General features: G+C 38.3%; 4 protein-coding genes and 4 long non-coding RNA genes across 24 annotated transcripts in view; 2 read left to right on the plus strand and 6 right to left on the minus strand.

The window, feature by feature from the left end:
• Positions 1 to 2,538, plus strand: part of LOC146433992 (pancreatic alpha-amylase) — a 6,320-nt gene extending 3,782 nt beyond the window's left edge. The window contains exons 5-10 of the mRNA XM_085068233.1: positions 861 to 994; positions 1,080 to 1,202; positions 1,314 to 1,413; positions 1,619 to 1,740; positions 1,850 to 1,975; positions 2,230 to 2,538. Of these exons, the coding sequence (XP_084924359.1) occupies positions 861 to 994; positions 1,080 to 1,202; positions 1,314 to 1,413; positions 1,619 to 1,740; positions 1,850 to 1,975; positions 2,230 to 2,419 (795 nt within the window). The 3' untranslated portion in view covers positions 2,420 to 2,538. The remainder of the gene's footprint in view (positions 1 to 860; positions 995 to 1,079; positions 1,203 to 1,313; positions 1,414 to 1,618; positions 1,741 to 1,849; positions 1,976 to 2,229) is intronic.
• A 180,763-nt stretch (positions 2,539 to 183,301) lies between these two features.
• Positions 183,302 to 213,481, minus strand: LOC146433993 (uncharacterized). The gene is made up of 10 exons (XR_014853621.1): positions 213,318 to 213,481; positions 211,928 to 211,998; positions 211,369 to 211,476; positions 209,366 to 209,504; positions 209,145 to 209,171; positions 208,713 to 208,886; positions 208,496 to 208,574; positions 194,953 to 195,015; positions 184,105 to 184,163; positions 183,302 to 183,501 (listed from the first exon to the last, which is right to left on the minus strand). It is a non-coding gene; the product is annotated as an uncharacterized LOC146433993 (long non-coding RNA).
• On the minus strand, positions 189,560 to 191,675 carry LOC146433994 (uncharacterized). Its single transcript, XM_085067308.1, has one exon. It carries the CDS (start codon positions 191,546 to 191,548, stop codon positions 189,560 to 189,562), a length of 1,989 nt encoding a protein of 662 aa, XP_084923434.1. The 5' UTR covers positions 191,549 to 191,675.
• A 265,623-nt stretch (positions 213,482 to 479,104) lies between the features above and the next one.
• On the minus strand, positions 479,105 to 803,619 carry LOC146433995 (uncharacterized). Of its 8 annotated transcripts, none has more exons than XR_014853778.1 (8): positions 803,456 to 803,597; positions 792,560 to 792,718; positions 694,613 to 694,725; positions 686,605 to 686,714; positions 669,844 to 669,958; positions 504,773 to 504,950; positions 499,394 to 499,575; positions 479,105 to 480,067 (listed from the first exon to the last, which is right to left on the minus strand). XR_014853778.1 is itself a non-coding variant. In XM_085068246.1 (5 exons), exons 1-5 carry the CDS (start codon positions 516,905 to 516,907, stop codon positions 499,524 to 499,526), a joined length of 486 nt encoding a protein of 161 aa, XP_084924372.1. In that variant the 5' UTR covers positions 516,908 to 517,028; the 3' UTR covers positions 497,977 to 499,523. The 8 variants fall into 8 exon arrangements, 1 of the variants encoding a protein (XP_084924372.1); XR_014853779.1 differs by lacking the exons at positions 479,105 to 480,067; positions 499,394 to 499,575; positions 504,773 to 504,950 and adding exons at positions 583,421 to 583,526; positions 585,420 to 585,654; positions 660,580 to 660,729 and having other exon boundaries at positions 803,456 to 803,619; XR_014853780.1 differs by lacking the exons at positions 479,105 to 480,067; positions 499,394 to 499,575; positions 504,773 to 504,950 and adding exons at positions 628,830 to 628,959; positions 660,580 to 660,729 and having other exon boundaries at positions 803,456 to 803,617.
• Positions 681,334 to 683,259, minus strand: LOC146433996 (uncharacterized). Its single transcript, XR_014853622.1, has 3 exons — positions 682,995 to 683,259; positions 682,561 to 682,666; positions 681,334 to 681,834 (listed from the first exon to the last, which is right to left on the minus strand). It is a non-coding gene; the product is annotated as an uncharacterized LOC146433996 (long non-coding RNA).
• Positions 802,147 to 959,623, plus strand: NTNG1 (netrin G1). Of its 10 annotated transcripts, none has more exons than XM_085068236.1 (8): positions 802,147 to 802,498; positions 809,298 to 809,998; positions 867,857 to 868,497; positions 901,103 to 901,275; positions 910,884 to 910,910; positions 927,751 to 927,918; positions 933,340 to 933,477; positions 958,422 to 959,623. In XM_085068236.1, exons 2-8 carry the CDS (start codon positions 809,753 to 809,755, stop codon positions 958,652 to 958,654), a joined length of 1,626 nt encoding a protein of 541 aa, XP_084924362.1. In that variant the 5' UTR covers positions 802,147 to 802,498; positions 809,298 to 809,752; the 3' UTR covers positions 958,655 to 959,623. The 10 variants fall into 10 exon arrangements, with proteins under 10 accessions (XP_084924362.1, XP_084924367.1, XP_084924360.1 ...); XM_085068234.1 differs by lacking the exon at positions 802,147 to 802,498 and adding an exon at positions 802,666 to 803,238; XM_085068240.1 differs by lacking the exons at positions 802,147 to 802,498; positions 927,751 to 927,918; positions 933,340 to 933,477 and adding exons at positions 802,667 to 803,238; positions 920,759 to 920,824; positions 922,728 to 922,787.
• Positions 886,441 to 895,646, minus strand: LOC146433998 (uncharacterized). The gene is made up of 3 exons (XR_014853623.1): positions 895,545 to 895,646; positions 890,124 to 890,207; positions 886,441 to 886,860 (listed from the first exon to the last, which is right to left on the minus strand). It is a non-coding gene; the product is annotated as an uncharacterized LOC146433998 (long non-coding RNA).
• LOC146433999 (uncharacterized) lies at positions 902,940 to 908,470 on the minus strand. The gene is made up of 4 exons (XR_014853784.1): positions 908,344 to 908,470; positions 905,127 to 905,264; positions 904,613 to 904,705; positions 902,940 to 903,070 (listed from the first exon to the last, which is right to left on the minus strand). It is a non-coding gene; the product is annotated as an uncharacterized LOC146433999 (long non-coding RNA).
• Positions 959,624 to 975,175: the final 15,552 nt, after the last annotated feature.

The following is a 975,175-nucleotide window of genomic DNA, read 5'->3' on the forward strand; positions in this document are numbered from 1 at the left end:
ACTTTGGGTTGATCTACTGTCACGAGTGGAGACAGAGGGTGGATAGATTTTACCAGTTGCCTAGGCCTATGGCAGCTACTGACCAAACCTACTCAGAGTGACCAGCACCCCAAAACCCAGTCTCACTCTCAAGTTCTTATAAAGACAGTCGTTTTATGTCTAATGTAAAATAGATTATGGTTTATTAGATACAGGCGAGAACGTAACAAAGAACTGAACATTTTTTTACTACAGAAAATATGAAAAGGTATTCACAGCTTAACAAACATACATATATGTGTCCCAAAATAGGGAGATTAAAACAGTATAGCACTAAAAATGAAAAGGTACCTATTAATAGTATTATAGATAGAAAGAAGAATACAATTTAGGAAACCAATGCTCTTACCAAATCCAATTTCTGGAGCTGGGGATGCATCAGACCCTCTCCCAATCCCACGGGAAGTAACCACAGAGCCAGCGTCCAAGCCCGCAGGAGAAGACTTTACTTCACGCTCCAATGTCCATGCAGAAAAGCTCCTACCTTTCAGAGGTTTCATGGTGCTTTTTATAGGAAAAGAGTGTGTGTATTTACGGTCACTCAAAAATTCTTCACATTCTCTCAGTGTCTCACCTTGACTTCCAGGGGCCAGTATTTGATAGCCCAGATTAAGCTATCAACTTAATCTGAGCCATCGATCTCCGGCCAGCAATCAGGGAGAGAGAGAAGGGGGAGGGGGGTCATCCTGCCACATCTACACAGCACAAATAGTTAAATACCTTTTCCTCAATGTAAAGCGAGAACTAATTGTGAGTATTGTACATTGCATTTTTGGTCTTTGTGAGACAAGAAGTGATGCAGGTTTTCTTTCCTGTACCAGGTAATTGACTTGGGTGGAGAGCCCATCAAAGGCAGTGACTACTTTGGAAATGGCCGAGTGACAGAATTCAAATACGGTGCAAAACTGGGGACAGTGATCCGCAAGTGGAATGGAGAAAAGATGGTCTACTTAAAGTAAGGATGCAGATGCCGTATTTTATCTAGGAGTCACTGGATACCTGAGATGTCAGGGTAGCTTCAAGTCTGAGTTTTTTGCCAGGAGCTGGGGAGAAGGCTGGGGCTTTATGCCTTCCGACAGAGCCCTGGTCTTTGTGGATAACCATGACAACCAGAGAGGGCACGGGGCTGGCGGAGCTTCTATTCTAACCTTCTGGGATGCCAGGTAAGGGATTGCTCTTGTGTGGGTGATGCTTCTTGCTTTTGCTACCTTGTCTGTCTTTTCTCTGGCAGGTTCCTCCTTCCGTGTCTCATTCCTTGTCTGTCCAACAAACAGGCTCTATAAAATGGCTGTTGGTTTCATGCTTGCCCATCCGTATGGCTTCACACGTGTGATGTCAAGTTATCGCTGGCCAAGATACTTTGAAAATGGAAAGGTGAGCTGGTAATGCTGAAGATCTGTCCGTGGGGATGAAGAGAAGTAGTCTGTAGGGCCAGAGAAGTAGTCCGGTGCATTTCAGTTTGTTAAGTGATTTCCCTGTCCCATGTTGGATTTAGCTGGTGCAAATTTGATACTCCATCTAGGTGTGCTCTCCAGATGTGTTTTCAGTCAGAATTCTAAACGTGTCTTTATAATGACAGGACGTCAATGACTGGGTTGGACCCCCAAGTAACGCAGATGGCTCCACCAAGTCTGTTACAATCAACGGGGACACGACCTGTGGCAACGACTGGGTTTGTGAACACCGCTGGCGTCAAATCAAGTAGGGCACTGGGGAGACACACGGAGTAAAAGCAGTTGCTTTTTCTTCCTGCTGCATGTGGCTTCAGAGCTGTTGCAGGCACAGTGACAGGCATGCCTTGTGTTTTCAGGAACATGGTTATCTTCCGTAATGTGGTGGATGGTGAGCCTTTCGCCAACTGGTGGGACAATGACAGCAACCAAGTAGCTTTTGGCCGTGGTAATAAAGGCTTCATCATCTTCAATAATGATGACTGGTAAGTCAGTGGGAGAAACAGTTTCCCCAGAGAGAACAATGGTGAACCTCATCAGCAATCCAGCATGAGTTATTTGAGTGCATGCTGGGTCTAGAGAGCCAAAATGGGAGTGTGTGTGGGTGGGATAGGATCAGAAAGCTCATGCTTGACACTGTCCTTCAAATAGGGAAGTAGCATCATGTTCAAAAATCTCACACACAATTTGCAATAGCTGTTTTGAGAACAATGCATAAATAATGTTTATTTTTGCATAGGAATTTGAATGTCTCCGTGCAAACTGGACTGCCTGCTGGTACCTACTGTGATGTTATTTCTGGACAAAAGGAAGGTGACAGATGTACTGGAAAGGAGGTGTATGTTTCTGGTGATGGAATGGCTAATTTCCAGATTAATACTGATGCTGAAGATCCCTTCATTGCAATTCATGTTGATGCCAAATTATAATTCGGGAGAAATGTCCTCCTCCGTTTGATCTGTGCATTACTATTTCCCCATATGTGATTCCCTTTCTTGAGCATGAGCTACTCTGTATCAAGTGACTAATAAATGGCATTCAGATTAAAGAGTGATGTTTTCCGCTTAATGAATTACGTGCGACTTTATGACCTCATAACTAGTCCAAATAGCAGTGGCAGGTTTTAAGGCAATGCAGCACTCCAGTTCGTATGTAACAAAAGCATTGGAGAAAATAAAAATCAAAGAACCCAAGCCAGCACCTGGGTAAGCTAAAATGCAGCATTTCTAGGGCTGATCCATGCACACACAATTGTATCCCAGAGCAGCCACATTGCGGGCTGCCAGCTACGAGCAGTGCTTACACACAGAGTTTATCCCTTTCTTATGCCTAACCAAGCCTGGGGTCTGGGTCACTGACAGAAGCTGAGCTGTGCCAATCGGTTATTCCAGCCTGTGGCATCAGTGAAACCAGCAGTTTCACTGGTTCACTGTCAGCTTGTGCCTGGACAAACCAAAACCACAGCGCTTGTGTTGTTTGCCCCGGTGGTTTGAGGGAAAGCAAACACTCCCTGTGCTGAAGGTGCCTGAGAACACACTATTCTCCAGGCATTGCTTACACCTTGTGCCTGTGGCTGAGGCATGGCAGGTCTCTGGTGCTTTAGGCTCTGTTATTATGTAATATCTCAAAGAACTACACAAACAGAGCACAGGCCTGGCAGCTTTCCCAAATTCCTTGCCAGCCGTGAGAATATGCTGAGGTAAAGGTGAGTGTGCAGGCCTTGTTTTAAGTCAGAGTCTCTTCTAGGGCAAAAGTGCTGAGTGCATCCCGGTCTGGAGGGCAAAATGGAAGGAGGTTGCTCCAATTTGAGGTCAAGGTGTACTTTTAAGGGCTGTTTTCCTTTTGTGGTGTTGGCGGTGGATATTGACTCTCAGTGTCCCCAAGGGCTCTGAGTGTCTGTCAGGGCAGTCATGGGGCAGGAAGAGTATCCCTAACCCAGGGCTGGACCTCCCATCTGTCTCCCTCACTGGCTGCAGCCAGCACCACCTGGATCCATCCGCTCAGCCCCTGGATCCACTCAGCAGAGAGGTGCCAAAGAGCTGGAGATCCATGTGGCAGGGCATTTGCAAACCTGTTTTTTAGGCCAGGCAGCCCTCGGGCCCCTCTGAAATGGACAGGCACTTACTTAAGGCCTGCCATTCAGCTCTAACCTTCAGAAACTTGGATTCCGTACTAGCTATTATTCAGGCATCTCTAAATCCCAAATGGAATAGTCAGTTCACACTTCAAATTACAAATCCACCCCCAAGCCCCACAGCTTTTGTGGTAAATGACTGAAACCATACACATTGATCTGAGGCGTCCATAAATCAACAGGCGGTGCTGAATATGGAGATGACTGACTGTGCTCATGAATGTATGTGGATCTACTTTCCAGTGCTGTTGGAGTGCAGTGTTTTGCTTAATGTAGATTCACAGAGCTCTGCATTTCACAGTGGCATTAAATATAACGTGGAGAAAAGGAAATCATGAAACACTTTCTTTAGGTATGAGTAAACCTGTGGGCCAAATACTCCCTGCTTTGAAAGGACCCAGCCTGCATTCAGACCTTGTATTTTATTCTTTTTATTTCAGGATTTGGGCACATTGCCTTATTTTTTGAGCACAAAGATGGTGAAGAAAACAACACTGTCACCTAGAGCAACTTCAGGTCTTTCAGATAACTTACTAAACCCAGAGTCACAGTCAGCATTATTGCCTATCCCTAACTTTTCAAAAAAATGCTAGTACTGGAAAATGTTTATCTTTATTTTTATAATTTCTATCGCTACTCTTCTATATTTAAAGTGATGACATTAAGGCTTAAATTTTTTTATACCAGTGATCAATGAAAAATTATATTATGAAATTTATGAAATTTAAAGTAAGACATTTACTGGGGCACAACAGGATGGCACAAAAAATCTGCTGAAGTGTAAAATTATGGAATTTTTCATGGCACAATTCAATATTTCATTTTCTGTTGCAAGTAGTGCTTGCTTGCATTGGCCAAACAATGAGTTTAGCTGTGTAATTAATCTCTGATTCTATAAATGCATTGCAAATTTACAGATTTGTTCATTTTTTTCTTTTGTTTCCTCTTTCTCTTTTTCTATTTTTTCTTTTTCTTTTCTTTTTGTTTTGTTTTTTCCACCATAGTTCTATTTCCAAATGGAGCTTTCAGCATCATAGTGATCAAAATTTAATGGAAATGATGCACAATAAAGCAAAGCTAAAACCTGCTAGTATGTACAACTGCTCGCTGCTCATATTTAAGTTACATATATATATACATATAGATAGACATATACAGACAGTAAATGCTTTCACATTCATCCCATCAGAAAAAAGAAATGCTGAGTTTGATGCTTTATCCTTCTAGTGGGTTTAATCCACAGTTAAAATTTTAGAATTGTCAAATAAGGGGAAATAAACAGTGAGATTAGAAAAACCATGAACTCCTAGTGTACTGTCTATGAGTAGATCAGAAATTTATTTACTGAATTATTCATGGCAATTTATTTTCTCAACTCAGTGGAACAGCGAATATAGAAACTTTTGTTCAGCTCTGCATGCCTCTGTGTCAGTTTATAATTTCCCTGAAGCGCTGTTACTTTTCTAACAGAGGAAGGAGTTCTGTAAAGGGAAACTAACAGTCTATTGTCTCTTTTAGAGAGACTGTAAAAAATTTATTCAAGTTATTTTGTTTTAAACAGAAACAAATGAAAAACTCAACACACAACACTAACTTTTAAATTGCTGATCATGTGTTTATCTGCAATCTGTGTTTTTAACAGTCTTAGTGTATTAGTCTCATTGCATGATGTATTCTGAACAACACACAGATATTTCCTTTGCAAGTGTTCTCATGCTGTGGCAATTTTAATTTTTTCTTAATGTTAAATCAGAATGGTTGTGAGAATGAATGCTGGTGACACTGTTTGAGATGATAGTGGGTAATTATCTCCAGTCACTAGAGCCAAAGTGAAAGTGAGTGCTTGGATTTTCACCCAGCTGGCATACTAAAGCACTTAGGGCAGAGTAAATAGCCAGAGCATTTAGTGTAAGATTAAGAAAGTAACTTACACCCCGTAGGAGAACATTAAAGTGTGAGCTGTGCTGTGGCACTTCTAAATTAAAAATAGAAATACCAAGCATTTGTCAGAGAATGAAATTCCATTGTCTTCCTTAGTCCTAAACCAATCATTAAATTGCATTATCCAGCCAACAAGACTGAGAAGTAGCCCGCTTAATTAACTGCATTATACTTTCCTATAATTCCAAGATTTACATAACTGGGTTCTTTTTTTGTTTGTTGAGTTTTTGGGTTTTTTGTCTCCCACAAAAAAAGGGAGTGTGATGTCATGCTAAATATGCCATTATGCCATCAAATTTAATTTTCATTACAGTTGGAAAGAAAGCCTTTGGAAGCCTAGCACCTTCTGTGTGTTCATTGATGACAAATGATAATAACTGTGGATGCTAATTTCTGCAATCTTCTGAATACTCTGGAGCATGAAGTCAATCAGGAGACCCTTGGAGAAAGTTAACCTTTTGGATTTGATCAAGGTGGCTACACCAAACTCATTATGTTTATAGTTATGAATATTCAGATTTTGGCTGAATAAATTGGTGTTGTTCCTGAGCTGCTCCTTTGCAATGTGTGTGGGAAGTAGTCACTAAAATGTTGATTCATTATCTTGCAGGACCTCATGGTAGATTTCAAGTATTGAAATTGGTCTGTATTTAAAATGTGCCATTTTTTACACCATTATTGTCCAAACTCTTGTGTCTTTAAGGTTTGGTAAGCATATTTGTGCCTTAGAAATTGTCAAGACTAAGCTCAAGTAATTGCTGCCTGAGCTCACAGAATAAAAAAAATTCACTTGCAGAACAGCTATTGACTGAATTTTGGTCATTTAGATACCAATCAAGTTGAATCTCACCAGGCATAATGTATAGCAATAAAAAAAGGAAGAGGAAAGGAACACTTAGTTGGACGGATTTACACCAGGGTGAAAAGGGTAAATTTTTGTTTTCCCCCGGGTGTTTCTTTCTTGTTTTTTCCTATATCTTCTTTTCTAGTACTAAAACTGAAGGGAATGGAAAAAGCCTATTTTATACCCCTAGTTAGCAAGAAAACTGAGGTCAACAAGAGTTTGTTAAGAAGTCATGGGGTCACATCCCACTGTTAAAAGCACAATAGATGCAGCAGTAGCAGCCTTGGTCTGCAGACCTACTAATGCTTCTCACAAAGCAATACAGTTCCAAGAATAGTATTTCTCTAAATGGAAGTTTCTTGGAAATGAGGGTATCTTCACAAACATAGATTCACACCTCTACAGACACCTAAATCTCTCTTCACTTTTCTTTTACTCTCCTGCTCTTCAGCATTGGTAGCCATCCTTTTGATTGTATTTAAACATACTTAATTTGCATGGTCTGGTAGAAAATGCCAGGACAATATTTTACTGTAAAGCTGCAGCAAGATCATACTGGGATCAGCTGGAGAAGGATGTTACTTCACTGTGGAGGGCTGTGGGTTTTTTCTAAAAGAAGGAAACATCCCATAATTCAGCCCTGATTTACTATTACTATCTTCCCATTTGTCATGGATGAAGCACAATCGCCCTTTCCATGTCTGCTAACTTTGGAAAAATACTCAACTGCTAGACACACAGGTGGCTTTCTGTGCATTTGATCTTCACACTCAAATGCCATGTTCTGTTTATGCCACACTTAGAGATCAGAAGGTTGGATAAGACCATTGGGGTCATTTCAGTTGCACTATAATTACAAGATGATCCTCTCAACATACCTCTTAAATGTTTTATCTGGTCTACTTTGAACATGACTTTGTTGATCCATCCGTGACTTCTTTTGAAGTGCTACTGTACTGCCTAATGGACTTTATGGGCAGATTTCTTTTTATCAGTAAGATAAGATTTACATTTTCTTATTATAGTTCATTGGTCTTTAATCACCTTAAAGAACACCTTGTCTTTCTCTGCAATATTTCCTATCAATAGCCAAGAAACTAAGTGTATGCTGAATGTCAGTGTAGTGTGGATTAACAAGAATTAAATCAAATGCCACAAAATGAAACCCACTTTCATTTTCCCCTTCCTCTTTTTTATCTAGGTAGACACAAAAATCTAGTAACAGGATTTTTCTAATCCTACACAATTGCATAGAATTTTGACCTTACATGATCTGATACTCGCACACTTATAGAATTTTTTTGTTAACCCATAATAATTGCGAGTATAAATAACCTTGTTTCAATGCATCTGTGTATCCTGAAAATATTAGGAAACAAATGGCCTAACTAGTGTAAAATCAAGTAGCATACAATCATATGTGTGTGTATACATATATGTGTGTATATATATATACAGTGTGTGTATCCATACACACATATATGCACACATCTAAATCTATGTGTTGGATTTTTTTTCATTCCTTATGCTTGCAGGATATCCCTTAGGCACTTAGATGGAAATTAAATGAAATATTTATTGATCTCTTTATGCTCAATCTCTGCAAATAAATTTTTAGGAATCTGAATTAGCAAATAAGTTTTTATTTCTGGGATAGTCAATGGTGCAACCTCACATTTCTTGTGCATCCAGAATTTTCATTGAGATCAAGTAGTTATCACTATGGGAAAAAAGTATCACTGTGACTAAAGAAATACAGTAAATTTGTTTTGTTTATGCATATTTCCCTTAAAATGTTTGAAATATTTAATCTTTTTTTATTGGGTTCCCACTGAGATAAGAACATCTTTAAGTGTGTATAAAACCAAAATTCTGTTGCTGTCTAATTTTGAAAGTATTTAAATTGTGCAATGCAAATATATTTTTAGTCTAGGTACTGGTGTGTTTCTATTGCATATACACACAGATACACACAAAGGCAGAGTTGGATCTATATTTATAATATAGATTGCATCATCTGTGTTTTTAGGAGACACTGCATTTCTACAGAGTACAGCAGAGTTGTAAGCTTTGCTGAGTATCTCACTGAATTGAAATAAATAGCTTAGGCTCTTCAGATTCCATTTTTATGCTCAACAAACTGTCACCAAGGAAGAAGCTTTGCACAGTTTATGACATTTTCAAGAGATTTGCAGTTGTGCCCTGAATGCATTCAATTATACTTAATATCAACCTTCAGAATTACTTTCTGCCATTACCCAGACAACTTTAGTGCAGAGGAAGGGGCTTTGTTCAGAGATAGTATGCTAATGTGATTTTTTTGAACATCTGATATATTGAAACAGGCCACTCTGTATGGAGGAAAAAATGCATCAAGTTCATATGAAATATAAGAGGCCCTTTTCCCCCAATTTGCCCAGCCCAGCAGTTAAATTGCTGTGACAAGAGGCTGAGGGGTACAAGCTGAGCCTGGGAAATTACAACTGCTGTGAAGCTGTAGCGAAGTGAAACATTACTAGATTGGCTTTTTTAATTTCAAATCATCTCTACTCCTTGAATGCCATCCCATGATTTTTCAATTAAAAATATTTCTAAAAGATTGTGTGTAATTTAAAGATAAGGCCCAATTGCTACATGTTTCTGGGAACACAAAGTGATGTGTCAGTAATAAGTCTCTAACAAAAAAAATAAAATTAAGCAGACTGTCTACAGAAGTGCACTCTTACATAGACATACTGATGTGCCTAATTAAAGAAGCTGGATCATGATCATCAGGGTAATGTAAATACTAATAATGTTAATAGCTTAGCTTCATCTAAATTGTACTGTTCTGGAAAATAACCACTAATTGGTATTGATAGGAAACGATGAAGTCATGTAATTTTTGCTGACAGTGCTATACCCAGCACACAGAAACAAGCTCACTCCAGTGCTAGACAAAAGAGTTCTAGTGAACTGCAAATAAGCACAAAGCATAAAGGGTGCCTTTTTTGCTAAGTATTAAGTATCAACAATACACTGTCACCAGCTGCCTCAATTAGGGAAAACCTGGAGTTTTGGCAACTGTAGCAAAACAGTGCAAGCGTTGGCAGCAGTTTGGAGGCCCAGGTCAGCTGGCTGGGGCTGCAGGAACACACTCAGGGTGTTTCCTGCTGGAGCAGCTCTCCTCGAGCAGCCTGAGCCAGGGGAGCCAGGCTCTGAGGATCACTGCTTCTGAAAGATTTCCCTCTGTGGCAAAGTTAACACTTTGTTCAAACTATAATCCTGCAAACCTTCCACATACTTATTGTTAAAACTTAGACAATAAAGTTCTGCAAGGCCAGTGAAGGCTGTGCAAGCAATACAGAAGCTCATTAACTATGTCAAATGAGCTAATAACATCCTCTTCTCTAACACTTTTTTGATATTGAGCACTGAAGTAGTGTAAAGGTTTTAACACCTGTCTCTTACTTTGCATCATAAAATGGAATGTACTATTCTGTAGTTTGAGCAATTATGTTAAAATCAGAACATTACAAAACTCAGCTTCTCATATTAAACACTACTTTTTCAATTTGTGTATTATTGTTTTACATTTTATATTTATGCAGTGATAGAACCTCTCTGCATTATTGTGTACCCAGAAATATAAAAGTTCAACAGTTTATCACAGACTTTATTATCACCTTAAGAAACGTGTGTGTATTTTAATTTCTGTGTCATTGGCTTTTATAGGTATCTGAAAATTCTGTATTACAATTATATAGAATGACTGTTTTAAGCAGTACACCTAATTTGATGCCTTTTAGTCATTGATAGAGCCTAAACATTTTAACTGTCATTCTGCTTTCTACAGCTCCAGCTGCTAGTTTTGATTCAATGAGTATTTACCTGCTGCAGGTCACCATCACACCTACAGATGGATACCATTAAAATGTTGTTTCTGTTAAGTGAGAACAAGGTACACAGGACAGGTGATCTTTTGATTTAGCTCTTAGAACAAGATCTTTGCTGATGACGGAGCAGATGGTCAACTTCGTGGAAAGGGAGAATTAAAATAACTGGGTATATTTTGGCAGATGTTCACTACATTCATGCATAAATAAATTTAATCCTCATCTTTTATCTCAGTCAGGTTCTGGGTGTAAAGGATGTGCAGTACATCATGTGTACTATGTTCTGAAAACTGAACCATGATAACACTACATTTTCTAGTGTCACTACAGTGAAAGAATGAGGTATTTTGCTTTTATCCATCAGAAGACATTAAAGATTATTAAAATCTTAATTTATTTTTAATATGTTTGCTTTTTGGTTTCTTACAGAGAAAATTTCTTACCAGGCAAAATGGGATTTTTGGGATAGGCTATTCATCTTAGGAGTAAAACCAGGAACTATGTGGCACAGACCTTCAGCAATGCTCACTGCTCAAGGAAAAAAAAATGGATGTCAGTAAGTATTATATCAGTTCTGAAACTCATATGTAGATACAGATCTTGGTTTTTTTTTGTGTTTAGCATATTTCCATTAGAAGACTACTCACTCTGGGACTTTCCAGGCTGAAATAGTACTTCCACAAACTCATCATTTTTGATTATTGGCCATGAAAGTTAAAACAGAATATTTCACAGACATGTACAGCTTTGATAAGCTTTAATATGGAGAAAGTTTGTCAGGAATCCTTGGTTTATCAAGAAAACTTACTTGCCAATAAAATTCCCTCCCTAACAATGTGGCGTCCCTGGACTTTACCTCCAAAATAGGAATTTCTTCTTCACAGGCTCAACCTCAGTGTCCTGAAAGAAAAAGATCAAGTTCTTGAGATCATGTACACTATACTGTGTTTCACACAGGTGAGATTTGCAAAGGTATCTGTTTAGTAATTGGCAGATTTCTACAGGATCTCAAATCCAGAATATTGAAAACTTCTGTATTTATAGCAGGTAGAACAATTCCAAGATGAGTGTGAAAGAGCAAAGACCCAGAGAAACCATTCCTTGCTCACAGGGCCTCTCTTCACATATGGAAAGCCCCAGCTCTGGCTGTGTGTTGGGTAATACTCTTGTGGGGTCACCACAAGATTTGATACCAAGCATATAAGAAGTTCTGATATAAGACTTTCTATTTTCTACAAAAGTTTGAGCAGAAAATAAGTAGCTTAATATTTTTCTTAGAAAAAAGAGAAAAGAAGTCTTGCCTATCTCTTAACCTGCAGCAGAAGTCACAGCCGCTTTCTTTCAGTGGGATTACATAATGCCAGGCATTACTCAGCATACATGAAGAGTCCAGACACTTGCTGAAGGATATGTGTCTGGAATAAACTTCCTTTGAAAAGCAGGCAATAATTAATAGGGCAGCTCTTACAATCTGATGTCTCACAATGACCCTCTATGTACTCCCTTCTTTTCAGTGGAAGAGGATAAAATTATATTGTTAAAGGACTGATTAAATAGTTTATGACATTCAGATATAGGCTTTTTTTTTTTTTGGTGTGTGTGAATTTTTTACAACTGGGGCAATACTTATTCTGTTGCATGTGCTACAGTATTTCAGGAATTCTTGTCAATAAAAAAGACAAAAAAAGTTGCAGAAAGAAACAAAATTATAAAACTTGTCATACCACAAGATGGCAATACTGTTTAAAATATCAAGCTTACTCAACTGAAACAGTAGTGTTATGAACATCCATAGCAGACAGTACACAGACCGCTTGTTTACAACTCCAGTGTAAGATGGATATTTTCAAGGAAGATAATCACAAGTTAGTGGTATCTGCAGAGTTGGTTTTAATTTTCCTTTTAAGAAGTAGTGTAGACCAAGTTCTTGCTCCATATTGTAGCTCAGGCTACAGTGGAACAATGTTACGGGATTGTAACACAAAATGTGTAGAGATAAGAATGAACATATTGCAATCAATGAACATATTGCACACTAGTTTTCTCTTTCATGTCCTCAGTTTCTGGAGAAATTTGAGGCCATTAAATGGTGTCTGGCAGCTATTCTTGTTGATTAGGTATCATGTTAATAATTACAGCCACTTTCAGGCAGCAGAGAGAGCAGATGCAGGAAGCTGCCGTGGCATTGCTTCATCAATATAAAACGTGCTGCATGCAAAAGGTGGTGTTCAGAGCAAGCAGATAAAATGATACTGTTATTCCCTTTTCTGAGGCACTGCCTAGTTATGTTATTAAATAGTTATTGCTGTTGTCTCTTAAAACAATCACAGTGCAGTGTTTCTGCAGCAGGAGCAGCTCGAAGATAGGTGGGGAGCTTCCAACATGGGAGTGAGAACTGGATGGTGTCACAGCCAGGCAAAGGGGTTCCTCAAAGGCAGAGGAACTCAGGGGCACAAACACACACAGGCAAGCTTTTACAGTGCTGAAAGGAATGATGGAGAACTATAAAGAAATTCTATGCCAGAGACATACATAACAATGCAAACCCAGAAAATCTGGTTTTGTCTCCCCACGTGTGGTCAGAGGAGTCCTAGACACATGCATACCTCCAGAGTCATGAGGGAAATCACTCGCAGCAGGTCAGCCCTTGCTGCTTTAGTCCCTGTCTCAGGCAGCACTGCTGGGAGCTGGCAGCTGCAGCTGCAGAGCTGCTGATTTGCCACACTAAAGATTTGTCATGGTGTAGTAAGAACTTGTTAGTCTGCCCATTGCCATGACAGGCCAACATATCTATTTCTGTTTGCACTGGCAGATGCAAATAACTACATAAATCACTAGTACAAAGCCTCATTCAAAGCATGTTTTCCAGCAATGGGAACACAGTGCCCAGTACTGGTCTATGAAGAGGAATGTTATTATATTTAACTGCAGGGTGTATCTTTTTTTCTTGATGTATACTATAGCATGTAACTCCCATTAACTTTAAAAGGTTACAGACTCTAGGAACATTGAAGTAGAACATACCCTGAGAAAAAAAAGCTTGCCCTTGGATGCTCACGCACAGCTGCTATTGATATTAATTTAAAAGTGCAGTTCTTAGCCCTAAGTATGCCCCTCTCCACTGGATATGGAACTGAGCTCAGTTCTCATGGAAAAGTTTTACAGAATTTCCAGAAAATAGCATCTCCTAAGAATATGTTTTAAACCAAACTATTTAGAATCAAAACTTTATTAGAAAATGAGATAGTTATTGCCTAACACAAAACTAATTTCAAAACACGCAACAGCAAGTATCTCACCCTACTTTATTCTGTAGGTCTCATCTGTCTCATATCTTGAACTGCACAGTCTCATCCTTGCAGATAGAATGCTTTTCAAGGACATAACATGAAGTGCCAGATGAATCCACCTTTTCCACTCATTGCTTGCCTGGACATTCAGGCACTGTGGACAAAGCTCAGGCACAATTTTTAACCTAGATTTTGCTGCATAATTATCATCAGTAGCCATCAATATCTACTCTTTATGGAAGCAAAAACTTCACATTGATCTCAATGTAACTGTCATAATTCAAGTTTTTCTGAGAAAAAGCAACAGTTCTCCATACAAGTATTAAAAATTGAATTTTCTCCTATACCTCCAGCATTTAGATGTTCATACCTAGGTACATGGTTGAATATCCCATGAGGGGCTCTGCCTTTATAGGTGATTAGGCAAAAAGCTCTTTTAGCTACCTTCCAACACAAATTCTCAACTTGTATGGAGTAAAATTGGGGTGAAGGATATGTATGCAGCAGGCTGAGAACACACAGCCTTTTGTATCAAGTGTATGGGATGCTGGTCCTTTCAAACAACCTTCTGTGATTTATTATAACAAGCCAAATCTGCTATAGGTCAGAATGTAAAAGGGTCCACAGAAGCAGTGGAGAACTGGAAGGTCAGAACAGGAAATTATTTAGCAGAACTTTTAGTATTTTCTTGTGCAAACATGGAAACAAGTTGTGGGCCAGACTGTGCATATATATATATATATGCACACAAATATATATGTATCTTCAAAAGCAGTATGAGACAAACACACAAAAATAATCATAATTGACATTGTTGATTATTTTATTCACTCTGCACCGTGACATTACCTAGCTCTCCTAAAACTCAGAATCTCTTTGCTGCATTTTTGGTAGCATGACAGTGTGGAAGAAAGCATAAATAAATAATAAAGTGACCTGCAGACTAATACACTCCCTAGTTCAGAAGTATTTTCAAGTCTATATTTTAAGATGACATGCCATTAAAATAAAAAATTAATAAACAGAAGCAAAAAAAAAGCGCAACATATTTCATTTCACATTAAGTACATCTAGGTAACTTGTCACTTTGGCACACCTTATCAGAGGATGACACAGGGAACAGGCTTGAGGACCAAAGGACAACAGCTGTGCCATAAGTCACCTTGAATCTGAGCATTGGACTGCTGTGCTGAGCACAAGCCCTGTCCAATATTCTGTCCTTGCAAGTGACCAGCTTCTAGGAAAAGTGCAAGAAAAGGATGTAAGGGAATATTAGGGGATAGCTTCTTTAGATGTGAGGAACCGCTCAGATAAATAAAATAAAGCACAAAGCACCAAGCATTTTACATTTCTTTATTCTATCTTAAGTATAACCCAGATCATTCCTTTACAATGATTTCAGGTGAAATCCTTCACAAGGATTTGCAGGAATCCTTACTACTGCAACAAACTTTTTGCTACCATTTTTATTTGCTATTAAAGAGCAATAATGCTGCCACAGAGGAAAGAAACACAGGTTTTATTTTTGTGTTTGAGAGTTGGCAGAAGGTACTTGCCAACAGAAGACACTGGCAGAAAATTGGAATAATGTTAGAGCCACCAGACAGATCTGGAGTTACAGAAGGTGACACAGATTAGGGTAAAGAAGAAGGCTAAATGCAAGCAGCAGCTAGTCCTTGTGGGCTGGAACTGGAAGTGGAAATGGTTACCTTTTGTGTTTTGCCTGCAGGTATGGTATGAAGGGAATTAATTGAGGAAAGCCCCCTGTACTACAGTATCATATCTTTATGTTTATCTTGCAGGAACATCCTATGTAGACGAGCTCCAACAGGTGAAAACCAATACTGTTATGACACTGAAAGTTTGCAGAGACAACCATCAGCAACGGGAACCTGAACTGCTCACAGTGAGTGGTGTACAGCTGAAATATTGTCTGCTAAAAGATGGCTTTTGGACATGTTTCTGTGGACTGGTTTACCCCAGCCATTTTAGCAAAACATGGCTGAAACCTCATCTGCATTTCTAAAACTCTCTTGTAGATATTTTTCTGTAAGACTGTAAAAGCTCTACAAGGCTTTATATTCTTTCCCCTTTTCCTATTTTCTGCTTTCTAAAGGTGACTGAATTTTTTTAAGTTTTCCTAGCAAAAGAAAGTCAACACTGTACAAGCCAAAGAGAGAAGGTTATTTTATTTTTTTTTGCTAAGGCTTGGGCCTATTGGTTTATAAGTAGTGGAGAGGACATGGAATGCCAGACTAGCACTGTTTCCCACAGTTACCGACAATATTTCATTTATGGAATGGCAGTGCAATATCCCTGCATTTGTTTGTTTTCTCATGCATAGAAAGCTTGAGAAAATGCTGCTTACATCATCAAAACAAACTCTCATAGAAATTTTATAAGCCAGCAAAGCACAGATGGTTGAAGGCATATGTTAGATCACTTTTACAGTTTTATTTGCTTAGGAAGACTTTCTCTGCTCAGGTCCTGAAAACTTTCTGTTCGAACTCAAAAGGAGCAGGGGAAGCAAATTGTGTAGTATATCTGCATAAATGTTCCTTCGTTCCCCTATAAGGACTTTCCTGACAAAAAATGCTATTGAAACTACTTCCATTGTTTAGAACCGTTTCTTCTTTAGTATACTTTTATTTTAATAGGCAAGGCCAAAGTGCAAATCACTAAAGTCAGTTTATATTAAACCCCCCATGTTAGATAAGGATGGAAGAGCCAGTTGTTTTAAACATTCTGCAGCTTTTTACTAAAAAAATAAAAATTCTGTGAATGAGTTTTTTACTTTATATGCAATTTGCATAACAAACTTTTGCTTTCCCATCTAGAATTTTTCTTGCATTTTAATTCCTATGGATTCAGGCAAATCTAGGATACCCAGTATCATTTTGGGTGCCAAAACTGATCCTCCAAATCTGGCTTTTCACATCTAGATTTATCTAGCAAGCTGCAAATCACTATTAAAAACACATGGTGGCTTGAATTTAGGGACAGCAATATTTTATTTCCAGCTGTGTAGGTCTTTAGGGCTCTGATGTCTGACTTACACCTTGACTCACTTTCCCATCACACCAGTAGTTCACAGAAAGGCTCTGAGTCACTTTTTAAGCCAGGGGTCTTCCTGGGACACAGCCAAAACACACTGCAATTCCTCAGTGTTACTATGCAACTGCCAACACCAACAGACTTTGGATAAAATCTTATAAAGGATTTTTTTCAGCCAACCTTTCAAGAAGCTTACAGCCTCAGATTTTCAGCCTTTATAAAATTTAATCAAGCTTTTTATTTCACAAGGTGCCATAAAAAGCAAAGCAGAGCAATAACGTAGCCCAAATGCATTACCACTTCCTCTGAGATTGACAGTGCATTAAAAAAAATTCCAAAGAGTGATTAGTCTTCAAATATCTGAATAGGAACATCACTTACACAGAAAGATAGGAAAGCCCCAGCAGTCCCTCTGTTGATGGGCTGAAGTACATCAGTACTGTAAGACTTCAGTATCTTAAAAGAAATCATGGTTAGAATGACTATATTAATCCATCTCTAAATTGCTTCTAATTACATCTCATGCATTTATCATCATTCAAGTTGCACTTTTAGGCTGTAGAAATACTATGGAATTCACATGTCCCTTGATGTGCATATTTCTGCTAAAAAGCTGTATTAAATTCTGCTTGTAAATAGTTGTTGGTAGCAGCTGCACATCAAACCAATATAATAAATTTGCAATGGCCACTCTGAGGTTATGTTCAAAAATGCTCTGTTTATATATATTCATACACAGAACATTTGCAGGAGAGGAAGTACTGGTTCCTTTCAAGACAAGATAAAAATCAATATTTCATTAAGTGTTTGCTCTATATAGCTCTATCTACATTTTCACAGAAAAACAACCATCTTAAAACAAACAAATAAGAAAGGGCCATTGGGGGATATTATTAAATTAAATAATTAACACTTAATCCAGTAATTCTAATTTTCCAGTTTTGAAGCACACTTGGTAGAGACAGTGAGGACTGAGAGACAAAGGGTAAAAAACTACAGATTTATTAAACTTAATGTTTTGCTCCTGATTTTCTTATTAGAAGTAAAAATGAAATGCATCAGGAACCATATTTCTTCGTGTGATAAAGCTGAAATTTGAAAAGGTTTCAGGTAAAAGTAGACATATGTGAATTTTAGGTATAATATGTAAGAGGAGAATGACAATGAATTTTGCCTTGCCGAGTGTTGGATTTACATGGACTGTAATTCAAAATACATAATTAAAAAATTTTTATGATGGTTAAAACGGTATTTAATTTGCTTTTCTCAATTCTTCATTCTCAAGGTCATTTACACTCACAGATATACACATACACACACATTTTGTTGCTTAAAGCTAATTTACTTTTGTTGATTATTCAGCAGTGGAAGTCATGCACTTCTCCCAGTAGCATCATTACAATGAATTAATAGCACTCTTCACTGTTATTTTTATTGGAAAAAATGACTTTCAACTATTATGTCTCAGCTGGAGCAATCATAAGATATCTTAGGTTATCTTATTCATGCACATCTTAAAAATAACTTGAGTGCCAACCTTAATTGGATGAATATTGTAGGATATATTAAGAGAACATAATGAAACACTTTATTTCTTTAGACATTTCCCAATATGGGTTTAATTAAATTCCTTTTTTCGTTGTTGTTGTTAATTCTGATCAAGTTTTATGAATCAGTCTTAAAGAATACTAAAGAGGAGACATTTTGTGTCCTAGAGGCCAAATTCTGCACTTATCATTTGTGACTCTTCTATGGTATCCTACCAGAAACTTCAGTGTAAGGACAGAGGAATTATGCCTTGGCAAAGAACAGATAAAGATAAATCAATTTATCTCCCCCGGGGACCAAATAACAAAACCCAAGAATATACAGATTACTGGAACACAGAGCAAGGCACAGCATGGGAATGGGGAAGGCAGACTGCTGTTACCAGCACAGGCTCCCAGGAGGCAGGAGCTGCTCCCGGGCAGTGCCCAGAGCCCTGCACACCCCTGGGATGCAGGAGCTGCTCCCTGGCAATGCCCAGAGCCCTGCACACCCCTGGGATGCAGGAGCTGCTCCCTGGCAATGCCCAGAGCCCTGCACACCCCTGGGATGCAGGAGCTGCTCCCTGGCAATGCCCAGAGCCCTGCACACCCCTGGGATGCAGGAGCTGCTCCCTGGCAATGCCCAGAGCCCTGCACACCCCTGGGATGCAGGAGCTGCTCCCTGGCAATGCCCAGAGCCCTGCACAGCACGGGGATGCAGGAGCTGCTCCCTGGCAATGCCCAGAGCCCTGCACACCCCTGGGATGCAGGAGCTGCTCCCTGGCAATGCCCAGAGCCCTGCACAGCCGGGATGCAGGAGCTGCTCCCTGGCAATGCCCAGAGCCCTGCACAGGGGTGTGGGGGTGCTGGGATGCAGGAGCTGCTCCCTGGCAATGCCCAGAGCCCTGCACAGCCGGGGATGCAGGAGCTGCTCCCTGGCAATGCCCAGAGCCCTGCACAGCACGGGGATGCAGGAGCTGCTCCCTGGCAATGCCCAGAGCCCTGCACAGCACGGGGATGCAGGAGCTGCTCCCTGGCAATGCCCAGAGCCCTGCACACCCCTGGGATGCAGGAGCTGCTCCCTGGCAATGCCCAGAGCCCTGCACAGCACGGGGATGCAGGAGCTGCTCCCTGGCAATGCCCAGAGCCCTGCACACCCCCAGTGCCATGGGCTGCCAGCTGGGGGCTGTGTCAATGGGCAGGGGCTGCCTGCATGCCCACAGCACTGCCCTCAGGGGTCAGACAGGTTTATCCTTGGCTTCCATCAACTCCTGCCCAAAGGATTGAGGGAAATTATTAGGAGGAAAATAGTACTATAAAAGAAGTCACATCAGCCTGTACACTTGTAGCAACTAAAGGGTATATGGCTTTGATTTCTATCCTCTGCATGAAACAAAATTTGCCCAGGTGACCCTTTGCTCATTAGAGGTAATGGCTCCTCTCTTGCTGGCTCCTGTGGCAACGCGTTCTCTGTTTGTTGCCTGTCTCAAGAGTAACCATGACAAAGGCCAGACAAAGGCAATCAACAACTAGGAACAAAGGAAAACAAGACAGCTTTCCTTTCCAGCAAAATAAAAACAAGGATTTGTTTCTCAGCTTACTCTTGGGGTCTTCTTTTTATAAAGTGATCATAAGTTTAAAGACAGAGGAAAATTGCCCACAAATCCAATAAAATTTAGAATACGCAGCTACCAGCAATACCAAGGGATTTCCAACCAATATATTAGCCAACAAATCAATAACAAGAGTAAATCCTTCTGCATTGAGGGCAATCAAATGCTCACTAACAGGTACTATCACCTATATTAATATAATCCCCCAAGTGTCAAAGTTAATACCAAAGGAAGCTTATGCTTCACATGTGATAAGCTGAAGGATATTTCTTAATAATGGTTTAAATAAAAGGAAATTGCATGGAGATTTTGCATTAAATGATCCTGAACTGACTCAGCTCTGCTGAAGTTTCTTCTTTCTGGAGATGCGATGTTTGCTTATCCCAGAGAACATCCTGGTCCATCAGGACTGTAATGTTAGGCCTGAATTCAAATGAATTCACAATGCTTTTAATCTAAAGGCTTTATAAAAGTGGCTTTCTTCCTGTATCAGGGTGTATACATATAAATTTTTTTCCTGATCTGTGAAAGTCATTCATTCTACTGTTAATTGCAAACTTACTTACTACCTATGTAACCTTCTGTGGTGGTTTTGATTGGCCTCAACTTCAGTAAAGTATTTTTTGACATCTGGGAGAAATTTGGACCCCTCAAAAGCTGTTGTGGTGGGCCTGGGGAGGTGTCTGAGGGGTGGGGAGTGGCACAAAGATGGCTCCTGTGTGTCCTGAGTGAAAGTTCTGGAAGTTTTTACATCAAGTCCAGCAGAGCCAATCTCTGATGGCTCAGAGAGTGATGGACATGCTACTGGCCAAGTTTGGGCCAATTAGAGGTGCTAGTTATGCCTCTGTGAAAACATATTTAAGAAGAAATCAAAACAAGGTAGGCATGCACTTCTTTGCAGTTGGAGGAGGAGGAGGTAGAGGTGAAAATATGTGAAGGGAGAACACCATGGAGATGCCAAGGTCAGTGAAAAAGGTGGGGGAGGAGGTGCTCTAGTGCTCCAGGCACCAGAGCTGAAAACCCTCTGCTAGCCATGGTGAAGGCCATGGGGGGAGCAGGAGGTCCCCTGCAGCCCATGGAGTCCACAAGGATGCAGAAATTCACCCACAGCCCACACCAGAGGAGCAGGTGGATGCCTGGAGAAAGCTGTGATCCAGTTTGGAGTCTCATCGAAAGAGTTAAAGCTACAAAGGCCTTGCAAGGAAGAGAAAGGCCTTTTCCTTGCTCCTGGGATGGAAGCAGCCTGGCCTCGGCTCGGGAGAGTCTGCACAGCACCTTATGGACAAGAGACTCATGTTGCAGCAGAATTCTGTCAGGATGTTGCTCGTGAGATTGGACCCACGCCAAAGAAGTTCCCAGAGGACTGTCTCTTGTGGGAGGGACCCCATGGGCTAAGTAGAGAACCCCTCTCCCTGATTAGACTGACCAGAACACTCCTCACCCTGCCCCCTGTCTGTGTTGCTGGTTTGGAAAGAGGGAAGGGGGGTGAGCAGAGAGATTGGTTCTTAAGAGGGTGGGGGTGAGAGCAGAAAAACTGTCTGGAGAGAGAGAGGTAAGTAGAGATAAAGAGTATTTGTAGTAGAAGAATTGTGGTGATGAATAGATTTATGGACCTTCTCTGTAGACTAAGAAAAAACCCACACCCTCCCTCCTTACCTGGGCTTGTTGGTTAAAAAGAGGAAAGGGGGTGAATAAAATGGAGGTGAATAAGAGGGAGAGGGTGAGTGAACAAAATAGTTTATGAAAAGTTTATTTTTGCCTTGCATTTTATCCTCCACCTCTGTTAGGTAATTACATCACTTTTTGCAACTTTAAGTTAGGAGCCTGTTTGCCCTCTTTTTTCCTTCCATGCATCCTCCTACCAGTGTCCTATCTCATTTGACTCATGAGATTGGTGTGTATTTTTGCAGGTTTTTTTTTGTTGCAGCATAAGAGAGTCGAGGTGCCTGGCGTTTAGTCAGAGTCAAACCCCAACACCTTCCAGCTGAGTGTTTAATACAGTTATGTCAACCAAACACTTGCTTAATATTTTCTCATCTGGGCTATGATTACATAGGAATACAGTGGGAATTTAAATCTTTTCACCTGAAAGATCTTACTGGGGATATTTTGTGGTTTTGTTTTAGAGGAAGAGGTATTTGTTGATTATTAACATTTGAACACAGTCCAACTCCAGAGTTTGGCTGGTCTATTTGTTTCTCCTGATCAAATTATCTTCAAGATGTTCCTCTCTCCTAGGCTAATGAAGACTAGATATTGTATGAAAATGCACATAACAAATAAGTTATATAAAAGCAGAAAAAGTAATCCTGAGTAGTCCCTGCTGTCTCAAATCAGGTAGAGGTAGGTAGGTGAATTTGCCCTCACCTTATCTGATTAATATTTTCTAGCAGTTAATGACTGGCTTGGAGGCCTTACCTTTTCAGAAGGAACAGTGTCCCAGTTCAGCTATTTACTGGCTTTCAGGAAATTCAGTTGCTGAGTTACTACAGGTGCTGAGAAAACATACTTGATTTCTCCTTGTTTTACTGATCCATACTCAAAAAGATAAAAATACATAATCTCCTCTATCACTTAGCAAAATGCACAACAATGCATTTTTGGGCTGGGGTAAGCTCCATAAATTAATGCTAACAAGTGATATTCTGCTGCAGTGTGCTAGTAGGATTTAGGGTATGCATATTAGCATGAGCTGTATATGGTTTATGTTCTAGAAATCTCTCCCTAGCTGGAGTCTGTACCCTCCCCTGCTGTAAACATATTGATGTAACCCTTTTCCCCTCCTTATCTCCTCCCCTCTGGCTTTCCCTGGTTAGCTCTTCAGAGCTAGCCACTCCCTTCTTCCCTCTCCTCTTAACCCTCTGCAGGGCTTCGCTCTTGGTTCGCCTTCTCTGATTTCCTGTCCTTTCACCCTTCCTTGCTCTCTGCCCCTCATTGCCATCCCTGGACCCTCACCTGTGGACCTTAATAAATATCTTGGAATCACAGATTGTGATCCTGCACTTCTTTTATCGCTGCGCCTCCACAGCAGCTTGTGTCCCCAACAGCTCCACTGCCTGCCACAGCCATGTGCCCGCCTGGCGTGTTTCGGCCCCAGACGGTCCCCTCTGTGCGGCATGGGGTGGTCGCCCGTGAATTGCGAGACTGCGCTGCCGCAACATTCATCCTCCATATTCCACATCACCCACTCTGAATTCAGAAACCTACAAAAGAACTTTCAGGATTTTGAAGAGGCATGTGGAAAGCTGGCTAAGTGCAAACTGATTGAATAAGCTAAGTGGCAGAAAGCACTGAAACACGAGACATTGCAGTTTGCCAGGCAAAGCAGCATCCTATGCCTAACTAGGTGTTATTGTTATGGTGCTAATGAGCAAGATCAGTATTTTGTAATTAACAGAAGAGAATTTCAGATGCCAGACTGATGAGTCAGAAGTTCAAAGAGTAGGTGTTTAAAGGATATTTATGATATAAAGCAGTAACGAGCTGCCTTTCACAGAATGGTTCACACATAAATAATGGCACTCTAAAAATTGGTACAGGGCAGATGTTTTTTAACTAAGCAGTGCATTAACAAATTGAAAGGTGTTTCTCAGATATAGTCAGAAAAAAGGGTATGAGAAAAGCTGCTCCTTTGCAGTAACACCTCTCTAGATAGAAAAAAATGAATTCTCATTGCAGAATACAAAACAAATAAGATGGGGGTTTACATGTATATTAGTGAAGACAAGCAGTTTAAGAGAGAAAATCTGCTATTTAAGGAAGAAGACCAAAAAAATGATCATGCTGATTCTAAACTGAATGTAGTCATTTGTTGATTTCTAGTACCAAGGAGGAATGGAGAAAGCAAAATGGCTAATTAAGAAATGATGAACACTTTGCATGTGATTCCAAATGTCCTGCAAGCATACATCCATCAGCATGCTTCCAGTGAACACTTACCCTGCTCTTCATGTGGCCACAAATCTGGTGCCTGGGTGATTGATAAAGAGCTAGGAAAGAAATGCATGGAACACCTTAATACAGGCCTATTAGCACTTCTGTGTGAAATACATTGCAGCGTTCATGGTAATTACTTTATATGATTAACCACAGAAATCTTCTGAGAGTACTTTACGGCCTGGTTCTGCAAGAGTTATCTATATGCCTCTCTCAAAAAATATGAGCAGTCTTCTTTGCACCATTAGGACTCACATACTTAAAATTAGCCATGTGAGTATATTTTTTTTTTCTTTGTAGGTTAGGGCTTTTGCAGACTAATGAAACACCAGATGGCTGGATGGCACTGAACTTTAGAAGATGAATAAAGAGTAATCATGGAAATTATCATCTGGTAAATCACATTACATTCCCTAGGAAAATAACAGAAGTGAGGTTTTGGATTTTTTTTAAAGGAAAGTAAGCAGCTGACAGCAGAAACATGAGCAATAAACAGCAATGAGTGAAACTGTGATCCCAGACATACGTGTTAAAGCACGGGCTGACTACAGTAGGGGGTCACAAATTTGCAACACTGAGCAATTTTGGAACTTGTATCCAGTATCAGTAGACATCAGATGCAATGCTTCAGAAATCATACTTGAAAAATGAAACTCAGTTGGGTTAGAAATGAGCAGTGTCTCATGGATTTTAAATTGACTGACAAGCTATAAAAGAAGAGCAATGATAGATGGTGAGACACTGAGCTTAGGGAAAAAACCCAAAAAGCAATGCTAATGTTTAAGCACAAAACAATTTGACTGATGAGGAACATCTATGAGAAGTATGTAATGTGGCTGAACATTGACCAAGGGTGGCACAGTAACTGTAACTGTGTTGGCAGAGGAACTTCAGAAAATGGGCTGAGAGAATAATGGAATACAGAAATTAGAAATAATGGGACATTACAAAAGCACATGAGGATGAAGGGAAGTGTCTTAACTGGAATCCGTTTTTAATTAGGAATAGTCTCCTGAAAGAAAAGTTGCATGACCTATAGACTGGATTTAAAAATTTTTAGATGCCGAGAAATTTTGTGGACCAACTCCACTTAGAGATGGGGAAGCTGAGGCAGAGAAGCCTCATTTCCTGCCATGACATGACTGCATATTTACTTCCCTGGTCACTTTTTGTGTGTATACCACTAGATTTATCTCTATTCTAGAATTATTAGTCCTTCGTCTCTTTACTTCCATGTTCCTGCCATGTGAGCAAGTGAAGAAATAAACTTTGTGTAATCCATCATCCATGTATTCCCATGTGGCCATCCACAATTTTCTGTCTTCGTGTAGAAAAACCCAGGCTGGCTGAAGTGCAAGGGAGCCATCTGTATCCACAAAGAAGCAGAATTAAATTCAGTAATGCAGATCAAACAGGGAATGAGAATGCATTGATTAGTCATGTCCACATGTCCTCCATACCCTGTCTCCTATTTGTCATGTTATGATGTTTTTGCCTTAAAAACACTAGTGCTCGAGCAAGCAGCTCTTATTAAACCTTACATGAAGCCCCAGTGTAGACTTTTGTGTTCCAAAGAAGTACAGTAAGAGAGCCTTGGTTTCTGCTGTTGCCATCCAGTGATCTGGCAGGGCCTTCATAAACGAAGAACTTTTCCAAACATGGAAGGTAGCTGTAATTCAAGCCTACAAGTGCTGTCAAGGTGACAGGTATCTGGTGAAACCAGGAGTCACAACTACTTTCACAATTTAAAAATACGGGGTAAAAACAAATCAATAAACTGACTGAAGTTATTTCTAAGACAGAAGAAAGAAAGGAAGAAAGAAAAAGTACATAGGTGAAGATTTCACAAGGTAGATTAGTAAAAACTACAAAGCAGCCTCTAGCTATTTTTTATCCCCAGCTGCACTTCCTCAGTTCTGGTAGCTAGTACAGAAACACTATTTATTGATTCACACATTTTTCTATTCCACTATAATAAGAAATGTTCATTTAGATTTAAAATAAGAACAATAAGGTCACGGATTCCACTTCTCACTTTAATGTTAAGTAGATGTTTTCTCTTACCGTATTTCAAAAAGTTATTTCAGTGTCCGAGTAATCAGAAAAGTTATAGGAAGAACACAGTGGACTTGAAGAACTATTTTAACTGGCCAACAGTCAAATTCTTTTAATCTAGCACAAAAATTGAATATTTAAGGTTTTTTTCTAATTGCAGCCATGCCCTGAGTGGGATCTGTTATTAGTACAAACTGGTATTTTGGTTTTGGTAGGGGAGTAATACTACCAGGAAATGAATTTTTCACGTTCTGAATCTCAATGCAAATAACCTGCACATCTGAATATCTTAAAATTTTACCTGCCTTCAGAAGGCTGAATATTTTACCGGACAGAACACTGTATTTCCCATTTTCCACATATCCCTGAAACTTTCACAGCCGAAGTAGTTATAAAGCAGAAAATTTGGGTGATTTGCCCTCCAAATCATTATAAGCATCAGTTACTACTAAAAAGCTTTTATTCGCCAATAGTTTGCAGAAGCAATGCAAAATTCTGAAGGCCTAATTAGAGGAAGGTTTTGGATCATCAAACTCAGCCCAATCTCTCCTCAAGTACTCATGTTTTTTACTCTATTATTGCTTTGCTACTTGACTGGGCAGAATGTGAGCCAAGGTCAGATGATAATTTCTTGCCCAAGACTGCATGGGAGAGAGACTTCCTCCTTCTCCAGGGCCATCAGCGCACTGACACCTCCTGCCAGTCCAGAGAACCAGCCTAGGCTGCAAAACAGCCACTTAAAACTCTCATACCAACCTCAGATTTTCTGATCTGAGATACACCATGCAACAGAGAAAGGCAGTTCTGCTCATTGAGAGGTGTACCTGCACTTTATCCACTAATGAAGTATTTTTTCCTTGCAGTTTCATTCATTCTAATGCATCTGTAATATGTATTTTACATTCAGCCCTCTTATTGTTCTCTACTTGTTGTTGTACTCTCTCCTGCTTTTTAATGAATTTATTTCAGTCACTCAGAGGCTGCTGCTGTACATGAAGTCAGAAAGGAGTTCTTCACTAAGCCAACCCCACACAGCTGACTATGCCATGTACCTCAGTTTTTCAAGGATCCTGTCTATAAACCTTCTGAACTGAAGATAACTTTTCCCGACAGCTCTGTCCTGTAGTGGAAATCGATCACTCATCTTGTGAGTCTGCTTGGACATCTGGGATGCCAAAGACAGAGTCCTTGACCTATGTATACAGGGACTGCACTGAGACTAAGGCAGGTAAAGCAGCCACCAGCATGCCATGTGCCGGATCCCAGCATGATGTGCAGTAATGACCTGTCAGGGAAGCAGCCTGTGTACCACCACACTGTGAAATATCCTGGGGGACTCTCTATGAATTCAGCATGCCCTCAGGCAAGAATGGAATCACACATCATTTAAATATTGTTTCATACTTTCCTTTTAGGGTGTCTCATCCCTTTCTTTGGTCTGTTCAAATCTATATTTCTAAAAATTTTCAAAATAAAGAGAAAACCCTGAAAAGACCATTCAAACCTTCCCACAAAAGGGCTGTGTCTTGGAGGTTTCAGACTTTTTCGCACACAAACCCCTTTTATCTCAATAGGGGTTTGAAACGGCAGACAGAAAGAAAAAAATTTTGCTAACTCTTATCTGATAATTTTAAACAGGAATTGATCACTTTGTTTTATCATCTTCAAAATTTGGCAGCCGTTTTCAAGGAGTATGTGTTGATGTGGGAGCAGCTTGCAAATGTCTTGGAGAAGAAAGGAAATTTAATTTCATGTCCTTAGTGTAATAGGGTGGTGCACAACACAAGAACAGTCAAATCTCCACTGGAGGTAACAATAAACCCCGAGTCCTTTATATGCCAGTGCCTTTGTCTGCTGGTTTTTTTTTTCTTTCAGCAAAGACAGTAGCTGTGCCATTTTAGTGCTCTTGCACCTTTTGTTTTTTCCCTGCAGTACTGATGTTTTTTCTAAGGTCCAGGGTTCATTGGCAAAGTGTTGTCTCCCAGGGTTGCTGATGATCTCTGTGGCTCTGCCCTGCCCCTGCTTCATCCTGGACTCTTCTCCAGCTCTGGGGCCATATGAATTCTGGGGGTTGCCAGGATTATATGATTTGTCTAGGTCACACAAGAAGGGGCAAATCAGATTACCATACTTATGATGAAATGTAGTAAATAAGAGTCTGCTCTTAGAAATTGTTTGTGGTTACAATAGGAAGGGATTTCCATTTTCTGAACATCATTGTAATTTCTATAATTGCAAATTATTGTCCAGAAGAAACTTCTTTTCCTTGTGTGCTCAGACCCTGTTAAACAGGAGGGCCTAAATGTACTCAAAGAAGCATCAAATATAGATCTAAAAAATACCTCGGCATATGAAAGCCCTTTAAATGACTCACAGAGACATGAGTCAGATGGGAAAAATATATTCCAGGTATCTTTAAAGGTCTGCATGCAGGGCCTAAAATGGTGTTAATTTCCATGGACTATGAAATAGAAGAGTGTAGGCATGCACTTCATTTTCTCAGCAAGCTCTCACTGATAACAGCAATTCAGAAGCTTCATCACTTGGAGCTACACATTGTTCCACTCACTTGAGAGCTAGAAACCAGCGTCACAGACAAGAGCCACCTCGACCAGAAAACTTGCACTCTTTTTTCCCCCTCATCACCAGAGACAGTGCATCATTAAAAAGTTGAATTGATAGTCCTTCTATGGAGAGATGCAACAGAATGGTTACACAAGGAAACAATACTTAAGGGGAGAAAGTCAAACTACTTTGAATTTTTTGATCAAAATTCTGCGCCTCTGTTTCTTGAAATGGGCTTATGGGCCAGGAATATATGGCTAGTCAAAATAAACATATATTTTTTTCTGAATAGCACAGCATAAAATCTACATATCTTGTTGAAATATTCAGCAAGTCACTCCTGCCCTGCAAGTGCATTATTACATTGTCTCGTGCTAAATACAAAGACAAACAGCTGCAGAGAGATTTTTGCCACACCACACATACATCAAGCACAGCAGATGTAGCAGACTCCTTTTGGTAGCAGACATTCTTTCCTGTATCTAAATTGTCTCTTAGGTATATAAATGAAGATGGGATTATGTCTTTGCTGGAGCAGCAGGTGAATGAATCACTAAAAAGCCTCAGTCAGTCTGTAGATAAAACATGATAATTTTCCAGGCTTTGTGTCTAAATAAAGAGCTGCAGAGAAATGGCCTGATTTTAGAAAATGGTGGAGAGAAAGGAACTGGTGGAAGCATGTTTATTTTTTTTTACTGGGGTGTTAATCCATTGATTCACTACCTAATTTAACTTTTGATAAGTGCTCATCACTATTCTCAACTAGTCACTTAAGCAAGCAAAAGTGTGGTTGTGAAGGGGGTAAAGATGACAGTTCTGTTCCATAATGCATTCAGCCAAGGTGCCCTTATTCATGTATTATACACATGGGCATTTTTAATATGCAGGTTGCAGCTATTTAAAACCTTGCTAATGCTTCATGGAAAAAACGGAATCAGTCTACTGAGACTTCACCTATACACCAGGTCTTTTTTCCCCCCCTCACTATTTCATAACCAGTAGCTTTTGCACTAATGCTGAATCTTTGTCACTAAAGAGTTTGTCTGAGTTTGCTCTGAGATGCTTGGCTGAAGTTACAGCCCTCACTGATATTTCTCAGTGTCTGCCATGATGACAACTGGTTCCTGTTTTCAGAGAGAGCTTCCAGCTTTCTGAAAGTGGCAATAAAGTCTGGCTCTCTTTTAGGTTGAGCAGTTGAATTGCCAGGAGCTGTGGTTTTGTCTCACCCTAAACAAGATTTAAATCCTTCGGATTTGTATTGCTGTTGTATTCACGCTGAGTATATCTAAAATGAACATTGAAATCAGTAGCTGACATGCCCTTCACAGTATTTAATAAGAAAGGGTATTTTCCTTGCTGTTTTAAGCCACACTGCATCAAATTTCTGAAAATAAGAGTATTCAGATCTGGACTGCTTGATACTGCAGCAGTAATAGATGCATATTAATACTTTGTTCAATTAATCTGAACCATTTTCAAGAAAACAGATATTCATGACCTTAATGATTCTGTTTGGAAAGTTAATTAAATCATGTTCATATCGGAAATTTCTCAATTCTTCAATATTATTAATATTGTATTCCTTGTCAGGGAACTATTCACAGAGAGAAATAAAGACAATGGTTAATATTAAAGGCATCACACAGCTGAAGAATAACAGAACAATGTGTACTGCAATGGTTGTCATCCAGTTGCACAGACAAAATGTACCTCAGTTCTTACCTGAAAGAGCTCTGGCTCATCATCATACGAATTGGGCTAATATCATCATTCCTTTGCCTCTTTGACTACATCTAGGTACTGTAATACTCACAAGAAATAAGATACCATGAGCTATCCTCAGTTATAGGTCAGACATTCACCGTTTGTTTGAAGAGTGGTGATCTTCTCTTATTCAAAGTCTTACTCTTCTCTGCTTGCCCTCTGCTTGAATGTCCTAAAAATAAATGCATTTTTAGTTTTTCATGACCCTTGCAAGGCTTTTCCTTTTAGGATAGTAATTTAAGTCCAGAACAGGTCAGCAGAAAGAAGCTGGAATTATCTTCCTAAATAGACAGTTGTTTGTAGCACCTGGAAAAAGGAGGTCACAGGTCTTGCTCTGCTTCCCAGGCTACTGCTGCTTTTGCCACAAATGACCACTGCCAATTAACAGACTTACTGGGCATCACAGCAGAAGGGTTAGAAAGTAAATTAAAGGGTGACTAAGTATTGACATTCCCTTACCCTAGACAAGAGATGTTTGTACTCCTGTTGCCAAGTAAATACATGGTGAATGTATATAGTTCTTAAAAGAAACCTGCTGTTTTCATGGAAGTTGTGAATAACTTTACCATCCTAACACACAAAGTGATTGGATGTGCCAATATTCCATTAGCATTGCCATTATTGAAATATTAAATATGAAAAATCCAAGACATTTCACTGGCCTGAAAGACTTTTTGAAGGGCTACAATAAAACATTTTTCATAAATGTGTTCACACACATACATATCAAACACCTTTATGTACCCCATCATTGTTGCAGTTGCACTGTTGCATTTTATTTGCTTTATTCTACAACATTGAAGCCTATGAGAATTTTTTTTCTCTCAGCAGCAGTTAGGAATCATCCTCAGTTGATTTTTTCCCACAGAATGAGGAAATCTGAGGCAATTATGTATTTTTCTTTACATTATTTGAATCAGGTATGGATGGAGGTCCTACATTGACACAGGTAACACAATACCATTACAAGCTTCAGCACCTCAGCTCAGACTGATGTCCTTGGGCCTAAAAAAACTAGTTAATCAAATGTTTAGATATTTCTAATAATGCAATTGAACCTAAAAACTAAATTCTATTTCTATTCAAGGTAAACATGGTAAGTAATGAACTGTATTTTCAGTTCTAATGCTTTTCAATGCTGGAAGTTCCATTTTTCTTCCAGAGAAATGGTATAGGGCTATAAGCAAAGCATATGGTCAGCCTTTTTGCTTCTGTCACAAAAATTACTTTTGTTAATTATCAATTCTCTTGGCAGACTAAGCAAAAAGTCCAGGCAGATATTTTCAAGAGCCATCAGATTTTCACACTACATGGTTTTTAGACTATAAACAGCACACATGGTCTGCCCAAAAAATAGGCCTTCTCACCCCACTCCTGCAAATGCACATATCATCACTGAATTAAATGGCAGGGAGTGCAGCTCAGTTAAATTGTAAATACCAGAAACGTACATGACATGGAGATATGTAATAGTTACAATACATAATAGAAAGCTAAGGTGGGGGATCTCTAATTTCATCACCTAACTCTCCCATGGACTTGAGGGAATAGCTGATCTGTATGTTATCCAAGTCCTACCAGCTATAATCTGGGGATAATAGTTATATTCACACAAAATACTTTGAAATCTTCCTGATAAAAATGCTAAGCAATGCAAATACCTTTAAAAACATTCTAATTTTATTCTTTTCACACATTTCCTGGGGTTTGGTGCATTCCTAAAACAGCAGCAAGTCAGCAGATGTAGCACAGTTTTCCAGGATGAGGGACTTGCACACGCCTTACATTTCAGGTGACAGAATGAACACTGGGGTTTTTTGTGCAGAACCTGCTTTTAGGTCACTACAATCAGGCATTGGCACAACTGGTCTCAGGAAAGGCTTGCTGGTGCCAGGTGAAATTGGGTCCTGGGCATTGATAAACTGGGCTGAGATTTTGTTTAAAAGGCACAAGATGGCCTGGTCCTGTCCAAAGAAGTAGCAGAAAGCTTTGCCTCTGTCATGAGAAGTAACGTGGAGAGAAGCAGCCAAGGCACAGCTTGCTCTACAACCACGATTATCCCTGTAGCTGTGACGTGTTGTGCTCAGAAGTATTTGTTTGGGGCAGAAATAGTAGAGTCTGTCTTCTAAAATACAGAGAGTGCTTGTCACCACAGCAGCAGTGAGCCTGTTATTAGCAGGCCATTACTACAAGGCTGGAAACAGATGTTCCAGTTCAGCAAAATAATGTGCACTAAATCTTCTCACATCACAGAAGATTTTCCTCAATCTTCTGAGCGACTTCTTTGCTAAGAAATCAATTCCTACCATCCATTTATTGACAAGGCAATGTCTTACACCAATCATAAGACTTTCACGCTCTTTGCCGTACTCCATCCTATGAAAGAGCTTCTGAAGAAACAGCTACAATCATCTGATGGCTCTGGAGGCTCCTCTTCAATCTCTTTTATTATAATGCACAAAAGTAAGAGACAACATCGCAGCATCACTGCTGCTTAGCATGCACAGTCACGTAGTCTCGAAGCACTCTTCTTATCTGTCTTGATATACACGTGTTATTTTTTGTCTTCTACCCAGACTGGAGTTTCTATGGCATTAACTAAATGGAAAAGTGAGACAATGCCCATGTCTCTGGGGTGCTATAATGTTTGAATAATAATTGCACTAATAGTATCTTTTCAAGGAAAGGATTGGGACTGGCAGGCAGAGACCAATGGAGTCAGAAGAACAAATATTGTGATGATACTTTAAAATGACACTGATGTTCTGCCAAGGCAATGTTAGTAAAATCAGAGGGAAACTTAATGCAACTCTAGTGAGCAGAAAGAAGGAAAGTAGAGGATAAGGCCTTGACCTGGAAATTGGAAAATGTTTCCTCAGCTTGGCCATTACAAGCAGAGTATTGAAAAGTGACAAAGAAAAGCATCATGGCTTCCATCACAAGAGTTCATGTAGTACAACCCTATTTTACTTTGGTAGAATTGCAAAGAGGAATCCAAACACCAAAGCGAAAAAATCCACATCATATTAAAAATACAATGTGTTTTTAAAATTCTTTTGTGACGTATAGCTACTGGATATGGAGTTTTAAATACTTGTGATATTAGTGACACTTTTGTGGCATGGGATGCATTACTCATGAGTGTATCCCAAAATTTCAGCTATTTCCACTGATGGTACTCCACAAGGAGAGAAGAGCTGATCTGCAATGCTCAAACTGAAAGACTGTGACTTTAGACTGTATTTACCATCCTTTTCATCTGGATTGCTGAGATGCTACCACTGTGAAATTCAGATATAGATAACAGATTTATAATCTATTTTTGAAAGATGCAGGAAGGATGGATACATAAAATGAAAACTCTTCAACCCAGTGAGTGATTTACTTTTTGAACTTTTTCTTCCTGGGAAAAGTCTAACTGGGAAAATCAGTATGGCAATAAACACTGACAGAGGAAAGAAGAGACCCAGTTCACCGGCACAGCGTCACAACCTAAATTTGGCCTTTTAAATCCAGTAACTGGGGCAGCTCTGGGCAGATTGCTGGGATATGAAATGGGCGTTTTTAACATCTATTGCAGCATATTTCACCATTTTACCTCAACTAACTTTGAGAGGAGCATTGATTTGGCCATTTAGTTAATTGAAATGCTTAAGCTAAAGTTTTTGTTTATACTGGATGCAAGTCTTTCATGAAAAGCTTTGTCCATCTTAAAAGAGAGCTCACAAAGCCAGGGAGACATGATGGTGGCCACTAGAGAAGGGGAAGATGAATGTAAAGTGAAGTGCTTCTTGCGAAGTGCTGCTTTGCCTGTCTCAAGAGAGCAGCTGCCAAGCACACTCGAGAAAGAAATCTGAAATCAGACATCTGTATGTGCATTGCATCCACCATGTTTGCTCTGAGGAGAGAGAACCATATGAAGCAAGACAGCAAAGGTGAAATCCAGCAAGACATCCTACTTTATTGCCATGGCAACCCCACCCTGATGAAAAGTAGAAAAACAATAAAACATCTTCAGGAAAAAAAAAATCAGTGCTATCTACCAAGGGAATTGAGGAAGATGCACTTTAAGGAAGAGCTTGACATTTCCACCATTTGGTGACTCTTTGAAACAAAGGTATGGCTGCAGTTTTTGCAAGCTGCAGAGTTAGAACATATTGTACTTGATAAATTATTTAGTTTGTTTAGCAGCTAAAGTCTGAATCATAAGTGAAAGCTGTAGTTACAGATTAGAATCTTTAATGCCACTGTAGCCAGACAGAATACTATTATTGTGATTTTCCTTGATGTCTTCTAACATCTGTCATCCTAGACTAGATTAACACTAGAATCACCTTTCCTGCATTATACTTCCCAGGATGGGTGACTATGAGTGAGGATAAGTGTGTGTGTACCTTATGCAAGCCTATGTCTGAGTCTGTATGCCTGGCTTGGAAAGAGTTTGATGCATTATGCCTGCTCTATGCGAATTGGTTGTTGATTTTCACATGAACTGAAGTAGATTACATACAGAGCCATACAGGTGCTGGAGTCAAGGAGCCCAGCAACAAAACATCTGCTTGTAAAAAAGCAACCACACTTCTTGCATCCCTGTCCTGATGTGGAACGAGTACACAATAATGGAGTGCTAAGGTGTGCTGCCAAAGGGGCAGAGCCAGGGCAGGTGAACTGCTCTCCCACCCTTACTCCAGCACTCCAGAAGGCTCCTGGAATAGACCAGCAGCTGCAGTGGTACCTCCTGCCATTCCCTGCACTGAGGTATTCCTGTGCAGCTGGGAAGGTGTGATCTATACCTCCCCCAGCCTTAGGGAATCTGATAGAGCAGTTGTGTTTGCCAAATATAATCCTTTAATTTTCATCTGGTATTTGCAAATATTGTTTCTTGTAACTAATTTGCATGGGCAATGGTTATTCTAATTCTGCACAGTAATGAGAAAAGCAATAAGACTATCTTACCAAAGGGCACTTTTAAAACTAAATATATTGCTCTCTGTTTTAAATAGCTTATATCTGATGGGGTTGTTATTGTTTGTATTAACTAAGCTAAGCTCTTACAGTGGCATCTAGAGATCCTGTTTCAGGTTATAATTCCTGTGTACAATGTGGTAGGTATATCAAAGAATATATAAAGTAGAATTTTTCCTGTAAATATGGTATTTGTAAGATATGAGAGTGAGAACTGACAGCAAATCACTTGATTCCCAATTCAGGGCTTGATGTGATCACCTTGCTGTGTCTCCCCACACATAATGGATAGGGAGATCAGCGCTCTTCCTTAGCCCTGGGTGGTCACCACTGCTCACACCATGTGGACAGCCTTGCTTTTCAGCACCCACCCAAGCAGTGATGGCCCTTGGAGGAGAGAGGAGGAAATCATCTCCAGAAGCAAAACCCTTGGCTGCCTCCCCACGTGGAGCCCTGAGCTCTGCACTGACAGTAGGCAACAGTCCTGGCATATATTCTAAAGGAGATTTAAACTACAGTCCTACAGAAAAGCCCATGGAAACCATTAGGTAAGCATGAGAACACATTTTGGAAAGTGGTACTGAAGTTTAATCCCTTTGTAACTAGAAGGATAAAAAGCTCAGTCCAGTAGTAAATTCATACCATTTTTTACTCTGAGGGGAGGCTGTGGCCTTTAGTCTCTACTACATTCATCAGGAACCATGTCAGAGTTTAACACAATACTGCATTAGTGCATGATGTAAAATGGAGTTATGATGACAAGAACTTATAATTTGGTGTGCCTATGGCAATAACTCAGCAGCTGGTGTGTGCCACCCTATGCTGGGAAAAGCATATACAGACTTTTCTTTGAAATAGCAGCAATTCAGAAATACATTTGCTTAAAAAAACCCACACAGATTACATGCTGTCTGGTTCCAAAGGAAAGAATGTTTGGGCTTTTGCAGATCTACTACACTCATGAAAACAAAGCCTATGCCTTGTGGCCAAGGTCATGGACACTTGGAGAATTCACTGAAAGACAGCACAAACTGAAGTTGTTTTGGAACAGAATTAACAACAGCTCAAAGTTCCTCATTGAGGATATGTCAGGAATAGCTTTCTCCTTGCAGTGAGTGCATCTTTCCTCCTAATATTAATGGCAGATATGGCTTCCTGCATTTCACATCAATATTAATGAGAGATGCACGTGCCACTAATGTTAATGAGAAACACACATGCGTGTAACTCCCATTAATGATCATTAGAGATCCACAGGAGAACCCTCATTAATGCTAATGAGTGGTGCACGTATATGTAATTCCCAGCAGTATTAGCCCCAGATCCATGTGCATGTATTGCCCATTAGTGTTAATGAAAGATACACATGCATGTGACTGAAACTGCCATCAGTGTTAATGGGATGTATGCAGGAACTGACAAAATAATATACTTTACCTTGATAACAGGAACTTGCCCTTGGTGTTTGGGTTCTAGTTCATCTTCAGGAAATGCTTTGCTTTCTGTTAATAATCCAGGTTGTGTGTTATTTGTGCTGTGTTCTAAGCTCCATGCCAAATTAAGGCAAAATACAGGGATTCATTTTCCAGACAACATGAAATCTCTAGGCCACAGATCAGAGAACAGCAATTTCAGTGTTTATGCTCAGGTCAGTATGTGATGAATACATGCTTTGATTCAATGGGGTTTGATCAAAATTGTCTTTCTTAATTACAATAAATCTCACCCAGGGCTGTACTCTGATAGGTATTTGTGCAGCTGTGATCTGCCTTGAACTTGGGTCCTGCCAGCTATGCTTTCATTGGACCTGTGAAGTTTCTGGCAATTTATTTTACAAATTTTCTTTCGTAGATAGTTGCTTCTAATCAATTAGAGGCTGTGTGTGGAGAGGGGGCCTGAATTGCACCCTTCAGTGAAAGGAGCCAGTGGAATTTACAAACTGAAAATGTCACGTGTGGGCTGCAGCCTCTGCTGTTTCTGAGGATCATTTGTGCAGATACTGAAATTTGCTACATATCTTTCACATTAGCAAAAGCCCATCGATAGACAGTGATCAGACAAGACCTCAAAGTATTAATTTTAAGATCACTATCAAAAATATAATTCCCTGCAACATTTTTGTTAAATGCTAGCAGGGCACGACACCACAACCTCAGAAAATCCCAGAGCTCCTTACTTAAAGCAGGTGTGGTTATCTGGTGGCTAACAGCATGCAGAGCCACCTTTGCCTTGCAAAGCAAATGTAGCAGCACGAAAGAGCAGGGAGTCTCAACCCTGCTTTGCACCATACACATGATTTCTTCAGGAAACACCCAGGGAAGTGTGGGCTTGTCAGAACTACACCAGTGTAAAGGATCTTGGGTCATTTTCATTCCTGTATCTCTTTCAAGACTGGTCTTACTTGTTAAGACTGGGAGATAAGTGACTGATCAAAAAGGGAACTTGTCAGCTCAGTGTGACTTACCCTCATAAGGACAGGGAACCTTCTGCATTGCTATACTGCTTTATGCTTAGAAAAACCAAAATGTTACACTGTTGTCTTTGTCAGAGAGGGTCTGTCTACAAAACATGCTCGTGGCATTGGTATATCCAGTCTAAGAAATTCCTGCTCCTCAACTTACTTCTCCCCAGCCATTTTTTCCCCTGCTTCACCCCAGGGCTCTACGTCATGCCAGCACTCTTTGTGGAACTGTGTTATGAATTAGATGACTGAAATCAGCTGTTTTAGAGAAAGCACACAGTACCAGGGTGCTCTGCTTGTTTGGTTTTTCTTGTAGCCAGGTGATTCAAATGAGCCAATTAACCAAGGGCAGTTGTACCAGGTTAACTGAGGGGACTAAAGACTGCTGTGCAAAGACAGGAAGAGGGAACTTTGAGAAAGTTGGTTACCACAAGAGACAAAGTCTCACCAAATTGTGTTCTCAGGTCCAGCAGTCAGTCCTCGTGACTCCTGGAGTCAGCAGAAGCCCAGCATCCTCAGGATTTTGAAGCACTATGGCCACACCTGGATGACAGTTAAGAAACAAATTAAAACCTGTGGCTTATTTTTCCTCTTAATCACTTTTTCTAGATGCTGCATCACATTCTTCAAGCTACACCTGCTCTTAATTGCTTTATTGCTACCAGCCAGGAAACAAGGGGGTTCCAAGTCAGAGGACCAAATACAAAATGAGAAGAAAACAATCCCAAACCCAAAGGAAATAGCCACAGAATGTGCTCCTGAAAGAGCACTTTAATCTAGGAATAAGGAATTAAATTTGGCACTGGACTTCATGTTAACAGCAGCCTAAAAATGAGCAGAAGTCTATCACAAAAGCGTGACTTAGGGCTCAATATTCCTTTCTGAGCATGTAACCTTTGTTTACATATTTGCAGCTCTGGGGCTCAGCAGTGTAATCAAGTGCTCCTGCTTTTAATTAAAGGACTAAAATTTGCATATGCAAACTCCCCTCTTACTGGTGTTAATGCCGCAGCAATGCCAGCAGCTTTGAAGGAACTAAGAAAACAATAAAAGGCAGAAATAAAAAGTATCCAAAATTAACAAATTTTGTTTCATAATAGTAAGGGAAGGATCAGAGATGGCAATATTAAATATTTCCAGTCCTAAAGCAAACATGAAGTAACTGAGATTCTGGACCATGCTTTAACTATGGAGATGTTGTCATACCTAAAACAGTCCTGTTAAAGGGTATGAGGTGAATAACTCAGGATCACGGTTTTCATTCTGTGGGAAAGCCAGGCACAGGTGAAAACACTTGTAGTCTTGAGAGACTGCTGTTTACAGAAGTGCTCCTCCCTCATGCAGCCTGGAGAGATGCTTCTGGTTTGAGAAGTAAAGCTTTGCACCTCAAGCTTTCCCAGGACACTCCAGCTTGCTGCTTCACCTTCCTCTTTGGATCACCTCAAACACACAGATCTCCTCTGCAGGGGAACGTTGACGAGAATCAATGCAAGACAAAGAAAAGTGTGTGTTATTTAAAAAAGACTGAATTTGTGGGCTTATGATAATGTCATGGAGATATTCACAGACTCCTCAGATAACGTGGAATTTTCAAGCTAGCAAGGGTTACCAGAGGACTGGAGGAAGTTTTGATTTTTTCATATTAGTTTAACTATGCAATCCTCCAGTAAAATTTGGACTGGAGCATTAAATCCCACTGGCCTGCTGACATCCAGAAGGCAAGTCTCTCATTTTAAGGAGAGAGGCAGAGTCTTCTATAATGCTGCTTGGAGCAATCTCCCTGTCTGTGCAGGTATCTGAGTGTTTAGAAGGGAATCAGTCCTCAGATCTCCCTGAAAGGGCACACCACGAGTATGCCTGCGTTAATACTGGATCTGCAATGTGATACAAAATGCTTTACAACAGAACAGGCTCCAGAGGAGCCACTATGGTACACTGAGTAAAATGTGCCCTTTTACAATTGTGCAAATGAATTTTGACATGGTAGACCAAAAATACAGAGCTGGTCTATTGAATAAACACTGCAGTAAGCTTCAGAGCTGTTACAGCCTATTGAGTAAATATTAAAAAGTTTTTAAATGTCCAAGTATGTATTTTCACAATATGATTGAATTGCTTCAGAGAAAACTATCGTGTTGATTCCCAGGCACGTCCATGAGTGATTTCCCTTCTCTTCCTTTTTGTCTCACCATTTAGCCTGACTGTTATGCATGACACTTGCATAATGATGCACAGTTCTTTCCAGTCCCTGGGCACAAATTATAAGAAACCTGTTATAAATTCACCCCATGCTAAAGCAGTTTAGCTGCTGTGGGTTTCAAGAACAACCTCAGTAAATATTTTAACATAATCTGGGAGTAGGGGGAATGAAAGGTGATGCTGAGAGAGGGAAAGGTATTTTCTAGCAAACTGGGAAAAGATGAAGTGGTCTTTCTCTGCCTACTGCAGAGACTGCAGACTTTAGCTTCCCCTTTATTTTTTTGTCCTGTTTTTGACTTGATTCCTCTTTCCTAAACTAATAACAGAAGGAGACCATTTCATAACATTCCATTTCATGATGGAGGAAAAAGACATCATGATCCATGTCCATCATTAGTCTTGATCATAATATTATTTCATCGTATGTCTTGAAAAGGCATATAGAGAATTATCACAAGGCTGATTCATCTTCTCTGTGAAACACAATAAATTAAGAGCACACAGAGAATTGACTCCTACAAGAGTTAAAAAAAAATTGTTGTCTAATTATCCAGAGCCAACCTATCCATAACTGACATTCTCACAGCCTAGGAACAGCAAAGTTAACAGGGCCACATTTTGTTCTCACATCTCTAAATCACTCTTCTAGATTATACAGCTGTAATTGTGAGTAGAATATTTGAGTCTGAAATACTTCGTGGCCTGTCCTGTGAGCTTTTCTGAGCATTTCCTTGAGAAGACAGCCCTGAGTCTTTCTTGATCCCACAGAGAGCCTCTGCACTGAAGAAACTGAATTACCCTGTTTACCCAGGAGGCAGGTGAGAGCCCCAGCACCTGAGAGCTGTAGAGAGCACTGGAGACTTTTTACAGTCTTCCTTTCACTTAAATGGGAAATAGATGGAAAAAGAAAGAAGATATATTTAATAGTGTGCTAGTCCTAAAACAAGCTGCAAAGATAAACAATAAGCAAGGTACTATTCTGATTGAGGATCGACAATAGAAATCAGGCACACAGTTACATAAGTTTTAACATAAGGAACCCAGAGTTTCAGAAAGGGAAAAGGCAATGCTCAGGCTAAGCTGAATTCCCTTTCTTCTAGTGTAAATAGACCAGCTTCTCCAGAAAGAGATTCACACCTCACCTTGTCCAGGGACTCCACCAAACAGGCTGCTAAGATGCTGCTCATAGGAGAAGAAACTAGTTTAATGTTCAGACATTGTAAGTTAGATGAGACTAATTGCAGACATGGTTTCAGCAGCTGAGGTTTCAAGAAATACATCCAACATAGCATACAAGGTATTGCAGCTTATTGATAAACAACAATTTTGTAGTCCATGTAAGAATTAAAGAATATAACCTCAAAGGGTTCTCAGTTTTTATTGTGTCTTTCAGTTAAGAAAAGGAAGCAAACCCAAAGTTTTCCAGATTCTAGAAACTGCTGACAGTATGAAAAGGGAACGATAATAACACTGAATTTTTATGGAAAGTCTGAAGGAGAGTGCACATTGAATTATTTTAAGTTTACAATGTATCTTTCAAGCGACTGTAATAAGGCTCAGCTTCCAACAGTTACCAGATTCACTGCATGGAATATTTGAAAGAATTTTCAATACGGAAAACAATATTTCATGTATCAAAAAATAATTTTAAAAACAATGCTTAAATAATTACCAAGACTATCTACCAGTTTCATGGTGACTTTAATAATTTTTACTTGGAAAAGGCTTATCAGTATCTTCAGGGTTTTTCCATACAGGAGAACTGATAAATTCTCCTTGGTTCCATGGTAAAATAAAACAACCCAAGGAGTTTTACCAGCAAGGCTGTAAATCATGACAGAGCATCTGTGGGCTTTTTATTTTAATGCCCCATTATGAAGACCGTCATGATTTGCAGTGTTTACTAGCATGATTACCTTTCTAACGGAGAAATCAAAGACTTTGTGTTCGCGATTTTTTTTTTTAACCTGCAAAGAGGATATATGACTTTTCAGGTAAGAGAAAATCAGCATTATCATGGAAAAGACTGTGGACTCCTATATTTTTATAGTACAGTCCAGCAAATGGCTTAAGGCTGAGAAGACAAAGCTGTGGCACTTCCACATATGCCAAGTCCGTCAAACCCCTCTCAACACTAAAAACCGAATTAGTTCTTCCACAACTGCTGTTTAATTTAGCAGAACTCCTGCTTTGTACTTCACCCATCCACAGTCTGAGGAGACTTTCCCAAATTCACATGGAAAGGTCCACTCTGGCCCAGGCAGGCTGAAGCTGGCAAAGAAGACGTAAAATGCCAGAAGTCTTGTGGAGCACTCTCCTCATACACTGCAGAAGCTCTGTTGTCTTGCCCTGAGGAAGCCTGGGAAGAAGGTGCCTCACACACTGAGTGCTTGGGAGTGGCCAGGCTCTGTGCTGGGCAGTGACAGTGCCTGCCTGGGGTGGACATGGGGTTTGTGTCTGTTTATGGGCTGCAAGGCACACTCTCGCCTGGGATGAGCTGCAGAGATGCAGAATTCATGCTGCCAGTGCTCTGCTAGGGTCACCACCAAAAGGGAGTTGGTGAGATGCTGGCAGACTGCTCCTACCCACAGCCAGCACCACTGAACTCCAGCCTGAGCTGCCCAAGGGACCAGGAAAATATGCTGCTTTATCTTTATTGGGCAACCTGTGAATTTAACAACTGCTTCAGGATTTCACACCTATTTGTCACCTGGCCAAAGGGCTATTTATTTTGCAAAAACTAAATCAGACCTCTTAAGCAGAGCATATGCCAATACTATCTTGATTAAGTAGTAGTCAATACTCTAGCCTGTCACCAGTTTCCACGGAGATAGACCCAGTAAAGGAGCTAACCCTATTCAGCATGGCCCAATTGAGTATACAGTAATAATATTCTACATTTATATAAGCCATCCATCCTCCAGCACTCCAGAGATTATTGTGTTCTGATAGCAGTGTGGTGAGTGTATCATAACTACCCCCATCTAGCCACACTGAACCACAGGTTTTCTACCATGGATGCAGGAATAATGCTGCAGTGTTTCTGAGATAAATCAATGATAGTCCAAAAAAAAAAAAAAAAAAAAAAAGCTTTTTTCCCTTTGGAAGAAAAACCTTTAGCTTTAGAAGTAATCAGAATAAATCCGTGTAATAAAATGCAAATACCTCAATCAATTTAATTTGAGAAAACAGCCAAGATATCTCTTCCTGTATATAATTCCACAGATCCTGCAGATTAAATATTTCGAAATCTCTTATTTGGACTGCTAAGCTTCCTTTGCCAGTGACTGAATGCTGAATTACTGTTGGATGTGTTTTCCTCCCTTTAGTACCTAATTTCAGTTTTATTTCCTCTTTCTGCTGTCGAAAGTATTTCTGACTAACCATCTTCTTCTACAGCCCCTTCATTTATTGTTATAATCCTCCATTTTATAAATGCAGTGAATATCTCATCTTCAGCCACATTTTCTAAACGACAGTGGGAATGAGAATGAGGTATTGAATACTCAGCTATTACCTTTCTCTGCGAGACTTGTGCAATACTTTACATACATGGCATATAGAGCATCTTGTTTAGTTTGGATGGAGTGATGCATTCACTCATAAGAGAGAAGCAACAATATATTTGATTGAAATAAGACAGTGAGTTAACAACACTGGTTTAATACAATGTGATGGCAAGGTACACAAAAATTTACTGCATAAAGAACAGGGTCAGACAAAACTGTCTGGAAGACCATGAGGTCCATGAAGGACCCCCCTACATTCCAGTACAATATTTTAAAATGCTTTTACCAACAGAAATTCAGTAAGGTATGTGTTCTATTGCCACTCTCTTCTTATTCAAAAATGGGTGAAGAAGTTTTGCTCAAACTTGCTAAAATAAAATGTTACTTTTAGAAGGAATAAGTTCAGAAAGCTGTTTAAGCCTGTGTTTAGCTCTGGCATATGGTTACTATTTATTGCAAGGGGACTTAATTCACTCTCAATGCATTGTTTTTGAATAGAGACATTTCCCAGAATTGAAGCTGAAGTCCCGGAAAGTTTAGCCTCAGAGATAAATGTTTTGGAAGGTTAATAGCCTGTGGAAATAGAGGAGCCCCACGTTATGTTTAGTACTCACTTCAGCTGAAAGATGAAACAGAGCCTCTCCTCACCCAGGCGCTGAAATGCAGCCACCTGTGGGGAGTAATGTGCCAGCTCTTTAGTGCAACAGTGCAAAACCATTTAGGTGGGAAGTGGAGCGTTATGCTCAGTCCAAAGGGAGTGTTTGCCATTGCTATTACTGAGCAGCATGACATTTTTCTCCGGGTGGAAGGCACTGTTTGTGTAATGCCATGTTTCAAAAGGATTTGACTTTGGATACACAGGAAATGGGATCCTGCCATCAATTAATCAATAACCTACTGCCATGGACCAATCTCCCTACTTAGCCCTGGAAAAAACCAGCAGAGGCAAGACCATGGACAAAGTGATTGTGACTTACTGTGAGTGGCCTCTCTAGCAGGGGTGCTTTTATTTATAATTGTTTTTTCACTTAATACTTCAAGAGAGATTGAAATGTTTGTTACAGGCAAATAGCTTTGAGAATTGTGCTACAGATTCATATCACTGTTTAATTAATTAATCATAAATTTCCTTTCTTTTCCATCAGAATTAGTTGTCCCTCCTTAATTTAGGAAATTTCTCTTATAAATTTAAGCTTAACTTTGATCTGAATTTCAACCAAGCCAATTCTATTCACTTTAAAAACCGTCTTTATTCTCCCATATCAGAAAGGGAGAACTTGGAAGAAGTTTTGCAAGAGACAAAGCAACATTAAAGTAAACTGCAGGATTCTAGTTCTCTGAGATGGTTTGTTCAAGGAAACCACACACTAATTGGGTTTAATGTATTAACTGTGGTGCTTTCTTCCACTCTGCTTTTCTTTCCTCAAACCCAAGGAATTTAATTTCCCCAAATTCAGCACAGCACCCCTGTCTGCCCTCCTGTGCTCTACTGGCAGAAGAAAAAGGTTTAAAAATAGTTAAGATGAAAAATTTTAAGGGTATATGTGAAAAGTCTCCTGAAATGTTTAGATACACTTTCACCTGAAGGTGGCAATATTTAATAATATTCTGAAGAAAGAAGCTTCCCATATAGATACCTTTAATTAAAGATTTTGTGTTTTTAAGTGAATATCCTTCTCCCCCATTATTTTTTCAAAATGTGTTGAGAGAGAAATATGATGAGGTATCGTATATTTGTTTCAGACAATCCTGAACATACATAATGCAAAATTATTTGCAATTAAAATTAAAGCAAACATATAATATATAAGCCATAGTTTTAATAATAAAAATATAAACCTTATATAAGAAGCCAACCCTTCCATGCCCTCAATTTAAAAGCAATTTTAAAAGAGATAGGTTATATGTTCCTTTTCACAGTATTACTACTGATATGCTCTTAACTCCAAACCCAAATTGGGGCTGATTCTTTCAAAGCAGACCTTGTTTTTATGCTAAGTTATTTCACCTGCACTCAGCCCGTGCTGTGATTTCCAATGTGGTGCATCAGGCAGGCAAGAAGAGGTGGTGTTCTGGGTAGTGTGCTGTGTGATGGCAGGACTGGGTGCCCTGCAGACCAAGGGCAAAGTGCTGTGTGCACTCAACAGGGGCTAATAATCAGTAAAGAAGCTCGACCCAAAGCATTTTCTGCAGAACAGAAGAAATAAGGATTTAAAATAGAATTATCTTTTTTTTTTTAAGATTGTATAGATTTTTTTCTAAAAGGTAAATCTGAATCTACAGATATCTATCTTTGGATTATTAAGAAGACACAATTCTATGAATTTCTTAATCTTTCTGTCCTAATTCATCTTTCATGGATTTCCACAGGGCTCAGTGATTTTTTCCTTTGATTTCTGTAAAATTCAGTGTTTTCTGCAATCCTATTGATTACTGTCCTTGTGGCTACATGCAGCAAGGTATTAAACACGGAATTGAAATGTTTTACACTGTCCTGGCTGGTAAGGCTACATCTGCACTGTTCTGAGCATTCCCTACTAGGAAATCATGTTAGATTTAAAGAAAAAAGAACACTTAACTAGGGCAGGCAGCAAACAACAAAAAAAGAGAAATCCTCAAAGTTCAGAAGACAGCAGCTATTGTATTAAGAGTAGTTAGGCAAGAAAGCCAGCTGCTGAATTTGCCCTGTCTAGAGAAAAGATGAAATGATAACAGGCTGTGAGTACTTAAGAAGAATTAATAACAAGAAGGTGGAGGGTGGTGTGGGAGGACTGTTGGCAGCATGGGCAAAGCAGGTACAAGTGTAGTAATAGCTGAGAATTACTGAAGGGGAAAATGTAGATTAAATAGACTAAATGAGAGAGGAGGGAGGTAATCTGGCAGAGAGGGTCACTGATTTCAAGGCAAACGTTCATCCCTGAGGATCACCTCAACCTACACTGTTTGCAGAGGCTGGAGCTGATGGCCCCAGAGGTCTTTTCAGCTCTAATATCTATGGAGCAGATCCCTGCTCTCCCTGGCAATAAGTAAAGGAGGAGTGCTCCATATGGAGAGCTGTGCTTCCCGAGGGACTGCCCTGAGCAGAGGATGCAGGGAGCCTGGCTTTGGACACCATGCTGCTTCTTACACCTTTGGAACAGCCTGGAGCTTTATCCAGGCTCTCCAGCGTGAAGGAGGAAAAGAATCTCTTGCTATCAACAGCTCCTGTTGGCTCTGGAGATGGGCTGATATAAATAAAGCATAAAAAGGGACTGGAGAGCAGTTAGTTGGAGTACCATTAGCTGGAGTATCATTAGTTGGAGTACCATTATTTTGACTGGGAAAAGTGCCATTGATGAATCTATAGCTTAAAAACCAGCTAGTTCACACCATTTCTGGCAGAAGGCTGATTTTGCCTTCATATCCATCCCTGAGCAGAAGTGACCAGTAAATTATTATCCTTCCAAACCAGGAACAAAGGCCATTTAGGAGGGAAGGGGACGAAAACAAGGCTGTAGTAATTTCCTGCCTGTTCTTCCCACCCACCCATTTTCCTGGCAGAAGGTGTGAACCCCCTGGTGCTCTAGGGGGAAATCCAGTGGGGTGATGCTGTGGGTGCAGAGTGCTGCAGGCTCCCCTGGTCTATGGCCTAGGGCAGTTTGCTCTTCAAATGATGGCAAATGAAGTACCAAGAGACTTCATGCTGCCAACAGCCCCTTCCACTCACCAGCACTGGCTTTGCAAGATTCAAGGATACAAAACCCCAGTGCCTTGGCTAGAGCACTTCATCAGGGCAAAGCACTGCTAAAGCTATGGCACATTGTGCAAAGAATACTTTAATAATAAATTGTAGTAGAGTCACATGCTCTGATTATTTGTGCTTTAATTATTATGCCTCTCCTCTCCTACTCTGCTGAGTTGTGCCTATTTTCTTTTCAATAAGGTCGCTTGATGAAGATGAATTAAAACCTATAATACTTAATTTAGCACAGAATAAAATATTTAGTGTGTTAGTTCATATTCTGATGTGCTAGGCAAAATTTTCTTACACCTAACAAAATTAGGGGTCAGTCAAACAGCAAAAATCTGTCAGGTCCAACTCTGGCTTTAATGATCTGTAGTTTTGCCAGGATCTCTTTCACTAAGTAGAATCTCAGTAAATCTTTTTTCTTGGTGAAATCACGTTGCAATATACCTTTGGGACAGCAGATTCATCTAGTTAATGAGACATGTTTCCAATGCACATGTAGGACGCAGGTGGAAGGGTGCTGGGGTTTTTTTGTTTCATTTTGCTTTTCTGAAAATCCTACACAGTAAAAATTCTTTTCCTCTTGGGCTCTCTTGCAGCTAGTTCAGGGCCCTGGAAATGGTTTTATCTTTTATTAACCAGCAGGTCATCTCTATTATCTCAGATGGAACATACTGTCCCATTTACAGCACTGCCTCTGAATACATTTTCTGTGTTTCCATATTTCCCTTTCACTAAAAGAACCCACTGCAGAAAAATGGAAAAAATAAATTTCAGGTCGAAGAAGCTCTTAGTAAAAGGAAGAAATACTATGGCAGAAGAAACAGGTCATTCCATAAGATTCATTTACTAAATTTTAATGTATGCCACAGCAGGGTGGCATGAGTCTAATTGGATTTGAAAATTGTGTGAATCTCCTGTAATAAAAGCTGTATTTGCCAGGGCAGCTACAGGAAAACATTATTCCTATTGGGTCTTAGATTTAAGGGGCATCAGAATGAAAGAATGAATAAGAAGCATTCTACTAAATACCCTTCCACATGACTGTGGAATGCCATGCAACTTCAAATCACAGTTCCAAAAAACAGGATTTATATTAGGTTTAAGTTGTCTCCTACCAACAACCTCATATTGATAGAATACTCGGGGGGAAGCTTTAAGGAAGATTAGCAAAATAATCCTTTCATGCTGGGAGTTGCATTTCTTCACTTAAATGGCCATTGCAAGCAATGAAAATGCAGGCAAAACTGCCAGTAAAAGAAGATATCCACAGAAGACTGAATCTGCCTGTTTTCTGGAGTCAGCTTAAATTATGTGTTAATGGACAGCTATCACACACATTTCAAATTATGTGTTAATGGACAGCTATCACACACATTTCAAATTATGTGTTAATGGACAGCTATCACACACATTTCATTCTTTCACTGAAAAGGTATGATCTATATTTTAACACCATTTGTTAATGAAGTCTCACCAACACAGACAATATTGTATTGATGTAACCTGCTATTTAATTATTCTTCTGGCTGGAGAAAAATGATATGAAGTTTAGCATTTAGATTTTTCCATTTATTTCCTGTTTAATACATTTAGAAGCATGCAAAGGAATTGCACATGCACTGTCTAAATCTTGAGAGGGACATAAAGGTTTTCTCACAGCACTTAATAAAGCTGTGCTTTTTCTCAACCCCACCTGCAATGACAGATCAAGGAGATTTTTGTTCTTAAAAAAGACTGCCTACAGATAAATTTCTTTCTTTAAAGGACAATGTGTGGATAAGAGTTGAGCAGTACCTCTACAGTCAAATATAATAACAGCAGTATTTGACCTGGCAACAGTGCTGAATAGAAATACACATTCTCTTTAAAAGATACCATGCACAAGTAATTTTACATGAAAATCACTGGCTTGAGTTTGGGGTGGTGGGTTTTTTTTTGGTTTTTTTTTTTTGTTTTGGTTTTTTTGGGGATTTTTTCCCCCCTTTATTTTTCCTTATTCCTGACAGAATAAACCAGGGCTAACTCCATTTTCCTGTCTGAAAGTTCCCTATTTTATTTCTGTTGCAGCATCCTCCTTTAGGTACAAAGACCCAGGAATAAAGGAGCTGATCTCTTGAGGTTGCCATAGGTAATATTGCTATTACCCACTCCTATTTTATAACAATTTTGCTATGAAATCAGCCCCAGAGCAAAGAAGGCAGAGCACTGTCCTGCCTGGGATGTGACAGCACCACTTAGGGTGGACCTACAGTCCTTGTGAAAAGTAGTGGGAAAGGACCTCAGGGACCTTCAGGGTGTGTCAAGGGCCTTATGTGATACAGAGTAGTGGGATTTCACCAAATGGAAGTAGGGGAATAAAAATTTGTTTAATTTGCTTCCTACTATTCTTCTTAATAGAAAATTTTTAATCCTAGGCTGAAGAGCTGCACCACAGAATTTCCACTGCAGAGATTTTTTTTTTTCCCCAGTTAAACTGGGGAAATCCTGACATGCCCTCATTGTGACCTTTTCCAAGTAAAAAATTATCATTGTGGGAAATTTGGGCATCACCTCAGCAAAAGTCCATTTGACCATATAAGATGCACCAGTGGGAAAGCAGGCCATTTCCCTCTCTTTCTAAGCAGCCAATATATAAGAGGAAGAAAAAGAACAGTAATAGCAGACCAGGGACATGACTATGATCTAACAGTACTCTTTTATCCTGAGCTAAGTCACTTGACTGCAGTGTACTTTCATTCAGGTCAATGCAAGGATGGAATGAAGCCAAATGGATTTACATCAGGCAATGCCTTCACAGTTACTATGAGAAACAGCCCCTGAGTTCCAGAGCAGTTAAAGCTGCACTTTGTCACAGAGTTGGAGAGGAAGCAGATCCCATCTCCTGTGTCCCTGTGGAACACAAGCCAGTGAATTTACAACCTTTTTTCTCTGCTATGGAGGGTTGTACTCATTGAGAAAAGACTCTGAGATTGATGGTTACATCCATCGTTGTGCTCCTCCCCAAACACATCCTCCACCATTAGCACAACATCAACCTCGAGTGCTTTCAGAGGTTGTTGGTTTCTTCAACCAATGCTGGAAATTCAGACCCTGGGCATTAGCACAGCCTGAACCACCTCCCAGAATGCCCTCTCTGCTAGCCATGAAATCCCTTCAGCAATCCCTGCAGGTGTATAGCACATGGTCAGTCCAGTATCTCAAAGGCAATTGTATTTGCTATTGAGAAAAATCTCTCCTAAGTTTTCCCATCCTCCAATACTCCCCACATTCCAGGGATGTGGAATATTACCAGGATCTCTCATCAGGCAGCACCAACATCCAGTACTTCCGTTTTTGCTGGCCCAGATCCCACCTTTCCCTGTCAGTAAACTTTGAAACTGCACCTCAGAAGATGAATTACTAACCATCCTGACAGTTCTCAGTCAGATATCAGCTGTGATGCCTTTTCAGGTAAATAAAAGCTATATGCCACAGAGATTTTTCAGATGCTGATATGTTTAAATGGCAAAACAGTTTAAGGCAAGATAGCCAGTTTTCCAGCTGACTAACCCCAAGTAGTAAAAAACCAAAATTGTATTAACTGCACTTTGCTTTTTTTTCATCACTTATACTCTCTTTACAAATGCATATGTAAAAAGATACTTCCTGTAATAGCCACTCTAGGTGAGTGCAAAGAAAGCATAAAAAAAGTAGTCAGGTACTGCAGAATATTGCTCTTAAGCTAACTATATTAAACTTCTAATAGAGACAAGGTGAAATGGATGTGAATGATGGAAAAAAATATTCTCTTGTAGAGATGACTTGTGGCACAAAAAAGTGTTTTGTTTTGTTGTTTTTTTCTAACTGATTAGGATGGGTCTTGAGTTTGTATTCCCAAAAATAGCCAGTGACACTCCAACTCGTAATTTGAGCTCATCTGAATTAGTCTAATTATCTCCAACCTACAGTAAACTGAAAATTCTTGGTTTCTTTTTTTTCCCCTTTAAAACATGCATTCTTTATTTGTGTTGTGACAACTTAGAAAATGCTTCAACCCCTTCTTCTCATAAGGGAGAAAGAAGAAGCTATGTTTTATTTTACTCCTTTCATTTTCAATGTTGATAGAATTTTTATAGATAATTTCCATGAAGATGTAAACTAGCTTTTTAAAAATAGACACAGCTGAATAAAACTTACACATGCAAATTTTAAAATTTCAGATTAGCTAATACAATAGAATGCAGGAAAGGGTCAATAATTGATAGGAAAATATAGCTAAAACCAAACAAAAAGCATGGGAATACTGTGCTGAGTTTCCTCATAGAAGATGATGAGACAGTATTTTGACCTCACGTACCAAGTGTGATTTTTCAATTAACTGCAAATAAAAAGTTTTGTGGGACTTTTCAGATAATTTTTTTTGAGAAAAATGAGATCTTATATGCATATTATTTCAATAATGCCCACTTGAGGTATTTTTAGAAACTTCTTGTAATGGATGTATACTGTACCAAGTCCTTTTCAGTTTTTGAAAATAAAGTTTCAAAGTTAGTTTTGAAATTAAGCAAAGTATCCTAATCTGTACAATTCATACATAGCTATATTTCTTATTTCTGCTATCTTTTCCTCTTCACATTAGATGATAACATAAGCTATTGCTATCTTGTTTAAGCTTTCTACTGATTTAGCACTTCTACTGCTATGGCACTTCAAACCACAGATTTTGTAGTCATTTTGAAGATAAGACAAGCCTCAGGCCAAGTTGAATTTGCCCAACATTGCTTGTCCATTGCTTTCACCAGACACTTAATTAGCATTATAGAAAGAAATAATACATTGTTAAGGAAATCACAAGGACATTTGATGATTTATCTGACAGAATATATGTAAAGTAGTGTTCAAAGGAAAAGGAGATGGAAATACATTGTGCAAATTGCCCTTATTCTTCCTCAGTTGGACCCTGTACTGAAAAAAGCCTCAGAACTAGGTCTTGCATCAAAAATAAGGAAGAAATGAATCACAAAAATAAAACACATCCGAAGCAGGTGATTAGAATTAGGAACTTTCCCAGTTTTGATTGGCTACACTATTTTGGAAGGCAGAATGAACTACAGCCTATTCCAGACACCATCACTCAAATGCGTCACTGTATGAGGAAAAGGAAAGGGAGTCTGTGGGTTTGGAGGCTCCATGAGTCAGGACTCAAGCACAGGGAAGGGCAGTGACCCAGCTGATGGTGTGAACAGTCTGTGGGTTACATTTCATTCTCTGAGGTGCTGTGTCACAGTGGAATTTGGTAGTATTTGTACGCTTGCTCTGCACACACACAGGGAATTCAGGAGGGAGTACAGAATTGACACAAATACAGATTATGCTGCAATTACTCACAGTTAAAGTGATATTCCAAGCTGTAATTTTGCTAAGATGACAAAACACCTCCTGTTATTGTTACTTAATGTTGTCATCACCAGGACTGTTCCTGACGCTGCATGTCTCAGTCTCACCAGCCCTGGGCTGGAAATTGCACAGCTTGCTGGACACAATAAAGGCTCATCAGCTGCTCCTTGGCCAAATTCAGTGATGCATGTGATGTGCTCTTCACTAGCTGCCATTCTGTGGAACAAGACAGGTAGTGGTGTTAATGTGAAAGAGGCAGAATAAATATACAAGACCTCCATAATTTACCAGAAGGTAATAAATAAACATCATTGCATTTAGTTAAATGATCTGAATGAGAATCAGCTCCTAGATACAAAAGACTTCCATTCAGCCAACATATATTTCCATTCCCCTATCCTGTCCCATTTTCTGTACCATCCTGATGTTTTCTTTCACTGGTCTGTTCTGTCATTCAGCCAAGATCAGGCTCAAAATCTTTTTCTTGCCATTAGTAATGACCCTTTGCACACCCTGGGAAATCATCTTCTTTTTATATAAAAACTACTTCACCGGAGCCTTTGCTGTCAGTAAGGTTGAAGGGACATCTCTACCACCTAATAAATACAGAACAGATTTAGCAAGGAGATTCAGAAAAGTGAAAAAAGAAAGCAGATGAAAATGTAGTACAGCATTAAAAAAGAGAGCCCTGAGACTCACTCAGGAGATTAAAGGATTACTTCTATCTTGGAAGCTTTTGAGATGAAGGGTCCAGGTAACCTATGCACCACTGGCACGTTTAACTTTCCTGATACAGCTTTATTTTTCTGGTATTTTTGCAAGGTAGAGTAGTTAACTGAACCAGTCATGATGCCATTCAAATAGTGAGCCCTGCATCAATGAAGCTGGAATAAATTCCAAGATGAGAATAGTCCACTACAATTTAATGAAGTGTTATTTTGCTGTAATCCAGTTCACACTTTAATAATTTATCTAGGAGTTTTGGCACTTACGGATCTTCTTTGTTGCCTACAAAACATTATTTAAAGTACAAATATTCTCCCCTAGGAAACAAACTGTCCAACACTTCTGGGATTGGTTGTGATTGCTTATATTAAAGTGTTGCAAATTTTCATCTACATCAGATATTAGAAACAATGACACAAATTAATATAACATAATTATTATAATGTAACAGGTTAACTCAAAAGTGTTATTTCTCACTTTCCCAACTAAGTTTCTATTGATATATAAGGATTCTCCTATATTTAAATAATTAAGGAAATCTGGTAAAACCCTTACTGTACCACTGTATTACGTATTTTGACATTTTCTTTCCATGCATTATTAATATTGCTCTTCATGCCATACCATTTTTTTATTCTTACTTTCAGTAACACAAAATATCTAGAATTTTGGCTAAACACCTTGTTGAATGAGCTAATAAGTTAATAGGTCCAACTTTGTAGAGTCACAACCAGACAGAGAGGAGACCACTTCAGGGGCATTTTGGTAGGGAAGAACCCTGACAAAATAATGGGTTTTGCCCATTTACTTCATGCCTTTCAATAAAATAGTCTATCTGCACCTACAGAAAAATGCTTTTATCAGCACATTTCACATCTGCTCTGCACATTGGCAGCCTAACTGTATCAGTGTGAGCTTGTAGCAGAGACAACCTGTCCTTCCCAGGCATGGAGTCAAGGGCAGGCTGCAGTGCCTGTGTTATCTGCCTCTTCCAGAACATTGCCCAAAGTTCCTTCAAAGTCAGGGACTACATAAAGGGTAACGAGGAAACTCGGATTGAAATAACCCATTTCAAAGTGAATTTTGCATGTTGAGGTTTTCAGACACAGTTCACCACCACTAAACAGAACAAACCCACCAAGGCACTGCCCACCTGTGCTGGAAGCATCATCCAGGGAGCTCTGAGCACCTCCAGCTGCAGAAGGAAGGGAGATCCTGCAATACTGAGCAAGGGACACAGCTTGCTAGGCTTGGGCTTTAAAAATTGATTCCTGGCTTTGGCTTGTCAAAGTAGATGATCTAGTTGTTTTTATTTAGCAAGGAAGCAGTTGTACAGGAGGTTTGAGGGTCAGGGAGATAACTTGCTTCTGTAAATTATCTAAGGATGGGACGTGGCCCTGAGAGCATCTGTAATTCAATTTCCAAATAGTTTCACCAACAAGTATTGCAACGTCGTCTCCATCTTGCTGCTTTTCAAGGACTAGTAAAGCTTAAACATTTACTCTGAACTTCCAGGTCACGTAATTCAATTCTCATAAAGAAGCATGCAGAGCACCTGGGTATCATAAAGATGCCAATCACTAAAGCAGACTTGCATTTAAATGCTGTAATGTTTCTGTTTGGGTCTTTTTTCCCCCCAGTATACTGTAATAGTATTTTATTATGATAATGAGACTTACAACAAATTGTTCCCATCACAAATTTGGATAGAAAAGCTGAGAAGACTATTTAACCTAAGTTACCACCACACAAATCTATATAAAGCAATAGTAAAAATTAATTTTCCTGTGAAATGAAAGAGGAATAAGACTCATTTTACTTTGCTCTATCTTACACATTAAGGTACCAGGCATTTTAGAGATAGCACATTAACCTATTCCTACGTTGTCATGAGAAATGAAAAAATTGAACACATGCCACTGCTTATGTGCATGTGCAGCTTTTTTCCAGCAGTTAGAGTTCAAAATGCTAAGCTACATAGATGGAAAATATCCTTTTCATTTTTTTTTCAGTTGTGAAGGTTCAATGAGTTCACTGATGTTCCTTTCATCCATATTGTGTGAAAGGAGAATCAGATTAATCAAAAATTAAAATCCTATTAGTGCACTTAGACAAAACTGATCATTGTGCAAGCCATCTTTAATTGTGAAGTTTCCCCTGATTTAAATATCACTTAATTTGATGGAAGGCAACAATCATAATCCTGCCTTCGTACCTCACTATCTCTTCAAGTGCACTGTGAAGGCAAGTAAAAAATATACTTAATAGGCTGAGCTATGTATTCTGCTGGTCAATAATCTTTAAGGATCAAGAGTGAAAGAAAATGCTGAATTATACCCTGCCAATGACACTGCCTTTCTTGCAACTGCCAAAATACCTGCAGAGGGTTATCTCAAATGCCTCAGCTCATCTCAGTTACAAGGGCAGAGCATGACAAGAGGAACAGATTTGAAAGATCCAAAGAAGAGACTGAAACCAAGACCCTGCACTGAATACAAAACAGTACATAAAATCTATTGAGCACATGAGAATATGCTCTGTGCCTACAATGCTGCTGAACTGAAAATGGAAAATAAACCTTACAAGATGCTCAGTGTAATTTAACCTGGGAACAAAAAGCCATGGATAACTATTCTGAGGGACTTGGAGAGAAAAGGGCACAAACTCTTTTGCAAGTGCAGGTGGAAAAAGTGCTTTTGGCATCATTATAGCAGCTGAATATCCAACAAGACACTTTGACTATGAGCTTTATTAAGGAAATGGTATGCTGTTTGTTCAGATAGTTATTATATTAAAAGGAATTATTCTTACATGCCCCAGTTTCAATTCCCAGTTAACACATGTCTGAGATCTTACCAGCATTGCATGAAAAAAAGTCAGAATTTTAACACCAATGTTGGATGGGGTTTTACTAAGAATTTAAATTATAAAAATCTTTAGCATCCTCAAAATATCATTCTTCATTAGTCTCAGGAAATGCTGGTGAAAATGATCTGTCCCAATGGTTTCGAAACAGGTAATGAAACATTTGCTCTGTCCTTTCCAAGAAGCTGCAGAAAGTCAAGTAGTGTCAGCTCTGTGGAGAACGTGAGAGTGCTCTGAAAGTCCCTCAGGAATAAAATTCTTAACTTTCTATCTTTAGAATAAAACATAGGAACTTTCAGGATGTGAAAAGAAATATTTTCTAATTTTGACATTTTCTTAAATTAGCTCTTCAGCCACTGTTGCCCTTTCTAGGGCCTAAAAGCCCTCACTATGTTCCTCCCAACAACTAATTTAAGCTAATTGAATATCTTTCATTGTAATCTGAGGAACACCTCAAACACATATGTGAAAATACATTGTGTTAAGACACGATATTTGTATAAATTAGTCTATAAACTAAAATATGACTCCTTTTCCCAGTCAGGAGAGTATCCAATATTTCCATTTACCTGATAGAATTCCATCTGGAGCCTGAGTCACTCATTCACTGCAGTCAGTGGAACCTTTGCTCTCTCACAGACATTTGCTCCTATATCTGGGACACTGTGGGTGCCCAAAGGGATGCCTCCAGGGAACAGGAGGAGTCTTTGCTATCTCACATTGCCAAATTTGCAACAGGAAACTGCACTAAGTACTCCACAGTGGGAGTTTGTCTGGTTTGTCACTGAGAACATATTTTGCCTGTTAGAAAGTGACTCTGCTGAATGGAGCATCCTGGATGGAGCATCCCTCTGGGTGTATTGTCACAGGGGGTGCCACAACAGAGCTCTTTCCTGCATGGTTTCCCCAATAGCACAGGGATAGTGAAACTCAGGAGCAAAAGGGAACTGCTGCTGGTGGCTGCGAATGAGCACAGTGCACCTTGAACACCTTTGGTTACAGGCAAGTTCTTTCCTTTTACACACAGGCCATGTTCACATGTCACTGAACACAACAGGCAAGGTTCTCCCTTGCATTCTGTTAAATGTCTTAGTTAAAAGTAGGATGAAAATTTTAACAACCTAATACATTGATCTGGATTCTGAATTTCAGGAATAATTTTTAAAATTATTATAAAAATTGAATTTTAATCTGCAGGTTTATAGAAAATAAAAATGTGTTTAAACTCAACAAGAAAGAAGCTTGTACTTTTGGTTTTTTTTATTTTTTTTTTTGGGGGGGGTGTTTGTTTTTTTTGTTTGAGACTGAGCACTTCCAGACTAGGAACAGAAATAAATACTGCCAGGCAATAACACCCTGATCTAAAGCTGGGGTTGTGACAATGCATGAGGCAAAGCACTGATAACCCTCTCTGGTAAACAGACATCTAACCCTGACCAAGTACTTTTATTAAGAAATTCACCCACACATTGAGAAAGCCATTGCTTTCCAGAGCTTAGTAAATTCACATCTATCTACTGTAATATTTTTCAATATAGAATATAATACTCTTAGAAAGCTCTGAGATCTGGCCAAACAGCATTTATTCTTTTACCAGAAGGAATAAAACATTCTATATTGAAGCAAGCTTGCAAATTCTTTTGATGAAAGGTCTTTTGCCAAAATCTGTCACTGCAGTTAAACAGAAAATATTGATAAACATGGTTTGAATTGAATAAATACCCACTGAAAGATGTAGGCAATTTAAATTATTATATTATTGTGGAGAAGTTTCTCTTTCATAGGATAATCCAGTGGGTATCCAGATGGCTGTGCAGTACAGAGTTTTTAGTTGACTGGGTTTTCAGAAACCCTCTTTCCCTCTTGTGTAAAAATCTTTGAAATTTAGCTTTGAGTAAAAGAGAGAGGAAATTATATGACTGAGCGTATTAGCAAGAAAATCATGAATGGTACAAAATCTTTAAAAAGTCCCCTGGAATTCTGTTAAGAAAACTCTATTTTTGTTTTCAGACAAAGAGATGATCCCTTATTCTGTACTCCTTCCCTGTCTTACCCTTGCAAAGTGATCTTAATGTTACAACAACTCAAACAACCCACATCCACCACCAGCAATACTACAAAGTACTTACAAAAAGAAAAAAGAGAAGAAAAAGAAGGAAAAAACTAGTCCTTGTGAACTTGGGCAGCTCAATTATGGTGTTACTGTGGTCAATCTTTCCAGCCACCTAATTTATGAAGGCCATAACTTACTCAGAGATATAAATCACCACCACATTCCCTAATTCTGCTCTGTATGTTATCTCTCTGCTTTACACTGACACATAAATATCTCCATATTCACAACTCACAGAGGCTACTGTTACTATTTTCAGATGGGTTTGAAGTATGCAACACATAATATCTTTTGTATTATGTGAGTCCAAGTGTGTCTGCTGAAGAGTAAGTAAGGGATGACAATACTATTATAAAATTGTTTTGGGTGAGGTTTCAAAATTAGAAATTTAAAAAGTAAATACTCTCCCAGAACATAGTTTTGGTGCAGCAGGAGTAATTTCTCTCCTAATGGAAGGTACTTAGAAACAAAAAGAGTTTTCTTCGTTCGGCATTTGGTTTATCTGAGAGGGCCATATTTGCTGTGTGATTGGAACATAATAACAGAGCAGGGAAAACCAGAGAACAAACAGAGGTATTTCCAGAAGTCATGAAAGCACTAATGAAAACATCCCAGAATTGCCCATACACATCCTGGTCCTTCCCTAACAACTAGGGGAGCAAGAGGTCTTGAGTTTAATTTTCTTTTAGGGCAGCACTGTAATACACCTTAATTCATTCAGTACTGACTTGATCTTGACTCACATATTCCTGTAAGGCCACGGGGGAAATGATGGGAGGCTGAGAGGGTTATTTCTCTCCTCCTGCTGCAAACAGCCAGTGGCAGAACTGTCCAAGGTAGCAGAATGCCAGGCACTGAAATAATGCTGGAATGGTACACAGGTGAAGTGAAATGACAAAAGGCAAGGCACACAGCCCACACCCCCACTCAGCTCTGCCTTTTAGCCAGAGTCATCTCAAGGGCTTCCTGTAACAAGGGAAGACACAACATTTTCAGATGGAAATGTGATTTTCAAGTTGACAGTGCAGCTTTAATTAAATGGGAGTCCAAGGGAAGAACATAACGCTGGGAAATAAATAGGCTATAAAAGAAAAAAACCACTAGTGTGGACAGCCAAGGAAATTAAGGGAGAGAACAGGAAAGAGCAAAGGCCATATGAGACATCTATTACAAAACATCAAGGTTAATGCTACAAGTGGAGGCATAGACAGCCAAAGTGATAGAGATTACGGAAATGATCAAGGAAGCAAAGATCAAACATGAAAGGAAATTGGCAGATTCTTACTCAGTGCATTCTGCACTGACCTGAAAAAGGGAATTTTTGTGGTTCAAAATGCTGTAGATGAAGAAAATGACACAGAAATATATCGTAGCTTTTTAGGCAGTGAATTGACTTAAAATGCAAGCAGCTACAGAAAGCAATTATTTTAATATTCTACATAAAATTACAGACTCTCTGCCACTTTCTTAAAAACTGTGTCCTAGATTAATATAAAAGAAGGCACTCTGAAGCACCAAACAGGGAACTTATGATTCTCTAAGTGCAGCTCTATATCTGAACACTTCTGCCATTTTCTATTTTTTCTCAAAAACAAGGGAAAAAAAAAAAAGAAAATTGCTGCCAAAAGTATATTGGAATAAGGGAAAAACAGAGCCAGGCACCACGGTGCAGTTAGAACATGAACTTCTGTGGCTTCCAGTGGGAACCAGGACACCCCCTTCAAAAAGGACACCTGGGCTCTGGAGCAACTCAAGCAGCAAATCAATGTTTATTCCCAAAGCTGGATTGTGCTGGGAAGTTCTTCTGTTACACTGGTGAGTGTGACTTGGTTTTATGTTTCTTTTGTAATGATCCCTTTACCCCTCATGGTCACCACTCTGCTCTGTGCTTCTTTTGTTTCATTCTGCCTTGGTCAACTTTTTACTGCACCTTGTTTTCTGTTTGCTGTTGTTATTTGCTTAATTCAGCTGAGCCAAATCCTGTGAGTCACAGTCAGACCCTGAGCAGACATGAATAAAGGGTATTTACTGTTCTGGAAGGCTTGTACTTCATGTGTCACATAAGAAGATATGTTTCTACACCATATACAATCTACCTGGCATCAATCCCTCACATATTATTTTCAGTCATTATGACATCTGTTTGGACAATTATTATTCTTATTAGTGAAACAATAAAAAACCCACAGATATACTCATGCACACTTGGATGAGGGTTTTCTTTTTTTTTTACTTATTGTTAGACTGTCAATTTTAGCAATTATTTTGCCTCACCTTGAGGCTTCTGGCTGTCTTTTCCTTCTGTCTTCAGTTTTAGATTGTACCTGTAGCTCACATATTGTAGTCAGGTTTTCAGTTCTTGTACTTGAACCTAGCATTTAACAAGAATTTTCCTTTGAGATCAAAATGAAGCACTAAAACTGGCAGTTTCTGAGTCAGCCCAACTTTTTTCTGCATCCTAAGGGCAGAATTTCAAAAAAGCAGCCATATCCTTGCTTCTGTGATTCTAACAATCATTTTCTAAGGAGGATAACATTATCATATCTGTGATTCACCATTTATAGCAAATCTAAAGCCAAGAAAAGGAAGTAAAAGTAATTAAAGAATGTCTGGTTTTTGTTCCAGAGAATTAAAGTCTATTCTTACAAGATTTATATAATCATGTTCTTGACTCCAAGTGTTGGATTCCCTAAGGATTTAGGAACAGTGTTACTGCCTAGGCATTGTCTTCAGGGAACGGTAATGGGAACTGGGGAATCTGGGCTGTTGGAGGCAGGCCTGCTGAATGCTCTCATTGCTAGGATTAAGGGCTCAAAGATAGGAGTAGAATAATTGTCATTAGTCTCTTCTGAGCACATCACAGCTTAATTTACTGACCAGTTCCCCAAAAGAGTTCATAATTCTCTATTCTGGGGTTGAAGTACTAATTCTCTTGGTGAGTGGAGACAAAATCATCCCATTGTTGCCAGTCTTCTGTTTGCCTTTGTTGGCTACTCCCTTCTCACAGAATTGCCCCTCAGCTCCTGACTCTGGGCAAGGTGGGCTTCCCTTGGCCTCTCACTGACCACACAGACATCACAGTCACTGCCAGGCATGAGAAAACACTGCCAGGCACAGCAGGAAAGGGAAATGGTGTTATTTGACTTTTGAAGGATGTTTAGAAGGATAATACAGATGCACAAGAGATCAGCTATGGAGAAAGTCAGTGGGTACGTGACAGATGCCTCAAACACTTGAAGGAAATAAGCACTGCTTTAGGAAAAGTACCATTTATCATAAGCATTGGGGAAGCAATGCAAACACAGGATAAATACCTAGGGACCAGGTTCTTTTTACTTGCAGAGTCAGTTCCTACATAAACATTAAGACATTTGCAATAAGGCATAATTTTAGGAAGGTAGTTTGAAAGCCTATTTGGTTATCACAGAAAAATACTCAGAGACTAAATAAGTTTGGAATCAAGCATATTTACAAGTTATTTTCCTTCACTTAATTTTTTTTCTGCTCTGTAAAGAACCACGTGGTCATTTTAAACCTATGCTGGTCAAGACTTTCTCATGCAAAAAAAGAATGCAAATAATACATTACTTTTAGCTCCCTTGAACCAGTTTCACTTCACTGGGATGTGTTTAGACAATGCAAAAATGGAGTGCAAATGCAGAGAGCTTTGAAAGGAAAGGTCAGTGAACAATGATGACAGAACTAGCCTTTCAAATTTGCTTGGAAATAATATTTCATTTCTTACCAGCCTTTGAAGGAAAACAATGTCTTTTCACTGCAGCCTCAGATAATCAGAGGAAATGAAACTACACCCACTCCTCTGGGGTAGCCAGAAAACAGAGGTGAATCAACACAACTCTTGGCTGGTTTGGTTATGGCCTCTCCAAGGCAGAGTGGTCTGTTCAGTGTCCTTTCCAGTAGCAAATCCTTTGGCTAGTGTGAGAAGGAAAACCCTGAGATTATAAATATATTCCTAACAAACCTCTCCATCCTTGTTTTAGTGTTGGGTTAATATCCATGATTAAAGCAACCTTTGGATAGTGTCTCTATTATGTATTTTTATGACTTAGCCAGCTATTTTAGAGTAGAAAAACAGCCAAAGTTATGGATGATGTTGACAGAGGAGCAAAACTTCAAAGATCAAAAGATGTTTCTGCTTAGGACTTTCACAAGTCCTTTAAATCTGTGTTTACCAGCTTGGTTTCCCATATGGCAGCATCTATTTCTTCTGAATTGATCAAATTCAATTCTCATTTTGCTGACCAAAAATTTCAGGAATTTTTTTAATGCAGACATAAAAATCAAACTTACAGAACAATGAACTCAGAAATTATAACCATTCAGTATGTCCTTATATCCTATTTGAGTAACAGAGATTTTTTTGTTTGTTTCATTTTGTTTAATATTATGGCACCTGCAGCTTGTTTCGAGCTCTACAGTGCCAAAGGTAGTCCCTGTCACAAAGAGTTCCTTTTTTGTGTCTCAAAATAAAAGAAGAGGTTTTTTTATTTTTGGACACATTTGTGTAAATACTGTTACTAAACATTTATTTTAAAGTCACGACTCTATATGCTTTTTCATTATGTATATATATATAAAATGATCTAGTTTCTCTCATCACCACGAGAGAATTATCCTGAATGTGAGTCATTCCCTGGGCAATGGCAAAGAGATCCCTATTTTCCAGCCACTTCACCTCTAAAATGTTTGTCATTATTAGATGACTGGACAGCACCTACACTGAAACAAATAGCAAAGCCACTCTAATCATTTCAGGACATTTAATACTTTCCACTAATTCCTTAAGTGCATATAAGCCCCATTAGGTCATGAGTCACATAGGGTAAACACTAACAGTAAACGTAAACCTATAAAAAAATGACTCATTGTGTCATTTTATGCATATGGAATAGAAGTAAATGCTTCAACCACCATCTATCCCAGCAGGGAAAAATGTGGGGGAAGGTTTACTGAGAGAGAACAATTTACACAGAAACAAAGACAACATGGTTTAGCACATTAGGACTCTCCATTCTGCATTTCCTGTGATTTTAGTTTGTTCCTATAAAGCAGTTACACAGATACAAACAGTTCTTTCTAGTGCTATCATGCAACGAGATGTCTCATCTGCTTATGCTGTCTGTGTGTTTTATTTTGAACAAGTGCTCACAGAAGTAACTTGCATTAAATTACCCAGATGTAATATTTTGCAAACAGCCAGTGAAAATTATGATGAGTGTTCCTAGTTAGCTGATCATCAAGCCATAATAATTTTAGGATAAATTAAGCTGTGGATATTTGGAAAAGTAAAGAAGTGCTAGTGCCAGGGATTTTCTGTTGCCTTTTTTTTTTTTTTAAAGTATGTTGCAGTCAGATAAGAAGGGCAGAAGAGGTTTGTTTTGCACATAACCTCTGTTCACTTGTACTAAGCAAAGACAAGTTTCTCAAAGCTCAGAACAGAAATCCTGGGCTAAACTGAACTTTTCATTACCAAATGGGATTTTCAGTAGTGAAGAACAATTTGTTTTTGTCAGCTTTGACCCCACTTGTCTTCATCAGGTTACGTTTTGGAAGGAGACTTCTATGATTACTTTAAAGAAAGGAATGATGTAGTGATTTCAATGGCCCTGAATGGTATTCTCAGAAGTTACACAGCTATCCTGGAAAAGGCTAATGAAGAAAGACCATCTCCTCTTCTATGACACTTCAGTGACTGACAACACATCAATAAAAATCTTTTATATTCTATGATACAGCTGAACTTAACAACAACAATAAAAAAAGGGATACATAGACTCATAATAATCTACCTAAATACTGCATGTTTGCAGACATAATTATCTTAAAAAAAAACATTTTTACTGTGGCAATTGCTAGCCAATATAGAAGAAATTAAAAATGCTTAATTCAAAGCATAGGGCAATCTTCACTGCTTTGAAGGTCTTTAAATCCATTTTAAAATGAGCAGTGTTCAAAACCATTATGAAATATGGACATTCTAATAACACTTCTTATGTTTTGATACCTGGGGCAATTTAGGAACATCTTGCTTTTACAGGTTCTATTAGATTAATTCTCTGTTTATACATGAACCATGGCAGTTTCAATTTGTGTTTCACAGACATGGCCCTCAAAGCCTTGCTTAAGATTTTAGTTCTGGAATAATTATGCTTTATAATACATTTGGGCCCTCAAGTTTGAATGAGGTTGGCATGGCAGATTAGTACATACTGGAATCATTTCATGAATGTGTTGGAATTCTTCCACTCTGGCATAAAACAACAAAAATTTCCAGGGATGATGAATTTAGAATTTTAATAGACTGCAATTAATCTTTTGTAGATTCTACCCCCTCCCCACCATCGCCCCAAATCTAACATATCTACCTTCCATGCTAATTACAAGAGTGGCTGGAACAGTGTAATTTGTCATGCAAAACAACTGTTTTTGGACCTTCTGTTACACAGAAGTGAAGGAATTGGGTTTGGACTACATTTGGAGCCAAGAAATGTTGACATGTAATACATGACATCTAAGGGTTTTTTCTTTTTCTCTTAATATTGGTCCAAAAGAGGTGAAGCTAAAGTAGAAGAGGCATTATTAAAGTTCAGTCCTGCCCTTACTGCCTTCTCTCTCTGCCTTTTTGAATACTAATATCTCCACAGAGCCACATTATCACGTCATGTGTATATATATGTCATATATAAGACTCAGTTCAACTCAGGTGTTCTTGTAGCTTCAGGTTCAAGTTTCTTCTGACCAGCTTGAACAGATAACCTTTTTGCAGTGCTACCTTTATATTTAAAGGATTTTTTTTTCTTTTAATTTAAGAAGCTGTTCTAAGGAAGCTAAATAGGAACAAAGTGCTAGTCATTCTTAAAAAAATATAATGTGCAGAACTGTAGAAAAAATAAGAGACATATCATATATCAGACTTTTCAGACTATTCAAACACTAACCTCATAAAAACCCTCCATGAAAGGGAAGTATTAAATATTATTGCCATCTCTGGCAGCAGTTAGTAATCACAGAATCCATTTAGGAATCCAGCTAGATTTTGCACAAAGGTGGGAAGAAGCAGCATGAGAAGAGGTGGATCAAAGGCTGAACAAATCCCTGCCTGGGCTGTGCAGATGTCAAGGAGAAGATGATGAGAACTGTGGTAGCTTAGCTGCTTCTTCTGGGCTCTGACTGTCAGCCAGGGAGAGCATGTCTGTAAATTTCACCCCAAGCTCATCGGAAATGAACAAGCAAACAAAAACAAATAAAATGCACTCCTTGAGGCCTGCTGGGGATGTCAGGGAAGAAGAAAAGAACCTCTGGATGCTGCAGCAAGCAAGGATTTGGAACTTAGACACCAATTTTTTCTCAGGGACAAGTTATCACAGATTTGTATTTTGAGGTATCTCAGACATAGTTTGGAGGAATTTTAGGTAGCTGCAGCCTCTTCTACTTTCAAATAAAACTGTGACACCCAATGGCTCTAAAAATTCATCTCCTCAGTTTCATGCAGTAGTTACAAAAGGAGACTCTAAGAACTGTGATACAACTCTGTCATGTCAGGTTTTGGCTTGGTTTATTTACTTTTTTTTTTAGAGAGAGTCTGTTTGTTTGAGATCTTTTCCCTGCTATTATATTTTAATTAAAATGAAGTACTTAATGTGAAATTCAGTATTTTCTACCTATGTATAAGAATTGTAAATAAAGCATGAAGTTCTAAAATTAAGTGTAGACATGTGTACCGGCTTGTCCTTTTAAAATGTTTTATTTATTTCACCATCAGTAGTTTGACTGAGCATGAATCAACTTTTTCACCTGATATTCCTTATCCAAATTGACTGTATGCAGAGCAATCCTTAACACAAACTCCTGCTTTTTCTAAGGCAACACAGTGACTTTTTCTGACTGTCCTAATTTAGTTCCAGGGAAGGAGGGGTGTCCAGTGATGCACTGCAGGCTCAGGCCTGGTTTAGTCATGTACAAACTGTGCAAAGTAGTTGAAAGTTGCAACAAGGTGAGAACAAAACTGTTTCCTGGGTGTTTATGCACATCTGATAGCTGTCTAGATGCAATACAAAACCAAAATGAAATTCAAAACCAGCTGCTTGACAGTGGTTATTTCTGGCGGTGGAGGACCTTTTCTCTTCAGTACTGTGAGAATACCTATGGTTTATTTTTTTCTTTTATACAAAATACAGCCTTAGTATGAGGCTCTTTCTAGAGTGATTGAACCAATATCTTCGACAAGAATCAATTTATCAAACTTTCAGGAATAATTCCCTGGACTCTTCAAGAAAGCTTGCTGTTGCCTTTCCAGGTTTCCTGCACTCATGCAACCTCTCAGATTATTTGCTAATGTTTTGTAATTTGTTTTTGTAATGTTTTTGTAATTATTTGCTAGTGTTTTGTCATTTGGCTCAAGTCAAAGTGCAGCACTACAGCTCTTAATACAAACCTGGGCAAGATCACAAAGCCCAGCAGACTGATTTGGATCAGACCCCATTCTGCAGCTGGCAGAGCCTGCATGTTCTGGCATTCATTGATTGATGAGAAGGTAACATATAAAATCTTTCATGTTGGACACTGTATATGGCAGTAGGGATCCTGGAGCCACATTCCCATATTACTGCCTATTATGGCAAGTATTAATTACCATGCTTAGTCTGAGCTGCTGCTCTGAAATGACACTACAAGATGGGTGTGTTGAAACTGTATATCTCAAGGCATCTTTGTACCCAATAGAAGCTATCTTAGTATTTCAAAAGGCTCTGATTTATTTTTCTCACTACATGCCAAATGAACTACCTGTATTAACATTAAAGGACTTCCTTCTATTTTATTTTTGCTCATACCACCCTAAATACTGTATCAGATTTGAACATCAGCTTTGGGAAGAAGGAGGAAATAGCTGAAAGAAAGGAGAGAGAAAAAGAAAAGAAATGCAGGTAAAATTCCTTTTCATCAGAAGCACTTCCATTCCTTCGAACATTGATCAAATAAAATTCTGACTAGCAGTCATGGTCATAAACTAAAACACAAGAAATTTTACCTCAACAGGAAGAACCTCTTTTCACTGAGGGTGGCAGAGCACTGGCACAGGCTGCCCAGGGAGGTGATGGTGCCTCCCTCTCTGGCAACATTCAGATTCTACCTGGACATGTTCCTGTGTCACCTGCTCCAGGTGACCCTGCCTTGCCAAGGGAGCTGGACTGCATCATATCCGGATATCCAACCCCAACAATTCTGTGATTCTGTGGAAAGATGTCTGCAGGACTGCTCATGCCTGAAAGTTACAACACTTCCAGTGCTTAATAAGGAACAGGAATAAAGTCACAAATCTACATATCATAAATAGTCACAGGTCTGACCAAATCCCACAGTGACAGTGCTGAAGGTTTGCCATCTTTAACACAGCAGCCCAGCAAGTGGCAGCTTTCTGACAGCTTTTCTAAGCAGGATTCATGAACTTTCAAAAACTTCAAATCTGTCCACTTCATTGCAGAAAATATAATTTTTCAGCTGTTACCAGTGAAAAAGTTGGCTCTGCAATGAAATGGCTCACAGACCTGTTCGTTTGCATAGTGAGGCATCCTTTGAAGATTCCTTTACTCTTTTTCCCTTTGATTAAGGGCCAGATCTAACACTCAGTCTCCCAAGGTCTATTTGTGAGAGCAAATGGCCTCTGTATCTTGAGAAAAACTTCAGAAGTGGGTTCTTGGAAAGTGCCCCAGCAAGGTAAGTCATGACAAAAGAGAGATAAAAATATAGTGTTAGATTTTCTTAAATTAATCTCTGATCGTCTCAGAAAAGACAGGGTAGAAAATGGTTTATAGTGACAGTCTCCAAACACCTATAATCCAATTTTTCCTCTCATTTTTCTGTTGTACTTCTATTTATTTGGCCATCTGTTGGGGAAAAAAAAAAAAAAAACAAACCAGTAGCCCTGTATTTGTGATATTGTCTCCTGTCCAACAGGTAAAATCCCAGCCTGGTCCTGCCCTCCTGTCTCACTGCTCTTCTACACCACAGCTCACACACAACCTCCACCTCACACACTGAGAGAACCAAAGAGTCAGCAGTACCAATAGGACTGAATTAATCACTGTTGCACTGGGAAAAAATTCCATCTTTCCATATTCCTGGTTTTACATTTTGGATATTTTTCTTGGCTGATATAAATACCTACCACAGCTGGCAGAGCTCAAACCTGCTGTAGTTCCAACTACGTCTCAGAGCTCTCCGTGCAAGAAATCAATAAAACTGATTAATGAAAAGCATCATTCATCAAACTTAGCTCTTGGATAGAGCACTGCAGTTGATAAAATAACTTAGTTGTCTTATCCTTTAGCTAACTGTCTCATGTGTGGCACAGGGGATTGATTGTTTGCCAGTACTCACACTTTTCATATGTTTTAACCAGGCACAAGGTATTCTGAAGAGAGCCACTTGAAGGCTTTAATTGTAATAAAAACATTATGCTGTAAAAATAGGAATTAATTCTGGCAAAGAATAAATCTATAAACTATATTCTCAATTATTTTTGGAGAACAGTACAACATTAACTAAAACTTAAAATCTGGTGATAAGGAACAATAATACACATGGATAAAGGTAATAAAAACCTAAAATAATATCATGTTCAGTTAGTTATATTACTCTTTGACCGTTAAAACGTTAACATGATGATAATCAATCTTAAATCAATTACCGTGTAATTGCTGAGTCAATAGAAGTGCAGTTAAATATTGATAAGTCTCTAAAAGCTCTATCAGGACATATTGACAACTGGAGAAATGAATGCAGGCCTGTGCAGAAGGAAAGCCTGACTTGCATGGCTGTGATGGAAAGCAGCACAAGGCTGAGTTTACATTCTTATTACCAGCTAGACGTGGCGATCGATGCAGGCTGCCTCTGCCCTGTCAGCATGGAGCAGTGAAGATGTCTAGGTGTTATTTCCACTCTTTTCATCTTTACAGCAGTGTGGAGATGACCAGCTAACATCCTGTGTAGCAGAGGACAAAGGATTAACAATCCAAAGATTAAAAAAAAAAAAAATTATCAAGTGATATGAGAAAAAAAGCGTATTTATGTCCAGAAGGGTCACTGCTGTTTCTGCTTAGCATTCTCTGGTGGTTGCTAAGGTAGTCAGAGTAGCCTGCAGGAAGACTCACTGGAGTGGCTGTGCTTATAAATTATGAATTAAGAGTCCTTTTATTTTGAAGGACATAAGCAAAATAGCTCCAAAGATTTACACCATCTTTTACAAAATTACAGAGACAAAGACACATTTTAATAAGACCCAGCTTTGTTTTATGATAATGTTTATCAAAGGAATCTCCAGTTTTGTTCCATGAAAGTGGAATAGTCATCCCTATCCTCCTGTTCTTCAGCTTATGAAAACTCTTTGTTTCTACAATACTGAGCTGCTTGTGTTCCATTTGTTTAATGAAGTCATTATGCTGAAGCAAATACCCTTTACTATTTCTTTTGTATCTATGAGTGGATGAGCAATTGGTATCTAGACACTAATATTCTTTGAATGAAACATGCTCAATTTTATCTGTAGCCAGCAGCAAAATATAAAGGAACAGAGAACAGAACTATTTGGTTTTGGATTTGGGTCAGATAAGATACAATATTATAGTAAGCTCCAGTAGCAGTAGCTGGTAAGGTTAAGTCAGGAGTGCCATTATAACTTTCTGTTTCTTTCATTCAGATAACTTTTTGAAACATTCTCATTCTCTGGTGATATTTTCCTGCTTTGTGGCAGACCAGGGGCAAACGGCTTTCAGCAGATTGCAGCTAAAACTCTTCAGCCATTTCCCTTTACTGAAAGAATAATTTTCGCTTCCCTCTTAACCCCTTAATATAGATTAAAGCAAAGTTTTGTTCTTGCAGCAGTGGCTGAGTGAACCTTTCAGGCCAGCCCTCGTGGCTCATTTTCCACTTGCCCTTTCAGGCTGGCAAAACATGTGAGGAGCATCTCCCTCTACCTGCTGGAGTCAGTAGCAGACACTGCCCTCAAGGGCTCAGCCATGAGCACAGAATGTGGAAAGAATCTGGAGAATGTGGAGAATCTGGAAAGCAGGGAGCTCAATCCAGAAGTTTCTGACAAGAAAAAATTCCTCTGTCATACACATTCCTTCTGGGGTACAACTTTTAAACCCTGCTGCTGGCAAATTGCTCCAGAATCCTGACAAGCCCTGTGTATCTTGCCCCGAGGAGTAGCCTTCTAAAAGCCCCACAGTATTTTCCAGGACTTCACACTCAAAACTAACCCCATCACTGGGGCTTCCATTTTCCTTTTGTCTCAGGAGCCTCAAACACTTCCATTTGTCTCAGAAACACACAAGGACTTCTGGTTTTGCTGGTATTGTACTGTTCAGCAAATAAAGGATGAATGGCCCTCAGAACAGTGACCCTTTTGCTGCATGAGGCTTAGATGACATTTGACAAGACGTGCCACTGAGAAGACTCTGGTGCAGATAACTAAATTGAAGTTTGTTGCTCACTGAATAACAAAGTATGTTTTTATAGCCCATTTACATTGCTGAATTTGCTCCTGATGGGGGAAAAAAAAGGAGCACTTATAAATACAGTTTTATTTCCATCACTTATTTCTTCTGCAAGCTTCAAGATGAGAAAGTCCATTTTTGCCTGGATGGTTGGTGGTTCTGGGAGTGGCACAACTGACATTGCCAGTAGGAAAAACACTGATGAACAGGCTGAGGCCAAGATACAGCAAACCCTTATGAGAGATATGAGAGAGATTCTGGTTACTGTTAAATTTTTGTGACCACTGAATCGCAACACAATGTGCCAAGTGGCAGCCTGAAATCCAGGAATGCAGAGCGTGTGGGTGCAGGCAGTGTGCTGGGCTTGGACAGGCAGAGCAAGCAAAGCTCCATGGCTGGGGATGATCACTTCCTGGGCTGTCCTGTCTGTGCAGAGTGGGCAAGACGTCTGTACAACTGAGACTCCAGAGTCTTATTTAGATTCAGGATGCGAATGGGGTTATTTTCTAGCAGGAATAGACTTTCTCTATCAATCATTGCCATTGATGAAGAAGTCACTCTAATGGGGAAGAATGTTACTATTTCTAACAGGCAGAAATTTTTTAAAATGTCAAAGACTTTTGATAAGTCCATTAAAAAAACTCAATGTGTGTCAGACTACAGATTGGTTTTATCAATTGTTTGGACACATTACCTGATAACTTATTATGATTTAGGAATCATTTGGAAAAATGAAACAATAAATTATAGATTATTGTCTCTGCTAATGAGATCCCCATTTTAATTAAAGCCCTTTAGCAGATGAAACAGATAGGAGTTCAATAGTCTCCAACTTTTCTACTTTACCATCTACAACAGAGCATGCACTTCTTAAAAACTGAAATCTAAATGTGATGTACTTATTCAGATAATGCAGTAAATAGCATTTTTATCCATAAAACAAATCAATTTGACATGGAATTTTCAGTGTCTGTCTCAAACAAAGAGTATCAATTATTCCTCAGCTTTTTTTTTCCCCAGTCAAAACTTTGACGAGGTAGGCTATAGTGTTGGTTCATGCACTCTAAATTCTCCAAATATGTCCATTTGCTTTAAGAAATATGCAAAGTTGATGTATTTAACCTCATTTGGAAAAACAAAAAGCCTACAGTCCAGAGTTTCTGAGATTATTTAAACAGAAAACTGATTACCTCTGAGGAGAGAACTGGTTATTTTAGCCACCATACTTTTTAAATGAAAAATGTGATGGTCAAAAAAGGACATGTGAAACTGGAGTTTGAAAATTTCTAACCACTGAAGATATCACCTTCAAATCTGCCTTTGTCACTCACTCCTCATTAACATAAGCTTTGCATATTGAGAAAGAAAGTGCATTTTAAAATGTAAGTTTTAATACATTCTTGCTATTAAAATATGCCATCTGTAATCTGGGATATGCAGTTTAGCCACATTACTATTAGAACTGCCCAACCTTCTAAAATATTCTCATTTTGAGTATCTGGTATTACACTGCTGGCATTGCATTAATATGGCATTTTGAAGCTCAAATTGTTTGTATTTATTATTAAATTTCTCGAGGTGGTTCTGTACTTTAGAAGTGTGAAGGAGTGTTCTATATATACCCCAGTACTCCTGCTAGGCCTTTGCTTTTCAAAGGCTGACTGCAAACCCAAAAGAGGTGCGACACTCTTCTTTACAAGCATGACAGGGAATCTGTTCAATATTTATGACCTCAGATGTAAAAATGCTCTTTATCAGCTCCTGTTTTACATTCTATTCAGCTAAAGTCACACCACAGGTCAGCTAAAAAGACTATCACTAGTGCAAGATAAATGAGCAGCTAACAGCATATGAGAAAGGCTGCAAGTATCATAGTACTCTAAGTGGATAAAGTATAGGATTTGCTTTACAGGAAAAGACAAAGTCCTTTGAAAATTACTAATAAGGAGTGAATTAATTTGTCCTTTACACAAAACACCTACTTTAGTAATAAAGAGAGAAAGGTGATGAGCTTCAGCTGTTTGATTTTTAAGGAAAATTACAGATGAGAGTTGTGCATTCAAGGCTATATCTCACAGCATTTTTCAGGTATGCAGGCTTTCTTCTGCTGGCGTCCCTATTGCTCTGGGCCTTGGAATGTACACCTTCCAAATAATCCGGCTTTGACAAAAATACAAATTCTGCTTTTGGTGCAGCTGCTTCACTGTAGGGCAGGGGCTTCAGGGGCTTGGTCAGCAGCACATCAGTGATGAAAGCCTATGGAAAAACCCCATTTTTACTGACATAATGCTAAATTCAGGGAGATTCAGCCTCCATGGAAACAACCTGCCTTTATTGAACTACACTGGTCTGAGTCCCTGGCAGATAAAATCATAATGCCCCCACACCAAGGGATCCAAGGTTTATAAAGTGACTGCTGGTTGCTTTCTTTAATAGCATGAAAGCAATTTTGCAGAAAGCAGCGAGAAGGATTCAAAGGATTCTACCATTAATCAAGTAACACCTTTCTTTTTCTCAATTTTTTAAGAAGTCCCTCCAAAATAGAAGTTTTTGTTTATTTAATTAATTTGAAGTTACCTTTTCCATCTGTCTGGAAAGCAAACATATACAAGCCTTGGAATCAGTGGGTCAGCTTGCCAGGAGTAGGAAAGCTGTCTAATGCTATTCCAGCAGCCCGGTGAAGTGGTTGGACACTTTTATGTTCCCTTGCACAAGGATCATATAAGGCCTGTGCTTTTTCAGCAATTTACTTAATCATATAAATGTTCAGACAAATAAAGCCTCTTACAAACAAAGGTAGAAATGCTTTCCACTCCAAAGGAGGCAGGAGATGCTGTTCTCCTCAGGTTCTGCTCAATAAGGCTAAAAAAGTGAACTTTTTTCAGTTAAAGGGTTTTCTTTCCCATAGAATAAGGAGAGAAATTAATTTATGTATTAATTATACAATATTGCTGAGGTCTCACAAGAAATCCATGCTTAAAACCAGTGTCAGGGTTGAGGAGATGCTACTGTCTTTCCTGCCACATAGACATTATCTAACAGCACTCCTAAGGATTTCAGATCCACTCCTAGGTCATCTTTTCAAATCACAGGTGATTGGAATGATTTTACAGTTTAAGAGATGGCCATGGGTAAGTCAAGGTAGCTCCTTTTTAACAGAGAACGTTTGTCATACATTTTTGTTAGCAGTGAACAGCCCCAGTGTACACAAGCAACTTTTTACAGATAAAAGGAGAAGCAGAAAGGAGGCACAAGATAAAGCACTATACTAGAAAAGATTTTAAACATTCCAGGAAAACTCTGTCTTCGCAAATCTGTTAATTGAAAATGAAAATTCAGATTATTACCTCTTCACCATTCTAGCAAATTTTTTAACAAAATAAATCTGCTCCAGGTCTCTGCACAAAACAAAGCATTTGTCATCTTTTTATTCATCACACATTTTCTCTCAAGGCATATTCAATCATTTATTTCAGGCACTAATCATTTAAGGCTATAAAATTGATTCAAAGTAGAAGTGAGTGTACAGGTATATACTGACTTTGCCTATGGAATACTAATGCATTCAACTGCACGGAGTTTTTCATGGTAGATTTTGACTTGACTTTGAGGAAAGGCTAAACACAGCATTCCTGACTAAGCTAATGCTAGGCATCCACAGGTATATCACAGGGAGATTGTGTAGTTGAGGTTTAAGCTGAGAAGCTTAAAGAAAAATTCACTTCAGGAGGTTTTTTAGTACCAGCATAAATAGCAGTTGCTGTTTAAAATCTGTCATGGTATTTCAGCTTTGTATACTGAGGAGCCCCAGGCAAAAAAGATCTCTAAATGTGCCTTCTAGTCATTTTTTCTAATAGCATGCTAATTATGCAGAAAGTATGCTGAAAATTGCTACACAGAACGCCTTGGTGCACTCTATATTTTTCCCTCTGAAAAGCCTTGTGTTTATTTCACTGAGCTGCTTTCAGTAACAGTGGCAGAGAAGTTTTCCAGTAATGATCCCAACAAGCCCTTCCCTTGATGTCCACTGTGGAGATGAGGCTTTTCCCAGAGGCAGGCTTCACCCCCACAGCCACAGGAGCCCACACACCCTGCCCATGCCACCAGGGATGTGGCACAGTGTGACACAATCCTAAGCTTGGCTTTTGGGCTGGTGGCCACTGCACCAGGCTGGAGATGAGTGTGATCAGGAGAGCCTAATGCTTCCTGCAGACTCTGCCCATGGTAAGGCTGACATGGCTGAGATACTGAACCTGACGGAATGGATTATGTGCCTTCAAAACCAGCCAGGAGATGTGTGCTCTGGGTGCCAGGGCTGCACTGAATGCAGTGCTGTCACTCTGGCCAGCAGGAGGGAAGAAACTTTCTTAGCATGCTGACCCCTAAATGAAATCAGAGCTGCAGTACATCGAGAACAAAGAAAGCACGCATCCTTTTGAAACATTATTTAGGGATGACAGCTGAACACATCTGATTTGTTTTAGCTTTTCTAGTTCACTTTTCATAAGTTTGGGTCAGTATCAAGATATATCTCATCTATGGCCTCCTACCATCAAACCAGTTTGCTTGCAAAGTAGACTGGGCTTATCCTATCTGGCATACTCCAGGGTGTTCCCACAACTTTATAGTCTCCTGATGGCTGCAATGCTGTTATTTACTAATTCAATATCTTTTTAGATATTCAAGCCAGGTGACAAGTTGAACAATAAGAGAAAGTAATAAATTAATTTTACATATAGATGCTAGATGTGCTTTCCTCTACTTTATCTCTTTTGCCCCTCTAGCTACCTTCAGCTGGTTTCTTGAGGGCTCTGCTGCAAGTTTTTTTTTTTGTTTTTTTTTTTGTTGACTTTAATACCTCTGATTTCTCTAAAATGATCCTGCAGTCTATTCTTTCCTTAGCTTTGGAATATCCTCCTGATCCTTTTTTGTAAGTTTTACTACCATCAAACATCTAGTAACATTAAAGCATTCTGAAAGCCAGCAGCAAGAGAGCATTTAATGTTCAATATTTTCCACATCATCCATTATTTGTTGCCTCTTAAATAGCAGACATCCACGAGTCTTTCCTCTGGTTGTAGTGAAATTATTCTCTTTGATTCATGGGCAGTATATTACAGCTAAGAACCTCTACTGCTCAGAACACTTAGACAAAAGCTACCCAAGAAGAGCTCTACTTTCATCTTCGAACCTTTCCTTGATTTGCAAGCATTAGAGAGGATTACCTAACACATTTTTGCATTAAGAGCAAACTAAAGAGCATAGACTAAAAATGGGAATGTCCAAATGCCTGAAAGTAAAATACTGTGGACCACTGTCAAATCCTTTAATTGAGTGGTCATTTCCATTAAGTTACGTATTTTCCTTTAATTTACTCCACATTGCTGTACTTTTTGGCTTTTCCCTGAGGATTTAATTTTGTTCTACCTCAATTTGGTACAGTAGTAAGCATATTTTGGATACAATAATTAATTTTCCAGCTTTGTATTGCCTTTTACATATTTTATCAATGACCCCCCAGGTTGCTACAGGGAGAAATTTTTGCATGGGACACTGACAGAACAGCTTTTCATCAGGCCAGGTGACAGTAGCCAGAACAAGGACATTTTTCATTAATGATAAAGGTCCTGACAACAACATCAGAGCCAATTTTTTTACATTTATTGTTACCTGCTTTTGATTCTGCTCTTTAGTGTGGTAATTAAGATCCACATACACCAGCACACCTTTGTAAAAGAACAGAGCCCAAAAATATAGCTAGGTTTTGTTAATTTGGTATGCAGGTTTTTGATTTTTCACCATGCACTCATTATGGTAACTTCTACCTGGCTGTACTACCTTTCCATAAAAAAAGATAATGAAATCATTAATTACTCCTGGTTCTCAACTGAGCTAGAAACCACATGCATAATTTCCAGAAGGTAGGAGCAGGAGCTGTAGAGGGGAGGTGTTTCTGAAGGATAAGCTTACACCTGGTTTATGTGCTTGTGTGTGGCAGTAGTGGCCTGCAGAGGATACAGTGCAGCTGTGTACCATAGAGATTCATCAGAGTTCTCCTCTTGAACATAAAATGCACACACATGCAGAAAGGAATCTTATCTCTGCAATTATCTATTACGGCTTCCATGGCTAGTAGTACCTCTCCATTAGGGATTACCTTAGGATAAATGAAAAGAGAGCTTGGGTCCATAGTACTAAGATGCACAGAATGAAAAAGGGATAATTTCCAGGACTTCTTACTGTTATTTTGAGCATTCACTTAACAGGATAGAAAACAGAAGGAGCTGCAGTTTCCTTTTATAGGCAACTTGGTTTATGACCAATATTTAGGCAAGACAGAAAATTCCCTTTGCTTCTCAGTTAATTTTGATCTCACTGGACTGCTTGTACAACACCACCATGCTAATATGAAGAGAGACATCATCTGGTCTGTGTAGGCAGAGTACACTTGTCAGTGTTTATGATTACAGAAGTCAAGCTGCTTTCAAGTCACATTCAGAAACGCTGAAAATGTGCGTCTTTTGATAGCCTGCCAGTAGTGTATAGATATATAACCAGTATGGTTACAGCACATCATAAAATTTTATTTCCTGCAGATTTGTCTGCCACAGAACATTTACTCGCTGTCAAAAAGGTAAAAAAAACACGCTAACAGCTCTGGGTTTCCTCTACACACTCTGAAATTTCTGAAACCATCCCTACAGCTACTATTTTTTTTCTTTCTTGCAGCATTTGATGTACTCTACTTTTGATGTATGGGGAGAATTTATCTTTAGAAATGGATTATTTTCATATTGGTATCTAGGGAACAGCAGCTTCTGGAGATATGATTTAATTTGGGGCTCCTCCATGAGGCTTAGGCACGAGCCCGCTGCATGGCACTGCACATCATCTCTTTCTGGGGACAGCCTTGGAAGGAGTGACATTTCTGTGGTTTATTAGATCCGGGTATTGCTGCACTCAAGGCTGTTTGAGCAGAGATGAATAAACAGCAGAGGCAGGGCCAGCTCAGCTGTTTCATGGTTGCCCAATGCAGGGGCTAAGAAGCCTCTCCAGCGCTGTGTGATGGAGCAAGTGCTCTTGTGCCTTGTCTCAGCACTCCTGCTACAGCAGCAGAACTCAGCTGAAGGCTGAGCAGGGGCCTCAGCTGCCAAGTGGTAAAAATAATTAGAGACCCATCCTGAGCCACCAGCACTAATTTCGGTGGGAAAACAGCACTCCTTGAACTTGTGGGTGCTTTACTGAAGTCATCCTTTACCATCAAATCAGCTGAAGATTTTTATGCCAAATCTGCTAATAACAGAAGCCTTTGTACAGCTGGGCATTCCCTCCCACTGTAACATAAACCAGCCCAGGCGTGATCCCAGTGCAGACATTGGCAAGCCTGGGTTTTTCCTGCCCTTACTCAGCCCATCCCCCCAGTGTAAGGAGGTAAATCTGCAGCCATTAAGGAGTTCTTGAACAACTCTGGCCATACCATAATCCTCTCCTGGCTAGAGTTTTAATGAGAACAGCTTTCTTTCATTGTATATGTGGCATAGAACTTTTCGGGAAGGAACATCTCTCATGATTTGTTTTTAATTAAATTTTCTTTCTGTCCAACAATATGAGGCAATTTCAGTCTGACAGGTAAAGGTTTTCCAGTCCTAGATGTTTTTGTGTTTGAAGAGGAAATCCACAATTCCAAAAAGCCTGAACAGACATAACCCTAAAAATTACTTCCTAACTGAATGTTTAATTTTTACCTTAAACCTCTTTTAGTACATTCCACACAGGAAACATCAGAATTATACATTTAAATGAAATAATTTATTACAATAGATTTCCCAGAGGACTATTTCCTGAAGAAAAAATATTATTTTTAGTGAACCAACAGCTTCTAATATTTTTTTCTGAAAAATTCCCAAGCAATTTTAATCAAATAATAGTAATACCATTTCTGAACTCCATTTGTGTGCCTTTGCTTTCTCCTAAGTAAATGGAATGCTCCCAAGACAATAGGGAGGACAACCCCAATTTTTATGATTTGGAAAAGGCAACACAAGAGAAAGCAGGGCACCCCTGTGAGTGCACATGCAGCCAACCCCTCACTGCATCTGCCCACACAGCAGTGCAGGCTGCTATCAGCAACTGCACTGAAGCACAGACTCACTTAGACTGAACCAACCTTTAAGATCATCAAATCCAGCCATTAACCCAGCACTGCCAAGGCTACTAATGAAACCTGTCACTAAGAACCAAATCTATATGTCTTTTAAATACTACCAGAAGTGTTGACCTCACCACTTTCCCAGGCAGCCTATTCCATCCAGCTAATAATCTTACAATTAAAAACTAAAGAGCTTTTCAGCTACAGACAGCTGCAAAAGAAATCAACTGGAAGAGTTTTCACCAACGGGGTGAAAATATTTGTGTCTCTGTTCTGTTAGTGCTTGGAAGGACTCTCATTCACATCAAAGCCTGCAGTGTTTCCCCCAGGCAAGTGAAAATACTGACTGCTGAGCATGGCTGAGGGCTGGATTCAGGCTCACTTCAGCAAAAATAGCAAAATCAAGTCATTTCAGATTTGATTTTAGAGCAACTGTCCCTTGGGCACATTTCCCTACAAAAGTCAGGAAGGTTTTTCCAAGGACCTCTCTGGGTGCAAGCTTTGAACTGGAGCAGAGCTTGGGCCACTGCAACTCTTTTTGGACTACTTTTTAAGCCACAAAGCTAAGCTTTGCATTCAGAGTAATAACGGCCCAAACATAGCAGTGTTTTGGGCTTTATGTGTTATTTGCTGCATTATTTTATGTGCATCAGCTCTGAATGTCTTCTGTCAATACTGCACAGTATTTTTTTTGGTTCAGTGCTCTCCTCATTATGAAAATACAAAAGCAGGTACTTAATCCCTGATAGGCAGCCTGGTTTACACTCAGACCTCAGAAAGCTACATTTGACTTGAAAACAATCTCTGTATATGGGGGGTTTCAGAGAGTCATAATATTTCTATTTTTATTGTCATTGTGTCTTTTTTACAAATTCCTAAGCACATGCAGAATAAATACATCCAATTCCCTGCAGAGTTTTTCAGTACAATAGGCATTTATGACAAGTAAATTGCCAAGAAAACATTTGCAATGCATATAATTTTCATGTGAAATCAGACCTTTAAAATAGAAGTAATTTTTTTTGGAGTTCCACAGTTTTTACAGCAAAAGCTTGAGGAAAGAGTGTTCCCCTTCTGAGAAATAAAGCAATAAGATAATTGCAGAGCTGCTGTGAACCATTTGGCAAAAGCTGCTTGCCATATTTGAGATTATCCCTATGGTAGTTTTTACTTTTTCTCATAAACCTTAAAGCAGCTATTAGATGAATGGTAATGAATGAGCCTGGAGAAATACCCATATTTGGCCATGAAGCCAAAAGAATATTAGTATGTTACTGTTTTACTCTAAGGAGCTAATGGAATATCAGATTAAATGAAGGAAAAAAATGGTTGGATCGTTTTCTGTATGAAAACAAGGTGAGTCTTAACCTGGACATTAACTAAGAATAGAAGACTCCTGAAGGGAATCAACCCAATTGTCTCTCTTTTTTTTTAATAATGTGACATCCTCTTATGTTTCTAGCTACCAAGTTACAAGTCCAATGGAAGGAAAAATCCAGAAATGGAAATGGCACCATCAAAATCAGTAGTTTGGAAACATTTCCCCTTGAGTTTTCCCTCAATGTAAGACAAGACAATTAGAAATCTGGACAACAGCAGACCACGGCAAGCAGGCAGCAGGGCAGTCTGAAGGGGAGTTGCACTTCATGAACCAGGAAATTAAAAATAAACAAATAGCTATTAGCACTGGAAAGTGTGGATTTCACACTTTCCAACAGCACAGAACATGTGTTGCTAGCTCCAGGAATTTGTGCAATTATCTCCATTGTGAAACTGCTCATTCCAGGCCAAAGCAGGGCAGCAAAACTGGTCAGGCAGGGAAGCCAGAAATGCCCTGAGCACCGAGTCAGCTTTTCAGCCTCTCTGCTCTAATATAGTCATCACAAATATTAAAATCTGTAACTAAAATTAAAATCTGTAATTAAAATCAAGTATTTAAGATGCTTATTCTGCAGAGTTCAGTGTTTCCACCAGAAGGCTGGAGGTAGAACTACAGCAATCAGGTGTTGTTTATGAACAGCTGCTTTCTATTACAAGACATAAATCTCACCATGTCTTTAATTTCAACTGTCAAGCCCAGTGACAGTTCTAAATATGCCACTGAACACACTTAGCTATGTAGACCTTTTATAAAATACTGAAATTTCTGAAATATTAATTAATATACTGTCACCACAGTTTAGGGAAAAAGGTAGCTCTATATTAATAAGTGTAATAAACTCTTATCTGAATTTGAGTTTTCTATAGCAAATAGGCACTCTGATATCGTGATAATTGGATGTTGACTCTGATCTTGATTGGGGCTTACATGGAAAAATGTGATGTCTTTTCAAACCTACAAGAAACTGATCGAATAAACAGTTACAACATTCAGTGTTGTGTCTCTGAAGAGTCTCTATAACCACTGAAAAGATTTCTTTCTCTCTGCACACTCAACAGTCTGATCATAAATTTAAGAAAAACTACAATAAATCAAATTTCTGACATGCCAATGCAAGGACTTTTGTTTTGGCTGTTTGTCCAGTGCTGTAGGATTACTTTGACTTATTTCGTGCAGGTTTGAACTGATATATTTAAATTTCAGCATTTCCCACAGCAGTTATGTAGAATCTGTTGCTACTGTCACCTCTTCACCAATTTCATAAATCTAGTAAATTATTAATGAATTAAATTATTAATCTGATTTTGGGCTCCAGTCTAAGCTTCAGACACACTATATGAAATCAGAGTTTGTAAAGGAGGCCATGGGTTTACCTGACACCTGGTATAGTCACAGATTATGAAACATGGGCTATTGAGAGCTACCCTTCCTTCTCAGAGAGCTCATGAAAGAAGCTCTTGGGAAACAGCAATGATTTGCATCACTGCTTTTACAATAATGTGTGCAAAGAACCAACAGTGGGAAATAACAAGTGAGATTTCTAGAGAAATTGCAGACCACAAACCTTCTCTGTAACTGCATTCACAGCCCCACTAGCCATTGCTAATGGTTGCATTGACAGGAAAATTTTGTGCTCTTGCACTGAGTAGGTAGTACTAGACATGAGCAAAGGTGTGCCTCTGCACAGCTCAGGAGAAAAAGTCACTGTCCAAGTCTGTGAAGCTATTTAAAGCAAAAATGAAATTCTGCTGGAGAGGAGTCCTGCAATGACTATGTTTGCACAGACAAATGACAGTGTTTCCACAGTGTGCTGATATCTGTGTCTTGACTCCTGTCCCTCTGGATCATCACAGCTATGTGCTGTTACTCTTCCTGAAGATGCTAGAAAATAATATTTTAAGAAAAATCAGCGCAGCAAATGGTGACTACTGGTTTAATCCAGAATTACTGTGCCATGAATGTGTGTGATATTCACAAGAAAACCAACAATATTTCCTCTGGGATTTTCCAAGACTGTTATCCCTTATATTCCCTGCTCAGGTTATTAAGACAGCAGCATGTCAGTGACAAAAGTGAAAAGCCCACAAGGTGCGTTTTCAGACTAACAAAAATATTGAAAGTCACTTACAACAAACAAAAATGAATGCAAACTAACCTGTTATTTGTGCATCTTATGTTTTTCTATATTCTATGCGGACACCAGAGTCATACTATGTGCATTCATTAGCTAAAAAAATACCAAAGCAAACCCCAGCCAGAAAAACAAAACCCAGCAGAACTTTTGTCTTGTGTAGACAGGATTTTTGTCTAATATATCTGGATAAGCCATGGGAGGGAAAGGAAAGCAAAACTTTCATTTTCTGATTAATATTCTTCCTTATGTGCCTACGGAGAGCAAAGACCACTGTTTCCCATGACTGTTGCAAAACTCCTAATGTTCTAGAGATGTTGGAGCACAGGAGAAAGAATTAAAACTCAATTTTTATGAATGTAAATGTATTATAAATGTAATTCCCTCTGACAGGTGTGGTTTATTTTTTGTTTTGAAATCAAGCTGGGTTTTACACTACAACTCAATAACAAATTCATATATGAACTCTTAATCTGCTTTAATTTTACTATTCCACTTCCAAAATTTGGAAAGCCACTCTTTTCCTATCCATATACATGACTTTTTTTAGACACTCCTTTTATTTTTCCTTCCTTCTATTTGATATAGATTTTAAGCCAGAAAAAGTTTAAGCAATTAAATCTTTGCAGAAGATGATAAAGTCTTCCAATTAAAAGTAAACTCATATTTTGACCTGTGTAGCCTTTTATAATGTACCTTCCTTTATTTATTCAGTGGGAAGCTTCTATAGGAGAATTTAAGGTGGTAGATACAGTACTTTTTTCTCTATGAAACCTGAGCCTGTCTCTAGTTATTATGCTCTTCTCTGGCTACCTGCTGCTTCCTAATCTTTCTGTCCCTGTGCCTGAGCTCACTTATAATAATCCATTTTAATTAAAGCTCTCTACCTCTGTATTAGGTCAAAAAGGAAAATGTAAAAAATGATGGGTAAAAATACACATTTCATTATATTACTGGAATCTATGTTCTATCAATCCAAACCTCTCTTGCACTGTGGTTAATTTTCTTTGTTGCAAAGGAAAGCTTCTTCTGGTCTACTTGGTTTATTTTTTTGTTCGCTATTGTGCAGTGAAGTATTGAAAAATGAATTTTTTTGAGAAAGTGGTTCTGAGAGTATTTGTCTTCTGTCTATTTGAAATGTGCAATTTTATAACTGTACCTCCCAATTGGTATAAGTGCACCTCCTTCAGATTCCCTTCACTTCTATCAGCTTCAGGCAAAGGACTTCTTTTACTTGTACTCAGCAAAATTTTGAATGCTGTGTATTTAGATGACTCCATTACATTTTAAATGGTCTGAGAATGAGATGCTTCGATACAAAACAAAGGGGAAGAGAAATATTTTTCTCATGGTAGGCTACCATGATTACATGAAACGGTTTTTTTTATACAAGAAAATATTTGTGACAACTCTTCATAAAGGTTATCTTCTTCATACAATTAGTTGATCTTTAAGGTCCCTTCCAACCCAAGATCTATGATACCTCTGATTCTGATACCTTAGATGCCTACGTAAGATTTAATACACAAATTTGCCATCCACAGACAGGATGTAATTTCTAGCAGAAAATGTTTTTTAATGTTCATGATGTGGCACTTATACACTGCTACCATTGTCACAGTGTGGTGAAAACCAAAAGAATAATAGAAAGAGATGGACACAAATGACATAAAAAGAGTAAATGGTAAATGTGGGATAGAAGCCTTTTTTCCAGCTTGTTAGAATGTCTTGCTATTTCACAGACTGCAGTCTCATTTGCTGATAATTGGATAGTGAGTAGGAATCATTCCTATCTCTTCCCACATGCGAGGACTGAACTTAAAAGTTTATAGGAGGACTGAGTTGACTGTCTATATTCCAGATAGCTCTGCTCATGAACCAGATACTTCTGCTCCATTATTATATACCATACAGCCAGTAAACCTTCCTACCACCCTTGGCTCCAGTGGACCTCCCTGGATGCTGAGGAGGACAGGAATAATTGCCTGCGTTGTCTGCAGTGGGTCACAGGACAATCAAACCAAACTGCATAAGCTACTGTGAAATAGCAAAAATCACTTTACAGTGTGTAAAAGGGAGCCTCACTCTAGAGTTTCTTCCACTGTTAGTGTTCAATTACTTGGCAGTTTCCAAATAGATCTCAATCAGAAATGCTTGCATTTTCAGGATAATACACTAGCTAATGAGTGACTTCAGATGTGTGGAAAGTGAAGGTTCATTGGAGAAACACAGATGGTTTGTAACACATACATCTCAGGTACACCAAGCACCTCTTCACCTGTGCAGGCAGAATAGTGACCATAATGTAGTTACACAAAACCAAAGAAAAATGATTAGATTACAAAAACTGTTATTGGCCAGTGGAATAGCTGACATCAGCACACCCAGCTGTACTCTCTGCATGGAGATGGCATCCCTTTGCTGCCCAGTTGCTGAGGGCAGATGTTCTGCAAAGTACATTTCTATTAATCAATTCAATATTCCAATGAGACTAAGCCAGAAAGTTTTCTGGCTTAATTTTTAGCAGGAAGAAGCACACTTCTGCCCTACTGGGTACCAGTGAATCAGTGTGTGTCAGTTTAGGAAAAGGATTCACTACTTATAATCTGTGGAGAATATTAATTAAGCATTGAAATAATGCAAATACATTCAAATAAATACCTGTCTCCAAAAGAAAAGACCTTGGATGGATATTTTTCCTTGACTGGGGAAAGACACAAATATTTTACTGAAGAAAAATATTTTGTAAAAAGTTCTGCAAAAGTGATAAAGAATTTGAATAGTCTGCAAAGATTATTAACAAGACTGGCAAAAAGCTTATTTCTGGCTTTTCTCAATGTATCACGAAAATTTGGAACCAGATTTTAAACCAGAGGCAAATGCAGATGAATAAATTCAGGCAATATGAAGCATGATGGTACAGGAATAGAAAGAATGTACCACCCACACTCCTTTTTGCAGCCCTGGCATAGTAGGAACTATACACCCTAGGAAGAACACTTTTCTGTGTAGAGGAAACTGATGAAATTTAGCTTTGCACAAAGCTTTAAGTGTTCCTGGAGAATTTCAGTGATGTACTTTGAACAGTACTTTCAACAACATAAATTCTGAGGATTAAAAAATAGAAAATTTACGTTAAAAAAAAAATCATATTTTTTCCTGCCACCTCTCCCAGATGAAAAACCAGACAACTAATTTCCTTCCTTTTTTCAGTTCAACTGGCAAAATAAGAGCAAACCCAGCCAGGAAGGAAACCAAGTAAAGCTAGTGCAAGTGCTCATCATAATTCTCCAATTTCAGCCACCTTGAATGGCAGGGATTGGCATTTCAACGGCTACACTTACAGAAGGAAGCAGGTTTATGATCTGCACCATCCCTGCTGACTTCACTGTGGCATTAGGAAATTTTCCCTAGCGCATAGTTTCTATCATATACTTGGTCTCTAGCAGAGATCAGTACAGAGATGATTTAAAAGCTTTAAGTAAATGCTCAAAGGCTTCTAAAATGGTAAATTTCAAATGAATCTGAATGGCATGTGTTTAAAAGATGTTCGCCTACACTAATCCTTTCATAGTGAAAGGATGGGAGCAAAAAAGAGATGATGAGACAAAACAGAAAAAGTAGATGTTGAAAAGATGAACAGTCAATATTAAAGCAGGCAATGGATGCAGACTGCAGCCATGCCAAAGATGGCTTGGCTCCCAGCACTGCACTGTGAGAAAACCACCTGATATATATACCTTTTTTTTTTGTCTCATTATATAGGGCCCTTCTTTTATTTGATTTCTTATTTTGAAGGATTTTTTGATGGACCACAATCAAAAGCTTATTCCTGCTCAAGTTTCCATGGGAGTTTGTGCTCAGGCATACTCAGAAGCCCCTCTGTCTATCCATCTGCATGTTAGCTAACAGAAACTTTTCAAAATCTGGCTTTGTTGTCAGTGCAGATTGAATTACTAAGGAAAAAAACTACTGGGAGAGAAATGTGCAGGCAGACATTTAGAAGCAGAGGTTTTTTCACGATCTGCTTTCTTTGCATTGCCCAAACATTGCAAAGCAGACAGCCTGTTCACAACAGGCAAACAGAAGATTGTCCTAATGCACGAGAACACTGCACTCCACAGAGCTGTTAGATCCATCTCCCAGATAAGCAATGCCACCACCTCATGCAGCAAAGGAGAAAAAACAAGCCTTTGAAACAAAGCAAAGCAAAGCAAAGCAACCTCTGGCATGGCAGCCAGATGTGAGCTCTGCTTTGATACTATGAAGTGTATATTGTGGTGGCACCAGTGTGATCTTTGCAACTAAAACTTTGTAATCTCTGCTTGTATATTCTACCTGGAACAACAAAGCTTCTGTTTCTGACTGAGTTGGTTTCAGTTGCTTTCAATCTGTTTTCTCAATCTTCATGTGAATAATACTGCTTTTCTTCAGGTTTTGCAGACATTCCTTTTAATCACAAGAACAAGACTGACATGTAAACTGACATCTGCAATACAGCACTATAATTTCCCTCACACATCTCCAAAACCTAAATTTGTGACTTATACAGTTGTAACAGTCAAATTAGTGCAGTATTTCTTAGCCTTCACCTGGTTTGCTCATACTTATCTTTTGTAATGGTATTGCTCAATTTTATCATTCATTTAATAAGCTGAGGTCTGTTCTTAGTCCTTTGGTGGATCATTTTCCTCTTAATAGATGTTGGTAGCACAGAGATTTCATGGCCAACCTAATGACAGAAAGAATATTATATTGTACCATCCTACAGCGTTATGGTCTAGTGAAACACATTCTGATGCACAAACGATGGAGTGCTTACTTTAAAATGAACTGGAGATGGCCATCTGCAGTCAGATATTTCCATGCATTTGGGATATGCACATTTCATGCATTGCACAGCCTGGTGTCATTGTCCTTCTCCCACTTGGCACTACAGAGATATTGTGTTCCCATGAATGATGACTGACTACAACAGTTCTGGCACTGACAGAAATGCTGCTATTGTAAGAGATGCAAACTATGGCTTCCAGCAGAGAGCATCACGGCATGGTTCTCAAAAGCCTGGCTGGAAAGTCTCTTCCTAGTTATTCAACACAACCTCTCTTTACTGAGCACTACAAATGTACAAGCCCAGACTGTGATAAGTCACAAAGACAATACTATTTTGAAGATACTTCAAGAGCTACATTTTCCTCTTTGTGTTGTTGAGGTAAACCCAACGCTCTACTGGGAACATGTTGAGTCTACATGTTCATGAACTGAGTTCCACACAAACACCAACAAAGTAGAAAACACAGCCTGCATCTTACAAATAGATTGCAGCCACAAAATAGATGCTGTCAGTTGTACAAGTTTTCCCCAGTGTATGACTACAGGAAATCCTACAGAAATAACATCTTTCTGGCTTTCAGTGGTTTAAATTAATGGGAATAAATATGCACACTGCACAGGGAAATGGATCATGATGCAGCCTAGTTTTGCTTCACTGAATTTAATAAGTATCAATTTAAAAATTAATTCCTAAAGAAATCCTTCTTTGTGCTTTGTAACCTCAAGTTTCCTTAAATTAATCCCAGGTGATCATTGCCTTTCTCCAGCAAACACCTCTGACCCATTCATGTCATGAACTTGATGACATGTGGAAGACACCTGACCTCAGCAAAGAGGGCTATTTCAGATAGTGCTGTGTGTAGTTTATTGACTGAGAGGCAAATGAGAATCAATGATAAAAACATCTCTGATGGTCAGTGAGCAAGCATCTGATCTGCTGGCCACTGAACTTGATGTCCTTTTAAAATTATTTCAAAGGGACATTGGCTTACTCACACAAAGCCCCTCAGTTGTCAAGGGCAGGAGAGGCACCACATTCCCAATTCACCAATGGCATCCAACAACGTTCCTCTCAAACAGCCCTTGTGATTCATACAACAGACCGAGTGCAAAGATACTTTACCATTTTCCTGGCTGTCAGCCACCAGTGTTTAAAACAATAAATATTTAAGGCAGTGATGATCTGTATCAAGCTCTACCAGCCCATCGCTTTTACACATTTTTCATTGCTGTTATTAATTTAGAGCTGCATTTTCAGCTCCAAGTAATCTATGTATGTGCATGCTCAACATCATGCAGCCACCATTTCCCTTCAATCGTTTGCTGTACACATCTTGAATGATATGGATAACTATGTGTAGTTACTTCACATTTTTACCTCATGTATAAGTTCTTCATCCTTTTAAAAAATAGCTTTTTTGTTACACTGCATTAAAACAGGAAACATTTTTCTGATAAACCATTACCAGTTCCTGGCAATTCAACTGTATAGAAATACTTTTGTCATCTTTAATATCCTTGATGTTGAAATTCAGTTTCTAAGAAGCAAGAGGACATATAACGATATCACACTTTTGCAGCATTACATACAGGGAATACATCTGTAACGCATCAACTAAGAAGTTGCACAAGTTGCCTACAAAACTTTCCATGTATCCCAGAGAGACAATCCCCTTCCTATCAGGACACAACATACTAAGCCCTCAGATAAGACTGCTTTGTTTAAGCAGAACTACCTCTTTTACATTTGACTTCTCTCTTTTCCAGGTTTACATGCCCCTTGGAGGCAAACTAGCGAATTACACAGGAAAATTTATGTGATAAGTCAGTAATTTCTTATGCAAATATTATGTTCTGCTTCAGGGTGTATCCTTAAGCTGCATCAGATATTTACCTCAGTTTTTGAAGGAAATTCTTCTGCTAGACCAAAATGCTATGTCTTGTAGAAAGGAAATTATACTGAAGTTTGTGATAAAACAATCTGCAGGCATTTTAAAAGGCATTATCACGAGAATTGGTGAAGAATACACAATGAGATTTTGCTGCCTAGCAATCTTCTATGTATTTACAATTCATATTGGGTCATTGAAAATCACAGAGATGAAAGAAACCAGCAGCTCCTCAGAGCTGCTAGAATATATCCAGAGGACAATGGATCTGGGGAAAGGTCTGGAGAGTAACTCATATCAGGAGAGTCTGTGGGAGCTGGGGGTGTTTAGCCGGAAGAAAAGGAGGCACAGGGAAGACCTTTTGCCCTCTAAAACTACCTGAAAAGAGGTTGTAGTCAAGTGGGAGTTGGCCTCTCTCCCAGGCAATCAGCAACAGGACAAGATGGTTGGTTTCAAGCTGTGCCAGGGGATGCTCAGGTTGGACATCAGGAGGAATTTCTTCTCTTAAAGGGTTGTTAAGCACTTGAAGGGCCGACCAGGGAGGTGGTAGAGTCACCATTCCTGGAGGTATTCAAGAAACAACTGTATTTGGCACTTAGTGCCATGGTTTAGTTGACAGGGTTCAGTCAAGTGTTGCACTCGAGCTTGGAGGTCTTTTCCAATCTAAGAGATTCTGTGATCCTGTTTAAGCCCTTCTGACACAATTCACATTTACTTTCCCATCATCAGCCTCTGATATTCATGACATAAAGCAGTATGAATTTATAATTCACTATTTCATCACATTTTTCACTCTAACTTTTATTCATTGTCTAATTGGCAATTGGCATATTTTCTTTACATACTTGACTTTGAGCAAAATGTTTAAAATTTTCTACATTTTTTAATTTCCTGACTATACTCATGATTAACACTGAGATATCAATGTTAACTCTTCTGACATTACAATGACCTGATTTTGAGTTCCTAAAGTTAAACGTTTATGTGCCAATTTCAGATACACAGCCTTACCATTCTGGCCCACATCAAAGCATTGAAAAGGTCTCAAGGACATCATTCTGAAGGGTATGAATGAAAGTTCTAGCTATACAGGCTTCCTTCCTGGAAAAATAACACCTTTGAATTGGGTGGGGGATGTGCATGAAACTCTTTTAGATGTTGGAGCTTCATTATGCAAGTGTTCAGATGTACCCATTACCATGACTGAAAATTCCAGCTGCTTTTGACTTCAAGGCAAAAATTCAAGGTTACTTTAACATAGCTTTCTCTGCATTTGATAATACCTATTTTCTGCTAAGGAAAAATTAGTTTAGAACTTCCCCTGCCTCACACCGCAATTATTTTTTTCATCAGTTAGAGCAGCTGCCAATTTACTACACTTTGTGACCTGCATTAGCTTGGTTTAGAAGCCAATCTAACAGTAATAAGCCTTGCTGAGCAGGAAGAGCCTTGGCGTTCACTATTCAGGGGATGGAGAGAGATGATAGCATCAACAGCCCTTATCAGATAACAATTGCAAACCCAGTTCTGACTCAATCCTCTGAGAGCTATGAATTGATTGGTTCCCTCATAATATTTTAACTCAAAAATCTGTAAAACAAATAATGCATCATGTTCATGGAAAAAAAATTAGTTTCTAGTATTCATTTGTGTTTTTGCTATAGGCATTTTGCATTTCGAGCATGTCACATTTGATAATAACACTGCACACAAATATATGACAATGCTGAAGCCAATACAGTACATCTGAAGATAACCCAAGAACAAATAAGCTGTAACTTGCATATATAACTGCATTTACAGAAGATAATCACTACTAAATTAATTAGAGAAGCCAAAGAAAGAAAAAATGGGTATTAGGAAACAAAACTTGTCCCTTTTTCTGATCAATATTGTTGACTATATTACCTATAACAGAAATTAGATTTGACATCCAGGAAACATTGTTAGACACACTGTTACATAGCAAGTTTGTTGTTTGGTCTTTTTTTTTTCCTTAAGGATCATCAGTAAAATCTATGAATAGCTTTTGGCTACTCTCTGAGTAGCCAAAAATTGTTTTTCTATATTAGCACTAGTGGTAATTATTACCCTTTTACTGAAAAAGTCACATCTCTGCCTTTGAAAAGCTGGGTGATTCCTATTTATTTCGGAATTTACTTTGAGATGAATATCCCTGGGATCCAAGAACTCAACACTTCTGTCCCAAGTGCAAGAAACAATTATTTCATATCTCTCTGTAGCACAAGTAAACACGTCTCGCATTTCAAAAATAGCAACAGAAAACCATACCAAAGGAAAATATTCCCCTGCAAGTCTATGGAGAATATAAGGAAGCAAATAAACTGTGACAGATTTGGTTACTTAATGTACCACTGGGAGGTGCCCAGATCCTGCAGTAATAAACACATTACAGAAATTCATACGGAGCGGAATAGTCAAACTCACAGGCAAAGCACTGTGCCCAAAGCATCAGGTGTTCCCTAGAGGGAAATAATACAGAGGTGATGAAAATAACCAAATAACAGAAGAAAAAGTATTTCGAATAACAAACCACAAGTCAGAATAGCTGACACTTCACAGTGGAAGATATTAAAGAGAAGGAGATAGAAAAGACAATGACTCTGGACACCTGAGATGACTAAAGTTCAGTCTGAACCAGAATATCCCACGGGAATCAAGGTGTACCATAAAGTATAGTCTGATATGTGTGAAGTATATCAAAGAAACCAGTAGTGAGGAAGAATTATTCTGTGTTTTCTCAGGGTTATGAAAACAAAACCACGATTTTAGAGATTATGAACAGAACTTTTTTTTTAAATGATTCAAAGTTTGATTTTAATTCTAGTTCACATCTATTTTTTCACTGTCTGTACAGATAGAGGAGAATACACATATTAAAGGAAAAAAATATAGAAACTATGCTTTATAAGATAGATAATTTTTGATAGAAAAAGGCCCTGACAATGGCAGCAGTGCTCAGACACAAGGAAGGGTCACCTCACTGATGAGTGTGTGTTGCTCACTCCTGCTCAAGGACTTTGACAGTTGTACCTTTGAACAGATGTAAAAACATAAAAGAAGTATCTGAAAACAACCATATCCTTTCAGTAGAATGTTAATAAGGAGCCATTATTCCAGTCAAGCCACATTTTTCCTGAAAAAATTACACTGCCCATACGTATTACACGTGTATGGAATGCAAACAAAAGTAGCAGAGGTTACAATTAGTTCAGCTTTTTGTATTAAAAAAAGCTATGAATCAACATACATGAGGGCATTTTGATTCTTTTCTACTATGAAATATCTACTTGTGTTTGCGTTTTTGACTGTCCAAATATAGTTATTTAGTCACATCTCATATAAATGTGGGAAATCTGCAGTTTAAGGAAATAGATCATGATACATATTTCCAGATCATTCTTATTACAGGAAGTCACTCATGCAGTGTTCTCATCTAAGGGGTACTTACCTCTTTTGTGAATGATTCAGATTTTTAATTAAAAGAACACCACAGAAATAAAAAAAATCAGGAATCATAAGTTAAAGGCACAATAAAAACCTCTTCAATTTCAAGTATCTCAAAACTATAATGAGCTCAGATCCAGGATTTGCACTCAGTTCACTTTATAGCTAATCTAAAGACACTTACACGATTGAGATTCTGACCATCACTGCAGGCTTGGTGTCCAGGTCAGTGTCCTATTTTAAGTATATCTCAGATAATAGGTAGCAAGTGTGAACTTGTTGAAAATATCAGTTCCTCAAAAAGCATTTTTTTTACATACTAAATATAGGAAATATATTAATAAGGATATAAAATTGTTCAGGTTGTTATTGACTTGTTACCTGGGGTAACCACTTTTACAGTGCATTTGTGTTGAGATTCAGACATCTTCATAACTGAACTGATTCTTCTTTATGTAGGATAGGTGCTCAGAATAGACAATTCAGAGGATTAGAATAGAGGGTTCATCATACTGAAAAATGGAATTATTTGCAGCAACTCTAAGTGTTGCAGGTATGCCACCAGACAGGCTTACTGTGTATGATCATGTTTCAAGAGTACATATATGTCAAGCTTCAGCTGTTTCTCTCAAAAGGGACACTCAAGTGCATAATAATGCATTTTTTCTTACTGAAGAGCCTCTCTGTGCCATACAATAAAAGCAAAATTGTAGAAAAAATTTCCAGTGTTCCTGCCTAAAAAGAAAAATATATACTGCCTATGAATTTTATTTTCAGCTTTTCTCTACAATAATTCTAGAGTGATCAAACACAATTTAATTCTAGAGTGGTCAAATACAATAGGTGTGATACCTATTAGAACTCAATTTTATCCTTATTACTTAAAGCATTTCTAGTGTGCACCAATCAGTACCCTCTGGAAGACTGTGTCTTACACAGCTCCTGCATAAATTCCAGTGTATGTGGAATTACTTATGTGACTCCAGAGAGGACACAATGTGCTCTCAGATGTTTTGGAAAGCTGATCTGAGCATTGGCTGCATCTTCCCTAAAAGCAAAATACTGCTTCTACCAGATAAAATAATAGTTTCTGTAGTTCTCATGCTCTTAAGTAGCTTTCAGAAACATAAAATCTAAAAATTTCAGTCTGCAGATTCCTATGGTTTGAGCACTTCTAGGTTGATAGAAATTATCTTATGGAAAACATTACATAGGCCTTGCTACAAAAGATGGCACAGATAAGAAAGCAGAGGATCCATGTTCTCAGGAAAAAGCAAGGCCAATCTGTGCCTTAGAGTTTCACCAAAGCAGCACAAGCAGCTCAGCAATGAGAAGCAGCAGCACAGGAAGCTGCACATGACCCAGCACTGTGTCCTTGCAGCCCAGAAAGCCAACCCAGCCTGGGCTGCAGCGAGACTCAGCCCAGCAGGGTGAGGGAGGCGATTCTGCCCTTCTGCTCAAGCAGCAAAGGAATAGTTGGAGGTATAAAATGAATAATTTTTACAAGTCCTTATGCAAACAATTCAAACTAAAAGAGGGGCCAATTCGCTTGAAAAAGGATTGCTAATTCATAAATCCAGCAGAGTAAATTCTCTCTATCAGGAAGTCAATTACTAACCACAAGACATTCACTGATGTAGACCATATTTGTATTAAGAATTGTCTGAGGAACATAAATAGTGGTATCAATAAAGGACATTTCATTTCAGGTACAGGATGGGTTGTTAACTTCAAGTACTTCCAAGAAATAATACTTTCAGTTACATTTGGATGGGTTTGCTTTATGAAAGAGTCACCTTTATCTGATGTAAATTGAACTAACAGCCAATATTAACTTTTACAAAACTGAAGATTAGAAAGAACTGAAACACAAGGGGGGAAAAATATACAGAAGAAAGATACTTAAAGGCTTCTTCAGGGAAGGCCTATTATTTTTTGAATATTAGGAATTTTCAGCTCTTTCAAATCAGAGTTACAAAGTGGTACAAGTCTTTCACACAGCTGGAATTTCAATATTAGACCATTAGAAGACCAGAAGACCTGAAGAGATGTTTTAATTACTGGTGTTAGTACAATTCTTTTCTGGTTCACACAAAATTTTTAATCTCAGGATTCTTCCTAAATATGACAGAAATGATTCTCAGTGGTACCTTTGTGTTGTCACATTGACTATTTCAGTCAAATAATTTAACAATGCCATATCATGCAGCTAATGAGCTATCTGGGCAGACACCCTTTACTATTTGTCTGTAATTATAATTAATAATTATAAGCAAAACAATAATTATAAGCAAAACAAAGCTTTTTCTTAGCAAGTAGTTACATTCTTTAATCTTCAGTTAGTAATTCTGTATACATTTCAGGTTATTTACAACTATTTTACTGCATAGTTAAGCAATTTTTTTCCCACGGAATCCTTTTTGTTTTCTGAGTTGGAATCACAGGCAGCCCTACAAGTGCCTAACACTTTTGAAGTGACAACTATTTTCCTCTCTGACTTAACACTGTAACAGAGATGGATTTCAATTACACCTGATTATCTTCAGTATTATCCTCAATTTACTGTCAGATATCTTTCCAATATATTTTGGTAACAAAGCATAAAGTACTCTATAATGGCAATGACATGAATGCCTGAAAGTGAGTGGTTAAGCTGCCCAGACAAAAGGGAGAATAATGGCCACTAAAATTTGGAAACAGGTAGGTGCACAGATGATGGGTGTTTCTGTCCTTCATACAAATCTGTTTTGCATCAATATTAGTAATAGTTGTCTCTATATATTATAGACATCATATTTCCAGCAACCACCCCTCTCTGGTGCTTGATTTGGGTCTTATGGCCAGCACTCACAGCCTCAACAAGCTACAGCACTGCATGGCTCAGTCTGCAAGGCTCATTCCTCTGTAGCTGTTCTTCTAATGCCACCAAAAAAACCGTGGGAAGTATGATGATTTCCCTTTTTGCAATGCAGAAGCAAGGCCAGCAAAAACTTGCTGGAGACTGACAATTAATTTGTCTCAGGGAAGGCTGTGCAATGCAATTATGCTGCCTTCCAGCCATGGCACACCTAGCTGGGGCTCACACATATTCAACTATCCTAGCCTAAAACCATAGAGCATTCACATGATGTTAAAAGTATTTCTAGTTCTCTCTCTCTAGCTATCAAAAACAGTATCACTGGGTGCCAATCGGTGCTGGGTTAGGATCACCATTTGCAGAGCTATTAGTGTTTGCTCTACTGCACCACCACCACGTCTGAAGTGATAATTTTAAAAAGCCACACAAGAACAAAAGAGCAGTTTCTTGCATAAAAAATATAGGTTATACAAAACTGGTTTCCTCAAGGAGAAAATGCAGCCTGAAGGTTACAGCTCTGACAGTTGTTTTCTACTGCCTCTGCTTTTCAAATGTGATAATGTCCTTTTATAAGCACCCCAGTAAGAGTTTACAACCTCCTCCCAGGGATTGTAAATCCGCTGCATTTCTCCTCTAAATTTTTAACAGATACCATTGTTTCCTTAAATTGCACACAAGGGGTTTGAAAGAATCGAGATTATTCTCAAGTACATTAAGTTCAGTTTCAAGGCCCTTTATGACACACAAAACTGTATCAAGGGACAGTTAATAGGCTTGACAGATTCAATCCTGAAAGGTGAAAGAGCACTGCACCAGCAGATAAGCAATGCTAACCAAAACTACAACAAAAATCATCTGAAACAAAGACGTGCTGCCCCAGGAGTCCCTGCTTAATGCAACACCAAGCCATTCATTAATATAAATACAATATCAAATAGTTCTTTTTATTTAACCCTCTTTAGGTAAAACATTGAGCAGAGCTGAATGTATTTGAGGCATAGCCAAGCAGAGGTGGTGCTGGACAAGTCACTTTCACTTGCTGATCCCTCTGTGCAGACACCAGAATTGCAAAAACCATTCCACAGAGTACAGGGAATGGGCTGGGTTTTGGGGCCATGGAGCCCCTTCTAGAGCAAATCAAACCATGGGGAAACCCCGGAGTCACCTCCACAGCAGAACATTGAACATCATTAAAGAGTCTATCAGAAACTAATCTTTGAAACAAATCCAGTTAGTTATCATGCTAGTTAGTAAGACCTTGACTTTCCACCCCAATTTAAAAAGTTGAAACATTTATGTTAAGCATTTCTGTGTCTGTAACATGGCCGGGATAGGGCACTGCACAGCTTGCAGGACAGGGCTAGCAGGGCTGCACACTCTGCTCTGCTCCGTGCCCATCAGCTCCTTATGGAGCCACCACGCCATGCTAGCTACTGTTAATATTCCTGCAGCCCCTGTTAGATACCACACCTCCTCTCCATGCTATCCTGAAGTCATTTTTCAAGAATTAAATACAGTATTTCAGGTGAGAACCTAATGATGCTTTGAACTCAGACAGTTTTAGTTGCATACACTCCTAGCCAAACCAGGCTGTCATGCAATAAGGCCACAGTGTGTTCAAGCCCTTGGCACATTCATGAGTCCCAGGCACCTGGGATGCATAAATATACATCCAGATAAATTCCTCATCATCAAACCTTGAAAACCTCCACTTTGTAGAACTCTTCATTGCACAGTTGAAGAGCTCGTGATTAAACCTTGAATGTGCATTAATAACCAGTGTTATTACAGTTACTTTTCCTTTTATAATTTCACTTTAAACTTTTTTTTTTTTTTTAATGTGAAGTACCCTAATAAAGCCTTCCTCTTCCAGCTTGCTTTCTTCCCCCAGGCAGTTTCATCACCATACTATTTTATTACTTCTTTGGACCACTCCAATACAGATTTTAAGGAACTCATCCACTTTGGTGAGTATCCCTCCATATACCTCATCATCTCCTCCCCAAGCAGCTCTCCAGTCACATTAGATTTTTCCTCCTGGTCCTCATTTTATTCCACGTGCATGCTTTCCCAGGTGATTGCATATCAAAAGCCTTACTGAAGTCCAGAAGTATTTCTTTCAAGCTTTTGTTACCACAGCACATTCCAAGCTGGAAAAACACTTTGCTACAGAGAGACTGCTTCTCAAAGAGAAGACATTGAAGATGTGCTGTAAAGCACATATATGCAACTTTGATTTTACTTTAAATATATAAAGATGTTTCCTACTTTAATAAGCACGTTATTTTATATTCTTCATTAATCACAATCAGAGATTAGACTGGGAGGAAACTAGCTCTGCGCTTTTACAGTAATTAACTGTTGCACATGTATGTGTGCATGCAATAACAATGAAGGATCAAGGGGAAAAAAGTGCTTTGTTTTGATTAAGGATCCTAGTGGAACAAAGCAAATAGTGCCATAATTAAAGCTGCTTAATCCTAATGCTTTTCTAGATTTTTTTTGCAGCTTCATTCCTGTCTGGCTTTCTGCCACATCCGTCTTATATTTCTGCTTGCATATTTGTAAATATAGAAAATACAAGCAGCAAACATGAGTTCAATTTAGTGAAACCTCAATTAATGTTTTGTCTCATATTTATGATTGAAGAAATAAACAATTTTTTTTAAAAACAGATCTATCTTCCTCCTGCTGGAGTATTTTCACAGTGACTAAATGTATTTCCCCCTGTGTTCTAATTCCCCTAAGTAAGATTGACAATTTCTACAACATGCATATGTGGAAACACTTTTTTTACTATTCTGAAAGCAAGATTAGTGATTCTTATACTGATTATTTTTAGCTCTTCCAATTCAATAGTGATGGATTTCAGGGGTATTAATATATCTAAAAAATCTACCTTGAACTTACAGACACCATATTATAAAAGGAGGTCTGACTATTTTTCTTTTCAAAGGAAAGGCTAGCGCCTTTGGAAGTAAGAGGCTTTTTACAATTAACTGAGCAATCCTTGTGTTCCTGTTCCAAACTGTCAGCTTTCACTTGAGTGGTTAAATTGCTTTACATACTTTCATTTTCTTTCAAATGTATATATCTATTTGTTTACCAAAATCATAGAATAATTAAGATTGGAAAAGACCTCCAAGATCATTGAGTCCAACCTTTGAGAGAATGGTACTTTGTCAGCTGGCCTATGGCACTATGGTCCAGTAGTTTCTTGGATACTTCCAGGGATGGTGACTCCACCACCCCCTGGGCAGCCCATTCCAATGATGAACCAACCTTGCAGGGAGGAAATTCTTCCTGATGTCCAACCTCAGCCTTCCTTGGCACAGGTTGAGGACATGTCCTCTTGCCCTGTTTCTAGTTTCCTAGAAGAGCCCAATCTCCCCCTTGCTACAGCCTGCTTGCTACAGCCTGCTTGCAGGTAGTAGTAAGGGGAAATAAAGTCTCCCCTGACCTCAGTGCTGTATCAATTTACACCAGCAAGGCCTGGATTACTTTGGAAATCAGACCACTGACTTTAGTGTTGGCATTTAGGTTTAGATGTCAAATTCTGGGTACCTTGGTTTGAAATGATGGCTCTGATGGCCTCTAATTCTGTGAGAAATCAGTTCTCACTCTTCTTTCTGCATACCCTGGTTCACAGACTCATTTATCTTTGCTTTTGTTCACTTTTTTCCCCCTTTAGGTCACATCTGTTTCTTACTTATTATTCAGTTGCTCATTTGCTGTCGTTTCCCTCCTTCTTTGTCTCTTTAGCTCCTTAGCCATTTATTATTCAGTTACTTATTTCAAAGCATTTTACAATGCATGCTAGTCTGCTCACATTTTCTCAGTGCTGAGTAGTCACACCAGAGCACCTTTTCTCTTTACAACTTAAATTTACCAAAATACCTATTTAGTTTCTAAGCACTCAGCCCAGCAGATTTGTGGCATCATTTATACAGTGAAAGAGCTGAGATGTTGAAGCCAAGACAGAATTCTGGCCCCTTTACAAGGACATTGTCTGTCATTCAGAGCACCCATATAACACAACCTATGCTGTTTGCAGAGTTGTAAATTGTAATTGATTGTTCTCTCATCCCTTCCTGGTTTCTGGGGACAGCAGGGGGATGAGACCTTGCTTAGGATCTGGAAAGAGAGACTCATTTCTGATGCATCACCCAATATCACTAGTTTAAAATTGAGGCATACTCTACAGAAGAGAGCTCAAAATATATATTAGGGGTGATGTATCCAGTCCCAAAGAAAACCTGCACACCACTGACTGCCTGGTCAGCAAGGAAAAACATGTCCTGAGCTTTCCAGATCAGCCTTCCACTCCCTGACACACACACCCTTTCAACAGAGCAACAGGCCAGGTTCTCACGAGCATTTCAGTGAAGAATGGCAGATGTCAGTGCAACCAGAGAAATTCAGTGACACTACACATGATAAAGATGCACAGTAAAGCCAAGTCCATTTGTATTAATTACTCTGGGTCTTCCTTTTTGTTCATTAGGTCACCACTGGGGCAAATGAACAAGCATGGATATTACAGGTGTATTGGGCTATGTGATTCAGCTGAGCACCATGCAAAGATAGGCCTGCTTTACATTATTCAAAATGGCAGCACCTCCATTCTTCTGGAATATTTATCAATATTCTGTATTTGATAGGTAACACCTAATAATATCTGTACCATACTGACTTCTGACCCAGTTCAAGGCAGATCTTTCTGTCTCCATGGTATTAATGTTACATAGTGCACACATAACCTCAAGGCTCTCTGAGGCTGGAAGAGCCAGCCTGTGGAATAACATTTAGCAGTAACCTATTTCACATGGGTAATGCAACAAAGATTGAATTATTCAGCATTGATGTAAGCTTTGAGGTCTTAAATATGTCTTCCCATACATGTGTGTCCTGCCTGAGCCAGAGTACCACTAGAACAGACATTTAAATAAAGCATACAATTTTCTAAGCATACTCAGTCAAAATGTCATTTAATAAGCTAAATATCTTTCCATCTTTTAGAGAAAAGAGAGAAATAATTTTCTGTGTGCATACATAGTGCTCTTTTTAAATGAGAACAATACTGTCTTACATACTGTATGTCAACAGCCATTCATCCAAAGATAGGGTAGCTGGGGTTATTTAGTGTGAGAAACACATGACATGGTATATCTCTATACCTCCCATCCTTGATGATTTGCACAGGTGGTCCCTGAGCTGAAATACTTGGGTATCAGATGAAGGGGATGTACTCAGCCAGATATTCTGAAAGCATAAGCTCACTAGCCATTATTTCCAGGTTATTATTAGCTTTGGAGCACTTTCATGTAGCAGCAGCCTGCTGCTTCACGACCAGCTGGTTATCATTTTCAAAGGTCTTCCAAATTCTTTCTGGAGTTTCTTTGGACCTCCCTCCGGAAAGATTTCATTTTCTTTGGAGTTAAGGGACATCAAAAGATTAGATTGTGTCATACTTTTTAAGAGCTAGCTTTATTCATGTCAGAGTAAAAGCAGAATTATCAAGCTACATCTAACAATTCCAGCCTTCTGAAAAATCTTTTTGAAAATGTTAAAGACTAGCCAAGTTTGATCATGACCCTGTTCTATATTTAGTACTAAATGTATTCTGAAGGCACAGAGAAATCTGGAATTTGGATGAGAAGTCCCCAAATGAGAGAGATCAAACTGAAAGAAATTTAATTGTAGGGCAACTATCAGTCCTGTATAACAGGCTTCTAATTAAACCAGGAAGAAAAAATATATTCATTTTAGATGAATAGTAATTTCACTACAACTAAACTTCTAACAGATTAACTGTCCTAATTCTTATTTAAAAAATCATAATTTCCTTATAAACAGGTTTCTATGCAACAGGATGAAAAGGTTATAAAACTGAAATACCTGGCAACCCTGTGGTAAAAATGCTTCTCAGGTCCCTCTGCACAGGAGTGCACCACTTCCTGTACACATCCCCATTGTGTGCCCACACTGTGGACCTCAATCTTAGTTCATGCCTCCAGATTTACTGTGGCATAAATACTAGTTCTTTGTTGCCTGAAGTCCCCACGTGTGTCTGGCAGTGGAAGGCAGGAAGGTGTTCAGCATGGCAGAGGTATGGCAGGTAAGGCACTGTGCCCCAAGGGCTGGGCAGGGAAACAGCCAAGAGTCTGCAGTAGATAAGGCACTGACTTGTGCCTTCGTTGTGCCTTTTTGCACAAGAGTTCAGTGGAACATTAGAAACTCCTGTCTCTTTAAAAACCCAAAAAACACCCAAGTCGTATTTTTGGCACTAACACTATCCTGTAATTTTAAGTTATTTTTCTCTGTTAGACTTAGCTGTTCTTTGACATCTTTATGTTCATCATCCTATCAAGTGCTGCACTATGGTACTCATACATATTTAGGAGGTGATATTTTATACATTTATTAGCACAAAGCATGACCAAAGACAAGACTTCACTATTTCCAGTGGCTTGTATCCTTATGGAGACAATAAAATCTCTTTGCTTCATTTACTCAGAGAATTTATGTACTTGTCCTTAAAATCTATTAAGTACATAATGAATTAATTTGCGACTAGATAATTTCATAAATGACTAGTGTTTATTTCTTGTATATATAATATTATATTTACTTACAACTGGAATAATCACAAAAAGAATTGCCATATATCACCAGCATTTTGGATCATGAGAAAACTGTACCTTAAATTACATTATTGGCTATGCACCATAAACACCTATTGCAGCATTCTCACTTTAAATATTCAGGTCTGTAAAAAGACATTTTTGCATTTCCACTTGTATAAAAACGACATTGGTGGTTTATACTGCATGAGATTCCATTAGCAAAATAGGAGAATTATTTGGGTATCCCTGATTAATGCTAACTGGCAGAATACACATAAATTCTGAATGCATTAATGAAAAACTCCACAAACCTTTTCTATTTGAAAATCCTAAGCATGCAGAGGTTTCAAAACATGATTATGTGATCATTTTTAAATAACTAGTCTTTTACCTCCTCCAGGCTTCTGTTTTTAATTATAAAATATATTTTACATTCAAAACTACAGGTACAAGTACATCCTCAGTTATTCCAAATGTTCTGTTCCTGTTCTTAGTCACATCTTATAAAGAGTCCTGATCATAAATAATTTTAGATTCATTTTAACAAAAAGAAAAAGGCTTTTAGCATAATGCAGTTTTTATTTCAGAAAAGTTTTGTTTATTACAGAGAGTGGATTTGACTTCTAAATGGCTTATGTGATATAAATTCAAATCTGGAAACACAGAAATACAAACACATCCTGATTCCTTAGAATGTCATGAACTCAGCAGAAGAATAAGGTGAAAATCTGCCCTCCACACTTGTGTTTCATAAGTAGCTCTTCAAATAAGTGTTACACATTAGAAACTGAACTAATAGAAAATACTAGTGAAGGGTGACATCCCTCAAATCTCTCTTCAGTGCTGTGATTCTGTCCAATATTGTCAATTAAAAACTCCACAGTTCCTGATGGTTGAACAGAGAAATACATCGTAACTCCTGAAGAGTTTAAAGTTTTATAATCTGAGATGATACTCAAACAGAATCAAGGAAGACAAGTATTCCACCAATTATTTTCTCTAGCACTAAAGACTGAACAAGAAAAAGCTGTGCTCTAATTAAATGTATGAGAGCCTGGCATTATTAGTGAATGTACTTTGGCTCTGACACTAGCTCCTTTTTCCCCCGTATGTCACCTTGATGTTTTTGACCCATCTCTTGGGAAAAAAAAAAAAAAAAAGGAGTTAATGCCAGTCTTAGATTGATGTCTTCTCAGAACTATTGTATGTATTTGCAACTTCTCTTAGTATTGAAATATGTATTGCTTGAGTTAATCAAAACATAAGAAAAGTTCTCAAAATTATATTAAATTATCTTCCTTACTGTCTAGATCAAATACAGAATAAATCAAATCTGTGACTCAGAAACCCTTCAAAACTCCCGTCAGCTTGGAGGTACTTAGGGCAGACAGGAGATGGAGCAGGAGAACACAAGGGAGGCACAAATGATGCTCCCTGCCATGAAGTGAATGGCAAAAGTTATCCTGCTTTCACATTTGCCTAAGTTTAACTAAGAAACTAAATAGCTCTATCTCCTGCTGCTTCCCTGGGATCACAGGGCTGGAGATTTGCAGCTGAAAAGAACTGTCAAACGTGGGCAGACCTGGCTTGCTGCTTCCAACAGCAGGCAGGAGCAGATTCCTGCACAGGAATCCAACCAGAAATGGAATCAGGATTTACCTGAAGCACAGGGAGATGGTCACTGTTTAGCATGACCATTTCAATGTAAGTAGAGAGAGGCATGTCATCTTCCACTTTAACAGCACAGAATGTCAGACTATACACTCCTATTCCACAAAGACAAACTGCAAACAAAACTTATACACAGGATTCTCTCTCCTTCTCCCACAGGAAAAGCAACAGCAAAAGTAAACAGGCATTTCAGAGCCCATGTCTGACCCAGCAGCATATGTTAATCTACTCTAGCCATGCTCATAAGAATCTGATGCATATTCTAAAATACACTCAATGTTTTTCATGAACAAATTAAAAACTCTATTTTAAGCCTTTTAACCATTAAGGGCTTATCAAAAACATTTTTGTAACAAAGTTGCTTCAGCTGCATTCCATAATAACAAAGGAAAGAGAAACTTTATTAATCTTCAAACTCTAGGATTTGAAAAGCTGATGATAGAGTAATAAGAGATACAAGCAAAAATGCTCAAGAAACAGTTCACACCATCTGATTTAATTGGGTTATAGAATTAAGTTGTGCCAGGAAAGGATTTCAAACTTTGCAGTCATTTTAACAGCCATGGATAGATAGTTTAAAGGCCATCAAAGTGGAAGCTCATGATAAAATGAGTCATAGAACTGAAGCTGCCAGAAAATGTGAAGGGCATACATAATAAGTACCTACTAAGGATGCTTGGCTATTTGGTATATTCTGTACAATCGATTGTTGAATGCACCACTCTAAAAAGCCATAACAGAAAGAACAAATAAAGAAGTAGAATCCTTCAGAAGCTTTTGTCTGACTGAAGCTAATTGTTACAAAACTGTCTCAGTGCTCGGCTTTGTTCTTTCCATTGTAGGGGTGGGATTATCTGAGAGTTCATCCTATTTAATTGATTTTTTTCTTATGTATCTTAGGATAATGTTTTAATTTGGTGAGCAGGAAAGGGGAAGTGAGGCTAATGGCCTACCAAAATGTAATTTAGACACTAATAAATATTTCAGATGGGGTTGGTTAAAAAACTAGTAACATAAAATATATGGACTATATTTGGTTCTCTATGATGAAGAAAAGAAAAAAGTAACTTCAAACCTTCCCTCACTGAGGAGAAATGGCATAAACTTGCTTCCCTGCTAAGAGATAACACAATTTAGTGATCATTATCTGCTACCTCAAGATACCTCCTGGGTGCTGGGAGTTGGCCTGAGCAAAGCACGAAGGCTCAAATGTCTTTGCTTCATATTTAGTCCATGCTCATCCTTTTTCATAAAAGACAAGCTGTGAGAGAAGGATATTTGGTACTGATCAATGGGGGCCTGCTGAACTCTGCGCCATTCCCTCAGCAAGCACATCCTCTGACTCAGCTCCCAGCAAGGAGGAGGTGAGGAGCAGACACTTTCAGAAGCTGGTGAGCTTTGCAGGGCTTGCTCACTGCTCAGCACACAACTTGCACACAAACAAGCAATACAGAAATAACTGAAAGGATTCATTCATGTGCCATGGGGAATTTTAACATGCTCAAGTTACCTAATATTCTTTTCTTTTACAAAAGATTCCCATGTGAGAAAACTACAGAAGACCTGGTTTAGAAGCAAATCTGTGCAAAGTGCAAGAACTTTTAACTCCCCGGCAGGGGAAGCGCAGGCATGCAGTCCTGCCCCTGTTCCACTGCCTTCTGGAGAATGTTCAGTCCAAAGACAAACTTCTTTTTCTGTGACCTAGACATTTTCCTTAAATATACCAGAACTGCATCTCACTCTCCCAAACAGAAAGAAATTATGTCCTTAAACACCATGCCTTTTTGTGGTTTTGTGAGAACAGACAGTTATCTATTTTGAGGTTAAACCCATGCTGTTAATAGTTACCTGCAGCACAATATCTATTCTGGGGATGCATTTAAGTCTTGAGGACTAGCTAACCTCTTGCCAAAAAGGATGAGAAAGAAGGGCCATGTGCCATGAAAAGCACCTGGAGCAGGGCTGGGCAGCAGGGGGCTTCAGGAGATGCTTCTACAGAAAACACACAGAGCTTGAACACACAAGGCTTCCTTTTCTCTGTCCCAAAAACACTTGGACACCCACAGCACCTCAGTACCCAGCATTTATAGATTCTTTGCACAATAATCACCCCAAAACCTGAGGTGCTCAGAGGGTGTAAATGAACATTGCACCCAGAGCACTGTATGGCTCAAATCCCAGGGCCCTAAGGTTTGGAAACATCACGTTGGCATGATCAAGAAAACTTTCCCTATTATTCACAGGCATCCAGGAACATCACCCTGTTATGAACAATGACTTTCCAAATCACTGTGGTTTATTTAATTGGATTTGAACTGTTCATGTAAACAAAGAGGGGAGGAAGAAAGATATTTGCAGAAATCAAAGGAATGAATCAGCCACAAGACCACAGCAACTGAGTATTTCCCTTGATGGTTGGGGAGTTCAATGCAATTTAGATTATATTCAGTAAGTAAAACTTTGGCTTGTGATATTAATGGGCTCATAATAGCTTCCTTTGGGATATATATTACTTCCACTTCTGTTAAAACTTCCTTTGATAACTTATTCATCACTTTGCCTTTTAAGAGTTACAACGTGTTTCTTGATACATTTAGTATGCAAGTCCTCCTGGAAAAAGGTTTCTGACCTTAGGTAATTTGAACTCTCATGATTTATTGTGCCAAAATTAGAGAGGGTAATTTCAATTGTACTGTTCAAAAAGATCAAGGAGAAGACAAAAGAAGAAATAAAAAGCCACCACTGAGAGAGACTATAATCTCAGAATAATTTGGGCTTCATGAGAATATTCTAATTTAACAATAAATAGAGAGCATAAAAATAGACAGTGTACATAAAGAATGTTAATAATGGAAAGATATTGAGGTAATAAAGAAAACTGTATGCAAACAAGACAACATGCCAATACTCAGCATTACTGAGCATTTTACAATCAGTTATATAAATATTTCTTTTATAGATAGTAATTCTGACATGCAATTCTTGCCAGTAAACATATGGTTTGAAAAATTGCTGTCCCTTCTTGACACATTACTGAGAGAAAATGAGGGTCAGCGGAGAAATCAAAACTGATTATGAAAATAAGCAGCAAGCTTAGATTTGCACACACTTACTGTGTTTTAATATACCAATCTATAAAATGTTTATGATTTTATCTATGAGATGCTACTTTGAAAATGCCTCCAAGTACATACAGATAAATAAAACAAAAGCTCTTTAAAAAACAGGGAGACAGAGTGAGAGACATCAAAACAACCTGAATCCCCACAGCACAGGTGTTTGTAGATAAAAGTCACTTTTTTTGCACCACAGAAAACAAAGAAATTTATAAAAAATCAGGTACTTGATGGCGAAAAGTAAAATTTATTTTTAAGGAAAACAGAAAACATCCATTTCTGGGCTTTGCCTTTGAAGGACACTTGTACAGAATGACTTTAAATGAGATATTTGCTTCACAGCAACTACCTAGGCACAGTACCTTCCTTATGTGAAATGCAGGATAACCTGTACAGGGGGGAGGGAGATATGGGCTGATCTCATATGGCAGAAAATTTTTACTTAGAAAAGATTTTGTAACTGTACCAGCGAGTCACGACATAGGCTACCTATGGTAATTTTACTACATATTTCAAAAATAAACCAAAAATGTCAAATCTCTTGAACAAGGGGAAACACACCCACACACTTCCCATCTCAAAATAAGGGATTAGGAAGCACCACTGTATTACCATCATATCCTTCTGCATGCCAATAGCATACTTTTAGGTCTTATTCAGACTGCAAGCAACTAGTCATGGAGGTCACAACACGTAACTATTTACTTAAGTTTGATGAAATAGCTGAGGGCAGCCTGTACAAAGCATTTGCAATGCCTCCATCCTTAACATCTACTTTTCCCAGTGTTCTGTGTACACACTAAAATGGATCAACAACATCCATCCTACATTAATAAAGCTTCTGGAGAGACAAATACATAGAGCAAGCCTCTTAGGTATCCCCAGAATGAAGCAAGACAGAAATGCTTATAATCAACATCAAACTCCTACTGCTGTCAGCAATCACTGTACAGATTGGGGTGGGGGGCAGTGCTTGAATTGAAGCCACCCAGCTGATTTCACCCTTGGACAGGTGGGAGAAATAGCACTTACTGTCTCTAGTGAGGGGTGCCTCCACAACTGCATTAAAATAAGACTTCCAAACTAATGCAAAACATTATTCTCCCCTGAAAATAAGAGTGCACAATTCTAATGTTCCTAACCCTAGCATTCCTCTCCTGAAAAGGCTCACAGTAGGCTAGCAGCAAAGGCAAACAAAATACCTCAGTGTTTTTCAGATGGAGATTTTACATCATTTGTGCCCATCACCATCTTCAGAGGGAATTTCAGCTTCCTGGGTGGATATACTCAAAACAAATAGATTCCTGGCGATATCACTATTTTCCATAATTAACTTGAGTGTTAAAGTACAAGACACTTGAATGTTGCAAATATTGCTATAGGACTGTTGGGACTTTTAAGCTCTGAAACTCTCATTGTATCTGTCATTCTGCCTGGACACTTTCTACTTCTCACTCAAAGAGAAAATGCAGAATCTGGCATAGGGCAACTTGTAATAAGATTGCAAAAGTTATCTGATTAAATGTCCTATGCAGTTTGACATCTATAATAGATTTCCACTGATCTAAAGATTAAATTTCAGAACTTGGTTGTTCAAAGAATGGAAGGAAAGGAAGGGGGGGGGAAAATGGCCCCTGTCCCAAGTACTTTATAGAAATCTGTACTTTCAACATCTTTGAAATTCTTGGCTCCACTGAAGATTATTTCTGTGCAATATAGTCTTTATATGATTCTGAAGGCAATAGATTTTTTTTTATCTATACTTTGCAAATCTTTATCCCTACTGTATGCATAATCCATGCATTTTAATAGCTCAGCAAATCAATTACCTATTTTGCTCTACTGAAGCACTAACAACAGCAACAGTTTAGATACCTTACTGAACGCAACCACAGAAGAGAACATTTCTAGCTTTTAGACTCGTTCTGGAAAATATATCTAAAGATAGTCCAACAAACATGGTAGTTAATTACCAGATACCATATAATCTGGGACTTGGAGCTGCTTGAAATTACCACTTTGCGTAAAGCTTACAGGAGCATTGTTATAAAACTGAAGTGTGCCTGTCACAGGGTATTTCATGCACTGCTTATGGGAAAGATTAAGTTATTTTTATATGACAGAAAAAATCAAATATTGTTTACACATGTGATACAAAATTTTAAATTGCAGTACTTTATGTCTACATAACTCAAAAGGCTTTTGAGTATGGTTCAGTGCAAAATCCCGCTAGAGCAGATCATGCCATCCCTCATATTCATATGAGATTAGGGGTTTAGGAAATTCAGATTTTTCAGATAGCATTTACCATGTGAGTATATACAAATTTAAAATAGTTGTGTATGTGTAAATGTGCACTGATCAGTGCACTAACACTGTTTTGGGCATATTTGGTTGGGTTTTTGTTTTCTTGTTTGTTATCTAAAGTTATTTCTTCTGTGCCTTTTTATACTTCTGGTCTGATCACTGGACAGTGATCTATGCTCAGCCCTTGTTTTGTTTAATATCCCCACAAGGATCTTAAATAGCTGTTGCAAGGGAGATAATGCACAGATATTAACATGGAGCCTGAACTTTCCTCTCCTTGCTGATGGAATTCACATGATGGGAAAAGATACAGTCCCTCAACCCCAGGTCAAGCAGTAGAAGAAGTTAGAAGAAAATTTCCACACTATAATCCCAACAAGACTGTTCCTGTTGCAAAGTGCTGTGCTGTTGCTTGAGAAAATCTCCCACAGGCAGTTTTGCAATCAAAAAAATATAGTCTTTTTTTTTTTTCCTGCTTTCCTTTCTGGAGTCCAGCAGGGACTCTCCAGACCCTTATTTACATCAGTCTCAAAACTTTGTTTCCCCTGTTTCATATCTTTCCAATATGCTGAACTATTCGAGTGTCTGTGACTCTAGACAAGATTTGGCTTTACCTCAGCTGAAAGAAGTTCAGCTGATACATCTGTGTTTTTCACAGTTGCAACTCACAGCTGGCCCCTAGCCAATCTCCAACTAATTAATGCTCCAAGGGCCTTCTGTTCCTCTGGCCTTCTCAGCTGAAAACTCCTGGCTTATTGCTGAAATTTTTGTTTTTACTTAAGTGCATAGGTTTGCACTTGCATATTATAGCTCATTTGCTGCTTTTCAGGCCTAACAAATCATGTTGTCAATACATTTCATTTGCACATTTTTTTTTTCTTTCAAAAGCTGTGAAAAAAGGCCCTGCATGCTTATTTGGTTCCTTTGAGCTATATGTAATTGCCACACTGAGACCTTCTCCTATCACCTCTGGAATTTTTAAAATATCCCGTTTTACTCCCCAGGGACAGGGTATCACCCCAATTGGACTGCTGGAAGGAAAGTTATGTCCAGTCCTCTGTGCCAGACATTCCCACACCCCAACAGCTTTCAGGAGGGAGGAAATGAAGTATTGCATGGAATATTCAATGAATATTTCATCCAATGAGAAAAAGAATAAATTTTTCACCACAGACCCATTCTAAACCATAAAAAGGGGTTTGTGTTCATCCAAAGCACATCAGAAATGAAAAGCACCTGTGAGAATAAAACAAGCAGTTGTTTCCATGTAGGAATAGGCTTTCATAGGTATTGGCAGCATTCTGCTTAGAACTGGACTGAGGCTGAACAGAAAGAGATACTGGCATTTGCAATACAATATAAGGTCCTGTACCACACATCATTGGTCAGAACAATATTTGTGTATCTTTTCTAACCAATGTTAGGATTTTGACAAATTGCTCAAAGGTATGAGACCAGTCTGGACCATGTGACCCAGTGTCTCATCTCTGTCTTCCTCAGTTCATCAGGTCTGAGTGAAACCTCAGCAACTCTGTAAATCGAGTCTGTGATTTATCTCCACTGTTTTACTTCATTTCTCCAGTGCATCAGACATCAGCTGTAATTTTTAACATGAAAGCGAAAAGAGAAAGCAAAAATAATCACTTTGAGCAAGACAAGCTTCACATCAGTGGCTTGTTGTTCAGGCAGAGTTTAAAAGCCCTTGAAAATAGGACTCTGCCTAGTGCCCTGTGCTGCCTAGTGCCCTGCCCAAGTGTAGGGTTTGTCTGTTCATGAGACAGCATGGAGCCAACGCCATCACTGCAGCTTGGCTCCAAAGCATGTCAGGGGGCTGACAGCAGGGGACTCTGTCTTCCAGGTTTTAATCCTCACATTGATCTCTTCCATGTGCTACATTTTGCTGGAGTTCTTGTTAAGAACATCTTGGGGAAATAGTTCTTTTGGATAATTTACTTCCTGAGGTTGAAGTAATTTTCTGCTATGTTATGTTCAGGTTATAGCCAAAACTTAGGTCACCTGAAAGACATCACTAAGTGATACGTTGTCACAGAAAAAGAAGTCTTTTCCTGGTGACATCATGATGATTTGACATTTGTGACTCTCTCTCTCTCTGCCTGCACTTGTTTATTTTCTCTTATTTTTCAGTGACACCAACGATTTGCCTCTTGTCAAAACTTTTTCCTCTGCAGGTGTTAGTTTTGCTTGTCTGCTTTTCTGCTCCTGTTCTCCACACTATTCCAGCTAACACTAAGGTAGCTACTGCTCACCTGACTTTAAAATTCCTTCTAATACCTCTGGAACATTTTGTTCCTTTCCTCAAAAAAACCCAAACCAAACAAAAAACCACCACCAAACAAACAAAACCAACAAAAAAAACCCCACTAAAAAACCAGGAAAAAAAAACCAAAGGAAAAAGCTTATGATCCATGATTTATCTCAATTAAGAATTTAATCAATATTTAGAAAGGTTTCAAAATACTACAAAATTAGTATTTGCAACAATACTAGTTACAAAATAAGGGCAGGCCGAAAAGTATGGCTGATGGGATGCCCCCTGAAGCCATGATGAGCACACTTGCTGTCCTCAGTAGACATCAGACCAAGTCTTACACGAGTGTCAATGTTTCAGCACTTATGGAGCTTAAAGTTTACTACCTCTCAAGTAAAGTCAGTGACTTCACAAGCATTTTATGACATAAGACTTTGCTGGCATTTCAATGCTGGCCATAAAATCTTAAGAAAGACTGGGAAACCAAAATATTTTCTAACAGAGTATTTGTGTTCTGCAGCAAACATGGAATGATTTTTAACACACTAAGGAACCTGATTGTTCTCATTACTGAATTCTACACAGAGCTGAAATCCTTCATTTCTCCTTCTACTAAACCACAGATAAGATGTCTGTTTACAGTTTCTGTTCAGTTGTCAGAATTACAGCTTTAAATTAAACAAAATATAAAACATAGCTAGATTTCTAGTTCAGTCATTGCAGCATTTATTTGAAACTTGAAAGGAAGCTGGCAATTTATGTCTGTTAATCAAAACTCTTGCACCTACTTGTTTTTAGGTTACTCTTGTACTTGTTTAGACATTGCATTTGTATTGTTGCTTTTGGCTTTGTGTCCATTTCATGACAGACAAATCCAAATGACAAAAACCTGCATTTTGTTCTGCTATTTTCTTTGTTCCAAAATACCTTTTAACCTTGCTCTTCCAATCAGAGAAGCTCAAAATTTACCACTAATTAATTATCTACTAAGATTTTTTTCTTGGTTAAGAAGAAAACCATCACCATTCTGAAGATTAGATTGAGCCAGTTTCTTCAGTAATAAGTTATAACTTAATGCCATCTGAACTACAAAAGATTAGTTCTTAATCAAAGTTTTCACACTTTTACTGTGCAATTGGTTTTACTAAAATCTACTACAAATAGCATTCACAAAAAAATCCTAGTGATTTGTCCCTAATATAAGGTTATAAAATGCTAAGGCTCGCTTTATTTTTCCTGCTAACTAGCCTTTCAGAATTTATTCAGAATATGTAATTCAGTCATATAAAGACAAAAGTCATCTGAGAGGAGTGAAGATGAAAAATCAGAGCCTCAATGTTTTTCCTGAATGCAATAAGCATTAAAGCCTAAAGAGTTATTATCGTATGATAAAAACTCCTTTCTTTTTCTTTAATCCCTTGTTATACTGCTCTAAAAAGATGCTGCTCAACCACAGATGCTTTAAGCAATGTGAATTTCAGTATGCTTAATCATTTATCAAAGCAGAGCTTTACCCTCTGGATTGAGCCAAAGGTCCTCCATTTTATTGCCAAACCTGTAACTCTTTGGGCATTAAGCACAGCCACAACACCTGATTTTCTTTTTATAATTAGTCTGCTCTTGATGGAAAACAATAACAACATTCATTTACATGTGTAAAATACTGGATTGTATTCATATGAAATCTGACAATAGCTCAGGATCAGCACATTCACATTTTTATGGACTTCCTTACATTAAGAATCATCTGCATTGGCTGAGATTTCTTTATGCCCATAAAAAAAGTGAAGATTTCTTTTTGAGAATTTTAGAAGTTTTATTCTCTTGATCAAACTAATTTTGATTTTACTTTATAAAAATTGAGTCAAATTTAATATCAAATGTCACTGCAAAGGTTAATTTACCACATGTAGTAAGGAGGCAAAATTAAGTGATGATAAGATCATTATTTCAAAATTATTATCTGCTAGATAATAATCTAAAAATAAAAATCTTGTGAATGCTGCAGGTTATGAGGTTGCAAGAAATTTTCATCTGCTTAGGGTTGTGCTAACTGTTGGCTTGTGAGTACAAAGTAATTCACGTTGAATGTCCAATATTGCCTGATAAATAGGTGTTCCTCTATAAATTCCACTGTCTTGGCCCCATGGAGAGCAGAACAGCACCAAGTCCAGCACCAATTTTATTCATAGGCAGACCACTTCCCTAGGGAAGGGTGAATTTGTCAGAAATAATTCCAGAGGAGCCAGCTGGCCTGGATCCAGCCCCTGAGAGATGAGCCCACAGGTACCATCCGTAGGCTTAGATGATGACAGTAGGCTTAAGGAAAAGTCAAATGTTATGTTTTGCCTTTGCTGTACTGTAACACAGGGTCAGACATGAGGGAGGCAAGGACCATTTTTGGGATGATATGGTACATTAGAAAAGCTGATCAGTCAATATGTTAATTTTCACTGAATCCATTGATTTCAGAGAATTGATTGATTGGTACTGGGAATTCTTAGCAATTAGTCACTGCCAGCACAATAAGGTGCTTGGTCTTGGAGCACAATATGAGTGATATTTTGATTACATGGATGAGCCTACAGCTTGAGGATGTGCTCAGAAACACCTGCAAAGAGCAGCAGAGTACAGAGCCCAGCTCCATCCACGGAGCAAAGCATGTCATTGTAAACAGAGCACAGCAGGGGGAAAGGAGCAGAGAATGCACTCTTACAGACCTGGGCTGTAACAGGGGACAGTCCCATAGAGTTCCCACACCACACAGCTGCACAAACAGATGGAGAACACTTTCCTCTCTTCACCAGATGTGTTTTACCTAGAGGAACTGGGCTGGGAGCTCTTCCTTGCCCTGTGACCCTTAGCAGGAGGGATGGGGACAGTTCCTTCTCTCCCACTCCATGTACCCTGGAACAGACCACCAGGGTGCACAGCTTCACACTCTCCTTCACTTTTGGTATTAAAACTAAATATTGCTTCCTCCCCCAAATGTTGTGAATAACATATGCAGCTCTCCCCAGTTGAACTCCATCCCCAGTCTTCCATCCCCCTCCCTTCTAGCACCTTGGCTTTATTTTATTTCCTTCTAATACTGCTTTTTTTGTTTTAGTAGTTTATGATACTGGTAAAATACACTAACACATTTGATTCTCATAATGTCCTAAATAAAATTTTTCAAATAATCTGTGTTTAAAAAAATAACTACTAATCAACTTAAGCTCAGTAAAATCAGATTGTAAAAGTTAGAAACACCCCAAACTCAGCCCTTTTTAGATTGTCTAGAGAACATAAGGAATTGCAGAGAACCTCTTCTGGGTTATAGTTGATGCAGCTCACATGGTTTTGTGCTTTTGTTTATCTCACAAGCTGCATTACTCAACACCCCAGACCTTTCCATCAAACACTGCACCTCCAAGGCTCTTCAAATTAACCTTAGATATCTCTCAGTTGTCAAGAACAAAATCATTGATGTGAAGTCCAAGAGCCTTTTTCAGAGCTTGGATTCTCCATCAGACAACACACATAACAGGCAGGCACATGTATATGACATTTTCAAAAAGCATTCCCCTCTAGAACTTCCTGTTCTTTCATATTTTAGTTGCATTTACCATGATCTATTTTTTTTGTGCTTCTGTGTACAGGCAGCTCTTTGAAATGCTTTTATGAATGGTGACATATAATTTCTTCACCAGTTCATGTTGTGGACTTTTTATTGCTATTAGATAATGGGATCAAATGAAACTTTCAAATTTCCATTCCTCAAGATAAAAAAATAAATTCTCAACTCTTCCTCTAAAATTCCTAAATAATTTCACATGTTGCTACATTACATTTGGTTACCTGCAAATTCATGTTGATTCTGTCAGTGAATACTGCCCAAGAAAATTAGCACCTGAAAGTAGCTGATTTTCTTTAAAATTCCAAAAGACTATAAAATGAGTCAATAATGTGTAAGCAGTTTCTGTTCTCACATATTAATGCCCAACTTTATGCTTCTTCATGAGGATATAAAACACATATTAAAGCCAGAAACAAAGTACCAGTGAATACTGTCAGGAATCTGTCAGCCATTCTGCTGTTTTCTATGAGCTGCTTCTTTCAGTTTGGTTTCTCTGAGCCCCTTTTTGTTTTCTCTAAAGGGTCTTTTCAATACAATTTTTTTTTGCAAGTAGAATATGAAAAAGTCCTTATCTTTATAGCACACCTATTTTAATTTCTTTGATGCATGGTAATCCAATATGCATGTAACCTGGGGCTGCTTTCAAAAGAGATCTGCAAATGATAAGAGCCATGTAATTCAGCATGACAGAATTTAAAAAAGGCATTTGCAAGGCTATTTACTCGAAGTGCAGAAACTAACCTTTCATCTTGGTCTTGTTAGTATGGATCAAACTGCTTAGACACAGATTGAGTAATTCTGTATTAGTCAATCAACAGCTTCACTGTAGCTGCTTTTAAATTTTCATAGTCTCGTTTGTGAGCACTTAAAAAGGAAAGCTGTAATAGCTCATGCCATAAATTCAGCAACTATATTTCTATGCACAGGCATGAACATGTGTACATAATGTATAGCTACTAAAAGTTCCCTCAGAGCACAACACATCAAGAAGTTTGTTAATGAAAACAACAGTGTTGCTCTTATAGAAAAGAAACCATTTCAAAGAGTATTCAGGGAATTAGTGTCAACAAGAAGTGCATCAAAACAGTATCACTCCCCACATTCCTTCCTTTTTGGGCACATGCAGACTGCTTCGTCACTGCAGGAGCAATAGCTTCAGTGTTACACTGACTTCAAGGAAAGAGCCAAACAGTTCCTGTTCAGGCACTTGGAAGAAATGCAACTCTCTCACAAAATATGTGAAGAAACAGTTAAGTAATCTGCAAGAGACTGAAATCTGTGCAAAAAGTGATGGGAACTGCAGGATGTACCTCACCTGGGGAGAATCTTAACGGGATTTCAAAATCTGTAACTGATTTCTAAAAGATGGGTTGTCCTGATAACACTTGGGACTGTGCTATCACCAAATCTATAAGGTTGGAAAAGACCTCTGAGATCACCAAGTACAAAATTTGACTAGACACCAAAATCAGCTAGAGGGCTGTTTGGTTGTTCACACCAAGCACAAAGCATCCCTCACAAAGATGAGTCAAGGCATTTTAAGCAATAAACAGTGTGGGCTAAAAGGCAACTCTGAAATTTTGAAAAGAGGGAAATTCTGAAGGAGATCTCTTCAGGTTATCTTGATGTTTTCACTTCTCCTACAGGAACATGAGCTTGCACTGCTCTCAATAGCCATAAGTGGGGCACTGCTTGCTCATCGCCTACAGTTCACATATTCAGTAGCAAGTGAGATCTGTTCTGCTGTTATAAAAACAATGAGTCTCAAGGTCATCTCCCATTGCAGACTTCCACTTAAACACTCATGTTTCTTCTCTTGGCTGAGAAGGAGGAGGAGTAAGAAAAAATGCAACAGAGCATTGACTGAACAAGTGTTGTGGTATCTGGAGAAACAGTAGCATCAAACCAAGTCAGGAGCAGCAGACAAACTGGATTCAAAAGAAACTGTCAGGGAACTATGTCCAGAACAGGAGACAGGGTGCAAACAGACAGGGTATGTCTGTCAGGAGTTACAAACTGCATTTATATCTGCTCATGCTTGCAAAGCAGGGACATTGGATATCCTGGCAGGGAGAATGACCAACCTTGCACTTCCCACTTGTTTCTCACCAAGATGACTGACTAGTGCATATCTTGACACTCCTAATCCTCAGCTGGCTGGCACTATCCAGGCAGGCTTAAACAAGAAATCTTATTTCTGAGCTGGAATTTTTAAAACTGCTATAGCTGCAGTAACACAGGCTTTTCTTTCTTGCCAGCACAGTAAAATCACTCTGTTTCACTTGGATCGATGACTGTAAAATATTAAGAGTAACATTGCCAGCAGTGTCTGCCACCTGGGCATGGTGTATTTGTAGGGAACTGCAGCACTGATCAGCAAAGTCACATCAAAACTTTCTGCCCTGTAGGTCTAAGCTTCAAATGAATGATAAGTTCTGTGTTCAGATTGACTCTTAAGCAAAGAAATGAGTTAAAGGAATTTGTGGAAGGCAGTGCTGTTTCAAGGACTCTGGGTGGGATATGACAGAAGAGTTTTAGAGCACATGCTGGTAGAGATATTTCTCTCCAGCTGGTTCTTCCTCCTCAGGACCCTTCTTTGCCCACAGTTTTTTTATGTATCATGGATATCCTCCCTTAACGGTCTCCTATCCCTGGACATTTCCCTGACTCTTCTACTGGTCTAAACCAACCTTGTTCTGATCAGATATGACAACCTTCTCACTGATGTTCAGGTTTAAGCCATGAATGATAACCCTTTGCTCTCCTTGCAAAGGAGCCCACACTCACCCTTTGTGGCAGTGGGTTGCTAGACTGAAGAGAAAGAAGGAAAGGACCAAGAGCAGGACTTTGTTCTAGGTGGGAGCAGGAGATGGGCCAGGCTGGAGCTCCAGCTGAGGGAGCTGCAGTGCTGGGAGAGACCCTTGCCCAGGATCGTGTGGAGTTTGGACAGGCACAGCTGCCCTGCCCCAGAGGCTCAGCAGAGCTCAGCTCCTCCCCACTGCCCTGCTAGAGCCTCAGTCTGCTCAGCAGCAGCAACAGCCCAAGGCTGCGATTTAGGAGCAACAACTTGAGTTTTAGAGGGTTAGAAGAGATGAGAAATCTTGCCACAGATGCTAAGCCAGAGGGAAGTAGAGGGCAAAGGACACATCCCGAGTTCATCATTTTTCCTTTAGGAGCAAAGGAAATGGAGGCAGAAAGAATAGTGTCTCTTATCAGTTACAAGTATTTGCAGTCCTGAACAGGGAATTAAATGACAAAACCATCAAAGTACAGAACCATCAGCAAATCCTATCACTCAGAGGACTCCAGAAGGCAGCTGGTTCAAACCTTCAACCATCAGTTATCTTTTGTTTTCCCCAAAGACGCTGTATTTAAAACTGCTGTGTGTCTTCTTTTTACTTTCAAACTCTGATTACAGAAAGTTCATTGTTGATGAAATATGTGCCAGGAAGAACCCGTCTTGAATTTCAGATTCAAGCTTGATATTGACAGATTTTTTAGGGTGGAGGAAATGCTAAAAGAAAAAAAGACATAAAAACCACCAGCAAAAAACTTTTGAAAGATTTTCCCTAATGTAAAACTTTGTTATTTAGTTCTAAACCACATAAATGGTTTGTGGAGGAGAATTACTTTCTGAAGCTTAATGATATAGCAACAATCCAAGTACTTTCTGATACTGTCCTACAATAGCAGCAGTAGACTACATTTTGTAATAGCTGTCAAATGTTTTCTTTTTCCTGTTCTATTAAAGGCAGTTTCCCTACCAGAATAAAGAAAATGTGCTCAACATCATTCTTGCCCCAGAAGCAGCACTGCAATTGAGAAGATGTGCCCATCTATAGCCTCATGGGATGAGAACAGGTGTTTATAAAGGGGGAAAATTCTCACCCTGATGATAATTCATAGATGTTTCAAATTAAGTGAATTTCATATAGCAGAATGTTGAACCTGTCAGAAATAATGCACTTCTGTAAGTATTATAATCAGAAACAAAACCAAGCTTTTCTCTTATCCACTGAGACATGCAAAGCAAAGGCCTAGCCATATCTGTATACTTAATTCAAATATTTAAACACTCATTTAAGTGCTTGTTTAGTTGCAACCTGAAAGAGTGGCTTTGACTTCATGCTGAGAAGAAATATTTTATTGCACTGTACACTTCTAGCTCTAAAGTTTTCCTGGGTGTTTGTACCAACTTTTATAATAGAAAGTGCTGGCAGATTTAAAAACAAAATGAAGTACAAACCACAACAACCAGCAACCAAACCCCATACCAGCAGATGTACAGAATTTGATATTCACTGCAGTTTAGAGATTTATTTGGAGAGATAAATGTGTGGCCTGATCCTGAGTGGTCCTAGGCACACACTCTACCCTGTGATAAAGAACACCCTGCAATAAACAATAATGAGCCCTGCAGTTGGGCAGCTTCAGTTTCATTATTTCACTATTTTAATAATCAGGGATGTTTGTGGAGAAAGTTGCAACAAAAATCAGGGAACATAAAAATTTTGGGATACCTTTAGGTTATGCCCAAGTACATACAGGGAGATAGATCTAAAATTTTAATTAAAATAGTATTAATTGCTGAAGGAATAGCTGAGTTACTGAGGGATAATGAACATGAAGTAACTGTTTTCAGATGGTCTAACTGGGGCAAATTACTCCCTAGAGAACTATATTGTAGTCACAAAATCAGAACATTACCGATGTTAACATATGAAGAAGGGCAAATGAAGGTCTAGTTAACATTGTAACAGCTTATTTTCAGAACAGCACAGACAGACATTTAGGAAAACCTCATTGCTGAGCACCCTTATGAAGGTTAAGTAAAAGAAAAAGCCATTCAAAACCACTTTCTTTATGTATCTTTATGCGAAAGGAAATTTTAAAAATAACCCAGTGAAGTCAGAGAGAATGGATACATGAGCAGCATCTCTGCTGCATCCTATCTATCTTCTTGCCAGTGTATGCAGTTGTTCCACTGCTGTTGATTATGGGAAGAATCTGATCTTCATCCCATTGTATTATGAAAACAAATACTTGAGAGAAGGGAAAAAATTCCCATGACCAGAATGGATGTCTTAGGGCTAGAGTAGCTCTATCAATGAAGTGCTGCCATAATATAAATAATCTTTTTAGTCCTGAATCCTAGGGCAATGAAACTTATGTGACTGTTTCAATGTTTTTACCTTAATAACTGAGAACCTCTGCTGTTTAATTTTATCCAATTGACACAGGGTAGGGGACAAAAAAATTCTCAGAGATAATTAAGTTCCTACAAGTTACAGGAAAAAAAAAATTGTGCCTGAAAGAGAAAGACAACTCTAATTAGTGTTCCCACAGATGGGAAAGGGAAAGCAGGTAGGCTCATCTCCAGCTTGCAGTTACTGACTGACTAATCTGCACCCTGGAAATGGCAAACCATCCAGCACACAGATAGCTCCAGACTAGCACTGGAGGAAACGAGATTATTCACAGAAGTTAAAGAATAAAGGAAAGATATCAGTAGGAAAAATAACTTAATTACTATGTATGAAAGACCTTGTGTTAAAGTCACAGCCCCTCATTAATGAAATTCTGTAGAACAAGTAATTAAGCATCCAGTTTCCATACTGGGAAACTCCCAAAGATATGCACACCTTCATACAAAATGCATTATAGACATACAGTAGCTAAACTCCCCTTTACAGTGATAAATCCTCCATGTACACACTTCCAGCACTAAATCTATGGTTCATAAAACATCTTCAGGCCAAACCAGACTCTTCTAGTGTTGCTAAAACACTGGTGCTGCTTCTGAATTAGTATTCCAAAAGCAAAATTGGACTTAGTCCCCTCCACTTCTCTGTCATGTGCATTTTTTTCCTTCCATCTTAGCAGGCTTCTAGCTTCTCCCCATCCCAAAATTTGATTCCTTTGATCCCTTCCTGACACCACACATTTTAACTTAGCAAACACCATCAGCCCCTGTGCAATTTCTGTATTCTCTCTGCGCTAAAATCTGGCAGGAGCATCATCCTCTTGACTTGCTAGTTAGCAGTGAGAGCAGAACAGCAACAAAGCTTCCTGCCTTCAAATCAAGCCCAGCATGACTGAAACCATGTAAGTCTTGCAGTTGTTCAGAAAGTCCTATTCTGTCCTGAGCTGCTGCATATTAGCTGCAAAGCCTGAGCAGAGCCCAAATAGGCAGGGGTGAATTGCAAAGCTTATCTCAGAAAAATAGACTATTGTTGAATAGAAAAGTTTGCAGATGCATCCCTGACAAAACTTGCTCCCTGTTAATCCAGTTTGTTAAAAACAAACAAACAAAAAAAACCCAATCCAACAAGACAAAACAACAAACCTCACAAACTTTCATCATAATTATCATTCAGCTCAAAGTATCCTGGACACGTTTGTTGTGTATTATTCTCCAAGAGTAAAAGTTTTCCAAAATAATTACTTTCTGTGTATGCTCTATAATCCTCGTTTTTTAATTGGATTTCTAAGTATTTAGCCATAAAAATCTGTTTGTTAGAGAAAAATAATATCAGTGGCAAAATGACACATTTGCAAACAGTTACGTGGTCTTTTGTATCTTAATGTCTGCTCCGAACATGAAATTTTATGGATAATAGGAACCATTTCAGGGAACCCAAATATTTAGAGGCTCTCTATTTTTCAGAGGAACCCCAAAAAAAATCCAAGAAAGAAGGATCATTCCTTCTTGTCTCCAAAACTATGCTGAACAGGTTTGAAGGTGAAAAAGTTTCCTTGGCTTCTTTTTGTGGCTGTGCTGTTGGTAGAGACCTGAGGAAGTCCAGTGCAGTATCAGATAACTCCACTAATATGGTATGGTAGGCAAGGAACAACTTCCAAATATTGCAGCAGTCAGTTTTAAAGGTATCTCTCCACATGTATTGTACACAACACCTTTATGTTCTGCTGACCTCTTCCAAGTATAATGAAAAAAAAAGGGTGTGTGTGTATTGATGGGAATACCTGACTCTACACTCTTAAACTTCACTGTATTTTACATCAAAAAGTTTTGTGGGGAGGCAGGTCGATGTTTGGTACTTGCAGGGGTTTACAATTTGAATATTGTGAAAGTATTCACAGCAGAAACGGACAGCACATTGCAGCCATTCGTGTTTGCACAATCATTTCTACACTGTCAAAAGAGAGGCAGCTAAAATTGGGAATTTCAAGGCATCATGATCTCACATTCCTGTACCCCTGCCTGCCCTTCATGGAGCAATAAAGCCAGAGACACTTTCACAGGGAAGTGCAGATCTCATTACTCCACTGCATCAGAAAAGTAAGAAACCTTGTCAGTACCTAAACACCAACTTTTTTGGCAATATTAACTTCAAGTTTTGCAGTTGTATTTAGTCATCATGGCCTGGGTGGGATATGCTACTGTTGAGGTAGGTGTGAATTGAAGTGACATAAAGTACAAGGCAGACTATGCTACCATTAAGAATATGCAATTTATAAGCTGTGTTCTCTGATAACAAGTAGCTTACAGAGGCACTAAATGCTATAATATGTAGCACCAGGCTGTTTGAAGAATGACATAGCTTAACCCAAAGAGAATAAACACAATATATAGCCTAATACTTTACAGGCAAACTAGGGCTCTCAGTGGAATAGTATTTCCTAAAAAATAAAACATTCATTTGAGGTTATATGTGTGCAGTTATAAGTGTGTGTATATATACATAACACGAGCATGACTCCATGTGCACAGAGCCATGAAGATAACTATGCTTTGAAGCTATGTTTCTTTTAATATAAGATTACAGTAATAGAAGTGATGCCTAAATAAGCTGATGACAAGAGCTTCTCAGATTATATAGTCACATTATTTCTTATTTTCTCCACCAAATAAAGCCATGGAGCATATTAGATATTTGAAAGAAAACTTCATCAGGACACAGTGGGAATTTGGGGGCAGTCTTTAATAAGCACTGTCTTGTCCTGTCATTTATGCATTTCTTCTGCTCCAAGTACAGGACCATTTTGTACTGGAAATATATTAGCACATAACTAAGGTAAACTCATAAAAGGAATGGTCTAACACTTTCTATTACGGAGCTGCCAGAGACAAGTGGTAAAGTATTTATACAATACAAAGAGTAAATATTAAAGAGACAGAGAAAACAGCTTGAGGAATAGATTGGAGGGTACTTTGTAAAATATGCTGTCAGAAGAGGTTGCAGACAGTCTCTTTGAAGCTAATGTACTCAAGTTTCCCAGGGCTGGTGGAGCCTAAGGCTGGAGCATCATGTGAATGAGACATATTTCTGTCTAATCCTGCTGAAGACAGATAACTCTGCCAATTGAGGCTGTGTGGGGCTGACAGCCCACGGCAGCAGCTTTGTGATAGCACAGGATTGATGCTGAAACACCAGAAATGCAACAGCACTTTTTGACAGCGAGAAACCAACACATCAGAAAAGAAACTTGAGACAAGATGTTTTCCAGCCTAACAAGATGTCTCTTCATGGGAAACATCAAATCCACCTTGCCAGCAAAGTTCAATATTCATTTGATTGCTGATATTTTATATTTCCTCCTTTCAGAGATACAGTAAAATTTAGAGAAACAAGAATGAGACTTCAGTATTCCTCACGCTTCTCAACAAGACAGTATCCTCTGTCTTTTCTCCCTCAACAGGGAACTTGAAATACAAATTTAAAGAATGTTTGTCAAAATTTGCTAGTATTCAGTGTATTTAGCATTCTCAGCATTATCTTTCACACTTGCTTTATTCACTAAGGTTTGGAATAGATTTAGATAGCTTTTTACAATCTTATCATAATCTGCTCCTTCTATCCTCATTTTCTGCACAGCTCTGTATCAATGACTAGGTTTGACATCCTAGGCTATTCCAGCAAAAAATAAAGCTCCCATCTACTCAGGATGATAATTCACCACAAACAAAAGAAGGACTAGATCTGGTTAACCAGTTTTTTCTTGTCCTGAAAGCAGAGAAGAGGAAAAATGGAATGGAGTGAGGCCACTTTACAGGAATGATTAGTAATTGAATTAACCAAGGCTTGGCTCCAAGAATAAAGATGTCTTTGTAATTGTTGGTTTATAAAGTGGATAATATGGCACATATCACATGGATGATATGTAAAACTTACAACATCAAAAATTATTCAAAGAACCAGGAGGTCCTTCCAGTGTTATACCAAGATTCTCAAAAATATCGAACTGACTCAGAAATATAACAATTTTCAGAAATTTCAAATACTTCTGAAGAATAGCACAAATCATGAATTTGAAAAACACCAACCCCAAACACTAAAATCAATAGGAATAAAAAGTTAGCTGAACTACACTAAAAAATTATACAACTTCTGCACCTTGCTCTGCTGCTCCCAAATTTCTGAACTCTAAACAGAGTTCTGCTTTTTGAGGATCATTTCACTTGCATCAGAAATCACTTTGTGCTGGAACTATTAAACAACTATTCTTGTTCTATGACAACAAAATCCCTAAAATGAAAGATGTGCTGCTTTTTATCTCTCCCCAATACACTATACTGTTCACTTTATTAAAAAAAAAACCAAAAAAAACAAACAAAAAACCCCCAAAAACCAGCATGCAAAACTGGACTACACTTGAAATAGTAATTATATTCCAGTGTTGTCTGACAGAAACAAATACGATTTTGAGCTAATATATTAAAAATTGGATGAAGGAAAGTGAGAAAATAGACCTGCATTAATAAAAACAACTGCACCAGAAATAATTTGACATTATCTTATAATTTCACATTTAAGACTTGCTTACAGAAAACCTAGATAAATAAGCACTGGAAATTCAATTCTAAGCCACATCTTACTGCTCACTATTAGGACACTTGCTGGCAGTGAAACCCGATAGAGTAGGATTTCCAAATAATATAAATTGTTTTTAAGGAACCAGAAAAAAATAATGGAAATATGAAACCAGATTTTGAAATCAGCTATTTACAGCGAAAGTGAAATGGAAAAGAATTTGGCCCAAAGCACATGAAGTGAAGCACCTTTGACACTGTGGAGGTGGCAATGCTGGGAAGCAAACCAGGGCAGTGCAGTGGTTTATCTCCAGGTACACTTGCAAATGGACCCTGCCTGCACCTGGCAGTGTGGAGCTGAGATCAAAGTGTCTCTCTGGGGGTTTTGGGGTGGGAGACATCACACAGACTAGCATTATCTGTTCCAGAGATTTCCTGGTTTTCCTGGAAACGTCTACAAGTCCAGCCCTTGCAAAAAACCTGCCTTCAATCATGCTTGGAGGGAAATGAACCTGGGCTTAAACATCTCATCTTTGGGAAGAAATAATTGGCTTATTGAAATTACTGTCATACCACAAATATGCTATATACTTAAAGGAAGAAAGCCTCATTTCTAGCATCCTCAAGGATTCAAAAGAATTCAAAACAGAGCTGCAAGTCTCCAGGAGAGTCTGCCTCAGGTGGTAGCTGTAAGGGAAGTATATAAATGAAAGCTTAAAATCACTAAAAGAAATCACTATGCATACACCAAGTAAAAAAAAAAATAAGCCAGCAATGTGTTAGTAACTTCTAGAAATTACTTTAAAGAAGCAAACACTAACAGTCAATTCACAATGTCTTTAGCTTCATAAAAATAAAAATTAACAACAGATGTCAGAGATTGCTTTCCAGGGGAATTGTTTCTTCTTTCTCTAAACTAAATCTCAAAATATGCTGTTTTATCCTTAAGCCTTGCACATGCATTTGCAAACTGTACTCACTGGCCATGCACACCACACCATAGATAGGATTTTTCGTTTTCCTGTTAAGCCTTTCTATTAAAGCACTTAGATATTAGCATGTCCATTGATAAAGGTTTGCCAAACATTAGCATATCAACATTTCTGATAACACATCCTTACTGAAATGACAATCTATAAGGCTACTTGATGATAAAATGTGTTTTTTCTTTCAGATTTCAAGCTCCAAAGCAAACACATGATGAACAAGTTCAGCTGAAATTATTTCATGGACAAGAGAATGTGACTTCAAATGGTTTATGGTAAGCCAAGAAATATTTTATTAATATATCTACATAATAAAAAAACCTCCACAGACCAAACTGAGGCACAAACAAGAAAACAAAACCAATCAAACAAAAAGAACAAAAAACCACCCCACCAAACAAAAAACCAAAATTCCCCTAAAAGCCCTGAAAAAAACCCAACCACCCTTCAAGAGAATATTCTAAGAGCCCAACCAAGGTATGTAGCAGGTAAGGGAGGATAAAATCTTTGTGAAGGGTTAGGATAGGAGCAAGTCATGAAGCAAACATACTTTTTGAGGATAAATTAGACAAGACATGAGGATGGAACAGACATTAGGTACCACAAATTTATGAGTATGAGGTCCCCAATATTAAAACGTGTTCTCTTTCTATCACTCTAATTAGTTTTGAAAGCAAAAAGCTTGCAATGGATGCAATAAATTGCAGTGCACAGACACTGGATTTTAATTAGAATTACCTTGTATAGGTCACATCTCTTTATTTAATGATTAGGTAGTTCAATTTGATATCATTGTGCTGTTTACCAAATCAAAACCACTGAAGTGTGATCATGAAAAGCTGTTTGCAACATTATTTACTCGCATTTTTTATTTCCTGCTTCTCCCTGTAACAAATCCTCAGCTTTTAACTGGCTGGGGAATATGAGTAGTTACTTGAACTAGAGCCAGGGGAATTCAGGTCTCCATAGTCATTGAAGTGATCTTTACTGAGCAACATTTTATATTGTGCTAAACAGTATCCTAGAAGAAAACTTACTTAAAGGGCTAAAATTATTTGGTTTCCTACATTTTTAAAAGTCTTTTGATGGTCAATGAAGATTTTAGATATACTCTCTAATACCCTCTTGCTGATCTCAGATGTTAGAAGAAGTTTGCCTGGATTATAATGAAAAATTCATAGCTGCAAATATCAGTGTTTCATGGTAAGTTACAAAACAAATAAAAATGCATATTCATCATTAAGTACACAAAGCAAATTCAAGCTCATTCGCATCTTCATTTGAAAAAGAAACGGGACGCATTCCATTTTTACACATACCCACATTTTTATATTTTACAGCAGACAGCTTTGCCTTATTATCTATAACTCATTAACTTATAAACCTTTTCTTGGAAGAGAAAAATGAAATAATTTAATACTGCAAGTTGTAAGGAGAACAGTACCAGACTAGCAACTCACTACCTTGAATGTATGGCAGGAATTTCCTATGGCCCAGGATTCAGGTAATTCCCAGAGTCTAAAATAACTTTCTGACTTCCAACAAGAAATTTAGGCACTATTGAATTGTACTGCCCATGCCACACCAATTTGTCAATTTTTTTAACCCATTTACACATTTTTGCCTCACTGTGACACAGGATTTGCTGCACCACTGGACCATTGGCCTCTATAGCATCATGCCTTAGAAGAAAGTTGTCACAAAGTGTAGCCCAGCAGACTGAATCAGCAGACCTAAAGATCAGAACATATCCTTTGTTAGAAATAAGCAGTTCTGCCTGAGCTCCATTAAAGTATAAGAAAGGGAGAAGATAAATTATTTCTGTCTTTAAGAAGAAATCAACTTATTAAGTGCTAAGACAAGTGTGATTTGAAAACACAGGGGAGGGTATACTACACTTATAATTTATTGGCACTTCTTTAAAGCTATTGTCTGTACTTTTATACTTCAGATAACAGGATCAATCATACAAGAACACTGCCTTTATACAAAATTTGCATATAGAAAAAATACAAAACACTTCAGAAATATCTTCCACCTAAGCAAGGGTAGTTTCAAGACACAACAGAAATATTTACAGACTAATTCTCTAGAGTTACACACTTTAATTTCCATGCAATCTTTATAAAGATAAATATATTGAACTCAGCTTTTCTGTTCAGAGAGATGATTTATTACCTCCATTCTAATTTGAACCTTGACTTTTAGGATCAACCCCTACTTGCCATGCCCTTCAATGAACACAGCTTGCTCAGTGACTTTAAAAGGAATCTGGAAACAAGCCTCCCAAAAACTAGTTGCTTTAATTCTGTCCCTAGAGAATTGTAATATTTGAGATATGAAGAGCCTGACCCAACATATCCTTTAATCAGTCTGATAGGAGCTGCACAACCTATCCAGAGGGTTGTTAACTACCTGGATCTGTAGAGTAGAATATTCAAAGTGTCTCCCTAAAAATGTTCAACAGGTTTTTGACAAAATTCTTTAAAGCCTGTCCAGCATTTCTGGTAAGCACAATAATAACATAGGGGAAAAAATTAACCTTTAATACATCAAAATTATATGAAACAAACAGATGGTTCAAAACTATTGACCCAATGTCTTTTTTCTAAGGTGTGATTTATTCCTCTTAACTATAGTCAATGTTGGATCAATGTGGTTTTATCCCCTTGTTTACATCACCATTATAACAAATCTTTGTTTCAGTTTACATAAATGTCCTCCAAAGATCAGGGGGAAAAAAGTCCCTGTAATAAAAAGGAAACTGATACACTGCATCAGCAGCAAAACCAGAGAATACTGGGACAATCAATAGGTTTATAGACAGATGGAAGAAAGGAAGGAAGAGAATAAAAATAACCATGCCATGCAATCCAGAAAAGAGTCAGTGATTTGTTTTGACTAAGCTAAGCCATTTATACAGCACTAGAAAAAACAACTTTTGTAGTATCATTTCTGATACCAGTGCTGCAATTTCCATCCCTGAGCTACATCCTTACACAGAGGTAAGCACATGTTCATATTGAATATCTATCTGGAAGAAAATGTGCTATGAATAAACTTTGTATATGCAAAATTTAGATTGGTTACTTCCACATTTCCAAAATGTATGTGCTACAGATAAGTTTGCAGGTTTCCATCAGGAGCATCAAATGTACCTTTTCATAACAGGAAGCAGTCAGTTTCTCATTATCCTCTTTTCCTTTATTGAAATCCCATTTAGAATATTTGCACTGATGTTCGATTGAAACATAAGACTGCACTTACAGTCCTCAAATGACAGCAGGTTTCTCATTCCACAACTCAGATGTGTATATTACATTGCATTGAATGATCCTTCTGATGCACAAGTCAAGAAAGCTAAGAAGAAAATGTTTACACTAACGTGAATTTTCTTAAGTAATTAATTTCTCAGCTAAAATTTTAAGTATTGTTTACTTCTACACAGATAATCAGGATACTACTTTGGTGTTTTACAATTTTGGGGATTATTTCCAACATATGTTCTGTATATTCTACATTCTGTTCTGTTTAATTCCTTACAGGTTTTATTTTTCCAACTTAAGGCCTTTTAATATATCCAGTTGAGAAGGGGGAAAAAAAAAAAGTTTTGCCACAGTAATGCTTCTCAGGTACTCGGCAGAAAAATAAGTGAATGTGGAGCTTTTTGATACATTTGACTTATTTGAGCTATTTGCAAGCTTTTTTTTCCTTTATTCCTGGCATTATGATCCATTTTAAATCACTACCACATCCAAACAGCTCTCACCAGATTAAAAATCAATTTCTTTCTAGAAAAAAAATTACCGTTTTTCACAAGCAGCTTTACTGAAACCTCTAAACTGAGTTATGAGTTTACAGGCTAAGATTATACCTCGCTCTTTTCAGCCCCTTACTACAATGCTACTCAGAGTGCTTTCCAATAGCAGGTTTGTTTTGTTTATTTCCCCCATGTTTGGTTGGGGTTTTTGCTTTTTTGTTGTTTAGTTAGGTCTATTTAAAACCCCAAATAATTTCTAGATGGCACCCTTGAAGTTAGAGCTATATAGACATGTTTTAATTTTGGCAGAATTTTTTTAACCCCAACAGAAAATCTTGAGTAGCAAGGTAATGCATTTTTTCTTTTCCTTGTAGGATATGGCCCTGGTATTTTTTTCTGAATTGAAAGTGACCTAGATCCATGTGTCTGATATTCCTTTCCACACATATTCCTATGTTTCTTTCCATAATACTTCATGGGAAGTATTATGGAAAGTATCATGGGAATCATTGATGCCTAAAAAAACACCTTATGGACAATACTTGTCAGCAAAAGCAACATAATTAATCTGTAATACAATTTATTTCTAGTTGTAACAAGTGCAGAAAGTTGCTTCTATTGTGATTTTGACAGGTTATGTGATGGGATGAAGCAGCCATCCCTGTTTATCTGTTGGAGCACCACAAAATATGAGCACCCAAAGCCAGGGACTGTTTTGGGCTTTACAGCCACTGCCAGCCAGGCTGGTTGATGCAGTGGAATCCCCTCAGACACTGGGGTTTGGGGACACTGGGGTTTGCCAGCCCCTCACCAGGCTGTGCCCCACACCTCCCTGCTGAGCAGCAGCAGCATGCAGCCAACCAAACAAGCTCTTCTGGAAAGCATCAGTGGCACCAGGAGTGTCTTTGGTCTGTGGGCAATCACAGACCTCGAGGCTGCAGTGTACTTGGTATGCTCATCAGCCAGGCTGAATAAAATGCCTGAAACAAAACAATTAAGCTTCTTTACAGAGTGAGATAAAGAAAATGACAGGGGCTACCACTAAAGATAGAGCTTTATGGCAATACCAGAAAGAGTACTGACTGGGAGAAAGAAAAACACCACTGACCAAGCGACTAAGTCCACATACAGGAATGGGCACACTGATGTGTTTGAACTGAAAACAGCAGGAAAAGAGCAGGAATTCAAGGAGAAAGCTCCAACACAAGAAAAGGTGTTAAAAAGTGTGAACCTGAGAAGGCACCAGGATGCCTAGAAATTGCACCAAGGAAAATGTTTACTGCATTCACAGAGGAAAGTAACTTAGACATGTTTTATAAAGAAACAATGGGAAAAAATCTGGTAGTGCCAGGTTTTTTTTTGTTTCAAATGGAAAACACATAGAGCCTTGGTTAGATATTGATTGTTTCAGGGATTCCCAAGCCTTCTTTTCCCTAGTCTGACAACAGCCAGCCATGGCTGATGCTAGGGAAGGTGATGCTCAGTATTTATTATATGTTACTTATTGCTGGTAGCAGCTGCAGATCGCAGCACTGCACCCCATGACACACACAAATCAGGTATTCTTATCCACCCCTTCCAACTGTACTCATCAAACAACTTCCTCCCCAACAGTGCAGCCTTACTCAGCAATACCTCACTGAAGAATCACACATTCAAACACTTTTTGGGTTCCATCTCCTTAGTTTATGATCTATTTCCAGCTCTACAATCACCTCTAATCCACATGCACTGTCTTGGCTATAAAGTACTGACCCTTCATCTGTGCAGAGGTGCTTACAGAAATAAGAAGCCAGCTCCTGACTGCCTGCAGAAGTCATGCCATTCAGAAACTGAAAATATATTCCAACCTTCCTCTATCTGCTGTCTAAAAAGGTATCGTGTGCTAGCAGCATGAAAATTGCATCAAGCCTGTTTCAAATTCCTTATATTTTCCAGCCAGCTATGAATAACAAAGCATGCATAGTTGCACATGAATCAGTGTAAGGTTCTTTTCCTCCTCGCATTCAGGCACAGCAGCACCTTCAACACCACCTTCATATGTTTATTCTGCATTAGTCACAATCAGATAAACTGCTTAGGCTCCCCTTTAATAGGCTTCTCATACAAAGCACTTCTTAAAAATCTTTTTCTGGCTGTGGGCTGCTCAGATGCAATTACAGCTTAGCTTCTAAATTTACTTCTGTGAATTTAGTAAGGTCCTGATTTTGAAAGGAATCTTATTTAGGGGGTGGAAAGCTTGATGAATTTGATATTAAAGCCAAATTACATACTACTCAGAGAAGCCTCTACTGAAGTTTTCTTGCAACACTCTGTAATTCAGCACTTAAACAGAGCCAAAGTACCTCCAGCAGGTCTTCCACTCTGGAATTTGCTGCTCACCAACTGAAATGCCATGTGCCTTTATGATACTTAAGAACATGGTACTTCAGCAAGTCCAGCTCAAATGAAACCAGTCAGGTTATTTCACTTCTTCAGCAGGGAAATGTATTGTGAAGCAGCGAGGTAACAGCTCTGGAGAGCATACTACAGAATTGCAAGCAGACCTGTTAACAGAAGCAGTGTAAATTCACTGTAATTTAATCTTAGACAAAGCTGGTAATCTTAGTGACAGAATCAGGAAACTTTTTATTACCATTACTGCAATATTTTAAAAGAGTGTAAATATATATATTTTTATATATATATATATAAACACACACACACAAAAAGAAATCTACAGAGATTACTGCTGTTAGAAAACTGGGGCTTGAAGATTTTGTTTGATGTTTAACTCCCCCCATCCCCATTTTTTTGTGTTTTATTTTAGTTTAAAGCCTTTTTCCCCACCTTAGATCTTCTACCATGCTGTTCCCAAGAGAAGACAGAATATGGGAAACAGAGTTTGGTTAATTTCAGTACAAAACATAAGAGACAGTCAATTAGTGAGGTAGTGAGTCAATCATATTTCTCTATAGTAAAGTACCACCTGAGAAATAAAATATCACAGTCTAAGCTGAAAGGGAAAGGAGAAGATACTTAATTGCTTCCTACTTGCACTTATCAGAACTCTCCCTGAAAATTATTTGGATAGGTATAAAAAATTAAGGAAGGATTACAATAGGATCCTATCTGCCACAAAAGCTCTACTCCCACTGGTAATAACATAATAATTATGTATCTTGTAATATTCTCTGTGAATGTGGCTCTGTGTCAGTGGGTCAAATAGGTTTATGCCTTCCCTAATTTTGTTCTTTTCTGTGACACTGCCATTCTAAGATTTGATAAAAGAGCTGTGGATCTTTGTCTGAAGGCAGGAGTGGAATCTCAATGAACTACACCATACTTGTGTAAATAATCACAACTAATTAGCAATACAGTTGCACATCTGAGGGTTAGTGGAGAAATATTTAAGAACACACACAGAGAGCAAACTGTGCAGGGAACCATTTCTTAGTGTTCCCAGAAAGCAGTCAAACTTCTGACAGTCTGCCCAGCTAGAATTATTGCTTTTCAATAAAATACACTATTTCCCCCCTCTGGCTTTTGACAGTACATTAAAGGGAAAGAGACCTTGCCTTTTGTGTATGTCTTATGACTACAGGTCAGCAGGTTCAAAGAGCATAATATAGTGAATATTTGTCATCTTCCAGATTACTGAATATATATGTACTGGTGGCAAGGTAAGAAACAGACCTTTTGGGCAGCTGAAAGATTTCACACAGCATATTATGACCCAACTTGAAGATACTAATCCAGAAATCCAGGTGAAAATATCCTAAACTTTGTGCCATCCCTTAATGGGATGTGCTGGGTGTGCATCTATTTTCTCTTGCAAAATTTCCTATTAGAAGTTTTATTTTGTAGAAAGAAATTAAATACAATATTTAGAGATATGGAAATACCCCATATATCTTCTGTTCATGGATACATATCCAACTGTTGACAAAATTTTAAAAAAATAACTCAGACGGAAACTGCGTAACTGATTTAATTTTCTTCCTACAGGACAAAGCAGAGTTATAAAAATGATTTCTTTCAAATGGTTTGCTGGAATTTTTCCTGCCGTAGTTACATTATGGCTACTGTTCATGTGCAGGCACCTGTGACCAAAAGTGGGGTGCCACCTTGTCTAGTACAGAAAAAACCTACTGGCTTTAATCTAAGCTTTACTGACTGTTTTTAAACCATATCTATACAATTAATGCTTCTTTCTGTGCACTCCATACAGCCCAAACTCTGTCAGCACCCAAAGAAGCCAAGCCATTCAGGTTGTATGTGCAGTGCTATTTGTGGATACCCCATGGAACCTATAAGGCAGAAGAAATCAAACTACAAGAACAAGAGCCCTGAGCTGATGACCCAAGGAGCCCAATGGTGTCATGTCTCCAGGTTTTTGCCAAGACCAGGCCACATTTTCACATGGCTGCAGCAAGTGCTTTAACCACTGCTTGGCAAAACCTGTTTCTGAGCGCTGTTTTGGCTCAGCACCAGAGCAATGGAACCTGACACTGAGAGCAAGCTGGTAGTTAAACCCTCAGTTATGAGGCAGAATTCATTCTGAAGCTTGCAAATATTTGCTCTAAGCTACAGTGAGTGACATTAAGGTGTCCAGTATACAAAGACTGAAGGAATATATGGCTGAATGAAACCTGGGGAAAGTAGTCACCACAAAACATCATTTGATACTGCTGGAGACAGACAAATCTGCTGGTGCATGGGATTAAGGTTTGTTTTCTGTTTCATAGATCTGTAGGAGAGACTGTGTGACTGTAAGAATGAATGAATGATTGAATTTCCAGAATTCAAAAGTTTCACTGAGCACAATACATACTAATTTTATGACATTTTGTAACAAAAAACCCATCATATTTTTAAATAGAGTGAGCTACCTCTCATTTGATCTATTTTTTCTAAAACAAGCATCTTTATTCATTTCTTTAATGTATTTTACTTAACAGCTTCAGTTAAAAGATCTGCAACTGTAAATGCTCTGAAACAGCTAAAGGTTGGCTTTGTTAATACAATTATGTTTTTAATGCTGAGTCATATTTCATAAAGTATAACCAGAAAAGGCTAGCACAAAGTGTGCCACCACCAATGAGTGTGCTGGGACAATGTTCCTCCCACTCCCCTCTGACTATTTTGTTTTCTCATAGAAATTTTAAAATGTCTCCTTCTGTCCCCTGAGACATCATTACAGCCAGACAGCTTTCATGTAGATGTGTTTCCTGAAGGTGCCACAAGCCTGTTAGCTAACAAAATACATAGTTTACACTATATACTTGATAATTCTGCTAAATTAAAAAAAAAATAATCAAAATCAATGTCTTAGTCAGACCCCTCACTACTGACTTCTAAACAAATATTTTACACTTCTAGCTGAGTATCACAGAATACTATTACAATTGTAGAGGTCCAGAACAATCAACCATTTTCTTATTTAAAACTGGTAGCTTTTTCCTAACCAGATGCATTTGCTGTTGGATTTTATGCCTAGAAATAAAAGGTGGAGAAACTCCCAGGTAGATATGGGAGTGCAGCTGAAGCAACCTCCAGGAATTAACAGCGATTTCTGCCATAGGGAGACAGTGATCAATAAGTATCTGATATATTTGTCTCTAGAAATCCATTTGCATTCCCATTTCAAAGATGCCTATGCTCCAGTATGTTTAATTTAAAACATATTTTGATAACTCCTTTCCCCAGAACTGGGATCTTGCGCAAGTGGTTTTAAGGGCATGAAAAAAAAATCAGTTTGTGTCACAAGTTGTCTTTAAATAATGTTGAGTGTTCTGCTCCAATCCCCTTTGCTACACTAAAATAAAAAAAGGTGTCTGAAATTAATATTCAATTTACAAACTTCCAGTTATCAAAGCCTTGCATTGTTTCAATTTCTGTATTTTCCTACAGCATCTCCTGCAATTGTTGCATAGATGGTGCACAGGAGGGAAAAGCTGCTCTGTCCTACACTCTGCAGCATGTGGAGCAGATGGACCCACAGCTCCTGCACAGCTGGAACATCATGACAGGAGAACGAAGAGCTGAGATCTCTAGACACTCCAGCAAGCAGAGCACACTTTTGGCCTGTGAAAGAATGGCAGGTGCTGGTTGTGCAATGCTCTTTGGGAACTCAATGTGCTGACAAACACTGCACTGATTTCAGGCACACATCACTGAAATGATGAGACAGCACCAGCAGCTTGAGCCACTGGTGGTCAACAGATGATGACTAAATAACATGAACCTGTTCTTGCCCTCATTATATTCTACAAACCATCACACACTTTATCACTTATTTTAGGGACTACTTAGGCAATGTTCTCATCTTTCTTCACTGTCCTCTTAGAAAGTGTTTCACAACTATACTTAGAAAAATAAGCAACACATTTCTTCAACAAAATTCAAATTCAGAGTTGTTACAAACAGATTATAAATAATTCTTTTTTTTTTTATCTGCAAGAACTTGCTTACTTGTTGCTTCACTGAAAAACTCATCCCTAACATCTATGTAGTCTGCAAGTGTGGATACATTTGTGTAAATGCAGAGGTGAAGAATTAATAACAGCTTCTACAGTTAAAGACAGTAAAGATTAAATGTGCAGCAGCAGACTCATTAAACCAACTGCACCTAAAAAAAAAATGAATGCACTGTGTCAATGAGTACATAACTGTGTGAGAGTTTTATTAAACCTTCTGAAGTTTCTTTTACTTTTTTCTTGGACAAATTTAGTGTTCCACATGGTAGGCATTTCAACTAGATAATCAATAGGCTAATCTAAAATTTTGTACACATGGACTGAACACAGCAATCAGTCAGCTGGCTGAAGAGCCACATTATCCTATCAGCTCATCGTTTTCTCCAATTAGGGATGTATGAACCTCATCACATTTCCATTAAACAATTAAGTCATAAGAATTGTAGCTATAGAAACATTGCCAATTTATTTCCTTCCTCATTTTATGTTCATGTCTTATTACTTAATCATCCTGGAAAATAATACATGGGCTATGAATCACTCAGTTCAGTGAAATGATCTATGAGCTGTAGGTGTTGCCCTGGACAAACATAATATCTGGCTCTGGTCAGGGTGTTTTTCCACCTATGCATGGTAGGTGAACTAAAACTCTGATCTTTTAACTGATAGTTGCAAAGTAGACTTTTTTCTTAATCTGTAATTCTGAGAATTTGTTTTCCCATAGTCTTATTTTTTCTTCACCTGCTGCCACACACACAGAGAAGAATTTTCAGCAGTTGTGTCAACTTTCCATGGAAACCATCCACTGAGCAAAAATATAGTTCTGCTAATTCTACCCAGTTTACTCTTTTCCAGTTAACTTGATATGGCACTAATTAGTCTGAGAGTCCAAAAAATAATTTAACTTGCTTAAGAAGACTTGGTATAATGCCAAAAATAATTTGCTACAATTGCAACCATTTTCTTGGCAATGTCTATTGTTATATAACTTATTTTGAGCAAACCAAGAGACAGTAATTTTCAGTTCCACAGAACTCTTGAAAACTGACAAGAAAAAAGTCTAAATAAATATACCAAAATGTTAAACACCTCCAGTTTATCAGTTTTCTGTTCTATAAAAACAGAGGTACAACAGATTGCTTACTTCAAAGAAAAATTTAGATGCTTACTATAAACATTTATTCTATTCTGATAATTCTAATTAGGCTTAAAAAAACAACCTGCATAACAATGAAGTCCTTTGCTCAAAGTAGTCCTTGCTTTTCCACATTCATTTTCAAAAAGAAGCTTTAAACACAGGAGGCCAATAGCACTGTAAAAACACTGTCTAAGGGGCATGAGACCTTTAGGTTTGAACTTTTTTCCACTCTACTTCCACAGTGCCACAGCAAAACACACATCAAGAAAAATACAATTTGAGAAATTGGTGCTACATTTTATACTATTAGACTGTAAATTCTGCTAAAAAACCCTGAAGTCCCAAACAAGAAGTATTTGAAGAAAAGGGATACATCTAGAAGAACCACTCTTTGTAAAAGTGCCATACAATAGACTGCAATCTAGTGGTACATTAAGGTTTTAGGGGACTTTAAAAAATAAGGAGATTTTTGGCAACTCCTTGGAGGCCACATACTTCAGAAGTTACAGCTTTTTAGCACAGCTTTGGTTTGCAATATGCTGCATGTCATTTCAAGCCACTTTGCAGGGAGAACGGCAGAAATATGAATTTGTTGCTAAAATGGCTCTTAAAGGTAACAATTCCCATGATAAGTAAGTACTGTCAGATTGGAAGCTTGGGTATTCCTACAAAATTCGGTGCTTTCTGCCTCTTTCCAAGAGCACAAGGGCCCAGCTCATCCAGAGCACTGGGTACTACTGAATTAACGAGTTTATTGTTGCAATAAGAAAGATACAGATTGATAAGCTTTTGCTATTTTCAAAAGCTGGTTTTATTCCTCATTCTAGTACTAGTACATGCCTGGACATAAATAACCCAGATTCAGTCTCAGACTTCCTGTGACCTTAACGTTGCAATGACTTGAAACAGATTAGGATCTGATCCAGAGCTAGGCACTTGCACCATATCTGCATTGCAAAACACAGGCTCAGCTGAGCCTCTTTAAACAGTTCTTTGATTTACTTTCCTTGGTACAGATCAACAAATGTTGGGATGCCATTAATACTGACACATCCAGCCATAATTCATTACAGAGCCCCATTTCCCAACCGGACAGTTCCACATTTCCTGTGGTCACCTAATTAATGGGTGTCGATCAGCCCCATCTGCAAATCTTACTGGGTAACACTTTCATGAAACTAAATTGAGCTTGCCACAGCAGAAATGATGCAGTACCGTGGGGTACAATTAACTATACAGAGACATACTTTATCCTAAGCCTTAGGCACAATCAATAATGAGTTTCTTTTCTGAGATGTTATGGGGTTATAAGCACGAGATGATAGCCTTGAATTACTTAAGTTTTGGTGACCTTTCTCTACTTGAATTCTAACTCTCAGCAAATATGCAGCTAGACAAAGCTTTATAACACAATAAAACTCCCTACCAATTCTAAAATTAAAAGGCTTAACTGCCAAAAATATAAAGCAGTATCTTGTCAGTGAAAAATTTAATAGCTATAATATTAATAAAACAATGAGGACCAACTAGTATCTTTACTATCCTTCATTTTTCTGGACACACAGGACTGCTCTTTGATTTATTTTAATATTTTTAAAAATTTTTTTTAAACACTAATTTTGGCAAAAGAAAAATATTCTGGTTGGCTGAGGAGGTTTGGAAGCTACATCTCAGTCCAGCTGACAGTGCAAGTCTTGTCAATCCACTGAAGACAGAGAACACTTTGTCTAACCTCACTGCGAGCATCCAAGCAATGAAATCTCCAATCTCTTCATATTCTGCTTGGAGATGGATTTTCACTAGTTATGTCACTGTTTCAAGCATTTGTTTTTCCTATTATCCCAGACAGGATTTTGCTTAGCTACTTTTCCTAAAATTTTCATATTGAGAGGAAAAACCAATTTTTTTTTAAAGGTAACCTCTTAGCATATTCTTATTCTATCAATATTTCTCTCAAAGCCATCTAGAAGTTCCTCCCCAGACACAAAGTTTGTTTCCTGGAATGGGTTTCACCTCACCTACCTGTAGCAACTTAAGCACAAGCACACAGTACACACACATCCCCAAACAATGGATAATCTCACTGAGCTGGTAACGTGTTGGGTGTCAACTGCCCCCACACAAATCTAGAAAACTCTGGGATTAAGTGAGAGTAATCATCTAAGAATCCACAGGAGAGATGAGAGAACAGATACCAGTGTCCAGGGGTCTCCCCCACCTACCCTGTCCCTCAACTCATGTGGTCTTCAACCACCACTTCCTTGAAAATATGTGTTCAAGAAGAACATGGGACTTTTAAGTGGATAAGAAAATAAAACTGTGCTGGTGGTGTGCCAGTGAAACTGGTTTTCATCCTTTTAACTTTAAACAGGTCACAAGAAAATTGTTCTTCTATTAACAAAGAATTTTGTGGTAGCCATGAAGAAATAACATTAGAATGTACAATTTATTACTAAGTACTTTAGAAGCCAAACTATTTTAGCAAAAGCCTAAAGGTGATTCTCTCACAAGACTATAGCATGGGGGAAAAATGCTCACAAAGAAAGTTAATTTCAAATCTAATTTCAAAATTCACAATGTTCATGCCCTTTCCAAGGTCACACAGCAGGACATGTGAAATCAGGGAACACAGCCTGGAGCACAGCAAGAAAAATGATTGGTATAGGCAGGAAGTGACTAAGCTATAAAACCAATTAGCAAATATGAGTTATGATGCATTAGGATGCAGGATGTATAGGAGGGCAGGTAAAGCTGCCAGGACTTGGACTGAAGCTGTGCAGCTTTATCCAGCTGCAAACATCCAACCAGTGCTACCCAGCTGCTGGCCTCCCATCTGCAGGGGTTGGTTTAGCATGTTTCTGGGATAAAGGAGGCATAAGTAATGGTTCCAAAGGCTGTTGGGGTTAGTTAGGACCAGTATAGAACTGGAAAAAAGAGTAAATAAACATGTTTGAAGTTGTGAGACAACTCCAGTGAGACAGAGAAACTTGATAGATAGCAGTATGAGTACTCAGGAAATCTCACACACTTCCTTTAATACCTTATTGATCTCTACAGACCAAGGGATATTTCTTACTGAAAACCCCCTGCCTCACTCCAAAATGGGTAAATGTATATTGCTGGACTTTTTTGTCCTTGTTCAGGTATTAGAACAGTCTAAAATCTCCTCCACAGCAACAAGTCATTTGGGCTCCTTGGCTTTCCTTGTTTTCTTTTGTGGGGTTGTGATGTTGGATATTTTAACTCTCAGAGTTGACAAAGAATGATGGATCCCATCCTTCAGTTCCACCAAAATCTAGTAATCCCCCAACAATGTCCCCAGGAAACATAATGCTGCTGCATATGCAACTCCCATTTCCTTCCCAGGTGCAAATGACATTTTGCTGTGCCCTAGAAACTCTCCCCGTCCGAGGGGGATCTTGAGAGCACAGGCAGCTGAACCTCAGAGCAGCCTAGAGGCTACTCCAGTTGGGGTGGGGGATCCATCTCGACCCTGCTGTTCCCAGAAGTACAGGAGAATTACCGAATTCAGAATTACTTCTGCAACCCACATGTATTCAACTTCATTTTGTCACTGCTAGGACAGAAAATCATCCAAGGTGGTTTTATAGAGTACTTTTATGTAGGCTCAGAACATTCAACTGTATTTATTATCTTCTGTAACACATGAACTTTATGAAGCAAAGTTGATGCACTGATGGCCATAATTCAGAATTTTCTTTATGCTCTGTTTTGGCATTGGTATTTCTGTTTACTTCAAACGTAGGGTAATTTCTTACACTTTTCCCCCTAAACACCATTGACAGTACAGAACTTAGTTCTCAAACTGTATGATATCTTCATTAAATATCATTACAACTAAATTATAAACAAAATTCTTTCACATAAATTTCAAGGTAGAAAGACTGCACAGTGAAGTTATTTTCTTGGTGCATGCTTATTTCATTATGCAGTACTTGACTAGATAGTGTCTCATTTCCATTTCAGATTTTAAAAAGACAACAACATTTCAGTATTTTAGGAAGAAAATTACAGGAGGTTGCAGTGTGTTTTCACATCCTGAGCTTTCCCATGAATATTTTCTGATAACAGATTATGGGTTGTATTAAACTTTCACAGTCCTGCAAAGACTAAAACTACTTCAAAGGAGAATAGCATATTCCCTTGGGTAATATCTATGTGGCAGATATTAACTTTACTTAGGACCTAGCCTTCAGGATTTATTCAGCAATCATAAAAGCTAGCTTGTCAGTGTTAATAGGGTTATACTACAAAAACACAGTACTTGCAAGAAAATTGATACCATTCATTACATACAACACTGTATTTTCAAAGCTTGGCAGGCTGTACAGTGCAGAAAAAACCCCACAAGCAGCATGGAAGCAAAGGAGATAAATGTGTAGGAGCAAAGGAGGACAAGATGTTTTGAGAGTAATGTATAGGAATGAGAGCCAGGACACCTGGGTTCTCTTCTCAGGATCCCTTTATCTTCTTGCATGACCTTGCAAAAGCAAATGTCACCTCTCTAATTGTCAGAAGGCAAAAAAACCCAAAGCCTAACTCACATTAATGAAAGCACCTCTGAGCCTCAGTCTGAATAAACTTAAAGAGTCAGCAAGGCAGCTCCATTACATTGGTCCTGGTGCAACATAAAGCTGTGAGCAAGGAGCTTCAAGATCAGCCCTTGCCTGAGGGGAGCTGACACCACTTCACATCCTCTTGCTGCAAGAACGCTTCTCTTCCCTGCCCCTTTGCCACCAAGTGGGACAAAACAGGCTTGGCTTAGCTACAAGTCAGGTGCACATCAGCATCCCTTCAGTATCTGCTGGGCAAGTGCACACTTTTCAGCAGTGAAAGAGTGCTATAGGGCATTTCCCAGGGCAGCTGCAATGCCAACCTCTCCCCAGCACATGCTGAGCCTCTCAGTGAGTTCATGCAGTGACAGTCATACAGAAAGCCAGAGCCCCTTAGGTCTGTAGAAGAAATAACATGAGAAAACTTGAAGGAAATGGTCTCTTTTGCGTATGAAAAATGTTTAGACAGCAGAAGAAAAAAATCAATAGGTCCAAGAGTGTGTGTAAATGAACAGGTAGAGACAAAGAGAAATTCCTTCTGCTCATGCCAGGCAAAGTGATGTGGCTTTGAGTCCCAGTTTATTTGCACCCAGCCAGCTTCCTGCAGGCAGAGCCAGACTACAACAGTGAGCTCAAACTCCATCCTTGCTCCAAACCTCATATGGTGTTTATTGAGAGCAGTGGAGACCCACAGTGCAATGACTAATCCCTGTGAAAGCCTCAGCCTGGAGTGACTCATCCAACTTTAGAAATTAAGACATTAGTATTCATTTTTTTTGAAAAAAGCTTCTGAATTTAGCTCTCTATTTAGTGGGGTCAGTCAACTTTTGCTCACCTCAAGAAGAGCACAAACTCCTCTTTGATTTCAATCAGACAGTTCTGGAGCATGGCAGTAGATCACATCTGTCAACACTTGAAAGCTACCATATGAGGAAAAAAATGGGGATAAACCTTCCATTGAAATACTCCGTTGAACTCTATTGAAATGCATTAGTCGTAGAAATCTTTTGTTCCAGGAGAGCTTTTGAGGGCACAGAGCAGAAATGTGGCTGCCTTTTTTCCCCCCATTCTTTCCTTTCTTAAGATGGCAATAGAAAAATGTTTTTGAAAGAGAAGGAGTTGACAAATACGTGGTAAATATTTCTAACATTCTTTGCTTTAACCAGGCTAGTGCTTGTGAATAATCTATTTACTCATGATAAATTTGAAAGTGGCTTTGAAGCAATGCTTCATATACTTGATAGTTGTTAGCTTTTAAGGTCAGCATTGAAGAGGGTAACCATGTAGTCTGATTATTTGCATTACTGTGGCTACAGATTTTCAGTCAGCATTTTTCCTTATATGTAATGGAAATCTAATTAGCTTAATAAAGTAATTAATTCCCCTAACTAGGAAAAAAAGGCACAATAATAGTCCCCTATACTATTTCCAGCCAAAAGTTTCATTTCAGTCTGCAACACTTCCTAAAGGCTTTGCAAACGTTTGGGGTTCAGCCATAGATGAGGTAGATGTAGTCCAAAATGAAAGCAGAAATCTTTTTGCAACACCCTTCATGCTTCCCTCTCAGTAGGCATCTCCACTCAGATGAGTACATGAAATTAAGAGTACAACCTGAAAGTAGTTCTGCTAAACTGGAATATGACCTGAGGACTTAACCTCTGTCTGGAGTGGTATTGATGTGTCCTACAGTAGAAACACAGTGATGTGCCTCTCCACAGTCTCTGCTGGTTCTGTCCACCAAGAATCACTGCACAGAAACTTGTTGCTGTTTCTCTTAATTTGCAGCATTGTCAGTTTACTCCACATGCCACTTCCAGCACGTTGCTGCCTCCAGGGGTCTCTCTCATACCATAAAAGGGGGAGAAAACAACGAGTAACCTGCGAGGAGTTAGGTGATGCTATTGCAATTCAAGGACAACTAGGATTTCTCATGTTCCCAGCATGCTTGGGAAAAGCCTTTTTGGATGAAAGTGTTCAATAAATAGTGACCTCAAAACTTGAAAACAGCATAAGAATGATCTAAATGTTTGTGGGTATTAGCCAGGAGACTAATATACACAAACCTCTTTCTTTTGAATCTCTCACCAGTGTCCCCAGTTGCAAAGACTGCTGCAGCCTGTGAAGCAATCCAAATGATACCTGGGTATAAAGAGGAAAATGTCTTACAAAGAGAAGCCACAGCAGTATCTGTAGTGGACAAAAGCCAATGGTGTTAAGCCATTATAATAGACACAATCCCTAAAGTAGGGCAATTTCAAAGGAAGATAACATGTAAAAATGCTGCTGTTCTTCACTATTAACCAAATGCTGTTCCCACAAAAAAAGATACAAAGAACATCCTCCAAAATTGTAAAGGAACAACAGCTGCACTTACTCTGTACGCATGGTTTGTTAAACAAAGGCTGAAGAAAAGGAAATGTGCACTTGCAATACAGTGAACACCACAATTAAGCTGACAGTTATTGTACTTTTTTTTGGTGGTGGGGAGGAATAAAACAAAGGACTACAACACACATGCTAGCTGGCTGAAATTACCAGTAGGTAAGATGGCGTGGCTAGAGTCTATAAGTGATTGCAAAATCACTCTGAATAAGCCTTCCAGGGGAGCAATGATTTTTATACCTCAGCTTCCACCGTGGTTGGTGTGATAGCTTACCTTTTACAGCACTGGGCCTGCTGGGGCTCAGCCTCAAACCTATTCAAGCTTATCTTTCCTCCAAGGGTGATTCTTATGCCATGGCTTAGAATTTTAAATAAAATGCTTTATTCCGTTGTGACTTTGCATGCAAGTATGTTTTCCATAGAAGCTCTGACATGCCACAGCTGACATTGAAAGTTTTACATTTAGTCAGTGACAAGTAAAAGTTAATACATATATCCACATCTGATACTGATATTACAAGGTTCTATGCTGCTCATCGCCCAAAGGAAACATTTCTGGCATATAAACAAGCTGAAACTTAAAGCTACTTCTAAACAATGTTAATGATACTTTATTGAAAAAGATCCCAAAATGACATCGTCCTTCATGTGGTGTCCTTTCTGCAGTCCAGCAGCAAAACAACTGCCAGTTAAGCTTCTAACAGCACATATGCTCAGCTCGTGCTACTTTCTGTTAGATTCAGCTATTGATGCAGCAGGTCACAATGCAATTTAGAAGCAATTAAAAGGTAATGAATGTGCTGAACTGAAACCACTGCCTGGGAGGCTTTTTCTGTGTACAAGGGAAAGAGATAGATTTGTGTCCTTCAGTGATTTCTGTTAGTGAAACGGCAAAGAAAAATGCTTCTGAAATGGGCCTCAGATGTCTGAAGGACAGTCTGTTTTTGCAAATGTGAGCACTGCTGAAGTGCTGTGATACACCAGCTTAAACTCCTACACACAAAATCAAAGAAGCTTCTTACACCGGTAACTATTCAAGAATGCTCTCTCCATAATAAGGCTTTGGGGGAAAAGAAAAAAAAGTAATAAAGAAATATAAAAAAAAAATTAAAAAAAATTACACCACTCTTGGGATACCATGCAGTTTCCACATACTGCTGCATAGCTGTGGGATTAATATCCTATTAAACAAGGTAGAAATTATCTCTGCAGTTAATGACGGTGTATGTCAAACACTGATTAAAACAATTACATTCTATTAAGCCACATGTATCCAGAGTGGTTTATCCTCATTTGAAAGCTTTATTTGAAATCACATTTCATGGTTCTGTTTTCTTAAATCACTGTGCTCTGTACCTCCAAATTCTTTGCTGATATTTCACAATGGTTAATCCAGATGCAGAAATAGTGTTCTTAGCTTTCTTCAACTCTTAATTTGTGTGGGTGCTTTTTGTACATTTTTTAACCCTTTGAACACTCTTATTGGAACAAATGGATTAACTGGCTTTAGATCTATTCAGGCCAAGGGACATTCAGAATGTCAATCTTTTTAGCATCAGCACAAAGCAACTACAAAAATATTGGAAACTGATTTCTTGCTGCTTTTATATGCATGTACACACAAGAGTGTACAGTTTTAAAACCATAGTGGCATATATTGTCTATGTTAAACATATATTGTTTAACATAGACATATCCTGTGTATACAGGGAAACAGGTTTGAAAATGACCATTTAAATAATACTGGGACAGGACTACATTTGTCTGACAAAATATACTTTTGCATGCACCCTAACTTCCATGTACCAGAGTTTGCTGCCTCTTCTCATAGCTAACAGTATCTGAAGAAGCAGGAAACGTGTTTTACAAAACATCCAAGCAGTTTGTGCTCAGGTGACCCAGATAGTCTTTAGCAATGTTTTGAACTGTTGACATTTTCAAGAACTGCACAGAACAAATCAGAACATCCATTGCACTATGTTGTATAATCTGCGAACTGTTCACAAGCCCAATTAGATTCCTTGAAGCCAGCAGCACTAGGGTCTGCCCAGAGCCTGTGGTGCCTCTCCATGCAGGGAGAGGACAGGGGACAGTATTTCTGGCATAAGCAGACTTACTAGTGACAAACTCTTCTAGATCGATGTATTCAAAGATATTTTCCTCTAGGATTTGCAAAAGTGACAATTCTAACCTAGACTGTTTGCAAGAGATCAGCATTTCACAGCCATGTTGAAATGTGGTATAGGCTTTCATTTATTAAAAAAAAAGAATGCTCTCATATCAGCTATTTTTAAAAAATTATCATCTTTAAAATAGTACAGGATGACAGTCTGCAAAACTAGCAATGTCTTACTATTCGGAATAGGAATTTAAACTGGACTGCTTTTCCTCCAAAAACAGGTTCCAAATCACTAGGTCCAAAACCTGCCCTTTTGGAGAAAACAGTAAAAAAAAAAAACCAAAACCAAAACAGTAGCATACCCTTCATTCTGGATTTTTTTCCTGTGGCTCAACAGGTAAAGAATACAGGGATACAGTTACATGCATTTTCTCTACTTAAATTTTTCTAAGATACAAAACATCTCAATCCGCCGTTGAACACAGTATGGCAACTCAGTGAGACAGCAATAAAATAAAACATAACAGACCATAATACACTGAGACTTAGTATTCTAATTTTGTGTGCCCATAAAATACCCTTATCAATAATATTAATTCAACAGTCCACTCCTGATATTTGCTAAAGGATTCCATCAGAGTTTTTCTTCAAAACATATTTTATACCACACATGCACACATATAATCTTTTATAAGCCACAAAACAGTAAGGTATCCTCATGAAAACCAGCTTACAAAAACATTGCCTAAACTTCTCCCTAATCTTCTCCCAAGTTAGCATACTTTTCTGATATTAGTAAAGACTGCAGATCAGGCTTAAAGAAGGAAAGGATCTGTACCAGACTACTCTTGTACATGGCTAAGGATTCTGTTTAAATTGTTATTTCCAAGGCTATGAAGGAAAGAAAAAAAAAGTTCAAATGCCTGGGGGTGGCTTTCCAGCTTGCATTTTGTGAGACTGTGAATTATTTCACATGACAGAGGATAACTGCACATAACCCCATTTAACGTGGTATGGCCCTTTTTAAAAAGCAATTTATTTCAGATGCTCATAGAAACATGAAGAAATCTCATTAGAGAGAGTTTATGAAGGCTACCTGTTGTAGCTGGCTTACAAATATAGGTATTCTGACTAAAATAAAGGTTAGTTCTGTTACTGGGTAATGCTGAACAGCCAGCACAGAGCAGCCACCAACTCCCTAGGATGGAAATCTTTGTGAGAACACAGCCTGTCTCAAAGTAAATTGCTATTTTGACAGGATATACTGAAATGTTTACAACAGAAGAGAAAAACAGACACTAGGAATCAAAGAAAAAATGACAGTAATCGACTTCAGAGAGGCATTTTCTGAATATGACATAGAGAAACCTTCCCTCAAAGATGCCTGTAAGAAACACCTGCACAGGCTGACTGGTGTCAAGGAACAAGCCTGAATCCAGCCCTTCCAGGGCAGCACTCGAGACACTGAAACTCTCTGCATTTGCCTGATACACTTAGAAAAATACTCTGCAATTACAGGAAATAAGCAAAATAACTGTCTAAGAAGGCTGAAACACCCCCAAACTCCCCCAGCAGTCACCTCCAGACCTTGGCATATCAAGTGAGACCTTTGGGAATATAAACTGCAGCGACTGAAGCAGCTCCAAGTGGTGGGGAGCAAATGAGTCTCAGCTGATGCTTGAGCTGGGCAGGCACTGGGATGGAGCTGGCAATCCCTCACCTGGAGCTCCTGCTGCTCTCTGCACCCCTCATCCCACCAAGGGGCTCTCAGAGCACACAGGTCATGCTCACTATCAACAACTCTAGTAATTAGCACCGGGAAAGAAAAACAGGTGATGCTAGGCTTTTGAAAGAGCTGCTTTACGTGTGTTGAGGCTGTTATGAAAGAATAGGGTGAAGGGAAATAGACTTCGCTCCAATTTTTGAGGCCTATATACACACAAATAAATGAAAACTTCTGTGGGGTCATAAAGAGAGTAAAAAGGTTGGGTTTTTTCCCAAGCCATCTTTTATCACAGCAAAGTTGCTTCTGACCTCAGATCACAAAATTCACATAACCTGTAGGAACCAACCTGAAAACTTTGTGCCCATCCCAAAGGTTAATTTTTTTGTTTTTTTTTACTAAATCATATATTAAAACCCCCCAAATAATTTTTTTTTTTAAATCAAGTTTTCTGCTGTGTTTTAGCCTTCATACTAGGCATTGGACTGAGGGGTCCCAGGTAAAAAAAAATTGGAAGAGGTTGTCTCCACTGCTAAAAACACGACACGCAATTTAGGTTTGGTGTCAAACTATGACAGAGCTGCTCCTCACAGTGGCATTGGGAGGATCCTGTACAGCTCACTGCATCCTTCTCCTGCACCTTTAGTTTTACCTCTGCAGAGCACTGCTCCAAACCCTGAGTGTTTGTTCATAAGACAGTTTTTCTCCCATGATGAATACAGGAATTGTACCATGCTCAGCATCTCTGGAGATCCTTACTTCACAGGGTAGGGCAGTTTCCAGCCTCCCAGGTTGTCCATGTTGGGCTTCTTTAGTTCCTTGGACTATACTGATGATTCCCAATTCCCAGCTCTGTGTCCTGTGCTGCTAATCCTACCAACAAAGAGTTTCAATTATTGAAACTTCCTGAACTTGAGTATTTAGTCCCAGTTTGTCTTGGAAAGTCTCTTTTCACTTGTAATAGTAATGATCTGGAAACATTATTTAAGAATTGTAGTGATTTGGCGGAAGAACCTTAACTGGATCCAATTCTGCCCTTCTTATACAGCACGTTGTCAGAACAGACCTGGTTCATATGCATTTCAATAACACATCTGTAGACTGAATAAGGTCCTGAAAATGGCCCTGGAGACAACAGTAGCAGTGGAAATAAAATGGTGCAGATCTTTATAAATGGGAACAACGAAAGGAATAATTAGCATAGTGATCTTGTTAACCTCAGAAAGTCTTAACCTCTCCTTTTAAGAGCGGAAAGAATAATTCAATTTTTACAAACCAATAGCTACAATAAAAAACAGCTCTGATTTGCAAAAAAACCCAAAAAAAAGCAGGTTCTTGAAGTTTTATGATGCTCCAGTGCTAAAGCTGCATAATGTGCCTCTCTGGCTGAAGGTATTCAAAAGCTCTCCTTTTCCGTTTGGGCCTCTGGGTACCTTAGAGGTCTGATTAAAAGCTGGGAAAGTAATGAGTCTTTCCTCCAGCTGCAGTAGGCTTTGGACCAGACCCTGCATCAGCACAAAGCAAAACTGAGCTTGTATTCTGGGGACAGCTTAATCACTCAAGTGCTGTACGCTAAGTCAAATAACCAAAAATAAATGCACCACTCTACAAACCAGCATGCCATACGTTTGCGCTACCAGAGGAGCTACTTTGGATGAATTTTCTCTCATACAAAAACATGCATGTTCCTGCAAAACTTTTAAAGGGTAAAGCTCACAGAAATCTCACTGAAGAGTTAAATGTATGTAGGGGCTAAATTAAACATGGAGTTGCACACTTTGCCTGATTCAATAAGATACTTAAAATGCACTTACTCTAAGTGCATTGACTTCATAGGTTTGAAGTTAATAGCATGTCTAACATGCTGGATCAGCACTCAGTAATCCATTTTACTGGGACCTCTTCCCAGGAGACATCACCCACTCCCTCAGACATGTCTACCCCTCCTCAAATCCTCATTTCTTCAGCTCCCTTCTCTACCTCTCCAGACTGTCTCTCCCTTCTGCACTGACCAACACATCAGGTTACCTTTCTTCTCCTTCTGGCCTCTCCTTTCACTCTGCACAGCTCTGCCCCTCTCCTGTATCTCCCCAGGGCCTCACCCTTCCCTGGGCTTGGCTTTGGTGCCCCTGGTCAGCCAGGCTGCTCTCGCTGCTTGGGGACAAGTGTGCTTCAGCAGAGCTCAGGGCATCAGGACACAGCCACCTTCCAGCTCTGAGGGCAAGCATTGAACTCAGGGTTACAGACTTGTCACAGCAATTCATTGAGATTGTTTAATACATCAGGAGCACCATAAAAAAATTCAGAAGGTGAGTTGCTGGCTAAATGTAAACTATAACTGGTTACATGTTTCTGTATTTCCACTGGACATGAAGGATGTTGAAATCACCAACAATGAGCTCCTTTCCACAGCCCTGTGTGCAGCAAGGCCCAAAATTCCAGTAACTGGGGATGAAACAATAAAAATATCTAAAGAGGAAAAAGACAGCAGCATTTCTGTTCAAGCTGTCTGGTCAAGAAAACCCCTGATAACTTTTTCAAGAACTCCTAAGCTATTCAGAATGAAAAAGAATGGAAAGCCTGACCATTATAATGAAGAAATCCTGTCTTTCTCTGGTTGAGAGAGAGAAGAGACAGTTAAGTATAGTGGAAAATTAAAAAGATTAGCATTTTTAAAGGTAGGAATAAATGTCCACAGCTACAAGTGTAGTTAAGGGACAAAACTGAGTGAGGAGCCATAAGGAGGACTGGAAAGATCAGCATTCTCATTTTGCTGCTTCTTTCTCCAACACAAAGTTCCTGCTCTGCCCCCCAAAAGATACAACTTATTTAAAAATAACTGAACAGAAAAACGCCCCCTCCATCCTTCTTCTCAAATGTGTAATTTCATAGCATTTATCAGGTGGGGAGGCCTCCTTTAGAAAGCAAGTGTTTGAAAATAACATATCATGAGCAACTAAGGCTAGAAGCAGGTATTTGATACTCCTGAGCCAAACCAATTATTTTCAAGATAGATTACAAGACAAGAAAACTCTAGATGTGTCCAACATCCAAACACACAATGGATTCTTTGAATCTTAAAATGTTTTTACCCACAGATTTTAGCTACATTCCCTTGAAAAGCTGTATTCAAAAGGACAAAGTGGCATAGCTTTGAAGATAAAGATATGTGAAAATCAGAGGTAAAAACTGTTTAAGTTTTTTAATTATTTTTAATGGTGACATTTCTATGACATGCAGTGTTCATGAAAGGGGAAATAAAGGGGTAGAATTCAATCAGACATTCTTTACCACATATTTACAGTGATTGGCATACTGCTCCAATAGCTTTGCATGCAAAGTGAAAGGTATTTTCCATGCATGCTGCAATTCAGAAATACATTTTGATAAAGTCAGACCAAGGACCTACTTGGTACTAAGAATTCAAATTCTTTCTTGAACTGGGACAGCAATACCCTCAATATTTCACCCCCTTCGCCACTCAAATGGTGTACAGGCCTCCTCCTCTGATTTAATCTAACACCACCACCACATCAACAAGTTGTTCTACACTTGAGATACAAGTCCACAAACAGTTTGCGCTGATACTTGACTCCATTCCCCAAATAAAACTATACAAGTCAAACTTATTTTTTAGGCTTTTTATCTTTTTAATAAAAGGTCACAATTTCCTGCTTCAGCAGTATACATCAACCCATACAATTCTTCAGGGAGGATTATTTCTAGCACATTACTTCCTGCAGCATGACTATTCTGTAATATCCCTTAACAATCAATTAAGCCTGAAACAAAGTCTGATACAGAGTTAATGGCTTCAAATTTTTCCTCAAATCCTTTGAGCAAATCAGTTCCTTAAAACTGACGACATTGGAAAAGGCAGAGAAATTATAATGTTAAAATTATTTAAAAAATCTTCAGGCTAATGCTAACTTTAGCAGTACTGCTCTTCTGATTTTTAGCACCCTGATTTTTCACTCATCCAATGAATTGATAAAAATCACAGCAGCATCACAATGATGGTTACTTTTAAGCTATTATAAAAACATGTTGTTCATATTCAAACATTAGTAGTCACACAACACATCCTAACACTGTGGTTTTGTCATAAGGTCTTATCATGGAGAGGGGGAGGGAAGTAGTGCCCAGATAAATCTGTACCAACCTCAGGACCAAATGAACAGACACCAAACAAACCATTACCTTTTCTGCTCAGGACAAACCCTCCAGAATTCCGAGGGATTTGTCAGGGCACAAAGATTTTCACATGCATAAATATTTCAGATATGAGCTGAGATTCTTAGAGGCTGCCAAAATACCTGTATCCAGCCACCGTGCAAACAGAACAGGAATCTTGCTTCATACCCTGCAGCTACATCTGCTCCCCAAGGACTCTCTTTAACGAGTATACTTCGAATTCAGAAGAAAGTCTTGAATATTGGGGTTATAATCAGCAGCAATTCCAAAGCTATTTTTGCACACAGTACAAGTTCAAGAGGAGATGTGTCACCTGTAGATGGCAGTATCTTATCACATTGTCCCGACGGGAAAGTAATTCCCCAAGTTTTTATTCTTGGTGAATCAGGGGAACAGGGACTAAGCCAGAAGCCCAGTTTATGACACAAGCAAGCCAAAACCTGGATTCTTTCAGTGGTTGTTCATTATCAGTAGGCTCTGCAGGGTTGGTTTGGTTTTTATTTCCTACTGCATTTCTTTGCCATTAGAAGGTTTATTGCCCTTATCACCTATTTTTACAGTGGCAGAAATACACCTGGACACCAGTAAGCTGCATGGGCAAATCAATCTGCCAGCACTATCAACCTTACTCTACACTTGGTCTTCCTTCACAAGTTCCCTCATATTTTGGGGCAATGCTTGAAGTATTTCCTAGAAAGCAGAGATCCATGCTAGCACAACCTGAGTGTATGTGGATATTCTTACAACAGGAGAGTTGGATACTTGAACTCAATCTCCTTTGCCAGCAGGTTTAGATTCATGGGTCTCCCCATGGCACAGCACAGAAAACCACATTTTTTTTATTGCAGTTGCTAAGACCAGAAATCCTAGTTTTGTAAGTAGTTCCATTATTTCCCATAATTAAACACATAAACAGCTTCACTTCAAAACACAATGAATGCCTTCAAACTCAGTCTACCACTGTCAATCTCATTCACAATGCCCTGATCAGGTGCCACATTTCAAAGAAATTATGTAATTGTTTTGCATAAACTGTGCACCTGTCTTTGAATTCATAATATGTTTTTGTATAAATTATAATAATTTTCAATATACTACAGAAGAAGACATATAAAGATGCACTGCAAACAAAGAAAGTAAACTAACTGAAACAGAAGAAGCATCTCCCTCAAATAAGTGGAGAATGATAATTATACAAAACAGGGAAATCAAGAATTATTAAAGCAAATTTGTCACAGTGACAGAAAGAAAATTTATGTGAGAAGTAACTTAAGTGAAGACAAAATCTTCTTCAAGAGAAAGGTGGGCAGGCACATAAAAACTACTCATCAAAACTTCACATGGCCTTTCACCAGGAAGGCCTCCAGCTTGGAAATATTCACAAAGGGGGAACAATGGAAGAATAAGTCATATTCTTTCACTACAAAATTACAGAGTTCAGCAAGAGGGGGGAGTAAAGTAGGGTATCTCAGCACTTTAAATCAGGTGACTCCATGACACAAAATGTGCTCATTGCTAGGAGATAGACATCCCTGCTATCAGAATTTGCAGTCTTTGTAATTTAATTTCTATTATCTTTTTAAATGACACACCAAGTTAGATGTTAGATACAATAGCTCAATTTCAATTCTTAATTTTTATCTCACAGCCTTTACTTAATCAGTTTACTCTTTTTTTAAAGGTAATTCAGGATTTTTATATCCCACTTTCCACTATCCTTTCCAAGCTCCCTAATTAATATATTCAGAGAAATCTCTCTCCCTTAGTAATCTCCATTTTTTTTAAGGTAACCTTTATTGTTATTTATTTATTGCAGATGATAGATAAAATTAAGAAGTTTCTCTTTCTCTCTCCTAATTTCTCCTTCAGGGGAGATGCTATATCTTCCCATTTGCCTCTGCATGTAGCCACCCATATTTACACCTTGGATAGCAGCATCAGACTTTTCAGCCTCTCTTTACTTCAAAATATATCCATTTTGGGACACATGAGGTAGTTGGCAAACCAATGTAACTCTGATTTCCATAGTGACTTTTCTTCTAGGTAAAGATGACTGTAAGTTCCTGTACTTTATCATTCAGTAGGAAAAACTAGCACATGTAAGCCTATAAGTTTATGGATTTTTGTCTGGCTCTTTGCTATGACCAGTAAAATGTTATATAAGCCTTACTGGAGCAGTTTGGAAGAATTATACTCCAGCTGTATAGTCTCCATGTGCATCTCTCCATCTAGTGCTTGATCCCAGTCCGTAATTTTCTCCTAAAGGGCTCTGTTTGAAGTGATTCAGGTGTGTACACTGATACTGCAGATCTCTGTTTTTAACTCCTTCTGAGCCACAGTTCTCCAGAGAACAGAGGTGAGAGCACAGCAGAGGGAGGCCCTTTGCCATAGCACAGCTCACAGTGGCCCCAGTCTCCTTCTCAAGCAAAAACTGTCTGCAGAGGCACATCCATGCTCCTCAATGCCTTCCACCACTCGTGTGCCAGCTTTGCAACAGGAGGTCTTGCTAGAATGCAGCTGAAAGCTGTGGAGAAGGCAGCAGTGGAGCCTGTGCTAGCTAGAGACACTTTGCTGTGGATCCCACTGCAGTGCAAACACAGAGGCTTGGCCAGGAAGCAGTTGCTGTGTGTTACTGGACCAAGGGGACAGGGGAACAGCCCTCTGCTCTGGAACAGGCACCAGCATGCACAGCTATGCCTGTAAGGATGCAGCTCTCTTGCTATTGCATAATTTATACACGTGTGTTCTAGATATACTTTTACATAATTATATAGATGGAATATACATATTTATTATACATCTTAAGACACTTGGGATGAAAAGGACTTTCCAAGAGATAAGCAAGATGAAAAAAAATAGTATTTTAGAATAGTTTTTTTAATTAAACCTAAACTATTGTGTAACGCTACCCTGGAGCCAAACTAATTTGAGCTTTTCCAAGCCCTTAATTTGTCACGCTCATAGCTCAATAAATAGTTACTGGATTAATTCCTTCCATTTAGCCTGCTTGTTCATCTGTTTTCTTACTTCACTCATTTCTGGATCTTCCTGAAAATATGAATAAACACCATTATCATTGACCACCAAATGATGTTTCTATTTCTCTCCTTGTCTCTAACTGCACTCCCATAAATTACCAATATTCTCCTGAGAATTGCTAAATGATTGTCTCTCAGGAAGAATTCAGTGCCTTTTATGGTCAGCCCCGCAGCTTACATTTATTCTAACTCTTGCTCAGAACCTGGCACACATTTCCTAATATATGGCAATGTTTTGAAAGATTTCCTTATTACTGTTCTTGTGAGTTACATTAGTGGCACTTCTGCTCAACCAGTAAATGCTGTGCATCAGAATCCATAAAATCTAACCTAATACATCACTTGATGTGATCACAACTGCAGAAAAACAACCTAAATTTAACGTAATAGGTAAGATATAGAAAACATCACTCTACAATACTTAAAAAAGAATCAGAATTGGTTAAAAATTAATCTTTGCAAAGAATACTCCAGTCAGATTCACTCTGGCCACCTGAGTGTCATGGCCACAAACACACACTAATGGCAGCAGCATGTGGTAAACCATGTTCCTCTCGTGGGCCAGCATTAACAGCTGTGGGCTCTATCCTTTGAGCTTCAGTTACCAATATTGGAAGAAAAATGTGGGAATGGGGAAAGTGGTGGGGGTAGAGGGTTGTGAGTGGAAAGAGGTAGAGGTACTTCAGCTCACTATTTTCCTAACAAGCTTGTAAAATGCAATTAACAGCATCTTTTATGCTGAAAATGCTGTTTTGGCCTAATGGCTGGGGTCTGTCTCTCTCTTCACTGCATGCTGTACCAGCACCCTGTGCATCCCCCACAGTTCTCTCCATTCTGAGAGGATTCATGGATGTGAATTATTATCCATGCAGAGAATATTTTACAGGATTACCTGTCCTCTGGTTTAACACCTTGAATGGAGTTTATTGTGGGACTGCACAAGGCTTTACATAACCTCGAGTGGAACAGCTGGAGAACAGAGTGGGCAGAACAAATACAAAACAACCCCATTTTTTCGGTGCCTGGTGGCTCTCAGGATGTCTCTGCTGTGCTGAGGTGCCCAAGAGAACAAGGGTGTGTGGGCAGTCAGGTCCTTTTCTCCATGGAGTTATCAACCTTGAGGACATTGGGACTTGTCAAACATCCATTCCTGCTGAATTAGGCTCTGGTAACACCACTTCATGACTACAGCCACCTCACCTTATTGTGCTCTCAAACTGATACAGCAATACTTATAAAACCAGTCACAGTCTGTAGGCCTGCACTGCAATTACTGGAAAGCTGCTGGAGAACCTCTGAAGTTACTTCTCAGCCAAACATTTATTCTTTGCCGGAACACATATCCATTCTGAATTGAAATAGCTTTTTTTCTTCCCAGCAGAGCAAAACATAAGCTGAAGAAGCAATCACTTTCTGCAAGTGCATCAGAGGTCTAACAGTTTCACCATTTTTTTTTCTTTTTCATGCCAAGCCACCCATTCAAGTTACTATGCCTTTTCTTTATCTGTTCCCATTTGAACTCATCTTCTTAAACAATTCCGTGTAACCAGAATTGCAGACAGCTTTTCTGAGGAGTGTCACTACATTACTCTGCCCAACAACATTAACATTTCCTTTTCTCCCTTGAGAAGAAAACCCACATATTTTAATGCATCCTGAAGGACCACATTTATCTTTCTTATGTCTGTCTCATTAGTGCCTGATTCTGTGAAAGAGTACACAAAGTCCTTTCCTCAGCTGTTTCCAGCTGATGAGCTTCACACTTAGTGTAGAAATCCCTTTTGTTACTTTCAAAGGGCATGAATTTGCATTTTATATAACTGAATTACAATTTTATTGCTGTTATTACAGTTCTCAAGTTCATCTAGTTCTTCCTTTGTGGTATTGTCATCCACCTTTGCACTGGACATCCACATATGCAATTCTCATCTCCCCTGCTGCTCAGGGGAAGAGCTAAATCCTTCAGCCTGATAAATCTTTGATTCATTTACAAAAAAAAAAAAAAGAAAAAAAGGAAGAATTGTGACAGCAGTGAGGCACAATTGGAGCCTTAGGACTTTTACAGCCATCCTCATATGTAAACACACACAACTCAAATACTAAGATCATATACAAAATTCTTAACATGAAAGTGATCTTGAAACTTGGTTTTACATTCAAGCACTATCAAATTGTTGCGTATAGACCTTTACATTTATGCCCTCTTTACTCACATATGATCTTGTGTTATAACAAATATTTTAGGGATAGATCCTTATCAACATGCACTTCTTGAGTATTATTTTATTCCATATTAATGCCATTATTCCAAAAAGTAAATAGCAGGGGGGGAAAAAAAGTGCATCCTAATTAGAAAACAACTGCTCTGGCAGGGCAGTGTATAAACAGGACCAAATTAGGATCTCCATTTCTCCACCAGAAAACAGTACAAGTCAGAAAGGACTAAAGCTTGCAAGCTCAATTCTGTATGAACTAAAACACGTAGTAGGAACTCTGTAATTAGGGTTTGTTTCTCAAATATCTGAAAATAGGGCTTCATCTGGCTTTTTGTTACAGTCAAGGTAACTGAGTATGTAAACTCAGTTTACTGGTATGTAAACTTTCATACCAGTCAAGCTGGTATGAAAGTTTACACAGATTTAGTTGCTGTACTTTCCAGACACTATAAGTTAGCTTTGTACAGGTGTTGTGCTTTATTTTTATTTTTTTTTTTTAACAAACATCAAAAAAGCCTTTTTGGCTTGAAACTTAGTGGGTTTGCTATTAAAAAAAAAAAAAAAAAAAGTTATGTCACTTTTTCCCAGTTTCCTAGGGAGACATACCTCAAAATAAATTTTACACTAAGAAACTTTTCTTGAACAACAGAACTGGGTATTGGAATATCTTTCTCTGTTAACTATACCCTCTTACATATTCTTAAAAGTGCATGCATGAAGTCAATTACAATCAACCTGTCTCCAAGATTCAGTTTCTGAAAGCATCAGAAGTAACAGCATTTCCTGCAAAAGCAGGTGCCTTGCTGAGAGGAAAAAGCTGCACCAAGTTCCTCCAGGGGGGTAAAAAAGTGACATTAAATCGTGGGCTCCCCACATTTTCTTAGCTACTGCAGAACTTGCCTAAATTTTTATAGAAACACAGTGCTGGAAAAAAACCAGCTACATTACAGCATAGTCCTCTGCACTTGTGGATAATCCCAAAAGAGATGCTCACTTCCAAGGGCTCTGCAGAATTCCTGGGCACACAGGAGCTCACACTCTGGGAACAGTGCATCACAGACCTGTCCTGTTGGGAGACTGCCATGGTGGGCAACCCCCCAGCATGTCTGTCCAGGGTGGAGGGCTGTTCCTTGTCCTGTGCAGCCCACCCACTGCAGGGAGGGATTTAAGGGGACCAGGCACCCCTCCCAAAGGGAACAGAGCCAAGGTGTGCAAGTGGACTGCACACTTCATCCACAGTGACAGCATTAGCAAAGCATCCCTGTATTGCAGGCACCAGCTGAAAAAGAGGGAAAGAAGCAAATGCTCCACTAATGACACCATTTTCTTATTAAAAGTGCTTGATTTAATGGGGCAGAAATGTTAGTATGACCCAGTGTTAACACTCAAATAAGAGCTGCTTCTGAAACCAAGTTTAAGAATTAATGACCTCAGGGCCTAAATATAAATGAAGCAAAAAGAATGTGTCTTCTTTGCTCTGTTGGGGGGATGGCATAGGAATTCAAGTAGAAAAGAAAGAGAAAGGTGAGAATTGTGTTAGAGAATTGTGGTTAAAAATCTGGCAGAAAGAATGGTTAATCTGACATTAATGGAGGCAGATGATGAACTTCAAGCACATGCCCAAGTGTTTTATGTGCTAAATTAATTAGAGATAAGGCAGACAACTCCTGTCTACCATACAGACTTTAACCAATATGGAACATATTCAACCAGAAACCAGTATACTTCATTTATATCTTCTGAATTTATCATTAATAACTTCTAAATCCCAAACTAAACCAGCACGTGGTCTCAGGGCTGTGCTCTGGTAGTAACCTTCCAACAGCTGTTTTGGACAGTGACACTACCTGAATCACCCAGTTGCAGTCTGCAATTATCTTTTAGTACCTGTGTCCCTCCTTCAAGTACCCTTTTGGCCCACTTAAATCTGTTTTTTAGAATAGAACATGTAAATTGTGCAGTCCCCATACTAACAGCATAACTAGTAGAACTAACATCACATCAAGTTTTGTAATACATTAAATAAATCCAGCTACTTCCTCTTCAGAGAGGAGAGCTCAGACCTGTAGGTCTATTTAACACCTGGTTAAACACTACTTAACCTTACTGCACTAGCCAACTACTTTTCATAGAAGCTGGATTTTGGCTAATAATGTCCCAATTAAACAGCAGTCATTGTCATTCACTATCATTAGGCTAAATTGGTTTCCTGGGAGATGTCCCAATAAAACAGCCATCTTGGTTAAATGCTTACCAGTTAAGCAAGATATGCAACACAGAAGAGGGTTTGTGAAAGAAGAAATTCAGCTGCTTTTCACCCCATGCTATGTAGATAATTTGCCAACAATTTTAAGATCCCATGCACTGAGGCACAGAAACTCTGACTATTAGTTTTCAAATATATCTGTGTGTGTGTACTAGCAGCCAGTAAATAGCATCTGTGTGAATCCCATTTCCTTGCAGAGCCAGGACAATATGTAACACAAACTTACCTAATATATGCCCTGTGAGAGAAGAAATAACAAAATGCTGTAGGAACAAAAAACTAGAAGTAGCTCTGAAGTGCTCTGTGGGAGTAGGTTCAGATGGCTAATTTAGAATGATCTGTGTTTAATATTAACAACTGAGAAAACTATTTCAAGATTATTTCACAGAAGCCTGGGTCTTCCTTTCCAAATCTAGAATTTCAAAGTGTCTATCCAGAGCTGCAGTAACTTGGGCACCCAAGGCAAGACACACTTCATTTAAATTTAGCCATTTAGAGCAAGATGTCTAAACTAACCTAGTTGTTGAGAATTTCTCTGATGTCAAAGCAAAGCACTTCTGGTTGCAAAATCATTATTTCTGATAGGAAGAATGAATAAATTTATTCAGATACTGATTTATCTCTAATCCCCACAGAGTGTGCTCATCCAAGTTAGGTAAGACATTTTCTACTGTTTAACTCCACAGAAGCTGCCCTGAAGGTCTGGCAGAACTAAGCATGTGTGTTTCAGTCTGTAGTCTTTTTATAGGCTAGAGAAGAAACAAGCATGCCTGAGACTGGCAAATCCAATCATTCACCTGTACAGGGCATGCAGCAAGCAGCTCAGGCTGAAAAGGATGAGCTATATATATCAATCTCACAATGTCTTGGACAGAACAAGCCTGAAAGAAAAGAAGCTTTTATATGATCATGTCAAATAGATATAATCCTGTGGACACACTGTCATGAAAAGATACTAAAACACAGCTTTAATATCAGAAAAAAGAGAAAACTCTGTTGGGATGCTGTCTCAAACCCCATTTCCAGCACACCCTGATTCTTGGAAGATAACCTTTGTAGACTTTGTGACACAGCAGGACCACACTGTTGTCTACTTTTCACAGGCTGCAGTTGTAGTCTGCACCATGGCTTGCTCTTCACATCAGAAACAAAACGGAGCCAGAATTAAAGCAAAGTGAAGTAGTAAGTACACCAAATCACACCTTCCTTGCACATAGTTCTTGGAGCAGCCAATTTAATTGGAGCAGAGACTAACACACACCTAACTTCCCACTGCTATAAAAATTCAGCTGAGCATAGGGCTCTGTGGCTGGCAATCACAGATGCATGAAGCAATTCAGACCTCTCAGCAACTCTTTTGTGGTCATGCTGCCTTCAAAACCCACAGAGATTTCACCACTGCACAGTTAAGTGATATTTATACAGGTTTCCTCAACAACCCGGAATAAAGAGAAGGGATTTACATATTTTTAAGGAAAGCTAAAATTTTAGTACATTTAATGTTTTGAGAGTTTGTGGCCTGTATGGTGTCAGCACTGAACTGGCAGAGGACACCTTATGTACTTAGGTCAGCAAAAGCTTGCTCTTCTAATGAATCCTCCAGTCCTTTCTTTCTTTCTTTAGTGACAAGAGTCAACAATGAGTTGCACTATTTGCAAATGCTGACTTTGTGGAAATTAGGAAATAAGCAAACATAACAGGTTTTTTTAAAGCGACATTCTGAAAGGGAGAATTGGGTGAAGCTGTGAGCTTTGCTTGAAAACTTCTGCCAAAGAGAAAAAAATTTAAAAGCTGTTGCTGAGGTTAAAGTATGGCTGATTTTCCCTCAAGATAATGTAGTATGTGGGACAACAGACACACACCAGGAACACAAGAACAACTCAAGAAAATGAATTTCAAAAGTCTGATGCTGGCATATAGTGCAAGTCTATTCTGCTTTTTTAATCTGTTTCTGCTTACAGATATTAAGACCAAAAAAATAATTTACTCAAGCAAATAGTTTTAGCTGAACATCTCCAAATTAAACTACCAGCAGAAACTTCAATAAAAATAACTCTCATTATCTTTTGTGCAAGAATGCAACCTTCAATTGCATGTACATCAAAATCCTGAATCACCATCCATAGTCTCTACAGTCTTGCAGTCAATTTAAAGACTTCCATCATTCTCAGTCACATGTCCCCCACAAGTCCATTAGCAGCCATCTCCCTTGCTTTGTTTCCTCCTCCTCTAGCTCCCTGCACTCTGCCATTGTCCTTGCTGTGCCTGTCTCACTGCCCCTGGTCAATAAAATGTGTTACAGACCTTGTCTTCACTCTGCTCCACACCTGGAGATGACCTGAGCTATTTCTGTGGCAGTGCAAGCAATATGCCAAGTCCTGTCTGAGCTTTTGCTAAGAATAACTAACCTGTGATAGCTACCCTGAGGTAAGAAACCCCACACCTTTCCTAGCAGCGAACCAGTTGTGTAACCAAGATATTATGGCCTGACACAGGGAAAATTTGTTTTACACATTTTATCCAACAATATCAAGTAAAAAGTCAGTGGTAGCTCAACCACCAGCACCACAAATCAATTCACATGCCCAAGTGCATGCAATAAAAGGTACTAAATTCTTTTCACCTCTTAAACACAGATAAAATAGACAAGGCCAAAATCTACTTACAAATTATCTATTTTTACCTTTTAAGTTTTTTAAAGGAACCTAGCTCTCTAGTTATTAGACATTCCTGATTGCACTGAAGTTTTGATAGCAAAAACCTAATTATTCTGGACACAGCCACATCCAACATCTAATTCATATTTATACAAGAAAACATGTTAATACTCCAATGCTTGAAGCTTAACAACTCAAAATCCCAGACAGTTTAGTTAATCATTTTTCTGAAACACACCTCCAAGAGAAGAAGTCATAGGTCACACAGTTATGAGCCTTTTGAAAAATTAAATACAGCCATTACCTAGAGAAAGTAATCTCTTTGATGAAATTTTATACCAATCAAATCTTCAATTACTAACTACTCTTCCCTTAAAGGCTTGGAATACTAAGTCCTGCTACCACTGGAATTGCTAGCAGTAAACAATTACTTATAAGCATGAGTGATAGAAGCTTATAGCACCTCTACTCCAAATTTATGAGTGTGAGCACTGCTGCTGTGCCCGTGTGCACTGCAGTGAATGGATGGGCCTGGGATCTGCACCTGCAATGCAGAACTGAAAGGCACTGAGCACAAGTGCCACAGCAAACAAAGAGCAAGAGCTGGCCCATTTTTTTATAGATGATTAAATCACAGTTTTAATTTACTCTCTCCACCTTCCTGAAAACTTCTGTTGTATTTAGCTATAGCTGCAAAACCATGCCATTTGTATTGCACATTTAGGGAAAGGAGGCAAGTTAAATGAAAAAAATAGATGTTAGAGGATGCTCTTTGCTTAGATTTCTTAAGAGAAAAAAAATTTTCACGCTGCTGCAGCCCCTTAGCACTTGACAGCAACTTCCTTGTGCCTAATCTTCCTATCTGTTCACATAATCTTTATTATTTATGTCAATGACTTTGCATCACAAGAGGTCTCTACTGAACAGTAACAATATTGATCTGTAGAGGTTTATTTCAATAGTACCATACATTAGAGGTGTATTAATGAGCTGCATTCTCCCTATTTTTTGCATTCTGCTGGTATTCACCTAATAATTTCTGCATCTTGAACATCCTATCAATACCAGAGAAGCACTGTAAGCTGCTCATGCAAATTATGGTCTGAACTTCTGTCCTATTTTGCCAGTAATAACTGCATAATAGATAAATGCCTGAATTTTTAAGCTCATTGGAATATTTTTAATGTGAACTGACCTTTGCAATCAATTGCAGTTCATTCTGGTGCTTGCTTTAAAACTAACTAAAAGCATTAATGAGTTTGTGTAGCTTTTATGACAACTTGGGTTGTCATAAAATATTCCTGGTTGAACAGGTATTTTCATGTCAATGATACAATTATAGCAAATTATGGTAATACATAGAAAATAACCAAGGCATCAAATTTGGAATTAATTTTTCTAAATATGTACATGGATGTGTTTTAAATGGATAGAAGGAACAAGAGAGAAGTTGAGGGAAAAGAGTGTAATTTAAGACAAATCAATTTGCAAGTACCAAACTCTAGACATTCAGGGCAATAGCAAGTGCCATATACAGAAGTTAAAGTCTACTCTCTGGCTCGAGGGGTTGGCATGTCTTACATCACTGGGAATGAACACTGGGTTTGATCAAGACTGTCCAACGTCCATCACCCATTTTGCTTTCATTGCACTTTAATTATCAAATATTATGCTTGAACATGACAGAGCTGAGCACCTTAAATCTGTTTGCTGCTTAGCATTTACACACATCTTTAGCAAAAAGAATAAGGGTCACATTTCCATTTAGCACTGATAATTTCATTTCACTCTTTCAGCACCTTTTCCTTTCCTTCTCCTCAGAGAACAGAGTGAACAAATTCTGATTCTACATTCCATGTGAAGTTAATATAGGCAAAATATGTGACACTTATGTGACATTTTACTGCCTTTTTTTCCTTAGGCAAAGTTCATCCCTGTGCAAAGGGTCAACATAAAGATGGTTCAGCTGCTACTAATTTAAAACTTGAGCATTCATTCTCTGCACAATAAGAATTTCAGCCAAAGTGTCTATTATACAGCCATAATTTAAATTATGCTGCCTCTAACAGGCTCAAATACACCATTACTTTACCTAAAGCTTTATAGAAGACAAAATGTGGGCACAAACACCAGTCCCAGCCCTTGTGCTACATGCCAGAGCACAATATTCATGTGCCCTGCTCTAAACTCTGCCAATGAAGACAGAGCCTAGACCTACAGCTGGTAAATGCAATAAAAATACTGCTTCAAGGATTCCCAATTAAGACAGGAAGGTTTCTCCCAAAATTTTAGATTCAGGGCTCTATCACCCTTGCTGCTCTGAAAATTATCATTTGCTACATACCAACTTCTCTCTGTCAGCATACATTTGTTTGAAATTTGAAATTTGGCCTAGTTCTGGCTGCTTGAATAGCAGTATCATCACATGCACATACCCACTTTGGGTTAAATCATTATTAACAGGCGATCCTGCATTAACATGGAATCATAACCTGTCTTTCCACTGTTAACAATTTTAATGGTGTAGAGGATTCCAACATGAAAACACGATGGCAGCTCGATATCATAATGGCTATTCAAAACATTTCTGACCTCTCAGAGAGTATCAGTCTCATGACATGAGGAATGTCTTATACAAGTTACAGACAACAGATCAGTGCACTGAGGTTCTCTGTCCTCTTCCCTTGGTTGATAAATAGAAGAATTTGCAAGCTTTTACACCAGGAACTCTGAATCTTCTTCCTTCATCAGAAGTGACTTCAGGTTCTAAAACCAGAATTTATAGGCACAATCCCTCTACCTGACAATACACCTGGGATTATTGCACTCACTCCCAGTTTGGAAAGCAACTCTCCACTTTAATATCATGTTCAATATATCCTCTCATAGCAAAATCAGAGAGAATTGGGGATAGAAGAGGGCTAGCAAATAGGGGTGTAAATTCTTACAGAGAGCTTAAAATTGCAAGCAGGGATGCTTGTCTAACTGCACAGGTGTCAGACAGCTAAAATGCTAAGAGGGAGGATCAGGAATAAAAGATATGGCAGAAATCACACAGATCTGGATGTCCCCCATAACACTTGACTATGTCCAGATATCTGTAAAACTAAATACACCTCTTGTGAACTTTATCACATGGCTTCTTAAAATACAAGTGACAGAGAAACGTGTTTTATTCATGCCCAATTTTCTATGTTCAGTCCAAAATAAAATATGATGGTGAGTTTGGCAACTACACACAATTTTATCAAAATTGAGGATTTTCTTAGAAGTACTTTTGATCCTTTGTTTTTAACAGAAGAGTAAAAACTGTTTTAAGCAAAAAATTAAATTTCTCTAGCTTAATAGAAGAGTTTAATAGGTCCTTGACCAAAGAGAGGTATAGGGGAGAGAACTAAATAGGGAAACTGTGCAAAATTAGTATTTATATTCCAACCTCCATCATGTAAAAAGCAGCAGGTTCCCATACACATCAGCACAGGATGCTTACCAAAGTGGAAGCAGCATTGGAAGTACCATGTGAAGACTAATGTAACATCTAAACACACCACAAAAAACTACTTTGTCCTGTTCACCTCTGCAATTCACATATCCCTTTACAATGAGAATGGGTGGTAGCAAATGGGTTCTCTGCTTCTCTAGGCAGCAAGGCTTCAGCAGCAACCTACCTCTTCATCAATCCATTCAGAGGCAGGACCACCAACTTTTCCCATTTTGCAACTTAACTGCCAAAAGTAAGCTAATTCTGTAGTTTGATGTCTTCCAGAAATATAAGTTCTGGCATAAAATTAATCAGTTACACTAAATGTGAGCAAATACTACAACAACAAATAGCTGGGAAAAAATTGCTGCAGCCACATAATTTAAAAAGTAGAATAAATTTACACTTGAAGATTTTATTGTATATTAATTTTCTTTCTTCCTATAGCACAGATCTTCAAAATAAAAGCAATAAGATGATGCATCTGGCAATAATTCAATACAAGAACAATGTTTATTCCAGCTTCTATAAAATCAAAGGACTTTGTTACCTCTTCAGTAACATCAACAATTATGCAAACAGAATAACACAGTAACTGTGGAGGTTAATTAGAAGTGTGCCTTCAAACACCGTGTACACAATTTGTACAATTTGCTTTCCTGTTGTGTTGTCTGGGCAGAACTTTCCTGAAATGTCTCCTTGAACAGAGAAAATTTTCTCCTGATATAAAAAAACAGATATGCACATCCCTTGGACTCCACAAACTTGTTTGTGTGTCCTGGTAGCCTTGAGGTTGCCCTGTTCTCAGAGATACTTATGGAAATTTGGTTTAGCTCTAGAATGTTCTGAAAAAGCTGTGAACTTCAGCAAAGCCATTCTGTCCTGCTGTTGAACACATGAACTAGTGAGGAGAGATGAGAAGGTAAATGTTCACACTTTGTATCCCTTAACAGTTTTCAAGGCATCTGTGCACTAATTTAAACTGTGGAGTCACGAGGAGGCAAGGAAGGCATTACAAAGGAGACAAAAGGACTCCACTTCCACCCCCTGCCCCCATAAATTTACTAAAACTGTGAAAATGCTACAGGAAATGTCTAAGTGGTAAACTCCACAGGCAATCCTATAACACTGGCACATAATGTTTGTATGGGCACGTGTTATTAAAATACAAGGCTATCCAGTATAAAAACACTGCATGATACTTTCTGGTTTTCACTACTCCTTTATCACCTATAAAGAGATTCTTGGTTTTTTTCAAGAAAGCAACATGACTAATATTGGGTTTATTTTTTCTGATGCAACAAAGTGAACTACCTGAAGAACTGAGTAGTATCTGAAGAGTTGAATCAAGATGAATTATGCACTTAATATTTCTATATTTGAGGTAACAAATAGTTGTTTAAGAAATTAATCACTGTCTAAATGCTCCCATGGTTCCTTTCACTGGCATATTATTGTGTCTTACCTTTACAATAAGGTAAATGAGCTTAGCAGCCAGAAAATCATTCTTGCACAGAATCTATAAACACTCAACTGCCAAACAGTGCAAAAGAGGAGGGATAATCATTTCTCATACTAGATCATAAAACACAAAAAGGAACTGTAAGTTCAAGTGGATATAATTCAACATAAGGATGCTGCTGCTTGTTCACCATCAGCCAGGTATTACTTTCACAAGGGTGAAAATCAGCAGGTATCCAAGGCTGGCTGTGGGCAAAGAAAGGGCATCACAGAGGACATGTGGGGCCAAGACAAAAGTGCCATGGGACAGGCCAGGAGCAGCCAGGGTGCCCAGGAGAGTCAGGCTTGGCACCAGGAGGGTCTCTGTGCTGCTGCAGCTGCTGACACACACAGCCCTGGCCCCTTCCCTCAGGTGCCAGGGATTGCTCAGAGGCAGGAAAAGCAGAGCTACCATTCTACTGGACAGAAAATTCCCAATTTAAAACACAGATTATGTATTTTAGAGTTGAGCTTTGAGCTGACAATCCTATTAACATTCTCAGCCTGCTGTTAGTTCAAAGTGGTAACCCCTCAGATCAAACTTATGTAAAACACAGTGATTAAAGTCTAGAGCTTAAATCACTTAAAACAGTTTACCTATAAAAGGGATCAATACTGTCTGTATTTTGATTTTGTTTGTCTTCACATTACTTGGGGAAAAAAACGTAGTTTATATCTTATCTGAGCAACTTGGTGAATTTTACAATTTATGTCTTTTTTTTCTTTTTTTAATAGCACCTTTTATTACCATCACAGGTCAAAAGGTAAAGTCTCCTTGCTGCACCTTATCAGTTGATGAGATAAATTGGTACCTATGCTGATGTAAAAACTGGGAAATATGCTGCTAAAAGGGACTGGAGTGGCACACAGCTCTACCAGAATGTGGGAAAAAATTCTGACAGCTTCAGATTTCACACCAACCCATGTAAACCCAAAAATTTTCTGTGTGAGCATACATATATATATGTGTGTGTGTGTGTGTGTGTGTTGTATGTGTAAACAGGATTGCAAAATGGCAGCCATTATTTTCAGGTTCTAATCACAAAGTTTTAATTAGACCAAAATGCTGCATATTAAGCACATGGATAGAGTTACCAACTGTACCACTCAGTACCAGAGATGTGTTCACTTGCCATGCAAACTTGGTATGGATGCACTGATAATTTTATGATCCATTTTGCTTCCTAGACAATGAAATGTTACCAGATTCCCATATGGTAATACCTAAAAATAACTCTACACCACTAAGCCTCTGACAGAGCTATATTACAGTGTTGGAATAGTTTAGAACTCCCAGATGACGAGTCAATTAATACATGAATAAGGATCCAGTGCCTCTTGAGTGAAGTTTTTACAAATAAAAAATTTCACTCTTCCTTTCTGTGCAGTTTGATTAAAAAATAAATGGTTTTCTAATCAACTTTAACAACTGAGATACAAAGGTGCCTCGATGAACCAGCTTCCTATTTAATAAATGCACATCTTTAATCCCCAAAAAACTAGATAATCTATCATAATTGGAGGAAGAGAAGCTGTATTTCTTTCAGAAAAGGAAAGGAAAATGTTCAAAGTAAAAGAAAAAACTTAGTTGTGCAAACATACAGCAACATACACCAGGAAGGTTTTGCTCCCAACCAAACAAAAAGACCTATAATCTCATTCTTGAGTGTGCTTCTGTTATTAAATCAAGGAACAGAGTAGCATAAACCTGAAATATTGCCTAGAAAGGTCTGACATTAATCTATTCCTTTGGGAGTGCTCAAATAAGCTTATTGTGGCATTTTTTTTTTCTTTCCCCCAAATCTTTCACTCTTCTTTCCAGTAATGGGCATATCCATGCATACTAGGTATTGGGGTTTCAATAATCATGTTATCTTTTCCCAAAGTATATGATGGAATTCTCTGTCTGAAATTCAATTAATAAAACCTACCCTTTAATTAACCTATTAAGTTGTTAAATGCTTGAAGAATTGCTTTAGCACCTTAGAAAAGCCACAGTCATGTAATACATAATAAGTATCATTGGCATGACATCATGATTAAGTGAAGAAACAGTGGGAAAAAAGATGATCAATGCAATGCTGACTCCAAGTCTGTCAGGGAACAGGAATAAGTAAATGAACAAACACAACACTGCAGGCAAGAAATTTTGTCAAATAAGTACCTATGTCTAAAGAGGATCATTAGCATCATGAACATTTGGCAATTATTTGCAAAAAGGCATCTATTTGAAGGGAGGTATAGGAACAGGAATTGATAGTTCCCAAGAAGAAAGCAGTGTATGCTCATGGCTTCAGCTCCTGCCCTGTTGAGCCAGATGCACCCACCCTGCATCCATCCATCCATGTGCTGCCAGACACTGCCCTGGCTGGGAAAAAGGAGCACCTCTAAGGTTCATCATCAGAGCCTGAGATCAATAAAATCACACCTGGCACAGGGGATGCCTAGAAGAAAAATTGGGAGCTCTTAAACTTTTGTGAGGTGTCAGGATAAGAGAAGCAGCAGCACCTGCCTTCATGAGTGACTGAGGGAGCAGAGGAAGGTCATACATGAGTTCAGAGGGACTGTAACTTCTCTTCTGGAGAAATCCCACATTTCACACTTCTGAGTAATCCCAAATTACCTTAAATCTTGACAGCAGCTCTAAGCTTTTTATTCCACAAATCAGATATCCTACATGCCACCTTCCAGAACACGTGGGAGAACTTATCATGGCTGGTTAATTTTCTTAGCAGATACCTACTGAAAAGCCTCTCAGTGAAGATATTCTCATCTGTCACAAAATTGTTTCTCTTAGCCCCTCAATTCCTTACAAAGAAGCCAGCAACTCACTTAGAGATCCATGTCTGGACAAAATTACAACAATCTAAGAGAAGTTCAACGACCTCCTGGAAAACAATGTTGTTTCCCATCCATTCAATGTCCCTGCCATCTGCAACCTCTTGCTGTTGCAGTAAGTCCTTTCTTTCTGTAAAGTCTTAGATTTTTATCTATCTACACCTGAGAAGATAAAATACAGTTATAACAGCAAAAGTTTGCCTTTGCAGACAGTCTACAAAAATTAGGAGATATTTTGCCAGGTCCCCAGTGGAGTAAGAGACACTGCCAAAAAAAATTTTTTGGCAGTACCTTAGGATATTTGTTCGTCTAGAAAATTGACTAAGTATGTAAGGAGGATTTTTTTTTTTAAACACATCTGAAACAGGTACACTGAGAAAGCATTAAAATACAGATATACGCCAGTTGCAGCATCTAATTAAGAACATGAATTGCAGCAAAAAATGATGGTAATTAGAAATTATATCATCAACCGTTTCAAAGATGAAAATATTTACAAACTACAGGATGTTGCTGCTTCAGAAATTAAACCTTGAGAGAAGTGTTTCAGTATCAGCCATACTCATCTTATGAGAAAATCTGAATGTCAGACATATCTAAACTGAAAACCAGCAAAACTTCACCTTAAATTCCTTTCAGTCCATTCACAGGAAGGTGACAGATAAGGGCTCGGATTGAAGAGCCTATTTAGCCATGTAATGTAAGTTGCATCTTGTCAACATGAAAAGCAAAAGACAAGTTATCTATGCTGCAATATCGCTGTCATACACTCTTTTTTTGCAGTGCCAGAGATATTTTAAAGGGAGATTTGGCTTTTTGAACACCTTTAATAGGCTTCCTCAGAGTTTTAATTAGTAGGAGATCCAAGCAGTAGCTGACAGCTGGCAGAATCTCCTGTCGTGAGTTAAAGTCAACCTAATTAAGATTCTGGAAGGCAAACATATTCTTCCCAACACCCTTAATCAGTCAGGCTTGGTTGAAAATGCAATATGGAACCTTTTGCCTTGACAACAACATAACCTTCGAAATATGGCACTTCCAAACAACAATAATAGTGGAGTGATTTTTTCATATGGAAATTTAGTAAAACTCCCACTAAACCTCTGAAATGCATTCTCCACCTGCCCCTTAATAAATGTTAATATAATTTAAGATTATTTGTCATACTTAAGACTTGACATTTTGTGACTGAGACATTTTGTGCTATCAGAATCACAGACAGTGACATATAAGCTGCCCCTAAGAGATGAAGCAAGTCTTCTTTTCCCTGGCACTTGTAAGATTATCTATTTACAGCTTGAGTGGAAATGCAACTAGAACATACATAAGCAAGGGGAGATTTGTCTTCAGCACAAGCCAAGGGCTGTCTTGTCAGCTCAGGTTCAGGTGCCAGCCTGAATCTGCAGGTGTCTCCTCTTTGTGCTCTGCTCTGTCTGGAGTGAGCTGGCTCTCAGGGCAAAGGGATCCTGGCAGTCAAACTTCACCTCAAACTTTGGGGTTTTGCAAGATTAATCCAAGCCTTAGTACAGCAAGCAGAAATCTGTTCACTGTTTGGTTTTGTTTGGAGTTTTTCAGGTGAACTGACAATGCATTTTGGTGGCAAATACCAGTATTAGATTTGCCTTTATGCTTGCCTAAAATCATCACTGCCCACAACCAGTTCCAAACACCTGGCCCACACCTACCACAGCAGACTGCAGAGACATGAAGCAGATCTGGAAAATAACCCAGCTGAAAATTAACACCCCAGCACAGAGCACTGCTTAGAGTAAGGGTTGCCTTGAAGATCAATACCACTCTCAGCAAGTCCAAGCACTACAGCAGGCAAAGATAGATTTGAATAGAAAATTCTTTTAGAATTACAATATAAAGTCTCCCCTGCCTTCTTTACTCTTTCTACAGCCTTTCTGTACCACGCATTCACTTACATCTCAGAAATAACTTTATACTTACACTGACTTTCCACTCATTCTGCACATGCCCTGGTTCTTCATTGCCATATGCAATGTACAATCAATCTCTCGGCAAATGCAATAACATCACAGCCATTGCGGTGTCATCACATATTATAGTCCTTTTAGACAGTTGTAAATGACTGCAGAAGGCACAAGGCAGTCAGGAACCAGGCCTACAGTACTTAGAGTGATTACAACGAATATGACAATAATCCCTCTCTTTGTAAAACAAAATCCCAGGAAATGTGTATACATGGAGGTTAAAGCCTCTTGGAGCGGCTGCTAAGATGCTGCTTAGACTACTCAATTATGCTATTAAACCAGCAGCAGCCACCCAGGTGATTTGATTCTCAGCACAGAAGCTGTGAAGTACAAAGCAGCAGCCTCTGATTTTAATAGCAGATCTAAGGCAGTCCGGCCAGCACAAGGTGCAACCACCATGAAAGAAGCTGCGCCAGCAAACTCTTCTTTCTGTTCCCCCAGTCACACCTGAATAATCTAAACAACAAATGTAATTGTGGCAGCTAACATCCCAGACCTGCCAAGCAACTCATGAAAGGCACAGGGAGCTCTGACAAAAAGCACTGGAAGCGATTGTTCAGCATGCTGCCATTTTGTACTGTGATAATAAAATTGGTGACAAAGCTACCCTTGAAGTCCAGGACAGCATTATTAATATTAATACTTAAAATTGGTCCAGTCTTATTTATCTTTTGGAGAGTGCTTTCAGACCTGCAGGATATACCTCTCCTAGCAAAGACCGGGGAAGAGCTGCCTTTTTTCTCCTGATATATTGCTCTTTAGATATTCAGATGGGTAGCTACAGGGCCACAGCCAGGAAAGCTGCATTTCCATTAAGTTACCATATTCTATAGACAGGCAGTCTCCTTGTTTTTTCCCTTGCAGCATTCCACATTTCCTTTTTTAAGTCAGCTAATTTTACTTCTGCCTTTTTCACTTCAGCTCAATATCTAAGTTACAGTTCCAAGTCCAGTGCAGTTAACATCTTACTCCCTGTCCTTCTACCACAGTGTTTTCCTCTGCAAATCCACAGCACACAATTTATTTCCATTACCAGGACACCTTTCCTGACTGAAGCTGCTGTGACAGTCACACTGAGCACACGGTTACACTTCCACTCCCATCCTCACCCCTGCCAGCAGTCAACAGGCAGCAGTGACAATCCTCTCAGCATCAGCCCTCTCCCTTCCTTCCTCTCTCATCTGTCCACAGGCTGCCCCAGTTTTCCCTGAGCCCTGAATATCATCTCCCAGACTGAGTTTTCCACCAGCTCCTCTTTCAAGGACTTTACCTACACCTCTGAAAATACTCTTACTAGTACCTACATCTTCTTTTAGAATTGACAAAGCAAAGACCAACATTTAAATGAAGCAAGAAACACAACACACAGTTGTTGCATAAGACCTGATCCATAACTGCCTTTATGCTGGTGCAACATCACTGACTTCATCACGTTATCTTGGAAGCCAAAATCCCAGAGAACATTTCATCTCATCTCTAGAGCACACCACCTAAAACCCACGTGCTTCTTTTACAGGCAAACAAATTAAGCTAGGCTAGGCTTTTTTTAGGAAAAAAAGCAAACTAGGAAGCAACCACAAAGCCTTTCAGAAAATTTCTTGCTTCAGGACACCAACTTAAAACAGCCCAGCAAAGCCCCAAAACCCAACCAGACAGATGCAGACCTGAACCCCCACCCTCCCCCCGGGAAATTACCACCCTTCATCACCTGAAGATGCCTCAGGCCATGCTTTGATGAGGCCTCTCATTCTACTCATATGTAAGCAGAAAATCAACTTAAAAAAAAAAGACAGGCTTCAAAAACAGGCAAAGAAAAAAGAGATACCTGCTTATTCAAGGGTCCATCCCACCGCTGGTCACCCCATGAGGGGTCTGGGAGCAGGGCTGCAGCCAGAGACCTCTGGATGAAGCTGGGGGAAAAGAACTTCTGTTGAACCAGCAGGGGCTCAGACATTCTCCAGAGCCAGGGGAGGTCTGAAAACAAATTAGAGGTTCAGAGAAAATTCACAGAGGCTGAAAGAGGAGCTGCTGGCCCTTAAATAGATTCAGGTGGAGCCAATCCAGTAACAGCCCCAGCCCAGGTGAGGACAGTCATGGTCAGCAACAGCCACAGCCCAGGTGAACACAGTCATGGTCAGTAACAGCCCCAGCCCAGGTGAGGACAGTCATGGTCAGCAACAGCCACAGCCCAGGTGAGCACAGTCATGGTCAGTAACAGCCCAGCCCAGGTGAGGACAGTCACAGACAGCAGCACCTGCTACACACTCAGCACCATCACAAAATGCAGTTATTTCCCCAGAGGAGGTTGAGGTTGTCACAAACGAGCAGTCTGACTCCAACAATATCATTTCAAAGCATTAAATCCCCCTTAACGCTCTTTACCGAGGAGCTTGTTGTTATTGTACAACTTTTTTCTTATTTATGGTTGAAAGAAATGTCAGAAATTAAGTATACCTAAACTAAACCCTAATTTTCATCCCAAGTGTATGCCAAAGGCATCAGTCACACACACTGCACCTTCTACACCTCATACACCAAGAGGGCTGAAACAGCCTTGCTAAGGCAAGGTAAGCAGGACTCCTCACCACTTTTACAGTGCCAGAAAAATGTATAGGTGGCCTTACAAATATTTATTTGAGGCTCAAAAATGAGTCTATGGCCTGATGGTAAATACCCACAGAGTTTTTCTATTTCACAAATCAAGAAACAAAGGAATTCAATAATTAAGGAGAAGATGGTAAGCTGGTGTAAAGCACTCCAGCTCCCTAATTTAGGTGGAGTCATGAAAGGTTTGCATGACCCAGGGCTTGGCACAGAGAATTGTCAGCGGCTTTACACACATATTTCCAGGCAGAAATATTAATTAGGAGATTGAAACTGAAGTATTTAGGATTATGAAGTGATACAAATCAAAGACAAACAAAGTATACCTTTCTCCACTTTAAACTGCTCCAGTGTGGAAAATCTCCCTCCCCGAACAATCATTTTTTGAGTAGCATCATAGATTCTCTCTTCTATAGGTTCTAGTTTGTTGAATTACTGGTCTGTACAATTTGGTACCCTGCCAGAAAAAGTGGACAACAACTGATGCCTCAGAGGACTTTCTGCCCTGTTACAGCTGCTCTGCTTGCATGAAGCAGCACGAAAGCCGAGGATATGGAGTTAAACTTTTCCTGATCCCTGAGGCAATCAGTGTATTCCTTGGAGTATGAAATTTGATTACACTTATTATCTTAGCTTGCATAGCTCTGACTGTCCTTACTGCATATAAAATATTTCAATCCTGTTAGAGATCCTGTACAGCACTTGACTTGATAGCTTCCTCAGGCAGGGAGTGCTACAGGTGGACTGTGCTGTGGGAGAGTCCACCAACTCAAATGTCAAAATATTAGATTTTATCTGTAAGAGTTTACACCACAGGCCAAGGTGGAAACACATGGTAATGGGGCAGCCTGGGGAAACTTCAGCTGTCATTGTAATGCAGCACTTGTTCTAGAAGTAAAATATATTTATACTCCATCCTCAGTGGCTGTCAATGTGAGCCCTTTCAGGGACACTCATTTTAACCTCAAAATTTGACAAATGATTTTATACTTGGCAGAAAGAGAGAAACAGTCAATGGAACCTAACTGAATAAGAAATCACAAAATACCTGAAATGAAGAACATGTTTTTAATTGCTTACTTCACTCCCACCCTAACGTCTGTCTGTGATGGATGATGTGACAGAATAATCCTCACTAAATTCTAAGTAAATTAGAATTAGCAGAAGTGGCACTACATTTATCTTATTCAATAATGGTTCTTTGTTTCTCTTTGGTGTCATCCTTTGGTTTTCTAGTTGATGGCATTATTCAGTGTGAGGAATGAGATAAAAAGGGTAGAAGATTAATAGGGTAGAGGGAAGGGGTGAAGGCCAAGTGTTCTCATGACATGCAGATTAAGTGCATTAAAGAAACACATTATGATCAAAATATGTCTGTCTCAATGACAGCATTTGCTAAATTACCCAGTGCAAGAAATTGTGCTTCTGAATGTAGCACAGTTTGCTTTCATGTAGCTGACAAAGGCCCATGCACTAATAAGGAAAACTTGTTTTTTCTCTTCCCAAAAAGTGAAGGATAACAAAGTAAACAATTTCAGCAGTAGTACATTTCAAGGTTCAGTGCGAAAGGAACCATGTCGACTCAATACTTAAAAAAAAAAGGAGATAAATATGTTATTTGCTTTCACAAGTTGTTCCCAGAAAAAATGCTTGGTCTGTTGACAGTGGTTTTCCAACAATATATAAATGCTTCCTCCTGTATACCAGAATTACCTAGCTAATTCTGATAAATACTGCCTGGGAGAAAGCACAACACACTGAGCCACTGAATACCTCAAGAGAAGGAAGGTTCCATTGTTCACTGTCCAAAGAAGCTACATTCACCACATCAGAGCATACAGCACTGACTCAAATGGCATTATTTATTCAGCAAATGCATGGAATGCTGCAATTTTCATTTACTGTAGTACTACAAGAATGCCTCAAATATAGGGATAATTATTTAACAAAAAACATGCTGCCAAGGTTGAAAGAAATTAATTTGGAAACAAGTGGCATATTCATGAGTATGTTTCCTTTGCTATTTGTATGCCTCCAACACAATCCTAATAAGCATTTTTGAGGAGTAATTGACTTGGTCATTCAATCTGAACATGTATTTGAAGGTTATTAAACTCAGACACATGTCCACAGAATTAATATATTGAAAACTCAATTAAAATTGAAATAGAAAATCAGCCATCTAGTCCTAATACAGTAGTGTTGTCTCATGACAGTAAAACAGAACAGCACTCACATCAGTTGCCGACGCTGCATTCACTTCCTTCTCATGACTTTCTCTTTCTTTTGCCTAATTCCCAATTCAGTTACTCTTTCTTTTTGTTACAATTCTGAACACCTGCTGTACTAGCAGTCTTACTTCTGTTAAAGCTGCAAACCTCTATGTGTGTAGGGATGTGAATATACAAAATACTAAATAAGCAGCTGATTCAAAACGTGCCATAAAGAGGCACAAATGACAGCAGCCATAGGTAGTTTTGTTAAAAATTTGCTCCCATTTTGCTTACCCCAATCTTTCTCGAAAAACTTGAGGACTCTGATCAAGTTTTCTTGGAAAAACTGTGCAAAGTTCATTGACCTTTGTCTTGATCTGAAGACAAAAGAGCTGAATATTGAAACAATACCAGAAAAGCTCTGAACACTTCTGTACATGTCTATTTAAAAATAAATAAGGAATATTAATGGTGCCAATTTGTTTGAAGCTTTTTATACTCACATCTAGATGCTGACCATTTCCTGGTAAAAAAAAGAATTTAATTTAATGTTTGATTCAATCTTAAACCTTAAATTAGTAAGATATCCAGTTTAAACCCACCCCACATTAATAACAGCTGTATAGTCAAACTATCACATGGAAACAGTGGTCTGTAGCATGAGCTATCAAAGTCACACTTAGCAGCATAAAAACCCCAACAAAAATCACCCTCTCTTTTGTGGATGGAAAATCTTTGTAAAATCATATAAAATATGAATTTTGTGAATTTTTATGAATACAAAAGATCCACAAATATATTTTCAGGGTGACCAAGATATATAGCTCAAGTTTACACACCCTGAAAGATTTATGATCTAGTTAGATAGATGAGGATTCATGGCAGCAAATTTGAGTGTCATAGTTGGAAAAGTAATGCATTGTCAGAAATAATAAATACAGCAAAATTCTTCAGGTCTTATTAATTCTCAGATTTCATCTTAAGCATCAATAATTTCCATGTCTACAAGCATAAATGCAATTAATTAAATTGCAATTAAAGAATGTTCTCTTTCATCACACCAGATTAATTTATCTCAGACAGATTGTGTTCATATCCCTAATCCTAAAATGTAAAGAAATTAATGGGAACTTTCGAGCTGGGTGGCTCTGGACATGCAGTCCTGTAACAATCTCCTAGAAAAGCCAACCAGCTAATACAACACTTTTTCTGACTTGCTATAAGGACAGTATTACAAACTAATTTTTTTATCTGGCAGCAAACTAGATTATGTTTGGGAAATTTAAGGCAATAATATTCACATTACACATATGTGCATATTTCCCCCCTGTATTTCATCTTTGTCAGAAAGATCTAATCTATTCAGGATGGAATTTCATTCCCTTTTAATAAAAATGCAGTGATTCAAAGTTTATTTTTTAAAAAGTCAAAAATAGACACTAAAGTGGTCATTCAGTTCTGTAACTTTTAATCAGGGAACTGGTATCAGTTCAATACAGTCAAACCCAGTAAAATTGCTTTTCCTTCTATCAACTCTGAATTTGGATATTTGACTTCAAAAGGACTTTTAATAAAAGTTAAGGTGCCACTGGCATATGAGGCTGGAGGTACAAATTAGAAATATTGCCGGAGAGGGAAAATAGGCTGAAACAGTTGAGACTTGGAGTGAATGAGATGCAGGTTCCATTCCTGTTGGGGACACCACATTACTCTCAGACACTGGACAAATCACTTCAGATTTCATGTTTTGGTCATCAGGGATGAAAAAAAAAATGAGTCCTTTCTTTCTATCCTTATAGATGATCTTCCCTTAGCACTTAGAACAGTTTCTTACCTTATGAATGAATCTATGTGTGCATGTGTACATGTGCATGTCTATACATAATACATATTTAAATGAGCATCTACACACATATATGTAATCTCCCCTTGAAAAACCAACTCTGGTGTAGATTCCAGGCACTAATGTTACATAAACCAGAATTTAACTATCTCAGTGCAGAAGCAAAGGAGTATGGAAACAGAATTTCCCAGTGTTTCTGGGACAATATGCATGTGAGTGTCTATTTTTGTCTGCCTACACAGTTGCCCTGTGATTAATCTAAATTACAGTGAATAGAGAGGGAAACATAAAACTAGACAACTCATGCATAGCTTAACTCTTCTGACTTTGAAAAGAAAAAGTGAACAACCCTTTTCCACTGCTGGTGTTCTAATACAAAGACATACAACATATGAAGTGACATAATTTACTTTGACACACCATCATTATTTGTTATGATAAATTAATAAACAGCACCTTTGGGTGCTGCCAATTCATTCAGTTCCTGTCACAGCTGATTAGAATTTCTGACTAAGATGCAGTAAAAGGGAGAGTGCATTAATATATGATAGTTTCCTTTGTTTACTTAATGCAGAACAATTACTGCTTTTTCATTCCCCCAGTCACAATTTTCTCGTAAACAGTAAGCATTTCTACCTCTTGCTTACAGAGCTACAATGGAAAGGGTCATTACTCACATTTTATTATTGCCCAGAGCTCTTAGTGACTGTGAAATAGAGTAGTGGTGATTTAAATATGTAACATATAGTCTAACTAATCACATTTGTTTAAAAGATCTATGATTAGCATTATTAAAACAAAATCACAATGCCTGAACATTCTATAAATTTAATCTTAGAATGTTGTACACTCAGTAATGATATTCCAGTGGCATGTAGAGTGTAGACAACTTCTGAGCAGCCTGAATATTACAAATATGAGTAGTATTCTTGAATCATCTGTATTCCACTCCAACAGCATTGGCCTTTGCAAAATATGTTCAGGTTGTCCTAAATTAATTTCTCACTTTTTACATACTGCAAAAATGAAAATATTTCAACTTAATTTTTTTAAACTGTCTTTGATTACCATCATCCTGTGGGATGCTGCAGATTTCTTTTCCAATTACTACTGTACACTATTGCTTAGTATCCCTGCTTTTTAATTTTAGTGCTACTACATCTTTGCTTCTGGAAATTGCAGGAACACTCTCCTGTAGCAGGCATACAAATACTTTAACCAATAACTTTCCAAAGGCAAGAACATTATCTTTGCTTTATTCTCTCAAATCTATATTATAGGGCCAGACTCTATTCTAAGGTGATTTCATGTCATTCTAGCAATTTAAAGAGTATTTTCATACTCTGTACAGACTATTTGCTACTAAGGGCAGGTAAATGCTTACTGCACATGGGAACCAATCCCAAAGGGTTAAAGGAAGGCCTAGCTGAATTGTGATCAATGTAGCCACTGACTTTAGTCAACCCAGAATCTCCATTATTTTCTCTCCATTATTTATGCTGAAGATTTTCAGCCTATGCTGAACTTTTCCTGCTAACAGGCTTCTCTACAATAGACATGACTAGTGTGAGTGCTGTACTGGCTGGCAGCAATGCCCTCGTTCTACTGCTAGTGCTGATGCTCCAACTGTGTCTTTTGATAAGTTAATGAAGTTTAATTTTGTAGGAGCTGTGGGTGCTAAATATACCGAAGATCCACCTTTTTGGAGCGTTTCAAATCACCTAATTTCAGTGAACTAGGCCCCCTGAACCACTTAGAAATTTCAGGCAACAGGCTTGCTGTTACATTATCAGGATTAATATGGTAATACACGAAAATTTGCTAAGCCCTACTATCCTCTAGAACCACTTACACATAAACCTTAACTCAGACTTTCTGTGGGATATTTGAAACTACAAGAACAAAAAATTTGTGAACAGGCAGACATCTGTCTTCTCTACACTTTGGAGCCTGATTATGGGTAAACCACAATAAAAACATAGGGAAAACTTCTCCATTAATATTTACTAGAAGTATATTGTGTAGCTAAACACTTTTGGGGCTTTTATTTGCATAAGAATGTCTCATAATCATTAACAGATTTCATCTGCAGATTACCTTTGGGATTTTCTATTCTGCTCTGAAGCCAAAAAGGAAAGTAACTGGGTTTGGCCAAGGTCAGACAGAAATTTGGGCTGAACTGCAAACTGAAATCCTTGAATGACATGGCTGTTGCCTCCTACCAGTTTTTCTCCCACCATTCTGTGCTAAAGAAACAGGTTTTTCTTTCTCAAGTTACTACTGCCTTGCTTTCCTGTGTCACAGAAATACACAGGGCATGGGACAACTCAACAAAACACGCAGCACAGGTGGGGAACAGCAGATTTCTGAAGCTGTAATTCAAAGGCTCCTAGAGGGAGCCTGCTGCAGCTCCTCCTGGCACAGCTCTGTGCCAACTGCAGCCAGGAGGATAGCAGCATTCATTGCCCAGGCTGTTGTAGCCCCGAGGCAAAACCAAGGGAATTAAGTTTCTTAAGCTCCTCTTTTTTGTGGCTGTTGCCCAGACAGTTTTCTGCATATGATGAGGAGGAAGCCAGTGGCTCTCTTGGGAGATCTCCTGTATGCCACAAGCTCAGGCCAGCTCTAAAGCCTCATGGTCACCCTCTGTGGAAAAGGCAGAACATTTTTTAATGCGCTACAAATACCACTGTTGGGAGCCCCAGATGTGACGGAGAACTGAACAGATACTCTTTTTATGTATCTTTGGTAGAAAGTCAGCATTTCATGGCACTGGTGCTTGGACCACTTCTCTTTGATTTAATTAAGAAATGATGAAATATGTGGAGTGATGGATGCAGAGGGGCTACTCCCAATGCCAATGAAATCAAGGGAATGGCTCCTTCAGATAAATGGACACTGCATTAGGAGTTAAGTGCCACGTGGCTGTGCAGACTGCTGACACAATCACTGTAATTTCAGAAAATAGCTTGTTCTTAAGAGACACCCTGAAGTCCTCATGTGTTGAGAAAAAAAGAGAAAGAAAGAAAGAAATTTTGCTCCTAAGTCTGCCTAATCTTCTTAACTGTATCAAAAGGCATGAGAAGATTTAGGAAAATGAAGCTCAGAGGAGAAGAAAGAACCAGTCAAAGGATTTTTGAAAGGATTAAATATTAGTAGGGGATGATATGAAGGAATACAATAGAGCCACAAGGTTTGAAGATTTACCTGTTCTCTGCCATTAGGTGCAATGATTATTTCCTCCTATCTGCCATTGGGAAGAGATGCTTTGAGGGTAGAAAAAGCATTTTTGTAATCCTAACCATCACTCTTATTGTTATTATTAAACCCTTACACAAGGGAAATCCAATGGGTTCTTTGAAAAGCAAAGACTATATTAAAGAGGGATTTCACTTGCAAATATACAGCCTGTAAACATGAGAGACAAAAGGTAATATAAAAACATACAAACCAACACTGAAAACCCTCACACAGCTATTTTAATTATCGCTGTCCTGGATTTAAATAGCAATTAACTTTTAGAGGTTTTGTATAAATAGAGGTACTTAGGGCCCTTCTGTTTCAGGAATACAGCATCCGTGCACTGATTATGCAAAGCCTACTCTGATAAGACTTAATGTGGTCTAATATGAGCAACAAATGATGGAGAAAAGAGCATCCAAGCACATGGGCAACAGCCAGAAAGTCTAACTCTGCCATTTTGGATGTTTGAACATTTCCATTGGAGTTTAAGACATATGTATTGCTTGTTCTTTTTAGGAATGCTCTATGAACAATAATGTAAAAGATAACTGCAGCTACATGCAGCTTGAAGAGAAATAAACCACCTTTAGACAGGTATCCATAATTCTATGACAGATTCTAACTTCCCTTTCTATGCATTGTGCCATCTTCACACACAACCCTGAATTTCATGGATTCTTTTGCCATATGGCATTTTGGGCTAGACATTCAAGGTACACTTGGGTGAAATTTGGCCTAAAGTACTCCACATTGGAAAACTTGCTCCCACTATTCTGCCAATACTTACTCTCCTTTTGGGTAAACTGATCTGGCTGGGAGACATTGAAATTTTATGGATTAAAAAAAATAAAAATCTTCCCTCTCCCCTATTCTTTTCCTCCCACCACCTTCCATCTCTTACTCCTGACATTCTTCCCACCTTTTAACACACTGTTGACAATACCTACAGGCAGGAGATGGGCCAAGTCTCTTGGGTCTATTAACCAATCCTCCTCCTGTCATTCAGGTGGTTCAGTGTTACCTGTGAGGAAGTGTAAAGGGAACAAATACAGGACAAATGTTCCCACAAGTTTTTAGCACAAATAATAGCAAAAGAAGGAGCTGAAAAGCTTCTCACCAAACACATAAAATGCTGGTGTCATGCTGAGGGAAGAGAAGGGGAACAAAGGCCAAGCAGCTAAATCTGATACTGACAGGTCAAGATTTGTCAAGTGTGAATGGTATTGGGCAAATGGAGACAAATTCTACCTAAATTCCATACCAAGAACAGCTGGGTTTTCAATCTTTGCTTTGACAAAAGAAAATATAAGCACAAATATAATGAAGTTACAGTAAAAAATTCATTATTAATATTCAACTACCACTAGCAGATAAACATGTAGCTTAAATATCATTGATATTTGAAATAGTTATATAAAAATATTTGCACTACAAAGCATCCAAAAATAACTGTAGGCAATAGCTTGTTAGTATTGTATTCAAAGGGTTTCAGAGGAAATCTCCACCTGGTTATAGGTAGCATTTTATTGTGAACAATAGGAAAGCCAGTAATTGTACATATTTTGGATCAATCGTTGTTCTCTCCAGTAGTGCTGAGGAACTGCCAGTTCCATTGCTGAAAATGATCCTTTTAATGTAACCTCAATCAAAAGATATAATAAAAACATTGATTCTCAAATCCAGCTGTTAGTTTTCCAATAAACTCCAGATGTATCAGCTGCTATTCTTTCTCCATGAATCATATTTTGACCATGATCTCTTCGTGCGACTGCATCCTAGTGGTTTTTTATTAGTAAAAACAACACAACTTACAGATTTTCTCCTTGTGGTTTTCATTTAGCCTAATATTATTTCATTGACCTTAAGGCAGAATCTACCCTTTTATTTATTTAACCTTAGCTAGAGAGGAACAAATGCTTTTATGGTCCAGACAAGAGATCTGAATAGATTGGTACAGTGAGTATAAAGTCCACAGGGTAATCTGTAAATGTAGATTATGCTTTTCATTATAAAATACAGCTGCAAAGTACTTATATGTAAAAGCTACACTAAATTTTAACAATACAACACTGTTACAAATCTATTTTTTAAAGTGCTGGGATGTTTTCTGCTACCAAATAAATTTTTATCTGTGAAATAGAAATATGGCCCGAGAAGCCTATAAATTTGGGCTTTCCTTGGAAGGCTGTGAGATTTATCTAAATATGAATTGTAGGTAACAGCAATGACAGACTGTAACTTACCATGATTAGGTGAAGACAGTAACATCTAGAGATCTGTTTCCTTGTATTGCAGGAGTCATCTTTGTGGGAAGATAAAAAGAACAATGTAATGTATAACACACCAGGAAAATAAAACAACACTCCACTCTATGTTTTTTTCATCACTTCAAAGTAAATGTATCCCCATTTTACATTTCAGGGTGATATACAGTAAACATTTGTGGGAAGGGGTATATGTAGCAAATGTTATTGAATCTAAAAAATAATTCATGCAAAATTCACAAGAACTTCATTTTTTTTTTACTTTACTCCTCTATCATTGTTAAAAATGGTCTGTACCCTCAGTAGTGTTTCTCATCCAGCAACCTCAATATGTATGTTGTAAAGATGAATGGATGAGGTGTTAGAGTTAATGATCTGTATCATATTGCATCCATTTAGCTAAAGATATATAATCCCACACAGTTTGGTTTATATTGACTCTTATTCAAGAACTACATCTTTGAAAGGCCATCATGCTCCCCTGACAGGTTAGAAGATGAGAATAAATAAGACAATATACTCAGCTTTCTGTTTTATAGATAAAGTCTACAGGCTATTTGATAGTTTTACTTCTTTTATTTTACAGTGATATTAGAGTTATTTATTACCAAATTACAGTCATATTGCATTTTATCACTTAAAGTTTTGGTGCTTTGGAAATATTTGCATTTGATTTTATTTCTGCTAGCATAAACATATTCTGTATCTGAGAGTGCATGAGTGTATATTCTGAATACATCTGATTTCAGGGATTTTTATGCATTCCTACAAACTGCATCCTTATATATCTGTAGAATGAGATTCACCTCAAAGAAACAGTTACCACAAAGAAATGATACAACTGTAAATAAAATAATTGCAGGAAGACTTAGTATTAGATATAGTTTTTTGAATAAGAATGATTTAGTATGTTTCCTGAGCTCAGAGCTGTCCTCTGTTTCTTGGTTAATGTTGCCTTTTAGGATTACACTCTTGTGCCTCAAGTCAGATCAGGAGAAGTCATGGGTAGTTTGTGTTTGCTATTTTTTCAGATACTTTGGGTCAGCAGGGCTGGACTGGATATTCCACTTTCAGAGAGCACATTTTAACCAAACATAAAAATGAGGCTGTAAAATGAACAGTGATTTTCGTTTTCTGACCTTTGCAGTTTTTGGTTTATCTTTATCATCTGTAAAATAAGCTATAATTCCCAGTTTACTACTCTCAATAAGATAGATTTTCACAAAGCAACCATTTTCAGGTTTCATCTTAAATATGTGTTATTTTCAAAGTCTATGGTCAAATATTTATATTTATCCCATAATAAGTTCCAGGTGCCCAACACAGGAACACCAACATGCATCTAGGCAATGTAGAACAAACTGACAGCAAAGTCTTAAACATGCATTTATGGATCATCTGTGCTCTCAGCAAACCAACTCCACCAATACCTAAGTGTAATGCCAGGCAGAAATTTCAGCAATTTGTTGAGATAAACCAAACAAGTTCTACTATGGTAAAAGGAAAAATCTTCAAATTAATATCCAGCTAATAGCAAAAGGTCACTTTTCACAGTGGGTGGGAGAGAGTTAGCTATGGAGATCTACAAGTATCTGCAGGAGAACTGGTGCCAATCAGCACAGTTATTAATGATCCAGGAAAAGCCTATGCAAATTTGGATGAAATTTGCTGATGTGATAAAATTATTCAAGGTTCTACAGACAATACCTGCAAAAGCCTCAAAAGGATCTTATGATACAGAGTCCAGCCAGCCAGTTTTCTGTAATTCAGAAAAACACAGGTGCCTACAGCAGAAGAAAGAAGCAAAATGTTCATATCAAAAAGCAAATTTGAGCATAAAGCTTCTTAACACTTGTCTATAACTGCTTACTCACCTCTAGAGAAAAAAATCTCTACATAAAGCTATCATACACTTTGTCTCTTTCCTGCCCAAAAATTCAAAACTCACTGAAATAACCAAAACACCACTGCAGATGATGTGACCTGTTGGATTTTTACTTGTTCATCTACATGAGCTGCTGAGAACTCTGAAGAGTCTGGAAAAGGTGGTAACTGGGTCACAGAACATTTCCAATATATATTTTGACAGAAGACAACCTGAGCAGGATATATCAATTCGTGAAAACAGTGAAAGCCTTTGGTCTGAAAGGAATTTGCTTTCCAGTGAGTGGGTCCACTCTCCTGGCAATGTAGGCATGTAGGATTCAGCAGACTGGGACAGTCAGTGTCATTACAAGGCCTTGAACCCAGATTGCTAATTAAAAGAATCTATACTGGTTTCTTTAACCCCACATATAAATGGTGGGATGGAACCATGCCAGCTGAGTCACATTTGCCTCTATTTTCTTCTTCTACTCAAGAAAAAAATGCAAGTTCTCACTAAATTAAGAAATGAGCCCTGATGAGGTGAAATATTATGCATTCTGCTAAGCAACATCCCCATGGAAGACTCATCCTGTGTCACTCTTGCTGCTTGGCAATATTTCTTCTCTTCTACAACTTCTAAAACTTCTGTTACTGCTCTCCACTGATTTTCCCTTTCCTTCTATTTTCTCATCTCCCACTTTTCTTGATGTATTGTCTCTCATTATATCAGGGACAGAAAATTGAATCAAAATTGGTGAAGAACTTGTCTTATCAGAAATGTCATAGGCTATAGATGTTAGGTACAAAACAGCATTATTTACCCTTCTGAGCATCATGAGACTCAGACACAGTGGTAAAGCTGAGCTATGTCAGGGAAGAAAACACCTGGGCCCATAAAAGTGATGGAAGGAGAAAGAGGAGGGAATGGAACATAAAGCAACTGTGAAAGAGTAAATTGTCAACAATGCTAATCTTTTCCTTGCTAAGCGGCTGCTTACCACAAAATGCCAGGCATTTATTACAATAAAAATGGAAATTTTAAGGAATTTTATCTGAAAAACAATGGCAAATTTCATTGTGAACAGGCTTCTCCTCATTACTTTTTGCATTCATGTGGTAGACTTTCAGGAAGGAATTATGCATTTAATTTTCCAGTCGTTCATGTTTCAGTCCAACAAGTCATGCAAGTGCTACACACCTACATACAGGTTTATGCAGCTGACAACCCCTACTTTGCATTAACTAACAGAGGTACAAGATTTCCATGTACTCCTGGACAAAGTGACACTGAAGGAAATACACTCTCCGAAGAGGAGCAGGTAAATGACACCCAAAGCAGCTGCCCTGGGGAACACAGATGGGGAAAGTGGAGAGGCTGTGTCACGGTCCACTCGTAAGCAGACGCGTGATGGTTCATACCAGCTACGATCTCAGAGTGCAAAAAGGAAAAGAAAACACAAAATGCAACAAGTCAAGGGAGTTAAATTTCAATCCAAGGGGGAACTTTATTAATTTGGCCAGTAAAGCGGCCTGCGATAGAGAGAGAAAGAGAGAAAATTGGGAAAAGATGGGGAGGAAAGGGAAGGAAAGGGGCTATAGCTACCACCACGGGTCCACAGACGTCCGGCGTCCCTGGAGTCCCGTTCAGTCGGCGTTCCTTGGCCTCTGCAAAGATCGATGTGATCTTTCGGTGGGGAAGATCTTCGGAGTTCAGCCACTCCAAAGCTGTCTTTTATGCTAGTCCATACACCTGGTCCCTCCTTGCCAGCCGCCTTTGCCCCCCCTTAATTCTTGTGGAGATTTGCCAATCTCCACTTGGCAGGGTCAAGGGAGGAGTGTCCGAGGCATGGTCGGCAGGTTTTTCACAATGGGTGTCAGGGCAACGGGTGCAAAGCCTTCGTCACATACCCACATTGGCAGGCACAAGGTCTTTGTTCTGTATCAACTCAGGCAGGTGCAAAGTCTTCGTTCAGTACCACCTTAGGCAGGCACGAAGCATTCGCTCCGTATCAGCTTTGGGTAGGCACAAAGCATTCGTTCCGTACCACCTTAGGCGGGCACGAAGCATTCGCTCCGCACCAGCCTTAGGCAAGTACACAGCATTCTCTGCATAAGTCCTGCACCTGTAATTTCTGATGAGAAATGTTGAGACAGAACTCGATTCTTGGATCGACCCTTACACCACCCGGTGGCTCAACATTTATCTTCAGGACCAGTTGTCTTCTTCATGATGAGTTGTCTTCTGGGTGAGTTGTCTTTCTTTGTGATGAGGTGTCTTCTGGATGAGTTGTCTTCGGGACCACATGGTGGTAACACTAAGGATGGGGGAAGGGGAGAGAAGGGAAGGAAGGGAACAAGATAGGAAAGATTTTTACATTACTTTTTTGCCATGCAGCTTGCTCAGTATGAATCAATGTGAAATCAGATTTCAGAATTTGGTGGGAAGTGACTGGAGCTGAGTAAGAGAAGTCACACCCCATGATTTCAGTAAAATTACAAACACAAAAATTCGTATGATTATTGGTATAAGCTACTACATTTCCTACTGTGATATTACTATAAACAGTTCTTAAGCATGCACAACCTTTGCCAATATAGATTATTACAGTTTTAGGGTTAACATCAGGACGAACTTCAAAATGGCAAACTTTTTGGTCAGTGTCCAAACAAAAATCTCATGTTCTGATGGTGTTACTTTCACAGATAATTCCTAGTTGTTCCCACACAATGCAGGATTCCAGGTCTATCATTTGCCATTTATCATTCACCTTTTGGGCCCATGCTGTATGCTCGAACGGATAGAGTGTAGTTCCATTGTGGTTCAAGCCTAATGTGAAAACGGGATAAATCAAAGATACTGAAGCATTGTGAATAGTTAATGTATAAGCTGTAACAGTGTTATTAACATGATTATAGGTAAAATTTACCAACTTCCACCAAGATTGGAGGTTCTTTTCAAAATTGTTAGCACTATCCCAATTTATTTTTTTGGATTTCTGTAGGAAAAATGCCTCCTTAAAGGCTGTTGCATTTTTGTCAGATCAAAAGTTGCAGTAGCCAATTTATTCAATTTTGAGAGACCATTCTGGTTTAAATAATATCTCTGAATCAATGCTATTTAGAATCCCCAATCTAGTTCCTAAAAACACCAGTCAGGTCTCTTCGACATCCACTTTTCTGCATTCCACTTGAATTTTTTCATCAATGATTCCGGGTAGGGTTCTAACCCACTCATTTTTATCCCAGACCCAATCAGACGAATGGTAAATTTTGTCATCATGCATTACAACTAAAGCCAAATTTGGATGGTTATTTTTGGGATAATTTCTGGAAGAGCTAGAATATTCTATGAAGGCTTGAGACCAAGGCAATTCATTATTATTTTGGTTATAGGAAGAAGGTGTAATGCAGAAAAGCATGAGCAATATAATGAAAATTTTGTAGGCCATTTTCAGATTTAAGTCTTCAATTTTTATTCATATTTCTTCTATAGAAATTCTTAAAGTCCCGCGGGGTTCTCCTGCAAAAACAAAAAATAGAGACCTTGCCCTTTTCAGGCAAAAGGGAATTAAAATGATGGAACAATAAGCCAGGCATTTATTGTTTGGTGTTGGGAAAAAGGAGGGGCCACCCGGATGACTGAGGCAGGTTTATCTTGGTTGATATCCAGGCTCTCCGTTTCTTGGATAGAAAGGTTCTTTGAGGCTTCTTCTGGTACAGAAAACACATCACAGAAATGGTCAATCTGTGCATCGACTTCAATGAAAGCCAGACTTACCATAAACAAGCCTTTCTCCCAAGCAGTATACCTTTTCTCAGCATCCTTAAAGCTGCGAGAATAAAATCCCACAATAGCTGTTATTAACACATCTCCTTTTTCTGTTTTGGTGAGCTGTTTAACATAGATCCATTCTCCATTTCCCTGCCCACCACTAGGAAATGGAGATCCTAGTTTCCCTGTTCTGGAGAAAAAGGTTTGCTTTGATGTCTTGTCTGCACCATCCACGAAAGGGGGGGCAGAAGCTGCGACGGGTGCACTTTCTTTCACAGAGGAAGGTGGTTTTGTCACACGCCACTGAGTTACCAGTTTGCACAATTTTTCTAAAGGTAAACCATCCATCAAATCTCTAGGAATTCCTTTTTTAAGTCCTAAACGCCACCAATCAAGTTGGACAGAAAGGGGTTTAGGCTGTGACAGTTCCTTGGCAACATCCATAGTTTTGCTGGGGCAGGGCAGTGCATTTTTAACTCCTACTTGCTGGATACCTCTTGATGTCTCTTCTAGAGGCTTTATCAGACAGTATTTTCTACTGTAATCAACTAATTCTTGTGTTACCTCCCCCCATGTCCAGACTTTAGGTCTAGGGTGAGGTCTGTTACCTGGTAGGACTGGTGTTGAAAAGTCAGAGGAATTTGTGTAAGAGTCTGTACTGGTACTGCCTGTATTTCTGCTATTATCACCTCTGCACATAAAAATCTGCGACCGCTCCACAGGACTCGTTGATGCTGTGGTCTTCTGGGGACTTGTCTCTGTGGTTTTGAGTGATTCAGGCAGTCCCCTTATTAAGGCAGTCATAATTTCAGGGTTAACAGATAACATCATTGGTAATTCACATCCAAGAATTAGTTTTCTCTCATGTATCATTTGTAGGCAAGCAGCTTTGTGTACACTTTCTAGTAATTGGTCAGCTGTGCCTGTTATTGCCAAGGGGTCTCCCCTGTCCAGAGGGTTTAACCCTCCAGCCCAGTGAGCAGCACGCTGAGTTGGAGACCATGGGGCACGGCGATCACCTGTTGTTAAGAAAACTCCGTGGCCCCAGTAACCCTCAGCCTCCTTTTCACTCAATTGTATTTGGTCACCCCCAGTTAAAGACACATATTCTGTTTCAGATTCTTTGATAAGATGCCCATATTCCCTTTTGAACTTGGCTAGTTTAGTGGCAGAATTGGGCGTTTCCTTGGTGGTTATGTGGGGGTCTGTATCTTCATCATTAGGGTAAGAAAATTCAGTTTTGAATAAGGGTCTTAAATAAGGGGGATTTTCATCAAATTTTTTCATCTGTTCCAATTCCTTCTGTGGATACATCAGGTTAATTGATCCTGATGATGCTATATTCTGTGAACTAGTGTTCTGTGAATTAGTGTGATTTACTTCAAGAGCAACCCTTAAGGAATGGTTTTCTTCTTCCTTGTGCTCTAATTCCTTTTCCAGTTTGGAAATTGTTGTTTGGTGACAGAGCACCAGGTTTTCTAAGGATTCTATGATTTTTCCTTCATTACTACGCTGCCTATGATGGTCTTCAATGGCTGCGATCAAGCTGGCACCCAAAACAGAACAGACTATTGTCTTGCTTTTTCCTGGTAGTAAAAACTTAACCTTAGCCTCATTCTGTAGCAGAGAAATCCGATCTACTATACTCTGCATATTTTTCCAATTCTCTCGAGCCCAATCTTCCCCAATAGGAGAGGGTCGAGCACCATATTTAGCCAAAAATGTAAATAATACATTTTTATCATCCACCAACTGAGAATCTCTCTTCTCCTGTTTGCCAGACATCTTTCTCCTTATCCTGACTCAGAAATAAAACCAACAACAAAACCAACAACAAAAACAACTCAAATCCACTTGAGAAACATTTCTCTCTATCCTGATTCAGAAACCAGACAACCTAAAAACAATATAACAACAAAAAACAGCTCAAAATCTATCCTGCAACAAAACAACTCCAAAAACAATGCAACAACAACAGCTCAAAATTCACTTGAGAAACAAATTCTTAATCTTAAAACAAAACAACTTCAAAAACAACAAAAAACAGCTCAAATCTACTTGAGAAAGTTAGATACTTGCCAATGGCCACTCTTACCCTTTCTCAGGTGTCACTAAAACAAAAATTTAACTCCCCTTCTTTTTGCACTCTAAGTTCTGATAGCCGGAATCCCAATAGAGTCCTCAAAAAATGAGTTTCGAGGGGTTTTGTCCCTCAGCCTCTATCAGGATCCTGTCCGTGACGCCAATTTATGTCACGGTCCACTCGTAAGCAGACGCGTGATGGTTCATACCAGCTACGATCTCAGAGTGCAAAAAGGAAAAGAAAACACAAAATGCAACAAGTCAAGGGAGTTAAATTTCAATCAAAGGGGGAACTTTATTAATTTGGCCTGTAAAGCGGCCTGCGATAGAGAGAGAAAGAGAGAAAATTGGGAAAAGATGGGGAGGAAAGGGAAGGAAAGGGGCTAGAGCTACCACCACGGGTCCACAGACGTCCGGCGTCCCTGGAGTCCCGTCCAGTCGGCGTTCCTTGGCCTCTGCAAAGATCGATGTGATCTTTCGGTGGGGAAGATCTTCGGAGTTCAGCCACTCCAAAGCTGTCTTTTATGCTAGTCCATACACCTGGTCCCTCCTTGCCAGCCGCCTTTGCCCCCCCTTAATTCTTGTGGAGATTTGCCAATCTCCACTTGGCAGGGTCAAGGGAGGAGTGTCCGAGGCATGGTCGGCAGGTTTTTCACAATGGGTGTCAGGGCAACGGGTGCAAAGCCTTCGTCACATACCCACATTGGCAGGCACAAGGTCTTTGTTCTGTATCAACTCAGGCAGGTGCAAAGTCTTCGTTCAGTACCACCTTAGGCAGGCACGAAGCATTCGCTCCGTATCAGCTTTGGGTAGGCACAAAGCATTCGTTCCGTACCACCTTAGGCGGGCACGAAGCATTCGCTCCGCACCAGCCTTAGGCAAGTACACAGCATTCTCTGCATAAGTCCTGCACCTGTAATTTCTGATGAGAAATGTTGAGACAGAACTCGATTCTTGGATCGACCCTTACAGGCTGGAGCCTCTTGGCTTTTATCAGCTCTTTACATCCTTTTGCTTCAATGATGTTCTGATAGTTTGATCCAAATTCTCCCTGTGTTTAGTGATGAACTGCATCATGTCAGACACCATGCTCTAGGCCTTCCTTACACAAGAGCTGCTGCACCCAGGGAATGCAGTCCTGCTCTAACACAGCCCTGCTCTGCTTCTGTTACAGCAGAATAAATCTGTTTGGGTTTATGATAAAAAACAACGTGCAGCATGCTCAACTACGGCTGCACTGTTTTTAAATCTGTTCCATGAAACTTTATGATTTGGTATTTTCATGGTTAGACTGGAGGGTTTGATGAAATGCCCTGTGAGTGAATGGAGGCCAGTGAAGATGAGCAAAGGTGGAAGCTTACACTGCCAGGAGCTGGAACTGGGACTCTGTTTTGTAGTAATTCCCCTGGAGCAGTGGTTTGATATTAGTTTAGAAATTCTATCTGTTCACATTTAAATTAATCTAGAAAAAACTGACAAGCAGCAAAGAGAAAAAGAAGGTAAAATGAGGGAAATCTGAGCTTATGCAGAGAGACCCATTAGCGTTCCATACTGAAAACTTTATCATGCACAGATACCCTTAATATTACTTCCATATGTTATAGAAAAGGGAAAAATGGAAGAAATTTAATTGGACCACAGCAGAAAGAGATTTTTAGAAGCATAAATACAAAATCATACTTAAAATTTTGCTATAAATGAAATATTTATATCAGTATATCTGCATTATTTCCATATTTTCTGAATAAATATTACGACAAAGAACATATCAACATTGCACATTCTAGTCTATCACTACAACTGCTGGCTAATTTTATTTGAATGCTACTCTGTCATCAGAGTATGGTTCAATTACAGTTATATGTACATAAACATAGCTGTTGCTTAGCATTTAGTACATTCTTGCCTTATGTTCAGTGAGGGGTTTTTTCATTCAAATATTTCTCTATGTCCTTTCAGCTGCCCTGGTGAATTATTATAGTCAACATCACCATCAGGTCTTTCTGCTGCTTTTACCTCTAATTTTATCTTCAACTTTAACCTTTTGTTGCTTCTTGCTCATCTGCACAGACTGAACAGAAGTCATGAGGCTTCTTCCTGTAAAGCCCTCTGGAATTAACCTTGCTGCCCTCCCCAGACTATTAACTAATATTTTCACCCCTTCCCCTCGAACTGGAATTGTTGTTATCTCTTTGTCTGTGGTCATCACATTGGAAACCTCATCCTTAATATCTGCTGTAGACACCAGAGATCACTATCTTGCTTGCTTTTGGACGAGATAACACAGTTTACACACCCTCAATCTTTGTTTTCCTTTACATTAAAAAAGGGTTTCTGGCCCCTGTCACGAGGCCTCTCAAAGCTGATCTTGCATTCTTTTCTGATCAACTCTCAATGCAGTTAAACATGCACAATCTGTGATTTTCTACTGCTCTGAGGAAAATCTCAAAACTGCTTTTATGCCTCATGGCTTTCAGATTTACAAAAGAGAAGTCCTTCTCCATTTTATCCTCTTTCATGTTCTCCCAAGGGCTGAACACATTCATTTTCTACCCCTAATTTGTCTTTTTAAGCCAGTCATATTCTGTCTCACCACCTTTTAGCTTGCAATAAATAAATATATTTATACACCTCATGCCACTGCCTGATATGTGGGCTGTTGGCACATACCAACAAGGCGGGTTGGCTTCCAGTTGCAATTTAAACTATCTGTGTTTGTTGCAGAGTTTTGGTTTACTTTTCCACAGCCCAAGCAGATGAGAGTTTTGCATGTGAACAAGTATTTTATATATTTTCCCCTCTTATTTAGTTAGGAATCACTATCAATATAACCAATCACAGAAAACTTTATTTTTTACCATTTGCTACAGTTTCCTAGAACTTTTTCCATCTAGAAAGAAACAGATGACTAAGCCCACTTTAAGTGGGATGGTATAAAACTAGAATTGTTTTTTGTTTTCATTTTCCTACCCAGTGATGTATCAGCCCTGTAAAGAGTGAAGTTCCAGAGTCTATGCCCATAAAATGAAAAGAGGACAGGCAAACAAAAGCAGACAGAAGGAAATGAACAAACACATACTGAAAATGGAATTAGAGGGTAGAATTACCTTTTGGTCTGCTATTCTGAGAAGTCCCTGATGTAGAGGGAATGATTTTCTTTCCATGGAATCCTACAGAAACACAGAAGTTTGCCTACTTGTTAAATCCAAAAGGTTAAGTAAAGTGTTATGAAGCCAATTCAAAATTCAAGACTAATTTAGATTCCCTGAAATAATCCTTATGACCACAGCAGTACCCTCTTTTTATATGTTTGCCCAAATAATAGTTATAATGAAGTCAGCAATAATTTTAAAACTTTTCCTGTCAGGAGAGGATTTTATGCTCAGTCCTGAAGAATGGCACTTGAATGCCAGAGTAAAGGGCATCCCTACAAGATACTAAATCAATGAATTGATACAGAAAAGCTGAATTAGGAATTTGAAAATGTCTTAAAGATTAAGAGAGTGTTTTAGAGAGGAAAAACTGGAAACAATTAAAGAAGATTGCAAATTACAGAAAGAACAGTCTGAAAGAAATCATGCATAGTATAAAAGATTGACTAAAAGACATAAAAAAGGAAGACAAAGGAAAGCAGATGAAAAGAAAAAAAAGAAAAGCCCTTATAGGCACAGTAAGCTATTATAGCTCTATTGATTCATGGAGGGTTAGCTTTATTCCAAAGTTTGCCATCTCTCATTTTTGTGGTGGATTTAGCCACTCTCAATAAAACATGAGCCTGTTGTGCTGCCCTTGAGCACATGCAGTTGGGGCATTGAGCCTTCAGCCCCTCAGAAGAGGAACTGATGATGCTGAGCTCTGTGAGCACAGCTCCTCCCCAGGTACCACCATCACCCAGGAGGCTTCATCCTGGTGAACCCTCAGCTCTGGGACAGGAACCTCATCCTGGTAAACCTGGTGAACCCTCAGCTCTGGGACAGGAAGCTGGCACAGTGCAATTGCTGTGCTGCTTTGATTTCAGCAATTCTCTTCCTTCTTCTACCTTTTACTCCTGCTGGCAGTGAGTGAACAGGAGCTTCTGGAGATTCCTCAGCAAAACAGGAAGGTGCAAATGGACTGATTGTTAATCATGCTAAACTCCTGCACACCCTCCTAGGATCCATGCCAGCTCCTGCCAGGGTGGGGTGAAGGGAGTTTAGATCTGTCAGACTTTCCAAGATCTTCTGTCAGTCAGCCGAGATATAATGGGCTTCTCCAGGCAGCAAATGGATATAATCAGGCTTCTTATCGTCACTTTAAAAGTAGACAGTAATTTCAGAAATCCCTAAAACATATCCTAAGTTTTTATATTGACAGCTACATTGCTTTGGAGAAAAAAAACTTCTCTCAGAACCAAGAGGGTTTTAACTTTTACTTATGAATGACTTCATACCTGACTTCTGTATTTTTAAATGTATGTGCCTCTAAGGTAGAAGACGTAAAATCTAAAATAATTACTAAGCCTTATAGCCAAAAGGAAAAAAAAAATATTAGACTCAGACTTCTGTGCTGGAACTTTAACCTATCAGAATTACATCAGGCTCAGGTTTTCACACTGGCCAGGAACATGCTATAGCATGCTGAATAGGATTCTTTATCTAACAGTGACACCTTAGAGTGTTAAATTACAAAATAATTTTCAAGTCCAACTACTGGAAAAACTGCCTCCACTTGGGTTAGTCACAGTTCACAAGCAGGAGCAATTTTACCATTTTATACTTTCAGTGACATCTTCTTTTAATATTTTTTTTTAAAAACTCTGTCTCCTAGAGTTTTTGTCCTATGCTGTTGCTAGAGGATTTAAACTTTAAATGTCAAAGTCTATCAGGAATGAAAATGTTCCTGTGGAAAGGTGAATCAACTCATGCATTAAGGAAAGCATGACATGAAGAAAACCTTTATGTTCAGAAAAAAACTAAATCTGGGTCTATTGATAAAATAAATGCTCAGTTCCAATGTTTGATTTTCAGCCATAATTAATATGATGGTACTGATCATAGAGACAAAGATAGGAGCATGAATAAATGCTTTTGAGGGGCAAGCAACAAGGTTTGCAAAATAGACAGATGCTAATTAACAAATAATAAACTAACTGAATAAGTATCCTTATATGGGGTGAAAAGAACATTCATTTTAAATAAACAGTATTGTCCCAATAATTCATACTGGGGGGGTTTAAAACAATTTAATATGTTCAAAGAGTCACTCAGGGTTTCTCAAGGATGTATGAATCTATGAAGAGAGACTTTTATGGGAAATAATTTAAGCAGCACAATGTCACTGGACTGAACTTTTACTTTTCCTGGAGTTGGTGACAATTTTTTCACCTGTCTTGATCAAAAATCTACTGTTCTTCATTTCTGCACAAACTGAATTAAAGATGTAACTCTAATCACAGAATTAATTCATTTTATATTTACAATGGGTAGTTTCACTACAGAATCTGCAGTAAATTTTGGAATATAAATTACTGTCTGACTTCATAATTATATAATTACATTCTAATGGTCTAGATTGGTTTCAGTGTTTGATTGTACTGCTTACTCTACATTTAACAAACATTACTGCATTTAAAAGACTAGATATTTCATATCTATTAAGATATATTTCTTAATGGAAAATAGCATCTCTAATACATAGTGGAACATCATATTTCCCACAGCAACCTAATACAGAGAAATATTTCATCTGATGTTACCAAATAAAAATTTGACCAAATACTGAATATCATTATTAAATTCTAACTGCTGCTAGTTAGCAAGATGAACCTCAATAAGTTCATGCCAGTTGACTGTGGCTGTGCCAAGAGGCAAGGTCAGTAAGGAAGAGTCCCAGAGCTGCATTTGAGCTGCAGATGCAAACTGTGAAAGTCAGACCAGCCCTGGAGCTCCCCTTGGTATCTGTCTGCCTGCTGGGAGGGCCAAGGGAGGCTTTCTGTTTCCTGCCTTTGCTCAGTATCCTCCTCCTGTCCCAAGCTTATAGATGATCAAATGAGCTGTATTCTGCTGCTCAGCATGTGCAGGGGATTATATCTGTTTATATTTGCTATAGGTCCCCCTGAAGACTTGGGTATGGAAGTACTGCAAGCATAATAAACATAGAAATAAACATAAATCTCAGATGTTACATAACCATAAAATCTATGCTGTTGCTTACATGGCAGCAAGAACTTGGTGACCTAGTAAAAGTTACATCTGTGGATCTGTGTTTGAACATTTCACTGAATGAGGATTGTTCCCCATGTCATGACCTATATAAACAATTCTGCATCCAGCCAACAATGGCTCCAATTTGTTTTTCAGTTCTACCACCATATATATGTATGTATTGGATGCAAGAGGGTAGAAAAAACCTGCTCAGTGCTGTAACTTTATCTGCCCTGACCAGATCTACCAGAGCTTGCTGGCTTAGAGCTTTCAGGCACTCGAGTGACCTCCCTGCTCTAACAGTGATTGTATTCTGCAAATCTTGCCCTTCTGCCACATTCTTTCCATTTTGCATCCTTTGTCTGCCCTTTGGACACTTTCTAATACATGAATGGACCAGTTATATGATGCACCTTAGCACAGAACAAAATGTGGCCACTTCTTTGCCTCTTATTTCAGCTTGTCCTTGTTATTTTCTTTTAAAATCACTCTCTGCAAAGAAGTGAAGAAAAACGCTATTTGGAGACCCAGAATATCCTGTAGGTCACAATGCTTAAGCAAAGTACTGCAGGTTTTGCAGTCAATCACAACTGCACATTGTAACAGAGAAAATGAGGGCAGAAATCTCACTGCATCCTCCAATGCCTGGGTATTCCCTCCATGGAAAACGAGCCATGGCACACTCTGACACACGCCAGCTTGGATAAATGCTGTGTGTTGTCATCATATGGACAACCACAAGGATTTTCAGCCCCCACATGTGGGATGTAAGAGTAACAGAGAAGTCATTTATGTATAAAATTTCCAAGTGTGCTGTAGGCAATTCATCTCCTGCTTCCCTCTCTAACCCTACGAGGTTTAAAAGGCTGATATACATTTTACATCCTTTCATCATTCATGAGGTAGGAGCATAGAAAATATCAGTATTCTCAGGTCTAGTACTCGTATGACATTGCAGACCCCAGCACCATTCCCTGGGTTCAAGACAAGTTCAGATTTTCAACCTTTAAAGAGATTAGGCTCATGGTATTGTAGAAGGCTGGTTATTTGACATTTATACTTGAGTGATAGAAACACACATTTAAGTGTTTGCCTTAAAACAAAGAGAAAAACCAAATTTTCTGACTAAACACAAAGTGCACCTGTGATCTCAAAAAATCCCTCCCAAGCTGATTAAACATTCATTAATTCCGTGATTGACAAAATATTTTACTTAGGCCAGGCATGAAAGACCTAGACTAGTCCCAACTTTTATACATTATATACACAGCACACAACTATGATTATAAATCTCCTCTAGATGCAACAGCTAAAGATCTTACTAGCACTCTGTTATTTTGAGAAAAGAGAAGGAAGAAAGGAAATCTTGGTCAGTGAGCTCACCTGTGCCTGACAAATTACCTCATCCATTGCCACTAATATGGGCTTACCAAACTGAATTCATTTCTTTGCCACCATGATCTTCTTTCTAGTCCAGAGATCAAGGTCATGTTACCCCCACAGAACATCAACCAGATGTGTATTACTCTTCATGAGATGTCCTAATTCTTATTCTTGAGGCAGTAGCCACTAGTGGCCTATTAACTATTATATATTATAAAATCTTTCATATATTTCTGTCATTTACAGCCCTACAAACTGCCCTTGCACAATGTAGTAATATATAAGGCTTTGGAAACTGACCTCTAAAGAATATTAAATAGCTGCGTGGCAGCTAAAAAGCAATTATCTCTGTGACTATTTAGATATACCTAAGTAATTTTTAGCATTTGTAGTGTTGGTAATGATCCCTCTTGGTGCTTTGATATACCAAATCATGGCTAATCTATGCTCACTTCTTTGTGTTACAAATGAAAATGTGTTTGCGTTGATATAAATACTAGACAAAACTAAATTAATACCTTATTATTTTCAAGCTTATACATGCAAAGCTACTTGGAGCTGTCACTTTCTTTTCTATGATCTAATTACAAAGCCTAGAGGGATAGAGAGAGGAAAGCAAGTATTTGAGGAAATGGGATATACATGCTCCAAGGGTAGTCATGAGCTCCACAGGCTTGCAGGAGCAAAGCCCACCAAGTTTAAAAGAGGTTAACATCAGCAGAATGTGTAGAAACGATAATAAATATCTAACTACAAATGAAAAAAAGCATCCCAGGAGAGCAGTGCAACTGCTATGTGGCTGAACCTGTGTAGGAATAGCTATTTTATGCATTGTTAACAGAATGAGTAGTGAAGGAAATTTGTGTACCAAGCCTGTGCTCCCTTTGTTGCCCCCACGCCCAGCAGGACTCAACTTTGCTGCCACACTGACAGGAGTGACAAGCTGAATCCTATTTCTAATGAAACCACCTGTCTTTAATGGTAACAGGCAATTTCTCAGAGATTTTACTCCCAGTTAGTGATTCTCCTGTTCTGCATAGATTTTTAAGCATGCCTGGAGACAAATTCTATCCAAGTAATAAAGATAATCTCAGGTGGTTTGAAGGAGACTAGGAGAAATAGGAATAATTATGTTTTATACGATCAGCTAGAGTAGCATTTAAAAAAAGTAGTATCATGTAAAAGGAAGTAGTCAACTTATAAAATTCTACCTGGGGTAAAAATGATCCATTATGCAGTAATCATGTAGTATGATTCCTCCCAGCAAGGCCTAGATCAAGGACTAAATCTTCCCTAAATTTAGATGAAAAGGGGATAGAATTGTCCAGGGTTCTCCATTCCAGTACACAACGTAATCATTTTTACCAAAGTTGCCACACAAATATTTAAACTACCTGTACAATCTATAGAACTATGCATGATTTAAATGTTTTCCAAACTTCAGAAATTAGCATTGCAACTTTGCAGCTCCTAAGCAAGTTACTTCTACAATAATAGAAATTTAAAACTCTGTGGAAGGATATGTTCGAAATTGCCTGTTCAAAGAAATTTATGATTTTATTATAGCTGCATATTGACTATTCCTACAATAACCTGAAGGCAGAACCAAACAGTTTATTTATTCAAACTGCAAATGAAATCGGGCAAGAAAAGTAATTAGCAAGCAACAAAAAATAATGGAAAAGCACCATAAAAGCGGTTTTGAATTTATGTGGGTTGTCAGATAGTTAGAAAAATAACAGCTTAAATTTAAAAAGATCAACTTTTTCTTTTGGTTTTTTTTACACACAGCATATACAGACTAACCATGAAGCTGGTTTTGAAAAAGCCCAGAAATCACAGAGTACTCTGCACATTGCCCAGCCACTGCTGCTTATGAGTGGAAATGTTACCTCAAGAATCAGAGGAGCTCCTACTGCCAACCCTGGGTGATAGATTCAAGCAATACTAATAATATTCTGTCTAAAAGACACTAATTTTCTGAAATACAGATTCTGTGGAGGGTTCTTCCCAGTATTTAATTTTTATATTAATAGGCTACATTTCTTGTCTGTGAAAATGAAAACTTCTTGTAGCTATAAAGTTTTCTGTAGGCTGATGGTCTGCTCCATTTTCCTCTTACATGTATCCCTATCCAGCTAACCCTGAGCTCCAGCCCTGCTCCAGCTTGGGCATGGTCATGCTCCAGAACCAGCAAGCTCAGTTCATCCCCTTTGACTTCCTTTAGCTTCAAGTTCCACATTGCTACCTAACCTCCTTACTATCCAAGGAAGGACTCCAATTTCCCAAATAGACAACAGTTCCTCAAATTTCTAAACAAAGTTTAAGTTAAAATTCGGTATTTTGGGGAAAAATATGAGTGTCATTTCATGTAGTAATGTTGCTTGTCCCCAGTTAATCCATTCTCCCTTCTAGTATCAATCCTTGCCTTACCTGTTCAAACCCTTTCATCCCAGTTCTAAACCTGCCCTTTCAGCCTTGGTTTCCATCCCCTCCCAGCTGGTTTCCATTCCCTGTGTCTGCAGCCCCTGGCTGTGCTGCACTGACCCCTGGTGCTGCCAATCCTTTCCCGGCTCTGGCACTCGCTCCAGCTGGGGAGGCCATGGACAGGAGGCTGCTGGCCATGGGGAAAACGCGCCACAGAACCTCAGGCCAACTCAAGCCCAAACAGCTCAAGGGGCCCTGCTGTGACAGGAGTGAAAAATGCACAAGCAGTGGCAAAAAAAATAATGTTTTTTTAAAACTATGCTAAAACCTTTTCAAAAGACACTCTGCTTTAATGGGACTCTGATTTTCCCCTGGCCTTACCAAGTAATCAATGTATGGTTTTACCCATGCTTCCCTCTATCCCCTAACTGCAGTGATATCTTTATAAATATTTTCCTACTGATTAATGCAGCTATGAATTTCAGAATGCTCAAGGTAAAAGCAGCCAGAAACAGCTGGATTATCACTTTGGCAGTTCCTTTTTTGCATGGTCACTTTGCTCTCAGCGTGGAAAGAGAGCAAATAATGCCTATTACTACCTTAATGAATAAGCCCCCAGTGAGGACATAATCACAATTTCAAAAATAAAAGGGTGAATTCTTATACTTATTTTGGATATTTTTATTCCTTTTAACTGACTGGTCTCTTATACCATATTTTACTAGCAAGGCATATAATTTGTTTCCTTTTAAAATCTGAAGCAGAATGTTCCTGAATAACATAAAACCCAAACTACAACCCCCACCATGCAGCTATGAACTGTAAAATCAAAGTTTTCAGTAAGTGTTAGAATTTCACTAAAAATCATTGTAGGTTTTTGTCTTTGATTTTTATAAAATATACTATAGCAATCAATGTGATTCAATGTCCAAAAGTCTTGAAAAATCTGTAATCATGAGAATTTGAAACACAAGAATGGAAAGAAAAGAAGGAAGGAAGAAAGAAAGGATAAAAAAATTATTGCTTCTGATACTATGTATTATATCAGTACTTGCAGTTCAGTGACCAGTCATTTGTCTGAAGCAAATGTCTAAAACAAAACAGCTAAGACCCTCTTCCTATAAAAAGAGGAGTGAGGAATCAAACTAAATATTTTAGATTTTAAGATTCTTCTAAAACAATCTGAGGATTTTAAAAAACCCAAACACATTAAAAAAAATTTAAAAGGCACCAAACCCCAAAAGAAACACAATATATAGAAAATACCAACATTCTTTCAGAACAGAAAAATATCAGCTGCTCCTGTAATATTTTATAGTCTTACAATTCCTTCTCCTTTGAAAAATAGTGACAGAAAAAAAGCACTCTAACTGCAACAACAATAAGGTGAATAATCCTTACACAGACAGAGTCTACTTAAAAGCAGAGAAGATTATAGAAATATTTTAGCCCAGGCCAAGACTGCACTCTTGAAAAGGATTGCTTAGTTATCCTCATATCATACAGTTGCTTTTGCATCACAGAGTGAGCTTAGAGGAAACAGAAATGAAATATATTCTCTTTCCACTTGAAGCTTAACCAGACATGGTCCAGGGAACAATTCTCTCTGAACAGACAACACTGGGTGGAGTCTGAAGTAACTCACACGAAACTGGCACAAGGTGGCCACTGGCTCCACCACACAGGTACTGCTCCAAATCACTTACAGATGTAGATAAAATCAGCAATATTTTTGCTTCCAACATGCACAAATTGGGAAATTCCTTCCCACGCACTATGAGATGGCAGCTTGTATTTTGGACTGAATTGTACGAAGTTTCTACCTGATACATTCTATTTCTTCTCAAATACTTTCATGGGGACTTTCTCAATCTTTGCCAATGGCAGAATAGAAGTAGTTGGGTACTCATGTCTGCCAGGTTACTGAATTTGGTTATTTGGGTATTTAATCTAAAATAATCTCACTTTAATCTCCCAGTATATACATTCTAAGGCAAAAGAAGTAGCAAAGGAATTTAAAAACTCCCTAACTTTTCAGATGCTCTGATTTTCCATTATTTAAGTTCACAAACAGATGAAAGTTAGTTGCATTTAAGTCCACAATTAAGTTCTTTACTTGAAAGAAGTCTGAGAATAACTCTTGTGTGTTATCTCCTGGTTTCTTTCATGCACTGCACTTTATCTCAATTTTCTTAAGGCTATAACAGCTCTGACAGATTACCATTCTTTTACATCTACTGTACAGAAATTAATTTGAAACACAAATATTATCAAGTTTCATATGTGAAGATCTAGCAAAGACAAGTTTATCCAAGAAGAATTCAGCTCCAAAATCTCTATACTCAAAGTATTTCATAAGATATTAAAATCCATGGATTTAAAATGTGTTTCAAATCACAACAGTGTGCAGCCTTACGGCAGATGGTAACAGGTGACTGGGCTCAGGCTCTGGATGTTTGTCTCTTTCCCAGCTCCTCCCAAAAGGCTAAACCCCCTTTCTTATTTTTGTCTTCTGCAGAAAAACTCACAGGTCCTGGCCCTGACAGTTTACCTACCAAGTGAAATCCAGTTCCTGCTAAAATTCTCATTGACCCCAATACAGCCATGATTTCACCCAGTGATTCACCACATCTCCACAAGGCAACCCTGCAAAATGACCTGGTGTTCACACTGCAGCACCTTAGATGTCAAAACTATGCTGCTTTCCTCAGAAGCACTCCCAAAGAGAAGGGGAAATTAGGTAGTGTATATTAAGATATATCTCTAGGTACAAGCCTCAAAACATCCACAGCCCTGACACAGCAACTTTACACACAGGAATGATTTCTAAATGACAGACCTTAATCAAGAATAATACTCAGGCTCAGGTATGAATGGGAGACAGGTACCAGGTTACACTCTAATTAAATAGATGGAGTCAAATACTCAAGATTAATTAATATGTTAAACCCTTGGGGCTTATCTCCAGACAGAGATTCTATAAGAAAATCACTAGATACATAAATTATCTTTCAAGAGAACAACATTTATGTTTACCAGGTAATTTGGTTTGCAATATTAGTTCCAGAAATAACCTCCCTATATCTATTGGCCCATGTTACATTGATTTGTAGTTAAATGATGATTATTGAGGTTACAGTGTTAAACCACCAGAAATCAGACACATGCAGTCCCAGTTTCCCCTCAAGTGCTGAGTCCCAGTCTTCCTTTCTTCTTCCCCTCCCCATTGCCAGTCCTGTTCTGTCTCTCCACCACCATAATGCAATCAGCACTCTGGGCAGATGTAATCCCAGTCCCTCTCACAGCTCCCTTCTCCCTGACATCATGCCCTGACTCCTCAGCAGTGCAGCAATACAAACTCTTCCTCTGATTTCCAAAATCTCCATCAACACCATGTCATAGTGAGGAAAACAAACGTCTGCATTCACAGGTTTGGGACTCAGACCCCACACAGTCCTCCACAAGCAGGAGGTCTCATAGCAAGGACTGTCCTGTTGAGTCTGAAAATCTGATGCCCAATGTAAAGAATATTCACAGTATTCAATTTTTAAATGTGATTATTCTTCTAAGCCTTGTAAGTATTCAGAATTTTCAAATATTCAAAACTTGTCCTAGTTCAGATGCTCTTTACAGAAATGGTGAAAGGAATCTATCACTGGCACATGGGATGAATTGTAACAGTCCCTACACAAGGAACCTAGGAGTCCTCAAGGAACATATGATCAAAATACTTAAATATGGTAAATGCAACCAAGTTACTCTAGAGGTTCCTTAGAAAAGAATGCTGCTGTCTCATAATAAATGTCAACACAAATAAAACCAGCTTGGGATACTGAAATATCTCAAATAATGGCTCCAGTTCTGACACCTGAAGGAGACACAAAACTGCCACCCTCCATGTAGTGCACTTAGGGAGACTTCTTTTTAAATTAAATGATTTGTGATCTCTGTTTTCTGTTTCCCCAGAACCTCAGTGAAAATATTCTCAGTATCCAATATTACCAGCACACTGAACTCAGAATAACAGAAAGTTGTGGCTAGCACAGGTTTTTCCCATGAGAAATTTTCTTGTGTTTTATAAATAAAGATAAAGTTTGGATGTTGTTGGAACAGTGTCCCAGAACTTGGGCAGTGCAGGCCTGGCCAATCAGGCCTGGGGGAAGGCTTCTGACTGACCAATCTGGGTGACTTTTGAGAACTCTATATATGTGATGAAATCAAAACAATAAAGGTCATTCCTTCTTGCCACTGAGAACTGATGCCTTCATTACTCTGCTAGCTGCTCAACAGCGACAGAAAATCACTAACAGAAGTTAGTAACAGAGAGACTACTCTCTCCCACAGAGAAACTCATGCAAACATGCAATGGGATGCAGCAAAAGCACCCTTTTCAAAAGGAACACAAGAAAATTAACCACCTTTTCTGCTTAATTCTACCCAAGTTCAGCTGGGGACAAATACATGCACCAGAATAAATTTAATCAGTTCTAGGTTTTTCTGTTATAAGCAGGGAAGAAAATAGTCAGCAGAGGAATGAGGTCAATAATGCTGAAGATATCTTCTGGTCGAGCACTGAATGTTAAAGGTCCCTTGTATGTATTTTGATATTGTTTAGCTATACTAGCAATTCATATTCAAGGAATAAAGGATTCCCATAACCTTCTGCTGAGAGGATTAAGATTGCATTCGCCAAGAGCAACTCATGGCTTATCTGGGGTCACCCAGTAGGTTTTTTATGAATGTATTATTGCTTCCTCCAAAATAATTCCAGAAGTTTTCAAAACCTTACCACAACCAGAGAGGAGCTACACCATTGTTTTCCAGACAAACGAAGCACAGCTAATAATCTATAATTGCTTGATAAATGTCATTCTGCAGTGTTATAAAGTAGCCAGTGTTTGTCAAGGATGTCTCAAAGGGTAAATGATTATTTATTTCAGAGTCCAAAGGGTGAACAGAAACTTAGCTGGCATTATAGAGATGCTCTGGCTGGAAGAACCAACAGCAAATGTATCAGGCAGCTTTTCCCCATCCACAGTAAAGGGTTAATTTCCAGTGCCCTTTGCATGGCCACTGAGAGGTATTTCCTGCCACTTTTCTATTACCTACCAGCCTTTAAATTACAGCTCTTCCAGTGAGGTTGTTACAAAGGCCTCAGAAGTCATCAGCCAATTCATGAAGTGCTAAATCCAGAGACAGGCACCATCCCAGGGCATGCATGGCAGCAAAACAATTCATAGTCAAACCAACACGAAATGATTTGAGAATGACAGCAATTTAAAGAAACTAGCTTCAGAATGGTTTATTTTGATTCTATATTTAAGCTTGAATAGTTCTGCTGACGCAAAGGTTTTTAAAACAATGTTCCAGACAGAAATTAAGTTCAGAAATGTTTAAAATGCAGTAAAATAGTTCAATAAAAACAAAACAAAAAAACTCCTGCAGGCTGATTTAGGAGAAGATTCTAACATCTGTACTCCAATTTAGGATTTTGAATCAGGCTGATAAAAACATTAAGAAGTCTCTAACTGGTGATAATGAATGCAATCAAGCCCTCTCAAGAGAATTATGTTTCTGAATAAATGCCAATTATATGATTTGAACTTACTTATTTAACATCACTGTCATCACTTTATTCTGAAAAAAGTAAGTTTTCTTTTTTTTTTTTATGCAACTGCTAGACATCCTGTATATACAATATACCACTAGGAAATTAGAGATCACATAATTGCCTCAGGATAAGATGCTTAAATTATGACTATTCATTTTGCTTCAAAAATCTCTATCTATTTGAGCAGTATTATAAACATATTTTAATGTGCAATCCCAGTAGAGTATGGTTTTCAAATATAGCACTGTATGTTTTCTTAGGAAACTCAAAACCATTTTTAAAATGCTTCAGTTTCTTACTATTGAGTTTGTGTATGTTTTGAACTTGGGTTGTCTCCAGTCACTCAATGCATCCCAACACAGAGGCTGAAGGGTTTCTTCTGTTGGGTTGGCAACCAGAGCTCTCTGGCAGAAACCACTGATATTTCTGATTACAGGAAGATATCACAGATACAACCCATAATGCTCCTGAATGGGCAGCATTTTGGAGATTTCCTGCTGAGGTTTTCGCTTGCAAAACAAAATGCGGAAGAGCCTACTCCCCTAGAAACCAAAATGGTGGGAGTTCTATTTATTTAAATTAATTTCATTTATTTAATTTCATTTATTTTATTTTATTGTTCTGTTCTATTCTAATTTTTAAATTTACATTGGTGGAACATACTCCTCAAGAAACCTGTCAGGATATTTTTCTAGAGCATCATTTGAACGAAAGACTTGGACAAAAAAGAAATGGAATAATTATGCAGAAACAAATTGCCTGAAAGCAGAGGGGGTAAAACTAACTTCTCCACTTCTCATCGGTGAATAACAAAATTCCTTTACCAGTAAAAAAGAGAGAGGCAACTTTTAAAAATGTCTATAAATTAAATAGCAGCAGCAACCTGAAGCAGTCTAGACAGCAATGACCCACAGGTCAACAAATGATAAGTATTTCAAGCAGGGATGTCTGTTAAATTCAAAGCATCTGAATTTTACTTCACTTCTAAGTAAAAATGGTAATAGATACATATCCTTTCATGTCACATAAGCAGCAAACACATCTTACTTTTATTCAAACAGGGGATCCATATGCTCAGGTCTCAGCCATCCTCCATCTGAAAAGGTCAGAGGCAGTATGGCAGTATCTAGAGAGCCAGAATTGAGGAAAATTTTGGATTCAAGACCAGAAATTTTGCATTACTTCATGTTTGACAAGCTCCTGCAGCAAAACCTACCTGTGCCAAATTGAACAAAATAATCTTGATGCTGCAGAGAGTCCTTACCTGTGGGAGTCATTGTGGGAAAACACAATTTCAAGTAATGTGATATTGCTCATGCAAGCTGAGACACAAATATCAAAACTGCTTCTCCAAATAACATACAATGGGGACTTCAAGGTTTGTAGGCTTTTTGCAGAAATCTTGTGTTATGATTATTTTCTCAGCCAAGCTGGCAGACTAACAACAACAGAGCATAAACAACAATATCATGTCATGTGAGCAGTGAGTGAATGACAGTATAAAATAGCATTTCCCCTTAAAATAGATCTCTGTAGCTAGTTCTCTGCTGTACAAATAAAAACAGGATGAAATTAAGCAAACAGCTCTACCATTTGTTATGACTGACAGGAGTAAGGGTGTGTTTCAAATTTCAGGTATCCTGAAGAATGCTTAAACAAATGTGTTAAATGCCTACTTATTCTTAAAAATACTTACCTAAAGTTCTCCTAAGATTAAATCCACCTATGGAAAATTTAGACAAAAGAATTTTAAGCATACATGTGTTGAAGTAAATTAAGAGCAACATATTTTGTTCTTGTTTCCTCAACCCCTCCAAAAATATCATCCTCATGCTTTGTTTTTGTTGTAGATCTTAGTGGACCAACTGACATTCAGTTCTTCGAACACACATCTATGAAAACACTCAAGATGTTTACCTTTACTGAGATTTGGTCTTGCCAACTGCAGGAGTGCTCCACATTGCTGTGAGTACACTTGGTGGGACTAATTCCACATTGAGCCCCCATTCAAGAGGAAGGAATGAATTCAGACATACAGAACCATCTTGTTTTATATCTGCAATAAAGAGAAACAATCAGCACAATCATTTCTTTTGGAAGAAAGAGCACTTAACTCCCTGTAATTGGGATGAAATTCATACTTTCAAGGACATGACAAAGTAGGAATATGTAAACAGGACAGAGGAAACACAAACCAATTCATTTGCCTGGCAGTGAGAAGGAACTTGCCCTAGGAATTCCAGACACATAGGATGCCATAGGGACCCTTGTGGACTAAGAATAAATTCTAGTTCCAAGATGTCCTAAAATTTATTAAAAACCTCTGTCTTCTTATTTCTTTATCATTTATTGTAAGTTCTTAGTGGATCTGATGTGTCAAAGAGCAGGAGATAATCAAGAAAAATAACTTCATTTTAAGATTGTACATTCTTTGTACATTCTACCATGAACTTACAATAGTTGTGTGACACACCAAAACATGAGGAAATCGATTCATTCTTACACTTGCCTCTGGTTATTTCACCTGGTCATGATAATTCATGTCACAGGACAGGGCTGGCACTCACTGATTACTCAGTCACAACTAAGCCCCCCATATACTTAACAAAAATATGGAAGTGAAGTGTAAAACAAAACTCTAATTATTGGTGTTTAAACTCTTGAGGAGGTAGCAAAAAAGCCTTTTACAAAAACACATTCATAGATGTTAAAGTGTTTATACAGTTAGGAGATTTTTTTTTTCCCTCAAGAACCACAGCACATCTGTAATAGAAAGACTCAGCTGGAAGCTAAAGAAATATTCAAGTTTCAAGGTATGAAAATAGTGACACATGAAACAATGAGAAAGTCTCCAAAGTTGAATGAATTTTCAAAGAATAAAAGGAAAGTCATTAAGATAGAATTAAAATCAGTGGAAAAAGAATAGTTTGAATAAAACAGATTTAATCATAAGGTTGATTGAGATGTCTGTGGGAGTTGATAATGGGTGGCAATAAGATTTATAAGTAAATTAGGTATAATAAAAAGGTGTTAATTTTTAATGAGATGAGCTCTCATTAGAGACTAAAAAGAAATCTAGACTTTTAAACTTTTACATTTCATTTATGAAGGTATCAGAATTTGTTCTGAACTTGTGACACTTTTACAAGGCTTTTTTTTTGTGATTTCAAGGAAGTTTGCTGGCTGAGTAAGTTTGTAAAGAAGTAATTCCTTATTGGTTTTTGCACATCATTGATGGCTTCACAAATATAATTTTATTTCCTAAAGATCATGCTGATATTTATTTCCATATACGTGGGCCATAAATCCTTTCTTAGCTGTACAGCACTGCTGTTCTATTGCTGACCCAGAACCACAAAGGAAAGTTAGTTTTTTTAAGAAAATGGTGAGAAAAAGAAAAGCTATTGCCCACAGCTCCATGTCTGAAAAACACCTATTTCAGGGAGGACTCAGTGCTGGGAACTGCAAATCTCAGTAGGCATCTTCCCATTACCTTGTCAGTGCTCTGAGTCTGTGAGAGGACTGGAAATTAATCCATAATCTTGATGGCACTGATTCTGTGGGACAGGAGAGCATTCTGTCACAGACAATGTCTTGCAGGACACTTAAAAAACGATGCATGATCTCTCACAGCGCTGGAAGCTGCCACTTCCAATATCAAAAGCTAGCAGCAGTGCCAGTGGCACAGCCAGTGCTCCAACCTGCCCAAGGAGTTTGGGAATCTCTGCTGGGAGTCCCACCCTGCAGCAAAGGGGAGCACAGACACCAGGGCGGGGCTACAGCTAAAGAAGTTAATATTGAGCTGAGCTCCAGTACTCAACACAGAGCTCATCCTGTTCCCAACCTGCCTGTTTTTTAATATCACACATCCGTTCTTTACGTACAAAGAAACAGAAGTTATCAGAGAGATCAGTACTCACAGCAGTGCTGAGCACTTCATGCCTCTGGAATACATTTGTTGTCCATCTCCTCACTTGGGACAGAGAACTTGCAAGAGCTTTCTTCCCATATTGCCTTAGCAAAGAATCCTGCAGGATGGGGGAAAAAACAAGAAACCAAACCCATGACATTAACATTCTGAAGAGAGATGAAAATGGGAATTACAGTGTAAGCAATTCATATACATGTTAAATCTGATAGAAAAATAAGATCTATTCATTCCTATAGCATCTGTAGTAGTTATGGAGATGGGTTGAAGTCATAGTATAGTAATGAGAATATCAACAGATGTCAGCACACTGCAACACAGTATGTATTCACCTATTCTCCCACAGGATAAAATACCTTGTCAGCACCAAAATCTAGAAAAAATTTACAGACCTATGTTGTGAAAATACTTGACTACTCTGGGTCAGAAGCAACCTTCACCATTTAAGGCAGATTTAAACCCCATCTTTGCTGATCCTCTTTCACTGTGTCCTACTCTTACCTCATGCATTAGTTTTTCTTTCACAGCACCATTCAATGCAGTTTCCTTACCTGTGACAGTGCAAATATCAATGTCTGTATTCTGGTGCCAAACCAAGGAGTTTCCTCAAAACACCCAACAGCTGTAGAGATTATTTATAACCCATTAGCCCCAAATGTCAGCACAGTTGTTTAATAGGATCAGCCAGTGTTACTTATTATTAGGGATCTTACATCAAGGGCTACTACAGCCATACATCAGATCAAGCTCCATACAAATGTGTGTGTGCAGGCTGAAGATGATGGGCAGAGCCTGAGGCACACTTCACATGCAGACCCTGGGTATTTCCCCAAGCATGAGGCCAGCTGGGTACAATGGAAACACTGGTCACAAAGTGGAAATACTGAGATACAAGTGGGTATATTTAAGCTCCTCAGCTTTGCAACACGCCTGTTGCACCTAAACATAACACTAGCCACAGGTGTATCACATTATCTAGTGGCCTCTCCTCTAGGGAGGAAATGCACAATTATAATCTTCCATAAACAACACAGGATGAAGAGTTAATAGATTCTGAGTTATATTTTTTCATATTCATCCATAAGTCATACATCAGTGCTGAACAGGAAAACTATATTCTCAAAATCATCCAAAGTACAACAAACACAGTTTTGAGATGCAAAAGTCAGGTTAGAAAAGAATTCATGGGCTAATTTTATTTTCTGAATAAAATTTGAGAGGGTAATTTTGTGATTTTAGAACTAAGCTATCTGACTGTCATTCTCCATGAAGGGCTATGAAGAGAACAAACACTGCACAGCAAAGGTGACCTTTATTGCAACCCCTCAAAGTGTCATCCCACAAGAGGACCTGATCACAGAGCAAAATCTTAGTAATGCAAAGTGTGGCTCCTCTATTTTCCCTTGTTCTTCTACAGTAAATACTATTGGCTTCCATATATTCATCTTATTGATTTTTTAATGATATGCACAGAAAAAGTGATTCCCAAATGTTCACTCTGTCACTGTGACTAATCATATTCTGTCTTGTCTAGATTTTACACCTTGAGGAAACAGTTGCGTCAATGATATTTTCCATCAATGTGTCCTGCAGATGTCAAGAGGTAAGCAGTAATGGCCAGATAAACCTTATAAAGAGCAGGATGCTGTTTAAATACTAAATAAAACCAATAATCAATACAGAAGCCAGAGGCAGAGTACAAATTTGCCTATTTTAAATAATTTCCTTCAGCCATATAAAATGCAGTGCTTACTAGCCTCATTTTCTTTTAAGGTCTTGAGTGAAAACTCTTTATATCTTCCTTCTTATTGCTACCTTCTAATGGATAATTTTAATGTTCATACAAATGTAGCTGTAACGCTAAATTCACCAAGAAATATTGCAGGCTTTCTCAGTATGAACAAATGTGGCTTTTTTGGAGATTATTTACTAAAAAGTTACCTGAAATGAAATTTGAAGCATGGAGCAGAAAGCTGTCTGAAAGCTTGTTTCCAGGTTATTGGATTATTCTCAGTTTTATCCAGGATACTTAAATCAAAGTGATTTCTGAGTTCTTTATAATTATCCCACAATGTTGTCGGAAGATGGAAGATGGGACAACAAAGCATCTGTGTTTAAAAAAAAAATAAATAAAAAAGAGAAAGAGAGACAGTAAAAATTACTTTCTCCAGACCAGACAGTTAAGTTCAGTACCCCAACATTTCTGCAATAACTTATTCACCTCCTTGTAACCATCTAGAAGGTAGTGCAGGAAAAACTGCAGACTCTATAGATATGTCAGCACCAAATTTTCTTTTTCAAGAGGCTACAGGATCTACTGTGTTTAAGAGATGGGAAATAAACCCTGTTACGTGCTGATTTTAGGAAAATAAAGATAACATCTCACTTCACATTCTCATCAGCGTTTGATGAGCACACTGGCCAGGTAAAAAAAAAAAAAAAAGGCTGCAAAACCTGGCTGAAAAAACATAGCCCAAACCTAGTTTTTCACAGTTCATTACTAAAAGCAAAGGAGACTTACCTGGCAGAAGGACACCACCCCTCTGGCCCTGCTGGGTCAGTGGTGTGTTATGCTTTGTCTGCAACATTTATGAGAAACACCTGCATCAGAGATAGTTAGAAACTAAATGAATATTCTGTTTCTAAATATCAGAGATCTTTAGAAACTATGATGAACTAAAACTCTTTAATGCAGATGATCACAAGAAAGTGATCAACTTTTTTCTCTAAAGTCTTTAAATTTTAGCTTATTTGCAGAGCTGCTTAAAGTATAGCATGTGACTGGACTGGCCCATGGGGAGTTCCTGAAAGTACTGTGACACCAGTACTCCTATAGTCCTTACTTTTGCAGCTTCCATCAATTGATCATTAATGAACCACAGGCACTGGCCAAATTTAACTCCAGGACTAGAAAGGGCTGAAATTTGGAGCCATGGAATTCTGTTCATGCCAACGCTGTCAACATATTTTCTCTAGTACACAAATAGAATCTGCAAATCTGCAGCAACACAGGGGCTCCTTTAGAGAATCTCATGTCATCCTTTCCATGAAGATTTCAGTTAGTGGATTTTTAGTCTTGACCACCACTTAGCAGGGTAATTGTCCATGTCCCATGAATGAGAGTCCCAAAAGGGATTTGTGTCCTGCATTTGAAGGACACAAAAGGAAGGCCATTACATGTGTTGAAAGAAAAATGTTATCTACTGTTTCTTTGCGTTATTGAAGTTGTAAAATATTTAATATTCTTCACCTAATTTGGGGCAAAACAACTGATCTGCACTAACCAGGAGAAGCAAAAGTTTTCAGTAGATTTCTTTCCTTAACTGTTCAAATCCTACTAGATTTCCCTCTATGGTGAATACTCCATGAAATATAGAAGGATATATGTTCTCTCACACTTTTCATTCCTACAGTTTTTAGTCTCCTATAATCTACATAGGTGTCAAACCCTACATATGGACCTTGTGGGTTTCTATTGGAAATCTAAAGAAACATTTTCAGAGCAGCTACCCTACATATGAGAAAAAGGATGAGAGTAAAAAGGCACCTGTGAGAAAAGATAAAATACAAAATCAGTGGATACAGTCAATTAATGCACGTGAGAAAACAAAACCAAAGCCAGAAAAATCAAAAGTATCTCAGGCAAGGGACACACAAGATATTAAGAACAAAAAGGTAAATCTCAGATTTACTGAAGTAATTTAGAGTTTTGTCATAAACCTTATGGTTTCTAATGTTATTTGAAAGCCCAGATAAACACAAAAGCTCACTTTTGCTCCTCTCTCAATTTAAATACCTTTCCTGGGGAGCTACTGCTTTTAAGGAAGACCTTGTCCCTAACTGGGTTCTCACACGGAGATTTAGCTGCAAATAATTTCTTAATGTTATTCCATTGAGAGTATAGCTACTTACTGTGAATATTCTACCACACTTGAATGAGTCAAAGGGTCACACATTTATGTTTGTGCTCTCAGATCTAATTGAACTAAGTAACATAAGTAATAATTATGGTTATAATTGCAATTGTAATTATACAAATGACATTATATGAATTTAAGGCTGGTATAATTGTTAATCATTTAATCGAGCTTTGCTGTGCACAGTCTCAAGACCACATTGAGTGTAGATGTCTAAACTAATGCATCTCTGGTTTCTTTCTAAAGGCAGAAACGGAACAGTAATTGAAATCCCTCTTGAAAGGTGTTTTGGTTCAAGAGAAACAATCATACATTGGGAAAACAGCCCACTTGGGTTTGATGGTAGGAGTGTCATATGAAGGTTCTGGAACACCATTTTTGTTGTTAACCATTAAGGTTGTCAGATTATCCACAGTCCACAAATAATTAATATGTCTTCATATTATTTTCCTGGGGTTATTACCTTATGAACTACACCATGGTTAGGTTCACAAATGAGAATTTGTCACCAGGAATTGAGAAGCTAAGGACAAAAAGTAATCTATTTCTGAGCGTATGTGGGACTGAGCAGGGACCTTTTTTTGCCCTGCTTGAAAAGCTGAAAGAAACCATTTTTACAGGTCCCTTAAGTTATTTTCCTTTAGCTCAATGTAGATTTTCCTGTGATTTTAATTGGTTTGTTAACATGTGTTCACTCATTAACTGGTTCACTAAGGTTAACTAAAGACTAATGTCTTATTTAAAAATATTCTGTCATTACCCTGCACCCACATACTGCAGCTCAAGAGCAACAGAAGGTGTTTGGCTTCCTGCAGTGTTATTTAAAGACTTATAGAAATAGACATAATTTTAACCTACGTCTCTATTCACTCTTTTAATGTGGGCTTGCAGCCTTTTTTTTAGAATGTATTGATATTAAATAGCTCATCCACATAAAATAAAGATTATTACCAGATTTATTTAGATGTAACAAATCTGAGCTTTTCTTGTTTTCATTTTGAGAACAATAACATGAAAAAATGTTAGTCTTAATTTAAAAGAAATAAAATCAAGTCCATGTATCTGTATTTCAAAAAGATTTATCTCACAAGAAAAATGTCAGTCAAAGAATCACAGGGGAATAGGGTCCCCATTAAGCTTCTTTGGTTAACTCACATATCCAATCTTTTTGACTTTTTAATATTAATTTTTTCTTTCCTTTTTTTTTTAATAATTTTGTAATGTTGAATTAGAATACCCAGTCTAACATACTGCTTGTAACCATAGAAAAAACTACAAAACTTTCTAATGGTCTTTTCTCCTTTAATTACCAGATAGATAATTACAGTTCTAGATTTAGATCTCTGCGTGTAATAACTTTCATTCCAGTCTCAATAACAATGAGTAATAGAAATTCATAAGTACTGGAATACACAGAGTCTTACAGATAGTGAATCAATTCCCAATTTATGATTTACTTTGACATAGGCAAATCAAAAGGCAAGAGACATTTACATGAAAGCAATTCACAATGTTACATCAGTAAAAAGTATTTCCTGCTTTGTAAACAATCTGTATCAGGGAACAATTACACCAAAGGTTTTTTTAAGTATTCTGCTAAGGGAATTTTAAAAAAAGGGTTGTGGAAGGCAGGGCACTGAGTTTCATAGCTGCACAAAATATCCTCTGGTAGGCACTACAAACAGGCAAGTAAAACCCCCCGAAACACAGGAGTGGAACATGCACTGAGAGGTAAAGAGAGAGGAAAAAACAGTTCATTCATATAATTCAGGAACCACAGTGTACTGACTGCTTTTTTTTAAAAAAATGCCAAGAGCTACACTTTCCACAAGTCTCACACACGTTCCTGTACCAACAGCACCTGATCTCCAAGGATGAGAAGGGAAGCTGCTCTGGCTGTGCAGTGATGTGCAGGAGGTGCTCAGCTCATCAGGGACCAGGAACAACCTCCCTTTCAAAAGCATTATAATCCCAACTCCTGCTGTAAACACCTGGATCTCTCAATCACAATCTCTTCTAGTGTGCAATAAAATACAATAAGGCATATTTCAGGCCCTGGAACTAAGTCACACTGAAATATGTTGAATATCTAGGATACACTCTCTCCTGGGGAGGGGGCAGAGGATATCTTTTCTGAAAAAGAATGCATATTCCTTTTTGCTCCACAATTCACATCTGCTTAGTAAATAGTTTGGGAAACTGACTAGCTGAGCATAAAGGAAAGGGGCTTCATGTATTTCTAAAGCTATAACTTAAACTGAAAAGAGCATTTTTCTAAATAAACAAAGGAAGCCATGAGAAAGTAGGACATGACTGGTTTATGCATCAAAATGAATGATAATAGAATCACTGTGCAACAGTTCTTCACTGTTTCAGATGCTGTATTTTTACTTCATTGCTTTGGCATGCTTTTTTACCATGTGAGACAAATGTAAGATTGTTTCCCTGACGGTCAATATTGCACACAGACTCCAAACAACTGCCACTGATATTTTATAACCACAGTGCAGAGAGATATGATACTGACTCTATATGGACTGTGACTGGAAAATCCTTTAGTAGTGCACTTGGCTGAAATTCATACCTGAACTGTAACAATTCATGCCCAGTTTTCATTTTTATGAAATAATCACGTGTGCTGCAGAGGACATCAATTACTTGAAACTTATGAAATGATCAGCCTTATAAAATTACACAAAGTTGAAGAGGGGTGGTTTATCACTATTTTTGTTAAGAGTGAATAATACATTCCAAAAGCGATGAAAGTTCAATAATTGCAGCAATTTGTTGGTGGGGGAGTTTAGGTTAGTCAGTTGGTTGGCTTTTTTAGGGGGTTTATTGTTTTTTTTTAGAATTTCCAGTGTCCTGTTAAATCTTCAATCTGTTGAATAAAAGATAAACAACTGAGACTCCAAAAGCAGACTGTGTCTGCTGATTCACTAGGTTTGGAAAAAACAGGAAATTGTGTTTATCTCTTACCTATAAGCCATTATTCCTGATGTCTAAACTATTTGCTGGGAGTACAAGACTAACATGTGTATCTGTCAACAAAATGGGTCACCTCTATACTCCTCTATATTTTCTTTAGTTGAAATCAATAAAGAAGAAATCAGAAGCATCAGACACTGGAGGGCAGGAATGACGAAGTGCTTAACATTTCTCCCTGATGTCTGTATCACAAGACACATGGCTGGTTCCCAACTATTTTATCAGTTGTCACATTTCACCTGCTTGTGCATCCTCTGGCCCTTCTAAATCTTTTGCATGCTAAGACTTTTTTGTCTTTGTCACAAGGTTATGAAAAAGAATGCTGAAGCATAGTATTAATTTATTTTTTCATGCTTTACATAAAATTAATATGCAAAACACACAGATTCAGATTACATCTCCCTCAGTATCACACATACAGAAATCATAGTGCAGGGAAAAACCAAACATGTAAACAATGAAGTGTTAATCCTATTGTGACTAATGTGCATTGCTTTCACTGACACATAAATGAAGGATAGGTTATAATTACTTCTCTGTAAAAATAATCATTATAAATAATTTATGTTTTTCTGTAATTTAAAAGAGATTGCTTTATGACCTAGACTGAGAGGCAGCATCAGCATCATATCACATAGAGAGGAGTGAAATATAAATCAGTATTAATGCAAAGTAGACACAGCAGCACCAAATCACAAAAACAGTAAAGGATACAAATTTTCACCCTTTCAGAATGCATTTCCTGAGTATGTCTTGACTGCAAGGTCATCAGCTCCAGATATATAACCTGAAAGTATTACTCATTGGCAGTGATGTCACTACAGATGATTAACCTGGTAACTGATTATGACACCTAGTTAAGGCAGAGGTAGATTTCAAATTTACTAGGTGACTACAATAGAATATTTATGTGAGCTCTCCAGAAATCCAGCAGAAAACTTCTCATATCAGGATGCTTTATTAAAATGACTGCAATGCAATATATACAGAGAGCATGTTCTGGCTTATTATGAATTTTGTCCTGGGTTTTTCCCATAGGAGCAAACCCACATGGAAGTAACAGGACAGTTCTGGCAGAGAACCAAGTTCATATTATATCCAAATTCTATATATTTAGATATATCAAATATATATCAAAATATATACTCTGAAATAATACATATTCAGGATCAAAATCTCAGTAATTCCAAAATTTGGATCTGGATTTCAAATATCGGAGGGATTGAGTCATATGCATTTTGATTTAGTCATCTCAATGCATGCTGAAAAGGCTCTAAGATTGCCTGGAAAGGTTGTGGATATCCCATCCCTGGCAGTGTTCAAGGCCAGGCTGGATGAGGCTCTGCTCACCCTGGTCTAGGGGAAGGTGTTCTTGTCCCTGCCAGGGGATTGCAACCAGACCATGTTGAAGGTCCATCCCAACCCCAACCATTCTATGGTGCAATTCTATGCACACACCTAATTGTTTCTCCAGCTAATTACCACAGGGGCAGTACCTACAGCATCCACCAGAACCATTCAAAACATTACTGCAATGTTTGTTCATTTAAGACAGAAATAAAGAAGCATTGTGTAAGCTCATTTCTTTAGCAATATCTGTGTCTACACTGGGCCGTGGGCACTGAAGAGCATCGCTGGGCTACTCTGAACTTTTAATAAAACATATGCAACCTGTGTCAAAAATTGTATTTAACTGTTTAAATCTCTGTTCCTAATACCTCAATATCTGTCAGAATCAAAAATATCCACATCAAAACCTTTGTGTCTCTGAACCATTTCCCAGTTTTGTTAGCAATTTCATATGTAAAAGGAAACAATTCCTTTGGCAGATCCATATTGGTACTACTCATCACCAGTTACCAGGAGATCCAAGAAGAAAACACAGAGAGCACCAAGGGAGCCTATTTAATAGCTTGAAAACTTGTTTAGTCTAGTGGGATTTTTTACACTGAAATACAGAATTCCCAGCTGCTCAGATATATTGAAAATCCTTACAAGGGTTCAGAACTTACATGGTTTAATAGCTGAGTTTAAGCACTAGAAACCTCAGCACACTGAACCTTCCCCCCATGACTAGAAACATATCACAGTGCACTTCTCATCTGACAAGAAAAGTGGCTAAAATATCTCGAGAAGATGCAGATGTCAAACATTAATCATAACCAATGCACACTGCTATGGCCCAGTAACTGCTGGTACTTAATTTCAACAAAATCACAATACTCTCTCAACCTTTCCTATGCGGCTGTGTAAACATGACAGCAACTTTAAATCTTGTTGACAGTGACTTCCCTACCTGTCAGCAGGCAGGCAGCTGCAGTTCAAACAGTGCTGCACACAAAAGCATTTTTGAATTCCCACCCTGAGCTCTGAGCTCAACAGTGTACTTTGGGACATGGTTGAATGCTAAGCCAGAAATGTCCCTGCTTTACAAGCAATTAAACAATTAAAAACTATGTCTATGAAGCAGGGAATAAAGGTTAATTAGAAAGGAAAATCAACCAGAATTTGAAACAGGACAGAAAACTTTTTCAGAGGTAATTAAATCAAACTTGTAAAACCACAAATATAATGAAATTATCTCTTCAGCAGTATACCCAGATTCTCACAATAGTTAGGAACATGATAGGTAAGTACTTTTACCTATATTACACCTACCTGCCTAAATGCATAAAGGTTGCTATCTAAAAGCCCCATTAGTAAGTGAACTGGAATTCAACCATGATTTTCACTGCCTTTGCTTCACAGATTCATATTAGAAGTCTGAGTCAAAGAGCAGAAATAAATTCATTAGCTATCCCACAAAATTCTGCTGCTTGATTATTTTCTTTAATAATATATCTTAGATTGTTTCTCTGAGCATGTGCACTTTTTATTCAGTAACATTTTGTTGATTCAAGTAACCCCAAACAGCAACACACACAACAATGGGTTCAAATAGAATGACTTGAAGGACTTCTAAACTGTCTGTAGGCAGAACATGATTACCTGATAGAAGATTTCAGGAGAAATGCCAGATAAAGAGAATATATCTGTTAAGCTGGTCTAAACAGCATATTTAAGCCTACATTCTCTGTATATTTTTGTGTTTGGGTTTTTAATATTTAGCCATGTGAACAAAATGAAAGATCAAACTGAAGTTGTAGTAGGGCTGTTTGTCTTTACTATCTCAACTCTGCTGTATTTTAAGTCATCTATCCCTAGAGCAAGTTTAGTCACCAAAAGCATCAGTGCCTGCAGACGTCTGGTTTTGAGAATTTTTGTTGAAAATAACTGGCATATTTCTAATTATTTTCCAATCCTCTGGAGAAAATCCCCATATTGTAACTGCAGCCTGACATTACAGCATGCAGTTTCCTGAACTAAATAAAGAAAACGTTAGCAATTTGTATAGTAGAACCTGATTGCTTTCCCTCTCTCATTTACAGTTTGTTAAATGAGAAGCTGCATAAAACAAATAAATGAAGCAGGTGCATGTCAGGTTCTGGTTTGGAAGACTGCCAGCTGATCAACTCCACCAAGGTTTTATTATCTAACCGGAAACAATTTGTTGGTGCTTAGATTTTTCCCTCAAGAATAACCTCTGCCAACTGGAAACAGCTCAATGAACAAAATGCTGTAACTATTGAAGATTCAGGTAAAAGCTTTTTAGCAATCATTGTGCCCAACAGGCTCTTATCCCTCTGTATATGCATATAGACACACATGCAGGCTAGTCTGAAAATATATTCCAAATTTTATGTCAAAAACCCACAAAAATAACAGCAGGCCATCAAAAAGAGAGACCATGTTTTTCCACGGGCTTTGTGATAAACATTAAAACAATGATTGAACAGAAAATCTCATATTTAGTAATTTGGAGGGCATATTTTCCAGCTGGAGAGCTTCCTTTGGAGCCTAGTAAACAGCTGGAGGGGATGGATAGAATATTTGGTAATGCTGTCCATTTGGCCTTTCTTCTGCTTTCATCAAACTTTTAAATGGTTTGCAGTGGAAAAGCAGGATTGTAGTGTCTTGTATTCGTGCCCAGTGCACATAATTTGCAAGAATATCAGACAGAGTGGTCTGCCATGCCATGACTGTTAGCAGTTGTAACAGAAGCTTTAATGCTGCCCTGAGTTCTTGTTAAATATGTGTTGCAGCATTGTTGAAGCCTACACTTGCACTAAATTTCAGCCCCTGGGCACAGTTTTTAGCCCTCCCCCCAGCTTACAAGGGAAGATGTAAATCCTGCAGCTAACACAGATGCTCAAGAATTTGCTGTCCTAATAGGAGCTGCAGATTTATATAGGAACATATTTTTAAAGCGTCAGAATTGCTACTTTCAGGAGTATCTAAATCAGTTCAAATGCTAAGGTATTTCTTCCACTCTGCATTATAAAACATTTCAACCTGTTTATTGCTCCTCTTCTCAGCTCATGGATAGTACTCACACCATGGGAACACCTAATAGTGTGCTTTCCCTTGGGGAAATGTTCTATGAATACTGTTTAAACATATTTACTTTGCATACTTTTTAATATATATATCACTGAAGGGAAAATTTACAAAAGCTTGTTTATGGTAGAAGTCTAAATTGAATTGTTCTTCAGCAAGGTACGTGTACTTTTGCAAACTGTATGTCAAATTTAATAGCAGAGCCCATGTATTTTTGTTATTGCAAAACAGTATATAAAAAAGAAATCTATAACTTTTCAGAGAAAAAAAAATGCTTAGTCCTGATTGTTTTTTTAATATATGTGTAACACTAGTGGAAAGTAATTGAAAAAAAGAGTTGGAAGAGACTTCAAGCAGTCCTCCTCTCTCACACCCCTACCACAACAAAGGATTAAAAATATCTAACCTATATTTGGTAGATGGTTGTACATCCTGTTCACAAAATCCCTTCGTGATGGAAATTTCATTGTATTCTATGAAACTTATATGAGAGAATATCTCCCACTGTCCTTACTTTGGGAAGGTTTTATTAGGGCTTTATATAAATCTCACTTTCTGCAACAGAAGCTCAACTGTCCTTGGAGGCTGGGGAAGATTTCTTGCATTTTTCTTCCATTTTCTTTAAATCATTTGAAGACCTACCACATCTCAAGTCCTGTCTTCTCTATTCTTAATACCAACAATAGCCTTCTATTCCTTTTTCACAAGTTAGATTTGCTATATTTTGGATCCTTCTCTGCATCACTCGATCCTTCCCAGTTTGTCCTTACATTTCTTGAAGTTTATGTCAAAAAATGGCAAGAAGACTCCAACAGAGGTTTTATTAACACTGAGTGGAGCAGAAGGATTATCTCCTGTTTCTGAATGCACTCACAGCTTTCACATCTCAGAATGAGGCCTGCCTGCCTGTTTCCACAATAGAACAACAACACTGATTCATGTTCCGTTTACGATTTGCAAAGGGACACTTGTCAATCTTTGGCTTGTGACCAAAATACTGCTATTTAATGGGTCAGTTGCTAACTTTTATCCATAAATATCCTTCCTTAAGAGTAGTACTTTGAACTCTCCTTAATCAACTACAGCTTTTCATATTAGACCAATTTTTCAGTTGTTGAAAATTTTTTGAATTACAATTCTATCCTACAAAGTGCATGGATCCCCTCCCAGCTTGGTGCCATCTGGAAATTTAGTCAACAATCCTCTGTGCCTTGAAAGCCATCCACAAAAAGCACTTCCAATATCTGTGTGATAACAATCCTTTTTCTATCTATATCTATCTATCTATCTATCTATCTATCTATCATCTTTTTTCCCCAAAGACAGACTACATTTGGAAGGAAGAGTTCTGACCAAGTTCAGTGAGGTTAAACAAGAAGAAACTGCACTATTTCAGTAAGAACACCTTACTTTCAGGGGCAGGGGGGTTAATAAAAATCATGAGACAAATTCATATAAAGCACTAAATTTGTATGATGATGTTTCAGTGTTTTCTTAATGGTGCAACTGCTATATGAGAAGAAATGTGAAGATATGGCAAATCACACAGCACTGTGTTTGCAAATAACATGACAGTGCTATGCAAGATGTAGTTCAGGTTTTGCTCACCCATCACAGAATGCCCTCTGATTTTTATTATGTATACTGCTTTAGACACAGGATTAATCCCAAATCCAAACTATAACCACAGGCCAGGGAATTAACCAGTAGAAGAACTCCTTTATATACCATGATCTGATTTCTCAATGTAGTTAACTAGGACTTTTCGTTATGAAGAAAAATTTAAATTATTCAGGAGTTTAAAACAGTCATCAGTATGCTACTCTTATTAAAATTCTTAATAAGTTGGTAACATTCTTGAAGGCCTAGAAATGAATAAAAGACTATCTGTATATGATAATAATTCTTAAACAAGGAAATCTTCCTGTAAGGAGCTCTTCAGAGATATATTCTGAAAAAAGTCCACAATCTTACTGGTAGCATATGGGAGGAAATGAAATTAAATGAAATAAGAACATAAGACCAGCTGTGCTGGGTAAGAACAAAGCTCTATATAGCCTGTATTCTTTCTCTGACAGTGGCCAGAAGTGGATTATCAGGAAAGGCAACTGTGTAGTGATATTTCATTCAAAGTCTCTTATCCTTTAGCAATACAGTTTTCAGAAAGTTCTTGAGGCACAAGTTGTGTTTTCCTCAGTGGATCTGTCTTTCATGAATTTGACTGGTCACTCTCTCTTTCTGTATACTCTGACTCTAATGCAATAAAATAATAAGCTCACACCTTTAAGTATTCTGCCTTTTATTCCAATTATAACTCAAGTTAAACAATTTCCCATATCTTTGGAGCCCGATATTTTCCAGTGACAGAAATGGAAAGATGGCAAGACTAAAAAAGCAAATGAATTACACTCCAAGAAAAATCCTTCCCTCATTTTTACTCCACCTCTGTCTGTCAAGAAACACAATTTTAAAAAATCTGACAGCTTAAGTCACAAAGGTTTTTAAGAAGCCAGAATTCATGTATTTTATAGCTGATATAAAGCAAGCTCGCTCCTTGAGCCAAGCCCTTTCCTGAGTTATGCATGCAGGGGCCAGCTGCATATTTTGCCCCACTGTATTGTGATTGTTTACCCTGTAAGAAAGAAATATACAGAATTGAGTTTGAGTAATGGCAGAATGAGTCATCTGCTCCATCACCTTCTCCATGGGACTGCTCTCTATCTTACACTGTGTCCTCCTGTGCTTTGCACTCCACTACTAACTGATGACAGAACTGAAACGCCCACAGTGACAGAACATTCCCTGCTCTGGCAGAACCAAGGTTTTCTTGTTTTGCAGGATTCCATTTGCATGTTTCTGTACTGATGGTCCTCACTGCCCACCATGCCACAGCTCTACCCACAGCCTGCATAAAGGCAAGAGCTGCTGTCAGAAATGCCAGGGACTGTGTTGTACCCAAGACACCTCTCACATGGGGAGATTTGTTCATGACATTTGCTGTGGGATGGGGGAAGAAACCCTATCATTTTCTCACTTTCTAAAGCACTAAATTGAAGAGAAGTCCTTACACAGACAATGTCCTGGGGTGTCCCTCTGAAAACTGTCCTGGAAAATCAGCCCCAGTGGCCTGAACTGCTGAAACAGCATGAGGCTTTGAGCAGCTGCCATTTCTCTGTCACATCATTTACTGGCTGGCAGCCTTTTTTAAAAATGCAAGAAATGCAAGAAGTCAACACCCACTGCTAAAATTTTAAAGCTACTGCCGAAAATAATGCTTTCACAAGGAGACAGTGCTGCAGCACCTCTACATAAATGGTATCTGCCCTGCATCAGCTCACTCCTCTACAGTTGGAAAAGAATTTGCTCACCAAAACTTTCTGCACTTGAAATCGAGCAAGATGCTTTCACTTTAAGCTGAAACCTAATTAAAAAAAATGATGGCACGAATTGTACCTTCAGCTAGGGTTGCAAAGCATGGATGTAGCTCTGTTCGAAAGTCACCTCAATTTCCCTTCAAAAAGGGCAAGAGTCATGCAACAAGTGTATGACTCAAAGGGAACTTCACCTGGTGTACACTTCTTAGCAGAAGATTGTGAGGGGTGAGTGAGCTCAACAGGGAAGTTAGGAAAGATCTGCAACAAAGGATAACCTCGGTGTGGGACTCAGGTTTCCCTGTTACAATCTAGATATTCATTCAGGGCTGCAGCCACTCTCCTTTTTCCTCTAAGCAGAGGGAAAGAAACATAGGTAAAGAAAATCCCTGCCATACCTTCCTTAGATTTATTATAAAATTACTTTATAAATTTGACTTTCTAGATCAGGACAGATCATTTCCAAGAGGTTTTCTGAAACTAAATTTTTCAGACTGTTGGAAAGAGAAATCCTTCTGATAACTAATTTTCTTTAGCTTAACAAAAACAAATTCATAGTTTTGGAATAGAAGAACACTGTGCTGGGGACTCAAATAGCAAGTCACATGTTTCTGGTGTGACCCTGACATGCCAGGCTGAGGAAAAGCAATTTAGAATTCCTGCCTAAAATCTATGGGATCAAAGATCTATCTGCAACAAAAGTCATTACAGTTTAGTTTAAGGGCACACAAAATTTTGCATATACAAAAATTTAAAAGATCAAAGGGATGAGAGGCAAAAATTATTTAAAAAGAGAGATAGTCTCTAATTACCTAGTACAAAAGTACAGTAATGATAAAAGTGTCTTTTTCAAAGATGTTTTCCTTCAGTATTCTGGATAAGAGTTTCCTCAACATGAATCTGATTCAGGACATGAATATGTTGTTTGCAATCTTTTTGATGATCGACCAGCTGCTTCCTTAGCCTGTCTGCCTTTCAGAGGTACTCCATGCTCAGTTTTTATACAACTGCAACTTCCTCTACTCTGAAAGAGAATCTACCAGCTGGTAGACAATCAAAAACAATTTCTGACCTTCTTCATCCTCCTCTTCTTCACAGACCATCACCAAGGTTTAAGACACTAACCGAGAGAACCTTTCTGAACGGAAATCAAGCCAGTCATGATTCCCATAGAGCATTAAGAGGATTCATTCTTCAGAAATTTGCCTGGGTTTGAGATGTCAGATGGAATTTTGAACTTCCTCCTTCCAGCCCCACCATTCACTCTGCATTCCACCCCAAGAAAACACAATAAACTGTGATTTGCAGTTGCTCCACGTGGCACATGCCACAATGCCTTTGCCATTTGAAACACGAAATTGTGTAAGAGCACTGGCTGTATGCTGTCTCTGAAAGGGTACATCTGTCTGCTGAATCCAACCCACAGTTTTCTGTTTGAAGAAAAGCAAAAGTCATAGACATCACTGCTTCTCCTCTCTTTTCTATTTATGGCACTGACAATATGACATTATCTATTTTGCATAATCAAACACTTTATGCTTGAGTGGCCCCATTGTAACAAAAAAAAAACCTCAACAAAAAAAACCCGGATTTGGGCTTATGAAGATAGTGGTTTGTTAAGTAACCTGCTTAGCTGTGGTTCATTTTAAGATACATTAAAGCACCTAGAAAGGGTTGCTTTTCAAAATAGAGATTATTCCCACAGTGCATTCATAATGCATGGTTTCATTTGGGATTTTATCCCTGGAGTGGGTTAAGCCAAGAAATGTGGAAAGGAAACTCAGAGACATGCGTTTAACAGGTAGCAAAAATTGCAGTGAATTGAAGAAAAGCCTCTTTATACAGATTACAAGAAAATCTATTGCTCAGGAAACAAACAAATTTCTGAAGATAAGGATGACTATTATGATGATCAAGGGAGAAGAGCTTTACAATAAACCTAACTGGCAAACAGGACAAAACCACTGGTCAGCTCACACAAATTCAGAAGAAAAGGTGTTTCTAAGCTTTACAATCACAATGAAGCAGATCAGGAATGGGACAATATTCTAAAAAAGGGCTGCCTACTGTTTCTGTTGCAAAGCACATGCATTAACCCATGAATCCACAGAGAGCTATACAAGTGTGTTTCTGATGGTTTTGTATTTATAAAGATATTTTTATCTGTGAAGCATTTACACTTAAAAACTGTGAGCACCATAAATGTAAGAACTTGGCCAACTCACAGGACTGGTTTAATCCATGAGCAAAGAAATGGCAAACATTGCTACTCCTCCTTTAGTAGGACCAAAAGCAAGACAAATTGAAAGCAACCAGGTGGTTGACTGAGAGGAAGGAAAGGAAATAATGTACTTTTTGTTTCAGGGGCACACATTCCTATCCGAGAAATGAAAATCTGTTATGTTTTGAACCTCATACTAGAATCTCCTGAGTCACTTCTGCCCCAGTTTCTTGCAGATACTACATCCCACAAGGCATTTAAGAAGCTTCTGTAAACTTTTGCTAAAACCACATGCTCTGTGATATTTGTTTAGATAGTTTTTAAGTTATAATTTCTAAGTTACATAACTCCTGCCTCATGCAATCTTGGGAATGAGAGATGTTAATTGCAGGGAATGAGACGAGCAGTGTAGCTATTTTTAAAATTACTTTCCAGAGGCTTGGCTGTGGCACTGAAAATTGCTTGTTGATAAAAGAACTGGATAAATATATTTACAAACACATTATCGTGATTCCTGCATGCATTGAAAACCTGCCTCTTGAAGCAAGGAAATATTTTTACTACTGAGACTTAAACAATCCAGACCCCTCCTCAAAAAAAAAACTTACAGTCATAATGTCAAAAGCTTAGAGAAGCAAATTAGAAGCTCATGATTAGCTGCATATAAGAATTTGCAAGAATTTGCTTAGCCTATTCAAGCAACACCATCTTCTAGTATAGAAATATTAGGCAAGAACATCTGTTTTGCAAACATAAGCTGAGTCTTTCTAAAATGAACTCGTTATAAACAACATACACCACAGTAGAGTTAGAACATACATAAATACATTGCTTCTAAATTCCCTATAGCTCTAAAAAGAAGAAAATACATAATCTACTGTAAAGTGAACAATGATATTCCATCCATCCATTTTCTTTTCTATTATGAAAATGTCACTGCATTTTATAAAGTCATAACACCTGTGGAACTGCTCTTCTTTCACCAGTTTTGTGAAGAGGAGGGAGGACAGACAAGTAGAAAGCAGGGGACAGGGACCAAAATTGTGTTAGAAGATGTGTTCCTCTCTGAGAACAGATCCCCTTTCCTTCTCCACCCTCTCTTTTGGTCAGTAGAGAAATGTTTGACTGCTGCCAACCCCCCCCACATATTCCAAGCACCTCTTTCCAGACTCTTGGTGCAGCACAGTTCTGCCAACACAAAGCATGCATAAAACCTAACAAAAATAGGCTCCCTAAAACTGTAAGAATAATATCAACCAGTGACTGCACAAACACCACCAGCTGGGCTTCTTTTTGTTTCTAAGCATGAAGAGAAATTTCTGATTTCCAAGTATATAAAGAACTCTTGTTTTTTCTAGGCAATATTTTTATATATAAATGTATTCACATGGCACCAGAAACCTGATGTGTTCTTACAATAATGTTCTATCATTCAAAACCACCTAAATTCACCAGTAGTGAGAACAGGGCATTTTCAAACACTTCCATGTTTGAAAGTTTGGTTAAAAACATTGTCTCTCCTGAAAGTAAAGAACTCACAATTACTGTTTATTTTATCCAAGGCAAAAAACCCCAATGAACAGACACATTTGTTTTTTCATTTCTAATAATACAATTTTAAAAGAGAGGTTGAGAGGATGACATCTACCACTTCTATGGCTCTGATCTGAGTAACTCAGCATTTTAACTCTGCTACAAAAAATCCTGCAAAACAAATTAGTCTTGCCATAAAATTGTTAAATCTTATGAAACTTAACTCTATAAACACATTTAGACTTTTTCAACTAATAAAAAAGGCACAAAATAATTCTATAATTCCATCTTAATTTCCTTTCAAATACCAAATAAAGGGTAACTAAAGAAGACTTCCACAGACAGCAAACAGCAGGAAATTAAAACATATATAAAGCCAAAATTGCTTTAAAAGATGAAAACCAAAGTAGTGCAGCCTCCTGGGTAGGAAAATCTTCTGGTTTTTGAAAATAACTACTGAAAATTTATGTATTGGAAAGTGCTAGCCAATGACAACCTAAAACTACTGCAGGAAAGGGAAAAATTAAAGCAAGCTACCATCAAAGAAAAAGGTCAAGTGAATTATTAAAAATCAAATTCTACATCACTGCTGTAAAACATTACTAGAATTGATGATTTAAAATAATCTACATTTTATTATATAAAACTGCCTTTAGTGGACAATTAGTAGACAATTGGACATTCAAAGGTTAATAAATACTTCTGTATATGAGGAGAAACAGATATGTGAATATTGTGACATAATATTTAAACTTTCAGTAACAGACAATGCCAACCTGAAGATTCAGTGCATAATCTAGAAAGTGTTCAAGCATACAACAGAGATTTATAATCTGTTGTACAATTGAACAATACTAATTCTTTCCTTGAAACTCTAAGAGCTGAAAAGCATTGTGTTAATTGTGTTTTATTAGACCAAGAAGCCTCAGAAGGCTGCAAGACTGGATGCAGCTGGCGAATGTTTCCACTAGAACTGAAGCCATTTTTATTAAAATTGTACACAAAAGAAAAAGAAAAAAATAAAACAAAGAACAAAACAAAAAGAAACCAAAAATCCAAAGGAGAAAAAACCCCCACCTCTGCAAATGAAAAAACAAAACAAAAAATAACAAACTAAAACCTGAAACCCTAATCCAACCACTATTAAAACCATTTGGGTTCATTTATGCTTCATTTTCAGCCTTGGTACAGCTGGGCCTTTTGGACATCCTGTGCACAAAGGTGACACAAACCTCCTAGGTTTGCCCCTCCTAGGCTTGTTAACATAAAAGAGCTGCAGCTCCAAATGGGCTGGGGATGGTGGCAAGCAGGGAGCCAAGCTGGGAGTGCCTCTGGTGGCACCTGGGGCTGTGACACTGTGACTGCTTCCAGCCACGGAGCAGAGGATACACCAGCAGGCGTTTGGGAGCAAAGCTGCACAGCCAGGCTTTGCAGGGATCAGTGGAGTCAGGATTTGCTTTACTCAGACATTAATTCACACCAAGCAGCAAGTCTTTGCTCTGCCCTTCTCCATTCCAACAAGGAAAGGCCCAGGAAAGGCTGCTCTTCCTTACACCACCTCAGACCTCCTTCTGATCTGCCCCAGCAAAAGCCACAGAGGAAGATCAGGCTGCCCTGTGATCTCCATGGTGATAACTGTTTCATAAATAGGTTTACACACAATCAATATAAAGACGTGCAAATCCTCACTGGAGCTTTTCCTAAGCTATACAGGGTCTGAACTTTAAAAACATCAATTAAATCAGAAAAAATGATATAAGTTTCATATGACCTGCTTCTCTACTGGCTTTAACTTTGGAAATAATTTATGTCTGCCCCAAATGGGTTCAGAGTACTGCCATCCTCATGGGGTAATGATTTATGAAGTGTTAGCACACAGGTGAATTTGTGTAATGCAAGAACTTGCAGATTCAAACCCTTTGTTTCCCTTTGTTGCTATTTAATTATGAGTGAAATGGAAGCAAAGAGTTTAAATAAACCCAGTCAACTATACACTGCCAAAGAAACACTGGGGGATTCAACAACTTAGTGACTCTTTCCATGTAGTTAGACTCCACTGCTTTTTGAAATTGGGTACAGCCCAAATCATGCAACTTTGCCCACATTGATCTCATTCTGTTCTCTATCAGATTATTTATTTATTTTACAACTCTACTTCCCCCCCTCAGAATGCATTTCTCTCTAACATATTTCTGAAGACAGGCTCTTAAGAATTTAAGAGGTTTAGTCTCTCTTAGTAAAAAATTCTGCCCTTCCTCAGATTTCAACCTTCAATGGAAACCATATCTTAGAAGAGCATTCAGTAAGGAATCTAGAAGCCAAACAGTCTGAAGACAACTTTTGTCTTCTCTAGCTCTTGTTGGTCTCCAAATTAATAAAACTGCTGCCTTATCCTGTCGAAATAATGGGACATGCACCATTGCTTGGCTAGGCTAACAGGCAAATTTTACAGTCATTTGTCTTATAACTAACCAATAATAGATATCTCAAACTTCCAGTAAAATTTTCATAAATGCCAAAATAATCCATTGTGAAAAGCTTAAAGGAGAACAGTTTTTGAATTAAAGGAAAAAAGAATTGAACATGACAAACATCATGGGCAGTGTCATTTCATGCTTTAATCCTGCAAGCTAAAGGGTTTGCATTTTAGATGATCTGTCTTTAAAATGTTAGGGTGAAAAATAAACCTAAATTACATTTTCTTTAAAAGGAATAAATTAATTGTTACCATCAGTATACAAAATCATATCAATGAATCAATCCAAATTCTCTATTCCATTGCATTATCTAGGATATAAAACTGTTTTCATGTTGCCCTATAATTTTATATTCCAATAAATGTTATTTAGGAACTAAGATTGAAAGATGAAGCATGGAAGAAAATGACATTTTGTGTACCATCTAATTACCAATTATCTGCCAGTGGAACTAATCAAATTGTACAAATTTAGACTGCAGATTCATCAACCAATTACCTTAGAGAACATGTTATACCCCTCCTCAGTGATTCAACCAACAGTCCAAGTATTAAACAACTTACTATGGATATTATAGGGATCTGTTTTGTTCAGAGAAACACATCTCCAACCACAGTAATTAAAAGCTGCTGCAAGTTATAATATTGCTAAAATACTACCACTGATGTAAATGTATTTTAAAAGTGTCTTATATTAATTTAAGCTTGTTATTTAAGTTACAAAGGAAAGGAGTGATTTACTATGCTGGATTAAAGCAAATTGAAATTGATGTGCTATATTCTACAAAATCACACCTTCCATAAACTCTGCTTTTTACAAAGTCAATAAAATGATGAAATACAGGTAGCAACTGCCTTCTAAATAACCATTCATGCATTAATTTCGGTGCTCATTCAGATTTAGAAGAAATTGCTTGGAAATACAGTATGTCAGCTCTTACCTGTAAATTATTTTTCTTTACATATGAAAATTATCAATTAGGTGAAATTCTATTTTCATACCCCTAAAATTTTACTTGAATCAACTGCAGACCTTAATTTGAAAACCCATGAGCTGCGGCTGAATGTCTTTCAGGATGTATTTCAAAAGAAGAAATAGAGTAGTATGTTTTCTTTCTTTTCATCAAAACACTCAAGTACATAAATATACACTGGTTAACTGCACTAGGACACCTACTTTTGCTAACACAATCTGAGCTGTCTATTATTTTGCCTGAGCATTCTTCTGGAATTAATTTCTAATTATGTTTACAGCACTATCCCCAACTTTGCTAGGAATTACTATTTCCACATTAACGAAGGTATTAATACCCTCTTGAGGCTCAAACAAACATCTGGAAATCTGGCTCCAAAAAATAAACTTTTAACTCACACTTCTATCTCTGCACAAGTGATGTGGATAATTCAAAAATTTCTTATTTGGTGGGATAAAAAGTATCATATTAAAATATATAGTAGCTCATGTTCAATCTTTATTTGATTTATGTTTTAAAAACTCCAGGTGTTTCCCAATTGCTGCCATGGAATTCTGTAGGCTGCAGTGTGGTGGGGAAGAAAATCCCACATGGTCAGGCTGCAGCTCACAGCTTTCCCCAGGCAGGACCATCCTACCTTGCCCTTGGATCTCATCTACAGGGCCAGGACTATCAACAGTGATACATGAGAATTACTCACAGGGGCAAGAGAAGGGACACAGAACAACTCCTGAGCACACACAAAATGTGTCACACATGCAGCAAAGCAGGTCCAGTGGGAAGCCACAGCCTCATGAAAAATGAGGTATAGAAAGCTTCATGAAACATAGAGATGACCAAACCTTTGGAGAGGGGCACAAACATCAGCATGACTGTCCCAGCAAAGTTTGGAGGTTTCTTCCTCCATCAGCACCATGTGGCTCCTTGCAGGATCCCTGCAGGCTGCACTGCCACCCTGAGACACCTCTGCACCTGGGAAAGCAGCAGCAGGGTGAGCAGAACGCCAAACAGCAGAAGGGTTCAGCATTTGAGAGTTCTTTTAATTTTAGAAGTAGCTAAATTATCTAACTAACAGAATGCTGGGAATAGGAATACCCTTGTAACTGAACTAGTAATCACCATTGTATTTTGATCCTGCTCCTAATTAGGCTAACAATAAATTCTGGGCTTTGTATACCTGATGCATCCCCCTTTTTGTACAAAACAAGACTTTGAGCATAGGAATACATAGATGTGGAGAGGATATTTGTCCTGTCCCATTTTCATGTACTAAATTTCAATATGCTGCATATAAATAAGTCCATATGTTCCCAGAATCCATTTGGAAATCACTGCTTCCTCAGAGTGCTCATTATACCCAGACAGACTGCTTCCTACAAGCATCCTAATCAGGCAGTGGTTATTCAGCTCCCTGATGCCTCCCAAAATACCACTCCTATTTCCAGTAGACAAGCTAAACTGTAGCAAAGTTAGGTCTAATTTTCCTAAATCTAGGGATAAAAATCAAGAAATTAGATTTCTAAATATTTGTTTTGCTTTCAATGGAAAAGCTCACTTCTTTAATTACAAATTTTCTCTCTTCCTTCAAGAAAAATGTGCATTGTTTCTGATAATCAGCAGTGGTAGGGGTACCTACTCAGCATATAATAATGGCCCCCATGGCCTCAGACTGAAGGTTACACCTGTGTTTTCACAGACCTGATTTAGAGGTTTGGTGCCACTAAGAAATCAGATGAAATTAACTCCTACTGTCATTCTTTTTACCCAAAAGAAGAATTGAGCTCTGAGTGCTGCTTTCTGAATGGGAATGGCATGCACGTTAAAAGTCAGCTTTGGGAATTCCTTTTCTGTTATTACCATGAACATAATATCTTCACATCTCTCTTCAGACAATATTGTCAGTAATACTTTGTCTAGCTATAATTCTCCCTTTGGGAGGCAAGTACACAAAGACGGCAGTTTTACAATTTAATTAAAGGCAACAATGGAAAAAATATAATAATAAAGTGAGCATAACATTTCATGAGAGTCAGATACAAAGGAAGAGATTGTTGAGTGTCTCATTGACAACACACTGGAACCATTTTACATTTCACAAATGAGAATAGCAGTCCCAGGAGTTCAGGCTGAAATGTTAAAGGACCCAGGTTGGAGGGTGTCTCTACAGTCTCAAACTGTATTTAGAGAGAGAAAAAGGAGACAAACAATGATTTTACATCTAAAAAGAGTATGAGATGCATCCTATGTGTAGAGAAGTATTAGAGCTATGACAGACTATATCTGTATGAGAAATTTCTCAATAACATCTACTGAGAGTTTCTGAATTTTTACTGCAATGTCAGACAGAAAACAAGATTTTAAGAAAAGGTGCTTGGCTTTTAATGTATATATTCTATCTTTACAACTTTACTGTAGTTAAAGAAATATATTGTATATATTAGCGTATACATTCTTTGTTTAACTACAGCTGAGAGACATTGGGCTGTGTATGCTGCTCCTTTAAAAATTACTCAGGATGCCATTTCTCTGAGACAGGTCTAGTTTCTGAGTGGGAGGCTTGGCAAAGTGGAAGGCTCAGAAAAATGAAAGGCATAAAGAAGAGTAACAAGAGAGGTTGAAAGGACAACAGACAACTTAGGTTAGGGCATTCAACAGGGAAGGGCAGCTCAGTTCTGAGATGCAGCTATCAACAGTAAAGTGGTTTTAAATAAAACAAACAAGGACAGGTTAGGGAAGGGGATTGTACCATGGACTTTCTGCCAGGTAAGCAGGCAGTGCATTTACTTGCCCTGCAGTTCCCTTTCCTGCCTCCCTCTCCATGTAGGAGCTCCATGCAGAGCCTTCAGACAACTTGTTTCAATGTCTTGAGAACTCCATCACTATAGACTTGTTTATCTTTAGTGGATTCTGTTACTCCTCTCCTGATCACTTCTTTACCCAAATCTTCCTATCTGTCTATTGGTCTTGGGGGCAGAAAAAGAATGCACAGAAAACCTCCCCACTTTTTCCTTTCATGGGGAAGAGGCAATTTAGTGTTTTCTTCCAAGATGGATGATCTCACTAAACAGAGATTTTTGCAGTTCTTCCTTGTCAGGGGAGCAAGGACTCAGAGTGGGTGTGCAGCATTACCTGTGACTGTGTGTCAGCAGGACACAGGATTGCACAGTGCACTTTGGGTGGGAAACACAAAGATTTGCACATGTAGCTGCAGCACAAACCCACCCAGCCTGACTGGGGGCTTGGGGGACATTCACCTGCAGAGCCAAGAATTAGAGAGAGGAGATCTGGTTCAAGAACTAACATTCCTACAAGAGTGATGTTTTACACTGTAAATAGTAGTGAGGTTAACTGAGTGTCCATAATTCCTTGCATTTGTTTCTCACTACAGGCAGTTGCACCTTCTGTGCATGAGACATGACCACATCAAAAAGCTCATCAGACATTACCTCCATCACTACCACTGTATCATTTATCATGGCAATAACAGCATCAGAGGAAAGCATATCCAGGATATAAACTGTGTCTTAATTCCTGTTTGTTTGGATTTTTTTCTTAAATCTGTGGATAATGTCTGTCTGAGATGCCAAAAAATATGGTAATTAATTAAAAATTATACAAATATGTGTGACTGAAATGAATATTTGCCAAAACCAGTATTTTTCACACACCTGTTCTTTCCCAGAAACGAGATGCAGCAGCTGGCAGCAAAAGCAAGTAGAGAGAGAAAAAAAGTCCTCCAGTGTAACAGAAAGAATGTCCATTAACTAAATGGTAAAAACCAAGATGACAAAGGGGAAATAACAGACTAGAAAGTTCAAGAATCCAAATTAGTGTTAACAGTTCAATTTATCTTGCATAATATTACAGTAATTGGATTGTGTCTATCATACTGCTGTTGTGACACACTTGGTTTGCTCTCTTTGTTCCAGTTTCCCACAGAGACTACTGTTAGATGGAGATCACTTTTGCAAACTCCAGCATCTCTGCTCTCCCTGCTGCCAGAGCTGAAATGCACTGGACTTCCAACACCCAAAGGTCCTGCAGACCTGTGTGACCTGGACTGCTGCTCTTCACTGCAGCAACAATCTGTATACAGTGTGGAAAAGTTCTCATCTATTAATACTTTAAGACTAACTTAATGTGGCTATTAAGAATGTCAGTGCATATTTCTTTTCTTGGTGGTTTAGTCATCAGCAGTGAAAGGTAAAGGAGTAATTTTCATCAGCCACAGAAGACTGAATATAGGTCATGGTGAGTTCAAAGACAAATAATTTAAGAATCAAAGTCTCAGTGGAATGCATCAGAGGTAATGCCAAGTAAATCACTGTGTCAGTATGACTGATTAAATATTAGCAAAGAATGTGAATTGATCTTAAAAAAGAAAAAAAGAGCTTTGTATCTATTATGCTGTAAATATTTTTTCTTCCCTGCTACCATTACATTTCCATTTTATTGTATTGACCCATGATAAAACTATAATGTTTGCCTCAATAAGGTTAAGCATTTTAATTTAAAATCCATAAAGGTGAAACTCAACTAGAAACAGTGCAAAGCTAGTCAACATTGTATAATACTCATTCAAAACACTGTAGTCTATTCACATAACTGACAGAATAAATGCTGCAATTCATCTTAAATCTCAGAAATAAGCACTGGATTTCATGTGACTAATGTTCAAGCAAAATTGTCATATTTCATGTGTAACAAAGAAATTTTAAACCTCAGTGTGCCAATACTACAGATTGGATAAAAAAAAAAAAAATTAATTTAATGATGCATCCTGAAAAAAGCAAATGGAAAATGTCAATATCAAATAAAAACCCAAACAAACCAATCCCTTAACAAATAATGTATCTGTGGATTTCTATATTTTCTAAAATTCTAAGACACCCTTCTAAGCATTAAAGCTCAGTAAGGAACGTCTTTGAAAATTACCACTTTAAATTGTAAACATACTGGGTTTTATTAGAAATGTCATCTTGTGACTGGGAGGATAAAACAGTCCAAGTCGCACCTAAGATAACAGCACTAGTCATCCCAAAAACTGGTTAAAGGGAAAAATTAAATGACAAACACTAAAATGCTTTTGGGATGTACTCTATTTGCAAAATAAGATATTTCTAAACACATCATGCATACATAAGAGAATAAGAGGAGAAAAGCAGGGCAGCGGTGGACAGGCTTTGTTAACTTTACATTTCAGACTCTCCGGGATGAGGACTGCTTCTCACCACGTATGCACTGCAGTCCTGGCTTTTTCTTCAGAGGACAGACAGGCTGGCCATTTATAAGTCATGAACCATCCACTGTAAAAAAATTGCTTTTTCTTTACTTGCATCTTCATCTCTTAGTTAAGCAAATAAGTCAAAGGGGATATTACCAGAAGACATTCTTCTGTGTATTTCTATAGGTTACAAAATAGGATATTTAGACAGACTCCTCTTCCTACATGAAAATAAAAATTATGTTTAGACATCCAGAAATAGTAAGCTCATCAGCTACAGCAAGGAACCATTTTAGTGTCCAAGGAAATGTAGAGGCCTTTTGCTCAGCAGCACTTGTACTTGTAAAAGCATCAAAATTCCTCTCACTCTTTGGACATCTCACGAGATTTCTCCAGCCTCAGGGCTGCAGAAACTGACTCTGTGCTTGAAGGTGGAGGTGCAAATTAAAAACATAAGTTGAACAATAAGAGACCTGGAAAGCTTAGCTAAGCTGCTCTTAAAACTGTTCTGAAACTCCCACATCTCTATTCATGGATTATTTATAAGGGTTGACCCCATTGGTTACAGCAAGTGAAATGTCCTCTGGACTTTCATCAACATACCCAAGCTGAACTATTAACCTGAGCTATCTTGACAAACCAAACTTCTCAAGTTTAACTCAACATACAATGTTTTAGTAATAATAGAGTCACAGATTTCACTAAGACTTCACTCAGTATCAGCCTATATCATAGGTTACATAAATCATATAACTGTACCTTGCAATGATTTAACATCCTAGTGTAATATTTTTTGGCATGAAAATAAAAATATATTTTGTTATTATGGTTGCATTGTGATTATTTTACCTTGGATAACTATAAGTTCTGAGCTCTTAATTTAATTGTACAAATTAATTCTCTAGATCTCCTAAATAGTATGAAGATATCTTTTTTATATTCTAATATTTTTTTACCATGTGCTATGTTAAATCTCTGTTTCATGTTTTTCTTCTAATTTTCCTTTAAAACACAGAAGCATTCGATAGATTTTTATCCTGGGGGGAAGGTGGGGGGAAAGAATATACAAAGGAATATTTTTATCTAACCATGAAATGATGCCAGAAACCCAACAGGGACCAAACACCATGTTGGAACAAAAATAGTCCAGAGATACACTTTCAAAGTTGAGCACCTGCTGTAAAATAACCATCTGTGTTTAACTGTAATTTAATTATAGGTTCATTCCTTTTGTGTACACTGGAAGGATCTCATAGGTCTTCCCCAGTTGGTCTGCAATCAACTTCTGGCATTTTGCAAAAGCAACAGAAATGTTCTCTTAATAACACCTGCTAACTTTTTTCATTCCTGTTTCAGCAAAGGTCTTCTGGGATTTTGCAATGGTGTTGAGAAACAAAACAAAAAATATTACTAAATCTGAAATAAAAATCTGCATTAATTAATCATCTGCCCTAAAAAGCCAATATTATTGGATATCAGATTACCATTTCCCTCTCCACAAAAGTAAATCAAGAATCACAGAGGTAAAAGATTTTTTATTATTATTTTTGAGGGGGAAAGAAAATCAGTATTCTCCAAAGATCTCCAAGCTACCATGGTAATCTATATTAATTGAAAACTGCAGTGTTCTGCACAATACCTCAAAGCAAAATAAAGTTCACAGACATTAATACTTGCTGAAACTAAGCCAGTCTATTTGAGCTATATTGGAATTAGAACAAAAAAACAACACAGCAACTTCTCACATGCAGAGGGATCCACTCAGAGACCCCAAATTTCATATTACTGGGGACATTTCAACTGTGACCAACTCAGGCCAAATCATCCACATATTTATGGCCAAAGTTAGCCATCTAATAAAAGCTTGATGTCAGAAAAAAGTTTTCTAAGACTATTTAATTGACTACTTAATTAGTTACAAGATAAAGGATTGAAATATGTTGTTTTCATGTATGTTCACATATTGCTTATATATATACAAATAAATTGTTGCCTGCTAAATGTAAGTCCTGTGGGTGAAACTGCAGAAAGCAGTGTTAAAGCCCTGAAGCCCAAGGAGTCCTATAATAAAAATTTTAATAATGCAAACTAGTAACTTCAGAAAAGAGTGGAATTAGACTTGAATTCAGCACTGCCTCATACTAAGCCTAGACCAAATCATGAAATATAGACATATATAAACTAGCTTCCCTGGGTGTTCACCCACTAGCTGCCCCATTACAAAGCATTTACACAGATAACACTAACAGCAAAGGTTTTCCTGTGAACAGGGGCTGACAGAGATATCAACATTAGCATGGTGCAGAAACTTCCATAAAATCTTAACCTTTAAAACTACAACCAGATCAGCAATGAAGATGTGTACTCAGATAAAGCAGTGGTCTTCCCAAGACCCTAAACCCCAGACAGGATGCACATGAAGGAAATGAACAGCTTGACCAAGACTCTTGCATGTCATGAACAAAGCAAACAGCTGGATGCAACCTTGCATATGGACAACTTTTCTTCCTTTGTTTCTTTCATTTCAACAGCTGTGAACAAACAGCTCTAGACTTGCTCAATGGCAATTCCCTACCCATAAGCAGCTGGATGTATGATAGATTTAGTCCACCTGCTAAACGGAGTATAAAACAGGTGTTTTATTGCCAGTCCGACTGAATGATCTAGTAAAAAAAGTATAATTCAAGATTTAAAACGTTTTCACCTTAGCATTCTTCTCTAAATAATCACCATTTCTAAAAAAAACAAAAAAAAAAAATCGGAAAAAAACCCCACCTCACAAGTTTATGAATGGTAGATACACTTCAGCAATACCATCAGCAAACCAGGAATATTTTGTACAGAAGGTATTACAAGCCTCTCTCTATTACAGAGCATGGTGGCAGATCAGGTAAAGGTTTGCTGCTGCAAGTTTAAGGGAAGAAGCATAAAATCAGAGTCCAAATGACTGCAGAGAGACAACAGTGTATACAGGGGTGGGAAGAATGCCACAGGAGTAAGAAATTCAGAAGACTTAAAAAGAGGACATGGGAGAAGATCTACTACTCTGCAGAGGTGTCTAAAAAGCTGGTTTTGACCCTAATCACTAGGTTCCTTCCCAAGGAGATTTTTTTTCTCTGTTGAGGCTTAATAATGCTGAATAGTGTAAAGAAAAGGTGCAGGGGAAAATTCATTCACAACTTCACAAATTATATGGTAAATGAGAAACTGAAATTACAGTCTTAGGCCTGCAGCACCTCAATAGTACCCAAAAATATAGTTACAGAATTTTCCAAAGCAGAGATGACACTTAAACCATTTTTCTTCTCCTAATTATTAATTATAATCCCCTCATGTTCTGGATGCCCAGCAAACACTACCTGGGCTACACGGACAGTCATTCAAGATGGAGTGCTTAGCTTCATAATGTAATTTTTAATTTTTCTATTCAGTTAAAGGGCTGGAGGTCTTTTTGTCTGTAAAAAAATATTGCCCATAATACACTTCTTCCTCCTTTCCTCTGAACTCCTGAGAAAGAACTTTCTGTAAACCTTGTAAAAGCTCAGTTATTTGTAATTCTCTCCTTTTGCCTTTAAGAAAGAGCTGTGTTTTCTTCTGTTTACACTATTCCTTTAATTTGCTTACAGCTAGGATTGATTAAACACATAATAACTAAACCTTCGCTGGAAAGGCAATTTGCAATGGCCATGCTGCCATGCATTTCAGATTATATTTTTTAAATAACTGCTTCCTCAAGGGTATTACCTAACCTCTAATGCCACTAAACATTTAAAGGTTTGCATTTAAGAATCCAATTTCATATACAAAAATAACTCTGTTTACTCCAAACCCATTCTTCACATCTCAGTCAAACCTGCTCAAACTCTGCCTCTACCATATATTCCTCACTGCTCCTGAAGCTATTTTTATCATCAGTGGCTTTGATGAAATATCAGATTGAATAAGACCTCCCAAAGTCTTTTAAGACCATTCCTAAACTATTTTGTCAGAACTTTTTAATGCTGCTCAATGACCACAGGTGAAATTCTCATTACTGATAGCTAATCACGTTGCTTCCATAGATACAATCTGTCATTAATTGCACGTTACCCTTGCTTGCAGTGACACCCTGAGCTAAATTAGTTTTATTTACATTTTACCTGAATGTTCAAACATACAATTTCTTAGTTAAAAAAGGGCAAGAAGCTGACACAGTAAAATGAGAATAAATAAATCCTTGTAAGGACACAGATGACTAAGTAGCTTAATTCAAAATTTTAAAAACACTCGTATTTTATTAAATGCAATACATGCGTTAGGAATGTATTATTTAAGTGTTTGGCATTTTCACAGTTTCTGGTGAATATTAATTACTAGAGCAATTAACAACATAGAGAATACTTATAATGAGTTAAAGTCATATGCTTTACTGTCACCCTGGAGTTTTAAAGCACCTGCCATATGTTCACCTAATAATTGCTACTTTTGCTTTCTGAATACAGTAAGGGAATTTTTTATTAACTTGCAGAAGCTTCTGAGATATATGCACTTGTGACTGGAATTGGGAAAGAATGCCAAAATGTTAGCTCAGTCTTATGTAGTCTGATTTAATATGAGGTTAGACCTAAGGATGAAAGCTAAATGGACATATTTCCAAGGGAAAACAAACATCCAATGAAAAATTATCCTTTTAAAAACACATATGAAAAATTAGGGAAGCTCTTCTGAGTTTAGCAGTTGCAGGGATTTTCAGATCATGTCTGACTGACTGGGTTGCATTCCAGCTGTAATGCATTTCTCAGCTGTATCTTGTTTATTAGTACTTTATTTATATCCATTTTCATTATTAACATGCCATGCATCAGGTCCCACAGTATTCACTCATTAAACAATAAAGTGTTAGCTATGCTTGACATTTGCTTGTTGCAACAAGCTATACACAAATACATGGAATTTGATGCTGTTTGTGAGCAGAATTTCTATCAATTTTATACCTGATGTTTAAAAACTCAAACTCTAACCAGCAAACACAAAAATTAATATACCTTACAAAGTAGACCTTTACAAAAATACCCCACATTTTATATGTGCTAAAATTCTTCTGTTACCAAAAAAAAAAAAAAGAAAAATAAAAGGAGCCATATTGTAAATAAAGGAACTCTATCATCCTCATGAAGGAAAAAGCTGACTACTTAAAACTATCCTATGCAGCTCTCATTCACCACATGAAAGAGCTTTATTGTTTTGTATAATTAAATATGTAATTTACTGCAAGTCCTGTCATCCAAAACTAAAACCTTAGAGAGACTGGTGCTAAATTAATTGCTAATATAACCATTTCTTTTTACTTCATTGCCAATAAATGCAGCAAACAAAGTTTTTAATTAATCACCTCTTGATATTTTGGAGTTGAAAATAGCATTAACAATTAATTTTAAAGCCATGGTGATATATTTCAGCAAAACTACATGCATTTTCTTGTGCTGAAATCTGGGCTATATAAAGTAAATGAAGGATTTGCTATTTACCTCAGTGGAGCTGAAACCTCATAGTAAAATTTAAGGAAAAAAAGAAACCATCAGTCATAAAGAAGTCATATTAAAAGAGAAGTCCAAATTACTATTATTTTTCTCATCAGAGGCTTTAAATGGTTTTAAATCCTGTTTTTCTCCAGGATCTTCCCTGACTAAAAACATCCAGCATATCTCAGTATTACTGGGAAAACACCAGGCTCAGTTGCCCTTGTTAAACACAACACAGGGGTTAACAACAGATCACCCCTGGATCTATAGACCTAATCTGCATTTTTATGTACACCTATTTGTCTTTGTGTCTCTTTATGCAGAAATATGTGAAGCCAACAGTAGAAGAGTATTTCTTTGTAGAAAGTTTAAAGCTTTCTTCAGTGAAAATGGTTAGAGACCATTCCTTCTGAAAATATCTGAATATTAAACAGGACATTTCCTTCAGTGAAGCACAAGTGTCTCTATCCCACCCACGCCACAGCTTCACAGAAGTAGCATTTCTGGCATCTTCATATTGCTATGTGTTTAAAATATTCTTTTAGCTTGATATTGTAATAGACAGTCCAATTCCCAGGGCTTTGATACCTGCACTCTTAGCAAACCTTTGCCCAATGTTTTTATTAACTCAATTTAATGGAACCTTTTTTATGGTGACCTTAAGAATTTAATAACTCCACAATGCAAGGACAATACCACCTGCAGGCTCTTGTGGGATTAAACTGTGGTAGTTCAATATGTCTGCAGGAACACATAAAAGAAAAGAAAAAAAAAAAGTCAGGAACTGCACAAATCAGTCACTCATTGCTGATGTTGGGAATTATGCCTGCTTATGGTGTCCTGCTCTGAGACATGTGACATAAAACTCTGCATCTGATACATGCTGCAGCCTACTTAATGCTGCTTAATGGTATTAATCTAGCTTTGATCATGTCAGATATGCTGGCAATTTTCAATTCCAGAGTGTCTTCCTTTCTGACAGACACTCTGCATATCTTACAGATACGATCAATACGTTATTAGTCAACAACCTGAGAAGAGGCACATAAATTAATCCTTTTCTGTCAACCCAGCAGTTTGTACTCGAATGAAACCTCACCCTTGCAGTATGTGTGAGACTGATCCTAATCCAATTAGGGTAAAATGAACTTTTTTTCCTGTGGCACTCTCCATCTATGTTAATTCAACCCCCCGAAGACAGCTGCTCTGAGGAAATAATTTTATGCTTGACCTTTTATGGGCAAGGTTAAAATCAGTATAGATACATATATATGCAAGGAAAGTCAATAAGTTTGCTCTCTCTCACTTCCTTCTTTAACCTCCACTAGCACCTGTAAAATAATGCCAGAGAATGCTGCTGATTTCAAAGTGACAGGGATGTATTTATTTTAGTTGCATAAAGGACTCTGTCACTTTAGCTTTACACTGAGTACAGCATGTACCTTTGTTTTGCTGAGGGGCAAATTAATACGGAGTGACAGCCCTGTCTGTAGTTTTGTAGGATCTGACAAGTAGAGGATGTTAACAGCCTACAATATGCAAAACAAATCATTTCTTCTCTTTGTGATAGTTATCAGATATAATGACAACAACCATTAAGGAAACAAGACTTGCTTGGGTGCTACTATTTCTGCAGCAGGAAATATGGGAGAGAGAAAGAGCTGGAGTGCACTTGAACCCATTTGGATGGGTGCAGTTCTGTTGCACCCCTGTGGCAGGACTCCTGTGCTGTTCCCTCTGCTGGAGCTCTTGACTGCAGCCAGGACCAGAAAGGGACACAGAAAAAGGCTGCTGCAAACGGCAGGAACAGCCTTCTCCTGGGAGCACCTGGGGATCCCTACGTGTGCCCTGTCCCTCACTGTGAGGTGCCACAGCTCCATGCACAGCTGTGACAGGGAGCAGGTGTGTCACACACTGCCTTGGGTACCTTGGCCCTGCCTGCATCAGGTGGCATTTGCACAAGAAACCTTAGCATGTCATAAAATGACCTAACAGCTAAACAAAGAAGCAAAGCCTTTACTTCATGAAAGACACCAGTCTCTTTTCCAGTCTGGATTGCTTATGTATACCATTACCCCACTAACAGACAAAAAAAACTGCTAAAAACTTGGTCTCTGAAAACTTCCCAAGGCAAAGAAGATGAAGCAATGACTACTATTTCTCCATCTAGAAAAATGTCATTTTTAATGTCATTTATGGGGCACTGCAGTAGCAACTGTAATCATCCTAAAATCAGCCAGTGTTTCTGAACTGCTGCTCTTAGCCCCTGCTTAGCCATACATAATTTTAAGTCACACCTTACTTAAAACTTCAGCATTTTTGTTCCAACTAAGACTTTAGTCCTGAGGTTTGTTCTACCTTTTATTTTTTTATTTTGCTATCTAAAACAAGCAACTTCATTAAATCAGGAAAGCCTTTTCTTCCAGCAGAATTTAAAAGGATAAAAGAATTTTATCAAACTCTCTAAAGTAAAAATAGCTCTGAATAAGACAAAGCAAAGAAATTTGTCGGTCTGAAGTCTTGAGGAATATTGGAGTAATAATGTAAACTTACATCCCATCACAGCACCTCAGCATCTAATTCCAAACCTTTAAAAGACCATAGAATGCCTGTGCTTTTAAAGGAAAAGATCAGGCATTCCAGGTTTGAGTATATTATTTCTCCAGCTTATAACTACTTACATTTCCTCATTAAGAGTATACCAACATGGATAACTCTGTCAAATGCCGTCTGCACGGTCCCTTCTCTAAACAAAACTATGTTGTCAAATTCAGTTCTCAAAACATCTACCTGAAAAAGACTCACATCCCCCTGGCACTAAGTGTCACACCATGAAGGACAGGAAAAACACAAAGACGAGATGAAAGGAAGTGCCTTTGAAGAAATATTTCCTAAAGGTAAAATTGCATTTCTCTCTTTTTCCTGAACTTCCTAATCCAAACAAACTTCTTGGCAAGTTGCTCTGTAGATGTTCTCATGCTAGAAGAAGTTCACCATCAAAGCAAGATTCTAGTTATCCTCAATGTCAAAAGGTTTTCCATACCCAAAAAATTCAAGGGACATATTATTGTTTGGCAATGTTCTAGACAGCTTAAAAGGAGATAGGAGCTGCATAACTAAAAGCTTTGTGTAGAACAAACTGTCAGCAGTGCTGCTGAATATCTGCTCTAATCAATGGTGGCAGGCAGTGATCCCTGTCTGACTTGACTCACTGCATTTCTCAGTGCCCAACATATTCCATCATATTCATGAAAGTCCTGCAACCACAGAGCTAAACTGAAGGTTCCAAGAGTCTTCCATGGGACAAAATACTACCTGCATACTGATTTTCACATACAGGTTGGTATCAATGGGACTAACATTTGAATTTACACACAAACACACCTATGCAGGTTATTTTATCAGTCCAACCTTCCAGCCACCAAACAGCAGTGGTCAGCAGTTCACAAGAAGGTTGTAAATCCAATTAGAGATTTGAAGAAAGATTCTGAATGTAGTGTTTTCATACAACAGAGGTACTCAGTCTCTCATCACCAAAATGCTGTGCTTCCTGTGTCACAGCAGGAAACTCACTAAAATATTTGTTCAGTATCAAAAGCTGTTAGGTTTTTTTTTTTTTCTACAGAAGATACTTTCCTCCTTTTATAATTTAGTGCTCCTCACACTAGAATTGTGAGTGGTTTGTAACTGGAATAAAGACTCTGAGAAGTACTATAATGCACTGAAGAAAACCAAGAATCTGAAGTACTTTAAAGTCAAAAGCAAGTTTAAATAACATATAAATTAAAACACTCCTCAAGCAGTAACAGGGAATTAAAAGATGGGGCAAATAGTAGTCATGAAGTGAAATTCAAATACTGGTTATTTCTGACCTAATAAATGGAATGACAAGTAACACAGCATGGAATGTATTGTAACAAACACTTTCATAGTTGTATTTTTAGAAAGCACTATTCACAAGAGCAGAATTGTTGCAATTCTTAAAAGATTTCAGCAATCCTGGGTTTCTCACCAGATACTTTTTCTGTCTTATAGCTGAAAAAGTTAAGTATTCCAAATCTTAGAAAAGGCCATTTTTACCCATCTACACTTGAGAACTATTAATACAACACTTTATAGAGGAAAAAGAAGACACTCAGAACCATGTCTACATCTCCTTGGAGATAGCCAAGGCACAATAGACCAGGTCTCAGAAAGGGCAACTATCACATTATTGCAAACTTCAAAACTCAACAATGACTTTTTTTATTAATAATTTCAAACCTTGTCTTAGGCTTTTCATCAAGAATGAAAAACAATTAAGCTCTTACTATCTTTTCCCTAATGGCATTTGGAACTTTTGCTGAAAATTTGTGATTTTGCTCTGTGCCTAGTAAAAAAAAAAAAAATACAAAGAAACGTGTTTAACCTTTTCTTTCATTTCAGTTCACAGCTTCTATAACAAGGTTACTGGAAGCATTCTAATATCTGAGCCTATGCTTCTGACATGCAATAATGAAGTATTTTGTTTGTATGCTACTTGAACCCAAGGAGCTGCAGAGAAGAAATCACAGTTCAGCCAGCTCACCTCTCTTTTATTTTTAGCTTAGTTTGATTAAATGCTCATGAAACTTCTGACTCGTCCAATGGGGCAGAATTAGGTAGATGTCAAGGTTAGACAGATTTTCTAAAGATTACCAGACTGATTTTTACAAGGACTGATAAACACAGTTGGGAGGAATGACTTTGTCTTAATTCTTAGGTATGTTTATTTCACTATAAAGAAATACTATTGGCATTGTGCTACTCTTTCCCGTTTCCTTTTTTCTCTCTTTCATTTAAAAGAGGCTGATAGAAAATATAATGTTATATTGAGAAGAAAGTAAACCAAAAAAAGTAGAAAGGGGGGAAAGAAAACACACTGGGCTCAAGATAAGCAAATTGTTTACCATGGGAAAGCTTACTTATATTTGCTTTGCCTGTGTGCATGGCTTTTACTTTCCCTATTAAAGCATTTTTATTGCAATTCATGGGTTTTCTCACTTTTCCCCTTCTGATTCTCCTCCCCATCCTGCTGCTAGAGGAGTGAGTAGGCAGCTGAGGGATGTTTGGCTGCCAGCTGGGTTTAAACCATGAAACCTACCCAGTATTAACCAAAACCACCCTTGTGGCAAAGCCAACCAGAGCCCAGAGCTCACACTGAAACAAAGCCCAGCTGCCAACAAAAATGTGCTCCCTCACACCATACAAAGAAGAAAAAAGCCCCAAATCTAGATATTGACGTATGTCTCTCTCCCAGTCAGTCCTAATTAAATATAATCTTTATAAAGACAATTTTTTTTGAATTACAGAATATAGCATTTCAAAAAAACAATATTACAGTTTGATATAAAATGCAGTGACACTGCCTCAAGCAAAAGTAAATCTATTTGCAACCATAAGTTTAAAGGAAAAGATAATCACCTTACATCAGCAATACTCAATTAATTTCTCCTCAATAGCAGCATTCCAAGAAATTTAAGTAAAGTATTTACAAAAGAATGACAAACTGATACATGGTAACTACCCTTCCTCATGAGTTGTGCTAACTACATTAAAAAGGTATAAATAAACTCTAGAAACCTCAAAGAATGAAACAAAACCATGTCAAGTAATTTAGTAACTAGTAATTAAATCAGTCTTCAATATTGTTGAAAACCTTAATGTTTTTCCATAGTGTGTTCTCAAATTGTATTGCCAACTTTTTTGCTGGTAATAAAAATTCTTCCAAAAAAACCCCAGAACCAACAAATGTCTTTCTCATGTAGGACTTACAAGTGAGAATGTATTCTGTACATTTTACAACTCATCTGCCAGGGCCCTGGAAAGGTGCTGAGGTCTTACCTTCCTCAGCATGTAAGTGTTTTTCTAGCAAGTCTCAACAAAGGCTCTGGATGCACCCTCGCCACTGAAAGAGAGCTCTTCATCTTTCATTCTGCTTTCAGAAGTTATTTTCCCTTTATAAAGACAAGCTGAAACACCATCACTACCTCAGAAATTGCTGGGCTTAATGCTAGAACATTCTGTGATGAAAAACCCGTTTGGTGTGTGGGACACTGAGGCAGAGTTTGTACCACAGCACTGTTCAAACAGGACAGAAACTGAGGCCTGCCAGGACTCTGGGCTCCCATAACAGAGTCTGAACAAGTGAAACTATTTGCTTTGTCTTGGGATCCTGTTTTGACTCCAAGTCAATGATTGAAAAACATTTTAGCTTAATTTAGGGTCAAGTTCTTTCCATGAGCATTCTCTTAGCTCCCTCTCAGTAAAGAGCAGGAGGATCTGCCTCACCTGACATCTGAGTGCTGCCACCTGTGCTCATCATGCCCTGGTAGCTCAGGGAGAGAAACTGTGCTGCTGATCTGTGTTAGACTTCAACTTTGAATAAAGTGGATCATCTGCATGGGTGACTAAACCCCAAACTTGTTGATGTAGAGATGTCTTTGCTCAGACTGATGAAGCCTACCTTGCTCACCTAAATACACCTGAGATTTTGGGAATACAGCACTAAGGTACAGAAGGTCACCTAAGATACAGTTTGAATAAAGGAGTTTTGTTTTGTTTTTCTGTAACTCTTTAACTCTCAACATAATTATTGAGATTATTAAGATTAAAAATCAAGTGACAAACTAACAGCAAATATCCTAAGTTAAACCATAAAAAAACACTTGCTCAAACCTGAAGTGCAAGAAGATTCAGATAGATCCAAAATGGATGACTGAAGGAAAGAAAGAAAGAAGGCTCACTGCTCTTCTCCCTCTGTATTGACAGCATAAGGTCAAGCAGGTCAGAAAACAGGCAAGAACAAACCATTTTTCTCTTTCCCTTCCACTCATCTCTATCATCTCTACTACACAGGTTCATACTTCATCTTCTTCTGAGGCTAACAAAATTTCAATTTCTGTGTACTTCTAATGAATTTAACATGACATCATCACACCAGAACTCCTACATTTTCTGCTGTAGTGTGCATTTTTCCCAGGAGTGATTCTCAAGGATAGGTCAAACCCACAAGATTTCATCAAGTTCTCTCAGCAGAAATGTCAGCATATTATTACTGACCAGGAAAATTTATAGCAAAATAAATATCTCAAGGGTAATTTCTTGTTCTATTAAGCAATATTATTTCCAACAAGAAGGCTGATGTGACAAAATACAGTTACAGAATTACGAAATGAATGATATGAAGTCTCCAGAAGGATGTTTAAAGAAGTGACCCAACTATTAGCTTTCTTGACATGCCAGAGAAAATTCCAGAGCAAGCATTTGATAATTTTTTGTAAGGCTTATGTTATTATTGACAATTTGAAGTCAAGTGGCATTGAATAAAATGAGAAGTAAAATTTCATCTTCTGGTAAAAGAAACTTACTCCTTTTGCATATTCCTTTCTAGGACGGATACTGCTTTTTGGAATTAAAAACTGAAGTTCAGAGCACTCTGCAACAAAGTGTGGACTACAATACATCTCCTAAAAAATATATATTCTATCGCAGAAATAAAATAATAAGTAAGTTTCTATTCCTTCCTTAAAAAGGAAACATGCTAATATATGCCTTGCTGGGGAAAAAAGAAGAAAAGAAAATATTACTATACATGCCATACAGGCTTATCATAAAGATTTTCCACACTGTTTGATAGATCCCTATCCATATACAGAGAAATAAGCATCCCTTTGATCTTGTCACTTGTCATCCATCTGTTTAACTGACACCTGTGCAACAGCAGCTGAAACATGGCAACCCCACTGCTCAGATGCTCCTACAAAGACTACAGCAATTGAGAAACTCAGACAAGGAAGCACTGCTCAAAACATTTAAGCCAGATTTGATGTTTCAAATGAATGGGAAAGTTTAAGTTGGAAGGCACATCTGAAGGCCTGCAAGGACCAGCTTTGAGGTGTGATCAGGTTGCTCAAGGCCTTGCTCAGGCAAGATTTTGATTCTACAGGGTTGGAGTTTCCTCATTCTCTCTGGACAATCTGTTCCAGAGCATGAGCTAATTGGAGTCTTACCTCATAGTTTAAAGAATTCTAGTTTCTAATTATTTTCCTTTATTTCCACCTATGCATTTTAAAATTTTTTATCACTACTGGAAATGAAAATGAGAAAGGTGCTCTTAACAGCTATCATGACACCACTGATAAGTGTGAAAAGTTGAAGTATAAAATACACATCAGAAAAGCCATGTTTATTAATTTTATTTCAACATACTATTATACCAATGTCCTACATTGATCTTTACCATGTCTTTTACTTGTTTCAAATGTCAGATATTACACTGCAAGGAATTCAGTTCATTTGGTTTGACAGATGCTGGAAAAAAACTCAGCAAATGGACAGCTGACTATTTGCAAAGACTAAAAAAGCCTCCTATCTTTATCTGATTATAAGTTTCTCTGATAACCAAAGTTTAGGAGGACAATACAAACACATACAAGTCTGCTACAAGATATTGCTCCCAATAATGTGGTCAGCACACAAGTTGAAATGTTCCTGCAGTAACCACATGCCCAGCATGCCAAACCAGTTTTTATACTCAGGGTTCTCCTAGAACTCACTTTGTCTCAGTGAGTTATCCTGCTCAATTCAAAACCATTTCCACCACTGAAGAGGTGGAAATGCGTTATAAGTCCCTAAAAATGGGCAGTGCAAAAAGCTGGAAGCTGACAGTGACACAAACCAACTGGGGCAGAACAGTGGCTGTCTCATCCCCTGCAGAGTAAAGCATCTTGAAGAGGAAGCAGATGTACCTATTTCCTGGTTGCTACAGAAAAGGGTAAGAAAATGGCCTCATCTCCTGCCCTTAGAAGACTGGCACAAAGAGATTAGTAGCCCTTAAAATTAAAGGAAGGTGTTCAATGTATGGTTGTTCGTTTTTTCAAAGTTAGAAAATATCTCAAATTCTTATTTCTTTTGAACTGTCCAAAATTAATCACTGCTTTCCAAGTTTCATTTAGAATTTGCTTAATTTACCTTCAGCTTAATTTTCTTTATGAAATGGTAGGTTTTTCAGTGAACTGCAATGTGTACAAGGTAAAGAAATGCCAATCTTGATCAGAATAACAAAACATCTACCCTGCTAGCTATTCACAAATACTTCTGAGTAACTCACAACAAATGCTCAAATTTCCTAAAGAGAGCATATACTCCTGTTTCCTGCTTCTTTTATCAATTCCAGATGATGATTCTTAAAACCATCCAGTGTTGATCTTTATGCTCTTTAAGGTCCCTTCCAACCCTCTCCAGTCCTACCCATTATATGATTCTATGAAATACTGCAAGGCACCAGCTTCCCCAGACAAGAAATATCCTCTACAGTGGATACATGTATACTATTAATCTCTTTTTTGGGGGGGTTTTAAAGTTTTCCAGCACTAGCAATTCCCTGTTCAGCAGTGCCAGCCATGGCATCCCTGTACACACAGAACTGTTTTGCTGTGGGGTCTGGATGAGGCAACATGACAGTTTAGACCTCAAGGGATGCTCAGGTCATGAGTCTTCAGATATGGCATCATGACCAATGAAACATATTATTGTGCCTGATTTAAACAAATCCCCAACTCGCAATAACTCTAGAAACCTGGTTCTCCGTTTTTATGGCTCCTATTTCTCCTTTTCATCTAAATTAAATTAGTGATTAATTTGTGACTCAGGAAATCACTTGATCTCAAAAGTCTTTGCTCTTGTCAGAGCCATCTCTCACACTACCCTTCTAACTCTCCCACCTTCATGTCATACCATATGCTTTTTACAAGCTCACTTTCCTTATCTTCTAACTTCTTCTGTGCTATTGGTAATGCAAATTGACTGCCAAAGCCTGCATGAATATTGTCACTCTCTCCCCCTGTCTCTTCTTTAACAGTTTAATATTCTTTTTACTTTATTTTACACTTATTTTTCAAGAGCCTTTAGCTCATTGCCTTGGCAATAATGCTCACATTTGGCCAACAGTAAACAAACATTGACATGGAACTGCTTTAAAACCAGAAAGGGCTTACCAGGATAAAGGAATGGCTGTGTGGTTGGATTTCCAGGTTTTCCAGTCAGTTTCCATGACTAGAATATTGCAAACTGCTTGTTTCTCCTCCTGCTTAGCCTCCTCCACAGTTAAGTTCAAAGAAGAGCACACATCATTTTCTCCTGATTATAGCAGGATTGTTGTTTCTCTGGGGGTTAAATACTTGGGTGCTTTGGATTTCTTTAGTCAGAAAATGAAAATTTCATTCCTTTCAAGCCTGTGGATATGTAAGATAAACCTTGAAATTTCTGACTATAAACCTGTCAGGTGCAGACTTATCCAGACAGGAGTGACTACGAAGCTGTTCTTTATTCTCTTCTACCTGCTGCATTACTTAGCACAAATAAAAAGACAAGTGACCACGCTGTAGGTCTGGAAGTTGAACTAATGTGCTTCACTGCCTCTAATCTCCCCAATTACTGAACTGAATTTTCAGTCAAGAACCATGACTGATTTTATAACTCAAATACCGTTTTATTTTCTTTAGTTCTTATATAACTGTGGTTATTTATTCTTTGGTACTTGAGAGTCATTTTTCAGTAAAATCAAAAGAGCAAACTGAACATATTGCCTGTAATCCAGTGCAAAAAAAATCACAGCGTTAATTTAATGAGAGCTCTGCTATTCATTTGGCAAATGAGACAGTGGAGTGCACTGACATATGTAGAGCAGGGACCAGTCTGAGATGAAAATACATTGATTCATGAGTGGCAAAGAGCAGCTTAATGTAACTCACTGATAAAACTGTCACTGATCTCGCTCTCTATCTGGGATTCCAAGAGAAAATGACGGGAAAGACATTCTGTGCCATTAATGACAACTGAGTAAAATGTGCCAATGAGAGATAATAATAAACCTACATGACACAGACCATTAAGCAGCCAGTTACAACAGTCTCAAGTAACACAAACAAATGGAAATAGCATTTATGGTCAAACCCTTGTCTTATTAAGCTGTTGAATGCTTTTCAGAATAATTAATATGACCTGGAACTTATAATTCAAAAATTTAAACTCGTGCCCTGTCTGCTTTCTCCTAGTTAATAATTATTTAAGCCAGCACTGTCAAGATGTGCAACAGTAATAAGCAGAACTACGCTGAAGGGAATGCTTTTGGCTGCAATTCCATCTGCAGAAATAAACAAAAAGGACTTCTACCACCATGAAAAGCCACTGCCAGTGTGCTCTCCCAATATGTAAATAAAATTTGATTTGAGGTTAAAAGCAAAGATGAATAAAACTGAAAAGTATAAGAATCAGAAGCATCTTATTTATCATTTTCACACTGCACTGGAGAGGTGCATGAATATTTCTTGATCTATTTGTGATTTCTTCTCTAAATAACGAGTACACCACACATGTCCTCTCTGCACACATGGGGCTGATGCAAGATCTAGCTGAGAGAATTTAGAGATACCACTCCCATGGTACTGGTCACCTTTCTGATGCCTTTATGGGAACTACATTCAGGTTCAATCATAGGAAGGAAAAATACAAAGGGTTCTTGAAAATCTCTTTGCAGTCATGTGATGGCCACTTCTGTTTGCAAACCCAAACGAGAGCTGTGTGCTCTGAAAGTATTGCATCCTCACATATTTCACCTCTCACAGCCTCTCAGCTGAGAGTGTTGGCAGGACAGAGCAGACAGCAGCCCTGAGAGGACAGAGTCCTCCTCCTGCAGTCACCTCCAGTGCCTTGGCCCACATCAAGGACTCTCTGTTTCTCCCTTACAAAGGGAAAGATTTTCAGCTCCTGTGGGTCTCATTGCAGGGCTGGGAAGATCAGGTCTGGTTGCCCTGGATCAATTTCAGCACCCAGAGAAATGAAGAAAACACACAGCTGACACCATCAAAACCACATGGATTTAAAATCTCTCAAATACTGAGGACTCAGGGCAGTGGGGTCACAAATGTGTCTTAAGAAGTGAGACCTAAGCTAATACTGTAACAAAACAAGGACAGCTCTCTAATTAAATGAAATTATATATATTCAAGGATTTTAAATATCATTGCAAATCTGTATGATCTTGCCCTATATTATTTTTAGATTTCTTGTTGCAGAACTCTGCTCATCCTGATTAATATCCAAAATCTTCCTGCAGCAGACATGATTTATAAACTAAAAGTATGGAAAACTAAATGCCCAATTTAAATATTTCCTGCACTGCAATTTAGTGCCACAGTTTTCAAATACAGTTTTAAACCAAACACTTAATATTTTTGTTGTGAGAGTAATGATAAAATGTTTTTATTAGGAAAGCTTAGATCTTATTTCATGCCAAATCAGATCAGACACTGTAATGCAGTGTTGTTTCTTTAAGTACAGTAAAAAATTCATAAGCCATTAAACAAGCATTTCACTGGTTACCTTTTAATGGGGGGGGGAAGTGTTTGATTCATAACTATACAAATTTCTGCATTAATTTCCAAATCAGAAAAGTAGGTTTACTTTTCACTGAAATAAGCTAGGCTGGTGAGTGTCTAGATTCTGGAATAAAGCAACCAGAGAACAAAGATTGCACTATTCCTTAAAACAAGGAGATAAAATTCAGATATCTTAACTGTGCGGATTCCTACACAACATAACCTACTAGTTTCCCACTTTTTCCCATTTCCAAGATTATCTTTTAAGTGAGAGGCACTTTAAACAACTCTCTTCTTCCATTGCAATGTCATCTACTTAACTTGGTTTAGTTCAAGTGCATCTTTATCATTCTACTCAAACACAGTTGCCTTGTTTTGTTCCCTTGACTCACTGCTTTTTTTTTTGGTTTTGTCAGTCTGGTTGTGGATTCTCTTGGGCAAAGAGCAGCTGTTAATATGCACAGCATCTCCCTCTGTAATCAGGACTTTTGAAAGGTTGTTACTAATGTTCTTGGAGAACTACCACAAATCATGAATAAGTAGAAAGCTTACACCTTGGCTATTAGATCACATCCTTTTATTTTCCTCTCTTTGCGCATCAGTTCATACACTAGTGACAAATTAAAACCTTGGTCATATATACACCATTTAACCAAAAATGATGTTCAACCATCTTGTCATTTGATTCAAATGGGTGTTTTTTCTTAATGTTGTCCTCAAATCACTGCATTCTGTTACAGAAAAATAAACTCATCTTGCTTATCTACTTGTTCCCTTCAGGGACACATCTCATTAAAAGCCTTTTTGGTGCAGTATATTCTTTCACAATCCCTCCAAGGAAATGTAAAAATAATCTGATACTGTAGCTTTTGCACTATCTCAAAAAATCAGTACCAGGATTCCTGATATTATTTAAAACAACCTGACATGGAAGTAAATCCTTTTATTTTGCCAAGTATTTTATGAATTATTAATTAGTCCATCACACTTTTGCCTGCAATGAGAAAAAAATAAAAAAAGGACAAAAGTACCTTGAAAGGTGAAACTTCAAGTGGTCCTGCCTGATAAGCCAAATTCCTAGAGCTGCATCTGTATTTAAAAATAAAGCCTCCCTGCTAGTAATAGACTTGAAAGTGTATGGTACCACCACGATGCATAGCTCAGTGAGGGGGTTCAAAGAGGAAGAGGAAGAAGGTGACAGACACATTTTGATGAAGCATATCTGCAGTGTCTAAAAATATCTCTGCATAATGCTGTTAATGGCTTACCGAATTGATCTGTTCAATTTGTGTTATTTAATGAAGTAGAGCACCTGAGATTTTATCACAACCTTGCACTAGTTAAAAGTGTTTAGCTGAATGTCTTTATATACTGCTAATCAGATTATCATGTCATATTTCACTTTGCAGATTTGCAAAAATAATAGTGTGGATAAATTCTAGGTATTTCAGTGATTGGAAAGCACATTTTGAGAGGCAAAAGACAGACTAGTAAAGAAAAGGCCAAGAAGCTTTATAATATAATACAAAGAGTGTGAGTAGCAAATAATTGTGCCATAATTAAAGAAAATAAAACATGTCATCTAGGTGGAAAAAGCTGGAAACCAATCACGTCTGGTATTAATAGTTCCAATGCTCTTGTGTAGTATAAATCTAGCAAAGTAGAAATAAAGGCAATAGTTTCAGAAAGAAAACATTTAGGTGTTCACATTGAGACTTTGCTTCATTCTACTCATCAGTTTTTAAAATTTAGATCGAGCTTTAACAGTCTTGTAAAAATGCATTTATAAGTTCAGCAATCACTAGATTGCATTTTTCTTTAATAAGATACATACATTATGTTTATAACAAGAAAATTCACTCTCCCTGTTCTTGGTGACAAAGAATAAAAACAACTGTAAGAACACATTTTGTAGAATTAATAACCTGCAGTTGTCATTGGATTATTGGCACAACTAGAAAGATGTCTTAAAAATTGTCAGCAACAACAAACTTCTTTGCCCAGCTGCATTCTGGTTCCTCTGGAGCTCTAAACAGTTTAATTTGTAAATGAATCAAGAAGGCCAAGGCCAAAATCACATACCTAACTCATTGTGAAACATATGTTTGTCATGTGGGCTGGTTCTTGTTTATCTCCTGTGTATAAAATACACCATAAGACTTCCACTCTGGTTTAATTTGGACAAACCTTTAATTAGTATTAGCCAAATAGGTGTGATCAAGAAATTCAAGACTAGCCTAGTATGTGATTGCCCTCAGATTGCAAAGTAATTCAGAAAAAGCATTGAGTAAAGCATATTTATCAAAGAGAGATTAAGCTTTACAAATGGCAGCAATGACTAAATGCTACAGAAATGCATGGTTTAAATGATTTTTTTTCACTTGTGTGCTGTACTGCCTTTTAAATATTTCTAGAGGTCTGGGAGTAGATAAGTGCTTGATGATAATGTTATCACAGTAAGATGTTCTTTGGTGTTAGCATTTCTGAAACTGTTTACTGCTTGCACCAGAACTGACTCAGTTTGCATTGAGGCCCATTAGTAGCTCAACAGCTCAAGAATGGTGTCTTAATTCTTTAGCCTTCCATCAGCTTTGTCATGGAAAAGCCCAGAATGCACGAAAATAATCCATCCCTGCATCACATAGCCCAGTCTATATTATATGGGGACCAATTACTGCATCGAAAGGAGTTCAGTTACATATATTTACGTAATATTTATGCACTACCAGTACTACCTTACCCAGTGAAACATTCAGCTTTTCCAACTGCTCTCAGAAATGACTGAAGAAACCCACTCATTAAGTGTTCCCCCACTTTCAGACCTATAGAACCACGAGTAAAGGCAGAAAAACATCCTAAGACACAAAGGTGCAGAGCTGCTCTGACAGAATAACTTGGCACCTTATTGCCTTCAGGAACAATGCAGCACCACAGACTCAAGTGCAAAGGAAAGGTGACCTTGGAATTCAAATTTCTGGCCAAAAATGGAGTCGGCTAGGATTCAGAGCTGAGCCTGTCCCCAAACCTTCACTGAAATCCTAAACCAATGGATTAAGGTCCAAATTTTGGCACTGTCCCATAAAATATTTCCTCGCCAATTATGTAAAAATTCTTGAGTCTTAATAAAAGACTTCCGTAGTTGAAAAAGCACAAAAGAGAAACTCAGTCCCTAATTTAAATGGGGATAACACTGTTACCCTAGTACCAGACTTGTCTGTCTTGATCACCCAGATGGGAGTAGGATAATCTATTACTGTATGGATGTGCAGTACTCAATACAACAGAAGTGCTAACCCCTGTCTAGAGGCTGCATGTACTCATTTAATAAATATAAAATTAAAGGGTTTAGGAGGAAAAATGTTGAAGTACAGAAGATACAAGAAAAAAACCTACACCAGCAATTTCTAACCATTCTGCATAAACAAAATACTACCATTTCTAACAACTCCACTGCTCAGCCCTATTACTGCATATTTAGAGTTTGGAAATAGTGTATATTAATAACTGTATCACATAGTTTGAACAAGAAATTGTACTTGTTAACAAAGATAATAATATAACTTGTAAAATGTTAGGTCCAAACTAATTTTACCAAAGTCCTGATGATTACTGTTTCCTGGAAACATTTAGGCTCCTTTTTTTCTGCAGTAGGGAAAGGGAACTGAAAATCTTTGACATTCCAGTCTAATTTTTAAATTAAACAAAATAAAAAGGCCTCCTTACTAGAAAGAAGGGATATTCACTGGTATTTACAAACATGTTTGCTTTTCTAAATAATCCCCAAATACTAAGTATTACTTTTCATTTACAAAATTGAAAGTCAGGTACAGGGCACTTTTTCCCAAATAGATGGTGCAGCACCTGGAGATTCAATTCCCACTAGGTGGTAACAAACACATGCAAGTCACAAGAGTCAAGAAGTCTCAAAAAATAAGGCAACGTGGTCCACTTTGGTCACAAGTCAACTCAGTATGAAACCATTACCTGAAAAATTCCCAGTTGCCTTTAATTTGAAGGAATATTTTGTTACAAATCTCTTCCTGACTTATAATTCTCACCCTCTGTCCAACAGAATGCTCAGTTATCTGATCTCCATTGTGGTTTTATAATTCTAGTGATGCCGTAGCCCTAACCATGCCTTGTGCCTGCTTTCCTTTCAAACCCCACCTCCTCTGTGGGCTGGGTCTCCAGCTCCCTAATTTAAAGCTCTCACTACTCAATTTCTGTCTCTTGCTGCTGCTGAGGATTCACAGACAATTCCTATTCCCTCAGCATATGAAAGTGAAGTGTTCCTAAAGCAATAATCCTGGATGTCTATTGCTCTGAGCTGGTGAAGCAGTGCTTGTTGTTATCCAAAGGACAGCAACAAAAACATGCAGCCTGGCTCAGCAGATTGGGTTTTGTCTGCTCATGGAATGTGCCCAGAATTATTCTGGTTTTCTTAGTTCCATGTCAGCAGCTTTCTTTACAGAGCGAAGTTGACAACTCATTGTGTTTAAGGAATTTTACTTCAAGAAGTCTGCTATGTTTGGTGACTGCATAATTCACCCACAAATAAAATTCAGTACTATTCTCTTCTTATTAATATACACTTTAGATATTGCAGCAATCAACATGCAACTTGAAGTTATATTTTATATGGTCAACCAGGCTGGTCACAGGCTGGAAAGATTTTCAGTAGGAACCATCCCCCACCTCTCAAGTTGGTTTTATCTTGTTGAGGAATTTTAAAATCTGCAGTCTGAAGTAAGAAAATGACAGGAAAAAGTTATTTCCCTCAACTAGAAAGGGCATCATGTTTAAAAAACTAATTCCTGACATGCTCAGTTCCCAAGATGCCCATCTGTAAGAACTGAAGCACTTGCACAGAATGATACACTGTAAGAGTGGCATTACTTAGCCCAAGTTAAACACAGAAGTAACCCTATTTCTTCCCTTAAGCACCAAACAAGGGAAAACCATCACTTAATCTTTGGCATTTGCTATTTACCTTGTAAATCATGGCTCAGCTGGGAGACTTGCTACTTCTCCCCTGTAAATATAACTTGGGTGGAACAGAATGGGCTCATGGTTATCTTCTCTCTGTAAAACCGGAATAAAAGAGCTACAAAATATTGAACTTTTATAAATATATAAAAATCATGAAGGAAATTGACTAAATAAAATTCAATTGAAAAAGCCTAATAATTTCAAGCATCCTCCCTTCGAAGTAATTGATAAAGTTTTTGCCTTTACATTTGTCACGGAGTAGATTTCAGAAATGAAGCAAGCGTTTGCAAACCAATTCAATTGCTTTTCCTCTTGCATGAAAGAAATATTCTGTATACTCCTGCCCCTATCTAAGCTCTGTGTAGCTATTTCTTAGCTATTTTGTATGCACCTGCACTCCAAACCAACATGTATCTCACACTTAGCAATTACTGCCATTCCAAATCCATAATCCTGTGCTGCTGCTAACAGCAGCCTAAGGTCTGTTTTCTCAATGAGCAGCTTTTGCATATTTTTACAGGTTCCAGCGTCCCTTGTTTCCCATCAGGAATAAAAGAAACAAAACATTCAACAAGTGTTGGAAGAGAACTATGCAGGAAACAGCAAGCACAGTTACATACCTGTATATTTTCAAATAGCTCAGTTAAAATGTACTGAACAAAGTTTAAAATACTCCCAGTTGTTTCTGTGAAGGTGTGATAAGATTTGTTGTTTCAAAACCTCAGTTCAACTTTTTTTGATGTTTTTTTTAATCAGGCACCAAATTTTCAACAGAAGTGTGTATGCCTTTTTATGGCCAAAACCCCAAAAGATTTCAACTTAGAAATGCTGCCACATTACATTGATCATTTTCATATTCTCCTAGTGGAAGAATCTAGTACTTTTCAAAGGATGCAGCTGAGGAGGCAACCTGACTCAGAGATGAGGATACTGAGCTGCAGTGATTGAGAAACTGGGAAAAGAAAGAGAAATGCACTCTTTTTCAGAAACATCTTTGAGCAGTTCATTTTTATATGGTAAACCATTAAAAATTCATCAGCCAGAGCTTATTCTAGGTCTATATTAAGACAAAGATTTTTAGTTGTGTTCAGAGAATATTATTATTCTTTTAAAAACTTCAATTAGTGCTGAAAATAAATTAAATCTTAACAATTAACATGTTGAATAAAAACCTGTCTGGGAGCCATAAATTAACTAGTTAAGCTTTCAGTCAGCTGCACTTCATCTTACTCTAAATAAATTTTTAGTTAAATTAGAAATCATCTCCTGAACACATTTCTCACCCCTGCCATGCAGAGAGGTCTGGAGAGGCAGTGCTGGCAGATTTCAGCACAGAGGCAGCACCAGTGACTCTTCAGAAGGAGCTCTCTCTGCTCCACACTCCAGCAAGGAGGATCAGTCAAGGCAGGGTCTGGAAACCCACCTGTAAACAGTGCTGCTGCTGGGATCAAGCTGTACCTAAACTGCATAGGCAGTTTTATTACAAATAATCAAACCTTTATTAGCTTTATTTCCCTCATTTATTTCCCATCATTTTAGCCATTGGTCTGGCTTTTTAAAAAGTCAGCTCAATGAACCTATGTGTTTTTAAGTCTCTCTCTTAAAATTTAACGTTAGATAAAATTTTGTTTGAAAAACTTTGACTTTGAGGGTAAACAGTTTAGGACATTCTAGGTAAGCATTCTAGCAAATATTACAAAGCCAGCTTTTACCCAAAAATATTTGTAACTTTTTCTCCCTTTGGTATAGTTTGATTCATCTCTTAATTCCCTTCCATGTGGAGAAAGTGTAGTTACTACCATGAATGAATCAGTAACACATCAGAAGATACAAACCCCAGGTATTATTACAGCATTTAGCATTAACTCAGTTATTGAGCAGTCATTAGGGAGAAAATGCTCTTAACACAATTGGTTCATTTTCACAAACCCCAGCACAGAAAGCAGATTGCAACTTTTCTTGAGCTCTGCAATAAAATAAGCTGAATTCAGATCCAGGATCATTTTCTCCTGGATCTGGCCATTAGGGGCTGTACCATCATTTATACCACTAGATGCTTGTTATTATAAGAAATGCTTTAATATTAAAAGGTATAAGGGACTTTAAAAATTATTTTTATTATTTTTTTATTGAATTACTTTTGAAGACTGTTTAGGAAGTTTCACTAACTTCCTGAAGCAGTACATAGGGTAATTTTGTTACCACCTCTAAATTATTTTGGGGTTTTTTATGATATCTTTCTTGAGATAGGACTTGATAGATCTTGAGAAGCAAGTAAGATTTGAGATTTTCTAACTACTCTCTGAAATATTTTAAGCTCCCCCCCATTTAAATTTATCCCCCCTTTCCATATAAATTCTAAATGGATAACAGCTATGAAAACATAAAAAAAAAAAAATCATGAAAATCAATTAGTTGTCTTTGCAATTACTTGAGAACCCCCCAAGTCAGAAAGTTACATTAAATACTGTAATGTAATTAATTTGCATGTAATTTAATGTAATTAAATTAAAGCAATTAAAAATGTTAGCACTTAAATAAAGAGTGACAAATCACGAATTTACTTATAAGTGCAATAATTACTCTCACTCATTAAACAAGCAGCAGTTCATTTGAGGGTGCCTGCAATTGTCAAGTCAAGACGCTGAAAGCAGAAATTCAGCCTTGGATTCTCACTCGTTACACACGAGTATAACACTTGAGGACTCCATTTCCCTCAGCTCTCCACTGCTTCCAAGGAGATTATCATTCAGCAAAAATGCTGCACTACTTCACGGTCACACATTTCACTGAGAGAAATCTCAGTAAAAGAACCATACATTTTATTTGGAAAGGGGAAGAGCCAAGGTCATCTTGATCCCAGATGGGAGAAGTTAAGAACTGCAAGTACTTGACTAGCACAGAGACTACCAATGTGCATCTTTTTAAAGTACAAGCAACTCACGATGAGCCCATATAATCTTTGAATCCACAGAACCTTCTTAACTTGGATTAAAACCTCACTTTGAAATAATGGGAAAACAATCTCTTCTCATTTACCCATCTTTTGTTACGGCAAAAGTATATTCATATACTTAAGCAAGCAACAAATTTTCCCCATTTCCTTGGTTTTTAACTGCAACAGATAAGAAAAATTTTCCCCCTTGGGCAAGAGCTATGGAATTTTTAAGTTTGTAGTTATTGACAATGTATTTCCTGAGGAACAATGGCCAAAACCATACTTTTATTAATTCTTCTCTTTATGTAAGGCTAGACCACACTAAATAAATATCTATTTGAGATAACACCATATAATATAATAATGAACTACAGGAAAAAAAAGATATTTCTAGAACTGAGGCATTTCTTAAAGAAAAAAAATACCCACCTTTTTCCCCGCTTCATTTTACAGATAGATGTCAAATACTGTTAACCTTCATTAAACTGCATCTAAAAAAGATTGAGTGTAAATAAAGTTTAACTAAAAAATCCACAAAAGGGAACAAAACCATTAGCACACTAGAAGTAACAAAGAGAAGCAGGGGCTGAATAAACTGAAAAATTAGTATTTCCTTAGACTTTTTTTTATTTCTATTGTAAATAAAAACAATATAAAGGAATTTAAATATAAAACTTACAAAGTAAAATTACATAATTTTGCTTTCAGGGATATGATTAGACTTATTTTTAAAAATCCATCAATCTGCTGAAAGTGAAAAATACACTTAATTATCGCTTTAAAATCCTGTTTGTACACATCTTTATAGTCCTTCATGGAACACAAAGCCATTCTTATGTAACAGTAAGAAAGCACATTTTTGGAAATTAGTTTTCAAAAGTTACAATATGATACTATTATAAAAGTAGATTTAGTGTGCTGAATACTTGGAGAGAAAAACACTACTTTGGTTTTAGATTGTTAGTGAGCCTCTTGCTCTGGTATTTCTTATTTGCAATTCCCACATGAACAAAAACAATCATATTTCCAAAAGTCTAATTGGAACACACTGCCTGAAACTTGACTTATTGTCCTATGCTTCTCCTAGTCCTTTGATACAACTCTGGAAAACACTTTTACAAATTGCTAATTTCTATTTAATGCCACCTTAAGAACTGTCACACTGAATTTAAATTTTCTGGGCACGCTGCTGCAGCTGTAGCATACCAAATGCCAATGCTGCAAGATTAAGCTCCTTCAGGATTATTTCAGCCAGAAAACACCACACCTTTCTGCATCCATCACATTTGCTAGAACAATTTTCTTATTTTTCTCAGTCCAAATTGGACTTCAGACTAAACACCAATATACTTTTTCAAAACCAATATTGTTAGTTGTAAGTGTTCCACAAGACCAGGTACAGATTATTATTTTTAAGGAACATCCATCTTTCTCCATAATTATGTTTTTATCAATCTATCTGAATGCTTTACATCTGATGCTTATGTCCTCTATAGCACAAATGCATTCACTTCTGTCCCCTGATTTCAGGAAGTAGCAGAGAGGTTAAGCATTAGAAACAATAAAAATGCCTATAAAACAAAGAACTAAATAAAGATATGTAAAGCAAATCTGGAGCCCTGACCATGGTCCTGAGGCTCTCTGCAGAGAGCAATATAAGAATATGGCAGAATTCACTTTTGATTGCCTTGCAGATGCTGAGCTGCCTAAACACTGAATTTTCTTCACTAACCAGGAAATAAAGACAGGGTGATGCCAAGTGTCCTACTCCTGAAGAGGTAGCATCTCTTAGCTCTTCATACCCACATTTCTTCTGAAACAAGGTGTCTACTCACTCCACTTCTTTTAAAAAAACTGAAGGAAGTTCAGTCTGCCTTTTGTTTGCCTTTTTCCAGGTGACAGTACTAAATCTAATAGTTAGAACACCCATGCAGGAAATAGGAGCATGAGGACTCATTTCTTCTGTATTTCTAAGAAAATGCAATAGCAAATATCTTCCTGTCATCTAGCATAGCTTGGGTGAGGGAGATTCAGCTTCTTCTGCTGAATCAAAAAAGCAGATGACAAGTAAAATGTAAAATTGTTTTCATATCCTGAAATGCATTCATTCTTATATGCAGGCTTGGTTTGTTCTTGTAGTTTTCCTTGGGGGATAATAGAAAAGTAGGAGAAGGACAGAATACATTAATGCCTTTTCCAACAGAGCCTCTACCACAGCAAGGATGAAAAAATACCTACTGAGAGTCTCCTGCTTGAGCCACACAACATACTGAATCTTCTGTGAAGCTGAGTGGTCCTAAAGGGACACATCCAAACAGAGGTACTTAGTCCCTTCATACTGGATCCAGGGTAAGACTGACTGAAGGGAGTACCCAGGTTCTCACGCTCAGGCTCCCGGGCAGGACAGTTCCTCTTTAATTTTCAATGTACCCTTGCTAATGCTAATAGTTCCCTCATCTCCAGCACAAATATGGCTGCTGTGACCTTGCACATGTGGCTTCTGCCACTGCCAGTAGAAGGCCATTGTCCTGGAGAGCAGAGATCTAGGATCTGTATGGGCTTGTGTTGGGCAGAGCTGGCTGGGAGCTGTCCCATCTCTGGTGGCCCTGTGCCCATCTCTGGTGGCCTTGTGCCCATCTCTGGTGGCCTTGTGCCCATCTCTGGTGGCCCTGTGCCCATGGTCTCCCTGGCTGCAGCTGCAGCTCTGCGAGTGCCAGAGCTGGGAGGTGGCTGTGGGGCACTGGGGGACATCCCACAGCCTGGTGTCAGCTCAGCCTGGGATCCACTGGGAAGGCAGGGAGTGACAGAAATATGGAAAAATACATAGCCATGACTGAAGGAGATCTCTACCCTTCTCAAGGTACATTATACTTTTTTAACAGAATAATTCTCTTCAGGATGTAAATTCTTGTATTGGGGAACCAGTGAAAGCAAGTTAAGAAACTTTTGGTTTGATTTTCCCATGTCCCCTGGGAAAAGAAAGGAGGAAAAAAGGTGAGTTTCAGTTTATATGTCAGATCTGTGTCCAGATTCCATTTTCTGTTCAAGAACATGAATTACAAGAAGCGAGGGGAAGATCTACAATAAGCCTTTGCATCAACTTGGTTTCCATTGAAAAGTTACTGGAGAGGAAAACTTAAACTCCCTTTTGCCCACGACATTATTGTTGAAATGTGCCATCTTTCTTCCTAACAACTAGAGCAACTTCAAACTTCCAAGTAGGTTTTTAAAAAGTTTCTATAATAAAACACTAGAGTGGCTTGAAAGAGATGCTGTTCAAAATCACAAAAGAGTGGTCAGAACTGGTCTTGTCCAGGCTTTGCAGCAGGAGTTCACCCTTTCCATGCAGACCTGCTGTCTTCTCATCACTGCATCAGGTGCCAAAGTACGTCTGACATAGCAACTGCTGGGTCTCTAGACAGCTGTTAGATTACCATAATAAAAGTAAGAATCATGGTATGTCTTGTATCCTAATGATAGGTTAAAATGATACAAAAGTCTTCTTTTTCATAAGATGTGACAATCATATTTATCGTATACTCTGAACACAATAGCATTTGGGTCATTGTGATAACGAGGTGTCTTATTACCCCTGAGTGTTGAAAAACTGGTAACACTGTAGAAGATTTAAACAAGGAATTTTCATCCAAATAAAACTGTCTTACTAAGCTTTTGAAAGCTGCACTGTTATGACTCTGCAAAGACAGTTAATTGGGAGATGCTCTTAACCATAAAATATACCAATTGGATTTCACAAATGTGACATAATTATTCTATATTAATGCTGCTTATTCTGACGCTCTAATGATTCGTCAAATTTTAATCTGAGAGCACAAGCTATCTTTGGAGAGGTAGGACAGAGAAGATAATTTTCTATATTTAATCCAGAGTGGCTTGGCTGGCAACAGCCCAGGGAGCCTCCAGGCCTTTCCTGAAGGAGCTGCCCTTGTGGCCAGGGGGAAAAAGGGTTGTAGCTGTCTCTTCATGCATGAGAGCTGCTTATGTAGTTGGCAACAATGAACTGTGCTGCTAAATCAAGTATTTAGGATATGGAATTAAGTTGTCACTATAATGACTTATATGCAATGTTATCTTTAATTTAATACATCCTAAATTCCGTGTGAACTTAAAATACAGTGTACTTCCGAATTACTCAAAAGCTCGTTCTGTTAATTAAGAGCTGCAGACCAATATAATGTGCTAACTTCGGGTTGGACAATTAGCTTTACATTATTCTACAAATGGAATTGTGTTAAATGAGCGAGAAGAGCACAGTATTTTGTGGTACATTGACACCCCAATCTATTTTCAGTGATCCTGCTGTAATAATGTGCTCAGTGAATTTACTGTAGATCTACACTGGTATTAATTAAGATCACAATGTGGACTCTGAGTTTTAATCTACCTTGGTTTGTGTGCATGTCTCATTATAACTGAGCATAAACTGTTACTGAATTACTTCTATTAGAGGGGACTGGTTAAAACGCTTCAACTTTAAATACAAATTTTTAGTGTTCTGCATTCCTCTGAAAGTATTAAATGATGATTGAATATTTTATTCTTGCTCACACTTGAAAAAAAACTGTCCAAAAAAAAAAAAAAAAAGAGGGAGAACATTTAGAGAGGGGTAATTTCTCACTGTAATTTAAATATGGTACTTGGTTTCATTTCCTTGAGCTCAATCCTATCCCTACTAACACAAACTGATCATCCTTGAAAGTAGAACTAATGACATCTTTTCAATGTTTAAAAATGTTCCACAAATATTTCACTCTCATCTTTTTTTCCCATTGAAACTAAAAATCAAATTGTGTCATGACTGTTAAGTGAATTGAAACTTAGAAAACAAAATACGATTTAGTATTATAGACTAATTTGGCATGCTAGTTTGAACTTGTCAAATGCAAGATCAAGCTTTTAAAATCATATTTCATTAGTGTAATTTTGTAAGCTTTCAGCTATCACTACGAAAAAGATCTTTCTGCTACAGGGCAAGTTTAAATAGTTTCCAGCCATGGCTTGGGATTTTTATGGAAGTAGCTCATGTTCTGAGGAAGCAGAGGCAAGGCATATTTCATTTCACAACGTTGCAAGTCTCTGGCAAGTACTCCTGACCTAAAATATGGTGGCTTAGATAAAAATAAAGACAGTAAGCAACACTTCTATCCATTTGCAACCTTTAGGAAAGTAGTCATCGTGACTTCCCAGGAACACTTTAATTGGTTTCATGTCTCAGAAATCAGGACCCTGGTCCTGCCCAAGGCTGCAAAGTGCTAGTCTGGGAGGCTGCTCACAGCACACAGGGGCAGCACTGCAGCTTGGGTTCCTGGGCAAGATCCCAGGTCCCACATTTTCACTTGGCCCTAAACTGCATAGATGAAACTACATTACAAAAGAGAAACAAGAAAGGAAGAACTAATACCTAAGGTTTAACTTCTCTGTCAGTGCTGGCCATGTGTGCAAACTAGCAGGTGATGAATAATTAGGAGATCCAGCATCCTCAGGGTCTATCTTAGCTCGATATATTGGTACTTTCAATGGGCACACACTCCTGCCTCTCCCCACAGCACTCCTCAGTACAGAGGCCATGGCCTGGCTGGCAGTGCCCTGCCACACTCTGCCAAGGACTGGAGCTGCTTTTCAGCTGGGCAGCTGCTGAGGGAATTGGTAGTGCTGAGGAAAGGCTAAGCCTGAAACCCCTGAGATACTTTTGGTCCCTACTCTTGGTTCTCTTTAACACTTTATCAAACTATGCTCTATGGGGAAACACTGAACTACTTAAAAAGCATTCAAAACGGTACATGATCATTGCTTGCAGTGCTGTACTGCTGAAGTGAGAAGAGTCCAATCTCTACCTGGCACATTATTCAAGCAATAGTGCTGAAACTGGAAGAAAAGGATTTAATTTCTTTCCTTAGATAAAGGAAAGAATGTTAATACACACTACAGATACAGTCAGAAACATCAACAAGAATAGGTACTCACATTTCCCTTTAAGCTGAGTTTAGAAAACAGGCTGAAACCAAACTTGTTCAGTTAAAAATCTAGAAATTCTCTTTTCTGTCAAGATATCAATAGAGCTAAGGATCTATTATTTCTAAAAGCTTGAAGTGCACAAAAGTGCCTTGATTACAACACTGACTATCCCTGTGATGTGGAAGACAAAGGTCATGCAGAGGTCAGTCCTGCACAGGTAGCACAGTGACTGCACATCACCCTGCACAGCACACACAGACTGAGGCTGATGCACAAATAGCAATTTCTAGCACTGCCTCTACTTTCCACACAGTGTAAAGCAGAATTCACTCTTGGGTTCGAAGCTCTATCAAAAGTTTGCACCACTGTGAGCTGCCATGTGGCATTTAACCAACCTTACCATCCAGGGACTTGGATATCCTCAGAGCAAATGCTTGATGCAGCAAATGTTTGCTCAAACGAGACGATATCTCACATAAATTTGATGTAGTTTTCTTTAATAATAAAGACTATATGAGGTAATTTTCCTTAAACAAAGAAAAACTCAAACCAGCAAGGTTTTTATAGTACTGTGTCTCTTACAATTAGCAATAAGCCTCAAAACAGCCCCTTCTTCTCAATCTTGTTTTGAAACATGGCATTGATGCTGTTAATTCCCCATTACTCTATCTGCCTCTCTGAACTCCCTGCTGTTTTCCCTCATAAACACATACATCTTTAATCAGCACCTAAATCGCATGTTTATTTTATCAGTCTCCAGACCATGCAGTTCAGTCTCAGTTCATCCCAAACACTTTCTATCCTGAACAAAATTCATGAGAGTTTTCAGCTATCTTTTACAGAAGTGGATGGGTATCCCTGAACACATACAGCATATGACAGCAATCAACATATCCCTCTTCTCTCCTGATGATACACTGGTCAATCTATTCCCACATCTTCCAGCCAGTGGTGCTGAGGCTTCAGAGGCATGCAGTGATTCAGGCAGTTCAAGGAGTCACTTTTCCCATCTGCCATCCCTACCACGGGTGCTGTTCCTTCATTCATGCCCTGCTCTCAGTATGACTCCACAGCTGACAGGGTATCACAAAGACATGAGCCAGCAGTCAGAGATCGGGGAAGGGACAGAAAGGAAAATCAGCAGTGGGAGAGCCTCAGTTTGACAATGCTGCCAAAGGTTTCCAGCAACAGCCTGGAGCATGAGCAGCATGAGCAGCAAGAGCAGCAAGAGCAGAATGCTGCACACCTTGACTAAACGAAAAAGATACTATACTTTCCACCACAAAGATACAATAAGCCAACTTGATATCGTCTCATTCATACAGTTTACAGTAATTTTGATGTTTTAAACTACACCAGGTAGTAAAAGGCATGCTAAGGTCAAGCCCACAGAACAGCAGTTTCCTGCCCTACATCCCTAATACTCCCTCCACACCAGCTGAGGACTGTCCACACTAGGAAACCCTTAGAGCAATGAACCAGTCTCTTGCTGATCCTCATGATTTAGTAGGAAAGGCTACATAGCAGAATATGGAGCTGTAAGTCTGTATGCACACCTAGATCAAAGCCAAGAGGACATTTACCTCAGAAGTTTTAATTTAATGGCTTAACTCTTAGGGGTGAAACAGCATCAAGGTGATTTCAACTAGACTACACAATACCTCTTCTTTTAAATCAAGGTTGTTTTCCGTATTAACTGAAGTGATAAAAACCATAAAGAAAACCAAACTCTGTAACAAATTGGTAATGGACTCCAAGCTTACAAACAACTTAAAATAACTGGAGGTTGTTCTTCCTTCCTGCCCAATAGACTTCACTAGCAGGTGAAAAGGAAAATTAAATCTATGCAAATATGCCCAGCTTTCAAAAACAAAAACAAAAATATATTGTTCCCTCTTCTGTTTGTGTGTATGAGGGATATGTACTGACTTCATGGAATTACTCCAGCAAAAGCTGTGAATGATGATGCATGAAATGAAAAAATTTCAGTCCAGTGCACAGGAAGAATACAGAGAACAGCAGGCTGTCAACAATATACTTTTTAGAGGAGAATGGTTATATACCACATCTTCTGTGGATGCAAATGCTGAATTCATTCAACTCGTGCTATCATATGTGTAAGTAGGGGGCACTTCCAGGTAGCCATTGGACAGATTCCAATTCTGCAAGACAGTACTGAATAATTTATTAAAAATTATTTTTTTATCTAATTGAGCAATATTTTCTGTCTCAATTTCTGCCAGATGTAAACAGAATCAGTGGAGACACATGACAGTCTGCCATCAGATTATTGGTCAGAACAAAATATCCATTCATCATCGATATTCTCCACATCTCCATTTTACTCTGATTGCTAGAACAGGCAAATTCTAGGTAACAAAAACAAACAAATAAGCCCTTTTTGCAGACCTCCATGCACTGACTGCAGTCTCAGGATACAAAGCTCCACCTCATCTAAGAAAAATAGTTCATCAAGAACATTAAACTTTACAGCAGCCAGGCATTACACAGGAGGGTCAAAAAATTCCAAGAAGATACAGTGTATTCACTATTGTATGTCCACTCTTCAAGAAGCAAGATTACTAATTACTGAAGTCCTGCAAAAACCACAGCAGGCTATTTAAAATTCATTCATTTGAAACAATTATAAAGCAGAAAGACTGCCATACCTATGTAAGATGACAGGTTCCAAGGCAAAGACACTGAAAGAGGCACACCTGTGTTTTCATTCAGAAAAAAGAGTTGTCTCCCTTTGCCTTTTTGGGACTGTAATGTTTTCTGAAGATTGAGCTGGCTGATGCCAGGAGGCTTCAGCACAGCTGATCTTTGTGCAGGCTATCTGCAGGGTCAATAAAAGGTTCCCTGTATGTCCATGGTAGTGGGACACGAGAAGTGCTGGATCTGGAAATGTGTGATTAGGGGCAGCTTCAGAGCAGCTGACAACAGAGGTACCTTTCCCCTTTGATTTGGAATACACAGGAATGCTCACTGACTAAACATAAACATTTATTTTAATAGAAAAAATATCTTTTCTTACTACCTGAGCATTCAGAAATGACATGGCCTTCCAGAAAAGATCCAAGTGCAATCAGGGACACCACGAGGGTACATGGGCACACATGTAACTGCAGATCCAACTACCCTGTGTGAGAGAGCACAAAGCTAATCAGCATTTCATTCTGTGAGCAAACCTCTGCTGGGGATCTGCAACAAGACACAGATAAATAGCACTGCTTCAAAAGCCAGGCAGATGATTTCCACCACAACAAATGTTTCCTATTATTTCGATGCAGTACATAAAGAACTAGTTGAAGTAATTTAAAAAGTAAATTATTATTAACCTACATGAGAACAAAACAGACAATAGCAATGAAAAAGGGCTCTAACATCTAAAATTGTTTGTTTCTTTATTCTATACAATAAACACTTTCTGAAATTTCCACACCATTTTTGCCATCCTTGCAAATCAAATAATGTATCACCTCTCAGAAAATTTGCCAACAAATTTCAAAGGCACAAAACTGTTTTTGTAGAGCTAGTCCAGTCTAAACTTTGTGTGAGAAGAAAATTAGCTATCAGTTACAGGCCCTGTTTAAGACAAAACCTGGAGGATGGAAAAGCTCAAAATAATTGAAAAAAAGTACATCTAAACAAACAAGCTCTAGACTGGAGTCTTTAAAAATATTATTAAGGGAAATGGTTCCCCTGATATGTTTCAATATATTACTGGTAAATAAGATATGCATAGAACCCCATTAAACATCTCATTAAAAATATTTCTACTGCATTAAAATAACAGTCCTGTCTCTCTGGTTAAGATTGATGAGAAAGTGTTCTGCCTGATGATTGTGGTCATTACTGTGCAACTCCTTCTGGGCTCCTGTGACATCATCCATCAGTTTGTTTTTACAGACCTGTCGAAGATGCTGGAGGATGGCCTGAAGTTGAAATTTATCTGCTGCATTTTTTCCCCCCTCAAAACACTGTGACAGAGTATGTGTCAGAAGGCAGCATTTGCTAAAAATTTTATCAAATAAAATAAACAGATACCACCCCTGAGTTTCACATTTCATGTGAGTATCAGATTACTAAGCATGTACAAGATAAGCACTGGAGAGTTAACACCCACATTGCTGAGACTCAAGCAACATACTTAGGGCCAAAGGAACAAGACATGAAATATGGCCTTGAATTTTTTGTACATTTGATAGAACAATTTTTATGAAAATATGGAAACCCAAGCACCAGATGGAGAGGTGTCATTCTGTTGCCAACTTTTTCATCAACCCCTCACATGTCTTGAGGGAGGAATACAGTTGATTTCTACTGAGCACTGAGAAAGTGAGAGGACAAATCCTGGATCTCTGTTTAATACATAATCTGCATCAGAAAAGAAAAAGCAATTTAAGCAGGTTAACTGAAGCATTAAAAATTGTTAGCAGAGACTTGTTATCACTTCACCAAGAGGAACTCTACTGCTCAATTTAGGTCCTAGCTGATAGCTATTTCTGCACAAGGATGCAGATGTGCTTTCTGAAAACACCCTCTCCCTGGAGAAATTCTCCTTGCTTGATGAGCAGGAGATAGAAGTACCTCCTAAGTTCAGTAACAGCTCAGCAATGGCATTGGGACATCCTTCAGTCACATCTCAAAGGAGATATGCTTATTTAATGTTGCAAAAGCATTAGAAGTAGCAGATAACAGTTAATTTAAATTAAAAAATTGAACATAATAGAATGTTCTACTGTGCTTTCTTATTCAGAGCTAGTTTGTGTTTGCAGTTTTTCATTGATTGGCACTAGTTAGGGCACAAGTTTGTGAAGTCCTGGGAACCTGCCATGGATTTCCAGCAGGAACAAGATCTCCAAACATCTTTCAGAGCCAAAGCAGATGCAGAGCTCTAACGATGTGGCTGTAGGGCTCTGCTCTGTCCCTCTTGGCCAGGCTGTCCTAGCTCTCCATTCTGAGCAGACAGGCTTCTGACAGGAGGCAGACAGCTTCCCTGGCTGTGTCACCAGAGCCCACCTCGAGGGAAGCTTCCCATCACCATCAGTGACTCTGGACAGGCTCCCAGTGCAGCTCAGAAGCCTGGCTGCTCAGCCTGTCAAGGAGGATTGGGGTCATGGCCAAAGGCAAAAATCTAGGTTTCCAGAACTTTCCTGGCACAAACTTGGCAACCTTCAAATCCGGGCACAGAATTTCTTTTCCACTTTTTTTTTTTTTTTTGGCAGGAATTTGAACTACCTAAATGTTGTACTCATCTTCTTGCATTGTTTTTGCCCAAGTTGTTTTAGAGGAATGTTTTCTGCAAGTATTAACCAAAAGGGTTATATTTTTTGTTGTTGTTGTTTTTGTTGCTGCTATTGTTGTTTGGGCTATTTTTTTCCCTAAAGAGCAACATATTTAGCTAAAAAGAAAAGTGTAAGTGAGAGGTAATAGAGGATACTACTGAGAAGTTCTAAGTTCAGCAAAGCCGTGCAATTTCTACTGAGCAAAGTTTACAGCAAAAAAGCCAACTTGGTAAATGGAAACTAGGATTTTCCTCAAGCATGCTGTAGCCCAGAAAAAATAAACCCAAACATTTTCACCACTGTGATCTTTTTCACTTGAATCTTGTGACCTTCTATATGTAGCAAAATAAAATGCTGCTTTCAGGGTGGTTTGATTTTCTTATTTTTCACTAGGGAGTTCTTAGAGAGTTTCAGCGTACCTTAATTGCAATTTGTGAGCTGCCATTATAAGTTAGTGACAGAAAGACTTTTGTTTCCTCTATCTGCATTCTCAGGATCTTGGTTAATCAGTTATTGATCCATTTAGATTTCCTATTCAACATCTGAAATGAATGAAAAGCACACTGTTTCAACTGGCTTGTGTATGAAAATAATTCCAGTTCAGCTAACCATTAAAGGGAAAATTGAAAAATTGTACTGACTTAGATAATTTTTATATTTATTTCTGCACCAATAACTACTTGAAAGTTTAGAAATACCAGTTTTATGTTAAATTTTGAATCAATGCTTTTACCTAATATAGCACTGACACTGCAATAAAATAGTGCCACCACTTACTTTAGTATGCAATTAAATACCTGTAAAACATGTGTTACTCTAGCAATGAGAAACAAAGGCTATGCATGCTTAAGTTTAAAAAAAGTCTTCCAGATCAAGATGTTAGCCAAATATAAAGTCGAACAGTGTTACTACTTTTCATGGCATTTCTCCTGTCAGAGCCTGGCATGTATAACAATGGGTCCTAAAAGGTTTCTTGCTTTTTTAAAAGAAGCACTGATAAGCTGGAATCTCAGAATTTTTTCATTAGAATGTAGAGTAGTTTGGTTTGGGAGGGACTTCTAAAGATCATTAATCCACAAACAGCCACCTCTGCAATGAGCCAGGACATCTCCAGCTAGACTAGTTTGATCAGAGTTCTGTCCAACCTGACCTTGAATGTTTCCAGGGATGAGATATCCACCATTTCCCTGGGCAACCTGTGCCAGTGTTTCATCCCCCTCATCACAAACAATTTTCAATCTAGTCTAAATCTACCCTCTTTCAGTTTAAAACTACTACTCTTTCTCTTATTATAACAGATCCTGCTGAAAAGTCTGTCCCCATCATTCTTGCAAGGCCCCATTAAGTATTGAAAGGCTGCAATAAGGTCTCCCCAGAGCCTTTGCTTCCAATTCATTGTTATTACACTGGGAATCACTAGGAGAAAATCCTAATGATAACAAAGAATTTAGAGCAGAATAACTGGAAAAATTAACATAATTAAATTTCCCAAGATTTACCCTAGCCTTGGTCATGTCAGAATCTAAACTACTACAATGAAATCTGAATTTCATCCTTACTGTTTGACAACTGTGCAACATAGAATAAGAGCAGCCCAAAGCATGCTATTGATGTAATGCCAAATTTAACTCAGTCACTAATATGAATTTGAGAAAAAAGAATCTTTTTGTTTTGCTTCGAGATGTTTCACAAAATGTTTATCCCTAGCAGCTTTTTCTAGATTTCTTCAGAGCCAACAGTTTTTCCCTGGCTTCTCTCAGCTTTGGATCAAGTATTTAGTGACCTACATCTCATCTAGTGCAACTAACACACCCATCTTGTGAATGCTATTACATGATCAGAATAGATAGAGACTGACTAGAATAACCTCCACACAACATCAAAAGTGGTGCAAAACTGATGATATAAATGAAATTTTAATATAAAAGAGAGTTCAGAATACAACTGTGGCCACCAGATGTAAAAGATGTAAAAAAGGTAAACCAGGAGTGGAGTGGGGTGTTGAAAACACTCAGCAAACACTTCTCAGTATCTCCAAGGCAAAGTGTGTAGGGAAGTTAAGTGACAGAACAGGTCACTCAGCACAGGGAGAGAGGAATTCTGCAAGAAAGGGTCAAATGGAAAGATCAAGCTGTTGTTCAGTAAACACTGAATAATCAAAAGCAAACCATACTGAATGTGACATTTCACCAGTTCCAGTGTTTGAATTGCATTCCCACCCTGCAATATGACCTCTTTAAAAAATCTAAAGAAATCAGAAATCTGAACTAATAAAATCTTCTACAGTACAACAATATACCCTTTACTTTATATGTAACTGAAAATTGTGAACCACATACTACAGATAAAATGGATAGTTTGTAACAGCAGGACATTCAGATATGGCTATCCATGTTCCTACTTTTAAAGTAGATTCTGTATAGATTTCTTACATTGTAGGCAGGCTAAAAATGGTGCCACTGACCATATTCTCATTCCCATTAAAGCTTATATGCCTGTTTGTACAACAAGTAACTGCCTTGATAAAAAAGGCTTATTTTTATTATTGTCATCTAGACAGCAAAATAAATAAGAAAATACACCTCCTTTTCAGATATTTATTCCTGCAGGTCTCAGCAAGCTGTGCACCCATTACTGACTGTGTCATGGCAGTAGCTGCATTGCACACTGCAGCTTTACCATCTTCATCTTCCAGGGAGCAGAACACTCTACTGCCATTCCAATAAAAGAAGGAATCACACATCTCTGTGTCATCTTACAGCTCCTCTTTGACACTAACAACTAAACGTAGCATATGTACAAGTGTAAATAATATAAATATCAGAGAGCAACTTTTGTAAGACTAAAGGAGCTCTTTCATCTTTGACTTGCCACTCAACAAAGATAATGAGATCTGAAAACACCTCTGATAAAATTATCTACAAAAACAGTTCCTAACTCTCTTCAGGAGTCATTCTGGCATCAGAGGAGATAAATTATTGGAAAGAGGATCATAGTCTGTTGCATTCTAAATCAATATTGAGAACTATTGAGTAGCAATTATAATCACATGAAGATGGTAACTAGTGCAACATTTCAGTACAAATTCCCTTTTACCCAATTTAATCCCCTTAAAATCAATTTAAACAAAAATCTCTAAAAAGAAGGAGCAAAATATGGATGGGAGTTGCTCTTTTTCAAAACACAACTTGAAAAGCCTTGCACCAAATCTCAGTAGGTGTTGAGGGGACTATCTTTCAGAACTAGTTAATCCAACTCAATGGTAAACGCTCTTTGACTGCCATAACAACTAGGTGGACACAGAGATGAAATAATTAAACACCATGTATATCCCTATCCTTTGCAACTTCAGACCCACTTTGCAGTAAGAGAAGACAGTGAGTGTTATCTTCCCAAAACCTGAGAGAAGCAAAGGCCAAAGTTTGCCCAGACACAAACATTATCACCAAATTTCCAGCCCTGGGGTGGGATATTTACAGTTCCCTAAGGAGCTGCTCAGGAGCTGCACACTGGAGCACAGGAGAGCTCAAAGCAGCACAGGCTTCACCTGGTGCTCAGGGAACACAGAAGCATTTCATAACTGACAGGACACCAATGGTTTAGTAGTTCTGCAGTCTGAAGTCCAGGTTTGTGCTGTATTCATGGAAGGCCTGATGTGCCTTGGCTCAAGCTCAGGTTATGCAAATCACAGGTGGCTGATGTGCAGAGCTTTTCTGCAGGTTTCACTGCAATTCACTTTTGGGTAGTTCCACACTCTGCTCACTCAGCTCCGCTTCCTGCTCGTGGAGCTGGGTGAGTGGCTTAAAGCAAAGAAATTATTCACAGTTATGATTACTTAATTCCCTTGGGCACTTGGAATTCTCATGCAAAATATGCATGTATACATATATGTGCACTCATACCACAGGTGGGCATGTGCATATACTGCACATACACAGAGAAAGGCAAAGCTCTGAGCATTGGACAGAGTCAACATTTACAGGAACCCTGCCAATGCACAGGAAAATATAATTCTTTTTCTGATAATAAAGTCATGTGCCAAATTTTATGTTCTTATCAGTCTTCTCAGAATTACTTCTACAAACACTTGCATATAAGAATTTAAAAAAACTAGTAGCATCTCAACCATGTGACTAAAAACCATTAACAACAGGGTGATTATTGATTTCTATAGTGATTTCAACCAATATTGTCATGTGCAATTTTCATGCTGCTTTAGTCACACCAGCTGTCAATGACAATGTGGTCAGTCTAATGACATGGTCAGTTCAAGAAAAGCAGCTGTGGTTAAGTTGTCCCCACCTCTCAAAATTTCCATACCCACTAGTTCCAGGATAACTTGTAAATGTCCTTGCAACAGGTGGCACCATTCACTCTCCTGATATCCTAATGTGCTAATCCAGATTTCAGACAAGCCTGAGGAGAAAAATCAATAAGTAGCATTCATGCTCAAATATTGTCTCCAGCAATAAGTTCCCATAATTTTATCTGCAATGAAAATATACTGGGATGAATAACACTGAGAACAGAGAGGAGACAAAATAGTTTTTCTTGCTGGTTTTTCTGACTGTGTTTCAGCAGGACTGCTAACTCCAGTGTGTCTTACCCCTGGATCTACCCTTTCCTCTTTCCCAAAATTCAAGAAAAATACATTTCCTTAGAAAAAGTGTGCTTTTAGAGGAGGTAGATCACATTCTGTCCCTCCTGGCCCTCACCTGGGAGCTGAAGTTAGTGAACTGAGTTATTATCTTAATACTGCCACTCCACACTAAATAAACTACCTGTCAAAAAACCCCTGAGAATTAATGCAGCAGGCAACCAAGAAACTTGGGAAATGCTGCAGCTGGAGGTTAAATGTGCCAATTTCAACTGCCTGGGGACCACTGGCATAGTGTTTGGGCCCAGCTGAATTCTGAATTTAGCAGCAAACAGGGAGACATCTAGCACTAATACAACTCCAGTTATTCCCATATGAGCTAGAGCTGGAATGTCAAACCATGTGACTTTGGGAAGGCATAGCTAAAACAAGTGTAGGGGAAAACCAGGGAGAGTTTTTGTTCTTAAACTCCACGAAAAGCTCAGGTCCAAGCTGCTTCCTTGCAGTCAGAGTCTGGCCCTTAACTTCATGCAAGTCTAGATACCATTTTTTGCTCATCACTACCTACCCTTGAGTCTTATATATATATATATATAAATACAAGTCTACATCAGAAAATGAGACATCTTGCATTTAAAAGGCATAACAAGAAGTAATGACATTTTCTGTAGAAGAGTGCAACTGCTGTCAGTTTCATTTAGAACAGTCCCTTTGAAGTCAAGTCCAGAATGTGATTGCAGTACAGGATTTTCTAGTTAATATCTCTTCTCTTTTCCTCCTTATTTCTCCTGTAGGTGTAGTACCTGCTGACTTCTTGCTAGAAACTGAATGCCCCAAGGGAGAGAGAGTTTTCTAACTTTCTGCCTCTTCACTTCAAGCACATTTTTAGCATTTCTCTAAAGACTATATATCTGCAAATATCACATCCTTTCTACCACATACTGAACTACTGAAAAGAAAATTGTCAAAAAGAAAGGTAATGTCACACAGACCCAGATTTAACAATGTGTTTTAGGGAAAGTGCTGAGGTTTTGTGTTTTGGGGTTTTTTTAGGTATACTTGACAGTACCTCTTTGAGAAGACAAAGCAAAGGGACATCCTGGCAAATGTTTCAAAGTATAGTAAAGCAAGAATGGTTCTTTAAGGATCCAGGCAGGATTCTCGTAATTCAGCAGAAAAAGAATGAATTCATATCAAGGAGCTACAGAAGTCAGAATTTAGCACAGTTTACAGTGACATTTATAAGAAGAAAAAACCTAAGTTGCAACAAATAGAGTCTGAAATTTCAATGCAAGGTGAAAAAATATGGTTTTACAAGATTGACATCTAAACTCCATTTGTATTAATTATATTTTTCCGGATTTTTTTGCATGGGCACTGCAAACATGATCTTTTAAAAATGGTCTACCACAATCAAAGTAGCCAACATTCCCCATTTATAATGACTGCAAATTGCTAATTTTGCCCAGGTTTATTTGTTTGGTTAGAAATAATACCTCAAACAAATTTAACAGTATTTTTATGTTAAACTTTTCTAGAGAAATAAAACTACAGAAAATCAGCCTACTTGCTTACATAAAAGTTAATTACATTTTATTGTGTTTCTAAACCAACGCGGATGAAGGACAGGTCATTTAGTAGAGAAATGCAACTTTATCATAACAATTTCATGTTTATAACTACTCTTTGTACTGACAGCTGTATGTTCTCAATATTTGGTTTTCAGTGGACTGGTATGTGGGCTTCAGTGGCATAGCTTGAAAGGTCTTTCCTTTATCTCCTTTCAAACTTCCATTCATGGAATCTGAGACAAGTTCCTACATTTCCTTAACAGGACACTGTGGGACCTAGCACATAGAAAGGGAGGAAAGTTTTGCAAAAGTTTTTCTTCAGTCCAATACCAACTGTACATATAAACATTTCACCAAAGGACAATAAACCTAAAGTTTCCAACCAGCACCAGTTTGTTTAAGCACATCACTAGAATGGAAGTTCAAAGTAAACCCTACAGTCCACAAGGACTCATGATAAACTTTTTCAATTCCTGGTCTTTCTGACTAAGTTAGATGTCACAGCCCTTACAAAACTGAAGTCCTCCATTTCGTCACACAAAGGAGGGCAGAATGACCTTTTACAATCAGCTTTCCCAAACCAAAAGGAACAGTGACCTTGAATTATTTAACCTTCATCATCACTCACTGGATAACAACCAGTATTCCAGGATATCAGTCTTGAAATCCAGCATTATGTCATCACTTAGAAACTAATAGTCAAACTACCTCTGAGCACAGAAGTACCAACCAACTCTAGAAAAACTATTCTTGTAACTACAGTTTCTATCACTATGGACCATTATCACCTTTCCAGGTCATTCTTGGGAATATCAGCTATTAGGACCAAGCTGAGATACATTAATACAGAGATCAACAGGACTAAGACTGTAGATCATGCCAACTTTCCATTTATTGTAAAACCTAACGTATATGTCTATGAATAGTGAAAAGAAGAAATATAGAAACTCAAAGCAAGAGGCAGATTGAGGCAACTAAATACAAAAGCAAAAGCAATTGCCATGCTTCTTTAAAAGAAGTCATTATTTTTTCTTTTACTTTAGAAAAATATTCTTAATTGTGTGGATTTTTAGTTTTAATTAAAAACAAAAAAGGAAAAACAAAAATCAAAGAAAACAAACAACCCCCCCAAAAAAAACCTGAAAAAACCACCCCACCAAATCCCAAACCTTCCATTTCAACAAATTTGGGAACTAGGGATTTAAAATTCTTTTATCTATACAATGAATTGGAAACTCACTCCTTTTTAATATTTACAAATAAACGCTGTCTCTATTATTCATGTGACAAACACTGACATTCATTCATCATGCCAGAAATGCACGTCCTCAAATAAAAACAGCCTGTATTTATAACATCACATTGCACTGTTTGTTTGCTTGTTTTGGTTTGGTTCTGTCTGAATACTGTGCGTGTTTCTCTTCCAGAAAGTCCATTAAACTTTGATTAGGTTCAAGATAATAAGAAAAAACAGCAGATGCCATTGTTTTAATTAAATCTGAACAAGTGGATTTAGGTCAGGAAATAAGTGTTTCAGTTAACAGAATCTTAGAGTGATACCAATTAATTTTGCAGGTATCCCACCTTTTCAATGGGATCAGTTCACAGTACATCGGGTGGCAGAGCAAGATGCAATAAAAACAGGGACAGCATAACAAGTACAAATTGAAATCCTATTTGCTAATCTACCTATTAGAACACCAAACCAAAAGCAAGTCAGCTATAGGGAAGACGTAAAAAATGCTTATACAACAGTAAGTACAACTGCAGTTTTAAGGATGTCACTTCTTAATTCTAACTTGGGGAAAAAGGACAAATTAATTGGTTCAAGTTCAAGCCTCTCTAAATGAATTAAAAACCTCACAGCATTCAAAAGTCTGCAAAATTGTTCAAAAGTCCATGAAAGAGGTACTAAATAGAATACTAAGTAGAGTGGGCCATAATGAAGCCTGTTGATTTTTTGACCTGCAGCAGATTGCATTGTTCTTTCATTGTATGAGAACACTCCCCATGGCAGTGAGTGTCTGGTCAATGAGAATTATTTGTTCAAATACTGAGAGATGAAAATGATGTGTTTAGAGCTGTTTCCCTTCCTAAATTCCATCTCCTAGACAGATCATGTATACTGTAATGGAGTACATAGCACAGATATTCCAGGAGTGTCCCATGGTCACAGGACTGACATTGGTTCATGGCATAAGTAGTAGTATTTTTCCAGAAAGTTAAAGAATATGATTAAAATCCACTTTCCATCAATTATTCCTACTCAGCAAATTACTTAATATGATACACAGCTGCCTTCAATTACTAAATTAATGCTTACATAGAACCAAAATCTTCTGGAATTAAATACCCTTGGCTTTGTGCTTTTACTGAAGGTAGAAACATTTGCACTGAACGACAAATGCACATCAACAAATGGCACAGTGTGTAAAGAAAACTGTGGGGGTGGGGGCTGGGCAGGGAAAAAGCAATTTTATAGAAATAATTTGAACACTATTTTCAACTGCAAGGATTTTAAAAGAAAAAGTGTGACTTCTAGGTTTTCTTAATGTTACTATGACAACTTTCACTACATCAAGTGGAAGTGTTCTAGGGATGCAAAAACGCTCCTTGACCTTTGGCAAAATTTTAAATTCTCCAGAAGTGCTCTCCCTGTAGTATCCCAAGGCTCAGATGAAACTTAAACAGATGAAATTCTGCCTTTTCAGCTATATCTGTTGAATTTCATTTGAGTTACTTGTACCACCTATAGGAAAAAAATCCTTGTCCAATATGATTTAATATGAGTAAATCTCAGGTTCATTTAGATATACTTAAGTGATTTAGCATTGTTATTAGATGTCTAAAATCTAATTTCCAACACAAATTAATTTTGACACTCAGGAGCCTTGCAGTTGGCAATGCCTGTATCCCTGGAGCTAATTTTCACTAATGCTACTGCCCCTTTGAAAGTACACACTCACACATGACCACCACCATCCTCCAAAAAACCCCAAATTAACAACAAAACCCCAGAATGTTCACTGTGCAATAGGTTGTCTTCAAAAGCATGCAATATTCTAATTAAAGACGTAGTCGAGCCTGGAAAACAAGATGTGGCTCAACGTGATTTTGCCAGCTGTGGATCACACTAGACTAACCTGACAGCTTTTCTTCAATAGATTTTCAATACAATGTAAGTGAGGTACAAAGAAAATTTATCTAACAGGATTTCAGGAACACATTACAGATGGTGTCACATTACAGCTTGCATTAAAGTCAGAAAGCCAGGATTAGCAGATGAATTTAAAACATACAAGGAATTAAGGAGTTGAAGGGAGAAGGAAAATGACAGCAGTGAAAGGGAAGACATCTGGTAAGAAACAGGTTATTTCAAGTTCCCCAGGGATTACTCTCATGAAGTATTTCATTTAGTACTCTTATCAATGGTGTGGACACAAATAGGAGTGAGAAAGTAACACCATCTTTAATAAAGAGGAAGATGAAGTTATCAGAGAGACGGAAATCTTGAGGACTGCAGTAGGAGAAACACCAAAATTCAACTGCATAAAAAGGAAGTAATTTTCTTAGCTAACTTGGAATTCAGACCCAGAAAGCACCTGAAGAAAGGATGTGAAGGAAAGGAAAGATGATCATAAAACTGTGATACAGGCTCAAGAAATGATATTATGGCCTTTGGGACACACCAAGTAAGGAAAATAATATAATTCTACAGGACAGTCTCTGGATCAATGCATAATACGCTCATAATTGTCTTCAAGAAAGAGCTATTTAAACTAGAATTGGTACAGAATGAGACCCTCAGATTGAACAGGAAAACAATGAGCTGAAAATAAAGTGGATTTTGGGTTGGTTGGTTGTTTTTGGGGAGGGGTTAAATCTAAATATCTAAACAAAAGAATTGCAATAAGTAGAGCCAAGGCTCTGAAGAACTACTTTGATGCTAAAGGACAAGGAGAACAGAAGAAGAAACAGAACAAAACCCCAAACAAACAGGTACTGCCTTGTTGTGAGTAAATGTAGGCTAGAAATGAGAAAAATGCAAACCATTAGATCAATTATGTCTTTCACAATTTTCCTGACTGCTTTAAACATAAAGCTCATCAAATTAATGAAATACTGACATGGAAATTGCAGTATTAGAGAACAAAACTTGATGACATTGAATGTTCTCTCCATTCTGGAAGGAACCTTATATCCATCACCTTATATCATTTCAGGAAAAATGAATAACCTCTTTTTACACCTAGAAATCAGAAAGCAGCAGATGTAGCTGATTTACATTTAAAACCTGTCTTCTGCAGTAGAGGTCAATCATTCTGTCCATAACAGTGACCTCAGGGAAAATGCTTCCCATGACACATGAGGAAAACACATTGTTCAGACAAAAACCTTTTGAATTGGCTACCTATTTTCAGCATTATCAGTTCCTCATTATTTTAAAACTACTTGTAGACATCTTTTAGCATCTATCTACAGCAAGAAAAAGTCATAGCAAATAAAAAATAAATCTTTCCCTGATGAGAGTTGCTGACCTAAAATTCCATAGTCTTTAATACACTGAGCATTCCTTGCTCACAATCAATTACCTGTAGCATATTCTAAACTGTCAGGTAAATACAGTAAAACAATGAATTACAGTTCTTGCTCTACGGAAAGGAAGATGTTGGAGATAGATTAGTAACATCACATGTACATATTAACACTTAGCAATAATCCCAGGAGTATAAATGAATGTGTTTATAATGGATATATCATGTGTTTATTTCAGGGAAAAATAGATGCCAAAAAGAAATTTTCTCTTCTCCCATCTCTGTTTCCTATCACTATTTCTTTATTTAACTCCTGGCCTCCTCTTCTACTGCTATTTACAGTTCCTCTGTCCTCAGAGCTCATAGCTCTCCTTCTCCCAGCCTATTGCACTCTTCATTTCTGCATGCACTATTAGACAATATTTTAAATACCACACACCACTGCACCCACCCTGAAGCTCATCCCCCTCAACAGGGTCCATATATATATACACACCCATGTCACTGTTAAACTGCCCTCCCTTGATTCTGTGATGAATACAGATCTTGCAGCTTTCCACAATAAAAATCTTTCCATCAGAATTTATATAAACATTACAGGCAGGCCCACCTTCTGTCTCTATCACCAAGCTCCAAGCCACAGTGAAATAAGGCAACCAAAAAGATTTCTAAGCCAACAGGAACCTTTTCTAGGAAGCCCACACAGCCAGGAGTAACTCTGCATGTCCCAAATGCAATAGGAACACTTGCATGAGGACTCCACTTGAGAAAATGTGCCCCAAGCCCAGGAATCAGCCTAGTTCTCTGAGGGCTTGTTTCCATACTAGCACCTCCCTTACTGAGGGCAGGGCTTGTCCTGTGAACACTTCATCAAACAGCCATGCTGTCCATGGCACAGCAACACAGGCAATTGGCTGCTCTTCTGCAGTGGGAAAAGGCTCTGTCCCTGTGCTTCTCATGTAGCCTTGGCAAGCAGACCTTGGAAACAGCACTGTTCCCCATGTGAAAAAAAATACTGCCTCATTTGGACATCAGCTTCCATCAGGAACAAGCATCCAACATTAGGTACAACCTAAGAAACCATTTATTAAGTGTACACCTTGCTGTGAAATATGGAACTTTCCAGGACACAAGCACAGACACCTCTCGTTTCAGAAGCAGCAGTGACACTGTAGGGTAGAGCCAAGCAAAGCAAAAACCCCACTTGGGCAGCTTTGCACGGCATGTTTTCACATTCATGCTCCTATTCCAGTTCCACATCAAAATCTTAGCTGATTTTAAGCAGCATTTTACAACTAAACCTGGTTTAATAAACAAATAACTTAAAATAATTTACTAAGACCTAAATTGCTAAAATGCCTTCTATTGGCTTTCTGAGAACATTTGCTGTAAAGGCTGCCTGAGAAATGAAAAGTGCTGAGACTCTAATTTGGAAATTCTGTTTCTCTTGGGCTGAAGGCACTACCCTTAATTTCAACTGCTGGCAGTAAACAACTTCAATGTGAGGGTTATTAAGAGACAAATCATTCAGAGTAAGCCTCATGGGTGACAGAGGCTGTGTTTCCAGGATTCAGTTTGAAACTGAACAGATACAAAAATGGAGAAAATGCAACTCAGTGGAATGGATTGATGAGCCAGAAATAAAATCTGGATAACAAAACTAATATTCTCATTTACATGTGTGTGCTTTTAACAAGTACATGTTGTTAAGCTTGTGACTAACCTATTAGAGACTCTGGTGACATGTGGACATATTCCTGAACTTAAAAATCATTCTTAAACAGTTTTTATGTCCTGCTCTTAAAATGCTCTAATATGAAAATGGAAGTGCTCTTTTCACCCACCATCCCAGTCTCGATCTTCTCATCCCTGGTTCTTTTATAAAAATCCAAAGAGATTTTGTAACACAAAAATGAAACCGGTTTAGATATGGTAATGATCTACTGCCTTTCATCCTATATGCATGCAGAAATACCAGAAGTCAGACACTTCTAAGCCTTCCCCCCTACTCCCCTGAATACTCCCATAACAATTCTTTAAAACTGTGCTGTGGATTTTGAGGCAGACTAATGCAGTGGCTGTTTCATGGCATAGCCTGAGGCTACAAATGCTCTCAGCCCTCAAATGTTATCCTTCAAAGTTTTTAGAAGTTTCTCAATTCTTTGTTTAGCTATCACATGGAGTCTCAAACACAAGTTTCACACAAGCTAACACTGAAAATAATTAAAAATCCCCCTGCCTTTATAAATAATTCATTACAGAAAATACAACATGTATCATATGCTGACTGCATTTCATTGTTAAATCAGAGGTGTGCAGTTTGCTCATGGGCATTGAAGGCCAGTTTCTCAATGAGTGCATAAACATTACTTGACTTCAAAAAGAGATATTTAACACTCATTTATCCCATGTCAGTTTATAATTGCAGACAAACAAATTAAAACCTTATAGCAGGATCCCACCTGATTAAGTTTCACCTGCATTTTCCTTAAATGTTTAGAAACAAATAAGGAAAATGAACACAAGTTTCGTGGAAGTCAGGAAACAGACACTTTTGATATAAGAACTACTTGATATTAAGAGCAAATCAAAGTCCACCTTGTATTCTGGGAACAGTTATCTGCCAGTATAGACAGTTTTATTTGGATAGAGCAGTTCTTATTTCTCTAAATTCACAGCAAAAATGAGAGTTGCAGGAGGAAGTAATTATGAGACAAATCAACTGCTGATGGGCAAAATACTTTTCAAAATAAATGTATGATTTCCAAAGTTTCCATGTTCTGAAAGCATAATTAGCTATCAGGCATTAAATGCTTAGATTTAGAAGCATGCTTTGAAATCAAGCTTGGTTTATAGCTGGACAATAAAAAAAAAAATCCACAAACAACTAACCCAAAATCTTACATGCAAAATTAAGCAAGGAAACAAAAAAGCTGCATATTTTCTCTCTACTGCACACTCTGGTTTTGAGTTATGGGCTGTCCTGGCACAGGGTGGACTCATTATGCTGACCTGAACCAAGAGAAACTTCCCCAGCTTCAAGGATTTTAATCCCTCACTACTGTTCATGACACAGGTTTGGAGAAGGATATGTAATGCTGCAGATTAATAACCAGTGCCTCTGATAGTGCTTCTACATTTCAGTGTAAGAGCAGAATGAATCTAGTAAAAGATGGATCTGTTTTACTATTGCCATTCAGAGCTCTGAGAGCAGTAACACCCTGAAGAATTATATCAGTTCCAGGCTGCTACTCTGAAAGACTACCAACAACAAAGGACGACTGAGATGGAGATAAAAATATTATGTTTCCCCTCCACTTCAAGGCAATGAGCAAAAAATGTTTTAAATAGGATGCCTCCCCTTCTCACAATAGTGAGAAGAAACACAGAAAAGAAGGAAGAAAATATCTCAGTAAAATTCCTCCCCTAAAGTTTGAATGCAGCCAGACAGGGCAGTGGCCAGAGACATCAGCTGAAGGACAGACCTGTGCAGAAGTGCCTGACACCATCCCCACTGCCTGAGACATCTCATCTGGCCCTGGAGCAGAGCCACTGCATGGGCACAGCACCACTCTGCATCAGCTGGTAAGCAAAACAAAGCTCTGCCTCTAGTCCCATATATAGGATCATACACAGTTCTGGCTGTGAACTTGCCTATGGAATGAGAATTTGCAATTGACTCTTGATTCTTTAAAAAAAAAAAAATAAAAAAAAAAAATCACTATTTTGTGTGAAGTAACCTTCACAACCAAAGTCCTACCAGCAAATTTAAAGACAAAAGAAGTGTGGCTCATTAGGGACAGATCATGCCAAGGGAAACAATAACTAGGACAGATTTTTATCTCAGTTATTATGGAATGACTCAGCTCTAATTTCACCATCTTCCATAGTCTCAGTATCATTCATTAGTTTCCTGTGGATGTTTTCCAGCATAAACAATACATAAACAAGTTTGCAATCAGGGTCATCCAAACTGACTATGCCATGTCTTACACAGGGCACTAGTAGTAAACATGCTGATTCACTCCAAGTTACTTGAAACTCTAAATTTTGCCTTGAATACATGAACACCCAATACAGTATTGCTTGTATTTGTAGGACTGGGAAATTAAATTCTTTTTCAAAGACATTCCTTTTGAGCAAAAGCAATGTTTTAGCTTTCACTAATGTTCAGCTTTCAGTTGTGATTAAGGAGATCAGCATCAACACCAAATGAAAAATCGAGCAATTTTACTTCCTTGAGTTTAATAACTTCTTAATTTTAGATAGGATATTTATTTTCACATAAAGTATTGGCAATTTTTTGGCTTTGAATACCTTCCTTTTTAAAAATGAAGGAAAAAGCACTCCACTTGTGATTGCTTTGACGTTATATTACCCCATCACATAGAATAACTCAAGCTCTCCAGACCCAAGCTGACATTCAAAAAGCCAAATGATCAAGCCATGTCAGTAACTTAGTTCCATTTCAAAATACTTAGCTACTCTGCTTTCTTCTGTGTTTTTAATTGGACACAAAGACTATGAAATCTGTCCTCATTCTTTTTCTGCTTTACCATTTCAAAGAGAACTTTTTCATATTTATAATTATGATTGTCTAAAATGTTAAATGATGGAGTCCAGGAATTATACAATAATCATAACATTGATTCAAGTAAAACAAGCAGTGAAAATAAATTATTCCAGTGATATGGGATAAAAGAAAAAAATGAAAATATGATCCTAAAGGATCTTTTTTTTTTTTTTTAACCAGTCTCCCTGTCCCATCAGGTTCCCCATACTTAGCACTGGTGAGGCTGCACCTCGAATCCTGTGACCAATTCTGGGCCCCTCCCTTGAAGAAAGACATTGAGGTGCTGCAGCAAGTCCAGAGAAGGGCAATGAAGCTGGGGAAGGGTCTGGAGCACAAATCTGATGAGGAGCAGCTGAGGGAGCTGAGGGTCTTCAGCTTGGAGAAAGGGGGCTCAGGGGTGACCTTATCATTCTCTACAACCACCTGAAAGGAGGATGCATTGAGGTGGGGGTTGGCCTCTTCTCCCAGATAACAGAGATGCTTTTAACTAACCAATACCAAAGCTGTGCCTTGATTTGCTGCTGCAGATGCTTTATTGAAAGAAATTTCTCATAGTCTTATTACTGTGGCTAAGAGGATGAGGAGCAGTCCTTCTGAGAGCCTTTGTCAGGTTTCATGCTCGTCAAAAGCCAGCTGGTGCTTAAAATTAATTACAATTGGTTACCTTAGTAACACTAAATCATGCTTGAAAGTTTCAATATTGTTTATCCTTATAGGTTTCCACAGCAATTTCAGTTGCAGTGGTAAAAGATTGAGGACCAAAGTTCAGCAGGAAAAGCAATCTAAACTGACCCCACCACTGAACCAGCACCCCTTTCTCTCTCCACCTTTCAAAAATGCATTTATAGCTTGTTGCTTTCTGTTTTAAAAACATCTGATCTTTGAGTACCTACCCTTAAAAGGCTGCTCATCAAATGCCTACTGTTCACATCAGGTACCTACTGCTCAAGTCATCGATTCTTAGATCTCTGCTAAATTGATATTGATTTATGTTCAATTAAAAGCATAAGGTAACTGGGCTGAAAGCAGAGACTGAGGAGCTTTTGTGTTGTTTTTTAAATAGAGAAGAGTAAAGCTTCTCTTATATACATCAGGCCACTCTCAGCAGTCCAAATTCCCCCTATACTTAGGATCGAGAAGTGTCTGAAGAATATTAAGTCTTACTCAGGTGCCTAGACTTGAAAATGAAATTTCATTTTACTGGTAGGAAGGTCTTTACAGTGTACAGATTTTGTAGCAAGGTGAGGGGTGGAGGGTTGCAAACTTGGTACCTAAATTCTTGGGTATACTTTGATAAACCCTTCTTTTCTACCTTGGGTTTAAAAGACTTTAACAGTAAAGATCTGACTTATAATGCAATTACTAATAATGGAATTGCTACATTTGTAGCTAAATTTTCTACTTGCTACAGAAGTAATTTGAGACTTTCCTCTTCTGTATAGTATAAAACATGTACCAGCTAACAGCTCTGAGCAAACCTTCTTCATATTACTGTAACCTGATGACTTTATTCAGTCAGCTATGTCCCTGCAAAACAGGAGCTGCTAGAGTCATACTCCTTGCCTGAATTTTATCCACTCCACAATGACATTTGCCTCCTCCAAAATACAAGAAAAAAGTAGCCTTTTTTGGGTACAAAACTTTTTTTTCCCTTCTACAGCTGAGTTAATCCTAACACCCCCACTCTGCAGGTGTTTTTTCTTTTTTTTCCACAGTTGCTTCTTGCTCTACAGCTTTTGTCACATGAGCTCAGGGATGAGATATTCCCCTAGATTAACACAGCCTCTCTCCTTACAGGTCTGCAGGACAAAACTGGGGAACAAAGGTCAGGGTCTGAGCAAGTCATGAGTCTGGAGAGCTCAGATATGAGGCAGGAGAGCACATAGCTAAGGCTGAAGGTAAGAAGAAAATCAGTGGCTAAACTTGTCAAAAACAGACCTTTCAATTCTCACTTCTCTGTCTCCTTGTCAGTACCTCTTCCACACTGTTACCTGCTAAAACATTCACAGTGAGATGCCTACTGTCTTCTCTTCCTGATCCCTGTGCCAATCATCCATGCTGTGTACCTGGGGTGGGAGCCACCACATCTGTGTGCTGTAGGGAGAGCACCTAGCTGGGCTTCATATGCTCAGAACAGCAAAGCTCTGGATGGCCCAGTTTGGATGCACACACCCCATGGACCAAAAAACAAATTCCCAAATTGGACACTCCACTGGAAATGGGACCCAATACAGGCAGATGCACACATTGCACCTCCAGAAAACAGAGAATTTCACTGAGTTCCCTGGTTCCTGTAGAGCCTGGAGTGAGGCTATAAAGAATAAATTGACAACTGCTGAGCTGAAGAATACAGTGACCTCCCTCGGCAAAAATGCCAGTATCAATTGATGCAAAATAATGTCTACTCAGAAGGTGGGGAGTGAGGTGAAATTAACCTCGCTTTGCAATTGAGGCATGTGTACAGGCAGAGTGCTGGCACCCATGATAAAAGCAAGTCAAAGGCATTTCATGAAAATCACATTTAAAACATATCCCCTCCTTCACAGTAACAAATAAAAATGTGCTCTTTGTACTTTTCCAGTTGCACAGACAATCCAGTTGCACAGACAATTAGACATGGGGGTCCACATTGGTCTAGAACAGCACATGAAACACACTAAAATTCCTCTTTCTTTTCACATATTATATAGAAGTTTTCAGGTATTTCTTTTGCAACTAATATAACAGGTGAAACCAGAATGCTTGACTCTAACAAACTGCAGTGAAGTGAAAGTGTAGAGCAGCTGAGCACTGACCTCTCCCTGCTTGTAGTGCTGCTCTCCCTGGCACAGGCACAAAGGAAGAAGTAAGTAGGCTGATCGGCACAGAGCTCTAAGAACAAACCCGAGATGTACAGGGATAGAAAGTCCTCTATTGTCCAGCAGGAGGAGAAAGAGGGGAAGAAAAGCATGCAATTAAAATAATACATTCCTCCTGAACAGAGACAACACTGCGGTAGTACCCAGCAGGTGAATTTAGGTGCACCTTTCCTTGAAGTGATCTATTCACAGAGCAGCCTGTTACTGCTTCATTAACTCTGTAGATTTGGGGTTGAGAAGTACAGCAGTGCTTTGTCCCTTGGTTGCTACTCCATTCCAATTCAGTCCTTTGTCACAATTAGTATTAGTTAAGAACTAATCAACAAGAATTAAGATTGAAGAACTGAGTCATTGGAATTCATGTATTATGATACTGCAGGTTTCGAAGGTTGACACAATCTGTCAGAGCCTGTGGAATTTGCTAGTTAAGTTCAAATGCAAGCCTTTACCTAAAATTTTCTAAAGCCTACCTTTCCTCAGCTCATATTGTCCCCACACACCTTTTCTTGGCTAAACACAGCTGTCAAGAGGAATGCATAATTTTACCCCTACAATACCTGTGCCACCACAGTGCTTACAAATAAAAGTAAATAAGCAATGTTTAAAAGGTGGTCAATTTTTCATACAGCTCTTATGCAGTCACAGAATCCATCAGCTACGTTGCCATTTCAACCACAGTCCACTTTACAGGATAAACCACCAATGAAGTTGAAATTTCCACTGAGAGGGATGACATCTCAAAAAATTTGTCCCTGCTAATGAACTTCAAAAGTGCAGCTTGGGCTCAGATCTTCTGTGTGGCAGGCTAATATAGCACCTCACCAGTCTACCTGGCTGTCTTTTTTTTGTTCTTAATCTTATGCTGTGTGCATGGGCATGTGCCCTCTGTGTGCACTGCTCATCTGATAACACTGGGTTGCTATAGTGATTGCTTAAAAAAGAGAAAAAAGTGAAAGCTGAATTGTGGAGAACCCTGAGGCTAAAAGATGGATAAATTACCAATCCTGAAAATGAAACTTAAGTATAATTTTTTCCTGAATTCTGCTGGAACTGTTTGTAAGGAAGTATATTCTCCTTCATGAAATAAAGGCAATTTGTTTCTCCTGTTAAATCTTTCTGATTGGTACCTATGTTGAAGTGATATCACAAAAGAAGGGGTAAAGTGAAATGGTGAAAAAAATTCTGTATATTAATTTCATACTTACCCAAGATTTTTGTTTCAGGATCAAATGGAGTTAAAGTTATCTTTATGTAACACAAAATGATATGAATCACAGGGAAGTCAAATATGATGCCTTAGGCCAGAAAGGGTCATTAGTTCCTGAAATCTGAACTCAATCACTACATTCAATCACTCTCAATACACCTGCTGTTTCAGGTAAAGATTTATATATAAAAGTCCTTAACAAAAATATGGATATACACAGACTCATGCACTTCCTGAGGGAATGAACATTTATACACTCATACAGAATTTACAAAGGGAACACAGGATTAGAACCAAATACCTAATCAAAGCAAGCATTTAAGACCTTACAATCCTTTAGTTTAAAGCCTAAATTGTCCTCTTTCCCTCAGTGAAGAGCCCAGCCTGCCCTGGAGTCTGGGTGTTTGCACCACCTGCACAGCACTGCAGCCACTGCCAAGCCCTTTGCCCCACCACAGACCCTTAGGAAGAGCTGAGAGTCCCACAGCATTTGAAAGAAATCAGTGAAACCTCAGAGCAGCAAGTCTGTACTGCACAAAAGAGGGGATAGAAACACAAGCTGGGACCCAAAGTCACTGACACAAAGGGCAGCAGCAGCATCCCCTCAGGGAGCCCTGTGGCTTTAAAGAATTTCCAAGAGTTAAAACAACCACTTGAAAGATATGACTCAAACTAGTTGGCTTGCTGCAAGTGCAATTAAGATTCTAGTAAAATCAGCCACAGAGAGAACTATCAGGAGTAGCATCTATTTATATTATTCTATTATTGTTTTAGTCAAACATTCACTACTGCTCTGAACTTTCAGAGGCAGAGATATCTCTAGATTTGTGTGACATCAGGTTGGTGAATTATTTCAGGAACACAGGCATATTTGAAGATAGTTCCATGGACAAATATGGGAAACTAATGCCTAACTAAACCTTCATTACTGACCTCATTTCTTTTCAGTTCCATATACCAGAGGATGTAGCTGCATGTCACTAGCACCTTCCTCAGTGATCTTCATAGCTCTAATTTTAGTGGATTTAATCATCACACAAAGACTCTTTTTGCTGTAGAATTTCATCCACTGGGATATGTCAATGCTGGAAGCAAGTGATAAACACTCCAGCATCTGAAATCTGTACCAAAAGATCAAAACACTTAAATTGTGTGCTTGGAAACTGCTGGATTTTTTTGGTACTATTTTAGTCATTATTGGAAAAAAATTTAGGGGAGGGCTCCTGCTTTTCAGCAGATGGGAAATTTGCAATAGATTTCATTTCATCCTTCTCTTTTTTTCAATAATGGTGGGTACTCATTCTCTCAAGATACATAGCCTTTGTCCTGATCCTTGATTGAAAGAACGAGCTTTAAGATAATGCATAAATTACCTGATAAATAGCCATCTTCTCCCTCTCTGTAAGGCTGAACCAGCACTGCTTTAAGCAGGGCATTCATACAAAATTGTGCTCTTCAGGAAATTATTCAAACACAAACCCTTTCTCAGATACCGAGAAAAACCATTGAAATATCTCCTTAGATCATACAGGAAACCTGCCAGCCACAGGGGAATAAAATCTTCAGTGAAATGAAGGAATCTAATGTGACAAATATTTAGGTAAAGTTTCTGGTAAATGGCACAATTTATTGTCATTCTCCCATTAGCTAACCTCAAAGCTTAAAAAAATGTGACCATTTAAGTTTACTACTTTATCTGAGTGGAAAAAACTCAGTCTCTTCATTCTATGGTTTTAAAAGTCAGAAACAGGACAGGTGGGAAGGCAAAAGGAAGAAAAGAAACTATTTGGTAAAAAGCAGGAGACTGTGAAGTCTGATACCAATTCCAAGACAAAAACTGCTACATTTTAAGGAGATGCCTTAAGGTACCTTGTGTAATTTATGGACAGATGAAGGTTTAGAAGCATGTATGACAGCCACAGAATTCCCTTCCTATAATGAAGTTAACTAAAGGTATTTATAAGGCAATTTTCTAATCTAAAACTGAATAAAAGCCTTAATTTCTCTTATGGGTATTTGCACATTTGAGATAAAGTGATTACACAATGGAAATTCTAAAAGTAATTACTTCCCATACATTTATATTCTAGCCCAGAGATCGAGTACCTGTTGGTTGCCTTTCCTACAGGGAATTACTTGAAAGTTTTTGTATTCTCTCCTAGGGCTGAAATACAATAGGGATCCACAGAGAACATCAATTTCCTTTGCTTTTCTAATGTTTACAATTTCCCTGTAGTATTTATCAAGAAATATACAACTCCCCATAGTTAGAGCTGGGCAAGCTAACAGTAGGAATTCTTGGTGTTGATGGAGCTATTGATCATACAAACATTAAAATTATGTCTCCTGTAGTAAACGCCAATAAAGCAGAGGTACATTAATCAGGAAATCAATAGCCTTGTCAATAGAAAGGCTAACTTTGACAATGTAATGCAGGAGGCAGACTGACTGGATGGTGGACCAAAACACACAGAGCCCAGGTGGTGACCTTTCTGTTTGACTTCTGGCTGTGCTGAAGTACTGCAGGAGTAACTGGAATGCAGAGAATGAAAGGAGAGAGGCAAGGAGTTAGCTGCTTAAATTGTTCCATAGGAACAAAATTTATTGCTACAGTGACCTTTAGTTGTTCACTTAAAAAAGAAAAAAAAAAGGAAAAAGAAAGAAAAAGAGGAAGAAACAACACCACCACCAATTGAAGGAAAACACCACCACCCGAAAACCAACAGCAAAACACAGACCCAACACCCAAATTCCAAGCTTCTAGGTCTAGCTTCTATGCTTTTCAATATCACCATGTTAACACCTTCTTCATATGGGTTAAGTGAAATTACATATTTTAATCCCTACCCTAGGAGATGGTACACCTTAACTGAGCCTTGCACTCTGAACAAATATTTCCAATGTTCTTGGACTGAGCACTGTGCTGCAAGATGCTTTGGGAGAACTTGGCTTGTTTTTTCCATTTGATGAAGGACACAAATTTATTGAACAAATATTTGGAAGTTTATATGTGAAAAATGGAATTGTATATGAGTTAATGGGGAAAGTTATTCTTCTGAGTTACACTTAAATATTTTACCAAGGATGTGATGAAAAAGCATGCATTAGACTATAGAAAAGCAGGTAGCAAACAGCAGCTTATTACAGACAATTTATAATTTTAAAAAAATGTTGCAAAAACTTCTGTTATTTGAGCTGTCTACATGCAAATGTAATTTTGTTAAAAAAAAAATCACAAAGGAGGCAGTCATAGAAGATTCCTAACGTTCTGTAACTCTCTTTTCACTTGTATATCTGAACTAACATATTGTAAAGCAATGCACTTTTCAAATATGCATTACCATTCCTGATGTCAAAAATTAAAAATCATTGTTGGATCCAGGCAGGATATTTTCAGTCAAACTCACTGCAAAAACAAAAATTACAAAAATAACTCTCCCCATCACCATCTTGCATGTTCTATAAAGTCAAAGATGTCCTTGTTATGTTTTACTTTCCTACTACAATCTGGGAAGAAAACCTGGTCTGAATCTGGGTAACAGTATCTAAATCAGAATTTTCCACAGTGCAGATCAAGCTTTTAATTAATTTATTTTAAACATTCCACACTGGGGCAAAATCAATTCTCAATTTTACAAATTCCATATAGGGAATGGTTGTAGACTGGCCATTGCTGCCCTGACCACTTCATCTTGTATTACTGCTGAATATATTGATTAAACAAAGACCAGAAGCTGACAGGAACTAAGGAGCTGGTGTTTGGGTATGGATGATTCTGTCCATCCAATTTCAGATCAATTACTAAGCTTCTGTCAGTGGAGTATTTGTTTTAAAGAGGAATAAAGAAAAAAAAAGAGATCTGCTCACTGACTTGCTAAACAGTATTGAATAAATCAATCAGGCAAATTTATAAAACAGCAAATGAGCTATGTGTGCTACCTAGTGCATCAGGTCTATCTGAAAATACAGGGAAAATAATTTTTACTAAAAGGTTTTGAGCTATCCAATACAAAAGCAAAATCTACTAGAAAAGTAACCCACATGTATATACACATAGGTATTAAATAGGCCACTGATGTGGTATCCAGCAAAATGTAGCAACGTTAACAATAATATCAATATTATATGAGTCAGGCACAAATGTACCCTCTCTCCTTCAAGGGAAAAAGGGAAAGAAAAACAACCCAATGAAAGAGAAAAACACCAACTCTCATAAGGAAGCGTGTTTCATCTTGAACCTGTAATTGTCTACTCACTACACTGAAAAAAATAGTTAAAAAATAAAATGCTGTGGATTTATGTAATTTTTTTTTGCAGGCACCTTGAAATAAAATCTGATGATGTGATACTCTGCAAAATACATAGGAATAGTGCAACATAAGGTTAATCCCACATCTTGATAATAAGTTATATATGTTGCCAAATTTTAGATTCTTAAAATGATAGTGCAAGACTTCCCCACATTTTATTCTTTTAATTCTGAAAGTGATTTTATTTTCTCCTTCTCTCAACCAAAAAAACATCCTTTTGTCTCTCACAGTTGTCATTTTCTCTCTTTTCCTGTCTGTGTTCCTTTTCTCTATTTGTGGTAAACATTAACAAAGTCATAACTGGTAAAAGCCCAGGCAACTATTTTAGGGCAACTTTGTTTGTTTATAAGCTTATAAAAACATCCTTAAGTGTCAGAAATTCATTGTTTGCATCTTATGTTGTTCTACATTCTTCTGAGGGAAATCTGGAGAGAATGCAGACAATCCCACTCAAATAATAACTCCAAAGTCAAATGCTTGATTCAGCAATAAAGTATGACTTTGTTAAAAAAAAATAAAGTTTGGAACATTTGCTTCTTTAGGTGCAAACAGACTTCATCACAATGGAGACTGACCCTGTAGCCTGATCTGATTTATCAAGAATGCTGATGATTGCCCAAGTGCTGCTGGAATACAAAACCATTTTGTGTCACTAGAAATGGGTCTTTTAACAAAGATTAATGTTGACCATTGTGATAACTTCTCTCTAGTTTTATTTACTTTTCTAACTGTGTTGGGATGTGGGACTGTGAAGCCATGCAGTTCTTAGTCTCTCCAGTATTTTCTTATTAGATATTTTCTTTTTGACCATCTCCTCCACTTTTTTTTTGGTCACCTCCCTTCCTTTTTAGGTATATTTCCATTTACACCTGGAATATGTTAATTTTTGTTGTAGATATTTATGGAGCAGCAGTCACTAAACAATCTAGGTGCTATAAATTTATTTTTATTCTTACCACATTATTTCCTTCTCACATGCATGTATGACCCAGTTATAGTGCAGACTATGTATTTCATAGCTGAAAATAGCCCTGGTTTTGGAAACCAAGTTGGATAGACTCACATCAGGAACGAAGGTTATAAAGTTTTTTCCCATAACAGGTAGTTATAAGCATATTTATCACTCACATCTCAACACAGGAACATTCCAACAACACAATCTTCTTCAGCAATTCATCAACAGGGATATAGCAAGTTAACCCCTCTACTCAGCACTGGCCAGGCTTTATCTGTCTGCTCCACTTTGTCCTTTTCTGCTCCCTCCAATTACAAAAGACTGGAGAGGGCCCAAAGAAGGGTCACCAAATTTCCCAAAGGGCTGAAGAACCTGCACTTTGAGGAAAGGCAGAGGAGTTATATTTTCACCCTAGAGAATAGAAGGCTTAGGTGGGAACACATCAGAGTTTTCCAGTGCTGAAAGGACAGCTAGAACATGAAAGGAAGGTCTCTCCTCAAAGGGAGCCACATGGAGAGAACAAGGGACAATGTGTGCAAGTTGCACCAGGAGACATTTCACCTTGATATAAGAAAGAATTTTTTTTTCCAGTGAGAGCAGTCACTGAAACACCTTCCCAGGTGCATGGCAGAATCTCCATCCCTGGAGGTTTTCAGGACAGAACTGGACAAGGCATTAGACAATGTCACCTAGGCTCCTCTTCCACAGAATGCTGGACCAGGGGATCCTTCAGGCTGCCCTCAAACGTGGGCTGTTCCATGATTCTCAGATCAGAGCTCCAGCATGTCTGGGGTATGAGTTCAGGAGCCTTGAAGACATTTTGGCACAAAAGGAAAGTTGTCATTTACCAATGTCTGTCATGGTGTCTCTACAGCTTCCTACCTGCATTTTAAAGCCACCCTTACTGCTTGTTTCAGGATACCCCATATACTGTATGTCCATGTAGTCCATATCGACCCCATAAAGCCAGAGGGATCATGAGCCTCAGTCATGTGAGCTTAATGAAACCTCTTCTTCAGCCTAGCTGTCCAAGTTGCATCCCTCCTCACAGGAGCAGTAGAGAACAGAATGGAGAACTTCAAGCTGAACACACAACAGTGATGCTTAATTTCTGAAACAATCACTTCAGTTAACTGAGGAGTTGCCATGGTTAATTGCCTATTAGAAGAGACATGGAAAAAGGCAAGGTATGTCTTGGTAAACAAAAACAATGTATAATAATACATCATAACAAAACCAGAGCGTTCAGAATTCAAATAAATTTGAGGTTAAAGATGAAAGAACAGGGGAAAAAAAATAAAAATTACATACTCCCAGTGTAATTGCAAGGTTAATGAAATTTGCTAAGAATACTGATCAAATAGTACAGAAACATTTGAATCAGATAGCAGAAAATTAATCTAAGAAAGAAAAAATGGGTGAGGAGCTTGGTTTTGTGGGTCTAAAAAGGAAAATACTTCTGGAAGTAAGGGGCAGAGACAACTGCCTTAAATGAAGGTGTCAAGATGGCCTGAGGAAACAGTTTAGATCACATGTTCTAGAAAGAAAATATAGCCAAGGAAGGTAAGTGATTTGAAGTTCAATTTCACTTTTCATTCTGTGCTACTCAAGCAAGCTCACAGAGTAAGAGGATGAAAAAAATTTCATACCAGGGCAGTAAAATACAAATTTCTTTCTTGTTCCAATTATTACATTTCCTTCTTTCATTCCATGGATTCAACTAAATAAAAAACCTAGGAAATCAATTTAATGACCATGGATATTAGTTAAGATAACATATATTAATCAAATTGGGTTGTGATGTACCAATAAAAACATGTTTTCATATATAATATATTGTTATATATGAAATTATTATATTTTATCCTTTTGATATGTTATCATTTCAGCATTTACTCAGAATAGGAGACAATAAACATTGTTATTTGTAGCTATGCTTCCTTCACAGGAATACCACATGTATGTTTGCTCAGAAATCAAAGTCTTTGAAAATCAGAACTGTAAGTAGGATTTTTCCACATTCAAATTTTAAGGTACTTGTTATTCAGGTATGGTTTTTTTGCATCAACACTCTCTTGTGTAACTGGAAAGCACATGAAATTGAAGTTCCAGTTGTTTCTGACCTCACATTCAGAAATACATCATTTCACAGTGATCATAACAGCTGCAAAGCAGTAGTGATCTCTACAAACTGGTCTACAAGCTATCCAAAGAGAAACAGGACAGAAGATTCAAAGTCCATTTTTGTGCAAAGACAGCTTTTCCTCCCTTCATCTTCATTCTTGAAAGCTTCTGGAGGAACTCCCAAAACCCCTTCTGTAAATTAAGCGTTTCATCACATCACACTCTTGCTGACAGGCAGATGAAGTAATTACCTGCAGAGCTTCCAAGGCCTGCAGAATGAAATCTTGACTGCTGAAACTGTTATTTTTATTTACTTCATCAAATTAATTTAATAACCAAGCATCAACTGTAGTTACTGTGTCTGTCCTGCTGTGTATCATGGAAAGATTTAGGGCAGTAGATTACAAATTCTGGAGGTTTTTTGTGGTGACAGACTGAATTATCTTATGAAAGAGGGTCTGTTAGTTTGGGTTTTTTTTAATGCAATTCAGGAATTAGACAGAAATGTGTAAGCTTATAGTGTCTCACAGTACTTACATGAAAACACACATTGTGAAGTGGAAAAACATTATGGAAATATATCAACATGTTATCCCTATTTTTAACTGCATTAGAGGACAGAGTGGTTTTTCTACGAAGTGATTCATTTAGAGGCTGATTTAAAACTTACAGAGGACATTAACACACACAGACCTTAACTGAGACAGGAGTTCTGCTGCCCTTGACACCATAGAAATGCACAGAAAAGACCAGTAGGTTGGGAGAAATTATCTTCAATCTTCATTTTATACACATAAAAATGTAAAGGAAACATCAGGGGGCAGCAAAAGCCTCTAGGCAGGTAGAGAAGTAGACTAGCCAGGGTATTTTCTCTATAGTAAAGCAAGATTCAATAGGATCTGAGAAATGAAAGGGAAGAAAAAAAAAAAGTGGTTTATTTGTTTCTTCTGATTCCCCCTTAACCTCTCTAGCTGCTTGCAAGTACTAGATCCCTGCTTGCTATGTAGCAGCTGTAAGCCTGAAAAGAGGAATGATGCTATTTGGTCCAGTCCTAATGCTTTTTCGTAGCCTAAAGAATTTAATTCCCAGATTAGCTCAGCTGAGCTCCTAACAAGTTATCTTACTGTGAGATCAGTCAGGTCAGTATTGAGTCAGGCTGCATTTCCAACTATTAGAATGCTGTAATCAAAAAGGAAGAGGATTCATTATTAGCAGGAGAATGAATGGTACCAATCCTGCACTGTCTGCAGCCAGAGCACATCCTGGGGACTGTGACAGACCTTGTGCTTTCCAATTACTGTGTCTCAGGGGAAGCCATAGTCCTTCTTAGCAGAAGTTATATTTCAGACTTTTTCTTTCTATTATTTTTTTATCTGGTGAGGGTTCTTATGACCAAGAAGTTCATGGTACTTAAAATATATGAGCCTGTCCACATTGGAAGGTCTGATGGCAAGTACAACATTCTGATCTGATCTGCTATTAGTGTGCAGTGAAACCAACACATCTCACAGGACATGCAAACCATGTGCACTAGGATAACAAGGCCAATTTAAACTGACTGGTCAAATGGATTTTACATGAGGGCTAATCTTGGCAGAAGCCCATCATGACATTGCAGGTCATGACATTCTTCATGATGGGCTGGTAGAAATAACTAGGTGGGTTTTCTTGCTTATTTCAGTGCACATGGCTACTAATGGCTTTTTAATGCACTTCTGCTCAAATCCTGTTCAAGTGTTTGCCAGCTATTCTCTATAAGAGTATCAAAAATAGTATTTCAAAAGGAAAATAGATTTAAAGATGAGATGAAGTGATTAATCCACTGTCATACAGCATTGGAGGCTCTGCAGCACGGAAGTAAGATCTATTTCTTTCAGAAAACAACTGTCATTTATAATACATCTGATGGTATTATTTAGACAAAGAATCTCATCAACACCAAAAATGGTTTCTGGAGTTATCTTGATGCAAACACTTTGATAGTACAACCAAACTTTTCCAAACTGGCTTGTAGTACATAAGAGATAAGAGCAGAGATCCACAGCTTAATACCTCTTCATAAGCTGAACTATTTTGTCTTTGTGAAATATTGGTTGAAGGCAAGTGCAAGACATAAGCATGATCTTAGTAGTTGTAGTAGCTGCCCTGAATCCTTAAACTTTCATACACTTAAATATATGAAAAGAAAAGAGAGGAAGCTAGAAACAAGAGATACTATATTGTCATGATGGAAGAGAACGCAACACCAAGAGGTGCTTAAAAAAAAAAAAAAAGGAAAGAAAAGAAAAAAAATAAGAGCATAGATATTGGCTCATATGGAAGCTACAGAGGATGGAACAGAGTCAATTTCATCTCCTGAAAATAGGCACACTTTCACTGATTAGAGACCAAAGCAGTTATCTGCAAATAACTGTCTGGATTTATGCTGAATTTTGCCTCATTGCTATTCTGCACTGTATCTGTAGCCTGAGAGGAAAACGAAAACAAAAGTGGGGGATAGAAAATAAAGAGATCAGAAAGAAGAAAAAAGGTGTCACTTCTTTGCAACAAAGAAGCATTCCCACCAACCTTTTCTTCAAAACTATGGGGTTTATTTTGCAGGAGAATTATGTGAACTAAAGTGGCTGAAAAGTAACTGTCCAAAGAGAGGTTATTTAGTTAAAGGTTTGAAAATCCTCTGTGATAACCAACTGATTTTATACCTTGTGTACCTTTTCATTCATGCAAGAAGCAAAAAGAACCCTCCTCTGGCACATCTCAAGAATGATGCAACCATCATACAAGCTTTTCCTTACAGTAAATCTGATATGAATCACATTCCTCTTACAATACCTATATTTAGTTCTGCAGTGTTTAAATGTAAATATTTTCTTTTTAAAATAAATGGCTCTAGCATAGGATTTCCTCTCACATCATTTTGTGCCGACAATTGAGTACATTAAAAAGATAAGTTTTAGCTAAATGTAACAGACTAAATCAATACATTTTATTGCCTGATCATTTCTACAATAACTTGTTTGCTACAAAGTTATCCACAAATCCTATTATCAACCGAAAACCTGTTTTTCTGAGCATCTGATGGTGATCCAAGTATCAAATTAGCAGCATTGCCGTAGATTTGGGTTACTGTTATTGTTGCCAACAATTTCATAACTTCATTTTAAAAGGGCAATTACTCCACAGCTGTTGATTGATATAAACTAACATAATCTTTGTGCAGTTAAATACTGTTGCACCTGTTTCCAATTGAATTATTAATGGCAATTGTCTATTGCAGTTATCTTTTCATTTGTCTCAGTACAATTTAAGAAGACAACTACATACAATGTCTGTCCCTTTTTAACTTCTAAGACTCAGCTTTTAAACTCTATTCTTCTAAATCATTTTACTTCAGATATGGAGACTTCAGATATTTAAAGAAAGAAATCTTCTTGCTTGCATCTATTCCTTGCTATGCTTCTCCAGCATGTATTTTCTCCACACCTGACAGCTTCTTCATATTCACAAACTAGTTATTAGTAGCAGATGCCTCTGCAGAAAACAGATCCTGTGAAGTACATCAAATTTCTGTTCCAGCACATAACATCGAGCTACCCACCAGGAGTGACTGGACAGAACACAACTGGTTTTAATTAAACTCCTAACACTGCATTTCATGCTAGAGAATTAGTTGAGACTAGAATAGACTCAGAGAATAACAGTGGAAGAACCAAATTCTCCCTTTGTACCTCTCCCTGGGTACCACTTTTAGTATAACTATAAGTCCAGTAAAAGGTATTTTGCATTTTCCTTGAGTCTGTATTTCCCACTGTCAGAAAAGACAGGGGCAGGCAGTGAGCTGAGCTGCAAGGACTGCTACAGTGGATTGCCACAACCATGATTTACTCACTTGTTGGTTCATTTTCAGATGCCAATAATCATTAGCTTTAACATACAGAAAAGATTGCATAAATGGTGACATTTTCATTAAGTTGCAATAAGATATCATATCGACCCCCAGCAATATTAAATCCCCCCAAACTTTAATAGAAAAAAGGTTTGAATAGATTGAGAGGTTTTTGCCACAGAAAATGGAGTGCCTCAAGCAACACCAGACGCTGAAGTAGACATCCTTTAGCAGTTCTTTCTGGTTTACAATTTACAGAAATATATGAAATAGCTATGACATTTATGGTGCATTTCATTGAGGTTCCTACTTTGGTACAAAATTATTTTGTTTGTGTTTTGTAGTCTTAAATATTATGGGTGTTTCAACACTGTCAAAGCTGTAATCTCTGTACTTCTTATTAACTTAATGAACTTCATGAATTTAAGTTGCTCTGTAAGTTTGACTGAATAATGGTAGAACAAATAATTAAGTATATTTCAAGTAATTCAGATCATTACTCAAGTTTTTGGTAGTGTTCCAACATGTTACCTAATCAAGCCTGTAGGTAGTACTAAGTTGTTGAAACAAATACCAGTGTGCATACCCCTCATTTAACTAAATAACTTAATTAGGATGTTCTTGTTATCTTAATCTTCAACAATGAAAATAGACTTGTCAATCTCTGTTAGTTGAGTAAAATCCCTATAATCTTGTGACTTTGTCTCTTAATGGCTAGGTATATTTTAAACCTCTAGAGTAGCCAAGTTAATTCCATTGTATAATAGTCACTGTTGTAAAATTTGACTTTTACTGCATTCCAATTCTCAGAACCAATTAGCACACTTTATTACCCCATTTGGAACAGTTCCAAGTTTACAACCATATCACTCTACTTCATTATTACTTTATTTAAACAGTCTGACTGAGACCCTTGCTACTGTGAGGTGGTCTGCTATCAAGTTCTAGAAATATTGCATATATTAAACAGATGTCAACACTACAGATTTTTAATTAGCTGCTCTTATTTTGTAACATTTACTCAGGCTCCTGAGTACTGGCACAATTTGGTGCCAGACAGATATGACGTCCTTCAAATTGGACAGGAGGGGAAAGGAGGTCATGGGAATGAAAATAATAAAAGTCAAAGTCAAGTTTAAATGCAGAATAGCTACAAGACACTTCAGGTAATAGCTTGACAGTATAAATGTGGCACACAATAGAGAGGTTTGTAGCCCATGGAAATCATGTAGGTTTGTCCTTGGTTTTCAAGCACACAGAAACTCAGATTTTGATAAGTGCCTTCATCTTGTAACTTGCAATCTGCTGCTATGGCAAAAGTAAATAATTAATCAAATCCCTTTTTCAGCAAGGGTCAGGGAAGTAGTCAGAAGAGCAGATTAAACATGCAGAGGAGGAGTAGTGCATCTCACCTATCCTTTTCCTCAAACCAGCAGTGATTTCTGTATTGTTTACTCCTATGAATGCTAAAGAGATGAGCAAACTAGGTCTTTCAGAATTGTTGCCATTTATTTAAGGATAGTTCACCATTTGCAGCTGTGGTTGAGCTAAGAGTCAGAAGCCCAGAGAGATGGATATCCACCTCCAATAACTCTTTCTTAAAAGGTATATCTCCATGCCACTGGAAAAACAACCTGGGGACTCAGCAAGACATTTCTGGCAAACTAACTCACTATTGTACTTCCTATGTTTTGGCTTTGTCAGTCCAAAAGAACCCTCTCTCCACTGTAACTTTTGTCGCAACATTTCAGACCAGTTTACAACAATTTCTAGAAAATGCAGTCTTATGTTTGCCCATTGGAAAAGAAATTCAATAAAGAATTTTGCTGAACTAAGTCAACATGAAAGATATGGAATATTGCATCAAGACGTAGAAATGAAACATTTCTATTTTCCTCTATTTATTTTTTTTTTAACAATTGTACTTCCCTTTGCAGTTTGTGAGAAAAGTGTTCTGACATCCACCAAGGATCTGAAGACACAGCAATTGCACTTTCCTAACAGCAAAACTTTTAGGAGCCTCAGGGAAATTAAGCTAGTTATTATTGTGCAGCAAGATAAAAGTCTGGTAATGAATGAGAAAGGTAGTAGAAGCCTGACTTCTGACCCACTGGTAAGGCAGGCAAGCTGAAAACATTTTTAAATTGGGGATTATAATGTCAAAAATATAAATAAATTCATGGGTTTCTATTTTCTGTGAGCTGCCAGAAATGGCTGTTAGATGGGGCTTGTGGTTTTTTGCATTCACATTGAAGGAGTTTACTTCCAGACACTGTGATGAGTGTCTGTGGAAAATAGTGAACATATCTACTAATGCCATACTTTATGTTCATTAGTCCTTTTTGGCTAGGGAGGAGCCTGTTCTGACTTTACTCATGCAACATCCTGACAGACAGGAAAAACTAAAATTGGCAGGACCAGGCCATCCCTCCCACATTCAGATCCACCTTCTTCCTTCAGACTCACACAGTGAAGCAGCCAAAATGGAAAGACCCCTAGTATGTAGTATTTCATCTCTGAAAGAGAGAAAGTGCTGTAGACATTATGCAAACTCAATAAAATTGCCAGCTCCCAGTAAGGGCCATTTAACCAAACATTCAGTCCCAGAGTTAGAAGGATCTGGCATGGCAGCACCTGAATACAGGAATAGGGATCCACATCCTCTGCCCACTGAACAGGAGCTGGAAGGAAGCTCAGCACTGAAGAGAGGGCAGGCAATTGCAGCACTGAGAGAGCCTCCATCCTCCTGGCCTCTCAAAGGCAAATGCCAGCATGAAAACAACAGCCTCTTCTCAGGTGAGAAAGCATTAACTCCTTTCCTGCAGAGGAAGGAAATTCTAGCTGAGGAGGAGATAAATGAACTCCAAAGACAAAATTCACCAGCAAAAAGGTCTGTGAAGTTTGTAACTTCCATGTGGATTTTGGAATTGCCTTTGCAGGTTTTTATCTTCATACTAAAAATCAAGAGCATGTAAACTTTGCTTCAAGTTACATCTTGAAAGACCTGCACAGTCTCACTGAGTATGTTTCAAAGAACTAGCACAATTCAGCCAAGCTTTTAAACACATCAGGATTCACAAAAGATAAAACTTTACCCCTAATTTTAATCTATTTTCTGAACTCAATAAATCTCACACAACTGCACTAGGTTTTCACATACTTCTTTCTCTGCCTTTCACTTCCATTTAAAAAAAATAATTCCCTATCTTGGCAACACATTTTTATCAAAGCTGAATATCACCAAGGCTTTCAAGAGAATCCAATATCTACTGCTGTTGTGAAAAACAGGTAGCCTTAAGGACTAGTGACAAAACCTAAGCACCCTGCTAGAGGAAAAATCTTGATGTGTGAGTTCCCATTCTGTAAGATCAGATAAACATCAGGGAAAATATTTAATAAAATTACAAACTGGATGAAAAATTGAAAATTGAGACCAATTTATGACAAGATACCGATACACTGGAACGGGTGTAACTTTATGTGTTGGTAGAACTGTTTTCCCCCATCTAAACTACTTTTTTTTCATAAGACTTACATTTACCATGCAATATGGATACACTATTCACGTTTGCTCCCTGTTTGTGTCGATTTTCCTTACTAGTGATATAGTTATTTAAAAAATCTGAAAGTTGGAGTGCCACATTATAGTTTCAGAGAAAGTAAAACTACACAAGATAAGTATTTCTCAGACTTACAACCATTTAAAATCTATGCTGATAGGGCTTTTTTAAAATGTTCTCAGTTATTTTAAATATTTTCTCACTCTCTTAAGGAAATTAATGCATGTCACAAAAATGTCAGTCACTGACAACTGCAAAGATTTCAAAAAGTACTATGGCATCATATCAGCTTGACTGCTAACTTTGTGGAATATGGAGAAAACATAAAATTACTGTTTTAAAACAAGAAGCCTTAAAGAAATTCAAGTATTACGCGTGTAACCTGGTAACAAAACAAAACTTTCAATGAATGTTGGGTAAGGCTTGACATGGGAAATACTTTTGACAAATCTGATAATGTTTTGCTTGATTATAAGATAACTTAGCAACCAAGTCTGAGATGTCTTTATTTAGTTTTGAGGGTTTCTTCCTCCCCCATCCTCCCCACTTTAGCTTTATTGTTTAAAAAGACATAAAAAATAGTTTTATGCAACAAAGCTCTCCAAATTTAACACATCAGCAGTCCAATTTCATAAGTCTATACATATACTCAATTTTTCTTTTCTTTATAATATATCAAGTGTCCATCCTATCTATCTCCATTCCTAGAAACACAATGACAGCACGCTGCACCTTTTCTGCCAGGAAAATTGGATATCATAAGAAGGAAAAATTCAGGTCAACTGCAATTTTTTGGTTGAGAAATATGTAATGTAAAATTGGCAAGGCAGCAGTGAGGAAAACTATGGGGAGATTCAGGAAGTAGGCCAGCAAAGAAAAGTATGTGTACCTCCTATAGCTGGTAAAGGGTCAGGTAGAATATAAAGTGGGCATAAAAAGATCAAACGGTAAAAAGCAATTAACCCCTTGGCACTGGGAATTGGGATTTCCTGACACCAACTGCTAATACTGGCCTTAGGGGGTTATAGGATCAAATAATAAGCCAAGTCCTGAAATAAAAGCTATCATTTTAGACAGTAAGGGAAGGCATTTCAAGTACATTCTGGGCTGCCAGGCTAGCATGGTGCAAGGGGAAAGGCACGGAGGAGAAACACACTGCAAGATAAATGGTAAAAATAGTTTTCCACATTTGGACTCAAACAGATTTCAACAAACCCTTTTTTTCCTTCTGAATTAAATACAGCTTTGTCCTATATAGCTGTGATCTGTGACCTCAACCAGCTCTTTTCTGATACACAGGGAGATTTAACCTCCATTTTTGAGCAAGCTCCCTCTCATTTTGTGACTAACTTCTGAACATTGTCTATACTAGCTGTAGGTGGTTTACTTAATTGCCTCAAACATTATGGTTCTTTTACTTTCTTTCTTCGTGGAAGGGAAAAAAAGCAGAGTGGAAAAAGAAGGCAAGTGACAATAGTGGAATTCCATAACAAAAACACCAACAGTTGACAGTTAACCAGTCTGGGAAATCACACAATTGTAACAGCAATAAAGCTATGGTAGTTATGGTAGAGGGGTTGTTTGGATTTTTTTTGTTGTTGTTTTTTTACAGGCCATTTGTTTCAGGACATCTCAGGACCTACACTTATTAACTGTTTATAAAGTTACTAATTTATAGATTTAAATTACCCTTTTGTATAAAAAAAAATTACTGGATTTTCAAACCAGTCGATGATGTAATATCATGGAAACTCTTTATGACCAGCAGATGAAGCTGACTAATTTTCTTCAGTGCAAACCAAACATTCAGAAGCTGTTATATAAATGCTGATCTTGTCATCTCATCTCAAACAATGGGTGAAAATATTCCTAGCCCTTCTGAAATCAGTGAAACTTCATTGATTCCCACTAGTTAAAAATCCAACATGGTTGCATTCTGAGATTTGCAATATTTTTCAAACAGAGATGTAAGTACTTTGAACCAACCTTTGAAGGAAGGCCTTCTCCCTTTCCCACTGCTTCCACCAATACATATTCTGACAATACTCAAACCAGACATGAATGCCATGCACTGCTACTCCCCAAAGTCATTTCCTACATAGTTTTTTGCAGCTACAAGTAAGTGGGGTAGTGTCTCATGACAAGATTAATCAACTGCAGCCCACAGATGGTTAAGAAATCTTGGCTGATCAAAAAAAACCAGCTTGAACTGATGATCACAGAAAAGCAATACGAGCTAAATCAAAGGTTACTTTCTTATATCCTGGGGCGGAAAGTGGGGAAGGTGGGAATTCCTCTTTCATGTCATAATTGCTACTTAACAAACAAGGTGGTTTAAGACAGACAGAAAGCTCCCAGATTCAAACCTAAGTCAGTTCCTGAACTGGTAGAAATATCTACCACTATAAACCACTCTCAACTTCTGGATGCAGTGCACAGAATTTTTTTCATCACTGACAAATTTTATATTCAGAAAAATATCTCTCTCCCTGCCAGAAGCTCTTCATTCCATGGCTTTTAACAGTCTACGACTCCTTCATCTGTTCAGGGTTGTGAATAATTGGAAGACATGCTGTCCTTGCAAAATATTTGTCATATGTAATCATAAAATAAACAAAATATATTACCAGTTTCTCGTCAAGACTGGTAGATTAGCAATTCTAAAGTTTTATTCTAGAATGAATAAACCTGTAATTGCACAGTATCATTTGGCAGGAATCCCTTAGGAAACACTCTATGAATACACATCATATTATTCTAAATTCATGTCATATCTTCCAAATTATATTGATATTTCTTCAGAAAGTTCAGAGAAAAAAACCCAGCATCTACACATATCTATTTCCATATACATTTCCTTTTATATGCATTCTGTAGAAAAGATTTTCCCACCCATAGTTATCCTTGGATTGCTGCAAAATGACAGCTATAATTATACAGGAGAACCTTCTACCTTCCCTGAAGGGCAGAAATTACAGCAGGAAACAGTCTGAAAACCAGCCAAATGCTTGTTTAAAACTGCTTGAATGCCTTGCAAGTGAGGTATTTTTCAGCTGGGGCTCTTCTTTCAACCACACAGAACAATGGCTCATATAAATGCAAAACAGGTATGAAGAACAGGCAGCATGGCTTCCCCAATCTGAGGCTATTAACCATCTGACCCAGCCCTGGCAGGATGCATCTCAACAACGTCACCACTCCCTCTGACAGAGCCCAAGGACCAGGCAACATATTGTGAGAAATAAAGGAGCAAAACAAAAAGGATAAAGTCCTCCATCCTCCTGGGCAAAGAAATATATGGCAGTAAAACTTTTAAAGCATTTTTCCCTGTTTTACACAGTCTGCTTTTTACATAAAGGAAACAGGAGGACAAAGTCCTCACTCACACACACAAAACCTTTAAAAAGCTGTTTGAAAAGCTTTACAATTTCTACAGAGGCTTCCTGCAGCCCTTTGAGAAGGCAAACAGTGCTTTTAAGTGTGATATTCTTATTCTTTTCAAGTTGTAGATAAAATCCAAGTCTGATGGAGAGCATCCCCCTCATGCACTAGTTTTTGCAAGGGAAGTTAAGATAAATTTATCTCACTGATAACGTCATAAGCATGCAGTGAACAAGAAAACATATGTCAGAATATCACTGCAGTAAAATGAATTTCATCAAGTCTCCAGATGTGAGGACAGCATCAGACATAGATTTTAGGCAATGTTATTAACAAAATACAGTTCAGAAAGATAACAGTACACTCATCATGCAAGCATCATGCAAGCTCCTTATGTGTGGATAAAGACAAGCAGATAATTATAAAGGTGGGATTAAACACCTAATTAACACCCCAAATAAGGACATTTTCTTCAGTTGGTATCTAAGTTACCAGAATTTAATCTCTGATCTTAAAAAACCAAGGAGTTTCCTTGCCAAGGACACCACTTGTCCTCGTGACCTTAGTTTCCCTGAACAGTTTCCAGTCACGCAGTGGAAACCTGGATGTGAAGATGCAGCAAAAGCCATCTCACATCTCAATACATGCAAGCATTTCAACAGTACTTGCAGCTAAATGCATTGAATGCTCTATTCCATGTGCCAAACTGCAAAATCCTGATTATGGGCTTTGACAGTGCAGCATCACAAGAGGTGCTGAAAACGTTTACTCATTTTCCTTCCTTCTGGCCTGGCAATGTGACTCTCACAGCCTGAATTCAGGTGAACAGCTGACCATTAAGAAAAGCTTGGGGGTATCACATCCTGTACCAATAACCAGGCAGAACTCCTCTCTGTAGTTTTTCTACTGCAGATCTGAACTGGCACTAAGGCAAAGGTTCAACAAAATACATCAAATCTTGAGCCTTTCCTGGTGTAAATTTAAACCATAAATTACTAGCTCTTCACTTCAGCTGGGGCTTAGGCTGTGCTTAAGCTTTAGCTCACAAGGCGAGGATTATGGTTATTAACTGTAATTAATTAATGACACGATGAAATTCACCAGCACCTTTATCTTCCTTGCATTCCTATCATGGATTCAATATGAGCTCATGCTTTCAAGCCTATTGATTTTGCTAAAATAACACACATTTGATGTTCAAAATGTTAACTTCCACTCAGTTCCATGTCTCCATTCTGTAGAGTGTCTTTCACTGAAAAAATAACTCTTTGCCTTTATGTTTCCCCATAAGAATAATGAAATATACTGATAGGGTACCATTTTGTTATACAGCCATATTTGCAACCAGAGGGAAAAACAAAAACAAAACCACAAAGCAGTAAAAAATTATCGTACAAAGTATTTAGGGAAAATCTGCCACCTGGTCTGTGCCACTGGCATTCATGTTATTTAACACAATTACAGACCAGACCAGGACATCATAAAAGGTGACAGATTAAGACTTTTTAAATTGGTTTTAAATTTAATATTTTCTGAAAAAAACAGAAATAGACATCATGTGCTTGTCCCACTGGCAATTATCCAAGTTTCAAATAAAAAATTATTACCATATGAAAACACACCATATAAGGGGTAACTATGCTGTTTTAAACATGGTTATTTCCAGCCTGTATTTCCACCTTATGTAATGCAAGTTACCCACTGATTAATCTTTAAGTCCCAATTCCAGTTTTAGCTCTAAGGGAGACATCTCTGAAGACATTTTCTTAACTTATTAAGGTAAATATGATGTATGGCATTAATCTAACAAGACACAGAATTATTTTAGGCATGCAGGAAATGAAAGTCAATTTCCACATGTATCAAAAATGCATGCAGGTTAAAACTTGCACAAAACTCACCTTGGAGAAGGCTGGAAATGAGTTACTCAGCTGATCTGGGAATATGAAATTAGACTTTGGTGAAATATTAGAATCCTTATTCTGAAAAATCTACAGATACAATAAAAGACTCTAAATATTATTAAAGCATAACTACCATTCTTATTGAAGGAATTCTTATGCAATTTATGAGTTTATTCTTATGCAATCTTATTAATTTATTTTGATCTGTGATAAGCATATACCACATAGGTTTGGGATGGTGACAGGAATTGTCCTGTACACATATGCCACATTTTCAATTGTTTTCACCACTGAGATGACCTCATTTGATTGGAGCATGGTGCTGATAACACCAAGGTTGTGGGTTTGATCCCCATATGGATCATTCACTGAAGAGTTGGACACAATGGTCCTTGTGAAACCCATCCAACTCAGAATATTCTGTGATTTATTTTATGTTCATTTTTTATTTAAATTCTACTTGGACTGGGTTTGGAAATTCTAAAATCCAGAATATAGCAATTTTACTTAACTTACCCACATAATCTACTATTCTTCAATTGCATAAAACTGCTTAGATAAAGATAACATTTAAGTTTATTGACAAATGCAACAAAGTTTGACTGAATATCTTCTAATATTTTTTGGCCAAACAAATGATAATTTGCCTTTTCACCTGATTTCAGACCAAGGACTGAACAAATCTGCACACATAACTATGATAAAAATCTGGCAAAAATGAGATTAAATACTGAAAAAAGTAAACCGGTGCACTGAGTCAAATGGGGAAAAAGAACAGTACAAAATTTTGAGAAGACATGGATATTAAGGCTACATTTTATTTATTACACACATTTGCAATATCAATCTGTTTTTTATATATACCAATGCACTGTTTGCACACTCACTGGTTCCTACACTCTCCTATTCCATTGGACCAGGAGAACAAATACTTTCACTCCTACCCTTTGAAACAGAGCTACATTTACAGAGAAGCTCAAATAGCTGCCTTCACTGAAACCACAACAAGCATTACAAATGGCACGGCAGGGCAGCACACCACTGCCTATTCCACTGCACACAGTGCCTTTCACCACAAGAAATCCATTATCCTCTACTCTGCTAGCCATGAAAGGGTCATGACTTTCTGTCATCAATCTGTGCCCTCATTGAATTCCTACTCCCGTTTCTGTACTGTGCCTGAATGACCTTTATATACAGGCATATATCAGGCAGTTCCTAAGCTCCATAATTATTTTTTCAATCAAAATTCTGCCAGTTTTGGTTTTTCTCCAAAGAAATATCTATCCACATTTTAGGAGTACAAGAAATCAAAAAAGATATGCTTAAGAATATGGGCACCTCCTTTCCTTCCTCACCTTCCACTACAGTCACCCTTGGGCTACTGAAAACTGCTCCTTTTGTTTCCTACTCCATATTTGTCTTTTTGCAGAGAAGAATTGCTTAAAGAGTGATGTACTCCACTCACAAGACAGAAGCATTGGTATAGTTCATTGATGTAAGACAATTATGTTACCATTTAAAAAGACAAAGGCAATTTTTAGTATAACTATTAACAGAATCCATGATCAAATACAGGAACGTGGTGGTAGACTTCTGGCAAATTCAAAGATAATCTTCAAAGCCAAACCAGATAAAAGGTCTGCAGCAATACTGATTCCAAAAAAAAAGTGAGCTTATTTACATACTACCTTATTCAGTTGCTCCTACAAATTATTTACACATGAAACTACTTTTAGTCCAAAAAAGAGTGTCTTTTTACTGATTAAGATAATAAACTTTCAAAGTAGCTTAAATTTAACATAGTATGATGACATGGATGTTCACAAATAAGTAGTACACTTTATATGTTCATCCTACCAAATTTCATACCAATCTGTATGTTTAAATGAGCATCTATACAGTTGAAACTCAATGCATCTCCAAGGAGGAGGAAGCAGCTAGAGGATGAATCTGTATCTGGCATTACAGCTTGCAAGGAGACCACAGCTGGGTGCCCAATGAACTTAAAACCATCAGCCAGGTTGGATGGGGCTCTGAACAGCCTGGTCTAGGGCATGGCATCCCCCACATGGCAGGGGCTGGAGGCTTTCTGCCTGAAAATACAATATATTCAACATATACTGGAAGGAAAGCAATGTCATAATGAATGCTTTGTTTCATCTCTATTTATTATAAAGGTTATTCAGCGTGTGTTTGTAAGCTAAAACTAGACTCTGCATATCCAGAGAAGGGGCATTGCCATTGGTTTCTCTAGATATTTATGAAGGCCCATATGTACAGATGTACAGAATTCAGCATAAGATGGTGATCTCAAGAATGATCATGCAGTGAATTAAGAGGTGTAAATTCCCAGCTCCCTATTTTGTGCTTAAATATACTGTTTTATTTAATGGGAAACCACTTTCCAAATTTAATACAGAATCTCTGCAACGTACTCATTTTTGTTCAGCATTTCAAATCTCCTATCTCTGTGGCAAGTGAGCCACTCAGAAAGAATTTTCAGTAAGTGGTATCAAGTGGGCCCAAAATACCCATTGACCTTGAAAGCAGAAAATGGAAACAGTCACTTCAAACGATGTAATTTGTATTCTCCAGTAGTGTTAGAGTGAATATCATCCAGCTAATCTGCAGAACTCTCAAACCATTATAATTTACCCTATGAAACAGATCATTGTCAGAAGAAGAACTAGCAATATTGGAGAAGTACTGTTTATTCAGCTTTTATACAACAGTCTGGATTTCTGACATGTTCTCAGGGATATGGCTACCATAAATATTCTGGGGGTAAAGACACAGCTTATACTGTTTTCACAGATCACAATATAGAAACACCTCCAGACACTGAGTGACAGCAATTTAAAAACAGTGAGGCTTTTTAAAAAATCTTTGGAAATTCAAAATATAAGGGTATTCAAAAGACTTAAGTAGGACAGAAAACCAAGGACAGGTCAGTAACTTACATTTTACATTACCAAAACACAATAAAAAATTCAATGGGTCAAAACAAGCAAACTAAAAAGCCCTGCCTAAGCACTGATCAGCAGCACTGGAAACCCATTATACTCAAATGGAAAGAGTAATCTTACTTCCTGAAAACAGCAGTATCAAAAAGAAAAATCCACCACCAGCACAACAAACCCCTGCAAAAAAAAAGTCATATTTCATAAGTCTATGTTTGAGGCCTTGAGCAAATACTACCAGCAACAGCCTTGCAAGGTAATCCTTCTACCTCTCAGAGAAGTATTGAACATATTCCTGTGCTAGCATGGTAGCAAATATATACTTCTAATTTCCAACCTAGATATGAATATTTTAAAGTAAATTACTTCATCCTTATGATGCAAACAAGACTTTCACCTTTCACACACAAACCCCTTTTATCTCCCTCTCTCCTAACACAAATCTATTTATAGAATGCAATCATATTAGCATCAGCACTTCTCCCAGCCTAGATAACACAGGCTTTCATCTGCTCTCAGAGAATCCTTGAAAGCACTGGCACCACAGCCATCCTCCTTCCCCAGTGGATGTGGTTTTGCAGTGTTAATGTGGCATGGAAGGCAACACACTCAGGGAATACACAGGCTGTATTTCACAGATGGGTATTTGGATCAAATGAAACATATCACTGATACTGTCAATGGCAAAGTACAAATGAAAAGAATAATAGTGATGATAATAACTCCAGAATCTCCAGAAACTCCAGACAAATTTTGCTGTAGATAGGAATATCCAGATGTTATGAAGTCTGGGGGAAGCATTCAAAATATTTTAATATAAATTCCTAAACTTCCTCAATGAAAATGTCTTATCTGATCTCAGGTCAAATTTTTCAAGACTTCTAGCAGACACCATTAATTTTAAATTATGGCGACAAATATCTCTTTATCTGAACAAAAAAAAACCAAACACACAACTTCCTGCTAAAGCAGTATACAATAATTTCAAAAAATTTAACATAGACAAGCCAGTGACAGACCAGAGATTCAACTCAGTATAAATTAATTTCTGTTGGTTATGTTACAAGTTGTGCTAAACCAAGCTACTGAGGATGCTCCACACAAAATCAGTCCACTATGGAATGAAAATACTATCACAGTGAAAAATGATGAATATCATTTACAACCAAGTTGCCTTGGTAATAAACCATGTGACATGCATCACCTATGGCAAAAGAAACTTGGCATTACCCAGAATTTATACTGTTGTTGACAGGGAAGAGAAATCATTCTCAGAGGAGGTAGAGGAAAATACAGTGCACACAGAGTTCTAATGAAATATATTGAAAATATTTCTACATTAATTAATTTTGGCCTATGTACTAGTTGCTTCTATGTTCATAATTTTATGATTTATTCTAATTCATCAGTTGTTTGGGGCTTTTTCATAAGTCCATTTTATTACTTTTAGTTCTGCTCTGTTAGAGTTGTAAAGTTTGAAGTATTCTCTGCTCTTTAGACAGAGCAAAGGCTATATTATTACTACTGTAGATTCTGGCTTAAAGGATGATTATTACAAAGAATATTTGATCTGGGAGCATATAAGGAAAGGAGATGAATAATGCAAACATAGGGAATAAGAAATGCTCAGACAGAAGAAAGCATTTGAGTTCTGCACACTAGTATGCAATACAAGCTGGGGAATAGGCAGGTAGCATCCGGGCCAGAGAGAGAGGGGTATACTGGCTCAGAAAGTCCAGACTGTTCCCATCAAGCAGACATTAATATCTCACAAAATTTCAAAATCCTCCCAGATTTTGGTGGCTCCTCTATCAACAGAGGGAGTGCATAAATTTTGTTATGTCATTTAAGTTGTTAAATCTCTCCAATCCTGTAAATATATTTTAAATATTTCCTGTCATAGCTGTTAGCTCCTAAAACACAGTGCTGCTCATGGACATCCTGCATTTTTTACAAAGCACTTTCTTTATGCCATCACTTCTCCTTTTTTCCAGTGATGGCCAGTACATTGGAGCAACTATTTCTCATACATTAATGGAAGTGAGTATTGGTTTCTTCCCAGGTACTATTGCACCTTGCTAAATACACCATATTCTTTAGATGTCAATATGATAGCAATTGCAAATGTCCCTCAATTACATGCTGATATGTCTTGAATGTGAATAAAACCAACTAAACTACCATATTTTAACAGATATATACAAGTTAATGTACATGTTTGAAGCAACACATTTGCCAAAAAACATTCTTATCATTTAGGCTCTCTACACAGAGTCCCAGAAAAGCCTTAGTCCAAGTCTAATCCAAGATCTAATTTTTACCGACAACTCCTCCTCAGACATTGCTGAATCCACATTTGGGTCCAAGCTTTGCTTTAATGTTATTTATAATCTAGATTGATATTTGGCCTTGGGGAAAATATAGACATTTTATAGTCTTTCATAAGTGAAGTGTTATTGACCACATACAGCCCAAAGCATATGACTACAGGAATTTTCATTGCATATATTTTCTTCAAAGCCAAACAATCTTATGGCTGTTCATTAAAAATTACTTAGGTTTACCACCTCTTTATATTCTGCCCACATCCCTGCCTTCTTTGACTAAAGCAGATTTATGGAGGAGCATAAAAGCTTGGGCTTGACTTTAAAAATATATATATGCAGTTGTTGGTGAAATATGCTGGGAACAATATATAGTTTTTGTGCTTCTTCACTGGTTTGGATTAAATCTGCTGCATTTTTAGGAGAAAACTTTTAAAAGAATTATCTGAGTACATTTCTTTGCATGCACAATACTTTCTGTAGAACTCATATCACATCAGAGGTGTGCCTCAGTGGACCTAATTCATCACATAGATTTTAAAGCCCAACAAAATGAAACTAAGCAGCCTTGGTCCTTAGGGACACATGGCAGTAAATGAAATACTTAACAATGAAAGAAAGAGATAATATCCATCACAAGACTACATTATTCTTAGACACATATGTATATCACATATGGGAAAAAAATTCCTTGTGTAGTGTGAATATCAAATTACAACCTCAATGTATAAATTGACAAAACAATGTCAGCTGAAAGGTTTTCATTTCAGTAATGACAACAAAAATCTTCAAAGTGGGAAGAAAAAGTGGTTTTAAATACATATTTCAGCCTTCAAAATATGTGATTGTGATGTAAGAAAAAAAAGAAGTCTGTACAATAGAAAAAGTAGATGGGATAGCAAACTGTAAAAATGATACCCCAAGTATTGTCTTAAAAAGTATCCTTTGTTCTCCTCCATGGGTTACCATAAACCTCACTGAGATCAATGAGAGCAGTTCAGAAAGGCCTAAGCTCTTTACAGGTGATGACAATTTCAGCGGCTTGATATAAATAACAGCAGGAAACAGCACCTGCAACCACTCAGTGGCAATTCGATATTATCTACAAAAGATGTGGCTTTAATACACAGTAATAGATTAATGTCACTATCTCACAGCACAGTGCAAGTGAAAACATTAATGTCAGGATAAATGCAGTTTCAGAAATTGCTGACATTTGGAAAACAAACTACTTGACTCTTGAACTCCTGAGTTGGTTTTAAAATTTATATGAGGTGTCCAGATCAGATGCACAGTTTATTAAAATGCATAGAATGCTATCACAAATCAAAGATCAAACCAATTCTGCAGATATTATAATTCAATTAAAACTCAAAATATTCTTCTGCTGCACAATCTGAGTGGCTGTCATGTGAATTACCTGGTTTAAAATAAAATCAAGTAATAACTATCTGCAATTTGCAAGGAGGAACATTATGATTGGTCATCAGATATATTTTGCAAAAGCAGTCTCTTGACCTTTGGGCTCTTCTGTCACTTACCAGATGGGTTGGGATTTAACACTGGTATGATAGCAAAGGAACTGGGCCAATAAGAAATAAAAAAGTGCAGTGGTTATAGCAAGATATATGTACAATTGACCCAAATTCACAGATAGCTCTCATAACTAACAGAATAACCATTTTCAGCATCCAGCAGGAGCACAAGCAGACATATTTTGATGGTTTTTTCAGTGGTTTCTCTCTTTATCCTTTTTCTCTAAAGGCTACACAAAACAATCAGGTTTGAAATTAAATGACTGTTTTAATTACTTTTTTTTTTATTGATAGAGATATACTCTCTCACTTGGCTTATATTTTAGAATTTTTCATTCATTATTTTATTACTATTGGTCCCTTAAGATTGTTATATTGAGTTTTCCTAGTCTCTGAAGTAATGAATATTGTAATTAAATCTTGGTTAAAGGTAGTTCATGGCCAAATGGTGCTCATTTCTTCCAAGCATCTGGTTGCCAATTCAACTTTTAGTTTGCTGGCTGTGATAATTCTTTGACCCTGATCAAAGAACTTTTTAATAGAGCTCTTAGCGGCTATTTATATGAGAAGATACTAAATGAAGAACAAAACTACAGAAAAAACCTATCAGGAACCAAAACTGTGATAGGTTTACCCCTTTTTACTCTCTTCTCCTTCAGAGTAATCACAAGGATACAGAAGTGAAAACAGGTGGAGTTCCCTAAAAAAGCCTGTTCATTGCCCCAAAGGGACTACAAATTACATTAACAGTTCAACCCTGTCCTCCTTAGTCCCACAGAACTCAGGAGTAGTTTCCAGTAAAGCAGAAGTCAACCTACCTGTCAGATACATTAACAGAGCTAGAATGTGAATAGCTAAATGTAGTGAGAGTTTGTTACGCAGGTGCTGAGGAGCAATTACCACATGAGAGATGAGCTGCTGTTGTGATGTGATTGCAACTTTTTCAGGTGCCATGGAATCTCAGTCACATTACATCTTGGACAAAAATACGTCAGGGCAGTAGAGTAAGGAATGAGCAGGGACAGAGATTGTTCCATAACAGAGAATGCAAGGAGAGGTCTGCTGAAACTGCCTGCAGTGGGGAAACAGCTGATCTGCAGTCAGCCTCACAGACAGAGGAACTGGCCTGTGAGAGCACAGCTCTGCTTGGAGGAAAGTGTTTCTCCAGAAGTGACAACTCAACACGTGTAACCACCACATTCTATTTTCTTGCTAAAAGTATATTGATTTTCATGATCTTATAAAGAGCAGAGTATTACAGCAAACTAACACAATCTTTAGTCAAGTAACAGAAAATAAGCAGTTCACCCATGTGCTCCGCCCACCACTGTCAGCACTCGCAGAATCTCTGCCCTAAACCAGTAGGAATATACCTATAATGTTAAATATGGTATCCTTGGACAATTAAAGTCTTATAATCTACACTGTTGAAAATATTTACAGCATTGTCAGACAGGATCTGGTGAGGGTTTGTTTTGGTTTTTTGTTTGTTTGTTTGTTTGTTTGGGGTTTTTAGTCTTTATTTGAAGACACCTTTTGAGGTCCATTTTTAAGGGATTACAGTCTGACAAACACTCCATCTCATTACCAGTATCATGCATATACAAACAAAACACATGGACTTCACTCCTTTCTCAGCATGAGCTTTGCTATTCTTGTCTTTTAGATTCCTGAATTGTCTTAAACACAGTAATACTGAGAAATATGAGTTAAATAAATTATGCCCTCCCCCTGCCAGATAAAAAAAGACCCAAAACCCAAGCAGCTTTTGGAGAAGATTTTCAAGGGGTAGTTTTGTAGTTCTAGCTAATTAAGGTGCAGTAGTTGTGCTTTCCAACCTTGGAGGAGTTACAGCACTGTCAGTGGGATATTGCCACAAGCCCACAGCCACCTATCTTACAGGATTAGCTAAATAGCAAATCATGCTGTGTGCCTCTGGTATCTGGAGCTGCCTTGCAATGGCACTGTACCAGCACTTCTCATACATGTCATTGCAGGCACAAAAACTACACCGTGTACATATATTATACTCTTTGCATATTCCTAAGGTACTCTGTTCACTTCCAAGCATGTTGGTTTTTCTAATAATTCCAGCATTTCAGTAAGGATTAAACAATCTTTATATAGCAAAGACAGTAACAAACTAAAAACAGAGTGTTACTGATAAAGAAACTGCCTACATTATTTGGGAAAAAAACTTAGCTAATTAAAGTATTACAGAAAAGAGTCCATAACAGATGAAGGCTTGTAACAACTTTTGGCACAAATCAGAACCAACTACTGGCAATAAAACACCTGAAATGTCTTGAAGTGAGTTCTTACTGTATGGATAGAGTAAAAATAGCACCGTGTAAGATCTTGGCCACCATTTACAACTAATGCATGGAATCATTTCCTTTCTCCATTTCACCTATTTGTTTTCTTGACAATTTCAAATTAAAATTCTTTTGTCTACCATGGCTGATCACTTCAGATATAATATGTAAAAGCCACAATAAAATATTACCCATGTAATCTTAAAATATATTCACTTCCATATAACCAGATCAGCGCACTTTGGATTGCTCAGATTTACCCAATTTTTGTGGCTGGCTAGGTATGTCATCAGCTTCAAGGACATATGTCAGATGTCAAATAGTCATCATCTTTTGGACTCTTGAGCAAAAAAAATTAATCCTCTATGTAATAAAGGAATTTAAGACTAGAGTTCCTCCTTTTTTTCAAACTCCGTAAGGTATGAGAGGAATTACCACCCCAGCTTTGCATCGGTGCAGTTACAGCTTCAGGTTGAGCAACTTTCTAAGAAATGAGAACAGGAAAATGAAGCTTAGACCTCCTTCTTCCATCCACAATTTTCCTTCTGAAAAGTCTCCCCTAACACCCAAACATCAGCTTTCTTGTCTTGTTACAAGACTGCAAATGCCTTGTATGTCATGTACTAATTTCTGTTCCATGGGATAAAACAAAACTCCCTTTAAATATAATGATGAAATTAAAATGGATCATGAAAACTATGCAGAAATATGGAAGTGAGGTTCACTGTTGACATTTGAATCAACAAATTCAAATGGGTCCCAAACCAAACCACCCAGCCTTAGCCCAATTTACAGTGATAAAATATTTATCGTGCACACATGTGCTGTAATGACCTGAAGCAGTTATGTTTTCAAAGAACATTAAGGAGAATATGATCCCTTCTGGTGCAATTGTTGTCTCTCTCCTATTAAGACTAACGAGAAAAAATTCTACCCAATCCTAGACCAAGTGGAAAATTCAGTTAACTTGACAACTGAATGACAATGATATAATTAGCAAACCATACAGCTTCCAAAAGCTCACAATCCCTTCCATGCAATAAATAAAGGAAATAATTTTTAGTTTGGTGCATAAGACATTCTCAAATAGCATCATAGGAAAGTGACCTTATAAAACAAATAATTGTAAAAATGACCCTCAGGAAAAATCTTTCATTATAACACAGTGTTTTTTTTCTAGCTTTCTTGCAATAATTGATCTACAATTTATAGTCTGTCTTTCTGGTTCTGTGTTTTTACCTCAGTAATCAGGGCAGGGGAGAGAGGAAGTGTCTTTTACCTTTTGTTTCTAATACATACAATATGAAATGCTCAGGAATGCAGAGAATGATGTCCTAATGTTTTGGGTTTTTTTATATTCTCATACACTCTTTCTCACAAGACTAAACCCAAGATGATCGATATCATTTTCTCTACCTCATTGATAATTAGATTCCATTTATCTGTTCTATTTGTTTCTCCCATTAATGGTTTTAAACAGCAGAATTTTTACCAAATAGCAAGACAAAGGCAAAAATCTGAGAAAAACTTATCTCATTCAAAGTCAAAATAGCAGTAAAAACATAATTTGAAAAGAAGTTTTTCTGAAAGTTCAGCACGTTTCTATTGATCTTGTAGATCAATTTTATCCCAAATATACCCCAAGTTCCCTGACTACCTGGGGAATATTTCTCAGGAGGTTTCAAAAGCAGGAATTCCTCCATGATTTTTCAAGTTGCATTCAAATCTTAACATTTTCCCTAATAATACTGTATTCTGTTATGTACTCTTCCTCCGTTCACCAAGATTAGGAAACAACACTTAGCTTGGGGAATTGGGTGTATCCATTAGGTAGGTAATGAGACCAAAAAAAGAGACTATAAAAAAGGAAACTGGATATGCAGTTAATTGAAGTCACTGGGGTTTTGGTGCTGGGATAGACAAACTGCTGGCAGAAAATCACAATTAGAGCCAAGGCTGAAGGCTTTTAAAGGTAACAGTTGCACCCATGGAAATTGCTTTTGAGCCAGCGAAATGCTGGATTAACTCATTCTATCACAAAAAACACTACCCCCTCCACACAGCTGAAAGAATCAAAAAAGAAATACCTGAAGTCTTATTATTCTCAGTTCCTGTCACTAATTAGTCTCATACCTCAGGACTGCTTCACCAACACTTGTTATGCCTTTTTATTCCAAATCGTCATGCTGAAGAGTGTCCAAATTTCTCTTCCTCAAGATTCCTGCAAAACAAAAAGTGGCAGAATGAAATTTTATTTCCTATCTTTCTTTGGTTTAACTTTATTGCTTAGAAAAAAAGATTCATTTCAAATTTTATATATAAGTTTTTAGTTTTTGGATAAGAGATGAAGGTTTTTTTTAATGAAAGCACGTTTCTGAATATGTATGTAATCATATACTCCCAATGAACAATCGTACATTCTAGAAAATCCAGAGCAGTTTCAAAATTTTCAAGCAAAGGAGAAATGCAAAGAACAAGAGAAAAGATATAATTTGTCAAACTGTAATTTGGCTAGTCAGACTCAGTCCTTCCCAAAAATATACACGTGGTGGGAAGAGGAGGGCACACTATATTACACGTGGTCAATTTGATCTTGGCACTCCACATAAGTAAACCATACTCCTTTTAAAACTGGTGCTCGTTTATATTTTTAAGACTTAAATATGCAAAAACATATCTTCCACAAGAGATTACTTAGTTGTATTTGGAAACCTGCATATATAAGTATGTAAAATCTTTCAGTTTGTTTTTCCATGGAAACAGTAAGGAAATTACACTGAGGAGTTGGACTTTATATTTCCATTTTCTGCCAGCCTTTGAGAATGATACAGTGTCTTATTCTGTGAACTCCATCCTCATTATAATGTCACACTTGGGAGTCAAATGTTTTAATCATTAGAGAGGATGTAGCAATTCAAGTGGTCATAATGAGATTAATAAAGCAAGAAGGTCCTTCAGATAGAACCTTATGTCACGTTAGGCTTTATTAGAAGAAGAAACTATCTCACTGCCGTGCAGCATAATCTGAAGGGAATGTCAATAATTGACGCATGGTTGTTCATTAATTGTGATTCACTGCTTTGAGAAATTTATTTTATATCCAGGAAACCAGAACCCTGGAACTTACTTCATTTAGGATGCTGCAAATTCATACCATGCTACAGCAAATTTCAGGATGCCAAAACTTTCTGGAAGGTTCCTCTAATTAAGGTGTTCAGTATTGGGTGGGAATAAAGTTGGCCACTCCTGACCTGCCAGCATAACACGCTTTGCTGATCTGCAAACAGATAATGTATTCCTCAGCTGCCTCTGGGTCCTGAAGCCATAAATCGGCTTGTCCTCTGTCGGGAAGAATGCTATCCTCACGTTAATTAATCCCTTTAAAACACACTCCCAGCATGCCAGGGCCCTGGTTAGGATATTTGTTGTACATTCACAAGCCCGTGAGTGAAAATATTTTTAAGCTTCACTAAATTTACAGCTAGCTGATAATCCACGTGTTTTGAATTGAACATAGCTGCTGATTTCAAATGGCAACTGAGTGAATCTCATGGCAAAATGAGCTCTCCTTCACATCCCATTTTGTCCCTAAACAAACACCAATATCAGCTGTGCTGGTCAGGGCTGGGCTGTGGTGCCTGGTGGACCCATGGAGCCAGGGTCAGGGGAAGGAGGGAGGGACTCCTCCCTTGTCACCACTGACCCCTGGAGCTGTCTGCGATGCACCAACATCCCAAGGCTGCCAGCCCTTTCCCAGCACTGGCACTTGCCAAAGCTGCAGCTGGGGAGGCCACAGGCACAAGGCTGCTGGACACAGGAGAAGGAGTCCCAGCCAGCTCTGGCCAGCACAAGACCTGACAGCTCTGGGGCCCTGCTCTGACTGGCCTGTGACTGGAAACAGCAAAAATGTTGGGCTTCAAATCCCCTCTGGTTATTCACTGAGCCATAGGCCATCACTCAGGAGCACAGCAAAGACATTACAAACTCCACAACCCCTCAGGATTCTGATCTGAAATAAGATATCTGTTGGGCTTATTTTTTCATGTCTAGTCTTGTCTCATGACAACCTGAATAGTTTCAAGTGAGGCTCAGGCTCACATTTCCCTTTCATCATGCATGGCCATCACCTCACCTGGCAAGTGTTTGATTTTTATAGCCAATGCAATTTTCACAATCAGTGACACTATGATTGTAAAACTTACAGCTAAATGTTGTAAAGTTGAGCTCAAAACTCTTGCAATTGTTGCAGACCATGATATTACATTTCAGAGTGCAATACAGTTACAATCATACCTTTCACACAAGGATATATTATGGGGCAGGTCATAATCAACAGGTTTATAACAATTTCTAAGCACTGACTAAATGTACAAATGTAACTAGTTTCGACATACATGATTATAGGTTGATTAGAAAACACCAATTCCATAAATGAATTTTGAAAAGTAATGCATTCATATATATCACACATACATTAAGCTGCTGTTTGCTGGCAGATTATCTAGAGACATTTTGGAATATTTCATTTGGTAAGTAGCTCTTTCTCACAGAGAGACATTTCAGAGACATTATAACACAGCTCCAAAATTACCAAATCAGACACTTAGTAATCAAAGAGAACTCTTCCTATCATATTCAAAAATTACTAAATATGATAAGCATACAGTTTTGATATTTCCATAACTTGATATTTTCTTTAAAAGTATCTTTTTTTATTTTGTCTATTCATTTGTATTTGAGCCATTAACTTCTGTTTTCTGCTGTCACACCTTTCCAGCCTCGCTCTTTTCCAAGGTTTTTCTGATGATACTCCAACATGCCTTAATAAAAATAAAGAAGACAACTCAGGGTGCTCTGGGTAAGATTGCACCATTCTCTCTATTTTGTGATCCTGCTCAATCCCCTAAAATAAAATTGGAAAAAAGCCTGATACACTTATCTTGTATATATGCAATTCTTGCAAAATTAGCAAAATATCAAACTGTTCATACTATTATTATGCAAAAGTAGCTGAAAAGCTGAAATAAACTTTAAAAATACTGACATTAAATATTATTAGAAGTACTGTAATTCTACCAGTGGCCTAAGCATTCTGGCTTTCAAAAGTACAGGTTTGTTTTGGATTTTTTTCCCCAAACTTTTCTTGTCCTATTTGTTGGGATGAAATAACAATATTTTTAAGAAGTCTGCACCAGTTTTGAATACAGAAAATATCCATCATAAATAAAATATGCTGAACAAAGACACCTGGGCAAGACCCTCTTAAATCTTTATAACCAAACCCCCCCCCCCAGAATTAGTAGGGAAAAACTGCTACTAGAATATACAGTTATTGCATCCTTACCATCGTGTGTATACATTTATGTTTTATTAGGAAGAGTAAATGAGTATAATTTGACATTTATACATCTTTGACTTCGGTAATATTAAAAGCAACAAAATTTAAAAAGGCTTTAAAACATGCTAAATTTGGAGTTTGAGCACACAAGGAAAATTGAACAAACACTTTAATTTAATTTATTCCACTTTACCAACAGAGTTTAATGGTTCTAATAATATTGTCAGTACTGCACATGCTTTTAATAACCAGAGCTATATCTTCTGCTTAATTATCACTATATGAATATTAACATTACAAAAAACTACATTTAAATATTTCTCAGTACGAATTTATTTATTTATCTAACCTTAATTGCACCCAAAACCACACAAAAGTCCTCCTGAGACGGTAGTATATTGCAGACATCAGTACAATCCTAAAATCACAATTCTGCTAAACTTAAAACATTAAGGATGAAATGTGAGGGAGGATTTTAAAAAAATAATCACACAATTTTCACTTACACATATCTTAACACCAGACTTCACAGGTACCATGGATCCTACTATCCCAGGAGTACAGGATGCTGTCTTTATGTTTTATCTGTCTTTAACTACAGGTTATTGATTTGCTATACGGGCTTTGAAATATTTTCAGTCATGAACTTCATTGTTATTGTCTATTGTCAATAAATAAAAACTAGCAACCAACAATTTTGCCTGAGTAATATTCAGGATAGCGGGGTTTTTCCCCTCAAATTCAAAACCTACTGAACTAGACTTTGCTACTAGAGTCACTCAAGTGTTCCAGACTCTCAGTTAAAATAATGCAAAACTACTGAACACAAGACTCAAATAGCAAGTCTCTGAAAGAAACGAATGTAAACTTCTGTACTGGCAAGAGCCAGTATAAGGCTCATGGTTCAGGGTGGAGGTTGTTCTGGATATGTTGATGTTCCTATGATTCAATGTCTAGGACATAAGTCTAAATTATTACAAAATGAGCTATGACTGAAACCCAACTCTGATACATGTCTCTATGACAGGATGAAAATGAGCAAAGGTTTAGCTGAGCTGCTGCCAGCTGCAAGCCAACCCTGCCACAGCAACATGCCCAAATGTTCACTCAGACACAGCTTCCCTGCTCTTGGCTGGAAGTTCTGGGTCTGGATAGCACATCCCTGCTGCCTGTGCCCTGCCCAGTGCTCACCTGGTGTTTCGTACCTCTTTCCTGCCACAGCAGAGCTTTGGTGCTCACCACAGCCACATGAGGCACCAAACAAAAGCCAAAGAGCTCTCTGTACATTTTCAATTATGGAACGAAGGCAATTGCTAATTTCCAGGTATCGCTGTGGATGCACAGTGATTTAGAATTGCAACCTAGTTTTTTTTAACACTCAATTAAATGTCACCCAGGTAACCCTGGTACTGAGGAAATGCCTGAGCCAGAATACACTGCTACACAAAGATGTTAGATTCTCCTTTTCCCCTCTTTAATATTTCTTCTCTTCTCTGGAATTCATCTGTCAAAAAATTACAATAAATTTCTTCAATAATTTGCACTTCCCACAGGCACTTCTGACATTTTTGCTAGGCAACACCATACCTTAACACATAATTTTCACTAGAACATCATTCACATCAGTATAACAAAAAGAGATTGTTTTTAGAATCATTTTCCCCTGAATCATATGCCATAATCAGGGAAAAGGGAAAAAAAATTATATTAGGAAGAGATTAAAAGAGTCTCTTTTCTGTATCTATTCAGATATGAAATCTTCATCTTAACATTTTCTACTATTAATTGTAATAATTGTTAATTATTTTCTTAGTAGTATGATTCCAGATTTAGACTTTGAGATTGTACAGAGAGGGTTAATTTTCTGCCTTATCTTTTTTATTATTTTTGACCTTGCGAATCTGTACCTCTCCAATGTGAAGTAGTTCATGGATATAGTCCAGTGAAACACTGAATCCAGTGGGTGTTGGATTCTATTCAGTTACTTCTGACAACTTGGTTTCATCTGAGTCACATCTGGTTGTGATTGTGTTTCAATAAAAAGCCAGCTCCTGGACTTCAACAGACAGCCAGTTGGGAAGTAAGAAGTTGTGAAATGCTTCCTTAAATTAGAAGCTTCAGTGGAAACCAGTATGGAACTCTGTATTTGTTTCAGAGATAAGTCATTAAATGTTTGTGTGCATAGAAATTAAAATGAATATGCACAATGCAGAAACCATCTGCTGGAAGAGTCTTATGAAAGATTAAACACTGAATATACTGGAAAAATCCTGTGAGAATCTTACACAATTGGAAGTTAGCATTCTAGTGCCCACAGCAGTATGCAGAATGAAAAAAAATCATGGCACAAGCTCTTTAATCATAAATCCTGAGAGTTTTCAATAGAAATCTTGCATATTGTCAATTTATATTGGTCTGTTTGGTAAACAAACAGTCTGTGAAGCCAAGAAACAGCCCAGCTTTTTACTTATCAGAATAACTCATGGCTTTCTTTTGTAATCAGAAATCCAAAAGAACAAGCTCAAAGTGCACCTCAGTAATTATCTAGGATTCCTCTTTATCAAGGTTTTGTTAACCTGTCCATTTTACTAGATAAGCTAACTTCCAGAAGCATCATGCCTCAAATAGTATTTTTAGTACCTCTTTGTTCTAATCAGCCTATACCCAAAATATTTCACTGGGACTTGAAAAATCTGAAATGTGTGTAGTATAAAGAATTAAGAAGAAACCAACCAATGATGAAGCAAGTTGCAAGGAAATGTTTTATGATTATTGATTTACAAAGTGAAGTTTATATATACAAGAATGTTCAAGCTTCAGAAAATACAGGCACTTATGTACAAACCAGACAGTTCCTAGTGACCTTTTATTCATCACACACAAAATTAATCTCATGAAACTTTCTATGCAATGCTGCTTCTACGCCAGATGGCTACCATCTAATAACCATCTATTTGCATTAATTTGAAGAATTATTCTCCTTACTGACACATACTTCCTGCAAGACAGAAGATCATCTTGTTTTTTCAAGTGTCCATACGTCATGAAATTCTGCTTTCTAAATTTTGCGTGCTCTGGGTTAGCTAAATAATGCTGTTTCTTTTTTTTCTGTTCCAGAAGAATAGCACCAGCTTTGAAATACAGTGACATTATATAATACTCTTCCATTTCCCAAAACCCTTCTTCAAAAGCTTTGTGAGCTATGGAACACAATTGATTCACCTGAGAAATGCAGTTTCTAAGTTATGTGTGATATTAAAAAGCTTTTCAAAACACTGGCCAAAGACTGCATCAGTCTGTGAAACTGAAAGCAGACAAATAAAATTGTTTAACTTGTGTTCTGGTCAAACTATCAGGTCAAGCTTTCTCTTGTTAAGAAGTGCTGTAGGATGCCTTGTAAGCAAGCATGTTAAGACCTCCGAGTTCTTAAATTTCCAAGGCGATACTTGCTTTATAGTTGTGATTCATCTAGACATGAAATGCAATTTTAACCAAAAACAAAACCATGCAAAAAAAAGCCAGCAAACCATCAAAACCATACAGCAATAACAAAACACACACACACAAAAAGGTCCACAAAGTCCCCACCCCTAAACCAACCACATAACCACTTACCCAGCACACACCCCAGGCTGGATGGCCTTTAGCACACACCAAACAAAGCTCTGTTGGAGGACCATACCATATGTAACTTCTGCACTTTTGTTCAATCTCTTCACCCAGCAAAATGTCTCAATTTCCAAGCCCTTTTTTCTCTAAAAAACTTACACAGGATCAGTGGGTCTCAAAGTACTGGACATCCAAGGTATTGGGCAAGACATTTCTATTTATGGTTTAAAATGTTAAGGTTCCCCAGCCTGTTGTTTGATCCCATTTCTATTCATTTCCAGTAGTAGTCTGTGCCTCATACAATCCAATCCCTATGAGAAAACATTCCTAGGGTCACCCCTTTGCCAATTAAGCTATTTGGCATCTGCAGAACCTCCCAGTCTGTGCTGTTCTTTGTAGCACATTGCTTCTTCCCCAGAGACTTCTGAACACCACTGTGGTACAGCACAGGAACACACCTTTTCCTGGGAATCCTGCCCTCACACACCACCACTTCCCATCATCCTTCCAGCCCTGTGTTATTATGTTTCTGCTTCTTCCCTTCTTGAAACAAAAGGATTTTGCTCCGAAGAGACAGAAGAAAAATACTTTTCATAAGAACAATATTCTTATTTAGCAGAACTTACACCTATACTCTGTTGAAGCCATTCAGACATTTTGATTCCAAAACCCTTATCTAAATTCATTCTTGACTGTATTTTGAAACACAAACCAAGAGAAACTCACCCAAAACAAAAGCCAAACATAATGAACTCTGAGGAAAAAAATATCAACCATATTAGAGCTCTGCAGTTTGGCATGACAGGTAAGTATTTCTTTTCTTCAAAGACCTCAGTAAATCACAGCAATGGTGCTGATGGCATAGGATAATTGTCTCTGATATGCTGCAGTGAGTGTTATTTATGGTTGTTTATAAAATATGCTGTCAGAATGGCAGGCTGCCTAGAACCTCAGCCTTATTTATGGATTCTCCTGTCTTCACATGCCCTTTTGTATGCCAAATTAAAAAATCCCAAAAGTTCCAACTCTATGCTCTTGACACAAGGGCTCTTCCTACAGAACACAAGATTTGTTATATTACAAATCTGTTATTCTAAGTTATTCTGTGAATACCTATTGTGGAAAATATATGCAGCTCCAGCAAAATACTTCCCACATTCTCTCTCTACAACAGTCCAAATTCTGCACTGAGTGATGACACATGTAATGCTAGTTATGCCATTAACATTATACTTGATATAATTCAGGAGTCTGGATTTTTCTTTGGCGTTTTCACAAATGCCAATAGAAATATATCAACCTGTAAGCCCACAATTTTAAAAATGTGGTCCTAAATACCCAATACCTGTAAGATATCTTTGAAAACTTCTGCATAAATTGTTTTGCACAATTTTCTACATAAGTATAGCAAATATATACTTTGCCAAGGACACCTTTAATTTAAATTGGAAAAAAAGCCCCAAACCCACCAAACCTCTAAAGACTTTCAAAAGGCAAAAGATATTTTCATTTGCAGTCAAAGAAGCTTTAAGCAAGTAGAGTTCTGAAGTTCCTTAAAAACCAAACACACAACAATTTCTTTGTGTAAGTCTTGTGTTTCTTCAAAAATTACCATTTAGCATCAGAGGATGGCTTGTAGAAAAGATGCAGGATAGATGGAGTTGTTTGTTTGTAGTGTTAAATAGCAGAGCACAGGCATTCAGACAAGGTAGACCTGCAATTATCAGGATAGATTTTTTGATTGAGCTGACCCCCAAAAAACTGCAGTAATGGCAGACACTTGAATCAGAATCTAACAGTGATAAAAGTAAGCAGGCTGATGTATTCATACATATCTATATATGTTTTTGATGCTTTGAAGATTGCAGCTGTTGTCTAATAAGGTTTAATTGGTCAATTATATAATAAGAGTGAGAATAATTAATTACAATAAATATTTCAATATTAATAGTTTAGAGGGACCTAAAATATAAAATAAAATGCAAAAAAAATATGATTGAAGAATAAAATATAAAGCAAACAAAAAATGTCCCAATGCTTTAACTTCAATTTTTAGTTGCAGCTTGGTATTTCTCATCTTCAACAGAGCAGTCAGTTACATGGTTACTGACTGTGTGATCTTACAAAACACCTTTAGCAGTTTACTAAGAGTATTTCCCAAAATACAATTAACTGCTTGCTGAGCTCCTGTGCTTCCATTAATTGCACTGGTTTTAGACATGTTTTCAAAATACTACATGAGGAATACACATATGTGCTTCAACAGATTCCTACCATAAACTATACTGGTCCCAAAATTCTTAAGTTGAATAACAAGACAGATGTCTAAACAGAGGGCTGACAAACATCTACTTCCCCAAGAAACTTTGGTGGTTTTACTATTACTTGTTTACATTGCAAAGCATTAAGTATTCCCTGGCTGTTGGACAGAAATCCAAGGAGCAGATTTTGTTACAGAACATAACACCTGTAACTTCAATGAGTAAATCCAATTTGTAGTTGAAATTGAAAAGAACTCATCTCCTGAAGTTTTCATCCTGTTGCTATAGAAGTAGCAGATATTTGAAGCAGACTGGTCTTTGCAAAACAAGACATTTCCCTTATCATGGGACCATATAAATTAATTCATAGAAAAACCGAATCTAGATTAAACAAGCTGTCAGCTATATGCATTTGCTTAACTTTTAACAGAGCACAGCATAGCCATGGCATAGAATCAGTTGCATTTATCCCAGGCTTTTTGCCATTGTTTCTGCCAGATGTTAGCCCACTTGCAGCATTTCTTGCTGGTCACAAGCACTGCGTGGGGAGGATACTTCAGACCCTAACCACTTGGGAAAGGCAAACCTTGGGTTGTAATGATCAGTAGTCCACTACTGTCCCTAGGAACAGTAAGAAGCTGTAAATTCTCTTCACCCAACAGATCTCCTAAAGACCTTCCCTTGTGAAATCCTACTGGGAGAAACTGATGTTTAAAATTATTTGAGTTGCATCAAAACAATGAAAAACCGAACAAAATACATCACTTAATCTCCAGCTATGGAAACCAGGTGCTGGCACTGGCAATCATCCAAAAATTGGGGTGCAAAGTATGCCTGTCTACACAAGCAGTGCCCAGAATAGGAGCTTTCTTGGCTGAGTGGTCATTAGAACACTGAACAATTCTTAAAGGCCTTGCGCTCATCCAGACATATGCTGGAATACAAAGCTCTTGCAGCTTCCAATTCTCAAAAAAGGTAGAAAACACTTTTGATTTCTTTCTGTAAATGAGGACGTGCTTGACTTTTGTAGTGATAAAGATGGAGAAATAACAGAAGACATAAGTAAAATGCTGCATGGTTTTCACACAAAAGATACCAAGATCTTGAGTTTAGGAGGGGAAAAACATCCACAAGGGGAGAAAAAGGAAAAGAGTTTGAGATCAATTTGCTTTTTGGAAGTCAAAATCAGATTCCTCATTTCAGAAATCAAATTCTTCATTCACTAAAGCAGTAGGAAGCAGAATAGAATAGGATTGAAAGGAGAAGTTGTACTCATACTCAACCCCCTTCACAGTGATTAGTGAAGAGATAGAGGTAACTACAGCAGTTTCACCTGAGGCCCATGAGGAAAGCAGACAGACATAACAGAGGGAAAGAATTAAATTTTTCCTGCTCGTTTGTGATACAAACAAGAACATGCAATACAATGTGATCAATCTGAGCATTAACGAATTGCATAGTCTTGACCAGATGATAAATGCCTTTTTTTTTTTTTTAAAGAAAGGAGAATCAAGTAATTCTAGTTCATTCACTAAGATCCAGAAGTTGCCCAGAATCTTGCCCAAACTTCCCCTCCCTTATTCACTGATTGTACATCATCTAGTAATCATGTGGTTTTCGCTGCTGGCTAGCTTTCAGCACAAAGACAGATGCCATGAGCTTCCTATTAGCACGATACAGACTGTAGCAGCACTTGTAAATCAACATGATGGACTGCTCTAGGAAACAAGATACTTCTGATTGTAGCATTAGGCAACACAGGAAGGGGAAGACTCGTCTGCTTATGGCAACTCACTGATGTTTCAATTCTCCCTTTGAAAAATAAGTGTATGTATATATTTGAGTATATTGGGAAATATATTAATAAATGAGATAATTTCATAGAATAATAGAATGGTTGGGATTCAAAGGGACCTTAAAAATCATCCAGTTCCAAATCCCCTGCCATGGGCAGGGTCATATTCCACTAGATCACATTGCTCAAAGCCCCATCCAACCCTGCCTTGAACATTTTCAGGAATGGGGCATCCACAACCTCTCTGGACAACCTGTTCCAGTGTCTCACCACCATCACAGTAAATTTCTTCTTAATATCTAAACTACTGACTCTTTCAATCTGAAGCCATTCCACCTTGTCCTGTCACTACATTCCCTTGTAAAAAGTCTCTTCCCATCTCTCTTGTAGGCCCCCCTCAGATACTGGAAGGATGCAATTAGGTGTCCCCAGAGCCTTCTCTTTTCCAAGCTGAACAACCCCAGCTCTCTTAGCCTTTCCCCAAAGGAGAAGTGCTCCAGCTGAGATAGTGGCCTGCTCTGGACTTGTTCCACAGGTCAGTGTCCTGTGTGAGGTGAGAGCTCCACTGGGGTCTCATGAGAGCAGAGTAGAGGGGCAGAATCACCTCCCTGATCTCTGCTGGTATCTTGTACAGTTATTTCACACACTGTTCTACCTGCAGCAGATTACTGCTTTCACAGTAACTACTCTTTTTCTTTGCAATGCTTGCAGAAAATTTTTGTTTCTTGTTCTGCTCTTTTTGACACTAGACGTGGAGAGCTCAAAATCACACTATAACCATAGTCTAAAATCAACAACTATCCCAACTCCAGGGTAAGACAGCATACTATAGACAAGAAGTGCCACTAGCCATTTCTGCATACAAGGGTAAAAAAATACAGTATTCAGCTTAAAATATATAACAAAATTAATTTGATAGGAATATTTGAGATACGCAACAAACTTCTAATGCTTTAAAAGTCAACAATACCTTTCATTAACAATAAAAGGACCATACATGTGTTAACTGCAAAATAACATTCTGGTTGTTCCTCCAATAGCATGCCAACATCATAGCATTCCAGGAAGCAGAGGACTGTAAGAAATCACACACAACTATATGTTGTGTACAAGCCCCAAAATGTTATGGAGGAATCAAACTACACAAAGCAGGTTCAAACTTCGTAATGCCTTCAACCTGACTTATTCTGCTACTTGTTTTTTTCATTTGTAACTGAGGTTGTAGAATGAAAAGAAAGGTGCAGGTGCCAACCTGTGCTGCATTAATCCTATGCACAGAGAACCTATTGCATTGCAAAACAGATTCCTATCTTTCTTCTGAGGAAGGGTTTTATTGCACTAAAATCCTGACCTATTTTGTGATTAATGCTCTAGTTTTAGCAGAAAAAATGTTTTCAGTCACCTTCACTGGAAGGTGTGATTTTTTAAAAATATTATTACCTGCATTGCAGTTTTCTGTAAGATCAAAACAAAATAAAGCATCATTTAAATCCAATCTATTAATATACAGATGGAGCCTCACACTGAGCATGGCGTGAATAGCTTCTAAACTATCCAAGCTGACTGATTAAACCATAAGTGAAGTCCTTGATGAAGTGTAGCAGCATAAGGAATCCATCCTGCACACTTCCTTCACTTCAGAAAGGTGTTTCACAAATACCAGCTTAAAGGCCTTTTCTGAGCAGTTTAACTACTGACTTTAGTAAATAAACCTGGGAAGTGAGCAATGTGCTTCATTTTCTGCGTCTATTTTCTCCACCTCTTCAGTGCCTCATGAGTTCCACCATATTTTCACAAAAAGCAAGTGCACTGACAGCCTATTACTGACCCTGAGGATTACACAAAGCCCCAAACAAGCACCACTACAAAGGGCCATGGCACTGTGGTTCAAGCCCTGTGGCATAGCCTATCAATTAGGTAGCTAAGAAAAACTTATGAGAAAACCCCATGTGGTTCCCAAAAATATCCCTGACCACAAGAGAGCTTGTGGTCAGGAACAAGTTCCCAACCACAAAAGAACTAATTCCAACAATTGGGTTTTTTTAGTTGGTTGATTGGCTGGGATTTTTTTCATCTATTAAAGATATACTGATTAACAGATTTAAAGGATGAAAAGGAAAATTTTTCACCTTTAGAGAGCATGAAAGTTCCTGCTAAGACTAAGAACAGTTACAGGAAATATACATTACTGAAAGCAGCCAATACTTTTCATCACGCAGCCACATTAGGTTAACCACTTCCATCAACAAAGGAGTACTTGAGCTTTCAGCATCATGCATTACAAAGTCATCTAGGTGGTGGGAGTTTTATCTTCGGTTTAAGTATAAGCTGATATTTTTTTTCCTTCCAACAGAAGTATTTCCTTTATAATAAACAATTAAAAACATTAGACACTTACGTTTCAATCAAATCTATACCTTTGTCAATTTGCCATGTACCCCTTTAATTTCAAAAATTAGCTGTGACACATCCTAACAACAGAAGATGTAGTGTCCTCTCTTATGGAGAAATTTTCTTTGATTTAGTCAATGTAAATAGCATTAACATATTATAAAGGCCTGTCTCCTTGAGTCAAATCTTTATGAAATGGTTTTGTAAACACAATTTTGTCAAACGAAAACTTGCAGTTTGATTTATAAAATATGCAAAATTTCTGAAAGTTGATAGTTTCAGAAACATCACCATGAATCCTGCAAATGTGAGCCAACACTCCAGCATTTTATTATTATGTCAACCAAGACAGTTGGACATAATAATGAAATGAAAACATGCTGAAGATGGATGCACATACTCCTGTAAGTTTTCATCAGGTTTCTTGTCTATAAATACAGATGGGATTATATCAAAGGCTGCGGACATGCAAGTTACCACAAGCCCAGTTAAAACTGCTATTGTGGAAATCAAGATCTTTTTCATGTAGGACAGGTTTTACCACTGGTATTGCCATATTCTCAGAAGAGCCTACATTAAAAATTAGCTTACAGCACAAAGAAAAGTTTGCTTGCTTCTCTTTTATGATTCTCAAGCGATAAAGTTCACAAGAGCTACCCTCCTCGAAGACTGCACATGTTATCATGGCAAATTGTAACACTCCAACTGCAACTGCAGGTGAGAAAGAAGAAAAAAAGTACTTAACCTATAGTACAGAAAAACATTCTCCAATGACAAACCTAGGAGGTTTGATGTTGTACAAGGCACTTTTTAAACTGCCTTGGAGGAGTTTTTCTGACAGTTTCCATCCTTACAGCAAGTGAGGACAGATGGTTTAAATCTGCATTATTTCACTGAGCTATTGAAAAAATGTAAATTTATTCAAAAGACCCAGATTTGTGTCTTCCTTTTCGTGCAAAACATAAGGAAGAGGAATTGAAATATACTTGATAAATAATATGAGTGTGATATAATTGCAAACTGGAATATTCCAATAAGTTAAAAGCATTGCAAATTCCTATAAGATTATTATCTCATTTTACTGTTCACAGGTTTCAGATAAGCTCCAAAAGGAAATCTGTCCCAGGAGACCTGGCCACACATCAGCACATTTACAGAAAGGTTTCAGAATTTCATTTATCTTTATAAAGACCATGTGTACTGCCAACCAACTTCAGAATCAGCCCAAGTGTCATCTGCCTGAGAGCTCCCACCTCACTGAAGCTGATCCAGCTACACCTGTGGTAACAGCCATGGAAACCTTTGTTTTACTTCTGGAAGTGCCCAGGTTGCTATGAAGGCTGAGTGCCACTGCACACCTGGGTCTCCACTATCTCAGAGAGCTCAAGTGCATGCTCCTGGCTCCATGCTGCCATGGTCTGTCCAGAGAAAGGCAGGATAACACCACCACCAGTCACCCAGCCTGGCTGGGCAGCTGGCAGCTTGAGCTAGAAGCCAGAAACACCAAGAACTATTTTCTAACAAAAGGAGCTCAGCATGGCAGAATCACACCTCCCATTTCTTCTTTTCTAGGAACAGAGGCACAGGTAAAAGTTTATTGTACTTTATTAACTGAGCAGTGGAACAACATTACTGTATTTTTTCAGTTTCCTTAAATATTATTAGTAGAATATTCTTGATGAGTTGTTTCAATAAAGGACTTTAAGTAGCACCACAGTTTGCTGACACTCAGCATGGAATGTTTTATCTTTCACCAGATATTGGCATGTTTTACATCACTGTCATGGCTTTATGAACCTGTCTCAATTTACTCACATCTTTTTGAGCTGGTGACTCCAGAACTGAACACCCTATTCTGTTTGGACTATAAAGGTGACAGATGCAATGAAAATAATGTCTCTAATGTAGGTTTTCTTTTCGACACCAGAAAATATATTATCCTTCAATGCAACATTACCTTAGCAGTGTACATTCAACTGACTATGGATCAGCACCAGTATAATTTTCTAAGCATTATTCATCACTCCTCCAAATAGCTCTTCACTTCCCTATCACTTTTAATAATTTTATATTTTCTTCCTGGTCAATGAGAGGAGTGTTCCAAATATTAGTCTGAAAAAAATTATTACTACCCCAAATACTGCTAAAACTACTAACTGAGTTCACTTTATTCAAGATTCACAATTTGACTTAGCACCCTTACGTTTTCTCACACAAAATCTTAAACAAGTGCTTACAGGAATCTGCCACATAAAACACCATTGCCTGTATCAGCCAATCTAAATCACATTAAAAATTATACCAAGCCAACTTGGCAAGATTTATCTTCCATCAAGCCTGTTCAGGAGTCGTTAATTATACTTCCCAATTTCAACTCTGTTATCCAAGCCTTTTTTTCAATCATTCAATTATTTTGCATGGACTGAAGTAAAGATGAAGACTCTAAGTCATAACAAATGGGAAAAGTTAATTTTTGTTTTGATCTCTTGAAGGAAACATTTTTCATTTTTCTGAAAAAGAACCAACAAAATGTCAATTTTCATGTTCTTATTAAAGCAATCTTTTAGGAAGAAATCTTTGAAAACTAGGTGGGTTTTCTGAATGCTTTTCCAATTTTCGTAACATTTATTGCACTCATTCAGTTATTAGTCATGAAATGTTTTATGTATACTTTTCTTAGTGTGTTTACATTCTGTGTATTATTAACTGCAGCATCAATCACAAAGTGTGATGCAGATTTTTAATTCATCCTCAGCTGGGTTGTAGTAATTGCAAACATCTATTCCATTCCAATGTAACAGGACATGGTAGTTATTTCAACTACTTTTATTTGACTCAATACCATTATCAAACTATACGCATTTAACCAAAACTCTCAAGTCTTAGATATTTTTAATGCTCTTCTCTTTCCCATCATCTGGCTTTCTGCGATTATTAACTCATACTTTGTAATTTCTCTATTTTTGTACTTTTCCTTGAGTTAAACCTTGTTTTCTTACACTATAGAGCTGTATCTAGCTTCTCCCTGAAGCAGAACTGGGTTTATTTGTTATCTTCAAGGGTAAAAGGGGGTCTTTACAATACATGGTATTAGGCTTTTCTACATAATCCACCAAATATTCTGTAAATGTCTCAGTTTTTATTCTATTATCCTAATTTAATTTTGTCTTCTAATTCATTTAATCAAATTTCTTTAAGTGAGCAGAGGACTGTCATAGTCTTTGCATTGAGCTGTGACAGCCTTCATTTTTAGTCTGGATGAGGTACAAATTAATATTTTTTCATTAGTAATATTCAGGCTACAATTAGATCAGGCATTGTCTTCTAGCATACTCAGGCATTTTGAAATTACTTTCAATTTAGTTGAATGCAGAATCTAGCATGAAAGCATCATGCACAAATGTGCATTATCTCCACGATAAGGTATATTTCTTCTTGTCACATATAAATAAGCTCTTTCAGGACAGTCATTCTGTTCTTGGGTCTGATCATCATAACACAGACACCCACTGTCACCATTTTGCTCTTCACTTCTTGCAAGATTTCTCCATTGTCACTGGAAGCTTCCCAAGTTATTGGTAATTCAAATAGCTAAAACTGTGTTTGGCATAAAGAATTGTTTTGCTCCCCTTCTGCCATGTAAGTCATCCCCAGTATGCCAAATATTGAGTCATGAGAGTCATGCCAATGAGCTCCAGTGTTGCCCTACTGGTATTTATTGCGTTTATCAGTTTTTCTCCTCAGTTGCAGAGCAACTTTTAGAACACCCTCAAAATACAGTCTCCCGTGATAATGCCATAATAGCTGCTCATCTGCATGAACTGTGTTTGTTTAATTCAATTTTTAACTTTGCAGCCCTCCGTCTAGTCTTGTTTCCAACAGGAATATGTCAGAAGCATTGGGATGGGCTTGAAAATTGTCCTACTCTGTGGCCCTACTGCAGCATTCCTTCCCATATCTGTCTATTTTGCTAAAAGTATGCTGCCCTCTCATTGAGACTGAATATACATCCCTTGTCCTTCTGCCCCTAAAAAGCATTTCCCCAACCACGAATCCTCTTCTGAACTGATTATTAGGTTGGAGAGGAGCTAAACTATATTTGACATAATTTTTTCCTTAAGAAGCTTTGATTTTATGCAATGGAATATCTTTACTCTCGGGAATAATTTCTTTGTTAGACCTTTACACATGTCTCTTTAAAGATTTGATTCAATCAGATTATTTCCTTCCTTGAATAATTTTGCATATTATATTTTAAGACTTTCTTGTGTCAATGAGCATACTTTGTTTGCACAGAATTTCATTAGGTATTAAAAAATAAATAAATAAATTCAGAGCCTCTTCCCTCAAGGCATTTGCAGTTTCCACCTTACATTTTCAAGCTATTCCTCTCCAAATAGCATCCAGATGTCTCTCCCTATATATGTTAGTAACATGTAAATATCAAAAAAAGTCAAATCACTTATTGATTTACAACACAGATAATTAGGGATGAATGTGTAGTAAAGCTTTTTAATAGAATCCTGTCAATCATTTCTGAGTACTACTTTCTCATTATGTATTTGCTGAAACCATATGATGGAATTTTGCTGGTGACATTTGAGTGATAGTGACTTTGATTTCAAAGGAAATGTTTCAGGTTCATTTCATTACCTTGGAAAAGTAAAAGCAAATTTGCCTTATAAAAAGCAATTACTTCTTAGCTGACCAGTGCACAATAGCAATATAAAAAAAGATTTCTCATTCCACTATTCAAATCCTAAACTAGCAAACTAGTGTTTGATTTTGCTTTAAACCAATTTTACCTTGTTTGAATTGCAAAACCATTTAATCTTCATAAAGTAGGTTATTATAATGGAGATCATATTTTATTGGTACAGTACACCAGCCTGGGACAAACATTTTTTTTTCTGGTTTGGGTTTTTTTTTGGTTTTTGTCTATTTGTTCGCTTGTTTTTATCTTTGGAAGGAATGCTTAAAACTGTAATATCCACACCCTCGAGGCATGCAAGATCTTGAAACTTTGTAAAAATACCTGCAATAAAGTTTTCCAGTTATAATAAACCTACAGGTATACATGCTGTATGCATCACGTACCCAACGACATCTCAGATGATATGTAAAATATAACATCTCTCTTCCCACAATTGTTGTAAGATCCACAATAAATACGAGTTGAATACTTCACTTGTGTGGTTTCTACAATGAGTTGTCTAATCTTCCTTTGTTCCCAGGCTTGACAACCATAATTCACTATTACTTACATGGCAACAAAGGTATAACATTTGAAGAGGATTCAGCATAAAGAACTATAGCTGCAACATTTCATGTCATTCTAGTATCAAAAATTCTCTTACCTTCCACATTTAAACACAAATTGAGACTATTGTATCTTATCTTACTTACTAGTCATGTCTACCAATTTAATTATGATTGCCTTGGCATTGCCAGCCTGAGGTTACTGAGCATCATCACAGTATTCCTCAGCATCTTCTATTATCAAGTCACATTGAAAAATAAATAGATCAATATGCAATTATAAGCATCAGCAACAAGCGTATCATTCAGCAAGTCTACACAATTCATTAGAAAAAATTGAAAGAAAGTCACAAGAAGTTGCCATATTTTCTGACCATAATTTAAAAAATGACTAAAATAAAATCCCTAGTTATATCTGTAATACAGCATGTCCAAAAGTACAAATTAAAGCCAAGAAACACAATTCTACGGCTTTTTAAGGCTATCTAATTGAAATAATCTAAAATTAAGATGCATAAACTGAAAATAAAATTAAGTAGAGAAACCATTAAATCAATAGTAATACAAACTAGAAATCCAAGAAAAAGCTTTAGAGGAGAAGCAGCATGAAATATTTTGAGCTAAAACAGAGTACCTCCTGTTTGCATTTGAGTGCAAGATGTGTACTGATATATGTCAGCAACTGGAAGATTTTAAGAGCTATTCTCAAACTAACTTCTACATGTGAAAGGTAATGTAGAGTGAATCTGCAGCTTTGACTCTAGAAAAAAAGAGGCTTTTAACACAGGCAGGCACTCCATTGTTGAGGACTGTAACACGGAATTGTTGCTGGAGAAGGTTAAGGAGAGACTGCCCGTAAGCACAAACAATGAAAATATTTCAGGCAGTCCCAGGAACCCACAGAAGCCTCTGTTTTCTGCATGCCTTTTGTGCATGATGCATGCAGAGAGGCCACATTAGAATTGAGCTTATGATCTGATAAGAGATAGAGTTAAGTGTTATCTTGAACTTTAAGTGATGCAATTTGTGTTTGTTACTAGGCTGGAGCGATTTCCTGGCCACACAGCAACCTTCCTCTTAAGGAAAGTTCAGATTACCCTGTGTTACTTTGCACATAACTCAATTTTTTCCCTTTGCACACACATGAGAACCTAAAATATTCTGGGACCAACAGATATAATAAGGATCTACAGACCAATGGAGAAAGAGCAAGCAGATAGACTGTGATAGTGATCATGGGAAAATAACTTCAATTGTGTACCTGAATTTGAAAGAGGAGAAATCATCAATGCCATATCCTTCCAGCAAAGGACTGAAAGGTTTAAGAATCATCATAACCATAGATAGAAAATAAATGTATAAAAATACTTTTCCCTGACAAAAGGTACATCCACACTTCTACATACTGAGGCCTAAACTTAGCAGAAATAGTAAATTTGAATTTTACATCATCAGAAAGGGAAAGGAAAAGGAAAAAACACACCTCACAATGTTTTGCAAACAAAGAAAACATTTGAACTTGTCTGCTAATAAACCAGCAGAGCATAACCTAGAGTCTGAAGTAAAATCAACAACATAGTGTCATGTAAAGGAAAACTGGAAAGCCTTCCCTTTAAAAGAGCCTTACATTACAAGTCATCAAGTTAGTTTCCTACAGAGGTGCAGACAATCCCTTCCACTGTATAACAGACATTACAAAGCCAAGCAGAAATGAATTAACTCTGTCCTTGAATCAAGATAAATGTCAAATGAAATTATACATCATCCTCAGGAAAAGAAAAAACAAATTATGATTCTCAGATATAAATATTAAATGAGGGGAACCAGATATTTCTGAAAGAGTGCTGTGGTTAAATCACTGTATAACACAAAATTAGTACTGTGAGAGTCAAAGGGATTAAAACCACTTCTCAGCTGCAAAAATATATCAAAGAAATAGTTAACATAATATGCTGGCTACATAGAAAATGACAAAGCTACTTCAAATAGAATAGCAATTTCATTACTTCATTGAAGAAATTAAATCTCCCCATAAAAAAAATTAAATCTTTTTCCACCATTCTTTATTCAATGGTATTCCTGTTTCAAATAGATATCCCTGCATTTTCCAGATTTTTTTTTGTGAGTAATTTAAACATTTTTCATAATATTTTGATTTTGCCACCCGTGATCCCCTCTTCTTAAGCAAAATATCACAGTTTAACTAGAACATAAATAAAAATTTAAGGTTTTTTATGTATTGAAAGGTATTTCAATTTGTGCTACATAGCAGCTTCCTTCTATTATTTCCAAAGAACAATAAAAAATAATTTTAACTGGGCTATCAGAAAACTCTCTAAGATACTGTTGCTTTATCTGTATTATGCCTATGACCACTTTTTTTCATAAATTATTTCTTCATAATGCAATCATTGATTTGATATGATGCCCTTGATAATTTCATGGGAAAAAATCCTCAACACAATACACACCACAGAAATGAAAAAGGAAATTAATATAAATGGAAATCAAAGTAAGACTTCATTGTAATAGAACAGCAACAGTGATTTCAGCAATAACAGGAACTCTTCCTCCACACAGCTAAAATCACCTACAGAGATTTGTTTCAGAGAATTTTGATGATGTTTGTTGATTTCTTGTCAATAAAAGAGCCTTAAGAGCAATTCCTCTTTAGCAAAGATATGTGGTTTTCAGCTATGTAAATCATGGCACTTCCAGCAGCAAAAATGCTGCAATAATGTTGGTTGTCAAAAGACATGATACCGGTTAAAATGAGTCAAGGGGAAGATGTTACAAATGCCCAATAAAATTCAACCTCAAAGATGCCAATGATGACAAATCCTTTGACATGTTACCACGAGCATGTCTCAGTAATACTGCAGCTGAAATTCTTACCACCAATGGGTCACAAAGGCTACAAATGTTCCTTTTCCCTTCTATAATTCCAGCCTGAATTACAAAACATTTTCCTTACCTCTGAGGGAAAAATGTAACTCACACAATTTTTAAACATACACTACATCAAAGCTGTTACAGAGATTCCAGGAATCTCAGCATAGTAACAGAGGCACACAATTAAATCCCTATCACAGTAGATGTAATAGCCTGCTGCTGCTCGAGTAGAATCGGATGGATGCTCATTAAAATCTACAGTTGGAAGTTAAAAGGAAGAACTTGCAGAAGTCAAGCTGTCCTCAGGTCTGAAACACTTTTTGAGGCAACACAGAGGTGATCAAGTCAAATTCAATCAAAGGAAAAAATGAATAATCAAATTATTTTTAAAAAAAGGAGGGGGGGAAAGAATCAGCAGATCACAGAGGTAAAGATTAAGGTAAAGCATGCCATAAAACAATGCAATTTTCTTTTGATTGACTGAATTTAGTGCTTCTAAAAAGGAGTCAGATTGACATCAGCAGAAGCCAAACCCTTTTGTTCCCAGAACAAGCTCAGTATAATCAGTATTAGAAAGCACAAACTCCTGCCACTGACCAGCCACACAGCTAAACCCAGACCTGGCAGGGGCAACCTTCCCGCAGGGATAAAACAGAAATTCATTTTCTGTGTTCATCCTAACCTTGTTCTCTCCTGCAAGACTGTCAGCTAGTGAAATAGCTAGTAGGGGTTGGTATGACCTAGTTTATAGATATCCCTATTACAGAAGAAAAAGGCTAGCAGCTGATTTACACAGGATATTCAATAATCATCAAACCCCTTTACAGCCAAAAGCAGGAATTTTTGTTATATTAACAAACCTTGAGAGAAATGTGGATTCAGCCAGCAACCAAAATCCATCAAATCTTACACACACCCTAGTTTTCTGGTAAGGTATGTGCTTCCTGCCCATTTTGGCCTAGCTGTGGCCAGATACTTATAAAAATCCAAGTAGCCCCATTTTTTGATGGCACAAAGGTACCCTCTCTTGTCTGCACTGTGGAAATATCTACCTATAAACTATACATGGCCTGAGCAGTGTGTTTTCCACACTGCAGAGACCCCGTTCTCAGTCTTTCTGCAATTGCAGAGCTGCCCACTCGCCTTGGCGTGAGTCAGCCCAGCCACTGACACTGCTCTCCCTCCCCCATGGTGATTCCAGGGAGATCCCACAGTCTTGCACACCCATCCACACACACCAGGACACCGCCTCAAAAGCCACCCTTCTGTCTGTGTCACCTCCCTTCACAAAGGGACAAAAATTTACACAGAGCACTATGTCAAAACCTAGTGGCAGCAAGACTCAGAAACACGAGTTTTCATTGTTCTATGATAAACAAAGCACAGGATCTCCCAGACACTACTGACTTGGTTCCACAATGCCAGAAAATAATGCAACTCACTCCTATGCATCTCACTCTCCCTCTCAGTGTGTTAACCACTACTTGTGTTGAGTATTACATTGGAGCACCTGCTGTCAATGAAATAGTCTGCCCTGGCAATCATTTGGCAGCATTGTGCTGCTTCAAATGGTCATCATCTCCAGTGACCTAGTGAGAAAATGAAATGCATTTTCTCCTCTTTTTTCGGTTGTTCAGACAGAATATCAATGAAATTTGAAAAGAATTTATACATGCTTTGGGTCACCGAATCCGCTTGCCTCCAAGCAGGCATTACAAGCACTGACAGAAGCAGGATCCAAGCAATTAGCAGTCTTGACAGAACAGCCCTGACTGGGCTTTGTTAGCAGTATACTGCAGCTTACAAAGGCATGAGAGCTGCCAAAACCCTGCCACATTCCCACTGATGCAAGCAGACTTTAAAAATTTACCAGTCAACATGTGGCTCTGCAACCTTCCAGTATAAACATTTCATTCATAGTTTGCAGCTTTTCCTGATTTTGCAAAGAGATCTTACAGAGGCTGCAATCAAAGCAGCACTTGTCAGAAAAACCTAAGTCATTAAGAAGTGTTATATAAACATGCATAGCCAAGTTCCAGATATCAAAGAGCAGTATTAGCCTCTCACGTAAGCTCTTGACTATTTGGCAACAAATGCATGATTACCAAACTATGGCAGATTACTGAGTCACTGATACATATCACACACTTATAAATTGTCTTACTTTCCATACCAGATTATTATGATCAACGATGAGTTATATTATTCCTTATCAACATGGTACAGAACAGATAATTTAAAGTAAAAAGAGACAAATGATTTTTTTTCATACTCAGCTCACTTTAACATGTTTCAAACAATATCCACCTTCTACAAACAAATCTTCCTTTCTTGCTTCCTGCACTAATTTATTTATTAACATTGAAAATATTGATTCTAAAATGCAAAATTTTAACTCCATAAATACTCTGCTCCAAATGCTGTACAATCAAGCAGAAGAAAAGGTCTTTCATAACATACAAAGGGTTTCAATATACTTTTTTTCCTCTTTTGCAAAGGAAATACTAAGTTACCTTTGCATGAATCCATAGTATTCATGTTATTATTTGTAAAAGTATGCACGCAACTCAGAATCTGAACGTTTAAATCCATTTACTCTTTGTTTTCGTCAAAAGCGTACAGACAATTGACTTAGTTTCTGTTAAGTTTCTGCTAGATATGCATGCTCATTTAAGCTTTTTGCATCTCACACTGTGTAATTAACTCATGTGCATTTATCTAGCTCTAGTTCAGAACTCCAAAGCCCCTCTCCCGCTCTCTGGAAAGCTCCAGCTGCAGCTCTTCACAGCAGTGTGCCACTGCCACAGGGAAAAGCCCAGAGCCTGAGCCATATAATAAGGCCCAAAGAGACCCACATGGCCAAGGAACACTCTCTTACCTTCAGGTCTTCTTCGGGCACTACAAAGATTCCTTGTCACAGATTTGAGTGTAAAAATTCTGACTTCTTTTCTATCCTTGCCATACTGAAACATTTACCTTTTCTCCCAGTAGCCCAGTGGAAGGCAGGAGGGACTGCCTTCAATGGAGGCTGTAGGGCTGGGCAGAAGGGAAAAGTCTCATACTAGACAACTTGTATGAAGGCTTAATGTTTATTATTTCCCTTTGTGTCAGCGTTAATGAAAAGCAAATGTGCACCACCATAAACATTTAAGGGGCCTGGGAGACACCACAGCCTTAAGCTTACAGAGCAGATAAAATAGTTCTTGGGGTCTAGAAAACAAAGTGCAGACAAAGTACAACTACAAAGGGGGAGCTCGTTAAAGTTAAGCCTGTTCAAGGTAGCAAGAATGTCAATGAAAGAAATACATCTACAAATTATTTGCTGCATAAACAGGTTATGCTTGGGCAAAACAACTCCTTGCTCTCTGCTGAGGAAGCACATGTCAAACTCTAGGCTGAGAGCTCTTCCAAACGGTTGACAGCATGAGCAATCCAGATTGTCAGCAGCAGTATGTTTCATGTTACAGCATTTACAAATATATAAATTAAATTTCTTGCAATAATTTTTAGTGGTGAGCTGAAGCAGGAGTATTCATAAAATCAGACATTTTGTTGCCTGGTATTGATAGCTCTAGCAATCTTTTCTCACTCCTGAGAGGAGCAGAGCTCAGAGCATACAAAGCTTCCAACACTGCTGTGCACGGCACAGACAGACTTGTTTCTGCCCCTGGGTCTGAGCTATCTGAGGGGTTACCATCCCATCCCATCCCCTGACACATGGGGACTATTCACAACAGGAAGAAGTCCTTAGTATTAATTGTCACCAAAGGGGTTGTAAGCAACTTCTTGGTCTGCCCTGGACTGGAAGCATTGCTGTGGTTCAGTGAAGGATTACTGGGTTTCAGCTGAAGGGAAAACTGAACAGCAGTAATTCAGATAACTTTCTACTCAATTGCAAGAGCAGATTTCACAGCACTCTGGCTGCAATCATCAGTCCATATATTAGGATTTCCCTTGGACTCAAACTTGTTTGGTAAATAAGATGGATAAAATTTGATGAACAAGAGTATTTTATTTCATTCTACCTCCATTATTCAGTATGATGCCACAAATCTTTAATGCCATCTCAAAAACCTGCCATGATATCCCATTTTCGATTCTTCCTAAGATTTTTTGTGAAGTTTTCTGCTGTATCATGTGAATGATCAACAGCCACCAATTAATTTACCATCAGGATGTAAAGCTGCATTGCCTTATCTCTAAGGTACAGAGAGTGCCTGTACCCTGTTAGCACAGGGTGACACCAATGTGTCACCCAGGCAGTCAGAGCATTTGAACAAGCCAGTTGCATCTTGTCTATGACACATTCACTTTGAACTATTAATCCAGCTGCCCAAAGCTAGTTATGCTGCTGTTTTGGTGGTCCTTGTGACTCTGTGTCCCCACAAATGTAAAAGGTTTATACACACTTGAGGAATCAGCTCTAAAGTAGCTCCTTTTTTTTGAGTATTTGGCATTGTATGGCGCTTTGAAAGATGCGACTGATATCACATAACCCAGTATGCAGCAATTCTGCAAAACCAGCCTCTGGACACAATAAGTTGAGATCCTACCCCTCCCTTAAACAAACCTGAGAGTAGGGACACATGAAACCAAGGTTACTGAGAGACGACTACTCATCTAATTCACAGGAACTTGGCTATATATTTATTACTTTAAGCAGATTTCTATTAGTACGTTAACTTTATCATGTGGCTGCATGTGAGCAAGCAGAGGATTTCCAAGGTGAGTTTTAACTGCAGTGGTTGCATTTTCACTATAAGATTCTCCAACAGATAGAGAAAACACCCTACATTCAACATCACCCTGGTAGTTCATCATATATCCTCATAATGAATAAAGCAACACCTTTTGAGGGACTGGAAATCATGTTATTCTCTTCACTAAAGCCCATACCATCATTTCAATGCACAAATAAAGCATTTGCAAATTCTTCATATTAATTGGACTGTGAGCTACCCAAGGCACAAGTCTGCATAGTTGAGACCTCTTTCCATGGGAAGCCACCATCAGCCTGCTACTAGAATTCTTAAATTGTAAATACTATATATATGGTTTAGCAGCTGGATAAGGTGTACAACAGCTATTTGAAAGCTGTTAGTAGTGTGAGATATGCAATGTTGAATTAGTGCAGGGCACAGAAGGGGTAAAAGAAATACAAGTTCAATCTGTATTTCTTTACAGAAGTCAGTAGCCCCTGAATGCCTTTTGAGATGCATGGCACCCAGTGTAACAATCATAATCCTAAGAGACAATCCATGGGAAATGAAATCCCAGGCAAGCTCTGACAAAAACGTGCTGTTTCAAATCCTATAATACAATCATATTACCTTTTTAAAAACATATCTTTTTCCTCTGATAATTCTTTGTTTATAACTAAATCTTAAATATAGAAAATATATATTCAGGTCACTCATAGGAACGTTTCCTATATTATGATGAAACAAAGGTGATGACTCACTGTCAGCTTCTGTAAGTACTTTTTAAAATTGGTTCTACTGATTACAGAGAAAACAAATTTCCTTCAACCATCTGCTTTTCCTTCTATTCAATAAGATAACACATTTGGCATATATTTGGGCTGCATAACTGCATTTATTACAGTTTCATGTTTTATTATGCGATTGATTTGTAAAAGTCTCAAAATTATGGAAAGTGCTCTGATGTATTCTCCTGATTTGAAAAGACACAGATTACATATATATGCAGAACACTGCTGCAATTGAATTTCTTTTACTAATGACAATACAGTGATAAAGGTCAAATTAGCTTCCATTCTTGTATGCTTTGTTATTTGTAAAATCATTTTTATCCTAGGGTTTTCTGAATAATGGTTTAAAAACACTCTTTAAATATTAAACATACCAAAATATTGATGGATTAAATGAGACCTAGTTTCATAATCATAATGCACAGTGTTTATGCACAATGTTTTGAGTGTGCTTAGTACTGCCTTTCAAGAGGATCCCTTGCATTTTAAAATAGACTCAGTTTCATTATCATAGATGTTTCCTCCTTTTGAAAACATTTAGTCATTCAGATATATTTTTTTTAATTTCCTGGATACTAAACCCCTGGTGGGATAATCTCTTACCAATCCATATGGGGAAGGCAGTTTTGCGGATCAACAAATCCTACCATTATTTGATTTGATCTAAGAACAACTTAATTGAAACAACACAAAGTCGTTAAGAAAGGTTCTTATGCACATCCTAGTTAATGTAAATGACAGACAGCCTAAAATAATGAAAATTTTGTTATGACCAGTAGGTGACCCCATTCTCTTAATAAGTAAATCCAGGATTTTCTTACGTGCACAGCACATTCTGGTTGGTCACAGATAATGGTTAGTTTTGTGTAACACAAAATACATGGAGTAGGAAAGAATGCTGCTACAAAACAGGCACATGCCATAAGCCAGGTCAAGGATCAAGGCAGTGGAAATTCTCTTCTGAAATATTAAGTTGAAGGAGGTTTTCATTTCAATATATGCATCCACAAATAATTATCTTGGGTTATAAAAATAATGAAACTGCAGTGACTCATCTAGGAAAAAAGCCTGTACAAACATGAAGCTTTTATTGCCTTTGCAACTAAAGCAAGTATTTAGCATTCAGCCAGCATGAGAGAGACTTATGACATAGAAATTATTAGGCTTCTGAAATATACTCAAGACCACAAAAAAGTCAGTCAAATTCAGAGATCTTCTTGTCTCTAAATGTGCATATATCTTACTGAAGCTACTGCATGTTTTGAGTCTTCTGAACAAACTGTTTATGAAAAAGTAATTTCCTACCTACAAAAAAACCAGATATCAATACTAGGCTTCAGGCAGTCAAGAGTCCTAAATTCTTATTATGGACTTGAGGATATTTGTGGAAGACTAGTTTTTTGGGTGGAGAGGGAAAAAAATTAGGATTTTCTAATGTACTTTTTCTTAAATCCTTCAAGGTAGAAGGAATTGCACATTTTTTAACTCTATTTTAGGATGAAGGAAAAACCTCTACCTTTAAAGGTGGGGAACCCTATGTCTTGAAAAATCTTCAGTCAAAAAATCTGGTCAGCTGTTCACTCTGAAACATAATGAATCATTTCACTCACAAAAGAATGTCAATACCCATTGCAATTCACTTGTTGTCTTTAAACAGCTTTGTTGATACTTACTGAAAACACTCATACAATTTAGTTTTTCTTCAGGAATGTCTACAGAAGGAGAATTTCATTGTTCTATTTACAAATGCTCATGACCAAAAATACTTGCATAGCCTATAGCATTTGCATACTCAAGAAGGAGTAGAAACAGGATCCCACAGTGTATCCAAGCAACTGTACCTTACAGGATATGGACAACAACTCTGAATTATCCCTGAATATCGAGGAAAAAAGTCCACAGTGAAAATTTCATACCATTGAACTGACATACTCAACTCACAAATCAAATAAAACTGAGGGCTAAAATAATCTCCTTGTTTTCTGCAAATTATCTCCTCTGTCCAGCTATTTCTCTGATATCTGCAAATCCCATGGTAACACAGGTAAGTTGTTTTGTGAGTTAGAGAAATTGATTGTTGCTCCCAAATAGTGAGTTTTTCATTCTTCAGACAGCATTTAATTCTTTTTAATATGTCACAAGTTGGTGCATTCCATGCACAGAAATGATGAATCCACCCCTCACATCTTCACTGGTGGATTTTCTACACAACAGGCACATTGCTAGTGCATACCATCATTTCTCTGAGAGCATCTCCTTAAGTAAAAAAATCAGTTTGCCATTTATCTTAGTTTATCCCTGGACCAAACCACTCTCTTGATGCAAACCAACATAATCTGTGTTCATGTTCCAACACAAATTATTGTACATTTTGTATGTGTTTCAAAAATATTGTTTATACTTCAAATTATTGAAGTAACATTATTGTGATTACCTGACCTGGTCCTTAATTTTTTTGACTGGTATAGCACACATACTGTGTTTTAGTAGTTCCCTATTAAATCCAATAATTACCTTATGTTTGGATGCTTTCACTATAAAGAAAAACAGCCAAAAATGGTTTGACTGCTAACCAATTAAAGCAATTGTACTTTTTCTAGAGAAACAGTATTTGGGACCAAATTTGCCATGCCATCTCCCATGGGGTATGACTCAGGAAGGAGACCACTTTCTGGGCAGTAAATATGCAAGTTTAAGAAGGCTTCAGAAAAATAAACACTATTTTGTACTCTTTTATTTGCTCCCAAGTTATTACTGTTCTCTGTTTTCCAATTCACTCATTCAGGAGGGGTTAATGTTTCACATCACACTATAATCTTTATGAAAAGATATCAGAAAATAAGTTCTTTAAAAAAACAGAACTGTGCTTCTAACTACAGGGCAGACAATTTATGTTGACAAGACTCACTGGTGTTACTGAAAACAAGCTCCTGCTAAATTGGAATGGTTCACAATTAGTTTTTCCATACTCTACATGATCTTCTCTTCTTTGAAGCAATACAGCTGCTTATTCTGCATCTTTGTTATCTACCCTATATATCTATTAAAATCAGAGCTTAATAATAGCAAAAGAATATTTATTCCTCATTGGAGTAACTGAGAATATCTTGTCAACAATACATTGCTCACACAATGGGAAGTATTCTTTGTTCTATTTATGTACCATGACATTCAAAGCAACTGATTTTACTTTTGTTATCTGGATGAAAAACAAAGCTAGTTTCTCATTAATATGTACTTTGGGTCATGAAAAGATGCTGGGTTTAAAAGTTTATAAATTCTTTAATAGAAATCATGATCCACTGCTGCCTGTGAGATCACAGCTGGTTACTGTGAGGATGCTGACAGTGCTGCAAATAGAGGATTATTACTCCAGGTGAGGGGAAAAAACTGCAGGGATAGATAAGCTATAATAAGGGGTAAAAATCCTGTTATTTGTGAAAAAGCTGTAAAAAAAGCAAATTAGAAGAAAATGGGCTGCAGAGGATACATATAGACAGCATTGTTCAGTCACACTGTTTTCTACAAGGCTCATTGAAACAAAAGAGTATCTGTCTTGTGTTAAAACATCTGGGGCTTTAGTGTTAGTGACAAAGGGTCAAAACTCCCACTGTCATGGAAAAAGCTCTTACATTTCAGTTCATCCTGCCAGGTCTCAAGATTTCATGGCAAGAAATCACTTTTCAAGTTCAAAGACAAATTAATTAGATTTAAGGCCACGTTTAACACTGAGAACAAAATGTAACCACACAGACTAAATTCAGACTAAAATAGGATTTCTGCAAAAGATACACCTTGATAGATTTTTCCTTTAATTATCTAGTTTATTTCTCTATCTGTATTCATCGGTTCATGTAACTAAGTATATATATAATCATAAAAGAAAATTTAAAAGGACTAATTTCTGTCTTGCTCTATTACAGTCAATGCTTGGGAAAACTCAACAAAATTTTTCTTACTCTCTTGAGTAGAACAGAGTTATAGATCACCTGCACTGACTCCTGATTATATCATCCAATCTGATGATCCACCAATCTAGGGAGATTGTAAAGGTGGTATTTTAAATTCACTGTCACTTCTGAGCAGATGATTATCACATAGAAGAATCTGAACTTCCCCAAGGGCAATGCAACAGATCATCTGCATCCATGTAATGTATCATTTTCCCTAGGGACATGGAGTGATTGATCGATTGATTAATTGTAGTTATTAAACCAGAATATCCACCCTCTGCCTTGTCACATCTCATTTACAACCTGCTTGTTGTCACAGGCAAAGCCATTTTATATAAATCTTTGTTTCAAACACATATTTTTGTTGTGGATGGGAGAATGAAAGCCAAAAGATAAATCACAGCTGCAGAATCCTAAGCTAAACAAACAGAAGGAATTTCAGATGTTATTAACTGTGTTCATAGTATCAGTCACAAATTATATGGATAATCATTGCTATTGAAATCAGCGGCAGGAGAATGAAATCACCATTTGCTGGGGATGTTATAACACAAAGATCAAACTGTACATCAACAATGTGTTGCAGTTATGTCCTGCATGGCCACTAAACAGCTGCTATCTCCCCATCACAGTGACCAGCTGAAGTCTTAATGCACTTCTTCCCTTTAATAGATGTTGTGAATGAAACTATCAGTACAAAAATCTATCTTGAACAGCAGCTGAAGAACAACCTTGTCTCTGCTCTTATTTCACTTCCCATATCCCCATTTTCTTCTTTCTCTTTGGTTTCTAACACCCATCACAATTCACTGCCTCTTGTCCCACTTTTCCTACAAATCCTTACATAAAGATTTCCTCCATGAAGCTCAGAAACAGAAATCCTTTCCAGCAGACATTGCTACTATCCATAAACAGTTATTGGTGATAATTACTCAGATAAAGGTTTCTTTTAGGGTGTCATTCTGTTGTACTTGTACGCTTTTCTGTTCACACGTGATCGTGGCAGTCAAACTCACTTTTTATCCAATAAAACCAGTGAGAAATATTTCCTCAAACTTTTAAGATTGTTTAAGGTTTGATTGCTTTTGCTGTTGAACATGGCAAATTCAGAAAAGGTGGGCCCAAACTCACTGAGGACTGAGAAATTCCTAATGTTGTCAAATCACCTCTATATCAATCTCTGTTTAACTTGGCCTTCCCCCTACATGATGTCTAAAGTGACTTGAATCTGTCCCATGTTTTTAATAGACTCACAAGCTCTCACTCGTGAGATTTCATGGAGGTGGCAAATTTTTATGTCTATTATTTACTTTGAAATTTTGACAACAAATTCCAATGTCCCTTCCGCATATTCTAACTATCTTGATAGAGAAAAAAAAGCAAACTAATTTACACTGAATCCATAAGTTGACAGAGTCCTTCCCAATGATGAGAGCCTATGAGTTTCTTTTTAGTGTCTATCAATTAAATTACCCTCTCACACAATTAAGCATGTAAGAGCAAATGTGTGAATCACTATCAGCAGCCTTAAAAGTCTCAAGTAGAAAGACAACCCTCTTCTGCTAGCCATTAGTGATGAGATTATCATGGAAAAATGAAATTATTTGAAAAACTAGTAAATATCAAACACAGTCCAGATATTTTAACATTAGTCAAAGCCCACATAAGTAAACCTAATATCCAAATTCATCATTTCTTTATGCCATGTTTGCTGACATGGCAAACCCCACTGTAACCACTCCTCCTTTCACCCAGAACAAGGTCCCAAAATATTTAAGTCTTAAAAAACCAAACACCTCACCTTATTTTCTGAGTCTTCCTAAGCAGACACAGATACTACTGCAGCAAACAGAACTCTAGTTTTACATTCTCCCAGAATCATTGACTACTTAATAAACAATTTCCTTTTCCATCTGGTAACAGGAAATAGTCCCACACAGGCCACATTACAATGTTCTCATCATACGGTGATTTTTAAAAAAATTAAAAGTGATTACATACAACCACAACTACCCAAACTGTATCATTTCTCCAAGATAGAACCAGTTTACCTCAGCTTCACCAGCAGAGTGTAGTAGCCTGCAAGAAGAAAGAAAATACTTTATCTTTGAAATTTCCTTTTCCATTGTGGCTCAGAAAATAAAAGCAAACAAAACCAAAAATGATAAAATACTCCAGACTATTTTACACGAGCTCCAAGCAATATTATAAGCAAAAGTCTCTAGAGAGATTAGGGCGCTTAAACTAATTGTATTTAACATTTTAACAATTTATAAATAAGCCATGGGAAAACGGAATTATCTTGTGAAATTACAGCACTAAGGATATATTCCCAAAAGCATAAACATTTGAGTTTGGCAAGTCCTTTACTTGCATTGCCTGAGGCACCAATTGGTTTATCCTTCACATGGCTAAAGTTGGGATTTCTCAATATCATGGAAAGCTCATGATGACTTTCAAGAAACAAAAATCAACCTGCTCTTGCAAAGTAACTTTATCCAACACAAAAATATGACAGGTTGGGGTTTTTTTGCCTTTTTTTCTTAATAGTAGGGAGTAAAATCGGTCGTCCACAGTGTTTAAATTGGGGTAAAAATCCAGGTTAGCAGAGGAGAGGGTGGCTGAGTGAAAATATCTGTTTACCTACAGACTTGATTCACTTTTGGAGACAGAAATCCTTTAGGTGATATAGAGCTCTACCAAGGAACAGAATACTAACCATAGGGAAAGATTAAAACAGAATTATCCAAACAAGATGGCAAACAATTTCTTTGAAACTAGAAGAAAGATGTCTCAGACACAGTAATAAGACAAAAGCGAGTAACAACAGCAAATACGCATAAAGCTTATTATTACCTACAACTTACAGCCTGCAAGTGTCATGGTGAGGAGAGAATGAGTTAAAGATATATGGTGGATGAAGGATTTGGGAGAGACCAACCTGTGTCTTCATCACCAGTCTGAGGACTTGTAATGAAGGAAATCTTTTCCCTGGAAAGATCAAATGAAGGTTTTATTTTTATCATATTCCATTTTGTAAGGGAACAAAACGGTTAACAAGAGTTACAAAACTTCTTCACTGACCAGATGAATACCCTGGAGCAAGTATTATCATCTGTGCCTTTACCAATAAACAAAACAGTTTACTGCAGCTTCCTTGAAGCAGAAGCTGTGCTCTGTGTCTGTACAGCTCCTTGGACAGCAGTCCCACACGAGCTTGGCAGAGCACACTGTCATTTGGCTCATCAGTAGCAGTAAAGACAGAACATGTGGAACCTGGCTGTGAGACTGAGACTTTCAAATCATTCCAGCAGTGAAAGGTCATGATTTTAGCAAATCTTTTATTTTTTTCCCCTATATGGCTAAAGAAGCTACAGTTTAAGAGATGCTAAAAGATCCTTTCAGCCAGCAATGTTTGGGAGATTTTGTTTGATTCCAAAATGTTCACAATACTACAGGCTGCTAAAAGGATATGGGGTGATTCATGTCAGCAGAAGTACTTCCCTCAGAAATCTAAGTCACTAGAAAAAGAAAAACAAGAAAAGAACTTCAGATCCTTATGAGCTGTCTTTCCCCAACATAAGTATTTTCATCCCCAGTATCAACAAACATCCCTAATGTAAAGAATTTCTGGTCCAGTGCCTGGTTATTTCCCCAGCAGTTCACTGCGAGGATATTTCTGCAGGGTCAATGCTTCTCAAGCCAAACCAGGGACAGTGACAAGAAGCTAAGAAATCTGCACTATGGAATGCCACTGACTTCTGAAGGTTGGCTGTCAGCTCAAGAAATAGGACAGAATGGTGACTGACATTTTGAAGCAAACAGAGCTTTTATTTTCACTCCAATAGGCCAAGAATTCACTCACAGTTTGATTGTCCTTTCAAGAAAGGATCCTCCAAAGAGAAGGATCCTATTAGAAAGAGTGGAAATTTAAAATAGTTCAAGCAGGGAGGCACCTCACTGTATTCATGAACATGTTAATGAGCTCTTATGCAAAGCCCAATTGCTTGGTTTTACAAACCAAGAAAAGAAAGATGAAGTTTGCATGTTAATTTACCTTTTTTACAACAATGGATTTAGTATTAAGTACACAACAGAACAGATGATCTGTACAGGGTAATAGCTTCCCTATGATTCTTAGAATACATTTTAGCTGGAAGAGAACAAAAATAGAAGCAGAGTCACAGATGGAGGATTGTATTTTTCAGAGTCATTGGTTCAAGCTGATTTGGAGTCAGTTATTTTGTTATGTTGAGGTTCTGGCCAGAATTCAGATCTGAGCAAAACATGCCTATCCCACATCCCCTGTCTTAATGATTGCGGGGAAAAAGATGCAGAGTAGAAATAACATGCCCTAATAAAATCCTGAATGGAATAAAGGAGAAGGAAAATATCTAGCAGAACTGAAAAAAAAAAATCTGTGAAAATTAAGGCAATGACTGGGGAATGTTTAAACACTCTTTGGCCCTAATGCACAAATAACTTATCAGTGAAATAAACTAGAACTTAGTCACAAGTAATGAGAGAAATGTGTAATACACAGCACAATCTTCTTCTGAGCTTCAACTACTGTTAACTGGTGAAGAAGTTTAGGGAGTTGCTTGTACTTTTGGGTTTGGTTTTTTTTTTTTTGCCACAGCATGTACCTTCTCAGAATTACTTGGAAAAATGGCTTTTCCACATATTGCTGGACAGGGATGCCATTGGTTCTCTGGGACTACAGAAATGAAACACCTAACCTGTCTCATTCCATTTGAATTTTGTGCAAAAATTTCACATGCATTCAGATCTCTCTAAAACTGCCTTCAAACCAGCACAGGTCCACATAGTGGGAACAAACCAACAATTACCTAAGAAAATATCATGTATAAGGAGAAGAGAAACAGTATTTATGGTATTCCTACTTGGAGCATAAGGACTATGCATTCTCCTCAGTGTCTCTGAAGTTTGTCTTCTTTTGCTGTCAGATATTCAGAATACAATAACATTACCTTGTAATAACTGAAAGCAATTCTGTCTGATGTACTTCTTTCATTCAAATTAAATTAATTCAATTTGATATCAAAAATTACAATGCAATATTTTAATTTTGGAAAGAATTCTTGCTCTTTTCTGGTTCTGTGTCTCCTATCTACAGTTTGAAATAAGATTTCTTGAACATCTCAGGTCCGTGGACAATGCTATAGGTGAAAAAAGTTACAGTAATTTCTTCATTATAGTTTTATTGTCTGCAATCAAAAAATTAACAAAGTTTCATATGTGAAATCTTAACTCTTTAAAATAGAATAAGCACTAGTAAAAGTACTCTCATATGGACTTGGCTGGAGAAAAATCCTGGGTTAGCACAGAGAAGCAGAAGTTTGGTTGGGTTAGCAGAGAGCAGTGGAAGTAAATCAGGTTCCCACACCTGTCTCAAAGCCTCCCTCCCTATTTACCTTCTCACTACTGCTTGTCAAAGGCAACAACAACAGTAAATAACTTTCCTAAGCAGGCTTCCCTCCTTGCCTGAATTGGAGAAAACATGCTGATCCTCACAAGAAAAATGCAATGCAACACGTATCACTAACCCACGACTTTCTGCAGGAGTTCAGGGAGGAGGAGAAAGAGCACCTGGGAAATGTTGGATGGACTGATACCCTTATTTGTTAGGGTGGCTCACATCTATGCAAAGTTCTATATACCTTCAGCAGAAGCATTCTCTTAAGGAGTAGATACAAAATGGAGCTTCAGATGGCTTCCTCAGTGCCCTGAAAAGCACTTTTCCTACATTACTGTTCATTTAAGTGCATCCAGACACGCTGATAACAAGTACATTGTGTACATGTTTCAAGTAGATGACACAGCCAGACCACACATAGCTTGACAATGTATCTGTTTTAAGAAGCACTTGGTAAACTACTGCTTTCCCAGAGCATTTGATTCTTACAGACATGCTCTCTGCTTTCTAAAATATTAATAAATGTCACAATTGATATTAAAATGGAGCATTATTTGCTCTCTATAGCTGTCCCTGTCAACACTAGTGGGTTTTAACATTATAACAAAGCTCTTTCATCACTGAAGTAAATGCCTTTCTAATTACATATGCCAGGATTTTCCCTACTGAAACACATAGTTTAGGATGATTTCTGTTTGCAGGGGTGCCTGAAAATAACTTTTTTTTTCTTTTGTTGGAATGGGATGCTCTTTGCTAACAATTCATGAGAGAGCAGCAATTACTACCTATGGGGCTTTTTGTTCTCCCAAACCTAAAATATCTATCTAGTGATGCATCACAGATAAACTGCTGCTGGGAATCTATTTAAGTATGATTTAAAAAAGGAACTGGAAAAGGAAAAACTGGGTAAACATGGCAGATTGTGCATTTATGGTACTTATAAGATGATCTTATCCTCACTGCAATATAGCCATTACATGGATTATGCTTGAAGTGAGGCAACAAGGTCTGTTTCAGAACTGCATTATCTAAAGTACCAGAAGGCATTTTTCTCCTTTTACAACTGGTGATGAAAATGGCTGAAATTATTTTTTTCTCTACACATATAATGTGACACAGATAATGTGTCATTTATTTGCATTTACTTAATATTTCAAGAAGATGGTAACTTCAGTTTAATATATGATGATGTTTTAATCTCCATTAAATATTTTAATAAGTCTACAGTCTTAAACAGATCTGTGGGACAGACATATCAGCATTTAATCACATAGTAACCTAACAAGGCATTTTGTCTTAAAATACACAGAGAGAAAGAGGGGGCTAAGATTTAACCTAGTATGTGTTATATATTTAAAATATCACTAAAATACAAAGCTGGACTATAATACACAACCTCCAGCTGCATCAGATACAGAAAAAAAGACAGCAAAAGATGAGCATGGAAATAAATGAAACAAATTTTCCTAAAAAGCTGGCACATTGACACTGTTTTTTTCATATGTTTAGAGTTTTTAAACTTTATTTTAATAACAATTAAGAGTATGGATATTTCTATGACTGAAATTGACTTTTTATGGTTATATATTAAAAATGTGAGACCAAATGTGAAACTTATATATTACAGCACTTGGTGAACAATCAGGTTCGTAATATGGCCCTGACTGGTTCTGGACATTTTATGTTCAATAATGCTGAGACAAGAATGAGGCTGAGACATATGAATAAGGAATAGATATTCACAGCAGTTCAACCTAGTCTCCAAAACTGTAAGAAAGCTATTTCAGCACAGAGCATACCATACTTTGACATGTCTTAACTCTTCTGAAAATGCTCAAGTCATGGAAGCATTTTACAGTAAGCCTCAGATGATGAGAGGGAGAGAGACAAACAATTAAGTGAAACTGTTCAGCGCATGGAATGTGTTCTGGGCCGGTGATATTCTGACTTCTTCCTGAATTGACCTCTACAGTTCTCTCATGGGTTACCTGAGCTGTACAACTCAGCCATGATTATGCTTTAGAGATGGGAAAACAAACTGAATAGAGGGGCTGACTGAAGAAGCATAGCCAGAAAAAGATACCCATGTAAAAAAAAAAAAAAAAATTAAAAAACCCAAACAACAAACAAAAACTAAACTTTGCGCTCTCCTATTAAAAACACACTTTAGAAAACTACTTAGTGTAAAATTGTAATTTTCACGAGAAAAAGAAATGAGTAACTATAAATAGAATTCCTCAACTTTGTGAGCTGATGTTTTGTTTTCTGCAACGCTCACTTGGAAGTGTGTATAAGTCAGCTGTCATTATCAGATGGGCTGTGAGTCACGAAGTGCAGCATGTAGGGCAGCATAGGCACAGATATGTTCAAAAAACCCAACCCAAACCAAACAACAATGCAACAATAAGGGCGCCAACAGAAAAAACTCAAGGCCACCAGCATTACAACAGCATGCCAGTAAACTGTCTGAGGAAAAGGAAAGGTGGAAAAGCTAAAACTTAAATGGATTGAGAAACCAGTACTTTCCATACCCACGAGTTGCTCAACTCTCTGTTACACTGCTTTTACAGATAAAATAACTTCCAGTATATTCCACTTGATACATTGCAGGAAGACCAATATATTTGCAAATATTTGCTGCAGTGGACATTTCATGGTGAGGTGAGGAGATAATTCAAGTGAAGTCAGTTGGAGGCCAGGCAGAGGTAATCAAGCAGGAGGATGATGCTACATTCACCTTTTACTGCAAATAGTCCACATTGTTATAACACTTTCCCCTGATGGACCAAGGCATTCCCTCACTCTAACAGATTAACTACATTGTTTATTCTCTTCATGGCTGAAAAAGGAAACTCCAACTTCTTTGAATTGTTTCAGGATGATTAAGACCCTGAAAACCAGAAAGAAGACTAGAATGTGAAGCATTACTAGAGATGCAATACGCGTTGGCATTACTGATGGCTGACACCACTAAGCCTTCAGGAACTGGGGAGCCCCAGTTCATCTAAAACCCCCTCTTCTCACACAGACAACAGCAAAATTATGAAAATAAATTCTTGCACAATCTATGATGCTTTCCCTGCTGACAGAGTAGATGATAATTTATTTTGAAAGAGGGACAACTGTATTCAGTGCTAACCCTTCTGTATCACAGAAGAGCATGGAGAGGGGGCAAGAGAGTCAAGGGAATTTGTTCTTTTCTATTTGTACTCAAAACTAAATTTTGTAGACTAAGAATAAACCAAGGAGAAAGGACAATAACTTGCCGATGAATTTACTGCTCATTAGCTGCAGTTTTTACAGATCCCTATATTTTATTTCCCAAAGAATACAGGCTTACATATACAGCCCAATATATCTGCAGTTTCAGCCTCACAAAAGATGGAGAAGTCACCTAATCACATGTGCAAAGAACAAGCACCCTTGCCATATAATGCTATACTGAAAAAGAACAAAAAACCATAAAAATAAATTCTGTGAGTATTAACTGGTAAGTGCCATCTCCCATCATTAAATCTGAAGCTAGTCTGTGACAATGGCCCATGCCAAGCACAAAAGCACACAGTGCAGCACAGCAACCAGAGCTGCCTGCAGCAGACATGGGAGACCTGGCAAAGGGAAAAGGCTGAATCATTGGCTGCATAGCCATCCTTTACTGAAGGATGAGGAGAAGCTTCATCTTCAGTACTCTGTCTGAAAACAGCCTCTCTCAAAAAAGATAAGCAAAACTTAGACTATTATTAAAAATAGAAACAAACAAAAACCCCAAACAAAAACCAAAATCAACAAAAAACCCAGCCAGATGAGAAAAAAGTTTATTGAGCATACTTCTGGTAAATAGTTCTATAGAGAAAGTGACTATGCAGATGAATATAGAAAATTCAAATACACTTTCTCTGCTGAAGGATTTATGACTGCATCTCTTATCAGAAGAAAATCATGGCTACTGAATTATAGGCTGTCATTGGTTAGAGACAATTGTACTGCCATCATCCCACTGGCACAACAGAGAAATATAAGACATAGACTACAGGAATGGAAGGTGGCCATGGCTTTTATCTGCATGTTTGAGCATCTCAGCCTCTACTATAAACTAATTTTCTTAAACAACCATTGGGAGAAGGAAAGTGCCCCTGCTGTTTCTCTTTGGGTGGAGGAATAGGCACAACCCCTGTGCTTTGAGACTCTCACTCCTGGCTACTGTCACAACCCCTCCTGACCGTACTTGGCATGTAGGGCCCAACACACTTCAACCTTTCCTTCCCAGTGCTGCTGGAAGGAGTGTGGCTTGTAAGTGACAGAGCAGCTTTCACCTAAGCAATACCAAGAGGTCAATGGGGAGTTGGGGATTGATGAGGCTATGTGCAAAGGAGACTTGTCTCTTCACTAATTTCATTTCACAGTTGAATTGAATTTTCTGATTGATTACAGTATATTTGAAGGCAATGAAAGACAAAGAAATCGTGTCTCAAGTTCATTTTTAGATAACGTTACTTGACTCCAGCAATGCAACTGATTTTTTCAGTGACCAACCAAAATTTAAAATAGCCAGATCCTCTTATACCATTTTTCCAAAGATACTGAAAGGTGTTTCACATAAATTTGAGCAATGTGGAAATAACCTGGTAGTGCTTGAGCAATGATGCACTATATTTATAGGCAGTTCTCAAACAATGAGATCCCAGATATGCTATTATCTATACTTTCCAATAACTTGGCTCTATTATTCCTCTACTGCAAGTGGATCATTTTCATAAACTCATTTGCATCACAAATCTAAATCTTTTCTAGTTAAAGCTTTCATACCACTTTTGATTTGTTCTAATATTTCCTGACACAAAACAAAACTAATTTGCCTAGTGCTCTGAATTGCAAAAACAATATATTCGGTCTACAATTCTCAAATGAAGGTAGTTGTCAATGAACTGAGATAGCCATTTTGAAAAGCTCTTGAAAGATTTTCACATTTGAAAGCACTTCAGAGTCCAATCTAATGGCTGCTGCTCAAAGACACTAGTGACACAATCCATGCTGTACGAGCTGCTGTCTCTGCAAGTGCCTGGAGGTTACTCCTTATATTTTCACTGCTACCCTTTGGTAGGGTCTTCTCCAATAGAGAAAGGTATTTGGTGAATCTACTATAACTATAATAAATGAATGAGAATAGTACATGTATAGTAGGTAATCCTATATTGTAAACATGACCAAAACAGCATAACCAAGAATGAGAGATTTATAAAAAATTAATAAGTATTTAACTGCTCATTCCTGTATCTCACAGTACAGACCTTGCATAAATCAGCAGATAACGACAAATAATGAGCTCACGGGACATTGAAGATCTGAGCTGCAGAGTACTAAAGCAAGAAAAAACACAGGCCTTGGTTTTGCTGTTTTCTCTCCTTTTCTCAAGGAGAGAAAAATGCACCAGTGTCCCAGCATTCACAGGAAGAGCAAACACCTCCATATGCTAATCTGTCTCACGAGAGAGCTGCACTGACTGCCCACAGAGCTCCCAGCTGCTTCTGCTCCCCTGACTCGTCTTTGCCTGAGTCCTCAATTCTTACAGTAGGTGCAAAAGAAAAAGCCTTGAAAGCCTGTTAGGCCTCCATGCCATAACAAAAGCACTTTCCAAACACCAAGATTTAAAAGGAAGCAAAGCTACATGACAGCAAAGACACTGCTTAGAACATAAATCCAAAAGCCAGGAGAACTCAACAAACAAGTCAGGTGCATTGTCACAAGTCAAGAAACAAGAAAGGGCAAAGCCTGGGCTCTCACAAGAAAACAAGACAAGGAGGGCAGGGAAGGGTGCTGAGCCCTCAGAGTTCCTAGCTAATTCATGTCCCAGCTCCTCTTTGTGTAAATGTGGCCCCAGAATCAGGGGGAAGGAAGAGCTGCAGATAGCACCTGCCATAGCCAGGCTCTTCGCAGCCAGACTCCCAGGCAAGAGGGCAGAAATCAGAGCTGAGCAGGTGAACGCTGCTGGGTGGTGACACGTAAATGCAACGAAAAATGGATGGATGAAATGTTAGAACTTTTCAGAAAATTCCAATATATGTAGTTGTTTTCATCAAACTTACCTTGCAGCTATTGCATCTTAAATATTGCAGTACTAACGACCTGAGAGTGAGAATGATTACCAGCCCACTGAAACTAACTTCATCCATTTTCCCTGTCTAAACAAAGTGCGATGCAAAAAGGTAATCAAACAAACAACCTTAACTGTGAAAACAAAATTGGATTTTTAAAATACTGTCATCTTTATTAATCCGAGGTGATATTACTGAGCTGAAGATTGCCCTTTCATTTACAACAAATGTGTTTTTTCAAGTTAACATTCGCTATTTAACTGAACAAAGAATTATTAAAAAAAATCTGCTGTATTTCAGACAAAAGCTATTTTTTACCATGAAGTCATAAAACCCCATGAAAGAAGTTTACAATGGGAGCACTGACATCCCCTTAGCTGCAGCAGCACCAGCTAAGGCAAATGTAATGAGGAAAAAATTTCAAAGATAAGAATCAAAGCATTTTATCAAGGTTGTTCATCCTATTACCATCTCCACTTCTACAAACCTTTTAATGCAGAAAGTCACCTGCTGGACAGAAAGCTATTGGTATGAATCTGTATATAAAAGCATTTTTCAGTTACTGTCTGTACCTGAAATGCCAATAGGATTTCTTCTGTGGAATTCCATTTTAATGAATTTTGGCTTAAATTATGGTTCTAAAGTAGGTTGAGCTTGTCAATTTTTCTCTGGGTTTTTCAACATAAAAAGCTGTGTTCTATATAATAATTAATGTCATATTCTGCTTTCCAAAATACCATCAAAGTGAAGCCACTGAAATGTCATAGCACAGGTTTACACTGCTGAGGCACAAACCAGAATCTGATTATTGAGCCCTTGAATATTGCTGTTGGTCTGACCTTGGAAATACTGAGAATAAGCCAAATTCAGCCAAGAGTACTTTTATCTGAACAGACACAAATTTTCAAATGTGCAAATATTTTCAAAGAAAAAGGATGGCTATTTTAATGTGCTGCTAAACTGAAAAAATAATTTTGAGATTTCAAAATTATCTTAATAACTTAAAAAACTGTCTATTATCTCTTTTGAATTCATTTGAGTTTGCTGTTATGTAGCATAATCTCACAAGAGTTAATAGTGTCAGCAAGATCCCACTGGATTTGTTTTTACGGAGATATAGACATATTAATTAAAAAACAGATTAAACCACTGCAGGTCTCATTTCACTGAGCTACAGAACAGCTACTGAAGTATTTCTGAGAATTACTGCACATCGCTTATTTGTAAAGTAGAAGTACTCCAGCAGATCCTGTTAACAGACATCACACAGAAAGCATCACTGGTTGATGTATTTGGCTATACTCACTTGTTTCTCAGCATATGGCAATGGTTTCTGGAGAAATTTAGGTGCACAATAAAATTATCTCTTCACCCAATTGTCCCCTTAAAAAGAAATAACTGGACTTTCTAGATTTGCTCTGTATCTGTGAAAGGAAATGGATGGGCCAAATATTTGTGCTCATTCAAATCCTTTAAGTTAAATATATACAGGAGTGAAGACTTTTTAAAGCTTCCCTAGCAAAATATGAAAGATTTTACTGAAAGCTCTTCTATAATTTTGTTATGAAAGGCATGTTCTTTTACCCTTGTATCATTTGTGAATTTAGAAGCCTAAAAGCACTGTTTCTTCATTTATGTCAACATATCTAAGTCAACATATCATATTTAAAGAGTGAGAGATTTTTTGCTTGGATGAAGAGAAAATTTTAGCCAAGGATATTAATCCCAAATTCCCAGACACTAAGCAGAGCATATTTCTATTAAACAAATTACGAAAAAGTGCAGTTTCAGGATTTTATGTGAGGGAATGGTTCAATCAACATTTTTTTTATTTTCCCCATGGGGAAAATTAAGATTTTATACATAAATTTCAAGCAGAATTAGCCCAGCTTGAAATACTGCAGTTGCAATATTCCAAAACACTATTTTTTTGAGTTAAGGCAACATTTTGTTTAAGATATCAATAGAGCTGGAGTGTCCCCCAGAAGCTCTCAGAAGCACAGCTCACCATCCTGTTCTCGCTCTCCACTGATACCCACTGGCACTTGGACTGTTTTCATGCTGCCAAGGAGTGCTGTCATTTGTGAGAGGCCAGTGATGCCTCACAGACATTTAAGGGCTCTTTCTGTGCTCTGCTTCTCATGGTTGCTTTTTAATCTGGTTTAAATCTTTGAGCACAGAGCAACGAGGAGTCCTGTGGGACTTGGCAAGAAGCACGTCTGGATGTTACCACACCAAGTGGCAGGTGGCTGGCAGAACTTCCAGGATGTGTGTGTACAGTTACAGGCAGAATGCCCAAAGCACTGCAAATCCAAAGCAAAGGCCAAAGTTTCCAAACTTTAACTCTGCATACCTCTGTCTATTTTAAAAACACTTCATTCTCCAAAGAACTTGTATTCCCTGACCAGGGTTCTCTGAAGCTGTCCCTGACATGGAATATTCTCTGCAACATCACACCCCTTCCAAGGACATGGTAGCACATAATGAAGGAGGCTTTAATTAAGATTTCCCCTTAGCAACAAACTAGCCAGGAACCAGCTGCACCATTCTTGGCTTTCCATGAACTTTGCTATGAGGAAAACATGCCAGCAATGTCAAATTTAGGCCAAAGCAGAAAGTAGAAGCTTTAGAGAATTGGAGTGCATTCTGAAATATATTTCCTTCTCATTCTGTACCCAAAAAACCTTTATAGAATTTGCTGACAACACCTTTTTTCACATGGGCTATTTCAAAAATCCATTGATCTTTTCTTCCTCCTCCTGTTTTTGTTACTTTATTTCTTACTCATCCCATTTTCTTCCATTCCCTGGGACACTTTTTGATACATAAAGGAATCCTGCAAACTGAGAAACCTGGCATGCATCCACAAACGTGTATCATTCACCATTAATAAACAAAACTTTTATTAGAACTTTTACTAAAAGCAAAGAACAAAAAAATAAAAACCTTATAATTACTTGGTCCTGGAATTTATAAGCAAAAATATGAAACAGGTTACAGACCCCACAAAAAATTGCTAGCAAATGCATTGCAAACTCATTTACATTGACTCTTCACAGGTAAGGACAAAACATGGGTGAACATAACAAGGTACATTTCAGCTCCTGTTTGAGGATTGATCTACCACTTAGTGACAGAATGCAGCAAGGGGTACAAGACCCCAAGCAGGAAAAGAGAAGCTCTGTGCTATTGTCTCTTTGGGTTTAATTTCCATACAAATAAAATTGTTAGCCCTAAGTTCAAGACACCAGCTGATACAACAGTATTATCAGAAGCAAACCCTCTGACCAAACCCAACAGCAACCACAGAGCAGAAAATCCCACTCCCTAAAGTCCAGTGAGCCTGCACTTTTGTCCTCATGGTCACCCATGGCTGCCCAAACTCCTGAGCAGGTGCAGCAAAGCTCCTGTGCATGAGCACACTGGGAAAGCTCCTGGACAGTCGGAGAGCTCTCTCCAAGCACAGCACCTTCAGCGTGCATGCAGTGCAGGTGCCCTTCACAAGACTGAGGTGTCACCATACACAAGCATTTAATAGCACACTTCATAGGCAAACTGTTTATACTGATAAAATTAATTCTGCTTTCAAATGTCTGAAGATCATAAGAACAGCCATATTTTGTTTTGAAAAAGGTCTGCAGTTGGAAAATACTCTAAGAAACTGGGAAAATACAAAATGGCACGTCCTTCCAGGAGGATATTATATCTGAAAGCAGAGGAAGAAATTATATCTGATGTCTTCATTTTCTCCAAAATCCACAAAAATCACACCTATTCATTACAGCACAAAGTAATCAAATCCCATTTGATCCTATTCCTATTTCATAGCTCCACCATACCCTCTGACAGGAAATTCCACAATTTAACCATTTATGAAGCAAATATTTCCATTTGTTGGTTTTAAAACTGTTGCATGATTATTTTATTCAGTACACCACCATCCTTATATTGTAAGAACTAATAAAAATGCTACCTTTCCTATACTCTTTGTTAGTTATTAAACCTTTACCACACCCTAGTCTTCTGTTTTCGAAGGAGAAAGAGCACTTTGATTGGTCCTCAGCAAGAAATTCCTCTCTGTCTGTCATTGCTCTTTGTAGCTCTTCTAGTTCCTTTGGGAACTTTTATCACTCCTGTCTTAATATTCAAGATGACAATGCAACCTAGATTTCAAAAGGATTGCATTCATTATTTTCTTTAGCTTATTTTTTCCCAGGATGTTTTATAGAACTGTATTTTCCTCTTTAACTGGTGCTGAGGTGACAGTTTTATTGAACTAATCACAATAACACCAATATCTCCCTCCTGAATAGTAACTACTGAATCCAAATGTATATTTAAATACATTAGTTCCTTTCCATTTACCAAAATTGAATTTTATCTGCCATTCAGTTTCATAAAAAACATGTTTTACCTGTTTAGAATCAGCTTTGCTTTTGAACATTCAAACAAATTCAATCAACAGCCTGTATCTCATACCTAATCAGCCCTTTCCAAAGTTATTTACAAGCATGCTGAATACAACCAGCATCTGAGAAGCCAGATTTAAAATCCTCCCTTCAAAATTCAAAATTCCCAAATATCAGAAACACCCTTACAGCAAAGGTACAAAGCTTGGTGTGGAGTGCTTTGACTAGGATTGCAAATTTTTTATGCTTTCTAGAGATTTTATTCTGCATGGGATTTTAAATGTTAGAGCTAGTGAAACATGGGAAATGTTTTCAGAACAACTCACGTCAGCAGAATCAATTTGGATTTGAACTGCTTATGATTTATCACCCATTTTGTGAATTTTTAAGCATATTTGCAAATACTGAATTTTTCTCGTTATTAGTAATTTTGGGGTTTTTTATCAAAGAAAAACAAATTTTATAAGAATTTAACCCAGAAGTGTGCAGCATCCTAGAAAATGTCATATAATCTAATTATAGCAATCAAACCACTGAAAAATCCAGAACAATTCCATAGCTCAAATTACAGATTTTAAATATCCAAAGCAAACACTGAGTAGACCTCACAGACTCTCTGTCACTGTGTTTGCAAAGGGAGTTGAATTTTTTAAGTTCACCATAAAATATTTAATTGTTCTTTAAAAAAAATATGTGTTGAAAATATTATCTGTGTTTATGATAGCCAGCTTCAACCATCACTCAGCTCTTTGGTGGCTTTAATGGCCTGTGTAACCTGCTCAGTGGCAGACAGTTTCTTCATTTACAGGATTATATCCATTATCCTCATTTGGGAGAGAAGAATGAAAAAGAGACACGGAAAAGAAGAGAGCTTCATTTCCAGACACAGTTTTCAAAGTGGAATCCTTCTGGTCAGTCTGTGCAGACTGCAATAACAAGCAGTCACCTCACAGAGATTAAGGCTGATATTAGATGCTCCTTCTCAGAAGCAGCTGGGGATAATCATATCCTGTTCCCAAAAAGGGGGAACTAGCTGATGATGCAGGTAACAATGAGAAGTGGCCATTTCTAAGCCTGTGGCCACTTAGAAATCCTGTCTTGACAGCAAGCCCTACCCAGGATAAATGTATTTTATTGTTAATGATAATTAATTCTCATCTTACAGTCCTTGTTTTATTATCTCTGCAGTAGTTACATTGGCTTGCTCAATGTCCTAATTTTTCCTCACTCATAGCCACTTAAAATAAGCTTTTTGAAACTTGTGAGCTTGCTGAGCTGACGAGTTCTTTTTCTTTTGAATGTGTGTGCTTGTCTGGCATTTCTCTCCAAGCTTCTACAGCTCTGCTTAAGAGTTAAAAACTGTAATAAAATTGAAATATGTTAATATAAAAATGAAGAATGGGATTTGTCTTACCATATTAAGAAGATTAAGCAATGGCTAGATAGTCCTGGACCATCTAGGGTTTAGCTTCTACTTGTCAAAGCTGCTTCCTCATCTCTATAAAGACACTGGATTATAGCCCTTTTCCAAGGTCAGACTACCCTGTCTGTGCAAGTGGAAAACATGAAAGAGATTTATTAGGCAGTAATATACATCTATGCATTTTATCTTGCTGCAGTCTAAACACCTAGGAGATCCTTGAGGAAGAGTTCAAGAGGAAATAAAATTAATTATAAATGATGATAAAATCCAAATTGATTCAAAACTGATGGCTTTGCGTCATTTACATTGTCAGTAATGTTGATTGTCATTTTTTAAACGTTCCCATTTTTTTTGAACATGTGTCATACAACATCTATTAGCAAGATACCAGCACACATCAGACTGGCTTTCAATTGGAAGATGATCACAAGCATGGCCAATATTACAATGAGTTTTTAAAACTGTCATCAGTTTATAGGAAGTAACTGAAGTGGGAACAAATCTCCACAGCTCTCATGGACCACACAAATGCAGACACAGTTTGTATTCCTGTATAGATGTATCCACACATACATATCTCTCATAGATGATACTGAACAAGAAAAAAATAAGCAAAAGTAAGGAATATTTTTTTTTCAGAGAGTGCTTTGCAGGCAGATAATAGAATGGCAGCTATATAAAGAACATTTACACAGATAACCAAGTGAAACAATGGTAATAGCCCTGCTAAACAAAGCACTGGCACAATACTAAACCAGGGAGATCCCCCAGGATAGGTCACTTCAGGGTACATCCTGATTTAAAATAAAAATCAGGCATTAAAAACAACACATCATCATTGCCAATATTGCCATTCATGATATTTCTCCTATGGTATCCCAAAGGCAAGGTCAGTGTTACAATGTCCATCCTGCTTTGTGCCACACATCATCTTTCATGTGATTGAAGCACTAAGTAAAACTTGCTGTTTGCTGACAGAAACTGCATCTTAAAGGTTAGTATTGACCAATCCATTCTTGTGCATTTATTAAAAGAGAGCAAATCTTTTTAAGCAAAGAATTGAAAAAGCTCTGCAGATAAAGAATACAGAGGGAAAAATCTGTTCCTCAGTCTTTGAGATCAATTTTGTTACAAAAATAAAATATTCAAAGCTTTAAGACAAATTTTGCAGGCACACTTCCCACAATGAACAACTTCAGTTCCTCTTGGTGTCTGTTTTCTTCTTTCCTTGCAAGCACTCAGAGCTAGTTTTGGAAAAAAAAAGGGGGAAAAGCACCAAAACCCACTCAGCAGATGACATAGAAACTGTCCCCATGAATAAAATGAACCAAACGTGTAAGATTGTTTTCAGATGAACCCAAGCAGCCTGTGTTTATTATGAAAGTGTCACACTTACACAATTGAGAGTTAAGCTATAATTTGTCACACACTTGGTATTCTAAAAATCAACCTAGACAGCAGCTTCTGGTACCCAAAGCTGCATTCTCCCTCTCGACTCGCCCCTGCTTGGCTCCGGTGGGCACCAGCACTCCTCCAGCCCTGTGCTCGCAGCTCTGCAGCCCAGCACTGCAGCAGCAGCTTGCAAGCCTGGTTCATCCCTGCCTGACATTTCAAGTGCAAGATTATAACTCTGAGAGTCTCTGGACCTTATTTTTTTCAGACTTTGCTTTATTTATAGCATGAATTTCTCAGCAGGTTCTCATAAAATTCTGCTGAGGATTTTTATATAATAAAAGCAACAAAGTCAAAAATTACAATTTTCCCTAATCTTCAATCTTGAAAATTCTTCCTAAACACTAACCTTAATGAGTTATTCAGGCATGTACCCATAAACAAATGTATGACATTTACACAATAAGGAATTCAGAAGTCAGGATTTATGGAGATATTCTGCCAGCAGTATGACACAGCTAGAATGAAAATCCTACCTGTCCCTTAAATTTGGTCCTAATACAAGTGGACCTATTCAAATAGGCTGCAGAAAATTGGAAGCAGCTTGGGAAGATGAGATTCCTCTGATGAATGTCACAATACAGTCCTGTACACAGCGAAGGAAATAGTTTAAAGTGCTTTCCATCTATTTGTAATTTCTTGCTCCTTCCGTGCAGTTTGGGATGCAGTTTTGCCTATCATCCTTTCCTTGAGATCTGTGTTCACCCCAGCCCAGAATAACTCCATCATGTGTCATTTTGGATCATGTACTTATCACACCATAAAGATCCTTGGAATCAAATTCCCACAAAAAATGTCATCCAAACCCTTGTGTATTGTTTAGGTTGACATAGGCTATTTAAATGGTAATAGTAGCAAATGCTGGCATGTGGTATTTCTCCTGAATATGCTATCGCTCCCTCTCCCTGAAACCACCACCACCAAGCTCAAGCTGAAGGTTAAACAAAAACTCCAAACATCTTTAAATTGCATTAACCAATAAGATCAAAGCTTGATGGTTTCATAAATCTCAACATATCTGCAAAACAGGACTTGAAACCTCTAAATAAAGCTAGGTCCACACCTTTTCTATTTAGGGATCTTAAATGCTGTTTGACCTTCAGGTTTAGAGTGGCAAAAATTAATTAAGTATTGATGAACTTGAAAAAAAACCAGAAAAATGATGGGTTTGGGTAGACCTTAAAAATAATATTGTTGAAATAAATTGCATCTACCAATTTAACCTAAAATGTTTTGTATAATTTAGTTCTTATAACCAGATTTTGGAGCAGTACAATAATGTTAAGACTAGACAAAACTGAAAGGTATTAGCTTTTCCTGCTGACACTGGATGAAAAAAAAAATCTCATTATTTTTCTCTCTCAATAATTTCTTTTTGCAAACAACTGTAGCCCTTCACATATTCACAAAAAAAAAAAAATTGAGAGGAAAGCTATGTAGTAAACCTTTCTCTGAAGTGCCCTCAGGTTTACATCTCAATGGAATGAAAACACCTCTAGAGACAGCAAAATCATTGACAGATTATGACCCACCCCAGTGGAAAATTGATTTACCCACAGTGACTCAAAGAAAGGCTTCACCTGCTCCCTGCAGCAGTTATATATTTTAGAGGTTCCATCACATACACACTAAAAGGCCAGCTGTATTTAGTTTTCAGAATTTGTATAAATGGAATGTATTTTCATAGGCCTCACATGCACAGCCTCATTAAGAAAGAGACATGTATATAAACAAAGTCTAATGAACACAGAGACAAGACACAAAGAAATTACCAAAAGCAAACAGCCAGGGGCCTTACTTGAATTCTTGAAAACCACCAGCCTGTGGCCATGCAAACACTGCCCTTGCCAATGCAAATTGTTCATCTCCTCAGGCATGGAGCTTGCACACCTCTTTGCTGGTTTGCAGCCATCACCTGGCTTTGCCTTTATTCAGGGATGTTGGTTCAGCTGCACACCTGATCACAGAATTTGTTGTGAAAGGGATTGTGAGCTTTTAAGCACCACTGCATATGTAACACCTGAAACCACTTCATTTATAAACACTTTTGGTGGTTGCTGTAATCTGTGTCACATGGCAGCAACTCCTCCATTTACAAATTTAAAAAACATGTATCTTTTCAATAGATTGGTTAATATGGATCAAAAAGCACCTCAACTTTTACAGATTTTCTCTCAAATCCTCCTGGGTCAAATCAGCATAACTCCTCTGATTTACAGAACTACACTATTTTGTATCAGTGGAGAGACCAGTCACATCAGCTCACATTTTGCTTCATGGTCAGATGTGATTAAAATGTTTACAACAACTACGGTATTCAATAGTTCTATTCTCTAGCTATTTTTTATGCAGTATACATGCCCCAATATCATAAATATTTAATGGCATTTGTGTTCCTATGTCATCAGAGTTACAGATTTACTTGAAGCAAGCATCTGATTAATTACGATTTAGCATTTGGGATTGCCAGTAGCTAAAGCAAATCTGTAATAAAGTGGAGCACATAACTAAAACGTTACAAGAAAGAATCAAAACCACAGTTGTGTTTATATTGACGCTGAGGTTTGAACACTGGCTGATAAACATACACACAGAAATACCTCCTCCACCTAAGAACAGCTGTAATAATAAGATCCTCTCCAAATGATAAAAGAGATACCTAAAAACTCAAAAATTGTGGTTTTCTTTCCATGTAATCAGTTAGATTCCAAGTCCTCAGATACAGCTTGCATGGTTCACAAAACTTGCTGCTGGTACCTGCGGAGAGCAAGGAGACAATCTCCCTTTCTTAATAGCCTCTGATGATAAATGTGAAAACACTGCGGCTCCAAAATTTTTATTTTCTATTTCCCCACTAATCAAAGGCCACATCAGTGGAGGTCTGCTCTGCATGTAGTCTTGTAATATTCAGACTCTCAAACGCATGCTGTACACAGCTGTAGTTAAAGATGCTAAACCTCCAAGAGCATTGCTTTACATCTTAAAATCTGACAAACAGCATGCAGAATCTTAACCTGTATCCTACAGGATATAAAGACGATGCATACAGAGTCAGCTGAAACATTTAACAAGACAAAGGAGATCAAAACAGATTTTGCTGCTATGCTGCAAAATGAAAACACACAGGTATTCATCTTTGACTGCATGTCTCTCTCACCACAGGGTGTAACTTTAATTTCCCATAAAATGCCTTAGCATTTGCTTTTTTCCCTGACAATCAGTTCCATAAAGTTCCTCCACCTTTCTTGTTCACCAGATACTGTGCACATGACAAAGCTTTTTTTCTTTTGCTCCTTGTTTAGGTATGTAATAATCACCTTTCTTGCTGGTCAGTTTTCTGACGCCTTCTGTCCAAGCTTTGCACACCACATGCCTCATTACTAATATGACCTGTGAGTATGGTGGGGCCTAAGTTTTTTTTCTCCAATTTTTTTATTTCTGCATTTGACAAAGATAAGGATGTCTGCACAGTACTACAGGCCACATACCTGACACACCACTATTCTGATCCAGAATCTTCCACACAAACCATAGCAGAATAAAGCCTGCATCAGTCATTTAGAGCAATTCAGCTTTCCCTCTCTTAATGGTCTTAATCTCCTTTCTGCGCTGTGACTCCTGATTGAAAAGTTATATTGGGTCTGGCTGAGCTGGAGTTCATTTTCTCCAAGCAGCCCTCCCAGTGCTGTGCTGTGCATCGGGAGCTGGAAAGGTGTTGAAAACACCCAGAGTGTTTTGGCTACTGCTGAGCAGGGCTGGCACAGAGTCAGTGCTGTCTCTCAGCATTCCAGCCCATAGCAGTCAGCTGAGAGTTGGCAAGATCATGGGAGGGGCCACAACCAGGACAGTGGGCCCAAACCAACCAGTAGGGTTTTCCAGACCACAGGTCATCAGCTCAGACATAAAAGCTAAAGGGAGTTGGAAGTGGGGGCATTCTTTGTTTACAATATTTCCTGTCTGGAGCCACCACTATGAGAGCTGACGCCCTGCTTCCTGGGAAGTGTCCAGACATCCCCTGCTAATGGGAAGCAGAAAATTAAATCTTTGGAGTTTTTTTTACCTTTGCTTCTGTACACATAACCTTTTGCTTTAGTAACCTGCCTTATGTCAACCTATGAATATTATTTCATCTCATTTTCTCTCCTCTGTTCAACTGAGAAGGAGGAGTGATAGAGCAGCTTGGTGAGCAGCTGGCATCCAGCCAAGGTCAGCCCACCACAGTCCTTTTTGGTGCCCAGTGTGGGGTGAGACCATGGCAGTTTTCCATTCATCATGCTTTAGTTATAGCAGTTTGGCAGCTGAGCTGCTTCTCTCTTTATCTTGCCAAGTTTGGGAACGTGCTAACACAACCAATGGCTCTGTGCTTTACCCTGGCCTTGCTGTGCTGGGCAAGATGTTTGTTTAGGGAAGATCTTGTGAGCTGCCCAGGAAACCAGACCACTGCGGATGAAGGTATCTAGTACCAGAGGGAGTTAGCAGTGCTGGAAATGACCTATAGAGATATCTAAGAAAAAGGTTAGTTTGTGCAGAAAACAATGTATTGGAGAAAGATTCTTCAGCTCCCTGAGTTTGTATCACAGAGCACTGTGATCAGTGGTGGTGTAGCAAACATGAGAGAGCTCTTCCCAGCATTGTCACTGGGTAGGAGTAAATGGAAGTATAAAATGCATGAAGGTACAAAAGGGTAATCCTTTTAGGCTTAAAAAGTTATTTCTTACAGGACTTGTACAGAGAAATTGATATGTTAAGGTAAGTCTTGAAATTAAAATACTGGAAGGAAAGTACACCACTCAAAGTTTAAGTAAAGGCCTCAGTATATGAATTAAAACATTTGTCTTGCCAAAAGAAATGTCATCAGATGGCCTTTCATTTAAAAAAAATAAATTGGAGATTAAAACATGCCTTTTGGGGTTTTTTGTAGTTTCATACTAACACCTCAATATTTCTGATCTCATTCATGACATAGTAGAATGTATGAATGTAACATGATAAGCTTTAAAACTGCTGACATAAAATTCAAAATCCATTTTACACTTTTGATCCAAATAACTTTGGAAGAAGAGTGTGTTTGCTGGGTGAATTTCAATGATCTCTTCCAATTTTAATACAACTGCATTACAATTACCATATTTGCAAAACAAAGAGCACAAACCAGAAAAGCATAAAAAGAAATGGATGATGACATTTGCATTTGCAGAGTACATTCAGTGTAAGTTTGATTTTTTCTACTCAGCATCACAAATGTGTTTTGAAACCTCAGAGTAGTAAGCATTATGCGTTCATTTGAGGAGTTTCATTTGCATTTAATTTGCCTTCAATGGCTGAATAGGATATTAATTTTGAAGGCCTATAATAATTTCTTATGAAATAATACTATGACCTAGACATGAAAAATCTCCATATTTTTACATTTTGCACACAATATTATCCTGCTTTTATTGCGTGCCTAAAAGTAGAAATTCTTAGGAAAAAGTAATTTCTTTCTTTTTTTTAAAGCATGATCTATTTTTTAGAATTTCCCTTTAAACTGATTTTAATGTAGAAGGATACAGACAACTTTTTATTAGTGGTTTTTAATACATATTATTAACATTTTGTTCTAGGTCTTCTTTAATGCCAGGAAACTTCAAAGCTCTCCAGGTGTCTAAGGCTCATCAGGTACTGAGAAACCTTCACCTGAAGCTTAGCAATCAAAAAAATAACCCTAAGAAATTTTTTTATCCATGGCAGCCTTTACTAGGGTTAGGATATCAGGTTGTAAGGGGAGAAAGAACTGTCATGAGTGGTATAATACCACTGATTTGATGACTGACTCAACAGAGAGTCCTTAACTGCAAGACTTGACCATTTTAATAACCGAGATATATATAACAAAGGAGTTAGCTACATTAGATTTAACAAAACCAGAGGGAAATTAGTGTTGCACTGGTAAAACAAGAGCAAATGAGGAAGAGACACCATGGAGTGTGGTATATGTCAGGAGTTTACAGACAAGCAGAGAAATATTCAGTCAAAATGTCAGCAGAACCACAATTATCCTACTATAGTCAGGAAAAAAAATGAACTCAAAGGTATGGTTGAAAAGCTTCTTGCTAGTGTCCCATGAGTGATTCCCCCCCAATAAGTGGAGAAATCCTCACATTCAAGCTCCTTTGAGCCTCTTATTCCAAACACAGTAGATGCTGTACACAAATAACACATAAACCCTCAAGATCTTCCATCCAGTTGAAATGGGGGTCAAGCATCTCCTTCTATATCTGCAAGTCCTTTGAAGATGTTTATTAAAGCAAGTATTTAATGGACTACCATGGGATGGAATTCTTGTAGAAACTGAACTGGGAAGTCTCCCCAGATACATGGTAATGAATTAATTAGGGACTTTCCTTTGGGAGAAATTGAAGAATTTAGACATATATGTAAAGCTGCAAGTGTTCCTGAAGAATCTAGTCTTTTAGTGGATTCTCTGTCATCATGCCAAGTGCAGCAGTGCTAGCTCCTCATGACAGAAAGAGCTGGTGTTCAGGCTGGTCACTCTCTAAAGTTTTGGCCACTGGGAGTCAGTTCAGTTAAGAGATTTGTGGTCTCACAAATTTCAACAGTTAAGAGAGTAAAAATTAGCTCATCGCATTTAGTTGTCGAAGGAGGCTGGTAAGCAGCTGGCTAAATTCAACGGATGGCTCATTTCAGTTTTTAGGGTCAGAAATAGATAAAAGTTCAGTGTACTTGGAAAGCCAAAAGTACTCAGACAAAGTAGTACTTTTGATAGCAAATTCATCAGTATGGGAGATCTGGCTAAGCATTCATTAAAATGATATTCTAAATTGTTGGCCATCTGTTAGCAATGGGTAAGGAATATATACAGAAGCCATTTCAGATAGGTCTACAATGCAATTTATAACCGTACAGTATCATTTGTCTTAAGCATCTCTACATAAAAAGAATTGATTCAAACTACTTTTATTACCTTTTTTTTTTTAAGAAGAGAGAATTCATTGCTTCTTAAAAAACATTTGAAAGATGTGGGAAGGAATTCCTACATAATTTTCAGGGGCTGCCGTTAAGAGTGGGAATGATTGCATTCATGAAGCTGTCCTGATCCTACACCTGACTCCAGTGACGCTCCTTTGTAAGTTCAGAGATCCACCCACACCGAGATGCACCCACTGAGTTGTAAGACTGCTGGCTTATGTAACTTCCTAATTCAAGGACTAATGAATGTTGGCAGGTTTTATTCCCTAGTGCATTTTTTTCTTTCCTGATTAAAATTCAATTCCTATGAGAAATAGAACTGTATATTATCAGACTGTTCTAGACAGAATATGTAGCACCTTCTCAGCTGAGTAGAATAACACACAAAACCAGTGAGAATTTTGAAAATCCATCTGCATCTCTCTTTTTGTATTCAGCGCTAAAATAAAATCATCCACTCTCAACATTACAGTAAGTTGGACTTAAAGAAACTGCTTCAAAATCCAAAGTCAGGTCAGTCAGGTCTCAACCACAGCAAGATCATACAGTCACTGCTTTTTATCACTGTATCTTGTCCACAACATGATTACAAACAGCCCATTCAGTAGCTCACTGCAGAGAGTACTCTTGTCACAAATGCTCCACAAATTTCCAGGCACTTGGATTACTTGGTGGTAGATGTGTAGCGTCAACCCAAGCCTTCTACTCAGCCTCCCACCCAGTCAGAGTGAATTCCCCATCCCAAAGAATAAAGTACAACCTTGAAATGATTGGTTGCACGACCTGTGTGATTGTAATCAGGACTCAAAACTAACTTGCCCCTTGGAAGATCAGCACAAAATAACCCCAGTTGTGGTGTTCAAAGGCAGCACTATTACCCACTGACACCAGCACTGCACCCACACCAGCAGCATTTGCCAAATACAGGCCAGAGAAGAAGAATGCAAGTGAACCCAAAATTGCTAACTCAGCCTGGGGCTTCTGGCTGGATCAACATGTGCACTTGAAAAACTGAGTTAATTTGGGCTCTAAAGAAAATCATCAAACTCATGCAACCTTTGAAGACTTCAGTCAGTGCCTAAAAGCCCTATTTTATCATAAGAGCTACTTTTCCAAATATATCTGGATTTTTGAGCACCTGTCATAGTATATAGCACCTAATTTATCACTTGAATAGGCATCACTTTCCTACGCAGTTTGTTCTGGGAAGTGACACAAATCTATTTGTTCTTCTGAATGAAAACTACATTATAGAAACTCTCCTATTGCTGCTCTACACTTGAAGTTTGCTTACAATAATGGTACAGCTCATTGTTTAAAAAAAAAAAATTAGCCCCTACAGCTGTTTATGTTAAACAATTACTCATGCTAATAAGTCAAATGTTAGAGGTTAAATATAGTTGTAGTGGTAAGTTACTTTAATTTATCTACAGCCAGAGGTGGTCAGAGTTCCTTTAGTCCAGTCTAATAACCAGCACTAACAGCATCACTATCCTGAAAAACAGGCCTATGGTTCACTTGGGATAAATACAGTATCTTACTATCTAAACTGCAAATTAAATACTGAATATGAAAAAATTGCCCTGCAGTTGACATGGAGCATCTTGGGCCTGTTCAGTCAGCATGTACAATGCTCAGGCTGCCCTCCATTGAGGAGCTGCCCTAACTCCACACAGCAGCAGCAGGTTTTGGTGCAAACTGTGAAACCTTCCCTGGGAATGGCTGAGCTTGCACAGCCTGGGATTTCCCCCACTGCCCATCACACTGCCCGAGCTGCTGCCACACGAGCTGCATCAATACAGTCAGTCCCTGAGCTGTCCACAGGCAGCTGAAACCCCAAAACAGACAGATTGTAATTCCTTGGGTCATGATAAAACCAGGAAAATTCCCAGGCAACAGCTTTTGCCCAAAAATATTCTGAGAGATTTTAAAAATCTTTAGACACAGAATGGAGGTGAACTTTCTGTTATACTAAACTTTTGCTAAAATATGGCCATTTCTTTGGGTGCAAGATAGGGAGTCACTTTTGAAAACGCTGTCTTTGCTAGCAGGTGGGAATAAAGTTGAGTGGGGAAGGCATGACTTGTGGAAGAAAAGAAATTTAGAAGCTTCCTATCTCTTTCACTGAAAAAGCCATCAATACCCATTACCATCTGCATGGCAGAAATTCATGTTTCCTCAAACTGTAATGACTGTGTTGTGATCATGTGAAGTAAATAATTTTCAAACCTGAGTTGTGTATGACCATTCTTATAGGGAACATTTAATGGCTTTCAGAGGGAAAGAAACCATTACCATGATATAATAAATGATACAATGGAAATAATTTCCATTTAACAACTACAAAAGAATCCAACTAAGATCAAGGGTTAGACAGAAGAACATTTACATAAATTAAAAATAAATGCATTCATGGATACAGATAAAATACTATTTACATGCAAACTGTATAAATATTAAAGCGTGTGTAGAGCTGAGAACTGCCTGTCTTTTACATATTTTAAAAAATTCAATAACCTGTGCAAGGTAATAAAGAGCAATATTAACAGATGCTGCTGGCCTGTGTTTGGAATATTTGTTTAGCTTGACATAAATGAGAGCAGAAAATCTGGGATAGAACATTTAACACGACGTTTTCCCTCCCCTGGCACTAATATAGAAGAGGTGAAAATGGAAGAAGAAAAAATCTAGTTTCCAACTATAGAAAAGACTCTGGGAAAAGAATGGAAGAGCCTATCTAGTATATCTGTTTTATGCAGAAACAGGCACAGTCTTGCAGCACAGAAACTGAGGTTGCTAGGAAGAGCAAAACTGAAGTTTGTTCTTCAAAACTCACAGGGGTTTTTTGTGATAATAAATACTACATCAGGAAGGTTATAGCACCCTATGTTTTTCTTCTGAGAAATTTTACAGCCATGAATTTACTCAATCTTTACTTTTACTATGAAAAACACACTGGGGCAACATTGGTAGAACCCAGTATATTTAAATCAGTTTGTGGAGAGGTTAGGACAGGATAGAAGCTTTGAATATGTAAGTGAAATATTGATACAAATTGGTTTCCCAAGATTATCTTTTGGGAAGTAGCAGATGTATAATGCTCCTGAACATGAAATGGACTATGACAGGTATGCTAAATTCTGCTTAGATAGGGTTCAGTGGGAACTGGCCCTCCTTCATAATTTAGATCACCACTCTGTCGTATTTTAATGCAAGAAACAGGGTCTCCACTCACAGGACTTGCCCAGTTTTTAACTGCAGAGGACAAGTAGGTCCTAGTTTTTTGATTTTATGATTAAAATTTCCTTTAAGGAAAAAGAAATCAAATAAACAGTAAAAGAAAAAAAATACAAAAGACAATACATATATACATCTGTTTTAAAAAAAGAGAAAAATAGTTCGTGCATCCTGTATATTAGAGTGTAACACAGCTAACGATGAGGCCAGCATCACACAGTTCAGTGCTTTTACGTGCATTTAGTTTAAAATGTTTGCTGGAAATGCATTCTTTAGTCTTATTAGTGATTCATTTTAAGTGACAAATACTATTTTATGCTATTGTAGCCTAACCTAAGCTAATTTTCTGCGTATTATTCCTAATTTTCTATGAACTATCTCCAAGACCTAACCAGCAATACATTTCTCATCTAGAATCACAGGGCTGTCTACAGCTACTTTCTTGTGTGTTCAAATGGAATTATTAAACCAAAAGGAGATTAATGGGTATCTCAAATATATTTTTTTAAAGAAATGTCCTTCAAGTTATTAATATTTTGGGATTTTACAGCAATGTTTTACCTGAGGTGTCAGAGTCCCTTTTAGGAAACACTAATTACCAGGAAATTAATTTCTAAATAATGGAGAAAAAAGCCTGTTTTAAAAAATCATTGTTGTTATTATTATTCTATTAAAAAAGAAATATTAAAACAATTTTGTCTGACATTTTTAATAAATACCTAATGGCAATGAAATATCTCCCTCCAATGGGTCAAGAAGCCTCTAGTATGCAAATAATCTCAGGAAGATAATACTAGTAGAGTTGATGAGATTACCTGCAATACTTTAATGGCTGTTAAATAGCTCTAAACTAATGAACAGGTAAAAATGTAAAATTGCTCAAGTGATTTGTAATATTTGCTACAATTATTAGGTGAGCCACAATTTTCAGCTTTGCCATGAAAAAATATTGTTGCAGGATCCCCCAGAATATTACTCTGGTGTAAGCTTTTGTTTCTTGATTTAATTTTTTTTTACCTCCTCTACTCCAATAATTGCAAAGAAATGACATTGTAGCTTCACTCTGACATAAAACACCACACATATTTACAGCAGCAAATGAAGGACAGTTTGCACAACTAAGGGGATGTGGGTAGCCAGACTTGAAATTATCTGATTAACTTTGTAAACTTAAATACCATGGCCATTACCCTCTATTTCTTTGAAAACTGTAGTCTCCAGGGGGCTATCCTTTCAGGGTTTTGTTAAAACATAATCTCTGGTCAAATTAAGGTTTCACAAGCAAAGCAATGAAAGTCCTTTCAGTTTGGAAATACTTTGTATCTATTATCAAAATACCTCTTTAATTACTTTGCAAGTACACAAACCACTGCAAAAAAGATATTTAAACTTCTGTGAAAATTTGCTTCAACTGTCTTTGCCCTTTCCTGTAGCTCTTAGTATTTTTTCAGAGATATATTAAGATTTAGACATGTACCATAATGGTTAAGCCACTGCAGTTTTGTCTCAAGCAAAATTTTCCCTTCTGGTCAAGGTCTGAACATTTCAGAGGCTCTGAACCTGATGTGATCAGCCAAGTGAGAGAGGGACATCTTAAGGGCATACAAAATTGACAGCTGCTTAGACACAATTAAGTGCCTATATCTTTTGGATGAATGGTCAGTCCAACCACTGTAAAATTTTCTAGATCCAATTCACAGCCATTAATAAAATATTATGAACATTGCTTGGCATAATCTATTAAATTTAACGTAGCAGTTGTTTTGGATATTTACTGTGTATTATGTCAGACATTTTATTGTCCCAAATACAAAGATCCACCCAGATTCCAATATCAATGGACTGGATAAAAAACGCCAAACCTTTAGCAGCAAACAATGACAGAGTAAAAAAAAAATCCTTGAAGAACAAAATACTTTGCTACCAGTTTGAAGACTAAAAGTCTGGAAATGCATGACCTAGATTTTTACAACAACTGGTCATTTTTGGATGTTCAGTATCTGCATGCTCCAGGAAGCCTGATTTTCACACACTGTGCAATGCAAACTCTCTTACCAGGTGGTGAATTCAGAATCCCAGAATGAAGGTGCTCAGTTCCACTAATCCCTTTCTAAGGTCTTGGTCTGGTGGTGAACCCCAGTTTAAATTCAAATCTATTTAGAGATGTGATTGTTTTCTTTAAATTGACAATTTGCAGCCATGAAATGCAAAAGGAAAACAAACCCAGTAGCTCTCTAAGAACTGTTGCATTATTTTGATCAGCCCACTTAGCACATATTAAAAAATAAAAATGTCATCACTTCAAACAGACAGAAACAGCTTGTCTTTTCCCTGATTATAATTATTGAGCTGGTTGATCTAATTCTGACATCAATTTCACAAGTGATCGTCTGCCCAAGGTTTACCAACAAAAATGACATGGACATAAAAACTACAGGCTGGTTGCCCAGCCATTACTTTATTTCCTACTCCTACTTTATATATAAACTGTACTTGAAATATCATCTTTAACAATGATCACTTAATTAAATAACATACAGGTGTTTTAAGTTGCTCTGCTTTTCTGGAATTTGATGAAAAGGGGTGTAACAGTTGACAAGCACTTGAACTTAAAAGAGAACATACCTTTGATGTCAAGTGTGTCTAAAGGATTCTCAAGTAAGAGTAATATGAAAATGGGCTCACCACCACTCAATCTATTCCCAACAGCTACCTGCTGGTCTAAGTGCCTCTACACCATTATAAAAACCTGTCAAGCATTCAAAATCAATTACACACAGGATGTCAAATGCTGCCACGCCAGCTGTCCTTTTAGTGCCTGGCAGCTCTCACTGCCCATTTCCAGTTAAAAACACATTGAGCTACACTCTTGTTTTTCTCAGCTGTGATTCACTGCAGTACATGAATCTGACCTCTGCATACCTTAACAACTTCATACACTAAGAAGAGTATTTATACACAACAACACTATTCTAAACATTTGCATAATTACAAGTATAATGAAAATTTAAAGATATTTCAGGACATATTAATGTCAAGCTACAATTTTAAGGGGAAACCATTAAGTACTTGAGTTGGTCATATGTGTTGCCTTTTTCAGTGATTACATATGACACTAAAATGGAAAGGCAGGTTTCAAATATTTCTCCTGCTGTCTCTTCTACACAGCACATGGATTTTAAAGCATTTATTTGCCATGACATGCAGTAGGAATGAATAGTATAATTATTGAAAGATATGAGTCCAAAGAGAATGGCTACATAAGCAGCCCTCTCAATCTTGTATTGAGTCACATATAACTCCCAGTGCTAAAAACTGTTTAATGTCTACAAACTTGGAGGGACAAGATGCTCAGCTGGGTATTGACAACTGTATTTGATGTAACACTGAACTATAAAATAAAACATCCCACCACTAAGCCCCATCTCCTCACTCTGGGATAACTAATTTTCATTTTACACTTATTTGTTAAGATAGGGGTTTTTTCCCTTTTTCATATGACTTTTGGTGTTATCTTTAGTGGAGGAACTTCTATTTGTGTAATAAAGATTTAATTCTTTCTGAGAAGGAAGCTCTTGTTGCAGGCAAAGCTTTTCAGTGGTTTGCAGAATTCATAGAAGATGGTTCTATGGCCTTTCATTGAAACCAAAACTACAAGGGAAACATTTTGTTTTCCTACAATGTTTTTCAGTCCAAAAGTTTCAAAAATCTTTTGAAACTTTTTGAAGAAAAATCAGGGCTTCTGAATTGAGAGCATCTGTTCTGACACAATTCTATTGCAAGAGAATATTCAAAATACTTTATTTTCAGTCCAGTGTGAAAAAAAGATCAAACCAAAGCTGTTGTGTGGAAGAACTGACATACCCCAAAAAAGCTGAAAAAAGTTTACTGATAGTGTCAGGGACACTTTGTAATAAAAGTGCCAGAGGAATTAAACATGAGTTATTTGTCAAAAGCATTTGGAGACAAACTTACAGTGCAACTCTGTCTTTGCTGGCGACAACAGCGAAATACCCCTTTTGAAACATGGTGTTAAGGGAGCCAACAGCAAAGCCCACTGTGCCATTTCAAAGGGGCACCTATGACAACTGTATTCTTCTGGCATTCATCATATTCACACTTGCTTTGCAAAACCTCTACAAAATAACCCTTAGAATATTTTAAAAGACCCCCAGCCTTCCCACATAGCTGCTTTTACTCTTCCCTGCAAAGCTGGGTCTCTTGCCAGCAGCATATGTAGCTGTGAAATAGAGGTTAAGTCAGACAGCACAGTGAAACCCCAGTGCTGGGATTTTAGAAGAGTGTGGCTCCACATGTGCTAACGAGCAGTATGATGACATTCTGTCTCTGATACACACCATGTATTACAGCTATGGAAAGCTCTAGACATATTTTGCTCTTGTTTTAAATCAGAAAGAAAGAGTGCCAAATGTTTGGGGGCTTTTATCGTGGAATAATCATGCCTTGCTGAATATACATAACTACCAGTAACACTGAAAGATTGAGGGCACTCCTCAAAAAGATCAGTGTTTTTTCACATATATCCATTTTAAAAAAATGTTAAACTTAATATCCCTATTTAAAGTTGAAAACATGCTCTCTAGAGTAGTGTAATCAATGTTGTGTGATATCAGTACTTGTATTTTGAAACAAAAAAGGAAAATAAATTCTCAATTTATCTTTACATTTAGTCACTTGTTAGAACCTTCTCGAAACAGTTTTAATTGTCCCATGCATTGACTATAAATAAAATCTTCTTACAAAGCCCACAGAAAAGTATCTGTTTAGAAAGTAACAACTTCACCTGTCTCAGTTGGGCCTTTCAGCACAATCTCTCCCAAGTAAACGCTAAATAGAATCCAAAACGTTGTGCTCCACTCTTCAATAAAGTTCTCAAGTGCTACAAAAAAATGAAGTGTTCATTAAATGTATTACTTCTATTAATAATAGTTTGAGTGATAACAACAGCAGATGAGTCATCCAAATACATTTTAACAAATGAAACAGGGCAATTCCCTTTCTTTTCAAAACAATTTGACACTGCTGTAATAAATTGATTGTCTCTCAAATGAACATATATCACAGTTTCCAAGGTTACAGTAGTCTGCAGTCCTGAATAGGTTTTGTGTTCATTGTAATATACTGAAAATTTTACTGAAAATAAGACATTAGCACACATCTTCCCCATCATTGGATGGACCTGAATAAATTACTAGATGCAGTACTGTTTAAGTTATCATCTTTAGAGACTTGTCACTGGAAAGCTGTGATGTTAATTTGTCTGAAAGTAGAATGATTTGGATAGCTTTGGAATGTTTCTTCACGTTTGGAAGCAACTGCCTATAATGCCCATCTGAAGAGTGCATTGTGGGACCATTAACAGAAAAAAAATAATTAATGTTTGTTCAAGAAAATGTCCCTTTAATGACCCCACCAACTTAGAAAATGTCACCATCTATCAGAATCATAATTTCAACATAAACTAGCATCTCTGAAAAAGGTCAGAAATCAAAATGAAATGCAAAAAATCCTTACAAAGGGAAACAAATTGGTTCAAATACCCACAGTGCTCTACAGCAAGAATGCTCTACATGCAGTAATGGTTGAAAAACAAGTTTTGATAGTGCTTTCATGATGAAGATGGTAACAAGGAGATTTGGGTGGGGAAATTACTCTTATTTAACGGCTGACAGGAAAATCAGTTAACTGAGTTAGAGCTAAACCCTTGCTTAAGGAGGCTAAACTCAAGATGGTCAAGACATCAATTAAATAAAACTACAATGGCTGAGGCTTTACTTCACACCACCTTTTTAAAATACACTGTATCAGCACATCTGTGAAGACTGAGCTAAATCTACCTTAATCAAATTTAAAAAAAGGTGTTGTGACAGTAAACAAATGCAGCTGGGGAAGACCAACAATACAGAAAAAGGGATTATTTGTTTAGCTGATCTGTAAATGTCTGTAACTACAGGCTAATAATTCCCCACTTTTTTTTATGAAAAGAGTCTCACGAACCAGTTCTATCTGGCAACACTTCACATTAAAATTCTTTGAAACAAATGTTTTCAAGGCTGGTTCATTTAGATCAGGAGAATTTTCATCAATTCTTATGGGAGAATTAGTACACTGATAGATTTGGCTGCATGATCAGAGAAGGTTTAAATGCCATATGACCTGTTTATAATGAGTATTATTCCTCCTCAGCTCTTCAGCTGGTCAGAACACTTGTGAGTTTGATTCACCAGAAGGCCAAGGGGGAGCCAGGAAACTCACTGTTGGCCATGCTGAGAGAAGCACATAAAGAACTGTGTTAAGGGCAAGTGGCATTTTATGTCCTTTTTGTGCTGTTAGGCTGAAAAGTGGCAGCTACTGATAACCTGGTTGTGCATTTGAATGATGTGAGAAAGACATTTACTTTGAAATTGAGAGGAAAGTCACAGAGGCGTGTCAGATAAATTACAGTTTGGCTGCCACTGCTGAGGCACAGACTGATGCCTGATGCTACCAGGACGCCTTCTTCACAAAGCTCCATTACAGCCTTATGAAAATGATGAGGAATGTGTGAAAACACAGCACACCTGGGTAAGCTGCTCTGCCTTCCCAGGGCTCATTCACATGAAGAGGGTTATAATTTTCTGAATCCCTTTGCAGATTGCACTGGAGAGCACCTAGGGTGGCTTGTGGCATGGAGGGCAGTGTGGCCCCAGGCCCTGCAGGTTTGGGAAGCCCATTCCCATGTGATGGCCATGGTAGCCAGATGTGAAGGGCTGTCCAAATGCAGGACAGACTGATTAACCTGCTGATCGTTCTGCAGCACTGAAATGCACTTAAGTAGGAAGACACGAAGCTTATTTTTTCAGAAGAAGAGAGTATGTATTTTCAAGTAGGTATAGAACTGGTTGTTTCTGTGTCTTAAACAGCATAACAGGAACAATGCATCCTTCACTATGCATGAAATGGCACAGGAAAGTAACTATAAGTATTTGTTAATTTATTTAATATTTAGCACAGTTATTTTGCGATGCTCAATTCCACTTCAACATCCTGGATCTTCCTTTCACATCATGACTGAACCAACACATTAAATGGTACTTCCAGGAGGAAATAAGTTGGTCCCTATGTTTTTGGTAAATAGGCCAAAAAGAGAGATTCAGACCACAGCAAGCCATTTAAGTGAGAGATTATGGTTATTATTTTGGGGGCATTACAGACAATTAACCAGCACAACACACCAGGCTGCAGAAAGGGGAAGTGGAATCTCCATCATTTTAACTTGTTCCTAAAAGCATACAGACACTCATGAAAGCTAAGACATGTATTTGAGGTTTATGCAGCCCAACACCAAAGCTAAAGAAATCTCATAAATAAAGAGAAAAATGCATATGACATGTTACAAAGTAGTATATATTGAAATGCATAAAATGGACTATTACCAGAATGAATCTCAGAAAAATACATTTTCAGTTTTCCTCTTCAGTGATATTCCATCTACTGTGGAATAATATCCTGCTATCCATAGCAGGATAATTTTATCATTGTAAATGGTCTTTACTTTTGACTTACACATCACTGGGTACTAAACTAAAAAGATTTTAATTCAGCTTTTAGGAAATTGCAACATTTACAAGTTCAGCTTTTCTAAAGGGTTTTCCTAATGCTATAAAAACTAAACTAGATGTTCACAGCCTGGTAGATTGTACCTGTGTTCCTCAGAACTGCTAATCTGTAGATTTCATAACACTTAATAGATTATAGGCTATAATGAGCCTACTTCAATTGAAATGCATGTTTTGAAAAGACACAATCTGTAAATTATTAAACCAGAAAACCTCTAGATTGCTAATCCCTGTTACCATCTGTATTTGCAGGTTTGTAACAATGGGGACTGATCTCCTTCCTCTGAGACCATTTGCCAATTCTGTCAGTATTCAGTGCAGTTTAATATTGTTCTCCAGGTAATGCAGCTTCGTTGCTTAGCAGCAGGTTCTGCTTGTGTACCTGACAGTTTTGGCTAAGTTAGATAGAAGTTTGAAAAAAAAAATACCCAAACCCAGGAAAGTCCCACCAGTGAAAAGATTCTACTAATATTATCACTGGATACTGAAACAAGACTGGAAAGAGAAGAATATTTACTGAGCTCTGACTTGTACTGAAAAAAAAATCCTGACATTATGAAAGTACATAAAACTTCTTTAGCAACACATTGGTTCTCAGAGAGCAAGAAACAAGTGGTGGTATTTAGGCACTCAGTGGGAGTGAGATGCTGAGGCAAAGGTGAAAGAGTCAATACGCACGGGTTTTTTAATCGTCATCTATAGAAAAAAAAGTTCACATCCCATTGCAAAATATGCTACTAGACTTGATATAGAGGCAGAAAGTACAAAATTCAGGTCTCCAGTTACACATGTTGGCTTAATGGTACAAGCAACAGACTGGCTTGTGCTATCAAGGTTGACTCATGTAATTTTGCCCAAATTTTTCAACAGGACCTTGGCTGATTTATTTTACCTCAAAGAAATACAGAACTTAACAATTCATTATCCCCACCTTTTATCTACGTAAGTGATAGCCACTTCTGCAGAGACCTTTTCCTACATTGTACCCTTTGTGATGCTGTGAAAAAGATGATATCATAAATCTCACACTCCATAGTAAAACTTAGATTTAGGTTTCACTTTAGATAAGATGTAGCAGAACAGTTATATATTGGGAAAATAGTAGGGTGAAAAGATGATTAATGACACATAACAGTCTGCTACCAAAATTTTGTCTGAAATTCACAAAAGGGTGAGACAAAAAAGTGTAAACAAATTGAAAGATAAAGAGTCAGATACAGAGCCAAACAAGCTGTATTGAGCTGTTGGTATATGTGTGTTAGAAACCCCTTCCCTTGAGACATTCATGAATTATAGTTAAATGGGTGGTCCAGGGTTTTACCTCCAACTGCAGAAAAAAAAGTAAATAATACAAGCTGAATCTACCAATTCAGATTCTCATGCTGCCTCACTTTTAGGGTAAAACATTTCTCAGTTTAGGAAACTCATTCTCCTGCTGTATTTACAAAAGCAAATGGATTCGGAAATGGCAAGGAAAGAAGTGTCATTCTTCTTTCTTCATCTGTAAGCATTTTACAAAACCCTGGTTTTCACTATCAAAGCTATTTCCTGCTTTGACCACTGACTGAACGGATAGTGCCAGAAGTAGATAGAAAAGTAGACACATTATCCATTCTAGTTCTAAATGTACTGTCCCTAAATATCTAGTGAATAGCACAGTATTTGAAAATCTTTTCTAGACACAGTATAGGTATTGCTCTCTGCAAAACTAGAGAAAGAAAAGAAGCTTACAGTGGGTATAAATAAAGCCACTTAGGTTACTGACTTTTTAAAAAATAATAATTCACTACAGTTTGGATTACTTAACTTATTTTAATAATAGGAAGCACAAGCAGAAGAAAAATACACTGAAATGGGGGAAAACTGATAGAAAAAAAACCAGAAACAGCCCAGACCCAAACCTAGGTCTAATTAATTGAACAATCATATTCTGAGGTTTGGCTCTTGAAACTGTAGAAACAAAGCAGCAGGTAATGGAATGGATAACAGTATTTCTTTTCAGGGAATGCAAAGGTGAGACTGATTAATTAGCTAGTCTCCAATTTATATGCATGGTATAGCTGAGACTGATGTTTTGATGTTTAACAAAGAAATAATTATTTGGCATGCTTTTGTTTTGCTAACAGTACATAAAAAGCAGATCGAAATGGATAAGACACTTTTTTGTTTTTGAAGGGATGATTATATTTTCTTTCTGACCTAAAAGAATAAAACCAGAAAATTTTCTAACCAACAAATTTTAAATTAGTTTTTCGCTTGCAAAAAAGACCACTATAAATGGACAGCTGATTGAAATGATTATTACTAATATTATTAGGGAAATAGATGACAAAATATGTATTTGACACCCCTCATGTACAGTGGGCCGTCAATCTATGTCCATTTTCCAAAATAGATTTGTTTCTGTCATAGTTATAGGTTCAACTACACTCTCCAGTTTGATGACAGAATTAGGTGGAATTTTTTAGACAAAAATTCTGGAGAATTTGGTGGTTTGTGCTAGAATGAATGTTACTGAATGATGGAATTGAAGTCATGGGTGGGCTTTGCTCTGTGGAGCACAGGCAGGAAAGATGATAAAGTCCTGGTGACTGATGGGAAACAGCACCTCGCTATAGACTTACTCTCTCAAAAATTAAACACTGTTTCTGCTGTTGTTTTTCAGACTGCCATGGCACTGCAAAATTTCTTTGAAGTCTTAAAGGAGAGTAACAGCTTTCTTGTAAGTTTTTACAAAAAGCTCCTTTCATTCATGAAGACAACAGTGTAGAAAAACATTTGTGGGGTGGCTGTTAGAATATTCAAGAAACTACAAACTTGACTATTCCTTGGTGGAACAGGAAAAAAAAAATCAAAGCCAACTTTTAGTCCGTCTAAAGCCAAACAAGCTGTGTGTCCTGACAGAGTCTCAAGTCTATCTCAGAGGGAGACCCAAGTGAGCACCAGGTCTCTCCTCTTTCACAGAAAGAAGAGGAGGCAGCTGCACTGACCAGGATGACCAGCAGACCATGGCATGACACAATACCTATGAGTCTGTCTCTCAAGTCTTGCTGTCAGCTGTGCTTACATTCACAGAAAACAAATCTTTGCTCATGCGCAGAAAAGCCAGAAAACTAAAATAAAAAATCTGTGAATTCATCCCATTCTTTTTTCTAGGTTAACCATATCTATTTGAAGAGCTTTAGTATGCTCATAGCAAATTAGCTGGTTACCAAAAATCAATCTCATTTTCAGAGCCTCAGAACAAAGCCTCTTGCCACACTTGCTCCCCAGTAATACAAAAGTATTTTAGAGCAAGAATAGCTGTATCAATTTCAGTAAAGAGACAAGGGAAGAAAAGAAGCTTAGCATACCAACAGATAAAATATCCTTCACTTTCGTCTTGTAAAACAGAAGTCAGAACCTCTGGGTTTGCATTGAGCAAATTAATGAAATGGCATAAACTGTTCTCTAAAAAAAATAAAATCAAACTTTCAGATTAAAGGATTTGTCATTGAATATTTTATAAAAATAAATTTGTGTAAAGTCTTTGGCATTATGAAGAAAACATCTGAAGCTGAAGCAATAGAAACAAAAATATTTCACTGATTAAAAGTTTGTGAATTAATCTATGATGTAGCTGTCATATTTTCATTTTCTGTCTAAAAGAGGATATCGTTACAATACATTCCTTTGTTCTGCCAATAGCAGATCAAAAGCAGACATGAAACGAGGCAGACTTCTTTTTTTCCCTGTTTATTACCTCATGCCTATTTATTCATGACTCCTTGCAAACTGCTGAAGGCCTAAATCATGATACAACTTAGCTCAAGATGGCCAGGTTGTTTCAAATACGCTCAAAAAGTTTTGCAAATGATAAAACCACTGTAACCCACATTTTTATAGGTGTTTAGGTGTGGCTAGCACAGGTCTTTCCCACGAGAAATTCTTCTGTGTTTTATAAACAAAGATAAAGTTTGGATGTTGTTAGAACAGTGTCTCGAGATTTGGACAGTTCAGGCCTGGCCAATCGGGCCTAGGGGGAGATTTCTGACTGACCAATCTGGGTGACCTCTGAAAAGACTATATAGGTTGGATTCAAAATAATAAATCTCTCTTTTCTATGCTATGCTGAGAATACGGGGTTTTCTTCTCTGCTAGCGGCTCAACAGCGACATTTAGGCTGTTGTTGACATCCATACCCTTTTGAGGAGTCGAGCCTTAATTAGTAAAAATAACTGGAATTCAAATGGAAGTTTTAAGAAGGGTTATGTTCCAGAAATAGTTAATTTCAGCTGCCATTTATGTGGGAATGAAAGAGTCAATTTTCACTTTGTTACATGAAAAAAACAAAGGTAAACTTTTATAATAAAGGGACTCTGGACTGTATGTATTTTTGTCAGTTTTTTAGCTGGGAGGCTATGAAGAAAAATACATCATATTCTTTGGTGTATTCAAGGCAAAATTAAGTTTGAACACATGAAGATACTAATTCAAAGGTAGATAAGCTCTTCAGACTGTTATTTCTAGAAACCTGGCTTCAAACCCTGATGTTTCATTACAGGCCAAAGTCTATGAGCACATGTCCCTGTTGCTGTTTGACAGGGCCAACAGATTCATATGACCAATGGACTTAGGAACACCACACCTTATGAAGGAATTTAAAATATGAAAGGCTGCTTCATTGCAGCTTGAAATGAAGTTTATTTTAAAGAAATCATCATACAAACCCCTATGGAAAACAGTGTCATGTCATGACTTGTCTGGTTATTAACCTTAGGAACATGTGAAGGACACTGTTTTCTGATATTTAACTCTTGTGAAAAAGAGACAACTTAGATTACCCAAAAAGCTCCTCCTTGACACTAGCAAAGATATCTTTTTGGAAAGTCATAGACAGCTTTCATTATATGAATCCTTAGGAAATGCTTAAGATAAAGTCTAGGGATGCCTTATAAAGCCATGGGTATGAGCCATGTATTCTTAGAGGCTGGTGGTCAATCTTTGCAAAGAAAGAAATAAGGTAAATACTCCTTGAAAGAACAGTGCAATCACCGATGTAATGGGATAAATCAAATTAGAAGACCTGGAACAGCACACAACTGCTTTGTTAATTTTCCATGTATTTTTCCAATTTTGCAACATAAAAAGGAAACTGTCTCAATCAGATTAGCCAACAGAATCATTTCAACAGAATTTGTTTCTTCTCAAATCTCATCTCTGTACTGATATCCAGAACATTTTACCTGCTTTTACTTTAACATTAATTCATATTCTCTTCACATATGGCTTCCAACAGCTGTGATAGGCAAATCATTTTAAAGAAATGAAATATAGTCATTAACTGCAGAAATACAAAGAAGTTTAATAATTTCTAAAAAAAGCTTTCATCTAGGAAGCTCTTGTCAAAAGCCCCTGGCTAGCAGCAAGACTTCAAAACTTACCATTTAACTATCCAGACAACATTAAGCTATTATAGGTGCCACCCAGGAATAGAAGAAAAAATAACTTATTTTATCTGACACTGATGGATTGGAATTAAAATATAAATGAATTAGGCACATTTAGATAATTTTTGTAACTGCAGTTGCCAGTTGTCAGGGTTTCAGTGCAAATCTCACATTGAATATTATTTCATGACTTCCCTAGACAAACAGATGGTCTCCAACAAGAAGACACACCAGAGAAAAGAATGAACCTGCATTAATTCTGACAGCATACTTTAAAGAGAAATTAATCTCTTCCTCAGTCTAAATTTAAATAATCGTTTAGGTCTCAAATCAGTAACAATGTTTGGCTCCCATTCTAGAATAGCCCACATAATGCCACAGAGGCCTTCAGAAGCCCAGCATGACCATCTGCAATGTAGGAGCCTGAACATATTTTTTTCTTTAAATTGAGTTATACCCTTTGGTGGTAGCTACCCAGGTCCTATAATTATCCAGGGGTGCAAATGGTAGCTTAGAAAAAGCAAACAAAACCAAAAAGCACAAACACAAAAAACACAATCAGACCCAGCAAGATGTGTATGGGAGGTGAGGGGAATTATATAATTGCTTCCCTTGGAGCAGACTCTGCACAAGCAGGCAGCTGCCCAAGGAAGGGCCTGGCTTGGGGGATGAATGCCCTGTCCTGCTGCCTCTCAGGCTCCTGGCTTGCTTCCCACTGCCCTCTGCAGGGACACTGCCCTGGGCACAGCGAATGCCAGGGGTTCCTGCCAGCCCTGTGTGGCTTCAGCCCTCTCCAGGCAATGGCCCAAAACTGTCCATGGCTTCTCCAGCAGACGGCAGGAGATGGGCACCTACTGCATTGCCCAGACAATGCCTGGGGTCTGGAGCTGGGTTTGGGTGGGTGACTTTGGACAAGGGACATGGAGGAGGTTGTTGAGAGCAAAGCAGGTCCATGACACCTCCTGTACCACTTAACAGGTCTTGTGGCACAGGCAACAACGTGCAGGTCAGACACACCTCTGCTGAGATGGCAGCATGGTAGGAACCCATCCTGGCTCCTGCTAAATGATGGAAGGCTTCTTCCACTGCAGACACCACAACAAAATGCATGTGAGACACTCATGCAGCTATCACACAGTGATGCAGTGACTATTTCCTCTGAATGACTATTTCCAAGCTGGATTCCTTTGTAACTGAAGGCACACTGGTTCAAACTGCTCTCATCACGCCCCATCCTCAACTAAATTAAAAATGTCCTCTGGGCAGTAGCTTGGTCCCATGAAGTGTTTACTATTGTTTTTACCTGAAAAATTCTGAGCACATTTGTTTGTCTGAATTCAAAACTATGCTGAGAAATAACGACTGAAAAGAAGAGAAACTCAAACAATTTGATATCATCATTGTTAAGAAATCAAATTATGTTTATAATTGGCACTTCACTAGAACTCCACAACTTTCTACTGTCACCAACTCACCTAAGCAAAACTCTTGGAATTCCAGTAGTTATTAATTTTAAAAACTGTGAACAAAACCACCCAACAATAACAGCTTCCATGAAGCTGATCTTTTAGCTCTGACAGAAACAAATCCTTCCCTTGGGTTATCTTAATATGATAGTAACTGCAATGCTTCATTACAATAACAATTATAAGAAAAAGCATATAGGCCAAAAAAACCCCAAGATCTTCTTAAAATTAAATTGATGAGTTTTTGATAGCTGGGTTCTTTTTTGAATGCTGTTAGACATTTTCAAAGGAACGTAAATATCAAACTCCAGAATCTCACATCAGGCTTGAGAATGTAAACAGATTAGAGATGAGAAATCATGAGCTACACTTATACCAAGTAAAGAACACTTTTTCTTCTAGTCCACACCACTCAAAACAGATTACAAAGACCAACATTTAAGGTCCCTAATAAGTAAACTACAGTAAGTACAGCCAGATATATTTAATATAAAAATCAAATAGCATTACCAAACGTTAATCTCTGACTCTTTAAAAAATAATTTATCAAAAAAAAAAGTTAAAGCTTCTAAGAAAACAAATAATAATTCCTGCTCAAAAGTGAGAAATCATATACAATCCTGCCTGAATACTGCTGCATCACTCCTATTCACTTGTTACATTTGCTGCACAGTAATCACACAAAAATCACTGTTTTTCTCTCAGTTAACACCCAGTTACATCTTTATCACGTCAGCTTCTGCTTGCAGACCTATCTCCCTCTTTGTGGCTGGCTGTGGAGCAAGCAGCACAGAATCAATGTGTGCAGGTCAAGCAGTGTCGTGCTGTTGTTGTGGTGCAAATTGTTACTTGTAGCAACAACAGTATTCTTCAAGTATTATCGGTGTAATATGCTCCTTACAACTGAACACAACAGACAGTGAATAAAGTGAAAATATAAACAGCTATCTGTTCCATTTACAAATATTTTTTCTTCTTTTATCTCGTAATCCTAGCTTTCTCCTGAAAAATACCAGTCATCACAGCACGTACAATTTTAACACATTCCTTCTACCATCCCATTCTAACTTTGTCTGAGCTTAAAGAGTAGACTTTATTAGAAGCAAATCAGTTCTTAGAATTTTCACAGAATTTTTACTCATTTTTTTCTGTGTCCAGCAATGCCTTGAAGTTGTGCAGGTGTTTTAAAATACAGCCTGCACTTACTGTTTTTCTGTGCTACTCCATTCCTGTTTGAACGGAGCTTTTGCCTAAAGAACCCAAGTACAAGCCAGCACTTCTCATTTGTTTCTACTGTAGCAAAATCTCCTCAACATTATACAGGAAATTTTGTTCTAGAAGCAGTAGCATGACTGGGCAGAGAACAATTCTGAAAGGAGATGGGAAACCAAAAAAACAGAAGAAAAAATTTAAAAAACAGTAGCAGGGATTAATATAAATATATAGTAGAAGACAGCACGAAGACCTTCAAAGCTCAAATATTTAACTGGATTTTATGACAGCCACAATAAGGAGCAGAACTGGCTTAAAATTACATTTTTGTTATCATGCACTTAAAGGCAGAGAAAATGTCTTTCTTATAGTGAACACAGAAGTAGTTAGCACTTTCACACCAAGTGATTTCTGCAGCAATTTTTATATTTATTTTTTCCACCACAATCCATTCTCTGATCAAGCGACCTGTACAAATGCCTTCAGATGGTTCTGTAGCCACAATATCTAGGACATGACCAGAGAATAGCAGCAGTTTTTGTCCAAAGAGCCATGCTCATTTCCAGAGAAAAGAATGACATTTTGGGTTATTAAATTTCTTAAGTATTTTTAACCATTGTGCATTGTATTTCTTGTTAATAACTTGCTCTTCTCTTTCAATCTCTGACTAGAATCAGAGGAAAATGTGCTTAGCAATATCCCTTTCTTTGCAAATTGAGGTAATGTATGTATTGAGTATTTAATCCACAAAAATAGAAATTGCAGCTTTTTCCTCTATGCCTCTAGCTACACAATGGACTCCATCCTGGCACAGGTTGCCCGGGGAGAAGCACAGTGAATAACATTTCAGAATTCCTTATTTCTGACCCGTTCCTTTTCCACAAGCTGTGGTTTGTTATTCAGAGTGCCACCTTCTCAGCTGATTGCCATTTCTGTCCTGCTTTATCTCCGGTCTTCCTCTGCCTGTTATGTTTCACAGTGTGTCTCTTTACCCAGGGCAGCTCCCAGGCAAAGACCCTCCCCTGTTTTTTTTCCTCAACCGACAAGTTAAATAACCCTGGATGAAGTTAAGGAAGCTGGCAGAGAAAAGTCATTGTAAGATCTTGCTCCACATGGGCTTTTGGCCCTTTCAGAGCTTTGCCTTGAAGGTCAGGAACATTTATTCCTTGTTGGAACCTGGAATTCCAGCCTATTGCCGCATGTTCTGTGGATCCCAGAGGGCAATGCTGAGGCTCCCAGGGTGCTGGGGCTGCTGTGCCTCCCAAGTGAGTTATGCAGGGGCAGAGGAAAAGCTCCAGCAGCTGTGGGGGCTCCAAGAGCAGGCAGCAGATGTTGGTTTGCTGCACATTCTTCAGCTGTACGAAGAGGGAAAGAGGAAAGGGGAAAGGAGTCCCTGACAGAATCTCAGGGTGCTTGCGGCTGGAAGAGTGCCTGCCCAGGAGTAAGGATGCCATGAGGGAGAGAAACCTCTGCTCCAATGGTGGTGCAAATGAGACCATGTAAGAACAAACGGATTTCACTGAACAGGGGTTTTATTGAACAATAAATGGCAGGGAGACAGATGGAAAGAAATAGGAGAGAGGTCTCGGGGTGAGAAAAGAAGGGAATCAGCTGGAACTGGATTGTTTTTAAGGTCCTTCCTTACATTCTGGGGTTCTAGAGGATGCGTGGATGTGTGTTTTAATTTGATATTATTTTTCTTATCATTACTTTTTACTATTTCTTCTTCTTCATTTTAGTCTTCTTCTCCTTCTTTTTAATTACTACTGCTGCTTTTTCTTCTTCGTCATACTCTTATTCCTATTCACTACTCTTCCTATTTCTTTTTTGTCAAATTCTTATCCCTATTCTAATTATTCTCTTGTTATTGTTATTCTTACTCTATTCCACATTCTTATTATTTACTATTTCTTCTTCATCTTCTTATGCCTCTTCTCGTTCCTATTATTCTTATTCAACATATTTTTATTATTCTTTTTTCTTCTTATTTACTACTATTCTTCATCATCATGCTATTCTTATTCCTACTCATCATCTTATTCCTACTCATCTTCTTATTCTTCTTATTATTTTTGGGGGATTTTTTTTTGAAGTTTTTTCTGTGAGGGGGTTATTGGGTTTTTTTAACTACTGCTACTTAAACTCAACTTGCATTTGGTTTGGAACGATGCTGTGAGTCACGTCCGTGGAGCAACACCTGCTGTCATTGCCCATTCCTGACGGATACAATCCCAAAGGACCAGCATGGAATCCTTTCAGGATGAGAGGAAAGGGCCTTTGATTCCACCAGTGGCGGTTCAGATTCAATATCAGGAGCAATTTTTTGGAGCCAGAGGGGTGAGGCATTGGCAGAAGTTGCTCAGGGAGGTGGTGGAGTCCCTGTCTCTGAGGTGTTCAGTTGTCCTGATGGGAGCTGTTTGGGGCCGACCACTGAGGTGGCTTGGGGTGCGGGGAGATGCCCCTGAGCCACTTCAAAGCTCAGCTGGGAGCCACGTCCAGGCCAAGGCTGCTGGTGTGGCTCCCTGGGGCACACATCCCACGCAGGCCCCAGCACAGCCGCCATCGGCAGGCTCAGGCTGGCACTGGTGGGGCACTACTCCTGCGGCCGTGGGGCCAGGCAGGGGCAGCGGAACAGTCCCCGCAGTGCCCGCAGCACCCGCCTGAGGCGGCCGGGCCTTTTCCTGGGGGGTGCCGGCTGCTGCCTTGGGGCCTGGGCTGTGGGCTGGGGCGCTGAGGGGCTGGGGGGGCTGTGCGGGGCAGGCCCTGGGCTCTGCCTCGGGCCCCTGCTGGGCCAAGGTGGGAGAAGCCGCATGTGCCACAGGGGCTGGGCCTTGCAGGGAGGCAAGCGAGGCGCAGAGCGGCTCTGCTGCCTGGCCCTCCACCCAGGCCTCCCGCGGGACAGGCGCTACGAGCCCCTCTGCCGCAAGAGCTGCCATGCTTTGGGCCCTGTTGTCTCCTTCGCAGAGCTCGAGGACGCTGAGTTCGTCCCACTCGTTGTCCTCCTGCAGCAAAGCCTTGCCCCTGAAGCTGAGGAGGCTGCCATGGTCCCAGATGTCTCTGTTGCTGTCATCCTCCCAGCTTGATTGCACAGAGGGCCTGTTCCTGTTGCCTTTGGCCAGCTCCTCATCAACGGAGTCTTCCCCCTTGGAAACCTCTTGGGTGATGGAACCGTCCCAATCCGATGTTTCTCGGCAGTCTGCGACTTCATGGAACCATTCTGGGGCGATGTATTCATCCCAGTAGGAGTAGCCTTGGGAGCTGCTGACCTCTCCTCGGGACAGCTCTGAGTCTGCATCACCATGGCACTCTCGGGAAAAATGGAGCTGGGTTTGGTATTTCCATTCTTCCTTTTGCCCAGGTAAGGTTCCCTCCTTGCCACATTTCTCTGCCAGGAACCACCCCTCTTCATCTTCCTCCTGCTGCTCACTGGGGGTCGGGGCTCCCAGTGGGGTGGGTGAGGGGCTGGGTGGGCAGCAGGGGCTGTGTGGGGTAGGGACCTGGCTCTGTGCCCCTGCTGCTGGCACCTCCTCACTGAGGGCAGAAGGCTCTGGTGCCTTTTCCCCCTCCGGAGCCTGAGGCTCAGGGGGCCCCTTATCCTTCTCTGGGCGCAAGGGTCTGTCCCAGCTCTTGTCACTGGGGTCTTCTCCACACTGGGATGACCCCTGGCTGCTCACATTGTCTTCCCCCTCCTGGAACAGCTGTGGGACATTGATCTCGATTCCCCCATTGGGCAGCTCCTGGACTGTGACCCTTTGCCTCCACTGGAAGACCTCTTGCCCATCTCCCCACTGAATGTTCCATGCCACCTCCCACCGCCTCAAGTCCTGGTGACTCCCAGCTCCATGTGAGGACACTTGTACCCATCGGTACAACTCATGGCCCGTTGCCTCATCCCACAGGTGAAACTCCTTGGTCTGAACATCGCTCCCCTGGGAATCTTCAGGATCCATGCCAGGTTTCCTCTCTTCCTCCAAGATGACAAAGGCTCCCTTCTCCTCCTTGCTCTCTGGCTGTGGCCAGACTGAGCCACCAACTGCACCCACCAAGTGCCCGTCAAGGGCCTGCTCTTGTGGGGCTGGGTGGCTGGGAAGAGTTGGGGTTGGCCTTGTCCTCCTGAATCTCTGAGGTCCTGTACACTGAGGGATCCCCCGAGCAACAGTAGCTCTCACAGACTGGGCACTCCCGGGTCCTGCAGCCCTTATATACCCTCTGCCGGGTCTCTGATGTCACAAGGGTCTCTGGGCACCGCCATGTCCTGCATCACCAAGGGCCCTGGCACCACTGCCTGTGTCACAAAGGGCCACACTCAGCACCCCTCCAGCAGCCATCCCCACTGCAAAGTCTTTGCTGTTTGTGGCTGAAATGTGGCAGTCTGACTTCTTGAAAAAATTAAAGCTTTGGCTTACGGTGTTGCCTAAGAGTTTTCAAAGGGTCAGTCTCAAGCATAGCAAAATACAGTCCATGGGCCTGTCAGTTAAATATATGTTGGACTTGCTTGCTTCTTTAATACACAACCGCAGCATTTTTTTTCATCTCAGGGAGAGACTCAACTCACACTTTTTTTTTCTTCATGTTTAGCTATGACAAACAGTTAAGTAAGAGATTTAGATAGATGGACATTGAAATAAGGTGGCAAATAAGAATCTGCAGATTAAGGGGGTTTTTTTTTGGAGAAGAAAAACAAACTTTCACAATGAAGCAACTTATATAGCATTCCAGAAAAATCTTAAACAAAACCAAACAAAAAATCCCATATAAAAAATTCACTAACTCACTACAAAAACAAATGAAAAATAAACTCCACACTGAAACAACACAACAATGGCTTTGTAATTTTGCAAACGTAGAAATATTTTGGTTGCATACTTCTGAACCCCACATTTCTCTTTGGAAGTGCACCCCAGTGAGTCACCAGAGCAGAAAGGCAGCAGTAACCACTGCAAACTTTTATGTGCTTATTTATTCTGCCTTTTTATAAAAATGCCCATTAGTTACTAGTATTTCCCATTTCACATGGTGTGTACATAGCATTCATGAGGTGGAAGAAACCACAAAGGATTTCACACAGCTACATGTAGAATGCATCATGTGATGCATATAAATATCCTTGCATGCAATTTCCAACAACGAAAATACTTCACATATATGAAAATATGAAGGTCTGTCATAGTAACAGTTAGGGCTTTTCCTTCCCCCAAGAAGCCTTTTATTTCATAATTATCTTCACTGACATGATGGCGGAATTTACTTGCAGTCTATCTTCATTTTCAGCTGACAACAGTTTAACAAAACCAAACAAACAAGAGCTTCATAGAGCAGTCATGTCTGCATTGGCAAGCAGTGCTTTCTAATGGGAGCTGATCTGTAACGTGAGATTATTGCTGCTAAGTACCCAGAGTCCTCACAGCACACAGCTCAGACAGACCTGCTGCTGACAGGAACTGCCACTGCTGGCACATCCCTGCTCTCACCTTCTGGGCTAATGCCACTGAGAAGAAATCCCTTTCAGAATGCTCCAGGGCTGCTCTACATCAGGAACCAAACGAAGGTAGTGGGAAACAGTCAAGAAACCCTGTGCAGATGAGCAGTACTGGGCGTGAGCTGAAATGCCAGCACAGACCCACCCACCAGAAAAGACAGCCACAACCACAAAATTGATCTGATGACTCCTGCCTTAGAGAGTCAATCAATGAGATTTTCTACAGTCTGAGCTGTTTCTGATATTGGCTGCAAGAAAGCGTAAGGAGCATGTCCCAGTAGTGGAAATAAATAGAGGTCAACAAATTCCAGAGAAAATATTTGTTCTACTTTCACTGTCAACCAGCACTGCAAATCTTCACCTTGTACAATGTGATCAATATCTTCAAGGTGTGGCTGTTGATTCACTGTTATGTAATGGAAGATATTTTATTAACAAGGAAAGGAGAATTACTGGTCCTTACAATGGTTTCTCCTGATAGTAACAGAGGTGTTAGAGAGATTTTAGTTTTATCACCTGTAAAAATATTTTTTAAAAAAAATCCCCAATTTGTTTATAACTAAACCTGTGCTAATTACTGAGCAGTGGCAATCACAGCAACCATTTAACAACCAGCAGCATGATAGGCACGAGAAGCGCAGTGGGGAGGAAACAAAGAGAAAGAGCCTAAGCACTAAACTGAAAATAAGAATAAGGGAGGGAAATATAACCACTGAAGATCCTTTCTCCTGCCATCCATAGTATTTTAAATGTTCCAGCAGCAGTATTATAAAGACAGTAACATTCAGGATGAAGCTTTAGCCATCCAGCTCTTAGATCTGCTCAACGAGCATAGGAGTTTCAGCTACAACAGAAGCAATTTCTGATCATCAGAGAATTGGTCTTGATAACAGAGCTGGAGGTTGACATCAACATGGAAGCACGGCTCCATGACAGACCCACATGCATTTATTTGTCCTTAAGTGGGAATCTTCAGACACTCCTGTGCCCAGTGCCTGGGTTTGGGGCACTGTATCAGGCATCTTTGGCAAGGAGATACCAAAGTCTCATATTTAAATTTACTGTTGTGCAAACATGGAGCAGGCAACCAATCCACCTTTCCTGTGGATTGTCTGACCACAGTATTTAACACTGTAAAATTAGCCAAGGACCCCAGTCAGAGTTCTTGAAGTCTGCAAGTATTTTCTCATTTTTCTCCTCCTCAATATCTGTAAGATGTGCAGGACTTGACAATGTGTCAATCAAACCCACCCTGTGAAACCAGTGCTAAAAACAGCGAGAATCACAATTTCTCATTGGAGAAGGGTCCAGGGCAACCTCTACCATATGGGTTTTTTTCCCAAACCTAAGTAAACTACCTATTTGAAAATCATTCACCTGCTAGTGTTCATACTCCATCAAAAGTGGAAGATGAAGCCCTACAGATGTGACAGAGATGATAACTGCACCACAGTTTTGCTCTAAACAGAGTTCCCTGATCTCTGGCCTAGCTCAGACACATGTACAATGGTGAAGCATACATGGATAACACTTCTTTTTAAATACCAAGAAACCCTGCAAATATTTCCAGAAGTTGTTATAAATTGAGCAAAGTTTTTCAGGGTTTTGGGGATCTGAAGAGCTGTTCTGAGTGCTGGAAAAATGTCTTGTTTAGGCCTGATAGACTGAAGCAGCAAAATAAAAATTAATCTTGAAAGAACATAGGCATCTTATTACAAAATTTTATGTGCGTGTGCAGACATGACTAAAAAACCCACAGTTTGTGAAAAAAAAATAAATCCAGAGTGTCTAGGTGACCTCTTAAGCTTTAGTTTGATAAGAAAATGTAAATTCTTGCTTTAAATCTCCTGGAATACTCAAATTGTATTTTAATTGGTTTAAATTAATGTTAAATAAAAAATATTTACCTAGAGAAAAAAAAAATCTTCACAATAATAAGAGAAAACAGATGGAATTTATATGGCATTTTAAATACACATTTGCTTAATGCTTTACTTGCTTAAGAGTTGACTCTCAGCCCTCTTGAAGTTCAGGTCATATTTCCACTTGACTTTTATGAAAACTTAACCAGCACTTCAAATATCAAAGAAAAAAACCCTGAGATACAAGCAATGAATAAGGACAAAATCAGATTTAGAAAGTTAATAAAGAAACCAAAGTTTTCTGGTACTCAAAAAATAACCAGGCTGTATTGCAAAATCTGCGGTAGAATGAAGTGCCTCTTCTGCTTAATTACAGAAATCAGACTTTTAGGATAGGGTTCAGTAAAATGTATTAATTGCTTCAGAGGTCATGATGCAAGTGTTCAGTAAATGAGTTTGTAATTGTTAAAGGAGCCATTCTGTGTCCTTTCAGGGAGGGGAAGCAACCATTTGAGCATAAATGTAACAGAGCAACATAGTCAACAAATATTTGTGTTTTAAAAAAATTGACCAAAATGCTTATCCTCAACTTCATGAAAGAATAAGAAAACTTTGTGAGCCTGCATATACAATTAAATTCCAGAATTATACATATACATGCATAATGTGCTAGAATGCTAGCCTGAAAATTAGAACTACTGCTGTTTCTATTATTATTCCCCTTCTCTTTAAAAGGTTGTCTATGAATTTACCTCACTTTGCTAAAGGAGTTTGAGGAAGTGGTTTCCCCTTCAGAGAGAAAAAAAACATAGAGGATGTCTCTGCCTCTGACACATCCTGATATTACAAACTTAAATCTTCAAAAGTCCTACAAATGTAGTGTGAATCATTTTAATATATATCTAGGTTCACTATAGCACTTGGTATATGTTAGGAAGATGCCATTGCCTTCTCAATTATATAGTACCATGATGAAACATTCACTTTGGTCATATCCAAGAGCAATATTCCTCATTTTACTTTCTAGAATTTTTCTTTCCAGAATTACTTCATTTTGTTGTCTGAATCTGGCTTGCTTATGTCCTATTGTATAGATCAAAATTTAAAATTGAAAGGAAGAAACGAATCTGTTTACTTTTTTTAATATGAAAACGTGACTGGTAGAAAGATTTTGAAAAAATTTACAACTGGCTCAATTTGTCAGTTTTCTGAGACTCCCATCACAACAATCTCCAGCTCCCTGACAGCGATATACACATGTGGTGTGTTTATTCTTAGATGTGCAAGTATCTGTTTGTGTAACTTATCCCCTATATTCAGCTCAAACAGCAGCTTGATGCTCCTCAAAATCCTGAACAGATGAAAATGCTGCTTAACTGCAAAAATACCAGGAACCAGAGACACATCTCACAGCAGAGAGGTCATCAGGAATGGGAATGGATTAAACCACCCCCATTTCATTGAGTTCAATACACCTGTTTCCAAGTCTAAATTTTTCTGGACTCCTCTCTTCACAGCAAAGCTCTTGATCTTTAATGGCGCTGATGACTTTCTTCAGCTCGCCAGCATAAAAAACCTCAGCTGGAGAATGATGTCTCACTCTTCTCCCATGGGTGGGAAGGTGCAGATTAACCAGCTTTCAAGCCATTGACAAGAGGAACAGTCTCCTTTACACAATAAAAGGGTATCATTTGCATTGGCATTCAGATTTTATAATCGTTTTACATGTTGAACAATAGTTTTAATGAAGCTCACAAGACCAGAGCTATAGGCAAAAGCATGGCAAACTTCCCCTGACTCTCTGAGGTATTTCATAATATAATATTGAAATTTTAAGAACATCCCAGAGTAATTAATTACTACTGGATATAATTTGTATGCATCATCATATTTAGATATCAGAAATAAAGGCTAATTTGCTAAAGGAAGTCTTATATAGTGCATTTTACAACATTACAGGCACTAGAATTAATTAGACAGTGTTTAAAATCCTCAGAGACTTTTCCTTCACACCTTCTTGAAAAAAGTTCTGTTATTTTTTGTTTTGTCTTCCACCAGGATGAGGAAAATATTTCTGCATTTTTCAATCATTTTGAAGAGAATAAGATAGTAATGGGTGTCAAATGATAATCTGAATATTTATGATGTAATATATAGAGAGCAATTTAGAACATTTACATTGCAAGTATTTGAAAAGAGAAGTCAAAATAAAAATGATGTTATCTAATTAGACAGGTCTTAACAATTAATTCCAATTTTGCTTAGCAGTTGAGGAGTCCTCTTTGAGGCTACACCTTGATCAGGTTAATTGGATACTGAAGAACCTAAGAGAAACCCCTTGGCAAAATAAGCGTTTGTAAGTTTAAATGTTGTGACATTGTTTGTAGGACTGGTGAAAAACACAGCCACTAAAGTGCACTTTGCAGAGATGGAGCAGTTCAAAATATTCTGCCTAAGCAAAACAGCCTTGTTTGGCTTAATATTTGTATAGATTCAAGTTCATTCCTTTAACAATATCACAACTATTCAGTGCTTTTAGCACAAGCTTTGAGACAACTGTTAAAAGAAGTACTAAAACATACCAGCCCACTACTGCTGCAGCTTACCTAATATGTGTATATAGAACTGGAAAAGTTTAAATTAATTGAGAAGTCGCGATCATTATAGTGCTGTCTTGTTAAGCCACTGCCAATTTTTAACATAAAAACCTTTAGATTTGTTGTAATTATTAAATTAGCTCTGTCTGTGCTGGGAAATGAGAACAGTTTTTAGCTACTGTAAGGAATTCTTGATCATGTTCCCTCATAGCTGAGTTCTACAGAAGGCTACAGCTTCTGCTTGGCACATTTATTCCAGTCCCTACCCAGACACAGAAGATTTCTTCTGAGTGTTTGAAGGTTAAGAGAAACAAAACCCTCCAGGATTTGCCAGGAGACAGGAGTAGACAAGGGGAAGAGCCAAACCCATGTGAACCTGACAGTATTCCTCAAAGTGCACCCCATGCTTCCTTCTACACGTCATTTCGTGCCTTTAGCCTTATCTCACAATCCCATATCCTGCTGATTGCTGGGTACACGTCCAGCCAGGCTGGGGGTGACCCTGGCATGCATGGCCATGTGGCACATAGGATACTCCCCTGCCAACCCTTGGAGTGGCACTGACCACAGAACTAACACCAGCAGGCAGACAGGGGTCCTCGGCAACCCCTTTTCACCACTGTGTTGGAGAAGAAACCAGGTGATGGGAAAATTAGTTCCCCAAAAATATTTTTTAAAAAACCAAACCCAAGAAACCTTCTTTCCCCATACTTTCAAACTTCATTCTCACAAATTTGGGTATTGGTCCACTTCTTTCTGAACATGAAACAGTGGATGCCAAGTTACATAGACACCTCTGAAAAATAAAATTTTTTAAACGTCCTACAATTATAAGTGATTTGCTTTAATCTGCAAGAACTGATGTTCCCTCTAACACAAGTAAAGCAGACTCTCCTCCCTACTCCCACCTTGCTTTCTGTCCAGAGCTGCACTCAACATAAAATGCAGGGATTGTCTTCTTGGTTTCATTTCGATTTGTCATTATAGAAATAACTAACAGTAATTCACAGGGAAATTTAAAGTGCAGTAAATAAAAACTGAGTATGAAAATCTGGAAAGTAAAGATTCCACTACTTTTTCTCTTTTTCTAATCCACCTTTTTTTTTTACTCTCACAGCATGCTATCATAGAGAATATATAAAATAAATAAGGAATTTACCAAGACCTAAACAGGGTTCCTAAAATAATTTCAACTTAATAGAATTTTTTAAAAAATTGCAGATGAGTATTCATAAAGACTTTAAATCACTCAGATGTTATTTTTCCCTTTCACAGCGTTAGTCACAGCTAAATAGTGTATTAAATAATTACATGGTTTGGGCAAAAACGAATTTGACATAATCACCACTGCATATATTAATATTCTAATTTTACAGTTTTGTTTAGAGTATAAGCAGTATTACAGTTATAAATTAATTATGCAATGGTTCCTCCTTTGTGTGTTAACTACCTGCACAAGTAATCAGCCAAGAAAACAGAAAAAAAAATTGTCTGAAAAATTCATTTCACCACACTATTCTTTGATCTCTTTAATACATTGAACATTCATTAACTCTTGATTATATTTTTGTTATTATATTCTATGTGTAGCTGAAAACAAATCCAGCTTCCTTCAGGCAAACATTTGCAATCTAAGAAAGTCAATTTCTATAAACATAATCCATCTTAGGCATGAAATTTTAACGCACGCCCTCCCATAAAAGACAAAATCCACAATCCAAATGCCACAAAGTAACAAATTTCAGTCTAATTGTTTATTGTTATTCTGTTATAATTACACATAAAATAATTAATTAGGGATTTCCACTGGATAGAACAGTATCCAAATTTCTTTTCATATCTTGGGCAGACTAGGTGACCTCTTCAGAGAAAGCAGTACCAGGTGAAGTTGCCTCTGTATCACTATGATTCTGCCTAAATTAAATTTATGCCTAATTCTTTTCTTATTATTTTAGACTATTCAAGCATCTTCCAGATATATAGCAAAGTGTGGGGCTTCCCCCACCCCCTTTTTTTTAAATTATTATTTAGGAAAGGTTTTCTTAAACAATAACTCTCCTGCATACTGGTTTTGCAATTGAAAAAAATACTCATTTATATCAGAATTCTCAAGGTAGCAAGAGAAACACCATATCACAGTACTATCATAAGCATATATGCAAATTCAATTAAGACTGGCCTTAAGGGATGTCTAAAAACATCTCAAGTGAGAACAAAAATTAGCAAATTATTTAAGACTGCAATAAGTATCAGGAGGTCTGGAATAAATGTCTTCCATGGTTACGATTCCAGTTACCTACATTTCTTCAGCTTCTTTGTAACCACTCCCTAATTTCAGGAGTGGTTCATTTCAGTAACCACTCTCCTAATTTTAGGAGATCATATGTGCAAAATTTCAGGGTTTTCAGATGCCAAAGAAAATGCATATAGCTTCAACAACAGATTTTGCCTTCACAAAGTTTAGCTATTGCAGAGGTTTCTCCTTGCATATATATGTTATTGTGCACAATAAAAACTAAGGCTTTGAGAAGACTGAATCATTAAAAAGAACATTGGACTTTGCAAGAATTTACCTCCTTTAGAAAATAAAACAAACAAAAAAAACCCCACAACATTATTTTGCACAGAGGATGAAGGAAGAAAAGAGAATCAGCATCTCTAAGGAGTAACCTATCAAGGAGAAAAGAGTGTGTCACAGATAGTTTTCTCAGATGGCTGTTACTGTTAGAAACAAATTAAAAGGTCAATCTTGTCATGCAGCAAATTAATGTCCAACAAATAAAGGACCATAAGAAAGTATCACTGTTTCTTGCATGCCTTGTACTGCCAGAGGTAGAAATGACCTCTGTGGGATCTGGGCTGAGCTCTTGCAGAGAGTTTTTTTATTCACATTACGTGTCACTGAACTGCAGCCACCTCCCAGAAGAAAGAGAGCTCCCAGCCTCTTCATGTGTCAGAATAAAGGCTTGTCATGGGTCTAGGCTACAGGACAGACAGTGAAATCCTAATTTATCTAATAATTCAAATGAACATTCCACTGATGTATTCTGTAAAAAGAGTCTTTCACCTAAGATTGACAATTATTAGCCATTATCTACCCTAAGCATTATTTTGTCTAAATACAAAGATTCTGAAGTTAATTGGACAAAATGTAGATCCTGTAATCCATACTATTCACCTCATTAGTGTTAAGCCTTTCCCCAAGCCTCCAGTTTAATTGCAAATGTTTGGTTCACTGAAGCTAATATCCTTTTTGTCATTGTTTTTCAGCTAAAAATCAACAGAACTCTGCCAAAGATATAGATTACCAATAAAGGTTTATCCTTTTATAATTACTTCAAAGCTTGTACCAGGCAAACAAAAGTCATTATTATGCAGGCTAAACAAAATGGCAAAGGATTTTCTGATGCTGAATATTCAACAAATCAATGCAGGCAAGCTGTCTTCATACACACATTACAAGACTTTATAAATTTAAGGCATTTTAGAGCAGCATTTAGATGTTTCCGGTGTTCAGAATATTGTTCAAGAAGAAATATGAACAGCTTTTGAAAACTTTATAGCTTAATACATTGTTTCAAAAGCCATTGTTTTCAAAGAGAATAAGCCAAAATTAAAGTTTTAACTTCTGAACCTATAATTTTTGAATTCCTATTTATGATCTTAATAAACCTTGAAATGGTTTTATAGATACAATATTTAATACTTTCACTTCTTAATCTGATTTATGATACTCTGAACATGTAAAGCCAAGAATTAACTCAACTGGTCACCTAATCCATTATAAAAACTGCTCCCATTAGGTGAAATCCAATGGGAACAAGAGATTGCTTTTGTAGCAAAATTAATCACCTGCAGATAATTTTCTTGAAAATGTTGTATCTCTAATCATATACCTCTATTCTATTAAGTCCTGAAATGAAAACAAAGCAAAAAGGGATTACATTTATATCCTGTATATCTACTGTATAGTCTCATATATTGCCAGCATGGAAATGAAAGGTATATTACCACACATAATATAATGAAATTATTATTAATTTCAAACCACTACTCAAGCACATTTACAATTGAAAGTAAACACTATGGATTCCAATTTTTTCTTAGGTTATTGATATTTTCCTGACAGTAGCTAATTTCTATGACAAAGATTATTTTTCAAGTTTCCTGTGGATATTATGGATCAAGTAGTGCACAAAAACCTCAGAACCTTATTTTTTATATCTGCTGATATTCTAATTGTACTGGCAGCAAGTAGCACAACTTGCACTGAGATAGGAACGTCCTCACTGGCTGAGAGGCTTGCTGCCTTGCCAATGCTATCAAGGAAAGAGCAACAATAGCAACAAGTTAGCAACAATACTAAAGGGAAAGTATTAGTCATAGGGATGTGCTTTGCTAATCCCATTTTATATCATGCTGTAAAGCACGTGAAGTGTGCTTGGCCCAGGAAGACACATTTATGCTGGAAACCACAGTTATGCTTATTCATCCGATCTATCCTCAAAACTCAGCATGGCCACAAAAATTTATTTTCAGGATTATGTGTTACCTAAATTCTCTGATTGCTTTTCTTAAGCTAAATACCAGCACACAGCTGAAGATGTGAGAATTTACTCTCATACCCTGTGTGACAAAAAATATTCTATTATGGGAGGGGAGAGAGAAATGAGATCAAAAGGGGTTTGGGAAAAAATAAGAAAGAGAGGATCCAGGGCTAAAAAATATACTGATGCAGTCTTAAATGTATGTTCAAAGAGCTTTGTACAAAAAAAGAAAATGAACAGAGTATCCTATTCAGATGTGAAACAGACAACTGGAAAGAGCTTCAGATTAAAGAAGATCACACTTCCTTAACCACCTGGTGATAGAGTACTCCTTGGTCTCTTCAAAGCCATTTAAATTGCTCCTTATAGATGCTGTGATTTGGGCAGGCATAAGTTCAGGAGAACAGAGATCATATTGCATCTTTCCAACAGGAAACTACAGATATTTTATAGCCATGCTGGTATGTGAACTCCAGAGGAAAACGCCAAATGGGAAGTGATGGTTTCAGAGTGATTTACATCTATTTGTTTGAGAATACAACACAAGTTATGAAATACTGAGGTTTTAGGCACCACTCTGACTCTCCTACTTATCGGTTTCAAGGGATTTAGTGCATTCCAGTGAAACTATCTGTCACCCTTTGGAAATACAATGAAACCAACTCTTTGGGTTATATAATGAAATCTTTTCTAACTATTTTCCTAAACCAGTCAGAAAAAAATAGTTATTCTGCCTCATAGCCAATCTAGTAGAAAAATCTCTCTTTGAAATACTTTGACTGATAATAAACTCTATTGGGAGAAACAAAAATATTTTGTTTAAAAACCATTTCAGAGCAATTTTTTCATCCTGCAAATTAAATCTCCATATTATTTCATTTAGCATTTGACTAGAATGCATTACATGACACTTTCCACCCTTTAGAAGAGTACAGCATTTTTTGTGCTATGTGCAACTCTCTGCTCTCAAAGGAACAGCCAGACAAGCCTGGTAGCAATTGGCATTGAGAGATCACTGGCCCAGAGGAAGCTATCCACCAACCTGGACAATTACAGGATTTCTTATTGTCCTATAAAAATGGCATAGTCAATGGAAAATAAATTCTCTATAAGGGGTGGTCCCGTAGACAGGTATGGGGGGACATTGGAACAGAACACAGCAACACACAGAAAAACCCTCTGATGTAGAATGAAATATGTTACTTTGAGATAGTTTTTCCCCAGTTTGTTTTCCACTAGTTAGGTTATTCATTTGGCACTGAACTACCTGCTTCTCAAGGGTACCATAGTCGCTCCTTGTTACTTTGTAAGTTGAACCTGACATTTTGTTTTGCCTTACATCTCAATTTCATTGTCACTCAGACCTTTAGAAACTGTTGATGCAATACTGTAATCTGTTCTCATAGTGATATTTAAATACTATGTACTTTACTCAGAACACTCTGATAGGTCCCTTGAAACCTCTTGTCAATATGAATTATCAGTCATATTTTGTTTCCTTTTAATCAGCTCCTATTCCTCAATATCATTCTGTGAGATTACTGATTTTTGCTCCTGCCTCACTGTAACCAGATATAATTTAAAAACATAACTTTAAAAAAATCAGTCTGCTTTATCCTACAGTTCTTTCTTTTATCAAATCAGAACTGATGTTACAGAGGGTATTAGATTTATTTATACACAGCTATTTCAGCTTGGCTTACTTGTTTTGTCAGTTACTTAAAGAGATCAAAAAGAAAAAGTTTACTGGCATTGTTCTGTAGTAACAAACACATCCAAATATTAATAGAACCACAGTGAATAAAATAAACAAGGAAAATGAATATTAGCTTAAATTTACAGTTCAAGTTTCTACACAGGGTTTGCCTGAAAGCTGTGGACATGTCAATTCTCTGCAAGCTCAGGAACAGCCATAAAGATTGCCATTGAAGACTACTGCACGGATAGAGCACACCTCTCCTCCCAGCACATCTCACTGCTGCGCTCAGCACCAGCACATGCATCATCCATGCCGAACCCAGGATGAAATTTACACTCAGAAGATTTTACAAACTGTGAAGTTATGAGACCCCATGAAGGACACCAAAGGGAAAAAATAGCAGAAGCACCTTCATAGGCATGGATTATAACACCAGAGGTAAAAACTGCAATAAACCTTTAGGAACACACTCTATCAGCATTAGTATTATTGCCACAGAAGGTCTTAATCAAAAGTCAGGACTCGAGAACAGAACAAAAGCATGATCAGTCTGAAATTTCAGAAACTGCAGACATGAATAGCAACTGAGCTGTTTGCCTCCCTGCTTAACCTGGTTTAGAACTTATTCCTATCCATTTTCATGGTAAAGACAACACTGAATGAAAATCACCTTCCCTGGTGAATACTTATTACATTTCATATGTTTAAGAAAAATCTGAGCACCTACAGCTCATACTCAGCCCAACCCTTAAACAAGTCTTGTATTGTGCACCAATGCTAACTCCTACCTTCCCTCCAAATATGAACAAGAGCAAAAAAAAAAAAAAAGAAAAAAGTTAAACAAGTATATTTTGCAAAATATCATAGTGGGTATTTCATTTTCATACACTATGAAGATTCTGTAATGTTATTATTTGCCCCTCGATGACAGTATGTTCTGTTCAGAAACACAATACTTCTGCATTGGCACAGTGAGGCACTGCAGAGCAGTTACAAAAGGCTCCAATTGAAAGAAAAAGTGTGATTTGGTTTTGGTTTGTTTGTTTGGGTTCTTTTGGGGTTTATTTGTTTGTTCATGCAAAGAGAGCACCACAGCATTGGCTTCTGGGATGCTTTAAATATTTTTCAGACAAGCCAGAGAACTTTTTTTCCTAAGGAGAAGTTGAATACTTGGATTAATTTGCTAATACAATGAATGTGATATAGCACATAGAACTCTAGTTCCCCAAACATTATTAATTCATTCCACAAACATATATTCAATTTTTAAATAGGAATAGACACTTTAAACACGATAAAATGGAAGAGTGAAAAAACACTGTGTACTTATCATTTACTGTTCACACTGAAGACTACAAAATTGTTTCCTTGTGATTCAAATTCTCATGACAAATAACTGCACTGTCATTTCTAGTGTCATAGCACATAATACTGAATGCATTGCAAAGCAGACCATAGTTGATCATATACTCAAGCAAAAACACCTGACATAAAAATACAAGAAGCAACTGATTTCTCAAGTCAGCAGCATTTTTCAGTAGGGCTTCCTCTATGTACAATTTTACCTTTCCAGAAACACAGTATAAACTAAAGGATTTTTCTCACACAATTTCCTTGTGCTCAGACTTAATGCCAAAGGTATATCAGTACTTTCTAAATGAGCTTACGAAATACAGATACACTTTCTCAGGTTAAAAAATAAATTTAAAAAAAAAATCCTAATCCAAATCATCTAGAGCCAGACTTTTGTACTACCTTTATCTGTATATTTTGATACAATTTAAGCAATCAGCCTACAGAAATTCTATTTTAGTACTATGTTACCACTTGCCAGTTATTAAGTAGCCATTAATATCAGTCTCCTTCAGGGAGCTGACTGAAAACTTGCAAAAACATTGGCAAAGCAACAGTTCTGAAGCTGACTGTTCCACAGAGTAACACTGAACAATCTGCATGGCTGGCCCAAAGCAGCTGCTTTGTTCATGGAGGGAAAATTCTCTCTCCTGTATTGGATGAATTCTTGGCTTGTACAACATGAAGTCTACAGCATGAATGGTTCTCTAAATATTGCTGAAACAATGCCAAAATACATTTCTTACCATGGAAAAGACTAGGACACCCAGTCTGAACAGTTACCAGCTTCATTCAGAGAAGCCAAACAGTATATTTAGGATGGCTGCAACACATAAGACATGTTCAGCATTTGTAGCCATCTTTCTTGATTTTATCACCAGAATTGTGTGGTACTCAGCATTCAATTCAGATTCATGGCCTCCAGAGGCGTGCAATTACATCAGCTATCTTTTCTTAGATGAAATATGCTTTACAATATGATCCAGTTTTCATATAGACTCTGAAACCAAAACAAACTAAAACCCAAACTCTCAGAACAGGCAGCATGAGGAGCATTCATGTGTCAGTTTGCACAGGCACTAAATGTGAGGCTGGGAGGAGAGGAGACTGTAGTTTTGGATAGGGTCTGTCTTAATATCTGTCCTTTTGTGAAACCATAATTTATTTTCAACTGCCTCTGTGAATGAGCTTCCAAAAAGTGTGTTGATATTTTAGGATATTTAATTAACTAATAATAGGAGATGTTACAAGCAATCAGATTTATTTGTTCAACAATTTATCATTTGAACTAATGCTCAGCTTCTTTGAAATATTTGCATGACTTTCCAGGGTTTTTTTACTCAAATGCTGCACTAAGTTGCATCCTTTCTTAAATCTGATATTTTATCTTCATCTTAAAATTTTTCATTTTTCCCAGAACAAACTGGCAAAGGGAGCAAACCAGTGAAGAGATCAGCACTGGAACTGTGATTTTCAAATTGATTCGTAAGCAGCCATAACACAAAGCAGACATTAATTTACTGCTGCACTGCAAACCTCTGGCTAATTTACCAACCCAGGCACTGTGCAGTGCAGAAAGCACTTGGAAGGAAAAAGTCAGAGAGAGGTCAGTGCCTGAGCTGCAGCTCATTTCCACTGAAGCCCTGCACAGCCCCTGGCCCCAAGCAATGCACATCAGACACTCCAAAAAGTATTCCCTGGCCTGTCTTTCCCAGCCCAACGTGACAAACAACAGGCATTAATACAGATTTGAAAAGCCTTGTAACCATTCTATTAGTTCAACTAATTCAACAGTATCTGATTTGATTGCAAATAGGCTTCTGCTGCATCTGCAGACCTGAACCACCACCGTTACTGTTGTCAGGCAGGAGAAAACTCTCACTCAAATCTGTGTCAGCACCTTCGTTGGGAGCACTTAGAGGCATCTAAGAGCTTTGTGGCAGTTTTGCAGGCATGGCACCAAACTCCTTGCTGTACCTACCCTGAGAGCCCGTAAGGCTTCAGTACAATTTTTTCCAAGTCCTTCAGCTACCTAAATGTGAGCAAACCTCCCAAGACAGCCACTGCAATAGGTGGGGGAGCCTGTTTCTATGCTCCTTGGCCCCTGGTACCCCCACTCCCAGACTGCCATATCAAGGTGGGAGCTGTTGTCCTGATTAACATTTCACCTAAATGTTAACATTAATAGGATACTATCAATAAGGCCTAAGGAATACATAGAACAGTCAGTCATCTCAATTGTGTTAAGTCTGTACAGGCATGGATGGAAAAGGCAACAGAAAATGGACAGGCTTTAACTTCTGCTCTTGTCTTTTGCTACGCTACTGCAATCAAAGGAATTGCTGGCTTCTCTCTTCCACAAATCTATTGTGAGAGGTACATCTTTGTGATTAGAAAAGCTGCAAACCCAGCATTCTCTTAACCCAGTAAGTCTGTTTTTCAGGACAAAGAAAGTGCCTGTTCCCCAGCTTTGAGACAAACTTACTTCTCTCTTTTGATGAAAAAAGGATTTTCCATGACCCTCAGAGGCTGCATGTTAACAGAAGCTATTTCTGCTCAATCAAGTGGCACAACAGGTCCCCATTGTGGAGAAAAGAAAGCTAGGGGAGTTCAAATGGCTCAAGCAGGCACACCAAGGTGATCTGTAGGAACCTCCGTGCTGGCTTTGTGCCTCCACTCCTCGCAAGGTGAAGGGTGAAGGCAGACAGGAGGCTGCACCAGGGTAGTGTGCAGAGCATCCTCTCCACAATCCCAGCCCAGTGGCAGCAAAAAGCATTACTCAAATATTTAAGAACAGAAAGGTAGAAAAGTAATACAGTTTTTTTTTCCAGATGATTAATGAAATTAAATTTCGGGTCCATGACTCCTTAAAAGAATACAGTTTCTTTCTAGCACACAGTGTTGCTTTGGACTCAATGCATTAAGACACAACAAACCAGTTAGGAACCCAGGTGAAAAAGTTTTGATACTCTGAAGTCTGTTTCTACATCAGTGTCATGGATCAAAAAGTATGGAAATTATTCATTTGTAAACATATTCAATTGAAGCTAATTTCCTTTTTAAAATAGCAGTGTATCTTGTATAGCTTCTGAGATAGCAAAAAAAGCAATGCATACATTTTTGATCTGGGATTTAATTTTATATGTTTAAGCACAATTTGTTGGCTTACAGCACTAGTTGGGTTACAGCAAATATTGCATTTTAAAACTTTATGGAACTAATTTATAGCGTAGGGCAGGCACAGACTTGATCTCCTGGCAGCAAAATTTTATGTTTCCATTTCAGCAATACTGCCTAACACAATAATATCAGGCCAGCAAATCTTAAATATAAGTTAAGCTAACATGATCCATTGCCTTATAAAGCAAAAGTACCCTGTGGAGTCATGCTGAATATGCCAAGTGATTTTTCAAAATTTAATCATCCTAAATGTCAGATAAAGGTGCTTTTGCTGTCATTCTTTAAAACCAGGAAAGAAATCTGAGTGTGCCTTCAAGTTATACAGAAAACTGTTCGAAAATAGCTATGTTAAAATATTAATCTGATGTTTGCTAAATGTAAGGAAGGAAATATTGATGTGCTTTATTGCAAAAACAAGAATTGTATATTTTTCCCAATAAAGATCCCTGGTTTTCATATCTATGTAGATATTACTGTTTCTTTCTAAGGCCACTTTATCATTTGATGATGCTTCCACAGTAGATGTTGTACAATGACAGCAATGATATTCTGATAAAAAAATTTCAGTATGCCTCTAATTAAATGTGTGTTGACTTTAGCTCTTGAGTTGATCAAATAAACTAGTTGGAATGTTTCATAACCATGCTCTTAAAAAGCTCCACTCACGCAATGGAATTGACATGAAGACTATTCACTAGAAGGCTGCACAAGAAAATATTATATCACAGACTCAAGCTCTGTGTGGCCGAATAGAAAGTAGGAGTTGAATTTTACTGAGGAATTTGAATATTTGTAAAATAAATTATGACTTATTCAGAGGGCCTCCCCTAAGGCCATGTTATTGGGGTGAGGGAGAGAGGATGTTCTGAATTATTTTTTGGAATTTCATGTTTAGAAAGGGTGAATATAATTTTACAAAATTAAGTAAAAAAAAATAACCAGCATAACTGACACTATAATATCTCAGAGAGAAATAGAGATAAAGAAATAATATGGTTAGATAAACTATTAAGTTAATAACTATTTTAGACTACAAAGAACTGTGGATGGTGTCAATGGATTTCAATCCCCCCATTCTCTTTACTCTTTATACTAATGTCATGTATAAAATACTTCACATTTACAGTTTCCATGCTACCACATGGATCAAATCAGTCTGTAAAATGCTCCATGTCCTGCAGCACATACCATTTAATTTTAGGAGAATGACAGGCTTGGAATAAGCTTTGAGCCATCATCAGATCTTTCAAAACCTGTAACCATACTTGGCAATTTACACAGACAAATGAAATGCACATAATGAGTCATGGTCAAATTCAGGTAACACTCCTATAAACGAGGCTGTGACAGAAAACCACAGCAGACATGAGGACTGCAGTGTTCTGTTTAGCACACACTGTCTTGCATTCAGGAGCAGTGGAATGTTTAAACAAAAACAAATCATCCTCCTCCTCCCACCCAGCATGAAAAAAACCCCAACACACAACCAAAGCAAAAACCCAAACCAACAACAATAAAACACATAAAACCCCCACAAAAAGAACAAATGAACCACAAAAAAAAAAAAACCCAAAACAAACAACCAAATCCACACAACAAAAACCCACCACACGCATCAAAAAACAACCTCCCTAAAAATTAATACAAAAACCCACAACACCTTAAGACAACAGAGGCAATGCCACACCTTGAAAGGTGCTCAGAGTACCTATGGCTCTGCCTGTGGCAATGAAAGTTGAGGAGATACCAAAAATCCTGCCAAAAGATATTCCCAAAAATTATGAAACCCACTGAAGGTAGAAATACCTTTTCACAGTGTGCATGCAATGCAGCCATGCTTTTGATGAATAAATTTCTCATCACTTTTACAGCAGTTCACTGGTTACTTAATTATTTGTATATATATTTCATTCTTTGCCCCAGGAGACATAAACTATGTTTGTGACAAGGCCTCAAGTAGGTTTATAAACATGAAGACAAACACCTTGTGTCAATGAAACTCAACCACAAGACTAGAAGCCTCCAGTGAGCAACTAAAGAAACCCTGCCATTGCTCACCATTTCTACATTCAATGACTATGAACAAGACATAAAAGGCAGCTCTAGAAACCTGGTTATACACTCCAGACAACCTTTTAGTCAACTTGTGGCTCCAAGTGTTCAGATGGGCAGTGGCTGGAGCAGCCATTTAATCCTATGGACTGTTTCCGGTATCTTAGCTAGGTGGGAAGCAGTACAGTCTGTGTACAACCAATACTCTCCTAACATGTAATTCACTCTTTCTGAAGCATTCTGCTGTGTGTGTGTGTTTGAAGAGGTGAATTCACCTCTTCAAACTGGGACATGGTCTGCACTACCTTGTAGGGTGAAGCATTCACAGCCAGTTTACAGCAGCTGCTCTGACTGTGGAGGGAACCACACTCTCATGTGCTGGACTGGAGAGTTGAATTTGCTTTATCAAAAATATGTAAAGCAACACAATTGCCACATTGTGAAAGTCACTGCCCTTTGGTAATCCCTCAGTGAATTAGCAGAAGTCCAGAGGATGAAAAACACCAAGCAATAGACACTCAGAGGCTGTAATTGCCAGAATAAGCATTTTGCTCTGCATGCAAAAGAAAAGAGTTTATGCTTGACTGCATTTTCTACTAAACCCACAAATTACTTGTCAGTTCATCTTGTTAAAAATTACAATATTTATTTACTTTATTGCAGCTACACCGCTTCTAATATGGATTTACTTGTCCTAATTACTTGTGTCCATATAGCTTATCATCTCCATCAATTTTATTTGTGTCATTGAAATTCTTCTCAAATTTTCTTGTTGAAGACAAGAGAAATCAGAAACATAAAATGGATTAAATATATATGTATTATATAACCACATCTCAGTCATTTTTACTTAACTTTTCTGATGTCCTGATTCTATTATTTAGCATTACCTTCTCATTTAGCCTGTCAATCCACACTACTCAGTGTTGGTGACCACCAGACTCTGATCCAAAAGTTTCTTATTCTTTTCTGATTATTTTAAGACAATATATGTGCTCACAAGCCTATGCAATTACTACATGTAAGGAAAATGCTCCTACTAGCCACAAATAAAATCAGTTCACAGCAATGGATTTAAAAGCATTAAAAACATAAGAATAGCTTCAGTTTAGATACAAGTGATGGCACAAGTGGAGCAAGACCAAATAATTACTCCAGGTAAATAATTTTTTGACAAAATATACTGGAGATGGAACGAATAGGAAATGTTTCTGAAGACATCTTGATATAATTAAGTTGTTCTGCCAGACACTGCCAAAGTTTTACCTGGCCTTCACCTTAAGTTGTGCAACACAAGCCTGTGAGTTAAACAACAAGACACAGAATAAATAAAAGACTTGGAAACAGTCACACACATTTGTCCTTTTAAGGGTGGAAAAGATATAAAATATGATTTCAGATTTGTTAAGCAGCACAGCATAAATTAACAGTGCTGCTGAAGATCTATTTCTACCAGCAATTTAAAGCAAGGCAAAAAGTTAATTAAAGTCTGGCAAGAACTTGCCTCACATACAAAAAAACCCCAAAACACATTAAGTAGTCCATTTACCTTAAAACATAAAATAAACTTTTGTTTTCAAAAGACTAGTGAGAGGGTCTTAAAGACAAAATCACAACAAATAACTCTGAGTTACATATAGCAGAAAGAATAGATCATGCCTCATATTTCATACATCTGTAAAGGAAGGAAGATCTAGAACTAAAAAAGAAATCATTAGAGAGCTAAAGGTTCATAAAAGCAGCTAAGATTTGATACTTTGCTTATATTAGGAACACAGAGTTTTCCTTAAATCCAGGTACGAAACTGAAAGTTTCATTTTTCTTAGCTGAAATGACCTATTCACGTGGCAGTCAATCAGATTCCAGATGGATGCAACCTGCAGCTCAAAGAATCATTCCCTTGGGGCCAGGTGATCACATTCTCAACAACTTAATCAAGAACTTTCACACACCCAAGGGCTTTCCACTTTACAAACCATTCAAAATTCTCTCTCAGCCAGGTATCCTTGTGGGATTCCTTACTTATAGCTTAATCAGTGGAATGAGGTCTTTAATGCCAGGATGTAGCTTCACCTGGGAAAAATCCCTACAATATTGCAATGAGGGTTTATGCAACAATCTAACACATTTTGGAAAAAAATATTTTAAGCATGTGCTGCTGCTATTGCTACAAAAGACAAAGTTTGTATTACTTGTATTATTTTTGTGGGTTTTTTTTCCTTAAACCAAGACAACACGCCCAGTCAAACAAACTGCAATAAAAAAATGTAGATGTACAGTATTCCTTTTTGATAATATATTTATTCTCACAGCCAGTTGCTCCAAGGTTTAGCAAATAATCTGGATGTGGTTTGCAGAATCATCATCCTGCCTATTAAGCAGATATAATATTCAGCACTGCAGGAGGCTGCCAAATTGGAAATCATTATGACTAAATCTCATAACAAAAATTAATTCTTTAGAAGTCTATTAATTTGCATTAAATGCCAGTATGCATACCTTACATCATACAAAAATGTGTAGTAAAGTGTATATGTAACACAGAGCATATTTATAACCTCTTTGTCCCTTCTCTCTCTCTCAAATCTTTCCTGGGTTGGGAAAAAAGAAAGCTGGAGTAGCCACTGAGGATGACACACTTTTTCTATCAGCTTTGTGTCCTCTCCAGTTTTGCCATAGCAACTAAGTTAAATCTTCCTCACTTGGCATCATTAGCTTGATGCTTTGGCTGTGGAGAAAAGAAATTGTGATTTGAGAGGGTTTTGAAGCCATATGATTCCCTTCAGATTGGAATCTGTCATTAAATCCTTAGCTCGGGGTCAGTATCAGCGTCTCTGGCACACAGCAGGCTCCTTCCTTTGAGGCACAAGCATGGGCTGCCAACCCCCAGTCTCCATTTCGTGCTCTGCTGGGCTCTCTGCACCTCTGCAGTCAGCAGCCCAGCTGTGCACAGAGCCAGGGGCTGAGCTGGTCCCTGCCCTGACACACAGGGAACAGCGTCCTGCACAGACCGTGGGGACAGGGCTGGGACAGATCCCGGGACAGGAACAGGAGTTGGATCCCTGGGATTGGGATTGCAGAGCCTGGGCAGCTGGCACAGCACAGAGAGCAGAGCAAACCTACAAAGACCTCTAATAACATGAGCTGTCACCAGCCCAGGTTGTTGTTCTGCTGGGATCTTCTTTCCCCCTTCAGCAGAGGATATATTCTGACAGAGCAGCTGCACAGGCTGGACAAGGAGCTCTAAAAAGCCTAATACTGGGACCACTGAGGACCACTCCCTCAGCCTTGGTGATTAAACTACATAGAGGCTTCTATCCAATGCTACTGATCTTCTGCCTTACAATGGAATTGAAAGTTAGGGCAGCTTTATCTTAACTTTTAGCTAAATTCCAGTATTTTCAATAAATTCTGTTCATAAACAAATATTTTAAGCACAATATGCCAAACATCCTAGAGCCCAAGACAACGTCCCCTGAGATGAGTTGCTCTTCATTCACCCAGAAAAAAGAGCAAGATTATTGCTAAAGGATTATTAAAACAGAACATCATATTCACTGAAATAAACAGAAACCTCACATTTAACTCAAAATAGTTATGATTTGTGACAACATCAATAACACTAAGTGCAGCTTTAAACTATTCAATAAAAATTATGCTGGTTTTAGAGAGGAGTATTTAAGAGAAGAAAGCTATATACTAAACAATAAGATTACACCATTTACACAAATAACTTCTGTGTTTTTCTCATCATAGGAATCATGTCATGCATCACTGTGCATAAGCCATAAGAGCAGGATGATGAGGCAGTCCTAATAACAGACGAGAGGACAACTTGCTATCCATTTGGCAATTCTATCCCAAATAGCCCATTTCCCATTCTGAATTCTGCTCTAGTTCCATTAATAAATATCATATTCACTACAAGACAGAGCTGCAACTTCTTGCAGGGCAAGAATTATCGATAAAAATGTCACTTATTTATACGAAGCATGTCATCCATTTTCAAATGAAAAAGCGTTGAAATACCAGCAATTTTATATACTTCCAAGACAAAATTTCATAACTTTTCACTTTCAAATAGCATCATGTCTAATTTAATGTTATAAACATTAAAGATTTAAAACGAATGCTTCTCTGTCAAGTATTTGTATTTTTCCCCTCCAAATGGTACTATTCAAAGTGCCTCTAAAAAAAAACCAAAACAAAACTAAACCTGTTTCAGATTGATTTATTTTTCTTAATTTCTTTTTAGTTTCCTTTTGTTTCAGCAGTCAAGCAAAAAAAATCCATTATTTGCCTAGTTCTGCTCTGCTATACTTAATGTTCTTATGGTGCTCTCAGAAGAGAGCACAGGACAGCATACCAATCACTCTTGGCAATGCACTGGATACTCATGTGTTCAAATCAGGGGGACCTCAGTCAGCTTTTGGGGTCACAGGAATCACTCATGGCTGACCCACAGTCAAGACTGTTCTGTATGCTAAGCATTCATACCAGCAGGTCTTCTCAATGGAATAAACTGTGTCTAATTGTGATTGTAGCTGTATTCAGAATGGAGACTAAAATATACCAGATCATCAAGGATTTGCAATGAAAGCTGTAGGTATTATTCTCAGTATTCATTCTCTTTGGCACATGTTCCCTAATTCTGTCCATGCACTTTGAGATACTGCAGGTAGTGATGAATATTTGTGACCTATATTCAAAATATTTTGACTTGCTCTTTGATCCTTCTGACATACCCAGCTGATATTTCTGATGGGCTTGTGCTCAATGAGTCCAATCATATTGCTAAGTACTTTCCTCCTGTTTCTATACTTGATTTTTTAGCTCATGTGTTTCACTGGGTTCCTTGGTTTTCCACAGACCCAGCTTAAGCTAAAGTCCTGTCATTTAATCTTGCATGTTTGCAACAGAAGATTTCCTCTTTGTCATCTTAGGGCAAGAGCTGATTAGTTGTACCTCCTCTTGGGGAACTATAAGGATAGGAATTTGGAATAACAATGTGGAATATTGCTTCTATGCTTAGCATGTACTGAGCCTACTGCAAATTTGGACAATGAATCTTCATGTTGTAGTCTCCTGCTTTCAGTTTGTAAATGAGCTCTCTGCATACCAAATTTTATAAGAATACAAATGAATATTTTGTTAATTAAATGTCTATAAAAAAGCTCATCCTTTAAATTTAACCATTAATATTCAGGAAAGAGAAAAACAGCAAGATGTAATTTAAATCAACAGTATTCTGAAACAAAATATTTTAAAAATTCAGTGTCCATCATGGTGATACAGCACCATGAGTCTCATCAAAATCTTGAAAATAATTGTTCATAGGAAGCATAGTTTCACCCTTTTCTGCCTTTTCTATGTTGTTCTTATTTTTTTTCTTTTACCTTATTCCTTAATCTGAGATTGAAAATAGGCATTATTTGCATTTTACATTGCATCTCACATATACAATGACCATTTACTTCAACTCTTCCTCAGCTAAAATTATTTATTACAGTTCAGATTCTATTATGTACCAAAAAGTTTTAAGTATAAGCCCCATAACTTTCTCAGACAAGAACTCTAGCATCTAATTCAGCTTTTTCTCAGAAATATAGTAGCCATTAATCATCGCACAAAGCACTTTTTTGCTCTCTCTAGGCAAAATGATTCTGTAGCACCACCTAGTGAGATGACATCACTGTCTGTGATGGAATTCTGAACTCACAATCAATATTGATTTGCCACTTCCACTTTTGGAGAACCTAACTGGTTTCAAGATTGTAATTTGAATTCCAATACAAAGTTCATGACATGCAGTGATACAAGGGGTCCCAGGAACCCTTTTTTGCATGTTCAGAATGGAATGAGTTCATTGCCCACTGTGGAGCCAGAAGAGTGTTTTGACCACCTCCTTCCCCTCTACTTGAGGTGTGTGCTTGGACAGCACAGTGCTATCTGCCAGTTCTTCAGTATTCATTTCTACTTCTCTCTTACTGCAGCATTGCTCATTAAAAGCATACTCTGAATTCCTTCACTACCAAAGACTGTAAAAATGAACTCCATGAAGGCCTCAAAACTCCATAGTATTACTGTGAACAAGCAGAGGACTTGAAAAAACAGTGTCCACTATTTAGTAATGAGATCTTTCAACCCCAACAGTTTTCACCTATTAGCAACCTGATGTGTGAGGTCTACAGGGAAACTGAAGAACAGCAAGTTCTTTAGTTCTTAAATCTGAAGAAAACTTTCCCCTGAAGTCCTGTGATGATCAGCATATTGGCATGAAGTATGAAATTTGATTATTCCTCTCTTAGCATGCGTAACTACAAAGTTTTAATAAAAGTCTGAAAATCCTATTTTACTGAAGGTTGTTTGTTCCAACCCCGTAACTGAACCAGTGAAAAAAGACTCAGGCATGAGCTGATTTTTAATTGCTTCAGACACAGAGTAGGGATGCACCTGTTTAGGGAAGACATTTACTGAAAAGGGGTAAGCAACATAAAATGCTCCAAATGTTTAAATTATTCTAATTACCCACGAGTTCCTTGAGAGATGCACAAAATGAAAACTACTGGAAAACACTGTGAGAACCTGTAATGTCCTCCTTAGGCTGCTTAACAACAAAGAAACATTGTTCTGACAAGCAGTGAAACAGTGTCGAGGGAGATGGTGTTGAGCCACCTTGGAGATTCTCATAACTCAGCTGTCCCTGAGCTGCCTGACCTGACCTCAGACATGGTCATACTTGAGGATGAGGGCTGGGACCTGAGCCACTGCAGCCTCACAAAAATGGATTCACACTACTATTCAGATTCCTCATTTCTCTTTACCAATCCCAAAACATCAAAGCAGCAGTCCTTGGGAGAAGTAGTGGAAGAGAAACTGATTGTTATGAATGTAGAAATCAAAATATTATAAAACGTTTATCCATCTTCTAATTTCTGAAAGCCAGATATGACTTCAGACTAAAGCAGCTTAAACCAAATGCTAATGGTGGCAGAAGGAAGGCTGCTTTGTATGACTTTGTACAAGTCATTCAGTAGCTCTCAGGGGAAATTAACCATACAGTATATAAATTTAAAGAATCCAACCCACACCTCACCTTTATATACTGTAATCAATCCTTTAATCAAAAACTTCTGGATTAACCAAAACGTCTACTCTATTTTCTACAACTGAACTGAAACACACCTTTATACCAGTTAATTTTGATTGGAAAAAGCATGCAGGTGTACAGCAGTCATTAAAAGCACAATGTGATCAATTCACGCTTCTATTCACATCATGTTTGGATAGTTTCTGTGCTGCTTCTTATTCAAGACCACACATGCCTAATGCAAACCTTTGCTTTCTTTTTGATGGATTTCTGACATTCTGCTCATGAGTCTATTATCTGGCTGCTTATCAGTCACTTTCTTGAGCTCCCCATACTCCCACTGCACAGCTACAAATAAAACACCAAACTGTTTTCAGGCCACACAAACAGTTTGTCCTGCACAGCACTCTCACCCCATCAGCACTGAATTGACAAAATAAGACTACCCAGTCAATGAAAGGCTCCACAGAATGGTATTTCCTAATTGTCTGTTCAAGCCTAAGTATTACATATCTGTAGAAACCTTTCCTAGAAAAAAAAGGAACAAAATATTCCTTATTCATGACAGAAAGGAGGATGTGAGTTGATACTTTGAAGCCAGCTGTCTTTCTCCAATTTTTCTGCCATCTGCTTAAGAACAGGCAGCTCTTAAAAAGGGATTTGCTCCATATTTAATACTCCTCTTTTAATTTTAAATATTTAATGTCATTTTCCTATTTCTATCTTATCATATAGCATTTCTCTCTGTTACAGCTCTATATGGATCTTTACCCACCCAAATATATTAAATGTTTTCAGCATGAAGGATTGGGCTATACTTCAATACAATGACAGGCTAATGTTTTCATGTCTTTGGAATGCTGGTACACCCATTTGACTGAAATGTTGGAAAAGAATGAGGTACCATTTGCATTTCTTTGTCCCTGTTATTGTACAGTTTTGAAGTAAAAGGAATGCTTAACTATATTAGTAGTGAAGCTAACCTCTACTAGCACCATGATGTTGAATGTGATCTAGTCAAACACATAAGCTGAGAGTTGAACTGCCATAGGTAACTCAGCACACAAATCTGCAATGAGCAGCATGAGAGACAGAAAATAAGTGATTTGACATATTTCACATGTTCTTCCTGGAGTTCAGCTTTGTGGGACAACCTCCAGAACTGGTTGCAGTGCCAGCTGTGGACCGTAGGGAAATCATCCTCCTCCCCAGCAATTTTCCTGCCCATCTGCCCAAACTGTGGCCTGGCTTGCAGTGGGAGCTGGGCTCAAAGCTCAGCCACTCCCGAGCATAGGAAGTTATTCATGACTACACATCCATGGCTAATAGCTCAAACACACAATAACCAAAGGTGCCTGAGAGTGTGATCAGATAATGTGCTCTGAAGGCATTTGAAATGCAATTAACTGTGTCTGATATTGATAAAACAATTATCACCTGCCAGTAATAACTCATGAGAAAATTTTATCATTTCTGGAAGATCAGCATATTTTGCTCAAGGAAGTTAAAAAATAAAAGGACAGATTGACAGAAAGAGCCATTCTGGTCAGATACCTCACCAACTGCCAGAGGGAAAATTAACCTCAGGTGCAATGCACAAATTGGATGTTAAAATCCAAAAATAAGGTGTCATTTCAGCACCACTCTCTTTCAGAGAGTTAGTTATGTCATTAGTGCAAAGCCCAGAGATAAGTTATCCTTGGGCATAGTAATAACTCACAAACACACAAACCACTCACATGTGTCCAGACAAGTCTGTCAAGGACAGCAGGATTTTATATACCTGTGCAGGTGTACAAGTGCAGGCTGCTCCACAACACCCACACAGTTTGAGCCATTTACAGCAACTCCAGCACACTCCACTCCTTTACTTTTTTGGGTTATTAGCTACCCAAATGCATCACAGTAAAACACAGTACCTCCACCTTTTGTCCCTGAGAAGCATGATGATGCCATCATTAATTCAATCTCAAAAAGAAACAGAAGAGGAGCAAGTATTTATTCACTTTTCCTCAGCTATTCTAACATTGCTGCTGGCATTTCTGTCACTGCAATTATGTTGCTGTTTTAAGTACTCTTGCAATCAGATCTGAACCTTACAACCAAGCCCTTATCTTTTAACCAGTTTTCTTCTTCCCCAGTAGAAAAGGAAACTGAAGATCTGGCCACAGAGAAAACAGAAAAGCACCACCAATAAGAGCGAGGCTTCCAATTCCTGATCACTGTCTACAGAGTAATTTTGCTTTACAAATTGAACTACACTTTTCAAAAAAAAAAAGAAAAAAAAAATCTCATCTAGCTGATGATATATGGGGAACTTACCACAAAGCTCAAGGCAGTGCCTAGCAACAAAGTGCTCAGAGTAAAATAATCACTGCCAGTATTTTGTAATAATTCCAGAAGAAAGAGTGAGAATCAAATGGATTTGATTCTTCAGTGTAGTGTCAAAATACTTTAGCATACCAGTCAGGGACTGTGTTATATTTAAGTCCCACACCATACATGATTTCTGTATTAAGTCTCTAGTACAGATTAGCTATCCCATGTTAAGTATTTTAATAACATTACACTGACTTCACCTGATTAGAAACACTCAAACCACCTCACGATCCATTTGGTAGTCCCGCTCTACCAAATTACTCTGCAAGCATTCTTTCCTTGATCAGAATCATTTTCCTTTAAATGAACTCATTGTGATGCAGGATGTCTATGTATTCAGTAACATATAGCATGGGGAAAATAATGGCTGTTTAAATGACATTAAAGTCCTGCAATTGAAACAAATGATATGAATAAAATATCAATTAGATGTTGATAATAAGAGACTTTATGCAATTTTCTTCCCAAAGGATCAGAAATCAACAGCCACAGCAGCAGTGCAAGGTACATTTGGGAAATAGAACACCCATAAAAATCTAAGTAATCTGAAACACTTCACACAGGAAAAAGCCAAGTCAAGATGTTTGAGCTGTTTCTCAACTACATGAAACAAGGTTTTTTGTCTCATTGAAATTACTGTCACGGTGATTCCCAAAGGTTTCAACAAGAAGACTTGACTTTCTGTATTTCAAAGCTGTTGTGCATTGGGTGGGTTTTGCTTTTCTTTTTGGTTCCCCACTCCTGCACACAACAGTTTATACCAACTACTTTATACTATTTATGTTCAATCTAGTCAATTCTAGGCAGTTCCTGCTGCAGAGAAATCACTGCAATTGCCAGATTGTCCACCCAGGATGTTAATCAACACTTTTAGGCACATAATTTGTTCTTATAAATTGGGCAATGCGCAGCAGCAGCTGCCAGAGGGAGTCTCTGGGACAGTCCAATATTTTCATCTGTGAAGCTCCGACAGACATGAGTCAAAGGCTTTGTTCTGAAGCTTGCTAGAAGTTGTGAACCCTTTCCAGTTTTTCCACTGTCGTATTTATGCAGAGAGCCATTGAAACCATTATTAGGCACATATGCACAGAGCCCTGACACTCACCTACCTCGCAATCAGAGCTGTAAATACCCAAATCTTGCTTATGTAAGGTCAAATAACACAGATTTTGTCATACCTGACTGTATGATTCCTTTGTAAAATTCAGATATTATTGCCTGTCTCTGGGAGGTTCTTCAATACATCTCATTAACAGTGCAATTACATGGTTCTAGCATCCTGCACACACATGTATCTTAGAAAAAAGCAGTCACAATCTAGAAATTAACTCAGTGAATGTAGCCTTGAATAAGACTACTGTTCAACAGAGTCCTGAGCATTTTACTCAATACCTTTCTGAGTAAAAAGAGAAGTTACACCCATAAGTCCAAAGATTTTGAATTCTCATTTGGGATTTTCAAGCATAATAGCAGTAGAATCTACTGCAGGATTTCTCCAAATATGCTTCTGCCCATCTAAAAGTGCTGGCCATGGCCAGAAAGCAGATAAATCATGTTACAGAGGCACTGCAGCATATGGTATGTCTCTGAAAATGTCAGTTCTTGGCTTTTGTTTTTAAGGTAGTAGCAATTAATCCTTCTTTCTATTGAACTAATCTGTAAGAAAATTGTTAGCAGAGCTACAGCTACGCTAAGTTGATTTCTAACTTACGGATGCTAGGTTACAATATTCACAGTACAGAGATGCTTCTTTATGTAAAACAGAGGGGCGAAAATCCTTTAGTGGCACAGCAAAATTTTGTTACTGAACTAAGTAGACTCTGATGCTGCAGTCAAGTATTACTGCCTGAAGCCCTTCCAACATTTTTTCCACACAAGCTTGTTATTTCCTCCATGAGGTACACCAGCATTAAAAAATGCAGTTCACTGTTTTTCCTAGTGAAAGGCAGGAGGATGCCACATGAAGACCTGCTAATTTTTCTTTTTCCACCATGTAACACTTAGCTGGGACACAGGACAGACTTTTCAAGTTTGTTAAAGGTGATGTTCAGTAAGGCTCTGACAGGGACAGGCTCCACTGAGACCAGCAAAAACACATGCCCAGCCCACCTCCAGCTCCTCAGGCATAAGTTTGACTGAGAGTGAAGTGTTCTGTAGTGAATGCCAGCGACAGTGAGGAAGACAAAGGCTGATGAACCAAAGCCCAACTCTCTCACTGGTGAAGCAGGTGGAATTTTACAAAACAGACAAGTTACTTGGACAGAAGCTGTTCTTTACAGATTGCCTTACAAATTCCAAATGGCAACGGTAAATGAGCTCTCAACTCCTGTGACACTGCTGAAGTTGAACCAAATGCCACTCCGTCAAACACTGTAGATGGTGCCTCTTACATTTGGCTCTTGCTCTTTTAACTTAATGTTGCTGTCCTAGGGAAAAAATTGTTGACCATGAGCAAAACAAAAGTGTGTGGGGCACCCCAGTAAGCTGTCAGTTAAAAAAAGCTAATGTTCTCATGATCAGATATACTGTCCAGAAATCAGTTTCATTAATAAAGTCTAACTTAAGTATAATCTATTATATTAGAGCAGGCTAAGGTTTCTGCACTAATTGGAAACAAATACCCAGTGTGAAATGCCATTATTCACTTTTTATGCTCAATTTGCTTACAATCTGGTAGAAGTATAATTTGTTCCTATTATAAACTTACATATTCTTTAAATCATTCCCCTGTGGAGTCTTGAAACTGAGATACTGATGGATTTGCATTGAATGCCTCCTCAAGCCTTCCAACCCTGTATTTTTGCACTCTAGGTTTTTCATCAACTTAGCTGCCTAAGGATTTTAGATTATGTATAAACAGCTCCACAATAGTAACTTCTCCACATAAATATTTTGATTGCTATTTAAAAGAGGGAGGGATTTGTTTTTCTGTGTTCCTAATTACTGCATCACTTGACTTATTTTTCAAGCACCTACTTAACAAGGCCAGATTTAATTGAATTGCTCATTAGAAGACAGATGAACTGCGAAATACAAGCATTTTTATTCTTTCATATCATACTGTTCATTTTCACAGTTCACATCTTGTGAACCATACCTGATTTTACAAGTTTTTATGCTACAACTGCATGAACACTGCAAATTGCTTGCTATTCTAAGAAAAGATTAAGACTTTTCAAGATTGTCGGATGGCAATGCCTGGAAATTCGATTTGTGTCAAATGATGACCACCTGCCCTCTGAAAAATCAGACAGCTTCAAGATTTCCCTAGTTTAACACTAAATTATATACTATTACTATGGGTGAGATGGAAAGAGAAAAATAATTGTTCTTTTTAAGTACTTGTATAAATATCTTGTATTTTAAAAACAGAAGACAAATTAAAATTACATGTTCAGGGATTTCTCTCATTTATATCAAATTTTCTATTTGCAAAGTGTAAGATTAGAACATAAACCAATCAGAATAAACAGCAATACTGGTGAAAGTCTGTCCAAACCTGAGCTCAGACTGGTTCATGTAAACCAGTTAGTTCATGTAAACCAGTTGTGAAGAATCTTTCACAATATTCCTGTCTTATGTATAGCACTGGTAGCTTAGATATTAAATGATCTAAAAAATAAGTATTGAAATAAAGGGGTTCAAATAACTCCTTCCCATGAGCAATCTGACGTTTGCTGGTATGATGTCATTATTTTTGTTTGAAGCACTCTTCAAATTAATTCTGTCTGTTCAGCACCTAATAACTAGATAATATACACTCTCCCTCTGGTGTCTTGCTGTCAATTTAGTAAATTATGTGGGTGAAGAAGCATTTAATTTTCTGTCCAGATAAAAGAAGTTGTCCATTAAACTGATACAGGTAGGAAAACTTGAAGTTTGACCAGCCAGGTCCATCAATGTTTAAAGATTTTTTCCTTTCTGTAGTCTCCAATTAGCTTATAAAATGACACTCCTGACAGTTTATTGAAGAACAGACATTTCTAACACAGCAACAAAGGAGAATGAGAAGGATCCAAGTTTAAGTTGCAATAGTTGGGAGCAGAAGACTAGACAGGCATGTGTGTGTTTATATTCATGTGTGTTTATATTCATGTGTACACACACATTTAAAGACACTACTACAAGGCTCTTGGCCAAGATGTAAACAGCACTACAAATTCTAGTTTTACACACAACTGTTTCCTACCTCTCACCTAGAACAGTTTTGATGGAAGCAGCTGGAAACCACTGCAGTAAACAGGCCTGGACAGAGTTAAGATCCCATTCAGAAAACCACATCTACATCTAGATGTGATTGAGATGCTCTGAGCACTGAGTCTTTGCTTTCCTTCCGTGAAAAATAAAGAAAGTGAACTTTGTGAAAGACAATGCTATAGGCAGCTGTCAAGGAGAAAAAACAATATCTTTTCCTTTCGTTCTTTTAAGGGAAATTAACTATACTACTTTTCAAAGTGAGTTTGGCCAGACAGCCTTCCTGGCCATAAAAGACAAGAAAGAGGATGGGAGTAAGAAAGTAAATCTCTAACTTCTATTTAAAATACCATGTTAACCTGATTATTGCAGCAGACAACTTTATAAAGGCTAATCTAGAAACCTGCAGAAGCTAAGTCTCTCCCAGCCCTCAGCAGCTGACATTTTCACTTGAGTGCAGATGTGCAGATCCAAATTTCAAATCACAGCAAAACACCATCAAGGCAGAAGGGATCGATTGTCGCCTGATCCAAGAGTACAGATCTTGTACAAACTAAGTGCTAAGGTAATGTTAAATGAGGCTGAAAGACCCAAAACATCCTCTCGTGACTGAGTGATGGAGTATGAAGGTTTTTCGTGACAGGATGTTAAAAATAAAGGGAATTTCAAGAAGTCAAGTTCACACAACTGTAACACTAACACACTGTGCTAAAAAGCACACTGTGGTTTTGAAAAAAAAAAAAAAAAACCATGCACAAACACAATATTTTGTTTCAGCACAGAGCAAGCCCTAACATACTAAAAAAAACCACACTGTGCTTTGTGGTATAAAGCCTGAATCAGAGACATCTCAGCCAAGGGATGTCCTGTTGAAAGATGATCAGTAAGTTCCTTGGCAGTGTCCTTTCAGAGAGGATGGCAATTCTAGTAGAGGAGGAGGAAAACAAGTAGGTGGGGAGACGAAAAAAAAGAGTGCAAGAGAGAGTACAAGAGGAATAAGGAATTAGAGTGGTCTCTCTGGTCTATCTCATTCAAGACCAATTGCTTCTGAAATGAAAACCAACATTTGAGACCCTATTGCTAAGATTCGAAACAGCTACCAAAAGAAAAGGAAACATTGAAAGACAACAATACTCAAAAGATATAAGGATTTATCATTAAGATTTGTTATTACTTTGAAAAAGTCAACACCTTAAAGAATTAAATTCCCCACCATTTAGTAAAAAAATTGCCTTTTTCCCTTTTCCAATCTGCATACCTACTTTTATTAAATTGACTACATTTACAGTTCAGATAAATTTTAAATTTAGATTAAATTCTCTGTTGCCTCCAATTCAAACATCTAATATTTCTAACAAATTATTCATACATCCTCTTGGCAAGCCTACTTCAGTTATATCAACAGAAGCAAGTAGACACACAGAGGATTCCCCACTTACAGTATTAGACTGCAAGAATAAGTCTCCTGAGTTGGAGAATGATAGATACATGTGTAAAGAAAGACCTCAGTCATGGTTTCACCTTGTAATTAACAGTAGGACAGCATTTTCACCCGGTGAAGTTACTCTGGTTTACAAACCAAGGATATAGTTCCATTTGACTAGCCCTGTTTCTCACACATTCTATAAAAGGAAGACCAAGAGTCATGCTGAAAGAAACAAAAGTGAAGTCCAAGGAAAAAAAAGCCTGTTTGCAAGAGCCCCATCCAAATAGCTGTCCAGCTCAGTGCTGGCAGCACGCTCAGAGAGATCTCATGTTTCAGGGACACTCATAAGGCCAGCTCAGCTATAATGAATCTCAGACCCAAAACTCGTCAAAGCAGCAGAGATCAGAGTCTCTCCTACAAAGATTCTTACAGATCTTGGTCCTGCGAACATTCATCAGGAGCAATTCCCTTAAAGGTTTGCTTGAGTAACAATTCAAAGACTAATTACAGTCCTCTTAAACTCAGATACCAAAAGCATATGATTTGGTTGTGTCAATACATGATTTTAGGGTAAGAGTCAACATGGAATCATGAGTGTTTGGCCTAGATATGTCATGTGTTTATCTCCATAGTGAAGGAAGAGAAGAACACTTCATCCTAGAAAAGGTCGTTTTTAGGGGATGAAGTATCCTGTGGAGCTGCTTGCCCTCTCCACTGACTAGAGAAAAAGTCTGGATTAGTGGCTCAATTTTTCAGTGAGTGAGATGATAGAGTTGCTAAGTTCCTTTTATCAGTGTTCAGTTTTGCCAGTCTAAAAAAATTGGCTTCACAGCTGGACCTGACAAGGGTGACTACGTTCTTCAAATGTATTACAAAAGACAGCATGACACGATTTCCATGTTTAGATCATATTGAGAAAGTTAATTTAAAATATTCAAACATAGCTACTTCTTGCAAAAAGTTCAAATAAATTTCAACAAACTCCAGCTATGTCAAGACTGAAAACTACTACTAGGATAATCACTCATGGAGACTTCGTGCTTTAGGAGGAGGAAAAGTGAATAGAATAAGAACATCATTCTTGTAAAATCATTGTTTCTGTTTTTAATTCTTACACAAAAACTTCCAGCTATCAAGGTCTCAGAAGGAAGCTGGGAGAATTATTTTTGACAAAGAGACAAGTAACAGGCAAAAAGTGAGCGAAGACAGAGATAGCAAAAAATCTTCTCATCTCTGGTGACAGAGGACAATTCCTCTAAATTTTTGAGGAATGGGTGAAATGCAGTAGCAGATGTTAGTGGTACAGTTCCTGAATATTAATAATAATTGTACCTGGCACTTCCATGGGCTGTAGTGTTTTCATCAGACAACTGCAAAGCACTTGGAGTGCACTTCTCTTTCTAGAATGGTAGGATCTCACATGGCATGGAGTACTTCCAGCAACAGAATTTGAGTGTGCACAGCCCAACACTAAAAGTACTTAACAGCCTGGAGAATTAAGTCCTTTTGGCCTCAATGTAACCTTACAGGCAAAACAGCACAGTGATGCAAAGGGCCTCTCAATAGCAAGAATGCAATGTAAATGCAAAGACAGCCAGAGAGAGATTCAAGGGTTGTGTTGAAATGGCACAGACCTGACACTGACTCCCATGAGCTGATTGGTATCCCTGCTGCTACCCTAACTAAACAAACTGCATTGTCCTTAACTCCTCATGGCAAGAGCTCAGACAATTGGCTCTCTGGGACTCACACAGGAAACTAACCTGGTCTAATACATAGAAATGTCTAAAGCCAGTAAAATATCGCCTTCTTAAAAAGGTGGTAACTTGGAGACTTCTTGGGCTGTAAATGAGAACATTGTGTCAGTATGAAATAGAATCTCCATGGTCAGATTCCCCAGGTAACTGGAGAATTCTAAGTACTGTTCTTTTATTTATTTTTGAAATTCTGACCTGTTATTTCATGTGACCTACTGATAGCTATTTAAATCTGTACCTTTGCAGAACCCACAGGAATCCAAATAATTTTGTCTGTAACTGTCTACTACACCTGGTCTCATACCAGTATCACTGCCATAAGCAGGACAAGTAACAGTTTATGCCTCATAAAAAACACAACCATCTCAGCTTATTTTACATTAGCATCTAGATAGCACTAAACCTAAAAAAAAAAAAAACCAAAAAGAAGAAAGCTACATGGTAGCCAAAAGCAAGAGAAAAGAAAATGCCTGGGAGTAAGAAATCACAAAAGTCCTTGAGTCACACAGGAAAATGAATTCAAAACCACATGGAGAAAAATATATAGAGCAAGGGAAAGATGATGTCATAAGGTGTGAACCCACTATCTGCTCTTAACAATCTCAAATTTGGGTTAGCCCTGTACTCCTCCATTAATCCCATGATATCTGTGGCTGTATTCCTTCCCTCATATTCATCTCCACTGTGGACCACATGGTCCTGCTCTCCAGTGGCTGGTGTCCTCTCCTGCTCTTTGACTGCCACCTGCCTTTCTTTTCTGTATTTAGAGCATTGCATAATAAAACCATACGATGAAGAGGAGTTAAATGCCTGTTTTGGCTCACCCTCATAAAAGTTATTTCTGTTATGGGGCTTTCTCCCTTTCCTTTCCTCATCTGGCAAATTCCAAATGACTTGACATTTTCCATTGTGATTCTGCATGAGCAAATGATAGTTTCTCAACAGAGAAATAGAAAGGGGTGAAATAGGTTTCTAGATAAAGGCTACTAATTTTGATGTGGCAGCTGTGACCAAACAGCAGCAAAGAGCTGTGGTCAGCAGTGTTACACCATCAGCCCAGCTCAGAGCCAGCCAGTGCAGAAAAACAAGGAGTGGGAATCAAAGCAGAATGGGGATCAGATAATGCCATGGAGAGACAGGGTGCTGGGAAGGGCTTACAGCACCCCTAAGCCCAGGGAAGCCATGCTGTTCCATATTTGGTTTCACAGTTCCAGGAATCCCCAGAGCAGCACAATTAGGGTTTCAGCACAAGGCAGAACTTAGCTCTTACTCCTTAGTCATTATGAACTCCTTCCTCAGTAATTTTAGTTACTGTATTTCCTTCTGACAAATTTAAATAAAATGGGCAATTTTTATCTCAATAGTGTAGCAGCACTGGCACCCACTCTATGTTTGTGAGGACAGCAGCTGCCCAAGTGTCTCTGCTCTCCCTTGTCCATGTCCTTCCTGCACAGAAGGATGGCATCTGCTTCCATTCAAACGTTAGTATCTCTGCTGGAGGAGCCACCGACATCTTTTGGCACCTTTAACATGGACAATTCTCCTCCATGAAGTAAACTGAAGCCATTAACTCATTTCACACAGGCCAGTGAAGCCAGCACATAAAAATGGCAAACTGGGGAGCACTCAGTCAAATGGCCTAAAAGTTAAAGCCTCTGTCTGTTCTTATCTCACCTGAAATCAAAGCATCCCACTTGTTAGGAGTCCAGTTGAACATAGACCTGGAACACTGAATTATCTATTCAACAGAAATTGTTCAACACTCCTTAAGTGGAATTTGGAAACACTTTTTTACTAGTTTACCTGTTTCTGAAAACAAGACATCTATATGTATTTGGGGGAAAAGGGAATCTTTTGGAAAATATTCAGAAATGTTCCCTTTAGTGAGGAAATATATTAGGCTTACTCTGGGAAAAAAGGACTAGCAGTGTATCCTTGACATGACCTAAGTGATATGTATCTGTAATTCCCCCTGACCACAAAGAGCTGAGCTGCACAGCACCCCATGGAGCATCCCTTTGGAAGCTATTCAGTTCCTGAGATAGGAAAGAGCAGTTTTACTTCAGCACTCTTACAAACATCAAAGGTAACTCTGTTGAATTAAATAGCTCTAGCAGGATAAAATTAGTATGCAAAATATACAGACTGAATCAACCAGGTATGTCTATGCATAATTTCACTTACAATTCTCAAATATTAAAAAGACATCTCTAAAGCAGCCATTCTAACAAAGCTTTATAAAATTTGCTCTTGGTTTTACAAAGTATGAGAAAGTAAACTATTGAAGACCAGAAATACTTCACAGCTAGAACTATGAGAAATATTCACATGAAGCAACAGCCACTTTTTTTTCCTGTTCAGAGTCTTAAAACATGCTTATCAGTGGAGAATAAGCAAAAAAGAAATCTCCTGCCTTTTCATTCCAGCACAAAGCTGCAACTCAATCTGTAATCAGAGTTTACAAAACTTTTTATGAGAATACACCTAACTAGAGTATATTTGCATGGATGAATCCAAACCATGAGGTACTCATTGCAACAAGGGGCTTGACTGCACACCCCTGAAATGTTATTAATCTTGAAATCATGGACAACTTCCGCTGATTATCTTTTCTTTTAATACCATAATTCAAATGGGAAATTTAGTGAAACAATCCTAACCAAACTTGGATCAGTTTTTCCACTTCTTAGCTACAATCTGCATGATTTCCTACTACATGACATCTGTAACTTGACTACATTAAAAGCAATAGCTGGATCTGGCAAAGAGAAAATTCTCTGTGCAAGCACAGGAGCCCCCCCATAGGAAGGCAACAGCCTGGTGTACTCACACAAAGTAAAAAAGAATAAGAAAAAATTTGTAGTATTTTGTCAACAACTTCCACTTCTGTGGAAGTATGAGAAAATAAATACAGTGTAAATACAGTCATGCTCTAGCTCTCTGAGGAATAAAGTAATAAATAAAATTAGAAATTAAGACTGGAAAGGCCTGTCGCTGTCTGGCTTTTCAGAGAACACTAGTGTTAGCATCCAGGACTCCCCAGTCACATGATACCACAAAATGACAAATTTCAAGACTACAGAGAAGCTGAGTAGCCAAAGCTACTTTAATATGTTATTTTCTTTAATGAATAACAGTATCAAAGCCAGAAAAAATATGACAGCAGCTGACAGTGTGGGTGGTGATATAGAAAAACATGGAGAAAAAGAATTCTAAGTATTTTTCCCCCTAATATCCCATAAACCACATGCATATACCACATGTATTTAAAGGCTGGAGACCAAAATTAGTCAACATTGTAGCTTCCTATTACCTAGATAGGATATTTATAGAGTGGATCCTTGATGAGACCTAAACCCTTGTCCTTGACTCTGCTTTATTATTATGCCCAAAAGATTTCTAACTCTTCCAATAACACATAGGAAGGTTCTGCTGCTCATAAACAATGGCTTCATTTTTTTTTTCTCTAAAAGACTTTTATTTATGTACAAGAGAACGAGGAAATGACTGTGTAGCCTCAGTTTTGCTCTCTCATGACTATTATTAGGACATGCAGTTGAAACTTACACATAGGATAATCCAACTCTGTTGTGCCCTGGGAATCCCCTGCCTCATTCCTTGAGATACCAGCACCCAGGAATAAGGAAAAACTCCTGTTAGATTGAGCAACTGGGCCAATCCCATAACTGTTCAGGTGCATGTGTGCAAATGCATAAAAACACTCACACAAAACAGCAGTTCTGAACCACAGTCATAAAAGCTGAGCCTTAGCAAAAATAATTTCATCTTGGAAGTCATGGATTCCTAATGTTTTAGTATTGATTACTTTTTGGCAATTAAGTTCTTATCAAAATTTGCTATGTATTTGATCAATCTCTGAATTTGACACTATTTTTTATAATGGTAGGCAATAAGCACAGACTCCTTTAAAAGACCCCAGTGCTGTGTGCTGTGAATACACAGCTATTACAGCTGTTTTAGGGTTGAAATTTGCGAGAGGTAGGAGCTAACATGCAGGCAGAGCAGGCATTCAAACTGGGAAAACTTTGTGTCAAAGCATTTTGCTCCATGCAAGCAACAATCAGGTTGAGTTATTATCAGCAGTGCTTGCAGAGCAAGTTTCCCATCCCAAACACTCATCCAGCAATCCACCTCAGCAGCTCCATCGTCACCCTCAACCTGCCCTCAGCACATGCACCACCATCCAATGGACAGCCAGGGCCCACGACACCAGAAATGTGAATAACTCTTTTGGAACACCTATTTAGAAACTATGAAATCATGTGATTGTAAGCAGCATCGTATTCCATGCTAAAGATTGTTTTGCTAGAAGTTGTGGTATCTTAAACACTCAAGGACAAAGCAAGAATTGATAGAACTCCACAGCTGGATCTGATATCTTCAACACTCCATTCTATTTTGAAATTTGCTTTTCTTCTTCAAATTAAGTTCCCTGATTATAAACAAGATCTAAACCCCTCCTGGGGTTAATCTAATAAGCACAAAATAAAAACCAAAAAGAGAAAAAATACCTTCAAAGCTGATATTTGCTCAAAACCTGGAGCAGTTGCCATGGAAATCATATTCTTTTGATCCATAAATATCGTCAAAATAGCATGAGTATTTGAACCAGGTCCAGCTAGTTTGAAATCAGAAAATAAGGGGGAAATTAAAATGACGGAAGAAAAAAAAAACAAAACAAGGGATAAGAACCTAAAAAAAGTTACCTCCTCTTTTCAAGCTTTCTTCCTAAGTCTGTCTTTTCCAAATATTCATTTTAATCATTATTTAAAGATAATTTAAAGTGCTGAAAAGGCAAAAGATTTAAATAAAGAGACTAAATAAAGGGCAAGATTGTTAAATATTGCATAACATATTAGCAGTATGAATACGGTGTGCATTATTAGTTGAACATTGTCAAGAATATATTATTGAACCTGAACACGTTTGTCTTTAAATTTTTGAATAGATAATTTAACTCAAAAGGACTAGTCGTCTTTTTTAAGTACTCAAGAATCTTTGCCATGAAGTAAAGGCTACATCAAATCTTCATCACCCCCTTAGAAATCTAGGCATCACGGGGAAGACTTCACCACACATCTCTAACTATTCCACTCAACACCCACAAGATAGTTTGTCTTACATGCACAGATTTTACCTGCAGTCGGGAAACACTTATTTTTAATTGCCTAATTATGACCACAACCCAGTTTAAGAATCGGCTGTGCTACTTTGGTGAAGCTGACTTTCCTCAGTTGTGATCTTAGTTATATTAAGCTAATCAATGCTACATGTGGCATTAAGGTACACTTCCCATAAAAGTGCAGCAGCATGTTACTCCATGGCCTCAAGAGATAGTGATGTCTATGTCCACAGGTGGTACGGCAGAGCACCATGGCAAGAGGAACTACACTAGGAAATTGAGAGGGATGGTTGGAAATTTACATCTCTTCTAGGCTCAGTTTCTAGAGCTTACCCAGGTAAACCAAGTCAGGAGACCTAGACTTTCTCCAGGATAACTCTCATTACTTCCTGTTTTCCTTCAAGAACTGAAACAGCTGAGCTTAGATTTCCTATGTCAGGATAGTAGTTGGAGATGGCTCAAAAGAGGCTAATTTATATGGTGTAGGGTTATTTAACTTGTACCTCATGCCCCTCAGCTTCCTGCACAGGAAAAGCTTGAGGAGAGCTTCAGAGTTTGCTGGATGCATTCTTGGAGAGCAACTGCACAACAGCTACAGGAGCTCCTTCTCCAAGCAAAGTCTGAAGGCAGGAAGAATTATTTTCTCTACTTTGAAATCATACTCACAAAAATACTGTTCTGTGACCTGCTTCATCCTGCAATCTCCCAGGTTTCCTCAGACAGGTCTTGCAAAATAACTTTGGGAATAGAAGAGTTATTTTTCACTCACTGAACTGGCAATAGTGTAAGATGGATTATTTTTTCTCCAAAGAAAACTGCTGCTTTCATGGTGTTATTTTATCTTACAAAATGGTGCTTCATTGGGGTGAACTAAGATCAGTAATTGCTGCCTTACAGCACAACCTACCAGAGCAGGAAGGGGGCTGCGAAAAGCAAATACTGTTCTCTCTGCTATACCAGAAGGGAATCTCTAAGAAGCCTTTACCTCGAGATGTATAGCTTCTTTCTTTAAAGACACTGCCTGCAGAGCCAAAGGGATGTGGTGATGAGCAGTCAAAACAAAGGAAAAACTTCCATTGAAATATAAGGTCAAATGGCCTAATAGTCCAGGTCAGAGGGGTAAAACAAACAAGCAAACAGAAAACCCACACACTTTGTTCAACTACACAAAAAATATGATAAACCAGAAAATTATAAATATCTACATGAAATAAAATGTATAAAAGCCCTGAGAACTGAGCTGAAATGCAGTACAGCAATTTTACTGATGATGTTGTAAGGAAATGGTGATGTTGCTTAAAACTGCCTCAGCTTTGTGAAATAATGCAAATAATAGTTTTCACCAAAAAATAGGGAGGGAGGGGAAAGAAGTTAGGCTTCTAAAACAGGTTGGTTAAGAAACTCTGACTTGTGATCTAAGAATTATTTTACAATATCATCTCCTGTTTATCATATATATGAGACCAGTATGAGAAAGATATTATCCCCCCAAAAAATGAGATATGTAGAAGAGAAAATCATACATTTTGTTACTACAAACCACCTACACTACAAAATATTTCAGATGTTCCAGTGGAGGCCCAAGTGTTCTAGGTGCTATTTATGAAGACATATTCCTTTGCTGTAAGGAAGTCCTGGGTAAGACCTGAATAAGGAAAGAAAACTTCCACGACCTGTACACCTTTGGTAACCTCCTTGCAGGCAGTCTCACAGATTCAAAGGCACTTTCTGCTTCTTCTGTCATCACCAAGTACCCAAAGGTGCTGTGAGGCAGCACAGACAGGAAAGGCTGGCCAGGTTTGAGGACAACTGGGGCTGGATCTATGGTTTAGCAGGGAGCACCCATGTACAGAGGGGCTCAAGGCTCCTGCTGAGCTGCCACTGCCCGTGAAACAGAGGAAAGGACAAGGAGCCAGCAGTGCCACAAACTGAGCTGTGCAATAGCAAAGAGCACCAGTGAGCAGTGACTGTATCTGTGCACATGGACTTGCTGTTTTGCAAGGCAGCTGAGATCCACATGATGAATGTGAGTGATTTGTAGTCACTGCTTTGGAACAAAGATATTCCAGGGGATTTATTTGGAAACATGCTTTTACCAAATTTATATTGGAGATCAGGGAAGAAGAGAAGAAAAAAAAAACAGCATCCATATAAAATGTTATTTCAGGATTAGTCAAAGAAACATCTAAATGCTAATTTATTGTCATCAAGGACAGGACTTATTGCTGATGTCCATCAAAGGATGGAATGAAATAACTCCAATATAGCTAAAGAGTGAATAAAGGTAGATTTAATATAAGCAAATGTTTTTCCTACTAGTTAAAGGTGGAAGAATATTTCTAAAATTCCAAAGCCATTTGTCCCCAGATCAATAAAGACATGCATACTTGGGTCACAACCCTGCAATCCAATATACACAAGAGCATATGTATGGGAACACATTTTGTGTGCAAATCTTTGATCCTTATTTACCATTTTTATCTCTATCCTGTAATTTTTACCTTCAAAACCACTAAAACCTATATACTAGAATTCCATGGCATTAATTATGTCTTTTTTGACTGGAAGAACCTATATGCAAATACTTTGTAATAAAATCTGTTTGGCACATTAGTGAGAGCTCCCTGTTGGCTTTCCATATTTTGACACTTCTTTTCAGAAAGGAATACAGAAACAAAATATTTTAAAAAGGTATGTGCCTCACAGAGTTGCTTGAGGCATGTGTTATCTCGCTGCTACATATTCCTTGGCATATGCTTTTTTTTAATAAGAAGTTCCCAAACAAACACAGTATCTTTTGTTCAGCAAAGGAAAAACAAATTATTCCCATTCCATTTACACTCTGTGACTGTTATGCAGAAAATCAGACTCCAGCTTGCTTTCTTTCTAAAGAGAGGTAGGCCCAAAATGCAGATCTTTAAGCAAGCTGATTTGTTGTGCTAAGGAACAGTATAGGTAGGTGTAAATTAGTCAGAAAATGGTCACAGATGGAAAGAAACTGCAGCACAGAAGAGTTCATACACTACAACCAAAAATTATGTACATTGAAACATAGTTGAAGAATAGAAGTATAAATTAAAGGTGATGTGCAAAAGGTGTTTGTAGTTTTCTCTACACCTACAGCTTTCCTGGCACAGCTGGAGGAGGCTTGGAACAAGCAACACCATTCCAAACTCCCTTCCCCAAAACCTGGCACTCATGGTATGTCTTTGCTCCATTTCCATCCAAAACCATGCAAAGATTTTGCTTAGCCCTCCCCATGCAGTAGACCCCCAGAATCTTTGCTTACAGAAGGTGTATGGCAGATATTTTATTTTTTAAAGAGAGACAGGTACACACCTGATCTAAACTGCTCCTGAGATGTTATTGGTAGTACTGCTGGAGTTTCACTGCACTTTGCTCTTTCCCATTCAGTATTGTATTTCAACCCTACACAATAAACAGTCCAGGGAAAGCAGCTGCTTCCTTCTGCTTTGCAGTGTCAAGCATCCCTTCCCAAGGCACAGTAAACAGCAGATACTCAAAAGGTGTCTGACAGTTCAATGCCCACCTTCATATTTCACCACCTAAAGTCTGGGAACTGTTTGTTGTCCCCAAGGTAGCCAGCAGTAGGAATTGACCCCGAGGAGCAGCACCAGAGGGTACAGAGGCAAGAGCTTCCCTGGCTCACTCCACAGGAACCCAACAGAATAAGCAAGGCTGGCAGAGACCCCAGCCCAGCCTCCTGCTCAAAGCATGGCACAGCTAATCCACTCTGCCCAACGACTGAATTCTCTGCCTTGATAACTGGACAGCCCCAGCCATGCTGGCTCCCACAGAAGCAGACAGTTCTGAGGTTTTCTTTTATTCATTTATTTATGAGGATGGGGAGTATTTGAAAGTATTCCAGACCAAATTCTTCTTTAATTTCCACTCCCTGCAAGCCTAATGATTTCAGTGTGGAATTTCCTGCAACTGTAATAAAATTAGTCCTGTCCTTTGGAAAAATAAAAAAAAAAAAATTAAAAAAAAGAAAAAAATTCTAAGGTTTCAACTAGGACTATAAAAAGAAATAAAACTATAAAAAAGTTCAACACATCCCCAGCATGGCAAAACAATAAATGTATGCACCCTGTGAACAGGCACCCCCCCTTTCTCCAAAATTGTTTTCAGATTGTGGCCATAGAAAAATAAGAATTGTTTTAATGAAATTTGTCCTGAAAAAAGACTTTGAATTTTATGAATGGCGACATCAGCCTAAGTTACTTTTTAAAATCTGATACAAATTTTCAAACTAAAAATTTTGTTCTGTCGGAGGTTACTTAAGTGAACAGTATCAGTTTGAAGCATCATTTTAAAACAGGTCTTTTAGTTCTATCCTTAAATTCTTCGGATGATTACTTAATACAGAAGGAAGCAAATTTCCAAGTAGAAAACATGAATTTAAAAATTGAAATCAGCTCTCATATAGTGAATGAATGATATCATCACAGAAATGCTAATTGGAAGTGACCCCAAAAGGTTATCTAGTCTAACTTCCCACTAGGAACTAGAGCATAATCACCACTAAATCAGATCAGTCACTCAGTAATTTTCTTGAGAATCTCCAGAACACAGACTCCTGAATGTCTGGGTAATATCTCCCTGTGCTGCACTACTCTTCTAGCAAGTTTTAATTTAATCTCCCTGAAGTTCTACCTAAACCTCTCAAAACACGGTTTATGGTCGTTATTCAACCCTGCTGAGATTGGATCTGTAGTACAGTGCCCAGTTTTGGGGGTCCTAATTCAGAAAGAATGCTCAGAAGCTTGGGAAGGACCACTGTGGACAAGGGCTTCCAGCATGTGACCTAAAAGGAAAGGCTGAGGCACTTCAACCTACTTAGTCTGATTGAGAAGAATGTAAGGAGCAATTGAAAAGTGACTCCAAGCTTTGAGGGCAGCATTAAAGATGGAGCTCAAACTTCCAGACAGAACCAAGGTCCAAAGTTTCTTGCAACCAATATTTCTTTGATGCTATAACTCCAAGGGAAAAAATTTGGCTTCTACATTAGCTCTGCCCATGGCTGCCCACCATCCCGTTCAGCCAGACAGGAGAGTCAGTTTTCAGCCCACCATTTTCCAGTCCACAGTTCCCAAGTTTCTCAGAGTCCTACAATTTTATTCTGAAGTTAGAAAATTCTTCCAATTAATTACAAGTCCCAGCAGATGAATTAGCACAATGCTCCTGCCATCACAAAGGTGTCAATGCAATGACAAGAAACAATAGAAACAGGCATGAATTAAAAGCTGTGAGCTTTCACAGACCACATTTAGAAAAAACTTCCTTGTGCATGATCAACCTTGCTTTATTGTGCCTCGTTAAAGAATAGTTATAACATCACTTTGTGTTATGAAAATACTGAGAAAAAAAAACCCTAGGAAAAAAAAAAAAAAAATCTTAAAAACAGGTCACTTGCATGATTTCCAAGATTTGCCATGGGAAAAATATAAAAATATCAGTCGCACCAAGTGCTGTCTTCTTTTTTTTTGTTTTTTTTTTAAATGTGCCTGTAATGGTTTGAAGGTCTGTTTACTTCTTCTGAGAGTTCCAGGAGGGCTTTTGCTAAAATAAGAGATTTAACTTGCTCAGTAAATCTGTTATGATTGTCTGAGCATTGTTAAACAATTCATCATATTGGCAATAAACATTTGCAGCACACACTATAATGGTTCCATGGGACTTTATAATGGAATATGCTGAGAATACATATGAAGAATACCACCAAAAGAAATCCCATTAGCTTAACAAATTGCAAAACCAACTACAATCACTTTTTTCTCTGTTGACATAGTATTTTTTTCCTAAAAGCTAAGCAACTGCACCACAAACACTTATTTTAAAGAAACAAAAATATCTAGCAGCAAGTCCAGGTATTTGGATGCAGATCTCTGCACATCTCATCTCTTACTCCTCAGTATGGATGCAGCCTTCAAATTTGGGATGATATTTTATGCTGTACATGGTGAAAAACAGTGAGTCACAGATGGAGGCTCCCTGCCTGAACTCTCTATTCCCCTTTGATTTCTGGTCAGCATTTTCAGCATTAAGGGGAATAGATGAACTCTGTGGGCTCTGAAGATCTGCAGACTGTGCACCTTTGCGTGTGCGCAAGGGAGGCAGAGGGGAATATGGCAGGAGCTACAGCAGTGAATAAAACTAACTTCATCATGTGAATTATTTTTCTCTGGCACTATATACTTACTTCATCTTTCACCTGAGCATTCCAAGGGCAATGTGAAAGGGCTGCTCCTATATTCAATGTATCTTTGTGTATCTTTCGAACTTAAAATGCGTTTTGCTATTTTTCGGGATGGGGGTTTGTTACTGCTGTGTGTTGGCTGGGTTTTTTATTTTGTTTACACAGATGCAATCAATACACTCCTGTTCTCATTTCCTTTCCCTCCCCAGAGATTTTTCTTTGTGTAATGGATACTTGATAACATTAGAACTGAATCAACTTTTGAATCCGTAAAGGGCTTTAAATTGAAACATAATATTTTTCTCCCTCATAGAAAAAAATTATGGAGTTACCAAAAGCAAAAGAAAATTCACAGGAGTCCCTTGATATTATTTTCTAAACAGTAGATTTCTTGTTCTGTTTAATTTGTATCTCTCAGGTACCAGATTAAATCCTGGAATAAGCATTTTGGTTTTTGTCAAAAGAAATCCCAAGAAATAGGAAGCTATGTAGAAATGTACAGTAATCTTTTCCTTCAGTAACCTTCAACATTTATTTTACGGGAAGAATTAGAAACAATTGACAAATAGGTGAAGCAGAAAGGTGCTGTGTATTTATTGTTTCTGCCATGAATTACAGTGATTCTGAATGTCTCATGCACATTTCTTTTTCTCCCACACCGAAAACATAAACACTAAAACTGATTTTTAGCAGGGCAGGGTTACATCAAAGACTAATTTCATCTTCACCTGGACATCAAAAAAATTATCCTCCCATAAAACAAAGTCAAAGTTCAATCTAGGTTCATCAATGTATTTCAAACACTAGAAATCTCCAAGAAATTCATGGCTTGAAAGTCACAACCAGAATGAATGAAAAAGATCAATTAAAATAACAAGTACATCTCAGAAAATATATTATGCTTTCATAGAAGATTTGTTCATAGGAAAAGAGGAGAAATTCATCATACAGATTATTCACTATAAAGTACTTGCTTAACTATTTAACTTCTAATAAGCACAACAGCTTGTATTCAAATGTCAGCCAGTTAGAGTTTATTAATACATATGAACATACATTTGTCTTGCATGTATCATCTTCTATTTCTTTCCCTAAGATACATGAGCTTGTGACCTTTCACACCTAGTACTCTGGGACTGCAAAAAGCTATAGGAGAGCTGTCATTCCTACACAGCCCATGAAACCCACACCATCTGTGTGAAGCCTCTTTGATATCCACACATGAGGCCACAGAGGGAGACAGGGGAGAAAAGAAAACTAAATCCTTTGAATAGCACTTCACAAATAAGCCCAATTCCACAGAAATGGAAAACTGAGCATAGAAACCAAAATATTTCTATTCTAGGGCCTATGTTATTAAAAAAGATATATGTATTCCATACTCACCTAGCTAAGGTTCTTTGCTTAGTTTTGGGTGAAGGCAACCACTTGCCCTTCACAGAATAGCTGTATTTTGAAGCACAAATCTCTAACATAACAAGAAACACTATTGTTTTCTAGAGTTTTTCAAATACAACCTGTGGGACAGCTAACAAAAATGCTATTTATAGAAATAAAGCAAATTTGCAAATACTTCATTTATACATTTGGGTATAACTAAATTTTGAACTTCTGGCCATTACTTCAGTGCAATTCCTCTAGATGAAAAGCTTTTCCTGTCCTAAGGTACATCAGAGATCAAATATTCATCCCAAGATGAATAATCTTCTAGTTAGCATATTTGCATTTTCTCATAAATAAAGCATGAATTATTCTTCAACTGACAGGGGACTTAATCTCTCAGCTTTGCTTGAAATTACATGTTTTAGTGTCTGAAATTTAAAAAAAGGCTCCTTCAAGACTTAATTTAGTGTAAAAAGCTATTATCTTTTTCTTTCTCCCATATTTCTAAAGTGTAGAAGACAAACTTCTGAACACAATATGATTTTTTTCACAAAATGGATAGAGAATTAACATAAGCAACAAGAGTTTTGTTAAAACATTCTAAAAACATGGTAGAGAACTAAGAGAAGGTTGCCCTATAGTTAATCCTAGCTGGGTTAAAAAGAGAATTTTGTGTGTACAAAACCCAACACAACTTTTCTGGTAATTGGCATTAAAAGAAACATACACAGAAGCACAGGTTACTTCCAGAACTGTCCAGAGCTTCAAGGTCATCAGCCATTAAGTCCATATCTAAGAAGCAGTGAAAATGCAGTGCCTTGAGCATTTGTCCTCGTTGTAAACACTTTGCACATTTTCTTTAACTTCTTGAACAAATAATTTGCAGTTCTGACCATCTCCTACAGATCTTGCAGCTGATTTACATGAATTCAGGCCATTGCCATTGTGTCTGTTCTTTAAAAGTTTTAAGGACACTACAACATGTTATAGAAATCCAGAACAATTAAAGGAAAAACGATTTGTGTGATAAGGTTTTTATTGAGGGATGATCAATCTTCTACTGCTCCTGACCTGCTCCATTCTAGCAGAGAAGACAATGCAGAGTTTTTCCTGTAAGTTTTTGAATGCTATAACTCTTCAAATGGACTATTTTGATGCTTCTAAAGGCTTTTAAATGATCTTACTTTCATAAGTGTAAACTGATTCTCTGAAAACTGCTAGTGATAAGGTACACAACTATGACTTCCTGCAAAGTACTCAAATACATTCTAAAGTTTGGCTTGAAAAATAATTACTTACAGTTTCTCTATCAGTGAATTACAGGATGAAGCAGTAATCAATTAATACCACAAAGATTAAAAATTTATGAGGCAGTTAGCATTCAACCAGAAGAATGCAGTAACCTTTAGTTATTTTAGCTGGAAATGTAATTAGCTGAATCAAAGCAAAATAATCATGGCCATTCCCAAAGCACAGAAGGATATTTAAGGCAGTTTTTGCTTCAGACCTGGTATAAGAAAATTGGTTTGGCCCAAAAGTCTGAGGTGTCCAAGCAGGAAGTTACCCCAGGCTGGATGCACAGCAAATGGAGAAAGCCAAACAACCCCCACAGGAAGCCAAAACATGAGCTGACTGAACCACTGCCTGCAGTGGCTGCTGCTTCATTCATTGTCAGTTTAAGTTCCACTCAGATACAGCTCCAAAAACCACACCCTAGATCAACACCCAAAAGTAGGAGGGAATACCTAGTTCATTGCATGTATTCATGTATGCATAGATACTCAATATATAGTAATTTAACTTTATTCTAAATGTCACTCTTCCTAAAAATTAGCTACATCATCTTGAAAAGGTCTTCCACACTAAGCACACGGTCCAAGTCTAAACAGGGAGCCTGTAAGTCGTGTGAGTGACTTGTTCAGGGACACTGCAGCACTATCCCAGGAGCTCAGAGTGCCCCAGAACCTTTGGAAAGCTACAGAGATGCAGGAGATCCTTAACAGCCACAACCCTGCTTGCAGCAGGAGAAGATTAATGGTGTACATGGAGCTGAAGGTGCTGCACCACCTCACAACAGGGAAAAGAGCACTCACAAGTGACAGAGCAGTGACTCTGTCACAGGCAAGGTATTCCTCCCAGCCTGGGGAGCTCCTGAAGGAGCAAACACAGCTACAGTCATGGAATTGGGAAATGTTAACAATGCAAAACTAAGAGTGAAAGCACAGCTGACAGCAGTTGAAAGAAGTATTAGAAAACTGCCTACAAGCAACATTATTCTCTTGCAAGGGCCAAATCCATCTAGTCTGTCTCAGTGCACATAGAGTTACCCAATTCATATTTCAAGCTTCCTAATGTTTTCAGTAATTATGCAATAAGAACAATTAAAGCCACTTTTCCTGGCAAATATGCTTACAAAATCGTTTTACAGTTGTATTTAGTAAGCAACCTCAAAACCAAATTATTAGCAGTCTTTTATAACATCAAAAGTCTATTTTACTAAAGACAAGAGTCTAACAGTGTTGTGAAAATATGAATACAAAACTTAAATGTGCACCAGTCAACAGCTACCATTTTATAGTTATTTTACTGCCATCAAGTCAAGCTCCCACAGAATGAAAAAAAATTATAAACAGGGTGAGAAATGTGTCATTTCAAAGTAGCATATTTTGCTTTCTTATGATGCTTAAATATACTATAAACAGTAAGAAAAACCACTTGAGACACAGGATGACAATGTTTAGGTGAGCTAAATATTCAGATCCCTCTTCAGCAATTATATAATCATTATTATTACAAGTTTTTATCCCCTTCTTTAAAAGATTCTTGTTTTATGATATAAGGCCCTATTTTTTTAATTTAAAACCAGCAAAAGAGTCTATAGGCGGAAATCCTAACTTATAATAAATATGAATATTTAATCAGTTGTCACAATTTTTACTTAAATTAATGCTCACACTTATTTACCCAACTCTCAGCATTCTGCACCAGGCCTTTCACAGAAATTTCTCCACCTATTTAGAAGCTCTGAGATGGGCATGCAGAAACTCAGGCTGAGCATACAAAAGGGAAAAAGCTATAAATTCTTTAACATGGCAATATTTACTTTTATTTCTCCAATGCATTAGAACAAAGTATGTTCATTTTGATGGCATTCTCTTTAAAAAAAAACCTATATTTTCTTTTTTCTTCGTGTCACTGTTCTCTTAGCCCTCCTTCATGCTATTTGTGTACAGAAAGACATGAACATACCGACAGCAAAGCTGAGATCCTAAAAAAGCATGCCACTGCCACCAGGTAATTCATGTCCAGCCCTACTCACCAATGCACCACCCAATATCCCTTTAACTTTGAAATGATATCACTCTTCCTTGCCCTAATTGAAAACTGGTTATTGCAATTTCAGGTTTCTCACCAGGCAGCCTGCAGTAGGTGGTGCACAGCTGGGCATTCTATTGATGACTGTGGCTGGAGTAGCAGCTTCACAATCAGATTTGCCCATCAGCCTTACTGTGAGCTGTTCCATTTGGGCACTTACACCATGTTTTGTTTGGTCTGGCTGCACAGGAGCCTAGCAGTCAATTATCAGAAAGTTAAATACTCTGGATGAATAGTATATTGGAGAATACAATCAAGCAATTACTGAAAACTACAGAAACAATGGATGTGGTTAAGTTATTAAATTTGCAAGAGAATGTCTACATTTTTAATTAGAATCTGACAGAAGTGCTTATGCAAGGAAGTTACAGCTTTACAAAATATCAATTAGTATTTTAGCAATAAATTGTTTTTATCTTGCTTTAGTAGTTTTGTTAAATGCCATTTAAGACACTGCCATCTTTATAAGAAGGATAAGGGTGGCAGCTCATTTGGAGAAAGAGCAGACTATTCCTACACCCACAGTTAAGAAATAGTCTTGTCTTTAATTGTAGCACACCTGCTGCTGCAACTGCAAGTCACAGCTCAGCCCTTTTCAGACTGATTTCTTCAATTCATGAGCCTCTCCTCCACACAACCTGAGGCAGAAGACACTACTTACACAGAATTAACAGCCACATTTGGATAGCACTTGCTGCTGTTTTGTTTACCAGTGTTCCTTGAATTCTCAGGATGAACTAATGACAGGACAGGTAGGTCAGAGCTTGGATTTTGCCCTATGCCTTGACTAGCAGGAACAAACACACAAGATGGAAAGGTGAGCAGAAAACTCAGGAGAAAAGCTCCAAGAACTTGAGCCTTAACTCCTACTTTCTTAGTAATAATTTCCCTTCTAGAGCTTCCAATATTCATATTCGCTTTTTATCTGTGACTTTCACAGTGTTCCTCAATGCTTTCTAGTTTCCCAAATAACCCAGTGGTGCACATACAGTAACTTGAGTTTCTATCCAATTTGTACAAGTGGCAAGTGCAGTTGAATACTCAGCTATTATTTTCAGCAAACAAGTGCAAAGGAAATAAGAAAATACAAACATTTTGGGGCATGAATAGTTAAAACTCTCCTCACTGAACAGTAACCAACAATTTGGTGATATAATTCCTTTATTCCCCAAAAATGTAGCAAAAGTATAAGCATGGGGATGAAAACAGAGAGCTTCAAACACATTTGAGGTCATGGCAATCATGACCATTACCTTTCAACATCCTTGTAAAAGAAATATTCATGGCCCTAGTTAAGAATAAGCAGATCTCAGGAGGTGTTTTTTTTTTTAGCTACATCACTAATTCCAGCACAAAAAGGAAATAGACCTTAAAAATGAAGAGTAGCATGGAATAATTTAGCAGTACCTAAAGAGTGTTTGCTTTTCCTGTTATCAGCACCGTGTCTTTCTGCTAGGTCTTCATTTAACAACAGGCTCGTGGAGGAGTAGGTTAGTCTTGCCTGAGGTGATGGGTGAGGAGGACTGAGAAAAGTATCAAGAACATCATTTCCTCACTAACAAAGTCACAAGTTCGATTCTCTCATCACTGCAGTTAGACATGCAGTCTTGCACGATGCTAGAGAGGAGGTGGTGTCATTTACACTTCTGCAGAATGTTGCCTTCAAAACGGAAAAAACTGGCAATTCTTTGACTGAAAAACAGATCCAGACTTGAGCACTGAATACAGAATAACAACACTACACTGTCTCATTAGCTTCCAACTGAGCAGTTTAGACTGCAGACATGGTTAGCAGGCATACTAATTACAAAGAGACAACACAATGAGTCTACCTCACTGAATATCCTGAACCAAGAGAAAAGTGCCTTAAGGACGGCAGTGAATCCCTTACAGGGCCCAGCAATCAAACAGCAACAGACAAAACTAAGGGCTTAGCAAAGAAAATAAAAACATCCAGAAACATAAGGAGTAATTAAGATCCACCTGTTAATTACAGTGCTGAATTGATTTATCTGCTTTAAGTAGGTTGCCTATTAGTATCCCTATTTAATTTTCCTCACAGTGTGGAAAGAAAGGAGTAAGCTGGAAGAGTGCAAATTATTGTTTACAAACCACTCATTTGTTCCTGATACAAACTATCCTTTTAATTTTTTTTGCCCATGCAGCTTTAAACACCCCACTCCAGTGTATTTATCTCCTATCTCCACCTCTCTTACACACCCTCTAAGGATGAAGAATCACCAGCTCTGCCAGCTGTCCTTAGCAGTTTCTCCACAGCCTTTGCATTCCTGGGCCTTAGAACCCATCCAGCACACTGAGTGCCAGAGCAACCTCAAGAGCTTTCAAGATTTTCTCTGGCTTCCAAAGCTTTTGTGGGAAGGTAAATTCATTGAGCACACTGTTGGCCTGTCACGAGCTCAGTCGAATGCCAATGCTTCAACTCGTGTTAAGGTTGCTGGACACAATCCTAAAGGACACCTGCTAACACCAGCAGCTCTGAACTGGAACCCACTGTCAGTTCAGCTGTCCTGCACTCTGGGCTGCATCCTGGGTCTCCCTTCTCCACCTCTAAACTCTGCGATCCTTCTCAGGGAGCATACAGTTCAGTGCTATGAGCAAGTAGTCACCAATGAGCTTCAAAAATAGTCCTTCCCTCTTAAAAAAAAAAAAAAGTCTTTGATGATAATTTCTGGAGTGTAAAGTCCTCCATGCCCTTGACAATTCACACAGACCATTTGTATTCAGACAGGCAGGTTTATGAAACTCCTGGAGAAGCTCACCTTGCACTGAGTGAAGTCACTGAGAAGTGTGAGGGATTGACCTCCTGCTCTTTCAGCATCTTTGAGGCTCTGCCATCACGTGCTGCCCCATCACTCTGCATCCGAGGCCCTGCCGGGTGACCTTGTTGCCAAGGTAACCTCTTCCCTGACAGCACGATTTTCCTGGTAGGAGCTGGGTTATTGTCTCAGATGTTTGTTTTTAAATAGAAGACCATCTGCATTTAATGACCTTCTCTTATTAGGGCTTTGTTCTCATTTCATCTCAACACAGAAGTGAGCGGACACTGAAGAAGGTAAAAGGTCACGCATCCAAAATAAAGTCAGCAGTTTAGCAGGGTTGGATACAGTTCATTGGGAAGAATGTATTAATTCTTTATGCATCAGAGACCTTCACATTGTCAGAGGACTGCTCTGCTAAATGGAAGGGAGCAATAAACTCTTTCCCACGATACACTCTGCTGTAAACTGATTAAGTGACATGGAACTAATTATAGTATATAATGCTTCCTGGTTCTCTCAGAGATGGCACATCTAAAGGAGTAAGTCACTAATTAACAATTGTTTCAGGCTACTAGGTTTAAAAGAATCTAGAGCAATAAAAATTAAGGGTCTACAAACATGTTCTATGCCTATTAGCTTTAAGGTGTCCATAACACCATCTTCTCTTCTTTCCTACTCTGCCACTTTCATACACATCCAACTACATTACAGGACTTATTCTCATAATACTATAATCATCCCAAAAGGTCCAAGTACATTGCTCCTGGTTTAGCCCACCTCCACAGCCAGTGAAGGGAGATACAACCCCAGAGAAATGCAACACACTGCCTCCTGAATCTTTTTCTGTCTGGTAAAAAGACAAGGCTGAAAGACTAACTTTAACACTAGACTTCAAAGTTTCAGGTGCTAATCTTCAGTGGGATCACACTTTAATAATTCAAAAACAAATGCATATAGTTCCAGGACAGTTTTCACCTGGAGGAGAGAGCACCATGTGAAAACAAAATGAAAGATAACTGCCACAATGAAGGAAGTGTTTTCACCAACCACCATGCACAGAAAAGGAAATATTTCACTGTTACAAGAGACTTAGGTTGGATAACAAAGCAAAAGCATTGTGATGTTAATAAAAAGGTCAGCAGCCAAGCACATCATCTAGAGAGACTAAAGCCTCCACAGCCTTTGAGGCATTAGGTATCCATTAGATAGAACTGACCCTTGCTGCAGAGGGATATCTTCAGAGCAGTTTCAGTGTCATCAATTTCATGACAGTTTATTCTTGATTTTTTTCCCCTCTATAACATTTTTCACTTGAGTGTGTACACTGAGTGCTTATTTCATATGGGTCAACACGTCTGATTGAAGCACAGTATTTGAATGGGCAAGCAGCCTGCTGGTGATTTGCTGTTCTGAGAATCAATGCTTTGTAAAACAGAAGGTGTAAATCTATGCTGCTTTCTACCAAAAGAAACTCCATGCTTACTGTTAAGAGCAATCCCCACAAGTGTTTGCAACAATACCACATTTGTCATATAAAAACATGCATGTGCAAAGAAAATGAAGTGGCAGTAAACCCTACAGCAGTAAAGAAATCAAAATGACTTTATTAAATTTAATAACTTCTGGGTATCAACAACTGAAAGCCTAACGAACCGTGCCACTTAAACTGACTGTTGAGACACTTTTTGTATTTATATTTAAATATATATATAGCTTATAGTTTATTGGTATTTGGTCAGTTGTCACCTGCTGAGAAAAAAGCATACAGACAGTCCTAAACCATGCTATATTGACCTTTTCAAAATTTTCAAATTCTAGTTGTTGGCCATTCCTTTTTTTTCCTCTGTCTGCAACCTTAATATTCTGTGAGCAAAAGAGAAATGGAATGGTTGCCTTCTCCAAACAAACACACTGTTGTAAAGGTTAAAGTAGTTTAAAAGATTGCTGCTGCTGCTGTTCTGCTGTCATTTGCAAACTATACTGGAAGCCATGACTGGAAGGTGCTGCTCAGACAAGAACAGTGAGTGGAAATAAGGAGTGACAGAATTTGAATTCGTTTTTGTAATAATGAGCTTTACAAACTTTTCAAGTCTCTCTCGGCAATCTATTAATAGAAGAGGGAGCTAAAAGTTGTCCCACCGATGCTAATGCAGTACTTGAGTGCTTCGTTTCCAAGTCTTTTTTAATAGTTCTATGTGTTTAGCTAAACACCAATTCATGAAAGTTTAATACATCACATTAGCATAATTTCACAAAGTGATTGTTGCTGTGCAGTCCTACAGGCACATATTTTGATGTCATACTGCATCAGGACCTGAGCATCCTCGCATTAGATTTCTCACGCAGATGTTCACAACTTTTCTTTGGTCACACTACGGGGAAAGGGGGGATTAGTTCCCACTGAAAGCTTGAAACACTAAAAGTTGGCAACATGGCAAAACAATGCATTTGTTACTTGGCAGTGTTACATATTTCTACTGAGTATGTTACCAATGTCAAGATAAACTAACCACTTCCAATAACATTAAAAATACTCATTGACACCACATATGTCAACTGCTGTAAATTATTTTACTTAGAAATTGCTCACAGTATTTTTTCCTTTCTACACTAATTTAAAACAAATGGTATTTCAGCTTTTATTTTTCAATCTAAATGGAAAATAACTATAAAAATTTTGAAATACATAAGACTGTGAAGGGTGACCTTTCAAGTATGGACTAGCTATTCCACATACCTTTGGAAACACTGCAAGAGTTAGTCACAACTACTAAGCTTCACTAAGTGCAGGTCAGGAATAACTTTCCTTGGTATTTTGTCACATGTCTTTGGCACTTTGTTACTCAGAACCTTGCAACAGAAAATGCATCCTTTAAATGGATTCAAGAGCATGCTGGTACTTCAACAGTGGTTTTGCAGTCAAATAGTCCAAACTGCACTCTCAGAGGACTTGAAGCAACCTCATTGCCAACATGCTTATCAAAAAATTTCATTACTAATATGGATAAATTATTCAAAAAACTTCCTATCATCAGCTAATCCTCTGATGTTTTGCTCTCCTTTGCCACATCACCCAAGGTTAAAGGTTTGACAGTCTCAGCTGTCCCTAAGCAGAGCTGGGGAAACATCTCCCATGTGGGAGCTTTACACGTTCTCTTATTCCATTTCTGCTTCCTGGGACCCTGCTCAGGACAATACAAGCCTACACTAATGGCCCAAGTCCTGCTATTTACCCCTTTTAGTCTTAACATTAAGGGATAATGGAAAAAGTGCTATTTAGTGGATGAAACCTCAACTTCTCTTCTTCCCCATGGATGCTCCCTTGGTAAGTATTTACTGACTAAGCCAGAGGAAGACTGTTTCCAATTGTTGTTTTTATGCAGGTACATAAATTCCAACATAAATACATAATTAGACATAATGTGAAGCTCTAATAATGCACTCTTTACCTCCAAAATTTAAGTTAAAACCAACAGAAACCTTTTGAGAAAATAAATACTCAAGTGCTATAATTTTGCTCAGGGTTTGAAACTCTTGCCTTAATTGAATGCATCCTGAGGGTGACTACCTTGAACCAAAAATAGCAGCTAAAGGGGACTTTCAGGTTTGCTTTGTATTATTAAAACTAAAGACACTTACAGCTAATTTGAAACCTACTCCTCCCTGCTCCAAACAAAGTTTTTGCAAACTACTTCCATGACTCATCAAAACAGCTGGAAAGCTGATGAGCCTTGAAACCACTACCATTTTTTCCCTTCTATATTTTCTAAGATATATATGTAAATTAAGAAAGATTCAGCTGCAGTTCTTGACAAAAAGAGGACAAGTGGAACAAGAAGCAACACAGGGATTCTCTCATGCATTCAGGCTCACCACAGTTTGGCTCCTAAAGCTCTCTCCTGCAGTTTGTTTACAAATTTTGTCTCTTGCAATTTCTGAGCTCCACTAGACTAATTCTGAGCTGTTCAGGGTGAGCTGTCAGACAGCCCATGCTGGAATTCAAGGTGACTGGAAACACAACATGCATGGTCTAGGGAAGAAGGTGCTGCTGCAGCAAATATCCTTTATTAGAGCCAGCTGCACTCCTGATAGCAGTGTAATCACAACAGCCTCAAACACAGAGTAAGAGTCCAAATATTTTTTAAGGGTCTTGCATTCTGTGGAGAACCCCTGGTGCTGTGACTAACATTATCAATTTATTTGAACTAAATCTGACATATATATAAAGGAATCGCAATCACTCTTATCAGCTTAAGGCAGGAATACCCTGAATGATTTTTTTTTAGGATTCCAGCTGGTTGCATGCATTAAGAGTATTTATTACTGCTCACAGCTAATAAGACTTGCATAACTGCCCCTGAGGGACTTGGAATCATTGCCATCATCTGGAGGCTCAGACACCGGAAAACTCATCCAAGAAAGTCATGTTTCTGCAGCACATATAGCATGTTTAAAAGCTAAAATATGTTATACAGGCAGAACTATAATAGGATACACATGCTGAACATTAATAATCCTTGCAGAAATTTATCATCAACTTTTAATTTAAATGTCAAATAACATTTGATTAGAGCATTAAGCAAAGTTGTTACCTATTTCCAGAAATTAAATAACAGCGGACAACTCTGCCTACGATTTATCGTGCAACAGTCTTCATATCACAGAATAACATATCATAATCTCATGGCAGTGTGAGGTTGGAAGGGACCCTTTGGAGGTCATCTGGTCCAAATCACCCTGCCCAGAGTCACCTAGGGAAGATTGTCCATAGCTCTGTCCAGGTGGCTTTTGAGTATCTCCATGGATGGAGACTCTGCACACTCTCTTGGGCAGCCTTGCTCAAATATTCAGTCACCTTCACCAGTGAAAAGGGTTTCCTAATGTTCAGATGGAACCTACCATGTTTCATTTTGTAACCATTGCCTCTAGGCCTCTAACCAGGCACCACTTTGCATTTGCACCCTCCTGTCAGGTATTTGTATAGATTGATAAGATCCCCCTGAGCCTTCTCTTCTTCAGGGTCAATAGTGCCAACTCTTACCAGCCCTCCTTACACGTGAGGTGCTCAGTCCCTTCATCATCTTTCTGACTCTTCTCTGGACTCTCCAGTAGGTCTATCTCTCTCTTGTACTGAAAAGCCCAGAACTGGGCACAGAGCTCCAAGTGGCCTCACCAGGGCTGGACAGAGGAAAAGGATCTCCTTTCCTGGCCCACTGGCAATCCTTTGTACAATGTAGCCCAGGACAGCATCAGCCTTTGCAGCAAGTGTGTGTCATGGGCTCGTGTTCAGCTTGGTGCCTGCTGGGATCCCCAGGCCCTTTTGTGCCAAGCTGCTTTCCAGCACCATGGCTCCCAGCAGGGATTGGAGCACACAACTGGATTGCTCCTTCCCAGCTACAGGAATCTGCACCTCTTTTTGAACTCCACAACATTCCTGCCAGCCCATTTACCCAGCCTGCATATGTGCACACATGCCAGGTAATAAACCTCCTTCTCCCTTTTTCTTAAGATGCTGATTCTCATTCTTAGAGGAAGCCATGCAACTACTAATGAAGAAGGACTGACATGCACTGTCCAAACTAAAAATAGAAAGAAAATATAAACAGTAAAACAAACAAACACCAGGAGGTCTGCCCCTCACTGGGGAGTAAGAACACAGTCACTGCAAAGCTTTTCAAATTGTACAGGCTGTTAATCAGAAAACACTTATTTGTTTTCTGCTCGTTTGTTTTTCATCTAAAAACAAGCCCAAAGTAGAAACATTGGCTTCACAAACTGATTTGTATAATTTACTCATACATGAGCTGAACAAGAGTTTTCTACTGCAGAAGCCCCACGTTGGGCCACATTTTGCCACCAAGACAGAGCTCTGCCCAAGTTGCATTTCTAAAGAGGTGTTGAACATCTCAGAAGGAATATACAAGCAGAGCTTTGAGTGGTGTTTATCTTGCAATTTTCTAGCACAGCAGCTTACTTAAAATTCTTATGCCAATAGTTAAAAATGTGGACACCTTTAAAAGTTTCAATAGATAGGAAAATAACAGCTTCTTTAAATACATTTATTATTATAAAATAAGCAGTATCCATTTCACAGGAGGATGTATAAAGTACTTAAAAACAGACATGAATTAAAAAGCTAAAATGGCACTTCTTTGTTATTATCCATTGTATTTGTCACCCTGTCTTTCATCCTTTTGTTATGTGATAATCCAAATCTTTAAATCCTTCAAGAACTCATTTGGGGTTTGGGGTTAAGAAAGATTTAGCTGGAAATGCTAAAATTCCTCCCTCAAATCTATGCCTTCATGATAATACATAAAATAAAAAATATTTTAAAATACATATATATAATTATAAAAAGTTTTAATGAATTAAGACTTCAGTACTGCACAAACATTTCATAATAAAGTCTGAAAGGATAATGCAAAACTGTTACTCTTCTGATAACTATTAGATTTCAATATAAGATATTTGAGAAAAAAGTTCAACTACAGCAAGCTTATTTCACAAAACATGGAAGAATCATCTCTTTATAGAAACTAGAAAATTATTAGGTCATTATTCAGATGAAATAATGCAGTTAAAGTGCTGGTTGTTGTGCCAAAAGACTAGGTATGTACAAAGAGTGAACATTGTGAGTAGTTTATTTCTTCAGCATTCTGCAGTTAAAGTTTCTAAAGTTAATCAAAAGCTTATTACGGGTAGAAGGGAACAACATTCCAACAGATCTAGAAATCTATACTATTTAGTAAGATAAGTCCTTATACAGGTAAAAGTGTTATGCAAAGACAACCTCATACATTCACTCTCCCAGGCACCACAGCTGGCCATGTCCAATGGGCTAAGGAGTAACCAGCTGGGAACAGCTCTTCCTGCTCAGTCTCAGCCACATGAAGGTTGTTTTCACAAATTCCCTTAGCATATCCTGCTTCCTGCCCACTGAATCCCAGCCACAGCCAGGCAGGTGCCCACATGCCTCCTGCAGCCCCCAGGGCTGTGCCACAGCAACCCTAAGGTGGCCCCATGGCCACTGGACACAGGAGAACCAGCCCCAAGCAGCTCCAGCCAACACAAGCCCAGCTCAGCTCCTGGGGCCTTGAGCCACAGGACTGCTGTGTGTGGCCTTCTATGGTAAGTGGGGAAACTTGCAAAAACACCCAAATATTGCCCAGACCACACAGCACACTGTCATGGCAGCATGGCTTTGGTCTCAGCCACTGAGCTAGGAAGTGGTTTCTCTGAACTTGCTATTCTTGCCTGCTTCTTAGAGTCCATCAGCAGTAATGCCAAGCAAAGATAAAAAAAAACACCTAAAAAATAATTGGTAAAGCACATTGTCTGTTGCACACAAAGAAAATTCTCCAGTACAATTTATCAATGCTTTGAAATGAGAAAGCCCCAAAATGACAAAGATCTGCAGGGAGTCCAGGCCAGAAACTAGAGTTCATTTCAGCTCCTGAATGAACACTACTGAGTAAAGGGAGTATCCAGGAAGGCTTATGCTCAGTTAAAGTGGATCAAGTTTCCAAGACACCTGCCAACAACTTCACCATCAAAGATTCATCAAAGGCACATAGGGCACAGTCAGCTCACCAGTGTTATCTGGGCACTTACAATTCTTTTGTGAACCTGAAAAACCCTGAATAATATTGCAAACTATGGCATCCTGGTCTCTATGTCCCCAAAACAGCTTCAGCAGGGCTGTGAAGAATTCCTGTGAGCTCACTTGTGTATCTATGCAGCAGCTGACCCCCAAACCCAGCCCTCAGTTTTGGTTTTGTAAGCAGTCAGCCTGCAAGATAAACATTTTACAAGTTATCTGCAAAGAACCGTGGGAATACTTCAAGGCTTCAAAATGAAAATTAGCACAAAAGATTGTGTTAGGGGTTTTGAGTAAAAATAATAAAAAGTCAATGGCAAAATGACAACAGAGTTATCAGCATGTAGAAATAATTCTGCTACTGACAAAAATTCAAAGAGGTCAAGAAAGAATAGAGAATAAGGGCAATGAATAAGCCTGATTCATATCTGGATAAAACAAAGTATTACTTAGCACAGCTGGAAGTAGACTTTGATGTAAGATTACAAAAAGTGCAATGAGATGAAGCTTTCAAAGTTATTCTGTAGTCAATAGTAATAGAGGGAGAAACAAGAGCCATCTGCATGGGTTTACACACCACTGCAGACCAGGCACTACAGATTCAGTATCTCCCTGAACTGTCAAACTTAACTAAACCAGTACAAACTCATGTTCTTAGTGACAAAGGAATCACAGACTTAAATTATTCACCTTACTCTTCCCCCCACCCCCAGCATATCATAAAGCCACACAACCCTCCGTGGCAAAACAAGAAAAGCCAACATCTCCGGAAGAGCAAACCAAAGAAAAATGATGCTGCTACATAGCAAAAGTCAAAGAGGGCATGATGATGTAACATCACTCCAGAACTGATAGGAGAACTCCACTAGATTAAACTCCTCTGCAAAGTAACTGTATCAGCAGGGAAAGGCCTCTTTCTTCTGCCCATCCCCGAGGCACAGCACAACACAACTAACATTTCACTGCAAGATACCTCCTGGCACTGCATTCAGGAAGCAAACATCTCTCTGCTGCACAAACACTGGTTGTGCACTCCAGTTTTTGGGCAGGTGTATTACATAAGTAAGAGCTGTGCACCTCTTCACAATCCTGTTCTTAGTCTGTTTTCTGGAGCACAACAACTTGACTAAATTAAGCATGACTATTCCAAAAGCACAACCCAGAATGAGCTGTGGCCTGTAGCCAACACACCAGCCTCTCACTTGGAAGGGAAATTGAGGTAGAGCATTACTATCTGCTGAAATATCTAATTTGATCTAAGTGACATCTTCCAACGCTCTTTTCCTAAGATTCACTACGACTCGTTAAATCCTGAAGATCACAAATGACAAATCAATGAGGATGTGTCACAGAGAATATATCGGAAAACAGTTTAAAAAAATAAAATTAAAAATTGCATCTCACCAAGTATGGTGAATACATGAGCCCAGAGCTTTGATGCAGATTAACTTCATGTTTCACTTTGTGCATAATGTCTTTAACTACTAGCTTTCCAGAAGTGAAGGTATCTTGAGTTTGCACCACTCAGGAGAGTTCAAGGTATTCACTGTTTTCTGCAACATGAACTGTTTTATTGTCATATCAACAGCAATACAAGTATGTTCGCATCAGTAAGAAGTCTTAACATGTGAGTCAACATTCACATGCACGCCCAGCCAGCCTCAGCAGATGCCAGGTGACTTGTCCTGGGATAACGTATTTATTAGCTGTCACTTTGTCTGTCAGATTGTCAGAGATATTTCATCCAAATTCCATGATACTGAAGCTCACAGCTCCCAACATGCTGATATTATTAGAATATGACTTGGAGCAGGGCAAGGTACAGCATCCTTTTTCAGCTAATCAGCCATCCTGGGCCTCCCCCTACAAGATGATTTTCTTTTTCTTAAAGACCAACAGAGCAAAATATTCTAACTCCAAAGTATCACAGTGCCTGCAGATTAGATACAATCATAGGCATAACTATTGGCCTGATTTGCCCAAACTACCCAATTAGGCTCCCCATGATCCTGGAAATTAAAGTCACTTGCCCTACCAGCTTTATTTCCAGCAGGCTCTTTTATTAATAATTATTTTAGGTCCTTTTATTAATAACAGCTTGCAGCTGCTGACAACACTGTGTCCCAGAAAACCCAGTCCTACTTCCTTTGTCAGCATGATTTAAGATATTTCCAGGTCCTGCAAACTCTGTTTGTGTCTCCAATTCTAAGTTCACATTTCTGACACAGTAGAAGAAAATTATATTTCAAAAGCACCAACAACACATTTTCCCAGGGTATTACCTATCAGATTTCACTTCGCCAGAGACATATTTGTTCTCTCCTGCATTAATTGCTGTTACAGAATGAGGCTCTGTGGAAGATTTAAGTTTAAAGAGAGATTGCAATGAGCAAAACACAACCAAAAAACATTTATTGACATGTAATTGAAGGAAGAAATATGGCAGAGAATTCAGCTACAGAACCCACCTGAAAACCACTGAGGAGCTGAGACATAACCAACAAGCATTAGAGAAGAACAGGATTAGCTGAACTCGGAACTGAACTCAGCTATGAAGAGGCCAGGTAGCAGAACACTTGTTGGGACTGGAGGGAGGGAAAAGCAGCACTTTTGATGGAGAGCTAATAGAACTACAGAGAACTTACAGAGACGGGGTATGAGGCATTTCAGTGAAAGCATCACAGCATATGATACACACAATGGATTCCTGACTGCTTTTTCCTCTCCCTGTTTCCATCAGCTACAACATATGTCTGCCACTCTGTCAAGTGTCATGTGATGCCTTTTAACTTACACCCACCCTCAGCTCTCCCTACTGCCATCTCCTTTCTGCCAGCACAGCAATATGGTTTGATCATGTCTCTTGGAACCCATTAATGCCACCTTCTCATTTCCCAGAGCATTTCTACAGGATGACAGCAAGGTGTTCCTTCCCTTCAATGCCTGTGTGCATTTGCTGTGGTCTTCTCAAAGACACTTCCTGCACTGCAAATCAGACACCACATTCGAGGACTGCATGCCACAGTAGAGCAGAGTAACAGCCAAGCCTAAGCATTAACTGTGTTCATTTGACTCAGACTGAACCTTGACAGATTTTCAGCCTAGATAAAGTTTTGATAAGAAAGACTAAAAATAGTTATGCCAGTTTTCTGAAGTACAGTTACACTGGACAGCTTGTAACTGAAAAAACTCTTTTTGAATTTACAAGGTTAATAATATTCAGCTAATTAAGCAATTGGATTAGCTAAGAATGATGAGCTTTACAGCAACACTGAAGATCAAACTGTCAAAGCTGACAGTACCATGTTGCACCCAGATAAAGCAGGATGTAAAATATAATGAATTAAAATAGAAATATGCATTATACAGAACTATTCTAGGACAGCGGGAAGATTACAAGCTCAACACTTAGCAAGTACCAGAATTAGAGCTGCCTGTGTACCTAGAAAACAAGAAACACAGTTGGAACAACTGTAAAAACAAGCTGATTATAAACTGTTAGGCCAGTTTCCTGGACAGAGACAGAGTAACCACAATTACAAAGCAGGCTTAGAAGTCTGGTGATGCTCATGTTCCACAACTTTCACTTGCCAGCATTTGGATCACTGACCTTAAAAGTACAATGTAAAACTGTATTTATGAACCCAACCCACCCACAGAAGAATTCAGTTTGCAGAGTTGTATTCTCACCGAGGAAAAAGGTGACATGTATTCCAGAAGCAGTTACTAACACTGACTAACACTTCCAAAGGGGGGAAAACCCATCTGAAATACACCTGAACACAAAAAGAGACGTTCTAATCAAGATGTCATCATGCAAACTTTTGCCACCTTTCCAAAACCAAGGAAAAAAGGAATCAACATATAAAAGGTCTCCATCAGCTGCCATTATGGGGTTATTGAAGCTTTTAAACATGATGTTGTAGGAAATGCATCATACATTTAAAAAGGCAGGGAAGAGGAAGCAGGTAGAGAAGGGCACTGATAACTAAACCAGCTATTAGCTGGATTATCTGACAGGTATTTGTTCTTACCCAGCTGGGTGTTATTTAGTCCTGACTCAGTGAGCCTGAAATGCTTTAGAAACACCTCAGGGAGTCAAGATCCCTGCTGTTAAAATGACAGTGGCTCAGTAAATGGGTTCCTCATGTACATGCCAGCATACTCTGCGTTTGCCTGCATGATTATGTTTTAACTCTTTCAAAAAAAAAAAAAAAAAACCAGAAAAGATTCATCTACAATTCTTGAAAATATTACTTAAACCAGACCCTTTTATTGCAGGAATGTCAGGTTTATAAGGTTTTATATTCACAGCTGTACAGTAAGCAAAAAATCTGAATAATCTAAGTGACCAAAACCACTCACTGCTAATTAAGTTATCCAATTTCACTGGTGGCCTGAAGGTATGCTGCAATTTTTTGCAGTACCAGAAAAATCATAACCCACCATAACCAACACAAGGAAGAGCAATGGCTGAATAGTATAACAAGGAGTAAATGTCTGATCTATATTAGGATTTTTTCAGGTAGATTCAGGGTCTTCACATGCTGAATTCACAGGAGGGAGAGCAAATGATAGACAGAAATAATATCTACTTATAATATAATTTCAGTTATAGAAGCAAGTTACATGCTTTCAAGGGAACATGACATTACCCTCCCCAATAACAGATGGATTCACATTTATCACTTGACCTCCATTATGTGTCAAAGTAAACCCAAACCAAGAAAACTGGGCTCTTCTGCATTATGGTGGACTTAGGTTTAATACCATTGCTGATTTCACAAGTAATTATTCCTTTCTAATGTATTTCTTAGACAATTCAAAATTATATTTTAAGATACATGCCTACCATATGAATGTCAGCAAGCTCTCATTGCTTGCAGATGAAGTAGGTGTTGGGGAGTGTTAAGAAACCTCTGATTAGGAGACCTTTGATTTTTCTCATGGATGCTGAAAGAACTGGGCAAGAGATCAGAGCCAGTATCCATTTAGGTGTGAACAACAAGTATTTTAAGAAAAAAAAAAATCACATTGGGGTTATAATTACTTAGATTTTGTAAAATTTACCCATTCAAAAGAAGTGACATGTACCCAAATTTTTCTGTTTGTCTAAAGAATTTTCATGTGCATGCTGGTCTGTAAAGCCAGGACAGACATGAGCTATTTCATTTCTAAACAGAGCATCTATTTTTAATTCTCTGCAAATTACTATCAAACAGGATATCTGGGAAAGAATGTGCTTTTCATTTTGAAATTGAGCCTCAGCAAACACATATGTAAAACTGACAGTTAGCTGATGACTTTCTTGACTCTGGTAATTACTAGATTTGAATCCAAGTCAGACTTTGCAGTGAACATAAAAAGCTGTATGAAAATGCTAGCAGGGAAAAGCTTAGATAATCTACATATGTCTGCAACAAGCTATCTGTAAGAGTCAGCTGCAAGAGATAAACAGTGTTGCATAAACTGTATTAAAACTGGTGAAACAAAGGACCCCCAAAAAAGTAACTATTCTTAAAAATGAAACCTCTATTTTTGTATTCCTTAAACTTATATGCACAAAAGTCAGGTAATGAAGTGCTGCAGAGCTTGTCCATGTAAGGAGATTAGACAGTTTAGAGAGCTCTTTGAAACCTGGTTCTTAAAGATCAGAACAATAGACACAATCAATATTCCTACAATATTTCAAGGAATATTAGAACAAAATACAATAAGAGTTCTTATTGCTGTGCAGCTGCATCACTGCACTTATGTAACAGACTCCCTAAGCAAGGAAGAAACATGGCTCAGATTCCCCTTGACTCCTGCCAGTGCAAATTAGTAGGAGTTTCAGTGCTGTCACTGGTGACAAACTGGCATTATTGGCAGGACTATCAGTCTTTGCCCAACACCTTTGTGCAATTACAAGCTACAGCAGGACACAGTGGCAGTCTACTTATGTGTTCTTGATACTCCTGAATAAAGCACAGAATAATCCATCCCATCACAGTTATGTAGTTTAAGTCTGAAATTCTACTTCTTTTACATCCTTAAGTATTATTACAACCTTGAATTGTTTAATATAGTTCAATTGATTAGGAAAGGGCAATGTGATCTATAATACTTCTGTACTATTGACCTCTGGTGTGGGTAATCATTTTTTGCTGCAAAAAATTGACTGGCTAACCACTGACTGAGACAGAGTGACATGATCTTTGACCTAAAAAAAAGAATTCTCAAAACTGAAAAAATGCCAGTAATACAGCACATAACTGCAACAAAATATTACCAGATGATACAGAACTCTGCAATACTGATTTTTCCATTATCCATTGCAATCTCAACTGTTGTTACCCGTTTATTTATGCCCTACAACTAAAGCATTCTTTGTAAAACACTTCTAAAGACTCAGCTTGTCTCTCCTAAGAGTCTACAAGGATTATCTCTGCAGTGACATTGGGTTAGTAACATGACCATGTTCACTGACTGCTGATTGTCACCTAACCATAAATGAGCCCAGTGTCACCTCTCTTCACAGAAGAGAATTATGATACAAAATTTGCCTTTGAAGATATACTCTAGACTTTCCAGCACAAACAGTAAGAAAATATGATAAAAGAAAATTCCAAGGACATTGAAATGTAACTTTGAAGTTATAGCATTATACTTTCTTAGCCATTGTATGCTTTCCTAGTATACAATATGGTGTTTCTTTTGTGGCTGCAGAATGGAAAAGCTACAGCAATTACTCAGTGAAAAAAACCCATCTATTAGAATTCTCCTGCAATAGCCACAGACCCTTAATGTGACACAGGTTTACTCTCTGCAGAAAAGGCAAGAACTGTTAGCCTCACAGAGCAGAAGGCTTAAGATTATAAATAGACACACACTTCTGGCTTGGTTCCATACAAACATTTTACTTTGTCTTACTTGCCACTTATTCTCACTCAATATCCACTGAGAGGAGAGTAATGACCCCTAGTGTGTTTAAAAACCAGTAAATATTGACAGTGAAAAACACTTCTTTCATTCCCAAACTAGTCCTCGGCTTAAAAGGTAAATGTGTTTTGCCAACTGTGTTTTTGTACATCATGTTTAAAGCACAGGGTATATGTTTTCAGCCAGTAGACAAGTGGGATCTTATCTAGTGCTTTGTCCCTGCAAAATTCTAATACTTTAAAGGATAAGGAAAACTGAATAATATAAGAGAACTTGAGGTTTTTAAGTATATTCATACTGTCTCAAGTGCCAATGACACTTCTAAAGTTAAACACTGAGTAAGCAACTTCTGATCATGAGCCAATTTAACTTTGTCTCAGGGACAGGAATTTGAGCTGTTGATTGTCCACTGCAGCACAAATTATGAAAAACTGATAAAAAAGTAGTAGTAATAACAATTACTACTGTGTGAAGCATTGATGAAGGTCGGTCATAAGGATAGACTATTGTTACTTTCAAAACAAAGGTTTTTCTTTGCTGCTGGTACCTTCATCTAATTCCAAAGACTAACAAAAAAAGTCATCTGCACACCCCCTGGAGTAGGATAACTGGTAATACTCCTCAGTGACCAAGGAGTAATTATTCAAATAGTGCTGCTTCTCCTGGCATTTCGAATTTTTACATTTTTAAGTAATTCTGTCTGATCTTTCTTTTTGTTCTGGACTAGGTCTCTCTCCTGTCCCTAACCTTGTATTCTGCACTGTTTCTTCTACATAAGAAATAGCTATTTATCTTTTTCTTATTACTGGCAAGGTTTAATGGCACTTACTTAATAACAGTGCAATATCAACTACTATATTTTGATGAGGAAAGGACAGCTGGCCCTTCTCTCCATGCATGACCATTGATAATTAGACACACAAGGCCAGCAAGTATTGACTCTTTTTACACAAGCCTAAATTGTTAGCACACTACAGCAACACTTATGTTCAGAAAAAGGACATTTCAGAAAAGTCTAAAAACACTAGACCCAAAAAACCCCACTTCACTGAACTGGTAACAGGTTAAGCATATTAATTTTACAGCCTATCCTGTAAAAAGACACAAACTCCCCTAAACAGCCAGTTCCTGAGTTCAAAGAAAAGAAGACAGATTTGAAATGGAGTTTAAAGCCTAAGTAAAAGCTAACAATAGTAAATCAAGCAACATCATTACAAGAACAAAGTGATCAACAACAGGGAAAAAAATTCAGAGGTGACAGTCACAGTCTGAGGGATATAATAGGTATGGTGTATATTGGCAGATGAAATAACTTCAGTAATCAGCGATGCTGGAATGAGGCAACAGCAGTGGAAAACAGACACTTCCACCCAAAGAGCGGAAATTGGGAAGCAAGCAAACTAGATGAAACAGAAAAGGTCACAACAAACAAGAGAAGGGTTGGATCTCAAAAAATCCAAAACAAAGTAGTTAAACACAAATTTGAACAGAAGCACTAACCACCCTTCTGTCAAATAAAATTTAATCTGACACCTAAAGATGTAGACCAAAATAAGGTAACTTCCAGAGCAAAAAGCTTCAAGGCACCCAGTTCATTTGGGTTTGGAATTGGAAAAATAGAGAGTTTACACCAGCAAGAAAGAATGTTTATTTTATAATTAATAATATAACAACCTTTCATGAAAAAATAGTTTTGCATTTTCATCAAGATGTTTTTTCCTGAGTATAGGGTGGGGTAAGAAAAATCACATTTCACAGAAAAGTTAGAATTGTTCTAAATAAAAAACATTGTCAAAGCAGCAAGGTATATTCCAATATGTAAAGGACTCTCATACTGGCATGCTGACATGCAGGGTTACAGAAGTTAAGGCCAAAGGCAAGCATTTACAACATCAAATATCCTAAGCACAAAATATCAGTGAATCCTCATACTGGAGAGCCAGGATTAGCTCTCCACAAATAGGAATAAACATCAGAATATATCTTACACATACTCAGATCTGAAATATCACAACCAGTTCTAGCTTTCAAAACCTCTAATGCCACTTTTTCCTGAATTTGTTTTAAAGAGTATAAAACTTCAACACTTCATTATTCATTGAAAAAAAGAGCCAAACAAGCTGTTCTGCTGTCATCTGTTCTGTTCACGTGAGACGCCCAAAAAAACTCTGCAAAACTTACCCGGTTAATATAGTAGCAATGCATACCCTGTTTTTGTATGAAAGGTCACACAGACTGCAGACAAGTCAGTTGGAATCAGGTTGTGCCATTAACCCACTGCACAGTACCTCTCTCAGAGAGGAGTTTCACAGGAGTCATCAAGAAATCCATGGGTAACAGTGGAGAATCAAATGTACACCTGAAGGATCCCATAGGACTCTTAAAGTTGTCCAAGTATTTTCTAACTGCAAATAATTCCAAGAGCAAGTGTGATAGCTTTTCTTTGAGCTCACTGTAAAAATCACTGCAAACTAGCCAAAAAAAAAAAAAAATCACAGGCCTGAGTCTGAATCAAATCATGCTGAGCAATCATTACAAGCTTTTGTTTTACTCTTTTATTTGTTCAAGAACAAAGGAACATCTCCTACAGAGATGCTCAGCTTTGACATTTGTGAAGCCTCTATTTCAGTGCATTAAAAGAGTTTAAGTTCATATAAATGGGTAGAGTTTATTATTGTACACCTATAAGGAGAAGCTCTAGCTAGAGGTAATGGGAATCCAGCTCCCATCCTCCTCTTCCCCTTGAGAGGTGGTGTCCTTAGACTTTCAAGTTTCCCCTGAACATACTGTGTCATTGATATTGACTGCAAAAATAGCTTAATTTTTCCTTAAACTAGGATATGCAAGTAATTGATCTTTATGGAAAGCAACTAACCTGAGCAGTGCAGGCAGCAGCTGACCTGATACCCTTAAAAGTAGCATATAAAGCAGCACATGAACTTGAGCAACTGCAGCTTCAAAGCCATGATTTATATACACCACCAGTATAATTAATCTGGTATTATCTCCTGCTGTGCGCTGGTATATTGAGCATTCGACAGTAATATTTAATGACATGTAGCATACGTGACAAAGAGGCTGGAAGTACATTACACACATGGTTGTAACTGTGGTAAATCACTTCACTGGCACACAGCTTCTCTGTTATTCCAGCCAGAAGTGACCTACACAACAGGACCACCCCTCCAGAGGAAAATAAATCATAAACTATGAAAATATTGCAGTGCCCTGCAATACCTCAGCTTACCAATTATCGTGTTCTAATGAAAACCTGGCACACAGCTGAGTTAATTGCAAGGAAAGGGCTTCCAAAGGTTCTGCTAACCTCCCAGGACTCAGCTCTCCCGAGTGGCTCCCAGTGACACATTAGCAGAAAAGGTGATTTGATGAAAAAACTCATTTAGAAAAAAATGCGCAGAAGAGACGGGAATCGTAACGATCGGGTGATAATGACCAGGCACAACAGCCACTGTCCTGCCAGAATAAGGTCATGAAGAGCCATTGAGCCATGGCAAGGCAGTCTGTCTGTGTGCAGCGCTCTGCTGCTGGGCTGGCACTGTGCACAGAGCTGTTCTGCACACACATATATATATTCATACACACGTAGAAGAAACATTAAAACTACCATGTAAACCAAGAGAGAAGCCAAGAACTCCAGAGGGGTGAGTGAAGTCAGCAGCAGCCAGAGGTGACCTCCCCACAGAGTCATGAGAGGATCACCTGAGGTCAGAAAGGCCCAGCCGACAGCTCAGGTGACAAGAGCCAACAGCTATGGGCAATTATCCTTTGTCCAAGAAGCACACGACCGGTGGAGCAGCCTGAGCTTTTGGGCACAGCAAGCTCCGGTTCCTGTGTCCCCCACTTGTAAGGCTGAGGTGTTTCCCGCCCCCCAGCTGCAGGTAATTAATTAATTAAAGCAGGTAATTAATTGCACCTGGGGCGGGCAGGGCTGAGGGCACCCAGCATGGAGCCAAAGCCAGGCCCCTCAGCCAGGGCACAAACCACACCTGCACCTCCAGAGGCGAGGTAGCGCTTTGGAAAGCAGAGAAATGCCACAGAGAAATCACAAAACACAGTAGAAAGATTCCATCTTCCAAAGCATTTTACTTAGAAATGATAGGGAAGATGTGTGCTGATGTCTTTACAAACAATTCCATGGGTGAGGGATGGGTGTTAACATCTTTGAGATGGGTCTTGATGTCTCTGGCAATTTCAAGCAGTGGATTTGTTGCAGAGCCCAGCCAGCCTGGCTCCTGACACAGACAGGTAGATCTGCACAAGCCTGAGTTTCTGAACTTTGGGGAAAAAGAATAGGTTCAAGGGGGGATATGTGGCAGGTGGTTCGGGAAGGCTGAACCTTCCCAGTACCTCAGCCAAAGGGCAAAGGAAGAGGGCACTGTGTGGCTGGGAGTTTGGGATGAAAGGAGGCTGTGCCCTCCGAAAGCTAGAGAGAGAGAGCTCCACGGCTGTGTGCCCCAGTGGTCAATCTCTCTCTATTCGAATAAAGCTGCAGGACTCCTCCATCTCCTTTAGGGACACTGGCTTTTCATTGCGTGATCTTCCATACAGAAACAATGCACAAAAGCAGATTTCTCAAACTATTTTGAGATATATGGCTTCGTTGTTTTGTTATTGTCAGACCCGCAGAGACCATTTCCTCTGCAAATAGCTTCTGGGACTGCAGGCTGGCTTGTTTTCTGTAGCAGTACCAGAGAGATTTACAAGAGAAAGAAAACAAAATTACCATGCCTCATTCCAAATTTGTGAGGGTCTTGTAAAGACTCGTTTAGAACTTCCATAAAAATGAACTTCCAAACCATTTCATAACAGGATTCTCAGACTTATCAAATGGATAAAATTATTTATTCCCATCCTAGTGTACATTGAGAATTGCCCAGCACAGATGTACACAGTCACCAGTGCATGAGAATCTCGAAGAACATGGGGGAAATTCATCTTCAAGAGTGAAATACTTGAATATTCTTCCAGATTCCCACCTAAAATTCTTCAAACCAAAACAAACGAGGTATTCTGACATTTGAAACCTCACTGGTGCTTTGCCTTCTGTGTTGTCCCAGTAAAATTCCCCTGTAATAAGAAAGGACAAGGTAAGTTTTACCAAGTTTTTAATACTGCAGTGTTCTACACTCATACAGCACTACTGCTGGCCCAGTGAAAAGAGAATTGATTTGAAACCCAGCTGGAGAGGAGGTTGAAGTTTTAAAAGGCTTTTACTGCTTGATCCCTTGCTGCTACCTCTGCTTCAAAGTGCGGGAAAAACCTAGGGAGAATCTAATAAAACAGAATCAGGCCTCTTGAGATGAATGTCTTATGTTTTCTTTTACCAATTGCCCTTTGAAATTCCTTGATGGATGGCATCAATAGCATAAGAGATATGTGGCAAAGCAGTGTGGAAGGCAAAAGGCCCATTTCCTGTCCTGTTCACATACCATATACCTGTAAATGTTATGAATGAATGAGTGTCCCTGTAGGTTGGCAGGTATAGCCATTGATTAAAACACCATTAAACATCATTAAATATATTTCCCATTGACACTTACATAGATACCTCTTTCATGACATGGTGCTAAATGCTTGCTTAATACAAAAAAATAAAATGTAACTAAGGAAACATTTTCATTTCCCATTCATTTCAGATTTAGGAATATTCATGCACACAAACCAATACACTTTATATAAATATGACAGAACCTTCAATAAAATACTTACAATAAAAATAATGGGATGTTTTAATAGGCAGTATATGAAAGATGTAGCTCATGTTTAGTGTAGTAGACATAAATCATTAAGGTTTAAGGTTAAATTGCAGCTAACAGGTAACAGGGATGACTTCACTGTAGAGCCTATTGACTCACAACCCACATCAAAGCCAGAATGATTATTTTGAGACCCTTGCCAAGTCCCTTGAGTATTTCCTTCCTAAACAGGAGATATTTTCCTGAAAATTTCATGCAGTGTACATTTCTACTAGAAGAAAACTTTTGCATCTAGTTAAATAAGCAAAGCAGAGGTGAATTTTATTGACTGCATGTCAAAGATGTTTAAAAAATCCTTTTTGAATGTCAAATGGTCTTTCATTTCCCCACCTTGAGATTCCTGTCTCTATTCTTTCTCTATATTTCATGTCTACTTGTTCTTTCAACCTCCTTGGAGTGCAGCCAGGCTCTCAGCCTCCAGTATGAATATGCTGCTCTATTCCTGTTTGATCTTCCTCCCTTGATGTGTCAGTTTCTTTGTGGCCTGCCTACTTGTCAAACCATTTTCACCCTTCAAAACTTTTTATGAATTTTTAAAAAGCAACGCAGATCTCAGGACATTTGATGAATTTTCAAGAGCTAATCACACTCAAATATCACAAACATTGCTGTTCATGTGTTAATATACTAAGGACAAACATTTATTTACAAATTTCTGTGCCTAATCCAGCCAGATAGTAACAAAATACATCACAAATACACTGAGTGGTAAGTAAAAGGGAGAACGCGTTCCTCTTCTAGCTGTAATGGAAGTAAATAATTGTTAAAAATGGGAAAACCAGAGAGTACTACAATTAAAACTGTCTATGTATACAAGTACAATACTGAACTATAAAATCTTTGGAATACAAAAGACATGTTGAAAAAGAAATACCAGGCAATCTTCACCTACAACACATATTTTAGAAAAAGACGTATAGTGGTGCAACTCCTTGTTATGAGGTGCCTTCATCCTTTTATCATAAGGTTGATTGGGTTCCTTATCAGCTCTAGTATGTGATACCCTTCACACAGTAGTTCCTCCATATGCATCTGTAATGCATGGATTAACAGATTAATAAAAGCTGTTTGCTAATGGTCATAAGAGATCACTGACAACACATCTTTTGGATGGTAGCATGCTTTTCAGATGATTAAAATTACTCGTTATGAGATCCTCATACAACAGAATTATACATCATGTACATCAACATACAGTGTTTCTTGTGTCAGATAGGTAAATAAATCCTAGAATGAAGCATGTCTAATCTCTAGCCAGGAAACAATTTATAATATTGTATTAGTGAGATTGTAAGTAACATTGTTTCACTTTAAACTATAGTCAGGAATGCCATCAGACAAAAGCTATCAATTAATCTGAAGTAAAATAACTCATTATGCCCTTTCCCAGGGAAGGCCACAAAAAAGCATACTTAACTGAAATGTGCAGTATGAAAAAGCATGGCCAATGTCTCTTGGCGTCAATGATTCAGGATGAGTCAGGACAAGGGAATATAAGGGGAAAGGAATATATACTAAATTGCACTACAGCAGTTTTTAATATAGACAATATTCCAGCCAGGAAATGCTCTATCCTTCCAGGACATTGAGAAGGTTTGTCATAACCTGTTACATGCTAACCTGAAGACAACACATTCTCAGACTACATCACATGATTTGTTACCTGCGAGCTATAGCATGACATTTTCTAATTGTACACATTCTATAAAACTAATATTGCATAAAGGAGCCTTCAGTATATTAGCAGAGTTTACATGTAAAAGAAACTCTTTTTTCGCATTCATATCTCACCAAGATTTCCTGTCCCAATTGTAGAAGACAAAACATGAATATTATATTGTTTTTCAAATAACTTTACATTTCAATGAGACCTATGGAATATTGCCTGCTTTATTTATTCAATTTTTATTTTCTGTTGAAGGTGCAGATGCTGGGGCATGAATATGACATTTTTGCTCTCTCATAAGAGAGCTACAGTAAGTATAGTAATGTGCTGAAAATAGATTTTAGTTTTGAATCAAAGAATAATTCCTGGAAACGGATTTATAGAATGGTTGGTGTGGACATATGCCAAGAAGAGGATGTTGGTACAAACTCAATATCTGTCAAGGTTGAAATGTATTAATTTGTCTGTTCCACTTTACAAATCACTCTGATATCTGCACCTTGAGGGATCAGATTCTCAAAGGCATTGAAGCTACTATTTCCCATGCAATAGATATGAAAATGAGTGCAAAGAAATATTTACAGCACACTAGATTCATGGACACTGACTTTAACATCCCATGAGAAACAACAACCTTAAAGAAATCTTTCAGAGTAAAGAGAAGATTGATTACATCAAGTAATTATTAGCTCAATTGTCATAAACCACAACTTGAGCAAACAGCTTCAGGGATGCTATTCTTTCAAACTCAAAAAATCACCATGATAAACAAAACATATTTTTAAAATTATGATTACAATTATTATTTTTAATTTACTAAAAAAAAAAAATTTGGTCTGCACTGTATTTGACAAAGGTGACATGTATCAGGACCAGAGGGAATGCATGAAAGAAGAACCTTACAAACTGTAGTACCCTTGGCATTATTGAATCATCCCTCAGTCTCCCGAGATTTGACTTTCTTGCTTATGAGGTTAAAATTAGTTTCCTTTAACAGGATTTATGTGATCAACCTACAATAAACTAATTACAAATTGTCCTGTTAAAAAATACAAACAAACAAAATATTTAGGGGGAAGGAAGTATAGCTTTACATCTGTAGTGATTTAAAGCACTCTCAGAAACAGCTGGAGAAGAAGCACAAGGATTTTAAAAGAGGGTCAAATCAAATCAGTACCATGTTGTGTTGGAAGAAGTTGGCATCTGAGACAAAGGTAATTATGAAATTTCTTCATCTCTTAGCTTAGATTTCATTAACTGAATTTTAGCTTTTATTAAATAAATGATGATAAATATAAGTTTTGAGTGACCTTGAGAACAAAAAGTTTTTCAGAAAGTTATTGTCTCTTAGAAGGTTATTAACAATCTAAGTCCTGGGAAGTAACTGGCACAATATTAATTTTAGCTATGTGGATTCTAGAACATTCATTAGCCTTCTTTATTGTCAAGTAATTTTACTGAAATTCTGTAGTAACAGTAGATTTTAGCATGGATATCAACAGTAAATCACTCAATCTTCCTCCCCACTTCATACATCACCATAGATTTCACATGTCAACTGCATAATTAAACCTTACAATATCATTAAAAAACTTAATATTTCCTTGTCATGGTGCTGTTGGCAGAGTCAACACACTGCAGTGGAGGGTTTGCTACCTCCAAAATGTCTATGACAGGAAATCACAAATTTCAAATGCCTCAGGGGTGCATGGGGTGTCTAAACAGGGACTTCACATATTGAAGCCATTGCTTCAAAGAGGATCATTTTTGTTGTCAGTCTTGGAAGAACAATGATGGCAGGTCATTATGGGATAAAAATGTGATAGAATTGAATCCTGCTCTGGCTGTCAGAAATGTCAAGACTGAATTTCGTTCATTTTGGTACTAGCTCTTCTTATACAGAAAGATGTTTCTCACTGTGCCTTGCAATGTGTAAACATCTGTGTACAAATACACACTTTTAGGCAACTTGCAAAAGAAATCCTTCCTGCAGGTAAAAAAATATATAACATTAGTTCCTTCTGATGGTACTATTTGCATGAATTATTTATTCCAGAGCACAATAGTCAGTACTGAGCAAGCAGGATGTAATAAATTGATAGTCATCATAACTCTGAAAGTCATAATCTACAAAGAAGCTGTTTTCAACCCATGGGTGTCAATGTAACCAAGCTCTGTAGTGTTCAGACGTAAGCAGCTAGACTGAAAAAACCTGCAGATGGTAGGTTATGCCTTGGAATACCGTATTTTTAGAATATTTAGGTTTATTTCATAAACCAACAGGTTTTACTGTTACTATCATTTTTTATATTACTATTATGCAAATACAAAAAGCACTATGCAAACAGGAACTGTTCACCTTTCTGCTGCCTACACCCAGCCAGATACAAAACACATAGACGTTAGTTAATGCCTATAATAATTCCCAAGTTTTTAGCTGAATAGGCATAAGAGCCTACACACTGTAGTAAATTGGGGCCAGAGTGTCTTCAAACAGAGCTGTGAAAAAATAGATAGGAATAAAACTGTTATATTTTGTCATCTGCTTTTAAAGAGTAGGCAAGGCTCTACTAATTGGATGAAGAGGCTGTGGGGGGAAAAAAAAAAACCTAGGAGGCTGAAGCATGCAACTGAAAGAAAAATAAAGTGCAGCAAAAGATATTTAAACAAAAGAAATGGAGCAAAAGTAACCATTAAGAGAAGTGAATAATTCCCTGTGTTGTTAAAAGCTGAAAGTTTGGGAAATTTGTTCATGTTTTCCTGTGATTATAGTATTTATATATATACATATGTGCATACCTATAAACATTAAAGAGAGGAAAGGAACATTTCAATAGGCTTGTACAAAGAATTTGGGATTACCATATTACTAAATTTGGGGTGCAGAGGTAGATAAGAATAAAAATCCAGCACAAATGAATATTGGTTTTTTCCTACTTCCAACCATCTTTTTGTTATCTTTTTTTCCAGACCCAAACTGAAGAAAACAAGCCTATATACCTATACATACTTCCATAAATTAAATCTTAATGTAGCGTATCAAAACGACCCACTGGAATAGGCTGTAGAATATAGTTTTAAATTATTACAGTGTTATGCTGTCTGAGTAGTGGACAACTTGCTAACAAAATAAAAGCTGTGCACTCCATTACAAGGAAAACTTTACTTTTTGGCTTTGCTTTCACAGAGGTTTTATAATAGGAAGAAAAAGTGAAGGCTGTAACACCACAGACAAATGGACCCACCCTCCACTTCACAAGAAGCAATAGATCCCCTCTATTCCCCAGTCCTGCTTCCTGATAGGACACAGTCTCACTAATGAAAATATCATCTCTTAGAGATCCTAGGACCTTTTTGTCCAAATGTCTTCTCAGACATCATGTCTTCTCAGAAAGAGAGCAGAGAGGCTATTTTAATTACCATGTGAATTGTAGTAGTTGATTAAATGAGTTATTCCACTGACTGATTCTGAGGAAGGACTGAAGGTCAATCAATGGACAGTGACTTTCCATCTTTGCTTCATTGTAATCTTTGAATAGATTTTTTGTATTTTCCTGCAGTCGACCTTCCAGCTATGGCTTCCTGCTCTGCAGATTCCAAGGTACTACAATCTTCATAGTTCACCCAAACTGGCTCTTTTTCTGTAGTAAAATTTGAAAGCTTCATTTTATTATTAGGCTAATTTTAAGTGCAACTTTAAAAGATCTTTCCAAGTTATTTTAGCTTCCTAATCTTTCAAGCAAACTAGATAAGATTAAATGGTTTTATTCTGTATAATGCAACTGTGAGCATTCAATGAAATCTCTGTCTTCAATTTATTATTATTATTCCATCTTTATCTCTTTGTTCTAAAAATTCCACACTGTTAAAGATTACTGTATATCAAAGTAATTTCATCATTAAAAACCTCCTTATAGCCTATGCTGCAGTAACAGTTCAGATTTTGTATTTTGTTGAACCAGATAAGAAGGATCTGCAGAATGGCCCTCTCTACAAACCCTTCACATGTGCATATGTCCCTCCTGACATGGCAGGACAGCGTCTCACAGGGATGTATCTTTTCAAGTTGGCCTTGCAGGTATAATCTCAGTGTAAAAACGTAGGGAGACAAGCTTTGGTTTTGACATTTCCAAGCCGTGAAGCACTTGACTGCATGCTTCCAATAGTGTTTATACGAACTATATGAATTAAAATGTTCTCATCTCTGCATCTTTCTCTTATGTTTCTTCTCTGTGCTGAATAGCACAGATGGTACCTGATGCCTCATCCTCAATGCTTTTTTTTTTTTTTTAAGTGTTTAATAAACCTAAAATTCCTGGCTTGATCTACTTACCACTGAAGAAAAGGGGAACACTCATTTTGACTTAAGTGATAAGAAAATCCAACCAAAAATTAGGAAACACGCTTGTATGTTTCATGAAATATGATCCAGAAAAAAATTACACTTTAATTGTTCTCTAATACACCTTATTTATTTATTCTGTCCTACACTGTTAGAGGAAAGGGAGGAAAAAATCCATCATAGGAAATGTAGAGAACTCCTCTCATCTGCATTTTGTACAGTTACCTTTGTTTTCTTCTTTTTCTAGATGTATTTAGTCCCCATGCCTAATGTATGCTTCTAAGTATTATAATCATGTAATCACTATTCAAATGGTACAGAACTCCTATAGCCAAATGTCCAAAGGCAAAAAACCCAACTGGCCCAGTCTGAACTAACAGACAATAATAATAAATACAGTAGCTATGGGCCCAGTCTAAACTACAACATCGTAATTTTATCTTTTCTGAAGGCTTTTTTTTCCTTAATCAATGTTTTGATACTCAAAATTTCCTACATATTGTCATGTACTAAATATGTATTAAAATAATACAAGAAAAATTATATTAACATATGAATAATACAATTATCTACACTCAAAAATATTCAAATATGATTCACTATCTACAATACCTGAAAATAGATGAATATCTATCATGGTAATAATAATAATTACAATTTCCATTTCAATATGTCACATTTTCGCCTGTCAGACCCTGACCAAAGTCAATGCAAACCATTGCTGAATCACCAGATAGTTAAAAATAGTAAACATATGTCATTTGGATTTATATCCTGGGATTTGATTCCACTGCCATGTGGATTTTGCTTTCTGCCTAAGTGATAGATAATAAAATGTGGACCTATCTTTATTTTATTGACAAGAACCAGTTTATAAAATTGTCAATAAACTAATTTTATTGACAAGATTAGTTGCCAAACTCTTTAAGTATAGTTAAATGCAATTAGTGCAGAATTGAGGAAAGAAATCAGGTGTTTGGATTATAAGAAGGAATAGCACCATGATTTATGTTTAATGAACCATTTTAGAAATTATTTCCTTGTCCAAAGCCCAAAATTACTATTACATTAAAGTCTTTCAACACCCCAAAGAGAAAAGCAAAGTACAAGCATCCACCACACATGTTGATGTCAAATCTGCAAATGTTACCAGACTACAGGTATATAAAATTACCAATAACCCATAGTTTAACAACCACTGCTGATGAAGAGTTAAACAGATAGATTATCCTGGGCAAGATCCATATCTATTTTGTGAACACTGCAACAAAGCACGAGCATGTGTGAAACTGATACGGTGCAGCACTTGCCAAAAATACCTCCCAGAACTCTGATTCTGTATTAAGGTTGCACGTCATACCTAAAATTAAAGTACATTTTGCCCACTAAAGGCTAAATGGGAAGGAAGTGTGAGAAATCAGCTGTATAGTCCCTTCCTCTTCTTTTGAAGCAATTGTTCCTTTATAATGTGCTTTAAACTGCAGCATTCACATTTTTACCTTCAAACTGGCCAGAAGCTGCACAGACTGAGCCAAAATGTCTCCATTGTGTCCATTTGGGATCAATGGGAAGAAGCAGGCTCTTCACCTTTCCTCAACAAGGCACCTTCACAGAAGCCCCAAGCAGGACAGATGTGGGACCATCTGACCATGGGCCTCTCCTCACTAGCTCCAGAAGGATGGAAGGAGGGACTTGTGCATCCCCAGAGATACCTGACAGCTCAGAAAGGCTTTCTAAGTCATAGCTACGTAAAAGTATTTCCATAAACAGACCAACCCCATTAAAGACCCCAACCAGCTACACAGTCCCTTTTCTCTCCCCCTCTGTAGGGCAAATCCTGACCTTATTTATCATATGTAAATGTCCAACCTGCAAAGTGTGAGTTGGCTAAAAACGTGTTTAAATGCTCTCCTATTCCTGAGGGAAAGAGCTCTCTTAAGAATATTGCCAAGGAAACTGGAGCCATTTTCATGCAAAAGGCACGACTGCTTGGAAAGGCAGAAACCAGCACAACAAAAAACCCCTTTGTGTTCTATTTCCTGCTCCTATACTGCCAACAGGCTAAGTTTTTAACACATCTAGGTGTAGGAGAACAAAAGCTAAAATTAGTTCAATTTATAATTAGGTGGAAAATAGTATTCTTTTCAGAACTATAGATATTGTTTTATTTAGCAGAGTTTTATTTATAAATAAATAAATTTATTTATTTTGATTGTTTGAAATAAGGAAAGGCTGTCACTTTTAACACTAACATTCAATATAAGAAGTTTAAAAATTAGATCCTATTTAATATATGCAAGGAAGATATTTCCAATGCAGTCTGCTATCAAAACTTGTCTGTCTGTAGCTCTTTGAGAGTGCAGATTATGCATTAGCTTCTCAACATCAGAATATGAGTTGACTAAAACAGTGAGATGATCCTTGTGCCTTAACCCCAGGTCTACAGAGGTTATGAACACGTTCACCAAAGTATAACATATTTCCTTGGTCTTCACAAGAATTTCTGGGAGCAACATTTCAGGTTATCAGTCTTGATTTAGATTACTTATGAAAGATTTGGTAATGATATTTGTAGATTAAGAGTAATAGATTTGGTAATGATATTTGTAACCCACCCTGCTGGTTTTCTTTATCTGGTTCTATTATTTGGTTGGTTGGATGGTTGGTTTGGAGTTTTTTTGGTATTTGGTGTTTGTTTGTATGTTGTAAGCACCATTATTAGATGCAAAAAATATTACTTTGCTACATTAGTTTCGTTTAATGACACTGAGAAACATGCCACAATTACAGAAATTTCTGAAGAAAAGCACAGATTGCCTCTACTATGCTTTATTTGGTCACTATCACAGGCATTATTATAAAATTAAATGGAAAAAAGCATGCAGCACAAAGAAAATCTCTCCTGGTTTTCTATACTCATCATTAATGCTTAAGAGACTGATCCATATTAAAGGAACTCCAGAAACATTTCTGAGGCTCCTTAGGTATATATTGGTTTCATTGTGTTGTTTTGCTAGATTCAAAGAGGCTCCCAGGGCTTTATCCTGGTCCCAGTTGAGCTGATGTAATGATTCCCATTAATAAGTCATGATATCAGCCTTAATATCAGGAGAATTCACACAATATCACAGAGCAAGAGTTTGCACTGCTTACGATTTCCAAAAATGGTAAAGAATCTCTGTTCCCATTGGTTTTACTGGCAAAAATACAAGAGTGCTTTGCCTTGGAAAGAGAACAAAAAACAAGAATTTAATGTGGCTTCAAACTATGATAGGAGCTCTTGAGTTGCATTTTTTTTCATTATTGGGCATTGAATGTACTTTCCAATTAATTCCCAAGGAACACATTTGAAACATGAACAGACTGTGTAGTCAGTACTTTACTCTCTGCAAGCCTGGAACTCTAAGGTAGGCTGTTAGTGTTTCCTGCTGAGTTGTTGCAGAAACATTTACTTTATGTTCAAGCTCTATGTTAATTTGCGATGGAAAATAACAGGAATATTAGGGGCTATTAACAGATTATTTTGACTTTTAACTGGGATAAGTCTCATAATGATGTGAAATAAAATCAACATTTCCCGAAATGCTTTTCCCTTAACAAGTCCAATCTTGTTGCACTGGAATTCAGAAAGATTTTTTTAATGTTTGTTTGGGGTTTTGCTTTTTTTTCCCCCCACTTTTTTTTATTGTAATGAAGTAGTAGCTATCAGACCAAAAAGACAGAATGTTCCCAAGATTCAGTGCCCTGTGTTTTCTTTGGAAACAGAGATCCTGAGAGTGAAGTTTGTAGAGCTTGGTACTTCTCAGTAGCCACATTAGTGCTGCTTCCCTGAAGTTATTTTTATAATAGAATTCTTAATGCTTGCAAATTATCTATTTTCCCTTCTTTTTATAAAACTGTCAGTATTCATATACATTCAGTCACCTGCACTCAGGCAAGTACATGGCCCTCAATGTTCTTGTGACCACTCCAGCCACAAGGCCAGAAGTAAATGCTATTAATTTAGAGCCTTTTAAGGTAGTTCTTTTTTTATTATTTTCACACTACATCTTCGCAAAAAATAAATGATGGTCACCTGAAAATGGGCATGCCTGCTTTGTGTGGACACTAGAAGCCATTCAGGACATTTGCCCCTTGATAACAGATTCTTGTTTGAATTTTAAATCAGACATTGCAGACTACAAAGAAAAACACTTTAAAGAAAACTTAAGACAGGACACATTATAAATTCTGTCTCCAGATTTGATTTGAATCAATGCTCTAACCTTTTTCATAACCTTCTAACTCATCAATATTACCCAATGGGGCAAATTCTTTTCTCATCTCTGATATTCCATTGAACGTAAAAACATATTTTAACTTATTTCAGGTTCTTACTTGCAAATTACATATCACTATTCCACATGCAACACCTTTCTTCTGCAATCCATTTGCTGGATTCTTATTTTGTGTTCTTTTAATCAAAGTGCCTCAACATTGATGTTTCAGGTCAGACCAATACTGCGTTTCTGAAGTGATTTTTTTTTCTTTTGTTTTGTTTGGGTTTGAGTTTTGTTGTTGGAGGTTTTTTTTTATTCTTTTTTTTTTCATAAGTCAACATTTTAAAAAATCTGTGGGTTTAGTCTAACATTTGGATTAAGGTTAGAATGTATTTTGTGGTTTTAGGTGTTAGAAGGTATGGAAGTGAAATTTCGGATAAGGTCCAATATGCAAATCAAGGTAAATAACTCATTTAAGCAAATATGTCAGTTCTAGAATATTTTCTTTGAAAGACTCTTTAACCTCAATCTCCATTTTTACCTTGCTCTATTGGACAATTGCTCCAAAGACAGAGCCTTATTTTACCAGCCCTCAGCTAACAGATGGCAAATACCAATGCCACTGAGGAGTGCTGCAGTGATAAGCTATAAAACTCACCATCAGCATGGAGCTTGCCTCCTGACTGGCTCTGTGCACAGCATTTGCCACAATTTGCACTGCTCTATGACCAATCTGAGTGCAGAGGCCCATGGCAGAGATGAACAACCTTGTATTATGCCCTCTCCCATGCCAGCCTGATTATTCATTCCAGCTATAATTCGTGCTGATGACTCCTGTGTTGCTGCTGGGTTTTCCTGCATCCAAATCAGGTCAAACCCTTATCAAGCAAAATCTCCTGCATTTGCATATGATAGAGCCATGCACCTTCTGGTAATCAGCAAAGTGCATGGGCAGCTTCTTAATACAGATTCAAGCTTATTCCATCATTCCTTCAAGGTGAAAATCTGCTTTTGATTCTGCTCCTCATTCATTGCTCTTTAGGTCTCATTTTGATCAAGATCAAAATTTCATGATCATTTTGTGGCAGAGAGTTAAGATATTTGCCAATTCCTGATTATTAGAAGAATGTATATGAAAATATGCCAACACACAAATGACTCTCACCCTACAAATATTTCTGAAACTGTATTCTCAGGTAAATGGTTCCTAATCATAAAACTCCCTTTAAAATTATACCTCTTTATACATCTTCAGCTGTAGCTAGACCTGATACTGGTTCACACATATACAATTATCAATGACAATTAGAAGAAAATAAAATCCTCTAAGTTACAGTTTGCAGCCTACTCTTAATTCTTAAAAACAGAAGCTTACATCAGAAAAAAAATGTTAGTTGTGTAGATTAATATTCTAGAACAAAGAAAATAAATAATGTGGAATAATGAGTGCAATCCAGGAAGAGGTAAAGAATTCTCATTACCTGTTGAGAATCTTGCACTTTTCAATCTCAACTTTGAAGATACTGACTTTCAGCAAAGGGACAGAAATTAGCATATAATCAGTGGTTTTGTACATAAAACCAAAATCATTTAACCTGCTTAGTATTCTTGTCAAGGGAGAGTGACATTCACAGTAAATGTAAACAAATTACTCTTACTTGGGAAGAACTTGAAGACCCAAAGCCTTTGTCACACATCTCCACACAGACACATGGATCTTATCAACTGAGGTCCAAGCAGAGCTCTGAGATAGGAAACTTTTAGAAGAGAGTCATGAAAACAGGAAGCAATGTTTGCACTCTGCTGTGTTAAATGAGAGATTATGAAGTTTAAATACATTTCTTCCCAGGGTACACTAGGAGGGCCAGGACAGGCTTTGACAGCAGATGAAAAATCCAGCAGTTTGCCATACAGGAATAATATGCTGCCCCTTTTTTTCTTTTTAAGGGAAAAAACCCAAAACCTAGATATCTTACTATAATGAGGGGACAGAGATGATGGTGAAAAAGATCTCTATGGGGTGACTTTTAACTTCCAAGTCCAGCCAGGCTGGAATGTAGGGCAAGAAAGACTAAAGTTCCAGGGTCTCAATGTAGGAAGTAAAGAGCAGAAATACTTGAGAACACCTTCTCATCTTCAGATCAACTGCTTTTTTTTACATTTTCAGTCATAATAGCACAGAAATTTTACTTTTGTTTTGGCTCCAGGAAAGTTTTTCCCTTTCTATGTTAAAATGCATTTTTATCAACTTAATGTCATTACTTTCGTGTATCTAACACTAACTGTAGGATCTACCTGCAATTTAGCATCTTTAAGAGTAGCTGAAATAGTTTTACTGCTGTCAAATCTCTGATTGAGGCTACAAGATTAGAAAATCCCATTTCAAAGATTTTTCACACAAATGTATAGTATTTTTAGAGACATGTTCATTTTTAGAGATACGCTCATTTCCAACATTGCACTGTCTTGAATTAGTTTGAGGTACAGTAGAATTAAAATGTTCTTTGGTCAGATTGTGGGCTTAGCAGAAAGTGCTGAGTCTGCTTTCACCAAGAAATTCTATTCATAAATAACATTATTTTTCACAGATAACAGCAAATGGAATGTAGAACTAACAGAGAAACTCCAAATCTGACTTACTGAGGTATTCAAGCAGTGTGAAGGAGAGATACAATAATTTCAAAAAACTTTCTGCTCTCTGGCTAAAGTGTTCACAGAGTGGACAAAATAAGCATATTCTGAAACTGGATTGTGTGATAAAGGCATTCTAGGAACAAAATAGAAGGATCTTAAGTTAAGCACTACCACTGTAGTGACAATGGCTAATGACCGTGCAATTGGTGATAACCAAGCCGCACAAGCTAAGAAGAATTGTCAATATAGTTTACCCATTTGGAATCCAGAGAAGAGAAGCCAAAGAAATCACATATTTTTTCTCTAATGGAAGCAAGGAGCCATGAAAAAGCAATTCAGTGCTAAATGTCTTAGTTAATCGCTTATTATGTGATTCCTTTCACAGAAACGCTGGAGTAAAACTAATTATGGTGAAATTTAAACCATTAAATTTTGTTACATATTTTTCAAAGATTATTGAGACTATAATTATTTGTTGTTATCAGAATCGCCTTTACAAACTCCCAAGTTCCATTAAACCAAGCATATTCATATAGGAAATTCCCTCTGCACAGAAACTTGTAAGCTAGAAAATGAAACAAAACAGAAGAGGCAGACAGAATAACTGTGGTTTAGTAACATGGAAATGGGAACAAAAAGAGAGAAATTTGGACATGGGAAATTATGTTCTCATTGTTAGAGGAGGAGTCGATAACAAATGCAGCAAATCCAAGTTCTTCATTGCCTTCACTGAGCACCCATCCTTCCACTCAAACCTCATGCCATCTACATTTGTTTAAATGAGTTTGATGGAAAAAGGAATTGTCAACTATCACATCAGGTTTTCCTTTTCCTTTGATATTTCTATACTTCGTTATTATTGCCTAACAATAAATCTAGTTTATCTCAAATTCTTAATTTGATAGAATTTTCATTGATATTTATTTTTGAAAAAGCAATCAGAATAAAAGCAGCAACCTGTGGATAAATCACTAGTATCCTTACAAAACCTTGTTTTCTATCTCTCTTTCCTCAAACTTTTCTCTTGAGATCATAACCTATGCTATTATAAATCTTTTATAAGTTAAATACTGAAATACTGCACACTTTTTTCCAGAGCAGCCTGTTTTGTTTCTTTCTTTCCCCCTCCCCACTCTCAAAACGGAATAACATCTTTGCTCAAACTCTAAAGTAATATCATGTTTTATAAAGTCAAGTCATCAGTAAGTCTCTGCACAGGTGTTTTACCCTTCTTCCCATAATTACAACATTGCCTCTTAAAGATGTTTCCACCATAACTATTTAGGAGCTTTTAGTGTAAATACTTTTGATGATTTTTCTAGAGGGTAATTTCAGACCTTTTAAATTTTAAATCAATATTTCATAAATCTGAATAAATTTTATTCTACTCACAGCTATATCTTCTTGATTATTTGTTCCAATGACAAAATCCAACAGATCAAAGTAGTTTTTAAATATGATTGAGAAAACATCTCCCTTCCTTTTTATTGACCACAAAAAATATCTGTGAAACTGCCAACTGAATTATAACATATTCTAACACAAGTTTTCAGGTTTACCAAAGTATATAAACATGACTAATTTTTACAATATAAATAAAACTAGGAAGGGATTGCATTTCTGCACTTCTTTTTTAGTGAATTATTTGGGTAATACAAAATTTTTTTTTTACAATCTTAAAAAACAAACAAACAAACAAATGAAAATCAAAGCTCTGCCCCTCCCCTGAGCCTAGAGACTTCTTTTTTTCACCTTTAATACTCAGTTTGGTACTCACAGCATCTGAGAATGAGCTGCTGCCCCAGCTCTTTCTCTTCTGTAGCTCTGGGGGAAGAAAAGTGACTTAAGGTGTAGGAAGAGTCAATCATTTTTCTGTAAGCACTACTCTAAGCTGCTTCCATTGCTCGAAAAAGATTCAAGAAAATGACACCACAGTATTAAACATCCTGTGCCGCTGTCCTGCAACAGTGAACTACAGGGACTCATCAACCCTCCAAAATGTGTGTGACAGTCTTTGAAAAACCTCTACTGATCATCAGGGTCCTTTATTTGTATAAAAACAGCCAACCCAGCTTTAGCAGTTAGTCAGGAATTAAGTACATAGACTTTCAATTCTTTCTCTTTGAATGGATAAAACTGTAGTCAAAACTATGTTTCAAATTTTGTGCTTTCTGGAGTACAGGAATAGTAAGCAGAGATAGAAAGCAGATTAGATAGTGCAACTAGAAAGGGGAAGGAAGCAACACTATCTTATCAAAAGCACATCTTTATATGTCTAAAGTATGCAATACAACAACCAAACAATCCTGAGCCACAGGCCTTAATTCAGTCCACCCTGTATATCCTAGCACAGAGTTATCTGGCCTAGTTTGAATATGGGAAACATAAAAATCTACATACATAAGATTAACTTGTTTAATTTTTCATTTCAATGTGTTTTATTTCTGACTGTCAGTTTTGTGAGCTGTACAGTATAGGATCTCCAAGAGTGCTGTACGCACAGACACTCATTTTCTAAATTATGACACTATAGGCCAGAGAGAGTAGGAGAAAGGACAAGAGGGATACTTTACAAGTTATTCAAAAGAGAAGCCTGATCAGTCTTACTCAAAAGCTTAAACACCACATTAATTTAAAGTATTTGCTACAACAGATACCAAAATGCCCACACAGACCCTGCTATGCAGCACAATGACAAGACTCTTTGCACCTTACAGTTACCAAGGAAAACAGTGATGTCTCTAGAAAATAGTTCACTTATTCCAGAAACAAAACCTCAAAGAACAGGAAATATTTGGCTCAATATATTAAAAATACATTTAAAAAATCTACATTGAGCTGAGAGTAAAAAAAAACCAACATAATTTAAGAGTGCACTCACTCCAGCAAGTTAATCTGAATTCTATTGCATGTTCTTAGTATCAAGAAAGCAGAATTTTATCAGTCCTGCTGCCATCAGATTAACTTAGCCAATGTTGCTGAATTTACAGGAATATGAGAAAATAAGTTAGGCATGGAAGGTAGCATTCCTACCTTCAGTGCACTTAACAGGTAGTAAAGAGATGTAAATAACATCATAGATGCAGTAAAATTAATATTTGAATATAAATGTAGCCTTGGCTGTGTGTTTTATAAAGTATTTAACTTACTGTAGGATGATTTAATACCATAAGCTATTCCATATTTCAAACACAAAATGTATGGTCAGCGAACATATTCACCACTGAAAAATTAATTTTACTACATGGTCAATAACATAGTAGGCAATTAGGTAATGACATAATTACCATATACTTAAACAGCATGCTGAAATATGCTTATGAAAGATTGTAGAAATTAATACTGAAATTTCCAATAGCACACATATGCAGAAGTCTGCATATTTAACTAGTATCCCTTTATTTCAGAGGTGCCAATAAATTAGAGGAAATTTTGTTACACATTAATTTCTATGATGAAGCAGTACATACAAAGCCCATCAATTACAGTGATAGAAGTAATTAGGCTTTCAGTTCCTATGAATTAACAGTGCGTCATGTTCTCGGGGATAAGTGGCACACATGATTATCTCTGATTGCATCTACCCACTTAATTGTTAATGAATGTCATAGTATGTATGCAGACTTTAATTGACAATAAAACCAGGTAGATTTATTAGTTGTTTTCAACTTTATTAGTTAAACTTGTGCTATGTTAATGATTCTTATGCTCCATAAAGGAGGTTTCTTAGTGTGTTATTGAATGCTCTCAGTGTTACATTCTTGGACAGGGTGAGAGCTGTGACAGTAAATACACAGTTAAACTACTAAATATGGAACAAACCAGCTGCATTCTGACTCTGCATTCCAGTAAACAAGAATCTATAATAAAGTCATAAAATGTCCTGTTGTGGACGAGGCAAGTGCTAATAGACTCCCAGAAAAGTTGTTAGAGTTGCAATAAGTGTTCACCAGTAGTTCAAATGGCTCCTTCTCCTCTTTTGTTATATATATAATACAAGACATATGTATATATAAAATATATATAACATACACATATAAATACAAGATATCATTTGTTATAGCTTCATACAAAACCTCTTTGCCTTGAATATTACAGAGCATCTGAGTGTAAGAAGTGGACAGCTTATAAAACTTAATGTATGTTTTATCTCTAATATATTAAATATTACATTTAGCTAATATTTTTTTTTTCAGAATTATGAGGCTGGGTGCAAAAAGATAAGAGTGGGTCCATTTTTGTACCAATAGGCAGATTATTCCACTAATTTTTTTTTCCCAGAGTTGAACAATCTTATTTTATAGAATCAGAAGCCAAGGAAGACATATTTTAGCAGAGATAGATCAAATAATTTAAAATATCAATATTAATGTTGACCTTGATATACATGGAAATTCTGCTATGCATTTCATTATGTAATTATTTATACTCATTTATATATCAGAAAAATGTCATACAAAGTATTACTTGCCAGAATACTTGTTCCCTTCTTTTTTTTAAAAAATTAAACAATGAGTATTTACCCTCCACAAAAGCACAGACATACACACTCTTACAACCTAGAAATTGCTGTAAAATAATTTAATCAATATGGTGAATCATTGTAGCCCCTTTTCACAGGAACTGGTGAATGGGAGCTGTGGCCTCATTGAAAATGTAGCAACAATTCAGCTGTAATTGCTATTGGAGAAATGGCATTACAGTAATATCATTAGTCATAACATATGCTTAGGGCTGTTTTATTTATTTAAACACATTTAATTAAAGAATAAAAGAAAGGACAGATGAGTAAGGGTCTACATCCAGGGAAAATAATGAGGAACGTATTAACATAATTTTGTTTTTATTTCTGTACTTGTACACATCAACTGACATTCTTTTAATGGTTTCATGCTCTCTTTCACGTTTACTTTGCCATCTTTCATTTGCAAGCCTTTTGGCACCTAAAACACCCTGGGCAATCAACAACTTTCCAACATTTGTCATCGAAAACAATGTATTGCATTCAAAGGCTGAAGGAGCAGAGGCCAGGAGCCCATGAAAGTCACACTTCATTTAACATCCATTACACCTCCTCACCCTCCTGCCCTCCCCTCCTCTCTGTGCCTCCGGGAGCTCAGTGGCAAAGTCTCCACTGAGTGTTTATGCACCCCTTCAGGGAAGAGCTCTTGGTCTCTTTTGCTATGTCATTCTGCAAATTGATGTTTGAATCAACTCATTCTTTAAAAATTCATGAATTTAATTAATGTCACGTCCTGTTGCCTGTTTCACTGGACTTAGAACATTAACTTAGTGTTACTGGCCACAGCTTTTTCACACTGATAGCAACAATCAAAAACAACTGTAAGAGTTGTTTTATTTTATTCTGTCTTATTTCACATCAAAGAAATAAGTGAAAAAAAATTCAAATTTAACATACCACCAGATGCATATTTTAGAATTATTTGTAACTGAATATGGTCTTTCAAGAGAGGTAACTAATTGGTTCTCTTAAGGTATAATGCAGCTCTCATCATTAAGTATTTTCTACATAAATTTGATCTACTTCAAGAGCAATGGAATTTCACAAAATTCTCTTTTTCTTTTTTTCACTGATTACCCAAGTATCTTTCTGACACGTAACTCATCAGGAAAAAAAAAATCACCTTGTTTTCTCCTCTTCTATTTAACTACCCTTTTTCCTCATCCTCATGGGGTTTTTTACCTTTATTTTAGAAGATGTGGAAGGCTACCAACCTCTGCACACAATTGAGCGAGGAGCAAGATGTTACCAGATGTTCCAGAAGTGGAGAGATTCCAGAGCAGTCTGGAAACACTTCCACAGTTGCACACCCAAAGATTAGGTGCAGCTCAGCAGCAGGACAGCTCAGCCAGTGCGGTGCTGATGGACATGGTGCTGCTGAGCTCCTGCTTCCAGCCTGCAGGGATACAGCAAGGTCATTGGGACTCACTGTCACAGCATTCACAATGTCTTCATAAGAAAGTAAAATATTTCAAAAGTCAAATTATGAAGTGGCATACACTGGCAAAAGTAGCATCAGTGTCATCAAAATAAATTTTCACTCTAAAGTGACAACTCAATACAAATCTTTTAGGTTAAAGAAAAATGGAAATACAATACTTCCATAAAACACATGTTATTTAAGTAAACTGAAAATACAAGGTAGGAATCCAGTGGGAGATATATTAGAATTTAATCATAGATTAAAAAACCTTTAGAATTTCCCAGAAAAGGTTTTAGAGAGAAGATATAAACAAACCTCATCAAATTAATCTCTTCATTGTTCCTAATCTTATGTGCCGTCACAAGATTACCAGTGCTTGTTCTCATATCAGATATTAAATTTCACCTCTACACAATGGCTTGTTGGAGAAAAGGGTTGTTTAGTGGAGGGCTAAACTAAAACAGAACAAATTAAATTAAAAATTTTGGTACTCTCTAGCTGAGATTTTTTTCTCCTAGGCCACCATTAAGTAGCCACAAGATCTTCTCTGAAGAAGGAATTGATGCAAAGAGTATCACTGTTTTTTGTTTTGAAGGAGCACAATCTCCATTTTTTCTGAGCTGCAGTGTCTTTGTGCCTGCTGGTGCTGTGGGTTCCAGGAGAATGAATCCCACTCTTCTGCAGCCGGAGAGAGGTGCAAACTGTGTGTGGAAGAATGATTACCAGAAACCAAAGTAAGATGTAAAGAACAAAACCAGCAAAGATAAGGACTGGAGAGTTATATTTTTTAAATCCATCCAACCATCTGAGGTTTGGATTAAGCATAAATCTTCAGCTTAATGGGATAGGATGAAGGCAGCACATTAAATATCTCTGCCATGTGACTGGGCTATTCAACAGGTCAGAACAGAAATTCAATGCAACTAAATAAGCAGGTTTTAGATGAAGTCTTGCTCTGTCAGCCAGGAGTCTACAACAGATTCAGTGCTAACAGACAGGCAGGACTGTACAACAAAAACCAAGTCTAATACATGTACTATTTGTGCCAGTTGTGTTTGCATTCTGTACTTTGCAGCAACTGGTTTAATGTAACAACTGTTTTTAAATAATATGAAATGCCCAGATATACTTCTACAAAAGTACTTTGTGGTTTTCAGAGTCATTTAAATGCCTTAAAAGGGTTCTTCTGGAAAGTCTCACTTTTCAAAGATTCTCAGATCAGTCATACAAAATTTCAGGTGGTTAAATGAAAATAGGATCAGTGTGCACACTTCAGCTCCTTGATCCTTAAATTAATTTCAGTTCAAGGATCCTTTATGTATTATAAAGTTAGACTCCTGCTTACCAACATATCATATATTTTACAGATTCCTGGACACATTGGCAGTTGAATCACTAGCTTTTTACTCTGCTAATGCTTGTTGAGTTCTACTTTACACTTTTTAAACATGAGCTCCTAGTTTGCAATTTGCAAAACTTCAGTTTCAAAGACTGCCAATTAGCCACAAATCTTCAGAAAGGAAAGAGCTGAGAAATCTCCTAGCAGGACCAAAGAATCTTGAACTTTCTTCCAATGTTATTGTCTGACATTTACCAAAAACAGGAAGCAGACTATGATTCTCATCCACAATAATGTCCAAAAATTAGAAGATGAAAGTGCATTCAACAATGAAATATTAAGATTGCTTGATCATAAGCTGAACAGTGGGATACCAGCACTGTGAATTTTTTTTTTCCCAGTTATGGACACAAACAATCTGACCCTATAGGAAGTATTTCCTTACATCATTTGATTGAAAACATATAACCAACAGAGAAACTTCATAAAACAACCTTTTGAAGTATCACAGTATTTGATAAAGGAATTGGATCAGAAATAGAGGAAATGTAGAATTCTCATCATAGACACTACTAAAGATTTTTGCTAGTGAAATCTCTTGGATAAAATGAAAAGCATTAACAGCTGCAAAATACTGGGGTACAGGCAAACCGAGGAGAAAGCTGGTGAAGCAATCTGAAAATTCCTCTCCTCTCTGCCTGGCCTCACGGCTATTGCTAGCCTATGATTGTGGCCACCAACCCTGTGCTTCTATGTGAAAACTGAGCTTGGAAGTCCTGGGCAAAGAAAATGCTCCTCTGGCATAATAAATAATACATTTACTGTTAGGGGAATTTTTAACTTTCAATGTGAAAATTATTTAAAGGTACAGGAAATTAAGAATCACTATATTTAGGCATTGAAGGGAAGACTTTTTTTTTAGAATAACAGTTTAAGCAGCATGAAATACCAATACATGTTTTCAAGTACATCAAGTGCAAGAAAGCATCAGAGAATGAGGGAGAAAGAGGGAGGAAAGGATACTTGAAAGCATCTTGCTATGGTTCCTGAAATCATCCTGACTTCCGGCTTGGGCCAAAAACCCAAGAGCGAACAGCAGTTCAGCCAGCTGGAGGGAAGGGGTTTGATGATTGCACCTCTCTGTGTATTTGTTGCAGAAAACTGTGGGGTTTAATCAAAGCAGTACAATAGCCAACAAGATCCAGGTGGATATCTGAGCTAGCAGTGATCAGATGCCTGCAGAAAAGAACCACAGAGACAAGACCAGAGCAGAGATTCCACTCAGAGACATTTTCAGCCCACTGACCAGAACAGACATTCACAGACTCCATCACCCACTCTGAAGAGATGGTTGACTGTTCTCATTGCTGCACTGCTTATTCTGAGTGCACAACAGTGACTGGCACAGACACTGCTCCACAACAGCAGTTGCACTGTGGGCTGGGATTCCTCTCCTCTTTATAACCAGCACAGCATGCTGACAGCCTTCTTTAAGCATAACTCTATTGAACTTAATTCAGTGGATGAGTCAGCATTTCAGAGAAACCAGAAACTGGCTAATACCATGAGAAGGAAATAAGACAAAACCAAAGATCTCTATGCCAAAAGAGAATAAGCCTGTTCAAAAGGAAGGAGCAACGTCAGATGGTACTGGTTGAGGATCTAGCTCTAATTGTGGAGTTTTGGGGTTTTTTTTTCCCTTCTTACTTGCAAGAATCTATTGAGAAACAAAGTTAGTGAGAATATAGTCCAAGGAAAAACGTTATAAGTGCTGTTTCCCTCTTCCCTCAATTCCATACTGTGATAGTTTCCAGAGCTGAAAATGTCCTAGCAGCAGATGATTGTTTTGTGACTCAAATTCAGATAAAAGCTAATATTTTTTCATTAAATAAATGCTGCTTAGGAGTCAGAAAACTGTAGGATTGGTCGGGTTGAAGTTTGCAGATGCCAGAAAATCCATCTGCCAAGCAATAATTTCATCTGGGAAGCAATAATGTAATTTACTTTTACACCTTGCTGTGTCTCAAACAAAGTGTGTGGTAACCACTTAGACAGGCATGCTGAATGTTTTTGTGGATAGCTTATTGAAAAGCTCTGCTCAATGTGCAGCCAAAATTCAAAAAGTAGAGTACCAGGCAAAAAATGTGCATATTTTTCTAGTTTGCACCACAGCAGGTAATGAAATAGAAAAATATCAACAGTGGAAACAAAGACATGGGATTCCTTCTAGATGATGACATTTAGTCAATCAAATCCATATCTTCAAGGTTTCTTTAGAAGGGCAAATGGTGTATACTTCCCTTTACTCCCAATCTCTTATTTATTTTTGTAAGTCGTCAATACCCCAGGTAAGATTTTAATACATCATGAAGAACCACCAGGGTTATTTTAATTTTATGTATATTTAGCATGTCCAAATGTAGGTCTTAGTAATTAGTATCTGAATCCTTGTAATTTAGATTTATGCATTAGACCAAACTTTGTTCTGCAAAAATTGTCCACAAACACATCAGCTAAAAATGATAGCAAAAGTAAAATTTCTTACTTTGTGAATCACTGCGTTTAAATTCTAATTCTCCTTCTTGGCTTAGAATGGAATTCCTGGGTATGCTACAAGCTCTCTTCAACAGCAAGTTAACTGGGCAATGATCCCTGACATCAGAAAACCCTTCAAATGGGATTTTTCCCCTGAAATAATCCCTCCAAATACAAAGCACTGGAGCCATTGAAACATAACAAATATGCTCTACAGAGGTTTATATGCACTAAAAGAAGAATAAAAATACTTCTTTCTGTGACAGTCGTATGCTCATTCATTTCAGTTGCTTTTACAGAAAATTCGTAACAGAATATCAAATTTGTTTATCCTTAAAGCAAAAATATTCTGATGTTTCATTTTGTTCTGCTCAGTTGCATTAAAAATTTACATAAAACAAACAATTTTTTAAAACACCAAAGAAAACCTTTATAGATAAAACAATGTATTTTCATATGTTCTAGTGAAGCATTTCTTTACAAATACATATTTTGGAAGAGTAATATTCAGGAATAAATCTGCAGTAAAGTCTGTAGAACAGTGCTAGACCTGGGCTCCTTTTGTAAGGGGCTCCTTTTTGGGCTCCATCTGTAACCTAGAAATGAGGGTGAGCTAATCTTTCCCTGCTTGTTTATGACTCTGTTAATTGAATTCACACACTAAATTCATAAATTAAGTTAACAAAGCCATCTTGGTGTTTGTTTTCATGTCCAGATCAATACAGGGAATCTTATTTAACTATTACTGAAGTAGTATCCTGCAAAATAATAATATATTTTCTTCTTTTGATCTGTCAGTCTTGTGCTCTTGAAAGACAGACACTGAGATGCTTAGAGGTCAGGATGTCATTGTGTAGATGTTACGGAAAATATTTAAATTTGTTATAGAAAATATAGATGTTACTTGCTGGATGTCTGCAAGATATTACAGTTTTGAAACAAAATCCTACCTCTACCTTTTAGAAATACACACAGAATTCTTGGTCTTGACCTTTAAGAAAATGTGGACCATGGGTTAAAGTCTGAAAATGAAATCACAAGTCTCACAATTCTGGCATCTGATTTTCAGTTTTTCAATTGTTCTTGATTTTTAACAATTATGAGTTTTATATTGCTGCAATTGTCCAACCTAATATTAACTTGGTGTTGTTATGAGGAAATATAGGGAAAAGACATTGAGCTCCTGCCACTGAGACCAAAAAAATCCATTCTGACTCAGATGAAGCAAATCACCCTAGGTGAAAACAAATTGTAACAAAGTGCAACTGTAGAACAAGAGGAGGAGTGGCAGCTCACCTGTACTTCTGAACATCTCTGAAGCAAACCAGAAACTGATGTGGCACTGCCATTACGTCAGGGAGGCAAAGAGCAGAGGAAAGATTGTTCATCCTCTTCCCTGAGGTGTTTTCCCTCTGCAGACCAGCTCGTCTCATAAGATTTGTGAAGAAAAGGGTCCAAATTTGAGTATATAATCCTGAAAAAAAATGTGTCTTTTGTTTGGTGAACAATTGGACAAAGAAACCCCCAAAACCTGCCCCAACTAAGAAACCCAGATCCCAGCAGCAAAACTAAGAGATGCGACTGATGTTACATTATTAAGTAAGAAGCAATGATGAGATCACCCACATATAGTGTTAAATTTAGAATACCAGTGAGCCATCATGTAAGAATAGCTTTTGATAACTAATAACCCCTATGTGAAAGGATCCTTATCCAATTTCAATTCTGTTTTGCCTTCTCTCCTTTCATACATCCTTTCCTAGTTTAGAAAGCAACTTTCATAGGCAATAGGAAATATTCCACCGAGTTTCATGTATCTAATGAATGCTGATAAGTTATTTTTCTGCCCTACTGGATACTGGAACTAAGCATCAATCTCAGCGCAAAATAACAGACAGAAGTTCATTATATTCAGAGATTAGCATCAAAATTCATGTCTGCAGTTACAGAGAATTGTGTTGTAATAGTTATTTAAAATTTATATTATATCTGCTGCAGATATAGACTTTTCCTTTGAGAATTTCTAAAAAGCCAGAAAAGGCAGAAAAAGTTTCCAAAGCCATAGGTCAATAAACCAAACTCTACTGAAGTTAATTCAAAATTTGTGTTGTTTTACTTGAGCGAGGGAATTTTTTGAGCAATCAGCACAGTAATACACACCTTCAGTATTCGTGCTGAGGAATAGATAGCCATTAGCCTTCTGCCTTGCATTACCTCTGGCTAAAATCATTTCTTTCTCCCTGCTAGCTGCAAACAGCTGTGAAAGTGAATTCTGCTGCCTCTACCCGAGCAGTCCACTGCTCTGACAGCTGACCTCCTGCAAGCTGTTAGCATCACCAGAAGGGTAATCAAAATCCACCTGTTTAAGATATCACTGCGATGTTTTTATTCAGAGAAAAAAAAAAAAAAAAGAAAAAAGAAAATCCCAGACTATCCAGGTCAAAGCAGCACAATTAAAACCAGTGAAGCTATAATGGTCAGACAAGGTGATCTAGTCCAAAACCCTTACAAGAGCTGTTGACAAAAGTCTAGTAGAGCCTTTTCTGTATTCTTTACTCTCAGGAATTCACAGGTCAATGGTTATTACCATAAAGTGGAAAGGCTTCATTGACAAAGTACCAGCAAGGCCTCATCAATTTCAATATAATATTGATAAAAATATTGATTAAAATATTGATGGAAAATTATTGATAAAATACTCCAAACACAACTACAATAATAGCATAAAACTAAGTCATTAAAGTCAGAAACAACACATTCAGGTACTAACATGCAAATTACAGTTCAATCTAGGTGTTTATCTGTGAACGCTTGTAAAATATATATTTTTTCTTGATTACTGAGAGATTAAAGCAGAAATGTGTCCTCTGGGACTCTAAGAGATTTGTATTGAAAATGAGGTAATAGAGTCAGTCAGCATATTCATGTGATTTATACCACTAATGTCTTAAAAAGCATACTCAATATTTAAATTTTTCTCTTTCACATGAAAACTGGGGTGGGGAGGGGGAAGAAGGGGGAGAACTCTGCCACTGTTGAGGTAAATTGTTTTGCAGGCTTTCCTAGGCAATAGAGGCTCTCCTTGAGGCTGACTTCAGCAGGTGCTAACTGGCAGCAAGCCCTCTTGTGCACTGAAGCTGTGAGGGGCCATGAAGCACAGCCCTTGCCCCAGTGCCTTAGGAGGGAAGCTGTGCAGTGGGAAGCCCTGGAACAGGGAGGGGATGGACAGACATCCTGTGGCACCTGCAGTGTCCAGGTGCTCAGAGTGACCTCCCCAGCTGTGTGCTGCCAGCCCTGCCCAGAGCCAGCTGTAGGCTGCAGCACTGGGATTTCCAAGCCTTCTTGGTAAAGATCTGCTGTTTGATTTCTTTTTATCTTCGCCTTGATCTCCCTTTCCTTAGGGTCCCTTGGCTGAATCCACAAGCACACTGACATATTGTGCCCTGTGCTTCCAGCACTGCCAGCCCCTGGGTGGAACAAGGTTCAGTGCCACAGCTCCTTGCTAAGCAACACATCAGTACCAGAGCTGAGACTGGAAACGTGTTTCTTCTACAAGGAAAACATGCATAAAGAAAAAACGATGTGAAGGACTTGTTGGAAACTACATGTTGTACAAAACTCTTACATCAATTTGATATAGTTTTAACATCTCTGAGGGGTTTATCCTGTTATCATCATATCCTAACACTTTGACAGGAACAGCCAAACTCCAGAACCACAGGGAAATTCACAGACCTGATGCTATTTTCTCTTCTCTGAGGGAGTAGGTTCTTGCCAGCGTATTTTTATTATGAGGGGATTGGACATAAGATGAGAAGAGAATGTATCCATAACAAGAACCACTTGAGGCACTACAATTTAAAATAAAAAAAAAAAGAATCCTTTATGTTACATACAGCAGAAAATGCTGAATTCCTGGTGTTTTGGAACAGCACACAAACACAGAGTTGCTGCCTTCAAAAATCACACATGAAAAAAGAGCAAACTCAAATATATACTGGAGATCTTTCCTCAGAAAATAACCCTATTAGCACATCAATGCAACTTTGGTTCCCATCCCAAACAGCACCAGTACCAAAACAAAAACTTAACTTCTCAATAACAGAAGACCTAGAATTAGTTTTGAGCCCACTTTCAATTTTTAGTTATTAACACTGTAAAAATAACCCATAAAATCAAACTGAAAAGAACAACCAGTTTCCTGATGTCAATTTCTTCTCAATCTGCCATATACTCTTCATTTTTCCTTGAAGAAACTCCATTGCAAATGGGAAAAGATTTCAGGTTCTGCAGTAAACCTACAGATTATGCTTAAGAGTTCGGAGAAGAGGTCAGAACAAAACCACCACTCTGCATCTTCTGTACATTTAAGAATACTTAACAGTCAGTGCAATATTTACACAGTTCTATGGTCTGGGATCTATACATAAAAATCAGCTTTTATGAACTGAATTTCAGCTTTTTTCTAGTTGTGTAGGAACAGTTTTCATCCACAAGCACAAATTCACTTAACTTATAGCATAGTCACAATTCATTTAAAAAAAAATCAGACTCCCAGGTTGCACATTCATAAATGCCCTTGGCCAGCAGCATGTTTCTTAAATTGTTTGGCTACCACAACCCAGTACTTCAGGCATCTTATATCAGCCTCCAGTCTATCATCATACTGTGGTGCCACCAGTTTGTCATTCTTTTCAGTAGAATCATCATAAGCACAGCAGAGAAAAAGGAACTGAAATTACTGCTAAAAAGAAAAATAAAGCCTATTTGCTCTATTATACACTCAAACCTCAGTGTTAAACACACAGACTGCAATCTCAAAATACACAACAAATACACCATAACTTTACCTTAGACAAAATACTGCACAGCACCATGGAATGCTATGCTTGTTAAGGTGATAGCACACAGTGTATTATTTCTAAACATTAAATTACTGTATGATTCATGACTGAATCACTGACAATAAAATTACACAGAAGTTAACTGCTCACATATTGCGAATTTTCTCTCTGCTTTGATCCAACACCATCAAAATACTTGTTAAGCTTTCCCTGGATTTGTTAAAAATTGGGATCAACTTATCTGTCATACGTGCCTGGTAAGCCTGAAATTGCTGATTGTTGCGATGCATTATTGCCTTTGTGTCTGTCAAACCAGAGCTGCTGAGAGTCAGCTTCTGTGTGTGTGTGTCTGCATGTATGATCTGTGTAATGATTCATCCTAAATCACTGTTAATTACTTCTTTGTTTCTTCATTAAAGAGAACAGACTGATAAAAGGTGACTGGGACCATAAGACAATGAAGCTCCACAGGTAAACAGGCATATGTTGATTACTGATAATAATCGATAAAAACAAAATAATACAACTGAATTTGTTGTTCTAAAGTGGCCCTAGAGATCCTGGAAACTAGAAACTAAAAATATGCCTTAATTGTAGAGTAAGAATTGTATATTAAAGTTACCAACTAGGAATTGAGCAGAGTCAGTTTTGAAAGTTCAACAGCACTTTTAAAAATGTGCATTAAGTCTTAATGAGATTGTAACAATTTAAGAGAAATTTATAGTATCTTTGAGGTTCTTTTCAACATGCTAGTCTTGCCTTAGCCTAAAATACAGCTTCCCTTTTTTTTTTGTAAATATAAATATCTATGGATATGTGCATATACACATTTGCACTACCCACATTTAAATCCAACCATCCACAGTTCAGAAAGGGAAGCTCTGAATATCAGCCTCTGAAATGTGAAGCGTTGAGCCCAATTTACAACCAGAGGAATAATAAAGCAAAGGAAAAAATAGACCATAGGTCCTTAGAGCCCCATCTTCAGTAGTAGCAAACAGCCAGCTGAATGGCTCCATTCACTGAGTTGTCTGTATTTTAAATATGTTATGTTACCAAACCAATACACTCAACTTCAGTAGGATGTAATGGACAATAAACAACAAAACAAAAAAATAATTTATATATGCTGGTGCTAATCTCACTTTTATAAGCACTTCATCCATCCTCAACAAGAGATCTCTCAAATGACAAAAAAACATAGCCAAAATCTTGCCAGGCGCTAACTAGCTATGTCTTTGATCGCACTGTTTGCAAATCTGTAATAGCATTTCTTCCATCTGCTCTGCAGTTTCCTTCTATACATTCGATTTACAAAATGAAATAAATTGCTTACAGATTTGTTACAGAGACGTCTTCCAAAGAGATCTTCCAGCATAGTGGCTATTATGGACAGTACTGTAAAATTTGGACACAAATAACAGAGCATTGCCTAGGAAAAAAAAAATCAACAAGATCTGATACAACTGCTCTCAAGGGAAAGTTTAGAGAAATGTATATCACTTAAAACTCAGCATTGACTGTTCCTTCAACAAAATATACAATTAGTTAACACAGCTGTTTTGTTTAAAACCCCGATGTAAAAAATTAGCCAGTTTTCAAAAGGCGTATTAAATGGAATTCAATACAATATCTACAATAGCTTTATGATAAAATTATCAGTAGTTTCTATAATCAGAGGAAAAATTTCCCTGTTACTTTAGTATGACTCTGCAAAACAGTTTGGAACAGTTTGATATTAAAAGGGTCAGATGGTCCTTTGAAGAAGCTTAGAATTATCCATTACTTCATGTAGGTGATGTGTCTTGTCTTGCTCAACATCTCCTAGATGTGAGTAAACACTGAAATAATACTTTTGTGTATAAAGCCAAAAATATATATTAATAGTTTACATAACATCATAAAAAATCACTATCACAGAATAACAACTCTTTTTCTGATGTAAAAAGGAAATTAAATAACAACTAAATTTCTTCAGAATCATTCCTCAGGAAGAATAATATTTAATGCTTTATTTTTTCACAGGGTTACCAGTTTGTTTTTTTCTATTTAATTAGACAAGCTTTCAGAAGGGGATCAGATTAGAATTATTTTTATGACAAGTCCTCTATTAAACTCTCTTTAATGTTTGTGTATGTGCTTCTCTGTTTGTTTGCAACTCATGTAATAGAGCCAAAAATGAGATTTCATTTCTGTTATAATAAGCCACTACCTTTGCTATTATTGTTATTATTGCTTAAGCATTGGCACTGGAGCCCACATTTATACCGAAAATGCCATAACTTTGTTAGGCATTACTACTGTTACTACTAAGCAAGGGCCTAACACTTCAAAGGGCTCAGTAGCTGAGCAAATGCTCCAAACACTGTTAGAATTAAATAACATGGCACTTATGAATATAATATGAATACAGTTCATGTTTCTTTCTTCATTTACAAGAAGCAATGAGTCAGAAAAGTAGCACTTTCTGACAGCCTGCTCTGCAGTGAATAGTGAACACTGAGTCACCAACACCAACCCAGCATAGCATCCCTTCTACTTGATATTTGCCATTCTATAATTAGAACAAACGACATTCTTGGGACACACCAAAACGCTTTTAGTTAACTTTCTGCTTAAACCCATTTACAGAGTCTTTACTGTTCCTGCCTCAAAAGATAAGGTACACAATCATGACCTGTGCTATCTCCACTTCAGAGACAGACCTATTATTATAAAAGTAAATGCCACCCACTTGCTAACACTGGAGACTAATTAACTCTGCAATTGCTGCTTAGCAAAGAGGGTAGAAATCACGCTTGCCTGCACCAGTAGCTATCCTACAAGATCAAGAGGATTAGATAATACTTTGTCTTTACTGACCACCCTCAATTCCTTTTTCTTTTTTCTTTTTTAAATTTTATTTTAATTTTTAATTTCAACTTGTTTTGTTTATACCTATGATTTAAATGCTGGGGTTTTTTGTAAAAGTATAAAAGCCCTCTCTGTTCTGATTCTCTCTAGTCATGAACCCATTTGCTAGAAAAATGTTTTTAAATCCTTTTTTATTTGTTCATCCTCTGATTCATTTTTTTGAAATGTTCTCTTTTAAAAGCAAGTCAGCTTGATTTCAGTAGCTATGCAGAATACTGACAGCTATATAGATTCATTAACCACATGGTACTGAAAGGAAATCTTTAAACTCCAAGTATTTAGGCCAAATTTATTAAAATAAAAGTCAGTAGTTTAACTTGCTCTTCACCATCTATACATCTGTTTAAACCAAACCTGCTCAGTTAGAGGAAGAAGTTCCAAAAGGATACTAAATAAATGTGTGACTCATCCAAAGAAATAAGACCTCAAAAAGCAATGGCCAAGGCTCACAACACCATCAGACACATACCTGGAGGGGAAAACATTAGTTACACCAGCATCAACAAGAATTTTGCAGTTCAATTAATTGGCATTGGGAATAATAGCATAAACAATTTGCAAAAATTGTTTGAATTGGTTGCAGGTCGGCAATGTGCTTTGTAACTTCCTACTTTACTTATATTACTTTCTGTCTCCAGCAAACAGTGAGCAAATTAGCTTGTCCTGATTCTCGAGAACAGCCAGCAGCAGGGAGAGCATGAATACAAATACTTTAGAACTTCAGTTCTATGAACACTTTTAATGAGAACCCTTTTTCTCTCTTAACATTTTTTTCATGTCTAATATTGAAACCTTTTGAAAAACAGAAATAGGTTTTATGCAGGACAGAGCTGTTCAGAAATGGACCCCAGTCATTGCTGGCTTCAATGATCAAGTGAGACATATCCCTGCTGCCAACTGAGCTGGTGGCTGGCTGTAAAGAAAGCTTCTTTTTGTTGTTCTGGTGCTCTGTCCCAGCTCTATAATCCACAAAGAAACAGGAGAATTTAAGGTGTATCATATTGCTGGTTTAGTATGACTTGCATGGTAGATCAGAATTGCTAAAATGACTCTCAGTTGCTACTTTTACAACTTCTTGCTATAAGAAGTGGAAACAGGGCAGGATGTAGAGGATAAGTGGAGGAGTCCAATAGCTAGTATGTGGCACCAGCATCACCCTAAGTACAACCACCTTGTCAGACAGTTATAGGAGATACAAAAGAGCTTAAAAGAAACTGCATCCCAATAGATGCAACAAAAAGCACAAAGTGGCTGCAGTGTAGGAAGGGAGATTTTAACTGTGAGTTTCTGCTTGGCTTATCAAATGTGGTAGCTGAAGTCATGCAAGAGTCACCCAGACATGTCAAGCGCTCTAGAAGGCTGTGAGACATAAACAGGAATAACTCAGCAATTGTTGACCTGGTATTTTTTCAAAACTGAACATATGGCCTCTGAAGGCTTCCTCTTCCTTTGGACCCAGTCCAGCAGTCAGGCAGATGAGTTCCAACCTTGCAATAGGGCGCAATTGCTAAAGAAAAGTGCTAAAGTTTCCCCTTTGCTGCTGCTACTGCCAGCCTTGCACCACTACAGAGCCCTCGGTCTGTCACTCATGACCTGGCCCAGGAGCACAGGCTGTCCCTGTCCTGTCCCTGCAAGTTGTCCCCAAGAGCTCTGGTGCCTCCTCAGGGTGTCCAGAGAGTCAATGCTCCCTACTCAGAAATGCACACTGATTTGCATTCCACACACTTGATATTAGCTATTAAGCCACACCAAGAGAATCAACCTACCCCACAAATCTTTAATACAAAAATCAAAGTGGAATCATATAATTATTTCCCATCGTGGTAAATTTTGTGGCTAAGAAATACATTACTTCATATAGATTATGAGTCCAGGTTTGATGTCCTGTCATGGATCATACAAGTCAGCATAGAGATACTCACAATTGACAACAGTAACCATAGCAGCAATAAAACATTTGCATCTGAAACGTTAAAGAATCGCTGCTGTATAAGATATTAAATAGTAAAGGGATCCTGTACTCTAGAAGTAAACTGTCATTGTATTCATCACCTATTGAAAATTATTTTTTACTGTTTAGAAATATTCTATCACTACAAAATTTTGATTCCAATCATGGAAGAATCTTTTCAAATGGCAGAAACTCCTGATTCAGGACCAGAATTTTATTTTCTTACATCCTGGAATATATACTCCAAATTTTCTTTACTCTTGAAATCATTTGTCAATTAGTCCTGCTCAGCTAGTTTTCAGTAAAATGAGAAAAAAAATGCCTTTTTTTCTGGCCAGATACAGTTGAAAAATTGTAGGAATAAAAGCATCCATTTATCTAACAATTATAATACCTAGATTTACTCTGTCAACTTTGACTTGAGCTAAGTGACAGATTCTATTTCCTCTATACATGATTATCCAAGGGCACATTAGGGATGCTAATTAATAAAAAGGGACCAATGCTAGTGGTTAACTCTCATAACCAGACCCAGTAAAGAAAATTAGTTTATTTAATGTTTCACTGAAGCTTCTAAGTAATCAATAGCAAATACTTTCGTAGGAACTCAGCGTTGTAGACAATAGGTTTGGCTTGGGCTACAAATAAAATTAATACTTCAATATCTTTGGGTCAGTAATTTCAGTACATATTTATACAGCACTACATACAACACAGACTACATCTAGATAAGATCTGTGGATACTAAAAAATACATGAATACGTGAAAAATAAAAAATTAGAAACAGTCTACTACTGTCTAAGTACTTAATTTAAAATAATTTGTGTACTTACTACAAACTTGGAGTTTCAGATTTTCCTTTTGTGGCATATCTGTAACATGTATTAATGTAAATCTTCTTTATAATTAAGAATCTTATTTTCTTTCAAGTTTTCCCCCTACAAACTGTGGTCCCATTTTCTCTTCATTGAACACATTTAAGTTCTATTAATCCTAATGAGAGTTTAGCCTGTACATGAAGAGAAGGCAAGACCCTTTTATGTTGAACATTTAATTAAAGTGCTTTAAAGAGTTTCATGTGTGCTATAACGTGCAAATGATTTTCATACCTAACAACTTAAAAAGTTGGAGGGAAATAATAGAAGTTGTCATTCTGAAGGCTAAGAGCATGCATACAAGTTCAGAAATAGTCCAGATGCATGTAGCTACAAAACCAGGGCACAGAGGGTGATACAAATAATTTCTTGAGGGCTTTTTGCATTTCATCAGTGCACCACTCATAACAGGTTCTCCAAACCATCAGTTAGCCCTTATTTGACTCTAATAGACAAGATGTGTTTGGGGCTCTGTGTTTTCAGCCTACGTCAATGACTTACCAAATATATATTTTGTGATGAATACCTTAATTTCTTCCTTGCAGAGTGCTGGCAAGTGTCACATAGCAGCGTTCTTAGCAACAGTGTGTGCACGCACACTGAGTGTTGTAGCAACCAATGACAAAAATAAAATTATAGTGGAAATAAGTATGTAGGACTGAATGACACCCAGAGAGTAATTGAGAAGGGACAGCTTGGTGATTCAGTGGGGGCTGAGCTGTGCTTTGGATGTTGCTCTTGTGAGGCAAGAATGGCTGCCATTAATCAGTCTTAAGTCAGGCTGAGAAATCATTAATCTGATTATATCCTACCTTCTGCTACTGCCTCGTCTTGGGCCTGCAAGAAGGTAATAAGATGTTTGAGCTTTTCTGGAGTCATGGATTTTTTTCCTTGCTGCTTTCATCCAAGGGTCTTTAAAGGATCTTACCAAGCATCTGCTCAGATGTACATCTGCCATGTCATCTATGCTCAGGTGCCGCCAAACCATGTCAGAGGAGATGCAGAGTATGTATTGGTAGACTGGAAGTGTAGTCTTCTCTGTAAAAGAGAGCCATGGATGGTCTTTAGCATTACATTAAAAATCACAATGCATTTCACATAATTCACAGGCAACATGGCTATTGTGAGAATTACTGCCCAAAGCTCTCCAGCCAGACTGCTGCTAGCCTACAAATCGAGGTAAAGCTGACCTGCTAAGAAAAGATCTGATACTCACACCCAGTGCCAGTAAAGCGTTTTGAAAACTGCAGGGGGCGGGAGGAAATGCAAAATTAGGATTAAACCAATCTGCTGATGTGCAACATCATCATGCAGACATGATAAAGCCTCTCAGTGGATTCATTCTGCAAAACTCCTGGAAGACTTTAAAGAGTAGCTGATGGAGGCCTGAGAGAGCAAAGAAAAGATGGCCATGTCCTAACAGTACTGAAGAATTTTGGGAGACTGCAGAAAACAACACAAGAATTAGGATTACCCTATAGCTGTGCAACATAGCTGATCAAATGCCATTCAATTGTAGCTTTACTCATTGTTGTAGGTGTTAATATACCAGATTTTGAAGCTATGGATTATAAAATCACACACTAGTTGACTCTGTTTTCACTTGGAAATGCCATGAAAAGCTGCAATAACCATTTACTCTCACCTTGGGGCTCCCTTGTCTCCCTCCCTTACAAAGCAAAGGGTAAGCAGTCACAAGGATCTCAGTCAGCAGGCTCAGCACATGAACAGCCCACAGCACTATCTAATCAAATATTTGAGCATCATGCTCTTAAAATTTGCTCAGACTGTGAAGGACATTTGATATGTTTGTTAAATTGTTTGTATCTACTGCTGGCAATTTTTAGCTGTGGATTTACTCTAGAAACTTGACACGGAAAGTGAAGTCACAGGAAATTTGGATGTTGACATTGGCAATAACCATACTCGTTCTAAAGTGGGAATAATAAGGATTATATGTATCATTGTTATTGACCAAGTGTTGTTCACCTGAGCTCCCACGTGTCTGTTCCAATGGGAAACCTTTTTGCCTCACATGTAGTATACCACCTGTTCCCAAGCTGAGTCTCCAATTATTTATTTTCAGCCCTTTTTGAATCGGTAGCTAATCTAAAAGCAAATATGTCCTTTAATTTTGTTTCTGTGTGAGAGCTGGGATGTTAAATGTTGACCAAATTTATAACTGCCAAAACTAATAACATTTTAAAACATTGACATAAGGGAAAGGAATAGGAAACCATTAGGACATATCCCTTAACCACACTGCAAAGGACAGAGGAGAAAGATAAAGTGTTTGAATTGTAGAAAACAAACCCAAACATCTCACAGTGTACTGGCCCTATCTCTTCATGAAGGAAGGCTACATAAAAGGGATACATGAAGATTACAGGATCTGTAATAAAAGAATTTGCTAAAAAGATGCTCAAGCTTATCAGAATTACTAATGTATCTTATCACATCTAAACCCTTAATGATTCATATATCAATTATCTCTGTAACTACTACATTCACAAATCCATTTGCAAAACAAGGCCTTCTTCTCTACAAATTAAATGCAGTCCAATGTTATATTTTGATAAAATCTCCAGGCAGTCTGAATTCTGCTACACAGTCCACCCAGCCTTCACCATATGACAAAATCTCAATCTCTCTATAGCACTACAGCCATCTTATTCTCTGGAAGACAAGTGGAAAGCAAAACTCTCCACTTTCCCCACCATGCATACCATTTCCTCTAACAAGGACAGTGTCTCCTTTTGAAGTTTGATTTACAGGTGCTGTAGAGCCATTGTGCTGACTGCGTGTCAGTCTCCAAGGAAACTGGAAGCATATATATTCGAGAAGCATCCCTAGAAGAAAAGAAGTGATATCAAAAGTATTCTCAGCATAACCTCTGCTATGAGTAGAAGCAAAGTTGAAGGTCTTCTCTTGAATGGTTGAAGGATGCTGTGTTCAAATAAAAGGCTCCTAAGGAAATAATAGCAGGTCAAGATGTGGATCTGTACTGCAGTTGTACAGTCTCCATCTCTGAAAGAGTCAGAAGTTGAAAAATAATCTATTTAAAGCTTTAGAAAGTCTTGATATTTGTTATAAATCAGCCAAATTTTGGGTTGGCATCTCCTCTTCATACTTAAGCACCCTTTGGTGCTTTTGCTGCTAATTCACTTCTCAGCCTGATCCATACCTGCTTGCCCATCTGTATTTAAAAGTTGATGCTTAACCTCTGTCTAGATTTTTATATCGCTCATTTAAAAGACTGAAGCATAAGATACTGCATCACAGCCATCTCTGCAGCCCTCTCTGTTCCCAGGAGCAAAGCAGACAGGTGTCCCCTAGCTAGGACAGACAGTCAGTGCAGCAGAAAGGCTCTGCTGTTGGAAAAGGCATCAAATCAAAGTGTGCACTCCCATGATCATTAAAAATTTTCTGTGTCATTTTTAGAGTATGTGCAGTAGAAACAATATCATACTTCAATTTTAAATGAGGAAATAAATTCTTCTCTAAGTTCCCATCTGAATAAGATATGCTTACTTTTTTTTGTCTTAAACAAGTAAGGATTATTTTATCTTTGTGAGAGTTTTATCCAAGAAGAGCTGAACTAATCCAAATCTAAACTTACTGAAGCACTTTGGGAACACGTGAAATTATTGGTATTGCATAGTATGAGATTCTAATTATTGTTGCTGTTGTACTGACTGCTAGAAACAAAGCTGCTCAATACTGAAACTCATTTTCTCTATCAATGGCACAGTTCAGTATAACCAAACAAAAAACTACAGCAAACAAAGCAAGTAAAAAGAGCAAAGAATTCCACGAATGATGGATAGTTTTGTTCCCAGCTTGGATCCAAGCGAACCATGCTTATTCCAAGCATCTTCACAAAATAATTTAATTCCATTTTATGGATAAGTTACAGTTTTATAGTCCTCGCTGCCCAAGTGGGTAACTGAACACACATATATTTGCAAGAGAACATCTCAAGAATGAAGGAGGAAGATTTAGGCATCAGCAAAGTTTAAATATGATAGTGAATTAATGGCACTGGCTAGGATATGAAAAGACTCTAAAGAAATTTTGCAGGGAAAAACCAGTTAAAGTAATCAAATAAATAATTCTGGCAATTCTTTTAGTGTTTTTCTACTAATTAATCGGGAAAAACCCCATGTAATAGACTTAAGGTCTCATTTGCCCCTGTTGTACAACTTATCTTCACCTTTCATATCTGTGAATCCTTAGGATACATATAAGCAACAACTTAAGTCACTCCAATCAACAGAGAAATGAAGCTATTGCAATGGAACAACATGATCATTCTGTAATTTTCTACAGCAATTCTACTAGACCCAGAAATGAAGCAACTGTAAGCTTGGTACCATGGAACAAGAGTTATAACTTTCTGTATACAGCAAAAGATCCCTTTACCAAATAACAATCATGCATGCTTCTTAACCTGGCTTATATTTTCTTTCCAGAATTGGCAGTAGAACAAAATAGTATTGACAAGACAGTCCTGCCAATACTTGTTCCCAAATCACCTACCCTCTGGGACGTCATCTGCAGTTATCATTGCATTATTCTCCCATTATGAAATATGATTTAACACGACATTGTGCAACATGAGAATGTTTTCAAATCCCTATGATACCTTTTTGTATTTCTTATTGAATTTGTCCTGCATTTGCCATATCAATAGACCTTTGTTATTTGATGTTAAAATGCTTTAGGTAAACACAGATATATTTTTCTATTGATTTCCACATCCCACGTGAAAACCAGATTAAATTTACAAGATTCTACCAAATGTTAACACTTCATGTGATATTTTGTGCTCAAAAATGTGCATTCAAAGCAAACAGCAAAGACACACTGCCAGAGATAAAACAGCAGAGAAAAGAATCAAAAGCCTTTTCATCATGATTTCCATCAGTTTTTCTATTTCCCTTGGAAAACCTTTTGGAAGCAAAGAGACAGGTGATGAGAGTTTGATATTCATATACATAACAGCATCAATGTATAGTATTTTACTTGATAGAAAATGCGAGTCTATCTCAGCAGCAGAAGAAACAGACAGGGAATGTGACACTCTTGTTTAGAATCATGTCCAAATGGGGAAAGCACAGAAGATCAGATATTCATAGGGCCTAATCTACTAGAATAGCAAATACATTCAGAGAAATTGCTTATTCTTCCTCTATCTGAAAGGTGATCAAGCCTTCAAATATCAAAGGAATAAAAGAGCAATGTGCAAATTTACCAAACTCAAATTCTAAGATCTCTAGTGAGGGAGACAAACAGGGAGCAGAAAGTAATTTTCACCACCTGGCAAGGATGCTGATTTCTGTCAATATCTGAAATCTTGCTTGTAACAGTATGAAGAAATAAAGGGATATTAGTAGCAGTATGCTCATTATAAGTCACTCACCAAAGTGAACGATCCAAGTCATCTAAAGAACACAATTGTTAATTTTCAAAGAAACCCCAAAAAGGTTATATGAAATTATCCTCATTAAGATCCATTAACATTTTAAAATACTTGATGGCTTTATGCAGAGAAGCACGAGATATATGCTTTCCAAACTGTAGTGATGAAAACATAATGAGAACAGATTTTGTCCCCTGCTATCGTATGCGATACAATACTAGATGGATAATGAGTTCCTTCAGGCATCTGACCACGTTTAATAGAAAATCCTCTTCTATTCAAGTCCAAAAGATCTGAGAAAAACCCAAGTCATTCTCTAGATGAGTTAACTTCTACTTAAGATGTTTAGTTAATTATTCCAGTCCTTCTCCAAATTCCACTCCTTCTCCAAATTCCAGCACTTGCCAATTAAATGAAAATAAATTTCTGTTGCAGTTCTGTCGTTAGCTCAAATAAGACAATTCTTGACCATGTATTGACACAGCACTGATGCTGAAACCCTAAGTTCAACACACCTCTCATTGGATAACTTAATCAAATGCTTAAAACACTTTTAAAGCTGTCAGTATTGACCAGTGTATCTTGATTAATCATATAATTTTAATTCTTTTATTATGGAATCCAAATGAAAGAATAATCTCCACATTTACAACAATAATTGTGCACAGCAGTCATAAAGTTGGGCATATAATGTTAGAAATAATTTCAGAATAATTTGAAATTACTCCAGGAGTTATGCTAGGTTTGTTCTCTCTGTTTTAGATCAGGCTATTTAAAGAACTGATCCTAATAATGGAAACACACGTTACTAATATAAATTAATTAATTATTTCTCTAGTCACTATCATAGAAGGCAATGCTCTTTTTATCTTAATTGTACAACATATCAAACAATATGTGTAATACTTAAAAGAGAAATGAAAAGACAAATCCTAGAAAAACTGGTCTGGCTGGTATGAACATCTGCTGACTTCTATATAGACATTTAGTTTTACTGACACTTCCCACTACAGTTACTAAAAAACTGACACACTAATTATTTAAGCTGAATCTATCATCATTTTCAATATACTTATGTTCCTTTATTTACCCACATTACACATCCTGACCAAAACAATATGCTAAGTGATAAAACTGGCTTCCAGAAAATAGATGTTAAGGTGCTGAATGCCTTTCATTTAGTACCAAGATTTTAAAATGTTGGAAAAATGATCATAGAATCCAATTAATTTTGAAATCAACTGTTTACACTCAAATTAGTTACTGTTAAAATCCTACCATTGCCTGCTACAAGTGCTGGGCAGCCAGTACAACTGGAGAACATGATTTCTGTCACACCAAGTCAAGTGTGACATTCTGTCGGGGGTTGAGAATTTCTTCCCATTCCTGTTACTAAGCAACAAATAGTTAGATGTTTAGAGCGATCAAGTCTTTTGTAAAAGACAAAAGCTCGGCTTTGGGCAGGGCACGGTAAGAGAAGAGCCAGCCCTGGGAACGCTCTCTCGTGGTTCGGATGCTGAGAGGAGAGGGTGCTCTCTCTTTGCTTTCCAGCTGCTACAGTGGAAAATCCAACTGTGCCCTGTTTTTCTTTTCTTCTGGCTGGGTGAGCTTTGATTCAACTTTTTCTTCCCACTGGGAAGGGCGCGTTTTCCCCGGGCGGCGTTTTCCCCGCAGCTGCTGCCGGGAGAGTCCGGCTGCCTCTGCTGCCTGCCCCTGCCCTCTGCCGCACAAGACCGCGGCGTCTGCTGTGACTGTAGAAATCCTTGCTACCTCGCTGCTAGCCGGGAGGGAGCCAGTGCCTGATCCTGTCTCCCTGCTTTCTGCCGCTCCGAGCTGCCTGGCTGCCTGCTCTTCAGCCTGTCCGCCATCATCCAGCTGCCTGAGGCTGACCTGACCCTGCGCCACAGCGCCACCTACAGCCGCTCGGGAGCCAACGCACCTGCCCTGCCCGGCCAGGAGCTCAACAGCGCCCCTGCTGCTTGCAACCGTGATTACACCACACGGGAGAAAGTTCAGCAGCTCACAAGTCATCTGCTATTGGTTTTCTGATTCTAGTTGTGGTTGCTATTATTGTTATTGCTTGTTTATAGATACTAGTAAAGAACTGATATTCCTTTTTTCCCATACCTTTGCCTGAAAGCCCTTGATTTACAAAATTAAATAATTCGGAGGGAGGGAAAGAAAAATCACATTCTCTGCTCTAGGGGAGGGTTCAACCTCTCTTGGCAGACACCTGTCTTTCAAACCAAGACACATTCATTTCAGTAGGATCAACGGCACTCTCCCATTGGGAAACACACTTTCAGAAAACAGGACTCTCTTCTCCACCTGTTGGACCCAGCAAGCCCATGTATGGAATAGTCTATCTATTTCAGGACAAAATCATTCAATCTCAATAGAACAACTTCTGCAAACCAAAGATGTAACACAAATGAAGATCAACCCAAATTTACTGCAACATTTCCTTTTGTTTCCAAGTATTAATCTTTCCTCTTTCCAGTTCAGCCCTAAAGCATCATCCTTGTCCCCATTTCCCGAGAGGAAAGATTGCCAGCTTCACTATTCCAATTCAGTTGAAGAAGTTTGGCTTTTCATTTTTTCCCCCCATGAACAAATGCATCAGTCAGTGATCAGCCAGGTTAGCAGACACCAGACTGCAAGCAGAGGCTCAGAAAACACACTTGTGCTGCAATCACTTGCCCACACCAGCAGGTACAGCAAATTTGATTTCCATAGATGAGGAAAGAAAAGAAAGACTGACCATCAGCATATAACTTCCCCTTGTCAACAGAAACAGGACTGTAATTCCCATTTTTACAACGGAAACCAACGTACTAACCATTTAAGGAGCTGAGCTAATAAGTATGTGAGAAGTAGATCTTTTTTCTGTCTTTACCCCCCTCACTGTCTGAATTTCAATAACTTGAAATGGACTTCTTACATATGTATTTATTTTTACACCTGTTGGGATTTTTTAAAGTGAACATTTAAAAAAATTTTATTCATTGGTTCAAAGCCACTATTTCTTGACAGAAAACATCATATGACAAAAGACAACTCCTATTTGAAAAGACATATGAGTTAAATGTTCAGTTTTACTCTGTGATGTAACATTAAAGCACAATGTTAAACCCTTTCAGATTAACTGAGATGAAGCTTTAGATCTCCCCAGAAACTTTTAAAGACATTTAAAAATTTTAAACCCAAGCATGTGTAATGCTTTAGATTTCAAAGAGTTGTTACTTCCAAATCACCACTTATAAGGGATCTAAGGTATATGTGTCCTGACTTTTAATTGTATTTCTATTTCAGTATTTTTATAAAGTTATTTCCACTTCATATTTACTTTATATATTTATCTTCATTCTTAATGCTGAAATGCATTTTACCACTCCCATTACCTAAAAGTAAAAAACAGAAAAATAAAAACTGTCACTATAAAAACCCCAGTGATCTCTCAATTTACAAACAGCCACGTCTTCAATTTTACACTTCATTAATGTTCCAGGTGGTGTTAATGGGCCCTTCTGATGTGCACACAGATCTTCAGTGGCTGGCTTTATTCTCTGACCCACACGTTTGCAATTGTGGCCCAAGAAATACCTAACTCAGATGAAGTACAAGAAAGCTTTTGTTGCCAGATCACAAGCACCAGTCACGAAAAAAAGGAGCCAGCTCTAGTCCTATCCAAGGAATTAGAGCTTTATAACAATTTTTTCTTTTTATAAAAGTCTGCAGTCTCTTCCCCACTTGTTCAGGGAAGGGAGACTTTTACTGGAATGAAATAAAGTGTGGTAGTGGTTGAGACAGCTGTGTGACAGCTGTGAGATTGGGGTTAACCTGGCGAGTGGAATAGCTCCAGTGGCTGATGGGCAAGGTACTGTCTGGGAATCCTTGGGAAGACAAAAGTTACAGAGCACAGGTCTCCCACATGCAAGGGAAGTACCTCAGCTAGTCTCGAAGGGCTGGCTATGGTTCATTCCTCTCTGCAGGTTTTATTATGTTGCTGGATGTTGAAGAGTTAAGCAATGAAATAAATCTTCATGCCAGTGGTGCACTTCATTAGTTACAAAAAGCTTCAAAATTCTATCCAGAAATCAATTGTGAGGTATTTAAATTTGGCTTACATTTTCCCTCTGTTATTAAGTCTAACCAGATAATTAGATATAATTTTTTTGCAAATGAAGAAACTGAGGCAAAAGGCTTACCTCTCCAGGATAAACAATAGGAGCTGTGAAGGAGTTATTAACAGAACATATCATGTTATTCCTACAGATTTGCATCTCACAAAGAATATTCTTATGTAAGAAGTATATTTGAGATACCAGATGACTATTTCCTTTCTACCAACAAACATAACATACTCTTTCTGCATCAGGCATGAAGTACACCTGTCATTTTATTCAAATTTGCACACCATCATCCAAATTGTATGAATCCATCTGTCACTAAAATTTAGGGCTATGTTATCAACATCATGTATAAGAAGTTATGCACATGAATTCCTTCAATTTGAAATGATTCAATAACCCTAAGAATATTAAAGTATTAAGAATTATTGTCAAGGTGGCAGTCTTACGTAGCTAATGTTCCACAGACCTCTCAGATTTTTTTCCTTAAAAAAAAATATGAACTAAGATACACTTCACAGAGTAGGCAAACAAATGAAAAAAATCAGCATGAAACTGTAAGTGCCATTCTCACATCCCAGACTTGCCAGGTCAGAAAATTAATACAAAGCGTAATGATGTTTGCAGTAGCTGGAACAAAACCACCTGTCTTAAGAGCATGAGCTCTTGCTGTAGACTGGTCTCATGAAACACTTAAAACTTCTATCCAGCAACCACAAAAGGGCAATAAAAAACACCCTAAATTTTATGTATGAAAAAAGTATGTATTCACTGGGTTTTTACACCCATATGTATCAGAATATGCATAAATGTATTTTAATATTTTGTCATTCCATTCTAATTAAACAGCAAACATTTTTTCACAGATACTATATAGGGACCCCATTTTTTTAATACTTGTGTGCATTATTTATGTCTAGAAAGGCAGAAAAATGAAGGCAAAAAACTGTACTCCACATTCCCAGTATGCATTCAAACATGTCTGTCTTTACTCAGAGAAATCTCCTCATAATGGTATTGATACACAGATGGAGAACTTCAGTGTGAATAAATGGAGGAACACACTGGGGGAATGTGACATTTTCCAAATGCATATAAATTACTAGATGGGAAAGATGATTTTTTTTTTTCCTGTAAGGAAGGCATTAATATATGGGATCATTGGTAAACGTTTTGGGTCTGACCTCTTTCTAGCAAAAGGTAATAGCATTAAGGCCAGGCCTTTAACAGGTGATTAAATAGTACTGTCCACAGCAGACTTTCAGTTTTTTTCATGGTGTTCTCCATTGTCTCTGATAACTTGATACAGTTCCTAGCTGCCAAAACACAAGTATTCAGCATAATTCTGGATGCTCTAAGATAACATGTCCTGCCTCCGCTCCATCCCCAAGGGGCAGAGGATTGTCTGTGTCCTGGCATGTATTTGCCACACTCTGCAGGCAGCCTGGATGTCAAAGCCATCCCACAAGGAACTCACCCTGAGGTTTAAGGAGGTGATTCAAATGCTGGGTGGATGCCTTATGGAAAGCAGCCTATGCCATCAGCAATGATCCCTCATAGGTAGCTGCAGCTGTCCGAGCTCAGTGCAGCCTGACCTCTGCCTTCAGGTGTCCTGGCAAGTGCAACTTGGTGGAAAGGCTGACATTTCTGCCACTCTGTTGCTCCATAGTTTGTTTTGTAATTAAAAAAATATATTATTAATTTGTAATACATATTTTGTTTAATGCTTTGTATTTAAAAGAAAAAAGAAAGACTAAATAATTCTTCTTCATTTAAAATTACCAGAAAGAACAGCCTAGAAAATTTGTTTCAATCAGAGAACCAAAGATGTCTGACATAGTGTCCAAGAAATAACTTACTGCAGGCTACATTCCACATGTGGATTAAAATAGGCCTAAACCTCTCCCCATTTTGTAAGTTTATCTGGTGTTTTGAAACTAGAATGTCATAAATCTTAGTATTATATGAGTTGGCAAATAAAGGTAGGGCTACTTTTTTCTTCCTCAGCATGTCTCAGTCACCAGCTGCTGAGGTTTTGGGTTTTAAACTTTAACATATTAAGCATCAGTATGACATGGCTTCTGGTTCCCTGCTGAAGTGTACTCCCTGCTTCCCAGAAAATCATTAGATGCCATTGTAACTCACTCTATTATTGTAGGATTTTGCTGTCAACTAGGTAGGAGAAAAGGAAACGAAAAATCTCAAAGCCACCTATTGTTCCTCTAATTTTCATCTGTTGATCCCTGGTACCAAATACTTCTGACTGAATGAATCTGAGATCTGCAGAGCCAGTTCATTTTCCAAATTTAGGCCGAGGTTTTAATAGTTTAATGAAATGCATAACTTCTGCTCTGTTGCAATAAACACTTAGTGCACAGCTACTTTCCAAGGCTCCTGTTGTTAGGGATGATTACAACAGAAGGATTAAAGGAGTCGACATTTTTAAATGCTCTAATGGTCCCTCAGCTAGTCCACATCTCACAATAAAGGGCAGATTCAGATAAAAAATAGGTGTGAGAGTCATAGCCTTGTGGCTTTCTATACATGCACTGGCTGTCTGCTCCACTGGCCTTTATGCCACACACTCCAGAACCAAACCAAGGCACTGCTTTGACCACAAGCCCCAGCAGGTTTGTGGCATATTATTCAAGTGCCCTAATGCTGATCCATGGTGAATGAGCTTCATCTGCTGCCTGGATGAGTGAGGGAGGAGTGAGCCCTACCTTCTGCTAGGCTGCACTTTGCTGAAAGAGTAATCCCAGTGAAATGGGAGCAATGTGATTATGACTGCCAGAGATGACGGATGGACTCTTGACAAGAAGTGAAGGTATCAGCACCAGCACCATGGAGGAGATATCCATGGCACTCTAATCCAAATGGCAGAATTTAGTCCACGTACAGGTCCTCTGCAAAGCTTTGGAGGAGTTAGTATTTAATTAACAAGTCGTTAAGAGGTTTTGCTAGCTCTTTTAGAAGGGCAATGAGCAGATGAGACTAAATTACCCAATAAGCAATAAAAACAAACCGTAGGCATATAGAGAGAAATATTTAAAGACAAAGGTTAAAAACAGCAGTTCCATCACTACTAAGACTAGAATTGAAATGAAATTAAGTTAAAATGGTAAAACTATTTCTGAGTACACAAATAAAAAATGTCTGACGTGTGGATTTAGCAGCACTGAGAATTATGGTTTGGCACATGTAAGGAAGGCAGAGAAGAGAATTTTGGAAAAGGGATGAAAGGTAGCCATGAACATCAAAGACTATGACCTGTGATTAAAAGAAGCTTTAAAGTTAGCAGACAAATGTGACTTGTTAGGGTAATCACAGATCAAATTTTTCTTACACCTGCACTTTTATAAAGACTTTTTACAGCACAGCAATGTCATCTTAAAACCTCATGTTTCATGTCCTAAGCAATCTGCTTTAAAGCCCTAAGAAGATCTTTAATGATGAGCAGTCTTTCAAAAGAAAGAATAAAATACATATTTTACAGCCTCCATAAAGTCATTGTGCTATAGTTTTTCTTGATTCAAACTGGTAAATTTAGGTATCAACTGAAATGCACCAAAAGTCAGATGAAAGCTGCCTGTTCAGACAGAAAGCCAAGAACACATCAATATCAGACATTCTTAAAAAAAAGGTTTTATATTTATCTTGAATTATAAATGGCTCACGTTGTAGCAAATACAATCACTTTCCTGTTTCTTTGTCATCTCCTCTCTCCAGTCACACAGCATTTTTCCAGACAATTCTATTGCATAAAGCCAAGAATCATCTGCATTATACATATGCATGCGATGCCTTCCTTCTGTTTTTCAATAATCCTCTTTTCAGTGGTGCCTTGAGTGTGCTGGTTTTGGCTGCAATAGAGTCAGTTTTCCTCACAGTAGTGGGTATGGGACTACTTTAAATTTGTGCTGAACACAGTGCTGATGATCTAGAGATATTTTCGTTATTGCTGAGCAGATCTTGTGAGGCGCCAAGGCCTCTTCTGCTTCATGTAACAGCCCAGCAGTGAGGAGGCTGGGGATGCACAAGGAGCTGGAAGGGGACACAGCCAGGACAGCTGACCCCAACTGACCCCAGGGTTATCCTAGACCATATGGGTTTGCCTTCCCAAGTCACCATTACATATGCTGGAGCCCTGCTTTCCTGGGGATGGCTGAACACCTGCCTGCCCAATGGGAAGCACTGAATTAATTCCTTGTTTTGCTTTACCTGTTAAATTGTCTTTATCTCAGCCCACAAGTTTTCTCACTTTTACAATCGCTATAACACAAGACTACAGTGACTCCTTCTCACAATGAGAAGATATAAGATATAACTCTGTTATTTTGGTTTTAACGGCGATCTTTAAATATTTATTAAAAGAGGCTTGAAAAAAACAGTAACACATTTTTAATCAAACACTGTGAGTTAGTCTTCTTTTCCATATTACACATTTTTGAATGTGCAATTTTTGCACAGCTGATCATCTGGATTTAATAAGTCATTTTTCTAGCATTAAAAGTGTGAGACAGAGGCAATGCTAGCGATGTAATTAATGAATTGGATCTCTGGAGAAAACAGTTACTGAGACATGCAAAGCATAAAACTTTAGTAAAGGCCTTAAGTAGATTCTAAAGCCAGAATTCCAGAGCTTCAGATAAGAGATTTTAAAGCCTCCCCTCCTTTATACAACAGCAGGCACCTGCTACAGAATTCACTTATTTCCATCTCATGCTACACCAAATTGCTTGCCAAAACAGCAATGGTGTGTGGACAATGGTTTTTCCATTCTTTCAATCTTATTGTAACAGTGACTTATAGGTGAAAATATTGGAAAATTTATCTATAAATGGCCCTGTTTATGGTTCTTGTGTTAATTCAGGACAAAAAATTAAAGTTCTAAAGATCAAAAATGATAACAGATGATGAAATTGCTTTACCAAGAGAGGTAAAGTTACAAAGTTTTTCTTCTTTCCTTGCAAAAAGTCAGCACGTGGAAATTACATGTCTGAAAATTAATTTTTTAATAATTTCCTTTTAATCTGATAACAAGTAGTCCTACTAGAGTTTTGCTGCTTTTTCCTTCTGCTTATAGCATTAATTTGCTTCCAGAAGTTATTTTTAACTTCCCTTCAGACAGTATTTTCTGTCTGTCAATTGCATTTCCATCCAATGAAAATGTTAAAAATCAAGTTTAGATTTGAGGCTGCTGACAACAGGAAAAAAAATCCATTATAGGATACCTGCCAATGTAGAAGGTAATAAAACTTGATTCATCCATTCTTATTCTCTCCAAATTCTATAAGTTAGGCTGAGGCATGAAATGAATTAAAATAGAACAATCAAATCCTATTTAAGTCCCCAAAGAACAGACACTAGACCTACTGCCATAACATCTGCAGATTAATAGTGCAATAATTGCTACCAAAACCCTCCCATCTCTTAGCATCTCAGGGAATATCTCTTTGCCAGCTCACTAGACCTAGACCTTTAATGCCATTTCACTACTCGCTGATGTTCAGCCATTTAGCATAGGAAGATGAACAAACCTATTGCCAACCTGTCACATGTGCTGTGTCTCTTCAGCTGTACAGTTTCATCCATCAGCTCTAATTTAAAATCTGCAGACTGCTTTCAGGACAATAATCAAGAAACTGAAGACAAAATATAAAAAGCATCATCTAATGCCGCTACTATTTTATAAGATACAGTAGAGCTAAAACTCTACTTAATAGAGGTCTGTCAATTTTCAAAATACATTGTTTAGAGATGGTGGAGGAACAGTAGCAGAACTGGCAGCAGCACCACAAAACAGAACTGCCTCCCCTGCTTAGCTGCACTTCAAAGCATCCTCAGGAGCCAAGACAAACAGCTCTCCAGCTGAACTCAGGATTCCCTCCACACCTACCATGTTAAAAAACATATTAGGTTTTCTGTATCACAAGATTTTAGAATTTTACCAAGTTGGATAAATATTAGGCAAACACTGTAGACCTGCAGCATATGTTCACAGAAGGTGAAGCTTATTGAGAAGTATATATTTAGCTGTGTATACTATACAATTACAGAGTAGGTAATCTAAGCATTAAATTATGTTACATACTAAGTAGGGAGACTAGTTCTTCCTGTACAGCAAGCAGTTTTTTCATTCTGTGCTAGAGAAAAACATAAAAGGAAAATAAATGTTTAACAGACAGTTCCACTGAAATCATTCAGTGACACAAAAACTAAAAAAACAAAGAAAATTGATGGCAATGCTTCAGGTATGGTGGTATTAGCTCTAACAGGAGCCAATTCTCAAAAACAAAAGCCATCACAGGATGTTTTTGGTATCTTTGTTACTCTGTAACAAATAAATACAATCTTTAGAAAAAGTAAAAACTGTAGAAATTGTGTCTCTTGACTGTGCATATCCTGTCAGTCTTGCAAGTGTAGCCCTCCCTAGCTAAAGACATAGACACACTTGCTAAAACTCAGGTTGTCCTCTTGCTTTGCCCTGCTTTATCAGAAGGGAGTGGAGCAGAGGAGTAGAGGAGTCATCTGGAAGACTCCCCAGGGTTTTTGAGCACAAGGATGTGTCCCTACCTACCCTCTTGCAGCTTTTGTCCACTGTAGGATAGGGGACATGTTTTATTTGACATTAGAAATCTTCATCCCTCCCCTCCTGCAAGTGACAGGGGGTGCTGTGATGGAAGTCCCCCCACAACTGCAATAGTAAAGAAAGGAGATGTGAGACAGCAAGCAGGACGTGGGCAAATGAAAATTTGGTGCTAGGAACTGCAGCAAGACTTATCACTAATTGGCAACTTCTCTCTTCCAGCTTGTGGTTTATTTTAGGATGTATCAAGGTAATAAAAAAAGCACTTTTGATATCTTGAATAGTAAATATCATCTACTGAAAGGGCTGAAATACACTCTCTGGCTACAAATTACTCACTAGGCTACTTAACTGATAGCTACTGATTGCCCTTAGCCTGTGTACCTATGGAAAGTTAGGCAGGCTGGTACTAACAACTTCTCCTCCATCCTCTTCACTTTTTCAGATTTTTCACAGATTTCTCCTTTTCTCTCTCATGTTTCTTTCACAGCCCTTTCTAAGTGGAAGGTAAACCAAATAATGTTTGAGTTAGATGTCTGAACCCACTTTGTTAAATTTACTTGGAAATCAGGCAAAACAAGTATGACCCACTTCAGTCACTGCTGTTGAACTATGATTTCACAGTGGACGAGCATAGGAGCGAAGAATATTTACTTAAAATGAAGTAATCCCTATACAGTTTTGTCCTTCTGGCAATAAGGACAATGTCCTTCTGGGTAGGACAATGACCACTTAATGGAAAAATAAACATAAAAATGACTGCTCTAAGAAAGAATATTTCACAAGCTCCCACTGAGAGTACTTGACCACCAAGAAGTGCCCTCGTCCTTTCTGATGCGATCACATTTCTTTTGCTTGCATTCCAGCCACAAGTCCCACATCCAGCTCCAGTTCAGGACTGCTCTCCCTGAGGAAAATCCTCGTACAATTGATGTGCTTTTGCCCTTGGTGCCACTGCTCAGGTGCCCTGCACAGAGGTGCAAGCCCCTTTGCCAGTCTGGGACAGTCAGCAGGGTAAAATCACTCAGGTGAGAATATCAGCATTAGAGGACTTGGCACATGGCATTTGTGGGAAGAATCCAGTTACTAACACTTTGTAGGATGCCCAGAATATTAACAGAAAGCAAGCATGACAAACATGACAAGCGTGACAGTGAGCAGACAGGGGAAGCCAAGTGTGTAGCCTTGACTGAAAACTCAGAGGTAGGGAGGGGATTTATGGCTGCTCCCCAGTTAACTGGGCTCTACTGATGCCGAATTCAGGTCCCTGTGTGGGCACTGTGTATGGCCCCCTGTGTCAGGTTGTTGTTCTCTGTCAGAGAAAAGATAATGAAACCACAGGTTAATAACTTGGGGTTAATTTAATGCTTCTGAAGTAGCTGGGATATATCAGAAAAACCTGAAGTAGCACCCTCCCTGCTCTGCCTGCTCCCAGGGTGACAGCCCAGTATTACATTGAATTACTTTAGGTCTTTGTTATACAGCAAATGGAAAGGATGGAAACTAAAGCTGCACTCCAATTTGATATAAAAGTAATTCCAATTTATTAAATTATTGCAGACCACACAGCTCTTGTGAAGCTGCTTCTGAAGAGTGTGTCTTACTAAATCTCTTAAAATATATTGACTTTGCCAGCTTTAGCCCACATGGCAGCTCTTCCATTCGTAACCAAACTGTTTCATGTAGAGATTAACCCAGTGATCTCACACTTGAAAGGGATCGCTGCAGGACTTCATTCATATTCTAACACCACCATTCTGCTGGGAAAGGCTAATTAATCCACAGTAATAGCATGGTGATGAAACCTGGAACCTGAAGGAACTGCTGAAAGATGGCTCTGCTAAGGTGCTTCAGTCAAAACAGCAAGTTTTGCATATGTGCTATAAATAAGTATTATGCCATCCCATAGGATCAACAAAATTACAGGAAATGAATGACTAAATCCTTAGCTGGACATTATATCTGTAATCAGATGCTAAACATGCCACTTCTGGCATGGTGTTCATGTTATAACACTGATCTCTGTGTAAGATGCAACAGTCTGCAACAGATAACTGGGATTTTTCTTAAGGTAAGTTAAATTGATGAAGTAATTTTTCTCTTTACCTCATCCCTGGAAGGCAAAAGATTTTTTTAAAAAATTTCCAGATTTCAAGAGCTGGTTCAAGAAAATACAGTCCTCATACAAGATTTTTAATTTACAACTTTTCAGAGAAGTATGCAAGTTCTGAGTGAATCTAATCGTAAATTTGCTCTTTGAGCTCATGTAGCAGTGAATAATTCTTGGAACTATTTGCTATACACTTTTTGTGAAATACAATTTGAAATACATGCACACTTGCTTAAAATTCTGAGTATCACAGATCAGGGCCACAAACCTGGAGAGAATTACTAAGGTACCTATTTTTGCACAAATTAGTAATCTCAGCAAATACAAATCTCCACCTGAAAACATAATTATTCTTTATTTGGGGACCTAATGCAACACAAAATATTTACCTTATTAATCTTAATATTTTAGAAAATTGATTCTAACTGCTTTTATTTGCCATTTTTTTGTCCTTGATAGTAACCAGAATAGATTTCAGTTCATATTTTCCCTATACCACCCCCTAGTTAGCATAACGCAGAGAATTAGACCCAAAAGTCCTATTTAGACCATCTCCTATAAACAACCAGTTTCTGTACAGTTCAGCGCATTGTCAGGGAGTCTGATGTCTCAAAGTATCACTGGAAAGAGAGATTTTGTCAGGGTATAGTTTAGAGTGCCCGTGGTGGGACAGTGAGGGTACTCCCAGGTGGAAAACACCCAAGCACCTTGGGCATTCACTAGCACAGCTCTTATCAAACTGCATTTCTCACAGTCACACTCCCAACTTCCCTCAGAAGCTAGAACTTTTAGGGGACTAAAAGTACACACTCAGGCACTTGAAGGGCATCTGAACAGTCATTCTGGGCTTGTGAACAGGTAGGAAAAGCACTTCAAATGTTTTCCTGCATTTAAAAAGACCATCTACAATTGTATTCTGTAGTGACTGATCAAATATTTGTATATAGTTCATCAGAATTAAGCAATGCTGTGTTTCTCTAAAATTGACCACAAGAGAACCAGGACAAACATCTTTACATCCCCGACGTCGTGACAAGAGCTGCTGCAAACAACTGCGTCAGAACCTGCGCCACAGCTTTCCAACGAGTGAGAAATATTTGTCAGAGAAATAGGCTACCTAAAGGTCACTTCACCTCTCTTCACCTCTCTCACATTTGCATCCCTGCTCAGGAGAGTTTTAGTTTAAGATCTTCAAGTTCAGTCTGCAAATGAAATTCTGAGTAAAAGTCAGAAGAAGAGAAGGAATGTGTGATATTGCAGAGCCTGTTTGCCGAGCCAGTGACTTTCACAGAGCCCTAAGCAAGCACATGCAGCTTGTGCAGTGGTACCACTGGTGTCTTTACTTGAGCAGAAATCATTTGGCTGTCTGAAATAACAGTTCAAACCAGAAGAAGCAGCTTCCTGCAAATAATTTGAATTTAGACATTCTTCCTTTCCCCAGATCAGACTCAGAGATGACACCAATTCATTCTTGCAGGTGAAAAGCCTGGATGGATTATCAGAGGCAGCAGTTATTCAACTGAAGAAGGATATAGGGCCCAGAAATACAAAGGGATTGTGAGGTGAGGAGCAGCAATGGGAAACAGGAAATGCTATTCCAAGGACCAAAGAAAACAGCACTTGGGAATGATATTGTGCACTTGCTATAAGCCTGACAAGATTTGACTTCGCACTGGAAAATAATTAAGATTACTGCATTCCTGTAGGTGAATAAAGTGAAACCAGGAAGCGGAAGCCATTGATAAGGTTGCGGAAAAAAATCTCACCAAAATTTTGTCCTCTGCAGAATGGCCCAGATCAGCCAGCCCAAGCTCATAAAATTAGGGAATAATAAATAAATGCCTCAGTAAACAGATAATTGCCTTGTTCCTGTTCTGAGACAGTGCACTCAGCCACACTGTCTTTAAAACAACATTTAAATAATCCTTCTAGAAACCCTGAATATAAACAAATACTATTTATCTCTTCTCCAAAGCAGGAAATTGAAGTAATGAGATTAAAATATTTTTCCAAAGCTACAAGTCAAGCCATTTACAAATAAGATTAGATCTCAAGATACTAGACCAGCCTTCTGCACACTAGAATATATGAACTCTTTTTAAGCTTTGGGGAATACTTTCTTAAAATAAGAATTTTTTAAAAATCACTTTGTCTAAATCTGTGAGTTAGACTGTAAATGTAGTAGTAGGAACAATCAATACATCTTACTGATTAGGAAAGGATTACATGTTGATAAGAAAATCTGGTTAGATGGCTGCACACACTGTGGACCAAACACTTCATACAACTGAAAGTGCAGGGGCAGGTGAACAGATAATTCCACAGAGCATCAAATGCAGTACTTGGTTTCACCTGTGCAGGCTTTGATTCTGTGGGTAACCTTAAAACAGTACCAGGTGGGATTTTTTTTACCTCCCAGTGCTTCCTGATTTGTAATTCTGATTCACTGTAATCCAGAAATTAATATTAGTTACAGGGAGAAAACGAGAAGAGGAGATGCTTATCAGGGTGTTCTGAGGCTTAATTAATATTTGCAAAGCTCTTTGAGCTTCTTTGATGAAAGAAGCCATTGAGGACAAAGCACTATCTTATTATTATTTTTATTATTATTAATTAGTTTTCTATTGAATTCATTGTGTCAATATATGAATTGTTGAACCCACTTGCTTCACCAATTGTTACACTGTGCTCTTTACAAGTGCTTTTTAGAAGCTTCATTGTGGTGATTGAGAATATTGAGGAGGAAATGAAACAGAGGATAAATAAGTCTACTTACAAGTTATAGAAGCAAGTTTGAAACAAGCATTTTATCCACTGATCTGGAAAAAATTGTTGCCATAGCAATGATTACATCCAATTACACTGACTATTTCCTTGGATGCTGAAATGACTGTCCCCTTAAACACTGAGCTTTGCCAAAATTTGCCAAAAAAACCCAAACCAAAACAAACCCAAACATTTCTTTTGGACATTTACTTCCAAAGAGTCATTACTCTCTATCGTGCGCAAGAAACGCTCCCCTGGCAGCACAGTGAGGTGCTGCAGGCTGGGTGCTCCAGCAGCACAGCTTTGAACTGTGCTCACAGCAATGCCAAAAGCAGCACTGCAGGTATTTGCCTTCCCTTCCCATCCCTCTGCCCAGCCATGGAGCAACTGATGGGGAAACATTTACTGCCCCCGGATGGAAACTGGGTACCTGTCATCTTCCATAAGGGACAGAAGTATACAAGAAATACTCATTTTTACCACTAAGCACCATCTAAACTCCCAAACCTCGGAGGAATCATTGAAAAGAGAATCCATAGCTGGAATTCATCTGTAAGTCAGTCAACTTTGAATTAATATTTAAAAGTTGGGGTTACTTGTTTAGGTGTCCACATACTTAATTTTTAACACTTTACTCCCTCCCTCTTTCTGTAAAGACAGGAATGTTAATTAAAAATATTAATTTAAAAACTCTTCCTCATTATTTCTATTTTCCATTAAAAATGTAACATATCTCACCACAGCTAAATTCATTTCAAGTCTCTGGGAAATAAATATTTTTAGCTTACTGTTATTTTATGCACTTGCATTAACTTCAGACAGGAAATCTGAAATGACTATGATTCTTTATAATTGGGGTTTTTTTTTTAAAGATATCAATTACTGTTTTCTATCACTGCTGGAGTTAAAGTCCTGGCTGCCAGCTTATGTAAATCTCCATTGTTCTAGGGGAAGTTCATCTTCCAGCACCTGAGAATCAAGTTTCTGCATCCCAAATTCAAAGTCTTTTAGCTGCGTGTGATTTACTAGCAAGAGAGTTTCTCCCTTCTGTGCTTAGGGATATTCCAAGGCTGCGTTTCCATTTAGAAAAACCATGGTTATACACTTTGGGAAGTGTGCACTGATTTATTTCCTCAGCCAAGGATACCGAGGAGCACAGACTCTGTAAAAAAAAATCTGCTTTTGCAAGGGTCAGTACAGCAGCCTCTCTTGTGCCAATCATTCCCTTGTATCAGTCACTATTCCTACAGTCACTTCTGTACACAAGACACTTTTCCTGTTAGACACCAAGCCTGCCTCCATTGCACAGATTTGTTTATAGCTCACACTTCTCCCCTTTCCCCTCCCCCTATTTATAACAGGAACAAGCTGCATTGTTTTTCTCTTTGTAAGGACATCAGTTAGTTTTCACTCTGCCTTTAACAAGGTTACAGTCCCATTAAGAATTAAGTATGTTTTGCCACCAACAGATTTGACCGCTGGAACATACTCATTTTTTAATTTAATGCTGTTTTTAAAAAGGAAGGCAAGGCTAAAGTAATTATTATGAAAATTAGACTAGCATTTGGAAAGAAAAGACAAGCACTTTCACAGCAAACAAAGAGATCTGTAATAATACATCTCTACAGTCAGCCAAGTGCTTTGATTATTTTTTTTAAGCAGTCATTTTCTTTTATTTATAAATTTGGGATTACAATGAAAGTTGGCAATTGAGTAGGTTACATTTTTAAAAAGAGCTGCCAATAGGAATGGCAGTGAGAGTACTGAAATGTGCAATGAATAAACACCGTGCAGAATATATAGACTCTTTTATCCTTTGGAAGTTTGCATGAAGCTTGGAAAGCATGGGAATACCTGTCATTGCAGGCTGGAGAGCTGTGTGGTGATGTCCAAACTGGTCTGCTCACAGAGCTCAAGCACAGACTCCTCTACAGAGCCATGTCCTGCAGTGCCCTGCTGTCTGGAGCAGAACGTGGCACTGGCAGCACAGTGCTCTGTGGCTGCTCCACTCAGACACAGCCCTGTGCTCACACACAGCTCACACTTGGCATTTTTACCTCAGGAATCCTTGCAAGAATCTGCACTGCATTATAGACATGCTAAGGGGTTTAAGTATTGCATGCCTCATTCACACAGATTTCCTAACTCTGACTTCCATGATTTCCAAGGAAAATTCATTAGGACAAATCTCACTTGTTTCTTCCCATTGACTACTAAAGAGGCTAAATCATTCTATGAAATGTTTCTCAGTTTTATTACCTAGCATGTTTTATGACTGTAATAATTGCAAGATTTAGTTCTTTAATCTTCAACACATCATCTCAATGAATTCACTTTATTAGATACATTGAGGGCTAAACTGCTTTTGTATTGAAAAACCCTGAAAGGTATCGGAATAGACTTGAAATATCAAATCTTATGACATAATTGCAGATAACATAATAATAGCTACAGCATTCAAGAATATATCCCATCAGAATGCTATCATTTTCTAAATGAAGGATGAGAGCAAAAATATATCTTAATTAACCATTTGATTGTGTATTTATAGGTCTCATTGCTTTGAAGCCTAACTCCTGCATTTCTAACAATTAAAACCATGGGCACACAAGATTCTAGAGGCTGCTGTTGCTTTTAATCCCTGAAAGCTGGATTTTGCAATCCTCAAAGATCCTTACCAAATAGAAATACTGTACTTAGAACTTGAAAAATTTTTCCCCACTGTGCAGACTTCTGGCTCCTGTTCAAGTATCATTCCCTTCTCCTCAGCCTACTTTTCAAAGCCTGTAGCTGTTCTTAGCAACTGATGATATCATCTGACCTTTCCCTCTATTCTCACTCTGTGAGGGAATGTTCATATTTGGAATTGAATATACTGTTGAACTGGATCTGATATTTAATTCTGAAATATTAATCTTAAGAGAATGTGCACTGACTGGCCCAAAATGGATGACATGTGTCACTAGGGTGGCTTTTATATAGAAAGTATCGAAATAAACACACAGCCAGGAGGTCAATTACTCTAATTCAAATAATATAATCCTGTATTTCATCTACTTGGGGTTTTGTTCGAAGACATTAAGCATAATCTACAGGAATAATATTTAATGTGATGGAATTTCCTAGTGCTTTATCCTTGTAAAGTTAGAGCTTGGTGTTCCCAGCAATGCAAAAGCTGACGCAGGAGCAACTCCTCAGGATGACCCAGTTGCCTGCATAGCCTGTCCTGTCGTGGAAGGTGCTCAGTTAATGCTGACAGGGGAAAATTTTAAACCCAGAGCAGACCTACTGATTACTTTTCTAGAGTGTCTCCCCAGTTTCAGAATCTGCATTTCAGAGACTGGCTCAGGCAGAAGTGATACATGTACATTTAAAAGCTAGCTGACTTGCTGTATATATTATAGGATATATACCTGAGTCTTGTTGCTGTTTCCTACATTACCATTCAAATTACTGTAAGGCTTTCTTTCACAGTGATGTCTTAGATACTGCCACTTTTTTAATTACCAACAAAATACTTGGATGGCATAAATATAAACATGTCACTTTCCCCTCCAATTCCTACATATTTAAATGCTTTGAAATAATTTTGAGCTTAGCAATAAAAGCTAAAACAAAATAAAATCAAATGACTTAATTGTGGAAATTGACTTGGAATTTTTTTCACTTTCAAAGAAGCATTTATACTTGTTCCGTATTTAGACACTCAGAAATCCCACATTATTTTCATTGCTGTGTGAATTTTGTTGGTAATTTCTACTACACGAAATATTGGCTGGCTTGGCCAAATGGAATTTTTTCATTGCCTTTGTTTAATTCAAGTAATTGAAATGCATATTTGGCTTCCCCTCCATACACACACCCATGTCTTTCTAATCTCTTTTTGTCTAACTGAATCAGCTTTCCTAATATTCTGTAGAAGAAAATAACTTCACGGAAATCACATTCTCTAAAGTAGTCTTATGTTGACAGATTTATTTCACTGGATCTCTAAACACATTATTCCTTTACAGATACTAAGTATATCATTTCATAGGCCATTTACCTTTATAGTTATGGACATTTTAGGACTATTGAAGTATTAAAATACTAGATCTTATGCTTTATGCACTGTAAGTTTATAGATAAATAAATAAGCTGAATAAGTGCATATACATCTACCTCTCTGCACACTATACAAAGGCACATACCATCATGGGATGGTATAAAGATTTTACCAGCACAAATTTAGAATAAACTCATTAATTCTGAGTGGTGCAGCCCCAAAACGAATTATGTCTGTCGCAGTATGAAGACCTATACAATGCCAGTAAAGGGTATTATAGGAAAGTTTTGCAGAAATGGATAGACTTGATTAATACTGTCTTCTTGATAACCCTTTGCTCTTGAGGTTGGCACTTTAAAATCAGAAAAAAAAAAATTCATACATCCAGTCAAAATGGGCAGATATCTGTCTACATCACCAAGTCTGACTTCCCAACTTTTTAAATGACATTTTTATGCACGAGTAAAATGCTAGTTTTCCAATGGCATCTTAATACAAAAACAGGTAAGTCTATTTTATCACTAGGTCAGCCAAATTTCTCTGGACTGCTGCAAAGTAGACATATGTATCTCACATAATTCTGCCTACATGTGCACCTAGGAAAACCCAAAAGACATGTGAACAGTGCAGTCCCTTCTATGTCTAGAACAAACTTAGCAGAGCAGATTTGTCAGAGCTGCTCACTGAGATGGCATCAGCAACACAGCCATGGCAGCACGGCAGAGGGGCTCAGCAGAGGCTGATTTTCACTGAATGTTCTTGTGACAGCACAACTCGGCTTAGATGGGCAAGTTTAAAACCAGTGTTATGTACAAAAGTGCAGGGGATCACTTCACACTTGTCACTCTTGGTTGTCCAGATGGTAACAGGAAAACTATAACCATCCAAAACGAGAACCAGTTCTCCACCACATGATCTCTCACGTGGCAACAACTCCATGGCAGTGATCTACATTTCTGTCTGCGCCAAGACACTTTATACAAGAAACTCTACTTATACAGAAGCTCCAGGACACCCTGCTGCAAACCTTTCTGGTGGAAATCACAGAACACCTGTATCCCATTTTCTACATAGGGGAGTAAAAATAAAAAATCAACCATAAGTTTAAAGTAAGGTCAGTAATTTTAAAGCCTTCAAACTGGCATGGGTCAAGCTATCTTGTGGTTTCTTTTGTCATCCATTACACTTTCTGGAAGTGGTTATCATCTAAAGTACTAGAGGGAACATTCCCCTGAGAGGCATTCTCCGGAGCAGAGGGCAGGCTGCTCTCCATCAAAGCCCACAGCTATGAAATATACTATACTATTGCAGAGCACAATGAGCCAGAGTCTTCAGTGAAGTCCCAGGGTAAAATTAATCTTTTTAAACAGACATTTATCCGTTAAATCACCAGTCTTATAGCCCAGTTTTCTTATAGAAACAACTTAAATTAAACCTATTTGAAGGAGCATTTAAAGAGTAAGAAAAAAGAAAAAAGAGAATGACATTTACTTTTTTATTTATGTCATTTTCAATATAGATAGAACTCACAGAAATACCCATAGTTAATATAAGAAAGCACTTCTCAATGTAACTCTCTTGCAGTTGCTCTCATTACACTACACTTTAAACATCTGAGATTAAATTCTCCCTCCAAATGTCATTTAAAAAAACAGTTTTAGGAAAGCAATTCATCCATTTTTGAGACAGGAGCATTTTTCAAACATGAAAAATAAATTGGTTATGAGAAAGCTTAACAGCTTCATGATTTGCCACAGGATTTTGCAAAGTTTGGCAGCAACTTGATTTTTAGGATACTGCATATGAGACAGAAGATGCTTTCTACCAATCAGTCCTAACTGAGCTGCAAGGTTCAGAATTATTATCTGTGCATTCTCTTAAAACACGACATCAAAATCCCCTAAAAATTTAATCTGTACAGAGCAAGCTCTTCCCTTTAATAAACATGCCTAACTTTAATTTCTTCATTTTTTTTCTTTAGTGTTAGAAAAAATTACAATCCTGGTAAGCAGCCACTACATAATAATACAGGAGAAATACGGACTTTAAATTTCTTACAGAGAGAGAACCTTTTATGGATAAGAAACGTAGCTTATTTAGATTACATCTGTAGTCCATCTTGTTAAAACAGATCAGAGGTTTTCCCTGATTCAGAGCAAGTCAGGTCATAAAAATAGAAACCATCACTTTTCACTTACCTAGCAATACAATTTACGTCTCCAAACACTTCAACCTACTTTCACTATTAACCAACTAGCTCAATGTTGCTGTAGATGTACAGGTGCCGTAGGAGGGTTCTGCCATTATTTCTTTTTATGTTTGGCTTCAGATACAAAGTTGATCAGGACCAAAACAGAGAAATTGAGGATGAATCTGAATTTCTTTCAATTCCCAGGTTTTATCACTACTGGTTTGATTTAAGCCAGCTACCAGTTTGCTATTAAAAAAAAATCCCACCATAACCATAAAATTAAATCATTATTAATTATATAATCTTTCCTGTTTATATTGAGACTGACAAAAACTTCATCCAGTTACACAAAACACAGCTCTACTGTCCGTGGCAGGATGGATTTTAAGGGCACTTCTGAGACTTATAAATATTGTGTGCACTCTGAGTCTGGGTCATCTAGCCCAGAGAAGGATTTGTGTGGCAGACAAGGCCCCCATCAAGTACATCCCCAGTGATCCTTTCCCTCGAAGGGGAAGAGAGGGAGTCCTGATCTATTGAAATTCTTGGATTGCTCAGGCACACTGGGGCAGGAGAAGAGTCTTCTCGCCATTAACGTTTTATTTACTGCCCTGGGAAAAAATGTTTCCCTGTTAGAAATTGATTTAAAAGTGTATCAGGAGATTTTAAAGAGAAAGAGCTGCAAAGAACTCACTGCTGTTACAAGCTTTATTATGAGCTATATTGTACTGCTACAATTCAATAATAGCTGGAGATACTATGCTGGTTTGAGGCATAAATTTTCTGCAGTGGTCTCCTGTTCAGTGCTTAGGTCAGGATCATGAAGTCAGACATTCTATAAACAGTTATTATAAAAGTATTAGCCTTCCTGTGTCTCAAAAAGAGAAAAACAAGTCTAAACTATCAGTTATTTTCCTGGCTTAGTAAATCACAGGCAGGGTTTTGGTTTTAGAGAACTGTAGCTCAGCAAGGTTTTCCACATTTAATCTACTCCAGTCTTGTCATTACTTGTCCTTATGTCACTTTTCCTAAAGCTGCAGCAGACACATTTGCTACCACAGGTGTATGCAAAACTCTGCCATTTATCTTTAAACACAATAGCACTGATTTGGCCTGTCAAGAGAAGGCAGGATAGACTGTAACACAGGGAATTAGAGTCTCACTCTGGGGAAACTTCGATGAGGTTTTTCCCACTGTCACCTTCAAAATACTGCCAAAGGCAAAGAAGCTCCTGTACAATTTATATCTATATTGGAGGCCCTCCTTTGGGGTGATATAAGCACATTTCTGGTTGACCTGACCAGCTCTTTGACCTTTGCCAGAAACTTCATTTCATTTAAATCCATTTCATAGCCTACATTTTTGTCCATTTGGACTCACTAGGCCATTAACTCTTTGAGAAGGGGCTGTTCCAGGAAGTTGAATGGTTTTTAACATGTGTTACTACATATAAAGGGCTTCCCAAAGGTTTGCTGACATAATAGATAGCCAAGGAATTAACAGCATTATATCATTATAACTAAAATATTTTAAGACATACAAAATTTACATTTTAGAACTCACTCATATTTCATACTAGTTTCAGACTCTCCCACGCAAGAAAATGTCCGTATTTCTTGAATGCACCTTTTACTGTTTATGAGCATTGAGAATGGTTGTTCTGTCCTTGAATACACTTAAAATCTACACAGAAGGGTAAATATTTAGGCCAGTACACAGGGATTTGGCTGTGTGATTTCCCTTTGCATTAATAAATACAAATATTTACAGTATATTTCTCCCAGGATGTTTATGCTCAGATTTGGTGGAACAAGAGAGTTGTGGGGAATAAAGTATCCAAAAAGTATTCTTCCATCAAGAATATTCTCCAATATCTAGTGCAAATAAATGTCCCATAGGAAAGGCCTTAGCCTAAGAGTACCCTACGGTGCTTTACAAGATTTCTCCATATTAAACCAGTAATATCAGAGGTAACACAAGGAGGAAAGTAGAACTTTTGCTGTTTTGGAACCAAAACTTCTGTACCATACAAGATCCCTTTTCTATTCACTTTCAGACTAGACCAAATTTTGCAGGAACTGCAATACAACTGCCACACCTGAGCTAGTTTTAAAGCAGCTAACTCAGGTTCCAAAGAATTCAATAAAGACACACTTGTCCTGTTCCACTTCATCTCATGCAGGTAGTATCCAGCTTTCTTAGCAGTTTCTGTAGTCACATACATGACTGAACTGCAGCACAACTCAAACCTCCTTAGTTGGAAATCTTCTTAGCCCATTCTAGGTGTCTAAGTTTCAAGAGCTGCCTTTTTATTGGGACAGACAAAAAATAGTATCAGTAAGAAAATATGCATTGCTTAACTAACTGACTTATCCAATTCTTTGAGCTGAAAAAGCTCAAATACATCAAAGATCAGCTCAACGTTTGAACACAGCCAACAGTGACAACACTATCTGAATTGTGTACACTGAGTGGTGGCTCTGGCACTTCTTCACCTGTTCACTTCACAGTTCCCAACAGCAGCAACACTTCCTGCCCCACTGACTTGCAGTGTTGGGTTTGGTGCCAGCACAAAACCATGTTTAGCACTCAATGGAACTCAAATTTTGCAGAGTTACAAAGTCCTGGTGAGGATGGACCCTCCTCATGTCCAGGTCAGGTGACCTTAGTTAATTAGCACCACAATAAACAGACTAAGACCACAAGAAGCACTACTTTGCTTCTCCACATCCTTTGGAAAGATTCCTGCCATAGTGTTCCATTAGCATTTAGCAAAGCCACCTTCAAAGTCACTCAGATCTACTTTGTTCTTGCATGTATTTTCCTTTTAAAGGCTTCCCATGACAAAAACCCTGAGGGAATAATTTTTCCTTTTTCTCAGTAGAATTCATCTATTCCATGTGCCCCTATGGCTTCTAAGAGTTAGATCCTTTTTCATTAAATTAAAAGGTAGTGGGATTATTTTCACTTGCAATCTGAACTAAAATGGGAACTGAAATAAGAATGTTTATGGCAGAATCTCAATTCAGGGATAGAAAAATTAACGGTAAGTTAAGAAATTCCCCAGATGACCCATCCCATCAACCAGACGGAAGTACACTTTGCTGCATGCTGCTTTTCCTGCGTGCTGTCCTGACATCAGATGCACCCAGTTGCCATCAGAGCTGCATTTAAAATAAAATGCTCACTCTGCTAGCTGTGAACAACACTTGCTGTCCAGCAGCTCTCCTAATCCACCTTTCTCAACTCTCAATTCTCCACTAGGATCAAGGATCATATAAAGCCAGCTGTACAGATAACACAGTTGTTGCCAACATGAATTCCCACAAGCCTTAAAAAGAAATTTCCATTTAACAGTTCAACAGCAAAAATCTAGGATTACAAGGATAGAGCTAATAAGCAGCTCCAAAGCACTGTCTGGAAAAGAACCAATAAAAGATTAAAAATGAACCCAATGATTAAATTAAAATATATATAATAAAACAAACACAGTCAAGCTATTGAACTCACAGCATAGGCAGAGCTTCTCTGCAAGGAAGAACAGACCCTTGTCATTGGTCACTTATGTTCTGTTTCCTCTAAGAAGAAAATTAAAACCAAGAGCTACAACCTTAAACCAACAGATAATTCCCATCTAAATGGTGTTTTAAAATCAAACCCTTCAGGTGTCTGTTCTCTTGGGAAATGACACACTTGAGTACAGACTGCAAATGGCTTAACAGTTTCTGTTTGCACCTGTTTGTTTCTTGTTTTCTGTGGAAGGATAAAAACACCTAAAGTAATGATATGGATGTCCTTGATTTTATTCCTTTGTCACCAATATCTACTTTAGAGGAACTGAATTATTTCGACTTTTTCCCAAACTTATATAAGATCAGTTTTCATACATGGCAAGAGGAACTTTGATGCTATACAAATTTATCACCAGGTTTTTTTCTAAAAAGCAGGCATCCTCCAGGTCATTCTGAGCCCTCACACTTCAGTGGATGTTTGAAATGCTAAGTTGGTCTTTTTTTTTTTTTCTGTTTTGTCAGTCTTCAGTCTGGAATGTAAAACTGCAGTTGTAACATCTCTGCAGTTATTTTACAGATAGAACTTTTATTCAGAAACTCAGGAATAATTTCTTCAGAGTTCACTAGTTACCCCACACAGCTTGCTGTACAAAACAAATGCTAGTATGCCCATTTCACAGAATAGAAATCTGTGTACAGAGAGTTATTTCTTGCACAGTACCAAACTGAATAAACAGTTATGTCAGTATTTCCAGGCTCATTGCTTTAAACTATATAATCAAAAAAACAGAGACAGATCAAGTCCAATCCAGTTTGAAATCTTGGGTGTTTTTCAAATGAGAATGGATCATAGAGCCACACGCAAGGAGACCACCTAAAAATTACTTAAGGAAGTGGAATAAAAATATAAATACAAATTTTGATTGTGTTCCCCTACTGTTCTCTGCCAGTATCATCCAGACTTCTCAGTCGGAAAAATAAAGGACACTTCAGCACACATGAGTTAGAGGACAGTTAGATCCCAAATTTTAAAAGCTGACCATTAGTAATGTGAAATTCTCAAGACAGAGTTGTCAAACAGAACAATTGATACATGATTAAGATTAACTGAAATATTTGGATGATTTTGTCTTCCGTGCAGAACTGGCTATTTTAAAAAAAACAAAAAAAACCCCAAAAAACAAAAAAGAAAAAAAAAAAGAAAAAAAGAAAAAAACAAGTATATTTCTGCCACAGAGCTTCTTTGGAATTTCTTTTTGGTAATAGCAGTATTGCTGCTGGCAGTGTGTTACAGGTCAGCTTTGGAGCCAAACAGCTCGTGGGGTGCACTCTCTGTTCTCTGTGGTCCCTGAAGTCTGTAATAAAATGCTTCATCAAGAAGTTGTTGTACATGCATGGGGCTCAAGTTGGGGAAGGAAAAATAAGGAAATATGAAAACATGGGATTTAAAGCATCTAAATAAAACCTTATCCATTTTTTCCTAGACATTAATTTGCTTACTTCCCTCTGCTTCTGCACACCCTCCAACAGAGGGTACAATCCCTTTGTACTGCAATAATAATAACGAAGGGCTTTTTCAACAGATGAACTTTGCAATACAGGAGATAGAAAACTTAATGTTTTTCTACTAGTCAAGTTATACAGCCACAGGGAGAATCAGTAATTTGTTCACAGTCACTGGGAAATTCTAAAATTATTTATGCCTTTTCAAGGTCCTGCATTCTACCAAGAGCAAAAGACTACCCTTCTCATTTTACAAAAAGGTTAGTTCCAGAGGAGAATCTAATGTTTCTAACTTCTAAAGAATCATCATTTCATTCAAGAAAAGAGAATTGATTCAAAAATTCCTTAAAAAATAATGCAATAATCTTATTGGTAGCATTTTTCTTTAATTAGAGCACAAAATGCACAACAATTCTCACATTTGTTCAACATCTCCAGTTTTTTCTGTGTGCCCAATTAAATGTGTCTGCAATAAACATAAATAGACCTTCCATGATACTGTAACCTTTTAGATAACAATCTCACAGTACATCAGGTTTCCTATCATCAAAGAACACCTAGCAAAGTGTGATGTTTACAGCTGCTGCTGTATTTCAAACCTTGACTTTTTGCACCTCCTACACATAACACACTTCTTGAGATTTTTCGCAAGGTAAAGATCACCGACTGTTCAACACTTGATGTATAGCACTGGACATAACCCCTTTAGAGATTGTGGGACTGACACAGGGATTAATTATCCTAAAATGATAGTAATCAAGCCAATGAGACAGGTAAGTTTTGTTTTCTGATAGAATTCTTCAAGAGAATGATTTTTTTTTTCCCAGATTATCAAGGCGCTTTGGTCTCTGTTGTAAAACTTGCAAACTGCCCATCTTGTGCTTTAATAACAAAAACATTTGCCATCTGGACTGATTGTTCTCTTCAATAGGGTTTACTGATCCAAGAATTCAAGTTTTAGAATGCAAGTTCTTGTTGATCTATACATTCTATACACTGTTAGCAATGACAGCTTCCTGTATTGGTATGGATTGCCTACCCAAAATGTTCAACCTTTTAAACAGAGAAAAAAAAATACAGTTTACAGGGATGGATAAAATCTTCAAATGCAACAGACGATCCCGTGCCTGATAGTGAAACTAATAGTTTCACATGGTGATCCTCTATGAACATTTTGGTTCATTTCTAGTGATGAATGAAAAGCCAAATTCTGTGTATAGAACTAGGCCATGCCCATTGATTGCAGAAGCAGGAACCTGAACTGTATTTCTCATACAATACTTCAAATTCAGTTCTATATGTTTGTAATTATTCTATGTGTTTTGCTGATAGCCCATTAGTCTAACCAAAAGCAGATGCCTACCAGGTGACATCCCCAAAAATCAGCAAGCATTTTGTATTTGGCAGTTAGAGCCAGGGAGTCAGACTGATGGATTGGGCAGAGCACTGTAATAAAAATGCTTGATTCATATCGGGAAGAGTGTATTTGATGGGAACTGTTGTGTTTATGTCACACTAACAAGTATGCAGATTGAGTAGATAGTGTTAGCATTTTCATCATTCAGTCTTAGCCACTCCAATAAATAATGCTGGCTTGTGGTCGACAGGACTGTTTTACTGCAGTATCTCAGATGAGTATATAAACATTTATACTTATAGCCACACTGCTTTCCTTTGTAAAGGAAATTAGGTTCAATCCCATTATTTATTTGCCATGAACTTGCCGAAGGTCACTAAAATGGCCTTTGGGAGATCCTGGAAAGGAGCCCAGGTTTATTGCACGTAAATCACCAAAACATTTAGCCCTCAAAAACTGCTGAGTAGAGAAATATAAAATATAAATAACTTGAAATGGTTTTCCCCATACAAGGTTCTAAGCCACAGGCTGGCTCTGGCTTAGATTTGATCTTTTTCAATTTTATCATTTAAATAGTTGAACATTTCTTGCTAATAAATAATAAATGAATTGAGCACTTCCTCCCATATTTGAACATATATTACCTGTGACTAGATAAAAGATACACCAAAAATAGACTACAATTATGAAAGAAGACTAAGGGATGTAGAAACTTGATTTCTTTGGAAATACGACAGTAGTCCAGTGTCTGACTGCATTAGGCTCTAAAAAAATTTTCTCAGAGAAATACCAAAACCACTTTGCTCTCCAGGTATGTGTTTACCTGAAACCAAATGTAGTGATTCTGTTGTGGTTCTTTGGAATTTCAACTAGTTTATATTTGCCAGATCTGAAGCACCCCTCAATTTGCATAATTTTCAGAATCTCTTTTCTCCTTAACCCTAGTGCAAATAAAATTATTGATGTCTATAAATACTGGAAATTAATGTAGAAAAGAAATTTACGTAAAAAGAATTTAAGTACTCTTAAGGTATTTACATATAATTTTGCAAAGTCTAGGGGCCATTGTTCCTGTCTTTCATTTGAAGAATTCTGTCTGGGAGCTGGCAATACAAAATATGACTAAACTCAGAAAAAAATCCATTAAAAGAAGGTAAACTTGCAATAGTTAAAATGTCCTGCTTATTAATTAGGAATAATAATAAAAAAAAAAAATCAAAATATAAGGTGGAGAGAGACATGAGATAGAAGAGAGACAGAGCCAGAAGCAATGTTGATAATGAAAGGGTTTGATTTGTTGAAAAGGTGACACATCAGAAATTTGCCTGGTCAAAGCCTGGACTTCAGTCTTCCCTTCCACACTCAGAGAAGACAGTTCAGTCTGGTGTCATGGATTAGGAATTACATCCTCCAGTTTAGTACTCCCACTAAAACCAGGCACCACTGCCCCTCCCACCCAGCTCCAGGTGGAGGCACAAAAGGCAAAGGTAACAGGTTGAGATTTACTGATTGAAAATTATTTACTGGAAAGAGCAATGAGATAAGAAAATGAACAGTAACAGCAACAATATTAATAACAAAAAGTACAAGAAAGGAAAAATGTACACCTGAAGCCCCTGACAATATATAAATACCAGATTGCTCCGTCTGCCACCTTGTCTGGAGTGGCACGAACCCCTTTTCCCCACCCCTGAAGCAAGTCCCTTTCCCTCATCAACTCCCTGAGGTGGTCTAGAACTACAGCCGTGACCCCTCCTGACTACTGCAAAAAATTAACCCTGTTCTGGCCAGAACCAGGACAGCTGGACAGACTCGAGTCACATGCTCACAGCAAATGAGTACTTTATTGTAAATCTTGTATGAACATGGAGACAATATATGAAGTTTTGAATGCAAAGAAGTTCTTATCTTATTGCACAAAGTTCCTTTTGGCACTCTTGGGTTTTAGCTGCTGTCTAGAGTAGGAGTTGTAAGAATCTGTAAACTGTAAGGGTTGTATTTGGGTCTCACATGCTGTCACTCAGGGGACTGCATTTGGCCACCAGGCTGGGGGCTTTGCTAATGGTTTATCTGCTCTAGTGCCTATGCACTGGCAGACCTAAATGCAGCATATTCCACAGCTCATGCCTGACACTGTCCTAGGAAATAAAACTATGGACATTCATTGCTTCAAGCAAACTGATGTATGGCACTCAAAGTAAGCCTTACAGAGCAAGTTTCTAGCTCATGCTGAAAAAAGGCATATAAAAGACATATAAACCATCAAAGGATCTACAAGAGCAATAATTTCAAAACCAAATCAATTATATGGTTATTCTTCCAAATTGCAATTAGTGATGGAAAATGATCACTAAAAAAATTATTTTAAGCAAACCTCCTCCAAAGGCACACTGGACAACAAGCCTGTTGTGCCCAGAATAACCTATTCCAGAGAGTTAACAGATAGTGTCTCAGGAAATTAAGTAAAAGCAAGACATAATGTAGTATTTCTGCATTATCATCTCTTTACTGTTTAATTACAGAGAGTTTATCCTCTATTTTCATGTTGCTTAAATAGAGCAAAAATTTATTTTCATTGATGTACGCACAACTTGCTTTTCTAAACTAACATAATCTTTAATATAAACACCAACAAAGCCAAAAAAAACTCAAGAGTGGCAGTTTGTAGGAAAAATTAACAGTTCAATGCAGAAAATGAGGATTGGCAGTCATATATAGAAACCCTGGGCCAATGATTTTCACATACACTATTACAGAGAACAAATAATTCTCCTAAATGTATAAAGGGTTAAACTTTCTTAAGCAGTGTGTAGCAGTGTCAGAAACCAGGAGATAAAAACTCAGGAGATGTGCAAATAATTGTAAAAGAGTAACACGTATCAAACCAAACATCATTGTAAAATATTTCATTATAGGAAAAGGCAATATAACATTACAGCTGCATGATACTGTGTATGTGACAGCCTAACAGACTAACAGAATATTGCCCATTTAGAAATGTCCTAGAGGACATACTGGGAGAATGAATGCTCTGTTAATAGTGAGAGATTCCAAAGATGATTCCTAGCAAAAGCAAATTTAACATGGCCCAAAGCAGCAGAATTAACAAGAGCAATGGAAACAGCAGAGAAAAATAACAGATCTGCTCACAAAATGCAAATAGTCAAACTAAAACAAAATGAGAATCTAGTTGCTAGGGGTCTAAACAGTCAATTTTACTTAACTTTATACATTCAAAATGATCCCATGTTTTAAATAGATGATTAGCAAAACAAACAAACAAAATCAAGTAAATAATTTTTAAAAAACCTAAACAGCAAAACCCCAAAATGAAAAGCTTGTTAAATCACTAGCCTGGAAGAAGCAGAATCTCTAAAAGAATAGAGGAGAGCCACTGCCTTGTGATTAGAGAATAACAACATTGCACCAGAAATGGAAGAAAATGGGACTTTCCCACAGTAAGGAAGTAATTCAGCAACCAATTAAAAATACTCTCTATGAGCACAAGTCCTCAAATGAATTAAGCTGTAGCTAATATGAATTAGTTATGACCTTAGCTGTGGTTCTCAGCTAAGATCTAGAAGTTGGCAATTCTTGTGGATCACCCATCACTACACTCTTACTTACAGAACTTGGAGGCCTGAGAGAACACAACCAGTATTAATAACCGAAATCAGAAGAGATGTCAAATGATATATCTGAGCTCTTATGCCCCAGGAGATAAGGCACAAGAAATGGGGTCAGGAGGCATGGTTTCCCTCCTGTGACTAATTTAGGAACACCACATACTAATGTTAAGAACATCTGCAGGAATTGGAAGCCACACTGAAGCAGATCACCAAGGTAAAAATTGATGTGTCGCATGACTAGACAACGTTAAGTTAATCTTAACATGATAGCAAGCCAGACATCTTACAAGGCCAGAAAAACAAGAGAAAAATAAATAAAAAAAGACACAAAACTATAAAAAAATGTATTGCTACAAATATTCACAAGAGGCCTGTATCAGTATATTAGGCTGCCATATAGAATATAGTCTGGAGTCTGTCACTTGCACTGAAAGTTTGTTAAAAGTAACCCTGCATCTTGGAGTCAGAATTGGCAACTGCTTTGCCATTTTGACCTGTGATATTAAATAACTGTCAATGCAAAGAATGCATTTCAAGCACTGGAGGTAGTAGGATATTTCAAAAGACAAAATACATATTTTTTATTGCCACTGGAAAAGAAACCAAAACTGAGCTAAATGACAGCAAAGGAGGAGATTGTAAGAGACTTAATTGCCTCAATCACTGTCAAGGGCCACAGAAGGAACAGAAGGGCACATCACTAGGATGAAAGACAACAGACATCAGGTACAACACAGGAGAAGTTAATTTATAAGAAAACACTTTCACAACAAGGATGGTCAAATGCTGAGAACCCATCTCTTAGAAAGGCAGTGCAGTTCCCATCCAGCAGGTACTGAAACCTGGCTGGACAAAGCCTGGGCCAGCTTTATGCAGGGTGGTGGACTAGAGATGTCTGAAGCTGCTTTCCAGTCTGCAGGGTTCAGTGATAAGGGACAGAGCTTTACAGGATTGTGAAAAGTCACTTCAGTTTTCAATGTTTCCTCATTTTGTTACAAGATTTTCCCAGGTTTTTCCTGCTTCTGTTTAAAAGGAAAGAAAGGGCTCTTCACAGCTAAGAGAGACAGGATGAGATGAAAGTATAGCAACCAAAACCAATTCAGTTTATTCTAGGGTCTCTGTTGCCACAGACTGCAGAAAGTGAGGCACTGGTTGTTCATCTGGGTACAGCAGTACTTTGGGAACTACTGCTACTGGAAAGCCCAGATTATAAAGGGATAACAGGTACATTTTTAAATTATATTTCTATGACTTCAGTTTTATGAATGAATGAAGGCTTACCACAGTCTAACCACATCCAAGCACATATCAAGCAGCTATCCAGAAGTCCAGTTGGAGTTTGGTTCTGAAACAAAATACTAAATGTTTTTATTATATGTAAATTTCTTTTTAAAATTTATTTTTTATTACTTACTGGCTCTTAAACCATACCATTTTTAGACAACCAACTTCCATTAATTTAAAGAGATGTTTTGTAACTGCTCTCCTAACACTGTCTCAATAAAACAAACAAGATGAAAAGCAAGAATTCACTTGACAAAATGATGACCTTGCTCCGGGCAAGCAGAAGTGTACCTTACACCCCACGCAGCAGCCAGCAGTTGTCTTCCTTAAAGTCCCCACTATTGATTTTAAATCTGTGGAAAGTAAGCTCTTTATCAATTCTATCCCACAGTTCCTAATGCATTCCTGAAGAGATTGATGTTTTCTGAATGTTCAGATCTGGACATATTTAAAAAAAAAAAAATAAAAAAATAAAAAAATCAACATTTCAGAAGCTAACATTGTTTGGCTTGAATATTTTGCATTTATTCTTTTATTGTTTCTATCATGCACAGCCATGTCTGATAAGCAATTACAGAAGATACTTGATGAAATTGCATTACATTGTGTTATGCTTTGTGCTATACTTGTGACACAAGGCATTGCTCTCCAAAAAGTCAAATCAATTAAAATATGAGATGGTTGGAAGATAATAAGGTCTAGTCAGACAACTATTTCACTTGTAAACTGTTAGACCTGATTTTCAAGGTAATATGAAATTTAATAGAATGTTTCTTTTATTTTTATTTTTTAGTTCAAAACCTTAGAAAATCAATCGCTAAAAATATGACAGTGATGTTAATTACATTGACCTAAAGCTAGTTAAAACCAGCTAACTCACACACCAGTTATACAGCAATTTTCTGTGGTTTCCTTGTAGTGACCCCCAATTAAATACATGCAATAGGCTTCTTTTTTATTATATTCCGTTGCTGCTAGTATGATATACCATGTTGAATTTCGTAACTTGACAGTGTGAAGTCAATGCAGGGAGAAGGAAGGTCAAAAAGAATTCACTTAAACAAACAACTCCATTCCTGGGATTAAAATGTCACCAAAAATTTCAGCATTTTGCTAAAAAAAAAAAAAAAAAAGTACATAACCTTCTACATTATCCCAGTCATTCGAAAACTACAAATTCTACAGAGAGTCTACAGTTCTAGAATTCAAGTAAGATAAACACCAAATTACTCTAAGGAATATTTGACTACTTTGGAGATATTTTCACAGGTCTGCTGGGACTGATGCATTTCTATGATACCTTCCTGCCTTAGCAAGAGAGAAATCAGACACTGGCCCTTTTGTTCATATTTCTTGTAGATGACACACACACCTCCCCCCCCAATGGCTGTTTTCCAGAAATATCATAGGCTTTTACACAACAAAATACATAAAATACCTTTGCAATAGGCAAGAAACCCTTGAGAATATTTATTCACAAGTGTTTAAGGTCCTGTTCACTTATTCCCATACAGCTCACAAATATTACTCATAGCATTCTCCTTACGCAAACCTTTTCCTCACTGTCATTCTGTTGAGAGCCCTATCCTGTGAATTATGTCTCAAGAGTCTCAGCAGTCCTCCGCCTTCCAAAATTTTTTTTGTGCTATTCTCTTTTTCATTCTTAAAATTGCAAGATGTTCCTTCATCATCCCCCCATACAGGCAGAGTAACTCCAGAATTCCATCAACATCTGTACTGAACTGCCACTGTTTCAGGGGACTGGGAGGCAATGCATGCTGTGTTCTAGCGTCTACAAATTATGCAAATAACCCACAGAATTATGGAATTAAATGTGACATATAACACATGTCAGTACCTCATATGAAAGAGAGTTTTACATATGAGCCTATTGAACACTTCTAAGGCGTATGAAGAGAATCCAAGTATCTGCCATATCACCTTCAAACAAGGTATAACCAGTAAAAGTTTCTGTAACTTTATATTTCTCAGGGCGTGAAACACAACATGAAACAGAACCAGGTGATCTTCTAGACCGAAGCTTCCAAGAAACCTGGGAAAGGATCATTGGTTTTGTGAGGCAGATATTAACCAAGAAAAAAGACATTTCTTTACAAAACTACCAGAGCAGCACAAGCAGCAATTTAAACTTCCTGAAAACAGTTTCCTACTCCGGACCCAAAACAGCCAATGAAAACACCTCCATATGGCAGCCCCTCCCACCAGCTGAAGATGTGTATGGCAGCAATGCTGAAAACCTGCTTTTTTTCACAAGGCCAATTGTTTGGCACTTGAAAGTGGCTGATTTCTTTTACTTCAAAGTATCATTTAGAAACCTGTCAGCAATTTCTTGTGGAGATGGCAGAGAAAGGACGAAGTACCAGTGTTAGAGTGTGCCTTGCTGGACATGCTGTAAGGTGAAGTGTCAGTGGGCAAAACATCAGCCACTCTCCTCTGTATGGCAACATCAGGTGCAGGTCCATAGGGGACCTGTCAGCTCAGCCTGCAGCTGGGACAGCCAAACACAGAACGTGCAACATCCAGGCTCCCAAAGGAAAAGTTCATAGGATCAAACAGCCTGAGAAGTCTGGGAAGAGATGAATGGCAACTCACTAGCCTGGCATTGTTGCTGCTAAAAAAGGCTGGCTAGAAACTCTGCAATCTGGCCAGCTTTCCTGCCAGACCTGGTTTCTACTAAATGTTTTGATGTAATCTCTGTAATCTTGAGAAACGTTTTGATATCATAGAATCTTCATTTTGCAGGAAAAGACCATACAATGGAAATGGAAGTGCAAGCTGCAAGTCCAGAAATGCAGAATTGGAGGGAAAAATTTAAATCTATGTTACCCCAATTAGAATTATCACAAAAATCACCACAAGAAAGGGGTGGAAGTATCACTGCGGACAGCTCAGTGAGAGTTCCTCTCAATAGGTAAATAAATCATAGAACAAAGAAATGTTAGGTTGTCCAAAGAGTAGGACAGAATGTAACATCAAAACATACATATCTTTTCATACATCACTGATTTTGTTTCTTCAAACACTGTTCTGTTCGTTTCATCTAAGAAAGGTTATAAAAAAAAGAAGGAGTTCAGAAAATAATCAAAGGTTTGAAAAGACATTCACATAGCAAGACATTAAGTATTTGAAATTATTTCCTATAAAAGGCAAGGGAAGCAGAAGAAGCAATAGTGTGTGAGTTTTTTAGAGAAACTTAAGTAACTTCTGTCTTCCAGTCCTCACCAAAAAAACCACTCATTAAACAAAATTAAACTGTAAATTCTGGTAAAAGCTGGTAAGTGGCAGATGACAGAAAAGCAGCCTAAGCAAATATCACTAGAAGTTTGTTCTTCTTATACTTCACCCTCTTCAGACAGAACGTTTTGGGGCTACTGTGGGAGGAATCATTTGGATCTGGGCCTCAAATCTAAAATTAAATCTAATCTTAAATAAACAAATGAACCAGCAAGCAAAAATCACCACCAATAACCACCAGATTTGGGAGTTAAAACTGATTTTCAAAAAATCTCATGCTGCTTCTTATTTGAATTATGCCATCCTTTTGTCGGTACCTGAGCTGTAATTTCCTAAAGTCTAATTTTATGAACAAACCCTAAAAACTGGTCAAGTACCAAAACTGCATGGCTTCTTGAATGCAAGGTAAAGTGGAAAAATTCACATGTAATCTTAAATATACATCCAAATCCAATAAGTTATAAAAATAGAAAAGGTGATAAGAAACTAAACTATTATTGGCCAGCTAGAGGAAGCCAAGATTGAATACTGACAATCACTACTGCTGAAAATGATAGTAAAAGCAGTCTTTTCAAACTTTCAGTCTAGAAGTTTCCTATTTCACAGTCTATGGATTATAGAGAATGTACCAAAGACCATTTAAACTATCTTTTCAGAAGAACTTAGCATGTATGAAAGCAGTGAAATAAGTAGGAAAATATGTAAAATACCTCTGTAGCAGGGGATGAAGCATGTCTTGAAATCTGACCTTCTGTTTATATACTGGATTTATGGGTCATTGCTTCTGAAAAATTCCTTCAAGTTTATTTGGTTGAACATTTAAAACTTTGAATTTTAGATAGTTTGTCCTTTCTTAATTTATTACTTACATTAACATCAGTGCCAAATCTTGTAACCAGACTGTAGTCTGTACATCCAATATTCTCTTTCATTAAAAGCATTAAAACATCCTATGACCTCTTTTCCTTTTTCTATGCTTGCACAAGTGACTTGGGAAGCTGACAGAAGTCCAAAGAGGCATAGAGACAGAGAACTGTGATCCCTGACAGGCTGGGTAGGGATGCTCTGCACCTGGCTGGCATTCAGGAGCGTTTGTGGGCTGCTGCCCATGCCCTGGCCTGAGGCACACCCACTGAGCATAATGTGAGAGGAAACTGCACATGCCATGAGAAATTCCAGATATGACAGCTAACAGCTAAAATTTCCTGTCGAGGACCAATTGTTTTCACCAAAGAGATAAAATACCTGTAAAGTGAGAAATACTGAGTTATATCTAAAATGCTCTAATTTGGGGTGTGTGTGAGGGGGTGGAATTTACTTCTGAACTTTCTGGTCAGTGTGATTCTTACTTTCTTTAGACAAAAATTCTCCTCTGAGAAGTACTAACAATGGAAAATACTCCTCAGCTAGTGTACTCAATCTACAGGTGAAAATAGAGACACAAACCCCAAATTGTGTAAGAACAAAGCAGTGACACTTCTCAACATTTTCTATTTCTTTTCCCCTAGTGCACAGTGTGGGCGACGGGGTAGCAAAGAGTAGGAAAAGACCCCATAGACAACACTAGAAATAAATCCCATTTATAAGGTGACCATTGAAGAAGGCAGAATTTTCAAGCAATAAAGCAGCTGCCAGTTCCATTTCTTACCTCCTTATGTTTACACACAGATCTTGGTAAAGGATTTGAGAAAATGGAACACTGAATAGCAGCAGTGGTATTACCTGAGGCAGCTACAATATATAGTATGGTCTGTTGACCTTCTCTGGCTGCCACATGACTACCCAGTCTCTCTATCACTCCCCCTTCTCAGTTGGACAGGGAGAAAATGAGATGAAAAATCTTGTGGGTCAAGATAAAGACAGGGAGATCTCTTAGTGTCATGGGCAAAACAGACTTACTTGAGGAAAATTGATTTAATTAAACAATTAAAATATATTTGGCTGGTGAGAATCAAAGACCAGAATTAAAACAGTAGGACTGGCCTGTCTGCTCCGATGCCACAGGCAGATCAAGAGTGGAATGCCGCCACAGGGTTAAGTGAAGCTCTTTACACATAAAAGCTCCTTACCTCATCCTCCCCCACACATTAAACCGTTTGCTCTTGAACTGCTTGGCAGCTCCTGCCTTTAAAATGAAGAATCTCTGATTTTGTTTCTAAGTAATGAAGTAGTGACTGCTGCCATCATCCTGTCAGTCTCTTTGCAGGGCCAGGCGTGCCCTCGCTGACACCGTTCAATTAACCCATCATCAGAGGGTGCCATCAGAGCTGCCACGCAGCCACACACTTTATAAATGGCTCTCATGGATGCTCGCTCCACTGCTGCAGACCTAATAGGCAGCCCTCACGTACTGAGGGCTCACAGAAGGACTTTAATTTTTGTTCTTTGCTCTGTGCTTGTAACGCTGCCTGTAATAGCATTCATTTTGTCCTCTGAGCTCTAGCAATTCCTCTTCAATCAAAACAAGTGACCATAAGAAAGCATATTAGGGCTTTACACAACAGGCAGCAGGCACACTTGTCACTACTGCTTTGAGGAAAACTCTGAAAATAGTCTTTCAGATAACATGAATACAAATTATCTCTGTCCCTCTCTTACCATAAAAAGAATGATTGCGAAGCACTTTCTTCATATAACACCATACAGTTTACATGGAGATTTCTGAATAGTAATTAAATTTGATTTACCCCACTGTGAGGGTACATTTTGAAGTAATAAAACATTTGAACTTGCTAAAGCATTCAGTACCTTTCTTATGTGCAACTGTGGAAAGGAAAAACTCTGTTCAGGTAAGATTTTAGGACTATCAGCCCTATTAAAGTTATTATAATTAGCAGCTATCAAAATTATCTACCAGCTAAAGATGGTTCAAAAACCATAGAGACGCAGTCATGGCTGGCTCCAGGGATGTCTGTGGGTCTATCTTTCTTGCTCCACAAGAGTGATATGAGAAATTATACCACTCAGGCACACTGCCTCTGGGTATTTGTAGCTAACAAAATCAATCACTACGAGAGCATTATAAATCTAATTGCAGAAAACATCTACATCCTGAACTTGGATAAACACAAATCTGCTTATCCTGTTGAAAAGACAAGAGCTTTTCTTTCTCCCAAAGACAATACTCAGCCCTGTGTGACAGGAAATATTTAGAAAGCTCTGCCAATATCTAAGCAACATAGAAAATAAGGAATTATGTTACTGAGATTTCTTGAATATATTATGAATATTTTCTCCCACAATTGGCTAAGAAAACCATCCATGCCGTGGGCCTACTCATTCTTTTATGGTACACACCCAACAATACTAAAGTTTATAATTCCTTCCCTTTCTAAATATTTAGACATAACAATAGAGGACCACAAAAATTGATCATGAATTCCAAGTGCACTAATTTCAAATGCCATCACAGTTCCCTATTTTGATGATGCTGATCCTTGACTCTGCAATGCTATATTTACTGCTTTCCTCTAATGATAGTCTTTACATTTAAGTTCCTTAAATATCAGCACATAACCACTTGCCCTTTATTAGTGCACTACACAATTTAAGGAGTAAGAGTTAGCTTTCCTCACTGACCTTAAATGAAACAACCGGCTGTTCCAATTGGGATTTTACAGGAAGGGAAGTAAGGCAAAGAGGAAGACAAAGGAGGTTCATGCAGTAGGATTGCATGGCTCATGGGAGCCAAACCTAGCAACTAATCTCAGATGATAAAGCAAATTTGCACAATTACCCTTGAAGCTGATACTCTGTGATTGGGGTTCAAATCCTCCTAAAATGTTCACAGAAGGTCTAATGGTCACAGAAGAAAGCTCTGAAGCCATTACCTCTCCTAATGCTTGTCCTGTTTATTTCTCAAGGCAAGATACAAACAATGCTCAAAACTACATTCCCAAAGGGCATCATCAGTTTTGTAGAAGCCTGTAGCCTGCTGAAACGATTTGGCTAGAAAACTCCCACAAGAATATTCCCTAAAAGTCTTTTCCCAAAGGAGTTTTGCTCAACAAGAAAGTTAAAAAGCACAGCCTCCTACGCTCTCAGCTGAGACTCCGTAACTAGTTCCAGTCTTCTGGAGGCCTGCAGGAGGCATGGCAAGCAGGCAGGGCTGAGGAGCAGGGTTTCAGTAACACACCCCAGCAATGGCTTAACATGTATCCCATGTTCAGACCCAGGTCTGAAAAGTTATCATAGACAGAAATTAGAAAGTTGCATTAGAACTCAGCCCCCCACACCTTTGAGTATCTTGGGAAATTAAGCTGATATAGTGAAACAATAAATCAAGATCCCTCCCCCCATCTCTATTTTCATGGGTATTATGGCACCTAATCAGGCTAACTTCTGATACAATCACTTCCCATACACATATGGCCCAAAAAAAGTTGTAAAATATTGATAAATATTTTATACCTACCTATTATATTTTTTAAATTATTGAATTATTAAAACAGTACATCATGACTTTTTAATTAAAAAAGGTAGAGTTTAAAAAATGTTAAAAATCTATGATTCTAAAAACTTTACAATTTCTAGTTCTTCATAGAATATTGCTACATGGAACCCACTGCCTTTACAACCAGTGGCATCTATAGAGTACAAATGGTGATGCATTGGTGTTTCTTCTCTGTGAGAGTCAACAGATATAATTGTTTCTTACACCTAGAGGGAGACACAACTGTAAGAAATACTCCATTATAGTACTTAATTTTCAGTTCTGAGTTTGGGCAAGGTAGATTCTGTCTGTCAGACATGAACATAAAAAGTTCAGAGATTGGAGCAGAAAGAATTTAGTATGTTAATTCTCAAGGACTTTCAAGGACGTAAAGCTCCTAAATTGGTCAAGAGAGTTCATTCATTAATGAATTGGAAAAAAACTCCACTTCTTGGATCTGAGTTTTGGTTTTTTTTTCTCCATTCACCCTAAGAAATGAATCACCAGCAATAAAAGCAGATACTTAAGGGCAAAAAGAATTTTTGGACTAAAGAGCCTCACAGCTCTATACCTATAAAGATGTCTGTAATTACCAAGAAAAAGTTGCAAGCTTTGTCTTTGTCTAGGGCTACCAAGAGACATAGTTTTAGTACTAATAATCACATGCAATGATCAGAACTAATTTGATACACCGCTTATTTTTTTAATTAAAATAGATGAAATTCTATCTAACCTGCAGCACTTTACAAATTTATCATTTACCTTGAAATATTTTAATTCTGTCTAGAAAACACTTTCTGGCAGAGAACATTTCCCTTAAAATACAATAATTATTCACATAGAAATTATTCTGTTATTCTTTTCCATTGTTTAATAGGATAAAGGAAAAAAAACCAAAAAAACCCCAATAAACTGGCAAGAATACAGGCTTATATTCCATGAAACAAACAGAAAGAACCTCCAAACTAATTCCAGACCTTTGATCTACTATTTAAGGATGACTGAAAACAGTAAGTCTTAGGTGATAGATTTCAGCTGAAACAAACTTTGCATTTGATCCACAACTTTTCTGAATGGAATTCATATTAAAAAAACCACTTGATAAAATGCATTACAGTGCTACAAAATTACATTTGAGATGCAGAACAATGCAAACCTGTCATTTTTACCCTGAAATCCATGAAAACTCTACTTGGTCCTTGAAGGAAATGGCTAACATGAAGAAACAAGGCAGAGAAATCAGTGCCAATTAACACTGTCTAAAGTGCAGAAGGATTATGAATCTCAGAGGACAGCAGCAGAAATTCATGTGTTTGGTGAAAGTGGTACAAGTCTCCAGGCACAGTAGGGAACCTACAGGCATTGCTAAGTTTTTAACATCAAACATTTTAATTAGAAAGTGGTGTCTTTACCATAAATATATCTAAGCATTGCACCAGAAACAATTTCCTCCTTAGAAATGAGCACATTTTAGTTATTAACACTCATTCTTTAAATTTAGCTGCCTGAATTTGAATTTCATTTCTATAATCCAAGCATATTTTGTTTTGCATCCAAATTACCAAATATATAGAAGAAAAGATAAAGTTAATTACAGATGAAGTTATAATTTTAAGTCCAATTCCATGTTGTTCCTAGTAAAAGTCTTCCAGTGTCTTGCATTTGAGCTGAATTTGGCTCTTCAGCTTCCTACACTAAAATACATTGAGAGCAGCACAGAATTTGTTTCTTTATCTTTTCTACAGCCTAAATGGATGTAGATGTATTAAAATACCACCAAATCATTGTAAGAAGAGATCAATTTCTTTTTTACAGCTTCAATGTACAAATGCACTTATAGCCCATTACAGAACAAAAGATTTAAAAAAGATCTATATATACATGACAACCAATACCATAAGTTCAAATTCAATCCATAAATCATATTTTTGTCTTTGCGTGGTATTTTATTTTCTATTCTTTAAGTATTTTCACAGTGACTGCAGATCATTAGAAAAAACGAACATCAATTCACAACCTCCAGGCTCCAAATGAAAGAAGGTCTCCTGCTATTTCCCTAGATGATTAATAAATTTTCCTATAGGGCTGCCAAGGTTTAGGAAGATACATTAAAATGTGTAGTGCTACAAGTTCGTAGATGTGTAAAATTTATCCAACACAACTGAGATGTGGGATTGGCCTGCTCTGAAATTTAGGGTGGAGACTCTTCCTCTGTGAAAATTACTGAAGGATAATGGTTATCAGAAAGTTTTAAACCACTAAACCTGAGACATCAGAAATGATTTAAGATAAGACCTTAGTACTGCAAACAGCAACTTGTGAAAAAACTGAGCTGATAGGCACTGCTAAAAAAAACTGCTAAACATTCCTTGAAGGATCAGTAGCAACAACGTGGCCAGAAGAACATTTCTGGAAAACCACCACCTTGGATCTCCTGAGTCCTGCACTTTTAATGCCCAGCATCAGCTGGGATTGGGACCCACTTGAGTCATAATCCTCTTCCCTTCTATACACACACTAGAATACCTGGCAAGTGTATCTAATCCTCCAATGAATAAAAATGAAAGCCTCTGAAATCACAATTGATTTTATATTACACCAATAATTTGATGAAAATATGGATGCATGTCATTCTCTGAAATCTTTTCTGAAGTAACAACCCTGCAAATGTAATACTGTGATATTGTAGGTGACATGAAGGTTAGCAGGCATGAACATGCCATTCCTTGGGTTCTTCTAGGCTCCTAAATTTTATATGGACAGAGGAAACATTTTCCTATCTTAACTTTTGTGTGGTGCAGTTTCTCCTTAAAACATTTTATCTTCCCAGGAAAAACTTTATTGAAGCATATTGTCTGATGCCATCTTCAGATGAATTCTAAAATTTTAAGATTTGGATTACCCTCATAACTGTCCTTTGAAATGGGTTTTCTGCTATGGCAGATTTTATTTCAAAACAAGAAGTTAGAAAAATGCCTAAAAATATTTAACAAGATGCTGTTTAAGACTAAGTTAAAACTGAATCCATATGGAAACTGCCAAGTTCTAATGGTTGAAATATGCCTGTATATTAAACAGCTTGCAGGGGAAAATGTACTATATTTTCATTAAATATGTACTTTTATTAAGTATATACTTCTATTTTTTTAGAAAAACAGCCTAAAAAAAAGTCTCAAAAGTTTTTCTAAAGGAAGCATTCGATAAAGTATTTAAGAAATACAGAATTTGTAATGGGGCAGAGATTGTAATATATCTCAATAACCAACCCCAATGCAGTCATCATTTGAAATAAAGAAAGGGAAAAAGATATGGCAGTGCTCCCTCTACTAACAGCACTTAGGTGCCAAGAAATTATTTCTCCTGGTTGTGGCTGGCAAACCAAGCACACGTGAGGCAGCAGGCTATGCTCTGTCCTTTCCTTGCTCCCTGACCTGAGCGCCTGTCACACACATCATGACCTCCAGAGACATGCTCTGTTTCCATATAACTCACGGCAGCTCCACTTTCTGCTCCACAGCACCACAGGGCTTGGGAGCACTCATGGAGGAATCTCCTTGACTTGAGGAGAGCAAAGAGGATCATCCCTGCCACATCAAAGGCACCTTATAAAAGGGAAGATTGGAAGAGGCTGTGAGCACAGCCCTGGCTGCTCTCAGGACTCCAAGGAGTGCTTTGACAACAGCATTTGGATTGAGGCTCTGAGCCCTTTGGTTCAGTGGTGCAACAGACACTGCAGCAGCAGCAACCTGGCAACTGCAACAGGCAACTTCCTGTGTTCAGCTGCACCACAGGGATTATTAGCACCACATCAGCTAATTCAGCTTTGTAATTTAAAATACCTGTTTTCTGGGGAACTGGTATAATTATTTTTGGCCCTTTTCCCCTGCTTTGCTATAGTTTATGGCTCAGCAGAAGGGAAGCTCTTTGTGTTTTTTCTGTTGTTCCTTTTTCTTTAACATTTTACAAGTCATATCTCTAAATATCATTTACAATCTGAGATTGTTTTTCAGTGCCACCTGCACATATCTTTCAGTCTCTTATATGTAATATAGTCATGCAGTCACTACATTGAGCCACAGCTGTTCTCAGGGCTCACAAAGCAATGCTGTGGTATATAATGGGACCTGCAAGAGCACCTGAGGATAAAAAAAAATTGGTGAGAGTATAATGACCATTATGTGCAACATTAAATTAACTCTTCACAAATACAGAATCTCAAGATTACACTGAAGGTCACATTTAACTCCAAATATTGGCCTTTTGTGCTGCACAGGTTCCTGAAGTTACAGAACACAGATTTACTTGTTATATGAGTTTTCCTATGCCCCCCGTAAAAAAATTCCTTGTGATCTAACACAACTTATTGCAATAATGTCAGAGGAAACCAGGGGCCATGCCCCTCTCCCCATCTAACAGGACTGACACATTGCATTCAGAGAAATACAGAGGTCATGGGGATGCTTCACTGCAGCACAGTGATACACATGTGTTAGGTCAGCTATTTATGGGCACAAATTAGAAGCTCCAGCAGGGCTGGACACTCACAGGGAACCAAAACCAGCTCCATAGCAACTCTCCTCCTGCATCAGAGAAGAGTAAAGATCTGCTCTGCTATTAGGTCTCTCAAGGAAAAGAATTGCTAATCAAGTTATAAAGTTACAATGAAGTTTTCAGCCCAGAGTGCCATGATGCAGAAGGAATCCAATGCCGTAGGAGAAGCATACAGTGTATTATTTTAAAATCTCTCCTACGCTCCTGCTAATCATGCCAGACTACAGCTCATAATTTAAATTATTCATTGGGGAAGAATAAAAGTTTAATCAATAAAACCAGGGTCAAGTCACCCATACTAGAGGTTCAGGAAAAGAAGATGCCTTGAAACTCAGCTGTAAAATATTGTATGTTTTGAAGGAAACCTTAATATCTCCCCTTGCTCCTATATTCATTAATAATAATAAACCACCGCCTCCCCTGACCTTTGCCTTCACAGGTTTGAAAGACAGTTTATGAAAATCTTTAGCATTACTGCATTTCTTCACCACTACTTCAGTACTTACAGCACCTTCAAGAATCCTTAATGTTACAAAGACAGCTCTTGATCTTTCTCCAGAGCTATGTGTAAAACAGCAGTTACAAGAAAAAAAAGCTTCGAAAGAGAAAGGTATACATAAAGGCAGTCACCACTGTTTACTTTTTGTCTTCTGTTTGATGCTGAAGTGGTACAGCACCAGATTGCAATGGGCATTGATACTCCATCCTTTCATAATTGACAGGACCATAGGTAAGTGTTAAAATATTCTGCGTTGCTGTGATTGTAGTGCTGATCGATCACTCTCCAAGGCTGCAGGAAAAGCTGGCAGTTAAAGTCACTGCATAGAGCAATCATAGCAGCACTGACAGGCTGCTGTCAAGCAGGTAGGGGCAGTCTGGAGACAGATAGCAGAAATGCCAAATCTGAGACAAATGCTCTTGGAATATGTAATAAATCATATTAGCTGTCTGATGCTTCTCCTTGGTATATTGATCGTGATTAAAATAAACTAATTAGAATCGTGATCATGACGCAGTGATACAGGAAACAAAGATGTGAGCTGTGCAACATAATCATGAAGTGTTTTTCAGCAGTCAAGCCAGACCATTTTCTGTCTTCTCCACCTATCAGCCAATTACAGGAACCAGTACATTTTGCATCAGGCTATAGAAATGTCAAACAGAAGCATGGATATATAGCCCTCCTCTCTTAACAACTGCACAGAGGTGCTATATTAAGATCACAATTTGGGCTGCTCTTCCAGGGACACTACAAGAGCCATTTGAAGGTGAAGTGTAGAAAGTGGATTTCACCTATAGCCTCCTGCAGAGCTACAGGAGACACATATGCAGTCATGGCCTCCCTGCATCTCTCAGGCCAGGAGCCAGAGGTGAGGACAACCAAGAGCCAGGCACACCAGGAGGTACATGGCACTGCTCTGCAGCAGGAGGGACCTGCAGGAAGTCACTGCCTTGCAATGGAGGTTTTACTTCAGTGACTTGACTAGGTATCTATCTATAATAATTTTGAGATAGCCAGGATAAAACAGCACTGATGATTCTGCTGGATATGCAGGAGTTTGTATTTTCTTGCATTAAAATTTTATTAATTCATATCATACTATTTTGATACGCATTTGCCAATTTTGTGACTTCCCATATCCATCCAGCACAACCTGAAATATTTAACACTTTTATATGCCATGTCATGCAGAAGACAATAGAGCACAGTCATATTAAGTTAGCATGCATAGTTGGCTAAGCAAATATCTTTATGCATACTAAGAAGACCATGATAAGTTTAAACAACCTTTCAGAACTCCTGGGTTAACTCCCAAAACCAGCTCTTTTGAATTTCTAGCATCCAAATATTTTCAGTCCCTGGTATGGATATTCAGGATACACAAAATGAAAGGATTTCCCAATGTTTGGTTTTAACAGGACCTGAGGAATAACTTGCATCTGGAAGCAGATGCCATGCATCAGTCATGAGAAGTTTTGCATTTAACAGGATCTGTATTTTGTTCTGAACCAGTGACTCAATATTACATCTTCATCCTCTTTTCATGCCAATTTTACACTGACTTAACTCTATTAACATATCCCTTACCTTTAAATGGCTTATCTCAGATGCCCATTAAAGTAGATGAGACAGAAATCAGTGCTTCCTGGGGTTGGCTCCTAATACATTGCTGATACTGTCATCAACAGCTTAGAATAAAAACTTTATTACTTTATTTAACCCAACACTTCATTTTATCTGCTAAAGGTAGAATATAAAAAACATTCAGATTAGCATACAGATTTGTAAAAACATTTCCAATGATCTATAATAAATTTAATCTGTGCTAAATGTATGTACAGGGGAATGGTAGCATTGATGTTAATCCATTCCTACAACCTGAGTTATGCAATTCTACACAAATTTCATGTATGCTAATTTCTCAGCAACTGTAATTGCCCGTTTTTAAAAGGTCACAGAATTTCATCTCCTGTCTCTCTTAACTTAGCAACCAATGAAGACAATGTATCTTTAGGATTTTATCTGCTTGGCCAAAATATTCCAAATCATCTGCCTTCAGGAAGGAAGATTCTATCTTCCATCTGTACTCAGCCATTCTGAAAAGGTGCTGATTAGTTAAGTGATTAATGTTAATAATCACTTCTCTAGGTAACTAAATTGGATCTAAGTGACTAAGTGAAGGCATTGCTATTTGAACTGATTGAGCTCAAATCTAACTACAAAGTAATTGACAACAAAGTGGAAGGTAGCTGCAACTAAAAAACTGGTCTGCAGCAAAATTAAAAGAGTGGCAGCAATTCAAATAAGTTGTCTTCACAAGACATGCAGATAAAATTGAACCTTAAGGGTTCAATTATGGAGACTGCCTAACACTAGGCAGGAATGTGAGTAACCCTACCTGATCAGAAGCACAGAAAGAGCCTGACAGCCCTAAATAAATGATGACCTTCCTTTAACTTTCTCTCTCCTACTGATCACAGCCTCTCTGGAACATAGCCTGTCAGGCTCAAGGCTCCATCCTTATCCTCCTCTCTCTCCCTGAGCCCTTGTAGTGCAGCATCTTTAGGGTCCCTAAGCTGCAAGGCTGGATGTCATTGTGTGGGGGAAAACATAGGGAAAACAAAGGAGTTTGCTATGTAAATACAATTTAACCCCAACAATAACAGTACTGTTTTTAATCTTTATGTTTGTGGTGGTTAGTAATCAACTGACGTAAGTTACTGCGTGACAAGGGTAATGCCATTGATTAACTCAGGGGAAAATAAGGCTATGTGAAATACACATGGCTTTATCTACATTGCATCCTGTCCAGTTAGTCTCAAGATCAAAAAAGGAGCTGTTTTCTGCATCATAGGAAGCAGCACTACAGAAACATTCCCCATGATTTTTATAATGGCATAACTAGACTTATATCACAAAAATCAGTTCAGTGTAGACAACCTATTAAGATCAGGGAATTAATTTAATTGAGGTAAAGACCTACATTTTGGCTTTCATCAGTTGGACCACAAAGAAAAATGGAAAGAAAAGAAGAAATTAGAAAATGAAATTAAATGTATACCTGAATATTTAGAATTTAAAAGGCATATTTTTTACTGGCATGCTTTCCTTTTGCAATTAAAAATTTTAGATTTTGTAACAGATTCGTAGGTGGAAAAGCTGAGGTCAATGAAGCTCTACTGGTGTTCATCTACCAAACTGGTCATGACGACCACAAAGATAGAATTACACAAATGATTAAAATGGAATTTAAACCTTGAATCATCAAGGTTTGGGGTTTTGGTTTGTTTGTTGTGTCCCACTCTCCCAAACCTACAAAGAACCAGTATTCCGCTACTTAATTCCAATGAACAGATCAATTTTCCCAAGTACAACAATAAACCCCTCCACAAGTCCAAAAATCTTCCAATCTGTTTCAGAACTAGATGAACCAAAATGCAAAAGGTATTTGCCTTTATATAATGAACATTAACTTTGTTTTTCTTCAAATCACATTACTACAGAGAAATGGAAAGCTGGGAAACTTGTTAATCTTCTTTCCTTCCTTCTCTTTGCTTCATATTGGCATAACCTTTTCTGGCAGTAGTGGGAATGCCAACATTATGTGTTTCTAATAAAAGAAAGAACCTTTTTCAGATTGTACACCAGATGCTAAGCATTTCTACAAAGTTTCATTTGAGAATTAATGTGCTTTCTTCAACATTTTCTGTAGCTTTTTTTTTTTTTTTTTTGCATGAGTCTTTTAACACGACAAAACAAGTTTCAAAGAGTCACCTGAAAGACTTGTACAAGCTCTGCTAAGGCTTCTCCAACTTCACATCAGACTAGAACTCCTCTTGTGGTGAGGAGAGAAAACATTCCTGTCAGTGAAACTCAGCAACTTTGTATGCACAATGAAACATTGGTCACTTCAAGAGGCAGAATTATTATACCAAAAATCCCCGACCAAATCCTACCTCAAAATCTGTCCCTATGGATGGTTTAACAGCACAAGTCTCCCACAAGTTAACTGCTTTAAAAAAAGGTCTTGGCAGGAGCCTTGTTTGGGAATGCATAGGCAAACATGTCAGGTGTCAGAAGCCAGCTGGAAAGGGATACACCTCTACAGCCAAAATATTGTTTTAATTTCTGGCTTCTTCATGGCCTTTATGTCCATTTCTGAAATGGTAAACCCAGTGTTTCATTTTCTGTTTTGTCTTTTTGGAGTGTGTGAATCACTGATATTATAAGGCAGTGAATGATTAAATTTTCTTTCAACTCAATTATTTTGCTTACTCCTTTTTTTTCCTCTTTTAATCCTTCCATTCACCTTTCCTTCCTTAACCTTTAACATTCTATTAATGCAAAATTTTAAAGAAGCCAGTGATGTTTACCCTTACCATTTCTTTCTTCTTGCTCTTATCATTTAGAAAATAGTGGTGTTAAAAATAAGTAATACCCATCAGCACATGAGAAAACCACAGCAGCTGGCAACAGCCAGCTCTCAAACAGCTCTAAAATGGCTGTGAAGAGTCTTCACTGCCACCTACATATTCCCAATAAATGCAGATACTCCCAGCCTCAAAACCACTATAAACTCTATCAGCTGGCAACAGAGACACAGTACTTCAAAGACTGGAGTCAGAGGAGGAAGAGCAAGCATTAAAAAAATAATGATACAAACAGCAAAGAGGCAATGCAAAATTTTCACTTCAAGGATCCCAACTGAGTATGTTTCAAAATACTTGGACTAAGAGCCTGTGACATGAGCTCACAGATGACACTTCCAATTGTAAAAACAGCACAGAAAAAATATTTATTTAAACATCAGCATTTTTGATTGGAAAAAAACATGTTGCCATTGTGAGAAGACTGAATTTACTGTAATTTTTACAACTGAATAATAACATAGGGACAATTTAACAAAAGAAACATGAATTTCACATGAAGAATTTCTCCCCTCCCTCTCAGAAATTATGAGAGTTTGTAGCAGAGGAGCTGGATCAATGATCAGACAGTGGGTGGACAAAAATACCTCCCTACCTCTGAGTGAACTTACTGTCTTCCTACAAAAAATAACCATAGCTGGAAATCTCAGGACTGCACAACCATAACCACCAGATTTGTAGGTTTAATGAATAGAGTGATTATTGCTTTCTTTTCCAATGAAAACCAGGAAATACAAGAATATTTATCAACATAATGTACCAGAATCCATGTAAATTTTGGTGGAAAAAAAATCTATGTGGGAAACACCCTTTTTCTACCTATTAGTGGCATAATTGCACAGTAAGGATAGTAATTAGTACAGGTCTGTTCTCAATAAAATACTAGCATCTTTTCAGAAAAGTCCATTCACAGTTGAAATAAAATGCATTGCAGAGAGAACCTGAAAAATGCTCTTCACACACACAGTATTTCTCTTTTATCCATGTCAATTTTTACCTAATTTTTTATTTTAAAACATTTTAACAACCTTTCAAACAGAAATAATTATGGAACAGGATGTAATTTGCGTGTAGAGGATGGGTGAAGTGTGTCCTGTTCTTCAGCCAGTCTCCAAGGCCTCATAACAATGACACTTTGGGAGTATAGATAATTACAGATGTAAATTTGCACCAGCAATGATACATATGCATGATTTATGGCATTTAGGTGTCACACACTTCATGTGTAAGTGACAGAAATTGCATTCAAAATAGTTCCAGGTGCCAAATGATGAAAATGACAAGCAGAAAAGGGAATATTAACTGATAGCTAAGCTCCTGTCTGTTAAGGAGTGGCACTTACTGGCAGGAATATCTCATTTGAAAAACTTGCACTATATAACTTGGAAATTAGATAATAGGTAAAAATACTTGGTGTTAAGTAAATTAATCAACTCAAGTGTCTAAATATTTATACCCAAATATTCAACTTGGTGAACATATGAGATCAGCTTCAAAGGCAAAGTGTTTCAGAATGACCTGGATGTGTAGATTCCCCCACTGTTCCCTTCAGGTCAATGCCTTTCTTTTACATACAACCATACCAACATCTGGCTTAATTTTTTTAAGACAGTATTTGTATAAAAAGGAAGTGAGCAGAGAGAGACAGAGCACCTACTTTGGCTCCTGGCTGGGAATGGCAAAGCCAGGTGACCAAGTTTCATTACTTTTCCTTAGAAGTAGTGTATTCAGCTGCTCTTTGTGCCTCAAAATGTGAGCAGAAAGAACAGTAAGTTACTTTTACCAACGGCATAGGTACCTATATTAGTAAATACATGCCTGAAGATAATCCTAAATAAATCCTAATAATGACCAATAAAATTAGTTTGAAATTTCATAAACACAAGCTTAATAAATTAGACTGCTTTCTACAGACTAATTTTATGTGTTCACATCAGAAGTAACACAATTTAAAAGCATACATGAAAAGCTATGGTAGAGCCAGTCATGTGATACCTTTGTTTTCTTTCTTTTCAGTGGTTGCAATTGAATTCTTTTATAAAGTGTCATTCCTTTCTATCAGCAGATCTGGAATGTACTACTTGTTGTGGCTGCAGTGTAACCCCACCTGCCCTTCACCACCTGAAAGATGGCAGAGTGATAAAAAAAGAAATTAGCAGCACTACTTTACTGTATTACACTGCTTATCTGAATACAATAAAAACAAACTATGATTTTTTTTCTAGTGCTCTCAAAAATACATCATTCTGCACCTTTTGGTAGTACAGAGAAATGTTAGCTTGCTCCAAGTGAAAAGATCTGGCATTTTCACTCAGCTGTGCAAATGTTACATGAACAACCAGAAACATACGGTCTGAAAAAAGTAACACATTATGAATACTATGTTGCGATATGCCCATAAATAATATACCATAGCATGAGTTACTATGGAAACTATTTGGATTTGAGATCATTGGGTTGGGGTTTTTTTCCTACTACGTAAAAAACCAATATTCACATATTCATGGCATTATCAGCTAAGTTTGATTCCAACCTGCTTGCTATTTTAGGTATTGTTCCCTTCTCACAAATGACACCAGGATAAAGCATTTTTGACTCAGCAAGCTTTTCTTAGGTCACTTACTCCACAGTGTTTAAACAAACAAGTAACATTTAGAAGGGGAAAAAAAAAAAAGGCGGATCCTTTACCTGGAAAATGCTCAAGTTGGACAAGTTTTGTTGAATAAAACATTTCTTCAGGAATGTGTCTTGTTTCCATCCATGGTACATTCTTTCAAATTCTGTAAAAATATTACATACCTACAAGAATGAAATGCAAGATGGTTCCTAACACAGTGGGTGCAGAGATGGTGCAACAGTGTTCAAACATCAATCTGCGAGTGTGCAACATACAAACAACATCACATAACCTATTGCTTTAGCCAAAGGAAAAAAAAAGCAAAAAAATTGCATTTTGTTTTAGCTTAATAAACGAAAAAGCAGCAGTAAATATTAAAAAAATAATAACTTAAATCTTCTCATTATGTAATTATGGCTTTGTAATGGTCATATAATTGAAATTTATTTTTAAAGATCAGACATAGGAAGGAAGAGAATCCACAAAAAAGAATTTTAAGAATCATTACTACACAAAAATTGCATTTTCGAGGTAATATTCAACTGTGTTTGGAAACTTCTCTTGAACAGAACAGTAATTGAGCGAGTTTTTACTTACACAGTGCCACAAAAACATTTCTGAAGCTACTTGCTGAGGGCAGAAATAACATAATATTCTAAGGAAACCAATAAAGAAATTGGTCAAAGTTAACCAGTACCTTCTCTACATTGAATGCATTTGCATATAGGAGGTACACACATATATATGTATGTGTGTACACATAAAATAAAATGGGATTGAAGACAGGCAAATAACCCATATTGCTCAGCAAATATTTTCTCACATTACTCTTAGGCCCTTTTGTAAAAATGACTGTTTTCGTACATAAAACCCTCTAACATTAACTTTCTCATGAATACTTTTGGTTTCACTTGCATGCTTTTAAGCTGAGTAAACAAAAATATAGGTGACTGAACAAAAAATATTATTATTAAAGCAGCATAGCGGGTTTAGAGCTCCTGTGTGCATTTAGTCCTTGTGATTTACCTTTTTTTTTAAATAAAGCAAATAGTTAACCAGGGACTGGTTTTGTACAAAGCCTACTGGTGATTTTTGTAGGGTTTTCTTTGGAAGGATTTCTTTGGTTCGTCGATTGGTTTTTTGGTAGCACATTTTTTATAGCTGAGCTTCTCACTCTTCCCTAACAGCTCAGGAACACACAGGGCCAAAATCCACAATCACTTAGTGCATTACAGACATATTTTTCAAGGCAAAATTGACCAGGGCTCAGGTACGTGAAAACAATAATTCACAACTCCACAATCCACAGCCTTGCTGGTTTAGGGCGTGAGTGGGATGTCAAACCACCCCTCAGCACAAGGCAGAAATTTGTCCACACAAGATTTAACATATTTCTGCACTGGATATTGATCAGTGAAACAGTCTGTTTTCTGCCTTGTGCAGAAAATGCAACAATTTAAAAAAAAAAATTAATTGATCCTTGATATGCACAATAGAAGGCAGTTATCCCTAAGATTTTCTTAGGAGAATTATCAGAGAGTGTGATGCCTCATTTGCTGGATAACAAATGTTCCATCATGGTAATAACTGCAGGGAAGGGTATGTTTTTGAAACAGCTTTTCTAGCTGGAGAAATGGATTAGAGAGATTACCATTTCATCAAAGTGGCAGAACAGTTGAGAGGAAATATGGAAGGAAATTTTTGTATAATTTCTGTAGAGTTGCTATTTGTCAAACCCCACTGGCATCAATCATGCTATATCTTTTCTTCTGATGCAATCACATCAAAAAACGTAAAGTTTCTCTTTAATATGCATGTGTTGGAGTAAAAGAAGAGACATATAATTCAAATTTCTTTGAATTGTACTCTCATCTAGATAAGAAATGCGCAGATGATACTATAATTTTTATTTCAGTTTATAAGTCTTTGCCAACATTAAAGAAATTTCTTTATCTTGAACATATTTGCTATAGCAGATTTTTAAACTAACTTTGTACCATAATTTCCAGGAAGGTACTCAGTCCTGTGTATAAATAAGGAACACATCGATTCTTAGACATGAAATTCACATATAGAAAACTTGAGAGGTCTGACATTCTTGAAGAATAATGGTGATTAACATGCCTGGACTGCATTCAGTCAAGAACCATGTTAATGGATTTTGGAGAAGGCATTCCTATCGACCCATGCAACCCTGTAGTGAAGTCATTAAAGAAAAAGAAATAACCAATAAAAGGATTTGCTGCATGTAAAAAAGGTAGGGGCTGAATTAGAATAGGGGAGCTTAGAAGCCAGGCCATACAGGTTTTTCCAGAAGTGTCTTTATTATGTTCTGTTTTTCTTATCTCTCCTCACCCCAAGTTTCAAACAAAACACATTTTCTTTACAAATTCATATCCAAAAAATAGAACTAGTTGTAGTATGATTTCCATATGTTGTTCAAGTGAGATTTGAGAGGCATCCAGAAGCTGTAACTGGTGGAAATGCTGCCTAGTGCCAGAGAAGCTGTGTCTGCTAGAACATAAAATGTCTGTGCTTGGGATATAACATAAGTGTGGTGAAGATTAGTGTACCAGAGGAGAAAACTGAAAAGAAAAAGGAAAATACAGAAAAATCACATAGCCTATCACTCAAAGTTTTGAAAATCAGCGTATGTAACAGCTTATCTGAATAATCACAGCTCTCATGCATTTTGGATTGGCCATGCAGAGAGCTATATGCAGGCTTCGAAAAACTAGACAACAGAGAACAAGACTGCAGTTCCTTTGAAAATTTCCTAATAATCCAAAGGATCCTAAAAATTATGGCATAGAGGCACAATCACTTTTAAATGGTGTTTGTCAGACATTTTTATGAGGTGTCCTAGGCCTTTAGCTCCTCGTTAAAAGTCTACAGTGTGTTTGTATTTTGTTTAGTTATTTGCATAATGTAAAAATATTACCTAGTAATTAATGTATGTAGATTATATCGCAGTGACACTTCCTAGCAGGGAAGTGTTTCACTGCAGAAGTGGTAGTTATTGTGTCTATAATTAAGCAGCTTTTCCTGTGCACATCCTGGTATCTAGGTGTCTCTGTAGACAGTTTAGATATCTGCTTACACAGGACACTCCATAATGTGCAGCTGTAGTTTTCCAATTGTCTCCATGACTTAAAACACAAGCCTGGAAGAACACGAGCCAAAGTGACCAGGACAGTGTGTTATTCCTGGGTAACACAATGGGATACTCACTTTCCCACATCCTCAGCAGGATTCCAATGGAGGGGTCACATGCCATGCAATATTAACATGCTGCACACATCTAAGGTTGAGGATTAAGCCTGACAGATAAACAGAATGCAATCCCATCCTCAATCCCTGCATCATCTGCAATGCCAGACCTACAGCAGTTATAAAATAGGGCTAGCCTGGAATGTGATATGGTTTTGCCTGCTGTTTAAGTCAATCAGATCTTTAATCTGGTTAAATTAATATTTACACAAGCTTAGAGGGGTAACAACAAAATTCATGCTACTGTACCTGATTTTCCCCCAGCATTTCCTGAGGATGACAGAGATCAAATCCCAAAAACTTTCAGGTGTCCTCTGTGTTACTCATACATGCCTTCTCACAAAACACTCAGGTGAGTAAACTCATCAAAGGACATTAATTATTCCTTCCCCAAAACCAAGAAATTTCATTGCGATACATTGTGGGATAGTTTCACAAAACTGCAATTCAACAACTCAAAATTTGCACAGCTATGCACTCAGCTGGTCCCTTTGATCTACGAGACAGAAATGGAAAAAAGGGTGCTTTTACTAATTTGTGAAAAATCCAGCCTCAGTTCTTTGGTCAGATGGCTTTTTCAGTGCCCAGGGATCTCAATCTGGATAAGGGAATTGAAATTCCTGCTTTTGGACAGCCAGTGCAGACTTTGGTGTGAAATCATTTGTAATGTATCAGTGTTTTAGAGTCTATTCTATGCCAAGAGCAATGCACCTAGATGGTTCCAGGTTTGGGGGGGTTGGGGGGGCAAGGGAGGAGGAGGGAATTTTCAAATTGCCTAAGTTTTAGACTAAAAATTCCATAAAGCTTTATGTGAAAAAAAGATAAAATTATTACTTGAACATAATGTATCATTCAAGACTTTTGTGTTCTGAGGAGGAATACTTTCACACAGCTGTGATAACATTTACCAGGTTTTCAAATCTTTTTAAAAGGGAGACCACTCTAAGAAAATTGAGAGATATATTAGAAAAAAGTAGGCTACAAATCAAGCATTTTTTATAGTTTTGAATCTATAATCCTTCATACCTTTTGAAAAGTATGTTTCATTATTTAATTTCCATAACTTGCCAGCTTTACATATTTACTATCTTCTCTCATCAATTCTTCTGATGCCATAGAATGACAAAAATTTGTCTAGAATAAAGTAGCAGTTTTGTTCTTAATGCACCAGTGCTGGTTTTAATTGGCATTAAAGTTCAGTTGGAAAAACACATGTCTCCATTAGCCAGCTGTTCATTCTAGTAAGAGAAGTTTTACAGGCAGGACATGCACTGCCAGACGTGTACAAAGTGTTTCTGCATATGTATAGCTTTTGGCAAGACAGATTTTCTTGGGGTCTTTTGCTTGGGTTTTTTTTCATGCTTTTCCATCTATAGTGCTAACCAGAAAACTCAAGCTGATTGCAGGGCGTATTGAGCTGAAGGACCTCAGGTTTCTGAGCTGGTTGAGCATCTGCAGACCATCAGTCATTCAAGAGTGCAAGGCTTGTGCAGCACTGTTGCAACAGCATTTTATCAGCTCATCTGAAAATGAGCTGTCCACAGTTTGGAGCACACACAAGCACTCAAAGCTTATGAAATCCGCAACCATGGTTATGGCTCAAGATATTTTTCCAGGCAAAAGAAAAACTCCATTGGGAAAATGGTGATGCTAAAAGTGCCAGGCTGTCCCTGGGTTCTCTCCACTGCACTCATGAGCTGCCTCCTTTGAGAGAAGCATATCCACAACTGAACTAACCGAGTGGATTCAAACATCGACCTCATTTTCCAGCATGGCACCTATGAAACATGATTGCAGTGCAGAAAAAAAACATTCACCATTGCTACATATCATTCGTTTATCACTGGTCCACTGAGGCATGCAAACACCTTTGAATTCTTTGCCAAGACAACAAAATTGCAACAAATGTAACACTGCCAACAGCCTGCATGCTAGAAACAGGAAAAAGAGCAAAGCTTGAAATTCACAATGCATTCCCTGGAAAAGAAAGTCTGCATTTAGAGGGACCAACAGCCCATGTCCTGGTGGCCAGCAGCTCTCTGTCAGGAGAGTTCCTGTCAGCTCCACTTCCTCCCTTCTTGGCAGAAAATGACACTGCTCAGGGCCTCCTGCTTGTCTGGCAGAGAGGCAAAGCTTCAGATTCTTAATTCAGGCACTCTTCAAGAAAATACTATATTTCCTAAGAAGCTGGGAACTTTTACTTAATTTGGATCTACTGCCAGCAAAGTAGCAATGTAATATGTAAACATTGCCTCTCCTAAAAGCCTCAAACTAATATTTTGCTTTCTATCTGCAAAGAGATTTCCAAACCCTCATAAGGTGTATGCTACCCTCCTTTAACTGGACACGTAAATGTGTGGTTATGGGACCAGGCGCAACAAAGCCACGCAGCACAATTTGTTGAGCTCAGACTTACTAATAGAAAAGTAAAATCCAAAGTCAAAAGTTCTTCAATTACTGCCACTGTACTTAGCTAAAAATTTGCATATATTTATGGCTAGTAACCACTCATGAAGGAACACCAGCCAAGATAATAAAAGGAAAACAAGTTTGCCCAAAAGGATTATGAAGACCTCACCCTCCAACAGAAGCTATGAATAGGATTAAAGGATTAGTTAGGCAAACAGTGGTAGCAAAAATGGTTGAACCAGCTTTTAACAGCACCATAAGAAAAGGTGAGATAAACTGGCCAGAAATATCATATGTCTAAGCCAAGGGCCAAAACCCAGACTGCTTCTGGCTTCCAGAAGAGAGACCTGAGGAGGATGGCTAGGAAAGGATAACTACAAATGTTCCAGTCTTACTTTTATGTACAAATAAAAGGCTTGAATGATCAGTTGAGACTGCTTTAATAACGCAGTGACTGTTTTTAATCCCATGCTGCTTATATATACAGAGCTAATAAATAGTTAACTACGTCTTTCTCTCTTCTAGGGCATATCAGGTCACAGACATCACTCTATAAAAGTATCATGAACACCTCGCCCTCATTACACCATCAAATGCATGGACTTTTCAAAAGAGATCATAATGTATGCTTCTTTCCACAGCACAGCCAGGGAGGCACACACATAGCTGTGAGACAGAGTATTCCCTAGAGCAGCTATGGAATGAGGAAAATACAAAGGAGCTTGGTATTAGGGCAGCTGGAAAAGAAGACTGCAAAATAATTACAAGAACCTCTGAAATATCATCAGAAAACAAATCATCTTCCTCACAAAGATATAAAAGTACAAAGTCTACAATGATTTTAAACACATTATTTCCTTCTTTCCCTCAATATTTAATCATTGAAGAACACATCATAAATTCAGTTATTTTTCTGGTAGTCTTCTCTTTATGTATAAAAGCCAAACAACTCTGCCTGTAGTTCCACCCATCTGGATAGTTACACAGCAGAATGTGACTCTAAAACTCAGTAATAAAAAGAGCAAACCTAACATACAATACTAAAAGCAGCATTCTAGCAAAGCATGGCACAAAAGAAAAATACATAAAAATATCACAATTAATACCGATGTTAATTCTTCAAAAAAATTAATGTACTAAATGAATAGCATGGCTAGTTATCTACGGTGCCCTTGTTGTGCCAGCTAACCACAATGTGACCACAGTGCCCTTTGGTCCTGCACTGGTCACTCAAAGCATGTCAGCATCTTTTCCATCTGACTGATGACGGAATTAAATCATGCCCAACATGCTAAAAACAGACATCCTTTGATTTCAGCTTCTGGCTGCCCAAACAGTACCTTGCTCATCTTCTCCAGGGAAATCTTTAAATCACAGTCACCCTTTTGGTTCCTTTCCTGTTCCTCTCTTTCTGCCCCAGTTTAATGGCAAGGATGCTTAAAGATAGAAATGTCACAGGGCTTTTGCAGAAGTAAAATGTAGGCTCTTGAAAGTTAACAATGCATTCAGTCAGATTTCCTGACTTTCATTTCACAACAAAGTTGGACAGCCACAAATGTTATGGAAACATCATCAAACAATACAGCTACAAAGCTCCTGTTCAGTTTTGCAGTTACCAAAGCTGAGAAGATTTAAGTAAGATGAAATATCCTTTGTTCCTACACATACTATCCACATCTTGCATAGTATCTCTAGCTGTTAAAATAGTGATGAAAGACCCTTGAGGGGAATAATCCTACTTTTTTTTTTTTAAACAGATCTCATGCTGATTTAATTTTCATTTCCCCAGATATTAATAAAGGAGTTATTACAATGCAAATATATATAGTGTATAGAGAATATACCAGAGCAGGTCACTGCCAGAAGATTTATACTACTGCCCATCTCTGTAATAACTTAGACCTTGCTGTCTGAACATGACAGGCATGTGAAATCTAAACTAGGCTGCATGAATGAGCTTCCTGCAACAAAAATCTATGAAAGCTAATTGCAAAACAAAGAGAGTAATAGGAAAAGCTTTTTCTAGGTTGTGGTATGGATTTTTTTTAGTCAGTTGAATATCTCCATAAGTCAAACAAAGCACACATAAAAAACATATGGCTCCAAAACCTATAGGCCAATGTGCATCAAAAAATGAAGCATTCTTATTTCATACTGATGACTGATGGTTCAATTTTCCTTCACAATTATTTAAAGTTCCTAAAAGCTGTTAAGGACACTTGACAGACTCTGAAGCCAAGGATGGGGAATTGTAGCCAGATCTGACTCACATGAGACTTACTGTCCTGATGTCTGCATACAAGCACTTTCTGAAAGGAGGAGAGATGGGAACAAACAAGCATCAGTAAAGCAGGTGGCTCTAATTCCACCTCTTTACTCTGCCTACAAGATCCCTTATTCCTTGTCTTTATTGTTTCCTCCATATCACTTTTGAGCCAAAAATCTAGAAGAGGTGATACTGTAGGTCCACCACGTTAAATAGACAACCCAAAAGTTTTAAGAAATAAAACAAAAGTATATTTCATAGAGGTTCAACTCCAGAAACACTTTGAATTATGCTTATTTAATGACCTTAACTCTTCCCATTTTTGAATGTTCTTTTTCAGTCTCTCTCCCTGTAGATCCTCAAAGAACAATTAACATCCTTGCAGCTATTTTCAGCTGTCCTTGTTTAACCTTAGAGATAGGAGGAGTTTGACTCTCTCATCAGAAGCAGAGACTACATTCTTCCAAGGAAATTTCAAGTTTTCAAGATTGTCTCCAAGAGTCAAAAATTCATGTATACAGAAAGCTCTCTATTGGACTTAGCAATAAAAGGCTTAAAGGAAAAGTTGGACAATGGACTCAGTGTGCTCTTTATCTGTGTTGATGTAAATCAAGAAAACCGCCCAGATTTACCTACCTCCCAGGTTTCATTCTTGTATCACTAATAACAGTTTTTAATCAGCAAAACTTGGAGAAAAAAATGAGCCATGTTCTATCAATCTATTTGAAGAATCTTCTCTTCAGCCTGCTCCATTCCACAAGAAAGTTCAGGGAAGCCTCTGTGCCCAGTTTCTCATATGTGTGCTTACAGTTAAAGACTAAAAGTAGAGAAAAGGTGCTTCAGCCATAGGTTACTGATGCTTTAAGGCTTTATTTTCCTCTTTCTTTGGGATTCAGACTGCTGATAGTTTCAGTGCATTTGACCTGAACCAGCTTGCTCTAAGCACATTTAGCTGACTCTACATTTCCTTTATCAGTGAAATCAAAACTTCTGCCACTGACATATAGCAAATAACACCTCAGCCCCATCTCTTCTGCACTAATACCTCATGCATAGCATAAAAGACATAATAAGCTCCTTACTGAACATATCATGAAAAAACAATCATATTTTCTTTTTCTTTAAGGACCACATAAAAGAACAAGAACACATAGTTTGTCTAGCTAAATTATTTCTAATGAGAATAACAGAGTATAAGAAAATTAATTGCTTCCTACTGGAAACCAGGAATTAGTGGCCATCTCAAGCATAAAGAAATCTCTAACCTGCATCTGTATGTGATAGCTTAGCTTCTGCAAGGCTGTGATATTAAGTTTATAACTTTTAATATATTTTAATAGCCATTTAAGATGAGGTGAGATTTTGGAAATTCCACTGCCAGTTGAGTACTCCATCACAACATGCCATGTAAAAAGACATTTCAAGAAATGGTGATTTGCCTTGCTAGTAGTTTTGGATGCATTGACTGGAAGACAACAAAAACATGAAGGGGGAGGGGAGAACATTCTCAATAATTTTCAATTTTTTTTTTTTTTTTGCTTTGATAAGGCTGTATATTTACACTTTAAGGGAAAGATTCTTAATCACTTGGCACATAAAATCCTGGCCAGATTTTTGTTACAGCTCAGCATTCAATTGTTCCTATTTACAGAATTTACAAACACATTTTCAGGTTTCGAAATAACTCACATATTTGTTCATCAGTGAAAGCTCTCCAAATTTCAGATCCTAAAAATTACCCAAATTCTGAATGAAAAAATTATTTATGCTGTTTAAAAAAAAAAGGGGAGGAAAGTTGCCAGTTAGACTCATTTTTTTGTTCCCCGGTTATTTACTGAGATTTAATTTTAGCCAGAAATTTCAAACCAGATCTCATTATTTTTAGAAGGGAAAAATGTTAACACTCTTCTACTGAGTTTCAAGTGTATTCACTGGAGATACATTCTAATAGGACTGATTCTAAATGAACTTCCCATTCATTTTACTTTACCATATCAAACTTGAAGAACGAAATAGGTTGCCACAACATATTTGAAATTTGTGGACATTTGACATTCCTCCCTGGGGAGAACAACTTGTGGATTGAAATGCTGAACATGACCCAGCAATGTGCACTTGCAGCCCAGAAAGCCAACTGCACTCTGGGCTGCATCCAAAGCACCGAGGCCAGCAGAGCGAGGGAAGGGATTCTGGTGAGACCCCACCTGCAGTGCTGCATCAGCTCTGGGGTTGGAAATACAAGGACATGGACCTGTTGGACCAAGTCCAGAGGAGGCCACCAAGATGATCAGAGGGCTGCAGCTTCCCTCCAACAAAAACAGGTTGAGGGAGCTGGGGCTGTTCAGCCTGGGGAAGAGAAGGCTCTGGAGAGAGCTTAGAGCACCTTCCAGTACCTAAAGGGTGCCAAAACCAGGGACTTTTCACAAGGATATGTATCGATAGAACAAGAGGGAATGGCTTTAAACTGAAAGAAGGAAGATTTATATTAGGTACTGAAAAGAAATTCTTTACTGTGAGGGTGTTAAGACACTGGCACAGGTTGCCCAGAGAACCTGTGGATGCCCCATCCCTGGAAGTGTTCCAGGCAAGGCTGGATGTAGCTCTGAACAACCTGGTCTAGCAGAAAGTGTCCTTGCCCATGGCAGGGGGACTAGAACCAAATTATTTTTACAGTCCCTTCCAAACCAAAACTCTTATGAGACCATAAACATGTGATAAATGTATGGCATAATAGACAACAAAGTAATATTACAAGAGAACACTCTTAATATATTCAAAGAGTTTTGTGAAAAAAAAAGAACATTGGCTGGAATACTGAACAGGTGAGAAAAAGAACCTTTTATGGTCACTGATATTTACAGGGAATGTTCTTAAATGCACAGAATACAGTTCTAAACCAATAATATTAATTTCATTGCATTACAGTATAAACAAACTTAGCCTCTCTCACTTTTAATCAGTTTAATACCTCAGTCTCATCATTCAAAAAAAACCCAATTATCCATGGATATTTGGTTAATAAATGTGAAAATCATTCTATGACATATGGTGCGATTTTATGGATACCATTACCTGTAAAGTAAGGTCTTACACCCTGGAAATAGCTGTATCAACTATTAAACTTGCAAGTGTTCCAACTAAAGTTGAAAAGCATTCATTTCCTTCCTCTGCTAAAGCCAGTGCCAGATTTTTAATTATCCTACAACAAAAGTAAGATCTGGAAGTGAATAAGTAAAAGGCTTTTGTTTGTTTGTTTTCAAATCAAAGATAATAAACATTTCTGGTGGCAAGAAAAGTGAAGCACCTATGACAAAATTTTGCAGCAGTAGAGAAAAGTATTTCATCTGCCAAATGGTTTGGCTGGAAATATTATTGAAGTATTTAAGAGTGCACACCTTTTTCAATGTTCATCTATGCCTACTAAACTTTAATTGTGTGGTATTTCCCTCTGAAAAATATTAGTCATTGTGAAATTTCAAAAGCATTTGTTGGAAAAGAGGAAAAAGTGCTAGACACTTAAAATTGTTTTGATTTGTTCACTAATCATTGTATTTGTTTCAATATTTTATTTCTACAGCAAAAGCATGAATCAGGTCCAAAAAAAGAATTTCAAAATCTTTGGTTTAAACCTGTCATTGGATCTAGACAATGTTGGATACGTTTTCCTCTTTTATTGGGTATCCTGCCATAACCTCTCACTCCACACACCAAAGTTCATCTTTACTACAAAACCCTTCCTTCATCTGGTGAGAGGGCTTAACAGAACCCCTACCCTGATACCCTCCCCTGTATTTCAGATCCTCACCAAGCCCCTCAGGGTGCTGTGCATGTGAACTTTTACCATAAAATAGCCTGACTACCTGAGTGAAATTTCTGTTTGCCTATCAAACCCTTAGTATTCCAATAAAATTTACAAAACAGGATGCAGAGATTACTGAAAGTCATACATTCTTCTGCAAGAGTTTTTTTGCACACAGGTGAATTTCAGCTACCTTCCATGGGCTTTTTCTCACCTCATCCTTGATCTTAGCTAGAGCCTGTCTAGCCTACTTACATCTCAGCTTGTACCCAGCCTCTCTATTCAAAAGCTGCTGCTAAAATTATCCCTTTCATGCTGCTAAGACCCTGCCAGACATTCATATTCAAATCAAACCCTTCATCCTCTGCTTCAAGTTCACAGCACTTCTCTTAATACAAGGTCCAGAAAAACACAACACATACTTAACAGCTTGGCTCTCAATTTGCTCTGATTGTTTCAAAATTTCCTTTCTCTCCGTTATGTTCTTCAGGCTTTCATGTCTGTTTTATTTTCTGTGCTGTCCCTTAAGTTTAGTGGTCCATTTTGCTGCCTGGATATAAACTCATGAGTTCACAAATTTATATTCTTCCATAAAACACACATGCTTTAACTGGGGGAGGCAGTGTGGGGAGGAGTTTACCCACCACCTCTGTGAGCCCCAAACAAAAAAATCTAGAAAATGAGACACAATTGTGTTGTCACAGTGTTCATCACATTGCTGAATGTTTTAACTTGAAAAGAAAGTACTTTGACAGCCACATAGACACTCAAATTTTAGGTCAGCTTACTTAAAAAAAAAAACTGAGAAAATTTAAGCAACTTCAGTCAAAGTATAATTTTTCTAAAATAATGCAAATCTTCTGCAAAACTGTTTTGTTGTAAAGAAAAAAAACAAACAGGTAAATATTTAATTTTCTTTCAGTGTGTTCTTTGTTTTCATTTCTGACTCAAAAAGCTCCTGACTCTGGCAAACCAAAAAGAGAGCTGACAAAAAGTAAAATAATAATGCCCATCTTAAGCCTAATTTTATACTCCTCTGATTTCATCTCCTATATCACTGAATTCAATTAGCTTACATTTATTTTCATTGAATCTATTTAATCTCTCAGTACTCATCTGTGACTGGCACAAGGCACTGTTGCCATTACTCTGCAACCATCGCCTGCTCGCCCACGCTTTTCATCACCAAGGGAGTTCATCCTTTCCATTTCCTACCCATCAACAGCCCAGACACCAAGGCAGAGAAGGAAAAAAGAAGATCAATTAAAAAATCAGTTTTATGAAACTGCCCACCTGGTAATGTGTGTTCTCAGACACAGACTTGTGTGTCACTGAGGCTCTCCCTGCAGCAGCTTCCCAGGGTTATCAAAACAGCACTGAGTGTCCAGAGATGCTGCCCATCATCATTTTCATGCTGAAAGCTGGGAGGATATCTGTTCCTTAACTATGCTTCACTTTAATTATCAGGTTGCAATTAACACCCTGCCACTCTTTTCTGTTTGCTCTCCTTTGCTCCATTTCCTGCAAACTGATTAAATAAAAAATTAAAAAGAGAGAGAGAGAGAATAAGGCTTCCAGAACCTTAGTTTATCCAATAACATATTTTATATCTGAAAGAACGTTTTCATCTCTAATTCTTTTTCTAATTAGTTTCTGTGCCCTGAATTCAGCATTTCCCACAATTTGCCTATCAATGACATAAAGAGATTATATTTTTCATGTTGCTAGCAGAGAGTCAGAGAGTTAAATCCAATCTGAAATGATTCTAAACCCCCAGCTCATTTACCCCAGCCTTATTTCTTCCTCTTACTCCCTGACTGAGGATTTCTGTGTTACACAGCTGTTGTTGAATGCCTAGGGTGAATAGCTAGCTCCAGATACTGAAAGAAGTTTAACACTTAAGTAAAATTATGACATATTGTTAGGTTTTTACTGTAGAAAAAGAGAAAATCTTTAAAGATGTTATGTTGAAATCTTGAAAGTATTAACAAATGTTTTATCTAAGGATCAAACGTCTTTTGAAGAATGATAGGTAAAGCACAGCAGCTCTGCTGGGTTCAGCTTGCACAATTTCTCCTTACTTAACATGTCTTCTTTTTTTTTCCCCTATGTAGAATGAAGGCTTACAAACTCTCAAAACCACATGCATTGGGACAATTTAATTCACCAAGTTTCTACAGTAGGATTCAGTTTCCAGAAGTCTACAAATCCCTGGGTTTTTTTCCTTAATTCTTAGCTTTATAATCATAGTCAAGATGCAACAGAGTTTGAAGATAGCTGTTACATAGCAAAAAAGGCCATATAAAAATTTACAAAAGAAACCCAGAGATCTGCATGTGTGTACAGTAAATTAAATAAACAAATATTCTCTACATATGAGAAAAAAGCTTATTTAATATTCTGCCTATATAGAAAAACAGAGTAGACCTCATAAACTAGGACGACACACCTGCTAACTCCCAGGATAGAAAGTTTATTTCCCAACAAGGAAATGTTTCAGCAGAAGAAAAAGCCTGTGTGCTACTGAACTCCCAGAAACTTGCTGCACCAGTGAGAGGTGCTATCAGAGCACCAGCAACAGGCACCAGGCTGCAGCAGTTGTACTGTAAACAGGTGTCTTTCCAACTCGAGTCCTGAAGCACAAAGAAGCAAGAGTGGCCCAAATCACTGTACTGTAAATTGGAATACACCTTCTTCATCTGACCATTGGACATTTCCATCTTCAGAACAACCCTCTGAAGGAGATAGCTCTTATGCTGAAGTATTCAAGGTGTGCATTAAACAGGGAAAAAAGGAAGAGCTGTCATGCAGTGGGTGATCTGCAGTCGATTCTGTCAGATTCTGTTACTCTAGTTCATTATCAATAAGGCTTAAGAACAAAACACTGTTTTTGTTTATCCTCAGTTGAACTTTGAATAGTACCAGCTTCCTGCTGTTTGGAACAGAAAATTTTACACTGAGTAGGGAGCTAATAGGCCCTCCCTTTGGCCTTGAATCCCCTCTTGCCATCTACATAAATGCATATCCAACTGCAGTCACACAACAAGATTCCGAAAGCAATTTCATTTGCAGAGCTCTCCAGCCAAAGCAAGGATCCTCCTCTCCTTTTCAAATGCAGGAATGGCCACCTGTGGCAGTATCCTGTGCTCCTCCAGCCATGTTACCCTATCACAGCAAGCTAATAGGAGCAAGAGGAAGCTAACTGCCTGGAATAAGAGGATAAAGGTAATGGAGCAGAAACAGAATAGGAAATATGAGACATTTTAATGCTGTTGTAACTGCCTGCTTCCAGCAATTTTTTGCCCCATGATTGTTTCATCTAAGATTCAGACTCTTCTAAGTTAACAGAGCTGTATAACCCCCTGCACAGAGTGTTCATGTTCCCTTCCCTCTGGGGAGCACTGCTCTCTTTCTGAGAAAGACAAAGATAACCCTATGTCAGTGTGACACCAACTTAGGGACTCAGCTGCGTTTTAGCCAAAACCCCAGGTGAGATTAGGCTGAGTTTGAACCTCAAAGCAAGGGTAAACCTGAATTTGTATCCTCAGCTTATGGTGGAGCTCAATGCAGGCATCCAAAAATCAATGCACTAAAGCTAAAAGCTTAGTAGGGCTGGAGTCCCCCAACCTGCTAGCTCCTGATTTTTTTCCACTTCTTTTCTTTGACTCTGAGCAGTACTTTTCAATCAGTTACACAGCAGTGTCACAGAAGGCTGTATATTCTCACAAACAATCCAGAGGACACTCATTAACCTGAGGAATTCATTTTAGATCTTGTCCATTATGCAAATAAGAGGTACAATTTGTTCCCATTTTCTGTGTAGCATTATTGATTTATATAACACTAGGTTGGTCTCAACAACATAATTTTTAATCAGAAAAAAAAGAAAAAGTGGTTTCAGAGTTCAAATAGAAAGGAAAACTGAGCCATAGTTTTTAACAGATTTTTAAAAAGTAGGTGCAACTACAGCTGTAGGTGTGATATGAAAATTATATTGACAATACAACATCTATTTGATGCCAGTCACAGAAGTAAATTGCCTGGAATGGATGACAAAGTATTTATCATCCTAGGATTGATTATATAAACAAAATATACGTATTTTGATATACCAAAAATGGATGGTTCCCTGGGGATTTGAGTCAATGATAGACTTTTAAATACCTCAAACTGCATTCTTTCTAAAATCTACAGCAACTGATCCTTCCCAACAGAGTAGTTTTCAGCAGCCTGTTCACAGATCTCAGAGCCAGGTGTGGCTGCAGCAGAGAGGAAGGAAGGTCTCCAGCCACCCCCAGCAAGGCAACCCTTTGGGACAGCTCCAGGTCCTGCACATACCCTGGTACCCACCATTCTACTTTTCTCAGTCCTTGTCCCATTTCCTTCAGAAAACATGAGTAACAAGCTGAATAACGTGCTAAAAAACACACATATAAAATCAGTTTTCCTTGCAGCTTGTGGAAAAGCTCGCAGCAAGCCAAGAGCAAAGATAAATCATTTAAACTGAGACAGCGATCGATGCAGTGATAGTAAACCTGTGGCACAGACGCTGGCATTTTAACATGGTGCTTCATCAGGGGCACACATGCATGAGTTGGGACTTCTTGCTGCTGCCCAAATAACATAGCCAGGTAGTTATGTTATCCAGAAAACATGGACAGGTGGAAGAAGAAAGAGCTCTTGAACATAAAAGAGCTGGGGAGCAGCACCAATGAGAGGAAGGACTGAATGCTTGCAAGAAGTGAGTTTTTCCTCCATTGAACACAAAAAGCATATTCAAGCTTCCCCTTGAATTTTCAATCCTCACAGAAATGCAGTTCACAAAAGTGTCCTTTGTATGAGTGATTACACAGGTGTTACTCTACATTCTCATCAAAACTTCACACTCTAGCTATTAAGAACAGTGTCCAGGATCACAGTTTACTGTGAAGTTTCCTTAGGGACTAGATGAAAAAATAGGAAAATAAGTTAAGACCACCAGACAAAACCGACAATAGTCACCCCCAAGCAAGAGCCTTGAATGATTTTGTATATTTTTCCTAGAGGTATGACTACCCCAAAAATTCCGTAAGCAGAAGAGAACAAGGCTTTGACAAAGACTACTTTCAGAAAAATACAGCTAACAATAAAAAAAATGCGTAGTTTCTTAAAAATGCATTTGAAGATACATATTTCTGTCTGCACTTGAAGGAACATCTGAGTGTCTATTATTAGTATGCAGGCTTGTCTCTCCTCCTGCCCCAGGTCACCTTTCTTGCCTGCTTCCCTTGTGCCACCCTCCATGGCCTAGCCAGGATTGGTGTCCAAAGCAGGCTTGCAGAGGGAGGGAAGGCGCCACAGCCAGGGCTGCAGGATGTCTTCAGTGCCAGAAGGGAGCCATGGCAAATTGGTGTCAGAGAGGTCATATTTTCCATTATGATTTCAGCAGTTCTGCACACATTATTGTCCATTCTGGAGCCATTCTATCTTTTTGACAAAGGCATTCCAGACCTTTAGCAAATAAATATGGTTGGAGTTATCCTGGTCATTTAAACCCAGCTGTTAATAATTCATTGCTCTAACACAATGCTGTGCTGCATACATACACATGTAAGCTCTTCATTTTTTAAGGGGTTTTCCAGATTCTCCCTACTAAAAATTGGTTTTCAAGATCAATTTTAAAAAATCATTTCAAAATCAGATTATTTTGCCATCCTAAAAAATACCCTTTCCCCCCCCCTCCAATAAAGAGTGGATTTTGATTTTTTTTCATGGACTATTTAGGAATCTTCATGCAGCTATTAGATATTCACTTTCAGAGGTTTAAACAGAAAAATTCAACGCCTATTGGGGAACTACATGAAATAAGAAATAACCTGTACTGATATAAGATCTAATATCCTCCTGAGTCCAGGTTACTGTCACATTTCCAGGCTCTTTTACTCCCTATTAGCTTTCCTGCTTTGCCTGACAGAGAAGGGCACTAGAACTAGATAAATATGGGAATGCTGCACTTTTGTGGTAATGCAGCTGTGGTTTAAATAAAATTTTCACAATAAGGTAAGCAATGGAAAAGACCTGAGGCATTGTGAAATATCCATCTTTGGAGATACTCAGAATCTGACTGGAAAATGAATCAGGTGACCTCCAGAGACCCTTCCACCGTAAATTATTCTGTGGTTCTATGAACTTCGGGTTTTTGCAATCTAATAAAACAGTTGATTGAAAGGTTTGTATTTGACTTTAGCTTTGAACAATTACACTGTAAACCACGCAAACCAGAATGTGACCAACCACAGTGAGCCACGAGCACCTCTGGGACAGCTCAAGGCAGAAGCCTCTTCACCTCCCAGCAAAATAGCTCCCACCACCAACAGGAGCTGTGCCCAGGCACCCAAAGCTGCCACCTGCTCTTCTGCCACCTGTTTCAAGTTGAAACATCTCTTCACACACAATTTGTCACCAGAATAATATAAAAATATCATATTCCCCTTCAATACAGGTTTCAAAATGCATAAATTGCTTTTTAACTCATTGGGGCTCTGAAATGTTTTTCAAAGTAGTGAAACATCTGTGTAATGTCAGTGGGAGTTCACTCAACCTAACAGTTTAACAGTTCCTTTTAGGAAGGTTCATATGTTAAGTGGTTGTTGGATCAGTTGGATAGTGAGCATGGCAGCCCAGAAGGATGAGGGGCAAAATGCTGCTGCACACCCATCTGCCCTCCATGTGTGCCTCCATCCATCCTGGCACAGAGCCCTGTGTATCACTTGGGCTGATCTCCAGCGCTGATCTCACAAAGCACCATCCAGAGAGGAGGAAAAGGGCCAAACACACCGAGCTGCTCCCTGTGGCAGCATCCCCAGAAATGTTTTCCTGCCGTTTCATGCACTAAGATGCTGGCAGGTTTACAAATGGCAGATACTGAAGGACTCACCACTGTGACACAGTGCAATAGCAAAGAGCTGGACTAATAGGTTCCTAAGCACCATCTGATTACTTGGGCTACCAGAGTCAGCTCCATGGACCACATGTTCTAGAATACAAATTTCAGCTTCTCAAAATGTGTCTCTCAAACTACTTTAAATAAATAATTTTTAAAAAAAATTAAACCAAGGCTTTCCTATAAGGGTAGGAGGGATGAAGGCAGTCTTTGCTGAAGAAGATTGCCTAGCTCTTGAGCACTTTGGTTATCAATGATGTCAGAAATATTGCTTACCTATGTTGAAAGTACACTGTTCTCTAACATGTAAATCTCCTATCACAAGATTCTTACTGGGGAAAGCTATTCAATCACAGCAACAATCTGCTCATGTTTTAAAAAGCGAGCTGAAAGTTCAAAAATAGTTATAAGGTACGTCAAACATAGCCAATGCATTAACCAGCCACTTGCCTTACTCTCCTGAGGGCTGTGAAATATTTAGTTTTACTGCAGGAAAAAAAGGAGACTAGCAATACAATTTTTTTCATCTGCCTGTACTTTCTGCCTGGAATTTAATCCTGCATATAGATACACAATATTATTCCCAACCAAGCTATCTGTTTTGCATCACAAAATGAACCATTCCCTGTTTGAAGGGGCTGTCAGTTATCCATGTTTTGTTAAGCATAAAGCAATACTTGCTATTTCAAATCCCATACTGCTGACAGTCACTTCTTAGGAATCTGAATAAAGTCACTTGAATTATTTAGAATAGTGAATAGAATGCATTATTCCATTGTTCCATTTCTACAATTAAATCAAGATAATAAATGAGCTTTCAGTTAAGTACATGCTAATGTCTGACCCTGACTGAGACAGAATCAACCGTCACTTCTTTAAGGAATAAATTATGATATTCCAAAAAAAAGAGGTGAAAACCAGGGTATTTTGATAAGCATTTTAGGGACAAGAGCTGTGATACTCCAAGCTGATGGGACATGTATAAGCAAAATGTAAAACCTAGTTAAGACAGAGTTTTATTGGTATAGACCTGCTGGAGAACACATCTCTTGGATAAAACTGACTATGAACACTAATAACTGCTGCTTACATAGCCCAGAATTAATGTGTTTCCAGAAAGCAATTCAGTGGGCTGATAGATATACTGTTTTTTTTAATAAGGTGTTTACCTTTTTCGTTCAGAATTTAAGAGACACGAGATAGTCCTGTATTCTTCTTCAGCATATATTCTTGTTAAATTTTTCATTTCCCCAAAAGCGTGGCCAACTCACAGCACTATGGCTACTCTACATGTGCTCCAAGTAATCATTTATGAGGTGTTTTTTTTCCTCAGGCCCGTGAATCAGATTCTTTAGAGACACAATATATTGCATTTTTTCAGAGAAAAGTATTTCCTAGAGACATCTGCTCCATCATAAACATATGATAGAATTAGTAATTCAATATAAAGAGATTAAACAAGTTGGAATAATGCCTATACCTGCCCAGAGATACACAGTAACCAAGACGTAAGAGAAAACATCATGGTACTAGAAAATGAAACTTTAAAGCAGTTCTGAAATTCTCCATCATAAATCGAGATTATGTTTAAAAGGAATAATACTGTGAACAAGAAAACTGCCTACAACTTGTAGTTTATGAAACAGTCAGTATTTGTGACATTTACCTCTAAAGTACCAACTTTTGGTAAAAGCAAGAAACAATTTTGTTTTATGCATTATCATCAAAGATGAGGAAAATTTGTGACGTAACTGTCTCAAAAGATAGAATACAGATTTCAAAACCAAACATGGCTCCTGAAGTCTAATTTCATATGGAACATCTCACTAATGGTTTTGACACATTCAAAGGATTACACTGATCTATCTGGAGTTTGCTAAAACACTTCTACTAAGTAACTGAAGTGACTTTTTTTACTATCTTTACACAATTGCATCATGAATCCATACCAGTCTTTAACTTATCATTTGCTATTGTCCTCAAGCTATTGTGAATGATGTTACAGCAAGGATCTACAGAAACACCAAACTATCCAAAATTGTCTGATTTTATCTTGAAACCACCCATTGGACCATCATCTTAAAAGACATTTTGAAAGCACCTCTAAAAGAAAAAACTCTATTCAGTCATGTCAGTAACTACACTCAGTAATAAAGATTACTGGGGTAACAATGAGGTTCCTCAGAGGATAACAGTAGTCCCTGGAATGAAATGAAATTCCTGAACAACAGAGGAAGCAAGCCAGCTCTGTTCTCCAAGCCACCTTTCCTAACACACCCATAAATAATAAACTTTCACAAACATCTTGTCACAGAAAAGTATTGCAATGTTTATACAATTTTCCCATGGAGAGAACATGACAGAACAAACTATATGTAACAGATTCATCACATTACTAAATGTTCTTGGGGGGAACACTCTAAGCCACTGGTAGAACCAGAAGGAACAGTCCAGGTTCAATACTTATCTAACAAAATAAAGGCTCATGATTTTTATAACATAACTTTCCTGAATGCAGAAAAAAAATTGGTTTTAGAAAAAAAAAAAGAATAAAGTAGATCTATAGAGAATGTAAGTAAATATAGCACAGTAACAACCAAGGGAAGTAGATTTTTACCACCAGGGAGTTGAGGAGGAAGCTAAGTGGCAATGAATACCAAATTTCCCTAACTTACCTCAGTTACAGAGTTAAAAATAAACTCTGCCAGTCCAGAAGACTGCAGTGTGTCCTGTGTTATTAGTTTTTGTACACAAGTGTGACAGTTTGGAGACTATGCCAATGTCAACTCCCCAGTTCCACAATTTCTTTTGACTTGGAAAGTAATCTTTACTGTGGACTGAAGCATTCATTGTCCAACAGCAGCTTGACACTTAGGGAGAGACCATGTCTGGAAAACCCTGACAGAGAGATCAGCACCCACAGTAACTGAATGGCTTAACCCCAGGAATAGAATGGATTTACTACCAGAAAAGCCATTAGTTTTTCAGTGAGTTTCTTCATAGAAACTAGTCAGAATAAGAGTCTGGAACTCCTGCTGCAGATGCAGTAATATAAAACTGCAGTTTCTCTTCCTGCCATTCCAAATCAAATGTCAGGACTGAGTTTTACAGATAATTCTTTTTGAGCCAAAGAATTCATTTTGCCTCTAAAAGCAAAAGCCCAGCAAGAAGAAATTTAGAGAGACCAGACCCAAGAAATAGCTTTTGGGCAACCTGCAGCCCTCTTGAGAGGGCAGAGAGCAAAGCCAGAGCTTAGCACAAGTCAGGACATCAAAAGCAAGCAGGCAGGTGTGGCCTCTGAAGGATCTATTGCAGCTGCAAGGAAACCCAGCATGGCAGCAGCCATGTGCCAAAACCAAGAAAGGGGCAGCAGACATGAAAAGCTGGTCTGACCATGCACAGCACTCCTTGGAGGACCAGAGCTGGAAAGAGTGACTGGGAGCATGTGCTCCAATTATTGTCCAGACAGCTGCATAGCTGCTCTTGTAAAAGATATTCTTACAGTTATAATTTGGAAGAAGTATGTCATGAGGCACTTGCAGAGGGAAGATATTCTCTGAAACTCATTTTGACTTGAGCTTTCAACACCTCTTTACAGGTATCTAGTTTAAAGCAAGAAGAACATTCCCCTTAATTTTCTCCATTTTCTTCAGTGCAAATCATGTCCCACTTAGTGTCTCCCAAGGAGCTGTGTTTTGCACAAACAATTTGGTCTTGTTCCATTGGTTAGCCAAAGCAGGAGGCACTGTTTACTATTTTAGCATAATCTCGCTTTCTTCTTCAGAGGAAGTTCAAAATTATATGCTTACACTCTTGTGGTCTTGGTGTATTTCAAACTTCCATTTCAAAAGGTATGCAAATCAAGCTTCAGTGTCTGGAGTAGCCAGTCCAAGTGTTCTATTTTATCAATTTCAAAAGTCGATGCTCTGTGCTTTACCACATATTAAGTAAATCTGTCTATATATCCCTTATAAAAATTTAAACTCATGCTCTTGAGAAGTACAAGTGCTAAGAAAAGAGGGGACATCTACAGGATAAGAAATTATTAGAGCTATAAGAGTTCAGGCAATCCTTATTCTCGCTTGGCTTTTTCAATTATGCCAGGTTTGGGAGGAAGGGATTCAACCATTCCTCCAGCAGTCCATTCTGCATATAAGGCAGACACAGCAAGTCATCAATAACAAGAGGAAGAGATTTTACATCTACAACACATACTCTGACAGACTTGGAAAAGAACTATTTTTTGCATAATATATAACCTCCTCTGCAACTATGCATTGGTTATAAAAAAATGTTTCAACCTTATTACCAGTGCCTTACAAACATGAAAACGCTGATCAAGTCCACTGCATAGTCCTGGTTTGGATGTTTATTGTGAAAATTACAGCAGTAATTATAAAAAATGCATATCTAATAACCACGTTTTCCCCTTACCCTAATTTACAAAGTGCAGTTTCCCAGGCAACAGACTAGTCCACGGAGTCTGTAGACCTCTGAATTTTTTCATTCAAAATATGAACCATTGTTAGCTGAATTTACGTCAGCTTACACAGGTTTGCTTTTCTTAGTCACCTGGTGTGCACTGCTTGCAAGTAATCCTTACATGTGCTGCAACGGACACTTTATATGTTCAAACCCACTATAATAATTTTATTTTCCAAGGAAGTGGAATTTTTTTTTCTGGTTAAAAAAGATACAAATATGGGTGCACACAGGTTTATGATCCCCCCATCACTCCCTCTTTCCCCACTGCTTTCCTACGCACACACAGAAAAGAACTTTCACAAAACCCAGATTTGACATCAGCTTTTGGGCCAAATTGTGTAATGTCTTCTGTCCCATAATGTCAAAATCAACCTATAACACTAGTGAAAGAAAACAGTCAACCAAGTGGGTATTTCTGGCATTCAGAACCTTTATAAGTCTTGGCTATCCCTAAACATCACAAATATGCTGAAGAAGCAATTTAGTTTCTCTAAAAGCACCACATTTAATTAAGAGCATAAAATGTCAAAAAGGAAGACATACCAATTCTGTTAATTGTGCCATCATTCCTGTAAAACATACCTGAGGAGAAAGCAGTCTGTGACCTGTAAACATGTGCAAAAATGTGTCTCTACTTCCAAGCTGTCCTTTGTGAAGAGTCTGAGATGATAAACCAGGTCTACAGTGAGAAGTTTCACTGCTATATGCCTGTTCCTCAGCTGAGCTAAATGTGCATCATAGATAAAAGTAAGATGCTATGTAAGAGCCAGTTATGTCTTCCTATTTTGGGATTTTTTTAAAAAAAACTCTCTCAGAACTTATGCAAACTGTGTCACTTAAAGCCTAATGCGTGTCATAATCTGTTTTTTCTTACATTGGTCATGTATCTTCTTCACAGTCTTGCCGACGAGGCAGTGCAGAATCAGCATGTCAGAGACTCGCAGCAGTGAAATTCCCATTTGGCTCCGTAGGCTGCTGTCTGTCTCCATGCACTACACAGATGGAAGACAAGTTCACAAATTGAAGACAACTTACCAAGATCTAAGAGTTCAACCAAACACTAAACATGGATTTCTCTTACAGATCACTCATACATGCAGCCACCGACATCTCTATGGAAAACTGTCATATATATTGCCTATTTAAAAACAGTGATTTACAATACAACAGAAATCCATGAAAAGACAATATGAAATGGGTGGGGTTTATTTTCTGACTTGCTCTGTTTGCTATCATAAAAATAAGGGAAATTATCTTTACTGGGTTTTTTTTCCATATTATTATGAATATAAGGTAAGGTCTGATGCCTGGGGCCATATCTACATTCAACATCAACAACCCAGTATAAAACCTTTAAATATGAAATCTGGCCTGAAAATATATTGAGATTCCTAGACCTCCAATAATCTGTGGAAAAACTTCTTCATGCATCTCAAGATAAGACTGTATGATTTCACTTGGTATAAGTTAGAGCACAATTAATTTTTTTTACATAGCATCTCTGACCAATGTGCAGTTCATGGTGGTTTTTTTCTAGCTGTACAGGAAAAACAGAATGAAAACTTGCCCATCTTACCAGCTTCCCCTCAAAGGCAATAACTTCATGTCTATACTGCAGGAGCCTTGTTTAGAAAGCAGGTATCATAGGGACATTGCCACTTTTTAGAAGTTGCTGTTCAGCCCTGAAAAGCCATTACAAAAGAGATTTTTAAGCAAGGTAACATGTATAACTTTCTTATGTATAAAAGAGACCAGTAATAAAAGTCAATAAAGTACTTCGCTCTCTCTTTTTATACTAAGCAATAGCTTTTTCCCATTGTAAAAGACACCTAAAAGCAATGGTTGCCAAAGAGTTAAAGGTACAAGAGCAATAAACTGCTCAAATCAGAAGTGTTAGCACACCAAAATGGAAAGAGTGCAAACTTCTGCTGTATATCTTTTGTTTCTACTGCTACAGAGTTCCAGCTTTCCCACTTCTTTTTTTCTCACTTTCAGATTCTCACTGCTGGGAGTTATAGGAAGAGAATATGGTTTCCAACAGCCATTTTAATTTTAGGAACATCTATTTGGTAACTGAATTTTAAACTCAAATTATGATGTGAATTCAACTTTATTATCAAGAGGCATTTCACAAAAGAGAAAACACAAAAGGATTTGTGGATGAGCTCTTAATTCTGATAATGACTTCTTTTGGATTGCCAGGTAGCCCAGGAGTATAAAGCAATGTTGAGGTGAAAGGGGAGGTAATTCTACGGACAAGAGTGGAACTGCATGTAACATATAATAACTCTCTACAAAAGTAGGAACTGCTTACAAATACTAACCTTGGAGAAAATGGCAGGGAAGATGTGCAAAAGCAAGGCTTTTGGGAACTAATACAGGAATGGAGAGAGGCAATCTTGGAAGGTCACTAAGGTTAAATAGCTAATTACAAAAAAATGCAAATCAAGAAACAGTTTATGCAGTCAGAAGATCTCAGCATAGCCAGTCTGCTGACTTGGGAACTGCAGGAAATGGATCAATGAGAAACATGGAGCAAATCCATGATATGAGTGGCTTAACTGCCAAGTAAACAAAAGCTCTTAATAGCCACAAAATTCCAAGTTTAGCAATTATTTCTCTTTCCTTCCTAATAGCTGCTGTCATCTCATGAGAAGGAGTCTTGGTGGCCCTCAGCCATCCTCCAAGGAGAAGGTTAACATCTTCATTAATTATGATGGGCTCTCTTTCAAGTGCTATTGAGATCAGCTTTACTTTCTGCAGGGTGTGAGATCATGCTAACGGTAGCTACCTCACTGTGACACTGAGCTGTTAATGCACTACTCCTGTTCCAGCATGTTCACGTCCTGTGAACAAACTCTAACATTGCAAATGCCGTCATGATTGCTCAGTGCACTCAGAGCACCTTCACAGGCACCAATGTCCTGGGAATTTGGCAGGCAGGGAGGCAATCTGGTGTTTACACTACGTGGCACATGCATGAAACACTTCTCCACTGGTGATGAAGCTAGCAAAGAAGGTCCCAGCTGTTAAACAAACAAGTATAGCTCTCACATTCATCAAATCCCTGGATGTGTCTGTACCTCCTTGGATGAATGTACTGCTGCACCTTCCCCAGGTGCCCACAAAGCCCAGCAGCCTCTCTGAGACATGATTTTGTAACTTCAGACTTTGTCCCCTCATTCTGTTAAGCAGCTGACCACTCTTCGTCAGGGAAATAATGCTGATGGAACAAGGTAGAGGAAGCAGAGAATATGGTTTCATGATTTCAAGACATGTGCACAGATACAATAGCCAGTGCAGCAGGGATGATCCTGACCTCAACCCCATGGCTCTGCAATGTCACCCCCAAACTGCTTCTGCTTCCTATCCACTCAGCACAGACCACGTGGTGTCTGCTTGCACTATCTCATGCATTTCAGCAGGATAATAATGTAAATTCTAAGTCATATCTGACTGTGAGAAATAAAGGTTCTATCCATAAATAATGATTCTCTGAGGAGTTGCACGTCACTGTTTAGTTGCAATTTCTATTTCGGGTTCTAAAAAAATACTGATTGAGCTATTGGGGACCTAAATGTATCTCTGAAAACTATAAAAATCCCAATATGTACTAGGCAAGTACACAGATTATTTCTGATTAAAACCAGAATATTTCTCAGAATACTAGGAATTATTTGCCATGTCGGTCAGTAGCCTTGGGACCCTCTGTAGTTATGTGAGACATGAACAATTCAGCTGCTATCTCCAGCCCTCAGTCAAATTTCTATTTCATTGACCAATACTGAGTGAAACCATTACAACAGGATTACTGAGCCAGAGCCCAATGTCAAGGTGTGGTGTATAAGGCCATATGCAACACAGAAGAATAATAGAGCAGAGAACTGAACTTGGCTCTTCCATGTCCCAGGAATTAGACTTAGTCACTCAGCAGAGGTCTGCAAAGACAGCACTGTAGCTCCAAGCTAGCAATTGAGACACCTCCACCATGGTAATGTGAATCAAACTCCCACATCTTTCCAAATAAGAGCACTGCTGGGACATAATCCAGATTAATTTCCTCCATTTTTTATGGAACCAGATAGGAAAGGTTAAAATTCAATTTCACAGCAATGGAGAGAGAAAGCATTTTTGTACCTTGAAGATTTTTAATAAGAAAACTGTTTTACCCATTTTCAGTAATCAGCATTGCTGAAGCTAATTCACAATAAGGAATTAAAAAATGACCAACTTTTCCAAGGCCACTTGGCTTTCTTCACACCAGTATCCTGAAATACAGGGTAATCTGAATTTTGCATTTGCAGTTCACTTACTCTCAAGTTGGTTACACTGTTCATACGACTACTTCTCTACATTTCACTGATGATGCATTGTGCTGCTTTAAGCTGGCACGCTATCAGATAAGTTGAAGGGCACACCTTCCCTCTTCTTCACAAACTCCTTTTGCCCCTCCAAACATGCTCTCTGCTGCCCTGGCTCCCTAGTCTTTGTCTCACTCTTCCCAAATGTTCACTTTTTGGGGGAGTTTGCATAGCAAAAATAACGAGCTACATTCTGCTAATAGTCTTGGTGTCCCAGCCCTGACAGCCCCTCCTGCCTGTCCTCACCCGCTCTCCCTGCTGCTCCTGAGACCAGTGAGTCATTGCTAGGAAATGCAGCCTCTTCCTCTAACACCAGCTGCTCGCAAAATCAACAACAATCTGCAAACTGGCAATAATATTATCTCCCTTTCATAGGATAGAACAGCATTTTCTGGCCAGCCCCATTGTTTTAGGTTGTTTTTTTTTCCCCATCTCTCTTAAGACTTCAACTGTATCATTCCCTCTCCCTCACCCTTGAAAACTGAAAACACAATTAAACCTCATTGTCAACCGCCAGCAAGAAAAAGATTACTTTTATAGTTTCAACATACAACTTTTACAGTTTGGGCAAAATAAAACAAAAAAAACCCAACAACCTCATCACTTTCTCCTAAATCCACATATTTTCATGGATTTCATATTTTCTGTATATCTCAGAAATGTAAGTAATGTTCTCCATGTTTTGGTAGAAATAATTGCCTCTCCACTGACAACTTGTCAGGTTTCAGGATGATGCAATATGAGAAGACAGAGATATAATCTTCCAGATTTATAACAGAAATACTCCTCACAGACCCTTAACTAGTGCAGTGGTAGTCAGGGCCACTGCAACATAGAATGATGATAAAAGATATGTTATCTGAGGTAAAAGACTCCCTGCACACACCCAAATACCCCCCTAAGAACTTTCAAAGTTATCCATAGCATAAAAAGAAATTATAGAAAATGGCTCCTTTTCACTATGGTCTTTCCTATTTTACATATGACTCTTCAGCTTCCTGGATAATTTTTTTACTATTTTGGTTTGGTTTTCATTGCTTTTTTCCATTATCTGTCTCCATCCTTGGTCTCCATCAAGACTTCTCTATGAATCTTTCACCATTACATTATCAAGTACACAAGTAGACTGCTGAAAAGGGAAGGATTAAAAAAAGTGTGTGTGTATATGTAGATACACATATACCTACATATCTGATAGCTCCTAAGGTATGCTTCTGACTGTATGTGTGTAAGCAGAGTATCCACCAAGGTCCCAAATGCCTTTTTGTAAAGAACTGATTAGGTTCTGAATCTTTAGAATTAGAACTAAACGTACACAAACTGATGTTTCCTACATGAAATATTCTGTTCATCTCAGAGGGACATATTTTGTTTTCAAGGGATAAGCAGATGGTAAGAAACTGTACAGATAAAAGCAAATGAAAAGAGAGATCTTCAGATCATAGTTAGAGAAATGATGTATTCTTTCTAGATTTTATACACACAGACAAACTCTCAAGATACTTTTCATATACTTCTGCATAAGAGGAATAGCCAGACATCTGAGAATGAGCAGCCACAGCAAGAAAAGCACAAGCAGGACCCTCTCCAGCAGTGTCACCATGCTCCTGGCCATGACATGTCAGGAGGTGGCCTGGCAGCAGCACCACATGAAATTAGCTGCTGGCAGAGCCCCACAGAGGCAGCTGCTGTGCCCTGCCCAGCCAGGCCCTCCAGCTCTGTGCTGAGGCTGATGTGCAGCTGAGCAGGCACTGACTTAGCAAGGTGCACCCAGCTGAGTGCACCAAGGGGCTGCAGTGTTGGTCATGGGGCCTCTGCTGCTGCACCAGACAGTGTTTGTCCCATGGAAATCCCTGCTGGAGGCAGGAACACCCAGCTGGGTATGGCACACATTAGGATCTGCAACAGGAAGGCAAACTGCACACAATTTAAAGCCTTTTACCAGCAGCAGAAATTATTCATATTCCATGGCTAGCTAGATCAAAAATGCCACAGAAGGTTAATCCCTCTTTCCAGAAGGCCAAGAAATGAGTGCAAAGTGATTAGGCAATAATCACAGAAGATTTCTAAAATAATGTAATGAAACAGACTCCCATACTGAGGCATGCTGAAGACAAACCCAGAACCAGTGCCCAGTTTAAAAACACACACGGTACAGGAGGAGACACACAAATGATTCAGGGCTGGCAACAGTGCTCAGGAAATGTGCTGCAAACTTTAAAAGCCCAGCTAACCCTCAGAAGAGACTGAATCAGAGCTACCCACTTTTAATGCTAGAAATTATATAACAGCAACTTGGTTTTATTTCAGTTACTGAGGCACAGACTATGTGGCTGATCAAGAAAGTGATCCCGAGCCAGACAATTTAAGGGTTTGAGCATACAGGTCCGAGAAACAGTATAGAAGAATTCAAGTGACTGACTAGCAAACAGGAATTTGAACATCTTGTCCTGTCTACCCACAAGTAACAGGAAGGCAGAGCTGATAGAGTGTGCCAGAAAAATGTAATTAAATTAATAACATTTTTCTCATAAAAATACCCTTTCAAAACTCTTTCTAAAACAAGGTAAATTATATCTCAGAACTGAAATAATTACTAGGTTAAAATAAAAATCTTAAAGTATCTCAACCAAACTTTTTCATACTTATTAAGTAAATACAAAGATAACAGCTTCTATTTGGGAAATGCCCATCCGTTGTTGCCAGACGACAGTAGAATATTGAAAACAAATATGTGTGTCTCATCTTTTGCTTTTTCTTAAATGCCTGGTCCTAACCTCTTATAGAGAGAGATTAGATCTGGAAAAAGCATTGTCTCAGGAAAAACAGTTGGAACATATTTCCAGAAGTTTCCAGCCACACTATTGACCAAACAAGTCCCTAAAACTTCTAAGGATGAAGAAACATACCAAAATCTCTCTAAGTGCTGAACACCCTCCTCACAAGGAAGCTCTTTCTAATGTCCAGCTCAAACCTCCCAGGCTGTCCCTTGTTTTACCAGCTGTAACTAGCAAGGTGTACTTGCACTGATCACCTCCCTAATTTTGTCCATGCTCAGCCCAAGCCAGGCTCCTGTTGCTGGATCACCATAAGCAATGAGTGGAGACTATATGCTGCCTGTATTAAAAAGATGGTATAGTCATGTTCTACAAACTCCCAGCCTGCAAGACATCCATCACTTGGGGCTGGTAGGAGGCAGGTGCTCATAGAACCCTGCCCTTTGGCTTCTCTGTCAAGAGGAGTCAATGTAGCCCAGCGTGAGCTTTGGGGCTGCATGGTTACAGTTCTGAACTGTAGCCCAGCATGTACACAGAGCACCGTGGTGCCAAAGAGGGAAACACAGTTTCGCCTTTCCAATAAAGCTGTACCTGCTAAGGGTTATCCTCAACAGTAAAATGAATCTTCCATAACTCTATAGCTGTACCAGACTGTAAAAACTCTTTCTGTCAAATAACACACATAGTGTTGGGTTTATGTGCAAGTAAGCCAAGAATGGGGTTACTCACAGGCTTATAGTTGAACACTGTAAGTATGCAAGCACTTGCTGGACCAGGTCCCAAGTGCCTCCCTCATTATCTCCATATCTAAAAATTATGTTTTCCAATTCAGACTGCTCAGTTTCTCCATGACATTGTATTTCCTGCTATGCCAAATAGAACTTTTCCATATTAATTTTAGCAGATGCTTTTATTTATTCTTTTTATTATATTATATTAATGCCTATTGCACTGGTGTCTAGGCAGATGGCCAAATTCAAAACCAAAGTTTTATGGAGAAATTACAAGAATAGTCAGGCAAATGGGTTCTTCACAGCTGGGAAGCTGTTACAGTATGGTATATTTATAGTATATAAAAGATACTTGTGAACAGAACAGATGGTAACTTAAGAAATTACCTGAATTTGGATTTTGTCCTGAATTTCAGTAGGTCCTTGCAAGTTTGACATTCAGCAGTTTTATTCTTTCAGTCTCTTCACTTTCTCTTCTAACATCACACATTCAGGTTTTCTCAAAATAGATACTTTCACAAACTTTAAAAAAAATCTTTTGGAAAGGTTAAGCAATAACTTGAAACTGTTAAGGAATTCAGCAGGTCAGCAGATTTCTTACAGTCAAAGTTATGAGCAGCTGCAGTGTCTCCCACAGATGTGACACAACACTTTATAAACACATGGCTTCCTAAATATACCAGAGTGACAAACTTATCAGCTCATCACCTAAGCGTTTGTTTCATAAACTCTTTGAAAGGAAACTTTTAATTTAAAACTGCTTAAGTTTTGAAGTTCAAGTCTAGCTGGGAAACTTTGGAAAATGAGAGAAGCTTTTAGAGCAGTTTCCTTGTCAACTGTACCCAAGGCACTGTTTACCCTTCCTTTCTGAGGTGATTAAGAAGTTTCTACAGGAACTGAACTCTTGGGATGTGCATCATGATTTTTAGACATATATAATAATTACAAGTTCGTTATACCAAATTATGTACTTTACACTTGCAACATCTAAGTATATCAGCTGATTTCAAAGGACAGATTTCCAATACACAGATGTATATAAGACCCTCATTTTCAGTTGATTTACAAGAAAAATAATGTTGGTATTTAAACCTGAAGTTCTGCTTCACTACAATTAATCAAATGCCTGGTGACCCCTAACTGAAGGGCTCTGTGCTGCACAGTCTCTTTGATTGGCACAGCCTCGCTTGCAGATTGCTAGGTTACCTGTAGCAGCATTTTAAGGGTCCCATGGCGGGTATTTCAGGGTGATACAAACCGTTCATTACATGTGATGTCTAAAAAGTGTTCTGTATTACAGAACATAAAATGTGCAGCCTTAAGTTCAAAGTTCACTTTACACACAAAAAGGTAAAATGCTTCAATAAAAAACTATCTTGGTAACACAGAAAATTTCTAGTCTATCATCTTTGGCGGATTCAGTAAGTTAAATTTTACTGCTCAATATCCTAAATGAGCCTTAGGCTTTTACACAAGCATAAATAGAGATCAGCATATCAGATATTTCATAACATTTGTTCGTCCTGTTTTCCATATAGTCACAATCCTTTGTATTAATAAAGAAAAATATTCATTATAAATTTTCTCCAGGGTGACCTGTGAGCCTTTTCTGTGGAGCCACAGAATCTGATTAAATGTAAGAAAATATATTGTACTTATCTTTTGATTCTCAGAGGGCTACAAATCCAGCAGGCTTCTCTAACAGGACAGCTCTGAACTGCTATAATGCAGCTCTTAACTTGTTTGGATCAACAGATATGTTCAGCTGGTTGCATCCCTCAGTCAACTAACCTGCACAAGAAAGCTACCATACAGATAATTTATACAAAATTAACTTTCACTAGTCATGGTTTAGAGGCTGCTTGGTCATAAAATCTAATCATATATGAGGATTTAAGGAAAAAACAATTAGCCTTCTTGTCACATAATTACATGAATGTACTTTTCCACACAGACAAAGCATGATTTTCTTGTACAGGGCTGGGTTGTATGTCACATGCAGCAAGTTCTTGAGACATCCACACCTTCCCAAAAATTTTACAAGGAGACTATGGAACCTTGTGTTCATAGTCTCTCAAACTAACACATTTGTCTTCCAGTTAAATATGTATTCTGCAGGACTTGACTATACTGCGCTGAACTGAAACTTTATTAAAGCAGTGGCACACGTTTTAGTTTCTGGAAAGTTTTCTTGAAATTTATATATATTAGACTTACAGATCACTCTGGAAACATCTTGTTTGCTGCTAAGGTAGCTAGTATGCCTTAGCAAACAAATTTGGTTTAAATATACAGCAGTTTAAATACATAATTAATGGTAATTCATAATTAATGGTAATAATTATGAAATATTTCATATATGTGAGCATGGACAAGAATGTAAAGCAAACAAATATATGTTTAAGTTTAGCATTATATAAATTCTAATTTAATTTCAGATTTTTCCTTTATCTCAAAGATTAGCCTTCTAAATCCCAATGTTTTCATAATTAATCAATTCTACTTTATGAAGCAGGAAATTGCTATCTGGAAAAAACTGCAAAGCCATCTCAATCCTTCTGCCTCCCTGGCTCACTTACTGAGGCTGGCTTTGGTTCTGTTTGGGGGGTTTTTAGCATGCATGAAGAAAAATTCTACTTACCACTAATGAAAATTAAAATTAAAAAAAAACCAACAAAACAACCATCCAAGAAACAAATAAACCAACCTGAGAGGGGAAAAGAAAAATAAAAGGCAACAAAAAAACCAAAACCCAAAATAAGAGAAACCAAGAGCAAACTCTACATATCCTATTTCCACTGAAATCACTTAGGGCCAAATTCAACAAAGGACTAAAGAACTTAAAAGGTAATTGCTTCAGGGCTTGTCTTTTCAATGCCTGGAGATGATGTCAAGGCAGCAGGTCCCAGGATGGGCTGTGCAATGCTGTGCAGAGCAGGAGTCTCGCATAGGCATCACAGCAGCCAGGCTGTGGCTGGGAGCCATCAAAAACCAACCACAAATCACTGGGAAACAACAGGGTGAGCTCTTTCAGCCCTTCAGCTGATCTACCCAGGACCAAAACAATAGCAATGAGCTTCTCTTCCAGACTTGGGAGCAGTAAAAGAGTTGGGGTCTTGCCTGTGTTCCTTTCCCCACGCAGCAGTCTGCATCCCAGCCCTGCCCCATGCCAGACAGAGCCAAGCAGGGATGGAGGGACAGGCTGAGGCAGCAGCCTTGGGGGGCTGTGGCTCAGCTGGCACAGTGTGCAAAGCCACCTCCTGGGACTTCAGCCCTCTGGAGCTCAGATGGAACCTGCAGTTCAAGTGCTCAGGGTATGCACAGACACCACTGTGAACAGCCCTGGCCATGCCACAGCTCAGCCAGGAGAGCTCAGTGAGGTGTAGGGATTCCAGAACAGGGAGCAGCAAGGGCCTGAACTCAAAGTGAGAGTCCTGAAAAACCCTCTGCAGCTATTCCCTTATCTCTGAGCTCAGTCCAACTATTGGCAGCTCAGCTCTTTCCTGAGACATGTCCCAAAGTCCAGAGTCTATTTGCCTTTACTCACCTTGGCAATATTTTTTACAAGAGGAGTACACTAATATTTAGGCTCTCTGCAGTAGAAAGTATTGCTCAAAGTGAGCAATGGTGGCAGAATCTATTCCAGGGGAAAGGAGAAAAAAAAAAAAAAGAGAGCAATTGGAAACACTTCCAATTAAATGGAAGACCTTAAACATGGACCTCTTTTAGCATCAAAAAATTCTGGGGGCTTCCAAATAAACTCATAATTCAGAAGCATTTGAGAGACAGCAATGAATCAATAATAGATTTTTAGTAGGTTATATCCTTGAAAGAAGGTAGATGGTATAGCAGACAAAATAAAGTTGTTGGTGGTGTAATACATTGCAAGTGGTTTGTCACCTACAACACTGCATTCTTTAAAGATATCTAACACACACATACAAAAAAAATATCTCAAGTGAATTTATTGACCAAAACCAGTTCCACAGAACCAATTAGTACCTTACACAGGCTGCCCTGCAAGGCTTATGAGGCCATCCATCACTTGTCCATTTAACTATTTAGCATTTGTTCCAGCAATTTGTCACACTGTCAGAACGGCAGCATTTCAGAATAGGAGTTTTGGTTGAAAGAAATCTAACTCAGATAGTGCAGATATTTCTTTTCTAATAAGACTTACACAAGATTTATGTTTCTATTATTTTTAACCTTAAGCATCTTGTCTGGAAGGTGAGGTTAATTCTTTGTATTTCAAAGGTTCCACATTTAAATCAATTGCGTTAGATGAGAATTTAAAAATATTATGCAAAATGGAATTACTTCAAACTTCATCAACAATTCACAGTTCTGACATCATAGAGTATGTTATCTTGCAGCTGCAGTGCTTACATTTTTATCACTTTTGCCATCTAGTCATTTGCTTTTATGTTTATTTCTGGCAACTTTCTTAGTTTCACTGCACCAAAAGAATCACAAAAATTACCTTTCCATTGAATGAGATGCAAAGTTTCAACATAACATTAGCATGTCTACTCACAAGGTATTTTAGATTTTTCAGACTCTATACATCTAAAGAGACAGAAAAAGGATTGCTGACAAGTTTCAATTACCTCCAGATATTTATAAATATAAATTTAAATGAATGCATAAAAAATAAAATGCAAAAGAAATATTTCAAGCTCTGCTATCTCTAAAAGAATATTTGATGTCTGTAACACAGGTACTGGGAACCATTTCAAAAGACTGGCGCTTGCTTTTAAATACATCCAGAACATTTTACCTGAACAACACATAGGAATTAGACTGCTGCAATTCCTACATTAAATGAAAGCAGCTAAAATGAGTATGTCAGACAACCTGTTAAGTTCACCTTGTCAGAGAACTCTTGTGGTCCTACTAACACGGTGGTGTGTCCACACACCTGCTGTTCTGCCACTTCACAGAATCCACCAAAATAAACAGGAGCTACTCAATAATAACCTTTAGGTTTGTTCATTGTTTCAGAAGCAGGACTCAGGTTTTTAATGGTGAGAACACAGAGATCAGAGGTCTGCTTTCCTGATACCCTGTAGAGTTTCCTGATTTAGATTTCTTATAAAGAGGCTGCAGCAAAGAAACCTGGGAATCAAATGCCATCTCTGCATCTGAATGCTGTTAAGTAGCTCCCATGGCATTTCTCCCTGACTCTCAGTGTGTGTCTGTCACTAAGCTCACTCCCAGAGATAAAACAGCAAATGTGAACTCCTGTGGGAAAGCACGTCAAGTAAAAACCTTTCTTGAAGCCTCGAGAATGCTCCAGCTCAGTCAATCTTCAGGCCTTCAATCAGCACAGCCATCTCACCCTGTATACAGAGGGTTTTATAGTGTACCAGCATTAGGTAGGGATAGCCAAATGTTTAATATATACAGAGCCAAGCGAATATCTCTCTGTAAAAGGCTTAGCAAATAAATAAAACAGATAGCAACTAGATAATACCTATTTGCACTGCTCAAACACCCAAAATAATCCCCATGCTGCTTTGCTGAGTAATCTGAGAGTTAAAAATGCTCGACAGATTTGAAGTATGTATTTTATTTGTCTCTACCTATTTCTGCCTATAATGAATCACATCAGTCAATTATCTTGGTATCTGTTAAATATCACTGCTGTAGTAGTCTGCCTTCAGAGGATGCATCTACCTTAGATGTAGGTTACTCTGCCTACACAATAAATAGTATTTCCAGTTACACTCAGAATAGCACAGCAATTCTTTCAATACTGGAGAGGCAAAGGTGTAGAATGAAAGAACCTGCAGGACAGACAATCAGTTAACAAGAGCCACGGAATTGATTCCAAGCAGACACACCAAAAGGCCCAGTTAGAAGAGAAGAAGATGCTCACACCCATGGGGTTGCTAAGCCAGAATGTCCAGCTGCAGCTCTTGGGTCTGTGCAACACCTATTTACTTACCTTTGGAAGAGGGCCTGCTTGCTTGCTTTCTTAAATGTATTTCCAACATTAAAAAGCATAAAATGTACATGGAAAACTATTCCAGCTGCAGAGAGTGACATGGAAAAAAAAAACCAAACAAACCCTGAAAACAAAACTTTGCTGTGTTAAACACAAGCCTGAGGGGGAAACTGCCCATAACCAGCAAACAGTTCACCTAACCTGTCTTTAGGGACAACTTGAAAACCTACCAGTAACAGGCAGACAAAGAAAGCGATCAACAAACACCATGGACTGACTTGGACCTACAGTCAGTATCAAGTCCTTCTGCTAGACACCTGAGGAAATAAAAAATGAAGCAGAAGACAGGATATTCTAATATTTACATACTGTGCACCTCTCTACTCACACTCTTCCGGAAAAAAAAAAAAAAGAAAAGAAACCACCAAAAATCCTCTACAGCTTCTGATTTGCTTTTCGTTCCCTTTTGTAAAGGAAGCTCCAGGTCAGGTCCCAGAAGTTGCAGAAAAGTTTTTGGGGGTTTAATAATCCAGACTTAATGGCCATTCATTTGGCAGGTTTGGTACAGAAGTTAGATCAGAATTAATTTCTTGCTTAACCAAGGCTGAAATTCACATTGAAAGTATAAAAAGATATAGCTGTTACTGAAGTCTCATTCAGCAAGAGACATTCAGAGTGAGATGATCGCAGCAAGAACTTGTACTGAATATAAAAAGCATCTGGGAACAGGTACAGTTACAAACAAAAAGGCAAAAGTTGAAAGAGAAAAGTAGAGAAATAACCCAAATTCATCATGATGGGCCAAACCAGTCTCTGCCTGCCTGTGTAGCTGCTGTCAGTGACATGAGAATTGACCACTAAGCCATGGCTACCCCATCAGCTGGCACTCTGGGCAGTTCAGTGCAGAACTGATTGGAATCACCTAATCAGGTCAAAAAGCTTTCACAATGGCCCTAAATGCGGTCACTATCAGAAAGGGGACTCAGGTATAAAGATCAATTACTATTTAAGGAACATTCAGTGAGATACATTTATACTTCCTTAAAGATGGGAAGAGGAAACTAAGTCTGAAGAAAAAGGATTTCAAAAAGAGTACAGCAACTCTTTCCCATTACAAACCTTTCCTGGGAAAGAAAATGCATGAAATTAAATAAAAGATCATCTGTAAATAATCACATTAAGCATTAAAATTTCCTGAAAACAGAATCTGGAACTAGAAAAGTTTATGTAAACAAAGCAAAACAAAACTATTAGACACAATATGCTTTGTCCTAGGATGCCCTTCCATATTTTCTTCTTACTGTTCCATCTACCTCTTTTCATCTGGTTTTCTTGTCCCGCTGGTAAATTTTTAAGGTCTCTAGGAGCAAGAGGACGGTTTGTTCACTGTGTGTATCATGTCAGATTAGGAAAAAAAATAATTATTAGACACTACCATTTAGAAAATGCAATTTTAAAAAGCATCTGATATGTGATATAGACACACTATTTTGAGTTTCAGATTCTCTAGGTATCTTCTTTATCTAATCCTTGTTGAGATTAAGTATCTTACTCCACTTAATATTTTTTGAATGCACTTGCTACAAAGTTAGGCATGTAAAAATAGCCATTTTGTGGATTCAGGCAATGATTTTTATTTTCACTCCTCTCAGGTATGGAAAAGTAAGAAGAAAATCTGATTCTGAAGCCAGCAGTGGTGTATTTACATACATCTTTCACATAAACAGGTTCACAAGCTTGGGTTCAGAGGAATGTCTCAAAAGGATCAAATGCAAAAGCAATGCTCCTTGTTGCAAGCATCAAGAAGTTAAGAATGTTCTGCTACACCATGGAGATGGGGAGAGGAACTCTGATAAAGGAAATGCCAGGGGCCATGGCACCATACCTCTGTTTTCTTGCCTTGTTCTTCCTCACATACTTGCCCTAAATACCTTTAGGTGACTGACTTCTTGAGGTAAGATGGAAGGCAAAATTCTGGGTGCAACTGTCAAAACCACAAAACCGATGTTTTAGGCAGCAATAGAAGCTGATAATGTGTTCACACTGTTTCCAAGGGCTTGCTAAGAGAACTCTGCATAGTTTTGAAGCAGGTATTATAATGTGGCTATAAGTCATGTTCACTTAGAAAGCAAAAACATACTGCTAAAGGCGTTCTTAGAATGACTTAATTGCACCCCTACTCAGAACTGTATCAATTAAAGAAAAAAAAACAAACCACAAAAAAAAAAAAAAAGACCTTGTGTTGGCATCATTTCAGAACAAATCCATGTAAATGTATAGCCTATCTGCCACCTCACGGATAGGAAAAGATCGTCCTGTACTGGAAGGTCACTGGATGCCAACAAAGATCTCAAAGCTGCCAAGCCCAGTGCGACCATATCCCTGCACACTGCTGTTCTCTTACCCTCAGGACACCAGGTGCATTGTTATTATCAGTTTGATCATTCTGATTCCTCCTACTACTGAATTTTCTTAGCTTTATTGCTTGCCTTTACAACACAGGGCTGGGCAGTTTGAAAAATAATGCTAGAATTCATAATATAGTCTACCATTAATAAAAATGTCATGCACACATATCCAGTAAACACAAAAAGAGACCATCAGATGAGTCCCTAACATATATGTACATAAATCAAGTGATATATATACAAAAACCAAGATTGCCTTACCATTTGAATTAAAATTCCAATGATATAAGTGGCATTATTCCAAATTCATCATAGCTTATCAGATAAGCAGATGGTTGCCCAACACAACATGGGATGAGGAATTTACTGAAGATGTATATTGTTCCCAAAGCAAAACATTAAAGGTTGACAAAAGCTTATAAAATGCTTTTTCTTTTAAAGTAATTTTTGCTGTTATACCTATTCTGGCAGACAAAAGTGGATGAAGTTATGGTAAAACATATAACTGCCCTATCACATATCAGAAAAATTATTCTTGTCTCTTATGCTTTTCCTAGAAAACTCAAGAGAGGCAGTCCAATTATAACAGCCAGCATAACGTGAGATTAGTTAAAATTTCAAAATACTGTTGAAATTGTTGAAAGTGCTTAGACTTTTATTCGACAGTTCTTTAACTGAAATCAAACATGTTATTCAAAGAACAAGTCTTTTTTTTTTAAGGAGATTAATCATTCTTGTTTCTCATTTAAAGTCTGGGGACATAGCCAATCTTTTCTCTGTGTTCTCAGAGGGAGATATTTCATTTTGAAAAGAAAAAACAAAATTGTTCTCATCTTCTTTATACATTGTCATGGTAGACAAGCCATCACAAAAAAAAAAATTCCTGTTTCACATTTCTTTGGGTCACTTTTCAGCTCTAACATGAATGCTAAAATTTTTCTGGAGCTAATAGAGAATCCAATCTCTTTATGGTTTATCCATGGAAAATGCTACCTGCAAAAGTATTTTTCTTATGCTATTTGGGGAGGGGGAAGAAATTAAAAAGAAATTGTAATCAAATGAGAAAAAATTAATAATGTTTTATTACTCCAGCATTTCCCTATTTCCTTTGCCATGCAACATCTCTATTTAAACTCACTGAAAATTTGGAAGCCCAGTAAATCCAGGAACTAGCTAGTAAAGTGTCATATCAAAGCTCTAATGTTGCATGACTCCAAATTTAATAATTTCCTTTAATAGCCTATGTAGTTAGAAGCATTTTGCCAATATGACTGATTAAGTACTAGCCTGAGAACCTCCCTTCAGGCCTCACTCTGAGCTCATAATTAGTTGAGGCTCGTAGCAATAAGTGTGTTCTCTATAGATTCATGAAATAAAACATTTTACACATTTCATCTTTACATTTGGCTGGTATTGTGTCTTCTCTTAAATAAACTGCTTGAATTTACAAGAGAATTTTCCCAGTTAAGGGCTACTGGAATTGAAAAAGGAAAAAAAACAAAAGAAAAAAATTCTCATTAGATATAAAGAACTCTGCAAATTGGGCATGGATGTACTGCTTATCACAAGGGCTGCCTGACACACTTCATTTGTAGACACAATACAGGAATATATGTTTAGAAAACAAGTATTTTTGATGCACATTATGGTTATGTATTTGTAAAAACTGTGGAGAGATTATTCTTGCCGGACATCTGTACAGTGCCTTGTACAAAGCAGTGCTGATCAATGACCCAGATGGCATCACCAATTCACAGGTATTTGTATTGTTTCTCTTTCCTTACCTGCCAAAGAAACTCTGAGCAAGAAGATGGTAGAAGGATTTGCTTAGTAGCCAAGTTCTTTTTTCTAAAATTAGGAACAGTTAGATGGCTAGGATGAAGAGAAGTAGAAAAATTTTCCACAGGAAACCCAGCTAAATAAAATGTTGCCTACAGCCTAAGATAATCTTCTAACATGGCAAGACCTTCTGTCTTAAATTACAGCAATTACATTCACATGTACTGTGCACATATGCTGTAAAGTGCACCACCAAAACATTGTATTTAATAGCCTCTGCACTCAGGCACCAGGAAGAATTTGGCAGGCTCCTTGACAGGAAAGAGACAATAATCCAATAGCTTTAGCTCTTTGAACTTTGTAACTAGGGATTTGGGGAAAAGTCCATACTAGAGCTGAAAAATAAAGGACTAAGACTGCAAGTTAAAAATACATTTACTGGCAGTACTGCTCTCCAGCTAATGCCTTTTCTGAAAATATTATAAATTAACAGTACCTTTGTGCAAGTACTGCTCAGAAAAGATTCTCAAAATAATGAGTCTTTGGTCTTATGTCACAAATCTGCTTATTCTTTTTTGTCTTGCAGCTGTGCCTTGAAATCAGAGCTTGCAAAAAGGAATAGGTAGCTGTGAGGAAGGAGAAGCAGCTAAACACCAGCCCTGTGTGCACTTACAGCTCATTCACACAGAGGAGCAAAGACCTGGCCAAAGCAGCTCCATTTGTCACCACATTCTACTGCTTGTTCAGCTTCCAGTGACATGTCAGGCTACTTCATTAGCCTGCTTTGCATACTGGAACTGGGCAGAGCTGTCTGTCACAGGACAATTGTGCTGGCCGTCCTATCAAATAACTCCTGTCACTTCATACACTGAGCTGGGCTGCCTCTGGCTTGGAGAGCCACTGAGCACTCACACATGCCAGGGAGGGATTGTGGTGACCACACTGCCCTCCTCCAACTTCAGGCAGATGAGAGAGAAGCAAAATAACAGGATTTCCTTTCCATCTATTCCTGTGGTATTTCCACTTTCCTGAAAGAAAATATTTCCATAGCCTGTCTACAATTTGATATGACGCCCATTATAAAAGGCCCCAGCAAGGATTTCTTTTGCCTAGAATTTTTCTCCTTGTTTTTAAAAAAAGTCATATAGATTAAACAAGCAATATAGCAAAAATAGGAAGCTACATGTCTACACAAACACATTTTTCTAATGTAACACACATATGCCATCTGCACCTGGCTTTAAGAATTTTAGCAAATATTACATTATACTTTAACCAGCAATGTTAAAGTTCAGCAACAGTTATTGAATTGCCAGTTCACTTTGGCATCTAGGGGAATGGATAGGAAATTACTCAGGAGCACAATATCAACCTCAGATGACCAAAACCACCATAATCTCTCTTACTCCCATAAAATATACCTGGCTTTGCCAAGATTTCCCTCTACCTATAAAACATCAGAGAAATCCCTAAAGAAAGGAGCACTACCCAGCACCATTTGGACTTGCAGTTAGTCTTATCCCACTCCTGATAAGCACAAAACAGAAACTTCTGAGGTCTATCCCCACTAGCGCAGGGACCTACTGTGCAGGTGAACCAGCAGCTGCTTCATTTCTGCAGAAAACAGATGAAGTACCACATCAATATTATTTTATTTCTAAAAGCTTCTCCCTAAATGCTGAAATACCTTTCATCATGCAATATTTAAAACATAATCTAATCCTTATGAAATGCCAGTAAGGCTGCTAGGAGACCTAAACTCTTTCATCAGGTAATGTTCTGTCTATCAGCTTCTCCTTCCTCTTCACTCTTTTCTACCTTCTTTTCTTTATCTATTTCCACCTCACTTTATTCTTTATTAAAATCTATCTTTCCTCACCAAACCCACAGATGAAATTCAAAGATCGTTTGTTGCAGTCCTTTCTATTAACAAGGTTTGACTATGAGTGCAAAATGTTGTTCCTACAAATATTCACTTTCTGTTTATTTACATGAGCATGTATAGACCACTCAAAAATGCAGTTAGTAATTTCCCAAAATATTTTTGTTTGTTTTCTGCACTATCATAGGTACATTCCCAAAACTAAAGGAAACCTGAGCAGAATTTATGTGATCATAAAACAGGAAAAAGCCACTATAAACTTAGGCATCAGTGTACAAGAGACTCCTTTTCAGAAATACAAATATTAATGTTAATATCATTAGCAGTAGTTCCTCTGGGGCAAAAGGAACTTTAGTTTGACAATACTGAAATGGAGGTTTTTATATTACACAGACCTCCAAAAGCTGTGGTCTAATAGCCAATGCTAGACACTTTAATACTTTCTCTTTCAAGTTTCCCAGGTGTGGAACCAGCAGTGACACTGTGTGTCTCAGTCTCATTCCTCTCCCCACATCGTGGCAGGCTCCACATCATTTGAGGTAATGTTTTTCCAAGAAACCTATGTCAGCTATCATAGCTTCCTCCTTCTCCTAAAAGCAATGCTCCAGTCAGAGAAAGACAACCAAATAAATTGTCCCCTTAAACAGAATCTCTCTTCCCCCTTTGGCCATGTAAAGGATGCAATCCATCTTTGTCTGCCAGAAAACTAAAAAGCAAATCTGCTTTCCTATGTAGACCCCAGAGTTTTGGAACAAGCTGGCTGATAAAATGCACATGGTTCACTGCCAGCTTCTTCTTGAAGATCCCAAAAGTTTAAAAGTGCTAGGCATTACTCTGTTTTCCAGGATTTGTTTAAGTACAGACAGGAAAAAAAATTCCTTAAAAACAAACAAACAAACCAACCCACTGGCTTCGTATGCTGCTTAAAAAGGCTTTACCTAGCATAATCTAATCCAAACTTCTTTGATGCAACTCCTCCTTGCCAGCATCCTTTTCTTTCCATTAATTTCCTCTGACTGTGTTTGAAAATCTATGCCAAGCACACATACCAATTCACACGTGAAAGTTTTAAAACAGCTTTCCATTGATTTTTAGCTATTCCTCCTCATTACAAAAGTCATCACACACAGCCAGGAGTCAAAGAAATAGTAAATTCATATTGAGAACTACACAAGTAAGACATCAAGTTTTCTATTAAGCAGCAGTTTAACATCTTGGAGAAAGAAGGTGTTCTGTGCCATATAATTCTAACTTATCCCTACCTAGACAGTCAAAGGAAGGCTCACAGCCAGCAGGGAGATCAGACATAAGCACAAACAAAAAATTATCTTTTAGCTGTGGGCAAAAAGAAATAGGTGCTGCCTTCGTTGATAAGTTCTTCTAGAAAGCATGTCTCCAAAGCAAATTAAACCATGAAAATAAAAGCCTGATATTCACCTAGTTGGCTGATTCCTGTGCTGACTTTATTTGCCCCTTATTTCTGATGGAATACTACAGTAATTTTAAAAGTCAGTTCATTGAATAATTAGAATTATTTGCTCAGCAGCATCCCATTTCACTTCAATTCCATTTCACCACTACCCTTTCCCTATTACATCTCTAGAGAGCCTTCTGCCAATAACTTCAGGCTCAATGCTAAAATACCTGGGACATCTGAGCTTGCACCTCAGCTTGAGGGACACCTGACTAACAGAATCAATGTTCAATCAGGAAACACTGATTCCTGAAATGCATTTCTTTCAATAAACTTCTAACTCCTCATGGAAAATCTGTTTGGTTTTCCAAAGGATCATACAGCAAAACCTGAATTTCTGGTCTTTCAGGGTCTAAGACATGCTACTACCTTATCGAGGGAAGCATCACTCACACACCTCTTCCCCAGCTACCTCTGTTCTTGCTTCCCATCCCCACTGCTGGGCACTCAAACATCAGAGCCCAAGCCTCAGCTTGTTTAAAATTTGCAAAGGAAAAATGTAAATATTTTCAAAGATAATAGTATGAACTCTCCATATCAAAATCATCACTTTTCCCTCAATATAATAGGTATTTTTTCATAGCCAAAATCTTCAACTTTTCAGCAGCTTTAGGCTCAGTTCAACATGACTGATACCTCAGGGCAATGGTTTCCACAATGTAGTCCACCGAGCACTCAAGGTCTGGGGATATCTGTAAGGATAACTTGAAAAGAAAGCATTAAAAATTCAAGCTGATTGTCAGTGGGGCTTTAACTCACTATACAGAGATCTGTATCTTCAGTGGAAAAGGTTGAGAGGTTCACAGATCAAAAAAGGTTGAAAACGACAAGTCTATGGAGTAAAATACAAGGAGGTTGAAGTGACTTGATAATTTTAGAGCAAAGTCTAAATATATCACTAGCTGCAAATGCAATGAACTTCTCTCTCCTTTTCCCTTGCTACACAAACATCTACAGAGCTACACAAACATCTACAGAGCTACACAAACATCTGCCCTAGAGCAAAGGGATGCCTGCAGTCCATATTCCACTAACAATGCCCGTAAGGACTTGGGCTGGGGAGTGCTGCCATGGGAACACCTTGATCTGATGGGGTTACCCCCTCCCTCAGCATACCTTTGGTTTTGCACACTCTTGCCGCTTTTGTCTAGAAAGACAAATAACATAAGAGAAGTTGAAATTGCTGTTTTCTCTCCTTTAGGATTGTTGATGCCACCAGCAAGATCTCTAATTGTAATTGTTATGCTAATTTACACATCAAGAGGGGAAGATCACCCCACAATTTCATGCCCTCCAAGTCTCACACCTCGATAAACCTCTGGCTCTGTCTGTTCCTGGAAACCAAATACTTATAGCCCAGGTGTGCAGTACTTCTGTCCAGGTAACTTGATCCCAAGTGTTTATTTCTGTGTAATAAACTATATACAAGGGTAAGGAAAAAAGTGAATTGGGGGAAAAAATTTCCATTGCACCATTAAAATGAAAAATACCTTCCTCTCATTAACAGCTCTCATTAAGGCACCCTCTGCCCACTTCACTGCTGTGTTTATCTCCTTCCCGACAGCAGGATTGCTGAATCATGACAAGCCATAAGGCCTCAAGGCCAGTCCCAGGCTGGCATCATGGTTTAAGTGATAGGGTCATAGTATCTGGCCCACAACTCACACTTAAGTGGTACCAATAGTCAAGCAGCATTTGGGGTCCAGTGTGTAGTTTAGAAGGACAGCAGCATCAGGTGTGGATTTTAATAAATCCATTAGAGATAGAAAAAGAAACTTTGCCTGCAAATAAAAATGGAATATTTTGGAATAATTTAAAGGAAAGCCAAGAAGTCTACAAAGAATCAGAATTGACAAATTACATATATAGTTGAAATAAATATCACAGAATTTGATAGAAAGGAATTCAGAAGTATCGCCCGATAACATTATTGTTCTCTATAACCCAAATGGGGCTCTTTTTTGGATAATGCAGGACTGGTAGCACAGAGTCTGTGGAGCAAACATTCTGCTGGAATGTTGTTTTGCGTCACTATGCTCAATAATAGAACCTTAAATTGCCATAAATATTGAAGTGAATTTTGAGCATATAGGGAAGTGAGCCTGCAGCAAAAACTGTAAGGCATTTCTCTAACGTGAAGATATAACAGAGATTTAAAAAATGTTTCCCTTCCCCCCTGCACACACTTACCTGCAAATAGTGAAGTATTTTGGGGTTTATTACTTTTTTAAGGCTGCTTTTAATGCTAATTATATATATGTGTGTGTCTGATTTCTAAAGCATTTTGCAACCACACACACCCAGTCTGCTTTTTAATACACCAAGAAAACAGGAAGAGCCACTAGAGACCTGTGCTATATGGGATTGAGCCACACAGTGATTTGGCACTGTCACCTCCCTGGGTCATCACCTTTCTTCCAGTGACTGGCATATCTGCTCCAACACAGCTCTGCTCATCTCCTTGATGGCCCCTTCCCTCCCTCAGCCCTCCCAAAGGCAAACCCCAGGACTCTGTGCTTTGTCCAACACTCACGTTCCTCGGGAGCGGCAAAGCATTTTCATGAGGAGAGGACAAAGAGGTGAGAGAATATGTCAGTCATCGCCAGAAATAATGCAGTCCCAGCTGCACTGGTGATGAAGGGAGAATATTATTTATGTGACTTCTGCATAAATACTTTCATTTTCAGCTTGCAATTTTGTGGGGGAAATAAAAGAAATGCAGAAGGGTTTGGACATCTCTGACCATCATATGCACCAAGTTTACTCGCTTCTCTAGTGATCCAATTTTCCAGTATTTAACAGATTGAAAAAAACCCAAGCATGATTTCTGAAGAACAATACAACACACAGAAAACAAACATATGTAATCTATTAGCAACTCAGAAATATACTTCGCACTCTTCATATTAGCATGTCATCTTTATATATTTAAGTGTTCAAGAAAAACTGCAGGAAACTCTCTTGACATAAAAATCTTTTCTCATCTGAACCCAGGTATATATTATGCACTGTATTCCCTGCTAGTCAAATCAGAGAAAGGAGCATTCCCAAGACTACAGGAAGCAACAGCAGAGCTTTTCTGAGGGGAATATTTCAGTCAAAAAGAGAGAAAAGGAGAGATGTAGAGAAGAGATCCCTTCCGACATCCTTTACTTTTGCACACCAGTAGACACAAGAGACAAAAAATACTCTGAGCAACTGAATGCTGCCAACAAAATGACATCTGCAAAATTTCTCTCCCTGTTCTGTGACTATGCAGTTGTTCTGCCAAAAGGACATTCTGTAAACCAGTGATGGACAGGAAACAGTTTTCCACTTAAAGCCCTGTTAGGCCTTTCAAGTTTTAGTGTTATCAAAGAGAAATGACTGGAAACATCTCTGCATACACAAGAAGATTTAATTCTTATGTGGCAGAGCAATCAGCTCTGTGAGCACCAACTTGCAATGACAATGCCACTTGTTCTGCCTCACCGTTGTATTCATTGCCTGCTAGAAGCTTGCTGTGTTTTGTGAAATGGCTTCATCCTAGGCTAACTCACTGTCCTATGAATTAGCTTCATTTCTTAATCAATGTTATCAAATTAGGACGCAACTCAGGGAAGAGAAGGAAACACATTGTTATATTTACTGCATGTTTCCCCATGTTGTTGCTTGTCTATGTTATTTAGAGCATTATCTATTTAAAGATACATAGAAGATAGCAGGTAGAGTGATTGACTGAGAGTCAGATGTTAAATTGCCACAGAGCTGTGGAAAGGATAAAAATACTTCTCTACCTCAATTCATTCCATAGAAAAAATCCTCTCAGATCTTGCATCCTTATCATTTTTACACTAAAAGGTTTCCAAGTGAGAAGAATGAATAAAGGGTAGTGTTTAAAAATAAAAATACACGTATTCACAGCTTCAGTTTCTTCTTGTTTTTCTAAAGAAGAGTATAATATTGAAGGAGAAAAAGCCTGCTTGCTCTCAGTTAGGTTTACTAAATCAGTCATGAAGGCAGCTGATCTAAAATGCATCAGCTGTCACCTGCTCAGTCTCAGTTTGACAGTTCAATACCTCCTCATCTTCTGAGAATGGCAGTGCTGAGACCTGAGTAAACCGTGTCTGTATGCAAACTGTCACTGATTTTGTGGCATATCATTAGGCCTGATCTCCACGGCTGCAGTGACAACAGGGAACACTACAGCCAATCGTCATCTGAGTTAAAATTAATGTACAGGTCCCCACATTCAGCAATAGGTGAGGCAAGCCCCACGAGCAGTGGCCGGTTGATGAACTATGTAATTACAGCAAGATAATCTTACCCCTTCAGAGAATGGAAATGTATATCATAAATTCAAGCTGCATTTCTACACATCTATATTTTTCCCCTCAGCATTTCTTTGGACCAAATAAGACATGTAAATGCCAGCATGCCCTAGTTAGATTCAGGTAGTAAAATACAATATTATTCAGGGCCATGGAAAGGACAATCTAAGGCAGATTCTCAAGCAGTGACAGTGAGGGTCACACTCAATGTGGTTAAAAAAGTTTCAGCTGATCATTCCTGCAGCCCAGGCACACAGCCCAGCACAGCAGCTCGTGTCACTTCAGAATGCTGCTTTGTGCCCCGCTGGCCCTGGCAGCAGGAGCCAGCCTGACCACAGCCCAGTGCTGCCAGCAGTGCAGGGGCCCACATGGCCCAGGGCAGCCAGCACGCTCCCCTAGGTCCCCAGGCCTAAACTCTTATGCACCTTCAGAGCTGTTTAACACCTAAAAAAAAGCTTTAAATAAATATAAAAGCCGCAAAAAATGATCAAAATTAATATTCAGAGTCCTCATTTTTTGTGGTATTACTTACAACGTTAACCATGTTATACACTCCAGCATAGTTTGTCTGGTTTGAAGTACCCAATGAATCTCACATACCCTCTGTGTGACTTTATTCAGGTCAAAACCTCTTGACTTATTTTAAATTGCCAAACCAAAAAGCACTAAAGACCTGATTCTCCACTAATATCAAAGTGCCTAAAACCTTTAACTAACCTATCAAGGGCTGGACTTGGTGACCTCAGAGGTGTTTGCCAGCCAAACCAGGTGTCAGATACAAATAACTTCTCTGAACACACTAATTTTAGAGGGCTTTTAGTTAAAGTAATCATAGAAAGCAGCATGACATCAACCAAAGCAACCTCACCAAACAGAAAAGCTACTAGACATTTCTGTTCTGGGAAAACCTGGACTGAGGACCAGTATCTCTACTGGCATATCCCAAATACTCTAGAACCACTAACAAGGTGTGAGGTATTCAACAGGACTACTATACTTAGCTTTAGAACTTAGTGTTAATAACTTTATTTATTTTTTTGCCATGATCATAAAACCCATTAGTGTCAAAAGTTCTACAGCCTTCGCCATTCTCTTTCCAGCCATCCATGGTATTTGGAATGTCCAATCTGCAAGCAGTTTGATCTCTTATCTTTATAAGTATTGCTAGTGCTTCTCTAGCTGTCTACATTGAGGTTTTCATTAAAAAAGTGTTCATCTCAACAATTTATCCTAGGCAGCAAATAATTTCAAATAAAACACTGCATATTTCTAGACTAAATTTCAAAAAACTTTCATTGCCTTTATCATGAGAGAAAGCTGTATTTGTGAAACAGCTTTCCTTTTCACTGCATCACTTGGTACATGTCTGGTGAAAGTAAAATGTTCCTGTGAAAATACTGCAGTTCTTCCAGTCTACATGGAAGGACTTGAAGTAGTCATGTCATGATCCACTACAAGCTTCAAATGATGCAATTTTGCTTACCTTATGTTTCCTTTCCATAGGAGAAGTATTTTCTAGAAAGTGACATGTTTAAAGTCATATTTAGCCTTTACATTCCTACAGCCTTTTGGAGAAATAGTGAACATCACTCAAACTGACTAGTTTCGCGAGTTAATAAAAGTCAGAGATAACAAAGCCTCCTTATGTCACCATGATGAAGAGAACTGTAATAAAGGTCAGATTTTATGAAATTACTTGTTTTACATAAGCATTTTCAAGGTACTTACACCCATCTCTGTGTAAGAACCATGTTGCAGAGACCTGACGGAACAGCAAAAATGTTGTACTCTTCACAGAGCTATCTGCAGAAGATAAAACATTTTTGAATGTCTGAGAAAAGTTCTCACTAGTATTTTTTGTATTTCATGTCCACTTATCTTGTGACTTGTACATAAACAGTCCTTAAAGTCTCTGTCAGAAGCTAAACCTCAGCTAAGCAATTTTTTAGCTAAAAACTTTACACATTTTTTGACAATGATTCATGCAGAACTCTTATAGGCTTAATCAGGTCTATGAAAATGTAATTAAAAAAAAATAATCAGGAGTAAATATAGATGTACTTAAAACCCCAAGCCTTATCTGCAAGAAATGAACATCTGTTTCAGAGCACTTTATGATCTAAAGTTAAAGCAAGGACAAAATGTGCATGGTCCCGAACATTACCTAAACATTTGAATGCCACAGGTGTATTCAACCCTATTTGCCAAGCACCATATTACCTCATGGATAAATAAATTAGGCAGTCTGTAGCTCCACCTGCACAGCTTTTTCAATTTTATCTTTTTATGGCAAGTTTCAAGAGGAAAGACATTTCTTTGAAGCTTAGAAATTCTGTAGTGGCCAGGATTCGATTCAAAACAGCTTCTACTCATTAGGATGTCCCCACATAATTCATTTGGAGTACCACTTCATACCACCATTTGGGAATTACGAGGTCAGCCCAACTGAAAAAATAGTTCATCTCATGTCATCTCACTGCCATATTTCTCTACAGTAGCCTTCTCCGCTGGCCAATCAATAATAAAAGCAGACACACAGTCCAGCACTTGGGCAGATATTTGAGCTTTGCTAAATCTCCATTCCCTCGCGGGTTGGGTCATTCTGCGTTGAAGGCAACGCAAGGCACCAGAGTGCACCAACACCAGGCTCCAGCAGGGCGCACTGTGAGCCCCACAGAGGCTGCTGCTCTGCCGGAAAACAGCTTCCTGATCCCTCCCACTCCCAACACCACCCCACCCTACAGCTCATTTTCACCGGATTTCCAGCCACGTTACCCCAGGTGTGATACATTGTCCACCACTTAGCAGGCTGTGGAAGGTGGGCAGCAAACAATGAAACAGACTCGAGGCAGTGGAAAATACTTCTGAAAGGAAAAAGAATGTTGACGTACATAAGTCTCAAAAGAGTTGGGTTAAGATAAGGCAGGTTAATCTTTTAACTTGGGTTTGATTTGCAATTAGGTAGGTTGAGAAAACACAAACAGGTTAGAAGCACAGGTAGGTAAGTGTCTGTATTTTGAAAATGTTTTTATCCCATTCCTAGGGGAAATAACTGCCAAGGCAATCGCTCTCAGAGCACTACAATATCCATTTCTGGTTGAATTACTGCCCTTTGGCTGTTAGCTGTTCTCGGCTTACATACCCATACACTGATACACCGTCTCTCTTTCCTTGTTTTTTTCCTCAAAAAAGAAACATGGGTTTTCCATAGGATAGTGAGACAATTGATGGAGCCTGCAAAGTACTAAACCTACATATAATAATGACTACAAAAAAGCCAAATGTGCCAGCTTACAATCTCTTTCCTCTGTTAAAGTATCCTTCTCAACATTTGGGAGTGGGAAAGAAGAAAATGTCTGACAAACTACAATAAATCTTATTTTACACCATCATGAGGAGACTCAGATATGTTCTACATTAATGCCAAAAGCAGTTATTAAAAGATTAATGATTTCTTAATAGCTGGCTTACTATAAAGCAAATCAGTGGTCTGTTTAACATATTGCTTACAGACTCAGTAGTCCTAAATGATTTTAACACTTTTTACTGGACTTCATGAGCACCATTTACCACACAATACTTCTGTATGGTTGTAATGTCTGTATAGCTGTTGATAATTTCTAATTCTTTTATCAAGAGGTATATTTATTAATGTACTATTACAGAGTTCAAACACTTCTCAGACACCACTAAAACTGTCTCAGTTTTCTCCAGTTTTATCTGCTCTTCTGGTTCCTACTATTTTCTAGGCCCTTTTGTGTTTGTTAAGATCTGCTTTAAATGAACAAACTCTTTTGTGACATAAAAATGCTATAATTTCCCTATCTCCTTCTTAAAGATTATTGAAAACAGCAGGCCTAGAACACAACTTCACCTTTTGCTTTCTATAATGGGTACAAGAATCACAAATGCAACTACTATATAGAGAAAAGAGACACCATCAGTTTCATTATTACAAAAAAGAGAAAAATTCACAGCCACTGACTCTTATCAGGCTTAAAGTACAGTGTCTTTTTGTCACAGTGCTGTTTTGGACAACTTGTGATGACTGGGCATTGCACAGATAGCTGTTATTATTGTGAACATTTACCACAGCTAAACAGTTTAGGTCACTGAAGTAAGACTGTTCCAGGCATGTCACAACTTCACTTAATTTTCAGACACAAACAGGTTTGGAAATTATCACACCGTCTATAGACTGAAAAGATAATTACATGGTAATAAAATTAAGTTAAATACAGTAGCTTAAAGGTATGTAACGGGGTTTTTTTCATATGCCTCATCTGATTAGGAAATTATCACTTGCAGCAGCTGAACAATTGTGACAGATATCATCTCCATGGTGTTCAGACACAGAGAAATCCAAAAAGTGTTCATTTCTGGCATATGAGTTTCTCCTGCAAAGCCTGCATAATATTTTCAGAGCTGCAAGATTTTCAACAGAAGGAATCCCATACTATACAGAATAGGGGCCCACAGAGAGCTACCAGTGTTTGGCATTCACAGTGCAATGGTTGGACTGGTATTTGCTATGAAGGGACATCACACCTGCCAGCTCTTCACAGCAGTTCTTTCTGGAGCTGCTCTTGGAAAGCACTGTCTCACATACCACCCCAGACCCTCAGAGCCCAGCTACAGCTCTGCTGCTCAGGAGCAGGATCATTGTCTGCCTTTTTTTTTATCATTTGAAAACAGATTTATCAAGCTACTGCATTCTACTGATGCTGCTTACACATCCTTTTTTATATCAATACCTTATTTCATTTCAGGATGTTTTTCCTGGGATTTATTAGTAGCCAGCCACTTACTAAACACTTTTCATTTTGCAGATGCTTTAGTGAATTTATTCTACTTCTGTTCAAAGAGCCTACTCAAAGTTTTAGGAATAATAAGTAAATAAATTGTAGCATGTGCATTTATGTACTTAAAAAGGCAGTTTAAAAATACAGATTAGAAAATATGTTTGGAAGTTAGCTTTCAGTTACGTAGGAGAATTTAATACTGGAAAACATTTTAGATAGGAATAGGCCTTAAGAAAAAAAAAAAAGGAATAATGTACACAATAGCAACATAACATTCCTCAGTAGCTTGGTAGGTTATGCTCCTCTCATTGAGAACTCTACAGGGACATTTTTGACCGCATTGTGAATATCACTGCATGCTCTCAGCTGAATGCAAATGTCTATGTTGTTATTAGTGCCAATAACAAAATTTCACCATAAAACTGTTAACAAATGGATCCATTTCTTTATAACTATATACTGTCATTTTCTGTTTTGTCTTTGATTTTTCATAAGAAAAGCAGCAGGGAGTCTATCTGCAGTTTTTTCTCTACAGTTTTACTCAGTGGATCTAGATTTCAACCTTCACAAAACAATTGTTTGGAATATCAACTGCCTTTTCTCTTCAAATAATTCTTGAATAATTGCAGGTGCTATATACAGACATGTAGCCAATTGTAAAATTTTGATATGAACTGGACTCTGAAATCAGCTTATTAAATAATTCATAAACACTAACAAATCAAAAGATGCTCATGAATTTTGTGATGGAAAAACATAACTGTGATTATAAGTCCTTCTCCAAGCAGACAAGAACATGATACTTGGAGTCACAGTTCAGGTTCCTGTGTGGGAGTGAACACGACTCCATGTGAGACTCTACCAGCAACGAGTGAAGAGCAACAGCTTGCATGATTCTTGCTATCTATCGTTCTGTTTATACATAGCAGGGGGACACAGGGGTCTTTTGCACAATAAAAACAAACAGGCAAGCCAAAGAGATCCACTGCCAACCTCTGTCCTCCCAACTCATGAGGAACACCACAGAACAACTTTCTTTTAACAAGCTACTACAATGTCAGTATTCTTTAAAGCTACAATTAATCGAAAACAATTGCAGCACCCGGATCAGTTGCATCTTTGTCCAGATCCACCTTCTCCCAAACTTCATGTAATAAATGAAGACTATGCCTCCAGTGTTTTTGTTCATCTATCACCATGTCAATGATTATTACAGTGTTACAAAGCAAAACAACAGAAAAGCTTAATTTCAAGGAAAATTTATGGTGAGTGAAACACATTTAAACTTGACTAGATGAGAGTAACTAAATAAATCTGATGTTTGCCCAAACAAAAATTTTTGCAAAAACAACAGGTTTAAAATGTCACCGCTGAAGTATTGAAATATAATTACCAGTGTAGGAAGGAATAAACACTGGTTAATAAAATCAGAATCAGATACATCAGCTAGAGAAAAAGACTATCATGCAGACTACCCAGCTGTCATTATAATTTAGTTCTCTAGAGTGTGACCTTCAATACTGTCCAAGCTAATTCTATATGCTTACAATGCCTTAAATGTTCTGCAATTTAAAAGCAATAAGCTTAAAATAACCTGCAGTTTAAGAATAGTAGGCTGGGGGGAAAAGAAAAGCACCACAAAAAATCTGAAAGCTAAAACTGAATCAAGCAGGGTCACTGTCCCTTAAAGACAGGAAAACTGCAAAAACAAAAGTATATGTAGTATTTTTGGGGGAGGGGGTTGTTTAGCTGATGTTGCTGATTTATCTTTTCCTTCTTTAATACTAAAGTAAAATGAACTATCAGTGTGATGATGAACTGGTGCCAAATAAAAAGAAGCATCTGAAAGAGGAATCTGTGCTCTAAGAGTGCAGAGGATACCACCCCACTGCCACAGTTCAGCATCTGCTTGTGTTTGAGCCACTCTCACATGGAACTTGGTCATTCACACACCATGTCTGCACCCTCCCTGTGCTCCAGCAAGAACACAGGCAAAGCTATGCAAGTGCTAATATTTTCTGCAATTTCCTCGAAGAGAAATATACTCTTCCAAAAGCAAGTGGCATGACAGGGTCAGGGAGAGGCCCTGTCACACAGGACAACCACACCACTGAGACCTTTTCTATGGAGGATGAGCACCTGGCATGGACTAACTGTGCCTGATACACAGTTCTCAGTCATTGCATCATCTGCCAAACATCTACATGCCATTAGTAGCATAATGCAGTGACAAAGACCAATTTGTACTAGAATTAATTAATACATGTTATCAGCTAGTTCCCTAATTGAGAGGCATTCATCTCTATTTAAATTATGACAAATATAAACATCATAAGATGGACAAAGAAGCTTTAGGAAACAACGGGGAAGAAAAAAAAGAATGTAACCACTTGGACAGGCTATCCAAGTGCAGCAACACATTCACTGCATATTCATCCACGTTGGATTTAATCTGCAGCCTCGCTTTAAGTTTAATAATTTGTCAGCTGTTTGCCAGAACTGAACAATGTCTCAGTCAGAATCTTTAATCTCTACAGACTAAGCAACCACAAAAATGTCATTGTGCAGGCACCAAGCCGACATTGCATCATCTTTGCAATCAATTATAGCATAATGTTCTGTTGTAGGGGTCTTAAATATATCTGCAAATGCTCTTGAGCAGGAAATCTCTGAGGGCTGAGGAACAAAGAGTAAGACTTCAGCCCACCAGGGTTTTCCTTGTAAACTCTCTATGCTGCACATTTTGTAGGTTCCCTATAGCATAAAATAAAAGGCAGAAACATTGAGTGGGTGAAGGACATAAGAGACCTGGTGAACCACATTATTTATTTTTCTTCTCTACCATTTAGTCACTGACCTGCAGCAGACACACAGTGCAATAGGGAAACACAGAAAAGCTGTGGGTTGTAGGAGGTCCTGTGTTGCTTCAGCAGGACTGATATTCACCGGGCTCTAAAAAGAACACAGTAATTCTAAACATATACAAACTGTAGAAAACACGCTTCTCTATTGTCCTTCATTGTGTTGACATGAAAGTCAGTGTGAACCTTGCTCCATTTTGAAAATTCGTTATTGTTCTTGAGATCTCATAAGCCTTGCTTTAATTGTACAGAAGTCTTTCCTGACTACAGCAAGGTTGAAGAGGCATCTAGGGATGCTCCATCTGGAATGTCATTTTGAAAAGAAAAAATCATATTTTTTAAGACTGAGTTATTTGCAATTACTTATTAGACTGTCAGTGAGCTTTGAAGGGTGATGATCCATATACTAAAACTTTAAGGTCTTAATATATTACATGATAATAGATCCAAAGGTACAATAATATACTATTGAGCAGATAACTACACGTTTATAGTGGGCAGTAATGGGGATTATGGTCTATGATATGGACTATTAGGCCTATTCTGAAATTTATAGAACAGATTTTAACAAAGAATACAGCAGATTAGTGCTACATGCAGCTTCCAAAAGGGAACAAGACAACACAGTGGACATAAGAGTCACCATCATCACCCTCCCAGCTGTCCATCTTTTTCCAGCACCCACAACAGCCCTTTCAGAGGTCGTAAATGTGAGCAGATAACAACAAAATGCAGCAGTGCCAAAGATCATTGATTCCAAACCTTCCCATGAGTAATTAAAGGATGATGCATCATGCAACATGCTTTGCACAAATATAACCCCACTTCGAGAAATATCCTGTGAATCATAAGCTTTGCTAGTTTCCACAAAAGACGCATTTCTCAAAACTTCTGTACTTGGAAACACCACAGGTAAATTTGCCAACTCTCCATTTCAGGAGGTCACAATGTTTAATAAAGCTTGCCTTACCTTTCCTTCTCTAACATAGTAATAAAGCAAAGCAATGTTTCAAACACAAAATAATATTCAACCCTCATGGCAGAACTGACCTCAATGTGTAAGATGTATTTAAGCCCCACTTTACTGCATTTCTAAAAGGGGAAAACCAGACAAATAGAAGAAAATCTAGACATTTCATATGAATGTAATCTGTCATTCATACAAATTGGGTTGCTATATTTATCTGGTTTGCTTCCTGTGAACTCAAGAAAACAGGAAATTCATAGAAAAGATCAAACATACAGGGACCTAAGCTTTTTTTCAACTACAGAAAAAACAGCCACATAGTGAAGGACAAAAAAATAAAATCTTATTTGTGAAAAATGCCCATACTAAACAAGGTTAGCTGATAGGACAAACTCAAACAAGCAAATGGTATAAGACAGTTGCTGCATGTGTTTCATGCACATAATATATTCATTAGTGAGACGGTAAAGACAGCCTGATTTTAAAACCTGAATTATTTTTGCATCTCTGTTTGTAAAGAAAGGATCAACAGCAGTTTTTTTACCATGTTAGAATTAATCACACAGCTATATAAATCCTCTATATTTTAAGAGCTCCAAAAGTGTGATTTCAGAAGAGCTAAATAATGTATGAAATTGAAAAATGTCATTCTTTTAATATCTCCCCTGGTGAAAAAAAAAAGGATGCAATTACAACTATGATAACCCATTATAGCCTTTTTTAAAAGCATTATAGAAGTTGTCATTGTTTAGTTAAGCAATTCAGATTCGGAAAACGTGACCTACCATATCCTGAGGGAGAGACCTATCGTAGCAGTAAGCAATACATCTCTACACACTTGTAATTCAGAGGCACTGAGGCAAAAACTGTCAAAACATTACTAAAAGTCGACAAGGATGTATGGTTCATTAGTCTAGGAACTGATGTGTTATGGACCTCTTTGTGATCAGCCTGATAATTTAAATCAAGTTACAAGTTTATGTAAACCTACTAGAACTCTATTATTAAATTTCAGATCATGCCTTCAACAAAGACACTCATAATTGCAGAGATTTATCACAAGGCCATAACGAGCCCCCTATCATGTCAACTTAATCAATAATCGATTTATAAAATATTATTACTTTAACAGAAAATCTGTAGCTCCTTTTCTTGCACTGACTTTGAGGACCAAACTGCAGCATAACATCAGTAAGCCAGCCTTTGTTCATAAATACAGAATTAGACTGCAAAGGCTTCAATATGTACAAGCAGGTACATGGACAGAGAAGAGTGATCTGCAGCAGCAGATTTATCTGCCCCCTTCCCCATGCTGCTCCTAGCCTGTCCAAGCATGTCTGATGCTCAAGGCAGGCACCAGGCAGTACTGGAGCACACTACCTGACCATGAAGTTTCTTCATTTCCCACAGCTTTACATCCCTGAGAATGATATTTAAAATGTGCAGCCATTCCTCACATATTCCCAGTGTACAGCCCTTGCTGTTGTTCAAGCAGGACAAAGACTGGTGCAATTAGAGTGAAGAGGAGAGATTGCAGAGTTAAACTTGCAATCAATTTCTCCATATTTCATTCACTATAACAGGTCACTGCAAAACAGATCAATTCTAATGTCACTGTTTGCATGTGATGTGATTCTTGGGATTGTTCTGTGCAGGGCCAGTAGTTGGACTTTGATGATCCTTGTGGGTCCCTTCCAACTCAGGATATCCTAAAGTTCTGGGATTTCAAGGGTTAAGACTTTCCTTAAGAGACAATCTCCTTTTCTGAATGATATTACATGATAATACCTGTTTTTACAATGTGAGCTTTCTATCTAGAGAAAAGAAAAATAACCTGGACGCAATAGCAGTACTCAAGGACTATAAAAGATCAGTGCTGTCAAATATGAACAGATAGCTCATAAGACAACCTTGATCCCCAGGATAAAGCTGCAGTAGTCCTGTAGTTAACTGCTTGATCATAATTTGGTTTGCTTTTTTTCTGAATATGAAGAATTAGTCTAATAATATTGCATTCCATATTTTGGGCACAGAGAGCCATAATTTCAAAGTTTGGTTTGTGAAGTCTGGACACTCTAGTGAAAGTAGTAATTTCTGCCATTCTGTAGTCCTGAGATAGACAAAGGAGGTGGTAAGTATTGAAAACTGTAAAACTTTGCCCAGTTAATGTCCTTCTCATGATACAGTGGAGCCCACTTTATTAATCACAAGTCCCTGGTTTTATGCAGCTTTTTATTCACTTATGAAAATTGCTGCATGAAATGTGAAGATATGAAAAAAGGTTAACCCAAAACTATGTTTACCTTTCAAAGGATTTTTTTCCAAGCAATTTATACTGAAGTGCTGCATAAAGTCACAGTAAATTCAGCTATTTTACATTTGTGTGATTTCTCCAAGTCATCGTTAAGTTAAACATTTATTTCCAAAAGCGCCAGAACAAACATTTCACAAGAACTGCCATTCCATAGCACTCCGTAACTTAATACTCTTTATCATAAACACAATTTCTGCAGATCAGAGTGTGCCTAATGACAGTGTGCATGGCAGGCATGTGCAACTTCTGCTGCAGGACTGCAGTTTCCTCCACTTGCCTTCAAACACACAGAGCTTCTAGAAGCCTTTTTTCAACAAATTCAGAACCCGATAAACCTGACAAAAGGTTTAAATACCTCAACTAGATTTCCCCATTGTTGAACTGTGGGGAGGGAAGATCCTGAGCTCCCTTTGTGGGCTGGGGGCTGCTGAGCTCTGTGGGCAGGAGGAAGGGGACAGCAGGGACGCACTGCAGACAAGCAATTAAGAACTGGCAGCATTCTCCAACCTTTCAGAACAAAAAACTTGCTTCAGGACACATACGTGTCAGACTACAACTCAAAAGGGCTTTCAGTGCATAAACACAACATGTCCCAAATTCCAAAAGGCTTATTTCTACACCATGTAATGTCAAACTATCAATAAATAAATAAAAACAAAAGAATCCCACTACAAGACAAGAAAAGCAAAAATTCTCTTTCTACTCAATAAAAAACAAAGTGCAATAAGAAAATACTGCACTTAGGACAGACATAATGTGAAAGGCTCAGGGGACAATGTTACTTTTCCAGGTGCAAGGTCCATTAGCTGCAGTTCAGACACTGCTGATATCTGAGAGCTTGTCAGATTGTCCCCAAAATGCCCTAGGAACAAATTGGATATTGTCTGGAATGTCTCATTTTGCTGAGGGATGAAACTGTCTCCCTCTAACAGCACCACTTCACAGCATTACTGCACAAATTGCAAAAAGGGTGTTTCCCTGCAGGCCATGATTAGAAATCACTGATGCAGAAGGACTTCCAGAAGACTCTGGAGAAAGCAAGGATGTAAAACACCTGCTTTCTCTGAAGGGTTTTCCTCTATTAACTGCACTTGCATTTCTGTCTGTTTCTAGCAAATTACTTACTATTCCTGATCAGCATTAATGCCAGCACTTGTCTACTTTCAGAGATGCTATTTTGAATGTCAGTTACAGTGGAAAACAGAGACATACACACACACAACATGAGACTACTCGGGATTTGTTTTGAGAGGTATCATCACTTCAGAAGACAACCAAAAATAGCTTGACTTCTTTAAAGTTGTGTTTAAAGCCTGTGTACTCATATTGCTCTTTGCTGTCAATCCCTAAAAGCAGTGCACAAGTAAATTCTAAGTACAACAATAAAAGAGCTCATGGCATGCCTAAACCTTTTCCATGACACGGTAACAAAGCTACAATGGTACAGACTCAAGCCAAATGCATCTCTGCGCTGAATCACAGCACTACAAGAAAGGTGTTATTTAATGACTTAGTTTGGGAAAAAAAAACAACCAAAATATACTTATTTATGAGAATTTCCATATCCTCCAATGGATTAAAGTTTTTAAACTGGAAATGCTTGAGAAAATCTCTTGCAACACACAGTTACCAGCTTTCATATCAGATTTCTGTTTGAGCTCAGGGTTAAAATGAAATAAGTTTTCAAAGCAAAACAGCTTAAATTTTTTGTCTCTCTCCAAATCAGATGACACAACGAATGGGGAAAGAAAGCTTGTCTTGGTTTCCCCAGATGATATGTGATTTCCTGCACACACTTCTGTTTTTCAGAAAGAGTCAATATCACAGCTATGCAGTGTACTTGCAGAACTTCAGTTTCTTACTGATTTTGAAGCAAAAATTTCACATGGACAAAACTTTAACTTTTCACATGAATACTGGTAGATAAACACTAAAGGACCTTATATTATATTATTAAACAGGTCACTATGCAAGCAATCTTAATAATTAAACAACATCACTTTCTTGGTGGAGAGAATTCCTGGCTGAAATTTAAATGTAGATACTCCAAACAGAAATATGCATGAGTAAACATTTGCTGTAATTAACTGAAGACCACAAAATCACCACTAAAGATTTTCTTTAATATCATTTTTTGCTGCAGCTTAGATAAAATCTGCAAATTTTCTCATTGATCAAAGCAGAATACTAAAGAAATGGAATCTTAACAAGGAGCAATGCATAACTTGGGGTTTAAACTATAGGTTTCTATTTTTTTTACCCATGTCTGTTCTCTCTCTGCCTTCCCCCTCACAGAACAATGTTTTTAAAAGAAGATGGATATTACAGTTTTTACAAGACTCCACTTGAAACTAGATGGGATTTTTGGCTCAAAGTCCCTTTCAGAGCTCTCATGATTTCCTGCTACTTTCATTATTTGCATTATCTTTTGCACAGACCTCAATATAGTGAATGTGTATGCAGCAATTAAAATTATCAACTTGCTATATATCATCACAAAAAACTTCATGAGAGTCTTATTTTTCTCACCAGCAAGAAGACTCATGCTTGAAATAAATAACACATCCAAATTAGTATAATTTACTGTCTCTATGAAGTCATTATAATTTTCACTCAAAAGGAAAAATAACCCCTTAGTAATATCATGAAAACAAATAGATTTCCAATTCTGATCTTCTCTGGGACTTGGTCTTGGTGGGTTTAATTCCTAAAGATACCTCAAAGCCCAGGAATCTTAAGGCAAGGTAAAAAAATTAAATACTTTGTGCCCCAACACACCAGCTGGCATACTGGCACTGGGAGAGACCCTACTTAAGTTTCTCCTATGTCTAACTTCTCTCAGCTGGCACTTTCATTTCTAACTATCATGCTGCCTTGTTTGTCTGATAGCTCAAATAATCACTGGCAAAGGTGTTTGTGAGAAACTGAGTGATAGCCTCTAAGCCCTGGGTGAATGCTGTAATCACTCACCCATTTATAGGAAGGGGCCCTTGGACAAGCCTCACTTACTCTTTCTACGCTTATGTAGGAACCAGTCCCACAGCAAGCAGTGGCAGAAGGATCACTCTTAGTCAGCTCTCAGGTGCCCTGGCTTTACCAGCAAAGAAACCACTCAGAGCTTAGGAAAACAGAAACTCAGACTTCAAAAGAACATTCATTTTGAAAACTGAGAAATATGCTAGTCTGGGTATAAGCCAAGCTGGGGCAAAAGGCAACTTAAAGTGCCTAACAGGTGCCTGAATGCTGTGATGAATGAAGGTTTATGTATTTGCTACAGGATTAATATATGCTATTTCCACTTGATGGATACAGCTAAATACAGCATAGTTGCAATGATCACTCACACAGTGAAACAGAACATGAACTGGACAAAAGGAGCTGTGAATTTTAAGTCTCCTTTCAAGAACATATTTAGCATCAGAGATTTTTATTTGCAGCAATGGGACATACAACAACGAGATGCTTTTTCCAGTCCGAAGACCAATGTAACTGAGGTTCCCCAGAGCCCTGACATGGGCCAGGCAGGGGGGAGACTGCATTATGAAAACATGATGCAGAGTTGCAAGGGTTTGCACTAAGATGTTGTGAGGTTTTAAATCAAACTTGTTTTGACAGGAAAAAGGTCAGGACACCACTTTTCACCTGCCTCTCACTAACACTACCAATACCAACAGAGAACTTGTTTCACAGTCCTGGAAAGAGACCAGGAGCTCTTGTCCTGCTACTGAGCTTTAGGGATAATGGCCTTTACCCTGGATGCAGTAAGGCCCACTGCCACATCAGGCCAGAAAATGCCCACAGACCCCAGCAGTTTTACTTCCACATTAAGCCAGCACAACAAAGAATGCCAAAGTCTTGTTACACGTAAAGAGGAAAGCACGCCTTGGATGTAAAGCCAAGAAATTTTGATTACAATAGCTGGAATCTTCGTAGCATAGTCAAAGTGTTCAGTCCAGTTTAGCAGCTACAGAAAAGGAACACGCTGTTACACAATATTCTATTATTAAATAATACAGTATATTCTGGTGAAAGCTGTCATAAGGCACACTTCTTAGTGTCCACTCCTTTCTCTGACAGAGAAAGCAGAGGACTGCTGCTTGGGTTCCTAACACCAGCAGCTCCCACCTGGCAGGGGGAAAGGAGTCAATGCCACCCATACCCCAATTCCTTCACTGCAGGGAGCATGATGTTGACAGTAATTTCTCCAGGATGTCTTTAAGGCCATTTTATACTGTTTTAAACCTTGCTCTTCCTTCAGACTTACTGTATACAGTGGATTTTGCATATAAGCTACTGGTTCTTTACTCTCTTTCCTGTCCTAATGTAATTTTTACCCAACTTCTAAGTCTGCATTTCTCCAACTGACCACTGGTGAGTCATTTAATGCTGGGAGGTCTCTGGTGCCCACTTGTGTGCCACCTCCCATCATCACATCCCTGTACTGCTCTACGGGGAATCCTGTGTCCTCACCTTCAAGGCCTGGCTGTTCCACCAGGCTGTTTATACTACATCACTTTAATAGAATTACTAAGACTTTGTTCTATGCAAAGTTACTATTTGTCACTACTAGCTTTCTGAAAACACTGTTGTTGCATGATATAGACATTAAAAATAGTTAGCTTACTAGCAGACTTGCTCTTACAGCAAATTGAAGCATAAAAAAGGCTCAAGGCATGTCACAACAAGCTGATACAAAGCACTGTTCAAAGACAATGAGGTACTTTTAAGAACCACTTCAGAGACACTTAGGTTGTCACTTACAAAATTTAAAAAAACCAAGAAAAATAAAACCCACAAAAAACAACCCCACCAAAACCATCGCAAATAGTAAATTACTGAGTACATATTAAGTCATTATTAAGTACTAATACTTAGTACTTAATGTTTTAGAATATAATTATATTACATGCAGAAAAAGCTGGAAAGGTGGTTTCCCTTGTAAAAGAACACTTCTGCAGAAAGAACAGGAAATCATAGTTTGTAAGGGAAACACCTGCACTGAAAACTGTAAATTTTAATATCTTAGTTTCCTGAAATTATTATTTGAGATTTCAGAATTTTTGTCTTGATAGCAGCATTTCTCAAAACCAATTACAGCTATATATATATGTATATACACACATATACATATATATACATATATACATATATATGTATGGTGCAGCTAGGTATACTTCATAGAGTTTCAGATGCATTAATTCATTTAACCTGCTTCATCAGGGAAAAAGAAGAGAGGAAAAATAAAGGAATTTACCTGTAACTAACCTAAGAAGGTTTGTTAGAGTCTTGTGTGAAAATTTTAAACTGCTCGTTGCTTTTGACTAAGACATGCTTACAGTTAGGGCTGTAGTGCAGTATAGGAAAGGGTAATGAGCTATTCAGAGTCTATTCTGACTGAGCTTTTTATGTCTAGTTAATGCATTTTAAATGTAATTGACAAATTAATATCTCCAACTTTTCCCATTAACAGCATTAAATAAGGAAATTGCTGTTCCAGAATTGTGACCTTATTATTTATTATACCAAACTCCTCTTGTAACGTATTAGTTGATCTAAGTTTTCTTCCAATAAATCAAAGTGAAAGAAAGAAAACAAACTTCTTCCTTCTATTTATGATCTCCCATTTCTGCCTATTTCTTAAGCTAGACAATGAAAATTAATTAAATTAATTCTACTGTTTATATTCAGGTTCTCGATACTGCAGTGTTCAGTTTACCACTTGTAAAAGTAAAGTATGTAGTTAAAAAGAGTCTAAAGCATTAAAAAATAAAATGACAATGTGGAACACTTGTATTTGCCTTGTTGATTTCAATAATGTCTTCCAGTAATAAAGGGCCATGTTTTAAACAATCTTTTTTAACTAAACCTTTTCCAGAAAAAAATAAGAAAACATAGTGTCTAGACTGGTCAATATCACTATGGCAGCCTGACTATCAAGTGTCATATTTCATGACAGAGGTAACCAAGAGCAGGTCAGGTTTTGCTCCATTTCTAATACTTGAGTATCTCAATACCAAACAGCAAACAAAGATTAGGCTCCTTCTCTTACTCAAATACCTACTTCTACCAAGGATCACAGATTAGATATTTTGCTATTTCTTTTGGACACACATTTGCACATGGCTGTTTCTGCTGGCCAGCTGCTCAGCTCAAAGGGTAGCAAAAGGAGGGTTTTGACATCCTTTTACATATTGGGTGTTGCTAAACTTCATATGATTCAAGGCTGCTCACTCTCAGGGTACAATAGAATTAGAAGATGAGCACCTTAGCAGTGCACTACCAACAATCCTAGTGGTATTTGTACACTTCAAAGCTTGGGGTATTCGGGATACTTTTAAGATTCATTCATATTTTGTAGTACTGATATAAAGCAAATCCCAGCCTGTGCTTCTAGTGGAGAAATTAATTTTCTCCTGAGTTGACAACAAAGTACATCTCACAACACTTATGGTCCTGACTGCTACTTCAGAGCCTTGAACTTCCACATTTGATGATAACATTTACACCTTTAGCTGTTTACAGGCAATAACTAACTGAAGAACCTAGATAATCCACAAATCAGTTGGAAAACTATTACTCTTATAAACATAATTATGCCACTATCATTTTGGAAACAACTGTAATTAAACAACAAACCTAAACCAATTGCACTCATCACCTACAGTTCAGATAATTTATAAAAAGTATGTAAACGTGAATCATTTCATAGAGAAGAAAAAATAACCTACAGCTCACCAAAGCAAAACTATGAATTTATTTTAAATCAAAGATGTGAATTAAACACTATGCAACTAAATTAAAAGGGCTGATTTCAGAGGAGTCTATATTCTCCACAGAAGTATGTCACATATACAAAAACATTTGTTAGATGAAAGGTAAACAATGCTATGGGACATACACTTTTGCTCATGCTCTTCAGGTAAAAGGAGACCAGAGTGGCATTTAAGAACCTAGGAGCATATTTCTTTTACCTACTGTCAAAGATATTCACAGAAGGTCAAAAGTACTGCTTGCACTTCTGATTGTTGGTGATAAGAAACTTTTAGCTTGCCGTGCAAAAGCACACAACAACTGGAAGAATCCTGTGCCTTCGATAAGTGAACCTTCTTATTAATAAAATATAATTCCTTAACCTGGAAATGCTCATCTTCCAGTCCTCCAGATCAGCAAATGCAATATGACGGAGCTAGTGAAGTAATTCCTATGAATTCCAAGTCAAGCATACAGAGATAGGAATGCAAACACACCCTCACCCCTATAGATAAAACACACAGAAAAGACTTTGCCACTGTGATCCTTATATGCTTTGTCCTAAGAAGGAGCAGTGTGCTCTGTTAGGTGTGTCAGCTCAAGAAGTAAAACTGTTGTTTATACCTCATTTCCCAAAGTCGCTGAAACATCGTTTTGTGGCACCAGGCAGACAAATTGGAATAGCAGACTCAAACGTGTTTAAGCAAGCCCTATAAGAAGCATAATTTCAAACTTCCCCTGTGCCACAGATGCTGCTTTGTTAAGTGATAGTTGAGTATGTCTGCTTTAAAATGCTTGAACCAGCACAAGTGCCACTTCATTCCTATGTGATGTTTTCATTTGGCTGGACAGGTGCTCTTGCAGCAGCACATCCAAAAAAAGAACATCTAAAATATGTATTCACCAACATCTGTCTTGCTTTGACTTAAAGAAGCTACTCAAGTATGCATTTAAGTATGAGCGAAAAGTTTTCCATTCACTTTGACCTTCCAAAGAAGCTTCATGAGGCTATATGCCAAAACCCACTTTTATACAAAAGTAACCCCAACTACCCACAATGTAGGCATTGGCACTTGAGTTGAGAGTGGGGGCATGGAAGAGACAAAACTCCTAACAAAAAGAAACCTCTCAAGCATCTCTAAAAATATAGAGCTGACAGCAATATATTTTTCAACTGACACAATTTTGCAAGCTTTCTAAAAAGGATGTATCATCAATAGGTTGAATATATTCCTTTTTCAATTATAGATATACACACATAAAGCTGGCATTTTGTTTCTAGGCTATGTCAGAAATACCAATTGCTTCAGCTGAGAAAATTAATTTGAATTTGGGTTATGGAAAATTTTTTTGTTTGTTTTTCTTTTGCATCTATCTACAGCTTTAGTTGTGTAGCAGTGTTTCACATTAGATGTAAAAGGTATTATTGGTGTAGCAGTAGTAACTTGCTTACTTAGCTGTCTAATTTTTCAGTCATGTACAACAATATCCAGCCCAAAATGCTTTACAAATAACACATTCAAATATTCCATCACCAGTAAGATGAAGAAAAAGATATGCATGGGCAAACGCAAAACTACACTCAGAAAAACATGGAAGAAAAAGGAGGAAAGGTTGTTTGAAACTGAAGAGGAAATTATCACCATAAATGTCTATATACTAAAATTGCACACTTTTTGTAATAGGAAACATGGGATTATAAAACCTGGATTTGCTTTACACCTTAAGAGTAAATTTGTATCATAAAGAATCTTATGTATAGTATGCATTTGTACATTCTACTGTGTATGCTCCTGGAAGACTTTACCTGTATATCCATATAATGTGACAGACCCAGTCTGGCAGCATGAAAGCATTTGATGGTATATAGTAACATATTTACATGACTGGTAGTGCCAAGTCAGTTAACCAAAAATCTAGAATCCCTAGAAGTCACAAATATTTTTTTCTCCAGAGTAAATTTATCTCTCTATGCCAAGTGAAACTAAAGAGTATTTATCAACATCTCTGGTTTCTTTGGAGTTCTGTTCAGTTGTTTTATTAAGGCAAGAAGCGAAAATGGTACTGCAGAGCCATTATTTTCTAACACAGGATGAATTTTTATATTGCCATTCATTCATAAACCTAAATATTGACATGACAGAGATGTGTTGTGTCTGAATATCAGTGTGAAGCAACCTTTGAGGTAAAGTGTTAACACAAAAAAGGGGATTTTGCCATGAAATTCCCTCTGGAAATACAATTAGTCTCACGATTTACTTAAAGTTCTGCAAAAATACTATATCATCATACCACAAACACAATGGAAGAAGCCTCATAAAGCACAAAAATAATTAAAGTCATGGCAAATTGATAATACTAAATTTAAGTTTAAAAAAATTAATCAGCTATAATAGTTTTCTCAATCCATTAATGTGAGGTTCAGGAAGTTTTTAAGTGGTAGGATATTGTAATGCAGGATGAAAAAGCTAAACTGCTGATGCTACCAACCATTGGATAAAGAAATGCAAATGTAAGGACCCTGGACTCACAGGATGCTTGCTGTAAGACACAGCTTTGTTTCTATTATTTGAACACTCATCCTACCTTACAGTGGAAAATGAAGGTTAATATATCTATGAGCTTCCTATAGTTTTAGTAGCAAAAGTTAAGACTTTTCTCAGAGTGCAACACCAAAACTGAGCCTGAGAGTCATGAAAGAGAAATAAAAATATCCAGGGTTAAAACACTTTCCCTCAGATACCATAAGATAGCAACATTCCATCAGCCTAGTCTAGATGCAACTCAGAATTACATGAAATAGGGATTACATAATTTATTTAATGAACATAAAGGCTACTGGCCTTGTTAGATATTCTTCATTATTTTGGAGCAACTAAAACAACTATATTGGAAATTTGAAAATAATTTTCTATTAAAGAGTGATTACAGAAATTGTGATGTATAGTGATAACTGATTTCTGTCCCTAATGACGACAATAAGGAGTAAAACAAAAATTCAGAAATTTGAGATATGCTTAGAAAATAACAAGTGGTATTCAACGAGGAAAAACATGAGATAGAACATCTAGCAGAAAATCAGGGCTATCACATGAAAAAAATATATATCTGATTTTACTGGAAGATGTTAATAAGAAATAATGAATACAAAACAGACATGTTCACAATGAAACAGGACACCAACAAAGGTCTGAATAAAATAGTGTATTATTTTTTTAAGATCACAGAATTATGCATATCTGAAAATAAACCATTAAAGTCTACATATCTGAAAACAACCCAAAAAAGCCAGGAAATATTTGTGGTATTGCACTAGTAACTTGGATAATTTAAAATTCGTTTAAGCAGAGCACTAAAATCTGCACATTATTGTAAAACCCTATTTTGGAAGAAGAATCAGAAAATCTAAGCAGTCTTTATCCCTCACTAAATTTTAAATAAATTATTCAAGCCATACTATCAATGCTACAAGAAAAAAATATCTACATAAACAAGTACTTTCCTTTACATAATCAGTTCTTTTAAATTTACCTTCTACAAAGAGAAAAAAATTAGCAAGTATTTGTATGCAGTATATAGATTAATTTTTAATACTGCTGTAGATGTTTGAATATTTAAGGAGAACATTTTCATTAATGACTACAACTATAAAACGATTTCTTTCAGACCAATCCTTGAACATCTCATCCTGTTACTTGATCCCTCAATCTCCAATTTGAATAAAAATAGATATTACATAAAATGCTTTTCTGACATGCTCATAGGCATTATCATCAATTCCCTGAGCCAGCATGTTATCATGGGAAAGAAAGTCAATGGTTTTTGTAATATGAACAAGGTAATATTTGTTGTTGGTTTCACTTCTGTGGCTCATTTTACTCCTTTTTGCCATCAGCATTGTTTTTGGGATCAGTGTGTTTTTGCGAGCCTTGTTCACAGCCACAATCAGGTTTGTTACGAGTAGGGCAGGCACATCACCAGGACTAGACTTTTTGATACCAGTCAGAAAATTCCCTTTGTGACTTAGATGGCCCAGGCTCTCAAAGGACATGGAATTTGCAGGTATTTATATAATAGATACACATCTTAATGCATCATTCCATAGTTGAATCACCACTTATCATGCTGTTTTCCCCAAGACCTTAAAATTCTCAACAGAACAGCCTCAAAACACTGCTAGTAATCCCACAGAAGCATAGAATCCTTAAGGTTCGAAAAGACCTCTAAGAACCTCAAGTCCAGCCATCAACCTAACACTGCCAAGTCTACCACTAAACTATGTCCTGAAATGCAGATATTTCATTTTTCTCACTGTTTTCCGCAATTTTTTTTTTTTTAATTTTAATGAAAGCCACACAGAGTCTTCTCTTTACTCCAATGCCCATATGAGACACTTGATATTTCCACACACACTGCACAAATTCCTTTCTCTCTTCCTTTTAATAGTCATTTATGAGTAAAAACAAGCAATTCCTATAGCAATCTTAACCAAGTAAACATTTTAAATTGAAAAGTAATACTCTTAGAATTACAATGTGATAGGCCATTTATCTGAACAACAAATATAAATTCTCCTCTGAAGCAAACCCGCTTTGTACTATAAACTTAAAGGCCTCATCCTAGATTTGTTACAAAGTCTTGATAGCAATGGGATTAGTGGATGCTATTAGAAACAGGAGTTCCCTTCCTGTGTTTTTTTTCCCTTCCAGGACATATGCTTTTTGGAAATGTTTGGATAGCAGAATTTGAACCCACTTATCCCTCTCCTGAAAGCTGTTGTGCAAGGCAGGGGCAAGTGTTCATATTGCTCGACTGATATTCCAGCTCTCTAGAAGTCTTCTGACTACATCAATATTTCAATCAGCACCTGGGTATGAGCCATTTGATAATTTGGTGGTGAGCTGCTTCCCACCCCTTTGTTCTCCTAATGGCAGTTGAGCTCGTATTAGGAATGCATTTGCTACCAGGAAATGGAAAAGGTCCTGGGGAATATGGACTTTACAAGAGAAAGGACTTTTAAAGGTCTTGTATAAAGGCATAATAAATGAGACCTGTTAGATATTATCTGTAATGCACCACCATATATAGTGTGCCAATACCCTCTAGTGGATACACTTGCCTGTGTTTATGCCACCTTGCTCTAGCTAGCATACCAAGTCCTAGAGACCTATAAGCCCTCTTATAAAAGACTCACCTGGCTCACATGGCATATTAGGGCAGCTTTAGAGCAAAAGTCTCCTTAATTGGTGTTCTGCACTCTATTGAGCATGAAGGGTTTGTTAACACGGTCTCTACAACAGCTTCTCTCTCTCCCAAAAGAGGTAACTTGATTAAAATATTGGTGGAGTTTTATGAAGCGCTGTGTGCATTCATGTGGGGTAATAAATAGATATAACTGAAGGCAGCTTGACACTTCTGTATTTATTCCTTTCTGTTTACCAGCCTAACGATATCTTGTGTTACCATAAAATGATTTATACAACATTGTTGAGCTCAGAACGTGTTGAAGAGGAGTTTGCACGAGCCAGACAGGGGGTGAGACAGAAGCTTCCATTATCAGCAGAAAGGCAGAGTTAAAATTGATTGCCATACATAGAGAGCTTTCTGAATTGGTAATGTTTTTTCCATCTGCAAGACAAAGTCCTTGTGAATAAATGGATATCCCTACAGCTTATCTGTAATCATTTGCTATCAAACAGCAGTGAGGCAAACAACCCCATCATACTGGCTTGCAAGTGGGTTCTTACTTGTCAGCTAATATTGTAAAGGTTCTACATAGCATTTCCTGGAACTGTTGTCTATATTTCTAAATTTAGCAAATGTTTCTGCATAAAGTCAAGAGACTGTGCTCAGCTTGAGGAATTTATGGTTTTCAGCCCAAAATTCAAGTTCAGTATTTTAGGCGGGCAACTAGACTGCATGCATGTGTTTGAAGATCTTTAGTATGAAGAGTATTCCAGCAAACTTAAAAATTATTTCTACACTAAAAAAAAAGTAACTTGCAAGTTTTTTATTTGTATGAAAATGTTACTGGAATAAAGGGTGCTGTTGTACTTCAAAATGTTACTAGAATGAATGGTGCCATTGTATTTGATGTTTCACAAAAGCATGATTAAAAAAGCAGCCATGCTCACAAATAACACATTTAAGTGACATCCAAACCTCCACTAGCATTTTCTAGTAAAATGCACAGATGAAAGTGTTCTCTATTGTACTAATAGGTCTTCATAAAACACCTCAATTTTTTAAGGAAATAGATCTTATGCTTGCATCATATAAAACCATTGTTGCACACAGTATTGCAAACCATTATTTATATTGCATCAGCTTTTCTGCAGCAACTAAAACCCAGAAGCCTTTTCCTGATTACTTCATAGTCTAACTAGGCTGAGTTCAGATAAAGATTCGGTTATGATGGTATAGGAGGGAATTAAAGCATTGAGCAACAAAATTAAATACAATACAGTATAGTCTGGATCTTGACAGACCTAAGCAAATAAGCTGCAATTCGGAATTGTGCATGTTGCTCTTCTATGAGGGGCTAACACCCTCCACAGACAAACAAGGACAATTCTTAGTGATTCAATCCAGTAGCGTATCAGATAACTTTCCATCTGAGGGTAAAAATCAAGCCGAAGAGCATCTGAGTAGGTCCTGGCGGGAGAGCCAAGGAAAAAGAATAAGCTAAGGACTTGAATTCTGCTGTGCTTCAGAACAGATGTGCTTCAGCACTTTTGACAGAATTTGTTAATAAGTGGCTCTTTTACTCTTTAATCACTATCACACTGAAATAGATGGGGAGTCTGCAAAAAGTTCTAATTAATCACTAAGAAAAAATTAAAAACATTTACAATTTTAGAATTTATATTATCCTGGACTGGAATTTCATTTTCTTGATTATAATTGTTTCCCAACCAGATATGTGGCCAACACTGAAGTAGGAGAGAATATAAATAAAGCAGCAGCAAATAAATTTTCAGGACAAATAGCTGTCTCTACCACAAGACAACACAAAAACTGAAGGCTTGACAGAACTGAACTCAATCAATGCTGAGATTTAACCTGGAGTTTTAATGATCAAAACTAATTGGTTTAAAAATTACCCATAATTAAAGGGTCAAATTCCCAAAAGATTGTTTTCATTTTATCTCCTTGAAAAAAAGCAGTGCTCAGATCTGCCCTCCATAGGAATAATCTGTCAAACAAATAACACAATGACATTTAAGCAGGCTTCACAACATGAGTGAAAAGTAAAGACATAGATGAACAGGGATGATATATCATGGGACATTTAAATCATCTATTACAGTTAAACAGCACTGTTCTGTTTTAGTGCTTGTTTCTCTAACAATTCAGCAGTCTCAATTTTCAGAGCGCAAGCATATAAATTTTAAAGAAAAGGCACACTTAGCTAAGTGTTTATCATACATGCAATAGAATGAAGAAAAACATATTTCTATGAGATTAATTTTCTCTGCTAAAGGAGTGAATTAATAACACCATATTAGGATCTAGTGTAAGCCATGAGGAAGGATCCTATCTGATTTAAAACCAGGTCAGTCTCTGTACATCTATTACAAGCAGACCACAGCTCACTATTTTTCACACAAGTTCTTCTGTAGCCAGAAATTTCTTTTTAACAAGTTTTTCTATGAGAAATTAGGTAAATAATTGCACATGTTTAATTGGGCATTCATAAATATAGAAGAGAAACTGGCGCACCTCCATTGCAGGAGGAAAAAGAAGAGAAGCATCACTGAGTACCAAGCTATTCCTCTTCCAGGTTGCCACTTCAAGTGAGACTCAAGAACAAGAGCTGCTACCTTGGCCTGATAGCAGCTTCATGGCCCATTTTTAGCCCCCACTCTATTTTCACTAGAACAGATAACACAGAAACACTAATAACAACTTCATTTGGCAGTATCTGGATCAGACTTTGGCCAGAGATTAAAGGAGGCTTGACTCCTTGGAGTTTCTCCCTACACTACTCTGTTATTTGCCCTGTCTGTTGCCAGGAGCCCCACAGCACCCTGAGCAACCCCAGGGGAGAGCTGAGCCCCCACAGCTCCAGCTGCTGCTGCCCAGGGAGAAAACACAGGGCCCTGCATCTGGACAATCAGAGATACTCAAAATTCATTCAGAGAATGACCAAAAAACCTGTTTGCCATGACCACGTCGGATTCTTAATTTTGCCTTTTAGAATGGCCTCACAGGAGACATGAGGGAAAACAAGCAAAGGCAAGGCAAGAAGTCTGAAGGTCGATTCAAAAGATTTTGCCCCCAGTGAAGTCAGTCATGACAGCACACAGCCACTCTCAACCATACATCCCAGCTCCAGACACACTGCTTTGCATCCATGAATATGGACACAGGAGGAAAAAAAAGAAAGAAAGAAAAAGAAAGAAAAACAGAAAAAATCTTTTCCTTCCTACATCCTGGCGGCAGACCAAAAATCAATACCAGTTGCCTAAGTAAAATCTCACCCTGACAGGGCCTCCCTGCTGGCTACGCAGCAATACTAATGGTCTTGTAGTGGTCTTTAGACAACACAGGGATGTCAATATAATTTTGTTCCACTTTTCTTGCTTGCCAGCTCCCATCTGCAACCAATTCATAACCTCAGTTACTCATACCTTTGCACAAATGGACTGACTCTCCACCTACACATTTAGCTGTCCCTTTCCTCACTCCAGTGCCTCTCTGATCACTGTGACAGCCTTTGCAGTGTGTCCCTCTAAATCTGCTTTGCCTTTAATATTTCACTAAAATGCCAATGAAAACTGCTTTCGCCTCCCGGGAGCACAAAAATCATCTTTTTTTCTTCAAGCACAGTAGACAAAGCCTATTCCCATCAGCCTAAACAAATAAGCAACGGAATCAAAAAATCAGGGACATATATTGAAGGCTTTTCAAATCTTAACCTCAGAAGGCTTCAGAGATATTAGTTAACTCCTTGGGGAAAATATTCCACTTCATATAAAAATAAAAGTTATATATGCATTTAGCAAAAGTGTTGAAAAAATGTAGCATGTACCTTTTGGTGAGCAACAACATGAAACGTTCTAAAGCCTTATACCTAAAATATTTACATTTTCTAAACAGGCGGCTGACTGTAGAGAAACACAAACACAGCCAGGTATAAAACAGAGAATGTATAACTGTGTATTAAACACACCTGAGAGGAAGGATGACCAGCTTTCCATCAGCACAGCAGTCCCATCCTTCAGGAGTGCCAGGCTCTGGGAGCCACAGAGCTCAGGCCAGGCTCAGCACCCCAAACGGACCAGGGCAGCCCCAGGCAGGGCAGAGGTGGCTCAGGGAGCTCCCATGGGCCTGGCTGCCAAGGAGCCACGGCTCCTCTGAAACCACCTCAGCTAACACGGATACAACTGTGAAAGAAACCAATCACTAATACATAATTCATTGGCCCCACAAGGCCAGTGTGAGAGTTAAACGGGGGTGGGGGGGAATAATAACGCTCAGTGGCTTCCGCTGGGTTTCACAGGATGCCCAAGGTCAGGGCAGTGCTGCAGCCATGGCTCCCCTGCCCAGGCCAGGCCCCACAGGCAGCTTCCTGCCACAAGCAGGTGGCTGCTGCTTGCAGGCTGAGCACAAGTGGTACCAAAACTCCTGCTAACCAAGTGTCACTCTGTGATCGCATATAAACTCTTCAAACATAGAAGAGCTCTCAGCACAGAGTGCAGCTCCAGCAGGGCCCAGCAGGTCTGTCACTAACTCCAGTGCCGAGGCACCTCAGGCCTTGCTCCTCGCGCCTCAGCCTGAAGAGCAAAGGCAAACCGTGCCACAGAGAATTTGGTACAGCGTAAACCCGCACAAGAACATCACAGCCTCTGGTTTTTAAAAGCACAGCACAGTACGCAAGGCAAAGAACATGTTAACCAATAGTGCTAAGAGCTGAAATTTTAAGGTACACAGCCGTAAGGATATGCAAGATCCACAGTTGTCCATGGTGGAGAAGTCTGCGAGCAGACACTGATGATTTAGAATAAGAGGCTCAGCTTGTCATCCCCATTGCTCAGTCTTCTCTTCCCTCCCTACCTCTGTGCACCACCCTGATCTCCAGCTATTTCAGCTGCTCAGAAGAACAGCAAACCAACACCTTGTATTCCAGAAATCATTCACAAGATCTGTAACTGCATTGGATGGAAACCTGACATGGGTCCAGTTGCACTCAAGGGACGTAGGAGCTGGTTCCTGTACCCTGAAACTATTGCTAACTGTTGTTTGGGTCCAGATGAAGCACACCAGATTAAAAAAAAAAAATCCAGAATACAGGTATTAGTTTCAAAGACATTACCCTGAATTCACAAGGCAGTAAGAATCAGTCTAGTAGAAACCAAGTAGATTGAAGAGGAAGACTCTTCCCCCACACAATCCCTACAAGTAATTTTTTTGTGTACTCCTTAAATTTGAATCAAATTGAATGTTTCTTATAAGAATTAATATATTGTTTGTTGAGGGGTGAGGATTTGGCCATTGTAACAGAATCTACAGCAGTAGCTTGTACATTCAGGCACAGTATAGAAGAGTGGTTCACATTATTTCTATAACCAAGGCCACTTAAGGGGTTTTATTACTTGCTTTTCTTCCTACAAGGCATTTTACAAAAAAATTGTATTGACAGTTTCAGAATGCCATTGCTACATAAAGATACGGATTTTTTTAAAAGCATTTTAAGAAATCAAGGAAAATGAAAATTAGCATGTAAGCGCCTTATGTGAAATAGAAGCACCGGGAAAGATTAACACCTTGCAGGGAAGAAGTGGGAGGCAAATGCACTAAAAGAGATGAGAAAACTTTCAAGAAGATCATAAAAAGAGCTAGAAATACTGGGAATCATGTACAGGAGCCAGGGAAAAAAAAAAATGGAGCAGATGATAGCCTTTGAGAATTCTTATTCCATGGATGGAAATGACAGATACACATCACCCACAAATGAAATTCAATATTAAATATACATTTCTTTTGTTAGGATGCACCATCTTATTTTGCTACTTTATATTATTCATGGGGTTCATTCAAGTTCCCTGCTAATATATTATAAATACATGTGTTGAGGGCCCCTTTAGTAAAATGGATGATAATATAGTACTGCTTTTAGCATATCAGCATAAAATTAAACAAATTTAAATTTTATTTCCAGTACACAGATTATTTTTCTTTAAATAAAATGCTTCTGACCAATTAGTAAACATTCCACTATATTAGTGTAGGGTGACAGGTTTAAAAAAAGTTTATTCCATTTAAGCTTGATAGAAAATATAATGAACTGTGAATTAACACAAAGATAAATGCAAAATATCTCACATTTGGCTAATTAAGAAGCAACATTAGTTTTCCTCATCACAGCCCAAATATTTGGGCCAAATCCCTGGTGAATATAAGTTAGTCAAGTCTGTTTACTCCAACCTACCCTGCTTGCAGTTCAGATCTTGGCTTATGCCCTGACCTGGGACTTGGACTTACAATGAGCCCGATCAACAATTGATAGGATGAACTTCCTACTAAAATCTCTTGTGTCAGCATTTAGGATTAACTTATTGACCCAAAAAAAAAAAAAAAAAAGGCACAAGGGGAAACATCAGCAACACAGCTAACAGATAAGAAGGAAAAAACAGAGAGAGAAATCACCCTGCTTTATAAAAATAAGAAATTTCCATAGAAAACCAAAATTTTTACACTGAATTTTCACTAGTTTGCTTACAAGTGTAAAATATTAGTGAGGTTTGAAAACTGTTATTTCACATGTTAATAATCCAGGTATGAATCACACTGAAAATAGGGACATTTCTTCATGGAAATAGTATTAAATTCTCACTGGGATAAATTTGCTCAAAATTTGTTATTTTGCCTAGGGCAAAGACATCACATTGAATTCACATGGTAAGTGTCAGAATTGCAACCTCGGTCAGATTTGGACACACTGTACTCAAAAACCCATTTCTAAAAACATGTGGAAGCCAGGCTTCAGAGATCTAAGGATAACCAAAATACAATCTTCAAATATGTCATAATTAGTATGGGCAGCTTCATTATTAGAAAAGCCAACTTTTCCAGAACACTTCTGACAGACAAAGTGAAGGACATGAGGAGCTTCTCCTTGTACTCAGCCTATGTCCAACATGTGAGGCACAGATTCTTCACTTACACTGTGGTGATATTTCTCCTCCCCCGCCCCCATAGATACAAAATCAGAGAGCTGGAAAAGTATTTACACTGTCCATTTGCACTAGAGGCAATTCTTGAGGAAAATGGTGTGTTTTGTTAGAAGTTCAGCACCTGAATTTAACAATAATTATAATGCTCAGGTAAAAGAGGTAATATATAGCATGGTGCTCAGCTCAGAACAATCCAAAGCATGGGAGTGCCAGCACAGGAAAGATTTTCCTCACCAGATCAGCACACAGTAACAGGTCCAGGGGCTAATTCACTCTACTAACACCTGGCCTGTCTCAGAGGCAGCCAGGTACTACATCCTCGCAAATCAAAGCCTAGAAAAATTCAGTAATAGGTCGATAAAGGAGTAATATATACAACTACAAGCTCTGCGTTCGTTAAGTGTGCTACTAAGCTGTCTCTGCTTCATACCTCCACATGCATTACATGGTTTTGAATGGCGGTTGGTAAGAACAGATGGAATCTCCTCATTTTAATACTTAGCCATATTTTTATTTACTTATATTGCAATTGCTACAATGAACCAAGTGAGACTGGCAGGTGTAATGACACAATCCCACTACCTTTACAATGAAACTGGTAATCAAAACTTATTCGTCCTGATGGAAAGCATTAGTCATCGGTCTTAGGATACTACTTCTTAATGTACCATATTCCTAAATTGCTTTAATTTTAGGGAACTGAAAGTTTGAAAATTTCCCATCACTTCCACTATTTATATTATACCCTTGTAATTCTTCACAAAAAAAAAAAAAAAAAAAAAAGAAAATTCATATAATAATCACAAATAGAAGGCTAGGCTTTATTGCCTATTATGTTAATTTAGTTTTCAGTTAGGGCAGTCCCAGATCCAACGTCCTGGTGTATGAGGCTCCCCAGCCTTCCCACTGAATAAGTCAGCAGCTTCAATTCAGTGATTTCAATCAAAACAGAAAGAAAGAACATGAAATTTTTATTACAACTTGATCCGTGATAATTTTTATTTCAAAATCACTCCATTGAAGAGAGAGACTACTATGATTTTTAAGTCTTAAAAACCATCCAAAGTGAAAAGCAACTGTGGGAATTTCCCTTTCAGCTTTGCTCCATATATAAACACACACAGATTTATACAATAAATCAGGATAAAACGCACCAAAGAAGGGAAAGCAGAAGAACAGCCAAAATTAAGCAAAATTTTAACTTCAAAACCTTCAAGGAAAGGTTTTCTTTTCAACTGAATTTTAACAGGAGAACATGGGAGGCAATGAATGTGTGCAGCGAAACATCATTGTTTCGCCACATTGGCAATGTGGCCAACAACCAAGAGGATGCTTTCAGCAGGGTCAGATGTTACACTTATGCCAGAAGCAGTCAGGATCTGGGGGGATTTGGGATCATACTTTGAGGTCACCCACAAGTTTTCTCCATGGGAGGAGAAAAGCAGCCTGTGTGCCTTGCATCAGGTCCCAGCACAGCTTTTGCCTTGACAGCTGAGAGAGCAGAGCAGTTGTATAAGCGCAAAAAAAGGAGACACACGAACATGAACTTGCCTACACAAACCAAACAGGATATCAAGTCACCATAACCTTGGGTGAGGGATCATAGGGAAAGCAGTACAGAGCATTATCTGCATCTGAAGGAAATTATCCAATACCCCTTACTTTAACATTGTACAGAAGATTCACACTTTCTATTAGAAAGCACTGCCTTGCTCTTTTCCTGGCTGTTGGCCACCACTGAGACTCAAAGCAGCCATTGCAGAGGTAAAAATAACATATTGCTAAGAATCATTACAGGCTACTTCCACAGTTTTCCTGTTAAAAGATATTTTACTATATGGTCTGACCATCATAAAATCATTACACATGACAGAGACGCTGAAGCCGAATTAAATAGATTAAAAAAAAAAAAAAAAACCCAACCAAAACCAAGCACTTTTTCTACCTTCTCCTTCCTCTGTACCTAATCTTTAGCAATCTAAAGCTGAGAAGGAGAATGGGCTAAAACTAAATGGAGCTGCTCCTTCAGAGGTCCTGGGTAATGAGGAGGTTTGCAGTAACAGTGGAAAGCACCAAGGCAACCTGCCGCCCTGCCGGAGCACAACTGATGTGCTGGGGCAGCTGTGAGCTCTAGGAAACCCTGTACTGATTAACCTGTCTTGGAACAGTTAAGACAAAATTAAACAAATCAGCCACATTTGTTTTTCTAACTGTGGTACAGCAACAACAACCAGGGGTAATCACCTGCCTGCCCTGGCTCCTTTTCTCCTACAGTAAAAAGAACAAAAAGAATTAGGAATTAGCTCAAACCCTGTTCTGCTTTGAACTGTCATGACTTGTGGTCCAGTCTTGTTCTTTTTGCTCAGCAGTGGCTGTGCCCCATATCAGAGCAGAAGGCATCTGCCCCATGTCTTACTCCTATGCCACTGCCAGGCATTGTCCCACAGCTGGGTGATAGCAAAAGGCTTTGATAGACAATATATTTTTTCCTGGATTTGCCTCACAAACTGTTTCACATCAAAGAAACTGCTGGGGTGTGAATCTCTAAGGTTCAGAGTTTACTCAATTTGGATGAGCCCTGAAGCATTCACAATTTTATTCCAGTCACCCTGCCCAGGATCTCATAGCAGGAGCAGACTTCCTTAGGGGATTTCTGGCATTGCAACTTTCTATTAAAGTGTTGGGATTTGTTCCTATTCTTAAAACAGAAAACATTTCATTAAATATTTCAGGACATTTAAAATAATATTATAAATTCTGTGTGGCCAGTTGTCAAAATTTAGACTAGATAAGGGGAGGTCCTAGTTTCAGATTTCTTCAATGACTTTTAGTTATCAAAGTTTCAAGGATATATGTTTTCTGTACTTTGTTAAAATCTGGTTTTCCAATTTCTGGCTAATTTTCAGAATTAGAATTTCCTGAATTCATCTGCTTCCACCAGAAACAAGGCACTTGTGTATATGTTTTTTTTTTTAAATTTTTTTTTCTGGAGTAACAAATGTATAACAAAAAGCTCACTGGCTCAAGAAAAGACTGATTAGTGTCCTAACTCTTAGGCTTCACTGTATATTTCGCAGTGATACTCCCAAACCAATAAAGCTATTTTAAGAATTTTGAGTCTCCCTCTTCCAATTGTCTCTTTAGAGGCCATGCTACTTTCATTTGCCTGAGAGAATGAGCCTTCATTATACACCAATATACAACCACAAAGTGTTTCGCATGAGCTCAGGCAGCACTACAACAGCTACACTTTCTTTTAGTGGGTCTCCCAGATTGTTTGCAAGAAGTAAGCTCAGGCTATTGTTAATTTTCCCTACTGCAAGATCACTTGCATTTCCTCAGGCACAGATCCTCTTTGTTATATGTATGTTAGTTCTGCCAGGCTCTAAGTGTGACCTGGAGTAGCTGTGTACTTACAACATCTCACTGTCTACACTTACTGCACTAAACACACCAAACAGAACCTACCAGAAAAACCTCCCCAAACAAGAAAAAACTCAGAACCCAAATCTGAACTTTTGTTCCCTTTAAATCTTTCCATCATCACTTGTTTAAATTCCACATATAAATTCAATAATTATTTGCCTGTTTCACACATGATAAAGTTCCTGTAGGTTTATAATAAACAAAACATATTAAAATTAAACTCTAAGAAACATTTAATTCCTGGTCAGAAAACAATTGAGGTACAGTATCTAGAATTGTTGGTCTTACTCTTGATGCCTTTATTCATAGAATCATAAAATATGCGGGATTCATCAGGATCAAGTCCAACCCCAACAGTCCCAGCATGTGCCTGAAAGCATTCGCCAAACACACTTCTTGAACTCTGCCAGGCTTGCTGCTGTGAGCATTTCCCTGGGGAGCCTGTTCCAGTGCCAAACCATCATCTGGGTGAAGAACATTTTCGTGATATCCAACCTAAACCTCCCCCAACTCAGCTCCACTCCATTTCCTTGAGTCCTGTCACTGGTCATGAGAGTGAAGAGATCAGCATTTGCCCCTCTGCTTCCCCTCCTGGGAATGCTGAAGATGGCACTTCAGCTCCTGTGCATTCCCAGTTTGTCTCACTCTCATGATAGATCACAGCTCCAAGATACAATACAACAATTCGTGCAAAGAGGAAAACCACAGACTATTTCAGGAAATGCTGGCTGTGCTTTGCTTGTAGGCTACAAAAAAAAAAAAAAACACACAAAAAAACCCAAAACAAAACAAACACCCAACCAAAAAAAAAAAAAAAACACAAAAAAAACCCACTCCAAAACAAAAGCACAGGAGCATTGTTTTCCTAAAAGCATGAATTTTTTTTAGTTTTAAAATATTTTGACAGATGATCCTCAAAAATATTTATAGCACAGCTTGAAGGAAACAATATAGATATAATCTCATTACACACACACTGTAAAAACCAGTCTTTTGCTAGTAAGAGTTCACAAACCAAAACAATGGGATGGATAAGAGGAGAGAAGAAGGGATATTATCACTACAGGTACGAATAGTTACAAGATCCCCACAGAGATACAGAGAGTCTAAACAACATGCTTTAAGGCATGAAAAGTATGTGACAGAGATAAGAACCAAGACTTTATTTCCTCCCTCTGCTCTCCCCCTACCAGTATTAACCACAAGAACATCCATCTTTTCACAACAAGGCTGGGCATTGTTTTATGGCTTCCCAGTTATGGGAAAGCATGGACAGATTTGGCGAACTTGAAAAATTAATTTTTAATTGCCTTGTTATACCAGCAAGTGTTTGACAACCACAGCAAGATCTGAAAACACTCAGGTATTTGCAAGATGGGACCCACTCAGTATTATCAGACAGATCCATATCATACCATTGTTTTACCAAGAGAACCCTTGTGATAATTTAGATAAAAAAAGAAACCTGAAATCCGCAAACAGGTAAGGGAGAGAAAAAACCACATTTATAGTCAGAACCTCAGAGGAGATAGATGGGGGAAATACACATAGGAGGTTTTGCTACTATTTTCCTCGTTTAAAAAAAAAAAAAAAGGAAATAAGAAAAGAGTTATTTCCCCTTCCCCCAAACCAGCTGAGGAAGATCACTTATACATAGATAACTTTAGTCAATTAAGAAATCTCAGATTGTTTGCCTGGTATTCCCAATGTCTCTGCTGCTCACAGGTGCAGGTCTAACTCAAGCCAAAGCCAATTTCTAGTTTCTTTGTAGTTTAACTCTACCAAGAAGCACAGCTGTAGCAATGGCCTCATTATGTATATTACCTACTGATTTCACACTTGAATCCATTTTAAAGTCCTCCATGAGCCTCCCTATTAGCTTAATAATGAAAAGTGTATCAAAGAGTAGGTTGCTAAGTTGAGTGAAAAATTCAAAGCACTCCCAGTGAGACGGAGCTGCTGAAACCATGAAATAACAGTGGTCACTGAATTCTATGCTCATTGTGATACTGCTAATTATTGTATTTGGAACTAAAACCTGAACATCTGAGACAGGCAGAAGGGGACAAGGTTTTGTGTCCTGACAGATTTGCCATGGAATTTAAGAAGAATCAAAAATTTAATTTAGGCAATTAGATGGCTGAACATCATTTGTCTCAGCTGTTCTGTACTTCATCCTAAAATCTGATAAGGGCTTACTTTACATTAATTTAAACAACTCATCTATGAATAAGGGAGAGGAGTATCTAGAGATTACAGCATTGTCCCTGGGCTATTACTGCTGTAGCTACAAAGCAAAATTTCATTATAGCATTCTTTGCTTGACATGCAAAGAATCTCTATTTCATTATCACCTTAACAATAGCTTTATTTAAAAAAAAAATATTCTATTTAATAAAAAAGCAGTAGTCCAAAATTCTGTCAAAATGAAAGAAAAGAAAAATCAAGTCAGTGCCTGGAGAAAAGTTAAAATTTCTACACCAAAGTGCAAAAAGAGGTAGATATAGCAGTTTCTCACTAGAGTTCTGGTGAGTACCTCATTTGAAAGAATCTATATCATCAGTTAAGTAAGATTTTTTTAAGCAGGAAAAGGAAATATTTAGTTTTCAGCATCCTACCAGTACAAACTGAAGTGTAATTGTTGGGACCACCCACGTGTTACTGGTCATTAACAAATGACCATAAATCATGACAAATGACAATACATATACACTAGACAATGTAGTTGATGACATCTACATGACCTGTATGTTCCTATACAATGTGCAGGCAGAGAAAGAACATTGGTTTAACCTGGATGGTTTGGAGGATTTATATTTTTAAAAAAAAATAAAATAATTTTAAAAATTTTTAAAAATTAAAAAAAAAACCAAAACCCAAAATCATCTGCAAAAACTCACCAGAATAACTTAGCTGCATTCAGATTAAATTGTTTGTGTGGCATATGGAGATGGCTGACATCTGTTTGTGGAGGAAATTCAGACTCACCAATTTTAAGAGCAGAAGAACAGAAAAGTAGTCGGAAAAAGGTACACATTTAGAGGTAAACAGGCCACTGACATGGGACATTGAAAAAAGGCACAACATATTTTAATATAGTTTTAGGGAACACATCCTTGGTTGAGGGAAATATCACATCTCATAATTTGCCACAGAGTTCTCATCACTTACACAAATAGTCAAAGTTAGTGAGAGTAACTCACCAATCCCTATTTGCCCATATAAAAAGCAAGGGCAAAATATTAACGTAGGTATAATTATTGCACAAAAGACCGAATTTAAGTGAAAATCAGTGTTTGCCAAGTAAAGACAATGGAACAGGAGAAAAGAATCTTATCATAATCTAGGTATAGTCTAGGTACAGGAACACGAACCTTAGATCTTGTAAGAAAAGAAGGATCCAGTTTCCACACCGCTTAGTATTGGTTGGAAGAATACAAATGAGAATGCTTTTGTGGATAAGACCAACACACATAACTTCAGATTCTAAATGACTTGAAAATAGTTTTAAATACATTCACACCCAGAAGATCCTGGTAACATTGCCCAATAAGTAGCTAATATATTAGTATATTTTTTTCCTGTATAGCAACAGGAAAAAATATAAAATTGCATCTTCTTAGCAAGAAAAACATTTAAGGCCCAATTCCCATAGTCATAAGGAGGCTTGTAAATATTTTTGTATACTTTAATAGCATCCAATTATAATTTTGTGCTAATTGCTTTAATCAGCCCAACCTGAAGTGTTATAGTATTTTTCCATAATTAAGCAGTACCACATGACAAGCAGTGCTTTTCAGAGCTATTATAATACTTTCTAATGCTATAATAAACAAAGATCATGCATCTTAATTATAACCAATAAAAATTCCATACACATTTAATTATATGCTACACTGAAATTCCCATAACTTTAAAAAAAGCTCTGCCATGATTATTAAGATGTTGCTAATATGAGCTCACACTAATGGGCTGTGCCCACTATTAATGTCATTGCAAACAGTTTACATCAGGAATCTCTATCTCCAATTTAAATGTTAATGGACTGAGTCTTTTTCATTTGTAGTGCAAGAAAAGGATAAAGCTGCTGAAGTCAATGAGATTATGCAAAACTGCTAACTAGAATATTACTGGCTCTACCTCCAAATGCATAGTATGGAATATGATAAAGTCTCACAAACCTTTATCCCTATGTCCTGTCAAAACAAATAAAAGGAAAAGCCCTATTACCACCAGTACACATTGCAATTGGATCAGAGCAAAATTATAGGTCTTTCACATGAATGAGGCTAAGAAAAATCATAGGTATCTTAACTTGTGTAAATCATGGACTACTTTTAGGCCAAAGGTTAGCAAGGTACGTTGCAGTTCAGCATGGGAGATGTGAGCAGAGCCCAAGGTGGTAGTGCCATGCTACCCATCCCTACTGCAGCTCCCAATGCAGCAGCTCCTTCTCCAAGGGTCTCTCTGGAGGAACTGCAGTGATGTGCAAGCACTGAAGCATCACAGTTCACTCTGGATGCCACTAGTGGCTCCCTCCACCAGCACAAAACTCTGAGTTTGGAGAGGGGCCACTCATGATTTTAAGATGAGTTTAGATATTATTTCCAGGACAAAGCCCATTTCTGAAATTTGTTCTTCCCTACCAGCAGGTATATAATATGACACCTGTTAGATAAATGCCCTTGATGTACACAGTTTACACATCAACTCTGCTATTTTTTAGACAGATCAGACTATTCTCTCACACTTGATGATGTGATACTAGATAGTATCAAAGCAACAATTCAGATGGCATATAAACAACCATCTAAAAATAAATCTGTCTATAAAACAATGCCTAGAAAAGTTATTTCTATTATTATGAATATTGCTTAGATCTGAATAATCATTTAGAACACATTTAGAAAAAAATTCCCAGAAAATGAGATAGTTTTGCATTAAACAATGCTTAGCTGAACAGTGAATAGCTGCTCTATTTCAGGTACTTCCTATTCTATTTCAATTCTGTACTTTCACAAGTCAGAGAAACCAGGTTTGATGCTATTTTCCTTCTTGGCCTCAGCAACACTCAGACATTGGCATGTCCTCTTGAAGCCTATTACCAGCTCCCACAGCTTAAATCAGCTTGGAATAAATCCATGATGGCACTACCATGGGACAATTCTCACTAGAAAGGGTGAAGATATTCTGCTCTTCCCCATCCCAGCATTGTTGTACCCCCAATTTACAGCCACTGTCATCATGCAGCTGTAGGAGTCTCTACTTCCAAGAAGTTCCTAAAGCAGGAATGTCAAGGGAGGTATTTGTGCTGTGTTTTCTGCATTTTCCTTCCAGAATTTCTTTCTTCTTATCATTTTCTCTTTGCTTCTTACCAGCAGTTTCAGTACAAGCCTTAAGTGGCAAGTAACAGGCATTAATTAGGCCCACTGGTGTGCTGTTCTGCACAAGGAATCTTTCCTTGCCACAAAGAGCTTATAGACCATTTTCTCCTTTTTTTTTTCTCCATTGTGCTTTTTTCTTACTGCCTCTTGCCCACCTTTTTCTTTCCTACTATTTAAATTGTAACAGAGAGGTTTTGCAGTATCCTTTTATTAGAACTGCAAGAGCTTAGAAAAATATCTGTATGAAATTAACTATTCTTTTATTTAAGACCCCTCAAGACCAAAGAAAGCATTATTAGAAGTCATGAGAGAAATATCTGTGTCCCAATCAGCAAAGTTAAGACCAAAGTTCTGGACTTGAGTTTCAATGTTGAGTAAGGAGGATCAGGTTACATGCTTAAACCACACAACTGGAAACTGTAATAACTTAGTGACTTCTTTGCCAGTCAGCATTAATGCCCTGGGGAGATTATGGTATTTAAAGGAAGATCTTAGACTACTTCATATTCAGGCCACTTCTTAGAGCAGATCTCCTTTCCTGGCCAGCAGTGCTCTCAAACTCTCACCCACAAGCCAGAGTGTTCCCTCTTGTGACCATCCTACTGCAGCATCAAAGTAGGACAGTTCTAAAGTGAAAAGATATAATGAATTCTACTGTGCTTGGCTATGTCTATGAAATTGTAATATTTACATTTTCCTGAATGCTGAGGCTTACAAATCCCCTATCTTCCTGTCTCTTAGAAGCAACTTCAAACTTCCCTGGTCATTTTGAGATTCAAGGTTGGCCTTTGCAGCCTCACTTCCCTTCTTTTCATTTCAGAAGAGTAAAATGTCAGATTTCCTGGAAAAAGGTAGCAGAAAAGAAAGACATTGCAGCACAGGACAGACAAGTGCTTGATATCTTTATTTCCATTGGCGAGAGGAAAAAGAATTATTTCTGAAGGTTCTCTAAGTCCTTAAAACAACCAGAAAAGCATAGTTGCCTGAAGATTAATGGATTCTTCCCTAATCCCTTCATAACAGATGGACCACCATGGACTGTTGGTGATCCATGAACCACAGCTGGCCCATTTCATTTTAGACATCCAGGGATTACACCTATCAGACTGTCAGCCTCCTAAGAGACTGGGACTTACTAAAAAGAATGAACGTTCTTCATGGTATTATTTAAGTGCCTCTAACCTGATCTAAGGACAAAGAACTTTTCCCATTTTACTACAATCACTGTTGTGTCACCATCTGAACAATGAATGCCAAATTTTGCTCCCACAAACTTACATGCAGCTTTGATTGCCTTCAGTGTGCATTAACTACAAATACACATGTACCAAGGAGGAGTAATAGCTTTACTACTCTGAGAAAAACAGATTAATAAAAGGCACTGAATGCACTAATTGAGCACTGCACTGGTCCCAACATCAAGTGATTAAGAATCCAAGGTACTTTAAGAGAGAACAGAAAGTAAATAATTTTCTTCCTCAGAACCTAAATTGCAACTAATGTTTCTTTTCCCACTAAAACAGCTGAGCGCCTCACTCCTCTTTAAAGGCTTTGCATTCAGAAATCCTCTTAATTATGTGGAGATGATATCATGCACTTTTTGGCTGGTGTTTTGGTTTTTGGAGGCCCTCATAAGCAGGTTGGCAGTTTCTGTTCTCAGCCAGGGATTTTCCAGAAAGTAAAACTCATCACTTTTTCACTGGTTCCTTAATACTGACATTGCCTGCAGTGTGGGATATCATCTTACTTGCTCCAACCTATTTTCTCTTTTATGGTTCCAGTACCCAGCCCCAGACACACCAGACATCCAAAATCTGCTCACAGTAAATCAAGATTCAAAGAATAATCTGCAGGTGTTAAGAGCAGTTAAGGAAAAAAAACCAGGACTGTGTCAGAGTAGAATATATGCCATTCCTGGAATAGAGTAATGAGGTGGGAACAGGTGAGAATTTTGTGACAGGCCAAGAGAGACCTTGCTTTCCTTCCTCCCTTATTTTGCTATCTTACTTTGAATTGCACTTGGACTACTTATTAATTAAAGTTTTTGCTAGCATCAGTAAGGAAGCTTGGTAGAATTGGTATCTGATCAAGATTTGTACAATGAGGGCCATTATGAACATTGTGTTGCTGGCCTCCAGTACTCCTTATCTGAGTATCTGTCAGCAGACTTGTTATAAACTTTCTACAGAGTTTGTAGCTGTCATTTCAATTGCTTTGGGATGAAATGTGACCTGTTTCCATCCGAGCGGAAGCCTTTCAGGCTGTCTGTGTGAAACAGACCAGAAATAGAAGTGTGTTCTTCATTGTAGATGCAGCTTCTCACACCAATCCCAATTTAAACCAGAAATATCACAAACAAATCTAAAAGGTGCAGACTTCAAATCAAGATGAGGAGTTTTACATTTGTCAGTCAGCTGCTGAGCTAATGTTCTCTGCTATAGAAGAGAGTGAAAACACATCAACCATTTTGGGAAGCCATGTTCAACCATGAGCTCCAGAAAAGCAGTACCAGCCCTGGCTTTGGAAGCTTAATCTGGCAGTGCTTGCCTGGCTTTCAGCAGTAGTGCTTGACTCATAATGCCCATCCCAAGCACAAGTCCCTGGCAGGGCTTGCCCCAGTCCTACCCTGCAACCTCTTGGGCACAGCTTGCCCCAGCTACTGTTGTTTGCTCTTCAACTGAGTTTCAAGAGACACAGCTCCATTCTTGCATCCTTCCAAATGCCTAAACATTTGAAATAACACCTTCTGACTCAGGAAGTGTTTTTTCCTACTAGAGCAAACACATATGTATACATGCTTTTTAAAAGCCTAGATTTTAGTGTCCAGTTAGGCAAATAATTACAGGTTTTATTACACAACAATTTAAAAATAGTTTTAATTTTCATGTTTTCTAGAATTTGCCTCATCTTTGTATAGTATCATGAATTACTTTTGTAGTACCAAAAATATAGCAATCCAGTAAGTAATTAACCTTATATTGGGATTTTTATTAGACTAGAAGATGGTCCAAGCTTCTGAGCTGCGTCTTCACAGGACTGTTAAATGACAATTTGCTGCAAATTTTTGATTCCTGGTAAGCCTGCATGCAATGCTCAAATTTCAATTCTTTCTGAAAGCTGTAGTTTGGTTATAGCAATCTAGTTAGGAACTAATCAGAAACATTTCACAAAAAGTAGAACTACAACAGCAGATTATTCAAATAACTTAATTAATTCCAAGTTAGGCCAAGAGGATTCATCGTGGCCCCCGCTGACACAAGGAACATTGAAGTGTTATAAACCACAATCTTCAATTTTAGCTAACAATACATTTATGGATCATTAGGTAGTCAACAAAGAACATTTCTTTGCAACATTCTCCTTTTCTTGCTCTCAACACTTCAGCCTTTGGTAAGAAACAGAGCATATTGGACCAACTTTACCCTATGTCCCCTTTTCATCATTCAGCATATTACACCTTACAGGTTTCTGCAAAGTCTGTTTGTGCCACTTACTCATACAAGCAGTAACACTTTTCAGTGTGAATGCTGCACCAGGAGCCCATAAGATGAGACATTTAAACAGGGAAAGATGAATAAAAGCTACAACCATGGTATTTTAATGTGACCTAGAAACTGGGAATTGAAACAGTGCTGACAGTGGGAACTCAAGATTTTGCAATCAGAGGGTTCATAATAGGCTCTGAATGCCAGGGAAAGAGCAACAGGCTATTTTGTAGGAGAGTAGTTACAGGAAATTTTTGCAGAGAAAAAAGTTGGAACCACATTGAAGGAACAATTTTAGTAAGCTTCAGCCCAAACTTTTTTAGATGGATGTCATAATCAGAATAGATTTCAACAAATCCATTAGGGTCTAGCCATGAGAGCTAATTCTGTGCAGAGAATAAAGTAGCACAGGTTTTTTGAACATACTTGAACATTTCTAACGCTGGTATTACTTCACGGTATATAAAATATAGCTGGGCTTGATCATTTAATATTTTTATATACTGATATGCAAATAAGTAGTCCCTACTTCTGATTTTTAAAAAGACACCTACCAGAGTAAGTCTCAGTCTCAGACATTGCGCCCCACTGTCATGAGCACTCAAAAGTTTTAAAGGTTGTGATTTTTTTTTTGTAGAGGAATAAGAATTTCTTTTCCAGTAATCAAAAAAAAAATTTAGGAATGCAGAATCCAAAATGTTCAAAGTTTGATAAATTTAATAATCACAATGAAAAGGAAACAATTCCATTCCTTTGCCATGCCTGATAACACTCATATCCCAGATTCTGCCAGAGGAAAAATGACCAAAGAACCACAACACTACACTCCCATCAATTCACCTTATAGAGCTCCCCCAGCCTCACAGTAAAGTACACCTGGATAATCCCTTCTTGATGCCTCTTCCTGGCCTAACCAATATCAGCTAAAGGGAGTCCCCAGCAGCCAGACCAGAAACTCAAGACATGAAACAGTTTAAGGACCTAGCCACACAAAGCTTTGGAAATGGTTTCCATTCTCTGAGCTTAATTTAAGTAGCTAGCAGCCTACTAGCACTAGCCAATAGTAGGCTACTAGCACTAGCCAGTGCTACTTAAGGATGACTGGGAGAAAAGTGTTTGAATGTGTCACAGTTTAGGGAAATAGCACTATATTTCTCTAATAATACTTAAATTTATCGCTAATAGCTTGATTGGTCTGTTTAAGTAGGCAGTGATTTTATAACACAAAAACAGGTGTAAGGTTGGGTATATCTTTTTTCAGAAATTAATTCTATCATATGCAGTTTCAATCCTTTCTGTGGTGAGCAAATAAAAGCAATGTTTAGCTTTCAGCACTAAATTCTTGATCAATCCATAGCAACAGAGTCTTTCAGGAGAACTGAACAATGAATATATTGAAGAAGCTGAGGTCAGCTCTTGGACAATGCAATAATTTGCAATGATGAAGAAATTTTTGATATGAAGAGTTCACTAAGTTGTTTATCACTTAAAAAAACCTACAATGTTTTCTAACTGGCCCTCAAAAGCACTTCATAATGGTAATCAACAGATTGACAATCCATCTTTAATTTAGGCAAAAAATTCATTGCAAGCAACTGAGACATCTGTCTCTTAAAACATATACTGGGTGTCTGTCACGTATTACACATCTGATAACTTCTATCAAGAGAATCTTCACAATTCTGGTGACAACTGAGGGGATTGCTTTTTGGGTCATTAACAGACTTCTCATTTCAGAAATTCAAAAGCTGGACATTTTCTGAATAAGTCATCTCTTCTGTTCAAGAGACTTTTCAGTCTAATAGCATCTTGCACTGTAACACTTTACCTTGGAAATATTAAGAAAAAAGAATCCAAACAAACAAACAAAAGAAACAAAAAAAAAAAAACCACACACACAAAACCACCAGAAAACCACACACCAAAAAAATCACAAGCAGCACAAGAGGCAGCACAAGAAACATCTCACTTAGTTTCATCTCCTAATCCATTATCAACTAGTTGAAGAACTACGGTCAGTTGCTTTCTATCATTGTGAAAGAGTTCAATTTCATGGTACTAAAACTCACCACTTCACAGCAACAGCTTTGATGACACACCAGGGTAAAGCCTTTATAATATAAAGCATGGATACCAGGAATAAATACTCTTCTGAGGTCAAGGGAATTGGATTGCATAGAAAAATAAGACCTCAAAAGCAGTATAATAAAGGTATTCAGGGTGATGGAAGTGCTCAATAAAATAGAGCTTTAGATATTTTTACACTGATAAAAAAAATTTAAAGGATCACTCACAACTTAAGAAAAGAGGAATAGCAAAACATCAGCAGATTAAGCTAGGTAGTTAAAATATAATACGGCACTTGTTTTTTCACAAGAAATATAAACTTATACACTACAACTATCTAAAGAGAGACGACTTCAGTTGATTTCCTGAATGGCTCAGCTAGCCAGTATTACAGTTCCTCATGGTGGAATTTTATGTGTTTAAAGAAAAGATAGCAAAACTGAAGTTACCATAGTTAGAGATCCACCAGGGAGGATGTGACCCTCCTTTAACAACAGTTACCACACCTCCATCAGCCAGCACATTGATTTGGCATGCTTAATTCTATCATTATCATTTCTGATTAATATCAAAATTGTTGCTTGCTTATCACTTCAGTAAAGGGGCTTTTGTGTGGCAGAAAGGGCTGAGAAAGATCTGGTGTTAAGGCACAAAGAAATGAAGACAAACAGGGAGTTCCATTTTCAAGAGAATACCCTTTCAAGACATTATCCCCCAGGGCCACTGTAACAGAATGCTGTATTTAAATCAGCAGGTCATGCACTAGAAGATGGTTTAACTGCTAATTAACACTAGATGATATGCTGAAAATTACATGCTAATTAATTCTCTGTAGATCTAAGTGCCCTTCCTTCTGTATCATTTTTAGCGAACATATTAACATAGGGAATAGAATGGCATTAATTACAGATTCACATGACAGACATGTGAAGCTATATTAAATAGTTGATGGAGGTTAACTAAAATGAAAGATGTGGGTCAAAGTTGCACACCACAGGCCACAGTATCATAAAGATACCCCACATTAAAAAGAAGAGGGCATATATTACCCATTCAATCTTCCTGTCAGTTTGATGTTGTTCTCTTGCATTAGATTTCCTTTCAGGAAGATCACTATTCTGAAAATGGGATTCATCTGGGCAGAATACAATAGTGAAAACCTCACAAAATGAATGCAAGTAAATGGAAAGTAAATAATCTTGCTCTTTTAGAAAGTGACAGTGATGACAGGTTTGGGGTTTTTTAATAATTTAACCATTAACAATCCCCACATCACCACAATTTGAAAATGGCACAGAAATCAGGCGTGTAAATTACAGAGGTAGCTAAAGAATCAATATTCCAAATACTGGTTGTGCAATAGCCCCACTCTAGAATAATAGAAGCCTTTAAGTTAAACATGTATGAAAACAATATTCAGAGCTACTGGTTTAGTGGCTTTTAATTTAAGGTCTGGAACTACCCTAAATAAAGCAAAATCCTGTCACTGAAAACAAAGATCAAACAATCAAATGCAAGACATTGTCCATGCTTCAAGGGTCTCCAAGTACTAACTATAGGCCAGCCCAATTCAGGAGTTCAAAAAGCATACAGAAAAAGTAGTTATAATGCTAAAGTTACATTTTGTGGTTGTCAGACAATGGTACACCTACATGCATGGCTATTTCTGTAGTTCAAAAGGTTGAGGTTTTTCCCTTCCAGCACCTTCCAATAAAAGCACTGGTAATTTGTTATTAGAGAAACATTAGTTGCAAGGCATTTCCATAGCTCCTTTCCATAAATCCATTCTTTGACCCAGTACTGGTAGATATATTTTTTTATATATTTATGTAGATAGCTATAGATATGTATATATACAAATAGAATTTTTTTGCCACAAAAAGTCATCTCTTCAGTAAATATTATGTCTTTGAATCAAAAAAAAGTCAAAATATTTTAAAAAATTAAAATCCTACTTCCATACTATACATTTATCTATTGGAATTGACAATTCCTGCCTTATTCATTCACATGAATCAAGTCATTTGGGGCATCTGCACTAAAAATAATGCTTATCTCTAGATAAGAGAAACAGAAAGGAAGAATAGTAAGGGAGTTTTATTTTATTTTAATACCACAAGAGTTAACATTAAATTAGGAACCAGGGAATTTGGTGCAAGGAGGCTAATGACCAAAATTTGTGCCCCAGAGAACTAAACTTTTACTTGTTCATGGTCTCCAGGGAAAATAGCTGACATTGAGTCATTTTCCAGATTCCACACTAAGAAACAGAACTTCATACATGCGTAGATAACTCACTATCCAAAATGACCAGGACCATCTTTCATGAGAGATACAGATGCACAACTTCAAATATACCTTTTCTGCATAGCACAGAGCAGTACCAAAATTTTACCATATGTTTAAAATTTTTCTTGTTGTAGGATGCTATTAATAAGTATTTAACTCTGTTATATGACATAAGCTACAAAATCCAGAAAAAGAATACAACCACAATTTTTTTTTACTTTGCTAGAGACAGCCACAGAACATATGCAAGACAGCTCCAGGTGGATCAACAGAAAGCAGAAATACTTACCACAGCTTCTTGAAACTTTATAGTTCTCTGACCAAAGGAAACAGTCAATACTGAAAAACTTTCTCCAAATATGCTAGCACATACCTCCCACAATTGGCTCTTAGAGTTGGCAAGAAAACACTAAACAGTTCAGTAAGATACAGAATGCATGGAGGAGGAGAAAAAAAGAAGAGTGGTGGTATGGATGGGATATAAAGCAGATGAGAAGTCAGATTCAGGTGAATCCAGTTTAGGCTGACCATCAGTCCTTGATTCAGCTCTAACCACTGCACCTGGTCTCACTTGAGAAGTCCTTGCTACGTTAATTTCCACATTTTCTGTTCAAGACCTTCAGAGCAAAAAGGAAAAATATATTGTAGGTAGTATCTAACTGTTCATAAGCCCATTTGGTCAGAACAATAATTTCTGTAGAGATTCCTTGGAAATGTGATCCTCTAAAGCACTGATGGACTTAGAATAGAGCTTGAAAGTTTGTAATGACAACTCCTGCTCAGCTGGGTGAGTTGACAGGTGTGTTGAGTAAGCTGAAAAGTTTTGTACAGTAGTCAAGTCACTGCAGCCAGGTGGAACTTGTCATTAGCAGAGCGAAGTTACTATACTGACAGCTACATGTCTCACCTGTTTGTTCCAAACATACTGTGCCTTTTGCTGATGGATTACATTTACTAAAGATTTGAAACAATTCTCAGAAAGGATGAGTGAAAATAATTGTTCCCAGGGGCATGTTTTATATGCCTCCCCTTTGCCATCACATCTTTTGCCTCAAGGGTCCTCATGCACATGGCCCAAGCTCAATTCACAAAGACTTTCACAGAATATCAATATTTTTAGACACAAAAGGAATTTAAACTCTGCTTTCTTGCACACTGAAGCTTGCATCACATCTGCTACTGTCAGAGAGTTGGGTATTTTCTAACCACCCATCCTGTGCCAGACAAACAGACAACACTTAGCAGCAACTGATGAGGCTCTCATTGACTCCCCCACTAACCAGAGGGTTTTGAACTCTGTACAACTTACCTTCCAGTGAGGAGAAAACACATGACATCCTACATTCCCTCCCCAGAGCTGCAAGGATAGAGTCACCATTTTTACCCTTTGGGCTTTCTAACAATGAGGCTGCCATATTTGTCACACATGAGTACCTCTAGTAGTATCTATTTTTTCTTGAGCAGATTTTATTCTCTAAGAAGCACTGACTGAGATACTTAAGTGGGATTTCTATGGCTTTTTTAGCCAGGATTTAAGTTAGGAACTATTAACACATATGCAATCCATCCTAACTGATCACACAGGGGAGCCATGTGAGCCCTCTTGGCCCCAGCGCTCTGAGCTAAAAAATGCAAGACTTTTCAATATTTTTTATACTTTTTAAGCTTGAATTCCTCACAAGAACAGAGATCACAAAAAAGTCAAGACCTACAAACATCTTCTGTACCAGTTACGGAGGGGAGGGTTAGCCTGGAAAAGGTAACATCATTCCACCAGGGGGGAGAAGCAGTTTATATTTCTTAAATATGAGGAATAGGATTATGATATGGAAAACTAAGAACCACTCCAGATCTTGCACTCATACACTACTAAGCAGAGGACCAGCATGTCTTCTTTGTTTGATAAAAATTATCTAAACATCAAATAAGCAGGATGGTTTAACCCCAGCACACTAAGTGATTAAAAGTGATTAATAAATACACTACCTTTTGAATTGTAAGTAATTACTGTTCACCACAAAGCAAGTACCCAGGGAAGCCAGGACTCCCATGAGATACTTATACATGTATTTTTATTTAATGATGTGTATTTACATTGATTCTCAAATACTTACTGTTATCTTCTTCAATAAATTAGAGAAGTACTCGAGTTTCTGTTAGTGCCTTAGCCCTTCACTGCTACAACAAGCTGTAACAGTTGTTCAGATCATGAAATTTTCTGAAGAAGTTCTGTAAATAACATGGTTAAAAGAACGTGTTAGTTTCTTAACTTCAAGACTAAAAAAAACACTGTATATTTAGATATACATGAATAAGAATTGACTAAAACATGCAATTATATATTGACTGCTGAGCTAAATACTAGAAATTCAAGTTGCTCAGTCTACCCTGAATAGGATAATGTCAGTATACAAAATGAAGTTGAGCCATCCCAGTTACAGTCATAAATAATAATACAGTCATAAATAATAAATCCCAGTGGATTTATTTTGTTAAATTTAGAGCCAACGTCTAGGAAATACAGCCTGTTACAATCAAGAAAAACAGATTAAGTTCACATTTCTTTCTGAAGTTTGAGATGTAGGAAAAAGTTGGAAGCACTCACAGAATCAGCACTTCACACACTTAGCTTTGCGGGCAGGTAAAAGCTCCTCAGATGGAACCTCTGTTGCCAGGGCAAAGGCATCCACCCTTCTACCACGTTCACTGTGCAACACCTGCACTGGCTCTGCTCCCCACCAGTTCAGGGATGCCCAGAGCTCTTTCCAGGCAAGGCTTGTAGTGCTGCTGCTTCCCAAACCAGACTGCAGTTGGGGAGTGCAGGAACATTCCCGTGTTCCTTTCTGCCAAGGAAAGGCTTTTACAAAACCATTGCTGCTCTGAACTACATCCTGCAATTGTTGATACCAACACAATGCTTTTCTCTCTCATCACTGTGCTGCTCTCACTCCAGTCCCCAGCAGGGTGCTCTGAGTGGCTGATCCCAATCCACAGGTGGCTGCATCTGGGGCCTGTGCACCTTGCAGGCACTCCCACGAGGCAGGACACACTTTGCTGCCTTTCCAGTGCCATGCCAGGAGCTGAGTGACACAGACAGGGGTTTGTGACTCCCGAGCTAACAAAAAAAAAAAAATCTGAAAACTTGCAGAAATATCAAAACTATCAGTGCTTTGGATGCACAGGATGAAGATTTTGTGCTCTTTAACTGAGCAGACCTCTCAGCATGAACAGCAGGAGTTCTGCTTACCCAAGGGTTAAAGAATTTGGCTTGGAATATATAAAATTTAAAGTGCCTTTTAAAAAAAGACACCCAAGAATTTATGCTGTAGTACCAAATGAGACACCACTTATATACTAGCAATTATTTCAGGGTATTTTTCTGCCTCTCCTTCCATTTCTGTCCTGGACCGTGGAGACATATTTTCCAGTGCAGGATAACCCAGCAATAAGTACCATAATCTCACTGGTGTCTCTTCTTTGCATGAGAAGCAGGGGCATGGCTGTCACTAAGCTGTTTATTCAGGCCAAGTGCCCAGGGCCCTGCAGCAGCCCCCTGGGGGTTTCTCTGGGCACTGTCACACCCCAGCAGAGTCTGGCTGCCCAGGGCAGCGTTTGATCGCCACTGCTGAGTTCCTCTCCATCTCGGCTATAACTTCTTAAACTTCGAGTCCTGCAGGAATCAAATTTAATCTGTTTCAGTATATTTTATGCTCCTCTGATTTATTCAAAGCTGAATAAAAGCATTGCAGTACTTAGGTTTCCGATTTTACTTCGGGAACTATATTATTAGTAGCCCCATTCAGGAACTAGATTAACTTGAGTCAAGCAGATTAAAAACTCAAGCTACACCTGTGCTATTCAGCTTGCTCTTTAATCTTATCCACTAAATTAAAAAAAGCTCTGGATAAAAATGAGGCAGGTTAACCTATTCTTTGTCTTATAGAAGAGTCTTTAGGGTAAAAGGAGACTCTGTTCTGGAAGTCTGGTAAATTTTCCCCTTCTTTGTTGAAAAATAACACCTCTGTACCAAACTATTCTAGTTCACTGAACAAAACAAAGCATCCTTTTGAGCTGCACATACAGGAAAACAATTTTATTATATTCCCAAATGCAAAGAAAAGCTCTATATTTCTTATGGTTGATTTGTACTACAAGAAAAATTAAAGTGATCTCTTTTTTTAAATTTTTTATTCTATAACCAATAGATTTATTATTTGATACTACTTAATTTGATATTACTCTTTTTTTATTATAATCTGCTCACATTCTGGTGTTAGGTGAGAGAGATTTCTGTTTTTTAAATTAAGGGATGAAAATAATAATATTTATATTTTTTATATATATATATATATACGTTATATATATATATGGGTTTAATATAACATGCATATTTTTAGATATACATATATGAGATGACCAGTTAGTAAATATTTTCTTTTACTCTGTATAGGGTAGAATATACCTAGATGAGCTCAGACAGATTGAACAATAAACTGAACATGACAAAATGGGTTTTAGGTCAGGAAACAGAACAGTAAAACAATTTCCTGAGTTATTTAAATGCTTTCATTTAAGAAATGTCATTACATACTTGAATTACACTGGAATATAATTATATAACATCACAAATAACAATGTTTTACCAAGAAAAACAGAAGTTAAGGGAGGAGAACTATATCCTGAAATATTTCCTCATTTTAAGATCAGGTTCTGGTTGTTATAAAAAACAAATCAAAAGTCTGTGTCCTTTAGATTACTACACATACTTATCTTAAAGTATCTTATATGTGAATAACTCCCTATATTTAGTTCTCTGCAGGTGTAAGGTGCAGCCATTACACAAAGCCCTCCCTTTGAATTATTATGGTGATCTTAATCAGAATTCTAGCTTCACAATTTAGCATCACTGAGGATGCCTATGAAAAGGCTGCTTTGTGAGCAATTAATTCTAATATTTTCATAGGCTAAGTCAGAGGAGTGTATATTTCTTCTTACATGGTTCTTGATTTTGGTATTATATGTGCTACAAATTCATCACAAAGATCTGCCTGGTGTGTCTAGCTGAAATGAAAGATCACAGAACAGTATTATCAAAAAATAGAGACTAAAGGAGCCATCTGAAAAATTGTGTTTACTTAAGAGTTTCAAATGTAAGTGAATTTTAATAGCTTGAGAGTGGCCAGATGAAAAAAATAATTGCAAAACATGTATCGTAGAATGTTTGTTGTCTTCTAGAAATTTTAATATTAAAGTATTTGTAATTGAGCACAAACTTACACATATTATATATTATGTTATATATCATACAATATATTATATATAATATATTTATTATTATCTATACTTATATATTATATTTTATAATAATATATATTACTTATACATAATATAATATATTATCTAACACCACTGATTTAGGGATTACCATAAAAATACCTATTAATAGAATTTGAGCCTTATCCAGACCCAAAACGAAAGACAACTGTGGCTTCTCTTTCTTCCTCACTCATCAACCCAAGCCACCCTGATTCAAACCAGGTGTACATATTATGAGTAAAGGTTGCTGTCCTGCTCATTGTGACAGTATATTGCTTAAAGGACTTTAAGTTGTGTTCTGTCCATTTGTGAGATATAAATAATTTCAGTTTCATACATGTATTTCTTCATCAATTATTCCATAAAACTGTAGGTTATTACCAAGCAGCTCACCTCTTCAAAATAAATTTCATTGTCAACTTAGCTTTTGAGAAAAATGATTGCAAGTAACCTTCTCCTCAAATGAATATGGAACACGGAGACAGAACCAGGCCTCCTCTGCCTCCTTCCATAGTCCTGACTGATAACACTTGGGTTTGAAATGCTACTTGAGTATTTTAAATGCTGGTAATCTAGCAAAAGTTTTGAGAACTTTATGCCTCCTTATATAGACACAAAATACAGATATTAAAAGAAATTAAAATCAAGGCAAGTTAGGCTACCGTAATCCCTCAGGATAGGGAGAACTGCTCTAAAGGTAAATAAACCAAGTACAAAGGAAAGTGAGGTGAAGTATAATATCATTTGGGGAAAAAATTAAGGCAAAAATATTCTTCCCCGAGCAATGACATATACTCTTAGCCATCAATAGAAAGTGCTTTTCCTTCAGAGTACATTTATTTATATCCCAGAATGAAAGTGATGCATGCACAGAGGGATCCGAAAATTCTGACATGTGACTGTTATGAAGAGAACTGTAATGTAGTACTGTTTCAGATTAAGATTGTGCATTTTTAAAAATACAGCCTGTCCTTAAAAAAACAGCCCACGTGATCAATAAATGTTAAATCACCTAAATATGTAATTTTTGGAAACTGAGGAGTGGATTTTGGAGGTAATTTGTTTAGCCCCAGCAACATACTTGTTGCTGTAGCATGTCCCAGCTGCAAACTGCCTTGTAAGGGGTGATGTACCCACATAGAGTCCCTGCACACACACTAAGAACACTGATCACTTGAACCAGTAAGCAGGAGAACCTAAATCATACAGAATGACTAGGAAGAAAGAACTTACACACATAACGCACTTTTTAATTAATTCTGTACCCCATTAGTGTCGAAAGGCATGTCAGAAGGAGTGAGGACCCAGCTGAAAAAACAGTCGAATATTCCAGGGACTGTCTTCAGTAAATGGCTGTGGAACACCATAGGATGTTATTATTTAAATTGTTTAAGAGCAGTGGGGTTTCTTTCTAAGTCTTATGTGGCATTGATTTAGTCCAGTCTGTCCATAAGTTCCCCAGAGGTTTGTATGTCAGCCACATTGAGACGACTACACATGGAACTGTGTAGCTCCATGAAACTATGAAACCATGAAACATGTAGTTGCATGTTCCACTAAAGAACAAGGGGGTGGGAAGGGCAGAGAAGCCACATGAGGTGGGGATAAAGGTGACAAAAAATCTCATCAGACTCAGGAGGTCACAGACAAGTCTCCTCAGAAAACTTGCTCAGCTTGCAAGGGCCACAAGGACTCATGTCACGGAGCATTGCAGAGTTGATTACAGTAGAGCATATTGACAATCCCAGCTTTTGGTCAAATTACTTTGAACATCCAGGTTTTCTGAGAATTTTCTTCAAGAGGAAAGGGGAAGACAGCTAAAGTGACACCAGCAGTGTGCGGCTCCACAAGTAAATTTCTGCCACTCATAGAAAATTCTCCCTTATCTGCTATTGTTATATATTCATCCTCACCTACCTCCAAGGAGTGAGCCAGGTTTATTTATTTGTCCAGACTAACACCATTTAGGGCTATTACATAATCTCTATTTTCTAGAGGAAGCAAGCTCAAGGCTAACACTGCCTTGTAGTTCAGGCAAAACAAATGACCACATATTTAACTTTTTATCAAAATGAGATGGATTTTTTTTTAAAGGGCCAATTATTTTTTTTGCCTTCCCACTTTCTTTAGTTCACAGAATGGTATATGAGAAGTCAATTAACTTAGATAAAAAGGAAGAGAAAAGAACAAAAAGGTATTTTTAAAATACTTACGTATACATTTTGATTTTTGTTTCCAGACTGATGACAAGAGTTATAATCACATTACCTAAAAATGGGGGACACCTAATGTAGTAAATTAATGTGTAGGCAGGTATGTAGAACTTCCACTTCAGGCAGAGAACCTAAGAAAAATCTTTTTGAAGGTGCCTACATTACATCTTCTTTGTAACCTTCCTCCTTTCAGCTACATTCAGGAATTGCAGAAATACAGTATGCAATGCCATGCAAAAATGCCTGTGCACTTCATAATACAGTGTGTAACACATGCACAAAAAAAAGGGTCAACCTTTTCTGGCAGTACATGTTGCTCATGCTGTTAGCAGAAAATAAGGAATTCTCACAAAGCCAACAACAGAAGAATATGCCCACTTCTATTTCAACCATGGTAATAGCATTAACATTATCCATGCCTTTTACAAAAGCTCTTGGCTTTAAGTCTCCAGTATTCCAGTGGTGGGTACCAGGTAAAAAGGTTGCAGCATTTTATTGATTTTAACATGAAGCTTATGGAAGATGGTAAAATAAGTGGGTTTTTTTAAGTCCTTTTCAACCAGTCCTTACTGTAAATAAAAAGTAGGATATTTTCAGTCAACAGGAACAGCTCACCCTGTTGTCAAGCACTGCAGTTTGCAGCACGTGTAGCTCAGGACTGCAATGTTGTTAACTGAATGTAACCTGCCTAAGGTTCTCCAGTTTTTTGAGATGACATCTTGTAGAGGTTCACTATTAGGAGGTAGGTTAAACCCACATTACTGTGGAAATGATGGTGAGTGACTGCACAAGGAGAAGTTCCTGTGCTCATAAAGAAATAATGGAATGGACAAAGAAAACACATAAGAGACAGAGCACCAATGCAGCACTCTCTTTAAGCTGTTCCAGAATAGCACTTACTTTTCATGATGACATTCTCAGACAAGTATAAACATCAGTAAGAGTGTAACTATGGCATCATCAAATGGCTTGAGACCATATCCTTCGATTATATAATGGCCCCCTGTCAGCTTCATTTTACCTTTACCCCATATATGCTTCCTTCACAAAATTCTGTCTTGAGCTGCCTGGGCCCTGTAGGGCATTGATGGAACCTCACCCACTAACAACTATGCAACAGCTTTAACTCCTTTCCAATGTTAAACTGAAATTGACATTCTTTTAAGAGTAAAGTTACATTAGTTACATTTTTTAAAGAGTAAAGTTACATTAGAAAGCTTGACCACAGTAACTCAATGTACTAATTTCAATACCTACCTCTCTAAAGATGGTCTTATACTCTGGCTCTTTTGTTCTCCTAGCTGCAAAGTTCATTCTGACCTTCTCTATCCCTGCCTGTCTCTGTCTCCAGAACAGCTCATTTACTATTCAACTGCCTGTAGTGTTTATCCTTCCGTGAAGAAAGAGTTAAAGGGGAAAGGAGGAAAACATCTACAATTAAATTGCTCTTAAGTTGTTCCTGCCTCTTGGCAACTGCAGGTTGTAATTCAGCAGTTTACAACTCTCGCTCCTCACTTTAGAAAGAATGAATAATGTAGAGACTTACACTCATATTTGCAGTAGAAAGGGAATGCCGGGAGTTACAAATTGCTGCTGAAAAGACAATCACATTCAACGGGAAAAAGGCTTCAAAGTTAAATCACTTAAAGAGGTCTCTAAGAGAAGAAATCCCTAACAAAAAAAAGGTATCAAGTCCGTAATGACTTGAAGAAACTATTAATTCCAGTATGGTTGGTTTCAAAGCAGTTTGTTCGTCTGTCTAAACGCATAAGAAGAAAGGAAACTTATCTTGCAGAATTGCAAGAAAATGTTCAAGAAAGACCTACAAAGAATTTCTTTCCAGTAGACACCTTGTAAAACTGCCAGCTTGCAACTTGCACCACTGCCTACTATTGTTACCCTTACTAGCCTGAGGTTGTCCGAGTCTTTAGCAAACACTTGCCCGTTAGGGTATTTTGTATGTTGTATTCTCTTGACAATCAAACAAAAGTAAAGCAACTCAGCAAGCAAATTTGAAAGCACAACTGTCTTTAGGTCTAGAGACTGGGGAGTCTGATGGGTGAGCTTTAGAATTCCAGACTTTCAGACTGGCTGCAGTGGGAAGGCACCCCTGGAGGAGATTGTCTAAACCAACTCTGTGGTCAGAGCAGGGCTAGCTACAGCTAGCTGATCAGAGCCAGGTCCCACCCAAAAGATGTTGAATGTCTATTTCTAAGGAAAGAGACTTCACTACCTCTGATGAATACGTGTTCTTGTATTTCATCATTTCTGCTGTAAAATGTCTTTCCCTATATTTAACTAGAATGTCCTGTATTTCAGTTGTGCCCATTTCTTGTTGTCATATCTCTTGTGCTGTGGAGCCCAGAATTGCACACAGCAACCAGATGTGTTTCACTACAGCTGATTCGAGAGGAAAGATCATGTCCCTGGACCTGGTGGCAATGTTCACATCCAGCAGCACACCAAGGTCTTCCACTGCAGAGCTCCTTTTCAGATGATTGGTCCCTAGCAACTACTGAATGACTCCTATCCAGGTGCAGCACTTTGCTCTGCTTTCTTAAACTTCATGAGACTTCTGTGAACTCCTCTCAGGGTCCCTCTGAATGACTAGTGTATTCAAGACTCCTCCCAGCTTTGTATCAACTGCAAAGCTTCACGGGGTGCAGTCTCACCCCTTGTCCACTTCAGTAAGGGGGCTAAGCAGCAGTTGACTAAGCATTCCTGAAGGCTGCCCTTATCAGGAAAGACTGAGGCCAAAATGGCACCGAGTGTCTTGGCCTTTCCCATCCTTCATCAGATCCCCTTGCCCATTCAGCAGAAGGGCTACATTTGCCTCAAGTGTTTACCTACTAAACTGTTACTGTTGTGATTTTCAGTGCTCCTTCCACCCATCTCCATCCCAGCACCTAAAAATGGGATGCTTGTTCCCAGTTTGGGAGGGCTACCTAGATAAGAGTTTAAGCTGGACTGCCACTGGACTATGAGCTACATGACACATCCATTCTCGTGTCTTTGCTCTTCAGGTAGTTACTTCCAGCTGAGAAGCAAGGTGTAAAGTGTGAGCATTCTATCACTGCATCTAAATCTGTCAGAGCTAATCTGTCAGAACCCTGACTTACATTTATAAAATGCCCAGCCCCTGAGTGCCTCCAATATAGGCAGCTTCTTTCCAAAGGACAACAGGTGGAATATTGTATCAAACAGGTGCAAAAGGTATGCTTACTGGACTTAGAGTTAACTGGTAACAGAAAGCAACCAATAAGTGGGAGTCTCTTCTCATTTCTTCTTTAATACAGTTTTTTCCTACCCTTTCACCACTCCCTGTGCAAACATAGAGAAAATTTCAATTTTTTATCCATTGCCTGAGAAGGTTTCAGTACTACAAGACACACTCTGTGCATGGCAGTGAGGTGAGTGACATGCTGTCACTCAGCACACTGCTTAGGATATGGCATGTTATAGAAAGGCAGAAACATATCACAAAGCAGATGTGTGACATGACAGCCACTTCAATGATAGGCATGCAAGTTACCCCAAGACCCTGAAGTCTTTGCTTGTTTGCTCTCAGTTGTTATTCACTTTGAAAAAATGCTTGTGAAACTGAAAAATGTATTTTAAAAACTGCTTGGAATATATAATTACACAATAACCTTTCAGGATAATTTCTCTGGTTTAATTTTTAGCACAATTGGAAGCACTGTTCAGAGAGTACAGTCTCCATGTACGATGATACTGTCAGTATGTACACTACTGACAGAGTGCTCCCTTTTGCACAGCTTATCCTGCCAGAATAAATACCGGAGAAAGCAGGAATTCAAAATCCCCCTGACATCCTTGACAGGATTTAACATGTGGAGGAAATTTTAGAAAAAAAGAGCACAGACTGGTAATTTTGCACCAAAGTGAGCAGTCCCTGAAAATGCAAATTACCACATTTTCCCTTGTCTTCTCTCCAGGGTTCTTCTTTCCCCAGCATAGGAAATGTGTTGCAGGAAAGTGGGCATGAAAGTGGCCTTTGGTTAGGGAAGAATTAGACTAGAAACGGTGAAGGATTTGTTTGGCATGTTCAAATACCTGCTCAAATCTGGGAGTTTATTCACGACATCAGCAGGGAGAAACAGCACTGATGTCAAATCCCATCCCATGTTTAGGGAAGCAAGATGCCTGTAGCAAACAAACAACAGCTCAGAATTATTTCTCCAGGTCTAATTCAAAGACCCATAGTCAACAGGGGGAGTGCCCTGCACAGCTCACTGGTTGCAGGTTTTTCAAATCAATTTTCCAAGAAAGATTATGACATAGTTGTTGTATTTAAAAAAAAAAAAAAAAAAAAAAAAAAGTGGAATACAATTGTTAAAGCCCACGATGAATAGAAATTAGTAATTAAACAGCAAACACAACCATTTGCAACTCACATAAATTGATGCTTCATTTTATGTTGACAAAATGCAAAAAGAGAAAAATAATCTCTTTTCAATAAGTTTGGACAGTAAAAACTAAATAAACAGTGCAAATAATGACAAATACAAAAGATTAAAATTTTTTTGATCTCTAAATCCCAAAAGATGTTATTAGAAACAAAAGTGAAACAATGAAGCCTGAAATAAATGCAGCTTGGTCTTCTGTGGATTTGTATCTCATGATTTAAGCTCTAGTTTGAGCTTTTCTTCTAGTAGGGGAATTTATAACCTCTCACAAAACGTGAGCTTTCACTGCTGTTTTTCCTTCAGTCAAAATGCTTATGGGGTCTATTTTCCAATGCTACTGGGAACTCAATTATCTATGAGACTACTTCCCTTCTGTCAAATTTGGTTGACACCAGTCAGCGGATTTGAAAGTTATTAGACAAGACATTTAGACAGTCATACACAAACATATGCAAAAATATTATTGCCATAAAAACATGCTAAAAGTATTTTCCAAAAAAGTATTTTATCTTTTTGTGTTCAGTTCCATGCACAGGGAAATATATGACACCTGGATCCTTATAATAAGGAAATCCTAAGAAACAAGTTGCATTGCTGTTTAAAGAGTCTCAAAGGAAGGAATAACATTACATGATTTCCTGGTAGCTGAAACTGTTTTGGCAAACATTGACCCTTGCAAATCTTCACAAAATAACACCAAATGCTACTCATGCTAATGAAAATCAACATCTCACTAAAATAAATGGAAAGTGAAGGTAGCAGGCAGAGCTCACAAGATCAAATAAGGACTACAGGGCTCAGCCCAGCAGTATCTATACTGATCTCCTCTTTCAAGACACTGGTAATCTGTTCAACTCACTAACTTATTGTTTCCACCTATTTGGGTCAGATAAAATAACATGCAATTTTGGATTAAATGTAAAAGTGCAGATAAGCTGCCCTATTTTTATTTATCCCTTTAGTTTTTACATCTATACAACCTTGCAGTACCCAGAGTTTACATTTTCCTAAATAAAGTGCTTGAGGTTTGGGGGGTTTTTAATGAATGTCACAGTTTTTAATGCATAGGTTAATCTCTTATTTGAAAAAGTGACCACCATAATATTTAAAGACATAAAAATTACTTTTGTAACACAGGTAATGTCCTTCCTGTATCCATTTATGAAAAAAAAAATCACAAATGAAAAGATTAACCTGAACACTGAGGACACATTTAACATAAGCCTTCCCCAGGCTCATCATTACCTGTATGGCACTGCTGACCTTGAAAAGCTTTCATGTTAACCAAAAAAGGATGTAGAGACCTAAGACACAGAACTCAAAAAAATACGCATTGCCATCCAGACTGTGCTCATCACTTTGGGATTATCACATATTCACTTTGCGATTTATCACATATTTCTACCTTAAAATGACATTTTTAATTTTTTTCTCAATAAGTAATTTATTCAGTAGCCTTAATCAGAACAAATAAACAGAGCATGTATGTGAATTCAAGGAGTATTTCTATGACAAGAGCAGCTGAGATAAAAATATTCAGTACTTGACCTCTTCTGGCAGAGAAAGTCAAAGACCAAAAGGCACATTCCATCACCCATTTTTGAAGAGAAGTTCCTCCAGCAGAAGCAGAATGCCAAAGGAGGTCCACTGGAGGGTCAGCAAGGGACAGGCTGGGACTCCCATGGTGAGCAGGCAGGGGGTGGCTCGTTCAGCACGGGGCACCTGCGATGCTGTGGTGCCACCTCTGCGGGGGGCATGAGCTTGTCTTTTGACAAATCAGCCCTGGTAAGAGGGAGGCAGCCCTCTGCCAGCAGTTTCCATGCTCAGAACTGTCTCACAAACTTCTGTGTACAGGTCAAGGACTTACTTTTCGTTAAGACACAAAAGTAAGCACTAAACATTTTTAGCAGAAGAACAAATATATTTTATGAGTCTCTGTCTAATATCACAGAGACAGAAACTTGAAGGTTTTGATTATTTTGCAGGTTAAAAGTGGTTTCAGAAATGTGACAGTGGATACCATTAAAATCAGTCCAAAAGTTCTCATTGCAACATCTATAAAATTTTGTGTACTTAACTCAGGATAAGCCTTCACTTGTACTGAATCACTGGAGTGTACCAGGTCTCTGTGGCTTGCACCTCTGAAAACCTACATTTTAGAGAACAAAACCACTAGCAAGACAAATAGGAAGTGCAAAATAAACATAGATTGCATGGAATGGCATAATTTTAATCAGATGAATAAGCAAAGTCAGCAAATTCATGCATAACATCAGTAGCTAGCATTTCTCTTTGAACTTCTCAGTTAATATTTCTTGTACAACAACAATTATAAGACATCTCATTTTTTTATTTGAAAGTCATTATTCCTGTGCCTTCTTCAATAATATGTTGCTTTAATTTCATTCACTCTGATTAAAATGGAAGGGTATGCTTTTGAAAACCAGCAAGATTTGCACTGTCTTTTAAAACTCTCCCTTTAGCTGTTTCAAACAGTTTAGGGTGGCTGAGATCAGAAGATGCAGTTAATTCTACAATTCAAATAGTCAAAAGCAGAAATATTCGATAATTCTATCTCTGGCCTTGTTGTGACAAGACAAACAAAACATTCTCCCTGGACGCAGGGGAAAGAAAAATGATTACATTAAAGATTTTTTCTATCTGTCTTTAAGCCATGAAATACACAACAAAAAATTTAGAGCACTAAATGACAGAAAAGGCAAAAATGGCAGCCCATGTAGCGCTCTCCCAGGAGCTGCCTGTGCCAGGCTCTCCTCAGCAGCCTGCAGTTACCCTCAGCTTATGCTGGTCAGGTTTTTTACTGAAAGAGAGTTTTTCTTTCAGTATTTATGTAGTGCAGCAGGCAACTGTTTACCTCAGAGGCATAAAAGTAAATCCGGATGTGTTTGATCCATAGTGCCACAGCAGCTCTGTTGCCTATGGAAACAAAGGCTCCTTTCAGGGAGTTCACACAACAGGCCCTGCGATGCAAGGGACCCACCAATTTCAGCCACTGCATTATTTGTAGGTATTTTGCTAAGACAGATATAAATAGATATAATTATATGCATATATGCTACAAAATATTGTCTCTGTAATAGTCCAATATGATCAAATGGGACAGTTCCTGAGTCTCATATTAATTTCATGTTATTTAAACAACTTAATCCCCTTTTAAACAAATTGATTGTTGAAATGTAATAAATGTTCAAGCTATAAGCATCTGTTTTGCTCCTCCACCTTTCACCACGCAGGTTGTTGAGTACTTTGGGGACAGCAGCTTGACAAATCTGTTTCATGCTTACTCACAAATTCAGCTTTTGAAGATGACCTGAGCACGGACTTTAAAGATGCTGCAGAGAACGGGTAACATCCCAGAAGCACCTTGTTAAAGGTTTTCTTTGAAAAAACAGTTATTTGTGAATATGTTATAACTTCCTAAGTGCCATTCCTGTGCAGAGACCTCTGCACATTTTACAGAAAACTGATCAAGTATGACACATTTCAACAGATCCCAGTGCAATGTTTGTTACAGCCCTTTTCCAGTGAGAACCTGAGGTGATAAAAAAGGAACATGGCCAGATCCAGTACTTGAATGCAGAGTCCATGATATCTTCCTCTACATGAAATGCAATAATTGGGTGAATTTCATTGGCAGTACCAATGTTAAAAATATATCTCGATACCTCCTTCCTCTTTACTGACATCATTAAAGAATATATTCACAAAATTTATACCTTACATGACTTTCCTTAAAGACATCTTGCATAAATCTTCAGAATTTAATTTATGAAGGCAATTAGCAGCTAAGATCACCTTATTAAATCTGCTTTTAATTATAATTCACCAATGTTTATTGCTCACTTATAATTTTTGCATATGATTACATTATTAGGGATCAAAGCAAGTGAACAAAGCATTAGTTTATATGCAGTGATAATGTTTCATAGAAAATTGAAAGAAAACAATTTAAACTCATTTAAACTGGTATATTATTCTCCATTAGGAATCTAGGGCCAAAAATGCCTTGAAAATGTCATCTGTATAAATATTCATGTACCTGTGAACAGATAACTCCAGAAGCAGATTTGACAGAAACAAAGAATAGCTTCTTCACATTGCAGTAGATGACTAAGATCATTTGAATGATTTATTGATAAGCCAATGTACAAAATAAATACAAAGAGAACGGGCTGGACTTGTTACCCAAAAAAAATCATTACAAGACTGCCTAGCATGTGAATTCATAAATATAAGAGTACCGTGGGTAGGCTTGCATTAGAAAAAGTCACACATAGTAAGAGAAAGACATCAATAATCTGCAATTCCCATTACTTTTCTACTTTTTTGAGGGGGGGATTTTTATTTGCTTCGTGGTTTGGCTTAGTTTTTTTTATAACAGGAAGGATGCTGGAATTCAAGGCATATTTTTACTTTTTTTAATCTTTCCATTGACCCTGAATTATGCCACAATGTGGAACAACACAGTTGTGGGTAAATCTAAGCCAATAAGCATTAATGTCATAACAACCAGGTCATGGGCAATTCAGATGCCGATCCAGTCCCTCTTCCTGTGTGAAGTGGTACTCACATGAGTAACCCCATTGAAAACAGAAGGATGAGCTGTGCACTAAGTGCTATTTAATGGAAGGGTAGCAGGCTGGAGGCACATGAAGCAAGACTTAGTTGATAAACTCATTGCTTCCTGAGAAAGGGCTAGGGGACTTCTGGATAGCAACTGAACCTCAATTCCCAGAGGTACCAACAACTCTCCTACTGTAAAAGTCTAAATGCTCCAGAAGTTATACGAACAGTCAAAAGCCTCACAGGATCAGCAGCAGCTGCTCAAGATGTCATGGGATCAGCTTTAGGAAACACGAGTCAAACCTTATTCTCCAGATCTCAAAACTAAGCATTTTGAGGCTCTTTTCTTTCTGGGCCATGTCTGTAGCTGTGTCACCCTGGGAGCTGCCCTGGAGCTGGGTTGCTGGTCAGTGTGCAACTCACAGACACCCTGCCCTGAAGAACAGTAACATGGAAGGGTGCATCAGGGAGGGATATATTTTTCCTAAGACCCTGTGCACAAAGCTATGCCACTTACTTTTCCTAGTTTCGTGTAATTTGGAATGCCCTTTCTGCTCCATGACCCAGCAAGACTGGGTTCAGCACTAAATCTTACTATCTTCAAAGTAAGATGTATGTGACAAAACTTCTCCCTTAATCCTCTTCCATTCTGCACAGAAAATAAACCAAAACACAATGTGGCCACCAAGTATTCACAATGATTAACAGCTGGCAAATTTGGAGCCTCCTATTAATTATATTTGACCAAGTAAGGGAAAATTCTGGAGTAAACTCTAGCCTGGTTTGCTCCTAAAATATAGTTCCTTGATTGTTAGTCTACTTAAACTCATGGGATTTTTTCTTACTAAGTAGACAACAAAGACAAAATGTTTCTTCCTAAACAGGCCAACTATGTCCTATACTTTATTGCAATAGCCAAGAGCATCCTTAATATTATCATTCAAATTATGGTCAGAATACCTGACATGGCAATAATGATGTAATAAATGCATCATCCTATATACCTAAAAAGTAGGAGACAGAAGCCTTAAATAAAGGATGAACATCAGGTGAACACTTTCAAATACATGGGAGCACTGAACTTCAGGACAGTAAACTTAAAATAGTTAGAATAGAGGAAGAATTTTAAAACTAAGTCCAGCATTATCTTCAAAGCTAAATATTATTCTATGTTGTGTGGGTTTTTTTAACTTCAGCTTTTGATAAGAGGGGGTTGAAAAAGAGCAAAAATTTAGCTGCAAAAGCAGGCACATTTGACAAGTTTGGCAGCACATGAATAGAACTTAGAGTATTATATGTGGCTTAAAAGATAAAAAAATAACAGCATTCCTCTTAATTAGAGAAGCCATATGCTCTCTGAAATAAATCCTGGTAGCTTGTAATTACAACCTTATTTTTAAACAGATCCTTTTAATTCTATTATATTCTCTATTTCTGATTTATTTGCTAATATATTAAGATCACAGAGTTATTATAAAAAGGTGCACTTCACAGTTCAAAGAAGAGCATGGCAATAGTGTTGCTACATCTCTTCCTACAAACAGGAGATGATAAACAAGGATCTACATGAAAAGTAAGAAAATAAAGAAGGAAAAAATAACATCTGCCATAGTGAGTTTGTCTTGCTCAGTATTCTGCCTGTATGGATATGATATTTAACAGTGTCCAAATGAAAATAAGCCTGCAGTACTGCCTACACATTTTAAAACCGGAGGGGTCACACGGGGCATCTAATCCAGGCACCTTTCTCACCTTAGTTTAAGGACCACTCCTAATTTTTCTTTTGAAGTAGGAATGGATGTTACTTTTTTTGTAGCTCTGTTTTCCTGAATGGTATAAAGTTTTGACTCATGCTTTTTAGAATTAATTTCATTCAGAAAAATTGAACTGTACTTCTCCCTGTTAAATGAAAGTATCTTTAAAACAACATTCATCCAGAGAATATAAAAAAGATCACTGCCATCCTTATTACTTTTAGTCCCTCATAATAAGATGGTTTCATATAAGGAGCTATCAATCAGTTTTACAGATGCAGGTATGTTTCTATAACTATATAATAGGTATCATTCACAAGCATAAATCACAGGTTTTCTAGGTGCCAGACGTGCAACACAAAGAAGATCAGCCTATAAAAACATGAATCAGCCCATACACATGTCAGAAATGCAATTCACTTGAGAACAAGACTTCTTGCTAAGGAATTTAAGGTAACCCAATTAAATTCAAGATAGCAATTGGACTGTATTTTTAGTGGCGTGAAGCCCATATCCCCTTCCTTACTAACCTCTCAGGTTGGGATTTTGCATTTCCATTGCTCACTGGTGCTGACACTTACCTGTGCCCACTGCCCATCCTTCAGGCAGGCATTCAGTGCAGCTTGCTTCCCTTCAAGCATTAGCACCAAGCAGTTGAAACGGGCTTACGCCAGTTCTGCTGTTCTGATTGCTGAGCAAAAAGGACAGGAAATCATTATAGTCAAAACATTTCTAACAAAGGTCACTTTAATACAAAATTACATCAATCACCTTGAAAAAAAAAAGTACATTTCAATTGATGTCATTCATTCATGGGGCTAATATCAGCTTCAGTTTTAAAAATTTGGCTAGTTCTGGAGAAAAATCATTAAAAATGACTATTTCTTTCAAGAGAGATTTAAGTCTTGTGTGAGAAGATAAAATTGCATGAGTTGTTTCATATGATAATCAGAATGGCTATTTCAAAACTTTTTTCTGAAGACATTACTGTGAAAGTAATGCAAAAGAATCATCTAGAGAAGATGACTCTGGATAAAGCATTTCTCAGGACTTACCCTGGTCTGGTTACATCACCATAGAATCCAGGCCTTTAGCTCCCAAACGTAGCATTATACAAGCAAAAGAAGCCAGAATTATTATACCTATAACTCATAACACATGCACACATTCAGAATATTAGACACACTAGATGAGATATCTGACTTTGTATAAAACTTCTGCCATGGATTTTGACATGGGCATGTCGTAAGAATAGCTGTTAGAACTGCAGATAAAGCTTTATACACCTAAAACTTTTTACTGGGGAATGCTAACTGAATTTGCAGGTGTAAATGAGGTCCCAGCTTTCAGACATTAATACTCTAAATTCAACTGCTAAATTCAACAATTAAATTTTCAGTGACCTCAGTGGTAAAGGATTATGCCCATACATATTAATTCAGATTATAAACTACTTTTATCTATATCAGAGTACATAAGCATGTGCTTGGAACTCTGCTTTTCAAAGGAACTGAAGGACTTAGCCACGTGTCAAGTTCTTTACTGAAGAAGTATGGGTGGATAGTTTGGAGACAGTGATTTTGTCTGTGGCGGTATTGTGGAATTGAATTCCACATGCACAGAAATTCCTATTTGAATGATACATGTTTAATCTTCACGTTTATGTATAATTAACAGACATACAAAAACATGGACAAACAATATAATTATATATAATTTTACAACACAGGGTAAATATTCAATCTCAGCAGTTTTAGCCTACATTAAAAATTATCTAGTATCTGCAGGATATCTTCTAGTGGAATTAGTCCACTGCACAATTGTAATTCCAGTGAAGGTTTTTTAAAGGCTAAGGACTAGCCTTGTAAATTCATATGTAAGCTGCAATTTTCAAAACAATTCCCCATATATTTTAATTTTGATTTATCCACAACACATCTGTGTACAGATTTGTAAATAGTATATTCAAGCTCTTTAATTTCAAATCAGTCTGTTTTGAAAAGGCTGGTACAAAACTGAATGTCACTTGATTGTCATTCTGCTTAGGGGAGAGTACAAATGAAGGATCAGTGAGCAAGCAGAGAAAAACTCCAGTGAGAAATAGGATGAAGAGAAGTTGAGAATGTGAAGAATGAACAACTGAGTGTGAAAAAGAGGAGCACTCAGAGACACAGAGGGAGAATATAAAATTCTCATATGCTGGCGTTTAAGGGACAAGAAGCTTACACAGGCCACTGAGCTGTGCCATCCTCACTTTTCAAGGGTTAGTAAACTCACTCAGTGATGACCTGGCATAGAGCTTGCTTCAGCAGAAGGTTCATTTAAGAAAAGTTTACTACATCAAAATAATGGCTCCCAAACCGTAGCTAATATGTAAAATACAATTCTGCAGGCTCTGCAAACCTCCCACCCAATCCTTGTGTTTCTTATCAGTGTACCCAATCTGCTATGCCCAAAAACCCCAGAAAGTTCAGTCCCTTTTACAAGTAACCAGTCCTTTCTAACCTGCAGGCCTCCCCAGAAAAGGTCCCTGAGATGCTGAGGTTGCTGCTGGTGAGGCCACAAACTCCCAGGAGGTTTCTGCCCTGCTGTGCTAGAGAGCCATTCTCCTGGAAGATAAGGAGCCATTCCCAAGAGACACAGTCATTGCTGCTGCTCCCTGGCTCTGGAGACGTCATGGCCACAGAGCTGCAATGGTGGGATCTGATTTTTTCTCTTCCCTGTTTTTCAAGCTGTGGCTTCTAAAGGTGACAATGGTAATTAGTCCTAAATGCTTTATGTGCCATAGAGAAATGTACGAGAATATGTCCAGCAGGCAACGTTTTTTAAGTCTTTGCCAACACTTTGATCACAGAATGAATTGTCTGGAATACTGTGAACTCTTTACTTATTAAAATGAAACTGGGGTGTTGTATCAGTGAAATATATTTTATTGTGTTCTGTCAATGAGACATATGCTATTATATTATCAAGGTACCAATTCAGACTATAAAATCAGGTTTCCATTTCTCTTAATGAGAGACTGTACCAAAAGTAAATTACATGAGTTTTCATCACTGTACTCTTAATAAAAATAGGACATTTTGACTCTTTTTGTTAAAGAGAAAGCTAATATAGTATTTATGAAGTCTGTGCAGTGAGCAGTTAAGGACTAATACTGAATATCCAAAATGCTACAGGATCTTTAGTCAAAACGGAGCATGACAATATGAAACACAAAGCATTTTGTGAAGAAAAAGAAAAAGAATAGGAATAAGAGGAGTGGTTATTATAGGAAGAATGAAAGGCTATAGATGGTGAAAGAAAACCAGCATTTCCAAAAATGAAAATGGGGTGCATTTTTTTAAAACAGGCCTTATAGACTTTAGTTGTATTTTCAAGAGTTGAAAGAAACAAACTTGTAACTCTCCAAAGAGACAGTAAATGTAGACACTGAAAAATCACCACAGCATTTGAAAAGAAATGGGATCTTATTTTATAACCATAAAACTATGAACTGCCTCTTTTATTATTTAAGGGGTCTTGCTTTTCTGCTCTATCAAGAAGACTTCAAGGTCAAAATGTCTGTATACTTAATGCCACTTTAGATGCCAATGAAAGGAGATTACAAGAAAAATGAGAACCCTGGGGCTTGCCAGGACTTTCTGGGATAAATGCACCTGGTAAAGTCAAGGTTATATAAATGAAGAGAATCCATCATCTATTGCTGTTGTTAGAGGGTTATTTACATTTAAAGAAAAAGAAAGGGAATTAATAATATAAAATAGTGAAATGTTCCGATTGTCTGTATGAAAAAGACAATTTAATGCTGTAATATGTGCAATAATAACTCACAAATTCTTCTTTCAAGTGAGGACTGAAGCAATTGTTAGGGGAACAGTGAGAGTCATATTTTGGTAGACAACTCCAAATGAGCCTCAACCCTTTTCCAATTGTTGGAATCTATTCCCTGGAAACATAAGGACCTGCTGAAGGTAAACCAAAATTGAAGGGAACTTGGTTGGAATCCAAGAATGTAGGAGAAACTTGCTCATATCTGAAAACCACAAATTTTAACTCTACTAATGTCAGAAAAATGTACTAAAGTGTACAACCCAAGGAAGTGCTTTGAGGGCAATATTTAAAATGTTTACCATCAAGGCAGACATGGACATGGAAAGAAGTTTCCATGCCATGAAGTTTCAGCATTCTGTAATAGTTGTGATCAGAAATCTTGCCCAGAAAGAGTCAGTAAGGGTTGTTCTCTTACTTTACTGCAGAATGGCCAAATAGATTTTCAAGGTGTGCACAAGGTCCAGTTTCCTCAAGGATAGAAGGATTTTTAAATTATTTTTTCCCTTTTCCTCTGTATCAGTCTTATCACATTGTCAGAGATGTGGCCTCAAGTCTTACAGGTAGGGTATTTTCATATCTTATTATAATCAGAAGCTTAACCTGCTGCACAGCCAGTTTACTCTTCTAGGTGCAAATGCTGCATTAAACTCAGCAATACAGTTCAGTAGAGAGTACAGATATTAAGCCATTTAACTGCCTTTTTGCTATACCTTGATGGAAGTAAATGAAGGTTTCCTGGGAAGTTCAAGCTCTAGAGGGCATTTTTTCCCCATACATTTACTATCCTTAGTGTTCAGATTTGGAGCAACATCCCTCTTTGGCACACAGATCTAAATGATTCAGACAGCAAGTACATCAAAGAGGGTATTACTTCTCTAGAATTTACAGCAAATTTCACTGTTAATTGGAAAGATAATACCTTTGCTTAGAGATACATACTGCTTTAATGGAGGCTATACATTTAGCCAGGCAAAGAAGGGACTGAGGTGGGTGTGAGGAAACAGGTTGTACACAGATTCCAGGAGTGGTAGAAAAGCAAGGAAGAGTAATTTACAAGGGAGCTTAAGTGAGAAAAAAGGCTGAGACCAGTCAGAAAGAGAAAGAGTGGAGAGAGAAGCTAGGCGTGAGGTTAAGTGAGGGGAGTTTGACTCCTGATCCAGAGGGACAAACGGCTCTAGAGTTAAAAAACTTTCTGTCAGGAGAGAGCTCCACACACTAGTGGAAAACAAGGGCTTTGCAAGAACATCTACAAAAAAAATGAAACAATGCCAATTTCTTAAATGCTACTGTGGCATCCACCTTCCACTACAGAACATGCAGCTCTCTTGTCCACAAAAGCTCCCTGGAAATCTTTTGACCTTCGTGCATCTTCCATGGAAGTAAAAGTGCAGACAGAGTAGTTCCTGCCAAAATATTATCCTCTGGTGTTTGCTGTCTTAACCATACAACATCAGAAAAGCAAAATCAGCAGCTGCAGGTGTTAAAAGACATATTTTAGGAACAGAATGTTATATTCAGGAAAGGTAATGCCCTTCACTTCCAAATGGCACCTCATTGTTAGGCAAGGACTCACACACAGAACTGCAAACACTTACTTTGGCTCCAGTCTCATTCCTCTCCATTGTGTACTTTGTAGATTGCCCTGTTCTTTACTAATCTCAGACCGAGCACTTCACCACCAACAAAAGTAGAGAGGAGCTCTGCAGCACCAAGAGGAACTAATATTTGTCCTTTCCTCCAGAAGCAGTGTAAGGCCTATAACCAACTTAATTTGCACATAAACTCTGCAAGATTCCCAGCTACATTCTTATTTCTGGAAATTTAAGATTTGTCTTCTTACATAAGGACTGGAGGGCCAAGCTGGTATTTTGATAGCAAAGTGCTCCAGCAATGTGAACCTCCAAAGTCAAAAAAGTAGCCAGAAATATACATTTCAGGGACGTACTGAGATTGAGTCCACCAAAGTCCATGAAAAGACTATTTTAAAAAAAAAAAACACTGTACTTTGGATCAAATTTTAAATCAAGTTTCCTGATTTGGCCCTGGGGATGCCTGATGTGATTCATTACATACAGGCAGAGGTAGAACCTGTTTGTTGTACAAGTTTTGGGGATAAGGAGGAAGGTATTCACAGCTGAAAGCTGCAGTCTTACTACCTGCTCTGGGGATGCTAAAACTGCAGAGCCAATGGCTCCCCATCCTGCCTGTGGTTTGCTTCCAGCTTTATCTTGATTTATATCAACATTTGTGAAGCATTATTAATGTCACAAGAGGCAGACCTGTCAACTAGAATAACACTCTTGGAAAATTTGCTCCCACCTACTTTCCCTTTCAGGTTCATCAGATCTGGCATTTGTGTCTGTCGCTACCCAACCATAGATAAGAAACATGAGAAAAACACATTGTCATTAATTACAGAGGCAAACAAGAATAGCTGAGCACAAGGAGGTTGGCTAAAAGCAGCCATCCTTTACACCAGCCCACTGCACTCATCTGCTAACTCCAATCACAGCTGAAAGCAGATTGCAGTGCTTTTCTATTACATTGGAAAGGCAAGATAAGTAGCAGAGTATGGTTCGTATCCTAACATTATTCCCTCTGCAAAATCAATACTCCCATATATGGTTTTAGGCATTATCCAGGGGAGATGCAGGGAGTCCCGCCGGGGAAGCTTGGCACATGCAGTACCTTTTGCAAGGTCAAGACCCTATTCTTTTAACATATTCCACCAAGGTTAATGTGCTATTGTACAAGATCCAGGACAAGGCCTATGAATCACTGGAGTCCTTCTCAAACCCCAGCTGCACAGAAAAGCACATTTAAGGCACAAACTGGTTATAGTGATATATATCTTTTAGAATAAAAAATATAAATGTTCCCTTTTTTGGGGGGATGGGGTGTTGTGGAAGGCTCAAATCCATACACGTACCTCCAAGTAACCCATAAGTACTACATTTGCAAAAAAAAAATCCCAGAAGATCTGAATTTACATGAATAATTAGCGATAAAATACTTGGGATATTCTTAGAGATAAAGCCACTTGCTGGAATGGTGATTTTGTGGCCACTTTGAGCTGGGATAAACCTGTTGTGCTGGGAGTGTTTTATCATGGCAGTGATGGTACTTTCTATTCTTAGTAGTTGTCTCCCTGTAAGAACCATAAAAACAAGCTTATCAATTGGTTTTAACTGCATTGCAATTAGATATTGATTTACTGGCACTCAAGGGTAGTTACAAACCTGATATTAAGAAACTATCCTTCCATGCAACTAAATTGAAGCAGGAAAATGGTGATCTAGAAGTAATCTATATTCCACAGTATTGAAACCTATGCTCTACCTCTTCATGTTTATATCTAGAGCAACAAGATAGAGGTTCTAGATTTTTTATTATTATTTTGATAGAGTCCATAAATAGAGGTTCCTCAAAGACAAAAAAAAATTAGACAGGGAAAGTAAATGAGTCATAAGGGCATGATTTCATTTGGAACAGGTCATGCAAGATTAGTACCCTGGGTTGCCCAAAGCTAAAATTTAACTATCATAACTGTGAGCATCAGATTTGAAAAGGATGAATGTGTGAGAAAGCGCAGGAGGGGGTTTCTTTCATTTTCTCTGCTTTTGGGAAGAGGGATATGTGAGGAGAATACAAATCCACTGATTCATACCTATCTATTAGTCATACCTCTGTTGTGCTGGTTACCTATTCTGTAGACATTCACTGTTGTATAAATAAGGTGCACTGCCTCAGGGCTTAATATAGTAAGTCTTCATACCTTTGTTTTTCTAGTTTTATTCCTAACCCCTGATCATTCTGCACTTTTCTTCACATACTTTGTAATTCAGCTAAAGAATTTTGTAACACAAAAAGTTTGTGCCATTCACTAGTACTTTCCAACTAAGAATTGCTGGTTTTTTAACCAGTGGATAGCCATCCATTAGCTAAAGAAAAAGAGCTGTTTCTTTATTGTGTTTTAGAGCAAAAAATATTTTCACTGAATGTAACATTTGAAGAAGTACAGAAATATCTTTTCAAAACAATATATTGTATGGACAGATGTTTATTTCCAAAACTACTACACTTCTCAGTGTACACTTTCTGAATTGATTTTCTTTAGGAAAAATAAGAAAGAAAGAAAGAAGTAGTATTACACCTTGACAAACATGAAGCAGTATGTTTTTAAACAACAAATTTTAACAATTTTTCCTCTTTGGACAACCAGTTTGAGGAAAAGCATTGGCTTGGCTGCAGTTTTTGATGTAAAAACACCATTTTCTATTAGGCTAAAAGACATGCCATGCAAGCTTTAAAGAAAATATTGGGGAGAGGAATACAGGAAAAAATTAAAAACTTCCTTGCAGGGATTTCTAATCTCTCTACATATATTATTTAAAGCCTTGCAAAAGACTAGTCTGCAGTGCTGAATAATTATTTTGCATGTACTACTTCAAATATTCCCTCTTCTGTTTGCTTGTGTTTTCTATTTTGATTTGGTATCAATTCTTTTCGAGTAAAAAAGAATATTGACTGTCTTTTTTAACCTAAAATGTAGAAGTCACCCTACCACTGGTATTTTTACCTATCTGTTCATACTGTATGAATGCGGAAGAAATCTGACAATTTACATAGCCAAACTTACACAGTCAAAAACTCATTAGTGATATGTGATTTGACAAGGAATATTTTTTGAACAGCGATAAGTGATTGCACATGCATTGACTTTCACATTTCCAGTCAAGAGTACAATAACCTCACCTGATGTGGTTTTGAACTTATCAGTTGTGACTGGTGCAGAAATGCAATGCTGGTGACTTCACCTCCAACCAACACTGAGATTTCCTGACTCCAGTAGACTCCATTCTTTTAACCTTGACAAGAAAACAGGGAAACAAGAGAGTTAAAATAATAATTCGCTTCTGTAAATTGTAGTGATTTTTTTTCTAAAAACATGGGGGAAAAGCTTTTTTTTTTTTAATTCTAATGAAACCTCAAAACAGCTCTTGCATAAATACTGCCAACCAATATTTCTCCAAAGCAAAGCACACAAAGTTCAGAAATTGTTATTCAAAGGAAATTTACCCTAGCTTCACTTGGATATTCGTCCAAGTACAAGTCAGCAATCACTATTTAGGATTTAGCTCAGTAAACATTCACTTGATGACGAGGCAGGCCAGTTTCCTGTGTCCAGTTTATGGAGCACAACAATAACATAAACAATATGTTTATAACATAAAATAGTATGCTGATAAATAGTATCACCATGTTCTTAGTTCTACCTAGTTAAAAGGAAAAATGGATATGGTATTGATCTGAAAGCAAGTTCCCTGGCTGGATGACACATGGAAATCCTCCTCTCTCCTGAGTACTGCCCAGTTACAGGCTGCTGGGACCTGGAGCAAGAGTAGCCATCTAAACATCTGCGGTATTAACACAGACCCTCTCAGTTACTAAGATGAAGAAGAGCTGAAACATATGAAGCTTCCAACATCTTCCCTTAGAGAGGGAGATGTCACAAATTTGGCCAGACCATTACAGCAGCAGCAGCATGCTACATATTGGGTGCTTTTTCACTGAGTGGAAGCCAAAATCTTGGACTTAAAGCATCCTCACTCTTCATCTGGTCACTTTTTCATTTGAACCTTCATCAAGCACCAAGCTGATGCTTCCAGATTCTCTTTAGGAAACAAAAGACACACCTTTTTTGTGTTTGTCTGTCTTCTTTGGTCTGTTTAGTGATTGCTACAGAAATTGCCTACGCATTAATTCATCATGCCTCAGCCTGGTTATGTCCATTGCATGCAAACCTAGTCATCTTTTACTGCAGCTCCCATTCTAGAGGAAGAAGAGTGAATGCATTTTTGTTTGGGCTTTTTGTTTCTTTCTTTCTTTCTTTCTTTTCGGTTTTGGGTTTTTGGGGTTTATTTTAGTTTTTCTGGATTTATTTCTATCTATTTTTCCAAACAAATTCTTCTCCCTCATGGCAAGAGCACCTGATCTTTGCATCTATCTCAAGGAACATTCTTTGACATATTGTCTTGGCTAGAGGCATTCAACTCTCTGCCTGTTTTGCATCCCTATTTTCAAAATAAAAGGTTTGCCTATTCTTTTAATTCTCTTAACATTAATTCAAGTCTGTGTCAAACATGAATCATTGGCAGATTAAAGTAAATGTGTCCCAGTGAGATTACCATGAACATAAAACAGTGCTCAGCATGTGCTGCTTTCCTTTGCTGTGGGCTCAGATGAAACTACAGGATTATAAAGGTAGGCCTGGCTTGATCCAAGATACAGAGCATCTTTTATTTGTCCAATGCAAACTAATGGGGAAAAATATGAAGTCATATTTAATGTTTTCTATAATTCACTTAGATGCTATGTCTTTACTGAAGCTGGAGAAGCTTCATTTAAGATTGGAGGGTACAGGGTAGAATGGCCTAAGGAAGGTTTCTATAATATTGAATTGGAACAGAAATACACCAATCCATTCTGGCCTCCAGTATCACCCAGGAAATATTTTAGCCTAATGAAAGTGAGCAGCGATATCTTAAATTTATCTGAGAGAGTATAAGAATAAAATTTCAATGAAATAAAATTATGAGTTGTGGTAAGTAATATTTGACCAGGCATTAAATAATAAGAAAATTCTGCGTCTAAGTCCTTCATCAGAAAATTTATAAAATAAATTTTGAAAGAGAACAATTATGAAATACCCTACCATAATTTTTGTTTAATAAATGCCAAAGTTTTCTATTTAGTCTTTTCAAACAATATAAATTCCTCTTTGTGCAGGCTTTGGTTTTGGGGTTTTTTTATTACTTTTAGGTAAAATTATTGAAATCAGCAGAAAAAGACCCAATAATAACGAGTTCAGAATTCATTCCATCTGCTGGCATTTCACAGTAATCACACTAAACAGGAAAGCTCTGTAATTGGTACTTTAGTGCACCAGAACAGCCTCATCTTCTTCTATGTCCCTTTAAACATCTATACTCAAACTGTTTCCTTCTGACAAAATCACCCGCATTCAAAGGAATTATTCATAAAGCTAGATTAAGATACTTTGTAGACCAGCAGTAATCACATTATCAGCTGATCTATTTCATGCTTCCAGCAACATGTCAGGTCATTTTGACACTAACTGTAAGCTACTAGTCCAAGGATAATAGCTATTGACACTGGAGCTGTGAGTCAGGATGAAAGGGCTCGTGGTGTCACCCACTTGCAACTGCAATTCACTCTATGGGAGCTTCTTTCCACAGAGAAAATATTATTGGATACCTTTAACCTTCCTCTATTCCTAATGCAAAGAAAAGAAATCAGAGAGATATTATAATTCAATTTGGTCCTAATCCACACACAATGAGGAGAAAATAATCCATTGTAATTACAAACTATACCAGTTAGTTTTCTTTGCTCTGAATTTGAAGGCTATGATATGATAAAAAACAATCCTTATCATCATCAAGCCACACAGTGATAAGAAATGTACCACGAGACAAAGGCATTAGACCTGGGACTCTGAACTCTGTCATTTATATAATTAAGTTTCCTTGAAATTTCATATGTTAGCAAAATACCTTCCTTTGAAAGTAAGCCCAGCAAAATATAAAAGTACACTGAGACAGAAGATGAAAGGTTGGATGTGGCAAGACATTCAATGGAAAGGAGACACCGAGTAACTCCTTACTGTGATTTGGCAGGTTGGTGGGAGGAATTTAAAAATATCCCCAGGCAATCTATGGAAAACAAGAAAAAAACATGATTTTAAGAATTCATGCAATACCTTCCCATTTTGGATCAAATTCTCCCTTAGCACACTAACGTCTTGGATTCTCTAACACCTACATTGCCTACAAGACAGGCTTTAGGCAGTTTTTGGTTATTTTGTGATGCTGTTCCATACGCCAGAGAAGTAGCTAATGAGAAATTACCAGTAAATTTCCAGTCCTTGTGCTTCACTTTGTACTTTAAAGGTTTTCTTGATTGACTCCAGTACAGAACAAGATGGTGTTCACAAGGAATAGCACAAGAAACTGTGACTGCTCATTAATTGCTTGGGTCATTACAGAGGATTCCTTATGCTGCCGAAAGAGAAACTCACACAGCCTAATGTGATTTTATCAGCTGACTATAGGAAAGAAGAAATTCAATTTAACAACTAATTCTGAAAAAATAGTTTATTCTAAAAATGTATTTTCCCCTGTTTTATTTGTACTAAGGAATGGAGAACACTTCTAAATTTATTAGAAAATATACGAAAAAGGCAGTTATTTTTTTACGGCTTCCTAATGGGTACTGGATGATTGTACATTGTAGTACTCATACCATTTAAGAGCAATGGAATTGAAAGAACTACTAAGAACATCAAAAGATAAAACATAATCATTGGCTAGAAATAAAGGCATTTTCCCTCATGCACTCAGAGATTCTTCTAGTTTTGTGGGGGTTTTTTCTTTCCACCTTTTCACATGTTTATAATTTCTTACTTCTCTAACTATATATACACTTTGAAAGGTGTTACAATATGAGATTTCCAAAATACAGAGGTTTTGTAGAAAGTATCAGGCAGGGAGCAAAGGTCCTATTTTCTCTGATCAAACTCATTGTCAGACGTCTCACTAAGTTCATAAATTATCAAGCCCCATTTTCTTACTTGTTTGTTAATCTGAGTGGTAGACTGATCCAAGCAGCAAAGGTGTTAACACCATATGGTTCCCTGGATAATACAGCACACTCACTTTAAAGTTTGTTATCTTCAGCAACAGGTTTAGACCTAAATTCTTTTAAAAATATGCATGGCCTCTGCTGATCCTACTATTGTGTCCATTTTCTCATTTACTAGTCCACTAGGTTCCTGTAAATCAACTTTTTGCAAGACTTATTTCTCTACACCAAAATCTGAACCCATTAAACCCAAATCTTTAGGACTTATGAAACAGTGATATATCAAACAAATAAATCAAACAGTGATATTTGCTAACTTGATTTGTTGTAATTGCATTTCTCTGTCCCAACTTTGGAAAAAGGTTGCACCTTGATGCGGCAATTATCCTGAGAACACGTTTCCATAAGGCAGCAAAGAAAGGGAAGATATTCTTTGGATATCATTAGTTGATCAAATCAGTTATTTGGTGACCCAGATAGTACTCCATAAAATATGTCGCCTATATTAAGTCTGTCACCTAGCTGGACCAGGACTGTATTGCCCATACTGAATACAGTCTCAGCCAAAGAAACTCAAAAGAGCCAGGAAATTCCGTATTAATCTGGTCTTATTTTAGACTACTGTGGAAAAAGTAATTCACACAAAGGAATATTTTCCTAGCCAAATTCAAATCACTGCTGCTTGAAAACGTGGAAGACACAGAAGGTTAAAGAAGATTGAAAAAATGTGCATATATCTTTATTTCACAATTCTCTTCTTGCTTAGTCTTAGATAAGAGCAAATATTGAACACTACCTCTAAATAGACATGAAATATTGCAGGTGACAACAAATACAGCAGCATTATCATATGGTCCAATAATAATGATCATCATTTTTACTATTCAAGTAGGTTATTTGAAGATCAAATGTGTCCAAACCCAGCCCCCGAGGGGCACAGAGGAGCCCTGGCTCTGTGCTCATTCATAAGCCTGCAGCCCTACTCCTGGATGATTGCGTGAGAAATTCGGGCTGACCTGGGGCTCACTGGGGTTGTGTGGCATAAGCAGGAGTCTGGTTAGCAAAGAGTAACCAGACCCCACTGCTGAGGAAGAGCACTGCAAGCCTCACTGACAGAAATCCAAGACCAACAAGGGTAATTTCTTTCGCAGTAAAAAGTTTTGAAGGAAAGTAGAGGATAACAAATTCATAAGAATTAATAATTTAAAACCTAGGATGCTGTGAATTCTCTTCTTCAGCTGCTGAATGTTATATCTTTCTGTATACTCAGAGCAATTCTTTTTAAATTCAGATTACATATTTCCACTAGGGTCCAGATTCTGAAGTGCTTATTCAGAAATTGGTTTAGGTAAAAGTCCTACTGATGTTACTGGGGATTTGATTTCAATTGAAACTGCATAAATACTGAGTGCAGATTTCTGGATTTCACCCTCTAGAGTAATAGACTGTGTAAACTAGAAAGAATGATTGGAAGGTCTAGTAAGGAACTGGCAGGCTCTTTTAAGTAATTAATATTTTTCTTATGAAAACACTAATCATTGGGATGCCTGTGAAGATTATTTTTGGGGGAAAATAAAAGAGAATATCTATTTAATCTCCAAATATTTTGAAATTGAAATCTTAACTCATAAGACTGTCTTGCTGTTGTACCAATGACTGCCCATTATACAGTCTCGTCCTGTTACATTAGTGGATAAGCCAATTTAGTATTCCAACACCGCTGTAATTAACATATAAGCACTGATTGACTATATTGCTAAATTTTTCAGCTTCAGATAAATACGCAAACAACTTCACTAATGATGAAACAATGTACAAAACCCATTTTGTTTCCCTGAAAAATAATCTCAAAAAAATAACCTGTGGCTGAGACGAGATCTGAACCCAAAAATTGTTCATCCCTACAATAACACACAGAGATCTAAACCAAAATTCCTTCAGTTGCTTACAGACTTATTTAAAATACTAGTAGGTATATATGGATGGTGATCTGTAGAAAAAAAATCTACAAGTTTTGACTCTTAAATCCCATTTATCCCTTTGTGGTAAAGCAGAGGAAATCAAAATGTCTTTAACTTCCCCTCAGTGTGCACTCAGAAATGAGGAACCTTCACACATCCACAAGCAGCTGTGGACTGGGACATGTTGCCTCAGTCATCCTCTCCTCTGGGCACTAGAAGATATTTAGTTTCTCCTCCCAGCTCTGCCAGAGATTCCTGTGGCACTTTGGGTAAATCAGACAGGTCTCATTCCTACCTGCTGGTAGAACAGAACTTTTCTATGTTTCTCAAGATGTTTCCTTATCCATAAAGGAAAATAATATTGGGTACCACAGACCAGGGTCATGAGGCTTCTCCTACTTGATCCTTGTAAAATCTCAAGTTTTCATTTATCCTTTTTAGGGGCATTACATAAATACAAATGATGGAGCCACAGGTTAGCATGAATTATTATGCCTAATAAGTCTTTCAAAAAATACTAATATGACCTCCTGGTATTCTAAAATATTCCATGCTAACTGTACAAGCATTAGAAAAATGGCCAAGTTATACTGAAGTTGCTCCCATGGATAGCAGATGCTGTCTTCAGTAGGGTTATTGCTATGAGCAATTTATTCTGACTATAAAATATCAATCTGACTCTCTCTATGTATTAGTACACAGTAAGTTACAGTATTTACATTAAAAATAAAACATAATACAAAGTATGATATTTACATAAAGCATAGCATTTCTGGCAAACTGTTAGGCAGTAGGTGGGAGGATGATTGTTCTAGATATATAAAGGGTATGAAACTCAGGGACATATGTTGCCCCATGATTCAGTAAAACACACCAAAGCCAACACTTTATGAGCAAGACCTTGAATATGAAAATGTCTCCTTAATGATCAAAATTCTCATCAATGTTTTTCTCCATTCAATTTTTTTAATAAATTACCATTTTGTCTCTCCTAGAAATTTTTAATGTCTCTGTAGACAGAGAAAATTGAAGTTAAAAGAGAAGCTTGATTCCATTGATTTCCACAAAAGAATGCTGAAATTCTTTTCAAACTAACTTGAATTTAGTATTTATCAACTATAAAAATATTGTTGAAATTTATAAACTGGTTTTACATTAAACCAGTTCAAAGCTTTAAATTTAATAATGAAATAATATGCTTTACCTCCATACTAGCTACAGAAAAATTCAAAATCTCCCCTGATTATAGCTGTAGGAGTTCCAAAACTGGGTCTTTCCAACGAACAGTTGTACCTACAAGTGAAACAATTTGTTGGGAGCCATGTGGTATCAAAGAAAATTCCTGTCCTGTTTTTTCCTTGTATCTTTTTAAACCCCTTCTACAGAAAGGCTTGCCCTCAGAGCAGGACAGGGGAACAGCATGATTGAAAAACTCAATAGTTTTGCCTGGAACCTCAGCTCACCAATCATCCATCTCACCACACCCTCTATTGCATTCTGTGCAATCTATACACTCTTCATTCTGCTTTGTATCTACCCAACCCACATTCCTCCTACCTGAGGTAGCATTCCTCCTACCTCAGAGAGGATTTTTACTCTCACTGAGACCTGGTGCTGCTCCTGATGCACACATTTCTGATGGAAGTTGTGTTTGAGTTAAACAATCTTGAAATTATCAAAATGTAAAGAAATGTCAGCATAAGGCCAGGTACAGAAAAGTTCACAGGGCAGCTGCCCTCCCCTCAGCACTGGCTGCAGTCACTGACCACCCTGAGTACAGGGTGGGGGCCTAAAGAGCTTGGTGTGATTGTTCAAAGAGTTGTGAAACTTGTCAAACTGCATTACATCCTCAGAAAAAAGAACTAATAACTAAGCAGTCAGTGTGATCTTACAGGGCAAAACCCACAATTCCTTCATCTCAGACATAAGTGTGCACCCTTTTTATTCCCAAGATCTGGGAATACCAACAAGAACAGATTTTGAATGGTATCTCATTACATAGTTAAATTTGGGAACAGACATCAACAAGAGGATTATTTTGTGTAAATCTTTGAACTAAATTAGTCTTTTTTCCTCATATCCAAACATTATAACATTTTCAAAGTTTTTAATTACTATATAGCATGACTTGCTAACATGCTACAACAGAGCATGTTTTAGAGATTATGTCACAGGTATAACAAACATAAAAAATGTTACTTGTTTGCGTTCTGAAAAGGATGAGCTTGAAGAAACCTCCCTGCTGTAAGTATAATAGCTGTAATATTTTTCTGTATCTTTCATTGATCCGTGGATATGAGTAAAAGGAAGCTATTTTAACAAGACAGTGTGACTAAACATGTTTGCTTTTCTTATTTTGTCAATAAATCAGAAATGTAATTCCAATAATTTCCATTAACAAGAAATGTCTACTTTCTATCAGGAACAAAGTTTTACAGTTTAGTTTGCTCAGCTCTGATATGTACATCTTCGTCAAACCTGTATATTCATTTACAGATATGCTTACCAAACCAATATTGAGCTTACCTGTGTGTGCACATCTGAAACCAAAACCACTATAACTAGCTTTCATTTAAGAATACTTTGTTAGGAAACAGAATTAAGAATAATTTTTCTCAGGATTTCATAGAGGATTTATGTGGTAAAACAATAGCCAAAATCATTCCCACCAAACATGACTCTTAAAACTTACTCAAAATATTATTATGCAAGTAGCTACTTAGTAATAAATTCTTCCCATTGTTGAGATCACTTCAGCATAGAAAGCAGAGAACCATCACAAACACACTCACAACTGCATCACCTGTGACCTCTTACTTGTGATCCATAAGGAGCTGGGTATAGGCTGGAGAGCACCAAAACATTTTCCTGTCCAATCATCCCTTCTCTGCTCCTCCCCAGCTCACTGTGCTCTAGGCACCACAGAATTTGATATTACTTTCGTGAATTAAGAGAAAAAACTATATTGTTATCAAAATCAATAAATTAAAAAATATTAAGATATTTGATTATTGTTCTAAGTATTTTGAAGTATTTGCATTTTATAATATGTCAAAATATTGTTCACATACTGTGGAACAAAGGCAGCAATCAACCATAACAAATACTTGTTTGGATGTTCTTGCTTAGTTTTCAATGCTACTCCAGTTCACCTTATCTTAAAAGCATTGTAAATATTTGAAGGAAAGTTGGCATACAAAAATACAGCACAAGGATTTCTGATTCTAAAGTAAATGGTAATTCTCTAACATCATAAGCTGTTGAAGCATTTCAACTCCAACTCTTCTTGAAGCAATTAAAGTGTTTTGATTTAGTTTAACAATAACTCCATCAGGCCTTTCTCTTTTCATTAAGCTGCAAAAGACTAACCACAGGCTGTCTAGATTTGAACTAAAGCTTCCCAAAATGTGGAATCTGTCTCAAAACCAGAACAAGAACCCATTTAATAAGAGATGTCTTTCAGGTTACTTAGCACTAGCCTTTCACCACACATCATTCAATTACTCATATCAGCATCTTTACTCATTTTAACTGTGTGAAAACTTAAGGACCTGACAGTTTGTGACAGGACCCCAACTTGGCCTCAGATTTCAATTAGACCTGCCTGGACTTTCTAGCTTTACAGCAAATAATCAAAAAGAATAGCAAGACCTTTTTAAAATATATTTCCAAATGGAGAAAATCCAAAGTGGCTGGACTGAACAGAGAACAGCAAATTGAGCAGGGCCCAGCAGCACAGAAGCAGAAGGGGTTTGTCTGCTGGAGTTCCATGTCTCCGGGCTGGTCCCAGGCACTCTCCCTCACTCCAGCAGACTGGCTGGACCCTTATGCACACTCTCAGAGGCTGCAGCTCCCAGCTCCTCGCTGACATCTCCCTGTGCTAACTGGGGGCTGAGCACTTCCTCTGCCCTAGGCTGTCACTCAACCACCCAGGTCTCCTGAAACTAAGGCAATAACCAGGAGAAAAATACATAACATGATGACGTTCATTTGCCTATTTTGGCATCCAGAAGAGTAGCAGCAGATGCAAGGACTGCTCAGATCCCCTTCCAGGTCATGCTAATGGCCCAGGCTTGCACATTTCTGGCTGCTGGATTTGGAAGTGTACCAGGCTCAGCCTCGGGTGCCCAGCCAGGCTTGAACAAGAAGGTGGCGGACACCCCAGTGCCACCTTGCCCTAAGTGCCACAGGCTTTCTGTAGCCAGGGCTGGGAGGTGCAGGTGGGTCCCCTCACTGCAGGATGACTGGGGAGCATGAGCCATGCTGTGGCTACTCAGGAGAGCTGAGTATCAGCAGAGCTGTGCACAGACCTCAGCTCCCCCAGAATGGGGCACCTTGACAAGATGCACTCACAGATAGCTTGAAAACACCAGTTTAACACAGCCATGGGCACCAGGTACTTTTGTGGGGAATCTACAGGTCCCTCTCACCAAGCTACTGCTACTGAGAACCTGAGGAAGAAGTTCAGGAGGTGAAGCAGGGCAGTGGAGCTGCAGCCAGGGTGATCCCCAGGGTTCCCCTGGCACTAAGTTGTCTAAGAGAGGGAAGCACTAAGCAGCCCTGTTTTAAAGCTGACCCTCCTGAACTATATTAAAAGAGGCAACCCTAAAACTTACTGCAGAATCAAAGTGATAGTAAAATCCTTCACAGAATATACTTTTTCCTCTTACATGATTCAGTTTACAGCGTCCACATATGATTTTCAGCAGCATCAAGCAGATAAAAAGACTAATATTTTTATCCTCCAAATATGCTAGTTCTTACCATCCAATTACAATAATGAATTTTAAATTACATTTTATATCATGTGTCTAGAGTGTAGCAATGCTGAAGATTTCAGACCAGACCAAATTAGACAGGTGGATGACTTTTTTTTGTACTGTACATTTTCAAACATTAATAGTATCATTTGCATGCTAAAGAACTGAAATTTTGATTTTGAAGAGGCCACTAGGGATTAATTTAATGATTTGGACAGAGTTTAGGCTGCTTTGCAGGGGGAGTAAATCTTAAAAGGTACATCTTGATAAATATTTAAAGTCTTCAAACATTTTGGTATAGAGCCAACTGATTTGAAGTCCACTGTTCTGTTACTTAAATAGCAAAATTTTAACTTGCTTGAAATTTTTACTTCTGATCTATAAATCCTGAGATGTTGTACATGACTGATTTTATGTAGTGATTTATAACAACATTTTAAACCTTGATGCTTTTTCAACATTCTTATCTAGTTCCGCAAGACTTCATATTCCCATGGAGAGGAGACAAGACTTCTCTCTCCAGTGGTATCTTTTCCCTTTCAGTTCAGGATACAGCCCCAGCAATAACCAAATGGAGCTGTCAAACAGCTCATTCCAGCAGCTCACAGAAAAAAAAATGCATAACTTCTTATTGGTAAATAAATATTTTTGGAGTGCTGTGTACATTGATTAGTTGACATCTGGTATTCCCCTCACACACTGTCAAAACACAGAGCCAGTCCATATGCATGAAGGGTTTGGCAGCAAAGCACACTTTGTAGAGCATCAGCTTTCTTTTTCTATCAGATGAATTCTCTTTTCACTATAAATGATACATTACAAGAAATCTGTCCAAAATACAACTAAACTGAGTCATCTTTGTAAATATCTCTGTAGGATATCATTAGTTTATAAGAAGTATAAAAGTTATACACACAAGCAATAAGTACAAGCAAATATATGCAATGATCTCCTAAGAGGAATAGCAAGAACATTTAGTCTTTAAGGAAAAACACTGGATGGACAACAGCCAAAAAAAAAAAAGGTGCCTCCTACAGCTGATTTGCACCACAGACAGACATTACCTGGTAATGCCTGGTATTGATGCTCATGCACTCCAGGTGCATAGATCTGCTGTCTGCTCAATAATTCTTAGCTGTTTTCAGCTGGTACCTTTCTTGACCCTTAATATCTCAGACACAGTTTTTCATACCTTGAGACTTCCATGATTTTTTATTTAGAGATTAGATTTTTTTCCTAAGCTAAGAATTCTACAATTTAGTCTTCTATTTTTTAATCTATATGCAGAAGCTCAAGATCATTCTCTTTGACAATGTATAGTTCCGTACTTGGGAGTTTCAGTGGGTTCAATTCAATGGGTGAACACTGCAGGGCACACTGCTGAGTAGGGTACAGATGAGTTATTTGTAGGGGAAACTGTCTCTTCCAGCAATAACATGAGAAACACATAAACAGAATCTATCCCTTAGAAAATACTACTCTACGTGATTTAAAACTTGTGAAGATAGCCTCAACAAGAGTTTCAAATCTAGAAAATTTTTCACAGTCCAAAGGTAAGACTTTGCTGTTTTTCAGATGCTTTAGAAAATCCATCTGGGTGCATACCTACCTCTTCTAAAAGTAGTTCTCTGGTCTTTCCACCCCCAAAGTAGCATAAAAATATACTGTCATATGAAACCGAAGTATGAGTACATGAGATTGTATATATTATGCTGATGAATATTCTACATCAAGTATTATAAGCTTAATATATAATAATAACAAAATTCTAGGGTGATCTTAAACATTGGTCAATATCACCAGAGCATCTGAAATTTGCTATTGAATTCTATATCTATTCTATTGAATATGGCACAGTCAGTCCATGTAAATTCCCAAATGAGGATTTTCATAAATTTCTGCTCTCAGCAGCAGTCAAAGACAAGGGTGGTGGACCATCCCTCTATGGCTGGAACACACTGGGAGCCATGTTTTTGTCATATGCTTAACTGAAACAATCATAATGCTTTTGAATCATGTTTAAAATCTTTCAGAAATTAAGATCATTGAACTTCAATATTTTTATTCTTACTATAACTTCAGTTTTACTTCTGGCAATTTATTCTGAGAGAACTTTTAAAAAAAGTTTTGATTATAAAGTTTATCATATCAAGGAAATTCAGGACCTTATTACAGTCATTAATTATCACTAATTAATTTTAAATAGTTTCCTGTTCTTTATTAAAGAGGTACTGTTGTTATACTATGTTTCCTCCTTCTAATGCAATTGATTTGACTCTTTCTTGTCATTAAAATGCATATTTCTAGAATTATTACCCAAAAAGGAAGATTCTTTATTTAAAAATAAAAAATGCAAACAACCATTCTGATTGCCAGAATTTGAATCAGCTACAATATGCGGTATGTTATAACTTGATGAACTCCATGAGCCAGGAACTGCAACAAATAGAAACACAAGCTGAGTCATGAGAGAGGGCTGAAGTAAGTGGTTTAAGAATCCTTTACTTTCAAAAAAAATTAAGCCTCCTTCTAATTTCCTGACTAAAGCCATTGTGATTTGTAGATGGATGGCAGAGCTGGCTTGTAAAGCCAGGGTGATTTGTAGATAGATGGCAGATCTGGCTTGATATTAAATACATCAGGGAGGAAATTAGGTTGGAAAAATCAATGGCTGGTTATGAATACTAAAATCAAAATATAACTTTTGGGGAATAGAGACATGAGGCACGCTTCCAAAACTGCCCTATTAAGAACTTCGGGACCTAGAGCTTTCTTTATTTAAACAGCCAGAGAAATATGCCTGTTCCTGTCTTTGGCAGAGGCAGCAGTGATGTCCACTGATTATTTAAATTAATTCCAACTGTGGAATTCCTTTAAAATATAAATTCACTTTAAAGAATAAACAGATATATATATATATATATAAACTAGATCTGTCTTTGTACTTATAAGAATGGAAAGTAAGAATAGTTTCATTAATCCCAGGTAGTGCTAAGCAGATAAAATAAAGCTTACTATCTGATCAGTAACATCAAAAAGCAAATATGGAAAAATGGGACACCAAAAGACCCATCAAACTACTTCATGTGCATGAAAGCAAAGTATTACTGCATTGTGTTGAGACTGCCAGAAACACACTGGCACTGCTAGAAATGTTTTGTACTAGTTGCTCGAAGCTCAGTTTGGTTATCACTACTTAGATTTTAAAATCAGTTTGTGGTCAGCAGCTGGTAGAGATGCACTCACCTGACCCCCAAAGTCCACAGAGAAAACCAGAGTATGAGCTAAGCCACTCCATGATTTATAAATGTGGCCAGCTCCAGGAGGGTAAGCTTTATTCCAAATTCTCCTTCCCTGCTTTAGAAAATGAAGTAAAACCATCTCAACTGCTAGTAAACAATACCTGAGACACAAGGACGTGATTAAGCCTCCAGCAGCAAATTAGATTCTGGATTAGGGAGGAAAAGGCCTCCCCTTTCTCCCTCTCCAAGTGTTTCTCACAGAAAGTGAAACTTCTCTGTCTCTCACTCACTCTCTCTAAACAAGCATTCTCTCCTCCAAATTTTAAAACCCACCCTGCTCCACATCTACTGAATTGAGAGACCCCTAAATTTAATGAACTTCTAATCACTTCCAGTTTTTAAAGAACTTGAAAGGAATCAAGAAACCAGCTCTCAGTTCTGTGTTACTCAATTTCTCTAAATGCAAATCACATTGCAGAAATTGAATGCACCACCACAAGGATTCAGAACCACCAAGCAGTCAGCTACACATGACAACTCGTAACAATAATGTTAGCAACTGAGAAGGAGAAGTGGAATCTGTCACATCTGAAATATTGTGTCTATATTCAGCATTTGCATTTCATTTTGGTTGCAAAACAATATTTTGCAAATGTGTTTTTAAATGACTGTATACTGTGGATATTTCTGTTAAAATATGCTCAAAACTCTGTATCGTTTATGATGAATGCATTACTGCCTCCATGAGAACACAGATTCATGCATGTTGTGAATGACTAAAAATACTAAACAATATTTACCAAGTTCTACTAAATGTTGATTTGAAAAGAATGAGGTAATAAAATGTCATAAAGACCAAGACCTGCTGCTTTTATCAAATAATCCTTTCATAAAAATGTAGATTTGCTGTTCTTCAAGGCACAGATCAGTGCCTCTATGCCAGATAACAGCTGCCCATTTAACATCATTTGTTTGTATAAAAATATTTTGTCAAGCTTTTGAATTCATTTGACAAAAATATTGTCCAATGATGTATTTTTCAACTGAAATTGATTGGCAAATCTATCAGATTTGTACAATCATTTAATCAGCTCAAAAGATGAGTTTTCCCTTGTCTTTCACCATAATGTTCAACAAAAAAAAACCCAAAAGAGGTTCTAAGTGAAAAGTAGACCAGACATGTTAAAACATAAGTAACTTCTAGAAACTCCAAGTCTTAAAAACCCCTAAATAGATACATAGATAACTCCCAGATAATTAAGATGCACAATGGTTAAAAATGAAAATTGTATGTGGCAAATTCTGCTTATCCTACTCTTGAGTTTATGCATGAAAGGAAGCACAGAAACACTGCAAAGTAAATTCAAAGTTTCTGATTCCAATAATCCTTGTGTAAATTAAAGCAGTCATTATAGAGAGATTGATTCTTAGGTCAAATGGGAATGGAAAAAACCCCAAGAGATTCCATTTCCATCACTAAATGCTACAGCACCAACTCAGTAAAATCAGTTTACCAGGTAACTTAGCACCCAGTACACTGGAACACTAAGAAGCAACCAAACTGGATAGCTTGGGCCTTGCAAAACCTTCTCATTTTCATTTTTTGTGCTTTCTTTATAGAATCATAAAAATTATATTATATATTATATGAATGCTTTCAGCACATGCCTGGAAGATATTTCAAGTAGTCATCTACTGTGCTGCTAGACCCCACCATCAACCCTGACAAGTTTCTGTTCTGCAAGTCTCCATCACTGCCGTTCCACAACTTACAAAGGCAATCATTTCCCATATCAAAACTATCTCATTTTCACACTAACAGGATTCATCCCTGTTTCCAACATCAGTTTTTCTTGCAAAAATCTATGATTATTTCCTGTCATAGTCACTGTGGAGATGGAGAATGGCTCATTCCCTTCTGGTTTGTAGCAGCATTTTGTATCCTTGAAGAGACGTCCCTCTTCAGTTTTTCCCAGTTCTTTCCATTTTTCTTTGTAAAGCTTCTATTTCTATACCAAATAGCCCTCTTTTCTTTTCTGTAGAATCTCCCTTTTTGTCCGTATCAGTCTTGAACTGCAGTGTGCAAACAACTGCACTGCAGCTGAGGCATGCTCAGGAACACACAAAAGTTACCTCATGCATCTGGCAGGGTACACTGCTGTTCATATCGGTCTCACAGCCTTATCAGGATCATGCTTCCCTAGACTGCTTACAACAATTCTTTCCAGCCATGGCAAAACTAGCAAGTTTGCCACTTTAGACAAACCAGAGCTGTGTTCAGGCCATGATCTTCTAGAAGCCCATTAGTGCTTCCTGCAGAACTTGGTAGGCAGCTGTTCCTGCTTTCCCTCCCACAGAGCGTAACTATCAGATTTCATCCATCATCTTCACAGCATTTCTCCAATTTTTCAATATAATTTTTGGATTCCATTTCCATCCTCCAACACATCCAAATTTTCTCCTAGGTACGCTCTAGATTAAAAAAAGCTGTCACACTATTCAATTCTCTAGATCATTCATCAAAGAAATGAATAAATGCACACAGAAAATAATCAGACCCAAGACAAGTAACTGAACAGCACAGTTCAACATTGCCTTCCATTTTCAATCTGGACCACCAAGCAACTCTGGGTATGGATTTCCAAGTAAATTCAACTACATTGCGCTCCCTTAGAGTATGCTAAATTAATTTCCTTAAAAAATCTGCTACATCATTGTAACTGGCTTTTTCCATTGGACTAGCCTTTCAGAAAAAGTACTTTAGGAATTTTCTGAGACAGTTGAAAAACTGTCTTTGTGAAATACCTTGGTTCCTTTACTTCACATTTTGGAGGTTTTTCATTTGCCTGAGAGGATAAGATTGTTTCCACTCTGGAAGGTAAGAACCTTTCCAGAAATCACAGATGCTCTAATTTCTTGGCTGTCCCCATTCAAACTACCTCTGATTTTAATACTAATCAGCCAAACTTTACCTAGCAGGTACAATGAAGTCTAAAAAAGTATCTGTCCCCAAAACATTTCTCTATTATTAAGTAAAAGAAGAGACACATTTTGATTTAAAGAATATGACTGATTTGCATCCTACTGTACTCCTTTCCAAGCTTAGACACTTCAACCCCATTCTCATCACCACCATGTGCCTTGGGTTACCCTGTCCACTCCTTAGGAACAGCTTCACCCTGGCCTTAGGTTTGGCAGTTCATTCACAGTGAGCCATCCCACCAACAGTGCTCATCATGGCTCTTCTTTATAGCTCTCGCCCAAGGATCAAAGGTTTTCTGTCTTCCTTGATCTCTGCCTTGGAAGGAGCAGACACAGATTTCATACACAGAGCCATGCCTCTTTCCTTGAAGGACTCTTTTTTCCTTTTTATTTCAAGATTTTGCCTTTTTTGAATAAATTCTTCAAGTATTAGTATAGGTGTCACATAAATTACTTCACAAAACCAAAAATTCTCTACTTTGTATAGGCCTAACAAAGACATCAAAGGTGATCTTGAAACTTTCCTATCATTCTCTGTCTCTTTGAGCTTGGCATAAAAAAAAATATAAATTTTTTTATTCTTGACTCAGACCAAGAAGAAACACTTCTTACTTGCAGATTCTTATCATCCCTTCATAGACTTGAATTTAAAACCCTGCAGTGACATAAGGAAGCTCATGAATGTTTGTATAATTTCCAAGCTGAACCAAGGGATGGTGCTCCAGCAGAAGAGCAAATAAAAATAAGGACTTGAAAAGAAGCATTGTCATTTCACCTGGTTATTCACTATTTATTACTTCTTTCTGCTTTATCAAACCTGACATATGCGTGAAAGAAAAATGCTATAACAAACAGAAATGAGACAAAGTTAGAAGGAACTCAGTGGTCACAATCCCCAAGCATCACATGCATTACAAGATTCTTTTAGAAGTTACACCAGGATGATGTTATTTACATCACTTCTGCATTTAGTTAATCACTGTAGGAATTCATTAAATTCCTTTCCTGTTAAAAGCAGAGGAAGAATAAAAAATTTTATAATCAGGAAAAATTTTGCAAAGCGTGTCTATAGATACTTGTTTATCGACTAAAAAAATGAGGTTTTCATAAATAAGGCATATGAAAAGATTTATTGACACTAAGTAGTTAGGACAAAAATATTGATTCAGTTCACCACAAGCAAGTTTAACCTCCTACTACATTACACTTCCACAATGCCTGTGAAGACATATGTGACGAGCTCTGCGTGCAAATTATTTTCCCATTACTTTTATCAGTTTTTTTAAAGGAAAGATCATAATGGAATAATTATTTTATTGGTTAAAACAACATTTTCTCCTAGTTCAGAGACTCACAGATGGAGCCAAGATGGATGTCAGACTTTTAATAGAAACTCATGGACAGAAAACCCTATCTTAAAAGGTTGCAAGCAGAAAGTTGTCTTCTTTTCAGAAATTGTTAAGTTCAAGACAGGAGTACCACCCCCACACATATTTCCAGTTCTCAAAAGCCTCAAATAAACTTGCCTCAGCCTTCAAATCTTGCAATAGAAAGACTTTAAGTAAAATCCTTGCCTTTCATTGACTTGAATCAAACAAAATTTTGAAGAGTAACAGCTTACTTAAATTTAGATTTTGCAACCCAAAATTGTCTATTATATTTCTAAGTCCATTAATGCTTCAGGAGAGAATCCACAGTACATGCAAAAATATAGCAAAACCAACAGCATTTTAAAATTAAGTGAGAATTAAATAAAGCACAGTAATTTTGTAGTAAATTAACCCAGAATTTATGCACACAGGCAAGGTAAATGGAAAAGCAGAACTTTCTCCATACTTTTATTTCCATTCAAGTCAGAGTTGTTTTGGTTTTTTTTAATAGGATCATCATTACCTCATATATTGCCTTTTCCTCACATAGGAAACTGGCATGGGGCTGCTAGAGACAATATTCATGCCTGAGGTTAAAAAGTGATGGCAGCAGCCCCACTGTGACAGCCCTGGACAGGTCCTCCCTGCCCTGACTGCCAGAAACAGCTCCCAGGGTCCCAAAATCCCAGCCATAGAGCTCCCATCCTCACATCAGAGTCTCTGCACTGAGCAAAATCAACTTGAGTTTTAGAAAACTAAAAAACTGGCTTGTCAACTAGGAGAGAAGATCACAATCAGCCTTTTCATGTTGATTTCTTTGGGTTTGTTTAGTTTGAGGGTATTTTTAGGAAACTGTATTAAAATATATCACATGAGCTGTTTAACAAAGAAAAGAACCCTACTATAGTGACTGCTCCACAGCTAGAGAGCACAGAGCTCACTTTAGTTTTCTGCTTCTTGCCCTGCTTTAGTTAAAAGCTACAACCACTAAATCTGATGATGAAAATCAGAGTAAACCAACAAACCTTACTTCAGCCAATTAAGCCAACCTAATTTTCACCAGCTGAGGATATAGCCTCAGTAACTTTTACTGCTTTAAATAATCAGAGAAGTAACTTATTTATATACACATATTTATCACCCACTTTGTCTGCACTTCATGACCTCAAGCTGTTTTATGAAATCCATTTTTTCAGATTATTCTGGTATCATCATTAGAGACAAAAAGTATGACCACTATTTCCCTGTCTCTTAAAAGCCCATTTAGACAGGTAGACTTCCTGAGCAGAAAGATAATTTATCTGGTAAAACTATTAATTTTTTTCATCTTGCTCCACCCTGTGAAACACAACGTGAGAATCATATGTACAAATGGTGGTATTTTTTCGGTACCATCACAGCAGGCATTGAGCTATTTTAACCACACCCCTCATGGGGTAGAGTTGTTTCCCAGCATGCCATTATAAAATAAACAAGATTACGTTACTGAAATCACTTTCTGTAAAACAGAAAACATTTTGTGTCTCAGTGATCTAAAGAACATAGCAGTTTATTAACACTACAGCCTACTGTGGCTTGCTCTATCACTGCTTCAAAATTACAATTACTGCCCGTCAAAATAGCAATCTGCAGGAGCGTAGAATCTCTACAATGTCTCATATCAAGTACTTTAGGCAGCACTTCACAGTGCTTTGGGTTTGATACTTTCCAAGACAGGTGATTGTGTGAGTAGTGCTTTCTTTGATTACTCATCATTTCCATTATCTGGGTAGATCACAGGGGCTAGTGGCTTTACCTGACCCTGCCACAGGGTCAGAGAAAGTTCCTGAAACTGAGTCAGGATGATCCTTATAGGAAACCTTGGCATGTCACAACAAGAAATGGATTTCTCCAGTTTAGAGGCACACAGCAGCATCTAGAATAGAAGAAAGTGGGAAGCTGTCATTCTTTTGAAGTTGCACAGAAAACCTACTTCCTTGAATTCCTACTGCAATAACACAGCAGGGTGACTTGTCTTGCTGTCACCAGCTTGTTCCACTATTTCACCTCTTCTATCCTAGAAGCACAGTGTGTCCTCAATGCTCCCAACGGCAGCAGACTGTCCCCAGGACAGTCACTCACCCTTCTGTACATGATGCACTCTGGCACAAGCCCCAGGATTCACAGGAAAAGGACACTGCAAAGGGAGCAGGTGAGGGTTCTGCTCAAAGACAAGGAGAACTGAAGAGGCCACATGCAGAGTGTCACAGTGTGGCCAAGAAAAAAAAACCTGAAAGCTGCTTCCTAAATGGAGAAACCAGGGACAATAAGTTGAAGCAGTGCTTAAACAAAAGGTTACATTTGAAAAGAGCTTTGTGCTGATTTTTAGGTATGAGGTATCTGTTCTTTGTGGCCAAGATAAACTATTGATGAGGCAAATGACACCTTTCATCTCTGAATTTGTTCCTTTCTTTTTCCCTTACTTCAGTTCCCTCCTGCTTTGGCATATCTGCCTTTAAATCCTGTGGATTTCAAGCTAATATTGCTCACTCTCTCACTTTTGCAACATTCAGTATTTCATAACTCTGAGCAAAATTTTCTATGGTAGAATCTGGCGATTTTGTCAGTGGGTCAACTTTTGATTTACAGGTAAAAGGAAAAAGCCTGATAAGTACAGAGAAAAGCTGAAAATACATGCCCTAAAAAGCTCAAAAACTCCATTAGAAAGAACAGGAAGTTTCTTAAACATCCTGCAAGTTACAGGCTCAGTATTGCAGTATTTATTAATTTTTTAATGTTTTTCAGTGGCAACATTTTCCCTGCATAGTCTTCTGCTTCATTTCTGATTCACCCAGCTGCATTTGAAAAAGGCAGATTAAAAGCAAGAAAACCACAAATTGTTTGAAGTTCCTTTCCTGTCCTACCCATTTGTCTATTTTTCAGTTTTGATTGCTTCAAAGGCAAGCTCATGTGATACTTTTACACATTCTTCCTAGTACTATGACAATAACATGTTGTAATGTAAATCATAAATAATTGGTACTTCAATCAGAAACAAACAAGACAGTCATACTTCCATTTTTTTCCAAAACGAGAAATTAAAAAAAAAAAAAAAAAAAAAAAAAGGGAAGGGCCTTGCCATCATAATAAATGTTCTGCTGTTTCTGCAGTGAGAGCAAACACTTGCAGGCATATTTATTTCACTGGAGAGTAGAGGACATGTCCTGCCTAGGACTGAAGGACCTGCTGGACTGACCCTGCCAGCTTTCATTTTATGACCTTTACAGAACAGAGGATCATAAGTGTTGCAGTAACTAAGTTTCATCTTCTGAAACTATGGAACTTTTTTTTCACATTCCCCTAGATACAAGGATAAACCAATGATATTGCTTGTTATAGCCATTGAAATCCTCTTTTTATATGAGAAATGTTAATTCTTCTTAAAATTATGTTTTACATGCAGATGAGTTTTCACAGCAGGGTTCATTAATGAGGATGCTTTTTTTTTTTTAAAGCAGTTACTGTCAATTGCAAACTTTCTGAAATTACAGTTGACAACAATTTTGCATTTTTATTCCTAAGATTTTATGTAACATACGGCTGAATGCTGTTTTGGCAGTCATAAAGCACGGGTTCAGGTTTCATCATCTCTTTGTAATCACTGACTATTAAAGTCATGATTGTTGTATTCCAAATAAGTCTATTCCTACATGCACTGTGTGCATGATTCTGCAAATTCTCTCCTTTGATACCTTTTGGTCCACCTTCAGGGGGAATAACTACTGCTTCCAGAAGAGATACGCTCAGTTTTGCAGAAATGTCATCACCACCGTAATGATTCTGAGGATCAGCCCTGGAATGCCATCCTGCACCCTGGTACATCACAGCATTAATGGGTTCCACATAATAATTGCTGAGTCTTCAGGCTAAAAGCTACTTATTGCTTTTCTTTCAGCTCATTCCCTTCTTATGCCTCGATCCACGTTTGTGCAGAACAGCATCATTTATGTTTGGAGCTCATTCCCCTTTGGTTTATTGCCTTCCTTGATAGCACTTGGGTCATTCTTGGTGCCATGCAAACAAGAAATAATAATGCATCACCTTCATTTTCTTTGGTAGAACACACGATCCATTCCCTCACGGCATCACCCTCATCCCAGAGGCAATGATGTGTCCCTGAACAGTTGAAATCATGTGGTTTTGGTTAGATAAACTCCATCAAAGACAGCCAATTAGTTCAAGATCTATTTGTGGGAAGAATGCTTTTAATCACAGCTTTTAGAAGCCTAAATGATGGTGTTAAATAATAGACAGAGACAAAGCAATATTGATTGCCCAGACGGATGTAAAAAAAATTAATCCATTTGAGAATCTGAAGGTCATTTTATATTGTTATATATTATATTGTGTCATTTTATCTTTTTCAAAATATTTAGATGTGACCACTTTGATATATACTACAAAAATAATAAAAGACCTGAAAGAACCTTAAGAAGTCATCCCATTTATGTCCCAGAACTTGATACAAAGTCAAGTATAACTATGCTTTTCATGCAAGATATTTGCCTAACCTATGATTAAAATTCTGCAGTTAAGGGCATTTCACAGTCTCCACAGGTAGCCTTTTTTGGTTCTTAAGTATCCATATAATTAATGTTTACTTGATCTAAATCAGCCTTGCTTAAAATTAAGGCAATTACTGCCATTTTTAAAGCCTTTTGATTCTTAGAAACTATGAAAACGTCTTCCTCCAGCCTCTTTTCTGTGCTAAACAAATATAATATCTTAACTCTTCCTTGCATGTAGTATGTGATGAGTTTTACATAAATGTATATTTAGGATCAACTCTGAAACTATAAGAGTGCAACAGTGTGTTTTAAACTTGCTGAAACAAAACAATCTTTTAATAATTCAGGGAAATTTTTATTACCAAGGTATATGTCGCTGCAAAGATCTGCAATAGCTGGCATTTCTGAGACAGTACTTTCCAATGAAAACCAAAGAACCAGAAGAAAATAAAAATCCACAGGACTTTCTCTATATTGGCAACATTTAAAAGGCCCAGGCATATCCTCAGATATAGATTATTTACTAAAATTAGGTATTATTTGTTGCAAACATTAAAAGTCTGGCCTTGCATCAGGCAATAATTGATTCAGACTCATTTGTTGCCAAAATAGTAATAACAGTCCTAGTTCCTGCTTTCACCAGTACTAAATCACATAGTTCTTGCTAAAGGAAATTACCTTTTCTTCCCAAGCAGACTCTTTGCAAAGACACTATTGCTTAAAAAACCTTTTGTAGGAGTCCCCTCAGATTCAAATTTAGTCATCTCTTTCACCAAAACAAAAGCTTGTCTCTGAGAAGTTTTCTTTCACAAATCTGAATTCTGTCCAATAGAATTTTATGAAGGAAAAAGCCATTACTACAAACTTCTGACCTATTATGCCACAAACCATACATTTATATGTGACCCTCTTTCTTTGTGGGTTCAAAGAGGAAAACAGAAGAATGAGATAATTTTAGGTGAATTGGCTCAATGTACAAAAAGTCTGGAACACTTCTTAAAATTGTTTGTGAGTGCTGGGACAGCAGCAGGGAGGTTAACAGCAGCCACTGTGTTAAGTCAAGAGCAAACATCAAATCTGTCCAGTTCCCTTTCAAGACAGACTATGGAACAGGAAAGAAGGAATAAGTGTCATGTTCTTTGGTTTTAGTAAAGCTTTTGACAGTTTTGCATGACATTCTCATAGGGAAGCTTCAGAAATATGATGCAAGTGAAATTACTATTAGACAGATGTAAAATTAAGTAGATAACTGACACTGAACCAAGAGGGACTGCAGGTAACATTGACAAGCAGAATTAGGGTTTGAAATAAACTTGACAGAGGAAAAAAGACGACAAAATTCCAGTGAGAAATACAAGTTGCTGTGTAGTCAAGGGAGCTGATCTGTGAGAATCAAAGTGCCTGCCCAGGCAGAGCAGAGTCTGGGAGCTGCTGCGAGTTCCCAAACCAAAGGAGAGCCTATAACAGCACAAATGCTCTTTCAGGAGGTATCAGATAAACAAATCTTTCAAAACACTCAACCTGGGATTCCTCCCACCTAACCTGACAGGATTAATAGTTGGCTGTCTACACTAGTCACACAAGGTCTCATCATTTAGAGACTCTACAGACATCTTATAAAAAAAAAATTATGAGACCTTTCTTTATAGGGCAATCCTCCGTTTCTTTTCCCCAACTTTGAAGAGAGTCCTTCAGTCACTTGGAAATGTAACACTTGTATGAGTGACTGAAACCATTTCAATATTTATTCATGCACACTCATTTTTATGATCATGATCAAGTCCAGAGGAATTAAAAAATTGATCACAAAGCTAATAAAATAAAATTACTATATGTTGTTTGCATAAGTTGATCATAAAATCTGACCAAGTGAATTAGAACCCAGATAAAAAGTAATTAAGTAAAAAAAGAAAAGGATGTCCTGTTTTTTTATAGAAGAGAGCAAGGTGTAAAGGAAAGCTTGTGTCTCATGTCAGGTTAGGTGACAAAAGTTAAATTCAAGCTTTTCTTGCAAAGTTTATGTAGCTCCTTTGACCTATTGTGTAAAGTGAACCGATTTAAGTGAAAAAGCACTGAAAATTTTAGTTTAGATCAGACTTTCATATCTTTTTTGTTCCTCTAATTTGCCGTATTTCAGTCATCACCCTTTTAAATCTGATCTTCTCAAGTGGGTCAGATAAAGTATATACGTTGCACTCGAGTTCCTGTGGCCTCACTCAATGTGACACTAAATCAACAAGTCTGAATCACTGCCTATGCAACCCTTTACAAAATCCCTTTACAGGGCCAGGAAAGTGGTACAGAAAGCTAGAAACTGTACCTCTTAACTCTGCAGGTAGTGTCTCTATTCTCACCTTCTTCGGGGGCAGAGAAGGGCATCCCTTTTTCAGTATGCTCAGAAGGGAATGTGTAGGGGTTTAATGTTTGATATGTAGGGGTCTGATGTTTGCCTAAAGCCATAAAAACCTGATGGGCTATGCAAGAGAGGAGCTCTGACTCAGCTTTCCTGTTTATTCTTTTCTGGTACCTGATTTATTACAGCATGACTTAAACTTGGCTGTCCACTAAGGCAGAGAGCAGGAGCAGTTTTAGAGCTGGGACTCAAATACGCACGATTCCTAAAGAAAAAGTCAAAATTCCATCTGAAAAGTGAGGTTCAGAATGACAATCTTTCATTTCATACCCGCTGAGAAGGAGGGACCAGTGTATTGCTAATTGCCAACAAACACACAAACACCATGGCACCAAGCACTGTGGGCTGTTGGAGTAAGACACTTGAACTATGTCAGATTCAGTCATCGTAACATACTTTCATTGGAGTTTTTGAACAGATTTCCAAAGATCATCTAAATCCTTGATGAATATTCCCAACACAGAAAAAAAATTAAAATATCCCTTCTTTCTTTTTAATGACATCCAGTTTTTCCCTGCTATAGGAATGGATGCCTCATATTGTAAAGTGTGACTCAACCTTCTTTCTCCATGCTAGGCAATGTCTTATTCCTTAAACACTGTTGAACACACAGTATCAGTACTTGTTAACATTGGTAAGGCAGCAGGAGTTAGCTCTTAATCAAGATACTTTCAAAAAGCACCAGATCAAAAATCAGTTCCAGAACACAGAGTGGATTAGTAGCATCCTGTTCAGAGATACTCTGATCCCTGAAAGTCACATAAATTGTCAGGTGATATAATTTGGCTAAATAATTATTTAAGAGTGACTTTGCTTCAAACACAAATGATGCTCAGCAGTCACACAGTCATTTTCAGCAGCTGAAAATCTGCCTGTTAATGAGAGATCTCTTATTCTATGGCATTTGAATAAATACGTCAGACAGAAAAAAAAAAATTTAAAAAAACCTATACTGCATTATTTCCTTCAGAAAACTCTGATTTTTAATGTTTGCTGATGCTATACACTTAATCAAATAGAATTTGGTGATAGAAAAGATGAAAAATTTTGTAAGCTGTGTTGACATTTTGCAGTTGGTGGGAAGGATACTTCAATAAAATCGGATTCGAGCACTGGAAATCAATAAAGAATGTGAGCAGAATGAGAATTCTACATTGCAGAGAAGTACCTCTGATTTCTATTGAAAGTAGAAGAGGGATCATTACTCTGAGCGTGATACTGTTATACTGCAACTTCATCCACCATGGTCTCCTCAAGGTGGCCTTTGACTTGCTTTGAATTTGTGCAGGTAAAAGATTTTCCTGCAAGGACCAAATGAATGTCACAGAAGACTTCACAAGTGCAGAGTGGAAACATTTTGTAGCTAAGAACAGAATAGTGAGAGAAAGTAAAAGTACTTTCAAAAAAAAAATCTTCCAGTACTTAATACAAAAACACAGACTACATTTCTCAAAGCAAGAAGAGACTTTTATGGTGTGGCAGTCTTGCTGTCTCAGTTGAGCAGCTGGACATGGTCAGACAAAAGTACTACCTCAAGCCTTCTGTACCCTAATGAAGTTATGAAGTTTTGTGAAATCTGGGATAGGGTCATATACACCTGGTTACAAGAGAGGAAGCGTGACAGTTTCACAGCTCCTAAAATAATTCCTACAGACCAATCTGCATGCAGCATCCAGAGCAAAAGCTTCTGCTCTCCCTGCTGGAGGATAGGGTACAACAAGGGTAACAGTTGTTACTACTGGAATAAAATCAGAAGAGCAAAAAAAAAGGTGTATTTTAGTAAAAAATAATTGAATTAAAATAATAGAAATGTCTCTCCTAATGGACTATGCAAGAAGTAACAGTTTTCCTTGGTACTTTATATTTCTGATATTAAATATGTGAGGTTTCCAAAAGGATCTTCCTCCTTTTGCACTCCTTTCAAAGCTGGACTATATTTGAGGTGTCATAGTCTGTTTCAATGAGCATTTAAATGCCTAATAACAGAACAATGTTTCATCTATTTGGAATACGTAAATAAAATTCTCAACAAACATCAAATACTGAGTTTGTAAGTATGGATAAATTAAAATATGGACCTCAAGACTGGCAAGATTTTCCTTTATTTCAAGCATGCAAGAACTTGCATGTGAACCATGACATTTCACTCTTTTAACTCAAACAAAAGGCTTCCCAGTAATATTCAATTGCCATTTAATGCACTGTACAATCAAAGACCAAACAGTGCTATCATGCACTGAAAGTATGAAAAAATAAGAGCACACCAAATAAACAGCAAAAAAGATCTGCTGCAAGCTATCATTTTTTTCACAAAACTTTTGAAGAGCCATTTCATTTTTAAATGGCTTCCACTAGTGAAATGCAACTTTTGACCTTTATGTGTTTGCTGCCTATGTTTCAAGGCACAAAGTAGCACTGAAAGCATCAACACCACCAAGCTCATTTTCAGCAAAGCACAGATCTGTTTCTCTAAGCAAGCTTAAGTCACCAGCCCTTTGGGCTGGTCCAAAACTGTCTCACCTTCTCAGCAGACCACTAATGATTATTCCCTAATTCCACTAAACAGTTAGGAGTTTATTAACTCGCTGACAGGTTGAGTGCCTCTTTTTACAAAAGAAACACCCAAACCAGCCTGTTACAGGGATTCCTATTTTTTCTGTGAAATTTAAAGTGTCAATCATACTTAGTCAGCTGTAGAACACCTCTACATGTCACCAGTTCAGAGAGAGCCATGCCAGTGACTTGGTGGTGATAATGGTCTCAAGCAAATGAGCTTCTCAATCCTACGCTCACACAGCAAATAGCAGTTAAACAGTGTTTGTTGTAAATATCATAGTATATAATATTCTTCCTATTCTTCCTATGACTAACAAGGGGTTTAAAATGTAAGAAGGTTTATTCAGTTTTCATTGCAGTGGAATCCAGCCAGAACCAAAATAAATGTATTAAACCTTCCTTGCTGGAGCTTCACTCTCTTTAAAACAGTCTCACATAAGAACCTCTGAAAACAATCCATTGAAGCATGAGCCATGACCCAGCACCACGCACTCTCCTCCACTACTATTATATTTCCAGCTTACATCAGTGAGAAGATTGTAAGTTTGATACCAGTCATTTATAAAATACACCCCTCTTGGTAATACTTGACTGAGTCAGGTTCTTCTGACAGTAATTTTTGTACAAGTTCACACAGACCTTACCAACTAAAGCTGTTGTTCTGGATTTCTAGACGTTCAGCCGAGAGCTAAATTTGATCAAATTCCCAGCAGAACTCTTAGCAGAATTGCACCCTTTTTGCAAGATATGGGATCAAGAACAAACGTGTTAGAACATAACCCTGTAGATGGAAAAACTCCCCTTCAAAATTAAGCAAATAGTAAAGTATTTCCCCTATATCCACTATAAATCGCAGATATTTCAGATCTCTTGAAAAAGATTGGATAGATTCAAATCTGCTAACAGTTCATCAGATACCATTCTTACCATATTGTTGTTCTCAAAGGACCTGTCAAATGATTCTTAGAGAATATTTTCTGAAGCCAAATTTACCTCAGGGATTATAGTTTTCTGTCAACACATTATATAATTTGTTTTCGGAACTGTTCTATTCAAGGGCAGAACCAGAGCATATGCTGCAGCATACCTCCCCCATGTACTGCTCTACTGCTCCTTCCAGTTGGTGGCTTTCACAGAAATTAATTTAGCAAGTATATAGTAAAAATCTGGACAAAATAAGATTTTACTGGATTATGGCCAAATAGCTAGATTTAGCATGCTTTATCCCTATTCAGTAACTAACACATACTTGACAATCAATCTGATATCTTCTCCTGTCTAGAATTTATGAAGGCGAAACCTTTAAAAGATTTTGGATGTGAAATATCTGAGATCTGCCTGATTTCTGCCCCAAACACATTTCTTAGTATTACTGGTAATACAATCCATCCAAGTAGTATACGAGAAAGGAAGAAGAAACCCTTTATAATTGTATTTTTTTTTTCTTACATTCTAGCAATTCACTATGCAAATATTACATTGAAAAAAACACATCTTGAAATTCAGATTCCTACACATGAAAACATGGCTTTTTTTTCTTTGTTCATTTTTCTTCAAAACCTGTCCTTACAAGGCAAGTATCTCTAAAGATCAGCCCCATCTCAGACCTTTATTTAGTCATATTTTCTTTAATAGGTCAACAGGTCATTTGATAGCTCCAACCCAAGAAATTAAAATCTGAAATTCCATCATATTATGGAATTTCCCTTTACTACCACCTCTCTGGATTCTCTCTCCATTTATTCCTCCACAGTCTCAGTTCTATTTGTCTCCAAAATGTCTCTGGTGGTTCCACAAAGCTCTTTTTGTCTTCAGCCGTTACTCCTGCTGGTTTGCTCACAAGTGCTAGTTCAGTTTTTCTCTTGATACTGGCAGCCCAAAGCTATGGATATGAGTTAGTAGTACAAAAGACAAACTCAAATCCTAATCACTAAAGTCTCAACCAAGTTCCAGCTGTCAGATGAAGCTCCCATGGGAAATTCATACTGAGAAGGTATGAACAATAAGAACTACAAACAATGTTGACATGCATAAGAATGTTGGGAAAACAACAACAAAATCTAGGAAAATTAAGTTCCCACATTGTAAATATTTATGAGATAGTATGACAAAACATGACAGATTTCTGTTCTCTTACATTTCTCTTTTGTTATGTCACCACTGCATATCTCTATAAATTCAAAATATAAAAAACTATTTCAGCAAATTTAATGAGGTTCTGGTGGGACTCACTATCCTTTAGCCAAGAGCCACCCCCTCTCTAGAATCACTGTATTCTCCATGCAGATTTGAACAGAGTTTGGTCCTCTCAACTTCTAGTTACTCTGAAACCCTTTTCTTCAGGCTTGCATCCAACGTACACAGTTAGAATGTTCCTGTGAAAATAATTCCATGGCTGGCACTGTACCCATTGCTCTTTGCACAGAAACATCTCTATCTCTATTCAGAAATATATGTGAAAACAACATATCTGGCAAAGCTATATAATTTAGTGCTTGACCTCTCTTAAGTGACACATGTGATATTATATAATGTATATAACACAGCAAGTTCTAACTTCCAGTCTTGGGCACATCTCTTGGTTCAGCAGAAGCCTTGGTCATCATGGTGTGTCCTGATTAACTATTCTCAGATACCTACTTCCATTCCTTCTTCACAGTTTCCATGATAAATATGCAGATAAAATATAAAGATACAACCCTTTAATACTTGTACATCAATCCTACTTTTCAGAGTATAACTTTGCTCCCTAAATGGTCAGTTACCAGCTTGCAATGTCTATGCATCATTTGAAGAACATGCCAAAACCTTGACTACTACTGGGGCCATTTGCTGTCACATCATTTCTTTAGTCTAAACTTTATTTCTTCTTCTTTGAGAACATTCTTCCATACCACGCATCCCACTACGTACCCCAGGTCATCAAGGCTACAATCCCTGGGTTCCTTCACTTGGGAACAGACTGACATGGGCCCTTGCTGCACACAGGGAGCCCAGGGCTGCCAAAGGCCTTCAAAAATCTCAAAACCTTGCCCATTGCAACCCATCACTCTTACGCACTTCTCGCCATGTCATACCTTTATGCAAAATTAAAGTCATTCCAATCAGATTCCTCACATATTTAAGCTAAGAACTGTCGCTGTTGAGCCGCTAGCAGAGAAAAGAACCCAGTTCTCAGTGGCAAGAAGGAAAAAGGCCTTTATTGTTTTGATTTCAATATATATATAGTTTTTTCAGAGGTCGCCTCGATTGGTCAGCCTGAGACCTCCCCCTAGGCCTGATTGGCCAGGCCTGAGCTGTCCAAATCTTGGGACACTGTTTTAAAAAACATCCAAACTTTATCTTTGTTTATTAAACACGAAAAGAATTCTCATGGGAAAGACCTGTGCTAGCCACAATGAACCACAGAAATCACTTTATGGCATTTGCAGTAATACTTTGGGCCTTGAAAATTATCATTATTTAAGCTGTTACCTGCCTATAGCAGTCCTTAGAAGCTTCTTTTTCAAGCTTATTATTAAAATGCTATCACCAGTTGCTTACTCTAACCTATGGAACAAGTTTATTATCTCATTATAGCTTTCTAAAGCTGGCTTCAGAGACAACGTTTCTGTCAGAAAAGGCACTGGCAGAAACAGTGCCTTGGTTAGCAAAAGGAAAATAAAAATCTTTGTTCAGTGTCTCCTCACAAATAAGATCACTTTACATCTTATTCATTCTGCCTCCTCACTGAGGAAGCAATTGTAAACATTACTCACATGAAGAAACATGGGTATCTATTGCAGGGATCCTTTTGCTTTGGAGAAGGTGGGGGTTAGGGGTTATTTTGTTTTGGAGAGGTTTATCTTTGGTTTTTACTTTTTAGGCTAATACTCTTCAACACTGCATTTCATACTTAAAGGTTTCATTTGTTAACAGCAATAGGAAAACATGACCAGTCACAACCCAGTGAATGCACCTTGAACTATCTTTTTGTAGTTTGGGCCTGTCACAAATGCTAGTTTCTGACATGGCAGTGAGCATGAAGACTGCTTTCCATTCTAACCTGAAATTTGTTTTGTGCATGCCTTAGTCCCATTATAACAACTTGTTTATAAACCACCGAGCATTTGTAATTATTGGGATTTCATTTGGGTTTTTCTGCACAGCAGTCCTTCTTTTGAGATAACAGGATGCTCAAAAAGAACTTAATTCTCTGCAGCTCAATAGGTGCAGCAGAGAGCTCTTCTCTCTCTCTTCTGCTTTACCTTTGCATTTTGAACCACACAGTGTGAAGCAGATTTAATTACCAGCTTACATGTCTTCTTCTTGGATTTCTTTTACAGAAGGAGAAAGGTTGGAGGACAGCTGCCCTTGCAAATCCACAAGGAAAAAGAAAGGCAATTTTTTGGTTCATATTTTGGAAACTAAAGTATAGTTACTCTTAACATTTGGGTTTTTGGGTTTTTTTTCCCCTTTAAAAACATATGAAATTTATTTGCCATAATATGAAAAAACCACCTTCAATCATGTCATACATGCTATGCATTTTATTTACTTAGCTAGTAAAAAAAAAAAAAATAAATCAGCTCTGCTGTAAATTTCAGGAAGGAAAACCAGAAAGACGTCTAGGAGAATTTTGAAAATATTAAGTCATATTCACAAAGATCATTAGCAAACTCTCCTTTAGATCCTTAACCCATTAAAGCTCCCATGGGTTTAGCACACACATAGCTTGATTGCATCATTTATACACCCACGTTACCCTTTTTTACTAATTCTTTACTCCCCAGTTTCATGGGTCTGTCATGGATAGGTGCTGCTAATGAAACCTAAACCTGTACATGTATAAGGCACCACTTCTGGCTCTTAGATCCCCTTAGAGGTAATTCTGATCAGTGTGAATTAAACAATAATGATTTGCATCATTTCAACATTTTTACATGAAAAGGGAAAAGCAGAACACCACAAAACATGCCAACTTTTTAACACCAAATTCTAACATGAAAACATTTTGCACTGATCTGTTGCTCTGCATTTTCCAGTTCTGCTGCTGTGACCACTAATACCAGTTGAAGTTCCAGTCATACTGCTAAGTCTCCCTAAGTATCACATTTTTATTATCCTTCTATTTGTACGATAATTTTTAGTGCTTTATGTGGGGGGGTTCTTTCCTTTTATTTCCCTGGATTTATGGGCAACAGCAAAATTCTTTACAGACCCATCCTATTTTAGTTTTTCATATTCTGACTTAGAGAGACTGTACCTAAGTCTTATTTTGTAGTTTGAGGTGAAAAGAAGTTAATTCATTTCCTGCTTTTTAAATTTAATCATTAAATCAATTTACACTACAAGTGTTCCATCATTTAAGACTTTTTTTTAAATAGCTCTTTATTTTTTGCCGATTTTCTCACATCTCTTTACTCTGCTTATCTTTGCATATTTAAATCTGCAGAGTCATGTATTGGTTATTGCCATACCCATCAATCTCAGAATTCACAGGGCCCCTGGGAGTGTTAGTTATTTATTCCACACAGATTTGTTTTCAGGTCCTACTGAGAATTGTTATCAATAGTGTTAGGAGATTCAAGGCAATTCCATGGAAGTGGCATAAACATGATATGTCAAAAATCGGTTTGGCTTTATAAACATTCTGAGGCTGACTGGTACACATTTCACAGTCTGAAGAATTTATAATTTTCAATTTTCTTCTGCCAACATGAATTTTCAATGGTGAGGTTATGCCTTTGAACAAAAGACACAGTGGACCATTTCCTTTGGGAAGAATACAAAACATCCAGAAAAGCCAATGTGAAAGAGATGTGAGGGTGGTAGGGCACTGGAGCCAGCTCCTCTGGGAAGTGGACATGTTCCCAAGCCCATTGGTGCCCAGTAAGTACTTAGACAATGCTCTCAGATGTATGGTTTAACATCTTGCCCTGTGTGGAATCTGTGATCCTCATGGGTCCCTAATGACTGAGGATATTCTTTGATTCTGTGAACAGACCACTGCTACTTTGGGCTTCATAGGCAAATAAAGGAACATACGCACAGAGTCCAACTCTTGATGACTCATCAGATTACACAAACCACACAAGGTCAGCGCACCAAAAAAAAAAAAAAAAAAAGACAAACAAAAAAGTCCACCAACACAAACTGTTCAAAAAACACCCTGAACAGATCACGAAACCACAGCAAAGGGGAAATTACTAGTTGGGGGGTTTTCTTAAATTATTAAATAGCAGATCTTTAAATAGCCTAGTTAAACACTGTTCCTGGCAGAAGTATCTCAGCATGTTCAAAAGATGTAATCCTAAGTGGCTACCAACATATGGTGATGTTTTTGTTGGGTTGTTTCGTCTTGGGTTTTTTTAATCCTTTCTGAAGTGTTTTGTTTCCTGTTGCAAACCCGGCTCACTATTTGAAATCCAGTTTATGGATAGGAGCCCAATGATTAGGCTCAGCTAGGAAGTTTTTTGTCATGTATAAACAGCAAGACTAGAGGAAAAATAGCAATGACATAAATGTGACATATGACACAAGCGGATCAAATTAAGAATATGATAAAAATAGCTGTATAGCTGACAAAATGCCCAGAGATAGAGGGGAAACAGGTCATCTAGACCCCTGCATAAAACTAGGCAAATCCAAGAGCAGCCTAGGGATAGCAGGAAAGGGAAGAGAAACTAATCGATTTCTTAGACCCTCTCTTTTCATATCTAGTATTTTTAATTAGAATTTTCCAAAGAAACAAATTCTGAAAATGGGTTTTCTGTTGCCATCAGTCATATTTATTTTATGATATTATATTTCTATTTAAATAAACCATATGGAGTGAGGCCAGTCAGAATAGAAAGGGATTCCTAGCATTGCAAACTTGCAATGCTGTATTTCTCCAATGCCAAATTTTGAGATTTATGACTTAGGCTCACCCTCAGAATGAACATCTTAAATGTAAAAGTGTTAGTTTTAACAAACTTTCTAAACTACTCGAAGTTTCTTTTATGACATGCTCTTGAGAGCTACGGACAGAAGCCAAAAAAATGGCCTACAGAATTAAAGAAAAGGATTAGCCAGGAATGACTTGAAACAGTTCAATTCTATTCTAGACTCAGAGAAGGAATTTACAAATATGTACGAATATGGTGGAGAACCATTTAATGGCATACTTGCTTATACATGTATACAGATGAAGAATCTTGAAAAGGTTCTGAGAAAAAAATAAAAAAGGAAGGGGGAAAAAAACCCAAAAAAATAACCAAAAAATAAAATTCTGCATCCTTAATAGTAACTACCTGCAACTTTCTGGAAGCCCCAGCTTAGAGATTCTCTGGGAGCTATGTGATACTGCCAGAAATTCTAACAGTCTGGCAAGAAAACCTAATTAGTAGAGCAGTATTGCAGTAGATCATAGCGCTATAGTTTGATTTGGCCAACAACATAGTGCATGAAGGGAGGAATTCTAAATGGATCTGGATAGGACTAAGCAACAACTTTTTGTTTAGATTTCAAAAGGGTAGGTGAAAAAATGTAAATCTTGTGATAAGTACTCTTGAATGGCAATACCCTATAGCAAAAGCTGTATTTTATTGCTATAACTTTAGAATACCCATATTTCTTGAGTAAATATTTTTAAAACATTCCAAATTTTTCAGTCCTTAAACTTGTCACAAATATAATTTTAGAATTTTACTTTGAAAAATAATTCTCATTATTAATAGCATCATCTATATCTAACGCTCATCAGGCTTTTACATTCATTGCTTTAGAGAGAATTTTAAAAACAGATTATGTGGTCTATGCCTTGTAACAGTTTCTGCATAATGTCCTTGTTCTGCAGGGAATTTCATTAGCATGTGCCCTGATCTTGTCCTCCAAACCCTCATTGCTTTAGACAAGCATGGATTTAATTGAGAGAAAACCAAGCTGTGACTGTGGCTCAGGTGTGAAGGCTGTTTCCCTCGGCAAATTAAATCCAATGTAATGACTGAGCTTTCTTTTCCTCACTGTCCATTTATGAGAGATTTAATACTGCATATTAATTATTTTGTTGGGCTATCTTACTGTGATGTTGTTTTTCCCATCATTTTGTGGGAGATTGATGCACAGATCAAATTGACTGTTTAATGTACTGTGGGGATGATTAACACCTTGAGGATGGATCACAAGGTTATTACGAGTCACCGGTTTTCATGTGACTTCTACTTTAAATAATGGCAAAAAATGGTAATCCCTGCTGATGCTGTGCTGTGCTTGGCTGAGCCCTACAGGCCTTGCACCAAAGTGTTCTGCAGAAAGGCCTGACAATCTCTCCCATGCCAGTGGGCAGCTCTCAAAGTGCTATCAACTCCGACATTCACATCCAACAATTCATCTGTTTGTCAGCAGTACTGAAGCAAACATTTAGGAAATACTCAACTCATGGCCCCCAAACACAGAGTAAACTAAACAGATACTAATTGTCTGTCTCTCTTCTAGAAACTGAGAAAGGATGCAGCCCCTTGGAGATACTGCCCCAGTAGAATAGAAATGAAAAGCCTGAAAAACAGGGGAACACTTCCTGTGTGCAAAGTGTGTCAGTAGCATAGAATCCGGGCCTGATCGACCCAAGATATGCTTTACAGTCACTAAATGTAAATGACAGAGCTAAATATATCTAATTTAGCATATGATGAGCATATTCCATGCTTGCACACATGCACAGACACAGACACCAAATTCATGAATCTAAAAGGCAGAGTGCTATTTCTCACTTCCAATAACATGGAAGGAAGCAATATAACCTCTCTGTTGGGAATGCAAGCAGTAGCTATGCCTGCATGCAAATCCTGTTTATCACTCTTGCCATCAAGTTTATGGGCACATAAATTCCCTTTCAAAATACTTTTTCATCAAAGATCAATAAGCAGCCAGTAACAAATCACCTAAAAAGAATGAATTTATATAATTGACTTGCTGTATTACATTCAGGAAATCATTCTAAAGTTTCCTATACAGCATGCAAAGTCTCAGTTCTAAGGAATTCAGTAAATTACAGGAATTTAAGGAAGATCAGCTGTAGTAAATCTACTAAATCTTTTATGCTGAGGATTGAACCCAACACATTATTTGTATTTTAAGATCTCCAGTCACTGGATTATATTGTTAAGCACGTTAGAGACAAGCAGATAGAGCCAGCTATTGATAAGATTATTGTAAATTAAATAGATTTATAATGCTTTAAAATCATACCCCAGTATACAAATTTGTACTAACATGACAAGGAAAAAGGAAATTCACTAACTAGTCAATCCCCATGGAGTCATAGCATCTAGAAAATTTTTCCACCCACTGGATCATAAACTTAGAGTCTAAAAGAGGTAGTGTTAACTACATGGAAAAAGCAGCTCCTATTCTGTCCTGTGTGCCCACTTAGCATCAACCATTCATAAACAGCCAGAAGTGTCAGAAATACTGCAAAACATTTCATGCCCTTGTTGAAGAAGTATGGTCCTATAAAAAAAGGTGGGACTAAAAATCACTAAGATCTACAGAGAATTGCAGATTGCAAAAGTCCTAGGCTGACTTGCTCCAAGCCAGGCCCTCATAAAACTGTGTTCTGACCTAAGCTGCTCAGAGAAAAACCTCCACTGGGCACAGATATGCTGTTAAAAATGGAGGCTCAGATGTACCCAGCCAGTTTTAGTGCCTTTGTTTTGTATGGTCAATTTAAACTGAAACTTAAATTTAAAAGTTTGCCTATTTCTACTCCAGAAACCTGTAGTAAAATCTAAGTCTTCCAATGGAAACAGAAACGGAGAATGAAGTTAATGCATCCAGAATAGCAAATAAAAGTGTATCTTCTCTACTGAGTGAACACTAAGAAATAAACGTGAACTATACAGCCTTAAGTGCCTGAAATGGTAACAAATCTAACCATAACCAGAAAGACTGTTAAAAAATTCAACTGTGTTTCTTCCCCAGCCTTTCTTCCAAACATCTCCACTACTCCTCTCCATTTCCCATTTTCTACCTGCATTCTGTATTTGCCATTTTTTAATTCAGTCCTTCATAAACAGGGAAAAAGACCTTTTTTTCCCCTAAAAAATAAGTCTTTTGGTACTTGATTTGCCCCATTTTTCTCAATTCAAAAAAAAGTGTTTGTACCCAGTAAGTGACACATTCCTAAGAAGCTTAACAAGAGCTACAGCCCTGACTGACCTCAGTGAATGAAATCCTCAATGAATAGAACTGTTCTTAAAAACCAAAAAACAAAACCAACCAAACCACAGAAAATTCCAACACACTCAAAAAACAACAATAAAAACCTCAACAAGCTAACAAACAAAAACACCCACAGCAACTTAGACTCCCTTCGCTGTGGGGCAGCAGTGGCCACATTAATATGGCATTTCTTCATAAAAAATGACTTTAATTCCTCTGCTAATAGAGGTGGCTCAGCATATGGCTTTCTAAAGGAAAGAGACCAATTTGTTTTAGCTAAAAATGTACCTTTATGCTGCTGGCAAACTTGCAATGAGCTCCCTGTAAGACCACAGTATTCTTGCACATTACAGAAAAGTGTTCCTCCTCTCAGGTTAATTCCCTAAACTATGTAAAAGGCTGTTCACAGTCCTACTAACAAGAACAGCAGAGAAGTTTGCTGGAGTGACCTTAACCTTGCACCTCCATTATTCAGAATTCTCTAGTTTCATTGACATTCAGCCTTGATAGTGCATTGGCGTGCATCTTAAATTTTGTGAGAATAGTGCAGGGCTTTATAAATATATTTATATATATATAAAAACACAAAAATGACACACTATATATACAAAAACATATACAATATTCTTTTAATGCTCTGCATCTTTAAATTACAACTGTGTTCTCAAAATTCTTAGCATTTTAACATGGTATTCTGGACGGGAATAATAGAAATTGCAAAACAAGAGATCAGATACCTCTTCTTTGAGATTTCCTGAAAAGCCCCAAATGACTGAAATGAAGGACAGCAGAAGAAACTAAAGACAAGGAAAGCAAGAAAGCCTGTTGAATCAATAATAGACTGTTTCACTCAGAAGTACTCTGAAGAGACTGCACTTGGGTCATGAGCTTGGGCAGGTTTTTGAACACCCTACTCTTCGGAGAATTTAGCCTTTTGGCTCTGCCTGTTCTGTGTAAAAGTTATCTCACTGCCAAGACTGCAAGATGGTATCTCAATCAATATCTGCCTTAAATATTTCTGGCAGGCACTCTGCTCTGGTTGACAACAATTTTAGGGGGTTTTATGCTAATTTTTACCATAATTTTCTTACTATTGAATGTTTCATAGGCAAAAAATATTTATGGAAGGTTAGTAAAAAATTTCCAAAACATTTTCATAGCATCCAGAAATGAAGAACAACTTTGTTTTCTTATCAGAAATAATTACCTTTTCAAATACAACTTTTATTTACATATAAAATGCTGTCAACTGTTTTACCATAAGTATAAATATAATCCTTTCGAGAAATAAAAGAATTGTTATTAACAGCCCACACAGATATCAGTCCTTGTTCAGGCTGGCAAAACGTAAAATTTAGTCTGGTCTTAAATAGCTAAAGATCCAATTTCTTTTTTTCACCAGAGTGGAAGAACGCTTCCGTACTTTTAAAAGGCAAAGGGAGGTATTTAACAATTGCACCTTCCACCAAGCAGCACAGGGTTACTCTTCATCTAGAAGAGGTGGATGACAACAAAAGTTCATGTAATTTCTCCTCAGATTCATCAATGGATGAGGAAGGCATCATGGTCTTTTGCTAATCCCAGGAACATAGCCAGAGTCAACATTTAATTGTTTTTATTATTTTAAAATATGTCTCTAATTAAAGACACTTCTTATTTTTACTCTCATCTTCAGAGACCTGGAAAGCTTTAGGTCATGATTAAGTAATATATTTAAATGGGTAAGTCCTAAAATATTCAGCATATTTAAACATACTTAAAATTAAACAAATACTTTCCTGTACCAGACGGCTTTCCAGCATTTGTTTCTCAGTGTTCTTCACAGATCAAGGTCCTGTTTTGGAATATTTTCAAGTAATTGTAGAGCAGTTATCAATGAAGACTAGCTTATATTGGCACATTCTATGGCAATAGCTAATGTGGGATGCATAAATATTTACATCTATATATATTTTCAATCCAGTCTCCTCTTTTTTGTCGATATTGTTTCGGTGTGCCATTTTTATGGCAGAGAACTGCTGAGCTACAGGAAAGTGAAGGTTACAAATAATGACTACAGGAAAAATGAGGGTAAGTGGCTAAAATGGGGATACTGTGGGCATTTGCAGGTTTAATATAGCTAGTAGCACTTCAAAAAACATTTGTCAGTATTTGAAGCTTAGCGTGCTGCCGTCCTGTGCTGTCCAAGGGAAGCAAGCTGCTCCTGGGACTCTGGGACCAGCCATTTATTTTAGGCCATAGTCAAACACTTTCCCCAAAAACACCCTTTTCATAGAGTTATGGCCTTGGTTTAAAACTTCCGTCACTAAAGTATCTGAGCACAAGTCACATTTACATCTTTAAGAAGGAACCAAAGCAGGATGGTTTCAAACAATGCTACTAAACATGAAGCCCCACAGGACTTAGTTTTGCTGGTTTTCTGCACTTCATTACCATGGAAGATCGAGCTCCTTCACCCTATTTTGGGACCTGTAGAAACAACCCAGATGCACAGGCAGGTGGATTTTTCTCCTCCTGTATTACAAGCCTGACATTATCACCCTGTTTAACTGGTGCTCTCAATTAGTGCTTATTGCTCAAATTCATAAGTTTATACAACCTCAGGGATACTGGTTAGAAATAAGTGTTTCTATCAAAGGTTTAGATATTCTTCCAGTGACTCCAGAATCATGCTCTCATTTCAGCTGGTTAGTGAAATGAGTGACTACTTCACCATATCAACAAAAAAAAAAAAAAAAAAAAAAAAAATTGAGTTCCTTATAACACAGGATTAGATTCCCTGTTCAGCCACTGATCCCTCTCCTTAGGTTCAGAATCACAATTATCCTGCAGGCTCTCCCTCGCAGAGGAGAGGCCAACATCTCCACCAGGAAAGGACAGTGCTGGTACAGAAGCAGATGGCTCCTGTTTGACCAAGAGAGACATGATTCAGCACCTGTCCCTGGGCAGAAGGAACTCATTTGGCAGAGGGCTGCAGCAGAGCCTTGAACAGGCTTGTAAAGGCACCCTCCCGTCAGAGAGCAGCTCCTCTGCAATGCAGCTGATCTCCAAGGGTGCAAACTGGTGCCAAATTGCCTAAGGCCAGATTCATAGCTAAGATTCAGTGTGCATTTGTTTGATTTATTTTGTTTTCCATTACATTCTTGTTGCTCTTTTTTTTCCAGACAGCAGCCTATGATTTTAATACGGTATGCCTTGTTAAATGTTGTTTAACACTCTGAATGCACCCAGAGGATCTATTTTGCCTGTTTTAAAGTGGTGTTATAAAGCTCCTAAATCCATGTCTTGATTATTTAAAAAAAAAAAAAGCTTTATTTAATGGATTACAAGTTAAGTAGGTAGTCCAGATTCCTGAAATAACTATAGGGAAATAGTAAATATACATTTTAAACATTTTCTGCAAATGAGCTGTTGCATCCCTGAAGTCATGTCTCCAACATGGAAGTGTTTTAATGAATGATAGAAGTACAAGAGTGCTCATGGTGCTGGAATACTTGAGGAATGTGGGGTTGGAATCAGATGGTATTTAAGGTCCCTTTAAGCACCAGTTTGAGACAGACCATTTCACAAGCTGCTAGGTACCCATTAGGATGCTGTACAGAATCGCTCATGTAGACGTGACAAGGATTCATATCTATAAACAATGTTGTTGCACATTAAATCACTCCTGGAGGTACAGCCTATCTATCATTATTGGGGGCTATCTATGGTTCTTGTCTAGTTCACTGGAGGATGTGTGTCCTATGCAAAAGCTCTTTGTGTGGCTGTTAATTTTGAGTATATGGAAAATATTGTGTTACTGAAGGTGTTCACAGAACTCATTCCTCAAATCTGCTCCCCAGGAAAGGAATACCTGCAGATATAATTCTTTCCCCCCCTCTTCTTTCTTGTCAACAGCAAAAGCAAATCAGGCCACGGTTGTCTCAAGCATTTGTCAGTGTTTTCTGAAGTTCTTAAGTTGAAACTTCATTTGTTTCAAAATTTTTATGTAGTAACAACAATGGCTATTTTATTGTTAATCAACTAAAATAATAAATGCTATAGTCAAAGAAAACACACTTTAAAATTATCACATATGTTTTCCAAGCTAATTATAACCACTTAGAGGGGAAAAATATACATTTCCATGATGGTGCCCTTTGAAAAGATATCTGGAATTAATGCTGCGGTGGTTTTGATTTGGCCCAAACATCAGTAAAGTATTTTTAACATCTAGGAGAAATTTGGACCCCTCAGAAGCTGTTGTGGTGGGCCTGGGGAGGTGTCTGAGGGGTGGGGAGTGGCACAAAGATGGCTCCTGTGTGCCCTGAGTGAAAGTTCTGGAAGTTTTTACATCAAGTCCAGCAGAGCCAATCTCTGATGGCTCTGAAGGTGATGGACATGCTGCTGGCCAAGTTTGGGCCAGAGGTGCTAGTTACACCTCTGTGAAAACATATTTAAGAAGAAATCAAAACAAGGTAGGCATGCACTTCTTTGTAGTTGGAGGAGGACGAGGTGGAGGTAAAAATATGTGAAGGGAGAACACCATGGAGATGCCAAGGTCAGTGAAAAAGGTGGGGGAGGAGGTGCTCTAGTGCTCCAGGCACCAGAGCTGAAAACCCTCTGCTAGCCATGGTGAAGGCCATGGGGGGAGCAGGAGGTCCCCTGCAGCCCATGGAGTCCACAGGAGTGCAGAAATTCACCCACAGCCCACACCAGAGGAGCAGGTGGGTGCCTGGAGAGAGCTGTGATCCAGTTTGGAGTCTTGAAAGAGTTAAAGCTACAGAGGACTTTTCAAGGAAGGGAAAGGCCTTTTCCTTGCTCCTGGGATGAAAGCACCGTGGCCTCAGCTCGGGAGAGTCTGCACAGCACCTTATGGACAAGAGAACTCATATTGCAACAGAATTTGGGTGGGATGTTGCTTGTGAGATTAGACCCATGCCAAAGAAGTTCCTAAAAGACTGTCTCTCGTGGAAAAGACCCCTGGCTAAGTAGAAAAACCCCTCTCCCTGATTGGGCTGACCAAAGAACCCCTCTCAACCTGCCCCCTGTCTGTGCTGCTGGTTTGGAAAGAGGGAAGAGGGATGAGCGCAGAGACTGCTTCTTAAGAGGGTGGGGGGTGAGAGCAGAAAAACTGTCTGGAGAGAGAGAGAAACAAGTAGAAATAAAGAGTATTTGTAGTAGAAGAATTGTAATGATGAGTGATGAATAAATTTATGAATCTGCTCTATAGACTGAGAAAAGACCCCACATCCTGCCTCCCTACCCGGCTTGTTGATTATTAAGGAAGAAAAGGGGTGAATACTATAAGTTTGTAAGGGGGGGAGTGAACAAAATAATATATGAAAAGTTTATTTTTGCCTTGCATTTATCTTTCAACTCTGTTAGGTAATTAAATCACTTTTTTACAACTTTAAGCTTAGAGCCTGGTTGCCCTCTTTTCGTGCATCCTCCTGGCAATGTCCTATCTCAAACCTTGACAAATGCACAAAGAATGATAAAGTATTTTTGTAATATTTGTACATCAGATGTCAAAATCACATGTAAAAACAGCGGCAGGGAAAACTTACACTGTGCATTTGAAATCAAACACTGCAACAAGCACAGAAGGCCTTGGGAATACATCCTCTCATTTCAAGGCTGACCGTGAATGAAATCATTGGTTTGTTTTTTGCCAGTCAGAAACAGTTTTGTTTGTTTTGATTGGTATTTTGGTTTCTTTCACTTCTCGCGGTCTCTGTCCACAATGTTCACATGGACTTATTACCTACTCTGTGCCAGGTCAGTAAAAGCCTGAGTCCACACTGTACTCCAGGAGTTTCACTGCCTTCTGCAAATGCCTCTGTGTCATGTCAACATTAAACCCACCATAGGATGTGAAACTCATATCTCTGTGAAACAACAAATCTAAACTGTTATTTTTACTTTCTATTCATCATATATTACTGCCTGAAAACTAAGATGAATTCTCTTCCTATCCGTCTAATAAAACTTGGGCTTTTTGAAAGTACTACCTATTAATAATAGCCCATTAAAAAAAAAAAACCAAAACAAACCAAAACCAAACCTTTCAAATGGCCTATTAAAAAAAAAAGAACAAATCAAATACAACCCTTTTAAATAGCTTATTAAAAAACCCCAAAACTGAGATCTACACAGAAAGATTAGTCCAAGATGTACACATGCAGAAGATGCAGGCAAGACCATAAAAGGGATTTCCTGGCAGAGATCATTTTTCAATCACTTATAACAAAACTGAGACATCCAAACATCAGAGGTTACTTTTTAAAATATAAAGGTCATAACTAACATCTGTATCTTCTATTCCTGTATATAAAATAGAGCTAGTGACACTGTTTAGTGTTTGCAAAGGGTCTAACATTCTGAGAGAAAAAGGTCTTTTTAGGTGCCAGTCAGGCCCAGGTATGCAGCTAAATAACCAAGGCACCCACCATTTACTGCACATTCTTGTTTAAAGAGAGATGTGGAACCATAACCTTATTTCACTGACAGTCTTCCCTTTTAAGAAGCAACTACAGAAAAGGAGAGCAATGTGATTTCTATTCTCAATTACAAAAACCATTCATGAAGTAGAAGGGACTAGATGTAACTTTCATGCAAAACACACTATCCATGGGATGTAGAGAAGTTCAGGGAAGAGTGTTATACATGGATACAGGTTATGAGTGAAAGGGATCTTTGACTTTCATGGATGGCAGGTTATCACTGGTTAAGCTGCAGGAGCTAATCTTCAAACCCCAGGCATGAAGAGAAATGAATAATTATTTATCAGACAGAAGATGTTCTCTCAATGACCCTTCTGTTAGTCCAGCTATTTAAAGGTTCACCACAGGACAAGTTTAGGGATATTCCCTTAGGTTAATGAATATCTACAGATTAAAAAAATATATATATATATATTATCATTTTAATGTATGTTTCTGTAGCAAGGATGATATTCTCAATTAGGATAAATCCAGTGAGAATAAAGCTGTGCCATAAGGGAATGTGACTCCCAGTATTTATCTTATGGTAAACCACAGACAGGGTAGCACAAGTTCTGCTGGATTACTGTACTGGCTGTATTCTGGCAAATTATTCAACAATGCAAGAGAGACTGAGAAAGAATGCACACCATGTAAGATGTGACAGTGTATACTCAAACAGTTTACCAACAAATATTAAAAAAAAAAAAAAATCAGCAGAACAAAATTAAAAGTTTTTAAAAATTGCAGCTGAAGCCTTGAAAGAATATACTGAAAGTGTGTTATGGTTTGCAATGGGCCAAAGCACTATTTTAGCAAAATCACAAATTATTTATAACAATGGGAAAAATGTATCTTTAATAATGACCACAGTTCCACATATGGATTGAACTCTTTCAGCCAGAGGATTACAGTGTTTTACTGTCTGTATTCATGGCACAAACCCACTGTCTGCATAAGTGGACTTCCATTCTGGAAAACACTGAAAAAATAATTGATTTCAAGGCTCATGCTTGTTCTCAACTGTGCCAATTACTTTTGTGCATGACATCAGCTAAGCTGTTAGCTTCTCTCCATTCTCTTGAGCACAGACTTTTGCTCTTAAGAAATCCTTACAACACCCCAGAATTTTCAAGTTGTTGCAAAGCAAGTAATAAACTAAGTTAAAAATAATAAAACAGGTAAAGACAGACCACAGTCTTCCACAGAGCACCCTTAGGCCCTGTAGTGACCTCTGTACATCCTGAAACTGAAAGAGTTTTGAACAGAGCTCTTTTGCCAACATCACCAGGAAGTAAAGCAAAAAACTGGGGAAAGGGGAAGAAAAAAAACAAAAGACTCAAAAATTCTCTCAGATACAATCTACTCTCAATTATTTCTTAAATTTACTTCTCTGAAGTAAATTTAAGTTTAGACAAAGTGAAAAGTGTAGAACAACCACTGTCTTAGGAAAGGCTGCTCCACAGACAGGGAGCAAAGTTTCTCCCAGCATTTAATCGAGTGAACTGTAATTTGCAGTGAAAAAGATACATGCTTCTAACAAAGCAGAGAATAATGAAACTATGCCAAAGAGATTTGCAATAGTACATTAACAAATTAATAATAATTCTTACTCCCCCAAATATATTCATGCTTATGACAGCGTAATTACAAAATAGGATAACCAGTTCTAAATGAATTCAACAAGGAATGTGAATCTGCATAGCAAGAGCTCTCTCCCAGCAGTTCAAGATCAAACAGATGCAGGACCAGACTTCCATAAGAGCCCAGGGGGTTAATCTTCAAGGGCTCAGCACCCTCAGTTGTGGATGGACAGATTTTTCAATATGCCAAGGTCATATTTAGACACTTTCATGATTTTAAGAAGCAGCTGCCCCCCGTTGCCCTGGCAGTGCCACAGAGATCAGGACTCTGCGCACACACGCACAACCCTGAGCTCTTAGGCTGAATATGATCACTTTGTTTTGGTGCCTAAACTGGGGATAAGCTTTTGAAGGAAGTCTGGCTCACATTGTGGATAATGACTTTCATTTTAAAAATCTGGTCCATAGAGCATTCTTTGGATTTCTGACAAGAACCTCCTTTCTCATCTAAATCCAGGCAGACCAAGTGGGTAACCTGCTGTGCATAGTTACATGGAAGCTGAAAGCTTATTGCTCCATCTGAAGTGTGTACTGGACAAGAATCCTAAGTCTAAGTGAATACAAGCTGTAGTTTTCCCTTTTCAGTTTATTGTAAAATTCTCAGGTCTCCCTGTCCTTCTCGAAGGGTTTATGTGGCAGTACAGTAACACCTGAAAGCCTACACAAATGAGCTCTGTTATATTGTATTGCTGCATTATTACCACCACCAAAGACTCCAATGAATATTGGGTTTTAACACATTAATTGCAGCACAAAGAATGTTGACATAGTCTCACATGCACAAAGAGTTAATAGTAGGGTCCATAGATAACAGCATCCTCAAATACTGCAAGTTATTTTGGTGATAAAATTATGAAAAAAGGACAAAGAGAAAAGACAAATTGGATCTCTGTCCAGTAACCAGTTGGGGAGAGATGAGTACCCTACCCTGGGCATCCTCACCAGTGCAGCAGGTTGTCTACTACACATCTCCCACAGTAAGTATCTTGTTTGCATCAGGACTTGATCAAATTCCCAACAGGTTGCTCCTGCTTATGATGCTACTGGCACCAACCAGAACAGGTGTTAATTGGGGCAGGTGCTGCACAGTGACTGGTTTGTCACATTTACACAAGTGAATCATTGGGTCACCTGCTGTAAACCAAGAGCTACCACCAGAAAAAAGGAGTGAAAAGTGAGAGACAAGTATCTCATTGGTAGCGACCCCTTCCCATGAGAATTGTACATAGTGTTATTCTGTATTTTGTAGACACACCTGAAGTGCCATTCAGAGCAAAGAGTCAGTGAAAAGGACCCTTTGCTCACCTCTTCCCTGTACCAGGCATTATAGAAAAGGCAACATTGAATCACTATTCACTGTATTATGAGAATAGTGTACACTAATATTTTCTACATCAAGCAATTCACTAGTTTTGAATAACTGTATATACATTTTAAGATCAGTAACAAATACTAAAAATTGCTGATTCTCAGACAATGCTTTACTCAGTTATTTGCTGTGAAACCACAGAAAGCTCAGACAAGTCCAATGGATAACTGACTGTGGAAAAAGATGCCGAGCCCCCTGGGCACACATGCGGTCCACAAGTTTAGAGAGGGCAGTGAAAACCAGGTACCACTTGCAAAACATGTGGAACAGGCACCTGCTTCTGATTTTTCTGGAAATACTGCATGACTTGCAGTAAAAGTCAGCTTGTCAGAGCATAAAACAATGGGTCTGCACTCCCTGGCTCAGAAAGATACCCCTTATCCAAGGAGTTTACAGAGGTTTGCTGTGCTTCTAGAGCACCTGGCAACAACAGAGTGCAAGTCAATAACTTGTGCTCTTCAACAAAGTTGAAAAAAAAGGAGTACATTTCTCTGCGATGTCGCAGAGTATGTCATGATGTACTTTCTTCACTCCTCCACTCTTATCTCCTGAGAGTGGTAAAACTCAGAGATTAAACAGTATTCACTCCCACTTTGCTGTTAAGGATGCTTTAAGCTTTAACTTCTCAGACTGCCCCTGTTTCTCCTTCCTTGTTGCTCCCTGTGTAGGTGAGAAAAGGCTTTTGCAGACATGCTCTCCCCGGGTTACACATCCACTCCCTCACAGGGGAACAGTGCCCAGTGTAGGTGCCTGGCATTTAGCCAGGGTCAAACCACAACACCCAGGCACCAGCTTCCACCAAGGGCTCCTGCATTTGTCATGCTAATCAGGACAGGCAAAGCCAACCCCCTTGTCCTCCAAGACAGCCATGGGTTGAGAGCTTCAGCCCACTGAACAGGTTAAATCCAATGGGCATAAAGACACTGGCATTAAGCCAGAGGCAGGAATTCATGAAGAAGGAGCAGTAGTCCTCACCTCAGTAAGGCAGCATTGGTTCAAGAACAGCTCACTTCTGGAGACATCACCTGCAGATCCCTAAAGCCATTACCTCAATCTCTTGGCCCCTTTCTGCTCTCCCTTCCACATGGCCACCCCCATCCCACTGTCCTGGAAAAGAGGGTCAAGGCAGAGGTGGCTCCACAAACCACTCTGGACCAAAAGCACTTCTGAACAGATCAGCTTCTGTGGTTCAGCAGCTTCCATGGCAATGAGTTCTCCTGTCTCCTCAGGGAGAAGGAGTCTCACACTTCCTCAGCAAAGCTCCTGGCTTAGGGCATGGCCCCGTGTGCCACCTCAACATTCCAGGACAATCCCATAGCAACCTCCATCCCTCAGTCAGCTCCAGCCTTCCTCCCATACCTGCATTGCTCACTAAAATCTGAAGGTGGAAAAGTGACATTTTCTTCTTCTTTTCAGCTCAAGGGAACCATATTTCCTGCACACAATGAGAGGGAAGGAAAGGGAAAGGAGAGCCAGGCCCTGGGAAAGTGGGGGCAACAAGTTACAAGATAGGGGAGACACTGTCTCACCCAGGGTGCACACCAGAAGCCTCCCTTGACAGCCTCAACAGACCCCAGGCTTTCTGGCAGAGACTCCTGCATGATTTGGAAAAAAATACCCTTCATCCCTTTGCCTTCAGTCCTCTGCATTAATATAACATAGCACATTACTGTGCAGCTCCAGACAGGTCAGACTCTCAGCAGTGGGGCCTCGGTCAGGAATGTCCAAAACACAGGAGTTATACTGGGCTATATTCCTTGTTTCAAGTTTCTCAATCTTCTTCCAAAAAGCCCGCCATCTTTTTTTGGGAAGTAGTGAGGCAGGTGTAACAGCAGGCCTGCTACACTAAGTGATGAAAACCCAGGCTTCTACTGCAAGTAAATCAGCCATCATCAGCATAAAAGATTTTTTTTTCCATTTTGTTGTAATGTCTTCAAATTACCTCAACACACTAACTGGCATGACAATGTTCTAAAATTACCATAACTGTTACTATAAAAATGCTAGAAGATATTACTCCTCTCTTTCATCTTTTTTTTTTTTTTTTAGTCCAAATAAAATGGAAAGCTGCAAGCAATAATGTTGGAGAAAAAGGGCAAACAAACAACTGGAGATTGACAAAAAATGTTAGTATCTTAAATTACTAAATCCTATTTTCATTTCTCTAAGGTTGTTAAATACATATTTCTTCTATTTGGTGGTAAGTGCTTAGGAAATATAATCTATGTATTTGGCCTGGGAGAGCCCTATTTGTGATACAGAGGAAACCATTTCAGTCTCTGTTCCAGCCATACAGAACAGTAACAACTGACTTCTGTGGTGCTCTCTTACATATATTCCAGCACAAGTGCATCTAGACCCTGACCCTTGAATTGTTCACAGAGAGTCGAATGCAGCCCTTATTACTCTTGAAAATAGACACGTTAGTAAAGTGGGTACTCGGAATAATGCAAAGTGCCTCTTCAATAATGCTGTTTGTGAAGCTGCATTGTGTTTGGTTCATAATGGACAGCTTCAACCCTGGTTCGCACTGGGCAAGAGTTCTTAGAGAATGCAACAAAGATCCAGAAAGTAGCTATGATACTACAACAATTAAAATCACTTTGAAGAAGAGAAAATGTCCAGATGGAAAAGATGAGGCAGCAACAATTACACAGTGACAGTGGTTTTGTGAAAGATACCTGAAACAGAGAGAGCTCTTCAGAACAGACGGAATTTATGTTGACAATGCTTTTAAGAAAACCTATCAGAAATAACCCTTTGTTCTAGGACCAAAATGTTTTCCAGGACCATTACCTCTTCCGGGCTCCTCATCCCCTTCATTTTTAATTAGCTTTTTCTTAGCTGTACTTGGTTCCATTTCCACTGTAATAGCTGTCTTTACTGCTGTCCTCATACCAGAAACGTTAGCAGGGAATCAGTACTCTTGGGACACGGACTGGATTACAGAGACACAAAGAAGCAGATTTACAGGCCAGGCTTCTCCTGCCTTTGGGCAGTAAAGCTGGTCTGGACAGTGCGGTCTAGTTAAAATGGATCAACAGACACATCTGCCCTCTCCTAGAGATCTGCCTAAAGGTAAAAAGCAGAACCAGCTCAGAGCAATAATGAGGCAAATACTTGAACATGTATTGTTTCAAAAGCAAACAGAACTGCAGAAGCAGAACCCAAGTCACTAGAGCCACAAGACCAGATTTAATATTTCTGTAACACCTTTCATTTCTGTAAAATAATTCCTGGCTTCTACCACTGCATCTTAGACTAGAACCAAAGCTCTAGTTTTCTCCAATAAGAATAAATAAACCTGTACTATCTCCCATCCATTATGCTCCAAAATTGTTATACTTCTCAAAGGGTTCATCCTGGGGATTTTTGGGGTCATTTTCTCAAATTTCCTGAAATATTCCATAATGCTATAGCTTTATCTCTCCAGCTACAATCTGCTCTCAGCCAAATGGAGTTCTGGGATTCTTTAGCAAGAATTCTGTAGTAGCTAAGACTATTCCAGTTTGGTAAAAACAGACAGTAATTAACATCTGACAGCCGTTTTTGCTGTTCTCACTGCACTTGAGCAGAAACTTGATACAAGTCACAGATTTTGTGTTCTCCTTTTTCACAGGTCACTCAGTTCTGCAGTCACTTCTCATAAGGAGTGTAGCAGAGGGATCTAAGAACCACCACCTTTTTACCTCTGACAGAGGGCATTATGAAGCACATCATTCCCAAATACAGTCAGGTTCAAAAGAAACTGCACACATTTCTCTCCAAGCTGATGTTGTATTCATATGCTGTTCTTCCATATGGTTTCGTACTATAGTTATTTGTAAACACAATAACAAACATGATCATGAAAAAAGCACAGAGACACTCCCAAATACCTAAACTTGGATCATTAAACCACTTCCCTCTCCAGAATTACCTTACTTATTACATATTTCCTTGCTTTCTAGCCCCTACTAATCAGAGGGGTTGCTGAGATATGCAAAAATGGTTACCAGTTTCTCAAGCATTCAGTATTTTTTAATATTAACTATAGGTTCAGTTTAATTCTATTTTTATCTGAACTAGTCTGCCCATTTCTAATGGCTTTGTTATATTTCAAAAAAAACCAAAAACTCTTTCTAATTTAAGCATAGAGCTTGCAGCACACTCTCCTCCTCATTTATAAATATGCTTTAAGGTCTCAACACTGCAGTTTTTTCCTCTTCTCCATGTTAGTAAGGAAAGGTGTATTTTATTTTAAAGTGCTTAATTAACACACCTTTTGCAAAATATTTGGCGGTAGTAACTTGCCCAAATTGATGATCTTGCAATTATGCATCTTAAGTTGTAATGACAGAAGACCAATTCAGTTGCTGCAAAATTAATGTCAGCATCAAATGGCTGCCTCCCTGAGCTGTTTACTCTTATCTACTGATCTAGAATTCTTATCAGGAGCATGATAAATTATTAAGATGTATGACAACAAAGACTCCTCCTTGAGTGATACTACAAAGGCATTCTTCTAACGCTAAAATTCTTATTATTATCAAAGCAATTGAAAGACGCAGGAAGATGAAGTAGGGTCCTGTATAAGATTCATTTCAGGAAGATGTGTAGTTAAGGTCCTCCAAGGAAAGAAGAGAGCCAGTCAAGGGAGAATGCTGAATCTATAGAATTTCACCCCAACACTCTTGCCATCTTCCATTCAGATAGCGATTGTGGAAAACACTCAAGAAAAAAAGTTATGGTCCAATATTCTGTTGGCAAAGTACAGTCACTGGCATTTATTTTGTCATCATAATAGCCCTTGGCAGGTTATCCTTTCCAGCAATACAACAAACATTTTAAATGCCTTTCCAGCTAAGCAGCTTGGAGAGCTGTGCAAAAATAAACCCCAAGTAAGCAGTTTCAAATCAAGAGTTAAAGCAACAGTAACTGTTACTTAATTCCTACTCTTTTGCAGTTCCAATTGTGACAGCACAAAGAAAGAAGCCAGTCAGGATTCATTGCTTAGATCCAGTGACACAAAACTGATTAGCTACTTAGTTGTCAAGTAAGATCATAGAACAGTTTGTGTTGGAAGGGACCTTAAAAATCATTTGGTTCCAATCCCTCTGCCATGGGCAGGGACACCTCCCACTAGATGAGGTTGCTCAAAGCCCCATCCACTGTAGCCTTGAACACCCCCACAGACAGGGAGTGAACAATCTCTCTGGAAAACCTGTCTTAGAGCCTCACCACTCTCAAAGAAAAGAATTTCTTCCTAGTGTCTAATATAAACCTACCTCCTTTCAGTTTAAAGCCACTCCCCCTTGTCCCAGCACTGCACACCCTTCTAAAAAGTCTTTCTTACAGTCCCCCCTTTAGGTACCCATAGGGTCTCTAAGATCGCCCTGGAGCCTTCATTTCTCCAGGCTGAACAGCCCCAGCTCTCAGCATGTCTTCATAGGAAAGGTGCTCAAGTCCTCTGAGTATCTTCATGGTCTCCCCTGGTCTCACTTCTACAGGTCCATGTCCTTGTATTTCCAACCCCAGAGCTGATGCAGCACTGCAGGTGGGGTCTCACCAGAGTGGAGCAGAGGGGCAGAATCCCTTCCCTCGCTCTGCTGGCCTCAGTGCTTTGGATGCAGCCCAGAGTGCATTTGGCTTTTTGGGCTGCAAGCGCATGATTATCAACAAATTTCACTGAAGAGATACATTTGCTTAGTGAAATGAAGTTGATAAGCCTTTGGGATGAGAAAGCAGTGATTGAACATGAACAGTAATTTGCTAATGAAAAGGTCTACAGATTGCTGGCAAACAAAATTTTCCAAGCACTAACCTACTGTGTACTGAACTTGCATCAACAGCAAGTTTTCAGTCCACAGGGTTTTCTTAACTTTCCTTTTGTACTTCAATCATCTTCTAGAATACTGTACTTATATGATCATTTTCATACAGGTTCAAATCATTCTTTTTTCCAAAATTTTCTCAAATTGTTTATATTGAGGGAACATACCTTGCTGTTGACTGCAGGAAAAGTATTCTGATGGAGAGGTATCAAAGGAGAGTAAACACTGAAGGGCTCATTTAGAAGAACAATAGCTTGGAATCAAACAGATTATTTTACCGCTACAACTTCACTTGCATCTTGGATCAGTCACAGCCTCAGTCTCTCTTCTTCTGAGTCTCTAACATTTGATAAACCTTCAAGACCCTGAAAAAGAATATTTTCTCCAGATCAAGAGAATCTCATCTGTTGTCTTCCTACTGCTTTAATGGGGATAGGACTCAGCTATAAATGCATGTGATCCCCAGAAGGTGCAAAGGAATTCAAACTTAGAGAGACTTTACCTGGTACTAAATAAATGTACAAGCCTAGGCCCAACTGCTCCCCAGTACACATTTTCCAAATTATACACTCTAAAGCAACAGGGGAGATATACTGATCATAGAAGCACAGACTCTGCCCTTCAGTCTGTGACTTAATGCCCCTACCAGACATAAAACAGTTCTGAGAAATAATACTTTCTCTAGGGTAAAATATGTAAGACTAGAGAACTAGAGTTCTAGTCTAGTGAACCAGTGACTGGACACTGTCCAGTTCCAACCCCATGTTACATGATTGTCTCACTAGCTAATGTCCTGTTTAAAAGGAATTTTATCTTCTTGTTTAGTATTAAGGTGACAGCCCACTGGGTACACCCACTAACAGAAAAGAGGCACAGCCAAAACTGGCTGTTTTTCCCTTCCTAGTACAAGTCAGAGGAAATTGAGTTGTACAGCTGCAGGTGAAAGCACATTTCCCACTTAGTCTTCCTGGAAGGCTGCTCCAGGCCCTTACCCCAGGAAGATTAGAAATCTATTTCTAAATCAGTCTAAACATTCACAATTTTATCCTTTTTTTTTTCTGTTCTTATCTTTAAATTAAATACACATAATACTTCCAGTCTTCATGTGTTTATTATTCTCCATCATATTTCCCTCCATGTACTTTTAAACAATACCTTTCCAAATATTTTCCTGCTAAGCAAAAGTATGAAATTTTGTGCATTCCCTCCACCTTGTCAATGTACAATATGGTTTAATCTACCACTGGCAACACAATTCTGATTGCATGCTATTTATTTTCCTTCTCCCATCACATATCACTGTTTACTTACTTTTAAATTTTGTTAGGGAACTATAAGCCATTTCATGGTCAGACAAAGGCTCTATTAGTTAACTGTCTAAATACTGTACTTTTCTGAAATGACTAATTTATTTAACTGACTTTAAGTATCTGTTCTGTGCTACAGTTAAAGAAGCACCCTGAATGACAATCTGGTTATCAGAGTTAAAAACCTTTTCAATTCTACTTCTGCAAATCTGTTTTCTGATTCTACCTCTACAGCAGAAAAAGCTACAGGAATGATTGAAAGACTTGAGAACATGTCCCACAAGCCTTGATTTGCAAAGTAATGAGTCATTAATTCTGTCTGAACTAAATGAAAGATCAGGTTCTCGGCACATTTTGAGTTAGAGCCCCAAGCTCAGAACCAAACACTGGTAAGAAGCTTCCAGTGAACATGGAGCAGCCATAGAGAGCAGGAAGATTGAAGAGTTTACAGAAGAATAGGTAAAAGGACAAGAAAACTGGAAAAAAATAATTTGAACATAAATCTTTAAACATCTGAAAACCCAGATCAGCAGCCAATGCATATGTTGAATAAATGAGCCATTTTTCTTACTCAAATAATCACAGCAGCATACATTTTGATGCCAGTTTGAAGAGATTAGAGCAGTGATAATATTAGATTCAGTAAACAACTAGTGAACGTACATTAGTATTCTGCATCTTTTATTACTTAACCCTTTGGAATAGCAATTAGTTTTCAGTTTAATTGACTAAATAAAGTTAGTAGAATGACAAAACTGAGGCATTTTATTGATCATAGTTTTAAACGCAAACTGAGGACTGCTGAGGTAGCAGAACTGTCTACAATAGGTTACAGCGTACAGCGATAAACTTCCCATCTCCTATCAAGCCTTCAGCGTGCTGTTCACTACACAGTCTTTATCTTCACATGCTGACACATGTAATCTAACATTCTCACTTTGCCACAGTAGAAGCAATTGCTTGACAATTTGATTATGGTTTCCTGTCAGTTCATACACAGAATATTCTTGGAGCTTTCAAGATCTGCAAAATATTTTGATTTTACAATGATAATAATCTTGTGGGGGAAACATCATTTAAAATATTGATTTCTGATAGGAAACCTGCTCCAGATCTGCATGCAGAAACTGCTCTGAACATCTAGAAGCAGATATGCTGCACATGAGAAGAGATGCAGAAATGACAGTAATGTGCAAATAACAGAGGGAGTGGGTCAGAGGATGAAAGCAGTTACTATCTGACAGCTGCTCTCCTCACTGTGTGAAATGAGTGGATGGTCCCAGTCTGGGCTGTGGGAGATGGGTATCTCCCCACAAAATTTCAGACAGTCTGAGCATAGAGGCAAAACCCTCAAAGGGCATAAGGGCACCTTTACATCTAAAAATGGCTTTGGCAAATCCTGGGTGAGGTTCATGGAAATAGGGAATGGCAGAAGACATGCCCAGTTGCTGCCTTTTTTGTTGAAACATTGAGGCAATTGAGCACTCCACAGGAATTGCAGTCAGTCTAGCACCTCAGGTTTGTTTTTCAGAGCAACACGCTGCATTGCTCTGTATTTGCAGGCTGCAGCCAAAGAACTGTGCCCAAGTCAGGGGTTGGGGCCAAAACTGAACAGGTGCCACCTCTGCATTCCCTCCACCCTGTGGTGGCTTGGTATTAAACTGAACCCCTCAGTTTGTTCCATTTTATATTAAATGTCAAAACCCGCAGCAGGTCACAACAGTGTCTAACACTCTGCAGCAAAGTCTCAGTCAAACTCTTGGGCTCTGGCCATGTCCTAGAGCTCAGCGTTCACACACATCTCTTGGTCTAGCCAGAGATGTTAAGTAGGCTCTCTGTGGTAGCAAAACCACCAGAGCAGTTGCAACATGCTTGGTAAGCTGAGCCCACACAGTTCTGTTTGTTGCCTTCAAATGAAATTTCAATAAATAATTTTGTAACAAAAGAACACATGCTTCCCTGAGCTTCAAGTGATATAGAGGTCTACAATTCGAGGAACAAATTGTGTGAATGTTTTAGAGACCAGCTTCTTCCACCATATAGTCTGGATCCCTACCTCAAACTGAAGAAGATGGAAGACAGATAGCCAAGGAGTTTTTCCTATGTGGCTGTTGAACATATGTGAAAATATTATCCTAAAAGCCAAATTGCCTTGTCACAAGAAATTCAAAGTTGACCTTTTATTTGCTTAAAATATAAAGTGTTACGGGTTTGGTTTTTTTTGTTTGGGGTTTTTTCTTTTCTATGTTGCTGTTTTCAATGCATTAAAATACATTTTCTTTTCCTTTTTCTTGTTGCCATTGTCCACAAGGCATGACAGTTACATGAAAGAGATCGAGAGAATAACTACAGAGTGATGCAAGACAGAGCAGTCTTGGAGGTCAAGAATCAGACTGAACAGCAAGCACATTAAAATGGCAGAGATACCACTGAAAATAATCCTATTAGTGAAACTGCATGACTAACAATAATTTACAAGCACCCAGAACATATGTGCACCCCCAGAACACAATCAATCATTTCACCTGGAATACAGCCACTCAGCACTATAATATTCATACATACAAGCTGTTAGCTATCATTAATCAAAAAGCTTTTAACTAATTACTTTAACTTTTAAACAACAAATTTATGAATTTACACTAAATTACCAAATTGCCATCATATCTTATTTTATCAAAAGGTATTCAGTTAATAATTTGCACTGTAACAAATGCTGGACAATTTTGGTGCATCACAAGAAGCAAATATGTCACATTAGACACCGTGTACTGTGAAAACCTTCACAAGCGTGAAGAGCTGTGACATGTGGGGAGATGGGGAAGCCTCAGAGAGGCTAAAAACCACATGGACCTCAGAAGATAGAGCGTGACCCCCATACATCTAATGGGATCATAAGAAATCTCCAGACTGAAAACATCCAAATGCAAGACATCTTCACTTGATGTACAGGATACCACAACTCACTGAAGTCAGTTAACTGTTGTACAGGAAGAACTTAGAAATTATCTAGTGTAATATAAAAGAGGCTTTCTTCCACCAAACGGAAAAGTACAGAAAGCTTCTCTCAACCTTGTTAGATGAGATGGCTTAACCTAAGGCACTACAGTTTGAAGAGGAATTATTTAGTTGTAACCAGCTGATTCCACTGTTGTGCTGTAGCCAGTCTTGCCAGGAGTGTTAAAATACCATTACTATTTAATGATAGACTTTTCATTAAAAAAAATAAATATGACAGCCTGCATGAGAAGGGAGTATGAACTACTAAAGCAGAGTACTTTGACAAATGGAGTCTCAGATTAGATTAATTGAAAGTGTTGTATTTTCTAAAATGTAATTATGTAGACATTTTATAACTAATGCTGACTTACACATACAAATAGAACAACAAATAGAAAGCAATGCTCAGCAAAATGTAGCTCAGCTTTTTCAATTCAATAAACTTTTAATCTTTAAAGTGATCAAAATTTAAACTGAAGTGCTTTTTAGATAGTATCTAAAAGCTGAAGGGGCCTCTTTTCTGTTCTAGCTTAAGTTTTTTTGTGTCCAATATAGCCTTTCTCACCAAACTGCTCTTTTCAGAAATACAATATCTAAGGCTGCGCTGCCTAGCAGTGTAGATATGAGGCTGCGATAAAACACTTCTGGAGTATTTTTCTTCCACAATTCTGCTTTCATTACGACGCAGATACCCTTCCCAAGAACTGCACAGAATTCATCAAGTGGCATCAAAACCACATCGCTGGTCCTTTGTGGTCATGTCTAATAAACATTGACAATGTAGAGAGATTACCAAAAAGAACAGCCTCTCATCTCTCTAGTTGGCTCCCAGAAGCACATAATTTGTTTAATAAATGAAGAAAATATATTTTTATAATTGCAGCAGGTGTGGAATATAGATGGCTCTTTATTTATGCTAATAATTAAAAATAAATGTCAAGCTTACCACATCCTTGATCATTTAAGTCATTTTAATGATACATGAAATATAAAATAAGTCTTCACTAAAAGTCTCTAAAGAGAAAAGGGCAACACCAGTAAATAAAGAAGGATTATCATGGTGGGGCCAACTTGAAAGGAGATGGTATTCATACAAAATGCAATTTACTTTGACAGTAATTTTCTGTATTTTCCCTGCTATTATTGAAGATATGTTTTTGAGTAAAAACTTTTTTCTTTGAGAACCCATTCTCTTTGGTCTAATGTCATACAGTCCTCTTGAGTCATTTGTTAATGGCTTCACCATTTATTACATAAGAGAAATCATCATGATGTCATCAACTTGTCATTTAGACCCCTAATACAGCGTTAGGAAACTGAAGGAAGTGTCTTGGGATATGAATTTAAAATCAATGGGTTCAGCCTCATAGAGCTGAAATGTGAATGGTGAAGGCACAATCATTTAAGAATTCTTATTTTACTCCAGCAGTTAATATGGTGAAGACAAATCCATTTCCAGAGATTGTTTCTGAATTGTTATAGGTGATTATTAGATTTGGTTCCTGTACTTCGACCTTCAGAGACCTCAAATCACTCCAAAAAAGAGTGACAGACCTCAATGTCACTCAGGGTCTAAGGTTCTTTGAAGCCTTTGGATATGTTCAATGGAAGTCAATATAGCCTAAAAGAAACCAATTATCATATTTTCATCTTCAATTTGCACAAAGTTATGATGCACTAGTTAGACAAGACACTGTGAACCAGTATGCTCCTCCTCCTTTATACCTCAGAGAAAAGGCAGAAGTGCCTCCCTTTCCCTTGGTCTGACAAGCCAAGGTCGAATGTGTCACCACCTCCTTGGTGCCCCCACTTTCTCAAAGGCCAGTGCTCTCCTGCATCTCCCAGTTCCCCAGTCCTGTGTGCAAAAATCCCTGGCCTTTATCAACACTAGTGGTCTACATTCATTTACATGCACCCTGTTTCAGACTCTAAACCCTGTTTAGTGCACTCTTCTGGAATAATTTTGTCTTTATTATTTTTCCCCTAACTGTTGTCATTTAAAAACCATGTAGCTGTAGAACAGCCCTTATGGGGAGCACTCTTTTAGCAATTGCATTGGCTCATGATGCAGCTATGTAAAAATCAGGAAAAGCAGGAACATATCTATATTTTAATGCTACTGTTCTCTGCATAGTTTAACAAATTGCTTCCCTCTATTGGCAACCATTTATGCCACCAAAAAAAAAAAAAAAGCATCGCTCAAATCATGGCAACATTGACTTTTTTCCTTACCACTATGCTCTCATATTCTTACAAGGTAAAATTAGTATAAGTGGCAGCATGTTTCCACAAGGCACACCAACGAAGCTGTCATATGAGGAAAGCTGGTTTGTCTCACTAAAAAAAGTTGCAAAGAACACAAGCCACAGACGGCTTTTACAGAGAAACCATCTGCTTTAACTATCAGACCATTTCCTGCTCACTATCTTATGTTAGTGCAGGGTAAGGACTATGAAGGATTTCTCCCTCTGTCAAGCAATAGCCTCGCACGCGAGCCTGAACTCTAGAAAGCTTAGATATACCTGATTACAACATCCATGATTTACAAAACGATCTTAAAAACTGAAAAGTGTCAGAAGGGATGAGGAGAAATCCCCCCTTGGCAACAAGAGCAGAGTTCCAAGAGATATTGGGGCAGGGACTGAGCTTCAGCACCTGAGGATAGAGCCACCTCTGCTTCAGGAGTCCAGAATTTCTTGCAGCTTATCCAGCCTGATAGTACTCCTATGTCAGGGGACTACCGATACAAAAGTAGTTATTAAGCTACTATTCATGCTGAGTCAAAGTGAAAAAACAAGGTAGACAAGCAAGCAATGGCAAAAATTGCTATTTAATAGTCACAGTCCCATCAAGGACTGCTCATCCACTCTTTCCACACTCTCTCCTTGCTGCTGAGCATCTCCCTACAACTTTTGAACTCTGCTGCAGTAACTGTTCTCCTATAAAGAATTTCCTTGGGGCCTTGCAGCATCCTCACCGAGACTTCTTCAATAGCCAGCATTTCATTTATGCTTTGTAATCTTAACAATTACAAGATGGCTTTTTGTTTAATCCCTTACTAAATTTATGCCTTTCTATTCAGTTGGTACGTGTCTAGTAGCTGCTATGAAATTAGTTGACGACCACTTTCCAGTTTTGCAGCAATAAATACATGCTCCAGTTGGCATCCATGCTTGTCACACCAGACTGAGCATTTCAGGCAAAGTCCAGCAAGCACCAGAGCAGACCTCGGGGTGCTCTGCAAGGTTATTGTGGCAACAAGGAAGAGCTCAACCAAACAAGGCTTGTTTTCTGATTGCAGCACCTGCATCCACCAGACAGGCTTCAGCTTGCCTGGAGATCTCACAAGATGTTTTGGGAAGGGACATCTGATCCTCTATTGACTACATGTGGTCTGCAGAAACCCTTGGTGTAAAGGCAGCAGTCTTGCACACTTATCACAACTAATGCTGCCTGCTGGAGCTGCTCTTGGTTATCTGCACTTAAGTACCAATGTTCTGTGATGGTACTGGTGCTTCCATGTGGTGAAGAGTCCTGAAGCAAAATGACTACACAACATGCCTGTCCCACCCTGCCATGCAGTCACTTTTACTAGATATCTGCTCTCCTACTGTCAAATCCTCCCTTCCCACACAGGGAGCATAGAAAGGGACTTCATACTGTGTTTCCATTAAATACAAAAGCTCAGAAGTAACTCAAACTGTCAGGACTTATTCTGAATCAATTTTTTCCATAATAAATAGAAGTTCCGTTTTCTTACAGTTAAACAAAATGAAATGCACACAGTGAAAAAAATTAAAGCTGTCGAGCTATTAGATATCTCAAAATTATGTGCATAAATGTTCAGATTTTAATGGGAAAGGTGTGAGCTTTAGTAATTAATATTAGATATTGCCAGTAAAGATTAGACTAAGTTTCAGAAAACTGGTTGACCTCCTGATACTCAAGATCATTGCATATGAGATCCTTTTTTCGTTACACAGTTAAGTGTTCACATACAACATCCTATTTCTGATTAATATAGGAGGCAGAAGGGGTATTTCTTACAGTGATTTCCCTACAGGTTTGATGAGTGTGGAGCAGAGAAGACGGAATCTAAGCAACTGGCTGCTGAAAAGTTGCTTTATACCATAATTAATATCATAAATTATTTTTACCTGAATATTCTGCTCTGTATTCCAATTGTAAAAGGACAAGACTTCTTATTTTTTGGACTAAGCATTTGAACTACTTAACATAAAATTTTCATACCAGCTGGTGCAATTCTTGGCCCCAGTTTCTAACAGGACTTCTGGAGAATTAGGCAAAAATACTTAATAACTGCTCCCCAAGAGGCAATTTTTGGCTGCTGAGCACATAGCCCACAGCAGCAGATCATGTGCTGGGTGGCCTCTAGGGAACAAGAAGCAGTATACTCCGCTACAAACCTCTAATGCTGAAAGTAGTGCCTGTGTTACTCTCTTTCTAACTGCTTGTTTCTATTTCCAGCAGAAAGCAGCAGACCTGTTTAATATAATGTGTGATTCAGCCCAGCTGCTGGTGGGTGGACGGCCATATCCTTCCTTTTCTTATCTTTTCCATGACATGATCTGCTCTGGAGCCTGTGAGTCGTGTAAGGGAGGGTCACCTGCTGGGCGCCACGATAGCGCACATCAACCCTTGATAGCCGCTGGGGCTGTGACTGGAGCAACTGGGGACTTGTCCTCTTTTATGAAGCTAATGGTAGGAGCACACAGTGAAGGAGCACCATTTGGAAGAGGGAAAGGACAGCAGGCCAGGAGAAATCACTAAGAGCTACAGATATGTCTAGCTGTCAGTGCACCAGTACCTGAAATCACACTGACCCCACACTGTGCCCATAGCAGCAGAGGAGCAGATCCCAGCCCATCAAACACTGCTGTTGTGCTGTGTCCAGATGGGGCAGGCACAGCAAAAGCACTCTGCTTCTCCAGCTATCTTCATGCCTCACCTGTGCTTCCAGACCTCTCTACTGCCTGTTTTGCCACAGCACTGTTACCAGGCTTTCCTTAGTTAAAGTTACAGTGATATGCAAAGTGCTTACAAAGACATAAGCTGTGAAAAGCACTAGCCATTCAAACAGGACAGCAATGCTTGAACAATCTGGCTGCTCAACCCTTCTCCTCCATCCCCCCATTTTGCTGCAGCATTAGATCATCCTGAAATGGGGAAAAATGGGATTGTTTTCATGAAAGCACAAATAAAAGTGATTTTTCTTTTACCTATGAGAACATTTTAAAGAGGAGAAAATTACATTAAATACACTCAACTATGCTAACTAAATTATTAATCTAACAAAACCCAAGTAAATATCATGCATTCTGGAGATACTGCATTTTTTATTAATTGGCTGAAAAGTCTCCTGGTAGCTTTCTCTAAGACTGACTATTGTTTAGAAATGAAAAGCTCTTTAAAAAATTGCTTCATAATTAGAAAAATTTGTAATTCATCCACTACATGAATTAACAGGTAAATTTCTACTTATATTCCTTGTAAAAGCCCACCCATGCTATATTATACAATGGACTCACACTAGGCTTTATACCACACAAAACAGCCTTTATGGCTGAAGTAGCTCCCAAGGTTCCAAAATTTTAGAGATTGTACTTGGGAATGCAGTAGCCCCTCCTCATGCAGTAGGTTTGACAGGCGGTTCCTGACCATCCTTCCTAACTACTTGCCTCAGAAATATAGTGCCAAAATAAGACTTACTATGTTTTTGGAGCTGAACAAGGCAATGGTTTTACTAGCAGTCATTCAGCATCCACACCACAGAACACTTGTCTCCAGCCTGGTTTAGGGTCCTGGGCTGGGCAACAGACTTAGCTGCTTGTCTCCTCAGCTGTGATCTCCACAGAGAACTTGCATGGGAAGGCAGGCAAGGTCTTTCCCAGGTGGTGAGGCAACCCTCATCAGGATATGTAGCTGGGCCCCTGTACAGTTTCTAGTGAAAGGAAGCACTGACCCAAAAGGAAGGTCATCCACCCTACAGGCTCTCCAGCAATTCCTCAGGTAGCAGTGAGCTTTGTACATCTGTCCTGTTCCTGGTTTACAGACACATTGACTACCTTTTTGTTCGTAGCTTCCTCAATTCTGCTGCTAAAAGCAATTAACAAAGAAAAAAAAAGACCTTCCCATTCCTTTACAAATAAAATCCATGTTTGAGAGTCAAGTAGTCCTTGAACTAGTTCTTCTTTTATTGGTTTTGTTTTGGTTTTGGAGGGTTTTTAAAATTTTTAAGAAAGTATAGTAGAAGTTTCTGTAATACACAGATGTTTACTTACCGTCATTCAAGTCCCTCTTGGACAGGGACCCCAAACTGGCCCTGCTCTGAGCTCCTGGATGGAATAGCACTGTGATGTTTTCAGCATTACTTATGGAAGCTGTATGAAATGCACAGTGTCTTGCAATACTCTTATGAACAGTTGTCTGGTAACAATACAGTATTACTGAGTCAGTTATTAGATTTCAGCCAGAAAAAAACCCAAACATACTTAGCATCACATGCCTAGGTAAACTGAGAATCTATTTGTACATCAAAGTGCTTAGGTAATAGATGACTCAACTCGCATAAAAGATTTTGTTTGCTACCAAGGTTTTCTACTAGAAATGTATTTATAATTTTTCCTTCTTCCCTTTACCTTTTGGCATTAGCAAAGTCTCTTTCAACTCAAAAGCACAAGCAGAACTTTTTGACAGAGACACAACTACTAATGGCAGCAAAGACAGCTCACTGCAGAAGACAGGCACAAGGAGGTCCACATAACTTGGGACAAGTAGGCAGCAGCATTCCCTCCACAGTTGCTTCCTACTTGTGGGCAGAGCTGCATTCCAGGTTGCCAGTGCCTTTCCTTGTTACTACACAGCAATTCCAGGCAACTACTAGACAGGAGCGAGAGCTGGTGCTATAACTCAGATGATGGGCTCTATCACCTGGCAGCAGATGCAAGTCAGTCCTGAACTTTTAGTGTCAGCACTGCTGACTTGTACCAGCCAGAGCTGGGCACAAAAATTGCTTTCACTACCACAAAAATTGTTCAGATAAGTTATTTACTGAAAACTTTTTTGCCTGTATTGTATTAAATAACAGGCTTGTCTCTGACCAGTACCTCTATAGTTCATCTACAATTCAAAAAACCAACACTCGCTGAAGCCCAGACTCCTCATTGCATAAGGAAGGGAGGAAAAAATGCAAGTTTGACTTTAGCTTTTAGAATTAATACAAGTTTTCAAGTGCCACTTAGCGAGATATAGCCATCCTTTAAATTTATTGTCAGTTCTTTCCTACTATAATTCTTATATCCATAAGGGTATAAGCTTGGACACTTTCACATTTAAGCCTAGAAACTATATGTTCAATTTTTTTTTCTTATCTTTATGGCCATAGCTACGTAAATGATATAACAGAAGTCTTTATTTTAAAAGCTTTTTCTTATTAGTGTCTGCTTTCAGCTCTATAAATCACTGAGTAGACATGGGATTGTGCCCTGCCATACAGCTCCAAGTACAGAATGGACAAATGAAGCTGTTACAAACCAACGCTAAGCGACATTTTTAACCCATACATTTTGAGAACTCGTTAATTACATATTTTCTATGATTTGTGATTAAACCAAAATTGCTTTCAATGGCACATAAGAAATCACACCACAGAATTATTCTCATACTTCCCAAATGTAGTCAAATCATTTGTTTGCCACATTTGGGACTGAAGTCCCTCTTCCATTAAGAAAATAGTAAAGTAAAAGAAAGTACTTCTAGATACTCTGATAACTCCAGATCTTTCCTATGACTTATTCTTCTCTTTCTCATTTATGCTCCAAGGGAGGTTTACTACACCTTCTTCAGCTAAAAGAAAACAGCAGCTCTATGCATAGCACTGCCTGCCAGTGACAGTGCTCTCTCTGCTGCCTTTCATCAGAGCCCCTGTACAATCTGAAGGATTGCGGTTTGTGGTCAATTTTCATCCTCATGAAAGTACAACAAAATAATCGGAAATTATCCTGTTAAGGAATACAGCTTGTCCACAGCCAAACAGTTTAATAAGAAATAAAGTAGCAACTTATTTTCTTCATCTGTCCAGGCCTTGTGTTACCTAAGAGGTAACTTCTTCCCTTTTCTTACTGTCTCAAGCCATACAACTCTTTTCCCCCTATACACAATAAATACTTCAATAACATTGCAGTCAGCTTCTATAAATACTTCAACATTAAGAAAAACTGCTTCATTTACAAGTATTTTATGTAAAATCCAGAATTAATGACTACAATATTGTAAGATCCTTTTATACTGATTTGAAAGAAGTCTCATTTAATCCCTCTATCATCTGGAATATACATATAGATGCATTAAATGGAGTTACAATCACTTTTGCACTCAAGGGTCTTTATCCCTATATTTCATTGCAATAAAAATTATGGCTATTGCCAGCTAAAGAATAGGAACTAGTAATTCATGGGGGAAAAGTCAACTTTTCTTCAGTACTATATATATACACATACACACCAGTCTGTCTCCTGTGAGGGTTTTGTAGCAGTATCTCAGTACTTTGGAATATACTGCCACTCAACTGTTCTGCAATTCTGCAAGATACAATTTAGAGTTCTCTACTAGGAAAACATTTTACTTACTATCTTACAGATTACGAGATAGCAATAGAGACATATAAAAGACAAAAAGTTGTGCTTGCTCAGCATTAATTTACACTTTAGAAGTGCTCTTCATACAAAAAGATTTGGGATTTTACCATCCCTGTGCCAGCCTAGTTTGTCTAACACTTCCTTTGGGAGATAGGAAGGCTGGGAAACAGTGTAATTCTTTGAGTAAACAGGAGATATCTTCAATATAGAGAATATTGGGCTTATAGAAACCATTAGACAGAAAATTACTTTCAGTACAATGGGAGCAACCACAAGGTTGAGCTATAGTATGCTAACTTCCTGGAGTGGGAGAGTTTTCAATGTTTAAATGCTGCTGTTCACATAACTGGTACAAGCAAAAAAGCTGTTTTCCTCTCTCATATCCTGTACCCTTCAGAGAGCTAAAACAGGTAAGCTCCTTTCTACTCCTAAGTTTATGCACGAATTTCTGAGCAAGACAGAAGCCATCCACAACTCACATTCATCTCCTCAGCCAAAACTAGAGTAAATTCCCCGGTTTGTTTACTCTTTATCTTGAGAGGTCCTGTTTATCAGGGCTCTCTCCCAGCAAGTTGTCGTTAGAAAATACAAAGCAATTAGCCAAAAGCAAAAAAGAAAGCAGAGCCACGTGCCTGCCTTGAAACTTCACAGGGCAACTACATTGAAAGGCAAACCTCCAGAATCAGGTTTCTAAACTGTTCATGCAAAACAGATACTTTGAAACTCTGGAAACCAGTATTTTTTAATTCTCCTGCTGTCTCAACTGTTGGTTTCGTGTGTTTCTAGGGGAATCACACCACAAAGGAATTTTAATTAGACACTTTACTCAACAACCTGTCTTCAAGCTGAATGGCAGGAAACAATCAATGCCTTGATGGATCAATTGTCAATCAAACCATATCCCTACATTTGGTTACCTTGAGTTTCCCCAGCCAGAAGAGTACTGTGAAAGAATACTCCTGTTATTAACCCTCTCTGCCCTGCACTGTCAGGAATAGGATGATTAATCCATTTTCCATCTACCCTTAGCACCACTGATAAAATTGATTCTCACAACAGTAATCTTTTGTTTTAGTATCTCACTCTGGCACTTAAGGCACCCTGTCAAAAACATTTTCAGATAATTCTTTTTCTGCTGAGCCATTTTAAGCATGAAAAGTGCTAACCATACAGATTCATTTTGCAATACAATACATTCAATTAAGCTGCACCAACACTAATGGTGATTACTAGAGATCAAATTGAAGGGCAACCAGAAGTGACTTATCTATGCTCAAGTCTGGTGACCCCTTCGTTCCTTGCCAGGGGATGTGAAGAAACATATTACTCAAACACAATAGCCATATATTTACTTTTTTTTTAAGCAATCAGATTTCCACAGTCAGAAAAGCACTGACATGCTGTTGCATGGTTTTCTCAGCACTCATGGCTCACAAAACCTTGTTCTTGTAATCAAACTGCAGCACACAGCTGTAGCTCTACCTTTCACCATGGCCCACAGGGAGGACACAAGCAGTGCACAGCTCTTACTCCCCACATGTATTTTCCAGATGCTGGAAAACCCTTTGATCGAAACACAGTGTTTTAGGGTAAGAAAGACAGACATTTAAACAGGACATCAGAGAAGTAATTTAATGTCTGTCCTATATTTTTTTCATAGAAAAAAAAAACATTAAATATAAGACCTTCTTAAGACCTTTGCCTGAAAAACCTCTATCATTTATAGTAAGATTTATAACTTGAAAATTAGTTTTCGTCCTCTGACAGGCTTCATTAGGGAGGAGATGGAAAAGAATAAACATACTGATGAGAGGAATCTTATTGTAATGTATTGACAAAGACAATTTTGTGGAAGATGATATGACTACACTTATTCATTTTTAATCACAATGTATTAACCTGTGGTGGAGAAGGCCAAAATCGGCAATGCATTTAAGGAAGTCTTTAAATCAAAGCAGACAAACAGCCACACGACTGGCTACTACCATCAAATCATTAAGGTGCTAGAATTAAACACCAGCTTAACATATTGTTAGACAGCATCCTTAACACTGGCAGAGCAGAAAAACAGCAAACTTGGAATATTTAACGCATATCTTACAAACACATTCTGTCTTCACAGGTTTCTGAACTCTTCAGAGGAATAAAAAAAGTTCCTACGTTCCTCTGGAGTTTGGGATGTGGGTTTAAATTTAGGAATTTCATTTGTGGTGAGTGACATTTTCAGTAGGATAGTCAGACAGTGTGGCTTACAGGAAAACATCCGAGCCTGAACAGCTACCATTGTGTCCCAGCAGATTATGCAGAACAAGTATTTTGACCCAGTTCTGGCATGGCTGTTGTTTATAACTCAACCTGCAGCTGACTGACTTTCCTGGATTTACCTCTCTCTTTCCAATGCATTTATCTGGTTTTAGGTAACTTCTTTGTTTTCTTTAATAATTCTGTTCTAGACATGTTGCAAGGCACCCTTCCTGATGAAGTGGATGAATTCACCAACACCTGGTGCATTTCAAATCCTAGAACAGCCAGATGGTAAAGAGACAGACACTCTGTAAATGTCATTACAGCGATGAAAGCAGCACTGCTGCAGACAGAAATGGTCCCTTGAGAAGGGAAGGCAGGAGAGAGGGTAGGTTGATTTGGTCCGGTTTTCCTAAGGGGCAGCTATTTATGCTGCTAGAAACACAGCACAGAGTGCCATGCAGCACACACAGGCTGGAACCAGCAGGTACACAAATAACTGAGCCCAGTCACAATCCTACTTCTGAACTGTCAGAGGATTGCCTCAAAAGCCGTATTATACAGCAGCCCAAACAACAGGTGGTTTTGTGGAGCTTCAGGATTACCTACCTAATCTTCTTAAGGAATGAAATAGAACAGCCATAGAGGGCTCTACAGAGGAAGATCACAAAGTTCATCAGCTGAGATGTGATTATAAGAGAGCTAATCAGTTTAGCCACAAAGTAGACTGTACTATTTGTTCTTTGGAAAGCTCCTCAGCTTCTTCAGAGATCCTCTCTTCTCCCCTTCCCCTGTCCTTGCCCCTCTTCTGTATACTTCCTTTTGTTGACATACACAGAAAACATGCTATGCTAAATATTTCATTTTAACCAAGGAAACATAAGTATTTATTAAAAATGTTTCCTACATACCAGTGTAGTACAGAAAGAGCCCTAAAAATCTATGAAATTTTCATTCCAAAGTTATCACTTCCATTTGTGCTTCTCACTTCTGTGTGCATCTATGCTCCCTGTGTTGCTGTACTTAGTTTTCAGTAGAAACCAGCTCCAGGGTTCGCACAGCAGGCAGTGCCATGAAACCACTGAGATGACGTAAATCTGCATGGCTAGTCCACCCAGAACTCAGTCTTCAGAAAACAGAGTATTTCTATTATTAACAGGCAAAACACTGCTAACATTCTCTTGTAGTCCAGGGCTCTCCAGAAGCTCTGCTCACTTGTCAGGGAGTATCTCTCCATGTTGCCAGAATGGCATTTAAGACCTTTCAGACCATGAAGTAGCATCCTCCCTTATGAGCATCATTTTACTATTAGCAATCTTTAGCTATAAACAGAAACAGCATTTAGTGGACAAATGAAAGAGGCAACCTTCTTGACAGCATGATCCCTGACCCTTATTTTCTGTATTTCAGCCTCAGTCCCAAATAACATTTCCAGGGAATGTTCTCTTAAGATTACTAAAGCAGAAGTAGCAGTAGCTACAGGATTTATTATCTAAACACATTTGTGAGGTTTGGATTTAAACCACAAGTTCATTTCACTTACCAGTCAATAAACAATCAGCTTTCTGTAATTCCTCCAGCTATTCAGCCTTCTTAGCTATATCCAGAAGTTAAAACACTTTATACTTCAAAGAACTACATAACCCTCTTTTTAGTTGGTTGGTTGCTTTTGGGGCTGGTTTTTTTTGGGAGGGAGGGGGACATGGGGAGAAGAGAGAGCAAACTCTTTACTTCTCACAGGCTAATCTTAAAATCTCTGACACAGCAACACGTGCCTTGAGAGTTCCCTGATATTACTTGGGAAATGGTCTGATTGGTCACAGAATAATGACCCCCACCTGTACATTGAGTGAGTCACTCAGGTGCCAGACTTTGGGTCTTGTCATCTCCTGTGCTAAAAGCCTTTAACACCTGGGGTTATTTCCATGTGAGAGTACTTACATAGTTAAGCCCTCACTTTGGGCAAAATCCTAATAATTCATTTTTTTCATATGCTTATTTTCTGTTCTTTTCCTACTTGCAATCACTAAATCAATATAATAAAGATCTGTAAGAGAACTGTACAACTCATGGGATATATTAATAAGTCTGTGTAAGTCCAAGAAAGAAAATATTACAGAGACTAATTCAAAACCTAAATTGTTTTAACTTGCATAATAAAATTTTAACTTCCATTTATTTTCATTTGATTTTAAGCTATCTCTGAAATTGGTGTAAATTGAAAATTGCAGAAAGTTTCTCTGTTTGCTACTTTTAAAAAGTCATTTCATAATAACTCTACAATAGTTGATAATTTTTAACCATTGGGATCAATTTAAGATATTCTACAGAACTGTTCAGCTCCTTTCCCAGGATCTACATCTTTCCCAGCAGCTAGTCCTCTGGTTCTAGGATCATGAAGGAGAATCACAATGGTGTTGGTGTGCTCTGTGTGCAATCAGAATTTGCATGTGAAGATTAAGAAATTATGCTATAGAGTTCTTCAGTAACACTTCCACACACAAGAGAAGTAGATGGGCTGCAGTATCATCCCATCCTCCTAAAGTTACTGAGAAATTCAAAGAAACTCCTGTTATGTTGATATTGTTTATGTAGTTATGTAGAGTATTCTACTTGCTGGACATTATTTCTGAGATTAAATTAAAACCATAAAAAACTTTGTCATGCATTCCTATACTCTCTTCAGGCAGGGCTTTATGATCAACTCCAATGGTATTATATTTGCATTGAAAAAAATGCAAGTAAACTTGCCTAACTAAGCAACCAGACTTGTGCTACTACACATTTTTTTACTGTGAGCTCTTAAAAAAAAAAAAGTCATGTAGTCTTTTACTGGAAAACAAAACCAGTAGTTGTCTAAAAATGTTCAGTTACAGGAATTGCATGAAGGGAACCAAAATCTGAGTTCAAAACTACTTCTCTTTAATATACACCATACTCTAGATTGCCTGTCAAGTTGGGGAATGCTGCTGGTATGAATGCAGCCAGTGCATATGCCAGCTTTCTAAATAAAACCTGTCAACTTCATATTCAAGGGGCTGTTTTCCATGTCTGTCTTCTCAAGCTAACCTCTCTCAGCACTCTACTGTAAATTCAAAAAACAAAGTTCCCAGGAGTGTTGCTGTTGATAAAGAGTGGAGAAAAAGCTACAGATCTTTGATGACTTCCGCTGCCTCAGGCGTGGAGCTGTGGGTATGTGCCACTCTCCCCTGCTCCCAGGGCTGGATAGTGCTGTGCTCTGCTCTCCTCTACAAACCACCTAACCACATCAGAGCTGCTTCAGCCTTTTCACATAAGTTATTTTAGCCCCCATTGCTGGGCTCAAACTGTGTTTCTGGGATGGCCCCTACTACAAATTATCAAATGTGGCTGAAATTGTGAGCTCTTTGAAACCAATGACAAACATCTCAATGAATATTTAGGATTTTTGCCACTCAGCTAAGGGGTCACTTTGCATTTGTGAGTCATGTTTTTTATCAATTAATTGATAAGTCTCTTTTCTCCTTCTTAGAGACTTACTAAAAGGAACTTCTCAAATAGGTAAAGTAGTTAGCTAGTACTAAAGTAGTTGGTTTGTTTACTTCAAAGCCCATTTGAGTGTCTACTGTTCTCACACTAATGCTCACATAAATTAATACAGACTCACTATTTCTCTGAGCTCCTCCACCTATCTCCGTTGCCTCCTGTTTGATTTAGTTTCAGAAATTGCATAGGATAAGGTTTGCCTTTCTGACTGGTGGGTACCTGACACATGGAGTCCCAACTGTACCTGGAGCATCAGGTACAGCAATAATTCCTCTTGGAACTGGAAGTTCCGAGTCTGAAAATGAACAGGTGCACAGGCCGTTTCCAGCTCACGTGTGTGAGATCCATGAGCTGCGTGGCAATAAAGGACCATACAAACCATCCTCTGCCAGTTCATGTCGTTTTGTTCAGTACATTAGAGTGACAATCTCACAGGTAACTGCAGGGTCTATGCAAAGGGCTTTGGATCTAAGACAGAAATCCTGAACTGGACCTTATTCAACAGGAACCCAGCAGAGAGTGTTGTGCAGGGTGACATGCTGATGGTAATCTGCATTACTAAGCCAGTAAGTGGCTTGCAGCAGTTAGAGGGTTTTCACAGTATTTATCTTAAGACCTTGATGTAATGAATTGCAGTACTGAAAGTTAATAAGCTTATGTACTTGGATCACAATTTCTAGACCTTAGAAAAGGGGGCTCAGTCTTCAATCTGATCAATGGCAAATAGAAATATGTGTTCTTTAGATGCAAGAGTACAACATCAAGATAAGACTTCTGGATCATTCCCGTGGCAGAGACACTGTGGAAATAAGGCCTAAATTCATACCTCAAGATGCTGAATGGTTAAATTACAGTATTAGCTTTTTAAATTAAATACTTTGTTAAAGGAATAAAACACAATAGAATCAATTTTTATTGCTCCATCATGCCTCTAAACCGATTTCAGCTATAATAAAATTAGGGATACCATTTCATTTAAAGCAAGGAAAGTAATTTTATTTACTTTTTTCAGTCACACCCCCACACAAGTGCATGCACAGAGCAATCAGCCACTGCACTTGTTAGCTTGCTGATTAAATACTTTGTCACTTAATGCTGCACTAATTAAAGAGAATTGAAGCTGTCTGTGCATCAGCTAACACGGCATTAACTTTAACTGAAATCCCTACATTTTGCTCATTCCTCATCTGTGGAGTTGGGAGGAGGAAGACCTTTTCTGCTTCTTTTCAGCCAGTAATTCCAACAGATCCATCCCCAGCTGCTGAGATTTCTTTAGGCAATAAGTTTTGATTGCTGTACTAAACCAATAACATTTCATTGTACCTGCAGTCTTGCTGGCTTTGTGACCTACACGTGCTGAGAGTGTGTGCAGTGAAAGTGTAGCAGTGAAAGCTGGGGAACTGCTCAGTCCCACGGCTCCACCCTGATCCACACCATGGTTTCAGAGGGCAGACCCTATTACCCACCTGCTCAAAGTGTTAGCTTGTCAAAACAATTGCTAATTGTTAGAACTTATTCAAAGTCCCACCCCAACCATCTGCTAATTTGTGAAAATCCTGCCTATGTTTTTGAGGTGTCTAGAGACTAATTAGTAAGTTTTCCAAGTCTTTAAATCTCAAAAGTCATGATTTCTAAGCCAAAATCAGCATTCCTGAGAGTTTGACTCCCAAGTTTCAAATTTTGTTACCAAAACAGATTTACAGCCTGGGAGAACCTATAGTTCAGGAAAAGCCTCCTCATTGCAAAGTTAACCACGCTGAACATATGAATTTGTTCTCTCCTCTGCAAATTATATGCACCGAACTGACAAATGAAGTCTAGATTGATTAGCTGCGTAGGTGTGTGTCTGTGTTTGTAGTTCATGGAGCTGATCACTTAATCTAAACTGACACTTAGACTATACATGTTTCACCATCACGTTTTTTTTTAATATAACCAAACAGATGGTGCATGAATATCACAATATAGTCACAAGTTCCCAGAAGGAGTTAACAATTTTTTCTAGAATGGAAACTCATTATATATCATAACTAAGGTTGTATCACCCCTTTCCCTAAAAACTGTGATTTTTCAAGGGTTTACAACATAACCATAAAAATTCATTCAGGCTAGAAAAATAGCCTGAAATCAAGAACTCAGTTTTTGTTGAGAAATGTCAAGCAAGCTATCCCATCTTTGAACAGTTTTCATTTTTTTTGAATTCTCCCCATGCATTCTTAGAAACTGGGGGAGGAGGGAAAGGAGAGCTCCTAAAAGTAAGAAATTTCTTTAAAGAAAGTAAATAGTTCATATTTTTATGCCAAATTTTAAAGCATCTTGGTATATGCGAAACAGTTTTTTATTATACTTCTGCATTTTATAAGCAAACAAAAGCTGGGAAGCTCAAAATAAAGAAAAATACTATTTCCTGATCAGAGCACTTTTTTTAATGTCTTGATTGGAGAGACTTTGGACTCCAGAAATCAGTCTTTTTTTAAATATCCCTATAGATTGTGCACAGCAAAGGTTGGTTTCTCCATGCCATTTGTCAGTTTCAAATATTTTAGCCTCTGCCCCTAGAATAGTTAAAAGCATCGGCAAAATACCAAAGGGAGTTCATCAACATCAGCCTTAGCCAGTGCTGTCAGGCTGTAGGAGCACTGTCTGCTCCTGCTACAAGGTGGGTTAACTCCACTTCTGTTTCACCTCCCACTCAGGTGAAAATAGAAGCAGAATAAGGTCTAGAGAAGGAAAATACGAGTCTTTCCTTTAAAATTTATGGTCACACCTGCAAAATTTGGTTCTGAGTCTTTTTGGCGGTAAGGTCAGTTTCCTGCATACAGACACATGTACAAGTGCCTTTTTGTACTGCACTTTGTTTTAAAAATATCAAGGCTGCCCTGCTGAGCATCCTTCCATGCCCATCTCTGTGCTTCTCTCCAATCCATCATTCTGTGGCTTACACTGTTATCCCTAGAATTTTGGGCCCTACACAAAGTGGGTCATATCCAACTCCAGGCTTGCTCTTTATACTTCCACAAGCTAAGCTGTATTTTATTTCTGTTTGGAAGAGCTACAGGTTAGACATCAGATGAGATGACAGAGAAAACAAAACCATGCGGCATTTAAGAGCTGCCTCCCTATTATTGCACTTTCTGTCTCTCCAGTTTCCATCATTTTCACATTCCTTGTCTTTTCTCTTATGGTTGGGTGTGGTTTTTATCTCTCTGAGTCAGTAAAATGGGGCTTCTCTGTAAAACTCCTCAGATGCCCCTGTAAATAATTCTACATGCACATCGAATAGCTGTGGCTTTGGTAGAAAGGCACACGATGGCATGGCTGTGCCAGCACTGTGCCAGTCCCTGGCAAGCCAAGCCCAAACAGGCCCCGAGCTGCCCCTGAGCAGTGCTGCCAATGCCAGCCTCGGAGCGTCCACACGGCAGCTGGGCACAGGGAGCTGGGGCAGCCAAGGAAATCACTGGGGGTGGGCAAATTATAGCAAATTCTCCTGACTACAGAACAAAATTACCTGCAGTGGGAGGTCTGGGACACGTCAGCAGCTCTGCTGAGACACAGCTGAGAGCTGCCATGCAGGCTGCAGCTGACTCACTTTGCAGGGCCTGGCTACAACATGGGCTTCCAGACAGCCTCTGCAGGCACTGATCAGGAACATGAGTGGCATAAAAGCCATAGGAGTACACAGGCAGAGCTAACTGGCCCAGAAATGGACAAAACCGAGGAAAAACCATCACCACAATTGTGTGCCATTAGCCTCCTGATGCCCTAAGACCCTGGAAGGCCACAGAGCCAAATTGGTGCAGCAGAGGCAAGTGACCAGCTGTGACCCGTGTTGTGTATTACATACCCCACAGCAGCCCTGGGGCACAGCTCTGGTCCCCAGAGCTGCTGCCTGCTCTGGCTTTTGCACATCTGAACACCAAGGTGTTTCACAGCTATTCCTTTATGGCAAGTTCTGGTTGGGCTGTACTAAAATAGAGGTCAAAAATGGGATTCTGAGGATATGTTTTATAAACAATGAAAGTTATAGGCATTCAGGTCTAAAAAAAAAAAAAAAGCTTGACATCTGCTGCAGAAAAATATTAATTAGGTATTATTTTAAATTATGAATTCTGGCCCGTTCCCATGTGAACAGCTGGCAAACATACTGTTACAATCAGGTTGGATTTGGAGGGTTAGGAGTATTGGGGTTTCTTATCAAGATACTTTGTTCTAATTACAGTCTATTACGACTTTTTAATTAGTTTATTAAGACTTTTGCTTGTTGTCTGCATGAACTATGTTGAATAGTACTTCAGCTGAATATAAAACAATGGCATTAGAGGCACAAAAGTCATCAAATACATTAATAAAGCCTTTTGAAAATGCAGGTGTTCATTTAAGTGATGAAAGACATTTGTCCACAGCATCCTTGCTTATTCAGACGGTGAATTGCTACATGATCACGATTTCATTTGTTTTCCTCACTCAGCATATGTTCTATGCCTTGTAAACTGCATACCTGTAAGTAGCATCCCATCTTGTTTAGATTAGTGAGATTCGTACATACTGTGCTCTTTTTTTGAACAGACTTGCCTGGAATGTTTTCAGGCTGACATTAACAAGATACAGCAACAAGTAACAGAGATGTGCTGTACTGCTTAGAATCATCTCTGAGCTTAAATGTGTGCAAGTCTGCATTGGTTCTTTTCATTTAATGTTGGCCCATCCCTATCTACGATGTTAGTGATGGTCAGTGATTTTTTACTAAAAAAATTAACTACGTTTCCCCTTGATTTTTCCTCTGCCAAAGAAAATAAAATCTGTTGCCTTGGCATACAGCAAGAAAAACTTGATTCAGCACTTCCAAAATTATAGTGTTGCAAGTATACTGCAGTCCTTGGTGACTTTTTGCATGCATAGCTGTAGGATCAAACCAGACAATTTAAGGTTAAATGTTTCCTGAACCTGATAAAAAATAATTCACTCAGTGAAATCAAGAGAAACTATTTGCACGATTGGCAGTAGAATTTATTCTTATCTATAACATTCTGGAAAAAAAAAATAAAATTAAAAATCTGAGTAAGACTGATCACAAACCCTTTGAGGCAAAAACTGCCTTTTCACACAGTACCCAAGAACACACTGAACTCAAGTCATGGCTCCAGCTTTTAGGAACTGGCACAAAGAGACCTAAGACAACAAAGTCTGTTACATGACTTCCTGTGGTGTCTTTGCTGACACCTTGAATATGGGTTACTTACTGCTTGAAACCCCTCAAAGGGGTGAAACACCAAGATTCCTATTTTCACTGGCCTATCATGCATGTCATTTAATATTTCTAAGACCCTTACTTTGACAATTGCATTTTGTCACAACACAAAATAGAGAAAATGTCACTTATTTTAAAAGGCTATATTTAACACACACAGAAACTGCATTCAAATGTAAGTAAGATAGTGACATGTCATGAAATGTGTAAAATTGCAAATAATGCAAAATTAGTTTCTTAGTCAGAGAAATTAAAGGTTTCAAAGTGCATGAAACCTTTGCCTCCTCCCTATGTAACACAGCAGTATAGAGCTGGTGGCAGGCTGAACAATTGGTAGTTTCCTATGTCATCAGTAAAACAGAAAGGGCTCTTTTTATTCTCCCTTTCTATGGAAAATTATCTTCATTTTTTACTATAACACAGTGCAAGCATCAAGTTTAGTCTTAGCAGCATGTCTCCACTCATATTGTGAATGTAGTTGCAACAAAAGGAATCAGAAAAGTCTTACTAGAAAGAATAGTATCTTACTTTTCTCCAGATCATTTTGGCCAGAAGTATTCTGGTCACTCTTGCAAACCATTGCCAGGATCTTGTTTTCAGACCCTCAAGACAGATAGGCACAGTCAAGCTCAGCCCCGGTGCTGAGAAAGAAGCATCCTGGCAGTTCAGCACAAATGAAGAAATCATGATGATGAAAGTCACAGCCTGTCCACGAATCTGAGATCTGAAATTGCTTTTACTTCTGCAAAATCCTTACTTCTCATTGTACCCATCTCCCAAGGGCTTCTGGAAAAATATTTCAACTCCTTGGTATTTCTGCAGAGATCTTTGGTCTTCTTTTGGAACTCAGGTCAAGATGGTTTCAGCCTCTGCAAGGTAAGCTTTTCCATTGAAAAAAAACATATCTTTCCTCTAGTGTGGCTTTTGTCATTTATTCAATTTTCTGGCTAGAAATAAATGGTTTGGCCACAATAAACTGTCAAGAGAAGTAACATCTGTTATGGAAGGCAAATTGGCGAGAACTACATTAAAGTGGGATTTGAATAACGGTTGTTTTCCTCAAAATTTAGACTATTTCCAATTTTTTTATAACTACAGATTCAATTAAATAATTCATATAAATTCAGGCCACACACTGGTTTTATTCCTGGGCTTGGACTTCAGCTATAAACAGTTATATCTGAACATACATTCTGATGAGAATTAAGCCTCAATTGCAGTCTCCAAAATTCTCCCCAAGACTGGAGAGGACTCAGGGCTTTATTTGCTTCAATTTTATATTTGTTTTTCACCCTAATAAATTTAGTGGAATTGTTTCAGATTTATCCTTATACCCTTACAAAGAAAACCCTTATACAAAGTTTAGTCCCAGATAGCAGCTTACTCTCTTGTTCTAAATTTACTTGTCACATTGTCCTAGTATTCATAGTCCTATTTCTATTCCTAATTTTCACCAGAAGTATATCAGCTGAAAATGTGATAAATACATGTGCATATACTGTATTTCTCTTGATTGTGCCGTGGAAAAGTACTTTATGCTGCAATAAAAACAAGTGTAGGAAATATAGTAGGAAATATTAAAATGTAGAATCAGTCACTATATTTTGAAGAAGCACTTTCCATTCCATCCTGTGTAGGCCTACAGCTACGCTAATAATAACCAACACATCAGGAAAAAGGTTTCAGTTCTGTAAATTCCTGATATTAACATCTTTACTGCCATATATACTAATCTCCATGTTTTACCTGAGTAGACCCCCTTTTTTAATGAGAATTATGTACACAGTTCATTCCAGTTCCAAATTAATGTAGATTTTACACTCAGTATTGAAAGGCACAGGTTCCCATTTTGTATCTAATTCGTTTAGGGAAATAAAGCAGAAGAGTCAGCAATGCCCTACAACGCCTGCAAGGGGACACTTGCCCAGCCTGGCTACAAACCCTGCACATTCAAAGCACATCTACCCAAGAACATTGCAAGCACTGCCAGCAACACAAGAGCTGGCAAACCACGCTGGAAGCTCACTGCAGTTCATTGATTCATAAGGCAGAGAGGAGACCATATAAACAGCTCCTGAAAACTGTGCCACTGAGCCACCAGGAAAGGCAGCTTCCAAGAACAGGATCTGCCACACCAGTGCTGTTTCATCAGGAACAGGGCTAGAGGCTGAGGAAGAGAGAAGGGGTGGGCAACTGGCAAACAGCATTTCCCCAGCTTCCTTCTTGGTAGGCTTCAGAAAGGTGTAGGAAGAAGGAAGGTGGTACTGGTTGAACAGGACCCTCCAAGGGCCAATTTGTAAGTATTCACCTGCCAAGAGCGCAGCACAGCATTTATACAGCAAAGCTGCCAACAGGGTAGGTAATGCACAAGAGCCTCAGCGGGCACCCAGGCCATGGGGGTCACTGTCCTGCCCTGCTCCCAGCCAGGGACCTTGTCTGACACATCTGAGAATGGTGACACCATGAACAAAAGCCATGCCAAGATATTTCTGCTCTGGCAGGGATGGGCCTACTACTCTCACCCAGTAAAGAAGTGTGTCAGAGGAAGACTCAGATACCCTATGCAATCTTTCAGGAGTAATCCCAGTGCCTGTGTGGGGAGGCAGCTCAGCTTCTGTGGGAAACAATGCCAAGGTCCCAGAGACAGTGACAGCTAAAGAGCCCATGGCATTGTCTGTAAGTGTCGGAGTGTTAAACATAACAGTACACAGTAGAAATTGCAATTTGGATAAACTAAATTATTTCTGGATTTACAGTCAAATGCGGAATTAACTTTTCTTTCTCTGCCAAATTGTTCTCTCCTATTTTTTGACCTACTGAGGCCCAGACCAGGAGGTGAAAGGATTTCTGTCTTTGAAAGAAAGGTGTCTTCTCATTTTCCCTGTCTTGTCTTCTTTTTTTTTCTTTTTAACTTACAGAGAAGCTAAAATTGGAATCTAGAAGTAGTGATATGATACCTATTAACTCTGTTTTGTATACTATTAAAGCAAAAATGTGCAAGATTGAAGTGCTTTTATATTATCATTGATTATTTCTACCAGTAGTTGGTGGGGGGGTGACCATCAGCTCAGCTCTTGGATGAGTAAATCTATTATAAATCTCTTGTATTTCAAAAGGAAAAGCAGAGATGTTATTCTCCAGCTGAAAACTTATATTTCTTTTGTTTTGTCTTCATTATTGTTTCTTTTCTTGTAGATTTGCCACTGTAACCCTAGGCATTCAATGGATCACATTGAACAGGTAACATGAAGAGTATGCTTCTCTTTATTTTTAAAGACAGTAAGCTACTTCCTTACTGTCTACATGAAATTGCTAGGTATTATATTATTAAATACATTTTTTAAAGTGAGTGCCTAATTTCTTTAAACAAAACCAAATCAGGCAAAAACATTGGACTTGGAAAATGCTTTGCGTCAAGCTTCTGCTTGTGACCTGCAAAATGCAGCTAGCTTGTTTAAATTGTGATTTTGTTTTAGGATATGTGGGCAGCTATTAAATTGAAATAAGCCTCTTCAAATACAGTTTAAACATGGAACAAAAGTCAAAAAAAACAATTATTTTGCTAGATATGCCCATAGAAACAGAAAACCAATAAATAATAATAATAAAGAAAACCTGGGACTTTAATTAAGCATTTATAAAGGTTTCTGAAGTTCTCCTATGAACACCTCCATGGAAGAAAAAGACAAAATATTGGATGCAGGAATACTGTTACAAACCGCCCCATTCTCTGATGGAAAGTGAGAGAGGGTGACTGCCCAAGTTTGCTTCTTACTGGCTCCTGTATCACTGATTCCTTTTGGCACTTTCTATCTAGAATACAATTAAGTTGTTCAACCTTCATCATCATGCTACCTGCCAAGCTTTGTACTGCCTGAATTGTGCTGCTTTATTTGGAAAGAATTAAAATTATCTGCTACTAAAGTTGAAACTCCTTGATGCTTGAGTTTTGGAGTAAGCGGCTGTTCTCAGTCATCTGTCAGAGTACAAAGAACACATTATTGTTGCATGTGCTGTGTGGAAGAATTTATGAAATCTAACTGGGAGGGAAACCAAGAAGTGTAGATTATGATTTTTTGCTTTTAAAATCTGTGTTCCTGTTTAAACAAATTTTTCATTATCAATTTCAAATTTTTTATCACCCATCCGATTCTTCTCTTTGTCCTCAGATATTTAAAACAGAAATTAGCATATGATAGGTGAAACAGTCTCAAATGGTGACTTCAACAGGTGAAGCTCCTCAACTTCCTAGAATCTTGCAGCTATCAAAGCCAGCAGGACGTTTTAGCCATGTTCTAAAAATTACTCAAAACTAAGTTACTTGCACTCCCAGCAGATGAAGTCATTGCTCACCAATGGAGGTACATGGACCGTAACAAAGAGCCACTTCTGTAACAAAGAGCAGATCAGCTGGTGATATAAAACACTGGTCAGCAGTTGCAGCATTTGCTGCTGTACTGACCCTATTGCATGGGTTGTGAGATGAGGAGCACTCTGCAATTCAATTTTCAGAAAAGAGCAGTATGCCTGAAAAATTATCAAGAAGAATTGTGGATAACCACGAGTAGGAAATTTCTAAGCAAACATCTACTGTGAGTATAACCTAGCTAGAGGGGTGACTGTCAGGACTTTTTTCCCACACAAGGTGCCACATAAAGCAACCAAAATGTGCTCTTAATCATCCCGATTAGAGGAGGAAGCCAAGCCCCAGTGTCAGTAGTAACAGACAACGACCGTATGAGCATTGCACTAATAGACACTTATTGCAAGGCAGAGAGAGAACAGACACCAGCATTCATCTCTGTTCCCCTACCAAAACTGTTGATCCAATGAAAGAAATTAATCTTCTAAAAACCCTGCCTATTTAAATCCTACACTATCAGCACTACAAAATATAGTACTACAAAAACAGTACTATTAGCCTTTTCATATACATATATAAATATACACATATCTCCATTACAAAGGCTTGCATTGATAAGCAAATATTTTAGTACATTTCTTACGGTCTTTAGCACAGTAATGATCGTCAGGTTTTGAGGAGGGGTATGACAGAAAGGAGAATTTTTCCAGCTTATTTACCATGAATAATGGTCAATCCTTATGAATCTTTATGATCCTTATGATCCTGAGATGGGCCCAGTGGGTTGGAGCATGGTGCTAATAATACCAAGCTTGTGGGTTGAAACCCCATAAGGGCCATCCACTTAAGAGATGGATTTGATAACCCTTGTGGGTCCCTTTCAACTCAGAATATTCTGTGATTTGTGATTATGATTTATGACCAATCAAGGAACATGTACAAATTAGAGTTACTCTCATCCAGGATAGGTGTGATGATCAAATCCCTCCATTTACTCACAGTTAAAACTACATGAACAGCACCTAAAATGCAGGTATTTGGGGTTCTAAAGCAACACAAAGAACAAAGGCTGCTTAAGAAGTCCTCTGTAGACTGCATTTAGATCACGCTTCTCAATTCCTTACTGCCTCCATAACCCCAAGACTCACAGACAAGATCCAGAATACCCCATTTGAAAGATCACTTTTTATATTCCCCAAAACACAGATTGCAAAATTTAATGTGAGGACTGAGGTGTGCTTCTACAGCAGTGAGAAAGTTTACCTTCTCCCAAGGATCTGGCTTTCACAAGGCAAGACCACCTTTTCCCTCTACCCCATCCTTTCTTTTATAGCAAGAGAAGTGAAATTGTTTGCACTCCCTTTGTACAAGTTCAGCCTGCACTAAATCCCAACACTAACGCTCGGTAAGACCAGCCTGCACCGAGAGCAGGGACCTAAATGGCAGCAAACAACTTTCCAAAGGTGTCCCAGCTTCCCACTCTGTGCCAGACCACCCCTTTGCACACCCAGCAAGGCCCATGACTTTTGGAAGGACAACATGCTCAGGCCTGGAGTAATAGGGTGCTTCTGCCAGCCAGAGTGTAGGAACAGGGCTGGCAAGGGAAACAGTGCTGCTGCTGACTCAGCATTCTCCGGGCCGTAGGTCACTCCCGTGCAGAAGCCAGCAGTGACCATGGGCAGCAGAATTAGGATCAGGCAGAGGAAGAATGAGGGTCATTAAAACACTTGCAGGGAAAAAGAAAATAAAAAAACTAACAAATAAACAGCCTAGCAACTTTGGAAACCACCATAGTAAGTAGAAACTCATAAAATAAATCTTATTGCAAAATATATCTTTCTGAGGTTTTCTTTTTATAGCAAGCTTTATTTTTTGAAAATTGATATTCAGTTTTATGAGATATTTACAGCTCTTACGAGCACAGCTACCCCTGCTTTCCTTACTGTTTTGATGTTAGAACTTGAACACCTTCGGATGTGAGGATCTTTATTATCAGCTGCAGCTACACTAAACAACTTAAAGGAAAAGGATGTTGGCTCACCTGTTTGTGAGTGCCATTCATTACAATATGCAGAGAATTGGGCTGCACACAAACTCTAATCACAATAAGTAGCAGGCTGGAAAGACTTGCCATTGCCAAAAAAAAAGAAAAAACAAACATCACCACATCAGAGACCCTCATTTTTATTATTTTTGATTGTAAAACAGCTGAGGTGATTCTACTCTGAAGACACTGAACTCCATATCCATGAAACCAATTAGCATAGTCACTGTTTGTTCATTACTCAAACCGGTGTCCTCCAATTCACACCACCCATATGCTGGGCTAATTTTTTGTGGCATAAGATGCCAGTGAAAGGTGCCAGATCCCTAATACATAAAAATTACAGCTACTGCAATGGCTCAGCTGACAGGCAGGACTGATTCCAGGATGGAATTCTGGACCAGCCTGTCACAAAATTCACCCTACCCATATGAATCCTTTAAATCTTTTTTTCCCAGGCTAAAATTAGACTTTAGCAATGCGAGGGGGCAGAAGGGGAAGGATTTTCCATCATAACTGATATTGGTGGTGACTGTGCAGAATTGTATGGGAGGTACTTAAAAATTTTAAAAAGATTGCTGTAGCAGTCTGATGAGGGGAAGAGGGTGCAAACACAGAAATAACTCTTGTAAGACAAAAAATCATTTTCCACACCAATCCTCTACTTTGTGCCACAAACACACAGTATATAACTTAAGAGAGACATATGATTATATCTATACAAGAAGGCATGGCAGAGGTGCTGCTGAGGTACAATCTGACAAGAGAAGTCCAAGTTTCCCCAAGAGCTGAGAGGGGAAAGCATCTCCTTATTTTAGGACCATTAGATACTGATGCATGGGGAACCTCAGCAGCAAGAACATGGATAATTTCCTAGCTGATATGTAAGGCAGCAGTGAGACTTTTTAGTGTCTGGAGGAAGAAACATGTCTTCCCTGTTTAATCTCCGGGTGGCTTACAGGAAATCTCTCTATGAGAAGGGGAAGTAGGGAAGAACATGCCAGCCACTCATAGAATGATACAGTCTGGATGGATGCCCAGCTTCTACCCCACCAGGACACAGCACGCTGCAAAGTAAAACAGGGCTTTAAGAGACTCCACTCCTGCCCATCCCAGGCAGATTTGACGGTCTGGCTGCTCTCTGCCCCTCTGCCTTTCCTGATGAACTCCCATCCTCTTTTCCCCCACAACACTGGGTGCTTTCTGCACTCACTTGTATATAGACATGCCAGTACAGTCTAAGGAAAAAGTAATTTCTGTCTACGACAGCAAAGGAATTCAGCAACAGTTTAAACTTTCAAACTAAGTGGAATATAGAGAGAAACTTCTGAAAATGAAAGCAAGAATGGTTGTGGAGTTTTTTTCCCCTACTCCTACTAAGACAAAGTAATGGTGCAGGAGCCATGTGTGCTGCTCACCAGGCACCTCAGTTCATTACAGACCCCATCCAGCAAGAAACACCAATCAAACCAGGCATAGGAAAGCCAGAAGCAAGATTAGCACCCAAACAACAAGGGTGAGGGTCCCCTGTAAGGGCAGGAATTCAGGTGTGCAGCCTCTTTCATCTTCATTATCCCATAACACAAACACATAGAGCTGTAAAAGGAAGATCCTCCTGCCGAGACCTACTGCAGATGCAAACATAACTGTCTACAGAAATTAGCAAGGCAAATATATCAGCAGAGTCTTATTGAGGCTTGTGACCGCTATTATATTTGGCTGCCACAGCTTTCCTGGTGGAAATCAAGCACTAAGTGAAAGAGAAGAGAAAAACCTTTTGCACCTTCCCTGTCAGTGAGCCATGTGCAATCCAGCCTGTAAATAGCTGAGCTAATTCACAGCTGTCATATTTTTAAATGCCACAGAAGTGCTAAAGGGAATGCAGAAATCCAGAGCCATGCATCGTCCCCAGTCGGCAAGAACAACACTACCCACCCCTGCTCCTCTTCTGCCAAAGGCCGCTGGGCTAATACAGCTGATAAGTGTAATTCAGAAGGCCAACTGTCAAAGCACATGAAGTACATGTTTTCTTCCCAGCCTTGTAATGCAAATCAGTACATACTGACAAAAAATGACAATTTCAGGTTTCCTTCTTGTACCTGAATGAAAAAAGCATCGGTTCTCAAGACTTGCAAAGTCACATCCTCTTTATGCACAGGCCAGTGAGGGCAGCCAGCTACACTATGAGCCTTGCCAATGTGCTCCATGCCAGACCTAGAGCACGCGGGCAGAGGTTGGATCAGACACACTTTTGATGTACAGCTGTGGCCGATAGCATAAGTTCCTTTTGTGCACATTGCTGGATTCCAGAGAAAAATGGAAACCCCCTGTTTGTTATTAATTTGGAAAGTAATAAGACTGTACTCAGAAGTACTTTTGCATCTTGTGACCTTGTCAAAAAGCCAATGTCATCTACACTAGTGCACACACAAAAGTGTTCCCCATGTCTTGCCCCTGGCATGAGAATCTCATCACTTCAGAAAACATATTTAACATTATGGGAGTTTAAGCCTCTGCTGAAACCTTTTAAAAATGTCACATACAGCTCTTCAAAGCTCCAATCCCAGAGCCTTCCTGAGGATAATGGAGAAGTTAAATCAACTTTACTCTGGGATTACCTTGCCCCTCTAATTTAGTAGAAGATTACCACCATTAGAAACAATTCTCTATCCTCCTTGGAAGTATTTCCTTCCAAAGAGTAAAGAGCTTATGCTAGCTAGACTTGGAAAAGCTGGCTAATCAGAATGACATCTCTGTTACTTTCTCTAATGTTCTTTGCAATGTGCTGGCATTGCAATAGGCTGCTCATGTGTGTGGCCAAGCATCCTGTCCATTTTTCCTGCATTTATTAGAGACACAAATTCAGCCTCCACCAGAGGTGTGCTCATCATCCTGCTTTTACTAACTTCTCTGACATGCAAGAGGTAGGTGAGCTATCTCATTAACAGCAACTGCTTTCAGTCTGACTGTTAGTGATTTACAGTACAATGGCTGGAGCTCTCTTTGCATAGCTGTATAGCACAGTAAATAATACAATGTAGAAAAGTGTTAATGAATTTGTAAAGTATGAAAGCAGACAGGGTCAATGACATATTTATTATCTTAAAAAATAGATTCATCTGTCCTTGCTAGAACAGGATAAAAGGTGGTTCTGCCAGTAGAAACATGTGAAGTCTCTATCAGTTAGTCTGACACAGTGAAAGCAAAAAGAGCTTAAATACCAAATTTTCTGTTCCAAGGAAACTGTTTCATTGAATGCACATTTCAGTCCTTTGAAAGGGAGGAGATACCTTTCATTCTGTTTAAATTATCCCTGATTCTTGCTCAACAACAATAAAATGTGAAAACAGCATTGGCCTTAGCTGAGGGGGAGCTATTGTTAGGCACATAGACAGCTGTTCTCTGTTTCTAGGTACCCCATGGACTCCCCCACTGCTCAGTGCAGCCTGCTCTCCAGGCTGCACTGCCTCTAGTAGCTGGAGAGCAACCCCTCCCTGCACATGGGAGGAGAGGGAATACCCTGTACCCAGAAGGAACAGGATCAGGCTTCCTGCCCAAACCCCACACCTCCCCACAAACCCTTATTCCAACAAGAGCCCTTAGATAGTGAGAAATCAGCTGAGAATGTAAAATGTAAAATGCTAATTCAAATACTTTGATGGTAAGCAGATTGGATTTTAGTTGCTTTGCTTTAAAAAAATGAACAAATATAAAAGGATCATAAAAGTGTAACTTCAGATTTCACACAGAGAAGTAGAGCTGGGTTTCATCAATGATGCCCTGACATAAGGAGCATTAGAATAGAGGTTTCCCTCTTTTCTGACATCCCTTCTATTTGGTGATATGAGCTGTACCAGTAAAAAATCTCTCTGGCATTTCAGATGCATGTTCTACCTGCCCTCCTCTCTCCCCACCCTCTCAATACTCTGTCATTTACAAAAGGAAGGATTTTGATTAATGAGTTCTTCCTGCCAAAAAGATAGGCTCACAAGAAGCAGAACAAAAATAAGTTAGATTATATGGAGCCCATAAATACAATCTTTCTGCACAAAAATCTCCAATTAATCGCCAGGCATACTTGCTTATGAGTCATTAATGAATACTTCTATATGCTGAACATTCATATCTTTCTGTTTGTGACACCGCCTCCAAGCCTGACCCCCTGTCATCACATCAAAAGGATCAAGATTTTAAATGAAGTATTAGCAATTTCTTAAATAGCTTTTTTTAACAGCAGGGAAAAACTATTGAACCATGACTGTTCAGTCATAGGCAACTATTGAAATCCCAACACCTCATCTCCTCCACCCTTCAGCAGCTGAAGGCAAGAATGCCACGTGTTTCACCATATATACCATTCCTGTATAAGAGTGATGGTGTTTTTGGTTATTTAGAACCCAGCCATGCAGTGAAGTCCCTATGGTCAGTTTCCTGCACTCACATGGAGGTTTTACAGATATAAACAGCAGAAAAGCCAAGTTCTGTAAGACAGCATCAGAAGGAACTTATCTGTAATTCACTTTGCCTTCTAGAATGCAATTTGATTCCACCAGGTATACAGAGAGAAACTTAATTAGTATGCGTTTTATTCTGCTATTCTTTCTACAAGCCCTGAGACTGCCTTTTCAATTATCTACAACTTATTCTGTGTTTTTTAATGTGAGGTAATTACTGAATCTGGGCAAATCACTTTTTTTTTCAATATATAATAGTGGATACCATTTGGTTCTTGGACCACATCACTACTAACAATACCAGTTGACATCAGAGTAGTAAACAAGGGGTTTGAGTGACCTTGGCAAGCAGGGAAGTAGTTTCCCTCTGCTCTCAGCCATCCCCTCTACAGCAAGGATAACCCTTCCCTTTCCCCCATCCCCAAAGACAGAAGTACCAGCACGACTCATGAGACTTGTCTTCCTCCCTAGGGCACTCTGCACCCAAAATACATTTGTTACTGCTTGGTATGCGATTTGTTTAAATTCCCCAAATTGCTGCGGTACAAAAATGCTCCCAGGTTTGGCATAGCAGGGCTGGCCATGCCATGATCCCTAGCTTTGTCCCAGTGCTGGACACAAGTCCTATCTTCTCTACAAAGCTTTCACGTTTAAATCAAACACATCAGCAGCTGTGACGTGGGAAGGTGGCCTCTCCTGCGGACATGTGTCATTGTTCACCTTCCCCTCTGATGAATCAGAGGATTTTATCACAACCTGGTTTACCCAAAAAAACGAAGCAGTAAGATTCAGACACATTCAGCTGCCCTTGCTGCCTAATAAATGAATGCTGTCAAAAGAAATCCAGTTCTTGTTATTTTGAAGCTTCCATAGGGTCACTGTATGATGATTGTTCCTTGGGGGGGAAAAGGAAAGGCAATTTTTGTGCTAGATTGCTCCTTTTAGACATAAAAAGCCATGTAAGGCAGAGGATGTTTCAAAAAAATATTGAAGTATGTTCAGAAGAGGCTCACATACACTATTTTAGGCTGGAGGAAATACCTTACAGTAAGAAACCTGAACAGCTCAATCTGTTTATCTTATCAAGAAGAAGATTGAGTGGTGAGTTGATTACAACAGATAAGCACCTCTTGGGGAGAAAATACCATACACCAAAGGAATCTTTAATCTAGCAGGGGAAAAAAGCACAACAAGAAACAATGGCTGAAAGCAGATTAATTCAAACTAAAAATTAAGAATATATTTTTAATAATTAATTCAGCAACCTATTGAGCCTGATAGCAAATTGAGAAAGTGAATAGTGTAACAGAAAGAGAAGGTTTGACTGGACAGCCTCAAGACCCTTCGGGCCCTGCACATTGAATTTCAGAGGGGGGAGGGAAACTGGGAAGTATTCTGGTTTAAGACAGTGCAATTCATACCTCTTGTCAAAATCAGACAATTTCACTTGCCCATGTTTAATTCCTTTCTTCCCCTGGTTGGTGGAAGGAATATTATAAATTGTATTAATTAAGAACATTTCAACAGCTAAATCATTCATGTATTTAGTGCACATTTATATTATAACATGCATCCAGAAGTCACATCTAGATAACATTTTAATAAATACCAGGGAGAAAATTATCTTCATGTACTTCGTTAGGGAATATTTTATACATATATATATAAGTATTTCATAGTAACCAAAGAATAAAGCTGGAACCAAACAAAAGTAGCTTTTAAAGAGTCATTAGACAGTTCAAGGGGGTAAGCTGAAAGGCAGCATTCACCTCTGGAAGAGTCTGAGATGCACCTTTTGGCCCCTCCACATTCCACCTCACATTGTGGGCACAACACCTTGGATGGGATGGGCAGAGAGTCTCACACTGCGCAGTGTCACACAGGTGTGCCAAGGGAGCCTAATCTCAGCCAGATCAATAGAGCTGTAGCTTGGGGATCTCTTACATGTCTCACTGGCCATTTCTTCATCAGGCCATTGGACAAGAGTGTTGGAGAAAACACTTTGCTCATGGGAAAGCAATATTTTTGTGCATTTTCTTTCAAAATTGTTATAACTGCTGGAAAACCAACACTGAAAATAAAGCTTGTATAGAAATTGACTGCTTTCCTGTAGCAGTCCCTGTTGTGCTATAGGAAGCTATAAAGCTATTGATGTTTACCTTGGGGGTTATTCTTCTATTTATTCTAGATTTCAGTTAAAGCTATTGCTCTGGTAACTCTCATGCCAATTAATATGATCTCAATATATACTGCACATTTCTTTAAAATGCACACATGCTACAAAGAATGCAAATAATATCATAGGAATGCCTGCTTTTAAATTAGAAATTGCATTTAATTAAATAAAATTAAGGAATCAAATTCTGCTCAGTTTTAACAGCATAATCCAATGTATGTTAATACTACTGCATTCATGTAAATTATGTAATTATGATTACAGGATTTCACCCAGTAAAGCATGGAAAAGTCTGAATATTTACTAAAGAAATGAGGTAAGGATCCACACTGTGATCATGGATCACTTCACCATCATGAAAACAGGTAGTTTAGATACTAGCTGCAACTTTGCCCAGTTGAACAACCTGGTGGGTAAAGAGGCTTGGCTCTTGGGAACAAAATACAGCAATCTCCCAACTCGGTATTGGGATTTCTGATCATTCTCAAGAAGAAAGTTTCATACTGTACACCAAAAATACATATTGGGTCAATACTTCAGGTGACAGCCAAAAAACTTCAGGGATCACCATAAAATATTTGACCAACACTGGGAATTGCTCACAAGAACACCCAATTATAAGACATATTGATTATTTCAGAAAAAAAAAAAAAAACACAAACCGTGAAGATACTGCATAATAGTTTATGCAGTGTGTAGATCTCTTAAGCATTTGGGCTTTTAGTATCTATAGTAAATGCTCTTTACTAATCAGCTTAAACAATGATTTGAAATTCCAATGGACAATTCCTTTGAGGTCACACAGGGCCAGGGAGCCTGCACTGATGGGCTACCTCAACTGAAAGACACCCACAGGAAAAGAAAAGAAGCTTCTACACTCAAACAACACATCAAAAAATCCATCTGCCAAACAAGATTTAAAGTACACAGCAAATCAGACATTTAGGCAATTAAGCAGGTATGGAATGAACACATGGAGTAGGCTAAAGCAGAGCAACCCATTCCCATGGCTACCATGTTACAGGAACAAAAAGCATACACTGAAGACAGCTCAACTTGTCTGCGACACCATCTCATGTATTGAATACAAAAATCATAAGATAACTGAGGGAAGTCCAGCGATGCCGCAGGTATGGGATCACAGGCAGAGAAATCAGCAGGTCTCCATACAAAGTTGGGCAGGGAAGTGAAGGATGCTCTATTCTACAGGCTTGGCCTCAGTTGATAAGATAAGCAAAAAGGTAAGAAAAGGTTGCATCAATGATAAATTATCCACAGAAAAATTACCAGATTTCAGATATGGAAAACATAGGTAGAAGTCTGGCATAATGAATTTGAGTATTACTCAGTTTAATTCCATCTGTAGTTCTGACTATCATCTGATTTCCATAGAATAGAAAATATCAGAGAAAAGAGCTAAAAGAAAAGGGAAAAAAAAAAAATAGCCTTGCTGATGAAGAGCAACTGCAGGAAGAGAATGGCAGTAGCCTGAGAGGGAGAAGCTCCCAGGGGCAGAAATGCTTTTCAGGGCAACAGTTGACATGAAAGATGGGGATTAACCATGGGCTCAGAAAGCAGCATGACAAAAGACAACAAAGCTGCTGAAGAGGGGGTTTAGGGCAGAAGGTTTTTGCCAGTGAAAGCAGTTGTGCAGCATGGGTGGGCACTGCTGGCAGCCTGGAGATAGGGCAGGCAGGATGGAGTGGAGCACCCAGAGCCCTTGCAGGAAGGAGGGTACAGAATGGGGACCAAGAGAGCCTCTTGCAGCCCTGCCTGCAGTGATTTATCACTTCTGCTGGGGCACAGTGGCTCCCAGGCTGTGGAGAGAAAGCAATGCACGAGCAGGATAGCACTCAAGTATGGGGAATCATTCTCTTAACCATCACTTAGGTGACTTCTTAATCACTGTGTAAGCAGCTATTTCTTATCAGAACAATATTCTAAGCGGGGTTTCCTCTATTTCCTCTCAATTTCAATTTAATCTGGCAAAAAGAAACACAATGCTGAAGGCTTGATAGTCATTGCAAGAACAGTTGCTTTGCCCATCTATTCTTTTAATACATTACTGATGAGTAAAGCTGAGTCAGTTTTACAATTAAGATATTTGGCCATGCAATGAATGATGAAGGTATCCGAATGTGTCAGTAGAGCAGCATGGCTCCTGTGAAGGCTGACAGGACTTCTACTTTTTACTTCAGCAGCAGCAGAGTCACCCTAATAGTGAGCAATTCAGAATTTTCTACCTTAGAGCTTTTTTTATGCCATGAATAGCATGCTGTATCCTTGGCAGCATATCTTTGAGGCTATCTGTTGGCATGGCTTAATTATCCACTATCAGCTTTCAACTATGAGCATATGAATTCTGACATGGCTGTTAGAAGCCTAACAGCTCTTTACCTGAAATGTACATGCATTCTCTGGAGTCCTTAGGCACAATTTTTCTTCTCCATCGCAGCAAAATGTGACCTCTTTACTGGCATTAGCAGTGATATTGTAATTCATAAACTATGCTTAATTGGGGTAATGATGAGAAATACCTCGCTGAAAAAATAGATTCTGCTAGCTGAGGCACTGCCTGACAGCTTCAACACTCAAGAATCAGAATGCTAAAGATATTCTGAGGCAAAGAAAACTTTTGGTGATAAAGTAACCTAGTGCAGTAATAAGGTGTATGGAGGGAGAAGTCATTGTATTAAGAGTGAAAATAGAAGACTGACTCCAACTACATTTTCTTTTAGTCTTTTCATGCATCTTATTACATCTTTCCTGCAACTGTGACAGAACTTTAGAGCAAGCCTTCTCCCTGGCTGCAGTCCTGGACCTCACAACAAATGCCAGTATGCCCAAAGCCAGTCCTCTCCTCTGCTTACAATGACAAAAATAATACTGGTAGGAGCAGGCTATGGTTAAAACTGCTCTTCTGGAGAAAAACTTCCTAATTCCATTATGATTTTCATTATGTTTCCCTTTAAAAATGTCCAAACAATAAACTCATAAAAATACGTATTTAAAATAGTCAGACCATTAACTAAAGTCAAATGCCATGCCACAATAATAAAACTTGCAGGTGCTTCTGTAATCAGCAAAGCAACATGATTCCGATTAAACCAGGAAGAAGCGATTCTTTGAAATCTTTTACTCCTGCTTCCTAATATTTAGAAAATGTAGGTTTAATGTAGCAAATTATGTTTCTTTATGTTGCTATTTTCTTGGACTGGATGCTGTGACAGCAGTCTGCATTTTATAAAGCATGGCTTCCAACTAGCAAAATCTATTCTCAACAGGAAATATGCTCCACTTCATCCAAATGTTCTGAGGACATCAAACATATTTGTATAAACATGCTGTATCATAATGGAGAGCCTTGCTAGTACTTGGGATTTAGACAGCACTTTACAGCTTCAAGGTGCTGTACAAACATTTAACTTATTTATTAATTTTCTAACTAGGGACATAACCTAGATTTAGTTAGAAGAAAGCTGTGGATGAGAGGAGGCTAGGTAAACAGGTTTATCATATTTATGTAAAAGACCATACAGAGTCCTCTTAGAGGTGCTTCCTCACCAAAACAAAAAGGTAAAACATCTCAAAATCTTCAAATTCCTGATGGGGGAAACTAACAGGCAGCTCTGTGAAGGCCAGCTTGGACCATCAGGCTGAGAGTTTCAGAGGTATTTTTCACTGGTCTCCCCAGGTTCTCCCAGAGAAGAGAAGATTAGATTTGGATCCAATCCCATTGCATTCAGTGGAACTTCAATGAATATTTTAAAAAATATCTTCCTGTCACTCAGCCATGTCCTTCCCTAGTCCATAAAGTAGAGCACTGCAAACCAGCAGGCTCAGGACTCCTGCTCTAGCTTCTGGGGGTTATTACCACACTTGGGTATATTTTCAATGACTCAGGAGTTATGACCTAGATTTATAAAAATATTTAGATTTGTAATTCCTATCAGCTGGTTAACATTAAGTGACATCAACAGCCTCATTGCCCATCTCTAGAAGAGTTTTTGGTAAGAACCATTTACTTCAGAGCTCATTTATGCCCAAATTACAAAATTGCTCTGAGTCAAACAGAGTACAGCTAAAATCATCTGACCTCTACGGGTTTATGTTCTGACAACAGAAGAGAGTGAAACTCTCTCATCTGATATAGGAGTGTCTCTGCAACTTATTACTCTTTCATTGGCACATAGTAAATTGAGCTCTGGCAATAGCAATGCTACTGGGAAATAAAGATAATTAAGAAACATAAAGCATGCCACTCTTCTTGAACCCAGTTGGAATCTTGGTTTTCTGTGTCTCTCATTGTAGGATTATGAGCCTAGTTTTAAGTTTGTATTCTCATAATTTTACATAATTGACCATTTGCAATCTTTTATAATCTAAAATGTCTAATAACTATGCACAGGAAGTGAGCCCTTTCCATAATATTTATAAATATTTCATATGAACTGGAGTTAATACCATTTATTTATAATGCATGGGAGTCTGCAGTGGGTTTATAAAAATACTGTGTGTTAACATGCAGTCATGATTTAATAATCAGACTAATTTCTAAAATACATAGGGAGAGTGGCTGGTTCCAGTAACTGGCAATAGGATTGACAGGTGCAGATACAGACAGATGACTGAGCTACCATAGAGGGTGGAGCAGAGATGGCATTAACACAAACTTCACCCTATTTATCACTTAATAATTTCAGTATCCACCAGGAAAAAGGTAGAAGAGCTTCTTTAGAAATCCCCAGGATTAATTCCATACTCCTGCTAACAAGCATTGTGGTAGAGGATGACATCACATACATTATGTAACCACAGTGCAATAAGACATCCCAGGATTCCCACCTGCTCAGCAAGCTGCCAAGAAGCCATAAAGATGGATGAGCCACTAACCATCTATTAACTAAATGATTCAAAACTGTTAGAAGGGAAGAAAAGTTCTCTATCTGTTCCACTGTGAATGCATCCCTCATCTGATACACTGAGGTTGCTTAAGCAATTTCCACACCACTTTGGAGATCTATGTGGCAGATGGGAGCGAAGAAGCCTATCTGCAGAAAAAAACAGATGAAGTTATTGGATTGACTGGAGAACATGCATACAGCTGAAATGGACCTTCTGATTTTGATCTGTGGTGAATAAAAGGATGCAGAAATAAGCAAGTAGATGCAATTGATGGTGGTGATAAGACCACAGCTGCAATGAGACATCTACACACAAGTTATCATAGAGAATCCCAAGGCAAGAAAATAGACTTTCCATGCAAATGTCATTTTTGACACACAACTCAATTCATTTCCCATACTCTTTTAGCAGCCTGTATACGAAAGACAACATAACAGCAATTGTTTGTGCTGCTAGATACTCATTTCGTCATTTGGGGGAGGAGAGAGGACCTTAACACACACAATTAACCCATGAGACCTCTACTGCAGTCATACACAGTTCCTCCCTGCAGTTTCAGGTGCACATTTTTTATTATTCATTATGAGACTAATCACACTTTCTCTAATGCTCCAGTGACAAAGTTACCCTAGGTGTATTTCTCCTTTTTTTCACTACTCAGCATCAATAAACTGTGAAATGTGTTAGAAAACAATATTCCTAATGGCTTTCTTTTAAAATATATTTCAGATTCTTCATGTCACAAAATGCTTATCTTTTGAACTCTCAGACTGCTGGGCTGAGCAAAACAGGGCCTTAAAACAAAATTAAAAACCAACCAAAGACCCAACAAAAACTAGTTCAGTTCCCTATTTTACATCTGATTTTTTAAATAAGAATCTGAATGGAGTAAGCAGCTCTTAAACGGCAGTTGGGCCAAGTTTCTCAGAAGTAAATGAGTTTTCAGGCAACAACTTACTGCATGACATGACTTTAACTATTTGAGTTTACTATTGTAAAAGACTTTGTGTTATCTGTTTGGTAAGATAACCCTCATATTTATTTACAAGAGAATGCAATTACAAAGACAAAAGAACCCTTAAGAACTAATATGAAATTATTCCCCTAAGTAAACTTACTTACAAGCTTTAGCATCTGCAGTATCTGCCGTATTGCCTCGGCTCTCCTATGAGTATTTAGCACACCCTACCTGCTAATTCCCTGCCCCATTTTGCCTGCTGGTGGTGCCCATTATGGAACATTCCAGCAGGGCCACTGCAGACTGCAATCAGAGCAGCACATTTATATTTCCTGTAAAAGCATTGCTTAGATCCATGCCACTAAATATATACAAATATAATATATTATGACCCTCTATAAAAAATACATTTTTAAAAGTTGCAATATATAGTAGTTGAGCACACAATATTTCTCATTTTGAATATAATTTGTGATTTCAGACATCAGGTGAAACATACAAAAATGAGAATGTGTATTTTAGTTTATGTTTTTGCATAAATTAGAAGGATACAGATGGCCATTATTTAAAGTTACAGCTTTAGCTGATATTGGTGCTGATCTGCATGAAATGCTGGGCAGGACTGGAAGCCATTGGCAGATTCCCCAGTGGGACAGATAATAGTAGCAACGTGGGGTTTAGGATTCCATGTGCTCCTTTGTCCCTCTGCTTTGTATACCATTGGTTCATTTTGAAATATGCTCTGCTGTACCCCGAAATCTATTGGTGGGTTCCCTATGCCTGTCTTCCCTTCAGACTCCCCGGGACTGGCTCTGGGGGAGACAGTCCCTCCCCTTCCTTTCCCTTTATAAGGCGATGTCCAGATGACCTCGTGGTCTTTCCATCTCCGGGCTGGCAGCCCTTATCCCATTCCTGCCTTTCCTCCCACCTTCTCTTCCCTTGTAACCCCCTTTTCCCCGTTACCCCAAATAAACCAATCTGCCAGAACAGAGATGGAGTCCAGTTCTTCCTTTGTCTCACTAATTTCCTGCTTGAATTGACGCGGTTAGAAGACTGCCGCCATGCCGCAGAACCTCGGGGGCCGCTCGCCCCGGATCCGGTGGGATTTACAAGAACCAGAGACCCGGTCCAGGGGGCAGCCGGCCTGTGCCACTCTCCCGGACCGCGCTACAACAGATACTCATGGCAAAACATGCTCTCCCAGCTCTCAGTGCCTGAGAGCCACAGATCTTGCAAACAAAGCTGCTGAAGTCAGAGCCAGAGAGAGTAGGTGTTCCAAAGGACAACTGGCAGGCATCTTTGAAAGAGCCAAATCTGAACCCTGCACTTCTTGACAGCAGTTATAGCTTTACCTTCAACTAAAATATGGATGCTAGATGCATCCCCTTGGCATTTAACTTCTGATTTTAGAAACTTTTCTTTCTAATTATTTTTATGTGTTTAGGAATAATTCTGAAAAATATTAATTCTGTTAAAATTTTTGCTTTCAGAGGTCCTTTGTACTTTCTCTTTTATCAGCAGACCACATCCATTGCCCAGCTTTCCCCTCTTAATAAACCCCAGGTTCTGCCTAATCCAGTTTTGCTTTTCTGAAATTACTTGTCTATTGTTCACAGTTCTTTTTAAGCTCTATTTTACAAGAGAAACCTCCAGGTTCACATCTTTTTCTCTCTGTACATGCCTTTTTGGAGCATAATACAGTGAGTTCCCACCCTCTCAGGTCCTGAAATCAGTCCTTGGATCCCTCAAAATGTCCAAACTCAGAGCAGGGGAGGGCATGTGTGATGTTGAATATAATGTCTTTTCAGAACATCAATAAAATGAGTAAAAAAAGACTAGGAAAAGAAATGCTTACCCTCAGGAGCCTTACTCTTTAAAGAAATATCCAGAGACGCACTGCACTGTGGTCTGAGCTCCCAGGCCTGACATAGGTCTGGTCTCCTTTTGCTCTTATTCGTGCCAATGGCCAAACTCATGCAGACATTGCTCTGTGGCCTTCTCCATTCCACTGTTCCTGCAAGGAAAGACAAGCCTGTCCTGAGGGAGGAGGCAGGGCTGAGAGTCCCACTTTGCTCTCCCTCCCTCTCCAGCCACAGATGCTTGGGACCCAGGGCCAGCCCCATCAGCTCTCCTCAGCCTGCTTTCACACACAGCACACACACCACACAGAATGAATTCATGCATTTCACCTGGGACAAATATTTTCCCTCCTGCTAATTTTTTTCCCCCACCTCAGGTGGAAGCCCTACCAATGCATGCAAAGCAGATCTTCCCAAGATGTCTGAGCATCTGCGGCAGCCTGGGTAATCAGTATATCCTAGTCAGGTAAATGAGCAAACTTTTAGCACAGGGGAATACAATCATAATGATGCATAAGAGAATAAATTTGTAAATATTACTGATCAAACTTCAGATCAATAGATGTTTTACATACCAGAGTAAACATATAAACTTCACTGCCAGCTTAAGCTTTTAATCATTTAATTCATTTGTGGATTAATTCATCTTTCTATAATCTGATCTATTGGTCTGGTTCTCCAACATAAAAACCATTATTGCAGCAAATGTCACCATTTTAATTTGTAACCAGTGTCCCAGAATTTTTAATGAATTAATTGGACAGTCTTGCACATTAAATATAGTAATAAATGTCTTGCAATGCAGGTGAAATTTAAATTTAAAATACAAATAAATGGTGTTAGCTATAGGAATGTGAATATCCTGATATTTATGCTTAGTAAGTACACAAGTCTGCTTGAGAAAGAAAGCAACTAATGCCATCTTGGCCCTGACATCCTCTCTACCGTACTGCAAGGCTGAAGGAATCATACATCTGTGTGAAATAAAAGACAAGGAAATAAAGCCAGAACTTCTTTCAAATACCGTTTGGGAGAACTATCCTGGGGCTGGAGAGGCAGCACCCAGGGGCCCTGTCACCTGGAGCCCACTCCTAAACCATAAGGCTCCCTGTAGGATTCTCACTAACTCAGATCTCTTCCACAGGATGATGAATCCTTGCTTATCTAATCCCCTCACCTAGGGAGCCAAGGTAGCTCCCTCAATCAGCACCCACTTGCCTGTGTCTGAAGCACCACAGGTGAAATTCCTACTCTGGTACACACCAGTCAGACTGGGGTTTTTTTTGGAAGAAGAGCCAGCTGTATGCCAGAAAGACTTAGACATCTTTAAAAAAAACTAAAGCACTCACATCATGCAAAACATTGCAAGGACACAGTGTCACCATCTGAATTCACATGACAAATACTTCAAATCCAGAACAGTGTACAGCTTTGCTTTTACAAGAAAGTAGATGAACTATTGTTAGTATGGACTTGTAGTATAACATAGCTTCTTCTGGAAAATCAAGATATTATTTTTGGACTAAAAACCAAAACACTGTGAAAGGAATTTTTATATGTGCACATGGGCATAGAACCTTTAAAAAGAGACTAAATAGGAGAGCATATTTTAATTTTATTCCCTTCCAAACACCACAAGAAATATGATAGCACTTTGAAAGGGTTTGTATAAGTCATACAGCTAAATTTTCATGCATGAAGAAAAAAATAAAATTGTTAATGAAAATTCCTTCCCATATCTTGTTATATTGAGCATAAATATGAGTATCAGACATGTAGATCATTGAAAAATGATGAAGGAAACTTCAGAAATAAAAGTAGTAATCTCATTTACCAATTTCTGTAGAAAACCATACCTCCAGTGTTTTGAACTACAAAAATACCTGTATTATTGTTTACATATTTCTGACACTAATCATATTTCAATTTGCTAAAATCTGTTTTGATGTGTAGACCCTACACTGCAATCTAATAAAGCAATTGAACTGATCATACTCTTAGCAAGAGATTCAGCTTTTCAATAAATGAAATGCCCTTTCCTAAAATCCATTACAAGTAAGCTGTTAATTTGTAGCTGCAGAAATCTGTTGACAATTACAAAATGCTCGTGAAGTTACTCTTTTGCAGTAATACAGCAACACAACAATTTTCATAGCAAATCCAGTCAAATACATAATGTTTAAATCACTGTAAACCACTGTAAACTTGAAAACATAATTAGTGTTCTAGTTACCTAGAACAGTTGGATAGTGCTGCCCTTCACTGGTTCATAATGGTATACCACAAATCAAAACTAATGGCTACCTGACAAAACTGTGGCTCAGCCACATGAAAACTGAGTTTCCCCTACTTCTCTTTCCAGGACTTCCACATTCCTATCAAATGAACACCCAAAACTGCCTCACCACAATCCAAGTTTTCATGCAATAAATGTTTTTATATACTTATTTATCCCTTTCATCAGGAGGGATAAGACAGTTGCCAATATTATCCCTGCCCATGGTTCTTGTGTTTGTATTCCATGTCAGAGTGCTACTGTAATTCCCTCCTCAATGTATAATTATGCTTTTCCTCCATGAAAGAAATCCTTCAATAATAGAATAATGAAAATTATCCCTGGAATGTTTCTATGCAGTATTAAAACACTGGACTGATTAAAAGTGGTACTATGTAATGTCTGTATTTGTGTAGGAAGAGGTGGGATCAGGTAAATAACCAGTAGTTCTCAACACGTGCATTTTGCCCTGCTGAGGGAACAGAATATAATTGTTTTTTTAACACAGCAAATGTAATAGTCATTGTGTCCAAACATTAAATTTCATCTAGGAAATTAATTTGGATCAGTTGGTTGTTTCAGCTAGTTGTCATACACATACTATGAGGCCTATGTGTCTTTTAAACAGTTATTTTTCCAAAGGAAATATATTTAAGATAGTATTAACAGCTAGAAGGTATCTGATGACAGATGATGAATGACTGTTAATTACTGTGTGTGTTATATGCAGCAAGTCCAACCTTAGATGCCTAACTGAGATGAGAGCAGTGCTCAGTTCTGTACACAAACATAAGCAGTAGTCCCTGACTCAAGCCCTGACAAGTCTATCAGCTAAAAAAAAGGCCAAGTACATGAAATATTTTCAAAATATAGAATCAAAAGATAGAACTTCCATTTCAAAAACATGTTCAATATTTTTTGACAAATAATCTATTTCTATTTATAATATATTGTGTTTACTATTATGTTTGAAAAATGGCTGAAACTTGCATTGGTGCTGGCCATTTCTATAGAACATTTCATTTTTAAAAGCCTTTTTGGAAGTGCAAAAAACCTTGCTATGCATATTTTGGATCAATTGTATTGACAGCTTACCCTATGATCACCCACGCGGGTAAGCAGGCTCCCCAGAACTCAGTTCAGTTACAGCAACTTGAGCCTCTGTGAAGATCTACATGACTGTGTGTTTCCATGAAAAGAGTGTCCAGAGTTTCCAGAAAAAGTGCTCAAACAGAAGGTGAACCAAGCAGAGAGAAATTCAGAAAACAGGTAATTTTGAAAACTTTCCTCCAAAGCACCTTGGACAATACCATTTAGTGTGTTTGTCACTGTAAAGATGATTGAGTCATCCCAGCCCAGCCCATATGCACTCACCCTTCTAGGGAACCTTATTTTCATTTGATTAATAAGTATTGGCTCATGAATAGCAACTGGATTTTATGATCTTTGTCTTCTACAGAATGCATAATGATAGCAAGAAAATGCTTCAGATAAATCTCTTCCATCTCCTCTCTTATTTCATGGTGGAATATTAAGGTTTACTTTTTCTGGAAAGTTTGACAAATTTCTGAAGACCCTTATGTCACCCCCAATACTAACTGCAACCAATGAAATGTTACAAGAGTTAACAGTTGGAATTGTATAAATAAAAGCAAAACAGATATATAAATAAAAAGTCTTTACAAAACAGCCCAATAAACATCTGTTTTGTTAAGCCATTGGTGTTAGCACATCACTACCTTTCCCAAAAAGTCAGCTCAGCCTGCTCTGGAAAGACGGCTATTTCCTCTGCAGTTTAGCAAACCACAGTTGTATGTGGCTTCCCTGAAAATGAGACAAACTACATTGCACCTTGTACCAGAAATCAGTGCTAAAATACCATCTAATTTGTTACCCAGGGTTCACGAGCACAGCCACAGCTTGCAGCCCAGCAGCTGCTGCCGGCTGTGCTAACACCGTGAGGAAGAGCAGTCACACCGGGAGGAAGAGCAGTCACAGCGTTACTGAGAGCAGCCGCACCACTGACTGCCAGGTGGGACAGCCATTAGCAGCAATACAACCCCAAGGCTTGTCAGGAGGTTTCTCAGCTACTGCTGGTTTCTAGGAAGTGATGAAACCTAAAAATACTGGACTCTGGAGGGAGGAATCAATAAGTGAGAGAAGGGCGTATCTGTATCTGCTACCCTGCAGCACTCCAGTATCTTGTTCTACACAGCATAGAGCCATTCTCTGTCCAACTGCAGGAGTGACTTTGACCCCAAGTAGGTCATTTCCTTCTTTTTGCTGCAGAAAAGGACTGATACTTTCATATCTGATCTTCCCTCTCTTGCTGGGATTTTCCACATTTCTGTCTATATTTTGGTTAGGATACAGCTGCAAAGATTTTCTATTAGCCATGTCCCTTTTTTAATAATTACTAACTATTTTTCTTTTTTAATTAACAAAAAAGTGTGATGTATTTGTTAATTTCAAAGGAAAACATTTAATTTAATGACATATCTGTTCACAAATCAAAAATGCAATGATTGAAAATAGAATGTATGCTACTACTTTGTGAAAGTCATTTACAGCACAGAAAGACCACTTTGGCAGATACATTTATGTCTATACAAGATTAGATTTTACATTCATTATGGGCATGTGGCATATTATTATTTATTAACACCAAAAATAAATGTTTATATTTGCAGAAAAACAAGCTGCTAAATTCTGAAAAAATATTGTTGAGGATTTACACATTGTGTCATGTATGTTATGTAAATGGGAACAGCAGAGATTCAGTATTTATTATTAGAACAAAACATTTTTCATTCTGCGAGTGGAAATCCAGGCTGTAATTTATGTGCATCTCTGAATCAACAAGTACAATACTTAAGAACAACACTTCGCATAAAAAATAACTGACTTTGCCTTCTCACTGAGGGCACATCTCATGGAAATTCTTTGCCTCATTCCCTGGGGAACTGCATAGGAATTACAAAAACACTGCTCCCAGGAGACCTGAAATGGTCCATTTTCTATCCTAGACCTGAGGAGAGTAATGGGGTTCCACAGGCTGCAAGCAGGAAATAGTCCCAGCCAAATGAAAAACACTGCTGATGAGGTAGTCTTTCTCCCAGATTTCATACATACCCTGTTTCAAGATTTCAGACCCCAATGTCCTGTTTAGAGAAGCTCTCAGCCCTGAAACGTCATTGAGAAAGATCTCCTTACCCTCTAAGGAGAAAAAGTCATTATCAAGCTGTATGGAAATGGAGGCAGGAGTAGGATGTCACGCATATCTCTTGATGTAGTGTTCATCAGTGTAACATCATACTCCCAGCTGGCTGCCCAGATTACCTTACTCATGGGCGTGCCTCCACAGGCCCTTTCCATTAGGATTTCCCAGGGCTGCTAAACTGGGTCTGCTGGTGCAGAGTGCTGTGATGGAAACTGTGGTCTAGACAAGGCACCTGTAGCATTTTTCTGTTCTGTCACCCAGTGTGCTCAGAGAAAACCTCTCACAAACTGTACTGCTATGGAGGTTTCAGAGCAAGGGGTGACTTTTTTCCAGTAGCCTCCCTGTCCCCTGTCCTCAAGCTATGTTGAAGCTCAAGCAGTGTCAAAACACTACATAGGGACGTCTGTGTATTCATCACTGCTTTGCTCTAGAGTCAGGATTTGTCCTCCTGCCTGGACAAATCAGAATCATACAATGGCCTGGGTTGGTTTCTAGTTCCAATCCTCCCAACACGTGCAGGAACACACCTTCCACTAAAGCAGATTGCTCAGAGCCCCATCTAGCTCCTCCATGAACATTTCCAGGAAGGAGGCATCTACCATGGTTTTGGGCAGCCTCTTCCAGTGCCTCACAACCCTCTCAGTGAAAGATTTCTTCCTAATACCTAACTTAAATCTATCTCCTTTCTGTTTATAGCCATTTCCCCTTTCCATATCACCACATGCCCTTACAAAAAGTCCCTCTCCAGCTCTCTTGCTGTTGGTCTCCTTTAGGTACTGGAAGGTGCTATAAGGTCTCTCCAGAGCTTTCTCTTCTCCAGGTTGAACAACTCCAACTCTTATGCAGAAACCTTTTGATTTTGTCATTTATCTAAATACAGTTTTCCAATAATTCTGCTGTAAGCACTGGAGGTACTAAAGATGGAAGCCCAGACCAACATTCAAATTCTAGACAACCCATTGATTTTACAGAAAGTTAAACTACTGTTGGCAAAGCAGCAATAAAGTGGACAGATGAGCTCTGCCCTCTGAGAGAATTTGCTGTTTCTTGCCATTTCTACCCCTGTCTCAGCTCAGCAGTGGGAGGCAGGGGCAAATTAGCAGTACTCCTGCTCATCTCCCACACCTTTTGCCTGCTGCTTCACAAAACCTCCTTCAGCTGGTGGCAAAAGAGGTCAGAAATACTTATGCAGTGTGATGGAGAAACAGAGCACCACATGGAGCAGGATACTACCACAGAGCAGAGATGCATAGGAGCACCGAGCCACTCTCTGCACAGCAGGACCCTCCCTGCCACCACTCAGCTCCCACCAGCTACACCCACTGCCTCCTCTCCTCTGTCCTGCCAGGGCACTGGTTCCACCATGATCAGCCTCTCTGTTTTGAGGCCAGGCTCCAGCCACTGCATCACATCACACCTGCATTTTTCACTGTGGCCCTCAGATACCACCATGCTGAAACACTGAGCTTCAGGCAGGGAAGCTCCCGTGTCTCTGGATACATTTCCAGGGACAGGTGCTACTTCAGGTAAAGCCACATACTCTGCTACTGCCCAGTGCAGCAGTACTCTGCTGTGGGGAAAGCACTAATAAAATAATTCTGCTGTATCATTAGAGGTCAACTTGGACTACAGCGAGTAATAAAAGATGCATAATGGCACATGAGGGGATGCACCAAACAGCCAAACCACAGCTTGAAAACATGCAAAGCTTATTTAGATTTAGGACTTAGTTAAAACCTTGTAGTTCAGCTGGTGTTTCACAGAAAAAATTTGCAATCAGCGATATCACTTCTGTACCAGCAATTTATGCTACTTCTAGTATAAATTATGCCTTGTAGCAAGGAGTGTCCTAATAGGCATAGGTGCTCCCATGTTCAGGCCAGTAATCAAAAATTAATCCCTTTCCCTGATTCTGTTAGGGACCAATGCCAGCTAATACTGAGAAGACATAAGAAATACTGCCGGAAGCACTTTCAAGATAACACTTTCCCAGTGTTGTGACTTTCCATCCTTTGGTATTTAACAACTGGCTAAATCTTCATTTTAGTCAATTTCCAATTCTGTAAGGCAGGCAGTGGGACCTGCAGTGTTTTTAAATATTCCTTTCAAACTTTGGTTAATCTTATCTTCTGTCTACATACCAAATCTGCTTTAAGAATCCTGCTAAAGTCCAGTCTCAAGGTGCTGTGACAGCGAGTTGCCCAGACCATTTACATGTGAACAATCATTACTCACTTCTTAAGGAGCTGTCAGAAATTTAATACAGGCATTGGCGCAGTATTTTCAGTTTGGTTATAAAAGCACTGTCCCTTCTCCCTTCAACTCCAGCTTATGGCTCTAAAAAGAACAAAAACAACACAGACAAGTCTCTAGCTGCTGAATTCCATCTGCTTTTCCATCCTTTCAACAGCCTTTGACAAAGAATTTAAATCAGATCCTTTTTTTCTGGTGAGCTTAAAATTTGGCTGTAAAGTTTGGCCACATTCTCAGCCTAGATTTGATTTTTGGCCATCATTTTCACCAGTAAAGCACATTCAATCTCAGACTTGGTGACACTGCACTCAAACCAGCTGCTCTAGCTTTGATGCAGAAGAGGCTAATACCATTAGCATGAAGAACTTAATGATGTTTGACGTATTAGATGACTCGGTCCTGCCTTTAATCTTTGTGGCCGGCCAGTCCCACCAGGCAAATAATGGTCTCCGTAGAGAGGTCAAAGACTCAGTGCAGAGGAGACAAAACTTCCAGCACAGCCCTGCAGGTGAGGTTTAGGGCATGTGACCCGAGCAGCACAAGGTGCAGAGCAGGTGTGTATGGCACACCCAGCTCTGCTCTCCAAACACACCACTGTCACTAGCATTACTGTGACATGAAGAGCTGCGCTCCCCGCACGTGGGAAGAAGTCATCCTCCCCCAGTTCACATCTAAAGCAAGAGAGCACTCGTCAAGCACTCCCAAACCACTGCCCTTGCAGCACCTGCAAACAGCCGACCCAGCCTGGCCCAGAGACAGACAAAGCCACCACACTTGGAGCATCAGGAGGCATAGGAACCCCACAGCTGTCACAGGCAGCAGGGCTGGTCCATTCGCACGTGCCACTGCAGGGACTTGGCTCAGTGTGTACACTCTCTTGCACTTTGCTGTACAGCCCACCATCTGTCTAGTAATTAGGAAAACAACCCTTTTCTTCCAACTGCAGTGAAACTCTGCCCCTCTTCTTTACAAAAGGCTCAACGGAGCCTCAATGCCTGACACGCTTCCAGTTCAAGTGGAAAGAAAAAATTACTGATTTCCATCTTCTATTCTTTTGTACCACCTCAGGGACCAGGAGGCTGCAAACAAAGCAAGAACTGCTTTTGGGGATTGAAAATCCCTGAAGCTGATTTTTCCCACCCCTTTGATCATTCCTGGCTTTCCCACATAAAGAACTTTTCCATGTATGTGGTACCTGCACTAACATGGCCACAGAGATTCCAGAGAATGAATGGAAAGGCCAAAACAACACCACTGCCCACACAGGGAAACAAAAGCTGGGAGTAACTAGGAGGCATCTTTTTTATTTTGCTGGGTTATCTGGCCTAGGGGCAAGAAGAAGACTGTCCTTCCTAAGGGCTCGTGCCAGTTATTTCCACAACCTACCAAATTCCACGGTGCCAGTTATTTCCACAACCTACCAAATTCCACGGCTCAATTGGAGAACAAATTTCTTACTCTTCCAGAAATCCCCTGCCTCATTTCATCTGTTTACCTAATAGCATTGCAAAACGCCAAATTTTGTCAACAAATACAATGGCACTTTTGCCTACATAAATACATTTAACACCTCTTAACATGCAAAACACGCAAACAAACGATAAACACAGCTTCTGAGCGTTCACAATGCAGCCAGTGTCCCACTGCCCAGCGCTAGCAGCTGCAGACGGTCAATTTCAGTAACCAGGTAGTTGCCAGGAATAAGCACAATTCCTACATGGGACTCAATAGTCATTATTAGTTTTAGATACTGCTTTGTAGCTTGGAGAAATCTGAAAGGGAGAAGTGTGTGCGCCTCTCGTTTGAGCGACAGAAGTAGAGGCCGAGCAGGAAGAAACGAGGAAGCACAGCAGAACGCGGGGACGGAGTTTTCTCGTCTTTCAGGAGCCCCGAAGGGCTGGTACGGGGCGGGCGGTCACAGTAGCACCACAACAGCACAACTCGCGCTCCCTGCCTGTGTCGGTGGCACTTCGGTGCTGCGGACAGAGCACGAACCAGCGCTTCCCCGGCGTGTTGAGCACTGCGGAGGGGCCCTCCGGCGAGTTGGGCGCGACGCTGCCCGGTCACCGCGGCCAAGCGCGGCTGCGGCGGGGCGCCGGGGTCAGCCCGCCCGGCTCGGACAGCAGCAGCACGGACAGCACCTCCGCCCGTGCGTTACCAGGCTGAAGCCGAAATAACACGGGAGAAGTAAGGCTACTCCAGCGGGCAGAGAGCAGCCGGAGCCCCGCCGGCTCCTAGGCGGCTCTCGCTCGGTCCGGGGCGGCGGGTCCCGTCCCGTTGCCCCCCCCCGCAGGGCAGGCGGCGCCGGCGGTGCGCCCGCGGGGGCGGCAGGGCGGGGAGCGCGGCGGCGGGGGGGCGGGCGCGGCGGCGGCGCTAGGGCCGCGCGTTGCGCGGGCCCGGAGGTGGGGTAGCTGCCGCCGCCCCGCTCGCCGGCAGTCGCGGGGAGGTCGCTCCGAAGTGAGGAGGCGCTGCCGCCGCCGCCCCCCGAAGTTTGGCCGCGCCGCCGGAGCCCTCCGCGCCGCAGCCCCGGCCAGGAGAGCGCTCCGCTCGCCCCGCGCCTCATGCCGCGGCCGCCGGCGCCCCGCGCGGGGCTGCCCCCGCCCTGAGCGGCGGTGGCGGGCGGGGAGCCCCGGCGGGCAGGACCCGCCCGCCGCCCCGCCGAGCTCCGGAGGAGTGCGGCCGCGCGCCCGCCCGCCGCGCGCCGCCCGCGCCCCGCCAAACTTCGACGCCGACAAGTGCCTGGAGCCAGCGGCCAGTGCCCGGCCCCCCGCCACCCGCCGGCAACTTTCTCGGGGAAGAGCATCCCTCCCCTCTCACGCCCTCCCCGCGGCCCTTCATGCCGCCACCGAGGGAGCCCCAGCGCGTCCCAGCGCCGCGGCGGCTCCGCGCCGCCCCGCGGTGAGGCTCGGGCGGCCCGAGCCCTCAGGGTGAGTACAGCCCGCCCGCCGGTCCGGGGCGGGATGGGGCGCGGGGACTGCGCGGCGCGGAGGGGCCGGTGCGGGTGCCGGGGGCTGTGTGCGGGGGTCGCCCCGCCGGGCTCGGGCCACCGACCGCGGGCAGATCGGCGCGGGCCGCGCGCCCCCTGCCGCCCGCGCGGAGCGGAGCGCGGCGGGGGCCGGGGCTGGGGCCGGGCCGGGGCGGTACCTGCGCGGTGCCTCCTCCGCCGGAGCTCGGAACCGGGAGCCGGAGCTGGGACCGGACCGGGCTGCGCCGCGCCGAGCTTTGTAGGGGCGCGGGCGGTGGGAGAGCCGTGAGGGAGCGCGAGCCGTGAGGGAGCGCGAGCGCTGAGGGAGGGGCGCGCTCCTCGCGCCGGCGCCCGCAGCGCAGCGCAGCGCGGGTTTGGGCGCGCGGGCGCTGAGGGGGAGCGGCGGTCCCGCCGGGCTGAGACGGCGCCCTGCCGGCCAGGAGCAGCGGGCAGGTCACTGGTGCCCAGCCTGGAAACAGTTCCTCCGTTGCATCGGAAATTGCAGGCGGCTTTTCTAAACATTCACACGCACACAAGAACCCCCAAAGAAAACCCCTCATGGCGGTGAGCAGCGCAGATCGGCTAAACGCGATAAAACAGATGCTTTTCTACTCTCAAAGTTGGTGCATGTGCGGTTTTGGCCTCTGATGAATATACTTTTATTGTTCTGCAATCAACTTTCCAGTATTCCGGATCTGATGTGGTAGGAGCCAGCATTACTTCCACAGAGATGTTAGCGGAGACAGTGAGCGGAACAAGCGGTGGAGATGTTTTTAAAGAGGGAATAAGTCACTGTCTTGCCTAAGGACAATGCGGTTGAGGATGACAAGCTGTGGCCTGGGAAGCCCGTGATGGGGAAGAAAACCACAGCAGAACTTCCCCTGGCTTGTTTTTTGTTGTTGTGGTGGCGGTAGTTTGTTGTGGGGTTTTTTTATTTTGTGGTTTTTATGTGGAAAAAATAAAGGTTTATTTCTGGTATATTTCTGGACCTTAAAAAGATGATTACCAGAGAGTTTCCAGCAGTTAGTGGTGATACTCTCTTGGAGTTATGAACTTTGCCTCAACCCTCAAACCTTTGTCACTGATAAGCAGCACCAACTTTCTAGCTATTTATGTAAAATACAGCAATAGCACAGAACGAATTCAGCAAGCAATAGGCATTCATTTTTGAGGCTAAGAACTTTCATTTAGAAAGTCATCAGCTCATACCATAACTTGAAATCTTTGTAGCCCTATACCCTAGATCCACTGTGTGATGAGCATGCATCCCCTTATTGAGCATGAAAAATAATTGAAAAAAAAGATAAAGCCAAAGACTGTAAATGCCCCACTTGCTAACTTATTCCCAGAGGAAAAACTTGCAGAACAGATTGATGCTAGGTACAGAGAGATTTAAGGCAATAAGCTACAATTATAGAGATGCTAGAGGAAAAAAAGCAGCTATGTACTAAGGCTCTAAAATTTAAATAGCTAAAATGCTTTTTACTCCATATTCTGACAGCTGATGATACCTGGCAAGTAATGGCAGTGGTAGTATGATGTGTCAGTCAGCAAAGAATAATGTGTGAAAACCAAAAGTATTTCAAGTATAGTGCCAAATCCCAGGGTTTTTTTGGTAGCAGATTGCTGTATTTTATTTTCTTTAGTCAGTAGGTATTGACATTTTAAATTTCTTCTGAGGCAAAGAAATATTTTTCTGCTAAATAGTTAAATAAGCTGGATAAGAATAGAACCTAAACTTTGATGGGAACAGTGTTTGAGGCCAAAGACATCAAAGCAGTTGCTTGAGTATACTGCATTTCATACAAGTATTGACAGAAATAATGTGTATTAAATTGTTAAATACAGGTTCCCTTCTTCTTGGAATTGACAAATAATTTTGCCTTTATAAAAGGGGTTGGGTTATATATGTATCCCCTTTCAAGTTGCCTAGGTGTAGCATGGTATAAAACACGAGGTTTAGTAAATGTAAGTTGCAGGAGGGTTAGTTCTGTTTTCCAACACACATTATTGCCTATGTTCTAAACTGGCTTTAAATAATTAATAACTGGAGTGGACGCAAAAGAGCTTTTCACTTGGGCTTCATTCATCTGCTTAAGCTGTTAGGGATACAAACTTGAATCATGTTTCCTTTGGAAAAATCTGTTGTGCAGCTGCCGCTGTTGGGAGGTGACAGCCAGCACTCCTTGCCTTGCCTCGTTGTTTTAGCCAGTTCTCCTCAGGCTGCCGTGCACTGTAATCTCTGCTGTTGGCTCTCATTCCTGCTCATGTGTGGTGGCGGGGTACACTCGATCCGATGCATGATCAGCGTGAGAAGTGGTCACTTTTTTTTTTATTACCTCCTTCACGTTCCTGTGGTTTGCCAAAGGGAGAGGCCCAGAGCCCACCCTATGGATCTCCTGGCAGGGAGCCTCGTGCAGGGCATCCAGCCTCTGTGGTTTGTGAGGAGGGAGCTTTTTAGGGAAGGGGGTGGATTTTCACAGTGATGGAAGGAGGCAAAGGACAAGTGTTTGCTAACAACCTCTAATGAGACCTGAAGTTCTTTCGTGGCACTCATTGTCCCAAGATGCATTTTATCTGTCTGTAAAGGGGGTGTCTCCTCCATCTGCAGAATTAACACACTGCATGAGGTGTCACTTCTCCACCTGGAAAGGGATGCATGTGCTCAGAGCCTCCTAACAGCTAATTTTAGTCTGGGGGTCAGCTGCATGCCATTCTTCTCAAATGGCTGTGGCATACTCACTTGTGGCCAGAGTGACCAGCGCTTCGCTGACGGAGCAGCGCGCAGAGGGGAAGGCAGAGACAGCAGATGTCGTCTCCTGCACCGGTGCCTCCCAGGTGCCTCCTAGTGTTTTCCAGATTGCAGAGGCTGTGGCACATGGGGATCTTTAAGGCCCCAAACGTGCTGCAGCTCACAGCGCTGCTGTCCCACACAGAAGGTCGCCGGGAGCGGTGCGCTCTGGAGGCTTTGCATACATTAAAGTCCTCCCGGCACTTTGTTCCCTCGCGCTCACCCAGCAAGGACGCTGATCCCTCTTTGCCACCTCCATGGCCCCCAACACCCAGGGTGTGCGACTAGCAGTGCAGGGCAGGGTGGAAGGAATCAGGACAGTAGTTATTCCTGATTTGTTTGGTTATGTTTTTTAAAGGTCTAATGCATAGGCATTACTGGGGACAAAAAGCCCAATTGCTGTGTGCTGTTTGTTACCCACACCTAGAAGCTTATCACTACACATCTGGTACAGCTGTGAACTTCAGAAATGTTACTCTAAACGGTTTTTTTACAGAATAATTCAAATAGATATGTCCTTAGCAATAGGCCGTTGAAATGTAAAATGCATATCACAAGTGACTCTGCAGGAACAAATATAAGCAAGACAAATCATATAGCTCTGTCAGAAAAAAACCTGGCAGCACTCAGCACATGATCCTTAATGTGCTTTGGTCAATATCTTTCTCTATATCAATGGAAGCTCATTAAAAGAAGATACTGCAGACTAACTGAGCCATGCCATACTAGTTCTTGCCAAAGCTTGACATTTTTAATACATTAATAATATGTCTGTAATGTAATGGAAAACTATTAATCAGAACTGGTTATGTGCCAGAAATTTAAGCTATAATTGGCTGCTTCTTGTCAGGAATGTCTGTCGTACACTGCTACAGCTGCCTAATGCTCAGATGTCTTGCACTCCTCTGCACTTTTTTCTTGTCAGTGCACTAAATTCAATCGATGTTATAGTCTATAATTCTGTGTAACGACCATCATTATGACTGGCTTACTTTAATGAGAATTCGTTATATGGGAAGTATTTTAGCACAGTGTGTTAAGGTAGTGGCTTGTTTCACATTATTTAGTCCTACCCAGTCCTGTTTATTAGCAGATCTGATTCTCAGTAGTTATAAAAGGTTACAAGTAACTGAAGAGCTAGAAAGGAAGATATTAAAGAAAATAAGCTTTTTTTTTTTCCTTAATATACAAACTTGCTGTCTAAGGATAATTAAACTCAGTAACTTCTTATTTCTACACAGAAAAGTTATATTTAGTTACTGTTTATTCCAGCTATGATGAAGCCATCTCCAGTAAAGAGTATTTGATTTGCCATATTAATATAAATTTAAATAATTTGGCTCCTTTTCTAGCAAGGAGCTGTTTCCCATTTTCATAGTGACTGTTGTAAAATGAAGGGTCTTGGGAATGGTTTTTTCCCCCCATTCAAAATAGTAAAATACATTGGAAAGGAAACAGGGGAAGAGTATGTGGTGTCCTTAGAATGACATGGAAAGTGTATTTTGGAATTACCAAATTCCAAAATATTAAGCAAACGCACCCACTGAAAACAAAAAGAAAAAGAATTTAAGGTTGCTACAAAACCAACAGTACTACACAGCGTGCTTCTTAAAAAGATTTAATTTGGTCTTAGATATATCTGCTTTTGTGTCAAATTCCAATTTGAAGCTTAAATATGTTTGAATGAATTGAGAATTGTTACTGCATGAAAATTCAGATATTCTCTGCGTATTCTGATAAAATACATGAGAGTTGTATGGTAACACTTGATAAAATGAATATAATGGAAAATTGCATTTACGTCCATACAGCAATTATTGTAAATTACTTTGCTATGGAAACACAATTCAACCATCTGTTGGCATTTCATGGTGTCTGTAGTTTAGCTCAGTTTAAGATGAAGCATTATTTAAATATAGGGGGGCTGTTTGCGAATAGCTTTGAAGATAAGTTTTGAAAATGCATATTCCCAATGTGACACATTAAGGAGCTTACCAGCTCTCATGCCTCTTCCCAAGGCTTTGGGGTGTAGAAGGGCTCATGACACTGGGCATAATTTAAAGCTGGGAAGCAAAGCAGGCTGCTGAAAGTGGCGGCTTATGGTTGTTTCTTAACATCTGTCTGATGAGTCTACCTAGATTTGAGCATCCAGACAAAGGAAGTGTGGAAGTGCTGCAGCGGCTGGCGGAAATCCTCTTCCTGCCGAGAGCCCAGTGCCATGGCTCCCCAGCCTTGGGTGGCACAGGCTGACAGAAATGCACTGAAATTCCTAGCCCTGGTTTTCCTTGTCCCTGTTTAGAGTACTTAACTCTTCGCAGTTTTCCTCATACATAATTTGGATTTTTACCTGTGCTTTTTTAGAAAATTTATAATTTAAGTTGATAGGATAATATTCTAGCATTATTTACCTGTAATTATGTGATTCAGGTGCTACAAAGTGAGGGAATTTCTAGTTGCCTTCTGAAGAGGGGAAAGGGCATATATCTGCTGTGAAATAAATGCTGAGTGCTCAGGTACAGCCACCCTCAAACCTAAGAAAATAAGAGGGGAAAAGCATCCATATAATGAGCTACAAAATAAGCCATTATCTTTATCAGCAGTTTGTTACCAGTGTGGTCTGTAAATCACAGTTCAAAGGGAAAAAAAAAGGAAGGAAAGCTTTTCCAATGCTAATGAGAAATGTCAAGGAAATTGAATCGTAGTTGCTATATCTTTGTTATTCTTAAAATAATAATAAAAATAATAAAAGAAATATGCAAGGCTTTTGGAGCTCCATGAGGTCCTCTTGCCAAGAAACTCTCAGCACCTGATAGCCCTGATACCCATTTCTGTGTCACTTCAATAAAGAACCTTCCTGCTACTGCCCCACGGTGCTGGGCTGCCTGCTCCCCCGCCTGCCTGCACCATCTGGGCTATGGCTGAATTCAGTAGTTTGTTCTCCAGTTTTGCAGAGGTGAAAATACAGTTTTGGAAGCAGAAGCCTTTAACTCACCTGGAGCATTATAAATCTGTCTTAGTTAAAGAACAGTTAAATCCTTCATGTCAAAATACTTTTCACTGTGAATGATTTTGATAGTTTGTTCATTCTAGCACAGAACCCACGGTAAAGGTTATCCATATTATACCAATTTGCTTTATATTGCATCAAACCTCCAAAATGTCAACATATCGTATATTTTGTAATGCATTGATTCTTGGACAATAACTCTAATTTTTATTGTTTCTAAAAGGGTGCTGGTGCCAGAAGAAAAGAATGATTGATGGGAAACAGACACCAGCCTGTAGACACTCACCCTTTTCCTTCGGATACTGATTTATCAGTGTGTCTGGGCATCCCCTGCCAGCCCTGAACACGGAGGATCACTCAGGGTTATCGACAGTGTAGCTGAAGACCTGCAACTTCACAAATTATTATCTGCTATTGGACATCTTTTACAAGAAGCCCTGACAGATAAGTTAGAAGACGAAGGACAAGCGCTGCATTGCTGTGAAAGGCTGTCATCAGGGCCTGGGTGGCTTCTACCAAAGTCTTTACTATAGTGAAACAAACATCCTATCCTAATGCATCACATTTGAGTTGGAACCTATTTTATAAATATATACATGTATATGTACATATAATCTATAGACTGCACATACGCCAGCGCTGAGCATCCTTACGAAGCTGACATAAAAGGATTTAGAAATGTATTTGTCAAGATTCCTGTCACTTCACGCCCTCTGGGTTACTGTATCCTCCATGATGCAGCACTACCCTTCTGTGTGGGGACACTATGACGTGTGTAAGACTCAGATTTACACGGAAGAAGGAAAAGTATGGGATTACATGGCCTGCCAGCCAGAAGCCAGAGACATGATCAAATATGTAAAAGTGACTCTGGATCCCCCAGACATAACGTGTGGAGATCCTCCTGAAACTTTCTGTGCAATGGTAAGCCAAGCTTTTGATTTTGCATAGTTAGTGGGGATATATTTGTGATATATGGCTTCAAAACAGAAGCCCTAGAGCGCACACAAAATTATGTAAGAAAACCTGCATCATATTCCAAATGTGAAAGGAATGCTGTACAAAATTCTGAGCAGTACATTAAGCTGAGCAATGAGATGTTCTGCTTATGAGGACCTAACTTGACTTTATCTGAACTCAGTGTCTCTCTACCTCAACTTTTAATGTATCAAAAGAAAGCAGCATAAAAGTCCTAATTCACTAACCCATAACTGGGATGGCCTTTGCCCGATCAAGAAAGACTTGAATAAACGGATTACACAAAAATCAGTTTAAAGCATCATAGCATGGTATAATTAAGCATAATTTCCTAATGGTGAGACCAATTGAACTCAAATTGCTAAAGCTTAAAAAGTGGTGGTGGGAGCTGGGTTGTTACAGTTTTCCCAGCTACCCAAGGAGCTGCAGCAGGTGTGTATGGACAGTGCAGCAAAAAACATCTCCAAGCTCTAGCAACTACTCACAGCTTTCTTCCTTACTGAATCTCTTGGCATTCAAACAAAGAGAGACCAAAGCTCCTGATTTTACCTGGTCCTAAAATAGACTGGGTTGGGAAATGTTTGGCTTGGTAAATAATTGTACAGGTATAAGAAACCAGGCAGACACTACGTACGCATACACATATATATATGTATGTGTATCAATCATTTACAGCTGTGCTGCTCCAGGTGTTTGATAGATCATACTTGTAAGAAGTCATTTCAGTTAAAGGAGATCTTTAACATATAGATAACTTTTTTGTCCTCAAACACAGAGGATTCCTTTTCTTTGCCACTGAATATTTTTATTAAATACTGGGTGGAAAAATATTGAGTTACTTGATTGGAAAATATGAGGTGGAGGTACAAAACATGCATAATTACATCTGTTAATACAGCACCAGAAACAGGCATCACATTACCTACATTATTTAGGTTTAAAATGCCAATGAGTTCTGGTAAGTGAGGTTATCACAACTGAGAAAAGTCTACAAGATATTTATTTGCTTGTGTACAAATCATCATTGCAGGGTGACAGCATCCCCACAGGAAGGAAATTTGCTTTTAAATGCCTTGTGGCATCATTTTCCACCACTGCTGTTCTGTAAGGAGTTCAGATCCAACCACACATACATTTAAAGCATTATTTGCACGCATGCAGCTGCTTCCCACGTACATTATGGTAATAGCCACGTGATAAATTGTGGAGCTACATGAATAAATTACATTCACTATGAACCTTTGACTGCACCACTTGCTCTCTGCCCACTAATCCATCTCTGCTGACATGGCTTTGACACTCTAAACCTCCGATCAGCTTCAAGCAGCCGCTGTTTAAAAACAAATAAAAGTCATGTGCGCCACATAATATTATCTTACTTTTTTTTCTTAATCTTGACATATATTTTCTCTCTCTGAATAATGATAGCTGTGATTTAGCACTCAGTAATATTTAGTAACTCATCAAGTAATGCAAAAGGTTGTTCTTTTAATGAAAAAAACAAAACTAAACGAAAATGGCCAGTAAAACTTGATTCTTCCTTTTAGTGCAGATAAACATTGCAGCAGTTCCTATCTTGAGTAATTCTTTACATTTCTGAAGGCCTTTGTTATCAGTATGCACTCTAGTTAGAAAAATGATTTTAAACAAAAAACAACCAACCAAACCAAAAGACATTTTGATTAAATCTAAGTGTTAAAATTTGTGCCAGAACTCCCTCTGGAAACATTTGACCCCACAAGGTCATCAATGCTGTGATGTGAGATGAAAGTTTGCTTGGGAATTACCTGAGGTTACAGCTGTAGCTCACTTGCAGCTGAAGCCTGTGAGATGCAGAAGGCCACCAGAATCCTCCCGTGAGAATCAGAGAAAGAGGAGTAACTGGGGAAGAGGGAGAGAGAGCACGCAGGATGAGCGTGTGTATTTAGCTACGCAAGTGTAGAGTGACTGACTCTTACATGGTAAACTGTTGGATTTGTTTCCAGTATAGATGTAGATTGTACATATACACTATATTTAGATATGCATTGGTAGTGGCTTGGCTTGCTTGAAACATCAGGAAAATGACAGAAATATTTGATGTTCCTAAGGTATTGCCCATGGCTCACAGCAGAGCATTCTCATCCCTAAAAATGCTTCATGTCTATCTGTACTGTAGCTACCTGTAGGAATAAGATATTTCCTTCAAAATGAGGCTTTATATATTTTGTAGGGCTGAGCATTTGGCATTTATGTGGAGATCTTTTATTTTTGTGTTCACTTTTAGTTTTAGAAAATGAGTTGAGAAGATGGCACTGACACACTTGGAGAAAGTGGGCAGTGGAAAAAAAAGTTCTTTCGTGTTAGGCATGTTCTTCTGCTAAAAAATCCCAAATTTGAAGTGACAAAGATGCAAAGGTTTCTTTTCAGCATGGTGAAGTGCCAAACTGCCTTACAGAAATGCTTGGTTTTCTTGTTGTGTGTACTGGCTATGCACCTGCTAAACCTGTACTGCTGTTTTGTTATTGAAATCAGGCTAACAGTGACTTGGAGAAGATCAGGGTCTTTTCAGATATTCTAACAATATGCAAGGGTACCAAGCAGCCTGCTTCTGCAGGATGACAAGTAGGTTGAAGCAGCCTCCTGTTTTATTTGCATGTCAGCTCCCTGATCAGGCTTCATAATATTCTGTTCACCAAATGGACTAAGGTAGTAGCTGTTAAGTCTCTGTCAGCCTTCGGTGTAATATAGATTAGATCCTTGAAACAAACCAGACTGAGAATTTCATTCAAGTCCTGCTGGGAGATTATGGTAGAATCTAAGGCAGTCTGTGAGAGTAGCAGATAATAATCTGCAATAACACACAGTGCAGCCTTGCATTGCGATGCGTGCAAGCATACAATACAGAGGAGATGGGTGGTTAAATTGGCCCCCTACTTACTTCTGCGTATTCCCCATGGAATCATGAGTCCGTGAGGAATTTTTACTTAGTGAGCTTGTTTAGTTGACAGACTGAATAAAAGGGCTTTGCATATGTAAATTTGTCGCGAAATATAACAGCCCTAGTTGGCAGCTAAAGCCAGCATTTGGCAGCTCACCACATGCAGGTACCTTTGGGTAGTCCCTCCAGAACAGCAGTTGTAGGTATTATAGGGAGCATGCAGCAGAAAAGCGCTCCCACCATTGCTTTTAGGCATCTATTTGGAGAATAACATTATAGTTTCTGGTGACGTTCAGTATTGGCAGCTCATGAGATTATTCTGAAACCTCAAACCCCTGGAGTCCTAAGATTACGATTATGTGAGATTCTCAGTTTTTGTTTAAAACATCATCTTTATTTCCTTAGTCCTTCTGGTTGTAGCGAAAAGTTGGAAAATGAAACCAATAAGCTCAAAAAGCAAAGGCCAAATAAATAGCCTTCCAAATTATTATTTGTTTGAAGTCTCATCAGATTTAAAGTAATTCAGGATTTTTACAGCTTAGAAAGGATTTTTGCTCAAGAGGAGAGATACATAAAAGAAACTTATAAACAAGCGGCTAAGAGCAGTAAACACAATTTGTAGCTGTGGAGTTGCATGTGTCTGTAAGGAGGATGTGACAGCATTCTTCCACAATAAATACCACTCCTCTTGCCTACAGGATAACCAGCACCGTGGGGAAAGGGTTCACTGCCCACCTCTGGCTTCCCTGTACATTTTAAAGCAATCTTTAGCTGCCTAGAGTGAGGTACATGTATGCTGTATACCTTCTGTATGCTCGCAGAAGGTGCATGTGTACTTTCTGGTGATATTCCTTTGAGGAAATTTGGTCATCTTTTTTCAGTCACGGAGTTGGACTGAACAGCCACAGTGTTTGAGCCAGCGTGATCATTCCTGAAGGTCTGTAATTTATGAATTTTGAGCATTTGGCATTGCTAAGAGTGTCTGGCACCATATGCTTGTGCATAGTTGGCCTGGGAGGAGAGGGAAAGGGAAGGAGGAGAGAGAAAGAAGCTATTTACATTTTCAGGTTTGAGCTGCAGGTTTCACTTTGCAGGGACACTAAGCAAATTTTGAAGTACCTGCCGGTTCTAGTTCTTGTGCCCTGCAGCATTTCAGTACAAAACAAATCTGCTTTAAATCCCTGGGAGTAACTAACGGTAAAATGTATTTCCCACTTTGTAAGAGCAATTCCACAATACTCTGTCCAGTCATAAAGAGAAACAAATCTGACTTCTCATGACCATCACCATCTTTTGCTCTACCAGAACAGTGTGTAGGTGGCTTCTGGCTTTCCTTCTGAAACCTTTGCCAGCTCTATCCCTGGTAAAAGCATCAGGAACCTGATGGTGCTGCTCACAGCTCAGGGATCCTGTCGCCCCAGTCCCACCTGCCCTGCACATGGACTGGCCCCTCTGCTGATATCCAGCCTTGACGTGGGGTTTGCATTCAAACCGGAGCCGGGATTCCTGTGCAAATTCATCATGAATTTAACCAGGAGACTCCTAGTGGCTATTGCTGTAATTTGCAAACCAGAGAAGAATTTATGTCACCGACCTGTGTTTGCAGCTCAAATGGCAACATGAAAATGTAATCTTCTGTTTGTGTTTAGATCTAGCTATCATAACACCATCTCAACGGCTGAAAAATGGTGAAATTATCATCAATTATAGTTGCCTGCAGCTAATTTCCTCTGTAGGTTAAACAGAAGCTTGAAAAGGAGCCTGCAGCTGGGAGTCCTTGCGTTTGTACAATTTATAGAGCAGAAATGCTGATGACAGTAGAAATTTGAGCCTTTGAGTGCTACTCGGTATTTCATAGCCAATCAAAACTAAATTAAGAAACAAAGATTATTAAAAAGTATTCTGCACATGTAATTCTGGCATAATATTATGAGGTGGACATTAAATTTTTCCCTCTGAGACTTTCAGCATCATTAATATAGCATTCCTTTAATTACAAGTAGGCTCATATTCCTTAAAAAAGGGGAAATGCTGTGTAGCATAGTTAGCAATACCATTATTATATTTACTAAAATAATTAAATGAACAGATATTCTTCTGAGTAACAGATAAATCACAATGTGAAAGAAAAATTATTTTTTAAAGCATTTTGACATTCATACATGCTTTCTCAAGTAAGACATTTTAAAACAGTGTTGTCCAATATCATTAAGAGATGCTGTTAAGAAAAAGCTTTTTTCTTTTATGGGCTGAATTAGAATTTAGAATCCTTCATTTTTACTCTGTCTGTATACTCTTACTAGATAGCATGGGTTAGAATGGGAGCAGGATTTAAAGATGACGCTATTGCTACTGTCTTGTTAAAAGTGGGTTGTCATAGTTGTATTTTTAAAAGCATGTACAGCTCAAAGTTATTGCAGACTTTATTTACAACATCTGCATTCATCTAATTTGAACTCTTTGGGCACACATAATTATTACAACTTTCTCCTTGTCATTGTAGGAGAGCACCTTAACCTTCAGTGAGAGGGGTTTTTATTTCATATGCATTTGTTTCCTCTTAAGTTACTGAATATTTCATTTCATTTCTAATACTCTAAGAGCTCCAGCCCCTGCCCCTTGGCCTGTCCCCTGCCTAGGGCAGGACTCCTGAGCCCCGCACTGCTGTGGCTGCTCCCATCAAAGCCCCACTCAGCCCCTCAGAGCAGCTGTGGGGGCAGGAGGGGAGCGAGGGGCACAGAGCAAGCATGCCTGCTGTCCCCAGCTCCCTCCCCTGCTCAGCGTCCCACACCAGCCTACCTGTGCCTCTTGCTGCACACACTGCAAAGGCTCCTCCGTCCTCGTGGGAAAGGAATTCTTGGTTTCCTACAATAGAAAAGAAATGGATATACTTAATGACAGCAGGAAAAAAAATAGTTTTGTAAAATCTCTGTTTTCTTCCAATTGGAAGCAATCTAAAAATTAATAATTGCTCATAAATCAAAACTGAGGATTGGCTGTAAAACAGATTTGCATTTTAGTCATTATCACACATCAAGATTCTCTAGTAAATCATCAACAACACTGTGTCCAGTTACTTTATTTTTTTTTCCCTCAGTTACATTTTGGGTACTGGAATGTTTTCAAGCCTCAAACAAAACAAAAGCACGCCCACAAAGTACTGCAGTTGTTAAAAATATTTGAGGGTAAAACAGGGAACCTAAACAAAATCAAGGGTTTCTACATATTTTCAGTTGCAGCTTTTAAAGCACACATCAGTGGTCTGTGTAGAAGTGCATCCTTTTAAGGAGATATATATTTTATAAATACACTCTGTAAAAGCAGCTGATAAGCATTTTCTAGCATTGCCTTTATTCCATTTGCTACTTGCTCTTCTAGTTTGGTTTGTTTTTCCCTTGAATTTAGCTGGGAATAGTAGACATTTTTAGACAATTATTTTAATAACAATTGATCCTAAAAAGCAAGGAGCCGTGCTGAGGGAGATTGTGGCTCTATGAATATGGTTCTTAAAAATACTTGAGCAGGTGCCTCCCCCTGGTGCTCTCCTCTTACCCACCTCGGTGCTTTAGGGGGCCAGGGAGGAGGGGAGCAGTGGGGGGAGGTATCTGGGGGGAGATTCCCAAGTACTCTGTGGGAACTTGGAGTTTTGGCCCTGTTTTGGGTATGGAACCAGCAACACCAATTTTATAAAGAAATAAATATCTTCCACTTTAAAAGGAATACCCAGACATCCATGGTGAATGTGAATGGCTTGCTGTCAGTGCAGCTGGACCAGAAATGTCCCACCAGCAGCACCTTTAGTGAAGTAAAATAATACTACTTTATAAATAAAATCTTTACTAGCAGCCTACTGTAATTTGAACCACTGCTGATGAGGCAGAGGTGATCTCAAGTCTGTGGCTAACTGCAGGGAGACACCTGACAAGACTTGCTGGGGTGCAGAGAGACAGTGCAATACAGCAGCACATCCCAACGGGTGCTCCTCAGCTGGGGCAGGACAGCACATCCCTCCTGGGCTGACAGGAGGCAGCACTGGGTGACCCGATTTCTTCTCGGCTAGAAACCCTGAACTGAGAATTTTTTCCAGGATGGTGAATCCTCCTTTCAGCAGAGTGACCTTTGCTCCCTAACCTGCTGGTGTCACGCAGGCAGCCTGGAGGAGCAGAGCTGCAGCATCGCCCCCTCACAGTTTGCATTCGTGCATTTTGGTCAGGGGCACCATGCCCTGCGGTCCCAAGGGAGCTGTGCAGCATCAGGCTTTCCAGGCTGAGGACACTGTACAAGGAGCATGATACCATATTTCTTCCCACTGTGGTGGACAAGTATCAGAGAGTAAATTTTGGAATTACTTGGCAGAACTGAGCAGAGATAGTTTTATGCTGCTCGGGTTTGTGCAAATGATCTGGATAAACATATTTTTCCATCTTCATTTAGTACCTGTATGTCTCTAAACCCCACACTTTCATGTTTCTTTCTTGCAGAGCTTGTGCTTTCTAAAAGCTAAGAATCACTGGAAACCAAATGCAAGTTCGTGAGGCACTTCCATATATTAAAATTTCCATTTGTAAGCATCTTGTTGAAACAAAGCCAAGTGAACTCAGCTGAGAGTTCCACAAACCTAGTGTATATCAGGACAACCGTTCTAGTTAGTGGGGTCCCCAGAGTCCTTTGAGAAGGCAGAAATCAGTAAGTTGACTCTTAAGTAATGATTTTAACATTTAGACATTTATGTTACTGATAAAGCATCCAGTCCTAATACAACCCAAATCACCTTCATTCATTCAAGAAAAAATAAATGTACAAACTGAGAGAATAATCTGCACTTTCATCCCTTCTGCTCTATACTGGGAAGCAGAGGGGGAGAAATACAGACAAGCATTATCAATCGCTGTTGACAAAGTATGGAAATTACCCATCTCCTTATGCAAGGAAAAACTGTCATTTATTTTTATCCACAGCGTTTAGAAGGGGCTGAATTTGTGGAGGCTGATCAATTTTAGTGTGAGTACCACTGCCACTTTTTTTTGTAATACCAATACTATTTTACCAAAACTGCGATTTCCAATATATAAAATATCTATTTAAGAGTAGCCAAAACCGGATGAGAGATCTGTCAATCCAAATATTTCTTGACTTGTTTCAAGGCCTTTAAGTCCTGGCTGAATATGAAAATAAAAAATAATCCCAGATACCATTAAGGCCATTGACTGATGAGATGCAGATCCCTGTGTACACTGGAACGCTAATCTCCCTAGCTTGAAAATAGGGGTAGCTCTGTACCCGATTTACTTGCAGAAACAATGATTGTTGATACACATCTTAGCTATGGAAGTTTGTGTTTTCACAGGTCCCTTGCACTGACATCATCCTGATCTGCAAGTACAAATATAGCTAAGGACACAAAAATTCTTGGCATTGAGCTGACTTGGCAACGTGCATAAGTGATTTCACGTAGCTTTGATGTTTTCTGCTTTGTATTTTCTTCTAGTTCTTTGGGCAGATTGTTTATATGGAATTTAGGAATAAAAAAGGGGAGGAAAGAAAAAGGTACAATTTGATTTTAATTGTATTTACTACAAGCAAGAAATTGTACTATATCAGGGATATTTTATGTCAGGCTTCAGCCCAGAGAGAATTTTTATAGCTAAGTCGTTGTAAAGCCTCTAAAAGAAGACACCATTATGATGAAAGGAGCATTTTCTTATACGTACGTACTGCGTCTTTCCAACAACTTGGTGCATTTTAGATTTTCATCTGTAAAACTGTCAAGAGCCACATTTTAACTCATCAATTTGATTTTTACCAGGTACACCTGCTCATAAGACGCTTTCCTCCTGTAAAAACTAGAAACAGAGCTACTTGTGGGTGACATTTACAAGTGACTGGGGGTGGGGGGATGGTAAAAAATAAATAAAAAGGGATAGCAAACAACTACACAAAAGCTCTCATCCTCTAAAAATAACAACGTGCATAGCTATAGAATAAAAAGTACAGAATGCAATTTTCTAACTGCTAAAACAACTTTTTCTACACGTGCTATTTTCCTCATCTATTTTTATCACAGGCTTCCAGACTGACATGCCTCTTGGCTTCCTTGACCATATGGATCTGCCAAGTGGTATGAATACTGTAGGGATAGCCTGCAGAAATATCCTAGCAAGGTGTCTCACTTGGCAAGAGTCGATTCAGACTTCCAGACGCGTTAAGTAATGGGTTTAAGGGGTTCAAGCATTGTAGCTTTCCTCACTAAATTTGTGGGGTAAATTTTTGCCAATCGTTTGCAGCTGAGAACCCTGTTTTCCTGAAAAAGAAGTGGGATAAGCCTTTGGGAAAAAAAAAAAAAGTTTTGAGAACATAGAAGCTTTTCGTTATCTGAAGCAGTGGCTTTGATTTTTTAAAAAAGATATGCTTCAATAACTAGACGGAAATTAGAAGTGACTCATCATGTATATTTCATGCCTAAGAGCTAGTGTTTGACTTTACATCAACAGGACTTAAAATACGATCTTCCATTGAAATTAATGTGTCCTGTGTTAGCCAGCAGAAGGACTCCTACTGACAGCAATGGATGGTGACAAAATACAGCTTCCTTAGTAGTGATCATTATCTTCTGTGCTGTACCAGTTTGAAACTCTCAACTGGAAACCAAAAAACTATCTTAAGTAAAGGTAAAGCTAACTGTATGACCTCATATTCTAATATTTTTCTTATCAGAAGCAATTTCACTGAAGTTCATTTATTTCCAGCTTTTTCAGCTGCAAAATCTTCTTCACTCATTTTACTGGTACTGGGTTTTGGATTACTTCAGGCGCTGAACAGTGCAAGGCTTTTTGTCCCTAGCAACAAAACAGGTTTTGGATAATGGGACATTATCCATCTTTTCTTGGGTACAGTTTTGGGGGATACAAGGATACACTGAAAGCATATTTTAGATCATCTAGTTGGAAGTGCCAGCTAGGATACATATATAGAATACATAGCAGAGTTTGCATATTAAAATATACTATTTAATTTTATGCGTCCCATGGATTATTTGTAAATAATTGAAAAGGACAGAAGACTATTATTGACTAATCTTTCCATAGTTCTCCTTCACTGCTTGTAGCACGTGAACATTAGCTAAGCGTCATCAGTCATGAACTTCAAGTTTTATAGGTTTAAACTCAGGTCTTCAAAAACACTACAACTCTTGTGCTTCCTGTCTTAATCACAGCTAGGGAGTTTTTCCAAAGAACAGAAGAGCCTGCTTTCCTCCCTGTCTTGTTACACCTTAAATGCTCTGCACCTTGAGCAGCCACCAGGGCTGATGGGTTTGTTCTTACATAGACTTCTGCTACCCTTTTTGGTTAACATTCTTTTTGGAAATGGTACAGACCACACAGACCTCATCTGTGGACTTTAGATGGGTACTGGTAAAGTGTTTCCTCAGTGTTGTCTAAGTTTAAAGAGTACAGCAGTAGGATGGGAGAAGGGTGTGCTGGAAGGTGGACTCGTTGATGAGGACCCACTCACCATGCTGCTTTTCCGAGATGCCCGCTCTCTAGGACAGTAAACACATTGTAGGAGCTCAGAGAAAATGGGCACAGCCCTTTTACAAGGCAGTGTTTGGCTCTCCCAATCAATAACAATCTCGCTAAGAATTTGAACTAAATGTTCTGGTGATTGTATCTTCTCAAAGGCCTCATACTACTAAACTACTGGGTTTGGAATGATAAAATTGTGCATAAGATCAGAAACAAAAATCAGAAAGCAGCAAGACACCACTGAATTTTACCTTAGCATCAGGGTTTTTTTTCAGTTCCCGTCCTCAAAGTCATTGCACCTCTACTAATGCAACCATCAATACCCTGCTCCTGTCAGGCCAGTTCTCATAACTCCAAAAGAAGATTTACAGGAGCTGACCAAGAAAAAATAATGTTCTTCACAAATTATTACAGAGATGAATGGCATCTGTGCCTGTGATGACCTGTTTTAACACTTTTTTTGATGACACCACTGTACATGAGCTTCCCTCAACTCCTGTCATGTAAGACACAGTTGTTTTTTTGTCTTTAATCCTAGCCAACTACCAAGGTCTCAGAAAGCAGATATGAGGGCAATGCAGAGCAAGCCTTTGCTGTCACTGCCTTTACTCTGAGTTAGTAATTGTTTTGTTGATAATTATGAGCTGTATGAAGCCTCACAGGAAAAGCAGAACAAGTTTACTTTTACAGTGATGAAATAAATCATAAATTGGAAGCATCTTGGAATTCAAAAGTATCTCTTAACCAAGGATCAGGTGCACAGCATTTTGCTGAAAAATGTGTGAACATTGGCAGTGCAGCTATAGCAAAGGGCAGCTGCTGAAGAAGAGGGCAGTAAATCTCCTCAGCCAAGCTAGTAAGTAGCCTACAAGGGAATGCTAGTCTTGGTGGCAGACCCTGCCCTGTAGCCTACACTCACCAGAGCGTTCCAGGAGGTGTTGCAGCCCCTAAATAACCCATGAACATGCAGAAAAGCATATGGCAATGTTGCATATTAGAAGATAACAGACATTCCTTATTGCTGTGCAAAACTTGAAGGATTCTTGGGTAATTTGTTTCCAGTAAAAATCAGCTCTTTGTCATATAAGAAATGCTTGTGAGATTCTAACAGATTGTCACAGAGACTTTGTCAGAAAACGTTATCTGACCCATAACCACCTGAGACAGAGGAACTTGTAACTGAGCCTACATTCCCATTCTGTGTTCTGACAACACAGAAACTATTTCAACCCTGCGCTTTGGAGATCTTCACATGCCAGGTAGTTGGGTCCAGTTATTATTGGCTTCAATTACATACAGTTTTCTGACCTAGGTTTCTTAATGCATTGTACAGATAGCAGTACAGAAAGCAAGCACAACAAAATACTGACACACTTTACAGGTAATTTACAGAGCCTTAAGCTAATGAGAAATGAGAGACCATTCCTACAATAGCATTGTCTCTGTGTCTTATTCTGCAGTCAGTGAAACTCACAGGCATTGACGAGCCATAGGAAAAAGCTATTTTCCAATTTGGTGTGGGTTTTTGGTGGAATGTTTTTAGCTTTTCCAAGTTTGATGAGTCAGGTTTCAACTATTTTTTTATATAATTTTCTTTGCTAATTGTATGTACAAGGGTCACAGAACTAAGGTTGTAAAAAAAAAAATCTAATTTTAACCTGCAGTTGATTTATGAAATGATACTGAGTTCCTTGAGTTTGGGAAAATAACATATACCACTAATAATCTCTGGGAACTGATTTAACACCGTATTCTATTGCAGTGCTAGGAAGAAGCCAAGGACTTGTAACAATCTGTCATTTGCAGTGACATTTTTATTACTCTTTCAGAAATGCTGTGCTTTAATTGTCTCCCTGCTTCAAGTCAACTGCTTAGTTTGCTTTAACAGTATTTTTTTTTTCACTATAGTTACCATTGCCCTTGCTAAAAGAAACCTAAACTCTCTGTATATTTCTGGCGTGGTAACTGTCAACAGGAGCAGGAGCAGAGAACCTACCCATGTCCTTCTAATTTAAGAGAGTGAAAATGCTACTGATTGCAAGTCACATTTTCATGGAGTTCACACCAAATTTCTTGTAGACCTGCATCCCAGGCAATTCCCCCTTGATTCACTAGGATTGACCTGAGAGAAAATCCATCAAAATAATACACCATTTTTTTCCAGTATTACAGAGTTTGCAACAAGCTGCCCAGTGGAGAAATAGCTTTGCTTTCAACTATTATAAAGAAACTGCAAGCTCTTAATTTAGTAGCAATGTCGCTAGTGCTTTAGCATCTTCCGCAGTGTGCCTCCAACTGATGAACTGAAGCACAACTATAAATAACGATGATGTCTTTGTCAGCTTGTGAGAAAAAAGGGTTGGATTTTGGTTTTGGTTTTGGGGAGTTTCTTTTCTACATTTCCTGGAAGTACATGTAGTAAGATATCTCTAATCTCTTCTTTTGCTTTATATATAGATTTATCTGTTTGATAAATGAATCAAATCACCGACTCATTGCCTGCTGGTTGACAACAAAGCTCAGTGACCCGTGGGAACAGGGCCCTAAGCTTCTATTTTATAAAATGGGCTCCCCAAAATTTAGTGATTATATTAAGTTCTCAGCTTTACAGTTCAGAGCTTTGAGGTGCTCTTCCCTTTTCAAGTGAGAGGCAGTTTCCTTCCACCCCAAACTGGACTTGACTGAACCTGGCCAAACTGCATTCTCAGACCTCTGTAGTCTCTGTGCATCACCTGTTCACCTCAGTGGTGAGAGATCCTCTCCTGGCATCCTAAAACCTTGGGATCCCAAATCCTTTCACAGTTGGGCAGCTCCTTCACCACTCTATATTTGATAAATAAGTAGATGTCCAAGGAGCAAATGGCTTTGTTCAATTGGGTGTACCAACTCTGTATTTTAAGAGAGTACCTGTCAGAAAAGCATAAATTTCCACCAATCCCCAGACTGGAGGTCCAATAAAATGATGAAGAGGAGGGACTTGATGCCAGCTGTGGTAGCATAGCTGGTCTGCATGCTAAGAGGTTTTAATGGGGCAGATGAAATCCATCCAGGATTCTGACTCACATATGCATTCAGGCAAAATACGATTAGGAGGTGGGGGGAAAGAGTTAATTTTCAGGATTTGCATGCCTTCAGATTTGCTTGCCTGAGTATATTTTTGGAGGGTAATGTTAGATGCTAAGGGAAAGTTACAGCAAGGCTTGTGACTAATGGATAAGATGCAGTATGCTCTGTGATGCTATGAGAAAAATGCTGATGCAGTTAACTGATATCAGAGAGATAAAATAGCACCAGCATAAAAAAAAAACCCAAAAGCCAAACTGAAAGATTTTTGTCAAGTTTTTGACGTCCCACCTTGGTATCATTTTAGAGGATGTTTCTAATTAGTAGCCACACAAATAATTGCTGATTAAAGTGTCATACAATTCAATTAACGAGGTGAAGGAAAAACAGCAACATTTTCATTTTAATGAGATGTCTGCTCTTTCCTCCTCTCTACTATGCATCTTAATGTACCTTGCTGTCTGCACTGACTTGGGGCTCCAAGGCTTTGTCATTTCTTGGCAATTCCATTCTCTAATTTCTTCTGACACATGGTGCTTAAATCCACACGAAATGTGAGGTGAGGCAGAGAGGATTCCTGCAGACTGCCATGCCATAAGAGGAGCTCTCATTTGCATTATTCATTAGATAAACGCACTGATTTGCATCTCATTCTGGTCTCCTCCATTTCCAGGCAGGGGATGGAGACAATTCACGGAATTGCTGAATTTTGAATGATATTAATAGTGCTCACTTGGGATTAAGTCTCCATTGTCTGCTGCCCTGTATTTTGTCCCACACTTACCTTAAATACCTACAGAAATTGCATCCTTTTGTACTTTTAACAGTGAACTGTGGTTATTTACTGCATAGCAAAAGTATGCTGATTTTTTTATCATTGCAACTTTGAAAGTATTTATTAAAGCCATCATTCAATACTTGATTATTTGTGATTTTTACAGTCTTTTTCCTTGTTTTTATGAGATTATGGTTCAAAAGCAAAAGCTTGTAAATCAGCTGTGGTGATCTGACAGTATCTATAATTTTTTTGCCATTCAGTATTCTTGAGCAGTAAGCTTTTAAGACCTATATGCCCTCTGTTAACTAGCATGTTAACACAGTAAAGTTGAGAGATAGTATAGCTCTAGATAACTATCAACATTGTTTCTCTCTTTTCTAAGCTTTATGAACCCATTTACATTATGCTTAGCATTAATATTTGGGTCAGAAATCTATACTGTAAAAGAGAGAGGATATCACTGTCCTGTCCACGGGGCATGGCAGGAGGAAGGCTAATTTTACAGGATCAAGGTTTGCGCTATTGAACTCTTCCATCCTCTTATTAAATACAGGATACCATCTGGGGAAATTGGGAATTTTAAAGGACTTAAACCAGTATCATTATTGCATCAATGCTTTTTGAAAAAACCTACATAATAAACACCTTCAAGTGCTGCTGAGACCCAGAGCCATTCCCTGAACCATCATTTACCTCCAAGGACAGCAAACTGCAAAAACAAATAGTGGCTTATTTGCTCAGTGGGTTAGAGCACAGTGCTGATAACACCGAGGTTGAGGGTTCAATCTCCATATGAGCCATTCACTTAAGAGTTGGGCTCAATGATGCTAGTGGGTATCTTCCAATTCAGAAGATTCTGTGACCTTCAAAGCCCTTAGTTACACCTGGTGCTGCACTGGGCTATCGGTTGCCCAAAACTAAGGAAAGACATTGCCCCTATTTTAAATAGATTGGAGCATAATTTAAACACAGATGTCAAAAGCCGGTGAAAAGTGGGACTCTGAAGGCTGACTTAGACATGTGTTAAGTCTGATGATTGTGCATTATTTTTGTTGAAATTGTGGTATGGCTCTCTGGCTGATTCTGTAGCCATCTGATTTCTTGGGGGTGCCATGCTAGACAAATTCATTTCTTGAATGAGAATCTGGGAAAGGCAATGGCCCTGAGGAGCAGTTAGTCAGGACATTTCATCTGTAAGTGGGGTTATCATAGAAAATACAGTTGAAATGGCATGTGAAAATTAAACCAGTTTATACTAGGACCCTGCCTAATACATGACAATTATAATTGAGTTTGCCACTAGTTAGTGTCAGCTGAATCTAAACAAATCACCTAGGTAATGTGCTGATTGCACTAACAGCAGTTGTTGTCAGGGGTGGAAGATGCCATATGGCTCCTCTTCTCTACCCAGGTCAAAATATCATTAGGAAGAAGCTTAACTACATTGACACAAATGAGGAATTAGCCAGTCTGGCTTTCCTCCAGCCTGCAGTGTGCGTACACATCCCAGGGTCTGGCCATTCCCGGGCACAGTGAGGGGCTACCCAGATTTTTCCAGAATGTACTGAGTGGAGGAGTATCATGGTACTTGAGGACAAACAAAGGCAGCTGGTGCTCAGTTGCATTGCTCAGGCACAGCTTAGCTCTCCGAGACATGCCCAGATTATGTTTGGGCACTTGGTGAAAGGAAAATAAAGTGTAAGTGACACCGAATGCAAGGCAAGGCAGGGGAACGTGAGGGCTGAATGACACATGAGCCAGTCCTGCACCAGGCAAGGTCGGGTTCAGCCACAGGGAGGGCTTTCTGTGGGAATGAGGACAGCATGCAGTGTGTTTGGTACAAGGGTTCTAAAGTTTGTTCAGCCTTTTTATTTTGTGAACAGACAAAACTATAGTATAAATTCTGTAGTGCCATGACCAGGATGTTATCCCTCACATCCCCTTATGATTTCAGAATCTTGTTGATTCACAAGTATCAAAGGCTAAAACCAGTCGCTAACAATAACACAGAAGCAGCAGCTCCTGCAAGAGTAGCAGAGCCTGGTTGCACCACAACTTTGACATGAACTTTTAACGTGTCTGTTATAAACTGTGGTGCTTTTCTAGGTTGCACCAGGCTGAAGTGCAGCAGAAGTACAGTTTATGCTATATTAAATTGTTATTAACTACAAAATGTCATCCAAAGTATAGTGTTCTGCCAGTTTGAATTAGATATTTTTGTTACGCTTTTTGCTTTGAAAAAATACACATTTGAAATTTTTAAGCATGCCAAGTAGGCCAGATGCTGCCCTTCAGAAATAAAAATTGCCTTAACTGATTCTGTGATGATTTGGGTTGTAGGAGAGCCGTAAAATTTCTGGCAGACTTAAAATATCTTTCCTTGAACACTGGTCCCGCTGTGCTGATCTTGCTGTCAGCAAGGGTTTGCAGATCCTCAGTTATGAAACACCTTGTCACCACTCACCCCAGCTTGCTCCTGCTTTGCTGTGAAGTTTGTTAAAGCACTTTGTCCAGATTTTGAACTATAGCAAGTATTTTCTAATGATTTTTTAGGAAAAGCGTTGTGGATAGTCCTGTGATACAACTCAGAGTAGCTTTTCTTAAGGGTGTTGCAGAAAATGTGTAGATAATTCATTATGCGGAAGCTTTTAGATTATTCTAAACAATATCTACCCTTAAAAATGTCCTTGTCTAGTGCAAAGTGAGGAGAGCAGCTGTTCAAAATGTATTTTTATCATCACTCCTCGATGGATATTAGACCTCTTTCCCTTCTGAGGCTTGCCACAGTGTCCCTTATGAATTTACTGCGCAGCTCTGCCTCATTCATTACAGACCACCTATTTTTATCTGCCATGGGCTTCTCTGCACTGCCAGCAGCACCTGTGATTCTGGAGAAAGCCCACTGAAGACTGTGGAAGCACCAAGACCCTGGTTTGGTTTCTCCATACTGCCTTCACCATGTTAAGTAGACCAAAAAACAGCAACTAGGCTTTAGGATGGAGCAGAGGATTTTTACTGGCACATGAAAAATTCCTCCAGTGGCAGAGGATTGGCAAAATCTGCTGAATGCCATCTGCTCTTTGATCCTCTCCCAATCTCAGAAGCTTATTCAGGAGATGGACCATGCCAGCAGCTGGAGGACATGGAGCAGACCTGAGAAAAACCCTTCAAACAGTTGGAATGCTGGGACTTGTGTAATCAACACAAACAAGAGCAGCCTTTAGTATGCTCTGAATTATGCCTAGAGTTCTTCCAAGTCTTAATCAGGATGAAATGCTCTTTAAGACTACTTTTCTCCCTCTTCATTTATGATGAGCATAAACTGGAAACCAAAAGACACGAATTTGCTCCACAGTGTGGGTAACAGTTTCTACAGTATGTTCATAAATTTAAAAAGTGAAGCTGTTTCAAATGAGCTTCAAGAGTGACAACTGAAATAAAAATTTCAAAACCAAATAGAATAGAATCATAGGTTGGAAAAAACCTCCAAGATCATTGTGTCCAACCTATGACCAAACACCACCTTGTCAACTAAACCATGGCACTAAGTGCCACATACAGTTGTTTCTTGAATACCTCCAGGAATGATGACTCTACCACCTCCCTGGTCAGCCCCTTCCAGTGCTTAACAACCCTTTAAGAGAAGAAATTCTTCCTGATGTCCAACCTGAGCATCCCCTGGCACAGCTTGAAGCCATTTTCTCTCATCCTGTCGCTGGTTGTCTGGAGGCCAATCCCCACCTGACTACAACTCCTTTCAGGTAGTCTTAGAGGGACAGAGGTTTTCCCTAAGCCTCCTTTTCGTCAGGATAAACACCCCCAGCTTCCTCAGCTGCTCCTCATGGGATTTAGTCTCTAGACGTTACACCAATTTCATTGCCTTTCTCTGGACATGTTCCAACACCTGAAAGTCTTTCTTGAAGTGAGAGGCCCAGAACTAGACACAGATCTTAAGTGCTTCTTGGTAGTATAAGAACAAGTCATTTGCAGAATAGAAAACTTTACAGGATGTAGCCCTTCTAACATGCCTCACTAATTACAGAAAGCTGATCCTCATTTGTTCATCCCTCACATGTGAAATTGTGAGAGCTGAATCAAATTAAGTTCCAAGTATATTTTCAGTTTATGTTGAGAGATGCCACTATTTCAGCAAAAAGAGAAAAGGAATATTGCTTTCCTTCAAGCAGTTTGAACAACAGTGCAAAGAGCTTGCATCTGTTACAAGAGGAAAACGCTATCTTTATGCATTTTTGTAAAGCAGCCAATGGCTAATGGACAGGAAGTCTTTCCGAAAGTTTTGCAAATCTACATAATGTTCCTGAGGACTAGAGTGTGCATTCGAATCACAGATTTAACAGAGAGAAGCAAAGCGGGGGCATTTGTGCAGCCAGATAGCTCACTGTTGGCTATGTATCTAAGGATCAAAATCACAAGTCTTGCCAGCTAAGAATAGCATTCTTTTAAGTTTAAAATACTCCCTTTATGATGTTTCTTTTCAATTCATAGCACGTAAGTCAGTGCTGCTTCCTGCCCTTCACAGCAGACCTAAGTGTTTGTAGGTGTTGTGCTGTGATAAATGTGGATATCTGTGAGTGCATGGAGTTGGTCCCTTCTCCAGAGCAATGACTCACATATAACCAGGGTGTCTTACAGAAATCCTATAGAGGCATGAACTAATCTAAATTACAAGGACCAGAAATAAACATGTACAGTGGAAGCTGATTACACTACAGTTTCTTACCATGAGCTAAAGCACAGAGTTGCAAGACCTCTCCTGAGAAATGCAGTCTCTGATGGACTTTCATTGCACTTAATATTTGTGTTGCGTATCAAATGCATCATGGGGTACTCTCTAAAACTTGAAGACCTCTGATTCAAATAACATGATTGATACCACAATCTTCCTGTTCGTCTGCAGTACCTGTGACAATCCATGCACTTCCAGTAATGTGCTCTGAACAGGAGCCAGCACCTGCACCTCAGCTTATGCCAGTTCCATGCATGAGCAGTCAACTTCCCACAGTAGTGCATTGCTTCGAAATGCTCTAGTGTGCAAGCTCCTATTGAATACTGCGATTAAGGATTCTCCCAGAGGAAAATTAGTATAAGAATATTAGAAAAGGAAATATGAAGTGTGGTTTTCTATATCTCCCTCTTCACTCCAGGTACCTTCAAAAGAATTAAGTACATTTTTTTAGTGCTTTAGAGGCTATACAGGAAATGACAGAGCATTAAAGTTCTTGCTTTCATATAGAATTCTTAAAAGTCAGTCACGGTGGTAGCTTTCAAGCAATAGCACTTGTTTGCCACGCCTACTAAATTTAGGAGATTACTGCTATAACTCAGGCATTCCAGTTAAATTTTTTGTGCTTTTTTTTTTTTTTAAAGTTGATGGTGCTATTACAGCAACTTAATCTATTTGCATCTATCATTTCTCAATACATTGCCTTCAGCCAAACAGTCCAGATTTTCTTTGTCTAAAAATCTTTCCATGCCTCTCATCCTTTCTTTGTCACAAGGTAATCAGAGTTCTCTGAACATGAAATAGTGTGAGAACAACAGCAGTAACAATGTCTAAAAAGTTGTAGGAGTCCGCAAGGGAAGTCAGGCGGAGAGTAATATCACACACTGCGTCAGCACTTAATGATGCATCATTTCCATAAACTTAGTGAAGATGGGGGTTTAACTGGTTGATTCCCAAGTGAGCATTTTCTGTGCTGTCACTGTAAAAATATTTATACAACTGCATTATTTAAGATAATATGTATTTATGAACCCTTCTTGTGCTAACTGCATGCTGTCCAAACACCTGGATGATCCCCTACTCCAAATGCAATCTCTCTTTTTATGGACACGTTGTGAAATACAGGGAAGTAAGGAATCAACACTAGCCAGCATGAAAGAGACCAGTTCTAACACAGCACACAATTAATATTTAGTACTATATTTCCGTTTGTTGAAAGTCATTGCTGAAAAAGAGAGGCCCCTTTAAAGATATTCATGATCTCATTTCACTGGTTTTTATGGAGAACTCCTCCCCAGTGTGAAAAACAGCACGGAGGAAAGTACAAGTGTTCCTGTGTAATAAATAAGTAAAAATCAAACAGGTAAGGAGTAAAGGCTCTTATCACTAAGCAGTGATGTGGAGGCAGCACTGACTTTCTGATAGCAAACTGGAGATGAGTGGAGCAGGAACAGGCAGTGAAGAGTTTTGAAAGTGAGGGCGAACAGCTGATGGTTGATGAGATGGAGAAAGGAATAACTGGTGCTGGAGTGCAACCAGAGCATGCAATGAGCTAGAAAAATGATCTTAGCAGAAGCATTCTGGATTTCTGGATGGTTATCAACAGGGCTAGATTGCTTTTGTCAAGGCCAGAAAAAAGGTTGTTGCTGTAATCTAAACATGGGTATGGGAAGAGCCTCAATGAGAGTTTAACCAGGAAGATGGATAGGAAAGACTGTATCGTAGTGATATGATAGTGATGTAGTATGGAAGCCATAAATCATCTGGCAGAGCCACTCCACTGTCAGCAAGGCCAATTAGCCCATGATGAGCACTGCGCTGCCAAAGCGAGGCGTCTGCTACCCAAGCTATCGGGTTTTTAGCTATCACAAGAACATCTAAACAACAGATTTATAGCTAGCTCAGTTCTCTGCTCTGTGCAACTAAATACAGTGGAAGCATATTTAGCCTAAGTGTGACTTTCCAAATTAATCCACCTGACAGGCAGGAGGAACAGCAGATCCTGCTCGCTTTAAGTCATTCTTTGCAAAATGTTTCCTGCAATTACAGTTTCCCTTCTTTGCAGTCCTGCTTTTGACTCACAGTTCTCAACTTCAGTCACTTACAGCCTCTCTCCTCTTGCTGATCAATTCCCCTACACCAGCCCCATTTCCTCGGGTTTAAAATTGAGTGTCCCATTCTGCTTTGTCTTTCATATCATTGCAAACAGTGTTTGTCGTGACAAACAGCTACTCAGCAATGACGTGCACTGGGAGGAGGGACATACTCAATGGAATAGACATCTTCTGGATATGTCTCTTTGCTGTATTTCTCCTAAGCAGTGTATTGGCCTTTTGCTTGCCTCAGCATGTCAGATTTGCCATGGCTTTATTTAGGGCAATTAAGCAAATGAGGATTTCAGATCCCTACTTCCCAAAGGAAATACTGGTCATTCTGACACACCTGTCTTAGTCATTTGGCAGTTCCAGGCTGCACTGGTACAGGATTCACACATTCCATCATAGGCCCAAACCATTCAATGCATTTATGGTAAAGAATTTTATATCATGATGATCTTTGAAAGCTTTCTAATGATGCTGAATTATAAACACAGGCATTCTGGGTAGGGGAAAACATGGAATACAAAATGCTTCGTAAAACGGTGCCAAAAAACCTTGAAAATTCATGCTGTGCTACTTTGAACCTGATTACCTTTAGTATACAGGGTCTTCTGAATGATCAGGATACAAAATTATCTTTAAAATATTTCATATACTTGGGATGACATTTTCATAGTTATTAATTCGGTAACTTCCAGATGTTAAGCCTTTGAAGCAAAAAATTAAAACAAGTGTAGTGTGCTTGATTGCATATAATGAAACCTAGCTAAACACCTGTATGAACATACTAAAACATTATCAGTCAGTAAGTTTTTCAGAACTAGGGCTACATTTACTATGAAGTACCTGTCCATGGAATGAGAAATGTAATGACAGAGACAAATAAAATTTAGTAGCTAGCTTCAAGCCATTCCTCAGCAGCTCAGAAGGTTTGTTTTTTTATGGCTGGGGCCCATGGAAAATGTTCAGGTCAGCATTAGCCAAGCCAGATGCCATCATTGCATTCATCAGCAGTCCTGTGGAACACTGCAAACCCTGGCTGGTGCCCAAGCACTGGTCCTACACCAACCCAAACCCCCCGAATATGGAGCTTGAGGTTTGATAGAAATGTCAATAGTACATTGCTGTGACTGCACTATTAATGCACATTTTGGATTCTGCTTCCCAAGCATTTACCCTGCTTCCTGAATTTCTCCTGATTTCATCCACATAAATTTCAACCTCTAAAGCACTTGCTTTCTTTACAAATTCACAGACATATGTAAGAAAGGAGTGAAAGATTTCAGCTGCAAAAGGGTTACCTGTTGTAACTGAATAGTGTGTAACTGAATATTGTGTTAGAGAACATTGGATTTCTATTTATAATTTGTATTAAGGGTTTTATCACAATTTTATCTGCTTTAGACCAGCATGAGCATGACTTTGCTCAAGTGATGTGAAAGAAGGAACATGCAAGGTATCTTCTCTTAATCTTTGGCACAAACTCAGGCTATTCATAAGACAGTAGTTCCTACTTCATGTCCCCAAAGAATAGAAGCAAACCTGTTCCTGCCTCCAAAAAATAAAATAAAAAAAGGGGGGCGGGGTGAGAAAGACCTGCTCCTTTCATTTTTCTGCAGAGCTGGCACTTCAGGATGCTGAACAATTAGTGATATGTTTATAAAAGTCATTATAAAAAGTGTTGTTTTCAGCAGAATAAATTCAAGGGTCTCACTCATCAATTTTAAATGAGAGTAGCCGGACTGCAAGGTCAAAGGTATGAGCTTATGCTGTTGCTGCTTTGAAAATGCCAAGAGGGATTTTCACTGTAACTCCACTTCACTCCAGGGAAAAGCCTCCTCCATTATCTTTTTTAATTAAAATGGACACCAAAAGGCTATGTTATATGAATTAAGAGAAGGGACTTTGCACTGTGGCTTGATTTGGAATAATTATAATTGTTGGGAAGTATTTTTCCAAGTACACTTTCTGTCCCTAATTAAATCCATGGAAATGTCTCATTTTCTGGTTATTGCCAAAGTGTGTTTCAAACTCACATAGAAATGCACAATTGTAATTTCATTAGAATTCCATTTCTCCAGGCTATACAGGTGCAATGAAAGGAGAGGTAAAATTAATTAAAACTGTGGACATGTTTATACCCGCCAGGTGTCATAAAAGGTAGTGGCTGAGACATTTTTCAAGTAATTAAGCAGACAGTTCTGCTTTTTCTGATGAGTTATTGCCCTGCCCTCTTTAATCTGTGTAAGAGATTTCATCACAGAGCTATTGTCAGGTGATGGGATTGCTCTTTACACTCAGCATCCCCCTCGCACTGCCTCACGTTAATCGAAATCACATCATCGCTGCAGAGAGGCAGTGACATGAGATCGGCACGTTTCCAAAGGCAAGCTTCATGTGCCAAGCTCTGCCCACAATTTAGGCTAAAAAGGGGATAACACAATTTTCAGTTTAACCATATTTGGATTAAATAGCTTGAGTGCTCATTCAGGGCATAGCACATCTTCTGCATGTAAAGCTCAGTTCTCCTCAGTGAGGGCAGCATTTAATCAGATTCATATGTGTTGGTGGTGTTTGTGTTATCGAGTTTTTTCATTCCATTTCTATTTTGTCAGGAGTTTTTCTTCTAGCCATGTTGAGATAATCACTAGTTTTCCTGAGGATGTGCAAATTGCCATGGTCGCATCCTCAGGCAATATCATACACAAGACTGTAATGATGGCATTTTCTATGTTTTTAGTTTAAGTTAGGACCAGAAATTTGTACATTTTCTTTATCTGCTTTGGCAGTGGATATAAATACACCTCTTGGCTCTTCTCTTTGGGCTTCCATTACATAAACACAACCTCCTCGTTCTGCTGCATATCCCATGTACACAGCTCTGCCTAGGGGAGGAGCAGGTGCTCAGAGCACCCGTGGTGCTTCCTGGGCTCAGACATGACCCCACAGCTTCGGTACGGAGAGCGAGGCCAGCCTGGTTCAACCAGCCTTTGCAGAGAAGGTGGCTCCTGGGACAAAACAGTGCTGCCATTGCCCCTCCTGCAGGGCACGGGGTAGGGATGTGCTAACCCTGTGCTCCCCACAGCTCTGCTCAGAATTATTAATAACCACGGCTGCTCTGCACCTCCAGTAGCACACCAGCAATGAAAGCTGTTTTCCATCCCACAGCCAACAGAATGGGCTAGAGCCTGCACTGTATAGCAAGTTATGCATTGTTTCTGCCAGTCCTGTAGCACTGATGGAGATATACTACCAAGTCCACCATCCTTTCTTAGGAAAAGTGGTCATTTCTTATTTTTATTTCCTTATTCAGTTGGTTTGTATTTTGCAATCACTATTAAGTATTTTCTAATGGGCAATTTTTATTTTTTTTAATACTGCAAGAAAGAGTCAGTGTAAAATAGATTGCCCTGTATTTGACAAAGTGGAACATGCTAACTGTATGCAGTTGCAGATGTGCATAACAATAGACACAGAAAAAATTCAGAATGACAATATCCACTGCATACTTCCATTTAGAGTTGGTGCCTTCCCTGAGCTTGTTTTTCTTGGTTTTTATTTAATGTTCTGTCTTTATTATATTATATTGTTTTAATTAAATTACCTTTCAGAATGTTGCAATATTCTCCTACTTTCAATGTTATCCCTTACAAGGTCATCTCCGATACATTACTAATGCATCTGACTAAAATGCACAAATAAAATATGATAGTCACATTAAAGCACATGGGACTGTGCTGAGAATAACAACTCAGTCCAAGCTTTTAACAAAAATTAAGAAAAAAATACAGTAAAACCTTGGAGATGAAGGATAAAGTCATACACTTCTAGAACCAAATTCAGCTTGTGTATACTTTGTACCTGCTGCTCTGGGGCTGAATTTTACCTTTTTAGGGTTGAAGATATGAAGATAGGGTTTGAAACAGAGGTTGTTTCTTTTCTTTTCAAGTTTTAAATAGCCATTTTATTCTATTTCAGTACTAAATTCTGCCTTCTGCTACAACCAACAAAAGTCCAGAATCTACCTTGACCTAAATGGTGCTTTGTTGCATTTCACTTCATGTTTGTTACCTTTTTTGCAATGCCCAGGCTTTCAGTTAAACATTATAGGATTAAGCTCCATCAGTAATTAATTTTAAATATATTGCCTGTTGCACTGATTTACATCATTTCATTATGTAAAATAACAAATAGAGCCCTTCATTACCTGCTTTTATGCAAGTCACACTGTGCTGTTTTATTTCTCCCTAAACATACTCTTGTTTTCCCTCCTATAGTCCGGATATCTAATCATTTCTATCACATGATCTTGAGTCTTTTCTATTTCTGCAATGTCCTATGTCAAGTGAGGAAAGCAAAAATATATTTTAAGAGTGGATATGACAATGATTTATGGAGTGACATTTCAATATTTCCAATGTTTTTATCGCATGCTTTTTGCATCCTAACATTATGAGATTTTTTTTCCCCACGGAAGTTTCTGCTCCATACACATTGTGCTATCTTAGGTTCTTTTATAGACTTGAAAGAGCTTCGGTTTACCACAGAAATACTTTTTAAAATGTTCAGTAGGCACCAAACTCCTCAAAGCTTAAGCTAAGCTATTTTGAAATCAGCTTTAAGCAAAATACAATATGGACATTCTGAAATTTATCTACGAAGAAGCTTTTCTGAGAAAGTTTTGGCAATTGATATTTTACATCCCTTACTGGAGAAGTTGTATGCTTTTAATGTCTTGGAAAACAGTTTGTGTGGCAGCCGCGTGCTTTCAGAGCATCTGATACCAAATGCAGTCCCTTACTATGCTTTCCTAAAGCAGGGTAACCTTGGATTAGTGTAGAATCCTTTATTACTTAAACTTATTTAAAGTGCATCATAAGCAAGGTATTAAACACATATTGTTTGAAGGATTTTTTCTGTCCCAGCTCATAACAAATTTTAAATTAGAAAAAAAGAGAAATTCTGATGGTGGATACTCCAGCACTTCAGACACACTATAAATGGCTGACCCTCATGCCAGGCTTGCCTTTTGCTTTGGTGTCTCCTGACATGCTGCAGCCTTCCCTGGGCGGCCAAGGGGGCACAGCACACAACCTCACAAGCCTTTAGCTTTAAGAATGTGAGAACTAACATTACTGCACGACTGAGACACAGTACTGCCACTGAGGACATCCAGAACACCTCCACAGTGTTAGTGCTAGCTCCAGCAGTGACTCAACACCAATCAATCAATTTCCTTCCTACCAGTGTTCTCTGACCATCAGCACTTGCTGAGAGCACTTCCAGCAGGAGCAGACACAGTAACACACAGGTTAGCACAAAACACTTTCAACAGGTAGCCACAGCAGTAGAAATAAATGTACTGGCTGCCCATAAAACATTATCCATAAATAAATAGCCTCAGAATTCTCAGAGAATAAAAACCATCCAAGTCCTATTCAAGTAATTTGAAACTTACCTTGCTCAGAAGCAACCAGAAGCCATCACAGCACAGCCTTCCAAACACTTACCAACATCTATAGACTACCCTTGACATGCTCACTTAAGCTCTTAGTTAACAACCACCATTACCAACCTTAATTGGGTAAATTTGTGGAGGTTTTCAAGAAGAATTATCCACACCTAATTATTACCTCATTTCTGAAAGCTGGGTCTATAGTGAGGCAAAGCTTTCACCATGGCTCTAAAAGGAACTCAACCTAAAAAATGAAAAAATGGAGTTGAAAAAAACAGTGTCTGTTATAATACTCACACTTTAATTAACCAGAAATGGAGCAGTCCATCTCCATTGTGTCTTTATATGATGAAAATATATTAGTGCACTGCATTTTTAGACTCACATTTTTTGAAGTAACAGTCTAGTGTGGAGATTACATAGGATTTGAAGAATGCCTCTTTTTAGAAGGATAATACTCCTTTTAAAATGTGAAACTAAAAGCAGAATGGTAGCACCTGAGAAAGATGTAGGTGGATAAAACTTCAATAAATAAATCAAGCAGAGCAAATCCACTGTCATCCTTGGATATCTGGAGTGTGTTCTGATGCTTTCTCAGTAGAGGATACTTTAATTTTATAAAAATGTACATATTTTGTATGGTCAAAAATCCAAACCTATAAATAAATAGGTATCTTGGAATAACACACTGAAGTTTAACATTCAGTCAAGCTAACTAGATCATGCTGTTTGTACCTGTCCTCATCCCACTCTTTCCCTAGCCCACATACATGTGTTTTTCTAGGTATGGGATCACTGAATTTTTATATAGCATGTAGGCAGTTATGTATGTCATTACCAGTGTGGCAGAAACAAGTTAGTTCTGATAACTAAACTTTTCCAGTGTAATTTGCTAAGTGAGAAAAAAAGAAAACAGAAAATAATTATAACCTGTCTGTGGCTAAATGTCACAAAGCTGAGCTGTGCCAGCAGGGTCTGGAAAGCTGCGGTAATGGCATATCTGTACATGTCCTGTCTTCTCTTGTCTTGGGACCACAGTCCTCTTTCATTGCTGATTAAAGCAAGATTGACTCCTTCACTTCCAGGAGTGGAAGCTGAAGATAGGCACACATTTCAATAAAGCAGAAGCTAATCTAGTGAAGCATCTGAAAGAGAGGTGGTAATCTTAGAGTATTTGTCACTATTGTCCTCTACTGGCCACCACCTCTGGAGGTTTTCTAGTTTCACAGAATCTGATGTTTCAAGTGTCTTTTCACTTCATTCAGTAAGTGTACCACATGGCTGAAGAGAGATTGTCATTTGCTGCTGTGTCTTCCTCTCCATCCTTGCTGGGATTATTGCCCATTTCTCCTCAGCAGAGACCACAGAGGGGACTCCCCTACTGTTTCAGCCCTGAGGTCTCCTGGTTGAGCTCTAAACCACAGCCACCAGGGCAGCCAGCAGAGCCGATGAATTGTGCACCGACATGAGCAGCCAAACCAGTCTTGTCTGCCAACTGCTGTGGGTCTGTGACCACCAGGGAGGGGCCATGGATTCCTTCCTACAGCCAGAGGCACTGGGGAGCAGATGTCAAAGGCCTTCAGGAGCTGGAAGTGTCATCATGTCTGAGTCCAGCCATGCTTCATGTCTCTTGGTTTTGGATGGGTGCATTTATCTAAACAAAGCTCCTTCTCTGTTTTGTTTTTCATTTGTTTGTTTGCTTGTTGGTTTGGCATTTACAGAGAGAGGGATCAAATTCCTTCAATACCAGTTCTCCTCTGTATCCAATAGTAGTTACAAGCAGACTAACCAAGGAATAGTAAACTTGTGTTTTGTCATACCAAGTTCTCACCCTCACTTGTTTTATTTTGTCCTTGTGGGAACATCCCAGCTGGTCCTCTAAGATTTGGCCACATTGAGTCATAAAGTCTTTTTGTTTCCTTTTCCTGATTCCTTCAGCAGCTATGCTGATTTAAATCCATACACAGACTTAAACTACTTCAAGCCATAATCCTGTCTGTCTCACCCATGGCAGAACACAGTATCTCAATAGCTGCAAAAACAACTCCCCATTTTTCTTCTGGACATCTTGCAAGCCACTGCCAAGCCTCTTTCACATTCAGGCGATAACTTAATGTTTATTCCTCAAGAGGACCAAAGGCTGTCCATGAGTCCTTGTTTTCTGGAGCACTGTAAGCTTCCTGAGGCAGCTTGGAAAGCCCTTGAATACATCTTGGCCATGTACCACAGGGACCCTTCATCATAGGTCCTGTCAGGTGGGGTCTGAGACACATGATGTCTGTCAGAAACATTCAAAGGAGCACCTTTCTAATGATCCGGGAGCCCCAACACGTGCCTAACTTCCTGTTGTACAGCCAGCACTGCAGCCAGATAGTTTTGTGCTTTAAATAAAGCATGAAGTTGCATTTCCAAGGAATACAGTAAAAAACCTTTTTACCTAAAGAGAAAACTATCTTGTTTCTTCTCTATGGGGTTAGTCTTTTCCTGTTTTTCTCCTAAAATGGGCATTTCTAATGGAGGTGGAAGGGCCTTGTGCTCACAGGGGGGCCCAGTCTCGATCTCTTGGGGAGGCTGAGCAGTGATTACACATGACCTCACTGAGCCAACCCTACTGTGCCATTATTTACTAGAGACAGGCAACGCAAGGAAATGTTTCCCTCCTCATTTGCACTGCTTCTACCTAAACCAGATTTTTGCATTAAAGGATTCCTGCTTGGCTTAGTGGGTATACTAAGCTGGTTTAGGATCGTGTTCCTAAATATTTCAGAAATTGTGCTTTAGTTTGGCAGCTTCCAATGAACTTCATCAGTCAGCAGGCTGGAATTCTGACCTAAGGGGTTTTTATATTCAATTGCATTAAAGCCATCAGTGTTTGGGCAACTCAGGATTACTGTGATTGGAAGTTCAGAAAGACAATGATCTTTTGTGTCTAGTGCATGTTATGCAGGAGAATATTTAAATCAATAATAATGCTATCAGAGCTGGAAATCAAATGCAAAATAATTCCCTGGGCTTCCCATGTATAATGACATTTGCTGTTTTGATGAATCGCTAATGTATTCTTGGACAGAAGAGCTGGCAGCCCAGCCAGCTTCACTATATAAATGGCAGGACAGAGAGAGCAGGATTGTATTTACTACTGTTTACTGCTAACAAACTATGCACCTTTCAACATATTGTCTTTCTGCTATGAATTATTCCTGCCCTGAGAAGGGAACATCTAAACAAACTTTAGCTTTTAAGAAATCACTATTTTCTTCAAGGAAACATTAGTTCACTTTGTTTATTTTGAAGTGACAGTACCAAATCGGAACATTACCTTTTTAAAAAGGCAAAAGTGATTTCAGCTGTGATGCCTGCCTAATGCTCCCAGCAATTTCTATGAGTCCTACTGTAAAGCATTTTTGTCTCTGTGTTCATTTCTCTTGTGTTTGTTTCTGACACCCTGCACAAGAGAAGCAGCCTGACCTAACCTGCGGCAAACCAGCACTGGCCACAGTGAAATAAACTGAATCCACAGTGCTGTCCAATAGAGGGATGATGAAGGGATGAGAAAAATGGGGGGAAAATCCTCTATTATTTTCATTTTATGCTGGTAGTAATTTGGGGGTTTCATCTTTCACAGTAATTGGCTAAAACTCACTCCAATGATCAAGCAAAGATAAATCTGAGAGTTGTTTTGCTTATTTGTTTAATAATGTCACTGTAAGGTTAAATAAAAGGGCAATGATTTTGAGTTTTATTACCGTGAATTATTAATTTTGTGAGCATTAAAAAAGAATAGTAGTTTGGAGATATTTTCTAGGCATACTGCTGTGCTATGATTCCTTTTCATAGTGGATTCATAAAGATTTTTAAAGCATGAAGTATTTCTGATTCCCAGAGAACTCTGGCTGGAAGATGACAGCTATAAGACTGAGCAGAAAACTTGCTATTGGTATGGGCTTTAGTAATTTTTAGCAGATGCATCCTTTTATCTTGAGATTGGTTGATGCTCTGTACCTGTTATATTTAGGTATTTTACGAGCTTAAGTCTTAAGGTGTCAATGCTATTGTATGATTCATATCTGCAGTCCAAGACAATCTGCTGAAATCCTACTCTGGTTACCTTTGCTGTTTCTGTTGACTGCCACCAAATTCCACAGAACATGCTTAAAAATCCTCAACTCTGTGATATACAGTTCCCAAAACATCTGTCAAAAGGTGTGAGACTGTCAGAGAAGAACAAGTGAAAGTCTTCATCTTCACAACCATCAGAGTATTTTACGTGACCAGCAAGCAGGAAAGCCGAGTTCAGTGCCCCAGCCAGCCCCACATGCCAGCCGTGGCACACACAGCCAGTCTATCTTCCATTCATTTCTTTTGGATACCGAAGTCATGGGAATGCATGGAAGTTAGGTGATTCCTTCTTTTGCTTCCCTGCTTTCTCCATTGCTCCAGAGTCCTGCATGCACAGGATTAGGCTCTTTGCTTATGTAAATCACTGAGCTCAAAATATCCCCAGTTGTGTGTCCTCGTGACAGACTGCAGCATGCACCATGCTACTCTCCCATAACAGAACAGTTTATAGCCAGTTTATTCCCTAACAGAGCAAGTGCAAATTTTATCAGGGTGATGCATTATGTAAGAAAATACATTTCCCCCATTGATTCATTGTTTCAAAGGACCCATTATCTCTTACATTTTCTGTATCATTCCTCTAAAGGTCATATCACTGTTTCGGAAACTCTTTGAGGAAAAAATAAAACTGCGATTATTTTTTTTCAGATCTAAAAAAAGGAATAATTTCACAGCTGTTGGCAAGAGGTTAAGAGTGTGCCAACAGCTCCAATGATTAGTACAGGCTTCTTCTGTAGCCTTGTTTGCAGAGCTTGTACGCTGTCCTGCATGTTTCTCCAGTTCTCATTGCAGGACCTGGAGATTCCAGGAAAACTCTCTGTGAGAAAAGCAGCTTGGTGTCAAAGCAGTTTTGCTGATAAGATTCAGCCCGGTTTGCCGCTGGCACTGATAAAGCTTTGGGTGGCTAGTAAATAATAGATACATTTGTGCTGTATGTGGTAGCTGCTACTACCCTTATAAGGAACACAATATTGCTGGCTTTTGGCTTTTTGTAACAAAGTGTGTCTTAAAAACGACTTCTCTCCTAGAAAAGCTTCACAGGTCTCCATTTCAGGTGTTAAAATATTATGTGGGCTATTCATTTAAAAGGATGCCTAAATACCTGAGGGTTTAGGTTATCAACAGGTCTGTGATACACACAGGCATTCAATTGTTCAGAGCATTAAGCCCTCTTAGATATAACTTTATCTCTGCACAGAGTAGCTTAAGAAAGTGGGGCTGGAGAGCAGCCCTGCTCCCTGTGCTCCTGTGGTGGGGCTGGGGACAGGTTGTGGGGACAGGCTCCTCCTGCCTGTGCAAGTGTGCACACAGCCCCCCAAGCCCCACGGAGTCCACAATGACCATGCCACAGGAGGTTTAACCTATTTCTGAGCAGTCACTTGAATTGCACAGACAACATTTCTCTCTTCCTGCGCCTGACATGGGTGCCTTTGCTGACTGTCTCTTCCCTGATCATCAGTGTCATTCTCCGTGGCAGGTTTAAACATGAAACCAAACCCTGGTGTAAAGCAGGCACTCTCCTGAGAGGGAGATGAAGAGGCTGCCAACTGTTTGGTGCCAACTGCTGTGGGCATCAAGCCGCTCACTGTATCTTCCCCAGAAATGCAGGCATGCATTTAAAATACCCAGCCGCTCTCACTGGAGACTGTATCAGTCAAACATTAGATATTCATCTTTCATTCCTGCCTATTACTAATTGATAGCCGAGGTCTTTAGCATGCATCGTATCTCATTGCACATCATAGCTGTAACTAAGTTAAAAATACAAAGACCCCTTAGAACTAAGAGACTTTATAGATCTGAGGTTTGCACAATACTGTCTTTTATACAGTAATTCCTATTCTTCAGCTGGTTAGGTCCATGCTGTGCTCTCATTTGCACTAGTTAAATCCAGAATAACATCAGCAGCTTCAGCAGAATTAGTACAAGTTTGCTCTCATTTTTTCTATCATCAACATTAGTATTTTTCAAGCCCCACCACAGCAAGGGTTATCAAAGCATTTAGACAAAATCTGAGCCTTGGGAAAGATGGAGAGAAGTGAGAGCAGTGGATGAGATGGGGTGAGCATTGTGCTTTCTCTGCTTTCTACACCTTGCCCCTAACCCAGGATTGGTACTGAAGCTCTCCCTTGATGCCAAGTCTAGAGAAAGCAACCCATTTGTCAGAGCTGGAGATTACTAGTTAGTGGGGTTTCTCACTAATTTCCATTAATTAATTAATTAATTAACAATTTCTAATTGAGAAATTTGCAGAAAAAAATCTAGACAATTTGAATATCTCTGCCATTAAGCAGAACTGCAGAGAAGACTACTTGACCAAAGTGAGCTTGAAAGCTTACTTCCAGTTTTATTACCTTCTTTCTTACCTTTCTCTCTAAAAAACCTGCAGCAAATTTGCTTGAAATGCTGATCCATCTGAATTTTAGGTTGATATCTGCATGAACTTGTTACCTGTGGTTTTGGGTCAGCTTCTTGGCTGCTGAATATACTTCAACATTTTTAATCTTTTCTTCTTCTAGCCTTTTTGCACTTGCTAGATTTCAGCACTTTTGCAATAGCATATAGAGGCACCATTTTTTTCTCTTATCAATCAAGGAAAAGCAGAGAAGAAAAGGAAATGAGAAGAAAAAAAAAAAAAAGAGAAAAAGAAACTTGAGCAAAAGAGCAAGCACCATTATTTTTTTAACAGGCAGCTGCTTCTGACAATCCACCTAAGGTAGTTTTCCTTTTCTCTGTAGGACTTGAATTCCTTTCTCTCAAAACTTTGGTATTGATCCTCTTTCTTTTCAGAGTTCTTAACCTTCCTCCTTTGCTGTCCCAGCCCAGCTGGTCTGCTTTCATATGGGTTGGCTAGCTCCTTGGCACTTGCATTTTACATATCAGCAGGGATACCCTTAACATACTTCATCACTTGTGTGTACTGGAGCAACCAAACTGGTTCGAGATGGTCTGTAGATCTGGCTTGGTTTATTTGGTTTTTAACAGATGAATTTATCTGTTGAAATAAAAAGTCAGGTTGATTTTTGTCACAACTATGAAAATGTCACAAATAAAAGTCATGGTTTGTCTGGGGCTGCCATTTCTTGCTTCTCTGTATCCCACTTTTTCCTTTTTTGCTTCTTTCCTCCTCCAAAAATCTGAAACAATTCAAAGTGTTTTGTGTCAACATTTTTTAAAAGTTGTGTTTGCTAGATAGACAAATCATTGTTGGCGCAAATTTTCTTTCAAGTGAAATTTTCAAATTTTCAAATTTTCAAATTTTCAGTTCAATGTTCAGCTCAGAGCCCAGACTTTGAAATCTCAGAGCTGCAAGTTCTGCCCTCTTCAAAGCACGACTGGAAACTGCCTGACCCCCCCTTTCACAGTCTGTTCCCATTCCCTCTGTAAAAGGGATGCTTCTGCACGTCCTGTGCCTCGCTGTCCCTGTCACCATCTGAGAGCCCATCTGCCTGCCTTATGCCTCGGAGCGTGGAGGAGAAGATCCCAGAGGCTGTCTGAGGACAGTGCGGCTGCTGGGCTCCCGGGGCAGTGGGACCTGGATGTGAACTGTGCCCATGGGAGCCAGGAGGCAGAAGGAGCTCTTGCTGGTACTCACGGATAAAAGTGGCCTCAGAGAAAGCCAGAGGAAAAGGCAAAGAGTTGTGAGACAGAGAGGACAAAGGGAAGGAGGGGGCTTGCTTTCTACAATTTGCATCTTCCGTGCAAAGGAGGGCAAAAAAATTGACTCTGGAGTTGCCGATTCCTTCTGTGGTGAAGGAAAAGAAAGTGTAGGACACTGTGAAAATGACAACAGACACTCTTTCAATGGCTTAGAAATTAGGAAAATAATTATTTTACTTTCACACTATATAGAGAAAGAAAACATAGATGTATGTTTAACCACGGCAGAGGAAGTGAAAACAGGAGCTGTGTGTGGTGACACCACAGACAAGAGCAGAAAATGACTATTGAAGAAAAAGAATCTTCAATAGAATATATTTTACATTTCAGTAGTTGTGCTAGGATGTTTCTTGAACCATCATTACTATCTTCCTGTTCTTGTATTCCACTCCTCCCTCTAGCCCCATTCATCTTCTGGGTTTTTTCCCTTTTTTTTCCATTGCTCCTCATCCTCTTTCTTTTCGAGTAATCAAGGTTATTATTAACAATCAATTTTCTTCTTGACATGTAACTGTTCAACAGTTTTCCCATCAGTTTTCCCTCTCAGACTTTCCCATCCTTTGGCCAGCCCTACCTTTTCATGTAGCTGGTGTAATATGCTTAGTGCATAGTTAAATTTAGGCAATGAATCTAATGATTCACAAGACAATTTCAGTGTCATTTGAGAAAAATGACATGATGAGAATTTCTCAGCAGTCCCTAGGGAGTATCCATCCTGTCTCAACTAGTGTGAGCTACCACCAGAAAAAGTACAAGGAATTCCTTTCTTTATTTCCCTGCATCAATTTCAAATGACAGCTAAGCTAAATAAATAGTAAATAAATAAACCAATAAATTCCATCCTTACATGTCTGATAGTGAAAGTTGGTAAGAGTCACCTGTATTTGTCCAAGGAGGAGATTATTTTTGGTGACATTTCTTTAGGCATTTCCTAAGTTAATTTTGGTAGATAGATTTATAAAAAGAAAATCCGTGTAAAAGTATTGAAAATCTGTGTAAAAGAAAAAATTGTTAGAAGTGTGTCTGTTAGAAGACATATCATTTTAATCCTTAGAGAAAACGCTTTTGCTCCTATTTAAAAGCACTTCTGCAGTGCTGCCCTGGAAGTATCACTGCACACAACGGCCTCCAGCCTGCCTGCTGGGGACTGAAACCAGCCCACCTGCTTCTATTGCCCAACATGGATGCCAAGTGAAGAAGAAATACATTCATTTTGGAAAATCTCTAAATGTTACTTACTTATTCAGATTTTAAAATGTGATGTCTCCAAAAAATTGCATTACTATCTTCAACTGGACTAAGATAGCTCTAGGCTGACTTACACTGGCTGAAGATCAGCCTGCAGTTTTCAAATGACATGTCCTCCTAATTAATAAAGGAGAGCTTACACTGCCTAATTTGAACCTGTGCCAAACACATCTCTTTCTCCACCACTTACTGTTCACAGCCCACAATCGCTTGTCTGAGGCTTTGTGGTTAAAGGACTGGCTTTGCTGTGTGGTTTGTGCTAGGTTTGATGGCTTGGTTTTTTTTAGTTTCTGAGTGAATATATCCTTCCTGTTCAGCTTTGACATTGACATTGTGTTTTACTTTAGTCTGAACATGTAAGAACAGACAACCTGATCTGCATGCAACATTTGTGTCACATTCCCCTCCTGAAATTAGTATTCTTCAAAACAACCCAATATTGTTTGTATTACATATATCAGACTATCTGTGACAGCCAAAAAAACGAGTACAGTATGCACACCATTTGAAGCTGATTATATTCATTGCAATTCAGGTCATAGCTTAGATTAATTATTGCATTTGTGTAGGATGTTCGTTAGGAGGTTTCCTGATTGTTGTTGTTCAGAAGATTGATTAGTTGTTACATTTACCTTGTGGTTTCTGGGGGGAAACATCTTTTAGCCTTCAACATTTACAAACATTCGGAGGCCAGGCAGGGCCACAGAGAAGTGAGGATACCTGCACCTGCCACGTCAAGAAGCCGTGAGATACGTCTGCATTAATAGCAAGTTAGACAGTAGAAGACGTATAAAACAAGCATGTACTTCAAAGTGCCTCAGTCTAGAGATAGTAACATAGCCTTAGGCATTGATGTACCTCCCATAATTAAAATAAAGGAAAATAAATTAAAAAGCGTACAGAAAAATGCCAATTCACTGTTTTGTATAGATGAGACAAATGCTTTACAAAAGAGCTCACCTGAATCCTGGCTGTAGCTGGTATGCAATTTGCAAAGATCCAAGTTTCTACACCTTGAATCTCATCATTTGACAACAGAGTGACACAAGCTTTGCAAGAAAATGCAATGAATTGCGTGATGTTTCCACTAGAAATTGGCTGGTTTGAGGCAGAAGCAGGAATAGGAAGCTTCCTGTGGAAAAAAACACCATGTTCCAATTAGCATCTAGATGATTTTACATGTGTTTTTAGGAACACTAGCTTTAAAGGAACACAAAAATATGTTCTAGTCAAATTAGGAGACATCCTTGAGCCTGGCGAAGGATAAAGGCAGGAACCATTAGATTTTCATTTATCTCCTGTAGCTCGCCTGAAATATGTTAATTAACCAGACAGACTCACAGTTCGTGTTTCCTGACCTGCTCTTCATCTTTTTTGTCCAAACATATGATCATATACAGCGGTTTACAACAATAAAGGTATGAGGTACTGAAAAGAAGACAAAAAGTAAAACAAATCAGCAGTCATACATGCTCTAACTAGGTTTTAAAAATTGCCATGGAACACAGTGCTTAAACAATAGGAATTAACTATAAGGCTACGTATAACTTTGCAACAGACATGAAGTTTATCTGTGTTCATTCACACAATTCACTTTACTTCAACTGGGGAGCTAATAAAGCAGAAAAAAAATTTCTCTGAACTTAAAAATAATCACTACAGACCAATAAAAGATCTTAGCAAGCATTTAAGATGGCAGGATTGCCAACAGGAGCTTTGTTTCCTACGAGTTTTCCCAGTGGAGCCAGTAGCAGCCCTAGTCAGAAAGGGTTTAGAGGATGCTTTTCCTTTTAGTTCTTTTAATGAGATAAACTGTCAAGTAGAGGGTACTAGGTGTGGTGATGATGGATGTGGCACAATAGCACCAAACAGGTAGCACCAAGTTAGTTTTGACTTGCCGCTAAATCTTTGCATCCAGCAACCAAAATGCTGTCCTGCAAAACCTCTCTTAATGCCGTAATGACTGCATACTCTCACACTGGTCTATCCAGTAAACTGTGACATCTTTCCCTCATCTGAAAAAAAAATATTTGAGAAGCACCTGGTAGACTTATTTGTCAAACACTGTAGGAGAATTACCTGCAAGAGTTGCCTAATGCCAAAGGAATGTGGTGTCAGTGAACCAGACCATCAGTTTATTTTTCAGGGGAAATGTGTAAATCTTCCTCCGTGCATGCGCTGTGTCTCGTACTTTTCCTTCTCTCATGCATTTAGTTTCAAAAATGGCATGTTAAGTAAAATTACTTAACATTGCAATTCATAAAAATAAATTATGGTTCAGTTCCATTAGGAGCTCACTTCTGTTCACAAGCATATACTCTTCATAAGAGCATCTTTAAATTATTGGGGGAAAAGGGACAAAAATGGAACTTACAAAGTTGCACTTCTGGCTGCTCTACTTGAGAAGTTCTTGTTCTGGTCTTTACCATTCATTTTGTCATTTAGCATAGTGTCTACTAAGCTAGAGGAGTGAAAGGAAATTAGGCAGTAGGGAAAATTACTTAATGGTAAGTCACTTTTTTGTGACTTTAGCCTTTTTACATCCCATTTTCTTTACCCATCTTAAGACATGACCTTTTATTTCCTTCTGCTTTTCTTCTTGTGTGCAAAATTCCTTATGGTAGATAGGCCAGTGCCTTCAGACTGGACACTTAATTCTTTGCCTCATACACAGCAAAATGAAGGTGTGATTTTACTTGCATGAATGTAATTCAGCAATTTAGATTGTGTTAGGACAGATTTAAAAAAAAAAAGGAGGGGCAGGAGTGCCTGCCTATGGGAAGCAGTGAATTAATTCCTTGTTTTGCCTGTATGCATGGCTTTTGCTTTCCCTATAAACTGTCTTTATCTCAGCCCACCAGTTTTCTGGCTTTTACCCTTCCAGTTCTTCTCCCAGTCTTCTGCAAGGGGAGTGAGTGAGCAGTTCCATGGGGCTTGGTTGCCAGCTGGGTTAGACCATGACACATATGCAGGGGAATGACCTAAAATAATTGAGGACTAAAGAGGAAGAAAACAGTAAATAAAAGTTGTCTTTTCAAACTTCAATTGGCTTTTGCACTTTTTTTCTGATGACCTCAGTGCTTCACACCCCCCCTTTCCTGTTTTATACCGTTACCACCTCTCTGTTTCAGTTTTATCCCATGTTGCTGACAGTTGTCACTAACTTGTTTCAAAATTTAGTTGTGCTCTTTCCTCCCCCCTGCTCCCCCCCACTTTCTTTTCAGACTTCCTTCTTGACCAAGGGTACCCAAAGCCTACCTGTAGCCATGCAGGAGGAAGGACTGCAGTGCCCTGGAGCTGGATTCCTGTGAGCAGGCACTGCCGTGAGGCTCCAGTCACTGATCCTATTTATGCAGCAGCGCATGCAGCTCACACAATCAGCTCTCAGATACAGCTGCAGTAACTTCACAGAGGCTACTTTGGGGAGCAAAGGCTCTGAGTTGTGAAAAAAGAATTCACATTTTATTCTCTGGCCAGAAGGTTGTCAACAGCATGCATCAGTAAACGCTGCCTGTGAAAAGCATGGCCTGACCGCTGCTCCTCCATCCCTGAAACTCCCCACTTCTGCAGCAGTTACCCACTCTGGGGCACTTTGAAAAGTAAAAATCCCAGTAATGATGCCAGCATCAGTTGCAATTGGTCAAGCATCCAAAATATAATTTAGTTCACATATTTGAGTATCAAAATATTCAGCTTCTGAAGTCTTAATGTAATTTTTTTAGAAAATTGATTTAATTAAAAATACTGCAGGAGAACCTAATACATGTTTAAAGATTTAATTTCCTAATTTTTTTTGTTGTCTGTTGCAGCTTTGATAAAGGCACAAAAAGTTACTCCCACTTTATCCTGGCTTTGACATATTTGCCATAACATCTCATTAAAGATAACAATATGAGCACTATAGTCCAGATTATCTATATTTCTACAGCACTAAAGAGTAAATATATATTTTTCCAGAGATTTTATTCAGAGACTGTTGATATCATCCAGGAGGCTAGAGATAATCTTCCCTCAAACTCAGGAGTACTTTAGGAATGCAACACAGAACACCCTTTGTAGGTAACTTCTTCCATATTGTGTCATGGAGTGGAAAAAAGAAGAATTTCCTCTAAAACTGAAAAAGCAACTGTACTGGAAGGGAAATGTACTGTTCTTACAAATAAATGTGTTGCATAATTGCAAAAATTAATAAGCCTTCCCCAGCCCTTCTTACTCATCTTCTCTACCACAGATTCAAAACCAAAATAAATCCTTCCTGCAGCCTTCTCACCATTGAGTTGGCTTATACTGCAATGGCCCTTTAAAGAATTATTTTTAAAATGCAAAGCATGAAACCGCTTAGGACACTGCAGTCTGGGGTACTGCCTTTATAGATGAATGGAATATTTTCTAACAAGATCACTCTCACAAGTAATTTTTATTCTTGGTATTTCACCAGTTCAAAAAAGTTTCGTTTCCAAAGTCTAGCACACACATGCATCTTGACTGCCTGTTTGGCTAATGCCATGCAGGCAGCATGCTGCAGCCTGCCCTCAAAGCAGCAGTTCTATTTGCAGAACATTTTATTTGTAACTTAATTAAACTCACTTGGTGAATTATTTTAAATGTCATAATTCATAATTGGTGTTTGGCGCTTTTTTAATGCAGATATATTAAGGAATAATTAATTTTACATCAAGTTAAGTCCAGTAATAAAATAACGTCAAACAATGAAACACAGTGGGAGATCAGTCCTCATATGAGATGACTAGAGGGGCACATTTTTTGTTGCAATGTCATTTCTTTAACCTTTACAATTATTCATTGTTAAGAGACTGATTTTATTCACAGTGTCCCACATCAAATACACTGTGTCCCTTCATTATTTTTTCTACCAGTGTGAGAAAATTTTGTCTTACAAGCTCTTGCTGCTGTTTACATAATTGGAGCATCTAGGAGCAAGTCTGCTTCAATTTAAATCAGTGCAAAGGTTCCCACAGTCTTCAGTGGGAGTTAAGAGTGACACATGAAGGATTTGTCCATCACAAATGCCAGAGTAAAAGCACCAAATACATATATGTATATATGTATATATTTTCTTTTTATACTTCTGCTGCTTCCTGAACTTTTCCTACTTGGATTTACACAGGAGTGTAGGACGTGGCTGTTTTGCATTCCCTTCTCCAAGGCACAGCAACAAGCAAACACCTGAGCCTTTGCTAAGACCAGCACATGCTTGACAGCATGTCATTGTAATAGTGACAAAAGAGCAGCTGGCCATCAACAAAATAATAAAACTGACAATGAGATTTATTAAAATGCTGTCAAGATGGGCAGTGCCTCCAGGCAGAGATTGTCCTCATCCCTGTTTGGACAATGGCTCTCAGCAAGCTGTGGGCTTGCACCACTCCATGACATGCCTCTGCAATACCAACATGTAAACAAACAGTGATAATTAAGACATTCAACAAAATGACATCCAGCAGAAAGCTATTTTCCCTGCTTAGCTTCAACCATTGTATCAATCTTGTTCATGTAACTGAACTATAAACATTTCACACTGACCTATGGTATTCAACACAATTATGCCCCTTGCACAACTGAGTAAGCTGAAAACTGGCTCCTCAGCTGCAAATAAGAAGCAGGATGACAAATACTGAGTTTAGACTCTTTCACATCTTTGATTTTTAATGGAAAATTTGACTATCCAGTACATAATCAGCATTTTAAAACCATTACTATATAACTTATGTTAAACTCTACTGCAGGGTGATAAGATTCCTTATTGTATAAAAGCTAGCCAGCACTTCAAAAAATCTGCCTTTTTGGTCTAATCTCTTGTAGTTAAATCATCCCATGGCTAACTTCACCCTCTTAGCCTAGACTCAGCTAATAAAGCCATGCATTTGTAGGTCTAGGTATTAAAAAATAAAAAATCCTGTTTGTGATGGTGACTGACAAACACAGAGCCTCTTAAATGAAGATGTCCTGAAGGACTTAGAGCCTGCAGTGTAATTTAATTAAGATATCAAAGTGATAGCATTATATCATCTATGACAGCTATTCTATTATAAAGCATTACTTTAATTAACAAAGGCAGTACCTGAGAAGGCAAGCACTGGTATCAAACACACGTGGTATGAAACATACTCAGAGAAACACAATTACTCTTTAAGCTTACTTGAGTCGCATTTGTTCTACTGCCTTTTTATTTGCCTCCAGGTGGGGCTGCAACCCCTGCTCCCCGGTTTCATGGGCTCCCCACAGCCCCAGGATGCCCCAGGGATTTCATCCTAAGCCCTGCCACATCTACAAGCTGCAGGAGCAGAGTGTCCCTTTTAGCTTTTCCTCAGTCACAAACTGCCTCCTCATTTTCCTTCACTGACTGGGGGTAGAGCAGCTGATGGCAAAGCAGGGCAGCTTTGGGGAAGCGCAATGTATGTGGAGTTAAAAGCTGCTGGAAAGTGACAGGATGATCTGGGACTTCATAAGCATTGGGATACCTCCCGGAGCTTTTATTCAATTGCTATTCAGGTTTTATTTAGTAAGAACATCTGTTGGTTTCAGCAAATTCATGTCTAGGAATTAAATTAATTGAATCTCAGGATAGGATTTGCCACATCGAAAGGAACTTCAGAGAATTTGAATAAACTATAAAGTCATAATAAAATATTTTCTGTGGCATAGGGTTGTTTTATAACTATTTAAATATCACTTCATACATTCAACATACAGTTTTTAACATTTTTCTTATGTGCTTGCAGGTTAAAAAAAAAAGAAGTTTTTATTTTTGAGCATCATATCCAAAATTTTGGCATCAGCCAAGTCCAGACACCTGCAAACATGCAGGCAGTTTCTCCAGGTTTGGGGGATTACAGGACCCTACAAGAAAACACTAAGTCAGAGTTAAAGCTATTTGTAAACTCTTACATAAATATATATATATATAATTGTGATTATAAGTTTCTCCTGTATCTGCCAAATAATGATTACAAAAGTAAGTCTAGAACAGCAGTCTAAGAAAGATGAAGGAACTTGAGTAGGCATAATATCACATGGAGGAATTGATTTTATAATTTAAAGCTAGTCAGTACTGTGTTGCAGAATTATAGACAGGTAAGCAGAGAGATATGGAGTCACAAATGTTTGCAAGGAGTTGAGAGGTAAACAGCAGATTTTGTTCTTTAATAGTTCCTATGACAAAGACAAGTATCTCTCCAGCTTCCTAAATAAATTACATTAACACATAATTACCATAACTTACTGTGTCACTATGAGTTATTAAAATCAAAGATACCTTAACAGGTTTGCTTTCTTCTTATATACATTTTAATTACTGGCCAGCTTTTTGAATTTGCATGTGCCCAAAAAGTATTATTTAACTAGTGTATTCAAGTGCTATATAACAGAAATAATCTCAAATCCATTTAAAATTATTTACAGCCTTATGTTTTCCTCCATTACAAGCTAAAACTTAGAGCTATTTTCCATTGATCTCACTGCAGCACTTTCAGTAAATGCTCAATGAAAAATTAGGAGAAATGAGAATTTAAAAATTCCAAGGGCATATCTTTTGAAGTTGCTTTTTTCTTTTCCACTTTTGCATTAACATATCACAGATGGCCATGTGGAACAGGGTGATTTTGTATGCTGTCTAAAGACATTGTTATAAGCAGAGCTATGCCACTTCTTATCCATAAAACACTTTATTGGGGCCTGAAAATACTCAGATGCTATATGCAAAGGGTTTTTTATATTAAAAAAATGTAAATGTTGCATACCTTTAAAGAAAGAAGCATATGGCTTTGGTTTGTAGCGTAGTCCAGCCTTAAATTCTCTGTCAGAGGAGAGAATACCTCACCTTCCCTGAGGTCTTTTTGCGCCCTTACAAGCACTGACTCATTTTAAAAACAGGTACACTTCATTCTAGTAAGTGCACTTCATACAGCTCCTTTCGTACAAACTGGAACCTAAAATTCAATTTAAAGATAAATGCTGAGCAGCACTAGGTTGTTTAAATTACAGAGTACCTGTAGGAATACATGGAGGCTTATTTATCCTATTCATCCCTTTCTGGCTTCAGCTGCTGCCTCGCCCAGCTGCCATCTGACATTAGAAGCACATCCAAGTGTCAGGGAGGAGATGACACTGTTGTGCCCCTCACAGAGGCAGCTGATGGTGGAGCTGGGCTGTCCCTGAGCACCGCTGACCTCTGGGCTGCACAGCCAGGACACTGGAGGCTGGTGCAAGGTTTTGACCTTTCTTGTACCTACTGCAAGAAACAGAGTATGTCGGAAAGTAGTTATACGGTCAACCATCAAGTCGTTAAACAGCATTTTTGTTCCAAATTGGTTGAGCAACTAGACAGGCTAGGATATGAGAATGTAATTTTTCCCATTTCAAATGGCAGCAGTTAATTGCATTACTCTATCCAAGGTGTTTCTCTTTATCACATCTTCTGTAAGATGTGTGATGGGTAGAACTGATAGGGAACATAATATGCTGTAATTTATTGCTTCCCAGTGTGGTATGGTGGAAGGAAGCATACTTAGAGCGTCTCTTATCAAGTTGCTCTGTAATAGATTGAAATGTATTAGGATAAAAGGAAACACTGTCCTTAAACTTTACCTTCAGGCATCCCAGCAGGCAATTGTAGAAAGTCTATTTTTACCACTACAGAAAAGTTACATTCAGTCTCTTCTTGTGAGAAACTTCTCCACCTAATGCTTACCACAAGTCAAATACTTTTTAGGTTATATTCATTCTACAGTGTTCAAGAGTTACAGTTGTCTTGTCTTAGCATACACATGCAGATTTAATCTCTGTAGGGGGTTAATAGCACAGAAAAAGAATTGGCAGCACAACATCCCCATAGGCAAGCAGCATTGAAATGCCAAGCACCACTACGTGGCCCAGGCTGCCCTGGTCCCACTAACAAGGTGGCCTGAGTTAGCGCAATTCATGTGCCAGTGACTGCTCCTGGTTAGAGTGGAGGCATGCAGAGGTTCAAAAGAAAACCCCAGCTTGCAGAAGTCTTAGCACAGCTCTATAGGGAAAGAAGCCTCTTCATCTCCAGATTGGAATTATTTTCTAAACAACCCAGGAAGCAAGTTTGCCTCAGTTCAAGGGAGCTGCTTGCAAGCTACACATCGGATGAGTTGATTGAAAGTGTTACATACCTTGTCATAAGCCTTTCTTGCATCTGCAGATGCTCTTGCTTTATTTCAGGTAGAAGATTCACATTCAGACTTGGGAGGTACTCTGTCGTTTGGGACAGCACCTGAGGCTATGAAATCTTGTTGGGGACTGGTTTTACCCCATTGCTTTGAGTTGCCCACCAGAGGCAGCAAAGCCCAGGATCATGCAGGCATTACACCCCTGTCCTCTGCATGGGGCAGCAGCAGCTGCTTTCCTTCCCCTTTTGGCAGCACTGCCATCCAGCAGGTTGGGCTTCTCCACACTTCAGCATGCTATGATGAAATGAGTTTTTTGAATGACAGGAGGCCGTGTAAGCACATACCATTCCTGAAGTGTAAGGTTGCAGATAACAGTATTAATGATTTTAGGAAGTCATTGTATATTTTTCAGAGCGGTGCAGGGTTTTTTTTATTATGCACATATGTAATAAAGGAAATTACAAGACATTTTCCAGCACAGAACTGAACAAATTACCAGTTTATCACAAAGTTTGCAACCCTTTCTCAAAAGATAATATGGGGGTGATTGAATTACTTATATTGGTGCAGTATCCTAATGTGGATTTGATGAGCGACTTCATTCTTTTTCAAAGCACTATGTACTATAATTTGAATGTGGAGAGACATCACACAATTCATTGTGAATACTAATAAAACATCCCTTCACTGAATGTATAATGAAATTCAACATTCAAATTTGTTTCTATAACAATTCCATATTAGGTATACACTGTGACTCATTAAAACTATTTATTTTATCATCCTGACAAACACAAATGAAGGGAAAACAACGTGGCATACCTTTTAAGAGAAATGAGGTGAAATTGGATTTCACTTACAACTGTCATTATTGTTTATGTTCCTTTTCATTCTTCCTTTAAATGGTTCACATACGTGCAAGAGTCCTCTAAGCCTGGGAATCCTGTAACAAAAAAAATATCAAATTCAATAGAAATGAGTGCAAATTCTGTAGCAATAATAAGATGGAGTTTTTATATATATATTAAGAGCTGTGTTTCTACATAACATCAGCAATTCTAATTGTGGTGTTTGACATTCTGTGTTAATCCGTCAGCTCTAAAACTTATTAAAAATGGCAGTAGACGTATTAGCAATACAGGAGTAGGTCTGAAATTGTCAAAAATAATATTGACGTTAAGAATCAGAAATAAAATTACAGTTATTGTAGAAATACAATTTTGCATGAGATCCACGAGCACAGAATCAATAACACTCAGAGCAGGATGAACAGTGCCTACAGATGCAGACAGTCCCAAAAGCACAGCTGAGACATCCCCAACAAGAAAAGAATTTTTTCTGTGTCTTTAGTCCCTTTTATTTGTTGTCTGGCTCTGCAGTTTCTTTTCTCTATGGCATTAGCCATAGAATTAATAAAAAGACAAAAAAAATTTTCTTTGAAAAAAAGGTCTGTGAGGCAAAGGAAAAGGGTCTGGTGTAGCCACCACTTGTCTGAGCACTAATTACTTCACCTCCTTATCTGATCTCCCCACCTGTAACTTTGTGGGCAGCTGAACACACCTGCTTGTAAGTTATTTGGAGATTTAGAGCTAAAAAGGAATATGCAAAACATTACATAAACATGCAATATTACATAAACATGAATGGAAAGGTTTTTTACAGCTTTAAGTGACCTGGTTTTGCTACCCTTATTTGTAGCTACTACCCTACATCCTATTCAGACTGGTGTGATAGCAGGCAAAATAAAGGACTGTCAGGGGTGGAGAAGACAGCCTGGGTTGGCTTAGCAAGGCTGTCTAATTTCAATAACGCAAAAGTTAGTCCAGCTTTGAGAAATTAACTGTTTATTGAATGGCACTCAGCATTTCTCTCATTGGGGTGATTAGTAAAACATCAGCTTACTGTTTTGGTAATGCTCTAGTGAATATACACATTACTTAGTGTAGGTTGTACAGGTATTTGATTAGACCATCTGTTCTAAGAAGATTACTTCTTCGGAAGAAATAAAATGAAATGGAAGATAACTTTTTTTCTAACTATGTTTTGCATTACATTTCATGAAAGTTATTTAACTATTGCAACTACTTAGGAATCCTCTTTAGCAATCTCAAAAGTCTCCCACAGAGGAAGCAGGAATCACCCCAGGAAAACTATTAAAGCTGACAGTGGTTTGTCACAGGCAACCATTAATGAATACCATGGAGGATTTTGTATCCTTCTGCTCGTTGTCTTGCCATAATTCATAGTCAATATCCCACAGATTTTGCAGAATGACTGTCTGTGTGGCTGTGCATCTAGGCAAGCAAATAACATCTTTTAAGTTGGTGGAAATTACAAGTGAGAAATAAATTACAAGATCTTGTTTCTGAGGGTGAATACTTAAACAAGGACTCTGTTTTTACAATGCTAGGTAAGGTTTGGGATTTGGTCTTGTTAGTTTCCCTTTTAACTTCCTAGTACAGGAGTTGTGTGTTTCTGTGCATGAAAATAGTTTTGTATAAACTTTGTTTCAATCAGAATAGCTTGGTACAGTGCCTTTGCTATCTCCACTAACAAAGTCTGGCAGTATTCAGACTTTGACTTCAGACTTTGACTATTACAGTCACAATGACATAACATTGCATACCTTCCATCACACTGCTGTACTTCACAGGTGTAGCATATTCTACAGTTCCACTTTCAGGAAATAACAGAATTATCAGATGGAGCTAATTAACAATATAAAGCACGCTAACACATATGTGTAAATACAGAGGAAATAAAATACTGCCAGTAGAAAAAACCAGAATTCTTCCTACCGGAATTTACGTTGTAGACATTGTAACCATAATATCTGCAGTGCAGACCAGGGTAAGCATTTGCAGGTGCTATGTTTACATCTTTCAAAAAGGAAATAATCTGAATTTGTTGTCCTAAATCCTGCTACTCTTTGTAAGAATAAAATTGTAATGATGCCTTGGGGGGACATGTGTAGTGAAATCCATTTTGCTGGGACAGAAATGGTTGTGTCTAAGTCCAACACACATGTACATCCCCTGAGAAGTTCTTCTACAACATAAATAACACTTGCACATGCAAATAGCCATTTTTGTAAGTGACCTTGTAACAGATGAGCATGAGTACAACAGCACAGGCATAATTTAGCTCTTTGTTCACTATTTAGGGTACATTTCCATGTTGCCCTTAAGCCAGTCAATCTATCTGCACTGCTTCACTTCATTCCAGCTGTTGCATCCCTTCTGGCAGTACCAGTACTCATCTGGCCAAGCAGTGCGTCAGAATAGAGACTTGACTCAGTGAAAAACTTTAGACTGGGAGAAAAAGTACTCGCTTTCCAGACGCATTCAACTCACCAATACAGCAGCATAATTGCTAGGCACAAAGGTGGGATCACCCACATTTGTAGGAGATTTGTGCTTGGAGAAAAGCATCCAGCTCAGAGAGCATCAGCTGCCCAGCAGGAGTGCATAGGCAGGTGAACAGGGAGAGGGCTGAGCAAGCAGCGCATTGCTACATCAGGCTAATGCTCACTTGAGGCAGGACTGAGCCCATAGCAAAGGTGTAACCTTGAAAGAAGGAGATCCACTGGAAGCTGCTAGACCAGAAAAGTAGCACAATAGGATTTCTTAATTGGTTTCCAATTTTTTCAGGACACCACTTCAAACCCAGAAGAACTACGTCTGTGCTATTTTAAAGAGTTGCCTTATTTTAATTTAGTGCAGAATAACTTACAGTGACCGGAAGCCCCTGGTCTGTTTTGCTGTGCTGAGGGAGAGAGCAGCAGGTGAATGGCTGGGAGGCCTTTCATGATACTGCTTTGTAACCCTACATGATACTGCTTTGTAACCAGAGTTTGAGCTTCATTGAATCTGAAAATTCCCAATTTATTAAACACTAATTATAAAACATATTACCTATCATGTTGTTCAGTCAGCCAAGCCTAAAATGTAACTTGAGTTATTTTATGAACTACACTTGCAAGTGGTGAAGTTGTTTTCACATAATCCCAGAGAGACTAGGATTAGTCAGCATTATGTCTGCATTTCAGACATCTTCTGCCTAGTTTGGAGCCTGCACAGAAGCTAGTAATATAAGGATTAAGTGGATGTAATTTTAAAAAAATTCTTCATATTGTTTGATTTATAGTAACTGTATGTAATACAGACTTTTCTTATTCCTTTATACTTAAATACAGTAGAAATAGACAAAAAAAAGCTTTGTTTAGAAATAGTTTATTATTTTGCACTTTGCATTTTTGTGTGTGCTTAAGTAAAACACTTTCCAAGTTTTAATCAAATGCACCAGTTCTTCTCTAAGTATTTGAACACTATAGAATAGCTGCATGCTATTAAAAAGCTATGACAGTCTGCTTTGTTGGACAGTCGGATAGTTATTAAAGTGATGTTAATGAGCTACATGGCATTTTAGAAAGCATCTGGATTGAAAAATGCCACGGTTGAGAGAAAAAAGAATAAGAAACTTTGTACATCTTTCACCATAATGCTGAAAGTATTATTTACTTACCATTAAGCTACTTAAGTGGCAATTCAATGATGGAGAGTTTTGGTCCAGATCTGTTACGAACAGAAGATTTTTAAACTGCAGTATAAATCCATCCTGTTATATCCAACATCTTACCATAATAAGATATAACTAACTAGTAACAGCTTGGTGAAAAAGTTTTCACTGTAATTCCCTTTAAACTATGTACACAGAAAACACGGTTCTCTCCTTTAATGGGAGAGATCCAGAGCCATGTAGTTTTCATTTAAGTCATTACAACACTGTACATTTATTTTCCATTAACTTCAGGATTTTTGTGTTTCTATACTGCTCACTACTAACCTCACATGGCATTTGGTACATACATGACTTTTTTAGGGCTGTGATGAATGCTCTACACAAAGAGCTGTCCAAGTAAGATGCATTTACAGAAATTAGCACAGGATAGGATTGCACTAAGCACTATTGTAGCTCATCAGTTAAACACCACAGCAGTGTTTCTGTTTCAGTTCTGTTCTGCTCACTTCATTTGATACACACAAAAATCAGGCTGAAATTTGTGTCCTGTACCTGAAGGTCTTCATTAGCCAGGAAGGACTTGTGGTATCAATACTTGGCACAAACCTCCATGGTTATAAGTCCAGAGCTGTCCACCATGAGGACAAGGAAACCCTTAGCACAGGAGTGGGGTCCACAGGGGCAGAAGATGGAGCTTTCTTGAGGACCAGTTTGAAACCTAAGAACAGCCTTTCACAGAAGCCACAGCCATTACAACCCACCTGCCTCCAGCATTGTGGCAAGGCACATTTCTTCACTTTGCCTGCGGGCAGTAGAAACACAGAATTAGTTACATTTACACACTCATTTGTGTTATGGGCCAGAAAAGACCCTCCTACCGTTTCACACAACTTGGGCACTGGGAGGAGCACCAGCCCAGCACAGCTCACAGCAGCCTCTGTGCCCTGCATGGGAGGGTTGGGAGCCCACTCAGATTGCAGTGTTCCACTTCCCTCACACTAGGAGTCTTCCAGAAATTTTTGCTAACACAGAATTTCCATGACTCAACGTCTTACGATCTGATTTCATACTCATCTAGCATAAAGAGCTCCACTCTAAATACCATCCTAGGGCAAGCTGGGGAGCTTTGCATTTCTGCTATAGTCACCCCCTCACACCCTGCATATCCTTCACCAAGTGCCAGGGAATAGCAGGGGCAGATGTGGCAGCAGAGACCCACCTCAGCATCATCCCACCTGGCCAGAGCACAGCTGGGGAACCACTGACAGCCCATCAGGAGTCCCAGGTACAAAAAATGGGCAAGTCAGGTTCATCAAGGGAGCCCCATTGGGAGGAGCAGAAGGCTCTGAAGCTGCAATACAAGCCCAAACCCCCAACCTGAAGAATGAACCAGGCAGAGTCCTCAGCCTGAGCTTAAATACGGTCCAGCCTGGGACCCAGGTGGTGCTGGTCAGGGACATCAGCCGCTGCTCCCAGGGGGTCTGGCCAGAGACATTAAGGCCTGGAGGGGTTTTCCCTGTTTCAAAACCTGTTTTGTTTCAAAACCTGTTTCCCCTTCAAAACCGGTCTCTCAGACATTTTGCTATCCACAGTGTTATTTTTTGGAATAGAACTCTGGACACAATCATTTATAGCTACAAAGGAACAAAAAAAAAAAATTGTAGTGTTTCAAGCACCCTGATTCCTCCTGACCCCACCAGGATGATTTAATTTCTCTGATTTTGATGCTCACATTCCCTCCATGATCACTGTGATCACTGATACCATCTGTTCATGATAATGGACCAGCCTGCCTTTGTGCTGGTCTTTCCTTGCCCAGGGATGGCATCTTTCAGCTGTAGTGATTTAGACTTTTCCTTCTTTATACCTTCTCAATGGCTCCCATTCTAATTCGTGGATAGTCCAAAATAATCAGAAAGTGAGCAAGATGAGCTGTATCAGAACACAAAATCTAAGGTAGAGACACTATTGTTATTGACAGTATAAGCTGTTCCCAGTTGAGGACACCCCCTGTATCTCCTGCACAACTTCCTTGCCAGAGATCCTGCAGGGCAGCAGGATGGCTGGAAAACTGGCTCAGACAAAAATGCACTGATGTGAGCTGAGCATGATGCTGGAGATGAGGACCTTCTGCTGCCTTGTCAAAGGAGTGCTCTCGTGGATGGGTTGGTTTACCCAGGATGAGTGCCAGTGTGCTGAGAGAATGGGACACTACATCCCCTGGGATTTCAGTTTTTTAAATCTAAGTATGCCTTGGTGTAAAAGAAGCTCAGGTTTTCTTGGAACATTTACCGTATTGTTCAGCCAGAGCTCAGCACAATGGGGTCCCAGCATCAGGCATGTCATGACACTGCAAAAGCTATAAATAGGAAAGTGATTGTGTTGCCAGATACCTGCTGATACAAGAGGAAAACACCAATATTGAGCTTCTGAAATAACAAAACCACACTGGGGTCAGTGCCAGTAGATCTGCCATAAGGTTATGCCAGAATGATCAAGTGGCCAAAGTTACATCAGCAAGGCTGCCAAGTCAGAAATAGTTTCAGTAGCATAAAGCTACCAGTGAGGAAAAGTAGGATTTTCACCCTCCCAAAAGTGGATAGAAGTATTTCAGAGGAAACAAAACTTCATTTGCCTCGTAAAGTAAATTGAAAATAATTTTCAAAAACTAAACTAAAAAGAGAGATTGTTCTGCTAGGAATTGAATGCCTTTGGCAAATCCAGCAATGCATTTGGGGCTGCAAATATTAAGATGTTTTCCTGTGCAACATTTTCAATCCATAGTATTCAAAAGAGGCATTAATCTGAGAACTACTCTGCATGGCAGGAATACCTTCACATGATCTACCAAAAGGCTTTGCAAGAAACAGTACAGTATAATCAGGGATTACAGAGTTCATCATGCAAAATCATTTCTCTCTTATTCTGCATCTATATGTAAATTTGGTATAGGATTCCATATCTTGTGGAGGTGTTGTCATGAAGATTAATTAGCTAGATTTGTGTGCCACATGGCAAAATGCCAGATTATAGAGGCTTAAATATTTTTTTACTATCTGAATTACAGGGGCTTTCTTGCACCAAGTTTGTTGCAGGATCAGGTCCATAATCTGCAATGTACTTTCAAGCTTGAAAGTGCACGAAGTTGTTAAGCATTATTGTCTATTTTTGGCCAGTCACATCCTCCCTGGTTTAATCTTTTCAAGTCTCCCCAGAAGGTATTGATTTAAACATGCTTTTATTTTCTTTTTTGCTCATTTTGAAGAATGTACATTGTTCAGCCTGCAGCTCAGAGTTCAAAGTGCTAGTCTGGGCATCCAGATGCCTCTCACTTGGGAGTTCTTGAAAGAGCATCAAATCTTCCTCTCAGATTTTAGCACTTTTTCTTTCTTAACTTAAATCACTTGAACTTAAAATGCTGTCACTGCCGTGATGAAAGGCTATTGATGGTAAAATGTTCTTGTCTACAGCCATTCCTGTCGTCATCACCACAATAATTCTGCAGACATTGACCGAGATGCTCTCAAACTAGCTAATGGATGTAGTGGGTTTGATAACATCAATTATCATGCAACAGATCCTGTGCCTTGCCAATCCTCCACCTCACTCACTGTTTGCCCTTAGTAGGACAACACCTAATAAGTAGTATCTCACAATTAATGGTTTTATAATCTGGCTCTGTCATGGTAAACAAGTAATTCCTGGTTAGAAACCACATGCAAAATGTAAGCATTAGGGCAATTGCTGCTGTTAGCTATTACTGTCTAATTAGTCATCTACAATATACAGCATGGCACCAAGTGAACTAATTGCAATGATCTCTTGAAAAGGAAAACAGAAATACTCTATTATTTCCAAAAGTGTGACTTGAATGCAATAATTTATCACACAGCCACATTCCAAACGTGAGTAAGGCTGTATTTATTTCTTGTCTTGTGCATCTGAGCTAATTACCCTGTGGCAGTGGTATAAAAATTAGTTGCTGTGACTCACTTCTTGAAAATTTATTTTGGTCCTTCTCAAAAGCTTGGCCAGCTTGACCTCAGCAGCCCACACCAGTTTGAAAATGCAAGTTATAATCCTCTGTAGGGATTTAGCCAGGTGTCCATTACAGCATGTAATCTATGATACAGCTTCCAGTATTCACCCTACAGAAGAGTTAAGCCCCTCTGTCTTTGTTCCTGAGTGAAAAAGTCCATGAGGTCTTAATGTGGACAGGGAATGCATTGAAAGAAGCAAAATCTTCAGTCACACCCTTAGCCTGTGTGGGTGTCACCGAGGAGCTGTACAGGTGAGAGGGCAGAGGCTGCACCTGAGCAGCAGCACTCAAACTTCAACCCTTGAACAGCAGCTGCAGCACTGCTGCTGCTCCACTGCTGACACAGGTCAGACTATTGCTAGGCCTCTGGTTTTGACCTCAGTCCTCACCCTAGGATCATTGTGCTGTTCCTGAAGAGGCTCCTGGTAGGACACACTGCTGCCCAGTGGGAGCAAGGCCAGCCCTGGTTCTCTGTCCCAGCCAGGGACGCTTGCACAGAGCACCTCCAACACCACTATAAAAGTTCAAGCTGGCTGGCACAAAGGGACATTGCTGTGTGCTAAAACAAACTAAATCCAGCTAATTGAGAGGAAACCCTACTGGGACCAGTCAGCCCTACTCAGGAGCTTCTCAGGTAACTGCATTTTCCAGCCAGGGCTGGATGTGATCAGGTCATGTGATACAGCCACATGCCGTCACTGTGCCTGCAAATTGGGTACCTCTTCCTAAAGCTCACACTTAGACTATGTCAGTAGTTTCAGTAATATTTTCAATTCTGTGAGCAGCCAGACCAAAATAAATAGCAGCTTAATTTGCCTGCCTGCAAGGAGCTATTTAATATCAATCTGCCATTACTCTACAGGAAAATAGTGGGTTTCATTTAGATGGTCATGGTCGTGGTGTTGGGAAAGACTCAGCTACCATTTATGCTAATTGGCAGTAAAGCGTTTAGAAGTATTTATCAGTGTTTAATTATTTAGAAGTCTCCTAATGGCTTAAATATCATTTTTAAAAGTTATAAATATTTTCCACCTTGTCCTACTGAAGAGCTGCTCCTTGGAGGGCTTAAATGAAGATCTATTTACAGCTGCTTTCTAGTCACAAAATTACTTAGAGATGCTAATGCTCTGGTCCTTCAGATGGCCCCAACACAGACTGAGCTTAGTTTTCACAAATTGGGCAAAGTTTGTCTTTGTTGTATTCATTTTGCTGAGACAAAAGTCTTAAAGAGGATTATCGTAGAGATCAAGGCATTAAAATATGTAACTAATGCCAGTTAAATTAATTGTTTTCATAATAACATGTACTAAGGGACATTTGTGTAGAGTAACACCCTTTTATACTGTTTTGGTAATGTAAGTATGACTTACCATGCAAATTACATTTAAGATTAATTAGAAGCAGTTGAAAGCCAAGTTGCTGGGAGAAAATGGGAACCTGATTCCAAGCCTCTGAAGCAATAATTATGTTAAATATTTCAAAATTACATCAGCAATTGCCATGTCAGTAGACAGAGGGGAATTTACATAAACTCATAATTTCTCTACCCCTCCTGGTGTTAGAATTCAGGACATTTATTTTATTGGCTTATAATCAGCTTAGATTTTTTCCTCCTAATTTTCTTTTTCAAGCACTTGAACACACAGGTTATTTGGGTGTCATCAAATCATTCACCTCTTAGAAGAGGATTCTGTGCCATAAAATGAAAAGAATAATTCAGTTTACTGGGGACGATATGCCTGAAGCTTTTATTAGGATTCTCTTTTGCAGTGATGTCCTTACCCTAGTGTTTCAGTGGCAGGTTGTGCCCCCACTGTTACCACTGGTAAGAGTGTCAGGTGCAGGACAGCACTGTGATTCTGACCTATTTCTCATAATATTCTCATCTTTCCTCAAAAGCCTTGTGCACAGAGTTGTAGGCTACATTTCAGTTGCAAGCTAGGGCTACCAGCTCTCAATGTCCAACACTATTCACATTAGCTTGTGAGGTGTTTTTAGAGCCCCCTCTCCCAGTTATTATCTGATTCTGTTGGCACCTCAGCTTTTGCTAAAAAGCAAAAGATAAAAGGCAAAAGGAGTAAAATGAATCAACAAATATACAGAAGGAAGCACTACATCCCATCCAAGCTGGGTTACCTACTGGAAGTCATAAAACATGCTTCCTCCAGCATCCAGGGACTAGCAGATCAGAGTGGCTTTAGTTTTTAGCACGAAGAATCACAACACACTCAGTGGTTGATTGTGGAGCAGGAAAATAAAGCCATCCCTCAGCAGTGCTTGATGCACCTGTCTGGCTACATGGGAGCATTTATTTGCTGGGTTTTGATACCTGCCACTTCCCAGTGTAGTTGCTTTTACCAAAGCATAATGCATATAGGTTATAGGTACCCAGATATAAGTGACCTGATTTTTCTGGGCAACCTCAGACAGGTTTGATTTATACAATCTGAGCATTTTCTGATAAATTGATGTTTACATTTAGTCAAAGGGTCTGGAACCGTACAGATTTCACAATATGTTTATATTCCCTGAGGAAAATAGGCCTGTGTAAGTAAGCAAATTCTGGCATTTGTGTCTGATATATTAAATGGAGCTTATACATTAAAAAATTCTGTCTTTTCTCTCTTCTGCTTGAAACTTCCTTTTAATTTTCACTGTTTTATTCAAAAGGAAGGCATAGAAATAGCAACCATGAGCTTGAAATCAGAGCTGTAACAGACTTATTATAGACAATATTTTGTAGAGTATTTCCAGTTACAGCTGCATGCTTTGAAGCTATCAGTGTAACAAGCAGCATGCTGGTTTTGAAATAACCCTTTTTGTTGTCTTGTAGTTTTTTTTCCTAACTTCCAGTCCCAGTGAATTGTTGTCAGTTTTAGCATTCAGCTGTATTAACAAGAAAGACAGAGAAAGAAAATAGTATTTCCCAGCCCAGGTAAGAGCAGGTTGCCAGTAGGGAGGTCAAAGTGAGTGCAGAAGTTCTTTTGCTTGTGTTTTGTGGAGTATGCCAAGGAGCAGAGCAGTGGCCAAGGTGGAAGCTCATTTGTGCTCAAGGTGGAAACCCATTTTCTTCCACACTGGATGGCATTGAGTCGCTTCATTGTCCTCAGGCTTTGAGATGGAGACAAGTATAACTGTAATTATAAGAAAAGAAAAGGTTGATCATCATACTGGGGCTTGTTCTCTTTTCAGGCTTCAGGGAACTCTGATTAATGACAATAACAGCTACATTTATGACCTCCTCGAGCTCCGCTAGGTACAGGCACGTGCATATTTTCCCCCAGCAGTGCTGACTGCCAGGGAATAGAGGCTTCTTCCACAATCCCTCCTGTCAGGCAGAGGGAAGGATACAGAGCAGCAGTTGCTCTCTGGAACAAACACAGAATGAACAAGTAGCAAAATACTAATGTACTGTTGAAAGCTGAAATTAGATATACGTGATTCAGTGCAGCCTACAGGATCTGATATCTTGGCAATTGCTGCAAGATATCCCCAATCTGCAGACAAAATAGCCTTTGTGAAGAACCAGAAGATTGTAGTGAAAGTTAATGCATCAAAAGGCCAGAAAGAGAATAATTCACTTTCACCTTGCTACAGAGGACAAGCAGCAGTAAAAGCTGTGCACTATTGGCAAGCTTTTTTTTGTTGCTGTTTTTAACTCAACCCTCAGTTCAGAGCTCCAGCCACCTCGGCAGTGTTCCAGCTGGAGCCACTGACATCTCCCACCTAATCAAGTGCTGGATTATCTTGTCCTGATAAATTGAACCTGGTGCCTCATGAAAAGTCTTTTCTGAAGTACTTTGGTACCCTTTAATAAGATGGCAGATACCTGAATCAAGCCCCAGAGCTGACAGAGCACTGTTTTTCTAATGGCTTTTGGTTGCAAGTGTAAATGTTTTAAGGCAAGGTGGTGTTGAGCTGGGAGCACAGTTAAGCATGAGAAATTTCTCACCTGGGTGAAAGGAAACTTGAAAGTGTACTGAATACTGGCTCGTACTTAGTACACACAGGCTGCACTGCTATCAAAATACACTTGCCCTAAAAATTAGTTCTCTTTGGGCAGAGCTCTGAGGAACATACTTGTTTCAAAAAGAAATTCTCTTTGGCTGCTGCATCTTTCCAAGAAGAATTGGAGTTACTGAGCTATTAGAAACTTGCACACTGTTCTCAGTCTTTTGTGATTCAGTCCCTCCCTGGTCTGACTTGTTCAGGGTAAATAAACTTTTTTGCTTCTTTAACATATACTAAGAAAAATGTTTATATTACAGAAGCAAGGGTGCTCTCTATATTGTGTTTTTACATTTACTTTAGCAGGTAAAACAGCCAGGATAATACACATTAAGATAAAGGTATTTCTTGCATGCATTTGGTTTTTTCTTTCTTGGCTTCCCTCCTGCAGAAAAGCAGTTCTCAGTCAAGAAATGTCTTACATGTCACACCTCTATGGTGCCCTTTGTAACACTGCTTTCCTCTTTTCCAGGGGAATCCCTACATGTGCAATAATGAATGTGATGCGAGTACCCAAGAACTGGCTCATCCTCCAGAACTGATGTTCGATCTGGAAGGAAGACATCCCTCCACATTTTGGCAGTCCACAACTTGGAAGGACTATCCAAAGCCTCTTCATGTTAATATTACCCTCTCCTGGAACAAAACCATTGAGCTTACAGATAACATAGTTATCACCTTTGAATCTGGCCGTCCAGACCAAATGATCCTGGAGAAATCACTCGACTATGGACGAACATGGCAGCCCTACCAATACTATGCCACAGACTGCTTAGATGCTTTTCACATGGATCCAAAATCAGTGAGGGATTTATCACAGCACACAGTCCTAGAAATCATTTGCACAGAGGAATACTCTACTGGATACATGACAAATAGTAAAATAATCCACTTTGAAATCAAAGATAGATTTGCTTTTTTTGCTGGACCTCGGCTTCATAACATGGCTTCTCTTTATGGCCAGCTTGACACCACCAAGAAGTTAAGAGATTTCTTTACCATCACAGATCTGAGGATAAGACTGCTTAGGCCAGCAACTGGTGAAATATATGTAGATGAGCAACACCTGGCACGCTACTTTTATGCAATTTCAGACATAAGGGTATATGGAAGGTAAGAGAATATATAACTTTAGAAACAGGCATGTGTGTTTGATTTGAGTAGTTATTCAAAAGCCCTTATTTCCCTTAACAAGATGACATTTCCTGCCAATATTCTTTGGAAATCTGGCTCAGCTGAAGGCCATTGCTGTCACATCAGAAGTTTCTGACTCAGCGGCACAATGTCTGGGTGTTTGCTGGCACTCGCCTTGGATCTTCAGCCCTGGGTCTCACAGGCAGGATGGCACTGCTTCATACATTGGCTCAGGAATTCTCCCTAGCAGAGGGACAATTTCTTCTCCTATGTAATTGGAGTCTGACCCAGTGGCAGTTAACCAAAAACAGAGATTCTGTTTTATCATTTGACTTTTCCAGGCCTTTAATGTAAGCTGTGATTGGTACTGCAGCCCTTGCACAAACCCTTCCCACTAGGTCTGGCTGTGAACAAGGAAAGCAGCAGAGATTAGAGTCCTTTCCTTGTACTTTAATTAGCTCTGAAATGCAGAGGAGCTGAATTAAAATGGAAAAAAACCAAACAGAGTTTTAGAGAGACTGATTTGAATATAACAAAGATGATTATTCAGCCAGGTTCAAGACAAATGGTTCCCTCCAGGGCAAGTGGTGGTTGGTATTAGGTGCTGTAGTCTCAAAAATAAAAACTGCTGTGACATTTCTATCGGGAAATTTTATTTGCAACTCAAACTAGCAATTGACTGGTGCCTTCAAGCAGGAGGATGATCCCTTTGCATGTGTTTTGGATGCCAATTTGTTCAGAATAAATAAATGGGATCATCTATATTAGCAATTCACTCATCACTCTAATTACCTTTTCTTCCTTCTCTGTTTCTCCTACAGAGAGTTTAAGACTTCCTTTTTAACAAACTTTTCTTTAAGAGAATCTAAGTATCAAAACAAACAGAAAAGCTAATCTATTTTGGAAGGCCAGGGTCCTTCTGAGACCCAGAACTGAGTGAAAAAAAATAGCAACAGTGATTATATAAAACAGTGCTATTTTTTTATTATTCCTGTAGTGGAAAAAAACCCCATCAAAATACATTTCTTAGGACCATAGCTTTAACATGCAGTTATTGTCTTCTGTGTCCACACCTAATATATATCCCTACCTAACAGAGCTACTAATCTAACATTTGAAAGTTTAAGATAAATGTTGCTGGTTTAAGAATTCTTCTTGCAATGCTAATTAGTTACATTGTAAATTATTTTTCAGAAGTCTCTTGGGAGAGCTAAGTGGATCATGAACAGCTTAAGATACTCATTTGAAATAGTTTGGTAAAATTAGCCTCAGTATAAAAAAATAACACCTATTTATTTAATGTGTATCCTTTCTCCACTGGGCTCCACACAGGTTAGCTCTACTGAGGCATCATATCAAAGCTCAGGATTTGTAGGTCCCTAGGCTTTAAGAAAAGCCTGTTCCCCATCTGAAAACCCATTTGGAGCTTAGTCTGACTTCAATTAGATTATCATTACTTTATCAAAGAAAGCATCTGAAGGATTAAAAAAGAGTGCATTGCATGCAAATTAGAACCAGAAACCTTCTGAGCACATCTGGGGCTTGCGAATCTTGTGAAAAATTATCTATAGAAATGAAGCGTGACTGTACAGAGAAATTATCTGATGCTGACGCTTGTTGTCTAAATGCTGCAGTAATTGGACACATGCTTTAAAGAAGTATCTGATGTGTAATAGTACCTCACTAGATAAGATTCGTGTGAATTCTTATCACTTTTCTGCTAATGAGAAGAACAGCTCTCTTGGGATTTGGTGCCATTTCCTTCAATACCTAGGGAGCCTTCCTTGTTTGTCTTTAGGGCTTGCTTGCTGCTGAGTAGCTGTGGGGCTGCAATACACAGCCCCTGCTTGCACCAAATGTAGCTTGCAATACATCCACTGTTACCTAGTTTTAGGTATTTTTTGTCTCCTCCAGAAAGCTTATGGCCTCTTCTCTCCAGAGGTTCCCAATCAACATTCCTAGCATGTGCCCTGGCATGCCCTGAGCATGGGACCCAGTGGAGGGAAGCAAGGGTTACCCAGGTAGTTGTGCCACTGTTTCCAATTTAGCTGAGCTTTCCAGCTCTTGCTCCATAATTTAGGATGTTAACCAGAAATTGTAACACAATTATTTTATTTTGCTACCAAGTTTCACGTTCTGGGCTTTGAGACCCAGCTATATATATAAATTTGGTAAAACTAGACTAGATTATTCCATGAAGACAGGATACAAAGGGAGGTGGCTAAGGAGCTTGACACGAAGTGGATGAGGGATGCTAGCAGACACACTTTAAAGCTAGTCCTTTTTCTGAAAAGCACAACCTGTAGGTTAAGTATAGTTAAAATCACCAAAGCTCATAATAGCAGATTTCTAAAGGCAGCATAAAATGTCATTTGTTTCATATTGTGTTTTAAGAATCAATGACAGTGAAAAGCATCTATCTTAAAGCCCCTGTGTTAAACATACAGGATACTGGGGTGGTTAATACTTCACAATGAATTATGGGTAGGAGATTTGCCAACTTAATAGAGGGTTTGTTTGACATTGCTTTGCATTTTGGTGTGAAATAAGCCTGATATATGCTGCATTAGAGATGGAAACCTGTGTACTCTCGATGAATGCCTTCCCTCCTCTATTACCACCTGTTTATTCTTCTTCAATTTACCACTTCCATTGTGTATTTATTAAGGTGATGAAAGAAAAAGGAAATGTGGCTGTTAGCAACTTCAGCAACCCCATTGTGCTCACATTATTCAAGAAACCTAATAATCCACGTGAACTAATTCTGGCTTACTGATGGTCTGCTTCACTAAATCAGGGTGATTTTTTCTAGTGAATAATGGACGATGCACTGTGGCAGCACCTTAATTAAAGAGAGCCTCTCTTATTCTTGATCTTATTTTAATTTACAGGGTAATACTACAATAATATCACTAATGGAAGGTACATTAAAGGGCATAAAGTAGCATTAACTGTATTAAATTATGGCACTTGTGTTAATTAACTGCTGAAGCAAGATGGTCCTAACAGCTAGAAAGGTCGACTAATGCATAAATAAAGTCTTCTGGGATGGGAAGGTAAGAAAGAGCAGACATTTTCCCCTCGTCTGGCCTTGCTTCAGAGGATCAGAGGGTTTCCTGTGCTGCAACTTCAGGAAGGTTTTTCTCACTATGCTGCCTGCAGAGTTGGCCTGAGCTGTCTGCAGGCTCTGCCTGTCTTTAATTCCACATGAAGGACAGTCCTGGCAGTAAGCAGTGAGGTACAGCTCCCATTTTTAAACTTATTTTCGTAGGAGAAGTTCACTAAAATACTGATAATAATTCCTTTGAAGTCAAGCTAAAGGTTCCTAGCAGATTTTGGATCAGACTGCTGAAGGTTTAACCATGTTAATTTTAAAGTATTTTTGCTCTGTTATATTGTCAGTGACATGTACATTTATACACTGTAAATTAACTGTAATTCAGGATGCTTGTAAAAAAACATGATCCCAGTGGGTAACAGAATGACTAACTGGGTAAAACAAAGGCTCTTATTGCTTTTGAATTATTAGGTTTTGATCTAAGAGCCAAAAGTTTCTTTCTGACACCAGAATATCCAGTCTCTGCACAATGTTATTAAGCCCTTTGGAATTTATTTTTATACCCTTCTCGCCTTGAAGCTTCTGTATTTAAGCCCCAGGGTTTTCTGACCGCATCTCAGCTGCAGTTGCAGTTCCAGCTGCAATAGAACCCTCTAACTCACAGTATGCAAATGAAAAGTAACCTCAGTTTTAACACTTCCTTGCTCTCACATTATCTCTGCTAAATTTAAATCCATCTCAGCATCTGCATAAATTACTCTGAAGGAAAATATATTTGCTACTTAGGGGGTTGGGGCTTCTTTGTCTTCTTAGTGAGCCCACCCCTCCTGCCAGCTGTGAGCCTGAAACACCCCTGAGGCTGTGGTGGCTTTGGGGTGGCTGAGAGCCCTTGCCCTGAGCGGGAGCACTCACTGCAGCTTCAGGCAGGCACTTCCACCAGGGAGGATGGGCTCTACTGGGTCCCATCCTCTGGCTTGTTCTGCAGATCTACTCTATGGATGGATTAATTGGAGTAATTGTATATTACTCTGTCATACAGTTGTCAGTGCTATAATAATGTCCCTCTGTCATTTACCCAAAAGTGGAGCTTTGCCCTAGGGAAGTGATAGTATACAGAAATGCTGTACTTTTATTTATAATAGAAAATGTTTTCATTGATGTTCAGCTCAGAACCAGACCATAAATATTAAGATATGTAGGCTTCAAGCTTTTAAGGAGACAACTGAATACCATTCTTGACTCCAGAATTTATTTACCATACTTGAATACTCTTTGTTTTACAGGAACACTTGCATAAGCAGCTTTTTTCCTTTGAGATTTTCACTAGTATTTGGAGGGAATCTAGCAGTTTCTCTGATTAAATTATAATCTCATTAGAGAACAAGAAAGAAAAAGAAGCATATGTATTTAAGAGCACATCAATTTATCTGTAACTCCCAAGTGCAATTTGCTTTTTTAATATATCTACTGTAATATGTCACTAAGGAAAATGGTCCTTAATTTTCTGTAAGCACATCTGGGATCATCAGGAATTGAAAAAATTAAACAGTCACAATGTTTATTCACACATGAGCAACCTCTAGGGACTTACTCAGTACAGGCGTCCTGGTGGGTTTTACTCCTACCTATGTTCAGATAATACTGATTTCCACCCTGCATCCTGGTGACACAAATCCTGTCCATCAACTCAGTGTGGCCTCAGTCACAGTGGCTGGAAGGGGAGCAGAGCAGTGGAGTCTGAATGCTGTCAAGGACTCTCATTCTGCTACATGCTTTTGAAATTAGTGAGTTTAAATCACCAGGTTTCACTCATCACTTTTGCTCATTAGCGTCGGGTCATCTTTTCTTGGCCCATTTTGCAAGATACCAAGTATTTCCATAGGGATCTCCCCCAGCTGTCTTTCAAGGAAGCTCAGGATCGCGCAGGATCAGTGTGTTTGAAGAGAGGCACCAAGTCCTTTTGTACTACAATTCATTTTGCCATTGGATATTAAAGGAATAGAGATAAAAATTCTGATGAAAGAAATGAGGATTTTTCTTTCTGTATTGCTTTGTATGCTGAAAAGCAATCGAAAGAGCCTTGCTGAATAAATTCAGTGGCTCCAATAGCTTGCAGAAACTTCCTTTCCTTTAAGCTTTTCATTTGAAAAGAGTGCAATTTAATGCAAACAATGAAATAAGCTTAAGGATCTCCTGTATCACATATGCAGATGATTCCTGGCACAGGGCTGTCCTTCTGGTTGAAGCAAAAGCTGGAGTGGTACAACATACTATCACATTAAAAAGTTGAAAAATTTCCAACTATTTCACAAGTAATAGGAGCTACCCACTTTTAGGTGTGGATTTGTTTGCGATTTTTTTTAAGTTTGCATTCTGCTCCTTTCCATGGGCACCAGTGTGGTGGTGTTGCCTGCCATTAGTTTTGTCTATCTCAGTACCTAATCACATGTGATTAGGAGCTGAATTTTCCTGGACACTTCTCTGTGTGTGAAGTGCTTCAGAAAGCAGTAGCTGAACCCAAAATATCCCTGTACTTTCTCTTGACATAGGTGACATTTCTCTCTCTGCCTCTCTCTCTGTTAATATTTTTTTTTGGTAGCTGTAATACATAACCCATCATTCAGCTGTGATCTAGGGAAATACTTGAAAGTAAGAGAGTTAGCTCCGCTGCTTTTCCTCTCATTTCCCTTTAGAACAGTGCCTTTATGCTCTGTATCACTCCTTATATAAGAAGTATTGAAACAAGAGACCAGTCCTGATATTAGTTTAAGATGCCATCCTGTAAATCAGGAGTAATTTGAATGAAGTTACCCATAGTAACCCATGGAGTTTCAAATGCATGTAGGAGGAATGAGGGAAAACAAGTGATGGAAAGGAAGGAAGGACAGAAGGAACAGAAGAATAAAAAAGGAGGGAGGGATGACAGAAGTAAGAATGCTTTCCCAGCTTCTGTTGAGAAAAATGAGAAAAAAGCCACACCTCTGAGTCTTTCCAGCCTGTCTCATCTCTGATAGATCTGGTGTAAAGCAGCCAGTTCTGTTAAGTCCAGTGATACAATCACATATTGAGAAACTAGAAAGTGAATTAGTAAAGGTCAGGGTCTAATAGTATCATTATGTGGGGTCTGTGAGACCCTTCCTACCATTCCCTCTGGAGTCCACCTCTGGGATTGATGTGCCTCAGCAGTACTGGTGACCCATGCACAAAGGGAATCATCACAGTCCCTACTTGATCACAGCAGGCTGTAGTGAAAAATCCTCAGTAAAACACAGGTGAAGCGTATTGTAACTGGGCTGAACTACAGGGTAAGTTTTTAACACTGCTGTAATTCAGTTCTCATAGATTGTCATTGAAAAGTAAGGAAAGAGCTACAGGAACAAGTGGCAAGGCTGTGATTTTAGCCGGCAGCAATACAGTCAGGGAAAAGGAGACACTGCAGGTCATATTCCCAAGAGAAAGTCTGGCTGCTGACGTATTCAGGAAAGCATAATGCTGGCTGCAGCCCTGTGCAGGAGAATGGGCCGCGTCCTGGGAGATTTGTGGGGTATGGTAGAAATGAAAGGATGCTGAATAGCAAGAGGTGTCCTAATAACATTAGGAGGGAGCAGGAACTGCTGAACTTCTTGATATACTACCACTCCTGAGTGAGACCACCTGTAATTTTTGCAGCATACTGAATCCTTGGTGCCTTAGAGTCAGTCTGTCAACAGCATCTGGTTGCTCACACAACAGTTCATCCAGACTTTTACGCTGCAAATGCTGCTGTTCTCTGGAGTAACACAGCTGCACTTCACAAACAATTATTCTGACATCCCTGGCATGGTGGCCACCATTTTAAAATAAGCCAAAAAGTAAACAAAAACCGTTTCAGGATAAGGCAGATAATCCATAGCTTCATACTGTAGGTTACATCCAGTCAGGCCTTGGGACGTACCATGGATAATGTGACACGTGGTACATACACCTGCCCATGTTGTAGTTGTGGAGGGCAGGTTTCTAAAGTTATGCTCTTCCTTTGAACACTTCAGTCTATCTTCTGACTTTGAGGTTCGTGTAAATGTCAATAGTTGTCTGCTTCTTCCCTGCAAACTCCCTTGAAGACCTTGCGATTCTTTCATTTTCTCTCTTAAATCCATTTTTATGGTTGCTCTGAGTGTCTTTCCTCTCTGCCAAGCAGCATTCCCACTTTCACCCTCTCCAGATGTGTGTTGTCCTGTATTATGAGCCAATATCTGATATATTAAGATTTATGAAGTACTTTGAAATACACTTAAGAAGGATTGGTAGAGAATCACAATGGATTGTTATAATCTGTCCTCTGTGCACCATCATTCATAACATAGGCATGTAAGGGAGTGCTGGTAGAAATGTTAATGATACCAATACTGTCCCAATGGTAAAGTGACATGGTGGTTCACGTTTAACTGTCACCAATATTTCTGTTACACCACACATTAAATCTATTAACAACCAAGAAGATAAAATTTTGTTACAATAAGGACATATACATTGAGATATGCATCTTCACACTCAACTAATTAGTTACCATCGACTGTTTTCACTTTGCTCGGTGACATGTGGTATATAAATCATTACAATATGTTAAATGCAAATGGTTGGTAATAGGGTAACCATCTGCTCACCGTTGGAAAGTTAGCAGAGGAATATAGTAAGCTGTACTTCTAGTAACGATGCTAAACTCACATCCCTGAAATACCAAATATCTAAAAACAGCTGCCTCCACTAATGCCTACATTGGTAATACATCTTTTACCCTTTTCATTTTCAGAAGAAAACCACATATTGTAAGAGGTAATTTTGTTCTTCAGCTTGAACTTGATTTCAAGGCTAGAGTCTGTAACAGCAATGTGAACCACCATATTGCAGAGCCTGATCTTTTTCTTATATTGTGTTGAGTGCTTTTGAACAGCCAATAAATAATCAGGCTGCGCACTTTTCTCAGGACATCTTTTCATCCACAAATATAATTAAACCCTCTCCCTGCCCTAACCCCTGCAGCCAGGCCCTTTTTCAGGAACGACATTATTTTGTAAGTGATAGATAGGTGGCACATTGCTGTCTGGTAACGTATTACACTAGAGACCATCAAAGGGTGCCTGCCATCTAATAACCTCCCATGCCCTATGAGCATTAAAGATCACCACTGCAAAGACGGATCAATTATTTTGCCACAGACATATATTATCAGGGCTGTCACATACCTTCGTAATGAGCTTTCCTAGATACCCAAGCGACAAAGTAATGCATTGGAAAATTAGTAGTGGGACAAGAGTGAAGGACTGCCTGCCAAATTTGAGGCTGTGCCTTCAAGCCAGAGCAGCTCCTTCAGTCCTTACCCATTCAGTCATCTGCTGGTCAGGGTCACTATCACAGTGCTGACATGCTGGCTCCCCCATCAGTAATATATTGCACTATCACCTATCAGAGAGATTAATATGTTCCTGTATTGAATTCCCAAGATGTGTCTCTCAGCATTAAAGAAGCTGAGGAATTAATTTGGCTTCCACTGTGTGAAAGGAAAAGAAGTTTGTGATTTCATCAAAGTCAGATGCTAGTGCTGCTGTGGCTTGCTCAGACCACGTTGGGAGCAAGGATTGGTGTTTGTTCAGGTTACATCTGCGATGGCAGTGTCTGATTTAAGACTGTGCTTCCAGGGAAGCACCTGCAGGGGAAGAGGCTGCAGGAGAGCTCATTAGCCTGGCAGTGTCTGAGTCCCAGAATGAATTACAGAATAAGATGTGTGGTCTACAGGGTCTCAAAAAGCTGTGGCTTTGTGTAGGTGTGCTGTCCTGCAAAGCTTTCCAAGTTTAAAAAAACGTTACGAGAAGACTTTTTGTGCTAACACATTTTCCTTTGTTGCCTTGCAAGAAAAGAAGCACTGAAGGCTGCTCGTGTTTGGTGACTCCATTTTGATTCACAGTGAACACTTGCCTGTTTCAAAATGGGGTGGCTGCACTTTAAAGTTATCTGGAGCATTTATAGTCAGAGATGTTGTGATGAGCAGCACTTTATAATACCTCAAAGGCATGGTGCCAGGGCTGGGAATTTGATAAGCTGAGGTCCTGAATTGGATTCCAGCAATGGTCACAAGTTTTAGGAAGCTCTCATTTGAAATTGCAAGCAGAGGAAAAACAGGATTCTTTCTCTTTAATTACATTAGTTTTATTGAACTGAAGCATTGCTTCAGTTCCCAGAACACTTTATATATATTTTAATGCAAGTTACCAGAGACAGAATGGTTGCAGGACCGTTTATTGTTTCTGACTTTTATATGTGGTAAAACAGATTTTACTTATTTTCTCCTTTAACTCTCTTATGCATTAAGGATTTTTAGATGTCGGGATGGTGTTTACTGAAGTTGTCATAACCATAGTAATTTAACTTCTTTGATTTGGTAATGCTTGTATAGTGCTTTTGTTTAGGTCTGTGCAGAAAAGCCAATCCAAAGCACATGAACATGCACTGGAGTCCAGGAAACTCGGGGTGCCTTTTGTGCAGGGGAGGAGACATTAAATTCATTCCCTAAGTAGCTGATCTTTTTAATTTGCTTTAGATTTTTCTTGTATTTATTGAACTGTGGGCTGTTTCTTTCCTTAGATAGAACTAGAGTCGTTGATTTTGCCATGTAAGCACAACCATGAATTTACTTGAATATTTTTTCTAAAAAATTTCCATTTCTGCCCCCCAGTTAGAGCACAGCAGGTCCCACAACCTTCTGCTCCTCTGGGGGAGTGGAGACGGCAGAACAGGGAGCAGCAGTGGCAGTTGGGATGGGACAGAGCTGCAGTATGACAAGGCATCTGTTTTGTCAGTGACCCACTTCAGGAAATCCTCCTTCCCTCCTCCCACACCCCGTGTACCTCCAGCTGCTCATTTCTCACTGTCTTTGTTTCTCTTTTCCGTGATGTGATCATCACTCCTTTAGTTGTAGCACATGGGGAGTCACTGCCCGTGTGGCTCAAAGAGGGAATAGAAACCTTCAGGAGGAACATCAAAATTCACAATAAAAAACTAAACCTATTATACTTTGTCAATGCAGAAAATTGCTTATCATTTAACAAGCTTCATTAAAGATCCTGTATTTATGGAACCATGCCTTCCTTCCTTTGAGTGCCCCTGAAATAATTTTTGCAGCAGGACAGTGTCCTAGGTTGCAATATTGATGTAGTTAAGTATTCTATTACCACCAGCTGTGGGCCATTAGCTGCTATCACCCACTCCGGATGACAGGCAATGAGCCATCCGTTAGCTATTATCACTTGCTAACAACCCACCCCGCATGACAGGCAATAGGCCATCAAGGACCCACCGTGTGACTCATAGACTTATCTCATCCCATTGTGAGATGCTCTGCCGAGGAGGGAAGAACCAGGTGTTCCCACCTGGATATAACCTAGCCTTAAAACTGCCTGAACTAGCCCTGTCTACTGGGTTCCCAGAAGACCAGAGCTACTACTAGATCTTCAGCTGGAGACTAAACCTTCACAAGGTCACCGCTTCAACTAGACTACTTCAGTTAAACTGCTACTACCACCCTAACAGGGTGTTAGGTTGTATCTGACTTTGTCAGTGCTTTTCCTTGTATTATTTCACTTATTTTTAATTTCAATCTTAACTTGTAATCTCCCACTAGTTTGTTTTCAAACCAAGACATATTTTGGCGCCCAACGTGGGGCACGACCTGGGGAAACTCAGAAATCCTATCACCATGATGCTCAGCTTATCTATATGGGTACTGTATCTCGCTCTCTATATTTTTCCTCAAATGGGATACTATCTGCCTGTCATATTGCTCCTGTTGCGACCAGGGAATGGCATGAGAATTGCTCTATTGGTTTATTATGCCTATGGCATGGTTACCTGTGAGGCAATGAACACCATTCGTTATATATATTCAACTTTGTCTGCCTGGCCTAACCTGAGCTGCTTCGTCTGGGACCTCCTCAGCAATCGCACCCAGCCTCTGGGGCTAGGAAGAGAGAGCGGTTTCTTCCAACATTTCAGGTCAGGCACGGCTGTCCTTGACAATATCGAGTTCTCCCTGGATGCTAAGGATGGCATAATCTTCCTGTCAGTTCTGTTTTCTTTTTTCTCTGCGACCAGCACCGTGTACCTCATGCTGAAGATCAGAACAATATTTTGTCTTCTTGAAGAGGAGAAACAAAGCAAATCAGAACAGCCAAAGCCCGTAGCAGTTGCCCCCGTCCAGAAAAAGAAATCAAAGAGCAAATCAGTCCGCATAGCGACTGATGGGGATGCGGCAGGACCATCCCACCAAGCAGAAGAGACAGAGCCGGAGATCATCACTCGCTCTCTATCCCTGGGGGAGCTGCGAGACCTACGGAGGGAATTCACCCGGCAGGCGAACGAGTCCATCCTGACCTGGCTGCTCCGCATCTGGGACGCCGCAGCTAATGACACCATTCTAGATAGAAGTGAGGCCAGGCAACTGGGATCCCTGTCCCAAGATGTGGTTATTGACCAGGGGATTGGGAGAACCCAGGAAACTCTCAGCCTCTGGCGACGATTGCTGGCGAGTGTACGGGACAGATACCTCTGCAAAGAAGACCTCCAGATGCACCAGAGAAAATGGAACACAATAGAACAAGGTATCCGATGCCTAAGGGAATTGGCCGTACTAGAGATCATTTTCTCAGACAACGAGAGATTCCCCAAGAGCCCAGATAACGTCCAGTGCACTTCACAAATGTAGCTAAGATTCGCGCGGCTCGGACCAGAGATATACTCTCGTTACCTGGCAACACTACAGTGGAGAGAAGGTGAAGACCAGGTGGGCGTGTTAACAAACAAACTGAGAATTTATGAGGACACTGTCACCGCTCCACTACGTACCCAGGTCTCATCAGTGAAAACAAACCTGGCCGAGCAAGTCCGGAGCTTGATTGAAGAGAATCAGAAACTAAGGAAAGAGCTCAAAGAAGGATTTTTCCATGCCACACCAAAACCAACCCGAGTCTCTGCCATCAGGAGCAGACGTCCCCCAGCCAAGGAAAGAAGACAAACTCCACGACGTGACCTCTGGTTTTTCCTTCAAGAGCATGGGGAAGACATGAGAAAATGAGATAAGAAACCCACCTCCTCCTTAGCAGCCCGGGTACGTAAATTGAAAAAAGAAACATCCACTTCAAGAGGCTCACCTAGGTACAACACTGCCCCGGTCTCTTGTGGACAGAACCCCCGACAGAATAGAAGTGATAATATGACTGATCCTCTTAAAGGGACCTCAGGAACACATTTACAGGAGAAGAACATCGTGCACCAAAAACAAAATTAGAGGAGCCCTGCCTCTAGCCAGGTAGAGGAAAGGGATAATCGGATCTATTGGACTGTGTGGATCCGATAGCCTGGCACGTCTGACCCACAAAGATACACGGCTTTGGTTGACACCAGCGCTCAGTGCACCCTGATGCCATCCAGGTATGTGGGGACCGAATCCATTTCTATTTCTAGAGTGACAGGAAGATCCCAGCAGCTGACTGTACTAGAAGCTGAAGTGAGTTTAACTGGAAATGGGTGGCAGAAACACCCCATTGTGACTAGTCCAGACGCCCCATGCATCCTCGACATAGATTATCTCAAGAGTAGATATTTCAAAGACCCGAAGAAACATCGCTGGGCTTTTGGGATAGCAGCTGTAGAGACAGAAGACATAAGACAACTGAATAGCCTGCCTGGTCTCTCAGACAACCCATCTGCTGTAGGACTACTGAGAATTGAAGAACAGCGAATACCAATTGCTACAGCAACAGTGCATCGCCGGCAATACCGCACTAACAGAAACTCTGTAGCCCCCATCCATAAGATGATTCGAGAACTGGAAAGCCAAAGGGTGGTCAGCAAGGCTCACTCACCCTTTAACAGCCCTATATGGCCGGTGCGTAAGTCCAGTGAAGAATGGAAACTGACGGTAGATTACCGTAACCTGAATGAAGTCACACCACCACTGAGTGCTGCTGTACCCGACATGTTGGAACTTCAGTATGAGCTAGAATCCAAAGCAGCAAAGTGGTATGCGACCATTGACATTGCCAACGCCTTTTTCTCCATTCCTCTGGCAGCAGAGTGCAGGCCTCAGTTTGCTTTCACCTAGAGAGGTGTGCAGTACACGTAGAACCGACTGCCCCAGGGGTAAAAGCACAGTCCCACCATCTGCCATAGACTGATCCAGGCTGCTCTAGAAAAGAGTGAGGCTCCAAAACATCTGCAGTATATTGATGACATCATTGTGTGGGGGGACACAGCAACGAAAGTATTTGAGAAAGGAGAGAAAATCATCAGAATTCTCCTAGAAGCCGGTTTCGCCATCAAGAAGAGTAAAGTCAAGAGACCTGCCCGAGAGATCCAGTTCCTGGGAGTAAAGTGGCAAGACGGACGGCGTCAGATTCCTTCTGAAGTCATCAATAAGATCATCGCGATGTCTCCACCAACCAACAAGAAGGAGACACAAGCCTTCCTAAGCGCCATAAGCTTTTGGAAAATGCACATCCCTGAGTACAGCCAGATCGTGAGTCCTCTCTACCTCATAACCCGCAAGAAAAACGATTTCCACTGGGGCCCTAAACAGCAGCAAGCCTTCACCCAGATCAAACAAGAGATCGCTCATGCGGTAGCCCTGGGACCAGTCAAGACAGAACCAGAGGTAAAGAATGTGCTTTACTCTGCAGCTGGGAGCCATGGTCTGTCCTGGAGCCTTTGGCAGAAGGTGCCTGGCGAGACCCGAGGTCAACCACTAAGATTCTAGAGTCGAAGTTACAGAGGGTCTGAAGTCAACTACACTCCCACCGAAAAAGAAATCTTGGCAGCTTACGAAGGAGTCCAAACCGCCTCAGAGGTGATCGGCACAAAAACACAACTTCTCCTTGCACCCCGACTGCCAGTGCTGGGGTGGATGTTCAAGAGAAGGGTTCCCTCTACCCACCATACCACTAATGCCACGTGGAGCAAATAGATTGCCCTCATCACACAGCGCGCCCGTATTGGAAACCCAAATCGCCCTGAGATTCTGGAAATTATAACAAACTAGCCTAAAGGTGAGACTTTTAAATTATCTTCAAAAGATACAGAAAAGCAAGTAGCACGTGCCGAGAAAGCACCCCCGTATAACGAGCTGCCAGAGAGTGAAAGACGCTATACCCTCTTCACCGATGGTTCCTGCCGAATTGTAAGCGCAGATCGGAAATAAAAAGCTGCAATATAGAGCCCCACACGACAAGCTGTACAAGCTACCGAGGAACAAAGTAGATCGAGTCAAGTCACAAAGCTTAAAGCCATCCAACTAGCTTTGGATATTGCCGAACGAGAGAAATGGCCAAGGCTCTATCTCTACACCAACTCCTGGATAGTAGCCAACGCGCTATAAAGATAGTTAGATCGCTGGAGAAAGGCTAACTGGCAGCGCAGAGGAAAACCCATCTGAGCCGCTGAAATTTAGCAAGACATCACCACCCGAGCAAAAAAGCTAACCGTGAAAGTTCAACACGTAGATGCACATATACCCAAGAGTCGGGCTAATAAAGAGCATCGTAACAACGAGCAGGTGGACCGAGCTGCCAAAGTGGAAGTGTCACAGGTAGATCTAGACTGACAGCACAAAAGAAAATTATTTCTAGCTCGTTGGGCCCATGATGCCTCTAGTCATCAAGGGAGAGATGCGACATACAGGTGAGCTCGTAACCGAGAAGTAGACTTAACCATAGACAACATCTCACAAGTCATCCACAGCTGTGAGACTTGCGCTGCAATCAAACAAGCCAAGCGAGTGAAGCCTCTGTAGTATGGTAGACGATAGTCAAAATACAGGTATGGGGAAGTATGGCAAGTTAACTACATCACACTTCCCCAAACCCACCAAGGAAAGCGCTACGTGCTGACCATAATAAAAGCAACCACAAAATGGTTAGAGACCTACCCTGTGCCTCATGCTACTGCCCGGAACACCATCTTGAGTCTAAAAAAGCAAGTCCTGTAGAAACATGGTACCCCTGAAAGAATCGAGTCTGACAATAAAACCCATTTCAAAAATAGCCTCATAAGCACCTGAGCTAGAAAACACGAAATTGAATAGATATACCACATCCCCTATCATACACCAGCTGCCGAAAAAGTTAAACAGTGCAACAGACTACTTAAAACAACTTTGAAGGCACTTGGCGGGGGAACCTTCAAAAATTGGGAACTGAACTTAGCAAAGGCCACCTGGATGGTTAACACAAAAGATTCTATCAATCGAGCCGGTCCTGCCAAGTCCGAACCTTTGCACACAGTAAATAGAGATAAAGTCCCTGTAGTACACACAAGAAGTTTTTTAAGAAAAACTGTTTAAATTAGTCCCACCTCAAGCAAAGGCAAGCCCATCCGTAGGGTTGTTTTTGCCCAAAGACCTAGTTATACTTGGTGGGTGATGCAGGCAGATGAGAAAACCCGTTGTATCCCACAAGAAGACCTTATCTTAAGTGAAAACTGTGTAGATAGTAATAGAATAAGGGGTAGATAATGTCCTAGGTTGCAATATTGATGTAGTTAAGTATTCTATTACCACCAGCTGTGGGCCATTAGCTGCTATCACCCACTCCGGATGACAGGCAATGAGCCATCCGTTAGCTATTATCACTTGCTAACAACCCACCCCGCATGACAGGCAATAGGCCATCAAAGACCCACCGTGTGACTCATAGACTTATCTCATCCCATTGTGAGATGCTCTGCCGAGGAGGGAAGAACCAGGTGTTCCCACCTGGATATAACCTAACCTTAAAACTGCCTGAACTAGCCCTGTCTACTGGGTTCCCAGAAGACCAGAGCTACTACTAAATCTTCAGCTAGAGACTAAACCTTCACAAGGTCACCGCTTCAACTAGACTACTTCAGTTAAACTGCTACTACCACCCTAACAGGGTGTTAGGTTGTATCTGACTTTGTCAGTGCTTTTCCTTATATTATTTCACTTATTTTTAATTTCAATCTTAACTTGTAATCTCCCACTAGTTTGTTTTCAAACCAAGACAGACAGCAAAACAGCAAGGAGCCAGTTACATTTTTAATCACTTGTGTCCCATAGGAATTGCAGTCTGCCAGCAAGGGCAGCTCCTTCCCCTCTGCAACACAGGAGAAGAATTAAAAGATGGGAAGCTGTGGTTTGAGAATGGTGGGTTACAGTCAGTAATGAGCTAAAGATCAAACAATCTGAATGTCATTAACTGCTAATATTCTACTACTGAAAATGTTTAACCTAATCCAGAAGCTAGATGGTAGGGGAGTTGGGGTGGGGGGAAATAAAGGGTTTCATTCCCCTTTTCCATTTGTTTTTTCCCCGAATGGTCAAGGGAGTGTGGAGAAAGAGTTGGATGAAATGAAAAGTAAAATAACATTTAAAGTAATGTTTCATTTCCCCTCTAGTGTAGATGTCTTGAAAGAAAGTTTCAACAGTGTAGAGCCCTTACACGCCCATAGCAGTTTGCGTTATTTTAACTTCTCTTCAGGTAGATCAGTTAGACGCTGCTGGAGTAACCCTCAGTGTGGTGATTCCTTCTAGCAGTAATCCTTCCAGGTGGATGACAGCAACAGCGTCCATTCTGACATGTACAAATACCTCATGCTTTGGACTTGATGCCTTTAAAATATATATCTGAACTTTTGTTCTTTAAAGATACTTAATCACTGTATTGAGAGAACATATTCTAAAATACCTCTTCTTTCCAATGCCTGCTTTTGGAGACTAATGCTGACTTTGTGGTCTATATGTTGGTTTGTTTGTTTGTTAGTGCTTCATAAAATATAGATGCTTTAAATAGGAGAGATGCGAGACAGTGATACCACGGGAATGACAAAGGGTTCTGTGCTTTGATTCCAAATGATATACTTCTAATGTTGTTCACTGATTTCCTCACTGTACAGTCATACCCAGGGTTTGACTAACAAATGCACAAGAAGTGTGTGGCTGACATTCAGCCTGCCTGTGACTTTTAGAGAGGAGATACATATGCTCTGAAGGCTTCATCCAAAGAACATGACTTGATGCATCACTCACAGATTTTCAGAGACATTTGGCATTTAAAATTAAATTATGTAACAGTGGTTTAGTGCTGACTCTTGAAAAAAAATTGAGATTTTGTAAATTTTGACTATGTTTTATTATACCAGGGATTTTGAAAAATCTCTTGCCCATATTAGGATCGCAAAAAAGGGCTTCCTGCCACAGAAAAAGGTTCAGCAATTGAAAATGGGCCGAGTGTACGTTGTAAGATGAGAGAGACCTTTTGGAGAGTTTTGCAAATATTGCTGCAATGCAAACACAGTTAATGCAACATAAAGTCCAGTCTCAGTGCCCTGTATGCAGGAGCTTCCCCCTAATTCCTAACACATAAAATGTGTACTTTTTATATCCTCATAAACTTAGCACATTTTTTTTAAAAAACAGATTTGAAAATTCAGCTGCTATAATAACTACATTAGTTGAGCAAGAAAGAGAAATAATTGCCCTGAGGTGTAGGGAGACTTTATCCTAAGAAACTTGCCAGCAGCAGCCCTGGGCACTTGTCCTGCCTCACAGCCCAGGAGCAGGGACTAGTAAGTCTGAGAAGGGGCAGCTGTTTTGTCAGGGATGTTCCCAGAGTTCACACTCTGCAGTGCTTGCATCTCAAGAGAAGCCTGTCACAGACAAAGTCTTTTTTTTCCTTATTTTATGACATTCTTTATCTTCAAAGGTAGGTCAGCATCTGAAAGCCCAGAGAATACTATAAAGGAGTAAAACTGAGACAAAGGAGTGATTTGCATAGAAAAAGTAGTTAAAATATTGCATTCTCAAAAAAAAAAAAACCAAAAACCCAAAGCTACAGTCAACTTCTGTTAGGAAAAGCTTGAACAGATGCCAGAAGCTTGTCCCCTTTGTGATATGATTATATAGCCACTAAGTCATCTGGTTCAGTCAATTTGCTATATATCATAAGAAATCTGTGTATACCAGAAAATCTGCAATTGCTGCCCTTTTTCTCTCTTGAAGTTTTTTGCCCAGTACGCAAGCAGAGAGCTGCTTTAACAAAATTGGGGACACTTGTGAGTCCTGTGTAAAGCTCCCCCCTCCTGGCTTGTGTAGGTCAACAGGAGAAAGTGCTGAGCAGGCATGAGAATAGATGAGGAACAACAGTGAACAGCAATGGTGGAGAAAGGAGGTCATGACTGCTGTGGGCACCATCCTAAATCCCAGTGATCTGTCTTCCCTGCTTCTCCTCTGCAGCTCTCATTGTCTGAGGGAGAGAACACAGCTATAAAACACACCCGACACAAACAATAACTCCTTCATCCCCAGAAGTATTACTTACAAAAGTATTTTGTAATGAAGTGGCCATTATCTGTTTCTTGATTTTTTTATTTGCATAATTCAGGAGGTTTCTGATAATTACACCCAAGTTCATTAAAGATAAAGCTCTGTGTCATGCAAGCATTTTTGTAAGGGTCCTCTGAGGGCACCAGGTCTCTTCCCACTCATCAGGTCTTCAGGACAAATACCTCTTCTCATTTTCAGTGGATGGCAACTCTCTGTCAGTGTGCAAACAAAACTCAATTCATTTGGAACAGCACTCTTATGCCCTGAAGAATGCTTTAATGCAGGGAAGCTCTTGTTCACCATCTGACTGTCTATGCCCCAAAACAAATCCTGTCCCATCTCGCTAGATCTATTCCTTGTAATAACCTGCTGCTTGAGAAATGGATACTGCTGGACTTCCCTGTATTAAGGACTTTTGGGTCTTTTTTTCAAATCAAAGCTCTTTCTTTACCTGCATCCATTAGTTCTCTATTATTTTTCATAGAGATATTTATTTTTTTATATATGTATATATGTGCATATATTTTACTTCCAGATTAGGTCAAACATTCTTTGAGAAACAGGAACAGCTTGTATATTTTCCAGTAGAGTTTGACGCCAAGGAACCCTGCTTGACATTTCAGGGAAAACTGAAAAGTTTGTATAGGATTCTAAAAGCTATGTTATGCAAGATGGAATTGCTAAGGTTTGTTCTTCAGTATAAACATGTACTGACTGTTTCTGTCAGCAGTATTTCACTGTTGCTTTCCCCTATGACAGCCTTACATTATTCATAACTTAAAATCTATTCTTTAAATTTTCAGGTATAAGAGTTTCCTGGCGGGGGTCGCAGAATATGAAGGAAAGTATTGATTTGAAACATTTAAAATATAAATGAAGTTGTTTAGTTCTTCTGGTACATGGAATATTATAGTCACTGGATGAAATTCGACCCCCCAGCATGTCTGTTTTCATAGACAACAAAAACATGTTCCCAACCTCTCAGTGGACACTGCAGCTTCTGTGTGAACATTCTTTGATTTACCCAGTATTTGTTAAAAACAAACATGAATAATAAATGTTCCAGAGCACTTGAAGGCCAAAAGCAATCACTATTTTATTCTCCTCTGACATTAGGTCAGAATTTTAAGACTTTAAAATACAAGGCTTTAAAACTACCAGCCCTTTGTCACTTAAACTTACCAAAGCATTGTCAGCAACCCCATTTCACAATGACATACACAGTCTCTTGTCCCGTGTCACATGAGTTTGGGGCTGGGACAAGTATTAAACCCAGTGGCACAGCTATTTTGGCACTGGGGGAAAGCCAGCGTTGGTGGTACCATGCTGGGCAGGCCTGTGTGCATGTCCATGTGTCACCTGCTTGTGGCCACACGTGTCACCCACTCAGTGCTCCAAAGCCAGTCCCCTCTGCCTTGCACCAGCTGGGGTCTAAGAGCTCCTTTCCAGCTGCCTCTGCTCAGTGACCAGGACTGCTTAGCTCTGGCCACCCACCTCTGAGAAGACCAAGTCAGGCCTTAGTAGTCACACCCACAGACCATCTGGGGACCACCTTGTGGCTCCCTTCTGACTCAGAATATTCTATGATTCTGTACTTAAATATTCCATTCAGATTTTTCTTTGGTAAAAATGTGACCATTTATCATCTATCTCGAGCATTCTAATACTAAAAAGTATTTTCAATTTTCCCATCTTTGTATAATTCCACTGACTTTGATACAACATAATAAAACATTTGCAGATTCTAGCCAGTTTATTGGCATCAACATAACAATAAGTAGTGTTTATAATTAAAAATATTGTCATATGGTATTTTTCTAAAAGAAAGTAAGCTTTCTCTACACAAAGACAGCACTTGAAATACATTAGATGAAAGAAGAATCATCTCCCAGATTAAAAAGATACAGTTAGAACTTTATTTCCTAAACTGTTTAAAATTACTTCCAACAAATAGCATTGTGTTGTGTTGTTATATGAACGGGGCTAGAGATAAGGTGGCTGAGTATCTCCTTTTCAGTATCTTAAGCTAGCCATAGGATGCTAAGTTGCTTTTGGCATACTTCAGCAGCTCACTTTTCATCTAGTTTTCTTCAGCAGGAGAAAGGATTAGTATTTTTGAAGTATAAATTATTGACAGAAGAAACTTCTGTCTGGGATGGCTAAAAGTATCTTTAGAATTCAACCCACGTTAATAAATACTTCTGACTAATTTTTTTGAAAAATAAAAAAGGCACCATTTTTCCTTTGGAAATATTTGTGTTTAAAAAATTGTCAAAAAAATCTAAAATGGGATTTAAAATCTGAAAAAAATTGACGCATTTCATTTGACACAAATGATTTTTCCCCCCCAGTTTTTTTTTCAGTTCAGTCAGTGAACTGAAAAATCAATTACTTGCAATGGCACTACTGGCAAATAATTCTTATCATAATCATTCCAGAGGGAATTATTCTGTGACAAGGAGCTTGTATTGTACAAAATTTAACAGTTAAAAAATTGAGGCTAGCATGATAAACAGTGAGAAATGTTGTTTTGTTTTTCACTTTTCTCTTTCAAATTATGACCTCCAGTTGAGATAAAGAACTAAAAGAAAAAAAGGAAAAAAGAGGAACAGTAAAAGCTGTATGTATTTTAAAGTGGAAGGGGAGTGTCTGCTTTGATAATAAGCAGCTACCAATTCCCAATTATTTTAGATGGAGCTGTGAGGCTTAAGCATTTTAAAAGTCAACCCTAATGAAACACAAGAAAACACCAGGACAAAACCACTTTTGAAATCTTTACACAGCTTCACTTGCTCTGAACAGGTCGTTAGGCACCCTCAGCTTTGCCGGTTTAATCATGAATACCCCAGAACACAGCCCAGAAAAGAGCAGAGCTGCCTTATAATTATCCTTAAAGTTCAAGTTCAGCAACATGGCTTTTCAAAAAGAGATCAATTAACCTGCCCTCATAGTAAGACCTTGTTCTGCTTCGCCCTGCTGAGAAGCACCAAGCAGAGGCAGCAGCAGGAGCCAGCAGAGAGCAGTGGCTGTGTGCCCAGCGCTCCTTGCTCTGGGAACCACGGCAGAGCTGCGGAGGGAGAGAGGGCATTCCAAGGCCTTCAATTCACTAACACCCTGAAGTAATATCAGCAACAACCAGCAGAACAGCAAGCCACGGCTGGGGAACAGCAGGACACAAATTACCTGGGTAAAAAGGTGCCTTTCAGAGTGGTTGCAGTGCTGAACCTTGGGCAGTGGCTTCTGTGCAGATGAGGAGAAGGTATGAGCCTGAAAAGAGAAATTTTAAGCTAGTTTTCAGAATCAAGCATTAGTTTTTGGCTAGGCAATGTGTCTGAACAATTCAAAAATATTTTATCATTTATCATATTTATAATTTAAAAATATCCACTAAGAGGACAGGCCACTAAATCATATGCCAAAAGTTTTCATGTCTGGGCATACATCCACTGCTCCTCCAGGACTATTGCTCAGAGTAGCACAAGGCATTCTCTTCCTTGGAGGCAACAAGTTACAGCCCAAACCCCACTCTTCCATATATACCATCCACAGCAGTGACTCTTGGGGGCATATTTGATATTTTTATTGAGACCATGGGAGGTCTCTTAAACAGAAATGCTTTAAAATCTTTTAAAAAGAGCAGCAGATGTATGACTTCACAGAGCTGGTTTCACTGTTGTCGAACTCTGTGTGCACCATGGATATTTTTATGCTGCTTTTCTCTATTATAGTCCCCCAAAGATTGCCAAAATAGTATGAAATTAACCTTGCTTGTTTCTCAGGTAGCAGAAACACTGCTCTCCCAATAATAAATGCTTTATTCCCTACTGTGACACAATAGGTGCTACGCACTGAGTCTTTTTCTAAGCTTAAAGTAAAGATATTTCTGCTTCAGCCAGGTCTTTCTGCATCAGTCATGGACACAAATTTGTAACAGCTCACTTGGGGTATTACTGCATGCAAAAATAAAATTTCTCCCATTGCAGATAGTTAAAATTACATTTTTGAATGGTATTGTAAACCATGTCCACTTGGATGGTAACTTAATGACCACAATTTTAGACCTCCCACACAACAAATTGTTCCTTTTCAGTGTTCTGCTGTGAAAAGGAATTCAGGACCAGCTGGCAGCTGATGCTGTGAAATACTACTTACAAATAAAGACAGGAAGTTTGGTGTAATCACTAGCATCTTAGAGCAGCTTTCTTGGGAATGCTGCTGAGCAGATGTACGACTGGTATTTATTAATTAAATTAAACCCAGAAAAAATGGATTTCTCAGTAAACTTAAAAGCAGTGAGGCACATTAGCACAATTTGAAACTGGGAGTTTCAAATCTAGTGCTCATATTTATATCAGGAGAAAAGAGAAGAAAAAGTGATTCCTAAGGATTTCTTAACTTCTCTTTTTAAATTTGTAAGCTATAAAACTTTGCAGTGATATATTGCTGCACCTTTCATCCAAAGTTTGTGTGCCACATTCATAACAATCTAGCAGACTGTGGTACAGGCTTTTACAATTGCTGCAATACAGCGGTTACATTCTGCCTGGTGGTATGACCATGATTAAAATAGAAGGTGGTTTTCAGGTATCTTTTCCTGTCTTTTGACTCGTTGATAATGGCTTACTGCCCAATGATGAATGGCAAACTAAAACTGGCTTAAAAGGACATTGGACAGCACCAAAATATTTCAAATACAAAAAAACTTTTCTTTCTTAACATCCTGATGGCAACGAGCAGTTGTCAAATCTCAGATAACATGCGCCTGAACTTACTTGCACTGTCAGACAGATAATGGCAGGGTACTGCCAAGCAGACTGTGTTTTTCTAGCTGGTGTAGAGAGATGTATTCTTATCCCAGTACTCCTTGCCTCTCTGATATGTAACAGTATGGGCAGCTGAGGATATTCAGGTTTTCAGCATCTCCTAGTTTTTCTTGGTATTTAGAGCAAACCAATTAAAACGAGAGGTACATCATGACAACTCGGAGCACCTGAGCTGTGTAGTACCTCTGCAGCACCTGCTTCTCCCTCTGCCTTCTTGTCCCATCCCTGTATCAAGACATTGATTGCTGTGTGAAGTACAGTAACTTAGTAGATAAGACCAAAGGGATCCCAGTGAGAAAGAAAGAAATTTTCAAGTGAGAGAGAAAGAAAAAGCAAAACTAATTGTAACACTGACGTTCTTAGAGTTTACATCAGCTGCTTTTTCTCCATTCTTTATTGGTAGTATGGGAATCTACCAAAACAATCACTAGTGTTAAATGACCAGTTGATAGCACTGGGAGAAACTGTCATTCTTGATCTTCATCTTCTCAAGAGGTTTTTCTGTCTCTCTGGAAGAAACACAACTGCCTTTGTCCCCATTCAGCATACTTCATGTAGGTAAGAAAAGCTTCCTGTTTCTGAGGTTAAAGATTGGAGCAAAATAGATGCATGGAAATGATGTGGAATGCTGGCAACCTGCCCTGTCAGCAGTCCTGTCCCTAAGCACATCACACCTCAGCTCCTCATTCTCCACTGACTCCCAGTTCCCATCCCATGCTTATTCAAGGTCCTGGACCTGCCACTGAAAATTATAAAAAGTTTATCTGTCACTATCTAAAAATACAGCCACCAAGCCTGGGATAATATGAATGAAAGCTGGAAACAAATTAGGCTTCATTTCAGGCAGTGTGAGCTAACATAAATTCATAGAATCTACGGGAGCCAGATGGATTTACATGAGCTAAGAATCTGGCAAAGTATGTTCACGAGTGAAAGTATTTGCAGAACATGCTGCTGGCAAACTCTAGAGATTTTATAATAACTTTCTTTATTGACACATTTCCATAAAAACTAATACCTCTGAAGAAAAAAAGGCAAAAATGAATGTTTACGAAGGGAATGGAAGTTAGTTCTCTACAGCAGCTAACAGCAGCTATATTTCCAGACATTTATTTCCGCTTTAACACTTAGAGAATATGGAATCAAAGTTAGAAAAGTCATGTGTCCGTTCCACTTGGCTAAGTTTATAAAAGTATTTAATATTAAGGGTAGGTTTTTTTTTTCATGTGGTAAACTGAAATAACTGACTTGGAATTAGCTGTTCTGTTCTACTAGACATAAGCATCAGTGAATTATTTTTAAACTTTAGATCTAAGAGACTGAAGAAAATCTGAACATTTTCATATCTGCTGGTCTGTGACATTTTTTATCCAGGCACAAAATCAGGACAGTTATAAATGCTTAAATGCTGAGGCATTTGCTCAGGTTACTGCCTCCTCCTTTCTATGTTTGTGATGAGTGCTGTTGATCTAGGCTGTAAACATTTTCAGTTGCCTCTGTTTGTCTGGAAGGCTGTCATCTGGGAAACTACTGCATTTCAGAAGCATTTACAGTTTATTTCGCAAGGGATGGTAGCTTGTGGCCCTCTGTCTGTCTGAAAGGGGCAGGGGAAAAGGAGAAGCAAAGCCAGAAGGGCCTGGCTCAATGATATTTTGCTTCAAAAGGAAGATAGTATGCATCTATCAGACAATAATCAATCTTAATCAAATACAGGTTGCAATATAAATTGATCAGTAGTGATACTGTAGTTGTTTCTATGGCCAGCATTTACTTGACAGTATATAGTAATGTTTACTAACATATGAACACAATAAAACTTATAAAGACATTAATATTTAAATTTAGCACTTGTATACTCTTATCGTTGGGTTGGCTTAGTCAAACAGTGGGCAATTCCATGCCCTGCAAGCTTCTGTGAGCCTTGGGACTGTGGGAAAGGGAATTAAGCTGCCCTTTTGGACTTTGTTTTCTTTTTTAATTTCAAGCTCTCTAAACAGCTTGGAAGTAGGCCGCTGAGAAAGCAAAGCAAACATGCTCTCTGTGCCTCGGCTTTGCTGTTCCCCACTAGATACATTATATTCAGCTGGGGGAGAATAAGAAGCTATTTTCCCCAATTTTCCATACTGCCTGTGGGAATCTAATTCAATTTCCTCCCAAATTTAGCAGTGAAAATGAAACAGTGAAGAATAAAGTTGAAGAAGCTTCTGTAAATCTCTGGATTCTAAGGTACTAAGGTGCAGCAGGATTACAGAGCACAGGTTAAAACTTCTTTTCTAACCACAAAGCTACTTACAGATTTAAGAAGCTTAAAAACCTGATCCAACATCAGTCCTTGCTTTGCAAATGAAGAATAATATATCTACCTATACAAAGTTATATTTGTTATTATTGAATTTGTTTATCCCTTATTATTTATTGATGTTGCCCTATTCCACAAAGGAATCTTTTTTTCAGTGGGAGATTACGATGTGTTAGATAAATTCAGGGAAAAGGACAGGGGAAAACACTAGTGACCAAATGCATATCCAGAAATAAACAAGTGAAAAAAAAGCTCACATTTCATTACTCTCACTACAGTAGCTACATTCTACCAGCAGACCCCAGGGGTCTTATTCCTAATGTCCAGAAAAAGACGGAGTGCCCTCTTTGGATTTAGATTCTGTATAGCAACACGGACCTGAGATATTCATATGACTCAAAAAAAAATGGGTAGAAAACAGAAATTACTTTCTTGCTTCATGTGACCTGGAATATTTGTTCAGCAGATCTACTTGCAGACAGCAATCCATGCAATTTTCTGATTGTCAACTGTCCTTAGGTGTTTTTGACCCTTTTTGCTCAGAATTTCTTCAGACGGATAGTCCTTACAGTGAGCACTGTTAGCCAAGACTGCAGTAATTATCTTGTTAGCTCTTCTCTGTAAACGTGTTCTCACTGTCTTCTGCATCCCCACAGAAATAAATTGGCCAGAAGTCATTTTATTTCTTCACAACAGAATCCTTTATACTTGTTTTTATCCCCACAAAACCTATTAAGCTTTGGAAGTTAGGATAAGGACCAGCACACTTTGGGGTTTTGTCATGACATGGAAAACTCTTACAATATAACAAATAATAATATTCAGCAGACATGATGTTTCTGAGACTGTGAGCTTCAATGAAAACATGTTCACTTGTCAGAGAAAATTAAAGGACAACCAGACTTACCTAAGTAATGATGTTTACCTTGTACACTCAATGCTGCAAGAGTTTTGTAACTTACCTGTACATGTCTCAAGTTATGATGAATTTGTCTCATAACGAGTAAAAAAAAAAAAAAAAAGCCTGAAAAATAATGATTCAGTTGGAAAGACTCCATGGTATGTTTTAAAGGTGCTTATATTTTGACTTTTGCTTTCTCAACTTACATCTCATCCTCCTTCCTGGCTGAGGTATCACTTCAAACATATTTGTAATGTGGAATTTTCATCTTTGTCTACATTATATTAGAAAACTAAATCTCACTGGTGAAGTTGCCTCAAGGTCATTAGTAAGTTTGAGAGGCATAATGTAGATGACAGCCTTAACACATTTGATGTTATGATAAACACAGCCAAGTCCTTTAGGACAGCTGTTACAAGGTGCTGGTGCTAGCAGTGGGGAGCTGACTAAGGCTCCCAGCATTGCCAACAGTAATTTAAAATGCCTGATTAAAACTGTGTGGGGATGGTATTTTACGTTGTGTGGGCAGTAATGTGAGGAGCAAACACGCCAACTCCTCTGCAAGTTCAGGCTTTGCTTACCTGCGAGCAGGGAGCCGACTCGTGGCGTGCAAAAGCGAACAGTCTGTGCAGGAGGCTTCCAAGTTGGTTTCAAGTTAATTTTCTAAACTTTGGTGATGACCTAGAATGATTCAAAGATGTATCTAAGTGAGGAACATATGGCTAGTCGTTAAAAATGTATCAAAGAGCTCCTCTTGTCTTTCTTTCTCATGAATGATCTCTTGAACATCAAGGATCTCCTCACGTGCCCCCAGTCTGTTGGTTGGCACTCCCCTGCGAGAGCGTCAGCACACTATTAGCAATTACCTTAGTGATATTTACAGCATTTTAATGTCACTTGTCTGTATGTAAATAGAGTCTGTGAGGAGCACAGCGCACCCAGGGCTCCCACTACAACAGCACCTCTCCTTCAGTGCGCCAGAGAGCTCCTGTGCCTTATGTAACTGCCAAAAATATCATTTCAATTGCTTTATGACAAAATAATGAGTCTGTCAGAGATGAGTGGTCAGAAAAACAAATTTGTTCTCCCACACAATTAGGGTTTATAGCATTGGACAGCAATATCAATCTCCAGTGATTCAAAATTGAATTTGCACGTTGAGGGAAATGTGTTCTTGCGTGTGCTATAACCAGGCTGCTTAGCAGGGAGAGACCTTGCAGGCTGAACTGGAAAGATAGATATCCACTGTGCTGCAGAAACATCAGGGTGCAAGTTTCAAATGCAGACAAATACTGTGGGGCCATGGCATTCACTTCCACCAGCTCAGCACTGACAGAGCTGCCCCACCAGGAGCAATAAAAAAAAAGTCTGCGAAAACTGTCACCAGATATAATAGGCAGACAACTTTTCCCTTCAGGTAGAAAGCCATTTCAAGGCCTACATCTCCCCATACGTGACCTAATTGTCCATGGAGTTGTTGATATTTATAATCATGGACTTCAGTCATTCTCTGTGAAGTTGTACAAGCATTAGACCTCAGCAGTGCCATTTACAGTGAGCATGTACTGTATCTCAGAACTGCACTTTGCCCTTAACATTTGCTGTGTCCTTACATGAGATTTTGCCCTTAAGCTGTTTGCCGGTGCAATGCAAAGGCTGCAGCACAGATCCTCTTCTGTTCACCAGACCTTAACCTGTGTTCTCAAACCTTCTGTACTTATTATAGCTCCCTCTGTCATCCCTTCTCTGCATAGGCAAACCTTGGTGTGCCAGCAGCTGCTACCCACCCACTGCTACCCAGTAATTGCATTTCTGGGTGTGTGTACATAATACCCTGTACAGGACTTTGACTTTCTTCTTTGGATTTCAAGAAAGTAGATAAGCATGAAATACTGTCATCTGGAACTCAGTACACAGGAGGTGGAATTAGTTTTTTAGGTTTTCAGAACTTCTCCATTTTTATACAAGCAGCCAAAGCAACCACATTCTGCTACTGGAAGCATCAACTCAGGCTATAGAAAATGTCTTGAATGTGCTTTGTGTGTAAATGTAATTAAACCTTTTGTTACCATCTCATATTGAAAGCAGTAACAGCTAGGTACAGCCTTCAAAGCAAGTGTTTACTGAAATTACAAATGGTACATAAGATTTTCAGTGATAATTTATCATCATGGATATGAATATAAGGTAACAAAATATTTCCTTACCTCTGGAGTAGAAACAGAAGGTAATCTTCCATAAAAAAGGGATGAATTTGGGTATCCTCCATAGAAAGCTGAAAAGCACATCTTGACAGTGATCTGCTGGGAACCCAAGTCAGCTCCCAGATCAGTGGTGCTCAGCTGATTGACAGCTAAAATTCCTAAGGTCCAGACTCTGCTGCTTTGTTTTCACACTGCTGACAATCCAGTGGATCTCATCACAAGAGTGATTGTCTCATGGTCCATCTGGGTGCTACTTTCACCGAAATAGCCTCCTTTCTGTAGCTCTAAATATTTCTATTTCCCTTACTGCTTATCCTGCAAATAGAAGCAGCTTTTTATTGTACTCTAGTCATCTCTCAGCCCCGCTATGCTCATTTACCTCTTTCAGTCATCCAGAGAAGTCTGTCCCTCTAGCACAACAGGCATTTCTCTTTGCAGGAGTCTCTGAGACTGTGCATATGTACACTCTGATGAGGTCCCTGGGACAGATTGCCCAATTCCTAGTGCACCCTTCCTAAAAAAACAAAAAGCATATGAAATATTATTTCCTTGTTCCTCTGTCCACATACACCACAGATTTTGTTACTGGCTTGGTTTTCCCCAGACACAGTACCCTTCAGTTTGCTTTCTACAGATGCTTTTTGTTCTCATTCACTTTTAGCACTGCCTGCATTTTATACACATTCACTATTCAGCTACATCCTTGGTATTCTGTGGAAATCATGATTAACCTCTTCAAGATCTGTCAAGTGGCTTCAACAAAAAAAATGGTGCAATAGGCGAATCAGAGCCTCTGGTTCAGTCTTCTGAATGTCTTATTTTACTTATGCTCCACTCTTTTACTCCATATATATAGTTGCTGTCACCAACAAGACTTTCAGTTCAATCTCTTCAGATTTTACTCATCTACAGATTTTTTCACTTTTGTATAACACTAATAATCATGAGCCAAACCAAACTTTTCTGTCGCCTATACACTAAGAAAGCAAAGTTTTTACCACACATTATCTGATCTTTTGTGGTTTGGGGTTTTTTTAATCATTTTTTTTAGTGTCTACTATAACTAACTCTCATTAAGTCAAATTTGACATCTTCAACAAAAATGTATTTTTTATCTTAATTTTTAGCTAGTCTTGTGACCACAGTTTTTCGTTAGTGACCACAGTGACCACAGTTTTTCATTAGTTTCTTCTCCTTAGGAAGTGCACATAGCTAAGTTTGAAGTATTCTGAGGATTCTTTGGAAATACACCATTGTTGGCTCTTTGTTTGCTCAGTTATTAATGTTAGATTTGGATTACCCTCTGCCCACAAAAGTTTTAGATCAGTCCTTTATTTTTTTTCCAGTGATCAAATTTATTGTTTCTCTTATTCACTTTAAATCATACTCCTAGAAGACTACACTGTTGTCTCCTCTCTCCCCAATACTTTGTTTTTTGGGGGGTTTTTTGGGGGGTTGGAGGGCAGGGTAGGGGGTGAATGCTTTGGGGTTTGGCTTGGGAGGTTTTTTTATGCTTTTTTAATGATTATTTGGAATTTTCTTTTAAGGCAGGATGCAGCATTCTGGATAATTCTGCCAGGAAAGGTTTCAAAAATACATATAAAGCATATAAATAAGTTAACTTGCATAAAGGCATTGATTGAATGAATCTTTGATTATTCTACTGGTTTAGGACAAGAAAAGCCATTTAGCGATTCATCCATTTAGGAAGCTAAGTTGCTAAAATGTCCCGACTTTATCTATTTTGTATGTATTTAGTCTGAATGCCCATATGGGAGCTGTTGGTTTTAGATCTCAGTTAATAGAGTTTTAAAATTTGACAGGAGGTTGCCAGCTACTTCTGGAAGAAAATGTATTTTGCTTTTTTCATGCAAAGCCACCCGTATTTGGTACAAACAGCCCCCTCCAGAATGTCTGATTCTCCCTGTCTGGTGGAGCTTGGTGGCTGCAGTCACACAAGAGGTCTTTTAGCCATGCAAGCAAAACCAAGGAAGGGTCAGTCTCTCTTCAGGAACATATGACAAGCACAGCATCTAAGAAGTGCCAAGAGATTTTGCACAAGGTTTTCTGACGCAACTGTTCTTTACTTTCAGGTGTTTGTTAGAAGAGCTGTGCATATTTATACCAATTAGGCCACACCTTTATCTTCCCCCATCTCAGTTCCCTACAAGTCTGCAGCATCCTTTCAGAGCACTAGGTACTCCTCAGCATCAAAGGGTTTTACTTGCCTAGATCAGTTTGCTGCCTCTGACACTGATGAGTCCCTGCAATAAAACAGAAACCTCCTCCTGAAAGAAATCCAGTCCTTTCCTCTCTCTAATTTTTCTAGTTACTCAACAGCCTCCCCTGCTTTTCTCCTCTATTTTTTGGGGTTGTTCTTACTGTATCTCTTTCCTGTTTGGAGTCTTCCATTTCCATATTCCTGTGGACAGTAAAACCACCCATGACTTTTCTTAATAGCAGTAGTACTCTTTACCAAAATGTTCAATGTGTAGTTAACAGGCATATTTCATCCACTGATGCCCAGACAGGCATCTTGCATTCTGCAGTGGCTAGTCACTGAAAATTCACAACTCATTTAGTCTTCAAGCACTGATATTTTGGAAATTGTGTAAAAATTACTCTCTCTTGTCCAGCATATTGAATACATTTTGGTAATTACAATTTTAAAGGTGTTGAACCTGTTTTTCTTTAGAATGAGCATTGCTCAAATAACAGCAGTTTCATCTGCCTCATTTCTAGCACTGAGGAGAATGCTCCACCATCTACTGTATTACATATTCTTGCAGATTTTCTCCAGCAGCTACTCATGACAACTGCAAGCTTGCTTTACCCTGGGGATATATATGTATGTGGCCAATTGCTTCAGGTCACATTCCTTCCAAATGGAAGTCAGCTTGACAGCTGTTAATATGCACTTGGCCATTCCATGTGTTGTTTTGCTCTAATTATTGGTCACTGTATGGAACAGGTGACAAATGCCCACATGAGAACCCTGTAAATTACTAGATGTACAGTCATTAGGAAAACAAACAGGAAAGGTTGTTAAATACTGGTTTTCTCTCTAGCCCCAAACAGAAATAGATTTTAGCTGGACTTGACATCTGTTGGAAAGGTATGGAAGGAAGTGAAAATACCTTACTGTTTATGAAACTACATTCCCATTCTGTAAGTGTCCTAGTTTCAGCAAAAGAGGGGAATTTAAGGAACATACAATTGTTATAAGACCAGATGTGAATCTGGTTTATCTAATGATTTTGTCACAAGGCTCAATTCAGTTTCTTTCCCAAGTAAAACTAAATGTGCCTACCAAAATATTTCATCTGACCTTCAGCTACTACAGCTATATCGAATTAAAGCAGAAAAAATAATTTCCTTTCTGAACAAGACAGTACTTGCTGAACAAGAATGGCAAGACACCATTATAGTGAGCTTTCCTTCTATTGAAGTAGGGCATTGCAGGGGATTTTTAACTGAAGTCTGTTTTCTCAGGCTCCCAGGGCCTAATTTGGACCTTAATTTGAGCCAGATTCTGTAAGGACATAAGCAGAGGACTTTTTTTTGTTCCTGGGAATAGTAACTCTTGAATTTGTTCCTGGGAATAGTAGCTCAAGATTATAGAACTGTCTGTAGTAAAAGTTATGAATAATTTAGTTGCTCTCAGTGGAGCTGCATCAGTGAAAACAAGAAAAGACTCAGCATCTTGGAGTCTTGGTGACATTTCTGCTTTTAGACCTGTGTGAGCTGAAGATCCTGCAACTTGCTCTTTGCAGTGATGTCTTGTGATGTCATGCTTTCATGGTAGAGCAATACTAAAGGCACAACATAGAAATGGAGCAGTTGCCATAGGACATGCTTGTCTAAAACCTGAACTTAAACTCACCTCACCACTAAATAATATCCCACTTTGTTTTATTTTTGCCTTTTAAAATTAGGTGTAAGTGCAACCTTCATGCTACTGGCTGTAAAGAAGAAAACAAAAGACTACTTTGTGAATGTGAGCATAACACAACGGGCCCAGACTGTGGAAAATGCAAGAAGAATTACCAGGGCCGACCGTGGAGCCCTGGTTCTTATCTGCCTATACCTAAGGGCACTGCTAATATCTGTAAGTAGTTTTGTATAATAAGGATATTTCATTATTACAATTCCACCCCATATCATGACTCTGAAGGAAGATTAATACTTGCAAAAATTTGTCATTTCTTTATGACTCGGCATGTATGATTGACAAGGTGTCAATTTGTGAGTGCTAATTGTAAGTATACATCATCTGTGCTCTCACATTGTAAATAACTTGTTGTAAATAACTTCCAGGAGAACCACTTGTTTATGTCCATAGACACATGCCTGGACAGTGCACAGAAAGGGCTAAGGAATGAAGAAATTAGGACTCTTCACATAAAAACACACATGGATGAGAAAAAAGTGAGAATAACTGCAGTACTGCTTCAGCCACAGTACCCTCAGCACTCCATTCATACATCCTTATTGTCTTGAGATTGGAAACACTCTCAGCTCAATGTGTGAGATGAGGTCCCTGCTCATTTCTTGTCCATTTAAGAAAGTGAAAAAAAAACCTCCAGCCAAATTTTTCAAATTAATAACTAAAGATCTAAATGTTGGGAAACATTTACCTGATGTTGACCTGCAGTCCAGATTCATATGCACTCACGTAGATTGAGTGTTGATGAGAGAAAGCAAGGGCAAAATCCAAGATTTTATCTGCTTGTTTCCAGCTAACAGCTGCTCAACCACACATTCCAGCACTATTCCAGCACCTTTTGATATTATCCAAAGGAGGAAGTTACTGACAACTGCAGTTCCTGGTCCTGGACAGGATTGGGTCAGCATAAAACATTGTGGTGAAAGACAGGGCACAAAGACAAGTATGAGCATCAGTTCTCCCTTTCATGCACATATGAAATACGCAGTGATTCAGAATCCTCCCGAACTCAGTAACAGACTTAAATTCCTTTGAAGAAAGGATTGAAAATGAGGATAAACCTTTTGACAGAAGTTACTAGCTTCTTTTAAGAAAAGAGTCCACAGTTTTGCCCTGATTAAAAGCAAAACATTCATTTTAGAATATTAGAATATAACAATTTATTGAAAAAGTTATTTGAGAGAAACAGAGCTATGTACTGCAGTTGAATGAAAAGTTTAAAACCAGGAGCAGTGTGCAATGCTCAGAATGTTATCTAAGACTTCAAAGCAGCAGCTGTGGAGAATCAAAACTCAGAAATGAAGATCATAGGAAGCAGGACCTTATCAAGTAAAATGTGAGAGTAATAGACCAAGTAACAAACCGTGAAGTGTGGGGGCATGAAATTATGATAAAATTCTTACTGAGCAGAAAAAAATGAACTTCCAAAAAGCAGGGAAAAACATTTTGTAAGAGTATTCACTTTTTTCGCCTGTTATAAAAAGTGAGTGTGGCTCACAGAATTAATACCTTAAAGCTATGTTTGGGAAGTATGGTGAGATTTACCAGGTTGATTTTAGCTAAAATACAGCTTGCTGTGTCATCTACCTCATTCCCGGTCAGTTGAGTACACACCAGACGGAATTAGCACCCACTGAAAGGGTGTCTGAAGCTTGTTAAAACAACTTCATGTTAAAACAACATTAGTGCATTTCAGCAGATACACAGTTCCATCAAAAATCAAAACGTTTTCCAAATAATAGGTAGTCATTTCTGGGGTTGATGATGATAGCATCATGGAAACATAATCTTGTTTGAGCTGACAAATACTCCACTTACCGTCAAACCCTGACTTCAGCAGTGATCGGCAGAAGGAATATATGGCAAACAGGAAGAAGCAAGAAGGATTTCTTCTATGCCTTCTCAGTTACCAGGAATAATCTGGCTTTCTGAGCTGGACTGCAGGGGTTGCTTGCTGCTGAGCAGAGAGAGACACCAGGCTGACATAAGCTTGACCTCAGTGATACCTTGTGCAATACATTTCATATTTTAATGAGACAATGAGTGAAAGGTATTTTATTTTGCTTGCCTTAAATGTGTTTATATGGTTAAGCCACTACCTACCTAGATAAGGAAAGAACAAAGAATAATGCACCTGTATTTACATCTGTTATACTATTTATCATTACATAGACTTGACCTTACCCATTCCTCCAATCTTTTTTTAAAATTACAAATCCTGATCTATTGCATCTGATCATGCCACATATCTGTTCATTTGTGCTTTCTTGCTCTTTTCTGGTTCTATGATGTCTTTTTTTTTTTTTGGTGAGGCTAAAACTACACATAATATTCTAGACATGACAACAACATAGCTCGTTTACAATAACATAAAGATGTGTCTGGTTTAGATTTTCTTATTCTATGGATCAGTCCTTGAATTCTTTTTCAAGACTGTACCACAGTTAAAACATTTCTTCTGACATCAGGGCTGATTTAAATGACAGATTATATGCTACAATAGTTGGTTCAGAAACATCACATTAGAGTTCCTTTAAAATACTTCTTGGGGCAACATCTCCTCATGGCCATTCTCCATGTTCAATACCATTTACTTGAGATGCTAACAGACTTTGAGAAGATTCCTCAGATTGTGAGAATCTCATTAACTTTCTTTGTTGTGAACATCAGTGAAAACAATTAGTGTAGTATTCAATATTAAATTATTAATTACTCCAAGTATTAATTAATAATACCTCCATTGCCTATCTTCCCAGTTATCTCTCTGGGCTTCCTACATCTAGTAGGATTATTCCTACATCTGGGATTATTTTAACAAAAAAGAATTACTAACTTTCATGTCCATAGGAAGTTGATTCTCAAAATACTGTGGTTTATATTTAAATTGACAGATTCCATGCTATTTTTCCCCCTGTCTTTCTCTGTTGAGAAGACTTACACTTTTGAAGAGTATCGGTCCAAAATCATCTACATTCTGTTGTTTTCAATTTGGTGTTGAGGTTTGGATTTTTTTTACTTATAAGAGAGTTGATTTTTAAAAGTTAAAAAAAATTATATGAGTTATACATGATTATTCTGAGCCTCTCATACACTTGTCTCCAGCCTGCATCCATGCTGTTTGCATTATATGTTTTTAGATGTTCTTTTCATTTTTCTTTTAACTAACGTCCTCATTTTAATGTGCTCGCTCTCTGGAAGTTAAATATTACTGCAGTAGATTTTTTTTCATCCTTTTCCTTCTCAACAAGCATGGTGAGTTTCATTCCAGAAGTGGTTCTCTGATAACTACTTCTTGAATTGTGTCCTATGCACTGCTTCAGAACTAAATCAGCTTCTCCTCTTGTGGGTTGTCTGATTGCTTGCTACAGGCAGCAATCATTTATGATATGTAGATGCTTCATTTCTTTTGTCACTTCCTGATTTAACACTGCATGTGTTGGAGCATATGAAGTTTTGCATTATTGTATAAATTCTGCACAGCCAGTGTAACTTCACTTACCCTGTTGCCTTTCAGTCACCTTCCATCGTGTGGTCAGCAATGCAGCCCTGGTGTTATAGTCTCCCTAGTCAGGTGTGAATGCTGAAATAGTTCCTGGAACATGTTGATAGAATTAACTTCCCTTCATATATTACTTCAGTTCCCTGGGGGTACCTTTTATAATCCAGTAATACAGTGTCACTTTGATACTTCTCCTTCCTCCAATTTTCAAAGACCATCTTTTTCATTGAAGACCAAATTATTTTAAAATTTAAATATATTTGAAGTTTACATGAATATGCTTAAATAACATACAGTTAAAAATAGTTGAATAAATGAAACACTCAATTTTTTTTCCCTCTTTTCACAAAATGAAAAGATGCTCTTTCTTGAGATTCTCTGAATTTTTGTAACATTTGTTCAGATTCGACAAGAAACTTAATGCCCATTTTCAAATCTTTCCCAGCTGGAACTTCTGTTACTTCCATTGCTCTGTTTCTGCCATTTTTTTGTGGCCTGTAAGACTTTATCATACCTTTTCAAGCTACAGCTCATGAAACAGAAGACCACTACCACTCCAGATTATTCTGTAGTCATAGCGGAAACCTTGATACAAAGCTGTTATCTTTATTCTCCTCATTTTAAGCCATCATGAGTTTTTTCCATGCTTTGCCTGTGAAAGACAGCAAGTACTCTGTTGTTTACTGGCACTGACAATATTTCTCCATTTGTCTCCACACAGCATTTATTTTATATTTTCACTCTATCTTATTGACTATTTTGTGATTACATTCATTCCCTTGTGCTGCCACATTCTGTAGATAGTTTTTTCTACAATATGTTTTGACACTCAAAGTGAACTTATTGAATTTCGGTCTACCTGGATAGCTTTTCTCCTCAGCAGTTGTATGTGTCTGACAGCACCAGCCCTTTTCTTCCTCCTGTTGTTTAGATCATCTTTGGCACTTATGGTCTTTGCTCCATCAGACAGAGCTGTCTCAGAGTGCAGAGCTGCCATGGATCAAAGCTTGCTCACTTTTTGTCAGTCCCTTCACAACCAATAACCTCTATCAAAAGTGCCCAATACTCGGCAAAACCCCTTCCCAGCTGTTACATGACTTTCCGAATGCATAGTTCAACATGAAACAAAGGATTGACCAGGACATGGGAAACATTGGTGGTTCTTTTCAATCAACAGTTAGGGAGTCACAGTCAGTTTACTGAATTTCTCCTGCAGTGGGTCCCCCTCCCATCACACAGCTTCTATCTCAGCACTGCCTTAAACCTCCCTGAATGGAAAAAGACTTAGGAGGCATCCATGCAGCACAGCTGTCACAGAAACAGTTCCTGGCAACTTATGGCACTTCCAGAACTGCACTGCTTTCCCTCACATATGTTCAGTCTTCCCCATAAATATTTGCTGACACAAAGCCATCTTGAAGGACCAGCTTAAATGAAGTTGGCCAAGAAGTTGTGCTTTTTAGTCAGGAATCCAAGTAACATGGATCCCTCCAACTGAAAGGATCACACCTCCTGCTTTCTAGTCAAAGCAGACTCATAAAGTAGATCGTGTCCCATTTGCTAAGGGCCCACTCTCCCAAACGTCTGGAAGGAGTTTTCCAATGCCTACTTCATGACACAATTTGAAGGAATGGGACACTTATGTTGAAGATGTAAAATATTGCTCCTTGATGCTTTTGATAATATATTTCAAAGAAAAAAAAGGAAGATATGAATCAATAATAAGTTACAAAATAGCAAAACTTCATATTGTTCCTATTTTATATTACATACTAATCTTAGCCCATAAAGCGTACAGCAGGTACAAAGCCACGGGAACATTTCACACAAAAGGTGTGTCAGGCTATAAACCTAGTGGTTGGAGCAAAACTGCAGTATATGAAGAGCAGTCAGGTAAACAGGAGTGTCAGGAAAATCTGCAAGTGATAAACTCATTTTAGTTCAACTGGGTATCCAGTGCAATAGCCAGCAAAACATTGCAGGTACATACCTAAAAACAATGCACTATAAATAACATGCTGTATTTTTTTTAAATAGGGCTTGAAAAGTTATCCTTCAGCACTCTACCCTCTTGCATGACCCTGCTGAGGTGGTTGTTTGTGCTGGCTATGGTGACATCTGTTGCTGGGAAATGAATTGCTTCCATACGTCATTGGTTTCAAGCAATTCTATTTTTGCCATGTACAGTGAGGAGGTGAAATGAAAGAGACTTCTGGTCCTTGAGCAGCAGCAACATGGGAAAGCAGCAGCAGCAAGGGAAGGCAAAGATATTCAAAAAATGGTCTGTGTTTCAGGCTTTTCAAGGTTTCTAATATTCTATCAACAAGTTGCAATTACCTGAAAAAAAACCCCTTTGATCTCACTGAGTGTTTTCCTAGACAGAGTTTTCAATACTGGTTTGGACTCGCTAAAATATAACATGGAAAGGTCCAAATTTTAAAAGATGTTACCCAATCAAGCAACAACCATTTCCTCTGTCCCATTTATTTCTGGTGATATTGCTTGAGAAAGCAGATGTGAGGTATAACAAAATTCATCAAAGCAGTTCTTTTTCTATGAATTGAAAAAATTTCAATCTTTATAGAGAAACAACTGCAAAATTAACAGTAGCAGGAGTTCTGGGATTCTTGCAATGAAACACATGAAATTTCCAAAGAATTTTCTTTCACTGTGTGCAGTCCTTGTCTGAATACAGGTTTAACAATACATGAAAAGTTTACTCCTATGATCACAATGGTCACTCCCTTTGAGGGATTACAAGACACCAGTATCATCGAGCTTCTCAGGGCTTTAAATTGCTAGAGAATTCAGAAGTTCTGAAATTGATGCTGAGCATCTGATTTTGCAATCATGCCTCAATGGAAGAGCTGCAAAGGGAAGAAAGACTCACTGCAGGGAGTGCTGTCATGCTGCAGGACAGATATTCTAGCGAAAGATCAGATGTAGCATTAACATCCCTGCTCTGAAAAGCTCTGTATTTTGTTCCTGTTTAAGAGTCCTGTCAGAAGCACAGGAGGACATTGACAATGGAGGTGCTAAGAGGGTCTGCAGGGTATGACCTGCCCTGAGACTGGAAGCAGCAGTTTGGTCCTTCTCACCAAAGGCTTGATCCATTTCCTTTGTGTTACAGACTTCACACTGACACAAACTATAGACAAAATCAAAAACTTGCTTTCTTTGCTAGCATCTGATTTGCTTTTTTCTTCTTCTCAATAGCCAGCTCCATGGTAGCTAAGAGCTAAAACAACCCATTTCTGGAAGCAGGGAAAATGAGAAAATTACAGGGCAGATGCAGAAGACCGTACGAAAGGAAAACACCAGATTTTTTTCCTCTCAAGTAATGCATATATATTTAGATGCAGTAACAGTGAACATGTAATATACCAAACCACCACCCTCAAGTCAAGTCAAAAATAATAAATAGTGTTAGTGACTTTCTCCTGCAATGTTTGCCATTTCAGGGGCAGTACCTACCTCTGAAGTTTCTTTGCATGCTTTACTTCATGTCCCCTCACTTTAAATCTATTACCGCTAATAACCATCCCAGTGATTTCAACTGGAAGATAATTTAGGCTGAACATTGCTTTAATTAACAACTGAATATATGTAAATTCAATCCCTTGGGTTTATTTACTCTTTATACCTTGCTCAATAGACTTGTCCATCAAAGGAAGTAATAGCCCTGATCCTTCATCTGCATAACCTGTTCATTTCTGCTGCAAAGTACCCACAGATTTCAGTGCACGGCTGACTGGAAACGATCCACACCATGGAACGGCACAGGTTCATGCCAAGGGCTGGCAGTAGTGGGATGACCCTGCAGCCTGTTGCTGTCCCCAGCAGCGGTGGCACAGGAGGAGCCCTCACCTGCCTCCACACTGCCAGAGAGGGAGAGCAGAATCACACCTCCTGTGCCTCGTTACCTAAGGACTTGCACCAAATACAGCTCAGCTGAATTCAAGAGCTAGCCTCAATATGTAACTCCAGATCTCACACAAACACTCCTTCTAAGAATAATTTCCCCATCATATGTGCGGTTTTCACGGAGTGTTAATAGATCCTGCTTCATGGCCCTACATAACCAGCTCCTTTCCAGACAAACTCAGAAGTGTCATTCTCACTCTCTTTAGTAAGAAGGGCATAAAGTAGTGCACTGTCAAGGCCAGTCACCTCACACAGGGGTACCTGGTAGTACAAAAATCAGTCTGGTTACAGAAGACCACACCAGCTAAGAAACTCTGTACAGAAATAGCAAAACAGCTTTTGAAACAGAACCTGAAGATATCTTTGCAAGGTTAATACAGAGCCCTCAGGCTAGCAGGCATCTTGTGTTCATTATTCTCTGCCCAGGAAGCATTTATCACTATGAATTCATTGAAAATTTTGAAGTACGATAAAATGAGGAGAGCAGACTTGCAGGAAAACCTCTCCCTTTGCTGCAATCTGTTTAGGAGAGAAAGGAAAGGATATTTGTATGTGTGTGTAGGAGACAGAGAGGTTTGAGGCGGGGGAGTATACCCAGAGGAAATACACATACCATTTCACAGTGCAAGTGTGAGTGTGAGAACACAGTTTTTGTCTTTTATCTAATATTTGTGTAGGTTCCATGATTGTATAAAGGAAAACTAATACTGCTAATTTAAACCAGCTATAATGACTTGCAAAAATTTAAACAAGCTGCTGCTGAAACGTCAGGCAAAATTATTTGAAAATTTATTGTCTTTTTGACATTTAAGACAAGGGGATAGAAGATCTCTTTAATTATGCTAACTGAAAAAAAATTACTTTTTGTTACTATTAGAATTATGACCACATTGTTCCATTATGATGATACTTGCATTTAGCTTTCAATACCTCATGGTGCTAAAATTTTAGAAAATACATGTTAATCTCAGCAGAAGTAGAAATCATTAAATTTGCAAACAACATCTGGGTGTGGGGCTGGGTGAGCAGCAGGTGCTATGTACAGTGCTCTGCCAGGACACAGGTGCCAATAGGATATGAAAACAGAGAGCTACAATTCTGACATGTTGCCCCATGATTGATTGATGTGGTGAAACCAAAAAAATCTAGTTTTGGTCCCCATTCTGCAAATCCTGTTACTTCAGCATTGTCTTAGCCATTCCACAAGTTAGGAGTGTTCCTAGCTTGACTTCTACACCCTTGCTTGCATTGAATATCATTTATTCTCAAGACATTCCTTGCTCCTGTTTGCTTAATTGTAGAGTGAGGTCCATGCCATCTCTGAGTAAGGGAGAGCTTCAAAATAGATGTTGAAATAAGTGTAGCAGATGTTTAATGGAGAAACAGACAGATTTCTGCAACAAAATGCATGCCACAAAAGTCAATAAAACCTAAAAAAGGCAAACTGTATTTAAGGAAGAGGATGCAAATATCCAGTATTTCAATAGTGATCTGCAGTTTCTGACTAACTGAAGTGATGAGCCATAGTGACATTAACAATGACATTTAATCCTAAGAAAATGGCATTTCAGAAAAGATTTCATATCCATGGTTTTAAGCTACACGCATTTCAAGGCAGACCTGACAAGAAGATAAATCTTGGGATTGCATCATACAACATGAGATCACATATTGCTTATCCAGTAAAGGAGTTTTACTCCTCAACAGTCCCACCTCTTACGGTAAATCTCACCTGCCTCTGGAATAGTTTCCTTGCATTAATTCAGTTTAGAAATTGAAATAATTGCAGAAAAAAAAATCAATGAGAGGCTTAATCAATATGGGCAACCTACTGCATTAGATTGTTTCACTCAATTACATTTCATTTACATAGCTTAATTTAGATAACTGTCAGGTAAAAGAGGGAAAAATAGCTATATACAATTAATGCAACAGAAGGTACCAACTGATTTAAGCAGCTGGCCAAAGCAGTTAGCAATGCATTTATCCCTGGGTTAAATTACTCTCCTAGATCTGCATAATACATGCATGACTGATATTTTTATCTAGAGCATTAAACCTAATGGCTGGTTAGTTGAAATACAAAACTGTTCTGAACAAATTCATGAAGTTCAGAGAGCTGGTATAGATCCCATCTGTCAATGCATGTTAGTGGTCCCTGCAGCCCCGTACTGAAAAATCTAAAGATTCTGCATTTATAAAGGACTGGGCATGTAATGGCAGTGGCTTGAGTTTAACTATGGATTGATAAAGTATTCTGCAAATGTGTTCAGAATCTTGGATGAAATAGCACAGCCAACTACAGCAAGCAGCTAACTACACTTCTTTGTGTTTTCTTTCTCTACAGGTATACCCAGTATTTCCAGTATTGGTAGTAAGTAATAAAACCAGTATTGTTTTGCATTGTCATTCAGCTTCACGGATCTGATTTCCCAACATCCCTTTCTGGTGTAGATAACATTTCTCTGACAGAGTCCTGTGGTGCAGGGGCTGCGTATTGGCCTTCCTCTCTTGCATTAACATGTAAATGTTACTACATGGTCAGAGAGAATGTCACTCCTTACATCTGCATTCAGCCCCAGATTTTCTGATCGATTCCTTACCATCAGATGAGCACCGAGTCTAATAAAACTGAGTGTGACACAAAGAATTAAGACAGTGCTGCACAAAAAATATTTGTTGGGCATCTTGAAAAAAAATTGTTTGCTAATAACAGAAGCATAGGACCAACAATTTTCATGTATGTATATGTGTGTGTAAATTCAAAGAGCAAATGGAAGAGTTTATAAATTGAGTAGCTTCCATTTTTATGAAATAGATTAGCAAATGCAGCATATCTGCTGGAATCTGCATTAACTCTAGAGGGCTTTGAACTTGGCTTTACTCCACAAAATAAATAGAATTGTGTTCCTTCACAGAAAAAATGCTTTCCTGTATGCAATTAAAGGACCAAAATATTACATTTTAACAAAACCATAACACCGTTATGTAAAGAACTGCTATATCAATGAAATAGATGATTACTTAAACGAAACAAGAAGAGCCCAAGTGCACAGCAGCTCAGCTGTGAGCCTCGGCTGAGTTCCACAGCTGAGGAGTGCTCACAGTCATGGCACGTTAGTTAATTACCAATAAAGCAGGCAGGGAGAAATGGGATCCTGCTGCGGCTCACTGAAAGAATATTCCCCACAGCCTCAGCTTTGCACATACTTTACACACAACTTGCATAATGCAGGACTATCGCAATTATAAAATATCACAGTTGTTAAATGCATTTTGCCATACCCGCTATCCGACTGAAAAGTTTTTAATAATTTGGATAAAACTATCTCACTTCTAATGATGCAGGGTCAGGACTAACAATTTATAATCAACTCAGTTTACTTAAGCTCATGAATAGCACTGATTAGTTAAGCTCTAGATAGCCAAGTTAAATGCCATCAAAACTATGTCCCTTGCAAGTGAGAGCAGTGTTAGCAGCTGAATGCCTTGGCATCTGTTTTCAGCTTTAAATAGCAAAACAGCATTGATGACAATAATGTGCAAATGAAAGCCTTCAATCTTAATAATGTCATTTGCCTGCTCTAGTGTCTCCTCTGGTATTTGTATGACTGCAGATTCATAGTGATACGCTATTTTCAAAATGTGTTTATACATATATTTCATAACAAAATAAAAAACTAACTAAATGAAAGAGAATAAGTCTATGTCACCATTCTCAGAAATATTCCTGCCATTAATAACAGAAATGGGATGAATGGGAAATAGCTCTTTGGAGTTTGATTGTGCTATAGTTTCTCAGTACTGTGTTGCATGGTCTATATGGTTGTGTTTTCACTTCACACTCCATACAGCCTTCGTCACCACATCTACCATTTCTGAGCATCAGCAGATGTTGGCCTTTGAAAACTTAATAGGGAAACTCAAATACCTTTTGTACAATGGTGAGCTGAAAGGATGCATTGTTGACCTCTTTGTATTTTACACTGGGGTGATTAGAACAGTTTATTTATTTCAAATGGAGAAAATTCTGTTTAACATTCTATAGAAATACAAGAGTTTCTGCAAATCTATGCTTTATCTCTAGTCTGCTGTAAATGTCTTGGAATAATATGTGGTAGAATTCAACAAATTTCTTTGCCTACCTGAAAAGGGTGAAGCATGAACATCTGTTCATGAGCACAAGTAGATACTGACATTCTGCTTGCTTTTTCCATGTGTTTTTTCTCAAATAGCTCAGGGGGAAAATAACTCTACTTGCTCAATGTTGTGAACATCTATCCTATAACATAGGAAGAGCAGAATTCTTGTTAAACAAGGATAGAATCCATAAATTTATCCTGTTCTCAAAGAGAATTTAACAGAAGTCCAACTAACACACAAAACCAGACAAGATTAATTGGTTGTGGCTGCATTAATGGATTCTGCATGATTTTTTGGTTTGCCTATGCTAATACAGTATTTGTTTTCATATCAGCAGAGTTTTTTTCCATCTGGGGACAGGACGTTACTCTCGGGAGATTCAGTTTGGGTTTCATTTTGCCTGGCAGTGAACACCTACAGGGGGGTTTTGGCTTTTGTGCACGCCCAGCTCTTTCCAGTTTATAAGGAGGATAGGCTTGGGGCAGCGGGGTTAGAAATACTAAACTTGCAGCATGCAAAGATACCACCTCAAGCAATGTTCATTTAACACTTTTTAAGACTGCAATGAAATCAAGCAAAGAAAAAAATATATATTTACCTTTGTGCTCACATATGTGTTATTCTCCATTCCTTTTTTACGTCAAAGTATTTTGTATTAAAGCAGCTTATCACTAACATTTGAACACAAAGAAAGAGTGGTCATTAGTAAACATCCTTTCTGATCATCTAGAAGAAAACAAAACAAACAAAAAAAAAAATCAGAGCTTTCCCATTAAGGTCATTTGTACCTGCTGTTGTCTATCAGTTGAATGATAGGTTCTCTGATCATTTCCAGCATTCTTGATTACAATGCTGGCCCTTTCAGCATTTTTCAGCCACGTCTGAAAAAATACTGGTGAAAGTGTTAGCAATTAATGAGTCCCAAAACCATTTCATAATTTTAAGCAATGCTTACATATAGTATGTAAATATTCTGAAAACTACATTATTTTACTTGCTAAAATAATGATTGTACAATTTTACATAGACCAGTGCATCAAAATATTCATGAATGTGACCAAATACCAACATTACTAACCTGTACATGTATGTCTTCAAAAAGTTGAATCTTCTAAACTATTCCTTCTATCTTTTTTCCTGTAAAGCATAACTCCACTAATTATGCTAAACAGTTTGTTATAAAGGGTATAATTAGATAGAGGATAGGATAGACATGATGTGCAAATAGCTCTGTGTGGGTGATTATCACCTTAAAGCCTGCTGCTGGCAGATGAGTCAGAGTTTAGAGACAGACCGTGCACCCCAGTGCAAGATGCAATCACAATAATCAAACGGTATTTTCTCCTTTGTTCTCTATGTTTTTATTCTTCCTTATAGCCAATTTCAAATTAAGAGAACTTTTTTTGTGTGATAATGAATGCGAGACACAGAAGCAAAAGACAAAAAAGACTGAATGGGCACTTTCTTGTTTTATTGTTTTCTTAACCTTGAAAAATCTAGTAGATATTTTTCTGGAGCTAAAATAGTGTCTGGATGAGTGTAGCTTTACTTGTTTTAAATATTTGTCATGAAATGTTAATGTGGTAAATATGTATCTTAAAAGGTGGTGAGAGCAAATAATAGTGGATTTTTTTTCATTTTTAATAACAAGACAAAGTATTTTGGACCTGATTTTGGCCTCTTGCAATAACCAAGTTCTCTCATTAAATCTCCAGTCAAGGCCATTACTGTGCCAAGTTCTGGACTAGAGTATATACCCAACATATGCCAGCAGGATGTAAACAAGCATAACTAGATTGTACATTACTCTTTTATTATTATATAAGGTCAAGTTTTACAGATAGCTGTACTGTTGAGAGACCATTAAGATATTTATCTCCTTAAAACATCTAAATACTTACTTCAGATTCCATCTATTATTTTGGACATATAAGCAAAATGTTCTCATTTCAATTTAATTGTATCCAAATCTGACCTTTTAATAAATAATATTGTTAGGCTTCTAGTCTAAGGCAATCACCTTATCTAAATAACTGATTATAATATCAAGCCAGGATTTGTTTCCTCTCCTTTAATTCTTTGAAGCACTTGGCAAATTTTGCTTTTAAAATTAGATTTTCCTTTATAATAAAACATTACCTAGCTGAAAGAAAACCTTTGTGGCATGATACATTTGAATACTGGATCTGAAATAAATTTATATTCCAAATAAATCCATTAGGGATGCTTTTACCTGGTAGGATTCACAACAAAGCCAGTTTCTTCTGTCTGACTGGGATGTGGCCCCTGAGGCTGAGGAAGCAGAACTGAGTCCAGCACTGAGCAGAAACCATCTCTTTGCAGAGTGATTTTGAGGGCAAGGTTAGAAACCACCAATGCTGCCCCAGGGAGCACTGAGAGCTTGTTAGGATGGGATTTGGGGAAGCCTTTGGTTCAGATTTTGTTTTGCCAGATCCACCAATTTTAACAGATAAGAAGAGCTGCTCTCAGCAGTCTCACAGACACAGCCACTGACAGTTTAGAGTTGTTTCTCATTCCTCTTTCCAGTTTACCATCCTCATCTTGAGTTAGTTTAAGAGTCTGCCAATCAAATAGTGTTTTCAATGCTTTTTTATTTGCTGTAATATATGGAAAATTACTCAGTTCACAGTTATCTTTCTTTTAACCATTAATAAATAATGAAGTGATAGGATACTCTAGAATATAGGATATCAACATTTCAATATGTACCATGCTACCCATGCAAAACACATGGCACTTGCAATATGCAAGTGAGCTCATATGAGCTCAGTTACTCAAGGAAGTTTAGAGAAGTAGACACGATCCAAAATGATATTTTAAAATCCAATTATCTATAAAGCTTGGGGAGAAATTACCAGGGAAAAATGCATTTCTATGTTACCCTCTCATCTTTTTCTTTCTGTTCCTTAGACATGTAATCAGTTTATTTCACAGAGTAAAGGAAGGAATGAGTGGAATGAGGTTTCCAAATCAGCATGGTGATTTAAAAAAAAAAAATCTTGATTTACTCTTCATCAGTTGTAAATTACTGTACAATAATCCCAGGCAATCAGCCAATTTCAGCATTTTTGAAGGAAAAAGCAGAACCAGCCAAAAAAAAAGGAACAACACAACCCCTGCAAACTAACAACAAAGTAACTTGATTTTTTCATGAGAATGTACCTAAATGTTTTATTCCAAAGATACTTGAAGTCATTGTTCACTTCTGCAAAAATTTTACTGGAAATACTTAAAACTGAAGAATTCCCTCAGCCCTCACTATTTTGAGAATCGGCCCACAATTTGTTCAAATCAGTGGATTTTTTTCTGATACCTGAAAGTTTCCAGAGCTGGATGATTGGATTACTTTTTTAAGCCTATAAAAAGTTCACTTTTTTTTTTACTCTACAACAAGTGGACACATAAAGGACTAATTAAATTTAAATTCTTCCAACAGTTATAAAAGCTGTTATGGCTGAGGAGCTACCATAAAACAACCACATCTTCACATTTATGCAGAATTCTCCTTTCTTCAAAGGAACAGGTATGAAACTTCCTACGTTGCTGCAAGAAAGATTGCCTAATAGTGGCAAGTATTTTTTTTAACTTAATAAAATAAAGGGTTGATTTTAAAAAAATCAGCATTTCTTCTCTTTCGGTGATTTAGATTATGCAGTTAAATGAAAGTGCTAAAAGGCAAATTTTATGTGAGGTAGATTATCATAACTTCAAAAAGACCACAGGAGATAGAAATGCTGTAACAATGATACCAAGATGCTCGCAAGAAATGGTGGAATACAATCTGATATAAACACACACGATTGCTCCAGCACTTACTAAATCTGCCAATGATTTCAGTGAGCATTATTTTTTATTAATCCTAATTTTTTTTGTTCAATATTAACACCTAAAATCACTGTCATAATTTCACTGTCCTCAGCAGACATCTATAATTTCGAACAGATATTAACTGTTGCCTATTTGTGGTTTAAAATAGGCAGTGGCAAGGCCAGATTTCTGTGGCTAGAGACATGAAGTTCTACTGAATCATGAAGTTTATATTGATACTTTTTTAAATACTTTTTTGGTTTTAAATGGAAAGAAAGTTAGAAAACATCTTAATCAGAGTATCTCACTAGGGTTCCTTATTGTTATTAAAAAATAAATTAATAATGATAGTTGCCAACACAAGTGCTCCCTGTCTGCCACTAGTGAGCATTATTTAAGACTTACAGATTTATTAGTAGTAATTTTCATCAGATGCTTTGTTGGTGGGCTGGGCCAGCAGAATCACTTGAGGAGATGATCAGGCACTGTCTGCTGCAGAGCACGGGCAGCAGAAGCGGAGAATTGCTGCGCTCCATCACCTCTGCTCTCCATCCCTGAGGAGGGATAGCCCCTCTCACTGGGAATGCATTTTAATTTTACTGCCAGCTCAGTACTTCGTTGGAATGAGAAGCCAACAAAATGCTGATTAATTTCTGCCAAGATCATGACAGGTTTTTTTCATGTACAGCTGTCTGGTTGGAATTAGGCTGAAACAATCCATTCACTTTCTTTATTTCCCCAGTTTGAAACCATGGTGCAATCCATGGTGCAGACTGTACTTCCAGTGAATATTTGAGACAGATTTTCTTATTTTAATAGCTGAAGTTTTTCTGATACTATATATCAGGGGAAAAAAAATTGGGAGGAGAAAAAGGAAATTATCATACATCTAATAAACATAATGCAGTCAGTTTTTCCTTACCTCATGAAAGTAAGATTTTTTTTCCAGTAGTTACTTTCTACATATAATTTGCTTTGGAACAATAGTAACTAAAAATGCAAAAATATCCAATGCAAATTTAAAATGTCATATCTGATTTTCTGCTCAGTTGCACAGCTTGCATACCTCCACTCTTAAAGATGCCTACAGTAGCTTCACTTTTAAATAATAACACTAAAATATACATTTAGAAACTCTCACATTTCTGTAGCCTTGCTTGCCCAGAATAACTGTCATGGAATATTTTAAGGTAGATTGAAACAGCACATCTTACAGAATACCTACACCAAGATTAATTTATTATTCTGGCAAATAATGACTGTAATTACAAAATACAGTTTCCAGACGTGAAACTGTTCTGAAAAATCTCGGTTTATCTAGTCAACTTCTCTATAAATAAAACCCTTTGTGGTAATCACCAAGGACTAGAAATATTTTCACAGGTTGCTGTGAAAGAATAACTTGCTGCTAAATGAATGTTCCCAGTGCCTGTTCAAAAGATGACTCATCTGCTCCAATATACATGTGGGAATGACAGTCAACATTCTTTGACTTGGACATCTCACCTACCTTTTCAGATAAAGCATTTAATGTCATCTCCATTTTAAAAAAATTCAAATATATGAAGAAAGATCTTTATCAAGAAACCTGTAATCTTGATGGAAATAAAGGCCATGAATAAAGCATATGAGAAAAAGATACCCTCTTTACCAAAATTTTTAAAAAGCACATAACAGAAGAATCAAGTCTCAGGAGCATTAACCACATTACCAAGCTGCAGCTGGTCTCAGCTGGATATGACCCTTAACAACCTCATCTAGCTTTAAAGTTGACCCTGCCATGAGCAAACTGTGGAAATAAATGACCTCCAGAAGTCCCTTCTAAGATGCTTATAATTATCAGTAATAACCAATAATAATCACTGGTAATAATACTTAAATGGTACTCTCCAGGCACTGTAAATATGCTCTTTATTGTTTGGGTGCCCATTAAGAGCCTCAGTTCAGTGTTGTCTAATTTAAAGGTTCGGGGAATTTTAAATTATTTTGCAGTAAGTCACAACCTCCATTTTAAGTAAGTTTGCTAAAACAAGCATAGATCTATAGCATTTATAGGATCTCTAAGAAATACATAAATTATTTTTTTCTACCTTACAAGTAGTCGTTGTACTTGGAGATGAGATTACATTGAGCAATCACAATCAGGAGAGATTATATATTAAATGTTACTGATTATATCATTTTGATAAAGTAAAGTATCTGATTCTCTATATAGGACCTACAGTTTATTAAATGACAAATTCCAGAGGGTTAGTTCTAAGGCATTACAAAGTTATTTGGCACTACTAATTTTACCTCTGGCAATACCCAGGCCTTTTCAGTTGAAGACCACTATACATGTGAATTTTTGTAGCAGGTGTGCCATACAGTACTCAACATCACAAGTGGGTTATTGGAAGCTCCAGCCCAAAATGTGACCAGTTTTCTGAAACAACTCTGATGCTGCACAATGGCTAAAAGAAGAAAACGCTCAGGGGACAGCAGGACAACATAGTCCATAATGATTGCTTTTCCTCTTTTACCTACTGATTTTTATGTTATGTCTAATGTCCAGTCACTTTAGAATGTTTAGGTCAAGCCTAAGTGTTCCTACAGCTACCAAATTTTTAACAGGGAATTAACTGTGCAAGTAATTTGTCAGTCAGTGTCTGAGGAAGAGGAAGGTGGTCTCTCAGGTGCATGGTAGCAGAGCTGTCAGTGGAGGGGTCAGCATTACCACACCACCTCACTAGGTCCAGCTTGTAGATACTTTTTGTCATCCACTCTGACTGAGGCATTTGCACTTCCTATGTGTAGGAATTGGTGGATCTGACCTGAAGAGGCAGGTTAATTTTAGTCAATACATAGACTGAGAATCTACCAAAATGACTCAGTTTTTCTTTCTTCTGTTTTCTTGATTGATAAGGAAAAAACACAAAAATGCAAGAATCTGATGTAATTATGTATAAATGTGCGTATATTACAGCTTGACCCATTCAATTGCAGAAGACAACTTAACAGTGAAGGGCCTAGAGCAGGTCCCCATCCTATCCTTGAATTGTTCTCTGTGTAGGAGGACTTTAGGGACAGACAGCCCCACACAGCCAATTTCTCTTCACCCTTGACAAATGGGTGGGAAGATACTTTGGGATGTCCTCCTTCATATCAGATGTTTGAAGCCCCAGTCTTTTTGTCATAGCTTCCCTACAGGTTTTCCAGTAAGATGGATGTAACAGTGAAATACACCATGCCAACCAGGTTATGACAACTGCAATCTACTCACTACTCAACTGAACTCCTCATAAGTAGAAGTGAAGGAATAGCTCTCTCCTGGCTAATATCACCACAGTGCTGGCTGATGTGACCCTTAAGAAGAATTCTGTTTGGTTCAGACAAGACACAACTACTGCAGTACTCAGAGATTATAAAAATATGGTCCAAATCTAATGTTCAAAGCTAGGCAGATGGAAACAGAGAAAAAAGGAAAAGTTTTCTTTCCTTCCCCACAACACCATCCCCTTCAGTTACTCTCAGTTCCAACACCCAGCACCATTCTGCCTAAGAGCTGTCATTCCCCACTTCCCCAGCCCCTTAACACATTAACCAAAGGAGATAAAGCTCTAAAGAGACACAGCTAATTCTTTTGCTCACACAAAATGCTTCATCCAAGTAACACATTATGTAGGACTTAGAAGAAATGTAGATATTTAACGTTATGACAAAAAAAAAATCAAGCTGTAAAATGTATCAGCAGAGGTGATAGGAAATAGATGAAACACACAAAAGTGTGAGAGCCAAAGAAAAGGCCCACTCTACTGGTAAATATATTTCTTCTGATAACAGATATGTAATTCACTCAAAAGGCCCTGAAACAGGATGTCACAGTAAGATATGTGTCTTTGGTAAGAAATCCATATTTGTCTGATACTGTCGTTTTATCTCTGCCGAGCGGATTTAACACAATATGTTCCTGTTTTGTTCCTGGTGTTAGAACCATATATATTGGCCTAGGATATCTTCTCATCATGAAAAATTATATTTTAAGCCACAGAAGAGAAATTGTTATGCACAGTATTTTATGTCCATTTGGTGTTTTGGGAATCATCAATTGCTTGTTTTCTTGTTCACTGTGGAGTCATGTTCTGTTCTAGTGCAACTTAGACTAGTCCAGTAATAGCTGTGTGTAATCTCTGTCTTTGTCCATATGCTTGCCTGTTTAGAACAATATCACAGATGTAAATAACAAAACCTGATTTTTCCTGATGCATGCAGATCCTCCAAAGTTTGATAGGATATGGCCGAATATTTCTTCCCTTGAGGTTTCTAAACCAAACCAAGGTAGGATGCTGTAAAATTCCTAGTGGTCTAAAGGTACTGAAATTGCTCTCAACAAGTCCCACGTGGTGGCAAAAGTCATAACGACGATAATCCAACTCATTTTTCTCTGGTGCTAAGTAATGCTATCCTGTGAGAAAATAACTATAAAACAACCTTACCTGAAAAGGGAGTCTTCCAACACTCAGATTGTGCACATTACTGCAAATATGGGAATAGTAGACACACAGATTTTAAGTACTAATACACAGAAAGCCCAAGATAATTTTGAACTTGTTTAGGTAGCACAATCTGTATTTTAAGTAAGTTTTGAAATTTTAAGTGAAAAAAAGGTTGTCATTGTCTACATCAAACCCATTTTTAATGTCATGTTTCCATTTTATTTTCCCAAGTGAGCTGAGAAGCATTCTCAGCTTCCATGCCATCCGCAGTACAAGCAAGTTCTCTGCAGGATAGACCCATGTTTTTCTACAATTTGAGTGCTACACAAAAAATTAATCACAGACTGTGGCATGATGTGGCACTGAAAGAAACAAAATAATTTTTTAAGATGACTAATAGAAGTAAGAGTGTTTGTTATTTGAAGAAGTATTCAGCTTTACTTCACATTTCAAAGTGATTGCTTGTTACAAAAATAATGTCCTTTTGTCCTTATTTACTGCCCTTTCCTCCCCAAAAACTCCCTGCAGAAATCTGGCCTGTGGCTTGCTTTCATGTTCAAAGGGTGTCCTTTCTATGCTGTAACACCTGGAGGTGGAGAAGAAAATTAATGAAAAGGCAATCTAGAAAATACTCACTGAACCAAACAAGATGTGTTGGGAATTACGCTGGAAGGGCTGTAATTAAATCTATGAAACACAATCACCAAATCAAACATATGCATGTGCATGTGCATACTACCATGTTATATGTGTGAGTTTCTATGTGCCCAGCAAAATAGAAAATACAAATTGATCTGTGCTCTCTGTAAGGATTAGCAATGTACTTTAGTTTGGATTATTCACCTAGATTTAAAACTACCTATTCCTGATGAAGTAATATCTAGCATTCCAATAATTTCATTTAGCTCATGTTGTATTTTCCAAGTTTTTGCATGTGTTTTTTAAACATATAAAAAAAAACCGCCACCCAGATTGATCTCTTTTCCTCTGCTCTCTGTAAGTTTTAGCCTGCGTTATTCAGAGGAATTTTAAATCAAAACATTCCCAATTAAATTATACTTAGCATTTCTGATGGATTTGATTGCTTAATTGTACTGTGGGTGATGTAAGACCTAACTTCATTGCAAAATACATCTTGAACAGCACAGAATTATTCAGTGTTTCTTCCCCAAAAATAAGAGTTTAAGTAAATTTAGTTTTGATGTTTTGATAGGGAGCACAAAACACAAAAACTTCAAAGCATTTCTCTTCAGCTTTTGTGTGTTTGCAGCATATTGTTTCAGTGTTTAACATATAGTATAGTTTTAATATTTCAGTTAAGGATAGTGTATGAAAAGAATAATTACAGAAATCTGCCTATATCTAATTATTTTATTGTGGGGTTTAGGTTTATACTATTTGGCCAGAATAAATATGCATTCAAATTCAATCAAACCATTTTCAGACCACTCTGGTTACCCTATAGTCATTTGTCATGGACTGGGAGAAATCACCAAACAACCTGTAACACAAAACTGCCAAAGTGCATGAATGTAAATTACATTTCCATCTTGACCTTGAATATTACAGCTCAAGTGATTCAATAATTGATAGTGTATAACTCATTTTCTGTAACTTGCACCCTTTCCTTACAAAAAAAATAACCACTGTTAAAATTAAAAGAGAATAAATGTTTATTTTAATATTTTGATTTGTTCCTATATGATACCTTCTCTAATTTGCTGTTCATTTTATTACCTATCCAGTTGCTCCCAAATTAGCTATGTCAACTGTTTCTTCTGTTCAAGTTGCAAACCACAAGAGAGGTAGGAATTCTAGGATTCATACAGTGATCCCATAGTGCTCTGTGTTGTGAAAACATTGCACTGTATGAATCTGGAATATCTGTGAAGTGTACCCATTAGTTTACTGGTGAGGCATCTTCATTGAATACAACAGAAGCATTAAGTCACATAAACATAAGCCATACAAAGAAAAATAAATATGCTTCTTACACAGTTGTTGGTGGCAGATAAAGTGACATGGCATTTATTTTTAAAGGAGTTAAATGTATGAACATAACTATTCAGGTCCATGCCTAGAAAGCAAATGTTTACGAGAGTCTTGTTTTCCTCACTGATATGCATAAATTGTAAAAGAGGAAACATAAGCAGATTAGTTGAGGGCAAACAATCCATAAAACATCAATTGTCCATGTCCTCAAGAAGTATCTGTAAATGCCATGGAATGTAATGCATTGTTATGTCTTTTAATGCATTGTAAGTGTGCCTTATGTCTTCATTTTATTGTAAGTATGCCAATTCATAGTGCAGGCATTACATTTTGGACTGATGGTTCAGTGTTTTATCAAAATAATGGAATTATATGGACGTAATAAAGGATGCCAATATTCTCTCTGACTTACAGGCAACCTGTTTCATTTGCATATCATTCACAGTCTGAACCCTGAGATCTTTTCATTGTTTTTCCTCATCAATTTATCTGTAAAGAGTATGTATGAAGATGTTTTGTCTTTCTGTAGCTATTGTGACTATCTCATTATTCATTAAATACATATTAACAAGGAAAAGGGTTATTAAGAAATGTTTGAACTTAGTTTGACCCATTTGATGAGATCATGGTAATGAGCCATACTGTTTGTTATGAAGCAGGTAATTTCTAAGGTTACAATGAAATCTCCTTTGTTTGCCTTAGTGTATGGAGGAGGAACATGGACTTACTGGAAAATGAAAAAGAAAAAAATAATTTAATGACTTGTGAATGCACTTTTCTTGAAATATGCTTTGTGCTTTTAATTAAAAAGTGACACTGATAGCTGTCTGATGAAACCTGTCTTAGTTTAGAAATGATGCTACCCTTCCATGTGTGTTTACCATTGTTTCATGTGATGACATTTCATGTTTTAATGGTTGCAGCTGAAGCTTCAGCAGAACCTTGTCCCCATAAAAATAGTATCTCATCTCAAAGATGTAAATGCATAGCATTAGAATGGGGGGGGTGGAGGGGAAACATTCCATTTATAGAAACAAAACAATTAGGTTATCAACCTCTTCATGAGCCTCCTTCAGTGGGTAATTTTATCACACTTTCTGCAACAGGATCAAAATTGTTGCAATGAAAATAGTCTTTAAAAGCTCAGGGAGTCAATGCTTCTGTGAGTTTGCAAGGGATTTGACAATTCCTGAATCATCAAAAAAAAAAGATCACATCTAACATGGCACATTAAACATTAAACCTATCTAGCTATCATTACCTCTCCTGAGATTCCTGAACCATTCACTCCTTATTGTTATTCAACTTATCTGTGTCTTTTCTGACATGTGGTACTCAGAACTGAAAGCAGCACTTTCTAACATGTAAGGAGCTCACATCATTTCACAATGGTTGGTAAACCATTTGCAGCCTGATTTTGATACTTTTCCCTCATCTCTTTCAGTGATTGCATGACTTTGCCAGTGCATGAAAGTGCTTAGGCTGCTGGCCAGAGCTGCTGCCTAAAGACACTGAGCTGTGCTTCTGACAGTTTTCACAAGCAGGCTAACTTCTGGTTAAGGTGAACCACATGACAAGCTAGAAGGGCCATACAGCACTGGCAGCTTCCCAGCTGGCATGGTGCTGAATGCACTTCTGTGTGCTATGTTTGAGTGGTTTAGGGTAGCACCTCAGGTAGCTAGTAGAGCAACTAATTCCATTTCAATCATATGAGAACTTTTTATATAGTTTACTTTTGTAAACACAGAGGGATGTAAAAATGATTCACTGACCAGGCCTACAGCAACAAATTATTGCACTAGAAATGTGGTGGAGAGGCAGGGGGGAAGCAAACATTGTCACAAAATTGATTCAATCATTACTTGCCATTTCTTTTTTTTTTCCTTTCGCCATTGCTAATGTTTGATCAGATGGTAGACTGTTTTCAAGTTAACTGTGGTTTTTTTCTACACCATGTAGCATTTACTAGTCTGATCAAGACTCCTAGAGCATTCCTGTACCTTAGCATTAGTTAGTTAATGTTGAGACAAAAACTTTGTTTCACCCACATAGTTGTTACAAAGGAGCAATACCCGTAGAAATGCAACCAAGTTTAAGATCTGTTTACCTTCCATATTGATGACCCACATCTGAACTTGGGCAGTCCTTTGGCATAAGTTTACTAGTGTTTGTGTACATCCAAGTGCTTCATAATTATTAGATGTTTCTTCACTCCAAATCATAACGGAGCAAGCCTTGTTACAGAGTGAATTGCTTAATGTGCAGCTTTGTTTCTTGTGCTTTTGCAATGGCTAATTACGTATAGTAGTAATATTATTGAAGGTCATATTGTTATTTCGGAGTGGAAGAAGTGTAGTCATTCATTTACAGAATATTCTCAATTTCTTTCTGCTGCCTTAAATACAAAAGATGATGTAACATAGTCAGCTTTCTTTATAGAATATAGGCAAATTATTTCCTCTAAATTCACCTGGAGTATGAAAATGTTTAGCAACAAGTCTGACCAACATACCAATACAATTTCATCTCACCAAAACAAATTCTCTGTTGGTAGCAGAAGACACATCCTATATAAGACAAAGAGACTAAGACAGCCTTGCTTCTGAATCCAAGATTCAGAAAGATCAGGTTGCTTATCACTAGTCAGTCTTTCTTATTTTAAAAATCAAACACAGAAACACAATCAGAACAATTTTCCATGACTCCTGTTTGCTAGTGCTAGCTTCCACTTTCAGATCTCTTGTCTGCTCCACACAGGCAGTTTTCACTTGAGGAGAAATGCTGCAAGGTGGCTGCCTGAGATGCTGAATCAGACTGACCAGCTGCAAAAGACAACAAACATTAACATTTTTCCTCCCTACTCAGTTGTGTCAGGTGGTAACATACTGAGACTGATACACCAAATGCTTTCCGGTACTCCAGCAGTTACTGGCATCAGAATTATCAGATTAGCATGAACCACAAAACGCTGGTTTAGCAGAATAATGTTGAAGAGAACAAGAAATATATGTGAACTAAATGCGTATATGTAAAATGGATTAATGTTTTCTGGCAGCAGAAAGGCAGCTCTCAAGATTGAAACATATGTTGTGCTAAGTGTCTAAGAAAAAATGTAATCTATTTACAGTGCAATCTATTTATGGTCCAGTACATCAGACAAAAGCCAAAGAAATATCCATGTATTAGGAGTGCAGAGCATACTCAGAAATATGTACTGGGACTGTTGTTTCTTGACAAAAATACAGACAGGCACAAATACTGTATGTGATGCCCTACTCCACCAGTCAGTGGGATGAGCATACCAGAGGAAAGGCAGCACAGGGGACTTGGCCTCTGTCATGTATGTAAACATTTTACACCCTCTGCTACAGCCTTATCTAATTACAAGATAAGTTAACTTCACGACCTTGCAAGTCACTGCACCCAGTGCTCCATTATTGCAGGAAACATACCGTAATTTATTCCGCCAGTTAAAAAACTACATCTGCAAAGCATCAGTGTGTTTTGCTACAAATGGAAAGTGTTCAAGAACCTCACTGCCCTAATGGCTAGATACCATCTCCTAATTTCCAGCTGAAATTTCTCAGTAGCCAGTTAAGAGCCATTTGTTCTTGTGCCAGTGTTGTCCATTAGGATGGCAGGAGGCTTATCTTCTTGATGTATTTATAGCCCGGTGGTATCTTTTATCATCAGTTTCCTAGACTAAACAAGCCAAATTTTCCTAGTCTTCACTTTTTAAATAGACTCAACTTCTCTGATCATCCTAGTAACTTTTCCTGCATTCATTCTGGACTCAGAATCCCAGGAGTTGAGTGATGAGGCATACACAAGTGTTCTACACAAAGCAGAGCTGTGTCTTCTATAATGTTATTGTTACATTTCTAACTTCTCTTTCATTCTGCATTAAGCAAGCATTGCTTGTGAATAAAGACTAAAAGGCACGAGCATTCTATATTTAATGAAGGGGTTTTTTTGAGGCAGCTGTCATGCCAACTTCATTTTAGATGGCTGCAGTAAGCATGCTTTCTAGTCAGTACACATTTCAGAATTTTCATAATCTTTTCTGGCCCAATTGTTTTTCATCTCGGAATACAAAAATTGGTTAATGCTTACCTCAGAAGTACAGTGGATGTAGTCCAATAACAACTGTCTTCCTTCCTTTTCTTCCCTGTTGATCGTTTTAGGAGGTGTTGGCCAAAATTGTCAAACCAGAGATTTGTTTGGCTTTGAAATAAAAAAGTCTGGTTCTCAAGGTGCCTACCAGTTTAGCACCCCAAGTTCAGTAGCATTTTTGAATACTCACCATTTCTGTCAGAAAAAAAAAGCTTTTATTTTACTTACAGTTGTGGATTTAAGCATAATGAAGTTTGACAATTTTGTTCACTGAATTTAACATTTTTAATATGAGGAAGTTTTCCCCAGGTCTTGATTTATACTCATCTCAAATGTGCAAAAATAAGTGCATTTCTGTCAGCGGAAACTGAGCCTCCAGTAACCCTGAAAGGTTTACAACTGCAAATGCTTCAGTTCCATCAGGTCTGCCAACAACAGCCAACCTCCGACATCATGCCATGGTTGTCGGGTCACGCTAACCTGCCTGAAACCAGCTCCACTTCCATTGCAGATAAACATCTGCTGCTGTCCATGTTACATTGATTAACATGTATGTGCCATTCATTCATACTTCTGCTCATGGTTCATTTTTACTAAGCATGTAATGTGCTATTACTCTGCTGCTGTATACACTTTGTATACATTTCTGTTCTTCCTTGAAAGACTGTGAATGCTTCGGGCACTCCAACCGGTGCAGTTACATCGAGCTGCTCAATACGGTCATTTGCGTGAGCTGTAAGCACAACACTAGAGGTCAGCACTGCGAGTTATGCAGGCTGGGCTACTTCAGAAATGCTTCTGCAGAGCTGGACGATGAAAATGTGTGCATAGGTCAGTCCCGGGATAACTGCGCCTTTTCTTCTGTGCCTTTTCAGCTCCTGGCAGCTGCTAGGGACCACTGCTGCTTACTTGCCACTTAAGCCAGAATGAGCTTTTTCAATGGATAAGAACATCTGTGTAGACTTCTCACCTCATTTCTATTGCCCTGGTAGCCCCAAGGAGGCATTTGAATCCCAATATGATGATGAACCTGTCTGGCTAGGGGTCCTGGGTAGACTTTCCCCAGAAGCCCCTGAGAAACTGGATGTGCTATCCTTACACAGGAGGGAGCCATGCTGGGGCAACGCATGTGAAAATTAAGGGGTTGAGGCTTAAATAGCTGTTCCAAATCTGACTTTTGCAATTACTACAGACTCTTGCATACTTGCCTGAAGACCTACAAAAATTGCCAGATGCATCAATGGGACAAGGGGAGGGATGTCTTTTAACCCCTCTTATTCACTAAATTTCACAAAAATGTGTTGCAAATAATTCTGCTCCCAGACACGGGATTGGAAATGCAGCATTACTTCCCATCTCCATAGAGGAGAAACTGAAACGATGCCCATGAGGTTAGGAACAGAGTTTGTCAAATCACTGTGACATGATGTCAATTTAGAAAAGGGATTCCTAGGTGAAAACAGTGCTTTAGAACAAGCATCTGCTATAAATATTCAAATTGCAGAATTAGAGAAAATGACAGAACATAATAAGAAAAGCATATTAGGAAAAAATTTAAGAATTGTATCACCCGAGAAGAATAGGCATTGTTCTCATGCCACCACAGACAGTACACAGCACAAGTTAGGACACTTTAGGTGAAGACTGAACATAGTCAATAAAGGAAGCCTCGTACAATTGCCAGTAATTAACAGGTAGCCACAAAAAGATGCTGTTCTAATAACAAATAGAGGTGGAGAATTTAATTATATAATGTTTCTTATAGACATAAGCATCAGTACGACCTGTTCTTGCTTTCCATTGTGATTTTTTTTCTTTCCATCTTCCAGGAAGCAAGGAGTAGTTAGCAGATACTGTAAAACCAAAATAGACTATGGGTAAATAAGTTACATTTTAATAACTTTTATAATCCATTGGTGAGATTCAAACCAGAAACTATTTAGGTTGCTATTATTTGTTTGAGTTTCTAACTTGATAGATTTACGTTTTTATCTTGTGATAAACACACAGATCCATCCGTGCACTGCATTTCATGTGTCCTTCTTTTAACTTTGCTTGGCAATGCATTCAGAAAATGCATGATCTCCTTTGACAGTAATTAGTCTGAGCTAATAAGAACTTTAGTAGGCAAGTCATGATTTTGTATGACTGTGCTGAGGAGATTAACAAAATCAAATGTTCTGGGAAAAAAACTACTGTCCCACATATTTGTTTGATGTAGATGACAGACATCATTGGTGTGACATCAGGGCTGTATAATTTCAGCTGCCTAAATAGGCCTAATGAATACGACTCTAAATTACTCTGTTTGGAATTTTTCCTCAGCTCATTCAGTATGTTGTTTTCCCATGTACACTGAAGTGCTAAGACAGCAGCTGCAGCTACGTAAGACAAGGAAGTTAGTAAACAAAAAGGCAAAAATAAGTAATTTTAAAATTATTTTAGGAGTGATATATTTAGAATGTCATGGTAAAATAACTGTGCACTTTTAAATTGCCATGACACTGAGGAAATAAAATTTTTAAATCTTTCATTTAGCAAGAATCTGGGGAAAAAAAAGGCAATGTGAAACATTTGCTGACTTTCCACCTTAATGCAAGCAGAATTCTCTTGGGCTGCCATGAGAATTGCACCATGTGAAATAACTATACTATCAAATTTTGGTTTGGTACTTATTAGCTAATTTATTTTAAATAAATAACATTCTTGCTGGACTAAGTTTTTAGGATCACAGTTATACAAAATGTATATGTCCTAGCTTATTTACCAATTTAAGAAGTCTTTCCTACTTCCTGTGTTAAGTCAGTGAAATGAACAGACACATAAGCACTTTTCAGAAAACAGAGAAGTTTGTTCTTAAAGTGCTGTCTTGATCTGGGGCTCCTAAGATTAAATTGGGCAAAATATAGTGTATTTTCACCTCTGAGACAGTTGATGGATTCACCACCCTTCTAGGTCAAGCACAGTCTTGCTCTGTTGGAAATGCTCATTTCTCTTTTCTCTGAGTTTAAAAGCAGTGTTCTGTGGTTTAACTACAAGTGAAATGTTGGCATGAACATTTTAATAAGCAGATTTCCAGTGATATGTGCAAGTCTTGTTCGCATATGAAAGTAGTTTTTCCAGGCTAATCCTTTCCTCTTCAGCCATATATGTAGAAAGGTAACAAATGTTTGGATAAGCTAGTTTAATGGTAGCTCATAGGGCTTTGGCTCTGATTTATCAAAACTGCTTCACAGTTTTCAGAAATATATATGGTAAGTACATGGATAACAAATCTGTGAATCTCAACTGATGCTAAATAAATGGAGAAAATGTAAAATGTGTCATTTTTAAGAGGAAAGAATTCAAATACTGAGAAGGTTTTTACCAGTGAACCAAATGCAATGTATTATACAGTGGGCTTAAATCTAAATTCTTGGTGCCCTTAATTTCCTTAGAAGCAAAATAGATTTTGTTTCCTAAAATGAAATATCAAAATTTTTTGGATTTGTACATTAACTGCAAAATTACCTCACATGGCCAACAGCAATTTCTGAATAAGGTATTCTGAAGTAAAAAATATTCATTGGATGTGAAGAAGAATTTAACAGATTGAAGAATTTTTTTATTTCTTGATAAAGCCCTAATACTTTTCAGTGAATACACACACTGACAAGCAAGGATAGCATGGAAACCACCAAGTAGACCCAGAGTAATAAAGTATGGCTTTTGCCTCACAGCATAAATACTGAACTGGTGATTGCTGTCCCACCTTTAACAAAACCACCCTTGCAGTTAGTTAGCCTTAAGCTTCAAGTAACACCAGAAGCTCTCATGACACGTTGTTAAGTGAACCCTGAGAGTTCTCCTGTGGCCACTGTCAGCCCAGACTGATAAGCAGCAAGCCTCAGCCCATTTCCTCACCTTCTTTTTTATTTACTTCCATTGTGTTTTGTTGGCAGCATCACATTGTTAGAGTGAACCCCAGTGAACAGATGACTATTTCTGTTATCTTCCCATTCTTGCAAATAGTCACCAGCCGCAGGTTAGGCAGCAAATTCTTTCTCAGTTTAGATCAGCAGGGGATTTTTCCACCACCCTGGAAACTGTGTGTGGTTTGCTTATGAGGGTGATCTGGGAATGTCAGTTTAGTGTTATTTAGTGCCCTGTTGTTGGAAGGGCATTGGAGATAACTCGCTGCCTCCCCTGTGGCACACTGAAATTGTGACCTTTGAGATTTTTAATGTCTGAAGTATTTGGTAGGCCTTGGGAAGTGTTCCACAGCCTGTGATATTGTGTTGGACAATGACCCTGAATGTTCTGTGGACCTCTGCAGATTATATTACTGTGGTATCAACTGAGAAAAATGGAGGCTAGAATTGGTTACTAAAGGTTCGTGGGTCTGTTGGTTGTTCTGATTGGATCTACTGATTTTGCAAAAGGGCCTGGCTTAAAGCTTTGTTTCTACTATCTACTTTCCCTTAAACAGCACAATATGGGCTTGGAACTTCCTACATGCTTATGTGATGGAGTTCAGTAGGAAAGGTTTCACTGGTTCAGGGTCTTGTTCTCTGGAATATTCAGTATCACAGGCTATAAATTCCTTTCACAAATACTTGTTTAAATCACTGTAACTTCATTATGTCTAACAAAGCTATTTTTAACAAGAATTGGGCCCTCTGTTTTAATGTAATTCCAAGCTTTTGTCTTTCAAGGTTTCCTATAAACACTCTTCAAGCAAATTTTACTTCCTGCATTCAAAATGTATCTCAATTCTATGCCTGTTTACATAAACATTTGATACATCTGATTAACATCAAAGTTTCCAGCTTTTCAAGTGGCACTCCCTTTGCTATAATATTCAGCCTCGCACAGTATTTTTGGCATGTCAGTTTTCAGTTTCATTAATGAATGTTGCTAGCTAATTGACTCTTTTATTGTGGAACCCTTTTGCCAAAGGTAACTATTCTTCTTCAGTATCCCAAATGTTCAAAGTGCCATCTGTAATTTATAGTTAATAAACAGTGAGACAACAGATGACAAATGTCTTTCTGGTAATTTTGTTCCTGTTACAGTTTTTTTCATTGGAAATATATACATATGCAACTTCCCAGTTCAACTCATTTTTTCATTTATGATACCACTGAGGCTACCCTAATGCTAGGGGACAATTGCCAAACATAGCCATAAAAGTAGCACTGATTCACAGGCATAGAAATCCAGACTCTCAGCAGGTTGCCCCAAATCAGGAAACAGCAGAGACCAGATGCTCCCAAAAGATGGCTGTGGTCTCAGCTGACAGTGAAGTTACTCTGGGTCTACATGGGTCTACATACAAATAAGATACAGTCCTTCATTTGAAAAAAAAATCTAAATAACCAAGCTGAAGAACAGGAGTGCCAAAAATGAGCTCTGCTAGCTCCTCGCCTTTGTTCAGCTGGCTGAAAGCTGAACATGGATATTGTAATCACATTAAAGAAAAGGGCTGTGAATGAACAACACAGTAAGTGTTGTGGGAGGAAATGTGTTACCCTACTTATTCTTTAATTAGCTGAACACATGTGAAAAATATACAGCGGGGAATGAGCCTCACTGCATTTTCCATCTGCACACTGGGAGGTGAGAGAAATTAAAATGGCTGCATAAAGCCCGTTTTTAAAGGGTTTGCATTACATTAGTGCTCACCTCAAGCTTTTCATTGCAGAATATGCAAAAGGTTTATTAATGTCACTGATAAATACAATCTCATCAGTTTAATGGCAAATATCCACATAAATTATGCTGCTCAAACCAATAAAGGAAGACTATCTTGGAAACAAGTAAAGTGCATTTATATAGCTCTGTAAAGACATTAAGCACTTCTGAAAATATTGAGTAACACAGATAAGCTTATTTTAATAAAGTGAAACATTTCACCCTGACGGCACATTGATTATCCATACTCTACAAAGCTTTTCTAATGTTCATTAAATTGTCAAAAATATTCTTGCCAAAGAGAATCTGTTGCAATCACCCTCAAAGAACGTGGTATCTTCTGCCTTTATATCTTTTCCATTTACTTTTTCTCTTTGCATCATAAAACGTCTCTTCCCGAAATGACACATGTAAACAAATAAATGGGCATATAGTAGTTATATTCACTACTCAAGATATCTTTAATAGACAGTCTTCCTTTACCTTTAGCACTGGAAATGCACCCTTTATTGGTATTGAATGAATTATCTCCACATGTAGACCTGAATCCAGTGTGTATGTGTTGTCTTGTTTCTGCAGACTGTTATTGTAACCCTTTTGGTTCAGTCCATGATCGCTGTAATGACAGAGGATTTTGTGAGTGTAAGGAGGGAACATCAGGGCCTAAATGTGATAAATGTCTGCCGGGATATATCTGGCACAGCTTGGGCTGTCAACGTAAGTAACTCTGAGAGTCGCCCCTCTCCTGCAGCTCCGCTGCCTCTCGTCCGTGTGCTGTCATGTGCCGCTGCTTGGGAGCAGAGAACAGCTCTGGGCTGTACGAGTGCCATAATGCCTGAACCTTGGGGACACTCCCAGCTGAGGGCACTGACTGTGCCATCCAGTTAATCCAATACACTTTCAGTGCCCTCTCTCTCCCACAAACACCTGGAGGAGCTCCCACTGATGTAGGTAAATACATGTGTCTTGACAACTGTGAAATAACTTTTGTATACTAAAACATCAGCATATTATCTCCAAATTCAGAATTCTTACTGAAAGAAAGAAGGTGGTTTCTCTGCATGTTCACTATTTTCTGTCCTAAACTTCAGCTTCTTGACTAAGTTAATTATGCTTTCATACCTTAAAACTGTCCCTGGACAATAACTGCAAAACACTTTGGTTTGGTACCTGTAATAATTAGTGGCAGCTAGATGAAAGCTAATGGTTGAAAAAAAAGAATGGAAATATACTTAACATCCTTAAAAATAAGAGCTGAAATTTGCCTTAAATGGTGCTAGAACACACGTTGTTTCAGTGCTTAGTTATATATTTAGCTTCTCTTCCGGTTAACAGGTCTTGTAAATAAGTGAGTACAAATATCACTTCGGTATATACAGGATTAGACTTTTATTGCAAATTTTGCCTGTAGTAAATTCTTAAGATTTATTCTTTATAACAGTTTTGATTATCTACTTCCAGAAACTCTGGAGAGTCCTCTCACATTTTTCTTTTACCTTCTCTCACTGCCTCTCTGCATTCTTAAATACACACTCATTAAAGACAGGTCTCTACAAGAGCTTGCTTTTGATTCTTAAGACTCAGAAACGCAAGAAAATGTAAATTACTGAGACCAATTAGCCAAATATTATAAAATTGGTCAGTAGCCATACAAATGCTCTAAATTCTCAAAAACAAATGCAAATCATATATAATAAATAGAAAAGAAAAAATAGCAATAAAGCTAGAGATTAGAGCTGTCTCTCCAAGTGATGAGTACCTCTGAATCAGAAAAGCTGGACTTGTGACAACAAATTATATCTGGAAAGAAAACCAATGAATAAAGAATCTCAGGGACTATTGTGATAATTAACCAATTAGCATTAAAGGTAGTATATGAAGAGAAAAGAAGCTTGTGTGGGCAACACTGTTCAGTGCTACCTGAGAAAGTTGGACTTCCTCGGCTTCTACCAGATAGCTCCTGCTTGTGTTTGGCAGGTCATTTAAACCATAATTTTCACATGTGGTTGTTAACTGTATTCTCATTTTCCAGCTGCTTCTACCTGCGTTTCGATTCACAAAATTATTGGGCACTTAGAGTTGCAGCAGAAAGCAGGTGAAATAGTATTTTAAGTCTCCAAGTTCTATATTATTAATTCTTCACTAAGTCAGATCCCAGTTATCTCCCAAACAAAGCACTCAGAAGTCAGGTTCTCACTCTGCTTCACACCCCTTAGGCAGAAGAAGGTTGTCACCACGCTGCACCTTATCCTAGGTACTGGCAGAGTAACCATTAGAATTTGTGAAGCATTGGAAATATTGCAGTGATAGGAACTACAAGGGAAAAAAATGAAAACAGAAATCAGTATGGTTCTCTGCAGTAGAATTTGAATAGAGAAAAGTTAACACTGTGTCTGCAGAATGGGTGTAAAGATATTAAGTAGCTGATATACCAAACAAGTCTGGAGGGCTGTGGAGCAAATTTTACAGGCATTTATATATATATATATATATATATGTGTGTGTGTGTGTGTGTGTGTGTGTGTGTGTGTGTGTATACACACACACCAGTTTATCAAACAATTGCTTATTAATTTCAGCAATTCCTATCTTTTCAGGTTTGGACATTATTAACAAAAATTATGTTCTTTTAATAAGGATTTTTTGAGCCCAGCATATAATTAGCTTGATTTTAGCTGAATCAAGAGTATCTGTAAAAGCTTTGGACAGTTTCTGGAAATGCAAGCTAGTGCCTTTATATTTGCTGACAAAACTAATTGAGTTTCCCTCGCTATGTTGTAATTTTCTGAACAATTCTCAGTCTGACTGTGTAACTGTTAGATATTCTCCAAGTTTGACCAAATTATCTGATCAAATTCAGAAGAAAAACAACTAGATGGGGTTGTCATTTTTATGGAACAGACATCAAATTGTCATGTTTTACCAACCACACATTGATTTAAATCTCATTTCAAGCCTTATCACGGAGGAACAGAATTCCAATTAATTTAATTTTGTAGTGTGTCAGTTTTAGCTTTGTTATTTTCCCATTGAATTCTAAACAAATGACCGGGCAAGCAAGCAGACCCCAATATACAATAAAAATAAGAACTAATTCTGTTGCCTTGGCAAAGCTCAGAAAGACTTTTTGTCTGGACATGTAGAATGTGCTTTTCCCTAAGCCTTGCTGTACAGAAACGTAGATATGCAAAGATGGATCCACACACACTCTCTCAACAGAGAGTGTGCTTGTTTACTTTTTGTTATACATAACTATTGGTATTAAGAAAATCTATTCTTATGAAGCTTTGTTGCTAAAATCCATTGACCTAGGGCAACAAGAATCTTGACTTATAAATAAACAATTTAAATCTATACCATAGCTAGTTTAATTACATGTATGATTCTATAAGTGAATGGAGTGTCATAATTTTATATATTAGCAGACCTGTTAGGGAAAAAACAACACAGAAGTCAAGTTGTGTTTTCTAAGGCTGGCAATATATCATTTGATAAATTACAGTTTGGAGTCTACTTTGCACCACACAAAGTAGAAGTCACAGAAGCTATTATCCTCAGAACTATTCATTTAGGTACCTCAGTCGTAGTGATTTAATCTAAACCCTCAGAGGATGCAGGCAGAGCGCTCCTCGCTTGGCGTCTCTGTGCACACAGAGGTCAGATGCAATTTTAGACTTTGCCTCCCAGATAAAAAGCACTGTGATAGCAGCTGTTATCTTCCTGCATTCAGGGTTTGTGCTGTAGACACAGTGGTCAGCGGGGTCTGGTTGGTACAGGAAGGTTTGCTGCCCTCAGAAGAAGAGGGACAATAGATGTGGCTGCGCCTGGCGCTACTTCTGAGCCCTTGGCAGAACCCCTGCGGCCGCAGGCGTGGGGCGTGCGGGGAACGTGCTGGGGCTCAGCGGGGCCTCCCTGCCACAGACACACAATGGATCTCACCAGCAGGATCAAAGCACAGGGAATGAATTGAGAACAGAACAGTTTGCTCCTGAAACACTTTTAGAACTCCTGGAACATGAGAAATTACACTGCATAGTATAGCATATATTTGATTTTTCTATTTTATAGAAACTGAATGATTTCCTTTAAAAATGAACGTTAAAACAGAACTAAAAGCTCCAAGCCTGGCAAGAAATTTAACCTGCAACTGTAGTTGTTCTGGGCCATTTTTAAACTGAAAACAGGGCTTTTTGATAAAAGGAACCTTATCAAAAGGTAGAAACATTTAAACGCAGAAAGCCAAAATATTAAGCAGGAGTATTCACTTGATTTTCTATGTGTACTGCTCATAGTTTGCATCTTTTGCATTTCTTGGCCATGATATTTCAGATGACTAAAGTCCATTGCATACATACAGCAGCATTCTAAAGTAACACTTTTTAATTTCACTCACAGAAGCATTGATTCTAAAACCAGCTGCATATTTATCCAATCAGGCAAAGAAAAAATGACTCTTTTGCCAATATCAGTTTGGCAGCATAGCTCAAATTTTCATTAGGCATTTTCCTCACGGGAGAAAAGGTGAGGAAAGGTTCAATGACTAACGTTACTCTCTATCTCCCTTCATACAAAGACCAAGTAAAGACATTGAACGCATAGCATTACAAAGGCCTAGAGCAAGTAAGAGTTACCAATGGTACCTTGCACCCAATAGTGAATCAGTGGTTTTAATCATCTTGCTTCAATGGTGCTAATCTTAAGCAATTAGCAAATGAGTTTTCAGCCAGATGCCTTATAGCAAGATCTGAAGAATTCGTCTTGTTTTACCCTTTGTCATTCATTTAAATAGAAGCAGGCAAAGGATTGCACTCTTATCTTCAATGCTCAAACTGCACTCAGTGCTTGTATCTGTTTTCCAGACTAAACTTGTGTTACTCTGCACTCTGCCAGATAATTCATATTCTGTCACAGCATGCATTTAACTTATTATATGATTATTTAAATATGAACTTTTCTGGGGTGGATTTTATCATGTGTTACAAATGTTAGAACTGAGACACTTGATCAAAATCATCATGCAGATTGAATTGCCAAAGAAAATCAAACTTGAAATTGTAAATCTGGAACTTAATACTAACATTTCTTTTGGAAGTTTGGGTTTACCGTTCAGCAAGAAAAGAGGAAAAGATACCATCTAATTCTTAAAAAGTCTTCCTTGAAAAAAATACACCCTGCACTTCTTTCTAGACAAATTAAATATATATAAATGCAATTGTCTCCCCCTTGAAGTTTAGTGATCCTTTATACATGTTTGTACACAGATGTATCCAGTACCTTGTGCCTAGGGGACCATACAAATAAAATAAATAGAAATGTAGAACCAGGATGCCTTGCTTTCCAGTTCACCATTGCAACTGCCTATGTGGGGAGCCATAGAAGATCTGCCTGTATATTTTTATATATCTTTACATCTTTTTATCAGTAGCAGTTTTAATGCTTTTAGCTGGTCAGGATACAGTGGTATTCCCCTCTGCACAGGTGCTCTATACTATATGCTTTCAGTTCTGCTGTGTTTTTGTGCCAAGGCTGGTACTAGTAAGCACACTGCCACACTTGGATCTGAAGAGAAGTAAAATATGAAAAGAGTTTACTGAGAAGGATAAAGTTCTGTTGGAGCTGAGCATTGTTGTCCTCAGCAAACAATCATCTGCCTCTGGTCTTTATACACAAAATACTGATTTCACAATACCTATCTTACATGGCTGTTAGGCAGACTAAAGAAATTGCATAGGGGTACAGGGGTTTGGATGCAAGAGGAACAGACTCTCCTTCAAATGGCTCCAAATTTAAATCCACAGTGATTCTCTTTACATTAATCCAGAATCCCACTGCTACAACTCAAGGCAAAGTACAGCTTACAGGTATAAGACAAGCAAGGCAAGAATACAAATAAAATTACAGTGTTATCAGACCTGATCTTCAGATGATGCAAAACACTGGTTCCGCTTGCCTCAGGGGAAGCATGCTTAGGTGTAATGCCATCCTGATATCCTGGGTCTTTTCAGCCTGAGAAACAACAATGTGAGTGTGCTTATTAATGCATATTTTCCAAAATACACAACCCACAGAACAACCATACAAATATTGGGACACATAGAAAGTTGTTCACCAAAGTATGAATATCATGGAATGTTATTATTTTTTAATGAGATACTAGATTTGAAGGAGAAGCGGAAGGTTGATCTCTCTCTGGGGAGAGGATATTTTAGTCAGAGTAAACATGTCAGAACACAAACACTATATTATATTAACAGAAATGATTAAGTGAGGCACCTCTCCTCTATGAAGAGCACAGAGGAGAAGATGAAAACATAGGATGTTCTCACTAGATAGTTATACATAACTCCTGTAGCATGTCTAGGTTGGGAACCATGCTTTACTCTTTGTTTAGCACTGCTGCCTACAAAGTGTATGGGATATTGGGGCATGAAAGAACCTGCAGAAGCAATAGACTAGAGGGTCCCTGGTGAGAGTTCAAGGACTTTCTCTTGGTGTCTCTGTGCTGGAAAGCCTCCATGAACAGGATGGGGGTTGTGAATTAGGTAATACCTATGTGTGCAGAAGCCTAATAAAATAACAGGTCATAAATCAAGCAGAGAGTGAGGTTCAAAAGAAGGGACTAGTTAGCATAGTTACCATGTTATTGAAAGCACCAGGCTTCTAACAGACTGCAGCTCTTCAGGAGATTTACTCTGATAACCTGGTGATCAGGACTTGCTTTCTCCAAAGCAAAAAGAAATGGTTCAGTAGCAACATTTATACAGCTGACCTTTAACAGAACAATTTTTCCCCAGCTAGGTGAGGGATTGGATTGGAGCAAAGAGGTTGTTCTCCTTTTGATCTTGCCCAGGTGTCAGCTTCAAAGCTGCTATTTCATGGCTGTCCAAACTGCTCTAATTGCAAGTCCTGCAATCCCTCTTCTCCCAATTCCCCACTATTTAGTCCCACACCCCTAGCAATCTCTCAGGCACTTGTTTGACCTTTCACTGAATGATTTCAGATCTAACTCAGCGGGACACTAACCAAAAAAGAATAGTTTTCTGCTATGTTAGTTCTGTGATATGAATCATCCACTGGTTGAACAAGCAGGAGCACCCTGGGAGAGCATAACCTGCTCAGCTGGGGAGGGATGAAAGCCTGGCAGCCAGTCAGGCTGGGCTGGGCTGCCATGCAACTGTGCCTCAACTCAGGGAGAAGTATACTCTCTCCATCATTTAATTATTCCCATTACACTCTAGGAACTTGCTGGTATTTTTACCTGACAAAGCCACATAATTTCAGATGGATAAGCAGGTGAATAATTAGGGAAACTTCCTAAAAATGTTTCCCTTAAAAAAAAAGCAACATTCTGTACTCTCCTAAAAATAGTTTAAAAAATGCACTAACATATAGAAAAAACAACAACTCTCTAATATTCTCTGGTACTGAAGCAGAATCATAACTTTTTACAGACAACAAAACTAGGATTCTGTATGCTGAGCCAAAATGGACAGTGGTGAGGGAGGAGAGCAGAGTGCATTTCCAAAGCAGCTCAATTTAAAAAGAGTAAATACAATTCATAGGGTCTTCGGTATTCTTAGTGCTATATCAAAGGAGAGTTCAGAACAACTAAATGTCAGGATATTCATGAAAACTTAAACAAGTAATATTATTTGTTTTCTTCAGTCAGATGATTTTAAAATGGTTAATATTTGATAGCACAATGATAAATATTTTAATAGAGTATATTGCAGTCAGTTAGGAATAGATCAAAAAGATACAAAGTAAGCTCCACTAGATAAACTTTTATTAGGTACATGAAATAGAACATAAAGCTTGATAGCAATTACTATTTAATCTATTCACATTTAGAAACGTATTGAAGGGGAAACTTATAACTCACTTGTTATGAATTATTAAATGTTCATTTGAACAGTGATGAGCAGGACTGCTTTTCCTCTGAAAAATCTGTCACGCTTTCCTTTTAAGCCTGTTCAGTGGCCATAACTTCTGTGCAATTTGCCTGCTCACTGCCTTTTTATGAGGACAGAATAAAGAGATCAATAGCAGCACAGACACACCCAGATAGGACGTTTTTATGAAGGGGCCTTAAAAGGGCCATTTAAGAGTAAGTAAAGTAATATCCATCCTACTTAACTGCAGATAAAAACTACTGACCTGAGGCAAATAAAGATAGCCGAGGTTTCCTATCTTGGCACTGATGCAATTGTTGGCATTGCTGACACATTGCTGCAGCACGTGCTGATTGTTAGGGCTTCAGTAGGTATTGTTTTAACTTCCTTTACACACGTGCAAATACAACAGTATGGAAACCAATGTTCTGTTTAGAAGGAGCTGATGGGTTTTAACTTGCAAGGTGCTGATGGCCTCTACTAACAGAAGTTAAGCTCCTCCAGTGGTATTAAAAGTTAAAAAAGGCCTTTTAACATTACACACGAATAAATGGATGCCCTGGAAGTAGGTTTTCTATGATTTTGTCCACCTGTCAAATTTTGAAAGACAAGCTTGCACTTTTGATGGATTTCAGAGTTATTTCAGGTGCAGAGGCACACCTGATGTTAAGGTGTGTTTCTGCTCTGAATTTAAAAATGCTGAATGGATGCAATCCTAAAGTAATCAGCTTTTCTAACATCAGAATTTGTAGTTCTACAGAGCTAAGTATTGTAGTATCTAACAGCTAATGAATTCAAGGCTTTTTTGTTACATATTACTACTATTTGACATAATTGTTCAAAATATTTTGGATGTCTTGATTCACTGACAGTGTTTGTTATGAGGAATCTGTAGAGGTGGGGAAAATATTTCAGACTGAAGATTTTAAGGAAATTTAGTGAAACTAAGGTAGTTATTATTTAGTATCAGTAAATTGAATATTTCAGCAAATAATTTCTGAATATAATCAAGATCTTTCAAGAGCTGAGCTCTTAACTAAAACACTTAACAGAAATGTCTTTTTACATTTCCCAATTCCCATTTCACCCTATGTTCTGACCATTTTACCTAGCTCATTTTAGAGCTGGTCTTCAAAGCCTTTCACACTTGGGCGTCAAGTGGTTATCATCATGCTTGCATGCTTATAGATAATAGATCATCTGACAGTAGAAAATAAAGCTGTTCTGAGTTGGACCAGTGCCCTCTGTGTGACAGTGGTGAGCTGCATGAGCTTCATATAGCATAGGCATCCAACCTCTGGAAGGTGCAGCTCACAGATTTTCTCAGTCAAAGAACTCATGAGTGTCTTCATATTTAATTGGTCTCAGTGAGTCTTTTGTCCACTAATTTGCTTAATATCTTCTTAAGACATTCGAACTTTTGTTGTCCAAATGTTCTGGGCATATATTCACAATTGTGCAAAGGGTGGTAGTAATAAAAATAATAATAATAATAACAACAATAATAATAATAATAGCCATCTTTGTTTTAACTGGCTGGGAATTTCATTTGGTCCTTCCTAGTTCTTGAGAGGAAGAATAAATGAATAATCATTTCTAATTCACCTTTTTCATAACATCTGTGACTTTACAGATGCATATTTTATTTTCCTTCAATCTGTCTTCCCTTTCTTATGCTGAAGGAACACAACCTATTTAATCTCTCCTCTTACATAGCCTGCTTATATCTGTGACAGCTTTTCATTCTACCTTTTCTTGTAGTACTATATATATCTTTTCAATATCAGGACTTCATGCAGCATTCAAGACATGGGCACATCATGAAGTTATATGGTGACATTGTGGTGTTTCCACTTCACTCTTTTTCCTGTCTTAAAAAATTCAATAATCTATTTGCCTTTCTGACTGATGCAGAGCATTAAGTCAACATTTTCAGTGAACTACTCTTAAGGTCCCTTTTCTAAATGGTAAAGCCAAGTATCTGTAGGAATACATTACTCTTGAACACTTAATTTCTGTCACCCAGCATCTTAGAAATTCTTCTGAAGGTCTTTATAGCCACAATACCTTTGTAGTCTGAGCAAATTTATTATATTATGCTTCACTCACTTTTTTAACAGATGTGTAAGTCTTCATAAGATTGATTGGTAGTTCCTGACATTTATTCTTAGCCTGTTTCTTATTATTCAAGCTATGATTATTCCATAAAGGAAAAAAATAAATTTAAAAACAAAATCCCTACACTGAGGGATCTTGTGATCTTGTGAAATAGTTTATGGAGAGTAAGATACATTGTCAGCCTGATCTTTTGCATCCATATGCTACCCAATTCTTGAAAAAAATCTTTTACTAAGTTTATACATTATTACTTCTCTCTTCATACTCACCATGTTCACTCATCTCACTGCTAATTCTGCTCTTAATTACAATTTCCATTAACTTGCTTGCTGCAGAAGTTTTACTTGACAGTCTCTAGTTATTCTCCATCTCCTTGAAAATCTGGATAAAAATCACACCTGCCACAGTTCCTTCTTATAGTTAATCATCATGACAATTAGAAAAACTAAATTAGAAAAATCACAAGTAGCAGTCAAAATTTTGTTTCTGCATTTTTAAAAAATTCTTGGACCAATAATATTTGCTTCTGATAATCTGATTCAAGAGACTACTTCCATTTTTGAATAATGGTTTGTGTAAACTTGCAGACACACCTCCAGAACATGCCCCCATCACCATAGGCCTGGTAAGCTCTCAAAGCTTTTCCGTAGTTAATAGATTTTTTTCGCTTCCCTACCTTACAAAGCATTTGCTTACCCTACAGCCTTTCTAGAGTGGTCTGGGTTCTTCTATGTTCAGGGGGAAAAAAAAAGGCTAATTTCTATGACTTTACTAAATTGCTCAATCATTTCTAGCCTACCTCGGTACTTTAACCTGTACTCTTTCCTTTTTTCCTTCATTTCATCATAATTGCAAAGTTTTTCTTTACCCTTTGTAAATGTATTTTTTTAAGTTTTTTACTCTGCTGCTAACAATGTAATTTTCATAAGAATCCTTTTAAATAGCTGTCTTTTTCTTTTTTGATACTTAGTTTACTCGGCGTCCTAAATACAACCAGCTCACCAAATAATCTGCAAGAGTTGTTCCCCTTTAGCTTTTCCTTGCATTTCTCTCTAATAAGTGTCTACATGATCACCTTCTGTTCTCCAAGATCCATACACCTGAGACATGGATCAGCCCTTTCAGCTATTTCAAATTCCTCTGTATGTTAGGCATGCGAGTAAAGATTTTGACAAGGAACATGGGTATGATAAAATCAGGAACAAAAGCTTGATCTCATAAATGTCAGTCCAGTTTTTTGTCAGATCTTTGACTACTACCTTTTATGGCACAAATTCACTATGAAAGTGAATCGAGCTTTACAGGATTCTGTCAGTATAAATTTAGAGGGGACTGATAGCCCAAACAAAAGTACCATGATGTTCAGTAAAATATTAACGGCATTGCTCTTTTGATTTCTCCTAACTCTGCGCAATGTTGAGATATAGTTTTGTTGATTATGATCTGTTCTTCTCTCACACTGGGCTACAGTCAATACCAAAATCATTAAAAGAGACTTTTGGTAGAAGCCAAGTCAAGCCCATTATAATTATCCTGGCTTCTAAAGAGAATAATTAAATTGTTAATAAAATTGTTACCTATAATCATCAGGTGATAAGAGAAAGATGTGACAGTGCTGGAAGTTTAAGGATTTCTACAGAGAAGGGGAAAGAGTTTCATCATAATTCAGTTGATGGTAATTAATACCTACGGAAGACTACTTACATCTGAAATCAACTTGAAATAATTATATTAAAGGGACTGTGTTCATCAACATTACTGATTTCAATAGGCAGCTGAGGTTCAGGATGATTAAAGTGTTATACCCAAAACTATGTTGTATATCTAACACTACATCTTGGACAGGTACTTCCTTATGTGCATTTTTTTTCTTGCCAATGACTATCTGTCTTTTGTTCACATGGACATGGAAAACCATGTAATAACAATTGCACTGATGCCACTGGCTGAATCTAGAGCCAGTCTTTTGATTTGCACTTGTCTGTAGATCAATTTACTCACTTTATTCTCTTACTAAAGACTGAGTGGAATTACTTTCCAAATCTTTCACACTTTTTAGAAATTTATGAAACCCTGTGTATTTTCCAGATTTACAAAACCTCTCTGTGGATAACCCAAAGCATTGCTCCAGCTCATGGAACCAGTATCCAACACGAGCCCCTGTTCTTACTTTATTTCCTGCTTAAATTTGAAGTCTTTTTCAATAGACCCAAGGATCTATTCTTGCCTTTCAAAATGTCTAGGTTATAAGGAGTTCAGCCATAATCTCTTTGAAGGAGAAATTCTGCCTTTAATAGATGTTTAGGTGAACCTTAAGAAATAGCACTAAGCAGCTACAGATGAGGGGCACACAGGGGCTAAAATAAAGAGCTACCAGGTCTGTTCCCCACATGCACTACTCAATCCCCAGATATGCTGACAAGTGCAGGAGGAACAAACTCCAGTGTCCTCAGCATAGAAATAGCAGTCCATGGCAGACAGTTCAGCAGGGTGTTCTGTTAATGAAATGCTGCACCACTGAGCTCTGAATGTTACACGTACTTTAATGGGAATTCAACTTCCTTTTTAAGCCGAAAGAGCCTTGAAATGGGACTCTTACTTTGAAGAATTTAGTTTCATTTCCAAGGAGAATAAAGAGAGTTTCATCACATTTAGCTGTTTCTTTAAAGAGCTAAAGCTGCATTTCGATCATGAGGCAATCAGCAGTGACTATCAGCCAAGGACAAGTTGCTCTCACAAAATTCAAAAAACTGACTTACTTCCTACCGATTTCAAGAACAGGAGAATCTCACAATGAGATTTAAACTGGGGCTGTTAGTGCAAGGAAATTCATATTGAGGGCAAGCATAGCATCCTTAAATCAGCTCCATCATGTTGACATTATGCAGCAAAGCACAGCTCTCTGCAAGGAGGCTTTAGTTCGCAGAGCATTCTATTCCACATATTTTAGAGACTGATTACAATAGCATATTACAACACAAACATCTCAAAAATTGAGCTGGATGCTTTGAAATACTTCCAATTACATTTGCACACATGCCCTTTGGTACACAACTGGAGAGAAATATGAAAGGCTACTGTGTAACTTCTGCAAAGGTATGAAAATTTGGGTCCAGATTTACACCACCTGGCAAAATAAAGCCATAAACTGCAATAATTTTTCTGCAATGACCCGAGAGCTCTGCTAGTTCATGCTAAACCATTACTGATTTAAAACAAAGTGAAAAGATGCTTAGAGAAGTGTACTCCAGTTATATCTTTTATTCAGTGGCAACATGACAACTTAGTGATGATGCTGCAGCCCACGCTGCACTGCGCCATTAGAAGACCCTGAGTGTTTTGCAAATACAAAACACTGAGCCAGCTGAGATGTGTTGAGCACCTCCCTCATCTACTCCCACCCTCCCTGGCTTTAGCCCAAACCCCTCTGTTCCAGTTCCAACTACTTCCCCTTAGCACTCCTCCTGCTGTTTTAGCTAAACAGCCACTCATTCCACAGCTTTCTGGCAGTCTTCAGAAAGCCAGCATCCCACTCAGATCTGCCATGTTGCCACTTCAGAAATGCTGTCTCACAGCAGAAAAACTTTGCCTTTCACACTCCTCTCATACCCTCACTTCACTCTGGGCCTGTGTTTGAAACCTGAGCAGGCACTGTGCTGGCTGGCTGTGCTTGCCAGCCCTGCTTGCCTTGTGGCTCCATGGAGCAGGAGGAGGCTTCTTGTTCACCCCCAGTGTTTGTACCTCACAAGGCTCCAGTCCCACAAAAATTCATCCTACCTGGAGTGACAGCCTTCCCTTGTCCTCCACCAGCACATACTGCCATCAGCACAGGCGTGCTGCAAACACCCTCCTGCCACAGAGAGGGATGTCAAGGAATACACAGAGTTCTCAAGGAGCTGGGATCTGATCAGTCAGATTTCCACTGCCATCACTGCCAAGGCTGCGGGAAGAGGAGGACAAGCATGCGACAGGAGTTGTGGGAGGTCACATTATGTAATGGAGAGGGTTGCTTGGGGCAGGGGACAGGACTGGACCCAATGAGATAAACTTGTCAGGAAATACAGGTTAGTCATCCCACTTCTGTTGTGCAAAAATTTGTTTCCTCTTTCTCTGAGAGTTCTAAAAGAAATATTGTCAGACATTATGTTTTAAATTACATTCTAAAAGTAGATTTTCCTGAAAATGGAGTATTTCTTGTGTGACCCTTCCTTTTCCAAACCAGAGGTTTGTGACATTACTGTGCACACAGCCTCACAGGAGCAGAAGAAAATTACCAAGGTCTTGGTTTCTCAGTCTTAAGTGCAGGTGGAAGACTTTTTAAGTAACACAGTTACTTCTTTCCATCATTAAATTTAAGAATATTGATACAATATATCTTTAGAAATATATAACACACTATCTAGAGTAATTTATTTGATCTAGATTAATGGAGATAGCCTTGGTATTTTTCAACTCTGGCATGACTTGACAAACTAAAAATCTGAGAAAATAATTTTAAATAAAATAAAGAAAGTACTTTGAAGTGAAATCACATTTGGCAGTTATCTATTCCTCAAGTATCCCAGGTTATTTCAGTCTTCATTAATAATTTAATTTTAACACCTTCGTGCATCACAATTGATAAACAGAAATATAAGTAGGTTAATCAGCATGTCATCACTAATGCAAGAACCATATAAATCTCACAGGGAAAGAGCTCTTACTCAGGAGACTATTTTAACTCCATTTTTTTTAATATCTTCAATTACCTTAACACTTTGTCATAGTAAGCAATATCAATATCCATGGCTGGAGACAATCTTCAGTTCATTTGCTCCTAGAAAGAACTTTTCAGACATTTTCCCAACCAAACCATGCTATGTACTCTCTTTCTAAGCCAGGTCTATTGTTATTCAGATCTTTTTCTACATTGTAGCAAAACTTTAAAGTTTATTAAATAACATAAATGTAATTCTGCTACTATGGCAATAACTTATTAGTAGTAGCCTGCATATTAATATTGTAAAAAATCTGTAGGTTGCCTGTATGCCTGCTTCAGCTCTACTGGTCAGTGTGTAATAATGAACATCTTTTGGACATTTCTGTTGAATTGGGGGATATAAGTGAGTTTTTTAAATGTTTTCAGGTAAAACAGTGGCTAAGACTATGATATTGGTTACACCAGGGTAAAACATTGCAGAAAAGCTGGTGAGCCAGAAGAGGATTGTGTTGGAAAGACAGTATCTGTTATCTGGGGCTTCCGACCTAATGGTTGCTCTGTCATGAAGATAAATGTGCAGTGATACCTGAAGCAAGTCTGTGTGTAGCAATAAATATTGTTGATGAAAACTAGCATGAGGCAACTAATAGCTTTAATTATTTGATACATTAATTTATTAGCTCTCATTTTTGCAGGGTGCTACATGCCAGCTGTTTGAATTATCTTATTGGTATGCTGATGAAAAGAGTGGAAAAGTAAAGCATTGTACCAATTAAAATCCCACTCACAAGAGAGCATGTTATCATCTGGTATATCTCAGACAGGAATTACAAAATAAGAATCTGCCTGTTGAGTTCATTTTTTAATTTTACTGTAATACAAAAACAGACAATAACAGGTAATATTTTCATAGGTCAGAAAAAGCAGAGTGGATAAAAAGTTTGCAAATCTTTGCTGTGTTCCTTATGTATGAATATGAAGCTGCTGAAGTTCTGATTGGTGAGATTAGGAGATACAATACACGACAGCAGTATTTCTAATTGTCAGAATATTTAATCATCTTATGCAATCACATATGACAATTGGACAAGATTGCACAGTCCTTTTTTAAACTTCATCGTTTGGAAACCTTTTTGAAGCTGAGTGTCAGCAACTCCCTTGGAAACAATAATCAACTCTGCTATTGCATTTATCTAATCAGCGGTGCAATCTAGTAAATAGAGCAGGATTTCACATCATTCCCTCCTTTTGTTTGCACAGGGAGCTCATTTGACTTTCCTTGGCATCAACTTCTCCATTGTTCACTTGCAATAACAAGTCTTACTCTGAAGAGCTTTGAGACCTATAGGGCAGTGGTTTTATCCCCATTCTAGAGCTGGCTCAGCAAAAGCACTCTCTGACGCATTTCATCGACATTCAAAACAATAAATCAGTGTAGATTCAGAAAGAAGATCTCCTGATTCACAGCATTGTTACTTTAACAAAAAACCCCATCTCTCACTTCCTACACATTGTAGGAATTATGTAAATGTTTTACCTTTGCATTGTAACTAATGTTCCCATAAATTCTGAATGTTCATCTCCTGAGAGATTCTACACCATTAACTTTGCACATTGGTGTTTTGGTCTTCTGTAGTAGAACATTATCCTCATATCTTAAACCTTTCTTTTGAAAAATACACACAGAAGGAATACAAATGACACGTAAATATAAACTTGTCTTTACCTTTCCTTGGGGTAAAAGAGCTGATAAGTCACACTTCCATTTAGTTACATACGTGTTTCACTTTAATACCTTTGATATTTATCACAGTGCAATTAAAGATTGCTGGGTTTTCATTACAAAGGTTTTTTTCTGTATTTCAGAAATTGATCATAACATATATTTCCAGTAGATTTTTTACCAATTGTTTGAAAGGTCCCATGCAATTGGCTTTAAGCCAAAGTAGTGAGAAGAAAGTTTGCAACAGTCAATTTTAGATCACAAATAACTTTAGAATAGCAGTGATTTAGAATAGCATCAACAACACATTCTGTCACTCTCTTTTACCCCTTCCCTAAAAAAAAATAGGAAAATACTTATTAGAGCAATTCTAATCCCCTAAATCAATCATTGGGAAGTATTTTCAGTTACTATTATCTTGTCTAGTTTTGCTGACAAACAAGGTAATAAGTGTTTGGGACTATTTCTTGGATTTTGAAAGTCTTCAATATGGTTTTCACTAGGAAGAGCAGCCAAAAGAGAAACCTTTTTCTCTGTAAACAAAGATAAATTCTTTGTATTCTTTTGTGTCCATAACATTATTCCAAATCAAACACCTTAGCAGCCAAGGATGCAGGAACATTCAGCCTTCTATATAATTCATAATCATGTATTTTAATTGCTGACCTTTGCATGATCCTGCTTTGGTTTGCTTTCCAGGCTTTCTCCTGTGTTTTTGTGCTCTGGAAAAGCAATACTTGTTGCAGGTTTGTTTAATAGTTTTTGGGAACTTTCAAGAAAATCTGCACACAGAAAATGCTGCTGTGCAGTCAAGGCCACCCTGCCAGCTTTTTGGACAGGACTGAACTGCCTGGCCATAGATGTGTAAGGAGCAGTGGCAGCTGGGCATTCCCCCAAGTGCCATGGAGCCAGGAGCAGGAGAGAAAGGGTGGGGGACAGCAGGACAGGAGTTTCCCAGCACACTGTGCCCCCAGGCCAGGGCAGCAGAGCAGCTCTGGCAGCAGCCACAGGGCCAGGCAAGGCTGCAGTGCCCAGCTGGAGCAGGGCAGCTGAGCCTCCCATGGGAACCTGCAGCAGCCAGAGCCTGCCAGCACAGCAGGGCCCTCAGCCCCAGCACTGCTCCCCAGCTCAACCCACAGAGCTCCTGGGCATACCTGCCAGCTCCGTGGACATGTCTGAATGCCTTCTGGCACTGCTAATGGCAGTAGCTGCTCATATTTAGGGAACCAAATCCCATCCTCCAACCATTCATAGGGCCTTTTGATGACTTCATCTTCTGCATCTGAGGACTTTTTGTGCTTAGCCAGTTTTTATTGATAGTGGTTACATCTAAACCCTGACCTTGCTGCTGGCAGCAGAAAAAAAACTCTGTAGTTGCAACTGCTTCTTTTCCTAGTTAAGGAAAGCGAAGACAGATCATGTAAGAATGTTCATTTTTCTCCAGGCAGATAGAAATAATGGCAGTGCAGCTTACAGCTTTGTAAGTGGAATGTGAATGATAGGGGCATGTAGTCCCTTTTGAGCAACTAAAGCTGTGATGTAGCTTATTGCTCTCCTGAGATTACCCTAAAATATGAGAAGGGTCATACAGATTCAATGGTGCTCCTCCATAAGCAAAGCAATAAAAAGAATAGGAAAATTTTTCTTTCACCCACTTTGGCAATCATCCTCTTTTGTAGAAGTATAAAACTGGAACCCATCAAAATCAGAAAACTGACAGGTTAATCATTCATTTCCTGAAACCAAGGAAGATTGAAAGGTATTAGTTCAACTATAATTCTTAAGATAACTAAATCTGGATTTGTTTTCATCCATTATAATACACAATCATGTGTGATTTCTACCAAGGCTACTATGGCTATCATGTAAGAGTATTGATTCCAAAACTCAGTTCTCCTTCGAAGGGGTCCTTTTGACAGGTTAGATGTATTTCTTCTCATTATTTTTTATTAATTAAACCCAAGGACTTTGGATTAAGAATAGAGATGAAAAATGAGAAAGCACAGACACAACCTGTGAAAAACAGTAACTTTCCACTTCCACTACCCTTATATCATGGTTAAAAAAAACACATTCTGTACAGGATTTTGCACTTTCAGTAGTGAGACATAATCAACTAAGCTTACCCATGTGGATGCTGGGATAAATTGCTGCCTATTTACAGGAGAGAGGAATCACCATCCATTCTCTGGCTGTGTGCTGGGCAGAACCCTGAGTAATAGCTGCATCTTGTAGCAAGGCTGAAGACTTCGCCTGCAATTTGATTAGAACTGGCTTAGCTTTGAACTGAGGGTTGTGCAGAAAGAACAGAAATTATATGTAGGCAAACAATCTAAAAATTTTACTGGAAATTTTCAGTGAACACAGTATCTGCAGTACTCCCCTATTCATTTACTTTCTAAGTAAGATAACTTAATAAAACTGGTTTGATAAAAAATTGTCATTTCAGTTGTGCTTCTAACAGGCATCTCTAAGACATGTCAAGATGGAGATATCTGCCTTAAGAAACTGCTCTCATTTGGTCAATGTTTACTTCCTTGTATGGCTGGCAATATAATTAATCACAACACTGTTTCAACTTTGCATCAGAGATCTTTGTATTAATGTTTGTCATTTTGTGACCATAATTTTGACACGGTAAGATACGCGTTAGGCTTTTACTTGTCTACAGTGATTTATTTTCTCTTAACTTAAGAATGTGCTTTGGTAGATAAGTGCAAACCAGTTCTCTTTTCATGCTATCAAAGCATCTACCTTGTCATGATTTGACAGTATCCTAAGATAGTTTTACTACTAGAGCAAATGCTGAATTAGTGTCACTTTCAAACAAATTATTATGAATATCTCATTTATAAGAGCAATAGCTCTTTTTCATATCAGGTATGTGTGTGGATTAAAACCACTGAAGAAGTCTGATCAACACTGACACATGTATTCATGGTAGCAATGCATTTTAAAGCTGTTTGCCAGCAATGTAAGTGGCAACAATAAATTAAATGCTAATAATTAAAATAAAATAAGTAAAATAAGCACTTCTAATTGGAAGACAGGTAGGGAAAGAAATCTCAGTGACAAAGCCTTCAGCTCAGTTATTACTCACTGGTTATTCAAATGAATAAGAAACTTAAGTTATAAAAACTTGGGGTTTTGTCATGTGCTGTGCAACATGGACTGTAACAGCAGTAGCTGTAACCTTTCAGGAAAAGCCTAACTACTTTTAAGTATTCCCCATGCCCTTATACCCTCTTTCCTAATATCTATGCTATATGGGTGAAATCTCATAAGTCCATGGAGTTCCACCTAGAGATGTTTCACACACAAGTACTTATTGTATTTTCATTATTTTTTTCCAAATAATGAAGATACTTTGTTGTTGCTGACTCTGGCAATTTGAAATATTTTGATTGCAGTCACTTATGTTCAACTGGAACATGCAACTGGACACAACTGGAAAGAATTTCACACCTTTGCATTCGAATGAGACTAAGTGTTTTGCATTCCCCAATTCCATTTCTGCCCATATGAAAAATCATGGGAAAAACATTACTGATGCTGTCACAAGTACAGAGGTTTTCTTGTGTGTGTTTTCTATATATGTATGTGTAGATGCCCATATTCTTATTAGGCATACACACAAGCTTCATTCAGTGCAATTTCTTTTCTATTCTGTGATTGTTTTTACCATTTATTGATTAAATGATCAGCATTTTGGAGAATAATGTATGTTAGTTACAGGCTCTTCATAGTATTCACAGAAACTAATTCTGTATTTGACAAGAAATCACTTGTGCTTGGCCTGGATTTACTGAACTTATTTATGCAGCGATACAAAACCTCCCAGTTTTTTCATGGCATTTCAATGTGCTGCTCAGTGTCTATTTATAGACAACCACTGCATATATTGAAGCTACCTATGAGCATCATTACTGCAAACATGGGTTTCACTGTGCTGGGTTTTTACTCACTTATGCACAAACAGAATATTCTGTTAGCATGTGTGCTGAAATCTTCCTCATACATGAGTTCAAATAATATTCTTTACTAAATAAGAAGTACCAAGGAGACAAATGCATTGGAGAAAAAAACAGTCAAGAATAATTCCTTCTGCCATGAAACCTGCATGCTCTCAAAATTATGAACAATGGGTGCAATCCAAAGTCAAAAATTCTCATTACTTCAGTGGTGCCAGTCACACAAGCCACCGACAAACAGTATGGAAAATTCACTGCAGCAGAAATAGGGGGAAAACTTGCATCAGTGCTTTAGAATAGACAAATATGTTGAGTAATATATTCAGAGCTGTCAACCCACCAACCTGTCCAGGGACTATGACACTCATGATCTGGGAGACAAAAAGGAGAAAAGTGAAGGAATGGTTTTAAAAAGAGAGAAAGGGAGAGAGAAGGCTGTAACAAATGATGCCACAGAAGGAGCACACTGAAGAAAAATAGGGATGGAAGTGAACACAGAAAACATTGTTTGAAATTTAAGTCTTCAGAATTCAAGAAAGGAAGCAAGGATATCTAATTAATAGTTTTCTTTCTGTGACTTTATCATTAATGATCTTTGTGTTGTTCCCACAAAGAAAATTTCATCATAAATCCAGACTTTGATGCAGAAAGAGAACACCATCTATCCCAGCTCAGAAAGTTTGTCGATACCCTGTCCCACCTGAATAAGATGCTACTATAGGCAAGCTGTACAAAAATTAAGATAGCACAAAGAAAGGTACAAATGTTATTTTCTCCCCTCTTGGATGGCCTGTGGGAAAGACAGGAGTGTAGAAGAAACTGTATTTAAGTTCAGTAGCAAATTGTTTTTCTGTCTGGGCAGTGGGCAGACCTAAAGCCCTGGGCATGTGCTCTGAGCTGCCCAGAGACAGTAACCAGAAGGGCCAAAAGCCAAGAGCACAACTGGCTATGCCTGAGGTGCCCCTCCAGACTGAAGAGAACAACGTGGGCATTTGCACCTCCCTGTCTACATTGCTGCTTCAGAGCTGCAATCAGCCAGAGCTGTCTAACTCTTCCCATTCAAGAAGCTGCAAAAATATTAAAGCTGAGTTTTGAAGAAACTCAGGAATTTTCATGTATTATTCAGATTTGAACATTTAAGAGGAAAGTAGTCATTTGTCAAACAGCTGTGATACTTTCAATATATTTCATTTAATACCCAATATAAATTCTGTGAAACACTGACACATCTATGAAAGGCTAAGACTACCCCTTGAGCCAGCTCAAAGATGGATATTTTCCCCTTGTTTTCCTTTTTTTTCTATTTTCAAAAGTATTAGCATTGCAATTAAAAATCAAGAAAATTTTGTGACTTATGGCAAGGCATCTTCCATCATCATTCATACAGGCATTATCCTAAAAAAGGGCCATCAATATTTTATTAATATCTGCCTCTAATTGCAGAGGTTTGTTGGGTGGGAAAGGGGATGTAGCCCCAAGGACAACAAAGCTCCAAATAGCCATCTCAATAGCAATCCATTTCTACATGTGCCTTTTTTTCTGTCTCCTTTGTGTAGTGTTTTAAGGATCCTATAATTGGACCATAGTTAGATTGCAAATTGACGAATTATGAAAATAACTTTAAAACAATTTCCTTTCATTTACTTTAAATATTTCACTTCATGCAGTAGCAGAGATCTGGAGATTGTGCTCAGAAATATCCCTCAAAAAGGCCTGCAAAGCTCTCCAAAACAAATGAGATACCTGTTTTGGTTTTTAAGTGACCAGTTTGATGTCCTGTCTTCTAATTAAGGAAGATCTGCCAGCAAACCCACAGCCAGTTCAGCCACACAGGGCATAATAGTCTTCAGAATTAGGTCTTTTACTCATGTCACTTCTCCATGTTTAATTCTTTGGTCAGAACTTAGTACCTGATGCCATTCAGATGAGTTCAAACTTGTTACTTTTCACTATGGAGATAAGGCACAGCTCTTTCATTCTGTCTCCGCAGAAGAGGCAAGCTTGGAGCACAGGAAGGGGCAAGGGGATGGCAGGCAGGAGAAGCAGGAGGGGCACTAGGGGCAGGAAAGCCCCGGATTGCCAGGCTGGCTACTCCTGCTGCTTGGGGAACCAAAGGGCCAATGGCTGGGGCTGAGCTGCCCTGCCTGTGCCCCCAGCAGCAGCTGCTGCAGCTCTCCTTGGCTCAGCACAGGGCAAGGAGCTTCTCCTGCCCTGCCCGGGGCTCTGCCCGCTCCGGGGAAAGCCAGAGCCCCCTCTGACATACAGCGTGCTGTAACATCCAGCCTAGAAAAACACTGTGGTACCATCAGACACATTGTTACTTTTCATAACAACAACGAATGTACTTGCCTTCCCTTGGACTTGGCAGGATGTTGACTACTTTCATGATATAAATTTTGCTTTAAATTGTAGTGAGAGTGCTTCTCTCTACACTGATGTGCCACACTCATTAGCTAGACCTAATCCAGTTCCTAAACTAAACAGACAGAATTAGTCAATATTAAAGTTCTAAAAGTAATCCTAGCCGTACTTTCAGAAAGGTGAAAATGGTATTAGGGTTGGTCACAATAAAATTAAAACAAAATTGGCAAAAAAGAATGGTATTTCATAACATTTTCAGAATTTTTCATTTAACTTCCATCTCACAATTGCTATCTACATGATAAATATATGTGTGCATACGTGTGTGTGCAACAGAAAAAGATACATGAACAATATTATAAAAGCTGTGACAATACATCAACAATTTCAGAACTTTCAGATATACAGTAGTTCACTGAGAACAGTAAAATCTACCTGCATTTCTGTGGACAAATACTTAAAAGCATGCAAAAATAGTGACTAAGCTTTTGATCCATCCCTTCTATAAGCATGTTCTAAAAACTTTCTTTTGAGAAAAAATGGTCTGATTTAGAAATCAGCATCTATAATGTTGTATCCAGAATGCTGTCGATGTTTAGAGGCAGCAGTGGCAGTCTGCATGAGTGTGTCAGGCAGAACAGCCAGCGTGGAGCAAAACAGCCCTTCAGCCACCCATCTCCAGCCACCTGGAACTGCAGGCCAGTCTGGGCTAAGGGCCTCATACAATAACGAGGCAAAATAAATTTTAAATAAATAAATAAACTTTAAAATAGAAGCGGGTTTTTTTAATAATAAAATTTTTAAAGATATGGTTTACTTAATATTTTTGAAAATTTGGATAAATTATTCCAAGTGAATGTGAAGTGAAACATCTCCTCTGCTGTTTAAGAAGCGATATTTAATGAACTGTTGACTCCCACCGAGTTAGTCAAGGCAAACAAGGGTCCATGTGGATGGGACATGGGATGGGAATGGGATTTTCCTTGCCTGAACTGCAGGAAGCATCCCAGCTATGAGTACTCTAGAACATGCAGATTCAGTAGCTGTACCATCAGATAAAGTACTTTGATTTTGCATATTGAGATGGCTAAATATATACAATATGAATAATAAAGTCAACTTCAAAGATACATAGCCTCAGTTATAAGAGCTGTAATGCAAATATTGACTTTTAAAAGACAGTTCATTTTTTTCTGCCTCTTACCATGATATTTTCTGGGTTGTTGATCTCACCACATTTATTTGGTAGTGACTAACTGTTTCTTACACATTTTCTGTAATGCATGCATAAAACATTAAAATTCAGATACAGGGTCATCAACAAAATGTGTTATTGTACCTTATCATTAAACTTTTTCCATTGCAATTCAGAAACTGGACAACAATATTAAATGCATAGCCCTTAGTAAAAACCCTTGATTGCTGAAGGAATCACTAAAATGAATAACGATTTACTGTTCCCTCTCAAGTGCATCTACAAGTTTCCAATATATTGCATTATTATTTGGCCCGCTTGGATGCAGAACACGAGAAAGCAGTTGTTGGAGAGACCTTCTAGGGTGAGAAGATTATTTTTATGAAAGCAAGCAAGGACAGATAAGATTACCAGTGAAATTACTGGTGCACAAAATTGTACCAATTTATGTAGAATTACACGGCTTAAAAACTTGGACTTCAGTTGTAGTTCTCATGACATTTGGGTTGCTTTTAAAAATAAGTAAATTAATATTTGCCAAACTCTTCTTCTTTGTAGAAATAAGTAATGCTTAAGATAAAATTAACAATATTTTCTCTATTCTGAATTATTTAGGGTATTTTCAGGCTAAGGTGTACATAAAAATCATATAATGTTGAGTCTGCTTCTAAGCCAAATAATCGTTTCCCTAATTCTCTAAGTTAAAATTCTTACTGTTACTTTCTACCTAGATTGTAGGTGCAAGTACTTTACTAAAATTCCCTCTCCTGTGGAAGGCAGAGCTGTAATGCAACACATATCCTGCTAGAGATATCATCTGAAATAAAACACAGATTGACACATTTAATTAGTATGTTGTTCCTACCTCTACATTTTCACCCATCAAATATTTCAATTGATATTAAGCAATACAAAGCAAAGCTGTCAACTTTTCAAATACTATAATATTATGCAGCTCTAAAACTTTTGCCTGTATTATTTTCTCTTAACTCGCTTGTCAAATCTGATTTTTGAAGTTATTATCGGCTACAACATCAAAGATATCTAAGATAGCTTTAAGATGCCATGTACCAAAGTAGCAAATCTAATTGAGATGAAAAATTTGATCTATAATGGAAATAACATTATCTTTTATTTCCAAATGTGTATACCATATAATCCCCATCCAACTGCATGCTGAATTTCCTGCCTATGCTTGCCTTATATTTTTTGCATATTTTTTCAGATCATTAATACATGCAGTTCTTGATTATAAAACCCCTCATGCAGATCTTTTTACTTCAGCAAAGCCATATTGCATTTTTAACCACCGTTCATGGTTTCCAAAAGCTTTAGACATGTTGCCCCTTTCAAATAATAACATACCACCTACAGCTCCAGTTCAGTAATAACTATAAAGATGCAGACATTAGCACAAGGCATGTATTAATATTCTTATTATTGCATTATTAAATAATCCTTCATATAAAATTAAACAATATCGTAGCCAGTGGTCTTAAGCGAATTAGATGGTTTTCCAAGATGACAGTCTTAAAACAAAAAAATTCTAAATTCAAATGTTTGAAAAAAGCACAGCCCCTTTTCATACGTCTCAGGAAGAGGAGGGAGGTGGAGCTCCAGTTGTGGTTTTAGTGCAGTTTCTGCTGCAGATGAACTTACATTTATTCTCTTTTCTTTCCCTCCCTCCCCCGCTGTCTTGCAGCCAACGTGTGTGACAATGAGCTGCTGCACTGCCAGAACGGAGGGACGTGCATCAACAACGTGCGGTGCCAGTGCCCCCCGGCCTACACCGGCATCCTGTGTGAGAAGCTCAAGTGCGAGAGGGACCCGGGCGGCTGCAGCCAGAGCTCGGGCCAGGGGCCAGCTGCCCACGGGGCTGTCCTGCTGCTGCTGCTGCCTGCTCTGCTCGGAGCCACGGGACTCTGCAGGTGCTGAGGTCAGACTGCTGCACGGCAGCGTGCCGCGTGGAAACGGGACAGGATCCAGGCGTTTGCTACTGGAACCCACCAAGGAAAAACAAGAGAAAAAATAACCACATACAAACTAAGAAGGCCGAACTGAACTAAGCCATATCACTCAGTCACGGACAGGGCTGCGAGTCAAGACTGTTCACCTGTGGCTCGAGACGCGATAGCAGCTGCCTGTTCTGTCAACTCAATCAACGCTGGCTGCAGGACTGAAACGGCTTTGACAGCCCGGAATGGGAACAGAATTCCAACAACATTTGCTACTCCTCTCTGGTGCGCTACTGTACCTCCGCCCGGTGTGTGGACCGACCAAACCAAGGCATTCTTTGCTGTCAGTGCATTGTGGGTATAAGGAAATCTGTAAAAGCTGCCATATTGGCCTGCTTCAGTCCCCAAATCCTTTCCAACCTGTGCTTTAGTGAACGTTGCTCTGTAACCCTTGTTGGTTGAAAGATTTCTTTGTCTGATGTTAGTGATGCACATGTGTAACAGCCCCCTCAATAAAACTCAAGCCAGTCATATCCTTGTATACCTTAGCAGCACTGCATCAGTAAGATGCTGTGTTCACCTACTGTACAAGAGTGGCTATAGGACAAAAAGTGTATTTATCCTTTTGTATTCAAATGAAGTTATTTTTCTTGAAATAATGTACAATGTAGATTTTTTGTATTATTGCCTATTTGTGTTACCAGACAATTTATTAATGTATTTAATTCTAATCAGATAAGAGAAAACTATTTCTTTTTATTTAGTCCTTTTCTTTTTCCTTTCATTTAATTGTGCAGAGATTTCTCTGTATGGGCAACGTGCTGGCATCAAAGAATATCAGTTTACATATATAACAAGTGTAATAAGATTCCACCAAAGGACATTATAAATGTTTTCTTGTTGCTTTAACACTGGAAGATTTCAAAGAATAAAAATTCCTGCATAAACAGTTCCAGGATTACGTATTGCTATTTCTTAAGGCCTTTTTAGAAAAAAAAAAATTGTTTTGATTTTACCATCTAGTATGTAGAAGAAACCCAGATTCAAAAGTGGAAATTACATTGTAACAATCTAACGTGGCTTTAATTTTACTACTGTCATAGTTTTGCAAACTTTAAGTGTAAATGGCATCATGTGCTTAGGAAGATTTCATCAAATTCCAAGCTTGAAAAAGGTATGAAAAGTTGAATAGTTCTTATCTTTTTTCTCTCAATTAATCACAAGTATTATTCCAAAACTAAATTACAAGGTATCATAGAAGCTGGTCTTTAATTCGTATCTTTTTTGTGGATTCTGGCAATAAGCAGATAGAGCCACAGCTTATATTGTTTCTCCAAAAGCTTCAGTAAAAAGATATGTTTATATATGTACTATTCTGCCTAAGAAACTGTAAAAACGGCAGCAATCACAAAACCACCAAGATTTAACTTTTAATAAAGCCAGATTTAATATTTAGAAGGACTGTCAAAATATACAGCAGCGAGTAGATAAAAAGTGCTGCTCCAGCAAATAAAGTTTGTTTCAAGTATCGCCCAAGGTGTAATAAATTCTTGTTACTGCCTTTTATTAGGCCAATTACTGAGTGTGACAGAAAAGAATAGCAAGACTAGAGAGGCAAGCCAAAACCACAGCAGTGTTTCAAAGTCCTGGGAAAAAAAATAAAATCTAAAGGTAGCAAGACTGTGTGAATTCATTTTCTGGCAATTTTCATCATAATGGTTATAAATATTTTACCAACATAATAGCCTAGTGTGGAAAACAATTAATCAGCAAAAGAAAAATTCCTGAGTGAAATAAATTCTACCTGGCTGCCTCTTTCAAAGGGTGAACAGCAGAATTTAGGGCACCACTTTCTTGGAGAACCTCTTTCTGCTGAGGAAGCAAGTTCTGCAGGACAGTACCCAGCCTCCAGAAGTGAGCAGGGAAACCAGGTCTTCATTTCTAAAAAGAAATAGGATTCTAAAAGAACACTGTGAGGATGCTGATTACAACAAGCTGCTGCTTCCTCAGGCTGTCGCCCTGACCTTACGTGATGTAGAATGTTTGCTGTTCACACTGCCACTCTCCTGTGGGCTAAATAAGATAAGGCTGAGATAAATGAAGTGCTTTGCTGGTTGCCAGCCATGGCCTACATGAGATTGCAGGTATAGTTTAGAAGTATGTTCATGAAATAAACAGAAAAGTAGATTGAGCAGACTCAGTGAGGAATATAAATGCTGATGCAGGTGACATACAGAGCTGGAGACTACCTATAATTAAGTGGATTTCTGATATTAAAATGGGGAATTTAAATTTTCTTATACTAGCACAGACCAATTTCAGATTGTGTAATTATTGGAAAATATGTGCTTTAATTGTCATTATAAAACTCAAGGCTTTGTGAAAGTGCTAAGTAAGCATGTTATGCACATTTGGTTAGTAGGGATTCTGCCAACAGTGCTGAAGTATAATGCAGATAAGATCACAATCAACTCAGCCACATTTCAATTTCATATACTTAGGATCTTCTAAACCAGGGCAGAGTATATAGCTTTCCACATATTTAGCTACCATTTCTTGCATTTTATCCTCCCTCCCTATTAATAAAATTATAATTTTATACAGGAGTACATTCAGTGGAAAATCTTCTTATCAATCGCTTTTTTCTTCAGCTTCATTATTTTTAACTCTCAACTCCACAGAACTTTACTAATTGAAAATCTGAGTGTCAGTTTCTGCTACTGTATTCCAAAGTATGCTGCTAAAATTATGTGTGCATCTTTGAGAGAGATTTAAAGCACTCAGCATTGCTTTACCTGCATTTTTTTACTTAATTCAGTGTAAAATGAAGGCAGAACTTGTTCCCCATTTCAGAAGCTGTGAAGAACAAGATTCCTTTTCCTGAACATATGGAAGGATTTCTCTATGATAACATGCAGTTGCAGTGTCTGCTTCACATTCCACCAGAAAATACAGACCCCTTCCAAAATATTTAGGTTTCTTGGAATAGATATCCTCCCCCTGTGAATGTCTGTAAAATAACAACACATTTATGATACTGAAAAAGGGCAACCCAATCCCTAGCCTAGGATTTTAGTTCTGTATCAAAACACAGCAAAAGAAACTTACTATGGAATTAATCATTTTCTGTCTGATATTTCTTTCCTGTTAGGTTTAGCATCCAAGGACAGACAAGGCTTTGCATTCCTTAGTTGTCCAGATTATACTGCAGAGTACAGTGACCTTAAAACCTGCATTCATCATTAGATTTATTCAGTTATATTACTTCCAGTTGCTTTGCTAAATCAATCAGTCAGTCAACTTGCTGTTCCTGTGTTTGTACCTAGAGAATTGGTTCTGATCCAGGATGCACATGTGTTTAACATCTGGAAATGGGGCAGCTTATGACAAGGTGCTGCTCCCTGACAAGAACTGCAGAAATTTCCACTTCACGCCAGCCATCTCTCTCACAGGGAAATTAAGAGACAGGCATCTGTCTTCATGCTACCTAATTGTTTCAGAAACAAACTATCCAAATGGAAAAAAAAAACTCGTCAGATGCAAATTGACCCCAGATATTTCTCTGAAAAAATAATTGATCTAATACTTTATGACTGAGCCACAGATGAGAAGTTATTTCATGTAGAGAACTGAACAAAAAAATAATGTGCAAAAGACTCCTCAAATTTAGAAAGAGCTGTTCTGCTTGCATATAATTTTACACATCTTTCTCATAACTCCAAGACGCCAAGGGGATTTGTTATAACCTCATTGGGATTCTAGGTTTATTAAACCATTGAATTAACTAGATTCATCCATGCATGCAGTTTATTCACCTGTGAGAAATGTGAGTAATATTTTTCATAGAATATGCAAGACCAGATTTTCAGGCAACCTTCAGCCTAGCATTCATGTTTGTCCTTGCAAATGCAAAGTTACAGATGTAAATATTAAGATATAATCAATTCATTCCCAAGAAAAACTGTAAGTTTAATTATTTATGGATGCAAACATTTATCCACTACAATGCAGATCTGGTATTATAAATTAAAAATTTTATATGAACCAACAATACCTTTCCCACCCTCACACAGCATCAGAAAGAAGAGGATAGAAGTATATGCAAAACAAGGAAGTAGAACAGCAGCATTTTGCACCATATGGTGCATTTCATTTAATGAAATGAAAGTTCATCACCAGAGCAGTATGTTCACCAAGACACCATTTTTGCCATAATATGCAACAGATAAAATTCCAGTACAAAGCATATGTTCCCCTTTCTTGTTTTTCTGGCCATCATTTTCTATACAGACACAAACATATAGACAATGAAACACTGCTTGAGACATTTTGCAACCTCAAACAGTAAAGAGACAACTAATTTATATAATCAAGACCTAAACAGATTGTGAAGGCTTCAGCCTTGAATTCCTGCATCCATTGCTATCCACTGCTCATCTCTGAGGAGGACTGGGATAAAGATCACAGCATGGAATGCAGTGAATGGAAGTTCGACAGCAGTCACAGGACCAAAGTGCCAGCCTGGTTAGAGAAAGCACTGCAGCAGGGTGTTGGTCCTGCCTCCAGCAGCAGGGGCACATCTCACATGGGGACACCCCAGGCATTGCTCCCCCATCAAAGCCTTGGCATCTGAGTGTACAGATGTGCTGCTTCCAGTCCCAGCTGCTAAGACACCTCCCAAGTACACCGTGGTGCCCAATGGAGATGCTGGACACATCTTCAAGTCTACTGTTGTCACTGGAAACACACTTCCTGTACTAGAAGCAAACTGTTGTTGAGAAACGGAACTAATAGCAATGTTTTCTGGGAAAAGAGGGTCAGAGGTAGGTTCTGGGGCTATGCTTGTCTGTTTTGAAAAAATAAGACTCGTTTGGGATGAGTATTTTCCATTTCTCATATAGTAATTTTCACCTGAGTACTCTCTGCAGGCATTTGTGACATCCAAGACCAAATAAGTAAATTTTAACGTTTATACACATGAACAGGAATTCTCATGAATGAACAAAACAAACAAACAAACAAAAAAAAACCCTACAACTTCTCTGATTTCTGATTCATCTCCATTGAATGAATGGATTTTTTAAAATAAATTTTTCTGGTTAGGACACCAGTTGTTTTGAGACTAACACATTCTCTGCATTCAGAAGTGCAACACCAGTCCTCCACAAAACTACCAAAAACACCTGATGAAATGTAGATCATTCAGGCCCTTACTCTCATAGTTTGTGTCAGACATATTCTAAGTTCCCTGACTTTAAGAAGCCTTGACCTAGCTGATGCTTTCACATCTCTCAATGGCTGTATTCAGAGTTAGCTGAACAGATGAATGAAAAGATTTCAAGCCTTGTGCATCGACTAGGAACATGGCATGGTTCACTTCGCTCCTGCAAATAATTGTAGATGCAAAATTAGTGGCTGCTGCCCACATTAGTCATTTCCAATTGAGAATACCAAAAAATCTCCTCCAAAGGCTTGTGTCCCTTTGACTGGATTCTGCAAACACATTGAATGTAAAAATGTATTTGCTTGCTCTTACTAAATAAAATACAAGGCTAAGTCATTCTTACAAGATTCTGATGACACTCAAAACACTTCCATTTATCACAATTGAGACACCTTGAAAACCCTTAAAGAAGAGACAATAGGGCTCAACTTTTATTCATTACAGTCTATAAATGTTCAGATACCTCAAATATCTTTTAACAGAGATGAAGAAAATGATTCAGAGATGTAAATGAAGTTGCCTGAAACAACCCAAAAGCAACTGGCAAAGTCAAGGAACAAATTCACCACACTCAAGCTTCACAGCACATTGAATAGGAATAAAGTGTTACACTGCAAGAGTATTGAAAACTTCTTAGTAGCTTTGGTTACACCTACCACTATGTGCAGCATTAGTATACACATAATGTAATATTTTAATGCATAACCTATATTACTAATTAGAAAATACTACTTCGAAATACTACTTCACACCTCCTCATTTTATAATGAGGATCCAACCAAATTTGTTCTCACATGTAATAAGCAAGACAAAAAGATGTATCCTGAATGGTGTGAAAATATTCCTTGCATGAACAGCTAACTATTTTTACTTAACTTCATGCTTTCTTAACTTCATTAAGGGTTATGAACACTAAGGTCATAAAGAAGATAGTATTTCTATACCAGTATTTTTGTAAGAATAAATAACATATAGTGGTTGACAAATTCTTGATAGCAATCATGTTTCTAGCTATCATGATATCTCGTAAATTATTTACTAAAACTTAATATTAGTCATCTTAACTGTAGAAGAATTTAATGTATTTTTTTAAAATGCACTAATAAATTTAGACAAGTACTAAAATAACTAATTGTTTACTTATTGCTAGTTTTACTGACCTTATGCATAATAAGTCTATTACTTTCTCCTTGCAGAAAAGACCTGCTAAATACATTGCCAGCTCAAAGCTGTGGATGCCAAAACCAGTAAGCTAAAACATAATACCAATCACATTTATAAGTTGAGATTTGCTCATCTAATACAGCTAAAAAGCATTCACAGGAAATGGAATTCAAATATTCAAGTCCTCAGCTTCACAGTGTAGAAACTTAAAAGGTTAAACACTGAAATGAAGGTTGGAGCCCACACTGCAGAAACAGGTTACTGAAGATGCATACCAGCAAGATCAAGATGAAGTAGAACTAAAAATGTTCTCACTACAAATCAGACAGAAATTTTACCTCAATCCAAAGAAAAGTGTATATGAAAGGTATTGGAATCCAGAGGGGAAACAAAGCAAAAAGGAAAGAAAGTCCACTTTTATCGAGGCTTACAATACTAGGGGAAAACTCAACACCAGGAAGATGAAAAGAAAGAGAACATGAGCTGTGCCCAGCCTGGCAATATGCCAGAATCTCAGGGGGAAAAGCCAGTTTAGGTACTATGTACATTCTCATAAATCTTTAGGCACAGAATTTAGCATTGCAATCTCTGATTTGGAAATTGCAGGACTTGAGCCTCACAGAGACAGGACAGTCTTCACTTAAGGATTTCACCTTCTGTCCAGGTGATACACTGCTTACTTACCTGCTGGAAGAGCCCAGGCCCATCAGCACCACCTCTGCTTTGTCCTTGCCCCAGCTGTGCACTGAGGAGCACCAGTCTGGCCATCTAGGGCACATGAATCTGATGCTTTTCCACACATCACATGCCTGGCTCAGGCCACAGCAGAGCAAGCACAGTGCAGGAAGAATCCCCTTGCCAGGATCTGCTCTTTGCCACCTATCTCTGAAATCTCTAAAAGTAATTCTTATGGGGCCACAGAAAATTAAATGTGTTCAGAAGAGAATTTTTTCCCTTCAGGCCTTCCATTGGCATCTGCAGTCACCACATACAACAAGGGACTGAAAGGCCCTGGATGGCTACACTGACTCATTCAATGCATGTCTTGTTAACAGCTCCTACCTCTAATTACTGTTGCTTGGAAGGATGGGAGAACTGGTATGTAGAACACCCTGCTAGTTATATTTATTATACTGCTTTCTTTTGCCATATTCCAGCTTGCTTTCTTCCCTCATGTCAGAGTTTTTTCTCTGCCCTCATAAATTATATTTCTTACTTTGCTCTGTAGATCTCCCACGGGCACTAAGTAGGTGGATTGGTACCTATGAATTAGTCTTGGCAGTGCTCTTGTGCTTTCCCAGATCTGGTAGAGGCACAACGACTTTTACAATTTGCTCGTTGAGTAGGATGTAAGGAATGATGACTAAACTATGTAGATTGAGTGCTGAACAATTTTTTGACAGCTTTCTCGTTTACTGACAATATCTAACATCAGAATGTCTTCCAGACTGTACTGAGGTTAGCCTCATGACACCACTGCAAAGCAGAGAAGCATGCTATTTCCATTTTATTCATAGGGACTGAAGCTTGAAGATGCTGAGAGACTTACAAACTCAATTACAGAAAAAGAGATTAATTCTGACACCTCGTCCACCGCAATAAGTACTGAGACCTACAGTTCCCTACTCCATCCAAATTGCACAAATCTGAAGTTAAATAGCCTCCCATCTGCATGTATTTGCCACCCACTTACTTCAGATTATCCCATCCAAGTCTATTTTACATGACACCTCCCAAAACATTGGAGTTTCAATGTTGTGATATTTAACTCACACATGTGATTTTGCTGGTTTGGTTTTTTCTCTTTGGCAGTTCAGTTCAAGTCTAGAAGGAAATCACAACTACTGTTTTGTGAAGGGATGTTATATGTGAGTCAAAGTAATTGGAAGCATTTTAACCATCTGATAAATTAAAAGACTTGCATACAGAAAAACAGCACTAAAATTCTCTTCCAAAATAAAGAGATTGTTATGGGGTTTCCCTCCCTCCTTGTCTGATTTTTATTTAACTGGATTTATTAGAGCTCACATAATAATATATTATGACTTGATAAATACATATAATATCATTTATAGCTTGAAATACCTATAGCTTAGGCATTTAATTTCTTCTAAAAATGTCTAGATACTGACCCAATTAGATTTTGATACATAGATATTTCTGCTTACTGGAAATCCGGTAGCAAAAAGACTCTACATTTTAAATAGGCTCATAAATATATATTGAATTTAATTTTTTAATACACAAAATCCATTTTCCTTTTGTTTAGTTGGTTTGCTGCCTGCTTGAGAGAAATATTTTCTCTAAATATTTTTGTTTTGTGCACCTAATTAGTCCATAAATCAGTATGTTGTAATATGGCAGAGATTACCCTCAAGCCAATAGAGAACAACTGATTGAGTGTACTTACTTTCTTAGTAATTCAGCTATCTCCAATGTCTCTGTATTTTCTTCTGCTGCTTTCAAACACTGCCTTGCCACTATTTTCTCTCTTCCTATACTTCAAACGTATAAACCACTTTAGCCAATCAGCATTATTTGTATTAAACACCAGATTTTTCCTGTGCTTTGAATCAATAATTACAGGAAAAGTACATAAATATATAACTAGATAATCATAGAGTAATAAGTTTGATTCCGTAGTAGGAATTTTTACATGTTTTCCATTTTCACATCACTAGGGCCATTTATTGATATTTAATATGTGCTAATTCTTAAGAAAAAAAGTCTCTGAGAGAGGGGGGATGAAAACTGCAAATGTAAAATTCCTGAAACAGATGTCAAAGACTGAATTGTAAGTCAGCTCAGGATGGTAACCATATTAAAAAATGAAGTGTAAGCACATGCTGAACTTAGAGCATGTACTTTAATAACACCAAAGTGCCCTTTAGTGTATCTTTTTCTTCCTTACTGATAACACCAACTTGATTTTCCTCCAATGGTTTACAATGGCTAAGAAGAGGTAGGACTGCTCTGAGGCAGCATCACTTGTGAGCTGTATGCTCTTGGTCATTCAGCCCGCTACAACTTTAAAACCAAAACACAAAAACCAAAGAGACAGACAAACAGAAACAGGCAGGGCTTTGTCATTATTTCTGGAGATTTCAATTTCTGAGTGGTAATTCTTGTGTGGCAATTAGTCAGCAGCCTTTGTACAACTGCTAGTAGAGATGTGCACCCTGATAACAAAAGCTATCAGTGGTTTTTTTCCTCCTGCTGTCAATCTCAGCAAAGGAAGGCAAGGGGAAGTGAAATGAAGATGAGCTAACCCTGCATATCTCAAAACCAGGCCTCAGAGAAGGAAACAGACTTACAAAACACTCTAAGAAAACACAACTTCAGTGTAATTGGTGCATCTCTTCTGTGAACAATTAGGTTTCATTCTCCAAGGACTGACCAGTTGGTATTCATTAACAACCTGCTCCAGAATTCATTAAATGCAAAGGAAAGCCTCACCTTGATTTCAACCAAACAGAATCAGGTTTTAAATTAGATTGCAAAATAATTTCAGGAAAAGAAAAAGTAATCCCTTAGGCATTATCTCTCTGATCCTACTATAATCTGCAGCATTTGTACAGTTCCATGTACAATTTATTGTGCATTATTCTATTGCAGCACTCAAATTATTCTCATTTGTATGTTTCCACAGACCCAGCAGTTCTAGTGACAAATGTCTTCATTTAAGATGCAGGTCTGTATGGCAGACACCATTTCTATCCAACAGAGAAAGGAACTCCTTAGCTGAAGCTGTTTCCACCAATGATTTGTTTGCCAGCAGCATGTTTTCCTGTTTAATCTGTGTTAGCATTTTGTTCAGAGTTATCCTAACTGGCGTGAATTCTATCTGATAAGCATCTCCTCCCTCACAGAAACATTATTTATTTATGACATGATTGTTACAGACAACTAAACAGCCAAGAGGGAAACACATTTGCTTTTCTACAAATACCTTTACATGCTGTTAAAACTGCATTTTTCTTATAGAAACATTTCAAATTTGGTAAAAGCCTTCCTAGCATGTCTTTGATAGCCACTGAGAACAAGGAACAGAGATAGACACATGCAGCAGTACAAAATCAGCAAGGGTTCAGGAGAACATGGGGAAAATAATGACATTTCAGGTTGTTAGGCTGCTATGTGAAACCTTCTCCTTTCCAGCCCAATTTGTCATGACTCCACAACTAAGTGAACTAAAAGGGCTTGAGATAAAATGATTCGAATCAAGAGTCTCAAATTCATTCATGTTCTCTGTATCTTTGCCAGCGTAAGAGCTGGCTGCTGTATTATTAGGAAACCAGACACACACAGTGTGAGCCAACACCAAATGATCTCTCTTGGAGGTCACAGTGTCCCCCAGGCTGCTTCATGACTGACACTAAATTAAGAAGGAAGGAATAGTATAAATCAAAAATACCAAGTGCCTGAGAAGCATATAGCCTCAAATTCCCTCTCACTTCACCACTTAGTATCACATGTAAATCCTCAGTGACAAAAACACATATTCATTTACAAAAGGACTCAAATACCTACATCTGTTTTCAGAAATTACACAAAAAGTTGTGATGAGTCATCATGTTGAGTCTGCGCTACTTGGGACTGACCATCTTCTATGTCTTTGAAGTTCCTATTCCATCCAGGGTCTGTATTTTACCAACATGGGAAGATTTCAGGTGCCTACCTGTAGTTTTTCCACCTTCTTTCTGCATTATGTGGGTCTAAAAGTGCAAGCTTTTTTACCAAATAGATGTCTTCAAAGTATGTGACACAGTTCAACATATAACACATATCCTCAACTCCTTTTAATTGACATATCCTTGAATCTTGTCACACTGGGCTAGGAATTTTTCGCATTCAGAAAGGCTAGTCTCTGCACAGGCTGAAGTCAAAGGAGCAAAACAGCAAAACCTGGAAAAATGGAATTCATAGACTTTAGACAAGCAGAGCAAAAGCAATCTTTAAAGATGGACTCAGCTGTAGGTGTATTATTAAGTAATACACAAATGTATTGGACTTATGTCGCTGAATATACAAACATACTCATGTGCTTATTGTACTGCTAGCCAAATATTTATAGGGCTTTCCAAATATTTCAGTTCTGTTACATAGGAAAGTATTTGCATATTATGTGAACATACACAGGTAATAATTGTGTTCAGGTAACTACCCACCTCCTCATTTGCAAACTACTTTCCAGGTTAAATCAACCTTATTCTCAGTACTTTTCTATAGCTAAAGGATGTTTTTCTGTCCATTATTTGCTTCTTAGTATTGAAGATTTAGAGACCTTCTGAAGCTCTCATCAACAGAACCTGTTTCATTGATATGGTCCTTGGCAAAAAAAAAAAAGGCAATGCACCCTGGGAATATTAAATACAAGAGTCAGAAAATACTTTTTCCACACAAAATGCTAGCTGCAGCACATAAAAGCATGATGGTAGCAAATGCAAGATGAAATTCTGTGCAAAACCTGAGTGTATACCCACAGCCTGTGACAGCTTTATGAACTGTCTGTCTGGGCTTCTGCCTCAATCAGTTACTCATGTTAATTAAAACACAGAAAGAAAAAGGTGCTGATCTGTGCAACCAGACCTGCACTTCTCAGCGGCTGAACCTGTACAGTGCACAGGAGTCACTGCATCCCCTGCCAGCCAGGGACTGCAGCAGCCTGGGGCAATAGGGGAGAGGTAGGGAGAGCAAATACACAGATAGAGGGCCAGTGAAAGGGCGAGTAATGTGGGCAGCAGGAACACTGGTTAGTGATGAGTCAAAGCAGAAAACAGATATAGTCGTAAAAAAACTACAAGCATCATTCACCAAAGTAGAAAATTTTTAGTTTAACCGCTAAATTATTTTGCTGCACACCACTGCTCAAGAGAGCAGGTCAGGTTCTCTTTAGTCTTACAAAAACTCAAAAGAGCTAACCCCCAAACAAACAACAACAAGCCCTCCTCCCCTACAAAATCTAGAAAAACATCTTGTTTCTAACACACCTTAAAACTTTATAAACTTCTTTGAACAGTGTGGAGCAAGTGGAGGTAGTATTTATAAAACCTTCTTAGAACCACGTGTTGGTTGCATTTTCAGATGCATTATTCACATACCTCTACTCCCAGCTGAAGATATTGGGGTCATTGACTCAAAGGACAACAGGCCAAACTCCAAATCTTGCATCCAGTCACAGAACTGGGCACTGTGCAGACTTTATTCCTAATTGTGTCTTAGCATGAAGCAGGAAGGGCTGAGAATTTTAAATAATTGTAGGCAAAGTCTTTGCGCTTTAGAAAGAACTGATTGTCTGGCTTATATAGCAGCCTTTAAAAATGCAAGATTTAATTGTTGTCTTCATCATCATTTTCAGTTATACATGCACACACAGAGAGGCACGCAGAGCACTCTAACCCCAGCACTGCTCCTCAGCCTGACATCTCGTGGCTGTGAGGGACATAACACTGCTGAACCAAACACCATCCCCACACAGCAGCACATTAATGAATGTAGAATTTAAGCAAATACAAAACAGCTCTTGAGCAATGCAAGACGATTATTTAATTTAATTTGATGTGGTGTGGTGTCAGCATCATGTTCTGATAAGACAAACTAGCACAGAATTGTAAGGGTAAACCACAGTTACAAAAAATGCAGTCTTGGTTAACTGGACTACAGCAGGTGATATTTGGCCCAAAATGATAAACCTATCTAATCTGAAATAAGGATTTCTGGAATATCTGCAGTTATTCTTTTGATACTACTAAATATTAGTTTGATTTTTGCCACAGGAATAAAACCACTCCTGCTGCAGTGTGCAGCAGGCTACATGAGGAAAATTCACGTCTTCTCAGACAGGAAGAGAAATGAGGAAACAAAGAGTGGGTTTGCCTACATACATAGGCATAGCATGGGTACGTGCCTGGCAGGTGAGAAAGGGGAAATACCCATTCTATGAAGAGTAACTGCTTTTCCTTTTTCTAAAAAAGTTGTGCTATTGATTCATTTTCAAGAAAAACAACTTGAAACTCAGGGGAAGAAAAAGATTCTTCCTTTTTGGAGGATTTGCTGCATTGTGTGAAGAGGTTTGATACTCACCTCCTGTTCTCCTTTTCTGGCGTGGAGAAAAACAATCAAGCAATAACAGAGAAAAAATAATTTCTGTAGTTTGATTAGTTTCCACACCAGATGTTCCCACATATATTCATATCTCCCCAGCTCTTTCTCCAGCCAAGAGTGTGTGCAGCTGGTACTTCTGTAGTCAACACCAGAGCTATTTAACAGAGTTATTAGCAGGGGGTTTACATTATAGATCTCACCACTCTTCTCTAGGGGCCTGCTTCTGTCCCCACTGAAGTTAAGGCTTCATTGTACTCATTATCTTCAGAGAGCACCAGAAAACATTGCTGGAATTTTTTTTCTACTCTGTTACAAACCTGCACTTTCACCTCGTCCAGCCTATGATTTTCATTTCACTTTCTTGCTGGAACTGTAAGGCTCTGTAGCTGTTTACTGGCTAGCTCTGGGTTTTTATTCTTTGTGAAACAGATTCCAGTGGCAAACAATTTTAAGAACCACCACAACAGGTAGGAACTACTGCTTGTTTGTTAATTAAGCTTTAATGACCATAGATTTCAAGAAATGGGAAGTACGAAGTTGCATCTCATTAATGTGCCACTGACTGAATAAACATCAAAGGTGGACATGAATGTTCCCAGATGATAACAACATTCACGGGCTCAGGAAAATTCCCCCAGGGAAGGAGTGGCTGGAAAGCCAGCCCCCCAACTCTCAAATGGGCACATTACAATAAATTACAGCTTCTGTTCATTTGGGAAGAAAATGTTCTTACTTAATACTGACAAAAGAACTGCCACAGCCTTTGAGCTCTGGGATTTGTTCTAATTGCTCTGATTGTGAGTGAGAGGCTTCCTGTAACATGCAAAAGAAGAAATATTTACTACACCTTCATATCTTATTAAAAAGGCAATTATATATATTTGCATTTCTAGGAACTCAGTATCTGTAAAAATTCTGCAGCCAGTTTGTCTTCACAGCTTGTGTGTCTTGTTGCAGAACACACACATGTGGAATTCTTCCATTAAGGATTTATGCTTTTTTGATGCAAATTAAAGGTGATCGGAGGTGGAAACATGCTGATGGAAGCATTACAGTAACAGCTGGGAAGAAACCATCCTGTATACCCATGGTGCTATCCATGGGGATTCTTTGCCACTGGGTTCTCAGAGTATGCATCTGAGGACCAGTCTTTTCCATGAGGATGATCACATGGCAAACAGCATTGAAGATGCACAAAGGGCACTGGTTATCAGCTGCCACTCCCCAAAAGGGGAATTTTAAATGTGTAGATGCCAGGTTAGCTAGATTACCGTAGATAACTAAAAGCAGAAATAAGGAATGCAAGTGATTGCAGGAACTGGTCAGTAATCAGGTGATTTGAGAAGAAGCAGGAATGGTCTGTTCCCCTGGACTCTGTGAGGAGCCAGGATATGGTGCTGCACTAGAGCCACACAGTGAGGCTGGGTGAGTGCTGACAGCAGACGGGGCAGGTACTACCAGCAGCCAAGGTACATAAAAATAAGACACATTGATAAAGTAGTCAGAGAGGCCCAGGATGTGCTCCCTGCAAGCAGCACAGGGATATGCACAAAAGCCTAGCAAACCCAACCCTCTCACTGAGAAAGGCACAAGCCGATACGACAAGGATCTCTTCAGATCAAGGGTGGTGGGTATCACCTGTGTGTCTCCTGAAGCCTTAAAGGGAAGTTATGGGTACAACTAGCTCAGGTAATTAGCTGTAAAGTGTCATATTGTTCACTGCTGGCTTGGACTCGAAATGTCACAATGTTTAACACTCTCCTGTGGTGACTGGTATTCCAGTAGAGAAATCTCATATAAGACCAGGCAGAAAATGAAAAGGACCCACAAAGGAATATCATCCATTGTTTGCCTTCTCCTGGTTAAATGAGGTTAAAAAAGGGCAAAAGAGCACAGAATTAGAGGCAAATTACATGGATAACAATATCTGTATACTAGTCATTGAGAGCAGAATTCACAAACAAGTATCTACCATGTGAAATCTTGTTTTCCTAAACTTTCATGGGTTCTGCCATTAACTTCAATGTAGTCACAATTTTATCCAGAAAAATGTAACAGGTCAACCTGTGTCAGAAAATGGATAGATGTTAAGATGTGAGGAACACTGCATACTTCAGTATTAAATAAAAAAATCTTTGCCATGAGAATATTTTGCTTCATAGGAAAATAAAATCCATCTGCATCATACCATCCCAGCAGCTTCTTCCCCTCCCTCATGCACAGCTGACTGTAACTCCCACTCTTCTTGTTATATGACAGAAAACACAAGGGCCTCTTTCAGCTGCATTAGTGGAACTGGATTTTTAAAGCTCCAAAGATGCAGAAATTCCGTGGAATTCCTGAATGCATCTAAAATCTGGCCCACAAGTCCAGTGGCAATGAAATAAAACAAAGGATGTTTTATTATGTTCCAAATTGCTCTTGAGAGATAACAAGTGAAAGCAAGCATAACATGAGCAGGAATGATAGTAGGATCTAGAAAAGCAAAGGATACCTTGCACAAGCTGAAATGGTGCAAGAAAATATAATTTGTTCCCTGCCTCCCAGTAATCAGAAAGCTTTGTCATCACAAATGCTTAGGGAGACTATATGGCATATATAAAATGCTCCCCCTTCCACCTCCTTCAGCAAGCTCATTTCAGTGAGTTATAAAACACAAACATAAAAAGACTTCACTGAAACCAGGAGAGAGCAGATGTTAATTGCAGCAAAATGGCCTCAAAGCCAAACTGAAATTTGGTTCCGTTTTGCACAATTAGTTGGGCAACACTCCCAAACAGTGCAAACTGCAGGGCATGCAAACCCTGACCACTTGAAGAAGATATATGTAGAACCTGCCCATCCTGTGTAACTGAATGTCACCTCTGTAGTTATTACCAATTGCCCTTAAGCTAATGCATCATATGTCTTTTTGACAAGAGTAATGGTTGGGTTCTGACAACGAATAATTGCTATTTCAATTGAAAATGTTAAAATATAACTGAAATCAAATATGAAATTATTAGTGAA

The sequence above is a fragment of the Lichenostomus cassidix genome, chromosome 8, assembly GCF_008360975.1.
Source record: "Lichenostomus cassidix isolate B80296 chromosome 8, HeHo_3.0, whole genome shotgun sequence".
NCBI classification, from domain to species: domain Eukaryota; kingdom Metazoa; phylum Chordata; class Aves; order Passeriformes; family Meliphagidae; genus Lichenostomus; species Lichenostomus cassidix.

Coding starts and splice junctions, on each gene's coding strand:
- LOC146433995 (XM_085068246.1), bottom strand. CDS start 516,907: ATGCTTCTCGAATATATATGCTTCCAGTTTCCTTGGAGACTGACACGC. Junction 515,099..516,786: donor TGTCCTTGTTAGAGGAAATG/GTATGCATGGTG, acceptor TCTCTTTTACAG/AGAAGACTACACTTCCAGTC. Junction 504,951..514,872: donor AGACGAGGCAGTAGCAGAAG/GTAGGATATAAT, acceptor ATTTTTTTTCAG/GATTATATACTCAAATTTGG.
- LOC146433994 (XM_085067308.1), bottom strand. CDS start 191,548: ATGTCTGGCAAACAGGAGAAGAGAGATTCTCAGTTGGTGGATGATAAA.
- NTNG1 (XM_085068236.1), top strand. CDS start 809,753: ATGTATTTGTCAAGATTCCTGTCACTTCACGCCCTCTGGGTTACTGTA. Junction 868,498..901,102: donor GACATAAGGGTATATGGAAG/GTAAGAGAATAT, acceptor TTTTAAAATTAG/GTGTAAGTGCAACCTTCATG. Junction 910,911..927,750: donor CAGTATTTCCAGTATTGGTA/GTAAGTAATAAA, acceptor CTTCCTTGAAAG/ACTGTGAATGCTTCGGGCAC.